The sequence below is a fragment of the Balaenoptera musculus genome, chromosome 10 (genome assembly GCF_009873245.2).
Source record: "Balaenoptera musculus isolate JJ_BM4_2016_0621 chromosome 10, mBalMus1.pri.v3, whole genome shotgun sequence".
Taxonomy (NCBI): Eukaryota; Metazoa; Chordata; class Mammalia; order Artiodactyla; family Balaenopteridae; genus Balaenoptera; species Balaenoptera musculus.
This window is the reverse complement of record NC_045794.1, coordinates 64,278,677-65,432,109: the sequence shown is the minus strand read 5'-3', so window position 1 is coordinate 65,432,109 and position 1,153,433 is coordinate 64,278,677. Positions and strand designations below refer to the sequence as shown.

At 36.5% G+C, this 1,153,433-nt stretch overlaps 5 protein-coding genes, 1 long non-coding RNA gene and 1 pseudogene across 14 annotated transcripts; 5 read left to right on the top strand and 2 right to left on the bottom strand.

The window, feature by feature from the left end:
- Positions 1–10,573: 10,573 nt before the first annotated feature.
- On the top strand, positions 10,574–10,803 carry LOC118902696 (annotated as a pseudogene).
- A 55,841-nt stretch (positions 10,804–66,644) lies between these two features.
- PPP1R12A (protein phosphatase 1 regulatory subunit 12A) lies at positions 66,645–216,016 on the top strand. 8 transcript variants are annotated; one of them, XM_036865561.1, is made up of 26 exons: positions 66,668–67,149; positions 125,399–125,529; positions 144,944–145,062; positions 154,160–154,319; positions 158,782–158,926; positions 160,319–160,393; positions 161,195–161,283; positions 161,449–161,606; positions 166,798–166,922; positions 173,385–173,501; positions 173,883–174,098; positions 175,679–175,773; positions 176,624–176,728; positions 177,645–177,812; positions 178,210–178,386; positions 184,740–184,830; positions 186,272–186,472; positions 186,716–186,884; positions 189,676–189,797; positions 193,786–193,851; positions 199,305–199,321; positions 200,580–200,715; positions 202,656–202,760; positions 207,964–208,011; positions 210,979–211,029; positions 211,890–212,326. In XM_036865561.1, exons 1-26 carry the CDS (start codon positions 66,913–66,915, stop codon positions 212,022–212,024), a joined length of 3,258 nt encoding a protein of 1,085 aa, XP_036721456.1. In that variant the 5' UTR covers positions 66,668–66,912; the 3' UTR covers positions 212,025–212,326. The 8 variants fall into 8 exon arrangements, with proteins under 8 accessions (XP_036721463.1, XP_036721456.1, XP_036721462.1 ...); XM_036865562.1 differs by lacking the exon at positions 211,890–212,326 and adding an exon at positions 213,566–216,016 and having other exon boundaries at positions 66,669–67,149; XM_036865567.1 differs by lacking the exon at positions 178,210–178,386 and having other exon boundaries at positions 211,890–212,327.
- LOC118901862 (protein S100-A11-like) lies at positions 81,412–82,040 on the bottom strand. Its single transcript, XM_036865570.1, has one exon. It carries the CDS (start codon positions 81,949–81,951, stop codon positions 81,640–81,642), a length of 312 nt encoding a protein of 103 aa, XP_036721465.1. The 5' UTR covers positions 81,952–82,040; the 3' UTR covers positions 81,412–81,639.
- A 46,748-nt stretch (positions 216,017–262,764) lies between the features above and the next one.
- Positions 262,765–368,820, top strand: PAWR (pro-apoptotic WT1 regulator). Its single transcript, XM_036865170.1, has 8 exons — positions 262,765–262,874; positions 263,740–263,857; positions 264,365–264,996; positions 334,102–334,233; positions 343,705–343,739; positions 359,831–359,978; positions 361,589–361,693; positions 363,870–368,820. Exons 3-8 carry the CDS (start codon positions 264,475–264,477, stop codon positions 363,954–363,956), a joined length of 1,029 nt encoding a protein of 342 aa, XP_036721065.1. The 5' UTR covers positions 262,765–262,874; positions 263,740–263,857; positions 264,365–264,474; the 3' UTR covers positions 363,957–368,820.
- Positions 368,821–432,757: 63,937 nt separating this feature from the next.
- Positions 432,758–980,272, bottom strand: SYT1 (synaptotagmin 1). 2 transcript variants are annotated; one of them, XM_036866982.1, is made up of 11 exons: positions 979,881–980,272; positions 868,570–868,682; positions 798,998–799,059; positions 636,718–636,900; positions 588,351–588,535; positions 582,543–582,656; positions 578,846–579,013; positions 574,865–575,032; positions 529,208–529,325; positions 446,221–446,354; positions 432,758–435,837 (listed from the first exon to the last, which is right to left on the bottom strand). In XM_036866982.1, the coding sequence occupies exons 4-11, from the start codon at positions 636,881–636,883 to the stop codon at positions 435,631–435,633; spliced, it is 1,260 nt and encodes a 419-aa protein (XP_036722877.1). In that variant the 5' UTR covers positions 636,884–636,900; positions 798,998–799,059; positions 868,570–868,682; positions 979,881–980,272; the 3' UTR covers positions 432,758–435,630. The 2 variants fall into 2 exon arrangements, with proteins under 2 accessions (XP_036722877.1, XP_036722875.1); XM_036866980.1 differs by having other exon boundaries at positions 582,543–582,665; positions 979,881–980,271.
- Positions 519,382–776,691, top strand: LOC118902536. Its single transcript, XR_005021576.1, has 3 exons — positions 519,382–519,544; positions 749,592–749,709; positions 776,567–776,691. It is a non-coding gene; the product is annotated as an uncharacterized LOC118902536 (long non-coding RNA).
- LOC118902795 (putative RNA polymerase II subunit B1 CTD phosphatase RPAP2) lies at positions 890,248–891,968 on the top strand. Its single transcript, XM_036867460.1, is given in 2 exon segments — positions 890,248–891,262; positions 891,265–891,968. Coding segments are annotated over 2 exon segments (1,698 nt in total). The 5' UTR covers positions 890,248–890,268.
- Positions 980,273–1,153,433: the final 173,161 nt, after the last annotated feature.

The following is a 1,153,433-nucleotide window of genomic DNA, read 5'->3' as shown; positions in this document are numbered from 1 at the left end:
CATGTAACAGTATCAAATATGGAAGGAATGAGAAAGTATACTTTCAACATTTTCTGGAAAAAAGAAAAAAAGGGAAAACCTCATCAAAAAAAGTAAAAAGACAGGCATACATTGTTAGTGTTTCCATGTATGTTTCTTCACCTCAAATAACCTAATGTCACTGTTAAGGCTTAAACTGAAAGGCCCATCCATTCTACCCAAGTCTGAAGTTTAACATCCTCTACACTTTATGCAGACAAAACTTCTGCTGATTTCATTTGGCTTCCACAGACAATATGCAACCATCCAGAAGTTATCAGCAATTCTAAACAAAGGCATTATTTGCTCTGGAGCAACAGAGGGTCCGTACTATATAGGAAGGGCTTATGGGCAGTAATCCAGTTACAATGGGGAATAGAAGGGGTCTTCAAACATTCTTGCTTGAGTATACAATTAAAGAACATTTAAATACTATGAAGCCCCACCAACATTTTAAAGCCTAAATATAAAATCTCTCCCCCATAAGTTTAAATAGTAGGAAAAGATGCAATTCTGACATATTGTACATTTTGACATTTTTTTTAAAAATGGTTATAACACTCTTTTAAATGTATCAAAAAGAATGTAAATAATATAGTGATCTGACACCACCATCATTCATTTTAAAAACATGTGAACAAATTCTTCTCTAACAGTTCCTTTTGTTCCTTGAATTCTTATTTTCTTTTCACTTCCCGAACAGAATTACATGATGTAATATATTTTGTGTTTTCTGTCATATTAATCACCTCCATAATATTTCTTTGCAATAAAACCATGTATATAAATTGAAATTAAGTGGGGTTTTTTTCCCCTAAAACAACAATGGCCGAAGTGTTTCATTAAAAGACTTCTGGTTATCATTAGTATTAGTCAACAATTATTGCAAACATCATAAAGGACTGAACATTTGCAGTATGCTAGATTGCAGATGGGAGAGAGGTAGTAGGCCTTTTTTAGTCAAGTGGGAGGACAATTTTGAAGGAAAGTCAGCAAAAGAGAAATACAATCACTCTTGACCATGAGGAAAATTCTCAAGTAGATCAATTTTTAGAAAGAATAAACATGAAAGTTTAGTATCTATAAACTGACCCTCTTTAAGTTATATGTGCCCAAGTGCCCACTGGAAAATCTCCTTTTACCCCAGGGGACTGAATATTTTGCTTTGTAGATCTTTGAGCTAGATAAATTTATTTGAGGTTTCTTTTACATAATAAGCACGGTCTTTTTACATAGATTGTTTGTGCCAATCAACAAACCATTAAAGTTTGTAATGATGCTCTTATAGAACACTGAAGAAAATCCATTTGAAAATGTATTATTTTTTTAATTTGGACTCGCTTGAGAGGCAGTTGGTAGAGATTAATAAGGAAACAAAACCATCTTCTTGCCACTCCTACCGTTAACAACCACCTATATTATTGCTACGGTTTGGACTGCAGAAGCAGCTGGTTCTTTCAACCCTTCCTAAATTACTCAACCCTTAGTCAACTTTGATTGCTGGCCTACGTAGAAAGATCTTCTTTTAGGAAAGTTGTATTCCCTTCCATCTCTGCTTGCAATTGACTCAATCCAGTCTGAATCTATATCTGCCTTGAAAACTTTGCTGAAAGAACTAAAGAAGCAACCAATACATTCCAATATCCTGATTTTTCTCTTTTTTTACCTTTTTTCTTAGAACTATGGTCTCCATGAGCGTTTGGTTCACTTTCCAAGTTATTGCAGATGACAGCTTTTGAAATCTATTTCCATTGTGTAATAATGATAGCCAGCTTTCCAGACTGCAATAACTGTGTTCTTGAACCCACCACCTGACCACTCAGCCAGTGCCCACTTTTAAGTACCAAATTCTGTATTTTTTAGGATACAGGTTCAGTTGCTATAATAAAACCCAGAATAATAGTGATTTAAACAAAATAGTTTATTTTCACATAACAATCCAGGTTTAAGCAGAACTGGCTGATAGGCAGCTTCATGGTATTAGGAACACAGGACTCATGTTATCTTGTTCTCCTGTCCTAAATAGTTGCAGTCATCAAAGAAGTCTCAGCATCACATCCACATCTGAGAGAGCAGGAGGAGAAGAGAGATGCAGGGAAAGATTAAGGACATGACCCAGAAGTTGCACACATTACTTATGCTTAAACCCATTGGCTTGATCATATGGCCACACCTAGTGGCAATTGAGAAATGCAATCATTGGGTGGGTGGCCATGTACCCAAGCTTAAAATTCAACCTCATGGAAAAAGAGACGGGACTGGATATTGGGGGACAACTAGCAAACTCTGCTATAATGTTTACTGGAAAAGCTAAGCATATTACCTATGCAATGCCCGAGGAGTCATTTGCACAACTCCTCTAACTGCAATAGCAGTAGTTGCCTCTTGATCAGGTCATGTGGGATGATCTGTTCAGTGATTGTTTTCTGACCTGAATGGCTAACAAATACCCTTCAAATAATAATTCAAAATGTGTGGGATGGCTTTATATCACATCAAAAAGAACTGCTGAGAGCCAACAGATTGATATTTTCTCAGAAGAAACATGACTTGCTTTAAAAGACACTGAAGAAAATACACATTTTCTTCACGTAAGCTTTTCTTTTCATTAGAATGTTATATGCAGAAAGCAATTTTTCTTTCCCTTCCTCCTTCCTTTTCTGTTTCTCCTTCCAGGATTCATATTTAATAACCAGATGTAGAGTACCTTATTTATGACAGGAACTTTCACGTATAATATTATCTGACTTAAGCTATACATCAATTACAAGAGATAGATATTACCCTTAATATAAAAATGAGGAAACTGGGCTTCCCTGGTGGCGCGGTGGTTGAGAGTCTGCCTGCCGGTGCAGGGGACACGGGTTCGAGCCCTGGTCTGGGAGGATCCCACGTGCCGCGGAGCAACTAGGCCCGTGAGCCACAATTACTGAGCCTGTGCACCTGGAGCCTGTGCTCCGCAACAAGAGAGGCCGCGATAATGAGAGGCCCGCGCACCACAATGAAGAGTGGCCCCCACTTGCCGCAACTAGAGAAAGCCCTTGCACAGAAACGAAAACCCAACACAGCCATAAATAAATAAATAAATAAATAAAATTTTTTTTAAATGTCTTTTAAAAAAAATGAGGAAACTGAGACTCAGAGAAGTTTAATGACTAGCTCAGGATCACATCACCAAGTCACACAATCACACTGTAGTATGGGCTTGTTAGAAACTTCCAGGAAACCATGTATCTCTGCCCCAGCCTAAAACAGGTGACATGCTACATAGCTTTCTATGAGAGTGTCAAGCACTGCAATCCAATAGATCAGAGAAACTGGTTTAAAGAGCAATTTTAGACCACATGGCAGAGATTGCTTGCTGTCACTCAATATGAATTCATTTCTTCTTCCTTAGTAACAGAATCTCCAATTTAACTGGGCACAAAGCTAGTCAACCTCCCTTGCACCCAAGTATGACAACTGTAAGCAAAATTCTTCTGTATACCATATAGAAAGTGTCCTTAGAGGAAAGAAGCATAGCCTCCTTCTTCCTTTATTACTTTTGCAGGATGAAATGTAGATATAATGTTGGAGCCTGTCATGGGTTAAGTTGTACCTCCCTCCAAAAAATAAGATACGGTGAAGTCCTAACCCCCAGTCCCTCTGGATGAGACTTTATTTGGAAATAGGGTCTTTGCAGATGTAATCAAGATAAGGTTATTAGAGTGGGCCTTAATCTAATACAACTGCTATCCTCATAAGAGAAAACTTTGAACACAGACATATAGGGACAACACCACGTGAAGACACCCTGACGGGCACAGAAGAAAGACAATGTAGAGAAGATAGCCCTGTTATGACAGAGGTAGAGATCAGAGTAATACATCTACAAGCAAAGGAAAACCAAAGAATGCCAGCAAGCAGCAGAGGCTAGAAGAGGCAAGGAAGGATTCTTCACTACATCCTTTAGAGAGAGTATGGCCATACTCCTTCATTTCAGACTTTCAGCCTCCAGAACTGTGAGACAATAAATTTCCATTATTGTAAGCCACCTAGTTCATGGCACTTTGTTGCAGAAGCCCTAGGAAACTAACACAGTGCCTGAGCAGTCATATTGGATCATGAGATGGCTTGCTGTGGATGTCAGAAAAGCAAGAGAGAAGAAGACTGGGGCCTTGATGACTTCATAGAATAGAGTCTGAACTATCTGTCTGTGCAGTTTTACATAAGAGAGAAACAACTTTCAATCTTGAAGCAACTGTTATTTGGAGTTCTTATTACTCACAGATGAACATAATTCTGATATGAGCTACATACCTCTCCTTTAAAAATGTACTACTAAGGGCTATGGTGCCTAATCCTAGCCTTCATGGAATATTCTGGTTCTCCATCCATTTTCTCAGTGGAAACAATTGGGAGTATGATAAATCTTATCATAGATTCCAGCTTTACCAAGGAAGACAGTAAAATTAAGATGGTTCTTAAAGATTGCTGGGAACTGGAGGCAAATGACTCAGGGTTGAAATCATGGGTTATTCAGATTAAATATGATAGTAGCATAGTATAGTGGGTAAAAGAACAGACTGTGGCATCAAACAGTCTTGGAATCCAATTCCAATTCTACCCCTTACTAGATAGCTAAGTGATTTTGAATAAGTTATTTCACATCTCTACTCCTCAGGTTTCTTATCTATAAAATAGATGATAAAAAGTCTGTCCACAACTGACTTCTTAAATTTTTTAACTGATCGTAACAGAAAACAACTAACGAAATAGTAACAGTAAAGTCTTCTGTATCAATAATTACTTTAAATGTAAATGGATTAGATTCTCTAACCAAAAGACATAGAGTGGCTGAGTGAATTAAAAACAAGACCCAACTACATGCTGTCTACAAGAAACTCACTTCAGATTTAAGGACACATATAAGCTGAAAATTAAAGGATGGAAAAAAATATTCCACGGAAATGGTAACCAAAAGAGAGCAGGGGTTGAAAGAAAAAAAGTCTCAAGAGAAAAAGGACATTATATACTGATAAAAGGATCAATCTACCAGGAAGATATAACAGTTACATATGCATCCAAGGTCAGAGCACATAAATAATATATAGCAAACACTGACAGAACTGAAGGAAGAAATAAACACCAATACAACAAAAGTAGGAGACTTCAGTTCCCCACCTTCAATAATGGACTGTAACATCTGAACAGAAGATCAGTAAAGAAATAGAGGGCCTGAATAACACAATAGAGCAACCATTTGCTAACATATGTAGAACATTCTACCCCACAACAGTAGAATACACATTCTCCTCAAGCACACACAGATCTTTCTCCAGGATAGCTCACATGTTAGGACAAAAAACTAGCCTTAACAAATTTAAGAAGATTGAAATCATACCACAAAGAAATGAAAGTGGAAGTCAATAGAAAAAGGAAAACTGGAAAATTGACAAGCATGAAAATTAAACAACATACTCTTGAACAACCACTGGTTCAAAGAAAAAAATCAAAAAGGAAATTTAAAAATATTTTGAGACAACAAAAATGAAAACACAACACACCAAATTTATGGGATGCTGCAAAAGCAGTACTAAAAGGGAAGTTCATAGAAATAAATGCCTGTGTTAAAAAAGAAAAAAGATTTCAAATAAACAACTTACCTGTGCACATCAAGAAACTAGGAAAAGGAGGAATAAGCTAATTGGCAGAAGGAAGGACACAACAAAGGTAAGAGCAGAAATAAATGAAATAGAAAACAGAAAAACAGTAGCAAAAAATGAAGCTAAGAGCTGTTTTTTTGAAAAAATAAAGTTTACAAACTTTGCCTAGACTGAGAAAAAAACAGAGAAGTCCCAAATATTAAAATCAGAAATGAAAGAAGAGACACTGCAACTGATGCCACAGAAATGAAAAGTATCAAAAGAGACTATGATGCACAACAGTATGCCAACAAATTGGATAACCTAGAAGAAACAGATAAATTCCTAGAAACATACTATAAATAAAACCATGAAGAAATAGAAAGTATGAATAAACCTCTAACCAACAAAGAGATTGAATCAATAATCAAAAACCTCCCCAAAAAGAAAAGTCCAGGACCAGATGGTTTCACTGATGAATTCTACCAAACATTTAAAGACAAATTAACACCAATCCTTCTCTTTCAAAAAACTGAAAAGGAGGGAACACTTGAAAACTCATTTTAAGAGGTCAGCATTACTTTGATACAAAAGACAGACAAAAACACCACAAGAAAAGAAAACTACATGCCAACCTGATGAAAAGAGGTGCAAAAATCCAGAGCAAAATGCTAACAAAGCAAATTCAGTAGCATATTAAAATGATCATAAGCATGACAAAGTGAGATTTATCCCTGGGATACAAGGATGTTTCAACATACAAAAATCAATTAATGTGATACACAACGTTAAGAGAATAAAGAATAAAAATCATATGATCATCTAAATGGATGCAGAAAAAGCATTTGAAAAAATCTAACACCTTTTATGATAAAAACTCTTAATAAACTAGGTATAGAAAAAAATGTACCTCATCATAATAAGGGATATATATGACAAGCCCACAACTAACATACTCAATGGTGAAAAGCTAAAAGCTGTTCTTTTAAGATCATGAACAAGGCAAGGATGCCCACTCTCACCACTTCTGCTTAACATAGTACTAGAAGACTTAGTCAGAGAAATTAGGCAAGAAACAGAAATAAAAGCCATCCAAATTAGAAAGGAAGAAGTAAAAGTGTTCCTGTTTGCAGACAACATGATCTTATAAATAGAAAACCCTAAAGATTCCATTTTTTAAAAAGCTCTTAGAACTAATAAATTCAGTAAAGTTGCAGGTTACAAAATCAACATACAAAAATCAGTAGCATTGGGGCTTCCCTGGTGGCGCAGTGGTTAAGAATCTGCTTGCCAATGCAGGAGACATGGGTTCAAGCCCTGCTCTGGGAAGATCCCACGTGCCGCGGAGCAACAAGCCCGTGAGCCACAACTACTGAGCCTGCGCGTCTGGAGCCTGTGCTCCGCAACGTGAGAGGCCCGCGCACCGCGATGAAGAGTGGCCCCCGCTCGCCGCAACTAGAGAAAGCCCTAGCACAGAAACGAAGACCCAACACAGCCAAAAATAAATAAATAAATATATTTTTAAAAAAAAATTTAAAAAAAAAAAAAAAAAAAAAAAATCAGTAGCATTTATATGGACTAACAATGAACTATCTGAAAAGGAAATTAGGAAAATTATCCTACTTATAATAGCACCAAAAGGAATAAAATACATATGAATAACCTTAACTAAAGGGGTGAAAGACTTGTATACTGAAAACTACAAATCACTGATAAAAGAAATGAATATGACACAATCAAATGGAAAAACATCTTGTGTTCACTGATTGGAAGAATTGGTATTGTTAAAATGACCATACTATCCAAAGTAATCTACAGATTCATTGTATTCTCTATCAATATCCCAATGGCATTTTTTACAGAAACAGAAAAAACAATTCTAAAATTCATATGAAATCACAAAAGACTGTGAATAGCCAAATCAATTTTGAGAAAGAAGAACAAAGCTGCAGTATCACAGTTCCTGATTTCAAAATATATTACAAAGCTAGAGTAATCAAAACAGTATGGTACAATATCATTCTAATTAAAACATAAAATCAAAACAGAGTACAAAGCAGAGAAATAAATCCGTGCGTATATGGTCAACTAATATTTGACAAGGGTACCAGGAATACACAATGGGAAAAGGATAGTTTGTTCAACAAAAAGTGTGGGGAAAACTGGATATCTACATGTAAAAGAATGAAACTGGACCCTTACTTTACATCATACAGAAAAATCAACTCAAAATGGATTAAATTCTTAAACATAAGACCAAAAACTGTAAAACTCCTAGAAGAAAACGTAGGAGAAAAACTTCATGACAGTGGCCTTGGCGATGATTTCATAGATATGACAGCAAAAGCACAGGCAACAAAAAGAAGCAAGTGGTACTACATCAAACTAAAAAGTTTCTGCACAGTAAAGGGAGCAATTAAAAGGCAACGTATGGAATGGGAGAAAATATTTGCAAATCACATATCTGAAAAGGGGTTATTGTCTAAAATATATGAGGAATTCCTACAACTCAATAGTTAAAAAAAAAAACTAATACTCTGATTTAAAAATGAACTAGACTTGAACACTTCTCTAAAAAAGACATACAAAAGGTCAATGGTATATGAAAAAATGCTCAACATCACTAATTATCAGAGAAATTCAAATCAAAACCACAAGGAGATATCACCTCACACCTGTCAGTTTGCTTATTATCAAAAAAAAAAAGACAAGAAGTGTTGGCTAGGATGTAGAGAAATTGGAACCCTTGTACATTGTTGGTGGGAATGCAAAATGGTGCCACTGCTATGGAAAACAGTATGGAGGTTTCTCAAAAAATTAAAAATAGAACTACCATATAACCCAGCAGTCCAATTTGTGAATATTAATCCAAAAGAATTTAAATCAGGATCTCTAAAAGATAATAGTGCTTTTATGTTTATTACAGCAATATTCACAATAGCCACGATGTGGAAATAACCTAAATGTCCACCAATAGATGAATGGATAAAGAAAATGTGGTATATACATAAAATAAAATACTCTTTGACCTTAAAAAGAAGGAAATCCTGCAATATACAACATGAATGAACCTTGAGGACATTATGCTAAGAAAAATAAGCCAATCACAGAAAGATAAATATTGAATACTTCCACTAATATAAGGTATCTAAAATAATCAAATTCATAGAATCAAAGAGTGGAATGGTGGTTGCCAGGGGCTAGAGAGAGGAGGAAATGGGGATAAAGTTTCAGTCAAGAAAGATAAATAAGCTCTAGAGATCTGCTGTTCAACATTGTACCTGCAGTCAACAATAATATATTATACACTTTGAAACTGGTTAAGAGGATAGATCTTATGTTAAGTGATCCTCTCACTATAAAATAAAATAGAGGGCTTCCCTGGTGGTGCAGTGGTTGAGAATCTGCCTGCTAATGCAGGGGACACGGGTTCGAGCCCTGGTCTGGGAAGATCCCACATGCCATGGAGCAATGAAGCCCGTGAGCCACAACTACTGAGCCTGCACATCTGGAGCCTGTGCTCCACAACAAGAGAGGCCGCGACAGTGAGAGGCCTGCGCACCGCGATGAGGAGTGGCCCCCGCTTGCTGCAACTGGAGAAAGCCCTCGCACAGAAACGAAGACCCAACACAGCCAAAAAAAATTAAAATTAATTAATTAATTAATTTAAAAAAAAAAAGTCTTAAAAAAAAATACAATATAAAATGAAAGTGGGGACTTCCCTGGTAGCGTGGTGGTTAAGAATCCGCCTGCTGATGCAGGGGACACGGGTTCGAGCCCTGGTCTGGTAAGATCCCACATGCCACGGAGCAACTAAGCCTGTGCACCACAACTACTGAGCCGGTGCTCTAGAGCCCACGAGCCACAGCTACTGAGCCCACGCGCCTAGAGCCCATGCTCCACAACAAGAGAAGCCACCGCAATGAGAAGCCCGCATACCACAATGAAAACCCAACACAGCCAAAAATAAATAAATAAATAAATAAACTTATAAAAAATAAATAAATAAAATGAAACTGGTTTTTGATTACAGATAGTTCAAGAAGCACTGTTCTGGACCAGGGATCAGCAAACTTTTCCTGTAAAAAGTGAGAATAAACATGTAGGCTTTCCAGGCCAATCAGTCTCTGTTGCAACACATAACTCTGCCCTTTTAGCATGAAAGCAGCCATAGACAATACATAAACAATGAATATGTCTGTGTTTCAATAAAACTTTATATTAAAAAAAGATGATGGGCCAGATTTGATCCACAAGCTGTAGTTTGCCAACCCCTGTTATAAGCCATGAAACTCCAGGGAGCAGATGTCTCATTTGTTTTAGTCTTCACTGTCTCTCCAGTGCCTAAAATATCCTTCACATAATAGGTACTCAATAACTATGTATTTAAAAGATGATTAGTCTACTTTATGATGCAGGTGCAGGTCTTGCCTGAATTGATGTAGACGTCATATGTCCAGGGCTATCAATGCCATGGATGACCATGACAAGAATGTTAACTGACTCTGGTTAACCACAGATAACCAGATAAAAACCACAGATGTTCCACAGATCAAATATAGTCTGGGAAGCAAAGGCAATCACCAGCTGCTTGAAAAAAGAAAGGAAGAGGGTATTGGCACTTGGTAGGGTTTTAAGGAAGCTGTGAAAGTTTGAGAAGAATGGTAAGGGAAGCTAAAAGTGGTGTGTGATAGATACATTGCTGAGCTGAGGTTGGAGAGCATGAGTGAGAGATGGCAATGACCCAGAGGGCAGCAGTGTCCTCTAACAAGGCCCTGGGCTTGGTGTTCCAGGTAGATTAGCCTAGAAGGAAGACTGTTGAATACATCCTTGTCCTTTTCCTCTTTAAAAACCTCTGATGATACCACAGGAGTGTGAGGGAGACCACGAGTACCATTTCAAGGCAGCTCTAAGCACACTGAGTAGACACCATGAGCAAGGCTCACCAACCCAAGTTGAAAAAAATTTAAGGACAAGAAGTTATCACTGAAATTAAACAGCAACAGATGTATCCAAGGAATATTGTAGGAATTTGATTCCTTTATGAATCTTGTGATAGATGAATGTGTGGAGATCATATCCAGGGCAACAGAACAATATTGGAAAGGGGATAATACAAGGAAATAGTATCACCATGTTAGAATCCTTAGAAAGAGTATAAATGATGGCTGTGTTCAGCAGAGAAAACAATTTCTTCCACACGTCCCATCCCCAAAGGGCTTGTTTTATTGTGATGTAAAAGTCAGGTGATGCACACTTGTCATATTAAATTTTTTACTGAAATTTTTAAAAACACAAAATGCTGATAACTTGCTAAGATCAGATCCAAAATCCCCTGACATCGAAAGTCTTTGATCATTTGGTTCCAAACTACCTTTCTCATCACTTCATGCCAGCAACCCCTTCCCCAAAATATATTGTTCCTAGAGCCACACCAGGCCATTTACTCTTTCCCTCAACATGCCTGATGCTTTCACATCTTGACACCTTGGCTCTAGCTTCTCTTCCCTGCAATGCCTTTCTCTTCCTCTTCATCCAGCAAAGTCTTAGTCCCCCTCCTTGGAGACCTACACTGTGAAGCCTTCATGGCTCACTTACCAGATAGTTTGTCTCTCATTCCACTGCTCTGCCATTACATTCTATCCCAATCATTTGTTTGCATGTCTGCCTGTGCGCTGAGACAGGGAGTTCCTTGAAAGCTAGTTTTAATATTCTGGTGCTTAAGCAGAATTGGCAAAAATGCAAAGAGCCCGTGATCTGCATTTAAAGCAATTATAGCAGTATTTTGTCCTGCATTCTCTCTTGATACACTGATTTTCCTGCCTGCATTTATCCCTTCCCAGCTGAATCTTTTCTTTTGCTCTTCTCAGACCCAGACACAGGAGAAAACCTTTCTATGCAAGGTTGATAAGCTTATCTGTAAGAAGGGCTAAATAAATGTTTCAATTGTGTTTTTAAATTATTGAATACCCAAACCCACAAAGACATTTTTGAGGACTTTTCAATCCCATGTGTATTTTCAGGGAAGTGTATCTAATATGTTTTTATTAGTTAATTTACATTTAGCTTATCAACATAATGTACTTTTAGTCATTACACTCCAAATCTAACACATTCCCTTAGGAAGCACAACAATCTATTTTTTCTCTATTAAGAGAGTGTTGTTTTCGCCAACTGAAACTTGACACATAATAATATTAATTAAACTGAATTTCTGGTTTCTTTAAAATAAAGTTTCTGAATGAACACAATAGAGTGCAAGATCTTTGGGTTAGTACCATCAGGGGACTACACTGGAACCCGACTCTTTTTTTTCTTTCCTTTTTTTTTTTTAACTTTTTCTTTTTTTTGGCTGCATCAGGTCTTAGTTGTGGCACGCAGGATCTTTCATTCCGGCACACAGGCTCTTCGTTGTGTTGCATGGGTTTCTCTCTTGCAGTGGCGCACAGGCTCCAGAGCGTGCAGGCTCTGTAGTTAAGGCATACGGGCTCTCTAGTTGTGGCATGCGGGCTTGGTTGCCCCACGGCATGTGGTATCTTAGTTCCCCGACCAGGGCTTGAACTGACGTCCCCTGCATTGCAAGACGGATTCTTAAACATTGGACCACCATGGAAGTCCCTCTCTCTTTCTTTCTTTCTTCTTTCTTTCTTTATTTCTTTCTTCCTTCCTTCCTTCCTTCCTCTCCCTCTTTCTTTCTTTCTTTTTTCTTTCCCTCTTTCTTTTTTCCTTTCCCTCTTTGTTGTGTCATGAAACAGTTTCATACCATAACATTTTACTTTTATCATAATAAAAATATATTTTAAAGCCATTTGAGGTTACAAGGAACACACTCAAAAGCTGTAGCATCAAAATGAAACAGTGTGAGGGGGGAGCTTCAAGATGGTAGAAGAGTAAGACGTGGAGATCACCTTCCTCCCCACAAATACATCAGAAATACATCTACATGTGGAACAACTCCTACAGAACACCTACTGAACGCTGGCAGAAGACCTCAGACCTCCCAAAAGGCAAGAAACTCCCCATGTACCTGGGTAGGGCAAAAGAAAAAAGACCAAACACGGACAAAGAATAGGGACAGGAACTGCACCAGTGGGAAGGAGGTGTGAAGGAAGAAAGGTTTCCACACACTAGGAAGCCCCTTCGTGGGCAGAGACTGCGGGTGGCGAAGGGGGAGCTTCGGAGCCACGGAGGAGAGCGCAGCCACAGGGGTGCGGAGGGCAAAGCGGAGAGATTCCCGCACAGAGGATCGGTGCCGACCAGCACTCACCAGCCCGAGAGGCTTGTCTGCTCACCCGCCGGGGTGGGCGGGGGCTGGGAGCTGAGGCTCGGGCTTTGGTCGGATCGCAGGGAGAGGACTGGGGTTGGCGGCGTGAACACAGCCTGAAGGGGCCTAGTGCGCCACAGCTAGCCGGGAGGGAGTCCGGGAAAATGTCTGGAGCTGCCGAAGAGGCCAGAGACTTTTTCTTTCCTCTTTGTTTCCTGGTGCGCGAGGAGAGGGGATTAAGAGCGCCACTTAAAGGAACTCCAGAGACAGGCATGAGCCGCAGCCACGGACCCCAGAGACGGGCATGAGACGCTAAGGCTGCTACTGCCGCCACCAAGAAGCCTGTGTGCGAGCACAGGTCACTATCCACACCGCCCCTCCCGGGAGCCTGTGCAGCCCACCACTGCCAGGGTCCCGTGATCCAGGGACAACTTCCCCGGGAGAATGCACGGCACGCCTCAGGCTGTTGCAACGTCACGCCAGCCTCTGCCGCCGCAGGCTCGCCTGCACTCCGTACCCCTCCCTCCCCCGGCCTGAGTGAGCCAGAGCCCCCGAAGCAGCTGCTACTTTAAACCTGTCCTGTCTGGGAGAGAACAGACGCCCTCAGGTGACCTACACGCAGAGGCGGGTCCAAATCCAAAGCTGAACCCCGGGAGCTGTGCGAACATAGAAAAGAAAGAGAAATCTCTCCCAGCAGCCTCAGGAGCAGCGGATTAAATCTCCACAATCAACTTGATGTACCTGCATCTGTGGAATACCTGAATAGACAATGAATCATCCCAAATTGAGGAGGTGGACTTAGGGAGCAACGATATTTTTTTTTCCCTTTTTCTCTTTTTCTGAGTGTGTATGTGTATGCGTCTGTGTGTGATTTTCTCTCTATAGCTTTGCTTTTACCATTTGTCCTAGGGTTCTGTCTGTCTGTTTTTTTGCTTTTTTGTTTTTTTGGTTTTTTTTAAGTACAGTTTTTAGCACTTGTTATCACTGGTGGATTTGTTTTTTGGTTTGGTTGCTCTCTTCTTTCTTTCTTTCTTTCTTTTATTTTCTATTACTTGTTAAAAAATTTTTTAATCATTATTTTTTATTTTAATAACTTTATTTTATTTTACTTTTATTTTATTTTATTTTATCTTCTTCTTTCTTTCTTTCTTTTTTTTCTCCCTTTTATTCTGAGCCATGTGGAGGACAGGCTCTTGGTGCTCCAGCCAGGTGTCAGGGCTGTGCCTCTGAGGTGGGAGAGCCAAGTTCAGGACACTGGTCCACAAGAGACCTCCCAGCTCCACATAATACCAAACGGTGAAAATCTCCCAGAGATCTCCACCTCAACACCAAGACCCAGCTTCACTCAACGACCAGCAAGCTACAGTGCTGGACACCCTATGCCAAACAACTAGCAAGACACGAACACAACCCGATCCATTAGGAGAGAGGCTGCCTAAACCCATAATAAGGCCACAGACACCCCAAAACACACCACCAGACGTTGACCTGCCCACCAGAAAGACAAGATCCTGCCTCATCCACCAGAACACAGGCACTAGTCCGCTCCACCAGGAAGCCTACACAACCCACTGAACCAACCTTAGCCACTGGGGACAGACACCAAAAACAACGGGAACTACGAACCTGCAGCCTGTGAAAAGGAGACCCCAAACACAGTAAGTTAAGCAAAATGAGAAGACAGAGAAATACACAGCAGATGAAGGAGCAAGGCAAAAACCCACCAGACCTAACAAATGAAGAGGAAATAGGCAGTCTACCTGAAAAAGAATTCAGAATAATGACAGTAAAGATGATCCAGAATCTTGGAAATAGAATGGAGAAAATACAAGAAAAGCTTAACAAGGACCTAGAAGAACTAAAGAGCAAACAAACAGTGAGGAACAACACAATAAATGAAATTAAAAATTCTCTAGAAGGGATCAATAGCAGAATAACTGAGGCAGAAGAACGGATAAGTGACCTGGAAGATAAAATAGGGGAAATAACTACTGCAGAGCAGAATAAATAAAAATGAATGAAAAGAATTGAGGACAGTCTCAGAGACCTCTGGGACAACATTAAACGCACCAACATTCGAATTATAGGGGTCCCAGAAGAAGAAGAGAAAAAGAAAGGGACTGAGAAAATATTTGAAGAGATGATAGTTGAAAACTTCCCTAATATGGGAAACGAAATAGTTAATCAAGTCCAGGAAGCACAGAGAGTCCCATACAGGATAAATCCAAGGAGAAACACGCCAAGACACATATTAATCAAACTAACAAAAATTAAATACAAAGAAAAAATATTAAAAGCAGCAAGGGAAAAACAACAAATAACACACAAGGGAATCCCCATAAGGTTAACAGCTGATCTTTCAGCAGAAACTCTGCAAGTCAGAAGGGAGTGGCAGGACATATTTAAAGTGTTGAAGGAGAAAAACCTACAACCAAGATAACTCTACCCAGCAAGGATCTCATTCAGATTTGACAGAGAAATTAAAACCTTTACAGACAAGCAAAAGCTAAGAGAATTCAGCACCACCAAATCAGCTTCACAACAAATGCTAAAGGAACTTCTCTAGGCAGGAAACACAAGAGAAGGAAAAAACCTACAATAACAAACCCAGAACAAGTAAGAAAATGGGAATAGGAACATACATATTGATAATTACCTTAAATGTAAATGGATTAAATGCTCCAACCAAAAGACACAGACTGACTGAATGGATACAAAAGCAAGACCCGTATATATGCTGTCTACAAGAGACCCACTTCAGACCCAGGGACACATACAGACTGAAAGTGAGGGGATGGTAAAAGATATTCCATGCAAATGGAAATCCAAAGAAAGCTGGAGTAGCAATTTTCGTATCAGACAAAATAGACTTTAAAACAAAGACTATTACAAGAGACAAAGAAGGACACTACACAATGATCAAGGGATCAATCCAAGAAGAAGATATAACAATTGTAAATATTTATGCATCCAACATAGGAGCACCTCAATACATAAGGCAAATACTAACAGCCATAAAAGGGGAAATCGACAGTAACACAATCATAGTAGGGGACTTTAACACCCCACTTTCACCAATGGACAGATCATCCAAAATGAAAATAAATAAGGAAACACAAGTTTTAAATGATACATTAAACAAGATGGACTTAATTGATATTTATACGACATTCCATTCAAAAACAACAGAATCCCCATTCTTCTAAAGTGCTCATGGAACATTCTCCAGGATAGATCATATCTTGGGGTCACAAATCAAGCCTTGGTAAATTTACGAAAATTGAAATTGTATCAAGTATCTTTTCCGACCACAATGCTATGAGACTAGATATCAATTACAGGAAAAAATTCTGTAAAAAATACAAACACATGGAGACTAAACAATACACTACTTAATAACCAAGAGATCACTGAAGAAATCAAAGAGGAAATCAAAAAATACCTAGAAACAAATGATAATGAAAACACGACCACCCAAAACCTATGGGATGCAGCAAAAGCAGTTCTAAGAGGGAAGTTTATAGCAATACAATCCTACCTTAAGAAACAAGAAACATCTCAAACAACCTAAACTTACAACTAAAGCAATTAGAGAAAGAAGAACAAAAAACCCCCAAAGTTAGCAGAAGGAAAGAAATCATAAAGATCAGATCAGAAACAAATGAAAAAGAAATGAAGGAAACGATAGCAAAGATCAATAAAACTAAAAGCTGGTTCTTTGAGAAGATAAACAAAATTGATAAACCATTAGCCAGACTCATCAAGAAAAAAAGGGAGAAGACTCAAATCAATAGAATTAGAAATGAAAAAGGAGAAGTAACAACTGACACTGCAGAAATACAAAGGATCATGAGAGGTTACTACAAGCAACTATATGCCAATAAAATGGACAACCTGGAAGAAATGGATAAATTCTTAGAAATGCACAAACTGCCGAGACTGAACCAGGAAGAAATAGAAAATATGAACAGACCAATCACAAGCACTGAAATTGAAACTGTGATTAAAAATCTTCCAACAAACAAAAGCCCAGGACCAGATGGCTTCACAGGCGAATTCTACCAAACATTTAGAGAACAGCTAACACCTATCCTTCTCAAACTCTTCCACAATATAGCAGAGGGAGGAACACTCCCAAACTCATTCTACGAGGCCACCATCACCCTGGTACCAAAACCACACACATATATCACAAAGAAAGAAAACTACAGGCCAATATCACTGATGAACATAGATGCAAAAATCCTCAACAAAATACTAGCAAACAGAATCCAACAGCACATTAAAAGGATCATACACCATGATCAAGTGGGGTTTATTCCAGGAATGCAAGAATTCTTCAACAGACGCAAATCAATCAACGTGATACACCATATTAACAAATAGAAGGAGAAAAACCATATGATCATCTCAGTAGATGCAGAGAAAGCTTTTGCCAAAGTCAACACCCATTTATGATAAAAACCCTCCAGAAAGTAGGCATAGAGGGAACTGTCCTCAACATAATAAAGGCCATATATGACAAACCCACAGCCAACATCGTCCTCAATGGTGAAAAACTGAAACCATTTCCACTAAGATCAGGAACAAGACAAGGTTGCCCACTCTCACCACTATTATTCAATATAGTTTTGGAAGTTTTAGCCACAGCAATCAGAGAAGAAAAAGAAATAAAAGGAATCCAAATCGGAAAAGAAGAAGTAAAGCTGTCACTGTTTGCAGATGACATGATACTATACATAGAGAATCCTAAAGATGCTACCAGAAAACTACTAGAGCTAATCAATGAATCTGGTAAAGTAGCAGGATACAAAATTAATGCACAGAAATCTCTTGCATTCCTATACACTAATGATGAAAAATCTGAAAGTGAAATTAAGAAAACACTCCCATTTACCACTGCAACAAAAAGAATAAAATACTTAGGAATAAACCTACCTAAGGAGACAAAAGATCTGTATGCAGAAAATTATAAGACACTGATGAAAGAAATTAAAGATGATACAAATAGATGGAGAGATATACCATGTTCTTGGATTGGAAGAATCAACATTGTGAAAATGGCTCTACTACCCAAAGCAATCTACAGATTCAATGCAATCCCTATCAAACTACCACTGGCATTTTTCACAGAACTAGAACAAAAAATTTCACAATTTGTATGGAAACACAAAAGACCCGAATAGCCAAGGCAATCTTGAGAAAGAAAAATGGAGCTGGAGGAATCAGGCACCCTGACTGCAGCCTATACTACAAAGCTACAGTAATCAAGACAGTATGGTACTGGCACAAAAACAGAAATATAGATCAATGGAACAGGATAGAAAGCCCAGAGATAAACTCACGCACATATGGTCACCTTATCTTTGATAAAGGAGGCAAGAATATAAAGTGGAGAAAAGACAGCCTCTTCAATAAGTGGTGCTGGGAAAACTGGACAGCTACAGGTAAACGAATGAAATTAGAACACTCCCTAACACCATACACAAAAATAAACTCAAAATGGATTAAAGACCTAAATGTAAGGCCAGACACTATAAAAATCTCTTTGAGGAAAACATAGGCAGAACATCCTATGACATAAATCACAGCAAGATCCTTTTTGACCCAGCTCCTAGAGAAATGGATATAAAAACAAAAATAAACAAATGGGACCTAATGAAACTTAAAAGCTTTTGCACAGCAAAGGAAACCATAAACAAGACCAAAAGACAACCCTCAGAATGGGAGAAAATATTTTCAAATTAAGCAACTGACAAAGGATTAATCTCCAAAATTTAGAAGCAGCTCATGCAGCTCAATAATGGCCCATTATTAGAACTGAGGCACAAAGTTAGAAACCAATTTAGGTGCAAAAATCATGATGCTGCATCACAGAATTCTTTATTTTTTTATTTTTTATTTTTTTAATTTTTGGCTGCATTGGGTCTTCATTGCTGCGCAGAGGCTTTCTCTAGTTATGAGGAGTGGGAGCTACTCTTCATTGCGGTGTACGGGCTTCTCATTGCAGTGCCTTCTCTTGTTGTGGACCACGGGCTCTACGCATGCGGGCTTCAGTAGTTGTGGCACCTGGGCTCAGTAGTTGTGGCTTGCAGGCTCTAGAGCACAGGCTCAGTAGTTGTGGTGCACAGGCTTAGTTGCTCCACGGCATGTGGGATCTTCCCGGATGAGGGCTTGAACCCATGTCCCCTGGATTGGCAGGTGGATTCTTTTTTTTTTTATAAATTTATTTATTTTATTCATTTATTTTTGGCTGCACTGGGTCTTCGTTGCAGTGAGCGGGGGCTACTCTTCGTTGAGGTGCGTGGGCTTCTCACTGCCGTGGCTTCTCTTGTTTCAGAGCATAGGCTCTACGCATGTGGGCTTCAATAGTTGTGGCTCGCGGGCTCTAGAGCGCAGGCTCAGTAGTTGTGGTGCACGGGCTTAGTTGCTCCGCGGCATGTGGGATCTTTCCGGACCAGGGCTCGAACCCATGTCCCCTGCATTGGCAGAGGGAGTCTTAACCACTGTGCCACCGGGGAAGCCCTGGCAGGTGGGTTCTTAACCACCAGGGAAGTCCCCAGAATTCTTTAGATTACTGTTACCTCTCCTCAATATTGGTTCTGAAGTTTAGGATGAGTTTGAATATGCTTTGGGGTTCAAGTGCAATCAGCGGTGGGGAGGAAAGCACTGCAGAATCCAACAAACAGAGCTGAGAATTGGTCCCTGCCGGCATGACTTTCACTGCAAGAACTGAGAAAGGGACAGGGGAGGTGGTCCCGGAGAGGAAACATGAGTTACTGTTCATGGAGGAATATTTCATGGATATCAAGTTGGCAAAAACAAAAACTGTCCCCTACTGTGAGGTTCAACACAGTGCTGTTGTCTAATGAATAAAGAGTAGGAAAATGATAGTATGTGTTCTGAAAGGTTTAAGCTATAGATCCATCCCAAAACATTAACTTCTGTGGGATCTATGTGATTTTAAGTATTGGGCAGGATTAAAGCTTTCACAGTTTGCTGAAAGTTCTAAGTGCACTTTGGATTGATGACTGAGTCTCCTGTGTGAATACAGTAATGAACTTTGCTCTCTCTTAGTTTGTCTCTCTCTCTCTCTCTCTCTCTCTCTCTGGCTACTGAAACCTCGATTTCTAAAGCTATAAGTATATACTTACAGCTTATAGTACACTTACAGCATGTGCTTCAAGAACTTGCAGCTATTCTTTCTAGTACTGCAAGGTCAATTCAGCTAATTAATGACACCAAGAATAAAAAAATAAGGAGATAAATACTATTTGAGATCAAACTCATGGCCATTGTCCATCTAGCCCAGGAATAGACAATGGGTTGATTCTATGATAGCAACTACCAAAGCCTAGGAATGTGATCCCAAAATAATCCTTAGCTTCCTTTTATAGCAATTATGGATTTTCATCATAAGCCAATGGTACTTTTTTTCAAAATCATGCCTTTTCTAACTGTGCATTGAGACCCATAAGTGGGTTGTAAAATCATTTCAGTGGGTTGGGACTAGACTTTTTAATTAAACAGAAAAGAAAATAGAGCTGAAGAGTAGAGAAGTAAAGGGAAAAAAGAAAACTTTTGTTTTAGTTGTGTGTGTGTGTATGTGCTGGGTCCCTACACAAAATACATTTTTTCCTATGGATTACATTTTTAAAAATACAGACATAGACATAGACATGGATATAAGTATAGAGATATAGCTATATATTAAAGAAATAGCTGGCAAACTCTCCCCAAAATACTATCATCAATCCCATGTAAGGCATTCTCCACCATAATATTCATGGGCATCTACAGAAATACAATTATAATAAAAATGACTACCTTTGACAAGACCAGGGATAACTAAAAGTTAAAACAGAAAGAACAAGTTACTTAAAGTTTGGAAGACAAACTTAAGCTGAACTTCTCCAACCTTAATTTTCTCATGTTAAAAAGAAAATCAAACCGAATCCAAAAATGGGCAGAAGACCTAAATAGACATTTCTCCAAAGAAGATATACAGATGGCCTACAGACACATGAAAGAATTCTCAACATCATTAATCATTAGAGAAATGCAAATCAAAACTACAATGAGATATCATCTCACACCGGTCAGAATGGCCATCATCAAAAAATCTAGAAACAATAAATGCTGGAGAGGGTGTGGAGGAAAGGGAACTCTCTTGCACTGTTGGTGGGAATGTAAATTGATACAGCCACTATGGAGAACAGTATGGAGGTTCCTTAAAAAACTACAAATAGAACTACCATACGATCCAGCAATCCCACTACTGGGCATATACCCTGAGAAAACCATAGTTCAAAAAGAGTCATGTACCAAAATGTTCATTGCAGCTCTATTTACAATAGCCAGGACATGGAAGCAACCTAAATGTCCATCGACAGATGAATGGATAAAGAAGATGTGGCACATATATACAATGGAATATTACTCAGCCATAAAAAGAAATGAAATGGAGGTATTTGTAATGAGGTGGATGGAGTTAGAGTCTGTCATACAGAGTGAAGTAAGTCAGAAAGAGAAAAACAAATACAGTATGCTAACACATATATACGGAATCTAAGGAAAAAAAAAAAGCCATGAAGAACCTAGTGGCAAGACGGGAATAAAGACACAGACCTACTAGAGAATGGACTTGAGGATATGGGGAGGGGGTGGGGTGAGATGTGACAGGGTGAGAGAGTGTCATGGACATATATACACTACCAAATGTAAAATAGATAGCTAGTGGGAAGCAGCCGCATAGCACAGGGAGATCAGCTCGGTGCTTTGTGACCACCTAGAGGGGTGGGATGGGGAGGGTGGGAGGGAGGGAGATGCAAGAGGGAAGAGATATGGGAACATATTGTATATGTATAACTGATTCACTTTGTTATAAAGCAGAAGCTAACACACCATTGTAAGGCAATTATACTTAAATAAAGATGTTTAAAAAAAAAAAAAAAAAGAAAATCAGAGATGATTTAAAGAATAAGCTCTCAAAATACTTCATTCTATTCTCTTCTATTCTTCTGTTCTGCCAACCCCAAATATTTGAGTATTGTCATTCACTTTCATCCAACTCTAATGTCAAACATTTTTCATACAAAATAAGTATGATGTCTTTCTTATTTTAAGAAAGTTTCTTTTTTCCCTAGAGAATGAATTCCCATTCAACAAAGAAAATGTAGAAGAAAGAAAATCACTCTTAGACCTAATTATTTAAAACAAATAGTGAAGATTTTTCTAAGCAGCATAAATTATCTAATACTTTCAGAGAGATTTACTTTAAACTGTAAGATAAGAACATGTTTACAAATTACATTATACACGGTCTTCTGCTTGACTTATACCTTTGAGTTATGCAGAGCTATACAAATGTAGTTCCTGATAAAATAGACAGCAAATCAGTATAACACTGCAGTATCAGCCTTTGTGTTGGCAGAAATGCCCACTGATATTCTGGAGTGGGGGTGAACACTGGAATTCCTTTTAAACAGAGTATCAGCTGCATAATTCTCCTCTGATCTCACACCCACTTGTGCCGATCTTCCTTTTTCTCTGCCCAGGCACAGAGTGGAAAGAGATCAGAACACAGTTCTTACACTCCCATTCTGCTCAACTCCAGTTCAAAGATAGACATGAAATGCAAGCAGGGTGTGGTTACACTTGTGGGATGTGAGTTTGGCCAGAGCCTGAGCATTGTTATCTCATCTGTTTTATTCACTCCCTGAGCTCTCAAAGTCCTAACTCTGATTCATTTTTTCTCAACCCTTTGAATCTTGAACAGAAAGAACTGCATTTTAGAACTAGAGCAGTGATGAGTATCATCTAAACCCTAAGTCCTTGCTATGGTCCATAAGATGCTCCATCATCAGGTCTCTGTCTGTCCCTGTGACCTCCTCTTCTGCAACCCTCCCCTTCCTTGCACTGCCCTCCTTGTGAGCCTTAGACACCTCCAGCATGCTCCTGCCCCATATCCTGTTCCCTCTGCCTACCTTCCCTTGGGTTTCTGCATGGCCTAATTCAGATCTCTGTTCTACCTCTGAATCTAGAACTTTCCTGGGCCCATCACTCTGTATCCCATACACCTTGCTCTATTTTTCTTCATAGCATTTAAGTGCTTAGTTTGATTTCTTCTGCTACAAACATGGGCTTTAGTGTCAGACACACCTAAGTCAGAATCCTGTCTCTGCCTTTGCTCTGATCTAGGACAAATTACATAATCATATACCTTAGACTCCATTTCCTTACTGGTAAAAATGAATTATTGTATAGTTAAAATGGAATTACATGTAAAAGTTCTGAACTCAATGCCTTATTAGGTTAGAATTCAAGTTTCATAAGGGCAAAGATTTTGTGGGTTTAAAGCTGTACCTTATCCCCCAAAACAGTACCAAGAATTAGTTTCATAAACATATTTTGAAGGAAGGAAATAAGAGAAGGAGGGAAGGAGAGAGGGAGGTACAGAAGGAAGGAAGGAAGGGAGGGAGGAAGGAAGGAGAACAAATGATTATGTGATCAATTTAAATTATGATTATTGTTATTCATTTTCTTCTACCAAAGTGGCTCTGAAATGCTTCTTTGAAAGAAGACATGTATGGTAAACGAATATGCACCTAACTTTTCCTAATGCACAAGAGGTCCTCCTATTCCTTCTCACCATCTGACTCCTAAAAGTTATTCAATCCTTATTTCTAATGACATCTGAAAATAAGCAAATAAATTAAAACATAAGAAATAACATACTGAAGCTAAGATAGCAGTGGTATAGGTCAGACAGGCAACAGTTGAGACCCAGAGTCTAGAGAGACCTGCTAAAGTGAGATGGTCCATATAGCTGATGACCCATAGCTATGAAGGTCTCCAGACAAGAGAATGAATTCTTTGCATACTCAATGTTAGAGGCCCTCTGGGAGGCCCGCAAGCAAAGCCCAGAATAAAAGGTATCTGTCAACAGGTAACAGGAAAAGTCCAGGTAAGCATGAACTCAGCGTCATGGAAATCTAACAGTGGTCCTCCAGCTAACTGTGAGCTCCATGAGGTCAGGGACTTTCTCTGATGTATTCTCTTCCACATCCACAACACCTAGCCAATTCCCCAATATTGTGCATCCTCGATGATTATTTATTGAGTGAATAAATTACGAATCAAGTAAGATTATTTTTCAATTAAAGGTAACAGCCCCAACATAAGTTCTCTTAAAAAATAATGTAACTAAGCAGGCCAGGTTTAGATTTGACTACAGAAGCAGCTGAATGCAGGGCCCAAATATTAATATCGGGTTGTAGTCTTTTCATCTTTCCCTTTGGATGACTCCATTCTCAGCCCACCAACACTTCCCAAGGCTACATGTTTTGTTAGTCATGCAGCAGGAAAATTCGCACACATGAATGCAGGGGGAAGCATGTTGCATTGCCTCTGCTTGGGACATACACCATTTCTGAGACAATCACTGGAGCGCTGGAGTTAAGGGAATGCAAAGCACTGATTGTCTGAAGCCTCTTGGAGAATAGCATACAGTATTCACAGTAACCACCTGGGCTGACGGAAAAGATGAGGGGGTGGGATTCACCAAAGGGAAATCTTGTTAAGGTTATTTCTGAGAAGAAGTGTGAGTCTGGGCTCCATAAACAATAAAATTCAACATTGAGGCAGCGGGCCCAGGCACGAGGGTGCCACCCTGAATCAGGGTAGTTCTGCAGCAGGGACCCAAGAATGAGGTCTAGAATAGGCTCCAGTACCTGGAAGCATTGATGGGAGTAAGGCAATGCTGGAGGTCTTGGAGTGCAGCTTGGGTTAACCATAGAAGTATGACTCAGTCATGAGCCAATGTGATTAGGAACCGTTACTAAAACTAAGGGGAAAGGCAAGACTGCAGGTGAACTTAAAGTGGGATTTGATATTAAGCTCTCAAATCCTTCCTTTGAATGAGAACATGGTTGGTTTTGGTGAAGCCGAGCAGGTGGTAGCATTCAGTGATGAATTAAAGTATGTAGGGGTATTTAAGATGTTGGACATAGAATGATCAGGATGATAGTAAGGTTCAGAATGTCACCACGGGACCCATTTATTATCCTCTTACTTTACTAGGTCTCAAATATATCTTCCAGTAGTAACTTTATTCAATATTTTTTATGACATTTGAAAACTAGCAAATAAAGTAAAACATGAGAAGTAACATGCTGAAGCTAGGATAGCACTTCACCTTTAAGCATGCTTCAGACTCTTATATCAAACTGCACATTTGACATATCTACTATGATGTGCCACAGGTACCCCAACTTCAACTTCCCACTTCATCTCCCACTTCTTCTTGCCCCAATCAATATAGTATTTTCCTCCAAAACTGGCTTTTCTCCTGTATTGCCAGTCTCAATTAATAGCACCTTTATCTAAGCCAGAAACCTATCTATCATCTCTCTCTGCCTCTGTCTATGCATGCATGTATGTATGTATGTGTGTGTGTGTATATAATATGCATGTACCTATTATATCTCTACCTCTATTTCTCCTAATCATCAAATCCTGCCTTTTATTTCCTATATATTGCTTGACTCCACCCCCTTCTTCCCACCCCAAAAACTGCTGCCCTAATTCAGGTCCTCATCATCTTTTGTGTAGGGTATACTTCAACTGTCTCCTAACTGGATACCCTACCTTGAGATGAACATTCCTGAAAACCATAGTCCATATAGTTTCTCTGTGTTCACACGGCATTCTGTGCCTGCTCCCTACTTAACATTTACAGTATCATACTGAGATTATGGGTTTATGTGTCTGTCCCCCTTACAAGATATTAAATTTCTCAAACGTGAAAGTTCATCTTCAAATCCTCAGTACCTAACACAACGTCTACTGAAGTGGACCAAGTCATTGAGTGTTCATATACTTAAAGGCAAGACTAGGTCAATAAATACTTAAAACTCTCTGCTAATCATATAGTCACAAACAAAACATCAGTAGAGTTTTATTTGGGGGTCACTGTGTAAAGAGTTTTTCCTTGGCACTTTTGTGCAATAGGCCAGACTTTTTCTGAATTAGTGAACAAAATTCTACTTTATTGGAATCTTCTGATTAGACTACATGATTTACTTTAATCAACAATTTCCAGATGCAAAGGCCTGAGGTTCTGTAAAATGCAAATTATATATGCGAAGATGAAAGAAAACATTCCAAACTTGGGCTGTTTCCCTTAATTATAATTACAGATAGCCTACTTTACACCATCATTCTGAAAAAGATCCAGAATATCTTTCACATCAATTTGAAAACTCTATCATAGTAGGGTAACTTTGTGTAAGTAATCAGTTAAAAACTCCAACTAAAGAGTGACATAGCATTCTTTTTTTTTAATTTTATTTTTGGCTGCGTTGGGTCTTTGTTACTGCGCGTGGGCTTTCTCTAGTTGCGGTGCGCGGGCTTCTCATTGCGGTGGCTTCTCTTGTTGCAGAGCACAGGCTCTAGGCGCATGGGCTTCAGTAGTCGTGGCATGCGGGCTCAGTAGTTGTGGCTTGCGGGCTCTAGAGCACAGGCTCAGTAGTTGTGGCACACGGGCTTAGTTGCTCTGTGGCATGTGGGATCTTCCCGGACCAGGGCTTGAACCCGTGTCCCTTGCACTGGCAGGCGGATTCTTAACCACTGCGCCACCAGGGAACCCCAACATAGCATTCTTACCATGAGAAGACAGTGAACTTTCCTCTGAATTTATGGATTAATAGAGTTAGTTATATGTTATAATTTTGGCTCACCTACTTAAATGATGCTTTGATTATGTAAGATAATAAAATTTTTAATCATGTTTCTAGGTTACCACATGTTTATCTTTGTTTTAATTATGATATATGACCTGCTTTAACTATTCATTCAAGAGACATTATATGTTTATAGGTATGTGTTTATAGTAAAATTGCTTAGATGAATCTATAATAGGCTGTGATTCTAATAACGAAAATTTTTTAATGTGCCTTCTTACTTTTCTCTGCAAGAACGTTCATCTGAAAAAAAAAAGAGTTGTTATCTTTTTAAAAGGATGAAAGTACCTATTGATTTTATATGTTTTTATGTACTGTGACCAAAACCCCTTCTTAAGGACTATTTTTGTCTTTCTTTTTAAAAGATGTGTCATATTAGAGAATGTTTATCTTGTAACTCCAATGTGTAATCCAGAAGTAATACTAATGAATTTGCTCAAGACATAGCCTTAGTGCTGTGTGATGAAAAGACTATAGGTAATGGATGCTCTACAGAAACAAGTGATCTAAAGTTTAACCAAAAGGTTAAGGGCAAAAAAAAGGCACAAGTTAGGGATAATGTTATTTTCAGAAGCATATTGGTGTATTTCAGAACTGACCAAATATGCAAAAATGGACTGTCAAGTCATTCCAAAAGGTTTAAGCTGGTTCTTTGAAAACAATACATTAAGCTATTTAATGATTTGTGCACTTTCTGTATGTATGCATTATACTTAAATTTAAAAAGCTGACTTAAAAAATGTATACCCTCTCACACAAATAATAGGCACCTGATATGATGACAATTCTAAACTACCCATTAAAAAAAAATGAAACTCACTATTCTTTATCTTTTTCTCAGCATGCGTCTCTTCAATTCATGGCAAGGACTGCCTGTTTCTACTAATGATCCACATTGTGTTAGCATGTGTTAAAAGTTCAATGAAAATAAGAACTGTGAAGTCAAGATTTCTGTCACTTTCAAATGGCCTGCTCTAATAAGTTCTGGAAACTCTAATCATTCAATGCTTACATATGCTTTATTAGACACCCAGCACTGAAGATATATTAGACTGAAGATAAATTAGATTTTTATCTGTAGAGATATGGACCCTGGCCCTCAGATTTGCAATTATACAGTGACTTCTACCAATGCATACATGCTACACAGTGCCTGCGTGTGTGTGCATGTGTGCATGTAATGAGAAAGAGAGAGGGCTTTTTTTTTTTTTCCCAGTGAGTCAGTGGTGTTGGATCAGTAAAATTAACACTCCTATCTCACTCATTAAGTGGAAACAAGTTCACATGCCAATGGGTGTGTGTGTGTTGATAACTGGTGAAGCCTTCACCCAAAATGAACAAATTGTATTAGTTTTCCTAATAAATATTCAACAAATATTAAGTAGTTGTGAGTCTTTTCCTTATTTTTACAATAACATGTGATCATCTACATCTGGCATTCGATGTTTTATGCAGCAGGGAAACATGAGAATACCACAATTTAGGGTTAAAATGAAGGATCACAAACTGGTGGATCACAGGGCAAATCTACCCACCAGATAGATTTGTTTAACAAACACGATTATTTTTAAAACTTACTTAACTCCCAGCATTAAATAATTTGGAGATTTTGTAAAAACCTCATTAGGAGTTTGTCTCGACAAACAAAAGCTCTGGAATTGGACTCCTGTTACTACATGGATTGAGCTAAGTGCTGCTTGGCTCTTCAGTTCAAGGTTGTCTCCATGCTATACACAGTCTGCTTCATCCATGTAACCTTGCCCGGTTCCTGCAGACATGTGAGGCTGCAATCCTTGGTTTCCAGAAGAGTCTAATTTATCTTGGTAAACTGGTTAATCCAAAATTTATCTTCCCTATTTCCTTCCCACCCTATAGTGGAGGATATTGATACCTTAACTAAAGTATTCTGTTTATTACATTTCAAAATGATCCTTTCTAAGTGTCTTATAATACTTTAAACAGAAACAAACAAAATCCTTTTTGTTGGTTATTTTTCAACCAGAGAGCCAAGTCTATTTAATGGATTATAAGATTTTTTAAAATATATTTTGTAAGTTCTGATTTCCATATAATTATTTACTCCTTTACTAGAAAAGCAGTCTTAATGATAGTTGACAATAACATTATCCTCATACACAGAGCATGGCATATTTCCACGGAGGTAGCCCAGGATCAAAGCACCCAGCCATCAGCTTGTGGAAGTATCTATGTGTATTCGGATATCCGGCTTTTATTTCATTAAACATGATTTAAAAAGAAAAAAAAGCATCTTTTGGGTTTTTTCTTAAAGCAGGTAGGAGAAGTTCTTGGTATTGAGTGATGATAGGAAAACACAAAGAAAAAAAATTTTTTGCCACTGACATTCAGTATTATTATTATGTCCACTATAAACTTCCTATTTGTTCAAACACTAGATGCAGGGAAAAACCAAGCATATCAACATTCCACCACACTGTCCACATTTATGGTAACCTTAAACTCAGAAACTTTATAAAACAATTGGCTGAGAGCCACATGTAGTGTTCAAGTTTTACCTTAAGGCATTTTCCTAAGGCTGAGTTAGGAACAAGTTCTGCATGGAAACACTGAGGCATCCTTAGCTAGTGTTAGAGGATGTAGTCTGCTATATTTAAAAATTAGGCAATTTCTGTCTCCTTATAATGCAGGAGTTTTTTTTATTAATTAATTTATTTATTTGGCTACACTGGGTCTTAGTTGAGGCATGCAGGATCTTTAGTTGTGGTATATGGGATCTTTAGTTGCAGCATGCGAACCCTTAGTTGCAGCATGTGGGATCTAGTTCCCTGAACAGGGATCAAACCTGGGCCACCTGCATTGGGAGCAGGGAGTCTTAGCCACTCGACTATGAGGGAAGTCCCAGGATGCAGGAGATTAACCTCTAAATTTTTAAAAATATCTTCAAGATCTAGTTAATGTGCATAGAAAAATACATGTTCATGTGCTCATACAAATATTTTAATGAACTAATTTCACCAAATGAGACATTTTATACGTTAACATAAAAATTATAATAGCACCAAGTGAAATGTTACTAACTTTCCTTGAGAAGTTATTATGATCTTTCTTCATAAAGGTAAATTTGCCTGGAAAGAAAAAAAAACTCTTTGTACCAATTAAAGCTTTGGGAAAGAATTTGAGAAATTTACCATTTATCATCTACTACCTACTACAAAGATGGTGCTACCGCCCACCTTCAGTAGTCTTCAGGTGTTCGCCCGGGAGTAGGAATGTGTGATGATCTACAATCCTCCCAATGCCCCATGCCACCTTTATTTGATGCTTTGAATTGCGGGATGTTGATTGTGGCCAAGAACAGGAATAATTTATCAGGCTCTGTAGGGAACTGAAACTGTGACAGAACTCTAACCAGCTGAGTCAACAGGCTAAGGTTAGATAATGTTGTTTACACAGACAGTGCATAATTTAAATTTTCCCTTCAAACCAGATCATCCCAGTTATCCTACCATCTCTCCCACGATTTTGCAATTTTCTTTATTAGTTATTTTTTCTCAATATAAAATAGAATGGGATCTTCTTTTTATACTCTGAGTCTGAGGACTCACTCTTTGTCTTCAACCACATCAGGAGCTGTCTGCCCATTGCTACAAATACATATGTCAATTTAGCCTCTTCACCTTTGGTTAAAATGGTTCACTCACTCATACCCACAGACCCTAAGCTGGGGACACCCGGAAGATGGGAAGACAGGTAATAGTAAGTGCCTGTTACAGCTTTCTGTGTAAACTCTGTTCTCCCTATGTTCCATATTACCACCCTCTGAACAAAGATTGTTATATTATTTTTTATGGATCATAGTACATAGAAGGTATTTAAACAGGTTTGCTGACTTAAAAGAATACAGGGAATCTCATGGCTTAGAGTGGTTCCTAAATTTCAGTATGCATAAGGAGTTACCTGGAGTGTTTGTTAAGACACAGATTCTTGGGCTCTATCCCAAGAGTTTCTGATTCAGTAAGTTTTGTGCCCCAAAATTCGCAATTTTAACCAGTTCCCAGATGATGCTGATGCTGCAAGTCTAGAGATTACATACTGGGAACTATTAACTTAGACCATAAGCATGCATTATTATAAGACTCTAAGGTGCTCTATTCACATACACATTAATCATTTTTCTACTGTTAGCCTAGTTCTTGTTCTCACTACGAGATAGAAATGCTACCTAAGATTTAACATGAATGTGGCAAGACTATAAATTGATTTCTCCAAATTATACAAGAAAACTTATTTGTTATTTAACAGTAGTAATGATGTGTGCTAACCAGTAGGGGAAGAAAATGGCATAGTTTAAAAAGAGGGGAAACTGGAGGGTGTTTCTGGGTACAGCAAGGGTGGAGTTGCCAGTGGCAAAAATAGGGCAGTTCTGCTCAGAAGCTATGCTGCCTGGCAGCTCTAAAAGGGTGAGCCTGAATTTTCTCCTTGCTCAAAAACAGGATGTAGCTGCTCTGCCATCTCCCCAATCTCTGTCCAATGAACCAAGGAGAGCCCTTAGTCTAATCTCTCTCCATTTTGTGGGGAAGGAAGGAATCAGATGCTTCTCTGCTATTTCACCTAAGCTTTATTATAATTTTTAAAAAGTTGATTTTCAGTGTCATTCAGTGAGTCCAAAATGTCACAGCAGTGTAACAGCATCAACAAGAAATGATCCAGTTAGAGGTCTAAAGAACATTTTAAAAATCATGTTAGGGATTAATATGCTTTCACTGCAAAGAAGGCAAGTGCACATTCAATGAGAACTTAATGTAGCAAGCAGCAAAAAGGGCTCAGTGGAACTAAGCAATCAAAATGCCCATATTTAGAAGAACCTAGGGGCAGGACAGGAATAAAGACGCAGGCATAGAGGATGGACTTGAGGACACGGGGAGGGGGAAGGGTAAGCTGGGACGAAGTGAGAGAGTGGCATGGACTTACATATACTACCAAATGTAAAACAGATAGCTAGTGGGAAGAAGCCACATAGCACAGGGAGATCAGCTCAGTGCTTTGTGACCACCTAGAGGGGTGGGATAGGGAGGGTGGGAGGGAGACGCAAGAGGGAGGAGATATGGGGATATATGTATATGTATAGCTGATTCACTTTGTTATAAAGCAGAAACTAACACACCATTGTAAAGCAATAATACTCCAATAAAGATGTTTTTTAAAATGCCCGTATTTAGACAGAAACAGTTTCTTCTTTTATTTAGAAAAAGGTCTTCAATTCTAGGTAGAGCTCAATGTTTCTCAAATTTGAATTGCTTCCTCATGTTGAAATTGGAGTTGTTCTTTTGTATAACATAAGAAATATTTCTTATATTGGATTTAAACGCCTAGACCAGCAGCTTCAGCATGTTATCCTTATGAAGGAACAGGGTTTTCAATAAAAGCTGAGGGAAGCAATCCCTCCTTAATCTGTCTTCAAAACTAAAAGGTCTTTCAGGCTTCTCTGATCAAACCCTTGGGTAGCTACACATTAAAAAAATGGCCTTTTGGCAATCTGACCTGCCTTCTGGTGTCATTAAGCTTGTTCTTTGTCTATTCTCCTTTTCCCTGTAAACTAGAAACTGGATCTAAAAACTTGATTAAATTTAGTTTAAACATTTTTGACACAAGTAATTCATACTGACACTATAATCCTATGACCACACCTGGAACCACATAATTCAGCTTGTCTGTCAGTGATACTAGGTTTGATAGCTATGTTAGGTGATCAGGTATCTCCATTGCAAAGGTAAGGTTTTTACCCTTTGCAATTAACAAGTAATCTATGGAGTGATACCTGGACACTACACAAATATCCTCCTCCCCATTAATCTCTCACCTAATGTATTTTGGCTTCTATTGATGATCTTTGTCTGAATCAATTTCCACTAGGAGTTCCAAACGGTGGTTTTTCTAATTCTATTATTTCTTCCATATTGATGAGTTGGCATTCTTTTGTTAAAAAAATGGGTGGGGGAGCTTTCACACATTAACTGGTTTCAACAGTGCCTTCAAAAAAGACCGATAATGTCTTACTTATTTCCAAAGTAAGGTGTTTTTCTCTCTCTCTCTCTTTCTCTCTTCAAAACTAATAGTTTTTGATTTATTTTACATTTTATAATCATTTAGTTATTCTTTTGGGATGTTTATTTTGTTCCAATTTGATCAACAGAAGCTACTTCAAGATGGCTCCGATATCTGAGGACTTTCTTGCTTTCTGGCACAAGATATTGGAAGTTCAACTTTTACCTAATTGCCTCAGACTTAACTTGGAATCAGCCATTTTTTAAGTGAATCTGTTTCCTTTTAGGGAATTTGATAATCAAGAATCTAGGCATTACAGGGACTTCCCTCGTGGTCCAGTGGGTAAGACTCCAAGCTCCCAACTCAGGAGGCCTGGGTTTGATCCCTGGTTGGGAAACTAGATCCCGCATGCATGCTGCAACTAAGAACCCATATGCGCAACAAAGATCCCACATGCCACAACTAAGACCCAGCGCAGTCTAAATAAATAAACAAAAAATAAATAAATATTTAAACAAACAAACATAAAAAGAGTCTGGGCATTACAGAGGTGTCACTGTTTCTAGACCCTTTCAGTAAAGAGAGATAGGACATACATATGTTCAAAATGAGTTAATATCAATACTTACAATTCAAATTTAACTTTATAGGGATTTTTTCTTAACTTCTTTGATTTCATACTCATGTGTCCTTCTTAAACAAAAATCTTATCACCCTAAACATTTATTTTTTCCCAAAAATATGCAATAATGGTTAAAATACATAATACCAATTACAACTACCAATGACAAAAATCACTAAGTGATGTTTAAGTTTCCTTTTTTTGTTGTTTTAATTTATTTATTTATTTATTTATTTTGGGCTGCACTGGGTCTTCGTTGCTGCGCACGGGCTTTCTCTAGTTGCGGTGAGCGTGGGCTGCTCTTTGCTGCGGTTCGCAGGCTTCTCATTGCCGTGGCTTCTCTTGTTGTGGAGCACAGGCTCTAGGCGCATGGGCTTCAGTAGTTGTGGCTCGCGGGCTCAGTAGTTGTGGCTCATGGGCTCTAGAGCGCAGGCTCAGTAGTTGTGGCTCACGGGCTTAGTTGCTCCACGGCATGTGGGATCTTCCTGGACCAGGGCTTGAACCTGTGTCCCCTGCATTGGCAGGCGGATTCTTTTTTTTTTGTTCTGTTTGAATTTTTGAATTTTATTTATTTTTTTATACAGCAGGTTCTTATTAGTTATCCATTTTATACATATTAGTGTATATATATCAATCCCAGTCTCCCAATTCATCACACCACCACCACCCCTCCCCCGCCACTTTCCCCCCTGGGTGTCCATACGTTTGTTCTCCACATTTGTGTCTCTATTTCTGCCCTGCAAACCGGTTCATCTGTACCATTTTTCTAGGTTCCACATATATGCGTTAATATATGATATTTGTTTTTCTCTTTCTGACTTACTTCACTCTGTATGACAGTCTCTAGATCCATCCATGTTGGCAGGCAGATTCTTAACCACTGCGCCACCAGGGAAGTCCCTTAAGTTTTCTTCATAGTTCTCTTAGTCCTTAGATTATATCTCACTAAGGATGCATAGAGTATTACATTCAAAATTCACTGGAAATAAATTTTTTTTCTCCGTGTAATTATGTTAGCAATTTGATACACAGTCAAGGTTCACTTGTTTCTATTTTCAATTTTAGAATTTTTCTTTTTAAATTAACTCTATGTTTTTAATATATAAAATATTTACATGATTTAAAACCTAAATTAAATTAAAAAACATACTTAGATTTCTAAGCCTCATCTCTCCCTTTCCCCTCCACTCTATTCCAAAATCACCCTATGGATAACAACTATTTTAGTTCCTTGTTTATACTACCAGTGTTTCTCTTTGCAAAAATATATGCACCTTGATTTTTTTCCTTAGCCATATATCATGGAGATCTCTCTCATTCCTTTTCATAGTTGCATAATAATTAAAATGGTGGTATCACCATTAGTTTGTTAACCAACTAGCCACCAGAGCTGATTGCTATAAGTAGAATTTCTGGGTCAAAGGACAAATACAAATATAATTTTCCTGAATAAGATCCCGTGTTTTTTTAAAGTTTTCCAGAAAACTCTAATAATCAGCCAGGAACCAATAACCTACGTATCAATAGCCATAGTATATTCTTTCAATCAAAGCAACAAGTTTTAACTGAGCCACAACTTTGACCTGGGCATTATGGGAGAATACAGAAAGTAGTATTCGCTTGCCTTCAATGAGTTTTTAAAAAGTAGTTGTCCTGCCCTAACTCCCTTAAGGAGACAAAATTAACCTGCAAAGGAAGTATTTAGATTATACCTAAGTGTGGGTATCTCTCATTGCCAGAATTTTCACAACAGAAATTGGATACACACTACCTTGATAGTTTTTAGGTTTTACTTCACTCAGTGCTAAGAGTTATATTATCCTTATGAAGGAAAAACTGTTCTCTATTGCAGAGATTTTCAACTTGGACATGACCTATTAGTGGGTTATGAAATCAATTCAGCATGTAGTAAACAATATGAAATAGAATAGAATAGAATAAAAAGTATCAGAATGTATGACAGGTAGTAAGAGTGAATATTTTTTCTTGAAAATATTTTTATATATAATCACACACATTTGTAAGAGTACATGTTATGTCAAATTAATTTCTTAAGGTGAATCGTGATTTTTTTTTGAATTGAGACATACCACTTTATAGAAAAGGAACAGCTGTTTTCTTTGAGTACTAGCTGCTCAATTTTCATGTTTAATATTGATCATCACACACTGCTACAACCTAGTCTTTTTTTTTTTTAATTTACCTTTATTTCTTTTTGGCTGCGCTGGGTCTTTGTTGCTGCGTGCAGGCTTTCTCTAGTTGCGGCGAGCGGGGGCTACTCTTCATTGCAGTGCGCGGGCTTCTCATTGCGGTGGCTTCTCTTGTTGCGGAGCAAAGGCTCTAGGCACGCGGGCTTCAGCAGTTGTGGCACATGGGCTCAGCAGCTGTGACTCGTAGGCTCTAGAGCACAGGCTCAGTACTTATGGTGCATGGGCTTAGCTGCTCCACGGCATGTGGGATCTTCCCGGACCAGGGATCCAACCCATGTGCCCTGCATTGGCAGGCAGATTCTTAACCACTGTGTCACCAGGGAAGCCCCCAACCTAGCCTTAAGGTCTAAAAATATGTTTATTTGGGGCTGGTGTTACATAGTAGGATTTGCTCAGCGATTTTCAATTTTGATAAAAACAATTTACTCTTTTTAGCTTGTAAAAACAAAGTATATCTAAAGCAGAAATGACAAACTGCTGGCAAAATTTGCTCAGAAGCGAATTCTAGTTTGGTAAGTTAAGTGTTGTAAATTTAAACTAGTTTCTAACATTCAAAAATTAGGAAATGTCACTTAAATTTTGGATTTCCAGCTTCTCAAGAAAAAATAGATGATTTGGCAAGTCTGAGCCATCCAGAAAGTGCTGGAGATAGGTCACCTGCTTCCCAGCTCTCCACAGTCTCCCTGTTACATCCCAACTCTGAGGCTGTCACTCGCATTCACTGTCTTACTCTTGGCCTCCCCCCCCCATTTACATTCCCTACTTGGTCTGATAGGCACATCAGTTTCCTACTCCTGATTTGCCTCAACTATAAAATGGAAATAACAGCTGCACTCGCCCCAAAGAGTTGTTGTGAGAAATAAATAATTTAATTCATGAAAAGACTTAGAACAGTGCCTCATAAATGCTATCCAGTATTGCTGGAGTCAAGTTGCAGAGCATATTGGAACCCCAAAATTGATAATTTAGGCAAAAGGTTCTCAGACTATGATCATGGTGTGAAGAAACTCTTAAGTTAGGCTAAACTGTCAGGCTTACTGCTATGTAAATAAATACCTGAGAGGTTCTTTTCTAGATGCAGGCCTAAAAATCATGGATATAACCACCTAGAGTTTTCAGGTAGCACATTATTAATATCTGCTGCTATATATTTTCAAAGTGATGTTTCTACTTGCTCATCATCTGTTACATCATTTTATCCACCCAACTATTCCCTGACAGTCACATTTGCTCAAATCCCCATTTGCTCAAAGATCGCATTATTGCTTTCTTCTCCTCGCACACTATTTCTGGACCACCTGCCCCTATAGGCCTGAAATCATCTTCTCTTGAGAAAACAGTTTATTCATCTCTACATTATCCAGCACCAAGGTCTCCATCTGGGAGTAGGAGATACTCTGCAAATGTTGCTTAAATTGAACTGAATTTAAAGGGAACATGGCCTAACCAATTGAAAATTTGGCAGCAAATTCCTTCTAGCCACAGCTTCCATAGACACAGAACTTCTCATAATCTTTGTGTTCCTATGTGAAATTAAGTCACTATGCTAGGATAGCTGATTTTCCAGATTTAGCAAGTAAAAATACAGAATGCCCAGTTAAGTTACATTGTCAGATAAATAACAAAGTTTTTACTAGAAGCATTTCCCATGAAATACTAGGGAGATATTTACTCTAAAGAATTTACTTATTTTTATCTGAAATTCAAATTTAATGAAGTCTCTTGTGTTTTATCTGGCAGCCCTAACGTGAAAGGCACTTCATCTTTGCTTACCCTTAACATTTACTAACTTATGTCATTTATGCGTGTTCACTATTGTTTCAAGTATCTATCACAGGAAGTTTCAATAAATGCTTTTTATAGTGATAATCACCAGGTTTTCCTCTTGGATTTATGTACTACCTAAACAAAGGCAAATGTGCTATAAAATGGAGATAATAAATACTTGAGTAATTTTTTTTTGTATTTATGGAAGATTTATATGCAAATTTGGTCATTACTTTCATCTCAGCATTTCTAATAAAGATTGTTGGTAGGCTGTGAGGTTTACTGTTCTCAGAGCATGTCCTGTAACTTTTTAATATGAGCTTTCATTCCCTAATGATATAGAGAAATAACAGGGCATCAAACCTTTAGTTGTACGAGGACTTTGCAAAGACAAGGCCTGGCAAGAGACAGTGGTAAACATGCTCCTGGCCTTAACTGGGAACATAGTCGCAATTCTTTCACACAAACAATTTGGCTCCTGGCTACTCTGTAACCCAGCATTATGTAAATGATCATTGATTTTCAGGTTTTTGGGAAAGAGATAAATTTATAGTTATATCTGCAGAATCCACTTAATTAGACATTTTAAAATATTTTCTGAAAAAACAAGTCAAAGTTAATATGCTCTCTATAAAATATAAGTAACTACTTCATTCTATCATGGCTTGCATTCTTAGTACTGTATGCTGAATGTAAGTCACTGAATGCCATTCAGACCATTTGGAAGGCAGCTACGCTCACCACTATACCACCAATGCCAGTCATTCACACCATTTGGACCACAGCAAATTCAGTCATTCAAAACTCAGTAACCCAATTACATGTTAGGCTTCCATCAAGTTACACATACAGGGAATTCCCTGGTGGTCCAGTGGTTAGGACTCCGTGCTTTCACTGCCATGGGCCCCGGGTTCAATCCCCGGTCGGGGAACTAAGATCCCACAAGCCGTGTGGTGCAGCCATAAATAAATAAATAAAGATATAGAACAATTTTTTTTTTAACGTTACACATACAGAGAGTTTGTTTACATTATATAGTGGACATCTCTAGTTTTGTCTGCCCAATCTTTTGTGTTTCTTTTAGTAACAACACCCTGGCTTTCCCTGGGAAGCCACCCTTCCTGTATTGTCAGTCCATGTACCCCCAACCTCAGCTATCAGTTCCAAGGAAGGACAAATGACCTAGAACTGGCCCATCAGTGCACAGCATCCTTCTGTCCACCATGATCTGTTTAGAGGTGAACACAAAACACAGGCCAGGCCAGTGAGATTCAAGTGTCCGCTAAGTTTTCAGTCCAGTGGATGAAAACAGACACCCACCAAAGTACAACACCATAAAATTTCAGAAAATTAGGAAAAAGAAAAGGTTCTGGGGGAAAATATCTGGTCAGAAACAAAGGATCAAGAAACAGAATGGCTTTGGACTTCACAGCAAACCTGGACACTAGAAGATGTTACAGCAACAGCTTCAAAATTCTTTAAAAAAAAGATTTTCAATGGAGAATGATATAGCACACCAAACTAATTAGTTGAGAGGGCCAAATAAAGATATTTTAAACAGGCAAGATCTGAAAACTTTACCTTTTGTACACTCTATCTCAGGAAGCTATCAGCAGATGTGATCCTCCAAAATGAGGGAATAAACCAAGAAATAGGAAGCTGCAGTATATTAAGAGACAGATCTCAGGATTCCAGTGAAGAAAAGCCCTAGGATGATACTTGTCTCCCTGGTTTAGCTAACAACTAGTCCAGATTAGGGCAAATCAGAAGACTCCAGGAGAGATTTCTTCAGGAGCACGACAATGAAAAGGAAACTTAATCCAGCAGAAGGTATCAAGAAGCTGAAAATTACAGAACATTTCAGTTATCTAAAAGTACTGAGGAATTTGGATAACTGATAGAGAACTGAATTTGGATTAGTAAAAAGAACATTCTACCTTGAACCACATAATGCTAATATTTAATAAAAGTGGCAATTTCATATGGTTCAATTTAGTAGAAAACAAAGGGATCAAAAAGTTGTAGAAATTATCTCCAGGGGGAAAAAGCTGTGCAGAAAGGAAACACAATAATGGATATTTTACAAACCTCAGTTGTGACTAACATTTTCATAGCCATAATACTGTAAATACTGAATAGTGATTTAATTAGAATAAAAGTATAATGATATCGCTAGACTCAGTGTCCAGAAGGAAGTCCTGTGTGTAGTAAGTATGAAGAAGATGAAAAAAAGAGCTAAATCTTCATCTTTTAAAGTGACTGGTAAATAAATAAAGCCTAAATCTGGAAAATCAGGAAGTAGCTATACAAGCTTGTTATTAGATATAAAGCTTGATACGCAAGGAATTAGCTGAAAGAATTAAAAGTAACTGCCACCAGGCTGGCAATTTCAAAAATTCAAGCAAGAGATAATGAATAAGGGTCCTAAGACAAAGGCAGAGGGAGTGGAAAAAAGGGAATGAGAGATAGTAAGAGAATTGTATAAATAGCTATTGGTGATTAATTAGAACACCACATTTCTAGCTTGATCCATTAGACAGATGATGCAGTTACTCACTGAATCAGATAAAACAGGAGGTAGAGCAAACATGGGAGCAAGGGGATACAGTATTGGACATGTTACTTTGGAGGCACATGGAGGACAAACAGTTGGGAATATCATAAAAGCAATGATTACATGGGTCTAGAACTCAAGCGTAAAGCATAGTTGGGAGTAACAGATGTGAATCCACTACACTGTGACTGGCTGGAGGGCAGAGAGAAACCTAACTTACTGACACGTGTATCCCCAGCATCTAGCACAAATAGTGCCTAATATGTTTATTTATTCATGCATTCACTCAAAAAAAAAAAAGTGTCATTTGAAATACCAGGGCTGGGGGAAATGGAGAAGAACAGTAGGAAGTTGAGGGAGTTCATGTGAGAAATTATTTGCTCTGTGAACAAGGAAGTCTGGTGGTTTGCTGTAAGGGAAGAGGGCAAGGAGCAAAGGAAGACGAAACAAATGAAAAGGGTTGAATGACATAAAGGATCGTGAATGTTGGAATAGTCAGCGAAAGGAATGGAAGAAGCTGCTGCATAGGGTCTAAAGTCAGAATGTCAAGAAGCACTGTGGGGGAAGCTGAAATTGGACGCCGTGTTGTAGTGGCAACGAGCCCAACAGCTGCTTTCCTCTAGCACCGCTCTCCCTTTCAGCCAGGAAGAATTATGCCTCCATGTTCTGCCTTCTTTTAGCACTGTGCTCCTACTGCTTCTATAGCACTCTGATGAATATTTTATTATAGCTGTCTGGTCTATCTGCCCTTGCACACCATGAATTCCCCACCTTTGTATTCCCAACACCTGGCAGAGGGCCTGCCACACTGCAGGCAATCAATGTGTATTCAATTCAACTGAATACCTAAATCGAAGGATTAACTCTCCTACATATTGTAAACTGAAAAGCAAGCGAATTAAATGCTTATTTTCATGGGAGTATAAAAATGTGGTTTGGGGGGGGAACCACTGAGGTTTGACACAAAAATTTATGAGCTCGATGCCATTCAAAAGTGCTAGACTTACCCGTGCCTGTCCAAGGCCTCCAACAAGCACCATCGGCTACACATGAAGGCGCGGCGCTTCCCCAACTGCTTGGCCAAGGACACCGACAAGGTCGAGGTGTCTGCCCGCCAGGAATTCAAGGAGCAGGCCTCAAAGTCACCAAGAAGTACGAGTGGGACGCGGCCGACGCCCGAAGGATGTGGTGCTTTGGACCCGCCAGCGCCAGCCCCATCATCCTCCCCGACGTCACCAAGAGCATGCAGTACCTCAGCAAGATCAGGACAGCGTGGCTGCCAGCTTCCAGGTGGCAACCAGGCAGGGGCGCCACCGAGCAGCACAAGCGGGGCGTGCCCTTCGAATACCGCGTGCCACGGCAGCGCGCGGATCCGTCCAGGGCATCACGGCGCTGCCCCTACGCCGCGTGCTAACCGCCAGTCCCGGCCTGCGGAGCACGTCTGCGAGCGGAGATCCGGTGTTCGCAACAAGGGGCTGGTGCCATCTAAGGGGTCCTGAACAGGAAGCAGGGCCACGTGTTAGAGGGGTCCCAGGTGGTCGGCACCCCCATGTTTGTCGTGAAGGCCCATCGACAAGTCTTTCTGACTTCACAGCCGACCTGAGGGCCCACACGGGCGGGCAGGCCTTCCCCCTCCGGGCACCTCCAGACCCTGTCCGCCGACTCCTTCGACCACATCAGGCGCCCCAAACAGGTCGTGGGGGACACATGCAAGCACAAAGGCCTGAAGGAAGGCGTCCCAGCGCCAGACAACTTCCGGGACAGAACGTAGGCGTGCTCCCGCAGCCCCTCCGCCCAGGGAGGTCTTGACGCATCAACCCGCGTCCACCCGGCAACCTATACAGCCGCGAGCCTCGAGTTCGTCTCACGACACCTCGCGAGACTCTCCAGACGCGAGATGCTCCACCTGCCAGGTTTCTGGAGCCCACTGCGTGCCTTCGCTCGGCGTGAACGCTTCGTGCCATTTTTTTCCGTATCTATTTCAACATTTCAGAGCAACAGAAATGCCGTCGCAGCACATACTTATTTGGCTGGTGGAGATGGAAGAAGGAATGGGACACACAACACTTTTTTTTTTTTTTTTCTCATTTCTTCGGAAGGAAACTCAAATGTCGCCCCTCCCTACCCCACCCCACCCCCCGCCAAATTTAAAAATAAACGCATTAAGAAGTTTATTTGGGGGTTAAAAAAAAAGTGATAAACTTTAAAAAGCAAACACCTTGTATTATGGTTTTGAGCATGCTTATGGAAAAATGAGATTAAAAGCAAAGCTTTCTGGACCTAAGTTGCTATGTTGTTGCTTTTTGTTGTATGTAGCTCTATACTTCCTTAAGAGATAATCATCAGATTCCGTCAGACTGTTTCTTGGGCAATGCCAAGGTTAACTGGGCGAATGAGTTTCAAAAATAAAAATGGGTTTACAGTAGAACTGAAGCACTGTAATCATTCAGAATGGTTGTGCCACTTCTCATGACCCATCTAAAACTATTTAAAGCTCTTATATGGATGATCAGCTCCTCTGTCGAAATTTTCAAATCTTCTGTTGACTTAGAAGAGCAAACTTAGACTAAGTATCTTAGGTGTTTATATGTTTATATATAAACATAATAGGTGATAGGGTATAATGAAACAGATTGATACAAATCTAACATTTAAAAAAGTTTTGTAAATAAAATTCAGGTGAAGTTTTTGAGGAGATTATCTGACAGGAAGAAGGGAGGAAATAATGCCTATTCAAGGGCACCAAACTGTCCAAGTAGAGAGGAGGAGTTGATTCAATTTAAAGTCACTGATCAGGAACTTCTCTGGCTATCCAGCGGTTAAGCCTCTGCACTTCCACTGCAGGGGGCACAGGTCCTGGTCGGGGAACTAAGGGAACTAAGATCCCATGTGCCTCGCGGCCAAACAAAAATGAAAAGAAAAAGTCACTGATCAGGCCATATTTGATAGTGGGTGGAATTTCCAAGTGTTAAATATTAGAAGTAGGGCTCTCTGATTCTCTCCCTTCCAGAGCTATCAGAGCATAAGGCTGAGACTGGCCCAGCATGTCAGGGGCCTTAAACAGCTAGATCACTCTCAGTCTCACACTTAATTTTGTTCCACGTGACCAGAATAAATGTGGGTTTAAGTGTTTGATGGTGCTTTGGCCTAAGGCCATTTAAATCTAACTAGATTAGAAAAACAGTTGCTCCCTTGAAACAATAGGTCCGTATGTCATATTCCTCTGCGTTGAGGTTAGGAGTCACAGTGCGAACTCTGCTTTACTTTGTCTTTGTTTCTTTTATCTGTTTCTGCCATAAGAACTTTATGGAACAGTGTTGAAGTAGGATTAGGGTATTTGTGCCCTGGCCAAACCACCTTAAAATTAAGAAACTTCTTTAAAATAATAATTTTTTAATGTTGGGATGCATTTTTCTAGGCATTGTTTTGGGCTGTGTAATGTCACTGAAATTCTCTCCTTACGTGTTTGTTTCTTCTGTAGTTTAAGAAACTACTAGTTTCTTAAAGATAAGAACTGTTTTCAGCCTACTTTATATTCCTAGGATATAACACAGAGCAAGGCACATAGTAAGCACTCAGATGTTTGTTGAGAGGGACTATTTGTCCAGAGCTAGTTGTATAATTAGAATTTCTTTCATTCTTGCAGAGTTAGGAACAAAGCTGCGCTGACCTGCTGCTATTTTGAGATGCTGACTATCATGGAAATTTTCCCGACCTGCTTTGTTGGAATTGCCCAACCACAAGAGCTCTAGTCAATGTAAAAACTGTACCAAGTATCTTTTGTAAAACCTTTGGGGCAGGGAGCGTGAGGCTACGCAAGGAATACCAAACTTGAAGTATTCTCCTCTTGGCTCTGCTACTTATCTATTGACTATGGGAAAGCCACTTCATCTCTCCGAGGCCTTAATTTTCTCCTCTGTCTCTTGAGAGGTTTGTATTAAATTATCTCCAAATTACCTCCCAGCATTAACATCCACATTAAATTCATCTTTGTATTCCTAACACAATGCTGGACTCATAATATGAGCTTAGTATTTATTAGTTAAATTAGATTGAAGTTGCCCCAGGGTCTCTAGTACATTGCTTTACAACATTTTAGTTCCAACCTAACATTACTTTCAGTGTTAAGTTTTAAATTAACTAAATGGTCTCAGAGAAGAGGTTATTTTTCCCGCATTTTTCTTTATTCACCTTATATATAAAACACACAGGGAAAAATATCATAGTAAGTCAACCTGTACTTTTAAAAATCTGAGTTGACAAATTTTGCCTTTAATCTTGAGTAAGGGATTCTCTTAGAGAATGAGATTTCAGTGGGGGGAAATGTTTTAAATTACTTGTGCGGGTACCTCAAGAAGTTTTAATAGCATACAATAACTAACAATCTATAAGTGAAAAAACACTAGTTTTGCGTCTACAACAAAATGTATTCCCCAAAGAACTCACTGAAAACCCTCCTTTTAGTTTAGTTATTAAATGAATTTAAAAGTAATGTAACTATCTTTACTTTTTAAAAAATCTTTAATTCATACTTTTTACTAATTCAGGCTTATTTCTAACAATCAATAAAATTAGTGTGGTTCTACATATTTAAATGATTACACACAAAATTATACAGAATTCTACATGAATATGGAATTAATTTTAGTGTTCATTGTTAATATTTTGAGGTTAAACACTCGTTTTTCAACAGCATTAATGAGTACCTGCTGGATGTAGAGCATCACTATGATTATGAAGAAGAAGGACTGATATTTTTTAACTGATTACCGTATGATAGGCACCTTGCATTACCACATTTAACCCTCTCAACAACTCTAAGATTATTATCATCTCCATATTTAAAATGAGAAGACTAATGCTTAAAGAAGTCACTGCATGCCCCAGAGAAAACAGTGAAATTCCATCCCAAGGTTGTCAAATATTGAAGTCCATCATGTTCCTAAACACCATGCTGTATCAACTTTGTTAGATTAACTGCCTTACATAATACTTTCAAGAATTCATGAATTTGTCTAACCATAAGTTTATCAAAAAGCTTTCTCTAAAATTCAGCTAACTAGGTAGTCCCTTAAGGGTAAAAGATCCCTTAAGGTTAAAGTCCCTTAAGGGTAAAATATCTGCCCAAGATCCTTGAGTTACCAAAGAAAGGTTATAATTTCTAATATGAATTTACCACTTCCCCTGATATGTGATAGCCAAACTACAATGATAAAGAATCACTCTGTCACTGGTAGGGACATTACTAATGCTTAACACTGCTGCTAATACCTACCACAAAAACAACTTTGGTTTGGTATTTCCCCTTGGCAGATGCTGATATCAAGACTTTGATAGTTAACAGTTTATTGAGTTTATCCAAAACTTTAGACCACAAAGATTCTCAGAAGTTTCTTTACTAAGTAACTATTGATATTTCAAAATACTTGTCAGTGGAGCTACTTAGAAGTACTTCAAAAATATACTTATGGGCTTCCCTGGTGGTGCAGCGGTTGAGAATCTGCCTGCCAATGCAGGGGACACGGGTTCGAGCCCTGGTCTGGGAAGATCCCACATGCTGCGGAGCAAGTAGGCCCGTGAGCCACAACTACTGAGCCTGCGCGTCTGGAGCTTGTGCTCCGCAACAAGAGAGGCTGCGACAGTGAGAGGCCCGCGCACCGCGATGAAGAGTGGCCCCCGCTTGCCACAAATAGAGAAAGCCCTCGCACAGAAACACAGCCAAAAAAAAAAAAAAAAATACTTATGTAATATATCTTCATATGGCTAAAAGATTAACCATTCCAAATTAGCTAAATAGTTGTGTCCCTGTAATCAGTCATATAGTCTGATGGTCGATCAATAAATATTTACTGATATACTTGGAGCTCAAACTTCTGTTGTGCAATTCCATTTCTAGGAATATTTTCTTAAGAAAGGTAAGTCAAATATGTTCAGCTGTGCAATTTTTTATGATTGAAATTTTATAAGATACATGAAAATCACCAAAAGAAGACTGATGAAAAAAAGTACATAGAATGATATTCATGCACTGCACACCTATATTCTTTGACATGGGAACATGTCCATGATATACTGCTAAATGAAAAGGTAGCTACTAGATTCTAGGTATAAAGTGACTTTTTTGGTTTTTTTTTTTTTTAAATAAACCTGTATATGTATTCATGAGTATATTCAAAGAAAAAAATCTGGAAGATATGCTGTATACCAGATTGTTAACAGATCTGTGAGTAATGGAATTATGTGACATTATTTTCTTCTTCAGATTTTAAATTTTTTTCCTGATAATTTTGCGAGGAGAATAAATTAGCTTTATAATCAGAAAACAAAAACTTTTCAAAATAACTCTGATAGGCATTTGTGGGGAGTTTAATCTAAGCAGCATATTTGAAATAAAACTATTATGTTTGACATAGCCCCAGTTGGAAACCACAGTATCAGCCAGTTAAGTCAGTCATAAGCATTTGTTAAGCATGCACAATGTGAGGGACATGATCTTTCACAACACAGGAAAATAGAAAAAATTGTGTCTACCTTAGAGGATCTTAGAACTAGCTGGAGAATGAAAACATACCCACATGATCCATTCTCACTATTAACTAGTAAGGTATGTATTAACCAGTAAGAAAAACTTGCTAACGTACGTTCATGGGCAGAAGGAAGTTTGTCTTTTAACTGCTTGTTGAAACAGTTTCATGCTTGTACCCAAGATGAGGCTGATACAAACCTCTAATATTTTTGTATCATTTAAAATTTCTAATTTTAAGGCTATTAGTATTTAGGATCTGTTGGACTCTATTGTACCAAAAGTTAAATTTATTAATTTTTCTCCTACAACAATGGAAAAAAACTAACAGACATTATTTAATATAATTAAATTTTTATTAAAAATCATCTAAAAGTGTGATATTGCTCATATCTAAATTTCCTTAATGTCCAAAGTTTACATTTTAAGGGGCGTATTTTTAATATCTTACCAAAATATTCACAAAGTATGTTCCTGCCTTCTTAAATATCTAAATAAAATTGTATAATTTCTCCATAATTATTGTAATGAATATCCACTATTAGAGATTTGTTCCAGACTACTGAAGAGTATAGGACTGTTTGCCCTTTCTTTGACTGGATCCACACCGTTACATTTTCTCAGTTCTTGTGTCTGCTTTTCATTGTTGTAGTTTTTAATCCATGTAGTCTTTTGCTCTTCAGGTGCTAACACTCTGTTAGTACCAACAATCTGACTTTAGCAGCATCCCTCCTCTGGCTTTTTTTCCCCTAATTTGCTGCAGGCTAAGAATGAGAACCTGGATAGAAAGAGGTAGGAGATCTCATGTGTAAAGTACATGGACCTCTGGACTTTGAGATATTTACATCAGCTGCTCTGAGACTTCTGTTGTCTTCCAGGTTCTCAATACTACCAAGATTCATAACCTCCAGGTTTCTGAGATGTTTTGTATTTCAGAAAACTTTAACAGAATCTATTACATTGATTTTAGAATCTTCATAATATTTTAAGTTTGAAGGCAGGCATCCTTCAGAAGAGAAGGGTAAAGAAGATACCTAGAATAAGTGATGAGAGATGATGCAAAATAAAAAAAGAAGGGAAGAGATACAAAAGGAAAGGGAGAGGGAAGTGGAGAGAAAAAAGAAGGGAATGAAGAGGGAAAGGCAAAAAGGCGGGAAGGGGAGGCGAGGGTATGAGGGACAGAGAGGAAAGGAAAGATGGAAAGATTTAGAAAGAGAAAGAGACAGAGGGAAGGAGAGATGGAGAGAAAAGGGGACAAGAAAAGGGGAGGAGAGAAAATTAAAGCAGCAGTAGGGAGAGGAAAAACAGATGTAGAGAGAAAAAGAGAGACAGAAAGAGAAACAGATATAGGGAGAAGGAGGTAGGGAAATAAGCATAGAGACAGAGTAATAGAGAGATAAAAAGAGGAAAAGGAGGGAGGGAGAGATATGATATACCACCTGAAAACTTTCCAGTTCCCAAGAACCCAAATTTGTTCCTCTTGAACGTATTTTCTATGAGGTTCTATCATTTCGGTATATCCTGTTTTTACTTAAGCTACTTTGATTAGGTTTCAATCCTTACAAAAAAACAGGCTCTAAATTAAAAAAAAAAAAAAATTCTCAATCAATGACCACTTACTGATCATTTTCTAAGTTCTAGAAATTGAACTCAGTGCAAATCTACATATCGCAATATCCTCACTTTATCAATTAATATAATTGAGCTTAAACTTCAAGCAGATGTTATTCTATGTCAATGCAGTGTAGCCTGGAATATTTAGGTTAGAATATACTTCAGAAAAATAAAATCTATTAGCGTATTTGTTGTCCACATATATATAAAAAATTACCCCAAATCTTAGCAGCTTAAAACAATAATAAACATTTATTATCTCACAGTGTCTATGGGTCAGGAACTTGGGAGCAGCATAGCTGGATGACTCTGGTTCTAGATCTCTCATGAGGCTGCATTGAAGATATTAGTCAATGAAGGCTTCACTTAAGCTGAAGGACCTCCTTCAAAGATGGTTCCCTCACATGGGAAATTTCCTTACTATGCGGGCATCTCAGCAGGGCTGCATGAGTGTCCTTATAGCATAACAGTTAGCTTCTCCCAGAACAAGTGATCCCTGAGAAAGCAAGACAGAAACTTTAAAGCATTTATGACCCAGGCTAGGAAATCACACTCTGTGATTTCCTCAATATCCTATTGGTTACACAGGTCAGCTGTTTGCATGGTGGGAGTGAACTTCACAGAAGTATGAACACCAGGAGGTGAGAATCACTGGGGCCATTTTGGAGGCTGGCTCTTTACCACACTTAGTTAACCAGTTTGATACTGTTAACTGAATTTTAAATCTAAACTTCTGAAAAACAAACGATTAGAATATAAGATGGCTTTTGAGAACTTAACTGTTTTCTTTCAAAGTTTTAAAGAAGAGAGTAACTAAGCTATGTTGAAGATTATATTAGTAATAGTTACTATCTTAGGAATATTATCATCTGAATATGAAAGTGACTTTATGAATATGATATATTTTTTTCTGTCTGTAACTTTGACAGTCTTAGAACTTAACTGGTTTCTCTTGCTCCTTTTTTTTTTTTCAACAGACCGTAAATCTCATTCTTTTTCATGTACAGTTCGATGATTTTTGACAAATGTATACCATTATGTAACCACCACCATAATCAAGATATAGAACAACTCCATCAGTTCAAAATATTAATACTCTCTTTTTCTCTTTTCTTCCCTTACCCAGGCAAGAGGTATTATTTGTCTTCAGAATTAAGTCTATAACATAGCAGAAATCTTCACAGTAGAGAAAACTACACTTTGTTCACGTTCATCTCTAGAAATGAGTTAAACAGGGTTGAACTATGATAGAAGTGGTGGAGGTGAAGGAAGCCAGAGAGAGTGCCACAGTAAAAACACCAGAATGACTATACATGTACAAGACAAATGCTATAGGGACCGATTTTCAAGCTTTCATCTCATGTCTGAACTAATCCGATGCTGTACCAATATTTCCTATACCTGAGGGATTAGAACATTGCATTGGCGTTTATGAAAGTGAGCAGAAGAATGGCCTTATTATCCACTCCAAGGTTTGTTTTTAACCTATGCCTAAAGAGAAGTGAAAATCAGCTACCTTTCCAGATAGAAATATCTTAGCTGATTGCCTACTTGGATGTAATTAAGAATAAAGATATTCTCATTCATAATTTCATGTATTTGTATCTTACATATCTCTATCGATCTATCTATCTACCTAAATACACATATCTGGCAGCTATAACCCTCACCCCTCTCAGTACATCTTTCATATTTTCTTTTACAGCCATAAGTGTGAATGGAGTACATACAAGCTTCTTTATCCTTAGCTACTCAGATAATGCCGTAATAGGTATTAAAAGGCATGAAATGCATGTTATAGAATTTTATCTACAAAAGTTAAAAATAAGATATAAGAAGATAAAATTTACAAGGATGAATCTGAAATAGGATTAAAATGAAGTGAATTAAAATAATTTGAGAAATAAGAGAAATCACATATAACTTACATATAGTGTGTGTGTGTATATATATATACATATATGTACACACTATATATGTGTGTGTGTGTGTGTGTGTGTGTGTATCAGGAGTGAGAATGTTTATGAGTCAGGTAAAGATATGTACAATGGGTGTAATAATATTGGAGATTTAAGTAAAAGGCATATAGTTGGGAAAACTAGAAATATCTAAAGCCCAACAGATACAAGAAGAAAAAATAAGTCACTCTGTTGGTAACTAAAAAGAAAATGAAGAGGTTAAAAAAATGGAAAAAGAGAGATTAGGCTAATGTGGAGAACACTGAAGAAAATGGAAAGCTGATAGAGTTGGAGAAATTGTCAGGCTAAGAAATCCAGTGTCTGTCATGTTCCTGTCAAGGCAAAGCAGCTTAGAGAAACTTTAGAGCTTGTGCCTCCTCTCTGACTCTCTGTCTACATTATCCTGACCTAGCCCCACATTCTTAACAAAACAAACAAACAAGCAGACAAAAAATAAAGCAATGAGCTTAATTTAGCCTGGCTCATTTTTCAAGAACCTTTAGCTGTTTTTGGTGACCACCAAGTTCTTGTCAAAACTTTCACTTACTTTATGTTCAATTACCTTTCCTAGAGTTTTACTCAGGAATGGTGTATAATTTACTGATGTATGGTTACTAGGGATATGTGAAAATACATCTATCGAAGTGATCACCGTGAAAAGCAAATCTACTTAATTAATGCAAGAGAACTTATCTTCTCCTAGGCAGTGTGATAAATGATTTTTAATCAAAATTAGACCCTATCATTCATTATCCATTCAGAAACTATCCTACACTCCTCCCATTTTTCACACCCCACATACAATGGTTAAACTTTATTGATTTTTGGCCCCTCCTTTCCATCTGTACTGTCATTGCCCTATTTGAGGCTGTCTCCAACTGTCACTCCAATACTGCAGAGTTCTTGCCTCCTCTGACTGACCCAGTGGTTTAGGAGGGTAAATGGTGTCTGGGGAGAGGTAATGAGTCTGTTCTCTCTCCCTACCCACAGCCCACTTTTGCTCTAGAATTTATAGATTCATTTCTTTATGGTACCCTTTCCAATGCCCCAGAATCTAACCTCTATTTTTCTTCCAGAATGATCTTTCTGACCCAAATGTCTGATGATACTACCTCCCTGCTAACAGTTCTTCAATGGCTAACCAGCATCTGAAGCAAAAGTAGCAATTACCAATGGCCGCAGGGGCCAGGCAGTTGGCATAAGTGACATTTGAATAAAGCAGATCAATAGGTACTATTGCAGAGTGGTGACAGCAGAGTCTGTCAAATGTGGGAAAATGTGGCCAGAACTCCCAAATCTTCAGAACAGGCTAGAAGCCCAAATTTGTATGTGAAATTTCTCAATTTTTAAATGTTGACAACTAATTCTACTCTTTTAAAACACAGCGGGAGCAAAACACATCACTTCTGTAGCCTGTGGGCAATCAATCTGCCAACTCTGACCTGATAGGATAAAAGCCAAACTCCTTAGCATGGCATAAAAGACTCAACATGAGGGCTTCCCTGGTGGCGCGGTGGTTGAGAATCTGCCTGCCAATGCAGGGAACACGGGTGCGAGCCCTGGTCTGGGAGGATCCCACATGCCGCAGAGCGACAAGGCCCCGTAAGTCACAACTACTGAGCCTGCGCGTCTGGAGCCTGTGCTCCGCAACAAGAGAGGCCGCGATAGTGAGAGGCCCGCGCACCGCGATGAAGAGTGGCCCCCGCTTGCCGCAACTGGAGAGAGCCCTTGCCCAGAAACGAAGACCAAACGCAGCCAAAAATAAATAAAAAAAAAAAAAAAAAAAAAAAGACTCTACATGATCTACTTCCTTCCTACCTTTACCACTCTATCTCTTGCCAGTTCTTCCTGCCAAAAAAGCATATATGCTTCATCAATTGTGAATTACATTCACTTCCAGGAGAAGTGTAGTTTTACTTGCCTTTGTGTTTCTGCCTCTGTTCTGATGGAGTCTCCTCCCTAACTCACACTACATCACCCCCAAACACCTCATCCAATTCCTCGTTGATTAATTGCGTCAGTGAAATGTCATCTCCTTCCATAAGCCGTCCCTGTCCTACACCTTCCCTCCTTTGCCACCTAGGATAGATGGCTTTACAGTAGGTTCCCAAAGCATTAAGTAGATCCCAGTCATTGCCTTAAATAAAGACTCTAAGAGAAGAAGCAAGTATATGTGGGAAGCTGTTAAATTCCGTTTTGCATTTGTTAGGCTCAGATATTTCATGTCAGTAAGCAATTGTATAAATAGCTATGGAACTTAGATGCAATACCTGGCCTTCGGGTGGGGATCTGAGGAAAAAAACTCTGTAAAGTGAAAAGAAAAAAGGGCTACAGATGAAATCTTGTGAAATAAAATGTAGGCAGAGGAAAAGGAGTGTATGAGAGGAGTCTTAAAAGTAGTTAGAGAGGGCTTCCCTGGTGGCGCAGTGGTTGAGAATCTGCCTGCTAATGCAGGGGACACGGGTTCGAGCCCTGGTCTGGGAGGATCCCACATGCCGCGGAGCAGCTAGGCCCGTGAGCCACAACTACTGAGCCTGCGCGTCTGGAGCCTGTGCTCCGCAGCAAGAGAGGCCGCGATGGTGAGAGGCCTGCGCACCGCGATGAAGAGTGGCCCCCGCTTGCCGCAACTGGAGAAAGCCCTCGCACAGAAACCCAACTCGAACAGAAGACCCAACACAGCCAAAAATAAATAAATATTAAAAAAAAAAAAAAAAAAAAAAAGTAGTTAGAGAATTAGGAGGAAAACCAGGAGTGAGTGGTGTCATGAAAGATGAGGGGGAATTTTCAAGAAGGAGAGAGTATTCGTCATGGTCAAATACTGCAAAATGTCCACTGGACTTAACAATAACATCACTGGTCATCCTGATAAGACCAGTTTTTAAGGAATGGTGGTTGTGAAACCAAATTAGAGTGAATTAAGGAATGGAAAGAAAATGAGGCAGTGGAAACCATGAATGAAGATTCCTCTATCAAGATTATTTTTTGCAGATTGAAGAAGAAACACTAGAATTGTACATGGGGTTAAGGAAGGATTTTTGGGGGGAAGAGCTACTGATTGGTTTATTTTTAGTACTTCTCAACAGGGAAAATAATGGCATTTTGAGAAGTGTAATTCATTGTTGGGTGAAGAATTCCCTCACATTGCAAGTTATTTAGCATCCCTGCTACCTTCCTCCCCATCAAATCATAGTAATGCTCCCCAGACATTTTGATAACCAAAGATACCCCCACCACACTTCCAAATGCCTCTGGGACAATGGTGTTGGTCCCATTAGGGAATCACAGCACAGTCTCCCTGCAATGGGCTCTTTTTCTCTCAACATTTTGTTATGAGAAATTTCAAACAGAAAAGTTGAAAGAATAGTATAACAAACACTTAGATACCCATTAGCTAGATACAGAAATTGTTAACATCTTGCCAAATTTCCTTTATCTACTTTATGTGTGTTTATTTTTTTTTATTTTGCCAAACCACTTGAAAGGAAGTTGTCAACATCATGACAGTTTATACATGCATCTCCTTAAATTAAGGACAGATTTCGTAATCACATTATTACCACATCTCAGAACACAAATAACAAAAAAATTCTTAATATCAATCTAAAACACAATCCATATTTAAATTTCCCCAACAATCAATCATAACTTTTTTTTTCTAAATCAGAGCCTAGTCAAAATTCACATGTTTAATTTGGTTGTTATATTTTTCAGTCTCTTTTAATCTAAAAATCCTCACTTTTGTATTTTTTACAACATTGGTTTTTTTTTTTAAGAGGCCTGGTCAATTTTCCTGTAGACTATCCTACATTTGGGTTTTTCTGATTAAATCCTTATGGTATAATTTAATATGTTCTTATAGCCCCCTTATTTCTTATAAAATGATATCTGATCTAAGAGGCTTGATTAGACTCAAGCTGTTCATTTTCGGCAGAAATATATCATAGATAATGGAAGGGCACATAATGGAGGCTGTTCTATTATTTATGGTGCTGTGTTTGATCACAGAATTGAGTTACTGATTGTTGTTGATTTAAGGGAATATATGTTTTACACTGTTATAACTTTAGCACTAATAGGGGCTTGGCACGTGGCAGGTGCTCATAAATGTTAGGTGAATGAACAAATGAATAAGTGAATAATATAAACTGATTTTAAGTGATAGCTAACAAAAAAGAGGCAGTTGAGTTCTGATACACAAATTCTAGAATAGCTGGTTAGAGATCTAATTGAAGAAAGAAATTATTGAGTATTCTTTATAGTTTTAAATCTTATGTTTCATAATGAGAATATAATTTTCTACTCATTATTATTATTATGCCAGTGTTTTATTTTATTGTTTTGGCCATGCCACACAGCATGCAGGATCTTACTTCCCCCACCAGGGTTCGAACCCATGCCCACTGCAGTGGAACTGCAGAGTCTTTTTTTTTTTTTTTTTAGAAATTTCATGTAATGTCTGAAACATTTATATTAACATATTTCCATACAAATAACCCAAAGAAAGTTTAGTATTAGTTATTTTGTTTGTCTGTTTGTTTGTTTTTTTATACTGCAGGTTCTTATTAGTCATCAATTTTATACACATCAGTGTATACATGTCAATCCCAATCGCCCAATTCAGCACACCACCATCCCCACCCCACCGCAGTTTTCCCCCCTTGGTGTCCGTTCGTTTGTTCTCTACATCTGTGTCTCAACTTCTGCCCTGTAAACCAGTTCATCTGTACCATTTTTCTAGGTTCCACATACATGTGTTCATATACGATATTTGTTTTTCTCTTTCTGACTTACTTCACTCTGTATGACGGTCTCTAGATCAACCCACATCTCAACAAATGGCTCAATTTCGTTCCTTTTTATGGCTGAGTAATAGTCCATTGTATATATGTACCACATGTTCTTTATCCATTCGTCTGTTGATGGGCATTTAGGTTGCTTCCATGACCTGGCTATTGTAAATAGTGCTGCAATGAACATTGGGGTCCATGTGTCTTTTTGAATTATGGTTTTCTCAGGGTATATGCCCAGTAGTGGGATTGCTGGATCATACGGTAATTCTATTTTTAGTTTTTTAAGGAACGTCCATACTGTTCTCCATAGTGGCTGTATCAATTTACATTCCCACCAACAGTGCAAGAGGGTTCCCTTTTCTCCACACCCTCTCCAGCATTTGTTATTTGTAGATTTTCTGATGATGCCCATTCTAACTGGTGTGAGGTGATACCTCATTGTAGTTTTGATTTGCATTTCTCTAATAATTAGTGATGTCGAGCAGCTTTTCATGTGCTTCTTGGCCATCTGTATGTCTTCTTTGGAGAAATGTCTATTTAGCTCTCCAGCCCATTTTTGGATTGGGAACTGCAGAGTCTTAACCACTGGACTGCCGGGGAAGTCCCTATGCCAGTGTTCAGAAACATATTCTGATGTCATTTGCTTGGGAGAAGTGAAGAGTTTGAAATATTGAAATATTTCCTGTGGGGAAAAGGTCTTTTGGAGAAATAAAATAACAAAGTCTTGGAGAAATAAAATATTATTAACAAATTTGAAATTCTTCTCTGATGATCTTCTTCACACAATAGCAATAATATTATTATCAGGTAGAGTTCTTTTTTCCAGCACAGAAATTGACTCTACTTTTAAGCAAAAAAATCAATTTGTTAGAAGGATATGGGGTAGTTCCCAAAATTGAAAAAAAAGCTAAGAAAGCAAGTAGCACAGGAACTGACGTAGGTGATGACAAGAATACTAGACAGTCTCTTTAGGGCATCATCATCTGGACAAATCAACTTTGTCTGCTAAATGCTAAAGAGAGCTAATCTGATTGGTTTCAATGGAGTTAAATCATTTTTCTGCTTGTTGTTTGTTACCTAGAATCTGAACACTTTTTTTTTTTCTTTTTTAAAGGGAACGCTATTTATTTATTTATTTATTTTGGCTGTGTTGGGTCTTCGTTTCTGTGTGAGGGCTTTCTCTAGTTGCGGCGAGCGGGAGCCACTCTTCATCGCGGTGTGCGGGCCTCTCACTGTCGTGGCCTCTCTTGTTGCGGAGCCCAGGCTCCAGACGCGCAGGCTCAGTAGTTGTGGCTCACGGGCCTAGTTGCTCCGCGGCATGTGGGATCTTCCCAGACCAGGGCTCGAACCCGTGTCCCCTGCATTGGCAGGCAGATTCTCAACCACTGAGCCACCAGGGAAGCCCCTGAATATTTTTTAATTAGGAACAATTCCCATTTAGTGAGTCGTGTTGGGAGAAAGGACCATGCCACCCACTACAGAAGCTACATGGGGCTAACATTATCTCTTCCAGTTCTTCAGCAGTTAAGTCTTGGGCACCTGAGCTAGGCTTAACCAACCGGGCATTCAGACCAAGGACTTTGAATTTGGAGAAAATGTTGGGAAGTTGAGTTGTCCTCAGTAATGGTGGTAGAAGGGTCAGCAAACCTTATCTGTAAAGGACTAGATGGTAAATAGTTTAGTTATTGTGTGTACATATAATCTCTTTCCCATATTTGTCTTTGTTTGCTTAAAACCCTCTAAAGATGTAAAGGCCCTTCTTAGGTCGCTGGCAGCCAGAGCTGCAGTCATTTATTTGCAGGCTTGATTGGGGCCGGAGGATCTGCTTTCAAGAAGGCTCATTCCCTTGTCTGGAGACTTCAGTTCCTCACTAAGTGGGCCTCTCCAAAAAAGGTGCCTGAGTGTCTTCATGCATGATAGCCCAAGTCACACAGAATGAGTGATTCTAGAGAGTAATCGAGCAAACAAGACTGAAACCACAGTGTCTTCTATTACCTAATCTTAAGAGTGACAGATCATCACTTGTGCTGAATGCTACCGGTCACTCAGAACAACACAGGGACAATGTGAAGGCATGATAAATACCACAAGGAGGGGATCATTGGGGGCCCTCTTGGAGGCTGTTTACCACAGTTGTCACAACAATTACTATCTGGGGGTGGCACCAACAATGTCTTTCTATCAGAGTTTTCATATAATGTGATCTTGACTATGTTATTATTGCTGGGCTTACATTTGTTCCTGCGCATTTTGTGGGTTCATTCTCTGGCCATCTCACTAATTCTGGAACCATTCAACGTCCTTTCCATAAATGTCTTTTCTGCTTATGGAAGTGTGGTGTGCAAAATTCTAAAATGCTCCCCAAGATTCTTGTCCCTGGTGTAAACGCCATGTATAATCCCCTCATCTTGAGTATTGAAAGGAACTGTGAATACAATGGATTTCACTCTTGTGATTACGTTATATGAAAAAGGTGAAGGAATTCTGCAGTTGTAATTAATGACCCAAATCAGTTGATTTTGTGTTAATCAAAGGCAGCTTATCCTGCTTGTGGGAACATAAAATGGTGCAGATACTATGGAGAACAGTATGATTGTTGCTCAAAAAATTAAAATTAGAATTACCACATCATCTAGCAATTCCACTTCTGAGTATATACCCAAAGAATTTAAAGCAGGGTCATGAAAAGATATGTGTATACCCATGCTTATAGCAATATTATTCACAATAGCCAAAAGGTGGAAACATTCCAAGTGTCCACAGACAGATGAATAGAAAAACAAAACAAACCTTCAGAATACTATGCTAAGTGAAATAAGCCAGTCACAAAAGGACAAATACTGTATGATTCCTCTCATATGAGATACTTAGAGTAGTAAAATTCATAAAGACAGAAAGTAGAATAATGGTTTCTAGGGACTGGGGGTGGGATGGATGGAGTTACTGTTTAATGGGTACAGAATTTCAGTTTTTAAATATGAAAAAAGTTCCGTGGATGAAAGGTGGTGATGGTTGCACAGCAATGTAGATGTACTTAATGCCACAAACTGTATCCTTGGAAAATGGTTCAAATGGTAACTTTTACATTATGTATATTTTAACACAATTAAAACATTTTTTAATTTAAAATTTTAAAGTGTGAAAAAAAATTTTTTTTTAAATAAAAGAGACTATCCTGAGTGGGCTTGAGTTAATGGGGAAAGGTCTTTTAAAGAGTGACTGGGCCCTTCCTGGACGGAGATTCTCCTGCTGGCCTGGACACCATGTCGTGAGCTGTATGGAGGGGCCACATGGCAAGGACCTGAGGGCAGCCTCTTGCTGCTGAGAGCAGCCTCTGGCTGATAGCCAGCAAGAATATGGGGACCTCCATTCTACAACTACAAGGAATTGAATGCTGCTAATGACTAGTGAGCTTGGAAGAGGACCCCAAGCCTCAGTTGAGGGTACAGCTAGCAACATCTTAATTTCAGCCTCAAAAAACCCTGAGCAGAAGACCAAGCAAAAATGTGTCAGACTCCTGACTCACAGAAACTATGATTTAAAAATCTGTGGGAGGGCAGAAGTTGAGACACAAATGTAGAGAATGGACATATGGACACCAAGGGGGGAAAACTGAGGTGAGGTGGGGATGGTGGTGTGCTGAATTGGGCGATTGGGATTGACATGTATACACTGATGTGTATAAAACTGATGCCTAATAAGAACCTGCAGTATAAAAAAACAAACAAAACAACTAATACTAAACTTTCATTGGGTTATTTGTATGGAAATATGTTAATATAAATGTTTCAGACATTACATGAAATTTCTAAAAATCTTATATTTGTATTTGTATGGAAATATGTATGGAAATATGTTAATATAAATGTTTCAGACGTTACATGAAATTTCTAAAAATCTTATATTTGTATTTGTATGGAAATATGTTAATATAAATGTTTCAGACATTACATGAAATTTCTAAAAATCTTATATGTTCTGGTATAATGTTATAAGTAATAATCCTAGTTATTACTTTAAAATGTATATCTCAGAAATAACTAATTTTCTTGTCAACTGCATTATTATGAACTTTCATCAAATCTTTAACCGTGGTCATTTTTAAGTCTTTTGTCATTCACAGACAGTTCTGGGTGTATTCTGATGATTTTGCAAATATGTTCCTATAAAAGGGTTTCATCTTCAAGAAATTCATGGAAAAGACTCTGACAAGTACAGGTTTCTGGTAACTGACTGTACTGCTGAACTGAATGAATAAGCATTTTCAGAACTCTAATGAAAAACTGATGAACTCATAAAAGTGCTAACAAAAGATCAAGATGAAAAAAAAAATTAATTACATGGGACTGAGTGAACTGATGAGGATGAGTATAATTTTTGTGACTTTCTGTCTGAATTAAAAAAAAAAAAAAATCCCACAAGGACTCAGAGGCAAAGAATATACAAATCAATTTTCACTGCAAAGTAAAGGAGCTGTTACAGTGGAGGATTACTGGACTGAATGTCAATATTATGACATAGTATGAGTGTGTTTCATGTTTGGTAATTGCAATCATTGTTGCTTTTGTTGTGGTCATCCATGTACAATGCTTGGTGTCAGTCTATCTCTTGTAAAAATAAAATACAGTGTGTGTGTGTGAAAAAAAAAAAAAAATCTGTGGGACTTCCCTGGTGGCACAGTGGTTAAGAATCCGCCTGCCAATGCAGGGGACACGGGTTTGATCCCTGGTCCGGGAAGATCCCACATGCCGCAGAGCAACTAAGCCCGTGCGCCACGAGTACTGAGCCTGCGCTCTAAAGCCCGCGAGCCACAGCTACTGAAGCCTGCGTGCCTAGAGCCCGTGCTCCGCAACAAGAGAAGCCACCGCAGTGAGAAGTCCGAGCACCGCAACGAAGAGTAGCCCCCGCTCGCCGCATGCAGAGAAAACCCATGCGCAGCAACGGAGACCCAATGCAGCCAAAAATAAATAAATTTTTAAAAATGTTTTAAAAATAAATTAAAAAAATAAAAATTTGCGTTGTTTTAAGCCACTAAATTTGTTGTAATTTGTTGCACAGCAATAGAAATCTAGTACAAATAGGCAGTGTCTTCTTTGCAATCAAGAATCCTAACTGGTTTATGTATCTACTCCTGGCTAGGGAAACTTGATAATTCCAAGACTCTGTGCAGTGAAACAAATAATCCTTCCTCCCTTCCAAGAAAACCTATGCATCACTATTAATAGAAGAGGGAAGGCATGCCAGATAGGTGAAATTAAAAAACAGACATCTACTATACTGTGTATGCATGTGTGTGTGTGTATATATATATTTAACTTAGAATAAGTTAACTAGTTATCTATGTATTATTTTATATCTAATTTCTCCCCAATTTTTAGTATTAACTTTTAACCACAAGTCTCCATCGTCTTAATAGTGGTATTCCAAGGTTTCATTTATTTGTTATATTTAAGTTGTGATGGTGGAGTAGAAATAAATTTTCTCTGTAAATTCCAAGGAACTGTGAGGTCATTTAGACTAGCCAAACCCTTTGACTGAAGCATAATTGGGGATAACCCAGTAGGATACGCCTAATGCTCCAAGACGCTATCAGAACAGACAAATGAGCAGAGGAAGAAAACAGCAGGACACACAGTCCTCATCATCCCATTAGCTTCCCTCTACAACACCAGCTGCCATTTAAACCAGTCTTTCAAATAGAAAGAAAAGGTGTTGCCCATTCTGGCCTAAACATATGAGGGCTTTGGTGGCTTGTCATTGCACTGATGATTTTTCAGTCTTTGAGAATTTTCTTTTAAAATGAGATAGATGGGTCATATTTTAAGCCTTATTAGCTAAGATCTTAATTCTCAGTTTATGCCAATGATGGATTACATCTGCTAATAGCAAGAATGAGTCACAGGATAAATGCGGAGGAGAGAAATTTTCAAAGACAAATTAAGCTTTCTTCACATTTTATCTAGGGCTATCTGAGCTACTCTGAACAGTTCTGTGTTTCTTTTCATCCCCATCATTTTAATGATAAATATGCCCCCCTTCTTTGTATCTAAGACCTTCCATTATAAAATTATTATTTCTCCAGTTTTGGATCCTGCTATGACTTTCTTGATGTTTTGTGTTCTGATACTATGTAACTGTCCCTCTTTCTGCCTTTATACATACAAAATTCCCACTCCCCTTCACACACACATCATGTTTGTGCCTGGCCAGTTCCTACTCTTCCTTGAGGATGAGTTCATGTATCACTCCTTCTCAAAGATCTCCCTGATAGGCTGTGCCTATCTGCCCCTCCCCTCAGCCCCCATCCCCAACCCAAAGTACACTCTTCTGTGCTTCAACAGTATACACTGCTTTAACTGTGTCCTTCCCTTTATCTGTATCCCTTTCTTTACCCTGTACAGTAATATATTCATTCAGTGCTTATAACAGAAATGGGCCCTTCGTAAATTCTGTAAAAGTATTAGCTCTTACCATTGTATTAAAATTACCTATTTCAATACTAGTTTCCTCTACTAAAGTGTAAACTCCTTAACCTAAAGGATAATGTCTTATTCATTTTCTTAGTTCTTGGATTACAGTAGGTGATTAAGAAATGTTCATTGAAATGTAAGATGGTAAGAAACTATTATTTATTGAGCCCTGTGTCAGGCAAGATTTCTAAAACAGTCCCTCAGAGATGTCCTTGCTTTAATTCCTGGAACCTGCAAATAGGATATTATGATTAGGTTATTTTATATGGTCAGTTGACCTTAAAATAGGGAGATGATCTAATTTCAGCAACTTTTAAAAACAGACACCTCTCTCAGGTTGGTGGCAGAAGGGGAAGTCAAAGAGAGGAAGCAAAGCATGAGAAGGATTTGACACACTGTGGCTGGCTTTGAACATGGAGGGGGCCATGTGTAAGAAACAGAAAGAGGTCGCTAGGAGCTGAGAGTAATTCCCAGTCCACCACTAGCAAGGAAGTGGGGACATCAGTCCTGCAACTACAACTTAAACGAGCTCCCAAGAGCCTCCAGCTAAGAGCCCGGCCCAGCTGATAACTGGTTTTTGGCCTCCTGAGCATAGAATCCAACTGAGCCCACCTGCACTTCTGACCTACAGAACTGTGAGATAATAAATAGGTATTGTTATAAGGTGTTACGTTTGTGGTCATTTCTTATGGCACCAATAGAAAATGAACTACATGTCAGCTATATGCAATGTCAGCTATAATACATATATAAAGCTGACTATATATGTATTGGGAATGAATCTCACTTAAAGAGTCCTCATCTTGCCTAATTTTCTATAAATAACTTAATCTCAACCTAAACTCCTGACCAGTAGGGAATTCTATATCAGTCATTCTTGGTGGTCTTTAACCTCCACCAGGGTGTGTGTCAAGTTTCTGACATCATACTACACAGTGCTACAGCCATGTTTACACACTAGTTAATGCTGGAACATCTGTCCTAGCCTGCATGATCCCTTCAGGTGGCTTCCTGACATTTAAGTTCCAGCTGGGGGCAGATTTACTGCAAAACTTCAGGGCCTCTAACTTCAATGGGTCCCTTCCAAGGCCCTACACTTAATTGAGTGTAATTTTATATCCTTTTTCTTAAAGAGGAATCCCCAAATTGCATAAATGTCAGGCACCACAAAACCTGGACACCCCCTCAGCTCAGAACTTTCCTGGTTAACTAATCAGAGTGAACTTTTCTTCCCTACCCCACATCTGCCTAACTGCCAGTAGCTTTAGACAATTTTTACCTTCTCTCTTCCTAATTTTTTTCCTCACTACACTTAGCCGTATCTGAATTTATTTATTCGTTTAAAATGTGTTCATTTTTTGTCCCTCCCCACTAGAATGTAAGTTTATTGAAGGCAGGCACTTTATTTGTTTTATTCATTCCTATATACCTAGAACCTAGAATGATGATTGACAAATAATAGGTGTTAATCAATATGTATTGACCCATCAACCTCTGGTCTATCAAACTGCTGCATTCTGGTTGTCTTAGTTCATTTGGGCTGCTAAAACAAAATACCATAAACTCACAGCTTTATAAACAACAAACGTTTATTTCTCACAGTTCTGGAGGCTGGGAAGTCTTAAGATCAAAGGCACAGCCAGATTTAGTTTCTGATGAGAGCTTGCTTCCTGGTTCATAGATGGTAGTCCTGTCACTGTGACGCTACATGGTGGAAGGGGCCAAGGGTACTAATGTGACATAACTAGCTCCTCAAAGCCCTACCTCCTAATACCATCACCTTGGGGATTAGGATTTCAACGTACGAATTTTGAGGGGACATAAACATTCAGACCATAGCGTAGACCAAGTCTGGGGCACACCTATGTTTGGCTAGTGGGAGTTCCAATGCTTAGGTTCCAGCCTCTCTATGCAGCATTAAGCCATTCATTCTGAGATCTTGCCACATTCTAGGGACACTTCCAGAGATCAGGGAGCAAATCCCCACTGCTCTAGAGGCCTACCGACTTCTTTCTCATCCTTTTAGCCTATGCATCACTTTATTCTCAGTGAAATCCTTCTTTTCCACAGAAGCTCCCAAAAATCGCTTGGGAGATTCCCTTTGCTTGGTTCCCCCTTCTCCACCCTAAATAGAAATAATATTACATGATATTATGAAATAACATTTTTTAAAAGTGAGAATACAAGCAACTTTAGAAAATGTTCCTGTTTGTGTTGATCTATAATACTATGCAAATGTAGCTTCAATAAATTCCTAGCCACCTGGTACACTACTTCCAACCAGATTATTAGCCCTGAAGTCTTATTCAATAGACATTTGGGGGTGGTCACTTCAAGCTAGGAAGGAAAGTGTTTTGAAAGCAACTTCTGCTTTCTTCCTTGCCACAAACATCCCCTGAGGCAAGGAAGCGGAGTTGCTATCAGTTTTAATGAGGGAAGGAAAAGAGGCAAATACAAGAAAACAAAATCTCATTTTTTTTCTTTCTAATATACATTATTCATTTAATCTTAAAACAACCACATGAAGCTCATATTATTTCCACCTGCCAAAACTGAGCATAGTCTTTACCAGTGATGTTGTGTCTGTTATCACTGCACATGTTTATTCTCACTAATATCCTACTCTGTCCTTTTTTTGCATCCTGGTCTCTGGAGGAATTTAGAAGCTTTTCTCAGAATTTCAGTTTAAGGACATTTGAATGAATCCTTCAACTAAATGCTAGTGTTCCAAGATGGAGCTCATGCACCTAAACTCTCCTTCCAGATGTTGAAGCATCCTATATTATTACATTCTCTAGTTATTTTGCTAATAATAAACTTGACTGTGAGCATAATAACATATTATGCTACACTCTTTAGATGATGGTACATCAGAGAACACAGAAAAAAAATCTAAGCTTTGTGTGTGTGTGCATGTGTGAAGATTTAAATTTTATGATTTACTAAAAATGTCTTCAAATTGATAATTAACAAGTAAATTAATGGTTAGTAGGGAATATCTGTAGTGTACTTAAGTTTTGAAAAAGATGTGTACAGATCCTCTTCTGAAAATCTCCTGCATGTAATAACTAAAGACCCCAACTGATTAATGATTTGCTGCAGCAAAGGAAAACATTTAGTAAATTAATACAGTGTAATTTGCACTTCTATTTTAAGGCTTAATTTGCATTAAAGGAGCTGAACAGTATCTTCACACCCCTATCTACTCAGAGGGCATTAAGAAATGAAAATATTTGCATTTCTTCAATTTCTTTTTCTGCTTAAATTTTTAAGTTCATTCTGCTATTAAGGTAATATGAAGTGGCTGGCTTTGTGTTGTTTTTTGAACAAAAAGTTTTGCCTTTTCTGGAGTTAGTGGTAGGTCTTCAGTATCATTAATTCAAAACACTAAAAAAAATTCTCCTTAAAAAGGCAAACAGGTGGCAGTTTAACAGCACTTCCAATGAGATTAACACAGAACTTCGTGACCCTTAGATCTGGAGGAAAGCTAACCTCAGTGAAATTTGCATATATTAACAGCCCAGGTGGGTTTTTATTTTGTTTTGTTTTTGTCTGGTAGCCTTTGGGAACTGATACTTAACAATTTATTAATAAACTACTGTTTTATTTATTAATTTTACATCCTAAAGGAAGTGCTTGAATCAGAAATAACATACTTCCTACCGAACTCTTGCCCAAATCAAAACTTGAGATACCAATCTATATTCCAGGGCACTTTTAAGAGCTACCAAATAGACCATAACATTCTTGGGAAATAGTAAAGATAAGCTGTCAGTTTTTCTAGGTAGATAGAAGAGCTGACAAGGCAATCCTCAAATTCCTTTCTTTTATTTTAAGAACTGTATTCTGGAGTTTTTTAAGTGGATAGGAATTTTGTATTTTAGCGCTAAGAGTTCTCCAGCACCTAACACTGTCATTATTCAAAGCTCTGATTGGTGCATTTTAGGCATGTTACACTCACTTTCTATTTCTACAATATTTTCAGAGGAAATATTTTTAACCACACCTGGGTTCTATTACTGTCCTAGTAATTGCTATTCAGAAAATTTGGTCTTACAGACAGGTGGTTCCCTAATCACATTTTACCCATTTTTTATTTCTCAATATGATAAGCTGTAATGTAGTCTACTGGAGAATAAGAGAAGCTTAATTCTTCACTGCTGTATCTCCAGCATCTAGAACAACGCTTAACTCAGTACAGGTGCGTAATATTTCTGAAGGAATACTAATCCTGCTGCTAAGAAAAATTAGGTAAGTCCATTAGTTCTTTGGGGACTCAGTCCAGATGATCCTCAAGTTCCATTCAATGCTAACCTTCTATGACTTTTCTTATTTTGGCGCTAAATGTTCTAGAAAATAGTGGATGAAAATATTGTATTGTTTAGAAAAATATCAGTTGGTGGAGATTACAAATAGATGGCTCAAAAGACATTAGTATTTGTTACAAATCGCTCGCGCGCGCGCGGTGTCATACATGACAAAGTTCAAAAGCCTTTTTTATGATTATGATAAATTATGAAGTATTTTGAACATGTGATTTCAAAAGGTGGTTTAAATATGTCGTTATCGTCATTGTATCCCCAGTACCTGGAACCATGACTGGCTCATAGTAAGTATTCACAAAATACCGGTTAAATCAATTGCGTAGTATTAACATTCCTTTTGAACTCTAGAAGCAGCTGGGTCTTTATCCACCCTTAGAAAGCGATGGAGCAGGAACCAGAAATCCCTTAAAAGGTCAGGACCAGTAACAAGGCAGAGCTAAACTCCGGGGTAGTAGCAGACAGGATTAAAGCATTGAAAGAAGGGAAAGAGGACCCAAAATACGAGCGAGAGAAAACAAAACAACAAACACACACACACAACAAAGCAAGAAAAAATAAGCATAAGAGGAAAGACGTTTCTACAGTGGAGGCTGGCAGAAAGCCACTGCAATTACCGCAGGTCAACCCTTGTCACCAGGCGGTCACCTTGGGCTGAGATCTGGGGTAACTACCACCAAATCCCTCGGCTGTACACACAGACCCTGCTTTTAAAAGGTTCTTAGCAAATTCATCTGAGTTCCTCAGAAAGGGAAATCACTAGCGCTTAATTCACGACCTATCTATCCTCCATTCCATTCAAATAACGCAGCCAATAGGAAAATCCTCCGCCCTGAGCAAACGACTCGGCAGAGCTGAGACAGCCCTGGAGGCAGGTCCGCCCCGAAGAGCCTCCATACAGCCCGACTGTTGGCCTCCGGAACCCCAGGAGCCCTCAGCGGGGCAGAACAACCTTCCTTCCCTGTCTCCGCCCTTCCAGGTTGGTCCCAGCCCCCGCTGCCCAGGCGGCCTGGACCACACCCGCTTCCCTCCGGTGGCCTAGCCTCCCCCGCCGCAGTTCGCGGGAGCGCTCTTCCTGGGGCGGGCACAGGCCCATAGCGCATGCGCACTGGCCAAAGGGCGCCTCCCTGCCCGGATCTCGCGAAGTTACGTTAGATTGGCCGCCGGTGACGGGTGGCCGGGCCGGGGGCGGGAGGGCTTCTGAGGTAGGAAGGGAGGTCCGTTCGGCCGGGCGCGCCGCCCCAGTGCTCTGTGGGATACTGGAAGTCTCGAGCGTCTCCTCCCGGTTCCCAGCCCTCTTCTGGCCCGCACTCATAGAAACAGTCACACACCCCCTGCCTCCCCTCTCTTCCCTCTCCGCCTCCCCTTTCCCCCCCCTCGCGATAAGAAGACCCGGCGGCAGGAGAGGGGATGAAGATGGCGGACGCGAAGCAGAAGCGGAACGAGCAGCTGAAGCGCTGGATCGGCTCCGAGACGGACCTCGAGCCTCCCGTGGTGAAGCGCCAGAAGACCAAGGTGAAGTTCGATGATGGCGCCGTCTTCCTGGCTGCTTGCTCCAGCGGCGACACGGACGAGGTCCTCAAGCTGCTGCACCGCGGCGCTGATATCAATTACGCCAATGTGGACGGACTCACTGCCCTGCACCAGGTCTGTGCGCCCCGCCGCCGCTCTCCTGACCCTGCGGGTCCTCGTTGGCCTCCCGCCTAGGCCTCCCCTCGGCTCTTGGTCTCCTGAGGCTGGGGGCGGCGGGAGACTCCCTGCCGCGGGGTGAGGGGGCGGCTTCCCGCGAAGGAGGGAGGGAGAGAACTGGTAGAGGGAGGGCCCTAGGCTTGGGGCCCCCTTCAGACCAGTTGGTGGTGGAGTAAGGGAACCAGGAGATTTCCGGGGCAGAGGGGGAAAGGGACTGTGGTCAGCTTGGGGCCCCAGGGCCGTTTGTGGACGTGTGTCTGGGATTTGAGGTCGAGATGGGGAGCGGTGTGGTGGAGTTGTGCCTGGGCCCCCGATGTCAGTGATAGAGTCGGAGGACGGGGGATGCTGAAGAAAACTACGGACAAGAGGCACTGGGGACACTTGGGTAGAGGGGCGTCTTTGGCTTGTTAGGAGGGCGTTGGATTTATTGTAGTTTTTAGGACTTGATTATAAATGATGATGATAATAATAGTAATCAAGCGCCCTAAGCCGAGTGCCCTGAGCAGACGGTTTCCTGTTTTCTCCTTTATTACTCTTGGTCACTGGGGAGGGGGAAACGGTGTAATTTAGCTGATCTGCACCGGCTGAAAGGGAGAGGATGAAAGTGGGTAGCGTGAGGAAGCGTTCTAAAGGGCTTGCCCACCGCGGGGCCGGAACGTATGAAAGAGTCTCTAACTCGGAGTAGAGTTTGCCGCAGTGTCAGAGATCCTTTGGCCCCAGGTCCGGGGGTGTGCATTGGGGTTAGAAAGAGAAGAATAAATACGAGGCACTCTTTTCAAAGGCGGTTACCAAGCTCTCATTTTTCTTTTGGGGGGTGGGAAAAAAGAAAGCTGTTCACGAACTTTTCTCAAAATGGATGCTTTGTGCATGTTAAAGTTTTATAGTAGTCTGATTGGGATCTCTCAATGTTAGCCAAATAAGGAGAAACTATTGGCAATCCGGAGATAATGTTGCTTTGCCTTTAACAGGCCAAAAGCAACACAACCACTTAGAGTTCTTCTTAAAAAGCAATTTTTCAGTGATGGTAATAGGTGTCAAAACATAAACTCTTTCCATTTTCTTAGTGGACAACTTGGAATTACTAGAAAACGACTTAACAGCAATAGCTTCCCCTTACAATGAAAAGACTTGTAAACTGACTCAAAGTTGCCTTGGTTATATGTGGAAGATCGTAGCTTTGTGTTGATTAATGCTGTTACAAAAACTTGTTTGGGAGGTTGAAACTTATGGTTTCATATTTCATGCATATTACTTTGCTGCCTTTTTAAAAGAGGTGTGTGGTGGCATTTTTCCTTTTACTCCTTCCTGTTTAGTGAATGGTGACTGTTTAAAATTTTATTTAATTGAATTCTCATATCAAACTTGGCTTATAGCCTTTGTTTACAAAGTTGACTGGATGAACTGTAATGACTGACAAATTGCAGGACAAATCTGGAATTTAGCGTGTGGCACCCAGTAAAAATATAGCATGGTCTTTAGCTCTTTATCTGTTCCATTAATTTAGAGTCTCTAACGTATAACAAACTTTTTATTTGGCTGAGGTTTATTTTAAGCTATAGCATAACTCTAGATAAAAACATGGTGTTGAAATGAAATAAACTTTCGGCATTAGAAATGATAATGTAATTATGTAAGATGACTCTTTTCAAATTTCTTTTAAGTGTAATTTACATGGTTTAGTATGGAATTGATTCTGAAAGACAGATTATTGTATGCTTGAGGTCAGGATAAGGTTGCATAATGGTTTATATCAGTATGTTTTATTAAAGTTGTCATATAGAAATGTAAAATTAGTACAGTTGTTGAGGAACCCAATTATATTGGCTTGGAGGAAGAGGAAAACTTCTAATACTTATATTCTTATTGGCTTAGGTAGAAAGAGAAAATACATCTAACAGGCTTCTTAGAGTTTTTTTTTTTCTCCTCTAAATTTGGACATGTTGCAAGAATTATCAGACTTACCAAAGTCTTCCTGATTAACTGAGTTCAGTGGTTAGTTTGGCATTATCTAGCTGTTGTCTTTATTTGATGTTTTGTTTTAGCTGACAAACACTTAAGCAGAAGTTTCCAAGTTTATGCATAATCATTTGCATAATTTCTTTTTGTAATTTATTTGCACATTCCTTAACTCAGTGAAGCCAAAGTCTTTAAAATATCAAGCATTAAAATTTTTATTATGTTTTCTCCACCCTCATTTCTCGTTTATTAACTCTTGTACTTTTTGCCATTGTGACAGAGAACAAGGAGTTCGCTTTGGGCAAATTCAGAACAACAGATAGTGGAAGGTGATAAATAAAACTTTTTAAAAAAAGAATCACAAAAATTTTTAACCTTAAAAATCTCTTGAATACTGATTGCTTTAAATACTTAAATTATAAAACCAAAATTGACCCATTGATTTAATAGCCCTTGAATAATTTTTTTTTTAATTTAACCTCTTGAAAGCTCATAGAATAGCCAGAATGTTTTTACCAGATTAATTATTGGTTAGTCTTTTGGAATATTCTTTTCCATTTTTGGTTTTGATCAAGTGTCTTTTTTTTTCTTTTTTAAAGATTTTTTTAATGTGCACTTTTTTTTTTAAGTCTTTATTGAATTTGTTACAATATTGCTTCTGTTTTATGTTTTGGTTTTGTTTTTTTTTTTTTTTTTGGCCACAAGGCATGTGGGATCCTAGCTCCCTGACCAGGGATCAAACCCGCACCCCCTGCATTGGAAGGCAAAGTCTTAACCACTGGGCCGCCAGGGAAGTCCCGATGGAGTGTCTTAAATTTCACTGTCAGGAGAAAAGTTTTAAGAACTTTACAACCCACAAATACACTTCTTAATCTAATATTTTACTTCCATTTTAATATAAACAGCTTATATTTAAAAGTTTCTTTAATTGGTTGAATGTTCTTTCTCATTAGGAGTTACAAAAGATAGTTTCCTTTTTTTTTTGTATAAAAATAGGTCATTCATATAGGAGAAAAAGCAGTGTTTCTAGTCAAATTTCCTATCTTGGTCTCTAGAATAGCCTCCCTTCCCCTAACTCCCTCCAGTAGCTAGAAAACAGTACTGAAGTTACATTATAAACTTCTGATTTTCTAGAACTGAGGTCTAGAGTAGAATTGCATTTTTATCAGTGGGCAATAATCAGCTCTGATTTAAGAGCTACCTGGTAGAGTTTTAATACTATACGATCTGTATCTTTATTTCAGTATACTTTATAAAGGTTTTAGGAGAGTAATAATAGTTTTCTATAGAATGCTTTATTGCTGATGCTTACTGATACTGGTGTGCATAAAATACAGGCCTGAGATTTCTTCCAACAGTTGTGAGTGTAGCCTTTTGATTTTACCTTAAAATCTTACCTGCTTCCTCTGTGCCTGTGACTTCCAAGTCAGTTTCCAGTTCTCACATTGCTGCAGAGCTCCAATCCCTCATTTCCATTTTTCTACTGATGACGAACTGTTGATTTAAAGTAAAATATTATTCAGTATATTGTGATTTTATATTTAAAAATATATCTTCAAGTAGTGACATAGTAAATAGAGGTCCACCCCCTTTGCCGTAGAATAGCAACTGTTTATTTACATCAATATCAGGAATGTCTTTAAATTCAACCTGAAATGAATATTTTTCTTTCTTCACCAAACCTATTCTTCTCATCGATGCCTCTGTTTCTGATAATGATGTCATTAATCTCTAGATTAAGCTTTAAACATTTTAATTATTGTTTACTCATGCCCTTGTCTACATATAGACAATCAGTCTTCATAACTGCCTTTGCATCAATTCTTTTTCTTGCTACTCTTATTATCAATCTAGGTCATACCTTTATTATTTTTATCCCTAGAGTACAGTAATAGCCTAATTGCTTTCCCTGCCTCTTCTCTCCCTGGTCCAGTCTAGCATTCATACTGCTATCACATTAATCTTTTAACAATATCATTTCAGTCATGTCACTCCTCTCCATAAATTCAGATTTAAAGTGTTTCACCATTTAGGTTAGACCTGATATGTCTCCACTGTGTTATATCCTTTAGTCTTTTTACTTCCATGCCTATGGCCTTGCTTTTTCCACCACTAGAATATACTCCCTCCCTCTTTGCCAGTCAAAATCTTGGTCGTTCTTCAGGGTTCAACCCAGTTGTCCTCCAGAAAGGATCTTTCTGTCTTTTGAATTTGTATAATAACTATGTCACTGGAGAGACTCTCCTCTGGGGTGCTCATTTTACCTTACATTTTGCCTCTTTGCTGCTGCTAAAATGCTTCTTACTGAGTAGTGTGTGTTTTTAAGTTTGTCTTTCCTGGCTGACTATAAGGACCCAATCTTCCACATTTTTGTATTTCCAGAACCTGGCACATAGTAGGCTCTCACTAAAGATTTATTGAATTTTATCTTTTACCTCGTATCATAGATAGGAAGTTTTATAGTCATTTGTATGTTGTAAGATAAATCATTAAAACATTCACACCCAGATACTTAGAGTACAGTTCTTGCACATGGTAGAACTTGTTGTGGATCTTCTGTGCAGATATTTTTAATGTCTTGAGATTTTTTTTAAAAATTTAATATTAACCTCCTTCCTATTAAAAAAATTCTGAACCAGTTTAACTATTGATTAAGAGATAGAAAAATATTCACTCGAGTCATCAATTAATTTGCTACCTTCTTTATAAAGGTCTGAACTAGGTCCTGTAGAGGAATACAGAGTAGAATTAAATCCATGTTCTTTGCTATTATAATTTTAAAATAAAGTTTTCCTTTTGCTTTTCAATACATACAGACTTGCAGGTAAGTTTAATATTACATCCCTTTGCTCTTAAAATACAAATTTTATCTACTTCTGAGGGAGCCATTTGAAGCTTCTTTGAGGAATATGTGACTCCCCTCTTGTCAGTAAAATGAATACTTTTGTGGAGTTTTTTCTCAAGTGCTTAATCTTCTCAGCCAAGCCATTTTCACTGAATCATAATCTGAAATGTAACTCTCTTTTAAAAAGTATTCTAATGGGGCTACTTAAAGTGTTTTCCAACCAAAAGGAAAAGAGACTGGAAGCAGCTGATATTGAGTCTCTTGTTAGAGAATAGTGTAATTGCTGTATATGAGAAATCTCTTTAAAACTGAATGTAGAGTTTATAGTTGTTTACTTTTTTTTTTTTTTTGGTGGGGGATATTAAGATCTTGGAAGAATCTGTTGGATCCCTTATAACTAATATTAAAATCTGTGTTTAAAAAATATACAGTATAAGTTATTTTCTCTACATAATTTTATTTAAATGGGTGATGGCTCTTCAAACTTTTTATTGAAATCATCCTAACCATAAAAAACAAACAAACAGAACAAACCTAAACAAAATTTCTAACCCCAAACTGGCCCCTCACTTCCTACAAATAAATGGACAACCCTCGCCATAAATGGGGTATGCTGGTAGGGCACCAGTGCCCACAGTGCTGTTGTTATAATGCCTTCTCTGCAGTTGATACCTCTGTGCTTCCTGGCAACAGTTTTGTGGTCTGACTTTGAAGTGTCATAACCAAGACCATCTTTCATGTACTTCAGCTACAGTGTGATTGCAAGCTGTGACTGAGCATTTTCTAGTATAGCCAGGTAGAAACATTAGATGGAATAGAGGAAAAATTTTTTTCATTATCTGTTTGTTATCACATTTTACAATACTGTTCACATAAGAGATGTACTTTAAAAACTGTCTAGTTAGATAATTTTAAAAATATAACTATTTGGAAACCTTAGGAGGGAGGCGACATATAGAACATTATTTTGTTACTGCTGTAGCGTGTTACTTCTTGACACTTCCCAAAGTTGCTATTTTCTTCGTCTTTCTGCCTGCCAAAAATTATGATTTTCACCCCACTTTTCTTTTGAAAGTTTGTGAGGTTCCACAGGGGTTGGCAAATGGAGTATTGGCATTTTGGTATATCTCTTTGAAAGGTCGAAGACCTCCAACAGTCATTTTTGAGTTTCTTCTAAATAAGGGTTGGATATGTAGTAGCCATGACTTATCCCAGTGTTATATTGAAGAAAGGAATTGGCTGGTGAACATTTGCTGAGGATTTGCTACATGTGAAACATTATGTTAGATAGTTTTATAACCAATATCTCATTTAATTCTCACAATGTCCCTTTTCTCTTGCTCAAGGTTACCAAGATAATAAATGACAGAGCTGGGTTCTGACACAGGTTTATGTGATTCCAGAGCCCAAATTTAACACTATGCTACATGTCTTTTAAGTCTGAAGAAGAAAGTATTCTTAAATCTTCCGGTCATTATGGTTGATGATTAGTAGTTGGAAGTTTTTCCATGTTAATCAGTAGAGAATCAAATGAAACACATACACATAGATATAATTATTTTCTTCATCTACTGTTGTCTGGCTAGTCAGAACTTTTAAGAGCTTTCTGTGGTAATTGAAATGCAGTAATGCCATATTTAAATTAATCTCTAAATCTGTCCTAAACTTTAGGAACTGCCAAGATTACTTTTGACTGACCATTATGTGCATAATATTTGATCAGGTGCTTTCGGTAGTTACAAAGGAAGTTACAACAGCAACAGAACTCTTTTTTTAAGGACAGGGTTTACTTAGTCTTTAAACATCTTCATTTTTCTTTATCTTAATAACAATTTATATTAATGCTTTAGGCATTTTTACATACTCATTTACAGTAAATGCTTTATACATTCACAGACTTAACTTTTTCAATGAAAAGATATAAATTATAGGTAACTCATATCAGCGATAGTGAAAGAAGGAAGGCAAGCAAGCAGGCAAGCTCCGGCTTGTCACCACCATTTAGCTTAATCTTCTGAAATTTACTTTCTGTACAATGATTATTATTATTTATAATTAGGACTTGAGACATTACATGAAATGCTAGTAAAGTTACCTGAATTAAATTGAAATTCTGAATTAGTAAAACAAACTTTTTAATATTTATCATGTTTGATTTTAATTGCAAGCCTTTTGTTAGTAGGAATATCCAAGTCATAAGAATATTCCATTCCTTAAATCATTTTGCAGAATTTAGCCAAATTATATTTCAAGTCTTACCTTAGAAAAGGCAATAGAATTTTTTTTCTTAGTGGTAGTGAGAGCACCATCTGAAATGTGATTTACTTGTTGCCTATGAAATCATTGGTTCCCAGAATTTTACATTTCATGGACCAATGAAATGGTTTTTGTTTTTTGTACTTTGTTTTAATTTTGATGACTAAAAGAGGAGAACCTAATTTTTATGTTGTCATGTTAGGGCATTAAAAACAAACAACTTGATAACCTTCTACCATCATCATTTCATAAAAGAAAGAATACTTTAACAAGAAGAAAAGGATATAGTATCCAAATAAAGGACAGTGGAGACTCATGTATCAGTCTATAAGATTATTGCTGTATTGACAGCAGATGTTCTTGATGCTCTTCCATGAAGTAGAGTAGTTAAGGGTGAGCAGATTTCAAAACTTTATTCCCTATGTTCTCCATTTGGTAGGATATGAGAGAGTGCAGGTGGTGGCAGGCCATATCATCGGGATGCAAGTGCCTGATCCCTGATCACTCAGTAAGAAGTGGAAAAAGAATTTACCTGAAGAGATTCAGGAGATTGGTGAAAGCTTTCTTTAGGAACCACTGGTTTCATATTTATATTTCCATAAGCCTCTGCATATGTAATCTTTCTCTGAAATGTATTTCCCAGCTTATTTGTGTTAAGACACAGCTCAAAGCATAAAGTGTGGACTCGCTTGACCACGGGGGTGCACAGTAAGTCTTTCACTTACTATTTAAACCCTAAGTTTGGCACTTACACACTACCTGCTATTGTTAGTATATCTTATCTCCAGACAGAATAGTGAATTCCTTCAAGTGGGGACTTTGATTCATTTTTCTTTAAATCCCCTTTGGTATCTGCATTTTATTTTAGCAGGTGCACAGTAAATGTTTGTTGATTTTAAAAAAATGAGCACAATGTAGACTAATCTTGTGAAGAGCAGAGTTCATAGAGAACAAAATGATGACAGTTTGGGTAAATATAACAACCAGCAAACATTAAAATGTTCTAATTAAAAAGTGTATACCAATAACTTACTTTATAATAATTATAATGTAAAGGTAACCATTATTACAGTCAAAATTTAGCAGGATCTTAGATTTTTTTTTGAAGTGGAATGTGTTCCTGATTACCAACACAAGTAGAATTTTGCTCAGTTTATGTAACATACTTTAAAAATGAATTTCTTTAAACAAATCATCCTGTGTTGGCTTAGAAAAGGAATCCCTAGCATATGTCATTAGAAGCTAATTCATATTTTCTAATGATCTTAATCATATTTTTTTCCTAAATAACACTTTCACTATGGATCCCTGTATGTCACTATTTTTCTGACCTTGTTAGTATTTTGGTTGTTTAGCTTTTCATTGTTATGCTGGCTAACCATAAAAAGACAAAGTTGAGCTCTGTGTTACTGCCCTAAGTGTGCTTGCTTGACTTGAATGCTCTTTCATGGGTGGAGACATTCCACATTGTCATGTGTTATATAGGCATTTCTGAAATGACATTCAGTAGAAACCATGGAAAGAAATGAAGGCATTCCTCAGCTGTCACCTTTTTAGTAATCTATTTAAATGCGTTATGTGCAGAGTGAGATATTCCGCAGGGAGAGCTTCAGTGACTAAAAAGCGTTACTTTAATTTGATTATTAACTCATATGAGCTGAAAATACATGTTTTACATATTTAACATGTTTCCTAATGAAAAATATCATAAGGTTGTAGAAAGTTTGTACCATTTTCTTGAACACTTGAATAGTGCAAAGGAGAAATTTTGTGACTTGATACCATTTAGAAGTTAACCACATGGGAAAGTATATTTTCCTGGATTAACTGTTAAAACACACGCACACACATCAATTACCTTTACTTTGTAGTAAACAAACTAAAGTGTATACATTTTATTAACCTTCAAAATTATTTTAGATGGTTCTAAATATTAATCCAAATTTGTACTTTTGCTTGGAACATTTCTGGAACTTTTCTATCGGAGCTTCAGTTCCAGCAGGTTCTTTTGAATATCCTCTGTGTTGAGTTGAGTTTGTGTTTTTGTTTTTTTTTTCTTTCAGGAAAGTTTGTAAATTTTGAAAATGATAGTCATTGGAGACATGGCAAGTGAAAATAGTAGATGCTGGGTAATCATGGTTAATAAATAACTATCAGTGATTAAATGATATTTTCTAAGAAGCTTTTTCTTAATTGGAACATGATCATAAAGAGTCCATCTTGGATTTTAGTCAACTCTTTTTACATTGTTTGGACTTGAGAGTATGCTTCAGAATTTCTTTATGATTAACTTAGTGCACTCTTCGTTTGTGTTCTGAATTTTGCATGAAACAAGTCAATAGCTTATATAGCTTGTGAATTGAACCATGGTCTTTTTTTGTGTTTTCCACAAAAGATTTTGATGCTGCTGTTGTCAGATCATGACACCATATTTCATTAAGAGCTATTGTTTTTCTCAGAGATAAGTTAATTTGTACAGTTTTTCTTAAAAGATTAGAACAGATGACATGTTCAACAATTTATATCCTTTCCAAGTACATGGAATGATCTGCATAAAAATTTTGCCTAATATTCAAGTTTTTTCCCTTTTAAAATGTCTATTGCTATTTAACTTTTAGCCATCTTTTAAAAAAAAAACACTAAAATGTCTTTAAATTTCTGATTTTCTCAATGTGGTATACATGAAAATGCCTCAAGTAATTATTAGGCCTTCAGTGCCTTATACTCTTGCTTTTTGTCTTCACCATCTCCTTTTTAATTTTAAACATGGCTTACTTTCAAGTTTGTTTATTGTTCTATATGTATTTTATCCCAAACAGAAATTGAAGAAGAATAATTACTTAAGTAATTAAAGCATGATAGAAAAATATAAAAAAAGAAAATAAATGCTATTCAGATTTTCAGGCATGCAGCTAGCTAGCCCCATTTAAAACTTTAATAGACTCTCTTTATCCATCTCTATCCAATATATAATTTTCTAAAAGTGAGTTTATATTTAATTTTCTGGTTTATAACCTACTTTCTAAATTATACATTTTTAGAAATATTTCTGTGTTAATGAATTTTGGGTCCACTGTGTGAGTTTGTGTGTACATGTGTGAGTACATGTGTACATCCTGAAGTTTATTTTCCCAGTTGTCTGATGATGAATATTTAGTATATTTTCAATTTCTCATGATTGGTGGATATTACACTATGTATATCTTTGCTCACTCATGACATTGTATCGTTTGGATTGTTTATCTTAGAGATTTCAGCTGCAATTTTATATGTTTTGCCCAAGATAACATGCTGTTCTAATGCTTGTTTATGCAAAAGATATTTTCAGTAAAGTCTCTAGTATATTTAATATAGAAGACTAACCTTGAAAGTACTCCGGCTGACACACATGTTACATTCATAATGTGATGATGTCATCTCCCTTCTCTGAGGCACCCATAGAAAAATCTGTTTTACTCTGTGTGTTAAGAAAATTTGTCAGTTGTTTGAAATATTAAACAGTATTTGTATTTGCAGGTAAATGTTGCTATTATTTGTTTAAATTAGTGATTAACTCATTCATGAACAAATATATGAATCATTATTTATCATATGCCTGGCATAAGGTCCCTGTGTGCATGTAGTGTGTAATCTAGAGGAGGTGGCAGTGAGTGTTAGATCTAGAGTAAGATGAAATTTTTTACTAGGAGGACTTAACCTAAAATGCCAGGATAGACATCCCTGAGAAAGCTATGTTTAAGTTACAGGAACTTAAGAGATGTCTTGAGTCTTTCATGACCCTGTTCCCTCCTTGTTTGTCTTCTGAATGCTCCTGTTCAGTTTCTTTTTTTGATCTGTTTCTTTCTTAAAGAAGAATGTTCCAAAGTTCTCTGTGTCTCTGTTTTTTCTTTTCCATATCATTCATTCTTAGAGTTTCAGCTGTTCTCTTTTTATATGATCTGTTCTCCTTTTTATATAATCTACATCTTATTTTTGATGTCGTCAGTCTTCCACTTACTAAACTACAATCTCAGGGTCTTCTTGTGTTTACTCCTTCCGCTTCCAACATACAGTCAATAACTCCTATCATGCACACCTGAAAAAGAAATACTCCCAAACCCATACTACCTTTTTATATATTCACTTAACAGAATTAAAGGCCTACTTTGTGTCATACACTATTAAGTACTGGGGGGGATATGCTTTTAAACAAAAGAGATACCAACGCTACCTTCATGGAGTTTAGAATAAAGTGAAATTGCTTAGCCATCAGGAAAGTGCAAATCAAAACCGTAATGAGATACTACTTCACACCTAATAGAATGGCTATAATAAAAACAACAGATAATAACAAATATTGACTAGGGTATGGAGAAATTCCATCCCTCATACACTGCTGATGGTAATGTAAAGTGGTGCGACCATTTTCAACCACTTTCAAAACAGTCTGGCAGTTCCTCAAAAGGTTAAACATAGAGTTGCCATATAACCTAGCAGTCCTACTCCTAGGTGTATACTCAAGAGAACTGAAAATGCATGCCCACACAAAAACATGTATGTTAATGTTTATAGCATCATTATCAAAATAGCCAGAAAGTGGGAACAACACAAAATGTGCTGATGAATAAATAAAATGTGGTATGTTTTGTTACTGAAATCAGTGGAATGTTATTTGGCAATAAAAAGAAACTAAGTACTGATACTTGGTGCAACATAGATGAATCTTAAATACATTATGCTACGTGAAAGACACCAGTCACAAAAGACCACATATTGTAGGATTCCATTTACATGGAATGTTCAGAATAGGTAAGTCTATAGAGACAGAAGATAGATTAATGGTTGCCAAAGGCTGGAGGTATTGAGGGGAAATGGGGAGTGACTGCTAATTGGTATAGCATTTCTTTTTAGGTTGATAAAAATGTTATAAAATTAATTGTGGTGATGGTTGCACAACTCTGGATATACCAAAACCTTTTAATTATATACTTGGAATGGGTTATTATATAATGTGTGAATTAATTTACAATAGGCTGTTGTATTTTTAAAGAATGAAATTAGGTATTTATCAGTGTTCACCACTAAAAATTGAGGCACTGGCAGAGGCTTGGTATTCATCTCTGTAGTTATGATGACAAAGAAGACAGCCAGTCATTGTCCCTGGCCTAACACAGCTTGCAGTGTATTAGGGTATATAGATAAACATAAAGAAATTTACGTTTATGTCAGTTATGTGTAATGATATGTAATGGTTGTAGTACAAAGTGATGTGGAAGTTGATGAAGGCACATCTCACCTCGATTTGGGGAAGGGGAAGGCTTCCTGGAGAAAGTTATTGTTTAAGCTGCTCCGTGATGAGTAAAAGTTAGCCAAAGTTGTAAGGGAGGGGAGGGTACCGGAAACTATTTCAGAGAGAGGGAATAGTATGTGCAAAGAGCTGGAGGTGTATAGAAGTGTTGAAGGATTTTAATCAGGTTAAATGAGACAGTCAAATTTTCTCTTTAAGAAAAATCACTTTGGCTGCAGCGTGGAGAATGCAACTGAAAAGAGGACAAGACTGGAGGCAGGGAGACTAGTGACTAGTTCAGGAACTTGAGGAGTCTAAGAGAGATGAACTAGCTTAGTGGCGGTGAAGTTGGTAAATAGTAGATGAACTCAGGACATATTTAAGAAATAGAATTGGTAGGAATTGGAAGGGATTTGAAGTGAGGGAATAGAGGCAAAAATGTGGGTGCACTTGGTTTCCGGTTTGGATGACTAGGTGAATGGAGTGCTTTTCACAGGATGTGTTCATTCAGTAAATACTCTGTGCTTACTGTATAGGTCAGGAGCAGAGTATATTTGAATGCTATTGGGGGAGACAGGCAGTAAGCAAGAAATTACAATCAACTGTGAAATGTATGCTAAAGGACATATAGGATATTGAGGAGAGGTGGCCTACTTATAAATAATATACAAAAATCTTGTTTGGAGGGTGTTTTGTCTTGGAGTTAGCCTGTTTTCTTAGATCTATTTGAATACCAAATAGAAAAGAATTTACGAGGCTACAGGAAAACCACAGGATAAGGATTCATGATTAGAGTTTTTAGGACTTTGGTGAACTGTCCAAAACTACATGCAAAGTTTTGTGTTTGATTTTCTTTGCCTTTCACTTCAGAAGAATTAATTAAGAACTTTTAAGTAAGGTCAGATTTATTTTTATGATATTGTGGAGGAGGGCAGAGTGTGTCTTTTTAGGGATATGGGGATGTGGAGAGCTAGAGCACAGAACTGTTGGAGAGCAATAAAGGAGTGGTAGTTGGAACAATCTAAAAGTCTTTCATTGCCTGAAATAATGGTTTGTGAAAATAAGGTCATAGGTTAACATGAGAGGTGAGAGTACATTTCTCAGAGCATGTTGGATTTTGCTAAGAATTGTACAGTTAAAGAATTCATTCAGCAGTCTCTGGCAATTCCTTGGTGGTCCAGTGGTTAGGACTCTGGGCTTCCATTGCGGTGGGCACGGGTTTGATCTCTGGTCTGGGAACTAAGCTCCTGCAAGCCGCACAGTGCAACCAAAAAAAAAAAAAAAAAAATCCTCTAACTTTCTTCGGTTTCTAAATTTAGTAAGCTGTGTTTTCAGGGAAAATAAAGGTAAAATATTAGTTTTAACTAAAAAACTTATACATTGATATATTTTTTCTTTTTTGCTCAAAATATTACTAGAGTTGCTTTGAGTATTTGTGACTTTTTTGCATATTTTAATGTTTTTTTAAAGTTGCACAGGTAATGAGAAAAGTAGCAGTTCTACAAAAAGGTTGTGTGGGTTATTTTGACCTTGAGCAAGCATCATTGGGTTTGTTTTAGCTTAAGTGAAATAGGAAATGGTTATTATATATTTTTTTGCACTCTCATAGTTCTTTGTTTATTTGTTTGTTTATTCATTTGTTGTTTTTCCCCCCACTAGAAGGTAACCTCAGTGAAGGCAGGACCTTGTCTGTCTTGCTGACTGTATCCTCACAACCTATGACAGTACCGTAGTAGGGGTGTATAGACATTTAATGAGTGAACAGTAAGTGACGTCTCTCCATCAGTCTGAGAAATTTAGAGATGATTATGTTGGTATCATTAATCATGATTATGTACACACCCAAGATGCACTTTTACTATTTACTTTGCAACTTCTGGTAACTTTTTCCATCAATCTAATTTATATTCCTCCCAGTCATCTCCCTCCCTTGCACAAATTTACTGACTCTCCAGTGTGTGCTTTAAAAAACAGTATTGTTTTATTACTGCCAGCGGGAGTGGCCTTCATGGGGTGGTGGGTGCACCCGGCTCAGGGTATGTGTGGGCTGTGAGGGGTAGCTGATAATTGGGAGGCTGAAGGAAAGGGAGTGGGGCTGGAGGCCAGGCCCAAAGACTCCTCCGATTTACTTCTGCGAAGAGGTGGACTTAATAAAGGAGTCATGGCAAGCTATGGCCAGGCCGCCAATAAGATTAAGAAATTCTTGGAAATCTAGCTGCCCATCAGAGTCGAGGTCCAGTTTCTTCATCAGGTGGTCAAGGACACCAGGGTCCTTCTGGTTCTTTGTGAAGGCACCCAGCTCTGTATTCATGAGGATAAGGAACTTGGCCTTGGAGAGTTTGCTGTTGTTACCGTCCCTTCCAGCATGCTTTTGGAAAACAGCAGTTAGAGACTCGATGCACCGTTCAGTCTCTGTAGGGCTGGATATTTTTGCCATGTCGGAGAGGAGCGAGGCACGGGACTGCGAGTGGGGAGCGGCGCGGCGAGCCTGGTTACTATATATATTAAACCTTAATTCAAAATTACCGTGGCATTTTTTCCCCTTTTTAACCCACCCTTGACATTTAAAGCCAATCTTATTGTGGAGTGGGGGGAGATTATGTGTATGTTTGTTTTATGTGTGAAATGGACTGATGATACATAACTTGTTCCCTTTTAAATTACAGTTAAGTGTCAGAAAGTTAGTTGCAAGACAGTTTGTATGATGTGATTCCATTTGGGGGGAAATGTTGTTTGCGTAGAAAAAAATCTGGGGAAATTACCCCAACTATTAATGGTTATGGATATTTTGGATTATGTCATCTTTGAATCTTTTACAACAAGCAGAAAAAGTGATGAAGATGAATCTGAACTGGAGAAAAATGCCTAAATGGCTACTTCCAGTAATGTATTCAGTATTAAATATAGAGACATTGACATAATGAATGTTAGTTTGCTAGTCTGTGTCCTCTCAAGGAAGCTGGTGTTTTAAATATTTATTTCTATATTATGCCTATCTTTTCTCTGAACCTTTTATTTCATAAGGAAAGATTGATTGCCATTATGATGTACACCTTGGGAGAGTTTTACAAGTAAGAAAATGAATTAGGGGTTTAGTTGGATGTATTTTGAAGCTTTTGGCAAGTAGACTACCAAGAAAATATAAGCATAATTTCCAAAAAAGCAGATAGTTTTGAGGAATAAAGGGATTTTAAAAGATAGAAAAGCAATTTTTATACAGTGAGCCCTTTTGCCTTGTTTTATATGAATATGAAAATGATGAATTTAATGATGAATATCTGTTTTAAGAATGAATTGAAAAAATGGCCTCAAATCTCTAAGAATAGAATCAGGAATGGTGAAGCTTAGCTTAGAGTTATGTGAATTTTATGAAAATATTTTTGAAGACAGTGAAAAGAGGGCTTTTAAGAGTTGTGAAATGGAGCAAGACTAGGAAGAAGGAAATAACTGATGGCACGGCCCTTAATTTACACGTACGTTTGTTAAAAATGGTCTTCTACTGTAAACAGCAGAATTCTAATATCCATTATTAAGCGTATAGTTTTAGAAGAGGTTATGTTGATCACTAGATGCCCATTTGAGTTTTCTGAAAACAAGTTTTGTGTTGACCTATCTTTACTTCCTTTTTTGACAAGGTTGGCAAGTTCAAATGAGGGAAATGTTGCAAACCTAGTGTAGCTTCATTTTGTAGTACAGCACTTGGACAGGCTCTTGTTAGATCTTTGCAGTTAACATGACAAAAATCTGACATGAATATTAGCAGGATTGGATGGATTAACCGCTGGATGAACCACTGTATACACATCAGTCTACTGATTAATCACTCAGTGTCAACCCAGAGGAAGGACTAAAGTGTAGTGGTCCTTGTGTTCTTGACCCTATCTTATTCAGCATTTTAGGAGATTAAACTGTAGAAGCTGAGAGAACTCTAAAAAGTGTGAAATAGTAGGTTTTAAACAGTAAAATGAAAAGATAATGGATATTAATGTAAAATTCTGCATTAAAACATTGATGACTATAGGTTGGTAGAGACCATCTTTGACAAACATGAGAAAAGGTTGCTTGAAAGTTTAAAAGGAAGCCCAGTGTCTGACAACAGTATAATCATTTTAAAATGTACTAATTCAGTGTAAAGCTAAATTAGTATTTAGTCTAGATTTTTAAAAAAATCTGTTCCTTTATACTGTTAGATCACATCTGCAGAACTGTGCTGGTTCTACAGTTTGAGATTTGTCTACTGTTTGAGCAGATCTTACCAGTTACAGCCTTTTTTTGATTACTCACCGGTGGAATGGCTTTGTATAATAAAATTATTTCTACCGAGGAAAACCTATATTCCAGTCCTTTTTCTAGATTTGTTAACAAATGTATACATAATTATATACACACAGTTGCAGTTCTTCATATACCTTAAGACCCCCCAAATCATCAGCTCAACTATTTTCTTTTGAGCCCCTCAAAAAAAAAAGGGAGCCAGTTTTTAAAGCCACATACTTAACCCGTGGTATTAGGAGAGCCACTAGTAGGAAAATGGTAGAAGGACCTCTTGCACATGTTAGTTAGGATTCTTTGTTTTAAGTAAGAAAAGCCCATTGGAACTAGCCTAAATAAAGTAATTCACTGTAAGGTTATAGAGATGTCTTATAGAATCTGGGCTTCTGGAATGAATTAGAGCCAGGAACTATATGCAGCCCAGGAAGTCTTCTATCTAAGTTTCTCATCATTTTTTCTAGCAATTCCACTTTATTATTTTTTACAGCAAACTAGATTTCTTGTTTTCCCAGTTCTGAAGGCAAAATAAAAGGGCACCAACAATTTCAGAATTTGTATCTGGTCTATATATCCAGAGAGATTGATCTCCTTCTGAGTTCTAATTCCAGATTCCCAGGAAAGGGACCAATTGATCCACCTTAGGTTATTCATATATCATCTGAGGTCATCAACAGTAGCTGGTGAGGTTGGGTGTCTCTGAGCAAACATACCTACTCTGTCATTCTAAATAATGTATTATGAGGAAATGAGGAAGACAAAGCTAGAATTAATAAGTGAGTTCATAAAGAAGCAAATATCGATTGTATAAATGCACAATCTATAAAAATGAAAAAGCATAAATAAACGTTAAATCTTAAATCAGCAGTTCTCAAACCTTTCTGTTTCAAGGCCCCCTTTATACTCTTAAAACTTGAGAACAGACTACAACAAACAGGGCAAGTAAAACTGGGGAAATCTGAATAAGATAGATGGATTATATCAATGTCAACGTCATGGATATAATATTACTGTATACAGTTTTCACAAAATTTTACCGTTAAGAGAAACTGTGCAAAGGAATATCTCTATTATTTCTTACAACTACCTGTGAATCTATAATTAACTCAATAAAATAATATTAAAAATTTTCTTTATTATTATTTTTTGTCTATTATTATTTTAATGTAAAAAAATAGTGAAGAACCCAAAGACCTTTTTTGTTTATGTTGGCTGTCTTCCAGTATTTAACAAATTAGAAAGTAAAGCTCAAAAATCTTTAAAATTTTATTTATTTAAAAATAATAACTCATATGCCAATGTAAATAACATGTTTATGAAAGATAAGCATTTTTCAAGTCAAAAAATTTAATTAAGAAGGGCATTGTTTTACATTTTGCAGATTTTAATGTCTTGCTTAATAGAAGATAAATGGAGTCTCATAACTATTTCTGCACATAGTCTGTTGTGATTTCACATATTTAGCTTCTGAAAAATTCCACCATACACTTGTGAGAGAATGAGAGTATTAACCTTGCCGGACTTCCTGTAAGGGTTTCAGAGAACCTCTGAGCTAAATAAGTGAAGGGATATATAATACCATGTTCATGGTTTGGAAGATTGACTATTATAAAGAAGTTAATTCCAAACCAATCACAGATTCAACACAAGCTGAACCAAAATCCTGTGTGTGTGTGTGTGTGTGTGAAAAATGACAATCATATATAAATGAAAAAGGCCAGATATAGCCAGGTTAATCTTTAAGAACAAAAAGGTGAGAGGGGAGGGACAGATTGGGAGTTCGGGATTGACATGTACACACTGCTATATTTAAAATAGGTAATCGACAAGGACAGCACAGGGAACTCTGCTCAATACTCTGTAAAAACCTAAATGGGAAAAGAATTTGAAAAAGAGTAGATACATGTATATATATAACTGAATCACTTTGCTGTACACCTGAAACTAACAAACATTGTTAATCAACCCTACTCTGATATAAAATAAAAATTAAAAAAAAAAGAACAGAAAGGTGAGAGGACTTATTTACTTTGATGGAAAATAAGTGGAACTCAGTCAACCTGTCCATATGGAAAAAGAGTTGACACCCTATACTTTGCACCATACACAAAGATCAATTTGAGACGGATTGTAGATCTAAATGTGAAATATATAATAATAGATATTGAAGAAGGTAACATATGAAGATACCTTCATAAACTTCAGGTAGGGAAAATATGTTTAAACAGGACACAAAAATCATTAACCATAAAAGAAAAGACTGATTAATTGGAGTACATTAAAATGAAGAATTTCTGTCCCTCAAAAGATAGCATTAAGAGAAGTAAGCTTCAGAATGGGAAGATATTTGTCTCACATACAGTTGACATAGGGCTTATATTCCGGGGTGTGTATGTGTGTGTATGTATGTATTAAACTACAAATGAGTAAGAAAAAATACACAATCAGGCACATCACAAAAGAAAATATTCAAATGGTGATAAATGTTCACCATTAATATTCAAATGGTATTAAATGACAAAATTATTCAATATCGTTCATCAGAGAAATACAAGTTAAGATCACAGTAAGGTGTTAGTACATATCCACCAGAGTGGCTAAAATTTAAAAGACTGATAATATTAAACGCTGAGAAGGATGTGGAGAAACCAGAATTCTTATACACTGCTGGTATAAGAAGTATGTGAGATTTCAAATGAATTCAAATATTTTTAAAAGTTATCTCTTTTGCTAGGTTAGACATGTATAATACCAATGGAAACATTTACTCTGGATTACTACATCTTTTTTAATAAATTTTTTTTAATTAAAAATTTTTTTTATATTTGGCTACATTGGGTCTTCGTTGCTGCACCTGGGCTTTCTCTAGTTGTGGCGAGCGGGGGCTACTCTTGGTTGTGGTGCATGGGCTTCTCAATTCTGGTGGCTTTTCTTGTTGTGGAACACGGGCTCTAGGCGCGCAGGCTTCAGTAGTTGTGGCACATGGGCTCTAGAGCACAGGCTCAGTAGTTGTGGCGCACGGGCTTAGTTGCTCCGCAGCATGTGGGATCTTCCCGGACCAGGGATTGAACACGTGTCCCCTGCATTGGCAGGCGGATTCTTAACCACTGTGCCACCAGGGAAGTCTCTGGATTACTACATCTTTTAAAGCTGAAATTTCACAAGAGACTGCTGAGGCTCCTTATTAAACTGATTCATTATAAAACTGTTAGAATTTATATTTATAGAGGGCAGAGATTCTCTTATACTGATTAGTTGGTGCTTGAACTATGAGTATTTCATGAATTTAACAATGTTTGTTGAGTTCTTTGTATGTGCCAGGCTTGGTACTAGGAGCTAAGGAATACAGACAAACTTTTGCTCTCATTAATCAAATGATCAATCAGTGTTGAGTATTTTGAAGGAAAAGCATAAAATATTGTATATGTCAAATATATTTCATTTAAAAATACATAATAAAGGGAAAGAAAGGTTTTGAGAGTTTGGATGGGATCTCTGTGGAAGTGATGGTTGAACTGAGAGCTGAAGGATGAGTTGGTTATGACTTGGTAAAGTTGGTAGAGAGTGGAGGGGTAGAATCTTGAGGAATAGGTTCTGGACAAAGGAAACAACATATAAAAGCCCTTCATAGGAAGGAGGAAGGGAGCAAGGCCCAAGGAAGAACCCAATGGAAGTGTGACCAGAGCACACTGATGAGAAGAATGGTACCACAAGAGGTATAGAGAGGTAGGTCGAGGTCAGATCTAGCAGCACCCAGTAAGTCCTATTAAATCCATTTCATACTGAGAGCTCTAGAAATGCATTGGAGATATTTAATTGCCTTAATATAATCAGATTTGCATTTTTAAGAGACAACTGCTGCCTATAGAAAAGATTGAGGTGTGGGGGAGGAGGGAAGAGGGAGTTCTACCAGGAGGCCAATTCCAGAGGCTATTGCAATAGTTCAGACAACAGATCTTTTCTCAGATGGCTCTTCAGTTGAACACTGGTATTTTACAAGATGTTAAAAGGTATGCTAGGTGGGGGAGGGTGTAAGATTTCTGTGGTTTGTATGTTTGAGATGATTCATAAAACAAAGGTAAGGTAGAATTTTTCACAGTCTTTAAAATGTGCTGAAGGAGGCGAGTGAGGAGGGAGCTGAACCCAGGTGATGGAATGCAGTCAGGGTTTTGGGCCTGAAGGAGGTTTAGTTTTAGGAGATGGAGAATAGTCTGTGAAGGAAGATTGGGAGGATGCATGGTGGCAAGCCTAGAAGTTTAGACTTGGTGTATAAATTGGTAAAGAATATAACACTGGAGTGAATGAATTAAGGTCCACTGGAGGAAATTTATTTGATTGTTATGGGAAATAGCAGCTTGGAAGCCATTTCAGTAGTTCAGCTCAGAGATGAAAATATTCCTTCCAGTCTCCCTTTGATTTTATTTGATACTGTAGGTTTCCTATTTACCAAGAAAGAGTTGGATTTTGGATCAGTATTTTATCATTTTTATCTTTAGAATTCTTTGCTAAAGTTACAAAGTGATTTTTATTAGAAGTTAGGAATTGATACATTTTTTTTCTGCTTTCCAAGTCAGTAATATTAACTTTCTTAGCCACTAGCTGCATTCTCTATTTTAATAGAGTTGCTTATACTGAATACTAAATTGAGAAATTTTTAAATAATTTGAACTGATAGTATTCAGCTTTGTACAATGACTAACCCTCAAAATTGGAGGGTTGTTTTTTTTATTCATGTGTTCTAATGCATTAACTCTCATATGTTCTGATGCATTAACTCTCATTTTTTTAGGAGTGGAATTCATAGTGGAGTAAACAAGATTTAAAGTATTTTAATTTTGTGTAGCTCTTACAAAGATCAGAAAAAAATTTTTTAGGACAAAGTAATTAATGGATATTATATTTTGAAATAAACTTTGAAGGTACATTTTAATTGTCATAGTTATTCCATCCAGTTCTGTTTGAGTTGGGTCTTTTAGACTAACTCACATAGGCCCTTTTCTCACCCAGTAAGCTCCTCTCTTCTTTAGTCCCACCCAAATGATAAATATGATTTGTTGTCGGTTTACAAAATGATTCCTCCCCTTTTTATTGTGAAAATGATATGACATTAAACAGAGGCTATGGTTAAGGCGTAGAACTTTTAGTTTGTAACAGGTTTTATAAAAACTGTGGGAATTCACATCTCTCCACCTTCAGAGGGACTGATCTCATGGGAATAATAAATAGTAAACATAAATAATAATGTTTATATAATAAACACTGTTTTAGGCAGTTATATTGTCTCACAACAATCATATGAGGTAAATATTTTTAATCTTATTTTTCTGTTATACCAATGAAGAAAATGAGATGCAGTTGTGACTCCAAAGTCACAACAAAGCTTATACATTGCAGAGCTGGGAGTTGGATCTGGGTAGTTTGACTCAACATTGTTCTCATAAACAGTGTTATAGTGCCTCTGGGCTACTTGAATCACCAGATTCTACCTCTCTTGGTATCCTGAAGAATCCCTGGGGCTAATTATAGTTCAGTAGATAGGCTAGAGCAGATCTGGTAGATCAGTTATCTAAAGTGTACCAATGGGGTATGCCAAGAAGCTCTCTTTATACAGCCAGGGAACACCAAGGTTTGCTTTTGCCAGCTAATATTCTCTACTGTCCCAGAGCTTGCTGTTTATGATTGTAGGTGCTATTAGACAAGAAACATAGGACCCTGGCTGATAGTGGTATAGTTCATTTTTGAATTATCAGTCCTTGGTTCTAAATACCTTTACCTGAAATATAGTAACTGAACATATAATGACTAAAGTGTAACACAGAACTAACAGGTCACTGGTTTATATTAGTATTTTATGATTCTATTAAGTTCTTTAAGATGTTCCTTTTGTCAACAGACATCATGTAAAAAGCCTTATTAAATGCTTTTGTCTCATTTTCAATTTACATGAATGGGATCATATACCTGCTTTTCTGCTAGCTTCTGCTCTTCTATTAAGTCATTTTTTCCATTACTAAAAGCTTGTTTGTTTTCATTGGATAATCTGATTCCAAGTTTAGAACTTCTGCGTTTTACAGAACTGTGGATGACAGGGAGATAAAAAACAAAAAGACTACAAGAAAAACCGTTACTAGTTTCAGTAGAAAATTCAAAGGCATCTGTTGTTTTCTGTTATTAACTGTTGTCTTCCTATTTTGGAATAAAAGTAAAACTAGACCCTAGTTTAGGTATGGCAGTTATCATTGATACTTACAGTACCACAAGCATTATGCTCTTTGAAGATTTGGAATAAATACAATGCTTTGGGTCATCATCCTGTTTTAAATAGAAGTACATTTTAGGAAAGATTCTACTCTTTACTCTGCAAGACACTGTGAAATTTAACATTGTTTAAAGAAAGCTTTATATAGGAGAAATGAATTATGAGTTAGTATCCTAACTAAACATTTCCAGTCCCAGAGACCCATTTATATGAAGAAGCCTTCTGTTCTTTCAGAAATTTACTGTAGCAAGTAGTCTGATTGCTCCTGAGGCTAATAGTGGAGATCACTCCCTTTAAAATGCTATGAACCCTTATTAACCAATACACCATAGAGTATAGCGGTCTTCCAATTTTTAAAGAAAATAGATTTATTTTTATATACAGTAATAAAATGAGGTTAAGTCCACCATTAGTGAAAGTAGACAGTAGTAGAATGAAGGTGCTTGCTCTATTTACCAATTTCTTGTTTTCATCTCCTCCCAAGGAAATATTCTATACTTCATAATTTTTATTGTAAACTTGATGATCTTTTTTGTTAGTGCAGGCTGAGTATCTTTGGACACTCAAAATTTTTCCCCCCAATTTTGAAGGTAAATTTTATGTTGTTAGCTGTCTTTGAAAGCTAAAGTATGTTTATCATAAATGAAGAATCATGAGCAATGAGTTCCAGTAGAACTAAGAAAAGCATTAGGACTTGTCTTAATTTCTTAGGGTAATTGGGAAGTTTATCAAAAGGCATTTTACTTCTCTTTGTTATCTTTTTCACAAGGGCTGCCTTCTAGATGGCAGCTACACTCCTCCCACCTGCCTCTCTCCTGTACTAATATACTTTAGAGACCTTGAGTGAGAGGAGCCAGAGAATTATTTTAACCTATATTTACATATTGATGAAATACATTTTAAAATCGAATTATGCATGAATAAAAATAAACTTAATTTATGAAGTATAATCAGTCTTATATACAATAAGCAATGAAAAGCCGTCTGATTTTTTTCTATTGATATTTGCTGAATGTTCACATTTTTTTAGTCTTTTTTTCTTTTTAATTTTGTTATATATAAGCCCTATAGAGAACTTGGAAAATACTACAAAAAGAAGAAAGCAGAGAGAGTGAGAGAGAAAAGGAAAAAAAAGGTAGTCCCTTTACTCTATGTTAATGAATTTCCTTGCAGTCCCTCTACCTTGCATAGGTGTATGTCTGTGTTTGTGTGTATTTTTCATATACTCTCAATTGTACTGTTGATACCATTGTTACCATTAACATTGATACTCTTGTTACCATTAGTGTATATTATTAAGCTCTAGTGGTGCTATCTTTAGATTAGTGGGCTTTTCAATTTTATTTTGTTAGAATATTTACACAGAAATTTGCAGAATGACCTGTAAAAATTGTTTGATGGGTTTTAAGTATACCAAGCAGGAATATAATAGCTGTAGTGAAACATGAATAGAATTAGTGAAGAAAGGTTATTTTGGTAACATGGCAGCTGGAAGAAAGATTAGCCAAGCCATCTGTGAATTGAATTACAGCATAACGTGTTAAAGTGGATTTTCAAACATGAATTTTTGCTATTTTAGGTTTTGGAAATGTTCTTGTATTTGTGTTTAAACTTGGGTGGTCTTGGTATTCACTTCAAGCAAAGTGAAGGTGCTTCAATGTGTCTTGAAGAATTAAACAATAGTTCTTTTTTCACCTTGCTTTCTGCTTTACATCTATACCACACTCTTTTATTTGGCCCTTTTAAGTACCTAGAGCTATTTGCCTTTCAAAGAGCTGAGTAGGAAGCAAGTGAAGCCTGCAGATATTTTCAAGTTTATTAAACAGCCAATTGCTTATTAAAATGTTATATTGTAGAGTGGTGTAGGTTTTGAAAAAATAGAGAGCTAGTAAAATATAGAAGGAAGAACTTCTACAATTGGAGTCCTTTCCCCTTCAGAGTCTGTTAAGTAAGGATAATAATATTCTGTAGCAGGGTTCTGGGAGGATGAAATGAGGTAGTGTAAATGAAAGTATCTAGTACAGCCTTTCCTACCAAAAGGGAAAGGGAGCTAATATTTGCGTAACTGCTGTTTCAGACCTTTTGCTGGGTGTTGGAGGCCAAATAGAAAGTACCTGCCTTTGAGTTTATATCTAATTATGGGTCCATAATGAACGTATCTGATATGACTTTAGTCATTTAGAACATTTTATCTGTTTAATTAAACACTACATGTAAATGGAATCATTTTATTCTATTCCAGCAGAATTGGGACGAAAAGGGAAGAACTTTTACATAAAGATAATTACTTTCCTGCTTGTAGATGATATACACCAGCAGATTTTCAGGGGAAAAAATCTAATGTGTGGGTGGAAAGGCAGAGTTACTGAGTAGAGGAGAAAGTGTGTCAGCTAGACAGTAATAGTTGTGTAGTGTGGTTTCACACACATTCTTTTGAAGAGCTGTGAATTCATGATTGTATTTATATTTACCTTCATTTTCTTGAAGGATTAACTGTAATAGCAAAAAGGATAAAATACAGCATATACACATGAAACTGGAAAACAAGATATGGACTTAAATTATCAAGGTCCACACTGTGGTATTTAGAATAATACAAAAATTTAAGTTCTTCTTGACTGATATTTTGGTAGAACCGGTTAAAAATTACTTTATAAGGTTAACAGCATGGAAGCAAAACTTTCAAAAAAAGACTAAGTTACTTTGAAAGTTCAACCTCCATATTTTACCTCTGAAAGCTGTCTTTTTTTTTTAAACTAAATTTATTTTTTATTTTATTTATTTTTGACTGTGTTGGGTCTTCGTTACTGTGCGCGGGCTTTCTCTAGTTGCGGCGAGGGGGGCTCCTCTTTGTTGTGGTGCGTGGGCTTCTCATTGTGGTGGCTTTTCTTGTTGTGGAACACGGGTTCTAGGCGGCAGGCTTCAGTAGTTTTGGCTCATGGGCTCTAGAGCGCAGGCTCAGTAGTTGTGGCGCACAGGCTTAGTTGCTCCGTGGTATGTGGGATCTTCCCGGACCAGGGATTGAACCCGTGTCCCCTGCATTGGCAGGCGGATTCTTAACCACTGCGCCACCAGGGAAGCCCCGAAAACTGTCTTTTTTGTATCAGGTAAATAAATGCTTGTTGAATTGAATTTTATAATTTAGAATAAGAATCTCATACTTTTTTTTTTTCAATTTAGGAATCAAAGATTTCAAAAACCTAGCATTTGCTAGAAAAATTGGACCAGCTGTGAGGATTAGATGAAATACTATATAAAAATGATGTATAAAATGCAATACTAATAAAAGGGCTTAAGAGGAAATGTCAGTGTTTCTAAACATTGGTATTGATATTATCAGTAACAGCTGAAGCTCAGAGGAAATGTGTTTTTTGATAGAGAACACTAATTATAGACTTGAAATCCACTTTGAATTTTATATCTCTCTTAGAGGAATTGTCATGAGTATAAAGTAGATGACACTCTATCCAAGTTGAACAAAGTTGTTAGGGAAAAAGATCCCAAATCTAACTAGACCTATCAGGATCAGCTGACTTTTGTAGTCTCTTCCCTTTGCTCATCAATATTCTAGCTGCACTTCCTTCAGACCTTTGAATATCTAAGCTTTTTCATACCTCTAGTCTCTGTGCGTTTTCCCTTTGCCTGAAACAGCCTCTCCACCTTTTGGCTAACTCCTATTCATTAAGCTTTGTGACTTTCTGAAGCAAACCTTCGCTGATTCCCTGTTTTATTCTCCTCAAACCTATCTTTCCCTGTTACCACCCTGTTCTTTCATATCTCTTCTTTTAGGGTGTAATTATGCATTTATTTGTTTATTTATTTATCTACCAGTGAAGCCCAAGCATTTATCATAGTGCTTGACTCATAGTGAATTCTCAGTAAATAATTGTTGAATGATTTAATTTTAAAATTCAGTAACTTCTCTTTGGATTTAAATCCAATTTTTACTTTGCTTCTTTTTCTCTTTCTCACTGTCTTTCTTTTTTGGCAGATTCAGATAGTAAATAGCTGTTATTATTACTGCTTGGTAGTATTTACCTTTAAGAGAGCTATGCAATTGTCCTATGCTTTTTTTTTTTTTTACAATGTATACATATATTAAATATTACAATTTTATTTGTCGATCATATCTCTGTATAGCTGAAAAAACAAAATATTTTTGAATAAAATAATTTAAAATGAAAACGTTTTTGACAATGAGAACACTACAAATCAAAAGTTCTGGAAACTGCCAGGGGGACATTTCTAGTCTTAAATGTATGTATTAGATAAGAAGAGAGGATGAAAATTTTATAACCACAAAATTGAAAGTCTAAGTAAAATGAACAATTTTTTAGCAAAACGTATAAAAACTGACCCAAGAAAAATAGAATATACACTAATTGTTAAAGTAATTAAATCAGTGGTTAAAACCCATTTTGGGGGTGGGTGAATCCCTGGGCCAGATTGTCTTATAAGCATATGCTACCAAACCCTCAAGAATAAATAATTTCAACCTTATTCAAAAGGTTTTGAACAAGAGAAAAAGGAATAAAACTCATCAGCTTATGAGGCTTCCAAAACTTTGATTCCAAAATCAAACAAGGATAATACAAGAAGGAAACATTTCAGGCCAAACTCATTCATAGAAAGAGATGTAAAAATGTTGAATAAAATTTTTTTAACAAACTGAATCAAATAATGTTTAAAATCATAATACATCACAACCGTGTAAGATTTATCTCACAAAGGCAAGGAAAATTCAATACTAGAATATCTACCAACATAATCACATTAAGAAAAGGTAGAAAAAGTACATAATGAACAAAATAGAGACATAAATCTTTTGATTAAAAAAGCATTAGGTACTTCAAAAATCTTATCAAATAGAAATAGAAGGGACCTTCTTAATAGCCACCAAAAACTTTATCAAACATTGTTCTTATGGTGAAATAGAAGTATTTCTTTTTTTTTCACACACACACACACACACACACACACACACATTGTATTTTATTTTTACAAGAGATAAATAAACTGACACCAAGCATTGTAAATGGATGACCACAACAAAAGCAACAATGATTGCAATTACCAAACACGAAACACACTCATACTATGTCATAATATTGACATTCAGTCCAGTAATCCTCCACTGTAACAGCTCCTTTACTTTGCAGTGAAAATTGATTTGTATGTTTTTTGCCTCTGAGTCCTTGTGCGATTTTTTTTTTTATTATTCAAACAAAGTCACAAAAATTATAATCATCCTCACCAGGTCACTCAGTCCCATGTAATTAATTTTTTTTTTCATCTTGATCTTTTGTTAGCACTTTTATGAATTCATCAGTTTTCCATTAGAGTTCTGAAAATGCTTATTCATTCAGTTCAGCAGTATAGTCAGTTACCAGAAATCTGTACTTGTCAGAGTCTTTTCCATGAATTCCTTGAAGATGAAACCCTTTTATAGGAACATTTTTGCAAAAGCATCAGAGTACACCAAGAACTGTCTGTTTTGTTTTGTTTTTGTTTTTTCTTGTAATGACTCCAAAAAGTGAGGAGCAAGTTAAAGCAAGCTTTTTGCTTCTGCGAGAGAAGTGAAAACATTTGGTCACACAAAAACTCATATGCAGATTTTATAATGACTTTATTTATAATCATTAAGAACTGAGAACAAATCAAATGCCCTTCAACTGTCGTGTCAACAATCCAAATAGCTTTCAACTGTTCTTCAGAAACTATAGGAACCCTCCTGAACAGGATCAATTGATCTAGAGAAAGCTGACTCTTGAGCATGATTACTAGTGAGTTTTCACTTCAGAAGATGACCTCTATTTTTCTGGTTCATGTGATTAGGTATCTCAAGCAGTCACTTCTGCCAAGAAGCTTATCCTAACTTGTTCCCGATCTAGAGCCGTCTTGAGTGTTGTCCTTGAACTCTTGCATATTTCTGTAACAGTTCTGTAATTGTTTATTTACTTGACTGCCTATTCCACTAAAATATAAGGTCCTTAATTTTGTCTTTGTAGCCTGAGCACCTAGCATAGTACGTAGAATACTGATTGCTAGATATTCAGGAAATGTTTAATGGTATGAAGAATTCTCTTCACAATGACCAATTTCAAAGACTTCATCTTCTGGCTTTGAATAGAAGTGGACATTTTGAAATTGCTCTTCCTAATTTATTTGGTGCATAGATATACAGGTTGAATAGTTAAATTAAGATTTTTAGTAGGTGGACAATCCTATAGTATATCACTGATTGCCGGCTTGATTTGGTACATCTGCGGAGGCTATTCAGGAGCCACCTTCTTTCTGTAAAATTCAGTGTGTATGCTTCCCTAATTTGTATACTTAAGTTAAAGATAATTACCATTCCAGATTGCGTGAAGATTCACTCTGGAAAATATTTTAAAATCCGAGACAGAAACTTAACTATTTTTAAAAGGATATATTATGGGTATTAGGGTTTAAGGCTGTTAAAGCTATAACTGTAAGAAGCTTTGTTGTTCATTATTTTAAGTTCACTGCTATTAATTTAAAGGCACATTTGTAGAAACATGTATGTGTATTTATTCAACAAATACTTGTGTGCCTATTACCTGGTAGGCACTATTCTAGACACTAGGATACATCAATGAACAAAGCAGACAAAAATTCCTTTGCTTGTGGAGTTTACATGGAGCTTATGTTCTGTTTCTGTATGTTTTTATATGTATGTGTCTAGATATGACACTATTATAGGAAAAACAGCATAATAAATGGTTTTAGGGTTGTTTCGTATTTTAGCAGAGGACTGCAATAAAATTGGAGGATTGTTACCAACCCATGATTGTCTGTAGCCTCATTTCACATATGTGCCTTTTGGAATTTTTTTTCACTGTTGCTTATCCAGAATGGGGAGGACAAATAAATTTTAATAATCAATTAAATTAAACTGACATTCATTGTTTTGGCATGTGCAAAGCACTCTGCTATAAACATTGTAGGGGGAAAGGGGACTAACACAATTTGTAACTTCAAGACGTGTATAAAGTCTAATAGGGGCAAGTCAAGTGCAAATATAACTAATTCCACGCAGGATAAGAGGAAAGGTGCAAACACAATGCCAGTTATTTTCAGAAAGGGGGAATGTTAACACGAATCAGTGGCTAAATGAAAACAAAACAAAACAAAACACATCATCAAATGTTGGTGAGAATGCGGAGCAATGGGAACTCATTATTGGTGGAGATATAAATTAGTACAGTTACTTTGGGGAAATGTTCATCAATTTCTTATAAAAGTAAATATACATCTGCCCAGAAATTCTGTTCCTAGTGTTTGCCTAAGAGAAATGAAAACATATGTTCTGAAAAGACTTGTACCAGAATGTTCATAGCAGCTTTATTCTTAATAGTTGAAAACTGGAAACAGCCCAGGTGTTCATCAGTAGAGGAATGGATAAATAACGATATCGCCATACAAGGAAATAGCCGCTCAGCAATTAAAAGGACAAACCACTGATACCTACAGCTACATGAATGAATCTCATGAACATCTTGCTTACAGAAAGGCTTTCACATAATAAGGATATACCCTAGAATTCCACTTACATGAAATTTTTAAATAGCCACATCTTATTTATGGTGAAAAAAAGAAACCAGTAGTGGTTGCTTTTACGATGGGGGGGTGGGAGTTGACTAGAAAGTGACGTGAAGGAACTTTCTGTAGTGATGTAGGTTCTAAATATTGATAGAGGTTTGGGTTACACAGGTTTATGCATTAGTTAAAACACAGTGAATGTACATTTAAGTTCCTTGCATTTCATAGTATGTAAGTTTTGCATCAAAAGAAAACTAAACAAATATTGAACTCTAATTAATGATACACATGCTGAAGTATTTAGGGAGATAATTTACTAATTATCTATACTAATTTCTACGGCCTTACTTTTTTGGTACTTTTTAAAGTAGCTGGATTAATGGATGGATAAAGGAATGATGGATAAAGGGTAGATAGCTATATATGCCAAGCAAGTAGTAACATGTTAATAATATAATCTAGATGATGGATACATAGGTATTCACAGTAAAAGTCTTTCAACTTTGCTGTATGTTTGAACATTTTTATAATAAAATGTAAAGGAAAAGCGGGAAATACTATACATGGAAGGTAGTGTCAATAAATATTTTTGTGTTTTATGTAGTTTTTAGGATGTAGAGGAATGGAAAGAATTTTTGTTGGGGCTGGGGTGCAGTCTAGGCAGAGGTATAGGGAAAGCATTATAGGAGGAGGGAGCAACATTACAAGAGATACCAGGATAAGAATTGAACTAGTGAGTAGTTCAGGTTGGCTGACGCATAGGGTAAAATATTGAAGCATAAATATAGAAAAGTAGAAGGCATTTGTGTAATAAGTCACTAGGAATTAGTTTTGGAATGGTGGGACATTTCTTCTCCCAAACCAAAAAGAGAAGAAGGGAGATGTAAGAACTTTGAATGTGGGAACAGTGAGATCTTAGAAGATTGCCATTTACCATTTCAGTTTTCTTGATAGTGTAAAAGTATAGCTATTGGATATTTATCTCGGGTGACATTGTGGAGCAGTAGGATTTAATATAAGGAGACTGGAGGAGATTTGGAATGGTAAATACAATGTGATAGGAATTCAGGGAAAAGAGAAGGAGAGTAGCATAATACAGTGAGGTTAGAGTGACGTTATAATGGACCAAATTAATATGGTTTCATAATATTTCTAGCATTGCTTGACAGCATCTTTATAAGAGCACAGAGAGCAAATGGATGATACTCCTCAGCCCTAAAGATTGGCAAGAAATTCTGGGGTGCTGAATGAATAGTTGAAATAGAGTAGGCAAGTAAAGCCTGTGAATGGTAGACTGGGGAGAATTGGAAGGGGTCAAGAATCAGGAATTCACAATGAGCACCAAAAAAGAAGAGATTCAGTCCAAAGAGGGAGGAAGATGTAGAATGGGACACCATATTCTTCCCTGGGAATTTCAGAATTCTAAGATCTTAGAGGTGACACATTTGGAAATGGTGGCATTGTCTTCCATCTAATCACATAAGCCAGAAATTTAGGAGGCATTCTTAAGATGCTTTTTCTCTTAATCACTATCTCAATAAGAATGTCTAAATTCTTGAGTTTTCATTGTGAAGATAATCTAAAATATATGACCATGGGTAGCCAGGAAGATGGGTATTTCTATCTACCCATGAATACTGCTTCTTAGTTTCAGTTGAATTTTACAAATGAATACTGCTTCTTAGCTTCAGTTGAAGACGTTTGCATTTGCGTTGGTGTTGGTGCCAAGTATAACAGATTTAACTGTCAGCAACAAATGAGGAAAGACCAAGATGGATATAGTGAAAATGTCATGTTTGCAATTGGATGGGGGTAAATTCCCAGCCAGTTGACATCACAGACCCCTTTACAAACTAAAGAAAAAAGTCATGAGAAAATTTATAAATTTGTTTAGATTTACATATATATTAAGGCATGTATAACGGCCTAAGTTTATGTTAGTAGCTATTTAAATAACATAATAAAAATAATTTCAGTTAATTTTAGGGAAGTTTGTGGGAATTTTTTTTTCCTTTTCGAGGAATCCCTTTATATTACTCATATTTGACACATATTGTTTGTTGTACAGAATACATTTAGTCTCCTTAGCCTGATCTGCAAGGCCAGCCACAGTCTCCCCTCTTATCTCCACTTAATTCTGCCTCATCACCTATCATCTCTTCTTGCACTTTATGGTCTTACCGCAATACCACACGCTTGCTATCTGATATTCTACTCCCTACCTTTTAGGAATATTCTTTTAGCCTTCACCATTTCTTTATTCTTAAAGACACATACTCCTAGAAGCTCTGACTCCTCTCTCTCTAGGCTCTTCCTATCTTCTCAGCTCCTACAAAGTAAGGTACTTGCCATGTTAAAGTATTTCCTATTTGGCTCCCAATTAAAACCGTGTGTTTCATATGGATCTGTATCAATCATGATTGATCTTTGTATGCCCAGCATGTTGTATCACAATAAATGATAGATGTTCAATAGTTACTGAAAAGATCTGAACCATGCTGGTGAAGGGTATTAAAGTCCAGAAACTGCTTTTGCTCTTCTGAAAGATATTTTCTGGAGAAGGAAGACTATTGTTGTGATAAAACAGAGCTTGGGGGTTTACCTTCATGTCTTATTTATATAATCTGTTCTCTTGTTAACATGAAATAGCTCTGTCAGAAAAGATTTCCCGGGACTTCCCTAGTGGCGCAGTGGTTATGTATCTGCCTGCCAATGCAGAGGACGCAGGTTCAGTCCCTGGTCCGGGAACATGCCACATGCCGCGGAGCAACTAAGACCATGCGCCACAACTACTGAGCCTGTGCTCTAGAGCCTGTGAGCCACAACTACTGAGCCTGTGCGCCTAGAGCCCGTGCTCCGCAACAAGAGAAGCCACCATAATGAGAAGCCTGCGCACCACAACGAAGAGTAGCCCCTGCTCGCTGCAACTAGAGAAAGCGCGTGCGCAGCAACGAAGACTCAACGCAGCCAAAAAATAAAAATAAATAAATAAATTTATTTTTTAAAAGAAGAAAAGATTTCCATCTGTATTAGACATGACTGCTCCACTGAGCTTTACACACTAAGTTTTGTGAAATGAACTTCTACTTTCCCTGTGTTTGCTTTTGAATTCTTGAAAATTAAATCACAAAGTAAGTTATCAGGATATCTTATTATTCTAAAGACATGAGCATGCAATGTTGTAAGTAAAATATAAGTAATGTAAAAGTGAACTGTTATCTCAGGGTCTTTGCTCATTTTCTTAGGGTCACTATTTTTTCCAGAAGCTCTGAAATGATCAGCACTAGTTGCATCACATGATTGTTCTCTTAATCACCCCTATGCAAGGAAAACATTGCCAGTAACATATGTTAGTTCCCCTTTTCTCAGCAGTTGTCAGTTTTTTTTTTTTTTTTAGGGGAATCCCTCAGACACTGGATGCTTTTGGTTTGAAATATTTCCTGGGAGAAGTTGAGAGTAAGGTTAGCTTTTTTTTTTTCCTAATAGTAATCTTTTATTTATTTATTTATTTTTATATTTATTTTTGGCTGTGTTGGGTCTTCGTTTCTGTGCGAGGGCTTTCTCTAGTTGTGGCGAGCGGGGTCCACTCTTCATCGCGGTGCGCGGGCCTCTTCACTATCACGGCCTCTCTTGTTGTGGAGCACAGGCTCCAGCCGTGCAGGCTCAGTAGTTGTGGCTCACGGGCCCAGTTGCTACGCGGCACGTGGGATCCCCCCAGACCAGGGCTCGAACCTGTGTCCCCTGCATTAGCAGGCAGATTCTCAACCACTGCGCCACCAGGGAAGCCCCAACAGTTGTCAGTTTTGATGTTACTTGGTTAGGTCTGTCCTCTGCGTAATTTCTCTAATCATTTTTTTTCTCATATTGGAAACTTTCTGACCTAAAAAATAGCTAGAAAATAAGCATTATTCATGGAACTGGAACAGATGTTGCAGAATGCACACGCTTAAGCACAAGTACTTTTATTTTACTGAGAAGTCCTCATATAGTTTCTATGTACTCTATTTTTTTTTTCTCTTCAGGTTTTTATTAGTTATCTATTTAATACATATTAGTGTATATAAGCCAATCCCAATCTCCCAATTCATCCCTCCGCCACCATCCCCACCCTGCTTTCCCCCCTTGGTGTCCATATGTTTGTTCTCTACATCTGTGTCTCTATTTCTACCTTGCAAACCTGTTCATCTGTACCATTTTTCTAGATTCCACATATATGTGTTAATATATGATGTTTGTTTTTCTCTTTCTGACTTACTTCACTCTGTATGACCATCTCTAGGTCCATCCATGTCTCTACAAATGACCCAATTTCATTCCTTTTTATTGCAGAGTAATATTCCATTGTATAAATGTACCACATCTTCTTTATCCATTCATCTGTCAATGGGCATTTAGCTTGCTTCCAGGACCTGGCTATTGTAAATAGTGCTGCAGTGAACATTGGGGTGCATGTGTCTTTTGGAATTACGGTTTTCTCTGGTTATATGCCCAGTAGTGGGATTGCTGGGTCATATGGTAATTCTATTTTTAGATTTTTAAGGAACCTCCATACTGTTCTCCATAGTGGCTGTATCAATTTACATTCCCACCAACAGTGCAGGAGGGTTCCCTTTTCTCCACACCGTCTCCAGCATTTGTTGTTTATAGATTTTCTGATGATGCCCATTCTGACTGGTGTGAGGTGATACCTCACTGTAGTTTTGATTTGCATTTCTCTGATAATTAGTGATGTTGAGCAGCTTTTCATGTGCCTCTTGGCCATCTGTATGTCTTCTTTGGAGAAATGTCTATTTAGGTCTCTGCCCATTGTTTGATTGGGTTGTTTATTTTTAAAATATTAAGCTGCATGAGCTGTTTATATATTTTGGAGATTAATCCTTTGTCTGTTGATTCGTTTGCAAATAGTTTCCCCCATTCTGAGGGTTGTCTTTTCGTCTTGTTTATAGATTCCTTTCCTGTGCAAAAGCTTTTATGTTTCATTAGGTCCCATTTGTTTATTTTTGTTTTTATTTTCATTAGTCTAGGAGGTGGGTCAAAAAAGATCTTGCTGTGATTTATGTCAAAGAGTATTCTTCCTATGTTTTCCTCTAACAGTTTTATAGTGTCCAGTCTTACATTTAGGTCTTTAATCCATTTGGAGTTTTTTTTGTATATGGTGTTAGGGAGTGTTCTAATTTCATTCCTTTACATGTAGCTGTCCAGTTTTCCCAGCACCACTTATTGAAGAGACTGTCTTTTCTGCGTTGTATATCCTTGTTTCCTTTGTCGTAGATTACTTGACCATAGGTGCGTGGGTTTGTCTCTGGGCTTTCTGTCCTATTCCATTGATCTATATTTCTGTTTTTGCTCCAGTACCATATTGTCTTGATTAGTGTAGCTTTGTAGTATAGTCTGAAGTCAGGGAGTCTGATTCCTCCAGCTCTGTTTTTTTCCCTCAAGATTACTTTGGCTATTCAGGGTCTTTTGTGTCTCCATACAAATTTTAAGATGATTTGTTCTAGTTCTGTAAAAAATGCCATTGGTAATTTGATAGGGATAGCATTGAATCTATAGATTGCTTTGGGTAGTATACTCATTTTCACAATATTGATTCTTCCAATCCAAGAACATGGTATATCTCTCCATCTCTTTGTGTCATCTTTGATTTCTTTCATCAGTGTCTTATAGTTTTCTGAGTACAGGTCTTTTACCTCCTTAGGTAGGTTTATTCCTAGGGATTTTCTTCTTCTTGTTGCAATGGTGAATGGGATTGTTTCCTTAATTTCTCTTTCTGATCTTTCATTGTTAGTATATAGGAATGCAAGAGATTTCTGTGCATTAATTTTGTATCCTGTAACTTTACCAAATTCATTGATTAGCTCTAGTAGTTTTCTGGTGGCATCTTTAGAATTCTCTATATATAGTATCATGTCATCTGCCAACAGTGACAGGTTTACTTCTTCTTTTCCAGTTTGTATTCCTTTTACTTCCTTTTCTTCTCTGATTGCCGTGGCTAGGACTTCCAAAACTATGTTGAATAATAGCAGCGAGAGTGGACATCCTTGTCTTGTTCCAGATCTCAGAGGAAATGCTTTCAGTTTTTCACCATTGAGAATGATGTTTGCTGTGGGTTTGTCATATATGGCCTTTATTATGTTGAGGTAGGTTCCCTCTGTGCCCACTTTCTGGACAGTTTTTATCATAAATGGGTGTTGAATTTTGTCAAAAGCTTTTTCTGCATCTATTGACATGATCATATGGTTTTTCTTCTTCAATTTGTTAATATGGTGTATCACATTGATTGATTTGCGTATGTTGAAGAATCCTTGCATCCCTGGGATAAACCCCACTTGATCATGAGGTATGATCCTTTTAATGTGCTGTTGGATTCTGTTTGCTAGTATTTTGTTGAGGATTTTTGCGTCTATATTCATCAGTGATATTGTTCTGTAATTTTCTTTTTTTGTAGTATCTTTGTCTGGTCTTGGTATCAGGGTGACGGTGGCCTCATAGAATGAGTTTGGGAGTGTTCCTTCCTCTGCAGTTTTTTGGAAGAGTTTGAGAAGGGTGGATGTTAGCTCCTCTAAATGTTTGATAGAATTCACCTGTGAAGCCATCTGGTCCTGGACTTTTGTTTGTTAGAAGATTTTTAATCACAGTTTCAATTTCATTTCTTGTGATTTGTCTGTTCATGTTTTCTATTTCTTCCTGGTTCTTGGAAGGTTATACCTTTCTAAGAATTTGTCCATTTCTTCCAGGTTGTCCATTTTATTGGCTTAGAGTTGCTTGTAGTAGTCTCTTATGCTTTGTATTTCTGTGGTGTTCGTTGTAACTTCTCATTTTTCATTTCTAATTTTATTGATTTGAGTCCTCTCCCTCTTTTTCTTGATGAGGCTGGCTAAAGGTTTATCAATTTTGTTTATCTTCTCAAAGAACCAGCTTTTAGTTTTATTGATCTTTGCCAGTATTTTCTTTGTTTCTATTTCATTTATTTCTGCTCTGATTTTTATGATTTCTTTCCTTCTACTAACTTTGGGGTTTTATTTTTTCTTCTTTCTTAGGTGTAAGTTTAGATTGTTTATTTGAGATTTTTCTTGTTTCTTGAGGTAGGATTGTATTGCTCTGAACTTCCCTCTTAGAACTGTTTTTGGTGCATCCCATAGATTTTGGATCGTTGTGTTTTCGTTGTCATTTGTTTCTACGTATTTTTTGATTTCCTCTTTGATTTCTTCAGTGATCTCTTGGTTATTTAGTAATGTATTGTTTAGCCTCCATGTGTTTGTGTTTTTTACATTGTTTTCCCTGTAATTGATTTCTAATCTCATAGCATTGTGGTCGGAAAAGGTGCTTGATATGATTTCAATTTTCTTACACTTACGAAGGCTTGATTTTTGACCCGAGATGTGATCTGTCCTGCAGAATGTTCCTTGTGTGCTTGAGAAGAAAGTGTAATCTGCTGTTTTTGGATGCAGTGTCCTATATATAGCAATTAAATCTATCTGGTCTATTGTGTCATTTAAGGCTTCTGTTTCCTTATTAATTTTCTGTCTGGATGATCTGTCCATTGGTGTTAGTGGGGTGTTAAAGTCCCCTACTATTATTGTGTTACTGTCGATTTCCTCTTTTAGAGCTGTTAGCAGTTGCCTTATGTATTGAGGTGCTCCTATGTTGGGTGCATATATATTTATAATTGTTATATCTTCTTCTTGGATTGATCCGTTGATCATTATGTAGTGTCCCTCCTTATCTCTTGTAACAGTCTTTATTTTTTAAAGTCTACTTTATCTGATACGAGTATTGCTACTCCAGCTTTCTTTTAATTTCCATTTGCATGGAGTATCTTTTTCCATCCCTTCACTTTCAGTCTGTATGTGTCCCTAGGTCTGAAGTGGGTCTCTTGTAGACAGCATATATATATGGGTCTTGTTTTTGTATCCATTCAGCCAGTCTGTGTCTTTTGGTTGGGGCATTTAATCCATTTACATTCAAGGTTATTATTGATATGTATGTTCCCATGACCATTTTCTTAATTGTTTTGGGCTTGTTTTTGTGGGTCTTTTTCTTTTTTGTTTCCCACCTAGAGAAGTTTCTTTAGCATTTGTTGTACAGCTGGTTTGGTGGTGCTGGATTCTCTTAGCTTTTGGTTGTCTGTAAAGCTTTTGATTTCTCTGTCTAATCTGAATGAGATCCTTGCCAGGTAGAGTAATCTTGGTTGTAGGTTCGTCCCTTTCATCACTTTAAATATATCGTGCCACTCCCTTCTGACCTGTAGAGTTTCTGCTGAGAAATCAACTGTTAACCTTATGGGAGTTCCCTTGTATGTTATTTGTCATTTTTCCCTTGTTGCTTTTAATAATTTTTCTTTGTCTTTAATTTTTGTCAGTTTGATTATTATGTGTCTCGGTGTGTGTCTCCTTGGGTTTATCCTGCCTGGTACTCTCTGCACTTCCTGGACTTGGGTGGCTATTTCCTTTCCCATGTTAAGGAAGCTTTTGACTATAATCTCTTCAGATATTTTCTCGGGTCCTTTCTGTCTCTGCTCTCCTTCTGGGACCCCTATAATGCGAATGTTGGTGCATTTAATGTTGTCCCAGAGGTCTCTTAGGCTGTCTTCATTTCTTTTCATTGTTTTTTCTTTATTCTGTGCCATGGCAGTAAATTCCACCATTCTGTCTTCCAGGTCACTTGTCCTTTCTTCTGCCTCAGTTATTCTGCTACTGATTCTTTCTAGTGTATTTTTCATTTCAGTTATTGTATTGTTCATCTCTGTTTGTTCTTTTATTCTTCTAGTCATTTTTTCTTCTAGATTTTGTTAAACATTTCTTGTATTTTCTTGATCTTTGCCTGCATTCTTGTTCTGAGGTCCTGGATCATCTTCACTATCATTATTCTGAATTCTTTTTCTGGAAGGTTGCCTATCTTCACTTCATTTAGTTGTTTTTCTGGGGTTTTATGTTGTTCCTTCGTCTGGTACCTAGTCCTCTGCCTTTTTCCTCTTGTCTGTCTTTCTGTGAATGTGGTTTTCGTTCCACAGGCTGCAGGATTGTAGTTCTTCTTGCTTCTGCTGCCTGTCCTCTGGTGGATGAGGCTATGTAAGAGGCTTGTGCAAGCTTCCTGATGGGAGGGACTGGTGGTGGGTAGAGCTGGGTGTTACTCTGGTGGGCAGAGCTCAGTAAAACTTTAATCCACCTGTGTGCTGATGGGTGGGGCTGAGTTCCCTCCCTGTCAGTTGTAGGCAACCCAGCACTGGTACCTACAGGCTCATTGGTGGGGCTAATGGCGGACTCTTGGAGGGCTCTCGCCAAGGAGTACTTCCCAGAACTTCTGCTGCCAGTGTCCTTGTCCCCATGGTGAGCCACAGCCACCCCCGCCTCTACAGGAGACCCTCCAACACTAGCAGGTAGGTCTGGTTCAGTCTCCTATGGGGTCACTGCTCCTTCCCCTTGGGTCCTGCTGCACACAAAGTCTGATTCTCTGGGAATTCCTCCTCCCGTTGCCAGACCCCCAGGTTGGGAAGCCTGATGTGGGGCTCAGAACCTTCATTCCAGTGAAGGACATCTGTGGTATAATTGTTCTCCAGTTTGTGAATCACCCACCCAGCGGTTATGGGATTTGGTTTTATTGTGATTGCGCCCCTCCTACCGTCTCATTGCGGCTTCTCCTTTGTCTTTGGATGTGGGATATCTTTTTTGGTGAGTTCCAGTGTCGATGATTGTTCAGTAGTTAGTTGTGATACCAGTGCTCTTGCAGGAGGGAGTGATTGCACATCCTTCTACTCCGCCATCTTGAACCAATCTCCCTATGTACTCTTATTTTAGGCTCAATTTTTTTTTTTTTAATGTTTGGCAAATTAAGAGCTACAAATTAAGATGAAGATAGGATGCTATCATGTAGTTTCAGGAGGTGACAGATGGAAGCAAGATAGAAAGCAGAAAACCTATTAAAAGCAAATGATTCCCAAAAAGCATGTTAGGTATCATTTTAGCTGCATACACTATTGTCCAGAAGGACATTGTTATATAACATCAAGAGTATAATAGTTGACACCATAATGAGTTAATGGAGAGAAATGAAATTGCATTTTTTTGTATGTGTGTAAAATGCCAGAGGAATGTGTAACAGACTTTGGGAGGTTTTCCATTAAAAGTTGCTTATTTTTTAAGGAACTTTCTGTGAGTTATATATACTTTTTATATATTTCAACTTTGTGAATTTGATCGTAATGTTTTGCAGGAACACTTTGGGGATTATCTGTAAGAATATATTTAAGTGAAACTAGAGCAAAAAATAAGAACCCTCTCATGTTAGTTTAGTACCTGTATTTCATGTATTTTAAGGTTATTAGATTTGACTGTTGCCTAGGCATTTCTATCCATGGGAATCCCAAAGCCTTATATGGTCAAGACTTAGCTTTTAGACTTTCAGTGAAATGCAAGGCACCACTCCAAAAAAGAAAAAAAAAAACAAAACTAGCTGGCTTTCACTTTGTCTTCAGTGCTCTCTTCTTGGCTGCCTTTATTACCACAGTAGCTAAATTACTAAGAACCTTATGTGCATTGGGAGTCTGTCTTACACAAAACAGGAATTGCTTTTGTGGCAGTAGTTTTATGCTAGAATGCTAATGTTATTTTTAACAACACATTACATGATATTGGTTATATAATTTGATTTTTCTAAAAGGAAACTTAAAAATAAAATGGTTTATTTTATCTGACTCTAGATGAGGGGAAGGGATCATATCTGCATATGGTACAATTAAGAAGTGCAAGTTTCACTAAAGGCAGGCGTTAGGGTAAGTGAAAGTGAAATTATTAATTGTTTGGAGTCTTTCCTACCTTGGAACTCCTGCTACCTGATTAGGGGACACAGGTGAAAAAAGTGTTAACATTCAGGAGCAGCAGTGAACACCACCAAAGGGCCGCTAAAACAATAACTTATTTCTATCCTGGTATGATCTTATTCAGCTCTAGTCATCTTTTTGCTTTGAAGAATGTGATTTTTCTGAGTGATCTGTGTCGCTCAATTGTACGTTTAACTGCAAGATAGTTTAATACTTTGTAGATACTAAAATTCTTAGTTATAGATTTTTCATGTAGGAAAAGGGAAGGTATTATTCCCCCTATCATAAGAAGATTGCAAAATGTGTTTTAACTTATCCACTGTAGTAAGTCAGATATGACATGGAAAAATTAATTTCTGATACAGTCATCTACAGGTAACAAAGAATCAGCAACCTATTTCTGAGTCCTACGCTGAAGCTAAATCCTACTGTTTCCTCCATTCAACGTTTGATTACTGCCTAATGTAGTCTATGCTCTGAATACATAATGGAGTCCTTGCCTTTAAGAGCTCACAGTAGTGGAAGCAGAAGGAGAGGAAAATGAATGCAGAAATAGTACATATGGGTAGATAATTATCACACAGTGTTTTAAGTGTGTTAGGAGAGGTGTGTTCACAGTGTTACAGAGAATGGAAGAAGAGAATGATTTAATTCTAGCTGCATGAACATAGGCTGGAGAAGTTGTCAGAAATAAAGAATTAAGACGGTTAAAAGAAGACTAAATTGAGGAGCTATCTATAAGGTCTAGCTGTGCCTCAGCCATTACTCTTAGGTTCCCTTTGTCTTCTTCACGAGAAGTCCCGAACTGCCTTAGTTAATTCGTATGATCAGAAAGAATTGAATTTTTATTATCAGGTTACTTTTCTTGGCAACTGAATTCAACCCCCTCCTCCTGCCAACCTGCTTTTTTTGTCATGGAGCATGAGAGTGTGCTTTGTAGGGTTTTTAGCACTGTGTTTTGTTTTATCTAAAGATCCTTTGTCACATCTGTCTTAGCAGAATTTTGTAGCTTCTGTCTTTCTGGCAGAGATGCGTATGTGTGTCAAAGTCTTTTAGGTAGCTGGAGAACCATCCCCAAAGGTGAAAATCTCATTTGTAGTGTGTTGAGTTAGCCATGTTAATTATTGATTGTTTAGTGTAGATAAACAACAACAACAGAAAACCTTTCAGAAGTTTCTTGATTCCATGCAGTTATTGGTACACAAAATCTGCATACAAGGTTTTTCCCTTAGAGGTGAACAATAGTGTAAAATTATGAAATTAGTTCATTCTGTGAGAGAGACTAGGAATTCACAGTGCAGTGGTACACTTGTTTATTATATTACAGATACATTTTATGTATGGGACAATGGTTCCCAGACTGTCTGCCTTAACTTGGACATAAAAATAGATTTTGGTGATAAAAATAGATGTCAGTGGGAAAAGAGACTTGTTGACAAGTTCTGCAGTAAAGAAATCTGTTTAATCCAGTATTTCCTAAATTTAACTATTTTTAAGAACCCTTTTATTAAAGACCATTTATTAACCTTTTCATTTTAGTAATTTCATGGAAACAGTTTGGGAAATACTACAGTAAATTTTTGTGATGAACTGCATTCAGAAGGGCTGCATGCTGACAGTTGTTTCAGGAGGCAAATTGAAAATTTAGGTGTTTTTATTTCTGCCTTATTACTTTCTCTTTTGACTAGTTATTTACATTTGAAGGAATGTCAAAACTCCATAATCTGTAAATGTAAAATACTGGCGTCTTTTTATAACATCTTGGGAAAATGATCAAACGAATGAATTATGCAGTAGAAAATTATACATATCGTTTTCCCTCAATGCAAAGGAATGTATAAAAGCTGACTTTTCTTCTTGCTATTCATATGCCCTCCATCCTCAAAAATAAATATTGAAAGAGTAATAATTTTTATTGTTTATTAGGATAGCTCTGGTTAGTTAGAAGGTTATTTTCTTTTATGTCAAATACCTTTTTACTCATCAAGCATGAGTACTGGTACATTATCAGGTGACTGTTATTTATTCTGAAGTTATAATTTCAGATTGTTTGGCATATTCAAGAAATGGAGCGTGGTCCATTGTGATTAGAGCTTTGAATTTGTGGAAATAGAGTGATAGGTCTAAATTTAGATAATAGCTTGAAGGACTACTTTACCACATTTAAGAGGAGTGGAAATACAGGTGAAAAGACAGATTAGAGATTAAGTAGAGAAGGGAACAGGATATTTGGATACACACAAATGGAAGCAATGAAAACTGATATAAATGCCTTTTACATTCATCAGAAATCCAGCAATGTAGCTGTTATTTATCACCACATAACAAATTACCCCTAAACTTAAAATGTCAAACATTTATTACCAAATTTTCTATGGTTAAGGAATTTGGATGTAGTTTGTCTAGGTACTTCGATTGACTTCAAGCTATTGGCTGGGACTTCATGTCGTCTGAAGGCTTAACTTGGGGTGGGGGAAGTGGGGGAAGGATCCAGTTCAAAGCTCATTATTGGCAGGTCTTGCTTCCTTGCCACATGGGCCTCTTAATAAGACTGCTTCTTGACACTGCAATTGAGTTTTCCCAAGTTGTGAGCAATTTGGGAGAGGGCAAGAGAGGGTTCATGACAAGATGGAAGCTACGATCTTTTAATAGCCTAGTCTTAAAAGTGACGTACCATTACTTCTACCTCATTCCGTTTGTTAGAAGCAAGTCACTCAGTCTGGTCCACACTCAAGGGGAGGAGCTTACACAAGGATGTAAACTTGAGGATGAGGCAGGAATCATTGCTATTTTAGAGGCTACTTACACAAGCATCAAATTAAAATAATTTTTGTGGTATTTTACATTCCTCAACTTATATTAGTAAATACTTAACAGTTGGTTCCTATTTACTATGCCTTGCTCCCTAGGAACTGTTTATTTCTCCTTTTCTTACTGTTCAGCAGAGTACTTGAAAATCATTTATATCTTCACCTTTTTTTTTTTTTTCTCCTCTGCTCTCCATTTGAATGTTTGGTGCTCCTCTTATTTTGTGACTTGGAAGTATTAACTCCTGCTCCCTTAAGTCTTCCATTAATGGTCCCAGAAATGCAGACTAGCTTGGTAGGCTAAAATGGAAAATAATATTTGGTTAAAATAACCAAATTAGATTTTTTTTTCAATTTTTTCCCTCAGGACTGAGACTCATATATTCTTTTTTTTTTTTTAATTTAATTTTATTTATTTAGTTAGTTAGTTAGTTAGTTAGTTATGGCTGTGTTGGATCTCGTTTCTGTGCGAGGGCTTCCTCTAGTTGTGGCAAGTGGGGCCACTCTTCATCGCAGTGCGCTGGCCTCTCACTATCGCGGCCTCTCTTGTTGCGGAGCACAGGCTCCAGACGCGCAGGCTCAGTAATTGTGGCTCACGGGCCCATTTGCTCCGCTGCATGTGGGATCTTCCCGGACCAGGGCTCGAACCCGTGTCCCCTGCATTGGCAGGCAGATTCTCAGCCACTGCGCCACCAGGGAAGCCCTGAGACTCATATATTCTTAACTTCATCCTTGATATTTTTTGCTAAAGCATGTCTGAATATAGCAGAACAGCTACCAGGTTCTCAACATTTGTTAGACATATCTTTGCTCTTTCGTTTCTGAAAAGGATGTAGAAATATAACTCCAAGGCTTAGATTGCCTTTTCCCTAATTTTTTCCACCCATTCATGTCATGGTATATCAAAAAATTTGCCTTTCCCTTCCCAAACCTCTCCCTTTCCCTTGAATTTGATTTTTTTAATATATAGAAATATATATTTCCATTTTTAATATATAGTTTTAATTCTTGAGGTTTTAGAAAAGGTATACTGAAATAATCCATGTATACTAGAATGAGGAGAATTTTAGATTAGAGAGGTTTTATTGTTTTGTAATTTTATCTATATATATGTTTATTTCTGATTAGACTGAATTTATTGCAGGAAGTGTTTGGCTCTTTTTTTAACTTTAAGAAATGTGCTATATGCTGAAAAAGGAAAGTAATAATAGTTGCTCGGTGGATGTTGATTATCCATAACTAACCATCATTCATTTAGGAAACATTATTTTAGAATCTCTGTGCAAATTCTTTGATATACTTTTATTTAAAAGGACATATTACGTATACTATTTTAATTAAAATGTGTAAAATTGAGTTTTGCTTTAATTTGCCAAAAGAAAAAAACCTGAATACTGAAGTAATGGTTAAATTTTAGATAAATTTTGTTTATAACTACAGAGTATTTCCTTAAATATTCCTTTAAGATTAAGAAAACAGGCTATGAATAATATCAATACATTGCAATAGGATTTTTTTTGAACCACGTTCCGGTTTTAGAAAGATCATACTACTCATTAGGAAAGATTAGGAAATCAGCACTCATTCGTTTTTGCTCTTCTCTCCCCTAATCTTGTTTTGTTAGCTGTATTAATATTTCTACCTTGTTAGAATTTATAATATTTACATTATTTTTGATTCACTTGTTATGAGTTTTGACCATTGTGTCTTGATTTCTGAATTTATTTTAATTGGCTGAATTTTTTGTTAAATAGGGTTTATCTTCTTACCCTTTGATCTCGTGTTTTTTTCATTGTGTTGTTAAGTAGCACCAAAATATGGGGCATTTCCTTTAGTTTGTCAAGTTGCATTTTCTTCCACACTGCTTTCTCTACCTGAATTTTTACATACTTACATACCTATGTATATTTAAAAATTTTATTTTATTTTTTCTTCCCCTTTATTTTGTCTCCCCTTTATTAAATTCTCATAGCTCTCCAGGTTTGACATAGGCTTTTCTGATCACATTTTACGTGTGCTGTTTGTGCCTTGTTTATTTCTCTAGCTTCAGTTACTGGGGATATCAGTGGTTCTCAATCTAGTGTGTTTTTATGGTTTAGATGGGGAGCCTTTTTAAAGTGGAAATTCCTTAACACCATTCTCAGAGATTCTGATTTCTCCTTTCTCCTAAATCTAGGTTAAGTTCTCTAGTTAAGCCCATAGCATTTATCATGCCTCTTGTTATTGTTTGTTTAGTTATCTTTCTTGCTTGCTGGACTGTGTAAGCTTTATAAGTATAGAAATCTGGTTTATATCCTTCCCCAGTGTATTCCTAGCAGCTGGCATGGTATCTTGCTGTAGTGGGCACTTAATAAATATTTATTGAATTAATGAAGAGTCTGTGCTATTTATTGGCCACATATTTTGCTGAGCACTGAAGAAATTCATCAAGAAACAGATAGCTGGGCTTCCCTGGTGGCGCAGTGGTTGAGAATCTGCCTGCCAATGCAGGGGACACAGGTTCGAGCCCTGGTCTGGGAAGATCCCACATGCCGCAGAGCAACTAGGCCCGGGAGCCACAACTACTGAGCCTGCGCGTCTGGAGCCTGTGCTCCACAACAAGAGAGGCCGCGATAGTGAGAGGCCCGCGCACCGCGATGAAGAGTGGCCCCCGCTTGCTGCAACTAGAGAAAGCCCTCGCACAGAAACGAAGACCCAACACAGCCATACATAAATAAATAAATAAATAAATAAGTTCCTTTAAAAAAAAAAAAAAGAAACAGATAGCTAACAACTATGTGATTTTCTTTTTTGTTTTGGAAAACCATAAGAATTTTATGTCCTTACTATAAGGTTTTTGGAAAATAACTCAATGACTTTGACTTCTATTAATTAACATTTTGGCATATAGAGGCATACCTCGGAGATATTGCAGGTTCGGTTCCAGGCCACCGCAGTAAAGTGAATATCCAAATACAGCAAGTTACATGAATTCTTGGGTTTCCTAGTACCTATAATAGTTATATTTACACTATATTGTAGTCTGTTAAGTGTGAAATAGCATTATGTTTTTAAAAGAGTGTACATACCTTAATTTGAAAATACTTTGTTGCCAAAAATGCAATCATCTGAGCCTTCAGTGAGTCATAATCTTTTTGCAATATTAACATCAAAGATAACTGATCACAGACCATCATAACAAATAGAATAATAATGAAAAAGTTTTGGAATATTGGGAGAACTACCAAAATGTGACACAGAGACACAGAGTAAGGAAATGCTGTTGGTAAAAATTGCACTGATAGACTTGCTTGACCTAGAGTTGCCACAGACTTTCAGATTGTAAAAAAAAAAAAAAAAAAAAAAAAAAATGCAGTATCTGCAATGTAAGAAAATTCAGTATCTGTGAAGCACAGTAAAATGAGGTATACATGTATTCTTCCAGAGTCTTGAAAAGGAATATCAATGAAGAGAATTGAATCATATTATACATACTCCTTTGTAACCTGTTGTTGTTGTTGTTGTTGTTGTTTTTAATTGAATTGCATAAAACAGTATGTAAAAGCTTTTATTACTTCCCCTGAAATTAAATTATTTTCTTATTAGTATATATTCATTGATTTAACACCTCTAGGTCAGTGTGTGATCATGTCTGATAAAGGAATTCAACAAGGAAAACAGCTACCTGTAGCTGGCTTTCTATCTCCAGAGCTCAGACAGTAATGAAACCTGGCAAAGGATTTATTATGTATAAAAAGATTTCTTTAACTCATCTCTACTCACGTACCCACTTTTCTTTTATTAATGCTATTTTGCTTTTATTTTTTAGGAGGTGAACTTTTTTTTTTTATTGGAGTAAAATTGCTTTACAATGTTGTGTTAGTTTCTGCTGTACAATGAAGTGAATCAGCTATATGTATAACTATATCCCCTCCCTCTTGGACGTCCCTCCCCCCCCTCCAATCCCACCCATCTAGGTCGTCACAGAGCCCCGAGCTGAGCTCCCTGTGCTATACAGCAGGTTCCCACTTGCTGTCTATTTTACACATGGTAGTGTATTTATGTCAAACCTAATCTCCCAATTCGTCCCACCCTCCCCTTCCCACCCTGTGTCCACATGTCTGTTCTCTAAGTCTACATCTCTATTCCTGCCCTACAAATAGGTTCATCTGTACCATTTTTCTAGATTCCACATATATGCATTAATATATGGTATTTGTTTCTCTCTTTCTGGCTTACTTCACTCTGTATGACTGTCTCTATGTCCATCCGCATCTCTATAAATGACCCAATTTCGTTTATTTTTATGGCTGAGTAATATTCCATTGTATATATGTACCACATCTTCTTTATCCATTCATCTATCGTTGGGCATTTAGGTTGTTTCCATGTCCTGGCTATTGTAAATAGTGCTGCAGTGAACATTGGGATACATGTGTCCTTTTGCATTACGGTTTTCTTGGGGTATATGCCCAGTAGTGGGATTGCTGGGTCCTATGGTAGTTCTATTTTTAGTTTTTTAAGGAACCTCCATACTGTTCTCCCTAGTGGCTGTATCAATTTACATTCCCACCAACAGTGCAAAAGCATTCCCTTTTCTCCACACCCTCTCCAGCATTTATTGTTTCTGGATTTTTTGATGATGGCCATTCTGACCGGTGTGAGGTGATACCTCATCGTAGCTTTGATTTGCATTTCTCTAATAATTAGTGATTTTGGGGCTTCCCTGGTGGTGCAGTGGTTAAGAATCCGCCTGCCAATGCAGGGGACACGGGTTCGAGCTCTGGTCTGGGAAGATCCCAACTAAGCCCGTGCACCACAATTACTGAGCCTGTGCTCTAGAGCCCACAAGCCACAACTACTGAGCCCACGTGCCACAACTACTGGAGCCTGTGCTCTGCAACAAGAGAAGCCACCGCAATGAGAAGCCTGCACTCGCCGCAACTAGAGAAAGCCTGTGCACAGCAACAAAGACCCAGTGCAACCAAAAATAAATAATAAATTAATTAATTAATTAAAAAAATAATTAGTGATGTTGAGCACCTTTTCATGTGCCTCTTGGCCATCTGTATGTCTTCTTTGGTGAAATGTCTATTTAGGTGTTCCCCCCTTTTTGGATTGGGTTGTTTGCTTTTTTGATATTGAGCTCTATGAGCTGTTTGTATATTTTGGAGATTAATCCTTTGTCCCTTGCTTCATTTGCAAATATTTTTTCCCATTCTGAGGGTTGTCTTTTTGTCTTGTTTATGGTTTCCTTTGCTGTGCAAAAGCTTTTAAGTTTAAATAGGTCCCATTTGTTTAATTTTGTTTTTATTTTCATCACTCTAGGAGGTGGGTCAAAAAAGAGCTTGCTATGATTTATGTCAAAGAGTGTTTTTCCTGTGTTTTCCTCTAAGAGTTTTATAGTGTCTGGTCTTACATTTAGGTCTTTAATCCATTTTGAGTTTATTTTTGTGTATGGTGTTAAGTAGTGTTCTAATTTCATTCTTTTACATGTCACTGTCCAGTTTTCCCAGCACTAATGCTATGTTGCTTTTAAATTGCTTAGTATTTTTATCTGCTTATTTTATTTTCCGAGGTAGATTATAAGCATCCTGAGAACAGTACTACATGATCATTTGTTTTAGTCCATTAAGAAAAATTTGCTGAGTAGCACTGTTAGGTATTGTGGGATATATAAGACAATTTCTATGCTTAAGGGATTATAATCCAGTAGTGAGAAAAGACTGGAACACGTGCAACAGTAATAAAGGCAGCATGTCTTATACAGTACTTAGTACAGTTTTATGTACACATACACTAGGTCATAAACACCTGCTCATTAAGGAGAGGTTTGCATTTTATTTTGCTTCATTTTACGTGTATTTATTATGGACTTGCTATATGACAGGCAGCGTGCATAAAGGAAACAAAAAGAATATACTGTCTACTGCTGGTCCTTGTATCCACCAAAGTGGCTGGCTCATTGCTTTATATATAGTAGGCAGTCCATAAAAATTATTTGTTAAAGAATGATCCCGAAGTTTAACATTTTTATATCCATAAGGATTCTAAACTCTAGAAGTAATATTCTTCCCTTACTGAGTCCTCAAGTAAAAGTCTTTGGCCTCTAAAGATCTAGGTTTGACTTACTACTTTATAGATCTTTATCAATAAAGGAAATAACAGCTGTGTAATAAGAGTAGATAAAGTGTGTGTTTTAATCTTGGAATAATTATGGTTTCCAGTTTTTGGCATTCTCATTCAAATACTTAGTACTTGTTAGATGAAGTATGAATGTTTACGCAATGTGTCGATTATAGTTGGCCCTCCTCTACATCCAAGGGTTCAACCAACCAAGAGTTGAAAATAGTCCACAAAAAAATTCCAGAAAGTTCCAAAAAGCAAAAGTTGAAATTGCCGCAAGCTTTCAACTCTTTACATAGCATTTACATTGTATTTACAACCATTTACATTGTATTAGGTATTTTAAGTAATCTAGAGATGATTTAAAGTATACAGGAGGATATGCGTAGGTTATAATCAAATACTACCCCATTTTATAGAAGGGACTTGAGCATCCGCAGATTTTGGTATCTGCAGGGAGTACTGGAACCAGTCTCCCACGGATACCAATGACTATACTTTTCCCCTAGAAATTTTTTCTCAAAAGAGTTTTTTTCACATTTTTGTTATAGTCTTTTTGCCTTGTCCAGTTCATTCAATCCACAAAGATAAATTGGATCTTCTCCTTGTCAGGCATTGTGTCTCCTGTGGATACTATATGTATTATGTAAGTCTGAATTTTTCTTAATCCCAATGAAGAATTTCCCATGGTTTAGCCATTGTGTATAGTCTGTGTTTTGAATTTTATTCTTCCAATCATTTTATCATTTGAACATATGATTTATTGTAAGGCCAGGTCTTTATTTTTATGTCTAGAGATCCTACCTGCTTATAAGAAATAAGATAAGAAAGGCAAAAAAAAAATCATTGAACTAAAATGCAATGCTGAACTTACTTGTTTTCATTATTAAATATAATAGATGATCTCCTAAGATTGTACATGCTCATTTATTTGCCAGTCTCAATGCAAGACCAAGGTATTTATCGATATTTTTTATTGTTTAGTATGGGAATGCTGCTCAGAGTTCTTCATTATTTTTCTTGTATAAACTACACCTGTGATTCCTCCTTTGATATGTCCAAGTTTTCTTTAAAATAGAACAAAAACTTGTTTGGACATCTCCAGTTTACTTCCTCTTTATGCATACTCACTGACATCTGTGTAACCCTGAATGCTTAGGGCATGGACTATTTTCTGGTATATCTACAAATTTCTGTTCCCATCAGTTGAGTAGAACTGAGTTTTCCTTACGAAGAGTCATAAAGAGTTGTTTCAAGGAAGTGGAAATTGTTTTAGAGAACTTCTGTATTCAGATTAATTTGTCTTTTACCTTTCAATAATTAACTGTGTTAGTAATGATTAGGTGCAAATTGTAAGCATTTCATCTAATTGACTATAATTATATTTTCACCTAAGTTGGCATAATTACATTTATACAACTAAATCTTTTCCTTTGTTTTACTCTCTTGTGGTTGTATGTAATTTGTATGAATGAGCTTATTTAAAACTTCTGTATGTAAAAGTTTGTTGGAAGGAGGTTTGAAATCCCTAAAATTTTCTTAATGCATCTTTTAAAATTTAATCATCCTCTTAGAAATCATTAGTAGATAGGACTTTTACCACAAGTGGTACTACAAAGAATATTTGACAAGTCTCCACCATTTAACTTTGTTTTGTAATTTTAAAGGGATGAAATAGTAAGTTTTGGATGAGAATTGAAAAAGAAAAAATATTTTAATGGGGATGATTGAGCATTTGGATTATGTATTGATATAAACATAATAGTACCTCTATTTGACAGGTACTACTCTAAGTGATTTATATATTAATTCATATAACCTCTCATAGTAAACTTTTGAAGTAGGTACTATTGTTGTCCTCATTTTCCAGAGGAAATTGTGGCACACAGGATGTTGTATAATTGACCCAACGACAACCAGCCTACTGGCAGAACTGGATTAATCCCAGACAATCTGGCTCTAGAGTCTGTTCATGAAAAGGAATATAACAGTGTTAGAATTTATTTCAAATGCTGTTTATTTTGTAATTGTGATTGTACTCAATTGAATTGAATGGTTGCTAAACACATTTGTTTTTATCTCTTCTAGGAATGAAATTTAATGATTTTTCAACTCCACGTGCCTCACCCAGAATCTGTCTTTAAGGCATGGACTCTGTCTTCTTAGAGCCAACTTTGTGTAGCCCCTTTATAATTCAATTCTTTGTTATTAGGCTTTTCAACTTTTTCCTAAAAATGAGTGGGGAACAAAGGTTGTCCTTGCGCTAACTTGCTGAGAAAAATAACTAGGCCCCCTTTTCAATAAAAACAGATGTTTTATGTACTTGAACTAGTTTATTGAGATAGTTTATAGCTCAAGTTGACAAAGCTGCCTGTACCTGGGATTAAATGACAAAAGTGTCTTCACACAATCATCTATTATTGGTAATGGTTCGGAATATGTATTTAAGAAAAACTTAAGATAAATCATGTCAGATAAGATTTTAGAAGTATATTTGAGTCACTCTGTTTCTTCCCATATATGGCTTAATAAACTGACCATATTTAGTCAGATATTTAAAGTCAGCAAGTCATATATCTCTTAATGTGCTGCATGTGTTAGCTTTTGATTCTCTTAGCAACAATATTTTTATGGGCATGTCTGCCAGTTTATTGTGTATGCTTTGTAAATGTTCAGGAGAACACTGAACAATGTACAACACAAACTTGAGATTCCTTTATAATATATGTTTTACAACGATGTTTTTAGCATTTAATTTATATTTAAACATTTCAAAAACTTATTAAATTTAAACAAAATAAAGGCACAAGCACATTTAATATTAACTGCTTTAGGTATTTTTGTTGATGTTTCTTAAGTTATACTGACTTAAAAACAACCATTTAAAATCAAAATCAGCAACATTTCATTTACTGGGGAATAGCTATTCGTATATGTTAATTTTTTCAAAGAGCCAGGGCAGTCACCTTCTTAAAATGGAGAAACTTTAAAAATTAACCATTTGTCCTGAGAATCTTTTATCTTCACTGTCAAAGAACTACTCATAAGATGACAAATAAGACTCTGTTCTGGATCCTGCCTACCTTTATCCTCCCCATATGTGACTTTGCATCTTCATACACCAGGAAGTGTTTGTTACTTGTTCATGTGTTAAGTTCAGGTGTAGAGCCTCCTCCAGGAAGTATTTCCTGACTACAACCATTCTTCTTTAGTTCTTCTCTTCTTGGCTTCCATGGTAAGAAGTGTACAGCCATATAACTGTATTTATCATATTCATTTTGATATTTTTATTTACTTGTGTATTTGTCTTCCATACTAGATGATGAGCTTCTTGAGAACTCTCTTTAACTGACTGAATAAAATACCACAAATGTCTTTGTCCTCCAAGTAGAATATACTGATTATAATTTAATTTAATCTTTCTCATACTATTTTCATAGAAATCACTTCTCTACATTCTTTCCCTGAGTGATTTTAGGTCCCTTTATTTTAATTATTACCTTAATGCAGGTAATTCCCAAATAGATATTTTTATCCCACATTCATTTTTAAGCTCTAGATCTGCATATTCAGGTGGCTACTGGATATGCATCGTTAGATAAGTATACAGACACCTATAATCAATTCAGCATATCCAAAACTAAAGTTATCTTTCTTCCTCCAACCTGCTTTTCGAACCTGTGGTATTTGTTTTCATGAATGACCTCTCCCTGTCCCTCGCCCTTCAAATCCAGTCTTTAATTAAGCCTTGTACATTTTCTCCCAGATTTCTCTTAACATCCATTCTGAGTAACTGGTGTTGCTCAGTTCAGGCTCTTCTCTCTTCATACTACTTCCAGGAATCTTTCTGAAATACTGATCTGATCATGTCAACCCTCTGCTTATAAACTCTGAATAGGTTTTTCAAACATCATCTACCTGAAATTCTACAGTGTTTTCTCCTACTTACTCCTACTGCTGAATTGAGCCACTATTACTGATGGGAGTGTAGCAGGTTTTCTTGATCAGTAGGAGTAGAAAGTAGGTTGAAAACCACCTCTAATGTCAAATCCTGTCATCTTTGCATTACGTTCAGATTTTTTACCTGCAATATATTCAGACCTCTTACTGCCTAGCCTTATTCTGTTTTATAACTTGCAGATACTATCTACCACTGGATGATTTTCTGTTCATTAATTCCATACATTTTTTAAGTCATAGTGCATCTGCTCAGTGAAGTTCCTTCTAGTTGAATTGCAAGTTGAACAACTCCTATGTAATCTTCAAAACCTTGCTCAAATGTATTCTCCTTTATGGACTGTCTTAATCACAAGATCTCTTTATGTTCCCAATGATATTTTAGTACTTTCTACCCCCTGCTATTATACCCTTATGTAATCATTGTTGTTTATGGACTAGCTTCCTATACTAATGTGATCTTTTCCCTTCCTTGTATTTCTAGGGCCTTAGCATGTATAATTTTTAGCATATATAATATGAGGAATAGCCAGAGAAATTAGGGATACTTGGCCTATAAAAGAATATGTGAGAATTTGGGCAGTGGGGAGAACTCATAATATTTAAAGATTATCAGTTAAAAGAGAGATTCCATTTGATACATGGAGCCTCGGGAGGCAGGGGATGGAAATTAAAGGAAGACATGTTTTAGCATGTGCAATTTAGAGAAAGATAAAGTGTTTTATACTGGAGATAATATACAGTAGGTTTTTAATACATGGTAGCCTATTTTTTTCTTTTTCTTTTTTTTTAAATGAGGTATAATTTGCATACAATGAAGTACACAGCATATAATTCAGTGAATTTTTACATATATATATGCCTATGTAAAAAATCAGAAAGCTAGGGAACATTTCCAGTCTTCCAAAAAGCTCCCTCATGCCCCTCCTATTATTTCCCCACAAATTTACCAGGATTCTGAGCTTTATAACCAGGGATTAGTTTTGCCTGGAAACTTACAGTTTGTATCCTTTGTGTCTGCTTTTTTTCGCTCACGTATTATGTCTGCAGGGATTATCCATGTTGTTGAAGGTAGCAATAGTTTGTTCTTTTTGTTTGTTGTTCTTTTTTCATTGATGTATAGGATTCTATTACATGAGTAGACTCTCCCCATATACACATACATCCCACCCCATTTATTTATCAGTTCTATATAACTTTAGTAGATACTGTCAAATGGTTTTCTGAAGGGGTTATATGAATTTTATACTTTTATCAGCAATTGGTTGTTTCTCCATATCCATACAGTAGATTTAATATTTTTCATTTAAGAATCAAGGCTTAGATTTTCTTTTTATCTAAACACTACCTATTCATTGTACACATTTTGAAAATAAAGAAAAATTTAAAGAATAAAAATTATTCATAGTCTCACAACCAATGATAATGACTATTATATATTCTAGTCTTTTGTATAGTTTTTAAAGTAAAATTAGAATCATATTAGGCAAACTGTTTTGTATCCTTTTTAAAAAACTTAATATATTGTGAGCATTTCCCATGTATCTTTATTATAATTTCTTGTTTTGACGTTTTTCTCCATTTTTTAAAAACAATAATCATATTTGTATTAAAAAACATTTATCAGGTAGTTTTATATTTTTATATCAATGATAAAATCAAAATACTGTTTTGGAGCCTGTAGGAATTAAAAGAGGTTGAGAGAGAGGAGAATACAATTTAATATCTTTTCTCAAGGAAAATTAATGCTTAAACTTATAAATAGATCTAATATTATTTCAAGCCACTGTGAGTCATTAGCTATCTCAAATAACATTTTATAAACTACTTCATAATACAATAGAATTTTGATGTTTCTTGTTATTAGATAGCTGTGGTTCTCAAATCTCTCCTACCCTTTAACCACTGCTCCTTGAAAAACACAGTTCTTTTCCCATGCAGTATATACTTAAACTTTATATGAATGTTGTTTATATATACTCATTTACCATTTGCTATGTGTAAAGAACTGTTTGGGCACTTTGGGATCTTGCCTTCAGATTGCCTGTAACTTGTTCCAAAGGGAAGAATCATGGATATATAAGAATGTTAAATATGTTAGGGAATTTTAGAGATATGTAACCCACCAGCTTCTTTCCTCCACTTGAAAGACAGAGCCCAAAAAGATTAAATCACTTGTTCACAGCTATAAAATCTGTGGCAGAGCCAGAACTAGAGCCTACAGCCAAACACTTGTCAGTGTTTTTCCACTTTAGATGTAAAGTACTTTGTCCTTAGTGCTTTTCTTGACACCAACTTTGTCATTTTTTTCCCCCCCTAGGAAAAAGCTACTAAAACTGTTTTCTTTTGCTTCTGTGATAGGTAAAGGAAAATTGGTTTTATTTATACAGCAAGCACTTATTAAGTGCCTAGAATGTATGATATCCTGTTTCAGAGACTGCAAAATAGGTGAGAAATAGTTGGTGAAATAGGAACATCTGTGGATATGGTGTTAAGTGTGGAAAGAGCTTATTTTTTGGAATCTGAACATCTGTGATAGAATCTCAGCTCTATCATTTCCCATCTCTGTGGCTTATTCAGGCTACTTGATCTCTTTGAATCTTAGCTTTCTTGTTCATTTATTCATTTATTGAGCCCCTACCACATACAAAGAATGGTAAAAGGTGCTGGGGATACAGCAAAATTCCCATTTTCGTGAGGGATTTTGTGAGGATAATATATACAAATCAGTAAAATAGATAAAGCACCAATCATACTACTTGGCACAAAGTAAGCATTGAAAAAAGTTCCCTTCTTATTTACTATAGGCTGCGGTTCTCAAAAGTTTTTCATCTCAGGACCCCTTTATACTCTTAAAAATTATGAAGGACTTCAAAGAGCTTTGTTTCTGTGGGTTGTATATATTAATATTTATAATACTAGAGGTTAAAACAGAGGACTCTATATATTTATTAATTCATTTTTAAATGAATTAAAGCAGTACTTTACCCATGTTATAGAAATGGCATTTTTAAATTAAAATAACTAATTCATTTACTCCTGAAAGCTTGAATTTTATCATTGGCAACAAATACTGTTAGTTTTTTTGACAGACTTTGTTCATTTTCAAGAAAATTTCTGCCAACATTCAAGTTAGACTAACTATAGTTTGCCATTTAAGTAAAAATGTATTCCATAATGGCCTATATGGGAAAAGAATTTTTAAAAAAGAGTGGATATATGTATATGTATAACAGATTCACTTTACTGTACATCTGAAACTAACACAGCATTGTAAATCAGCTATACCCCAATAAAATTTTTTTTAAAAAATTATGTTCCATGGAAAAAGTGGCTAGATCAGCTTGCAAATTAATTGCACAAGTGTTTTTCCTCAGGGCAGTCATTATACTTGGAAGAAATGCTTTATGCATGCTTCCTGTCTTGTTCCACAGAGTATTTAAAAGATGTATATTCAAGAGTCAAAATTTAATAAAATTTATAGTTTTTACTGCATTGTCAAGGACATTCATAAGTAAAAATAGCTTGGGAAAGAAAAAAAACCTGTGAGTGCAGAGTGGTGAATACAAGGACAGTAAAGTGCTGTGTTTTGTGTGTTTTTTTGCCACTGCCTTGATTTATTCTTAGACAGAAACATATTTACCACTAGTGCTTTTGCACCCTCAAGTGCACATGTCAACACAGTGAAAAGGGGAAGTACCATCTTAGTATTATTTTGAAAATAGTTTTGACTTTGTCACCTCCCTGAAGGGATCCCACTCCCTGAACAGACCACAGTTTGGGAACCACTGCTATAGAGGATATTATTGGTACTTAATTATAATGTTTTGATTGTTTCCATGTTGACATGTACTTGTTTTCCTCATGGGGTTGGCATAAAAAGTCTAGTCACGTACAGTATTGTTATATGGGTATCTAAGCAAGGACTACTAAAATTTAGGTAGTACCATTGGCCTACTTCATAGCAGTACAATCGAGATGGCAAGAGACTACCTTATAGAAAGTATGTTATAAAAGCTTCAAAATAGGAATTTTATTCTATTGATGTGTTGTTGGCAGTACTGATTCAAAGTTTTTCTAATCCTGCTTTCTGTTTTGTTTTTAGGCTTGCATTGATGACAATGTTGATATGGTGAAGTTTCTGGTAGAAAATGGAGCAAATATTAATCAACCTGATAATGAAGGCTGGATACCACTACATGCAGCTGCTTCTTGTGGATATCTTGATATTGCAGAGTAAGCTAGTTCTGTGTTTGTTTTTATCCAAATACTATTTAGAGATTTGAGATTTTATAGAAATTGTTGTTATAGATAAATGAGTGAACTCTTATATTGCCTTAATTCATAAAAATTATTCTTCCCAGGAAAGAGAATAAGTAGATCATGGGAATCCAAATATTGTCTCTTGGTGTGAGATCATCTTCTTGTCTCCCTACTGTCTTTGACTTTTGGTACTTTGAATTGATATGAGTAATTGTACACATTCTCCAGCCCCATCTCCTTTTCTTTTGAGTACATGTATTGTCAAATGATTCAAGGTTAATATTTAGCAATCTAGTATATCCCTATGTAATCATGAATTTTTAGGGGAAATTAACAATAATTCTGAATTAGGTTACTTTGCTAAAGAAGGAATATGGTACATAGTTCTCCAATTATTCAGTATATTTATGCTTAGTTTTTATTAAGATTGTTTTCTAAAAACATGAAAATTTAGTGAAAAATAGTCATATTCTTAACTACCTTTAATAGGGGAGTACTTTCTGAGAAAATTTGATTCTTCAAAAATTTAACAAGGAAGTATACATATCCTGACAAAATAATCTTTTTATCAAATTATCTTATTTTTTCTTGTTGCTGTGTATCCAGCACCATAAACATTTTTATTGTCTATCTGCTCACATCAAAGCTTATCAACTAATAAATATTGAATATGGTAGTCCTACTCTGTGAATCTCTCTTAGTAAGTCTTCATAGTTTTATTTCTTTGTACATTTCATGCACACATACACTGCCCCCCACCCCAAGCCCCCATGTGTATTGGAGATACAGTATACCAGTTTAAAGGAGAGGCAGTGTTAGGTGAAATGAAAAGTGCTCTGGGAATCAGAAAATCTGAGCTATTTGACTCTAACACTGACTGCGTTACACCTTTTGATAATTTGTTTCCTCTTTCTGGGCTTTGATTTCTTTATGTGTAAAATGAAGGATTCTTTTTGCCATTGTAAGTCAACAGTGGTTATTCATAATTTTAATTGTGGTTCTCTTCATTCCTTTCTGTTCTTTTCATGCTCAACAAAGGGTTTGGATTTCATCTTCATAGAAAAAAATATCTAAGGTGCATTTATCTTCAGCTGTCCTTAAATATTTGGTACTTAGGCTCTTAAGTCAACTAATGTGGATTATGAAGGCTTCCTCAACCACTCTCAAGGGGTATGACCTTGGGCAAGTTGCTTAACTTTTATAATCGTCAGCTTTCTCCTCTGTAGAATGGGAATAATATTTTCTAGGTTTGTTGTGAGGGTTAACTGAGATAACCCACCAAGTATAGTTCCTGGCACATAGGAAATATTCAGTATGTATTAACTTTTGACCATTATCTTTTTTATCTTTTTGGGAAAATGAAAACCCAGCTTCTTTCTTCAGATGTGTAATCCTGTGTTTCCTTTTTAATTCATGCTTCTGAGTTTGAAAAGACAGTAATAATTGTTCTGAATAATTTCCTCTTGTAGACTTGATTAACAACCCATTGTGTCAGTTGGGATGATTTTAGATACAAGTAACAGTATCAAACTCAAACTGACCTAAAGAGAAAGGGTACTTGTTGTACAGGATAATACATAGTTTAGAGGAAGGGCATTCAGGTTTATTTATTAAGCTGCTCAGTGATGTCATCAGGGCTTGGAGTCTTTCAGGTGTTTTCTTCTTCTGCCTTTCCCAAATATGGACTTTATTCTTAGCCTTGTCCCCTCCTGGTCACAAGATGATTGCCACAACTCCTGAATTGTGTTTTTACATATGCACATCCAAGAGCAAAATAAAAAGTGGATGGGGAGTGGAAAGTATCTTCTCCATATTCTGTGACTATCAAGGAGGGAAACCTTCCCTAGAGAGCCCTCTGACTGCAACAGATTTCCCCTTAAGGGACTTATGTTGGCCTGGGCTTGGTAATTTGCCCATGTCTTTGCTGGGAGAAACAAGAAACAAGAAATGATGACTTTTCCTTTTTTGCTCTTTCTGCCCTCTGAGATTCTTTTTTTTTAATAATGATAATATTTTTATAAAAGACAGTTCAACTCTTGTGTATACTGGGCTATTTGTTAGGTGATGATTGCCTAAAACCCTTCTAAATGCATGATTATTTTCACCAGCATTATCTCTTTCAGTAATTAATTTCACTAATGAGTGAGAGAAGTTAATGAAATCCAAAATCCTAGTTTTCTTGGGTCTAGAAAACATATAGCATGGTGGCTTAAGAGGTAGGGTAAAAGATACCTCCCAAATCAGAGCATTTATAGGGTAAAGGAAGGCCCTATTAATAATGACGTAGAGACAACAGTTATAAACCATGGAAAATTGGGTCACTCTGCTAAGTGACGTATTTGGAGTTAAATTTGTTTGCAAATCCTGGTTCTGCCATTCTCTACCTTTGTGCCCTTGGCGGAGCTACTTAGCCTTTATGATTAATATTATTTATAAAATGGGAATGATCTGGCTTCTTCCTAGCTAGCTCTTGTTTCTCATATTGCTTTCTACATTTTTTACTCTGTCAATACTAGACTACTTTCAGTTCCCCAGCATTCCCTGCTGGTTCATATCATTGTGTCTTTGCTCATAGTGATTCATTTGCCTCATTTCTTTACTTGACCAGCTACTACGAGACTGTAGCAGACACAAGCTGCAGTTTGTGTTAGAATCACTTCTTCCAGAAACCCTTCTAATGTTCCTGGCTGATTCATCATCATCTCTAACATATCAGTTGTTTACATGCTTCTTTACCAACTACATTTTGCACAGAATAGTACTAATTCAACCCTATTGAACTGAGAGGTAAAACAAACAGTGAAGCACAGATAGTTCACTAAGAGGATTTGGGGATGATTAGGTAGGATATAGGGAGTTCTAAATTTTTGACCTCTATTGGAGACAGTAGAACAAAGAATGTGAGGTTGCAGTTTAGTTTCTAGACAATTAACAATTTCACATCTGGTCTCTAGCCTAGCAAAAGCCAAGTGAATAGGTGAATGATAGCTCTTCATATTCTGGCTCAATTATCTCACATTTTCACCAAAATAATTGCTTTCAACATCTCCCTGCTATGAATAAGGTAGAAGTCTTAGGGAAAACCAAAAATAGAGATTGTTTAATAATGCCCCTTCGCCAGAGTGGATTAGAGGAAGAATAAATGAAGTAGGTTTGGGGAGTATAATGTTAATGGTCAGCATATGCACTGTTTTACTATGTACTGATGGGTCAGATATTGAAATGTACGCATTAACATTATTCTCTTCCTTTGGGGTGCTGAATTGACAGTGTTACGCTCTGAATCATGTCCCCACAAAATTCATATGTTGAAGGCCTAACCCCCAGAACCTTGGAATGTGACTGTATAGATGGAGATGATTAAATTAAAATGAGGCCCTTAGGGTGGGCCCTAATCCAATCTTACTGTATCTTTATAAGAGGAAATTTGGACACAAAAAGTGGCACCAGGGGCTTGCACACAGAGAGAAAAGACAATGTAAGGACACTGTTAGAAGGTGGCCATCTGTAAGCCAAGGAGAGAAGCCTCAGAAGAAACCAAACCTGCCAACACCCTGATCTTGGTCTTCCAGCCTCTAGAACTATGAGAAAATAAATTTCTATTGTTTAAGCCACTTTGTCTATGGTATTTTGTTATGGTAATACTAGCAAACTAATACAGGCAGTATAAAATTCTCACTGTCACATCAAGGTATTCTTCCCTAAAAGTTTTAGTTTGATGTCATTGGGCTATGGACTAGAAGTAAAATTGGACATACTAGAACGATTATGGAGCCCAAGAAATTATGTATTCAGTTTATTGTTCCAGTCTATAATGATCAGTTAGTTATAACTCTAGCCATTAAGTATAACTGAATTATATATTTAAATTATGTGCAAAACATTGAAAACCAAGTCCTCTGACTTGGCTTTCAGTAACCAAGAAATAATAACAAAATAAAGAAATAATAGATAAAAGAATAATGAGATGAAGAAATAATTAGATGAAGACATAGGAGTTTTACGATGGCAGCATTTAAATTTTGTCTTTCTTTTTTATTAGCTGAAATATTTTTGTAAAGGAAACTGCCTCATATCTACTATTTGGTTACCCCTTGTACAAGTTTTATAGGAAAACAGGATATATTCTTTATTCTTTCCCTCCATATACTGATTTTTAAAATAATGAGTTGGTTTACTAGTTACCTTCAAAAAGGACTAATTGATTTTTTTGAGATCTAAATAACTTGAGCACATGCATTTAAACGTACTTGATGTATTTCAATCCATTGCAGTTATTGCCCTTATTGATTAGCAAATTGTACCATCTTTGGTCTACAAGAGTCTCTTCATGTTGGCTTCTAAGACCTTGGGACATGACCAAATAAAGTGATCTTTAAAAGCTTCCTTGCTCTTTAGTAGTATAAAAATGTTCCAGACTCATCTTTTATATTTCATGCCCTGGGTCTGGAATTGCCATTTCTCTAAGGAAACCTGTTCCTTGTAATGGGTGCTAGAAGTGCTCATTGCTGCTGCATTGATCATTCTTTCAAATTCAAATTCAGCTTCAGGGTGTCTTTCTTTAACCTCTTCTACCTTGTATCAGTATTTCCTTTCTCCCCTACTTTGTTGTCAAGAACTGTAGAATTAAAATAACACATAATTACTAATTTGCTTCATCATATATTACATATGCATTAGATTGCTTATAACAATACCACAACAATAATGATTACTGAAAGCAGTTTGAAGTTTGGGGGTTTGTTTTTGGTTTTTTGGCAGGGGTGAGGGGGGTGACATTTCTTTTTGTCCTTATGGTATCCCACTTGGAATATACCATCAAATTACTGTGTGTGCTGAAGTCACTTGGAGTAATTCTTTTCTGTGTGGTTATGCCATTAACTAGATATATCATTAAGTTCATTGTTTAAGTTTGTTTTTTTGTTTAGTTTAATTTTGTTTTATAATTTACATAAAATACCAGGTTCTAACGGCAGTTCCTACTCTACCATCCTATTTCCTATGGGTAACATTTTTAAATGTTATATTTTATCCCAGTTTGTGTTTTAATATAAGTATTATTCCCCCTTTGCAGATAAATGAAAGACTGTCATACGCTATTTCTCCACTTTTCTTTTTTCACTTAACAGTCTATCCTGGAGACCACTATATAGTGGGTTATAGAGCTATTTCTCATTGTTCTCTTCAGGTGTAGTATTTAGTACTCTGTTGTGCAGTGTCATTGTAGTTTATTCAGCTTGTCCTTCTTGATGGACCAGTGAATGTTATTTATTTGAATGACTGTAACTTTAGCCTTGGCATTGTCTTTATTTTTCACATAAACAAAAATTCCTATGACTTACAAGAATAAAACAAATATTTTGTATTTGAATAATAAAACTTAAATGATTTGTTTTATTAACATTTTGGTTATTGATGTGATTATAATTTCTTTTGTCTCTTTTTAATTTTGTCACTACATTTCTTTTTTAGGCTTCTGCCACAGATGTTTAAGGAATGCTTTTATCTTGAGTAGCTTTAGTGTTTGTATTAAACTTTTTCAATAGCAGAGAAAATTAGCCCTGTGTTAGGCTAGCATTATGTAGTTTCATAGTATATAGAATGGAATGTTGATTACTTAGTACATTTAACATATTTTTCTTCACGTTTGGAGTAGTTTTGAAGACATTGCTGAAGATTTCATATCATTATAATATACTGGTAGTGACATTCAGTGACATCTTCATGGTCTTATTTACAGCATGGAAAAAGTTTCATTAGCTTTGTAATTTGATCATTAAAGAATCAGCTATTTAAGGATATAACTGTTTAAAATATTTGTGGTGGCTTATTTATGGCGTGGCTTTTCTTCTTCATTATAACCTTTATTTCATAAACATACAACAGAATCCTCAAGATTTCTCTTGGCTTATCCTTCAGAATATATCCAGTATCTGACTATTTCATCACCTCTTTCATTTCTCCCTGATCCTGGACACTGTTCTTCACTGAAACTATTGCAGTTGGAATCATTCTAACCATAACCATCCTCTTCCCCCCATCTGTTTTCTGCACAGCAGCCAGAATGATCCTTTTAAAATATTGCAAGTGGAATAACATCACATTTTTATTCAAAGCCCTTCACCCTCCAGTGGGTTTATAATGCATTTAGAAACCAGAGTTCTGGTGGCCTACAGGCTATGGTTTGACCCTCTGTTACCTCTCTGATGTCATTTTCTCCACGTTCTCCAGGCTCTCTTTGTTAGCCAGACTGGTCCCCTTGCTGAGCCTTTAAACAAACTAGGCATCTTGCTTCATAGTTTGCACCTGCTGATTCCTCTGCCTGGAATTCAATAATGTTGTTATTTTTGGTAAAAGAATCAAATTCCTACCAATTTAAGAACTATATAAATTGCACCACCATGCCTATGAGAAACGTTATAATATTCCTGATATCAAGCTCAGAAATGAGACAACTCTATTTTAATCTTAACTCCGCTAATTAACTGCTATTAACTTTAGACAAATTACCAGCTTCTCTGAACCTCTGTTTTCTCATCTTTAAAATAGGAATGTTAACGCTTATCCCTATTCTATAAGATTATTGTGAAGATTAGATGAGATAGTGTTTATAAGACACTTGGCACAATCTGTGGCATATATTTAGTTATCAGTGAAGTTAGCTGAATTAGTTGTTGTTATTCATAATTCTATTTTTGGTCACTACTTTTAGTGAAAAATAACGAAGCTCTTGGTTTTCCTGGATTATTTAATAAAGAAAACTATCTTCTGATCATTTGGTCTTAGAGCAGACCTAGCTAGATGAGAGGAGCAGGGGAGAGTGAAGTAGTCATTTGTCCTATTTACTTTGATATGGGGGTATTTGAGCACCAAGAAGAGTTGGCAGATCCATGCATTTCGGTTATTTACATATTTCTTGTCAAGAATGATACATAGTTAGTGTAAAGCAGACTATGTATTTTGATTAGAAGTCTTAGAAGGTGAAACTGAAATTTTATTCGCAAGATACTTATTTGTATCTTGCTATAATAATAATGAGGTATATGTGCCCAAAACTAATATTCTCATATACATTCTTACTCAGTGTTTTTTAACAACTGTATGGGCGTGTTCACTGTTATTTCCATTTCACAATCAGAACTGGACCCTCATTCTCAAGACTCAAATTCTGATGTTCTTTCTGTTCTATCACAGCTGTCTCCTATAGTAGAGTTAGGCATTGTAAGATATAAAAATGACTGCAACCGCTCCTAATCTTCAAGCTTTGACTTGACATGTCAAGTCAATACCAGTACTAGATAGAATAAATGGACCAAGAGATGTACAAGGAACACTGAGGAAGAAGTGATCAATTCTGCTTAGGCCATTCAGAGAAAGATTCCAGAGGAGGTGACATTAACTGTTACATTAAACAGTGAGCAGGGTTTTTGCCTCTGGAAGTTGGGAGTTGTCTGAGAAAAGTCATGTTATTCATGAATGGGAAATAATACATGGTTAAAGCTGTTTTAACTGGCTTCCACTCTTAACTAACATTTGCCATTTCTTTGTTAAAACATATTGACTGATTCCCATAAAGTTGTTAAAACTGAACGTTGCAACAAATAGACTACTTCTACTAAGCTCACTTACTTCTGTTTCCACCAGTTGAATTGCAAGCCTACCAAAAGTTAGTTGTGTGTGTTCTAGCCTATTAATATCTATTCCACTTGTTAGTGATTATATAATTTAATTAAATATCCAAAACTGATGAAATGTGTACAAAAAAGAAAGTTATTGCTATTACTAAGTTAAATATTTTGGAAAGCCTCAATAAAGGCAAGGTCCTAAAAATATAATTACTGTTTAATTAGGTGTGGGTGCAACAAATGAAAGATTGAAAGAAAAAATATCTAGGAGTATATACTCAGATTGCTTTTCTGTTGACTTCAAGTGTTTGTTTCACTTTAAGACACTTTGAAGTCTTAGTGCATTATGACTGTCATTTATGCAAGAAAGGGAGCATGGATTTAAGTCATTGGAGACGTTCTCCAATATTGTCTACGTTGAAATAAATGTCTTGCATTTATTTATTTTCAAATATGTATTATGTTTTACTATTCCCTATTTTAATCAGCTTTTCTGGTTAACCAAGTAAGTACTGGTCGTGATTGCATTGGATAAAGGGACTTCTTTGGAGTCGTCATTTTTTGAGGAGAGGAGTGTTAGTGGAGAGAGTAACTGATAAGACAGGAAGAGGGAACTGAGACTACAGCACAGAGGAATTTGTATGCCTTGCTAACTGACCTTTAGTGGTGATGCGTTTTTAGGAACATGATGATCCTTACTCTGTATTTTAAGAAGACAATTCTTGACTGATGAGGGAGTTTGAACAGATTAGGGATTAGGGAGTTAGAGAGCCAGGCCAGTGGCAGTGAGCTTGGAAGTGGGGCAGATGTGAAAGAAATTTGGAAAATAAAATTAATAAGGCTTGGTGTGATTCACTGGATCTAGATAGTAAGGTGGGAGGAAAAATCAAAGGTAGTGATAATGCTGATAATAGCTAGCATTTATTGAGTGCTTACTGTGTGCCCAGTCACTGCTCTAAGTCCTTTAATATACATAATTTTGGCCATCCTAACAATTACATGAAAATATATTGCTGCCACCACCCCGCAGGCCCAGATGCACAATTCCAAACCCTCAAAACTCTGAAAAATGAGAAAATAAATTGTAAGTTTGGTGTAGGCTCATTTGGCAACACACCATGACTTGAACTGATACGAGGCTCTTTATAGTCTTTGTTTCTCCCCCACTTAACTAAACTTATTTTTTGCGAAAATATTAACGTGTTTGGTTATGGCGTACTGCCTCAGACTCAATAAGGGTGTTGCATAATCTACAATATTATATTTCTAAAATATGAAAAGTTTTGAGGGCTTCCCTGGTGGCACAGTGGTTAGGAATCCACCTGCCGGTGCAGGGGACACAGGTTCGAGCCCTGGTCCAGGAAGATCCCACATGCGCCACAACTACTGAGCCTGCACTCTAGATCCTGTGTGCCACAACTACTGAAGCCAACATGCCTAGAGCCTGTGCTCTGCAACAAGAGAAGCCACTGCAGTGAGAAGCCCGTGCACTGCAATGAAGAGTAGCCCCCACCTGCCGCAACTAGAGAAAGCCCGCGCACAGCAACGAAGACCCAACGCAGCCATAAATAGATAGATAGATAGATAGATAGATAGATAGATAGATAGATAGATAGATAGATAGATAGAAAGAAAGAAAGAAAAGTTTTGAAATTTGGGTTTGGATGAGTGATGGTTGGCCCGTATTATAATTCTTATTTTATAGGTGAGGAAACTGAGTCAGAGAGAGGAATTACCCACGATAATTGGCAGAGCTAAGATTTGAACCTAGACAGTCTAACTTGTCAAGTCTGCACTTTAAGACACTACACCATTCTGCCTCCCTTTCTAGCCTTTGTAATTGGGAAAATGATGCCCTTTAACTTTAGTATTAAGGAATTAAAGAGAAAGATTGAGGGAAGCAGAGGAAAGAGTGTAGTGCAATGTGAATTTAAATAGGCCTAGTTTGAGGTGCCAATTAAAAAGGTGCAATAGGAAGCCAGAACTTCTTTGGGTATGTTTATAATGCGTAAACTGAATTTCATCAAATCTAAGATGCCATCATCATAACATATTGTCATTATTTTATGTACCAATTTAAAAGGTTAAAAAAAAAAAACTAATACAGTGTGTGTGGTTTTTTTGTTTTTAAGCACCTTGGGGGTTTTTTTCCCCCCCTACACAGTATCATTCTTTATCTAATTGTAGTGTCTTGGATGCAGCATTGCTTAAGAATGTTTTATTGTTGCCTTTGGGATTTTCTTCTAAGCCACTGATAGCATTCTGCCAAGTGTTGTTGGTGGTGCTTTCTTGATCTTACTACAAGGTAGCAACAAAAAGTTTCAGACACCATCCAGGAAGACATTTTAAGTAACAGTTAAGCTCAGTAAATAAGGTATCAAAGGTATGAATGCACATAAATCAGTTGAAGTTGAAAACAATATGAATAGCTGTGACTGGGGTTACCTGAAGACAGATGATGACAGCCATATCGTGGCCATTATCCATTGCTAAGACATCATTGATTGTAAGATCAATAGATTGTAGAAGATTTCAGCAATATTAAAATTTGGGGAAAATGTATATCTTAGAATTATTACACAATGAGTAGGATTTTTGCCTCTGGGAATTGGGAGATACAGTAATAAAGTAAGACAGTAGTGCATGTAATTGATTTTAATAAACAAATATGCATTTTCAGGAGTTAGTGCATGGTCAAAGAAGTATAGTCACTGCTCTGGGGAATAATTAAGAGAAATAAGAAACGCTGAAGACAGAACCTACAGAATTTCCTGTATTTAAAGGTGGCTTTGCAAAGAGAAGAGAGGAATTTAAATCCTTCTGCACATTTTGAATTTGTTTTTGTGTTTTGTTTCGTTTTGACAATCCGGGTGCCTAGATAACTGGAAAATAGAGCCCACTTTCACAAATAGATTCATTTCTCTCACACACAGTAGCCTGGTCTTTGCTATCGGCATAATTAATTGTATCTGTAGCATAATTGAGAAACCATGATGTCAGAAATTTAGCACAGTATTTGGCAAGGTACATTAGTCCATGTTATTGGACTAGTAACAGGGTTTATATATAAAAATAATACTTCCACCTGTGGGATTTGGACAAAATGAAATTTTTTAAAAGGTTAAAATTGGTAATGTTATAAACATTACAATTTCCTGACAATTAAAAATGAGAATTTCTGCTTCTTGGAAAATAGAATAGATATGTTTTTCCCTATTCCTCCTGCTGAATACAACTAAAAAGCCTGAACATGATATATAAAATATACAAAGACTCTATAAGATGGAGAGAAGACAGAACAGCTAGGGATCTCAGGATCCAAAGAATGACAGGAGTAAGTTTTTGGCTTTTCTCTTTGCCTCAGATATACCACACTTGGAACTGAGGAAGCTGATAACCCAGAAGCACCAATGGCCCCACACTGCCCCTCCAAAAAAGCCCCAACAAAAGCCTAACCTCTTTAGCCAAATACTAGGAGAGGGGCACCCTAAAACCTTAAAAAAAAAAAAAAAAAAAAAAAAAACTCCAGCCAAACACTGCAGAAAAAAACCTTGGTCCCACCTACACCCTCGCTAGCAAAAGCCAGGTAGGGAGCGTAGACTTCCAACATTACCAGGCTATCATGAGGTTCCCTAGCACCTCTACTGTCATGATGTCAGATGAGGCCAGATACAGAGCCTGCCGAGATTTTCATCCCCATCGGATAGTTAACTAGCCCTCCCCTAACTGGCACTGGAGACCACGTGGGAAGCCTGGACTTACACCCCCACCTGGCAGTAAAAAGGAGCTCCTACTCCTCCCCACTGGGGTGGAGTCAGAAGAGGCCTGGTAGAGAGTAAATACTTTCACCACCACCCATCGGTAAAGAGGCCTAACTCTTTCTCCCCTTATGGTGTCAGTGGAGGCCACATAGGGTGTAGTAGTGAGGCACCCATAGCCTCCTTATCCAAGGAGGTATCAGTGAAGGCTTGGTGGGGAGTCAGAAGCAACAAGGAGCTGCTCCATCGCTAGTGTCAATGGAGGCTGAGTGGGGAACCTGAACTTCTACCCCTACCTTGTAATAATGAGATGGCACCTCCCCATCTTTTCTGCTAGACCAGGGCCAAATATAGTCAGCTAACATAGAAGATATAAGCACAATCTAGAGTCTCATAACATAATGCCCAGAGTGTTTAGATTTCAATTGAAAATCAGTTGTCATACCAAGGAACATCTCAAATTGAATGAAAAAGACAATAGAGACCAGCATTAAGATTACAGAGATATTAATCTTAAAATTATTTGACAAAGATTATAGAGCGGCTATCACAAAAATGCTTCAACAACCAATTACAAGTATGCTTCAAACAAATGAAAAAAAGTCTCAGCCAAAAAAAGTCTGCAAAGAAATAGAATATATGAAGGGGAACCAAATGGGAATTTTGGAACTGAAAAATCCAGTAACCAAAATGAATAGCAGATAGGCTCAGCAGCAGAATGGAGGGGATAGAAGAAAGAATTGGTGAACTGAAAAACAGAACAATAGAAATTACCAAATCTGGGCAACAGAGAGAAAATAGACTAAAATAAAATGAACAGAGCCTCAGGGGCCTGTGGGAGTATACCAGAGCGCTAACATTTATGCCATTGGAGTCCCAGAAGAAGCGAAAGAGGGCATGGCTGGAAAAGTATTTAAAGAAATAATAAATGATGGCTAAAAACTTACTCAGGGACTTCCCTGGTGGCGCAGTGGTTGAGAATCTGCCTGCCGATGCAGGGGAAACGGGTTCGAGCCCTGGTCTGGGAAGATCCCACATGCCGCGGAGCAACTGGGCCCGTGAGCCACAACTACTGAGCCTGCGCATCTGGAGCCTATGCTCCGCAACAAGAGAGGCCGTGATAGTGAGAGGCCTGCGCACCGCGATGAAGAATGGCCCCCGCTTGCAGCAACTAGAGAAAGCCCTCGCACAGACACGAAGACCCAACACAGCCAAAAATAAATTAATTAATTAAAAAAAAAAAAAAACTTACTCAAACTTGGCAAAAGATATAAACCTACAGATTCAAGAAGTTTAGCAAATTCCAAACAGGATAAACCAAAGCAGTTCTGAAAACAAAAGACAAAGTAAAAATCTTGAAAGCAATGAGAAAGGAACTACTATAACATTGGGGCAGGGGGCATTGCATTAAAGCAGACTTCTCATCAGAAACATGGAGACCAGAAGGAAGTGGCACAACATTTGTCAGGTGCTGAAGGAAAAAACTGTTATTTTAAAGAAAACTTTCAAAAGTTCCAGGTCAGAACTTTTGTTTGGATTTTTACTGTAATAGTTACTTTCAGCTGTTTTTATTGTGATATAGAACTTCAAATATGAAATAGGAAAGTGCATTCCCACTGAAGATGCATAAGGTTATTTACACTGATTTTATGTTGCTCAGAGGCTTCCAAAAGAAAGTAGCATTTATTTACTTATTTATTTTAAAATATATTTTATTTATTTATTTTTGGCTGTGCTGGGTCTTTGCTGCTGCACGTGGGCTTTCTCTAGTTGTGGCGAGCGGGGCTACTCTTTGTTGCGGTACACAAGCTTCTCGTTGCGGTGGCTTCTCTTGTTGTGGAGCACGGGCTCTAGGCGTGTGGGCTTCAGTAGTTATGGCACGCAGGCTCAGTAGTTGTGGCACACGGGCTTAGTTGCGCTGTGGCATGTGGGATATTCCTGGACCAGGGATTGAACCCGTGTCCCCTGCATTGGCAGGCAGATTCTTAACCACTGCGCCACCAAGGAAGTCTGCATTTATTTTTGAAGCTAATAGTACAATGTTCTCTTACCCGTCTTTGAAAAGTTCAGGTAGCTTAGTTTTCATAATTTCTGTCTCATTTGAATTTTCAAGAAACAACTATTTCAGTGGTTTTCTGACTTTGTGGGGTTTTTTTTTTATTGTGGTAAAAATATAATATTAAATATATCATCTTGGCCATTTTGAAGTGTATGGTTTAATAGTGTTAAGCATATTCACATTGTTTTGCAGCAGATCTCTAGGATTTTTCATCTTGCAATACTAAAACTACCTGGTAAACACTAATTTCCCCTCCCCACTCCCCTAGCCCTTGGTAACCACCTTTCTATTTGCTGTTTTTATGATTTTGACAACTTTAGACGCTTCATATGAGTGGACTCATATAGCATTTGGCCTTTTGTGACTGGCTTATTTTGCTTACCATAATGGCCTTGAGATTCATCTGTATGACAGAACTTCTTTTTTAAGGCTGCACTGACGTTTTGAATTTTAAAAATTCTTGTATTGAATACATGAAAAATCCATGTGTTGGTTAAAACAACTTCTTGATACTAGTTTTTCTACAGTAAATAAAACAATGTACATTGTTTGAACACTAAGTATACTCAGCTCTTGCTGATAAAATTTCTTTCTCTTTGTCTCTTTGATTACTATGTTCTCATTAGCTTCTAATTTAAAGACAAGGGCTTTAATTAAAACATCAAATTTTTAAAATGAACTATTTCTCCTTCTCAATCTCTTCTGTGGTTTGGCTTTTGACAAAACTCAGAATCCAAGATAATTATGAGACTGTCAAATTTGTCTGCCGAATTCAGTTAACATTGAATCATTCTAACCCAGATAGAATCCTATCCATCTAGTATACCACATCCAAGTTGCAACTGATAACTTGGTTAACAAGTTTTACACCTTTTATCAGATTTTTAAATTCACACGTATGCAAATAATTTTGTAGAAATCCATTTGGATCATGTCTTGAATTTGAGGTTTATTAATTATCCAAAATTATTTATTGACTCAAAGCTGTAGGTTATTATAAATCTCAGTAAACCTAGCAGTTTACCATTTTTCACTTCAGTAATTTATAATGATTTTCATCATTCAATAAATGGCATCTCCTATGTTGGCCTCTTTGTATTGCTTAAGGACATCATTAACCATTGTTAAGCAAATAAAAGCCTGCCCTTTTTTTTTTTTTTTTTTTTTTTTAACTCTGAAGCATTCAAAAAAGTTACCCATCTGAGAAATAGCCTAATATTCTGACTTTCAGTTTGGGACTCCTGTGTGAAATCTTCATAGTTTTTTTTTCCCCCCCCCAAGAAATCTTACAATAAATATAGTGTATTTTTCCTAATCAGCAGTCCCATGAGCTGCTTTTAATACCCCAGCCCTTTTTGTTCTGAAGGAAATCTGACCATCTGTTTTCAGTATCTCCAAGGGTCCCACAAAGTGAATTTCTGGTATTCCAGATAGCCTGTATTTTGTTTCACATTATCTTAAACATTGCTTTCTAAGTGTGATGATTTTGCATGATGTGATAACAGAATTTTAATTTTATTTTTAGACATTAACTCATTTAAACATAACACAGCCCTGTAAGTTACCTATAAGCTAGGTTTCAAATGTTTTAAGTTAATGAATATCACACAGCTGTCAAGAAACAGAGGTGGGAACCAAACCCAAAGTCTGCAGAATTTAAATGTTTATGCTTTTTTTTCACCCAACCAATCTTTGAATGGCTTTTTGAGATTATTCGTGGTAAATAAGAATTAATGCCATGGGGTTTTATTTATTTATTTATTTAATTTACATTTGCAAATAGTAGTTCTTGAGTCATGGAGAGGTTTGTGAATTGTATGCATACATATTTTATACCTAAACTTTTGGCTCAAGGATTGCTCCAGGCCCTACTTCCCGCCAGCAGTTTTCAGAACTTTACTCTTGTTAGTTTCTCTTAACATCTTTCCTGTTTATATAAATTTTGGATTGTCTCTTTTTGGCTTTGACCTGTTATTTCCTTGAGACTCTGCTTCCCTCTGCTAGCACTGCAGCCACTCTGAGGTCTTCCTTTTATTCTGTCTTTACATCCTGTGAATGATTTCTAATACCTAAGCAAAATATACGTGGTTTTATGTAAATTTCTTTAGTTGTTTGAGATTTTGCCTAGCAGGATACGTACATATTCCCCTGGAGCATAGCACAGGTTCTACTCCACTAATATCTTATTTTTTTGCTCCAGATTCATTTATTTATTTATTTGTAGTATATAAATATTCATTAGTTTTATATTACATTTTTTAAAACTGTGAAACAGAAAAAGTTTCTTCAGTTCAAATATGACTTCTGTTTGTAGAAGTCCCCATGAAGATTATAAAAAGGAAACATTGTTTTGCACAAGGAGAAATGTTTATAACATATTATTAATTATTAAAAATACCAGGCTACAAAATGGCATGGTAGCCATTTTGTGGTCTAATATACATACACAAAATAAACTTGCTGCAGAAAACTAGGATAACAAAAGAATCCCCCCCTTCCCCCGCTACGAAAACCCCAACTAATACAAATCCCTCCTAATGTGGGACTTCTCTGGTGGTCCAGTGGTTAAGACTTCACAATTCCACTGCAGGGGGCGCAGTTTTGACCCCTGGTCCGGGAACTGAGATCCTACATGCCGCGCAGTGCGGCTAAAAAATAAAATTAAAAAAGTAAAAAAGTAAATCCCTCCTAATGCTACCTCTGTTAACTTTATAGTGTATATTCTTTCCTTTTTCTATCTTTCTCTTTCTATGTGTGTGTGTCGTGTAAAAGTGACATCTGCACACAGATATCAATAGCTAGTTGGTAAAGTCCTTCTTAAAGCAAAAGATTGACAGACCTGACTTCATACAACCTTTAAATTTCACTCAAATACAAAATGCTGTAAGAAAAGGTTTGTTTGTTTTTTTAATGTGGTGACAATATGGAAAAAATATGTGCAACACATCTATTTGTCAGGAGGGAATAACTTATTTTTTTGTGTATCATTTATTAGTACCACCGTCGATCTATCACAGACAAGTCAAGAACTTCAGTGTATCATAGACACCTTCCTCGCCCTCGCTTCTCATATCCAGCTGATCTCTAGTATCTCCTAGATATCTCTGGAATTTATCCATTTCCTCCATCAAATTCAAGCTTCCAACATAATTTTTGTCTACTGCTACAGTAGCTCATTAGCTGGTCTGCCTACTTTCATTCTTTCTCCATTCTCATTTATTTTCCATACTTCACAAAGTGATCTTTTTGAAACACATACTTGATCGTTTACAGATCTTACAAAATAAACATTCACTGACTTTGGGGTGTACCTGACATATTATCTAGAGATTGATTCTTTCATTTACTCTCAGGAGAATGAACCAAACCCTTGCCTAGCCATACACACTTCCTGTCACAGGTTTTTGGTGCCTTTTGTTCTCTCTTCTGGAACATACTCTCCTTCCATTATGTTTGCTAGTACCTATATATTGTTCAGAGAATCCTTTCCTGACCTTACTAAATCAAATTATTCTATTATTCACTTGTAGACATAACTCACTGTTATAAGACATCGAAGTTTTACATGTATTTAGGTAATTAATCTAGCTCTCTTTCTAGATTATAAGATCTTTGAGGGGAAGATCTGCATTTGTTTTTGCTTACTATTATATGCCTGACATGTAACATAGTGGTAGATACATAGTAGACACCTGTCGTCAGCTTTGGCTGCTGTAAGAAAATGCCATAAACTGGGATGCTTAAACAACAGACATTTGTTTCTCACAGTTCTGGAGACTAGACAGTTCAAGATCAAGGTGCTGGCCAATTCTGTGTCTGGTGAGGGCTCTTTTCCTGACTTGCAGATGGCTGCCATCTTGCTGTGCCCTCCATGCAGAGAGACAGTGAGCTCTACTCTCTTCCTCTTTAAAAACATTAATCCCATCATGGGTTCTCCAACCTCATGACCTCATCTATACCTAATTACCTCCCCAAAGCCCTACCTCCTAATAGCATCATATTGGTGGTTTGGGGTTTCAACATGAATTTTGGAGGAACACAAAACCATTCAATCTATAACAACACCCCATAAGTATCTGTTGAGTTAAGGCACACATTAAAAATATAAGCAAAAGAAGTAAATAAGAAGTTCACAAAAGGAGAAAATACAAATGCTAGTGAACATACCCAGATTTTTTTTCAAACTCGTGTGTAATCAGGAAAGAAAACAATGATAAGATGCTTTATTCTCATCACGTTGAGAAAAATTTTAAAGATTGATAATGTCAAATGTCCATTTAAGAACACATCCATTAGGAGGATGGCATTAAATAAAAGTATGATCCAGCCATATTGTAGAATATTTTTCAGCTATTAGAAGGCAAGTGTTGCACTCCAGTACATTTAAAGTAATCCCATTAAATTTTTTTTTTTTAATAAATTTATCTATTTATTTATTTATTTATTTTTAGCTGTGTTGGGTCTTCGTTTCTGTGCGAGGGCTTTCTCTAGTTGGGGCAAGTGGGGACCACTCTTCATCGCTGTGCGCAGGCCTCTCACTATCGTGGCCTCTCTTGTTGCGGAGCACAGGCTCCAGACGCGCAGGCTCAGTAATTGTGGCTCACGGGCCCAGTTGCTCTGCGGCATGTGGGATCTTCCCAGACCAGGGCTCGAACCCGTGTCCCCTGCATTGGCAGGCAGATTCTCAACCACTGCGCCACCAGGGAAGCCCCCTAAAGTAATCCCATTAATTTTTGTTTTACAAAAAGAACCTCAAAAGTGACTGTATATATTTCTTTATAGACACACATATAAATTCATAGCAAAGGTACCAGAAAGATATTTGCCATGCTGTTGATAGTGTTTATCTCTGGGGAGGGAACATGACAACAGAAGGAGAGACGTAAGGGAGTTTTTTCTTTTTTTCTTCTGTTTTTAAAACTCTGAGGGCTTTTTTTCCTTCACTGTTTTGATAATGCGAATATTGTCATGTAGCCTGTAAAAAAAAAAAATTTACAAATAAAAGTTAGATTGATTAGGAACATCGGAAAAAAGGGAGCCATTCTTTATATATAGAAAAGTAAAATCAGGGATGCCTAAAGAACATGGCTTAATCTGGAACTACAAACAGTTCCATATTGTTGGAGTCTAAAGTGTGATACAAGAAGGAAGAGGAATGAGGCTGAAAAGAAGACAAAACCAGATTAGTAAGGGCCATGTAGGTATGTTTTCTCCTAGCATGGACAACCATTCAAAGAATTTTAAGTTGGAAATTGACTCCGGTTGTGTTAAATAGATGATTCTGGGAGATGTGCAGTTGGCATAGTGAAAGAGATTCACAACCATTTTGTATCTGGATCCCTTTGGCAGGTTTGATGAAGCCTGTGAATATGTTCTTAGTATTGTGTTTTGGATGCATAAAATAAAATACTGAGTACAAAGTATGTATGTGCTTCTTTAGTAACACATTAAATAAAAAGACTTAGTAGTTGGTCTAATAATTACCTTAATTTCAAAATAGTGATGAACATACACAGTATTTTAATATATCTGTATCAGCTGAATGACCTTCTGAATTATGCCCATGAGCCCAAGGTTAAGAACTATTGCTTATGGCATGAGACTGGGAGCATGAAGTTCAGTTAGGAAACTAGTCAATATGGAGATAATGAAAAATCTTAATGATGACAGTCTGAAATAATCCTATGAAAGACTTTGTAATTATTTTAAAATAACATTTTTGTATTAGTTAATTGGTGTACATTATAGAAAAATTTTAGGAAATGTAAAATTTTAAAAAGGAAAGAAAACATGCTTCATGGTAGTTTCTTAAAACTTAAATAATACCTATGCTATCCTTGGTTTTTATTGCTGCTCTTGCATAGGAGCTTGCCTCATTAGCTATGCATTCAGTCTTATTTTGATGATACCATCATTGCTTAACTCTCTTCCCTTTAATTTTACAGGTTTTTGATTGGTCAGGGAGCACATGTAGGAGCTGTCAACAGTGAAGGAGACACACCTTTAGATATTGCTGAGGAGGAGGCAATGGAAGAGCTACTTCAAAATGAAGTTAATCGGCAAGGTAATGTAACCAACCTAGATGGAAAATATGTTTAAAACTGTTTTGTAAAGAATATGATACTTGACTTTTTCAATAAATGATTGTTGACATTGAAGGGCAATCGTAATTTGAGTGGAAAAAAAATCAGTTTACCTAACAATATGTGAAGTAAGGTTCTACTTGAAAAAATATATGATTCTTAACTCTACGTCTTTTTAATATTTTTAAAGTTGAAAGAAGTATCATGAGTGGTAGGGTAAGGTGTGAAATTATCTGTCAATAAAAGCTTTGGAGAGAAGTAAAACAGACAAAGGGGATAAGGAAGTGTACGGGGTGAATGAGACACATTGCAAATTTAAAGAGTGGTCAAGAAGTCGTCACTGATAAGGTGGTATTTAAGCTAAGGTCTTACTGGGGTGATGGAATGAATCATGTATGTCTGGGGAAAGAACATTGCATACAGAGGAACCAATGAATTCAAGGATGGGAGGGTGCCTGGTGTTTTCAGAGAAGCAGCGAGTGTGACCAATATGACTGAAGCAGGCAGAACAAGGAAGAGGCTGGAAGGAGATGAGGTCACAGAAGTAGCAGTGGACCATATCACATAGAGCCTTGTGGGCCATTGGAAGGATTTTAGCTTTTAATCTGAGTGAAATAGTGAGCTAGTGGAGGGATTGAGATAGAGGAGTGACATGATCTGACTTGCTTTAGAAAGGATCTCTGGGGCTATTGTGTTGAGAATAGATTGTAGGAAGGTAAGGGCAGCAGTAGGAGAATGGCAAGGGCAGGAGTAGGGTGGTAGTAGACAAAGTGATGAGAAAAGATTGGATTTTAGATATATTTTGAAGGTTTGGCCAAGAAGACTATTGAGTGATTAAAACTACAGTGTGTAAGAAGAAGGCAGGGAAGATTCTAAGATTTTTGGTTTGAGCCACTAGATGGGTGAAGTTTTTATGAGAGGTGTGAATGTTGTGGGAAAAGTAAGTTTTGTAGGGAGAGTTCAGGGGTTCATTTTTCAGACATGTTAAGTTTGTTTTGCCTATTAGATATCCAAGCAGTTGAATATGTTAATAGAGAGAGGTACAAGCTGGAGATATAAATTTGGGAGATGTCAATTTATAGATGAGGAATGATTGCTTATGGGTAGAATTTCTTTCAGGAGTGATGAGTGTTCTAAAACTGTGATAATGGTTGCACAGCTCTGCAAATTTACTAAAAACACTGAATTGTATACTTTAAATAATATGTGAATTATATCTCAATAAATATAAAGCTGTATAATACAGCAATTCCTCTTCTCGACATATAACCAAAGAATTAAAAGGAAGGTTTCAAAGAGATTTTTGTACATCCATGTTTATAGCATTATTCACAATACTAAAAGATGGAAGAAAACCAAGTGTTCATCAACGGATGAATGAATAAACAAAATGTAGTATATACTTACAGAAAATGCTGCTCAGCATTAAGAAGGAAATTCTGACATATGCTACAGCCTGGATGAACCTTGAGAACATTATGCTATGTGAAATAAGCCAGTCACAAAAAGGCAAATACTGTATGATTCCACTTAACATGAGGCACCTCAAGTACTCAAAATCATAGAGAAAGTGGAATGATGGTTGTCAGGAGCTAGGAGGAAGTGGGAATGGGGATTTGTTGTTTAATTAGCATAGCATTTCAGTTTTGCAAAATGAAAAGAGTTCTAGACATTGATTGAGCAACAATGTAAATGTACTTAACACTACTGAACTGTCTACTTAAAATGGTTATTAAGATAGTAAATTTTGTCATGCATATTTTACAACTTAAAAAAACTAATATATATATATATATATATATATATATATATAAATTACTGTGATTTTTCACTATATTAAGTTATGTCTAGGCAGTGATTAAATGGGTATTATCAGAAGAGAACTGTGTTTTCCTAAGGTATGGGATATTGGTTTAGAAGGTTGACTCCTGCTGAAATGTGGTTCATCAGGAAATAAAAGCAGAGAAATAGAAGCTAAGTCAGTTCCTTGAAAAGAGATTTTTATTCCTTGGGATTAGGAAAATTCGTAATGACTACCTGGTTGTTAAAATAAAAAAAAAAAATCTTAGGCACTAAAACTGAAGAAATATTTAAATGCCTAAATAGAGTTGAGGCATTGTAACAAGTGGCTGAAGGTACCTGGAGCTCAGGAGAAACAAGACACACATTAGGAAAGTAGTCATAACTGGAGCTTGGATAAATACACAGAAGAGCTTTTAACAGCTGTGTCCTAAGCAAGCAATTTTGGAGTAATGGGATCTTCAAGACTTGAAGAAGCTGGAAGAATGGGTATAAAGCATCACAACCTGGATGAAGAGTCCCTTATCTGTCCAGCTTGCCCTGGTGAGTGCCCAGATAGATATCAACAATATTGTTTAATAGTAGTTAGCAATTATTATGAACTGGGAAAGGCATGGATATGTACTGAAAACTTCTTGTCTTTAGTTTCCTTCTATATAAAGGAAACTGTTAGCAAGGCTGATTTTAGTTGTAATGATTCATTCAGTTTTGATTAAGGTGCCAGCATATGTTCTGAGTGCTGGGTATTTTTTTTAAGAGACACACTTTGTTCTTAAGGATTTCACAGTGTATAGAAGTGACAAATATATAAACAGAGCCCCACAATGCAGTGTGCTATGTGCTAAAATATAGGTAGGAACAGAATGATGTGGGAGAACAGAAAAGCCTATGACTAACTGTTTGCAGTAGTCAGGAAGGGTTTGAGAGTGATGACATTTGAGAGGGAGTTTACTTGGCAAAGAAGGGGGGTAGTGGACAAAAAAGGCATGTGAGACAGGGGTATCAACACGTGCAAAGAAAAGGAATTGGAGACATAGCATACGTGGAGAATTCATTAGAATTGGAATGGAGTAAAAAAGTCAGGATGGAATTAGTATGAGGTTGAGGCTTGAAAAGATTAGGCTGGAGCCAGATGGTGGACATCTCTTTTGTAGGCATTAGACAGATGCAACAAAGATCCCCAAGCAGGAAATTAACCTGATTGGATTTGGTTTTTAGTAATAAAGCAGCTGATGGTAATCTGGAGGATGCATTAGAGTGAGGGATACATGGTGGCATGCCTTCCTTGAAGAAGATTCTTCACTTAATCCAGGTGAAAGATGAAAAGGGCCAAAATGGTTACACTTAAGATGGAAAAGAGCAAAGAGCCAGGACTGTTTTCAGAAAATATTAAGGTAAAATTAAAACAGCTTGGTGGTGAATTGAATGTGGAGATGCAGGAAGAATTGAGGCCAGCTAATTTGCCTCCTGAAGTTTCCAGTTTAAGAAGTGATGATTGGATAAATTCACACGGGGAAAATGTGGGACAAAGCAGGAACGGATTTAGAGAGTGTATGAGTTTGTTTTGGGATATATTGAGTTTGGTTGCTAAAGCACATCTAGATGACAGTGTTCAGTGCACTGTTGGAATTTAGGAAATGTCAGGATGGAAAATGTAAATCTGGGAAAATAATAGGTGAGGGGAAATTCTGGAAAATAGTGTATAGTATGACCCTGAAACTGAAAAGTAAAGAGCTGATACTAAAAATAATAGCTAACTCTTATTAAATACCGATTATTTGCCAGGCATTGAGCAAAAGGCTTTACATGCATTATTTCATTTCATCCTCACAGCAATTCTAAGAAGTTAGTACTACTGTCACCCCATTTTACAGATGAGAAGCTGAGGCTCAGTGATTTGCCCAAGGTCATACATGTAGGAAGTCGTGCTGTATGTAGTTCAGTCCCAAACAGTGTAACAGATACCTTGAGCTCACACTCTTCATCACTGTACCATACTGCATTTTATTAGGAATATCTCCTAGAAAATATTTCATGATATTCATTTTATTCATATAATGGGAATACATGAATTTATATAGCATAACTTTATTCCGAAGAAACAAAAGATAGAGGCATCTCTAATAGAGTTTAACATTTATAAAAAGAGCACCCTAAATATATCTCTAGTAATGACAAGATTTCTCAAATTATTTATCCTGGTATGAAAGTTATTATTTAATATTTTAAAATTCTTTAATCACTCTTTTGGCTCTTATTTCTTTTTTTTTTTTTTAACATCTTTATTGAAGTATAATTGCCTTACAATGGTGTGTTAGCTTCTGCTTTATAACAAAGTAAATCAGTTATACATATACAATATGTTCCCATATCTCTTCCCTCTTGTTGGCTCTTATTTCTTATTCTAATATATTTGATTAACAACTAGTCATGCTTGAGTAGATTGCCTTTGAAAGTAGTAATGATTGAATAGTAGATGAAAGTATTTCTGGTTTATGTTTTAATGCAATTTTCTTTATTTAGTGTGGGACACAAGTCAATTTTTGCATTTCTTAGCTAACAAAATTCCAATTTGATTTTATTTTTTCTTACCTATGAGAATTGGCTACATTTCAAGCTAACATTTACTGTTTTTTTTATAGCAGTGACAGATGTTAAATAGTCTTATCACTTTATTATATCACACCCAATTTAGTTCAATATACATTGTTTTTGTTGCTTAAAAACCTTGCAATTATAGGTGGATTAAGGATCAGTTAAATTCATTATAAGATCTTCTTCCTATTAGACCACGATGCAGTAAAAGAGAAGCAGAATCATAGACTTTTAGAACTGATCATGATAATTAACACCTTAGTGCTTATTCCTGATCTAAACACTTCACATATAATATTAATTTAATCCTCGCAACATTGTGGATAGGTATATACTTTCATTACTCCTACCTTACAAATAAAAGAACTGAATATTAGTGTAGATTGTGTCTTGCCCAAGATAATAGAGCTAGTAATTGGCAAATCAGGGATTGAAACCCAGCAGTCTAGGTTCAGATCTGTGTTCTTAACCCATTATACTAATATTCAAAGAAGTTATGGCTTTCTCAAGGTTGCTAGCCTAGTTAAAGCACTGGAATTAGAAAACAAGTATTGTAATACATAGTCCAGTGGGGTTTAAACAAAAATTAATTGTCTATTGCTCTACTCAGTGGTATTTTTGAAAAGATTTTAAGAACAAGAGTGTTTTTTTTTTTCTAACTGGATTTTCTTAAGCATAAGAAATTTCTCTTCACATGTACTTTAATTTTAAACTTGAGTTGTATTTATATATAATTCATATAAAGGCACAATTTGGTGGCAACAGAGGGTAACTGCTTTGTAATTAGGTGAAGATAGCATGAAATTAGATAAATCCAGAAGTAAGAAGTAGCTGTTTTTTTATTTCAAGTCCAGAGGAAATTTAGAATAATAAAAGACAATAGAAGTCAGACTCTTTAAGATGATAAAGAGAAAAGGGATAATGATAATAAAGATGTTCATGTATTAAAAGATAGTGAAAAAAATTAAGCATAAGAAAATAAATCAGTCTGAGAAAAGTCATTTAGTAGAAAGATTATTCTTAATGTATTAACAATTACAGCTTTATAATTTCTTTTATGAATAACATTAGAAGGCATTTTAAATAAGATGGGCTGATTATCTTTTGAGAGGAAATTTATATATGTATAAAATTGCATTATTATAGAAATGGTGATACTTTGTAATTAAAGATTATAATAAGTTTTGTCCATTACATATATAGTGTATATAATTGTTTTTATAAAGTCTATTTGGAAAACCTAATTGCAAGTTTCTTTCAAATGTAGTAATGAGGGACTTCCCTGGTGGTCCAGTGGTTAAGAATCCGCCTTCCAACACAGGGGACGTGGGTTCAATCTCTGGTCACGGGACCAAGATTCCACGTGCCATGGGGCAACTAAGCCTGCATGCCGCAACTACTAAGCCCACACACTCTAGAGCCCGTGCACCACAACTACTGAGCCCGTGCGCCGCAACTACTGAGCCCGCATGCCACAGCTAAGACATGGCACAGCCAAATAAATAAATAAGTAAATATTTAGGAAAAAAAAAGAAAAATTCAAGAGGATAGTTGGTTCTAACACCAAGAGCAAACATTTGGGGAAAAAAATGGGATCTCTAGTTTGAAGATGACTTTACCTGCACTTCTGTAATCTCGGGATTTTAAAAATGTTTTTCAGTCATGGCCTACTTTTTTGAGATTGAGCTTCAACTGAACAGTTTAGTTGTGTCTTGAATAAATGGTAATTTACTAAGCAAGCAAGGTAAGGATACATTCCAGATAGAGGATACTAGCTTGCACCACAGCACAGGCACATGATGTACTTGATCTACGTGAAGATCTATATGGTTAGAACACTGGGTGATGATAGAGGAGAAAGACTAGAGATTAAAAATGCATTGAGACCAAATCATAACAGGCTCTGTCTGCTACACTAAAGAGCTTGAGCTTTGTCTTGTAGGAGGTGAGCAATCATTGACAGATTTTTTATAGAAAAGAGAGATGATTGTATTTTGATACAGAAAAACCAGTCTGGCGATGATGTGGGGAATGACTCAGAAGGAACTGAGGAGAATGAATTAAGGGCCAGCTGTAGTCATCGAAGTGTGAGACATAAGACGAACTAAAATAGTGATTAGGGGCCATTAAGAAGACATTTTAGGAAAAAAAAAAGAAGACGTATTAGGAATGGCAACTCAGAATCTGCTGACTAATTGGATGGAGGCTGGGGATAAGGTAAAGGGAGGGATTAAGGATGACTTCCAGGTTTCTGGATAAGTATTGGAACCTAATATAGGAAATATAAGACAGACAGCAAGCAGATTGGCTAGGGAAAATTGAGATAAGATTTCAGCATTGAGTTTGAGGTGACTGTGTTACATTATTTTATTATGTATTATATTACATCCCTAGTTTTGACCTCTTCTCTGTTCTCCAGACTCAGATATCCAGCTAACTCCAATTAGATGTCTGTTAGTGCATCTCAAACTTCACATTTCCGAAATTGAAAATTTAATTTTTCTAGTTGCTCAGGCTAAAAACCTTTGATTCATCCTTGACTTCTCTTTTTCTCCTACATCCAAACTAACAGCAAATTCTGTTGGTTTGCCTTGAAGAATGCAGAATCTAACCTCTTTACTACCTTCACTGCTACCACCTTGGTTCGAGTTACCATCATCTCTTGCCTGAATTATTGTTGTAGCCTCCCAGTCTATACCTCAGTTTTTACTCTTAACTTTTCAGCTTAAGTGATCCTCTTAAATTGAGTCGGATGTTGTCACCCTGCCCCCTGCTCATTGTCCTCACTACTCTATAGACACCCTGCCTTTTCCTAATCAGAAGAACATTCCAAGCAGGCTTCTACCTCAGTGCTTACTACAGACAATCCCTGACTTATCGTGGTTCAGTTTAACGATTTTTCAACTTTATGATGGTGTGAAAGCAATACACATTCAGTAGAAACCATACTTCAGATTTTGAGTTTCGACCTTTTCCCGGGCTAGTGATATGCAGCACATATTCCCTAGTGACGCTGGTCAACAGCAGCAAGCTGCAACTTCTGGTCAGCCACATGATCATGGGGGTAAACAACCAAACTGATACACTTAAACAACCATTCTATACCTATATGACCATTCTGTTTTTCACTTTCAGTACAGTGTTCAGTAAATTACATGAGATATTCAGCACTTAATAATTTATTTATAAAACAGGCTTTGTGTTAGATGATTTTTCACAACTGTGGGCTAATGTAAGTATTCTGAGCATGTCTAAGGTAGGCTACACTAAGCTATGACAGGATAGGTATATCATATGCAGTTTTGACTTAGGATATTTTCAACTTTTGATGGATTTATCAGAATGTAACCCCATTGTAAGTCAAGGAAGATCTGTAGTACTTCCCTCTGTCTGGAATATTCTCTAAGATTATGGTATGACTGTCACTTTATTTCTTGCTGTAATGTCACCTTATCAAAGAGACTGTTCTTTACCAACCTATATAAAATAACTCTTTCTCATTACCCTCTATACCTTTACTCTGCTTTTTTTTCCTTCACAGATGTATCATCTGCCATGTAATAGGTTCACTTCTAAACCCCTAGCACCTAATAAAGTACCTGACATATAGTAGAGACTCAGTACATATTGACTGATTGATTGAATGAATGAGTGAATGAAAAATTCCAACCAGCCAATTGGATACATGGATATGAATTATAAAAGAGATCTTAGCTGAGAAGTTGTGTGTGTGTGCAATTATTTTTTACTCATGTATTTATGTATTTATCATTCATTCAGTAAACATTTACTGATCCCTTTTACTTTGTATCAGGTATCCATCCATATGGTGGGAATACAACATAAAAAAGCAGTATATTTACCTTTTTTAATAAGCTCATTGTCTTCTGGAGTATAAATGCATCGTGGTATGTGCTATTTATTAAATAACCAGCATTTGAAGCCATAAGATAACATGAGATCACTGAGGAATTTCAGGATTATCATTTCTATTTTAATTTTTTTCTCAAGATGTTGAGCGCTTTGAAGGTCCTGTTCCTTTTTGAATTCTCCCCACTCTTATCACCTTAACCTAGCATAGCGCTTAATGCTTTTAAATGAATAAACATCTATATAACTTACTAAAATGATAAAACTGATACTGATGGTATGAACAATGTACTATGTTGGAAAAGGAAAGGGGTGTTGGTAGAAAAATAATCTGATTTAAGGTCTGTTCAATTTTAGATGAGGACAGGACCTCCAAGTTGAAGTGTTCAATAAACATTTGTACCTACTAGGCTAGAGTTTAGAGAACTGGTCAAAGCAGTGGATAAAAATTTGAGACTTAAATACATATGATTGTTTAAAACAACAAACTTTTTTTTTAGACCAAAGGATGGGGAATACCTTGGGGAATATTCAAATCTTCAAAAACAAAAGGAATAAGCAGAAAAGGTAAAAAGAAAGCCAAAATAATACTGTAGGGCAAAAATTAAATAGTCAATAGAGAATGCTAATAAAATATCTACAGTATTCCTACATTTCTTTATTTAACCAGCTTGTTCTAAGCAGCCCATTTTTCAAAAATATAATTTCACTTTCAATTTTCAATTAAACTTGGAATGTTTTGGATAATTTTATTTCCAAACAAAAACATTTACTATAGAGAAAAAAATGAAAAAAATTATTTTATTTTATCAGGGGTTGATATAGAAGCAGCTCGAAAGGAAGAAGAACGAATAATGCTTAGAGATGCAAGACAGTGGCTAAATAGTGGCCATATAAATGATGTCCGGCATGCAAAATCTGGAGGTACAGCACTTCATGTTGCAGCTGCTAAAGGCTATACAGAAGTTTTAAAGTAAGTATTGCTTCTCACAGTTGTTTTTCTGCTTTGATTTGTTTTCTTTATTTCACTTTTCCTTTTTTTAAGATACTTGCTAACATTATTTTGAAACAGCTTATGTAAGTTATTTAATGTCTGTTTACAGGGAGAAAGAGAAAACTACCTTGAATATTATTGCTTTATTTCTAAAGTTCTTTCTTTCACTCTCAAATTTTGAGTATTCAACTGTTCTTCCATTGCAGTTTTCCAATAAGTGAAATTTAAGTGTCAGACAACCATTATATGTTACCTTCTGGCCTAGTAAATTATTAGAGTCACTTTGAGATTCCCAGATAGGTTAGGTCTGGATACAGAGACTAAGAACAATGTTGTATATAAACATATTATCAAATTCTAAGAGCTTGATTCCTACTGATTGTTTATTTATATGTAATTTATCTGATTTTTTTTTTAGATTTTCACTACATGAACACTGGAATTCAGAGTGCTGTTAGCATAATATTAAATATTAAACCATAAGCAACTTAGACGATATAGGGTTATATACTGATCAACAAATATCTTTGGGACAAAGCTCCTTTATGTCACAATAAATTTGTGTTTTGGTTTTTACTTATGCAGTGCAAAGGTGTTGGCAACTATATGGAAAAAACAATTCAGTGCATAACTTTTGTTATATCTATGTGAAGGCTAATAAGACTGGCCCTCAGCAAAATCTACTGCACCCTCTATGTTGCTTTTGTTCCACTTTGGTTTCTTATATCAATCCCTTCTCCTTATTCCCTCTCCTCAGTAAAAACAGTGAAGAAGTTTAAGTGGGTCAGTTATTCCAGGTTTCCTCCTATTTCAATCACTACTCACTTCAGTAATTTAAGCCTTCTCCTAGAATAGTACAGTTAACTTTTTAAAAAATTTATTTATTTTATTTATTTACTTTTGGCTGTGTTGGGTCTTTGTTGCTGCACGCGGGCTTTCTCTAGTTGCGGTGAGCGGGGGCTACTCTTCGTTGCAGTGTGCGGGATTCTCACTGCAGTGGCTTCTCTTGTTGCGGAGCACTGGCTCTAGGCATGTGGGCTTCAGTAGTTGTGGCACGCAGGCTCTAGGGCACAGGCTCAGTAGTTGTGACGCACGGGCTTAGTTGCTCTGCAGCATGTGGGATCTTCCTAGACCAAGGCTCAAACCTGTGTCCCCTGCATTGGCAGGTGGATTCTTAACCACTGCGCCACCAGGGAAGCCCCTACAGTTAAGTTGTAATTAGTTTCCTTGTCCCATCTGTTTCTCTCTAATCCAAAACTTTTCAGACTTTCAAACCCCATTAGAGTGGGTCATGAAATGAACTTAGTGAGCTGTGAACAGCATTTAGAAAGAAAAAATGGAAAATATCAAAGAGTATCGCATATGGTAAAGGTATTTTGTTTCTTAAAATTCTTGTTTCTATAAACATATATATGAGTACTGGATTGCACTGTAAAATAGATTTCTAGACTGCTTCCAAGTGGTCTTTGTAATTCAGTTGTCCAGGCTCTTAAAATCCTTCATTAAGATTCTCAGCAGGAATTGGGATGAATTTTAAACTCCTCAGCTTAGCACATAAGACCATTAGTCATCTGGCCATTGGTTCCTCTTTCAAGCTAAGCTGCTACCATTGCTCCTCAGGCATGCATGATTCCAGCTGTGTATATCTACTTGAAGTTCTTTCATGATGCCTTAATGCCTACTCTTGTTTCTATCTAGATACCTTCATTCACCATCTCTTCAACTTGGAAGCAAATTCCTTTCTATCCTTGACTCAGTTCAAGGCTCTTAAGCCCATGAAAAAAAAATGCTCAACTTCATTCATAAGTGCAGATAAAGCTACAGTGAATTATCATTTTTCATCTATCATATTGGCAAAGATCAAAATGTTTGGCACACTGTTGGCAAATTTGGGAAAAGGCACTCTCTTACATTACTGGTGAAAGTATAAATGACTATTGAGCAAATTTTATCAAAGTAACAGTTATTCTTTGGCTTAGCAGCACTACCTCTAGGAATTGTTATTTTTTAATTTATTAATTAATTTATTTATTTTATTTTTGGCTGCGTTGGGTCTTTGTTGCTGCGCGTGGGCTTTCTCTAGTTGCAGCGAGCAGGAGCTGCTCTTCCATGCGGTGCACGGGCTTCTCATTGCCATGGCTTTTCTTGTTGCAGAGCAGGGGCTCTAGAGCGCAAGCTTCAGTAGTTGTGGCTTAGTTGCTCTGCAGCATGTGGGATCTTCCTGGACCAGGGCTCGAACCCATGTTCCCTGCATTGGCAGGCAGATTCTTAACCACTGCGCCACCAGGGAAATTCCTAGGAATTTTTTTTACAGATATTCTCACTCACATAGGAAATAAGGTATGTGCTAGCAGCATTGTTTATAATTGGAGTAGGAGAATGGTTGAATAGATCATGATACATCCTTTCACTAGAATACTCTATAACGATGAAAACACTACTTATAGATATGGAAAGAGCGCTAGGATGTGTTAAGTTGTCAAGCCAAGAACAGAACTATGCCTCATTTGTGTTTATGTTTTAAAAATTTAAGTTGTATTTATTTATATATGCATAAAATCTCTCTGTAAGGATCTAATCAAAAGCAGTAGTATGGGTATCTCTGGGGCAGGGAAACTGGTTGGCTAAAGGTCAGCAGTGGGGAAGTGACTTTGCTATCTAGCCATTTATTCTTTTTTAGTTTTAAAACTTGTGAATATTTTACTTAGGAAAGAAAATATGAAATCAAAAATAAATAGAAGAGATCCATTTCAAATGTAACTGTCTCCCCACTTACCCCCTCCCCCGCAAACACACACAACCCCTTTCAGTTGATTTTTATGCTTTTCAGCTCTGTACCCCTATTGCAGCTTCATCATAGAACCTGTCTGTGAGGGTTGATTGTTGTTTTATTTAACTTTTGTCCTCCATTAGAAGTTCCTTGAGCATAATAAATACTGTCTTATTTTTTTGAGTATCCTTGCATGGCCTGGCATATAGAGAGCTTTATGTTTGGGGGGCGGGGGGTGTGTGTCTACCTTTCTCTCCACACAGACTCTCAAGTACTTAGAATTTTGTATTGCTCAGGATATTTAACATTATTATAGTTCATATTTCCTATTGGGGGTATATTTTTATTAGCTTATATCCCAGTATTATTTCTGCCTCTATTAATAAAGTATCTGATAATATTTATATTAGTGGCCATATTTTTTTAACTTATATCTTCTGACATATCTATTAGCGTGTTTTTTAGATCAATGACTCTTAAATGTTGATCTGCAGGCAGGAGACAGGCAGTAATGTGAGATCATATGCAGGACTTATTAAAAGTACAGATTGACAGGGCCCATCTCCCAAGATACTGATTAATTCAATGGAACTGGGGTGGAGCTGGGGAATCTTTTTTGTTTGTTTTTTGTTTTTTTCAATAGCAAGTTTTTCAGATGGTTCCGCTATGGAGCCATAATTTAAAACATCTGCTTTAGATATTGTTAGGAAATAGGGGATCAGTTCTTGAAACATAAATAAATGGTTATATATTAGCTATCACTACCACCTCCTGTAGGTAAAAAGAAGCCCTTCTCAAGGTCAACATCTTGGAAAGTAAGGTAAAGGTTAACCAGATTTGAGTTATAAAGTATTTAGTGTTCGCCTTTGTGTGTGGCGCTGTGCTGTGTGCAATTTATAGACCCATTCTTTGCTCTCTGTGAGCTTAATTTCTAAATAAAATAAAGGTCGATGTCAGTATACAGTTATAAGGGCATACTAACATTTATGCAACTCTTTTCATTGTATTAAAATGTATTCCTGTTTTCTAGCTTTGTTGATGATTAGAATATCTGCTTTCTACTGCTGCAGAAAAGTAGACTCGACCCCTCGGAATATTTGTTTTGCTTTGTTTTGTTTCTAACAGTCATTTTCCTATGAAAATTTCCAGTGGTAGATGATAAAGGTTTATGAAGGCTTTCACAAACCAGTTCCTTAACCGCAAGGCAACAATGACACTACAAATAACTTTGTTTGATGCCAGTATATTTTTAGAACACGTTCAGCTTGAGATGATATATCATATGGACACTTGAAGACATTCCCTACAATAAATCAGTTTAACATACAAATTGATCCAATAGTTTTGAAAAATTATAGACTTTCCTGCAAAATTTTCAGTTAGAAACATATTAACAAGAATTAATCAGTGTCATACCAAACCATAAGACTCATAGTCATTAGGAATTAATTAAAACTGAATTCATTATTACGGCAGTAACTCAAGATCCTCTATGCCAGTGTTTTCTGAGAATTCTTTTATCCTAGTTAATTTGTTGAGGGGAGGAGGGATTCTGAACTATGAAAAGAAATATATTGCAAATTTTTGTTAACTTGCATGGTATATAGCTGTTAATTATGTCCAGTCATTTCTAGATTTTAATGATGATCTAATTCACTGTAATTTGTTTAGACTTTTAATACAGGCAGGCTATGATGTTAATATTAAAGATTATGATGGCTGGACACCTCTTCATGCTGCAGCTCATTGGGGTAAAGAAGAAGCATGTCGAATTTTAGTGGACAGTCTGTGTGATATGGAGATGGTCAACAAAGTGGTAGGCCTTTCAAATGTACTTTAAATATTTTAACTTCTAGAAATATAGTTTTAGTCTAAAAAATGTTATGAGAATATAAATTATTTAATTCTATTAAGTTTTATTAACTGTACAAAACATTTTGTGAATCATTTATTCATTTTTATTATTAAGTCTTTTCCAGCTACTTGTGAGGTGATTTGGCCTTGTTCGACAAAGAAGTATTACTCTTTCTGTAATAGTATTACCATACGTGTCGAGTAGATTTGGGCACTTCCATTGATATTATATTCTTAGAAATTCATAAATTAAGAAAATTTTGCAAACATATAAGGTAGAATATATTCTAAATAATGAACTTTCTGGCATTCTGGAAACTTGTACCAGTAGGGTTATTATAAGGACTAAGCTGGCAGCAGGAAAAATCCTTACTATTTTTGGTCAACAGCTCTTTGAAATTTTCTTTTCCACTATGAATAAAAATAGATTGACAGATGTTCATCTGGACTACTTTTTGAAACTAAGTCATACCTGTGGCTGGCTGAACCTTTAAGTAGTTTAGAAATACATATGCTTATTTTATTATTCTACTACGAATTTAATTAATTTTTATGGCGGTAAAGTAGAAATAAGATCTCAAAAAGGTTAAACTTGGAGTTACCACATGACCCAGTAATTCCGCTCATAGCTATATACCCAAGAAAATTAAAACAGATGTCCACACAAAAACTTACACACAAATGTTCATAGCAGAATTATTCATTGTGTACCAGAAAGCAAAAGCAGATGTCCATCATCTGGTGAAGAGATTAGCAAAAGGTGGTATATCATGCAATGGAATATTATTCAGCAATAAAAAAGAATGAAGTAGATACATGCTACAATATGGATGAACCTTGAAAACAGTTTGCAAAGTGAAAGAAGCCAGTCACAAAGGACCATATATTGTATGATTCCATTTATATGAAATGTCTGGAATAGGCAAGTCTGTAGTAACAGAAAGTAGGTTAGTGGTTGCCTCAGACAGGGGGAGGGGGAGTAGGGAGGGGATTGCTAATGGGTATGTCATTTCTTTTTGGGGTGATGAAAATATTCTAGAATTGATTGTGGTGATGGTTGTAAAACTCTGTGAATATACTAAAACCATTGAATTGCATACTTTAAAATGGGTGACTTGTATGTGAATTATAGATCAATAAAGCTGTTACCAAAAAAAGTAAGGGGAGGTATATCAGCTGCTTATCTCTCACATGGATTTCTCATACATCTCCTTCAAGTCATATGTACCATGTTTTATACCTACCATAAAAAATGTTATCTAACTTCTTTCTGTATAATCATACAGAATCACCGAAGGCATTTTATAATTTATTGATTTTTTTATTATCACCAACCCTCTTGTTTCCTGCATAGGGCCAGACAGCCTTTGATGTAGCAGATGAAGACATTTTAGGTTATTTAGAAGAGTTGCAAAAGAAACAAAATCTGGTATGTTTGATGACTGTCTAAAAATTTTCTCTATTAGTGAATAGAATTGAATTTTAGACAGCTGAAAAAGTATTCTTGTGATGTTTTGTACTGTTTGGTTTTAAGTTATTCCTAGTGATCAAATTAAATGACAGTGAATGAGAATAAAGGAGTAGTGGTGGTGTTTTTTTTAGCCTTTTGTGTTGCTTATCCCCATTTCTCTAGCATCCCTTTACCAAAGTGAATATGTCTACAATGTATATGTTCTCTATAATAGTATCTTTTTGTAATTTCATAAGAAAGTTTGCTTAGAGGGTGGAGACTATAAAATCTCAGATTTCTAAAATAGCATATGCTAGATAAGCAAGGAGTTAACAAAACTAGGAAGCAGATGTTTAAGTAAAATATTATCAGACATCCTAAATGGTTAATGGTCCCTGGTTTTTCAGTAAACTAAAGTTGGAGGGATCTTAAAAAAAAAAATCCAACTTAGTCCTTTGTGGTTGTTGTTTTTTTGGCTGCACCGCACAGCAGATCTTAGTTCCCCAACCAGGGATCGAACCCATGTCCCCTGCAGGGGATGCGCAGAGTCTTAACCACTGGACTGCCAGGGAAGTCCCCTCTGTGGAGCTTTTAAACTGTCTAGTTCTTTTTATTCTTTATCCAAGCCCTTTTCTTTTTAGGTAAAACTTAAATCTTTTGTCTGTTTTGTTTTCATTTAGTGTTTGGGAAGCTACTTTGTTATTATTTTAAATTCTGTATTTTGCTCATTAATGTTATTTTAATAGTATTGTTATTTTCCTTTGCATAAATTTTATAAAGCTCCATAGTGAAAAACGGGAGAAGAAATCTCCACTGATTGAATCAACAGCCAATATGGACAATAATCAGTCACAGAAAACCTTTAAAAAGTAAGTAAAATATTAAAGTAGGTTTTGTTATTGTTTTAAATGAGTTGGCATGATAGCCACAAGTATGATTATTAGATTTTGTGGTTCTGGGAAAAATTAATGTATTCATTATGTATTTTCACCTTTTGTGTTTATAATTATTTCAAGGCTTTTTTCCTTTCACAGCAAAGAGACATTGATTATTGAGCCTGAGAAAAATGCATCCCGTATTGAATCTCTGGAACAAGAAAAGGTTGATGATGAAGAAGAAGGAAAAAAAGATGAATCTAGTTGCTCTAGTGAAGAAGATGAGGAAGATGACTCAGAATCAGAAGCTGAAACAGGTAAAATTTGAAGGATAAAGGGATTTTCAGTGAATTTTGATGAAGTGTATAGTAAGATGAGGTCAGGCTTTAATTTTGAAACTTTTCAGACTGACATGCTACTTGTTAGGATACCTCCCAAGCCAGTACATAAATTGCCTTTCAGGGAGTGTTAGAAATTTAAGTATAGCTGTGATTTTATTGTTCTCTGCTTACCTGGAGGCAGGTAATTGATCACCTCTGCATTTTACTGACCTATATTTTTAGGTTTGAGGAAGGTGAAGAGGCTTCTAAGATTCCCTTTGGATAGTGCAGATAGGGTTAGATGGGTTCCCAGCAGCTCAAGAATGCTCCTGCTGCTTTCTGAGACCTGAAAGTACAGGAAGCTGGCTCCAACAGCATCCCAAATATTTCCTCAGTAATACTAAAGTTTTAGAAAGTTGGGGCAGAGTCAAGATTTTTTCCTGTAGAGGTGTGGGGAAATTTACTTTGTTTTGAGAAATTTTAAAGATGCAGAAAAATATAATAAACATTCATATTCCAACTACCAAAACTTAACAGCTGTTGACATTTAGCTATATTTGTTTATAATTTTTCTTTTAATAAAATTAAAACATTACCATTGTCTTCTTTAACCATCAGCCCTAATCTACTTCTCTTTCCTTTCTTTCCCAAATCACTATCGTGAGTTTTTTTCTGAATCTTCTAGTCCATTTTTATACTCTTATCTTACATTCAGAAGTAATATATAGTAATTATAAGGTTGTTTTGTGTTTTTATTATTCCCTAGGAGTTGTTATGCAACTTGCATTTTTTACTTGAAAGTTGTATTTTTTAGGTTTGTTTGTATCTATATGTGTCTTTATGTATGTAACTTATCCTTGTAGTTGCTGCATAGTATTCATTAAATACATTAATTTCCCTTTTGATAAAAATTTACCTTATTCCCAGTGTTTTGTTGTAAATAATACTGCAGCAATCATTTTATAATTGCCTCCCTGTGTATATGTGCAAGAGGTTCTCTAATAGATACACTTAAACATTGGATTATTGAATCATATTTTCACTTTTCATAGATGCTGCCAAATTGCTTTACTCTAACAATTTACATTCTTTCCCTTTTTATTATCAAGGATATGTTTTCTGCTTTTTTTTCCCTCTGGCTCACATGTTTTTATAGATTTTGTTTACTGAATTGCTTTTATTCTGTATCGGCTAATCACTCAAACTTCTGAAGAGGGACTTCCCTGGTGGTCCAGTGGTTGGAACTTAGCCTTCCACTGCAGGGGGTGCGGGTTCAATCCATGGTCGGGGAGCTAGGATCCCACATGCCTCGCAGCCAAAAAAAACCCAAAACATAAAACAGAAGCAATATTGTAACAAATTCAATGAAGACTTTAAAAATGGTCCACATCAAAAAAATCTTAAGGAAAACAAAACCAAAAAAAAACCTTCTGAAGAGTATGAGATTCCAGGATTGCTATCTTTGAGTTGTATAACCTGGCATTTTGGCATTTTAACGTATTTATCAGAAAAGGTATTTCATTTTCATTAAGGTTTTTATCAATGAAAAACTGTTATCATTATCAGGACCAGTTTGGTGATCATTAGTAAACACAAATGGAGCCCTAGAATTTCTTGGACTCCCCATATTTCCTCTAGACACAACAGCAACAGTTTTGAATCAGTTTTTTTTACTCACTCAATAAAATATTTTCTCTAAGAAAATATGAGAAGCTAAAGTTTACTAAATAAACATGTCAAGGAGCATACTGATAATTCTATTTCCCATTAAAAACAAGATATTGCTAAATGGGCACAGGCTAGCTTTGTTGCCAGGTGATGTGTTATGGATTTCTTTATTTTCTCGCAGCTTACTAATCCTACAAGTAAATTATTTTTTTGGAAATACACAAAGAGTTTTTGAGATTTGTAAATGGCTAGATTCTAGTCACTTAGGGATTTAATTTTTTATTTATTGCTGTGACATTGCTGATCAGGTGAGTCTACATATCTTTTGCCTTGACACAGTAATATAGGTAAAATTGGCAGTAGAACAACAGGTAGTCATTGAATATTGTAATTTATTTGTATAACATGCTAATTAAAATATTTCTAATTATAAAAACAAATTATATGAGAATCAGCATGTACAGTGTTCAAGAACATGGACTGATTCATGCATGTAACTATAGATGTGGATAAGTTATTTAATCCCTGATTTCTCTGTAAAATCAGGGTAATAATACCTGCTTTACATGGATACTATATAACAATCAGTTGCTTTGTAATAAATGTTAATTTTCATGTAATAATTGTATAAAATTAAAGTCTACTAATTTAAATAAGATTAATGTACATGCTTACCTAATAACACTTCAGTTAAATTTGTTCAGTTCATTTGAAAGATGAAATGATATCATTGAAATTTAAATTGACTCAGATACTTTTGCAAGTATTTAAAGTTATTTTTATGTAGTTAATCTCCTCTCTGTGAGACATGCCTTGGCCCCCAGTCTCTAGTAAAATATATCATTACAAATTAAACTATATGCACATGTGCACACGAAAGCCAGGACCAGCACCCAGGTCTCCTAGCTCATGTAGTAGAATTCAAGAACTGGAAGTCCAGATATCTCACAGAGATTCCTGAGATTTTTCTACCTAATTTTTTCTTAATTGGTCCCTTCTATACAGTTCACTGTTCAGTATTAGGCACCAGGGAGCTATTTAAAACAAAAAAAGACCAGATTTAGGCCAGTCTTGCCACTAACTAGCAAGTCTCCTGACCTTTGGTTGAAATTTCCTTGCTTGTAGAATGAGAAGTATTGGACTAGGCTATCTGGATAGTTCTTTAAACTCTTCTATAAGTATGAATAGAAGTAATTACCATCAAATTGTATTATATTAATTCCCGATTTGGAGTTTAAGCATACCAATCTCTCTCGTCTCAGTGAGCTAACTTTAAATGTTCCTCTGAAGCATTGTACTTGATAATTTTGTTCTTCCTGTTGCTAGTAGCTAGTTGTGCCAGGAAAATTTAACTCTATCTCAAGAATTAATCCATGTAAATGCTGTGTGTTTCCTTCTCTCTCACTCTTTTAATATCAACAAGGCTTTATCATACTTTATTTGGCAAGCTTGAGAAAGCAGCCATTTCCCTGTAGAGGTATAGCTTGATCTGACAATTTCTAAACTGTTTCTTTTTTCTTTTTGTAAGGTTATTTCCTTGGGAAACTGTTTTATGTTAAATAACTATTTTGCTGAATTTTCTTTCATAAAATATTTTCCAAACCATTTTTTAATCAGTTTCTTATAAATCAGATTGAAAATAGGAACTCAACCAAAAGTTTAACTTCCTTCCAAATGATTTATAAATTTTTCAGAGGTAGTTGAAGGAATGAGAATAGGGAAGCATAGTTTTGCTTTTAGGTTTTTTTTTTTTTTTTCTCTAGGACATGAAGTTTTTATTCTTCATTGAAATCAAATGGATAGAAAGGGCTTCAGTAACACTGATAATGTTTACTTAAGTTAGATGGTGGACACCTGAGGTTTGTTTCATTATTATTCTTAAACCAAACATAAATGTTTGCATATGTGCATATACATTCTTTGATGTATAGATTTCAATAATATAGAAAGTTTTTAAGCCTAGAGAAAATAGGGGGAAAAGGAGAAAATAAAATGAAAAAACACATGTTGAGCTTTGGTTTATTATTTATTTCTCCTACTAGACTGTAAGCTTTATGCAATTAAGATATTTTGTCTTTTCATTGACTGATATATATCCCCAGTGCCTAGGACAGTACTTGAGGTATCAGACACTTAATAAATATTCGTTGAATTACTCTCTCCAGTTGGATGGATTGTTTTCCAGGAGGATGGTCTAATTAGAGTGTACATGATTTGTACTTAACTGTGCTGAATAGGCTTAGCTTCTGTTGAATGAAAAGAGGGATTTAACAATGAGAAAAAAGTTTATTAGACTGAGTTTTGCTCATTCAGTTTATTTGAAAAGCTGTGGTTATAGTGATTTTTAAATATGCCAGTTTGGCCTTGTCCTTTGATGTAGTTTAAGATTATGCTTTTCACCCTATTAACATCTTACAGATGTTTTCTTAGTCACAAATAGGACTGAATGAATCATTGCAAATTCAGAATTATTAGTGGGAAGTTTGTATTTGCCCTAAAGATAAGGATTTGTTAATGTTGCCTGCTTAATCATAATGGTAATTTATGGTGGAAGATTCTTTGCAAAACTGACCTAAAGAAGGGAGAGAGGTAGTATAATGAAAATGAGTATCTCATAGGGCTTTAAAAGCAGTATACTTCTTCACAAAAGTATAGAAAGATACCTGTCCTATCCCATTTTGAAACTAAAAGAATATTTTAAAACTGGATAAAATGACTTTTGACCATTTGAAAAGTGAACTTTTCTAGCCCGTTTATAAATTACAGTTAATTTAAAGGTTTAAATTTACATGTGACTTTTGCTAAAGGCCAGTTTGATTTATGTGTTCAAATACAGTCTTTGAATTTTTGCTCGCATCATATTGATTTTTTTCTAATATTTCAAAAATCTTTTTCTAAGTGATCAATTACTAGTTGGAAATTGTTTTGATACATTGTGAGAAGAGATTTAACCTAATTTAGCTGATATTGTGCCCATTTAACTTTATACTTTTTAGGAGTGAGAAGGAATGCTCTTTGTGACATTTAAGCATACTGTTTGACAGGAATGTAAGTCATTATCGACAAAGAGCACTTTTAGATTTCCTAGAATAAAGAAGAGCTATAAGTTTTAGATAAGCAATGTAGGTTGTTTGTTCATTGGAAAACTGCATAGCTCTTGCATTTTTTGAAGTTAGGTTGTATTCATGTATTCAAGTTTTAAATATTAATTTAAAACTTAAAAAATTTTTCCGTAGTGTTAAAAGTACACAAGTCAGATAGTCAGATTTTATTTGTGCTTTTTATTCTTAAAAGTCTGGTTGTGTGTCGTGTTCTTATTTAAGTCTCATACCTATTGAGACATTTCTAGAAACTCCTTGAAAATGTCCCTTGTTAAAAGGGATAATAGTGGGAAAAGACTGAAGTAACAAAACCTTAAGCAAAAATACAGTATAAAATGCTATTTTCAATACCATTGAAACTGAATTCATCTAGAATCATGACTCTTAGTGTTCTTTTTTTTCTTTTCCTTTCCCTAAAGATAAGACAAAATCCATGGCTTCTGTAACTAATGCCAATACTTCTAGTACACAAGCAGCTCCTGTAGCTGTTACAACACCTACTGTGTCATCCGGTCAGGCAACACCTACATCACCTATTAAAAAGGTAAGCCAAAATTGTGTTTGTTAAAAATAAATGTATTCTGTTTAAGTACCATTTGAGCTAAAGCATTAAGACAGTTCTAAGTTTATTTAGACAGTTCTAAGGTTTTAGAATAAGAATATATTTTTCTTTATTTCCTCTGAATCTATTACATTCTTTTTTACAGGTACTTTTTGCAGTTGATATCACAGTTGATCATTAACAAAAATATCGGGTTGGCCAAAAAGTTTGTTCGGTTTTAAGTAAATTAAGAGACGTTTTTCATTTTCACCAAGAACTTTATTGAGCAACATATTCATTAACCAAACGAACTTTCTGGCCAGCCCAATAAATAGGAGAAAGATAAAATTTTTCATATGAAAAACTACTGATCATGGTAGTTTTTTATTTCCATTGAACTTTTGAGAAGCATAGGGTTTGTATCCTTTATTTCTGTTGAGTAAAGGTGCATTTTGGTAATTTCACATGTGTATAAGTTAAACACGAAAAGTACTACCACAAGTTACTGAGAGAACTGGAATCTAGATTTTCTAATTCATTTACAAAGCACCAGGTATGTCAGAACAAACCAGAGGTCAACTGCTGACCCCACCTCTTGTTAGTTGCTGTGACCTTGAGCAAGTGACTATCTTCCTTATCTGTTCCCCCTAAAAAGGACAAAACAAAAATAATAACAAAGAGAAAATAAGTTAACATTGTTAAGCGGTAATTGAGAGAGCTTGGCTAGTGACTGAGTGCTCCCAAAATGTTGGTTTCATTTCTTCCTCTTCCTTATTCTGTTCTCCATTTATTCTTCATCCTTACTTTCTTGTTGATCTGTTAAAGACTTTTCTTCTCCCTGCTGTTTCAGAACCTATACTTCTTTTAACTGTAATTAAAGATTAAGGGTTTTCTGTGGGGTCTTGTTTTTTTTTTAACCTACTGGTCTCTTTTTAAAGGCTTCTCTCCACCAGCCTTTACCTAACTTTTACGAGCAAACTCATTTCCCTCTCTGTGTAACACACACATGCATGCACGCACGCACACGCACACACGTAGACATTCACACTCACACGTGCTTTTTTTTTTTTTTTTCTGGAACCATTTAAGAATTGACCGCTCTCACTGTAACACTTTATTCCTAAGTACTTGAGTATGTATCTCTTAAGTACAAAGGCATTATCCTTCATTCCCTCACTGAAATCATCATACTTAGAAAATTTAACATTGATATAATACCATTATTTATGTTCACTAATATACAGACCATACTCAAAATTTTCCCAGTTGTCCTCCTAGTAACATCTTTCTAGCTGTTTGATTTTTCAAATTAAGGGTCCATTCAGGGATTAGACATTGTGTTTACTTATTAAGTCTCTGCCTTTGGACTTCTTTTTTTGTTGCTTCTCTGACGTTATTTGGTTTGCATGGGTTTGAGGACTGATTTTAAATCCCCACGGTGCTTCTATCATATTGTCAGTTTTGCTAATCTTTGGATTTGGCTCCAAGTTGTCAAAATTTGAACCTTTTAAAATCATAAACTAGAGAATTCTTTAAAAATCCATACGGTTATTAATAATCCTCCTCTAAAACTCTTCCAAAGGAAAGCAGTAGTATGAATTCTTAGTGGTAGAAATGTATGAATTTCACTGGTATAGTTTGAATATCAGAAGACTCTGTGACTGAATTATCTTATTACCTTCTGTATTCTAGAACTGAGGGTTTCTTGAATTCAATTAGAACCCATCTTCAAATGGTCATAATTTCATATGCTTTAAAATGAAATTCTCCAGAAGCAGTCTGTCTGCAGTATTTTCAAGATAGTTATCATGCCATAACTGGTGTCACCCTGAGCTGCTTTAACTAAAGCTTTATTAATTCTAGAACCCCTTTATACTTCTTCAGTGAATACTAAACTTTAGCTCTTTTGATTATCTGTTAGAACTGTAGATTTATCAAGTTCCCAAAAGCCCCATCCCCCCTGGAATAGCTGGCCAAGAAACCAGCTGTCAGTCTTTTGAGTATTTAACTAAGCAATCTCTTTCCTACTGTAGTCAAATAATTACAATAGGGTTCTTATGATCAATTATATTTTTCTCAAGCATAACCCTCGATTTATGGCAGTTTACTTCTCAGTTTATGCCAACTCCCCTCACTGAAAGCAAATACTTAATAGCTCTGTTAGATTAGTGGGCCAGTAATTTCTTTGCTATAAAAGTTCTTATTCAGAATTACTTCTGATTCTGTAATTAAATTGATCTAATGACAACTGTTTCTCTAATATGCATATTTAGAAACTCCATTTTATTCTCCATTTAAAGCATCATAACTTGCTTTAAAGATTACGTTGTTTCAGTCTTTGTTCTTAAAGTTTTATGGGCAAATTTTATTCAAAGTAATAAAGTCATGGTGGACAAAAAAATGAAGTATTTTTAGATTTTATCAGTATTCTATGACTTTTAAAGCCTGTTACCATGTTCAGTGATACTGTATTTACTTTAATTTAGCATTTTAGTGGGTTTTTTTCATTTGTTTCAAGATTTTCCTTGTAACTTAGAGACCTAACAGAAATTTCCTTGGGTGAATTCTTAATTTGTAAATGCATTGTAAAAGATTTTGTAATTAATTAGGAGTTCTGTCTATTTTTAAGTTGCCACTTACTACTCTGCTTCTATTATCTAGACAAGTTATCTTAAGTTCTCTAGCTTCCTCCACCAGTACATAAACTATGTATATAAATACATACACACACACACACACACACACACACACACACACACACAAGAACATTCATGGCAAGGAATAGATCACGAAACTGGAAGCTCTGAAACAGTATTAAATATCACTTACATTCTGTAATAACTCATGATAACTACAGAGAAACATAGGTATATTCACTTTAAATGATCTTCTCTTAAGTTGTTAACTTGTCAGCTAAAATTATAGAACATTTCTGTAGCAGTGAGATCAGGCCTATGATTTATGGATATATTATCTATAAAACCATTAGTTTGATCTTATGATTTATTTTAACTAAAAATAGTAAGTTTATCGCATTATTTAACTTACAATAAGTTAAATAATATACATTTTATATTAAATTTTTATCTAACAATAAGTTTATTGTTCAAGTTTCAACTAACAATAAGTTTAACTAACAATGTTTATATATAACTCTCTAGTCAAAATAAATATTGTTGGGATCTCTGGAAAAGATTACCTACTCTGCTGTATACACATACATTCCAATAAGCATAAACTATATTTTCTTTGCTAGATGGTAAAAATTCAGAGTTTTCTTGGAATTACATGTTCTTGCTAATTGAACCTACATCATAATAAAATTTAGTAAAAGACTACTGTGTGCTGTGGGTCTATGAAGTATACCAATGAAAGTATATAATTGTAGAATGATGGTTTTTAAATGGAAGAAATCATTTTTGATTTGAGGTCATGGAGTTAGAACATTTGAGATAGATCTTGAAGAATGAGGTAGTATTTCAACTAACAGAGAGGAGAGTTTGTACAGTCTGTTGAAAAAGAGAGAAGAGAAACAGTGTGATCAAAAGTAGGGTTAATGTGGAGTGTTGCAGGAAAAATGAGTTGTCTAGTTTGATTGATTTATAAGATAAATATACGAAGTAAAGCAGGAAAAGTAGAGCCAAACTGGAATGTTTTCATTACTATGGTAACATTTTCATAATTTGATAGATAGTAGAGGATCATAGATGTTTGAACAAGGCCATGAGAGAATTTTAGAATGTTATTCTGACAGCAATGTACAGGTGTATTTGAAGGTGAGAGACTGACTGAGAGAAGGTTTATTAGAAAGTCACTGAAGTTGCCTAGCATGATAAGAATATAAACCAGAGAAGTAGCAGTGGACTTATAAAGGAGAGGAGGAGATTTAGAGACTTGGCACTTAATTTGTAGATGGAGGAAGATGACAGAGAAGAAGTCTAACATGACTACGAAGTTTCAAATTTAGGGAGTTGGGACTTCCCCGGCATCCAGTGGTTAAGACTTCGTGCTTTCAGCACAGGGGGCATAGGTTTGATCCCTGGTCAGGGAACTAAGATCCCATATCCCACATGCCACACAATGCGGGCAAAAAAAAAAAGAAATTTAGGGGATTGAAGAGATTTTTGGTGCCAGTAACAGAAATAGGGAACTGAGGAAGAGTTCGTTTGGAAATAAAGGTGTTTGACTTTAAACATGTTGAGTTTCAGGTTCTAATTTTAGTTACATATAGTCCATTCTACTGGTAAATAGAAATTCAGGACTAGGAATTTAGGAATCAGATTGAGCTGGAGAATAACAAATTTGAGAATAAGCTGAATACAATTAATATTTAGCCTGAGGATATAAGAAGACCCTACTCCCAACATTCAGAAGAAAGTATAAAGAGAAGATAGGAGGTACAAGAACAGACTCTTGGAGTGCTTATGTTACAGGGCTATGACAAAGATAGTTGCTACCAACAACAACAAAAAGACCAGGAAAGGGGTAGTCAGAGAGTAGGAAAGTCAAAATAATGTCCTGGTTTTAAAAACCAAAAGAAGAATTTCAGGGACTAGGTATACTTGAGTTTTTCAGAGAGGTTTATTTATATACCAAAAATTGAAAGATGCTTTTAAACACATAAACCAGTATTTAAATCCATGTTAGGTGGAGAAGAGGTATATCAGTCATAACAGTGCAACAAAATTTCAAACTTGATAATATTGCCTCATTTTTCTCAACTCTAAAATATTGGATAATAGTAAAATGCTATTTCATTGGGTGATTGTAGGATTAAATGAGATAACCCATATGAAGCACTTAGTTTAGGGCCTCACACAGGTAAACATTTGTTAAATGTTAGCTTCTGTTATAACACTCAGCAAATATTATTTGCTATATGATGATTTTGTCATGGAGGAATAACATTTGTTTCCAGTTTGGGGTAAGTTCTGGGGTAGGGAGGGATTGGCAAACCATGGTCTGTGGGCCATAGGTGGCCCACTACCTGTTTTTTGTACAGCCTGCAAGTTAGAATGGTTTTAATACTTTTAAATGGTTGGCAGAGGCAGGGGAGGATAAAAAGAAAAAGAATATTTTGTGACACAAATTCAAATTTCATTGCCTCTAAATAAAGTTTTATGTAACACAGCCACGTTCATTCATTTCTGTACTACCTATGGCTGGGTTTATGCTACAGCAGCATAGATGAGTAGTTACAGCAGAGACTCTATAGTCTACAAAGTCTAAAGTTTACAATCTGGCCCTTTACAGAAAAAAAAGTTTGCCAACCTCTGTTCTGGAGTACCATGACTTTAAACTCTGAAATCAATAAGGAATCATCTCAGTGCCTATCATATTATGTAAAATATTACAGAGCTTCCTGGACTTTCTCAGTCAGTGGAGACCTTAGTGTTTTACTAATTTTTTTTCACAGTGCCATTTGGCCAAAAAAAAAAATACCTCTTGGTTTCATTTATTAAGTAGTTAGGTACAAATAAGTTAATAATGGCAATTTGTGCAGTGTCCAACAGATGTCACTGTACTTCTCTCAAAACTTTAAAATATCCCACAGCACCCCTGTGATTTTGTTCTTGTGCCCTGGAATGCCTCAGTGTGCATTTTGGGAACTGAAAAATGCTTGTATATCTTGAGTCTCTTTGCAACCTTATTGTTAGGAATTAATTATTGGAAGTATCATAGGTATCTTGTAGCAGTTTTGTCTAGGAATTAGCCCTCCAACATTATGGGTGCTTTAACAAGCTCTATTAAACTGCTGTTATGGCAAACCTTGGTAATAGGTGTGAAAGAAAGGTTGTTTTGGTTTGTTTTTTTTTTTTTTAATCTATATCCTATGCTTGTAGTAATTAGTTGCTATATTTACCATCTATATTTAACTGTGGTTGAATATTTAAATTCTGTAAGTGAAGTTAATGAGGTGAACTAGTTACAGACAACAGATGTTTCATTTTTAGGGCAGTTGGAAAGCCCTGAAAATGAAATAAATATTTGTACAAAAACAGTTTTTAGTTGAAATGTTTAATGTTTGGTGGAAAAATCAAACAGTAAATTTAAGGCTATGATATTTAAAATATTAATGAATTAAATATTATAATTAGAAATATACTGATGATTACTTTTTTGTTGATGATGATGGATTTAAAATTTTTTAACCCAAGTACAAAATGAATAAAAACAAAATTCAAGGGCAGTAGTTTTTTCACTTCATACTATGATATTATCTGCTCTATGTGCCTTTAACTGCCTTAGAAGTTTCTGTATTAGATTCTTTCCGATTCTCTCATGCTAAAACTGGAACTTGTTCCCAGTGACTTTTAAAGATTGGATAATTACCCAGTTGTTGGGTTTTAATTTGTTATAAAATTCTTTTAAAAAGAGAAAAGTCTGTTTTGCTCATAACTTCCTTTCCTGTTTTCATACTTTCAATCTTTATCTCTTTACCTGTCTTATTTTAATTGGCTTTAGTATGATTTCATTGCTCCTATCATGCCTGTGGTGGAATCAGTAGATCCTGCATCATGGAGGCAGGGCTTGCGCAAAACTGGCATTGTTCTTGTGCCCAGTAAGGGTGAAAAATCTATGGTGAGGCATTTCGATGTGCAAGGATTTATATTAGGTTACAACATAACAAGTTTAATATGAATATTGGTTTCAAAGATGCATGGTTTTAAGTCATTATGGTGTGCTCATTTCTGTTCTCTGTACTTGCATCATAATTTTTCTGTGTGATACAAAGTGTGGAGTGTGTGTTCTTAAATCTAACATCTGGAAAGGTAGTATTTCCGTCTTCAGTTTTAGATCTTTACATTTTTGACTAAGACATTAACCTGCTTAGTAAAAGTGTTTCTCCTGAAACTATTAACTATAATTTTAAACACATCTGTAAACGTCTCATTTTCAGTTTAAGGACTGATCAGTATTGTATAATTTTTCTCCTTTTCCTTAAAAATAAAATAAAAACAGTTTCCAACTTCAGCTACAAAAATTTCTCCCAAAGAAGAAGAGAGAAAAGATGAGTCTCCTGCATCTTGGAGGTTAGGACTTAGAAAGACTGGTAGTTATGGCGCACTTGCAGAAATCACAGCATCTAAAGAGGCTCAGAAAGAAAAAGACACTGCAGGTGTTATGCGTTCAGCTTCAAGTCCCAGACTTTCCTCCTCTTTGGATAATAAAGAAAAGGTAATCTGTTTCACAATTTGGTTTCTATAAAAACTATGATAATTTGTTTTCCAGGAATCAGATCCATTGGATTTTCTACTATGTATCATTAGATCTATGTATCAACTTAATTCACCTGACTTAATGAATTACATGATAATACAAATGTACCTACCTTAAGCAGATGTCTATATGGGATATAATTATTGGGAAGATCAGGTGTATTTGCCCAAAATATAAATTATGAGACTATACTCAATTAAAGGAATCCTTTATTCTGTTTGAGAATTTACAATAAAATGTATCAAGGAGCAAGCTGATTTTATTTATTAAGAAGGGTTTTGAAAGTTTAGGAACACATTTGTTCTAGAATGTGATTATACTCATAAGTTGCATTTATCCAATATCGCAGTTTCTTTACCTACTTTTTCATCTGATACATCACAGCTTTGTCCTAGTGAGCAAGTTTAATAATTATATTTTGAAAGGCAGTATTAAATTGCATTAAATAGAATGCACCACAGTTCATTCAGTGCTATTTTGTATAATTGGATTATTTATTTTCTATTGCATTTTTAGTGCTTGGACATTTTTTTCCTTACAGTTTTCTTGCTCTATACAGGAGTGTTTACATGTATCAGAAATTCAGAAATGAATTTCTCATTAAGTAATTTTAATATTTTTTATTTTGTATAAATTTATTTTCCAGTTGTTTTCCAAGTACTTGATGCCAGTATAATGAGAATGTAACAGATGTCATTGTCACTACACTCTCAGCCAGATTTGGTTAAATATAATTTAAATAACTTTTTGTTTTGTATATATTTTTTTTTTTTTAATTTATTATTTATTTATTATTTATTTTTGGCTGTGTTGGGTCTTCGTTTCTGTGCGAGGGCTTTCTCTAGTTGCGGCAAGCGGGGGCCACTCTTCATCGCGATGCGCGGGCCTCTCACTATCGCGGCCTCTCTTGTTGCGGAGCAGAGGCTCCAGACGCGCAGGCTCAGTAGTTGTAGCTCACGGGCCCAGTCGCTCCGCGGCATGTGGGATCTTCCCAGACCAGGGCTCGAACCCGTGTCCCCTGCATTTGCAGGCAGATTCTCAACCACTGTGCCACCAGGGAAGCCCTGTTTTGTATATTTTAATGTTATATTTTTAAAACATAGAATATCAAGGTAGTAAATAGCTTGTATGATGTAAATAATTGAGACTTATCAGTGAACCGTATTTGAGACCTTATTTCTCTGAAAGAAGTAAAGATATTTTATCTTACAATACTACATTACAGTAAATGTTACAGAAGTTTCAGAAAAAGTCATTAAAATGTGGAGGAATTTTTCTTATGTTATAAAAGAACTAATTCTAGATTAAAGAAGAGGGAAAAGAAAATTAATTTGAACAGGCTGTCTTTTAGTGTTTATAGTACTTGAATATTGATAGACATCAATTTTGGAGTTTAGCTTGGAATTATGGAAATATTATAAAATAAACTATGATGGCTATGTAATTATACATTGTTGAATATTTTTTCCATAATACTTTTAGCAGCACCTATAATCATCACAGATTTATGTTCACTCTTTTTTCTCCCTGTTGTATAGGAGAAAGATAGTAAAGGAACTAGGCTTGCATATGTCGCACCTACAATACCAAGACGACTAGCCAGTACATCTGACATTGAAGAGAAAGAAAACAGGTGGATTCATTATGATTTGTTTTATTTTTTTTACTATAAAATCTTTACTATCTAGCATGAGAGTTAAAACATGAGCATTGTTGTAATTATGTGGGATATGGATTTCAGGAAGAGATGGAGGGTATTCCTAATAGGAAGAACACCAAGTACATGGACTTGAGGAGGTGCAGGCTTGGTATGTTCATGAAATAGCAAAAAAAAATGAAGGCATTACGGTTGTAACAGAGTGAGGGGGCAGTGGTGGCAGATGAGGTCCCAGACTAGTATATGTTTTCTAAATATTTGGAACATAATAGAAAAGGAGAAAGAAGAAGGGAGAAAAAGCCCTTACTTGATCACTGTCAGCATTTTAATTTGTTTCTTCCTACTTTTCAGCACATATAGAGTATGAGAAGTTTTAATATAATTGTAATCATGTTATAATATTCAATTTTGTGTCTTGACTTTTTCTTTCACTGAAGATCTCATAATGTCTTAAATGTTAGTGTGTATTTTCAATAAGCATTGTTTTTCATTAGTACATAGTGTTCCATAGAGTAGATTTGCTGAGGTTAAAGTAACCATTTCCCCTCCCCAAACTATGGGCATTTAAATTGTCTAATATTTTATCATCATAAATAAAACTTCTGCAAACATTTAAATTTCCCCCCTATAGTTAGGATTATACCTTTGGGATAGAATCTTAGAACTGGAATCTTAGTGAATTACTTTCACTTCTTAATAAATATTCCAGAGTGTTTTTCTAAGGGATTTTACTGGTTTCTGCTTCTACAGATGTTTATTAAATTACAGCTTCTTTAACCCTATTTTAAAATTATCTACCAGAATCTGAAGGATATTTTTTTCACAGAGATTCTTCAAGTTTGCGAACAAGTAGTTCATATACAAGAAGAAAATGGGAAGATGATCTCAAAAAGAATAGCTCAATTAATGAAGGATCAACTTATCATAAAAGGTAATAATATAATTCTTAAGTAACTTTTTTGTATTCTTTTATTAAAATATGAGGCAGTTTGGAGCTCTCAATTTAATATAACATTAAAAATGTGCCTTTATTAAATATATCTTTTGTTGTTTAAATAAAACTTCATTTAAAGACACAGAATATATATTTAAAGATGGGTGAAAATTTGCTCCTACTTATGCCTTCCTATTATATTATATATTTTTAAATTAAATTTGATATGCTATGAAGTATCCTTTAGATTATAACATATTAAAAAAGGAACTCTGTATGTAATTATATATAAGTCAATTATATAATTGACTAGAGCAGTTGAAATAGATCAATTAATTGCTATGTGGTGACCTGGAAAGTTTCTACTTGTGTTAGAACTCAGAACAATGGAAATGCCTTGAATTGGAATGTTGGTAATATCATATTGGAGAGGGGGTGGAAAATCTATGCATTATTTTCTCTGCTAAAAGCAACCAAAAAAAGACTGAAAGATCAACAAGTATAATATAGGCATGGGTCACTCCTAGGGGTGTGACCCATTGCTGAAACAATTTCTTAGAAAATGCTTAAGTCTTAACTTTCCCCGAGTAAAACCAAACCAAAGTGTTTTTCCAGACCCAACCTGGCATGACCATATGACCTGGAACAGTTCCAGATATATAAACTATCAGATCATCTTTGAATCTTGTTGGTGGGTGGGGGAATGCAGTAAAATGATACACTACCAAATTAGGGAAATCATCTAGACTCTAGCAAGTTGTAGACGCAACTCTTGGTGCTGGAGCCGGTGGCGTATTTAGGAACACAGTCTTTTAGATTTTTTCCTAGCCTTGTGAATCTGTATAATGTATAGGCATTGACTATAGAATACACATACAAACACATTCTATATAGATATGACTCTTTCCTTTAGTTGCTCCTTTGGTAGAAGACAAGATGATTTGATTAGTTCTAGTGTTCCAAGCACCACATCAACACCAACAGTTACCTCTGCAGCTGGGCTTCAGAAAAGCCTGCTTTCCAGCACAAGCACTACTACAAAGATTACAACGGGTTCTTCCTCAGCAGGCACACAAAGCAGGTGAGTCACAGATACATTTTGTGTTCAGGCCTACTGTGTGCTTATGTATGTGCATGCATTTTTGTTTAGAAGATTGTGGGGCTCTGGATTTTTTCATTGACCTTGTTAAAATGATTTACAAACAAAAATTGATTCCAAAAAGAGGCAATTATGCATGTCTGGGGAAAAAAAATTAAGTTCCTGACTTATGAACTTTCCTTGCATTAAGCTGCTTAAAGTGTAAATTTCTCTTTGACAGCTCTGGGTGAACTTTTTGGTTCATAGATGAAAGATGTCTCACCTTATGTTTTAAAAAAATCCATCCCTGTAGTCACATGTTTTCAGCTGCTAGAAAGTGCTTTCCTTGTTTAGCTGTTTTCCTTTTCTCTTTTTTGTGTTGCTGCTTATGATGTTATAGTACCTCAAATCGTTTGTGGGCTGAGGATAGTACTGAAAAAGAAAAGGACAGTGTTCCTACGGCAGTGACCATTCCTGTTGCTCCAACTGTTGTAAATGCTGCAGCCTCTACCACAACCCTGACTACAACTACTGCTGGCACTGTCTCCTCCACTTCAGAGGTCAGGGAGAGACGCAGGTGTGTAAAGGTCCTAATAGGACTGCTGATATATCTTGCCCAATGATGAAAGTTGTTTGTTTTGTTTGGTTTTTTAATCTTGGGAAGTTGGTGACTATCTCTTCAGTAGGTTAATACATGAGATAACCTAGATCAGCTCAGAACTATGTAAATTGATATAATTAGCAATTATTAGCCTTTAGGCTTGGTAACCCACCTCTGACAGAATTAATGTTCTTGTTTAAAGGCGCTGAGCCAGATAGTTGTCTTCATACTTAGCCATCTTAGTTTTAATGGTTTCTTTAATTCAAAACATTTTTGTGATGAAGATCTAAGCGCATACTCTAAACACATACTAAACAAATCATACTCATGGAAAACTAGATGTAACATGACAAAAACAGGTTTTTTATTCTTCTCATTGTTCCCGCCTTCCACCTCATTATTAAGAAATTTGATGCATGTTTAACGGTTTTTGTTGTTGTTATTTTTGAGAATTTCATTTTAAAATTCTTTTGGTGAAGAATGGCTTCTTATGCATATGTGTAAGCCAAATAATTTTAAGTATGTTAACTACATTCACTTAGTTTTAATTCTGGTACATAGAAGGCACTTGTTAATTAAATTTTTTAAAGGGTCTGTGAATTTGTTTTATGTGCTTACACATTTTTATGAGCATTGCTCACTTCTTCCTGTTGCAGCCAATTGGTATGGAATCATAGATGTGGAAAGGAATTTACCTATTATCTTTTATGATATCCTTTACAGAAGGAAACTGAGTCCCAGAGATATTAAGTGACTTTTCCACTTTTATGTGGTTAGTAAGTATGAGAGCTAAGGGTAGGCCCAGTATTACAGGAGAATCAGTCCAGGGTTCTGTCTGCTATATCATGCATAGTCCCTAGCTTTGAATTTGGTTTTCCCTCTTGAGAAAGAACATCTTAGGAAACTAAACGTAACCTCTTTAAATATTTTATTCTTGAAAAATTAGCTACATAACTGATATTTTCCTTAACTAAAATACCAACCAGATTAATTTGGTTTTATTTCTAGCACATAGTATTCATATACAGTCTTATACATCTTTTGTCTCTGATGCCTAGCAAAGTGCATGGCCTGTTGTAAGTAGTAGCATCCTTATAGTAATATTTGTGTTAAATATATGAAAAGTAACAAAATGTTAAATGTTTTGAAAACTTTTTTAATTAAAAAAATGTTTTCCTGCCTATCATTACATCTTTAGTTTCTGTCAATATATTTATGCTTCATTTCTATTTTTATGGTGAAATTTAATGATACTTCTCTAACAGCACTACAAGCAGTTAGCATTTTGTGATTTTTGAATACCAGTATAGGTCATATCATATTTTAATTATTCTTGTTTTGTTTTTCTCTTAGTCAGTTTTAGGTTTTTGAAGTGTTTTCAATGAGACCACATAGCCTACAGAAATTAGAGGTTCATAGGCACTCATCATTTTCTTCTAGTGAAAATGAATTTGAGGGCTTTGCTTTTTTGGGAGGTGGGGAGCTGAAGGGGAAAAAGTTCAGGAGGTCTTGGTTTTCTACTCCGTGCTGTGCCTTAATCCTAAGGTAAGAGTTCTCTGTGGGTCAGAATTTATTCTTCTGTAAAATGAGGTATTTAATTTATATAGTTTTTAATTTCTAGAATCCTTTCTATCTCTAGCATTCCATACTTTAAAAAAATTTTTCCAATGACAAAGCCAATGAATGCCTCCCCAAAATCATCAGTTGTGTCAGAACAAGCAAATTATGATTCTTAACCTCAGATTTCTTTATTTTTTATATTGTTGGAAAGTATTGAGTTTCAGCTTTTTAGAATAAATCCTGGAAGACTTTAAAGATTGAGAATTAAATATTCTGTGATATTGTTAGGACAGAGCAGGTTCTCATATCATAAGAAATAAAATATGTCTATTGACATTTTTCCTGGTCTACATTACAGACATTTTGTCTTAACTTGTTTCAGTGATGTGTGCAATAATATTAATGTTTGTGTTTTGTTTCATGTCAAATAATTGTTTGCAATTTTGGCCTCGTCTGTCTTTTTGTTGTTGTTGTTGTTGGCCGCGCTGCTTGGCTTGTGGGATCTTAGTTCCCCAACCAGGGATTGAACCAGGGCCTTCAGCAGTGAAGGCACGGATCCTAACCACTGGACTTCCAGGGAATTCCCCTGTTTGTCTTTTTAATTAAATTTCATTAATGGTTTCAAAATGTATATAGTTGAAAATTTGCCCCCAAATGTATGTATGGTGATTTAAGAATATACTGTGGCTGAAAAAGATACTAATACATTTATGCCATTTTTAGGTACCCTTACATATGTACTTTTATGTAACTTTATGTAAAGTTACTGTGTACACTATTAAGTTCCACATTATTGTTGACTTTTCCTGTTTTTATTGATCAGGTTTGGATGAAAATTTTCTGTTTTCATAAAGATTTCCAATTGATTAATTGGAGGGAGGAGGCATTGGGGAGCAGGGAGGAGAAGCTAGCTTTAAATAGATGGAGCATGGCGAGGTTCCCTGGTGGCCTAGAGGTTAAGATTCCAGGCTTTCACTGCCATGGCCTGGGTTCAATCCCTGGTCAGGGAACAGATCCAGCAAGCCTCGCGGGGCAGCAGAATATCTAGATAGGTAGATAGATAGATAGATAGATAGATAGATAGATAGGTGGAGCAAGATGGCAAATTCTTTCATTGTTTAGGCATTTCTAATTCTCCGTAGTCTTTTCAAACTGCAAAACAGTACCTTACTAATAACTTCGTATTTGTAGTATGAATTCACATGGTTCAGTACAACTACCTTTTCTACCATTTTCCCTTGGCTCAGCCAGCTCCCATTTGTCCACTTATTTTCCCTCTGGAAGGAAAAATGCTGAGTGAGAAGCAAGGGCTGGTATTCAGTTTTTTAGAGATGTAATTTGGTGACTAACCAAAGTATAAATATTATAAATAAATATAAATATTTCAGCCAATAAATGTCAGGGAAATAATATATAGAATAATTGCTTTTACTGAGGGAAAAAACCTTAATTTAAAAATAACCTTTGGATTCTTCAGAAAATAGTGGGCAATCTAAGACTAGTAAGTAAAATTATATACCCTATACAGTTATACGAAAGAGATCAATATGACAATATGATATAGTAATGGAATTTGGTATGTTCTGCCATCTTTTTGATGATCACCTCTTTGGAATTAAACACATATTAAAAATTTGAATTATTTGTCTTCTCTACATCCTGTTCTTAGAGATCTGCTCTGTATAGACACCTCAAGGAGGAGAAAGGAACTGAATTTCAGATGGGGACTATCAAATATATTTCCTATATTACAAATCGATAGGCTAGGTTTTTATGCTAATTTGGAGCAAATGTTTGTATGGAAATTTTAAATGAACAGATTTTACAAGTCTTTCAGCTAGTAATTTTTATGCCCCTGACCTACATATGTTAAACCAGATATGATAAATAGATTTATTAACTTTCATGGCAGCTTGAAAGTATTGAAAAATAATCTAGGCTTCTTGGGAGAGAGTGTGATGGTTGATAGTGCTATTTGCCATGGGGTAAAGGGGCATAGTGACAATGCAGTTGTTTTAAACTATATATGAAAACTTTGTACATAGTGGAAATAAGAATTCAGTCTTTCATGTCCATTTGTACTTTCAGAGCAGCTCATGAAATGCTAAAGTGATACATGCAGCTGTCTAGGCTGCTATAAACTTTTGTTAAACTAGATTTGCTATCACATTTAGGTTTCTTCTCTTTCTGTTATTTTTTTTTTCCTCATCTGGTGGAAGTCCAAAAGGCAGTAAATTGCATAGGACCAGTAGATGCATAAATAAGTGTTAAATGAATGGATGAAAAAAATAGCCATTTTACAGGCTAATATTTCACGGAGAACTTTTACACATTTAACAGATGTACCACAAAAGAAAAAAAAAGTTTTTCCTCCTTAAATGGTCTTGGAAATTGCTGAGTTAAACACAGTTAAACAGGTTTCTTCCCTCAGTCCTTTTCAGACCCTTTAATATGTTGTTATTTTCCTGGAGAAGGTTAGAATGTATAGTATTTTCCACATTTATATAATCAACTTCTACAACAAACAATACAAAAATCGTATTCCAGAATTAATGTTTCTTAAACTCTAATAACAAATTTATTGGTTATCCTCTTTCTTGTCCCAGAAAATCACTGGAGTCGTAATAAAAATGAGAAAGTATCTGTTATAGCTGAATAAAAACCTTAAAACTCAAGAGAATTGATATATAGACAGAATAGAAATAATAAAACAATGGGAGAAGAAGGAATATCAAGCTTTTGAGCAGCATAGAAGGGAGAGAGGGCAGGTATCCTACCAGTCGTACTCATCTCTGAGTTTGTGCGTTGGTACAGGTGAAGCCATACAGAATTTCAACTAAGAGGAAGTTAAACTGCAGAAATGGTGATCAGCAAAGTGTCTTATTTAGTGACTTCTCCCTTGCCTTTCACTTTTAGGGAGACACATTTTTTTTTTAGTTAAAAAAATTAAAATTTTATTTTATGAACTTATGTCAGTACTAGTTTTTAATAGAAACCAAATTTGGTAGGATAGAGCTCTTCAGTGAAGTGCTTCAATTTGATCAGCTGTGCCTTATTGATGAGATAAATGTAGTGCTACTATGATAGCAAAAAGACATAATCATTCAGGATAGTCTAGAAACCTAGAGGTAAAAAATGATAGAAAACATACGGATAAAGAGGAAAAAAAAGTCTTATCCTTATGATATAGTGCCATAAGTTATTCAACTGAATAGAGAACACAAGTGATATTTTCTCAAAGCAGATGATAAAAACAACTTAAGTCAGAATATAGAAGTGATGGGATTTTCATCTAAGTTTGCTGGATGTCTCATTCAAGTAAAAACACCCTCTTGAGAATTTCTTGACTTACCTTGCTTTACAGTTTATCTGTGATTAGAGTAGAAGCAAGAAGAACCAGTCCTCTAGAACTAACTTTAACCAATAAGTAGGAGTTAATTGATGAAATTGAGGCAACCAGGATCTTGGGTGAGAAACGACTGTGTCATCTTAGGGTTAGTTATCCAAGGAGACAAATCCTAGGAATAATGAATCTTGTATTCTAGTTTTAGAGAGACAGATTCCAAAAAATTCAAGACTTTGGAGGGAGAGACGCATTCCTATGTATCAAAAAGAATGAGAGTTCTCTAAAAAGAATTCTGAAGGAACTGTAAACAACTGTAAGGTGTTTGAAGATGTGTTATACTCTCTGAACTTAGAGCTTTAAAGGACACAGAAAAAATAAAACATAAGGCATAAAACAAAGAATAAATTCTAAAGTTTGTTACGAATATGTGAATAGTGTCAGGGAGGTTAAAGAGCAGAATGAATTACAAATTGAGAAGAACACTAAAGTTAACAGGAGAGTTTTTAAAAAATAGCATTTGGGGATGGGGTATGATGATAGGTTATTGATAAACTTAATGAACAACAGAAAATAAAGATACTCAAGTTCAGAATGTTCTGTGAGAAATGTGAGCTAGATGGTAGTGTAACTAGATAAAGTGTTAACAAGTGAACTTCCCGAATAATATTGATCATTAGAGGGAAGTTTTCTTATGTTGCAGGGCTCTGTCTTGTCTTTGCTTGTTCAACCCTTTAATTCATTATTTACCTCTTGACATAGATTGCATGCTTTTGAAATTGTGCATACCTTGTGACAGGATGGAACATAGGCTTAGATTTATAATATAAAATCTAGTGAACATAAATGCCAAATCCTCTTCTCTGTATCAGAAAATCAGTGACCCAAGAATAAGATGCTGATTTTAAAGCAGTTTGTGTATAAAAACACTTGAATTTTTAGAGAATTTAAAGTATGAACAAAAGTGTGATGTCTGTCAAAAACATTATTAGTAAATGCACAATGACAAGAACGCAGGGAGTGCTGCTTCCTCACTAGTCATCCCATATCCTAAATATTACATTCAGTCCTTTACCATAAAAAGACATTGACAGTCTAGAGTTTAGCCTTGTAACTTCACATACCATCTAGGATGGTGTTGCAGGAAATCAAGAAAGGAGCTAAGAGGAATGATGTTACATAGTTTAAAAAAAACCAAAACTGTGGTTAGGAAGAACTTTAAAAATATGTTAATATGAGTAGTTCCAATCTAAAAAACTATCAAATTGCATTGTTGAATTTCAGAGTGGGTTTAACCATTTTCTGAAGACTCTTTCTTAAAATCCATTAAAATGCTAAATTTAAATGTTTCACTTACGCACGTTCATGTGTAATTATATTCACAGGTATTGTATCTCCAAGTGACCATTTTTATTTATTACTGTAGATCATACCTCACTCCTGTTAGAGATGAAGAGTCTGAATCCCAAAGAAAAGCAAGATCTAGACAAGCAAGACAGTCTAGAAGATCAACACAGGTATATTTAATGTGTATAATATATAAAAGTTCAAAATAAATTATCTTTCCCTTTTTCACATTTCTGTGAAAATATTGATGTCACTATATAATATGAGTAAATCTTAAAAGATAAAAGTTGCCTTAGTAATCCTACCGTAGCCTTTTTATGTGGCTATACTGTTAATGTTACATTTCGTCTAAGTAGCATATGCCTTTGTATCTCTTTAAGTATTTATTTTTCTATTCCTAATACAGTGTCTGGCTCAGGGTATTTGATCAGTGTTAAAATTAATCATATATGATGTGTCATAATTATTAAAGAATTCTATGCGTCTTTGGAAGCTATGGGAAATAGGTCTTTTATATTAGGTATATCAAAAAGCTGATATACAAGTATGAGAAAAATGTCACTCAAGCTAGTTATCATCTTCTTACCCCCTTGCCACTCTCTCTCCCATATCTCTTGTGTCTTCCCTTTCCTACAGTTGAGGGGCTCCAAAGTCCAGATTCAACTGTTTATTTATTTTATTTATTTATTTTCTTTATTTTTTCGGCTACCTCGGGTCTTAGTTGCAACACGCAGGATCTTCATTGAGGCATGTGGGATCTTTTCGGTGAGGCACATGGGCTCTTCGTTGCAGCACGTGGGCTTCTCTCGAGTTGTGGTTTGCGGGTTTTATCTCTCTAGTTGTGGCGCGTGAGCTCCAGGGCATGTGGGCTCTGTAGTTGTGGCGTGCAGGCTCCAGAGTGCATGGGCTCAATAGTTTGCAGCACGTGGACTCTCTTGTTGAGGCACGTGAGCTCAGTAGTTGTGGCACGTGGGCTTAGTTGCCCCGCGGCATGTGGGATCTTATTTCCCCGGCCAGGGATCAGACCCACATGCCCAGCATTGGAAGACGGATTCTTTACCACTGGACTGCCAGAGAAGTCCCCAGATTCAAGTGTTTAATCCTTGCCATTACTTAACGTATTTTTTCTGTCCTCGTACCTTAATTTCTTGAAATCCAACCTATTCTTTTCAAGACTTAACCTTCAAAAATTACTTCTTTACTGAAATCTTCTCTGTGTGCATATACATATACAGAAACATAAATACATATAAATTTAATATATAAATAATGCATATATTGGCTTTTCCTTCTTTCTCTGAACTTCTTGGGAATATTTATATTCATATGGTCAGTTCCTGTGCTATTCTGTTAATTTCTTGAATACAGAGACAATTTCTTGCACATATTTTATTTCTTTCCCAGTACCTATTATTGTGCTTGCTCATGATGATTCTTCATAGAATGAATGTGACTTGCTAAGTAGAAATTCTGTTTCAATTTGCAAACCAATTCCAAACATGCATATTTGACTTTTAATACATTCACATTTAATATATCTACTTATAAAATATTCCTTTGAAATGAGCCTTAATGCCTCTCATAATTAAATTTATCTTTTTTTGCGTGCAGGGGGTGACATTGACTGATCTTCAGGAAGCTGAGAAAACGATAGGAAGGAGTCGTTCTACCCGAACCAGAGAACAAGAAAATGAAGAAAAAGAAAAAGAGGAAAAAGAAAAACAGGATAAAGAGAAGCAAGAAGAAAAGAAGGAGTCAGAAACATCTAGAGAAGATGAATATAAACAGAAGTACTCCAGAACATATGATGAGGTAATAGTATACCAACAACACCGCTAGGTCAAGTGGCACGGATAGTTCTTGTGATTCTCAAAATGCAAGAGATTTATATACTAACAAACCATATACAAAATATTCATAAGGACTTTAACTGGAAATCTAAATTATTTTGACATGATTAGAACATTACTTTTCCTTTGAAATGAATTTAAGTGTCTTATATGTTTTTATCTATGTTTAATATTTCAAATGGGTGTTAATTTTAATGTTTCACAGACTTATCAACGCTACAGACCAGTATCAACTTCAAGTTCAACCACTCCATCCTCTTCACTTTCTACCATGAGCAGTTCACTCTATGCTTCAAGTCAACTAAACAGGCCAAATAGTCTTGTAGGTATAACTTCTGCTTACTCCAGAGGATTAACAAAGGAAAATGAAAGAGGTAAGAAGACCAAATTTTGAAAACACTTTGTTTTCTTCAGATTAATTCTTTGAGTTGGTTTTTCCTAACTAATAGTTTAACAGAAGAGAAACAACATCCTAAACTGGGACTCATTCTACCTAACCAGAAAGAACATGATGGTTGAGGATGAGAAAAGTAGAAAATAAAAACAGAAAATAATATGGTCTGGCATTGATACATATATCTTTATTGCCTTCAAAAATCTTTATGTCCATCAACATAGAAAAGTTAGTATAGAAAAGCTGGTAGGGTGATTATTTCTAGGAGCAGTTTATTAATGTTTCAAGTCATTTCTTGCATATTATGTAGATATCTTTTAACTGTTTTCTGTGAAATTGTTTTAAACAAAAATCATTTAACATATGTAATGTCCTTGCCAAAAAAACTTATTTTTATGCTTATTTCTTGAGAAATAGATTTCTTTTTCAGCTGTATATTGGCATATTGACACTATTAACATTTCCTATTATTTCATATAAACTTCCTATGTAAACACTAATTAGCTCCTCCTTTAAATAAGAGATGGCTACTAAATAAAATTATTCCTAACTGTAGGTATTTTATATTTTAAAAGCAAAATCTCGGGCTTCCATGGTGGCACAGTGGTTAAGAATCTGCCTGCCAATGCAGGGAACACGGGTTCGGGCCCTGGTCTGGGAAGATCCCACATGCTGGCGAGCAACAAAGCCCGTGTGCCACAACTACTGAGACTGCGCTCTAGAGCCCGTGAGCCACAACTACTGAAGCCCACGCGCTTAGAGCCCGTGCTCTGCAACAAGAGAAGCCACTGCAATGAGAAACCCGCACACTGCAACGAAGAGTAGCCCCTGCTCGCAGCAACAAAGACCCAACGCAGCCAAAAATAAAATAAATAAATAAAAATTTTTAAAAAAAAACAAAATCTTCATAGTATTAGTCATGATAATATCAGTAATCATGTAGGAATAAACTTCAGAAAATTAAATTTTTTTCTATTTCCAGCTGGCTTTTCTTTTGTTGGTCATTGAGATATTTCAGTTCTTTAAACCACTAAGTGTGAGGCCCATCTAATGTTTGTAAAAATTTTGAGCCAACATTTAAAATTAGGGGTATCTGCATAAAAGTTCAGATTTCTGTCTTCTGTTGAAAAGTTGGAGGATATGGCAACGCTGGCTCTGAATTCTCACAGGTCAACAATTGATGAGAGCCAAGTAGCAGCCCCCCTCCTGGCCCATTTTACCTCTCTATGTAACCTGGATGGCCACTCTCTATGTTGGAGTTTGCGACCTTTGCTGTAAACTAATTCTAAAAGCAACTTTAAAACCCCTCTTAATACTATAATTTTGGGGTTTCTTTTGCTTCTTTTTCTTCACAGCAAGGAGACAATGACACAAGGAGCCTTTTAAAAATCATTTTTAACGTTACTTTGTTCCATATATGTCTCTTTTTTTTTTTTTTCTTTTTTTACAATCTACTTTTTTTTTTGGCTGCGTTGGATCTTCATTGCTGCGCGAGGGCTCTCTCCAGTTGCAGTGAGCAGGGGCCACTCCTTGTTGCGGTGTGCGGGCCTCTCATTGCAGCGGCTTCTCCCATTGTGGAGCACGGGCCCTAGGCGCGCAGGCTTCAGTAGTGTGGCTCGCGGGCTCTAGAGCGCAGGCTCAGTAGTTGTGGCACACAGGCTTAGCCGCTCCACGGCATGTGGAATCCTCCTGGACCAGGGATCGAACCCTTGTCCCCAGCATTGGCAGGCAGACTCCCAACCACTGCGCCACCAGGGAAGCCCCGTCTACTTTTTTTTTTTTTTTTTTTTTTTTTTATTTATGGCTGTGTTGAGTCTTCGTTTCTGTGCGAGGGCTTTCTCCGGTTGAGGCAAGTGGGGACCACTCTTCATCGCGGTGCACGGGCCTCTCACCATCGCGGCCTCTCTTGTTGCAGAGCACAGGCTCCAGACGCACAGGCTCAGTAATTGTGGCTCACGGGCCCAGTTGCTCCGTGGCATGTGGGATCTTCCCAGACCAGGGCTCGAACCCGTGTCCCCTGCATTGGCAGGCAGATTCTCAACCACTGTGCCACCAGGGAAGCCCCGCCCCGTCTACTTTTTAAAGCATATTCAGAGGCCCTAATATTCTTCTAGTATGTAAGTCTGAAGCTATTTTAACTATCCCAGGAAGGGAACAAATTTGAAGACTAACATTTGTTTACATTGATTTGTTTTTAATAAAAGATAATTTTTTCCCCAGCAACAAAAAAAAAGGTTTACTCTTAGATACTAATAGAAAATTCAATGACTACTGTATTCATTACTGCTGAAGGAGGACTGGGAATGGTAGAAGCAGAAACTGATAAATTTGTATGATGCCCACTAGCTGTTCCATCATTATGCACTGTTTGGGTATAATAACTATCTTGAAGTGTTAATGTTAGGTATAATAACTATCTTCCTGTCAGACGTTAATAACTGGGACCCCATTCTCTTCATAGGATTCAATTATTTTCTGTTCAGCAAATAGCAAGCGTGTCTTTTTAGCAAAATTTTTGTTTTAGGCACTAGAAAAATGAAGTAATTAAAATTAGTTCTTATCTTGATTCTCAAAAACGTATCTAATGAGAGATACAGATACATGTTTAAGCCAAGTGTTATAGGAGCACTGGGAGGGGCAAAAATTATTTCTGATTAGAGAATTTTAGAAGGCTTCACAAAGGAGATTGACTTAGAATTATTTTCACATTTACACTGCAAAATACTATCAAGATACATGGCTGCCATATGATTAATTTTAATCCTTAACAGAGGGAGAAAAGAGAGAAGAAGAAAAAGAGGGAGAAGATAAATCACAACCTAAATCAATCAGAGAACGACGGCGACCAAGAGAGAAAAGAAGATCTACAGGAGTTTCATTCTGGACACAAGATGTGAGAACCTATTAAAATATAACTACTTGATAGTATGCTTAATCTTTCCAAGAATGTACACTAATGATTTCTTATATGCCTCAGATTATATATTCTTTAGATCATCACTATGTGTTTGAGCTGACTTATTTAAATCAGAAGAGTTCTTCTTTATAAGAATAAACAACTACTTAGATTTCTGGTATTAAAAGCAAGAATACTGTCCCAATATTGGAATAAAAATAATAATGGCTGCAGCTCAGTGTACAGATGTTGATTATTGTATAATGGCTAAACTGCTCATTTATCTTAGCGGTTCTTGAAAGAAAGATGCTTTACATTTAATCCTATTTTCATGAATATGATTATGATATACATAACAATTATTTCCATCTCAAGTGATGCTGGATAGTTGCAGTGCTTTACTTATCAAATTATAACAATCCTATAAACTTAAATTTTTTTTCTTGATTCCCTGATTGTATGCCTGACATTGATATTCATATGCAAGAGAAAGAAGAGCTATGGGGTAACGTGGTTAAAGTGAAATTTATACTGTTTCAACACAACATATACCTACAGAAAGGCAAAAATAATTTGGTTTTGGGAGGATTGTTTTTTTTAGCCAGTTGATTTTTTTTTTTTTCGTTAAAAAATTTTTTTAATACAGAAAAGTTCAAACATAAAAAAGTATATGGCCCCACCCCAGGTATTTATTGTTTAAGCTAAATCCCCACCACTTTCCCAACTCCTGTATTATTTTGAAGTAAATCTTAGTAATATCATTTTATATGTAAAAACTTCAGTCTGTATTTTTAAGAAATAAGGACACCTTTTTAAAAAATATTAAAATTTTATTTTTAAAAAATAATAAAAGTAACCACAATATGTTATCATATAATAAGTGATCACAATATCATGATCATGTTTATTTTTAAATAAATTGACAATAAATCCTTAATATTGAATATCCAGTCAGTTTTAATGTCCTGTTGACTCATGTTGCCATAAATGGTTTGTTGTAATTTTATTTTATTTTTTAAATAGTTATTTTATTTTATTTTTATTTTTTTGGTTTTTTTAAAATCTACAATTCCTGAATCTTTCTGGGCGTATGGCTAGAATTTATTTGCTCTGTTGCGAGACCCTCCTCAGTAGGCATTTAGTATTAGATTTCTCAGTTTTGCCATAGACTGTGTTATTTTTGGCTGCGTTGGGTTGCTGCGCGTGGGCTTTCTCTAACTGTGGCGAGCGGGGGCTACTCTTTGTTGCGGTGCTCAGCCTTCTCATTGCGGTGTCTTCTCTTGTTATGGAGCACAGGCTCTAGGCACATGGGCTTCAGTAGTTGTGGGGTGTGGGCTCAGTAGTTGTGGCTCGCGGGCTCTAGAGTGCAGGGTCAGTAGTTGTGGTACACGGGCTTAGTTGCTCCACGGCATGTGGAATCTTCCCAGACCAGGGCTCGAACCTGTGTCCCCTGCATTGACAGGCGGATTCTCACTGTGCCACCAGGGAAGTCCTAAATAGTTATTTATTTATTTATTTTGGCATCGCTGGGTCTTAGTTGCAGCACGCGGGATCTTTTAGTTGCGGCATGAGGACTCTTAGTTGCAGCATGTGAACTCTCAGTTGTGGCATGCGTGTGGGATCTAGTTCCCCGACCAGGGATCAAACCCGGGCCCCCTGCATTGGGAGCACAGTCTTACCCACTGGACCACCAGGGAAGTCCCTGTTCTAATTTTATACTTTGCTGATTTGAGTAGGAACCAAATAAGGACCATACATTATGATTAGTTATTTCTTTAAAGTCTCTTGTAATCAGTTATGTCCTCCATCTCTTTTTTTCTTACAGTTATTTTTGAATGAACTGGGTTATATCCCTGAACTGTAGTTTAACACAGTCATGTAGCTTTTTATGTTTCCTATAAATTGGTAGTTTGAGGTAGAGAAATGATCAGATTTTGGTTCAGTATTCTCTTGGCAGGGTGTTTTGTCCTCTGTCAGGAAGTACATGATATCTGGTTGATTCTCACTGATTGCCCAGTAACATTTTAATAAGAGTAAAATAAAATCTCACAGTCTTAGCACCTTAACATAGTAACTCTTACTACTTAAAAATTATCTTTTTAATAACTTACATGTATTAGGGGTTTAGTAGGCAAAGCTTTATTATATAGTATTTATTTTTCCCCAGTTTTATTTACACCAGCTATCCCTTCAAAAATCCACTTTCTGGAGTCATACACTTAACCAGCATTATAAGAATTCTTCCTGAGGTCCATATGGGCAATACTCATCTTTTTAATTTGAGCTTGCATTGAATTGTATTCTAATCAACCATCAGCACAAGTCTCCTTCCCTTTTCATGGCCTCATGATTGAACCTATATCAGACAATATACAAAAAGAACCAAGGGCTCTGTCAAAGATAAGGTAGAGTTTTTACTCTGTTATATTATTAGGTTTCCTTTTTTTTTTTTTTTTCTTAGTTACTACTTTTCAGGACCTCTGAGCCTCCCCACTTTTTTTTTTCTTTTTAAATAAATTTATTTATTTATTTATTTATTTATTTTTGGCTGTGGTGGGTCTTCGTTGCTGCGCTCGGGCTTTCTCTATTTGTGGCAGGTGGGGGCTACTCTTCCCCCTCCCCACTTTTTAAATTTCCAGTTCCTGTGTTCTTCCATGAAACAGTAACGCATAAAGACAATTAGTTTGGGCTTCCCTGGTGGCACAGTGGTTGAGAGTCCGCCTGCCAACTCAGGGGACACGGGTTCGAGCCCTGGTCCGGGAAGATCCCACATGCCGCAGAGCAACTAAGCCCGCGAGCCACAACTACTGAGCCTGCGCTCTAGAGCCCGCGAGCCACAACTACTGAAGCCCGCATGCCTGGAGCCCGTGCTCCACAACAAGAGAAGCCACCGCAATGAGAAGCCCATGCACCGCAGGGAAGAGTGGCCCCCACTCGCCGCAGCTAGAGGGAGCCCGCGTGCAGCAACAAAGACCAAACTCAGCCAATAAATAAATAAATTTATTTTTTTAAAAAAAAGACAGTTAGTTCATGTTGCGGAATTAATACATTTATATTAATAAGTAATACTGGCAGTAGCAGCATTGATTTCTCCCGTTCACTTAGTAACTTCACATATCATTTTTGCTAGGGTACCACATGATAGTTTGTACAAACATCCTCTATAATCCTTAGGGCAATTCTATAAGGTTTTTATCCCCACTTGTGGAGGAGATAACTGTGGCTCAAAAATTTTTTTAATAAATTTACCCTAAGTCACAGAGCTGAAAATAGCTGTACGAGTGTGAAATAGGATGATTTAGTTTTAAAGCCTGTGGTATTTTTATAGTGAGCCTGAGCCAGATATGTTTGATTGCAAATTTCCCTTTTCTTTCAATCCTTTATGGTTTGCCGAGATGTTCAGGCCTTCTAGTAGAATATTCCTATTGTCTGGGAGTCTAGGTTTTTAGCCTACTGAGACCTTAGTTTTCTATTTGGTGTGCTGTAAATTCCCAAAAAATTTCTAGATAGCTGAACTACCTAAATATAATAGGACTGTTGTATAAATCTTGCCAAGCTTATAGAATAGAGCTTTTCTTACTTAATGAGTTTCCTATTTTTGCTGCCTCATTATAGTTGAGCAGCTACATAGTATCTATATTGACTATTAAAGTACATGCAGTAACATTACAATATAAAATTGAGTATCATCTTTTTCATGCTAAGCCTCCAGCTTAGCATGAAACACATGAAATGTGTTTCCTAAATCAGAATGTTAGGTAGATGGTCTTTCTTCACCATATACGCTAACCTACTTATATTGTACCATGCAGACAAAATAGGCTTCCTCTAAATAAGGCAAAAAAAGTCACACTTTAAAAAGTTTTCCTTTTGATCCATTTCCTGTTAGGTTTTTCTCAAGGGTCATTTTAAATTACAAAAACCCTAATGTATTTAAATATTAACCGTTTGAAATTTATCTTTACTTTTCTAAAATCTATTTTAGAGTGATGAAAATGAACAAGAACAACAATCAGATACAGAAGAGGGATCCAATAAGAAAGAAACTCAGGTAAATAACATTATTTTTTGTATTTAGAAGTGTTCGTATTTTTTAAGGGTTACTTTTTACTTGTGTTTATATTTATTCATGTCAGACAGTTACTGCACACTGTACCTGCCTGCTGGGGATAGACCATCAGTGGTTTTCTGGAATCAGGCATGGAGGGACTGGAAAGGGGCACAAAGAGTATTTTAGAGACATTAGGAATGTTCTAGATCTTGATTGTAGAGGTAATTTTTTGGATATACACAACTGTCAAAACTCATCAAACTGTGTACTCTAAGTGGATGTAGTTTATTGTATGTAAATTAACCTTCAAAGTTGAAAAGAAAAAACAAAGAAGAGAATACAGGTTTCCACTGCTATCCAAAAGTAGAGTGTTTCATAATCTTCAGTAAGCCACATAAAGTGAAGAGGGAATTACCTTAGGACACATCTTGCTACCGGATGCAAGAGATGAATTGAGATAAATCGCGGTGCTCAAAGACACAGTCCAAAGCTGTGGCAGCTTAAACTGAGTGTAGTTCCCAGGGAAGGAGCTTGGCGGTGGCTCTTTTGCTGCTGAGGGTGTGCTGCCTCTATAATGGCTTGCTGTAAAACATGTTGAGTACTGTTTGCACTTTTTGCCTTTTTTCGTAAAAGCAAAGTCGCGTAAACGAACTTTTGAAAAGCAGGGGCTACCTGTAATACCTTTGACCAAAGAAAAGTATCTAAAGAATATCCAGAAGTAGTGCATATCTTACCAGATCCAGATTTTAGTTTTGTAAATGGCGAAGTTGTATTTTGGAGAAGATAATAGGTCATTTTAACTTTCTTTACATTTGTTTAGAAATGTAGTGTCTCTAAAGGATTTTACATTCATTATCACAGCTGATCTTCCCAATAATGTTCAGGAAAAGCCCCCCCACCTCGCCCCCTCAGTATTGATGAAGAAACTAAGGCAAGTTTGAATGACAAGGTTGCATAGCTAGCAAATGATGAAAGTTTCTTCCCACTAGTTTTTTTGCCCCTCTGTTCCCTCTTGTTTAGCTGTGCACAAAGCTGACATACTTAGAAGAGCTCTATTCACATAAGGATAGATCTGTACAACATAAGTTAGTCTTACTGTTTTAAACTCAGCACTGTCTAGCCTGAAATGGTATTCTGATCATATTTTCTTCATTTTGACTTGGCGTTCCTACATAAAGCTGTTAAAATTACTTTCAGTCGCAGGGATCTACAATAATGTGAAGTGCCCAGAAGTTGGTTCTCTGTGCTAGGTGACTCTGGACATTACTCTTAGGGCCTATTTTGACCCAAAAGTTACTTTTATTTTACCTTTAGATAGCCAGACAGATTGAGGAATTAATTACTAACAAGGGTAAATTATTTGCAGGGCAAAAGTTTTGTCATTTTTAAACCCTTTGCCTATCAGTTGTCAGCACTCCCCCATTTCACCTATGTCTCTTCTTTATTATATTCTGTAAACTTGTCCATCATCTTCCTTGCCCATTGGTACACTGTGAACTCCCATCTTTCAAGGAAAAACAATGGACAGGTAAACAAAAGCAAAGGAGTTAGTAAACCATCTCCAGCTGACACTTCTCACTGCCATATCACCCAGATACCCCACCCCAGCAAGCTGGGATAGGAGGGGAAAGATTTTCTGGCTTACAAAGTTGTGATTTTGAAGCATATTGATATATGTTGTATTTAAGTTTTACTGTTAAAACTATACATGAGATACATTAAGGTTGAGTAGAATATTGTTTCTATGAAGAAAATTTTTCTTAGTTCCAAACAATTTAAATAGTTTTTGTTCATTTTAAATAGAGGATTGTTTCGATCTTACTTTGTGCTAGCATTTTTTTCAGTTACAAGTAATGCAAAACCCAGCTTAAACTGGATTAAACAAAGAGAATTTATTATAATTCAGTTATATTACGCAACCCTCTATGTCAGACAAGGCCTACCACTGATATATTGCAGCCGTTTTGCTGCTAATGTGGGCTACATACCATCTCATCTAAACTTAATGACTGCTGTACCATGAGGAAAAGGAAGAGTGGAGGTTAAGACACTAACCCATAGTGTCTTTACAATAGACTAGAAAAGTGCTTCCACTAAGTAAGTGTTGCTCTCTTATGAAAATTTGTAGCATCAGCCCTTTTTTTTTCTGTGAAAAAGTATGAGCAACACAATTCTTCGGTGCATTTTCTGAAATAGTGTTATCATTACCTCAAAAGTGTGTTTGATAACAAAACTTGTATTCAGTTTATAGAATCCCAGTTCACCAAATTGAAAAATGGCTTTGTAGCATATACTTTTTTGCTTCAAAGTAAATTGTAAGTTGCCAAAAAGTTGTTAAATATTTTGAATTACCTGTGAAGCTACCTTCAGGATATAAATTAAAATTAAGATGAAATTTGAATTACTTTATCATAATATGGTTCATTATTTCCAAAAATGGGGCTTCTGTTGCTTGGGTTATTATAATTTGCTTTCATTAAACTATTGGATGATAAAACTTTTACCATGAGAAGAACATTAGTAATAAATCAAAAATTTAAGTAAGACAGACACCAAGGCAAGAAACTAAAAAGAAAAGATTAGCAGATTTGATTATTTAAACATGTAAAGCTAGAAAATGGCATAAAAGACACCCTTATTAAAATTGAAACACATTTGCTCAGTTAAAAGTAAATAAGCTGGACTTCCCTGGTGGTGCAGTGGTTATGAATCCGCCTGCCAATGCAGGGGACACGGGTTCGATCCCTGGTCCAGGAAGATCCCACAGGGTGTGGAGCAACTAAGCCCGTGTGCCACAACTACTGAACCTGTGCCCTAGAGCCCACGAGCCACAACTGCTGAAGCCCATGCGCCTAGAACCCGTGCTCCACAACAAGAGAAGCCACCGCAATGAGAAGCCCCTGCACCGCAACGAAGAGTAGCCCCCACTTGCCGCAACTAGAGAAAGCCTGTGCGCAGCAATGAAGACCCAATGCAGCCATAAATAAATAAATAAGTTTTTAAAAAGTAAATAAGCTTAGCCCTCTTTTGTAACATTTAAAATATTAATATTTGTACTATTTAAAAGACAGTAAAAATAGAGGCAGAATCCATGAAATTTATAAATGTTACAAAAGAAGAAATATAAATGGCCAACAAGCTTAAAATACATTTACTTTCATTAATAACCAAAGATACAACAATTAATACAAAAGTGAAATTGGCAAAGGTTAATAATGCTTAGGTTTGGCATGATTAGTATTGAAATAGGCATTTTCATATAAGATTTTGAGATTATAATTAATATGTTTTCTTGGGAAATCAGTTTAGCAGTACAAATCTGAAGGCTTGAGAAAAAGTTCATGCCTTTTAGCTTAGCAATTCCACTTTGAGAAATTTATTCCCAAGGAAATGACTTAAGTTTGGAAAGACAAGTCTAAAGTGTTAACAGCAGCATGGCTCTTGAAGCAAAATATTGAAAACGTCCTAATTGTCTATTAGTTGGGAATATATCAAAATGTATTTGCATGGATAGATATTTTATGTGTTCACAAAGATATGTATACAGAAAAGATTAACAGTGGTTATCTAGGGCGTTTGAGAGATGGGGAATTATAGAGGAACTTTTTATACTGTGGTATTTTGTATGAGCTTATGGTACTGTAATCAGAAAAACTTAAAGGGCATTTTTACTTTGGAAAAATAATTTTAAAACACAGGGAACCACAAGGACATTATGCTAAGTGAAATAAGCAGGTCACAAGAAACACATACTGTATGATTCCACTTAAATGAGGTACCTAGAGTATTCAAACTCATGGGTAACAGAAAGTAGAATTGTGGTTGCCAGGAGCTAGGGGTAGGAGGATATGGGGATTTGTTTAATGAGTATAAAATCACAGTTTTGCAAGATGAAAAAAATTCTAGAGAGCTGTTGCACAACAGTGTGAATATCGTCAGCGCTACTGAACTATACTCTTAAAAGTGGCTTACATGGTATATTTTGTTTTATGTGCTTTCTACTACAATTTTTAAAATATAAAACATAACCAATACTAGCACCATGCTTTTTAAAGGCAAAGAAATAGAATTTGAGTGATTTCTGTGACTACTTGGAGTTTTTATTTATTCTTAAATTTTAAATCAGTGAGCCAGAGTGCAGACTGTGAGGTGAGATGTGATATTTTCATTTGATATGTATACATTTTATTTCATGTGTGGCTAGTTTCCTGAATTTGGATAAATAATATCTTTTGTTTGTTTCTGCTCTTTTTTTTAATTGAGATATAATTGACATATAACATTATGTTCGTTGCACATGTATAAAGTTGTTATTTAATATTTGTGTATTGTGAAGTGATTAGCACAGTAAGTCTAGTTAACATCATCACCACACATAAGTACAAATTTTTTTTCTTGTGATAAGAACTTTCAAAATCTACTCTTTTAGCAGCTTATGAATTTGAATGATATCATGAAAATTGAAATTTAACTTCAAAATTGTTCATTATTATAAAACTAAAGAATAAATCAATAAAGTAAAGCATTACATCAAAAAAATAGGAAGCAGGTAAGAAATTGGTTGTGCAAAGGAAACTTAAATAGACTTAGGAGGACATTTTTAGTCTGAATGAGACTTCAGACAGTCCCAAAGGAACCCAGTAATTTCACAGTGCATTCAAGGGTAAGTATAAATATCTAAATTCAGAAATTTAACAAACCATTTCTGAATAGTTATTTTATAGAAAATTATAGATTAAGTGAGTGTTTCAATAGAAAGAGAAAGAGCTAAAGATGATCACCCCAAAAAAATTCTTTGACTTCAATAAGACGATTTTATCCTATTAATCATTTCACCATTTAGATAAGAAGAGTTTTGGAACTTCAGTATAGCATACCACTTGCTTAAGAAAATTAATTATAATTTCCTGTCCCTTAATTGCTAAACTTTGAAGGAATGTATAGCTGGATTTCCAGAAAATAAATTTTAAGCAAAATATGTATATACTGTCATACATAAAATACTTTAGGCATTCATTTGTTTGTCTCTGATGGCCTCAAAAACAGAAAAATGGGAAAGATAATTGCTTTGAGATGTCCCATAATAAACTTGCATTTCTTAATATAAATGTTACTTTTTCCTGCTAAGCACGTTGTAAGTAATGGATATGTCTTAGTCTCTCTTTTTTTTCCTTCTAATTAAAAAAATAATGTATGGTGCCATTTTGTAGAAATTCACAAAATATGACTATAAATTGGCAAATGTAATCGTATAGTATCAGACAAGTAGAAATATACAGTGACTGTTCTAGAATTTCTTTGTAAGAACAACTACATTAAAGTGTATATAATAAATAGGTGTTAGTTTAATAGTGTGAAAATAGTATTGATGTTAAATTTTCTTGATTAATCAATAAGTTACTTTAATGAAAGCATAAAAATTTAGTTATGCTTATGTTTTTCTCTCTTTATAGACGGATTCCATTTCCAGGTATGTTTTACTTTTTTTTTTTTTTTTAACTGACCTTTTTCTCATTTTTATCCTTTCTAAAAATATGTTGCTAGATATTTATGAATTTTTTAAGTTGGTAGAATTATTTTAATAATAAAAAATCTATAGATATTTAGATGACCTGATAAGTGTTAATAGCTTTCTTTATCAATGGCTTTACTTCTAGTTCAATAGTTACAGTAAGTCACTAAGAAAGATTTTTTCTCAGATATTTGCAACAGTGATAACTTTTCTTAATTTTCCTAACCATCCTAAGTTACTTCAACACTGACCATCTCATTATTCACATCAGAGACTGATGAAACCCACCAGAAATTTATTTCACTAGGTATTCAGAATCTTCTCTCTTATCCCTGCTTCAGATAAAAGAAAACCAATGAAGACACTTTTTAGAAGTGTCATCTAGCTCAAATTGTTCATCTTTTCAGAGAACCTCCACAATATCCTTGAATCTAATTTTTGTTCCTCTTGCCCATAATTGTTAACCAAAGCCTTGTAAAACTAAACAAATTTTTATATACTGATGATTCTATTGAATTAAAGTGTAGAGGCAGTAGCATTTATCAGAAAAAGTAACCCAAATTCAGAACTAGATAATAAGAGGATCCTCATTTTCAAATGAGATATGTTCTTCTTGTTTAGGACAAACTGTTCTGTTGTCCCTCAGTATCCCTGAGGGATTGGTTCCAGGATCTGCCCTCCCCTGCCCCCCCCCACCCCCTGGCTTCTGCAGTGGATACCAAAATTCACAGATGCTCAAGTCCCTTATGTAAAATGGCATAGTACTATCTATCACTTCGGATAGACTCTAGTTAGTTCATCATCTAAAATGTTACCAATTTTAAAATACAATTTTATGCCACTTAAAAAAAGGAAAAGTGCTACCAGTTAAACTATAATACCCATCAATTGTAAGCCTTGTTCTGATTTTAGAGATGTTAAAATGTGGGGGGGGGGAATGTACAGTTTAAAATTGTTGAAATAATTTATCATGATGTAAAACCAGTTTTGACTTTCAGATATAGAGATTTTGAACTCCTCTTCTCAAATAAGGGAAATTAGTGTTAAAAATAACTTCCCATTTATTTATTATATATCATGAAAGTTAATTAGATAACCGATGAAGGAGAATATTACCTACTATTTTGGAATATCTAGTTAAATATACTAGGATGCATGTTAATGTAAGTTGTGAAAGCCTGTAATAAAGATTTTGACTCAAACTCATCTTTTGAAGATATGAAATCAGTTCTACATCAGCTAGTGATCGGTATGATTCCTTGCTGGGTCGCTCTGGATCATACAGTTACTCAGAAGAAAGAAAACCTTACAGTAGCAGGCTAGAAAAGGATGATTCAACTGACTTTAAAAAGGTACTGGAAAAAAAAAAAAAAGGTACTGGGTTATTTATTTATATTTAATTAAAAATAATCTTTTTGTTGAGTTTTTTATGTTTGGATATTACTCCTGGAAACTCATAATTAAATCAGTTTATTGAAATAACTTACTTAAATTTTCAGTTTTTGGCAATTAATGGTAAGTAGAGTATAAAAAGCTATTTGTTTATTTGAAGGAAAAGGGAAAGTACTCAGGACTTCCTGCACATTTAAGTCTCTCAGGCCAGTACTGTAATACTGTGGTTGAGCTGAAAGGGGGCACTGAGTAGATTTGGGGTAGGGGGAGGGTGTTGTGTGTGCGTGTGAAATCTTTTCTTTATTTGTTAATAGGAAGCAGCCAAACAAAGAATATAGCTTTTCCCAGGACAATATAGTATTTCCTAGGTAACCGAAAAACTTGTGATAGTTCAAGTGCTGTTAAGGATTAAGGATGGAACTAATTAAGAAATAAGTCCTGGCAACAAAATAATCTAGAATTCTGAAGATCATGATTCTTCATATTGTAAGCTTTGAATAAACCTAATGAAGTTTGTTGTGGAGGAAAAAGGTGTGTGGTATTTGTACATGTCCCCAGGTATTTGGCGGCTATTTGAATCACCCACTTTCTTACAAGCCAAATCAACAAGCAAAGGAAGGTAGAGGGTCAGTTTATGTTAGGAATAAGATTCATTCATTCAGTGAAGAACTGAACACTGAATTGTGCTTAAATTAGTAGTGAAGTTCTGCTCATGGGCAGTGGAGATGGAGATCCTGTCCCGGCTCTTATGAGCATCTTCCAGACAGACCTTATCATATAATGATACAAATCAATGGATACTTTTTAAATTGAAACCATTATCCTGAAGTAAAGAAACAGTTTTATAAAAGTGTGTAACAAAAGAAAGTGACGGGGCCTGAGGATAGATTTCCTAAGGAAGTAACACTTCAGCCAAGAACAGAAGGACGATTAGTAGTTAACTGGCAAAAATGGGAGAGAAAAGTGTTCCAGGTGGAGAGAAGGGCAAGCACACAGACCAGCCTGGTGCTGGGAGGGTACATGATGTGTTGAAGTAATTATATTTTCAGTATGGCTAGTAGAGCGAAGGGGATGGTGGTGTGAGTTTGCACCTACAGATGTGTAGGCTGGGACCAAACCATCAGTGCCTTACAGGCTGTTTTAAGGATTTCCTTATACTGAGAACATTGGGAAGCCATTCAAGGGTTTTTAATGTATGGAGGTTAATGGAATGGTTGGCCTATGAAAATTATTAGATTGTCATTTTGAAAATTTAACTCTTGCTGCTTTGTATAAAACAGATTAAAGAGAGGTCAGGAGAACAATTCTAATAATAGAAATGTCTAGGTAAGAGATTGTAGACATCTGTGGTTGTAGTAGTAGAGATGAGGAAAAAAGAAGTAGTAGATTCAAGTGCTATGAAAGTGTTCAAGAAATATTTCACTTTCCTTTCACCTTTAGTAAAAATAATACAAGTATAATGATAAATGCAACTGATACTCCCATCTCAGTATCAGGACTTAAAGAGTGAATGATAGGCAGAAAAGCTCACAGACCCCAAATAAATATCATAATGCTCCTTAACTCCAGCTGTGGTCACTGTGCAGCTGTGTGATCCCTCTTTATCAGATAACTGAATTTTTTTAATGGAGACTGAAAAGTCAGGATTTTCAGTGAAGTAATAAATTTTAAATACCAGAACTAATTTTTAAAGAGTTTATGTGGGACAAATACGCCTGAATAACCAAAAATTTCTGCCTTGAGACCACAAAGCATTAAAATATTTTTTAATGCTTTCTTTAATAGTTCATATGTTACATTAATCTTTCTGTTGTAGTATTGTAAAGTAATCAATGGGAAATCTTCTTAAAATAGTAAAAAAGCAGAAAAGTAATTTGTTCTTCTCCCCTAATTTGTGTAGCTTTATGAACAAATTCTAGCTGAAAATGAAAAGCTGAAAGCACAGCTACATGATACAAATATGGAACTGACAGATCTTAAATTACAATTGGAAAAGGCCACCCAGGTTTGTACCTTTTTCTCTTTGTTACTCTAAAGGTAATGGCTGTGATTTATTCTATCTAAAAATTGCATTGAAATGTTCTCTTGTGTTCTAGATATAAGTTTGGTTATTGATAATAGCTTATTTATTAATAGGACAGAATCAAGATAATACAGTTTACCGATAATTTACTTTCTTCTAAAGTAAATTTAAAATATGGACATATATAGCCTTACGGTAGAAAGTCAAATTATTTTTAAGCCTTTTAATACCTATGTTGTGGTACATGAAGGATTTTTCCAGCATACCAAATGTAGCAAGGCAAAGCATCTATACAGAATCTTCTTAAAGCCATAAAATTTTGTATAATAATTTTTATTCATTATGAATGTTTCCTGTTTAATCAAAAAAACCTGATTTGACATAATAATTCTGGAAGAAGATAATTTTAGTCATAACTCCTTTTACCTTCCTTCTGTGCAACAACCTAGCAGAGGTAATTTTAGACAAGAAAACTAGGATAGCCAAGCAGAACTCACAGCCTTGTACATATGATCTAGGATGTGTATGATCTAAGAATTGTTTCCCAAGCTCCTTTTTCATAAAACACTAGTTCTGGGAGATAGTTCTGGCACATTCCCTCTTCCTTCTCTTGCCCCCCTTCAAAACAAAAAAAAGAAGAGGAAAGAGCTTTGTGATCCAAGAAACTGAGAAATACTATATATTCTATATCTTCGAGATTTTACAGGGTTTATTTATATGTTAACGGCTCTAACAAGTCCTGTAATTTTTAAGGAAACAAACTTGTTTAATTTTAACATAAGACTTTCTAGCATAAACACATTTCTGCACTAAACTTTTAGAATGCAGTTTGAAAACACTGATCTAAAATGGCATCTTCAGTTCTATAAATGAGACTGCATACTTTCTGTGACCATTCTTTTATACTCATCTTTCTCATAATTTTTAAAATTACTTCTCTATGTTGAACTTACACTTATTACCAGGTCCCTTTTTGTTGTTAACCACTATTACATTGTGAAGCAATTGTCTATGTACAGTGGAGACTGCGCTAAAATTGCAGGTATCACGCTAACCTTGTGAGGTTATGAAGACTCAGATTCCATCAGGTAATGAGGGTTTACTATGAAGATACACAGTGAAGTACAGCAGAACAAGAACACGTTTCATAGTGAGGTGTCATAAAAACTTGGACTGTCACACAAGTTTAAACTTGCCGTCTTACACTTAGGCTTCATGGTGAACTGGAATGTCATCATTCTTCAGGTTGCATTAGGAGCTTAGTGAGCCGCTGCAAAATATCATAACTAGTTCCCTGAAAATAGTTTCAGCTCTAGAGATTTGGTCATAATATTTTCTAAATAAAAATGTCCACTGCTCCCTACTGTAGTATTCTGTCTTATGGTGACTCAGCTAATCTGTGTTTCCACTGCTTACTGCCATCTCTATGTTTCTCTGCTTTTCTGCCTACTCTCTTGTCATCTAATTCTTCCTATATGTTTCTCATTCAAACTCTAGAAGAGAGGGGAATTGATAGAATTAGCCAGTTATCATCAACATGAAGCAGTCCTGTTAGTGCCCATGGACCTATTAGTGACCATTTCATAGGACACTGGACAACTATTGCAAGCTTCCTTTGGGTCAGGTACCAATTTCTGATCCCATTGACTGTGGCCAGGGAAATAAGTCACTGCATTAAAGAGTATGACAGCTTCTGCCTTAGCAGGCATTCTAAGTATCATGCCCAGTATACTGAATTAATAATAGGAGGGGTAATTAGAGTATGAGATATTGAGTAAATATTCAAAGTTAGTATCTTACACTATGTAAATGTCATTTCAAAAACTTAGGGATATATGTAAAAGTAAAACTGATAGGACATTAAACTTTTTGTTCAATTTTAGAGTTACTTATCCTGAGCATTTAAGTCTACTGTGAATCTTTCCACCTGATGTTTTTTTCTTTTTTTAACATTTCTCTTGTAACTGTTCATGAATAGACATAGTAGTGGCAGTTTTGATAGTCACGTGGAATTTTTCCAAGGGAACGATCATCCTGTTAGGAATTAATCTTGGGAATTCCCTGGTGGTCCAGTGGTTAGGCCTCCGTGCTTTCACTGCCGTGGGCCCGGATTCAATCCCTGGTTGGGGAACTAAGATCCACTAAGATCGTGCAAAAGGCGCAGCGCAGCCAAAAGAATTAAAGTTGAAGTTTAGGTCTATGTGATAGTATTTAGCCAAGGACTCTAGAATCCTTGAATCCTGCCTTAACCCAGTCACCCTACTTCCTGTACAGTCTCCAAGGGAGGGAAATAGGTTAATTTACCAGAAACCAGTTGATGAATAATTATTTTGTCAAATGTCAATTCACCAGGTTTACCGATTGTTATTTTAACAGCTTTAACTAGAATATTTACCAAAAATATTAACTAAAGTTGGGCTTCCTTGGTGGCGCAGTGGTTAAGAATCCACCTGCCAATGCAGGGGACACGGGTTTGAGCCCTGGTCTGGGAAGATCCCACATGCTGCAGAACAACTAAGCCCGTGAGCCACAACTACTGAGCCTGCATGCCCACCTAGAGCCCGTGCTCCACAACAAGAGAAGCCACCGTGATGAGAAGCCCGCGCACCGCAACGAAGAGTAGCCCTCGCTCGCCTCAACTAGAGAAAGCCCGCGAGCAGCACTGAAGACCCAACGCAGCCAAAAATAAAAACAGTAAATAAAATTAATTAATTAATTAATTAAAAATAAAATAAAAACATCAAAAGTATATCAGAATTAGCTGAAAGTCTCATCTTTTTAAAAATTTATTTATTTATTTTTGGCTGCGTTGGGTCTTCGTTGCTGCTCACAGGCTTTCTCTAGTTGCGGTGAGTGGGGGCATCTCTTGTTGCAGAGCGCGGGCTCTAGGTCGTGGGCTTCAGTAGCTGTGGCATGCGGGCTCAGTAGTTGCGGCGCACGGGCTTAGTTGCTCCGCAGCATGTGGGATCTTCCCAGACCAGAGCTCGAACCTGTGTCCCCTGCCTTGCAGGTGGATTCTTAACCACTGCGCCACCAAGAAAATCCCTGAAAGTCTGATCTTATTTGAAATTCTGAATTTGATTTCTAACAGTAAGCAATGGGAATACATTAACTTCTATTTTTCCAGAAAGCGTAAGCACAAAAAACAAAATCATTTAAAACAACAGATTAGGAATTCTCTGGCAGTCCAGTGGTTAGGGCTCCGTGCTTTCATTGCTGAGGGCACGGGTTCAATTCCTGGTTGGGGAACTAAGATCCTGCAACCTGTGCAGTGTGGCCAAAAAAAAAAAAATTAAAATAAATAAAACAAGTTAGATGGCCATGATTTAGATCTTTATTTATATACTATAACGTTAAAAAAGAAATTGTGCAAAAAAGGGTCAAAAAGTAACTTGGTTTACAAGCCCTGATGATACAAAAATATGAATGTTGAAAGGGTTGACAGAAGAGAAATTTATATAAAGAAATGTTTGTTTTGTTTTGTTAATTTATTTAATTAATTTATTTACTTTTGGCTGAGTTGAGTCTTCGTTGCTGCACACGGGCTTTCTCTAGTTGCGGAGGCTACTCTTCGTTGTGGTGCACGGGTTTCCCATTGCGGTGGCTTCTCTTGTTGCAGAGCATGGGCTCTAGGTGCAGGGGCTTCAGTAGTTGTGGCGCACAGGCTTAGTTGCTCCGTGGCATGTGGGATCTTCCCAGACCAGGGATCGAACCCATGTGCCCTGCATTGGCAGGTGGATTCTTAACCTCTGCGCCACCAGGGAAGTCCCCTGAATAAATGGTTTTTATTTTATTTATTTATCTATTTATTTATAAATTTGTTTATTTATTTATTTTTGGCTGCTTTGGGTCTTTGTTGCTGCGCGTGGGCTTTCTCTAGTTGTGGCAAGCGGGGGCTACTCTTCATTGCAGTGCGCGGGCTTCTCACTACGGTGGCTTCTCTTGTTGTGGAGCATGGGCTCTAGGTGCGAGGGCTTCAGTAGTTGTGGCATGTGGGCTCAGTAGCTGTGGTGCTCGGGCTTAGTTGCTGCACGGCATGTGGTACCTTCCCGGACCAGGGCTTGAACCCGTGTCCCCTGCATTGGCAGGCAGATTGTTAACCACTGCGCCACCAGGGAAGTCCCAAGAAATGTTTTTTAAATCACCAAAATAAACAGTGAAGTTGTGCTTAATCAGTGATGAACCATATATGTGTATGTAGAGAGAGTTTTTTTAAGTATATTTTGTGGTTAATGATCATAGCAGAGCATTCTTATTAAGTATTTGTCAAAACCATGTTTGGTAATTTTTTAAATTGGTTATTCAGCAGATTGGCTTCTGGGGAATGAGCCTTTTGATGAATTCATTTTCAGCAAATAGACCAGGAATCCCAAGGGAGATGTATGAACAGAGGTCAATGTAAATGAGAACTAAGCACTTGTTTTTTAACTGGTCCTGTGCTCAATACCCATATGCACAGCTCTCTGGTATTGAGTGCAGCATGTGGCTTAAAACCCCAAGGGTCCTTTTCACCCCCCAGATCTCAGTATTTATCAACTTTAGTTGATTGCATAGTACAAGAAGCAGAAAAAATGAGACCTGAGCTTACCAGAAGAAAAGCTCTATGGCTAGGATTTCTTATATGTGACAGTGGATATGAACCTTCTTACCAACTTTGGAACATGGATGATTGGGAAAAAAAACTCTAGAGAAGGAGTGAGCAAGACTAAGGTAGCTGTGAGAGAGGACAAAAAGGCCAGTTTACTGGTCTGACTGCATGCATACAGTCACACAACCTGGTCCAAAGTACATTTCAGTCAAGGTCGTGGAATCTGAGCACTAAGGTTAGCCACTCTTCCTGGTGTAGGAAAAGAGAGGGCTTGAACATCGGAGGGAAAACTAGGATATTTTTGACTTTGTTCCATAGTACTCACCCATCCTTACTCTCGGCTCAACTGTAAAGACCCGAGGAAAAACGATACATAAACGATGAGAACTGTGGAGACCATTGTATTCCTAAGCATTCCTCTAACTCTTTATTATTTCAGTAGAAATCCTGTTTTCTCTGTTCTTTGCTTACACCTGTGTATTACTCCTGAATAGTGTGATTTCTTTGAATACCAGTAGAGGAGAGTTACTGTGGTCCTCTCTCTTTCCCCATCTTTATTGCAGTTACATCTCTTTTATATTTCTTACTTCCTTGCAGAGACAAGAAAGATTTGCTGATAGGTCACTATTGGAAATGGAAAAAAGGGTAAGTGTCCATCTTACTGAATAAGTAATCATTTTCCCCCTTTGTTTTCTATATAAGCAATGGTAGGTTTTTTGGTTTTCTTTAATTTTGTTTTTATGGATGGTAGTTTTAATTAGTTTAAGTTAATATTCAGTAATTTGATTATGAATGTTTTCTAGCTTATCTTCTTTATAGAGTCTTATGGGGTGAAATTACCTTGTTAAATTTAATTTACCATGTTATTCTTTTACTGTACAAAAAAACATATCTTGCCTTAATTCTGAAATGTACACATTGTGATAGTGAATCTGATATTTTTTAAATGCCATTTATCTCTCTTTGATTTTCTGTGGTGATATACTTAAAACACTTTAATCATATATACATTTAGTTTAATTCTTTACAAAATTAAAATACTTCCATTCTTAAAGTTTTTAAAGATCTGGGGACCAAATTTTCAAATTCTTTTTAAAGTTAATTTAACAATATTTTATTTAATTTTGAGTTTAAATATTTAACTTAAGTAGGCTCTTCTAAAACAAACAAACAAAAAATTACAAGAAAATCCTTTTACCATTTTATGTCTTTCTACAATTTTTTATCTGGCCATGATATATTCACTTGTATTTTTCTCCTTTTATTATTATTATTGCCCAGGGATTTGGCAGTGGGCATAAGAAAAACTCCACAAGTTTAGTCTGAGCAGTTGAAGATCTATAAATGATCAAAAGTTAATGGAAAAATTAACTCAAAGAGTACCTGTAGTACAGCTGAGCAGTGGCTAGATTTTCAAGGTTTCAGCCAGAGAAGAAATTACATACTGTGGAGCTCTGATCTCTAGATCAAAGAATAAATAGTCAAGAGCACTTGATATGAGAATATTTTCTTCCATTCCATTTAAAAAATTTACCTCGTTGACCCCAAAAAAGGAGAGAAATGATAAAAATACCAAATATATAAATATAATAGTTAATGTCTGTGTCATTTACTAAATTGTAACGTATAATAACTCCTAGTTTTATTATGATTTCATGAGGTTTTAAAAATCATTGTTCTGGGCCATTTAAAAAACTATTGGTCTAACTTGTAATTGCTAAAAATTTGGAATCACTTATTTTATTAAGTTTAATGTTGATTATTATATCACAATATAACTTACTGAATTTTATATCCAAGATATGCGAAACAGTAAAGAAATGTTTTCAGTTCTCTTTTATCCATACTAATAGTTGAGATGAAAGACATAGATAACCATATACTTAATCAAAATATTTATTTTTGAGATAGTCACATTTTTAAGAATATTTTATTTTTGTGAAAGTAATGTATTCATTACAAAAATTTTAACACAAGATGAAAATAAAATCTCCCTGTCATGTAGAGATAAGTGACAGTTTAATGTCTATCTTTTTTTTTTTTCATCTAGGCTTATACACTTACAATATATACATGTTCATATTCTGACATTCTCACCTGACCTCCTCTTTCTGCCTGTCAAATGCAGATAAATTATGAAGTAGCTAATCTACTTTCAGTTTAACAGACATTGGTAATCATAGTATTAATAATAACTGCTAACTTTTATTCAGCACTCTTACGTACCAGGCAGGCACTGAGTTAAGCACTTTGTGTGCATTTTTTGTCTCTTAACCATATTTTTAAATGGTAATAAGTTTATTTGTTAAATATAAGAAATTTCCTGCAACTTTACAGTTGTCAGTTTGGCAGTGAGGCAGTTCAGTATAGTGTTCTTGTCTTGCTTTACCACTACATAGTTAAAATATTGAAGGCACATAATAAAATTGAGGATGATGGGGTTGTTACCTGTCAGTTGGAGGAAATAATGCTGTTGCTGATATTTCAGAAAGTTATGAGGATCAGATATGATATTATATGTCCTAGTATTTTGAGAAGTGCAGTGGTTCTTATGAATGTGTCATGGATGTATTGTTAAATAGGAGAAAGGTCTGTTTATCAAAAGTAACATTTTTGTCTGTGTAATAATGTTTAAACATGCTAATAGAATAACACAGTACTTATAAGACTATGAGTAGGATTTCATCTATTTTTTAAAATCACATACTCTAAAAACGTTAACATTTACAGTAAATGTACTGCTTTACTAAATATCAACATTAATTATTAATCTGGGAAAGAATGTCTTAGAAATAGTTTCAGTGTGATTAAACTAAATTTAAATGGTTTGTATCTGAAAGGTGACCGGCAAGAGTCAGTATCTTCTGGGCGGTATGACCTAACCAAAGTTTTAAGCACATTAATTACTGCTGCTTGCTTTTTGCATAACACCCTAGAATGCTTATTATTTAGGGGAGAATAAAACTGTACACTGCAGTAATATACTGTATGTTGCCTTTGCCTATCACTCTTTGAAACAAGGTAGTTTAAAATAAATGCTACAGTTGCTTCTTCATTAGATTCACTGCCTTAATGCTATGTAGAGTATCAAACTAAATACAAAGCTATAAAGTCAATTGGACAAATAATGACTAGTTAACATTGTGGGTGGAGGAGATGAACATCTCTTAGATCCTTTTGAAATTTTAAAGTACAGATATTTTAGGCACGTTTGCTTCTTGCTTTTCTGCTTTTTATCACTGTAGAGTAATTGCATCTTTGTGTGAGTTTCTTTTTTTTTTTTTCTTTTCTATTCAATTCTGTCTTGAGTATTGGTTTACTCTATCCCTAAGTTTTGTGTGAACTAAAAACAGTTTGAACGTGTTATGTAGCATCTTACCAGAAAGTCAAAGCTTTGAAGAAAGAGCTTACAGGAAGTAACAAAATAATGATCTTCATACTTATTTCTCTCAAATTTTGGAAAGCTCTTTACACATCACTGGCATCGCATCTTTTTCTACACTGCTCCTGATTTAATTTTTTTATTCTAAAGTGTCACTATTTCACAATTTAGAAGAAAATTTAAGAATATAATAATTATGTCATTAACATTAGTACCTTAAATTCATCTAGGAACGAAGAGCTCTAGAAAGAAGAATATCTGAAATGGAAGAAGAGCTCAAAGTAAGTAAATCATGCTGCAGTATAAACTCAAAATTTACAGTACCATTACAGATACTATGTTTACATTAATTGTTCTTAAAGCCGCTTATACAGTTTGTGAGTTATCTATATCTTGTGCTTCTCTTTCTTCCTAAATCCAGGTTTTAAGTGAGCTAGAAAAGTATTTAAAACTCAAATCTTTTTGTTAATCAGTTTTTGTGGCACTTTTGATGTTCAGGTATAGAATAAATTGGACAATAATGACTATAAGATTTATCATTTTATCATTTATTTGTTGCAGTTCAAATACTCTGTTCCTTGGAGAATAACTGGTGAGGAAGGATCACTATAAAAATGTTCTCTTTTGAAAATAAAGGACATTAGAGTAGTGGACAGTCAGAGGTACAGTTGATCAAACTCTGCATCACCTGTGAAAATAAGTTCATTTTGAATATTGGAAGGTACATTCTTCTCAGGAAAAAAAAGAATGACATAGTTAATTGATTACCTCTTATTACATTGTCTTGCATAAAATATCTATCACATTATGAATTAATGGACTAATGCATAGGAAATTATGCCCATAGAATTAGAATTTCAAGATTTAAATGTTTTTCTATTGAATTATTTAGTTTCTAATTAAAACATTATTGAATGGCTTTGGAGAAAATGTTTTTGGATTTTGTTTGCCTGTGTATTTTGTTTGATAAGGAAGTTTAGAACTACACTGTTTACTTTTGCAAATTTCATGGAATATTCTTTTAAGACTCTTAATTTTTTCCTTCTTACATTTGTTATCTGTGATTCTTTATGTTTTCATTGTACTCTTTTCCACTTTCTTATTTTTTATTTTCTATTTCTTTATGTTCTGATTCCTGCAGAATCTGCACCAAATAAAGCAAATTCAAACTCTGAGAGAATTAAATGAGCGACTGCTGACTGAGAATAGGGCCTTGACAAGAGTGGTAGCCAAGCGCTCAGGGTTCTGTAGGCAACTGCATTCTGTGAATCTATAATTTATAGTTTCATCATTTCTTCTTAGTAGAGCCAGGCAGGTGTTTTTGTATTAGTAAGCGTGTCTTGAGCTCACTTTTACAAATTAATGCCATTGTGTCTGGAGCTTATCATATAACTGTTTAATTATGCATGGCTTCTCAGAATGTTAGAAAGTGTCACTAATTGTGTATTGTGACTGATAAACTGCAGTAAACTGAGGGAATGATCGAGGCATTTAGATAAAAGACTTGTCTGCACTTTTGCAAAGCTAGTGCATATTTTGGCTCTACGAATATTTTAGCACTTAAAAATATGGCTGTTTAAAATTCTTTACTAGAAAGAAAATGGAACATGTATTTTACATATAATTAATATATGTTGAAGCTGAAGATTAAACATGAATTATCTGCTTTTCAAAATAATGTCATTTTCAGTCAGAACCATCTTCGTTAATCTTCGTTAATATTCACTTAGTTATCTATTAACAGAGGTATCCTAATAAACTTATTAGTTTATCCTAATAAACTTCAGATTACTGTATTTTATATCCATGCATTCTGAGCACAGGTAAGAATTGATTGGTTCCACATAATATTAAACTCTTCATAAAGATTTTGCTTAAGGTAATTTTGCAAGTAGTTTTATTTTTATCTAATTTGATAACCTAGTACATTTTGAAAGCTGAGGAAAGAGACCTAAATATCTTGGAAAGTGTATTTTAATGTCTAAAATATAAGCTATTCCATTTCCAAGCAAATCTGGCAGAGCACATGTGATTTAAATCATTCTTAGTAGAAAATCCAATTAACTTATAATAATTCCACCCCCTCCTTCAGTTTGTCTGTAAAACAAAAAATAGTTTTGTTTTCAGGATGTAAGGGTGTGTTTTTCTATTTGCTCCAAATACTAGTTATTTTTTTCTATGCTTGGATATTTTTATAAATTCAGACTTAACTACTTTGGCTTATAAATTATTTTATACTATTCTAATGATAGTAATAATTGCTTTGTTACCATTTAATTGAGTACTTATCTTGGATTAGACATTGTACTAGGCATTTATACTTAGTACAAGGTAAATCATTTAAGGAATTTTAATAATTTAGAACAAGTCTAATTCCCTCAAAACTTCCCTAAATAGGCTGGTTTTCTTGTGGAATAACAGTATGGTTTGAGGTCTGACATAAATAAAGCAAAAGGCCTTAATTCAGGCTGACAGGAACTCTTAAAGGAATTCCCTTTAAGAGCCTATCCTAACAAAAATAGGCTTCCTTTCCTTGGCTGCTCTAATATGGTGTGCTCGTGACTCATAATGTCAAGTGATTTAGTACATTTCAATTGATAACTTTGGGAGAATAAACCTTTCATTTCATCATTTATTAAACTAATTAGCTTCACAAATGGGGGGGGTTTCTTCCTGATACATGTTTTAGTCACTAGAAATATATATAACTGACAAAGCTTGTTCATGTGTCTTGTGGTAAAAATATAACATTTATTAAGAGTCATATTTTATCTTTTTATTGAATTAAAACTTTCTCTTCTGATTTTCCTCTCATAGATGTTACCAGACCTAAAAGCAGACAACCAGAGGCTAAAGGATGAAAATGGGGCCTTGATCAGAGTTATAAGCAAACTTTCCAAATAAAAAAAGAAAAAGCAGCAAGTAATGGAATTGCACATATTAGTAACCCAGTGGACCATAATTGACAGTCACTGGAAGCCTGGGAAGAATCCTTGGAGACTGTCATTTTTGGATATCCTGCCAAATGCCCTCTTATCTAGGAGTTTTGTTTTGTTTAATTTTCTGGTGTTTGTTTTTTTTTTTTTTTTTCTTCCTTGTATCAAGACCATTGTTTCATGTTAATGCAGCTGCTGAGAAGATTTTTTTTTTTTATGACTGAGAAAACTTGTTTACAGCTCCAGCATATAAGGAAAGTGTTCAAGGCCAGATATGCCTCAGATATTTAACCAGTAAGCCTTAGTTGTACATAAATACTTTTGTGTCAACAAAAACTCAGCTCTCACAGAAGACAGTTATTCAGCATTTTTTGATGTGCCACAGTTTCCAGTTTTTCGATATTTAATTTTTTTTTTTTTGCTTTACATCTGAGTTTGGGTTTGTATTTTTTCCTTCTAACTCTTCATGTGGCAGACTCTTCTCCTGTCTCACAGCTTTCTCATTTACAGAAAAGAACACTTGCTCTTCTGAGATCATTGTCATATATTAGGCTAATGCTGTGTTGTCCCCCACCTGGAACTGAATTGCTTGGTGGAACATTTGCTTTCACTGTTTGTGCAATATGCATTTATTCCTTATATGAATGCTTTAAAGTCAGTTGAGATTAGATTCTTTTAAGTCCTGTTTTCTGCCTTCATTGGTCACTTTTTTGTTTTTGTTTGTTTTTTATTATTGTAGTATAAGATGTTAGATTCTTTAATCTTCACATTCATTTTAGCAGGTACTGAGTGATGCTGTATATATAAAATAAGTGTATTGTTTTGATTTTTAGACCACCACATGGCATGCTTGACTGTTTTCTTATTTCAAATGTCTGTTAATGCAAAGTAGGCTACTCCATAATAGTGTTAAAAACAAAATTTGCTAACAATGTGATATAAAGACTTTTAAAATAACACGTTTATGTGGAGCCCTATCTTTACAAAAGTTTTCTACTGTAAAATGCTTTTACTTTTATTTGCAGTTTTCATTTGATAGTATTCAACCATAATTAAAGTTCCATAAGGTAATTGCTTCACATTTCACATACCTGTATTTATCTGAGTGCTGTCTATAACTGTTGTGCTAGCCAAAGTAATGCTATGAAATCATTTGCAGACTTAACGTGAGTTCATGTTAAATGCACTGTTATTGCCATGTGAAGAGGCATTGACTTTGATACCACCATCATGTTCAGACCATTTTATACATTTCAGTGGCCTTTTTTTAAAAAAAGCAAAACCAAGTACATAGTGAAGATGGCTTTTATTTGGACAAATAGCTTTTATATTTTCATTAAACCATGCAAAAAATACTCTATCTGGCACATAACTGTCTCCTTAACCACTGAACAGTTCAGCCATTTGAATAAATTGTACATTGTAAAGCTTATAGTAGCTAATTGTATTATTGATTGTATTGTATACTATATTAAATGTGAATTTGTACCCCCTTCGTTTTAAAAGGTCATTGTGTTCTACTGCCTATTTTAGATTACTTTGGGGTTGGGAAAGGGTGTTTTGGTAAGCAGGATTTTAAGTCCTCTCTTTCTTGATTGGTTTTATGAAGATATAAGGTTATGCTCTTACTACCAAGCTCAGGATTCTTGATTTTTAAAGGTACAAGGATAGTTGTGGGAATTTTATTTTTGGTTATATTTGAACTGTATGAATGGTTGGTCTGAATATAAAGAATTTCCATGGTCTTATGTGGACGTAAAATATACAGATAATTGGTCAGTTTGAGTGACTGCAACATGTTCTGGTTGCACAACAGTTAGGCATGCTAAGGATTATATTTGTGAAGTTTGGATGCCTGTGAAGAATGATTAAATACATGTTTCTAATATTTTAGTGTTTTGTATTTAGGTTATTTATTCTTTGTATCTAAAACTGAACAGCTACTGTGCTATATTGATTTTATTGGTAGTATTGAGCAGACCTTGTTTCTGCATGAAACTAGTTGCAAAACCCACTATTTTGGAAATAAAAATGTATTTTGACATATACAAATAAAATGAATAAAACTATTTTAAATGTGTGAACTTTTACTGAAGACGTTTAAAACTTTGTTCTGAGATATTTAAATTCTGCATGGGTATTTTTTCACTAATTGCTTTACTTGGATTCCAATTGGAATAATTTTTGAAATTGTAATATTGTGATAATTTGCACAACATTGTACATGCACATCTGTAAATGCAATCTTAATTGCCATATTTATGCAATCTGTGTATCAATTTGGACAAATGTTTATATATTTTACATAAAGCTGTCTGTGTGCAGAATCTGAGAACTAGTTTTTTTATGATAATAAGTGGGTAAAAAATAATGATAAAAGTGAGTTTCAAGATAGTAGCTTTGTAGCAAAAGATTTCATTTACCTAAATATTTTGTGGCTTCTAAATTAAACCTGTGCTTTTTTGTAGTTGCAAACATAGGCTTGGGAATACGTATAAAGATAATATTACATTGAAATGTAAAATAGTAGAATCATTCTCCAACCTAGATTTGTCCAAGTTTCAACCCCCATCTACTACACATCTGTAAGTAGATAAGAGGCATTTCTGGTTTGGGAACTTTGGTAAAAGACTTATAGTAAGCCTGTGTCTCTTGTTTCTACTTCCAGTAGTTTCCCTGTGCATGCTCACAGAATGATAGATATTATTGTTGTTTGTCCTCCATACAAAAAATTTCACATACAAATACTTCAAACCAAATGCAAAGATAGAATTATCTAGGAGAGTATTCATACGTAAAGTAGATATTCACTAATCCATTAGGCTACTTTATTCTTTTGCTTAAAGGTTTATTACCACTTAGTCTTTCCTGGCTAATCTGAAACAATCATGACTCCCACTGTCAGCACTCACTGAGTGTTGTTGTAAGAAGAAAATATCCAGAGGTCAAATTGTCTCCAAACTAGGACCATGTATTTCCCGTAGGAAATATCAGCCTTGTAGGTTGTCCTTCACTTTGTCATTATAAGCAGAAAACAGAGCAAACTCTGTTAACAGTTATTAACAATCCATTAGCCATATCTTGCTAGAGAAAACCTTTGGTTGAAAAGATGAAAGCTGACTGATAAGCAGTCTTTTCTGTGATGTTCCATGTTTTATGCTGTCTGTGTGTGGTCTGTGTGTCTGAATGTGCATGTTCCACAGGGGTAATGTACATATGAGAGCCATTGTCCAAAAAGGATTGGGTGTAGAATGAAGTATTTATTTTCCTAGTATATATCTCTAAATAGCTAAATACATTTCTTTCTTTTTCTTTTTTTTTTTTGGCTGCATCAGGTCTTAGTTGCGGCACGTGGGGTCTTCGTTGAGGCATGCGAGATCTTTTTGTTGTGGCTTGGGCTCTTCGTTGTGGCGCGTAGGTTTCTCTCTAGTTGTGGTGTGTGAGTTTTCTCTCTCTAGTTGCGGGGCACAGGCTCCAGGGCATGTGGGCTCTGTAGTTTGCAGCATGTGGGCTCAGTAGTTGTGGTATGCGGGCTTAGTTGCCCCGCAGCATGTGGGATCTAAGTTCCCCGACCAGGGATCGAACCCGCGTCCCCTGCATTGGAAGGTGGATTCTTTACCACTGGACCACTAGGGAAGTCCCTAAATACATTTCTTGACTTTCCTTTTAGAAATGTTCTCTGGGGTTATGTGCTATGAAACAACAGAATGCTTTCTTAGGTAAATGACATAGTGTCATATTGCTGTTCCAAGCCCCCAAAATGAGCAGATTACAAAGTAATAAATTTAAAAACACAGGAGTCAGAAATTTAAAATTCTATAATGTGACATAAATAATTCTATCTTATTACTATAATTTGAAATTTTACTACAAGTTTTCTAAAGTTTATTAGAAGTAAGCATTTTTTAGCCTGGCTGTCCCAGCTTGTCACTGCTTAAATTCCAATAAACATATAGGTCATAAAAATTAACTATATTTTAATTTTTAAAGGCTGAAGAGAAAAAAAGGAGGAAATGTGTAAAAAAATGAGCAATATTAGTAGATTTTGTCCTGAATAATATTCAGCTTGTAGGGCCTGTACTTTGTCTTACAGGTCTGTGACAATGGGAGTGTGAAAGAGAAGGATTTACCTTCTCTCCCCTTCCCCACGCTCAATTATTCTTACAGGTTTGTTCTGATACAAGTCTGTTTCAATAGGATATCTCATTTGATCCTTACAACAGGCTGGGTGAATAAAGGTGAGAAATTACAGGTGAGAAAGCGGAGATGTACAGATTATTAACTGGGTCAACATCCCAAGCCTAGTACAAAGCAGAGCTCTTACTCAAACTTAGTGGTGGTTGCCATTGTTTTTTCCCCAGATCCTAATCTAGGACCTTTCCCCCTATATCACTTAGTTTGATCGTTTTACACTTTGAGGATGGCATTTCTTGGTTTTTTTCCTTCCACATTCTTTCTCTAATCCCACATTCCTGCCCCCACACCCACTAATTTTTTCTCTCCTTAGGACTTATTATTACTAAACCATTTGCCCTATAATGGGATTTTTTAAAAGATTAATGCTTTTAATGCTCAAGCATCTAGTTGATTTCCTGGTGCAAATTCTAACTATGCCCAGTAGACCATAAATTTGTAAAAGATTTTCATATACCTACATGCAAAAGAACCTTTGCATCCTTAAAAAATAGATTTTTTAAATTGTTGGTGGGAGCTTAATTCCCAAGAATCTTTCTTATTCCCAAGTAAGATAGGCAACATTGATAGTGCTGTGGTTTTAGCAGCAAATTTTTCTCCCCCACTGAAAATGTGTGGAATACCAATATATAAAACAGATAAAATTTGTATTCACATTAACTCACAGATATGACCCCAACCCAAAAGAAAGTGCAGTTGGCCCTCTGCATCCACAGATACAGAGGACCAACGGTACTATGCCAGTTTATTTAAGAGACTTAAGTAGCCACAGATTTTGGTATCCATGGCAGTCCTGGAACCAGTCCCCCACAGATACTGAAGGATGCCTGTACTCAAAACATAAAATAGGTCTAAGATATGTGTGACAACAGCATGACTCTCACTTGTTACTATATAATTCTTAGGATCAGAGCATTACTGAGCAGGTGGATATTACCTGCAGTTGCTTTTGCAATAACCGTGCTAAACATGTGCTCTAGCAGTATACTCTAGTGTGAGTGAGTATGTTCTGACCTAAAGAAAATCAAGACCAAGTACAGGACATAAGAAGCTCCACACAAAAATGAGATAACTTGACAATATAACTTAGTGTGTATGTGCTCTCCAATGTTTTACAATTTGACATGTATGTGACTGTATTTATAAATTTGAGGAAAGCATTTTAGCAAACAATTTGAATCAAAATTTTGTGGGATCCATAGCATATCTTTGCAAAACCTATGGGGTACTGATTTTTTAAACACTTGACAGGGTGGAAGGAGCTTTGGATTCAGTCAGATGTAGATGTAAATCTCACCTACACCACTTTATAATTGTGTGACGCTGGTCAAATCATTTATCCATTCGGACTCAGTTTTTTCAAGTAAATGACATATCTGTGTAAAGTGCCTTGAACAGTTCTTGAGCTTAGTGGATTGATGCCCAACAAATGTAATTATTATATTATTACTTTGAAGAAATTACATTAATAACTTGTGAGTTTTAAAAGTACTAATTTACCTTAGAATGTAATTTACTTTTTCTGGGATCATTTGATAAATGTTTATAACGTATTTCCAAAGAATCTTTTAATGTGTAAAAATTTATAATAGGATTGTTTCTTCTTAGAATATATTAAAGCAAAATTTTAGAATAATTTGCCCTATTAACCATAAACACCTATTTTTTTTACTCTGGGGTCAGTAAGGGAGAAAGAAATGAGGTGGATTTCAGAGGACCTCCTTCAACCATTGGAAAGAAGGAAAAAGTACACCTCTGTAACCATGCCACATCTATCCTAACAGATTCCAGGAACACTGACTCTCTACTCGTGTGCATCTAATCCATCTGTGGACCCCAGTTCCTGTTACCAAAAGTGGGGGAATGTGTCAAGAAGTGTATAGGTGTGCCATACAAAATGCATTTGCCACAGAAGAGGCAGCTGGTAAGTATGGGCTAGTAAGTGTTTTAGTAAATACTTAATGTTAGTCGCTACTCCGTATTTCTTGTTTTCATTAAAATTCATAGTTGTTGGAATGTCAGGATTATCCCTACATTTGGATGTTTTTAAAGTTTACATAATACTTCTCAGAAAATATCCTGAGGTCATCTGGGCCATTTATCAGCCTACAGATCAAGGTTATGCAACTAACCTTGTTGCATAATGATCTTCTGCATAAGAGTTGTATAATTTCATCTACTCTTTTTGTGTGAAATTTAGAGTCCTGCCCATCTCATTCTTACTCCATGCTAGACTGCACCTCTGATGTCCTCTACTTCCTTTACTGTGACCAGTAGTAGAAAAACCAGAGAGGACGGGAGCTAAATTTTAGTATTTCCTATGTTCCAGACACCCTATACATACCTTGGTTTTCTGGTTTTAAATTCTCTTTAATCTGTTTCTTCTATTTTACTGTACTATGAGCTCCGTAAAAGGACAAAATCTTTTTCATCTTTGTTCTCAGCAGTTAGTATAGTGCCTGGCACATAGTAGGTGTTTACCTGATGTTTTTAAAAGGGAAGAGTGAATCAGTAATTGTGATAACATTTTGTGGAGGAAAAAATCTTGACTGGCATCTAGGTTTTTAAGAAAGCTTTGTAACATGTTAAATATAAGCTTTCTGATTCCTGCAGACTTTGTCTCAGTCATTCAAGTTTTTGTTAGCGCTTCCAAGCCAGACTGCCCTATGGGGTAGGAATACACCTGGAAGCAAACAGGTAAAGAGAAATCCCTGCCTTGTGGAGGTTACATTCAAGGAATGGGAAGATTGAAAATAAGCAGCTACACAATATTAGAAGATAACAGATACTCTGGAAAAAATAGAGCAAGATAAGAGATTTCAGGAATGAGGGAGAGCTTGTCAGAGAAGGCCTCACCGAGAAGGTAACATTTGAGCCAAAACTGGAAGGAGGGGAGGGCAAAAACTGCAGGTGTTTGGAAGAAGAGCATGTCCAGGCAGAGGGAGCCACGTAAGCAAAGGCCTTGAGGTGCAGATGTTCTTGAGTGTTTTAACAAACGGTAAGGCTAATGTAGTTATATAGCTAAGTGAGCAAGAAGTAGAATAGGAGGAGAGAACGTCGGAGAGTCGGAGAGGCAGCCGAGAGCTGGATTAGGGACTTGTTTAGACGTGTATTGACCACATGCTGTGCACTAGACTTGCTCCTTGAAGAGCTTTACTATCTTTGTCCATACCCTTTTCTCAAGAATATTTTGTAGCTCTTTATAAGAAAGCCACATACTCTATAGCTGTAAAAATATTTTTTACAAGAGATAAGAATTGGATTATAAATTGGGGAGAATAATTATATTAGAAAATCTAGGCTCAGTTTCCTAAGGGGAAACTTACTCAATTAAATGTAAAACATTTGCTAAAACTCTTTGACAACCAAGTTAGAAATGGACAAATGGATTATTACAAACATCATTACTATGTAAAAGAAGCCCATCAGTTCATTGGGAAAAATAAACATTTTGGATCACTTCTCAGGAAGGAATTTTCTCATGGATTTTTACAGTTGGTCTATATACCTAATGTACATTGTCCTCATTTGTTTCTACTTTGTGGGGTAGTATTTCTCTTCAGATGGTCGTTTCTTATTTCTGCTTTCAAAAGAAAAATCTAGAATATAAGATGTGCTTCCACAAATGTTACGACACAGTTGCAAGAGAGATCAAAGTACTATAATCCAAGTGTGTAGTATTCACTCTTTCTTGTCCTAGGAGTGTCCCAGGACTGGTTAGCTTAATCATTCCCCTACAACAGTGTTTCTCAAGCTTGAATCACCTGGAGAGCTTGTTCAGATATAGTTTAGGCCCCACGTTTATTTTCTAGCTCAGTATTTAGGGTCTGGGGTGGGGCAAGTGAATTAGCATTTCTGTCAGGTTCGCACATGGTGCTGACGCAGCTAGTCCAGGGGCCGTACTTTGAGACCTACTGCATTGCAGCATCACGTGTTCATCTTCTAAATGGAAATGGAGAATTCAAAAGTAAAATCCCTCGTGAGAACCTAAAATGCAGATACCCTATGTTAATAGTTAAAAGGAGATCATATAGCCCAAACCTTGAGTAACACCAGTGATAGTCTAAAAATAGAAGATCATGCGTCCAATCATACCACGTATACCTGGCTGGGAAAAAGGACACATGCAGACAAATCGAATCCAGTTTACCAGGAAATCAAATAGAAATGGAAAAGGATTTTTTTTTTCATATGAAACAAGCACCTTGATGACAGGCCCATACATTTGATCAGAAAAGGGGTAGCCAATCCCCTTACTTTGCCTTTTCTCTTCTTGCTAGAGAGATAAAAAGCCTAAAACTCCAGGTATAGGGCGGCAAATGTCCTAAAATCTAAGTCTCTTGCAAGTTTAAGTTAGGAAAGGCAACACAACTGCCTTCTTACATTTCAGGCCCAAGCTGCCTGCATTCCTTACAATGCATCATAAACACTGCACAGCATGCTGAAGGGACTCAGCTACATCTAAAAATATGCATCCATTTTCACTGCATATCTTAAGTGACTAGATATACCAGGGTCACTACTTACTATAGCTAAACTCCTTTAAGGACAATGGACTTAACCAGTTCATATATGTGTATATATATTTAATTTATATCAGTAGATCATCATGAGAACATCACAAGACCAATAGTGTCAGCATCACCTGGGAATTTGTTAGAAATGCAAATTCTTGGGCTCCACCCCAGACTTGCTGAATCAGAAACTGAAGATAGGGCCCAGCAGTCTTTTTCAACAAGCCCTCAAGGGATTATGATGCAAGATAAAATTTGAGAACTACGAGCCTATAGGCCTATAGGTTTCAAATCTAGATCACCTGGGCTGAAATGGAACTAAATGTTAAAAAAAAAAATTTCTCAAAGACTGTACTAGTAGAGAATGAAAAGGATTATCAGTGGGGAGTGAGAAATCTCTAGCTATGTTGGGAGCATATTACTGGTTCCACTCAATCTTAAAAATACTAAGGAAGATTTTACTTTTACTCTTGAAACTGGAGTGGGGAGGTTCATAATCAGATAAAATTAATCTGAAGTGGAGCAGATTCACCTCAAAGAAGAAAGCATCACCTTTAATGGATCCCTACAAAAGGAATCCAACAGGAGATTTTTGTTTGAGGGAAGACAATGTTATACTATAAAATGAGTTTATTATTCAGTGCTTATCAAGTAAGTGAAGTTTCCGTCCATTACAGGTTCCTACCTCTGGGTGAGGTACAAGATCACTGAGAAAACTCCATTCCTGAGACCAGAGATACAGGGTTTGGCTGAGCCTGAGGCTGAAGCAGGAATACAGAAAGCTCTTCCAGCCTCTCACTGCCCTCCCCACGCCACAGCAAGCACCAAATAACAAGTACCAGGTAACAAGCAACAGAAGTGTATGGCGGGGGGAAGGCGCAAGACCAGGGAGAGACCACTTGTGAGGAACAAACTAATAGAGAAGACTTAAGGTAGAAGCAGAACATTGAGAAAAAAGTCTCTAGTAAACCAATTCTCACCCTAACCACAAAGTAAATCCAGTAAAATTTAAAACCAGTGGTAAATGTAGCAACAACAAAAGATAAACCCACCTCAATTCCTAACTATATTGACTCAACCCTCTACAGGCCAGCAGAAGAGGTGTCATACCCAGTAATAAATACTATGTATCTCAATCTCTACTGTTCTACGCATTATGAGCAGCAAGATATTAGTAAGTACAATAGAAAAAAGCAAAAAAGCTCTTCCAAACCCATTGTCAAGAGACAAAGCAATCAGAACCAGATTTAGAGGTTGCATGAATATTGGAACTATCTGATAGGAAATCTAAAATCATTATGAGAAAAAAATTAAAAATAAATAAAATCATTATGAGTAACATGTTAACTGTCAGTGGAAAAGGTGAGGAACAGGAATGAAGAGACAAATTATAAGAGGGACTTCCCTGCCGGTCCAGTGGTTAAGACTCCACACTTCCACTGCAGGGGGTGCACGTTCAATCCCTGGTCAGGGAACTAAGATCCCGCATGCCTTGTGGCATGGCCAAAAATAAAGAAAAAAAAGAAGCTATAAGAAAGAGTCAAATGAAATGGTAGAATAAAAAATCAGGATAACAAATTGTAAGAACGTCTTCTACAGACACATTCAGATTTGACACAGCCAAGGAAAGAAAGAGTGAAGTTGATGATAGGTAGGTAAATAGAAATTATCCAAACTGAAGCTCAAAAAGAAAAAAAAAAGAGAGAGAGCAAAAAAACCAGAAACAACACAGTACTCAAAAGATGTGGGACAAAATCATGTGGTATGTGTAATTTGAATTCCAGAAGGAGAGAGAAAATGAGACAGAAGAAATATTTGAAGAGATAGTGGTCAAGAATTTTCCAAAAATGTTGAAATGTATCAAACCACAGTTGCACAAAGCTCAAGAGAATGCCAAGAAGGATTTAAAAAACAAACAAACAAACAAAAACAAGACACTCTATATTCAAACTGCTGAAAGGTCAGAGTTACAGAGAAAATCTTGTAGACAAAGGGGGAGAAAAGTGTTAATATACAAACCTGTGCAAGCCAAACAACAGTGGAGTGATGTCTTTAAAGTGCGAGAAGAAAAAAACTGATGACTCTGAATTCTATGCCCAACAAGACTATCTTTTAAAGATGAAGGAAAACTGCTTTTTCAGCCAAAAACTGGGAAAATGCAATAGCAGATCTATGCTACAGAAAAATGTTAAAGGAAGTTCTTTTTTTTTAATAAATTTATTTATTTATTTATTTTTGGCTGCGTTGGGTCTTCGTTGCTGCACACTGGCTTTCTCTAGTTGCAGCGAGCAGGGGCTATTCTTTGCTGCAGTATGTGGGCTTCTCATTGCGATGGCTTCTCTTGTTGTGGAGCATGGGCGCTAGGCACGCAGGCTTCAGTAGTTGCGGCACGCGGGCTCAGTAGTTGTGGTGCATGGGCTTAGTTGCTCCGCAGCATGTGGGATCTTCCCGGACCAGGGATTGAACCTGTGTCCCCTGCATTGGCAGGCAGATTCTTAACCACTGCGCCACCAGGGAAGTCCTAAAGGAAGTTCTTGAGGCAGAAGTAATAGGATATCAGACAGTAATTTGGATCTCCACAAAGAAATTAAGATTTGAGAAAGTGCTTAAAATGTAGGTAAATATATTGATGGTTTATAACATGTAAAAGTAAAATGTATGACAATAGCACAAAAGATGGAAGGGAAGAATTAAGACCATATCATTATAAGATTCTTAGACTGCATGTGTTGCTTATAATGTGCTTTAATATGCTCTCAATTCTGGGATGAACTTAGAACAAGGACAGATTTCATTTTCACCTGAAATAAATAAGCCTGTTCGCATATGTAAGGAGTTGAAAACTGCAGCATGATGTCCATTATTTTCCTTTGAATGACAGGATTTTTTTTTTTTTATAGAAATCCAGAAGTTGTCTAGGGACAGGTTAGTGAATCTCATCTTCAGTGCACAGACTGCAGCTCACAAATCTCAAGCTGAGCAGAAGATTTAGAGAAAGGGGCCCTCCCTGAGTCACACTTGTTTTGGAAAGGAGGGAAAATACTCCTCAGTTTTGTCCTGCAGTTCTTCCATGTGGTTTCAATAAAACTGGACACTTCATGATATACCTCCTCACTCTCAAGCCCAAGCAACAGTGGAAACATTCCAGTATTTCCTTTTGCAATATGATTTTTCCAAAGATCCAATTTCCTTTAAGATCCAGAATCTTGTCACTTCAAATCAAAACCTTTTCTACAGGGTCTTACAGAGATTTGTTCAACTGGTTCATATGATTTTAAAAATGTCTGCTGGAGCTCATGCAGTTCAATATCAAAAAAACAAACAACCCAATCCAAAAATGGGCAGAAGACCTAAATAGACATTTCTCCAGAGAAGATATACAGATCTCCAACAAACACATGAAAGGATGCTCAACATCACTAATCATTAGAGAAATGCAAATCAAAACTACAATGAGGTATCACCTCACACCAGTCAGAATGGCCATCATCAAAAAAATCTACAAACAATAAATGCTGGAGAGGGTGTGGAGAAAAGGGAACCTTCTTGCACTGTTGGTGGGAATGTAAACTGATACAGCTACTACGGAGAACAGTATGGAAATTCCTTAAAAGACTAAAAATAGAACTACCATATGACCCAGCAATCCCACTACTGGGCATATACCTGAGAAAACCATAATTCAAAAAGAGTCATGTACCACAATGTTCATTGTAGCTCTATTTACAATAGCCAGGACATGGAAGCAATCTAAGTGTCCATCAACAGATGAATGGATAAAAAAGATGTGGCACATATATACAATGGAATATTACTCAGCCATAAAAAGAAACGAAATTGAGTTATTTGTAGTGAGGTGGATGGACCTAGAGTCTGTCCTACAGAGTGAAGTAAGTCAGAAAGAGAAAAATAAATACCGTGTGCTAACACATATATATGGAAATTTAAAAAAAAAAAAAAAGGTTCTGAAGAACCTAGGGGCAGGACAGGAATAAAGACGCAGATGTAGAGAATGGACTTGAGGATATGGGGAGGGGGAAGGGTAAGCTGGGCTGAAGTGAGAGAGTGCAATGGACATATATACACTACCAAATGTAAAATAGATAGCTAGTGGGAAGCAGCCGCATAGCACAGGGAGATCAGCTTGGTGCTTTGTGACCACCTAGAGGGGTGGGATAGGGAGGGTGGGAGGGAGACGCAAGAGGGAGGAGATATGGGGATATATGTATATGTATAGCTGATTCACTTTGTTATAAAGCAGAAACTAACACACCATTGTACAGCAATTATACTCCAATAAAGGTGTTAAAAAAAATGTCTGCTGGGACTCCCTGGTTGCACAGTGGATAAGACTCTGCACTCCCAAGGCAGGGGGCCTGGGTTTGATCCCTGGTCGGGGAACTAGATCCCACATGCATGCTGCAGCTAAGAGTTCACATGCCATAACTAAGGAGCTTGTGTGCCGCAACTAAGGAAGCTGTGAGCCACAGCTAACGAGCCCGCCTACCGCAACTAAGGAGCCCACATGCTGCAACTCAGGAGCCCACCTGCTGTAACCTAGACCTGGCGCAACCAAATAAATAAATTAATTAATTTAAAAAAAAATGTCTGCTAAGTAGGCCCATTTCTGCAGCCCTTCTTCATTTCAAAGCACTGGACAAACTCTAGACATGTCATATCATGTCATTTACTTTCAACTTGAGGAACATCTTTTTTATTCCTTGCATTGAAGGCCTGCTGGTGATAAATTCTCTCAGCTTTCATTTTTTTTTTTATCTTTATTTATCTTTAATTTTTGGAGATATTTTTCTCTGGACATAGAATTCTTAGTTGACTTTTTTTCTTTCTTTCTTTCTTTCAGCTCTTTAAAGTTGTCACACGATTGTCTTCTGGCCTCCATTGTTTCTGATGAGAATATAACCATAATTTGTTTCATTTTTTCCCTATATGTAATACATTTTATTCCTCTGGTTGTTTTAAGGCTTTCTTTTTATTTTTGGTTTTCAGAAGTTTGGTAGTGCATAGGTATGATTTTCTGTGTACTTTTGCTACAAGGAGTTTACTGAAATTTTTGGAACTGTAAGTTGATATTTTCATTAAATTTGGGAAATTATCAGTGATTATTTTTTCAAATAATTTTTCTTTACCATTACGTTATTTTTCTCTTCTCTTTTTGGATTCCAGTTGCATGCATGTTAGGTTGCTTGATGTTATCTAACAACTTACTAAGGCTTTGTTCATTTTTCTTCATCCTTTTCCTCTTTGCTCTTCAGACTGGATATTTTTCTGTTGATCTTTCTTCCAATTCATTGACCCTTTTGCCATCTTCAATCTGGTGTCATGCCCATCCAGAGAATTTTTCATTTTAGATATTGTACTTTTCAGTTCTAGAATTTCATTTTAGTTCTTTTAAAATAGATTTTATTTTTCTCCTGAAATTCCTCTATCTATTCACTTGCTATAACTATCTTTTTCTGTTGTCTTTGAAAATATAATAACTGCTTTAAAGTCCTTGTCTGCTAATTCTAACATAGTGGTCATCCCAGGGTCTGTTTCTATTGACTGCTTTTTCTCTTGATCTTGGGTCATGGTCTTCCTGTGTCTTTATGTGTTTAATATTTTTTATTCTAGACATTGTAGATAATACATGAGTTCATCTTCCTCTGAAAAGCTCTGATTTCCATTCTAGCGAGCAACTAAGTTACCAGCTGATGACTTTGAACTTGTGTAAGTTCACTTTTTATATTTACAGGATAGACCTATTTCAGTTTTACTCTTAGTCTTAGAACAAATCTTTAGTTCTAGGAAATAGTCTTTACTTCAAAGTTGTGCTCCTCTTGAGTTTCGATTAAAAGCTTGAAGTGTGTACCAAGCCCCTTGGACTTGGTAGGTGCTATGGTCTGAATGTTTCTGTCCCCCTCAAATTCACATGTTGAAATCCTAATACCCAATGTTATGGTATTAGGAAGTGGGGTCTTGGAAAGGTGATTAGGTCATGAGGATAGAGCTCTCATGAATGCAATTAGTACTTTTATAAAAGAGATCCCACAGAGCTCCCTACCCCCTTCTGCCATGTGAGGATACAACAAGAAGCCTATGACCTGGAAGATAACCCTCACTCAACCATGCTGGAACCCTGATCTTGGACTACCAGCCTCCAGAACTGTGAGAAATAAATTTCTGTTGTTTATAAGCCACCCAGCCTGTGATATTTTATTATGGTAGCCCAAGTGGACTAAGAGAGTAGGATTCAAACTCCAAACTCTGTCTCTTCTATGGTGGGCAATGATTGGAATCTCTACTCAGCATTTTCTAGCTGTTTCTTTCCTAGGCTTTTTGAGACCATGTATATGCAAATCAGAGGTCATCCAAAAATTTGAAAGAAGTTTGTGCACATATTTTGGAACTCCCATCTCAATGGCTCTCATTTCCAAAAATCTCCCCCTGAATTTCCAACTGGTCTGGCAGCCCCAAACTGTGTCCTCTGATACCTCAAGTTGATAACAGTGCAGCTTAATTTCTAGTTACTCTCTACTGCACTCACTGGGGAATGCCCTCAGGGGTAAATCTGTTTAAACATGGATCTCACCAAGAGTGATTCCCTTTTCTCCAGGGTTGAGTCCTCTCCAGTTTGTGCCAGCTTTTGGTCACTCCAGCTATTTTATATATTTTATCCAAAGTCCATAACTGTTATCTGTAGGAAGGCTTAGTCCAATATAAGCTACTCTGCTATTACTAGAAACAAAACCTTTGTATTACTTTTATAATTTAAAAACTAGCTTTAAAAAAGCCTTGAACAAGTAGACCAAAATGTTTTGTATTAGAGAATAGCTCTATAGGTAATATTTTTCCTCTATTTTGCAAATTTTCTGTAATGTGATATTTTTTAATTAAACGTTTTAAAGTAGAATTTTCATGGAGTGAGAAGCATCCCAGATAGCAGGAAGTATATAAACTAAAGTAAAAGATGTGTTAAAGTGAAGAACATGAGTCATCCTTGGGTCAGCTGTTGGGTAGGGGTGGATTGGTTTTGCAAGGGTGGAGAAGTGTTGGAGAAGCTTAAAGAAACAAGGAAACTCTACCATATTCAAAGGCAGTTAGTCTCAACTCATTGTTAAATGCCTGGGTTATAAACCTGTTGGATTACCTTATACAGTAGAAGAATAACTGAACTGAATCTGCCGTAGAGAATCTAGACTGTTTTATTTAAAATATCCAACTTAATATTACTTAAAATAATGAATAAAGTATACATATACAACTAATATGTATACGTTTGGATGCAAATCAGCAAGGGATATGGAAAAAGGAAAACAAGTAATTTGTAGAGTGATAAAATTGGGGGGTGATTTTTAAGGGAGTAGATCTCAGTTTTTCCCCCTGGGACACACTTAATGGGTGACTTTCATATTCCCAAGGAATTCCTAGGTGGTGGCATCTGGCATAGATAAGACATACTGGCAATTATCGGAAATATCCTTTCGACCTGCAGGAAGATACTGCCCCTCCTTTTTCTCTCCCATTCAGGATAGTGTATGAGAATTCAAGTAAATGAGAACATTATTATCAGAAAAACTCTGATTCTGCTCTAACTTACTAAATAATTAGAAAACATTCATTCATTTAATAGATATTTACTGATGCCTACCATGTGCAATATACCAGTTCTGTTTCAACTATTATTGAAAATTATTGATTACACAATTGATGACTGGTTTAGGTAAGGCACCCCTGTAAGCAACAGACAGATTGAGAGAATCCCTGTTTTAAATAATTTAGATTGTTACAAAGTTGCATGTAAAATAAATTAAGATTTTTACTAACCTAGAATATATCAGGCTTCAGTCAATACTTGATTCCTTAAAAGTCTTAACTTCAGACTAATTTCTCAATAATGAGGATAAACAAACTGGAAGTCAGGAAGGTAAAGCAAAGCAAAAATCCAGAGCTCTTGTCTTGCCTTTGTTCAACATATTTAATCTCTGCTCAAGTCCTTCTTTCCCTACTTTTAAATAGTATTTTATTTGCATCACTTTCTCTTGGCTCTGAGTAGTAACCTTCCTGCCTGGTTTAACCTGTGTATTTTTATCACCTAATATTTTCTCCTATAATGTAACCTCCATGAGGGCAGGAACTTTGTTTTATTCACTGCTGTATTGGTACCGCCTAGTATCTGGCACACAGTAGGTGCTCAGTAAATATTTGTTATTAAATTACTTGTTCCTTGACATTTTACTTTCACTATCTCCTAATCATCCTCAAGATAAATTCCAAGGCCTCCTCTTGTAAGCTAGCTACCAAGACTTATCACTTCGTCCTCTCCCACTTTAACAGTCTAAGCAGTCCTGTCTTATCCTATTCCTCCAAACACCAGTTCTCCTGATCAGAAGGTCCATTCCCTCTGTCTATCTAGCTACATCCCAACCAGCTTTCCATGTTCTTCTTGCATCCCTTCTTCTCCTTGAAGACTTGTAGTTACCTTTAGCCCACACTCTCCTCTCATTTCTCTCCTCTAAGACTCTTCTATAGGATCTGTTTCACTCAGTTACTATGACCACTGGTCTTCCTCCTGTAGATCCTTGTATTCTTATTTAACTGCCTCAAATGCCTGTCTTTTCTCCCCACTGGAATGTAAGTATCTGGAAGACAGAGTACTTAAGGCTCCAGGCATATCAGACTTCTTTGATTTCTTCCCACCCCCTTTGGCACATTCTGCTTCCTCACTCTGACGTACTCTTTATTGTTACCCTTTTATTTGGCTAACTCATCTCTCAGGTCTCAGCATGAACATCCGTTCCTCTAATAAGAGCAGATAAGAGTACCTACCCTTCTCCCTTATACAGAACGCTGGTCATGCTTCACTGCAGCTCTCCCTACTTGCTTCTAAGCTCCGTGAGAGCAAATCTGTCTTGTTCATTGCTATACTCCCAGCACCTAGCCCAGCACCTGGCAATAATAAGTGCCCTTTGTAGACTTAAAGAATCATCCACTGATTTCTTTTTTTTTCTCCCGCATGCATAATAATATATTAACTACCTGCTAGATATTTAATATATTCCTCTTTAATGAAGGAAAAGATGTTAAGAATTTATGGAGGGTCCATATGTAAGCCCAGAGATGAGTAAAGAGGTATGGCTAGTGAGACAGTGTCCTGCAGAATAACTGGACATGGTATTCAAAGCCCTCCATCAACTGGCCCCTTGCTCTCTCCTTTCCTTCCCTAAATAAGTTATTGAAACCAACTATATACGAGGCACTGGAGATACAGAGGTAAACAAAATAAAGTCCCTATCCTCAGTGAATTAACTTATAGTTCAGTGGGGGCGATAGAATAATAACAAATAAACGAAGGATGTAGTATCAAGCATGAATAAGTGCTACACAGAAAAATCAAAATAGAGAAAGTGGATAGTAACTGGGGTGACTATTCCAGAAGAGGTGGTCAAGGAAGGCATCTCTGAGGAGGAGACGTTTGATCTGAGACCTGACGGAAGTGACAGATGGAGCTGCGGGCATATATGAAAGGACAGTGGAATTAGCAGAGGGAACTGCCATTCATGAGCCAGAAACAGGTCTGGCATGCTTGAGGAAGAGAAGGGAGCCAGTGAGCAGCACTAGCCCGGGTGACGAGTGGTAAGAAATAAGGTGAGAGGGTTAAGGGGGCGGGAAACACAGGGCCCCATGAACCAGAGTAAGGCCCAGGATTTTATTCTGAGTATAATGGGAAGTTTCCGAGCACAGGAGTGACATATGCATCTTCTTTTCTTTCAACATTGACTGAGCACCCACCATATGCCAGGCACTGTGCCAGGTTTACTTCTTTGATCCCACTTTGATTTGCCCCCTTTACACTCCACCCATGAAAACAAACATTCTCAGAACAGGCCTCAGACTTTCCAGGCCTTTGCCCACCATGTACCTTGTTTCCTAGGCAGCTGTCAAGACTCAGCTAAAATAGCACCCTTCTCAAGAAGCCTGGTTTTCTTCGGGTTCTCACGGCACTACTTTCTGCCTCTGCCACAGTAGTTACAATTGGCCATGAGTACATCAGTTCCTCTCACTAGACCGTAAGTCAGCAGCACGTCTTATTTTTGTCTAAGGCCCTGAAATGAGTTATTCCTTCCCTTTACACGTGTACAAATTGAATCCATTTTAGGGGCTATTTTAAGCATGAAAGAACAATGTGTATGATATACTAAAAGGTAAAACTAGTTCAGTGACACAGGAAAAAAAAAGATATTCATTGAATCTAACAAAAAATATGATAGTAATATCTATGTTTAATGAAGCATTTTGTCATTGATGAAATTTAATAAAAAGATTTAGTGAACACCATAGAATTGCAGAGTTGGGATTGATTTTATAGCCTTTTAGTCTGCCTCTCCTAATCAGGCCAGAGAATCCTTGGGCACATAGGCTAGGATGTCACAGAGGCATAAGTGACGAATGAAGAGCAAGAGCTGAGGACAGTGGGTGCTGATAACTTACATCGGAGGTGTGAAAGGCCCCCTCTGTTCTCATACCTGCAGAGCCCCCGAGCACATGGCAGTGGTTGTAACTATGCAGCTCACCCCATCTTTCTTTCCGTCTGGACCTGGGGAATGGAGCAACATTTGGAAGCCCCTCTACTCACTTGCATACATACCTCTTTCCCTGAGATAGAAGAGAGAGGGGAGGCTGAGAGGTAAACTGTAACCACGCTGAAGGCAAGTTCAATAACTGCTCAGATTATAGAAATGCACTTCTAGACGGGAATAAAGACGCAGACCTACTAGAGAATGGACTTGAGGACATGGGGAGGGGGAAGGGTGGGCTGGGACGAAGTGAGAGAGTGGCATGGACATGTGTACACTGCCAAGTGTAGAATGGATGGCTGGTGGGAGGCAGCCTCATAGCACAGGGAGATCAGCTCGGTGCTTTGTGACCACCTGGAGGGGTGGGATGGGGAGGGTGGGAGGGAGACGCAAGAGGGAGGAGAGATGGGGATGTGTGTGTGTGTGTGTGTGTGTGTGTGTGTGTGGCTGATTCACTTTGTTGCAGAGCAGAGGCTAGCACACCACTGTGGAGCAATTGTACTCCAATAGACATGTTTAGAAAAAAAAAAAAAAAGAAATGCACTTCTAAGTGTTTCTCCTGAAGCCCTGGCTAGAATATGTGCATAAGGAACACAGGCAAATCCAAACCTTGCCCAAATTGAGTGAGCAAATGAATGACTGAATAACAAACTAAATAGAATAATATTAGATATAAATAAAGAGACAATAATATGAATTTGAAAAAGCAAAGAACAGTATTGAAGGGCTTTAATTTTTTAAATCTAGTTGGATAAAACAGACAAAATACATTTAGTGGCTTAATAAGAGGTATTAAGCAAGATTTCAAATGGCAAAGCTATTTAAACAGGCATACTTAGGTACTATTTCTTACATATGATTAGTACTCAAAGTTTTAAAAGTTTACTTAAATTTTCCATTATAATTTTACTTTAAATTACCAGATTTTTTAAAAAGGGCTGAATTTGCCCTTTACCAATATGCCAACCATTTTTTTTTCTTTTGCTAAGTTCATCAGTAAACCACTGAGTTAAGAAAGGATGCCTATAGGCACAACTTATTAATGTGAGAGTGTGTGAGTTTTAAACTGTTGTTGAAGAGCCCTCATGTAGACACTACATCTCAATAGTGACATTTTATCTATTATGGCATGTTTATGTTCTGGATTTTGGACAGTAATAATATTGGAAGGGGTAGTGAGTCTTTAATTTTTTTTTTTTTAAATCAGGCAGTTTTTTGGGTTTTTTAAAATTTTTATTTATTTATTTATTTTATTTATGGCTGTGTTGGGTCTTTGTTTCTGTGCGAGGGCTTTCTCTAGTTGTGGCAAGCGGGGGCCACTCTTCATCGCGGTGCGCAGGCCTCTCACTATCGCGGCCTCTCGTTGTGGAGCACAGGCTCCAGACGCGCAGGCTCAGTAATTGTGGCTCACGGGCCTAGTTGCTCCGCGGCATGTGGGATCCTCCCAGACCAGGGCTCGAACCCGTGTCCCCTGCATTGGCAGGCAGATTCTCAACCACTGCGCCACCACGGAAGCCCCGGTAGGGAGTCTTAAATAGAATTCTTAAAAGTTATAGTCTGTATTCATTTATACATCTTTGTAAATGTTAATAGGAGCAAGAGTATTTTCTCAAATCTTGGTACAAAAATCTCTTTAGACGCCACCAGCTTTTCACATTTGGTCGATACTAATCCTAAAAATAGAAGTCCTCTTTTTGTAGCCTACATACTTATTATTCCCTTATTCTTTAAAAAGTTCCACGTTGGCTCTAAACTAAAAAATTTGCGACCTCAAGTTAAAATGGAAGAAGTGAGTTTCACTATCTCGTAATTATTAGAAGATTTAAAAATGTGTCCCTAGGCACAAAATCTACTTGTTATAATTATATATAATAATAGATTCTTCGGGCATTAAGAATTTTATGAGACATTAAAAACAGCTCGTGACTTCTTTGCCAGTTCAAGTCTACGCTGCCAGTGAAACCAAAAGACCATGGGAAAGAACTTTGAATGCTTTGCTGATTGCTTTACTAAATATTGTCTGAAAAAATAAATTACCATTTCTTAATCACCCTCTGCGTGCCAAGCATTGATAAGCACATTACCCACATATATATGATTTAATCCTATGATTTAATCTATATATGATTTAATCCTCTCAACAACCATAAGAGGCTGCATTATGCCCACTTTACAGAAGAAGAAACTGAAGTCATGAGCTGAGGGCATAAGCAATGAAGCCAGGATCAGAACAATATCTGACTCAATGTACATTCCACTTCATGTGACTTCAGGAAGTCAGCATAAAAGCCCTCATGTACTTTTCCTTCAAAACCTATTTTGTTCCCACCTGTCTTCCACATTCAGTCTGAAGTGTTTTTATTGGAAAAAACTGAGGGTATTCCAATAGAATCCAGATTTTTTTTTTTTTAAGGAGGCAAGAGCTTCAATTAGTCAGTGAGTAACTTACATGAAGAACTTAATATTACCTGACATGACTAATGAGTGCTACCCATAAACTTCATCTCTGATCCAAGCCCTTGGAAATGGGCTACATTTGCATGTTTTCTTAAAAAATTTTTTTTGAATTGGCATTGTGAAAATGTACCTCTACTCAATAGTTAAAAATATTCAATTACTAAAATAAATCTGGAACAACTGCATAATTTTGCACAGGTTGATATTTTTACATGGGAATGTAAATTTGCTTTCCAAATTTCTCCTGTTCGTTAAACTTTTTCAGCATTATCTCAGACCTTTTTCGCTCTTGCCATGATGGTACCTCACCTCTGTTCCTTAAATGTTTTTCTCTTCTCTTTCTGTCACTGGTTCCATTTCTCTCCATGTCTGCTTTTGTATCCTGCTTTTCTCAGATTTATTCAGGTTCCCTCCACAGGCTTGTTAACAACCTCCCTTATCCTTGTCTACCAAATATCTTTTGTGTACTTAAGTATTTAGTCATCGTTATCATCATTGTTCCGAAAATAGCTTTGGTAAGTGGGCCAGCCCAGAAGACCAGAAATTTCTAAAGTTAATAACACCTTTAGCAAACAAATTATTTTATGATTCACTCCTTTCATGACCCCTCATAAAAGAAAGAAAATTGTTATATGGTGAACAATGTAGAAGTAATTAAGTGTTTTAAATGTTCAACAGTTGTTGGGAGGTATTGGTCTGCTCAAATAATTGCTTTGATGTTAGGAAAAGGATTATATCTGCTAAAGTATAAGTTTTCATTGAAAGAAATATACGTTCATTAGAAAACTTCAAAGAGTTGAAACCCTTCTAATGGTTAAATTGTGCACTTAATTCTAATTGCAGGCCTTATGACATTAGTCTTTAACATGGTCACAACGTTTTTTTATACAGAGTAATACTTGATTTAGTAAAAGATCCAAATTGCAGATTTTGTAAAAAAGAATGTTAATACTTTTAAGCCTGACTATTAGTTTTACAGGAATCCTAAGGATCTGTACTAAGGATTCACTATTCTGACTTAAAAATTAGTTGCAATTAACAAGTAATCTTGCCTTGAAAATAATTTAAGTAATTTGCTCTATCAGGAAGAAACTTTTTAATTATCAGAGATAAACTTTATAGCTAAACCAAAAGTGAGCCTCTTATTTTGTATTTAGAAAAGCATTTTCACCTAAAACATCATAAAGTGGCTGAGGTAGCTGGCAATGAGTTTTAGCGTATCAACCGAAACAGCATTGGACTTCCCTGGTGGCGCAGTGGTTGAGAATCTGCCTGCCAGATGCAGGGGACACGGGTTCGAGCCCTGGTGCGGGAAGATCCCACATGCCGCGGAGCAACTAAGCCCATGCGCCACAACTACTGAGCCTGCGCTCTAGAGCCCACGTGCCACGACTACTCGAAGCTCGCGTGCCTACAGCCCGTGCTCCACAAGAGAGGCCACTGCAATGAGAAGCCCGCACACCGCAATGAAGAGTAGCCCCCAGTCACTGCAACTAGAGAAAGCCCGCATGCAGCAACGAAAACCCAACAGCAGCCAAAAATAAATAAATAAATAAAAATTATTAGAAAAAAAAGAAATAGCATTAACAAAAGTGGGTTTCTAAAATGTCTTCTGAAGTACTACTATTAATATCTATCACTTGAACCACTAGGTGGCACCAACAAGCTTTTTCCAAATATGTACTCTAACTGATGTATGTTTAAGACACTCCTTGAATTCCATCCACCTATAAACAATATCCAATACCACCGTTACCAACATGTCTACAAATTCACCCCATCTGTTTAAGGAAGACTGTATAAAGTTATGGCTCTAAACAACAATACATGTTATTACATTAGCAAATTTATTACCTGCTTAAGCTATTTGCACCATGATTTAGTGGGGAAAAAAAACTGGACTGAGGGTCAATAGCCCTAGTTCTGTTCTCAGCTCCACCACCAACTACCTTAGTGTCTTGAGTAAGTCACTAAACCTCTCTGGTTACCAGTCTCCTGGTCAGTAAAATGAAAGATTGGGACTAGAAGAATTGTTTTCAAAATGCCTTAAGTAAGAAACACTTTTCTCCTACAAAATCCCTCAGAATTCTAATATGGAAAACAAAGGAAAGCAAGGCTGAGTGGTGAGGGGGGTGGGGGTGGAACGTTAGAAAGAGCTTCCCATCACTCTCCACAATGTCCAACCTGCGGTGGCTATGGTCCAGAAAAAAATAATTTGGAGACCAATGAAATAGGAAGTTACTAACGTCCCTTCTGTTCTAGAAGTCTGATTCCGAGTATGTAGCTATGTGCAAATTCTTAAAATTTTTTTCTCTTTATTTGCCCACTTCCAGGATATAGTGCAGGTATCATTTCCTCCATTTTACAGATGAGTAAACTGAAGCTGAGTAATTTAATGTCTTTCTAAAAATCACCTAGACATAGGATCAGAATCTAGGACTTCTGGTGGTTTTTTTTTTTTTTTTTTCAGTTAAACTTTTTACTTTCAGTAAATTACAGATTCACATGCAGTTGTAAAAAAGCAACGTAGAAATTCCATGTACAATTTACCCAGTTTCCCCCAATGGTAATAATTTGCAAAATTATAGTATCATTTCACAACCAGGATATTGATATTAATACAGTCAAGATACAGATCAATTACAACAACACAAGAATCCCTATGTTGTGCTTTTATAACTACACACACTTCCCTCCTCCTTCTAACCCCTCCTTAGCCCCTGGGAACTACTAATTTGCTCTCCATTTTATAATTTTATCATTTCAAAAATGATACATAAATGGAATCATATAGTACATAACCTTTTATGATTTATGTTTTTTCTCATCATACTTCTCTGGAGATTTACCTAGATTGTTCATGTATCAAGAGTTCATTCTTTTTTATTGCTGAAGAGTATTCCATGATATGGATGTACCACAGATTTATAACCACTCATCCATTGAAGGACATCTGGGTTGTTTTCAGTTTTGGGCTCTTATAAATAAAGTTGCTATAACCATTTGTGTGCAAGTTTTTGTGTGAACGTAAGTTTTTATTTCTCTGGGTTAAATGCCCAGGAGCACAATTATTGGGTCATTATGTAGTTGCATGTTTATTTTTTAAAGAAACTGCTAAACTGTTTCCCAGAGCGTGTGCCATTTTACATTCCCACCAGCAATGTGGGAATGATCCAGTTTTCCCCTGTCCTCACCAGGATCTTCACTACTTCTTTTTATTTTAACTGTTCTGATAAGTGTGTAGTGATTTATCTTAATTCACATTTCCCTCTTGGTGCTAATGTTGTTAAACATCTTTTTTTTTTTAAATTAATTAATTAATTTATTTATTTATGGCTGTGTTGGGTCTTCGTTTCTGTGCGAGGGCTTTCTCTAGTTGCGGCAAGTGGGGGCCACTCTTCATCGCGGTGCGCGGGCCTCTCACTATCGCGGCCTCTCTTGTTGCGGAGCACAGGCTCCAGACGCGCAGGCTCACTAATTGTGGCTCACGGGCCTAGTTGCTCCGCGGCATGTGGGATCTTCCCAGACTAGGGCTCGAACCCGTGTCCCCTACATTGGCAGGCAGATTCTCAACCACTGCGCCACCAGGGAAGCCCTGTTAAACATCTTTTCATGTGCTTATTTGCTATCTATATATTCTTTTTGGTGAAATGTCTCCTTGTGTCTTTTGCTCATTTTCTAACTGGATTTTTAAAAAAACTGTTAAGTTTTGAGAGTTCTTTATGTATTCTAAACACTAGTCTTTGTCTTTTCATCCTCTTAACAGGATCTTTTGCACAGCAAATTTTTAAGTTTTGATGAAGTTCAATTTATCAGTTTTTCCTTTAATAGATCATGGTTTTGGTGTCAAGTCTAAGAACACTTTATTTCTAGATCTCAAAGATTTTCTCTTATGTTTTTGTCTAAAAGTTTTATAGTTTTATATTTTACAGTTATATGTCCATGATCTTACTTTTTGGATAAGATCTGAGGTTTAGGTTGAGATTCTTTTTTTAAAATGAATGTCTGGGACTTCCCTGGTGGACCAGTGGGTAAGACTCCATGCTCCCAATGCAGGGGGCCCAGGTTCGATCCCTGATCGGGGACCTAGATCCCACATGCATGCCGCAACTAAGAGTTTGCATGCCACAACTAAGAGTCCACATGCTGCAACCAAGACCCAGCACAGCCATAATAAATACATAAAGAATTAATAAATAAGTAAATAAAATAAAATGAACGTCCAATTACTCCAGCAGCATTTTTAAAAAAGGGTACCTTTCTTTCATTGAATTGTACTTGTACCTTTGTCAAAAATCTGTTGTGCATATTTATGTGGGTCTTTTTCTGGGCTCTCTAATCTATCCCATTGATCTATGTATCTATCTTTCCACCAACACCAGCTGTCTTGATTAAAGAAGCTACATGATAAATCTTGAAATTGAAAAGATTGATTCCTCCCACTTCATTCTTCTTTTTCAAAGTTTTCTTAACTGTTTTATTTCCTTTGCCCTTCTATATATTGTGTTGGCCAAAAAAGTTCATACAGAAAAACCCAAACAAACTTTTTGGCCAACCCAATACATTTTAGAATAATCTTGTTTGTATCTACAAAAGTCTTACTGGAATTTGGATAGCAATTGCATTAACCTTGTATATCAAATAAGGGAAAATTGTCATCTTTACTATGTTGATTCTTCCAATCAACAAAAACAGTATGTCTCTCCATTTATTTAGATCTTTTTTCATTTTTTTCACCAGTGTTTTGTGGTTTTTAGCATAGAAAACCTAGACATGTTTTGTAATATTTACATCTAAGTATTTCAATGTTTTGAGTTATTGTAGGTAAATTATATTTTGTTTGTGTCCACATGTTAATTGCTAGTATATAGAAATGAAGTTGATTTTAATATGCTTACTTTGTATCCTGTGACCTTGATGAACTCACTTATTGGTTGTAAAAGTTTTTTGTAGATTTCTTAGGGTTTTCTATGTAGACAATTATGTCATTTGCAAATAGAAACAGTTTTACTTCTGCCTTTCTGATCAGTATGCCTTTTATTTCCTCTTCTTGCTTTACTGCACTGGCTAGAACGTCTAGAACTATGTTGAAGAAGAGTGGTGAGAGCAGACATCCTTTCCTTATTCCTGATCTTAGGAGGAAAGTATTATCATTCACAATTTCTGTTTTCTCTTTCCTGTCTTCCTATAGGTTACTTAAACTTTTTTTAGAATTCCATTTTTATTTATCTATGGTGTTTTTTAAAATTGAAGTACAGTTAATTTACAATATTGTGTTAGTTTCAAGTGTACAGCAAAGTGATTCAGTTATACATATATATATGGTCTGTACCTACTGGTGTTTCTGTTTTTTGTGGGCTTCTCCATCACCCAGTCCAGCATCCATAAGGCAAAAAGAAAACTCAGGGTATTTACCGCCATGTCATTCCTTGGGTCCCAAGGTTCCTATCTGGTCTGCCTTCTTCTCTCCACCTTACAGGGTCTATTTATGTTTGTTTTCCAGAGAATGTGCAGAGTGTTTAAGCTATACTTAATGAGAGAAGTGGGGAAAAGTTTATCTCCTCCCTCTTCCCAGAAGTAGAAGTCTCATTGCTGGTCTTTTTATCTCATGCTTTGAGGCAATAATCTCTACCCTGCAATGGAAAATAATAATAAAGGTATCTTAAGTGTGCAATTAGTGGCAAATGCAGAAGAGATCGTTATAGCTTAAGGACACTTCATGAATCAAGAAGGACTTAAGTTCCCATCCTAATGAGTGAATGCTAGTCCTATAATTTTCCAAACATTATCTAATAAAGAGCTCAAAAATAATTATTGTGCCTTTAGTTTTTACCATGTGTCAGGCACTATGTTGGTTGTCTTATATGCAATTAATGCTCTCAATAATCAAATGCAGTAAGCATTATAAAAGCTATCTATTTTACAGTTAAGGAAAGTGAGACTTAAAGACTTGAAGTAAATAAGCCAGGTCTTGCATTTGAACTGGCCCTGTCTGAAACCACATACTGAACTTTAACCGCTCTGTCATACTGACTTATTCCTTTCAAAGTCAAAACAATGCATGGAGAAGGGACCTTCAGGCACCATCTGTCTAGTTCAGACCAAAACTAAACTGTTGCAGACTGATAGACATTGAAAAATATGAGTACCCAGTCACATTGGAGGCAACAGCTTCAAAGTGAGCATGGAGATACCAAACAAGAAATGAACAAAAATATTTAATATAGAAGTGAAGATTTTTACTCCTGACAATGTCACTTGCCTTCGTGTTCCTCAGTTTCTCTGCAGGAAGATGATGTGAAGAAACACGCACTGTTCTTTAATTGAATGTGATGTAAGATGTGCCAGCATCATGAATCACAAAACAATGAAATATTGTATGTGGCTTTAAAGCTCTTGAGCCTCAGGGGAAAATACATTCCTGGTCAATGAAGTTTTATGAAGTTGTGTATCAATTCTATCTTTTCAAGTTATAGAAAAGCACTTTTTCTATAACCATTAGTGTTGTCCTTTACATTAATCAAATACATCTCAATGACGTTATGTTTGAATTCATTCTTTTTCTCTTTGAACATATGGATCCCTAGGAGTATCTTTCTAAACAAATGCCTCTCACAACAATTTGAAGACTCAATCTGAGCTGATCTTTTCTTGTTCACATTCTATCTGCTTATCTCTCAATCTTCTGAGTTGATTTTAGCAAATATGCTTGCTCTTTCTTCCCCACCTTTTAAATTACATCACTTATAAGAACATTCTGGTTGGAAGAATATCTCCTTAGAGTTGAAGCCTATGAATGGCAGCACCACTGTGTCAGAGCTAAATGGAGATTTAAGGAAGGGAAATGGAGCTTAAGCTATCCCTTCAGATAGATGGCACCCCTTTCACTAGGCTCTGTCATTCCTTTCGTTGCCTCCTCTTTATTGTAATAAACACCAAAATATGCCTTTGTTTACCAAAAAACCAAACAGAATTTTTGTTTCATTGTACTTCTTTTACACTTTTGTTACATAGAACTTTACAACTAGACACTGTAATTTTTAAGATACATTAAATAATATTTTTAATGTTTCTATGTGGTACTCATCCTGAAATTACAACACTGTTTATACAGATGAATTATATGAAGCTGAATGCATCTACAGAATTTATGTTTTTAAAAATTCTAATTCACTTTTTTAAAATATTTATTTTATTAATTTATTTCTTATTTTTGGCTGCATCGGGTCTTATTTGCAGCACACAGGATCTTCGTTGCGGCTCTTGGGCTACTCTCTAGTTGTGGTGTGCGGGTTTTCTCTCTCTAGTTGTGGCGCATGGACTCCAGAGCGCGTGGGTGGCACGCAGGCTCTCTAGATGAGGAGTGTGGGCTCAGTAGTTGTGGCACACGGGATTAGTTGCCCTGCGGCATGTGGGATCTTAGTTCCCCGACCAGGGATCGAACCTGCGTCCCCTGCATTGGAAGGCAGATTCTTTACCACTGGACCACCAGGGAAGTCCCTCTAATTCAATTTAAAACAAATTAACTAGGCAATGACTATTACAGAATATTCAAGGATAAGTTTGTAAAATAAACAAAAATTTAACCTCTTTTTTGAATTGGTTAATTTTAGGAAACTGTAAGAAGATCTATTTGCAACATTCAGGTCAATGTAGTTAATTACTATGAATAGTAATAGCTATGACTTATTAAGTACTTTGTGACTTTTCTGTTGAGGATTTTACATAAATAATTTCATTTACTTTTCACAACAACCATATGAATTAGGTACATCTTTTGCTCACTTTTCAGATGAAAAAGATGATACTTAGAAAAGGTAAATAAATTCCCCCAAAGACAAATCCAGATCCTTTTGACCCCAAAGCCTGATCTCCTCTAGTAAATACATAAAAATACTTAGGAACTCCAAATTCGTATTTGCCCTCACATAAATGACTGCTAACATCATGGTTTCCTTTCTGATTGAAGAAGACTGATAGAAATAACATCACGCATCTAGTAGAAACTTGGTTTCTTTTTTAAAATAATTAATTAATTAATTAAATTTTGGCTGCATTGGGTCTTCATTGCTGCGCATGGGTTTTCTCTAGTTGCAGCGAGAGGGGCTACTCTTCGTTGTGGTGCACAGACTTCTCATTGCGGTGGCTTCTCTTGTTGCGGAGCGTGGGCTCTAGGCACACGGGCTTCAGTAGTTGTGGCACACGGGCTTCAGTAGTTGTGGCTCACGGGCTCTAGAGCACAGGCTCAGTAGTTGTGACGCACGGGCTTAGTTGCTCTGCAGCATGTGGGATCTTCCTGGACCAGGGATTGAACCCATGTCCCCTGCATTGGCAGGCGGATTCTTAACCACTGCACCACCAGGGAAGTCCCGGAAACTTGGTTTCTACTAAAGCACATTTCTTAGCTCACTACAGTTTTATTCTATTTAATCTACTCAAACCCCCAATGAGGTAAGTATTATTATTTTTCCTGTTTACAGGCAAAGAAACTGAGGCAGAAGACAAGATCACTCAGTAAGTGATATATGTATACGCAGAATTCAATTAAATGAAGTCTGACTTTGAAATTCATGTCTTAACCAATATGCTATATAGCCCCTGGCTGATTCTGATGGGCCATCTTCATTTTTGTTGAGTCCTTCAAAGCATTAACGTGGCATGAACATATCTTTTATTTTAGAAATACTTTCCCTCAATTTTCCCTTCCTTTTTGCTCTTAGGTTGAACCATATGAAACTGGTGATACTCAGCCATTTACAAAATGGCCAAATATACCATACTTTCTCAGTATAACTCTTTTCTTTCCCCTCCCTTGACTTCTTGAATAGCCTATACTATGTCTTATTGTTCAAACCTTTAACAACACTATGGACCATACAACTAGAATAATACCATGGAAGAATAAGAAATTTGGGCCTTGCTTCCCTGTGATACAGGCCTGTTTCTTTCTGAACACTGCTTTGTACATTTATTGTGATACTTATAGTAACATAAGGCAACAGAAATACCAGTTGTGATGTTATTGGTTTAGAAACTATTGAGTATGTTTTTCCTTGTTATTTATACAGGTTTGAAAGAAACAAGCCCAAGGCAAAAATAAAGTTGGAAAAAAATTTCAAAGTAAGAGTCTCCATTCAACATTTTTCAATCAACATGTATTAAGTACCCACAAGGTACTGGCACTCTATGAGGCACTAGGGTGTAGAAAGATAAAAATGGGGAAAAAAATCATCATCTTGGCTCTAGAAGAATTTAAGGGACAGCTTATATACTTAACTATCAAATTTTCTTTGGAATTTTCTGGTTTCTGACCTCTGTCCTTAGGGGAAAGTTATGTATACAGAAAAATATGCCAGGGGCTATTGCTCTCTTCCTTTACTGTTGACTAACTTTGCAAATTACCAATTTTGATTTTTTGAAATGGTGGTTGATAGTTAAAATAATTTGGTTGTAAATCTGGATTCCTTCATTGAATATGTAGGTGGCTGTCAAAAAGGCACTTCAAGTTCTGTGGTCACCCAGGTTGCTTGGCCTCACAAACGTGGGTTCAGGGAACACTGTAGACACAAAGGGTCCCAAGATCAGGGTTCCATAGTACTCTGGGACAATACCAGTGGACTTTGCCGTGCAGGCTGAGGAGGGCAAGAGGGACCAAGCCTTCCCTTTGGCCTGATTCTGTCTTCAAAGCTAGAGTGATAGATATTGCATAACTTTTGCATCTCATGTTATTTATTAAGGGTGGCTCTTTTTCAGTTGTCCATCACTTACTTACTTATTTGGCAAATATTTGCTAAGAGCCTGTTTATGTGCCAGGGCCAATGCTATGTGCTGAGGACATAAAAATGGATAGAATATGGTTATTGACCTTGAGGGGCTCACAATCCCAAAGTACAAACAGTTATAAAATATGATGAAAGCTAAAGTAGGGGTCTGTGAGTCAACTGCTACAGAGGAATGTGCACCTAGCTCCTTTGAGAGTGGGCACAGAGGGCATCCAAGTCTGAGGAGGCGACATCTGAACTGATTTACGAAGAATAAGTAGGTGTTTTCAAGGCAGAAAAGGGAGCAGAGGAAGATACTACAGAAGGAGAGAATAAAATTTTTATATGTTAGCTTGTTTGCATGTACCTGAACCTACTTTAAAAGGAATCAGAGACAAGATTCAAAAGTATGTTTAGGTTATGCTAAGATTGGACTTTATCCTGAAGCAAACTAGAGAAAAATGAAGGATTTTTATTTAATAGTATAATCATCAGATTTATACTTTGGAATATCATTCTGTTTAACCTGAATGATTAAGGAAGTCATCCAGGCTAGAACAGATAAGAGGTTTCCAAAATGGGAGGTGGAGCAAGAATTTAAGAGATTTTGTAAGTAGAAACTCTAGCTGTTCTAGAAAATAAATGGGCACAATTCTGTCATTGGAAAGAAGTCAGTACGATCCACTGTTATAATGTCCTAACAAGTCTCCATACTTCTACTCTTACTCTTCTATAGTATATTCACCATGTATCATTTAAAACTGAAATTTCATGTCATTTCCCTGCTCAAAACTCTGCAGTATTTCCCATCACCCTTAGAATAAAATCCAAATTTAACTCAGCCTACAGGGTCCTATATGATCAGGGCTGCTTACCTAAGTGCCCTGATCTTTTTACTCTCCTTTCTTACTCCCCTCTAGTCCGACCTGTCTTTACGCTGTTTGTGAAGCGTGTACCCGGCAACAATATCCATTATTTTCCCACCTCAGGACCTGTGTCCTTTTTGTTCTCTCTGCCTGGACTGTCCTTCCTCCAGATCTTCCCACAGTTTTCTCCCCTCGTTTAGGTCTTTGTCAAATGTCACTGGCCCAGTTAGGCGTTGCCTAAACACCCAGCCTAAAACATCCAACGCCCCTCTCTGCCATGACCTTTCCCTTCAGCCTGTGTCATTTCTCTTCACTGCACTTAACACAACCTGAAATTATAGATTTAATTGTTCACCCCAACAAAATGTAAAATACAAAAAGAAGGACTTAATAAGATTCTAAGACCCTTGCCTCAGCAGAATAAACCAGAGATTGGGCCACAAGAACCAAAGATAAATATCTTCAGGCTTACTTCTCCAAAACGTGCTCCACAAACCAGCGGCATCAATCAGCACCACCTGCAAGTTTGTTAGACATGCAGTATCTCAGACCTACCCAATTAGAATCTGCACTTTAACAAGATCCCTAGGTGATTAAAATCTGAGAAGCAGTGAATTATAGCATTGTTTTTCAAACTGCAGAGTTAGAAGTTACAACTAGCAATTTTTTAAATGAATAGAGCAGAAGGGGATAGGCTAGATTAAGAACAGAAAATACGAGAGTGTAAAACCTGTAGATCGATTAAGTATCATCTTAAGAAACTATGCACATACATGCATAAGTTCACAATGTAAAATATATTTATTACTATGAATTGTGGTCAAAATGCTCGGAAGCTGCTGACCCACAGGTTAGCCAGGAACCTGAGGTGAGAATTAATCCATTTAGGAAAGTGATACTATACTGTGACAATTAATCAGATCTTCTAAATAGAGTTTGGAGAATGAAAGCAAAGGGGTAGTTTTTTTTAAAATTTATTTATTTTTTAATTTATTTTTGGCTGTGTTGGGTCTTCGTTTCTGTGCGAGGGCTTTCTCTAGTTGCGGCAAGCGGGGGCCCCTCTTCATCGCGGTGCGCGGGCCTCTCACTATCGCGGCCTCTCTTGTTGCGGAGCACAGGCTCCAGACGCGCAGGCTCAGTAGTTGTGGCTCACGGGCTTAGTTGCTCCGCGGCATGTGGGATCTTCCCAGACCAGGGTGCGAACCCATGTCCCCTGCATTGGCTTATTGACAGATTCTCAACCACTGCGCCACCAGGGAAGCCCAAAGGGGTTGTTTTGACAAACCTTTTCCAGGCTGTTAAAATGGTCCTAGTTTCATCTTATCACATGTAGAACAGTGCTTAAATTATTCAACTCTTTCCTCCCACCATTGCATCCTTGAAAAAAATCAAACAGACTAAACCCTCTTAAAGTCAGCAATTTGGGGCTTTAGAAATGTCCTTACCTCAACATGCGTGTTGTTAATGAATAACAGATTTAGAGGGTTACAGTGCCTTTTGGGTGTTTTAAAAGGAAAATGAAAAATAAAATAGCAAAAGATAGAGTAAATATTAACCATAATGATTGATAAAGACTCAGTACAAATCCAAGTGCTAGTAATCCAAAAACATAGTTTTCTAGTAATATGACATTTGGAAGCTATCTACATTCATCATCTTTTTAAAAGCTGATGTATATTTAGACTAACTAAAGCCCTTCCTTTGTTCAAGAGAGATTGCAACATATTGGTAATATAAAACCACACAGGATGCACTAATTACCTAACACATTCAACAGATCTTTTTAAAGATTTGTTCTATTTAAGGTGATGTGGAAAATAAAGGTGAAAGCCTTTGCACAAGCTCAAAGCAACTTTTCTAGACAGGAAAACTTGAGTACTGATAGATTAGACAAGCAGGGGCCAAATTTTTGTATGTTTGGAGGAAAAAAAAAAAGAAATAGCCTCTAAATTAAGGCCAAATTTTGGCTAATTAGAGGCTGATGAGTTATTGTACTACCAGGTGATTTGGATCTCATACTCCCTTCCTATTCTTTTTGTTTGGCAATTTAATTCTCCTCTGGTACATCCCTTAAAGAATGAACAATGTCAGAGCAAGACACTGAAACTTCTATCAATTAAGTTTCCTTTTGGGGCATTTTGCCTCTGTGTAGAGCCTGTAATCCTTGATGAGATTAATTTCAGACAATCTGGTATATATAAAATTGTTAGAGTAGTGTTGGGCTAACAAAAAAGGGTGAAACAAAGAGTAATTAGCAAACACACCATCATTGTTTCTTATCTCCCTCATTTGTCTAAATATAGCTTTATGATAACTCCCCATGACTAGAAAGAATCTTTGTATAAACTTCATCTCTTTCAAAGAGTTTGATCTCTGGTAAGCACCCCAGATTTTTATGATTTAAATATCTAATGGAAACTCCTGCTTCTAGCTATGACAAAGAGCAGCATTCCCAGTAACATCAGGAATAAGTTAAGGGTCTTCTTTATCACCACTATTATTTAGCCAACATAATTAGATGACATAAATAAATAAAAATAAAAAAATTGGAAAAAGTGAAGCAATATCATCATTATTTGCTGATGCTATGATTGTTTACCCAGAAAACTCAAGGGAATCAAATGAAAAACTGTCAGAAACAATAAGAGAACTCAAAATTAGTACATAGAAACTAAAGATTATTATACAACCAGTAAGAAGACAAAAACTGAAAGAAAGGATCAAATGTATAGAACATGTGAAAGATTTAAATGAAAACTAGTGAGGGACACACAAAAAGACATACTAAATGATATCCCATGCTCTCGTTCAGGAAATTTCAGCATGACAAAGATGTCAATTCTCCCTAAATTAATCTATAAAATTTTGGGTAATCCCAAGAAAAACACTAAGATGATTTATTTTGGAACTAGAAAACTGATTCTAAAGTTCAAATGAAAAACAAGCAAATAAAAAGAGCCAGGGAAAGTCTAAAAAAAATAAGAAAAATGAGATGCGTTTTTCTATCAGACAGTATTTTATAAGCTGAAACATTTAAAATATGGTACTGATGGGAATTCCCTGGCGCTCCAGTGGTTAAGACTCCGTGCTTCCACTGCAGGGGGCATGGGTTCGATCCTTGGTTGGGGAACTAAGATCCTGCAAGCCACGTGGTGCGGCCAAACAAAAATAAATAAATAAAATAACATATGGTACTGATGCATGTATAGAATAGTGCCTGGCACATATACATTTGTGGAATAAATGAACAGTCAAATCTATGGAGTTGACTAGAAAATCCAAATTGGACCCAAATGTTTATTGGGATTTGGCATATGAAAAAGTGGGAATTTTAAAAAAATGGAGAAAAGAGGAATTATTCTTAAACACTGTTGGGACAATTAGGTAATCAGTCAAAAAAAAAAATTGAGCCATGCCTCATACTTTATACAGAATGGATTCCAAATATTTAAATGTTAAAAAATAAACTGTAAAAGTACTAGAAGAAAACACAGGAAGTTAAAAAGAATAATAATTTCTGATGCCATTAAAAAGATGGTTTAATTAAGCTACATAATAACAAAAATGTTCTGTATCACTAAAGCCATTTATTATAAACACAGTCAAAAGAACTGACAAATTCAGTAAAGTATTTGCTACTCACATCCCAAAGAGGATGCAAATTCTTTACTGAAAAGAGTTTCTACAAATCAGAAATGAAGCAAAACAAAACAACCAACCCTACCCCCCCACACACACATAATAGAAAATTTGGCAAAGGATATGAACAGATAGTTTACAAGATGTAGAAATGGACTTTAAATACATGAGAAGAAACTCACCTTCAATCATAAAAAGTGAATGCAAATCAGACTTATAAGATTTCATGGTTTACTCATCAGATAGGCAAACATCGTGAATCTTGACAACACACTGTGTTGATGAAGATGTAGTCCGCTCATTCATTGCTGAAAGGGCTGTAAATTGGTACTCTTCAGAGAGTAATTTGGCAAAATCTCTTAAAATTAAAACTGCACAGACCCTTTGCATATGCTAATGACTTTAATCTGGCAATTCCACGTCTAGGGATTTAAGCTACAAATATACTCTTGGATGTGTCAAATGACATATGTGCAAGAATTGCATCACTGTAACAGCAAAATGTTAGAAACAATGTAAATTTCTATCAGTCGGGGACTGATTAAACAGATTATGATACATTCATCTGACAGAGTGCTACTGGACCAATAGGGAACAAGATCTCTCAGTCTCTGTCTCTCCTGCAACCATTGCAGCCACTCTCCAACTTCTACCCTCTCAGGACTCTGCTTTATTTTTCTCCATAGTACTTATCACCATCTGGCACACTATATATGTTTCAGTGCTTATTTGATTTTTGTCTGTCTTTCCTGTACCCCTTCTACTAGAATATCTAATTTCCACGAAGGCAGACATTTTACCTATTTTGCCCACTGCTGTATCCTCACCACCTAAGTGTGCCTGGCCTATGGTAGGCACTCCATAGAGACTTGTCGAATGAATAAAAGGGTAAATAAAAATGGAAAGATCCCCAAAATCTATTGTAAAGCAAAGAAAGCAAGATGTAGTAGTAGTCTATTATTTGTGTAAAAAATTATATACATACATGCATTTGTGTATAAACATGTGCATATACTTGCCTATGCAGAGACCTTCTGGAAGGATATGCAGGAAACTGGTACCAGAGGTAGTCCCTGGGAGCGGAAGAGCAGAACTGTGTGGCTGGCCATCGTAAGTCAAAGGGAAACCTGATTTGTCACACTTTGCTCTTACATCTTTTGAATATTGTACCACACATATGCATTATGTAATAAAAAATTAATTTTTAAAAATCGCTGATTTAAAGAATTACCTGAGGAAAGCAGAGGCTTCTGAAAGTAACAGAGAATTAATAGCCAGAGGCACAAGAGGCAAACATGGAGAGGTGAGAGAGAATTCCAGTGGGAAGAGGGAAGGTGGGAAAGGTCTCCTGTGCCTTTGGTCCTGAAGACTCAAGTAGACTCATCCCTATGCCTGTGTCCCCTCCAGCCCACCTTTGTGTCCACTCCCAACCTTCCAGAGGCAGCACCTTCTCCATTCCTTGGAGGCACTTATATTTCTGTACCTTTCCATAAGTGGTTCCATCTATTGGAATGCATATTCCTCTCTTGTCTACTTAAAAAAATCTCCCATTCATTCTTGGTGAAGGCATCTCTCCTCAGTCTGTGCTTGCACAACAACTTGGTCTTTTTTTTTTTTTTAATATTTATTTATTTATTTGGTTGTGCCAGGTCTTAGTTGTAGCTCACCGGCTCCTTTGTTGTGGCACGTGGGCTCCTTAGTTGTGGCACGCCAACTCCTAGTTGAGGCATGCATGTGGGATCTAGTTCCCTGGCCAGGGATCGAACCTGGGCCCCCTGCATTGGGAGCACAGAGTCTTAACCACTGTGCCCCCAGGGATTTAGTTGTAGTTGATTTACATTGTTGTGTTAGCTTCTGCTGTACAGCAAAGTGAATCAGTTATACATATACATATATCCACTCTTTTTTAGATTCCCATATAGGTCATTACAGAGTATTGAGTAGAGTTCCCTGTGCTATACAGTAGGTCCTTATTAGTTTTCTATTTTATAACAACTTGTTCTTATTTCTATTTAGAACTAAACACCATCTTTTTGTTTACAAGTCTTTTTATTCAGATAGTCTTTTATGGTGTTTTTGTTTACATATGTGTTTACACACCTGCAGGCTCCTTGAAGGTAGGAGGTGTCATTTGCCTCTGTACTCTCTTGTTTAAACGGTAACTTGCATGGAACAAGCCTGACAGATAGTAGGTGTAACCCCTTAAATGTTCATTGAATGAATGACTATAATCCTCTTCTTCATACAGCTTATGTATTGACTTTAAAATTAGGAGGAGCAATTTCTATTGGAAGATCTACTGAGTGGCCTTAGAAAATGCTAGTCATTAGTACACTGAAGTTATAGTAGAATGCCCACCAATAAAATTGCCTTGGGGGAATTAAACTTTAAAAAAATTCAACAAGTGGATTTTGCAGCGATATGCAAATTAACCTGAAAGAGGTCTGGCCAATAAAACAGGAGTGTAACCAGATTAAAGTCATTAGCATATGCAAAGGAAGAATGTGTCCCTCAGTAGCGAGTCAGCAGCCCCCTTAGCAAAAAAGAGTCGGAATGCAAAGGTCCTGGGGAGAGCCATTCTGTTCTGTTCCGTTTGGCAGGGCTCTCCTTATTTGTGGAGATAAATGTCTCAAGCTCTCTTAGCAGAGGCCAGTAAACACTGGATTCCTCTAATTAACCCCTCCTGTTCATTTTCCATATTTACCAAGTAAGCTTACAGTCCTGCTTTCACTCCCACGTAGGTCTGCCTTCTTGGAGAATGCACGCTGTTCACGATGACTTTAACATTCCTGCGTTTCTGACCTTCATATTTTTCATTATAAATTGAGTTATTTGGCTCTTAGACAAATGTAGCCCAGGCAAGTGGGCTACATTAATGTGACTGTGTGTCCCTGAGACATTAATAAGTGCTTCAGATGCCGATAAAATCAGAGTTCTGAATCTGCAAAGCTGAGGATCAAAGGCTGGCTAGGGCACAAACGCCAAGGAGTACTTGCCTACCCCAAACTGTCCCCACCTCCCAAGTAAAGCCCTGGGAGACAGTCAGCTTACTTCCAGGGCCACCTTAGGACAGCCGTCCTGCCTGTGTGCCACTTGACAAATATTTATACCTGCTGTGTGCCAGACACAAGGATGCAAAGACAGAGAGGGGAGGGGCTGTGCAGGGAGCCCATGCTACCTGGTTTGTCTGGTCTAGTTGTTCGTAGCCCTAAGATTCACTGATTACGAAGCCCTAACCTTGCGATAAAATCAAAAGAAATCTTTCAAAGGAAAATGCACAGAAACTGAGCTGGTCAAGCTGTTTATTTTATTGCATTAAAAATTAATTCCTGTGACATATAAGGATGGGCTCTGGAATCAGACAGATGTATGCTGAAATATTTGGTTTTATCATGTACTAGCTGTGTGACACTGGGTAAGTTACACAATCTCTAATGTCTCACTTCTCTGATCTGTTTAAGGGACGTAATATTGATGCTCCCCTCATAGAACTGTTTAAAGGGTTAAGTTAGACATTGTATACAAAGTAATATCATGGTGCTTAGCTTGTAGTAAGCAATAAATAACTGCTATAAGTATTATTATGCAAAATGTTATCTTCATTAATTTAAATTAAACCCAAGTGTCTACAAAATAAAAGGCAATCTCAGCTTTACTCAATAGTGAATTCCAGTGAAAGGCTGCTTTTGATTTGAATAAGAAGTTGTGTTATGTCATCTATGTCATCCATTTAATTTCAGTTATTTTTAATGGCAAAAAGCTCTGAAAATATTGGCTTAATATACGTTAAAGTACATACTCCAAGATTGAGTTGAATTCATGCCTCATCACCACTGTGAATCAATGGAACCATCTTTGAAGCTTTCTGTGGGCCAAAAAGGATGATGAATTCATGATTTAATTTTAAAGTCATCTAAGCAGAAGTAACATTCAAAAGAATTTTATGGTGTTTTGGGGTATTGAAGATTTCTGCTTGCAGAGAAACTAACAAGACTTTGAGCTTCAGACCACAGAAAGTCCTTCCTCTTCATTGGAAAGTTTACATTGTTGTTTGCTTTCTATCTTCACTTCCTGACATGGCAGCTGAGCTATAAGAGTTGATGGGGTTTTTTTAGCAGCATCCAGAATGCTCTATGTAGGACCTTGGATCAAAAGATTTATCTTAGTCTCATGGTCAAAAACACCTATGATGTAACAAAACTAGGAATGAACACCTCCCAGTTAAATTGTTCTGAGAAGGCTTTCTTTCTCTCTCTTCCTCTCTCTCTGTTTCTTCCTCTCTCTCTCTCTATTGAGCACACATACAACTTATGCATGAAGTTCAATCACATACTTTAAGATTTGTTCTTTGGAAAGTCCCAAGTGGACTAAGTGTAATGGAGAAGAGCTTTCTACTCTGATCTCTTTTCTAGTCAAATTTTCTTGAAAAGGCTGATATCAGGACCAGGCTCTGTGAAAGTCACCGACTTTCACAGCAGTAGACAAGTTTCTTTTCAGATCTGCTGGCACAGCCCAATTCCTGTTGATACTGAGAGCAATGAGTCATGACAATGTGCGGAGCGTCTTCAGCAAAGCCGCCCAACCAGGCGTGTTACTGAGCTCAGGTGCTCCATCTGTGCCCAGAGAACCGAAATGTTCCATTCACACAAAGTTTTCCTGGACAAAGACGTTTTTTCACCATTCGGAAAGTGGCAAGGGCTTGCCAAGTCTCCAAAAGGGGATCCGAAAAATTGGAATATTTCTTCCAATTTTTAGTGGAAGAAATAGTGGCACCGGTGTATGAAAAAAAGAATGATAGTGGAAGAGCTGGTTAAAATGAGAGGCATCAGCAGTTTCACCCAGTTGTTTGCCTGTTGAAGGAAAGTGGTTTAGGAGCCATTTTAAGGATCTGTGTCCAGATATTAGAAGAAAGATCGGTGATTCTAAAGGGAATTGTGACTTTTGACATTGGCATGGCTTCAGTTTTCTTCCTTTGCCCCAAGCCATAAACCATTTCAAATATTTCCAGGGTACATGGCTTCATTAAGTTTTCTACAATTTTATGTCTTCTTTTGCTTGGCAAAAAACGGGGACATTTTAAGGTTGCCCCAAGACATGTTGGGCAAGTCCAATTTTGTTAAAGTTTCAGACTTTTAAAGTCAAAACTTTTCTTATGAAACTATTTATACAAGTCCAAGCATTTTTCCTTTAAAAATTACTTTAAATTCTAGCATATTTCAAATATACAAAAGTCCAGAAAATAATATAACAAATAATCTAGGTACCCCCTACACTGAGATTTAACAAATGTTAATGCACATTTATCTTAGATCTCTTTCCTTTTTAAAGAAATAAAACATAAATAACAGCAACATTACAGCTCCTATACCTCTTCCCTCCATCTGTCTTCAGAAGTAAATAATAAGCTGAATTTGGTATGTTTGTATTTATATTACAAATGTGTATCTGTTAAATATATATACTATTGTACCTTTTGGAAATTTATATGAACAATGTCATACTTTACATATTCTTTTTGTTTTTTTTTCACTGCACTGGGGGATCTTAGTTCCCTGACCAGGGATCAGGTCCTGGGCCCCCTAACGTGGAAGTGTGGAGTCCTAACCACTGGACTGCCAGGGAAGTCCCTACATATCCATTTGAAACTGGTTTGAAATGATTTTTCTGAAATGATATAAATGTTCCATTATACTAATAAACTATAATTTATATATTCACTCTCCTGCTAACTACAAGTACTTTTTCATTTTTTCACTATTATAATTAGTGCTGCAATGAACATTTATGTCCATGTGTCCCTGTGTTCATGTCAGAGTTTCTCTAGGGTAGGTACCTAATAGTGCAATTGCTGGGTTGTCAGGAAATCACGTCTTCATCTTAACCAGGTAAAAGGGGAAACACTGTGTTCTTTCTCTCAACATATCTGACACCAAATGTGTGTGTGGTTTTCCCACACTAACCAATTCTTCCACTCTCTGGACACCAACTGAATGTCCTACAATTCAGTTACAACACTAGCTAGCCAGAGTTAGCACAGACCCCACAGGTTAATAGCTCATTCCCACAAGACTGCAACAGTGAATGAAGATAACTCTTCCAAGACTTTTGACTGTGAACATGAACAGAGAAATAGGACATTGACCAGATTAGATTCTAGAGTCTGGGAAAATTTTTTTCTTTAAGAAGGTGTGGTAGGAAGAACAATGGCCCCAAACAGTTCTAGGCCATAATCCCTGGAACCTGTGAATATAAGTTATATGGCAAAAGAGAATTAACGTTGAAGATGGAATCAAGGTTGCTAATCAGCTGATTTTAAAATAGATCAGCCTGGATTATCCAGGTGGTCCCAATATAATCACAAGGATCCTTAAAAGTGGAAAGGGGAGGCAGAAGAGAATCATAGGGAGATGTGGCTCTGGGGGGAAGGCACAGAGAGATGGGACATTGCTTGCTTTGAAGACCAAGAGCCAAGGAATGTGGGCAGCCTCTAGAGGCTGGAAAGGGCAAGGAAATGGATTCTTCCAGAGAGCCTCCAGAAAGGAATGCAGCCCTGCTGGTTCCTTCATTTTAACCCAATAAGACCCATCCCTGTAGGACATCTATCTACAGAACTGTAAGATGATAAAGCTGTGTTGTTTAAGATGTTGTTACAGCAGTAAGTAGAAGACTAATACAGAGGGGATTAATATAGAGTGCATTTGTATGTTGAAAGGAATTATTTAAAAGAGAAGAAATTGATTATGCATGAGAAAAGAGTATTAATTGTAGGAGCAAAGCTCTTGCAAGGGGAAAGATACAGATGCCAGAACTGCCTTCGAAAGGAGCTAAGAACTTCATCTAAACGTAAGGAGGCAGAGAGTAGATCCAGGTGTAGGAAAGTGGGTAAAGGTGTGGGGCAAGATGAGGAGCCCCACTCACATAGGTCCTACTTTAGTCAACAAACAAGTTCATCAACTGAGAGCGAGGGTTGGATAAGGAGGTTTTGGAGGTTTAAGGGATTGATGTGAACTAGTCATTCTGCAGCACAGGTGAACAAGCTTACTAAGACTGCAGGATTGCCAGATAGTATGCACTGCCCAGTTGAAACTGGTCATGCATTTGAAGGAGAGTTAGGAAGGATGCCACGCTGTTTTTAATTAGCCTTATTTTAGCTGAGCAAGTGTAGGCACAGAGGAGGCTAATAATGATAAGCTTTAATCTGAGTAAGGAGGTTAGGACATGGAAAGGAGTGACAGATAATGAAAAACTGGTAGGATCAATAGAGGGCCTGTGCTTATGATGCACAAATATATATATTTGTGTACTACAAATAGAGGATACATCTGTGTATGAAGTCAGATATTTTATGCATCAATTAATAATAAAATTGGGAATTCCCTGGTGGTCCAGCAGTTAGGACTCTGTGCTTTCACTGCCGTGGGCCCCGGTTCAATACCTGGTCGGGGAACTAAGATCCTGCAAGCCGCGTGGCGCAGGCAAAAATAAAATAAAACAAAATAAAATAAATAGTAAAAATGCAGATAAAACAGTATTATAGAAATATGTCAGAGAGTAATAATGAATAATTTAGGTTGTTTTTCTGGATTTTTGTGATGCTTATGGCATTTTTCAATTTGTTAAAATTTATAATCTTTAAAATTGCTCATTCTATTTTTTTAACCTATTCTTTTTCTTAGAGAAGGTGCCCTAAGTTTTTTAAGCTTCAGGCACCACAAAACCTAGATCTTTCCCGGATAGGCCACAATCTGGCCTAAGTTTAACAGCAGTTGATGGAAAAAGAGAAAACTTACCAGCTATAAAACACATAGTTTTATTGTGGTTAAAAAAAAAAAAAAAAGTAACAAAAAGGGACTTCCCCGGCAGTCCAGTGGTTGGGACTTTGCCTTCCAGGGCAGGGGGGCGGGTTCGATCCTGGTCTGGGAGCTAGGATCCCACGTGCCTCGGGGCCAAGGGGCCAAGACATGGAACAGAAGCAATGCTGTAACAGGTTCAATAAAGACGTTGAAAATGGTCCACATCAAAAAAAAAAAAAAGCCTTTGGAAAAAAACAAACAAAAAAAGTAACAAAAGAGAAATACATACAACTATTCTTAGTAGTAATGTCAGACACTTTTTTCCTGGGGACATTATGTAATGTAATGAGCCACATCTTCATAAACAGCCTCCAGAAAACACAACACATTTCACAGAACTCTTCCTAATAGTGTCAATCAATAGGGGCTTAAGATGTAATAAGAGGTAGAGGTCTCTACTTATCTAGCCTCATCACAGATTAGATTTCAAAATATCTAGAAATCTGCAAAATGGACAGATTAGACATCCTGTTAAACATAACAGATTGAACACACATGTTTACCTCTACACCCTCAAGTAACTTCACTAAAATAAAATTGATAAACCAGTAACAACCAAGACGATGGGAAATGAGCAAAATTTTGGAAGATGGAAGATGAAAAACAGATGTTAGCAGAGAAGAGAAAGGTGAATTCTAACCACCTGCAAGAGACAAAGCCAGCCAGAAGGAATCCTTTTTGTCCTGAAGAAAGCTCAGAAATAAGAGGCAGCAGCATATACTGAAAGAGAGGAAAGAATGGGGGTGAAAACAGCTAGATTTGTTAAAAATCTATATAAGGGACAGTTATAAGGCCCAGGCCACTGTAAGGCCCAGGAGCAAGGAGGCTGTCTCTCCTGACCCTGGCAGAGGACTGGAAGTTCACGCTCTGAAGCTGCTGAATTACAAATGTACTGAACTTGAGCACCCCAGGCATCCAAGCACAGGGACTGAGTGAAACCTGCATGCTGGGTACTAAGGCTCCCCCAGTTCCCTTTTTCTACTTGGAACTGGAAACAGTTGACAACTAGCAACACAGGCAGAAACACAGTTTCTCTCAGGGAAACTGATCTGGCCAAGAGAAGAGCCCCATAGATGCTGACAATGGACACACGCCTCCACAAAATGCCTGGGTCCAAACACCAGCTCCCTAAATTGGGACCATCAATCAACAAGCTCTGCCTTTTGAAAGAAGAGCAAGCAATCAACTTTATTTATTTGGTTGCAATGGGTCTTAGTTGTGGCAGGCAGTTTCCTTAGTTATGGCATGCAAACTCTTAGTTGAGGCATGCATGTGGGATCTAGTTCCCTGACCAGGGATCAAACCCCGGTGCCCTGCATTCGGAGCTCGGAGTCTTAACCACTGCGCCACCAGGTAAGTCCCCCAAACAACTTTTCAATGCTTTAAGCTAAAATATGAATGAACAGGGACTTCTCTGGTGGTCCAGTGGTTAAGACTCTGCACTTCCACGGCACGGGGCACGGGTTTGATCCTTGGTCGGGGGACTAAGGTTCTGCATGCCATGCAGAGCGGCCAAAAAAAAAAAATTAAAAAAAAAAAAGAATGAACAGCAGACTGACGAGGAAATCCTCTAACATTAAAGATGAAGACTAAAACAATCAAAAAGATAAAAGGGAACAAATAGATATGAGACAAAGTGTAGGACCAGCAGAAGAAAAGTTAAAGGAATATCCTTAGAAAGAGAAAAGATGATGAATCAGACACAAGAATAGGATTATATGGAAGAAGAACATTTAGAGACTAAGAAATAGATCAAAGAAAAAGTGGTGGCAGAAACAGAAAATTCAACAGAAAGGTTGGCAAATAAGACAGGGAATTTTACTGAAAGTATAATAACATGCCAAAGAGATGGAAACTAGGAGAGAAAAGACAAACATTTACTAGAAAACACTTAGAAGTTCAACATCTATTTAACAGGGGCTCCAGAAAGAGAAAATAGAGAAAATGGAAGGGAAGAATTACCAAAGATATAGGATAAAGAAATTTCCCAAGTGAAAGGCACATGGCAGATTTAGAGGGCCCACTGAATGCTTAACATAATAATGAAAAAAGACAAATCATGGCTGGGACTTACCTGGTGGCACAGTGGTTAAGAATCTGCCTGCCAATGCAGGGGACACGGGTTTGAGCCCTGGTCCGGGAGGATCCCACATGCTGCGGAGCAACTAAGCCCGTGCGCCACAACTACTGAAGCCTGCGCGCCTAGAGCCCGTGCTCCGCAACAAGAGAAGCCACCGCAATGAGAAGCCCTTACACCGCAATGAGGAGTAGCCCCCTCACACCGCAACTAGAGAAAGCCCGTGCACACCAACGAAGACCCAACACAGCCAAAAATAAATAAATGAATAAATAAATAAATATATTTATTTAAAAAAAAAGACAAATCATGGCAAATCTTTAAGATATTCAAGTAGATCTGGGTAAGAAGTTCCAAAAACTTCCAGAGAGAAAATACAAAGGAATCAGAATGCCATTGGTTTTCGAAACTGCAACTCTGGAAACCAGAAGACAATATAGTGATACCTTCAAAATTATAAAGGAAATGACTTCCAACGTAGAGGTCTATGCCTCACCAAACTATTAACCAAGTGTGAAGATAAATTAAAAACATTTTCTAACACACATGGTCTCAAAGTATGTGCAATCCGATCTCCAGAGAATATTGAAGAAATACTCAACTAAAATAAGGGAAAAGAAAGAGGACAATATGGGATTCAGGAAACAAGGAGTCTGCACAGGAAATAATTCCCAGGATGTTAGGGAAGTATAATCCCAGAATAACCACAGAGCAATGAGCCTTAAAATCAATCCAGACTAGAGTGGGGGTGGCGGGCTCCAGGAGAGATATCTCCAAGAAAAAGAGAAATAGAACTGACAGATCATCTGACGTGATTAACTGCATCGACAGGAAGAAAGTCTGGGTGTAAATTTGTGACTGATATATAGAAAAATAAGCCAAAAAAAGGGCAAGTTTTAACTGTAGGAAAAAGAAATATTTGTGTAACAAGAAAATAAGTTGGAGAAAGAAAAAGAAAAGCAATCATAGTACACTGCCTGGCTCAGCTGTGAACAATATTTGCATAGTCATAACACTATAAACATTAAATGTTTATTCAATAAAAATTGCAATACAAGTATAGCAGGAGTTTAGGAGTAAGAAACGTGTAGGTGTAGTTTAAGTATAGGAGAACTAAATCTTCTTCTCCTGTATCAGGAAGCCAAAAATGGATGTCTAAAAAATGGAGAAACCAAGAAGTAGAAGAGCAGGTGAGGGCATTAAAATATAAATAGGAAGATCTATATTAGCAGAAACAGTTATAAGAGTTCAAAGTTCTGGGTAGAGTTTTAGGTAGGGGATTGCTGTCTTTTGTTATAATCCTTGTAGAACTGAAGCATTTAACCATTAAGACTATGTGCATGTATTATTTTGATTTTAGAGGGCGAATTGCATACCTTCCAGAAATATTTGCACTGAAGGCAAATTGGTTATTTCTTAATATCCTATTAATTATTTCAACACATACAAATAGGCTATTTCACATACAGCTAATCCACTGCCTGGAAAACATTAAGTAAGACTTAACATTTAGAATAAGTTTGACTTTGACATATTAAAATGAATCTTTGTTTTGTTATCATCATCTTATTTCCCTTTATTATTAAGGGCAAGTGTATCACCCAAATTAGTTGTTTTATGTTTGCTCAGAAGTTCTTAACTGGCGAAGATTTTGCCCTCCAGGAGACACTTGGCAAACTCACAACTGGGGGTGGAGGGCAGCTCCTGGTAGGTATCTAGTGGGCAGAAGCCAAGGATGCTGCTAAACATCCTGCAGTGGACAGGACAACACCCCCAAAGAATTATCCAGTCCCAAATTTCAGTAGTGCTGCAGTTGAGAAACCAGGCTCAGAGTCTTTAAGGATTATTTCATCAGAACGCTGTACATGAAGATTGATGACATGCAAACATGGCAACTTAGAACTGACTCAGCTAAATATCTTGATGCAATGTTGGAAGCAGTCTGGCTGTGAAAATATACCTTTGGGAATATTGAGAATGGTAAGGTAAAGACAAAAGGTATAATAAACAATAACAATAATAATACACAGCGCTTTGTACCTCAGTAATTTCTTTCATCCATGGTTCCTAGGGCACTTTATAGACTAATAATAACTACTCTGGTACTCCCCTACTACCTTTTATCTAAGGATCTCAGACACTTTCACAGCACTCTCACAATGTAGGATTATTATCCCCATTTTATATGTAAGTAAACAGAGGCACAAAAGGTAAGCAACTTGCCGAAAGTCACACAAGTCCATGGTAGCCAACATTCCTGACTCAGCGCTTGTTAATACCAAGAGAACTGGTCAAAGAGATGCACTGATAAATTATGTGGCAGAGTGTTATCCTAGTTCATTCAAAGTCTATTGTTTTCAAGTTAATATTGTGTATTTAGTACCTTATCTTTTTTCGTCTGCGCCCCCCTTAGAAACCCAGGACTCTGTTCAATATCCTATTAATAAAAGAGACTATATTTACTGAGTGCTTTCCTTGACCAAGCACACAGTGTCATTTCTTATAACAACATAAAAACATATGCTGTTATTACTGGTTTTATAGTAAAGAAAGCTGAGTTTCAGAGAATTTAAACAACATGCCCAAGATCTCTCAGCTATTTAGATGTTTGTAGTCAGGCACATTATATCCTCTTTCCACTATATCCTGCAGTCCCTCCAAGAGAAAATCCTCTGGTAAGTTATAAAGAATATTAATGTGTATCTGTTTAATGCCCAACCCTCCCACCACCACCCCCGCCTTAAAACTCAGAAAACAAAGTAATGAATCATTAATTGAGGAGTTTCAGATGGCACACCCAGGTTGGTACCAACCAGGCTCGGCCTGTTAAACCGATTCCCAAAGTAGGCCTTTAATTTTTTAAAGAGTTTTTCCAGAACTCAATCCGGGTTATCCACATGTTCACTCCAGCAGTCAGACAAAAGACGAGAACTGTGTGACTTTCCCCTCTGATAAATAAATAGCGTGTGAATCACATTCTCCTGTTCTCCTTCCTGAGCAGGCACAGGCTGACGGCTCACCCACCGTGTGCCACCTGGGCAAAACAGGTACTAAGTAGGAAGAAAGAGTTATGTTAGGTAAGAATGTGACTCAGGGCTCGCCTACTTTTTGCAAAATGGTGACCAGGCATTTGTACCCTATGACAGTGATGTGCCCTGGCGTTACTCGGATACAGTGACGTCTATCTGCTCAAGTGCTTGACAGTGGCAGTCACCCAGCCCTGATCCAGAAATCGGAGATGACTTGCCTCTGAAGGTAAGATTTACCCTATGGCATGTCAAGGGTAGAAGAAGAGAGACAATCACCGCCCCAGCTCATATCAAATCAGCCTCAATGCAGCTTTAGGACTTTGGTAGGGAGTTTTGCTGCTAAATTCACTGTGAAGAGGAGGTGTAGAGACAGGGTTAAGAGGAAACTCCAAGTAGGACTGAGATCGCCAACACAATACCTTTTAAAATGAGTTTAAAATTTTTTTCCCTGCAAGCCTAAGATAATAGTAAAGCCTTGATAAAACACTAACAGTTGAAGCCTCTCCTTTCAGGCGACACGTTCACCTGAGACCACAGACTTAGAAGGAGGGGCCTGGGTTTCAGCCCTTTCCACTCTCCTGCTTGCCACCCCAGGACATCTGAAAAGGGGGCAGCGACTAGGAAAAGGGACGCGAGAGTATTTTCCCATCCTAGCTAGTCAGGCCCTGAATCATGCACTTTCCCCCTCAGCCAGCAGTATTTGAGATTTTCCCTGGAAGAATACGTCTTGTACTTAAAAGGAAGAGTGGTGGGAGACTGGAGAGGCGGAGAAGAGGAGCGGGGAGAAGGGCGTGGAGGGCGGTTCACGCTCCAGCGTCTGAGGCGCCGGGAGGTCGGCCGCCGCGAGGTTGCGCGCCCAGGAATGTGCGGTCGCATCTGCTGGCGCGGGGCTGGCGGCAGCGGCGGGCTGGACGCGGCGCCGCGCACCTGAGCGCCGGAGGCGGGGCGTCGGCGGGCCCCGCCGCCCCCACCGCGCGCCGCGCCCCTCGCTAGCGGTCTCGGTCTTTTCCGCCGGCGCTTCGGCGCCGCTCGGCTCCCCTCGTTCCCTTCCCTCCCCTCGCTCATTCCCTCCCTCCCTCCCTCCCTCCCAGCCCGGGAGCGCCGCGGGCTCCGGACGGAGAGTTGGCCGCATCTCCTTCCGCGCGGCCGCTTCGGCTCACCTGGGCGCCAGCTCCCAGTCCCGCTCCTCGTCCCCCCAACTCCTCCCAGGTAAGGGGCCGCCCGGGCGGTCCGCGCTCCGCACGCGCACCCGTCCCCCTGGACTCGGCTGGACTGCTGGGTCGGGACGCGTCCCGCCTCCTCCGCGAGTCGGTTAGGGGACTCCGCGCCTCGTCCCGGGAATGAGTGTGTCGGTCGCGGGGACCCCGGACCGGAGCGAGGGCTGGAGATGCGACGGGTCAACAGGTGGGGGGTCTGGCCCGGGTCCCCCGACCGCCGCAGGCTCGGACCCCGGCGGGGATGGGGCGGGCGGGCGGGCGGGCCGGGGGGTGGGGACCGTGCCTCTCTCCACCCCTCGAGGGGCGGTGATCGTCCGGGCCAGCCGTGTAGGTGCGTCGGAGAAACTTTGCAGGGTGGGGACTCTGCGGCTCCTCGCCTGCGGGGCTGAGTGGGCGCGCTCTCGGTGGGGCTCCGAGGGGCGCGGCCGCGGGGACGACCCTCGGGCCGGGCGAGGATCTTACGCTTCCCTTCTCCGCCCCCTTTTGTGTTTCCCCGCAGACCAGCCGGTCCCTGGGGGAGCCGCGGCCGCCCCCGCGCCCGGGGGTCGTTCCCTCGCCTTCTCGGGGCGGGCAGCCTGAGGTGAGAGCCCGGCCGGCCCCGCTGGGAATATGGCGACCGGTGGCTACCGGACCGGCGGCGGCAGCGGCGGCAGCACCACAGACTTCCTGGAGGAGTGGAAGGCGAAGCGCGAGAAGATGCGCGCCAAGCAGAATCCCCCGGGCCCGGCCGCCCCCGGTGGGGGCACGGGCGACGCGGCCGGGAAGCTCCCGCCGGGGCCCCTGGGCACCTCGGCCGCCGCTGCGGCCAACGAGCTCAACAACAACCTCCCGGGCGGCGCCGCCGCACCTGCCGCCCCCAGCCCCGGGGGCGTGAACTGCGCCGTGGGCCCCGCGCAGCTGAGCCGCGCCGCCCCCGGCCAGCGGCGGCCGGAGGATGAGTCCCCCGCCGCCGCCGCCGCGGCCGCTTCGGGGGCAGCGCCCGCACGGGACGGCGAGGAGGAGCGGGACGGCGCCCCGGAGAAGGGCAAGAGCTCGGGCCCCAGCGCCAGGAAAGGCAAGGGGCAGATCGAGAAGAGGAAGCTGCGGGAGAAGCGGCGCTCCACCGGCGTGGTCAACATCCCTGCCGCAGAGGTGAGCCGGGCGGGGGCCGCGGCCGGACCCTTGAGGGCTGCCGCCTCCTGGTGTCTTCTCTCCAGGGCCCAGAGCTTTCTCCCTCGAGCCTGCACTTCTTAGCCTTTCACTGAGTTAGGCAGGCAGGGGGTGATGGAGTTTTACTCTCAACAAATGCTTGCTGGGAAGTTCCCCAAATCCAAAGTCGGACGCGTGCTTTTCAGGCTTTCTGGCTAAGATCTCAGACCCATGATCCTTCTTTTCAGTGTTGGAAAGACAACTCGGGGCTCCAGAACTTGCCCACCTAGCCTTGTTTGTTTATGCTTGATCAATTAGAAAAATTGATTAATGGTGATGATCACGTACTTTAGTTTCCTACGTGCCCGTCTCAAATTATGAGATAGTTTATCTCTTCTTCTCTCTTAACAGTGTTTAATAGCACCTGTAAAGAAAACGTGGCTTTAGCACTATCCCAGACAGCTTTATCTTTCAGTGAACCCAAGATAAGTATATCCAGCTGAGCATATGCTCTATTTCATATATAAACCAGCTTTTGGAAATAGTGCTCCCCAACACACGCACACACACGCACACACACGCTCACACACACACACACACACACACAGTTTTTTTCTGAGTGGTATTGTGGACATTAGAAACGCTGTAGCAACCCTCAATTCTTTTTGCTAAGATGCTCTTTCCCTGTATTTAAGTATTTGGCTCTGTGTATTCTGGAAAACATTTGTGGTAGGGTTGGGGATTTTTTGTTTTTTGGGTTGTTGTTGGGTTTTTTTTTTTTGGTATTTTTGAGCAGTCTCAAAAACCATTATGCAGGCAGCAGTATCTTGCCATTACAGAGTGCCTGGTGAAACATTTTTACTTGGGGTATAACCGCACCTTTCTCTACCCTCAACAAAACAAAAGAATCCTCTAACAAGTATTTGGTTACTTTAATAGTAACTCACCGGTTTTGGGAAGTGATTCAATAATCTTGTTTCACCCGAAGTAGTTGCATCTTTTTCTCATTGGTTCTAGGTTTTACCTTTTTTTTCCTCCTGGCCTTCTAATTTATTCAACTTTGACACACAGTAAATAAATAGTAAGAATTCACCAACTTTAATTGTGGTTCAAGTAAAAACATTTGTAGTAAGTTAGGGTGTATATCAAACATACCCAAATTTTTTTAAGTCTTAATATAATTTCCATACCTGGAAAAATCAGAGTTTGTCTTTGAAGGGTATATTTTTATGAGTGTTTCAGAGAGATTTTTATCAGCCAGCAAAACTGTCCTCTGTGGTTTGCTACTTGCACAAAAGATCTGTTACTCATTAAATTGCTTTAAAAGGAATTCATAAGAGTGGTAATCAAATTTCTAGGGTTTTTTTTTTTTAAGTTAAAAATATGAAGATTAGGGGGAAACTGAAGACAAGGCTTTGGAAAAGCTACATTCCTCAACTTTCTTTTTAAAAGTAGCTGATGGTCCAAATAAAAGAATTTGTCATTTGCAATCTTTTCCTCATTGTTCATTTGACAGGGGTCTTATTTTGGGAAATATCTTGGCAGATGTTAAACTTCATTTTTTGTCTGGCTGCTTGTGCTAAAATTGTTATTTCTCAAGTACCTTTTTGTTTTTGGTTTTTTAACAAGGGTAATGTTTACTGGGGGAAGTAAGTATGGTGTATCTCGTGAGGTCCTAAGAAGCATCCTTTGTTAATATTCCTGTTTTGGGTAAGGGAACATAGTGCTGAGAATGTAGATGACTCCCCACTACAACTGAGTCTGATACTCTGGAATGTTTTTCGTTTGGGTGTTGGCAACTCCTAAATTTAATCTTCCTTAAAAACAAACAACCCAGGGTACCATTTTTTTGTCTGTGGAATTTGAACCTTTTTTATTGAATAGGGAATTGAGTACTGCTTTCTTTTTGTGGTAACTCCGGCTCTATCTGTTTAATACTGTAGGACCCAACAAAACATGGTAATGTTTTACCACAGTATCTAATTAGCAGGAATATTTCTTGAGTGCCTCCTCCCCATATTTTCAGTTTTTTTTTTTTTCCTTTAAATTTATTTATTTATTTTTTTGGCTGCCTTGGGTCTTTGTTGCTGCGCGCGGGCTTTCTCTAGTTGCGGTGAGCGGGGGCTGGCTACTCTTCGTTGCGGTTCGCGGGCTTCTCATTGGGTGGCTTCTCGTTGCAGAGCACGGGCTTTAGGTGCGTGGGCTTCAGTAGTTGTGGCACTCGGGCTCAGTAGTTGTGGCTCGTGGGCTGTAGATCGCAGGTTCCGTAGTTGTGGCGCACGGGCTTAGTTGCTCCGCGGCACTTTGGATCTTCCCGGACCAGGGCTCAAACCCGTGTCCCTTGCACTGGCAGGTGGATTCTTAACCACTGCGCCACCAGGCAAGTCCCCATATTTTCAGTTTTTTAAAAACAACTTAAGTCTTTCAGATTGTTAATAGTGGTAACACATATGACACAAAACTCTTAAGGTGAATCATTCTCATATCTTTAAATTGTTTTTTTTTAGAATTGTGTGCCATTCATTTCTCTTAGTAGTTTCAACATTGCGAATGCCAGTTGTGGAGTTTCTTGTGTAATACAGCTTAGGACTCCTATTTTAAAAAGTCATACACTATTTTATAGAATTTTAAGGTATGAAAATGCTATAAAAGCAGAAAATCATCAGTCTGTCAATACTCAAAATTAGACTTCTATTATATATAGTGTTGAATAAGACTCTCTTATTTTCAGACAGTATTCCCATCTAAATTTGTATTAGAGATTAGCATGTAACTTGTATGCAAAGAGTCTATTTTAGTGGTTGATAAACATTGTTTCTTCAAGACATATTTATTAAACATGTGTGACACATTTGTTGTGACTTTCATTAACTTGTTTTACTAATTACAGAGTATTGTAAAGTTGTTACAAAATAACATGACAGCAGCTAAAGATACCACAAGCAACTGGAAGATAGTTTTAGTAAGGAAAGAGTTCAGAATCTTAAAGTGGTGGATGGTGATGGGATACTGCATGTGATGGCTGTAATAAATGCAGATATATAGATGCTCATTAATGAGATAAACTTTAGTTGTTCTTATTTACTAAGTTAGAGGTTTTTTTAACTTTTTTCTGAACTTTTACTTTTTCTGTTTTTTGAGTCATAGCCCAAATTGGTTAATTTGGATGTGACATACTTCCTGCTGATAATTTTTGTATGCATTTATTAGATCAGCCACATGTTTATTACACGTTGGTGTTCAAGGCACTATCATAAGCACTGTGGAGAAAACAAGAAGAATAAGACAGTGTATATTTTCAAGGAGCAAGACTGTAATCTAGGAAGAAGGCTAAGGCATAATTACATGAAGAAACTTAAGTACTGTACTGAGTTAACAGTTTAAAAGCCATCTTAACGCAGCATGTAACTAATTGTTTATTAACAGTGTTGTCTGTTTAAAGGAAAGAGATGATGGGGCTAGGAGTAGCTGAGGTTGAGGGTCTTGAGCTGAGACTTATATTTCTTTACCTATATATTTATATATTCACACACGTATACATACCTGTTTGTATAGTATTTTAAATGTCAGAGTGCAGTGGTTCTTAACTGTGGCAGTACGTTAATATCACGTGAGGATATTAAAAAAATGCTCCCCCCCTTGCTGATTACTTGTCTTCTACCTCCCTGACCTCCTTAGATTTAATGGGTCTGGGATGGATCCCAGGCATTAATATTTTGATAAGCTCCCCTTGTGAGTCAGGGTTTAGAACTATTGGGTTGCAGTCTCAGGATACAGAAATGAACAATAGGACACAGGCCTTGCCCACAAGGGGCTCTCAAGTAATATAGGGAACTGTGTTAAGTAGTACAGTGTTAAGTACAGGCTATTTCCTGAGCAGGGTACCTAACTCAAGAGGAGGGGGCTCTAACTTCCTCGACTGTTATATCCACGTTTTCAGAGTGCTTGTGAAGTTATTGTCATTGGGTAGGTGTGCATGAATGGGTTAACAGAGATGGTTTTCATAGAAAATACAATCTTTCAATATAGGTCAAATGACGCTAAAGTTTGGATTTATATATAAAAGTTAACATTTATTGAAACTTAACCGTTTTCATAGTGGTTGGCTAAAGTGTTTTATGTGTTGTCTTGATTAATGCTCACAGCAATCCCATATGGTAGTTACAGTTACTCTTTTTATCCCCATTTCCAGAGGAGAAAGTGGAGGCTTAGAGAGTTTAAATGACTCAAGATCACATGGAAAGTGAGTAAGTGGTAGAGTAGTATTTTAAAAGTATTTGGTTTTTTGTGTACATGTGTGTCTAGGGAAAGTGGAGTTTTTAATTAATCTATCTTGCATTATTTAGCTTATGTCCCTAGATTTTTTTCAATAACTTTTTATTAGAGGTTATCTTAAATGATTTGAACATCTGAATGGGGAAAACAATGAAAGTATGGAATTGAATAGAAATTAAGGTCAAATTTGTAGGCTCAGAGATTGCTTCTGACCTTCTAGTCTGTAGTTTGCTTGGCAAAATTTTGAACACCAGATCATCAGCAAATTATTAATCTGCTTTTGGCTAGCAGTCAGAAAATGTGGATCTTTGATTTTACTTAAGTGATATGTTGTTTTTCAGTCAAGATGGGGTTATAACACCTACTACATACTTTGAAGGAACATTTGATATATACAAACACTTCTAAGTGAACACAATTTAAGTCATAATTATTTAGCATATTTATTGACCATTATATGGACAAGTTCCACTTAGTAAATCTTATAAATCCAGATAGATTAAGAAATGCCTTTTGGTATGCCCATTATATTCCAGACTGTCTACCTTTCTATGTGATGAGTCAGGAGAAGAACTAATAGTGACTCAGAGTTGGAGAAAATTGGACTTGTGAATAGGGTAGAAACAGCATAAACACCTAGGTTCCTTAATAATATTTTAGTCACAGCTTTCCTAAATTGATAAAGAAAATTGAAATTTTAATATTATCAGGATTTGTAATGAGTTTTCTAAGCTGAGAGGCCTTTTTACATAAAAATAATTATTATGTAATTAAAGTAGATGATATTTATGGTGTGTTTATGAAGGTGCCAGGCACTGACTTAAGCACCTTACGTACATTGGCGCATTTCATTCTCTCTACAACCCTATGGGAAAATGGAGCAGAAACGATAAGTTACTTGCCAGAGGCCATATATGTGGTAAGAAGCAAAGTAGTCTGTCTTCAAAGCCTGGTGCTTTAATAACCATCTTATTATATTTCAGTGTATTACATACTATATATCTAGTTTAAGAAATACAAAGATTATTTATAAGATGCTAATAAATTACTATAGAATTTGAAAATAACCCTGTTATAAAAGGCAGATGAAGTGGGACTTTATTGGAAAAATTTGAGAGCAAATAAATATATAAACAGTGGCATTACAATTTTTGTTTAAAATCTTTGTCAAGCTAGCAGCCTTATTTATGCTTTTTATTATTTCTGCACTGGTTTTCAGCATCTGTGATATAGGCCAGAAAATAATTATGCTGTTTAATAGTAATGCTGATATAATGTCTTAGAAATGTAAAATTACTGGAAAATACTAGTTTGAAATTTTCTAAGAGTTTTTTTCTTTTTAAAAAGTGAGATATAATTTACATACCATAAAACTCACTCTTTCAAAGTGTACAGTTCAGTGGTTTTCAGTGTATTCACAAAGTTGTGCTCTAAGTGCTTTTACATTTTCATCTTAATTTTTTTATTATGTTCCTAGAATGTGTGGTACCTAAGTTTTAGCTCCCTACTCAGTAAAGTGCAACAGTATTCAAACCACGAGAAGCTATTAAGTTAATATAATTTAATATCAGCTTTTCCTGCATTTCACAGAGAAATGATATGGTAGAATCTCTTCAGTTTTAAGTTTCTTAAAACTTAGACATCTACTACCACTTGTTTTTACTGGAATTTAGTATAAGAAGTACTTAATTTAATTGAATGTAATATTTTCAACTTGTTTAAAATTTTACATATCTTTCATGGAGATCTGTAAAGCTCTACCATCTAAACGTTTGGGAACTTTGATTCAGAGTAAAAATGGAGTTTTATGCCATTAATGGCTTTAGTCATACATTACTTAAATCAGGGTCCTAAAAGATGTGGCTGGGTTGGGGTGGGGGGAACCACCTGTACCAATATCACCTGTGTTATTTATTTAAAATGCAGATTTCTGGGATCCACCTCAGTCTGCGGGTGGGAAGGAGTTACTTAAGACATCATTTTAACATGTTCTTGAGTGATTCTTGTACATACTAAAGTTTGAGAAGAACTGACTTAAATGCTCTGTACTGGTTTACTGATCTGTGAAATGAAATTGATACTGATTATTTTATTTAATTCATATAATAATCCTGTGAGTAACATTTCTGAAAATGTTCTAAGAATGACCAAATGATAAGTTATAGTTATTGTATAGGTTACATTGAAAGCTGATTGTTGATGTCTAGTGGAAATTTCTTACTGGGATGTTAAACATTCTTATTTTTCCCTTTTAATTAAGAACTTTATAGATATTTTAACAGAGACAACTTGAGGTACTTGGAAATTCAGAGTATCTTAAATATTTATGTAATGTCATATATTTAGTACAAAATGTTGTCTGCCTTGCTTCTTGCAGAAGCCTAGCCTACAGAAAAAACCTCTAATACTTCATGTGTAATTTGAACTGTACTTTTACTCAGTTTTCTTTTTTATATTCTTTAAGGGAAAGTGTATGTTTGTAAATATGTTTAATAATTAGTTCAAACTCTTAAAACAGGTTTTGTCCATCTTGTCAAAATAGTCTCAAGTGAAGACTTTTTTCCTTTTGTTTACTACTCTCACATATTAGACCTTTCGGTGTCCTTAGGTAGTCAGTTGGTTCTTAACATATTTGCTTATTGCTGAGGCAACTTTTGGTGTAAGTCCTACCAATTTTTAAAAAAAAAAAAATTTATTTATTTATTTTTGGCTGAGTTGGGTCTCCGTTGCTGTGCGCGGGCTATCTCCAGTTGCGGCGAGTGGGGGCCACTCTCTGCTGCGGTGCGCTGGCCTCTCACTGCGGTGGCCTCCCCTGTTGTGGAGCACGGGCTCCAGTAGTTGTGGCACACATGCTCGGTAGTTGTGGCTTGCAGGCTCCAGAGCGCAGGCCCAGCAGCCGTGGTGCACGGGCCCCGCTGCTCCGCGGCATGTGGGATCCTCCCAGACCAGGGCTCGAACCCGTGTCCCCCGCATTGGCAGGCGGACTCCCAACCGCTGTGCCACCAGGGAAGCCCAAGTCTTATGCAGTTTTGTTTATAGCTGTGTACATACTGGTGTTAGAATTGAGCCTCAGCTATTTATTACATTCTCCTTGGGTTACTTAAAAATATGCCAGGCACCATGTCTGAATAAAATTATAACAATATTTAATTTCTAAAAGCAGCAAAATTATATACTTAAAGGGCAAAAACAGCTCCAGTGAGTTCAAAATTTAGCGTGTGAATTGGCTAATACACATTTATTCTGTGATAGTCTTTAGAAATTTCCTTCACCAAATTTTTATGGGTTACAATGTCATTTTCAATAATAGTTTCATTTGCTTTATAAGTTGAATTTAAAGAAAAAGGGCTGTTGTGTTCTGAAAGTGAGTATTTTATTAGAGTTTTGCTGAAATGAACAGATAGGAGAGAATTTATGTTGTAGATTACAATTCTGTGACAGCTAAAATTTTGTTTGCAGGCTCTTTTTATAAACTGTTAAGAGACTAATTGAATAATAAATAAAAATAAAATACAGTTTGAAAAACATGTGATGAAAACATGTTTTATAATAAAATTAACTTTAAAAGATACCTTTTAATATTCAGCTTATCTATGGGCATGTAAGTGAACTACTTAATCTTATTTGAGAATTTTTCAGATTATATAAAGTATGAAATGATTTTCTATTACTTTTGGAATTCCTTGCAGAATATTTTTAGTAGTATTTAAAAAGAATGGAAATCTGAGTTATGAAGAACGAAATGAATATTCAGAAGATGGTACCTGAGGAATATGAATAGGAAGTATTTTAGCTGAAATAGTCAAAGAAGTTACTTTAGGTCTCAAATTCTTGACAAGACCTCTTGATATTCTGTAATGCAAGCAAAAGTTGATCCAAATCAAATTTGTATCTTAAATTATTTTTTTTCTGCTGATAAAAATAATGTGTTAAAACAGTAATGTATTCATTGTAGTTCCCTCGTGTAAATACAAAAAAAGATAGAGAAACCTATCACCTCTTATACATATTAATATTTGTTTCTAGTCCTTTTTCTATCTACATAAAAAATGGAACCACACTATACAGATTTGTGTGTATATTTAGTCATTCATTATGAATATTTTTATGGTGTTATTTTTCAAAAATAGGGGGGATGGATTTTTTTTTTTTAATCATGGTAAAATACCCATACATAAGATCTTAACCATTTTTAAGTGTACACTCAGTGGTATTAAACACATTCACATTGTTGTGCAGAAATCACCACTACCATCCCCATAACTCTTTTCATCTTGTAAAACTGAAACTATATACCTATTAAACAATAACTCTCCATTCTACCTTCTCTCCAGCCCCTGACAACTGCCAGTATACTTTGTCTTTAGGGATGGATATGTTTGGGTTTTTTGATGTTAAAATATTTCAACATTGCTTTATTGGCCCTACTGCTAAACAGCTATTTATTCCTTTTCATATATTGTGTTTCCTGAACCATTCAAGAAATGTGTTCGAGTCATTCAAAGCATCTTATAGATACTGGGACCTTCAGATAATTGTGAAGGATGCCCAGAGATTTTTTTTTTTTTTTTTACCTCCTCTGTTGCCTTTGATTTTGGCGGGAAATTTGTGATTAGAGCTGCAGTAATTATAAGTCTCTGTAAGCTGTAACTCAACATACAAGTTCATGAAACTCAACATGGTATTCAAAAGTCACATGATTAAAAACCACAGGATGTATGGAAAAATGGAGTTTAGGGGCATAACACTCAAAAACTTTGTCAGTGACATGTGAAAAGACAGAAACCTAATAAAGACTAGCACAATTCTATACATGTTAAATGGTTAAGAAATATAAATGTACTGCAATAAATATGACACTTTACCTTATAAAAGGCCTGAAGTTTGCTTACAGAAGTGGGTGTCAAAAGGGTTGCAACGGGCTTCCCTGGTGGTGCAGTGGATAAGAATCTGCCTGCCAATGCAGAGGATACAGGTTCAATCCCTGGTCCAGGAAGATCCCACGTGCCGCGGAGCACCTAAGCCCACGTGCCATAACTACTGAGCCTGCGCTCTAGAGCCCGTGAGCCACAACTACTGAGCCCATGTGCCACAACTACTGAAGCCCGCGTGCCTAGACCCCGTGCTCTGCCACAAGAGAAGCCACCACAATGAGAAGCCCGTGCACCACAACGAAGAGTAGCCCCCGCTTGCCGCAACTAGAGAAAGTCCGCGCGCCGCAACTGGAGAAAGTCCGCGCGCAGCAACGAAGACCCAACACAGCCAAAAATAAATAAATAAATAATAAATAAATTTTAAAAAAGGGTTGCAACTTGTGAAGTGGTGGAAGAAGGGCTATCTGAAATTGGATTGAAAGTTTAACACCAGACATGGATGGGTGTAGCTCATAACACATACAGTGAGTGAACTGAGCTACCTGGCAGAACTTTGTGGTGTGTGTATTTTGTGCGTTTCTGTGTGGCTGGGTAGTGTTTTCTCTGCTCACCTAGTGTTTCTTGCAGTTGCACAGAAGCAAATGTGAAATTTGTGTTATGCTCAACTTGCTCCCTAACATGTTAGTTGCTTTGGAACGAATACAGTTTTCTAAACAAATGCTAGAGTGTATATGTATATGCCCTTACATACATACATACCTATGTATCTATCTATATCTGTATTCATACCCACATCCATACATCCAAAATACATAAAACAGTGGCATGGGAAGGTCAATCCAGGTAGTGAGGTAAAGAAAGATTTGGGAGCAGGCAGCGACTAGAGCTGAGAATACGCATTTAACCATATACTAATACTGATTGCTAGGGCAGTGGTGGTAGAAAAGGAAGGCAGTGGATGGATTTTAGAGGGTTTTTCTTTGGTATTAGAAAATTACATAACTGGGTGTTTTGAACAGGAAAAGTCTTTAGAGATCATCTAGTCCATTATAAAAAAGTGTTAACTTGTTTTTCTCAGACTACTTTTATCTCAAAATTTAAGTTGTATTTCGGCCTCAGCCTTCTTCCCTCTAGCTGAGTGTTGCAGTCCTGCCTCTTCCCCCCCACGCCCCCCGCCGGGCTAACTCTACCCTGATTACGATCTGGAATCTCGCTTATTTTGTTCCTTCTTAAATACTCAGCCTTTCTCTGTTGGTTCATCTTGCCATGAAGGAATGTTCCCTTAACTCTGCTTCACCTTCAACTTACTTTTCTTTCCTTAATTGCTCAACTTAAAGGCATTGTTTTCACCTGCTAACTCCCATTTCACTGCTCAGTCCCACTACTTTATTAAAATTGATCTTCCCAAGTTTGCTTATGGCCTCATAATTGCCAAATGTGACAGCTTCTTTTCTATTTTCACCCTCCCTGACCTTCTTTAGCATTTGCCCTTGTCACTCCTCTCCCTTGGGTGCTACAGCACTTTGGTAGATTCTTTTTTAGTTGGTTTACTCAAAAACATTTGAGTGCCTTCTCTGTGCCCCAGGCCCAGTGCTCAGTGATACAGTGAGTTACATTATCACCCGTCTTTAAGGAACTTAAGGTTTTCTCTTAAGGGAAAAAATAATGTCTTAGTTTAGGCAGTTATAACGGAATCTCATAAACTGGGTGGTATATAAACAACAGAAATTTATTTCTCACAATTCTTGAGGCTGTGATCTTGGACTCCCAAGATCAAGACAGCAGCAGAATCTGTGTTTGGTGAGAGCCTGCTTCCTGGTTCACTCTGTCCTCACATGGTGGAAGGGGTTGAGAGAGATCTCTGGGGTCTCTTTTATCAGAGCACTAATCCCATTCATGAGGACTCCACCTTCGTGACCTAACTCAGCCCAAAGACCCCATCTTCTAATATTATCACATTGCGGTTTATGATCTCAACATAGGAATTTTCTTTTTTTTTTTAGCCTTTTATTTTTTTTAACATCTTTATTGGAGTATAATTGCTTTACAATGGTGTGTTAGTTTCTGCTTTATAACAAAGTGAATCAGCTATACATATACATATATCCCCGTATCCCCTCCCTCTTGCATCTCCCTCCCACCCTCCCTATCCCACCCCTCCAGGTGGTCACAAAGCACCGAGCTGATCTCCCTGTGTTACGTGGCTGCTTCCCACTAGCTATCAGTTCTACACTTGGTAGTGTATGTATGTCCATGCCACTCTCTCACTTCGTCCCAGCTTACCCTTCCCCCTCCCCGTGTCCTCACGTCCATTCTCTAGAAGGTCTGCGTCTTTATTTCCGTCCTGCCCCTAGGTTCTTCATGACCTTTTTTTCCTTTTTTTTTTTAGATTCCATATATATGTGTTAGCATACGGTATTTGTTTTTCTCTTTCTGACTTACTTCACTCTGTATGATGACTCTAGGTCCATCCACCTCACTACAAATAACTCAATTTCGTTTCTTTTTACGGCTAAGTAATATTCCATTGTATATATGTGCCACATCTTCTTTATCCATTCATTTGTTGATGGACACTTAGGTTGCTTCCATGTCCTGGCTTTTGTAAATAGAGCTGCAAGGAACATTGTCGTACATGACTGTTTTTGAATTATCAACGTAGGAATTTTGGGGAAACAAATATTCAGTCCATAACAGATAACAAATAATTATAATTTGATGTTATAAAAACTGCAATGTAGAAAAGAACAGAGTACTGAACTATCTCAGAAGAGGGAGCCAGCAGTTACATGAGGGAGTCAAGGAGAGCTTTATATTTGATGAAGTGGTATTAAGCCCTGAGACTTGACTGATGAGGACTTCCCAAGTGCAGAGGGGTACACAGTAACATTCTAGATAAGGGAAGGCACAGAACCAGGAGATAATAGCATTACATTGCATGCCTACTGTGTGCACAACACTGTGCTGGGAACTTTCTGTGCATTATTTCTGATCTTCACATTAACTCACAAGGTAGGTTTTTTTATATTTCTCATTTTACAAGATGAGGAAGTTGAGCCTCAGAGAAGTTGTGACTTGCCCAAAGCTATACTGGCAAACTTGGGCTTCACATTTGTTTAGGTGCCAGTGCTCACACGTTGGTTATCATTGTTGGAAAGAGGGAAGGATACGTTCTTACAGAGGAAACTGATACGCGGAGAATTCATGATTGGGAGTGAATGGAGAACAGCTAAATAGGAATGATATGGACCAATTGTGATGCATCTGAATGTCATGCCAGGGAATTCAGACTTTATTCTGCTGTTCTTTGTTAGTATTATTGGCTAAGCATTTCCTTCCTTTGTCCATACCTATTTATACAATAACTCTGACAGCTTCCAGAATGGAATAAGTTTTGCCTGCCTAATTTGAAGTCATTAAGGGAATTTTCTTGTTCAGAGACAGGTACCTATTCAAGAATGGTAAACAATATAAAATCCTGTAAAAATAATATGCATATAATAGAATAAATAAATCCAGATTTTCACATGGGGTTAAAAAGAAACGAGAGGATAGGCCCTAAGCAAAGTTATACCAAAAATAGTTCTGTACTGAAGATTTGGGGGTGACTTCTTGGGGGAGCGGGTTGGAGTAGAGATGGGGGTGCTGGTGATATTAAATTGTCAGATTCTATTCTGAGTGTAATCAGGGAGAGGTTTATAGCTTAATATTGTCCCTGGGTTTAGACTTTTCCCTGTATTTGATATAAAAACAGGTGTTAATTCCATTCCCAGATTCTTTTAGTTCATCTTGGAATACAGATGCTTGGAATACAGGTGCTAAAGGATGGGCATCGCCTTTGACTCTTTTCCTGCTTTTATTCAGCTTCTACAGATGTTCCCTTCCTCCCTTCCTGTCTCCCCCTTCCTTCTGCCCTCTCTTACTTAGAGGAAGTTAAGTGCTTCTCCAAATCACGTATTAGGAATAGTGTTTATTTTTGATGATTTAAAGGCAGTGCCTTCTCATTGCAGAAAATTTGAAATTAAACAGCCAAAACAGGATTGTGCAAACATCAGCTATAGATTACTGCTATCGATTTGACATACATTCTTTCATTTTTATTAATTGGGATTATATTCTATGTACATTTTTATAACCTATCTTTATTTTTTATTTTTAAAAATTTTATTTATTTACTTTTTTTGGCTGCTTTGGGTCTTCGTTGCTGCTCACAGGCTTTCTCTAGTTGTGGCGAGCGGAGGCTACCTTTCGTTGCGGTGTGCGAGCTTCTCATTGCAGTGGCCTCTTTTGTTGCAGAGCACGGGCTCTAGGCACATGGGCTTCACTAGTTGTGGCTCACGGGCTCTAGAGCGCGGGCTCAGTAGTTGTGGCCTTAGTTGCTCTGCGACATGTGGGATCTTCCCGGACCAGGACACCAGGGGGTGTCCCCTGCACTGGCAGGTGGATTCTTAACCACTGTGCCACCAGGGAAGCCCTTATAACCTATCTTTAAGCTTGACATTATATCATGAATATTGTTTCCTTTTAAACTTTTTTTGAAAGCGGAGATGTTAATTTTTTGATTTCATAAATGTAATTCCCACTATCCAATGATAACTATTACTTTATAGTTTTAGTGTACAAGTTTTGAGGATATTTTTGGGCATACACCTAAAATAAGTATATAAGTCCAGAAATTTAGTCATTCTACAAATATTATAACCTTTTTGCTCTTAGTATCTTATGATCATCTTTATATGTCAGTGAATATATATATAGCTGTGTTGTTATTCTTAATGGCTACAGAATATTTAATAATTTAGATGTTCCAGTAAAGCTACCACACATTTGCTACCTTCTTAGTATATATTGCATATTAGACACTGAATTAGGCCTTTTGGGCATCTGAGTTGCTCTATCTGTTGTTACCAGCATTGCCAGGATTTGGACAGACTCTAATTCATGTTCTTTTCCTTGAGCAATTTAAAATCTAATTTGGAGAAATAAGATTATATAAGATACTTTTGAAACATTTTTTAAAAATGTGTAATAAAGTGTTAAATTATGCCATACTCTTAGTACAGAGAAGTGAGAGTTCTGTAGAGGACTGAATAGTCCAGGAAGTTTCAAGGAGGGAGTGTGAGATTTGAGCTGATCTTGAAGGACTGATAAGAAATGGGCAGGTGAAGAGGAGAGTCATATTTCAGACTGAGAGAGAGCAGAGTGGGCAGTGGTACAAAGGTGGGAGTTAGCAACCTGATTGAGATACAGGGTTTATTTATTTATTTATTTTTTGGCTGCACCGCAGCTTGTGGTATCTTATTTCCCCAACCAGGGATAGAACCCAGGCCCCTGGCAGTGAGAGCACCGAGTCCTAACCACTGGACCGCCAGGGAATTCCTGGGATAGAGGGTTTATATTAGGAAATATACCTCAGCTTTGAAGTATATTTAGAGTAGAGTAGAGGGATTCAGGTATTACAACTGGTAGTTTGCTTTGATGCTACCTTCAAAGCTCTACTCTGTAGATGATTTGAAGCACTCAAATTTGTTCATAGTAATATTTCTTTTTAATTTACAGGCATACCTCATAGATGTTGTGGATTTTGTTCTAGATCACTATAATAAAGTGAACATTGCAATGAAGCAAGTCACATGCATTTTTTGGTTTTCTAGTGCGTATAAAAGTTATGTTTGCACTATACTGTCATCTCTTAGCGTTATATCTAAAAAAATGTACATACCTTAATTAAAGAATACTTAATTGCTAAAAAATGCTAACCATCTGAGCTTCCAGCAAGTCATGATTTTTTGCTGGTAGAGGGTCTTGCCGGATGCCTGCTGACTGACCAGGGTGCTGGTTGCTGAAGGCTGGGGTGGCAGTGGCAATTCCTAAAATAAGACAATGAAGTTTGCTGCATCAGGTAACTCTTCCTTTCACCAGGGATTGCTCTGTAACATGCAAAGCTGTTTGATAGCATTTTACCCACAGTAGAATTTCTTTCAGAATTGGAGTCAGTCCTCTCAAACCCTGCCACTGCTTTATCAACTAAGTTTATATAATATTCTAAATCCTTTATTGTCATTTCAACAGTCTTTCAGCAGGAGCAGATTCCATCTCAAGAAACCACCTTCTTTTCTCAGCCATAAGAAGCAACTCCTCATCTGCTCAAGTTTTATCATGAATTTGCAACATCTCAGTCACATCTTCAGATTCCACTTCTAATTCTAGTTCTCTTGCTATTTACACCACCTCTGCAGTTACTTCCTCCACTGAAATCTTCCATAGGGGTTGGGATCACTTTCTTCCAAACTCCTGTTAATGATGATATTTTGACCTCTTCCCATGAATCATGAATGTTCTTAATGGCATCTAGAATGGTGACTCCTTTCCAAAAGATTTTGAATTTACTTTGCCCAAATCCATCAGAGAAATCACTGTCTATGGCAGCTATAGCCTTACACAGTGTATTTCTTAAATAATAAGACTTGAAAGTTGAAATTACTCCTTGATCCATGGATTGCAGAATGAATGTTGTATTGGCAGGTAAGGAAACAACATGAATCTCATTGTACATCTCCATCAGAGCTCTTGGGTGACCAGGTGCATTGTCAGTGAGCAGTGATATTTTGAAAGGAATCTTCTTTTCTGAGCAGTGGGTCTCCACAGTGGGCCAGCTACGTTGTAAACAGATGTGCTGTCATCCAGGCTTTGTTATTCTTTTTATAGAGCACGAGGGCCCCAGGATTTTCCGAATGGTAAGTGAGCATTGGTTTTAACTTCAAATCACCATCTGCATTAGCTCCTGACAAGAGAGTCAGACTGTCCTTTGAAGCCAGGCATTGAATCTCTCCTTTCTAGTTGTGCTAGTCCTTGCTGGTACCTTCTTCCAATATAATGCTATTTTTTTCTATCAGTACATTGAAAATCTGTTTTTTTAGTGTAGCCACCTTCGTTAATGATCTTAGCTAGATCTTCTGGATAACTTGCTGCAGCTTCTACATTAGCACTTGCTGCTTCACCTTGTACTTTTATGTTATGGAGATGGCTTCTTTCCTTAAACTTCATGAGCCAACCGTGCTAGCTTTAAACTTTTCTTCTGCAGCTTCCTCACCTCTCTCAGCCTTCACAGAATTGAAGAGAGTTAGGGCCTTTTTCTGAATTAGGGTTTGGATTAATGGAATATTGTGGCCTGGTTTGATCTTCTATCCAGACCACTAAAACTCTCTCCATATTAGCAATAGGGCTATTTTGCTTCTTATCATTGAGTTCAGTGGAGTAGCACTTTCAATTTCCTTCAAGAACTTTTCCTTTGCATTCACAACTTGGCTAACTGTTTAGTGCAAGAAGGCTAGCTTCGAGCCTGTCTTGGCTTTCAACATGCCTTCCTCACTAAGCTTAATCCTTTCTAGGTTTTGATTTAAAGTGAGAGACTTGGGACTCTTCCTTTTGCTTAAACACTTAGAAACCATTGTAGGGTAATAAATTGGCCTAATTTCAATATTGTTGTGTCTTAGGGAATAGGTAGGCCTGAGGAGAGGGAGAGAGATGGGGGAATAGCCGGTCAGTGGAGCAGTCAAAACACATAGCATTTATCAATTAAGTTGGCTGTCTTTTTTTTGTTTTTTTTAATTATTTATTTTATTTATTTTTGGCTGTGTTGGGTCTTCGTTTCTGTGCGAGGGCTTTCTCTAGTTGCGGCAAGCGGGGCCCACTCTTCATTGCGGTGCGCGGGCCTCTCACTATCGCGGCCTCTCTTGTTGCGGAGAACAGGCTCCAGATGCGCAGGCTCAGTAGTTGTGGCTCACGGGCCTAGTTGCTCCGAGGCATGTGGGATCTTCCCGGACCAGGGCACGAACCCATGTCCCCTGCATTGACGGGCAGATTCTCAACCACTGCGCCACCACGGAAGCCCTAGGCTGTCTTATATGGTTGCAGTTTATGCCACCCCAAAACAATTGCAGTAGTGACGTTAAAGATCATTGATCACAGATTACCATAACAAATAAAATAATGAAAAAGTTTGAACTATTGCGAAAATTACCAAAATCTGACTCAGACAGGAAGTGAGCAAATGCTATTGGCAAAAATGGTTCTGAAAGACTTGCTCAACGCAGGTTTATAAAAAATGCAGTGTCTGCAAAGTGAGATAAAGCAAAACACAATAAAATGAGGTATGCCTGTAAAAGACTTTGTTAGAGTTGCTTTAGTTTTTAGAGAAATTGAGTAGAAAGTAGAGAGTTCTCATATACTCCCCTACTCCCTAGTTTCCCCCATTATTAACATCTTGCATTGGTGTGGTACATTTGTTACAATTGATGAACCAGTATTTATGAACCAATATTAAATAAAATCTGTAGTTTACATTAGGGTTCATTCTGTGTTGTACAGTTTTAAAAAAATTTTGTTGAATGCATAATGTCACGTATCTACCGTTACACTATCATAGGGAATAGTTTCACTGCCCTAAAAAATCCCCTATGCTTCACCTATTCATACCTCCTCCCCTTCCCCTGGCAACCACTGATCTTTCCACTGTCTCTATAGTTTTGCCTTTCCCAAATGTCATAGAGTTGGAATTCTCCTATGCAGTCTTTTCAGACTGGCTTCTTTGATATTAGCAACATGCATTTAAGGTTCTAAGATTTCATTTTTTTAAAATCAGATAATAATGGTATTAATTAACCTAATCACCTAAGTTTCCCCAGATGACCTGGGATGATTTTTTTGAAAGCATCATTATCTATCCTCAGATGACAAACATTTGTTACCAATAAGGAGTTACAGCATAAATGAGGTGTTGAATCAATGTTTATCAAATGAACAGTTGTTCAGAAGAGTATGCCAAAGCTTTAATGGAAATATCAAAAGAGGAGCACTAAAAAATATTTTGGTTAATGATGATATTTTCATAAAGTGTGTACAACTTCATAAGGTGTATATAAAACCTTGAGAAGGTCCTATTATTTGATCATGTCAGTTAGAATATGTTTATCTTAAAATATTAATCACATTACTTTCTAGTCCACATTTGTAGTTTTTTATGTGGTTTTCCACAAATATCTGATCCTGTGTTTTCACAAAGAAATAAAAATCTATCCTTGACTTTCCAAAGATCCTTAGAATTCATTTTTTATGAATTCTAATAATCCTTTAATTCATTTTTTAATTGATTCAGTGAAATGTCAGAAGGGTAAACATCTAGAGCTTAAGGGCTTTCTTTATGCCTGGCTTCATTTCTAGATGGCAATATATTTGGATTCAGAGAAGTTACTTCCACCTTCAGTATATAGAACTTAAGGCCTGTGTTTCTAGCCTGTTGATTAAAACCTTTCCTGTGTCACTGAAATCTATCCACAAACTTCTCCCAGAGAAGGGACTCAATCTTGAGATTGGTGGAATATTTAGATGGTAAGTTGATTAGAGACAAGGAACTTTAATTACATTCCTCAAATTTTTATTTTGTTGAATTCAAGGTTAAAAGGGTGAATGCAAAACAACTTCAAGCTGTACATGTTTCTGAAGTCATTATTAGAATGTAATGTTTTCCTTTTTTAAGCTTAGCTTTCCTTGAGACTCCACTTATCTTAATATCCTCAACACTTAGCTCATTGCTTGCTATGCAGAATTAAGACTTTATTGAGAATATGGCAAATGTGTCAAATCTGAGTAAATGATTTCATTTATAAATTATATTTTCTCCTGGATTCCTGCTCTAAAATCACAAAATCTTGAAGTTGACTTAAAATTGGAGTTAAACTTATGATAGCTCTTTTTTATTGTGAACTGCAGTTGGTAATATTGTTATCTATTCCAGTGAATAGTTGAGGATAACAAATACTAGAAAATATCTGCCAAAAAATTTGTGTGGGCATAAGAAAGAGTCAGTTACAGTAACTGCTGTTATTTTGATATTTTGTAAATTACTCCCTTTGCAATACTTGTGTCTCAGGAAACCTCTTTTTTTTTTTTTTTAATGTCATGGAATTTTTTAGAATGAAACTGTATGAGAGACATTTTTAGCATCTTGTAACCCACTGATTTTTCTATGAAGAATTTTCACTGTTACTGACTGGAATTTTTTGTTCAAGAAAAAATTTATAATAGTAACATATAAGATGGGCATGATAATGGTAAAATGTTTTGCCCATTTAATTTTATTTTGGCTCCAGAAACAGATTTGACAGTTTAGTTTTTTAATAGACTTTAAGAGCAGTTTTAGGGTCACAGCAAAATTGAGTGTAAGTTGTAGAGATTCCCCACATCTCTCCTCCCTCTCACGTGCATAGCTTCCCCCATCATCAACATCCCCTGCCAGAGTGGTATATTTGTTAGAACTGATGAACCTACACGGACACCCAAAGTCCATGGTTTACATCATGGTTTACTCTTAGTGTTGTACATTCTGTGGGTTTGGACAAATGTATAATGACATATATCTATCGATATAGTACCGTACAGAGTAGTTTCACCACCCTAAAGATCCTCTGTGCTCTACCTGTGCAGACTTCCTCCTAACCTCTGGCAATCACTGATCTTTTTGTTACTGTCTCCATAGTTTTGCCTTTTCTAGAACATCATATAATAGCAATCATACAGTAGGTAGTCTTTTCTTTTTTTTTTTTTTTATAAATTTATTTATTTACTTATTTTTGGCTGTGTTGGGTCTTCGCTGCTGCGCGAGGGCTCTCTCTTGTTGTGGCGAGCGGGGGCTATGCTTTGTTGCAGTGCATGGGCTTCTCATTGCAGTGGCTTCTCTTTGTTGTGGAGCACGGCCCCTAGAGCGCGCGGGCTTCAGTAGTTGCGGCACATGGGCTCAGTAGTTGTGGCTCGCGGGCTCTAGAGCACAGGCTCAGTAGTTGTGGCGCACAGGCTTAGTTGTTCCGCGGCATGTGGGATCTTCCCGGACCAGGGCTCAAACCCGTGTCGCCTGTATTGGCAGGCGGATTCTTAACCACTGCGCCACCAGGGAAGTCCGGTAGTCTTTTCATATTGGCTTCTTTTGCTTAGTAATATGCATTTAAGGTTCTTCCATACCTTTTCATGGCTTGATAGCTCATATCTTTTTAGTTCTGAATGCTATTCCATTGTCTGGATATACCAGTTTATTTATCCATTCATCTACTAAAGGACATCTTGGTTGCTTCCACATTTTGGCAGTTATGAATAAAGATGCTATAAACATCCACGTGTAGGCTTTTGTGTAAACATAGTTTTCAGATCCGTTCGGTAAATACCAAGGAGCATGATCAACGAATTATATGGTAAGAGTGTGTTTAGTTTTGTAAGAAACTGTCAAACTATCTTCCAAAGTGGCTGTACTATTCCCACCAGCAATGAATGGAAGTTTCTGTTGCTCCGTATCTTTGGCAGCATTTGGGGTTTTCATTGTTCCTGATTTTGGCCATTCTAATAGATATGTGGTGATACCTTGTTTGTTTGGTTTTTTAAAAATAAATTTATTTATTTATTTTTTGGCTGTGTTGGGTCTTCGTTGCTGTGTGCCGCCTTTCTCTAGTTGCGGCGAGTGGGGGCTACTCTTCGTTGCGGTGCGTGGGCTTCTCATTGCTGTGGCTTCTCTTTGTTGCAGAGCACAGGCTCTAGGCGTGCGGGCTCTACAGTGCAGGCTCAGTAGTTGTGGCGCACGGGCTTAGTTGCTCTGCGGCATGTGGGATCTTCCCAGACCAGGGCTCGAACCCGTGTCCCCTGCATTAGCAGGCGGATTCTTAACCACTGTGCCACCAGGGAAGTCCTGTGGTGGTACTTTGTTTTAATTTGCATTTCCCTGATGACACATAATATGGAGCATCTTTTTATATGCTTATTTGCCATTTGTATATCTTCCCTGATGAAGTGGCTATTAATAGGTCTTTGGCCCATTTTTAAATTGGGTTGTTCATTTTCTTTTTGTTGGGTTTTAAGAGTTCTTTGGATATTTTGGCTAACAGTCCTTTTTCAGATGTGTCTTTTGTAAATATTTTTTCCCAGACTGTGTTTTGTCTTCTAGTTCACCAACTATTTCTCTTCATGGATTGTGCCTTTGGTGTTGTACCTAAAAAGTCATTGCCAAACCCAAGGTCATCTAGGTTTTCTCCTATGTTAGTTATCTTTTTTTAAAAAAAATTTATTTATTTATTTATTTATTTATTTGGTTGCATGGGGTCTTAGTCTCAGCAGGTGGGCTCCTTAGTTGCAGCACGTGGGCTCCTTAGTTGTGGCATGTGAACTCTTAGTTGCGGTGTGCATGTGGGATCTTGTTCTCTGACCGGGGATCGAACCCAGGCCCCCTGCATTGGGAGCGAGGAGTCTTTATCTGGGCACCGCCAGGGAAGTCCCAGTTATCTTCTAGGAGTTTTATAGTTTTAGGTTTTCCATTTAGGTCTGTGATCCATTTTGAGTTAATTTTTGTGAAAGTTATAAGGTCTGTGTCTAGTTTCATTTCTTTGCGTGTGGATGTCCAGTTGTTCCATCACCATTTGTTGAAAAGACTATCTTTGCTCCATTGTATTGTCTTTGCTCCTTTGTTAGTTAACTGTATTTATGTGGATCTATTTCTGGGCTCACTATCTGTTTCATTGCTCCTATTGGACTGTTCTTTCACCAGCACCACAGCATCTTAATTACTGTAGCTTTATAGTAAGTCTTGAAGTTGGATAGTGTCAGTCCTCCAACTTTGGTCTTCTCCTTCAATATTGTGTTGGCTCTTCTGGGTCTTTTGCCTCTTTATATAAATTTTAGAATCAGTTTGTCAGTATCTGCAAAATAACTTGCTGGAACTTTGATTGTGCTCTCATTGAATCCATAGATCAAGTTGGAAAGAACTGAAACCTTGACAGTGTTGAATTTTTCTAACTGTGAACACAGAATATCTCTCTATTTATTTAGTTCTTCTGATATCTTTTCATCAGAGTTTTCTTGTTTTCCTTATATAGATGTTGTACGTATTTTGTTAGATTTATACCTAAGTATTTAATTTTGGGGGGAGCTATTGTGTTTTTAATTTCAAATTCCACTTGTTCATTGCTGGTATATAGGAAACTTATTGATTTTTAGAATACTAATCATATATTCTGCAACCTTGCTATAATTCCTTATTAGTTCTGGAGTTTTTTTGTTGATTCTTTCAGGTTTTCTACATAGATGATCATGTCATCTGTGAACAGTATCATTTCTTCCTTCCCAATCTGTATACATTTTATTTCCTTTTCTTATTGCATTAACTGGGATGATAGTTTCATTTTTTAAGTTTAAATTACCTGATTCCACGGTAATCTTTGAGAATAGTTTTAAAAACAAACAAATAGTAAAACCCTTTTGTAATTTGTTAACTTTCCATGCATTTTTCTTTTAGACCTTGCTTACATACTGTCATTGAGTTCTTTAAAATTTGTTGTTAAAACTGTTTACATTGTTAAAATGGGGAAAAATAATAGAAATTTGCTCTGGTGCAAGGAATGAAACAGTGTGATTAACAACTTTATTTCTTTCTTATTTAAAACCAATACCTATCTTTAGCTTTTTATGCACCCATAAATTAAAAATATTGATATTTTTTTCTTAGAAAAGTAATCCATTAAAAACAAAGAATAACTGGTATTCATAGAGTATAACTTACCAGTTTCAATATACTTTTCCATTTATTATCTGATTTTTTGTAAAGAACACTTGAGAGTTACTCAACTAAGGATAGATTATCAAGATGTTTGTTAGAGTTGCTTCTTTTGGAGGACTTGAAAATGAAGTATAATTTAAGGTGATTATTAGATGGGGAGATGTTATTTAAATATGTTTCTTAGTTATTTAAGTTGCATGGATATGATGACTGTATTTTGCAAACCAGTAATCAGGATATAAGACCTGACGACAAGATAGGATATTTGAAATTTGGATGATCCTGGAAAAATAGACATGGCCCTACTGTATGATATGGCTTACTCTTTCTTGTCATGTGGGGAAAGTTTTGCGATTTGTGTGATTCATAAATCTATTATGCAAGTTACTTAAAATTCTGTTAAAATCACAGTACAAGAAACCTTCAATGTAAGGTTATTGGTTTTATATCCTTGATCTTTACATAGCCTTATTGGGTGGGGAATCTCATATATAGCCCAAGCCAATAACTTTTAGCGCTAGTCTTTCAACACCTCCAGGAAAACCAAAATGTGAAGACTAATCAAAGTCCATATCTGAAATAGAAAAAGACAGGAGTGAACTTATTTTAACGTGCACTCATTCCTTCCTTCCCATGGCTCTGTTTTGAACTTTTTCTTCATTTCAGGGTCTCGGCTGTAGCACACAATCAGAAATACATGTGTGTAAGCATGCTGGTATTTGTTCTGTTGGGATGAGACTATATCCTTCTAGTGTGAAGTTCCCAACTTGCTATACTGATTCCTCTCTTTATGTTTGTCCTCTCTAACCTTTCTTTCTTACCAGTTGTCCTTTTTGTTTTTGCTTTTGTTTTGATACTCTTGGAGGCGAAGGGTTCAGAAATAAAACGCTGGAAAACCAAAGACATACTGTTCAAGGCTGCCTTCTGAAGCAGAAACAGCACTTCATCAGGCAGCTTAATGGGAAGAAATACTGGTTATAATAGCCTTTGGCTTAAGAGTAAATGATAGTGATTCAGCTTACCTACAGAAATAAATTTTTTCCTAACTTGAATCATTAAAAATCAACTACCTTTATTATGGAAAAATCAAATGAACAAAGGTGAACAAAATAGTATGATGAACCCTGTGTATAAATGTATTACCCAGGTTCAATAATATTTCACCTCTTTCCCCCAATTCCCGTTATTTTGAGGTAATTCTAGAATCATGTCATTTCATTGTAAATAGTATAAATTTATAAAGATAAGGACTCTTTAAAGATGACCACAATACCACTATTACATGTAAATAATAATTCCTTAATATCAAATGTCCAGTGTTCAGACTTCCATGATTATCTCATGCATGTTTTTTATATTTTGCCCAAATAAAGTCTATACACTGCAGTTGGTTGCTGTGTCTCTTAAGTTTCTTTTAATCTTCACATTCTTCCTCTTTTATTCTTTTGCAGTTTATTTTTTGAATAAAGGTGATTGTCCTGTAGTATTCTCTACAGCCTGGGTTTTGCTGATTGCATTCCCATGGCGTTGTTTAGTGTAATCCTCAGAACATTGTATTTCTTGTAAATAGGTAGATTTTGATTTAAACTAGATGTTTGATCAGATTCATGTTCAATTTTATTTTCTCAAGAATACTTCATAGGTGGTATTTTGTATTTCCATCAGGAGGATTAAAACTCTGGTCACCTCTTTTTCTGTGATGTTAGCAGATACTGATGAATTGCCTAGATCAGCTGTCCCCAAGCTTTTTAGTTTCAGGACCCCTTTATATTCTTAAAAATTATTAAAGACCTAAAGACCTTTTGTTTATGTGTAAATGATATATCTATTGGTGTTTACCTTATTAGAAATTAAAACTTAAAAAGTTCAGAAATATCTGTTATTTATTTAGAAATAACAAAAATAAACCCACTGCATGTTTAAATAAATAACATTTTTGTGAAAACTATTTTCCAAAACAAACTTAGTGAGAAGAGTGGCCTTGTTTTACATTTTTGTAAATCTCTTTATTGTCTGGCTTAAAAGAAGACAGCTGGATCCTCATCTGCTTTATCGTTTAGTTTGTCGTAATATCATGTGTCATGTAGCCTCTGAAAACTTAACGTACACACATGAGAGCGTGAGGGGGAAAAAGCGAGTAACATCTTAGTATTATTGTAAAATACTTTTGACTCTGCAGATTCTCTGAAAGGGTTTTGGGAACCCACCCACAGGGGTTCCTTGGACCATGCTTTGGGGTCTGCTGGTCTAGCTCCATTTTGTTAAGGGTTGCAAAATGGTGGTACTCTAATTCTGTCATTCCCTTATAATTTATTAGCTGGAGTATTTTATAAAGAGAACTTTTGTCAACTATTTAGTTACCTTGAGATATGGCCTGTACAAATAAGGTATGCTAAATGCTTGGTTTTTTCCCTTTAAAGAGATAGAAGCTTTATTGCATTTGTTTTACCATGTGAGAAAGAGAAAGAGAGGGCCCTTCAGCCCACTTTGTACTAATTGAAACCATGTCTTCCAGTTAGAGTCTCCTAGAAGGGAAGGGAAGTCTCCTCTGCTAGTACATTTGAGATGCCTTCCTAAATTATTAAAGTGCAGTTTGTATCTTACAGGTTGCTTATTTAGTAGTATATCATATAACATTATAATCTCTTTAAGAAACTACTTGGAGAGTCTAAAAAGGATTGAAAAGCTTCCAAGGTATCTGATGCTTTTACCTATCTGCCTCCTTATAGAAATTTTGTAAAGATTAACAAGATAATGTCTGTGAATAGTTTAAAGCTCTTGTATATTGTGAGATGTATTACTGTTAACTCCATAGAAGGAAGAATATAGGCTCTCTTACGGGATGTTAAGTTTTGCTGCAGTTTGATTTTAGAAAACTGAACTTTCTAATCTACTTCCAGAATTGCTTCCAAAATTTGAGCACTCTTGAAGCAAGACTGGGAGTTGTAAGCTGTCATAAATGATAAAATCCAGAAACTAAAACTTGGAATGGAATGAAGTTTGGAGAGAGGAGATGTGTGTCAGAGAAGTATAAGCAGTAGATTAATTAGTCATAATAAAACTTAATTTCTTGTTCTTAAAAACAAATGAAAGGGGAAGGTCGTCCTAGTTTCTTACTCTTGTGTACTTGAGATGAAATGTAGACTCAGTTCTCCTGTACTTAACAATTTTTATTTTAATTGACTTTTGGAATTTTTATGATACAATAGAAATATGTTGAGATGAGTTTATTGAGCCAACCATCTATAGATCTTAAAATATTTGGCAGTTTAAATAGTTATTTAATGTGGGTTAGAAGTGAGAAAGGATGTGAGTTGAAGGATGGAAAGAAACTGAACCAAATAGAATAATGTCAGCAAAATAAATCTTTTCCAGTTGGACTTAATCTCTTGTTGTTTTTGGACCTGGTGAAAATTATTTTAGAGATTAGAATTTAATAGCATAATTATGGCTTGAAGATATCTGTTTTAGCTTTATTTGTAGACTATAAGAAAATTTTAAAAATTTGAATAATTTTTGCATTTATAAAATTTCTTAGAAAAAAGTTACATTTTTTGGAGACTCTTTTGAGTAACCACCATCATTCCATGGAAAAATATCTGTTTGGAGAAGAAATTAAATCTTTTCTTTCGTTGTTTTAATCTTTTTTTTCTCATATATATTGGGGGTATTATCAAACCTCTTCATAGTTGAAGCCCATAATACAAGTATTGTTGATTTTTGGAAAAGTATTTGGTGAACTGTCCCTCCTTCCTGGAAATTGGAGAAGAGTTTTCTAGTTGTTAATGAAGAATGCAGTGACTGAATGTTCACTACAAAGTTAAAAAATATTTTGGTTTACTTAAGGTCGTGATAGATGCATATTTACTATGTTTATACAATTATCAGTATGTGTTTTGTTCTCATTCTTTTTTTTTAAAGTATAAACTTTGGAGCTTTATGGAAAAAAGATGCTTACTTTGACCTTGAAATAGTTTGGTATCACAATTAGGACTTTTTTTAAAAAAAATTATTTATTTTATTTATTTATTTTTGGCTGCGTTGGGTCTTTGTTGCTGCACGCGGGATTTCTCTAGTTGTGGCGAGCGGGGCGGTGGCTTCTCTCGTTGCAGAGCACGGGCTCTAGGCGTGCGGGCTCTGGAGTGCAGGCTTAGTAGTTGTGGTGCACGGGCTTAATTGCTCCGTGGCATGTGGGATCTTCCCAGACCAGGGCTCGAACCCGTGTCCCCTGCATTGGCAGGTGGATTCTTTTTTTTTTTTTTATAAATTTATTTATTTATTTATTTATTTTTGGCTGTGTTGGGTCTTCGTTTCTGTGCGAGGGCTTTCTCTAGTTGCGGCGAGCGGGGGCCACTCTTCATCGCAGTGCGCGGGCCTCTCACTATCGCGGCCTCTCTTGTTGTGGAGCACGGGCTCCAGACGCGCAGGCTCAGCAGTTGTGGCTCACGGGCCTAGTCGCTCCGCGGCATGTGGGATCTTCCCAGACCAGGGCTCGAACCCATGTCCCCTGCATTGGCAGGCGGATTCTCAACCACTGCACCACCAGGGAAGCCTGGCAGGTGGATTCTTTACCACTGTGCCACCAGGGAAGCCTAGGACTTTCTTTTTAATATTACATTTAAAAGCATTGACTTTCTGAAGAACAATATGTGACCCAAAACAAGCTAATTCCATGGGTTTAAAAACATAAATAAAATATACTTTCAGGGTGTGTTCCAGTAAATATAGATTTAGTGTAAAAACTTGCTATTATAGTTTAGGGTAATTGATGATATAAAAGCACGACATGACCCTAAAGGGCCAAAATTTAGAGAAGACTCTAAGGCAGTAAAGAAGCCTTCTTTTTGAGTTTTTAATTTAAAATTATATAATTAAAAATTTTTATATTTATTTTTGGCTGCGTTGCGTCTCCGTTGCAGTGTGCGGGCTTCTTCTTTTGTTGTGGAGCATGGGCTCTAGGCGCGTGGGCATCAGTAGTTGTGGCATCTGGGCTCAGTAGTTGTGGCTCTTAGGCTCCAGAGCGCAGGCTCAGTAGTGGTGCACAGGCTTAGTTGTTCCGTGGCATGTGGGATCTTCCCGGACCAGGGATCGAACCCATGGCCCCTGCATGGGCAGGTGGATTCTTAACCACTGCGCCACCAGGGAAGTCCTGAAATTATATAATTTTTTTTTAATTGGGGGAGGGTTTTGCAGAGGTGTAGTGAAAGAATAGGATCATTCTGGCCTTCCTTTTTTAAAATCTCTATATCCTTTTGAGTAATGAAAACTCACTTCAAAAAAAAATTGGGGACTAGTTACAGCCTCAAACCTTTGAAGTGGTAGCCTCTAGTGACTATTTTAAGGACTGTTTTTTGCTTTGTACAGCTTTTGGGAAAATAATCATTTGTGAAAAATAGGTAAGTAGTCCTACTAAATTTCTTACCAGGTCTAGTTATTTTTAATAGGCAATTTTTTGTTTAGAATGTAAAATAAACTACCTTATTATAAGCTGCTATTGACTGAATGTTTATGTCCCCCCCAAATTTTTATGTTGAAACCTAATCCCCAGTGTGATGGTATTTGGAGGAGGGCTCTTTGGGAGGTGATTAGGTCATGAGGTTGGAGCCCTCATGAATGGGGTTAGGGCCCCTATGAAAGAGGTCCAAGTGAGTTACCTTGCTCCTTCCACCATGAAAGAAAAGCAGAGAACTCCATCTGTGAACCAGGAAGTGGGTCTCACCAGAATACCCAGTCTGCCAGTGCCTTGATCTTGGACTTCTAGCCTCCAGAACTATGAGAAATAAATTTCTGTTGTTTATAAGCTACCCAGTCTATGGTGTTTTGTTTATAGCAGCCCAAAGGGACTAAAACATGAGCTATTACTCCCTTTGACAATTTCATATTTGCCAAGACTTAGTACTTTTTCTGGAATGTATATTTTGCATGTGCTTTGTAGTTGGATTTATTTTTATTTATTTATTTTTATTTATTACATTACAAACACATAGCCTAGTTAATTGCTACATATAGTATAACTTTAAATTTATTTCATTTGTTGTTTGCTGTGTCAGAAGTTCACACTAGCCTATTTAAAACAAATTTATAAAACTTTATTTGCCAAAGAATCACTATGGGAGATTTAGTAAATCTAGGATAGGACCCATGAGTCTGCATTTTAAAGATTTCACCAGATAATTTTGATGAATGTGGACCATCAACAATACCTTTGAGAAATATTGATTTACAGAATTTATTAATAGCTTCATGTTAGCTAAAACAGATTACTCAATTTAAATCTGTGGTTTATTTTTTCTTGGCTTTCATTTTAAAAGTCCTACTTTTTTAAAGATTTCGTAGAGTTATTAAACATTTGGTATTTTGCCTGTGAAGGTAGAGTAAGGAAGCATTGAGAAAATGCTATTTAAAAAATGCTAAGCCCTAATCATAAGGAAATAATGAAAATGATACTGTGCTGTCATTGTAAATAAATATAGCTACCACTTATTTGAGGACTTTTACTTGACAGATATTTTAGGTAAACACATTTAATTTATTTAATCCTGAATTTAGAGATAGGCGAGTGAATCTCCATTTTATTCATGAGAACTCTGCACCTGCTCAATTTTACACAAGTAATAACTGATGGTACCGAGATTAAAATCTAGGTGTATCTCACCCCTGAATCCATCCTTCTTAATAATTAACATCATTAGTAATTAACAGTATTCAATAATACTTATTAAGAATTAATATGAAGAATAAATGTTAGGAATTAATAATTCTTAAAGATTAACATTACATTAACAATAATTTGTATAATGGGAAAATGATGAGTGGATAGTTGTTTAGTAATGTGAGGCTTGCTGCCTTGGAACACTGATCACTTACTCTGTATTTACCATATTTTTCACATGGGGTATGGAAATCTGCTGAGATTCTTCTTGGTGCCCTGCCCATTTTTCCTGTCTCTCTCATGATTTTAAGTGTTGATTCACACATTTTAGAATTTATCTTCTGTCCTCTGTCCTCTAGGAATAGACTTGATGGGAATGGGTGCCATTTTATGACTTGAAGTTTGCAGATGCATAAATGGACTTAATGTGATTTTGGTGTAAGCCTTTGTGGATTTCTTACTCTGGAATCTGTAGGAGCTGGGTTCTTGCTTTGGTCTTTATGTGTGAATGATGCTTTTGCTTTGCAAGAAAGGATAAAGGGAAACAAGCTGAACTGAATTCTAGTTCGCTTTGACAAAGTGGTAGGTCCATTAGTGAATGGGCCAGAATGAGGATGTGAATGGAAATAAGAGTTTAGTAATCCCAAGCTATCTAGATTTACCCATGTGGAGATACAGAAGAAAGGACTAGATGCATTAGAAAGATACAGGGTAAAGACTAAAAGATTTTTGACTTTTCTACAGCTTTTACCTAACTTCTCTCATCTTTGATTTCTTTATTTGTTAGAATACATCTTAACGTAGTTGTTCTAATATCAAAGCCTATTTACAGGACTATTGTGAGATTCAAATGAGAGGTTATCTATAAAAACTGTTTTGTTGAATGTGAAGTATTATCCCTACAAATGCTTTTTATCACTGTTTCCTGTCTCAGATATCTGGATTTTTTTAAGCTCTACTGTACGTATTGACTGAGATTTTTCTATATTTCAGGTAACATTTACTGCATTTCAGCTTCTTTTGAGAAGGCTGTTTTTTAGTTTGAGAATCTTTTCTAGCATTTTTTTCAAGTGGCAACATTTGGGTTTTCATTTGAGATATTTTTATTTGTTTTTACTTTATATTGCTTTCCCATTTTAATTTCTAAATATGATTAAACAGGCTATAACCCTCCTATATTTTAATTCCCTGAATCCTGTTGCCTCTGAGCCCTGCTTAAGGTATGGCCCTGTTTGATCATATTATTTTTTTTTACTGATGACACATGGCTTTTCATAGGTTCTTAGTGAAAAAAATGTTTATGGAGATAAAGGGAACATGATGAAGGGAGGGGGCTTTGGTTTAATGTAACATAATGCTGCAAAGGCAGCATCAAACTTCACAGAAAACAAATTTCCTAGTTCTAATAGGGCTTTAAATTCAAGTGTTACTAATATAAGAATTTTTTTAGAAAGTAAATAAGAAAACTATCTTCTTATAACTAAAAGTGAAATATTACCTTAAGTGTAATATATTAATTTTTAGAAGTTACATGCCTATGATAAAATTTCAAATGGTACAGGCAGCCACTGTTATTTTTTTGTGTACCTTCCAGAGATATTCTCTACTTTTGCCAACAGCTATGTATGGATATCCCCAGAGATTCTTTCTTTCAAGGCTGGTGATGAACACTGTCATGAATTTGAAATCTTTTGTTAGTAACTTTTTTGTTAGAAATATTATGGCTAAGAGTTTGAAATACAAGTTCTTAAGGACAGATTTTTTTCCTTAGTTGTGAGTATATAGTTACTGTTTATATTCTCCAGTTTGTATGATTTCATCTTTTTTCAAAGTTCAATAGAATGCTTTTTGACAATCTTACTAGATAGACTGTGTCTGGATTTTAGGGAAGAGGTCTGGCCTAGAGATAACAATTTGGAGCTAGTCAGTCTGTGGCAGTGGTTCTCAGGTTTTAGTGCACATCATCACTTGGAGGGCTTGTTATCCACACATTACTGATGTCCACCCAGTGTCCAATTCAGTAGGTCTGGGTTGGTGTCCAAGAATTGCACTTCCAACTTGTTCTCAAGTGATACCGATGCTACTCTGATTCCACACTTTGAGAACCAGAGATCTGTGCTGTTCAAACCATGTGAGAGTAGATAGATTGAGTTAGCTTGGGTGTGAAAGAGCAGACAGAATTTTGAGGGCTGAGTACCTTGAATTAATGGAGGCAAGGGGTGGGGTGAGGTAGGGTGAGGTCCTGCCAGGAGAAGAAGAAAAGTTCAGGTAGTTAAATAAATTTGGAAGGTCTTTTATGTTATATCACTCTCTTGAAAGTTTCAGAATACACACAAACATGGTAAAGGACTTAAGAAATTCCTGAGGAGAGAATTACGTTTTTTTTTCCTTTTATTTTTATTAGGACTTTCCAGTGGTTGGTTGGTAGGGGGCAAACATTTCCAACACGTTTTAAAACAGTGTTTTATGGGTTTTCATTTAGTGCTGACAAAGGATGGACACAAAGCGATACGATGTCTTAACAGAGGTCGATTAACAAATCAGCATCAACTTCAGGACTGGGATACTTATCTTAATTTACAATCTGTTTAATCTACTTCATTCTCTTGATCACTTTTTTTCCCATTTTTTATTATTTAAAAAAATTTTTTATTGGAGTACAGTTGCTTTACAATGTTGTGTTAGTTTCTGTTGTACAGCAAAGTGAATCAGCTATACATATACGTATATTCACCTCTTTTTTGGATTTGCTTCCCATTTAGGTTACCACAGAGCATTGAGTAGAGTTCCCTGTGCTATACAGTAGGTTCTCATTAGTTATCTATTTTATACATAGTATCAATAGTGTATATATGTCAATCTCAGTCTCCCAATTCATCCCGCCCCCCCCCTTCCCCCTTGGTATCCATACGTTTGTTCTCTATGTCTGTGTCTGTATTTCTGCTTTGTAAATAAGATCGTCTATACCAATTTTTTCAGATTCCACATATATGCGTTAATATATGATATTTGTTTTTCTCTTTCTGACTTCACTCTGTATGACAGTCTCTGGGTCCATCCGTGTCTCTACAGATGACCCAATTTCATTCCTTTTTATGGCTGAGTAATATTCCATTGTATATACGTACCACATCTTCTTTATCCATTCCTCTGTTGATGGACATTTAGGTTGTTTCCATGTCCTGGCTATTGTAAATAGCACTGCAGTGAACATTGGGGTGCATGTGTCTTTCTGAATTATGGTTTTCTACATGTTTTAAAGAATGGTTCTGTATGTCTGCCTTGGGGGCAGAAGGAAAGGGTTGCAGTAGAGACAGTTTACCATTTCCTGGCTGGCCGGGGGAGGTGGCTGTGGCATGGAAGCTGGGGAGGTATCAGCAGTTACCAAAAGGAAAGTCATCCGGGTTTATTAGAGAGAGGACGTGGTACCAGCAAAAAGGCTCTAGAGGAGTTTCCTAATTCTGAAGTTGGTTTGCCTGTGTTTGAATTCCAGCCACGTTTGAGAATCACTGACTGATCCTATTTGTATTTTTTTTTAAAGATTTATTTATTTAATTTATTCTTGGCTGTGTTGGGTCTTAGTTGTGGCACGCAGGCTTCTCTCTAGTTGTGGTGCACAGGCTCCAGGGCGCGTGGGCTGTGTAGTTTGTGGCACTTGGTCTCTCTAGTTGAGGTGAGTGAGCTCAGTGGTTGTGGCATGCAGGCTTAGTTGCCCTGTGGCATGTGGGATCCTAGTTCCTTGACCAGGGATCGAACCAGCGTCCCCTGCATTGCAAGGCAGATTCTTTACCACTGGACCACCAGGGAAGTCCCTTGTATTTTTTTATAGATTAATGTTACACACAGTAGGTACTCAATTAATTTTAACTTTCACCAATTGGTCTTTTTTGGTTTCTGGTTTGTTGATATACCACAGAATGTTTTCAATTTTGCTAGTGCAGAGATTTATACGTTTTGTACTTATTATGTTGAATTACTCATACCTTTTTTCATTAAATTTCACAGTTGTACTCTGATATATAGTAAAAGGAGAGGGAATAAATAAAGGGTTTCTCTTTTAATTGCTTTAGCAGATTAGGCAGGCATGAATGTCAGGAATTTGTAGCCTTCAGGTCAGGGAAATTCTTGTTTGTGTCACCATATATGGTTTCACTAGTACAGAGTCACTACCACAGGTGGCTGTTGAGCTCCTGAAATGTGACTAGTCTGAGTTGAGATGTGCTGTGAGTATAAAATACATACATACTGGATTTTGAAGACTTTGAAAAAATGTGAATATTAAATCATTAAAATATTAAACATTCATATATAATGTTTTATATGAATTACATATTGAAATGATACTTTTTTGAGCTATTGGATTAAATAAAATATATTATTAAAATTAATTTTACCTGTTTCTTTTTACTTTTTTTAAATGTGGCTACTAGAACATTTAAAATTACATGTGGCTTACATTTTATTTCCATTGGACAGCATGGATATGGGGGAAGAAAATTAAAATAGGAACATCCAACTTTTAATACTCTGGCATTTGTCAGTGGATGAAAGGGAAGGGAAGAGATGAACTAGATAGTGAATCATATAATGTTATGAAAAGATTAACACACATCTGTTATCTCTAAATTCCTTGGCAATAGCAATTTGTATATGTATTCTAAAGATATAGTGGTAGAGAATCTTCTATAAATGTTAATTATAAAAATGACTTTGGAGAGGAAAAACAACTATTTGTTACATGTGCCCTTTCCTCAAGGAGGTGAGCCATAGTTTTTAAAAAACAAAGCAGACATTAATACTAATTTATATAGATATGGCTTAACAGTTCGGAGAAAATGAACATGTATTATCTGATTTGATCATATTGACCTCATTTTTGGTAATTGTAGAAACAGATTTAATGTTATGCCATTAATAGGTTTATCATACAAACTGGTGTACTCAGACTGCCATCAAATGACTCGGGTAGGAGAGGACATGGTTTATATCCCAAGGGGCTCGAGTTGTACTAGTATGGTTGCCCAGTTCTTTGAAGTCTTCTGTACTGTTCTGTACTATTTAACTATTCCCCCCAATCTTTGAATACATTTAGTACTTTAGGAATAGGTCATATATGAACTGTTATTCTGCATATGAGGGTGTGTATTTCCAGGAAGGGTATATGTATCCTAAAATGAGAAACACAGCTTCAAAGAAAGTGGAACTACATCAGATCAAGTATTTCTTGAAGGCCTCTTTTATGAGTTCTGGATATAATATAGGAGAAGATGATGCCTCTGCTTTCTTTTCTCTTTTACACTACCTTTCTAACTATTCTTAATTGGAGGTTAATTCTGTTAAACAGTGTCTCTGCCCACCCCCATCACATATACAAAATCTTTTCCTGTAAATGAGAAGACTCAAAACTATAAGGTTGGGCTTCCCTGGTGGCACAGTGGTTGAGAATCTGCCTGCTAATGCAGGGGACATGGGTTCGAGCCCTGGTCTGGGAAGATCCCACATGCTACAGAGCAACTAGGCCCGTGAGCCACAACTACTGAGCCTGCGCGTCTGGAGCCTGTGCTCCGCAACAAGAGAGGCCGCGATAGTGAGAGGCCCGTGCACCGCGATGAAGAGTGGCCCCCGCTTGCTGCAACTAGAGAAAGCCCTCGCATAGAAATGAAGACCCAACATACCCAAAAATAAATAAATAAATAAATAAATAAATAAATTAAAGAAAAAGAAAAGAAACTTTAAAAAACCCCCAAAACTATAAGGTTTATAAATCGTAACTTTTAAAAACAAAATTTTAGTTAACAGTACTTTGAGTATAGGTAAAATAACCAAATACACAAAGTACTTAAATAGTTATAGTAATTACAGATCCCAGGACTTAATCTCTTTTAGCTTCAATTTCCTCACTTGTAAAATGGGACTAATATTCCTCTTGGTGTTGATATATGGATTAGTAGTAATAATGGTGATGATAATAATGACAATAGAAGCTAGGTTTTATTGCTAGACACTCTTCCAAGCCCTTATGTGGTTGGTATTATTATTATTACTCCTGTTTAATAAAAGAAGAAATTGGCTTTATTTGGAATTCAGATCCATGCACTACTGTGTTCACTGAGCTTACACATTAATGCCCTTGACCACCATGTTATTTAGCACACGGGGAACTCATTAAATGGTAGGTTAAAAATAAGCACGAAACAAGACAGCTATAACAAAAAAACTGACGGAATGGAAAGAATAACAGTTAAGTAAGAGGCTCAAAGGCCAAAATATTTGCCCAAGGCCATTCTACTAGGAGGTGAAAAAACTGAGATTTGAGCCTAGGTCCATTTGACTCTAAAGGCAAATGATTTCATCACTTACAGCCTAGTTTACTTATCTCTGAAATGTAGAGAATATTATCTGGAGTGGTTGAGCAAATGTAACTGCTTAGTGTTAGTGTCTGACTCATAGATACTTAATGAATTTTAGTGATGATGATTTAAGATTATAGATATCTAATGGTGGTATATGCATAACATATTCTCTTCTCCACTTGAATTTATCGCTCTTGCTGTTTAAAAATACCATCTTTTTAATGATATAAAATATTCATTGATTTTTCTTCTTTTACTTCTAACTTTTTTGCTTTTTCTGCCCTTGTCAAATTTCTATGGCTTATGACCTCCCTATGAAATTAGATTGATGTCCAGTTACTGCCGTTCTCATTAAGACTGGGGCAGTTCTTGTCGCAAATACTTGGACATTTATATTGTGCTTTTGTTTTCTATGTTTTCATACTTTTCTCTTTTAATCTCCCTCCCTCCCCACCGCCATTCACTACATTCCGTGTTTTTCACAATGGTCTTTATTCAGTAAGCAATATTTGGAGACTGTGATGTATTTGGCATTGTGCTAGGTGATAGGAGTACAGTGATGACAGTGATGGGTTTAACAGAGCCTTTCCCCCCCTCCAGATGACAGATATTAGTTAAATAAGTGAACATGAGTGGGTTGAGTCTTACAAAAGGGTAAGTATAGGGCAGTGCTGCTTTTTTTTTTTTTTTTAAGCATATGTCATCTGAACAACTTGTGTTTATTTATTTATTTATTTTTGGCTGTGTTGGGTCTTCATTTCTGTGCAAGGGCTTTCTCTAGTTGTGGCAAGCGGGGGCCACTCTTCATCGCGGTGCGTGGGCCTCTCACTATCACGGCCTCTCTTGTTGGGAGCACAGGCTCCAGACGTGCAGGCTCAGTAGATGTGGCTCACAGGCCTAGTTGCTCCGCGGCATGTGGGATCTTCCCAGACCAGGGCTTGAACCCGTGTCCCCTGCATTAGCAGGCAGATTCTCAACCACTGCGCCACCAGGGAAACCCCAGGGCAGTGCTTCTTAAAGTGTGGTTTTTGGGTCTAGCTTTATCATCACTGAGGACCTTGTGAGAGATGCAAATTCTTGGGCTTCATCCCAGACCTACTGTTTTAGCAAGCGCTCCAGGTAATGCTGCTGCGTTGTAGCGCTTGAGAACTTCAGCGTAGGTTATTAGGAAATTTTAACACAGGAAAGTATTCTTACCTTGTGAGGTGATGAGAGTGGTGGTTGTGGTGTGTAAGTATGAAGGTTATTCCCATGAAGTGTTTTTTAAGTTCTGTTTTCTTTCATTCTTTCCCTCTTTTTTCCTTTCTTCAATGCCTGCTCCCAGCACTTCTGCTGCTTGTTTTTATGTCTGTCATCTTGAATTGTCCTGTGGTACTTAATAACTAGTTTCATTCCCTGTTCCTAACATGGTCAGTTGACCAGGAAAGGACCAGATTCCTGTCAATGCCACACTGAAGTTTACCCTAGGAAAAAGCATTTTATCTTTGCTGTTTCCTGTTTCCTTCATTTCATTTCCTCTGGCTACTCCTGACTAGGATAAATTGATCAGAGGCTGCTCACCACAGCTGATTGCAGAACTCCAGGTACTTGCATTTATAACCCACTATGTCTGTGGTAGATTTGCTTTTAATGTCTAGCTGTGTCTCCCAAACTGTTATCATGGGCCTGGCACTAAACGTAATGAGCTGTTGTCTTTAGGTGTGTTTTTTTTATACTATATTTGTTGCAGCCGTGTCTAATAAAATAGTTGGTTAAGAAGAGTGAATCGGGCTTCCCTGGTGGCGCAGTGGTTGAGAATCCGCCTGCCAATGCAGGGGACACGGGCTCGAACCCTGGTCTAGGAAGATCCCACAGGCCGTGGAGCGGCTAGGCCCCTGAGCCATAATTACTGAGCCTGCGTGTCTGGAGCCTGTGCTCCGCAACAAGAGAGGCCGCGATAGTAAGAGGTCCGCGCACCGTGATGAAGAGTGGCCCCCGCTTGCCACAACTAGAGAAAGCCCTCGCACAGAAACGAAGACCCAACACAGCCATAAATAAATAAAAAAAAAAAAAAAAAAAAGATATCTAAGAAGAGTGAATCTTTCCTTTCCATGCCCACCCCCCAACCCCCGCCTTTAATCTCTCTTCTTTTGCACAGTTTGTAAAACTGCTTTTGGGGAGTATGTAGTCTTTTAAACCCAAATATTTTCTTTTGTTAAATATCAGAAAAGAAAAGAAAAAAAAATGGAAACAGGATGGGCCACAGACAAAATCCTTTCTAAATATCACAGAAAATAATTTTTTAGAACTTCTGATGTTCTGTCTATCATTGGTAAGTTTTTTTTAACGAACGTCTGGTCTCAAGCTGCTATAGGTTATTTTCTTCCTCTTAAATTATATGTTATATAAGAATGTAATTGATGTTCTGAATGATTACGGATAGAAATGTGCATAGTTGTAAAATGGGATTTACTGTGAAAAAATTTTTTTTAAACTAAAGATGGATTTCCTCTATAATTATTATTTTTTCTTTTTTTTCAAAGGTGAATTTTAAAAATTTTATTTATTTTTTTGGCTGTGTTGGGTCTTGGTTGCTGCACACGGGCTTTCTCTCGTTGCGGCGGGCAGGGGCTACTCTTCATTGCAGTGCATGGGCTTCTCATTGAGGTGGCTTCTCTTGTTGTGGAGCATGGGCTGTAGGTGCGCGGGCTTCAGTAGTTGTGGCACGTGGGCTCAGTAGTTGTGGCTCACAGGCTCTGGAGCGCAGGCTCGGTAGTTGTGGTGCACGGGCTTAGTTGCTCCGTGGCATGTGGGATCTTCCTGGACCAGGGATCGAACCCTTGTCCCCTGCATTGGCAGGCAGATTCTTTTTTTAATAAATTTATTTATTTATTTATTTATTTATTTTTGGCTGTGTTGGGTCTTCGTTTCTGTGCGCGGGCTTTCTCCAGTTGCTGCGGCAAGCGGGGCCACTCTTCATCGCGGTGCGCGGGCCTCTCACTGTCGTGGCCTCTCCTGTTGCGGAGCACGGGCTCCAGACGCGCAGGCTCAGTAGTTGTGGCTCACGGGCTTAGTTGCTCCGCGGCATGTGGGATCCTCCCAGACCAGGGCTCGAACCCGTGTCCCCTGCACTGGCAGGCAGATTCTCAACCACTGCGCCACCAGGGAAACCCTGGCAGGCAGATTCTTAACCACTGCGCCACCAAGGAAGTCCCACTGTGAAATTTTTTTAACGTTTTAGTCTTATTTAGGGATTGGTTGGTCTGGACAATACTGTGAACTAGTGGGCTTTCTCCAGACATTTATTACTACTGTACAAATGGAAATGAAGCTAGTAAGATGAGGTAGAGAGCAGGGGAAGTGTTTTTAATGACAAGAACAAAGTCTGCCTCTGTTTTTGAATGATACGCGTATTTGGCCTTCTACATTGGCCTATTTTATCCAATATCTAAAACGCCCCTGCTGCAAAATATTACAGAGATTTTTAGCTTGAGTTTAGATTTTTAAAAGTATGTTGATAGTCAAGAGATGTAACAGATTGAATTTACTAAATATTCCAAAATGAAACAAAAAAAAGTTATAAAATATTAATTCTATCTGTGTAAAAATTTAAAAGAAGCAATTAAACATAATTACTTTTTGGTATTATTTATTTTGAAGGATGACTAGCTTGGTCTCGGAATTTTAGTGTTATGTAACATAGATAAATCTGCATTTGTTTTGAAGATTGTTCACTTAATTTAATTTACTGAATTAAATTCTTATGTGTGCTGATGATGTGCATCTGTATGTAAACATAAATTTTTATTCTAACATGAGGCAAAAAAAATCTTGTTCTTCTTGGTTGACTGATAGGAAGAACATAAATAACCCTATTACTCATTAAAAAAGAAAAACTGAAAGAATTTCAAGTATTTAGTTTCCTATTAAATTTAGATGGGAAGATAGACCTCCAAGTTGGACTTTCACTCATGCTTAATGAGTATATGCATTAATTACTGTTAGCTTGATTCTGATTTGATTTCCTTTAAAGACTCAATTAAGGACAGTTAATTACTGTTGTTTATGTTGAATGTAGCATATTAGTTAGAAGGGTGCCAGTGCCAGATGAAAAATAATCTATTAGTGTCTAGGATTCATGGTTTTTCTTAACTGTCAAACCTTAAATAAATTTTTTACTATATTTCTTAGTCTTTCTAGTTAAAATAACAAATTATTGGATCAAGGATGACTGTCTTGGTGCTCTTTCTCCTACACCATAATACCTCATAATATTCTTCTCTTTTGTACGTTGAACATTTTTTAGGCTTTATCTTAATTTGACATTATAGATTGCTCTTTCCTTTAAAGACTCCTTGAGGGAAAACTCTTTTTTCCTTTGCTTCAATTATGCCACACTCTCCAAGTTTCTCCTCTAATTCTTTGAAAACTCCTTCACAATCTCTCTGCTTTATTACTTCTTTAAATGTTGGTATTCTTTATGGTCCTTTCCTAGGCCTTCTTCTCAATCTGTGTATAATTGCTCAGCGATCTCAACCACCCTCATAACTTCAGGTTCTGTGTATACGCTGATAGTTAAAAAAATTTTTTTATTGAGATAGACTGACATATGATAAACTGCATAAATTTGAAATGTACAATTTGACAAGTTTTGACATGTGTGTACACCCATGAAACCATCACAACAGCCAAGATATTGAATATATCCATCACCCTCAAAAGTTTGCCCGTAATCCGTTGTAATTTCTCCCCCATCCAAGGCAACCACTGACCTTTCTGTCACAATAGATTACTTGGCATTTTCTAGAATTTATATAAAGGTAATCATATAGTGCGTACTCCTTAAAATCTGGCTTCATTGAGCACAGTCATTTTTCTTGTATCAGTTTCCCTCTAATCCTTTCAGATGGATTAGCCTTGGGGTGCTTCCTCATGTGCCTCCGCTGGTCAATGCTTAGCTTAAATCTAGAGAGGGGACCCTTTCAGATCTCTGGATATTTTTGTGCAGCTTTCTTCTCTTCAGAATTCGGTCCTGCATACTCTAGCTACCTTGGCCTTGCTGGGCTCCCATATCCACTTCTTCAATTCAGGGAGATTGCTGGTCTCTGCCCAGGTTCTTTCTCACTGTGCTGCTGTCTGGAAACTCTCTAGGAAGTAATTGCAGAGTTTTTAGTTTTCTGTCTCTCAGGATTCATTATTGTGTGCTGCCTTATAGTTATTGTCTGAAAACCATTATTCCATGCATTTTATGTATTTGTTGTTGTTTCAAGCAGGCAGGTAAATCCGGTCCCTCTTTCTCCAACTTGGCCAGAAGTGGATGTTGTTACTGTTAATTTATGAATATGTATTTCCAGTGCCTATTTTCCTCTTGAGCTTAAAACTTTTGTGCCAGTCTGTCTACTGAACATTTCTGGTTTTTTTCTAAAAATTTACAGTCTTTTCTGCTAAACCTTATTGCTCTGGTGTTCCCTAACTTGTGAGTAATATGGCCTCTGCTTAGTTTTTCCAAGTTATTGATATGAATGTTCTGAATTACATGAGTATGTGGCATATTTCCCTGCCCCACCTCCATGTCACATCTATTCATTCACCACATGTTGTCAACTTTAGTTCCTAGATATCGTTCAGATTCATCTACTTCCCTCATATCCTCATTACTACTATACTATTTCAGGCCACCGTTATCACTCATTTGGATCACTGCAGTAGCTCCTAATTAATTTATCTGTCTCCAGTATATTATTCATCTTGTTAGAGCTAGATTTCAAAACACAAATCTATTCATACAATTTTCCTCTTGGAAAAGGAGTTAGGAAGTCCAAACTCTTTAGTTAGTTCAACACTTTCTCCATTATCAGAACTATATTCAGATTTTGAGTTGCTTTCATTTTCCATTCTCAAGTTTTAAAATGTTTGGAAAGTAGTGATATGCAATTAGGCCTGGGGCTAGTTGGGGATGTCAGGCTGTCAGGTGTGGCACTTTAGACCAGGACACCTCAGACTTAAATCTGTATACAAATCACCTGAGGCTTTTGTAAAATGCAGATTTTTTTGAAGGATCTGGGGTGAGGCCTGAGATTGTGCATTTTAGCAAGATGAAATGCATTAGAAAACTAGTCGAGATGTTAAGGAACTTCAGTGAAAACAGACGTGTACTTCCTTTTACTTCCTTGATTTCCCCCTCAGAGTACAGTAGCAGTACTTCACAAGCTGAAACGATTCCTTGATTGTTACTGAACGGAAGAGAAAGGGCATTTAAATACTGCAGTCTCCAGTTCCCAAGTGGTAGTTCCCCCACCCAAGGGGTGGTAAAGCATCACCAGAACTAGGCTTTTTGAGCAGCTTTCCATCTGCAAACTCTCCCAGAGCCTTCCTTAGTTGGTTGATTATGGGAAGGAGGAACACTTTCCTTTTGCACAGAGGAACAAGAGGGCTGTCTTTTGAGCCATTATCTTAGAATTATTGCCAAGCTTTGTCTGTTAAATGGGACCATATCCTCTCTTTTCAATATATTGATTACAGGTACTACCTTATTACTATTACTGTTGTTATTATTTTTGACCATATTGTAACTATTGGATTGGCTAGTCCATGTCTTCCCCCTCTGCACACACTTTCTTTGCTGGTGCTTTAGTGGAATAGTATTTGTAATTAAGATAAAATTTAAATGTAGTCATATTTAGCCAAACATTATTTATGCAAATGGTGGGTGCTGCCATTACGGGTAGACTTTCATCCATTATTTTAATCCCTATTGTTGTGCCAGTAAGAATGTTATTTCCCTGAGTCATAGGACTGGAAGATTCTTCCAGCATTATCACAAGGATGTTTTTGGTTTTCCCCATTCCTATTCTTTAAGGACTGTCAATTTATTTTTGCTAATCTTTTCTTCCTGTTCTCTCAGGTTTATTGCAGCTATTCAACATGTTTGACTACTTAAATTAAGCTAATTTGACAATTTGGCTCTTATAGGAAGAGTGCATATCGTTCACATAGTACCTCTAGTAGTACTTGCGTTTCTGTGATTTACCACACTACATATAAGGATCTTTTAGAACAATTTGAGTTTTTAGGCCTAAACTAAAAGTTGCAGAATTAAATTAAGTGCCTGTTGTCTACAATTAAAATAATTTGTCAAACTAACATTTAAAAAAATAAACTAGAATTTGAAATTTAAAAAAAGATAAGTGATTTTTTTTTTTTAAATAAGCACTGATATATTCAAGTGTAAAGTGTTTAAGGAGATAGATTGAAATTGCATCAATTAAAAAAATTATCCTACTTTCTGGTAGAGAACTCTTGTTCTTCAGAGTAGATCAGTTAAGAGTTTTTAAATGATGCAATTGAAACAGGATTTCCTGCCTTTGGAATATTTAATTTGGTTCCGTTTTTGCTTAAAGTAGAAATGTGATTTCAAATACTGTACTGTGGGGGACAGATACAGCTAACGCAATAATGTGTAGAAAACTACCAGAGGATAATTTTAATTGAAATTCTTTGTTAGTTTGTGTCTTTGCTGATAATGGAGGAAATAAATGTGAAAACTCAGGATAGAACATTTTAAGTTCCTCAGAAAAGAAACTCTTTGTCAAATCCTAAATCCAGTTCTTTGCTTTTAAGCCAGGTTTCCGTCCCTCACAAACTAATTTAAATCCTCCCAGGAATGCACAGTGTCCCTGCCAAAGGTTTTCACATGGTGATTGATGAAAAGATTTGCTGCATTCTTTGTAAATACACTTCAGGAACAGGTTAATGTAGAGGCTGGAAAATGAAGTAAGCGCATGACGGTCCATATTTCTGTCTTCTTTTATGATTGAACTCTTTCCAAAGAGCTTTTGAAAAGACATTCCCTACAGAATCACAAATCTGAAACTTTTTTATATAAAAGATTTAAAGTGACTCCTATTGAAAGTCTTTCTTTAATCCGCTCAAATATTCACATTCGTCGTGGTCTGTATTACAAGGTATATTTAGCCAATGAGTATCTGTATTACTTAATAAATTAAATATTTAAATACCACTGATGCTCTTGAAAGGTTTTCAGGGTCTTAGCAGTTGTGAGCTTAATTGTTTTTATCTTTCCTTTCCCTTTTTTTTATTGTGGTAAAATATACACAACATAAAATTTACCATGTTGACTATCTTAAAATGTACAGTTCAGTGCATTAAGTACATTTACATTGTTGTGCAACCACTTTTCATCTTCCCAAACTGAAACGCCATTAAACTGTAACTCCCTATTTCCCCTGCCTCTCTGCCCGCCACTCCTACCAGCCACCATTCTACTTTGTCTCTGAATTTGAGTATTTCAGGTACCTCATAGAAGGAGATTCATACTATATTTGTCCTTTTGTTACTGGCTTATTTCATTTAGCGTAATATCTTCAAAGGTTCATCCATGTTGTAGTGTGTGTCAGAATTTCCTTATTAAGGCTGAATAATATTCCTCTGGTTATGTATACCACTCTTTGTTTATCCATTCATGGGTTGAATGACACTGGGTTGCTTCCTTTTCTTTCCTTTTATAGCATAAATTCAAAATACTGATCTTGGGACTTCTCTGTCAATCCAGTGGTTAAGACTCCACGCTTCCACTGCAGGGCGCATGGGTTCGATCCCTGGTCGGGGAACTAAGATCCTGCATGCCCCGAGGTGCGGCCAAAAAATTTAAAAACTAAACTAAAAAAATTACTGATCTTATCAGTCCCTTCTAGTGTTTACAAAAATGGTTTAGAAATCCACTGTAGAAGGGGACTGAGGGACTTAAGCCTCGGGACTGACTATCCCTTTCCTCCTTGATTTTTATTATTGTCACTTGAGTCTTTGTTTTGTTAGTCCAGCCTGGATATGAGAATAGCCTGATCCTCCAGCGAGATCTAAGCTGAGATACCACATGAGACAGCTATATTGAGAGACTGAGCTGAGATAAGGAAGACAGATCTGGGAGCCAGGATTCAGGCCTGGAAGGGAAAGCTTTATATGCAAATTATATATGTGCCATAATTTCTGTAACCAGTTCTCTTTTGGTTGTAATTTGCTTTTCTTTGAGAACTGTACATGTTTACTTACTTACTTACTGGGTGTTTATATTTTCTGAATTGCCTGTTCATGTTTATGGTGTATATTCTATGCAGTCACTTAGTGTAAAAATTTAAGTGTGAAGAAAGAAAACTACTTTAAATTTCAGAAATGTAATATTTTGCTTTATTTTAAAATTTCATTTCTTGTGATTATGCTTTATTCATTTCCTAGGCACCTAAGTTTCTCTGTTCAAGATCATTTACTCCACTATCCAAATAGATTTATTGATTGCAGATTCGTTACTGTAAAATGTGTTTGTATAGGATTGTTTCTTCCCATGCCATACTGGCCTTTTTCACACTGCTGTGCAGTAATAGAATGAAGGATTGCTATGACATTAGAGTTTGGATTGGGTCTCACAAGCTATCCTTCCCTGAGAGCACTGGTAATGTATTATAACTTGCAAATTGAATGTTTGCATAATCAAAATGGAAAGCATGGAGTATAAAAATCAGCTTTCTGTAGTGCCCAAACTAGAGAACAACATCTAAGCCTGTTGACTAGTTTAGCTAAATCTTAACTCTGGGTATGGACTCAGTTGGAAACACAGTAAAAAGGAACGGATGTTGATAATGTTTAAAGTATTAGTTCAACCCTTGAGTTTAATGTGAAGGGATAATTGAGATAATATGATCTCCCATTGCTCTATGTAACAAGGAGATTTTTAAAGTTAAATTGGATTGGCTTCCAGTTAGGGAAGAATGCTCATCTAGAGCCAGTGGTATTTACCAACTGAGCCTGTGAAAACATTCCTTTTTACCCTCAGATGCTCACTCAGCCTTCTGTTTTCCAAGTGACATTATTATAGCCTTTAGTAGTCAGAAAAATTAAGAGCACATTTTAAAACCATGAATAGCAGAGTCTCCCTTCAGTTTTACAGAATTACTGCTTTTTATGATAATGCAAATGTGGGACGATTTCTGAAAACTTAAGAGAAATTTTTTAACTGCTAAACATTCTTTGACATTTTAAGGACACAGATCATAGAATTATAAAGCATATGGCAGTTATTTTTGTTGTTGTTTGGTTGGGCTGCTCAGTAACGTCTGACTTCCTTTTAACTGAATATTGGAAATGTGACCATTTTAAAAGTTTTGGGCATTTTTTTTGCGATGTCTCTTCTTTGGCTGAACCAGCAATGTAACTAAGTCCTCAGCTAGGATAAGATGCACATGATGAATCTACTCTATCAAGTCAAAGTTTTTTTCCTGGGTACAGTATCTCTGTGGAATACATCTAATTTATTGGCCATTTGTTTAACCACTAGTTTTTAGTCATTTACTTTATGGATTTTTATAAGGGTTTCCGAATGTTAGGAATGTGGAAAACTATAGTATTGGGAATTTAATTGCGATACTTAGTTGATTATCAAAGATTTTTTTTCCCTGATGTCACACTTTTTCCCCTTCAGCTACCCCTCTTTCCCCCAACTGGGACCATAAGTAAATTACTTAACTTCTGAGTCTTAGAATTTTAACTTGAAAAAGGGAGTTGTGTAAAGACTTCCTGTTTTGATTGGCTAACTCAGTGCCTAGTACGCCGTAGAAGCTCAATAAATGGTAGTTTCTATTAATATAATTTATAATTCTCCTCTGCCTTATCTAACTGCTTTCTTATTCATCTAATCTATTATTCTGTTTTTAGAACTTTAAATTACTATTGCTCAAAGAATACTTTTTATCTAATGTTATATCTTGGGAAAATGTTTCTGAAGAAGCATCTCTTCGGTCAACCTACATTATGTCAATATATATCCAGAAAACATTTGCTTCCTAAAGTATGTCTATTAAAAATATTCCTAGAATCAGAATTGAAGGAATCCTTGGAGTTTGAAGTAACTTTCGTTTACCTGGCCTTAACTTTACCATCCAAATTATTATTGTCTCTGCAGTAGTGTGCCTCAAAGTTTAGACATTTACATAGTACTGCCATTTCTGCAAAATGCCTATGTTAATATTTACTTAATATTTTTTAAACTTAGCCTTAGCTAAGCAATACTAATTTTGAAACTATAGGTTCAGTAAATTAGCTATATTGTTTCTAATGTATATTAAAATAACTGCATAACATTTTGTGTACTGTTAAAAATTGTATTGAATTACCTCTTTATTCATTGCCTAAAGCTTCCCTGACAAGACGATCATCTAGCCTCTAAATGTAATTCCCTTTCTTTCTTGTTTTTCTCCCTTTCTATATAAACTTGAACGTAATAAATCTTTTTTTTAATAGCGAAATATGGCCTTTTTGGTGAACAGGAACCATTATAAATAGTTACTATATATAGCTATCTCTTAAGTCTGAAAATATGGGGACTATTTATTATATAAACTTTTTTCATTTTGATGTTTTGAGATGCACTTGGGGAAGAGGACTGGAAATACCAATGTTTTATACATAGACTTTCACTCCTTGTTTCAGTATGATCCTTCCTCACCTCCACCCTTGACTATTACTGATGTCTCAGAGTCCGGCACTTCTTTGGTTCAGTATTTGTAGAGAGTAAACCTTGTCCGTGGGGATAAGATAGTTTCCTGACTGAGGAGGGTAGGGAGTGAGGTGTCCTAACTTCCTCTTATGTAGACTTTTCACCATTCCTCTTGTTTTTGCCCGCTCCTCTCCCTTGCCATTAGGGACTTCTGAACTTTGGGTTCCTAAGCCTCTTCCCCAATTCTTTGGTATAATTTTTTCCCCTTTGTTTTGGTTGACGTGTAGATTTCAGCTTTCTTTGCTCTGCAAAATCAGCAATTGTTCATCTACTTTTTTTTTTTAAATTAATTAATTTATTTTTGGCTGCGTTCTGTCTTCGTTGCTGCGCCGGCTTTCTCTAGTTGCGGTGAGCAGGGGCTACTCTTCGTTGCGGAGCATGGGCTCTAGGCGCGCGGGCTTCAGTAGTTGTGGCACGCGGGCTCAGTAGTTGTGGTGCACGGGCTTAGTTGCTCTGTGGCATGTGGGATCCTCCTGGACCAGGGCTTGAATCCATGTCCCCTGCATTGGCAGGCGGATTCTTAACCACTACGCCACCAGGGAAGTCCCCATCTACTTTTTATAGACAGAATTTAGCTGTCATCTCTCTTTTGTCTCAAGTTTTGTTGATATGTGCTAATATCTTTTTAACATGTCTTCGTTGTCATTTTAGTGGAAGGGAGCTGAGATTAAATATATTAATTATTTATATTATTTATATTATTTAATTATTTCCCAACTAGAATCCATGAGGAGAGGGTTTTTTTGTCTTGTTTTTTGCTCTGTCCCTATTTGCTAATACAGTGCTTTGCATGTATATATTTGGAAGAATGATGGATCCATTTGTTTGTATAATAAGTAATATGTTATGAAGTGCTTAATAAGCATAATTTCATTTGAACATTCCTAAATGTTGTTATATAAATAAATGACCCTATTTATGGTTGAGGAGACTGGGACTCAGGAGGTAGAGGGACTTGCTTAAAGTTAATGGTAGCAGAACTTGACTGCTACCCACTTGTTCTTGATTGAGATCCTGTGCTTGGTACTACTGAAAGCTCTTTGAATTGCTATAACCAGATCAACACTGAGCTGACTTCATGTGCCTTCAAATTATACAGAGAAACACTATTGTTGGCATAATGAGGATATTGATATTTCAGGATATGGCTCTGAAAGTATTTTGGAGAATTTTGTATAATATTAATATTGTTACTGTATATATATTGTTACCAAGACCCATGAGAATTTGTTGAAGAAGTTTGCTCTTTATCATAAGAATACTATGTAGGTCTTTTTCCTAAGTGTGGAAAAAGGAAGATGAATTTGTGCCAGCCCAAATGAGGACTGAGGAGTATTTTACCCCAGAGACAGCTGAAGAGGGACTGGACTTTAGGTAAGAGCTGGACTTCAGTTAAACAAGAGGGAGGGGTGGAGAATGTTCTTTGAAAAGGTGATGACTTCAGACTTTTGTAAATAGAGTTATTAGAGCCTACACAGTAACTTTTATATATGGTCTTTTGAGGATAATGTAGTCACTTAATGTTTCGTTAAGTTTAGTAACAGTCCCAGTGGCATTTCATTTTATACTCTTATCAGAAGGTTCCCAAACTTTCTCAATTCACCACACCCTTAGTGTGCCAGTAATTCCTTCATGATGCCCTTAGATCCAACGAAATACCAAATAACTCCATTTACTTAGGTCTAAATGACCTAAGTATTTATGTTCTAACAACTTGAATAAATAACGCATATGAATTCTTTGACTTTCTTTTTTTAAATAAATTTATTTATTTATTTATTTATTTTTGGCTGCGTTGGGTCTTCGTTGCTGCTCGCGGACTTTCTCTAGTTGTCGTGAGCAGGGGCTACTCTTGGTTGCAGTGCGCGGGCTTCTCATTGCGGTTGCTTCTCTTGTTGCGGAGCACAGGCCCTATGCGCATGGGCTTCAGTAGTTGTGGCTTGCAGGCTCAGTAGTTTTGGCGCATGGGTTTAGTTGCTCCGCGGCATGTGGGATCTTCCCGGACCAGGGCTTGAACCCGTGTCCCCTGCATTGGCAGGTGGATTCTTAACCACTGTGCCACCAGGGAAGTCCCTTTGACTTTCTTCTTTGAAGAATTTTTTTTTTTTTTTTTTGGCTGCACCACGCCACATGCGGGATCTTAGTTTCCTGAGCAGAGATCGAACACGTGCCCCCTCCAGTGGAAGCGCATAGTCCTAACCACTGGACTGCCAGGGAATTCCCCAAGAAATATTTTAATTTTATTCTTAAGTAGCTAAAATTTTTTTCTAATGGGATGTGTACAGTTTATACTATGCAACTTCATAAAACTTGGAATGGAACCAGATGGGAACTTCTACTCTCATTTTGTATTCCACATTTATTTTTTGTTTTGGCCATTATTTTTTTCTTTTCTTTTTTTAAAAATTTTAAAATTTAGTTGCAGAGACTTAGTCTTGCGAGTAATGAGTGTGTATAAAGGAATGCAGTAGGATCTAATTTTGAAACAACTGCCTTGAGCGTAGTGGCTCATGCAGTGTTCCACAGATATCAAAAATTATTTGTTTCCGTTGGAGGAGCCTCTGAATTCACTCTACCTTGGTGTACTGTTTGGGAACCATCATCCTTATTTAAGAATTATTAGGGATAGAATGTATAAACTCAAATTTATTTGAAATCTGAGTTTCAATTTGAAATCCTAGTTTCAATTTAGACTTCACATAAGTTCTATTTTCTTTACCTTAGGTTTCTGGTTGTTAAAGGGAAAATATATTTACAGACAAAAATAACAAAAATACAGAGCTTCCTCTCTTTGCTCACAAAACGTGAATCGTTGTAGGTAAAAGTTGTTTTTTTAAACTTTCTGAAGAAGGGCACTATTGAAATACCAGTTATTTGATAAAGGGAATAAGAAACGACTAAGGCAAGGAGAAATGGAATTTTTGTTACCTAGTGTCCTATTTAAATCTTTTATGTAAGTGATTTGGTCAATAATAAACACATTCTGAACACTGAAGGAAGGTATGTAAATGAATACTTTATGCTTGTAATTGTTAGGCATATAATTTGATCTGAATTATGTAATGGGAAAGAGATATTATTATCATTCTTTAAAAGGCTTTGAAAAGTAGGCTACACAAGAGCATTTTTCAGTAAATGTGAGAATTAAGACAAAATGAACTTATCGTTTACTATAGACATTTTGTTTTCTCTCTCATTATAAAAGTCTTGTTCATTTCTTCTGACATATGAGATCAAGAACTTTGGATCCTTTTAAAATAAACTGAAACTCAATGATACGGGATTTTGGCAATTTAAACATATGTTAAATTTCAACTATAAAGAAAAGAAACCATATAATAAGCACGTTTGTACTGAAGGAATGTTTTCCTTTCTAAATAATAAATAACTATTGTTTGTTAATGTTCATTAATTCAGATGTGTCAAATTAAAGTAGTGTTATTATCTTAACGTTTGCTTTCATACTCAATGGTCTAAATTTATAGAGAAGCGTGGACACATCAAATAGTAGACCAAAAATGGTCCACCTTTGTTTATGTTATCTGTTATTCAGTCCAGTGCGATTGAAATATTTTTCATATGGTTAAGACCCCAGTGAAGCATTTAAATATTGCTTTCCTTTTGATATTCCTTGACAGTTGAAAATAGCAGAATATTTAAGAATATTTCTTTTCATATAGCTCTAGCTTACTCTATGCTTCCACTTTTCCCTTGTAGATTTGGAGCCACAAAGATGATAAATACTAAATGAGTTGACTACTCAGTGGATGGTTTCTGAATATCTAGGGTTTAGAGTAGGTATTATATGTAAATGCTGTGTTTTATGAAGGCCTTTTTTTGGGGGGGGGGAGGAGATAAAAATGTAAAAATTTCTTGTTGAAACTGTAGAATCAGCTGACTTCAGAAGCCAGCTTTTGAACTAGTAGACTTCCTGGCAATTACATAGGCCCATGAACTCTGAAAGGTCTTTTAAACCGTGTCTGTTTCTGCTTTCAAATAGCATTTAAATGCTCATTCGGGGGGGCTGGACATACTGATTCTGTTCGTCAGATTTGCTTGCTTTCTACTTTTATGAACTGTGACATGAAGCTAAGAATCAGCTGAAGTCTGTATTAGACCTTAAACTTGCTGTTATCTTTATACCTTTTCTGAATGTTAAGCATTTTGGTTCACGGAATCCGGAGGGTACAAAACTGAAAGCAGATAAGAGTCTAGAGTACTGTACCCTAAATTGATAATTATCTAACTTACTTTCTTCCTTCTTTCCTTCTACTCTTCCTCCCTCTGATATTTATTGAGTCGCTACTATATGCTAGGCACTTTGTAAGGTGCTAGTGAGTCAAAGGTAAATAGTGGCTCTTATTCTTAAGTAATATAGAGAATAGTGTGCAAAAATTGCCTGAAAGCAAGATTTTCCTTTGTAATATAAAATGTGAATTGATTCTAATACAAGAATGTAGCAGAAACCAAAAATAAGGACACTTTATTGAGCTTAAACAATTTTCTAAAATCCCAGAGAGTAATTTATTTTAGTCTCAAATGAAGAGCTAGTCTGTTTGTTTGTTTGTTTGAGTTGTTGATCCTAATGGAGAAATGACTTGTGTTGAGTACTATTACCTCAATAGTATCTTGCTATAACAGATATGATGTTTTGTATTCCAGGAATGGGTTCCACTAAGATCAGCTATTATATGTTGTTATGGACTGAATTTTGTACCCCCCTCACAAATTTGTATGTTGAAGCTCTAACCCCCAATATGACTATATTTGGAGATAGGACCTTTAAGGATATAATTAAGGTTGAATGAGATTGTTAGAGTGAGGTGTTAATCCAATATGTTTGGTGTCCTTCTAAGAAGAGAGAGAGACACCAGGGCTGAAAACACACAGAGAAAAGGCCATGAGAGGACACAGTGAGAATGCAGCTGTCTGCAAACCGAGGAGAGAGGCCTCAGTAGAAACCAAACCTGCTGATACCTTGATCTTGGACTTCCATCCTCCAGAACTGTGAAAAAATAAATTTCTGTTGTTTAAGCTACCCAGTCTGTGGTGTTTTATTATGGCAGCCCCAACAAACTAATACATATGCCCTGACCTGAGCATATGTTTGGTAAACCAGTTTCTCATGTTGTCCTGATGTTCTGTACAACCACAACTTAAACTCTAATCATATGTTGTTCTCAGGTTTTTAAGTTCTTCCAAATATGTGGATTCCCAGAATGATACAGCAGATTTCAAGAAATGCTAATAGTCTTTTACATGGTCTCATCTTTTATGCAACCATGTATTAAAAGTGTCCTTGATAAGTGACTGTAGTTCATTGACTTTGTTATACTTTGTTCACTTTTTATTTAAGGGTATGTTTTAAACTAATGGTGTATTATAGTTTGGCAGAATTTTATTTCTCAGTGGCGCATAAAATAGTGGTATGTTTTCAGTCAATGGCATCTTTAGATTCAATGAAATATATTTTTCTGATAATCTGCCCCCCACCCAAGATTCGCCCTGTAGCATCTGAGGTAAATGAATGTTTATGATTCCTTAAAATGCTCAGGAAAGGGGTTGTTATGCAGATTCCCTTGGTAAATCATTAGACTTTCTTAATCCTGTTAATAAACATTGTATAAAACATCTGCTGTATTTGAGACCTTTTTTTTTTTTTAACAGTGAAAGTAGAGAACAAGCTAAGTCACCCCAGAATAGTAAATATAGCCTAGTGGTTAAGAGCCTAGACTCTGCAGCCAGATTCTCTGAATTTAAATAACAGTTCCATCACTTGTTAGGTGTGTGACTTTAGGCAGGTTGCTTAACTGCTTCCAAATTTGTAAAGTAAGGATAATAATAGTGCCTATCTCATAGGGTTGTTGTGTAGGTTAAAAGAATTTTGCTCTGAAAAGAATTAGAACAGTGCCTGGCACATAAGTGCTGTATAATTGTTAGTGTTCTTGTCGTTATTATATTTGAATTAACATCAGTAGTGTTCTCTCTAAAAACATTTAAAAAATAACAGTTAACTACCTTTGTATAATCAGTAAACCTGAGAATTAAGGGCACAAATAGAGTTAGTTATCTAATGAAAGTTAAAGCAAAATGAACCCATCATTTAAAGATGGGTGTTAATATGGTAATTAGACAAAATTGAGATTACATTTTTAGTTCTCTTTTTACTTTCTTTATCTAGCCACTGCCAGTACAATTTAGTTATTTCCCCTAACCTCACTCTTAGATGCACATACACATATACTTATAAGCTCTCATTCAAGAGTCCCATCCATCAAACCATTCCAGGATTGATTTTCTTTAAGCTGCATTCCTGTACTCCCAGCCGATCAGTTCTCTCCTAGTTCCTTTCTCTTCTTCATACCCAAAATGTGTGTACCCAAAGTATTAAACAGCTTGAGAAGTTGGAATTTCTTGGTCGTACAGGTTGGAGATTGCTTACTTGGCTCATTTTATGATTGGAAGCCTGGGATAAAGGGAGAAGGTACAGCATATAATAGAACTGAGTCCTTGATTCTCAGGCCAAGGGATGGGAGAGAAGTGAAAGATGTAAGACTAAGGGAGTGCTAAGGAAAGACCCTTGTTGGGTGGGGAGCATGCTATGCTCAAGTAGATTAATTAGTTTACTTGTTAAGTTGTTCATTCATTTATTTAATATTCAGGTACTGGTAGTGTGCCAGCCTCTGTATTAAGTGCTAGCTTACATTCAAGATCAGTTTTAATTTTTTTTTAATATAGACAAAACTTTTTATTTTTCTGTGAGAGAAACTGTTCTTAAAAATGGAAGTATATATTAGTATGAATGATTTGTATGATAAGTTTAAATTAAATTACTTTCAGATTGACTCTGGGGGATGAGAGGATATGCATAGGGGACAAGGAAAGTTAAACAGAAATGTAAAGCTTCTTGAGAGGGGCTAGACAAATGTTCCTAAGGGGGAAAGAGGACTGAAAATGAAGTTTACAGACAATAGACCAGAAAGGTATGTCGTCCGTAGGACCTCTACAGAACTTTAGCTGTGCATGTGGACACCTTAGCAAAATTATGAGTCTCCACGTATTCTTCTCTAGGATCCTTTTTCCTATAACCTTTACTTATTTAGTTATTTCTTTTTAGTACTACTGACCATTGGTGAAAGGAGACAGAGAAGCTGTTTGGTGGTTTTGTTTCTCTAAGCATAAAAGAGATTCCAGGATAATTGCTCATTTTCAAAGGATTCGGTGCTATCATTCTTTTTGTTCAAGTATGTATACAAATTATTCTGTCATTGTGTTTATCCAAATATTTCTGAATTCTCAGAAAAACCGTATTACATTGGGGAAATCGAAATGTGTGGTAGATTGCCTTCTGTTCTATAATCTTATCTCTCCCTGCTGCCTAAAATCTCAATAGGTGGTTTGACTATAGGAAATTCTGAGTGTTTTTATAAATAAACATTTCCACAAAAACTAGTAAGATAACTTATTTTAAAAGTTTCAGGGCTTCTGCGTGCAATCCTTTTAGACTTGACTTAGTTTCAGGTCCTCTGAATTTATTAATCACTGCTTTTCATTCTTTGAGGGGAGGGGTTTGAGGCTGAGAGTGATCCACATTCATTATGTAAGAGGGAAGTTTTGCTTGTCTATCGCTGAAGAAACGAGGCTTTACTGCATTTATATGGTGTTTCTTAAAGCATGCTGTGTATGAGAGTTCTTGAAAATCCTGTATTTCTCGTTAGAATCTATAATGATATTGACTGGAATAAAATGGGAGGTAGTTACCAGAAGTTATTTCTGTGTACATGAGGATTTTTCAAACTGTATTTTTTAAGCAGAAGGAATGTTTTTGAATAAAAGTGAATAAATATGCTGTTAAAATTATCTTAAAATTTTATAGGACAGTCAGGAAATATTAGGGAATTTGCATTTATGTTTATTAAGTTCCCATTGTGTAGATGTTACTGACAAGAAACTGAAGGATCCAGAAATAATACTGGATGAGGTTTCTGCCTTTGGGAACCTTGAAACCTAATTAAGTAGATAGAATTTGCAACATAAAAGAAGGGACCAGGGACTTCCCTGGTTAAGAATCCTCCTGCCAGTGCAGGGGGCATGGGTTGGAGCCCCGGTCCAGGAAGATCCCACATGCCACGGAGCAACTAAGCCTGTGCACCACAACTACTGAGCCTGTGCTCCAGAGCCTGTGAGCCACAACTACTGAGCCCACGTGCCTAGAGCCTGTGCTCCACAAGAAGAGAAGCCACCGCAAGGAGAAGCCCGTGCACCGCAACGAAGAATAGCCCCCGCTCGCTGCAACTAGAGAAAGCCTGCGAGCAGCAACAAAGACCCAACACAGCCATAAAGGAAGGAAGGAAGGAAAAAAAAGAAAGAAAGAAAGAAAAGGGACCAGTGCTATATAGTATGTAATCAAGAACTGGAATGAGTTAAAAATTAAGAAATGGAGAATTTATAATCTGATTTTTTACATTTGGAATAATCAGACAAGGTTTCATTCAATAAATAAATATTCAGTAAATACAAAGTGCCTACTCGGTGGAAGAATTGGATACTTGTGGTTGGATTAGCACAGAGGAGTAAGGAGAAAGTGATTCCAGTTGAAACAGCATTGACCAAAGGAATCTATACTAGTACCTACCTGTGAGGATTAAATGAAATGATCCAAATAAAGTATTAGAATAATGCCTAGTACGTTGTAAGTGTCCGGTAAAAGTTAGCTATTGTTATTAGCGTGTTTACGTGTACATCTGAGTGTTCATTGATGGGAGTTATGATGATGATAATAAAACATTTACTAAGTTGCGGTGTGCATCACTGTTCTTAGCTTTTTGCATACATGATTTCCTTTAATCCTTAAAATTTTATGGGACATAATTATTGCTGTCATCCCCCTTTTACAGATTAAAAAAAAACCCTGAAGCATAGAGCAGTTACATATATTGCCCAAACATCTAGGAAGTTGAAGAATAACAATCATGGGATTAGATTTGCATCATTGGATGTAGCTGAAGAAAGGCTGTGAATACTGGATTGTTTAAATCTGATAATGGTTGAAAGCTAAATTAGGTATTTTGGGTTGTTTTCTTTGATTACTCATTGCGTCTCTAGGAGTATAATCAATAATTTGTGAGCTGTTAAGCTTTGGAGTGTGATGTTTATTTTTCCAACCTCAGCACTATGCTTATTTAAGAGCCATCATTGAGACATCTAAGATAGAATATATTTTACATATTTGTCTCTTTTGGTAGTTCCTTCTGAAGATAGTCTCTTTCCTTACACTAGTGCCTAGTTTGTTTCCCTAGCATTGTTTGTGTGACTCATGTTGAGGAATTTTTATGTTGTAAATACCCAAGCCTAGTACTTGGGATTGCTAAGCATTAAAACAAATATAATTAGGTTGAGACCTGGGTTGTAGATAATAAAAGAAAGTATAATATAAAACCGTAGAAAGAATTTTAATCTAAAATCAGTGTGGTTCTGGAGTCTTTCTTACTAAGTTTGGTAACTTAAAAAAAGAAATCCAGTGGGGGAAAGTCAGATATTGATGGAAAATGATATTAACAAAGTTTTTATGTTCAAGTATAATTGCACAATTAATATCCCGCTGGTCAAGACTTGCTTCTGAGTTACCTGTTTGAACAATTAAGGGATATGGGGAGACCCTCCTCCTTACTCATTCCAAAAATAATTAGACGACTTGCTGAAAATATTTATGAAGAAGTTTCTCTACTAGAGTTGGACTCACAGCAGTAATGAGCTTTAAATTAATAACAGCTGATATTAGAGGTTGGCGCCATTTTGAAGTCTTAGGGTTTTCCTTCTGAGCTGGACCCTCAGCACTTGTCTGGAAATCCTTTGCATACTTTTATTTCACTCAGTTTCATATTTCCTACAAATATGTATTCTAAACTTTTAATCAACCTACACCCCACTACCTTATCCTAAACTTTTACCCATGTTTGTCAGCAGAAAAGCACAGTTACTTCTCAGAGAAGTTCGAGAACCCTCTGTCAGAACTCTCTCAATTTTTGTTTGCCTGTGTCGCCTAAGTTACCTACATTTAGAGCCATCTTGAGAGTTTTACTAGAAAAGGTTTAGCCTTTGATCTCTACCTTGGTCCTTCTTTTCCTTGAATTATTTGTTTATATCACACAAATATTTCAAATACTCAACACCAAACACTTCATTGTTTCTCCTCTCTTTAAATTATCTGCGTGCAAGAATGATAGATACCATGAACTAGAAAACTAGGAGTCATCTTGTTACTGCTATTTACTGCTTTTGACTCAGTCGTTCAGATTCCACTGCTGTTTGCTATGTCGTCCACAGTCCGTATCTACTTTCATTTCCTTAGTTCTAACTTATTGCACAACCCTGTTATGTGGGTACTGCTGTTCCCATTTTACAAGATCACACAGCTAATTAATGTTGTCGGTAGTTTTCTCCAAATAATTTATATATTAATTCAAACGTATTGAAATAATTATTCCATTGTACCAGGTGAATTTGTCGTCTGGGAATGGCCAAGAGAGTTGAATAATGAATAATAATGAAGGAAACTGTTAGATACTACTAGATACTATTAACTTTTAATGATAAAAATAATATGATTTGGGCATTAAAGTAAATAGATCAATGGAACAGAATAGAAAGCTAAAACATAGCCATATATAAAAATATAAAGATGGCATTTTGAATCAGTGGTGAGGAGATAGGGGTTGCTTAAGAGCCCCTAGGTGTGAACCTGGAGGGGGTGCTGAGCTCCTCCCAGGGCTGTTACTCATACAGCCTCCCGCCGGTGTTGCAGTTCTGGGTTAGTCCATTTCTGGGGCTAGAACAATGGCTTACCCTAAAAAAATCATTAGATTCCAAACTCACTCCCTATACAAGAAATTAAATATGAGATGAGTTAAAAAGTTTAAAAAAGTGAGATGGTAAAAGTTAGAAAGTATGTGTGTTTATTAGATTTTTTAAAAATAGGAATATCCATGAATTCCGGAATTCATGAACTTTGGAATTCATGGACTTTTTTTTTTGGCTGCACCGAGCAGCATGTGGGATCTTAGTTTCCCAACCAGGGATCGAACGTGCGCCTCCTGCAATGGAAGTGCAGAGTCTTAACCGCTGGGCCACCAGGGAAGTCCTTGTTTATTAGATCTTAAAGTAAGAAAAACATTTTCTTAACATAAAACCACGGGGAGAAAATCTCAGAAGGAAAACTTAAACAGAATTAAAAGGTGAGCTAGAAAAAAAAATTGACAATAAAGGTTACCATCTTATTATATGAAGAGCTTTTGGAAATACTAAGGAAATGAATAAACCAGTATAAAAATTGAGAGGATATCAGTGAAGAAAGTGAAGATACATAAATACATAAAGCCAATAAAAAGAGAGCACAAGTTCATCCTGCTCACCTAGGATTCAGTGAAACCATTATTTGCCTAATATGTTCGGAGAGAGTTAAAACAATAATAATAAGGGTAAGACAACATTAACCTTCTTGGAGGAAAATTTGGCAGCATGTTTGTAGACCCATAAAAATTAGAGATAGGCACACAAATTTATATGAAAGGCTATTTAGCTTATATGTCCTACAACATAGATCTGATTAAACAAATCTAATATCATACTATGCAACTACTAAAATTTTTGTTGAAAATGAAGAGGCCATATAAATAGATCTCAAAACAAGATGCCTACAATTATATGGATTTAAAAAAAAAGAAAAAGTTCTACTAGAATGATTTGTACCAAAGTGATGACAGTTGTTTATTTTAAGATAAAGGATGATTTTTAATTTCTTCTTTTCTCTATTTTAAAAGTTTTCTTGTAATGTACATTAATTTTGTAATTAGGAAAAATCTCATTTTCTGTTTAAATAAAAAGTACCCAACTATAGTTTCTAAGTTATTATTGTTATTATTATTTGTTGAGATTGCTGAAAGTGAGAATGCTGCCTGCCTCTCTCATTATGAATATTGTTGCTCTTTAGAGAACTTGACACTGCTTAGCCCTGAGATCTGATGGGATCCCAGCACGAGGTAGTATGGTTGGATTGTCCATGGCTGAGTCATATCTGATAGGATTGGTGTAGAATTTAAGGTGGGGGAGGTGCTTTAAAATTGTGGAAGGATGAAATTCTGTTTTCATTTCCTGTTTTTTGGAATGTTATATTTTCAGATTCTTTACAGATAAGATTTCATTTTTGTCTAAAATGCTAACCTTCGTGCAAACTCAGCTTTTATATCCATGAAATCAAAGTACTTATATTAGTATCAATATATTAGCAAGTTGTTAGAAAGCCTAATTCAGTATGATAGATGAAGTTCATTGCTAATTTACAAAGTTAATCAGGATGTTTAATAATTAGTCTGGAAAATTCATACATTTTGTTTCATCTAAAAATTTATTTATTTATTTATTCATTTATTTAATTTTTGGCTGCATTGGGTCTTTGCTGCTGCACGCGGGTTTTCTACAGTTGCTGAGAGAGGGGGCTACTCTTTGTTGTGGTGCACGGGCTTCTCATTGCGGTGGCTTCTCGTTGCGGAGCACGGGCTCTAGAGTGCAGGCTTCAGTAGTTGTGGTGCACGGGCTTAGTTGCTCCGCGGCATGTGGGATCTTCCCGGACCAGGCCTCGAACCCATGTCCCCTGCATTGGCAGGCGGATTCTTAACCACTGCGCCACCAGGGAAGCCCCATACATTTTAATTTATCCCACTTAGTTCCCAAACTTTCTAGCTTAAGGCCGTGTGTGTGTGTGTGTGTGTGTGTGTGTGTGTGTGTGTAGCAGTTTTTAAGCATTGTGTTATATATGTGGCTTTTTCAGCTATCTAATGAGAGGAGAGCAGTCATTTGTTTATTTTGCTCAGTTCTTTTCACATAAAGATGCTTATTAATTTGATCTTACTATTCTTTTTGTTATGTTGTAAAGTTCCTTTTGTTTAACCATTTCAAAAGAAACCTCTTGGCTTAGGAACAGGGAGGGAAGGTAAGGAATAGCTTGGCAGAGGTTGAATGATGACAGAGTGGTATATGCTAGATAAAGGACTAATGGAGGATGAAAAGGGGTATTACCAGAGGGGGAGGCAGATAAAGCAGCAGTAGTACTGATAGGATGGCATGGTCTCTCTGAAGAAAACGAGTGGAATCTAGCTTAACTCCCCTAATACCTTTCACGGACACAGTAACTTTCCATTTTGGAAAGTACAGGCACTTATCCACATTCATGGTTTGTAACTGTGTGATCCCAAATACAGACTTTTTTCCCCTCTCCTGGAGCTGTATAGTTTTTTTTCTCTTCCCTAAAAGCCTTGCTAAGATTGCTTAAAATGCAAAGGGAAATCAGCATGCTTTTAGAGCCACATTTATATGATTTATTGTACATAAATACAATTAAACTTACTTGGCTGTTTAGTTCTATTGTAATTCTGTTCCTCATTCTGATTCATATGTTGAAAATATTGTGCTATTCCCTGGTGTTAGAGTTTTCTAGAGAAGTAATTATACTTTGCAAAAATTTACTGAAAAACTGAAACACCTAAGGAATTTTTGTGGATTCCTTATATTAAGATCAGATGTTCATAGGTTACAGAGACTGAGGCATTTGGGAAGAAGAACATGATATTACACTTTTGGGGAGGGATTCTGAAAATTAAGGAGACTAGTATTTTTAAATGGATTTTATGAACTATTGTTAATAGTGTTTGGAGATGAATGAATTGTTTAATTCATTTGTAAGACTTCTCACTTACGAAAGGGAACAAATGTGAAAAAAGAAAAAGGAATGTGAAGCAATCTCTAGCTGAGATCTTCCAAGAACTAGATAGTATACCACACAATTTATTCTAGTTATGAAAGTGTCAAAACTTGGCCTCAGCATTTATTTTATTAAAAATTAATTTTAACAATTTTTAATGCATTTGAAATATTTTTTAAAATTGTATTTTCTTTAGTTGTGTGTGCATAGTTTCAGATAAATAATAGTTGTGAGTAATGATTGTCTGTTGAGCTTACTTACTGTCCAAGAATTCTTATTAAGTAAAAAGTTCTATGGAATATGCTCTTCTCCATATATTAGAAGCATTTAAAAATGTTAATACAAGTTGTGTTTAAAGTAGGCAAATGGTATGTTGGTTGCTTTTTCTGGATTCCTGAATTTTGTGGAGTTCTGCTTTTTCAAATTAATAGGGAAAAGCTACCATGAAATGGATCCTCTTTAGTTATTTTAGTCTATGAACTTATTAAATGTTGATTTATTAAAAACCTTTTTTTGGACTGATAAAAGTGTGCTTTATTAGTCAAATACCACAAATAGTTTTGCTGTCAGTGACCTTTTCCAAAATGTTGAGCAACTTTAAAAAAATAAGACTACTAACAAATGAAATACCATGTTCTCTGGATTTTAAGGGTAGTTGTCTTCCTGGAAAAATCCGTATGTATTTTAAAACCCTGGAACCTCCATTTCCCCATCCCCCCGCTCCCCCACACCACCGCCCCGTAAAATGTGTTTAGGCTCAGATAATTATAAATAGATTTTTCACCTGCATGACTTTTTGGTATTACATTTTACATTTGGATGGGACGTGGGTCAGTTCTATCTTAGAGGGACTAATTTTTCAAATTCAAGATATCCATTTCATGGTTCTGATCCATAAACAAGTAATATTTCTTAGTCATCAATATGACCAAAAATGCCACCACAAAATTCCATGCCTTGTAGGGAGTGGTATTGACTGAATAAGAATCATTGGCCTAGAGCATTGTGGCCAAAGGAGATACTTGCTCCAGAGAGGTAGTCAGAGAATACACTAATCCTACCACCAGGCCCAAAGGTATGAAAGAACTTCAAAAACAAAAAGCTTCCAGTTGAGTGAGCTACAGGGGAAAGGGCTTTTTCACAGAGCCAACTAGGTTTCATCCTGCAGCTGAGGAAAGCAAAATGTTAATCAGCAGGAATTCCAGAGGGCACAGAGGAATGATTTGGAAGGGAGAGGAAGGACACGGGATTGGGTCAGATTAGGAAACGTACAGAGTGGTATGGAAACGAGAGTCTGTACAAGTGAATGGGTGAGACCTGGGGAAGTTTGGTCTGCTGTCAGTGACTGAAATAAACATGGAAATGAGACCTGGTAGAATTCCTAAAAGTCCCTTTAAAAATGGGAAAAAAAAAAAAAGTAAAAATGTTAACATACACAGAATACAGAGTAAATGAACCCCCCTTATATAACTGTCATCCAGCTACAGCAATAGTCAACTCATAACCACTCTTTTTTTCCCTGTAACTTCCAGTAATTCTGTGTTCTGCAAAGTGATCCAAGACCCTCACGAGATAATGTGAAACCAAAGTTTCACAGGAAAGTGCTCACTGATATTTTCTGTTCTGTTCCTTTTCTTTCTCTTCAAATAAACTCTGGGTTGCAGAGCACTAAATGGATTTCGTGACTGATGAATAGGTTACAACTGGTAGTTGGAAAATTGAGGTTGAGGTTTGTAGTTAGACTGCTTGGGTTGGAGTTCTGACTGCACCCCTCAACAACTTTGTGTCCTGTTACTTAATTCTAATCCTCACATCCCTCTTATATAAAGTAGTACCCACCTCCTAAGGTTTTTGTGAAAATTACCTGTATTTGAAATACTAGATATTAGAGCTTAACAGTGCTCTACACACTAGAAAATATTCAGTTACTAGTAGATGCTATTACTATTTTAAGTGACCAACCTGGGATTTGAATCTAGGTCTCTCTGATTCCAAAATCTGAGTCCTTATATTTTTTTAATCTAAAATATAACTTACAGACAGTTATAAATTTAAAAAAAGAAAATCAATCTAGAGATAATGTGTATTTTTCTTTTTATCATTCATCATAGTATTTTTTCCCACTCTACATTAAATTGCAAACGTTTCCATTTCTTTGAAAAGAGTTTTCAAATAATATTCCACCATTTTGCTCTCTAGAGGCAGAAATGTTATGCTTCATAGGAAAGATACTTACCTAGTTCTAGTTATTTAGTCAGTGCACAGTCAAATTTTATTGCTACTTTTAGAACTTTATTGTGAGAATTTTGGTCAAATATAAAAGTCAGGAGAATGGTGCAGTGAAGTCCCCCATGTCCACATCCTTCAGCTTCAACAGTGATCAACTCCTGGCCGGTTTTGTCTTACCTATACCACCACACACTACCCATTCTATCCCTATGTTATTTTCAAGCAAATCTCAGATGACTTATTATTTTATTCTTAAATATTTCAGCATATGTCTCTAAAATATAAGGAATCTTTTGAAAACAAAAGAACAATATCGCTATCAAACCTAAAAAACGTTAAAAATAGTTCCTTAATCTCATAAACTCCTTAGACTTAATTTCAAATTTCATCGTGTTTCAAACTGTCTCTTAAATGATTATTTAAAAAATAGTTTCTTTGAGTAAGGATGCAAATGAGGTCAATATTTTCGTATTCGTTCATATGTCTTTTGAGTTTCAAATTTGTGGCTCTCTTCTCCTTTTCTCTCTCTCTCCCCTTCTTATAATTTATTAGTTGTAGGAACTGGCCATTTGTATTTTATAGTTACAACAGGGATCAGCAGAGGCTTATTTCTATATGATGGAGAGCAGAGAATGGTTTTTAAAGTTTTTGTTTTTTTTTTTAAAAAGCAACAAACCTTATGTAGCCCCAGATGAATGTTTGCTCTGTGGTCTTTTATATTCCCACAGTCTGGATTTTCATGATTGCATCTCCATGGTCTTGTCTAATATACTGTTCTATTCCCTCTATTTCCTTTAATTGGTAGTTGGATCTAGAGTCTTAATCAGACTTAGGTTCAGTTTTTTTTTTAACTCATTTTATTTGTTCAATACCTCCACGATATTTCTTTCTTTGTTAAGTCATATTTATTAAGGTGTCTTTTACATATAATAATATGCTACTGTCTTAAGAGTGTGATTTGATGAATTTTGACAAATATACACAACTGGGCAAACCACCGTGAGAATCAGGGTATAGAACACTTCCATCATTCATTCTGCCCCTTTCTAGTCAGCCCCCTCCCCTCAGGCGCAGCTTCTGACAACCACTGATCTGCTTTCTGTGACTATGATTTTGCTTTCTCTAGAATTTTACAGAAATTGAATCACACAGCATATAGTCTTCATTTCCTGGTGTCTTAGCATAATTCTTTTGTTACTGAGTATATTCTGTTGCATGGCTGTACTACTCTTGGTTATCTGTTCACCAGTTGATGTACATTTGGACTATTTCCAGTTTTTGGCTATTATGAAAACTGATTTTTTTTTTTGTTCAAGTTTTTGTGTAAGTTTTGAGTGAATATGTTTTCATTTCTCTTGGTAACTAACTAGGAGTAGAATTGCTGGGTCATATGGTAAGTGTGTATTTAAATTTATAAGAAACTGCCACACTTTTCCCTATATGACTATGCCACTGTTAGTTCCTACCAGCAATATAGGAGACATTCAGTTTCAAATCCTCATTTAACACTTTAATTTTAGTTGGTATTTGATTTTATTATTCCAGTAGGTATGTAGTGATAGCCCATTGTGGTTTTCATTTGCATTTCCCTAATAAGTACTGATATTGAGCCTTTTTTTCATGTATTTATTTGTCACCCCTATATTTTCCTCGGCAGTGTTCAAATTTTTGCTCATTTTTAATGATGTACTGGAATTTATCCTAGTATGTGGAATAAATCCAATTTCACATTAAAAAATATATAGTTATCCAGTTGTCCCCAAATCATGTGTTTAAAAAAAAGCCCATTCTTTCCCACCAGTAAGAGTTTCTACTTTTATTGTAAACACAATTTGTCTATTTAGATCTATTTTTGAACTTTTCTGTTGTGCTCCTATGAAGTACAGTTTCTTGAATCCTAACTAATAGGACTTAAAAAATCCGTTTTCTTTTTATTTGGTTACTTTGTCAGATCTGAGCAATAATCTTACATGTTATAAAAAATTATTCAAAGTAGCTTCTTTTTTTTTCAGTGTTGATACTTTGTTATTAGCAATGAAAATCATACATTTCCTTTTTTGTTCTGAGGTTTTATTTGTTAAAATATTAACACTCTAAATGTACCTTTGGGAAGAGCAAAGAGCTTGCTGAGAATTAGTGATGCTTATTATTATCATTTCATAAAATCAGACTTTTTGGTTTGTTTCAAATAATTGTTAACTCAGTTCCCATGCAACTTCCTCTCTAATCTGTGTGAAAGGAGAGAATAACTTTTACATGTTTACATTTATCTATAAATGAGAGCTGAGAAGAGAGGTAGGAGATTCAGTCCCACATTATTGTTGTAATTATACTATAAAATCAGTAGCTATTTTCTTCTCATCTTTTTCCCTCCCAGGTAAAAAACTTATAATTCATAGAAAGAATCTTTAAAAAATATTTAGGGTTCTTTTTGGTTTTCTTTTTGCTAGTACTTATTTAAAGACCAACTCTCTCTCTCTCCCTTAAGGATACCAGCCAGCTTCTGTGCTTAGAAAATTATTAATCTTTGCAAGAAATAGAAGATGTCTTTACCCACCTTTGTCCATTAACTCAGTTCCTTTTTGCTTTCAGTCTTTTCTTATTTCTCACCATTTTGACCAAGTTGTTCCTCCAGGTGTACTTATCCCCCCTTAAGTAAGATAGTTTAAGGAATTTGTAAGATGCTTGTTGCTAAAAAAAACTATACTGGTTTCTAGAAGAACTTTGGAGGGAAATTGTGATTCATCAAGTAATCCCTATTCTAAAAGCTTCCTGGAAAGTAAGATGTACACACTCTCCACAGAGATAGTATGTGTGATGAATAGGTTCCCAGGTCAGTGGGTAAGAGTGTTGCCAAGAAAAAGAACATTCAGAATTTTAACTTGGGGTGCAACAGTCCATCTCCCTTATTTGTCTCATCTTGGTAACTCATTTATCAAACATTTACTGAAGTTTATTTTTTCTGCTTTCTTTTTTAATGCTGGTGAGTCTATATTACTCTGTGATTTAAGAATTCATGCTACTGACATTTGATCCTACGGTCAGGGATTTTTACAGCCCAGGTACCAGAGAATGATTGCATTCACCGAGTAGAAGGCTAGATGAGACCACTTTTTATTCTTTCTAGAGCTTATAGTCTTGCTGACCTCTTGTCTCAGTACTATGTATTGAAGAATTTCTGTACTCCATTCTCTTTTCTGTTCTAGTATCTTTATCACATAGTTTTCGGTGTTGTGGTTTTATACATTTTAATGTTAGAGTGAGTGTTCTGTCATAACTCTCTCTTTAAAAAGTAATTTTTCTGGATGTCTTATGTAATTATGCATCCAGATGATCCACCCTTACTTTCCAAATAAATTCAACTTATGAATTGATTAACAGATTATTGACACCTTCAGTATTAGTTTTTTTCTTAAGAAGAGATCTTAATTTATATCACTCAGTAAAATTTTATAGTTTTTTCATAAAGTTTTTTTAGTTTATTTTTATGGTTACTATTAAAATTATATAATCTAACTAGCTATTGATGTTACTCTGAGAAGCTATTTATTTCTGTGTGCTTAATGAAGAACCATCTTAAGGAACTGTAGTAATTCTAAAATATTTTTGACAAAATTATATCATTTGAAATGATGAAAATTTGCCTTTCTGATGCTGAAATCTCTTATTCTTCTTCCCTAGTTTTACCAAATAGTACTTCCAGAGTGATGTTAACAACCCTGTTGATAGTGGACACCAGTGTCTTAAGTCTGGCTTTGCTTTTAAATTTTGTTGATATTTTGGCATAAAACATGATACTGTCTATTGGTTTGAGAAAGTCTTTTTAAAAGTCCTAAGAGAGATTCGTTTTCTAATCAGGACTAATTTCTTAAACTTTGGTACCCTTTACTAGATTCCTTTTATTGATTCTGTTTCCACCTAAGATACATCTTTTTTTTTTTTGGCCATGCTGAGAGGCTTGAGGGATCTTAGTTCCCCGACCAGGGATCACACCCGGGCCCCGGCAGCAAAAGTGCTGAGTCCTAACCACTGGACTGCCAGGGAATTCCCAGATACATCATTTTTCATAGGATCCCATTGCCTACTATGTTGTTTAGTCTCTCCACTTTTGGTCCCTGTTAATCAGAACTCTGAATTGCTGTATACAGGTTCTTTTCCCCAAATCAGTTTCGATCATGTTTTACTTATATTCCAGGGAATTGTAGCACTATAACATGTTTCAGTGTTATGTAATGAAAAGTCCAGACTTCTTAGGCTCTTTATTATCTGTATTTCTTTGTGATCAGAGCATATGCCTTTCCAATACCCACCTCTGTCAAGGACTTTGAAGGATCTGAGATCTTACCCTGCTTACAAGCTAACGAGTTAGCCTGCTATGGTTTCATGGATCCTGGCAGAAGACACTAGTCTCCTGGGGGTCAAGAACAGTTTGTTACTCACAGCAATAGCAGTAGCCACAGTGTTATCATTTCTCTTGTACCAGTTACCTAAGCCCCAGTTCCCAGAGGGTGAGAAGAGGGCCAGGTGATACCTGTACACATAGTTAGTTGCATTACAGGAGAGACCCTAAACATTCTCTGGAATCTCAGCCCACTTGTTTCTTTAATTCATCCCTTCCATTCTGCCCCCCAGCTTTCCCTCCACATCATCCTGATTTAAGACTCCATCTCAGACAGATGCTTTCTTCCATACCCCCGCCCCCCGCCACCGCTATGGACCTTGTGTCTTTGAATGTGCTGCTTATTTTCTGTGTTCTCCTGTTTCAGATGCTCCAGTGATCCTTCTTGGTTTGCACAGTGGCTTCAGCCTTTCTTTTTCTCTTTGCACAATTTGTAAATACTATTGTCTTTCCTGCTATTCTGTGCTTTGGTCAGTGTCTTTGTGTTTACAAATTGCCGGCAGAGATATTATTTATTTTTTGTCTCTTACAGAACACACACAGGCAGTGTATTGGTTAAGAATGTGTTCAGTTACAAGGAACAGATGACCTGTTTCACAGTGGGTGTAATGGATAGAGTTTAGTTTCTGTTTATGGGTTGTTGGTTTTGTTTTTTTTATTAACGTAAAAAGTCTGGATAGATAACACAGGTGGTGATTCGGTTTTTTAAACAGCACCCTTTCATGTGAGCTTTTCCATATGCTCGTCCCATCATCTGAAATTCTCTTTTTTTTTATATCTGCAATTCCAAATTAAGCGCATTTTTTAAATTGTAAATTCTTCTACAGAGTGTTTGTAGAAGACTTACTCCCTAGGTGAAGATACTCATAGGCTACTAAGGTAGAAAATGGCCTTTAACATTAAGTTATCTGCGCACGTACACACACACACACACACACACACACACACACACACACACACACACACACACACACACACACACACACACACACACACACCCCTTCAGTGGCCTTTATTATTAAGTTATCTGCACATGTACACACAGACACACACCCCTTCCCGTTAGACTCTACATTCCATGTCTGTGTGGTGTATCTTTTGTTACCTTCCAAAAAGTGCTTTAAGGTAGTCCATTTACTTGAAGATTGAATGATGAAGAAAGAGTGAACCCTATCTTTAAGCAAACCTTGTCACTGGTAGTTAGAGCCTAGAGCCTAGAAAGATGTTGACAAGGGTGTGAATGTGGAGGTTTGGATTTTAAGCAGATAATTTAGTTTATAGGAATTAAATGTACCAATTGTTGAAAGGAACACTTTTATTGTGAAGTTTCTGAATGCTTAGTATTTCTTAATGCTATCAAATGTATCTTCACGTACTATCAAAACATTTTATTAATATTAATAGAAGTAAAATGGAAACTATTCTTTCTTTCAGTGCTTAGATGAATATGAAGATGATGAAGCTGGGCAGAAAGAGCGGAAACGAGAAGATGCAATTACACAACAGAACACGATGCAAAATGAGGCTGTAAGCTTATTAGATTCAGGAAGTTCCTATCTGTTACAAGTGAGTATTTAAAAATTCTAGAATGTCACTAGCTATTTGAACAATAATTTTTAAGTTACTGTTAATAATTTTTCCAGTTTCATTTTGGTTGCATCAACTCCATTTAAGTACTTTCAATGGATTTAACCAGTGATTTTCCTTATATCTAAATAACTTTTTGACGTGAGCAGTATTTGGTCCTTAGCTCCTGATCAATGAATATTTACTGACTAAGCAGGTTTAAACAGTATCCGTTGTAAAAATAAACAGGAAAAATAATTACCCTTTGCTCTTAAAAAAGTAAGGATTAGTGAGTTTAAGTGAGTGGAGAGTACTGTTCTAGGCTGATATTTGCATTAGAATTATGTAGCAAATAAAGAGTTGAATAACAAGTGTCTACCAAGTCAGATGTTTAAACATAATAATAAAACACAACATGTAGTATTGTGAATTGCCAGAAACATCCATATTTCTGTGTAATTATAAAATACTTTTTAAAACAAAATTTAAGTCAGTTTCCAATTAGCTGTTATCTTGGCTTCTTGTAGCACAGAAAATTGGGAGTTGTTGGCATTGGGGTGCCTGAGTTTAAAGCAAATCACTCTGCAGAATCATTCCATATAAACTGTACTTTGGGAATTATCTTGATATATCTAATCTTAAATTAATTTGATGACATTTTGAGATCGTAAGCTACTGTGTTGTCTTTTCAGAGTTCCAGCTTTGACTTTTTAAATGCATTTTATTATGATACTACTCTAAAAGGAGTTTCTGAGCAGGACACACATCTCCCTGTTTTACTGATGAAAAAAATGAAATGTAAACTTGTCTATTAATTTGCAAGGTTATGATAGAAGGCATTTGGCAGAGAGAGGCAAAATATTTTGAAGTGGTTTGGATGTGAATGCAAAACTTCTTTTTCCTCTGCTCTTTGAGGCAGGTACATTGATGTGAAGAATGGTAATGTGGGTTTGCCTGTGCCCCTACTGCAGTTGCTACTGCTAGAATACCCTATTATAACATAGTGTAAGCTAACCAGCAGTGCTTCTCTCAGCACCTCTGTGACTGTTCATAATCTAAAGTATCTTTGTATCCTTTGTTTTTGTGTATTACAGCAAAGTTGAAATTAAATCTGTGCCTATTCCAGGTGAAGAAATAGGCTTAATTTATTGGGATAGAGACAATATAGCATTTTGATTGAGTCTAGAACTGGTTTCAGTTCTTGGTCTGTCACTTAACATCAGGCAGCAGCTTTTGGAAAGAGGGCTGATTTCTTTCTGTTCCTTACCCAGTCAAAGCTGAGGAGCCTAGTGTTTAGTTTATTTCCAAGTTTACACCCAGATATGTAGCAGTCTCTGCTGATCCGGGCTCTCTGAGGAGCTTTCTGCCTTATCCAGTTTATCTTCTTTCCTGTAGCTTTTCTAATCTCTTCCTAGGTCCGCCCTTCATTTCTCTCATTTTTGTTTATTTGTTTGTTTCATTAGCAATTAGGATGTAACTCACTGATGGTCTTGGTTTTAAGTATGTATATTCCAGGCTATGTGCTTAGGGTGAAAGTGAGGCAAAAACTCTCCTGTGGATCCCAAATTGCCACATTGAAGTTGGAATGGGAACAGGAACTTTTCTGTCTACATAGTTGACCTCTCTCTGAGTTACTACCTAAACTCACATATTCTATTACTCAGATAAGATATAGATTTTATTTATAACTCCAACTTCAAAAACAACAAAAAGAGAGAAAATACTGGCATCGTTGGTTGTTCTAAGGCTTTTTTTGAATAGGACAGAGAGATTTTGTTTCTCAGCATTATGTATGTGAATCAGTTAAACAAATTTTTTAAAATGAAGAATGAAATGGGAACATGAATTTGGCATAACAGTAAGCTCTGTGAAAGGTTAGAGTGTTTTAAGTTTCTGTTTGGCATTTTTCAAATAATATGGAGTAGTGGTAATAAAAAATGAGCCTTTATATTTTCTTCTTATATTTTTAGTTATGATTTTACACATTTTTTTTTTTTTTTTTTTTAATTTTATTTATTTATTTATTTAATTTTGGCTGTGCTGGGTCTTCGTTTCTATGCGAGGGCTTTCTCTAGTTGTGGCGAGCGGGGGCCACTCTTCATCGCGGTGCGCGGGCCTCTCACTATCGCAGCCTCTCTTGTTGCGGAGCACAGGCTCCAGACGCGCAGGCTCAGTAGTTGTGGCTCACGGGCCCAGTTGCTCTGCGGCATGTGGGATCTTCCCAGACCAGGGCTCAAACCCGCGTCCCCTGCATTGGCAGGCAGATTCTCAACCACTGCGCCACCAGGGAAGCCCATGATTTTACACATTTTTAACCATGTTTTTTTCCTAGATAATATGCCAGTTTTTAAAGTAATATATTAATTCTCTGATTAAATAATACGTGATCAGTTAGAAAATTTGAAAAAAATGAAAATATAAAAGACAGGGGAAATTATCTAGTTTGGTCTCCTTATGTATTTTTATGAACTGTTTATTAAATTTTAAACTTTAGGCTTAATTTTAAAAGAAGCATACAGTCACATGCTGAAAAATGCAAAAAGCATAAGAAGGTGTATGGTAAAAAGTCTTCCTCAGCTACCTGGTTACCTTCTTTGGAGGCAACTAGTGCTTTCTTTTCTTGCACATCCTTCTAGATCCTTCTCGAGGTAGTCCATAAACAAATTTATGTCTATATGTGTGTATATATATGTCTATATATGTATTCACTAATTTTTAGCACACTGTTTTGCATCCTGTTCTTTTCATTTAATATTGTGGAGTACATAAAGAGCTTCCCTATTATTTTTTTGTAAACACAGAATATTCTATTTTTTATATGTATCATAATGTTTCTAACTAATTTCTATTGATGGTCATTTAGGTTATATATAATTTTTTGCTTTTACAAACAATGTGGTGGTGAAAACCTTTCAATATATGTTCTTTTGCATATGTGTGTGTAAATCAGTAGGATAAAACCCTAGCACTAGAATTTCTGGGTGAAAAGGAATGTGCATTTGTAATTTTGATGGTATTGCCAAAATTCTCTTCATAGGTGTTATAGCATGAACATTTTTTTTCATGTTATTCAAAGCTCTTTGTGTATTATTTTCAGTGGTATAGAATTTTCTTTGTTAATGTGTATAATAGGTGACACAAATTTCCCATTAATAGAAATCCTCAGTGGTTAAACTTTTTTACTATTGTAAGTCATACTGGAATTGACATCTGTGGAGATTAAGCTTTTTGTGTTTTGAATTATTTTCTTTGGCCAGATTACCAGAGATGAACTTATTGGGCCAAAAGCCGTAACGCATTTAAAAATTTTTTATTTATTTATATTTTGGCCGCATCTTGCAGCTTGTGGGATCTTAGTTCCCCCAGGGATCGAACCCGTGCCCCCTGCAGTGAAAGCACGGAGTCCTAACCACTGGACCGCCAGGGAATTCCCCATAATGCATTTTAAAGATTTAAAAAATTTCTGATACATATTGCCTAAATTACTTATGAAGAAAAGTCTATCAGTTTATGTAAACAATGTCGTTTTGTGAGAGGACATTTATGAGTTTTATTTTTCTCCTTTCTTTGATTATTTATTGATTTGCCTTTTAATACAATCTCAAGTTTACTGAAAAGTTGCAAGCACTGTACAGAGAATTTTTTTCCCTTAAAATGTTTGAGAGTAAGTTGCTAACTTGATGCCCTATTAACCCCAATACTACACTCTGTGTTTTCTACAAACAAGATCTCCTACATAACCACAACACAGCTCTTAAAAATAGGAAATTAAAATTGACACATTCTTTTACCATCTAACATATTCAGCCATCATCAAGTTTTGCCAGTTGTCCCAATCATGTCCTAAATTACAGCAAGAGGGTCTAATTCAGAATCACATGTGCTATTTAGTCACTATATCTCTTTAGTTTCCTTCAATCTGATACCTTCTTTCCTTAACTTTCTTAATGTTAACACTTTTTAAGATTTATAGGTCATTTATTTTGTGATGTGACCTTCAGTTTGGGTTATCTAATATTTACTTATAATTAGATTCAGGTTGTATGTCTTTGTCAGGAATATCACAGAATTGGTGCTATGTTTTTCTCACTGTGTATCCTATCAGGTGACACATGATTTTAATTTGTTCCATTGCTGATGATGGTCACTTTGGTCATGTGATGAAGGTGGTATTTGCCAGGCTTCACTGCGCCTTCTTAATAAGTATTTTGTGGATAAGTGCTTTGAACCATGTAGATATCTTAATCTCCATCAAACTTTCTATTTATCTCTATCCATTTATCTATCATCTATTTATATCTGTATATCTGTATCAACTCACTATTACCTATTTTATCTGATGGGTTTTACTTACCATCTGTATTAGTTTTCTGTTGCTGCTATAACAAATTACCACAAATTGGTGTCTTAAAATGACACAAAATTATCAACTTACAGTTCTGTAAGTTGGAAGTCTCATTGGACTAATAAAATCATGGACTGAAATCAAAGGCTAAAATCAGGGCTGCATTCCTTTCTGGAGGCTGTAGGGGAGAATCAGTTTCCTTGCCTTTTCCAGCTCCTAGCGGCTACCTGTATTCCTTGTCCCTCTTCCTCCTTCAGAGTCAGCATTGTGACCTTTCTTCTTTGCCATATCTCCCTCTGACCTTCTTCTGCCTCTTTCTTCACTTCCAGTGACCCTTGTGATTACGTTGGGCCCATCAGATAACCCAGTATAATCTCCCTATTTAGTGGCATTTATTAGCAACCTTAATTTCCCTTTGCCATGTAACCTAATATATTTGAAGGTTATAGAGATTAGAATGTGAACATCTTTTGAGGGTCATTATTCTGCCTACCACACCATCATTATTTATTTTAATAGTCACATTATCCCAAATTTGGCCAGTGGGAGCCCCTTTAACCTTTTGTATCCTTTGCTACGTCTCCATCATTCTTGGAATACTTCTTTGTTTTCTGGCGTCATAAGATAATGTAGACTCATCTTTAGCTTCTTACTCCAGTCTTGGAAGCTAGCAGCTATTTCTCTAAGGAGCCCTGATTCCTGTTACTGGAAAATGATATTGTGAAGCAGAGGTCTGGGCTGTAGTTATGTTCATGTTATTGAGATGTCACCATTCGTAGTCCCGCTCTATGTACAGACCTACTGTGTGTGTCTATATGTACATGCATGCGTATACATATCTGTTTGTCTGCTGCCTGCCTACCTACCTAGCTAACTACATCTATCTATGTAGATCCTGAAACTAATTTATACCAACATGGCCAATTCTAATCTAATATCACAAGGCTTAAATCTAGTATTTGTAACTCCCTTTTGTGACACTGAGGAACCTCTTTCCTGTTATTCTTAATATGTTTTCTTATTTCGTCAATTCCCCTATATGTAGCCTATCTCCCATTGCCACTCCTTGCCCACACTTACGCCCCCCTCACTGCGAGTGGGTTCTGACGTCATGCGCTGCCTTTACCCTGTGCGTGAGCACTCTCTTCGCTTTCTTCAGGCTTGGGCATCCCTCGTGAAGCTGCAGGACGCCCTCTTTACCCTGCTTGAGTTGTGACTCCTCACACCAGTTCACCCCCTCTGTGGATTCCCTTCTTACCCTGCTTAGCTTCTCCACCCTGTGACAGGCCACTCTTCCCTAGGGTCTTCCTTTGTTCCTGCTCAGACTGAGACCTCATGCTGGATTACTCCTCCATGGGGACCCCTTATCACCTGATTAGGTTTTGACGCCTCCAGGCCAGGCTGCCACTCTGTGGACACTCTCTTCATCCTATTTGGGCTCCGGCACATCAGCCCTGGTCATCCCCTACACAGATGCTCTCCACACCTTGCAAGGGCTGTGAATTCTCCACGCCAGGCTGCCTTTTTGAGGGAGCACCTTCTTTACCCTTCTGGGGCTCTAAATCCCCATTTTGGGCCCCCCTCATGAATGGATGACCATCACACCCTGCTTGGGGCTCTCAGTATCCCTTCACGGGACTCCCTTTCTGACCTTGCCTCAGGCCTGATAACCTGACTTCCCTTTCATGCTTTGTAGACCCCTCCTCATTCTGCTCAGGCTCTGATTTCTCATGCCAGGCTAAGTCCCCCTGCTGTATGGATGCCGTCCTCAGTTTTCTTGGACTCTGATTCTCTTTGCCTAACAGCTCTTCTTCATGGAGTGTTCTGGTATTCTGAAACCCTGGTTGGGGCCACCTTGTTTCCTCCCTACCTTGCTCTGCCCCACCTAATGCCTTTAGGACTAAGTTGTTCAGGAAAGGTGGGGAATGATGAGCTTTTCCTTTTTTTTTTTTTTTTTAATTGAAGTACAGTTGCTATACAATATTATACAAGTTACAGGTATACAATATAGTGATTCACAATTTTTAAAGGTTATACTTCACTTATAGTTACAAATATTGGTTATTATTTAGTTTTTCCTTTTAAAATCTTTGTTAATTTGATAATGTTCTTATTTTATTCTCATTTTTAAAGTTATTTTATCAATTGTACATTACAGATATTCTGTTCTGCATTCATCTTCAACATTGTATCTTAGTACATTATGTATACCAGTATAGGTATTTTAAAGTTAGTCCTGAGAGCCAGTTACCATGGTATACCATAGTTTACCGAGGGCTATACTGAAGTTATTCAAGTCTATTTGAATAACTTCAGTATTATTTTACTATATTCTACTGGGCCTGTATTTGTCTGATCATATTTCACATATGCTTTTATATTCGTTTATACTTTACAAGTTCTGATCTGCCACTGCACCTGTAAAGACAATGTTTGTGGAATTTCCTTATTGACCATTCTAAGCTTGAATGAAGCAGAATGTTTTAGTTAAACTCATAAAACAGTTCGTGCTTTGCCAACATTTTCTAAGCTCTACATAGGTCTTTCCCCCTCCCTTTTGTAATATAAACCATCCCATTACAAGAAAGATTATTTCAGGAAAAGTATATTTTAAATCAGTTGTATAATAAACTTTAGGGTTATTGGAAGGTCTAATTACATAGTCTTTGAAACTTTTAAGACCAATATAGTCTTAGCATTTGTATTTTTTACAAGCAATTTCAGTGATACTGAAGGTATTTCTTCTCCCTCCCGCCCCACATTTAGAATGGAATTTTCAACTTTAACAGTTACAGTAATTATGAAGTTATCACTCTTTGCTTGGAAATCTTTGTGGTCACAGAAATATAGAGGGCTTCTAGTTAACAAATCTAAGGTTTATATTTGTATAGAATTTTGTATTAATGTATAGAAACATCAAGAATTTTCCTCCTTAAAGTTATAAGGGACTCTTTTACTGCACTATAGGGGCTGATTTTTTTTTTCTATCTAACATTTCAGTTTCCTCTTTTTGGCAGGGCTTAGAGATCACTTTAAATTCCATCTGTAAATGTGAGTCTTGAATACACATGAGAAGCAGGCTACCACCCCTCCCAGTCTCTACTAATATTAATATAGTCTATCCAATTTGGGGAACATTCCATTGTTAAGCCATGGAATTTTTTTTATATATATAAATTTATTTTTTATTTATTTATTTTTGTCTGCATTGGGTCTTTGTTGCTGCGCGCAGGCTTTCTCTAGTTGTGGTGAGCGGGGACTACTCGTAGTTGTGGTGTGCGGCCTTCTCATTGCGGTGGCTTCTCTTGTTGTGGAGCACGGGCTCTAGGTGTGCGGGCTTCAATAGTTGTGGCTCGCAGGCTCTAGAGCACAGGCTCAGTAGTTGTGGCGCACGGGCTTAGTTGCTCTGCGGCATGTGGCATCTTCCTGGACCAGGGCTCGAACCCGTGTCCCCTGCATTGGCAGGCAGATTCCCAACCACTGCGCCACCAGGGAAGTCCCTAAGCAATAGAATTTGATTACTAGAGTCACTGTGAAATAACATTGAGTTACAAAATGTATAATCTAATAAAAACTGTATTCAAATCTGACCAATAAACAGTAAGCTTAAGTGTTGTCTAATAAAAAGCATATTCAAATCTAACCAATAAATAATAAGCTTAAGAGTTGTTGGTCTGCTTTAGAATCTTAGCTCTTGAATATTAGTTATACAGAAATAGGCTTAAATCTAATTGTTTATACATCTTGGACATGAGCATGGAGTAATTTCATCAAGTATGTCCGAGTTGTAATTTGATCAGTTGCACCAAACTAGCTGTAGAGAAAATACCGTAAAACTTGAGATATGTTTTAAGTGACTAGTTGTTTAAAAAAAAAGCTGTGAGAAATGTAGAAAACAGATATTATACAACTTATTAGTATACTTAAATGGAAACTTACCTGATAACTGACTTTAAGTCATTTATAGTTGGGTCAAAGTATAACATTAGTATAATGCCACGACAGTGTAGTGTTGCTGAAAACATCCTCCATTTCACCTTTCTGTGTTTATTAAAATTCTACTCTAAATGTGTATTAGTCTTAAGTTTTACCATGTTAGGGGAAAATGCCTACTTTAAGCCTCAGAAATATTATTTATTGCCAGGTTGTTTCTACCATTACAATCAATATATCAGTTAGTTACCCACAAATCAGTAAATGCAACAAGGGCTATTCTTATTTAGCAATTTTGCTTATTTCATTGCAGCAAGAGATAGTGTGGATAATCAAGCTGATGTCATGTTTTGAAATATTTCAGTTATAACCAAAGTGAGAGAGGTGTTACGTTTTGGAACTTAAGGCATTATTAGCATTTTTTCTAATGCATATTTAGACAGATATCATTTAAAGTCTGTGCCTTAAGTTTTAGTTCATATAGAATAAGATTAGGGACTTTTATGAAAGAAAACCTTGATAAAATGTTAGTTGGAGTACTGTTTGTGAAACTTAAGGGGAAAAGTTCCATATGAAATCATTATTATCTACATTCAATAAAATGTACTTTGAGTACATATACATAACCTTAGTATTTCTTTCTGCTTTATCTAAATAACCAGTGATTAAACATTTAAATCTAATTACTGTGGTTTCAAAAATAGTTTTAAAGGGACTTCCCTGGTGGCGCAGTGATTAAGAATCCGCCTGCTAATGAGGGGGACACGGGTTTGAGCCCTGGTCCGGGAAGATCCCACATGCCGCGGTGCACCTAAGCCTGTGTGCCACAGCTATTGAGCCTGCGCTATAGAGCCCGCAAGCCACAACTACTGAGCCCGCGTGCCACAACTATTGAAGCCCGTGCGCCTAGAGCCCGTGCTCCACAACAAGAGAAGCCACCGCAATGAGAAGCCCGCACACCACAACAAAGAGTAGCCCCTGCTTGCTGCAACTAGAGAAAGCCCCCAAACAGCGACAAAGACCCAGTGCAGCCAAAGATAAATAAGTAAAAATAAATAAATCTATAAAAGAATTATTTTAAAAAAAGCAATGGTAATTGTTCCAATATTCTCTATCAATAGTTTTATATAATACGGAATTGTGTGCTTATACACATACCCAAACTGATATGTCATTTTTTTTTTACTTTACAGGAGCCATCTAGAACAGTTTCAGGCAGATACAAAAGGTAAGAATCCTTAAGTTATGACTAACAACATATTGTAGACATCAGTGTAATGTCTTCCTGACCATGGCTTAACTAACTAGAACTGTTTCAAGCAACTGTTTGAAAAATAAGAAACCTTAATATTGTGCTCTTAAAAAGAAATTACATCGTAGGCAGGAGTGTAATGTCTTTCTGACCACGACTTATTCTGACATAGTCTGCAGTCTTTGAACACTGCACACACCATGAATTTGTAAGGGTTTGATGAACTTAGCAAAAGAAAAACTGAGTCATTTTCCCTTGTGTATTTAAACACGGAAAATACAGATATACCATCTGTATTAGTCAGCTTGGGATACCATAACAAAATACCATAGACAGGATGGCTAGAGCAGAAATTTATTTTCTTACAGTTCTGGAGGCTGTAAAGTCCAAGATCAGAGAGTCAGCGTGGTCTGGTTCTGATGAGGGTTCTCTTCCTGACTTGCAGAGAGTTGCCTTCTTACTGTGTCCTCAAATGGTGGAGAGAGAAGGGGTGGCTTCCCTGGTGTCTCTTTTGATAAAGACACTAATCCCATCATGAGGGCCCCACCCTCATGACCTCGTCTAAACCTAATTACCTCCCAAATGCCCTGCTTCCAAATATACCATCACATCGGGGTTAGTGCTTTCAGCATATGAATTTTGGGAGTATCCAATTCATTCTGATCTTAGTTCATTCAGGCCACTATAACAAAATATCACAGACAACAGAAATTTAGTTCTCACAGTTCTGGAGCCTGGAAGTCAGAGATCAGAGTGCCAGCAGGGTCAGGTTCTGGTTGGTGAAGGCCCTCTTGCCAGTTGCAGACTAACAGCTTCTCACTGTGTCCTCACATGGTGGAAGAGGCTAGAGAGCTCTGTGGGATTTCTTTTATAAGAGCACTAACTCCATTCATGAGGACTCCACCTTTGTGACCTAGGCACCTCCCAAAGCCTCACCTCCTATTACCCTTACATTGGACGTTAGGATTTCAACCGAATTTTGGGGGGGGACACAGACATTCAGACCCTAGCAAGTCCATAGCACCAGCTATACACAAGGAGTAATGCTTTTATCAGAAAATGTGTTTGAGTGTGTGTGCACATGTATAGGAGGAAAATCACAATTAAGTATAAGTTGTTTAACGGAGATGACTGAGATATTAGCTTCTGTCCCTGTTGAAACCATGAAGGTTACAGAAGGTGTGGTCATGCTTGTGCTAACAATTATGGAATAATGGTAAATCTTATCAAGTGCTTATAATGTCCAAGAAGCTTTACATAGAGATCTCATTCAATTCTCAAAGTTATCTTGTAAAGTAGGTACTGTAGGTATAATATTTACTTCCATTTTGTAGGTGAGGGAAGTGGGATAAAGAGGTAGAATCATTTCACTGTGGTTACGAAGCTAGTGAACAGAAGAGTCTGGATTTTAACTTGGGCAACCTGACTCCAGAACCCACATGCTTGCACAAGACAATCTACCTAGATTTATACATAAAAAACCTGTGTCTTCCCCTACTTTTATGTTAAAGTTTAAAATATTTGGTTAAAAGTTGTGGTTATTATAATTCATCTAAAATAAAACATTGATTAAGAAGAGCTATAATTTTAATACTAAGTTATTATATAGATAAAATTCAATGTTTAACTTTCTTTTAAATAAATTTATTTATTTTTGGCTGCGTTGAGTCTTTGTTGCGGTGCGTGGGCTTCTCATTGCGGTGACTTCTCTTGTTGCAGAGCATGGGCTCTAGGTGCGTGGGCTTCAGTAGTTGTGGTGCAAGGGCTTAGTTGCTCCATGGCATGTGGGATCTTCCTAGACCAGGGCTCGAACCCATGTCCCCTGCATTGGCACGTGGATTCTTAACCACTGCGGCACCAGGGAAGTCCCAGTGTTTACCTTTTAAAAGAGATAAGAAGGCCAAGGTAATCAACCATTGACTAAGTAGGTCTGATATGTTTGCCACTGCTGCTGCTTTTATTTTCATTTCTGAGTAATTTTGATGTAGATATAATGAAACTTGTGCTTGGTAATTTTTACTTAACATGAATAGTTTAAACTGGAAAGAATCTTTTTTCATTTGCTAGCAAGCATTGCCAATCAAATAGCTTTGATTTGGCCTATTTCCAGGCCACATTTTCAAACCAAAAGAGTTTTTTTCTTTTTTTTTCTTTTTTTTTTCAAAAGAGTTTTTATCATCAGTTTTTGGTTTGGGGAATAAAAATAAACTTCAGTAACTTATCAAGTTTGCTGTATCATTCATACATATTTAATCCTTATTAAATTATAAACCTTAAATTATAATTGGCACTTTTCAGATTTGCATTCTTTAGTTAGAATCATTAGGGGAATAACTTTCTTACAAATCTTCATCAAAAGCTTTATTTATATATTGTGTTAAATTAGGTAGAAAATTGATTTCACATGGTGTATGTTTTTATTTTTAAGCTTTTTTTTTATTGGAGTATAATTGCTTTACAATGTTGTGTAAGTTTCTGCTGTACAGTGAAGTTAATCAGCTATATGTATACATATATCCCCTCCCTCTTGGATCTCCCTCCCCTCCCCATCCCACCCATTTTTAGACCATTATTTTACTTGTGACCTGTTCATATACTTGTTACTTCTTTTATTTTCATAGCCTAAAGCACATGGTTTGTTACTTTTCAGCTCTCAAAGGTTTAGCCATGTTTAATACTGTTATAAAACAAACAACAAAAAATTTTTTTTTAAGTTTCTAGTCATTATTCATGGACTCATAGCAACTCATAGTTGAACACACACCAAATAAAAACAAACGCAAAATCTAGATCTGAAATTATCAATTCCTTATCTAGAGGAATTTGTTATATTGTATATCAACAGTTCATTACTTTAATCTGTCAGCAAGTTGTAGCAAAGACTGGAGAATGTATGTTTTTTGGAGAGGGTGTCTGCTGATTAATGGGGGTGAAAAAAGGAGGAATGTGCTAAAGGATAGAAATTTGGCATTATATGTTAGAAAATATTTTCAGCAAACCAAATAACCTATGATACATATACGACTAGACAAACTTAAAAAGTCATTAGAGGGTACAAGCCACCCACAAGACTAGTTTGTGTGTTCTTGTAAATTATGGATTAAATATTAAATTTTTTCTTACAAATATCAAGGATGTACTTTTTAAGCATTGAGTTTGTTAAGCAGTCACTGTAGTTAAGCTCTATTTTATTGAATCAACTCCTGTTTACCTAGAACGTCTCTTAACATATTCACTGAACTCCTTTTTAAAACATGTTTAAATAATTTGGATAATTATTTGGAGGGGGGGTCATGAAATTTCTGAAACTCAAGGTTTAAGAAAGATGGATCAGTGGTCATGTATTTTGGGGTTTTTTTCCCCCCAATGTGTAATTTTCTTAGTAGAATGTTTACTTGGTTAAGTTTATAGTGATCTCTTTAGAATAATTCATTATACTTAACATACCAGAAATGAACATGTATGATAGCCGCTAACTGGAGAAACTTAAATTTCTAACAATGAGATAGGTTATAAGCTATAGCATATTAATATAAAGTTACAATACAGGCATTAAACTGATTCTTTAGAAAACCATTAATTATAGGAATTAATAATTATAGGAAAATTATTACCTATTTATGTTAAATGGAGAGAGGGAAAGCATATTACAAAGAGTATGATACAAAACAACGTCTATCATAATATATATAAGCGTTCTTAACTTGAACTCTATTGATGAGCTGCTAAAATTCTATGTAAAAGAATATCATGGTTATCTGGGAGAAGAGCTATATTTTTCATCAGATTTTCAAAGAGATCTGCAATCCAAAACGGTTATGAACTACTAATATATTGTAGAACGTAACAGCCGTTATCTCTGGGTTGGTGGAGTTACTGGAGATATTGATTCATGTTATCTGTTTCCCACAATGAATATGTATCACAATTTTAATAAAGAGTCTGAGAGATGATTTTGGTCTTTAGTTGTTGTCGTGTGTGTGTGTGTGTGTGTGTGTGTGTGTGTGTGTGTGTGTGTGTTTAAAGGGAGAAGAGAGAGAAGACCTACACAGAGTGAGGGGCTGTTTGGGACAGTGGTGGTGGAATTGAATAAGGTAGTGAAACATTAAAAATATGGAGACCAATCATGTACTTCTTGGTTATTTAATAATTTCACAACTTACCTAATACTTCTAAATATTTGGTATCCATTCTAAAACTAGAATTTTACTCATGGGTCTTGTATTTCTTCTAATTGCTAAGGTTTAAAATATCTATTTTAGTGGAAAATTCCTCTAGCTGTAATCTCATAATGCTGCCAATCTTGTTCTCGTGATAGTTTTATCCCCCAGCACAACACCTTCTAGTCTTTCCACAGAAAATATGAAAATTCCCAGAGGGGGAAAATTTCGGTAAATGGTGGTATTTATCTTTGATGATACTGTTTATTCTTTTTCCTTTTCTGAACATTATGGTTAATACTTTGTAGCTAAGGGCAGAGGGGGATTCTTTTTGGAATTGTATTGGTTAGAGATTTGTGTTAACATTCCTGAATAGAACGTTACAATCTTTTTGGAGTTAATAAAACAATCTTTTATTCTGGGTATTTTGTGCTGTACATATCCAGCCCTCAAAAATATGTTAAAAACATTTCTGTTTTTAAAATAAACAGAGCTAAATTTGGTAATAAGATCAAGTTAAAACATAACACAGTTATTCACAATTAGGACAGTGTTCTTTACAGACCTAATACCTAATGGGGATAAATCACTGATTATGTTTTTCAGTAATAATTATTCCTTGTTTTGAGTTTGTATGATATTATCACTTGTGTATTGACAGGCCTAATATGAAGGATTTTTAAAATTGTTAATAGGTTAAACTTTCTGAAATGCTGTTTTAAGCTTGTACATCAAGCAAATACAAACATATTAAGGGATATCCACATTTTTAGGTTTTCGTTTGTAGTTGTCAGCGTTGTGGTTTCTACTTGAATAATCTGTGGTTGATGCAGATAAGTGGACTTCTTTTTAAGTGAAAAGAGGTCCTTTAAAATGATTCTAATGCTCTTTTATAACATGATAGATAATGGCTTTGGTGATACCTTACCCTCTTGATTTTCTTCCTACCACTTTGCCAGTATTTCCCAGTTTTTATTTGTAGTTCTTCCTTTCCTGTACTTACTCTTTATGTGTTGGTGTTACTCAGCTCTTTGTCTTAGACTTTATTCTCTTTTTGTTCTGTGTATTTGTTCTAGAAATTTCTTTCACTCTGGTGACTTTGGTTACTGTATATACCTATGTTGATGATTCTAAATCATTAGCTCTATACCTATATAACCAACAACTTTCAAATGTCTACTTTTAGATATCTTAGAAGCATCTTAAACTCAGCATGTTCAAAAGTAAACTTGTGAAACTTAGTGGATTTCAGTAGTTGGTATCAAAATCCATTCTTGCTCAAGTCAGAAATCTGGACATTGCTTTTGACTCTTTCTTTCTTCCTTCCTTCCTTCCTTCCTTCCTCCCTCCTTCCTTTCTTCCTTTCCTTTCCTTCCCTTTTCCTTTTCCTTCCCTCCCCTCCCCTCCCCTCTCCTCCCCTTTCTTCACTACCTCACTTAAATTCAGTCATTGTAGCTCCAGTGCCAACCCACCAATCTAAGACACCATCATCTCTTTTTCTAAAAAGAAAAATAAATAAATAAATAAATTTTGGGCAGTGTTGGGTTTTTGTTGCTGCGTGTGGGCTTTGTGTATTTGTGGCGAGCAGGGGCTACTCTTCATTGTGGTGCACGGGCTTCTCATTGTGGTGACTTCTCTTGTTGCGGAGCACAGGCTCTAAGTGTTTGGGCTTCAGTAGTTGTGGTGCACGGGCTTAGTTGCTCCGCGGCATGTGGGATCTTCCCAGACCAAGGATTGAACCCATGTTCCCTGCATTGGCAGGCAGATTCTCAACCACTGCGCCACCGGGGAAGTCCAGGGACACCATCGTCTCTTACGTAGATGATTACAATACCCTTCAAACTGGTCTCGCTGCCTTCAGTTTTGCTCATTTCCAGTGCATTTTATTAAAATGATTCTGTCACTTTCCCTGCTTTAATGACTTCCTATTACCTTTAAATGAGTCTAAACTGGTCTCCATGGCAGGGTGATACACAAGATAATGTTAGGATGCAGGAGGAAAATGTTAGATCTTCTGTTTATATTTACCTTTTAATCTAAAAGACAGTAAGACATTTACAGTCATCCCTTGATATTCACGGAGGGGGGATTGGGTCCCGACCCTGAGGATACCAAAATCTGTGGATGCTCAAGTCCCTTATATAAAATGGTGTATTTGTATATAATCTATTCACATCCTCCTGTATACTTAAATTATCTCTAGAGTGCTTATAGTACCTAATACAATGTGAGTGCTATATAAATATAAGTTTGGCTTTTTGGAAATTTCTAGCATTTTTTCCCCCCTGAATATTTTCGATGTGGGTTGGTTCAGTCTGGATGTGGAACCCACAGATTCGTAGGGCCCACTGTATACTTAATAGCTAGCACTGTGTACTTGTTATTTACTCCCTTGTTCTATGTATCAGATGATTATTTAGTATTTGAGGTACCCTGAGGAAAGTGTGCTTTGTTCACTTTCTAAATGTTGCACAGTAGTGCAATTTGAATGGTTAGATGGATTTATGAATTATTATGTTGTTTAACTAATACAAAATGGATAGGTCGGGGGGGAATTTAAGGAGAATATAAAAACATGTATATAAACGCAAAGGTGATCATGTGGTTGTTCAGTTGGCAAGATACATAAAATCAGATCTGTTCTTATAAATTAGAAAAAAATTTTGATGCTTGCTTTGGAGTTTTAAGTGAAAATTTAAAAAACTTTAAATTCTTACTGTGAGGCATCTCTTTCTGCTGTTACAGACATTAAAAATCAAATATGCAAGCTCATTTTAGAACTACACCTTCAAATCTCTATATATCACAAAGAGTTAAAATAAGTTCCTCAGAAGTAAAGCATATTCAAATTATACTTTCATTAAAAATATTATAGTCAATTTTTGTGAAAACAAAAAAATTTGTACCATAAATAATTAAAATGTATATTTAGGGACTTCCCTGGTGGCACAGTGGTTAAGAATCCTCCTGCCAACGCAGGGAACACAGGTTTCATCCCTGGTCTGGGAAGATCCCACATGCCATGGAGCAACTAAGCCCATGTGCCACAGCTACTGAGCCTGCCCTCTAGAGCCCGCGAGCCACAACTCCTGAGCCTGTGCACCACAACTACTGAAGCCTGCCCGCCTAGAGCCCGTGCTCCACAACAAGAGAAGCCACTGCAGTGAGAAGCCCGCGCACCGCAACGAAGAGTAGCCCCCATTCGCCGCAACTAGAGAAAGCCTGCGCGTAGCAACAAAGACCCAACGCAGCCAAAAAAAAAAAAAGATGTACATTTAAAATTCTGTTCACCCCTTTATGTTATATTTTTTGTGATACAGATAATATTTTAACAATATCATATTGTAAATCATATTATTTGATTTACATATATGTTTGTATAATAAAGTATATATGAATATGTAATATTTAATATATAACCAAATATAATGATATTGTAAATCGATTATAAAGATAGTAGATAAATATACATACCAATGTGTATGTAATGGATAAATTTGGAGACCATTAGTTGAAATTCTTCAAAAAATAGCTTTCAGGTCTCCTGCTTGCTTTTCCAGTGTCATATCTTATCACCCCTATATTTACCTTTCATGCTTTAGCCATATTGGATTTTTCTGTTTCTCAAAGGGCCGCGTACTCTTTGTTTCTAGATATTTACACATTCTTATTCCTCTTTTAAGTCTGAGTTTAAACATTCTTTAGCATAATGCTGCTCAAAAGTGTGGTCCTTGAACTGTTTGTAAGTAATCCATGACAAGGTAAGAATAAAACTTAAGAGTAAATATTTAGAAGCCTGAATTGCATTTTAACATTGTCATCATCACGCCTAAGTGCATGATAAGCGGAATCCTTTCAGAACAGGATATCAACTAGTTCAGGTGCTGTGGTACGTACGTGATTTTTTTCAATTTAAGTATTTAGAGCAAAATTGAGGGAAAGGTAGAGAGATTTCCCATATAAACCTGTCCCCACACATGGATAGCCTCCCCATTATCAACATTCCTCAACAGGGAGGCACATTTGTTACAATTGATAAACTTACACTGACACATCATAACCACCCAAAGTCCATAGTTTACATTATGATTCACTCTTGGTGTTGTACATTCTGTGAGTTTGGACAAATGTATAATGACATGTATCCATCACTATGGTATCATTTTACTCTCTGATCTTTTTATTCTCTCCATAGTTTTGCCTTTTCCACAGTGTCATATAACTGAAACCATACAGTATATAGCCTTCTCAGATTGGCTTCTTTCACTTAGTAATATGCATTTAAGTTTCCTCCATATCATTTCATGGCTTGATAGCTTATTTCTTTTTAGTGCTGAATAATATTCCATTTTCTGTAGTTTGTCTGTTCACCTTGAAAGGACATCATGGTTGCTCCCAAGTTTTGGCAATTATGAATAAAGCTGCTATAAACACCCATGTGCAGGTTTTTGGGTAGACATATGTTTTCAGCTCCTTTAGGTCAATACCAAGGAGCATGATTGGTGGTAAGAGTATATTTAGTTTTATAAGAAACCACGAAACTGTTGCCGAAGTGACTGTACCATTTTACATTCCCACCAGCAGTGAATAAGGGTTCATGTTACTCCACACCTTCACCAGCATTGATCCTGATTTTAGCCATTTTAATATGTGTACAGTGGTATCTCATTTTAGTTTGCATTTCCCTGATGATATATGATATGGAGCATCTTCTCATATGCTTATTTGCCATCTGTATACCTTCTTTGCTGAGGTGTCTATTAAGTTCTTTGGCCTATTTTTCAATCGGGTGGTTTGTTATTGTTGAGTTGTAGAATTCTTTGTATATTTTGGATAACAGTTCTTTATCAGATATGTCTTTTGTAAATATTTTCTCCCAGGCTGGCTTGTCTTCTTGTTCTCTTAACATTGTCTTTCACAGAGCAGAATTTTTTTTTTTCTTGTAGTCTACTGTCATCCATTTATTTTTCTAAAATTACCTTTTTTTTTAAGAAATTTCATGTAATGTCTGGAACATTTATATTAACATATTTCCATACAAATAACCCAATGAAAGTTTAGTATTAGTTGTTTTGTTTGCTTGTTTGTTTTTTTATACTGCAGGTTCTTATTAGTCATCAATTTTACACACATCATTGTATACATGTCAATCCCAATCGCCCAATTCAGCACACCACCATCCCCACCCCACCGCGGTTTTCCCCCCTTGGTGTCCATACATTTGTTCTCTACATCTGTGTCTCAACTTCTGCCCTGCAAACTGGCTCATCTGTACCATTTTTCTAGGTTCCACATACATGTGTTAATATACGATATTTGTTTTTCTCTTTCTGACTTACTTCACTCCACAGAGCAGAAATTTTTGATTTTAATGAAGTCCAGCTATCAGTTTCTTTCATGGATTGTGCCTTTGGTGTTTTATCTAAGAAGTCATCAGCATATCCATGGTCTTCTACATTTTCTCCTATGTTAGTTATCTTCTAGGAAATTTTGTAGTTTTGTATTTTTCATTTAGGTCCGTGATCCATGTTGAAGTAACTTTTGTGAAGGGTATAAGGTCTTTGTCTTATTTTTCATTTTTTGCACACGGATGTCCAGTTGTTCCAGCATCATTTGTTGAAAAGTCTGTTTTGTTCCATTGTATTGCCTTTGCTCCTTTGTCAAAGATGACTTGTGGGTTATTTATGTGAGTCTCTTTCTGCTTCCATTGCTGTTCCATTGCTCTATTTGTCTCTTCTTTCACCAGTATTGCACTGCTTGATTACTGTAGCTTTATAGTAAATCTTGAAGTTGGGTAGCGTTAGCCCTCCAACATTGTTCATTAATATTGTGTTGGCTATTCTGGATCTTGCCTCTCCATGTAAACTTTAGAATTAGTTTGTCAATAGCCACAAAATAACTTGCTAAGATTTTGATTGGGCTTGCACTGAGCCAGTAGATCAGTGGGAAATCAAAGTTGGGAAGAAGTGACATCTTGCCAATATTGACTCTTCCTATCCATTAACAGGGATTATTTCTCTATTTAGTTCTTCTTTGGTATCTTTCATTCGAGTTTTGTTGTTTTCCTCACATAGATGTTGTACATATTTGGTTAGATTTATACTTAAGTATCTCATTTTGGAGAGAGCTAATGTAAATGTATTGTGTTTTTAATTTCAAATTCCACTTGTTCAATGCTAGCGTGTAGGAAAGAGATTGACTTTTGTATGTTAACCTTGTATCTTGCAACCTTGCTATAATTGCTTATTAGTTCCAGGAATTTTTTGGTGTGGATTCTTTCACATTTTCTCCATCTTATCATTTGTGAATAAAGACAGTTTTATTTCTTCCTTCCCAGTCTGTATAACTTTTATTTCCTTTTCTTGTCTTATTGCATTACCTAGGACTTCCAGTAAGATGTTGAAAAGGAATGGTGGGGGGGGGGACATTCTTGGCTTGTTCCTGATCTTAGCAGGAAAGCTTTTGAGTGTCTTACCATTTCGTATGATGTAGGTTTTTTGTAGGTATTCTTTATCAAGTCAAGGAAGTTCCCATCTGTGCTTAGTTTGTCCAGTTTTTATCATGAATAGATGTTAGATTTTATCAAATTCTTTTTCTGAATTTATGTGTGATCATGTGATTTTCTTTAGCCTGTTACTGTGATAGATTACATTAATTGATTTTTTTTTTAACTGATGAACCAGCCTTCAATAAATCCCACTTGATTTTGGTGTATAATTCTTTTTATACATTCTCGAATTTGATTTGCAAATATTTTGTTGGGGATTTTTGCATCAATGTTCATGAGACATCTTAGCGTTTAGTTTTCTTTTCTTGCGATATCTTTGGTTTTGGTATTAGGGTAATGCTGGCGTCATAAAATGAGTTAGGAAATATTCCCTCTGCTTTTATCTTCTGGAAGAGATTTTAGAGAATGTGTATAATTTCTTCCTTTAATGTTTGGTGGGATTCACTAGGGAATCCATCTGAGCCTCGTGCTTTCTTTCTGTCTTGCAAGGTTATTAATTACTGATTCAATTTCTTTAGTACATACAGGCCTATTCAGATGTTTGTTTCTTCTCGTGTGAGTTTTGGCAGATTGTATCTTTCAAGGAGTTGATCTGTTTCATCTAGGTTATCAAATTTGTGGTCAGAGTTGTTCACAGTATTCCTTTATTATCATTTTAATGTCCATGGTATCTTTAGTGATAGTCCCTCTTTCATTTCTGATGTTAGTTGTCTGTGTCCTCTCTTTTTCTTAGTTAGCTTGGCTAGAGGCCTATTGCTTATATTGGTATTTTCAAAGAAATAGCTTTTGGTTTCATTGATTATTCTGTATTGGTTTCCTGTTTTCAATTTCATTGATTTCTGCTCTGGTTCTTGTTATTCTTTTATTCTGCTTACTTTGGATTTAATTTGCTCTTTCTTTTCTAGTTTCCTAAGGTAGAAACTTAGATTATTCATTTTAGATCTATCTTCTTGTCTAATACATGCGTTCATTGCTATAAATTTCCCTCTAAGCACTGCTTTTACTGCATTCCACAAGTTATAAGTTGTGGGTTCATTTTCGTTTTGTTCAAAATATTTTAAAATTTCTCTTGAGATTTCTTCTTTGACCTATGTGTTATTTAGAAGTGCACTGTTTAATCTGCATGTTATTTTGGGGCTTTCCAGTTATCTTTCTGTTACTGGTTCTAGTCTAGTTCTGTTGCGGTCTAAGAGCAGACATTATACGATTTCTGTTCTTTTAAATTTGTGAAAGTGTGTTTTTTGGCTCAGAATATGGTTTATCTTGGTTAGTATACCATGCAAGCTAGAGAAGAATGTGTATTCTGCTCTACCTGTGTTATTTTTATGTTAGTCATTTGTAACCCAAAATGTGTAAGAATTGAAGAAGGATTTATTTACCTTAAAAATCATGTGTTAAATTTAATCAGGCATATTCTTTTCCCATAAGTAAAATAATTAAAAAGTAAATATATAATAGTTAAATCAAAATAAAACAAATAAAAACTAAAAATCTTTTTTATTCTTTTCAATTTCTGCTTTTGTTAGTATTATCTAAATCTAGGAAGTAAAATTTATATTCTTTATTTTCAATCTTAATTTACTTATGATAAAGGAAGCTTTCCTAGATTTTTTTTTAAATAAAAAAAGATACATCTTTTCTGAATGTGACAGTAATACTAAACCAAATGATGATGATGGAAGTAATTTCAAAGAGGTACAGACCAAAAGAGTTTGTACTAGTTTTGTTGGGAAGTATCCTCCCTCCTATATTGAGTTTAATTTTTAACCATTATTGATGGGAAGTGCTAGAACCACAGTGGGTTATTTGCAGTGATGTACTGGCTGCTAAAACAATAAAACCATCAAAATTTAAGTGGCATTTATATGCATGACATAATTATATTCACAACCACAAATGCCTTATTTGAAAGAAGAACTATTACAGTTAAGAAGCTGACAGAAGCAGATCTTCAGGATTTCATATGTATTCAGGATTTCATTAGTATTCTGTGAGTTTCTTTTACAGTCTGACTTCAGGTTGCTAACATTAAAAAACTACACACAAGTGACAAGACAAAGATGTTTGCTGGAAGGTGTTGGGGGAATCTGTAGCAAAGAAAGTAGTTCATGTAACACTTCCCAACAACACCCATAGCCAGTGCCAAAGACTGGCACTATTTTTTATACAAATGGAATTAATAAACATACATAAGAATAAGTATGTGATTTTCAACCACATTCATATTACGCAGTTTTAAAACTATCTAACCTTTTACAATGACTAAATCCTTACTTGAAACTGTAGAATTGGTGAAGGATGTATGCCATTTAAGTATTAGTTCAGAGACTTACAAAACAATTTTACTGGTGGTATTTATGTGTGGGGAGCAGAGACCTACTTACTGTGTATGTTGTAACAGTAATTCCTTTGCTATCCTGATTTGTCTAAGAGTTGGTCTTCTGTATGACTAAAACTGTCCCTAAATACACCAAGCTATGGGTGTTATGATCAACACATTGATTTTGCTAACATGACAGTAATGTGAAGGAAGAATTTATTTTTCAGCTTCCTTGCTGACAAACACAGCTTGCTCTGAAGTATATAAAACTTTGAAGAGTTAACAAGTCAACAAATGTGGTTTGGTGTTTTGCTTTGCTTTGCAGGAGTATGTTCTGATTATTATATAGACAGTGACAGGGAAAAAATGTTGGAACTTGTGCCAGAGTGTAAATCAACGTCCTGCTTGTTTCATTGTGAAAGTCTTGTTATGTCGGCTGAACTAAATAGTGTACTTGGTATATCAACTAAATTAACAGCTCACTAAAAGTGTGAATTACTTAAACACTAATACATTAAATTTGAGGTTTTAAAAAAACTAAATGATAGTTTGGAAGCTGAGCCAATCAACTGTTACCATATGCTGAGGTATACAATAATTTTTAAAGGGAAATTTTCAGGCAAAGTATTTGACCTTTGGCATGAACACTTCATGTTTTTACAAGATAAAAAATCAGGTTTTGTAAATCAACTATACTTCAATTTTTAAAAAAAGAAACTAGTTTGGTCCCCAGCTTTTAAAATATGTGAATTAAGTTTACTTGTCTGATAGCATCATTCTTTTTAAAAAAAATGATCTTAATTAGCCTTTCGTGCAAGAAAGAAATATCATATGTTCTCAGTGTTACATAAGGTCAAAGGACAAAAATGAAAGTTAGAAATTTGGGGGAAAAGATTCTTCAAATTGTTATGATGGGTTCCACAATTTATCAGTAAGTAGGTGATGATTTTAGTATTGCACTGTTGCAAAATGTTATAATCATATACCTTACAAATTTGATAAGACACTTTGAATTTTATTTTCCATCAAAAGAAAACCCATGCATAGGAAATTAATAGATCAAGAATCTATTATTTTTCATCAAAAGTTATTTTAGATTTAACTATACTTTTGATGGATAAATTATTGGAACTGGCTACCAATAAAGAATTGAGGACAAATTTTGAAAAGTGTCATTTTCTGCATATTGGGTAAAAGTTAAAACTGAATATCCTGAGCTTGCTAAAATTGCTTTAAAGTCTCTTCCCCTGTTCTGGTCAATATACATCTGTGAAACTAATTTCTCTGTTGTGAGTGCTACTAAAACAAATCATAGAGGTAGTTTAGATATACCTTACCCCTTGTGGTCAGCATAGTCATCAGTCCAACCTGGATTAGGTAAGTTAGCAAGAATGATGCCAGCCTCCAAAAGAGCCCCCAGGAAGCTCTACCTCCTGGTATTTTCACCTTGTGTAATCCCCTTCCACATTCAACATGGGGTTGATGTGATAGTATGTCACTTCTGAGTCTAGGTCATAACAGAGACTGCAGTGTCTGTCTTGGTTGTTGTGTCACTTTCTTTCTGGAAGCCAGCTGCCTTGCTGTGAACAGCCCAGTAGAGAGGCCCTCATACGGAGGAATTGAGGCTTTTGGCCAACAGCCAGTGAGAAGCTGAGGCCTTTTGCCATCAGCTCTGTAAGTGAGGCAAATTCTCCAGTCCAGACAGGCCTTCAGATGACTGTAGCCCTGACCAACATCTTGACTAAAACCTCATAAGAGACCCTGAATCATGAACACCCAGCTAATCTGCTTCCAGATTCCTGACCAACAGAAATTGTCAGATAATAACTGTGTTTGTTTTAAGCCACTAAGTTTTGGCATATGTTTTTATTCAGTAATAGATAACTAATGCAAAAGCAAGAAGCAAGCTTATTTGTTATATTAAAAACTTTAAATATTGACATATATGCTATTAGTTCAGAGTGTGTGAATTGGTGTTTAATATGAAGAATGGCTATTTCAGTGATAACTTTTGGTTAAATAAGAATTATGAAATGACAAAAGTTGCTAGTGCGATAGCTGTTTTCTATAATTGCCTATATGCATACTTCCAATGAAAATTATGCAGTTTTATGTAATTCTTTTCTTTTTTTGTTTATCCTATTTTTGAAATATAATTTTATGGGTCTGAATCTAATAAAACATTTAGGCTTGTATTTTGTATGGCCTTTTTTACTTTTATTTTTCCAGTTCATTTTTGTTTGATCTTACAAAAGTATTGGTCCATGGGGACTTCCCTGGTGGTGCAGTGGTTAAGAATCCGCCTGCTAATGCAGGGGACATGGGTTTGAGCCCTGGTCTGGGAAGATCCCACATGCCGCAGAACAACTACTGTGTGCCACAACTACTGAGCCTGTGCTCTAGAGCCCGCGAGCCACAACTACTGAGCCCGCGTGCTGCAGTTACTGAAGCCTGTGTGCCTAGAGCCTGTGCTCCGCCACAAGAGAAGCCACCTCAATGAGAAGCCCGTGCACCACAATGAAGAGTAGCCCCTGCTCGACGCAACTAGAGAAAGCCTGTGTGCAGCAGTGAAGACCCAACGCAGCCAAAAAAAAAAAAAAGTGTTGGTCCATGATGTAATGGAATTTAAAAATAAAAGGAGAAAGAAAGTGGTTCTTCACTAGAGATAGGCTACATTAGGTCCCCTGTCATAGTTCTCGGAGTACCTTACACTTACCTTATTGTGATGGTTGTCTTGCTTTATTGTCATTGGTTATATTCCTGTTACACTGAAAGCTCTATGAAAGTCTGAGTCCGTGTTTGCACGTCTGTGTTTCCTGTTCCATCTTCAGTACTCATAACAGTGTCTGGTGCTTAGCGGCTACTCAGTAGATACTGGTCAAAAGAATTAATTAAAAAAAATTTTTTTTATTGTGTTGGAATAATGATTAACTTCCATAATTATAAATAAGTTGGCTGTTATAACCATGTGTCCTCAGGGGAATGATAATTGTTTAGGGTGAATAGAAAATACTCTTGGCACTCTTCTTGCTGAATATTAGGTATCTTTAAAAATTTTGTATCTTTTTTATTTCCATAGCACAACCACTGCCTCTGAAGAAGATGTCTCAAGTAGATTTCCCCGAACAGATAGAAGTGGGTTCGGCAGGTATAACAGGGATGCAAATGCTTCTGGTAATTTGGTCTCAAGTAGCACATTGGAAAAGAAAATTGAAGATCTTGAAAAGGTATGAATTACAAATTATTTAAGATTTATGAAATTAATATACCATTGGGATTCCTTTTTCACTTTCATAGCAGCAGAGAGAGAAAAATTGAAATGTGTAAGGAAGAGACAGTGTCGAAAAAGGGAAAAGAATAAGGGGCACTAATGGAAGATACCATTAGTGTTAATTGGTACTTCCATTAGTAGTCAAATAAAAGCTTTGAATCACTCTTAATTATATATTTTCTAGATGCATAGTGGCTAAGCATTTTCTGATTTCCTTAATACTTTTCTATCCAGTTCTGTTGATGTTAAAACTTTTAGAAATGGAGCCAGCTCTTGAATTGGTTAATATTTAATGGATACTCTCATTTTGCCAAGTGTTATCTTTAATATATTGAAAACAATCTTTGCCTTTGAAATGGTTAGAAGTCTCTGTTAGCAGTATGTACTACTGTGTGTTTATTATATTATCTGTACAGATTGTAGACTTTCTTCTGGGTTGTGAGTTAGAGCCTAGAGCCACTGTGGTGTTTGAAACAATTTTAAGGATAAACCTGTTTAGGGGTATCTTTGAGAACATCTCAAATGAATATTGGCATTAATTTATTAACCATGGGGTCTCAACTTTGTTCTGTAAACATTCAATCCCTAAAATTGATAACGGTGCTGAATTACTTTCTGATTGTTGAAAGTGTGTTTTATTTTGCTGAACTGAAACTATTCCTTGTGATACAAAAACTGTTTTAGGTAGAGATTGAATTTTAAAAATTCCTTTTATAATATTATGATTGTTTTTAGTTCACATTTGAACTTTAACCCTAGTTTCTGTGAGTTTAAATTAAAAACTTTAAGGAATACGTAGTATAGTTTTCAAGGGGGTTCTTCAGAAGGGCTTTTGAAGCTCCACAGAGTTTGGATTGAGTCCCTAGTAGTTAGTCGGCAGCAGCTGGTGAGTGAGGCCGCCTGGCTGCTTTCCTCTGAGGGTGAGTAAGAAAGAAGCCAAATTCTATGTGAGACCTTTTCAGCTCTGCTTCACGTTTGCCCCCAGGGTGGCTGACCCAGCATAAAGTCCTGGCTTCTGAATAAGATTTCTTTGGAAAAGGTGTTGCATTGTTTAAAAAAAAAGGAAAGTTTAAAAACCAGTAATCTTTTTCAGTTCCTTCATTTTATCCATTGTCAGTTAACTGGCAGAGCCAAAAGTAAAATGGAGGATCATTATTTTTCTGTTTAGAGTTTTCCATAGAGCCATCTCCTTTTCTTCAACTTTGTATTTTTTATTAAAATTTTGAATTTCCTTCAACAGGGTATTAGTCGTTAAATGTTAAGATATTTTGTTACTAACGGTGGTGATCAACTAAAGAGCTAAAGTCATTGAGTATTGGTATTTGTTAAAAACTTGGTAAACATAGATTTAATCAGAAGTATATTTTACAACTCCTGTATTCCTCTCATTCTCTGGTTCTTTTCTGGGATGGGTTCCTCCTTCCCTTACCAAGTGACTTAAGAAATTCATTGGAAATCTTCATGTATCTAAGGTACTTCACCAGACTTAGCAGATGTATGTATGCTATCTAAGATTATAAACAACTTGTTACTTCCCAATTAATACTTTGTAATTATATCTACCAGGAAGTGGTAAGAGAAAGGCAAGAAAACTTAAGACTTGTGAGACTAATGCAAGATAAAGAGGAAATGATTGGAAAACTCAAAGAAGAAATTGATTTGTTAAATCGAGTGAGTATTCACATATTTCAGTTTAATGATTTCCTTTTTTTTCTGTCAACTGGATGAAAATACATAAATATGAAGAAATTATTTAATTTTATTAAATAATAATATGAACTAAATAGTTCATTCTCTTGTTAATGCGATAGTAATTTGTGGTAGCCAGAGCCGTCATTTTATTCCATAAACTGATTTCCTCTGGCCAGTTACCAGTCAGTTGTATTTACTTAATATTGTTCTTTTGGGGATGGACCAGTGAATGGATTTGTTCTGTGTTTAGTTAGAGTCTGGAGGTAAGAGGCAGCTTGGTCAGCGCCACACATAAAATGGTACTGGTACAGAGTTGCCCCAATGAAGAACTAAAATTGCTACTGTCTTGCCGTAAGAAACTCCATATGTCCTTATCTTTGTGGTATTTTCACCACTTTTTTTTCTCCAGTTATACGTATGCATCCCCAGCTTTAGGTTTAGCCTAAACCTAAGGTCTCTCTCTTTTTTTTTTTTCCTCTTTCAGCCCTAGAATTTACTCCCTGCTTAAGAAGCAGGTATTACTTAGGTAATGGTAATGAGGAGAGATTTCATAGTTTCCCTTTTTCGAAGGCTTTACATAAGATGGAGGAAAGAAATAAATTTGCTTCAGGGAAAAACGGAACAAATTCCTAATCCAATCTTAACTCTAATTCTAAAAGAAGAGAAAATAGAAAGCTTCATTATGTGCAGACTCATTCTAATACAGCTCTGCAGCATTAACTGCAGGGTGTGGATGAGGACACTGAAACTCAGAGTTTAACTTGCTCAAGGTCATATGTAGTAATCACATAGTTATCTGCTGAGCCAGTATTTGACCCTCAGGTATTCAGTAGTTTTAATTCTAAGTAAGCTCTTCTATTCTTATAGACTGCCTTTCGTCTTGGTTTGGAACACGGGCATTCCTCTTTTGGTTCTAGAATAATTTAATAAAATCTGCAAATATTTTTATGTCTATGATGTATTCGCACTGTCTTAGGCAGTGTGTTCATTAAAAAGAATAATAAAACACCTGCCCTTACAGAGTTTATAATCTAGTAATGATATGTGAATGTATTTTATTATTTAATTCTAAATCTTAGGTAGGTCTCAGTTGTAGTGATATTAGGAATCCCGTATCTTTATTATCGTTAGTTTCAACAAATTAGTTTCCTAATATTCATTTAGTTTGTAAGTAAATACAAATTCTGTGTGTGTACATTTAAAAATCATTTACCTAATTGTTCAAAGACAGTATACTAAATGTATCAGAATTTTGCTATCCAGTAGTACACTTAGAATTCAAATTGATTTCTCCAAGTTTAGTATTTTGAATTGCAAGGGTAAATCTGTAAGTGTCTGTTTTTCCAACCATCAGTAAATAGTCTGCCTTGAAATAGTTTTTCTTCAAACTAAAACTTATAGTGGATTGTCTTTGTATTTACCAACTGGTTGTATATATGATACTAAGATTAATATAGGGAACATAGAGCTAGAATCGGGTAACTTTAAAGCACCTAGTTTAGTGGCTTTCGCATTTTTTTAAGCTCGAAACCCTTCCCTTAAACAAAATGTCATAGAGAAGCCTAACGTAAATTGAACCAGATCAACTCTGTAAGCCCCAGACCTCCTTTTCTGTATACCTCAGTTCTATCACCTCCCCAAATTCTCCCCCTGCAACATGCATACTTGTCAAAGATCACCAAGGTGGTAGGGGTACATCTAGAACTTGTACCTGGATCTTTTTGATGCCTAATTTGACACAAGGTTGCAATCCAAGGCCCCAAACCTCATGTTGACTGCATATGTATTTAGCCCTCAATTTGGGGAAGGAGGGATTTGTTTTTAACTAAAAACGTAAGTTATTTATAGTGATTAAAAATTGGAAGATTCACAATAAAGAATTCTGATTTCTGGCTTCTCTTTAAAAACTGAAAGATCTGGCAAGAGCTGGCCTGCATTATCATGATACCAATGAGGACTCTAGCAGTGGATGCTGCCTTTAGGTGGGGCATATTCCTTCCAAAGTTGTTTTCAGAACTAGCCCTCGTTTGCAAACTAATTGCTTGTATGAATTATCTTTGAATGTATATTTTTGAAATTTTTTTTTTTATCACCTTCAGAATACTTTTAAGTGTTGTAAGAACTTACGTATTATTTTCCTTTTTGTTTCCTTAAGGACCTAGATGACATAGAAGATGAAAATGAACAACTAAAGCAGGAGAATAAAACTCTTTTGAAAGTTGTTGGGCAGCTAACAAGGTAGAAGATTCAAAGCTCAGTGTGGAAAAATATTTTAAAACTACTGATTGAATGTTATGGTTAGCGCTAGGACAGTATTCCTATGCTGTAATACATTAAACTAACTAAGTATGTATATTTATTTCTAGAAAACAGTGGATGTTTATTTTCAAAATTTTTCATTATCAGTTTCAAAAAGTATCAACCTTTTATTTCACGAATAAGTAACATCTTTTAGTTATTAAACTGGTAGGTTATGCCTCTTTTGGTTTTGTGTGGTATTCAAATAATATATGGTTTAAAGTCACAGCCATCTGAATATATTTCATCTATGGTAGTGCATTTTCTCCCTAAAAGAATATACATAGTCTTTGTTTACATGAATTCAAATACTTTTTAGGGAGTTACCTGCAAATGCCTTATTACTGATGTGCGCAACCTTTTTTATGTTGATGATTTACTCATAAAGGTCTTTGTCTACTGTCATTTGTTCTCTGAACTTATTCTAAGCAATTTAGAGGAACATAGAGTCACACTCTTTTGTATAACAGTCATCTTTAAAAAGGAAAGCTATTATAAAAAGTCAGTTAATATCATATACTCGTTGGCTAAATATAAAATTTAAGAGAATACTTGAATTATGCTATAGTAAATTAAAATGTACTATTTTGTATTCAAATATTGAAATAAATTTACAATCACTTTGACTTCGGAAGAACATACAATTGTAATTTTAATGTAAAATTTCTTATGTAGGTACTACTTTTTTTTAAATTATTATTCCAAGGTTTATAAGTGAACATGGGGTATTTTAAAAGTTGTTCAAGCCTGGAGAGTGTGTACAATTTCAGTGTAGAAGGAAAAAAAAAATCCATAGTTTTAATTATCATATGCATTAAAATCAAAACCAAAATATTTATCCACATTTAAAACATTTGTACTTACTGTAACAAAACAGTATGTAAACAGAAATAGTACTGAAATACTTTGCTTAATTTCTAACTTGGAGGATAACACTGTGACACAGTTGTCCCCGTATGAGAGAATTATTCCCCTACCTCAAATGTAAGGGATTTTCTTCCTAACATTGGATTTTTAAAAACAATTATTTTGAAGAATTACACAAATTTTCTCTTTTATTAAATAACAGTAATGTTTAGAATTATTTTATATTACATTTTCATGTTGAGTAAGGAAACCTTCTCCTTTAAAATACATTAAGAAATATCTGTCTGAAGTTGAATCTCAAACAGTATACTGGTACCCTTTTATCCAATTAATGTACGTAAATGGCTTGAACATAGTAAAAACCCACTTTGGGTACCCTACTAACTTTTCCTTTTACGTGCTAAAGCCACTTCATTATTCACTGTTAGAAAAATAGGGAAGGTGAGACAATAGGGAAAAAAATGTAGAGTAAATGATAAATATCAATGTTGAATTCTAAAACTCTGCAATAACCTAGATTGTGCCCTCTTCCCTCCCCCACGCCCCCAATTCAGAAGTTTCAACCTTGACTAATCATCAGAATCATTTGGGTTGCTTAAAAAGAATTCCTGGGTTATAGCTTCTAGATAGGTTTAGGTTGAGACCCTGGATAGAATTTTTAAAGCTCAACATCTAATGATTCTGATCATAACTTAGATTTGGAAACAGCTACCCTTGCCTCTTTCCTCCTATATCTTCCATTGGAAACCCTGAAATTAACATAATTTTAGCTATTAGCATTTTTTCACCATTTAGTTTATTTAATAATTAACTTGGTCACTGGAGAAGTTCACATATGTCCATATATATATTTAGCAAAAAGTTCCATGTTAGATTATCAGACTTGATATAGTTGTAGAATTATTGCGTAAGGGCATCCTTTTTGAAGAATAGTCCCAGCATGGGAACAGTGATCTGCTGCCCACATGTCAGAGTGGTATGCCAGGCTCAGTCACCATCTTTGGCGGTGAAATCCTCATCTCCCTTTGTTTACCCTTAGGCGTATGGCAGAAATACCAGCGTTGCCTAGTTTCCCATCCATACTTTGGATGTTGTGAAAATGGTGTTAGTATCCAGCCTTAAAATGTATTAGTGTACTCGTTTTACAATAAGAGAAGTATTTTGAATTTTCTGTTTAATCCATTTGGAAGTAAAGGAATATTTCATTTCCCCCTTTAAAATTATACCAGGTATTAATGCTTTTAAAGACCAAGCTGTTTTAAAATTTTTCCTTTATTTCAGTTTATCAGGAGCATTTCCAACAATGATCTTTTACATAACGGTACCTAGTGCAAATGTGCAGGAGCCTGACAACTTAGGCAAAGCAGTTCATTTGCAGTCCTCCCTCCCATCCTTAAAATGTATATTTATATCACATATAGATTTTTACACTGAGTATTGAAAAATAAAGTAGGATCTGCTACAGTTTCCCTTTAAATTTTATAAAAAGCACTGAGATTTTAAAAAGGTTACTTAAATACATGTGCATGACCTTAAAAAACTTGGCTATTGTCAATAAAGTGCTAGTATTTGTGAAATTATTAGTCCCGTTCAGAAATCATATTTCTTATATCTCTTGGGAATTTGTGGCATAATAAAGCATATCCAAAGTTCTAATGTGTTTATGATATTATTTTCAAAGCAATAAGTTTATTATCTTTAAAATGAACGTGACTCTCCTCCTTTATTTCTGACATGCATTAACTTGGGAATTACTGTAGTAATATCTGTTTCATCTTTCTAGAATTGTTACTAATTTTATTGCACTATAGTTACCTTTAGAGAGGAAGAGGAAGGCTTTAGGGTGTATATTTCTAAGGGAATTTATTAAATATAGTAGATTAACATTGTAATACTTGCTCAAGTAGTTTATAACAGAAGGTTAAGTATCAGGAGCAGATATCTGAAACAATGTGTTTTTTAAAATAACTTTCTAATTGCAGTAGAAAGCAATGTATTCTTAAGGTAAAAAACCTACCTCAGTTACATGTGGTTTCTGTTGTCTGGAGTAATCTGGATTTTTTTTTTTTTTAATCTGGATTTTTATAATTAGAAATTAAAATGCAAATTTTTGAGTCCACTAATACTTTGTGGAAAATAATGCAAGTCAATGTGGTAGCACGTCCGTATGTTCAACACCAAAAGACAAAATAGGAAGGACCTTGGGTTTGATGATTAATCTGATGTCCTACACAGTATTCATATGTATAGTGATAGTTATCTTTCATCTTTTTTGTAGTTCTTTGATCTTGACTCAGTACCTAGTAAGTTCACGCAATGTTGGCACTTATTTAATAACTATTCATAATGTTGTTAATAACCTGTTATAAGATTAAGACATATATTTTCATCTTATAATACGAAAGACCAAACACACCAGCTTTTCACTGGGGGGAATATATTAAGTGAGAAGGAACTAGCATTCAGCAATCAGAACTTTAAAATAACATGTTAAAGTCAGTGGTAAATATTCTCTTATTATATCTAAACCATTCCTAATATGTAACAGTAAACTTGACTTCTTTTGCATTGGAACTATGCTCTCATAAATAAAGGACGTCCGATTGATTAGGATTGTAACTTGTACGACATATCTGAGAACTAGTGACACTTTCTTTTGTTGTTTCAATAAACTGAAAGCATAGTACTAATAAGACAAACATTTTGCTCATCAGGTCCATCAACAAAGGCACTTCCCCCCATCCTGTTAGGTTTTCTCATTGATGTATAGAAGTTGGTCGTTTCATTCTCAGTGTAGACTTGAATCATAGTCCAAGAAAACCTGAGCCCATGTTGTTTTTTTAGTTTACTTAGCTAGAATCTCACAGCATATTAAAGTCATATCCCCATCCCACCCCCCCAAAATAATTATATGTGAGAAAAATATGGTTGAGGGGGTTATGTTAAATTTTCATACTTATTCTTTCAGCAAGTATTTATTAGTCAACTGGGTATACAATTCTAGATATTACAGAAGTTTCAAAAAAATGGACATGGACCAGCCCTTCTGTCTAGCATTGTACAATCTGTATAGTGTGTGTCAATGCTATCTTAAGAGTGCTATCTTAAGTAGCATTAGCCAGTCTAATCTGAATAGTTCATTCAAAAGTATTCTTTTTGTATTTATTATCCAGCCATTGTATTTTAGGTCTGGTTAATAGGTACTGTTTAATTTGCTGCAGCATTTACTGAATGGTGGATGAAAGACCTGATGCATATTGGGAAGTATCTTACCATGTTTCTTTAAGATAATTATGTATTATGAAAAGAACGTTTTAAAGGCATTTGTAGCAGTGGTGAAGTAAAAAGAATTCAGTGTATGTCAGATACACCAAACTGTTAATGGTATTCAAATGTAATTTTAAGTTAGTTTTTCTATATGCATTATTGATTACTGGTTTGTTTTTAGGTATTTAAGTCTAATAAACAGTTCACATATTGGCAGTCACTTCGGTAATAATAGAATGTTAGTGATGACCACTTGATGGACATTTATTACATGCCTGTTTTGTTTTGTTTTGTTTCCCCCTCTGGATACCTAATAGATGTATATTACCTTTTTTTTTGGTGAACTTGTTTCTTGAAAGTTTTGACTATGCTATTCAGGGTTTTTATTATTATGCTTTTCTGCTAAATTTAAGTATCAGATGTCTGCTGTTACCAGTAAAGACCATATGAAAGCTAAAATTACTGTTTTGTTGAAAAATCAGCTAATTCAGGTAATCCAAATTTGTAGAGAAACATCTGGATCATTTATTGATCACATTAGTATTGTGTAGACAGCTTTCATAATTCCCATTGCGTAGGTTTTCACTGGGGTAGTCAACGTGCTATAGATTCACTTTTAATATGCTTTGCATGTAAAATAATAAATACTCAATAAAAAGTAAATTTTTGTTTAATTTTTAACACTGGTTAATTATTTTTTTCCTTCCTGTACTATCGGTGAAACCCGGTGAAACCATGAGTTTTATTTTCGAAGTTAAAGGACAATGTTAATATTCTAATTATGTGCCTCTTACTGAAACAGTATGCAGTACTTTAAAATCTTTATTAGTATATTATTGTAGAAGGAATTGTGTTTTAAAAAACAAAAATATAGTATTGATAAGATCCGAATACATTCGTGGTGGGGCTTTTTGAGTAAGTGTACATGTTCAACCTGACTGAAAATTTTAATTGTTTTTGTGTTTTGAAACTGCACAAATAATTTCTTAATCCAAAATTGGCTCTATCATCCACTAAATCTGATGGTGGTCAAAGAATTTCAGGTCCCTCATACTTAGAAAAGATAAGTAGAGGTCTGGGAATGTAAAAATGCAGTCTGTGTTTTTTTAGTAAATGGTTTACATAACCTCTTGCCTAATGTGTCATTCTTCATACACCTGCACAGGCTAATCAGTCTTCTTTACTTCTGGAACTCTAAATCTTCTCAGTAATGTCATACATGTCTAACAAGTGAACAAGCATCTTTCAGTCAGACTGTTTAGATAAAGTCTCAAGTCATTATGTAAGAATGTACTCCATTTGCAAGTTTATTGAAAAAATTTGCAAGGTCTCCGAGTCTCAACTGGAACTGGATCTCTTTATCTTAGACTTCATCAAATCCCTATTTTTTTTTTTTTCTTCTAGATTCACTTCGTGCATGCACACAATTCTGTGAGTAGCTATAAACTACCCATATGATTTTTTAATCTCATGCCTCTAGTTTTCTCTTTTTACCTCTACAAGAGGTTACATTTTACTCTTGGTCAGCTTCTTGGAAAGAATTATGTAATATTAGACCTTCATGTTAAAGAGGTAGGGCTGGTTATAACACCCTTTACAAACCATTTTTTTTTTTTTTTTTTTAATGTCTAACCATGTAAGGTTAAAAAGAAAGCAAAACACTTCTCTCTTAATTCTGGACCAAATGCACAATTCAACTCTCACTTTAAAAAAACTGCTCTGACTGAATAAAGATGCTTTTATTAAAGGAGAATGCTGCTTGGTGTCAGATAGTTGAGCAGTATGAAAAAAAATTAATATGAGCTAGTTAGGAAAGGTAGATTGGACTTTGACTTTATACATGTGAAAGAAAAACGAAATAAGGGTTTTGACTGCTAGGTATGTTTTTTCATGTTGAAGTATGAAAAATTATTCAGGATAAATTATTGTCTTAATCCATATATGATCAGCAGCTATACCTGCTTAGATATACTACGGGACATGAAATTTACAGTTTTTATATTACATTACAGGCTTTTATCCAGGGAAATGTTTGCATTCCTTTAAAATGTAAACTATTTACTGTGGTTAAACAAAGGTAGATGATGTCATCAGTGGACATTTTAGCTTTATGGAAGCAAAGTTTTAGGAAAAATAATAGAAAGGTATCTGATTCCTTTTATTATTCTTGTAGTGCAAAAGTATAAACAAAGCTATCAGTCAAAGGCATAGGAAATTCCATTTGAAGAACCTGCAAATCACTTTTGGTAAGAATGCATTCATTTGATACAGTGTTAAGAAAAGTGGGAAAATTATTAGCCTTCTGTAGCAGATTGAAAGTTTCATGAATGGATAGGTCAGGATAGTAAACAACATCACTAAAGTAAAATTATGCCAGTAATTTTCATATTAACTGTATTCTTTATTATTTAAAGTAAATCAGTTAATCAGTGAAAATTGTAATTGGATGAATAAATGTACACTTAAGAATGCTAATTAATGATCATAAGAAGCCTAAAAGTACCTCTTGTTTCTTGTAACTCTTTTGAGATCAATATATCTTAAGTTCAGTTAAGCATAGTGACTCAGTTAACAATATGAACATAACTTTAATTTCGTATAGCGTAAAAACATTCAATAATTAATAATTCAGTAACCACATATGCCAGGTATTGTGTTAAGTGCTTTAAATATTGTTTTTATTTGATTCCTTAAAACTTAAGCAAGGTACAGATTGGAAGGTTAATTTGCCAAGGTCACAAAGCAATACTTTGTGCCTTTTGCTATGACATACTCACTTTCATGACCTAATCATTGTCCTATTAAATATTTTCCCAGTGGTTCTCAAAGTGTGGTCCCTGCACTAGTATCATTGGCTTCACTTAGAAACCTGTTAGAAATACAAATTCGTGGGCCCCACCCAACAACAGAATGAGGTGAGGCCCAACAATCTGTGTTTTAACAAGCCCTTCAAATGATTCTGATGCAGGTCAAAGCTTGCAAATTTGCATTATGCACTTCTATTTTTAAGCAAAGATCTTGGTCCTTCTTTTGTCTTTGGACATTATATAAGTAATATAACATGAACTTGTAAAAAAAAAAAAATAAGTGATCTTTTCATTGTTGCTTACATTGCAAAAGATTGTATCAGGAAAAGCCTCAGCATGGATACTGGCAGCTTGACATGACCCCATTAGTTTAGTATTATCTCTGGAACTCAAATGAATTCTTAAGTCCAAGAGTCTGTGGAATGAAATCTTTGTTTTTCTGTGTTAAGGTCGACCTCTGTTATTGCCTGAAGGTTTTTGGTAACAGAAATGCATTTTTGTCAAATTTTAAACCTTGATGGGAACAAATAAATGTATGTTTCATCAGAGTTATAGTTTTGTTTTTGTTTTTTTGTATGTATAGACACTGTGGGGTGGTCCATGGGGAGACTGTATTTTCAGTTTACTCTCTGTGCACTCAGAAATTCAATAGCATTTTCTAGCTAATTGACTGGTGAGGATAAAGCCACAAAATTGCATCCCAGTGAGTAAAGAAAAACATTGAAGTCTATTTGGGATCATTATTTTCTTATATGCTGAGATAGTTAAATAATCTACTGTTTCGTTTTTTTTTACTTTTTAAAAACTTTGGAGCAAGTTTCTATTACAGAATTATTATGAAGGTGGTACAGAGAGTACTTGAATACCCCACACCCATTTTCCCCTGTTATTAATGTCTTACATTAATGTGGTTCATTTGTGATAATCAGTGGATCAGTATTGGTACATTATTATTTACTGAAGTTCATACTTGGTTCATGTAGCCTCACTTTTTCCCAAATGTCCTTTCTCTGTTCCAGGATCCACTCTACGATACCGCATGATGCTTAGTTGTCATATCTCTTTACACCCTTCTTAGCTGTGACAGTTTCTTAGATTTCCCTTGTTTTTGATGACCTCGACAGTTTTGAGGATTATTGGTCAGGTATTTCTCACATCTTACTATGGATGTTTTCAGATATACACAAAAGAAGAGAAATTACCCATATTTTGCCAATCTTAATTTATCCCCCATTTTCTCATTTTTTGCTGAGGTATTTTTACAGTTAAATTTCAGTCATCCTATTGTTTTACCTGTAAATACCTGAGTATGTGTCTCTAATAGATAAGGCTTAAAAAATCATCACAATATTATCATACCCAACTCATTTAATGCTAATTTCTTGATATCATCTGTTTAGTTTGGGTTCTGGCAGGCCTGCAAGAGATCTACTGGGGGAAAACACCTGTGAGGAAAAATGGGGCAAGGAGCTAGGGGAGGTTGGGAAACCTCAGTATAGATCTGACTGCTGTGAAGAACAGAGGGAAGGAGGATGGTTGAGCAGGAAGTCTTAATCCACAGTGCAGTTTGAAGAAAGTTTTAGCAAGTCTGTAAAAGTCCTCATGCCAAAGATGCCCATTCATCAGAGTAGTCCCACATCTTGCAGGAATGGGCTTGCCTTTGTATTCCTGCTATGCTCCTTTGTTGGCAGGGAGTAGCCAGTAGGAAGCAGGGCCTTAGCTGAACACCTTGGCGGATTCAAATCACAGCAGCTGTCAGTTAATTACCCACCCCACAGTAGGAGCATGGAGAAGCCCATTTTCATGGCTGCCGCATCCTGTAATACTTCGTGTTCAAATATCCCCAGATACCTCAAAAAATGTCCTTTTACTGTTTATAAAGATCCAAATGAGAGTCATTCATTGCATTTGGTTACTATGTCTCTTAAGCGTTTTTTAACCTATAAATTACAACCCCCCCCAAGTTTCATGCCTTTTTTCAAATCGAAGAAATTAGATCATTTGTGCTGTAGAATTTCCCACATTCTGGATTTGGCTGATTCTGTCTTTAAGATGCTGTTTAACTTGTCCCTCAATCCCCCCTATTTCTATAAATTGTAATTAGATGAAGAGACTTTATTAGATTCAATATATGTATACCTTTTGGGCAGTAATTTATGAGTGTTGTGTATTTCTGTTTAATCACATCAGAAGGTACACAATGTCTGGTTGTCTCACTTTTAATGATGTTAAGATAGGTCAGTAAATTCAGATGTTATTAGTTTGATTGCTCTATTTAAAAATTCCACATCAACCTTTTATGTAATGGTTTTAGCAAACATTGATAATTATTGCCCAGATCTATTATATCATTAGGTATTGCAGTGATAATTTTCAAGTTCTATCATTCTGTTTACGTTAGTAGTTGGAATTCTTTAAAGAGAAACTCTTCTTCATCAATTACTTGGTTTCCCTAAAATATAAGGAAGATAAGATCACATTCTTTTCCTTTATTTACCAGTTTTACAGTAATGGGCCAGAGCCCAGGCTACCTCCAAAGGTAAGTCATATGTTTGTTTTATATGGTTAAAGTGTTTTAATCCATTGCAGTCATTATTTTTTATGTCCAGATTATCTCATATGTGGCCAGTGGGTGCCCCTTCCAAGTTAGCTCCTGTGTCCTTTTGGTCATGGATAGCCTCCTTGTTTTCTGGCATTAGGTGTTCCAGTCTCATCTTGTACATTTCCTTTTCAAGACCTGGAATTAAGAGCTACCTTTCTTTGTAGAAAATTAAATCCTTGATAACCATCTAAATTATCAGATGAAATAAAAACCAGAGAGCACTTACAGAGTTCTTCTTAACTGTAAATGAATTGTGATTTCTCATTCACTCATTTTCTGTGCAAATAAATGGTAAACAGATCTTACATATCTTGATTTGAAAAAAATTTAAATCTATTCATGCCTGTTGAGAACCGCAGGAGATTGACTATAAAAGTCAAGTTTTTTTTTTTTTTTTAGTAGTTAAATCACAGTAAAGTGGTGTTCAAATTAGAATGCAGCACAGAACTAATGTCAACATGTGTAGATGTTCATTGAATTGGATGTGAAAAGACATCAGAGAGCTTATATAATAAGTTAATTAAGCTAATAAAATCATAATTAAAAAGTGGTATGCAAATTCTCATTCCTCACCCCATTAAAATTGGGCGCAAACTCAGAGTAGGGTTTTTAATAGACGCTAGACACTTCCGTCTCTAGTCACATATGAATGAGGATCTATGTAAAGGTGCCAGCCAAACAAGTTTTCACAGCTGGTTGTGAGGCAGTCCTGGTGAGTAGGAGGTGGAGTGTTGGATGAGGGCTAGAGGCAGGTTGTGAAGTCGCCCTGTGACTGAGCCACCACGAGTTCTTGCGGTGCTTAGAATAGAGCCTGGTTGCTGGCAGCCATCAACTAGGGGACCACGTGATAATTAACATGGACAAAACCTTTCTTCTCTTCCTGCCAATATCTCCATCCAGAAAGAAGGATCCCCTCTTTTCTTCCAGAACATGGAAACCAGCTGTAGCCTAGAATTCTTGTACTTTGCATCTTGCATTAGTTCACAAATACTCCTTGTATACTACTTTGTGCTAGGCTCTGGTTCTAGGTACTTGGTATATCACAGTGAATGAAAAGACAAATCCTAGCCAACACCATTTTATCCTCTGTTGCCCCAAAAAGAGTGCTGGCACAGGGTGGTTGCTTCTCAGAATGTCCTTTGGAACTTTCCAGAAGATGAGAATTGAAATTCACTTCTCTCTTGACAGAGAGAGTAGCCTCAATATGTGTCATGGGCTATAGTTTGTGTTATAAACATGCTGATAGGTCTAATGTTTGGAAAAGGCAGATTTATTCCCCTAATCTTGAGAAATTGGGCATTTAGAGCATAAATTTGTATTTCCATTCATTTAATTTGTTACATGGATTTTATTTTTGCCCCCAAATCATGTCCTTAATGGCCAAGGCTAGTAAGTTCTTAGTGGAGGTCAGGATTCCACATTTTCCAGTACATTCTGATCATCTGAAAGATTTGTAATTATTTACCATTTCTATGCTTAATTTTATAATGGATTTCCAAATATGGATCTATGTTCCTATAGCTCATAAAGTTCCCAAAGTCACCCATGGTTAAATAAAACTTATTTCTCTCTGTGTTTTTCTTTCCTTCTGAGCTCTGCAACTGAGGTGGAACTAAGTACAGTGTACTTTACAACCTTTTGGTATCTAGTTACTTGAGAAACACTCCCCCTACGGTGAAATCATCATCCATTTCCTTTTTTTTTTTTTTTTTTTTTTGTAATTGAGTGGTCAGGACACTTTATCCTTTTCCTGTGAGTTACCTGAAGATTTATTTCTTTGGGGAAGAACATATGTGGGGGAATTAGAGCCAGTTTTGAGGATTCACTTATAAACTTAGGATAGCCCTTTCCCTTTTATACTTAGATTTTTTTAAACTCTTAAAAGTAACTTAAATTGGTAAGAGTTATTTCCCCTCCCCAGGGTACTTGAGAAGTTTCTTTTATTTGGCCTCAAATAGGTTTATAACATCTTCATAACTTTAAAAAGCTGAATATCTCTGCATTGATGGGGAAATAAGACCGAGAGGAGTGTTTTATTTACCCTGAGGTCACATAGTGATGTAAACAGAATCAGATATCTTACTAGTACCTGAAAATGGAGGTGTCTGGCCACTAATAAGATTAGTCTGCAACACTGACCTGTTTAGAGAAAGGTCAGAGATTAAACAATACTATAAAACCATAAGATATAGGAAATCATAAAAATTATTTGAGTGGAGGGAGAGTGGAAATTAACTTTTCTTTTGTCTATGTCTCTTTAGAACATGATTTCAATCCAGTGTCACAAACAACTGGAGGCAGTGTTTCTTTAAGTCTGATAGTCCCTCCACCCCTGCCTCAGAATCACCTGGAGTCCATAGGGACATCCAAATGAATCAGACAGTCTTTGTTTGTTCTCAAAATGCATATATATGGTTAAGGATTAGACAGGATGTGCACAAAGAAAAGGAGGGGGAGATTAATTCCTTAAAGGACTGAGGAGACACCTTTAGGACCTAGAATTTGAGGCACGTTTGAAGGAACTGGCGAGGGAGGGCTGGTGTCAGTCATAGTCAGGAATATTTAGGAAAATATACTCAATGTCTGATGAGCCATGGTATCGTACCCGAGGGTTGCAGCTAAGGTTCTTCATACACACACCACCTCATGAAGTGCTGGCTTCTTAGTTAGACCTACTCAAATTGAGAACCTGGCTGTACCGCTACTAGCTGAGTGACCTTGGACAAGTTGCTTTGTAATTTCATCTGCAACCAGGACAACATAGTGCCTAACTTGGTTGGCTCATTGTGAAGGATAAATGAAAATGTGACGCAATGCCTGTTCATAGATAGCTATGATGGGAGAAGAATTAAAATGAAGTACCTTTTTTAGTGTGATTTTTACCAGTGAAGAAGTTGAGAAGATGATAATGATTGTCCTCCCTGAAATTAAACAAAAAGTAATCAGGAAGCTCTGAATGAGTAATAAAACTGCCCTCTGGTCTTAAGTATCTGCTTTGCTAGGGAGACTGTCCTCAGAAGTCCAATTGAAGCAAGTCAGAACTCTGTCCTAAAAGAGGATGCAGTATGTGTTGATATAAATGTGACGTAATCTCTGTAGCCCCTGGAAAATCGTGGCTACCCAAGAAACACTGAACAAAATCTCGGTTGAAGGCAAACATATTTTAGAAAGAAAGAGCTTCTTGATTTAGTTTACTTGAGAAGCTCAGAGTATTTCTCAGTTAGCTTTCTCTTCCGTTCAAATCCCTAGGCTCAACCTGGGCCTGTTTTCCTACTAAGAAATGCCTCTGTCCGGACTCCTGAACAAATATATTCCAGAGGAGTATCATTAACCGAGCTGATACGGGAACTAAACAAACAGGGTGAATCAGCTTGAATTCACGAAGGTTGGCAACGAGTCAGTTTCTTTCTCTACTTCTCCACTTGTTTTTTCAGTGTACCTGATTACTAGGGACTGGTATGTCCTGATAGCAGAAAACAGGAAGCATATCAAAGCAAGAGGTTGTTTGTCTCCTGACCTGCTCCTGTACAACAAGAAGCAGTTTCTGTTGACTTGGATACACGTGCTATTAGGCGGCAAAGCAGAGGATGGCAGTTACAGGTGTCAGTACTAGGGATGATTTTTTTTTTTTTTAATCACTGAGGCAGGGCACCCCAGTGGCAATTGAAAGGGCTAGGACATTTTTTTTTCCCTCCTGAATTGTGCAAATTTAAAAGTAATGTTCGTCTTCTGACCTAGAAAAAGAATCTTAACTGGAATGTGGACATTTTATTTGTCCAGTTATATGTATTAATTTGAAATTGTACACACAGTGTATCTCCTTTTGTTGTATTTTCTCCTGAGATATTATCTTGGATCTTAACACTTGTCCATTCTTAGACCTTACATATGCATATCACTCTAGTAGGAAAATACTCTGCTCAGCTTAAACATGTGTATTTTACTTGTCATATGAAATTTGTGGGGTATAAGAAAGTTTAATCTCTATTTTAATTAAGTTCAGAAATAGTAGGAATGTTTTTTCCCCATGAGTGAGATTGATGAGAAAAATTAAAGCAAGCGATAGACTCTTTTCAACTAAAAATATTTGGAACTTCAGTTTAAATTGGTGGGGGTTATGAAAGGTAGTAGGGATTTAAAGAGATAGATGGATTTTCTTAACATCTAAAAGATAGCTGACTAAGCTGCTAAACAGAAAAAAATGTGAAAAAGGCATCTTTAAAAAATAAATTTCCCAATGAAAAAAATTAGTGTACAAAGAAAAAGGCTATTCCTAAAATCGTGAAGTGCTTCTATCTCCTAGAAATAAAACTAGGACATCCCTTTTCTCTTCTTTCTTGCACCCTTTCTGATAGCTACTCCAGGACTTCGCTGGTGGGGATAACGTTTTCCAGGACTGTCAGCTAACGGTACAGAAATGATTGGCATTTGGTGTCTGTGTACATTTTCCTTTCAAAGGCCCACCCATAGGAGGTTTTCAATTACCAGTTAAATAAGTGAATACAAGAATGAATGAATGAGTAAATGGGAGACCTTGGTTGCTACTTTAGCCTAACCCTGACCCTTACTATGTTTTGTGACCTTTACTTGACCTTAGCAAGTTACTTTACTTGACCTTAGCAAGTTACTTTACTCATGGCTCTGTATCTGTAAAGTCGAGTGAATGACACCTACCACGTAAGTACTTCATAAATGTTTATTGAATATTTGAATTAATCACTAGATTCAATTCAGATATACTAGATCCAATTTTCTGGAGTCTGGCGTCTGGGGCTTTGCCCCTTTAACAAAATCTGGTGGTGATACTTATGCACCCAAAGTTTGAAAACCACTCTTTTAAACTCTACTGGGCAGGGCACTGTGGTATATGCTGAAGGCAGTAGTAAAATAAATCAGACTGTCTCTGTCTTCGGTAGGTTTACATATAGTTAAAGGATAGCTCTAATGTGAACAAGCACAGAGGAAGGAGAGATTGCTTTGAAGGACTAGTGAAACTTCTTAGGGATCTAGCAATTTTTAAGGTATTAAGATTTTTTTTAAAAATGCCTAAATCAATATGTATTACATGGTAAATGCAGAACTATTAGTATTGTTATTTCTTACTAATCTGTTAAGGACAGGGTCTGTATTTTTCAGTAGCTCTTCTCCAGCCAATTTATACATTTCTTTGGGTGACTAGATTACCTTTTCTGAAAGATTTTTGTGATTTTTTACAATTTTGTCCTGTGATAGCGCTCTCACAGGCGTTTTTCTCTTTCTGTAGGCCAACTTATGCATTTTCTTATTTTTTTTTTTTACTATTTATTTATGTTATTTTAATTTTTGGCTGTGTTGGGTCTTAGTTGAGGCATGTGGACTCTTCATTGCGGCACACGGGCTTCTCTCTAGATGAGGCGTGTGGGTTTTCTCTCTCTAGTTGTGGCGCGTGGGCTCCAGAGCACATGAGCTCTGTAGTTTGCGGCACGGCGGACTCTCTCGTTGACGCACGCGAGCTCAGTAGTTGGGGCATGCGGGCTTAGTTGCCCCACGGCATGTGGGATCTTAGTTCCCTGACTAGGGATCGAACCCGTGTGCCCTGCATTGGAAGGCAGATTCTTTACCACTGGACCACCAGGGAAGTCCCTGTGCATTTTCTTATTTCCATTTTGTGACTTTGAAAATTTTTTCATGAAAATAAAATTCGAATACAAACTCACATTGTAGCCTGCTGAATCCTTGGACTCATTATATGATTTAAGAAAACTCACTTTCTAAACTGTAGAAAAGAAATCCATTTAGTTAACTCTCGTTCAGTCAGGTTTTTCTGGCTTGTGGATTATTCAGATTCTTTGCTCCACATTTACAGCTTTCTTTTTATCTGCTTTTTGCTTGTTAGGCATGAATAGAGAAAGAGAAAGAAGCAGGTCTGCTAAGATTTAGCATGGGAACTGATGGCTAAACTAAGGCTCAGCTTAGAGAATTCTGTTGATATTAGGGTGTCACAGTTTTATCTTATTAGCAGAGGTGTGACCTAGTGATCCTGGCACGGTTAGGATATCGATCAGAGATTTTGACCTTTGATCCTGCTACTCACTTACTGTGTACCTTGTGCAAACCAATCAGTCTAATCGTGTAATAGGGAAAATGCCTACATAATTTTGGATTCATGGTCCAAAGGGATGTCCGTAAAAGGAATTTAAAGAATTCACTGATTGTGATTACAATATTCTAGATACTAAACAGAAACCTCAAAAAAAATGTACCTTCTCTCCTAAGATATTGCTGAGCTGAAACTGGAAATGGGCTTTTTTCTCTCCCTTTTCAGAATTCATGTAACAGTAGCACTAGGTACTATATAAAATATTTCAGAATTAATGATTTTGTTCTTCTTATAAATTTAAAGGACACTTTTTATACACATTTTATAGTGTGTAAAACTGTCATAGAACTTGACATAGAGGATTAATTAGCTAAATAATGCTGAAATGAGGACTAAAATAGTTCTTCTGATTTCCTGTTCACCAAAATGACATGCTCTAAATAAGAGCATTTTTGTTCTATTTATGGAAGTCTGATATACCTATAGTCTACTGTTATCATATGTTTAATTTTTGTTTTTAATTCAAATGGGGCAGATGGTATGTTGTTAAACAAAACCAAAGATTTAGGACTAAGCAGGAACCTTCTGAATCTTAAGGAGGAATTCTTGATGTGTTTGTAGCATAACAGAGTCCCACTCGCTAGCACAAACAGCCAAAAGTTTAAATTTTAAACTGAATTTAAATTGAGGAAAATTAGAAAAGCACGCTGATCAGATAGTCTTAAGATTTGGATTCACCACCAAGTGACCTTGGATGCGTCATTTCCCCTTCTTTAGCATCCACTTCTTAATCTACAAAATACACTATTACATAGTAATATCTCTCCTATTACATGAGAGTGATTTTGAGGAGCAAAAATATGGTGGAAATTTGTAACATGAGCTATAACAATATTAGTGATTTATCACTAGTATAAAGCCATATGTAGCTGCTATATTATTAGCTCTTATATTGGTAGCAAATGAAATTGACTTTATCTTTTAGAGGTAAAACTTGACTTCAAAAGGAGGTTTAAAAAAAAGGTCTAAAATCCTTGAGATTAAAAGAGTCCAAAAGTCACTTGTTGCCAGAATCAAAAGGGAGGTTTTTAATTTAGCTTCTAAATTATCAAAAGATAGAAGCAGGTAAAATGGCTTTAGTGCAGACCTGGACACCTGGAAAAGCAAATAGTCTCCTGAAGTCTCTTCTACTATTATAAGGTCCATGAGTATACAAGGTCTGATTGTATAATAGGTGCTCAATAAATATTTGTCGAATAAGTGAATGAATGAATGATAAGTAAATACAAATGCATCTACTGCTCCCTTGGCTGCTTCTCCTGTTGGAAGGCTTAATCTTTCAACATTGGAATTCCACAAGAAACATCTTAACCAAGTCATGTGTTCGGGCCAATCTGTTTCCAGGCTTGTTTGTGTTTTTCACATTCTTTTTTTTGGCTTGCAATATTATTCTGTGACCTCTTTCCAGTAGGTCATTCAGTTGGGCCCCAAGGAAGTTAGTAAATTAAACTTGATTTGGAATGGAATACTTATAGGGTGTGTGGCTTGGATTGGAATCAAATTAGGTCTGGCTAATCTTATTTTGGTTTAATCTATGTGGGAAAGAATAGAAATAGAGGAAAAACAAACAGAAAATAGTGGAAACTATTCTTGTATAATGATAAGCAGTTTTTGTAAGGAATCGTTCTGAGGGCCAAAACCTAAATTATTTTTATTAAAAGTTTGGGGACAAGATTCAGCAATGGAAAGATTAACTTCGCCAGTCGTCATAGTTGGTGTTTACTTTTCTAGCTTTCCCAAGCCAGAGAATCTCTAGGCTTTCAAAATGTGGATACTCCATACACAAGGCATGTTACTTAATATAGTGCATGCTTTTTAATCTTCTCCAGGGCTCTGGAAATGGAAAAGCCCAATCTTTGGGAAACCTCAGCTACTAGGGAGGCAAAAAAAGTTTGTAGTCAAATCATCCAGACTCAGTCTTGAGTCTCTTATGCAGTTCTATGACGAAGAAATGTTGAGAAAGTGCTCTCAATTCCTGCACTAGTAATTTCTTTAAAGCTGACTTTTCCCCCTTCAGTCATTTCCAACTTGCAATATATTGGACCACAGAAGACTTAACCTTGGCGCTCAGAGTTAAGGAAATCCCCTTTCCGAACTGGCTGAGAGCATTTGAATAAAATGGGAAACTTCTTCAAAGCTACCTGGGAAGGGGGAAGGCAGGAAGGAGCAAGTGAAACCTTCAGAGTGAGAACCCTTTTGTTTGGAATTCTGACTGGGGCCTGGGGAGTCTGAATGGGATTGTTTCTTGTAGAGAATTTCATGTGATTGCCTAATAGGTTCTTAGAAAGGAGAGAATCAAGATTTACCATTTGGAGTTTCTGGACTGTAATAATATTTGTTCCTGACAATTGAATTTCCCCTCCCATGGAAGTCAGTATTTTGTTCATTTTTCACTTTAAAAAGGGGGAAGAGTGACTACATTATTTCTAACTTTTCATATTTGACCTGTGGATTAAAGGGATGAGTTAAGGTACTGAAACATGGGGGAGATGATATGGAATTTTTTCAGTGCTTGCTACAGGGTTTTAAGTACCCTGTCTCCCCACTTAGTTGCCTGATGTTGTTGAAGGTTTCACTTGCCTGAGTAGAGGGTAATAATAATGGTTTTTTTCTGTCTAAAGGAGACGACTAGACCAAATGATTTTATACAGTTCTTTTAAGAACTCACTAATGATTCCAAAGCAGCAAATGAATTTTGGTTTTGGTTAATTTTCCAGGAGCAAATCTAGTTAGTGGCAATCTTCTAAAAGTATAAAGGACTTTTGGCTGCTTCAGCAATACTTAAGTATTTTAAAAATTATTTTGTTATGTGATATTTTCTGCATGTAAAATTACGCATATATGTACAATTATTCCCACACCTGTAAAATACATATTATACACTGTTGATACAGGTTTGAAAATAAGAAAATGAAGATCCCAGTACCTACAGACCAGCTAAAGAAATAATATATTCTGTACTTTTTTACTGGAGTTACAGAGGTTTTAGAGTAAATGCTGTTCCCCCAGAAAGGACACCATGATTTCATTTTCTGTTTTAGGAAAAAAGAGAGGGTTACCATTTCATTTGTTCAGTTCTGATTCTCCCTCATAGCTAGCTTTTTTGTTTTTGCTTTTAGATATTGCATCTTAGAAATGTAAACTTATTGGCTCAGGCACTGTTGATAATGTTTCGCTTAAAGTAATTGTTGCTAATGGGAAAATGGTTAAATACGCTAATTCTAATAAATGATCTTTTTAAAGGGTTTATAAAAATAGGGACGGACACATGCAGATGACTTAAATCTTTTTTGAAACAAGGCGATGTATGAATTAATAAGATTTTAAAGTGCTCACTTTGTTAAAGTTTAAAAGGGAGAAATATAAAGTTGCATATCTAGTATAATCACAACTACTCATCATGGCAGGAAGAAGAATTAAACATTTGTCCATATTTCTGGGTGGTAGAATTCTCTTTCCTCTTTTCACTGTCATATTTTCCAAACTTTGAGCATATTTGTTCTTATAATGGAGAAGTCTCTTTTACTTTTATGAAAATAAATTGATTGTTGCTGCAGTTTCCGTGATGCCCAAGAGCTTATTCTAGTTGCATTTCTAGTGTGCTGCTGCCACCTTGTGCTTTCTGCAACCCATTACAGTGATCAGAGAAGAAAGGAAAATCCTTAGGAAGGTGGGTATTTCCTCGGAGATGAATTTTCATAGTGTAGGAAGATGAGAGGGAAACATGTTTCAGATACATGAAAGATACGTTGTGTGTGTGTGTGAGAGAGAGCGAGAGAGCTTTCTAAAGGTTTGGGGGATCGTTTACTAGATGATATCTGTATTAAAATTATATTTTATGACTAGGACTTGCAGCCTGGCAAAGGAGAAGAGGAAAGACCTTGGTTTCAGTGCTGATAACAATAAGCTCCTTAGTAAGGGTTTAAAATATATTTTGATACTTTCTGTCCTTGCCTGTTTTTTAAAATGTATTCCCTTAACTTGTGCCTAGAAAGCTCTAGGTGGCTTGTTCAATGTGCTTCTTTAAATTAAATCGCCTGCTGTGTTTACATGACTGTTTTTCTGTTTTCACATTATCATTCCAGACGACATTCCATTTGTTCAGTGCCTCAAACTATTTATATGGTCTGCTGCCCCGGAGTTATGCTGAGCTCCTGAAAGGGGTGTCTTACCTGGAACTTTGGCCTTCCTGTTGGAGCGTAAACAAGCCCAATTCGGTAACTTGTCTGAGGAGCTCTCAGATCTTTCTTTTTAGGAATTTATTTAAATACATTTGATTTTGAAATGGAATTTAAAGAGCCTGGATCCAGATGACTTACGTTTGTCATTTGGGCAGGAACCTATTTCTAGGATGATAGTGGAAGTGTTTCCCAGCTCACTTAAATACTGACAGCACCAGGCCTAAGGCAGACTTTTTTTTTACCCTTTGGACTCTTACTTTGCCTTGAAGAATTATGACTGTGACTAAAACCACAGTTACAGTCTCAGAGGGCTTGAAAGGTACAGAAAACAAGTTTATTGAGCACCCACTACAGGGCAGGCCTGGTACAAGGCTTGTTTTACCTATATGGTCACATATAGCCGTGAGTAAAAACTGTGAGATACGTACTATACTCCTCATCCCACATTTGAGGAAACTGAGATCAGAGATGAAACAGCTACCCAGGGTCAGGCAGCTTGGAAACAGCAGAGCAGGCATTGAACTCAGGTGTCTCTGCGTCCCAGCTCCGTAGCTGATCCAGAGCAGACTGTCTTTCCAGGGCAGGTGGTCAGGCTCTTTATGGCCGGGGTGGTCTGAAAAGCGAAGGCAAGTCTGGCCCGCAGCAGGGGTAGGGCCTCCCTGCTGGGGGGCACCCAGCAGGCTCAGCCCCGCCTCTTCAGGAGACCGCATCTCCACTAGGGTTGGCAGAGCATTCCAGGGAGCCTGGAAGCCCTTTCCCCAGTACCTTCCAGTTCTCCCTACACGGTCAGTTCTGACTTTTCTCAGTGCAGTAACCTCCTGACTAATCTCCCCGCCTCCATCCTTGCTCTATCTCCAGCCTGCTCTGCACTCCGCATTTGCAACAGCCTTTCTGAAGAACAAATCAGATCTTGGTGCCCCTGAGCTTTAACTCTTTCAAAGGTTTCCTGTTATAATTTGGACAAAGTCCAAATTCCTTAGCTTGGCTGGTTAGCCCCTTCTACCCCAAACCTCATGTCTCTCTAGTGCCCACCACAAACGCTGCTTCAGCTCACGGGGCAATTCACTGTTCCCCCAGCTGTGCCGTGCTTTCTCCCCTCAGCACGCAGCTGTTCTGCTGGTCCTTGAGCGTTGCTCACTCTTCCTCCTCTGTCCCTCTTCCTACTTATCTTTTATGGTCTCTGCTTAAAAGTCACTTCTTTCAGAAAGCGTTCATCAGACTGCCTTATAATTACTTCATTTTATTGAGATATAATTCACATACCATAAAATTCACCCTTTTAAAGTGTATACAGTTCAGATGCAGTCATCACCACTACCTAATTTCAGAACATTTTCATCACCCCAGAAAACAACCCCACACCCTCTGAGCCCCTCCCTCCCCTCCTCCCCCATCCACTGGCAACTACTAGTCTAAGTTCAATCTCTGTGGATTTGTCTCTTTTAGGCTTTTCATGTAAATGAAATCATCCAATATTTGTCCTTTGGTGTCTGGCTTCTTTCACTCAGCATAACGTGTTCAAGCTTCATACACGTTGTAGCAGGTATCAGCACTTCATTCCTTTCTATGGCCGAACATTATTCCATTGTATGGATACACTACATTTGTTTATTCATTCATCAGTTGATAAACATTTGCATTGTTTTCTCTTGGTCGTTATGAATAATGCTTCTGTGAACATTTGTGTACAAGTTTTTGCCTGATCATGTTTTCAATTTTCTTGGATATGTACCTAGGAGGGGAATTGCTGGGTCATATGGTAACCCTGTTTTCCACAGCAGCTATACCGTTTTACGTTCCCACCAACAGTGTGTGAGCATTCTAAATTCTCCAAAGTTTTGCTAACACTTGTTATTTTCTGGTTTTGTTTTGTTTCGTTTTGTTTTAGGTAGTGACAGCCACGCTTGTGGGTGTGAAGTTATAATTGACTTTTAACTGGCTTGTTTCCCTCATGACTAAACTCTGTGAAGGCAAAGTCTAGGCTAGATCTTGTTTATTTATTTATTAAAAAAAGTTTATTGATTTATTTCATTTTTTGGCTGCATCAGGTCTTAGTTGCACGAGATCTTTGTTGTGGTGTGCAGGCTTCTCTCTAATTGTGGCCCGCAGGCTCCCGAGCGGGTGGGCTCTGTAGTTGCAGCACGCAGGCTCTCCAGTTGCTCTCGCGTGCTCGTTTGCGGTGCGCGGGCCTAGTTGCCCCGTGGCATGTGGGATCTTAGTTCCCCGACCAGGGATTGAACCCGCATCCCCTGCATTGGAAGGTGGATTCTTAACCACTGGACTGCCAGGGAAGTCCCTAGATCTTGTACTCCAGTGCCTAACACATTGAATAGGTGCTCAATTAATATCTGCAAAGCGGGTGAGAGGACCTAAATCTTACCTACTTGCTTTGCTTCTATAAATCCAGGAAAGATAGGGGCTGGAATGGGAAAAGGTGTTCTGTCTGCCAGTCCGCACACTCTTCACAAGGGTGCTGTAGGATTTTAATAACCGCACTGAGTAGATGACTGCATGGCTTTAATAGTCTTACCTGAGAAGCTCCCCACATGGAGAACGGCATGAGTGCTCATTTCACCAGCTCAGAATGGGGAAGAACATACTCAACTCTGCTGGCATTTTAATCTGTGATTCCGGGGAGTCTTTCTACTCCAAACGCATTTTCTGAGGGCATGTGAACATTGCCTAATGAGAAAGCCATTCTTTCCAGGTGAAAGTGGAGAAGAAAAAAGCAGAACACAAGTTCCTTTCCTGGAAACAGGACACATCGATTATACATTCAGAATAATACGGATTGAAGCCCAGTTGTCATGTTCTGAAACAACTCTATTTAGCCAAGTTACAGCTGGGATCTCACCTACTGTTTATCCTTTCCTAGCTATCTGTTTTTATTTGTCCCCAAATCTTGGACTTGTAAAGGTGAGCTGAAGGCAAAGAAGTGCTTGTTCCCTAATTTCCTGGGGTGGGCAACATCTTGTAAAGAAGGTACCTGTAAGAGAAAAGGCCATGATGCCTCCTTGGTAATGTTCGTGGGGTGTGTGGGTGATGAGGGCCACAGGTGCCACCTGTAAAACTCTTGAATCCATCTCCACCCTTTGTCAACATTCTACCTAGTTAGGTTTTGCTCCATTTTCTTCTATCTTTGTTTTTATGTACTTTTTTCTCTATTTGCCTGCTGTGAAACACAATGTGGGCCCAGCCCTGGGAGCTTCCTTTTGAAATGTCATCTTTAAATTTTGGGACTAGTTTTCAGCTCCCATCTTCCCTTCAGTGCACGTGGATTTGCGGAGTTACAATCCCCACCTGACTCATTTCAATAAACTTCTCCTCTATTTTATTTTTCCCCTCAAAAGCATAATATGGACTCATGATCCTCTGAGGGAAAAGAATAGGAAAAGAGAAGAGAGACCTTTGAGAAAGTCTTAGGTAAATAGTACTGACCTTGTGTAAAGAGTGTTAATGTTATTATATAGCAGTGAAAACACAAAAGATAGGAAAAAAAACATAGCAATCTTTGTCCAAATATGGCCCACTTGAACTCTGGATGGTATTTCAGCATGGTAGGAAAATTCCAGATATCCCTCTGGCTACAAATGTTTCACCTTATCTGCCTTTGCTGATAAACTGAGGATGAGTTTGATATCAGGAGGTACTGGTTGTCTAAGGAAGTACAGCACCAGTGTTGGGGCAGCAATATCCATGCCCATGTTCTAGCCCTTACCTGATTCCTTTAATACTCCCTGATTTATCATTTCACCCAGACCTTCAGTCAGTGGGTTAGTTTGCATGGCTTCTTCAAATACTAATCTCAGAGAAGTCAGATACGAGCCTGTCCCCTGGGCCTAGGAGCACTAGTGGAACTCAGGAAGGGGAATTCTGCCAAAAACGCCCAAAGCTTCTAGCAACTTTGTTTTTTTTGGCACATTAACTAGGACCAGATCTACTGGGCCCCAGTTCATACTCCCAGTGCCTCCAGCAGAGAGAAACATGTGGCTCCTGGTCCCCATGTTTGCACACATGACTAAGCACTAATCACTTCTGACCAGTTGGGCAACCTTGCTTTTTGAGCAAGCCAAACACTTGTAACTTGAACATGGAAACAAAACAGAGTTTTGTACAAAAAAGGCTGTGCAGGATTCTTCAACTGTTCGTTCCTTTGAAAAGTTCCTTTTGCTCCTGAGGGCAGCATATGAGAGAAATTCCAGAATTCAGGCAGAAATTCAGAAGGACGAAAATGCAAGTTTAAACTCCGGCTTTTGACCTGTGCTACACAGCTGAGCAAGATTGTTACAGATAGACCGGAAACTTTGGCCCAGGCAGTTCATGCTGTGCTGTGATGTGCATCTGGATGGATCCACCCCGAGGTTGTTTATTTACAATGAGAGTGGAAGGAAAAGTTCTGAAACATCCTGTCACAGGATGTGCGCCTGGGCCTGCCTGAACACTGCAGCCAGAGGAAACCGGGAGCCGTTTTTAGGGGATCAGTGACGACACTGCCCTCTAGTGGTGTGTCTGAGGCATAGATGAATAAACTGCAGGTGTACCCAGTTCTCCGGAAGATTTACCCCAATAAACTCTCAGGTGGTGTGTGGGAAAGAGGAAGGAGGCGGAGGGAGAGGGAGGGAGAGAAAGAGACCAGAAAGGGAGAGGATTTTTGCCGGTGGAGCTCATCTCTGAGGCTCTAGTGACTGGGCTACTGAGGTACACTTAGGGCCTCAGTGAAAACTTTTTCCCCCAGGGGTTCCAGCAAGTGATACTAGCGAAGAATCTTGATTAAAGATTTATACTAGGGCCCTGGGTTCCTTTCCAGCCTCCAAAGCTTTGCACCAGCTTCTGCTGGCCCACGTTCCTTTCCAAGGTAAGTCCCTAACCAGGCTGAGCCGGGAACCAAGGTGCTGCAAATACTCCTCTAGACCAAGCTCCCTCTCTGGCACCCTCCACCCTCTCGTGTGTGTGTGTGTGTGTGTGTGTGTGTGTGTGTGTGTCTAAGGCCTCCCTGTTGTCCTCCCAAATACTTTGGCTGCCCTGTGCATTTAGCTTCCTTCTGCCTTCCCACAGAACTGCGGCCCCATTCCTCAGGTGCCTCTGGGCAGGAATGTTTAGAGAGCTGTCTCAGCCCTTGGGGAATGACAGGAATGCTGAGAATTTCAGGCATTTCACTTTTCAGACCCACGGGAAAGAAAGTTTGGGCTCAGAGGGAGGGGGAGGGGCTTTCTCGAAAACACCTTGGATCACAATGACCTCAGGCTAAGGAACTGGTTCTGAAGTCAGAGTCTCCTCTTGGAGTCCTTTCAAGGACCTGGGAACTGATACCTCGGGGCAAGGTGGTGGTTGTGTAGCAGACTATAAGTATTTCAGTTGTATCCAACATAATTGGTAAACAAAGTGAGCAATTAGTCTTTTCAGTGTTGAGTGGTAGGGTACTGTTCCTGGGTTTGCTACATCCTGGAACTTCCCCTCCAGTCTTATTTCTTGACAGGAAAGGAGGGGAGAAATGGCGAGAGCCTGACTCAGAACTATCACCAGAGTTCCACTGGCTCTCTATTCACACTGACTTTTTTATTTTATTTTTTTTAATGTCTTGCACTTAACTCACATAACTATGAGAATGACCATCAACCCTCACTCCCACACCCAGCCACTTTTGTGACAATCAGAAGAATCTCATATGGGGAACGTGATTTGGTTGGTTGCGTAATGCGGGACTCCTGTTTCGAATTAAATACCTGTTATCCTGAGGCATATCTGGCTCTTGAAGAAAGCTCAATGTTACCCTCACACTGCAGCCACCTCACCCCACCACCCTGCTTCACCTTTGTCTCCAGAAACGTCTCCTTGGAAACATAAAGGTGTTACTTAGGCAGGAACACTTCCCTTCACATTCAAGGAGTGCAAGCATTAACGTGTAACCAGTTTTGTGAGAATCTTTCCTTGTGTTAGGGTATAAACATGAAAGGGTTTTTATCTTTCCCATAATTGCTACTGTGTTCTGTCAAAACTCTCTTCCCCTGCCGGGTTGTAAGCTTGTAAACGCTCGCTGTCTCTCTTTTTTTTTTTTTTTGTGGTCGCACCGCGCGGCATGCGATGTCTTAGTTCCCCGACCAAGGATGGAACCTGCGCCCCCTGCAGTGGAAGCGCAGAGTCTTAACCATTGGACGGCCAGGGAAGTCCCTGTAAACGCTCTTAATGGCGTCTCAGCCCAATTCCATACCTTGTGTCGCTCCCAATTTATTAAAACAGTGTCATTGAAATCTTAAGACTCAGTAGTGCTCGTTTTAGTTTACAATCATTTTCTATTCAAAGGTCTTCTTCCTTCTATTGCCCACCCCCCTAGAAAAACCAGTCATCTTAAATGCTGGAGGGTGGGATGGGGATCTCTGTTCTCTCACATCCCAGCGCCCTTTGCGGCGCTTACCCTCCGATGTAGGAATGGAAGCTGGCAATGCCTCCTCTTACCTGCCTGCTTCTGGTGAGGAGGTCTGTACTCACCTCTCCTTTCTGCAGGCTGTGGCGGCTCATCTGGCCAGCACTGACTGCCCTTTGCTCGATTCTGTGTAGAAGGAGTCTGAGTGCAGTTTCTCTCTTGGGGCACGTGTGCTGGTTCCTCAGTGGGCTCTCCAGGCTACCCCTGGCCATGCTCCAAGTGGAGATCTCTCTCAGGTGCAGTGTTCTCGGCTAGACCATGGTACGCTTAGCTGCCTGCGAGAGCGTGACGGCTAAAGCCGAGTCACCTTCCTTGGATTCTGGCAGAGCCAAGTGGAACCCTTGTCTTCTCGCTGCTCCAAGGAGGGCAACACAGCCCGCCTTCTGGTGCTTCCCGCCAGCTTCAGCATCTCTCTCCTGCTCCCCCCTCCACTCTCGCAGGGATCAGGTGCTGTGCCAGACCAGTGACTTGCCAGCTGTCAGCCCAGAGCCCATCCCCAGTCCTCAGCTTAGCGGTAGTGGTGGGAAGCGACATTTCGGCCTCAGTTTTATCGTGCGGGGAGCCCAGCTTGAAAACTAACCTTCTAAACAGCGAGGGGCGATGGAAGGGATGGTTGCCACTCTGCAGAAAGCGTTCCTCTCAGAGGTACCCCCTGTCTCTCTCCCGTTTTCTCTCTTGCGTCAAACAAGTGGGTCTGCTGGCAGGTTGACTGTCTCCAGTTCCTGCATGAAGGCATCTGTCCCCTACAACCGTGAGCTCTTCAGACATGGAATATGGGTGGGATTTTGTTCATAGCTATAGAACTTCCTCAACAATTCTTGAGATCTAGCGGCGACAACCGTCTATTATACAGTCATGTCCTGGTTCTCAGCTCTGGCTTCATACTAGATTCAGTCAGTCTGGAAGTGGGACCTGGGTCTTGATAGTTAAAAAAAAAAATCAAAAAATCTAGTTCACAGTGAGGGATAGGAACTTGACCTGACCAGTGGAGGGCAGAACAGGATCCTGAAGGGACAGCATGTAGAATTAATTCTCAATTGAGAGAGAGTAGTATAGGAAAAATATAGTTCTTGAGCTGCAGCTAAAGAAAGCAGACTTTTGTAGGAGAAAGCAGGCTTGGGCTTCCCTGGTGGCACAGTGGTTAAGAATCCACCTGCTAATGCAGGGGACACGGGTTCGAGCCCTGGTCCGGGAAGATCCCACATAAATAAATAAATAAAATAAATAACTAAAAAAAAAAAAAAAAAGAAAGCAGGCTTGAGGGATGAAGAATTTGGGGGAGGGGATCCTAGAGAATAGCACTAGTTCCCCCCAAATCTTTCTTTCTAATCATTTTGTTTTTCTCACCATCAAATACCAAATCTCACTCCTTGAAAAAGATTTATTGTGGTTTTTTAATAAATTTATTTATTTGTTTTTATTTTTGGCTGTGTTAGGTCTTCATTGCTGTGCGAGGGCTTTCTCTAGTTGCGGCGAGCGGGGACTACTCTTCATTGCGGTGCACAGGCTTCTCATTGTCGTAGCTTCTCTTGTTGCGGAGCACGGGATCTAGGCAGACACGCGGGCTCAGTAGTTGTGGCGCACGGGCTTAGTTGCTCCGCGGCATGTGGGATCTTCCCGGACCAGAGATCGAACCCGTGTCCCCTGCATTGGCAGGCAGATTCTTAACCACTGCGTCACCAGGGAAGCCCGATTTATTCGGTTTTTGCTCTTGAACTTTTTCTGAGCACTGTTGATTGGGCTATACAAGGCACTGTGCCTGAGGCCTTGTCCTAGACGTGGTCCTTGCCCTATAATACAGCAGAGAGTAGGGATAGGAAGAGATTTCTGCAAATGGTTATCAGACAAAGCAGCCGGCCTCTTAGAAGAGGCTTAGCTCCTGCCTGTAGGAAGAACGATTGCTACTTTCTACTATGGTATTTGAAGTCCCTCTACTCAGATATCTAGCTTTTTCTTTTTTCTGGGCCTTCTTTTTCATCTGCTAAAATAGGACCTAGTGCTTTATAGTAAGCCCACTGGGTAGGTGTTTGACCCCAAAGTCCAGAGGAAGAGTGGGAACACCTCTTTTTTGTGTCTCATTTTTAGGAGTGAGAAAACTTTCTGCTTCTTTCCATGTTTCGGAGACCAAGATTGGCTCCTGTGTCCGTTTTAAACCAATGACAGGCATGGGATTCTTGTGGGTGGATAGACTATTCATGTGGAGCAGAGTCGATATCGGAGATTCCACCACCAGGAGCACTTCACTCTGCTTATCTCTCTTACAGTACTTTTCACACCATTTTTGTAGTATTCTCTTCACTTGTCTGTTTTCTCTAATAGGTCAAGGACCTTGTCTTATTGATCTTTTTCTCTCCATATTCTCCTGGAGTTTATAATCTGGTTAGAAATATAATATCCACCCACACATGAAGCATACACACACCTAGACATTTTGAGTAGATTCATACCACACATAGTGGTCCAGATTTTTCCCTGAACTTGGGCACCCTAAAGGAATCAGCATTATAAACGGCCGTTATAGCAAAGTCCACTGGAAATGCATTTCCACCTGGTAGACTGGCAGTAGCTTTTCCAGTCTCTTCAGATCCCCTGAAGCTCTGTTGTGTCTCCAGCTGTGTCTTCCTTTAGCTGCATAGTCGTGCGATGTTTGGTCAACCCACCGTAGATGCAGTGATGTTGATGAGGATGTTTATGAAGTCAGAGGGCTTCTGAGTCTCTTACTGACTACGGAGCTTTATTGTCTATTTCCTTGGAGGTGCCTGGAGCTGCAGTAAAGCAGGCATTTGAGGGTCTCCTGTGCTGCTCTTTCCCGCTCCATTTGGTAGGTACAGCACCGTCATCTGAACAGCTTTTCTCCGGTGTTATTGATCAGATCTGTTTGCCAGAGCACAGAATCAACAGAGAGAGACCACACTGGAATAAACAAGACACTGAACTCAGGGCAGCATGGTGGAGCTCTCAGTGGCTGAGCGAGTGTGGTGTACCTACAGCACTCAGGGCAGAGGGGAAAATATGCAACTATAAATTATGTGGAAGACATAGAAACAATTATTTATAAAATGCTTTTGGAAAGTAATTCAGACAAGTGGGCTTAAAAGGAGTAGATGCTACATGGAATGACATTAAATAAGTTAACTGTGTCTTAATATACCAAATGGTAGCATAATTAACTAGTTTGGGGTGCCTGCTCCATTCATATCCCCTTTTTTTCAGATGTAAACCTATAGCCCTGCTGAAAGGTTGGTTTAGGTGGCCAGGTTTGTACCATGGAAGCCACACACCTGTCCCCCAAAGGTTGTTCCAGGGATGTGGAAACCTGATCTAAGCTGAAGTAATTAGATTTTCTTAGTTTCCTAATGACCCCAAAACAATGGTCAGGTGATGTTGAGTTAGGTCCAGTGTCCCAACTGGGTTTGGCTTTGAGGAGTAGAAAGCAAAAATTATAATTCCTTAACAAGATAGAAATTCATTTTTTCCTCACATAAATGTAGGCAGTCCAGGGCTCCCATGGCAAGGTATTTCATTGCCATCAGGGACTCAGGCTTCTTTTGTCCTATTGCTCTGACATCTTCAACATGCACTTCTTTCTATCCAGTGGTGTGCTGGTAAACTGATCCTCAGGGGTGGGGGTGACGGGTGGGAGTGGAAAGGCTTGATTTGTAACATTTGCCTGATTCCTATGTTGGAAACCTTCCCAGCATGGCCAATTTCAAGCTACCAGTGGTTTAATCACTAGTTTGCAAAATCCCTGAATGTTCAACAATCTGCTCCCCTGAGCCTGTGAGCCAGCTCTAGCATACCACTGCTTCTTCCTCATGGTCCAAAATGGCTGCCTCATTTCCAGCCATTAGAACTGCATTTCAACCAGTAGGAAAGAAGAAATCAAAAGGGAAGAGCAAACTCCCTCACTTTTAAGATATCTTCCAGAAATTGTGCATAGCCCTTCCACTTAAATCCCCTTGGACAGAACTTAATCACATGACCACGTCTACTTGGGAAATATATTCTTTATTCTGGGTTTCCATGGACTCAGCTGAAATTTGGGTGTTCCGTTACTAAGGAAGAGGGAAATAAATTTGGGGGAAAAGTAGCAGTCTCTGTCACTAATGGCAACACCCAGTTCCACATAAATTTCTAAGTTAATGAGGAGCCAGAAGCCCAAGTAAAAAAGAAGTTCATTTTCAGAGGGAGAAGAATTGGAGTGGATTTACAGCAAGGATGATAAATATGTAGCTCCAGATAGAGAATCGCTGCTTATTATTTAGATTGTTAGGGTGACCAGTGATAATACCCTTTTCTTTCTTGCCTGAGTTGGAACTAATTGAGGGTCAGATAAATAAGGCAGCTGGAAATAAGTGTCACCTTAATCTGTTTGGAGAACAACTTCAACCCTGCAGTAACAAGGGGCTCACTAACTTCACCCCAAAATAAACGTACCCACCTAGTCCAAGCAGAGTTGGAAAACTGCAGTGCTGCCCACCTCCCTGCCCTGGGCACCTGCCCTTGAACGCTCCCTACAGAAGCCTCCCTCCCCCCACAGAAAAGGAGGATAAGGGGCTACACTGAGCATGTACTTCCTTCTCCCAAAGTCACCAGTCACAGTTAATTGAGATTGATTAAGGGGTAGGGAGAGAGGACAGGATATGTCCATTCATATTAAAACATGAGGAATAAGTGTCCCTGTCTACTACTTGTGACCTTTCACACCTGTTGAGGTTTAGCTAATCATCCTGCAATTGGGTTACATGAAATCTCTCTGAATCCTTACAGCTATCTCTGTTTATTTAAACAAGCACAGATGGTTTCTCTTACAACAAAACAGTCCCTAACTAAGAAGTGTAATTAGAGGCTATCTTGTATGGGTCAGGCACTGAATGCTATAGGAGTTCACAAGAAAGTTTGTAAGAGAGGGTTGGAGTGGACAAGGGATTTTTCATGGAAGTGGTAAAACTTGAACTTGTTCTTAAAGTCTGGGCAGGATTTTAATAGGCTGAGGGAATGGAAGTGTTTCAGTCAAGGGGAATTTAGTGAAGGAAGTGAACATAGGGGAATAGGCATAGTATGGTCAAGACACGGGGGTGGGGGGTGGAATATTACTCAGCCATAAAAAAGAATGAAATGATGCCATTTGCAGCAATGTGGATGGACGTAGAGATGATCATACTAAGTGAAGTAAGTCAGACAGAGAAAGACAAATATTATATGCTATCACTTATATGTGGAATCTAAAATATGATACAAATGAACTTATTTACAAAACAGAAATAGACTCACAGACATAGAAAACAAACTTATGGTTACCAAAGGTGATAGAGGTGGGGGGAAGGGGAGATAAATTAGGAGTTTGGGATTAACATATACACACTACTATATATAAGATAGGTAATCAACAAGGATCTACTGTATAGCACAGGGAACTATACTCAATATCTTGTAATAGCCTATAATGGAAAAGAATCTGAAATAGAATGTGTATATATATGTATATATAAACTGAATCACTTTTGATGTACACTTGAAACTAACACAACATTGTAAATGAACTATACTTCAATTTAAAAAACAACACGGGGAAAACCATAAAGTTTCTAGCAGCGGTACCTGTTGGAGAGCAGTGGGAAATCAAGTTAGAGAGATAGCTTGGGACCATGGTGTGGACAACCCTAACAGAGGAGTAGCTGATGGAGATGGAAATTTGCAGCCGTTGAAGAAAAGCAAAACATGGTGTTTTCCCCAGATTATTCTAGAGGAGGAATTACTCCTTGAAATTTCAAAATTATTTATTTATTATTATTATTATTTTAAATTTTAGTTTTGGCTGCGTTGGGTCTTCGTTGCTGCTGCGGGCTTTCTCTAGTTGCGGCGAGCGGGGGGCTTCTCTTGTTGCGGAGCAGGGGCTCTAGGCGCACGGGCTTAGTTGCTCCATGGCATGTGGGATCCTCCCGGACCAGGGCTCGAACCCCTGTCCCCTGCATTGGCAGGAGGATTCTTAACCGCTGTGCCACCAGGGAAGTCCCCTCCTTGAACTTTTTAGTTGCATGGACGAACAGATTTCCTTTTTTGTTTAATCCAGTTAAAATAAATAGCCCTAATACATTCCACTTACAGGATATAGGGAAGTGACAAACTTTTGTGTGCCTGGAAGACTTGTTAACATACAGGTTGCTGGATCCTATCCTCCACAGTTTCTGACGCAGTAGATTTGTGATGGGGCTCAAGAGTTTTCATTTTTAGAAGGTCCCAGCTGCTGCTGCTGGTCCTGGGGTTACACTTTGAGAATCACTGGGACGAATGCTGGCCTGGGATGAATCCTATCTGGTTTTGAATGAGTGAATGAATAAATGGGAATGAATTCCCTAAATCATAAAAAGAGAGCTTAGATGACATGGTCTCTGAGGTTTTTTGAGTCTATGCTTCTTCTAAACTACAGGATACCCCATTCATATTTTTTTCCCATATAGTAAAAATTTCACTGTTTATCAAGATTACTTTTATCCTGTGTGTGAATTCATTTTACGTTTTACATGAAGGCTCATATCATTATATAGGTGGGAATCTGAAGGCATGTGATTGGACCTGAGATGCCTTCTCCAGAGAGAATACCCGCTTAACATGGGCCTCCCGCACTTTCACACTCAAGGAAAGATAAAAGGAAAAAAAAAGTAGCAGCTATCTCAAATAGTGTCCATACAACTTTAACAGGTAAAAAGGGAAGGGATGAGACTTTTTCTCTAAATGAAAATTGCCTTTGACCCAGCACCTGAAGCTTTGAAGAGCATTCACTCAAACTGCTAAAAATGTTCAGCCTTATGAAAATATTTACCTGATTCGTAATTGTCCAAAACCACCAGCTGGATGTCTGGCCCAAGGGGTCAGAGGCTTCCTAGCTCAAACTCTACACAGAAGACCATGGCAGGCTGATCCAGCCACAGGTGGAGGGACATTTGTCAACATCTGCAGCAGCAGCAAAGCTCTCCCTGCTCTAAGTGGCGTGCCTGCCGTTGGCTGAGTGAAGGTGGCCTGAGCAGCGACAGCTGTGGGCAGCCATAGGGCGAACGCTACCCAGACTGGGGGATTTCCAGAGTTGCACCGTGAGTGATCTTTACATGCAGCCCCACATCAGGGAGATGAGGGAGGTGATGTGTCCAAGGCAACCAGATGACGGGAGCATGCAGCCCTTAGCAGAAGAGGCAAGATTCTGAGGGGTCAGCAGGATGTTGAAGTTTCTTCTCTTTTTCAAGTAAGATGGGATTTGTGGTTCCAGCAAATGAGGAAGTGGTTACCCTCTTTGCTGAGAACGGTCCCACGTGATATTAGCTGTGGGTGAATTCTCCCGTGATCAGGAATTCTTCCATGATAAATTAGTAAATGTAAAAAGTTTAAAACCCTTGAGTCTCTTTCCTGAGCCAGGAGAACCTGATCTTTGTTGAGTGGGGTTTATCAGCAAATTGGAAACACGGTGGGGCAGAAGGCAGCCACGCCTACACACTCAGTCTCCTCTAACTCAGGCAGGACTCGGCAACATCGACTTCGCCACTGGATAGTACTTTAATCTTATTTTTAAATTCTTATTGACTTATTTTTGATAGGATTTTAAATGATCTACGCACCGTGACTTCCGTTTTGGAAGCTGGGCTAACTTTATGGCTAGCTGACTTTACAGCCAGTTCACGCTCCACTCTCTCTTCTTCTTAGTCTTTATTCTCTTACATTCTGTGCATCCATTTCTATTTCCGTCCATTATATTGTGAATTGCTTTGTGGCTGGGCTGTTTCTTACTATTCATTATATTCTACACAGTGAATGTCCATCACGAATATTCTCAGTCCATAGATATATTCTAAATCTGAGCACTGGGGCTTGTCAGCAGAGTTTCTAATCCCTAAGGTCAGGATTTTCCGGAGGGGAGAGAGAGGTAAGTTAGAAACCAAGCTGCCAATAGAATGCTTTCAGTCGCCCCCCACCCCTTACTCATTTTGATCCATTGCTTTACAACGTCCTTTAACTCGACTGCTGACAGATTCTTATTTATCCTTGAGAACCAAGCTCAGTCAATGCCTCCTTTGTGAAACTTTCCCTTTTTTTGGGTATCAATCTGTCCTTTAAATAATCTTGTAATTATTTCATGAATGAAAATGAATTGTTTGCATGCTTGTGAACTGTGAACTAATTGAAGGAAGGGCTTAGTTTTGAAGTTTTTAAGTGAATTTATTTAATCACAGAGTAGGCTAAGCTGGCAGCTGCTGTCTGCACAATTTCATGGGTTCAGGAAAAACTCCTTTACCATCTCCCTACGTGTTCTCTTGTTCTTGAAAACATAGTCTAATTCAAAGCTTTGATCCCTATTTGTAGCTCCTGGAGAAAGGTCATTCTGGAAGCTTCTAGCAGAGGTTGATTTTAGTGCTGAGGAATTCAGATCTCTTCTTTAGAGGCTGTTTTGATAGGGAAAGAACTTGAGAGCAAAACAGGGACAGGATCATGGGGGTGTGTGGAGATGAAGGGTTTATCTTGGGCCACCAAAGATAAACTCTGCCTAGTTTCTAATTTCACTAAGGGTTGAAGCCTTCTAATGAGTTAGTCCAATGAAAAACCCAGTGTAAAGTGGAGCCCAGATTTGACTTCTTGAAGCTGGAGAAGGGGCAATTGATATTATTACCATCAATCATAGATTAAAACTCAGTCTGAAATGGCTTTAAAATCTTTAGATGGCAAAGTGGTGGAAGCCTTGTAGCTCTTTGTGTTGAGTGTCGCTCTGTTACCAGAAACCATGTTAAGTTTTGATGCTTTGGAGACCGCAAGTTGCAGTGTATTAAATCCTAAGAAATGTTAAAATATTTCTAGACTTTTCTGGGAGAGATGATTAACTTCCTTTCTGCACCTGTTCTCCTGGAAGCTGGGCCAATTGGACATTGATTAGGTCTTGATTTGATGTTGCTCATAACGACCGGCAGCTTCATGAAGGATCTTTTCCCCTAGGCAAGGCTTGAGGGATACCAGTTGGTGAAAAACATTCTTTTCCTTTTAAGAAAAGTCAGTGCTGCCTCTGCTAGTTTCCATGGCTGCATTCTATGCATCTGGATATAGGAAATCATTTACTTTTAATCATCTCATTTCGGGGTCTGACCAGAATGAACTTGGTGTTCTGTATTTGTGATTTTTATACACGTCATGGTGTCTGCCGACAGAGATGCATCATTTAGAAAAGAACATTGCTGAACAGTTGCAAACCTGCGATGGAAATAAAAGAGGTGGGAAGATGGGCAAGAAAGCAAGTAAAGCATCAAACATTGATAGGCCCGGGATTCATATTTAATTTTTAGAGATTACCGTATTGAATCTAAATAAGAATAAAACACACTTCATTATTCTGATGTTTTGTGCCTGATTTACAGGCTGTACTCTTGATGCCTAGCTTCCCCAGTTTTCTCAGTGGTCACGTAGGTGACACACCTATCCTGAGTTGCCTGCCTTCCCCGTTTTTCCACAGAGTGGAGCTGTAACTGCACCGAGATGAAGCAAGCAGAATTCCAAAGATCAAAGATTGAGTGAGTGATAGTCAGAAAGACCACAAGTGTCTGTTTATCAATTGACAGGTGAGGGGTAATAACTCATCAGGTTTCGTTTGAAGATCTCAGGGTGTGGAAATTAGACTTTTAGATCTTAATCTAGTGAGAATGAAAGACGAACTACCTCTAGTGTCTGCTCATGACAAGTCAGTTCTTTACTCTGGATACGAATCTTATCCACAGTGGTCTGAAATATTCCTTTCAAAGAGATAAGTTGTTTGTTTTTCAAATGACGGCACCTCACAGGTGTGCTCATTCTCGCCGGACGCTAGCATGTGGTACGTGGAAAAGAAGATCCTTTTTTTGGTGGTACTCAGTTAGTTGGCAAATATTTATTGATGCCCGCTTTGTGCCAGGAAATGTTCTGGTCCATGTGGGTAGAGCAGAGAACTTAAACAGATGAGTCCCTGACCTTAAGGAGCTTCCAACTTTAGTGGAAGGAGACAGATGATAAAATCTAACCTTGAAAGAATAAAATAGGGTCATGGGTTAGAGAGTGGCCTAAATTGGTCAGGAAAGACGTCGATTGGTCAAAGCTGTCAAATTGGTCATGACATCTGAACTGAGGTCTGAATGTTGGGAAGAAAGCAGCCATTTGACAATTTTGAGGGACTAGGGGCTGAGCTCAGCATGTTGGATAGAAACGAGGCCAGTGGATTGGGACGTGATGAACGAGGGAGAAGGGAGGATGAGTTGGGAGAGGGAAGCAGGGGCTGGGTACGAAAAGCTTTAGAGGCCACGGTGAGAAGTTTGGAGTTTACTCACGGTGCAGTGAGAAGTCATTGAGTGTTTGATGCAGGAAAGGGCTGTGGGCTGATGTAATTAGAACAGACAGTTTGGCTGCTGTGGAGAGGATGGGCAAATGGGACAAGTGTCGTGGAGATGGAGACCTGTTAGTGAGCTTACACTAGGGTGGTAGCAGTGGGGGGAGGGGAGATGGTCAGTTTAGAGATATTTATGTATTATAGTCAGAGCTATCAGGGCTTATAGACGGACTGGCTGTAGAGTATCAGAGAGAAGAATCACAGGTGGCTGATAAGTTTTTGACCTGCACAGCGAGTAAGTGGTAGTGCTGTTAGTTAAGGCTTCTGGTGGTGTTGCGGAAGAGGGGGATTTGACAGAGAAATGATTCTCTACGGAGTTCTTTTCAGATCTGTGTAAAAGAATTAGTCATTTTGTGCCAAGCTACTCCATTGATGTAATGAGAGAGCTGCATTAATACTTCTAGACTATAGGGGACGCTTTTAGGTGTTAGGTTGTTTCCCAGTACTCAGTGGCCTACGATGTATGGCCTGGGTGAAGCATCAATACCAGTAACATGTGATTTCTTTAGTTAGGTTTTTCCCCCCAGACTAAAATGGTACTAAGGAAGTGAGTTGGAACTCTAATTAATTCTCTAGGCAATAGAGGACTACGTTACAATTTTATTTTCAATCAAATGGTTTGCTTATTGGCTCCAGGGGCTTTTGGAATGTTAAGTGAGTGATTAAACATTAGCCTTGAGGATAAGAAAGTAAATACAAGTAAATTCCTCACATTCTTGGGGCCAAAAACCCCCACTGAAAAGAGCAACCAGAACTAAAACGCCCGATTTTGTTGGGCTATCAGATAGAGATAATAGATAGATAGATAATCTTTTTTTACTGGGAATATTTCCTGTGGGGGGGAAAAATATATATTATATGCCTATATTCACAGGAAAAAAATTTATCTATCTATCTGTCTCCTCCCCTGCCCCCTTCCTGTGAATATGAGATAGCAGGAACAGTCACAATTTTGAATCAAAACAACTGAACAGAATCTTGTAAGAATAATGTCTCATTCTTCCATTTGTTTCTTCTTTCACTTTTTCAGTCAGTCAACAAGCATCTACTGTATTCTAAGGACTCTCTTAGCCTCTGTGGATACAAAGACATAGTCTATTGTTACTTACTATCAGTTACTATGAACGCTTGATGGATCCCAGATGGAGAATTTTGTTCCAGATCCTGAAAGGGGGGTAGACAGCATGTTAAGGGGGTTATCTTGAAGGCAGTGGGAACCACTGAAGGCTTCTAAATGTGGGAGAGACTTGATCTAGCTTTGCAGATTAGAAAGATTGCTATAGCAACAGTACAAAGATGAAATGTAAATGAGTCGGTGTACCCATCGCCTGCCCCCGGATCTTTGCCCTCCCTCCCAGGTCACTCCATGTATATAGGCTTGTGACTTTCCACCATTAATTTGTGTATTCTGTGCCTCTTAGGAAAGACAGATTCAAAATATGTGCCTACTTGAAATTCTCTGCTTTCAAAGGAGCTTACTGCATTTCCGTGGTTCCCGTGGTGTCAATAAATGCATCAGTAGAGTTAAATCCAATATAATAACCAGCAGTGGCTTGAAACACTCTTTTGAAATGTCCTGGGGCTGGAATACATAATGAATCATTATTATGAAGTGGTAGATCCCTGGGGAGTATGACCTTTGGACCAGCCAGAGATGGGATGAAAGGCATTTCTGGTCACTGTGGCTGTGTGAGGAGACAGCACCTGTAATAATGCAGTCACATCTCAGCGTCCGCGACAGGGGACAGAGCTGCTGCCTCTCCGATGTCTACTTTCCCAGTTCTTAGTTACTATGCTTTGTATCATCTAAACCCTACTGAGTTTTCCTCTTTGGCTCTAAGGAACATTTTTCTCCAAAAGTTGTTGACCACTGTCCCTCCCACAGAGTTGTTAACAAATCTTACAAGTTCAAGGCCAGGAATGACAAACCATGTTCAAGCAGAGCTGAAGAAAATATTAGAGTCAAGTGACCATGAGTTCGCAATATTTTTGTTTTTGTTAACCTACAAAACATCATGACATGCTTGCAGGCTATTGGGATACTAGAGTACTAAGATCTTAGCTTTTGGAAGCTGGGAGGTGAGCTTTAGCATTGAAGGGATCTGTTCAGATTTCAGGTCTGGAAAAATCTAGAGAATTCAGAGAGACCTCACCAAGAGAATTTTAAAAAAATAGGCTGAAGGTAAAGATAGAGTGGGAAGAGTATGGCTTTGAGTAACAGAGGACATGATGGCTCGTGAAGGACAGTTTTCTTTGGGAGGCGAGCATGATGGGTGGAAGAAGAGGCAATGGTTGAGGCAGGTCTCTTTTGATTCTTTTTCAACATCTCTGTGAGGTAGGTTTTTAGACTCCCACAGTACATACTATTTCCATTTGCAAAACTAATTGAATTTGAAGCGAGGTGAGTGATTCAGCTTAGAAGCATGTGCTTAATAGATGTGCTGTAGTCCCAGGAAGAACACAAGCTTTCCAGCTAGATCTGCTTTGGAATCCTGACTAGGCGGCTTGGTGGATTTGTGTGATCTTGTTTTAAGTTACTTCATTTTCTCATCTGTACAACTGACCTAGGGAAACCGGGACTGTTAGTGAAAGACTAAGTGAGTGACTGTATGGGAAGCACCCACACACGTTAGCTTTTCACTAAATGGAAACTATTATTATGACAAAGTTACAGAAGAAGGTTGCAAAATCTTTATTTTCTGAAGATATTGAAAAACCAGGCAGATTTTCAGGAAATTGTAATATTAAGTGTGGTCCTGGAAGAGGGGATTTGAAAACCTTCCCTACACTCCCAACAAATACATCTTTTTTTGTTTTTTTTCCTCAATGCAAAATAATGTGGTGTTGATACAACGATTCAAAATATTTACTAGTATATAAAGTAAAACTGTACTGCCTCTAATTCTATGCCCCGAGGTGATCACCATGAACAGTTTGACCTATACCCTTTCATATCTTTCCCTGGTTACACGAAAAAAGTAAAATAACATACACATATACATATACACTTTTTCTTAATATAATGGAAATATATTGTGCACATATTTCTGCAACTTGTTTGTTTTTTTTTTTTTTTAGATAACAATGTATCATGGACATCTTTCTATGACAATTCATGGAGTTCTATCTAGTTTTTATTTTATTTTTGTTTAAATAGTTGTATAATATTCCCTAGTGTGGTTACGTCGTTATTTGTTCAATCAATCTTCTGCTGTTTGACTTTTGGATTGTTTGGTTTTTTTGCCATAACAAATGATGCTGCAATGCACAACCTTGTATGTTTTATTTCTGTAGGATATATTGCTAGAAATATGCATGGCTGTGTCAATTCATATTTGATATTGTGATAGGTTAGCTTTCAGAAGACTTTACTAGTTTCAGGTTAGAATTTATTTTAACTGGGTTTAAACCAGTATGTATGGCTTACATTACTGAAAAACAGCTTAAAAGAAATGGTCTATTGACCAATGAGTTCAATGCGACATCAAGTGAATAAAGTTGGAAGTAGATGTTTATTTCTCTTGAACTCTGGCAGTTATAGGATTGTCTTCTTCCCAGAACTTGTTTCAGTAACTCTGATCCCTTGGGAACAAAATTGCAGCTTTGGGAGCTTTGGGATTTGCTGAAGAGGAATGTCCTTAGATGTTTTATGGCGATACTGGTGGCTCAAGTTAGATCATTAGTACCTTTTTGTCAACAGTGTCAAAGAGGTGGGGGAGATGCAGTTTGAAGTGTGATCTTTGTTCATATCCCAGAGGAGACTGTCGAGATAAGCATGGCAATTTTCTCTTCTACTTTTAAAAGTGAAATCAGCTTGGAGAAAGTTGGTATCTTGCTTTAGTGGGAGAAATGCAGCATGCTTAGTTATCCAACTCATATACCTGCCACCTATTTTAGCAAAATGGAATCTGAGAGCCTGTGTAATTTGCATTGTTTGGAGCGAGAGGAAAATTGGTTGTACTGTAGCTGGGGGATTTTTCTCTTTCTTTGCCCTCCAAACTCCCTTATCTCCTTCTATTTCAAACACTTTCACTGCCAAAAGCCTAATCCACATCTGCACAAAGAGAAACTACTACACTGATAGCACAGGGAAAAGCACTGGGGCCCTTGGCATTCTCCCCTGGTTAAAAGCGCTTCTATTAACGTTTGTTGATTTGTCTCCGAGAAAGAGTCTTATTTTCTCCCTGGTGGCTCCAGAAGAGGAAATTAATTTCAAGTTTTGAATTCATTTTCTTCTTTATGTGAATGTTAAAGCTTTTATCAAAAATAATGCATGCACATGGTTTAAAAATAAAATAGTGCAAAAAGACTTATAATGAAAAATAATTTACCCACTCCTTCTCACCTCAGTTCTGGTCACATTTTTAACTTCTGTTTCTTCTGATTATACCTCCATCCCTCTAAATAGAATTCTTACACTGCTACTTCTTTTCTTTTGTTAAGAAATCAATTATATACATACATATATATCATACATATATACATATATATAATCTTCTGCTATTATACTTGAGAATTTACTTCCCTTACATCTCCTCCTTCCTTCTTTTTTCCTTCCTCCCAGTACATTTAAATCATCATTTTTAATTCTGCAGTGAGTTATCGTATTTAGGTTGTTTTCACTTGTAGAAAGAGAAAATCAATTTCAAATATTTAAGCAGTAAGGAAAATGTATTTTCCCACAATAAGATGTTCCAAGATAGGTTAACTATAAGGTTAATCAATTCAGATAATGTCTAAAACAATATGAGAGGCCATTTCTTCCTTTATATCTTTCCCAGAAGCTCAGTGCCGATTTTTGCCTCCTGTCTCTTTGGCTAGAACCAGCCACATACTCAGCACTAACGACTGACAAGGGGTGTGCAGTTATCACGATTTAGATCAATCATGATTTACCCTTGATTGTTCCTGAGCACATGATTCCAAAGAATAACATGGGCACATGAATAGAATCTGGGCTCTGCTAACAAGCAAAATGCAGGGGGAAAGGGAGAGAAGGGGAGGTGGCAATAGGTCGGGCACCAGTAACGTCCACTCTAATTACCTTGGTAACGTTAACGCATTTATACCTTTATTTGCTCCTCCATGGATTCCAAACCCTTCCCCTCAGCAATCTTCCCTCCCTTTCACTTGCCAGCATTTGTCATTGTACATTTACATCATTTGCTACCATTCACATTCTGCTCTGTACATTTTTTAAGTTTTTCAAGTTTTATGCATAGATTAACTTGCTGGAAATCAATAATCAGTGTTTGCATTATTATGGTACATAATTCTCTTTCAAAATCAAAATTCTATCTTCTACGGCTGCCGCTGTGCCTGGTGCATAACAGGCACTTGTATTTGCTGAATGAATGAATGTGCCAAGTTATTTACAAATGGATTCCACCTGTAATGTCAAGTCCAATAGGGAGGAGAGAGGGTGGGAGAAGGGTGAGGAAAGGGATGTAGGAACACGCCTGAATTTGGGAACCCAACCTTCTCTTCTTGGGTTCTGATATGAAGGTAGTTAAAGCTACTATAGAAACAAAACCTTTGGCCTGGGGGAAATCTCAGCTTGCATATGTAAATTGCAATACTCTATGATTCTTTTTTTCTCCAAGAATTGGAAGAATCTTTCTTCCAAAGACAGTGATAGGGCATGTGTTACTGCCCGCTGGGAGGACTTTGTCCAGTTCTGGACTGGTGCCTCTGTGTGTAAAATAATTTCCTTTGCTCAGGGCTGGAGAATGTACAGCTCTCACACAGGAGAACATACAGGCTTTCAATTAGTATTTACCTCAACAGGCTAGCTCCCTGTGATAAATGACCCACGGGGAAAGACAAATGAAGCCCGGCACTGGGCTGTTCTCTGAGAATAACTCTGCTCTCCGGGTATTGTCAGTGAGAATTCCTGGTGAGGGGCAATGGATTGTGTCCCAGGGAGAAAAAACACACAGGAGTGAGTATCGCTGTGAGGACTGTGGGTGAGGTGGCTCTAAGGAGGAGTCAATAACTGATGGATGGAGAGTTAGAAATGTGAGATTTTATATAGGAAATCTTTGTAGCTCTGATTAGAAGCAGAATATGGATTCCGCTAGAAGGCAGCTCTGAAATACTTGCCCCTCCGTGTCACTATTCATGCAATTCACGTGATTTAGCATATCGGTGGGCAGAAACCCTGATTACAATGATGTTAATTAGAGTATCTGTACTCACACCTAGTGGAACATTTCCCTGGCTTTGCATCTCAAGTAGTGAATGGAAGAGGGAATTTTAACGATGCCCTATTAAGGCAGCTAAACAGTGCAACAAATTGTTCTCACTTCCTCAGCTGGCATCGTTAAGAAAATAATTTATTCTAGTAGATAGAATTCTAGTTCCTTAACAATTGAGGGTTATTGTTGGTTCTCAAAGGACCAATGATTCAGATACCTTTTTGGATGGCTGTAGGGGAAAAGGTAGAAAAGGTTTCTTTGGTTTGCATGGAGGAGAGGAATAATTTTATTCCTCTCACTGACATTTTTTTTTCTTACGATAACTATTTTGGAATAATTTTCTCCCACCACGGGCCAACTTAGGGTAACTGTGGAAATTGAGTTACAGAGAAGCGGTAAGCCAAAATTCCTGCATCATTAAATTTAGTATCGGATAATAATATGGGTTCTGTTAGCTAGTAGCCATATTTAAGCAGACTGCTCCCGTTTCAAACCAAAAAAATTTGGCCCTGTTTGGACTGACCCTTGAGATTCAGGGCAGTTAAATCTGGGTTTCAGAACCTCTCTGAAATGGACACAGCTCCTGCCTGCCCTGCCTCTCTCTTCTACCCTAGGAGGAGCCCATATTAACCCCTGGATTACTAACTCCAACCTGGGCCAGTCTTCTTGCCTTTCCTGAACTCCAGACCTGAGTCTGTGGGTGGGCTGCTCGTTGGAATCTGATTGGAGCAGCAGGGCTGGGGTGAATGCTATGATTCACCCCATGTCAGATTCTTTTCAATATCAGATTTTTCACTCGGAGTAGCTGTCTCCCTGCTCTTTGTACCTGTTTCTTCATTCGCCTTTTCCTCCTTTCTGTTGGTAGCCTATGCCCTCCACCGTCAGGCCTCACATCAAAGAGCTCCATCGCATGATGGTGATGGCTGCGTCTTCCTGAAACAAGTGGCCGAGGCTGGCAGGAGAGCTGGAGATTTTGCTCATCTGACGTGGATGGGTTTGAAAGTAGCTTCTCTTGCTCTAATTTCTGGCTTAATCTCCTCTCCTCTTAGGACCCATCTGGGGTTTTAACCTCTTATGCCTTCTGGTTTACTTTTTCAATCTTTCTTCCTCCACTGGCTTCTTCCTTTAGACCCACAGATGTGTTCAGATTTCCTTATAATTAGCCAAACCATATTTATTTCTGTATATATCTGTGTCTCTATCTGCATTTTCTCAGCCTGAGACTCCACCGAGCTATGGCCAAAATTCTTGAGTTGAGCCAATATTTCATCACCCATGTACCCTTTGACCCTTTTTAGATCTGTCTTCTCCCCACAATATTTATCTGAAGTGGCTTCCTTCAAGGTCGCTGGCCACTGTTTATATTTAAAATTTTTTATTACAGAAAATGTCACCCATATATAAAGGTAGAGTTAAGGTTATTCTCTTTGAATGCCTGGTGATTTCCTTTTTATGATACTTTCTTTTATAATCATCACTTTCACGCCTATCCCATTCCCATTGTAGGCCAATTATATAAGTTAAGGTAACTAATGAAGTTGAACTCTATGTCTTTCACAGAATGATACTTAAAAAAAATATAACCACCATATATCACACCTAACAAAATTAACAGTTCTTTGATATCATCTAATTCCCAGGTACCTATTTTTTTTCTGTAACTAATTATCTTTTAATTGCCAAAGCAAATGACCTTTTGTCTTTATTCCTTTGATTTAACAGTCACAGTAGACCATTTTAGTGTGGTAATATTAAACTCTGGGTATAATAATCTCCTTACCTCAACTCCAACTGTCATCATTTTTCCTTTTCTCAAGTGAGGATTGAGAGAATAGCCTAGATAGTCTCTTAGACTCCTTCCAATTCAGCTGTACATCTCAGAGTCTGCAACATTTCCTCAAGGAAGCCTTCCCCAGCTGCCTCACCTCACCTCACCAGGTCCAATTCCAAAGCAAGTGTTCCTTGAAAAAAAAAAAAAAAAAAAAAAAAAATATATATATATATATATATATATATATACACACACACACACATCTTCCTTGGAGAGAGATCTGTATCTATATATATCTATGTATATCTATAGCACCATCATTTCTACAGATTCCTGAATTTGTTATTTGTTTAATTGTCTGTCACTCCTGGACAATGACCTCATAGTCATTCTCATATGCCTAATGCCTAGTTAAATAGTACTGAACTCAACTATCTAATTAATTCTTTTTTTGTTTTGTTTTTTAATAAATTTATTTATTTATTTATTTACTTATGGCTGTGTTGGGTCTTCGTTTCTGTGCGAGGGCTTTCTCTAGTTGTGGCAAGCGGGGGCCACTCTTCATCGCGCTGCGCGGGCCTCTCACTGTCGTGGCCTCTCTTGTTGCGGAGCACAGGCTCCAGACGCGCAGGCTCAGTAGTTGTGGCTCACGGGCCCAGTTGGTCCGCGGCATGTGGGATCTTCCCAGACCAGGGCTCGAACCCGTGTCCCCTGCATTGGCAGGCAGATTCTCAACCACTGCGCCACCAGGGAAGCCCTCTAATTAATTCTTAATATTAACATTACTATTACTGATATGTAACAGTTATTGATCACTTACTGTATGTTAGGTTGTATGCTAAGTGCTAGACATGCTTTATTTCATTTGATCCTGATAGCTCTTTGAATAAAGCCCCATTACCATTATTATGACTGTACAGCTGAAGAAGCTGAGGCTTAGTGAGGTCAGTGGGATCAAGGTAAGAGAAAGGGTGGGGCAGAGAGGTTGATGGCGTAGAGGTTTGAGTCCCAGGTCTGCTGCTCCTTGACTGTGAGGTTATGGGCGAGCTGTGTTAAAAAAGGCAGGCCTCTGCTTCTCCACTGGCAGCATGAGCATTGCAACAAACCTTTGCCTTACAGAGTGGCGAGGACTAATGGGATGACGCATTTGAAGCCACTTGAAAACTGTTAGGTTTGTGAGAAAATCACACATAATCTTTCAACTCTAATTTACTGTTCTCATTTGGGAATAACTGCCTTCCATTCTTTCTCCCTAGTCATGTAATGCAGAGCTGTAATCATAGCATGCATTCAATTTCATGGCCTACTTGTCCAGTTATGGACATCATTATGTTGCTATGTATTTTTTCTTTTTACTGTGAAGTGTATCACACACATAGAAGTGTGTATAAAATGCATATGCACATTTTAAGTAATAATTATAAAGTGAAAAGTTGTAATACATGAACTAGATTAAAACATTACCAAGGACTTCCCTGGTGGTGCAGTGGTTAAGAATCCACCTGCCAATGCAGGGGACACGGGTTCGAGCCCTGGTCCGGGAAGATCCCACATGCCATGGAGCAACTAAGCCCTTGTGCCACAGCTACTGAGCCTGCACTCTAGAGCCCGAGAGCCACAACTACTGAGCCTGAGAGCCACAACTACTGAAGCCCGCATGCCTAGAGCCCGTGCTCCGCAACAAGAGGAGCCACCGCCATGAGAAGCCTGCGCACTGCGACGAAGCGTAGCCCCCGCTCGCCGTAACTAAAAAGCCAGCGTGCAGCAAAGAAACCCAACACAGCCAAAAAATAAATAAAAATAAATAAATGCTTTATAAAAAAACAAAACAAAACAAAACAAAAACATTACCAACACTTTAGAAATGGCTGTGGGTCCCTCTCTGATTGCACCCACTTTTAACCCTTCTAGAGGAACCACTGTACTAGCTCTGTGTTCATTGTGGTGTTTCTCTTTATAGATTTATCACCTATGTGTATATCCTTCAACAACATAAGCACAAACCTAGCTGTGTAAGGAAAAGGCAATATTACCACTGATGAAACATAGAAAATACAACTTGCACAGAGTCACTGGGTCATGGCCTGGCCTCAGCTTTCCTGAAAGATTTTAGGAGCCCCTTTTTGGGAAGTTGGGGGTCACAGTCAGGAGAGAATCCTGGGACGCAGGGCTTACCACAGTTGGGGCATCTGGCAGGAGTATAGACGGGCCAGGTACTGGCTATCTAGTAGGAATAGGATGAAGGGAAGAGACTGCTTTGTATTTTCCACTTTTAAGCTTGCTATGGCCTAGTTCAAATTTTCAGGAATAGATCAAAGCAAAACATTTCTCTAGAAAGAGTTGAGTATGCCCAGCTGATCCAAGAGTCAAGGTGTGCAGTAGAGAAGAGAATCATCAATGCATGGTTCAAATAAGCCAAGTGCTTATGAGAATCTGGGTCAGGCTTTATCTGGGCTTTCAATCCTCAGATTAAAATGATGGCAAAAAGGCAGGAGGATCTTGCTAATGGTAGTTCTCAGCGTGTCAGTTTTTTGAATAACAGTGTTCTGGTTGCTCTTCTATAATTGTTCTGTAACTACCTTCTTGGGATCTTCCTTCACATTCCTCCTAGAGATTCCATATGCTTTCCTTTACGTTGGACCTCCTGTTTTCTTAAACCCCACGTTTTTCTCTTTGTTGGTTTACGTCTTCATTTTGGTGGAACTCATTAGTCAGTTTTACTCAATAATGGGTTAGTGGGAGATAGATTTTTTTTTTTGAGACCATGAGTGTCTAAAAATGCCTATATTCCATCTTCCCACTTGTTTGATAGTTTGATTGGGTATAGAATTCTAGACTGGCTGTCATTTGAAGCCATCTCTCCATTGTCTTCTAGCCTCCAGGGTAGCTGCTGAGATGTCCAGAGTAATATGGATTTCTTCTTCTCCTTCCCCATCCTCTTCCTCCTCCTTCTTCTCTCCCTTCCCCTCTCCATCTCTCTCTCTCTGAAAACTTATAGAATCTTTTCTTTGCTCCAGTGTTTTGAGATGTTACAATAATGTCCATCATTCTAGGTTATTTTCATCCACTGTACTTTGCAGTCAGTGGACCCTTTCAATCTTGTATCTCAGTTTTGGGGAATGTTCCTTAATTATTTTGTTGATGATTTTCTCCTGTTTATTTCTCTGTCTCTGGAACTTGTACTACTTAGGCATTGGATTTCCTGGATTGACTCTCTTATTTTTCTTATCTTTTTCTCTTCTTTCCCATATCTTTGTCTTTTTTATGTGTGAGTGTGCCACCTCTGGGAAATTTCCTCAACCCTTCTATTTTTTTTTTTTAACTTTTGTGATCACATTTCTAACTTATGAAAGCATTTTTTTCTTGTTTTCTGAAAATCCCTTTAAAAAAATAGCATCCTGGTTTTGTTTTATGAATGCAATATCTTATCTGATTAATAACAAATTGTTTATATGTTTTCTCTTTTGGCATCATCTCTTTTTCTACTAAGTGCTTTTTTCTTAATTTTGTGCTTTTGGTCTCTATATTCTACACAGAATTGAGCATATTTTCATATGGTTAAAGGTATTTGTATTTCCTATTCTTATTACTATCTATCCATATCCAATGTTTTAAGATTGGCAATCATTAGTATTGGAATGCAAAACCCTTGGTGGAATATAAATTTATAACACCTTTTTTGGAGAGCAGGTAGGCAGTATCTCTCAAAATTCTGAAATGTACGTACACTTTGATCAAGAACTTAGCATCAGAGAAATGCAAATTAGAGCTACATTGAGAGGTTTCTGTACGAGAAGAAATGAAGGGACAAGATTTACCTTGTTATCTTAACTGGAAAACTGGACAAGATATACAAAACAATAATTTTCCAACATTGGATAATAGGCAGCAAGAGATATATTCCTGAGAGAAGGAAAACAAACACACAAAACTTGGTGTGACTGTACCAGCTTACTGCCCGGAGGCAGTTTCCAGGCCACAGCACAGGAAGAAGGAAACTGGCAGTCCCAGTTAATTGTGGAGACAGAGATTGGAGTTTGGGGAGGCCAAGATGGCAACAATTTGTGGGTCAGAGTACCCCAGAGAATGGAGCTGCAGGGCGGGCAGAAAGGAGGGAGACAGGGAGGGAGTGAGGGAGGGAGCAGCAGTGGGTCCTCCTGAGATTTTGGCCCAGTGCTGAGTGTGAGAGGGGAACTCTCTGAGACCAGAAAAAACAACCATCGAAAAGAAGTAGGAGGGGGCTTCCCTGGTGCCGCAGTGGTTGAGAATCTGCCTGCTAATGCAGGGGACACGGGTTCGAGCCCTGGTCTGGGAAGATCCCACATGCCGCGGAGCAACTAGGCCCATGAGCCCCAACTACTGAGCCTGCGCGTCTGGAGCCTGTGCTCCGTAAGAAGAGAGGCCGCGATAGTGAGAGGCCCGTGCACCGCGATGAAGAGTGGCCCCCACTTGCCGCAACTAGAGAAAGCCCTCGCACAGAAACGAAGACCCAACACAGCCAAAAATAAATAAATAAATAAATAAATAAAATTAAAAAAAAAAAAAGAAGTAGGAGGAAAAATTACTGGGATTCAAACAGGCTGGGAATAACTCATGTTCCCACAAGCCGTAGTGGAAAGACCTCATTATATACACATTGGGTAGAAACCTCCAAAGAATATTATCTTAGTACTGGAACTAAATTAACCCTTGACTAATGACTGCTTGGACACATCCTAACAAAGCTTAAAAGTAAGTCTTGGGGCTTCCCTGGTGGTGCAGTGGTTGAGAATCTGCCTGCTAATGCAGGGGACACGGGTTCGAGCCCTGGTCCGGGAAGATCCCACATGCCGCGGAGCAACAAAGCCCGTGCGCTACAACTACTGAGCCTGTGCTCTACAGCCCATGAGCCACAACTACTGAGCCCACGTGCCACAACTACTGAAGCCCGTGTGCCTAGAGCCCGTGCTCCGCAACAAGAGAAGCCACTGCAATGAAAAGCCCTCGCCCCGCAACAAAGAGTAGCCCCCGCTCGTCACAACTAGAGAAAAGCCTGTGTGCGGCAACGAAGACCCAACGCAGCCAAAAATAAATAAATAAATAAATAAATTAAAAAAAAAAAAAAAAAAAAGAAAAGTAAGTCTTGAAAGCATTCAGCTTATTCCAGTAACTTATCTGTGTGCCAGGAAAATATCCAACCTCATTGAAAGGAATACAACAGACTCCAGAGATGACAGAACCAGCAGAAAAGGACGTTAAAACATCTATATAAATACACGCTGTATGTCAAGAAGGTAGAAGAAAACATGATGTGTTGAGCAGAGAAGTGGAACATAGATATATATTCCAAAAGGAACTTTTAAAGATGAAAAAAATACCATATCTGAAATTAAAAATAGACCAGGTAGGCATAACAGCAGATGAGGCACTGGAGAAGACAAGTTCAGTATACTTTAAGGCAGTAACAGAAACCATCCAAAAGAAAGAAGCACAGACAATAAGGAGCCTAAGAAAAAACTTAAATAGGGCATCATGCTCTGTGGGACAATATTAAGTAGCCTAAACGCTATGTAATTGGACTCCTAGAGAAAAAGGGGAAGAAGAGAGAAAAATATTCAGACAGCCCCGGCCATTCCCAGTTATTGGAGGGAGCTTGGAAAATTTCAGAGGGGCTTTTGGTGACCAGGACCCATGTTGGACCAGGTCCAGACTTGGAGTGCCCTGCTTGGATGACACTGCTGTCGCTGGCAGGTCCAGGCACGAGACTTAGAAAATTTCAAGGAAGATGCTTCAGAGCACAGGGATCCTTGAGCGGCAAAATGCAGGACAGGGGCCCCACTTGCCAGTCTAAGGGTGTGATTGTATCCGCACTCATTTTTATCCCAGGGAAGAATGCAGCAGCCCCCTTCCCTGAAATGCCTGTTTGCATCTCTGCTGCTGATGGCACGTGATGTAAGTAAGGGAAATGAACTTTTATTGTATTAAACCAGTGAGACTTCAGGACATGTCTGTTATAGTAGCTATGCAGTAATTACCTGAATTAATCATCCCACCTCCTCCATGTTTTAATTACCTGTGAACTTGGATAACCTCCAGAATGGCTAGTATCACTGCAGTGGTCTTTTTCCCCCCCATACTCTTTTGGGTTTCCTCCATCAATCCACTGCAGTGTGATTTTTATAGTTCAAGAATCTCACAACATTTCTAGTCTGCTGATGGCACTTTGTTGTAGTTTCTTTATATCATCGCTGTCATTTTTGGGATTTGGGGCTAAGAAAGTACTTAGATTTGTGTGCTTAATCCACCATCTTGAGTCAATCTTCCTCTCGTATGAATTTGCATTTTTGGATTCCTAATAAGACTGAATATTTTCCCATATGTTTGTTTCCTAATTACTTCCTAATTTGTGATTTTGCTGCTCATGTCCTTTGCTTCTTTCTTTATTGCAATATTCAGTTATTAACAACTGAGAACTACTGATTTCAAATTTATTAATTCTAAAATGTGCCCTGGGCTTCCCTGGTGGCGCAGTGGTTGAGAATTTGCCTGCCAATGCAGGGGATACAGGTTCGAGCCCTGGTCTGGGAGGATCCCACATGCCGTGGAGCAACTAGGCTCGTGAGCCATAATTACTGAGCCTGCGCGTCTGGAGCCTGTGCTCTGCAGCAAGAGAGGCCGCGATAGTGAGAGGCCCGCACACCGCGATGAAGAGTGAACCCCGCTTGCCGCAACTAGAGAAAGCCCTCGCACAGAAACGAAGACCCAACACAGCCAAAAATAAATAAATAAATAAATAAATAAAATGTGCCCTGTGCATTCCTATTCCCTGTATTTACTTATGTTGGTCTAGATTTGAGTTATATTCACTCTTCTCTCTCCTCTGCTTGTTTAAATTGGATCCTTCACAACATTTCTGAAAGACTTCCAGTTCAGTTACAGACCCAGTCTTCAGTTATCATGCCTCCAAATTACAGGCATACCTTGTTTTATCATGCTTTACGTTACTGCATTTTACAGATTCTGCGTTTTTTACAAATTAAGGTTTTGTGGCAACCCTGCGTCAAGCAACTCTCTTGGCACCATTTTTCTAACAGCATCCGCTCACTTCGCGTCTCTATCACATTTTGCCACTTCTTGCAATATTTCAAACCTTTTCATTATTATTATATTTGTTATGGTGATCTGTGATCAGTGATCTTTAGTGTTACTATTGTAACTGTTTTGGGGCAAAGAATTGCACCCATATAAGACAGGGAACTCAATAGATAAAGGTGTTCTAACTGCTCCACTGACTGGCTATTCCCCATCTCTTCACCTCTTCTGTGGCCTCCCTGTTCCCTGAGACATATCGATATGGAAACTAGGCCAGCTAATAACCCTACAGTGGCCACTAAGTGTTCAAGTGAAAGGAAGAATCACGTCTCTCCCTTTAAATCAGAAGCTAGAAGCTTAGTGAGGAAGGCATGTCAAAAGTCAAGACAAGCCAAAATCTAGGCCACTAGTGCCCGTTAGTCAAGTTGTAAATGCAAAGGAAAACTTCTTGAAGGAAATCTAAAGTGCTACTCCAGCGAACACACAGATGATAAGAAAGAGAAACAGCCTTATTGCTGATGTGGAGAAAGTTGTAGTGGTCTGGATAGACGATCAAACTAGCCACAACATTCCCTCAAGCCAAAGCCTAATCCAGAGCAAGGCCCTACTCTCTTCAGTATTATGAAAGTTGAGAGAGGTGAGGTAGGTGCAGAGAAAAGTTTGAAGCTAGCAGAGGTTGTTACATGAGGTTTAGGGGAGGAATCATCTCCATGACATAGAAGTGCGGGGTAAAGCAGCAAGTGCTGATGTAGAAGCTACAGCAAGTTATCCAGAAGATCTAGCTAAGATCATTAATGAAGGTGGCCACACTAAACAATAGATTTTCAGTGTAGACAGTATAGTCTTCTACTGGAAGAAGATAACATCTAGGACTTTCATAGCTAGAGAGGAAAAGTCAATGCCTGGCTTCAAAGCATCCAAGGACAGGCTGATTCTCTTGTTAGGGGCTAATGCAGCTGGTGACTTGAAGTTGAAGCCAATGCTCATTTACCATGCCCCAAATCCTAGGGTACTTAAGAATTATGCTAAATCTACTCTGCCTGTGCTCTATAAATGGAAAAACAAAGCTTGGATGACAGCACATCTGTTTACAACATGGTTTCTTGAATATTTTAAGCACACTGCTGAGGCCTACAGCTCAGAAAAGAAGCTTCTTTTCAAAATGGTATGGTTCATTGATAATGCATTTGGTCACCCAAGAGCTCTGATGGAGATGTACAATGAGATTCATGTTGTTTTCATGCTGCTAACACAACATCCATTCTGCAGCCTACGGATCAAGGAATAATTTTGACTTTCAAGTCTTATTATTTAAGAAATACACTGTGTAAGGCTATAGCTGCCATAGACACTGATTCCTCTGATGGATTTGGGCAAAGTAAATTGAAAACCTTCTGGAAAGGAGTCACTACATACATGCCATTAAAAACATTCGTGATTCATGAGAAGAGGTCAAAATATCAATATTAACAGGAATTTGGAAGAAGGTGATCCCAACCCTCATGGAAGATTTCATTGGAGGAAGTAAATGCAGAGGTGGTGTAAATAGCAAGAGAACTAGAATTAGAAGTGGAATCTGAAGATGTGACTGAGATGCTGCAAGTTCATGATAAAACTTGAGCAGATGAGGAGTTGCTTCTTATGGATGAGCAAAGAAGGTGGCTTCTTGAGATGGAATCTGTTCCTGCTGAAGATGCTGTGAAGATTGTTGAAATGACAGCAAAGGATTTAGAATATTACATAAACTTAGTTGATAAAACAGAGTCAGGGTTTGAGAGGATTGACTCTAATTTTGAAAGAAGTTCTGGGGGTAAAATGCTATCAAACAGCATTGATGCTACAGAGAAATCGTTCATGAAAGGAAGAGTCAATTGATGCAGCAAACTTCATGGTTGTCTTAATTTAAGGAATTGCCACTGCCACCACAGCCTTCGGCAGCCACCACCCTGCTCAGTCAGCACCATCTACATCGAGGCATACCCTCCAACATCAAAAAGATTATGACTTGCTGAAGGCTCAGATGATGATTAGCATTTTTTTAGCAATAAAGTATTTTTATATTAAGGTATGTACATTGTTTTTCAAGACATAATGCTATTGCACACTTAATAGACTACAGTATAGTGTAAACATAACTTTTATATGTGCTGGGGAACCAAAAAATTCATGTGACTTGCTTTATTGTGATATTTGCTTTATTACGGTGCTTTGGAACTGAACCCGCGATATCTCTGAGGTATGGCTGTATTTATAATGGGTAATATTTATTGTGTACTTACTCTTGCCAGACTCAATACTAAGCATTTTATGTATGTTATCATATTTAATTCTTAAAACAACTTTGTGGTAGTTACAATTATTAAATCCATTTTACAGATGAGGAAACTGAGGCATAGACAGGTTAGGTAACTTGCCTAGAGTCACAAAGGTGGAGTGAGATGTAACAGGGACTCAAGCCCATTCTCTCTGTTCACAAAGCCCTTAACCAGGACACCCTGTTTATTCCTTTGAATTCCTGTAGTTCCTTTGGCTGTGTCACTTGGGTGCAGCAATTTAGTTTATGTATCATTATTTATTTTGCTCTTATATATGTCCTAAATTTCCTATTCAGTTGTAAACTTTTTATGGTTACATACTTTTGCCATAGAAATGCTTTTTATATCCTCTGTGTGAATCTCAGTGATAACAAATGATAGGCCTTCAATGAAGTTTGTTAAATGTATCAGTTGTTCAGGATTGCTTTGGGGTTAATTAATTACTTAATGGAGATTCTTTTTGCATGCAAAGCTGAGAGGCACCTTCTTTGTAATTTATCTCAGATAACTCTTGCCACATGTTGAATATCACTCTTCTTTAATATGCTTCTTTTTATGGCAGTTTATTTAGGAAGTTGTTAAGTGACAACACTCCTTCAGAACTCCATAGAATTCCATTTGTAATTATTATTATTTTAAAAAATTTATTTATTAATTAATTTTTATCTGCGTTGGGTCTTCATTGCTGTGTGTGGGCTTTCTCTAGTTGCAGCGAGCAGGGGCTACTCTTCGTTGTGGTGCGTGGGCTTCTCATTGCAGTAGCTTCTCTCGTTGCGGAGCACGGGCTCTAGACGTGCAGGCTTCAGTAGTTGTGGCCTGTGGGCTCTAGAGCACAGGCTCAGTAGTTGTGGCGCACAGGCTTAGTTGCTCCGCGGCATGTGGGATCTTCCTGGACCAGGGCTTGAACCCGTGTCCCCTGCATTGGCAGGCGGATTCTTAACCACTGCGCCACCAGGGAAGTCCATCCATTTGTAATTATGAAGAACTAATATGCATGGAAATTTCCAGAAGTGGGCTTGATTTTCTTGGCCCTTTTTCAGTCAGGTGAAACTTCTTAAGGGAGCCTGGATTCTGTCTCATCACTTTTCCTCAGGTAAAAATTTCAAGTCTTTATAGTTACTTTTGAAAATTGCAGGGCAATTTGCAACAATGGCAAAGCAGCCAGTCTTCAATAGAACCTCGAGCGTGGCTTAGGTTATTGCCCTTCCATTCTTACATAGACTTACAGAGTTCAATCGTATCTCTCTTCCCAGTCACTGACTCTGTCTAAAGAAGAGAAAAAGACTACAATGCCATCAAGATGATGATAATACTCAGCAATTTATATCCCCTTCATTTCCCCACATATTTTAGAGCTATCCATTTCCCAGCATTCCCAAGGCCAGTTGTGCTGGGAACTGAGATGAAGTCAGATTTTCTCCATTCAAAAAGAACAAAGTAGAATTAAAGATGTATATCTAGATCATGGCATCCCAACCCAAGATAATAATACTTAAGGACATTTATAGTTTTTACAAAGGATGAAATAAAATTGTCACTACAAAATTTATTTTCATTTACTTAAATTATGAATAGAACTACATTTACAAACAGAATTTATAGAAGGTAATTGCTATGACATTAAACAAAACTAATGGTTTTGGATTCTTTGACCAATATTCAGGTTTAGAAAAATCTTTGCAGACCACTTGTACATTTATTTCTAATTGCTGACCTACAGCAATTTGCAGTGTAGAGCTTGCAATGGTTATAAATACATATGTTTTTATTGTTTCATATACACTCTACGTACTGTCAAGAAGGGTTTGAGGTGATGTACAATAAAAGTACAAGAATAATAAGTCTAAGACACAACTCATTGCAAGGTAAAAATTATGGGAAATGGGATCATAAATGTGACTCTTGGTTAGGAATGTGTTTGGTTAAAATTAAAAGAAAATGTGACAGACAATGGCTTAAACAAGAAAGAAGTTTGTTTTTCTGAAACAAAAAAAAGTTCTGGAGCCCAGGGCAGCCCCGTAATGCCCTCAGCCGCCTAGGCTGCTTCCATCTTGCTGCTCTACTCTCCCTAGACTGTGGCTTTCAATCTCACGGATGCAAGATGCTGGCTCCTCCTCAGGTGTCATGACTGTGCTCCAGGCAGGGGAGAGGGACAGAGGAAAAAGGCCATATGGGCACACCAGCAGAATTTTCACCTTTTAAATAGCTTCCCTAGAAGCCATACCTAGTTACTTCTGCTTAGATCTCATTTGCTAAAACTTGGTCACAACACCACAGAGGGATGTAGATTAGGTGCGTGTTTGTAGCTGAATACTTTGCCACATTGAACAAAAGGGATTTGTTTTGTTTTGTAAAGGTAGAAGGGAAAAACGGATATGAAAATATAACTCACAATGTTTGCTACAGTAACTGATTTTAAAAAGAGGTATATCTAAAATCTACATGTTCAAGTAAGTGTTTTTAGAAAAAAATTTAAAATTACACAAGAAAAACACGTGTTACTTTAAAACAAGATTTTCTTGTTATATATCAATTATACCTCAATAAATTTTTTTCCAATGTTGATAGGCATAATTTTTTTTAAAAGACTTCTTAGTCAAATTAGTTTGGGAATCCATAATTAAGCAGCAAAGAGCTGATAACATAATAGAAATATGCTTTGTAAATCTCCAGGGTGGAGAATAGGATGAAGTAGTTCCTAAACATTTTTGGCCACAGAACTCTTTTGTTGGTTTATTTTTAAGACTAGTATAAAAGGGATCTCAATTTGAGAAATGCTGAGTAGAATTTTATCTTGTGACTGACCAAAAGAAATTCCTTGTATCTCAGCTGTATCCAAAAGCTTTAGTTAAACCTATCCTTAGGGTATTTTTTTTATGAATAATTTTACCAAAAGGAATTCCAAAGATGTTTCGAGCAACAGCAAATTCATTGGAATCCTCCCCTTCACACACACACGCATACACACGCAGGGTTTTTTTCCTTAAAAAACCAGCCGTATTAATTTCTATCTTCTTGTTCTGAATTATTATTATTTTTAATAGCACATACCCCGTCATTAACTCTTTCATCAAAGATCTCTATGTATTAAGCTCCTACAGGGGTCATAAACAGAGCAATACTAACTTCCTAAAGAAAGGGCGGTGACTTACAGACTGATCTATGATTCCTACACTGCCCCTCCCATCTCCTACCCCCATTCTACAGAGAGTTGTTCATGTGGTTTGTGTTTACTGTCTGGGGGAGCAGGTTGTCCGCAAATGCATAGGTGAGATTGAAATATTGAATGGAAAAAGAATAGTTGAATAAAAAGTGCCTCAGGGATTTGGGGAGACTAGAACCAAGGTCCTGGCACCCAAGGCAGTTAGTAATTAAACCAACAGTTAAACCAACATTTATCCAGTGTTCCCTTTATTCCTGGCATTTGTGAGACTCCTGGATGCAAAGAAACAAAACAATTCCTTCACTTTAAAATCCTTTTGGGAACAAATTGTATCTCTTTTGCTCAGGTTATAAACTTAGCTCCTGGCATTTTTAAGCATTCAGTAGTTGCTCTTATTGAATTAAAGAATGGATGAAAAGACAAAGTCCCTGCTCTCAAGTTCAGTTTAGAAATTGTGTGGTTTTTTTCCTGGACATATATTTGTGAAGATCAGTATTATATCAAGAATGACTTTGGCTGCGCTGCACTGCTTGTGAGATCTTAGCTCCCTGGCCAGGGACCAAACTCGCGCCCTCCACAGTGGAAGTGCAGAGTCCTAACCACTGGAAGGCCAGGGAATTCCCAAGAATGACTTTAATACAAGATGAAAATATGTAAAGAGCATTTAAGTACTAGTGTGTCCAGGACTGCATCAGAGTGGTTTTCACTTTTGCTCCCAATACATGTATCTTCTATTTACTTTGTTACTTTTTAAAAATTTAATTAATTAATTAATTAATTTTTGGCTGCATTGGGTCTTTGTTGCTGTGTGCAGGCTTTCTCTAGTTATGGCAAGCAGGGGCTGCTCTTTGTTGCGGTGCGTGGGCTTCTCATTGCGATGGCTTCTCTTGTTGCGGAGCACGGGCTCTAGGCGTGCAGGCTTCAGTAATTGTGGCACACGGGCTCAGTAGTTGTGGCTCGTGGGCTCTAGAGCACGGGCTCAGTAGTTGTGGTGCATGGGCTTTGTTGCTCCACGGCATGTCGAGTCTTCCTGGACCAGAGCTCGAACCGATGTCCCCTGCATTGGCAGGTGGATTCTTAACCACTGCAGCACCAGGGAGGTCCCTACTTTGTTACTTTTAAATTTCAAACTGTAGTAATATAAAAAAATCTAAGTAAAAAGGGAAATAATGTACCCTTTATCCCACAATCTCAAAAAACTGAGTAGAAATTTGTTTACAAAAAGTATAATCAATGAAAACAACTGAATGTCCTACAGAGAGAGAAGAGAGAAGGCAAAGAAATAAGGCAGAGGAATTTAGAAACCAAGAAAGAGAAATCAAAATCTCTAGGGGCGGCTTCCCTGGTGGCACAGTGGTTGAGAATCTGCCTGCCAATGCAGGGGACACGGGTTCGAGCCCTGGTCTGGGAAGATCCCACATGCCGCGGAGCAACTGGGCCCATGAGCCACAATTGCTGAGCCTGCGTGTCTGGAGCCTGTGCTCCGCAACAAGAGAGACAGCGATAGTGAGAGGCCCGCACACCGCGATGAAGAGTGGTCCACGCTTGCCGCAACTAGAGAAAGCCCTCGCACAGAAACGAAGACCCAACACAGCCATAAATAAATAAATAAATAAATAAATAAAATTAAAAAAAAATCTCTAGGGGCTTTGGACTCTAGACTAGAAGTTGTGGGTTTTTAGTTTTTATTTTTTTGATGGGTCTATGCTATTACTCAATAGAGAAGGTAGTCATAGAGAAGGTCGGGTTTTTTCCCCCATCTCATGTCTTGGTGGATGTTAACTAGGAACCTCAAACCCCCTGCATCTTGCTTCCAGCTGCTCTTGCCTCCTTCTTGAACTCCTTGCTCAATCGTCCCCTCACATGAGTATTTCGAGGAGTATCCGTGAGTATCTTTCATGTGACACAAATCAATCTAGGAGCCCACCTGTTGGTCTCTGCCTCTCTGAAGCAGCACAGCTTTCTGTATGGGATGAAAAAAATGCAATTCAAAATTTGACATCACCAGCTCCAAAAGCATTAGCAAAAAGAGAAATAAAGTTGTACAGTAATAAGAAAATATAATGCCCCTGTTCCTGTTCTTCTTAGGTGATAAGCAATTAGTTTGCTTTCTGAGACTCTTGATGTGACAGGAGCCTGAGACAAGCAGGCCCCTTAGTTTGCTAACTGAAGCTGTCAGTTGGGAAGGATGTTCTGTTTGACAGTTGATTAGGGGTTAAATGAACTGAAAATATCAGTAGTTTTTGCTGCTTTTCCATTTATTGTAATAGCAATTATCTACATTTTCCCTTGTCAGTTCTAAAGACTAGATTTAAACAATTATCCACGTAAGAAAAACTGATTTTGAATGGCAAAAGGGCAACTAGGATTTGAAACCACTAGCTCTTTGAAGAATGAGACTCTTATCTGAAAATTGGCTAAGGCGGCTAACTCTTGAAAGATGCCTTTAAAGATCTGCTAGAACCAAACAATACAGTTCTGAAAAAAATATTTAATGCATAGTTATCTAGCTCATTCTTAATTATTCAGCCTAACATTATGAATTCTTTCCGAGTCAATTAGTTTATATATTTATTGAGCACCTACTATGTGTGAGTCACTATTCTAGTTGTTAGAGATATAGGAATGAACAAAGCAGATGAAAGGCTCAGTCCTTATGGATACATTTCTTTGAGCAGAAATAGCCAGCAAACAGATAAACAAGAAAATATTTAGTGTGCCAGGTAGTGTTTCATTGAGAAAAATAAAGCAGGGTAGCAGGAAAGGGTGAAGGAATGAGGATGGTGAAAGTTGGTATTTGATTAAGGACCTAAAGAAAATGAAGGAATGAGACATGGGGCTCTCTGGAGAATGACTGCTGAAGTAGAGGGAACAGCAAGTGCAGCAGGTGCAAAGGCCCTGAGGTGGGAGCATGTTTGGCAGGTCTGAGGAACAGCAAGGAGGCAAGTACAAATGAGTGGTGTAAGCCAACCAGAGAGTGGTAAGTGATGAGGTCAAAGCAGTAGCTGGGGTCCAGACCATGCAGGGTCTTGTGGAACATGGTAAGGAATTCAGTTTTTCTTTCAACTGAGATGGAAAATCATTGGAGAATTTTAAGATGAGAAATGATGTGATCTATGTGTTTTAACGTGATAACTTTGGCTGCTCTATTAAAAATAAACTGAAAGGGAGAAAGATGAAATTATAGAGGCAAGTTATGGGGCTGTTGAGTGAACCATGGTGAAAGACAAGGGTGGCTTGGACCAGGTGGGAGGGTACCGAGAATGAGCAGAAACTGGATGTATTTCACAGGTAGAACTGACAGAACTTGCTGATATATTGGATGTGGGTCAGGAAACAAATAGAGTAGTCAATATTACCTTTGAGGTTTGGGGCCTTACTGAGATGGGGGAAAACTATATGAGCAGCAGGGTGGGATGGAGAGTGGGATTGGTGCTGGGGAAGAGCAAGGGTTCAGATTGAGACATATTACATTTGAGATGCTATTAGGCATCCAAGTGAAACATTAAGTAGGTAGTTGGATATATGAGACTACAGTTCAAGGATGAGGTCTGGGCTGAAGATAAAAATTTTGTAGTCATCAGTGCGTAAATAGCATTAAAGTCATTAGGCAGGATGAGATCACCCAGGATGAGTATGGAAAGGGAAGTCTGAGCCCTGAGCCTGAGCCACTTCAAAGTTTTTAGCACCATTATGGAGTGGATTTATAAATTTTGACAAATGTCTTGATCTCTGTGTTTCTCAATTTCTAATATCATATTGTCCAATAAAAATATAATGTGAGCCACAAAAGAAGGCCACATAGGTAACTTAAAATATTTTAGTAGGCACATTAAGAGAAGTTAAAAAATTGAAATTAATAGTTTTAATAATATTTAAATAACACAATGTGATAGGCAGATTAATGGCCCCAAGGAAGTGCAAGATCCCTGAAATGTGAATATGTGTGTTACATGGCAAAGGGATTTTGTGATGTGAGTAAGGTTAAGGACTTTGGGATGAGGTTAGTATGTTGAATTATCCAGGTGGGCCCAATTTAATCACATGAGTCCTTGGAAACAGAGAACCTTTCCCTGACTGCGGTCAGAGAGATGGGAAGAAGGAGGAAGGGTAAGAGAGGAGATACTGCTACATGGAGCAAGGGGGCCACCAGCCAAGGAATGCGGGCAACCACTACAAGCTGGAAAAGGCAAGGATATGGACTCTCACTTAGAGCCTCCAGAAGAAATCAGCTCTGCCACAATGTCGATTTTAGCCCAATGAGACCCATTTCTTACAAGGACACCAGTCAGATTGGATTAGGGCCCACCCTAATGGCTCATTTGAACTTAATCACCTCTTTAAATCTATATCTCCAAATACAGTCACATTCTGACTGGGAGTTAGGGCTTCAAGCTATGAATTTTGGGGAGGACACAATTCAGTCCATAACAGGACCCCACTTCAGTCCAGTCTGCCTGAAACTCCCAACCAAAGAATTAGCACTTATTTCAGAGTAAGTATTGAATAAATATGTAGAGGTGGTATATCTCTTCCTAAAGAGCTCCTGGTGAAGTAAGAGAATCTTTTCATGGTAAAAATGCCGGCTTGGGTGATGGGTCCTGGGGGTTGGGAGGCAGAAGAGGCCGTGTGGCTTCTTCCTGGCCATGGGACACATGCAGGGATCATCCCGGCTAGAGGCAAAGCCAGAGTTAATGAGTCACTCAGCCCGTAAATTACTGCCCCGAGCCTGCCTAATTTGGGTCACTTGAGTCTGAGTTCTGGCTCTGAGAAAACAGCAGTGCAGATTTTAGGGAAATGTAAGAAAATGAGGCAACTGTGACACTGACAGGAGATTAGTCAAGGACCGATTGTCCCATCCTTTTTATAATTTATAAATCATCTGACTGTCTCACATTTGCTGGAGGAAGCAGTGCTTCAATATTCTGAAATATGTTCATTTTCCCTTGAATTAAAAAAAAAAAATCTTCAATATGTTCAAGGAAAATGGTGAGTCTTTCAGGCATCATTACTCTAAAGATTATGGTTGTTTGCCTAACGGTCGGAGGCATGTGGGGCTCGTGGGTGGCTGGAAGAACACAGGACTAAGGAGCTAAGCCTGAGAACCTAGGCTGTGCTTCACAGAGACAGTGCACTGGGAACAAAATGTCACATCTCTCTCCTTCCCCAAGTTGCCTGAGTGCCTCCACAGCCTTCCTTCCCTTCCCACGTCACTCACCAACCTGCCAGATCGTGTCAGGGAATTTCAGGTGGAGGGGACAGCATCAGTGAAGGTGTGGATCTGGAAGAGCGGGTGGATTTGTTCAGGGAATTGTGTAGCTGGGATATGGGGCGGGGCTGGCAGAGGGGCGTGGTTAATATCTGGAGACAGCTTTGAATGCCACACTGAAGGATTTAAATTTAAGTCTATAGGGAAGAGAAAACAGGGGAGGGTTTTTTTTTCTTTTTTTAAATTAATTAATTAATTAATTAATTTTCGGCTGTGTTGGGTCTTCGTTTCTGCGCGAGGGCTTTCTCTAGTTGCGGCAAGTGGGGGCCACTCTTCCTCGCGGTGCGCGGGCCTCTCACTATCGCGGCCTCTCTTGTTGGGAGCACAGGCTCCAGACGCGCAGGCTCAGTAGTTGTGGCTCACGGGCCTAGTTGCTCCGCGGCATGTGGGATCTTCCCAGACCAGGGCTCGAACCCGTGTCCCCTGCATTGGCAGGCAGATTCTCAACCGCTGAGCCACCAGGGAAGCCCCAGGGGAGGTTTTTAAGAAGCAGAGTGATGTGACTTGAAGCTAGTCCGCAAACTACAGCCATTTGTATCTGTCTGGTCTGTGAACTACAAAAGGTTTTTACATTTTTAGTATATGGGCTGCCGAAGCAAGTGCAAAGGGTTTTACATCTTTAAAGGGTTGGAAAGAAAGGAGGGATGGATGATTGTCAGACAGCCAGAAGAAGAGAAGATGCCGCAAAGAACATATTGCCCACAAAGCTCCCCAGAAGCTTGTTTTACAGATGAAGTTTACTGACACTGAGCTAGATTCAGAAAGACCATAACTACCTTTTATTGAATGCTTATTTTATACCAGGTTTTAATATCAATTATCTTTTATTTGCAGAATTAGGTGGCTTGTCCAGGGCTATGTAGCTTAGTGATTGGAGCAGGATTTGAACCCAGGCTGCCAGCTCTCAGGGCGGTGCTTTGTCCGGTCTGCAGTGAGAGCTGGAGCGGGTGAGGCTGGATGTTGGGAGGGATTGTTGTGAGGCTTCTGGGACACTGATGGTGAGATAAGATGCAAGCCTGAACGAGGGGTTTAAAGAAACAGGGAGGGACCGGAGAGACTCCCCAGCTCTCAGAGTCCCTGGATTTGATGGTGAAGGTGAGAACGAGGAAAGAGTCCCATCTGAACCCTCCTCGTCCTGGGCCTTCTCTTCCTTGAGATTCTCTCCTGCTGTCCTTTCTTTTCAGGCTCTTTGCCAACGTTTTACTCCTGCCATTGATTTTCTTTAGCCAAGCTGCCTGGAGTAGTGAGGAGGGCAGTGGCCCTGGAATGGAAAGACTCATATTCCAGCTCTGGACCTTTTATCACCGAGGCAACATGACCCTCTACAGCTGTCAGACATTCGAAGCATGATGACCACAGCTGGGAAGGCTGTGGGAAAACTGGAGCACATAACACCAGTAGCAGTGCATTTTGGTGGGAAATTCCAGAGACCAAATTGGAAAATTCTGGAAACTTATCTTGAGAAAATAGATAATAGTAGATTAATAGCATAATAAATAAATAAAATCTCCACTAAAGTATCGCTGCAATGTTATTTATATAAGAAACAAATTAGTAACAACTTAAACATCTGCTATGAGGGAAATGGTCAAATACAGTTTTGTTTGTCTATCTGAAGAAAAGTCAGGTGGCCGTTAAAAATAAGAATTCCAGACTATGTGGCGACAAGAAAAAAATCTTGTGTTTCACGTTAAGTGAAAGAAGTTGATACTAAATTCTATACAATCACCATTTAAAGGGTGATTGTATATATGGACCAAGGCAGTCAGTCCATTTGTAAAAACAAGAAAGGTATGTAGAGTGAATTTTTCCTATTTCCCTTTCTTCCTGTTAAGTTTCTATAATAATAACAAATTCTTTTTACAAATTCAGGAATCTAAAGTTGTGTTCATATCTCAGTGCTTTCCAAAAGAGGCTGCTTAAAATATATAGCAGTTGACTGGTTTTCCTGGCAATAAGTAGGAAGGTGAAAACGGATGTTTTCAGGTGGTTGAAAGGTGGTGCATACTTTCAAAATTTCCTTCCTGATAGTGCTTTTGGCCAAAAGGAAAAATGACTAGGCTACTGCCGTGGCTGAGTTTGTACCTTCAGCTTCCCTCCTCTTGGGGCAGAGGCGAACCAGGGCCAAAGAGTAGATGCACGTTGTTTTTGTCTGCTTAGTACCACTTTTCTTCCTTGGTAAGAGCACTCCGATTTTCCTTTGAGTAACTATCCTTGCTCCATCTCTGTGGCTCTTGGGCTGGGACAAGACCTAGGCTTGGCCAAAGTGAACACTGCATCATGTGGCCACAGTGGTTATTTTAAGGAGGAGGGCATGTGCCCCAAGCATGTAAGTCAGGTCTGGGAACTTTAGCGATGTAATTGTGAAAGTGGCACTCTCTGCAAGCGTGCTAAGCTGGAAGAATAGAAGTTTGGAGGTGCTAGGGGCCATCATGGAGACACTGGAACTTGACAGTGAAGTAATACTGGGAACAGAGTTGGACAGGGGTGGGGCGGGGGAGGAGGGAGAAAGAGAATGATGACATTGTTTGTGACCCTTGATCCAGCTGTTTCTGAATGGAATCATAACTTGAACTTCCTGGCTAGATGAGCCAATAGTTCCTCTCTCTGTCTCTGTCTCTCTTTGTCTTTCTCTCTCTCCCTCCCCTGGATCCCTTTCCCTCCCTCCCTTTTTCTCCTTAATCCAGCTTGAATTGGGTTCCTTCCACAGGCAACTCAAAAAATCCTGCCTATAAAGGATGTCACCTCTTTGCTGCACTCCCAGGCCAGAGGAGGTAGGAAAGTGACCGAACTAAAGTGGACAGCTGAGAAGGAAGTGAGCCCTGACTTGTTCAGTACAAAATCCTTTTTAACCTTGTGTGTGCTCTGGCGAGGGCAAGTCCATTTTGCACAGGGAAAAAGCCTTTGCTGGCAAGATGGTTACTGTCAAAGAAGAAGGATGAGTGTGGGAACTTTGGGGATATGTATTGGTTGGGGAGGGGGAAGGAATCAGTATGGCTGAAATGCAGACTTTAAAATGCAGGTAACTTACAGGCAGCCTCAGAACTTAGATCACACAAAAATCATCAGCAGGTTTGCATGGTGCTTTTATTACTGCTCCCTCTTGATGGTTCCTCCAGCATAATTATTATTCTGTATGCTTTGGAAAATTTCTTTGTACATTTAGTATCAGGCTATTTCTCATTTTTATTTTCCTGCTTTTTTTACCTTCTTATTCCAAAGTCACCGTCTGACTGTTTTACAGTAAAGATTTGTGTGCAGCTTAAATCAGTTGCTACACATCAAAGAGTCCTGTGCATATGTAATAAAGTTGTGTTGCAGGGAGCGGGTAACGGCAATCACGGTTGGAATTTTCAAATCTGTATTAGTCAACTCTCTGCATAAATGGAAGAATGTGATTTCTTGCACCTGTTTCATCAGGTGTGGCTCGGATAAGAACACCTGAATCCTACAGGGAAGAAACCAGAGCATTTAGAAAGTCTGTGAAGCTGCTAAAGGTTTCCTAATGTTATGGACTGAATGTTTATGTCCCCCTGAAATTCTTATGTTGAAATCCTAACACTTAAACTGATTGTATTAGAAGGTGGCATGGGGGGCTTTGGGAGTGATTAGGTTACAAGGGTGAAACTCTCATGGATGGGATTGTGCCCTGATAAAAGAGACCCCAGAGACAGCTCACTTGTCCCTTCCCCCGTGTGAGGACACAGCAAGAAGACCACCTCCCACCAGACACTCAATCTGCTAGTGGCTTGATCTTGGACGTCCCAGCCTTCAGAACTGTGAGAAATAAATATATGTTGTTTAAGTCACCCCGTCTATGGTGTTCTTGTTTATAGCAGCCTGAATGGACTGAGACACCTAAAGTATTGGTCATTTGCCTGCTTTTTCTCCACCCTCATTCCCACCTTTCTGTGCTGGCTATGTACGCGGTGGCCGGCTCTAAGACACAGCAGGCTATTTCCCGGACTCCCTCCCCAGCTGACTCTGATGAGGTTATGCTGGCGGGAGGCCCTGGTTGAGCTGGAAGGGAGGAGAGGAGGAGAAGGGGTTCTCTTCCTGTTTCTCCCTTCTGTTGGCTTTCCTCTAGCAAGAGTGAACTGCTGCTTCTGGAGAGGGTCTTCTGGCAGTTCCAGGACCTCCAACGGGGAGCCTCTTTGTTGGTCCCAACACCAGCACCCGAGACCCTGTGGTGGTTCCATGCTAATTCCCGCAGGTTCTGGCCCCTCCGCTATGGTTCTGGGCTGCGTTAACATCTCTTCTCCATTTTGCTTTTCCAGGCTTAAGGGTGGTGTTATGGGCTCAGTTATGCCCCATCCCCAATTTATATGCTGAAGTCCTAACCCCCTAATACCTCAGAATGTGACTGTATTTGGAGATAGGGTGCTTAAAGAGGTAATTAAGTGTAAATGAGGTCATTAGGGTGGACCCTAGTCCAATATGACTCATGTCCTTATAAGAAGGGGAGGTTAGGACACAGACACACATAGAGGGAAGTCCAGGTGAACACACAGGGACAAGATGCCACCTACAAGCCAAGGAGAGAGATCTCAGAAGAAACCAACCCTGCCAATACCTTGATCTCAGACTTCTGGCCTCCAAAACTGTGAGAGAATAAATTTTCGTTGGTTAAGCCACCAGGTCTGTGGTGTTTTGTCAGGGCAGCCCTAGCACGTAATTACAGGTGGCATCTGTTCGCCTCTGGGTTAACCTGCTGTCTCTGCTCGGCTTTCTCAGATCTTTCATGGGGCCAATTTCTTATATTAAATTCCTTATTTGAAATACAGACATTGAAAAAAGGATATAGTGATTTTTCTTTTTGGTACTTCATTAAGAAACATTCTTTTTGTAAACTAATGTCAAGAGCTATTTAAGGAAAACAAAATGCTCACCATTGAAAACTGAACAATTTTACTTATAATGCTGATTTTTTTTTTTTGCTCCTTACCCTCACGGGTCTCAAATTTTCTTTTCTCAACTTACATTTAGATCTCTGCCAATTGCTTCCTCAGAAACAGTAATTAGGTGGCCTTTTCCCTGGCTGTCTAAGCTGCTTGGGCTTAGTCCTTACCCTTATTTGGCAGGGCCCAGTAAAAGCTGCTGAAGGGAGTAAGATACAGGCAGCTATCACAGACCTTATCATGAGTAAACCTTGAGCCTTGTTAAATGAGATAAATGTTGCCACACTCTTGCCCACTCATGGACTTGGACAACTCCTACCAGTTCTTTAGGATTTCCCTCTGGTATTGTATTCTCTAGGAACCTTCTCTTCCTATCTCTTCCCCCAGAGAAGACTGGGATCGCCAGGATATAGATTCTGAGAAGGAGGAGTCTTATTGGCGAGGTCCCTTGGGAACACCACCCGTGAAGGAGTGAGGACGACTGATGGGGCAGAGGGAGAAGTCGAATGGCACTGCGGTTGCAAAAGCGCCATCAACTAACCCTCTCGGCCATGACGGCGCAAGCGGTCCGCTGTGGGCCACGGAGTGTGAGCTGCACCCCCTGGGAGGACGCGTGACCTCAGGTAAGGCAGGATCCTCAGCAGAGGGCAGAGGGACAGGGCTGTGCGCTGTCAGCAGGCAAGGCTTCTAGCAGCTTCTAGGTGCTGAAGGGGAGTGGGGGCGGCACACCATCGTGTCCACTAGGATTGGTCTGGTGAAAGTTCTCAGGGATTCAGGGTGTATCATAGCGTCTTGGGATACTGCATTTACATGTCCGCCTGAGACTGTGGGCTCTCTGGGACCAGGTGAACCTTATTACATCATTTGTTGTATCTCCCTCACCCAGGAAAAACACGGTACACAGCAGGCACCTGACAAATGTTGCATTTGGTGGGGGAAAGATGTTTACTTGTTTTACCTAGTAATTGTGGTAGGCAGGGAATTTAATGTGTCATGCTCGCCTTTGAAAACTGGCTTTAAAATATCTTAGTTTTAGTTCCATTCTGGAGAGGCTTATGGGACTCAGACTCTAGAGTATGAAAATCCTAGAGGACACATTTTGGGCAAAGTAGGAAGCCTGAAAGTGTGCCTGGCGAACTGATCATAAACAGGAACAGAGAGACACATGTTGAGAAAGACATGCCCAGGAACACTGGGCAGGAACGGCCCAATGCTCTCTGGGCATTGTTTTCCCTCCAGCCGTTCTGTCTTCATAGACATGACTCAGAGGGTGGCATTCAGTGCAAGCTTTTGTTTAGCTGCCCCTGCTTCCAGCAGGCTCCAAAGTCAGTAGGCCATGGACTCCCCACCAGAGTCAGGTAAGAAAAAGGGTTGAAAGGCAGCGACATCAACAGGAAATAAAACATTTTTATTGAATATCTGTGTAATATGTTAAGTCATTTTTAACAACAATCAGAAAACTACTGTGGAATTCACTACACGAAATGAAACAAAACTTAAACTACCTCATCAGAAATGAAGGTAAGATACAGCTAAGGAGTTGACCCGCGGGCCACGAGCCGTATGGCAGAAGAAAACACCCCAACATTTCTACAAGATACAGAGAAAACCCACACAGAGAAGCACTCAAGCAGGCAGTAAATATACACAAAGGCAACTAGGATCTTTCTAGAGCGTCAGATTCTAATACTTTACACAGCTTTGTCAGAAAGGTATATGTGGCTTATTGGAGGATGAATCTTGGTCTTAAAGCAGGTTCGGTCACTGACTTGTGACAGCGTAGTACCAACTAATTCTATCGTGACAATATCCCACGTCTGGCGGTGTTGCAAGAGAATGCATTAATCGTGCTTTAATGCAAGAAATGATGTGTATTCAGCAGCTCGAACCTGCTTGTTTCAAAATGTTGGTTTCAGCGCGAACGACTTAAAGCTGAAATATGGTGAAATCAAATGTCAGTTTCCGGTATTCAAGGAATTTTAAAAAGTCAGTCAACTCCCTCTCTTTGGTAGGGTCTGATCTTTTACATTGGAAGGAGTCTCATTTGAATCTTCTGTTCAAACTGGTATTTAACCTCACATCGTGACTTGTGCATTTTCTATTATCTACCTTTTGAAAAAAAGTATGGACCATCCATGGAAGAGGGAGATGTTATTCTCCCTTTGTCCTCCAGGTCTATCCCAGTTCTAAGGAGTTTGCTACGACTGGGCTGAAAGGCCAAAGGGCTTGCCTCTTCTTTGATGAGGAAAGAACAAGACAGGAATTGTAGCTTTATCAGGAAACAGCCAACCCCGTGTTTGAAGCTTCCCATCAGCCCTTTTTGAATTCTCTTTGCAGTTGTAAAAGCCATGGCGCGATATCTGAAAGTCTGAATGTGAGGCTAATGCTTAGTTTTCCTTCGTGTTGTTTTGGTATTTTTGGAGACAAAACTTTCACTTCAGAACATCACTAGTCTCTGTGGCCTGCGAGTGAAAAGGGTCGCAGAGGTGAGTGGGAGAAAAGGCTACGTGCAGTGTGAGATCATGGGCTGCCTTTCGGCAAAGTGGTGGCCTAACATAGTGGGGAAAAATATGGAATATTGCACAGTGCTTGACGAAATGCTGTGTGTTCCACCCCATGCTTTGTATCTTTCTTATCCTATGCATAGCTTTTCAGTGCTGAATTGGTCCTTTGTAATGAGAACGGTTTGTGCTACACACACCTTGGGCAGTGCAGTAGAAGGGAATGGCAGTATTGTTACAATATCACTACGGAATAGATTGAGTGCTATCCACTGAGGAAACTACATTACATGTCTAAGCACACAGGGCAGTCACAGTGTTACACAGAGCAGTCCTTTAAGACTCTTATGGAATGACTAGTAGCTTCGTAATAGTGCCATTTACTACATAATAACACTGAAAACATTTAAAAACTCCTCCTAAATCAAGCATCTAGTATACATAAGAGGTTGCTCCAGTTTTCTAGAACTTATTCTTGGTTTTGTTTCACCTTTTTTTTAAAGGACAAATTAAAACTTATTTACGTAAAAAGAGCATATAAAAAGATCACTAGCTGTCTGTTTTGGCTTAATGGAAGTGCATTCAGAACTATGGCTAATTGTTTTATTTTTTCCTCTTTTGATGGGATTACAATACTGTCTGCTTACCACAAAGTTATTTTGTGTCATAAGCACAGATTGCTGTGTTAAAAATATTCTGCATTCCTTCTAATCTGGTTTTGTATAATAAAATATCTTGTTACAAAGTCTGATGTGCAAACCTTTTGAAGTTATAGTAGGTGTGAAATCTGGAACAGAATTCACAGGATGCACATTTTGTATAAAGGTGTTAACGGAGAGCTACTTTTTTCTTTTTAAATAGTCAGGCAGTATTTCAGAAATGCTGACTTCTTCTCCCCTCAGCTTCTTTCCCACCCACCCCATCCCCAAACAAATGCACGCGTACACACACACACACACACGGAACACCATCATGTCATTACTCTATATGCAGTAATGTGAAATCATTGACCCCTGTTCAGTCGCTTCCTCGAATGTAAGAGTGAAGCATGACTTGAGCTCTGTTCATATGTACAGACAGATGCTATTCTGGTTTGTGGCTATACTTCCTGGAGGTCAGGCTGGACGCTGCTCAGATCATGCTAATTTGCCTGTGAAGAAATTCTACAAAATTGGATTCATCCACCAAATATGTGGTGTCAGCGTATCTTGGTGCTCATATGATTCAATAGAAAGCTCAGGTTTAAGTTGTCCTTTAAGATGTCAGTTTCACTGTACTAGTGCCTTACAAGTTGATATTTTTGCTGGAATGCAGATGATACTATATTTACCATATAATATATTATCAGCTCTCCTATATCTCAGTCAATTTACATAGTTTAAAATAGAACATCTTATTAAAAACATCTAGATATACACAGATTAGGAAACGCTTACAACATACAAATACACAAACTAGAAATAAATCTTTAGCATACTGGTATATACAACGGTGGGATACAATAAATAATTTCAGTCATGCTCTATCTACACATCATATTGCTTAAAAGAAGAGTAGATTTGGAGGACAGTGGTATGACGAAGGGCTTAGGGGCTCTCTACGTTTAAATCTGTGCAAATTAAAACAGGATTTGAAGTACCACTGAATTGTGTTAGGAATGCATGGCTGGAAAAATGAAAGGACCCATATTACTGAGGTATTTACAGATACTGGCTAAAGAGCACTAAGTGGGCAAATGCAGAAAGGCTTCTTCTTCCCTTTACTTCTTGACGGCCAGCATGGCGTCAACTTCCTCCTCTACCTGTAGGGTGTGCCACTGGGCAATGGGTCGCCTGGGGTTGGCCAGCATATCTGACCAATGTCGCAGCTCCGCCCCGGTGCTGTTGTAGCCCACAAAGACTTTGCCGATGGCATCGTTCTTGCCAATCTTGTCATAGTCCAAAACAGTTACCACCACTTGCACTTTCTGAAAGAGGACACAAAACAAACATTAATCATCCGGCTCTAGAGATAAAGCCCTTCTACCAAGCTTCCTTGAGATCAAAGCAGTTGGAAATAAGAAGACCCGATCTCCAAACACCAGGACAAGGAGGAAAATGACCTGAACGTGAAAACCCGAGTCCAGCCCCTGTTGCCATTATTACATCATCATCATCTTCTACAGCATCTTCAGAATACTCAGTAAATGTTAATTTTGGCACAATTCTAAGTCTTTCATGTTAACTACTCAGTTACAATAGATCCTGTTAACATTGACATTATAGAGATAAGATGCTGAAGCTCAAAGAAGTTAAATCACGTGCCTGAAGTCATATAAGAAGTGAGTGGTTTGGTTTCCGGAGTCCATGTTATAAAATACCATGCCCGGCTGCCCATGTCAACTTGTATTCATTTTTTTTTTTTTTAAGTCTTTATTGAATTTGTTACAGTATTGCTTCTGTTTTGGTTTTTTGGCCGCGAGGAATGTGGGATCTTAGCTCCCCGACCAGGGATCGAACCTGCACCTCCTGCATTGGAAGGCAAAGTCTTAACCACTGGACTGCCAGGGAAGTCAGTCCCCTGTATTCACCTTTAAATCCAGTTGTTTCCATTGTTTCATCAGCAGAATTTCTGGCATTAGTACTCAGATCATTTTTTTTTTTTTTTTGGTTACAATTTTCAAAGCAACCATGTACTGCAATCCTATTTCAGGTGGGAAGAGCCAGCATAGTTTTACATAAAACTAATATAGAATTTCAGCTAATCACATGATTATTGTGAGTTTAAAGTGTGACAACAGAGTGAAAGTCTTAAAAATGTAGTAATTAACTAAAGATAATTTTTCTCATTCATAAATTCTCTCAATAAGCATTTATTAAGTAACTGTGTATCCAGCACTGACATCAAATGGAATAACCCTTTAGGCCACACAAGATTTACTCCAGTGATTCCATTAGGTTGTGAGGGTTTATTTAATGCCTTACTTTTTTGAACTGGTGAAAGCAAACCCATACCATTTTGACACGAAAGAAACACTTTTTAAAAGTATGTTTTAGTTCTTCCTAAGTAATGAATTTGCTTAGTCAAAACAGGCAATGGCTCCAATCTAGAAACCAAGGGAAAAGATAAAGGAAAAATTTAGAATAAAGTAGAATGTGTGTAGCATTTGGTGGCCAGAGTCAAAAGAAGCAGAAAAGGAGATTAACCAAGATGGCGGAGTAGAAGGACGTGCTCTCACTCCCTCTTGCGAGAGCACCAGAATCACCACTGGCTGCTGGACAATCATTGACAGGAAGACCCTGGACTTCACCAAGGAGGATACCCCGCGTCCAAGGACAGAGGAGAAGCCACAGTGAGACGGTAGGAGGGGCGCAATCAGAGTAAAATCAAACGCCATAACTGCTGGGTGGGTGACTCACAGACTGGCGAACACTTATACCACAGAATTCCACCCACTGGAGTGAAGGTTCTGAGCCCCACGTCAGGCTTCCCAACCTGGGGGTCCGGCAACGGGAGGAGGAATTCCTAGAGAATCAGACTTTGAAGCCTAGTGGGAATTGATTGCAGGACTTTGACAGGACTGGGGGAAACAGAGACCCCACTCTTGGAGGGCACACACAAAGTAATGTGTGCATCGGGACCCAGGGGAAGGAGCAGTGACCCTGGGGGAGACTGAACCAGACCTACCTGCTGGTGTTGGGGGGTCTCCTGCAGAGGCGAGTAGTGGCTCTGTTTCACCGTGGGGATAAGGACACTGGCAGCAGAGGCTCTGGGAAGTTCTCCTTGGCGTGAGCCCTCCCAGAGTCTGCCATTAACCCCACCAAAGAGCACCGGTAGGCTCCAGTGTTGGGTTGCCTCAGGCAAAACAACCAACAGGGAGGGAACCCAGCCCCACCCATCAACAGTCAAGTGGATTAAGGTTTTACTGAGCTCTGACCGCCACAGCAACAGGGAGGGAACCCAGCCCCACCCATCAACAGTCAAGTGGATTAAGGTTTTACTGAGCTCTGACCGCCACAGCAACAGTCAGCTCTACCCACCACCAGAGCCTCCCATCAAGCCTCTTAGATAGCCTCAACCACCAGAGGGCAGACAACAGAAGCAAGAAAAACTACGATCCTGCAGCCTGTGGACCAAAAACCACAGTTACAGAAAGATAGAGAAGATGAAAAGGCAGAGGGCTATGTACCAGATGAAGGAACAAGAAAAAACCCCAGAAAAACAACTAAATGAAGTGGAGATAGGCAACCTTCCAGAAAAAGAATTCAGAATAATGATAGTGAAGATGATCCAGGACCTCGGAATAAGAATGGAGGCAAAGATTGAGAAGATGCAAGAAATGATTAACAAAGACCTAGAAGAATTAAAGAACAAACAAACAGAGATCACCAATACAATAACTGAAATGAAAACTACACTAGAAGGAATCAATAGCAGAATAACTGAGGCAGAAGAACGGATAAGTGACCTGGAAGACAGAATGGTAGAATTCACTGCTGCAGAACAGACTAAAGAAAAAAGAATGAAAAGAAATGAAGACAGCCTAAGAGACCTCTGGGACAACATTAAACGCAACAACATTCGCATTATAGGGGTCCCAGAAGGAGAAGAGAGAGAGACAGGACCAGAGAAAATATTTGAAGAGATTATAGTTGAAAACTTCCCTAACATGGGAAAGGAAATAGCCACCCAAGTCCAGGAAGCGCAGAGAGTCCCATACAGAATAAACCCAAGGAGAAACACGCCGAGACACATAGTAATCAAAGTGGCAAAAATTAAAGACAAAGAAAAATTATTGAAAGCAGCAAGGGAAAAACGACAAATAACATACAAGGGAACTCCCATAAGGTTAACAGCTGATTTCTCAGCAGAAACTCTGCAAGCCAGAAGGGAGTGGCATGATATACTTAAAGTGATGAAAGGGAAGAACCTACAACCAAGATTACTCTACCCGGCAAGGATCTCATTTAGATTTGATGGAGAAATCAAAAGCTTTGCAGACAAGCAAAAGCTAAGAGAATTCAGCACCACCAAACCAGCTCTACAACAAATGCTAAAGGAACTTCTCTAAGTGGGAAACACAAGAGAAGAAAAGGACCTACAAAAACAAACCCAAAACAATTAAGAAAATGGTCATAGGAACATACATATCGATAATTACCTTAAACGTGAATGGATTAAATGCCCCAACCAAAAGACATAGACTGGCTGAATGGATACAAAAACAAGACCCATATATATGCTGTCTACAAGAGACCCACTTTAGACCTAGGGACACATACAGACTGAAAGTGAGGGGATGGAAAAAGATATTCCATGCAAATGGAAATCAAAAGAAAGCTGGAGTAGCTATACTCATATCAGATAAAATAGACTTTAAAATAAAGAAGGTTACAAGAGACAAGGAAGGACACTACATAATGATCCAGGGATCAATCCAAGAAGAAGATATAACAATTATAAATATATATGCACCCAACATAGGAGCACCTCAATACATAAGGCAACTGCTAACAGCTATAAAAGAGGAAATCGACAGTAACACAATAATAGTGGGGGACTTTAACACCTCACTTACACCAATGGACAGATCATCCAAAATGAAAATAAATAAGGAAACAGAAGCTTTAAATGACACAATAGACCAGATAGATTTAATTGATATATATAGGACATTCCATCCAAAAACAGCAGATTACACGTTCTTCTCAAGTGCGCACGGAACATTCTCCAGGATAGATCACATCTTGGGTCACAAATCAAGCCTCAGTAAATTTAAGAAAATTGAAATCATATCAAGCATCTTTTCTGACCACAACGCTATGAGATTAGAAATGAATTACAGGGAAAAAAACGTAAAAAGGACAAACACATGGAGGCTAAACAATACGTTACTAAATAACCAAGAGATCACTGAAGAAATCAAAGAGGAAATCAAAAAATACCTAGAGACAAATGACAATGAAAACACGACGACCCAAAACCTATGGGATGCAGCAAAAGCGGTTCTAAGAGGGAAGTTTATAGCTATACAAGCCTACCTAAAGAAACAAGAAAAATCTCAAGTAAACAATCTAACCTTACACCTAAAGAAACTAGAGAAAGAAGAACAAACAAAACCCAAAGTTAGCAGAAGGAAAGAAATCATAAAGATCAGAGCAGAAATAAATGAAATAGAAACAAAGAAAACAATAGCAAAGATCAATAAAACTAAAAGTTGGTTCTTTGAGAAGATAAACAAAATTGATAAGCCATTAGCCAGACTCATCAAGAAAAAGAGGGAGAGGACTCAAATCAATAAAATCAGAAATGAAAAAGGAGAAGTTACAACAGACACCGCAGAAATACAAAGCATCCTAAGAGACTACTACAAGCAACTTTATGCCAATAAAATGGACAACCTGGAAGAAATGGACAAATTCTTAGAAAGGTATAACCTTCCCAGACTGAATCAGGAAGAAACAGAAAATATGAACAGACCAATCACAAGTAATGAAATTGAAACTGTGATTAAAAATCTTCCAACAAACAAAAGTCCAGGACCAGATGGCTTCACAGGTGAATTCTATCAAACATTTAGAGAAGAGCTAACACCCATCCTTCTCAAACTCTTCCAAAAAATTGCAGAGGAAGGAACACTCCCAAACTCATTCTATGAGGCCACCATCACCCTGATACCAAAACCAGACAAAGACACTACAAAAAAAGAAAATTACAGACCAATATCACTGATGAATATAGATGCAAAAATCCTCAACAAAATACTAGCAAACAGAATCCAGCAACACATTAAAAGGATCATACACCACGATCAAGTGGGATTTATCCCAGGGATGCAAGGATTCTTCAATATACGCAAATCAATCAATGTGATACACCATATTAACAAATTGAAGAATAAAAACCATATGATCATCTCAATAGATGCAGAAAAAGCTTTTGACAAAATTCAACACCCATTTATGATAAAAACTCTCCAGAAAGTGGGCATAGAGGGAACCTACCTCAACATAATAAAGGCCATATATGACAAACCCACAGCAAACATCATTCTCAATGGTGAAAAACTGAAAGCATTTCCTCTAAGATCAGGAACGAGACAAGGATGTCCACTCTCACCACTATTATTCAACATAGTTCTGGAAGTCCTAGCCACGGCAATCAGAGAAGAAAAAGAAATAAAAGGAATACAAATTGGAAAAGAAGAAGTAAAACTGTCACTGTTTGCGGATGACATGATACTATACATAGAGAATCCTAAAACTGCCACCAGAAAACTGCTAGAGCTGATTAATGAATATGGTAAAGTTGCAGGATACAAAATTAATGCACAGAAATCTCTTGCATTCCTATACACTAATGATGAAAAATCTGAAAGAGAAATTATGGAAACACTCCCATTTACCATTGCAACAAAAAGAATAAAATACCTAGGAATAAACCTACCTAGGGAGACGAAAGACCTGTATGCAGAAAACTATAAGACACTGATGAAAGAAATTAAAGATGATACCAACAGATGGAGAGATATACCATGTTCTTGGATTGGAAGAATCAACATTGTGAAAATGATTATACTACCCAAAGCAATCTACAGATTCAATGCAATCCCTATCAAATTACCAATGGCATTTTTTACGGAGCTAGGACAAATCATCTTAAAATTTGTATGGAGACACAAAAGACCCCGAATAGCCAAAGCAGTCTTGAGGGAAAAAAATGGAGCTGGAGGAATCAGACTCCCAGACTTCAGACTATACTACAAAGCTACAGTAATCAAGACAGTATGGTACTGGCACAAAAACAGAAACATAGATCAATGGAACAAGATAGAAAGCCCAGAGATTAACCCACGCACCTATGGTCAACTAATCTATGACAAAGGAGGCAAAGATATACAATGGAGAAAAGACAGTCTCTTCAATAAGTGGTGCTGGGAAAACTGGACAGCTACATGTAAAAGAATGAAATTAGAATACTCCCTAACACCATACACAAAAATAAACTCAAAATGGATTAGAGACCTAAATATAAGACTGGACACTATAAAACTCTTAGAGGAAAACATAGGAAGAACACTCTTTGACATAAATCACAGCAAGATCTTTTTTGATCCACCTCCTAGAGTAATGGAAATAAAAACAAAAATAAACAAATGGGACCTAATGAAACTTCAAAGCTTTTGCACAGCAAAGGAAACCATAAACAAGACGAAAAGACAACCCTCAGAATGGGAGAAAATATTTGCAAATGAATCAACGGACAAAGGATTAATCTCCAAAATATATAAACAGCTCATTCAGCTCAATATCAAAGAAACAAACACCCCAATCCAAAAATGGGCAGAAGACCTAAATAGACATTTCTCCAAAGAAGACATACAGATGGCCACGAAGCACATGAAAAGATGCTCAACATCACTAATTATTAGAGAAATGCAAATCAAAACTACAATGAGGTATCACCTCACTCCTGTTAGAATGGGCATTATCAGAAAATCTACAAACAACAAATGCTGGAGAGGGTGTGGAGAAAAGGGAACCCTCTTGCACTGTTGGTGGGAATGTAAATTGATACAGCCACTATGGAGAACAGTATGGAGGTTCCTTAAAAAACTAAAAATAGAATTACCATATGACCCAGCAATCCCACTACTGGGCATATACCCAGAGAAAACCGTAATTCAAAAAGACACATGCACCCGAATGTTCATTGCAGCACTATTTACAATAGCCAGGTCATGGAAGCAACCTAAATGCCCATCAACAGACGAATGGATAAAGAAGTTGTGGTACATATATACAATGGAATATTACTCAGCCATAAAAAGGAACGAAATTGAGTCATTTGTTGAGACATGGATGGATCTAGAGACTGTCATACAGAGTGAAGTAAGTCAGAAAGAGAAAAACAAATATCGTATATTAATGCATGTATGCGGAACCTAGAAAAATGGTACAGATGAGCCAGTTTGCAGGGCAGAAGTTGAGACACAAATGTAGAGAATGGTCATATGGACACCAAGGGGGGAAAACTGCGGTGAGGTGGGGATGGTGGTGTGCTGAATTGGGCAATTGGGATTGACATGTATACACTGATGTGTATAAAACTGATGCCTAATAAGAACCTGGGATTGGGATTGGGATTGGGATTGACATGTATACACTGATGTGTATAAAACTGATGCCTAATAAGAACCTGCAGTATAAAAAAACAAACAAAACAACTAATACTAAACTTTCATTGGGTCATTTGTATGGAAATATGTTAATATAAATGTTTCAGACATTAAAAAAAAAAAAAAAAAAAAAAAAAGCAGAAAATGTAATGATGGAAGCCAGGGCCAGATGAAGATCCTGCCCAGTTGTGGATCTTTACTGGGCTTTGTACTCTGAGGACTGCATTATTGGACAAATGTACTGAGAGATGTCACCAACATACAGCTTCAGATCCGAGAAAATGATCACTTCTGAAAGTGGAATTTAGAATGTAAAATGCAACACATGGGAAGTAAAGGAAACAAATTTCCATCTTTCCTTGTGCAGCCTTGGATTGATTCCATTATCAAGGGGATTACCTATTCAATGGATGGCATTCGAAACCAAGAACGGAATCACCTTGGTTCTGAGCACCTTTCCCAAGCGAATTCATCTGGATGCAGTCATATTGCAAGGAATGAGGGACAGGGACAGCAGGGTCGTCATGCACAAAAGTAACAAGGATTTTGGAGGTTGGAGTGAATAGTTAGAGTGAATTTTGATTCTTTCCCCTAGGAATGTATTGATTAGTAGCAATCAAGACAAAATATCCTTATAAAGCCCTTGGGTTAATTTTTTCAGCTGCATATGTAGTCGATACGTTTTTTGGTGGGGGGTGGTTTGCAACCTTTTCATATGCTTTTGGAAATCAGCATAGTTTGCTTCTCTCAATGTATTTCATATAGATAGAGACAGATAGAAAGACAGACAATCGTATAACCTCAGGGTAAATAAAACCTAAGCCCCTATTATAGCATGTTAAATGCTCGATTATTTTCTCTAGGGAAATGCAAAGACTAGGAAAGCAGCCTCTTGGGGAAAAGAAGAAAGAAAAGAACAAATTGACTTTAGGAGCAGTGAAGAAGGGATGCAGTCAAAGGCATGCTCATTATTTCCATGCCTCATGGACTCTGTATTGGGCTGAGGTTCTCTCTGTCCTGACAAAATGTTATCTTCTCTGAAAGGCTGCCCCAGAAACCCAGCATACATCTTGTTTTTAATGTGCTTCATTTTCAATATATTTGTATTTGCTGGAATTTATAGTTGAAAAGGGACATGTACTTTTTTTTTTTAAAGGTATAGAATTGTAGCTCACAGGAGAAGATTTACAATAGGATTTTTAATCTCAATGTCCTGCCTCATATTGTTTTGTGGAATTAAAACACAAAATGCCAGGAGGTGTTAGTTTCCATAGGAATAATGTCTCAGAACTCAAAAAAGAGTTCACTGAATAAATATTGCAAAATAAATTGTTGGAGAAATTGGATGTCTTAGGTTGCCAGTGGGTCCAAAGCAGTGAGCTCACTGGTTCAGGCTAGTAAACAAGTGACTGGGGACAGGGAATCAGTGTCTTCTGCAATGTCATTTACTTACATAACAGCTATTGAAAGTAAATAAGTATGTATAATCGGCTGCCATGTGAAAATGTATATAAGAAAGGTTATATAAAAGCCATGAACTAATGTGAGGATGGTGGGATTACTGATGACTTAAAAAACTGCCTTATATTATACAGTAGCTACTAGCCACATGTAGCTGTTTAAATTTAAATAAATTAAAATTAAAGTTCCTTGATTACACTAGTGGCTGAGGTGCTCATGACCTACCTATGGCTGGTGACTACCCTATTGGACAATACCGATGACATTTCCATCCTTACAGAGTTCTGTTGGATAGTGCTGATTTACATATTGTTTTAATCATATTGTTAGATCCATTTTCTAATACATAAAATGTTAATTTGAATAAAAGACAACATTAGCATCGTGAGTAAGAATGATGGGAACCATTTACTGAGCGTTTGTATGTGCTCAGCACCGTTCCAAATGCTTTTACATGCGTAGTCTCACTTTGACATGGATTCTGTTATTATTCCTATTTTATATATGAGACAATTCTAAGCCTCAGTTTCCTTATATGTATATAAAATTGGGGTAATAATGGTACCTTGCTTATAAGGTTATTGTAAGGATTAAATGAGATTATGCAGGTAAAGTGCTTACCTTGGGCCTAGGTACAAAATAAATATACAATAAATGTAGCTATTACATTAGCTTTCTTCATGGAATAGAGGTGTGATTCATTCCTAAGGTACTGTATTTTAAGACTAGGTTAAAAATAAAAATATGCAACCGAAGAATATTTGCTGCATTTTGTTATTCTGGACCATTAGAAGGTTCCATGCTGTAGTTTTGATGCCTAGCCTTCATCTCTCCTTCAAGTCATGAGCAAACTTCTATAGGACTGAAAAGATAGACCCACGTCAATATTTTTATAAAGTGTAAAAATAGTGTTGCTTTAAGAAATTTGACTCTCTGATACCCATTAAAGATTAGCAAGAATAGCCCATAATTAATGGATGTGAACTTTGGATCCAATAGCCTAACTATGAATATGAGGTAAAAAACCTAAAAATATTTAAGAATGACAAAATAATAAGATCATATGCTATCACTGTGTCTACATGTAGCATCCTATTTTGAACATGTTAACCACAAGGTCTTTTAATAGGATGCTTCCTATCATAACAAATATTATCTAGCAAATTAAGGTTCTGTCTTTACAAAAATAACCATCCATTCCAACTCAGAAACAGGAAGCTGAATTTAAACAATGAAAAATACAACTTAGCCTAATTTTTCTACTGTCAACTATTTTTTAATAGTGAAAGATTAAAGATGCTGCATATTTAGCATCAACCAAAATATTTCCTTTATCACTACTTTTTTTTTTTTTTTTTGCTACAAAGAGGTGATAATGAGAATTACATATTGTGGCCTGGGAGTCAAGAGTGAAAGCTTATTTTCTCTTGACCTTTTAACCTTTGTGGATGTACTTTTTGAATTAGTAGAGTGGTTCTGTCGATGTTCTTTTTCCTACTTTATTTCTGCTCAACAGAATGACAGCTGTTTTTGGCTGATGAATCAGCACATCCTGTGCTGTATATTTTATCATTTCCCTCTTGATGTAGTTTGAGCATTAAATGTGCATGGAATAAGAATAGCGGTTCTAATGGAGGCATATGCACTGATAATTCACAAGATCTGCGTGTTTAATTTATGTGATCTGAAGAAATGAAATTGAATGGGAAGAAAAAATATGTTTGACATTACCTGGATTTGCTCGAAGGGTACTTCAAAGCTGAATGACTCATTGTAGTAGGGGTTAAGTGTGTTCTTTTTAATTGTTGTCTTTTTCTTCTTCAGCCTCTTGCCATTCTGCATCAGATGAATCTTCACATAAGGATCTGAAAAACAGAAACAAAAACTTTAGGAAATCAGAGACACATTTTTTTTTAAAATTTATTTAATTAATTAATTTATTTTTGGCTGTTTTGGGTCTTCGTTGTTGTGCTTGGGCCTTCTCTAGTTGCGGAGCAGGGGCTCTAGGTGTGCGGGTTTCAGTAGTTGTGGCCTGCAGGCTCAGCTGCTCCGCGGCATGTGGGATCTTCCTGGACCAGGGATCGAACCCGTGTCCCCTGCATTGGCAGGCGGATTCTCAACCACTGCGCCACCAGGGAAGCCCTGAGACACATATTTTTATATTATAATTTAGCTTATAAAACGTCCAAGTATTCCTGACAGGAAAATAATTGTGTAGCATGTAGTTAGTATTTTTTTTTAAATTTCAAGCGTTTTTTTATTGAAAGATTTTAAGTAACCTATGGGCCATGTTTTTTTGCCATGATATCTCAATATTTATAGTTGGATTTAGGAGATGAGAGGATTGGTGTGCTGGTAAACCAGCTTTTTGCGAAAAAGAAATCTTGACATATAGCATTTGCTAATGTCCATGGTATAAATACTCTCAGCATGGCTGATTTCAAGCTAACAGTTTAACAATTGGCTCACTAAATTCCTGAAAATTTAACAATTGGCTCTTGTGAGCTGGCAAAGAACTGGCTTCAGTATACCACTGCATGGGAATTAAAACTCTTGACAGAGAGAGGACAAAGGAGACATTTCATTCTTTCATTTATTCATTTGCTCAAACAATATTAGTTAAGCCCTAGGAGTATAGCTGTGAACAAATCAGACCATCCCTGTTTTCAGGATGGAACTTCAGACTTGTGGGGGAAATAGATAATAAGCTTGTAAAGAAAAGAAATATATATGAAATTATAAGTTGAGAAGAGTGCTCTGGAAGGAAAGAGCAGAGAGGTGTATGCTAGAGACTCCCAGAGGTATGGTGAGTCTCAGGGAAGAATGGAATTCTTTTTTTTTTTTTTTTAATTAATTAATTAATTTATTTATTTTTGGCTGTGTTGGGTCTTCGTTTCTGTGTGAGGGCTTTCTCTAGCTGTGGCAAGCAGGGGCCACTCTTCATCGCGGTGCGCGTGCCTCTCACTGTCGTGGCCTCTCTTGTTGCGGAGCACAGGCTCCAGACGTGCAGGCTCAGTAGTTGTGGCTCATGGGCCTAGTTGCTCCGCGGCATGTGGGCTCTTCCCAGACCAGGGATCGAACCCGTGTCCCCTGCATTGGCAGGCAGATTCTCAACCACTGCGCCACCAGGGAAGCCCAAGAATGGAATTCTTATACTTAGATCACTCAGGTAAGGCCTTTCTGCAGAGGTAACATTTAAAGTAAGATGTGAATATTGAAGGGTGACAAGAGGCCACATGTCTGAGTGTGTGTGTGTGTGTGTGTGTGTGTGTGTATGAGACAGAGAGAAAGAGAGATAACCAGGATCTGTGCCAGAACATTTCTAGGTAGAGAAGAGCTTCAAGGACTCAGGGAAAAGAGAACAAGCTGGTAGCACACACAGAGGTAATGAGAAAAGGAGCAGAAAGATTGCCTTAGCAGTTTCCCCAAAGCCTCATTAGGTAAAGGCAAAGTAATAAGTAAGTCACTGGAGGGGTAAGACGATTCTCATTACTGACAGGTGAATGACCTCCCTTCAGGTTATTAAGAACCAGTACCCAGGTTTGATAGTAAAATCTACTGTTTTCTTAAACATTTTTCCATCGGATATGTAATACATGCTTATTATAGAAAAAATATGAGGAAGCAATGATAAACAAAAAGAGGAAGAAATTTTAAATCATCCATGATTTTACTCCCCTAAAATAACCACTGCCAAGCCTTCCAAAATTACTTTCCATTCTTTCAGAATGTGTAGAGCTGGGAGAAACTTTACAGATAATCTAGTTTAATGCCCACATACTGTACTTTTAGAAGATAAAACTGCAGACCAGAAAAGGTGGTTTTTATCTCCCTCTTCCTATCCCCTAGTAGAACATAACTCCTGAAGGACAGAAACTTTGTCTGTCATATTCACTAACTGAATTTACTAAACAGTACCTGGCAGTATACAATTTTTGTTGAATGAATCAGAGGAACTTATTTAGGGCTGGCCTTATAATCTTGGTCTCCTTACTCTTAGTCCTGTCTTCTTCCCACTGCCCCAAAGCCCACATTACTTGAACATGTGTTGTTCGGGGTTTTTGTTTTTAAAGTTACATCCAGTCAGGGGCACGTAATGAAGATTTTCATCAAAATGAAGAATATCTTTAAAAGCCAGACAAAGCGATGAGAAACCAAGTCTACCAACTACATAGTTGATCAGTTAAAAAAAAGGCACTGTAAATAATTGCAAATGAAGGGGAAAAAAGGCCCTTTTTACTGATAATCCATCTTGCTGTTCACAGGCAACTCTGATTTTTGGTTCAGAGACCTTGTTTGCTTATGAAGTTCTCTGGGTCCTCCATCCCAGCCCCTTGCACTTTTACAAAGATGGTCAAGTCTCCAGTTGCTCCTTGGCACTGACAAAATACCCAAATACTAAATACTCACAAATCAATGTTTATGGCTCCTGTGTTCACGTGTTGAAACTTCATCAACTTAACTAAGGCACAGGGTTTTGCAAGAGAAGCACGGTGACTATCTGTTTATTCATTTAACACAGTAAATGACAAGAAAATTCCTTGTGCGTCTGCCATTTGAGCAAGCAAATTAAAAACCCAACAAGATAATTTCAGATTTCAACATGAACTCTGATGCGATGTGGTCGATGCCTGGGGGAGAACAAGGTAATTTAGAAAAACTGATCAACAAGGTTCTCACCGAGGAGGCCAGGTTTGAGCTAAAAACCGAATTACAGGAAGGAGTGGGTCATTGGAAGATGTGGTGGAAGTTTGAACCAGTTGGAAGGAGCAGCACATGCAAGGCCCTAAGGTACTTGTCCTTCTGTGTGTCTGCGGAACAAGAAGGCAGACACAAGGCAGACAACAAGAAGGTGGGGAGAGGTAGGCAGTGAGGTCAGAGAGGTAACATTGCTGGTCTCCCACTTTCAAAAGCAGAATCTGCCACTTCTGACCATGATTCAGAGATATTCTATAATTTCATGATACGTACAAGAGGGGACGGGGGGCTGGAAGAGGAGCAGGTGTGGGGCTGCTATGAATGGGCAGAGTTAGTCTTTGCCTTTGCAGATCCATCCTGATATAGGTACCAAAGCAACTTACTTTACAGGCAAAATTCCCATCTTAGTCATAACCAAGACTGACAGTAACTTAGAGCTTATTCTTTTTTTTTCCTCCCCATATTTATTGAGATATAATTGACATGTAACTGTTTAAGTTTAAGATGTACAATGTGATGATTTGATATACATATATATGTGAAGTGATGACCACAGCAAGGTTAGTTAACACATTTATCACCTCACATAATTACAGTATTTTTTTGTGTGTGGTGAGAACATTTAAGCTCTACTCTCTTAGCAACTTTCAAGTATACAACACAACATTGTCACCATGCTGTACATTAGATCCCCAGAACTTATTCATCTTATAACTAGAAGTTTGTATCCCTTGATCCTCATTTCCCTCACTCCTCAGCCCCTGGCAACCACTATTCTACGCTCTTTTTCTACGAATTTGGCTTTTTAATGGATTCTACATCCACATATAAGAGAGATAATGCAGTATTTGTCTTTCTCTGTCTGACTTATTTCACTTAGTATAACACCCTCAAGGTCCATCCATGATGTCAAAAATGGCAGATTTCCTTCTTTTTTGGTGGCTGAATAATAATCTATTTTATATATACCACACTTTCATTATCCATTTATCTGTTGATGAACACTTAAGTTGTTTCCGTGTCTTGGCAATTGTGAATAATGCTGCAACGGACACATGGGAATGCAGATATCTTTTTGAGATAGTGATTTCATTTACTTCTGATGCATGCCCGGGAGTGGAACTGCTGGATTATATGGTATCTCTGCTTTTAATTTTTTTGAGGAACCTCCATACTGTTTTCCATACTGGCTGCACCAATTTATGTTCCCACCAACAGTGCATGAGGGTTCCCTTTTCTCCACATCTTGCAAGCACTTGTTATCTCTTGTCTTGTTGATAATAGCCATTCTAGTAGGTTTGAGGTGATATCTCATTATGGCTTTGATTTGTATTTCCCTGATTATTAGCGATATTGGAACATCTTTTCATGTACCTGTTGGCCATTTATGTATCTTCTCTGTAAAAATATCATTCATAACTTCTGCCCATTTTTAATGGATTTTTAAATTTTTATTTTTATTTTTTGCTATTGAGATGTATGAGTTTCTTATATATTTTGGATATTAACCCCTTATCCAATATATGGTTTGCAGATATTTTCTCCGTCTCCACAGGTTGTCAGATGTCTTACTCTTTTTCAACTTTTGTGCCTGGATAAGTCTTGACTGTCTAAGCCTGATAGGTTATGTACCCAAGGTGGTCACATTTGAGCATCTTCTTGGTTCAGCCATCCAAAGTCTTATATTGTGTCTACATTTTCTCCAGTCTTCTCCATTTTCATCTACTCTTTGATTGGCTTGATTTCCTAAGTGTCCTCTGGTTGAAGTCTTGCCCTGAATTCTGGTCCCTTTGGAGATGGCCCTAATCCCTTGATTAGTTCATTAGTAACTTCTTTGGGGATCTAGACCTGGCTCCTGTCTCCCTAACTATGGCTGAGTCTTCTAAATGGAAACATACCCACCTAACTATGAGACACCCATGCTTTAAGTACACACACGTTTTTTATAGTAAGGATCACCTCTCCTGCAGAGTAAAGACCCTGTATAATTAAATTTGTTCTGTTTTAGGGACTGTTCCACAAAGCAAATCCTTGTCAATTCAGAGTTTCTTAGTGGCTTAGAAATCCTGATCATTGCGTAATAAGACATAATTTTATGGAAATGATAAATAGGCTGTAATGAGACTCCCTAATGTTGTTGCTTTTCCTGAGTACAACTGCTGGACACCATGCATGGCATTCAAACATCTGTTAGGTTTTTGTAAACATGTAAATAGCATGGGGAAATATGCAAGCTACAAAGTTGGGCTACTGTCCTCAGGGACTCCGTACCTCTATGGCTGCACTGCTTTATTCTGTGCCCAAAACAAGCACTCACGGAACCTTTCATCATCTAAATACTGACAACCCTTCTTCAACACCATTTAGATAATCCCTGTTGCCATTGAAGCAGGTGCAAGACTTGGGACAGTTTGCTTCTTTTATTTGTTTAATTTATCTTAAAAAAGGTTAGGGTCTTTTTTTCAAACTGTGGTAGAAAGGAAGGGCTCTTTTCTGATGTCTATCTAGTCTCTAATAGTATATGAGTGTAACTTTCAATTCTGGAAAATGATGGACTGGCATCAGAAAGAAGGTTCTTTATTCCCAATAATAAACTACAGGTACAAAGAGTGCAGATTCATTGCCTCATTTTGGATGATTTTCAGGTCTATCATTTGGTTTTGTTGTCACTGTGGCACTGCTACCTTCACTCACCATTTGTCGGGCTCTCTTTTTGTGTGAAGTCAGACTAACTGAACTTCATCTCCTTTCTGTCATAATAGCTGTTATGACTTGGTGGTATTTTAGGACACTGTAATGAAGTCACCCTCAAACTTTTATATGTTGACAAGCCTCTGTAATATACAACATTGTTTTTTTTTTGTCCCTAATGTTCACAATTATGGAAGGCAGAAGAACAGCTCTCTCAAAAGATGTCCACATCTTAACCCTCGGAATTTGTGAATATGTTACCTTAAATAGCAAAAGGGACTTCGCAAATGTAATTAAGGTTAAGGATCTTGAGATGAGGGGATTACCTAAGGGGGCAAAATCTAATCACATGGGTCCTTAAAAACAGAGAAACTTTCCTGGCTGTGGTCAGAAAGAGATGTGACAATAGAAGAAGGGTAAGAGACAAGCTACACTACTGGCTTTTAAGATGGCTACACTGCCACAGAATGCAGTTGGCCTCTAAAAGTTGGAAAAGGCAATGTATTCTCGCCTGGATCCTCCAGGAAGGAACGCGATCCTTCCGACACCTTGATTTTAGCCCAGTGACACCTGTGTAAGACTTCTATAGAATTATAAGATAATAAATATGTATTGTTTTAAAAATTAAGTTTTTGATTGTTTATCATGGCAGCAGCAAAAAACTAATACAACAACCAAAGCTGAAGAGATAATTCTATTGTTTATCTAGCAAGGTTTGATGATGGAAGTCAAGTTTAAATAGGTCTAGAAAACAATCTTTTGGAAAAAAACTGATACTTTTTCCAATCTTCTAAAAATTATTACATTGTTCCTCAAAACAAAATCCTTCAAAAAAGTATTTTTTAATTAAAAAAAGTTAACACAGAGCGTGCAATCAGAAGATAACAGTTACGTACAGATGTTTCAGGATCCATGGTAAAATTAATAAAAATGGATGAAATCTTAGCTGAGAATAATTTTTACAGTAAGATCCATTACAAGGTTTAATATAATAATGTTCCTTTATGTTTGTAGAGTACTTTAAGATCATATACATATATGTTAGGTATATATATATAAATTATATCGTCTCCTTTAATCCTTACAACAATCCCAGTGAGGGAACTGGGGTTTGGAAAGGCTAATTTTTTTTTCCCAAGAACTCAAACCAAGGTCCTATGACTCTGAACCTACTGCTCTTTGTGATACATTGAAGAAATAATTTAGTATAGTGTTTATAAGTATAGACTCTGGAGCCAGATTAACTTGAATCTTGGCTGTACTGCTAGCTGTGTGGTTTGGGCAAGTTATTTAAGCTCTCTGTGCCATAGTTCCTTCACCTTAAAGTGGTGAGAATGATAATACCTTGCTCAGAGAGTTGTGAAGATTAAATTGAGTTTCTACAGGGAAGGTGCTTCAAAATGTGCCTGGAACATATTGTTATTAATGATCAGTGTTTATTATTGTGTCATGAAAGGGCTGAGATCTAAGTCAGCATCTATGTGTCAGACTCTCCCCCAACTCACGTTGCAGAACTGGCGCCCACCATTAGCAAATGGGAAGAAGTCATTCCATTGGCTGCAGGAATAAGCCAAGCTGCCCCAAGTGTCAGATTTACTTCTGGAAAGAAGCAAACCCATGCTAAGCAACTGGTTCATTAATGAAGAATTTAATCATGTATGGTATGAAAGAGAAAGGAAGGGTTTCTTTCATTTCTACCTGTATAAGTGGTCTTAAGGTGTGAGGTGGGAAACTAACTCAGCATCCTGTATAGTTTCCTCTTGTTCCTGAAGTCAAGACATCAGATTACACAGAGCTGAAAAGTTAATCTGGAGAGTTCTAAGTGGAATCTTATTACTGAGGCTCTAGGATAGTGTGAGTCAAAACTATGATTTATGGAGATTTCTTTTTTTTTTTTTTAACATCTTTATTGAAGTATAATTGCTTTACAATGGTGTGTTAGTTTCTGCTTTAAAACAAAGTGAATCAGTTATACATATACATATGTTCCCATATCTCTTCCCTCTTGCATCTCCCTCCCTCCCACCCTCCCTATCCCACCCCTCTAGGTGGTCACAAAGCACCAAGCTGATCTCCCTGTGCTATGCGGCTGCTTCCCACTAGCTATCTATTTTACATTTGGTAGTGTATATATGTCCATGACACTCTCTCACCCTGTCACATCTCACCCCTCCCGCTCCCCATATCCTCAAGTCCATTCTTTAGTAGGTCTGTGTCTTTATTCCCATCTTGCCACTAGGTTCTTCATGTCCTTTTTTTTTTTTTTTTTCCCTTAGATTCCATATATATGTGTTAGCATACTGTATTTGTTTTTCTCTTTCTGACTTACTTCACTCTGTATGACAGACTCTAACTCCATCCACCTCATTACAAATACCTCCATTTCATTTCTTTTTATGGCTGAGTAATATTCCATTGTATATATGTGCCACAGCTTCTTTATCCATTCATCCGATGATGGACACTTAGGTTGCTTCTATGTCCTGGCTATTGTAAATAGAGCTGCAGTGAACACTGTGGTACATGACTCTTTTTGAATTATGGTTTTCTCAGGGTATATGCCCAGTAGTGGGATTGCTGGGTCGTATGGTAGTTCTATTTTTAGTTTTTTAAGGAACCTCCATACTGTTCTTATGGAGATTTCTTTCCAGATACTGAGGCCAGCTAATGTGGATATACTTGGGCATGTTATGTATGCAGTATCTACTTTCCTGATGCTGCTCAAAGTGAGGAAACAGAAAAGGAGGCCCTCAGCTTTGAGATTTACTGTTGTTGTTGGGAATATAGTAATGCCTATTGGTTGCTGGAGAGAGGTAGTATCTATACCTCCTCCCTTTTTCTGTTAATTCCTTTCTATCATGCAAAAAATTTATAGTCTGGTTTCTTCCTTCTGCTTCCATCTAGCCTTAGAACTCCTCCTTTCTTTTTTCCCACTCTTTCCAATCCAGAGCGAGGGGTAGGAAATCATTGTGTTAAAGCTACAGTGAGATGATTTGCTAAGTCACTTATTACACCTCACCTCCTAGGCAGTGGAGGCTAGGGAGCACTGACTTTGCCACATGAAAGGAGTGCAGAGGATCTAGGTTGGTGGCCAAATGAATACTTTGGTCTCAGTGGCCATATTCAGGGATGAGGATGTAGACTACCTTTGACTGGTTAGGTGATTACTTGGTCAGCTCCAGCTTGTGAGCAATTCTGAAGGTGAAAGGGCCATTTTCTGCCAGTTGGACAGCCTCTTCTGAATATAATTCATGGGGTGGACAGACTATGGTCTGGTGCCAATCTTTTTCTTTCATTTGGTCCCTATTCAGGCATTAATTTTGAGTGGAAGACCTCTCACGTACATTTTTCACATTAAGTGGTAGGAGTTTCCTTTCAGAAGGATTTCTTCCCACAGCCAATTCCTAGTAGTCTGATCTGGCCCTGATGCTATTTAGCTCTAGCTACCACCTACACATAGCCCTTTAGGCATTGCATCCCATCCCACTCATCTCCATCTGATCTACCCTGGATGCACTGAATCCGCCATCCTCTTTTGGTCAGGGAGTAAGAAGAGTGATGACACATATATGCCCCTATTTTCTTGCTTTTCCAGATTTCTCTACCATCCACCTTGCTGTACAAAGGCTTGGTTGATTTGATGGCTTTGTCTATGGAAGGGATGGAAATGGGGAGGTTGGGTATGGCAATCAAAAGAGGGTGAAGTCTTTTAAGAAGAGACATAAGAGAGATGATCTTTCTCTCTGCCATGTGAAGATACAATGAGGAGACAGTTGTAAACGAGGAAGAGAGCCTTCCCTAAGAAGCCAACCACGCTGTTACCCTGATCTCTGACTTTCAGCCTCCAGAACTGTGAGAAATAAATGTTATTTACGCCACCCAGTCTGTGGTATTCTGTTATAGCAGAGCTCTACCTGTCTGTCTGTCTATCTATCTATCTCCAGACTAAGATAGCGCTCTTCCCACTAAACTCTCCCTTGGTCCCCTCTTTTTCTCTCTGACCATTACTGATCCTTCTTTATTTTCTCCTCTCCCTTCATCTGCCCCAAGACTCTCAAGTTTAATCACATTTGATATTATTTTAGCACACATTTAATAGGATTTTTCTCCACACTACTTTTCTCAGACACCCTGCAGTACAACCTTATGATTTCAATATTACTGCTACCTCAGTTAAACAGCTTCTGGCCACAGAGTCTGGCACTGGAATGTAATGTTTTCACCAACACTGGTGTCCCTGGCACAGTTTCAACATGTAGAGATACATTCCCAAAAAAGGATATAGAGTAACCTTGGAGGAAGACTTTGGAACTAAGTATGAAATTCAGTAAGTTGTTTTCCTTCAATTATAGGGACACCATGTTGGGTGAGCTTTGCAGAAACATAAGTGCAGCCCACACGCTGTACTATAAGGCCATAACTATAACTCCCTCGGCTCTTTTATCCTTGGGACAGAAACCTACTGAGCTCATTACCTCCCCTGTTGGCCTGTTCTCGCGTCATGAGTCCAGCCTGATTTGGGGCCGTCTTTGATTCCTCCTTTTCCACCTCCCATGAAGAGTGAGCCACCAGATCCTGCCAACTTCCCTTCACCTTGTCACTCTTGTTGGTTCTCTCTAACTTGTTGCCATATCTCAAGATCAGAAATCCAATCTCTCTTGCTACCATGCCATCAACGTCAAACTAGTCTTCCTATAATTGCTAACATGACATTTGATCACACTAGCTCCCTCATTAAAAGCCTTTAATGACTTGCCAACGTAAAAAAATTCCAAACTCTACGATAGCATTCACAGCCCATCCTAACTTCCTCATCTCATTTCCACAAACCCTGTGCTCCACTCCTGGTCAATACTCACTCGTCCTCACGGAGAACTGAATGTCCCGTCTTTGAACTGCCTGTCCTTTAGCCTGAGATGCTTTCTTTTCCCAATGGTAAATGTGGTTTAAAAGTCACCTCTTCCCTGAAGATTTTACTGATGATTTTCTCAGTCAGGGCCCTCAGACAAACCTTTCTCTGCCCTGCAGCGTTTTCTTTTGTACTATTGCAAAGCATACATCTCTTTCTTTTCTGGTATTGGAGGACTTCTGTGGTTATCTAATAACATAAAAACAATATTCTTGTGGGAAAATGTGTTTTGAATTCAGAACTATTGGCTTCAGGATGAACTCTGGGAAGACTATCTCCTTGTAACAAGGGGGATCCTTCCATGACTATCCCATACTCTACTTTAATACCCAAGAACACTGTCACCCCCTTCTTCCCTTCGGCAGTTCTAATGTCCAATTATGCTAACTTCATAGAAATATAATTGCAAAACAGCTGGCTGTAAGCAATGATCCTTTTGTGTGAGATATAAAGGGGCCACTAAAGGCTTTTTGTATTTACAATGAGAACTAGAAAGCAGCAGTTCAAAGCCGAATAATGCAAGATGCCTGCAGTTTTCATCTTGACAATTTTGCATAATTATACTGTCTTCTTTCTTAACTACCACAGTGACTGTGGGCCCTTGTAACCATAGCCTTTCCATTTCAACCAAAGACTTGTTAAGAAACAGCCTCATTTCAGCTGTTTTGTTCAATCCCTTCTGAGCCAGTACCCAGCTTCTGAGTAACTTTAGGTATCATTCCTTCCACCTTCCCGCCCCCCCCGCCCACCCCATGGATAATGTTCAGTAAATTTCAACTTATCATGTTGGAAGAGGAAAGTAGCACTTTTATCAAGTAAGGTCCCAAATTTCAAGTGACTGACAACTCATTTCAGTCCACCATATATGGTGGAAAAGTCCAGAAGTAGGCCTGTGTGGCAAAGATTAATTGTCCCCTAAAATCCTTTTCTCCCTTCCTTTTATTTTTAAAAGATGTGTAAAATGTACTTATTGTTTTTGGCTGGGTGGTGCAGCTTGAGGGATGTTAGTTCCCCCACCAGGGATTGAACCCAGGCCCTCGGCAGTGAGAGCATGGAGTCCTAACTGCTGGACTGCCAGGGAATTCCCTCCCCCCCTTTTTTTTTAGCAATGAAACTCCTAAGTTTTACCTGGGCACCATTTCATCCAGCTAGAAATATTTCTCCCAGACTCTCTTACAACTCAGTATGGCCAAATTAAGTAACTTTGGCTATTGGAAGTGAATGGAAGTGTTGTGTGTGAACTCCATAGCATATCTTTAAAACAGTGGCTCTCAATGGAGGGGCTATTTCATCCCCCAGACATTTTGCAATGTCTGGGGGGATTTTTGATTGTCATAACTTGGGGGGTGATATGGGCCTTAAGTGGGTAGAGGCCAGGGATTCTGCTAAACATCCTACAATGTATAGGACAGCTCTTAACAGTAAAGAATCATCACCTCCAAAATATCAATAGAGCTAAAATTGGTAAATCCTACCTTAAAATAAGCTTCACTCCCTCCACTTTTCATTTCTTTTTTCTTGCAACTGAAACATGGATGATATGGGAGGGCAGTGAACCAGCTTTTACCTTGCCACATGAAGTCAGTACTCCAGGGGAATAGGACAGCAAGGTAGGAAGATCTTGGGTTCCTAAATGACCTCACGGCCCCAAACTGCCTACCAACCTTGCCCACCCACCCACCTATGGACATGAGGGAGATAAAGAACTTCAAACAGCAATTCTATCTTTTGGAGCCTCTTTGTTACAGCAGTTCAATCTGCTCCCTATTTAATACAGAGTCAACAATATCAAGGTCCCAGGTTTACCTGTGTCTCTACTGTTTTCTACAGAGTCCTCTGCAAATTCCACATGGTGGCCTCCCCAAGATATCCTAGGCTTTTCTCTTAAGGATGTAGATGACTGTACCAGCTTCAAGTCTCATATCGTCACACTATACCATCCAAAGGAAAGAGAATCTACATCAGAATTCCCAGGAAAAGTCCGAAGTTCACTCTGATTGGACAAACATAGATGAAATGTCAACCCTATATTAATCCCTGTGGTGAAGATGATGTTATGAGCTAAGTAAGGCTGGCTTAGTCCTGGGTCATGTGCCCATCCCCAAACCAATCAGGAGTGCCAGGAATCCTACCTTTGGAGTTGGGGGTCGGTGCAACTCTAGCCTAAGTACAAGGCTAAGAATAGAAGAATATGGTAGTTCCTCAAACAGGAATTAGAAGGCCCTTACCGAGAATGCTGGGAATAGAAGTTGGGAGGCAACCAACCAATGTTTATAGTTTCTCAACCTAGGGTCTTGAGGATTCCATCTCTGTCTAAACTTGAAAGTGTGCATACACTTATTTTCAGAGAGACATTCCTTTCCACTTGAGATCAAATTCCTAGGAATGAGCCATTAAGCGCTTGTAAAAAGTGGTCCATGACATGAAACTTATTTTTTTTCCTAGAGGAATGCAGAAAAGTATATGTTTGTATATTTTACAGTAGACAGATAAATCTAATTATCATTGAATTAAACTACCATATCAGTATTACAAAAAAAAAGTGGTCTAGCAGTAGCAGAGACAGCAGAGTTAAAACATGGCAGATTTAGGATTTAGAGTTTCCTTGCCAACTGCAGCTTTTTCTTGTACACTGATGGAGTATTTCATCAGTAAGCCAATCATTAAACAGTATACAAATAAATAGTAATAGGGTTCACAGAGCAGACAATTTCCATTTCCATCACTGGTAGTTACAACACATTTACTTGACGGGGGTCTTTATAAATAATTTACAAGTACTTAGAGAAGACTACATTGAAGAACTTATGTGTCTTTATAGTTTAAAATGCTCCCTGTAATGTTATAGTAAGGATGCAGCATTAAAAATATATTCTGGGAAAATTTTCCTCTGAGCCCGCAATTTAAAAATGAATTTACATTAGTTAAGTTCAGTGTTTGCTAGAGGAAAACAACATGACATAAGTGACTGCCACAGAGAAAAGCAACCTCATTGTAGTGAGACACTGTAAAATAGCAAAGGCTGATTTAGCTCATTAATGGCGGCAGAGTGCTTTGATGAGACAAATACATAAGCACAAAATGCTATTGTTAGGAATTAAGTGGAAAGCATTTTTGGTCGTGGTAGAGGAAGCCACTGAATTCCAACAGTCATTTTTGTTGTTGCCAAAGTGGACTGTACGTGACCGCCAGCCTCTTGACTAAAAGTGTGGGAATGCATGAACAAAACCTATGGAGTAGAACTACAGCCAAAAAAGATTTTCCAGATGTGGTGCATTTATGGGCAAGTAAAAGAACAGCGTGAGGGTTTGAGCTCCACCCTTGGTAGAGGAAGGGGTTCACTGTGTCTGCAAAACCCAGATCTTTCCTTTTCAGTATTGAAGGTGAAATTCTTCATCTGTAATTCAACCCTCTTCTTCCTGAACTTTGGAAAATCTTTTGGGAAGGGCAAACACATGAGACAAGGAACGGTAGTAATTATGTTTGATTCTTTCTGGATGACTACAAAGAGTTTCATGGAATGACCATGTATAAACTCTTTGTATGAGCTGATTGGAAAAACAAAAACAGTCAAAGGATTCAGCAAAGCAAACAAAATTGCAAACAGCAAATTTGACTTTTTTCTTTTTTTTTTTTGGACATTTGGGCTTAGACTCTTATTTATGCCAGATGAAAGATCACTAGTAAGATCCTTTCTTCCTTTCTTTCTTTCCCTTTTTTTCCTTTTTCCTCCTTTTTTTTTTTTTTTTTTTTAACAATTATTAGGCATTTCTACTTGATGAGATAACATTGGTAACTGGAAAACATTGCTGGGATTTTTAAGCACATGTAATATGGCAATAAATGGATGCTACTCCTTATCCTTATAGAGAAGGTTCCCAGGCAATTCAGCCTGAGTTCAAAACAAAAACAATGTGAGAACAGAGGTGCTCTTACACTTAATATGACTGAACAGGGTTAGTGCTCTGTGGTGGGGTTACTTCAGCTTCACCTAGTTCTCAGATTGGTTCAGCCAGAATGGATTTCACTCTCATTAACTCCCTATTCCTTGCATGTACTTGCTTTAAAATATCTATGTGTCTTCTAGACATTTTGCAGTCCAAATATTAGAAAGTTTATGGACTGAGCCTGTCTTAGGATAATGGAGGGAGAGATTTGGAAATGTTTCCATAGAGAGTGGAGGAATCTCTCTCCATGTCCTCACTTTGAATTGCTTCTAGAACTTGTCAAGTGCCTGGGTCTGTCTCCTAGGGAGTGGGGGAATGGCCCCTACATTTTCTTCGCTGGAAATGTCTCACTGCTTCTTTCTCTGCTTGAAAAAGGAGATGAATTCATGATCTCAGCAAGGTTTCTTTTTCCTTGCTGTTCCCCTCCTGCCTTTAAGTGACATTGTTAAGCATGCCGACCTGGAATAGGATGAACAAAGTGGCTTTCATTTTCTTCTAAAAAGGAGATAATAGTTTTTAAGACTCATGATATTGCTGATAACTCATACTTTCCACCTTTGGTTTGAGATTTTCCAGTATGAATAATGCATGCCCTATTTTAAAAAGACACAAAACTTTGAACACCATGGTTGGCTTGTTATTAAGTTTCTTTATGTAAATGTTGATTTCCTTTATCCTTCTAGAGAGGTATTTTATTTTGGTTCATTGATGGCCAAATATGGTGCTATTTTATAAAGCTGTGAAACTCTGTTCGAAATCAGCTGGTGCTCTGCATGTCAAGAAGATAAGTAGTTTTGCAAGAGAGATCAACTTCTACCTTGGTAACCTGGTTTTCTTACAATATTGTAAGGAGAAAATAAAAATAAACTATGACTTCAATATTATACTGCATATAAGAAAATGACACGGAGTAATATAATTCTGTGGTGATTTTACTGCTTTTTATGAAGCAAATTTGTGATTAAAGTCAATCACAGCATATCAGTATTTCAGATCTCAATAAAAACTCACAATAATGTTATTGTGCATACTGATTTCTATGGAATTGACATCACCTAAGATTCTTCATCCCTAAATCTGGGAGAAGTGAGAGTTGGGGTGTTAGAGTTAGTCAAATTCTTTATATAGAATATTTGGTTTCTATGGATCAGTTTAATTCTTTGCAAGATTCCAGAGCCACACACGATGGCCCAGAGGTATAAATGTTAGGGCTGCTCTTATTGTCCCCACATTTTCCATTTTCTTGAATCATGGATATTCTACAGGCTGACGTCTTTCACTTTGATGACTTTTGGTTTAATATAACTTAAGTGGTTATTCCATTTTTCTTGATATTATTCCTTAGTTCTGTGGTACAGAATTCACTCATTGATTCATCCATTCATTTATTCATTCACCTGCTCAGTCTCTCATTTACTGAGTGCCTATTATGTGCCAGGCATTTATCTTTTAGCCAGTGTCCCGTTCAATCCTGTACCCTCATGCTTGACACAGAGTCTGGCACATGGTAGAATCCAGTAAATATTTGCTAAATGATCGCATCAGTCAGTGAGGTATAAATATCTGTTGAGCAAACTCTTAGGGAAGAGAGTGAGGGGTTACAGAAAACTATAGAACCCAGTTTGTTCTTCAAAGAGCTCACATTTGGTTGGGAGGAGAAGACAGAAATTCCTGAAAAGCTAAGTTTAAAACTCACACCTTTTGTAGTAGGAAAGATAGCGTAAGACAGTGTGTGTTTTCTTGCTAAATGATTTGTATGGCAATGACTGTGAGAGGAATTTGGAGCAGATGACACCCTTCACTCGGTTGGAAATGCTTAGTTTGAATTCGAGGCTCTACACTTAGGGAGTCCAAATGAATGTCACAAAGAGAGAAGTAACCTTTTGTTAGTTCTAAACATCACCAACTCTTATGTCCTCTTTTCATTCCACCTCCACATATAGATGTACAATTTCACAAAACACCATACGGTGATATTTGGATGGTGTTTTTGCTTGTGTAGAGAAGGAAAGAGGTCACTAGATGGATTGTCTTTCTTTGAACTTGTTTTTTTCCCTTGGCCTTTTCCAGCCTTCCTGAGCATAATGGAATTTCATGGTTACCCTAAAGTGATTTTCATAAATAGGCAACCCATACATCTTAAGACGGTTTAAATGAAATGGAATTTTGTGTGATATGCAGGATTTTATAAATAATAGGATACATATATACCTGCATGTAACATTTGCAGGGCCCAGGTTAAAACTGCAAATGCAAGTCCATATACCATATGTCTAAATTGTTAAACGTTATAAACTAAAACATAAACTGTTAAAATATGTAGTTTCTATTCTCATATTTTAACAAATAAGCATTCATAATAACCAGGAAATCCAGCTTTAAATCAAGAGTTCTCAGACTCCTTGGGGTTCAGCAATGGAAACGGCCCCCTTTTTCTCCTTGCTAAACTCCCACGCACACCATAAGAAGTTTCACATACACCTATGGGGACGCCCCAGCCTGAATGTCCCCCAAAACTGCTCTTTAGCCATCCCTCAGCCATGGGGCATGCACTTGCCTTCAGGTGGTCATAATTGGGGGAAAAAAATCTTCAAAGACCTCGTGAATAAACTTGAGCTCATTTTGGCAGGGAACATTGGATCTCAGGTACCCAGAGCCTGGTCTAGAATGTTGAGTTGGGTGCAGCCCCTAGATGAACATTCTCTGTTCTGTTGGTCTTGAGGATTCTTCATCCCCTGGAAGTGCAGATCGAGGAGGACCACAGTAGGCTCTCTAAACTCTGGGTTCCGGGGCACGGTCCCTTCTTGCCCACATCTAAGGCCTGTACTGAATATTCTTTCCAATTAAAAAAAAATTCTTAGCAGGCACTTTATTTTTCATTCTTTGTATTTTATCTCACTTATTCTTCGTGGCCACCCTGAGAGAGAGGTTTCATTACCTCCATTTTAAAGCTGAGGGACCTGAGACTAAGTGATGGATCCGTGGTCAGACAGTTAATTATCAGTGATCATAGAAACCCTGCGACTTTGAACATTCATCCTAATCTAACATTCAGAAACTTGATCAGTTTTAGACTCCATACGTTGTACAAGGAAGGATGATTAAAACGTGATATAACTCCTTACATGGTTTTCAATCCAGTAATTATACTGTAAGTTTAATGTTCACATTTCTTTTTTTTTTTTTTTCAAATGTTGAGTTTCTTTAGGAGTTTTTGTTTAAATTCCTCTACTTTTTTTTTTTAATTTATTTATTATTTATGGGTGTGTTGGGTCTTCGTTTCTGTGCGAGGGCTTTCTCTAGTTGCGGCGAGCGGGGGCCACTCTTCATCGCGGTGCGCGGGCCTCCCACTGTGGCGGCCTCTCTTGTTGCGGAGCACAGGCTCCAGACGCGCAGGCTCAGTAGTTGTGGCTCACGGGCCCAGTTGCTCCGCGGCATGTGGGATCTTCCCAGACCAGGGCTCGAACCCGTGTCCCCTGCATTGGCAGGCAGACTCTCAACCACTGCGCCACCAGGGAAGCCCAATGTTCACATTTCTTAACTAGACTAACAGACCCTGAATGATCTGGCTCATACGTACCTCTTCAGTTTCATCTCTCAGGATACTCCCCCTGCTGCTCCGGCCCCTTCAGCACCTTGAATACACTGTGTTTCATCCCTCTTTGGGGCCACGTGCCTGAAATGCCTCCTCTTCATGCCCCTACCCTATACCTCTGTAATTAAGCTCAGCTCTATATCATTTCTTCGTGGAAACTTTTTGACTCTCCATTTTAAAGCAGCTTCTCTTTTTATAATCTTCATTAAGGATGACTATCAATCACTAAAAGGATGGCAAATGGGACTTGGTGAAAACAGCCCATTTACCCAACAACCCTTTCCCCAAGTTTCTCATCAGAAACACTCTAACAGGTGCTGCTCCGGATTGAATAGAACTTGACAGAAATGACCAGCTGGAATAATGGTAGGGAGTTAATCTCATGATTTGCGTCAGATCACTAGCAATGTAGGACATGAGTTTTCTTAGAGCAGAGGGAATAAAGTCATGAACTCTTTTTGGAGAAAAGCTATTCCATATCATCCTTCAGAAGATTTTGCCTTGTTTGTAAAGCAAGTTTATCTAGCAAAAGGCCATGAAGTATGTTTTTTCCCTTGAATAACCACCTGTGGTATGGATGAGGTTAGAACATTCTGTTCTCATTCTTCCTAGTTTAGCATCAGGGTGGGAAGGATGGCGAGTGTTAAACGTTAAGAACTGTCATCTCTAGGAGTGAAGATTAGACACAAAGCAAATATTCTAATGCAAGTTCATGATTTGCCTTGAAAGGCCATCCCAGAGAACGCAGAGTGAATTAATTTAGTGGCATTGTTGGGCAGAGTCAGAGGTCTGATTCTGAATCTTTTTGGAAATATTCTGGATGATTTGGATGCAAGCCTAGGTTCAAAAGGGTTAATTCTTACCGAGGAGTGCTGGATGTGCAGATACTTCAAACAACTCACAACTTGTTACTTCATCTGAAAGCCATTTTAAAGGGACAGTTAAATATCTTTATTGAATAAATGAATAAGAGGGCAGACATTATGTTCTAAGACCATTTACGGTCTCTGAATTAAATAGAAAATCTCTCTGTGTTTTTAATGCTTCTTTTAGGACATGGCATAAATGAGTCAAAGGCCATATACCAATAAGCAATGTTAATGCTTTTTCGGTAAAACCATTCCTAACAACTCTGTTAGATGGAGAGAAGTCAACATTTTACAGGATCAATTTGAATAATATAGTGCTAGATTTTAGGAGTTAAAATTTAGCTAAGGAATTATTAATTAAACTATCAGTGTATTTCCCTCTCAAAAATATTGAATGAGAAAGAGTTATATTTAGTCAAATGGAAGAAAATTTTCTTACACTGGCATTTTCAACATGGCAGTCATAACAACCCAAAGAATTTAATTAGGTAACTAATATGAATTTGATATTTGCCCTCAGTTCAGAGTGATGCGATTTCAGGCATAAGGACAGGTCTACAGTACAAAAATTGAAAATAGGGCCTGAATGAGTTAACTGACCTTGACTCAAGATCCTCTCTGAAAACAGATTTACTGCATATTGCTTAAAAAAAGGAGATTCCTACATAATCTTGCTGAACATGAGCAGATGAAAACTGAGTGGGAATGTAAAAAGGTTTTGGAAGTTCTTGGAGGGCAAATTATACGATGAGTCAGGTTTATTGAACATTTATTATGTGTCCAATGCTTTGCAAGATGATCTGAGAAGATGGTGGGAAATATGGACACATTGTTATTACCTTGGAGGAAGCTACAATGAGTGAGTTTTCACCTGAAAACCTAAGAACAAAAATTAAATTTGGAAATTTAGGTCTATTGGTCCTACTTTGGGTAATGCTTGGTTTATGTTGTTTTTTCCTGTGTCTTTGATCGTAATAAAGGTTTAATATTTATCACTGGAATTTTTTTTTTTATGTGGACCATTTTTAAAGTCTTTATTGAATTTGTTACAATATTGCTTCTGTTTTACATTTTGCTTTTTTGGCCTTGAGGCATGTGGGATCTTAGCTCCCTGACCAGGGATTGAACCCACAACCCCTGCATTGGAAGGCGAAGTCTTAACCATAGGACCGCCAGGGAAGTCCCAATCACTGCAATTTTTTAAGGTCCACCTTAAAGTAGTACCAAAAATTTCTCCAAAAAAAAAAAAAAGGCAGGTGAAGCATTAATGGATAGTACAATGATAATGATTAATGAAAAGCATTTAAACTTAAAAACTTAAAAAGTCCAATCTGCCTATAATCACAAACACTAGTTTCACAGAAAAATGGGAGACCAAATAGAGTTAGAATGTAGACTTTGTGGCATAATTCTGAGGAAATCAAAATAGCAGCTATAAGTTTATTTGGGAACTATTAACAGTCAATCAATTGGTTTGTAAAAATCAATCCTCACCAATCACCTGTCAACCACACTCCAGCACCCCTAGAAAATCCTCAAAAAACAGAGCCTGAGCAAGAAAAAGAAACTGGGCAAATGGAAACTATGTTAACACTGATGAGAAATCAATACAACCATGGCCATGCATTTCAAATTGTAGGAAGAGAGAAGATGTCTATATGCTTATTCCTGCTGCTGTTTTTACCGCCTTCTTTGCTCTTAAAGTACTTAAGGACAACTGCCATTCCACAAAAATGTAAATCCTAATTATGGACAAATCTACACCAAACACACACACACACACACACACACACGCACACACACACATAATACATCACATCTACGGCATTCATTTGTAAAGGCACTTCCAGGGAACGAGCATCATTCCTTTGTAAGGCTCTCTCTGTGGTTATTTGTTTTCTGGCAATGCAGAAATTCCTCTAAATAGGTCATCATAATACTGATAATCATCTCCAAGGTAACCAGCTTTCAAGGCAACTGGCTGAGAATTACATTTCTGGGTGGGGGAAATTACATTAGAGACACGGTAGTGACACAAGAAGATGCAATCTAGTGCCGTTCAAATTCCCTTTATCAAATATTCTCAAAGCATTTATCAAATATTCTCTTCATAATCTGAATTAAGTATGATTTATTTGGGAGACAGTTGTAGGTAATGCTCAGTCTCTTACTGTACACAATAAAAGGCACAAGTGTTTGGTTATTTCTTTGACTGTGTAGGTTCAGCAAATAGGTCTAGGTACTTGGGGTTTCTCATGCTAACCCAGAGCCCATATCTTAGAGATATGAGCCCAGAAGTCTAGAGATAGGTATTTATTCTCACTTCCTGTCTCTGCCTGCTACTAACTGTGTAGGCGTTTGACATACTCAGAAGAGAGACTGGATTCTTATGGGATTGTGAAAGAAAAATCTTGAGCATAAGGTATCACGAAATTGAAGAGCTCTTCTGACAACTGTGTTTCCTAGATATGAAGGAATCCATTTTTTAGTGTTTAGGGATAAGAATAACCAACTTCTTAGAAGTGCTCTCAAGTTTAAGTCCTTGAAATGTATTTTAGCCGAGAGGAGCTGGCACACCACCCAACCAAACCACTTCAGCTTGACTTCGTTTTTTAAATCTGAGTCTTAAAGTATTCAATACTTGAATAATTACGAGGAAGGAGCTATTCATGGTAATTTTATATTTGCAGACCACAGATAGGATATTTAGTTAAGAGTTAAAAGAACAAGTTGAACCCTCCAGCTGAAGGTGATAGAGTGAAAACAGGTCATAGAATCTTCCCTTTTTCTCTCACAACTAAAAAAGTGAACGCCAAGCCCAAGAAACACTAGCTCTCTCTTTCCAAACAATAAACCAGCTACCAAATTAAGGCAAGGAGTGCCCCTTACTATTATGGACACCGAAAAAAACCAAAACATGGGCATGTACACACGCATGCAAAATGCAGGCCAGGGAAAGAGAAGATTCTGAAGTGACACAGTGTAGCTCCTAACCTTGACCTTCCTCCCTGCCCCTCTGAAGCTTCACTGGCGAATTTGATGAATCTTAAGCCTTCATTATTGCCCTCAAATCTACAGAAAATTGAACTGAATGACTATCCTTATTTTTTTTCTCTCTTTTGACTGAGGGGTGGTGGAATGGCCATTAGGCAGAAGTGGGCAGTTTCTTTTGGATACCACGTTGATCAGTCAAGATACCACAATGAATATAAACTCACAAGAAAGGGGATTTTTGTCTCATTTGTTTCCAGTGCCTAGATTAGAATAGTGCCTAGTAGAGAATAGGTACTCAATAAAAATGTGTTGAATGATTGTGGAAAAAAAAATCCCAGAGTGTCCCCCTTCAGGGTGGATATGAGTCCTGATTGTAGGGAGGGGTTAAAACTTAGTTCAAAACTCCTATCAAATCCCAGAGAGAGCAGAATCCAGGAGTTCTAATTCACACAGATGTCACACAGCTTCCCTTCAGTCTAATTCACACAGATGTCACACAGTCTTCCCCTCCAGTCCCCACAGGAAAGTGGGTGGTATTCAATACCAAGTTCTCAAACCATAGCTCAGTGTGGAAACAAGTCAGAGTCAATGGAAATGGAGTCAAGGAGAAGTCACATACACTTGGTCAGAACAAAGAGAAGGTCTGGATAGAACAAGGTTGGGGGGAACAAAACAGAGACAAATATCCAAACATGCTAAGGCAACGCTCCCAAATAAAAACAAACAAAACCAACCAACCCTTAAAAGAAAGGAACATGGCATGCAGAGAAATGATAAAACCCTCACTCTTAAAGAAAACATAATCCAAAGCACAAAACAAAATTCCTCAGAAGTGCTTTGTACTATGAATCAAGTTAATGAGAACATGCACTCAGAAAAATATGAGCTCAATGATGAGATGAGAGAACAACAGGAAGGTTACAGAATTAAAGAAGGTTGAGGACAAAAACAATATTATAGAGCAATAAGTAAAGGTGACATGGCAAGGAATGAAATAAACATGGCTGCAAATAAAATTACTGACCTAGAAGAAAGGCTTGTGAATACAAGAGGAGCAAAGGAATTAGAAGGTAATAGATTGGAGTTCCAAAGCACTTAACATAATTGAGGATCCCTGAAGAAGAGGATCCAATAAATAGAACAGGAAAAGTATTTGCAAATATCATACAAGGAAGTATCACTAAAGACAAAGAAGCCTACAGATTGAAAGAGTATACCATGTTCTAGGACATATTGATAACAGAATGCTCAACACTACAAACATATCCCTAACTGAATAATTGAAGTTCGAGAATACAGACATTCCTTAGGCATTGAAACAGAAAAAAAGTCACAGACAAGGAAGCAAAAATTAGGCTGCCCTCAAATATCTCCACAATAACATTCAACACAGAAGCAATGTGTATGCCAACCAACATGTCAAGACATGTTCTATCATGAAAGAATTTCAGTCAAGGATAACATATAATTGGGTCTTGTGAATTTCTAGTTTCAGTGATTTGGGGTGATGGTGTAGCCAACCTTAGAATATCTATCCTCGCATTTTCCGAAGTGTGTCTTCTGAACTCTAATCCTGTCAGGTGTTTCATGGAAAAGGGAACTGTGGTCAAACCACTTAGAAACACAGAATCGCTGTAAGTCATGCCTTATAGATTTATAACACATATCAGCAAATAACTGACTCTAAGAAACTTTTGCATTAGAGAAACTTGATTTTCCTGTAGAAAACATTCTTCAACCCAACATTTTTACTGACATAAATTGTACTCCCCAGAACACCTATTAACATTTTGCTAAAAGAGTATATGATAGATTCCATTTGGAGAAAGTTTGATCTATGATAATGGAGGGGGAGAATATTTAATAACTCAAAACAGTGGCCAATCCAAAAGCAAATCATATTTATTTGCCTAATTTGCCCCTTAAGGACAGTAATACAATTTTATCATTCATTCATTCATTCATTTTAAAGTACTGAAATTTAAAAATCCAGTTCTAGGAAGGAAAAAGTACTCCCAGCAGAGGGGTGACAGTAGGACCACTTTGAAAGTACTAACAATAAACTCTCCTCTAAAGCAGCCATTTTCAATCTTTAAGCACAGCTCAATTTCACATCTGCTTTGTTGAAAGGATTGCATCTTTGTAGGCTGCATTCCCACTATGGAGCTCTGGACATGGAGAGACTTCAGCTCAGTATAAACGAGAGAAATTCAAGGAGGTGTACTGAAACTGAACACTCTTTTTCTACCTTAGGGAACCAGCAAAAATGTAACTAAGAAAGCAAAGGAGTAAATAGCTTCTATTCCAGAAGAAAAACAAAGCCACCACTGCTTTGCAATACTTTTCCCTACTTCTCAGCAATTTTCCAATTTACATAAACGGTTTCTGCCAGTGTGCAGTGCCTTCTAATTAGGCTGCATACCACTGCTTCAGAACTGTGGAAGACTTTGCTGTCCACTCACATCCTCTCTTAATGCTACTTTGAACTGGAACGAGTATTTTAATTCAAGACTGACTTGTCTCTATTTCCCTCCCATCCTGTCAGGAGACAGATATGTGCCAGGAATGTGGAGTGAAAAGTGGGAGGGAGCTTTCAGCTTTCAGATGGTGTTATATTTGTCAGTGTAAGATATCTCCCGGGAGCTGATGGAGGTAAGAAAGCGGGTTGAGGAGTAACTAACTTAGAGAAGGTTGAAGGATTTCAAGGAGTGAAGGAAGGGACCCATTAACTGTAATGCGGCAGAAACAGCAGGAATCACCAGGATATGCTGCCCCCTGCAGGGTTTTTTGGTAAAAACACACCAGTTAAAATTGACTACTTAAACGTTAAACAATATCAGTGTTGACAGCATGTGAGCAATAGAAATGCTCATATTCTTCTGGTAGGGTGTTATTTGGTAATGTCTAGAAAAGCTGAAGATGTACATTCCCTACATCCCAGAAATCTCACTCTTACATAAACATCCTAGAGATACTCCCCCATGTTTGGATAAGGAGACATGTATAGAAGTGTCCCTTGTTGTGCTGTTTGTGACAGCAAGAAATTGGAAACAACCCAAATATTCATCAACAGAAAAATGTAAACCTCAGTTGGGGTATATTCCTACCATGAAATGCTATACAATAATTTAAAAGTAACAAGTTCATATTAACCAACATGGATTCATCTCAAGAATATAATTTGGAGAGACACATTCCTGCATAAGGATACATAATATGATACCACTTGTATATATAAAGTTTGAAAACACATAAAATACACAGAGTACAATATCATTTATATAACTGAAAACATGCAAAAACAAAACTGTATGTGTAATAAAAACATACTTAGGAATAATGAACGTAAAACTTGAAACTAGGCTGAGAATCACAAACAGCAAATTTAAGATAACAGTTACCTCTGAGGAGAGAATGGGAGAAAAAGGATAGGAAAGGGTACCCAAGGTATTGTGATTAGATGCCCTAGGTTTTGTTTCTTTTGTGTACTGGGTACATGAGTATTCATTATATTATACTTAATATCGTAAGGCCTGAAATATTTCATTAAAAAAATAATTGAGTGTCATACAGAGTGAAGTAAGTCAGAAAGAGAAAAACAAATACTGTATGCTAACTCATATATATAGAATCTAAAAAGAAAAAAAAAATGGTTCTGAAGAACCTAGGGGCAGGACAGGAATAAAGACGCAGAAGTAGAGAATGGACTTGAGGACGTGGGGAGGGGGAAGGGTAAGCTGGGATGAAGTGAGAGAGTGGCATGGACATATATACACTACCAAATGTAAAATAGATAGCTAGTGGGAAGCAGCCGCATAGCACAGGGAGATCAGCTTGGTGCTTTGTGACCACCTGGGGGGGGGGGATAGGCAGGGTGGGAAGGAGACGCAAAAGGGAGGAGATATGGGGATATATGTATATGTATAGCTGATTCACTTTGTTATAAAGCAGAAACTAACACACCATTGTAAAGCAATTATACTCCAATAAAGATGTTAAAAAAAAATAAAAATTGAGGAGCTCTGATCCTGATTCAACTAAAATGTCTGAAGCCCCTGCTGTGAGGGCCCTTTCTCATTTGGTAGCACAATCGCCAACACTGGAGGAGGCTGTGCTTGTGAATATAGCCGAATCCACCATCTTGAAACTCCCGCATGGTGCCTTCAGATGCAACCAGTGTGACCCCACCTGACTTGCCTGTCAATCAAGTTCCCATCTGACCTCCTACCAGATGCCATGAGCTCACCTCCATGACTGATGGGTTTGTGCAGAGAGGGTGCAGGTGGAAAAGAAGGGAGGCAAGGTAGGTTATTAAGACTTAGAAAAGGGCTTCCCTGGTGGCGCAGTGGTTGAGAATCTGCCTGCCAATGCAGGAGACACGGGTTCGAGCCCTGGTCTGGGAGGGTCCCACATGCCGTGGAGCAACTAGGCCCGTGAGCCACAACTACTGAGCCTGCGCGTCTGGAGCCTGTGCTCGCAACAAGAGAGGCCGCGATGGTGAGAGGCCCGCGCACCGCGATGAAGAGTGGCCCCCGCTCGCCGCAACTAGAGAAAGCCCTCGCACAGAAACGAAGACCCAACACAGCCAAAAATAAATAAATAATTAAATAATTAAAAAAAAAAAAAAAGACTTAGAAAAAAGGGAATTTGGAACTTTCTGTGCCAAATTTGTTCAAATTCTGTTCCAGATTTGAATCCAAATGAATTCAGCTTCCTTCTTTCGAGGGCTCACATTCTCTCTCAATTTACCAATTTCTTAATGGAAACTGAGTGATGCGGGTGCAGATAAAGAAATTCTCATTTGTAACATCATGAGTGCCTGCTGCATGAGGAAGAAGGTAAACCGTCTTGGATTGGTTTTATTTGGCCTACAATGGACAAGACTCACAAGCCAGTTAGTTGGGTGCTTAAGCTGAGGCTAGGCGTTCAATTTTGAGGCCCCTGTGGGGCACTTCAAGCGTCCAATGTGGTGACACCCTCTACCAGTGGCTGTCAACACTGGCTTCACATTATAATCACCTGGAGGGTTTTAAAAACTACTGACTCCTTGGGCCCAGCCCCAGAGATTCTGAATTAGTTGGTCTGGAGTGGGGCCTTTGGTGTTCACATTTTATTACTATCGCTTCCCAGGTGATTCTTGCACACCTTCAACATTGACAACCACTGTGCTGCAGCTGTTATCTTTGTGGTCCTTGGAGACCATTGACCAACTTTCGGGACCATTGGTTACCATGGTTGGGATGGTCACTGCTGGCCTATCTTTTCCTCTTTGTGACGTGATGGAAGAAACCTTGGGCAGATGCTGTTTGTTTCTACTGATTCTCTATACACTAAGACCTGCAAACGTCTTTAATGGGCTGCTTCTTGCCCAGATGCTCTGCTGGAGATTATTCATTGGGTCTTGGCTTTCCTTCATTCTTTTGTGCAAGGCCAAGCGTCTGGAGACAGGCGGGGGCTGTGCTGTGCAGCAGAGGGGGGGCGACTGGGGTGGGGAAGTCAGCCTCGAGGCCACAGAGATAATCAGCTTGTTGTACTGTCTAGCAGGTCTGGGCTCTTCAAACTCCTAGCCAGCCTCCTAGCCTAGACTTCCATGCTGGTTAAACGAATAGGAATCAAATAGTTCTAGGCCTTTCCTTCCCCACCCCACCCCCGTCCCTACTGGAGACAGTGGTAGCAACATTTCAAAAAAACAAACAAACAAACATGATTTTGAGACCTGAGAATTTAGTTTAACCCTCCAATCCAGCAAAGACATCTTTAACAACACCGTGTCAGATGGTCATCCGGGCACTTTAAAGATCTTGCTAATTTCTGTTAAAAATCCCTTTATGAAATGCCTGCACATTCCGCCTCAATGTGAGTGTGGGGAATACAAGGAAGCAGCAGTCACAGTTCCAGCCCTAGGTGATCCACAGGTGGTGAGAGGGGCAGACACGTTACCAGGTAATTACGATAGTGTGAGCCATGGAAGGGCATCTGTGCACATTCTATACCCAGGATATAAAATGAGGACAGAGGAAGCTTTGTGCAGCCCAGCTTTGGAGGGGAGGAGTTTTTCCGCAGAGGGAGGGATGACAGTAATGTTTTAGAGCCTTGTTGTCAGCATGGGTTTTGACCAGCCTCAGCATTACCTGGTAATGCTGATGAACTTGATAAAAATGCAGAACCTCAGGCCCCATCCTAGACCTGCAGAAGCAGAATCTTATTTAACAAGATCCCCAGGAGATTCATGTGGGCAGGAAGGCCTGAGAAGCACCGTTTTAGAGGACGAAATATGGGTTTTCCAGGTTGGAGGCTGGAGGATGACCGTGCAGGGAGAGGAACAACACCCACAAAGCCTCCACGTGTGAAACGGTGCGGGGCTGCTTCAGCTTGAGCAGGGGGTAAACGAGGAGCCAGTGATGGCATCTGGAAGGCAGGCCTGAGCCTGGTCACAAGGGGCTTGTGGAGCTTTCTAAGAAGTCTGGATTTCTCCATGAAGGTGGTGAGAAGCTAATTAAAGCCAATTAAAGATTTTAAGCAGGAGAGTGGCACAGTGAGATTTTTGCTTTAGGAAGACGCCACTGGCAGGAGTGGGGAGGATAGAAGGAGGGTCAGGGCAGGAGCCCAGGGCCCCCGGCTTTGGGAGGCTGTTGCCATCACAGAGAAGTGGTGAGACCTGAACCCAGGCAGCCCTGGGGTTGGGGGAAGGTGGAGGTGGGGACAGGGGATTATCCAGGAGGTCTGAGCAACAGGACTTACTACTACGTGACAATTCCCGTTTCCTTGAAAAGCCTTTTAGAAATACGTCGTATGTCATTGGAAGAAGAAAAACCAACAGATAAACAAACCCCAAACCCAAACTCTCAAATACCTGACCCTAAATAAAAGTAAAATTCAAGAAAACATGATTAGGAGGAAAACACAGGTATCCATGGCAAACTGTAGAAGCAGAAAAGACTGAATGACAAAAAGATACATGTACCGCAATGTTCATTGCAGCTCTATTTACAATAGCCAGGACATGGAAGCAACCTAAGTGTCCATTGACAGATGAATGGATAAAGATGTGGCACATATATACAATGGAATATTACTCAGCCATAAAAAGAAACGAAATTGAACTATTTGTAGCGAGGTAGATGGACCTAGAGTCTGTCATACAGAGTGAAGTAAGTCAGAAAGAGAAAAACAAATACTGTATGCTAACGCACATATATGGAATCTAAAACAAACCAGTACTGATGAACCTAATGGAAGGGCAGGAATAAAGAGGCAGACGTAGAGAACGGACTTGAGGACACAGTGGGGGAAAGGGAAGCTGGGACCAAGTGAGAGAGTAGCAATGACATATATACACTACCAAATGTGAAATGGATGGCTAGTGGGAAGCAGCTGCATAGCACAGGGAGATCAGCTCGGTGCTCTGTGACCACCTAGAGGGGTGGGATAGGGAGGGTGGGAGGGAGACGCAAGAGGGAGGAGATATGGGGATATATGTATATGTATAGCTGATCCACTTTGTTATACAGCAGCAACTCACACACCATTGTAAAGCAATTATACTCCAATAAAGATTAAAAAAAAAGACTGAATGAAAATGTGTGTTCCATTGTTCTCGTGCTGCCTCAAATTGTACTACAGACACTTTGGATGACTGATAATTGATACAGGCTTTACATTTTAGATTAAGTTAAAAATATATTACTGTTGTACAGTTTCGCAGGAAACAAAGCACAGAAAGAGTACGTACACACACGTATATGTATATCTTCTGATTTTTGTTGTGTTTTTGCTGTTTGTGACTACTAAGTCATAAGCATGGTTTCCTTACTGGCCAACAGAGGGGCTGTTCCTTCCGTATCTCGCTGAAGGTGTAATCATTTTCTGGAGCATATTGTACCTTTTCTCCCTCCTTTCTTCATCAACAGCACATGTGTAAAAGAATTTGTTAGTCCCAAACTTTTCTTTAAGAGCAGAAATAAATTTCCAGTTGTTTGTTGTTTGAAATATTAACGTGGCTGATTGCTTTTTACTCATTCTCTTAGCAAAAATAAATTGGACTCAGTCTTTTTCCTTCCATTTTTACATTTAATCAATAACATAAATGATGTATGAGAAGGCTTAGTATATAATTAGCTGCATTTTAAAAAGATACTTGAGAAAATGTGAAACTGAATTACCAATGCTATCATTTTTCTATCATTCATATGTTTATGTTTGAAAATGTGATTATCTCTTATTTTATCACAAAACCATGCATATAAACCCCCAAGTCTACTTAGAAGAGGATTTATATACATAAACATCAAATGGTAATGAAGATGAAGCTGTATGTTTCTGAGAAGTATTTGAACATGAGAGAGGAAAATAGCAAAAGTGCTGAATTTCTTGTCTTTGCCATTCAGCCTTGATGCTGGATCCTCTTCAAGGGGCTTTCGGGCAAATATCTACCAAAACTTTTCTTTCAGGAGGCCAAAGTGGTCGTAGGACTGTCTCCCAGTTCCTTCTTCAATTTCTTGACCTTGCCTCCCTGCCTTGTTTCTTTCTGTCTGCCTTCCTGACAGCTCAGACTTAACCTTCACAGCTCCCTCCCTCTTATTAGTTTGCTTTCTCAGTAGAATTTTCCCTAGGTTTGGAATGAAAAGCCTTTAATAGGTATTTACACTCCAGAAAGCGAAAACAAAAATGATTCTTAATGTAGGCGGCACCATACCACTCCAGTTTAGCTGCACTACTCAGGCAAACTGCCTGGGGATCCCAAAAGCTCAGAGAAACTCGAACTTGCATGCATGGCTGGGATCCTGATTGCAAATAGGTAGGTTGATCTTGAATCCGAAGCTTGCATAACTGGTTCTGTGGCAGCTTAGCTCAGCACTTTCTCCAAGGAAATCCTAAAATATACAGATTGTCTCTCCCATTGACTGTAAATTGGAAAAACGTCTGGGGAGAGCAGTTTGGCAACATTTTATGGCAACATTTTATCAACGTTTAAAATGCACATTCCCTTCCACTCAGGGATTCTGCTTGGAGGTTTTTATGCTCTAAATTCCCTTTCCTAAGAATGCAAAGGTACATGTAAAAAGAGATTCAAAAAGTATTGCTTATGAAGGCAAAATCACTACATACAATCTCTATATATCTACTACTAGAGTATGATTTAAAAATTATGGTCCATTCACACAGTGAAATGGTAGGCAACTGTTCTGTGCTCTCATGCAGAGATGCCTAAGTGGTAAAGCCAAGGAATTTCTTGGTGGTGCTTTACTGTTCCTTACTTTCTAGCACGCACCTTTCTTTGATATTGACAATTGATATTACATTTTATATAAAGTGTATTACAACGGAGCTTCAAGACCTTTTCCCAACCAGATTGCCTTCGTCAAGTCTCTCCTGTATCAACATTATAGAGCTATCACTATAGCAGAATTACATTTAAAAAAAAATAAAATAGTATGATAATATTTATACATAATATAGATTCTGTGCTGATATATGCATGGAAAATTTCTGGATAGATGTACCTGAAACAGTGGTTATCTCTGGATAGAAGGGTTGGGTATGGGGGTGGAGAAGAGACTTTATACTTCTGGTCTGTTTTTACTGCTTTTTCATGAACACATATTACTTCTAAAAATTGAAAAATGAATTTTAAACAATTCTATACATAGAAGTACATAAAATGGAAAATTAGTAAAGGCCATTGAAAAGGGGCAGTTATCTAAGTCCTTCAGATGCAGGCACCCTAACAAGGCCCTGCAAAAAACAAAACAAAACAAAACAAACAGGCCCCTGTATTTTCTGTGGTGGTCCATGAAATCAGAGACTTGCCTATTTTGCCTATCACTGTATCCCTACTGAAGAAATGGTTACCTGCGTCCTGCTGTTACCTGATTCTTCAGGACCCTGAAGGTTTTGCCTTACGTCTGGCTAGGGTAGCAAACATCCCCTCTTCAGAGAAGCCTTCTGTGATTCTTGTAGCCCTCATTGGTCCCTTCTTTTCACTCCTATTACAAAAAGTTCATTGCTTTAGGGTTGGTGCCTATCTGCCCTTTATTTATATTGACTGAATTCTTTTTCTCCCCAGGTGGTTGATGGTAGGAAGAGGTCTTCAGCACAATTACAGCTGTTCCTGTCATAGTGTTTCCTCTGTTACCCTGCAGATCTGCTGATAAGGAATAAGAGTTTTACTTCTCTACCAAGATTGCAGGTATCTTCTTTGTGCAGTAAAGTAAAGGGGAGAAGATCACACAGAATGTGCCAAATTGCATATAATGGGACATTCCTGGACGGTAGCTACCACTCTTCTGGGAGATTACTGCTTCAGGACGAAGTCCTGACTTCTTAGCCTTAAGTATGAGGATCCATATGCATGCTCAGCCTGCCAACACACTCACACACACACACACTCACTCACACACACACACACACACACGCACACGCGTGCGTGCACACAACGCACACACGCACACACACACTCACACACACTCACACACACACTCACACTCACACACACACACACACACGCACACACACTCAGAATCCTCATCTGCGGCCACTTTCTGGTACACACCCATACTCCAGCTTCTTCCTGGAATGCACAATATGTTTGTATACCACGGTAATAATTTATCCCAACTGTGGTTCAGTGGCATCCAGAATGCAATTAACCCATATTCATTTTCTCCTTCCTTTGCATTTTGACTTAATAATGCTTGACTCTAAATAGTTTCTCCCATAGAAGGAGAAAAAAATACTCCAGCAAGACAGTTGGAGGATGGGCAAACCCCAGCCGTGTCTTACAATCCTATGAGTTTGTAGTGTTCGATGTTATTGCCCACTAAATTTTCTCTGGGGTGTGCCTCATGTGAGTCACTGTACAACGCCTAACCTAAATTGTAAACAAAACTGAATATTTGCTTTCCTTACATATATGGAAGAGAATCGTTAGGCTTACGGAGAAAAAGAGATAGCTGTGGTTTAATGTTTAGTTTTTGGTTTTGCTGGTAGAGGATGAAGTATACTTTTATTCCTCCTATTTTTAGTTGCACCTCAGCATTCAGGCATGCAATTTTCTGAAGTTTTGTCCTTCTGGTCTAATTGGGAATTCTCCTATAGTGTTCAAATTATCTCTTATATTAACTCTTGATTTACTAATTAGCTTTTAGGCACAAAGAGAGGATTAAAAAGCTGCCGAGTTGAACTGCTCCAGAATAATGTATACAACACACAAGCAAGAAAATACATCAATCCCATTCACAGAGAGCGCGTGCCTAAGGTATGTGAAGTTCTCTACCTAGCAAACCTCAGGAAATGACACCGACAGCTGTTTGACTGACACGTTGTGATCTGGTTACTTACTGTACATCACCCTGGCTTCAGAGGTAGTGAAATGGGGCACATCATCAGATATTTAAAGGCACAAAATTGTTTTCAGCTCAGTTACAAATTTAGGTAGGAGATATCCTATCTGGTATGAAAGTAGTTAGCAGACAGATCTTGTGGTTTGCTGACTACCTGAATTAAATTGGAGACCCTCTGAATATTTTTACCTGCCACTCTGCTGAGATAAGAGCTTGACAGTCAACTCAAGGGAAGGACTGGGCTGGGAGAAAACTCACAAATCACATATGAAGCATTGTCCTTTAAGCTCAATGTGGACCAAGATCATGGTGGCTTCTTCCTTAAACAATGAGGAACAAATTGAGGTACCTTGCCTGAAATGGCCAGGTGGCATCGCCATTGAGTGCCACTTGAAATGGAAGGATAACCTCTTCTCTTATGTTGCCATTCATGAGCATGCATGACTTATCTAACAACCAGAGACTTGTTCCTTTCAGTTCAAAGTTAGTATTTCCAAATTTGAGTCCATGAACCTCTTTCCCTCATGTCCTATCTTTTCACAATAAAGAAAGCTAAATCTAAGGCAGGGGGAAATATTCCACTTCAGTAGTAATCAAAGAAATCCAGGGACTTCCCTGGTGGCGCAGTGGTTAAGAATCTGCCTGCCAGTGCAGGGGACAAAGGTTTGAGCCCTGGTCTGGGAAGATCCCACATGCCACGGAGCAACTAAGCCCATGCGCCACAACTACTGAGCCTGCATGCTACAACTACTGAAGCCTGCACGCCTAGAGCCCATGCTCTGCAATAAGAGAAGCCACTGCAATGAGAAGCCCCTGCACTGCAACAAAGAGTAGCCCCCGCTCTCAGCAACTAGAGAAAGCCTTTGCGCAGAAACAAAGACCCAATGTAGCCAAAAAATAAATAAATAAAAGAAATCCAAATAAAAATGAGACTCCACGTTTTGGTATATCAGATTGGCAAAGACTTAAAAAAATTATATAATGTTCATTGTTGGTCAAAGTGTACAGTCATATACTAGGATGGGAGGGTAACAATGTAAAATGTCAACAATCTTTATACAGGGGAATTTGGCATACCAAAGCCTTAAGATATGCATATCTTTGATCAGAAAATATATCTTCTAAGGTATATTTTGGATATAATTGAGGATATGAGAAAAGATTTAGTGACAAATATATTAATTGCAGTGTGGTTTATAATACAGAAAAATTTGAAATGACTAAAATATTTAACAATTGGATATTGGTTAAACTATGGTATAATCATATAAAGAAATAGTCTATAGTCATTTAAAACAATGTTGAAAAGATTATCGATGAAGAAAGATGTTCACCATATCATGAACATCTTGTTAAAAAAGCAGATTAAAGGGCTTCCCTGGTGGCGCAGTGGTTGAGAATCTGCCTGCCAATGCAGGGGACACGGGTTCGAGCCCTGGTCTGGGAAGATCCCACATGCCGCGGAGCAACTGGGCCCGTGAGCCACAACTACTGAGCCTGCGCGTCTGGAGCCTGTGCTCCGCAACAAGAGAGGCCGCGATAATGAGAGGCCCGCGCACCGCGATGAAGAGTGGCCCCCACTTGCTGCAACTAGAGACAGCCCTCACACAGAAACGAAGACCCAACACAGCCATAAATAATAAATAAATAAATAAATAAATAAACCCAAAGTTTAAAAAAAAAAAGATGCAACACTCAAGATTTCAGCTTTAAAAAGAAAAAAAAAAAGCAGATTAAAGATTAGCATGCTTTGTATATTCCAACTTTATTATGGAAAGTATATATATATATATATATACACAGGTGTGCATAAACGTAGGCCTGGAACTATGTACTAAAAAATTAACCCCACTATTTCTGGGTGGTGAAATTTAAGATAGTTTAAAATTTTTTCTAATTATCTGCATTTTCAAAGTTTTTATAATTTATATATATATTTACATTAGTGAAGCACAACAGCTACTTCTAATTTAAATAAATCAGCATGAATATGCATGGAGAAGCTAAGTCATCCATGACCCTGACAATGAGAGCAAGTCAGGGAGCCTGTGAATCTATGATGGAGACTGTGTGTTGCCTACTCCAACATCCACTTCACCCCTTTCCCGTAGTTTTAGCACCCCAATTTTTAGCGGGGCCCACTGCTGAAATAAAAGACTACATTTCCCAGCTTCCCTGGCAGGTCAAGACTAGATTCAGACCATTGAGTTGTAAGTGGAAAACCCATGTGGGATTTTAAGAACTTTCACTAAAGGGCATGGGTTTACTTTATTTCCCCCTTTTTCCCTCTCACATGGATGTAGCAGCTGCCACATGAGTCCATGATATGGAAGCCACATGCAGAGGATGGCAGAGGAGAAAGATAGCCATAGGCTGCTTGTGACAGATGGAGACCCCATGTCAGCTATGGACTGATGGCCTTCACAGTACTTTATATTATAGAAACATATATTTCTATATCCTTTAAACCACTGTTATTTTGGGATTTTCAGGTTTTTGTAGCCACGCCCAGGCCTAACTAATATACAGACTAATTGCGTTTGTAGTTGTTGCTAACTGATCAGAACCCTTTCGGAAGGGCTTCTAAGAATTAGTTGTCCAGAAAAAGAAAAGATATGGAGCATCAAGAAAACGATACTTTCAGGGACTTCCCTGGTGGTCCAGTGGTTAGGACTGTGCGCTTCCACTACAGGGGGTGCAGTTCGACCCCTGGTCCAGGAACTAAGATCCCGCAAGCTGCACCGCGTGGCCAAAAAACAAAAAACAAAACAAAAAAACACCCATACTTTCAAATGTATCTACACTAGCATGTTGAATTTCTAGATGACTCTCTCATTAGTTGATTTTTTTTTTTTTTTTGATGCAGCAGATAAGCCCATCTAGACATGATCCCAAATGTTGATATAGCCAATTTGGAGGCAATAGCCACCAAATATAACTCTTAATTACATAAAAGTTAAACATTAAATGGATGTTAATTATGATGAAAATAGTGACATTTTTACACCAGTGCAAATGTGGCTTATTAAAGTACAGAGGCTTTTAATAAATACATTTAGAAAAAGAAGAGCCTACTGCTAAAGGAAAGTTTGTCATCTGGGATGTATTGTTAAAGGAATTTTTACCAAATGAATATTTCTGTGAACTAACTTATAACTTAGAGAAAAACTGTATCGACCTCTGAAACAATCAATACATGGATTTTTTAGCATTAAGTCTCATTGCTACAAAAATTAGGAGGAACAGTATAATTTGTACCATGAATGGACAGAATAATCTATTACTCTCTTTTGGGGTCATGCAACTTATTTTCCCAGATTTCATCATTATGGGGCTAATTTAGAGAACAGTGTTATTGGGTGCTTCGAGGATTTAAACCTTGATGATGCTGAAAAGTTTCTTTTGTTAGCACTGCTTCTATAAAAACACTCAGGCATTTCGAAACGATTTTTGAAATGGTCTGACAGTACAGGCAATTAAAAAACACAAAGTTAATTCCTTCCATCCCCCAACTGTAAGACATTAGAAATGAAAGTGGCCTGAGTAAAAATTAAAAAAAAAAAAAGGTTTTAGAGAGACATCCTCTTTTTCTTTCTTTCTTTTTTCTCTTTATCAGTGCAAATGTTCATGTTTTCATCCCTGTAGGATTCTTTCCTCACTGCATTCCACAAGCCCAGAGAAACTCGCTGGAACTCATACAAAACCCTCTCCTGCTACCATATTAGGAATCAAAATGTGTAGCAGAAACCAACTGCCAAGTCGAGATAATCAACAGGGAATGTCTGCGCCTTCAAGCCAAATGAGTGCAGAAAAATGATCAAGGCAGCAAAATAAATAATAAAACTGAGGACTGGCTTTAGATTATGGTCTTGTTATATCCCACTCACTAATAAAGCTGTGCTGGAAATTTCTGTACCTCTTGGCCATTCAGGTACCAGAGTCAAGTTCGGTCTAATTTTACTGTGGATATAATTCACTCTAGGTCACAAGTGGAGCAAAGTGAAATAATATATCTCTGCCTTATTAACTACCTCAAAAATTGTGGTTTGCATGCCTCCTAAATCTTCTACCTTAATACCAAAGTGATTCTGCAATACTTGAAAATTTAGATTTTTCTTTTTGCAACCTTTGGGAAGGGTCTATAAATATATGGAAGTTACCAGAAAACTTTCCAGCTATTGTTTTCACTCCAGGTGAAACTGGTTATATTTTCCTAATTTATATGCAGCACTTGATCCATCATGTACTTGACTGGAAATAAATTTTTAAATAATACATGTGACAAATTAAGAGATACTTCAAACCACAACACAGTGTTTCTGGAGTCCTAGCAAGGGACAGGATAGGGATTATATAGTGAGGGCTGAGCCATTATCTAGTGAATTAGACTATTGTGGAACTAACTGCCTGCTTTATTAAGACAGTAATGATTACACCTGAGAATGTAATGCTGGCACGATGAGAAATTTGACCTTGCAGCCACATTTCAGAAGTTTTAAAGGAGGCAGGGGTAAGAAATGAGGAGATCAGAGGACAGAAGTTCTCATAAATCAAGACAACAGATGACAGGAGCCTGGGTGAGAGCATAATTGTAGACTCAGGATGAAGCAAAGAATTTAGAGCTATTACAATGTAATTTGTGTGCCGTAGCTCTCTGGGAATTTATAATTATCAGAGACATAATAGACCCATGGTCAAACAGCTTCTGGCCATATAACCTGGATGAAAAAAAAATAACAAAGGAAAAAAAAGTGGTCTAGGACATTTGGAGGTGCAGGGACAAGCCAACAGAAATGCCTTCCTCGTATGCTTATAGCATGTCATAGTTTACAAGGTTTTCCTAGATCTTATTTGACGCTTTGTGAAGTCTGGGAGGAGGACCCCCTTACCCCCTTAAGCCACATGAGGTCACAGGTTGAATCATTTCTGCTAAATAACTTGCTCAAAGTCACCGTAAGATTGTGCACTAGATCTCAAATCCTTTCCAGACTTCCATTGATGCCAATCTAAGTAGGAGCATCTGTGCTTTCTGGGGCGCCTCCTTTCCTTTGCGGTGAGACTTAGTGACAGCTCCCCACCTTGCTCATTTGGTTGTTCAGCCTTCCATTTGAGCAATCTTTAGCCCTTCAATAGTTGTGGAGTCCACAGCTTGGCTTTGGTGAGCAAAACTATGCCCTGAATTAACAGATGGAAAATACCCTTTGTTAGGAGGACTGGAGAAGGATGCCCAGATACCTTGGCCACTACTGCCATCTCCTGTTCAGAGTGGCTCACCCAGAACTGCCTTTACACACATTTGCTGTAAATTCAAGTGTCATACCCAGGCCAAACTGATTCCAGGTGAGAGTCAGGAATATTCCCCCACGCATCTGAGGATCCCTGTCAACCTGTGCTGGAAGCAGCATCTTTTGGTGGCCAGTGTTAGAAGGTAGTGTGAACAGGATTAAGGAAGTGAAGACTGTTGTTTGCAGGAAGAGGGAACTGGAAAGAAGAGGTCTCTGTGAGGTGGAGACGTGGTCAAAGATGGAGGAAAAGAAGACGGCAAGGTGCATCTACTCTGAGTGTCCTGCAGGAACCACCACCCTGAAACAGAAACCTCTGTGCAGGCCATGTGCACGAGAATCGAAGGAACATAGAAAATCGGATCCTCTTCTGATTTCAAGAGGGGTCATCAAAGAAGCCTCAGATGAAGCTGACTTTTCCAGATAAAAAGTTATGGGTATCCTTGTTGTATCATATATCTCACCATCCACCAAGGCTTGGAAATAACTCACAGGTGAATTCAACCTTTTTGCTCCTGATGCTGTAGATTCCTTTTTTTGTTTGTTTAAATTTATTTATTTTTATTTATTTATGTTTTGGCTTCGTTGGGTCTTCGTTGCTGCTTGCGGGCTTCCTCTAGTTGCAGTGAGTGGGGACTTCTCTTCCTTGTGGTGCTCAGGCTTCTCATTGCGGTGGCTTCTCTTGTTGCGGAGCACGGGCTCTAGGCGCGCGACCTTCAGTAGCTGTGGCTCGTGGGCTCTAGAGCGCAGGCTCAGTAGTTGTGGTGCACGGGCTTAGTTGCTCCGTGGCATGTGGGATCTTCCCGGACCAGGGCTCGAACATGTGCCCTCTGCATTGGCAGACGGATTCCTAACCACTGAGCTACCAGGGAAGTCCCAGTAGTGCAGATTCTTAAAGGGCCTGGTGAGAGGCATGGCCAAATACACTTACTATCCAGTGTATTTGCAGAGGCTAATGTTCTGAGGGTGAAGAGGATATTTTGGGGCCAAGTGTAACATAATCTAAATTTGATTCTTGCTCAAAAGTGACCACTTAGTTCTATTTCTAGTTTTTCATTTTTAAGAGGGAGAGTAGGATGAATTTTATGAAGATCAACCATTCTAATTTAGTCTGCCATTCATGGGAATTGCATTAGGTAACGGGAGGCCTCCAGCCAGCCAGACAGCTATTAGACTGCTCTCGTACTTGATAAATTAGCTTTATCGGGTCCCCACAGCTTTGCTTTCACCTTGTGAAATCTGTACTCAGAGGCCAAGTCCCTTTGCAGTGTTGTTATTATGCTTATCCCTGGACCTCTGGCTTCATTCCAATTTATAAGAGTAAAATGGATTCCAAGGCCCTTTTATAAAATATGACTCAGCTTCTTATTTAAAGACAGATTAAACACTATTGACAGCCACATTGGTTGGAAAATTTCTCAGGTGGCATTGTTGTTATAATCAAGAAACTTCTAAGATAGTTGTTCTCAAACTGTAGCCTTCATTGGGATCACCTGGAGGGCTTTGTTAAAAACAAATTGCTGAGCCCCACTCACAGATGCAGTCGATCTTGGGTGGGATCCGAGAATTCGCCTTTCTAACAACTTCTAGGTGTTGTTGATGCTGGGCCTGGGACCGCACGCGGAGAATCACACACGTTTATTCTTTTTTTTTTTTACCAACCTCTCTCCACCTCTTTCTTTCTTAATCTCTAGATCATAATGATACTCGTTCAGGCCTGTTATGGGCTGAATCATGTCCCCCCAATTCGTATATCGAAGACTTAACCCCCAGTAGGACCCCAGAATGTGACTGTATTTGGGGATGGGGTCTTTAAATAGGGAATTAAGATAAGATGAGGTCATCGGGGTGGGGCTACATCCAATTGAAGACCATCATAGAAAAAGGCTGAGCTTTCCTAGGGAAGAGGGAATTCTGCCAGCAGAGTGCCGTCGGTTTTGGGGTGGCAACATCGACCCTGCCTTGGTTCTCCAGCCTGCTGCCTACCCTCCCAGCCTCAACAATTTCGTGAGTCAGTTCCTTAAATTTTCTCTTCCTGTTCAGACACACATATCCATCCTCTTGGTTCTGCTCCTCTGGAGAACCTTAGTACAAGGTTTCATTCCCATTCAAGTTCTGCTTGAAGTCTGAGGATAAATCTTTTCTTATGAGTATTTTCCAGTAAACATAAAGCACTGGGAAAACGGAACTTACTGGCTTTTCTCACATATGCCTATCACCTAATGTCTGATCGTCTATTCAGATGTATTGAATATTTACGGTGTATGGGGGCTGCTGTTTGCTCAAGAAGAGACCCCAACAGGGCTTTCATCACGGGTGACCATGCTTCTGGTTGCTTTTTTAATAGTCTTGTTTGTGGTCAATGTTATAACAAAACTATCTCCCAAGTCTGTGACTGTTCACCTGGACTGTGGTTTAACTAGAAGAGCTAGTTCAGGCCCTTAATATGAGGGGCGAGTGGCGTGGAATTTCCTCGAGTATCCAGAATGCTTTACAAATGTGTCGGTAGAGTGGATGGATGCGCGTCTTGTTATCTTCATTTTGACTTTTCCCTAACGTCCCTGCCTCACACACGAGGATTTAATGAGCTTTCACAGAGATCTCTATATCAAAAGAGCCCTTGCAGAGCCATAAGCTTTACTGAGCTTGCTCTTCTCATCTTTTGTTTCGTTTTTTTTTCTCGCCTCCGGCATCAATGCGATTGAACTTAGGGGGCTATTTAGGTTTGCAGCACAGAGGAGACACCTGTGAAAAATCTGCCTTTTGAGGCTGCCCATCCAAGAGGGGTCGTTCTTGGGCTGCCTTGTTTTAAGTTTGCTTCATGAACAGAAACTAGAGCTCTCAGAATGGCTCAATCCTAGATAACCACAGTGAAAAAGACTTCATCAAACCTGAAACTCAGGTTTTATCTCCCAAAGCTGGAAACCTTGAACTTGTGTTAGGACTGGAAGGGAAAATCGCACATGTTGAAATGGCAGCACCTACTGGTCAAGGGTGATATGGCAGCTCGAGAGAAGCGGCTGAGCTTCAGGCAAGCCGGGAGCTAGTGCCAGGGGGTTTGTCCATAGCCTTGCGGAAACTTTCCACGGGAGGAATTCTTATTATCTGAGCTTGCGAGGGGTGGAGTGTAGATTGACCCGAGCTGGAGGGTCAACGCCAGTGTCAGAAGGTTCTGTGAAGCCCCCCACCGTTCTGAACGTGCCACAGTACTCGTTCTGCAACAGTGCTCTGAGTATATACCAGTCTACCTTCTTCTCTATCTTCTTAAAAAGCTCGCAATTTAATTGTTATTTTTAATGGCTTGCTTTCATGTGGTAGTCTCCTACTGAGCAACAAATAAAATTGCAGAGTAAAATTCTTTTTACAGAATCTGCTAGCCAAACAAAAGTAGTCAGAAAAGACATTTATTCCAGAGTGGAAGAAGTGACCAACCTGGATTTTGTCTCAGGCTATATCATCAAGGGGTTTATATCACTCGCTTCATGAATGCCAAGTGAAAGCGTCATGGGAATTTTACAGCATGTTCTTGACACGTGGTATATATGAAAGCTGATGATTAACTGCTGGTTAATAGGGTTCACTCAAATTAACCATCAGTGTTACATTTGCCCGTGTTTGACTTCTTGAAGCATTTTGATATAGCATAATAACAATAAAAAATAGATTAGCCAGGAGGCATTAGGTCCATCTTCCGGATGGGGGTCACAGACACAAGAAACTGAAAAGGTTTATTGAAGGTCACATTGTTTGTTAGAGCTGGCACCCAGATGACATGTCCCTAACGGCTACTATGGTGCTTCTCAAACTTGATGGGACGATGACTTGTATCCATAGATTATTGTGCTATGGTCTAAAGCAGCGGTGCCCAACCTTTCTCGTGTGGGACCGGTTTCGTGGAAGACAATTTTTCCATAGACCAGGGTGGGGGAGGGGATGGTTCGGGCGGTAATGGGAGCGGTGGGGGCGGCAGATGAAGCTTCCCTCGCTTGCCCGCCACTCACCTCCTGCTGTGCGGCCCGGTTCCTAACAGGCCACGGACTGGTATCGATCTGCGGCCCGGGGGTTGGGGACCCCTGGTCTAAAGGAGCGAATGAAAATAGAAGGAAGATATTTGTTCCACTTTTGGATTAGAGCTTTAGTTCTTCTAGGTTCACACATGGACTTCATGGAAACCAAATACACTAGGGCATCCTATGGTTACATGGCAATGGCACAGACAACAGCGAGTTGGGAAAGGTGAACAAAGTTAACACCTGCCTTTCGGCAATGTGCCCTTGGTCTAAAACTTGGTATCAGGCATTAGGTGGTTGCATCTGTTGTGTTCCGTCAGATGGAATGGTTACCTGTAGATAAGCTGTTCAGACAGGTGATGAAAATGGCCATAAGGTTCTAGAGCTCTGATTTCTGGCCCTCTACCTTCCTGCAAGCAGCAATCAATCTACCCCCTTTGTGTTTCTTTGCTTTCTGAAAAACTGAAAACCCTGCCTAGCCATCTTCATTCTCCTACTTTCTGCCTGGTACACTCTGTACAAAGTAGAGTTGACAAGGAGATTAATGTGATGACATGTATGGCCCAGAAGTTCTAGAAGGATGGAAAGGAAACTTGTTTTGCAGGCAGTAGGAAAGAAGGCCTCCTCTGTGCTGGGTGTCATGCTTACTTCTATACACATTATCGTTTCTTTGAAGTCATCAACAATAGCCAGGAGAAGTAGATGTTTATGTTTTGATGGAGAAATCATGGCTCAAATGGATATCTAGCCTCAGGTCCCTGTGCCCACTTCTCTCTCTGACATCACACTATGTCGGTAAACATTAAGGATAGTCAGGCATAGGGGAATGAGGGTGGAGTGGGGAGTTTGAAGTCGATGGAAGGTATGACTACTGTCTTCAATATTTGAAGAAGTGAGGCCCAAGAATAGGAGAGAAGGTGGGGGACTAGGTATGTTCTACTCATCTTGGCTTTAGAGAAATGTACTTGGATAAACTGCTTTCATTCAAGTCATTGTGGTTTGTCCAGCAGAGCATTTTGCATTTCTGCATTTTAACCGGACCTCCAGATGATTCTGAATTATGCCAAAGTTTGAGAACCACTTCTTTACTCTGCAATATCTACTATGTGAGAATTTTAGTCTTTCCTCATCTATACATGAAAAGGTGCCTTTAGAAACAAACCGGCAGCAATCATCAAATGTGCTTGATAAGACTTAATCTGCTTTCTCTCCTAATACATAATGGAAGATGAGATAAATGTAATACTAGGAACCGTCTAGTTATTATAAATCCATTGAAGGTTTTTATTTTTTCCTTTTTGGCAACATATTTGAACACTTTAATTCTAGAGAAAATATAATTTTCTAATAGAACATCACATCTGAATTTTTCTTTATCTTTTCATATTTTTCTTTGAAATTATCTCCTGAAGACAATGACTGAAATTTAAAAGGCCAAAAAATTTTATTCAAATGACCACAGATCACTTGTTAAAATGTCCTATGACAATATTCATTTAAAGACAACAATATCAAAAACCCTTCTAAGACTTAAAGACCAAAGAAAGGATCAATATTCTTTCTCATTTCTGCCCTATCCCAATTCCCTAAGAAAAGAAATATCTTTGAAATTATAGGATTTTATGATTGCAGGATTTCAAAGGAGACCAAGCATGGCAGTACTGGACTGTGTATTAATGTTGCAGAAATTAAGTAGGCAGAAATACAGAGAAGACTTTCTGAAATTACATGCTTTAATCTGCATGTTGAGCTAGAGACAGTGATTTGGAGTAGAGGTCTGGAGAGAGACCAACTAGAAGGGCTGTGACAGAAATATTAAGGGAATCGTGAAACAGAAAAAATGGTCTTTCTGGCTTCCAATATCAAGTTCTCCCTTCTACTCAAACTTCATTGTTTATAAAACATGCCCTTTTCTTTTTGAAATACTAATTTAGGTGAGTTCTCCCAGAAAACTTTCCTCATCCATAAATCCTATTTGCAAGTGTTTTGATACATGTTTGTTACTGATGAAACTTTATACATGTTGATTTATAATATACATTAACATTGATTCAATCATATTTTAAAATCTATTCTCGGCTTCTGGAGTAGAGGGACCGTATTGTATTAAATGTGTTTTATTCAGTGGATATTTACTGACTTCCTATTGCATATTTTGCACCATAATAAGGCATTAAGACGCATGTGCCGTATGACCTGATCTCTGTCATCAGGAAAATTAAGTTGGCTGACAATACAAAGCCAGGATAAGTTAAGAATTGAACACAGTAGTGCAAAGGATTTTTTTTTTTTTAAGACAGTACTTGCTGAAAAGCCACATCAATTATTAAATACAAAGTACTGATTGCCATGAACTCAGAGCATAGTCCTTAATATTCTATCCACCTAAAGTGTGAAATTCCTTCAATAGCATTTGAACAGATTTCCCCTGGTAGTTGAGAGGAGCTCAGCCTCTGTTGTAGCAAGGGCCCTCCTACCGCCATGTTCTCTTGTTCTGTGGATCAGACCGAACTTGCATACTGATCGCTTTCTGAGATGTAATAAATGACAAATGGAATATAATTGATAGTAACAGGAAAATACTTCGTATTTAGAAATTAATTCAGTTAGGTCAACTTTCAGCTTTAAACAGCAATTCAGAATCTAATGTTTGTTGCATTAACATAACCTCATCCAATTATAAGACTAAAAATTCACCACAATTTTCTGAGACACAAACTTGAGAGATTTCAATTCTATGTAGTAATTCAGAATTTACAGTTGCTAGTGGAAAATATCGTGTAAGCTTTTCCTAGATTGGAAGCTGTTGGGATTAGAATGTCACATATACTTATAAACAGGAATCATCCTGATATATTTCTCTATTAATCGTATCCCCCCACCCGGCCACATCTTTAAGACTTGTAATATGGTGTTTCTGATCTAAAAGAATGATGAAGAAAAATCATTACTTGAGACATTTAGAGGACCAGTTAGAATCTTCCCAGTACCAAGCCGCCATCATCTTGGTGCAATGAGGATGCTGCCCCCAGTTTTGACCCCCTCCGCAGACCCTCTTCTAGAGGGTAAGCAGAACAATATTCCAACGTGCAGGCAGATCTCCTCATTGTCTTTTTTTTTTTCCCCCTGAAAACCCTTTTATGACTAGCTCCCCAGTGCAACTGAATGCAAGCGAATACCTTCCCAAGGCTTCTAAGCTTCTGCAAGAGCTGGTTCCTGCCTGTCTCTCAGACCGAATTCCCTACACGTTCTCAATGGTGTGCCAAGGTCCAGCCATACCAGCCTCTTAGATATTCCTCACACATACAACAGTTCTTCCCATCTCAGGAGCTTGGCATTTTTCTTGTTGCTTGAAAAACTTTCTTCCAGATTTTCAAATGTCTCTGTTCACCAGAGCTGTCAACCCTCCACATTCACCCTCTACATTAGTCTGTTGGTCTTCTTCCTAGCGCTTACCAGTACCCCAAATTATCTTACTCTTTTTTTTTTGGTTTTGTTTAATTGTTATTATCTCTCCCTACTAGAATATAAGTCCTTAAGGGTGAAGGATCATGTTAACTTTTCTATTCCGGGTATCTATATGATAGTGCCTGGCACTAAATAAATGCTCAGTAAGTATTTGACAGACTGTCTGAAAAAAATCAGCCTTTATCCAAGCGACACAAAGTATTGATATTTTAGCTACGATTTTCTCCATTAAATCTGTGATTATGTCCCATAGCCTGGATATATATGAATTTATAGAACTTCTATTCCTTGAGCTCTATCCCTTTATTCTCAATCAGAAAAAGAATTTAATCTAGTTTTGTATTAGATTAGTATCGACTGAGGAAACTTAAAAAAAAAATCGTTGCTTCCTGGGACCTTCAGCCAACTGTTCCTCTTGGGATAGAGCCTGGGCATCTATATTTTAAAAATCTAAGGTGATTCTGTACTGAGAGGATTGAGAAAGACTGGAATAATATTCAACTTAATATTTAGATATTTAATATTTACTTTAAATATGCTACAAAATTATCAAATATATTCTCCTAGCATGTATTCAAGTGAAAAAGTATCAATGTAGGGCAGAAACCACATCAACCAACCTTCCTGTACTAGGGTAATCTAGCCATCAGTATAAAGATCCCTTACTGTTACCTGGAAATCTGTTAGCATACTATTTGGACCCTATAAAGTGTTAAACATAATAAATACCTCAGTTTCTAAAGTATTAAAATATTTGGTTTAGAAATGATTATAAATAACTTCATATCTGAACATTAACCTGTTAAAAATTATATTCCTAGATATAGTAGCCAATTTAGTGTACAAACCATTATTCAGTATTTTGCAGCCATAATATAATAAAAATTGTCAGTGGTTGACTTGTGGACTATAAAAGTAAGTCTCCCTGAATTTATTACTCAGGATTAATTTAGGAAAATCTGGATACTTGTTTTCTTTACCAAGTGTGGTATGGTAATAAAAACTTTAAGTTCATTATAAGGTATTTTATTTTTGATATGATATGCATCAACTTAAATTGTTTTTCTCCCCCTTGGTATGCTTCCTGTACTTTTTCTCCTTTCATTGTACTCTAAGTGTATACTATATATAGACTAGGAGAAGAAATTTCTTTACTTCATAAATCAAAGATTACTACTGAAGTCTATAATAAATGTGGCGCTCTCTACTTTAATTAAACTAAACGTCTAAATCATTTAGAGGAATTTTTCATTGATGTCTTTTCTATAACCAGTCTTCTTCTCTACATCTTTTTTCTTTTCTCTCATTTGACAGGTGTGTTCAATGTCAATTATGTATTTGGTCCTTTAAAATCATCTTGGCATTAAGAAATGATATAAAAAACTGAGTGGTGTGTAAGTAGTTTTAAAACATTTGGGTTATCATGAGATTAATCTATTTAATCTTAATTCTACTGATAATTATGGAGGTAATTTTATGTAGACAGGCAGTCCATCTAATGACTAAATACACTCAATAGCAAAACAACTCTTTTGTGTAGATATGTCATTGGTAAGATAAAATTTATGGTCCAGATGTTTTAGCATTTGAGTAAGAGGGAAAACATCTGGTTTTTTGAAATGATGCAGTAGAAATCTGTTTTGATGAATTCTAGTTAGATATTACAGTTTACTGATGTGGGCTGAAACAAGTTTTCTTTAACATAAGCCAAATAGATTAATTCCTATCCTAATAGTCAAGCATCTTTAAATGTATTAATTCTGAAACGTGTTAACCTCTTGAGAGGAGATGTGAGAATAAAGGGTGGGTTATGTGTCATCAACTTCTGATTGGTATTGATCTTTACGAGTTTAAATGGGTTCATATTTGGATACTGAATCATTCTGCAAACTGTTTTATATACTGTCATAGCAATCTATCTTTAACCTGTGTAGGCAATTGATAAACACTGATAAATCTTACTTACTGTGTGAGTTTCTTCCTGTAATTTTCTAGTTGCATTTTTACTCTTTTCAGTCTTTTTTCTCCTCAGTAAAAGCAATATTATTTCCATTTTGACAGCTGCCTTGGTGATGTCCCAAATCATATTCATATCTGCGGGTCCATTGCAATTCACGTTAATACCTAGCTATATACCCCTAGCATTTACCCAGCTATCTGGGCTATGTCAACAGTTTATGTATCTGTCTGATTTTAAATAATACATGTGACCAGATGTAAAGCATGAGAGCAGATTGCAGCCAAATAATACATCACCTCTCCAATGCAGTCCCTGTTATAGCTTTCAGGTTAGTCAGAAAGAAGGTATACATTGAAATGGCGGCTGTTTCACTCTCCCAGAATGACAGAATAGAAAGATGTTGGGGTTTGGCAGAGGGGTAAATATCGCGGGGGAGGTGGTCAGTCTTTGTTCCTTCCCCAAAAGGCAGAGGAAATCGGAGAGGGATGGGGTAGGGGAGGATGGAGGCTGATAGAGAAGTCTAAAGAAGTGCTTTCAGGATTGTCTACCCAGACAGGGTCAGAGTAGATATACTTGGATTTCTTGAACTAGAGAGACTAAAGTGAATCATCTCTTTATTTTATGTACATCATACATATATATGTATATATACATATACATATGTTTTTTAAAATTTTGCGTCAGCTTGATATTCTTTCTCTACTCTTTTTCTTTGTTCTTCATACTCCAAGTAAATTGTATGTCACAGATGGGGTCAAGTGGGGAGTAAAGAATTATTCTCCATCTTCTGTCCTCATTTGCTGTAAACCTGTGAATATTCTCACTTATGTATCAGCAGTCAGCATTATTTGCTGTGTTCTTAAAATCTTTGTACAGCTGATAGCTTTACTATAAATTATGAACTCTCTATCATTATTTTTCCTATTACGTGTAGTTTTCCCACAATGGCAAAAGTCGATGTGGTTTTTGTAGGTATGAGAGGAAACAAGGATTTTTTTAAGAAAACGGTTTGTAACTACTAGTTTTTCAAATTGTTGTCCACAAGTGTATTCCCATGGAAACTTGCCTATTTTGGGTTTTTCAAACATACATTTTAAAAAGATTGAAAACGTGGCAGCCATGGAGATAGTCTCACGAAACAATATCTAAACTGTTCCTTCTTTGGAGAAACAATGATTAATAGCATGTTGTCATGTCTCATGTGTCCACTCATTCTTCAAAGAGCGTTATTTCTGTGGTGACACATGCTTTTCACGTGGTGTGGACGTGGCACACATTTGGAGAAGAATTTACAATGTATACAAATTGCAGAGCTTTCAACAGTGTATTGATATTTGCCATATAGTTTACAAAATTGCTGTATTGATGGCCTTAATTTTAGTTGGCCCATTGTCTCCCAAACCTCGCATGAAGGTTTGCGCTCCTTGGTATTTTAAAATTCCTTGACTTCTGATCACAACAAATCAGCCATCCTGAATAAAAATAAATCCATTTATTTCTTTCTCTCATTTTCCTAAGTGGTGTAATCATGTGTAATTCTTACTGTCTACTCAAAACCGTTGGGGGATCAGTTAAAGATTCTATTTCAGTGGTTACAAAAGATAATGTCGTCTTTTCTTTGCTCTTGGCAACATCTTTTCCACATTGAGAAAATAATGAAAATGGGCCATGTTAGCTCTTGGCCATCTTACTAATACATCCTTTGGAGTTAATGACCAATGGACTGTGTCATTCTTTATTAAACTAGGTTTTTGCACTCTTAGGGGGCTTTTCAAAATTTTTGAGCACTATGATTCTGGCATCCCCAGACATATACATTTCAGAACTGGGAAGGAATTTTTGAAACCTTCTTTCTACTGTTTGTTTCCAAAAACCACTTTCGTCCTTTGTTTTGTGTTGTATGTTTTTAAGCTAATGTTTCTCAAAGGGTGATTCTTCAGGACTTTGCCTTAGAATAACCAGGAGTTGTTACATGCAGATACCTGATTCCCTATCCCAGAGATGCTGAGTCAGGGCACCTGCATTTTTAACAAGTGTCCCCGGAGATTCTAATGCCCTCTGCTGATGGAATATAACTGTTTAACCTCTGGGCCTAATGACTGTGACTGATCTTGAAAGTAACGACTATCACTTTGCTCCTGGTGACATAATTTGCACTAGGGTGCAAATGCACTAGGGTGTCTAGGATGAAGCACATGAAAGACTGAATTCAACCTAAAGAACTTGGCAGACAAGCTAAATATCCTTGGATACTTCCAGAGTTACATTTAGAATTGTGTCCTATGACACGTGCTAGAGGTGGGAGTTGAATCTCTTCAACCATTAAGATAGGGTGGCAGCATTTTATGGTGAGATAGCAAAGGAAACCTGAATATAAACATAAAGCTAGGGTGCAGGATAGAATGAATAAGGAGCCAGACAAACTTGACATCTAGCTCCGCCTCTGTAATCGTGGGCAATTACTTAAGCTCTTCAAGTTTCAGCTTCCTCATCTGCGAAATGATGATGATTAGAGTACTTACCTCACAGGGTTGCTGTGAGGGTTAGATGGGTTTTTCTCTGTAACACTTAGCACAGTGCCCGATTCATATCAAGCACTTAGCAAATGGCAGTATCTTAGATTACTTAAGTTCACTAAAAATCACTAAAAATGTTCTTCGTATTCATCGGCTGTCTCACTTAATTTAGGGCTTTCTAGATCTGTCAGAGGACACGTTACTGGGAAGAGTATAAGATATGTTGTACTACTCATAGAATTTTTACAACGGGGTGTCAATTCAGTGTCTTTATACAAAAACTATGGTTGACATTGTGTTGCTGAAAGTTGTGATTAGTAAGATTTCCTATAATCTAATAAATGTGCCTTGAGTCAGAGAACTGATATTTCCAATTTTTATTTCTTGGCAGTGTGTGCAAATGTGAATGGAAATAACTTGATTACGCAATTCTGTTGCAAATAGAGAGTCATGGAGAATAATGGACAAGTAGGATAAATCTACTGACTAAGCATATTTTTCTAAACACAGGATAGCCAGGTTTCAAGTATTGTGAATACATATCCTTAATAGCATTCAAAAATGAGTTCCTTTGGAGTTTGTTAAACAGCAAGATTTAGGTATGTCACAGGCTCAGCAAAAGAGGACTGAAATCGTGAACATCATCTCCTTTGTATAATTTTTATAATATATTTAGTGCTGGAAATTGGGATTTGAAGTACCCATTTCTTAAGTTTTTCTGTGAATAGAATATGGATACCCTTCTTAAAAATTTCTACCACTGCAAAAATGTATATAGTTTCAAGCATATAATCCTTCCCCTGAAATCAGTGTTCCTTATTTATTTATTTTTTTAAAGAAGCAAGACAAAGTACTGATGTGTGTATATGTTGAACAGAAAAAAAGACACAGGTAAAGGAAAGTGTTGCAAGATGGTGACCGAGGAACTGGAAAAATGTTACAAGTGCACTGCAGATATTTTCTGACCCCGCTCCATCTATAGTCCCCCTACAGCTATATGCACATGTGTTTAAGTATTTGTACAACATAGAAGAAAAAGTGTGCACAGGATGTAGAGGCTCTTTTGTTTTAATGTAACAAAATGACATTAAGTGTTCATGAGAATTTAATGGTGAGATGTCAAAGATTTTTGGATTAAATATATCACCTAAAAATGCTCATATTACAAAAATGAACTTCCCAAGAAAAGGGTTAAAATACGTCCATTTAATTGCATGTATTGGTCAAACCATTCTAATTCCAGCAGTTACTTGGATATTAAGCATGAATAGTCTGGATCTATACATAATTAGATATTGCAGATATTATAGAAATTTCCAAGACCATCTAATAGGCGTTTTAGCCTCTCTCCTAGCAACTATTTTTTTTTTTTTTTTAATTTATTTATTTATTTATTTTTGCTGTGTTGGGTCTTTGTTTCTGTGCGAGGGCTTCCTCTAGTTGCGGCAAGTGGGGGCCACTCTTCATCGCGGTGCGCGGGCCTCTCACTGTCGCGGCCTCTCTTGTTGCGGAGCACAGGCTCCAGACACGCAGGCTCAGCAGTTGTGGCTCACGGGCCTAGCTGCTCCGCGGCATGTGGGATCTTCCCAAACCAGGGCTCGAACCCGTGTCCCCTGCATTAGCAGGCAGATTCTCAACCACTGCGCCACCAGGGAAGCCCTCCTAGCAACTATTATTTGGGCATTTCTTAAGACTGTATTGACATTACAAACAACCTTTAAAATAAGTTAACTCGTAATTGGCATCCCCAATAGAATGCACATAAAAAGAAACATTTGTGCATCATCCTTAATCAAATGCACATAGAAAAATAATAGAATAACACAACAGTGATTATGGTTGGTTAGAAATAGTCGAAAAATGTCTGCACAGCTGACATAGCTTCGTATTTGAAATCATTTCTCTCTTGTTTTTACGCTTTGTAGTAACTTCATTTGATAGGCCAGCTTCCTAAACCTTATTTAACTAAAAAAAGTAATAGAATCATTGATTTTAAAAATGGAAGCAACCTTAGATGTCAAACAGTTTAAATTTTTTTTTTCATTTGAGAAATTGATGCCCGGACAAATTGTGTGACTTGCCCATGCCTATGGTTTGAATTGTGGTATAATTGTGACTAGAACTAGGTTTAGTGCTTTTTCCACTGAGCTTAGATAGAAAAAAGAGGCAGAAGGTAACTAATGAATTACCACTAATTCCCAGCGGCTTCTCTGGGCCACTGCTGTCTCTTCAAGCAAAAGCATATAATGTGCAAAAATATTCCTTTTATAAAGGATACTAGTTAGATAAAATATTCAAAGGTTATAAGATGGGTAAGAGGGTGCAGATAGCAGAAGTGCTGAAAATGGAGATAAGATAAATACAGGTTATCTCAGTTTAAGATATCAACCATGATTGTCATTTCTAATAATACCTATGTCTCCCATCACACATTCACTTCCTTTATCCCCTACAGGCAGGTGACCAGGCAGACATCTTTATGTCAGTTGCATTCAGAATGACTTTATAAAATGTTGCAATAGGTTATTCTTCCAATAGACTGTTTTTCACATATGTGAGGTTAATGTTGGGAGAGAAATCAAGAAGAATGAGAAGAAGGTAGAACTACAGAAACATTGACCATGAACAAGACAGCAGGGGAAGAGAGGGAGGAAGGGATGGAGAAGCTGAAGCAAGGGTGAGGATATTGCAGGGGCACCCACAGACCCAGGGTTCATGAGATTGGACACGGATGCCTAGGAGCTACTAACTTCAGGGTAGGGTGCTGAGAATTTTTGTAAATCATTATTAGGTTTCAGAGATTAAGATCATAATAGATATTTAAAGACTCAAACACTAGGGAATTTCAGGAATGCAGAGTAGTTATTAATATTTTCAACAAAAGTACAATGGGTAGGAAGATAGTCCATGCAATAGAAAGCAAATAAAAAGGGAAGAAAAAAACGCCGAAGACATATTTGGGGGAAAGTGTGTCTACTTCCAAAGGAATCTTAAATTTGTGAACCTTTTTTGGTGAGAAATTTATTATTTTCATATATAAATATATATTTATATTATATATATATATATATATGTATATTTGGTTTGTCAAGAATCAACTAATTCTCTGAAGAGGGCTGTGGTACCTTTCTTTGGGAATGGTTTCAAGCAATGTTATCTAATAGCAAGGTAATGGACTGGACAACCCTTATGGGTTAACTAAAGGCCCAGGATATGCCAGCGTTGATTTAAAGTAGCAGTTCTCACAGCACAAGTATAGTATCAGAGACCGTGGCAATGACATTCACCTGGCCTACCTTAATCTTGGGCTAGCCTGAGTTTTCATAACAAAGTTTGTTTTCCTTTTGACTGCAGGATTTTTCTAGCTTGGTTCGTTTAATGATAGACCAGTCTATTCAGTGAACTGAGAAGAGCAGGAAAAGCAGCAGTCTTTGGAGAGTTATGAATCACCACGTATGCTCTCAACTAAGACACCAGTGGCGCATTCTATTCATGGCTTTATTTCTTTCATTTATTCTCACATACAACACATTTTTCTGCTGAATTAAAAAACAGGTAATTGAATTAATACCCACAGTTGATTGACGCTCTCCTCGAATTGGTAACCTTAGCCTAAAACACTAATTTATTCTAAAACCCATAATCGCCTGCATATGTGATTTTGCCCTGACACCATTTTGAATTGTAAATCCTGGCATTCTGCCACCAGTAATTTTGGTATCATGACTTTTTAAATTGTGGGTGACATTTGTGGGGGGGTGAGCATAAAGATTCAAGCTACATTTTAAAGGCTAATCAGACTTGAAAAATCAATGAATATACATAAATCTTGATTGAGCATCCACAAATAGATAGAAACCAAAATATACAAACAGTCCTGAGAATTCACTTCCAATAACCAATTTATATAGAACTGATTTTGTCTCTGTAGAAGTTTTGGGAAAAAAATGGTTTTTGGACGATAGCTTGTTCCACACTGAGTCCCAGTTACCACCCTGCCCCCAGCCCCATCAGCTGTTTATTATAAATTGCATGGTGGGACTAACTCTTAGCTGAAAAGAATAAACAATCAAACAACAATTCAAAGACTTTGGTATTAAACACCTATATATAAACAGATGAGGAACATAATGTCTATGTAATTCAGGAGAAAGCCAGTTAAATCTATCATATAATAAGTGGTGATGTTTTCTCACATCTGCCCACAAAACTGAATCAAGTTTCATTTTTGTTTGCTCTTATGCCTCTATTCAAAGCTTGAAATGATGGAACTATAAATTAAAATCATCATCATGGCTCTAAGTATATGGTGCTCCAGAGCTCCCAGGATAGTGTCAAAAATGTTTGTCCAAAGAGTCATGCATCTCAGGGCCATAGCATCTTTGCCCATAACCCATATGGTTAGGCAATGTGAAGCCACTTAAAATTTTTTTTTTGTTGAACTCACAAATTTTACATGCCAGTGCCAAGCTGAATATTTTTTATACTTATTCCAGATACAGGCCAATCTGGTTACAGGTCCCTGTAGATAATAAATTCTACTTATTTTAACACTAACCTGTTCAATTAGTCTTGTTTTTGATACCCAAGCGTTAGAGAATTATAGACATGGAAGAGATTGTCTAAAGATTATTTTTGGCATACAAGTCTAATCTGATAAAATTCGGTTTCAATTTTGTATATAAAATATGTGCTATAAAGACATTTACACAAAAGCTTATTTATTAGCAGTTGCAATGAACATATATTTAAGAGGTGGTTATGGTAAATAACAGTACTTAAATCTGCTGGATATTTTCAAAGCTGGGAACTTTTCTTCAGTTGCTGTGTTAATTGTATAGATCAGCACTCAATGAGAGAGAAAAAATGATGCATATGGAGAATTTGCCTCAACTACTAAAAACTCAATTTCCTTTATTTATGAAAAATCTTCCATATTAAAACGATCACCTCTCAGCCTACCCTCAATGTTAAGTTCTCCAGAGGAGGGTAAACCCTCTAGTTGTATGACTACAACACAAATAACACTTCTATATATTTTAGTTTCCACAGAGATTTTCCAAATCATAGGTATGATCCAGAAGAGGTTATATTCTTGGGGCCATTGATCACAACTGACTTTTTACAGTGTTCTAGAAATGAATTCATCTTGTTCATCAAAATAATAAAGAGGGATTCACATCTTTTAGAGAGGCACAGGTGCTTTACATGATGAAGAACTGAGAGGTGCAATGTAAAAACTCTCTAGTTAAATTTATTTTCACGTGTCTGAGTAATCTAGGGATTTACTCCTTCATAAGATGAAAAAATCGGAAAGCTGTTGCAACCACAAAAAACCTAATTAAATTCTGATCATTTGACAGTGTGTTTTGTCTAACTCTGTAAATCCTGTGAGGGACAACAGCAAAATGTTCATAAAGGGTAGTTAGAGAAGCACAAAGAGTTTTTTGTTTTAGGAAAAACACTTTTTTTGAATTAAAAAAAAAACAAACAAACCTGGTATCTTGAATAGCCATTTGTACCACATGAATTTATTTTGCTCTTGTGCCATATTGAACAGGATGAAGTCTAGTTAGGGAAGAAATGGAAATTTGTGTCTGTTCTGCAAAGCACATTAGGACCTCTATTATGCTAGGAATAAACATTGCAAGAGCTCTGTTTAGGTGTGGCTAAATTTCCCTTAGACCATTCATAGAAGACAAGATACCAGGTGATCAATAGTACCAAACAGCACACAGTCTACTGGGGAGAAAAATCATATTTTACAAGCAGTCCAGATGTGCTTGCATTTCTACAATATCTGAATTTCTTTAGTATGTGAAAGAGGGGACTGCACTGTGACATTTATACTTCGTCACAACCCAGGAATCTCTACTCAGTGCTGGAAGTAGGAATCATTTGCCATAGTGTTAAACCATTTTTTTCTCTGAATCCTTATACTCATAACAGGGCTAAAAATTGTTAGAACCATATCATTTTAATAAGACAGATCATTTCCAGAAGGGCAGCCCATCTGTACTATTCAAATTTTTGATAAAGCTTTATTTCTTTTACTTCCTTTTCTTCTCTGAATTCTCTAATTTTCTGGTTTTTTCCTTCTATAGATTCTTTACTATCTATAGGTAAATAACAAGGAGAATTACCACCACCCTTTTCCAGGTAAAATCAGTTAAGGTGTGGGGAAAGGGAGGAGATTCTCAAGAGGATGTGGAAAGAAACAAAGCACATGGATTTGTGTACTTTTGAAAATCCCCTGAGGTCAGAGTACCTTCTAAACATTATCCAGAACTGTGTAGGAACTTAAATCCAAATTGGTAGGGGGAAAATAATCTCTCGGGGAATATAAGTGTAATAAACAGTCTGGCTCTCTCTTTCACACTAGGAAGAAACAGAGCACGATAGGCAAAGCATCCTTTTCAGGAAACAACTTGCACTTCACACTGAGAACAGTTTCTTACTGTTTAGTCCTTTCCCTGAAGTAACAGACACCCATGGCTGAGAATCACTGTGTCATTTCCATAGGAAGCATTTCTTTTAACCAGAATTGGGTACCTTGACAACTTGATTGAAAAACATGTTGACTAAAATGTTCTTAATAAGCATGCCTCATGACCTTCCTCCCCTGTGGTCTCATCAGCAGTCAATAAACTAGACTCATCATCCTCAAATCTCATGGACAAACCTATCTGTCAGAGAAGTAATTACCTAGCTAGATCTATGCCTCTCTGTGGTGAAGCCCAGAAATCATTATAATACTCTGTAATTAGTGCTTATTATTTTATCCGTTCATGTCACTGGTAGTACCAAAAAAGTGCCCCTCAGCTGGACATTCCTATCATAACAAGACATAGAAAATATTCATGTAAAGGCTTCTCATTGTCTGCATCTTCTTGCCATGGCAACTTAAAATCGGCTTGCTTCCAAGCAATTTGTAGCTCAACCACGCTCCCTCGAACGCACACTACTAGTAGACCTGGCATTTCATCCAGGAGTATCTAAATCTTTAGCCTGACAACAGGTGTTGGTATTATCTTGACAAAGACCTGCATGATAAGCTCCTCATTTTTCTCTATGGGGACAAATAGTACATTCAGGGCTTGTTCTTGGCAGATGTTATTGTAACAGAAATTCAGAATTCAAACCCTTCGAACCCCCTGCTATGCTGTGTGTTAAGATGGGGAGTGAAAACACAGATGCCGCTGCATTTCAATGCAGTGCTGTTATCTGGTCTTTGGCTTTTGTTGTGCTGCACTTTATAACCATGCTGGTCCTTCTATCTTCTTCAAGGGGCTTTGATAAGGAATATCTGATCTGATGACAACTTGAGACAGTCTCAACTACTTCTCAACTGTAAAGATGACGTATACAGTTTTACCTTTGAAGGAAGGATAGGTTCCTTCTGGGGAGAGCAAAAGAAAAGCACCTATAATCCTTTAAAAAAAAAAATGACACTGTTGTGTTTTAAAGTAGAAATCAGGGAATTCAGAATAACGGTATTGTATAATACAGGCCATTGATCTTCCATTTTTAAAGAAATAAAAACGATTAAATCCTGCACTAGCTAAGGGCATGAGCTTTAGCTGACTTAAGTCTCTAAGCCATAGTTATCTCGACTGCAAAATGTTGATAATGATAGTGTATATTTCTTAGAATTGTCATAGGAATCATGGGGTAAGGATTGTCAAGTGTTGAGCATATGCCCAGCACACAGTAAGCCCAGAGTACTGGTCCTGCTACCTTATTCAATCAGGCCACATGGTATTACACACTGCTACTAATCCTCTTTCGTGGGTTTAGCATTCTGGGACACACACTACACTCCTCTAACGTGGGGATCCTAAATATGGGATTGCTCAAGCAGGTCCAGGAAATTTGGGGTTTCAAATTTGGGTGTCTTGCCAAAAGGCACAGGTAGGTGTTTCTAGGAGATAATAGGGTTGAGAGGGAAAGCTTTGGCAAAGTTCCACTTGGCAAATTGCAAGGGAGGCTGCTTCTAGTTCTGCTAAACAAGCCCTCTTCACTTTTAGGGAAAGTACTCTTTTGACACTGGATGCAGAGAGAAGAGTGACAGATATTTCCTGATTGGCTGATTGAATAAGGGGGCCATGTGAATAAACATGTTCCGGGGGGAACACATTTCAAATTGTATCTTTCCAAAGAGTCTCTCTGAACTCCCAGCCCTATCTGACTTCCAGAGTATGCTAATTAGTTCCTGCTGTTAATATTGTCTCAAAAGCTCCAAATGACAGGTGCTGTTATGTCCTCCATTTTCAGGGGAGTTGAAGGATTGTTACAAGAAAAGCCAAGATTAGAGTTAAAATCTTAGTTTAATAGATTCCATCTGCTATGAAAATTAAAGTAAAATAGGTCAACTCGAAAAGAAGTTTTCCAAAGAGGTCATATTGTTTCTAGAAAGGGGTTTTAGATTTGTAAGTCAGGAAACATCCAAGTAGATTTAGAAGGCGGGGTTTGGATTACTGGTTCAGTCATTTCACTCTTTGGTGTGAACCTGGCAAGGTATTTTATCTTCCTCAGGCCATCTTTTCAGGGTAAATAATACATGTCTCAGGTATGTTGTGATAAGATGCCATACTGCATATAAAGTATTAAGCACAGCAAGTGGAAGATAGTAAACCTTCAATAATAGCTTTTTTTTTTAATTATTATATATCCTTTGGGTAATTTTAGTATTCTCTTAGTAAACATGTTTTTCAAAGATAGAGTTCCACTAGATGATGACTCAGTATGCAAACATATCTATGATTACTATATTAAGAGGCAAAAGACACAACAGAGAGGTTTATTTGAAATCACAGCTTTCCAGGGGTTTGATACTGAGCTTGGAAATAAAAATTTCAACCAATCGAAAAGCTTGGGCTAACTAGGACTTTCCATAAAACATCAGGAGGTTTTATGTGGCTTTACTATATTATTGTGTAGCTTAGACTGCTCTTTGAGATTTTAAGTTAATTAACCAATCCCTTATGTATTTTCAGAGTTCTCTGAGGACTCCTTGGAAAGGTACACAGCTGGCGCCTTTTAGTAACCTTCAAAAGGGCCAATTTTCTTTATTCCTTGAAAATGTACATGTCATTACCCAGAATATTTTCAACTGAGGTTTTAAAAAATGACAGGGTTTCATTTCATGGCAGTCTTGCTAACCTAATTAAGTAATCAAGTGATTTGTTATTTCAAGCATATCCCATTGTCTTGCCTGCATTTTGATTAACTTGCTAAAAGAAATTCTCTGCTGATAAGTTTATTGGGTCTGAGGACCATTTACTAAACCATAATCTCAGAACTGAAAATGAGGATGTAAATCATGAGAAACATGACAAGAACACTAGAATTAAATGCATTTCTTTTCTCAGGAGGAAATTTCCATGGAAGGATATAGAAGGTAACAGATCCCCAATTCACACCCCCATTTTGAAAATAAACATTTTGACCCAAGCCCTGTTTTCAAACATGCACTCCTTTTTGTTTTGACTTCAGATCCTTTCAAAATATATTCAGAATCTGACTACTTTTCTTAAACATTTCCATCTCCATTTTTCTCCTAAAAACTTATTATCTAATACACTTTGTAGTTTACTCATTTATCTTGCTTAGTGTTTTTCTCGCCCTCTAGAATATCAGTCTCATGAAGGAGGGTTGACTGTTTTATTCACTGCTGTATCCTTAGCCTCCAGAACTGACTAGGACACAGTAGGTGTGCTATACTTTTTGAATCAATGAGCAAGTAAAACTATTTGGGAAGAAGAAGGGGCAACAAACACTAAACTACATTTACTCAATTGATTCAACAGCTATTTTTGTTGAATATTCAAGTGTTTAAATCTTGTCTATATAGTATATATTTCACCAAAATGTTAAGTCATCCTTAGGATTTTGGATAAAATCCAGACTAAATATATATATCATAGAATACATATACATAATATACATATATTCATGGCACTGAATGAATATATCTCTCCCCACTTATTTGGGTTAACAAGTTAGTAACTGCAAATTTATAAAATCCTGGGGATCTCATCACATTTGAACAGAATTTTCTTGGAAAGAACTCATTTTCAGAAATAGAATTTAACTGTTTTCTCACATACACTATTTTCTGCTTAATTTTAGTCAAGACTGGAGTGATGACAAAATAGGTGTTGGAATGTAATTATAAGCTCTCCTGAGAAAATGACAAGGTTTTTCTAAATAACAGATTTGGTATGTTGTGTAAATTGTATATCGTTTTAGCATCCTGGATATTCTCAGTTTATAATCAATCTTAAAGGACTGTAGAACTAAAAGGGAGAAAGGGAACTAAGTTGTTTATATAATAATGGTGATAGGGCCAACGTGAATTTTCAAAAGTAACGCTGTCATATAAAAAAAAAACTACATTTTATTGTTGGCTAAAATATAAGCAAAGACAGTGCTTAACATACAATTGTATACCTTGTGTACCAATTCTAAATGTGTGTAATAGTATTTTTGTTAAAGTCACACTGAGATATTAAAACTCAAGGTTGATTGATTAATTTTGTATGATTATGGAGTAAAATTTGTCTTGAGTGAACACTTTATGACAGGCTTTTGAATTTTTGAAATGTATATTCCACTCTATGTAAGTGTGACATACACCTTTTGGTTGCAGAAGTATATGACTTAGAACATTAAGTATATTTCGTTTAATCTAATAAAGGCATTTGCTCTTGAAAAAAAAGAAGTAACACCGTCATATGTAAATGAGGTTAGATTTCAAGATGCAGTTATGATTACTTGGAAAATAGAAGGATGACAGAAACTGAAGATCATGCTTTTTAAAATCTGTATTTATACAGATTTTATACATAGGCTTATACACAGGCTTAAACAGTCCTATGAGTTTTTTATATTTTATCCTATCCCTAGAAATTGTTAGACTTTTTTCTAATTAGGCCATTATTACCCGTACACATAATAGGAAAAATAAAGTGGTGAAGAATTAAGCTCTTTAGAAAGTAAAAATGTCAAACATGTTCCACAAATATCCCTAAAAGGAAAGATTTAACAGTGCATGGCACATAGTAGGTGCTCAGTAGACATTCATTGAATGAATGAACTTGAATAAGAAACAATTTGAGCAAAACATCAACATAGATTTTTGTTGCTTTCTGGTTTGCTCTGGAGCAAGAGTCCTAGAAATCTTGTGATTAGATAAATCATATATATACAATTTATTATGTGTTATGGTATCAGGTAGTGAAATATGAAGGACTTTTGGCAATTTACAGGAGGAAGGATACATCATTTGGATCATTCGTGAAATGGGCCACTTGTCACCTTATTTCTGAGTTTAAATTAAAAAGTTAGCCTGATGCATTGTGCTTTGGAAAGATACTACTTCACTTCAAGTTTAGTGCAATATAAACTAGAAAATTGCCTGTTTAAGAAAATTTCTTGAAGGAAAGGCATCTCAGTGGAAGAGGGTGGGGGGGAAAGCCATGTACCAAAATGTAATGTAATTAGAACTCTCTCAGAAAAACAAACTTATTATGGATAAGATAGTTGTATAGAGGATGATTAATCATTTTTCTCTCAATGCCTTTGTTCCAAGTTTTAAATAAATGTTACAACATATTTGTCCTTGCAAAACAAGAAGCATGTATGGACAATGATAGAATGACAAGGTGGGAGAATATTGGCTTTGACTTGTTTCATTTATTCCTTAACTACTTTTGTGTACCTGCTGTGAGACACAATGCTAGGCACGTGGTGTACATTGGTAATGACATGTTCCTGAAAGCTAGAGGGGCATCAGTCCAACAACCAGTTAGCAGTGACTCATATTATCAGTTGTGAAAGCATGTGCAACAAGAGAAGCAAATAACAGAGAACAGCAAATGCTAGGGGAGGGATTATCTTTATTTTTCTTTCTTCTTTTCCATTATAGTTTATTACAAGACACTGAATATAGTCCCCTGTGCTATACAGTAGGACCTTGTTGTTTATTTTATATATAGTAGCTTGTATCTGCTAATCCTAAACCCCTAATTTGTCCCTCCTCCTGCCTTTCCCGTTTGGTAACCATACAGGTCAGAATGGCCATCATTAAAAAGTCTACAAATAATAAATGCTGGAGAGGGTGTGGAGAAAAGGGAACCCTCCTACACTGTTGGTGGGAATGTAAATTGGTGCAGCCACTGTGGAGAACAGTATGGAGGTTCCTTAAACTAAAAATAGTTGCTGTATGATCCAGCAATCCCACTCCTGGGCATATATCTGGACAAAACTCTAATTTGAAATGATATATGCACCCCAATGTTTACAGCAGCACTATTTACAGTAGCCAAGACATGGAAACAACCTAAATGTCCATCTACAGATGAATGGATAAAGAAGTGGTACATATATAGTACAATGGAATATTACTCAGCCCTAAAAAAGAATGAAATGATGCCATTTGCAGCAACATGGATGGACCTAGAGAGCATCTTTGGTTTTCGGATGAAGGGATTCAGAGTTAGAGGGATAAGAAGCTAGTTTGAAGTTGTATGTGTGGTCAGTGGCAGAATGGGGATCCTAGCCCAAGTCAGACTGACTGCACAGCCAGAGCTAGAACTGACATTCTAGAATTCCCCACTGCTGATCATTCCAACATAAACTCCCTGCTTAGACCCCTCAGTGTCACCCTAACACCCCCAGAGCATAAAATTCGATTCCCTCGATCCTGCCCTGCCTCTCTGTCCAAATTCATTTCTCACTCTTCTCTGCTGCAGCAATTTCATTACACTTGCCCATTAGTTTCACACAGACTTGCCTTTGCTCACACTGTGCTTTGGGCCTGTCCTCCTGAGCTGCATAACCCCTCACACAGTTCTTTCTCCAGGAAGCCTCCATGACACCCCAGTAGGGGTTACCTACCCTTCCTCTGGCCTCGGGGCTCCTCAGATTATTGCCTATGGACCAAATCTGCCTGCTGCATGTTTTTTTGTGGGCATGAACTAAAGAGGTTTTTCCATTTTTAAAAGTTGGAAAAAAAAAAAAAAGGGAAAGAAGAATAATATTCCACGAGATGTGAAATTATATGAAATTCAAATGTCAGTGTCCCTATATAAAGTTTTATTAGAACACCGTCACATCTCTTCTTCACATTGTCTATGGCTGTTTTCGTGTTACAGGGGTAGAGTTGAATAGTTCCAAGAAACCAGGTGGACTGCAAAGACTAAAACACTTATCTCATTCGCTAGTTGATAAATTACAATGCATTGTGCTTCTGGGTTAATAAATAATTGATTTTTTTTTTTTTAAGGAAGGAAAATTGAAGCAACATGATACAATATCTTTCTGTCTGTGGTAAGAGAAAAGAAAGGAAAAGAAAATGTAGTATGATTGGCAGATTTTTGGTGTATTAACTAGAAGCCTCGAGTCTTCTGTGGTCTTCAGTGTGGAGTTAAATATTCTCCACGGGGAAGAAAATATTAGAATTTCTGCTTTATTTTTTCTTCTAAAAATAAGACCAGATTAGAGAGTTGCTACAGTCTGAGGTACAGAATAATGTGGCGTCCTTGTTTGGGCATCATTCACAGGCAATGTTCAAGGGTTGCTGAGGGGCCACGACAGCACCACTGCCCGAGGGACCCTCACTTGTTTGCTTTTTGTGTTTTGCTATGTACTGCAGTTTACGTGAACTAAGTGATATGTATTTCTGGATTATATTTAATTTTAACCAAACTAATCCTCACGAAATGAGCATGTTGCTTAAAGAGATTCCTGAAAAACAACGGTGGCTTAAAAACCTGATAATGCAAATGTATTTCACCCAAGTGAAAAATAAGAATGTGACAGAACTGACTGTTTCTCAAGTGAGCTCAGTGTCAGACATGATTCGAAGTAAAAATGATCTATTTCAGATTAGAGAAGTGACTGAAAATCTTTTTAAAAACATCAAAAACTTCAGTCAGTATGATCTACTGACATATTTACTGTGAATCTCAATTTACAGTAAATATTGTGCCTTTGTGAGGTATTTTTTTAAATGACACTTCTTTTTAGAACTAAGTGAACTAAACTTATGAATTGCTATGTCACAGGGTTAAAACTATATTTTCAATGACGCATATTTACTAACACAATAGTTATATTAGTAACATTGGAAGGGAGAATAACATTTTTGTCATTCATAAATGTAAAACGTGTATTTTATTTTTGCCATAGGCTTTACTTTTTTTTACTTTTAAAGAAGTTTATGATGTCCATTTTATATTACTACAACATTAAATGTACAAAATTTATAAACCTACAATAAACATGCGAGGAAGAAGGTGCTCCAAAAGTTTTACTGATTAGAGATCTTCAAACTGATGTTCACTTATTTCATCATTAGACAACCGTATGCTGCTTAAACAATGATTGTAAAGAAGGGGTAGCTCCCCCTCAGCCCTGTCCTCACTTTGATTTTCACAAAATGTTTATCTGGCTTGTAAATAACTCTTTTGGAAAGAGAGAATTTTTGAGAAGAATTGCCTATAACTCCTAAATCAGAGTCTATATCCATCAGTTGAGGGAAACCTCCTTTAATTTCATATCCTGTTGATTTTGTTTCTAATACATAGGGTTTTAAATTATTTTTATACTTTGTTTGGTCTTTTTTGAGACTGTAGTCTGCATAGCAGGACAGACTATGTCCATCTTATTGACTGAATCTCGAGTACCCAATGTAGGGCTTAACCCAGATGGTGATTGACTTGCTGATTATCTCTGGCTTTAAAAACCAGTCGATGAGAAGAGAGGAGCGAGGTGATGACCTGATGGTGATTGGACTTCCTCTCCCTCTGGGATGACAGCACATCTTGGACCAAGAAGTTGACTTAGCCTGGGAAATGAAATTTAAAATCTATTTGTTTTGAGGAATCCTCCTGTATAATCAATAGTGTAATGTTAGTTCATGTTACTTTATACATCGTTTGCTTTTTCAGACATACTGTCAACCTTCCAGAGGTTTGTTCTACATTTCCTAGCCACTCTTTAAATACACAGTGATTTAGACTGTGTCTGCCATTATGGCCTCAGTTGAAAGAAATAACTATAATATTATGCCTAAATGTATTGCCCTTTCTATGGTAACATAATAGGTAATGCTAGGAGTATCAGTCATTAGAATCACACAACATCGTAGTTGGGCTGTGCTAATCAATTTGTCTATAAGTGTAAGTGTAATCTGGATAATTTTATTGTGACATAATGTCAATGTATTCAATTCAGTTCAACTTAACTTTTGATTGGATTCATTTCAATTCAGTTCATACTTTAAGCCCAACATGGGGGGATAAAATGAAATATTTGTATTTTCATTTTATTTCAACCCTTATGGGGCCCTACTTTAGGCAGTGCTAGATGACGGCCATGCAAAAATGAATTAAGTCAGGTCTCTGGCAAAAGGAACTCAGAAAGAGCCAGAGACACCTACAGCATGTGATAAATCACGGGAAGGGGTAACTCCACTGTGCCGTGGAAACACAGAAAAAGGAATAAATAGGGTGCCTGGCAACCCTGACGATTAAAGAACTCAGTCTCATGAATGAGGAAAGGCATTTATAGGACACGACCAAAGAAAGACAAGTCTGTGATCCAGTGAAATACGTGGACAGTACGAAGGTAAAGATGAATGATGATGGGACTAAAATAAATGAGGAATTTTCCCGGGGAAGCAAATACTTAAATTGCTTCTACCCAGGTTCGTTTGTTTTGTTTTTCTTGCTACTTTGTGCCAAACTGAAAAAAGAAGGAGGAAAAAAGAAAGGCAAGATGTTAGGAAGCTTTTTAGCTTACACCTCTTGAGGCACGACTTCGGAAATGATTAAAGGAAACTAACACTGCCCAGGAACTCACTGGTTGCATGTGATGCCTTCCCCCTGGGAAGCCACAGCTCACTGTTTCATGGCTGCTCTTTTTTTGTCTTATGTAAACTTGTAAACACTAGTCTCCCCGCCCCTCGCCCCCTTCCCTCTCTCTTTTCTTTTTAGTTGTTGGAAAGAACATAAATTCCTTCTGGACATTAGTTTCCAGCAGAAATAAGCACACAGAAAAAAATAAAGAGCAGTTATTTTTTACTCATTAGGGCATTTGCTGTTTATCTGTGAAGTCGCAGGCATTTGCACGTGTTGGCATTTGCAGGCACAGTTGGATATCGTTACTTTGTCACGGTAATCTATAGAGGGTATTAATTGTGAGTCAACTATCATTTTGCAGCTCAAAAGCATTTATTATCTTCTACGGTTGAGGTTTCTACGGTTTGGGGATTGTGGCCAATTGAAATTACAGTGTGCATCGTCTAGACAGGGGAATGTAGTGGGTAATCAGACGGGCTTAGGTAACAGACCCAGCTGGAGTGAGGAGCTGGGACCTGCCATTCATTCACTCTGTGACCTTGAGCAAGTCTCTTAATTTTTCCAAGGCTTTGTTTCCTCATTTGCATATGGGGATAATCTTGACTTCATGGGATTAGGATGAAACAAGACTAGATTATAGTATTGTCGTTGTCGTTGTCATTATCAGCAATAGTCTTTCATCCTCAATTTTTATCCCTACTTGGTGGGGATAAATCTGTCTTTAATAGATATGCTCTTCCATGTGCTAATACTAGCTTCAGGCTGAGCATGATCACTTAGAGCTTTAGTTCTCACCTAAAATGAGACAGTCTTAGGGGATTGGAGGCACTTAACAGGTTGACCCCCTAACCTACAGCGGTGAGTGGAGCACAATTTTCAACCCAGTGTTTCTGCTCAGCTCGCCTCTAGCCTTTGCTTAGGTGCTGAAATTGAAAGAACCAAGTAAGGATCGCCACTGCTTATACACGCTGTTCCCAATTCAGCTCCTTAGAGTTAAGAGTATGTTCAATTCTTTCCCCATGTATTTGCAGGCAGTTACCATCATGTCCTCTCTAAGTCTGTTCTTTTGTAGCTTTAGCATCTCCAATTCCTTGAACAGTTCTTCAACTGAGACTGGATCTACCCTCTGCATGACCCTGATTTCCCTCTGGATTCGCTTCAGAGAGTTCAAGTCTCTCCTCTTAAGTGTGTTTCCAGAAACGAATGCAATATTCCAGACTTCTCAGTGTATAGAGGCTCTGTTGCCAGAGTCTCATCTTTGAAATGAATAATCTCGGTTGGTAAGAAGATTTCACTGCTGTTTTTACATTTCAGATCAAATGGAAAAGCTAGGGAGGCCATGGTAAGACCCATCCACACCAGCAGCAGTCACACAGAAATAAAAATCGTTGTGCCCATCAACCCACCCAAGGTGAAAAAAAAAATCCCATTCCTGCATCTTGCTTGCAAGCAAATGTTAACTTCTAGTAGCTTTAAAAACCAAGTCCTCTTACAGCATTAAAGATGGCTAGAATAGTTTAGATTAAAAAAAATTTCAAGTGGCAATTATAAGAATCAAAATCTATATGCTATAATTATGTGGGTATGTTAATTTAAAAGATGTATCTATTTACACATGAAAATCTGTATATCTAATTTGGTTTGAGGATAGCATCTTTAGCTTTGGGCTAAACTTACGTAATACTTCTCTTGTGAATATTACTCCAGGAATACTAAAGATATCTTGATTTAAAAAAATCAAAGCAGCCTTGATCGCAATATGTTTGAAGAGTTTTTTAAATGTGAGGATCAAGCTGGAATATACCTCCTAATCGCATGTTTATATCTGCCTTAGCATCCTGTGAAGCTCTGACACTTATCCCTGGAATATAGATAGTCTTCAGGTTCTTAGCTTCACAGAAAATGCTTCCTAAGCAATTGGTTTAAACTTGGGTCGGGCTGGCTAGTTTGAGAGAGACACAGTTCAACATTACTGATGTGGGCAAAATTAGCTATTAGTTAAATAACAAATCAAAGTGACATAGAGGGTTCATCTCTGCTGTAGGGCACAACAATTTTTCACATTTCTTCCCCCCGAGTTGCTCTGGGACCAGGCCCTGCCCCTTCTAGTCAAATTAACAAAGCAACACCAGGTTCCATCTTATGGTGTTTTCATTTTAGAGAGAGTTTATCCAGCTTCCAGGCATGAACTTGATAATTAGGATGAGAGAGGTTCTATTCTGTATTCCTATTTATTAGCCCAATCTTGGGCCTGTGATCATAAAGAACCACTTGGGAGAGAACTCTGGTATCTTAGAAAATTCATATAACTTAGAGTTGAAAATGGTAGAAATATATCCTTGAGAAATACACTACTGGTCTTATTTCTTATAAAATACACAAGGTCTTGTGGCCAAGAATTAATGGAAGAGGGGAGCAGGGTTTGTTAGCCTTGGGATGTTCTCCTAGAGTAGGTGAGTCCTAGCAGGTGACTGCCATCCAAATAATGGGGGTGCATTCTTTAAACATACACAATATGAGCCATACAGGACTATATTTTCTAGGAACCAGGATATGGTGAGAAAAATAGTCAACCAAGAACTGTCTTTGGCTTAAAAATAACCAACACTTACATGGTGCTGTCAACTCAGAGTTTCCACCTGACATTACTTCATTTGCTTACGTGACAACCTTGCTGTTATTAATACCCCACTTGTATAAACAAGAAGACAGGATCAGAAAGGTTAAAAGGCTTCAGATCCAAGTTTTCCAATGCTGGTTACTGTTGCTTTCCCACTGCATCCTGCTGTCTCTCAGGAGAAGGTCTGTTTACGGCTGAGTTGCAAGTCCACTGGAGGCCGGGGAGGCAAGGACAAATGCTGGTATTTTCAGATGGGTCTTTATTATTAGGTTTTGCCCTGTAATAACTGTTAAATCATGCCTAAGGCATGCCTTTTGGCAAGGTCAGGGCACATATAAAGCCTTTCTATAAAGTTAAATTCCTATTGGGAGGCTTTTAAGGTTTTTATATTTTAATGAAGTTATTAAAATGAAAGTTCAGACTTGCATAATTCATAAGCATTCACTGCCTCTTTTAAAATCTCTGCCACAAAAAAAAAATTCTCTGCCACTAAACTCTTCTTAAAAATTTTTCAGTGAAATTCTTATATAAAACATGAGCACGCCTTCCAGTTAAGATTAAAATAGGTATCTAATTATAGTAAACTGAAGCTTCCCTATAATATAATACAGCTCTTTAGGCTGCTTTCATTTATAATGTTTTCACTGCGTGTAAAGAAGGTACTATAAAACTCAAGAGTATTTTCTACACCTTGAATTGGCAACTTTCAGTATAAGTAGCTTTCACATGTTTAAGTAGTTTTGTAAAATCTAGAACTTGCGAGATTCTCTTAAAAATGTTGGTTTTGACTTTGTAAAGGTATATATTTTTACTTTGACTATAGTGACTGTCGCAGATATCTCCAACTTGCTATCAAAACAATGCTGCTGGACTGAGTGTGTTAAAGGATTCAAACGCCTGCAAATATAGCTGATGAAAATCTGAAAATCTACACGCTAATGACCTGATTTTTTTTTTTGTATTCTTTGCAATCAGTCAAGGTTGTCTTTTTAAGCAACAGTTTTAGGTTTTGAACTTAAGGTAATTGCATCTTACTTTAAAATCCTTTCCTAGTTAGAGGGCATGATGAGACTGTATAAATGTAGTATTTTACCTTTTAGCAACAGGAGCCAGGATAAGAAGCAGTGAGAAAAATTTAGAAACATTAAAAAAAAAAAAAAAAAGGGAAATTTCCCCCATTGTGTTTCTTTCTCTTATTGATCTGTAGAAACTCTATGTATTATAGGGATATTAATGCCTTTGGTTTCTTCCAATCTGTTAATGGCACTTTAATATTAATTTGGAAGGAACTGACATCTTTACTATAGTATAGTACTACCCAGGCGCACATTATTCTATTTAGGTCTTGCTTCAAGTCCTTTGAAGTTAAATAGTTTTCCTCACAGTTATATTTATAAGGGAATTACTAAATATGTTATGGTACATCCAAACAAAGAGATGTCATACAACTAGTAGAAGTAATGGCACATCTATACATACTGTCCTAGAAGGATCTCTATTATATATTGCTAGGTGAAAAAATATTAGCATAATATGTTTTTTATGATCTCATTTTTATAAAATGCATATATTATATGTGCATATATAATTTATATAAATCAAAAAAATCTTGATGTGAAGTTTCAAATTGTTTCCTTGAGACACTGAACTATCTCTGAATGGAAAGGGATTAGAGGGAGTAGTTTGGGGGCTTAATTTTCTACCTTCCATTTGAAATCAGTGGTGGGGTTATAGGTTATTTTAATTTTATTAAGCTTCTCTATAATTTGAAAACTAAAAATTGAGGGAAATAGTTTAACAGTGCTATGTGTGAAAGCATTTGTTTCCTTAATTAGGATACGAAAGTCCATAATACTATGAACAAATGGCAGCTGTAACAACTGTAGATAACTGTGACATCTCACAGTTCCATGTGTACGCGTATGAGCTCTGCAAGGGTGCTATCACTAAATGCATTCAGCTCTTTTTGGTTCACATGGGACAGTTAATCACACTGTCGTATTGTTGGCTGAAATCAGTAGTTTGAAGTCTAGAAGTTAAGTCAGTCACCATGTAGCTTTAGTTTTGAGCAAAAGCAGTTTGAGCTTTCCCAAGGAGATCAAATAATGTGCTTATCTCATATTTTCAAGTTACAAAGTTAATTTCCTAAGTAAACACTTAAAAGCTTTTTTTATGTGTGTGTAGAAGAAAAAAGTTATAGAAAACCTCCTAGTTTTCCTGGGAGCATTGAGAATGATATGTAGCAAAAGTTAGGCCCTTACGAATTGAAAAAGGCAATGAGCTGCTATGGTCTCTTGACTTTTATAAGGAGTTAGTCTATAAAGCAATGAACAAGTAAGATGCTGAGTCATGGCCTTATCTGTTCATGCTGGGCTAAAGATGTGACTAGGGGACCGTTTTTGTCTTTACTTCTTCACTGGAAAATGTCTTTATGACCCTCACTGAGGAATAACTATAGTAACGCGTGCATTTCTGGGTTACTCTTTTCCTTTATTTCCTGGAGATAATCTGTTTCCCTTTTTTTTTTTTTTTTTTAAACTACTAAGGGAGTGGGGGAATAAAGGAAAAAAGAAATCTGAAAATGACAGCTGAAATCAATTTCAATAACTACATGTTATGTTTCTGATCTTATTTCTTAGTTGCTGTTTCTATTATACTATTACTACTCTATGATGCCGAAAGGATTTCATTAAATGGAAGAAATTAAGTCAGATCAGTTGGAAGGTGAAGGCAAAATAACCAGTTAGATTGGCAGAATCTTAAAATCTGTAACTGGTTGTTTAGGCAGGGAAGCTGAAGTATGTTCCCCTCACATATGTTCCAGGGCCTCTGACAAGACAAACATATGTAGACACCATCTCTGCTCTCAAAGTAGCTCTTGGTACAAGCAAGTGGCAAGGCTATAAAAAGGAAGGAAAAAGAATGATTAAATTTATAACAAATCAGGAATAAGGGATTAAGGGACCAAATACAAACAGTATATCCTTTTGAAAGTGGAGGTGACTATAATAAAGTGTAATTTTTTTAAAAAAAGATTGTTTTTGATGTTTCTATTTCTCTGAGCATTGTTGTGGTGTTTCAGACTCAATAGTATTTCCCCTTTTTGTTACCTAACTGTTCCAGGCTGAATGGGAAACTGGCAGTCTCATAAAAGGAAGTGAAAAGTGGCAAAGATATTTGCAATATTTTTTTAACTTCTGAAAGTTCAAGTACAGTTAATTTATAATGTTGACACAAATGTGATATATTTTTAATAGTTTTAAAACATTATCAAATACATATAATATAGGTAATAAAATCTCTTAAAGGCCACCAAATACAGTTTAAAAACAAAAGTATTTTGGGGCTTTAATCCTGCCGGTGCAATTACCTATTAAATCTGACCTTCCCTATTCCTTTCTTACACACTGAATGGAGAGCAGAGGATAGAATGGAAACTCAAGGATGCAAATATAGCCCTTCTGGGTTGAACAGCTAGTGAGCTTTGCAGCTGTGGGGTCTGTTTCTGATGGTTACTCATGGAAAGGCACCTGGGGGGTCCTACAAGACAACATACAATAAAGGTTTAGAGATGTCCCCTTTCAAGCCTATAACTCAAAACAGACCCATACATTGATCTTAACCCATTCCATCTCCTAGAACAACAAGTTTTACTACCGAACCGTAAAGTAGCAGAGAAAATGTGATGAAGAATTTGAGCAGAAAGGTGCCTTTGAGATGATTCTCAATGGCCCTCCCTTTTATCTATTCTCTTTCAAGCATCAAAGTCACTTCCTAATTGTAGCATTGTGGGACATGATAAACAAGTAGGTCTTACTCTGGCTCTACCTTTCATGATTTTCAGACTTTAATCATATCTCTGCTCAGCTTTCCTTTTCCAGACTACAAAGTCGCAATCTTCTTAGCCTGTTCTCACACACAGCCTCTTCATCCCTGTGCTAGCCGCCTCTCTGGCAGCTGGTCCTTTAACCCCGCTCTCTTTCCTAAGGTCAGACTGTAACCGCAGGCACTCCACGCGTGAATGAGCTTTAGTCTGGGACAAAGGCAGGGCATTTTTTCCCTCTCGTATTTATAAAATCCTCCACGACAACACCAAGCCTCTTTGGTTGTAGTGGCACACTTGATAAATGTCTTCAATGGATGGCTCTACGTGACTTTTCTTGGCTTATAATAGACCCTATTATTTTATACTCTAACTTTTCTTTTTTTTTTCCTTTCAATATATTACTTCTAAGCTTGACTACACTGAGGCTCATCTATCACACTTTGGATTACTCAGCCTAGCAAGGTTTGTTTTTCTTCTTTTTATTTTGAGTTGATTCACTGAGCTTGGAATTTCAGTGGCTGGAAACATGGATGTTACCTTCAAAATTGGAGTTTCAAGGTGACTAGTAAAAATTCAGATTTCTTTGGAACTATTTGCACTTCTCCATATGTGGATCTCATTAACATTGTCCAGCTGAGTTCTATTTTCCTGGTAGTTGTCTGTTGCAATTCAAGTTTCTTCAGTCTTTTTATTTAAATATGTAGTATCGGCCCACAGAGTCCCATAGCACTTTATAGGGGCAGTAAGCTTTTGTACTATTAAATCATATCTCCCCCCCATCCCAATCATATCATACACACTGTTGTCCAGAATCAGCCCTTGATATTGAGTAGTGGGTAAAATTTTTCTTTAGTCTTCCTCTACCACCTAATTAGGCACTCAAATCCTTTAGACTTGGGCTTTCTTCCATATTGTTCTAGCAACATCCCTACGTCTCTACCACTGATACAGCTGAAACTACACTGTTTTGTATTTTGTCCCCATTTGTGCATAAAGAATCAGTCACTAAAATAACATACCAGTCTGTACACTGAAACTGACATGGTCCTTTCAGCCTGGAAATCTATTAGTATTTGATGTCTGATCTTATGAACTCATTGATCCTGTCTTTGCCATCTAAGTAACCAAAACCTAATTGAGCAATCAACCAGCGAATTTATATTAGTGGCTTCCATGGTCTAATTTCAGTTTGGGCATGAAGGAATTTTGGAATCAGGTAGCATTTTTGGCCATCTCTCAAACTATAACAGGTAGTTAGCCATCTGTCATCCAGGTTGAACCTGGTGAGGAAGGATAATGCCTGAGGAGTCAAGTTTTATTCATGGAGTCGGAAGACTGCTTGGCTTGACATCCTAAATCTGCCAAATACTGATTCTGTGACCTTGGGAAAGTTACTTACCTCTCTGTGCTTTACTTCTACCAATAAAATAGCATTAAAAATAGTATCTACCTCATAGGGTTGTAAGTGGGGGTTAAATCACTTAGCACACGTAAAGCGTTTAGGAGGATGTCTGGCTCACGTTGTGCTACGTGAGGGTCTGCTGTTATTTTTACTTGTTTAGTCAAGGACTGGCATAGTGCCTGGCACTGAGTGGGTATTCAAATGTTTGTTGTATGATTTGATATGTACCTGCCGGCTAAAGGACTTATTTAGGAGTTTTTGTGCTGTTCTGAACTAATGCGTTTCAGCCAATCATTCATTTTTTCTGATATCAAATCTAGCCCACATCCCACATCTCCTCTTCCCATTTCATCCAAACCACTTATTCCTTCAGGTGTAGCATCTCTCTCTATTCTGTGGTAATTGTGGCTGGATCTCATATTGTAGGATGATCCAGTTTAAAGACTTGTCATTTCTTTTTCAGATCAACTTGTTCACATCTTAGGGATTCAGACTATTTTATCAATATTGTAATTAAGACTTTCGAAGTGTCACAGAATTTTATATTATAACATTCAAGCCTAAAATTAGGATGAAGCCTTCTGACATCATGGCCAACTTATTATGCATATTCCTATCTCGTTAGCTCAATAAGATGCCAGTTTATTTGCATGTTATTGCTTGACCCTGATATCATGGCCAATTAATTTGCATATCCCTATCTAATTGGCTCAAATAAGTTTTTGCCACTTGATTTGTTGGCCCAGCTCCCAGACTAGTGTCTTTTAGTCCAAATCAATTGAATTTGGAGTGGTTTTCTTTGTCATGCTTTCAACACCAATGGAAGGACCGTTAAGAGTGGTGATCATGAATGTATAAAGGAACTGCCTATTGCTTTTGTTTTTGGTTGGAAAAAACTGAAGAAGAAAAGACAGTAATTTAGGTATGTGGACAAAGTATTTTTCAGGGAAGAGGATACTGAGCTGATTAAAAAAAAAAAAAAATAGGACTTCTTAAGGAAATTCCAGTGGATGAAGCAAAGGATGTATTCTATATCACTGATAAAAATTATAACTTGGAGTTGGGCTGACCTGGACCTCAGCTAAAAAATTATGATGTAGAATTTAAGCTTCTAAAACACAGTTTTCTTTTCCTTTTTTTAAAAAAAGAATTGTGACATAAATTGACAAACATTGTAAGTGCAAGTTGTTCAATGCGTTGATTTCAAACAAATATATTGCAATATGATTTCCACCCTAGCTTCAGCTAACTCTATACATTCCCTATATAGTTTCCTATTAAGATGCATAAGAATAACATGGGGGAATGTTTAAAATGCAATTTCCAGGTTCCCACCCGTAGATATTCAGTTCTAGTTTGGTCTGAGGTGGTCCGTGAAATCTTAAATTTTAACATGTATCTTGGATGATTCTGACGTAGGTAGAATATCACATCTTGATGTCTAGTGCTTGAAAGAACGATAGGCCTGTGCTCATTCATGGTTTCTACGTGGAATCTAGTGATTCCCCAAGGTTGGGTGAGTTGCCCTTTCCTAGATAACTTCCAAAATTTAAATTGGCTCTATTTTCCAAATTCTATTTCTAGGACAGTAGAAATGACAAGACAAACCCATAACAAATTTTTAAAAAATTACATCTTGAAGAAAGGAAAGGAGTGCGTGTGTGTGGGGGGGGGGCGGGGCCAGCAGGGCTGGGGAAGCATGGTCAGTCATACTGGGTTAGGTGTCAGGGGCTTGTCCACACACTGGCAGTTTGCTGTAAAGCAATGGTGACTTCTTTACCACCATGTGCCTCCTTTCTTCCTCTCCCATCATCTCCCTCAAGTAGGTGGTGCCGTTTGTGAAATCCATCGCCCTTTCCTTTGGAACTTAGATGCTTTGGGGGACCTCTCTACTCCTACTCTTTGCTTTTTGCAGTATAAATTCCATAGTGATGAGACAGGTCTGGGGATGGCCAGGAAGAAGACTGGAGGTGGGACTTGGTGTGGAAAGTGAAAGGGAGAAAAGATGGTAAGAGAGAACAGTTTCTATTCACAATAGCCAAGACATGGAAAAACCTAAATGTCCACTGACAGATGAATGGATAAAGATGGTGTGGTACACATATAAGATGGAATACTATTCAGCCATACAAAAGAGTGAAATAATGCCGTTTGCAGTAACATGGATGGACCTAGAGATTGTCATACTGAGTGAACTAAGAGAAAGACAAATACCATATGATATCACTTATATGTGGAATCTAAAATATGGTACAAATGAACCTATCTATGAAACAGAAACAGACTCACAGACATAGAGAACAGACTTGTGGCTGCCAAGGGGGAGGGACAGAGTGGGAGTTCGGGGTTAGACTATCATATATAGAATGGATAAACAATAAGGTCCTACTGTATAGCACAGGGAACTATATTCAATGTCCTGAGATAAACCATAATGGAAAAGAATATAAAAAAGAATGTATACATATATGTACAATGGAATCACTTTCCTGCACAGCAGAAATTAACACAACATTGTAAATCAACTATACTTCAATAAATAAATAAAGTCAAAAAAGAGAGAACAGTTTCCACCACGCTCTCTCCAACCAGCCCTCAGGATGTCTCTGACCTGATCCTACCTCGTAGTTACCTCTCCAGGTCCTTGACCTTCAGCAGACTGCTGGAATAGGGGGCATATCATTTCAGTCCTTCCTATGTTTTCCCAACATTCTCTTGCTGCCAATTATTGTCATACTTTTGATGTTCTCTTCACAATATAGGTGAACACAAACCATATCAAGGGGGCAGGGCTGCAGATTTTTACCTTGATTTACTTGCCATGGTTCCTAGCAGTACAAACATTTAGAAAAATTTCAAAAGAATTCTGTCCTAGCTTCAGGGGAAGAGGGAAATGGAACAGTCTTTGAGATGTTCTATGTTGTGGAATTGTAGGACCTGGACTTCAGTCCCAGCTCTATGATCTACAAATTAGGTGACTTTGAATGTCAGTAATGACAAAAGCAATGGCCAGTATTGAATGCCACGTATGTGACAGACGTGGAGCAAGATGATTTACGTACATTAGCTAGTGTCTCTAAGCTTCAATTTTCTGAGAGTATCACCTTCAGAAACTACCTTACAGGTCTATCTTGAGGACCATATGAGAAAACCAAGTTAGAAAAGGTCCTCTAAATTAGTAAAGTGTTTTATAACTATGTGCTAATGACTTCTTAACACTTGAAAACAATTTTCAGATTAAAGTTGAAAATTAGAGCTTCTCCCTAATACAGAAACTTAAAAGCTTACTATCACTTTCATTTTGCTGGTTCAGAAGTTTTGTCTTTCCTTCTTGGAACAGTTATGTACTCGTTGGAAAACTTTCAGAATTTTGTTTAACTTGTGATGTAAAGCCTAAACTGAATTTAGCATCTTGACATTCCTCTTTAAAGCTGTACTCAGAAGTCTCAAATTTCTGGGATGACCAAAAAAAAAAAACCTGAGAAGAGTAACTGTAACATATCCAGGGACAAGAAATTAGGAGCAAGGTATCTAGTTATTTCTGACTTGTGAGTCTACATGGGTAGAAATTCGAATATAAAAATTATACAGCTAAAAAATGCAAGACATATATAGAACCTCACACCTTTAGGAATTCTCAACTTTTCTGATGCTTTCAATTTCTTAGACCTCTTTGCTATAGACTGAATGTTAAAATCCCCTTAAAAATCATACGTTGAAACAGGGTCCTCAGTGCGATGGTATTTGGAGGTGGGACCTTTGGGAGGTGATTAGGTCTTGAGGGTCGAGCCCTCATGAAAGAGATTAGTGACCTTATAAAAGAGACCCCAAAGAGCTCCCATGCTCCTTCTACCACGTGAGGACACAGAGAGAACATCCATCTGTGAACCAGGAAGGAGGTTCTCATCAGACACAGAGCCTATTGGCACCTTAATCCTAGATGTCTCAGCCTCCAGAATTGTGAGATATTTCTGTTTATGAGACACCCATGTTATGGTATTCTGTTATAGCAGCCTGAATGGACTAAGGCACTCTTCATACTCTACCTCAATTTTTATGAAAACATTTATTTGAAGGGAGACTTACTCCAAAAGTGCAGATGTATATTAAGTTGTGGTTACTAGGCAGGGGTCTTGAGTTTTTTCCAAGTACAGGGCACAAAAGCTGCTCATTTCCTACTGCACCTACTTGCACCTGAAGAACAGCCTTGCAGCCTGCAAGACTCAAGATTTCAATACAAATAGCTAGATTCAGAAACCCTCGCTGGTGCTCATAAATACTTGAGCACTAGAATAGGAAGCATCAAAGTTCAAGTGTCTACTGTAGATATGTGAATGGTCCAATCAAGTTTGTCACTGTAAAGTAAGAGTTGGGATTTGCAGGGCTTGTTATATTGGGTATATGATAGAGGCAAAATCTTGGAGCCATGCTTTTTGAATTAACACAGTAGAAAAGAAAGAAACTGACTGTGTTGAAGAGTAGTAAGAAATTATTTTAAAAAATGTTCCTATTTCTTCTTCAGTATTTTTTGTTTAATCCCATATATTGTCTTAATTTGATATTGGGACTTAGAATACAGGTGTCTACTGATATCTCTTTGTCTGAATTGACCAGCCAATCCCATCAAACTTTTTTCCCACTAAATCAAGGAACTGGTTAAACTATCCATTGGTTGCTTTCACATTTTGCATATTTAGCCCAAGATTTGATAAGGTTACTAATAGAAATAATTACAATAATAGTAAGCACTTTAGTGTGCTTTCATTTATTTCTCACAATAACCTTATAAATAAGATTCTCTAATTACTCCCACTTTACAGATAATGCAGCTGAGGCTTAGAAAGCTAGATAACTTGTCTAATGTCAAATTGCTAACAGTGGGAGACTGGGATTTAAACACTGGCAAAAACCCATTTTGGTTCCAGTCTACTAGCCATTTCCAGCAAATGTAGTTTGGCATTTGAATTACCTGGAAGGACCTCGTTATATAATTTTGGTCTCCTTGGACATAGGTCAACTTGCTTTGAGACAGACCATCCAAGTGCTTAAAGTTATTTTAATGGTAAGTAGGTTAAACAAATTTGAAATGCAAGACTTGTTTTTTCAGGCCATAGCTCCTTTGTAAATAATTGATTATTCATTCAGCAGCTCAGCTCAGTGTTACCAGTCATTGGGGGCATGGTGGGATGTACAAATATAGAGCACAGTCTAGTGAGAGAAGCGTGATGTTTGAAGGGTGAAAACAAACTACTGGCATTTAAAAAAGGAAGAAATTTGTTCTTTTAGGATGGATCAAAAAAGTCTTCATTGAGTCCCTCCACGTAAAATGCTGTCTGTCCCAGGCACCCCTATGGCTCACTTCTTCACCTCTTCCAGGTTGTTGCCAAAAGGTTACCTACTCACGGGTCTTCCTCCAACCACCCCATTTAAAGCGTCTCCCCAACATTCCTTATTCTACTTCCCTGCTTTGCTTTCTTCATAGCACTTATCACCTCTTGGTGTACAACGTGCTTTTCTTATTTATTGGCTTCCTGTCTGTTTCCCCACATTACAATGTAATCTGTATGAGGGCAGGGTCCTTTGGCTGTTTTATCTACTGATGTAAACCTGGTTTCAGAACAATTCCTAACATAAAGTAGGGACACAATACATAGTTGTTCAATGGATGGAGGAAATAAGACTTAAGCTGGGCCTGAAGAATGGATAGGGTTTAGCTAGACCTTGGTGGATGGAAGAGATTCCAGGTGAAGGAAACAACTTAAGCAAACAGTGGAGGCAGCAAATCCCATCGCCTGTTCTGGGGACCAGTGTGCTGGTCAACTTGGTTCAAATATAGATATATGGTGGGGTGTAGTCTGGAAGTATCTATATTATGTAAACCTGAGTGATTATGACTTAATTTTACAGGCAGCAGGAAGCCCATATGATTAGGACTCTTTAAGGATATTTCAAGGCTAAATATCCTTAATTTAATATTTAACTGTTCGACCAAATCATTCCAGGTAATTCAAATTTAGGGGTGGAACTGGGTTAGGTGGGTCGTGAAGCTACTATAATTGTAAACCCTGGCAAAACAGTCCACTTTGGTTCCAGTTAACTAGCTATTTTCAGCAAATGTAGTTTGGCATTTGAAAAAAGAATATATTTTTTTCTTGTTTGTAGAGTTACGAAGATTGAATTAGATATGACCTCTGGCCTTGCCCCTTTCATGTCACAGTGTTGAGTTAGCACAATGGGTAGTAGGAGTCATGCCAGGAGCCCTTCCTTCGCTGGGATAGCTAGCAATTACCCAACTACACATGGTTATGACTGCAAGCCACATAAATAATATCCTGCTAGACCCAGCTTCCCATAGCTAAACCTCAAAAATGCCTGTAGCATCTCTGATGCTGCTGAACAACAAGAGAGATGGATGATGGAAGAGGTGTCAGCGTCAAGAGGCACAAACTGTGATCAACAAATTGTGGGTGAAATATCTATCTGTGACCATGGGGACTCCTTTCTAGGACTTTGGGAGAAGACAGAACAAATAAGGGACCCTGAAGTTACTGGCTTCATGGTAGAGTTGCTTCTGGAACTCTGAAGAAGGGTGTAAGGTGAATTGGGAGGAAGACCAGGAGAGCACTAGATAGAGGTGATGAGGAGGTGGTTGGCATAGGAGTTTGGAAAGGAGTGTGGGAGAGAGGATACAGAGAACTATATGATGATAGTTGGCTATTGAACCAAAGGAAGCGGAAAGGTCAAAGGCGTCTGAAGTCAGACTTCAAGATACTAAGTAGAATTCTGGGGGTAAACTGTTCTCGTGCCTAAAAACTTCTCTGCACATTAAATACTCTTTTGTTTCAGGTTTAAATACATTGCATTTATTATCATTAGTGATGTTCAAATTATCACATCTTTGGCCAGTGGAAGCCTCTTCAAGGTGACTCTTAAGCCTGTTGACATGACCCCCTTAGTCTTTGATAGTTTCCTTGCTTTCTGGTATGACGAGATGTTCTAGGCTTGTCTTGTATACCTTCCTTTGCCACACCTGGAATCTACCATTTCTCCAATAAGCTCCAGGTTCTTCTAGTGAGAAATTGTATTTTCACACCATTTCTGGTTCTGGGATGGTCATGGCTACTAGGTCAGTCTTTGTTTCTAGGCCTTTTTGCTGGACAGAGCCAGGAAAAGGTGGATGTGTATAGACACATACATATGTGTATGCATATATTTTGCATCTTAGGCACAATAAATACTCTACATTTTTAAAAGAAACTGCTCATTGCTTTAAACTTGCTCTGTTAATGCCATTAGGCAATGAAAGCAGCAAGTTTTAAATGGGGTCTTAGTGACATAAAAGAAGTAGTGCAGATTCCCCAGGCGATGTATTTATAAAGAGAAACAAATTTAGGCACCAGGAGAATTTGGTTGACAAATTAGTGGTTCAGTAAGTGGAACCTTAGCTTTAGCATATTTTAGCTGTTATACTTTAGAATATAAAATCACCATGCTGCATGAGGGTGACCTTTTGAAGTTTGCAATATTTTTATTAGAGAAAGCACTGAATAACCAGTAATGTTGGTTCTAATTCCATAGCCATGAACAGTGACAACTATAGTCTATTTTTGACCCTGTGCCATATCAAGAAAATTCCTCACACTTTAATGAGTTACTAGAAGATCAAGAATATAACTGATTTAATCACACAGAGAAGAAAATAAAAACAATTGTGTTCAGCTGTGGAAATGAAAAGTCCTTGAGTTGACTTTGCTTTTGAACAAGTATAATGGACTTGAGGACACGGGGAGGGGGAAGGGGAAGCTGGGACGAAGTGAGAGAGTGGCATGGACATATATACACTACCAAATGTAAAATAGATAGCTAGTGGGAAGCAGCTGCATGGCACAGGGAGATCAGCTTGGTGTTTTGTGACCACCTAGAGGGGTGGGATAGCAAGGGTGGGAGGGAGACGCAAGAGGGAGGAGATATGGGGACATATGTATATGTATAGCTGATTCACTTTGTTATACAGCAGAAACTAACACACCATTGTAAAGCAATTATATTCCAATAAAGGTGTTAAAAAAATACTTACTTAAAAAAAAAAAAGGATATACTTTACTCACTTTTTTTAAAACTAAAATTGGGTTGTACAGAACTTTAAATCCCAAAATTTCCCCATCCCCAACACAAGCTGTAGAGAATAAATGCATTACCATGAGGATCACCCTCAGATTTTATTGTTCACGTATATTTGAAATGCTGCAGGTTCATACAAAACAGTATTGCTAAAAACTATCTTAGGCTATATACTTACCTAATATTTGTCTTTTATTATATAAATTAAGTATTAACCTAATGAGCCTCAGATAAAACAGTATTTTTCATATCATAAATGAATTTTGACCAAAAAACAAAACCAAAAAAACGGAACAAAATTATAATTGGTCATAGGTTGCCTTTCAAAAGAGAAGCAGTTTTTCAGCTTTCAGAGCTATAGGATTGACAATTGATACCTGGGCTGTGAAGCGGGAAAATAGCTTTCATCTTCTCTGCTAATTCTAATAAATTGAGAGTGGCTTCCTGGGTCTCTGTGTTGGGATGAATTCTGACACTGCTTCCAGGCTCCATGGGAAAGGGAATTGTGACCAGTTAAGGGGTGGGGCATCGCGGCATGTGTGCTGTGCACTCGGTATCCACGATGAAACAGCATCAAAAAACACAGTAAACATCAGACTCACCAGACAAGCCACCCACATCCATCTTCTTCAGGTTCTTTGCCTCAAGAATGACAACAGTCAGTTTGCCAGCAGTAGGTACGTAGCGAAGGGAGAAGCAGATATCACCCAATTTCTCTTGCTATGAAAACAAATAAGAAAGTATAAGTAATTTTTCAAATAAAGGTGAATGTGGTTTGTACATAAACACTGTAAACTCCTCAGAGAGGGGGATTATGAGAATTAGAATTTGAAAACTCTTAACGTTCACTGGCATTTACCCAGTGGTCTTTCATTCACTAAGGTGTCATCAAGAGTGACTGTAACTCATTTCAGTTTTTAAGTAGCTCATCTGTACTTTAACATTCATCAAAATATATCCATAATTCAGTGGTTCAGGAGATGGGACGAAGACGACTTTTTTAGAGACTGCTTTCTGAATAGTACTGCAAAACTCTTGGCAAAAATTCATAACTTGATTAAATAGCTTTGAAAAGAGCCTAACACTTTTTTGGTAGAATCAACCTACCTACTTTTTTGTCTTTTGACATTTCAAATAGGATTATGTGTAATACTTAGACTTTTGGGGGAAAAAGACTTGCTTTCGTGTTCCATTAAAATTCTATTTATTGATGAGAAATTGTAAATTCCTAATAGCAGAAAGGCAAAAAGGCAAAAACGTATATAAGTTTTTGCACTTTTAGTTTTACTCATTTCAAGTGAGGTCTAACTTTCTTTTTCCTTATCCTAAAATTTATAAAAATCTAAGTGGTGGGTCAAAAAAGTGAAATACACAGTAACACAAAGTTTCTCATATACCCTCACGCTATTTCATTGGTATCATATTTTAGTTTCAAGAACATTCACCAAGCCTATATTTGAGCATTTCTGAATAACTGAAGAGTTTAAAATGATGAGGCTATATAGAACTTCTACCTTTTTCAGAAAAGACGCCTATGGGTTCTCCCCCCTTAAGTGTTTTACTCTTTAGGATAACTAAGAACTTTGGTAATTGAACATGAGGAAGATTTTTGCATTCATATTTAAAAGCATGAGAGACGGGGCAAGGATGTGCAGTTTGTTGTATTCTCAGATGCTGGAGGTGCTAGACTGCTCGCTGACATACGGGATTAAGTATATGTATGGCAAATCAGGGTTTATTTCTTTGTATCTTTTCCCTGCCCACCCCCCCTCCAATAGTAATTCCAAAGAAGGTAATGGTTGTGTCAGACTTTTGCAGATAGATTTCTAACATAGGAATGAGGTACAGAAGGCCACAGCCTCAGGTCTTCTCCTGTTGTACTCCTAATATGGCTGTTTTTGGCCTTCTCTGTATCCTGACATATGTTAAATTGGCTAAATTAACTGCCTAGATGTAATCCAACAAATTAAGAAAATGCAATTCCTTTTTTTTTGGGTACTCATTAAATCCATCTTTCAAAAAGGAAAGGGTATCTACCTGTTCTATAATTTATCGATAGGTGAGAAGTAATATATTCAACGTCTGTGTGTGTGTGTGCGCGCGCACACACGAGAGAGAGGGGAAGAGAGAAATGGTACTTTCTGCTTATGTAATGCTTTTGAAAATATCACCACATGTGTGTATAGCCATGGTTCTTTCATTCCTTGAGTTCCCATAGCACCTTACCCACATATCTCTTATGTTACTACGGACTTTTTTTGGTCTAACTGTGCATGTCTTAATTTCCCCACATGACTAAAAACCCCTTGAAGACAAGGTCCTTCCCTGAATTATCACTTTCCATATATTTTCAAAAAGTAAATACATGGAAATTGGAGCTAATTCCCCCATTTTGAATTATCTAGGTCATACCTCTCTTCCACTAGTGTAGATAATAGTTACTTCTAATGTGCCTACTCACCCCTAGGAATTAATGTACACATCAGGAGAATCTAGTGGACTAGATTACATTTCATAGTCTCTGAAAATACAGAACGGGCCTCGATAGCACAGAAATTAATGCAAAGGATGGACAAATTCACCTGAACCTTAGGAGACAAAAGAAAGGTAAATGAACAAAACTGCTGTTCAGAAATGCTCATCAGGAGGGTTCTTTTTGCAGGAGTCTATTTGCCACAATAGCCTTCCTGGGGGACTGCTGGAGAATCACGTCACTCTAAGCATCCTAATCAGGTGTCCTCTCTTAAATGAGGCCGCTCTTCGTGGCCCATAATCTAATTCCACAATTTATAGGCATCTCAGGTGTTCTAAACAAAGAGTTGTCATAACTTCTAGTATACTTTTATTCTTCAATCTTAGGATATATAGGGAATCTTTAAGATTTTATATATTTAGTTTCAGAAGAAAGCAGTTGCAGTTTGAAAAACCATACCTCAAGTAGAAGAAATATGTCAAGTTACCTGTAATTTTAAAGCTATGGGATGGGGGAAGAATGAGTGACTGAATTTCAAAGTGGATATTTTGGGAGAAAGGGAAATAGAGAAAAGTACTTATTTTAGCACGTTTTACAGAGCTCCATTTAATTCATTAACTTAGGAACTTGAACATGTAAGATTTCATTTGCTCATAAAATCATCATAATTGATATACCAAATTAAGCATGTATTTTTATGTTAATCAACTGAAGTTGCTTTTCAGTGCTTTAAAATTTTTAAACTCGGTTTACATAGGGTTACCTGATGTGTCAGCATGGATCTAATGCTCAAAGGCTTTTGACTTGATCCTGAGTTTTCTTTACTATCAGACTGTCATCTGGAATGATAGAAACTAATATTCCTAATTGACCGCCCACTAGGATATTCTCCTTTCACTTTTAGATTGTCTTACTAAGTGGATGTTCATCAGCAAACCCTCCCCTCAACTGTTTGCCTTTTCAATACCCTTACCTGTCAGGGTCACTAACTAATCTGTTTCCAGTGGCCACCTTACCTATTGTTTTCCTCTAGTCATTCAGCCCACAAGTCTTGACATTTCTTTTTTTGGGTAATGTATCTTCAACTGTATTTTTTCTTTCACTTTTTTCTGCCACCATCATCAGCATAACCTCTACCCTCACCACCTCCACTTCCAATATGACCTGCATCTCTACCATTTGCTGCCATCACTACCATCACCCTACACCATGGCCTCCACTACTACCTCTATCCCCTCCACCTCCATGTCCACTCTGTGAGATTATGCCCTAAATACTTCTCTCATCTCTTTTGAAATAGTCTGAGCAAAGATTTCTTTAAGTCATAGTCTCACCAAAGTCCAATGTAGACCGCATACTAATGCCAAGCTAATCTTTCAAAGGTCCAAACCCATCTTCCTGGCTTTCAAGAAGCTCTATACTTTGCCCTAACTATCCAAATCTTTTTCTTCAACTTCACTGCCTACTCAATCTTCAGAATATATTTTGAATTTGACCGTATCTCCCCATTTATAGGGCCATCATTCTAGTTCAAGAAGGGTGACCAACCACCCTCATTTGCTCAAGACTCTACTGGTTTAAGCCTCACAAGTCCTGTACACTGGGAAACTTCGGTCCCAGGCAAACCATGACTATTGGTAACCTTAAGTCTAAATCATCACATAATTCCTGAACTAGACTTCTCTAATAGCCTCCTGATAGCCACTCTGTTTCAACTGTTGCTCCTTTCTAGACTCTTCCTCACACAAAAGGCAGACTGATCCTTTTAAAGTGGAAATCTGGTCATGAGACAATCCTACTCAAAGCCCTTCAATGTATTCCCATTTCACTTAGAATAATCTGTATTCCTTACACTTAAAGGCCTTATAGATGGGGGTCTGACCCCTCCATCTCCTACCATTATACTCCCAATCTTACTTCCTCTCCTCCAAACCTGTTAGGTACACTTTGACGTTAGACCCTTTGCCTATGCTCTTCCTTCTGCCTGCAATATTCTTCCCCCAGACACTATCATGGATTGTTCTATTAGTTTGCTCAGCTTTCTGCCTCACACGTCACCTCTTTAGAGACCTTTTATATGGCCATACTATCTGAAGAGGTTCCATCCACTCCTAAACACTCATACTACCTACCCCCATGCCCTGTTTTTTTTTTTCATCCTAGCACATATTGCTTGAAGTTCTATTTTTGTTGAGGTTTTCCCCACCAGAGTATGAGATCCACAAGAGATGGCTGGCACAGAGCAGAGCCATATATGCCTATTGATGGAATAAATGCAGATTCCCTACTATCAATTATAGTCAATGTCCTCAGTATCCACAGGTTGGGTTCTCCATGGAAGCAAACTGATTTGCAAGTGGGAGATTGGGATGTGTCCTTTGAATCAACACCTGTGGGAAAGTGCAGAAAGCAGGATGGCTCGGGTGGAGAAGTTGGGCTATGATGCAGTCACGCCAAAGGCCTCAGTCGATCCTATGGGAAGTTCTGGAGCTAAAATAGCTCTTCAGAGATGTTCTAAATTCTGAGGAGATGAGTTTTATGCTCCTGAATCCACCAGTCTTTGGATGTGGCCTTTCCCCACATCTTGGACCAGGGTCTCCTCAGCTGTGAGGGAGATTCTAAGGAGGAGGAACTCAGTTGTTACGAGTGTCAGCCATCAACACTCTTGGCCAGTGGAACAAATGGCTTCATCATGAAGATGGTGCAAGACTGTGTGTGTGTGGAGGGGTCACCACAGCAATGACTACGTCTCTATGAGCTATCTTCCTTCCCATCACCAGATTTTTGCTTAGGAAATTCATCTACAATATCTGTAGTCCCTTATTATGCCTAATTAAATTACCCCAACCATTAAGCCCTAGTCCAAGTTCCATATCATTAAGTATCTCCATAGTGCACAAGGATTTCTACTAGTAATTAATTGCTTTATAGCCAGTAGTATGGTGCCTAGAGATATTTTCCCCTATTCATATTTGTGAGTTCCCCTCACCCTAATCTCCAGAAGAAGAGGGATTGTACTTGATACTACCTTATAAGGCGCATGATAGGGGGCTTAGAAATAACTGTTGGTTGATTGCATTGAAAAGAGAACCTCACCAGTCTTGTTTTGTAAACAGCATGGACACTAGTACTCGATATATCAACAGTGTTTCTAGTTAATCAACAAGTCAACTAATGAATATATTCAGAGGTCTTTCTTTGTTCCTAGTGCTGTAGACATGGCTCTGTTAGTCCTTTCATGAAACTGGAAACGAAAACATTTCTGGAAGTGCAGTTTTTATAAGATAATTTCAAGACCCTATGGGGTTGCAGCCGACAGATGAATACTTTTGCTGGTATGATAAGCTCATGAAGGGGTCTTATTACTATTGGAGATCTCAGCTTTATGTATAATTTATTTTAGTCAATTGCCTTGATCACTAGGTGGAAACTGCCAGTCAGTGTTAGAAAGTTCCAACTGTGAGATTCAGAGAAATTAACCTGCTCTTTTAGAATATGGAGCTGACAATCAGAAATCACCTTTGTTCTGAGCAGCTTGATAATTCTGATATTTTTTTAAAAGCATCCACTGAATAGAGTAGACATGAATTAATGATTTAATATAGACAACTACAGTAATACCTTTCTTTTTTGAAAAGCATTATAGATACTAGAACAGTATGAATGAATACTTGAATAAATGAATATTTGCTGGCTTTTATAGCACCATCCATCATTTTATGTGTAAAGAGAGGTGTTCACTTTAATGATCTTTGCAAATGGGGCTAAGTTCACACACTTGTTGGAAATGCTGTACTTTTGAATGAGTTTTAAAAAGGTATCTGAATTGACTTAATGCTGTGACATTTTAAAAGGACATATTCTATTTATGTTAATCTTAAGATTTTTCTATGTGTTAAACTGGAGATATTCTCTCTGAATAGAAGGTTTTTTTCTGAGGTTGGGCATCTATTTAGAGGTGACAGACAAATGGCAGTCCAATCTCTCAAAATGAAAATCTAGACTATTTGCATAGTCTCCATTTGTAAAAATACAAAGATATTATTCATTTATAGGAAAGGTCAATGTCAGGTTTTTAATTTTAATAACAGATAGGGTGGCTTTAAATATATCCTTTGTGTGGTAGTATCTTTCAAATTCATTTTATTCCCATAACTACTCTCCTACCCCTGAAGTATCTGCCAAATCGGTATTTACATCTAATGGTCCAGATGGTCACAGTGTGAAATGTTGCTGTGGGTGTACCCAGGCTAAAAAGACTGAATCTGGCCTAGTGTACAAATGGACAGTAAATGGTTCAGGAGAATGAGACTATGTTATTTCTTTTAATACTTATTTTGTGAGGTTACTATGTAATTGATTAACTTCGTATTCATTCAACTATTCATTCATTTCTTACTAAGCAATGATTAAGTTCCATCATAAACTCTTCCAGGGTCTAGTCTAGGTTCCATAGATACCTAGAGGAATAAGATGACTTTAAACAAGTTCAGAATGTAGTAGAAAGACAAATTTAAACAGAATAACAATATCATGTGTTAACTGCACTGAACAGGTGACACAAATACTCTGGGGACAAAGAGGAGAAGGTTGAAACTTGCCAGGGTCTAGTGATAGAATTAAGGAAGGAAGACTTTATTTGGAGATTTATACCCCCAATAATCAAAGATAAGTTTTTCCAGCCACCCCAAATAAACATCCTTTGTAAAACAAATGTGCTTGCCATGCAAATGTAGCTTTAGGACAAGTCTTTCAGCGTTCCCCTTTCAGCTAGAGCTAGTGTATATGGGGGGTTGGTGACATGTAAGTGTGCTTGAAGAGCCAATACCTGAGCTGAGATGGGAAGATTCCACAGGAAGAGTCAATGTGAACCCCTTGAAGGACAGGGCAAGAATGTTCCAGGCACAGGGATACATGTGCAAAGTCTCTAAGCGCTTAAACAAGTTACTCTTCTATAAGTATAAAATGTATGTAATTTAATTAAGGACAGCTTTCTATTTATGATTTATATCTTCAAAATTTTTTCACTATATCTTTCACTTCTACTTTGATGAAGAGATACACTTGTGGTCCTATTAGAAATAAGAATTAACAACAGAAAAGTGGATATTCTGAAGTGCTCTAAAAATGATGAAAATAGAAAATCAAAATGCCTATTAAAATAACAGTACAGTGCAGTACAGAGTGATGGAGAGAGTACTGGACTGAGACACAGGCATTAAATATTTGTTCATCAAACATTTATTGGGCATCTCCTATGGGCCACCACTGTCCTAGGTACCAGGACACAATAAAGCATACAAAACCAAGGAACAAAATAAACATGGTAAAATACAAGGCAAAGTAAAGTAGTTAGAAGAGTCCTTGGCACATAAAACGTACTATGTGAGTGCTTGCTATTATAACAAAATCCTATTTCAACTACTTCTTCCCCATACATAGTGCCATATATAGGGAAGAGGGTGGTTGAAATAGACACTATCTAGAGAAGCCAAACTTCTTGAATGAATTGCCTACAATCACTGTCCCTATTTGTTCATGTTCTACTGATTTCTTCCTTACTTTATTGAATTGAAATGGTTTCTGCCAAGTTTTCAAATGACATCCATCTTGGTAGGTCATATATATTTTTCAGGTTTCATTAACCTGAACTCTCAGCAGGATTTGTTGACTTCTCTCTCTGCCCGGGATTCTGTAATTCTGGAGGCTTTCTTGATTTATCTGCCTCTCTGGCCACTGATTCTAGCCCAAGCTCATTTCTTTTCTTCTTAAACTGATATTATCCCAGTCTATGGCTTTAGTTAACAATCCGGAAGTGATTCCCAAGATTGTTTCTTCAGTTCAGATCTTTTATCTGGACTCCAGACTTATATATCCACTGCTTACTTGTCATTTCCACATTAGTACGTTAAATAAAGATCTTAGACTCAAATGCCAAAAACTGAATTTCATTACATTTCTCACAAGCCTGGTTCACTCTATTTCAGTATTGGTAACAGCCTCCAAACAGTTGCTAAAGCCAGAAAACTGGGCATTATCACCGACCATTGACTTCTTTAGAGATCTGATTTTACCTATTAGAAATCTCTCAAGTGGGTTCACTTGTTTCCATCCTTTTCCAATAAATCTCTAATATTTCAATATTAGAGTATTTACCCCCTAATCCAATAATCTGTCATCTGGGATATTCTAATAGTCTCTAAATTGTTCTCCTTCAATTTACTCCTGGAATATAGTGGGCAGAGTCGGCCTCTTAAATAACAAATCTACTTAAAATCCTCAAGTAGGTCTTCTGTCTCTCTTGGGAAAAAGACCCACAACTTTACCACCAGTTAAAATATTATTCAAGGTCTTGTTCCTGCTTACTCCTCAGCCTCTTCATATCAGGCTTCTTCATATCATGAAATAAGTCATGTTAACTGTACTCTTAGCACCACCATATGAACAGTTCCTTTTGCTTGACACCTTCTGTCCTTTTGTTATTCTCCCTTTTATGTAACTTTTACTCATCTTTCAGACCTTACCTCAACATTTATTTAGAGAAGCCTTACCTGACTCCCAGACTAAATAAAGCCTTTCTTAAACATTCTTTAGTCGTTCCTTATACTCTTCTTTTGAAGTTTTGACTATAGTTATCATCTACTATAATCATGCCCAGTAATTGTAATGATATACAGCAATCGGATATTGATTTGTGTGATTATTGGATTGTATCTCACTTACATGAATTTGATCATCTTTATACAGTACCCTTTTAATCTATATGCATAGTCCTGGCATATAAGACATGATTAGCACATATTCATTGAGACAAAGAATGCATACATATTTGAGTGCTCAACTCTGGCAGAGACTACTAGTTGTTTGTCAAAATCCATTCTCTTCTTCCTGGACACATAGCTAGACTACATTTCTCAGCCCTCCTTGCAGTTGGATGAGGTCTTGTGATTGGATTCTAGCCAATGAACTGTGAACAGAAGTGAAGTGTGCCCCTCTAGACTCAATCCTCCATAACTACTTTGTATGATCTTTCTTCTCTCCTATGACTGTGACAGTGACCTCTGTGACCTTCGAAGCCACATTGCTATAGATGGCAGAGGTTCAATTTGCCAGGATCCACAAATGGCACAGTAAAAGAACCCTACCTGCCAATGTGGAACCACTTTGTACTACTGAGTGAGCAAGAAATAAATTTCTTTCACTGAACCATTACATGTTTGGGCCAACTTCTTACTGTAGCCTAGCCTTACATAATTAATAGAAATAAATGAATGAATTCTAAACAGTGTTTTCAAAAGTATGATTAGTGATCCATTTCACTTTCTGTGGTTAGTAGAAAACGAGCAATGCTTATACTTCATTAATTCAGTTTGCCAAATGCTTATTTTGTTGTTTTCAATATGTCAGTCATGGTGCAAGGTACTAGGAAGAATGGATGATGAAAACTTGTCCTTGACCTTAAGAAACTTACTCTGTGTTGAGGGGGACAAGCATAAAAACAAAAGTTCAACATAAAATGGTTAGTGCCATTTTAGAAATATATATTTGGAAGGACCAGTATAGAGAAGGTAGAGGAATTTGTTGTGGTTAATTTCAAATGTGAATTTCAAGTGGCGGGTAGGGGAATGCGACCAGAATGTAGAATGGAAAGTGAGTCCCGGCAATGTCCTTGTCAAAAGAGTCTTCATTCTGTAGTGTGCTTTGGGGCCTGAAATTCCACCATTCATTCCCTTCCCCTAAAGCTTTAGATCTCTAGGAGTCCTTTAAAATAATATAAAACGCTGTTTTGCCCCCTAGAGGATGACATGGCAATCCATCATGGTATTAAATTTTAGTTGACAGTTCTTTGGGTTATGGAAGATTTATCCAAGTGAGTGGAGACGGGCAAAATCGCCAAAGAATGGTGAGTATGTCTCCATAGCTAGGGCTGCTGCCTTAATTAGTCAGAAAGCCTAAGTAGAAATCCAGGTGAATGACCCAATTGTATGAGGACATGTGAAGCGAAGGGAAATAATGGAGAACGTTTGTGGAAAGTATCTAAAGAGACCAAGTTGCTTTGTCCCTTTAACATTCTCTCTCTGTTAACTACATGTCCTTGATTTTCTAGGTCAGACCCAATTTAAAATATTCTATTTTCTTGTCTTCATGTGACTTTTGGGGCCTCTTCCAGATAGTTATTTGGATTATGGGAACCAGCGTTATCTTCTTTTAAACCGGAAGTGTGGATACTAAGTAATTTTGAAATATGAGCAACCTATTTCTACATAAAAACGCAAATTTGACCTATGCAATTATAAAGGAAGCCATTGGAAATAAATGATATGCCAGAAGATGGGCCATTGGTGCTGGAGCAGTCATGAAAAACAATACCAGGTAATCCTTGGAAGGCATAGTCTGGCACTTTCAACTCTGAGAAGTGTCATTTTTACTGGCAGAGATAAGCATTTGAATGATTTATACACAGTCTTTCTGGTAGAGCAGCATTAAATGTTTACTAATCATGCTCAACAACTGCAAAGACTTAGTACCCTGACCTCTGTCACTCCATAGCTACGTTTACTGGTGCATCCTAACTAACGTGAAAGGTACCATGGGGGAATAGGGTCTTGACAGAGAGAACTCAGAAGCCAAGGTGCTGTTTTATCCAAAGAACACTTTCCCTTTTTAGTTCTGGGGTGGTGACCAAGAAATCCAGAAGGAATGGTAATACCACACAAGTAGGAGACACCATTGCCCCAGGAAGGTTTTCCTTCTTCTTAGGGAGGTCTGGGTGAAAGGGAAGGTAAATGCTCCGTAGACTTGAGTTCTGCCACCAACCGCCTCAGGGGGGCGCTGCAAGCAAGTTCTTCCTGCACCATTAAAATAGATGAATCGTACCTGCTCTTTCTTTCCGTGAGGATTACATGAGACCCACCTGTGAGCCAAGAGGAGCTTACAATCATGGAGAAGAGAACCAAAAAGAAGGCAACAAAAAGAGCATGCTATGCACTAGGCTAGTCACACAGAAGCTGTCAAGGGGAGAAAAGCCACTTAAGCAAGGTGAGGGAGGTCAGAGGGGCCAAGTCCAGCTTTTCCACTTCTGGCTTCAGCTTGCCAAGGGGTCTGTCCATAGCAAATGGGAGCCTTGAAAAAGGAGAGAAGACGGGGGGAAAAAGCCAATAAGTTGAGGTTGGAGAGGCAAGGCAGTGGGGAAAAAATAGAGAAAGGAATAGAGGAGAGAAAAGAAACTTGAAAAAGAGAGTAAGGGGTGGGGGGAAAGGCCAGTTTGTTTATCTTCCAATAAAGTGCAAGTACTTGACAATAAAGAAGGAAGTGAACGTTCCTGAAGGGATTGGTCTGGGGGTTCTTGATACCCATCAGTAGCGGAAGAATGCCACAGGTGTGGGGGGATGGATTTTTGGAAAGGGATGGATTATGGGTTAGATGTGTGAATGTGTAGCAGGGGAAGAAGAAGACCAGCTTTCTGACTGTTCTGGTTCTCATAATCTATATGAGCAAGAAGAATTAAGAGAGCAGAAGTAGGAGGGTTCAGGTTAAACACAACCGCCCTTCTGACAGATTCTTGGAAAGGGTGGTCTCACTTGAACAGATTTTTGAAAATACAAAGGACAACCTATGAAGATGACACCAGAGCAGAGGATGAAGCCCATGGACATATAAAGGAAAATGATAAAAGTATTATATAAAGAAATAGCAAAGGAGATGCACACTTATACAACAGAAATGTTACTACATGAAAGCAAATTCATTTTGGGTTGCAGGCAACAGAACAAGAACTATTGCATGTTGTTGATTGCACCATGTTCTTTTGCACTTTCATATCTTTGGACATCTGCTTCCTTTGCCTGGTATAACCTCCCTCCCTTTGTTTTACTACTGGACTCCTCTTAATTCTCAGCTGTCATCTCTACTGAGTCATCCCCTGGCCATTCTCATGAGAGTTTGGCTTTTCTTCCCTATTTGTGTTTCAATGACACCTTTTTAAACTCTCAGTATAGCACTTGTAATATTATACACAAGATGCCTGTTCCCTATTTTCCTCTTTCATTAAACAAGGCTTATATTTTCATCAGTTTTGCCTAACAAAGTGTCTGCCATATGGTTAAAAGTCGATATAAAGTTACAGGTCAAGAGCCATTGTGTCTTACTGTAGAAAAGGGATAGGACAGAGAAAATGGCAATTTTTAGTTTTTGTGCTATTGTAAGAAAAATTTGGAATCAGTTGGCCAACACTCTGATGGGGAAAAAATGAAAAGCTATGCTATATGCACTAGTGATGTGAAAAAAAACAAAAACAAAAACAAAAAACTGTCTAGCACATAGCTGACAATAAAGTTTCTTTAGAGTTAAGATATCATTTGGGTTTCTTATTAAAGGCAAAGAGAATATGGAAGTGGAATCTTGGGGATCAAGCTTTCTGAGAGAGTAGACATGCTAAGGACAATGTATAAGTATCATTAGCGGAAAAACTAGACAGGACAAAAACATAAAAGAGCCAAAGAGAAAACAGTTACTGTTTGGGAATAGGTTTTAAAAATGATACGTGAGTAACACTGGGAATTTGGCTAGTTTGGCTGGAGAGAAACTCTAACTAGATTTATATATAATAATGCAACTACATTTTCTAGTAAAGAACTGGTAAGAATAAAATGAAATCAAAGAAAAGAGCTTCAATATACTAAACCTGTACACGAAATGTATTAATATCATTTTTTTACTAGTTTAATATCAGTAGAATAACCATTTTTAAATAGTTTCCATTACTTCATTATTAGACATTGAGTAGCTGGCTCTTGTAAAGATGCAAAAGAATCCTCATTACTTGATGATATAATAGCTGAGGTGGAATATTTGAATTTCTGAATAGGTACAAATCCCAATTATGACTATGGCCATTTCCAGGGGCGTTGTAACCCTCCATAGATGGAATACTAGGAGATTTGTAAGGATTATTTACTTGAGATAAAGAAAAAAGTACAGTGCATCTTCTGTACCACAAGCATGTTGCATCTACTTGATAGTTTCAGTGTCACTGTGAAAATAGTAATATAATCAGATTGTGGATAATGGAAACAAAATCTTTCTCATGAACAGCCCAGTTAATTCAGTTTTCAGATAAAGATGAAAATATATGGAGTTGCAAATTATATGCATATAGATTAGGCATTTGAATTTATATTTTCATCTTGGCTATGTAACTGACTTGAAGCAAAGTGAAGAACTTTGCTTAACTTGAGTTACCCCCTTCACAAAATAGATCACCAGTCTCAAAGGTGATAAGTGACCACCTCTAACAACATCTACGTTAATCTCAGTTTCTTAGTGAAATGGTCCCATCTACATATTACTACTTTATCAGAGTTTTTGGCTTTTCTCTCTCCAGTGGTGATCTTCTGTTCTCATTTATTTTTCCTTAAAGGTTATGCAGATAATTAGTGTATTTCTCATGTAGGCCTTAAATGCACTGCGTGTTGTGGCAGACTTACAGAGGAAGTCAAGATCATCTCTAAGTATGTTTGGAATTCAATTTGCCAACATTTCACAAATTGTTCATTTTGCAGAAACAATTTCGTTTCCATCTGGTTTGCCTAGGGGAAAGTTCACTGGTGCTCATCGTTAAGAAAATCAGATCATTAGGGAATTCAATGGTCCCTTGCATGGAAATGTGGATGTCACTACATCACACAGTGCAAAAATATAGTCTATCTGCAAACGCGTGTGATGTGAATTTGCTTGGAAGCTATCCTCTTCAGACAAAGAAAGCACATAGGTGTATCTTATTTGCTTTATTTTGCATGTATTCAGACTGACAGCTGGAGTGACCTGCTGAGATGTCAGGTTTTTGTTTTTATTGTTATGTAAAGGACATCACAGATTTTTAGGCGAAATGATGACTAAAAGAATTTTTAAGAACGTGTGTTATGCAATTGTAACTGAAGGCATTTTAAACTGATAATTTTCCTCTTTTATTTGTAATGGCATTCTGGTTTTCAACTTTGAACATCATTTTTTTTTTTTTAAAGATAGGTTAATTTTTTTTTAATTAATTAATTTATTTATGGCTGTGTTGGGTCTTCGTTTCTGTGCGAGGGCTTTCTCTAGTTGCGGCAAGTGGGGGCCACTCTTCATCACGGTGCGCGGGCCTCTCACTATCGTGGCCTCTCTTGTTGCGGAGCACAAGCTCCAGACGCGCAGGCTCAGTAGTTGTGGCTCACGGGCCTAGTTGCTCTGTAGCATGTGGGATCTTCCCAGACCAGGGCTCGAACCCGTGTCCCCTGCATTGGCAGGCAGATTCTCAACCACTGCGTCACCAGGGAAGCCCTGAACATCATATTTTTAATGAAGGAAACTTAGTTTCTAGAAAATGTGACTGAGAAAACGGACCCATAAATTTCTGGCCAATTTCATCAGGTGATTTTTATCATTTTGTTAGGATTTAGTTTTTATCTAGGATTTTATTATGTGATACCCTGTTAATGGAGATCAATATAAAATTTTTAAAAATTTATAAATTTATTTTATTTATTTATTTTTGGCTGTGTTGGGTCTTTGTTGCTGCGTGCAGGCTTTCTCTAGTTGCTGAGAGAGGGGGCTACTCTTTGTTGTGGTGAGCGGGCTTCTCATTGCGGTGGCTTCTCTTGTTGCGGAGCACGGGCTCTAGGCATGCGGGCTTCAGAAGTTGTGGCACACAGGCTTAGTTGCTCCACGGCATGTGGGATCTTCCCGGACCAGGGCTCGAACCCGTGTCCCCTGCATTGGCAGGCAGGTTCTTAACCACTGTGCCACCAGGGATGTCCCAATATAAAAATTTAAAAGGAGAACTTTTTCACATTTGAAATCCCATAAAAGCATGTTTGCCAGCACTGTACCTTAAAGTAGTTTGCAGATTTCCATGAACTCTTTCTTAGAAAAGTAGTAACCATTATTGTTCAATAAATTCTGCAAAGGGACAAATTAAGAGCCTGAGGTCATCCTTGCTTTCATGCATATTCTTGGCAAATAAATAAAAATGACATAAATTTAAAAAAATCACCATATAAACTTCAGATGACCCCCCCAAAATCTTTGACTGGAGAAGAATATGTGAAATCTAAGGGACATCATTTTGAATTTGAAGCTAAAAAAAATATGTGTAAAATTGTTATCTGAAAAAAGCCATTAGGCAGTCAGAGTCCTTGAAATATTTGAAAAGATTTGTCCGAAGATGATGAATCATAGGTACATATGACTACTTTTTGAAGATAGAGGAGTCTTATAGGTTTAAGCTTATGGGAAAAAAACACAAAAAATGTAAAGAATGTACTATACTATAAAGGGTTACTTTCAAACTTATCCAGAGTGAATTAAAGGCAGAGAAATGAGCCAATGATGTCCCTTGTAGGTGACAGTGGTACAGGGTCAGGTGGGAAATCTTTCTGAAAGAAGTTGTTTCTAGTATAAATTAAGAATACTCGTTTGTGTGTGAGGGTAAAACTGAACAGCTTACAGAGGTAACCAGAGACAATTTTTCATGGGGTCATTGAGAAAGAGTTTCCTGTGGTTCCAAATAAGGTACATCAAGAAAGGAAAATGGACCGGAGGTTAGGCTTTTATTCCTAAAAGGTATGAGGTTCTCAAAACTGATTTTTAGAGACAGTTAGTACCACAGTGAATAGTGCAGTAAGGCTGCCGAGTCCAAATCTTGACCTATCACTTACTTAGCTGTGATCTGGGGACATTCTTAACCTCCGTGGGACTCTGTATCCTTATCAGTAGAATGGGAATGATAATAAACTAAAGGACTGTTGTGAGGATTAAAGAGTGAATATACGTGCTATGCATACAGAAGCTGGCACAAAGGAAGTGCTCAATAGATGTTAGTCATTGTTAATATCGGGCTGCCATTTACAGATCAGCTTCTATGTGTTGGATACTTCATATAATTTATTCCATATCTTCACAGCCATGAAATACAGGTTATCATGATCTTTACTTCGTAAATGGACAAACTGAGGCTCAGCCCTGTGGAGTAACTTTGTTAACGTAACATGGTTATTAGAACCCAGAACACAGGTTTGTTAAGCATCAAAGTCCATGCTTTTTCTTCTATGTGGCAAATCTCATGAAAGTTTAATTTTCTTTTTATATTGGGTCATTGTTCAATAGTCTCTGACACTAAGCCTGTAAGATACTATTAGCACAAGGTGCTGAACTGGAAAAAAAAGTCACATGGCAGCATTTCCCTGGTGGAAGTGTTCACAGCCAGATTCTTCATCTCTAATATTATGCATCCTCTGTTAAGCAATTTGTAATTGCTTTCATGTCTTCCTGAGTGCACAGGAGTCAGCAGGCTACAATGCCTGAATGACCGTCTCAAGGTCTTCCATGGATATCTGCAGACTTTTGAGATGAAAGGGTTTCTCAGAGGAGCAGAAGTACGTCCAAACACAGGCTCCCTGATTCTCCTTTCCGTTCTTGAGGTTGCCTGAGTTAAATGTATCGACTAAAAGGAGATGTATTACATCATCTTGAATCAGAAGGGGGTAATCAATTATATTCTTTTCTCCTCATAGGGATTTGGTGAGGTCAAATAAGGAAAAAATAGGTAGAAGGATAAGCTTTCTGCAAAAAGAAGGATAAATAAGTGCAAGAAAGGGATTATTTTAAGCAGTGAATTAGAAAAATATAAAAGCAAGCCACCTTCTCTAAACACATGATAAGTGCCGTATTCTCTGTTCTCATGTGGCCAGAGGTCAATGGATACGGTGTAGGGATGGGTCTGTGGCTGAAGCACCTGTTGGGCTACAGGTAGTAGAGGTTTAGAGCTGGAGTCTAAAGTCAGATAGACCTAGATTTGAAACACTGGTTTGTCACTTCCTAGCTAGGTGACTTAGGGTAGGTTGTTTCGTCTCCCTAAGCCTCAGTTTCCTACTGGATAAAATGGGGATAATGATAGTACTGATCTCAACTGGTGGTTGTGAGGATCAAATGAGAGGAGATACATCAAGTGCTTAGAATGATGCCTAGAATATGGTTTAAGTGCACAGTGCATGCTCTTTATTTTATTCTTAGCGTTTCTATCCATCAAAAATTAAGAATGAGTTTTTACAAAATACAATTATATCCATCTTTGTGTGTTCCTTACTCAGCTGGTGCGGGGTACAGTGTCTGGCACATAGCAGACACTCATATTTTTGTTGTATTAATTAGCAGAAGGATAATGTCATATGAAAGCTGATACAGACTTCTCACTCTCAGTCAGCCCTCTTATGAGTTTGTTCTTGGACACACAGAAGAGCTGTGGATGTGGACAGCCAGCTGGGGGGCCTGGTAAGATGTCTATGTGGAGATGCCCATCTCACTGCACTTGGGCCCCGCCTGAGGTCCTGCTTCTGCAGGGGAGCTCAGGGTCTCCTCACACGGTGGGTCTCTCCGAGTTGAAGTCCACTGAATCCTATCCTTGGGTAAAACGTGGCTTGGATTTTGTCCCCCGCTTCACCCTTCAGTGACCTTGAGCTTGGGTCAGCTCAGGAAGGAGCAGGTGCTTGTAGTGGTTTATTATCCTTGGCTGCTCACTGGGAGGAGTGGAAATGGAAATTGGGAAGTTCCTGAGGAAGCTAGAAAATGTACTAGCTCAATGGCAAGGATGAAGGTTGTTTTCTTCACTTTCTGTTCTTCAGGACATTTTTTCCTTTGGAGATTTCTTTCCTTTGAAGAAAGGACATGACTTCTGGCTTTATATATAAGCAATTTAGAAAAATACTAGACTGGTAAGGAGATGATGGAATCAGGAAAATTTAAGCAATGTAGGTTGATGGTGGGTAGGGTACTATTTAGGAGAACATAAAATATGATATATAAAGCACTTAAACAAGTTTGTGATGGGGGAGAAGTAGGGTGTTAATATGATCTAAAATGGAAATGAATTCTGTTTTAATCAACATGTCCAAAATAGAACTTAATGTTTATTCTTAAAATTAATGCATCTTTCTGTAATTTCATTTATTGCCCCATTTGCTCACTTCTCAGTTAACCAAGCTAGAGGTGGAATCACTTTCAATGGCTTTCAAGCCCTCACTCTTCTGTCTAATTGAAAACAAAGTTCTATAAATCATTTCTTAAAAACTTTTTCAAATTTGAGTTCTTACTTTCACTGCCACGTAATTTCATGAACTCTGCCTCTGGAAGCAAGAGCCTTCAATTCATCGTCATACTGCCAAAGGATTAGCTTTCTAAGCCATAGAGCTGATACGGCCACTGGCAGCTTTAATACCCTCCTGGTTGCCAACTATCAGAGTAAAATGTTAACTTCCAAATTCAAAGCACTAAAATATTACTCTTATTTATTTTTGTGGCTTAGCCCCTGCCCCCATCATTCTCCTCTCACATGCACTAGATCGTAGCCAGACGTTATTTCTCTCTGAATGTTTCATATGCTCACCCTTCTTCCCCTGACTGGAAATCCTTATTCTTGACCTGTTGAATTCCTAGTCATCCTTTATAATCCACCTCATTCATATTCTAATGATCCCTTCTGAACTCCTCACCACCAGACAGCATCATCCCTTCCTTGTTGCCTATGAACTCCTTGAGTGGAAAAACTGTATCTAATTCATCTCTGTATCACCAGGGCCCAGCATAGAATGATCTGTAGATAGGTTGTTGAACTGAGGCATCAGATTAATGAAAAATCTTCCACTGAGGAGCTATTTCCTTTGCTGATGTGTTTTCGTTTGGCATAGTTAAATGTAGAAGGTACAGAACATAGTTGCTTATATAGGAAGCCTTTAGTACATACAGTGAATTGATTGCTGGAAAACAGGGCAAGGGTTTTTATGGTTATGTGTCAACAGGAGCACAGGCTCAGACTGACCTGAGTTAAGATGCAGACTTGGTAACTTAATGGGCGTATGACTGTGGGGAATCCCTTTACTTTTCCTTTAAAAAATGAGGATAATACTTCCAAGACTGTGTAGGATGGCTATGGATATCAAACTATGTATAGCCTAGAATACAGTGCTCTTCATTTTATTGAAATAAAGAAAGTTGTATATACAAGTTTAAAAATTGGGTGGTATATCAATAGTACTCCTGAACAGACAGGAAAAAAAAATGTGTTGACAGATACATGAAAGAAATGTGGAGACTTATTACTATAGGATGAGGCCTAGACTGAATTGTCAAGTTTATAGTAAGAGGAGGCACACAGCTTCCTTAAACTATTATATAGTTCTTCCTTAAACTATTAAGTTTATATATCAACTATTATAATATATTATATAAAACTATTATATAATTACATAATATAAACTATTATATAGTCCCTATCTATAGTAATCACTTAACAGGGAAATCTTCATTTTCCTTATAATTTGATTTCTGGTTGCAACCCTTGAACTATTAGAGCTCAAACAGAAAAAGACAAGATATCACACCAGCTATGTTGGTCATCCTAAGATCTTTTCTTCCTGGGTTCAACATGTGTCTTAACTCTTTGCAGACAGCATATTTATCTGTGCCAGTGGCAGGGTATGTGTGTGGGAATCCAAAGAAGTCTCTGAAATGAACACAACCATTAGGGCTTTAAAATGCCACTTGACGGGTCATTCATTTAAAAGCTATTACCAATTAGCTGCCTCTTGCAGGCAGAGGGAAAAAAATATCTGTGGGTTGAAGACACGTGAAATCAGAGATTAGCAGGAAGATGCTCTCTCATTACCAAACAGGGAGCCAGGATGTCAAACATCTTTAGTTTCTCTAAAGACACAATCTCTCTTCCGGATTTTTTGTAAAGGGAAAAATGAACTAAAACAACCCCTCCCCCCACGGCGCCACCTTTGCTGTAATAATACCCTGCATCTCTCTGCCTGTGCCCCCAGATGCCTGCAGCGAGCGGCCCTGCTCTAGTGAGCGCATCTCATTCTGCTTTACCACTTGGTTCTTTCTCAACTCCTGCCTTATCATTTTTGGAAATGTCATTCACATTTATATGCAGGCCAGTGCACAAACCAAAATTAATTTAACTCACAAAGGCATGTTACTATTATTACTTTTGACACCATGGAGAACTTATTAACTATAGCTTGTCACAGGCCTCTCAGCCTGAATACGTTTCCTCTCCATGCTGTAGTCGGGCTAATCTGAGCTAAAGGTTGTCTGGATTGCCAGACACTGTAAAAAGTCAAAATAGTTGAGTTTTTCAATAATTGGGCTAGACAACTAGGGCACCTACCAGGCACCTGTAGGGGACCACAGACACCTAAGGGGACGGGAGGAACCCCCAGTGACTGGGTAGGATGTGGGGCATGGGGGGAGTGAGGGGGGAGGAGACGTGGAGGAGGGACGGGACTGGCGCCCCTGAGGGGCGGCTGGGGGAGGGGAAGGGATCCCATGCCCGAAGGGGGAAACTGGGGAACCACTGGGAGAGGAGAGGATCAAAAGGGAACGTGGCCAGCTTTCCCCTGCCCACTTGGGCCCCCGGGAGCCTGTTGAGATCCCAGGCCTGATCCTCTGCCCACTGAGACCCCCTCCAGCCGTGTGGGTCCTGAGGGAGTGGAGGGAGGGAAGGGGGAGCAAAAGTAAAGGCTGGACCTCCAGGACGGCACCCCTGAGGGGCGGCTGGGGGAAGGGAGGAGTTCCTACACCCAGAGCGACCCACCCACGGTTAGGGGTCCAGCGGTGATGTGGGGACCCTGGGGGAGATGGTGGGGGGGGCACGAAGGAATCAATAGCAGAATAACTGAGGCCAGAAGAAAGGATAAGTGAGCTGGAAGATAAAATGGTGGAAATAACTGCCAGGGAGCAGAATAAAGAAAAAAGAATGAAAAGAATTGAGGACAGTCTCAGAGACCTCTGGGGCAACATTAAACACACCAACATTTGAATTATAGGGGTCCCAGAAGAAGAAGAGAAAAAGAAAGGGTCTGAGAAAATATTTGAAGAGATGATAGTCAAAAACTTCCCTAACATGGGAAAGGAAATAGTCAATCAAGTCCAGGAAGCACAGAGAGTCCCACACAGGATAAACCCAAAGAGAAACATGCTGAGACACATAGTAATCAAGCTATCAAAAATTAAATACAAAGAAAAAATATTAAAAGCAGCAAGGGAAAAGCAACAAATAACATACAAGGGAATCCCCATAAGGTTAACAGCTGATATTTCAGCAGAAACTTGGCAAGCCAGAAGGGAGTGGCAGGACATATTTAAAGTGATGAAAGGGAAAAACCTACAATCAAGATTCCTCTACCCAGCAAGGATCTCATTCAGATTTGATGGAGAAATTAAAACCTTTACAGACAAGCAAAAATTAAGAGAATTCAGCACCACAAAACCAGCTGTACAACAAATGCTAAAGGAACTTCTCTAGGCAGGAAACACAAGAGAAGGAAAAGACCTACAAAAACAAACCCAAAATAATTAAGAAAATGGTAATAGGAACATACATATCGATAATTATCTTAAATATAAATGGATTAAATGCTCCAACCAAAAGACATAGACTGGCTGAATGGATACAAAAACAAGACCCATATATATGCTGTCTACAAGAGACCCACTTCAGACCTAGGGACACATACAGACTGAAAGTGAGGGGATGGAAAAAGATTCCATGCAAATGGAAATCAGAAAGCTGGAGTAGCAATTCTCATATCAGACAAAATAGACTTTAAAATAAAGACTGTTACCAGAGACAAGGACAGTACATAATGATCAAGGGATCAATGCAAGAAGAAGATATAACAATTGTAAATATTTATGCACCCAACATAGGAACACCTCAATACATAAGGCAAATGCTAACAGCCATAAAAGGGGAAATCGACAGTAACACAGTAATAGTAGGGAACTTTAACACCCCACTTTCACCAATGGACAGATCATCCAAAATGAAAATAAAAAAACACAAGCTTTAAATGACACATTAAATAAGATGGACTTAATTGATATTTATAGGACATTCCATCCAAAAACAACAGAACACACTTTCTTCTCAAGTGCTCATGGAACATTCTCCATGATAGATCATATCTTGGGTCACGAAACAAGCCTTGGTAAATTTAAGAAAATTGAAATCATATCAAGTACCTTTTCTGACCACAAGACTATGAGACTAGATATCAATTACAGGAAAAAAACTGTAAAAAATACAAACACATGGAGGCTAAATAATATGCTACTAAATAACAAAAAGATCACTGAAGAACTCAAAGAAGAAATAAAAAAATACCTAGAAACAAATGACAATGAAAACACGACCCAAAACCTATGGGATGCACCAAAAGCAGTTCAAAGAGGGAAGTTTATAGCAATACAATCCCACCTCAAGAAACAAGAAAAATATCAAACAACCTAACCTTACACATCAAGCAATTAGAGTAAGAAGAATAAAAAAAGCACAAAGTTAGCAGAAAGAAAGAAATCATAAAGGCCAGATCAGAAATAAATGAAAAAGAAATGAAACAATAGCAAAGATCAATAAAACTAAAAGGTGGATCTTTGAGAAGATAAACAAAATTGATAAACCATTAGCCAGACTCATCAAGAAGAAAAGGGAGAAGACTCAAATCAACAGATTTAAAAATGAAAAAGGAGAAGTAACAACTGACATTGCAGAAATACAAAGGATCATGAGAGATTACTACGGGCAACTATATGCCAATAAAATGGACAACCTGGCAGAAATGGACAAATTCTTAGAAAAGCACAACCTTCTGAGACTTAACCAGGAAGAAATAGAAAATATAAACACACCCATCACAAGCACTGAAATTGAAACTGTGATTAAAAATCTTCTAACAAGCAAAAGCCCAGGACCAGATGACTTCACAGGCGAATTCTATCAAACATTTAGAGAAGAGCTAACACCTATCCTTCTCAAACTCTTCCAAAATATAGCAGAGGGAGGAACACTCCCAAACTCATTCTATGAGTCCATCATCACCCTGATATCAAAACCAGACAAAGATGTGACAAAAAAGAAAACTACAGGCCAATATCACTGATGAACATAAATGCAAAAATCCTCAACAAAATACTAGCAAATAGAATCCAACAGCAGATTGGAAGGATCATGCAACATGATCAAGTGGGGTTTATCCCAGGAATGCAAGGATTCTTCAGTATATGCAAATCAATCAATGTGATAAACCATATTAACAAATTGAAGGATAAAAGCCATATGATCATCTCAATAGATGCAGAAAAAGCTTTTGACAAAATTCAACACCCATGTATGATAAAAAAAACTCTCTGGAAAGTAGGCATAGAGGGAACCTACCTCAACATAATAAAGGCCATATATGACAAACCCACAGCCAAATTGTTCCTAATGGTGAAAAAATGAAGCCATTTCCTCTAAGGTCAGGAAAAAGACAAGGTTGCCCATTCTCACCACTATTATTCAACATAGTTTTGGAAGTTTTAGCCACAGTAATCAGAGAAGAAATAAAAGGAATCCAAATTGGAAAAGAAGTAAACTGTCACTGTTTGCAGATGACATGATACTATAAATAGAGAATCCTAAAGATGCCACCAGAAAACTACTAGAGCTAATCAATGAATTTGGTAAAGTTGCAGGATGCAAAATTAATGCACAGACATCTCTTGCATTCCTATACACCAATGATGAACAATCTGAAAGAGAAATTAAGCAAACACTCCCATTTACCACTGCAACAAAAAGAATAAAATACCTAGGAATAAACCTACCTAAGGAGACAAAGGCCTGTATGCACAAAACTGTAAGTCACTGATGAAAGAAATTAAAGATGATACAAACAGATGGCGAGAGATACCATGTTCTTGGATTGGAAGAATCAACATTGTGAAAATGACTATACTACCCAAAGCAATCTACAGATTCAGTGCAATCCCTATCAAACTACCAATGACATTTTTCACAGAACTAGAACAAAAAATTTCACAATTTGTACGGAAACACAAAAGACCCCGAATAGCCAAAGCAATCTTGAGAAGGAAAAACGGAGCTGGAGGAATCAGGCTCCCTGACTTCAGACTAAACTACAAAGCACAGTAATCAAGACAGTATGGTACTGGCACAAAAACAGAAATATAGATCAATGGAACAGGATAGAAAGCCCAGAGATAAACTCATGCTCGTATGGTCACCTTATACTTGATAAAGGAGGCAAGAATATAAAGTGGAGAAAAGGCAGCCTCTTCAATAAGTGGTGCTAGGAAAACTGGACAGCTACATGTAAAAGAGTGAAATTAGAACGCTTCCTAACACCATACACAAAAATAAACTCAAGATGGATTAAAGACCTAAATGTAAGGCCAGACACTATAAAACTCTTAAAGGAAAACATAGGCAGAACACTCTATAACATAAATGACAGCAAGATCTGTTTTGACCCACCTCCTAGAGAAATAGAAATAAAAACAAAAATAAGCAAATGGGACCTAATGAAACTTAAAAGCTTTTGCACAGCAAAGGAAACCATAAACAAGGCGAAAAGACAACCCTCAGAATAGGAGAAAATATTTGCAAACGAAGCAACTGACAAAGGATTAATCTCCAAAATATACAAGCAGCTCATGCAGCTCAATATCAAAAAAACAACCAACCCAGTCCAAAATGGGCAGAAGACCTAAATAGACATTTCTCCAAAGAAGATACACAGATTGCCAACAAACACATGAAAGGATGCTCAACATCACTAATCATTAGAGAAATGCAAATCAAAACTACAATGAGGTATCACCTCACACTGGTCAGAATGGCCATCATCAAAAAATCTACAAACAATGAATGCTGGAGAGGGTGTGGAGAAAAGGGAACCCTCTTGCACTGTTGGTGGGAATGTAAATTGATACAGCCACTATGGAGAACAGTATGGAGGTTCCTTAAAAAACTAAAAATAGAACTACCATATGACCCAGCAGTCCCACTACTGGGCATATACCCTGAGAAAACCACAATTCAAAAAGAGTAATGTACCACAATGTTCATTGCAGCACTGTTTACAATAGGCAGGACATGGAAGCAACCTAAGTGTCCATTGACAGATGAATGGATAAAGAAGATGTGGCATATATATACAATGGGATATTACTCAGCCATAAAAAGAAATGAAATTGAGTTATTTGTAGTGAGGTGGATGGACCCAGAGTCTATCATACAGAGTGAAGTGAGTCAGAATGAGAAAAACAAATACCGTATGCTAACACACATATATGGAATTTAAAAAAAAAAAAAAGGTCTTGAAGAACCTAGGGGCAAGATGGTAATAAAGATGCAGACCTACTAGAGAATGGACTTGAGGGCACGGGGAGGGGGAAGGGTAAGCTGGGACAAAGTGAGAGTGTGGCATGGACATATATACACTACCAAATGTAAAATAGATAGCTAGTGGGAAGCAGCCTCATAGCACAGGGAGATCAGCTCTGTGCTTTGCGACCACCTAGAGGGGTGGGCTAGGGAGGGTGGGAGGGAGATGCAACAGGGAGGGGATATGGGGATATATGTATATACATAGCTGATTCACTTTGTTATATAGCAGACACTAACACACCATTGTAAAGCAATTATACTCCAATAAAGATGTTAAAAAAAAAATAAAGGCTAAAATTAACTGTCTACGAATGGCAAGAAAATCTTGGTCCCATTTTGTTGGGCTACCCTTTAAAAAAAATATGACACAATATGATTTAAGCTTTATGTATTTGTTCCCCTGTAACAATAAATATGGACTTTGTATTTGAAAGAAGTAGTAGGGAATTTAAGTAACACAATTATTGTGTAAGTTGTAATAGCCCAAGAGTGTAGAAGGAGAAAAAAGAGAAAGGAAGCTAGTGTTCATTGCATGCTTACTGGTTCTGGGTGTTTTGACATGTAGCACCTTATTATAGTAGTCTGTGATGAGGGTTTTTCTCAAGGTATAATTGTCATTGTGATAGAGTTTTGTATTCTCTATCTTAGGCATAAGGAAATTAAAGCGCAGAGAGGTTAGCTGAATTCTCCAAGTTTGCACAGTCATGAATAGCAGAAGCAGTTTGAACCAAGATCTACCTGACTAAGACCCTTCTTGATCCATGAGTCCTCCCTGCAGCTATATAAATCAGTATGGAAAGAGGGAAATCATAGGCCTCACACGAAATGGACAACCTTTCCTCTGTCTTCCGTGAACTGTAGGTTTCATGAAAATGGTTTTATATACATTTTGAATTACTCAAAGCTGGCATTAACAAATAGACCTGAAGTTGGCATTGAAAAGGCAAGCAAGGTCAACAAAGTAATATCTTTTTGGTGTGAAGCTAGGTGCATAACAGTATTTATTTTCCTGTTCAGCACCTGATGGTTTGTTTTTCCGCATCTAACAAGAATGAGGGCATATGCTTTTTTTTTCCCTCTAGGCCATAACATGGCTTTTCCCCACCAAGAAGGTGTACTACATCATACTCTGTCTGAAGCTGTGATTTAGAAAATGACGTAGTAAATACTGGGAAGTCTCATTCCCTGAGCTTCTAGTAGGCCAGCCAGGAAGTCAAATCTCCTTAGCTGTCAGAAGCAGGCCAAAGGTCATGTAGAAATGAATTCATGGTTCAGTCTCCCTCAGTCTCAGGCTCCCCCTGTAAAGATACGTAAGTGGGATTCAGATATTACAGCAGAATATCCAAAGGTTACTCGGCTTCATTGCAGTGGAGCAAACCTGCTAACCACCACAGTTTCTGGAGGTGGCCAGGAGAAGGTTATGAAAATCTGATGGCTACTTAGAATAGAAGTTGGCTGGCATGAAAAATGCAAACGCTTGAAAATCCATGCTTCAAGGAAGCATTTTGAATCAATATGATTGTGTGATGGCATCTCAGTGGCACTGAAATTTTTTTTATAGTTTTTGCCGCATTAACCCAAGGTATAAGCCTTGATCTTTTTATTTTGCCCCATTCCTTTGTAGGGCATGGAAACATTCACCACAGAAACTTCTCTTTGCCAGTCAAGATTTTATTGCAGCCACACAACTTTTCATAGCCCCTTCCAGATTTCTCACTTTGCCAGTGACGAAAGACATGTATGATACTGCACATCTCAAACGCCACAGAAGCACGGCAGGGGCGCTCTCTCTTATCTTTAAATGTTAACCTATTTTCACCTTCCTATTTTCTAATTACTTAAGGGCAAATACTACATGCTTTTCTGGAATAACCTTGGTGAAAATTTCTGGGGCAAACTCATTTGGAAAAAAGGAAAAGAAAAACTCATCAGCTGAATACAAGTTAAAATGGAAGCCCATTCAGTATGTGGGTATTGCAGCTGGCAGGGGTCTTATGAGCAGAGAAGTGAATGAAGGAGGGAGCATGTGGGTTTACCTGCATTTGCTTAAAACTCATTGTAGAGCACTTAAAAAAAAACCAAAAACTTGTGCAGAAACCAGAATATACTAGACTGAACTTTGAAAAAGTGGTCACTTGTTATAGCAAATGTACGTGTGTGTGTATATTTACATTTATATATGTATGTTAAAAATTGGACCAAAAATGCCATCTTAGCATCCTAAAATAATAATCTCATTTTCATAGATCCCCAAATTATCTTTTCCATATGCAAATATTTAAAAAACCTACAACACAAGCATATATATCTATGTATAAAATTTTATATTTTGCTTTTTCTGCCTAACATGTTAAAGCATTTTTCCATATAATTATGTCTAATGCCTAATATTCCATTAAGTGGTAGTATGATTAGCCATTTTCCTATTTTTGAGCATTAAGCCCATTTTAATGTGTGAAATTATAAGTTAAAGTTGGCTTCCATGAATATGAATTTCTATGTAGTTTAGATAGGATGGCCAGAGGCTCAGCTTGTTACTGCTTCTGTTTGCAAGAACTCTACAATGTGAAATCTCATCTCTGGACAGAATATTTTGCTGTATATAACTGTCATTAAAAATAGATTTTTAAGAAACTGGTACTTTTTTTTTTTTTTTTTTTTTTTTTTACAATCTACCTGGTAGAAAAGTCAACACGATATAACTTTTGTTTTTATTGCGTTTGTGTAAGTTTCCACTGAAATTTTGCTGCCTGTGGGCACTTGCCCAAGAAAGTTAGCCAGGGGCTAATATAGGGAAAGCCACTCTGCTAAATCAACTCTCCAAATCTATTACTGGAGTCAGAGCTTCAGGAATCAGTTTCTGCTATTTTTCACTGTCAAAAATTGACTACTTTGAAAGAGACTAAAAACCTAAGTACTGATACCATTGTTTGTCAAAGTAATTGTAGAGGGTATGTCCTACTGTGATAGGTCTTATGAAAATGCAGGCAGAGATTAGAAGTTTAAAAAAAAAAAAAAAGAGAAAGTACATGTAAGCCTTGGTTTAGATTGATACTACAGCTCTTTTTCTTTCATGGTTTTGCTTTTTAAACAACTTCTTTGATGAATCACCAGACTGGTAGATCCCATGAGAGATCGCCTTGTCTGTCCCCTTACCTTCCTTGAAGCAGGACTATAAATCCATGCCCCAATGCTTATTTTTTAAAAACTCTCCAGAGAGATAGGCTCTTTGAGGTAGCTGTTTCAACACTGCACACTGCCAGGAGGGGTGTCTTTGGTTTCCATGCCACTTTTAAACGCCTTTTTATTTAGGCTTTAGTCGCTTCAGAAGGTCATTCTAAGCTGCCTCAAATGGATATCTTACCCTCAATTAATGGACATTGATTATTCAGTTCTCTCAGAGAAAGATTGTGGTTCTTCTATTTTAAGAGCCCAAAACAGATAGGCAACTTCCATAGATGCCACAGCCCTGAGACATGAGGGGAGAGAGAATTTGGTTTGGAAGCACAGGGCTGGTTCCCAGTAGTCTCTAGAGCACATGAAAGCATCACACAAATGTAAAGCAATATTACTAATATTTACTGTTAAACTCATAAAAACAGATAGATGATAAGTCTAAGATTTACACTATTTAATCTACATTTTGGGGAGACAAATATGAACTAATAAAAGCTGAAATATATGGGACACAAAAGATAATACAGGGACTTCCCTGGTGGTGCAGTGGTTAAGAATCCGCCTGCCGATGCAGGGGATACGGGTTCGAGCCCTGGTCTGGGAAGATCCCGCATGCCACCGAGCAACTAAGCCCGTGAGCCACAACTACTGAGCCTGCGCTCTAGAGCCCGCACGCCTAGGGCCCGTGCTCTGCAACAAGAGGAGCCACCGCCATGAGAAGCCCGCGCAACGCAAGGAAGAGTAGACCTGCTCGCCGCAACTAGAGAAAGCCCGTGCACAGCAACGAAGACCCAATGCAGCCAAAAAAAAAAAATAATAAATTTATTAAAAAAAAAAAGATAATCCAAACAGATGCAGCATTTTTAAAAGTAGGAAAATAATCCCAGACTTAATAGGAAGAATAAAGCATAGAAGATGTTAACTAGCAGTTTCCATTCAGGGATATATTAATGCATAATTTTCACAGTCCGAGAATATGTTTGAATAACTGATGCTTGAAACTCTTTGGGAGATTTTAGCTTACCGCGTACAAATCTTTGTTTAGGTGTGCCAGAACTTGCATTTGGGAAATGAACCATTTCCATTCTTGGTACTGAGCCCAAGTGCATATGATTTTATGTGGAAAGGAGGCACCCAGAAGCATTTTCTTAGAGAACATTGGCGGGCAAGTATGCTGAGAATGGGAAGGGCAGTGGGCAATGGCAGGTCACCACATCAACGCCCAGAGAGAAATAATCCACTACACCCTCCCTGTTGGGCTCCCATCCTTTCTTTCTGTCTTCTGTCCTGACACTCTTAATGGCTGGGCAGTGGCTTCCTGTTTCACGTACAGGAGATCACACAATGTATCAAGCATTATCTTCCTGTAGAAATGACACCTGCTGAGCTGGTGTTTGCTCCCAGTTACTTAAGTTCTAGCCCAGGGCACTGAATTCATCATGTGCTGAACATGAGGATCCGAAAGGGGGTTTGATCCTTGTGATTGTGTACTGGGTTCTTCCATGAAATCATCCACTGGTGACTTGTATAGTAGTACATCCTGGTAAATACTTATCTCCGACTCAAACCAGAGGCCCCAAACAGCAGCTCTGGCCTAAATCAACCTTGTTAAAATGCAGCTGTCTCATCTCTTTTCTCTCTTGAGGTTCAGCACTGTTGGATATGAAGTCACAGTCACTGGGATAAACAATTTTCTTTCCTCCAGCACACCAAAAAAGGAAGAAAAAGAATTCAAACTGCATGTATGCTATTTAAATAGGCACCCTTCTGATCCTGATTACTACTTCAGGAAAACCCCTACCCATTTTTTAAAGGTCACCACTGTCACATGCTACATTTCTTTCCTAAGTGAATTACCAGGTCCCTTTATAGGTGGCTTGAACCATTCCTAACTCTCAACCCCAGGAATTTGACGTGGAGTCCCTGCTCCACTTTGGAATTTAAAAATAGAATAAATAGTAATTAACATGGACTTTATGGCAAACCATTTAAACGTCTGGTCATTACTTCCTAGTTATGTGATTTCAGACAAGTTTCTTAGCCTCCGTGAGTCTTGGTTTCCTCATTTGCACATTTAGCGTAATACGTATAACACAAGTCTGTGAGATTTAATTGAGCTAATGTCTTTAATTATTTCATATTTAAATTAAATATGTAAATTGTTTTACCTCCCAAGGGAATGGATCAGCAATTAGAATTACAAAGTTAGGAAATTTTTGGAGAGAGACCGTAAACCAGCAGGTGGAAGAGGCTGGGTTTGTGGGGTGGTGGTGAGAATCAAGGTCTCTAGAAATCCCCCGATAGAGATGATTTCCTGGTGCAGGAAACCAGGTCTGGCACCAACTGATACGAGGTTTTGGAAGTCATGATTGACAATGATAGCAGCCACTGCTCATTTAATAAAGGCTAGTTATCCTGCTAAAATTCAGACCTAACATAAAAAGTGTTTAAAAATTTGGCTAAGGTATATGTGAAATTAATTAATTCATATAAAGATGACATAAATTTCCAGGCAGGAATGCTATGACTTTATTCTCAAAATATTAAATATTTGGATGTGAAGAAAGGCTAAATTGGAAACTTAGGATGACAGGCACTTTTAGTAATCATCTGGTTTTGTGAGAGGTAGCTCATGCATTTTCTTTCCCTCTTATTCTTTCTCTTATAAGAAGTAGAGTTTTGAAGTGGCAATCTAGCAGGATGGTCAGTGCCATGTTTCAAATTGTAGTACCTCATAAAGGAATCAGCCCTTTTTGGCAGATTCATTGCTCTTTAAAAATTATTTCGGAGTGACAAAAATATTGAGAAATTCTACAGAGCTCAAAATCTTCTGTATAGGGTGCTAATAAGGAGCTTCTCTTGCTTTGTGATACACAGTGGCTTAGAAAACTCTAAGCAGATAAAGACACTTTGTTTTACAAAGAACTTTCTCTTAGATTCAAGTATACCTTATTAAACACTGTCTGCAGAAGATGAAAATGTTTCACTGATCTTTGGTGTCTTAGGGATAGTTACAAGGTAGATGTCCAACTCCAAGTTCACCATCGTACCTGGTATCAGGAAAGGTGATGAAAGAGATGGAAGCAATTACTTCCTCCTGCCGGGAACTTGAGATAGGATGGAATGAAACAGATGGGAAGATGGGGAATAGAGAGACTTGGAAACAGAAACATGTGAATACTATGTGGATCTGTCACAGATGGATCTATGTCATAGAAAGACTGACCCAGAAAGCTGGGGTACAGCTAAGAGGGTTGGGAATTGGGATTGGTGTTGAACTGAGGCAAGCTGTTGCAGCCCTCTTTGCACAGTAGGGTGGTGGCCTTAGAGTTGAGAGCATAAGAGTAAGAGAAACAAAGTACAGAGTGTGCGCAGAGTGGGTGTGTGTTTGCAGACTGAAACGTCATCCCTAATGCAGGCCTTGTAACCTCTTTTTCAGTTAGAGGCAATCCCACGTGATGGGTGATGTGTATCTGGAGTCGGACCATGTCTGGAACCCAGGCCTCTCATTAGCTGCATGGCCTCATGCTATTCAGTTTCTCTGAGTTTCAGCTTCTTTGTCTCTCCGTTGGGGATATGGAGGGTACGTACCCCAGAGTGTCACTGTGAGGAACCAATGAGCTGACACACCTAACACGGCGTCTGCCCCCCACACAAGCTCAGTAGATGTGAGTTTAAACGCAGTTAAGCTAAGTTTGTGCTCTACCTGGCTTTTCTAGCTAACAGAGCTTTGAAAATACTGTCTACCGAAAAGAAAAAGATAATTTCCCCTAAAATTAGGCAATCCTACTGTGACACTCAGGTTTCATAGCCTTGATGTAATTTTCAAATGTGGCCTCAATATAAACAAAGCATCAGCATGATGGTACTTGGAAAGCCAATGACCTCAAGAAGCAGCACACATCTGTCCTCAAATTCTAAGTTAAACATTGATGGTAATTTTTTTTTTTTTTAATTAGGCAAGCATTTCAAAGGCTGCTGTCTACATTCCCTCTTTATGACTTAGGCTATCCAAAAATATGTTCAAAAATCAAAACATAAAACTCCAGACTCTTGACCTATTTGAATATTCTAATCTCACTCTATTTCTGCTTTCTGACACCGAGATACAATTAAGAACAGACAATTCCTGACACTGTGCTGGTTCCTAAAAGACAGTTCCCCTCCGCTCTCTTTAAACACTAGCAGAAGGAGAAAATTCAGGGAAGCACCTTGTTGGAATATTGATTTATACATGCAGAAGTAACACCTTAAACTGAAGAGCGGTTGGTTCGCGTTTGCTAGATAACCTCTCACCACATTCCAGAGTGTTTGCAGCTTAGAGAATGAGGAGACGTGACTAGAAGTATTTTTAAAACAAAAAAAAATTTTTTTCCCTTCTAATAGAATCGTCTGTAGGGCCTCACATTTCACTCACAAATCCTCATCTCTACACTCCAGCGTTATCTGAAGTCCAGAAAATTGTTCTTGCATATAAACTAATTATGTTCCACCCGAAAACAAAAATACTGATTTTAGAAGGTACTTTCAAAAGGGATGTTGAAAGGAGGGGCTCATTTTAGGATGAAGGGCATTACCTCTAAGAGCTGTTCTCTAAGCTGTTCTCTAATTACTGTTCGCTAAGCGTTTTGGATGGTTTGCCCAAGGCTGGATTCGCTGTGCTCTGGGTCCTCCTACTGCCCGGTGCTCTCCTGTGTTTTCCAAGCTGGACTTCCGCCAGCTCCTGGAGGCCAGGTGAGGCACCGTGAGCACCCTGACATACATGCCTGCTTCACAGTCTTGCTGTGTTCCATCGGGGAGAAAATAACTGCACGTTATTAGCAACTTGGGGGACATTTAAAAGGGAGCAGAAAAGCAATCGAAATGGTTTATTTGTTCCCTGAGTTCTCCTGAAGAGATAAAAAGAGAGAAGAGAAGGAGATAAGGCTGGCAGGGGACGCCAAGTGCCAGAAGTTTTGTTTGCAGTAGACTGACAGAAACCTCCCATCAGTCTTTCCAAAAGCTTAGGTGCCATTCCTCTTTGTCTTCAGGCACTTGAAATATGGAAAGAGTGGACAGGAGTGAGTGAAAGAGATACTGAGACTGTCAGTGGCGCTACAGTGAGAGGAAAAATACTCCTGAAACTGCTAAATGGTACTGGAAACAATGAATCTCCCCCCAGCTCCACCCCCATAGAGCAAGTGATTTTCTACTCAATGTATCTGTTTACTTTAGGAATTCATTTGGCAGCAGACAGACCTGGGTTAGAAAAATAACTTTTTAAAGGCCACATACTGTAGAATTACGTTGATAGGCAGTGTCTAGAATAGGCATCCATGGAGACAGAAAGTAGATGAATAGTGGCCTGGGGATGAGGGCTGGGAATGGGAGTGATTGCAAATGGGCACAAGGTTTCTTTTTGGGGCGATGGAAATGTTCTATAATTAGGTTGTTCTGACAGTTGCACAACTGTATGAATTTTCTAAAAATCATTGGAAAAAAACCAAGAAAAATAAATTTCAAACATGTAAGTACATATCGTTCTACATTTTTCAACAGCATTTTACATATAAGGAAATGAGGCTCAGAGAGTTGATGGGATGTGGAGCCCGAGTTCTGTCCTCATTTGACCCCTGCCACACGTTCTCCTAAGAGTTAACTACTGTGATGTGCAAAAGTAGTAAATACTTTCCTTACTTACAAGGAACGTATACTCCTGTAGACAACAAAACAGGTAAACAAGGCATCTTTTTATGTAACGGTACAATGTGGCTTGGCACTGACACTTAGGAAACAGGGATGTGTGTAATGAGGTGCCAGTTGTACAGTACAGAGGAGACAATACGCTGTGGGTTAAAGATCAAGGTGATACTGAGCATTATCAGGGCACTTAGTGAGAATGAGGAGAAAAAAACTATTGAATCCCATTAGAGTAAGTATCACAGTGCATTCCTGTAGAGACACCAAGATGCATGTGGGACCTTTTGGGGGTAAAAAATGTTCTGCAACCTGATTGGAGTGGTGCTTATTATTGGTGTATACAGTTGTGAAGACACATTGAACTGTACACTTCATATCTGCATTTTATTATTTGTCAAGTTCTACCTCAATTAAAAAAAGGCATGACGTTGCTAGTCAAGGCCCAGAAAAGAGCAAGGAAATGACTGGAGGAATCTCTGAGAATCTACCGTAGGAAGACAGACTGCAAAAGGGAGGGGGTAGTTCTCATATTTAGAACATTGTTCTTGTGTCAGGACAAGCAACCCTAAAGCTTCTACCCTACGAGAGAGTAGACTAGTAGAAAATGGCTTTGGAATCCAAGAAAGGGTGTCTGAATCCTGAGTTCTCACTGGCTAGCCACGTGGCCTGAGTCTGGGTTCTTCATCTATCCAAGGGATCTCAGCATTGACCTTACATCAAGAGAGGTGTGGTGTTGAAGAGCAGGATCTTGCAGACAAATGTTCTGATTTAAAGGGAGACTGGAATATTTTGAGGAAATATCCCTCAACTTTGGAAACAGTATTGGGAGAGGATTCCCAGCATACATCAGTTCTGTTTCAAATGGAGCCCCAGGTCAACCTAGAACATCATGCTTCCATGATGAAGGTTTCAGTGCCTGAAATAACATCTTTTTTAAAAACAGCTTTATTGAGATATACTTCACATACTAGAAAATTCACCTTCTTGAAGGATACAATTCAGTGGATTTTAGTAGATTCAGAGTTGTGTTAACCATCACCACTATCTAATTTTAGAATATTTTCATCAGCCCACAAAGAAACTCATACCCACTAGCTGTCCTTCCTCATCCCTCCTCCTCTACTGCCCCCCACCCCACCCTGCAACTCCCAGCCTTGGGCAACCATTAATCTGCTTTCTGTCTGTGTGGATTTGGCTGTTCTGGTTTATCCATGTTGTAGCACGTATCAGTGCTACATTCTTTCTTATGGCTGAATAATATTCTGTTGTATGACTATAGCATGTTTTGTCTAATTATTCATCAGTTGATGGAAATTTGAATTCTTTCCACTTTTTGGCCATTGTGAAAAATACTGCGACAAACATTCTTCTACAATTTTTTTGTGTGGAAATGTGTCTCCACTTTGGGGGCCGAGTATAAACCTAGGAGTAGAATTGCTAGGTCATATGAATCCTCTCTATTGAACATTTTGAGAAACTGTTAAACTGTTTTCCAAAGTGGCTGCACCCTTCAGAGCTGTGTGAGGGTTTCAATTTTGCCACATCTTCACCAATACTTGTTACTCACAGTCTGTTTGATTTAGTAGGGCTTGGACTTTAAATTCTTTTTTGTGGTGTCGGAGCATAGAGAAGTGCGTGGTCATTGGGGCCACATGGTGTTAGTGCCACCTTCCACTCATGCGTGCTAAGCCTTACCCTGGATTGGCCTTGTGACCTCTTCTCCATGTCTTCACCCACAGTCTGTCTTCATCCACAGACTGTCTTTATCCACATTTTCTCACACATGGGGGCTAAATTCGAATATCCTGTCTTTCATCAGAACTGTATGCTAATGTCCTCTGAACCCTAAGGCTGTCTCAGTCTCCTCACAAAAGAAAGTATATAAGTCTAGTGGTCAGAGCAGTGCTTTTTCAGCGGCAAGGAAATAAAGGCTCTGATCAGTGTTTTCCATAATAAGAAAACCTAGTATTTATTGAGAGTTTATTAGGTGCCAAGTATGGTTTAAGTGCTTTAAATGAATTATCTTTTAGAGTGTATCACAACTCATGGAGGTGGGTAATATTAATCCCATTTTACAGAAGGGTTAAGTAACAAGCCTAAGGACACCAATAGTAAGTGGAGTCATGGTTGGATACACATGGGTTGAGTCCAGGCCCAGAGCTTTTATCTACTTGTGGTACTGTCTCATCATTAAGTTATAATTGACTACGCTTAATGGGTCTGTTTATCTTCACCATTGTTTTTCTAGAAGCTAGTACAGTCCCTGGCTCACAAAAGAGGCCTAATAAATATATGTTGAATAAATGAAAGAATGAAGGAATAAAAGTAATTTGCAGTATTGAAGGCCTCTTGTTCACAATTGGAAAGAACCTTAGCCACGTGTAAAACAAGTAGGTTTGCATGTGTGTATGCGTGCTCTCTCTCTTTCATCCTTTAATTATTTAAGTTCTTGTTTATCAGCAAGTCCTCATTCTTCTCCCTTATTCTTTAGTACAAATAGTACAAATGAATTGCTGACATTTCATCTAATTGCAGGGTAACAGATTGTAATGGATTAAAGATTTCACAATACAAACATTTGGCCTGCTCAAAGCGAGGCAGGAGTAAAGCGGAAGGTGAAAACATTTTATTTGAAGAAGTCACAAACAAGATAATAAAAAAAATTGTTCCAAAGCATATGATGAACCACCAGAAAAGATGACATTGTAAAAGATCCAAATGTGTGGAATTGGAGGACAGGACAGAACGAGACATTCTCCTGCATTGATGACATTGCTTCCCACTCAAAATCCTCTTTGCTATTTCCATAATAAAACAACCAGATACAGGCAAGATTGCGCTTGTCTATATCATTTTTCTCACTCTTCTTTTGTTTTCTATTTGTTCCTATTTCAACTCCCACTCCTCACTTTACGCTCCTCCAATCTATATTCATGAAATCCATGCTTCTAAACCACTTTGCTTTATTTAAAATTTGACTGAAAACTCTCGCTCTTTATTCTTTAAATAAAAAAGAAAACTAACACCTACACTCGTTTCTATTAAAACAGATTTCCTTGGCACTACATGTATCCAGAACTTATATCTCTTGATGATTTTTCCCATAGTGACCCATTTGAGAGACTATATAATGATGTTATTGCTCAAAACATTTTGGTCAGAGTCAGAATAGAAGTCTCACAAGAATATCCACTTCATTACTTGATCATAATAACGAAAGCTATTTTACTCAGTTGGATCATCACCTTATAGGCCATCCTTGGAAACAGCTTATGACCATTTCAATCAAACTTACCTTTTAAATACAGGCCACAACTGAGGACAGAGAAGACTATTGTATACTGAGAAAGACTTTTGCAGAGAGGGGCTGGAATTCAAAATATGTACCATATAGGCAGTACAACTGGAATAACTGGGTATCCTTCAAAGATGACTTCCTTGAGGGTGGTATAACTCATGCATGTTCGTAAAAGAAAATTTTTATTTTATTTTAATTTGTCCAACCCATTCACTTGGAAATACTTATTTAAGCACTTTGGATGTTCCAGGCACAGTGCCAGGCACTGGGGATAAGAAGATAAACAAGATTGGCAATATCCTCGGACTCGCTGAGTGTTAGTCAATTAAGTAGCAATATGGCAGAGTAGAGAGGGAATGGGTTTGGGAGTCGGACCTAGGTCTAAATCTTTATTCTGGTGCTTATCTTCTGGGTGCACTGGGCCAATTGGGATTGGCCAATCCCAAACAGGGATATGAAGAATGACCCCATAGGACTGCACCAAGGATTCCCTGAGATCATGTGAGAAAAGCACTTAGTAGAGTGCTTGGTATGGAGGTGGGGCTGGCTTTCATATTCCAGCTCTTGTCCTTGGGAAGAACAAGTTTTACGAGCTTTATTTGGTGTCCTGAGTTTAGGTTGATCAGTCTGACATTGTAAGGGACAAACTGTCACTAAACTACTTCATTCAATCTTATTTCTCAGGATATCTGTTCAAGCTTTCACTCTACTTCTACCTGGGCCTGTCATTGGCGGTCTTAGCTCTGTCAGTTGGCTCTTGTTCACCTCTTAGCTTTTGGAAGGCATTCTTAGTTGCCTTCTGCCTATTCAAATTCTACTCAGTTTTAAAGACTAGCTCACTTTTTTCAACTCTTCCACGGACCCTCCCTGTCTGTACCTTTTCTTTGCGCCTAAAACATACGGTACCCTGTAATTTATACTTCAGATTTGGCTCTTTATGAAACTGCTTTTGTTAATTTTCATTATGAAATTTTGCTACTATTATTGACCGTTTCCCATATGTGAATCTTAATCTTCCATTCTATGCACTTTACAGTGGTAATTTCACAGATATTCAATATATGTTTTGAATAAATGAATGGGAATTTATATTCTATTTAATGCATTTTTTTATTGGAAAGCAAAATCCCTCTGCCTTCATTAGATTCATCAGCAATCATGAGTGAATAATAACATGTTTGTGTTAATGAGTACCTTTGAATTTTAGGGCTTTGTATCCTGGACAGGAATTCATGCTAAGTATTTATGAAATATTATGAAGAAGAAACAAAAATGCCATAGCTATTTACTGTTTTTTTTTCTTTTGCTGTGTTACATTTGCAGTGTATTATAATACTTGAGAGGGAAAATATATATGTAGATTTTAATCAGTTGAATGTTGTCAAAGAAAATTGACCAAATGTTGAAATTCCAAAGTAAACAAGCCAAAGCTGAGGAAAAACTAATTTGTATCAGTTTGGTTTTGCTCTTTTTTTTTTGCATTTAAGTTGAGTTTATAGCTACACTTGGAGGCTAAAGAGACTGAGAGAGACTGTTTAAAGAAGATGGTATGGTGAAGTAGAAAGAGTGGTGAAGTAGAAAGACCGGTGTTTGAATTTTAGCTCTGGCATTGGTTGTGTGAACTTGGACAGACTACTTAGACTTTCCTGGGCTCAGGTTTGTTTTTCCCCTCATTTTGTAAAACAGATTTAATATGCCACTTTTGAAGAATGTTGTGAAGTTTTTTTGTGGGCACACAGTAGATTCTCAGTAAATAGTAGCTTTTATTATTATTGGTGTTTATAACTTAAGTAGAGAAGTTAAGGTAAGCTTTTAATAAGATGAATTTTGGAAACGAGGGAGCTGGGCTGGAAATCCAGGCCTCCAGGCGATGACAGCTGTGAACGGGAGGGTAATGCAGTAGGTTAAGGTATGATAATGGGGGAACCATGGAAGGTTGTCAAAGGGCATTTTGAAAATGTCCAGGGTCTCTCCCTCCACTTAATTCTTTAGAGTCTAAATTTATTTTTTCTAAGGAATTCACAGTAAAAAAAAAAAAAAAAAAAGGGCTAACTAAAGAATGTCGCTTGCTGTCTGGTTCTACAAGGATTGAGTCAGCTACTGGAGTTGCTGACCTTTAACATACTCTGAAAGGAGCTCAGGGTGGAGATCAGGAATGAGGCACTCTGTGCTCTGGGAAAACTGGCAGAACAAGGCTTTCAGATAGTTAGATATTTTCAGGAGAAAATCTTATGAACCCAAATTTTCTTGCATCTTCCCATACTTTAAAGCACTAAAATCATTAACTGAGATATCTTTTCCTCACGGCTAGTAGCAACCTTCTATAAAGATGCGCGTTTGATTGCCAAACCCCTTTGCCAAGATCACGTATATACTAACCTCCCCCCTTATGTCCTCCTGAGAGTTCCTTGGAGCTATCTGAGAGGCTGTCTCTGGGGCTGTAGTCCTCAGTTAAGTCCCCAATAAAACTGAAGCTCAAGTTCTCACGTTTTTATTTTAGCAGACAAATGATACCAAATTTTCATTTAGAATCTCAGTGAAGTGAGAATTTGTTTTCATCCATTTGTGCCTGAAAAGCCTTTTTAACTAGAAAGGCAATCAAATCACAGTCCTACACTCTAGAAGGATATTTCCAGTTATTTGTTCTTTCCTATGACGTTTTTAGAAACCACATCATGAAGCCGACAATACTTACTATGCATAGCAATACAGCTATAATTGGTGATTGAAATTCTGACCAAACTCAGATGCAAGTAAACCACAGCTATGGCCAAAGACATATGAAGAAATCAAATGCAACTCAGTTTAAACGGAAACTATTATGTTGCACGTACCACAAAATGGACACATAGATACTAAGTACACTAAAATATATCATGGTCTTAATATAATATTATTGAATTGTTTTATATCTATTATATTATAAATCTGACTAGCAACAAATATTCTAGATACAATAAACTCAGATTTTGTTCATATTCTTAGACTTCTCCTTGGAATCGATTCTTTCCCATTTCCCTCTGGGTAAATTTCCATGTTGCCAGCAGAGACTCAAATCAGAGCTTTAACTAAATCTTAACTTTAAATTAAAGTTAAATTAAGCTGAGCCACAAGCTCTCCTGCATCATGGAAACAGGATAAAAAGGTTTATAGAGAGGAAAGAGATCCTGAATAAGCCTTTACCCCTCACCTCCCCCCAAAAAATTAGTGAGAGAAACTCATCATTTTCGTGACCATCAACAAAAACAACTAGAGTGATTTTGCTAAGCATCTATACTGCCTCCCTTTGATACAAAAAGACCGAAAAGACAAAAGGGTACTAAATCACTTTCATTGTTTGGTGCTAAGATATTTTATTGACGGTTTTTCAGAATACTTTAGACTTCATTTGTAAAATATAGAACACAATAACTATAACATGGACTTTAAAGTGGAAGTTTTGAAGCATCTCTCATGTATAATAAGCAACTCTGCCCCATTCATTAATTCGAAAATATTTTTTTACACCTACTGTGTGCTTGCCTCTGTGATTAAACTTGGTTTCACAGTTGGGAACAATAGATACGCTGCCTACAGTCCAGTGGGGAAGACAGACAATGAACAAGTAAAAATAAGTATACCTTCCTGGAATGCTGTGGGTCAAAATGAGTGTCTTTGTTGCATTTCTCTAATGTGATAGCTTGTGAGTGACAAGGAAGATTCTTACTGGCTTCCATATTAAAGTTCCTGCACTTAACCTTTTATAAGGATTTCGTTCAGGGCACTAATTTGTTGTGCGGAGATTCTTGGAGGGCGTGAGCTGCCATCTGACTGCTAAGTATACTTAGAAACAGTATCAGTTCTTTCATGATCCTTGGACAAAGGAGATGCCTAAGGAATAATGACTTGAACGCATTCCAAAGGAATATCAAGTAACTTATCATAAGCTTAAAAAAACTTTGGATTTTTGATTGAATATGTATTCTCCAAATGCTTTTCTGTGAATTAAATGTTTTTCTAACTAAGCTTAAAAATGTGAAATTTTCTTGCAAAATTGATTTTCTATTAAGGCACTAAAGTAGTTTCTCTTCCCTTCTGCTTGGGTCCTAATTAAATTATGTCCCAACTTGTTTTAATTCAGCAATCAGTTTTTTTTCCATTTGTACTAGATTACAGAATCTCATTTAAAAATCACTCTTTAACGAATTCTACACAAAGCGGAGGTGATGGACATTTTCTAATGGAGACAAAATAGTACTGGTCAAGTTATGAGACAGACTCCTTAAAAAAAAAAGGGATCCAGTTGCATTCTGGTGGTATTTTATGCTATTTTTAAGGATTAAAAAGTAGTAGTGGAAGGCATAGGGATGAAAAATTGGGGACAAATGCTAAAATAAAAAGGGTCTAAATGCTTTGAAGATGTACTTGATGCTGGGGTACAGGACTGATACAGTTGCTGCAATGATCATAAATAAAATTCATTAAAAAAGAAAATGGAGTCATAGCTATTGATCATAACATTTGAAGTAATTAAGTGAAAATATTAAATGAATGGATTACTCCAAATGTCTGGAGGTTGGCTTCAGGTTTGACTTACGGATGACATAAATATTCTTGAATGATTAAAATGAAGAAAATCTTAAAAATTCACCAGGTAGCCTGAGGCTATACATGTTAGAAGCCTTTTGCGAATGGAAGAACTGTATATACTGATTATAAAGGATGATGTTTGAGGCCTTAACCTGAAAAGGGGGAAAATTAAGACAATGGTTTTATGCGTAACCATCTCTCAGAACTCATAGGACTTCTGTTTTAAAGAGACAAAAGGAAGAGAAAGGTTTAGCTGTCTTGCAAGGTCAGATTCCATCTTCATCTGTTAGGAGGTGGAAGGAGAGAGGATCATCAGTCATGCAACATTAAAAAAAAAAAAAGGCAAGTGAACCTAAACTACTAGTAAGGGGACTTGGATTACGTTAGTCATAAAAACATCATCAAGTCAGAATGGAAACTTCAGCAGAGAGGTTTTCTCCAGGGGCTAGAATCTAACAATGGGACTTGTGTGCTTGTTGAAGCTCTTCTGGCCTAATTTCTCTCTTCAACACCCCCTGTGTTTCAAACATGTGCTTAGTAACTTTTAGATAAGGCTCCTTTCCAGTTTCTCCCCAATTGTTTGCATATTTAATTGCTCACTAAGATAACACATAATCCTTTAACTTACATAATTGCTTCATCATCTTATGACTTTTATATTTTTTAACTTTCAACAACAAAGCCTACCCCATGCTATCAAAACCCTGGGGTTGGATCCTAGTGGGCTGTATTTAACCTGTTTAAATCCAAGTCTCTCCTTGAACAGACTATTAATGACTAGCGGTTCAGTTTCTAGATTCCAAAGCTGGATTCCTTTTTCTCACTTTCTTTGGTATCTTTCACTCATTATGACATTAAAAACAAGTTTTAACACTTTAGAGGAAAGAAAACAAAAATCTTAAACAAAATTGCTCATATAAAATGGAAAAAGAATTTTGTTTGAAACTGTGAGAACTAAAGTCAATCTAAAACTTCAGTTTATTCAAACAACTATAATTTTCTCTAGTTAATGAACAGTAGCATGAAAAGAGAGCACGTATCAGTGAGAAGTAATTCTTTAGACATAAAATGTAATTGGAATCTTATTTATTAGGAGAAAGTTTATACCTGAATCTAGTCATCCAGAGATACTTTATAAGCTAGACATCTGTTTTATAAGGTTTCCTATATCATGATAAAAGGAAATAGTCACTCAGCTGAAAACCAAAAACTATTCCCATGTAGATACCAAAGAGGAAAGTCTCCAGAGTTTAAAAGTACAGTTATAGAATTATTTCCCATTAAAAATCTCCAGAGACATTCAGTAAGTACAGTGGTGGTAAGGAAAAGAATAGAGCAATACACATAGAGGAAAAAGAGTAGAACAAATAGGGAGATGAAAGCACAAGAAAGAAAGGACACAAAAAAGATTGGTCAAGAAGAAAGAATGGGAGATCTCTTGCTTGTTGAATATGTCAAATAGCAGGCTGCATGCTAGGTACTTTATACTCTATCTTATTTAATCTGTAAAATAAGATAATGTTAGACCACTTACTAGATTAAAAAAAAAATACTGAGGTTTAGAGAGCATAAGTGACTTGTCTAAGGTCTCTGAGCTAGTAAATGGATCTGTAGGGATTGAAACCCAGGAATGTTTGATCTTAAAGGCAAGACTTCTACTAGAAATCAGTCTAGCTGGCAATAAGCAAGGCAAAAACTGGAGTGAGGGAGGAAAATGAGACAGCATTAAACTCCATGAAAGCAAGAGCTGTGTCTACCCTTTTCACATTTCTTTTTTTTTTTTTTTTAACACCTGGCACAGTTCTAGGAATATAGCAGTACATAATAAACATTTGCATGGTGAATCATTTTGAATAAGTTGGATCACAAAAAAAATCTTTCATAGGGAGAGAAGATGAGGAGGAAGAAAGTTATAAAAGAGAGAAAACGGGCAAATCAAGGGGTGAGAATAAAAACGTGATTCTTTTTGGGCAGTCTACCTAAACTTGTAGCTTCTAGCGTCAAACCTGTCAGCTTAGTGTCAAGTATCAAACTCTGCCCGTATTCAAAGAATTTTTTAAAGAAGAAAATGGCTTGATGGATCACATTTCCTAACACAGACAAAAATATTTACCAGCTTTTCAGAAGCCCAGGGGTGTAGTCTTGGAATCCCGTGCCACTTGATAGTGACCAGTTGGAGGGGACGGACATGAGCCATGCCCTCCGGACAGGTGGGCTTGTGAAGGACAAGTGGGTCCTATCTGGATACTCAACCAAGAAGCCAACCAATAATCAGTTAACAAAAACCTATCAGTTAATAAATACTTGTTATGGTCCCACCCTACCCCCCCAGCCACAAGGAACTTACAAAGTCAAATATGTCAATAAAATATAAAAATTCAATGAAACAGCTCACTACTTTGTTAAATGACTAGCAACATTGTGATTAAAGGATTAAATGTTTTTCACACAGATGTTGCATTTTAATATAGATATTGGTCTACGCATAGGGAAGAACTACTTAAAAAAGTTGTAAAGCTTAAAAACTCCATATTATCCTTGGGTGGTTCTATCCACAGGGGTGGTAAATCTATTGCAATATCCAAGAATCTAATTTTGACTAAACTTTTTCCTTCCAAAGAAAAAGCAGAGCTTAACTCAAATAATTTTGACTCTTTTTTTTTTTTTTTTTTACAACCAAGTAATAACTTTAGAGCACTAATAAAATTCAATTTCAGTATAGTAATAAATAAACCTGTTCTAAAACCTCACTTAATAATAATAATGGTCACAGAAAACCTTAGGTTGAAAGGATTCCCAGGTGATGTTCTTGGCTGAGTTTCTCTGAAGGCTTGGGTTACTTTCTGATTTCCCTGGCGGCCCCAAAGTGACCACACCTTACAGAATCCAAGGCGTCTAGTGACCCTAAATGACAAAGGCTGTTGGCAATCCCTTGGGTAATTATAAACCCATGTTAGGAACAAAAAAATGGCTGGAAAAGGAGTTGCTTTAGGAATTCAGAGAAGCTAAGAGTTGTTTGCTTTTCTGGTATTGGCCTGTTGAGACATTGGCTCAGAAAAGCGCTAGTGTCAGACTGGCATAGCATAGTCAAATAGAATTGATTATTATGCAGTTTAAATGCACTAAGGATACTGAAATTCCCTTTTTTAAATCACAGAAAAATCCTGGGCTAACCTATTAAAACTGGGGCAAAACAATGTGAAGAATACTGTAAAAATGTGAGTCATTTAAAAAGGGGATTTAATATCTGCCTTTGTGAATTTTATTTGATGTTTTACCCATTGTGCTCTGATATCTTTAGGAGAAACAATGAACTGTCTGTAATACGCAGAAATAATCAAGGAAAAAGTGCCATTTCATTTCTATTTAATAGCTATATAATCTATGTAGAAAACATAAAATCTTTGTGGAAAAATACAAAGGATAAGATGACTTTTCACTGTCCTTTTAAAGAAGCAGATGTGTGTGTGTGTGTGTGTGTGTGTGTGTGTGTGTGTATGTAATATTTTCTAAGCTTTTAGAAGTGGTGTGTGTGTGTCTGTCTGTCCCCCCAACCCCGGGGAATTATCTGTAGACCTGCACAAATCTTTGTTTTCTTTCAAATAAGACCCAGAAGATCAGTATACTTTTTTACAAGGTTATGCAATCCCCTGACACTATTTTGCCAGCTGTCAGCAGCTGGAGGGCCACATCACTCACGTCACCCCAGCACCTCTCAATAGGTTAGTATGAGAGTGGCAACTGGCGAGTACAGCTTGTCATATTAGAAATGCTAATGTTTTTCTTACCTCTTCCTTCTCTGCACTTTGCAGATCACGCCACTCCTCAGTTACGTGACCGAAATCCACTGTATTCATGGGGACTTTAAATTCCCCGATGATGTCATGCTTGGAGAAACGATCAAAATCATAGACAGCCATCACCAGAGTTTTGCCACCCAATTCCGAATACGGCACCTAAATAAAAAGATGAGGACAAAATATCTGGTCACAAAAAATGCTTAAAACATGTTACCTGTTTATAGTCTTTAATTTTAATATTTATATTGGATAAACAGAACAGGGAGATACTTGTGCTTTCAGGTTTATTTTTCCTTAAATTGAATCATTTAACTAACTGCTTGGGGCTTAAATTACTTGGGAGAAAATGAGGACTTACCGTAGTGATTTATCACTTTATCCCAAAGTTCCAGAAGCTGTTAGTATTATTAATAATAGCTCATACTATTAGTCATGCTAGAAACACTTCAAGATTAATATAAGAATAAACCAAGCCAATTGCACTTGACTATATAAATAAGTTTTTCTTGTAGAATATTTTGTTGTTAATTTTATGATAAGTTATACTGTCAGGGTGCAACTTACTCAGGGGTAGATAAGTTGTTTCAAAAGTTCTATTAACTCTTTCATTTTTAAAAAAATTTTTATTGGAGTATAGTTGATTTACAATGTTGTGTTAGTTTCAGGTGTACAGCAAAGTGAATAAGTTATACATATACATATGTCCACTCTTTTTTTAAAATAAATTTATTTGTTTTATTTTTGGCTGCATTGGGTCCTCATTGCTGCGCAGAGGCTTTCTTTTAGTTGTGGTGAGTAGGGGCTACTCTTCGTTGCGGTGTGTGGGCTTCTCATTGCGGTGGCTTCTCTTGTTGCGGAGCACGGGCTCTAGGTGCGCGGGCTTCAGTAGTTGTGGCACACGGGCTTAGTTGCTCTGCTGCATGTGGGATCTTCCCGGACCAGGACTCGAACCCATGTCCCCTGCATTGGCAGGCGGATTCTTAACCACTGCGCCACCAGGAAAGCCCCCCACTCTGTTTTTAGATTCTTTTCCCATATAGGCCATTACAGAGTATTGAGGAGAGTTCCCGCTCTTTCAGGCCATTTGGATGTCATAGTTTAATGGAGCAGTGATATATGAACAGACATGCTAGGAGTCTGCAAGGATTGGCATGAAATTCACAAGGTGCCTCACCTATTCCTTAAAATAATTTACTGATTGACAGGAGCTGACTAGAAAATTGCTGTTTTTGAATATCAGAGATGCATTATAATCTAGATCTTGAAGTTCATTTTTAGGTATGACACTGTTTAGGATGAGCAGTGGCAAAAGGCCAAGAACTGATGAATTCTCCAGCTGTTCAAATATAACTGGGACAGATGCTATGGGTTGGGATATTTATTAGTGACATTTTTAATATTCAGAGAAAGCAGGGCAATCCAAGTAAGCTACACTTCAGTAACTGGGAAGAAATGCCTAATTAAGAAGTTGTTTAGACTTGTATTGAAGGTTTGATCAATTTTCAGACACTTGCTATTATTTTATCAGTGTAAATAGTTGTGTTATGCTCCAGCAAACATTTCTCAATTAACTCTGTATATTAAGAAGGAAAGGAGAAGGAAGAATATTTGACTGCAATATATACAAGAAATTTTGGTTTTTCCAAAGAGTTTTTATGTTATATAATTTGTCATCTATTTGGAATCAGATTAAAATACTATGATTAAAAACTAGGCACAACACATTTTCCACTTTAGAATGAAAAAATAAGCCCTTCCAAAGAGCCAATTTTGAAAGGAAGAAATAAGGAATTTTAGAGTAGGGATGAACTCTTGAAAGTTTCATCTTATTTCTGAAATCTCTCTAGATTTTTTGGTGATTGTACTGAAATGGCATTAGTCAAAAACTTGAGCTTGAGGTCAGACAGGTCTGGACCTGGGTTCCCCCTTTTTCCAGCTGATGGCCCTGGGACAAGTAAATAAACCTCGGCTTTTTCATCCATCAAAAATTGACGATAACAGTGTCTATTTCACAGGGACTGGTTGAGGCCAAATGAATACATGTAAAGCATTTAGCACAGTGCTGGGACACAGTAGGCACTTAATAAATATTTACTGTTTGAATGATGAGTAGCTCTTTCAAATGGTAGTTTGTTGTGGAGAAAAGAAGGAGCATTTCATTTGGGGCATGTCAAGTTCATGTTCAGTGGATTTGAACTCAATTTTAAAGCCAATCCTCTTTAAACTGTTTTGCTTCCATTCCTGTATCATACAGCCTATTGGCATTTAAGATGCATAATCTACAAGGCCTACAAGGAAAAATTAACTAGTTCTCTAGAAACGGTGGTATATTTCTCAAATCTATCAAAATATATTGTACTTTGGATTGATTTATGATGTGATCAACACTCCTGAAGTAAAATGGAACCTATTAAATTTTATAGGCAATTTCAAAATCTCAATGATTATAATTCTTGAAGTTATAGACAGTACTAAAAATTATTAGCAATATACTTTTTTAAAAGAAATAACATAGATAACTCAAAACAAAAACAAAGCCCCACAGTATTTCAGATAATTTAAGAATGTGCTGACTAAATTGTGGTTAGAAACTACTGACCTAAATTAAAATCAGTACATAGTCAAATAGAAGGATTGTAATTACCTTTTGCAATATTTTTTTGTTTTGTTTTCACTGTGTGTCCTGTGGTATATTGACCCTAATGATTAGTTCTTCATAAGCTGGTTTTTACTGCTACTCTACATTAACTATCTGGGTTTAGAAAAGTACAGATTTTAAACAGAGTTGCTGACAGTACATGAGGGATTTTTTTTTTTTTTTGTCTTAAAAACTCAAATATTAGAGTGAATAGAAAGATACCGCTCTTTTACAAAATTGGAAACAAGGTTCATGAGAATGACTCATGCCCTCAGTTTCATCCATTTATTTCATACCAGGATGTTTGCTAATGTCAGGTGCGTGCTATCGCGAAGGCTGACTGGTAGACAGGTGATTCTGAATCTGCCCCCTGGCATAGTCACAGACATGTATTGTTTTAAGTAATGCATTTCAAAAAATTTCACGTGTTTTTTTTTTTTTTTTGGTAAATTTATTTATTTATCTTTGGCTGAGTTGGGTCTTCATTGCTATGCACGTGGGATCTTCCTGGACTAGGGCTTAAACCCATGCCCCCTGCATTAGCAGGCAGATTCTTAACCACTGTGCCACCAGGGAAGTCCCTCACATGTTAAACATATCTACCAAAAGACTGTTTTTATGCATGACTTCAGGATGAGAACTATATGCAGAGATGCCTGAGACCTGCCAAGCACCTTTCCCTGCTGGGTTATTATGTGGCCAGAATTCCTCTTTGTTACTGCTTGTTAATTGAGGTGTCTCAACAAGATGAAGAACACCAGGGAAGAGCCAAGAGTAAGGGAAAAATGCTAGAGATGGAAAAAAACAATAGGTTCATATGCTTTTTATTGGTGGGTTAAGCAGAATGTTTTAGAATACTCAAATTGCCCCTGTACACAAAAAATTTTGTAACGAGAGTAATACCTCATTGTACCATTTAAATAATGTTGCATAGCTTACTTTATTCTGTGGTCGTGATTTATTTTCAGGAACTTGGAAACCTGGAAAAAGTTTACAGTTCTTTTGGCTTTATTTTAGAGAGGGGGAAACGTTCAGGTCCACAGACACACTTGAAGCTGAACTCACTTTTTAGATACGAATGATATCCTAGTTCTATCCCAGTCCATATTTTTTTTCTGAAATAGCTGAGCTGAATCCTATTTGGACCAAATTTTAATGCAGTATAGAGTCCTCATTACATTGAAGGTAAGAATCTTAAATATTCTGAATAGAATCATTTGTGAGTCTCTGAACAAGTGGTCAAGTGGTCTCTATATGTGTCAGGATGAGATCAGTCTGTTATCTAGAACAACAGAGGACAAGTTCATTAGTAAGTACAAAAAAAAAATTACCTTGAAAGTAAATTGCTCGTTGAAGACAGGATTAAGGGTCTTTCGGTGGACTTTTGTCTCAAATTTCTTCTTTTTATCTGGCAGCAGAAACACCTTCACATAGGGATCAGATGTGCCCCCCATGTCTAAGGCGGGCAGCTCGGCAGCCTGGATGATTCCTACCAGCAGCTGAAATGAGAGGCAGGATACAGCAAACACTGGCATTGGTGGACATGTTGGAAAAGATTGATGTGTTCACACTGCTGCATATTGTGATTTTTTTTCCCTTTTGTTCTTTGCTTTTAATAAACTTTTATTCTCTTCTGAATCTGAACACAGAAGGCAAATGAAATGAGCTACATAGACTTCAGAAACCCAATTATGACAGATGCAGGCTCTAGGAAGCCTGGTTTTAAACACAAAAGAGGCTTTTAAAAGGTTGCTGATTACAGTTAAATATGGAATTCATATTTGCAAAAGGGTTGCAATCAAATAACTTTCCAGTTGCTAAAAGCCCTCGTGCATTTTTCTTTCCAGGGCATGATTTGTAAGTGGAAAGAAATTGTTAAACAATCACAAGCTTGTAATTATAAAGTAGGAAATTCTTATTTTGAACCAAACCCTCAGAGCAGCTAAATAGAAATTTTCTTAGAATTTGGTAGCTTTTTGAGATAAAAATAAGATTTTCAAGTTTCTATCATATTTGACCTTTACTTGTGTGCTGGCTCCTTCTTGTTTTAACTTAGAGTAAAATGATTACTGTATATTAAATTCTGTGTTAAATATAGGACATGGGGTCAAAGAAATATAATTTTAGCTTCATATAAAGGAAGGGGAGATTACAGTTATTGTTTTTAATGCTAAGTGACTAAGTTTCTGATATTTTTCAAATACAGCAGAAATCTCTGCATTTCTTCACGTCAGTTTTCTCAGTGATACATTCCTATCTCTTATTATGAATGCGGGTATTGGCTGGCACTGATAATGTTTTTGCAAAGGAAACAGAAGGTGTGAGCAGACTATTCTGATGCCCTGCCATCAGACATGCTGTGTCAACAGACTGGTTTAGATCCATATGGGAAACAAAAGTAGGTTCCCTTATTGTTATTCAAGGTATGTGCTCTTCAGAAAATGCAGTCACATCATAGCTGTTCACATCAGGGTCTGAAATTTTGAGTCTGTACCTTTTTCACCAATAGAGTGGAAAAGCAAGTCACCTCCTTGAAAAAGTCACATCCACTTTCTACAAAATGGACCCACCATGTGCATAAGTGCACTTTGGCTAGTTGACTCAATTTTTAACCTAGACCAATACCCTTAAAGATTGTTGTTTCCATGTTAATGCTTCAATATCTTTGTGACTTCATCATACAACGGTAGCAATAAGAATGCTGGATTGTAGGTATACAAAACGTAGACAGATGGTCAAAGAATGGTTAAAATAGACATCAGCTTATAAAGACATGATTAGTAAAGCAAACAGTTTGTGTCTTGGTTTGCCAAGTTGATATTTGGAATTTGCCTTTGGATAGCAATGTGAGTAAGCAAGATTATATTCTCTCCTCACTTTTTGTAATACTTTTTCTTTGGGGCAGGGACAGCACTAGTGATATAGCCTAAACTCTTTCAAACTTGATCATCTGTACTTTAAAGATTTGGGGGTATCTTGTTGATAGAGGTGGAATTACTTCTCCCAACCCCCCTCTGATTTCTGCTTGAGAGATAAGTATCACATTTCTCTCCACCATGAAAGGTTCTTAGATGACTTTTAGGATTATCTTTTAGTTTTGGTAAGCAAGTGTGTATATTTGATTACAGCCTTATCTATGAAATTCCTCAGACTTTATCTTCCATGACTCATAGGAATCATTTTATAAATCAGATTAGCAGAGAATGTTTGGAAAAATAAATGCATACTATTAAAACAATTTATCAGGTAGAATACCCTAGATCCTCTGAATGAAATACCTTCTAAAATGGATTTGCTAGAAAAGGAAGAGTAAATGTATTCGAATTATATTTGAGTAAAAAAAATTCAGTGCTCTATTCTTAAAAATACTACCTTATAAAGTGATACTTAGAGTACTCAAAGCCAACATAGAAGTTTCAAAATTATGACTAACCAAGATGAGATCCACTAGATTTCTACTGGAAAATATGAAAGTAGAATAAATTAGTAGAAAACTGTTGGCTACATATATAAAGGCAGGTTATATTTCTGGAAAAGATGTTTTGTGTTAAGATAATGTAAGTTGACCTTGACCTTCTCTAGAATATATAAATAATAGGCAGTTTTGCTCTTAACCAATCCCTAATGATCAAATTTTGGTAGAAGCGATAAAAATGACCTCAAATGCCCTATTTAATTAACTAGAAATGGTATACCTATAATTCTGTATAAATCCATACCTATTAGCTTGTATCTGTAACCAACATGCAGTTTTCTGGAATGTATTATAAAATAATGAGCTAGGGCTGTAATGAAGCTAATTAAATACAATTATTTATTATATGGTGGTACGTTTCAATATGTTCTTTTTGAGGAACCCTCTGGACACTTCAAAAAGTGAAGACATTATTTGAACAGTCAATTCCTAAATAAAGTCCAGAATTTCTGCCATTGTTTAGAGCTCACAGTATTACTGACTTTGGACATAAGTCACCAAAGCTGAGTATTGGTGTTTGATTTATTTATTGTTTATTCCTCATCAAACTAGACAATAATTAACACATGCTGCATTAGGTAGTAACTGTATTTACATCTATCAAGTTCTTCCCCACCCCGAAAGGTCAGTGAACTGATCAAACTGGAGAGATTTAAAGCTCTCCTAGTTGGAAAAGAACTATGTCTTATAGATTTTTAAGAGCCTGATCTCTAACTCAGCTAATTCTTATCTAGCTTTTAAATTTCTTGAACAGTTCAGAAGGTAAAGAGACATCTTCATCAGTCATGGATCCTAGAAGGTCTTTTTAGGTAGAGATTTTTTTTTAACATTTATCTTTGAGCTACCATTATAACAGGCAGTTAATAAAAGCTAGCTAGTATTATCATTCATCTAGGTGGCACTTCACGGCTTTTAAAGCAGGAAGGACTGTTTTGATACAACCTTTAGTTCCTTGTCACTTTTCCGGAAGCAGGGCAGCATGCAAAGGCACTAGAAATCAAGTTGATGGTCTTTTACTTTTCTAGAGCTGTTAACTCATTTGTGCTAGGAGGTTTAGCCAATATCATATTATATAAGGCATTCTTGCCATTGAAATTCATGGAAAGTCAATTTTTTAATCTTTGATTCCTCATCAAATGGTTAATTTTTGTTTGAAGACTTTGGCTTAATTGGTGGTCTAACTCAAAGGTCCCTTGCCCTGTTTGGAGCTAAATCCATGAATTCCAAGGAAGACTGTTGTAGCTCAGCCTGAGGGATCTGTGATTGGGAGCTCTCAGAATCAGACTGATGGCTTCAAGTTAATTTGTATTCCGCCTGCCTGCTGTAAATGCCATAAGTAGATGTAATCGGCTGAACACTGTGGATTCTAATTACCAGAAGTTAAATTAGCAAGTAGGGGACCGCCTGTACTTAGAAATTATTTCATCAATAGCTTTGATAATTGCATTTTCCTCTCGTAGCAAACCAAATGTTTTAAGAAGTATCTTGTTTCAATTTCTAGTTGGTAATTTCAGAAAACGTAATGGAATTACAAGACATTTTCCCCCTCAGACCTGGTTATTCTGGAAATCATAATCCAGTGAATATTGAAGTTTTCCCAATTTCTCCTCTTCTTTGGGTTCTTCTTTTTCTTCCCCATCAGTCAATCCAGTTTCAGCATCGTCATCCTTCAGGGCCTATGAGTAGGGAAATGGATTATATGTGAATTCAAATGAATTTTCATCAGAACTCAAATGACACTGGGCCTGTGGTTATACTTCCAAGCTGTTAGAAGCAAGCACTGAGATGCTGGAAATCTCCATTTGTCTGACACACATTCACATCTGCTGCTTACATATTTTTTTAAAATTCCATTTGTGCACGGAATTTTTTCCCCCCAATCAGCAAGCAACATGGAAGCAATGGAAATAGCCCCTCAGAATATTGCAAGCAAAAAATGTAAAGTTGTTGCAAAGAAAACATCAACTTTGTGTTATATTTGGCTCTGATAAAATCGCTTCTTTCGGAGGTATGATAAACATGCTATTAACCAGGCCAGTTTTCACATTCATGTAGTTTAAAAGAGATCTTAAGCATCATGTAAAACACCCTTGTTACATGCAGTGGAGTAATTTATATGAAATGGGTGGCCTTTTCTTGCCTTGTTTCCTATGAAAAAGATAGTTGAGTAAGTGATTCTTAGAAAATTGTAATTTCCTGTGTTTTGCGTATACATTTGTAATGGTTATGGGAAAAGAGGAAAAAAAAACACATGCCACCAGCAAATGCATGTTTAGAGAAAAATCTACCCCAGTTCCAGTTTAAGTTTACTGTTTTACTTTCATTACAGCTCCACAGAAAGCTAGGCTGAATTAAATTGACTTACGGGTCTGTTTGATACCAAAAGGTAAAAGGAGTTATGTTTGCAATTCTGTCAAACTGAAATTTGTATAAAAATTAATTTTGTGGTAACAAGCAAAAATCATGGCACAGAATTCTCAAAATTCAGTTTAAACCAATTAAATGTTCCTGATAACCTAAAACTTAAGTGTAATATAAATTGAAATACTAGAAAGCTCATAATTTCATAAAATTCATTCAAATGTTCCTCTTTATTAAAAATAAAAATATATAACGTATTTTCCCAATAAATGAAAAAAGTTTGCTCAAAAAAATCAAAGGTTATAAAGATTATAAATATTAGAAATTTTGTTTCTAGGGGGTGTGCATTCTTATTGATTTAAAGAATTAGAAAAAAATTAGAAATCTATAAGTAGTTATTATTCGAAATGAGAAATGATAAAATGTTACGTTTTCCTGAACAATATTGAGGTTGAAAATTTAAAAACCTTTATATGAACCATTTGTATTATTTCTTCTGGGGACTACCTGTGTAATAATCTTTTGTATAATATGTATATATAATACATCCTTTGCTAATTTTTCTATTGTGTTGTTTGCCTCAGTGATTTGTAGAGACTCTGTATTTTAGTGGTCTCAATCTTTCTGTTGTTATATACCACAAATATTCTCTCCTAGGTTTTGGTTATGGCATTTTCATTGCCTTTCTTTGTGTGTGTGTGTGTGTGTTACTATAGAATCTCACAAAACTGAAGGTAAGACATATGAGTGGTAGGCTTTGTATCTCTGACAAAGCAAAAGAATTTTCACTCCTGTCAGTGATCAAATTAAACCTGAGAAATCTTCTAGAACTCAAATGCACAGAAGTATAATCAGGCTTCAGAAAGGCTTCAGAGTCATTAGACTATAGCTCTACCATCCAACCTCCCACAACTCCCAGATTACATGGTTTTTTCCCTCTGCTCAGAGAAATCTCTTCTGTTCACTTATCCATTCATACAGAGACCCGCAGTGGTGCCTCAAAATGACACCCTCAGTCTCTGAACTGACAAGATTGCAATTTGGCTTTAGCCATCTAACTCTAATTTGATCCCAAAAAACAGACTTGGTATCATCTTACTAGAACTCATTAGGGTGGGAAGATGATAAACAGAGTTGAGCTGTAGTTGGAGATGCCTCCTATTTTGTTCTTCCTGAAAAATTTCAGGAGCCTACAATGACTTTGGAAAATTGAAAATTGCCATTATTACATCTGTGCAGAAACCTTTTCAAATCTGGTTAGCCATACACCGTTTAATTAGGAAGTTTATACTTGGATGTTTCCTTGAATAGTAAAATGTTGCTTTACTGATAGCCACAGGCAGGAAAACAACATAATTATTTAAAAATTAATATTAATCTTTTAACTTGGGGTGTCGCTAATAGAAAAATGATAGTAAAGTGACAGGAAAAGACTACTGAATTTAAGTGGAGGACTTGCAGTGAACCCACATTGCCCTTTCAAAACCTCAGCTGTGCGTCAGTCTTTAATACTGTCTGAAAAGATGTGTTGAGAAAATGGCAATGTAGGTAATTTGCCTCCTGTAACATTTTAATTTTTTTTTAATAGCAAACTATTTAATGCACATTTTTGTCTGAAAAATCTTCACACCACTCCATCATAAAAATAAAAATTTTCATGGATTAAAATACTTTTTCAAAATCTCTTTCAGAACTGACAATTTACATATCATGTTTCAGCTCAGTGTCATTTGAAAGAGCTGAGCTATTAAATCGCCTTCTCTCTAAGTGGTTTTTGCCCTAATGAAAGGTGCATGACCATTTCTGCAATTATTTTGCATGGAATAGGGCTAAATTTTTGATAATTTCTCAGTGCCACTGTTTTATCAGTGAAGTGATTAAGTCTATTCTTGTCCCAAAGGCCGAGCTTAAGCAAGACGTTTTCTGTACCATTACATTAAATTCAGACCTATTAAATCAGCAGCTGTTATAATATCTCAAGAGCAGTAGTCTCCCCACCACATGCACCAAGGAACAAAATGCAGAGGAAAATGCATGTAAGCCCAGCAGTTCTGAGAGTTTGATAAATTGCAGTGGAAAAAGCTGTGTTGGGAAAAAGACCTTGTTTTAAATTTCAAAAATTTAGTGCACATGTTTCTGGCTTGATTCAACATTCAAAAGGTGTTTAGTTGTACTTGGATAAACCATCAGAAGGTGCATTTGTTCATTCTATGTTAAATTGTTCAGGTTTGGAATTGATAAGGCATGCTAAAAAGGGAGCATAAGACACTAAATTCTCTTTCTGTGCTCATCAATTAAAACTTGAGCTTTCTAATACTGTTCTATTTAATCAGTAATCTTAAAATGAGAACCCTTTATCTTAAAAAAAAATCAATTTAGTTCAGCCTCTTGATGTGTGTCAGAATGGTACACCCTCAGCTGTGGACCCCCGGCTGCCAGGCCACTAAATGTAGTTGAGCGTTGACTAGGGGTGTCTAATAGCAGAGGAAACCTACCGCAAGGGACAATCCAGAACAGTCATGAGACATAACACAGATAAGGAGGACACAGAAGGAAGAAATAAAAATTTAAATATCCACACACATTAGTAAAAACCGTGGAGAAATGACCTTTTCAGACCTCTGACTTTGCAAGTTGATATTGCCCCTCTGTATTTTTAGTGCTTTTAAGTTTTAAGCCATTACAAATCTCTTAAACATGTATCCTTTGCTGTATACAAATATTATTTATCATTACCATTTTGTTGTCATTGCAGAATATTTAAAAATTCTTCCTTGGTTATAAAATCTTATCACAGAGACATATAGTCATGAATACTGAAATTTGAATTTCTGTTAGTTCTTATATGGAGTGAAATGGTAAAACTTACTGATTTCTGTATTTACTGTATTTACTATTTTTGAGATCTTGGTCATTTATCCATGTCATAACAGGGGTAATAAACACCGCTACTATTCTATAAATTAGTCTTACATCATACAGAACAAATTCCACAAAGAAAAATACAAACTTCTTGCCCTAGGAAGAAATGCTGTAGTAATCATTTAACATTATTTAGTGTTTTTAACTGTTAATTCTAGCATACATGAAAACCACATTTGAATTTTAATGTAGTTATGAAAATGATAGTATTATATTTCCAATGTTTCACAGACATAGCTGAAATTCACATACAACTTATTCAGTCCATCTAGAAGATTATTACTACTATTATTAATCTCCCAAATATGTTGTCTAAAGAAATCTGTATCACGTCCTGCTGGTTACGGAAAATGCTGAAATAAAACAAGACGTGATTTAAAGCTTCAGTTTCTATGTAACAAATAAACTGAAAAGAAAAATCCTTGTTAGACATCTGTGGTTGAACACTGGCACCTGGGCTTCTGTGGCTGTGATTAGAAACTTTGAGAAAGACATAACCCTTGATACTCTGAGCTCAGGATGAAGCTCTCTGAGAGTGAGTGCAGGCATAGCATTCATTCTACAGCTCTGAAACCAAGCAAAAGTTCAAGTGAAAAATGAGCCTATGTGAAAATGTTGTCAAGAGACATTACAGTGTCTTTGAGAAAAGTGTTTAAAACTCAGGCTGGGGAGAGGGATTAGTGTCCTGAGTGTGTGGATAACTACACAAGTGTACTGAAAATACCTTCCTTAACTAAATTGTTCTTAAGGAGATTCACATATTTAAGAGTTCAGTTAACAGTAATAGTATAAGAAGAATGTATAAAACTGCCTATATATGTTGCTATTAGGGAATAAATAGAAATTTTGAATTATTTGAAGGGAAGCATTGATAATTGAAAATGTTATTTCTCTGAAAAATCTTCACATTTACTTTTTTTAATATAAATTTACTTATTTATTTATTTATTGGCTGTGTTGGGTTTCTCTAGTTTGGCTTTCTCTAGTTGTAGATAGCGGGGCTACTCTTTGTTGCAGTGCTCAGGCTTCTCATTGTGGTAGCTTCTCTTGCTGTGGAACACGGGCTCTAGGCACACAGGCTTCAGTAGGTGTGGCTCGTGGGCTCTAGAATGCAGTCTCAGTAGTTCTGGTGCATGGGCTTAGTTGCTCTGTGGCATGTGGGATCTTCCCGGACCGGGGATCGAACCCGTGTCTCCTGCATTGGCAGGCAGATTCTTAACCACTGCGCCACCAGGGAAGTCCCTACATTTACTTTTTATATGAAATAAGTTGTTCCTTAGAAATATCCAATATGAATATGATTCCAATAGAGAAATGAAGAGACATTTAATTATTAAACCTATTTAATAGTAGACTTTATTTTGAACCAAATCACCTAGTTCGTTTAGGAAAGATAGATAACAGTGTAAAGGACACTCAAATTGCTTCCTTGGGCTTGGGAAGATAACTCAGCCAGATGGATTTTATAACCTGCATTCTGGTTCTAATTGTCCCTAAGTGAAGAGTTTTGCCTTAGAATTCTACCCCATTCTTTAGAACCAGCTCATACTTCTCTCCCTTCCCTTGTATAACTCATTATTCCTGAGCACTCATAATTGAGCTGGATGTTTGTATAGGGATGGTAGCTTTCATCAAGTGTGATAAATAGCTATAAGACTCAGTATTTAATAGTGATTATGAACAGTGATGATGATAAAAAGATGTCCCGCCCAAGAGGAAGAACAGATACACTTTATTCTGTTTCTCTAACTCTAGGCACAATTAAGACAGGCTAAACAGATGTAATACAAATATTCAGGTATCATTCCAATACGCTGGGCCTACCAATTTGGCCTTGATGGTCATGGATGCCCTTTCCTGGTTTATGTGCTTAGGAGACTGGAAAACCCTAAACACATGTTTCCATTGTACTTTGGGATGTTGAGTAATGACTGAAAGGATTGCAAAGCATTTCTACAACTATGACAAGTGTCCAGATATTGTTTATTTCTATATTTATCTGGAATAAACTAATAAAGTGTCTATTCTTAAATTTTTGATAAAATAATCTAAGAAGAAACATGGAATGAATACATTACCTGATCTTTCATGGTCTTCCCTAAGTCTTTCACATCTTTCATGTTAATGGCATTCTTCCCTCCCTTTTCCTTTCCCTTCTTTTTGTTTTTCTTTTTGAACAGGCATTTCTTACAGATACAAAAGCAGCAGGTCAGGACTAAAAGGACCGCGACTATGGCTATGGCAATTAAGGCCCACGGTGGCACTGAAAGAAAAAAAATGCAGAGACTATTAGTAATAAAGCATTTACATCTGCAAAACCTTTAAATTCATGGGCTTTAAAGAAAGCTATTCACTCATTCATTCGTATTTACTGAGCTCCAGGCACACTGTTCTGCATTGCTTTATCCATGTTGTTTCCCCAGCCTAGAGTGTTTCTATCTTTTCCCCCTCGCCCTTCCAGGCATGTCAAATGTCATCTCCTCCCTACAGCTTTCCCTGCCCCTGCAAGCTAGATTTTCAATGATCCACTCCTTCATTTCTTCAGAGCTTACCTCTGGAGTTTGGCCTTTGAGTTCAAGCCCTGGCTCCACCATTTTACTGGCTGTGTGACCTTGGGCAAGTTGCCTAACCTCTCTCTGTCTCAGTATCCTCATCTCTAAAGTGGAGGTAAATTGGTAGGTACCTGATAGTCTTTCTGAAGATTAAAATAAGATGCAGTACGTGGCACATGGCAAAAACTTAATATTAGGTGCCATTACTCACCTATCAAATACTATAGGTTCTATTAATATGTTCTGGGCACAGTGGAAGGGGTAGATATTAATCAAAAAAACAGAAAGACAAATGTAAAGTCCTAAAAGTAGTGAAGATTAGGAAGAAGGACTTGGTGCTCTGAAAGTCGATCATGGGGAGATTTACCCATGCAGGGTCTCTGGAGGTCGGGCAGTGGTTATAAACCCAGGCTTAGATTCAGGCTTGGCCACTTACAGGCTTTGTAACTGGCCAGATTACTTGTGTTGAATTGCTGTTTCCCTCTCTATAAAATGAAGATAATAGTGGTACCCATTTCATCTCTTTTCAAGGTTGAGTTAATAGACTAAAAATCTTAGAATGGCATCTAGCACACAGCAAAAATTCAATTAATATTAGCTTTTTTTTTTTTTTTAATATTCAAGGCATAGGGCTAAGTACTGTGGGTGACACAGCTCAGAGTACCTACGGGGGCATAAAAAAATGCACATCAATAAATATATAAAAAGAAAGAGGTGAATACACTGAGAGGAGTTTGATGGATATGCTAAGAAATTGAGAGGAGGAAGAGAGAATTTTTAGATAAGAGTGTAGACTTCAGATTTACAGGGTCTGTTTAATAAAGCATACACAAATAAAGACACTCAAGCATTTTTTTTTCTATTACACGTTGTCCAGCTACTAAAAGTAACTCCATTTTCTCATTTGGCATCCCCTACACATGTGCTTATAAAAAATCAGGTCTCATGGAAACATGGAGGATTTCAGTTTGTCTAGAAAGTCATTCAACTATTGAGATTAATCACAAGAAGCAGTAATTAGATTTGCCTGTTGTAATCAAAAAAGACATTGGTTACTGAAATGGTAAGAAAAAGTGCTATTTTCTTCTAGCTACATAAACATCATTAGTATCAATGATTGCTGAACACAAGTAGGAGTACTTTGATGACGTAAAAACACCTAAAAATTAATTTCAAAACTGAGAAAATCCGCTGTCTTGGCTCCTTTTGCATTTAGCTTCGTAGTGAAGAAGACTTACTATGCATATTATTCTAGCTTATGAAAGATGACTAGATGTTACCCTAAGGACATATAAAACCATAACTGCTGAAATTGTGTTTTCAGCCAAAGAAAGATTTGTGTGAAAGTTACAGATAAGCCCATACCCAAAGACATGCTTTCTTATAGGTCTCTAATCTCATTAAGCAATCATATTTTTAAAAAAATGTAAAGGGAGCTTATGTAACCAATGATAGCATTCACAATACTTCATTTAAAAGCTTCTACCTCTTTTGATCTAGTTAAAACCCTGCCATGCGTGAAGGAGAGAGCCTGTGTATTCACTGCGGGTGAGACAGTAGAATAATGACCCTTCATTTTGAACCTCGTAAATTATTCTCCTAGTCGGACTTGCGTGATAGTCTCTCAGAGAGCTACATAAAAGTCTCTTAAATTACACAGGGCAAGACAGAGATCATTTGACAACTTCACAAAAAGAAAATAGACAGTGAAAGCACAGGAACATTATTTAAAGGAGGTAAAGAGATAGGAACATAGGATTACAGGAAGAAATTTGAAATAGTGCAACTTGAAGGTGAATTATAACCACTGAAAAAAATTTTGTTTTTTACTTCTATTTCTTATAGTGCTGCTGTCTTCTAGATTTGCTTTCAGCTGATCTTCTGAATAGCTTAATTTTAACTTTGAATATGCTATATTGAATATATGAAATTAGCAAAAATTTCCTCACAACTTACTGGTACCTTTAGATAGAATTTTAAAAAAGCCTTAATGCTATCATTTTGTATACCCATATGAAAACTGGACTGAATAGTTAATTATAAACCACCATTTTAAATTAAATGCAGTATTTTAAATTAAATTTTCATGTTAACAATCTTATTCTATTTCGTAGAGCAACTAAATTTTGAGAATTTTGTCAGAAACACCATCCACAGTATTATTACTTTGTAGCATTTATAGAAATAAGTTTCAGTATTGGTGAGCAAATCTCGTGAAATATATTTTGGATTATGCTAAAAATTTATTGAAGACCTACTTATTATGGGCCAGCAGCTGTGCTGCAGCTTTACATACATTATCTCATGTAATCTTCACAGAAGTTTTGTTCATTATCCCTTCAATTTTATAAAGGAAAAACTATAGATTGAATAGTGGGAGAAACTGAAATATATTTTTACATTATTAGGTTAAAAATATGCATATTATACATGTATACAAAGGAAAAATCCTTGTGGGGCTGTGAAGCCTATTTAATAGGACATTTTACTTTTGAAAAAAAATGGAGAAAATAAATAATAGCAAAAGATGCTGCCAAGAGTGATTTCTTTATTTCTTTATATTACTTAAATATAAAATATAGTTTCAATAAAAAATAGGCTCAGGGGCTTCCCTGGTGGCGCAGTGGTTGAGAATCTGCCTGCCAATGCAGGGGACACGGGTTCGAGCCCTGGTCTGGGAAGATCCCACATGCCGCGGAGCAACTGGGCCCGTGAGCCATAATTACTGAGCCTGCCCGTCTGGAGCCTGTGCTCTGCAACAAGAGAGGCCACTATAGTGAGAGGCCCGCACACCGCGATGAGGAGTGGCCCCCACTTGCCGCAACTGGAGAGGGCCCTCGCACAGAAACGAAGACCCAACACAGCCATAAGTAAATAAATAAATAAATTAAAAAAAAAAATTAAAAAAAAAAATTAAAAAAAAAAATAGGCTCATCAAAATATTGCTACTGGCAGAAAGCTATCAGCTTATTGTTATTGCTACCCAACTATCATTAAATGGAATTTTATAACATGAATTTTAGCATTTAACTTAAGGACCTTTTGGCAGAAAATAATAGACTAATTTAAAAGCTCTCCATTAAAAATGTTATTTTCATCTTCTAGTTAATGAATTAATCTCACATATCATTTAACCTGAAGGTAAACCAATGCATAAGAATTAAGTCAAAGTCAATTCTGCTTCTGATGTTTTAACTTAGATTTTGTGGCACACAGAATAATGACTCCTCAAAAATATCCACATTCTGATCCCTGGAACCTGTGACTATGTTACCTTACGTAGCAGAAAGGACTTTACAAATGTGATTAAGGATCTTGAGATGGCGAGATTATCCCAGGTTATCCAGATGAACCCAGTGTATTCACTATGGTCCTTCTCAGTGAAAGAGGCAGGCAGGAGTTTCAGAATCAGAGAGATTTGAGGATTCTGTGCTGCTGATTTTGAAGGTGGAGGAAGGGACCATTAGCCAAGGAAGGTAGGTGACCTTTAGAAGCTGGAAAATGCAAGGAAAGGGATTCTCTCCTACAGCTTCAAAAGAATTAGTTCACATAGTCATTACAAAAAAAAAAAAACTATGGAGGTTTCTCAAAAAAATTAAAAGTAGAACTACCATGTGGTCCAGCAATCCCATTCCGGGTATTTATTGAAGGAAACAAAAAATCACTCTCTTGAAGAGATATCTGCACCACCATGTTCACTGTGGCTTTATTCACAAGTCAAGATATACAAGTAACCTAAGTGTCCATCAATGGATAAATGGATAAAGAAAATAAATGAATAAAGAAAATAGAATATTATTCATCCATAAAAAAGATTCCTTCTGTCATTTGAGACAATATGGATGACCCTTGAGGGCATCAGGCTAAGTGAGAAGTTAGAGACATAAGTCATATAGACAAATACTCTGTGATGTCACTTAAATGTGGAACCTAAAAAGTTGGAACTCATAGAAACAAAGAGTAGAACGGTGGTTTCCTGGGGCTGGGGGTGGGTAGGGGAAATGGGGAGATGTTGGTCAAAGGGTACAAACTTTCAATTATGAGATGAATAAGTTCTGGGTGTCCGATGTACAGCATGGTAACTGTAGTTAACAATACTGTATTGTATACTTGAAATTTGCTTAGAGAGATCTTAAATGTTCTTACCACATACACACAAAATGGTAATTATGTGAGGTGATGGGTAGGTTAAATGACCTTATTGTTGTAATCATTTCACAATATATACATATATCAAATCATCATGTTGTACAACTTAAACTTATACAATGTTATTTGTTAATTACCTATCACTAAAGTTGGGTAGAAAGAAGGAATCAGCCCTGCTGACAATCTGATTTTAGCTCAGTTAAACACATTTTGGACTTCTGACCTCCAAATAATAAATTTGTGTAGTTTTAAGCCAGTGATTTTGTAGTAAGTAATTCTAGCAGCAATAGGAAACTCAATAGAGATAAAGCAGACCTCAAGAGATTTATAACACATGCTGTATGTAGATGACTATGCAATTGGAATATTAATGGGGGCTATTTCTGTATATGTGGTGATCTTTTCTTCTTATTCACCGTTTTTATCTATGCCTCTGCAACCATTTTCATGATACTAACAGTGCACTCAAGACTCTCTCAGAGATAACCAGTGATTTTCTTCTGGCTAAACCCAAACTACATTGTCAATGGTATGAAAAAATCTTGATCATGTATTCCTTCTTGAAAATTTCTTCTGCTTTTGTTTCTACTACCCTTACCAGCACCTCCTTCTATGGCTCGGACGTTTTCTTCTCTTTCCTTTCCCAATCCCAAGTGTTAGATGGAGTTGTTATTCAAGGCGTTCAGCTCTGTGCTCATCTTCACGTTCCCTCGTTAATGAGCACATCCTTTCCCATGCCTTAAACTGTAGGTCAGTTACTGTTCCTTCTTCTGTTCTCTAGAACTGTGTTCCCAACTGTCTAGGAAATGTTCCCTATGAATCTATCATCATCTTCTCAAACCAGTTCTCAAACCAGCTATGTGGCTTCTGTCAGTGCTTTTATAATTTCCTGCCTCTTAGACACTGGAACCATGTGGAAATTCCAATTCCCAGATCCAACTTGTTGGCAAGTCTTGTCATTTCTTCTTTGATACATTTTATACGTTTTTTTTTTTTTTACATCTACTTGACTTGGAAGGTTTGGGCCTGACATTACCTCCCATCTGATCTCCCTTCCCATCAGTTATCTCTTCTCTCCATTTTACCCATCCATTGTCATTGAACAAAACTTTCTTTTTTTAGAAAATTTTATTGAAGTATAGTTGAATTACAATGTTGTGTGAATTTCTGCTGTACAGCAAAGTGATTCAGTTATACATATATATCATTCTTTTTCATATTCTTTTCCATTATGGTTTATCACAAGGTACTGAATGTAGTTCCCTGTGCTACACAGCAGGACCTTGTTGTTTATGAACACAACTTTTCTCATACATATATTTCAGTCATTTTGGGCATAGCTTTCACAGTCCTCTGTGTTTGGCCCACCCCACCTATCCACCTTTCTTTCTCACTGTTCTCCTATACCACCTGTAGTCCCGTCAGACAGGGCAACTCATTGTACTTTGCTCAGTTCTACCCCCATGTTTTTCTAAAGCAGATTCCTTCTTTTCTGAAATGGCTTTTCTTCTTCCTCTTTAGTCATTTAAATAATACTTATTTTTCAAGGCTCAACACAAGTCTCACTGAGTGTTGACAGATTTTTAAATAAAAATATTGCATATATTTGCTAAAATTTCCCCCTCCCACCCAGTGGGAAATGGGGACTATGTGGTATAATACATTGGGTGGTTTGTTAGACTGGCATAAAAAAGACGTATGATGTAAAAATAAAGAGACAAACCTGTAAAAATGTATAAAAGGTATTTAATAAACTCCTTCCTACACATGAAATTCACTTCTTGTTGATTTAAAACTCAGCTCTTTGTAGATTTTTCATGACATGAAACACGGATATTTAATGCAAAGACAATAAAAATAATTTGGAACCAGTTAGAAATAAATTTTCATTAGCTGGTCTTCTGTTGGAAAAACCCCAAACAACTGTTTTCCCGTATCAAGAGAGGCTGTTCTTTCATGGGAAGTCAGCAGTTTAAAAAAGTAATTATTTAATCAAACACATATTTATGGAGCATCTACTGTGTGTCAGGCATTTTTCTCAGGTCTGGGATACAGTGCTAAGCATGGTTTCTGCAATCATGAAGCTTTCTATTGACTTCCCAGGTGTTAAATCTGGGTCTAATTTACTTTTTTAAAAAAGTAAATTTTCGTATTTGCCAAGCTCAGTACTCAGACCATAATATAGTACATTTTCAGGTGGAAACTACATGGGTTAATACGCCCCTGTGGACAAATTTAGAACTCCAGGGGTACATTTATTGATGAACTCAACTAGTAAATATTCTTTCTACAGTAAAAATGTAACTCTCAAACCGAAAAGCCTCATTTCCTGCCTCACCACCCCACAGGGAGTTTGGCAGTAAATAATTTTCTTAAATTATTTACTTAAGGGGCCCTGACATATACGTAAAAAAAAAAGTAGACACTCCAAATATCCTTTTCTTTAATAGAGCAAGAAATATCCTTTTCCTTAATATATGGTGAAATCAAAGATAAAAGTCTCACCAAGAACAAGGGTATTTCAGAGAGTACATTTATAAAAGGGAAAATTTTAGCATTACTGATAGCAGTCATGTGTGCCAACCTTACGCTCCCAGATCTGACATCTACTCATCAGACATGCGCTGTGCCTCAGACCTACGGAATAAGCAGTTGGCGAGAAGAGCTTTTTCTAATTTACACAAAGTGCCCTATGGCTGAGGGGAGGCCTGCTCAAGCTCTTCTAATTCTGAGCTCTCACCTCCAAAGAGACTGTTTTTCTTCCCCTCTCTGAAATACCTGACTCAGTACTATCTGCTTAATGGTGCTCAGTGAATGGCTTGAAAGAAACCCACGTCCCCACATTCTTGAGCTCAAGTAGGAGAGAAGTGGACAGTTTCTGAGGTCCACCACCCTCCCATGTGGGTCAGCTACTCAATCCCATGTCCTCGGCTCTGATCCTCTCCTTCCTCATTCCCAGTTAGCTACTGCAGTCTCCTAGGCTGGCAAACTTTGGTGGATTTACTCATTGGGTTCAAGGTTTAATCGAGGACAAAACTTACTGTTTTTTTTGTCTTTCTGCCTTGATTTCACTTTCTGGAGGAGCTCTGCATTATCTTTCCATTTCAGTCCCATCTATCATATTAAGAAACAACCTTAAATTCGTAACTCTTTCACAAGATGAGCCATATTTTCCTCTCTGAGAAATGAAAGCTTGTACTTTTATATCAATTCTTGTTATTTGAGCCAAGAGCCTCAGGATACACAGGTAATACCATTGCTATGGCCACTGCAAAAATTCAGCAATATCTTCAAGCATTTTCTACCTTTGATGTATCTCTGTTTGTCATATGAGTGACTCACCACTGCACTAAAGTGTGTGTAATTCATTTTATGAACAATTTATATAAAAACTTAATTCTTACATTTACTGAAGATTTTCGCCAACTTCTAGTTTTACCCCATACAATCCATCTTTCTAGATCATTATACGTTGATGCAAGATGCAGAACACAATAGAAAAATAATAATTTTGCTCTTAACCAGTAGGAAAAATAATCTGTATGTCAAAGCTTTGCTTTTAGACTGTTTATAAATAATTATTAAAAAACAGACAAGGATAATCATTTTTCAAAAATCGGCCAAAAAAAAAAAAATGAAAATAAGCCCTGCATTTTAAAGCTTTTTCTAAATTACAGAATGCAAATGGAAAAAAAAGTTCTGCAAATATGTGGATTAATACACTCATTAACCACCTCTGGAGACAGACTGTTAAATGCAAGATTTGAAATAGTGTATGAAGTAATTCAGAATATGGCTTAAGATTAAACCAACCAGTCAAAGGTCAGAATGAAGAATTTCTCATTATAGACCGAAATGGCTTCAGAGACCGTGCATTCTTGGCTTCTGGGTATTAAACTTATTTTTCTTCACTCTTTAGAATGGTAGTTCTAAGCCCCCTTTGAATTGTATGCTCTTTTTAGAATATGACAAAAGCTATGGGCTCTTGATGGGAAAATATGTGTACATGTGTGTTGTGTGTTTGTTTAAATTTCCACACAATTGGGAGTGTGTGGTACCCTTGTGGAGATTACAGTTCCCTAGGTCTAGAAGACCATTGGACTCTGAAGTAAAAACTCCTTTCTGAGAGCATCAGAGTAAAATTCAAGATTAGTGAGTTAGGGAAAATGTATTCTTGATTTGGTCATTTAATCTTTCACTTATTTCTTCTTGGCAGTCTGCTGTGTGCTTATACTATGCTGGGGGTGGTGGGGAAACAGAACCCAGAGAAGATGGGCCCCTTTATCTAGGAGCTTATGAAGACTAACTCCCAGGAATAAACTACAGGAGACAGGAGGCAATACAGAGTTAAACACAGAATTCAGTGGAGTAGGTGGGCTCAGTAGGTAGCAGGTTAGAGAAGAGCAAGATAAAAGGTCCTAGAGTTCAAGGATGGCTTCATGGAGGAGGTGAGTCTTGAGGTGAGCTTTGAATCCTTGCTTGGTACACAGTGAAAATAGTGTTTTGGGGACTCCAGTTCTTTTCTTCCCTCCTTCCCTTCCTGACTCCCTCCCCTCCTGTCTGTCTGTCTCCCTCCTTCCCTTTTTTCCTTTCTCCTTCCTTTCTTTTGGGTTTTAGACTCCTTTTAATCTAACTTATCACCCAGTGACTACCTTGCTAAACAAAGCTCTCAATAAGACACGGACTTGTGAAAATCTACATTAGGTATTTTTTATCATAGTAAATGGAAAGACATTTCTTTGAGGTAAACACACGTGGCCTTCCCTAAATACCCTTCAGAATTACCTTCTTAAGAACACATTTCACATTTCCTCTAATGTAGATCTGTTCAGTTTTTCAATATGAGCCCCTGACAGAAAGCAAACTGGAAGATGTGTCTGTATAAATATACTGTAAAAATGATCCAAGTCATTGACTTGAGTCAGCTACTGGTGGCTTTTTAAGGTGGGTGGATTGTGTAAAAAATAATGTAGGAGAGAGGCTCGCTCATCTATTCATCCATTTGAATGTCTATTTAACACAGTAATGCTCAACACGTTGGAGGAATAGTGAAGTTTGAAATAATTAATCAGCTTGCAGTCCAGTTGGGCAGATTTGATTAACAGACATGAAGCAATTGTGAGCAATACCAGATAGCATGTGAAATGCCAAATTGAATGGGGCCTTTTGTTAGATTCTAATTCTATATAGTCACAGCAATCTTATTCTACTTGTCCGAGGAGCACTAGTTTAGAATTATTTTTAAAAACTTTAAAATTTAATAAAGTTAACACATAAAAAGACTTCAGTAAGATACATTGCTTTGATATGCACAAAATCACAACCTATACATTGATAAATTTTTACCAGGATCTCTATCCGTTGATCTGATTTCAGTATGTGCTGCTCTGTTGAACCAATTCACAGTCCCTGCTGAATAACTTATTAAGGTTATTGATGTTTCTGGCTGAATGCAAGGATCAGTCTTGGTAACAAAAATTATTTGACTGAAGGCCATTTTATCTGCACAGGTATTAACCAAATAATTAATTTTATAAAATGCCTATAATAATTGTCTGCTTTCAATGATAAGGCCAAGTCATCCATATCTTCACAATATTGGAGTGTCTGAAATTTGACATAGAAAATGACATTGGGTCTTCAGGCAGAGATAAGCCCCCCTCACAACTTTCAGAGGATTTAGATAAGGCTCCAGAGTTGGCTCAGGAGCTTGCTCTCTGCAGCCTCCAGGGACAAGTGTGTTGGTAAACATAGAGGGATGCCAGGTAAATTGGCAGAGATGAAGGCAATTCACTTGCTAATCAGTGCTGAAGCTCTTGGAGATTTGTAACAGTTTTCAATCATACTGTGGACAACACAATTTTGTGGTTAAAGGGAAACCCATTTATCCTGTAACATCTGTAGCATGTCTCTCTTGAGTTTTGATTCCTAAGTTCAAAACTAAGAAAAAATTATGTCTCAGGTTTTTCTTCCCATAGCGGAAGCTAACTTTCTTCTTGACTTTTGTTTGCTAAGGCTTCAGATTAAGCATCTCTTGGATTCTGATCCCATTAGTATTTGGTTTTATTGTGATGCTTTGAATTTGGTCAACTAGGTCTTTAATCTGTTGTCTGTCTTTGGCAAAGATGGCCAAGAAAAAAAGAGACTTTTCCAAGAATTGAATATGGCACCCGTTGTTAACTTTGGAATAATTCAATAGTTGAGAGTCTACTTGTTTCTTTACTAAGCAATTTAATGTTATTAGGATGAAATCCAATTACGATAAAAGAATGTCAGGTAAATGGGCAGATATATTCCCTGCTTCCCTATGCTCTTTTATAACAGTTAGAAGAAACAGACAAACAGAAAGCCCATTTGGTTTCATTACCTGCTTTTTGGAAGGATTTTTCTCCCCTGTATTTCCTGTTTATTATTCTAGGAGCAAACGATGCGTTTTTAGAATTCCCTGTAACTTGGAGAGATTTGACTGTACTGACAGGAGAACTGTGTGGTTGCCATGCATGAGCGAAGAAGGGCAGGACATTCGAGTCTTTCCAGTCATGAAAGGGAAGAGTCAGGTTCATTAATTTCATCACTATACAAAGTGACAGGTAGACAACGGTGAAAACAAAGCCGCTCGCTTGTCTAGCTATCCACAGGACATTTTTCCTTGATGATCCAACGGATTGCTGCTGCTACAGACCACACTTACTAATTTTCCTTTCCAACTGTTGTTTTCTCTGTTTGTCTCAGTCTATTTCCCTCCTTGGCAATTTTATGTGTCCAATTCACAATCTGTAGCATCATTTCTTTTTTTTTGTTTCCTGGTTCTTGGATGTGAACTTTCATTTTTAGTTTACAGCTCCCATGATGCTTGATTTATTTCCTGTTCTTGCTTTTGACGGGGTTTCCCTATGCTGGTCAATCTTGTACATGGTGACTTTTTCTTTATTTTTTTTTTCCTTTTAAATATTCTTTCTCTTCTGTTTAGAGCTTGTGCTTCTAAGCACCGCAGCAGTGAGCATGTGACCTCAAGGCCCTGCAAATCTGGTTGGTCTTTGTAGATTCTCGCAGATCTCCACTAAGAATGTAGAATTCCTTTTATTCTCTTCTCTTTGTCAAACTCAGTTATTTCTTCCTTTGAGTGACTCCCAATAGACTTCCTCCAAATGTCTACCTGAGTAATACCACGCAGGAGCCCTTTGCATTGTCTCTCATCCACATTCATTTATGCCTTCTGGCTTGTATTATCACGTATTGATCCTTGTTTTCTAGTAGCTTTGTGATTTGTCTCTTCAACATGAGGCTATCTGAAGAGGGATACTGATATCTTCCTTTCCTTTGCCTTCTATGAAGTATCAGTTGGGTTGGGTACATGGGTAAGTCTTAAGTAAATGCTTATTGAATAAATGAAAGTATAATTAGAGACAGAGACAGCCTTCTTCAAATACTGTTTACACATAGGGCCTGGTTCCTTGGACACCTTGTTGAAACTAAAATGTACACTTAAAAAAAAATACTACAGATTAAATCATGATAAACCTTCAGATATACATCAACTTTTCCAGATTATTTAGAAAATCTGTACAAGCATCCCTTATTTTTTATTCCAGATAGACTATGGAAAAAGCAGTAAACTGGTTTATTTTTTTCTGTCAATTATTTTTTCTAAATGATTTTTATGTCATATATCTCCTTAAAAGATTCGATTAAAATCGTACTAGTAATGCTGATATGCCTTTTCCTTTCTTATATCCAGCCCCTGCAGTATTTCCTAATTCAATTTCTCATTTATATGGTTCTTTCATTTTATGACTCCCTTTCACATTACCTCAACTGATTTGACCCTAAAAGCCAAATTGTAAAGTAGCTAAAGTGGACACCATAATCTCCATTTTACAGATCCGAACACTGAGGATCTGAACTATGGTTCCTGTAATGTGACTCCTTTTAGAGTTGAGATCAGACCTAAGTCTTTGGGGTTCGATTTTCATGTTCTTCTTATATACTGTGGCATTCTTTCGTGTCCACATTGACAAATGAGCAAATATTCACTAATTATGTCACTTCTAAGAAGAGTTTAGTTTTGTGAACATATTTGTATATTACTGTCAGGCTTCTCTTAACTGAAATAATTGTTAATTCTTTATGCCAAATCAATGAAAATCATTTGTCAAAAAATATTATTGATAATCGTAACAGGGCAACATCAGATATAATAAAGATCATGGATCTTGACTCCAAGTTCTGCCACTTAAATTGCCAAATCAATTTGATCAAGTTATTTAAACTTTCTGAACCTCAGTTTCACCCTCTGTAACAGGGGAGGTGGGTGAAGCAAGGAGATAATGATATAAACTCTGACTTGTGATACGTAAATTTATGACATGCAAAGTGCTTAGAATGGTAGATAATATGAAGGAAAGTTTTAAATGTCAGTTAGTATTATTTGCCAGCAATTCCTATGAAATTTCACAACTTGAAAATGCTTAAAACTTGGCAGAAAAAACAAGTTCTGAAAGTTACGTGGATAAAAGATGAAATACAAGCAATTTTGTATGTATTATACAATTCCCAGTACGCTCAAAGTGTTCTGCCTTAACAATATATCCGAATGTCAGGGTAACATTCTAAAATAAAGATTGCTGTTGCAAAACTGAAATGCAAAGCATTTTGGTAGTGATCAAGCTATTCATGGATAAATAATAGAATGAATAGATCAAACTTTGGGGGAAAATAAATAATTGTCCTTCAGAATCGCACTGGCCAACAATTGTTTATGTTATTCAAATAATGCAAGCAGCATTAGAATAATATTAAGTTTGTATTAATGGAAATAAACATGTACTGCTTCGTATTTTCAATAATTTGTCAGCCCAGCTAACACTTCCTGAGGTAAACCTTTTAACATAGCAGTAAAGATATTAGTGGAAAGATTTACTCTTTCTACTGGCAAAATGGTAGATTTTGCTTGAACACACGCCCCATTTTATAGTGCTTATGCATTAATAACAACATGCTCTGGATGCTGTTTTTTTTTCTCCTTAAAAATTGGCCAAGCATTATAAGTGACTGAAAAGCTATCTTGAATTCAGCATTTATTGTTCAGTAACTATTTACATACACATTTAAATTATAATGATCAATTTTTATTAAGAACCAACTTTGATTTTATACCATTTGTTTCCATTGAATAATTTATAAAATAGTTGGGTTTATTATTTCATTTAGGTAATATCCTCATTCATAGATGGTAAATCTAAAGTACCAAAAATAATGACTGTCCTAAGATTCTGGGAAAAAACTATGGCCCAATCTTGAGCTCAGTCTTTTGAACATCAAGCTCTTTCTACTAATCCAATTTCTGATAATTCCTGTTTCAAATCAATCCAACGGTGTCGGGATTTAAACTTATCTAGGATCACAATTTTTGGTCCTTTGCTATTTAAATCATTCCAATGTCATATTCATTTACAGAAACCCTTTATTTTCTGCTGTCTTTGCTCATTATTTTCAAGAAAATTAAGTTAGGAGCCTATCGTTTTCTTTTGGTGGTTTTGACTAGAATTGAAACAGTAGCTGAAATTTACATTTTAATATGATTTAGTAAAATAGTGAAATAGAGGATTTTCTTTAAAGATCGAAAGCTATGAAACTTAATGGAAGGGATAGCTGTTTTTTCCCCCAGTATTTTACTTATATGTAACCATCAAAGTCAAGAACCTGGTCCCTGCACAAATATTGTAATGTTAACATGTATGCTTGGAGGATCACTAAATCCAGATATTGCTTGGAAGAAATAGAATTATCTAACTAGACTAGTGGCCTCTTAAGATTCTTTGGAAAAGGATAGTAGATTCATTTCTTAACATACTGAGGCAAATGCCTTTCAAGTAATATAAAATTTTATATTTGAAGTTCATCTTAATGATTTTAAATGAAATAATAAAAAATGGAGAATTCAGTGAACTGATGTGGGTAAATCTTTTTGACTAAAGGTCAAACTATTATCTCAGAAAAAGATGTTTACTTTAAATTAAATATTGATGGACAGAAAGGGAGAAAATAGCAGAGCACTCAACATAAAACAGGTTATCAGAAGAAGGATCTTGAGGGGAAAAAAAAAAGAATGGAGAGTGCTATCTCCTATTGAAAAAGCATTCCACTAACCTCAGAAGGATAGCTCGCTGACTTAAAAGTGGCAACTGATTGTACTAAGTCATTTCGTTAATCGGTGCTCTTTGAAGTCCTACCAAGCGTTTGAGACAAATGGAACAAAACTAAGGACGCATTCTATGGACATTGCAAAAGGGGCAGTAAGTGACCCTATGTTTATGTTAACCTGGGTCAGCTCCCTCCTTGAACCCAGGGTTCCTAACATCACTCCTGGTCCTTCTTGAAGCACATGGTGCTGCCTTGTGCCTTGGTTTTCTCTTTTCCATTCACTCTACCGCCTCTGTGGGCTGCTTTATGCATATACGATAATGCGGGGGAGTCAAGAGAGGGAAGAATACAGTACAGAGTTTGGGGAAGCCATTTGGGGTGATACGTTCTTTGGCACTTTTTCTGATTGTCTCTGAGCAGTCATCTAAATGGTGAAACAGGGAGGGGAGGTTGTAAGTGGTCTGAGGCTTGCATACATTTCCAGGAGAAGAGTTGAGACCTATCTCAGCTTCAGCAGTGCTCAGAAGGAGGCAGAGAAAGCATCTGTCACCTCCAGGTTCCTACCTGGTGAGAAATGTGTCAGTTGCCTTATTTAAGGATTGTTAAGGGTGAGAATCTCAGGTACAATCTCAAGAATACAAATGTGAAAATGATTAAGATGAGCTTAAGGAGGTAGATTGTTTTGTAAAGTTCCAGTCATCTGTGTAATTGGACATGTGGCGTGATTACGTAATGTTTAATGTAAAAAGTGATCTTTGCTCTAGTCCTCACCTCAGTCTCCCCCAATCAAAACCAAAGATTTTACAACAGCAGATGCTGACACCTACGGCTGGAAAAATATTAGGGGAGAGTCATGAGGTTGGAGTTAGACAGAAGTATTTTCCTTCAGAAAGATGGGATAAATACTGTTCGTTTTAAGTGATTTTGTAATTTTCTAGGCAAAAGTCCAACTATGGCGTAAAACAAAATAGGCTTCTTGGAAAAAAAAGCAAAGTATAAGGAGAAAAAGTCTTGTTAACACAACTGATCAGAATCATAATTAATATACAGTAATGGAAAAAAAGTTTCTAAAATGGCTGAAACATAATTATTATTTGGTTATTGTTCTAAAGCAACACCTAAGAGTTTTACCTTTCTAGACGGGAATAGATTTGGATTAATTTTCCTCATAGAACAGTTATTTTGGCATGATGTCAATATAATTTGAGTTTTAGTTAGGGTAAATGTTTTTGTGTGAATTTTAATAAATGTGAAATTTAATAACTGAAACAGTAAATTCATAGAAAATCAATTATAATTCTATATATTACTTCAACTCATCATGGTATACTAAAAGGTAGTAGAGGTTTGGAGTCAGAGAACCCTGAGTTTAAAGCGCAGTGAGTCTTTTTCTTCTTTGAGCCTTTATTTCTCTCCATGAGAAGTGGGAATAATAATACCACAATAATAATTGAGAGAGTTCCATGACGTAACACATCTGACACTTGGCACATAGATGAGGTTTAATAAATGCTAATTCTCTTTCCCATTTTATATAAAAAGAAATATATATCAAATTCTGTTCTAAAGTTTAATATTTTTCATCCTGAAAGTATTTCTTGGTAACATATTTAAAATGATTAGACCCAAGCAATAAACTATATGAAACCTGCTGGGTTTCCTCTAGAGACCTGGTTCTATTTGCCTGTCAAAAATTAAAGGAAAAGAAAATTGGCCCAGTGTAATTGCTACAAGTTGGAAGGAATATAGATAATTTGGCATTAATCCAGCATCAAGTAAAGAAGACATTTAAATCTTAGCCAGTGGGACCTATAAGAGAATTAAAGACCTGTTTTCTATGAAGGGAGAGTTAGCAAAAATAAACAGAGTATAGCAGAAGAGACTGAAAATATTGGGGGGCAGAGAAGTAGAAATCTCTTAATTTTAAGGATTGATATGTACTGAAAGAATTTTTTTAAAAAGAGCAGATCTGGCACAGCTCATGAAATCTTAGAGGCAATGAAGCTTGGCTGGCAATGATGCCTGGCTGTCACTTACACTGTCTCACTGGGTTTTAAGCCTATGGTTTTAAAGTATATTGATTCCTGTTTGAGAAACCTGCGTATTTAAAAAAAAATTTATTTTCTTGAAGTATAGTTGATTTGCAATGTTAATTTCTGCTGTACAGCAAAATGATTCAGTTATACATACATATATTCTTTTTCAAAGTCTTCTCTCTTATAGGTTATTACAAAATATTGAGTATATTTCCCTATGCTATACAGCAGGCCCTTGTTGATTATCTATTTTATATATAGTAGTGTGTATATGTTAATCTCAAACTCCTAATTAAATCTGAATTCCTTGTTAAAGTAGCATTACACTCAAATGGAACTTTATTGTATTTGTGGTCCTCTGAGGGAGCACCTTGGGCATCAGTTTCTGAAGGCATTTTGGTGCGCATGTATGTGAAGTAAAGCCACCAACAAAAATTTCTTCTCAGAGGGTTTCTGTAATATTATGACTGCGCGTTATTAAAGGCAGGAGAATAAGAAGAAAGTCTTTAAGATTGTTTTTCTTTGCAGTTCAATGAAATAGCCTTTTTCTCTAACTGCTTATTTACTTCCACCAGTCCTGACAAGATATTCATTTAGAATACCTGCCAATTTCAAAGCAACCAAGAGAGCGTGACTGAAATTGATCAGAATGAAGTAAATGCAACAGAACAATAGTAGGTAAATGAGAGGTTCTACTCTGAGTTTTAGCAAAACAACGGCTGCATTTGAATTTATTCAAGGCCATGGGAAATAAGGAACAGTGACATTAGAACAAAGAAGAATCTTTTTGCCAGTTGGACTCAGCAAGTTTTGCTTTCTGGCTGGGAATTCCTGTAGGAAAAATAAGTATTTCTAAATCTTTCTGAGGTGTGTTTGCTCCTCGCCACATGTATCTCCATGTAATCAAGTCCCTTTGGAAAAGTAAAGCTGAGTTTTTTTTTCTAATGTCACAGTTATGATAGAAGTGAGAAATTCTCCTTTTATTTAATCGTTGTCTTATTTTGCATGCCTCAGTTAAGCTTTAAGCCTACAAATGTTAGACTATATCAAATTCAGAATATACAAGAAATAGGAAATTCAATGGAATGCCAGTTATTGTGTTTGTAATATTTAAAAACTGTGGATGTACTTTCACCTTACTTTAAATTTAGAGCTCTGAATTATATTTCCTTGTAGAACTCTGAATTTTAACTCCAGATGTTTTCAGAAAAGGAAGATTTTTTCTTTAATTGAAAGAATGTAAAATGATGGGGTGAATACAGGGGAGAGGAGGAAGAAAAAGCCCATGTTCATATTGGTTATATACTGAATATTTAAATTGATTTATACTGAACATTTCCTTTGTTTTATGTGAAAGAAACTTCCATTTTCTTCAGGCTCTATTTTCCCTTTCTTGGTCACCAAACTTTCAAATCATATCTCTCAGCAATTTCCATGCAAATGGCTCATAATTCTATTATTTTATCAAGTCACCTCTTAACATTTTCCCTTCTTATCCTCATTTATACACATACGTGTAGAGTTGCCTTCACAGCACATGCAGTTTTGTATTCAGCTTTTTTCATTATGGATGTTCACATGATACTACATGGACTTTAATTTTTTCAAACATTATTACAATTTAAGTCAAGCAAAAAGGAATAAAGTGTGATGTCCATTTACCTCACACCAAGCTGAAGAACTAAAAGATGATGACTGCTGAGGCCACATAGGACCACCTCTGATTGCATTTCCTCTCTCTTCCCAAGAGGTAAACTCTGCATGAAATTAAGTGTTTTTTATTTTTTTTATTTTTTATTTTTTATTCCTGCACATTTCCTTATGCTTTTACATAAGTGTTCTTAGGAACTTTGTACATTTAACTCTTCATTCCTAAGAGAACCACAGCACACATTATAGTGAAATCTTAACAGCAATTTGAACTTTCAGTGTTAAGAGTCAAAATAGCCTCAGCAAAATAGCCACAGCAGAGCAGTCAATGCACCGTACGTGATTTGTCTCTCAAATTACCTAAAGACATCCCATATGCCCAGAAATCCATGCTTTGTGTGTTCTATGTAGTTCAGCAGTCACTCTGTCTATCCTGGGAAGGACTATCCTAGTTAACAAAAGTGATGCGGTTCTGGAGTCTACCACCTCCATGCCTTGTCTAGTTGGCATCCTCATTTCATTTGGATTGTTTGAAAGTCAGGATGCTAAGTCAGAAAAACAAAAGAAAGGAAACATAAAACCCTGCCTTCCAACACTGTCACAATCATTTTGAAACCAAATAAATCAGAATCATTATTCTGTAGCGTTCTTAAATGTGCAATTCGTAGGGATACGTAAAATAAAGGTGTACTTTAAGCTGGTCGTCTTCTGAGAATGAGATGTGTTGTTTATTTTCAAAGTAAAACAAAATAATCTCTATTTCTATTAACTGTTTAATTTGCTTTCTCATCTGAGAAGTTGATCTTTTTCTCCTTTAAGCAGTCTCACCCTTAGGGAAATAAAATGCTAAGCATCAGAGGAAATTCAGGTGTCATTGTGAGGCATTTGAGTTAGTTTTGAGTTAGTTTGACTTAGTTTTCTTCCTACTCTTTTGACCCACTATGTACACAGCAAGGGATTTTCACTTCCAAGGCCATAACCCAGGCTATCAGAGAGGATATGGATGCGAACATCCATTTCCAAAAGTATTTGAGGTTAATAGTGAGATGCTTTTCTTTCTTTCTTGGTTCATTTAACAGTAATGTTCCAGTGGGATGATGATAGATTCCTGGTTTCTGTTTGTTCTGCACCAAAAGTGTGACCTCATTGCAATAACCATTGGCAAGATGATAATTTAGTTAGTACCAGCCATGAAACTAACACATAATTTAACCTTAGTACGTGACTGCTAATCAAAGTCAAGTGTCCAACTATCAAACATGCTGATTGACAGTTTTGGAAGGATAGAAGTTGACTATTTTTCCACATCTCAATTAATATACCTTTGTCTACAAAGTTGAAAGTGAGTTATTGTCTTATTCTAACTTTTAATACATTTTCTTCAGTTTTGGATAAAATTGAATTTTGATACATGCTGCTAAATACCTGTTAAGGTGAAATTTAACAAAACTGTCTCTGTTGCTCTACATCTTCAAGGTCGTTTATCTCAGCTATGGCCACACAGAGACTCTTCTAGCAAGTTGATAGAAGCTATTTTTGTTAGTAAAGTGGTCTCTGCTGGAAAGAATACTAAAGTTTATATTAGCAAGCTTAGGTTTGAGATTTCTTAAAGTTAATTTAAAGGTGAATCATGGATACATACAGGGAAAAAGTACAGTATCCTAATGTTTAAGTTTTGTAATGTTGCTACTCAGAGATGGAAATTCAAGTGTAGGATAAACAAATACGAAAGATAGATTAATGAATAGCACTTTTCTTCTGCATCAGGCAGAGTAATTGGCATTACAATTTTGGAAGGATTCCTATTGTTAGGAATCTTTTGGAAGGATACCTACTATTAACAGTGGTAGAGATCTCTTGGTCAAAAAAAAAAAAATGATTTGGATTTATTGACCAACCCCTTTTAAAGATCTTGGAACTGGAGCATGAGAAAAATATACATTTCCATCACTAGACGTGCTCAAAATATTCAGTAGAACTCTTGCAATTGTAACACAAATAACTCAGAAGTCACAAGTGTCGGCAAGACATTTGTGCTTGAGATGGTAATGGTTTAATAATTTAAATGCTGTTCTAAAGTAAGCATGATGGCCAAGAATTAAAAAAAAAATTCCCCAGATACATTAAAATCAGCCTGCAGCTATGGGATTCTGCAGGCCAACAGAGTCTGTGATTCCTTTTTGGGCTCCTATTTTCAACACTAAATGGGTTTGCATTCCAACATTCAGAGGCAATTAAATATACCTGTGCTATTAGAAATTGGAATTGCAAATATTAGTAAGGAAAATGTGTGCCACAAGGCGGAATTTGTTTTGCTGTTTCTCTTGCCGTTCTGCGTGATCATGTTATGGAAAGACATGGAGGTCACCAACTTTTAGCTTTTACCTGGAATCCATGCTTTTAAACTGTAAATTATGATTTTTTTCAAAGCCAGAAGGGGGTTGGAGAGTAGATCATCATTCTCTGGTAACCTCTTCTCTTCCTACATTTCTCACCTTAGAACAAAATAAGCTGCTATGCATTTTGTATTCTAGGCATATATTTTAATTCAAGAACTGCTTAACGTTGGGATAATCATGATCTAAATAATTAGTTCATGTAACACATTCTCCCTATTAACATACTTCGGTGTCCACCAAATTATTAGGTGTCTGTCTAACAAGGTGGCTGAGCAAGCCTATTTAGAAATCCACATTATCCACTGAAATATGCAGGCAGAGGGGTTTACCAGTTATACCTCAGTCTTCTCAGTAGACTTGAAATCCTCTCCTGGGACAACTTCATTGACTGTAAGTAGGTCATTTTAGAAAGTCATTTTAAAAAGTCCTCTTTCAGTTTTACAAGAAGTCTTGTAAAAGGCCATTGGTCTTGGGAAAGATACTCTTGGTTGCTTAGACAAATAACCATTCTTCTTTCTCACTCTTTGCTAAGGAATACCGATTTTGTTTAGGTATCATGCAGGGATTAGTATACTCAAGAATAGCAGGCCCCTTACCCAGATTTATGGGATGAATTACGATTGAATTAAATCAGTTTTGTAATTCCTTTTTTTTTGGTCACTAATTGGTCTAGAGTTGGACATAAGAGCCAGTACTGCCAATACTATTTAAGGGGAATCTGCGGGAGACTACTGGGAAAAATGTTTTCCCTGATAAAAGAGATAGCACTGAGGGGAAAAGACCCATTTTGCCTTTCTCCCCACCATCTCCTTCTGGATTGGATTGTTATATTGATATGTATGGTGTCTGGAGCTGCCACAGCCATCTTGCAATTATGCAGAGACGGTCAAAGGAAACTCAGAGTTCCTGGCTGTAAACTAGCTCTGGAACTGCCTACCCCAAGACTTTATTTTATATGAGACACTTAAATGCTTCATTGTGTAAGTTGCTTGCATCAGTCAGGATATGTTTGATTATGCAGCAGTAACAAACAGTCCAAACCTCAGGGACTTAAAACAACAAAGGCTTATTTCTCATTCATGCTAGAGGTCTTTGTGCATCAGCAGGGGCTTCTGCTTATGGTAGTCACTCAAAGATGTGGATTGATGAAGCAAGTACATCTCCAAAATTGCTGGTTTTGGTTCCAGAAGGAAGAGTTCTGGATGTTCTCACATCTGAATCAAATGTTCTAGCCCAGAAGAGGCACACGTGACTTTCACCCACAACCTAACCTCCCAGAACTAGTGACACAGCTTCACCTACAATAAGGTGAGGAAGTGCAACTATACCAGTGCCCCTGAGGAGGGACAATCAGTACTGACGATACCTATATCAGCTTAAGATGAGAATCCTGTTACTTGCAGGAAAAAGCATCCTGAGTATGATGAGTATAATGATGACGAAAATTACTGAATGTTAACTATATATCAGCTGTTGTGCCGAGTTTTGATGTATGTTAATATCTTTAATATGTACAGCAATCTTATAATGTGCTATTACTCTCATACTCTGAAAAACTGTTTCAGAGAAGTTTCTTGCTCAAGATCATTTAGTAGCTTAATGTTGGCGGCGTCATGATGTTAACTTAGGCAGTTCAGCTGCAAAAATCAACATTCTTAACCAAGTCATAAATGTCTAATAACTTTGCTTTTCAAATACACACACACACCTATTATCTGCCTATCATCTAGCATGTTAAGAAAAAATAAACAAGTACAACTACCATAACACTATTGTTGGAAAAAATAAGTATTTCCTAATGAAGTTTTATCTTATCAGTTACTATCCAGTTATCTGGAGTCAGTATATTAGACAATCAAATTTTGAATCAATTTTCCCAAAGCACAGGGGGCAGTTTTTCTTCCATGACACAGAAGAGCAAAATAAATTTTATAAATTATGAAGCCTGAGGTCTCAATCACTAATAGCTTGAGCTCTCCTCACCTGGGGTGAGACAAAATTGAACATAACTTCCACCGTCTGTGGCAAGAAGGAAGGACCCATAGCCCATAGCTATTCACTTGGTGGATGTTGAAATTCTCTATATAAATAAAACTTATATTCAGACAATGACTGCAGATAGCTATTATCCATGGAAGTGCGACTCTACCCCATTTACTTTTCATTGGAAGACTATTTTCCTCTTAGTGTTCATGGACTAAACGAGTTGGCGTCTAGACTGGATGATTCTGGAAGCTTAATTTGACTCAAAAATTTTATCTGAGCAAGTTCTACTTGTTTTTCAGGGGAGATTTCTTCATCTAAACTCCCTGAATTTGGATTTTGGAGTTTTAATTGAAAAATTTTCCTCCTAGGTTTACATTTGTTGTTTGGTAAAAGCACCCCAATTCTTCTTTTTTAGTCTTAAGGTGATTTGAAGGTTACTGATCCTGTCTTCCCTTCTTTAAGCACGGGTTTAAGTCGTAGGTCTGGTGAACGAGAACATTCCATTCCCCCAGAGCATAATGATTGCGGCATGGATGGGCACATGATGTTAAAGTAGTTAGACCTGGAGCTATTCTTACAAATAGTAGATCTAGAAAAGATAACACAAGGGCAAAGATTTTTCTCTCTTCTTCACTGACGTATCTCTACATTTAGAGCAATGCTGGTACATAGTAAGCACTCAACATGTATTGATATTTGTTTAATGAGTGAAAAAGTCACTTATACTGAACGTTGCTACACTGGCTGAATGTTAGTCGTGAGCTGCTGGGCAGATGCCATGTGGACAATGTCGTCCTAGGAGGGAAGTAAAAATTGAAGAAATCCATGCTAAAGGTTGAAAAGAGAGAAACTGAGTTCTGATGACATCATTTGAGCTTGAGGACACAGTTATGTGTGGGAGCCAGGGTAGGTGGGTATTTGTTAGTTCCAAGAACCAAAAAAAATCACTCATCATGTATACAAATTAGCGTTGGGTTTCACCAAAAGAATGCTGATCACCCATTTCATTGTGTGAAGACTCTTCTAGCTTTGGGCTATTATGATGGAATGACCCAAATTGTATTACCCTAAGTCACTGACTTGTACATTTCATTCATAAATTTTTTATTAGAAACTATCTATACTGCAGCAATATAGACATCTCCAGAGATATATCACAGTTGTGCATGAGAATTGCTCTCAAATTTAAAATATTTTAAATGACTCAAGGGAGTTGATATATAGATATATAAGAGGGCTTCACCTTGAGTATTCCAGAGGAGTCCTTGATGGCAGTAGTAGGACTATGTTTACATACTGGGATTTTATTAATTGATAAAGGGTTTGTGAGAACAGGAGCTAAGAGCTCTCATACTGGGAGGTAACTTATCCTGAAAGGCAGACATACTCAGCAATGGCCTTTTCTTTCCTGGAAGGACTTCTAGGAGGAGTGTTGTTATAACAAGTTCATTCTTGTTCTGAATCCTCCTTTTACCCAGGCAGTGGTCTCTCTTTGTCACACACTTATAGATTTTGTATCCTCCTGGCTACATACTAGCTGCAAAATTTTGAGCAAGTTAGTCTTTCTAAAATGGAAATAATAATACCTGTATTATAGGATTGTATAAGGATTAAATAAGATGATTCAGGTAAAGCACTTAATAATTACTAAATTAATGGGAACTATTTTTACTATTAGATGGTTCAGACCCTCACCGGTTTCTTGTTTGGGGGCTTTAAGGAATTCCAGCTATCTATTAGCCTTATTCTGATTTGGAGATCCACTTCCAGAGTCTGGCCTTCAAAACCTTAATATTTAACATTCTAGTTCAATTTCTGTAATGGGGTTTTATTCTTCTAAACTGCTGTTGCGATGAAAAGTCTTAAACTCCAGTTTTTCCAGGGTTGGGGACCTAATCTTCTCTTGTTGGTCCATCCAGAAGAGTGAGATCATCCCTCTGGTTCCGCTCCTGCTAACACCTCCTCCTTCCTGGAAATACTTACCACTTAGCTTTGCTCAGTGTTTTGCTGGGCGTTTGCCTAAATAATTGACCTTTGATCTTTTTCCATCTATCTGATTAAGCACCAAGTCCCTCATTATAGTTGCATATGTCCCCTAGGATCTGTCTCCTCTAGATGGCTTTGTTTTCTCACCATCCACACCTCCAACTCTTTGGATGGAAGACTTTTGAGAAAACATGAGGACAATAGGGGGTAAGTTGCATAGTTGTCACCCTTCAACACCTGGGAGCCTGGAAAAGTCACATAGCTCCAGGGAACATGCTTGAGAGATGGACAATACATAAAATATATACATAAAATGAAATCAGTTTTTTCTGTCAAGGATCTTCTACCTCTGAAAACAGAATTAATTGATTTCATGAATTCTCGCTAGATTCACAGATTTTTTTTTTTTGTACAATCATTTTTATGTTAGATTTGATCCCATTAACTACCTTGTTTTTGAGGCTAACTCTGAACTATGATTTCCTATATGTCAAGAGTCTCCAGCTGACTTCAACTTCTGGCCCAAAGGTGTTTGTTTCAGCAATATCTGAAACCAGAAATGTTCCAGAACCAAGCTTGTCTTGCCTGTCTGTACCCAACCTGAGCTGCTGTTCAGTTTTTGCATTTTGCTAAACATATCATCACTTCATCATTCTTCTAGTTTTATTCTCGGGTTAGTTTTGCCTTCTCTATCTTTTTTTTGCCACCCATTTTGGCATTTTTGAGACTCCAGACTCCTTCATTTTTACAAACACCATTCTTCTCCATGCCTTTGATATTTCATACCCAAATTGCTATGATGATTTCTAAGCAAGAAGACAAGAGAAGTCTCTGGCTTTCACATTCTTATTCAAATAATTTTTCTTTTCCCAGTATGTATGTTTTCCCCTTTTAAGAATGTCAGGTGCAATGGAGGTTCTCCATCAACTGCCCAATCCAAGTTCTCCCTCTACTGAGTCCTTGTTTCTTCATAACATACTTTTTAAGAAATCTAATCTTGCTGTACTCTCCATCTATCTCACTCCTCTCATTATTAAAAATGCTATTCTCCATCAATGGAGAATTTACTTTGAGTATTTTCAAAGAAATGTCATTAGTCTTGCACCATCCTTTTCATGTGACTAATTCACTTGCTACAACGAGGGGCATCCTGAATGGGATTAAAGTGTCCTGTGATACTAACTGGGTCAAATGGGCTTGGTTTAGCCTCAGTGAACTTTAAAAAATTGATTCAACCAGTCTGACTACTTTTTGCTATTTTTTTTTAACCAATAAGATCTTTATTGACCTTCATTTTCTGAAATCCCAACTCAAAATGTACTTTCTCAAGAGGAATATTTTCATCCTACAAGATGGTTCTTAGTACTTTTCTATTGTGTGCACTTTCAGTGCAAATTCATGCATTTAACTATAGTTTCCTGTGCTTTTTTTGATCCCCTGCCCTGGAAAGTGTTCTCCAACTCTTTGAATGTGTGTTTTTTGCCTTGTATGACTGTGAGCCTTTTGAGTATCTGTGTCTATGTGTGCTAAGCATCTATTGTGTTGTGACTCTCCCCCACTGCCATTGCTGTGCATTCTTGAAGGTCATTGAGCACACACCAGGCACTCATTCAATACTGAGTGATCAACTGCCAACGTGTAGGTGGTTGCAAAACAATCTGCCATGTGCGAAGGGAATATATGATCTTATTTTTTCCATTTGCTAATGAGATGGTAATAACCCCACTGTCCTTAATAATGCCTCATAAATTGTTTCTCTCGTAGCAAAGAGTTGTGAGTCCTTGACTTTGTGCTATGTTTCATTATACCCTATATATCTCAGCAGTAGTATGTTCTGTTTATGCCAAGAATGTTTAAAGACAACATTGTAAAGGCTATCTATGTGAAAAAGCATTTCTATTCCATAAGTTGCACCTCATAAGTTGCTGGTTTGCAACTTCTGATATCTTTTTAACAACAGTGAACCAAAAGTACTGGTAAATGGAAGAAATGAGAATGCATTTGGTTTATAGCTATGCAAAGAGGCCTGATAGCCCTTGACTTTGGAACACCTTTCCTGAAGTCTTAATATCTTCTCTATAAAAACTATACTCTGGAAGTTCACAGGTGATAAATAATCACTATATTCAATTATCTTCACTTTGCCTTATCTCTAATGACACTTGGAATTAGGGACAGATTTAAAATTTTTAAATTAAAAAAAAATCCCTCCTTTGAAACTCTTGCTGTTATTCTTTGACTTTCCAGCAAGTGTATATTGCTAGTTCAGCACTTTATCCACGTAACACCCCCAGCAAATACTGTCACCCTTATACTGAACCCTTACTTTCTAGCCACTGGGCTGGATAAGGGTGATAGACCGAAACTAAAGCATCATCTCAGTCTTCTAGGAGCTCACAGTAGGTGAGACAAGAGGTCAACAGAGGTGACTATGATAAAAGATAGAATTAATAATAATTGCTTCAGAGACAAAAGTAAAAAAAATAAATTCAGAGAAATAATAGAAGAAAGTAGAGAAGAATTGGAATGGCCTCATTATGATGGTATCATGAAGGATGTGCAGAATTCACACATTTAGAACTGATGAGGGAATGACCGCCAACATGAACCAGAGAATGGGGGCAAAAATAAGTACCAGATTGGAAAAGGGGATAATACCTTTTACATGTATTTCCTTCTCTGAATTTCTAGTTCTACTAGTCAAGTCAGGCTCTTATTACCTCCTGCCTAGAATACTTGGAGCACCTCTTAATCGATTCCCATTCTTCAGCCTCTCCCTTCCCCAGTTCATTCCAAAACACAAGCCTAGAGGAAATGGCACAAGCTCTGGCCAGGTTACTTCTCTGCTCAAAATACTTCAGTGGTCCCCAGTGACGCTTGGAATTCAAGGCCATCGATGACTGGGCTCTATTCATTTTTATGGTCTCATTTCCATTTCCCATTATGAAATACATGCTCAAAATTTCCATTTTTTAATCATTGCTCCCTCATTTCTCTCAACTTTCCCTAGGCCTAAAGTTTTAATCATCTTTGATTTTCATTCCACCTTTAATTTTCATGCTTAAAACAATTGCCATGTTCTAAAACATCTATTGCACCCACTACTCTCAACAGGATCCTTATCTTTTGGGATTGACCAGTTATATGTCTTCTGGTCTCTAGAATCTATAGTCTACTAAGTTTTTGCATAGTTTCTATAAAATACCATTTTTAGTGAAACTAGAGACTAGTTCGAGGTTTTTCTCCTGAGTTATTCTTCAGAAAAGTTTGTCTTAATCTTGGTAAGAATTAACAAAATTGCAAAAGCTTGTTATCATTTTCAGAATTATTTTCTTCTTTTTACCACCATTTTTTTTGCAGCTATATTTTTCTTCCCATAAACATTACCTCTTATAAAACTCTGCACAAAAATATAATGTTCTACTTAAGAAATCAAAGGAAGGTTAAAGGTTATTTATTTATATTTGAGTTTCCAAGTAATGAGAAAGTGGTATTTTTTTAAAACATGGCTTCTACACAGAGATATAACAATTTGAGTCATTCCTTTGATGAAAAAAACTCATTTCTTACACTAGATTTCACAGTTACAACAGCTATCACTCACTGGAAACAATTTCCAGGAATTACATTTCCTTGCTAAGACTGCCACCTACTTCACAGACTAAGTTTTAGAATAACTTTTAAAGTGCTTTTTCCATTTTTGCCATGTAAGAAAAGAAACTAAAGAGAGAAATCTCAGTTTAGAAAAAAATCTTTTCAAAGTAAAATTAGAAGCCCAACAAGAATTAGAGTGAAATATGTGAAAACTTGGGGGGAAAGGTTAGTACAGATCCCTTTAGTTTTATGATCAAATATTAGTGTTTTCTGCATTAGTATATAGGAAATGAGAATTTCTATGAAGAGAGAAAAAATTGCTACAGGACTGTGTAAAGGAAATCAGGCGGAAAGTTCTTGAGGATCAAGGTTACCAAACAGAAAAAAAAGCTTTAGCAAATTGTAAAAATAATAAGGGGGCAGCAATGTGCAAAGCCAATGATAGTGATGAAGGTATTAACAAAGGCACCTTAATTTTAGGCCTGGAAAAGAGCAGAGAACACTGGTAATTATCAGTATGAAAGCCTTCACTGCAGTACTTCAAATTGCAGAGAATGGAGTTGAAATGAATTGATCAATTGTTCTAACACATTTGAAAATGTGGTATTAGAGTCCACTGTGAAACTGGGTAAATGGATAACTAATTCTTTTTACTTTATGATAGAGCATGATATAGCATCATGCTTTTACATCATAAAAACTATACTAGATTCTTAAGCTTTATTAGGTGTAACTTTACTCCCTGCCCCCATTTTCTTCCCCTCCTCTCTTCCTTTTCCATGCTAACTAAATCTGTAAAATTGCCTTTCCTCCCACTCTTTGATGGCCCTGTTAACTTTGCTTTCCCTTTCTGAGATAAGGATACATAGCACTTTTAGAGAGTAGACTTTTGATAATTAATACTTCAAGTAAAGTCAATCATTAGAAGCAACAACGCATGCCATTCTGGGATGGGCTTAACTTCAGAGATCTCCTGCTTGGCGCTCACAAAGCTTCATGATCGCTGAGTTTGGAAATGGGGAAGAGGAATGAAATTTTCTGCACTGCATCTCCAATATCTGCAATCCTTGCTCCTGAGTAAGGTCCTCCAATGCATTCTTGCTGCACTGATTTTGTTTTAGAATATTTTTAATAAATAGAGACACAAGAAGGATTTAACAAGTTTCTTATCTTAATTTACCAGAACAGTTGCATCAGTGTGAAAAAAGTGCCCACTGCCTGATGTTGTGCTTGTTACTGAAATGTGAGCAAGCATGTGGTTATACTTGAGTAATTTACAAAATTCCATTTAACAAGCTGAAAAGAGAAAAATGTCATGGAAAAATGAAGAAATGGGAAACTGATTGTCTTCAAATTTTGGAGACAAGTGGAAAAGTGGCAAATAGCCTGTCTTAGTCCATTCAGGTTTCCATAACAAAAATATCATAGACTAGGTAACTAATAAACAACAGAAATTTGTCACAGTTCTGGAAGCAAGATCAGGGCACCAGCAGATTCTGTGTGTGTGGTGAGAGCCCACTTCCTGGTTTATAAACAGCTGTCTTTTCACTGTATCCTCACATGGCAGAAAGAGCAAAGGATATCTCTGGGATCTCTTTTATAAGGGCACTAATCTTATTCACGAAGCCTCCACCCTCATGGCCTAATTACATCCTAAAGGACCACCTACACATACCACCACATTGGAATTAGGTGTCAGCATATGAATTTTGGGAGGATGTATATGAGCACCCTCATATACAAGTTACTTATTACATACAACACAAGGTCTTATTATGAGTGTTTTGGGAGGAGAGAGCATCTCGCAAGAGTTAAGAACCTGGATGGATTTGGATTTGGCTCAAGTTAAAAGCCAGGCTTAGGTTTGAATCCTCTGTTGCTACTTAGTAGTTGAATGACCTTGGTTACTAATTCTCCCTATCCTTCATTTCATAGACGTTATGAAACCTGTTGATGTGAACTCATTATCATTACCAAAATATAACCTTTGAAAAATTTGTGAGACTGAGAGTTCTGAACAGCAAACTGCTTTAGCTTTCACACTCCCTTTAACATTGCTCAGATACCAAAGAATCTGCACTGAAACATCTCAGCACTTTAACCCTGCTGCTGCTAACCCTGTGAAAATATATATTAGTGGTGATAATGGAATCTGCTCCCCCCACCCCGCCACCAAAGAAGAAATGAACAAAATGAGAATGAATGATGCTTTCCAGTTCAAATCCTCTTAATTTTGTAAAAAAAAAAAAAAAAAAAAAAAATTAAATGTACATAGTACAAATAGATACTAGAGAAAAGGAAATATCTATTGCTTTTTCATTAAAGAAAAATTATTTTGCTCTCTTCTAATGCTCTGTTTCCCCTTCCATATCTTTGTGGGCAGAATTCTGAGATGGCTCCCAAGACATCCCGAATTCCTCTTAGCACTCTTTATGTGCACATCCTGTAGAATTCCCTTTTCTTGACTGTGAGCAAGACCTGTGATATGATGTTACTATATATGGCAAGGGTGAAGGGATTTGCCAATGCAATGAAGATCCTAAGTCAGTTGATTTTGAATTAATCAAAAGCAAGATTTTCCTGAGTGTGTTTGACTTAATCAGTTGAAAGCCCTTCAAGAGAGACTAGACCCTTCCTGAGGTGAGAGAGATGTTCTTCCACTTGCCTTGAAGAAGCAGACAGCCTATGGAAGGGGGCCTCTAGGAACTGAGAGTCTCAGTCCTACAACTGCAAGAAATGAATTCTTGCCAAAAATCTGAAGGAGCTTGGAAGAGGGGCCTGAGTCTCTCTTCCGGAGTCCAGGTGACACATAGATTGCAATCTTGTGAGACCCTGAGCAGAGGACTCAGTTAAACTGTGCCTGCATTCTTGACCCACGTAAACTGTGGGATAATAAATGTGTATTGTTTTTAGCTACTGAGTTTGTTGTAAGCTTTCATGCAACAGTAGGAAACTAATATATCTCTCTGCAAACCAATTCTTTGCATGTATTTATAATAGTGAAACACAGACTCCAAAATTAATTCAATAAGTAATTATTTAGTATCTACAGGAGCAATATATATGAGAATGTCCTTTTCTGCCTCCCCCCACCAAAAAAAAATTTTAGACTAACCTGGAAGAATAAGACAATTAGCTCTCACATAAGAACAACATTGGCAAGTGCCATAGCATGAAGTTTATGGAAAGAACAGGGGAAGGGAGACTCTGATCAATGTAGTAGGAAAAATAGTGCAAACATATTGGTATGTGGTCTCAGCAACACTTTATAATCCCAGTGAATTAGTCATTTGAATGTATTGGGAAGAGTTTCTAACACTGAAGCTCTCAGTAGACTGTCACCAACTTTTCTGTCCCAGGTTTACAAGTAACTTCTGTTGCAAAAAAATTAGGAGAGATGTGTGATGGGGTGTGGATATGTGGTGGCGTTCAGAAGGAGCCAGGAAAGAGTTCACTTTGCCTATGGTAATGACAGTCTCTGTCATTTCATCTCATTCTATTCCCTGCCTCAGCACTTATCCAGTTCCCCTTCACCCTGCTAAGTGCACGAGCCGTCATTCTGTTTGTCCCATGATGGGAGAGAACAGTTCACACTCACTGCTTTCACTTTCTCACTCTTTCTCACTTCTTAACTCCTCACCTCACACCCTGCAAGCCAGCGTCTGATGCCAGCTCTCTAATGAAACGAGGCTTTCCAAGGTCAACAAAGAGCTCTACATCCACTGGCCTTTTCTCAAGCATAAGCTTCCATGATCTATTTGCAGCATTTGCCATGCCTGGATGTTTATATCTGTTATTATTTCTTCTGATCATCAAGAAAGAAAAAAAAAATTAGTTGGACCCACACTCTGTTTTTTAAAATCCCATAAAGGTTTATGGTTTGCAGGATAAAGTATGACCTGTTTAGCCAAGCATTAAATATTCTCAAAAATGGGGTCACATGATTTGTATCAACATCATTTCAATGTGTCCTACAATTCAGTCACACCAAACCAAACTGTTAACCATCAAACTCTGTGATGGCACTCACGACTCATGTTGTTCAGTACGAAATGGCTTTCTGTCCAGTTCTTTGGTTGTATAAATCCTCTCTTTCAAGGCCTAATTCAAAAGGCACCTCTTTCTTTACTAACTCCTTCTGTTGCTCCTATACCATTTCTCCTTCCTTTGTGCTTTGCTTACTTGCACTCTTCTTTAATACTTATTTCATTATGCCCTGTACCAGAGTACATTTTGCTTAATATCTTTGAGATGCTTTACTCCTTTAAAAAATTAAAATCATAAATACATACCCAATAAGGTTGTTATGAGGAATAACTGGTCAAATAATAATTTAATACATAGGTGAGGTCCTGTACTAATCGCTCAAAGATACTGGTAATGATGATGACGATGATATCTGCTCCCTCTCCCCCACTATATTGAAAACATGGTAAGGGTAGATTGCATGCTTTAGTCATTTTTGTTTTCCCAAATTTCAAGCAGTACATTCAATACATTTCTTTTGAATCAAATTGGCTACTGTTTCTCAGAAAATTTTTACTTAGCTTCTATGACACTCTGCACTTCTGCTTTACCCACTACTCTCTGACAGCTCATTTATCCCGCCAGCAATTTCACTACTCATCCATGACTTTTATATTTTAAGAATTTATCATTGACTCCCCCCCACCATCCCACAGATTCTTACTTATGACAACTATCCACTTTCACAACCTAAGTTTATATGTGGTCAACTCCCCAAACCTCAATTTCCAATGCTGAACTCTCCCTTGCATTCCCCATTCCCTACAGGGCATCACTGGGGAATGATCACCCAGACACTCTGGAATTATATATATATATTTTTTCCTACACACCCTCAGATCCAGTTGCAGTGTCTGTCAACTACATGTTCACAGAGTCTGAACATCTGTGCCTTCCTTTCCACATCAATTTATACTTTCATTATCTCTACTGTTCCTTCAGTTGCCTCCTTCCTGCCTGGTCCATCTCTCCAGGCTCTCCCCTTGTAATCTCTCCTGCCCACACACTACTGTCAGATTGATGTTCCTAAAACAAAACTATAATTATGTTACTTCCATGTTTAAATATCTTGAATGGTTCCTGGCTCCTCTTTAACGATTTAATAAAGTCTAAACTCTTTAGCCTGATATTGATGGCCCTCTCTAACCTAATTCCAAATTACATTTCCAGGCTCATCTTTGATGACTCCTCTACACATTTCTACTGTCTTACACTGTTACTGTCTCTATGCATATCTTATCTCCCCTACTAGATTATAGGAATGATAACTTACTCTATTTTGTATTCTACAACCAAGCAATTCATCCACGCCATACACATTTATTGACTGCCTATCCTTTGTAAGGCACATAGCATGTAGTCTAAAATATGAAAAAATGGGTCAAAGTCTGAGGCTGTCTTCTAAGAACTTAAAATCTAGTAAGGAAGATAAGATATGAGCATAATACTACATGGTAGAAGATAAGTATATTGAAAGAGTAAAATGGTTATTTAGGAGGAGCAAGACGGAAGAGCTGGCATTTGAATTGAGCCTTATCATTTAGGTTAGGAAGGCTTGGATATGCAGAGATGGGGGTAATGGCATTTCAAATGTAGGAACACCATGGACTGAGGTACAAAGGCAGGAAATGGAGGCATGTCTCTGGGCAACAGTGAATAGTTCAGTTCAAAGAAGTTGGAATGAGGTTGGGAAAGTAGGTTGGGGCTAGACTACAGAGGGTCTTGGATGGCAGATAAAGGAGTTCAAAAATCAGCTAAGGGGGAAAGTACTAAAGGTTTCTGAGCAAAGGACTGGTGTGTTCAGAGCTGTGCTCTAGGAAGAAACAGCTGGAAGATTTATGTACAATGGATTGGCCAACAGGGGAAGATGATTATGGGAAAATCTCTTAGGAGGTCCTAATAACTGTAATAAGATGGATGGCCCAAATAGAGAAGTGGCAGTGAGAACAGAGAGGAGAGAAGGCAGAGATTGAGGCAGTAGGACTTGTTACCTGGTTGGACAATGGGGACAAAAAGTGGGAAGAATAAAAGATGACGCTAAGGTTTTGAGCTTCAGGGTAGAGGTGTGTGTGTATTTCCTGGGGGGAAAAAGGAGGTGAGTTTAGTTGGGATATATTAAATTTCAATTTAGTAAAATATGCAAATGGCATATACAGATGAATGGATCTTAAAGAGAGTTTTAAAAATGAAATTCATTGTAGTTTTAATTTGCACTTCCCTAATGACTAAAAATGTTGAATGTAAATGATCATGCAGTTGATCCTTACATGAATTTATTGGTCATGTATATCTTCTTTGACTGAATATCTGTTCAAATCTTTGCTCATTTTTGTATTGGTTTGTAAGAGTTTAAAAAAAATATATATTCCAGAAACAACATCTTTGTCAAATATATGTATTGCAGATACTCTCTCTCAGTCTATGATTTGCCTTTTTATTTTCTTTCTTTTTTAAAAAAAAAAATAAATAAATAAATTTATGGCTGCGCTGGGTCTTTCTTGCTGCACGTGGGCTTTCTCTAGTTGCGGTGAGCGGGGGCTACTCTTTGTTGCGGTGGCACGGGCTTCTCATTGCGGTGGCTTCTCTTGTTGCGGAGCACAGGCTCTAGGCGCGCGGGTTTCAGTAGTTGTGGCTCATGGGCTCTAGAGCGCAGGCTCAGTAGTTGTGGTGCACGGGCTTAGTTGCTCCGCGGCATGTGGGATCTTCCCAGCCCAGGGCTCGAACCTGTGTCCCCTGCATTGGCAGGCAGATTCTTAACCACTGCACCACTAGGGAAGCCCCCTGCATTATTTTCTTAATGCTGCATTTCAAAAAAGCAGTCTTTACTTTTGAAGAAGTTTAATTTGTCAACTTTTTCTTTTATTGTTAATGGTTTTGGTGTCCTTTTAGGCAGACTATTGCTGGGTAGGGGAAATGGGGAGTTATTGGCCAAAGGGTACAAACTTCCAGTTATAAGATAAACAAGTTCTGAGGATCTAATGTACAGCATGGTGATTATAGCTAATAATACTGTATTATACACTTGAAATTTGCTAAGAGTAGATCTTGAATGTTCTCAGCTCAAAAAAGAAATGGTAATTATATGATGAGATTGAAGTATTAGCTAATGCTATGGTGGTAATCATTTTGTATAAAATCAACACATTGTACAGTTTAAATTTATACAATGTTATATTATCGATTATATTTCACTAAAGCTGGGAAAAAAGAACTTTGCCTGTATCAAGACCATTGAATTATCTGCTATGTTTTCTAGAAGTTTTACAATTTTAATTTTTATGTTTAGATCTACAATCCATTTTGAGTTACCATTGGAAATGCACATTAAAATTACAATGATATACTCGATACCTGTAATACAATGGCTAAAATTAAAAAGACCAACAATGCCAAGTGTTGGCAAGGGCACAGGGCAACTAGAACTCTCATACATCACTGATGGGGTGTAAATACCACAGTCATTTTAGGAAAAGTTTGACAATTTTTTTTTTTACATAAAGAAAAATAAATTCTATACTACTACTCAGCAGTTCCACATCTAGGTACTCCCCAAGAGAAAACATAAACATATTTCAACTCAAAGACTTTCACAAGAATATTTACAGCAGCTTTATCTTATGAGTTCCAAACTGAAAACAACCTAAACTTTCATTAATAGATAAGCAAATTGTGGATATCTATACAATGGAATACCGAGCAATAAAAAGAAATGAATTACTGGTATATAAAAGAACATGGATGAATCTCAAAAACATTAGCCTCAGTGAAAGAAGCCAGATGCAAAAGACTACACAGTGCATAGTTCCATTTTTATGAAATGCTTGAACACTCAAAAATAATTTATAGTGACAGAAAGCAGATCAATTGTCACCTAGAACCAGGGCAGGAATTTCTGGAAAGGGACTAGAGGCATTTTTTTGAGGGGTGATTACATTTCATATACTTGTCAAAATGCACAGAGCTGTACATTTGCAGTGGGTGCATCTTATTGTATGTAAATCATTCCTTAATAAGGTTAATTTAACAGAAGGGGAGAGCTCAGTAAAGACATCAAACAAGACTGGGGATTGAGTTTAGGGTATGATTTACATAAAGAGAATATTGAAAGTTCTGAAATTATGAAGAAATCATAGCAGTAGATGAATGCCAAAGGCAGATCCTTGGAAAGTACCTATCTGTTAGTGATTGAAGGAGGCAAAGAGAAAAAGAACACTCAAAAAGAAAAAGGATTAAAGTGTCAGGAACCAAGGGAGAAGAGAGTATCAGTAAGGGTAAGGTACATGGCACTGGGTGTCTGAGGCACATGGCACTGGGTGTCTGTACAGACAGGTCCACTGTCCCGGGCGGAATGAATGGCCGAATCAGGGAATCCAGATAGAAGCAAAGGTGCATCGAGCTCCAATGGTGGATAAAAGCAGCAGAACTGACTTTGAGAAATGATCTGTTTTCCAGTAATTGAAGCACTGGTGAAATCACATGGTGCTCAACTTTTAGAAAGATCATCAAACTCGAACTCTTACCAGAGTACCTGGGCTTTCACATCAGTAGCGTTGCTGTTAGAGGTGAAGGCTACGGAATGCAAAATAGCAGAACAGAGTCTCTGCTGATGAGGACTTGGAAGACAGCCAGGTAAATCACATCAGAGCCACATTAACAGGTATGGAAAAGACAGGTGGATGGATGACAGCAGCTGTGGAAAGGTGAGGTGACATGCAACAGTTCCAATTAGTGTGGGCAGAAGATGGCTGGCAAGACCATTTTGAAGCACCACTTCAAATGATGTCCACCGTTGTGGCCTTATCGGCAGCAACAGTCCCCAAAAGACCAAACGGCTGTGCTTTGTGTGGCTGATAAGTGAAACAGGGAGACTCATACAAGTTTCCTATAAACAGCTAGTCAGCAGAGAAAACCTCACAAAAGTACCCAGTGTGGGAAAAGCAGCTGTAACACAACACTTAGCGATACCTTTGAACTCTCTCGGTGAACGCACAGGAAACCGGGCTATGTGGCTCAGCAATCGTTAAGAGAAATGAGCTCATCTTGTTTCCTGGGCATTGCAGGACCATGCATTATTTTAAAAACTAAAACATGAAACTAGTATTAAGTCCCAGGTCTCCACTTGAATAAAAATACTTGCGGGGAGAACTGTGTACTCTGAGGACCAGTTGGGTGGCTGTTTGTATCTCAGTGGTGAATCAGACGGGGCTGCCACCAGGCCAGAGAGAATCAAACAGTTCCTAACATTCTGATACAACACAGGCAAGGAGGAAAGAAAGCAAAACAGCAGATGACAAAGGCTGAGCAAAGGGAGAGAAAAATCAAAGGCGAGAAAAGATGATTGTGAAGGGCTGAGTGGTTGAGGGGAAAGCAAAAGGGATCTGGAGGGTGGCCCATCTTTAGTCCAGCATAATGTTGAATTTCACCTTTGATTATTATTATTACCCCTTTCCAGTGATACCCCTTTGGAAGCCCTTTTTTAAATAGATATATAATTGACATATAACATTATATTAGTTTCAGGTGTACAACATAATGATTCAATACTTGTATACGTTGTGAAATGATCACCCCAATAAGTCTAGTTACCATCCATCCCTACACACAGTTAGAAATGTTTTTTCCTTGCGATGAGAACTTTTAAGATCTCCTCTCTTAGCAACTTTCAAATATACAATACAGTGTTATTAACTGTAGTCACCATGCTGTAACTTACTTCCCCATCTGTCCATCATGACTGATCGATTTTATAACTGGAAGTTTGTACCTTTTGACCCCCTTCACCCATTTTCCCCACCCCACCGCCTGCCTCTGGCTTCTGCCAATCTGTCCTCTGTATCTATGATTGGAAGTCCTTTTCTTGTTAATATAATTATGTAGGATCTTTTGAGCTAAAGGAGAATAATAATTCTGCCTACTATGAGCCAAGTTTTGCGCTGAGGTTGGAGACACAAAGATGAAAAGACAGTGTTCTGATCTCACGTAGACTGGTTCACATTAAGAGAGAAAACACAAAAGTAAAATAGAAAGTAAACATTATGAACATATGTAAAGCACAGACTTATTACAGAGGGAGAATTGCTGATGAATATTAGATTACGGGATTGGTAGCATGAGGAAAGGAAGACCTTTATAAAAGAGCTGAGTTCTTAGGCATAACTAAAAGTAGTCCAGCTAGAGAAGCATGGCCAGCAAGCAATTTCAGGCAGAGGAGAGAGTTTGTGTAAAGACCTGGAAGCATGGGACGATGTGGATAATCAATTCAGTAACTCTAAGAGTCTCTGTATTGACGAAACAAACTGTGTGAGGGTGAATAATTGCCGATGAGACTGGAATGTATGCAAAAACCGTATCATATCTTACAGTACTGTTGATGTCTTGCTAAGACAGTTTAATTTAGAGGTCCTTCTGGTAGAAAAATTCTGAGCCTGTAATGCTATTGAAGCCAGAAACAAGTTAAAATGATGTGCTTTAGTTTAGTTCCTAAGCATGTCATACACAGCCTAGCACACAGTAGGAGCCATATAAATAGGCATTAGGAGTTTACGAATTTTGAACATGGCCCATGTTATATTCCAGACAATGTTTAAAGCACTTTATGTATATTAATACTTTACTGCCCACACCTTCCCAGAGGTAAGTACTATTATTATCCTCATTTTACAGAGAGATTAAATTATTTGCCCAAGGTCGTGTAGTAGTAATGGCAGAATTGGGACTTTGAACCAAGGCAGAACAACTCCAGAGCTCACCCTCTGGCCTTTTATTGTAGCAAACAATGCTCCCCTACTGCGGGTTAATAACTAATACTGGGCCAGAGCCTCTGAGTGACTAATTTAGAATTATGGTCAAAGTCTTAAAACTTAAGGCTACTGAAGTGTACAGAAGAATTCAGGGGCTAATATTTATATAACAGCAGTGTTTTTAATCTACTGCAATAGTTTACTGATTTTAAAGAATCTGATCCAAATCCTTATGAAGAAAAATTATTGCAATAAAATTTTACTTTCAAGGCATTGAACCATGTAACTCTATCAAGTTTATTACCATGAGATCCTGGCTCTTTTCTAAGTTTTTGTGGACAGGTACACACTCCTTTCCATAAATGGCATAATTGTTAGTCAGATATACTTCTATTATTTGTAGCTTACTGCTGCCCTTAAAAAAAAACTTGTATGTATGTAAAAAGCTTGAAAGAGAAAAAGGCAGAGGGTTGAAGTGATTTTGAGATTCCTCCAGGACAGTGGTTTCAATGAGAGTGTTGCTTGGTGAGGAAACTTTTAAATGGGCCAATATCTTCTTAATCTTTATTTCAAAGTTATCTAAGTTCACTTAAAAGGCAGACTGAGGAGGCATGTGGACTGAGAAGATAACAAGTTCAAATCTCTTTATTCCAGTATTCTCAGAAATGGAAATCAAAACAAAGAAAAATAAAGCCGAGTGCTAAAAAGATAATGGCACATGGCATAATTTCCCTCTGGTTTCCGCTTCTAAATTCTTTATCTAATTTAATAGAAACTGGCACAAACCTGACAGGTCAGCAGTGCAATAAAAGATCTACATAGTCATTAGAATAGGAGAAAAAGCAGTCTCTCAGCTTCTTTCCTTTTGCCATTTTCTTTATAGATTTGCATTTATAGTCACACTTCCCTGAGTGAAAATGTAGCCTGTATTTTGACATGCAACTGCTATGTGGTGAGAAATAGATGTTTAAAATTATTTTTAAATGTATTTATCTATTGGTACAGTATTTCAGCAAGGTGATTCTTGAGCTATTTTTAATCTATGTCCAAAATATTGTTCACTCCCCTTATTTTTCTTAGGTGTGTTTACTTAATATCTTTGAAATGCTAATGGAATATAGCTAAATAAGGTCTAGAAACTTCGCTGAGATCTTAACTTCACTTGGTGGCTTAAGGTGCTTACTGTTACTCTGTATTACCTACGCTTTGGAGGCTTATAAAATCTCACAACATTAGTTAATTTTAAAGGCATGAATTTCTTGGGGGAATTTTCTGCATAATAGGCTTCCAAGAGGGAAACAAAATTCAAGGACACATTTAAACAACCTTCCTGAAATACAGCATCAGTAGCATATAATTTTGTTAGGTTTATACATTGAATACAGGATGTTGATAGAGTCAGATTACACACTTGCTCTTTTTTTTTTTTTTTTTAAACAATTTTTTTTTTTTTTTAAATGGGAATTATTTATTTATTTATTTATGGCTGTGTTCGGTTTTCGTTTACTGTGCGAGGGCTTTCTCTAGTTGCGGCAAGTGGGGGCCACTCTTCATCGCAGTGCGCGGGCCTCTCACTATCACGGCCTCTCCCGTTGCGGAGCACAGGCTCCAGACGCGCAGGCTCAGCAATTGTGGCTCACGGGCCCAGCTGCTCCGCGGCACGTGGGATCTTCCCAGACCAGGGCTCGAACCCGTGTCCCCTGCATTGGCAGGCAGATTCTCAACCACTGCGCCACCAGGGAAGCCCCACACTTGCTCTTTAAAATCAGTAGTATAACGAGTATTTTATAACAATCCTTTTACTCAGAGTAAATAATAGATAATACAACATACCCACATAAATTTTACAAATCAATAAAATGTGCTAACTATAACAGAGGAGAAGTAATAAAGTAATTTGTAATGAAATAATTCACAGTTCACTGTAAAAATCTTCAGACAGAACTTTACTAGAAGACACGATGAAGTAATCAAATGCTTGCAACTGCTCAAAGGGATGTTTGGAATTAGAGAAATAAGACAGAAGATTTGCAAAAAGTCAGGAGCAAGTGAAAGTTCAGAGGTTAGGAAAACATTAGAATAAAAGCTAGAATATTCAGTTTATATCAGAGCCACGCAAAAAACACTTTCACATTGTATATCAAGTCATTCTAGGTTCAGATAATTATAAACAGGGGTTCCTTCTATATGCACATCCCAGGGAGATTGTGAAATTTGTGCAGAATGTGGAACAGTTTTTCATTATGCGAAACTGTCTCACGTGTTGGAAGATGTGTAGGTTCCCGGGCCCAGGGCCTCTAAATGCCAGTAGCTGCCCCTCATGCCCATTTTTCAGCACAATAAAAACGGCCCAACGAATATTCATAATATCCTGTAGGGGGCAGTGCCAACTCAAAATTTTAAGAACCAAACTGACTTTCTGCCCTAGGATTAACTTTTTCATGGTAACTCTTAATACACACACATTGAATTCACATTGTACTTACATATACACATATGCATTTCCTACATTTTGAATCAGAGTTAAACTTGAAAAATGATATAACTAAACTAAACTAAACCGTTTATTGAGTGTAAGCATGAATCACTACATTGTGCTGTGAACAGCAACCCTTATCTCTAAGTGTCCTTGTTCCAAATAGATTCCTTCAGCATTGCACTGATGAAGTCACTCAATATTGCAAAGCACTTGCTCTGAAAATAGCACTCATCAGCATTGTAACTTTTTTCTCATAGATATTTCAATTTAGTAGAGGTTAACAATGAATAATTTCACTTAACATTTCAGCCAGTGCTTTTCTGAAGTGTGAGAAGTACTGAGTCAACAGATGAGAGCTGAAGCTGAGTCAGTGGATGATATTTGAGGAGTTCATCTATACAATGCAACAGAATCTAACTCTTAGTACTTAGGTAGCAATGGATTATTTATTCACATGACAGTGTTAGAGTGAGTCCAATAAAAGAAATGCAGAAACATAAAGTGAATAAACACTTGCCTTTCAAGCCAAGGAGAAACTCTGATTTAGTACTAAACTTGTATTCCAAGTATTCAGTTAGTAAAACAAATAACAAGAGATGAACATCAAATACCAACCAGTATCTCTGAACAGGCACATAGAGCCCTAAGAGTTTCAAGTCAGTGGAGATAAGCAACAGTGGAGGTGATTTGCAGTCTTTGTGACATATTGTGAAGGCAAAAAACTGCAAAAATTTTCCTGACACAGCCCTGCACCTACAATCTGCACCATGTGTGCCTTACTAGGCTTCAGCTTTCTTATCTGTAAAATGGGAATAATAATTATTCACACCTAGTAGAGATTTTACAGGGCAGAATGGAGGTTGATTTCACAGAATGCACAGCCCTTGCTTCCATGCTAAGTGCTCAATGAACATTGGCAGTCGTTACAATAATTATTGTTCTTCACATGCTGTGTATTACTGTATGTTCCTAAGGGTTCTCTTCCTACGTTTCTTGAAATTATCTTCTTGAATTAACATTGTGTTCTTGACACTAACATATGGCAGTAGCATTATATTCATTCTGCAGCCCCATGAGGGAAAACAAAGTTACTGGACTGCATTTTTCCTCATGGATGAATATTTGCTTATGCCATATTTAACCAATTATATCACTACTGGATGTTGAGTTTCACTGGTTATTGCTGTGAGGGGTAACACTGATATATCTACCACTTGTTGAGGCCACTGCCTTCAAACTGTGTTCCATACAGCCAGGTGTCTTTGTAGCTGCTAATAAACCTTGGGAGCGTGAGTGAGGAAGATGCCTTTACTCACCAAGGCAGCTCTGACTTGCTGTACAGAGGTTTCTGTATAATATTTTATTTGAACAAAGGGATCCTTGGCTAAAATGTTTGAAAACTGTTGCTTTCTAGATCATAGTTTCTGCAAGCATGGCACAAGAACCACAGTATTTGGTGTAATGTTAATATTTGTAATATGGCAATACCTATAGTTTAGTTTCTAGCATGGTAGCAGATACTTTCAAAGTATGGGGGATACGAATGCGTGTAAGAAATTGTCCCTGCCTCTGAGGAGTTTACATTTCAGTGAGAAAGACAGATATAACCAAACAAAACAAGGTAACCAAGACAAAGATTTTAATGAAGAGCTTTGAAGGCTGGAGGATGACTCAAACAATTCTGCTTTGGGAAATGAGGGAACTTCTCATCTAAATGGTAACATCTGAACTGGTTGAGTGATTAAAAAAAAAGAAAAAAGACAAAAGAACCTGTCAGGGTTAATTGGGTAAGGGAATCCAGGAAGAGAGAAAAGCAAAGTGCTGGCTGGTTTTGAGAGGTTTTTTAGGAGGAGATTTCACAGGACTTAAATGAATGCAGGTGTGGAATTGGAGGTGCAATAGCTCAGGGAGACAAGGATAATAGTGAAATTTCTTACCTGAATAGCCAGGGGAATGAGATGGCCCAGGGAAAGCATGGAGAATAAGACTGCAACAGGATTAAAAATGGAACCCTGGAAACCATGACATCTACCACTTCAGGGAAGGAAAGGTAATGAAAAGGGAGGACCAGTCAATGAATGAGAATAAGGAGGGAGGGAAGGAAGAGGAGGAAATGAGAGTAGACTCCTGGAAATCAAGATTTTTCAGATGATGACCGCTGGTCATAATGACAACACAGAAATATCTGACTAAATGAAGGTTGACAATCACCCTCATAATTGTGCAAAAGGAAGTACCTGGTGACCCTTTTAATAGTACTTGACGATGCAGATCAGAGCAGAAGAAGCTGAGTTGTTAATGGAAGTTGAAGAAATAGATGTCAGGATCTAGGTTATGGTTTCCAATCAGTTTGATGTAGATATGAAGGAGGAAGTGAGAACGGTGGGTGATGGAGGAGGTAAGGGAAGAAGAAAATCTTAGAGCATGAAAGAAGGAAACTGACATTTCTGAATCACCTACGATGCATAGAATTTCACTAGGCACTTGCAAATATGTGGACTTTTTTGAGCATACCTGTAGGCTAAAAGGAATGAGGGAGTAAGAAAATGAAATTACAAAGGAAAAAAAGAAAATTAGAGATGATGGGAAGAGGAAACACCAAGAAGGAATCTGTCTTTCCTAGAACAGGCATCCTTGGAATGTGTTTAAAGAAGGCAATACTTGAATATTTGGCTGCAAAGTTTCTGGAATTTTCTCAATTTGGGTGTCTGACCTGAATAGAGGGCTTTTCTGAAAGAGAAATAGACTTGCTAAAAATGACAACTAGACTCTAATAATAGCTAACACTTATAGGATGTTTACTCTGTGCCAGACACTCTAAGCCCTTCCTATGCATTGATGCCTTTACCCAACTACCGGATGATGGAGATATTATTTTCAATCCCCATTTTATACCAGCAGAAACTGAAGCACAGAAAGATGAAATAATTCCCGAGGTCACAGAGCTAGGATGTGGCAGAGCTAAGATTTGAACCCATGTAGTCTGTAACCAAAGCTTGTGTTTTTAATCCCTGTGTTAAACTGTCTATCCAATAGTATTTCTGCACAAATTACATAACTACCCTTAGCCCACTTGCTCTTATTCTAGACTCAGAGTCAAGTTCTGGCTATTTGGTTTTCTGCTGTGCTTCAGGAAAGTTGCACTTGACTTCAAGAAGCTCATGAATATCAAAACCTTAATCATAGCTATTTGGATGACACGAGTTCATGCTTTACAAACCAACCATGGCCCTAGTCATAATAAAATCAAAGTTGCAAAATAAAGAAGCATTCTGAAAAACCTTGTCTGCTTCATTTAGATAACAGTGTGCAGAATGAATTGAAAGATTAAAATGCTCAGCATTTACCATTTCCTTTTCCTTTTTTTATTTGATACCCCATAGTGTTGTGGATGATATCATCAGGCAATTTGGTTTGAATATGCTCCGTGCTGGACTCTGCAGATTACCCAACTAATGACATGCACACTCCTTGCCATTGTGATACCTCTCTTTTCACAAGTGGGAATTTCAAGTGACGGACTAAAGCTGTTTGCTATCAATTTTGCAAAAAACACATCTGCCAGAGAGCCAAGATTTAGTTCAGAGACGGAAATCAATTAATATTCTAATTTGTTACCTGTCATTAGCATCACCGTATTATGCCAAGTCAGAAGTGATAACCTTTATATAACATATGCTCCTAAAGGAATTTGATTTAGGGATCTGTTTCATTTCTGTTGAGTGTTGCTCCCTGTGTATAAATCCCATTAGAAATTTCAATTACACGGGCAGTAAAAATTGTGATGGATTAAAATGAAAGTGTAAAATTCGCAGTTACAATATTTATCATAAACCTGCATGGCTGTATTTATGATTTAGTTTTTCTAAACTTATTTGCCAAACCGTTTAAAAATTTTAGGTATTTCAGTTGTTTCTTCCCATTAAATCAAGGAGACAGCCAGCAACATAATATTTCTAGAGGTGTTACCTAGATCCTCTGACATTCTATTATTTTAGGTTGCTGGTCAAAAGCAAATCTCCATGGAGGAAGGCTGATTTCCTGGGCCAATTCCCAGTGCCCAACAAAGAAACACAGGAATGGGATAGTGGCTTGGGAAGAAGGAATGAAATAAGATTAGCCAAGGGAAAGAAAAAAAATGAAGGGAGAGTTGCATAGATATTTTTTCCCAGCTGATTCTTTTCCTGCTGATGCACAGGGAAGAAAGTATAAAGTAATAGCTGGCACTAAGTGGAGAAGGCTAAAAGATGGAGTTATGACTATAAATATGGAAACAACTTGTTTTTTCAATGTGAATGACACAGTCAAGCATTGAAATGATGCTTTCTTTGGTGTTAGAAATTAAATTTTAAAAATTTATTGTAGTTGATTTACAATGTTGTGTTAATTTCTACTCTACGCAAAGTGATTCAGTTATACATATTTATACATTCTTTTCCATATTCCTTTCCATTATGGTTTATCACAGGGTATTGAATATAGTTCCCTATGCCATACAGTAGGGCGTTGTTGTTTATCTTAAAATTTTTTCATATGCTTTAAATTTTCAGCATCTTAAGGCCTCAAAATCTAAGAGTGGGGGGCTCAGCATGTAAGTTAAATCAACATTGATTCATTCATTAATTCACTCAACAAATAGATATTGAGTGCCCCGTATATATTAAGGATCACCAGGGATGAAACTATGCATAGAACAGACCCAACTTCTTGCCCTCATAGAGGTTACATTATTTTGGAGAGAGCCAGAGCAATGAAAAACAGATAATAAAATACATAGCATTTCAGATGGTGCTAAGTAATACAGTGAGAAATAAAGCAAGGGAGAGGGCAGGAAATGCTGGCAAAGACTGGGTGGGGTAAATGGGTTAGAATTTTAAGTAACATGGTTGGGGAAGTCCTAGTTAAGAAGATGCTATTGGGTGAAGGCCTAAAGGAGATGAGAGAATGGGTGTGTGGATACACGGGGAACATTAAATCTCACTGTTATCAACATTGCCATTGCTTCTCATATTGTTTACTCTTCCAGAGAAGGAAAGGGTGTTGAAGACAAGGCAGAATATGCGTTTGATTTGGTGTTGTTCTTTTCTTTCTCTGCTTCCCTCTAACACATTTCTTTTAGAGCAAGCATTTCGATAAAATATTCAAGTGAGAGTTTGCCCCCACGACAGATGCATTTGGTTTTTGCCCTGTAGTTATGACTTCAAAGTCATATCAAAAGATACCCAAATCAGTCCATCAGCTCAGCAGCAGAGCAAGGAAGAGAACCTGAGAGCCTGTGTTTCCCATCCTAGGGATCGCTCTGTTGGACCATCTCCATCTTCCCTGGGTTATGGAGATTCATGCTGGGAATGGAAATTACTGACAACTGAGCTAAGAGTGTCTCTCAGATGCACTTGGATTTGTTAAAGGTGGACAAACAGATGAACAAGTTGTTAATTCCTGGGAGGATAAGAAATTGATTCCCTGTACTTTTCATTTAGTTTCTCAATGTCCTTATAGAATAACTCTTATAACTTTGGTAAGTCTCTCATCTAGATGATTGCAACAGCCTGCTTTATCTTCTGTCCTTGCCCCTCTAAGCACATTTTCAACACAAGCACATTTTCAAGAGTGATTTTTAAGAAAAACCTACGGCAGATCATAGGATACCTCTGCTCAGAATGTTGCGAAGGCATTTTATTTCACTCAGAGTAAAACCCAGGTTCCTTAGAACAATTCACTAGGCTCCATATAACAGGGCCTCAGGTTTGTCTTCTGCCATTCTCTACCTTGTGTTATTCTACCGAAGGCACACTGAGCTCCTTGCTATTGCAGGCAGATTCTTGCCTAAGGGCCTTTGTATATCACAGGTTTTAGAACTTTCTCCCCTACTTTCTCCAGGTTTCCTTACAAAGGAAATTAGCTCAGATAATACTAAAAAATAATGACCTTTTACCCTCTACCCCCTTCCCTTTCCCACTTACTCTCCTCCTGTTTCCTTATATTATTTACCATTCCATGATGTATCATATACATTTGCCTCCTTACTGATTATTTCTTTTCCCCCACTAGAATATAAGCTTTGTGAGGGCCAAAACTTACTTTCCCAGAACATAGAGAAGTGTCTGGTGCATAGTAAATGTTCATCTCTGAAGAAAAAAGACCAACCTGTAGTTTATGATTTCAATTAAATGGCGCTGGTTGGACTTAGTGCTATACCCACACAAATAAACTTAGGTCCAGGTTATTGTTTCTTTCCCAATGACAACAAAGAAAATGTTAAATAGTGTGCAAAAGCTTTTGAAATATTAACAGATGAGTGAAAGAAAACCAAACTTGTAATAATGGGAAAGTACATTTTAGCCATTGCTTAGGAATAATCTTTACAGTGGAATGATTTCATAAATACAAATCTAAACTACACAACACATAAACGTTAACATTCTCTGGAGAAAGAGACATTGAAGAAGATTAAAAAAAGAGCCCACCTACATTAAACACAAGATAGTTTTTTTTATAAATTGGATTTTCATGTATTAAGTATATTTAAATCCTTGAGAAGAATATTCCATTTCCAAGAATATTCCATTTTACTTTTGGAATACTACCATTCCAATAATAAAAAATCAAATGTACACTTAGGTTAAGAGGAATTCTTTTTCTCCCGATGGGTACGCTGATTTTCAACCATTTATTTTTACTCAAGCAACAATATACAATACTCACATGGAATTTTATGCAACTCATTCATAAACTTCTCCTTCAGCTTAGAAAAGCCATCCTCCTTTCCTTCCCCAGGACTGGCTGACTCTGTGGCATTATTTGGTAGAACAGTCGCTGCAGTGGTGATTGGCGGGGCTGCCAGGGCCTCATGATGACTCTCGCTCACCATTTTAGGTTCAGGTGAAACTGTGAGGGGAGGGAAGCAAAAAAAAAAGAACAACTCAAACTGGTTTAACTGACCCCACATCAGAGCTATTCTAGAGATGAAAAAACATCAGAGGGCACACCTGCTCACTGGGTAAATAGCCTGTCATTAGCATATTACTTTATGTTGGTTCATGAAATATTTATGGAACCACAGAGAAGGTTCTTCCCCAGAAGGTAAGACCAGACATAGTTATTGAAAGCATTTTCTCCTAACAATAAAATGAAACTGTCAAATCTATTAGTTACTTATACAGGCAATTATTTGCTATATAGATTTAACTTTTTAACTCATATCCTGCTGAAATGTCCATGAAACAATTGCTGACAACATACCTGCTCTATACTCTAAATGTTTTGCGTTTTCGAAAAGGAGAGACCAAATATTTATATTGGAAGTGTTGATAAATTATAAATGATAGCACATTCAAAATGTTAGTAAATTTTAAAATGGTTGTAAAGAATATTATTGTAACATTGATACTCTAAGATTCCTGAATGTTATACAGAAATTAGTCCTTGAATCTCATTTATTGATAGTATGCTTTCTGCCCAGTTATGTTTTTTTGACATTTACTGTAGATAATACTATGATCAATAATTCACTTGTCTTGCTGGGTGAATTTTTGAAGCCACTGTAAATGTGGCATGATTGACTATATAGACCGAGGTGCTGGTGATAAAACATGACTTTAATTATTTCAGTTTATTTAGTTTGATTATATTATTGAATTATAATTAATATAAATTATTAAATTTATTCAATTATTTAAAATGTTATCTTCAAACTATTTAAAAAAATGAATCCTTAAGGTAGTCAGTGAAAAAATCTTAGCCTTGAATACAGAAAACAGTTCTAGTTTTCTTCACTATCTAAATGAAGTTTGACAAGGCATTAAACTTCTTAATTTATACATCTTTTGAAATATGAAGAATCGAAACGTGCCCTGCCTAGATTTTTCTTAAGTACATGTGAAGTGCTGTATAAATGTAAGGAAGGTCTTCTAAAGGGGTACAAATGAAGTCATATTCTCCAATCTAAACGTATTCTGGACTTAAATACTTTTACCGTGTGATGTAAGTTTTCAGACTGTGGTGGTGAGAGTGGACATGATTTGGGGCAGAAATAGATAAATACAAATAGGCCTGGGCCTAACTTCACAGTCTCAGCAGGAAAGTTGATGGACCCATAAAGCCCTTTTGAGTTGCAAAGAAATGGAAATAACGAGCAAGCAGATAAAGGATTTTTATAGACTTCAAACCTTCTGTGCATTAATTACGCCTACTTACATATTTAGTGAGAGTACAGTTGAAAGTAGAATAATCTCAAATGTATGGGATTTATTAAAATCTTAATCAAAATCTAGAGACTTTGGGTCTCCTGAAAGGAGATCATGGATGAGGCTGAGATACATAGATAATCAAATTTTATAATAGATTAGTTCTCTTTTGAAAGCTTTGAATTTTTCACTGGTAGCTACTAATACAATCCTAAGGGGTAGAATTAGACAGATAGGGGTTCAGGGCTTCTCTGTTCTTGAGTTTCTTCATTTGTAAAAGGAGAGTAATCATACCAAGTATGTAAGGTTTTAATCCATGCAAAGAATTTAGCACAATGTCTGGCATGCAAGTTTGTTCCTTCTATTGATTAATTGATCAATCAATTGATTGATCTATCCCTCCCTCCCTAATAGCATTTGGCAGCTCAGACTTTTCCAGATTGTGAAAAAATTTTATTTTGTCTAACTCAGGGTCACTTTCCAGAAGCTTTCCCTGATTTTCTGATTCTGTTTAGCTTTGGCTCTTGTCTCCCTGCAAAAATTTGGAGTACTGTTTGCACAACCTAGGTGAAGCTATTGGTATTGATGATGCCTTAACTCATATTTCATGTGACTTAGCAAGACTACAGTTACACACACACAGACACATACATATGCATAAAATATCTGTGTATATTAAAAAATGAATTTGTTCCTCTGCTATGAGAATCACCAGATGTGATTATCATTACTTATCTCCACAGGATAGTTGAGGATATTTGAGGAATTATGGTTTGCTGTGGGATTTAAAGGAAACGATTGTGCTAAATAGAATAGCTAAATACAACAGTGTCATTATTAAATTAAAGGTATATTGTCTGTTTCAGCTCAATTTCTGTCATGTTCTGGAAGTGGGATATCATTGCTGGGATGAGCCTGACGTCCGGCTGGTCCCTCCAAATGGCTACACAGTTGTTTATAGCTTTTGTGCACGGAGATGTTTGGGTCCTTTCTCTTGGGTTGTTAAATATTTTCATATTTCCCCAGTTTATTTTGGAATATATATAAAACATTTGTATATATAAGTTGAATGATCTAAAAGGCTTTGGGAAAAATAAGGCTTTTATTAAACAGAGTTAACACTTAGAAAAGGCACTTGAAGCTTATGCAGTATTTTTGTTGTTGTTGTTGTGAAGGAAGCAAAGAATGTTTCTAAAATTTCCAGAAAGAATCCTCTTCAGACATAAGGTACAGCTTGCAAGGTGTTTTATCAAAAAAGGTAAAATCTATAAACTTGGAACTTACTAGCCAATGATATTATCCCTACCATTTCTGATTGTTTTAAAAATCAAGAAGAGATTATGTACGGAATATATAGACAGTGCTTCTTTTACTTAATGTATACCACTGTGAAATTAAAAGTCTTTCACAAATTATAAAGATATAATGGGCAGTTAAGGATCTAATATACTGTCAAAGAAAGACCAATTGCTGAATTTAATTTCATTCCTTTATATTTTGAGAGATAGTGTTTGTAAATAACAAAACTAAGAACAGTTACATGGCTCTCGAAAATGCATATTTAGGGATGCTTAACAAGAAGCATCACTTTGCAGGTGGAAAAACTAGCTTATTATTCAGTCCTGACTATGTGATGACTTTATACTCTCTTATGTACTTTAGTGCAGGTGGCATTGTTTGTTTATTTAGTAAAAAAATTTATGTTCTACTCAAGTCTTGATAAAAAACAGCCAACAGTTATTGAGGACATGCTAAGTGGCTGAGATATATGAACTCATAGAGTTCTCACACCATTCCCATGAGATAAGTATAATTATCACCCATTTTACAGGTGAGGAGACTAAGGCATACAGAAGTTATGCAATTGGTTCAAAGATAGATAGCAGTAATTAGTGGAGTTGAGGTTTGAACCTAGGTGTCCTAGCTACTAGTATAAGGGACTTGTATGCTATGAGACTAAAATCTAATAAAATAGTGGTTTTTTTGAAGAAGTTTTGGACTATGACCCTTAGTAAGAAGTACATTGTGTACTGTGCTCCAGTATACACACTCTCCCCCTATATGTTAAATATGGAACACACTTCACATAAAGAAACTTGCCCTTACTATGTGTGAAATATTCTGATACATTCCATTCTATTCTGTTCTGTTTTAGTAAAAAATTCTAGTTATATTTATTAGTTTCACAAATAAATATTGGTTTGCGACCTACAGTTTGGAAAATCACTATGCTAAGGGACCTGTTAAGATACAATAACATTAAATGAGGCTAAGAAAAACTAAAGATGCCATTTATTAAGAACCTACTATGTGCCAAAATGCTGGCATTGATATTTAAGTATAATATCCTCAATTCTCATTACAACCCTGAAAAGTAACTTATCATATTTTACAGGGAAAAAAATGGTTGTGGAGAGGTTAAGTGATTTGTTCTACACAGATTTAGCCTGATCCAAAGTTCCTTCCACTAGTCTATTCCAGTAATAACATTTAAGTATTATGAAACAATTAAATCAGTACTGGAAAGGTATTTATGATTTTCTTTTGAATTGGTTTACCAGTAAATAGAAAACACAAGTCATCTTACTAATAGGAAAGAGACTGCTTAATTTTGAGGTATAGTCATTGAGTTTGTTAAAGTGGAATTCAACATCTTGAATATGCCAAGAGAAATATTATTGAATAGAAAAATAAATTCCTGCCTAGAAGAAGGTTGGGTACAAAGGACACAAGCAAGCAATTCTAAAAGAAAGAAATGCAAATCCCTCCTACCAAAAAAAAAAAAGTGTTTAATTTAACAAATAGTCAAAAAACTGAAAGTTAATATATATTAATTGTAAATGAGGATAAATATAGATGCGAAGGTGAGGATACAAAAAATTGGCAATGGGTAAAGACCATAGTTTTGAAAAATACTTTATAGAGGCCAAAGTAAGAGAACATGTTAAAAGCTGTAGAAGCACTCATTCTTTTTGTAGGAATTCACAGTAAAGAATTCATTTAATGTAAGGATGTTTGTCGTAACTTATTTATAGTATTAGAAGACCAGAAACTATCTAACAGAGAGACTTAAATTATGGTAATCCATAAAATAATGTTATTAGAATTATCTTAAAGATAAATATTTACAAACCTGGAAATACATTAGAGTATTAGATGAAAATGCAAATTATGAAACATTATATAAAGTGTGTCCAATTTCTCTAGATAAGATCTTTTGTATAAAAGAGGTTGGAAAGATACACTTAAAAATGTCAACCTTGTGATAGGATACTCACTGTTTTTTTCCCATATGTTTACATTGTCAGTATATTATAAACCTGAAATATTTTAAATTACACAGAAGAAAAAGCCTTTAAAACTGTTTTGCTCTTGAGAAAACTATACCTTGCAGACAGATTTCTTAATGCCAGATTAAAAAAAAAAAACTTTACAATGTAATGTAAAAAGCTAAACTGCAAGAAAGAAGGATTCAGCTACATATTTAGCAAATATAATATGCAAAATGGCCACTGGTTAAAATAGAATGTAGAAGAAATTTTAAGGTATCATAAAGGTTAATACATTTGTGGTATAAAATGAGGAAAATCAGGATTTTTTGTTGCCATGACAACTTCCCTCTGTCCCTTACATTTATTCTACTTAGGAGGACTTTAATTATGTCTATCTCTAGGTCCATAAATTGATATGGATTTCTTGGATTTTATAGTGAGATAGTCTATCATACTGCATAAACATAATGATTTTTGTTGAAAGAACTATTTCCATCTCTATTTAAGTATTGTACTTTATCATAATAGCGTGCAAAATTAAAGAGCAAACAGGAGAAGAAGGTCAAAGAAATAGTGAAGAATATATTATTACTAAGAAAAAGTCTTTGAATGCAGAAATGCCCCAAACTGAAAGTAATTCTTGCAGAAATTATTACAGAGTCCAGGAGATATCACAGAATGTGTTATAAAGTATTTTTGAGATGAAGGGAAGAATGTAGTCATTTTATTCCATCCGAATTTCCCTTGACCTTCTGTAAGTGTTTGTGAAAACCCTAAGAAGATGCCCTGTGCATCCTTCCCTCCCTTTCAGGAATGAGGCCCTCAGTCTCAGGGCCCGCTGACAGCTCACAGCTGAGGAGTCTCTCCTAAAGAATCACCCTTGGGTAAAGGGAACTGCTTTGTCCAAGGTTAAACCCACTTCCCCAGGGACAGCCCACACGCAATGACGAGGATGCTGGTGTAAAGGCACGTCCCCCTGCCTTAATTTGGTTCATCTCTGAAGAGCCCTGTAGGATCAGCTGAAGGCTGTGGTAACTGCATCTTGCCTAAACCTTGCTTCCTCCACTCCCTTACATGGAAAGCAGTCCCCAGTGAGCTACCTCTGACTCAGAGCAGCTTCCCTGGGAATCCCACCTATGACAACCACTCCGAAAGATTTTGGGGGAGAAAAAAAAAAAAAACACTGTCAAAAGTTTCATTTAAATTCTTTCCAAACCCAAGGATCCTTAGGCAGTTAGTGAACTCTAGCAGCATGATCAAAATCCTCCATGAGTTTGCAAATGTTGGAATGTCAGGCTTGAGGTGTAGCGTCTCTTCGGTTTAGATAGTTTCTCTTGCTGGAAGTAGGAGGACAGCCAGAGGTTGTACGGCCCCTGTCATGGCAGGAGAAAGCTGACTTTCGGTGTTAGTCCCAGTAAAATGGAGAGAGATGAAAGGTTGTTTATCAGACCTTGGAGCAAATGGAAGCATAGCACGCAGCCTACCTTTATGAAACCATAAAACATACAGGCTCCTGAGCCCTGTATCTGCAATCTGTTGATTCAAAATAGATCTAGGTAGCTCCAGATTTTACCCCTTTATCTCATCACAAAAGTCTCCTAAAGAGGTGCAGGGAGAATTCTGCTTAAGAGTATGGTTCTCAGTCAGTATCTCTCATAGATGCCTTTGCAAATCAAATACAAATGGGGCTGCTTAGCTTTACTTTGAAAAAAGAATCAACATTCTTCCCCAGTCCTACAAATATCACAGTACAAACACTGAAGGGGTGTAGAGGTTATTATGCTGAAGGTGTCTTTGGAAAAATGTGAGGAGGGAGGAATACTGAACACTCACCAGCTGCATCTCCTAAGAATCCCTTAGGAGATATTGAATGACTGGGGTATGGCTGACATACAAAAACTGTACATATTTAATGTGTACAACTTGATGAGTTTGGAAATAAGTAAACGCCCATGGAAACCATCACCATGATCTCCCTTTCCTGGCCCCATAGAAGGTGCTGTTATGTGCTCTCTGTCCCTTCTTCCAAGCCTGTCTCTCTGCAGCCTCCTACAGCTATGTTGGTTTTCCTTCTCCTATCTTTCTGCCTCCTCTCTCTCTCTGTCTCTCCTCTCCAATCGACATCCTCCTGCTCTCCTTAGTTTTGTCTTTTCTTTCTTTCTTAGTTTCTTTTCTTCCTCCGAAGGGGAGAACCATACTTATTTACTGCTATGTCTTACTTATCATGTACTGGGTACTTGATGCATGTAATGTGTGTCTCCTAAGTCCTGTGCCTTGTGTGGAGTCAGCGAAAAGGAGAGTAAGATGCCAATTCACACCATTGAGACAGCCTCTGAGTTTCTCCTGGCTGCCTCTTCCTGCCATTATGGAGACTCAAACAGACCCCAGGATGGCATCTCTTGACACCAATAGTGGTAAATTACAACTCGCAGTTACCTTCCTGACATAGTTAGACAACTGGAAACACTACTCTGATCGCCAGGGAGCAGATGGGAAAGCATGTATAAGAAGTAAACTGTAGGACCAGGAATTAGGAAATCTGGGTCCAAAAGGAGTAAGCAGAGGAGGGTACATATGTTAGGGCTCCAAAGAGCAGAATAGCAACAGTTGTATTAAAAACCAGAGGTCAAACTTTTAAATGGTCAGCTACTCCTACTAGACATTGGAATTGACTACCAACTTCTGGTTTTCACATGTTCAATGTGAATTATTTCCTATCTTTATCTTACATAGTTTAGTTTTCCAGGTTGTCCAGTGTTTACCCCCTTCCATTCCTGTCTCCCCAAGACAAACAAAAGCAGTTCCTCAAGACTTCTCTTCCTTAAAGGTGGAAGGACACTGGCAATAATAAGAATTCAGTTATTTTCCTGTCTTACTCTAATTTTCATTGTTTAAAAAAATAATAATGTACTTTGGCGAAAGCGTCATTATTACTAGGGTTGATTTCCAAGCTGGCCCAATTTGTTCAAAATCTTTGTATCTATTAAAAATTTTTTTTAACTTTTTTTTCTGAGGAGATATCTGACTGTGGATCCTGTAGATGGTGGTGGGAGATGTACTTAAGATGTGAATGCCCACCCATAGCCCCTTTCCACTGAAATTGTCCTGCTTACAGACTCTAACGATGGAAAAGAGTCCATGTAGGTTGCATGATCACCCCCCAAGAGCCATGGGCACAGCAGATGTAAGGAGGTATGAGTACCTGATTCAAGGGCACCTCACTTAGATGCTGGCCTGAGGCCAATGACACTGTTTAGCATGAAAAGGTGAGTGAGGCCAATAAGATTCTCTCCTTCAGGAATTTATGCTATGAAATACCCTAAAGAAACTGAAGCATAGAGAAGAGAAGAACCATGCTCATTGTCACAGAGTTAATAAGTGGGGGGACCGGGGCTCCAAATGCAGCTGATCCCAGGGCTCAAATCTGTGACCACCAAGCAGCCGCATCCCTCTGGCTGTCCTGCTTCCTTTGGCTTGGTTTTCAGTTCTGAGTTTCAGGACGTAGTATCTTGCAAATACTAATATTGATAGTAATCTGAGTATCTGTACCTTGTAATCAGGAAAGCATGATTAGAAGTAAAACCTACTGTGTGGGTTCACTAGGCTTAGTTGTTCCTGGAATATCTGAATTTATAGCCAGAGGTGGTGAATTCTGTTACTAAGTCTGCTCTGCATTCATAACTGGGTATGTGTGTGAAGTGAAAGAACTGATGATGTAGAGTGATGTGGGACCCCTATTGTGTAGCTTTAGAAAAATGCCATGGTGACTTATTGATAGTGGAGAGATTAAAACATTCAACTGTGAATACATTTTTTTTCCACATTACAATTTTCCCCCATGTTTTTGCACCTCTGAAATGAGGATTTATTTGCCTTATAATCTATGACATCTCACTATCACTGTCAGCCAGGCTTGTGCACACTCAACTGTCTTCTTATTCCTATTGATATCCCAGTAACAAATCATTTAAAGGCCATTTGAGGAAGGGATCTGAATCCTGGCTGTGTCTGAAGCTTTCTACCGTAAGCTTATACACTCAAAGCTAGCAGAATGGGAGTCAAACAGCTTGGAAGGTTTTAGAAGCACTAATGGAACAATATTTAAAGAGATGCTTTATAGAACACTATTGATGGCACAAAGGAAAATGGTGTGTAAGAAAAGATGGGCATCATCAACTATGAACTGAGGACAGATTTAGAAATCTTTGCAAGTTATTAACCCATCTCTTTTATTTTCCTCATTTGTATGCACAAAAATGACACAAAATAAAATCTGTCTAAAGAAGTCAATGACCTTTCAATAAGTACAAAACAAAAATTCAAGTGATATGAAACCATTTTTGGACATAGTTTAATGTGCAGCATTTTTTCTTAGTGGTATATAAAATCATGCTGCATCCTGTAATTAATGGTTTCTTAGAGTACATGAAATAGAGATTTCCTAAAGAATGAAGAGAAAGCATGAGCATTGTTTACAAATAATGTATTATAAAGTAATAGACTGTATAAAATTTTAAACAAACTGAGTTTCTCATTCCCAGAAGATCAATCACCACAATTACATTTAGCAATTATAGTCAACATAAATTTCAGAAGAACTAGCTAAAGTAAAAATGAATCCCTGAGCCAAATGAAAACTATATTCATTGCTAGATTATTTCCCCCCTTAGACCTATAATATAGAGAACAAAAGAATGGAAACAAAACATATCCAAGTCAAAACCCAAGTACTGAAATACTGTGATAATGAGACAGAAAAGCAAGAGTTCTTAGACAAATTGAAAATTTCCCACCTATAATAGGGAAAGAAATCTTGGAAATTGGGATATCAGAGATGTTTCTAAAAGCATTTAATAATAAATTCACAAATTTAACACTGTTTCTCTAGTAATCCATTTATTGTACACCCATTTCTCTACTAATGCAGTTTCAAAAACTGTAATTTATTTTCAAAGCACCACTCAATATTGGAGAACTTTTATAGCTTTAAAGGGCCTCCCAAGATTTTGGTAAGATGACAGGGTGATGATCAAGAAAGGATTGCAAAAGAGCTTTTTCAGATGCATTATAAAGACTGCAAGTGCATTTTGTAGCATTTTAAAAATGATACAGTAAGTGTCAAAGTCTCCCTTTTTTATTTTTTGATAAAAATGGTAGATATGAAAACCTAGAGATGGAATGGAAATCTTACATAGATCAGTTTAGTATAGTTTTCATCAGCAGTGTCATTGTGTACGATATTAGTTGAAGTTACCTCTTCTGTACAGTTTTGTTCTTTTGTACAGCAAGATAAAGCTAGATGCTTTCGGCAGTTTTGGAAGTGGTGCAGGTTAGCTGGATCAAGCAAATTGACTCTCAAAATGTTTTTATAGCAACAACAGAATAATCATTTGGAATTCCCATTCTCCATTGCTTTGCTGAAACCCAGCTCTGAACTCTTGCTGTTTCTGAGCTACAGGCACTTGAGAGAAAATGTAAGCTTGCGACTCAAAGCCCTCTTTTATCAAACGGTGTGCAAACTATCATTGTTTTGTCACACAGGGAAGCAAAACTTTAAAATCAGTCTATACACAGTTGAGATTGTGGTAAATATGATGGAAATTTCTGCAGTCTCCAGTTAAAAACAGTAAATTAATAAATAAAATAAGAGCTTGAAACGTAGAAGCTCATTTAATGATCACAAAATAAACCCATGAGTCAGGCAGTACTATCTGTCTATCATAGATAAGGAAAGTTACCAAAGGTTGCACAGCTAATAAGTGCTGGAGAGAGGATTTGAATTGAAACAAGCTAGCTCCAGGGCCCGTGGAATTCTGCCTCATTAATAAATGAATAAATACAGATGCATACAGATGGTTAAAATCCAATGTGATATATGCTCTAGTAGAAATGATTATGAAAGACTGAACTGAGAGAACACACCAGGTAGAAAACCACCGGGATTTAAATGTCTGAGTGTAGTTGGGCCTGAAGGCTAAGTTTACACGCTAAATATATCAGATATGAAGTATAAAAAGTGATTTGGCTTATTCTTCCTGAATTCGACCTTCTATTGTGTGCTAATGAACTAATCTGGGGACAGGAGACTTGAATGAACAACATATACAACTTACAAAATAATAATAAACAAGATTGTAGGTCAGTTGCTTACCTAACAGCTATTCCTTCTTTCTGATTTCAGATAAGCCATATTTTTAGATACGCATTTTTAGATAAGCAACTACTACTCCTTATCCCCCACTCATGGGTAAATTTTATTAGTCTATATGTCAATCCTGGTAATCCCATACTTCTTCCCAATGGTTGGTTTGAGCAATGCCATGTGATCCAGTTTGGGCCTGTTGTGGTATAAGAGGAAGTCTGCCGGCTGATGTCTGGGAAAGTTTTTCTAACTCTTGTAAATACATACACAGGAAGTGATTTCTCTTCTGCTGGTTGGTGTTATATTTGTGTGTGGCAGCTAGAACTGCTTGTAACTGTGTTGTGATCATGAGAGAACGCAGTGAAGGAGAGGCTGATGTTTTACAGATAAAGGAGCTGAAAGTTGGGAGTAATCATGGACCCTGAAGATGGTTTGAGCTGCTGTACTGTTTAACCATACGACCACCATACCTGGGAACTTCTTGCAATGGGAGATAAGTGTTTCTTATGGTTTAATCCATTTTGTGTTGCATTTGGTGTTGCCTGCAGTCAAAAGCTAGCATACACAAATACTTTATAATATGATTTCCACAATAACAAAAATAAAATTTTTTCTATCGGCTTATTTTCTACTATGCTATGCCTAGCATAGTAGTAGAAAAGGGTATTTATTGGCTGCTTACTAATACCCTTTACCTGTGTGTGCATTTGACCTCTAGTTTTTTATGCTCAATAAGTCTGTGAGACACTCATTACATTTTCTCCTATTCAGAACAGAGCTGTATCTTCCCTACATCCTATGAATTATGGTGAAGATCATTGCCCAGCATCCTAAAGTGCTAGATTAATACAAATTGAATTTATTCAGAATACCAGAAAATTGGCTTTGTGATTGGTTCTAATTTAGAAGATTTAAAAGGTTTAGGTAAGGTTCTAATTTTGTACATTGTATTCAAATTGAATGCTCTACTTTTTAATGTGTCCATAATTAATCAAAATGTGTGAGTGAGGGGACATTATACAACTGTGCCTTCATCCAGTTGGAGCACTTTGGAAGTAAATCAGGGGGAGCCAAACACGTGGAAAGGATATTTGAGAGGCAGGTACCCTATTAAGTCTATTACATGGCACACTCTCCGAACATTTCTTAGTGGATTCCTTTTCTTTGGCTTCTCCTCCTTATCTCACATTTAAGCATCACTGTGAAAAATATGACTTTGATAAAAATCAGTATCTGTAGCCTTTATTTTTTTTAACTTACGTTTGGCCAACAATTGGACTTAATGCCATTTCCATTTGAGTGGCTCAGTGATAAGACAGATGAATATATAGCAGTTTACATTTTAGGTCTTCAAAGAAAGAGTTCAGCGTAATAGTTGGCATCGAGAAGCACGATCTATAAATACCCTCTCATTTGCATAATAAACAGGCATTCTGGCTTAATGACAGCAATATATGGGGTCAAATTGCCTTTTCATTGTAGATTTAGTAATTACAGACACTATAATTGCATCAAAATAAAGTCATTCTGTAGGGAGTCTTCTTATCTCTTTAGGCTTTTTTCCAAACATATGAATAATTTTATATTATGACATATTGAAAGAAAACTGAAAAGTGATCTAAAGTACTTGCCCTGAATGGCCCATCTTCCTCTTTGAAAGTTGTTGGATGACCTTTAATCTCAGAATGCCATATTACCACAATTTTTTAATATTCTTAAGTAGAAAGCATCTCTACCTTACTGTGAAACAACAGGTACAGGGAAGATCTGCAACTTGCCCCATTGTGTAGCTCAAGATCATAGATGGTTAGAACTACATGTTTTATTTCATCAATCTGGTTATACACGATGATGCACTTACTGGGAGAAAATGTTTATATTTAGCCAAACTATTTTTTCTTCCATGCCATTAATATGCAACTGCTTTTCCTTAAAACAGGTAATAGCAGTAGCCGAATGTCAATTAATATCCAACTGACTAAGGAGACATTTCAGAGTGAGGGCACTCTCTTACAGATTCATCACTGAATATCATATTACAGATAAACTAACACTTTTACTAAGATAAAAGTATACTGATAGCATGAATAAAATATGAGTGTTGATTTCAATCAACTAAAAGTCACCTTGTATTCTAGAAGGTGAAATATAGAATCAAATAGGAGATATGACTTAATATCATTCCACTTGTTTACTGAAGATTTTGATTTTAGAAATCACTCAGGGGCTTTGGCAATCAAAGACAAAATCAGTGAGAAAGAACAGCAACCAAAAAAACCCCAAACCAAAAGGACCGTGTGAAAGTTCTGTGCCTAACAAAGAAAGAAAAGGTAGGAATGCCAGCAAAGCACCACTAAAATTAACGGAGTAAAATTATAAAATCAAACTGAAATATGAGGAGGATTTCTACAACAGCAACTTCAAATCACAGAATTATCAGGGCTAGAGGCAGAAAGAACAGGCAAAATATAGTTCTACGAGAAACTTTAAAGCTACACAGGTGAAAGTAATAACAACATACCTAAAGGAAAAATAATTCATAATGAAATGTAGGAATTAGGGTGTTAAAAAAAAAAAAGATAAAATCCATCAAGGGAAGAGGAGACTTTCACAAGGTAAGTGGTACTGTTAAGGACCTTGTGAGCACACATGAGCTCTAGGATGGCCAGTTTGAGAGGGATCTCAGTTCTGACTCTTGCCTTTTCTAGCTATAAAAAACAAGAGCACATTACTTGCATCCTGAGCCAGTGTTTCCTCACCTGTTAAAAAGGATAATAGTATACAACTTACATATTTATTATGAAATTAGATAAAATGTGAATAAGCACATTGCAGGCACTCAGTGGTAGTTGATAACAATTGTTTTAATGCAGTGTTGATGATGATGATGATGATCATCATCATCATCTTGTTCCTGTAGCAAATATTGATATATCCCTATTACAGAGCTAGATGCAAGGAGCTTCTCCTGCTCTGATTCATGAAGTTAACATAGTATTATTTGCATGTAGATTTCTCTGCTAGGAAAGAATGTACAGGTAAGAGATGCCTAGATGTCTAGTCCCTAAACAAATATTGGCATTCTAGTTTATACATTAGTCTCTTGTGAATTGGTTAGTGTGAGTCATACTGAAAGATAACTTTCAAAATCATTTTATAAGTCTATCACTTTGAAGGCCAGATCCTGGAACATGGCCAAATTTTTCTGTTTACCTCTCTACTCTCTGCTCCCATCGTAATATCAATTAGAAAGAAATGAAAAAATTTTTTTGTTTCTCGATGGAGGTTGTTCCCCTTTCTCTATGGAGTAGGATCTAAATATATATTTCAGATTTATCAAATTTTCAATAAAAGGGCAGCTGCTACCAAAGGAATTTTTCAGGATTCTGTGTCAAACTGGTTAAAATTTCTGAAGCTCTGTGGCCCTGGCAAGGCATTATAGGACACTGAGAGGTAGGCACCCATTTAGAAGCCCCAATTTCCAAGTCGTACATATATGGGAATCACCCTTTCCTAGCACTAGCAATTCCAATACAGCTGTAAGAACATTAGCCCGAAAACCATGAGGCTTCTAGAGGCCCTGGTGCTTCAGAAATTAAAAGTTTTGAGAATCAGAAAGAGCCAGGATCGGATCTAAGGATGAATTCATGGAATAATGACTGGTCCATGTGGTAATGCTCTGGTTCCAAAATACATTCCCTTGATTTTTTTTACCTTTTCAATATTTGTATAGGTAGCTGTTTCACCAATTGGATATTTGCCTGACATTAAAAAAATTCCCTTCAATAATTGGAAATATGACATAGGTGTGGGGGGGCAGGTTCTGTTACTAAGTTAGGTATACTGGCCAATGCATATATAGACCAGTTATGTGCTAGATGAGAGCATAGGCTCTGAAGCCAGAATGTCTGTGTTTGAACCTTGTGTTGATTAGTATTAGTGACTGCTATGGATTTCTCCTAAACTGGGCAAGTCTCTTTTCCTGTTAGCCTCTCCTCTGAATGGAGGGGTTGACCGGGAGCTCAGTGCACCTGGTTGGAGTGTACCGACGAGCAGGCTTGTCTTACAGATGCCTGGGCAGCAGGTAGGCTAGGAGTGACCTCGGTTATCAAGGTGACGAAGGCATTTCTCTGGGAGTGGACCATGTTTTATTTCTGACAGAAGGGCTATTCCTGTTCTTCTTAATATCCTTTTGAGATTCAGAGTACCTTGCTCTGCTTCTGTTTTGGTCCTAAACCCTTCCCAGACTTCTCCCCACATTACTCAGCGTGCATTCTGAGTGGCCTTATTTACCTCTGTATAAACTAGAGTCGGTTGCCCAGCTGTGAGCTGGCAATTCTCCATTAATAACTTGCTCCATTGCAATTACTCTCTAGGCAAAAGTGCTGGATCAATTTGATAAAATATCTAGGGCCGGCTGGGGAAAATGGTTCCTCTCTCTGGACTGTATTTTCATCAAGTACTTCCGGATTACAGTTTTCTCAGATCTGGTGTCCTGATCGATTACTATGAAATGCTTTCTAACCTTTGGAAGTGTCTCAATTTCTGATTTGTTAAGGTACTCTCATGTTGCCCAGAGTTTTATGTACTTCACCCCTTTCTTTTCATATCTTTTCTACCATTTCAATAGCTTTTGGAAGGAAGCATAAATAATCTCTGTGGTTAATAAACCACCAGGAACAGAAATCCTGTCTATACTTCTGATGAAAACACACTCCCTTTCCTTCAATATGTAAAAAGACTCCTCTACTTTATGTTGGAAAAGGGAAAAAATGAGGACTTTAATGTATTTTTATTACATTTCTAGAATTATGTCATCATTATCTGCTTATGTATGTATTTTTCCTACCAGCCTCTGAGCCCCTTGAGTTTTGGGATAGGGTCTTATTCATATTTGTATTTGCAATATTCAGCACAAAGTCTCAATCCCTACCCCAGTATGGTAGAAATTTGATTGTTTTTAGGATATATACTTATAACATTTTTATAAATAGATACTTCATTTTCCTGGTATGAGGGAGTGAAACATATAAACTTAGGTAAAGTTAGGTGAATTTGCCCACCATTCTTCATTTTTCTCTGGTGTCACAAGTAGGCTCTGGAAGCATTTGAGTTTTGCATGTTAGATCAGATTAAGTTCCATTTTGGAGAGAATTGGGATTAGCAGAGGTGATACGGCATTTGAACAGTAAGAACGGGGGCCTGCTTCAAATCCTGAGTGAATGTAAACCCTACACAATATTAGGCACACTTTGTCATTGAATCTTTTTCATCACAAAATGCTGACAGTGAAGAGAGAAGGCAGCTGGTAGACAGAAAAAGGATAGGGAGCATTCAGTGTTGAAAGAGAGAACATGTATCTACAAAATCATGCTGTTATTCATGATAACAAGTAAAGAAGCCAGCCAGCATTTTGCAGAGGGTGTTAGAAGAAGAGTCTCTGTAAAAATCAGCTGATTCAGATGGTACTTTGTAGAAATCCATCATCAGAGACTGAATAGCTTTCTGAATGAGAAAACAGCATTCCAGATGAGGTAAGAAAGGTGTGGCATTGAAGGGGATAAATTAGGAGTTTGGGATTAACATGTACACACTATTATGTATAAAATAGATAACCAACATGGACCTACTGTATAGTGCACAGGGAACTATACTCAATATTTTGTAATAACCTATATGGGAAAAGAATCTGAAAAAGAATATATTGAAAAAAATATATATATAACTGAATCACTTTGCTGTACAACTGAAACTAATACAGCATTGTAAATCAACTATACTTCAATTAAAAAAAAAAAACAACTTAGGCAACGACTGCAGGAGTCTATACTGCCCTTGAGACTTCTCCCTTGGCCATGCTGGTTAAAGATTATAAATACTGCCCTAGTGAAAAAGCCTGGAAATCGATATCAGAATGTCATTTGATTTTAGAATGTCAGTGTCCAAGGTTTGTGGTTCCCAAAACTCATGCAGCCTTCCTCTTTCTTACTGTGGTCTGTCTCCATCATGTCTGGGCATTTGCTCGACTGCATATGTAATTTATAATTTAGGCCTGAGTCTTCTGCTTTTATCAATCAGATTGAAAGAAAAGGACTGACGTCCTTAAATTTAAGTATCTTTCTTTAAGAATAGGAATGAAAGTGAGAAATCTGTAGCAATTTCTTCGCACATGAACTTCACACGTACATCTTTTTTCTCGAAGCTGTTATCTACACAGTCCCTCCCCTGACGTTCCGCTCATAGACATTCATTACTACTGCAAATGACAAAAAAACTCACATAAATTAATGTTCAACTTGATTTAGGCATGAAATTCTAATACCGTCCAGAGAGGGATCATGCTGTTTCAAAATAATTTTTAATGTAATTCTACCAATAAACCATTTATATCAATAACATACTTGTTTTCTGTGTGTTGCATGAAATCAATTTATCTTCAAATATTTGGCTACTGCCAAATCCATTTTTTAAAGAGAGCTTAGAAACAAAAGTACCGTAGAAGATTAACTGTGAAACATTTTGCTCTATGAAGAACAATAAAACAGAAATTAGAATATTAACAAGATAGCAAAGCAATGCTGACAAGATCACTTTCGTAGCTGTGGGCCACTCCTAAAAATTTTCTACTACTGTTCTTGCAATCGATGGATTATTTTTCTCCCTGCTCTTGATTTACTTATTCATTAACTAGAGGGATTAATAAAATTAGTTAGAGCATGAAAGTTGATGTGCGTACTAAAACACCACAGACAAGGAGCTGGGAATATCAATTTGCTTTTCTTCTTAGTTAATTTCTAGAATTGAATTACAAAATGGAATTTTCTAACACATTTCTACCAGATTTTTATTTAAAGGTTAGGAAAACTTGTGTGCGATGAGATGAATTCTTTCCTGTTTAGAAATAGATTCTAATATTTAGAATTAATTTTCTAAATATTAGATTTAATTTTAATTTTCTAAATAATAGATTTAATATTTAGAATTAATTTTCTCTGTTAGTATTACCTTGTTTTCTGGGTGATAGTGATGTTATTTACCTGCCTTATTTCTTAGCTGTCCTATTTGTATCCATCAGAGTTTTCAGCAAGAGATTATGCATTCATCAAAGTAACAGTGCTACCTTTTAAAAAATGTAAATTTTCACTGAGGGATTAAATTTGAGTAACTCTAGAGCATTACTCTCAGAATGTGTTTGGATTTTAAATATTATTACATACACACATGTTAACATCAATAATTTATTTACTCATTACTGAAGTCTGAACAAACTAGTAGCTATGTGAAACTGATCAGGAATTTACATTCTGGGCTGAGGTAGCTTTGATGATTATTAAGTAAGGATAGGAAAATCTCCAAGCTTAAAACTTGGTAGAATTATGGCTTTAAACTCCTTCTTATATCTTGCTTTAAAAGAAAAAGAATTTGTATTAAATGTATTGAACATTTTGCTTATTTCACTGTTCTCAATGAAATGTTCTTGACCATTTTTATTTCTTTCTGTTGTCTCATTCCCTGGACCAGAGGGACCCTAGGCTCAGACTTCCAGATTATACTGCACGTGATATAACTCTAAGTTCACTTGGAGCTAGACCATCACCCTTGGCCCACCTGATTTCTACCCCTAACTTGAATTTTATACCATGATATTGCAACGAGGACTAAATCTAGAATTCTATGTGAGGATCCCATCAAATTACATTACTTCAAGTCGTCTCACGTTTTCTTGGTTGTGTTTGCATCAATCTCATAAATTTGAGAATACTCCTACATATTGCATTTTTCTAAATACAAATATGAATTAAATATGGACCCCAAAGAAGACACGGCAGGATGCACTGAATGATTGGTTCCTGAAATTTCCAACCTACGACCCATAGAAAGGGAGTCACAGAATTGCATTCTTAAATTAATTAATAACGTTGAGCTTTTCAGGAATACTTCAGCCACATCATGTCAAAGCTAAAATCATCAGCCTTCCAAAACCATGAACACAACTTGACTGGTTTGGACAGTCTATTTATTAATTGCTGCCAAATTATAATTGTTATTGCATTAACGTAGCCTATCTGCAGAAGAGCAACGTCAGCTAAGCAGCTGCCTCTGAAATTTGAATATAAATTTATTTCTTTAGGTTTCATCACTCATCTTTAATGTTCTGAATATTTTCAGGCAATTTCATCTACAGCCTCAAATAAATTGTAGAAACTGGAACTAATTGTTCCCCTAATTGATTGACTCTCTTACCTCCTGTTGTGTGTGCAATGCATGTCCTCCTGGCTGCACACAACAGGAGGGAAGCTATTAATCAATCATAGAACAGTTAGTTCTGATGTGAAGATTTCCCCCCTCTGTTGAAAGGGAAAATAACCGCCTCAGAGGTTAAAGGGACACATTTCTTCTCTGTAGTTTTTGCTGAAGGAAAAAAATATATAGATTAGACTGATTGTTTTTCCACATGTGTTTTAATTCTCAATTAGGGTTCCTTAAGTTTGCCAGGAGCACCCAGACATCATGATTAGGACCAGGACCCCTTGATACACTGCATGATAGGCCCATGAACTTCTGGTTCCACAGTCAACGCATGTTACTGCTATGAGCAGTTCCTTGGTATACTTTAATAACCAGGCCAAGCAAGGGATGTGTGTTCACAACTCTGTTTCCTGCAGGAGTCACCCAACACGAGTCACATAGAAGTTGCTTAATAAATATGTGTTGAATGAATGAATAAGTAGAATTTATTGACTTCAAATATAAACATTGCAAGCAATTTTAGATTTTTCATGCCACTGAAGGCAGTTCCCTATAAGAAATCCATAGGCAGAGCAATTAAAGTAAGAGATGTTTTAACTTTGTATTCTATAACTTTACATAGACTTATAAAAGGGGAAAAAGTAGGTAATTTGATTTTTTACATTTAAATTTTTTGTATCATATTTATATATTTTCAACCTTAGTTCCTTCCAAGTTAGACTACAAAACAAGGTAGGTCACTTGATGAAATTGTGAATTTGTCACATTTTAATCTGTTATATCTAAATCTTTACTCTGAGTCTTTCCCCATGCTACTTAGGGCATCCTCTTCCTTCCCCTTAATCAAACCCAAAGCCTGATGATGACAGTGTGATAATCTTCTTGGTTGTCAAATAGTCTCCACGTTTCCAAATTTCTATATTCTCACACTCCCCTATCCCAGATTATTTGCATTGTATTCTCTTATTTCAGGGTTATCTCTCTTTTTTTTAGGTATATGATTGCACAAAGGATAATTCTGAATTAAAACAATTGGAACACATTCAGTACTGAATGTACTGAGCTCAACAAAATACAGCATTTATTTTTTAAATAGTGAAATCAATATAGATATGATTTTCATTTTGGTGGAGTGAAAAAGCAAGTTAAAATTTTTGGACTTTGAAAACAGATTATAGACAAGTATAGGAAAAAACGAGAAAGTTAAGAAAGGAATGACAGGATGACAGCAAGCACTTTTTCAAATGTTTTCATAGTTTCTCCAAATGTAGATAAGCTGCTAGTAAAGTCACATCAGGCATCTACATCTAATGTAACAAGTGGAAAAGGCAAAGTCAAAGACCTAGTAGTAGAGAATAGATTTCCTTAAAGTCTGATATGCCCTTACAAATTAAAAGGGATAGCAATAAATATGCAAAATGGGCTTAGTTAACAATAGGGATTTCCTCACTTACTTGTATTTAAATTAGGGCTCCAAGGTTAACAGAATTTGTGTTATTAAAGTTTAGCAAAGTAGCTTATTGAAATGCCACTTTTATATCTATCTTCCTGACATTAAATCAACCCAGGCAGGATTCTATTGACAATTTGACCTCAGCATTTAAGGCATTCCCAGCAGCTGAGAATTGGTTTTGCCAGCTTTGCACATCAAAACAGCTCTATAGGGCAGAAGTGGTTATATTCACTAGTGAATAACAAAGAAAGGATTGATAGATGAAAGAATGTAGTTGGCTGAATGATGCACACATACAGGGCATCTTTTAATTTTTTGGAATAGAAAAGAGTTTTATTTGAGCCAAATAGAGGACTATAGCCTGGGAGACAACAGATTCAAGAAGCACTTGAATTGTGTTCTGCTGGGCTACAAAATGGGGAAGGCTTACACAGGCAAAAACCAAAAAGTTGTATAAGTTGTTAAGAATTAGGATTGGAGCTGGCAAGAAGTAAGGATGCTTGCTTAGCAAGGATCGATTGGGGTCCAAAATGCTTGCGTAGTTACATGGGGGAGACCTTGAGACCATAAGGTTGCAGCTGATAGCTGCTAGCAGATTTTTTTTTGTGTGTGTGTGAAAATGGCTGCACACATGGGTATCTTTAAAACACACACACACACACACCCACCCACACACCCACACACCCACACACGGACACAGATGAGATCCCTGGACCAGCAGCATCACCATTACTGGTAACTTGTTGGAAATGTGAATTCTCGAGCCTTATTCTATACCTACTGAGTGTGGAATTCTGCAAGCTAGTTCAACAGACAACTCTCCAGGGGATACTGATGCATGGTTATCTGTGAGGACCACTGCAGTAGCATTCGAATTAAACTTAGGTGAGGGCTTCCCTGGTGGCGCAGTGGTTAAGAATCTGCCTGCTAATGCAGGGCACACGGGTTTGAGCCCTGGTCCGGGAAGATCCCACATGCTGCGGAGCAACTAAGCCCGTGCGCCACAACTACTGAGCCTGCGTGACACAACTACTGAAGCCCACGTGCCTAGAGCCTGTGCTCCGCAACAAGAGAAGCCACCGCAATGAGAAGCCTGCCCAACCACAAGGAAGAGTAGCCCCCACTCACCATAACTAGAGAAAGCCCACGCGCAACAACAAAGAGCCAATGCAGCCAAAAATTAATAAATAAATAAAATAAATTAAAAAACAAAAACAAAAAACTTAGGTGACATCAACCATACCCACTCAGGAAAAAAAAAAAAGGCAACAATTAATTTTCATACAGTATGGCTTCTAACTCAGGTGATTATTTCACCTCAATCTCTCACCGAGAACAGTGATCTCTTTCAACGTTGTGTTAGATTTACTGAAAAACAGGAAAAAGCAGCCTACTGATTTTTATGGTAGGCTTAGTTTCAAAGGTCATTTAGACTATAGATAATTTTTGCTTCAGATGCTCACCCTGCGTAAGACACTACCCTTCTGAATGAATTGAAACAACAAGTTTCACTGGTCAGCAGAGACTTGAAATCCAGGGTTCAACAGAAGTTAGAAGATTACCATAATAAGAGTCTATACATTTTATAGCCAATTACATTTCTACTTAAATTCCAGTTTTTAAATTAATCTGGGCATTCGATAATTCCAACGTGCTCTATGATTTATCAGAGTACACAGGGATTTTAAAATACCTAAGAAATAGAGAAAAATAAAATGAATCCACAAAGAGCAAAAATGTTCTGAAATTTGATGAAGAAATGAAATAAGAAACATATTTAAGGATAGCATCATCAATTTTTCATGTATTATACAAAATAAGATATATTTTGGTCATGATGTCTTGATGGATCTTAATAATAGTAAAAAACAAAAATATAGAAATAAGTAATTTAAAGTAAATACTTTAAAGAGAATTTAAAGTAAATTCTTGGTGTGAAACACCCCTGAATTTCTGCTCTATAAGTAATTTACCTCCGTTGCAGCAAATTTTCTACCTAAACTCTGCCCCCATCTAATTCATTACTATCTGAATCTTTTTAATGCTTCAAGTTTTAAGTCAATTGCTTCCTTCTTCTCTGAGGCCACCCAGTCAGAATTCATGTATTTCCCTAGTGTGTCTCATATGTTCTACTGCTTAGTACATATTGGTTTACACATATTCTTCTTATACTAGATTGTAAACTCCTTGAGAGTCCAGTAGTGGCATCATCGCATCTTCTTAGGTCTAGAACAATCCCTGGCATAAAGACGATGTTTAAAAAATTTTTTTCTCGGGCTTATTTCATTATCCTATGTTTTTTCTGAAATTTGTTGGAAAGTTATAGGAACTCTTTCAGGCTACTAAGAAATTGTTTGGGGTCCTTAGGGTAGTACAATGACTATGACATTGTGTAGAATGGAATGGAATGTAGAGTCACCTGAATAGAACTAACTTTAGTTCAGATATGATTTGCTAGTTTGAGAGGCCACAGTTGTGAAAGGAATTGGTTCTAGAGAATCCATTTATGAGAAGCACAGCTACTGATATCAACTTATTTGAAAGGAAGGAAGGGCAAAAAAAAAAAATGCTTACTTTGATTCTCTTAGAGGTCAGTGAGTCTTAATATTTGAATAAATGATAAATGGTAAATGCATTCACATTAATCAGTTCTTATACCCTGCGGGTGATGTTGGGGGCAGTTACTTTGTCCTTCTAGGAATGGTGAGAGACACACAACAAGGCTGGCCCCTGAGCAAGCCAGAATGATTTCACAAAAGACTTCACCCATAAGCAAGATCACTCAGCTTAGCTGTGGGAGAAAGGCCGCCTTTGCCACCATTAAAACAGGTGCCTTGTCCTCTTTCGCATCCCTTTTCTCCGTATACTAGGTATTAACATTAGAAAACTTGAAGACCATCAATAACTGAAGCATTTCTTACTTCATCTTCTTTTCTTGAGAAATGAGCATCTGAGCTTGGAATGTCTTACACATGAGATCAGAAGACAGATTCTCCCCTGACACTAGTAAGGTCAACTCAGGCAACAAATAAACTAGACTGCCTTGGCGGTGTCAACTGGTGGTTGTATCAAGGGAACATTAAACCATGACTTTCCTTCTCCCCCACCTTCTTATTTGTGACTAATTAGGAATAAGGTCTTTCTTATTTCTATCTTTCACAATCTCTCTTTCATGAAAACACATACTCATAGTCCTTGTTAGGTCCTTCCAATATTCTCCTACCTTCTCTCTCTTCCTTTTTTCCTTGCTCCCTCATCTTCATTTCACATTTTGCCAAGGTATCATTCTTATCTCGTTTATGTTTGTTTACCACAAGAATAACATTAGTGATACACGTCTAAAGGGAAGAGGAAGTCATAGGATTTAAAGTAACATTAGAAATACCTTTTTTCCTCTCAGATCTGACGGTAATGTTACCTTTTCAAGGAGCTTTTAAAAATTTCTTCAGATAGAAGGAAACTTTCTTCTGCACAGCTATTGTTATATGTCTCTGTACTTGGCTTATAGCAGTCATCATTTTATGTCTTAGTTGTAGTCATGCAGGGCATATGTCCCAGTTTCCTTACTAGATCAGCAGGTCCCTCACAGGTTGCTGGGAGGATTAAATGAGGAGACCGTATGTATAGGTGAAGGTCCTGGGACATAGCAATGCCCAGGAAGAAAGAAATAACTTATCACTCATTTTTGAAGTCAAAATTTACCTTAAAATCTCAACCAAATATCTCTACCTAAACACCCTGGTGTAATGAAACCCACAGATCCTCATGTATAAGTGTATTGGGAGGAAGAAGAAAGGAGAAAATGTTAATTGCATAGCAACTAAGATAGAGGATGTCATACTGTAATTAGAAATACTTCTATCAGTAGGAATCATCAGTACAAGGAATTGTCTCTTCTTTATTTCCAAGGCTCCTCACGTACTAGAATCTACTGCTTCAGAAGAAAATTTCATGGTGTGCCTATAAACAGCAAAACAATTAGATTGTTTTACACATGTTCTTGATAAGTACAATTTAACAAGTGAAAAATCCTTTATGTATGTGGACTTAGATAGGGATCAGTAATACCTACATTTATCTATCTATCCATCCATCCACCCCTATCATCATTGCTTTAGCTAAAGGAATAGTAATATATCGAGAGATCCTGTGACTAATTTGAATTTAGCAGTAACAGCTGCAAGAGTAAACAAATAATAGGATACTTGAGAAATGGAGCAATGAGTTTACATATATTCAGTGCAAATTAGGAGCCAATTATACGTGTTACACAAGCAACTAAATTCCTGATCCTCTCTGTTCCAAGACTCATATTTTAAAACTTTTTTTTTTTAATTTTTAAAAAAATTAATTAATTAATTAATTTATGGCTGTGTTGGGTCTTCGTCTCTGTGCTAGGGCTTTCTCCAGTTGTGGCAAGCGGGGGCCACTCTTCATCGCGGTGCGCGGGCCTCTCACTATCGCGGCCTCTCTTGTTGTGGAGCACAGGCTTCAGACACGCAGGCTCAGCAATTGTGGCTCACGGGCCCAGTTGCTCCACGGCATGTGGGATCCTCCCAGACCAGGGCTCGAACCCGTGTCCCCTGCATTGGCAGGCAGACTCTCAACCACTGCGCCACCAGGGAAGCCCCCAAGACTCATATTTTAATAGTCTCATTGCCAAGTGAAAGGGTTCACAGAACTTTCTGTGCAAATTAGCACAAGGAACATAAACCTTTTGGCTTTTGTAAATACCTGCTCTCATTACGAAGGGAATCAACACATCTTTTTAGATAGAAACATGTAATAGATTACTCTATCAAAAGAATGATTGTGGGACACAAAGTCATGGAAAAAGGAGCAACTGGAAGTAAAATAATCCAATGCTATAAAAATTAGCCTTGCAAACAGAACTAATGAAAAGCTAGGCTTTTTAAGTCCATCAATCCATGATATTAGTGAATGATGGCTGTGACTGAATGAATATAAATTGCTTCTCAAATGAAGTGCATATATCTAAAATAGCTGAAAGTCATTTCTCTGAAAGAAGGGAATTAATCTGGAGAATGAAACAGATGTCCTTTCCCAGTGCAGTGAAGTGTTGCACCAGGAGGATCTGGGGATTGAAATGTAGCAGTTTCAAATGTCTTAATTGCCACCATCTATGGAAAACAATGGTGTTAAAACTCTGACCTTTGACTTCTTATATTTGAAATGAAGGTGTGTGTGTGTGTGTGTGTGTGTGTGTGTGTGTATGTGTATGTGTGTGTTGATGCAATTTTTTCTGTAGGGCTCTTACAGGCCTTTCAACACTAGTTTTATCTAGCTTTAGGTGAATTCCAGGCTAGATCTAAATAAGTCTCTGAGATTCCCAAGAAACTTGGTCCTTCATATGTGATTCTGAAAGGAAAAGATGGAGGCGAATAATGAGTCGTATTTGAAAACATTTTTTGACTTTATGGGTTCATAGCCTCAAAAAAGTCCACTGGCAAGTTTTTTTTTTTTTAATGTAAATCAAATAGGGATCATAAAAATGATTCAAGAGATGAGAAGGTTTATTTTTATTAGGATCTAGTGCTGCATTTAATTAGGGTTTGGTTATCTAGATGGAAGGCAGAAGACTCTAGCATGGAAGGCAGGATAGCACAGTGATTAAAAGAGTGAACTCTGGGGAAAAAACTGTTCACCACCACCTCCGGCACTTTTTTTTTTTTTTTTTACTTGTGTGATTGTCTAAGCCTTTGTTTTATCATTGGTAAATCAAAGATAATTGTATCTTCTACACTGTGTTATTGAGAGGATTAAATGATATTTACAAATGAAGGACTTAATCAATGTTTGGCACATAATAAACACTTGATAAACATCAGCTATTATACAAATATCTAAAATCATATTTACATTTTTCAGTTATGCTAACTGTTTAATGTATCTGTGATAACCTGAATTTAGCTCTTAAAAATCAAGTAATAGCTAAAAATTATTAGAAGCTAACTAAATACTTACTCCATCTGATGTAATTCCTTCCAAGGTAGGTACTGCAATCATCTCCAATTTAGAGATGAGAAAAGTAAACCATACACAGATTAAATAGCTTGTGTAAGATCACACACCTAGTAGAGTAGTAGAGTTCAAGCTTAAATCCAAGAAGACTGTTGCAGAACCATTAAAAAAGATATTCTTGAGATTCCTAATTTTAGAGGAGGAAAATAACTTTCAGAAAGGCACAGCTGCTTCCAAAAGTCAGAATGCTAGTTAGCGGCAAATCAGACTAGACTTGGATTTTTGGTTTCCAACCTAGTCATCTTTATATTCAGTTAGCTTCTTTTTTTACTCCATCAACTGTACTAAAAATTAGTGGAAGTTGATGCAGCCATCATAGAAGGAAGAAGTCTGACCGAGAAAGAACTACTTTCAAAGTTGGAGAATCAAGATTATAAAATTTGGGTTAGTGATTGAATACTCAGATTTTTGGTTTTCATAAGAATAACAAAATGGGACTTTCCCTACTCCTCCATGCATTTTCAAAGACTTGGAAAATACTCAGCGATATCTCCTAGATATCTATCTCACATTCATTATTGAAGTTCTACCATTAGTGATTCATTCATTTGGGTTGATTATTTCCTTTCTTTAACTCTCTGTGGGGGGGGGGGCGGGGAAAGTAAGTTCTCTTTGAGTGATGTTATAAGATAATAAGACCCTTCTTTCAGAGTGAGGGGATGGAAAAAGATATTCCATGCAAATGGAAATCAAAAGAAAGCTGGAGTAGCAATTCTCATATCAGACAAAATAGACTTTAAAATAAAGACTATTACAAGAGACAAAGAAGGACACTATATAATGATCAAGGGATCGATCCAAGAGGAAGGTATAACAATTGTAAATATTTATGCACCCAACATAGGAGCACCTCAATACATAAGGCAAGTACTAACAGCCATAAAAGGGGAAATCGACAGCAACACAATCATAGTAGGGGACTTTAACACCCCACTTTCACCAATGGACAGATCATCCAAAATGAAAATAAATAAGGAAACACAAGCTTTAAATGATACATTAAACAAGATGGACTTAATTGATATTTATAGGACATTCCACCCAAAAACAACAGAATACACATTTTTCTCAAGTGCTCATGGAACATTCTCCAAGATAGATCATATCTTGGGTCACAAATCAAGCCTTGGTAAATTTAAGAAAATTGAAATCGTATCAAGTATCTTTTCCGACCACAACGCTATGAGACTAGATATCAATTACAGGAAAAGATCTGTAAAAAATACAAACACATGGAGGCTACACAATACATTACTTAATAATGAAGTGATTACTGAAGAAATCAAAGGGGAAATCAAAAAATACCTAGAAATAAATGACAATGGAGATACGACAACCCAAAACCTATGGGACGCAGCAAAAGCAGTGCTAAGAGGGAAGTTTATAGCAATACAAGCCTACCTCAAGAAACAGGAAACATCTCGAATAAACAACCTAACCTTGCACCTAAAGCAATTAGAGAAAGAAGAACAAAAAAACCCCAAAGCCAGCAGAAGGAAAGAAATTATAAAGATCAGGTCAGAAATAAATGAAAAAGAAATGAAGGAAACAATAGCAAAAATCAATGAAACTAAAAGCTGGTTCTTTGAGAAGATAAACAAAATTGATAAACCATTAGCCAGACTCATCAAGAGAAAAAGGGAGAAGACTCAGATCAATAGAATTAGAAATGAAAAAGGAGAAATAACCACTGACACTGCAGAAATACAAAAGATCATGAGAGATTACTACAAGCAACTCTATGCCAATAAAATGGACAACCTGGAAGAAATGGACAGATTCTTAGAAATGCACAAACTGCCGAGACTGAACCAGGAAGAAATAGAAAATATGAACAGACCAATCACAAGCACTGAAATTGAAACTGTGATTAAAAACCTTCCAACAAACAAAAGCCCAGGACCAGATGGCTTCACAGGTGAATTCTATCAAACATTTAGAGAAGAGCTAACACCTATCCTTCTCAAACTCTTCCAAAATATAGCAGAGGGAGGAACACTCCCAAACTCATTCTACGAGGCCACCATCACCCTGATACCAAAACCAGACAAAGATGTCACAAAGAAAGAAAACTACAGGCCAATATCACTGATGAACATAGATGCAAAAATCCTCAACAAAATACTCGCAAACAGAATCCAACAGCACATTAAAAGGATCATACACCATGATCAAGTGGGGTTTATCCCAGGAATGCAAGGGTTCTTCAATATATGCAAATCAATCAATGTGATACACCATATTAACAAATTGAAGGAGAAAAACCATATGATCATCTCAATAGATGCAGAGAAAGCTTTCGACAAAATTCAACACCCATTTATGATAAAAGCCCTGCAGAAAGTAGGCATAGAGGGAACTTTCCTCAACATAATAAAGGCCATATATGACAAACCCACAGCTAACATTGTCCTCAATGGTGAAAAACTGAAACCATTTCCACTAAGATCAGGAACAAGACAAGGTTGCCCACTCTCACCACTATTATTCAACATAGTTTTGAAGTGTTAGCCACAGCAATCAGAGAAGACAAAGAAATAAAAGGAATCCAAATCGGAAAAGAAGAAGTAAAGCTGTCACTATTTGCAGATGACATGATACTATACATAGAGAATCCTAAAGATGCTACCAGAAAACTCCTAGAGCTAATCAATGAATTTGGTAAAGTAGCAGGATACAAAATTAATGCACAGAAATCGCTTGCATTTCTATACACTAATGACGAAAAATCTGAAAGTGAAATTAAGAAAACACTCCCGTTTACCATTGCAACAAAAAGAATAAGATATCTAGGAATAAACCTACCTAAGGAGACAAAAGACCTGTATGCAGAAAATTATAAGACACTGATGAAAGAAATTAAAGATGATACAAATAGATGGAGAGATATACCATGTTCCTGGATTGGAAGAATCAACATTGTGAAAATGACTCTACTACCCAAAGCAATCTACAGATTCAATGCAATCCCTATCAAACTACCACTGGCATTTTTCACAGAACTAGAACAAAAAATTTCACAATTTGTATGGAAACACAAAAGACCCCGAATAGCCAAAGCAATCTTGAGAACGAAAAATGGAGCTGGGGGAATCAGGCTCCCTGACTTCAGACTATACTACAAAGCTTCAGTAATCAAGACAGTTTGGTACTGGCACAAAAACAGAAATATAGATCAATGGAACAGGATAGAAAGCCCAGAGATAAACCCACACACATATGGTCACCTTATCTTTGATAAAGGAGGCAAGCATATACAGTGGAGAAAAGACAGCCTAGCCTCTTCAATAAGTGGTGCTGGGAAAATTGGACAGGTACATGTAAAAGTATGAAATTAGAACACTCCCTGACACCATGCACAAAAATAAACTCCAAATGGATTAAAGACCTAAGTGTAAGGCCAGACACTATCAAACTCTTAGAGGAAAACATAGGCAGAACATTCTATGACATACATCACAGCAAGATTCTTTTTGACCCAGCTCCCAGAGAAATGGAAATAAGAACACAAATAAACAAATGGGACCTAATGAAACTTAAAAGCTTTTGCACAGCAAAGGAAACCATAAACAAGACCAAAAGACAACCATCAGAATGGGAGAAAATATTTGCAAATGAAGCAACTGACAAAGGATTAATCTCCAAGATTTACAAGCAGCTCATGCAGCTCAATAACAAAAAAACGAACAACCCAATCCAAAAATGGGCAGAAGACCTAAATAGACATTTCTCCAAAGAAGATATACAGATGGCCTACAGACACATGAAAGAATGCTCAACATCATTAATCATTAGAGAAATGCAAATCAAAACTACAATGAGATATCATCTCACACTGGTCAGAATGGCCATCATCAAAAAATCTAGAAACAATAAATGCTGGAGAGGGTGTGGAGGAAAGGGAACACTCTTGCACTGTTGGTGGGAATGTAAATTGATACAGCCACTATGGAGAACAGTATGGAGGTTCCTTAAAAAACTACAAATAGAACTACCATACGACCCAGCAATCCCACTACTGGGCATATACCCTGAGAAAACCATAGGTCAAAAAGTGTCATGTACCACAATGTTCATTGCAGCTCTATTTACAATAGCCAGGACCTGGAAGCAACCTAAATGTCCATCGACAGATGAATGGATAAAGAAGATGTGGCACATATATACAATGGAATATTACTCAGCCATAAAAAGAAATGAAATGGAGGTATTTGTAATGAGGTGGATGGAGTTAGAGTCTGTCATACAGAGTGAAGTAAGTCAGAAAGAGAAAAACAAATACAGTATGCTAACACATATATACGGAATCTAAGGAAAAAAAAAAAAAAAGGCCATGAAGAACCTAGTGGCAAGATGGGAATAAAGACACAGACCTACTAGAGAATGGACTTGAGGATATGGGGAGGGGGTGGTGTGAGATGTGACAGGGTAAGAGAGTGTCATGGACATATATACACTACCAAATGTAAAATAGATAGCTAGTGGGAAGCAGCCGCATAGCACAGGGAGATCAGCTCGGTGCTTTGTGACCACCTAGAGGGGTGGGATGGGGAGGGTGGGAGGGAGGGAGATGCAAGAGGGAAGAGAAATGGGAACATATTGTATATGTATAACTGATTCACTTTGTTATAAAGCAGAAGCTAACACACTATTGTAAGGCAATTATACTTCAATAAAGATGTTTAAAAAAAAAAAAAAAAAGACCCTTCTTTCAGGATAGAAAAAAGAGTGTTAGCTAGAAAGCCACACTGCGTCTATAACAGGAGATGTAGAACTGAAAAGGTGAAATGGAGCAAAGGAAAATGAAGCCTTATTTATAGCTCTGCCTAAAGTTCATCCTTGTAAAAGAGTGATGATAACACATGCATTCCCTGCTCCATGAGGATGCAATGGGAATAAAGGAAGTCAGCATAAGTGAAAACTGTAAGTCCTTAGAAAAGGGTTAAAATCCAAATTACACCCTTTCTTTCTCCTTAAAAATCAATTCGGCATGGCTACTTTCAGAAAAAGGAAATGGCTTTTAAATCATGGATCTGAATTCTAAAATCCAATAAAAAATCTTGCATTCAGATGTTCCAGATACATATTTTATAAGTTTCAAATCCATTTTTCATAAGGCCTAAAATGGAAAAATCTGTCATTTGTAGAATGTCTCCATTCTAAAAATATTTTCTATTATTTTGGGCTTTTCACTATATTACACGCTATACAATCTTATAAAACTCTCTGGATGAATAAGGGAAATGGAATAGAAAATTCTTGTAAAAAAACAGCACAGTAAATATAAAAGTTACAAGACACCTATACAGTGTGAAAAAATGATCTCCAATTGTCTGTGGTTTTTTTTTTGTTTTGTTTTGTTTTAAGATATAGCTCTTTCCCAATGCGATTTTGATATCTCACGGAAAGAAATGTGGAAATAATGAAACATGACATACCCTTTAAATAATACAAATGGGAAGAACTGGGGGGAAAGAGAAAGTAAAGATTAACTGGTGCCTTCCAATTGGTGAACATTGTGGCTGGCTGTCTTGGGGGAATCAAAATTAGATATTCTCACATATCAAGGAGATTCTCGGTGGTTTGAAGTTTTCCTTTTGTTCACTACCAAATACATTGTCTTTGAAGGGAATTCTTGTCTGCCCTCTCAGGAAAAGAAAAAAAAAACCAAAATCTATTAGAACAGTGAGAAAGCTATTTGTAGGGCTCCTACTAATCTTTTATGAAGCCTCGTCTGCTCTCTCCATTAGACTAAAAATAACATGGGGTGATACATGAATATGCAATGAAATATTAAAGCTGTTTGCCCAACTTGGGGGAAGGTTCTCACTGTTACAACTGGGAAATTGCCAAAATTAGTGTGAATTTATGAAATCCTGAAGGAATTGAACCCCAGGTGCTTGTCAGCTGTTGAGATTGAGTGATAGGCATAAAAACTAAAGGAGAAAGTGGAGGTTCCAAAAGCATTGCTTTCCGCCTGTACCTGCGGCATGATGATGGGAGAATTATTCCAGTGCTCCCGGAGCAGCTGCTGCTATGACCTCCTTATTATTTCCACTGTTATGCTCAATGACTTTTCAAAAGCTATTTTGGGTGCAATTCCTGGGCTCTATCCAATATATATATTTTTATTCTTCACTGGTATATTGCCACTTGAATGGCCTTAGAGAGTTATGTAAAACAAGCCAGATGGCAGCTGCTTGGGGTCTGAGATACCTTGTGCTGTAAGGGGGTGGAGAAACAAAGAAACAATAAAAAAATCTAAAACCAAGTGTAAATAAAATAATGTTTAGAAGAGGTGACTATATTTCTTGCATCTAATTAGCAAAACACTCCTAAAGTTATACATAGAGAAGACAAATGTTAAGTAAACTTTTCAATGAGACCAGATTAGATGATCTTTTAAGGAGGAAAACAATAATAATATTTATGTTTATCATCTCCAAGAATTGGTGTGTCATCGTAGCTAGAGAGCCTGTTAAGCATTGTAACATAACTGCTTTTGTCTTTTCCATGGACTAAGAGAACATGAAATTGACATTCACTAATTATTCATTTGCAATGAAAATGAATCTCAGACCTTAATTGTCTAGTCCTTAGAAAATGACAAATTACAATTTCAGGAGAAAGCTGGTAGGAGGAAGTGTATGCCATCACTTACGTGTGTGAGAAACCAGGGGGATGGGAGTCCACTTTCTACTTGACTGCTTATTGGACATTTAATCTCTGGGGAATCAGCCACTCAGAGACATTTTTACTAATTGAAATGGACTTCATGAATAAAATTACTTCCTTTCTCTCAAAGAAAGAATTCTAACAGTTCAATTTCTTTTCTAGACCTGGGGAGAGTAAGAAATTAGAGGGTACGTGAAGAAAAAACATACACATCATAATAAGTTCTGGGAAAATGAACACAATTTCAACATTTCGATTCTATGCTTGAGGAAGGAAAGTGCTCTGCAGGATTAAAACCAAAGTCTCCTACGCACTCTCCACTGTACTGTAAAAATAGTCTTTACAAAGAAATAGTTTATGTGCAGCATAAATAAAATGCAAACCAACTATAGGTATGATGCATGTAAGGTGAAATCAATACCAGGAAGTTTGAATGTGCAGAACTGATAAAGTAACTGAATTTCCTGAATTTTATACTTGATGTGTAAAATCCAGGAGATACTAGAAAATTACAGGCAAAGAAAGACAAGAGTAAAGTTTGAGAAGAATGTGAATATGTGGGGATCCTTGAGCCTCAAGCAAATCTTGTAGTTTCATGGAAAAGAGGATTGGAAGGAACTTGTTGAACAAAGAAAGATGATATGGAAAATGCTATAGCAGCAAAATGAACTCTTTTTGGGGACTGAAATGTTAGAAGATAAAACACTTCAATTCCTGACATATACTGCAGGATTGCACTTAAATTTTCATCGGCCAAGAATGGAAATATAGGATGTACTATATAATGGAAATATAGGAAATATAGAATGGAAATATAGGATGAAAATGCTACAGCAGCAAAATGAACTCTTTTTGGGGACTGAAATGTTAGAAGATAAAACACTTCAATTCCTGACATATACTGCAGGATTTCACTTAAATTTTCATCGGCCAAGAATGGAAATATAGGATGTACTTTATAGAAAAAGTATGTATAGTTAACTTTGCTATAAAATACCTAACTATTAAATGATAAATTACTGGGTTAGGGGGAACTGGTTCATAATCATGGGTATTTTCAAACCATTTCTTCTATATATTACTCTTCTACACCTTTAGTTCATACTGCTTGAAGATAGCTGGTACTATGATGATTTGTAGTAAATCACATTTATAGCAAATTGATTTGCTGTAAACCATCATAGTATTTTTTGGAGTGGGTTATTTATTCTTTTACATATCTTTTATATCCAAGAAAGGTGTCAGCTTCTTGAGAATCAGACCATTCCTTCCACAGTGCAAACCTGGATAATAAGATGTAGCCTGCCTACTTGTTATCTGGGTATTGTGAAGAAATCTAACCCAGAAGGGATACTGGAAAGGTGGGTTGGTGATTCTGTGAAATATCACATGGAGAATCACTCCAATGTGCATCCGACCTCAAATGTACCTGATGGAGGTGGAGATTTTACCATACTCAACAGGAGTGCCTAGAAAAATGGTCTGGATAAATTGAAATGCATGTGGATAGGTGAAGTGTAAATGAAGTAGTGTTTAATTTCATTTTAATATTCCCTCAGAACCTAGTTATTTATCAATCAAATGGGTGACTCTTTATAAGCAGTGGTGATTGACTTCTTGGGAGCACAGGTAATTGGAAAAATCACAGAATTCAGAAATGATGTCCGAGTTCTACTCCAGCCACCCACCCACAAACGTGTCCCTCTTCTTGCTCTGGACTAATAAATCATGGGGTTTTCTAAAAATGAATGACATCACTCTTGATGGTCAGTAACTACAGACCAAAATGCCAGGTCATAGTGGATGGGACCTGGCTCTCCATACCTCTCTTTGTCTGGGTGACATTTTTGTTTGCTAGTGAAGGTGTTCTTGCTGTAATAACAGAGCTCATACAGCTGTAGGACAGAAAAGAAGACACATTCTGAGATGGGAGACTTTCCAGAGAAAATATTCGACCTTTACTAAAAAGTGTTTTGGTTATAATGTATTAGTAGTTCCTAGTGAATCTAAAATAGATGTGCACGTTAAGAAATTTGGAACCACTGGGGTAAAAATTACATCTCCACCCCTATACTTCTATGCCTACAAAGTATAATTATTTTACTAGGGGGAAAAAAAGCTGAAACACAGAATTTAAAACCCTACTTAATTTTGGCCAATTCAGACATCCTGAATATTGGATATCATCTCTTAGATACAGTTTAGGGTGATATTGAGTTGTGTCTGTAGAACCAGAAGACACATTCAAGATAACCATCTGGTGATGACAGCGGCAATGGCAAATAGCTTTGTAATACTCGAAGTAATCACATTATAATCTCTAGAGTTTAAATGGTGGGATGACTTGCTAATGGCATCACCAGTTTCTGGCTGTGTGACCAAATTCAAACCCAGGATTCTCATGCCAGATACTAGCTCAACTTATTTATTTAATGCATTACTAAATCCAGCCCTTGAAAGGTTAAATGAGTTATCTAATGTTATATAAGTAGTAAAAGTATAAATTCCATCTGGAGTTCAACAGTTACGTGACTTAGTTTATACCCTGCCATAGAGTTATACAGGTAAAATGATGACATTATAATCTATAACGTTTAGGCAGTATCTAAAAGAAAGGAAAAACACAAGTGAATTTTGGACTAACAACCAAGGCCCCTGTGAATTTTGTACCATGTGAAATAACACTTCTAAAGAATAACGTGGTTAACTTGCCCTTCTATCCATGAATTAAATAATAACTTAGTTATTTTATAGCAGCATAACCATTGTAGGGGAAAAATAGTGATCCATGTAGGCAAAACTGCAGAATGGTTCCTCACCCTGGGAGGTTTGTTGCTTCTGATATTTTAGGAAGGTAGCTAGAAAAATGGTGGCTGATGGAGACTGATTTGGCCCTGCTGTGAGCTGCTGAGGGCACAAACACACCAGAAAAAGATTGCAATTTGTAGATTGCGCCTGTGCTTCCTGTTAGGAGATTTTTAAACTGAAGTTGTTTATAATTATGCCCAGCAGGCACAGAACTTACCTTAGTGCTTGCTCGAAAACTTTAGTAAGCATTGATTGACCCTTGAGAACAGCCCAGAAAAACAGAAGGTACAGATCTCAGTTGAATATTATATGTTTTCCCATAGAACAAAAAAGATCAGAGAAATAAACTTGAAGGGAGATCAATATGGTCAGAAGTAGGAGAAAGGATGTGGAAGAATGTGGTTTATGTCCCTCTTCTAAGAGAGAACCCAAGCCACATGAGTCCTTTTGCCCAGAGCACGGTTTCTCAGCCTTGGCACTGTTGACATTGTAGATGGGATAATTCTTTGGGAGGTTGTCCGGTGCATTGTAGGAACCCTTCCCCATCAGCTTGGGCAACCAAAATGGTTTGCTCACATTGCCAAAAGTCCCCTGGGTCAAGATCACCCTTAGTTTTGAACCATGGCCACGATGAAGAGTTACCCTTTATAGAAGATAAATATCTTCCTAGCTGCCCAATTTAATGGGTTCACTAAAGCTGGTACACCCTATACAGCACCACCCACTGCGGGAAGGACAGGTATAAGCTACAAATACCATAACATCTAAGCCAGTCTGATTCATTCAGATGAAATGTGTACGCTCTCAGGGCAAAGATTTTTGTCTAGATTGAATCCCTAATGCCCTAATAGCGACTTGCATATGATTGGTGCACAACAAATATTTGCTGTAATTTAGGCAATGGATGTGTGATTAAATATTGCCTAAGTTCCTGACTGAAGGAATGTGACACTTTCGGTTCTTATTCTGAGTGATTACTATAAAGACCAGCTTACATCAGAAACTGACCTATGTCAATTGAAGCTGTAACAGTATTTTTATTGTAGAAAAAAACCTATTCAAAATTTTTAGGTCTTTAAAAATGGAGAAATAGAGCTGATTTCTAAAAAGTAATGGATGATTATTAATGATTTAACTAAGGGCAGTTTAGACATAGTAATATGATGCAGTTTGCTTTTGGATATTAGATTAAAAGAAAATCTTTTCAGCAGAAAGTCTAAAAAGAAGGGTTGACATTTTATCAATGTTTTAAAATTATAGTTCAGACCTCTGCTTTCAGTCAGTTAAAAACTGTTGTTGGATATATAATTGCCTGAGAAATACTGGCCCACAAATATTGTGATACATACTGGCCCAAGAAATAGTCTTAGAACTACAGGGCCCATTATCTGAACCTATATATACCTGTTGCCTATCTATTATCTGCTGCCATATACTACATCTGAACCCATCTATATACCTGTAACTCTCAGGCTTTGTGCAATGAGCTCCCCAGTATGCATTCTGCCATTTTCACAATCCAGGAAACATCCTCATGTGTGGTCTTCCAACACGTTGTTTACCTGATGAACTATTCAAATAAACCTTATGGAAGACTTTTAGGAAATCCCTAATGTTAGGAGTTGGGACGAACTAGTGAACAAGAGGGAGAGGGAATGTTGAGGAGGAAAACTCTTTGATAACAAAGAGTCCAGATGATCTCAGAAAGGGAGTTTGAAGAGGAAATCAATCAGTAGCGCCAAACATTGGAGTGAGCTTAAGAAGGATGGAGAACAGTAAGAGACTACTGGAATTAGAGTTTAGAGGTCACTAGAAACTTTTAAAAGAACATATTCTGTGAAGTGGAAGCCAGATTACAAGGGCTTGACAAGAGAGTAAACAGAAGCTGTGATTTTTAAAACAGCGACTTTAAGAATTTTGCCATTGAAAGGACAAGAAAAAGTAACAATTCAAAGTTAAGAAGGTGAAGAAAGCTGTTGTTAGAATGTGTGAGTCCTAAGCATGTGTGGAGACAAAGAGAAGTTGCCAGAAGACAGAAAGATTTAACAAATTGTAAGCTGAAAAGGAGATGATTTATGGAGCACAGCTCCAGGGGAAGAGTGCAGGTGTGTGGAGGTGAGAAGGGGTGAGTTAGCCTGCAGGAAGAGAAATAGGAAGAGTGAAAATAATGATGTTACAAGGAATGGAGGATAGAATTGGTATGAATACAAATTGAATGCCCTTGGTTTTCAAGTAAAGTAAAAACCAAGGTCATCAGCTAGAAGAAAAGGTGTAGAAAGGTGAATTTCAGACGTCTGGAGCCTGGAGAAGGAAGTACTGCTGAGTGGCAGTGAAAGCCCATTGGTGTCACATGAGGGAAATCTGTAGTGGTTCAGTCACATGGGTTGGTCTTCCACACTTTGTGGCCTGGGAATGGGAACTAAGAAATCAGATTGTGAGATCTTAGGAACTGTTTAAATAGAAATATTAGAAATCTAGGAAGGTATAAAGTTGATACAGAGACTGAGAACCCTAGAAGAAAAATTAAGACAGAGAAGATTATATTTTGAATGAGAGTAGCATATATACTATACAGATAGTCATACTCCAAGAAATAACTGTAATGTACATTCAATCATGGTTATGTTGTAAGTATTTCACTTTCTTCTAATATAATTCATAAAGATCAGTCTCTGAGATTTCTTTTCACTCTACATTTCCATTATATGAATTATTTAGTTTTATTTTGTATTTTTAACTAGTCTAAGAGAAAAATAATCATAAATACTACAATTTCAAAATATACCACTTGTCCAGGTTCGTCTAGTATTATAGTCCTTCTGTTTCTGTGGATTATATACATCTGCCACCTATATAATTTAAATTTGAGTTTGGAATCAGGAAGTGGGTGTGCAAGGAATTCTTATAGTTGTTCTATAAAATTGTTAATTGTTTAATATTATTTAAATAATTAGCGTTTTCAGGGAGAAATAATGATTTGGTTATTTTAAGAAGTACAGTGATGGAAGTGAAAAATGGCACGATATCTATGGAGGGGAATTTGGCACTATTTGACAAAAGTATCCTTGGTAACCCTTGATTCTGTAATCCCACTTCTAGGAATTTATCCTGAAGGTACACCTTCGAAAGTACAAAACAAAATAGACAAAGTTAGTCATTGTGGCATAATATTGGGGAAAAAACCCTTAAATGCCAAATTATAGGAGATTGGTTGAGTAAATTCTGATGTATCCATAAAACGGAGTACTATAACACCATCAAAAAGAATAAAAGATATCTCTATGAACTGATATGGAGTGCTTCAAGATGCATTGTTAAGTGAAACACCTTAGTGATACATAATCTAAGGACATAAAAGAATAGTTTAGAAATCTTGAATCTTAATTTGTTACTACTGCTATTGGTGTAGTAATTCTGAAGCTTTTGTGTATTGTAGGATAGAGCAAATGAGAAATATATGAATGATGTTAGAAACTGGTGTTCTCACAGTGGGACGTGGGGATATGCATATGGAATGGAAAAAAGTGAAGAAGAATCCTGTGTTGTTCAACTTGACTTAGAGGTGTAAGTTTGAATGCATTCTTTTAAAAAAAAACCTAGCTCTGTCCACCAAAAGAGCCTAGAAGATGATATTCCAGTAAAAGTTAGTATATTTTGGTTTCTCAATACCTTTACCCGTGGGGGAGGGAAGGCAGAACGGATTTCTTGTGTTTAAGTCTGGGGCAGGGAAGGTACTGGATGGGCCTAGAGCTCCTCATTGTATAAGAATGTAAGGATATGCCCCATATTGGTTGGCATGTGTCAGAAAGACACGGCGCTGGTCTTCGGGGCCCTTACTGGCCACATCTGGCACAATGTGGATGTGAAAAAGTAAAATGATTGTAATAAATTATTTAAAAAGTCCATGAACCCAGGGTGATACTATTAAATAAAAGGAAAAGAACTTTCTTCTTTACAGTAGAATGCTGTCTCAAAATGTAGAGGAAATGGTAAAATTAGAAAATCACCTTGTTTTGCAATACCCAGCATAGTAAGTTATTCAGGCAAGAATTCATAGATGTTAAAAACATCGTGTAAAAGGTATCTGGGGATATTCATTGTAAAAGTTGAAGTGTACCTTTACAAGGGAGCTATCGAGTGCATTTTTGGACAATTGGGGAAATTTAAATTTAGGTATTATATTTGATAATATTATTGCACCAATGTTCAAGTTTTAGGCGTGTGATACTGGTATTGTGGTTATGTAGGAGAGTATTCTTGTTCTTAAGATACACAGTGAAGTAGCTTAGGGATGAAGTGCCTACAGCTTATTTTCACATAGTTCAGCCAAAAAAAGTGAACACACACACATACACAAAGCAAGTGTGGCAAAAAGTTACCATTTGGCATAAGCAAAGGGTATATGTGTGTTCATTGTACTATTCTTTCAATTGTGTTGGTAAGTTTAAAATTTTTCCAAATGTAAAGTTTAAAAAATAGTAACAACAACCAAACAACCAGAAGTTCATTGCATGAAGCAGATTGTAGAGTGGTAGAATTCAGTAGAAAAATTATTTAGTATTAATTTAATATTGATAAGTAGTATGGAGTATGTAACTGCATGAGTTAAGATCAAATGCAATAACTCGTATGAACCATAAAGTTTTCTATTTTGATTGTCGTCATCAATTTTGCCTCTCAGTCTGGGTAGCATTTGATCTCTTGCTCCCCCAGCCCTGAAAATCTGCAGACATTGCCATCGTTTATGTCAATACCGCCTTCTTCTCCAAATCAATTCTGTATTTTCTGAACTGAATTTAAGCAGTCTAAGGACAAATAGTGTGAAAATAATCAAATGACAAATGGCTCCAATCACTTTCAAATTGAAATGGTTTAAAATATTGCATCAGTACAGCATAGTTGACTGTGGTGACACTACCCCTCTAGGTCTTTAGAAACAATATTAGATATTAATGTACATTTCTCTAGGGTGGTGTAGTTATGTTTATGCCTACTGATAAAGGCGTAAACCAAAGGGCCTTTTCATAGCTTCCCACCACTGAACTGTTTAGTGATTCCTCATACAAACAATGATAAAGATGATGAAACTGTCTCTATTCTTGCCTTTGCTTCATAGAAAAATAAAGTAGCTACCTCATAAAGCTAATTTACCATAGAGATTCAAATAATGAATTTTTGTGGCAAAGGAGAATTTTATTGCCAAATGTTTGCATATCCCAAATAGGATGTCGCTAAAAATTACTTTAAAATATATTTTTAAAGAGATGTGCAATGAATTTGAAAGCTGTGCTTTTATAAAAATTTTGAGAAAGGTTTCTGCTAATGGCAGCTTGATTTATCCTACTTTGTTAGCAACCAAATGAAAGTCTCCCCGCTAAATTTGCCCAGGTAAACGTATAGACAAACTGAGACTACATATAAGTCAAGTCAAAGTATGGACCATATTATTACTATACTGATGAGCATTCTGTGAGCGATATAACCCAGAACACCAATAAAATCATAGCAGAAAATATCCATTACTTTCCTATGTTCAAACAGGCCTATGTCGCAGATGTTATTTTCCGTTGTGTTTCTATTAGGACTAAAATTGAATACAGTGTAAGGCCCATTATTTCATGGTTCTTTATTGCATTAATTTCAATAGAAGACAGGCTAAATCATGTTTCCTAGAGCATAACACATATAGAAAACAAGCTGGGTGTAACTCCATTAGCTTAGAAGTAAATAACAAATCAAATCTCTCCTCTGTGATTTTTGAAGATACAATAAAATGCTTTTCCTAAAAGCCTGCTGAAACTTAGATGAATATTCACTATAAAATAAAATATATTCTTAAAGAGAGATGGACAGTGTCTGTGAAAGTAACCAAACTAACCACTGGATGGCATTGTGACTACATTGGAATGTGTTGGTGAGACCATGTGTCTGTCTCTAAAAACTCCCACATTGGTTGTTAGCAGCGAGTGCCAATAGGATGATGCCAATTCCTGTTCCTAATTGTAAGGTGTTGAAAGAATATAATTTTTCAACATCCCAAAGTGACCTGGCAATGCCATTCCAGAGGACTGAAAATGATTAAATTATGCTGCCTCCTGTACTGTCAACAGGTCCCTGGAGCTTCTTTCTCAAACCGTCGTTTCCTTAATCCTTGCTGTTGATAATTCCTGCATCCTTTTTCCTATCTAGATTGCCCCTCTTCCCCAGGTCACTTACACTCTGGCCCATTCCCTTATTACTGTGTCATGCATAGTATGTTATTTGAGTGCCTGCATTTGATTGCACCTTGTAATGAATCCTCAAATCTTTCTTCTAAACTCTTTCCATCTTTTATTAACTGAAACCCAGCTTCCCCCTGATGCCTCTTAGTCTCTTATTTTCCATAAGGCCCGGAGAATTTATTTCGATACTAATTCCAGACAATTAACTACCAGCAGTTTCTTAAACCACTTATATTTTCTGTACTTATGCTATTTAATTCTTCATCGTCACCATGACTTCTAGGATGGGTGTCCATCTTCCTCCACTGGCTTGTACTGCATTTCGCTAACATCCTTAGAGGCATTCTTAGTGATTTCAACGTCCATTGATGATTCTCTGCCATCTGGCCCTCGAAATTCCTTTATTTTTTGATTCTAATGATTTTTGGAATTATGGTTTGGGCTTCACCTCTGGGCAGTGATCCACTTTCCATATTATACATTCCAAAATTCCTTTCTTTCAGGAGAGCCTTCTGTCTTCTTTCCCCTATAAATCTGTTCATTATTTTCTTCATTTACTAGCCGTTCTAGTGTGTGATATAGGTGCTGGTTTCATTTACCCAGCAATTGAGCCTGAACCTCACAATATCTATTTAATAATATACTATTCCCATAGAATGTTACATCACCTTAAATACACACCGCATGTGCTTGCTAATCTTAAACACCTTACGGTATCTTAAATACCTTACGATGACTGCCTATTTCTTGCCTCCTAAATATTAACAAAGTCTCAAGCGTTCGAAGTTCATTAAAAATTCACTTCAGTGTCAACTTTGATGGGTCTTCTTCTCTGATGCTTGAAAATTCTTCTAGCTTTTTCTTTAGGACTTACTACCAGCTCCTCATGGTAGCCCCGTTCTTTCATCTTGCCTATCCAATTGATACTCCTTTAAAACGCATGTCCCCAGTACTATCTACTCTCTGAATTGTTTCCTAATCATTCCAACCCTCTGGACTCTTTCTTCTTTGAACCCCTATGCATGTTGTCTCCTTTAGGACAAGAACACTTATTTTCACTTCTCATACCCCACCAAGTGAAGGGGGAATTTCCATAGCACTCTTTCAAGGAAAAAATAAAGAAGTGATGTTTCTATCTTTTAGGCTTCCTCTCTCTATCCGTCTTCCCCAGGGGAGGAATGCCTGGCCCTATTGATAAATGTGAGAGAAGGAATTGAGCATGCTTGGCCCAGGGTGTCTGAGGTTCTTACTGTGCATCTGCTTTCCCACAGAGAGATGCATGCTCTTGGATGTGCAGTGAACTTACAGGGGTACAGTCTGCACTTTCAGGGAGCATTGTAGATTTGAATTGCAAACTCAGTTCAAGGAACCACACTGAGGCCACACATTTAAGCCTCGTAATGCAGTTAATATGCTCCCTAAAGCTACTCTTTTGATCTTCAGTAGCTTGATACCTCAGCCTACCTCTCATATGGTTATTATTATTATTTTTTTAGCATCTTTATGGAGTATAATTGCTTTACAATGGTGTGTTAGTTTCTGCTTTGTAACAAAGTGTCTCATATGGTTCTGAATTCTGGAGGAAAAAGATAGGTACGTCATTAACCAGTCCCCTTAAATCTTCAGAGTTGGTATGCCTTTTATGCCACATCATTTTATTCCTTGGGCATCTCTAGGTGCACAACTCCTTTTCTGAGGGCAAGAACTCTTACTGACTTGTGTTATATGTAGTAGCATATTGATACATATTCATTGAATTAAACTGTGATACCCATGTAAGAAAGGCATCTAGAATTTAGAACTCTGTGTTGTTGTCAAATGATCATGGTATTTCTAAGGGAAGATGCTTCTGTCATAGGCTTAAGAGAAAATGTCTTATTCTCTAAAAATAACTGAAAGTATAGGATACATCATGGACAGTCCAGAATCAAAACTTATTAAAAATGGCAAACTCTAATTCACTAGAAAATTGATAAATCCTAAGTATGAATAATATTTTTAGCTCATAAATTTAATGCAGGGCCTTCTAAATATCATCATATTAGACTGTCAATATATAACTAATCCCATTCTTTAGAAGAAAATTCTAGGAGAAAGCCAAACAAATAAAACACCCAAAACAACAATAACAGCCAAAAACCCACAAAAGAGAGCTAACTAATCTTTTCCAATTACTAAGGCCTGCTTTTAAATAGACAGTAAAGCTACCTTAACCTCACCACTCAGATACTGTCTTCATAATTTTTCACAGTGATTTTATTCTGGTTTTCTCAACCATACCACTTTAAAAAATGAAGCATTTTAAAATGAAGTCCCAATATACCTTAAGTTAGATTACCAATGTACACATTTTATGTTTTAAAAATTTAAAATATGAAATTTAAGCATTTAGTTCAAAGCATTTTATAAACAATAGTTATAAAACTCCAGTGAATTAAAAACATTGTAATTTTAAAATGCCTACATCTCTATTTAGAAATGACTTAGGTACCTGGTTAATTCATTTTGAATCTTTCAGTTTTGACAGTATTTTCCTCTATTACAGAAATCAAGAAAAGAGATACAGATTTGCATGGTGTAGTAATAAAATATACCTTAAAAATAAATGACCTCTTTCAAGCCTAGAAACCTTAATAATTAGCATTTACTGAGTGTTTATAATACCAAATATTGTCAGTGCTTTCTTGACAACTCTATCATTTAATCTTCTCATTAAAATAAGAGGGGAGACATTACATTACCCTGATCTTACAGATGACGAGACTGAGATTAGGAGAGACTAAATAGTTTATTGAAGTCACACAGTTGCTAAGGAGTATAGCCGAGATCTAAACCCACCGGGTCCAGCTCCAGACCCCGTGTTTCTCATTACTCTGCTATCTTACCCCTCTTCTGGAAAATCATGCAATATTCTTGTCAGATTAACCCTCTATTGAATGAATAGTTAAATTCTGGAGGAAATATATGAAATTAGTGAGTGGGAATTAATTTGAAAGACCTGTTTTATAAACAGCAATGTGACTAATATGAAGGTCAAATGATTCTTCCTCTTCTGCGGTTATTTAGTAACAGCAGGAATCATCTTCGCTAATTATTGATCTTCTTCTGCCACGCTCCTTCTCAGAAACATAGATGGCAAATGCCAGAGCAGCTTTCAAAGACAGCTGCTTTAGCTCACACCACCAATAGGTCAGATCTGCTTGCAGCCCTGGCAGACGAATCCCCCCTGAGCCCTCGCTGATGCTATCCTCTTCCAGAGAGGCCTTTAGACTTCTGTTTGCCTCACTGCATCTGTGGGGCCTCTAAATTGTTCTGCTCACAGATGCGAGTGACAAAAACAAGCAGGTAGCTAAATAACATTGTATACATTTCTATTTTTCCCTGTATGAGTTCTTATATTCTCTTTAGATTTTAAAACCTTTTTTTATACCATTTTTATTTAGACTTCTAGAAGTCAGGGCATAAATATTTTGTAGGAGTCCTCCAATAACCAGTAGCATATTTAGTGCCCTTTATACAATTTGAGAGTATATGTATAAAGTTGGCTACTTTACTGACTGTTCTTGTGTGAAATTCTGAAGCCATAAACGTTCTCACTCATATGTGGACTCTAAAGAAATAAAACAAACGAATGAATTTAACAAAACAGAGACAGACTCACAGATATAGAGAACAAACTCATGGTTACCAGCGGGGAGAGGGAGGGGGGAAGGGCATAAGAGGGGTAGGGGATTAAGAGATGGAAACTACTATGTATAAAATAACTAAGCTACAAGGGTATAGTGTACAGCACAGGGGATATAGTCAATATTTTATAATGACTTTAAATGGAGTATATCTATAAAAATATTGAATCACTGTGTTATACATCTGAAACTAATATAATGCTGTGAATCAACGATACTTCAATAAAAAAATTTTAAAAAATAAGAATTATTTTAAAAAATATTGAGGCACTGGCATTAATGGGTCATATCTGTTGAGAGCTAAGGATGACATTTTTTAGAAAGACATTTGCAAATGCAGAAAATCACAGACTTCCTGCTGTCCCTTGATTCATCCATAATTTCATCGGGACTCTCATTTAAAAGTATCTACATTGTTGAAAATCCATTTAATTTCCCATTCACAAAAGCATTCAACTGGTGATTGCTGCAAACACGGAAAACTGTTGCTCAAGTATTCAAGATGTCTTGAAAAGAATATTGAAAACTTTAAAGATGAGGGAACTAATGGCCCAAAAGGGTATGGGAAAGCTATTTAGAAACTTGACTGCTGATTATTATCATCGAGGCCAAGTTAAAGCAGAAAATGGTATTTGCTACGTAAGGCAAATCTATTGATAATTAGCCTCTCATCTCCCTTTATCTTATACACATTTAGTAAACAATAGCTAGTTATGACCTCAAGCATCACATCCTTGTTAACCTCAAATAACATGATAATATACCCAAACTCACATATTTCTGAGGATGAAGCACTAGTCTGAAACATTTCTTTCAGTGAAAAAGAATTTAGAAAACTGTGTGCTATTTTCTAACCATAACAAATACTGTACTTTGTCTTCCTAGTGACTATATTGAAAGCATTTAAAATGTGAAAAAGAGATGTCTTTATTCTGTAAATACTAATGATTTACCAGTAAGAACTAGTAGTATTCTGTGGGAAAGAGAAAGAATAATTAAATTTAGAGCAAGGTGTCCTATCTTTGCCAGATCGAAACATCATTTGTTGGGTTTATTAAAATTGAAGATTCCTTTTCAAAAAAACAAAAGTAGAACTACCATATGATCCAGCAGTTTCACTCCTGGGAATGTATCTGAAGGAAAAAAATATTAATTTGAAAAGATACATGCTCCCCAACGTTCATAACAGCATTATTTACAATAGCCAAGATATGGAAGCAACTTAAGTGTCCACCAACAGACGAATGGATAAAGATGTGGTGGATATATATATATACACAATGGAATACTACTCAGCCATTAAAAAGCATGGAATTTTTCCATTTGCAATAACATGAATGGACTTGAATGGTATTATGCTAAGTGAAATAAGTCAGAGAAAGACAAATACTGTACGATATCACAATATGTGGAATCTAAACAATACAACAAGTGAATGAATATAACAAAACAAACAGACATAGGTATAGAGAACAAACTAGGGGTTGTCAGTGAGGAGAGGAAAGGGGGGAAGGGCAAGATAGGGGTATGGGATTAAGAGGTTTAAAAAACAAAAAGGAGATTCCTACTTGCTGAACATTATTGCTTACTTCTTAAACTCCAAGCACTTGTCTGGCACAGTTTGGGTCACTTTTGTTCATTAGAATGCTGAATCCTATCACAACCTAACAAGTTAGAACTTTCCTCATTTACAGACGAGGAAGCTGAGGCTCAGTGAGATAGCTTGACACTGTCACTCGAATAAGGCTTTCCACCAGATCTTACTGACTCTTCTAAGCTCCCTGTCTAAACAAACCACTAGAAGACTAAGAAGTTAAGTGTATACATATGTGTTAGACCTTAACATAATGTTTTAATCCTTTGTTTTAATTCTAATTTATTGGACTTTGGGGAATGTATAGCTACAAATATTTGGTACCTGACACTTTAGTCTTTTAATGTTTATATGTCGTAAAAATAAAGACCTGTTTCTATGTAGCAGGTGCAATATGTTTCAATAATACATCCTGGTACAAGTCTTTTGACATTCATTTTATGCTTCTTCATAGCATAAAATCTTGAAGTTTCACAAATGAATAAGATTGTCGAAGGAAGGGAGGAACCATATGTCCACACTCTTTTGTAGTATACATTTCAACTTCATTCCCACCCTCCCCAACTACCCCACACATACACTCATACACTCCCACAGATCAGGGCATAGGACAATACTTTGTACGCAATTAATTCTCAAACAAGTATTATTGAAGCTAGGTGACAGATTTAATCATTCAAGTGGCTTATAATGTGGATACATTTTAAAAAATTTCCTTTACCTCTTATAGAGACTTAAAGTATGCCTTACTTTCTTGAAATGGTAAGATGGTTAAGTCCAGGACTTGTCCACCGTTTCTCTGCCCTCTGCATAGGGACACTGAGATGGTCATTTGATAAGTACTTAACAAAGAACTCACTTCAATTGCCTAGCCTTTCTAAACAGATATTCTAATTAAACAATTTACTTTGTTATAACCATTATTTTGCCTTCTCTATATTTAATAAATAACCACTCTAATAACAATATACCAGTATCGTGCTTCATTGTTTACAAAGCACTTTCATTATAGGTCTCATTTTGTTTGAAGGTGATTTACGAAACAGCACTGTGGTAGAAATTATTTTACTTGTTTTATGTATACAGAAGTGAGACTCAATTTTAAATTATTTGCTCAAGGGAATAGAGCTAGTAAAACTAAGATTTTTCCAACACTGAATCCCAGTATCCTTCAACTGTGCCAAAGCTGTCTCTAAAAAGCCTTCCCTTAGAATCCGACTAGCATTTGTATAGCATCTGTAGTGCTTTCATGTACATTATCTCATTTGATCCTCACAAGACCTAGGGAGGTATAGGTATATTTATAGCTATTTTGATTCAATTGGATTTCTAAAACTGGAAGAAGAACATGTTATCACCCAGGATTTCGGGCTGCTTGTGATGCTATTGAACCATTAGTAGGGCATTGCAAAAATAAAATTAAATGAAATTTTGGTCTAACGATATGACCTAGATGGCCATGCAACACCCTGTTTTTTCTCCCTAAAATATTCTTTTTTAGAATAGCATCTCTGTCTCCCAGATAGCCTCCATGGTTTGTGCACCAATATAGAGCTTGGTCTTCCCTACATAGAATAAGAAGTGACCACTATTAAAATCAGCTATTGAATTCTATTCTATGCATTGCATTAAACTTTTATGCTCATTATTAATGCATTCTATTCCAATTATTATGGTAGAATTGACCAGAATTGAATTAAAAAAAACCTAATTACCAGCAGAACTTTTTATAGATTCTGACAACTGGTATATATTTCAAAATCCTAAGTTGCCTTCTGAAAAATTATCTGTATCAAAATGGTGTTTTGCGAAGACAGGTCTCATGGCTCTTAAGTTCCAGAAAATGTAAAAGTGTAACTTTTTTTCTCCAAGTACAGTTCCATGTTTTGTATAATCAAATCTTGGAACCCCCAAGTTGATGAATCTGGCATAATATCCAGTTTTGATCATTGTCTTTGGTTTACCATTTCCATTTGAAAAGGGAGGGTAATGATTTTTGTAAACAGTAAAATGTTTTCGTGTAAGAAGTCAGGTAGTCAAAATGAGAAAAGGTAAGGAAAACTTAAGGAATTCAATGGGTGAACTTTTAGTAAATAATTAGATTTTAGCCTGAAGCAGCTAAAGAAAGTTTCCTATAATATAATTGTTTAAAAGAAAAAGTTCTTTGGTGCTCATCCTATTGCATATGTATAATATATATCTGTATAAACAATGGAGAAGGTGGACAATTCAGTTTCCACTTAATATAAACTCATTAGCTCATAGAATAGGCTAGCAAAAGATTAAGTTGTATTGCAAGGATTAAACGCAGATTATTATTCACTTATTTAGGAACGGGAGTCAGGTCTTCAAATGGCAAGCGCTTGATGATAAAAGCTCTTGGGTTATTATAAGGATAAATAATTGCTCCAAATTGCCATCTTCCACTGCAATCAAGATAAATTTCTTATGCGCCTGTTCAAAGGATAGATTTTCAGTGAAACACATTTTAATAGAAGAGTCTTCACCATCATATAAAATCAGCAACCATAGCCTCCTTCAACAATATAGAACCTTAGAAAATTTGCAATAAGTTTAGTGAACAAAACCTTTCCCACATTATTCTAAATCTGAGTTGGGATGGTGCCCAGCCCATAGAAAAGCTTTTATTTGTGAAGAATCCTCTCAAGCTACAAATATGTAATAAATGTGGCTATTTAAATACCATGTAAACTATATAATTAAATCAACAGAGATTTTTTTTTTCCTAGCTGTTCATTTACAATTTTTAACTGTGATATAAAGAAAGAGTTAAAAATTGTTTCTAAAGAGAAATGCAGCAAAAATTTCAGGCCCCCCCCATTTCCCTTAAATGAGCTTAGATGATGTCTGAGGAAAATTACATTTCTCAACACAAATGGGATATCCCTGAACAAAATTTTTGAATGTGATAGAAAACCTATTATTGCTGTTCTCCCGCTTCCACAAGGATCCAGACACAAGATTCCTCAGTCCCTGCCTCATACCAAAATTTGTGGCCAACTCCTTTACCAAAGGCTAATGGTAGTCATCAGGTCACTCCTCTAGACATATGCCTTTTACTTTATATCAATGTCTTAGAAAGTAAAGGGGTAAGGTAAATCTCTATCAACATAAATTTAGGTATCTACCAGGATTCTGTCTAGATCACCATTTCCCTCTATGCCATTTCTCATTTGTTAAATGTAAAAATGGAATATTTCTTAATCCACTTAGAAATGACATTTAAATCTAGTTCATCCAGTTTGAGACTCAAACAATGCTTGTTACTACATGCCCCGTCTCATGAGAAACTAATAGTTTGACATATTAAAATATGGTTAAACGCTAAATTCCCAAAGATAAAGCAAGGGGCTCAGTGGAGATTGCAGATACTGAGAACAGTCATTCCTAAGTATTTCTCTTTACATTGTGTTCCTCTGGGCACACTCCAAAGGTAAAGAGACCTGGTTCCTTTCCATACTTCTCGCATAGCTTATGACAGCTAACCATGATGTGGGGAAATTTGTGAATATCTATTCATACATACACTTTAATTTACTGATGCATTTGACATAGCTTCTTGCGATGTTTTTGTAAAACGAATGGAAACATGAGGGCTGAAAGGACAGTCTAGTTTAGATGAACCAATAGTTGGGGGAACAACAGAAAGCCAAAAAAGAAGGAAAAAGTAAAGCACGCTGTAAATTCTCTGTGAATGCTTCCAAGTTCAGTGGTTCTCTACTGCAGTGTCTTGCCATACTAGTAATTCACCACTGATAGTAAAGTACCAACATTTCTTAATTATCCAGTCTACAAAATATAACTGGTTTGATTATGTGATTATGTTCATAAACAGGCACCAGTGTTAATTCTACTCATAGGCAGTTTTTCTTTAGCCTGCATGGTGTTTAAAATGATGCATCCTATCAAAAGTGGACGGTTTCGCCTAGCATTTTAAGTTCCCACCTTCCCTGAAAAAAATTTGGGGATTTGGCAACACAAGACTTTGTTGCCACCTTTTTAGATGGGCTTTTACTCTCCATTCTGCCATAGTCCCCACCATTCTCTATTGTCCTCAGCGCTGAATTCAAGCATCTTTTGCTCTCATCTCATTACATCGTTGTTTTCTTATGGTAGAGAAATATTTGTTTCCATGTTTCAATCAAACGTGGGAAAAATGAAAATAGAGTAAGAGGACCACATTTTTTAAGGAAAACTTTTTTTGGTAGAAGTGAAGAATATATCTTCATAGTCAAAACAAGGGTGCAGTGTCAAAAGCAGACAATTCCAGATACCATTAGGGGTAGATCCAGCTCAAGTCTCTGAAACACATTACTTACTTGTGTCCTCTCTGGGCATTTGGATTTGTTACATGTGCTCTGTAAAGAAGAGGAGCAATGTTTGACAGTGACATGAAGATGGGATTTGTGTAGGCTGGGAGTGCATTAGGAAGCAGGAGAGCTTGCAAGCAAGAGCCTTAGATTCAGATCCCCACTCAGCCACTTCCTAGATGTGTAACCCTGGGAAAGATACTAAACCTCAGATTTTCCTCATTTTTGAAATGGAGATTTGAGTATCCACCATTCAGTTATTTAGAAGTATTATAAATATCAAATGTGAAATGGCTCATACATATAAGCATTCAATAAATCATAGTCATTTTATTATTAAATAACGTCATTTCTTATTAAATAATATTATTTAGGATAAGATAGAACTATTTCTTCCACCTAAATGTAACTTTCTTTAAGGTTCTATGGTTGAATTGTTTCTGCCATCCCTATTTTTCTCTCGGCAGTCTTTTATACCACAGCAGCAACTTTCACTATGAATAGATGACTCTCAAATTTATCTCTCTAGATCTGACCCATCTCCAAAAATACAGACTATACATTTTAAACTACTCTTAGGTCATTTTCACTTGCATATCCTGATAGCACTTCCAACACAGCACATCTAGAATTGCAATTTTTATTCCTCCTCAACCAAACTTCTATACTTCTTAACTTCCCATATCATCCAATGGAATCATCTTTCTCCCAGTCCTTAAGGATTATCAATATCAAGACTGAGGAACTTTATCTTCATAGTATTTCTTGAATCCATCTCCTTTCATTTATTCCTAAGGCTTTCCCCTAGTTTAAGCCAACATCACCTCTTGGTGAGACTTGCTGTAGGTGACTCCATCTACTACCATGGTGTCACCACATCACTTGGATGCTTCCTAAATCAGTTTGTCCAACCCTGTCCTCTTTCCTAAACAGGAGCCAGGCACTGATTCTAACTACCTGCTGACATCCCCACATGCAAGTCCTATCTTTATTTCAACCTCAGGATGTTCACAGCCAAACTCATGTCACAGCCTAATATTTTCATCTTTTTATACTTGTGGTCTTAGAGACGTCACCTTGTCAGCCTTCTTAGACCTTTAATGGTTATCCTTAAAGCTCCTTCCCTCCCTTTCTGCATTCAGTAGTACAACAAAGCTCAACAAGTCTATTTTTAAGAGATCTTATATCCAATATCACTTCTTGCCCTTAGTCACTACTGCCGTTTACTCTCAACATCTCCATTATATTTCTACATACCAATATTCAATAAGTATTTGTTCAATGAATTTAGGTTCTAATTAACTCAGTGACTGGGATCAGTAATTAAGCCTACTTTTGCTTGAGTCATTATCCACCTTTCATAGATTCTAAGATGCACTCACTCCTACATTTTAACATCTGTGAACTTGGAATGCATTTTATGATAGATGGTGTTTAATTGTAGGCATTTTTATTTCTTAGTATTTCTTAAAATCATGCACTTTAAAATCAATGGTGCCTTGGATTTGATGAAACATGCTAATGGTTTTCTGAATACCTTCCCAGCCTCTCTGTTTCCTCCCTCCCCAGTGATTTTTTTGTCAGTAGCCAGAACAGTGTCTTAAAAACAAAATGCTGACTATGACATCTTTGCATAATCCCTAAGCCTACCTAATTGCCATATTGGACTTTTTCTATTATTTGATCAGAATCCACAAGCCTGTACTTCAACTTAAAGTTTACTTCTCCTTACCTACTTTGGAAATCTCTGCTGTCTCTCTGTTGTTCGTAGGATGAAAATTCAAACTTCTTCAGCATAACATAAAGGGCCCTTCCCCATTTGTCCTAATGGAATTTCCCTGCCTTTCTTAATTTCTCCCACGCACTTTAAATGCCATCTTAACAAACTGTATCAGTGTTCCCTGAACAAACTGTCATGACTCAGTACGTGCTGTATGTTTTGCCTTGAAAGACCATTCTTTGACTAAATTCAACCTATCTTTAAGAGTTCAGTTCTAACATCATCTCTCAGAAGTATTTCCTGGATCCCCTGGAGAGGGTCACTCTCTATTTTTAGAGTTCTACAGCAAGGTGACTGAAATTGTGGACTCTGGAGCCAGGTTGCCTGAGTTTGAGTCCCAGCTTCAGCCCTTACTAGCTCGACAAATTAACCTGTCTGGGCTTCATTTTCTCCATCAGTAAAATGGGGATGTTAACAGCAAATACCTAAAAGGTTGTGCGGGGAATTATATGAGTTTCATTTAAGTGGGGGATTTCTTGTCACCTACTACTTTGAACAGGAAATCTTAAAATAGTGGTGGGACTGAGGCTGTGCCTGAGGTAGCTATTTCGGTTCTCTCACTTCATGACGGTCTGTCTTTTGCAGTTTTTAATTGCCCAAGGAGCGTACCTGGTATCATAACTCCAACCAGCCACATCAATGCAAAGGGTGAATGATAGTCATGCCTATAGAACATTGTGCTATTAAAGGTCACAGCCAAAAGGTTCCCTTGCAATAAACTGTAAGTAGGTCACTTTGTCTTGTGGAACAAGCTTGCCTGGCAGTGGAAAGGATGGGGTCCTAAGAACAGTGGGGTGCAGAGGTGGCAGGAGAAGGAATGATGGCTGTGCCCCATGATCATGCTAGTGGTCCTACTTGAACTCTTCATCTTCTTCTCAGCACCTTCCTCTGACGCCACTCCCTTTGCTTCCTCTCCATCAATCGATCTCTCTCCTGTCTGAGCCAATCTTGGAGGTGATGCTTTGGACACCTCGTGCCTGTCTTGGTGAGGGGAAAGGTGACCTGGAAGTGTTTGTTCGTGGCAATCGGCTGTAATGCTTGCCAAGGAGGACCCTTTTCTGAGTGATGTCAGTGATTGCATCCTATAAGGACTTTAAGATGTGTTAAATTTTTTACTATTTTTAATTAAATAAATAAACAAATGAATTAAAGCAATGGAACAGCCTGTATTTTTCATGCAGCTTGGGGTGAGTATGGCCTCTGAAGGCGAACTACCTCAAAGCAATGAACATACCCACAAATAATGACCCTATAAAAGCAAACTGTGTATCAAATGAGTACCTAGTGATTTCCCCTGATAAAAATGAGGCCATGTGGCCTTGTGCACGGATCATGGGCTTTATAGTTAGACCTACCTGAATTAGCCTCAAAAAGAATTTCATTTTGTAAGACCCTGTTGAGTCTTGATTTCGTCATTTGTAAAAAGAGTAATAATGGTACCCATCTTGCCCAAGGTTGTTCTTAGTATGAGGTCATATGTGTGACACAGTTGGCACACAGTACTTGATGTAGGTGTATAATGACCAAAGGTTAGACTCACATGAATTTTAATATGTGGTTCCTCTGGAAATGTTGGTTAGAAACTGAACGTACGACTGGGTAATCTGCTCCATACATATAACAGTTGATGATTCAGCAACCAAATCAAATACTCAAGTTACATAATTGTTAGCAAATTCTCATCGAATGTTAGTTAAAAATACTCATTAAGTCCTACTCTGTAAATAGGGAGTACTCAAAAGGGGCCTGAAGGCAACAGAAGAATTCCATTTTGGTTTTTTTTTTTTTCTTCTGAAATTACCACTAAAAGTTTGCCAGAGAAAACTATTCCATTTTAATGCCTATTTTTAAAGCTGAACCAAATACTTCTAATTTTTCAAAAGAGTGCATTAACGGAATCGTTAACTCTGATAGGCTCTTTCCTGATATATAAATTGCATTTAAACATGATTTGTATCCTTTAGAGACATCACCTGGTGAATCGAGGACACTATTACATTATTCACAGATCTTAAACAAAATATGTACAGTTGATTTGGTGCCTAGATGAAGTCATCAAATGCCTTAGATGAAAAGAAAGTTTTATTCTGTTTTAAAAGAATACAGTGTCAACAGAGAAATTCAAGCATGTTTGTATTGTTGATGCCTCAAGACAATGTTTATAGCTAAATATGGATTTTTTAAAATTAAATAGTGGGATTCTAGGGAGCCTTTACCTTTAGACATCTGAATTTTTAATCAATAAGGATAAACAGCATCACTTCTGATATTCAGAAACAGAGGCTAAACAATCCCTCTTGGCAGCCCATTCTAATATTTTATTATCTTTTTGATCAAACAGTTCTTCCTTTGAAAAATTACCATCTTGCTTTATTTTCATCTCTCTTGCATTTGTTTGGCCCTCCGTGGCAATAAGTACGTTCTTTAGTATGTCCTTTAACAAGACATTACATATTTTAAGTAGAGCAATCTCATTTTTCCATTTAGTCAAATATTTATCTTTACTTTTCCTGGCTTATCAGATCCTGAGCATAAGAGCTTGGAGGAGTGGAATGGTGGTGCCATGGCCATATGGCTGTTTTATGTGGGAGTAGAGAGAATTTCCTGGCTCTTTTGTAAGTTTACTGGTAAATGGATTCAGTAATGAGTACCTCCAAGCTTACAGGGTACCTTCAGTGGCACAGAAGCAGCAATTTTCTCCCCACACCTTGGTTGTCATGTTGATTCCAAGGGCCCAAATCCATATGCCTTTTCTTCTGAATTTATCATCACAAATTCCCAAATGAAGCTATGAAGCAATTTGTCTTCAGGGACCCTTCTTTTTCTAGGCATTTCAAATCGTCTCCCCATTGTCACTATGTGGCCACCATTTTGATATCACATGCTCCGACGGTAATATTTTCTCAATGCTTCATTCTACAATTTTTCCTGTTTTCCACCAAAGTGTACTATATAAGTACTTAACTGGACGAAATGTTAGGATCTTTTTCCCTCTTATCCCGACCTGAGAGTGGTATAGAGCATGGACTCAGGGGTCAGACCTCTTAGCTTATATTTTATTTTTCTGTCCTTCAGATTCCTCGTTTGTTAAAGAGGAAGGAAAAAAATGTACCTATGACATAGAGTTATTCTGAGGATTAGATAAATTCCTATCTGTAAAGTTCTCAGAGCAATGTGGCAAGCACTCAAGAAGTGTTAACTATTATTTCAAGGTTAACACTGAAATAACCTAAAATAATAGTCTTTTGGGGGGTAGTTTCTAAAATCATAACCTTTCAGTGGCTGCATAATGTCCCTTTGAGTATTTTAACTCTGACTTATACCAGAGAAATTTAATCATGAATCAGGTTAGTATTAATACAAGCCCGTAAATCCCAGTCACACTAATGATTAGGAGAAGGTAGTTGAAGACTATATAATACAGTGAACACATACTGGACTTGAAGTTTTTAAAGTCAGAGGCTCAATTCTCAGACTTGCCCCTTAAAATCTGCTTGGCCTTATAAGTTCTTTAACCTTTTTGAACATCAATTTCCCTTACTGTAAAATAGAGACAATATCATTAGCCACAGTGATTTACAGGTGGTACATCTTTTACATTCAATTGATAAACATGCAACTTGACTTCATGTCTGAACCTCAGCTATCTAACTGAATACATGGGTAGACCACTGGGAGAGAAATAGCACCATCACGATGACTCATTTTAAATAAAGACCTCTGAATCTGCAAATTCCCTAAGAAACCGTGGTGACAACTGAATGATTTTTTAATGCCACAAAACAAACTTATCATCTGTGAAGTCCACCCAATAAAGTAAAACTATTTGAAAGTCACACCATTTCAGAAAAAGAAGGATTACCAGTGCTACAAAGTTTGAATCAGCATTCTCCTATGGTGGGATAATTTATACAGAAACATCATATTATCTCTTCTATGCTTAGGTTTATTGTTCCAGTCATAATTAATGTGTCCCTATCGTTCATAAATTGAGTTTTTAATCATAGCCATTCTGTGACATAGATGCATTAGGGTAGTCTATAAACCACGAAAAAGTGTAGCTCAATTTTTCTTTTAGATAGTAAAACAGAACAGAATTTTCCTGTATGTTCAATGGATCTTTCCCCCATCCGTAATTTTGATGAAAGTTAGCCAGAGGCATAAATTTATTGTTAAAAATTTGAATCCAGGAGAATTTGGGCTGATTGGCATCCTATTGATGGAAGGGGTCATAAAGACTATCTAGTTTAAAGCTTCCATTTTCCAGATGACAAAAACTGAGGAACCTGGGAAATTAAGTAATTTGGCTAAATCCCGAGACCCTGGGCTGGAACCTGGCCCCACCTCTCTCAACCTCCACCAGTGAGGCTTCCTTTTAAGTTTGCACTATAATATGTTTTGTGTTGGGCCATTGATCAAGACTTCGGACATAGGTGCTTGTGGTTCATTGTCCAGATAAATGTGTTTACCTTTTAAGGTAAACTACGATTCCCTTTCTTGAATTTTCATGTATATAATTGTTGAGGAGAGTGTTAAGGCTGGATGATGCTGAGTATTTCTTCAATCACGAAAAAAAATAGATTTTCCTTTTTAAGTTAACAATCTTACATGATATTGATCCACCAAAATTCTTCTCTGTTTCCTACATGGAAAATTTCTGTGGGCTCCCCTGCTTTGATCATTGGAGCTTGCTTAGTTTTTCTAAACTGCGTTTTTTCTTTGGATCAAAGTGAAGTGCAAACCAGAAACACACTGATACTCTTTTAAACTTCATATTTATAAAATGTGATATTTTTACTTGCCTAAAGCTGGGAAAATTCTTTTTTTTTCCCCTTTAGAAGGTTTAAAAAATAGGGAACACCAGGGGTACTTATAGGAAAGGCTGGGGATGGGGGAAAGGCATTTTATAATCACTGAAAAAATTAAAACCAAAAAACAACCTGTAACTCAATTTGGGACATCCATTTCATGCCAGAAATTCAGTAAGGAAGCTGTTGTTCAACAATTTCAGGCAAAACTGTCCCTGAGAAAATACAGCCTAAGAGTATTCAAAAGGTAGGTAATGTCATATCCTCCAGAAGTTAAATAAGCTGTTCATGAAATTATTCCTGTACTTGCTAAGAACAAAACAATCTTTGGAGTAAAAAATCCCCAAGAATATGTTTACTGAGGTATGTCCTTTTTAAAGGACTAAGTCATGAGATTTCACCAGTGAAATTAAGTGTATACATACTTACTAACAAGGGTGTTTAGCCACAAACAGTTTCCAATTCCTGAAAACTGAACAGGAGGTAAGGATTCAGAGACAACGATGAATTTAAAAGGTTGTATACGTGGCTTCCAGGTTCTGTGTGCTCTGCTGATCTTGCAAAATTAGCCTCCTGGTAAATTTTACTTATGTGTAGATGAAGGCCATTTATCAAGAGGCAGCTGCAGGAGTGAAAGACTTCTGTTACAGCAGGGAGGGGACTGGAGTACGGTGTCACTGCTGAGCTTTGGGGAAGTTACTTGACCCATCAGGTCTCAAGTTACCTTACATATAAATGAGCAGAGTAATATGGCTGGATGAAACCCAAGGTTCCTCCTAGGTCTCAACTTCTCTTACTTCTTTATACACTTTTTCCTGCTTTTTGTAAACTGTCTTTAGTAAATGAACGTCCAGAGTTGAGGCCCAATAGGAAAGCTCTTTGCAAAACTTACCGTGTAAGTGTTCCACTTACCCTGTCAGCTCCCCCTTCCCCTCTGTCCTTCCAATATTAACTATGTTCACTTCTGAACTCAGTCTTCCAAACTGTGTCCTCACTCCCACCAGACAATTCCTCTCACGGAACAGAGATTCCGCTATATAATTCCTCATAGAATAGACACCATAGAGATTTAGATAATATGAAAATAGATAAGTCCTTACAAAATATTCCTCACAAAATAGACAATTACTCTCTTGCCTGTTTTCTCTCAGAAAAATAGAGGCAAACAAGCAATAATTTCTCTGATATTTTGCACTTTTTATTCACTTCTTCCTGCTCTATACAGACGTGAAGTGATTCTGATTTCAAAAAGATTCTAACTTCCTTCTCTTCTGTGTCTATCTGCATTTTGTCTCTTTCCGCTTTTTTTTTGCTGCCACAGGCTACCATTCCTTTATCCTTTATTTTCTCTTTAACCTCTTGTCCTCTACTTTCCCTTCCCACCCTCCACAATATTAACTGTTCCAATCTCCCCCATGAAGCAGCAATGAAAACAAGATCACTTGGCTTCCTTGATCCTAAAACCCGTTTAGAGGCCTGAGTGTCTATCTCCCCTTCTGATTAAACTTTATATATAAAGTATCTATTTCATCACCTAGAATTCTCTCTTGACTCATTGAAACCTGTTTCCACACCTCCTTCTATCATAACAATTCTTTTCTCACAGGTCATCTAAGATCTCATATTCAAGATTTTCCAAAATCTATTTTCCTTGCCAGTTATTTATTTTTGCTCAAATTTTCCAAAATCTGTTTTACTTGCTTATTTTTTTTTAATCACATCTGACACAGTTGACGTTTGTTTTCCTCCTTCCTGAAAATTTTTCCTCTCGTTTTTTCTGTGATAGCATTCTTTACTCTTCTTCTAGCATTCTGCTCACGCCTTCTCAGTCATCTACAGAACTTCTCTCTCTGAATGCACAGAGTTCCTTTCTCAGCCCTTTTACTCTCTGCATTTCCTGGGCTAGGTCTCATATGCATGCCTCAAACTTCAACTTTACTGATGAGCCCCAAATTCCTCTCTCTTGTGGTCCAGATAATTTTCTCCCTTCTTTCAGGAGCACACACCTCATATTCTTGTCGTACAAATGATAACGTGATACCTCCTCCTCCCCTTCTCAACCCTCCAGGCCAACCAGAAACCTGGGAGTTAGCTGAGATTTCTTTTTCTTTCACCATGCACATCCAAGCATGATGGTTCTATATTCTAAATATCTCTCATATCATCAGTTTCTTTCTATTCTTATTATCTTAAGTTCAACTCATTATCTCTTGACTGCACTATTGCTCATACCTGGGCGGCTTCCCACAAGTTTGTTGCTATCCAATCCAAACTTCTATTACCATTAGGGTGATGTTTATAAAATGTTAATCTAAACCTGTAATTTCCCTAATTGAAAACCATGAATGGCTGACTCTGCTCAGAATCAAGTTGAAACTTATTAGCTTGTTATATGATGCCTTTCAACCTAACTGTCTTGGTTAAGTAGCACATAAGAAATCTAAAGTTACAAATTCAAATGACAAGAAATATTGCATTTCTTAATTTTCTTAAATGTACTTTAAAACTGGCTCTAGGCTTCCATGCTTCCTGGCAGGTGGGAATGTCAAGTTTAGTAAATATGGACTTTATCGCCTCAAGGTTATTCCGAAGTCCTGGGGAATTGCAGAATGCCAAAATCATGGAAGTTCCTCTGGTCACGATTCATCTTCTCATCCTAGTCACCCCTGCGATGCCCAGTGTCTCAGCCAGTATGGTCTCTCAGTGGGTTTCTTACCCCAGTAGCTCTCTGCTCTCCATCCCATGCTTCAGGCACAGGAATCTTTGGTGAAGCTGGCAGCTTCTGGGTCTGTGCTACAATCGTTACCGTCATCCTAAGGTACTGACAAACCAGCTTTCCTTATTTGTCTCAAGGAGTCTCTCTTCTTACTCTCTCCTTGTCTTCCAAAGCATGCTCCCCTTATGCTCCTTCTTCTGGAACTAAGTGTATTTCTTCAATGTATTTATATTCTTACCAAAAGCAATCAGTGCTATTGACTTCTGGCTGTTTTTCTTTTCTTCCCTGGAAAGAAACCCTCTAGGCAAGGAGTGGGTTACTTGCTTGATGTGGAGAAAAATGTTAAGATGAAAATAAAAACCAAATATACTGCATCACTGTAATTTCGCATTTCTATGCATATTCTAGCCATTCCAGATGACTGCTCTGTGCTCCTTGTCACCTCTGTACATTTATATGTGTTATGTCCTCACTCTCCATATTCATCTGGACTTTCCTTTACGGCTTAGTTGAGTTCTCACTTAAAAGTGGTCTGGTCTGGGTTAAATAATAGAACATCCTATGTATACCTTTCATTCATTCATTCATTCACTCATTCATTTATTCAACATGAATGCATATAGCAGCTATTACATGTCAGAAATGGTGCTGGGCATTGAAGATACTATGGTAAACAAGAAAAAAGATATGGGTCCCTATAGAGTTTATGGTCTGTCAGGAAGACAGATTTGAAAAAGTAATTGCCATACAGAATGTGGAGTATTTTTTAATAGGGACAATTTAGTGTGCTAAGGTGGTATATCATAAGGGGGTAAACCTAGTTTAGTAGTCCCTGAGGCAGTGATGTTTAAGTGCCACCCTTAGAGCAGTCATCATACAATTTTTCAATTTGCCCCTTGTCCATCTTTTCTATTAGATTATGGGTTCTTCAAGGACCAAGGCAAGATTTTTCATCTCTTTCAGATTAAAAAAAAAATGTGTTGTGTGTTGCCATTATCCAAGAGAAAGTCTATTTAGAAAATTATTTTATGCTACTTAAACTTCATAGATATAATTTAGAAAAAATATCATGAAAGCCTTAAAATGTTATAAAAATGGGTCATTTTGCTTACAGAAATTATACACAGCTAACGAGTCTTAGTAAGAAACTACTTCACCCAAAGTTGAGTTAAAAATCATTGACAGAAAAAAAAATCTGTGTTTTTGTCATTTCATTTGAAATTTCACACCACTATCTCTTAAGTAATACTTTCAAATAGCAATAAAACAGTACTCACTTTCAAAGATAAAAAACAAACAGACACATTCTTCTTTCATAATAACATCTTTTTAGGTTAGAAGGGGTCTATAACTCAAAAGGTCAAATAGAAAATGTTAATGAAAACAGAATGTAGTCAAGTCAAATAAAATAAAATAAACCAAGATTTTCTTCAGGCATTGCAAATCTGATTTAAACAGTCTTCTCAGAAGATTAAAGCTGCTATTTACTGAAAGGTAAAGTAATGTTCTTATACTTATTTACAAATAGTTCTCCTTTTTAACGTCAGGATGTAACATTCTTCCAGATAATAATCTAAAATTATTTTATTTGTAAGAAATAATTTAAATGATTATTGGGAAGCTAATTTAAAAACCTGGATTCAACAAATAGGTTAAAAACCCTTATGAAATGACTAATTACAAGTATTTACTAAAGAAAGCCAATGGGTAATTTCAATATTAATGTCTTAGAATCAAATTACAGACATTTCAGCAGTGATTGAACAAGTCTATGATCATTATTGTTTCAAAGCTGTAAGAATTAATTTAACTTTTTGCAAATACAGACCCAGCACAACATGTCTTTGGAAACTATAATGCATCATTTATAAGGGCCAAAGATCTGTTTCCATAGAATAATGCCCACTTACATTCCTAGGTGTGCATTGTTAATCACAGAATTCGTGGACCCATGATATTCCCAACAATATAACACCGGGAACATCAACATACTCTTTATTTATGTGAAATTGTGTCATCTCTTTATTACTGGGTTGGCCAAAAAGTTCGTTCAGGTTTTTCCGTAACATCTTACCAAAACCCCGAATGAACTTTTGGGCCAACCCAATAGTTACCATGAAGTATGTGCTTATTAACTGATCTTTAGTTGGACAGGTCAAGGATAATTAGGAAGGATTTTCTCCTGAAATTAAAAGTGTCAATTGAAAAATCAAGTAGCAATTTAACAGTAGAATTAATTTTGCACAGTTTTATGGAAAAGAAGATTATCACTAAAAAATATTTCCATTGTCTGCCCCGAATTGATTATTTCTCTCTCAGAGTCTCTAGGCTTTCATAAAGGTTTTAACAGGAGATTGGAAGGAATTTGCTGCCCACTCATGATGATGCTTCAAAAAAAAGGTTCTTCAGAATGGATCAAAGGCTGTAATTTCCATGCCATTTCTGTCCAATTTTCTTTTCTCCTAATGTTTTCATTTTTGAAATGGCTATGATTGCAATCCAATTTTGCCCACACAGCACTGCATGCCTAAATGAACCATTTATCACAAACTTTTTGTCTTTTTGATGCTTGAGATTTTTATTTGCTTAGAAATCTTTTTTTTTTTCCCCATTAATGTTTACAATTCGAGCTGCATTACAATTACCTTCAGTAATTACTACCTGTAGTGGCTTATATTATTCTATTCTCCAGATGTGGCATCAAAAGCTCCTATTTCAAACCAATTATATGGTAGTGCTGGAATTCATTGCAACTTCACCAAATAAAGATTCCCTTATACATCCCTGAAAGACTATAAGTTTGAGTCATCCTGACTTATAAATACTAAAACTTTAAAATCCCTAGGATTAATATTTCATGTGAATCTCACAGATTTTCATGAACTCATTAGATGTAACTGTTCCTTTCTATCAGTTGACATTTTTGAATTTTTGTGATGGGACCATTCAAGTTAAATATTGTAGCTACTAGTATATGGCACTGAGCCACGTATTCTAAGAAACGTAGTTATTAGTGGACAAACTTTTGAATTTAAGGTCTTTTAATGTGGTTTAACTTTACAAAGCCTACTTAAAATTGTTCAAACCTATGTTATAGTCATTACAATGAACATTATAATAATAAACTCTTTTCCCCACTTTCAGCACTCACAAAGATAGAAGAAAAATCAGTTTAAATTTAGAGTAAAACAGGTGTAGACTTTAAAGTATACACACTTCAGCTCCTTTCCTTGTCTTTTACTTTTCATGGAAGTCTACAATTAGGGGAACACTAAAAGTATATTTGCTAAAGGCTTGTGTTTTCAAATACTTGGAAAATAAAAGAGATAATTGTTAAGAATAAGTGTGAAATTAGCTTAGATGTGCAAGAGGAGAACAAATAGTAGGCAACTTAATTAGTAATTTTTGGTGATGATTGTAAAGGTTCATCTTATAAACTATATTTACATTCTGGAGATTTATGTATTTTTAAAAAGTAGATAATATGCTATTTAGTCTTCCTTTCTCCTTTACCTTGTGGACATATATCACAATTAAATTTTTCAAAAACCCCAGGTCAGATCTAATAACGTTCAGAAAATATTTTCTGGTGAATTTCAACAGGCTCTGACCATTCTTCTACCTTATACTCCATAAGGCCATATTTTGAAGTTTATTATTTTCCAGAATTGCTGAAGTGGAGACACTGATTTTCATTATGGGCATCTCCTACTGGCTTTTGTGGTGCATCTCTGGCGTATATTAGTCTTTTCTGTACTGTGGTGTGGTGACGTCAAGGGCTTGGACTCAGAACCTGGTTTAAATTCCAGCTCTTTCATAGTCACCTGTGTGGTCCTCAGCAAACTACTGAACTTCTTTAAGCCTCAGATTTATCTTCTATAAAGTGATGAAGATTACAGGAGATGGTATATGGAAAAGGCCTGGCATATAGTTTATAATCTCTACTTGTTAGTTCTGATCGTTCTAATGAACTGTTTCCTACACATAGGTTAACTTACATCCACCTGTAACTTGCTTTGTACTTTTAAGTGTGTATATGGGCATATGTATAAGGTGGTTTTGCTGTGAGTGTGTTCAGTCTCTTTGTGGGAATATGTGTAGGGCTAGAAGGGTGGTTAACGTATTGGGCTGTAAATTCTCTCATGATTAAAAGTTCTTTGAGGTCTGAAGTGTTTTTCATTTGTTGTGGTTGGTTGTTTCTTTTGCTATTTCCTTTTCCCTTTTTTCCAGGACCTAAAATACTATATGTGTAAAGAGAAGCAATGTAGATAGCATAATTATTTAAATCTTGGGCTCTGGAGTCCAATTGTTTGAGTTTGAATCATTGGCTTTGTGATGTTGGGAAAGTTACTTAAACCTTTTCTGCCACTCTTTACTTATCTGCAAAGTAGATCTGTTGATAATGATGCCAATCTCATTGGGTTTTTGCCAAGAGGAGAAAATTTTAATACATAAAAGCATTAAGGATAATGATGGCCAACAGATGAATGGATAAAGAAGATGTGGCACATATATACAATGGAATATTACTCAGCCATAAAAAGAAATGAAATTGAGTTATTTGTAGTGAGGTGGATGGACCTAGAGTCTGTCCTACAGAGTGAAGTAAGTCAGAAAGAGAAAAACAAATACCGTATGCTAACACATACATATGGAACCTAAAAAAAAAAAAAAAAAAAAAAAATTGTTCTGAAGAACCTAGGGGCAGGACAGGAATAAAGATGTAGATGTAGAGAATGGACTTGAGGACACGGGGAGGGGGAAGGGTAAGCTGGGACGAAGTGAGAGAGTGGCATGGACATATATATACTACCAAATGTAAAATAGATAGCTAGTGGGAAGCAGCCGCAAAGCACAGGGAGGTCAGCTCGGTGCTCTGTGACCACCTAGAGGGGTGGGATAGGGAGGGTGGGAGGGAGATGCAAGAGGGAAGAGATATGGGGATATATGTATATGTATAGCTGATTCACTTTGTTATAAAGCAGAAACTAATGCACCATTATAAAGCAATTATACTCCAATAAAGATGTTAAAAAAAAAATAATGATGATGGCATCTTGTACATTGCTGGCAAGTATACCTGTTACTTATTACGAATTCTTAAATGACTTATGTTCAGTATGGCTAAATAGTTCTTGCCATAAACAAAATGATTTAAATGAATCTGTTAAAAAATAAGGCATTAATTTAAGTATTTTTGATAAGTTCTGTGAGATAACAATCTTCAAAATTTATGTAAAACAAAATGATAAGGTATACTAAATCATATTTTTAAAAAAGTTAACACTCTAAATAAAGTTAGAAAAACAGATTTTTAATGAAGATGAACCAAAGCCACATAGATTTAGAACACTTGGTAATGTACTATTAGGCATGTATAGTACAAATTATAGAATTTGTTAATTTGTTACTATCTCAAGCAATTTGAGGTAATGAGCAGATAAGGTCTTGATATTTTTTTAGAGTGGAGACTGTTCTGTAAAGTCAATTAATAAATTGATGAAATAAATATTGAGAAAAGAACTTCCAAAAATCCACAGTGCAGAAGCCACAAGCAACTTGGGCACTGGAAAATATGCAGGAAAAACAGCATAGTTGCTTTTAGTATTGAACTTGTTAAATACAGTATAGATATTAACATTAAAACAAAGACATGTCATAAGTTGCATAGTAAACACTACACATGTTTATTGACTAGTGACTATGACTAAAATTTTCCTATTTAATAAAGATATCTCCTATGAAACTTAAATATAAGGAATTATATCAGTCAGTCTTTCAGTCTCCAGACATCAACAGCTGCAATGATATTTAACCTAAATGATGGATACTTGACTTAATTGACCTGTTTAATTATTATTAAAGGAAGAGTCTAGCTATTATTTCCTCAATGCCAAGCCATTTTCCCTTCTTGAGGTATAATTTAACTCATTCCCGCAGCACCTATTTCCCTGCTGGATGCTCCATTAAGGGAATGGAGTTCCAATGGTGAGAAATGACTCAGCAGGAAAGCCAATACATTTTGTCCACCAATATCTTTCTTAAGAGCAGTTTGGGAAAATCACTAGCTGTTCTTTAGACATAGATGAACGAAAGGTAAGCTCGTATTTATACTTCCAGGCCATTCATAACCATGCAAGGAATACTAAAAAGTGAAGGTGTACATAGATTAATTTATCAACTGCTTAAACTAATGGACGTTTTATCAGAATAAAATTATATCCATCTTGTCATTCATTTCTTCACTTGTTCAATAAGTATTTATTGTATAACTATTAAATGCCAGACACAGTTCTAGACACATAGTAGTGAGCTGAGATAGAGATAGGGTAGTAAATAAGACATATAGCTACTCCCTTCATGGAGCCTACAATTTAGCTGAAGACTCAGGAAATACACAAACAAATAATTACATAATTACCTTTGTGATGGATTATATGAAGGAAAAGCATAAGGTCTTATCAGAGCATTAAAAGGGATGAAATCCATGCAAAGTAATTTATAGGAGTGCTCATTAAGTAGGCTTATTTAAAAGTCTAAAGTACTCATCTGGAAGTTGACATGGGAAGTTTGCTAAAGAAATATGAAATTGATACTGCAGTGCAATGCTAGGGCACTTGCAAGAGTAGTTATGACAAATGGTTCCAAGACGGTAAGAAACAGAGTGAGAAAAAGAAAGAGTAATTGAAATGAAGAAACAAACACCAATAAAAGCATAACCTCTGTGGCGCGGCTTATAGGAATATTCCTTTCAGATGCTATTAATAGAACCTCTGGTGATTCTTTGGGAACTTAGGTAGTTTTATTGCTTATCATTTTGTGGCTAGCTTTTATACAGCAATGTAAAAGTTGAGTTTAAATGAATCTCCATTGTTAATTTTTGCACAGATAAGTTTTGGTTTAAGTTTCTCTAAAGCAGTCTTAATTATTTTTTTTTCTAATTTAGTAAAATTTACTAGTTTACCTTTGAAGTTAAAGAGAGTTATTGCTTTTATTTTAACTTGCTGTGTGAGAAGAGAATGCAATATAACATTTATTGAGCAACTACTATGCAAAACACTCAGCTATGTGATTTTACACACAAAATAGGCTTATATGACATGGTTTCAACTCCAAAGGAGCTTTGACACAGTGTGCAATGTGTGTTACATTTGTGTTCAGGAGTCCTTCTTTTGTACACAGCTATGAGGATCTAAAAGACATAAGTGAGATTGAGAATTACAGAAGATAAGTAAAATAAGGACTTGCCAATGCAATGAAAGGGCTGAAGTTAAATTGTCTTCTGAGGCAATTTAATTAAAAGTAGAAATTGCAAAACCTTACACTAATAAACGGTAGGGACTGCAAACATTATATTACAAAAGATGTAAATAAGCACTGGTGATTTGATCAAAGGAGAACAGTAAGTGAGAGAAAATCTGTAGGAAATCATGAAGATTAAAAAAAAAAAATGACTAGGTTGGCCATCCAGTATATGGAAGTCTGAGGGGCAGAATTACAAAGTTTGGAAGTACTCAGGGTCATAACTAAAAATAATAGAATGGAATGAAAGAAAATATAAAATTTGGTCTATCAGGAAAGGTCTTTGACAGTAAGAGTCGTTGATTATGAGAGTTTTTCAAGGGAAGCAGAAGCAGCTTTATCATTACAACATTAGAGATGAACACTGGACAAAACCCTAAGGGGTGGGCAAGCAGAATTTATGACTTGTTAGGCTTTAAAAATTTTTGGTTTCTCTGACTTTATGATTTTTCTACATTGCACTACTTAAATTATGACCGACAGTGTTCTCGTTGCCTCTTGTAGCAGTAATTTTTTTTTTTTTACCGATATATTTGCTGTCCCATGGGTATTTCCTTTTATCAAGTTTGGAAAACAGCCACCTGGAACTTGAATTAATTTTAGATTTCAAAGTGAAGATTCATGAATGATAATCACAAAGAGAAGTGAATTGTAAAATGAGCTCAAGTAAAACTGATTACAATTAGAGATATTAGTCCGATTTCCTTCCGACCAGTTCTGCAGATGATGTAGAAGCTATCCTGTCTTTAAGAGCTTTTCTATTCCAGATACTGTGCTGGAATATGCATTATTTAGTTTAATCCTCATTAATACTCCACTGCTATGGAGTAAGGTTATGCTCTAAATTTTCTATATATGGAAACGGAGGCTTAGAGATTTGCTGATATCAAGGCTCTTGCTCTTTCTATGATGACTATAGGGAAAGCAAGTTGTCCAGGGCAAGGTCAGACTCTGATACTCTTGATTGCTAAGACTACCAAGCCCTGAATACAATGGAGAACACTGACATGATACAAAACTTAGGAAATGCCTTCAGGCTACAGCTAAATGGGATAGAGAAGTTTTTTGATTTGGGTGGTGCAGGGAGATACGCGGCTATTTCCACCCTGGAAAGGTAAAACAGAGTTCTTGCTAGTTTAAAATGAAAGCCTATTGGAGGCTTATCCCATGGATAACTCCCTGGGAGGCAAGGTTCTCAACGCAAAAGGAGCCAGGCTGTGAAGAGAGTTAAGGAGTATTCTGGTGTTCTCAGTGCTGGGTTAGCAGTTGTCATGACTACACAGGTGGAGGGGTCTGGTGGAAGGATCACTTCCTGGTGCTGTCTAGCTCAGTCATTTGTAAGTGGAATTGTGCCACGTGGGCCATGGATGCCTGGGGTCAGGGTATTCTTGGAAAGGGAGACAGTTAGAAGCCCCCTTCCCTCATCCCAGTGTGGCCTGACAAGATTGTTAAGCCATGCCCTCCTGGCTGGTGGGAAAATGAGGGAGTGTCTCACTAAGGAATGTCACGGAAGAGATTTGTGTCTGGGGGGCCCATGATTCTGTTCTCTGTGTCATTGAGACAGTATTTTATGTCAGCTGTTGGATGTATCAGCTGTGTTAACAGGTGTTATTGACTCTGCTTTGCTGTTGGCTTTTGGAATTCAGGGGAAATAACTCTGCTGCCCTGTCTATTGTATAGTTGCAGTAACAGATAGCATACTTTATTGACAAAAATTGAAAAGGAATTTGATCTATAGTAAGCGAAATGAGCTAATTTTGGAGGAAATGGTAGGTCAAAGAGGTGATGATGGGTGTGACACTAGCAGAAGCCTACAGGGGTCAAGTGTGGTGTGCTTTATCTTCCACAACACCCCTCCAAGACTCCCAACTTACAGTAGTTCAGGGTATCCACAAGCAATGCACAATTTCCCAACCAAGACATTGGAACTCTTCTCCCAATTTGTTTCCTGGCAATATGTTAACACTTTACATCCTGAATTCAGACTTCAAGCTTTTGATTTTTAGAGAGATCTGTAACGAGAGCTAGCATACTCTTTAAACAGTAAACTATGGGCCTGTAATCAATGTAATGGAGTCTTATTAACTATACTTTTAAGGGAAAAAGTAGAAAAGTATTTCTCAAAGATGCTTGAGCTGAACTCTCTTCCATTTGATCAGAACTTGTGGTTTTTTTTTTTTAAATATTTACCTTTTTAAAAAAAAATTCATTAATTTATTTATTTATTTTTGGCTGTGTTGGGTCTTCGTTTCTGTGCGAGGGCTTTCTCTAGTTGCGGCAAGCGGGGGCCACTCTTCACCGCGGTGCGCGGGCCTCTCACTATCGCGGCCTCTCTTGTTGCGGAGCCCAGGCTCCAGACGTGCAGGCTCAGTAGTTGTGGCTCACGGGCCCAGTTGCTCCGCGGCATGTGGGATCTTCCCAGACCAGGGCTCGAACCCGTGTGCCCTGCATTGGCAGGCAGACTCTCAACCACTGCGCCACCAGGGAAGCCCATTTTTAATGAAAAATCCAGAAGCATGTTTCAAGGAATTTGAGGATGGCTACTTGTTGTGATTTTGCGTTTTCAAAATAATACTCAAGATTATGAGGTTATGGGTAAAGCGTGACTTAAATCTGTAGCAGTGCCAAAGTTTTCTTTGATTTTCTTATTTGATTATGGCATCCCATCAGGGCTGAGCACCCACCACTGCTGTGATTCAATGTTCCCAATAAGAATGACTGACAGTTGAGTTCAGAATATTAAAGTTTTTTTTCTGCCTTATATGCTGAAGAAAGATAAAACTTCAATGTAACAAAGTGAGTGAGAATTTAAACTAATAAAAGCTGGCAGTGGGCAAATTTCCTCATGCTTGCCTAAAAAAGGGCTTAATAAGTTGTACCACACACACAAATGCTGCAAAAGACAACACTATAAAATTCTAAAGGTATTTTAATTAAATTACTTTTGAGGTTATGTGTTATGTGTGTGTAAGTGATGCTTACTAGTACCATTGTTTCTATGGTAACAATTCTCCTAGCAACATGAAAAGATCTTAATAGGATCTGCTCTTAAGAATCCATTTTTGGAGCATCGTCAGAGAAAACTGTATGTTACTCTCTATGTCTAATCATCCATCTTTTTTGGTAACATAAGATTTTCTCAAAATCATAAACCATAAGGTTACACACAAAAAATCGAGTGGTTGAAGTATTGTTATTTCTGCTTCTCACTTGTCTAAGGACAACTTGAGTTTGACCTCTTGTCTTAAAATGCACTTGAAGTATAGGAATACATCCTACTATGCCTATTTCAGTTTTCTGTAAGCAAAAGTGACATTCCTCAAGCAATCTGTGGCTGACACAAATCAAATAAATGATTCTCTGATTCAGAACCTGGACCTTGGACTCGTAACACAGGTACATTCAACAATAAGTGATAAAACTCTGAAAAGAATTCTGGTTCTCAAGTGATTAAAACAGTGACAGTCATTTTATTCTGCTGCTCAAAAGACAAATGAAAGTCCATATGAAATTGTGATCTGCTTATAGTGTCTTATTTCTTCTCATTTTACTAATGTTCACATTTGATTGTTTAAATTTGTCTCCACCTCCAAGCATTTTGCCAAATGGAAACATTCTATTTCATCTGTCTTAGTAAGTGTCTGTTTCCCTGGCATGGGAGATTAATAAAAAATCTTATTGCTAGGTCTCTCATGGTTGGTCTACATTGTAGGTTGATTTGTTTTTCTTTATTCTGGTCACATTTTCAGTATACTTAACCCAGCCAGCCATGTATTTATTTCCATCTTTAGTACCCTCTAGAAAATGTACATTTTTAAGCCCTCTCATAAAAAGGTGAATAATGTAAATTATCAAGTGGTAGCAAAGAAGGGTCTTAACTTCTCAATGAGTTTTCAGTACTTCACACTAGTAGAAATGAAGGTGAGATGCTTACCTGGTACCACAGGGGCTGCTTTGGAATTCTGCACAAGTGTGCTGTAACGGGAGCGAGCTGGGGGCCCCAGATGCAACACTGATCTGCACTGTCTCTGTGTTCATCACTCAACAGTAATCCTGACACTTCCTTTCCTGAGATACCAAACTAGACACAGTCACGCAGGATTACTGCCTGGACCCTGTTTCCTCTCTGACTCTCAGCAATTCTGCTCAGGCCTCACACAAGGCAGCGACTCAAGCACCTTCAAGGCCATTCCCTAAGAAACTATATGCTAATTCTCTATCTCAAACTGCTGCTAGCTGAGCTGGGTCCTGACGTACTTTGGGAGCACCCTGAAGAAAGAAACCCAAGCCAATGACACAGACTGTTTAACCTAATGAATTATGTAGACTAATGCCAGGTGTTCTTACAGCCCCATGATACTCCTTAGAAAGTATGGGATCCATAAACTACAAAAAATCATGAAAGCAGTAGAAGCAATGAAAATAACCTCCTGAGCCCACCTTAATTACGTTAAATGAAATATTTCTAAATAGCTTATATTTTTAAAAACTTTTTTTTAAAGAGCAGTTTTAGATTCACATGTGTTGTTTTTTAAATAGATACCTGGTCTTCCACATTCAAATAATCATTACTAACCTAAATATCTTCAGTCTTTGCCCCAATTACTCAATGATTTCTTTTTCATCAACAATACTAGAACATTGGTTTTACTTGTGCTATGAAATGCAAAATAATTAGGATGAATTGGGGGATTGGGATTGACATATATACACTAATATGTATGAAATAGATAACTAATACGAACCTGTTGTATAAAAAAATAAAATAAAATTCAAAAATTCAAAAAAAAAAGGAAATGCAAAATAATTTAGCATATATTCCTCATGTTTTTCAAATCTGTTAACCTATATAACCACAGTAGTATTAATGGAAGTAAACAAAATAGCTTATTTTAGTTAAGCCATCCATTCTAGCATGTCTGTCTAATGTCACGTAATATATCATGCATCCAAATAATAAACTTAAGAAGCAGCAAAGATACAAATATGTTATTTGTACATTTTCAAAGGAGTACATTTTTTAAAAGAAATAAGGAATCTATAGGGCGTCACAAGATATTAAAATATAAAATTCCTTAGGCCTAAATTAGGAATAAAATGAAGCATAAAGAATAGATTAATGTGCCAATGCATAGATTGAATCTGATCACAGAAAACTGGCATGGAAGGGGAGATGAGGATGAATAAACATCATAAGGAGGGGTGAAATAAATATTTGTTGCTGAGTGAAAAATATTATAGAACTTTGATATCTGCAAGGAGACAGATGGCAAAACATGCTGGTTTCCACAGATAAGAATAGGCTTTATTTTAACAAAACTCAAGAGACGACAAGGCGAAAAAGCTGGCCTACATTTTTTCAAGATGAACACTTAGGAAGTTGACTCCCTTGACCCTGACTGGCAGTTCATTATGATATAGGCAAGCTGAGCTCAGCTTGGGGTAGTGACTAGGGTATATGTGTGTGTGTGTGTATATATATCTATACCTATATATATATATAGAGAGAGAGGGTATATGGTTTTTTTGAGGGAGGCAAAGACAGTTGTCACAATGGTACTGGTAACATGTAAACCTCCGGACTTCTCCTCCTAAGATAATCAGAACTTCAAATCCTAAAGGAGTCAGTGCAACCAGGATGCAAATCAGAGATGCTCAAACTTGAGGGTGCATGAGTCAAGTGGGAGCTCAGAAAAATAACAATTCTTTAGCCCCACCCCCAAACATTATAATTCAGGAGTAAATCTAGGGAGATGCCCAGTAATTCTGCATTTGATGAGCATTCCAATTGACTCTAATGCATGGTAATGAAACACACAGTCTTTTATAAATTAGGTATGCCTGGGTCCAAACTCATTCATTTGCTCTGAGAACTCAATAGGCACTTAACTTTGCATGTGGTAAGAACTAAATATATTTCAGAAAAGTTAATCTGTTGTTATCTTCAGACCAAACTGTATGTAGAAACCACCTAGTTAAAGTGTACTAAGTCTGTATCAAGGAGTGTTCTAGAAAATGGTTTTTAGAGATACCAGAATTCTAGAGGCAGATATATTGTGAAGGAAACCCGACTCTCCTTTCTATACCAGAAGCAAATGTGAGCTTCCTGGGGAGAGTTTGCAGAAGAACATGAAGAGTCTATAAAGTCTGTAAATACTCCCTTAATGGAAGCACATAGGTTATTAGCCTATGTCTCCCCGGTGTTGTAGACTCCATGTTTTGAAAGACTGTGGCATAGAAGAACTTGGCTGTATTTTCAGCACTAGCAGGGCCTTCCCCAGATGAAGTGAGTCTCTGGCAGCTGTGCGCCCCTCAGGGAAGCCAGAGGCAAGAGGAAAGCCATATGCTGCCTATCTGCTCCCGCTGTGGGGAGCCGCGGCGTTTCCATTAATTTCAGTATTCTTGTTAAATAAACCAGGGACTTTCTGTAGGCTCATGTGGTCTTTTCCCGCCATCCATAGCTCACCCCAAATGCTGCATACATGGCCACACTAACTGCAGATACGTTTTGTGCATAGTTTGGTAACTGAGGGATAGATGCACCGTCACCGACTCATTCTACTCCATGGCTTGGTTAATCTGTTTCCTGGGTTGCCTACTGGTGATACAATTCTTTCCCCTGGGGTAAACCGAAGAGAGCAATGTGTCTTGTCTCAGTGAGAGAATCAGTCAAAACCAAGTCACATCAAGCACTAACTTGATCTACAATTTGGCTTTAGTAGAGGCTGATTTGAATATTTAGGAATAGGTGCAATATGAAATAAGGAAACATTGTAGAAAGAGGATGTATCCATTCTGATTTTTCAAAAGCACAATTAAAATCAACTCTATGCCTACATATGCTGAGTACTTAGATAATTGTAATTCATCAAGGCATTCCCCCCCAACCAAGTCCAACAGAAAGGGAAATAACTATGGAGTGCTCCGTTATCTTCATAGGCCTAAGAACCAGAAATGTATTTAGTGCCTCCCCAGATCATTACAGAAACATGTCATAGTCAGAAATCATTCTTGGATGAGGAAATTGAAGCAGGATGAGCAAAGAGACAGTAGTCTGTAGCCTTTTCAAGGTTGGCAAGTTCTAGAACAAAAGCTCTCTCATCACTAGATCTCTGTGATGCCCTGCCCTCTCACATTCTTGATTTCTCAAGTTCTCAGCTCAGACTTCAGCCTGTATTCCTATCTCCAGTTTCAAGCCTTAAACCTTTCAGCTTCAAACTGGGGAAAAAAATGAGGCTGTGAGCTACCTCATGCAAGAGGCCCTGGACTTAGAACACAGACATGCTGAATATTCTTTCCACGGAGAGGCTGAGAGCTCGGAAACATGCTTAGGTAATTCTGGTGAAAGCAGTGCTGGGCTGAGCCATATAAGAGCCCAACGCAAAGGAAAGACCAGTAATATTGATTTTGCCCTTACTCAATGTTTTGATATTTTGTTCATCATGGAATTTCGATAAATTCTGATTTTTAAAAATTGCATTAAAATATTTACTTGATTATGGGTTTTTTTTTGCATCATCTTAAGTTTTGTACATGAAGCAAGTGCCTCATTCTGGTCCAACCCTGAGTGAAAGCCTTGCAAAATACAATGTATTTAACAAATTATATATATAGTGTGTGATACAGAGGTGATAAGGTATAGGGTAAAGTATAACGTACATTTATACATTATACTTTAGAGTATACCTGTACTTTATAGTACGTGATAAAGTACAATATATTTAACAGATATGTACCTAGTATACAATACATATATGAAAAGGAGAAAAAGGGAGGGAACTCACACTTATTGAGACCCTACTATGCCTGTATGGCAGGCATTGTTTGTGTGATATATATATATGTATATACACATATATATATCATATAATATCTATTTCCTGATAGTAGTTAATGAATATATTTATCTCAACAAATGTGATATATATATAATGCACACACACGTATTTTCATTTAATCCATGGATTTATTTTACGTGTTAAAGATGAGGAAAAGATAGCTTGGAGAAGTTAAGTAACTTGCCCAAAGTTGCAGATCTGTGGTCAAAAGGAAGAAGTGAATGAAAGTCAGAGAGAGTGATCGGTTTGTAAATTGGAAAGTAGGTTGTAAATTCTAACAGACTACTAGTTCTTAGTATTATTGCATTTAGGAAATACCACAAAATATTATTCACGGTTTTATTAAAGATTAATGATGTTTATGTTTCTTTCACTGAGATTGAAATATAAATTTGATGCTGAAATGTAAGTTTCTAGTGATATCTTTTTAAAATCTTAAAGATTTTTTGGCTTCAGTTGATTTCTCAAGTTCTTAGTTTGAATTACTGCTTTTTTGGTAGTTTTTTTGTGTACCTCAGTAATATTTAGTGAGCTATGAAATGGAAGTTAAATATTTAAACGCCAGAGAATTTCAGAGGTAAAGTGTTTCTCTATCAGTCTGTACTAGTGAAAGCTGTATGGGTTCAGGCAAGATCAGGGAAATCAATATTAATTATATATGTTGCTCTACTTGTCATGATGAAATAAGTATCCATGAATGACGTGATGGTTAAATCAGTATGTGTTAGGGCTTGAGAAAGGACATGCATATCTACAGTAATATTTTTATGCATTACTGCTTGCAGAGTGGAATAAATATCTGCTAACAACGTGACAGGAAAGAGATTTTGTGCAGGGGTAAAGACAGAAATGTCTATAGTTAATACAAGAGCATGATCCTCTACATAAATACCAGCGCTGGGAAAGGTCAGCCATGCTAACAAAGGGTTGATAAGATACTGAATATATAAAGAAACAAATTACAGAGTTACAGCTAACTTTAATTTTTATTCCCCTAAGATCAAAGGGTATCTGTTAAAATGTTTATGAAGTACAAACCAAAAATGAAACATGCTCAAGATCTTATTTTTACACTGATAGTTTAATTTTCAATATTTTCAAAGGTATCTTGGAGGGAGCATGGTGATAGGCTAAAAATTCAGTGTCAGGATGCAGGCAGGTTTTGGAAACAGCTTCTGTCATTTCTAATTTATGACTTAGGAAAGTTATTGAACAACTCTGAGCCACATTGCTCTTGTATAATTGTGGGTAATGATAGCTACTTTATGGGATGGTCGTGGATATTAATGATACAATGGATATAAAGTGCCAAGTACAAAAAAAGTTCTAAGTGTAGTACCTAAAACATATCAGTCATTCAATAAATGATAGATCTAACTCTTGTTGTTATTGATGTTTTTGGATGCAAAGTAATAATACTTTGGAACAAATATTTGATATGACCTACAGAAATGACCAGCCATACCTCACCTGGGTGGAATAATGAAAATAATTGAACATTTTTCTGGTTTCCCAGATAAGTAATAGCTGCAGAATTAAAAATGTAGAGAATAATCAATTTTAATATGTAGAGGGAGCCCATATTTAAAGTTGATCAGTGCCGTTAAAATTAATGAAAAACACAAGAAACATGATTTTCTATAAATAGAAGAGATTTACCATTTACGTGTAATAAGCTCATTTATAGATATTTTTTTCTTTTAACAAAAGCAATAAATTATTGGCTAAGAAGAATTATTTATGCAAAAACTGCATTAGATAACATATTAAAAATGAAAATTACAGAGATACACTGGCCATCTTCAATAATAACTGTCATTATTATAGTGTTATTATTAGAAGCTGTGGAAAAGAGTTCATCAGTAATGTGTGGTATTAAAAAAAAAATGCTTGGAGAGTAGAGGTCTTGTATGCAGTCAGGAACTAATTTACCTAGCACACTCATATGTGATACCTGAAGTTCACTGCTGGTCAAGTTTGGTAGTACCAGCTAGTAGTTAACACGATGACTTTGGGGTCAGCATATTTGGGTTTTAATCTGAGCCTCACCTCTTGTGAGGTGATGGATCTTGAACGAGTTACTTAACTTCTCCAGGATTTTTTTTCCCTTGTAAAAATGGGATAGAGTGCCAATCTATAACATGGTGTGAGTTTAACCAAGATAATGCAGTCAGCAGATGTCTGGCTGCTCGTAAGAGTTCAATAGACAGCAGCTGAAAGGATGTCTACTAATGAGAATGATACATTTATTATTATTTTTTTAAGTTTAAATTTTTATTTATTTATTTATTTATGGCTGTGTTGGGTCTTCGTTTCTGTGCGAGGGCTTTCTCTAGTTGCGGCGAGCGGGGGCCACTCTTCATCGCGGTGCGCGGGCCTCTCACTATCGCGGCCTCTCTTGTTGCGGAGCACAGGCTCCAGACGCGCAGGCTCAGTAGTTGTGGCTCACGGACCTAGTTGCTCTGCGGCATGTGGGATCTTCCCAGACCAGGGCTCGAACCCCTGTCCCCTGCATTGGCAGGCAGACTCTCAACCACTGCGCCACCAGGGAAGCCCCATTTATTTTTATAATAATGGAAAATTAAGTGATTTTCTGTCTAAATGTTAAACTTAAACATTCACCATTTATTCTAAACATAGACATATTTTCCAGTCTAGACTGAACTCAACCCAAGTCCTTTTAGGCATTCAGGAAATTTCCAGACAGTGTTGTCTCAGGCTACCCTTCTGGGCTTCAGAGCAATGATATGACTTGGAGTGAAAGCTTGCCACATTGATTTGCTTTCCTCAAGTTTAGATACCAAAAGCTTTTAATTAAGAGCTTGTTTTAATTGCTCTTGCTAGGATCTTATTTGTTCAGAAACTCAACCACTCCAAAAGACACCTGAACCCTGCAATCCTTTGACTTCTGCCAAGAGAATAATCATCCACTGACCACCACCAGCCCGTGTCCTGTGGCCCTAAAAGTAAAGCCATGGAGTAGGATAAGCTGATATTCCCGTAAGTGTCTTTGTCGATCAAAAGCAAGATGCTCATGTCAACCAAGGAGGTATTTGCACCCAACTCTTAATCTTCCTTACCACAGAATAGAAAGTTGAACACTTATGAGTATCTACACTTGCTTCCCCAGTGGATGTTAATTTCTTCCATCTTAAAATTCCATAATGCTCAACCTTGTGGTAGGCACATGGTAGATACTCACTGAACACTTGTTACTTATTTACTGGTATCTGAGAAAAGCTCAGAATAAATTTATACTTACAAAGAAACAAAGATAGAAAAAATACCTTCAAATTCAAGGTATGAAATTTAATGAGTGAGACATATATATTAACCAAATAACATACTATTAAAAAGAGTATATATTAAAAAAAAATCTTGCATGCAAAATAAAGGAGCATTCAAGTATAGTGTAGTACAGGCAATGTCTCTGAAAGTTCGATTTCATACTTTCATGACGCACGTCCCAATCGTCAGTGTGTGCTGAAGTGCAAAATCGTAATCGTTACCCTGACATTTTCACTTAGCTTCTGCTGAATACCCAGTCAATTCTTCCAATATTTAGAAAAATATTCCTCAGCATTTACCTTGTCATTCTGATGATGCTACACATCCCACAATCAAACAGAAACTGTCAAGTTTCCTTTCCTTTTATAGTAATTCAAACATGGCTTTGTAAACCTGAATTACTTGCATTGATTGGTGAAGATGATTTATTATTATTTTTTTCACACTTCCATATTGCTCAGGGAAAGGAAGATGTAATTATTCAGTTTACAAACGCACAACACTATTTTTAAAAACTTTTACACTTAAAGTGAAGGTAGATTTGGGTTTGACACCCTCCAACAAGGAAAATGGTGTATGAGATTTGAGGCAGTTTACTGAGTCACAGCGAAATCAGAATGTGGACTTTTTTATTGGAAAGAGTGGCAGGAAATTGCCAGCATTACTGGCACTTCCAGATTCAAGAATAAAAGCTAATTTCTGATATCTGAAGCCTGCAATCTGTGGACACAGATGACTACCAAATCCATATTTCTAGCTAGGCCTCTTTCCTGAATTCTGGCCTGTTCGTTAGGGATTTATACCACGTGGCCTGTTATCTCTTCAAATTCCAACTTTCTCAAATTGTGCTCATAATTCTTGCTTTCAAAACTGGTTACTCTGTTCAACTTTCCTGTTTCTATCAAAGTTGCCATCATTTCCCCAGTCACCGAGATGCAAGAGCAATGTTTAAGTGTTTCTGCACATGAATCAGCCATTGGATTCTGTTTCTTTTTCCATATTGCCTTTTATACACATCTCTTTTCCATTCTGGCTTGTTCCTCCAAAGTTCAGATCCATCCCTTCATCTTTGGGGATAGCAGTGCCAAGCCAGAGCAAAAGAAAACTTTTTGTTCAAGGAAACATTTATGTTCAAGGAAACCTTTCATAATGATTTTGCTAGTAGGGACAAAAGCTACTGTAGTAAACCCATACTCCAAATTCTTGCAGTATTCAACTATATGACCTCAAAAGAAACAATAGGATCCTCAACTCAAAAGGAAAATAAGCTTCAAATAGTTATAATAGTTCCATATATATATATATATATAGTTAGCTTTTCTGCCTCTACTTCTCTTCTTTACCCCAATTCATTATACTCCCTTTCATCAGACTAATAGTCCTGTAATGCATCAGTGTTTCATGTCTCTGATTGATAAAGTCAGCATTTCAAAGTGGTTGTTGCTTATAACTCATTTAAATAGCAGTCAAAAGAAATAATTTTATCAGTGTAGGTTTATTTTAGAAATTGGACTGTGTGGCACTTGCATTTTGTAAGGTCAATGAGAATATGTTCCCTCGCTGTTGGTCTTCTACGTGGTTGCATTTAGCTTACAACACATTTCAGTGTCCATGTGGTTTTGTTTCAATTTAAAAACTAGTTTTACACTTACATGAAAAATAAACCAATCAAGAATTTTGGAGTTCCCAAATCTTCTTTGAAGAATCCTGGGATTTATCAGAGCATAGTTATGGAAATATCTAGAGTACACTGTCTCTAAGGGGCTTCTGCATGTTAATATTCTGTGAGTTTTAACACATATACCATATACCACATATCATATGTACATAAGATGCATCTATAAATCATGTGGTGGGAATGAGGGACAGAGCTATGGACATACTGAAAGAATCACAAATGCAAATAATTTAGAATCAGAAGGACCTTAAAAGGCCACCTCCTTCCTCTGACTACTTTATGGATGAGAAAATTGAGGACCAGAGAGAAATGGAGTAATTTGTTCTTTCACTCAAAAAGGCTGTAGTCTAGTGGGATTGCAACTTATCTCTGGACCCCTGTCCAATGCCCTTTCTAGGACTCAGATTAAATATTATTATCACAGTGGTTATTTGTTTTGCTCTTGCCCTATCCATGTGTGTTAAGAGCTATGAAGTGGCTGAGATTTTGCCCTGCTTGTAAGTGAACAAGTTAGCCATCTAAAGATCCATGGATACTGGCAGAAGACATGAAACTCCAGGGCCAAAGACAGGACTTTTATTCATGGCACAGCAAGCAGCATGAGCTTCATATTTTTGTCAATTCTCCCTGACAGTCCAGGTCCCACGAGGATTATGCGGATGTTCTGCACATATGGGATTTGTGTCACAGATGAGGAATCCTAAGCTTAGAAAACCTGAATCTTTTGTAATGATATGCAAGCTAACCAGCCTAACTTTTGCTCTGGATCTCTAGCTTCCAAAGCTTTTGCCACACAAACATTCTTGAAAAGACTGAGAACCAAGGCAGCTGGTTCCTATGCTCTCAAGATGTACAGAAAGAAACATGACACGCATGAACTGTCTTGGAGCAATAATGATGGGTCCCCACTGGTTTGATGATGGACAATATAATGCATGGGATGACAAATGATTTCCAGGTAATGGCAGTTATTCCTAGAGTGAATGCATTCCAGTATGCATATGGCAAAGCCAGGTATAGATCAAGCAATTCCTTTTAATTTGGTTTAGCACCGCCTCTAGCTCTCAACAGTGTCCTACTTTAGTATGTAAATTGTATAGTCACCTATAGTTCACTATAGGTGAGAAATCACTCAGTTTTTGAAAAAGAGTACCTTCCAGATCATAAAAAAATTTTCACTGATTGCTATGACTATATACCCAGGAATTCCTGATGAACCTTAGCAAATTTCCCACATTTTTATGTACAAAGAAAAATTTACTTCTTTATATATGGATTTCTGAGAAAGATCTGCAAACTTTTCATCAAAAATGTTATTTGAGTTTTGTTTGTATGTAATTCTCTTCATCTGTCCATTTGCAGAGGTCTGAATCCATTTGCAAAATAAAACATCTCTGAAAATGTTTATAATGTACACATATTGAATCATCTTTGATATAGCTTTATATTCCATCCAAAGCCCTGTGACCTAAATGGAATTTTACACATTTATACTTAGATTCACTTATTAAAAGCCACTGTCTCCATCTGGTTATGGTATTCTGCTAACAGGTGTCAGTAAATCTCCTGATCTAAACTGCAAAGTTTAACCCGGAGATTCCCAACCATTTTGCATTTTTAGCACACTTTGAGATACTAAATTTGTAGAAACTCATACTCAAATATGGTGAATGAGGCAGTATATTTTACAATATAATTCCTCCTAGAGTACATCAATGTTCCTACGTGGATTTAGGAAAGCACCCATGTCACTGCACTATTCAATTCCTTCAGTAGTGACTCTTCATTTTCATACAATCTTCATCGACCTGACTTTGCTCTCTTACAGACCCATGAAGGGAAGTTTTACGGGTCTACTGAGTATTTGCCTTGACATCCATCTGTGCTTTTTCTCTCTTACTCATAGCAGATTGTGTCCTGTTCTCCACTGTACCTCACAGCCTGTTCTGCTTAATGTTTCATCAGATCAGCATGACCTTAAGAGCACATGTGTTTGGTTTTAGCAAAAAATTAATATATACATTGCTAAAATAAAAAGAAAACAAAAATTGTAAAGACTTTGTGTTTCAGACCACACCAACTGTTGTGACCCTTTGATTGACAATGTACTTCTAAAATTTTCAACCAAAGTGCCCATAAAGACAAAGAAGAAAGAAGGGATACCATCAGGAGAGTCTAGGGGATTGTAACCTAGGGCCACGCTTTTCTAACATAAAACCACATGGGCTTTTTTCTAAAAAATACCTATGTATTTTTACCTTATTTCATTATATATTTGAATTTTTGAAACAAAACCAAAAAATTCCTCCCAAATACTTGAAGATTATAGAATTTCTAGGAAAATGTTACAGGTTTGTCTTGTAATTTGAGTACACCATGCTGCAGTCTGAAGATCACAGGCTTGAAACATAAGTATGCTTGGCTGTAATTCAAAAGGGAGATAGGGTTCTAAGAATTTCCCTCTTTACCTTGAATTCCATACCATGATGTTTCTCATACCTTATTCATACCATAACATCCATCCATCCATCCATCCATCTATCTATCCATCCAGCCAGCCATATATGATTTCATCTTTCTGAATCTGTTTGTTACCCAACCATCCATGCATATATCTACCTATTTGTCTATCTGTTCCTCCATCCACCCGTGTATGATTCCATGTCTCTCTTTCCATCCAAGCATTAATTTACCTATGTGTCTATCTACATCTTTCTATCTGTCTCTCTACCTGGCTAGATAATTCATTTCCTAAATAGCTGAATTTAAACGATATTAAATAATAGCAGTCATTCCTGCTAACGTGATTCAACATTTATTCCTAAGAAAAGGCCTCTTCTATTGCTCTTAATAAATAAAGACAAGGTAATCATTATTTTCTAGGTTTCCTCTCAGCTTTTATTCTTGTATGTGGCAGATTAAAGACAGCTGGAAACAGAAACAGCCATACCAAGGCAGGATTTTGGTAGCACAAGAGAGTACCAGGGACTGGATCCTTCCCAAGTGAAAGGAGAAGAGAAGGAAATAGGCATGTTGACCTGCTCCATGATAGTCATTTCATGCCCATTATTCTTCCCAGTCATCATGACAACTTAGCCCAGTACTTACCCAGTATCCTCACATCAGTTCTCTGAGCTAGGTGCTGTCATTATTCCAATTTTATGGTTGAGAAATCTAAGCTTTAAAATATTAAATAGCTTGTTCATATTCATACGGCTGTAATTCTCAGATTCAGATATAAGACAAACCTGGCTAGCTTCAAAGCTCTTGCTTTTAAACATTACTAAACTCTTGACCCTCAATTTATTTCATGATAGAAACAGTCCTTCTGATTTTTTTCATATCTTTCTTGCAACCAGTGCTAAGTTAAGGCAAAGTCAGATTAAGAGTAGGTTAGTCAGGCATTTTCCAAAAAACCAATGCATAAGTGGCACTAAAATATATCTTTGGGGGCTTCCCTGGTGGCGCAGTGGTTGAGAATCCGCCTGCCAATGCAGGGGACACGGGTTCGAGCCCTGGTCCGGGAAGATCCCACATGCCACGGAGCAACTGGGCCCTTGAGCCACAACTACTGAGCCTGCGCGTCTGGAGCCTGTGCTCCGCAACAAGAGAAGCCGCGATAGTGAGAGGCCCGCGCACCGCGATGAAGAGTGGCCCCCACTTGCCGCAACTAGAGAAAGCCCTCGCACAGAAACGAAGACCCAACACAGCCATAAATAAATAAAAAAAAAATTAAAAAAAATATATCTTTGGATTGTAAGAAATGGAGAAAATTATCCTTATAAAAATTTGCTTCTGCCACTGGGAAGAATACTCTGAACAGCTTGGGTGATGGGGGTGAGGCTCTAAGGGATTAAGGGATTATGCTTAAGTAACAAATGTCATTTGACTACTTTTAATGGAAGGTAGGTCTGGATCATTCTTAAGTCTTTATTTTGTTGAACAGGATATAAAACTTTGGAGCCACATCTTAATTGTGTGAGATAATAGGTTCAGTGCTGAGAGATGCCACCAGCAGAATTTCAACGGCCTCCTCCTGGTGGGGTGTGGTCCTCGATGGGGGTCTCCCATGAATCTGAATGACACAAAATTGTAATCAAATAGCTTAGGTGCTAATTCTCAAGTTGCAAGTCCAAGTTTTAGTGAATTCAGTACTAACACCACCACAAAGTTGACAAACAGAATTCATGTAATTGGTAGACCCTACCTTAACAACAATCTTGAGTCCAAGATATGGTAACAGAGTCAGCATTCCTGTATTTCTCACTCTAGTGCTCCTCCATACCAGTTCACCCAGTAATTCAGGACATCTGGGGCCCTATCTTATTCTGAGTCTAAATATATTTTTACCAACACCATCTTGAGTTTGTCCAGATAGACACCCTAAACGAGGTCATTTGACACTGCATATAGCCTCCAAAGTGACTTTGTCACTGGAGTTACCTGAGTGACGATTCTAGCATGTTATACCTTTAGTAGTGCCATTCTCTCTCTCTCTTGATATGTGTGTATATATACACACACATACACACACACACATTCTCTCTGTATATATGTATATATACACATATACACACACTCACAAGGACTACATAATAAAGATATAAGCTCTTTATTTTAAATGTGCTGATATTAATTTTTTCCAGTCTCTGAGACCTAATCAGGCCTTTGCTCCTTCAATAGTTCTTTACATTCACTCATTTAACAAATAATCACTGAATTCCTCCTTCACGCCATACAGTAGTGAACCAAAGAAAATCTCTGTTCTCATGGTGCTTACATCCTCATGAGGTGAGAACAATACTAAACAGATAGACGTCACATGGTGATAAGTGCTCTGAAGAAAATAAAGAAAAGGTTGGATAAGAGGGTAGCAAGTGATGGGGTGAGGGAATTGCTGCCTAGGAAGTAGATAGGAAAGGAATCTCTGATAAGGTAGACTGAGCAGAAACCAGTAGGAATCTGGGGCCTGCCTGTTCCAGGAAGAGTGAATGTTCCCAATTTAGGAATGCAGCATGCCTATTAACGAAGTGATAATGATATTGGAGCAGTTGAGAGAAAACAATTTTTTTCATATATAAGCTGAGGACTCTGACTAAACATTTTTGTTACTTTACAATGTCTGCCAAAGAATGGAGTCCTCAACTAGGAAGAAGAAGAAAAAAAGATATGTTATTTTTTGCTTACACAGTTTTTAATAGTTTCTACCCATTTTTTCTTGAGGGTTCTGTGTTGTAACTTTCTGAAATAAAGCGATCTGCTAAGCCCTAATACACACACCGTAGAAGGGATGGATTACTCTTCATCAGAAATAACAAGAATCAAGGATGCATATGTCAATGCTCTAATCCCTGTAAAGAAATCACACAATGGCAGAGAATAAAGAAGAAATAACTAGCGTATTTTCTTTATTCCTCTCTCTCAATTATCTCTTCTTCTCCCTCTTTTCTTTCCTAGAGTAACCTCAAATCTTTTTTTCCCTCAGCTTCACTTGAAGTGAATTAATACTTTTAATTTTACTCAGACTACTCCATACTTAACTTTTCAAATCTTTATATGCTGGACATTTGATTGATAATCTAGAAAAAAAGAATAGGGGTATCATTGTCTAGTCACCAAGTATGAAATGACAATAATATATAGTTTTATATATACAATGTATACAATTACTCCATGGAGAAGTCTTATAGTCTATTCAAGTCCTTCTTATTTTCCGGTCAAAGAATCTGAGAAAGTACCATCTAATAAAGATGATGATGATGAAAAAAATTATTTCATTGGGTTCTTATTTCCACGTTATCTATGGCTTATTTAAATTCTTCCTCGTGATAATTCCTTGGGTTTGGTGTCCTTTTTTTTCAGATGAGGGAATGGAAGTTCTGAGGGGTTGTGTATTGTCTCCAAGATCATAAAACAAGAAAGTTGCAGAGTGTATTCAAACGCTGGGTGTCTATGCTATTCCCATTACATCATATCTGTGCTGGGGAATTCTTCCCTAAGGCAGGCCACATAATTTGAAAGGCAATAGACTTCTGGCTATGCTTAGGGCAGAGTCAAAAGTGTGAATTAGAGATGAGCTTTTAGAATGTGAATCCTGGTCTTTTGTATAAGCGAGAGTTTTGTTTGAAAATTTCACTGTGATGTAGTTCCTGAAAACCTCATGGGGTTGTTGAGTATATCAATGTGGGTTCTTGTCAGAGTGTCTGGCACATAGCATGTGCTTGATAAGTGTTAGTTAAAAATACGACAAGAGCACCAGCGAAAAAGAAGGAAGGCAGGGAAAGATATTTCTCCCATTGGTATCTGAAAGAGTCCTTCATTAGTCTCCTCTTCATTTTAGGGGAAGAGTAGAGCTACTCTGGACATTTCTTCTCCTTTTTTCTTAATTTACTGGTCAAGGAAATAAAGAACTTTTATTAACTTTAAAAAACCATTCCTGTTTATTTGTTTCAAGTTTATGGGGAATCACTAATTGGAGCTCATTGAGTTCTAACACCAAAAATGGAAAACTCAATCTTTAGACACCTACTGTCATTTAAGGAAATGTAAAATGCTTCAATTTTATTTTAGCCAGTGGAAAAAAAAAATAGTAAGATTATATGCACAAAAGAACTAGATTTATGCAGTGAATGTGCTTCTAAAATGTAACTGAACAAAATGTTTGTGTTACCATAATGCAGTGCTGTGATTTCAAGCACAGGCTTGAATATGTTCCTCAGTCCCTGTGAGCCTCAGTTTCCTTATCTGTAGAGTGGGGATGCTGTTAGTATCTAGAGGATCAGAAGAATCAACCATTAGGTGTTATTATTTTCAACATAATTACCTATTTTTTTTTTTTCCTATAAGATTCTCCACACCCCCCTCCCTGATTTCTGAAGTGATAGCTAAGGAATCTGAAAATCAGTTCTATAACTTTGTTAATGGGACATTTATTCTTTTCTATTTTCTCTCTTGCAACTACTACGCACCCCCCCGCCCCGGCCCCGACACACACACAGTGCTTTGAGATGGATGCCTTCAGCAACAGTGGCATGGCCCAAAGAATTGAACTGGATGATGGGACCTGCAACGTTGAGGCAGCCAGCATCACACAACTTTTCAGACAGATGGGAGCTTACGGTAGGAACCCAAGAGCTGCTTCTCTTGCTTAATGTTAGAGCCTACTGGAAACATGGGGATCGAATGGCAAGTTGATTTGAAGCTTTTGAAGGATATTTCATTCTTTCTCCATCATAACTGAATTAAACACACATTGGGTGGCCCTGTAGAACTTGTCTCCAAAAGGAAGGGTGAAATACTCTCCTGTAAAACTAGGCTCTCCCCTCATCATAATTCTTCATTTTCAGTCAAACTGCTTATAAAAATGATGGATGTTAATGATCACCTTACTTAGGAGATGTCATCATTTATTTAAAAAAATAGAGCGAGTTAGATTAATCGTTAGAATTATTACTGGGAGGCTAGGGAAATATGGGGAAGATAAAAATAATCTTTCTCAAAATAATTGAGAAGTTATTATTTACTAAGAACTTGGTGGAAATAATCACTTTAAACATCATTATCCTTCAGACATTTTCATATCTGTCTCTCAAACTTAGCAAACTTAACTTATTGGCAATAAAATAATGGAATATCCCCACCAATAGTGCAAGAGGGTAACCAATTTGCAGGGCAGGAATAGAAACACAGACATAGAACACGGACGTGTGGACAGAGGGCGGGAAGGGGAGGGTGGGATGAACTGGGAGATTAGGTTTGACATAAATACCCTACCATGTGTAAAATAGATAGCTAGGGGGAACGTGCTGTATAGCTCAGGGAGCTCAGCTCGGGGCTCTGTGACGACCTAGATGGGTGGGATGGGGTCGGGGGGAGGAGGGAGGTCCAAGAGGGAGGGGATATATGTATACATAGACCTGATTCACTTCGTTGTACAGCAGAAACTAGCACAACATTGTAAAGCAACTATACTCCCATTAAAAAAAAAAAAAGAAAAAAAATGAATGGAACATATATATGACCACATAAATTTGCTTTACTTACCACGTTTGGAATCTGAATTAGCTATATTCAAGTTCAAAATAGCCCAATTTATAGGAAAGTTTTCCAACTGAAAAACTTCCCCAGAAATTAATTTTTAGGAAACTAGTTAAAAATTCACACACTTATTTGGAGTGTGAATCTTTTTATTGACCTTTTTTCAAAGAAATTTCTAGTCTTTTATATCTAATTATGTGAGTGATGATGGGCTTGAAGAAAGAGAATATGCTTAAGACACAGGCTATAGTTCTGTAATTTGAAAGATCTTAAAAATCTTGCCAGGAAACATGATAGACAGAAGACATCTACTACAAAAAGTGCTGAAAAGCAATGACCAGAGGGGAACAGTTTCATTAAAGTGTGTGGTTAAAAATGCAGCTTTTCTAAGTTCCCCTTTACCAGGGCAAGCAGGACTTTTCATTTCTGTTTATGTCTGGCTATCATGTATTAGGAACTCAATAAATGCTAGTTTACTTGCATGGAATCTACTATGTTGTACATCATTCAATACCTTAACAGGTAATTACTAATTAAGCAAATATAAGGCTTGACTTCCTCTCTCTATAAGGTCTCTCCTTGGGGTGCTAAAAACACTACTTGAGCTCCAGAAAAATTTTTTTGAAAGCAGCTAATAAGAACATTTCCTTTCTAGTAGCAGCTCAGGTGGCTAAGTTTGCAAGTTTAGCAGACTCATAAACGTGACCTTAAAGCTAACCTAAGGCATAAATAGCCAGGGATGGGCATGAGAGGAGCTTGTGGATGATGGTGCAGGTTGAGAGTGACAACGGGGTTAATAAGCCCTGAGTGGGAAGAGAAGAAAAGTGTAAAATTGAATTCACCATTACAGAGGCCCTGCTTCTGAAATCAACAAGAGGCTAGCAAAATCAAATAGCAGTCTACCTTCCTTTTTAGATTTCTTCAATGTCACTTAAAAATGCACTCTACATTTTTTTCCAGATTGTTCTAGGATGTTAGAAAACCCAACAGACAAAGCAAGTTTTCATTTGCAGTTAACATATGAGGCTGCCTATTTCTATAGACCAAAAACATTCCTACCCCAAGTCCAGAAATGCCTGGGAAAGAGGTAACTTGAAGCATGTTTCCTGGTAGCTAAACTCAAGCCCCACATTTTGGGAGTCAGGTAGGGCAGTGAGTGGTGTGGATGTGAACAATGGGGTCCTCATGACTGGGAAATGGGTTTGCCAGAGGAGAAGGAAAGGAAAATACAGGCTAGGAGCCACTGCAGGGAAGAGAAACTGACCCCAACCGTGGAGCGTATACGAAAGACCGTGTGACAATATGGACCAAGGCCCCACTCTCCCATAAGGGATAATCTGAGACGACACATAGATGATTTCTGCTGATTTGAAACATGATAGCTCACTACTCTAAATACTGGCTCACACTCCTAAATCATTACTTTTTGAAAAAAGGAGGAGTTTACAAGGTCCAGTAGAACTTCCTCCCAGGTCAGGGAACTTGGGATTCAGGGCTGACACTGGCCATGCAATCACGAGTGAAAGACTGAACTGCTGCTATTAGCATCAGATTCTCAGCTGCAAAGCAAGGAATCTGGATCAGATGATGCCTGTATGGCTTTCGAGGTATAAGAATGAAATGTTTAAGGAAATTCTCTTATTGGAATCACATATTTGATCAGATGAAATGTCACATAACTTTTTGATAAACATAAATATTTCATATTGAGTCCTTTGTTTAATGTGTTGATTTAACTCAGCTAATGTATATGGGGAACATACATAGGAAACAGAGTAGAAAGAATAGGGAAACCACTAGTGGATATTTGGAGGAGGAAGTGTCTAGGAGCAGGGAAGGGAGGATATCTTAGGCAGTTGGGCATTTGTGTCTGAGGTTTGGGAGAAACGTTTCAGTGGGAAATAATGGATTTGAGAGTAATTGGAGTATACAAGCAGCAATTGAAATCCTGAAAAGAGATGAGAGCACCCAGGAAAATCATGTACTGTAGCAAAAGACAGTACTCAGGACAGAAGCCTGTGGAGTTAGAGCACTTAAAGAGCCAGCAGGACGCATTCGTTGAATTACTTAATTCCCTGGAAACTCAGATAACTACTTGATTTTTGTGTTGTGAAATTTACAGATGATAACACACGTACAGTGTTTGACTCAACTTTGATGTTCACTAAATGCTCCTTTTTCTTTCTAATTTCTACGCTAGGGCTGTTTGCTTTATTACATAGCAGAAATGGTAAACTCGATTATCATTTTAAACAAGAGAAGAATAGACAGTATGCCATTTGGTTTTGCACCACTACTTACACATGAAAATTGTACGTAGACTTGAATGAAATGGCTTGTCGATTCAAATTACATGAAAAAAATTTCCCTTAACATTGCACTTGAAAAATGTTTACCCTTATGATGTACAGTCAAAATTTGAAAAACCTCCATGTTGTGCATACATTTCTAGAAACATCCACTTCTTTACTAAAATCATAATTTTAGCCGGAGTGTGACAATACATAACCAATAATAAGTACACACGTGAAAGAGCAAAATGGCTTATTCTAACATGCAATTCACAAGTGCAAGGTGATAGGGTAAATGATAATATAGTTCAAGAATAAAGGATCTTGTCAAGGATCATTTCTACAATCATCAAATTATTTGATGGAATCAGCATATAAAGAAAGTCAGAGGCAAGAGCAGGGAGGTCAAATGGACAAAGGTAAAGCTTTCCTGGCTCTGGGACACAGACTTGCTATCGCATGTGTCCATCTCAACACAAATTCATTTAGTAAATACAGCTATTTTAAGTTGATGATAGTGTTTGTGGAAAATTTCTGAACATTTACACTCTAACCCCCTAACCATGAAAATTAGAAGTTTTAAGCTGTTACCCTGAAAGTTCTATAATTTTTTCCAAAAATAAACATAAGCGTTTATGATATCTGGCTACCACCAACCATGCTGTAAATATGACCTAGCTCTTACATGGGATAAAGACCAGTTTGATAATCTTCTCTGTGCAACCTATATATTTTCCCTTACCTTTTCTATAGCTTTTTTTTTTTTTAAGATAAAAATCCAGTCCTGTATTAGAGGCAGATAAGCTGTCTGCAGCTCTGCACCCCATGGGCAGAAAATGGGGTCTCCTAGGCCCACAGTTGCTGCCGCTGACAAGGGACTGATCGCATCCATGCTCACACGGTGAGAGCTTTTTGCTTGACTGGAGTTTACTCCTGAAGAGTGATGGTGTGGAACTGCAGTCAGCAGTCATCCACTGTGGAGTCGGTTGCTCCTTCGGAAATTGAAATAAATTGGCTGAGGGAACGTGCAGAACAGCATTTGGTGAATTTGACATTGAGCACTGTGGGCCCCCATGGTTCACGACTGCATTATACGACAGCACAGAAAAGGAGAGGGAAAACCCACTAAAGAATATAGTATTTCTCCATACGTATCAAGGCATCAAAAGTGTCCACAGACATTTTATATATATATATATTTTTAAAATTTTATTTGTTTATTTATTATTTATTTTTGGCTGTGTTGGGTCTTCGTTTCTGTGCGAGGGCTTTCCCTAGTTGCAGCGAGCGGGGGCCACTCTTCATCGCGGTGCGCGGGCCTCTCACTGTCGCGGCCTCTCTTGTTGCGGAGCACAGGCTCCAGACGCGCAGGCTCAGCAATTGTGGCTCACGGGCCTAGTTGCCCGCGGCATGTGGGATCCTCCCAGACCAGGGCTCGAACCCGTGTCCCCTGCATTGGCAGGCGGATTCCCAACCACTGCGCCACCAAGGAAGCCCTATTTTATATTTTAATTGCAGTAAAACTGCGCGAAGAGGGAATTTAATTAGCCTATGAATGATTTTACCGGAACCCCCATCTCTTGCTAGTCTGTCCTTGTACTTTGCTTATAGATTAATCTTTCTAATAACAGAACTTTCAAGAAGCAACTCCCAAGCTCAAGAATTTATCCTTAGTCCAGAATTGAAACACTTTAAATTTTATACCCTGGCTTTTTCATTACTCTTTATTATTCACCGATCTCTACGTGCCCGTTTCTCCATTTACAGAGGTGCTTCTGGATTCTAAAGGAACCCAGAGAGAGCCCTAGTTGCCACCCTCACTGGAGTGGAAAGAAATGACCTGCCCACCGATCCTAGAGGTGGAACTCAGATTCGAATATAGGCCTTAAGATACAGAGATGCACAAGAAATTCTCTTTGACCTCCTGGAGCTCAAAATTCAGTAGAAAGAGATAGAATACAGCAAATATTTATGCTGAAATAAAGTGAGTATAACATACAATGGGAGTTAAAAATAGGCAATGACTAGGAGGTTGGCTGGCTGGGGAAGAATATTACGGGCAGGACTGGTGTCCTAAAAGGCATCTGGTATAAGCAGATAAAGCGCTGACTTTGGACGCAGAAATCCTGGGTTTGAGTCCTTGTTCAATCATGTTGGGTGTGTTACCTTAATACCCTGAGCCTTGTGTCTCCACCTAAGGTGGGATACTTATGAGAGGGTTTTCTGCTTTGCTAGCGATTTTGTGTTCCTCTTAAATCAATACGTGGAGGAAACACTCTGCTTTCTTACTAGTCTCGCAGCATTTCCCCCACTGTACATCGTACGCATCCCAACCACTTCTCTGGGGGCACTGATACCAATCCTAAACTCCCCTGGGCTTTCTGGCCTTCGTGCCCCATCATTCCCAACAGACACAGTAATACTAACAAGAACACCAGCGACAATGACAGAAAACAGTAACTGCAGACACGGACTGAGGACCAATGTGTCTGGCTGCTATTTGCTTTCCATAGATTATCTCAATCCGTATTCTCCCTCTGAGGTGGGCATTATCATTTCCATTTAAAGGCCAAAGGGTCTGAAACTCAGACAATATAAATGACGTTTCCAAGGTCATCGAGCTTGTTAGTGACAGAACCAGGTGTCAAACAGATCTTTCTCACGCCAGAGGTTATACGCTACTATTTTCATATCACTAGCGTCTACCCCTCTGCTCCTTGTAACTTTCAGAGTATGGGGAAGAGAGAAACTTCGTAGGAATTGAATACAGATTTGACTGACAAATACACAGTCTCAGAGCTGTTCTAGAAGTCCTTAAAGCAGCCCTAAATTGTGGAAGGACAGTCTCTAGAGGAGAGCCTTGATGGTGTGCTGAGTGACAAAAGGAGAATAGTACACTATGTTAAAACTTTAGGGGACACCTGGCATCTCCCAGATTCCCAACAAACTTTTAAATTACAATTTAAGAAAATCACTAATATCCTCTAATGTCAGCGGAGGAAAAGCTATGCTTACTTTATGGTTTCTGTGGGAATAACAAAATGTTTTTGTGCAGAGGGTAGATTATCCTTCCACTCTTAAGACATTTTAAAAATCCTTGACATAGAGGTGATTAAAAATTTGTCTAGCCAGTGCTGTCTTTTAGACAAGACGAGAAATATCAAGGCAAACAAATGAAAGGGTTTTCAAAAGCTTATGGGGTAAAGTCATTGACAGATTTCTTTACTTAATTTTGTGGTTTTGTTGTTGTTCAGAGACCATTCACTTGTATTGATATGATAGAATGTGATTTTTTTTGGAGAATTTAGCTGAATATAAGCATAAGGAAACATTAAGAACTGTGGCATATGGGAAAAAATATTTGTCTCTCTATAAGTGTAATTGAACCCTGTAGCTAACAAGAATAATTGTTGGACCGTCTCTTTAGATAGTTATTCTTTTCTGGAATTATTTGCAACTCAGTCCTGCCCAGAGGCAAGGAAAATAAGTTAGACATGTTTTTGAAACTCTTTTCAGAGCTGTAATTTTATAATCTTGTAATAAATTCCAAGATGACCATGGGAAGTGTGTTGTTCTATACAAGCATTTTACTGCTACTATGAATCTGCAATAATTGGAGATAATTTACTATTTTCTGAAGCATAACAGAATTATTGCACCATTTTCAAATTTAAAGAGAAAAGAGTAGGAGAGGTCTGGTCAGGATGATAAATGATTCACAGCCTCCTGTGACTGTTTCCTTTTGAAAATGTAGAATCAATGCATATAATAACATATTCCGATCTCTCATTTTAAAGACATTTTCATCTTCAGTTTATTAGAGTGTCGCCAATTTGGTGTTTTTGAGTTTGTGTGAATAATACTGACATTTTCAATTTTAGGTACTCTTTTCTTTTGCTCATTTGTGACATATACATTGACTTCACAATCCAGTAGACCTTCCTGTGAAAGACAAATCAGTGTTTTGACAAGAAATGAACATCCATATAGGCTTGGCCAGCAGTATCCTAACACATCCCATATTTAGCAAACATACTTCAAATAGCTATATTCTGTCTCAAAGAAGTGCTTCTGGTCTTGACTGATGGTTGCCTTCATGACTCAGAGTCAAATGCTGCCTGAAGGAACTTCTCCAGGGTTGGATAGAACCACAGAGCAAGCACTGTGGGAGGAGTTGTTGGTTAGCTGGTTGGCTCTTTGTAGCTCTGAACTTAAATCACGGTGGGCAGGTGGGGGTGATTCCAACATTAGCTTCTTGCCTCCAAGTAACAGCAGTTACCTAATCAAGGGGCAGGGGGTCAAGCTTCTAAAAGGCATGATGCCACCTCCTCTCACCTTTGGATTATTACAGGTACCAAGGTTTGAATAGTCTCTACTATTCTGAGAAGGGAAATTCAATAATAAGAAAGATTTTCCCTTGGGATCCATACTGCATGGATGGAGTGAAGTACCACATTTACTTTTTTCCTAAAAGTCAAGCTCTCCACACCAAGGCCTTGCATGACAGTCTTCCTTATCTCTCACTTATCCTTCAGATTTCAGTTTATTCTCAGCACTACCTTAATCCACTAAAGCGGTATGGATCTCCTCATCTGTGTTCCCACAGTGCAGGTATTTTCCTTAGCAGAAACATATCAGGCTCTTTCCTTGTCTCTTTCTTCCACTAGTTTAGTGAAGGTGAAGGTCATGGGGTCTGTATACTATTTATCTCCAGAATATATCATGCTCCCTGTCGTGGAGTCAGAACACAGAAAACACCGATCAAATGAATGGATGGAGGCAACAGAGATGGGGAGACAAAATCATCAAGAGATAATGTCTCATTTTTGAGGCAGGGCTAAATAGGACTATGGGGACCCCATGAGCACCTATGATAAATTTGAGTACCCCATGGGTTGACTCAGACCAGAATGCCAGTAGCTTTTTTGGGAAGTAGGGTTAGTGGTGAGCAGATCTTTCATTAAAAGTTCACATTTCCCTAATATGTAATGCTGTCTTCTTTGTTTGCTGGCAATATTTCCTAAAGTCAGCATGGAATATGAATAGATGTGAAAGGAAAATAAATAGATTATATGGTCACATAAGATTGGAAAGCACTGGGTTGAATGCAGTTAAATACGTTTTATATTTAGGCAGGATATATCAGACTTTACTATGCTAATGTGTAGTTTGTATCTCCAAAGAAAGAGACATGCAAATTTCCAAAATGTAATTGACAAGAGAAAATTTCTTTCTTTTGCAGATCATCTCATGGAATTTATAACACAGAGAGTTTTGGGGCTACCTAATACAATATAGTTTGTAAGCCATATCTCTTTAGTATAAAATATCTATCATTAAAGAACTATTTATTAAATGTCCGTAAGTGCAAGTTTCAATGGTATAGCACTAGGACAAGTATCTTCTTATTCTATTTCATAAAAGCATCATTAAATCTCTAAGGCATGTTGGGATGTCAGTTGTTAAAGTCATATTTAGTGATACATACTTATTAATACAATTAAAATAATAATACATAAAATATTTTGGCTAACTTATATGTGAAACACAAATATCCTAAAAATGACTCCTTTTGAAAATAATAATCAAAAGTGACTTGACCTTCCTGTGAAATACATTTTGGAATTGAAAGATACTCTGGGCTTGCTCATTTATCAGTAGTTACCCTAGACAAGTTCATTATCTCTTTATATACTTCTGTTGGTATTCATGGATGAGTCTAAAGAAACCCTTTTATTAGTCTAATTTATATGCCTTTTCTTTGTCTGCACTCTGCCAGTTTAGATGTCACCTGTAATAACTATGAAAAATTGCTGTGTGCTTCATGTTCTTCTTTTTCTTTTTAAATCTGCAATAGAACTTCTCTACAACTACCAAAGGGAGTTTCGTTCCAAGAAATAACAAATCTAATTTAACTATACTGAGTTGCAATCTCTCGCCCTGATAGGCTTTTTTTTTTAGTATGAAAACTCATCAGTGGGCACTCTCTTAAAATTGTTTCATCTATTTTCAGGGAATAAAATAAAAGAATGTGTTTATTTTAGATCACCTAAATATTTTCTGTACTATAATGGTGTAATTAAATGATGCTGCTTTATCATCCTTAGCTTTGAAAATTTCAGGTTCTTGCTGCATCCTACATACACCAGGTAGATAAAGCTTTACAAATCCCACCTCGAGTGATGTCATTCTGCCGCTCAAAATTTTCACTGGATCCCCATTACTTATCAAATTATGAATTAATTCCTTAGTCTGGCATATAAGGTCCTGACATTTCATTCTTTTTCACCCATTTTCCCCCTTTAACACTCTAATTAAACTAGTTCTCTCCAAAACATGCCCCCCATGTTTCTATCTTGTAGCTTTTGTCTCATGTCTCCATAGCTCCCAGAATGACCACCTTTATCTTTATTCTTTGAAAGTCAACCAGCTCTCTAAGCTTCCTCTCAGTTTCTACCACTTCCATGACTCTGTTCTTTTTTTTTTTTTAAAGGGGAGGGACGAACTTTTTTTTTCTGTTTTTTAAAAAAATTTTATTTATTTAGTTTTTTAATTTTTGAATTTTATTTAATTTATTTTTTTATACAGCAGGTTCTTATTAGTTATCTATTTTATACATATTAGTGTATATATGTCAATCCCAATCTCCCAATTCATCCCACCACCACCACCACTACCACTGCCCCCGTCACATGACTCTGTTCTTAATTTAACCCACTGGATATCACTTTCTTTTGGGAGCCCACAATCCCATTTTTAAATCTTCATATATCTAACCCATTGCATGAAGCTTGGCACATAGAATTAGTTAGTTAATTTGTCCAATGAGCTACTGACTCTCTTGTAGCATCTCTTTCTTGCCTTGAGTTAAAATTATTTGCGTTTTTCTCTAATCCTTTCAACTAAACTTTTAGTTCCATGAAGGGCAAAGATTGTCTCTGTTATTTACTACCTCTGTGCTCTGTAATAAACAGTTACTGAATTGAAGAAAACTCTTATTTTGTCCACTAAGCTTGAAATGTACAGTTAAAAATTTCTGTGGCATGCTACCACTTCAATGTAGTAAAGTTTTTCAGAGAGTGAAATGTGGTATGCCAGAAGTATACCTCGTACTTTCCTAGGAGACTGATTTCTCGTCTTAGTTGTAAGGCAAACACTAATGGACAGAGTCCAAAGACATAAGTTTCAGTCTCAGTTTTGTTTTGTTGTAGCACTTGTGACCTTGGACATGTTTCTTAACTTTTCTGCATTTTGGGTTTCTCGTTATTTAAAAATAAGAACATTACACTCAGCACAGAGGTGTAACATGAAAATTAAATGAGGGAACACATGAGAAAATACATTGAAAACTGTGAGGTGCCTTGAAATATATTTGTTCATTCACCAAATACGTTTTGAGTGTTGAGTCTCTGGCAGGCATTGTGGTACTCACTTGAGATAAAAATAATAGTTGTCTTTTCTTTTTAAAATTTATGATTACAATAAGATGAATGAAAAACTCATTGTCTCTGTTTGGAAGGATCTGATGGGCTAGACGGACAAACATATAAGTAAAGAATTAAAATACTGTGTGTGTGTTAGAGGGAAAGGGAGAGAGAGAGGGACGTGATATGATAGGAAAGAGGACAGGGTGCTATGAGCAAGAGCAAGGGCACCCTAACTGTACAGGTAGGCTTCCTGGGGAAGGTAACATGTGAGTGGAGACCCGCAGGATAAACTTAGCCATGAAGTAGGGTAGAAGCAGAAAGCGTGTTCCAGGAAGAGGAAGAGTATTTGAAATGGTACGTACATACATAATGCATGAGAAAGAATAGGGAGAAATACTGGCATTGGGAGGTGGGGTGAGCATAGTATAAAAACAGCCCTCTTGGATTCTGCTATATTCCTCTAAAGGTTTTCCCTTCTTTGCTTCACAGCCTCCTATCCCAAATTTTGTTAGGAATACTACTGTAGACCATGGAGTCACCTCAGGATTTTCTTTGCAGTGAAACTAGTATTTTTTTCATTTTAAGTGAGGAGGATTTAAATTCACAATATTCTTACATTTGATCGCTACACTATAGTGACTATTTTAAAAAACAAGTAAGTAAAGTACCCATAGTGTGGATGAGTGGTAAGGAGTACTCTTTGTAGAGTTGGACCAATGGGAGTGTAGTCCAACTTCATCACTTTATCTTTGCATGTCCTTGGGCAGGTCACTTAATCATTTGACTTTAAAATGACAATGCTAATTATTTATAAAATTACTGTGAGCATTAAAGGGAGTAATACTTGTGATAACTAAGTCATCTGGCACTTGGTAAGAGTTTAACAATTGTTAGCTTTATTATTTAAGAACCAATAACTAGCAAATTTCTCTGTGCTCTTCTATTTATACTTTATTTTCAAGTGCATACATGTTTAAAGCTCTTTTTTGATATCTGTATCTATATCTATAAACACTGGTTAAACCACACTGTTAAATCAAGCATTAAGGTTTATAAAATTAAAAATCCATTTTATTAATCAGTGTTTAACTAAGAAGCAAACTTCTGATATCAATAATTAGCTTTAGCATTAAAGTATAAATGTATTATTATACCTGGATTCACAATAAAATATTTTCTAGATTTCCAGATTTCCTATGATTTAAAGCGATTAGAGTCTCCAACTACTCAAAATAAGATCTAAACCCCATAAAATCTTTATTTTAGAGAAGGATAGATTTCTGAAGTCTTTATTCATAGGTTACTATGGAACTAAAGGAAGCTACTTCTTGTTTTCAAGTTCATTTCTGGTTCTTACTGTACCTTATCACAGAGAAAAGGCAAGAGGTAATATTGGAGGTCAGCCCACTTTTTTTTTCCCCATTGGAAAAATTGACCTAGATCTCTATTTCTCATGTAGGACTCTGTACTCATGGCAGTTTTCCTTCAATCTTGTTGTCATAGATGAAAAAAAAAAAAAAAAAGACTTTAAAATTTTAGTCACTTCTTGTAAAATGGACCAGAGGTCAAAAGGAGACAACAGGAAGAACATTTTACCCAGATGAAATTAGGGGGCAACGAGGTATCATAAATAGAATGTAATTCAACCAAAATTTAATTAAGGTCAGAAAAAATACTTGTTTGCAAAGTGTTCACTACATTTTTAATCACAAATGGTTAATTTCTTTTCTCTCACATCTCATCAGGGGTCCTTTGGCAGTAGTAATATATACTGGAGAACTTGCTATAGATACATTATTATTATTTGCTGCATCTAAAGTCTTATACACAAAGACAGGTTCTGTGGTTGGGATTGGTTGGTTTGTAGTAAAATTCTAACTAGCAACACTGGGTGGACAATGTACTCAACAAAGAACAACAATTTCTCCTGCAAAATAGCATAGATTTTTTAAAAGAACAGGGAAAAATAATTGATAACACTAAGAAAGATACTTTTTAGAAAGGAACCCTCATCTAAATACTTAAACTAAACTCCATTTTTTCTACAATCATGTTTTAAATTTACAGAATTTGCTACTCAGAGTGCTTTCATATATATCACGTCATTTGGTTTCACAACACTGCCAAGTGTTATTATTTTCATTTTACAGCGGAGTTGAGAACATTTTGGCTCAAGTAAGTTACATGACCTCTCAAAAAAAATGCCAAGCAAGCAGTCTAGCAGGGCATAAGATCCTGGCATCCCATCTCGGGAGTCCCGGTGCTGTCCTGCACATTTATGTAACTTTTCTGACACTTAGTTTTTTATCTGTAAGTTGGTAAAGGCAATAATACCCACCATATAGGGTTTGATGATTAACTGTGTTCATACCTCTGAAGAGCTTAACACAGTACCCCGCATATGGTAATGTTAAATATTTTGACTATTACTAATATTATTACAGTTATTACTATACCTATCACCCAGCATCCCTATGAGAAGAAATTTGTGTATTTTCATTTCAGTTACTAGAATATTATGAATGAACTTACTGGGGAGAGGAATTGAGGCCATAACCATGTCTGTCACTCACAAATTAAGAAAAGCAGTGATTTAAGAAATACCATATTAAAAAATCCTAATTGCTGAATTTACATTAAACAACTTTATTGAGTTTTTAAAAATGCTTTTTATTTTTCTGATTATAAAAGTAATAGGTAAATAGTGTAGAATATATTAATATTGTAATATTTAAATGTGTAAATATTGTAGGAATTTTAAAAAATCCACAAATATGTGAGTTGGAAAATCAAAATGCATTGTGATCTCACAGGCAAGATTTCTGCTGACCCATTTACATTTCTACAAGTAGAGTCTGGGAGGGCCTCTGTCACTATACCTTATCAGTCATAAATATTAACATTTTAAACCACAAAATCAAAAAGATAAATATGGTATCTCTATTTTGTTTTAAATTAATTTTGTTATAATGATAGTGAACTTTCAAGGAAATTTCTTCTTTTGCCAATTATCTAGTAATATTAAAGTTTCTACTGGAATAATTTAGCATTATTATTGAAATGAAATATATCTTTTTATATTAAACATACTAAACATTCATTATATTCATTTAAAATATTTCCTTTTTTTGTTTTAATAGGATCATTTTTTATTGTTTTAATAGGATCTTTTAAAAATTGAAAATTATAGTCAGAAGAAAGTAAAAATCATTCCCACTAAAAAAAAATATAGAAACAAAGAAAAAAAAAGCCTCCCCCTTCCATCAAGTTCTTTTAATCCTGCCTTCAAGATATTAGTATTGTTATCAACTTGGTGCATGTCTTCATCTTTTGTTCTTTTAAGAAAATCATTAGTTCTTATCTTACACAAAAAAAGTGATGCTATTTTATTGTAGTCATTCTTCTATCTTATTATTCCAGATTAATGTTAGAACCATGTATCAAATTCTCAAAAATATTCCAATGACATATTACCAAAGATTGCATTAGGTCTCTAAATTTAGTTAGAAAGAATTCATATTTTTACAATATTTAAGTTTCCCATCCAGGAGCCCATCTAGTACATCTTCCTATTTAATTTTTTTCCTTTTTTATCTCTAAATAAAGTTTTATAGTTTCCTTGACACAGCTGCCACAAATTTTTAAGGCTTATTTCTGGATACATTTTAATTTTTTCTTAGTTGGTAATTATTTCTGTCTTGTAACTACTCATTGGTGATACAAATTCAAGTTGCTGTTTTTCAGGTATTTATATTGTACCTAAATTCCTGTAGCTAAAGTCTTTAAGAATATCTAATAGGTTTTTAGATAATTCTCTGGGACTAGTCTATGAAGATAAGCATGTGCTCTTTAGAGAATGACAATTTATCTTATTCTAAAATGGAGGGAATAAGCATGCCGTGTTTCTAATTTTAACGGTAATACTTCTAACGAGAATGTAAAATTTTATCAAATTCACTGATTTAATTAACTTAATTTTTTTTGAAACAAACCTATCTTCATCATAATGGATTATACCTTTAATGTATTACTGGAATTACTTGTTAGTACATTTGTGTCCAACTTTGTTAATTGCTGAGGTTTCATGAATTTTTGTTGTATGTTTATTCATGTTGATCAAATTTTGAAATCATCAAGAATAACAATGGATAACTATTTTAATCTTTCTGTATTATAGAAAGTAATATAATAAGTTATTACTCCAATGTAAAAATTCAATTGGTAAACTCTCTGGCTCTGGAAATCTTTGATAATAATAATAATTTCATCTGGTTTATTGCTCTATTTATGTTATATATTTCTTGAGTTAATTTTGATCATTTTTAGTTTTCCACATATTTATTTAATTGATATTTTCAGGTTTATTAACATATACTTGGTCATAGCATGTATTTCAATATTTTATATCAGTTCTACTACTTTTTTGATTTCATTCATAATTTTATTTATATAAATAAGTCTGCCTGTTTGAAGGAGAAAAACTTTTTTTCCCCTATTAACTTGAATTCTGGTCTGTACAACACAATGTGAAATATGGGGGTGAATAACTAGTGATATGAAACAATCTATATCATTTTCATTTATACTTGCTGATTTTGTTTATACCTTGTTTCTATCATAATTAAAGTTAAAGTAAGGGGAGAGGTGTAGCAGTAAAAAAAAAAAAGGCTTTTGTGATAACACCTCATATATTATGCATTCCTAATGCCACCCTGGGAATTGAGCCATTTAATGAGGAAATAATTTCATCGCCTTTAGCTATTATGTCAAAGGAAAATTTTTTCATGCTGTTGACAGGACTTATTTTCTAGGTAGCTATTCAGCTAAGTCTGAATATTTCACAATTTCCTTAAGAAGTGCTTCTATATTTTAGAAATGGAACATTTTAAAAAAGACCTCTCTATGAGGACTTTGTAAATAAATTAGATATATACAAGAAAAAAGACAAAGCTCAAGAATTTTACATCATTTTCATGATGAGTGAAAAGCATTATCAACAATTTTTAAATTAGCTCTTTTGGCATCCTATAAACTAAATATCTGAATAAAAGTGTTTAAGTTCATTATTTAGGCATTATTTACATAGAACAATTGACATGTAGAATCTGCTCATTGTGTCTACTAGCTGTCCTTTGTTCATATGGACCCCTCCCTTCCCCCTCTCATTCCCAGACTCATTCTTCTAGTTTCTTTAGTGAAATATATTCAGACATTGGGACTATGCCCTTAGCATCCTTTTCTTTTATCTCCATTCTCTCTTGGCAGAGCTATCCTGCCAGCATTCAGGGCTTCAGCTACAATCTGAATGTTGATGATACTCTAACCTACATTTCTAACTAGTGCTGTCCCCTTTATTTTTGTTCTACATTTTCCACTGCTGGCTGGGTATCCTTTGGAATCTCAAACCAGTGTGCCCACAGCTGAGTCATCTTCTTCTGACTCAAACTGGGTCCTTTCATTGCCATCTTTATTCAGTTATTCTCTCAGGTCCCCAGCCTTGACGCCTGTACTCATTCACTTAGTCACAAAGTCCTGTCAACTTGACTTCCGTAATGTCAGCAATCCTTTCTCTTGTTTTGGTCTCTATTGTGGGAGTAATTAAACTGCTTCTTAACTGATTTTCTACTTCTGTATTTCCAGTATCCAAAATATTCTGTAAACAACTGATCTATTAATCTTTCAAAAGCCTAGCACTGAGACATCACTTCCCTGCTCAAAAAACATTTAACGATTCTTTCCAGCTTAAGGAATAGGCTGGTGTTGCACATTCTGCTTATTCTGGTTTCAATTATATTTGTAGACTTACCTTCCCTTACTCTTCCTCATATGTTACAGTCAAGGTGAACTAAACTGTATTCCCCCAAATGCTCTAAAATGGTCACTTTTATTAGTGCCAAACACTTGGCTAAGCCTTTTACAATACATTATACCTATTAGTACTCATTACAAATTGTAAGGTAGGCATCATCATTATGTTTGCATAAAGATGTGGAAAGTGAGGCTTGCAGAAATAGGAAAGTTGGCCAGTGCTAACAACTAGAAAGCAGAAGAGCTAGATCTTGAAGGCAAGCCATTTGCTTCTAAAGTGCATGTGTGTTCAGTGGCTAAGCCTGAATCCTTTCTGGGCTCATGCCGAATATTTACTCAGTATTTTATTAAAATCTATTTTAATATTCAGATTAATCACTTATCATTTATTGAGACATATTTCCAGAAAGTCCTACCTTGAAAAAAAAGCCCTTTTCTCCCCTCTTTTAGCCAACTCATTCACTGTGATATTATCCTATTTTATTGTTGTAAAGAATTTATCGATATCAGAATTTGTTTACTGGAATGAATGAGAGTTGGGATCTAGTCAGCTTTATTCAATCACTCTGCCTAGCCTTAGAAAAGGTGCATAATAGAGTGCTAAATTAATAATTGTTTAATGAACAAAGAGATCTATATTAAAAGCTTACCAATCAGTCAGTATCCAAAATAAAGCCACCACTTAAAAAAAACAGTGAGCTCTGCACCTTCACTATTATTCCCCAATCATACTGGTTTATGATCCTCCTTTTCTTTGACAGGTCATAACTTAGCACTTTGTAACTATTAGGGAACATGCCATTTATACATTGTATATATTGCATATTGTGTCTTTTAAAATCCTACTCCTCAGCTAGTTTGTAAATTCCTAGAGGGCAAGTACGGTCTCCTACTCAGTTTTGTAAGCACCATACATAACTCCTTATTTATATGCTTTCTGTAGTTTCTCAATAAATCTCTATTAAACTTTAAAAAAGAACTCTTCATAGTTTGAGGTACATTTGGAGATCAATATTTTATAGTGGAATAGACCAAACTACAAAAAATTTATTTTGACCTCATTGAATGATGTCAACACAATATTTTTGATAATAACCTATCATATAACATTGTAATATATTATAAACAAAAACTATTTCCCAAGGACAATAGCCCATAATAATACACCAAAACAACAAATCCTGGGTAGCAATTATTAAAAATTTTTAATTATTTTTCGCTCTGGCAGTATTCTTGGATTCTTTTCTATTGATATTAGCTGCCTCAAATTCTTTTTTTTTCTTTTAAAAATTTTATTGAAATATAGCTGATTTACAATGTTGTGTTAATTTCTGCTGTACAGCAAAGTGATTCAGTTATACACATGTATATTCTTATTCACATTCTTTTCCATCATGGTTTATCACAGGATATTGAATATAGCTCCTTGTGCTATACAGTAGGACCTTGTTGTTTATCCATCCTATATATGATAGTTTGCATCTTAGATTGAGTTTTTTTTTTTTACACTTGAACAGAATGAGTTTTATTTATTTATTTATTTATTTTTTAGGGGGGGATTTTTTTTTATTCAAACAGAAAGTCACAAAAATTATAATCATCCTCATCAGTTCCCTCAGTCCCATGTAATTAATTTGTTTTTCATCTTGATCTTTTGTTAGCACTTTTATGAATTCTTCAGTTTTCCATTAGAGTTCTGAAAATGCTTATTCATTGAGCTCAGCAGTATAGTCAGTTACCAGAAACCTGTACTTGTCAGAGTCTTTTCCATGAATTCCTTGAAGATGAAATCCTTTTATAGGAACATTTTTGCAAAAGCATCAGAGTACACCCAGAACTGTCTGTAAATGACAAAAGACTTAATAATGACCACGGTTAAAGATTTGATGAAAGTTCATAATAATGCAATTGACAAGGAAATTTAGTTATTTCTGAGATATACATTTTAAAGTAATAACTAGAATTATGACTTATAATATTATACCAGAACATATAAGATTTTTAGAAATTTCATGTAATGTCTGAAACATTTATATTAACATATTTCCATATAAATAACCCAAAGAAAGTTTAGTATTAGTTGTTTTTTGGTTTTTTTTTTTTATACTGTAGGTTCTTATTAGTCATCAATTTTATACACATCAGTGTACACATGTCAATCCCAATCGCCCAATTCAGCACACCACCATCCCCACCCCACCGTGGTTTTCCACCCTTGGTGTCCATACGTTTGTTCTCTACATCTGTGTCTCAACTTCTGCCCTGCAAACTGGTTCATCTGTACCATTTTTCTAGGTTCCACATACATGCGTTAATATATGATATTTGTTTTTCTCTTTCTGAAGTACTTCACTCTGTATGACAGTCTCTAGATCCATTCATGTCTCAACAAATGGCTCAAGTTCATTCCTTTTTATGGCTGAGTAATATTCCACTGTATATATGTACCACATCTTCTTTATCCATTCATCTGTCGATGGGCATTTAGGTTGCTTCTATGACCTGGCTATTGTAAATAGTGCTGCAATGAACATTGGGGTGCATGTGTCTTTTTGAATTATGGTTTTCTCTGGGTATATGCCCAGTAGTGGGATTGCTGGATCATACAGTAATTCTATTTTTAGTTTGTTAAGGAACCTCCATACTGTTCTCCATAGTGGCTGTATCAATTTACATTCCCACCAACAGTGCAAGAGGGTTCCCTTTTCTCCACACCCTCTCCAGCATTTGTTGTTTGTAGATTTTCTGATGATGCCCATTCTAACTGGTGTGAGGTGATACCTCATTGTAGTTTTGATTTGCATTTCTCTAATAATTAGTGATGTTGAGCAGCTTTTCATGTGCTTCTTGGCCATCTGTATGTCTTCTTTGGAGAAATGTCTATTTAGGTCTTCTGCCCATTTTTGGATTGGGTTGTTTGTTTCTTTAATATTGAGCTGCATGAGCTGTTTATATATTTTGGAGATTAATCCTTTTTCCATTGATTCGTTTGCAAATATTTTCTCCCATTCTGAGGGTTGTCTTTTCGTCTTGTTTATGGTTTCCTTTGTTGTGCAAAAGCTTTGAAGTTTCATTAGGTCCCATTTGTTTATTTTTGTTTTTATTTCCATTACTCTAGGAGGTGGATCAAAAAAGATCTTGCTGTGATTTATGTCAAAGAGTGTTCTTCCTATGTTTTCCTCTAAGAGTTTTATAGTGTCCGGTCTTACATTTAGGTCTCGAATCCATTTTGAGTTTATTTTTGTGTATGGTGTTAGGGAGTGTTCTAATTTCATTCTTTTACATGTAGCTGTCCAGTTTTCCCAGCACCACTTATTGAAGAGACTGTCTTTTCTCCATTGTATATCTTTGCCTCCTTTGTAGTTGACCATAGAGTAGTTGACCATAGGTTCGTGGGTTTATCTCTGGGTTTTCTATCTTGTTCCATTGATCTATGTTTCTGGTTTTTGCCAGTACCATATTGTCTTGATTACTGTAGCTTTGTAGTATAGTCTGAAGTCAGGGAGTCTGATTCCTCCAGCTCCGTTTTTTTCCCTCAAGACTGCTTTGGATATTTGGGGTCTTCTGTTTCTCCAGACAAATTTTAAGATGATTTGTTCTAGTTCTGTAAAAAATGCCATTGGTAATTTGATAGGGATTGCGTTGATCTGTAGATTGTTTTGGGTAGTGTACTCATTTTCACAATATTGATTCTTCCAATCCAAGAACATGGTATATCTCTCCATCTGTTGGTATCATCTTTAATTTCTTTCATCAGTGTCTTATAGTTTTCTGCATACAGGTCTTTTGTCTCCCTAGGTAGGTTTATTCCTAGGTATTTTACTTTATTTGTTGCAATGGTAAATGGGAGAGTTTCCATAATTTGTCTTTCAGATTTTTCATCATTAGTGTACAGGAATGCAAGAGATTTCTGTGCATTAATTTTGTATCCTGCAACTTTACCAAATTCATTGATTAGCTCTAGTAGTTTTCTGGTGATATTTTTAGGATTCTCTATGTATAGTATCATGTCATCTGCAAACAGTGACAGTTTTACTTCTTCTTTTCCAATTTGTATTCCTTTTATTCCTTTTTCTTCTCTGATTGCCGTGGCTAGGACTTCCAAAACTATGTTGAATAATAGAGATGAGAGTGGACATCCTTGTCTCGTTCCTGATCTTAGAGGAAATGCTTTCAGGTTTTCACCATTGAGAATGATGTTTGCTGTGGGTTTGTCCTATATGGCCTTTATTATATTGAGGTAGGTCCCCTCTATGCCCACTTTCTGGAGAGTTTTTATCATAAATGGGTGTTGAATTTTGTCAAAAGTTTTTTCTGCATCTATTGAGATGATCATATGGTTTTTAGTCTTCAATTTGTTAATATGGTGTATCACATTCATTGACTTGCGTATATTGAAGAATCCTTGCATCCCTGGGATAAATCCCACTTGATTGTGGTGTATGATCTGTTTAATGTGTTGTTGGATTCTGTTTGCTAGTATTTTGTTGAGGATTTTTGCATCTATATTCATCAGTGATATGGTCTCTAATTTTCTTTTTTTGTAGTATCTTTGTCTGGTTTTGGTATCAGGGTGATGGTGGCCTCATAGGATAAGTCTGGGGAGTGTTCCTTCCTCTGCAATTTTTTGGAAGAGTTTGAGAAGGATGGGTGTTAGCTCTTCTCTAAATGTTTGAGAGAATTCACCTGTGAAGCCGTCTGGTCTTGGACTTTTGTTTGTTGGAAGATTTTTAATCGCAGTTTCAATTTCATTACTTGTGATTGGTCTGTTCATATTTTCTGTTTCTTCCTGGTTCAGTCTTGGAAGGTTATACTTTTCTAAGAATTTGTCCATTTCTTCCAGGTTGTCCATTTTTTTGGCATAGAGTTGCTTGTAGTAGTCTCTTAGGATGCTTTGTATTTCTGCGGTGTCTGTTGTAACTTCTCCTTTTTCATTTCTAATTTTACTGATTTGAGTCCTCTCCCTCTTTTTCTTGATGTGTCTGGCTAATGGTTTATCAATTTTGTTTATCTTCTCAAAGAACCAGCTTTTAGTTTTATTGATCTTTGCTATTGTTTTCTTTGTTTCTATTTCATTTATTTCTGCTCTGATCTTTATGATTTCTTTCCTTCTGCTAACTTTGGGTTTTGTTTGTTTTTCTTTCTCTAGGTCCTTTAGGTGTAAGGTTAGATTGTTTACTTGAGATTTTTCTTGTTACTTGAGGTAGGCTTGTATAGCTATAAACTTCCCTCTTAGAACTACTTTTGCTGCATCCCATAGGTTTTGGATCGTCGTGTTTTCATTGTCATTTGTGTCTAGGTATTTTTTGATTTCCTCTTTCATTTCTTCAGTGATCTCTTGGTTATTTAGTAACGTATTGTTTAGCCTCCATGTGTTTGTGTTTTTTACGTTTTTTTCCCTGTAATTCATTTCTAATCTCATAGCGTTGTGGTCAGAAAAGATGCTTGATATGATTTAAATTTTCTTAAATTTTCTTAAATTTACTGAGGCTTGATTTGTGACCCAAGATGTGATCTATCCTGGAGAATATTCCGTGTGCACTTGAGGAGAAAGTGTAATCTGCTGTTTTTGGATGGAATGTCCTATAAATATCAATTAAATCTATCTGGTCTATTGTGTCATTTAAAGCTTCTGTTTCCTTATTTATTTTCATTTTGGATGATCTGTCCATTGGTGTAAGTGAGGTGTTAAAGTCCCCCACTACTATTGTGTTACTGTTGATTTCCTCTTTTATAGCTGTTAGCAGTTGCCTTATGTATTGAGGTCCTCCTATGTTGGGTGCATATATATTTATAATTGTTATATTTTTTTCTTGGATTGACCCCTTGATCATTATGTAGTGTCCTTCCTTGTCTCTTGTAACATTCTTTATTTTAAAGTCTATTTTATCTGATATGAGTATTGTTACTCCAGCTTTCTTTTGATTTCCATTTGCATGGAGTATGTTTTCCATCCCCTCACTCTCAGTCTGTATGTGTCCCTAGGTCTGAAGTGGGTTTCTTGTAGACAGCATATATAAGGGTCTTGTTTTTGTATCCATTCAGCAAGCCTGTGTCTTTTGGTTGGAGCATTTAATCCATTCACCTTTAAGGTAATTATCGATATGTATGTTCCTATGACCATTTTCTTAACTGTTTTGGGTTTGTTTTTGTAGGTCCTTTTCTTCTCTTGTGTTTCCACTTAGAGAAGTTCCTTTAGCATTTGTTGTAGAGCTGGTTTGGTTGTGCTGAATTCTCTTAGCTTTTGCTTGTCAGTAAAGCTTTTTCTTTCTCCATCGAATCTGAATGAGATCCTTGCTGGGTAGAGTAATCTTGGTTGTAGGTTCTTCCTTTTCATCACTTTAAGTATATCATGCCACTCCCTTCTGGCTCGTAGAGTTTCTGCTGAGAAGTCAGCTGTTAACCTTATGGGAGTTCCCTTGTATGTTATTTGTCATTTTTCCCTTGCTGCTTTCAATAATTTTTCTTTGTCTTTATTTTTTGCCAATTTGATTACTATGTGTCTCGGCATGTTTCTCCTTGGGTTTATCCTGTATGGGACTCGCTGTGCTTCCTGGACTTGGGTGGCGATTTCCTTTCCCATGTTAGGGAAGTTTACAACTTTAATCTCTTCAAATGTTTTCTCAGGTCCTTTCTCTCTCTCTTCTCCTTCTGTGACCCCTATAATGCGAACATTGTTGCGTTTAATGTTGTCCCAGAGGTCTCTTAGGCTGTCTTCATTTCTTTTCATTCTTCTTTCTTTAGTCTGTTCCACAGCAATGAATTCCACCATTCTGTCTTCCAGGTCACTTATCTGTTCTTCTCCCTCAGTTATTCTGCTATTGATTCTTTGTAGTGTAGTCTTCATTTTAGTTATTGTATTGTTCATCTCTGTTTGTTTGTTCTTTAATTCTTCTAGGTCTTGGTAAACATTTCTTGCATCTTCTCGATCTTTGACTGCATTCTTTTTCCAAGGTCCTGGATCATCTTCACTACCATTATTCTGAATTCTTTTTCTGGAAGGTTGCCTATCTCCACTTCATTTAGTTGTTTTTCTGGGGTTTTATCTTATTCCTTCATGTGGTATATAGCCCTCTGCCTTTTCATCTTGTCTATCTTTCTGTGAATGTGGTTTTTGTTCCACAGGCTACAGGACTGTAGTTCTTCTTGCTTCTCAAAAAGTCATTATTTTTAAACAATATGATTGTTCACATAGAAATTCTGAGATAATCTCCTTATAATTATTACTACTAATAAGAGAGATCAGTAATGTTGCTGAAGGTCAGCTTTGCCTATCCCTGGGCTGTAATCCAGTAATCACAGTCACAGGGTCATAGAGCTCCTGGGAAATCGTTCTGAAGTCTAGAAGTCTAAGATCAAGGTATCTGCAGGTTTGGCTTCTCCTGAGGCCTCTCTCCCTGGTTTGCAGATGGTGCCTTCTGGCTGTATCCTCACGTAGTCTCTTTCTCTGGGCAAGTTCATCCCTTGTGTCTCGAAGCGGGGGCTTTTGTGTCAGAAAGACTTAGTTTCAGACACTGGCTCTATGTCTTTGTGGATGTGTGACCTTGGACAAGTTGGTTAGCCTTTTGTAGATTCAGATTTATGTATAAAACTCCATGCTAACATCTCATTCATATAAGTAACAGAAGAGGAGGTGAAATAAAGAATGTAAAACTCCTATGGTTTGGAATATCCAGGAAACTTATTAAATGGTAGCTAAGATGAAACGTAAGCCCAGAGTGATTAAGTAAAAACAAAACCAAACAAACTTTTGGGGAAAGCAAAACAAATTTTAAAAGATCATGGACTATCTATCGGATTTCACGTGTGCATATGCACACACACACACACACACACTAAAGTGACTAACCTCCTGGTTTCACCCTGAAGGAGGTGAGGAAAGCAAGGGCATTCTCTACTTAGTAACTAGCAATGTAACTTTTTTTTTTTTTTTTTAAATCCACCAGCTGCCATCTGCAAGCTGGAGACCCAGGAAAACTGGTGGTGTAAATCAGTTGGAGTCCCAAGGCCTGAGAACCATGGAAGCCCAGGGCAGAAGATAGATGCCCCAGCTCAAGCAACTGGGTAAGAAGAAAGAGGGAGGAATTTCTCCTTTCCCCACCTTTTTTGTTTTTTATGTATATGTAGAGCTGATTCACTTTATTATACAGCAGAAACTAGCACACCATTGTAAAGCAATTATACTCCGATAAAGATGTTAAAAAAAAATCAAAACACACACACGCACACAGAAACAAGCAACGTAACTTTGAAAGTCCTGCTTTTTGATTTCTAAGTAGGATCCTTGAAAGTTAAAATTTCCATCATTATTAAATATAGAGTAATAGTTGTGATATGTTTTGACATTATTTTTTGGAGAAGGCAAATAGGCCATTTTTCAGAAGTCAGAAGGAATGCTTTCCTCCTTGAATATGGCTGGGTAAGGCCTTATTTGACAAGATCTTAGCATTATTTTATGAGCATTTTGATTTTCCAGAGGGACTTAGATTGCATAGTATCTTATAGTGATACCAGCTCCTGTGGGTATTCATAAGAAAAGGAGAACTACATTTCTGCAGCCTCTTGGAAAACTGCTTTCTAAGACCTCAGAGGTTTAAACCTTGTGGCTAGATGATATCAGCGACCTCTGGCTAATGGACTGTCTGGCAGTCTCATGCATCATTAAAGGATGAGAATATCTTACTTGAATTTTGTAAACCAGGGAATATATATTTGAGATCTCTCAGAAGTATGGCTGACATCCCTTAGACTAATTTAGAGGAACCAGGCCCATTCAGGGGCTCTTGAAATTTGACTACAGTGGCAAAGGAACAAATCTGTGCTCTTGGGACAGTGTCAAATGTTTTTGTTTCATCCCATGTCCCTTTTTATGCTATGCGTTCTACCTTGAGTCACTACATCCACACCTATGACTTCAACCTTTCTGCCTATTAAAGACTCCCAAATATATAACTCAGGTTAGCTCACAGGATCCTTACACTCAGCAGTTCCAGAATCAGCTATATTATCTTCCTCATGCTGATTCAACCCGAGCCAATATCTTTTATTCTCTATTTTGGTTAATGGCACCTGGGAATTAAAACTTTTACTTCTGCTTTCTCCCTCATCCTGCCCTCCTGCACTTTGTCATGAATTGATGTGGATTCTGATTCCTGTAAATCTCTTGATTCCGTCCAGCCTCTTAATTCCCTTGACTCTGTCCCACCTCACAGTGACTATGGCCATAGACTTTTATGTGAACTTAGTACCTATGTTAATTCATCTTCCATACTGTTTCGATGTGATGATGGCATGCTTCTGCTCACAGTCTTTTAACATCTGCCCAGCCAGCATCTGGCCCCTCACCTTTCACTACTCTTCCTTCCCGTCCCATCTAACTTCTTTTCTCCAAATGGATCATATCACTGCCTTCCTCTATTCCCTTTATCATATTGCTTTTTTTTTTTTAAACCTAAAATGCCTTCCTTCATTGGCAAACTCTTACTCATCCCTTAAGATTCAGCTAAATATCACCTTTGCAGTGAAATATTCCTTGACTGACCCAGAAAAAGTCAAAGCCCTCTCCTCTGGATGATATCTATTGAAGCATGAATCACACTTAGTAAAGTTTGTTTATGTGTCTTGTCTCTCAGGAGTTTAGAAGATCCTTGCGAGCAGGTATACCATACACCTAGCAAATATAACTTTCATGAGCTCCAATACTGCTTAGGCTTCTCCAGTGGTCTCAAATATTCAATTATGAGGGATCACTGGGTTGACAGATAAGATAGGAAAGTGTGAGAGGTCTTATGTGAGATCAGAATAGTAGGGGAGAGGAAAGAAGGAAGAAGAACAAAGATGGAGGAAGATAGGTTGGAATGATGGGCACTTGGCTGTAAGTGGGGCTAGCGGAAAACAAAATGGTATCCTACACCTCTAATCTGATTTATTGTTATCAAAATTTGAACAGTTTGCGCCAGCTTAAAATCACATCGTCTCACATCTTTAAAAACTTTTTTAATGAAATAGTTTTACTACAACAAAAATAAAATTTTTTTCAAGTGAAAAAGAATCTGTTCTATCTTCAAGAAATCTATCACTCGCTAAAAGCAAGCAGGAGGTATAATAAATACACTCTTACTGAAAAGACAAATCTCAGAGAAAAGTAGACACATCTTAGGCTATCTGTCCTACCTCACTAGGGTGTAAACCCACAAAAGAGAAGCTACAGAGATTATTTTCACCCCCATGTTTTCACACTGTTGTTGTTGGCATAATCGCATGGGGAACAATCAATGCCATACAAATGTTTCGAGGCAGATGCGTTTTTCTCTGAGTTTTGAGTGAATTAGAGTAAAGACACATGAACGTGCACAAGGAAGGAGAAACTACATCTGTGTATTTTTCTTCAAGTAGACCAGGGTTCAATTTGACCTGGAGTTTAGTAAATTAAATGTAAGAGACACATTGAAATGTTGCTCTTGACTCTGGTATGAGGCAAAATAAGGAAGTAGCAGGATGCTAAGAGTTGTTTGTAGATGTGGAAGTGAGGGTTCCCCTTCTTTGTGGTGCTAAGCAGATATCTGGAACTTTCTCAGCAACCCCAAATGCTCTGCAAGCATGAGTGGTTTGAATTTATACAACAGCAGACCCAGGAAACCTACAATCTCAATTAGAGTTTCTACATGGGCACAAACCATTTCTTTTCAATTTACTTCCACAATTACTGAGTACCCACTATGTGCCAGGCACTGTGCTGGGCAGTGATGACACAAAGGTGAATAGGGTACCAGGGAATTTATAATCTAGTGGGAGAGCAAACCACATAAACAGTTAGCTCAATATAATATGATAAACATGAAGATCCTTAGCTCAAATTGTTTTGAAAATTTTAACTGTTGCCAATCAACTAGTAAATGTAGCTTAAATTGTTCACCCTAGCAGTCCACGCGCTGATCATTTCTTTCCAGTTTTAATCCTCATTACCCGATTCTTCCCTGATTCAGAACCTAACAGTCTTTCTCTTTTCTGAGTCTTATTCCCACCTCTCACTTTGGATCTTCAAGCCATCATAGTATCTTTCTTCATTTTATTTCTATCCATCTTTCCTAACCCAAGTCAATCCCTTGGTCTTTTGCAATACCATATATTCATCAATTTATTTAGTGTTAACTTGTTTAAAATTAAAATCTCGAGTTTTGCTGCCAGTTGTCTTCCTCATAAATCTTTCTCCATCTCAGGAGATGCCAGCTTTGATCTACCTGCTTAGGCCAAAATTCTGGAATCTACTTTTCTTGAACACCATGTATGCAATCCTTCAGTGAATTCTGCCTGGTAACCCTCAAAATATATCCAGATTTTGACCACTTCTCTCTGCACCCCTTCATCACTCAGCCCCCACCCCCCCCAATACTGGCCCAAAGCCACCATTTTCTGAATAATCTTCTGCCAGGTCTACTCTCTCCATCCTTGCCCTTCTTCAATCTATTCAGTGTGTAATTCATTCAAAGCATAAGTTAGATCTTTTTTTTGCTTAAAATTCTAAATTTTTAGCATGCTTATAAATTCCTATGCAATCTGTGCCTTTCCCTTCTCCAGCAAATCTTTCAACTTCATTTCCTTTTACCATCTCCATCTGTTTGTCTGCTCTAGCTACACTGTAAACTCCATGAAAATTAGCTTTTGTTATGCTCACAGTTAGCATTTAAAACAGTATCTGGCATTCTACTACTACTGCTACTAGTAATAATAACTGGCGTATATAACACTGATTTTGAGCCCAGCAGTGTTCTATGTTACTAGCATATATTATTTATTCCTCGTAATAATCTTAAGAGAGAGGTATTATTATGCTAATATTGCAGATAAAGAATTGAGGCACAGAGAGGTACTATGCACTTGGTAAATATTTGTTGATTTATCTCATTCAGGTAACAGTCACTGAGTGGGAACTCTGAGAGCCAGTTTTCTAACTTATAAAATAAGATAGATATTGGTTTGCATACCTCAAGGGAAGAAATGAGTGGGCGAATACATAAAAGTGTTATTTAAACATAAAGCCCCATACAAATTGTTCAGTTTCCCTAATTCAATTCCATTTTACTTGGATCCTTTTGGTTAACAAACTTCCCATCACTGCCTGTCATCATTTTACCCTTTTTTTTTTTTTTTTTGGCGGGATCTTAGTTCCCTGACCAGGGATCAAACCCGTGCCCCCTGCAGTGGAAGCACGGAGTCTTAACCACTGGACCGCCAGGGAAGTCCCTACCCCTTTTTGTCCGGCTCAGAGATTACTTTCTCCAGGAAGCCTTCCTTGAACTCCCATTCTCTTCTGTCGCCCCTTTGCCTGCTACACATTACTACCACTGGACTTTGATGCACCGTACACATTTCTTGTTTACTTTTCTTCCTCCTTTATCAGACCAGGAACCCTCTGAGGACAGAAACTTTGTGCCATTTGCCTCTGAATTCCAAAAGCCAGGCATAGGAGGTGCCAAATACGTGCTTATTAAATGAATGGATCACCCAACAGCATACATTAGGACTAACAATTTAAAGAAATATAATATTTGAACCTAAATGGGCATTAAACGATATATCCAGGACGAAAAAAAATTTAGATTGATTTGCTTAGATGAACTAAAATAAATGTCCTATTCAGATTAATTACCACAAGCTAATGCTTTTCATAAAGAGACTCGTGATAACTGTCCTTCTGTTGTTTTAGTAGCTTTTCCATAAACCAACACTGAAGTTCCATTTGCAATGAAAGTCAGAGAACATCCAGGAGCGTTACGAATTTTGGAGACAGGTTAACTGCTCTGTAAACATAATACCTACAACTTAATTCAACACAAAGACATAATGTAGAGGTAATGTAGAGTCCTAAAACTAGAAACGGCCTGAACTGTGCACTAACACAGCTGTGAAGGTAAATTTGCAGAGTTGGTTTTTGACTTTTATTTCTGACTGTAGTAACTCTGGTTTTTTATACTGCAGTTCAATTCTATCAGGCTATTTCATGCTTGTCAGAATATAAAGTCAAAAGAGTATTACACTGGTGATTGGAAAGAACATAAGATTAATTTGAAGTAGAAAGAAGGCATTTTATAAATGAACGTGAAATGCCTGGAGGCCTACCAAGAATACCCAGCCATACACTAGTTTTTTAGCTCAGATATGCTGCACACAGCATGCCATGGCCTTGGGAGAAAACCCCATGTCAAATGTCATTGGAAGCTGCTCAGCCAGGCACATAGAAAGGCACATTGCATCAATGATATATGACAAGCCTGGTGGTGATTTTTCTGCTTCAGTGGCCAACTCATCCAAAGTCTGGACAAGCCAACACACAAATAGTTCATAAAGAACTAGGCTGTCAGAATCATCTTTACAAGGCAGTGACTAGGACTCTTCTTTTAATGAACATTTCACATTCCTGTGTAGCCAGGAATGTCTCAACCACTAAAATATCCAGAGAAGCAGATACTAAACTACTGGGGATGGAGGAAAGTTTCTCACAAAAATACCACTAGCTCAATATTCATTCTAATCTGCAGAAAATAACTTTCATCAGTGTGTTTTTGAGGTTGCTGTCTCATTCATCATTACCTTTTAATATAATCTAACAGCTTTTAGAGCCCAATATAGGGTAGATATCTTGGCATAAAAGTAGGAAAAATGATGGCGGTGTAATACACACACATCTTGTGCCAGGCAACTGCTAGGTTTTGTTTTCATACATTTGATTAATTTCATAACAATAATGATGATGATGTTGGTGGTGGTAAATTGATGAGTAGGTTACTTTATTGATCTCTTTTTAAGGTTCCAGGCACTTTTCTAAGTGCTTCACATGCATTATCTTATTCAATATTCACAATAACACTATAAGGTAGGTTACAGGGAACTAGTTTTATACCAGTTAGTTAATTCGCTCAATGCAAGACAACTAGTAAGTGGAGGATCTGAGATTCAAACCACGTTGGTCATACTTTGGGGCCCACAATTTTCTCCTTAGTTAATTTAATCTTAGAATTCATCTTGTCCACTAATTTTTTCTGACTTATCTCTGGATTGTTCCAAAGTGTTCCTGGAGATGTGTCCAAGGATCTGGGGAGAGTTCTCAATGTCCACTTTCCAGGCTCAAATTGACATATTTGACTTTGGCTTAAAATTTTAAGTAAACAAAGGGGTCTAGGACTTAAAGTACATTTGAAAACTATTTCCATGCTTTTGGCCAATGCTTCCATTATATTGAAAGAAAAGCTGAAGCCTGGAAAAGGTGAATCTCAGAGTTCCCTGGTGTGTTATAGACCTCCTCCTGGTGAATGGTAGTTGTGTAACTGGGACCCAGCTCCCCTGACTTAGGTCAGATCTTTCCATGCCACCATGAGCCCTCAGAAAGGTTCACACCACTGACGGAAAGAGGTTATAACACTTCAGTAGCCTCTACAGGGAGCACTTGAAGAAGTCTCCTGCCCTGGGACATGGGACATGGGACATGGGACATGGTTAGCTGCATTTTCACCGCATATAAACTTATTTAAAAATGAGAAGAGATTGGTGTAAGGTTTTCAAACATAAGGTTCATTGTTGCATTATTTTCATGTGTGTGTGTATGTATGTATATATTTATTTCATATTAAGTCAGTAACCTATTGTCAACTAATTCATCTATACCAAATTCTATAATATACAATGTAAAACAGTAAAAAAATCATGCTTAAGGTTAAGCAGTTTTGTTCTTAAACTTTACCTGCATTATATTGTATATGATAATTGAAATATTATATTGACACCAAAGTATATATTGGCCTTTCTTTGAACCTTAGGAAGTATCTACTAGTATGCAGAAAAGTAACATAGTGTAGAATTATGGTTCTCAAACATTTTAAAGCTGCCATAGCCAATGGAAGCCCAGTTTGAATATCACTGTAAACAAACGAGTTTAGGAGTCAGATGTTGGCTTTAATCTGGACCTCACAACTCTCACGAGCTTGGAGATTTAGCCAAAGCACTGAGCCTCTTAGGACCTGGGTTTCCTTACACAGGATAAAAGTTGCTGTTGCCTGGTTATTTGGAGGATTACAGGTAAATTATGGAAAGTGTTGGAGCCTAGTGGATATTCAATTAATGCTTGTTATTAAATTACCATATCATTCCATTTGCCCTCATAATATCTTCATGACATTATGTGTTTAGACTGGGAATTTTAATAATATCTTGATGAATGAATGGACTATGTCAACGTTTATGGACCATTTATTCTGGCCACAGTGCCAACTTTTTTATATATGCTACATTAGTATATTTTGCTTCACAATAATACCATGGAAGTAGATTCCATTATTATCTTCACTTTACAGAGGAAAACTTCGATTCTTCAAGAGGTTAAATAACTATCTGAAAGATTCAGGTCTGGTAAGTGGTGGCATCTGGATTCTTACACACCTGATCCCAAAGCACACCACCAAGCCCCTGTCCTCTTCACCTCTATGACATTTGACCTTTCAACTCTACCTTATTCCTTGAGAAACTGTGGTTTTTGTTCTTATTAAGAGGTGTGTCTGTGAATCTCCCACTATAATCGTGATTTCATCAAATAAAAATAATATTACGAAGGACGTCCACTTCCGTGCACAGATACTGACATGCTGACATCTCTATCAAGGTGCTTTCTCATTCAGAATCAAATGTTACACATGTAGCTAATGACTGTCCCATTCCTTTCCCCTCCCTTCCTTCTCAGCTGTAATCACTTTCCTGACATTGGTAGATGTATGCATAATTTTAAAAAATTTTTATTGGAGTATAGTTGCTTTACAATGCTGTGTTAGTTTCTACTGTACAGCAAAGTGAATCAGCTATATGTATACATATATCCCCTCTTTTTTGGATTTCCTTCCCATTTAGGTCACCACGGAGCATTGAGTAGAGTTCCCTGTGCTACACAGTAGGTTCTCATTAGTTGTCTATTTTATACATAGTATCAGTAGTGTATATATGTCAATCCCAATCTCCCAGTTCATCCCACCCATCCTTTCCCCCTTGGTATCCATACATTTGTCTATTTCTGCTTTGTAAATAACATCATCTATACCAATTTTTTCAGGTTCCACATATATGCATTAATATATGATATTTTTCTCTTTCCAACTTACTTTACTCTGTATGACAGTCTCTAGGTCCAGTTTTTATATTTTATAAAATATGGATCTCTCTATGAACAATATATATCATGTTATTTTCTACATTTAAAGTTTTTATATAACTTTTTTATAAATACATTTTTTACATTGAATACATTTTGACAAGTTCAAATCATTTAATACATTTTAAAAATTCAACCTGGTGTTTCAAAATCACCCTGTTTATTGCAATTTATTCAGGTCAATATATGTAAATTCATTTGTTTTCATTTTGGTTCACTATCCTACCGTGTGAACAAAGTTTATCCATTTATGTAGTGAAGAATAATCAGGTTGTTGCTATGTTTCACTCCCCCAAAGGGAACAGATCTGAGCATCTTTGCATGTAAGTCCTTATAAAAATGTGCCAGAGTTTCACTAGGGAATTCATTCATCTAGTAGGAAAACTAGTGAATCAGGGCTTGTGAGCATGTTCAAGTTTACCAGGTGTTTTGAAGGTGCTCTCCTCTGTAGTGGTACTAATTTCTACTTCAACCAATAACGTCTGTGAGTCTTACCTTTCTACATCTTTATTACCACCTTGGTGTAAGATTAATTTGGGTCAGTATCTATTAATTAGTATTTCAGAAGTTACTAGTGAGCTTTAATATCTTTTGATATTTTTATTGGCATTCTAATTTTCTCTGAATAAAATGCTTTAGGCCATTTTTCTTCTAGGCTATTTGATTTTTAAAAAAATATACTTTCTTCATCTGGCTTATCCTTTTACTTTTTTTTTTTTTTTTTAAATTTATTTATTTATTTATTTATTTTTGGCTGTGTTGGGTCTTCGTTGCTGCATGCGGGCTTTCTCTAGTTGCGGCGAGTGGGGGCCACTCTTCCCTGCAGTGCGCGGGCTTCTCATTGCAGTGCCCTCTCCCGTTGCGGAGCACGGGCTCTAGGCACACGGGCCTCAGTAGTTGTGGCACGCGGGCTCAGCAGTTGTGGCTCGTGGGCTCTAGAGTGCAGGCTCAGTAGTTGTGGCACACGGGCCCAATTGCTCCACGGCATGTGGGATCCTCCCGGGCCAGGGCTCGAACCTGTGTCTCCTGCACTGGCAGGCGGACTCTTAACCACTGTGCCACCAGGGAAGCCCCCTTTTACTTTTTAAAGTTTCTTTTTATATAAGTTTTTATCCTAGTACAGTCATGTTGAATAATCATTTCTTTCATGGTTTTTGCTTTTTTTGTTTCATGATTAAAAAAAATCCTTCTTTCACCCGGAAGCTGCTCAAGGCCTGGGGAGACTGGTAGACCCAGCAAGGACCACTCTTGCAGGCAGCCTTTACTCATCCACCCCGCAGGCCAGACTTTTGCCAGAATCTACCACATTCATTGGGGCCTCCCTTCAGGCCTTTCCCCACTGGTCCCTGCCTCTTCCTCGGTTCACGAAGCAAAAATTCCCCCAAGTGCTCTTTCTTTCAAGGCTCCGGCAGCACAGGAAGCCTAGGTAGCTGCTTGGGTCAGATACAGTAGCAGCAAGGGTAGCAGGGATATATTCAAGCTATCATCTTCCCATAATAACCCAGTAGTTATTCTCTATCATTGACCAATTTGTTTCTTTCATTGAGCTTATTTTAAGGTGTGTGTTTATATGTGCAATATATTTTACTTGTCTTCTCAGAATTCCCTAGCAGTGATTCTCTTATCACGGCAGAAATGGTTTTTTTATAAGGTGCATATTTATGTATATGTTATTTTCTCCTCTTTTATTGTCTGACTTCTGCTCTGTTCTCTCAGTTCCCTGAGGAAAGGAACCATGTCTGTTCATAGTTACACTATGGTACTGCTGGGCTAGAGCAGGTATACAAAAATTTATGTTACATTGAGAAATGAGAGATTAAATTTCCTTACAATATCTGGGAGGTTGCTATTCTCTGATGCTAACTGAGGCTACTTCTTGCGGACCACTGAGCTGAAGATGGGTTTATAAGCCTTTGTGAATATTGATAAACCAAAAAGTATACATGTCTGGATAAAAGGCCATGTGACTTCCACTCTTAGGTAGTGTCTACAGAAGGGTCAGAATCTGCCCTCCCCACCAAATCTATGTTGAATCCCCACCAGCATTCCAATATATTTGAGGCCCAGCTTACTACACTATTCATCTTGGCCACAACAGTTTCAGTAAGAGAAATTTTAATGACAATGTATACACTATTTCTATTCTGTAGAGACGATTGAGATACAACAAAACTAAGGTTTTACGGTCACACAATCAGCCAGCTATAGTGTGAGAAAATAAAGCTTATAATGACAAACACTCCTTTATAGTGAGATGAATTAAATGATAAAGCAGTCATTTGTCATCTTAGAAGCTCCCAAGGGAAGCCGGCAGAAGTACTTGAATTGACAGAGAATATGCTACATCGGAGAAACAAATTGCAGAAGGCAATTTATAATTTGATAGGGAGAAGAAACTGTGGAATAAAGAGAGAAATCAGGACCGATTACCAGATACAGGAGTAGGCCTCCTATGTAACTTGGACAAGTGAATTTGTGAAGCATAACAATGTCCATATTGCAGCATATAGGTAGAAATGTAGTAATATACTTTTTTCTTTTTTTGTAGATTTTACACACAGGCTTTAAAATGTTTGTAGCTATATGGTCTTCCCTGGAAGGGGAGTTGGAATGAGGGAGTCGAGGAGGAGGATGCGATAGGTTATGCGATAGGTACACATAGGTTACGTGTACAGGTTTGCACAAACACATATACATATATATGCATACAATGATTGCTTTTGACATGATATATAGCTCTTCCAATCTCTCTTATTTTTTAATCTTTTCAGTCTCAAACTTTGTCAGTTCCATTCCTACCACGCTCAGATTCCTCACTGCCCAGATATAGAGCTTTACTATTTATCTAAGCAGCTTGACAGCATGATTCCGAATTTCCATTTAGTTGCATTCACTTTCCCTTCAGTCTGCTCTTATCATAAAGCTACAACCTGACACTTTCTAATCTCATGCCCATTGGCAAGACTCCTAAATTCCCTGATCCATCTGTCACCTTAGACTATTTTGACAAAGTATTGACAGTGGAAGAGACCGATTCGATTAGTCTAACAGCATCCTTATGGCTGCTAGGTTGCCTCTCTGGAGCTGTGGTACCCAAGCAGAAGCCCTGAGTGGCTGTGTTAAGATCCCAAAGGCTTTAACAGAGTTTAAGTGTTGCCTCGTGTCCTTGCTGCTCACCGATGTGGGAGCCAGTAAATCTTTCTCATGAAGTTTTCGCTTGTGAAATTTAGCCTATGAAACTTACATATATTTAATTCACCATCTTTTTTGTGATTTGTCTTAAAGATCAATATACGTACATCTACTGGCATCAATTATGTTTTCTTTCAGATACAGATTTAGGCAACAGGTTTTATTGTAGTGAATGGCTTCTCTTTATGTTTCACAGTAGAAAATTATCTAATTTTCCTTGGAATTGAAGGTTAATAAATAATCATTAAATCTGTTTCTCTTAGGTGCCAAGTCATTTAGATAAAAAACATAATGCTTGCTTAATCATATTAAGTTTAGTGATGGTCAAACATCCAGATGTCTCAAGATGTTCGGTACAATGTACAGTATGTACAGTACTTCTTCTTAGGAAATTTTAGTAATCTCTCTGTTCTTAAAGCTGATATAATTTGTGATTTATAATTGTCAGATATATATTTATTTCTAATTTGCATAGTTACCTCTTCTTATGGTTTTCTAAAAAGGAGTATATGACTATGAAGGTAGAAATCCTGACAGCAAAATCATGCCTGGGATCATTTTTGTTCTCTCTGATTCCATAGACTTGAGTTTTATAAAGAGGAGAGGCTCTGCCGAATGTGATGAATAATTGCATTAGACCGCAGAGGTGGAGGTGACCTTGGAGATCACATAGCCAGTATCTTATAAATGAGGAAACTAAGACTTGGGGATTAGTTTCACAGAACTAATAGTAGATATTTTAGATCTAGAGCATAAATATTAAAGCATCAGAAGCACTTCCCCACAGCAAAAAGGACAGTTATGTGTTTCATCTTGAGACCTAGTTAAACATGGCTCTGTTTACTTACGTGCGGAAAGGTTCTCTGGCTAAGCTCTGCATCAGACTTCAGAGACAGACACTTGCTGGGAAGAAAGAGCTGAATGTTGGCCTGAGGCAGACAGAAAAGCCTGCTTGGACTAGCACAAAGAGGAAATGTTCTAGTGGGTGTAAGGGGAAAAACTCAAAAGAGATGTAACAAAGGTGGAGAGTGGGTCCATAGACCAAAAAGAGAAATTCATTATGAAATTCAATAAGCCTCGATGATTTTGGCCAGGAAGCAAAAGATGGCATGAATTGAGAGGGAGGAAGTCATGTTATCTTTTCTGCAAGAGTATGATTAGAAATGTTTTAAAGTTCTAGCTTCTGCAAATACAGGGCTCTTCTAATGCCTGGTTCTGAAAGTACAGAACAATATGTATATGGTGCCTCTAATTCATGATCCTTGAGATGTGAGATATTTATAACATTTTTGATTTGAGGTTCAGAGTAAAGTTTGTAGTAATGTTGGTGTTATTCTTACTTTGGGAAGCAAGAAACAAGGAGCAATATCCAACCAGTTCGATTACTGGGCACAAGGGGGGGCGGGCTTAGCTTATGCCCCAGTGTCCTGGCGCCGCCACATCCAATGAGGGCAGACAGGGATAGCAGCTTCTGGAATCACATTGTTTTGTTTTGTTTTTTAGTTATTTCTGAGATATAATAACTAGAATTATGACATAACATTATACCAGAATATATAAGATTTTTAGAAATTTCATGTAATGTCTGAAACATTTATATTAACATATTTCCATACAAATAACCCAAAGAAAGTTTAGTATTAGTTGTTTTTTTTTTAATTTTTGAATTTCATTTTATTTTTTTATACAGCAGGTTCTTATTAGTCATCAATTTTATACATATCAGTGTATACATGTCAATCCCAATCAGCCAATTCAGCACACCACCATCCCCACCCCCCCGTGGCTTTCACCCCTTGGTGTCCATACGTTTGTTCTCTACATCTGTGTCTCAACTTCTGCCCTGCAAACTGGTTCATCTGTACCATTTTTCTAGGTTCCACATACATGCGTTAATATATGATATTTGTTTTTCTCTTTCTGACTTACTTCACTCTGTATGACAGTCTCCAGATCCATCCACATCTCAACAAATGACTCAATTTCGTTCCTTTTTATGGCTGAGTAATATTCCATTGTATATATGTACCACAACTTCTTTATCCATTCATCTGTCAATGGACACTTAGGTTGCTTCCATGACCTGGCTATTGTAAATAGTGCTGCAATGAACATAGGGGTGCATGTGTCTTTTTGAATTATGGTTTTCTCTGGGTATATGCCCAGTAGTGGGATTGCTGGATCATATGGTAATTCTATTTTTCGTTTTTTAAGGAACCTCTATACTCTTCTCCATAGTGGCTGTATCAATTTACATTCCCACCAACAGGGCAAGAGGGTTCCCTTTTCTCCACACCCTCTCCAGCATTTGTTGTTTGTAGATTTTCTGATGATGCCCATTCTAACTGGTGTGAGGTGATACCTCATTGTAGTTTTGATTTACATTTCTCTAATAATTAGTGATGTTGAGCAGCTTTTCATGTGTTTCTTGGCCATCTGTATATCTTCTTTGGAGAAATGTCTATTTAGGTCTTCTGCCCATTTTTGGATTGGGGTGTTTGTTTCTTTAATATTGAGCTGAATGAGCTGTTTATATATTTTGCAGATTAATCCTTTGTCCGTTGATTCGATTGCAAATATTTTCTCCCATTCTGAGGGTTGTCTTTTCGTCTTGTTTATGGTTTCCTTTGCTGTGCAAAAGATTTGAAGTTTCATTAGGTCCCATTTGTTTATTTTTGTTTTTATTTCCATTACTCTAGGAGGTGGATCAAAAAAGATCTTGCTGTGATTTATGTCAAAGAGTGTTCTTCCTATGTTTTCCTCTAAGAGTTTTATAGTGTCTGGTCTTACATTTAGGTCTCGAATCCATTTTGAGTTTATTTTGTGTATGGTGTTAGGGAGTGTTCTAATTTCATTCTTTTACACGTAGCTGTCCAGTTTTCCCAGCACCACTTATTGAAGAGGTTGTTTTTTCTCCATTGTATATCCTTGCTTCCTTTGTCATAGATTAGTTGACCATAGGGGCGTGGGTTTATCTCTGGGCTTTCTATCCTGTTCCATTGATCTATGTTTCTGTTTTTGTGCCAGTACCATATTGTCTTGATTACTGTAGCTTTGTAGTATAGTCTGAAGTCAGGGAGTCTGATTCCTCCAGCTCCGTTTTTTTCCCTCAAGACTGCTTTGGCTATTCGGTGTCTTTTGTGTCTCCATACAAATTTTAAGATTATTTGTTCTAGTTCAGTAAAAAATGCCATTAGTAATTTGATAGGGATTGCATTGAATCTGTAGATTGCTTTGGGTAGTATAGTCATTTTCACAATATTGATTCTTCCAATCCAAGAACATGGTATATCTCTCCATCTGTTGGTATCATCTTTAATTTCTTTCATCAGTGTCTTATAGTTTTCTGCATACAGGTCTTTTGTCTCCCTAGGTAGGTTTATTCCTAGGTATTTTATTCTTTTTGTGGCAGTGGTAAATGGGAGTGTTTCCTTAATTTCTCTTTCAGATTTTTCATCATTAGTGTATAGGAATGCAAGAGATTTCTGTGCATTAATTTGGTGTCCTGCAATATTACCAAATTCATTGATTAGCTCTAGTAGTTTTCTGGTGGCATTTTTAGGATTCTCTATGTATAGTATCATGTCATCTGCAAACAGTGACAGTTTTACTTCTTCTTTTCCAATTTATATTCTTTTTATTTCTTTTTCTTCCCTGATTGCCATGGCTAGGACTTCCAAAACTATGTTAAATAATAGTGGTGAGAGTGGGCATCCTTGTCTAGTTCCTGATCTTAGAGGAAATGCTTTCAGTTTTTCACCATTGAGAATGATGTTTGCTGTGGGTTTGTCGTATATGGCCTTTATTATGTTGAGGTAGGTTCCCTCTATGCCCACTTTCTGGAGAGTTTTTATCATAAATGGGTGTTGAATTTTGTCAAAAGCTTTTTCTGCATCTATTGAGATGATCATATGGTTTTTACTCTTCAATTTGTTAATACGGTGTATCACATTGATTGATTTGTGTACATCGAAGAATCCTTGCATCCTTGGAATAAATCCCACTTGTTCATGGTGTATGATACTTTTAATGTGCTGTTGGATTCTGTTTTTGCTAGTATTTTGTTGAGGATTTTTGCATCTATATTCATCAGTGATACTGGTCTGTAATTTTCTTTTTTTGTATTATCTTTGTCTGGTTTTGGTATCAGGGTGATGGTGGCCTCATAGAATGAGTTGGGGAGTGTTCCTTCCTCTGCAGGTTTTTGGAAGAGTTTGAGAAGGATGGGTGCTAGCTCTTCTCTAAATGTTTGATAGAATTCACCTGTGAAGCCGTCTGGTCTTAGACTTTTGTTTGTTGGAAGATTTTTAATCACAGTTTCAATTTCATTACTTGTGATTGGTCTGTTCATATTTTCTGTTTCTTCCTCGTTCAGTCTTGGAAGGTTATACCTTTCTAAGAATTTGTCCATTTCTTCCAGGTTGTCCATTTTATTGGCATAGAGGTGCTTGTAGTAGTCTCAGGATGCTTTTTATTTCTGCAGTGTCTGTTGCAACTTCTCCTTTTTCATTTCTAATTTTATTGATTTGAGTCCTCTCCCTCTTTTTCTTGATGAGTCTGGCTAATGGTTTATCAATTTTGTTTATCTTCTCAAAGAACCAGCTTTTAGTTTTTTTTTTTTTTTAAATTTATTTATTTATTTATTTATTTATTTATTTATTTATTTATGGCTGTGTTGGGTCTTCGTTTCTGCGCGAGGGCTTTCTCTAGTTGTGGCAAGCGGGGGCCACTCTTCATCGCGGTGCGCGGGCCTCTCACCATCGCGGCCTCTCCCGTTGCGGAGCACAGGCTCCAGACGCGCAGGCTCAGTAATTGTGGCTCACGGGCCCAGCCGCTCCGCGGAATGTGGGATCTTCCCAGACCAGGGCTCGAACCCATGTCCCCTGCATTAGCAGACAGACCCTCAACCACTGCGCCACCGGGGAAGCCCCAGCTTTTAGTTTTATTGATCTTTGTTCCTATTTCATTTATTTCTGCTCTGATCTTTATGATTTCTTTCCTTCTGCTAACATTGTGTTTTGTTTGTTCTTCTTTCTCTAGTTCCTTTAGGTGTAAGGTTAGATTGTTTGAGATTTTTCTTGTTTCTTGAGGTAGGCTTGTATAGCTATAAACTTCCCTCTTAGAACTACTTTTGCTGCATCCCATAGGTTTTGGATCGTCGTGTTTTCATTGTCATTTGTGTCTAGGTGTTTTTTGATTTCCTCTTTGATTTCTTCAGTGATCTCTTGGTTATTTAGTAACGTATTGTTTAGCCTCCATGTGTTTGTGTCTTTTACGTTTTTTTCCCTGTAATTCATTTCTAATCTCATAGTGTTGTGGTCAGAAAAGATGCTTGATATGATTTCAATTTTCTTAAATTTACTGAGGCTTGATTTGTGACCCAAGATGTGATCTATCCTGGAGAATGTTCCGTGAGCACTCGAGAAGAAAGTGTAATCTGCTGTTTTTGGATGTAATGTGCTGTAAATATCAATTAAATCTATCTGGTCTATTGTGTCATTTAAACCTTCTGTTTCCTTATTTATTTTCACTTAGGATGATCTGTCCATTGGTGTAAGTGAGATGTTAAAGTCCCCCACTATTATTGTGTTACTGTCAATTTCCTCTTTTATAGCTGTTAGCAGTTGCCTTATGTATTGAGGTGCTCCTATGTTGGGTGCATATGTATTTATAATTGTTATATCTTCTTCTTGGATTGATCCCTTGATCATTATGTAGTGTCTTTCCTTGTCTCTTGTAACATTCTTTATTTTAAAGTCTATTTTATCTGATATGAGTATTGCTACTTCAGCTTTCTTTTGATTTCTATTTGCGTGGAATATCTTTTTGCATCCCCTCGCTTTCAGTCTGAATGTGTCCCTAGGTCTGAAGTGGGTCTCTTGTAGACAGCATATATATGGGTCTTGTTTTTGTATCCATTCAGCAAGCCTGTGTCGTTTGGTTGGGGCATTTAATCCATTCACGTTTAAGGTAATTATTGATATGTATGTTCCTATGACCATTTTCTTAATTGTTTTGGGTTTGTTTTTGTAGGTCCTTTTCTTCTCTTGTGTTTCCCACTTAGAGAAGTTCCTTTAGCATTTGTTGTAGAGCTGGTTTGGTGGTCCTGAATTCTCTTAGCTTTTGCTTGTCTGTAAAGCTTTTGCTTTCTCCATCGAATCTGAATGGGATCCTTGCCGGCTAGAGTAATCTTGGTTGTAGGTTCTTCCCTTTCATCACTTTAAGTATGTCATGCCACTCCCTTCTGGCTTGTAGAGTTTCTGCTGAGAAGTCAGCTGTTAACCTTATGGGAGTTCCCTTGTATGTTATTTGTCGTTTTTCCCTTGCTGCTTTCAATAATTTTTCTTTGTCTTTATTTTTTGCCAATTTGATTACCATGTGTCTTGGCGTGTTTCTCCTTGGGTTTATCCTGTGTGGAACTCGCTGCGCTTCCTGGACTTGGGTGGTTATTTCCTTTCCCATGTTAGGGAAGTTTTCGACTATAATCTCTTCAAATATTTTCTCGGGTCCTTTCTCTCTCTCGTCTCCTTCTGGGACCCCTATAATACGAATGTTGTTGTGTTTAATGTTGTCCCAGAGGTCTCTTAGGCTGTCTTCATTTCTTTTCATTCTTTTTTCTTTAATCTGTTCTGCAGCAGTGAATTCCACCATTCTGTCTTCCATGTCACTTATCCGTTCTTCTCCCTCAGTTATTCTGCTATTGATTCCTTCTAGTGTAGTTTTCATTTCAGTTATTGTATTGGTCATCTCTGTTTGTTCTTTAATTCTTCTAGGTCTTTGTTAAACATTTCTTGCATCTTCTCAATCTTTGCCTCCATTCTCTTTCCAAGGTCCTGGATCATCCTCACTATCAATCATTATTCTGAATTCTTTTTCCGGAAGGTTGCCTATCTCCACTTCATTTAGTTGTTTTTCTGGGGTTTTATCTTGTTCCTTCATCTGGTACATAGCCCTCCGCCTTTTCATCTTATCTATCTTTCTGTGAATGTGGTTTTTGTTCCACAGGCTGCAGGATTGTAGTTCTTCTTGCTTCTGCTGTCTGCCCTTTGGTGGATGAGGCTATCTAAGAGACTTGTGTAAGTTTCCTCTGGAATCACATTCTGAATTGAGTTTGCACACTAAGAACAGATCCCCATGCTGGTGCTCAGAGGAAGTCAGTCTATCAAGCAAACCATGACTTATGTCAGGTATCATGACAATAGCGGCACAAAATTCCAAGTGAAAAGTCAAGAAAGGGAGTCTGAGAAGTTGATTTGGGATGTCTTGGCTCCTGAGTGAGCAAAACTCAGGGGTGAAGGATAATTAATACTCTGACATTTTACTCAGAAAATTTTATCAGTAGGCAAAATGATCTCAAGAACTGGGCGAGAGGTCAGAAAACAAGTGTATTTTAGAAGCGTTAATAACAAGAGGAAGGTCATGTTCCAGGCCTCTAGGGGCTGGAATATCGGGAAGCTACCAAGTCAGAGATTAAGACACAAGAATGGGGCAGAACAGGAACACAAATGCTGTACAAGTGTCCCTTGGATTGAGAGCTATTTAAATCCCTGATGTTTAATATGGGGGGCACTGCTGAATCCACCTTTTGGGGCCACAGAGACCACCTCCATGTGGAGAGAACGGCTGCTGGGAGAGAAGGGTCAGTTTGCAGTGTGACAATGTCAAATGGAGGCCAATTTTCAAAACAAAGAATGAGATGAACAAATTTGGGCATTAGAATCCCAATATGTGGTGTTATTTTGAAGGTTAACCAACTGCTAGTAAATCCACAGGGTTTGATGAGAGGTTTCATTAAATAACAATACTCCCTGCGTCTTGGTCTCTGCTGCAAAATGTGTGGAACTCTAACATACTTACATAATATGAATACATTATTATTTATAGATGGAAGCTAATGACTATAATGAAAGCTGAACATTTTAGTTAAATAAGCAAATGATCAAAATTGACAACACAAGTGTAAATAAGGCCCAGATTAATTAAGTTGCTCATTATTTTTCCCTGTAGCAGACATTACTTTGTGTTGAGCGTCTCCCTCTCTCTCTCTATATATATGTCTTACATACAGACACACACACACACATGCATTTGCAGAGAGGCAGAGATAAAGAGAGGAACAAAGAGACAGAGATGGACAGACATACAACTCAGTGTCATATTTTGAGTAATGCCAAAGAATTCGTTCTGACTCATAATAAATTCTGAAAGGGCAATAAAAATTTTGCCCTTCCCATTGCTCCCTCTGTTCCAACATACATACAGGACTCTTGGTTCCCTGGGAAGCCTACAGTATTCCAGCCTCAGGGATTTTTACTTACTGTCTCCTTAGCCAGGAAAGCTCTTCGCCCAGGTAGTGGTGTAGATCACACCCTCACTTCCTTCAGGTCTCTGCTCAAATATCTCCTTCTTGGAGGGACCTTCTCTCTGATAAATGTAATGGCGACCCCGTATTCTTGCAGCATCCCAATTCTCCTAACATTACTTTCTTTTTCTTCCTAGTATTTATCATCTGTGGCATACTACTTTTTGTATGTTTATTTTCTTTCTCCCTACCTTAGGATTGTCAGATTTAGCAAATAAAAATACACGGCACCCAGTTAAATTTGAATTTCAGATGAACAACAAAACATTTTTGGTATGTGTGTCCTAAATATTGTATCAGACATACTAAAAGATTATTACTTGTTATTACTTATACTGAAAACTTATTCATTGTATAATTATTCAAGTGTCCCAAATATTGTATTGAACATACTTATACTACAAAGGTATTCGTCGTTTACCTGAAATTCAAACTTAACAGGGCATGCTGTATTTTTTCTGATGACACTTCTCGGCCCTCCCCCCCCTTATCCCTCCCTCCCACCCCAGAATTTAAGCTATTTGAGGACAAGAACTTGGAACACTGTGTTCACTGCTGAAATCCCAGTGCCTTGACCAGTGCCTGGCATACAGCAGGTTCTCAATATATATTGGTTGAATGAATTAATTAATCATTCTCTTTTCCTGAAATATCCACCCCATCCTATAGTTCTCATCTTGGTGAAATCTCTTAAGGCCCTTATTTATATGAATAAAGCATATTATAGTAATAATATGCTCCTTGGTGTCATGGCAAAAGTCTTGTTTCTCTGCAGTGTCCAGTAGATAGTTTGGAATTTGCTGAGTACAGTAAGTTTATAACAGTCAACTACAGTACACAAAAAGTTGCAAATATTTCTATGTACCATTTGTGCCTTCTGAGAGACTGTAGGAAACTCAAATATCACAAAATAGTATATTTTCAGGTTGGACATGCATTATATATGTAAATACCTTTTAAAGGTAAAATCTGTCAGTCTTATGTAAGCATTCCAGCTTATGTGTCATACTATGTTCAAAAATTTTAGATTTTTGTTGTAGTCAAATGACTGCCACTGAAGTTACTCCAGGAGGTCATTTAGTACCCTTTCTCTACTGTGGGCAAGATTTCATCATTTCACTTCCTTAGTTTACCTATTTCAGTAAATCACCAGTGAGAGTCATCCCACAATAGCCACAGTAAGTCTGTATTAGAGAGCCATTGTTCTTTTTCAGCCCTATCTTTAATTGCTACTTAAATCTAGTTTATCTTTTTCCTTGTTCAGAAAGAGAATCCTCTTCATCTTTAAAGACAGAATAGTAAATGCTACAGACAATAATGAAATACTGAGAGCTGTATGTATAAAAGCTCATATACATAGATCGGCAAACTGTAAAAAATTGATGAATTATTTTATTGTCTGATTTTTGAATGAAACCATTATTATTTTTTAAACCAAGGAGGACAAGTACCTAGTGTTTTAATGAGTATCTAGTGTCACGTGTTGAATTGTTTCCCCCAGAAAGTTATGTTGAGGTTCTAACCCCTGGTACCAGTGAATGTGACCTTATTTAGGAATGAGGTCTTTGCAGATGTCATTAAGTTAAGATGGGGTCATATTGCAGTTAGGTGAGCCCTAAGTCCAATATGACTGGTGTCCTTATAAGAAGAGGGAGAGAGACAGAGACACAGATGGAAGACAGCCATGCAAAGACAGAGGCAGGGAGTGGAATTATGCTGCCACAAAGCAAGGAATGCTTAGGGCTAGCAGAAGCTGGGAGACGCAAGGTGGGCTCCTTCCTGAGAGAGTTTGGAGGGAGCAGGGCCCAGCTAACTCTTTTTTTTTTTTAATTGACGTATAGTTGACTTACAATGTTGTGTTAATTTTGGCTGTACAGCAAAGTGATTCAATTATACATATACATACATTCTTTTTTAAAATATTCTTTTCCATTATGGTTTATCATAGGATACTGGATGTAGTTCTCTGTGCTATACAGTAGGACCTTATTACCAGCTAACTCTCTGATTTTGGATCAAAGAACTGTGAGAGAATAAATTTCTGTTGTTTTAAGCCATCCGAATTTTTGATAATTTAAGGCAGTCCTAGGAAAGAAATACAGTAGGCATTTAATAAACATTTGTTCTTTGGGATCCAGTTTTCCAGTCTGAAATATTTACTGTCCACAAAAGTAGTTATTTTTTCCCTTGTATTCTCTTAGCACAGATTCATTAGAGGTTTTTTTTTTTGTTGTTTCCTTTTTCCTCTCCCTTTCTCTCTTAGACTGAGCTTTTTAAGGGCAAAGTTCATATCATTTATTACCATAACTCCAGTGCTTTTAATAGGGTCTGGCATAAAAGATAGTAAATAAAGTGTTGTGAATTAATCAACAAATTATTTTTTAAATAAGTAGTACTGATTTACAAAGGTTTCTCTACACTTCAGCCCAGTAATGTACTGAAGAGTCTGTGGCTTTTAAACACCAACCCAAAGTTGAAAAAAGACTGAATTCCCTCTATTTTTATATTGTTTCTCGAGTTAAGAGTTCAGAGGTAGTATCTTTAAAAAGGGAGGATCAGGATTTCAAGTCACATGTTGTCTTTTGTCCTTACCCCCTCACTTTGGAAAGGCAAAACTCTCTTCCTATATTCAGACTGTGATCTGAGGGGGACCTAGGTTTGAATTATCTACTCTTCTGTTCACAGAGCTTGAAGAATTTTCTTCACTTGCAACTGTTATCAATGTCAAGTTTTGACTAATTGAAATACGACCAAGCAGTTTTTTAATACAACTCTTTAGTTAAATTTTCTGGAAGAAAATAAAGCTTGGGGAAAAGAAGAGGAGAAAAACTTAAAAAGCTGTTAGTGATGAAAATAGGAATTTAAAATAGAAGTGTAATCTCAAGTACAAGTATAGGTTTGCAGTAACAAATGATGCCAAATTCCTAAGATAATTAAAAAACTTAAAGTTAAAAAATAAAGTGCAATCCAAATAATCAATCAGACTTAAAAACTTGAGGCCAAGAACCTTAATCTGACTTTCTTTGGCCTTGGGCAAATTAGAGATAGCCAAGAGTTTTTTTTTATCATAAATTGTCATTAATAGCAAATTACCTCTTGGGGTGTGGTTAGAATTTCTTGAGGCCTGTAAATCACTTTGAAGACAAAAATCCTATGACTAGACAAATTGCTCTTCTTGCACTGGTGTGTACTTAGCTTCCTAAGTCTACCCTGGTCAGTTTGGATATCATTCATTCTGTAGGTTGGTAGGCCCATTATATAAAATAGCAGGAATTGGTGATAAACAGCTTTCAAAAGATAGGCTATAGTTAAAATGGAAGCATTATTATATATTTATCTATGACACCTTAAGTAGCTTTTGAAATATTTAAGAGGATGAAAATAGAAGGCATATTGAAAATTCTTACAACCTTTCAAAGCATTATGCTCAAGGTTATATTTGAGGCTCTCTTTGTATTTATTTTATTTATAATTTATTCAATCTGTTGGACAATGAGATATTTAATTCAGTTCTTTCTGATTTTACCATTTGGCATGTCAAACAGCAGCACATGCTGCTGGAAAAGATAAAAAGTAAAAATTATCCTTTCACGCAGGCATTTTTCTCCAATTAAAATATAAAGAGTTACACAATACTTATGTTTGCCAAGAGGACTGAGTTCCAGAAAGAATTTTAACATCTGACTAAATCCACACTTGTATACTTTTCTGTCAATGCCAAGTCACCTACAAATGGTCTTTAGTAGCCATCATTCTATTTAGCAGGAATTTTTAGATTCCTTTTTATACTTTAATGTTAATTTTTAATTACTATTAAAGCTAATGTTATAATGTCCATAAAAAAGAAAAAACTCAGTCTTAACACTCAAACACAGTTGTGGAGAAATAGGAATGTGCAAATAATAAAAATAGGAAATTAAAAAATTTAAAAAAAGAATTCATAAGTATAAAAATATGTGGAAAAATGAAAAGTTTCTTAATTTTTCAAAAATATGTTTTATTTAATTTTATTTTAAAAAAATTTTTATTGGAGTATAGTTGCTTTAGAATGTTGTGTTAGCCTCCACTGCACAACAAGATGAATCAGCCATGCACATACAGATATCCCCTCCCTTTTGGACTCCCATTTAGGTCACCACAGTGCATTAAGTAGAGTTCCCTGTGCTATACAGTATGTTCCCATCAGTTGTCTATTTTATACATAGTATCAGTAATGTATACATGTCAATCCCAGTCTCCCAATTCCTCCCTCCCCACCCCTTTCCCCCTTAGTATCCATACATTTGTTCTCTACCTCTGTGTCTCTATTTCTGCTTTGCATGTAAGATGAATCTATACCATTTTTCTAGATTCCACATATATGCGTCATTATACGATATTTGCTTTTCTCTTTCTGACTTACTTCACTCTGTATGACACTCTTTAGGTCCATCCATGTCTCTACAAATGACCCAGTTTCATTCCAAAAATACATTTTAAATAAGCACTTAAGTCTGCATTATGGTTTTACTTATGTATGTAATATATTTTCTAAAACCCCAAAAAAATTAGGAAGACAACAGTGTTTAAAAGATGTTCTTGATTACTTTGTCTGTTTATGAATCTAAGATTTTTGTGGTTTATACATTTGTGAAACCCTTAACAGGTATATTATCTGTGCTCTTGGTTTCACATTACTCATTGCCATTTATAGATAAGCATTGGTCACCTCTATTCTTTCTCTTCTGAGAAACACATTAATTCACTACAACAATTTACCCATAAAACTGTAATGATTAGCTGCCTTTGATTTATTGAAGTCCACAGCTTTAGTTTTACAATACTCTTTGGCCTAAATATGCAAGAAGATTTTGAAATGGTTCATATTTATATTTTCTCTCTGACATGGATGGGCACAGGTAAGCTTTATTGATCTTAGGTGTTATTACTATTTATAAGTTAAATTTTCTTATTTGATTTGCTAGATCCTAAAAGAAACATTAAAAAGAAATGAGTAGGAGCTTAAAGAAATAGCAACATTTTTACCTTATGGCATTTTTCTCCATAGTCCATGAAAGACAAGATTGGGGAAAGTTAGTCTTCATGCAGCTTAAGAGCCTTTATATAAAAGATAGTAATATTTAGGAGCAGAATACAAGCAAAAAAAGCTGTCACTCCAAATGAGAAATTTTAGGTTAATTTTCAGAAAGGATTTCTATTGTTGGATCTTAATAAAATTGAGAATTAGTCTTTAGGGGATGATATAATATAGTTTTTAAAAGATATTTTTCTATTTGTAATTGGTAAGAAGTTACATTGTCTTGTGTAAATATTATGATGCGAGGTAATTATCTATATTTTCCCAGCTTTCATATATTATCTTTTCCATTGTAGCTTTTCTGATGGAAATTATAAAACCCTACCTCACAGACAAACCAAATTGTATTTAGCATTTTTGCTTGATTTTTTGTGAATGTGGCACTAAAATGTCAGTTGAAAAAAGCTATTTGTCAAATAAAAGCACACTGTACTGGCATATAAAAGGGACAAAGATATTATGACACCAGGCTTCATGAATCTCATTAAAATGTATGTAAACCAGGAACAAAAATATATAAAGGAGAACTCAGGGGCCTGGTTTAAACTGAGTAAAAGGAATATTAAATGCATAAAAGAACAAGTATTATCTTCGCTAAAAACCATTTGAGCAAATAATTGCTCTTGCTTTGGATGCTTATGTTGGCTCCCAATGGTTGGTCAAAGAAAATTTTCCATAACAAACAATGATACAATTCAAACTCAAGAGTTTATGACTAGATATTTTTTACATCTGGTAACACGTAGGGTTTGAAGATCATTAGCGCTTGTGAAAATAGACAAATGCAATCTGGAATCTGAAGAATTAATTAAAAATACTCAGGAGTCCATACAAAATATCCTATGGTAGTGCAGGACATGGTTTTATAAGCACAAGTCATGCGCAGGCGTCTTTCAGGAAAAAAAAAATCTTTGAGGATCCCTCAGTGGGGCTTGAAGACCCTGTTTGAGAAATCGTGACTTAACAACTGAAATTATATTGTATTAAAATATTTTTCTTGTTTGATTGATCACTGCCAAGTAGCTGTTTTGTATTCATAAGTGGTAATATATATATACTTTTAAATTATTATTGAAATGAAAGGACAGAATTTTTTTAAAAAGTCTCATGAACCCTCAAGAAAACTTGTTACTAGGGTCCCCAATGTAACAAACCTGAAATAGTTTAAAAAAAGAAAAAAAAGGTGAGATTTGGAATTACATAGGCCTAAATTCAATTCCTAGATCTTGCCCTTATTAACTCTGAAAATCATTCAGTCTCCCCGGACCTCTCCTCCTCAATCTGCAAAAATGACACATTCCTTATAACATATTTTTAGAACAAATGGGATAATGTGGGTAAAACTCCTTAGTACAGAGGTTGATACGACACATGCATTCTCCTTGTCTTTATTGTACCTATGTAATGATGATCAGAAATGCTTTGGATAGAGTAGGAGGAAAATAACTTGTCCATGTGCGATGAACACATTCAGACGGAGGGCCCTTTTTTCCTCTGAGGCATTTATTTGTTGGGTGATGTTTATAAGGTTTTTAAAACGGAATAATATTAAAACCAGAAAATAATTCCAGAGCACAGCTAGCACTCTTGAGCTCTGGAAGAATTTATCTACTTCACATATGTGAACAATTTATCCCTAGAGTATGTTTTACTTCACCCTCCATCACCAAAGGATTATGCCCAATTATAATTAATTCTTTAATAATGAAATTGATACCATTTTCAAGCATTTAGACCAGATAGTAGATTAGAGTACACTATAAAATATGCTTCTGAGTAATTATGACCTAATTAATTATTTTAGACAGCTTTTAAAAGTTTGATTTACTAATTGGACTCTCTGAAATTGAAAGCAGGAAATAGAGCTGTCCAGGGCTCCAGAGGCTTCATCCCGTTTGGCACAAAACCAGAGTGAAAGTTGACTTAATTTGCGCCGTTCTGCATGGTTGGGTTTGACAAGTGTGTTTGGGTTTCATAAAATAATCAAAGGTCATTTCTGGCTTGGCTTTTTGCAACTACAACCCAAATTAATAAGAATGAAATCCAAAGCCTGGCAGGGGCTCTAAGAATGATGTGAAGTCTTGCCTTCCTCTTTCAGACTTGCCTCATGGGTGTGTCGTGGTGGAAATAAAAGTGTAAAGGCAAAAACGCCGAATGATGACACTCAACCCTGAAATAGGCAAGTACATAACATATTCTACATCAGTTTGTAATTGGTGTGTGTGGTCATGAACAAATATATTCTCCGAGTCTCAGTTTGTAGCCCAGGGCAGTTTGATCCTAGAGGAGGATGTAGGCTAGCATAAAGAATTGGGGAAGTTTACGTGAACCTTTAAAGCCCAGGACCTGGTGCCCACATCCTTACTTCTCCTCTCTGCCTTTCTACACCACTGAGCATGAAAGTACAGCTGGTATTTGATGTTTTACCTGGAAACCCCAACAAGTCTATATTACAAGGTCTCCTTACAAACTAACTGCTAGAGAGAATCATCTGGGGCCTTGCTTGGGTTCATACCTTGTTATTTGCTTCAAAGTTCACATAAAGCCGTTCAGAACACTATGGTTTTTATATGATCTTAAAATTATATGAAATTTTTTCCAAGTAAAGAAGCTTAAAGGTTAAAATTAAAAAAATGACTTAGAACTGATTCTTAAAAATGCCTGTGTATCAGTATAGTTTCCTAATACTTTTAATATTTAAATGGCATTGAAATGCACATTTCCAAATTCCAATTCCACAGTTCCATGACTCTATTTTTCTACTTAATACAGGAAGCAGAATTTAAAGTCAACTATGAGAATTCAGTACACATAAGAACTCTATTTTTGTAGAAGGGACATCTGAACAAATAGTCATGAGCTATATGATTTTAATTCCATACAACTACCTTTAACCAACATCTATAACATTATCCTCTTCTTAACATTTCAAAGAATTTTAAAAAATGCTTAATTTTAAAATAGCATGTTTATTTTTATAAACTGGGGTGAAGCTCACAATTTAACCAGCTTGTCATAGCAGAAGGGTTTCTCCAGTGCATGGATATATGATCTAAAATCATACTCAACTGACTGCCTTGAGGAAATATATAAGTAACACTTACTTCGTGTGTATTTCTGAACTACCTTTGAAAGTTTTAAAGTTTTATTCAGATTTCAGGGACAGATTAATGTGGACTAAGTAGTCCTTATTAATATTTCTTAGGACACTAAAAGGTGATCAGATTGGAAAATGCAATTCCTTTATTTAAGGTCTAAGCTAGTAGATTATATGAGGGAAATCAACCAAACCAAGAGCAGCTGGAAATCTTTATCAACAAAGGTAAAATGACGCCTCACCCTTCTCCATTGTTTTTTTTTTTTTTTTTTTTTTGTAGCATCTTTTATGCACCAGACATTGTATTAGGTGTGTTACAAACGCTATTTCACTTATTCCTCATTAGGCCAGTGTTATTGTTCCCATTGTATGAATTCAGCATTAGATAAGTATAGTCCACAATATTTAATGCAAGGGAATGCAATATTGCTCATAACTCCTTGGCACTGACTCTGCTTTCTCATGCTAGATGGTCACTGAACTTGCTTTAGGAACCAAAAGATATCTGAAGCATATAGACTAAATTTAAGATTTTCTGGAATGATACTGTACAGCAGTATATAAAGGTGCAGCATAGCAAAGATAGTGGAGCTTTACAGATCTGGTCGCATGGCCAGTCCTAGGCAACTGTGAGCCCCGCCCTCCCCATCCCTACCCCCAGAGCACTGAGGACCAAGGGGAGCCACTATGAGATATGGGAGCACAACTCTATTGTGTCTGTGTGTGTTTGTGAGCAAATGAGCAAGTGTGTAGTCTGTGCTTTTGTGTGTGTGGATGATACATCTGAGGCGGAGTCTGTGCATGTGTGTACATCTTTGTGTGTGGTCAGTAGATCACATGTGAGGGTGATGTGTGCGTGTACGTGGCTGTGCGTATGTGTGGTCTTTTCCCTCCAACCCATAATCCAACTCGTTTTTGTGAAATATCTCTTTTTCTATCATCTTGTGAATAACCACTTTGTTCTTTTGTAATTTTTGCAACCCTTGATCTTTTTCCTCTTCCCTTCTCCCTCTTTTTTTTCCATCTTTTTCAATTTTCTGCTCATTACTAATTGAAACCATAAGATAATGAACAGACGAAAAATTCAAACAAGTTCACACAGCATCTTCTATGCCTATAAATGCACAAAGGCTAATAAATATTCCTTTCTTTCTCATTGTTTAATATTTGACTGACCTATAGATTTCAATAGATACTGGGGTATGTGTTGGTCAGATCTGATTTAGAAATTAGGAAGTGATTATAATACATTTCAAGGTACTATTATATATATTCAAAAACCATCCTTGATTTTCTTTTTCTCAAGATTGTTTATTTTTCTGTTTAATCTTCTTGCCTTCCGTGACTGCTAACTAACTATTGTTCCTGGGATATTTGTTTTTGAGTAGCAGAGAGATAGGAAGAAAAATAAAACATCGGCTTTTTATTTAATACATTGTCTGCCCACAAGTATAGCAAGAATTGGAATCAAGTCTCAATCATTAAGCAGAGCAATGTGTCTTATGATCAACACTCTATCCATGAGTTTCTAGTTGTTGGAATGTATGAAGAGCAGTAGAATGGTAGCATGCAATCCCTCAAGGCCTAGAAGTGATAGAAAAATCAAGAGTTTTCTTAGGATTGATGAGGACAGGGCTGAGAAATTTTAAAAAGGAGAAAGTAAAGCTACAGAGTGCCTGAGCAGGAGAATGAATAGTAAATGGTGTTTCCTTGGGAAGTAGTTAGTTCCTATTAGGAGCACTGGTATCAATGAGCATAATATCAGTCTTCCAGAGACCAAAAAAGAAAATACACTCACCCTCACACATTTATACGGTGGATTTTGCATTATTTAGGAATATTTTAATGCAGTAATTTGTAGATTGGGAGATAAAATTCTTTTGCCTTCTTATTTTGTTACATTATAAAAACATATAGTCTTTCTAAAATTTGTTAGCTAAGGAGTGAACAATAGACCTTGTCTTATAATAAAAGTGGAAATAGTAATAAGAAAAATAAACTTCCAAATTAGTGGGAAAACAAATCTAAGATCTGACTGCTAGTCCTATATAAATCTCATTTCCCTCATCCCCATTGTGAGTTCTGAATGACTCTGAAATATTTATTTTTTCAAATAAATGTCTTTGCTGAAAAAACTGTTTTATATGAAAAACTAAAAGATTAAATCATTACATTGTTTTTTATATCTTCCGCCTTCCTTCCTTCCCCTTCCCTCCCTCTGTCTCTTTTTCCTCTCTCTCATTCCTCCCTTCCCTACCTTCTTCATTCCCTTTCTTCTAATGTTGCTTGAGGATAACCCTCAGAACTAGCACAGGGTCTGGTGCTGTAGAATCCTCTGCTGTGTGCTGGGCATTGTGCTCAAAGCGCTGGACTGCTCTCTGGAATGATGGGGGTGAGGAGGTGGCAAGGTTACCCTACTGATGGCTGACTCTGTTCCCATCCAGCAGATCCGAGGGGTGCTGTGGTAGACGCTCTGGGACTATAGATGAGAGGGAGAAACTCAGTGTAGGAGGAGGTTAGGTCAGGAAAAATGGGGTCAAACTCTCAAGCCAAAGCTCTGGTGTTTGTTTGAAAGAATAGGGAACTTTCTGAAATGATGAGTAGAGTGGTTTTGTGGTCCACGGGGGATGGGAGATAACATGTGGCTTTAATTGTTTTATTTTTTTCTTCTATTTAAACTTTTGTATTTGTCGTTCCCATTACCCAATTGGTATTTTCCACCCTAAGTTATGTCAGAGAATCTAACGTCGTTGAGTTTTGGAACTACTAGTGATGAGACAGAAATGTACTTAGTATTGATTCTCCTGTAACCTTATCCTTGTGTAATACTGTAAGGTGTCCTTTCTCTCTCTGTGCATTTGTCTATTTCCTCTCCCTCTTCCCCATGTCTCTTCATGTATATGAATGAATAGGATGCTTTGGTATACATGAAGATATGGGAACAGTCTGCATAGACTGGAACGTCTTTAAATGGCAAGGATGCCGTAGGCTGGGATCTTGGTAGGAGACAGTAAAAAATAGCAGCTATGTATATAATTTTTACACAGATTTCTTGGGCAGAGAATTATGGTCTCAAAAACACTATTATGCTTCTGCTTTAGGCAGCTATTGTCTGGGTAAGCAAGCATAAATCCCCGAATTCTTCAAGGGTATCAACAGGCAAGTTCTCCAACTGCCTTCTCCGCTGCTAAAATACAAACATAAACTAGTAGTGGTAGAAATGAAGCTATTATTTCAAATGATGCTAACTTAACAAATGGTGCTATTTCAGCCCAAGGAAATTCATAATCCATTTCAGAATCTGGAGCTTCAAAATGGTCTTACAGAGAATAAGACGAAATAGAAAGTATAGATACCAGTTTTGTGAGGTTAAAAGAGGTACCGTATGTGAACTGCTGTGCAAACTGTGAAGTGCTCTGCAAATCCAAACACTATTAATTACTATCATTTTAGATACTAAAAGTCAAGCATGATTAGAGAGAGAAGTGATTATTATTATCTTGGGCAAGTGACTTGATCTCTCAGAGTCTTAGTTTCCTCATCTGTAAATGGGGCAATGATTGATAACCTACCTTGTAGAGTTGTCAAAATTATAGATAACATGTGAAAATTGCTATGCACAGAGCTTGACAAGTGGTAGGCATTCATTAAATGATTGATAGTTATTTTTATTATGATTATAACAGACATTTCTAACCATCCACAGTTTTAGAAGAATCGAAAAAAAGGTTTCTTTTAAAATTACTAACAAAGAAAATACATACTTGCAATTCAATATACTGTGGATTCCAGGTGTCCAAAAAAATAAGAAAACACCTATGACTTTATATCTCAAGTCTCACTCATCATGGGGGATTTCTAAGAATGAAGTTTAAAGAATAAGAGGCTCATTGGAATGTCTGAAAGAATAAAACAGGGAGAAGAAAAAAGAATGACACAGAAAACGCAGCTCTGTAATGGCAACAGCCTAGGACAAATGGGTGATTTCAGAATGATAATAAGCACTCACCACCCCGTGACTCAGAGCTGCTCCAACTTCATGCACAGTGGGGAACCTTCTATGCCCTTCAATATCAAATTGTACATGCAAGTTATTTGTAACAGAACATTGAAAAGTCAATGAAGGCAAACCTGGTAGGCAGCTACTGTCAGAAAACATCTGAATCAGTAGGACACTATCAGAATTGTCTTTCTTTCCCAAGCAAAACACAAAACTGTATTAACCAAAAGCATGACAGCACTGTGAAATTTCCTCACTATGGTAACTTAAAGCAACACAGACCTTGGGAAGCAGGCTTTAGTGCCTCGCCCAACAGGTCAGAAAATAGCAACGAAAGGTTATTATGGATCATACTGTTGAGGATCACCCGAGAGAAGGGATGGTTCTGAACAAAAGCCAAGGTCATACACTTAAATCTTGCCTCATTTCTATAATGCAAGAACATTAACAAGCTAACAAAAATTATTTTTCTGAAGCTTATCTTTTTAAAAAATTGTTACTATTACTAAGGCTTCTACAGAATGAGAGATTTAAGCAGAAAAAATAACAACATTAAAAAAGTGGTTTTCCACTGGCTAGAGATGAACTTCAAACAAACACTTGAACTTGACCTTCATGATCTCATTACAGCCTCAACCCTAACCAACCATACCATGTGCTTAAGTAAATTCTTTAGCAATCAAAGTGGAAAGCCAGCATGGAAGCAAGTCATGCAAGGTCAAGATGGACTGCCCTTTATTCTGTAAATTTTGCAGGCGATGTTAAGTCAAGTCATGTCCAGCTGGATTCCAAGTATTTCTTATTGTACTATTATGATGAATTTTAGAATGTTCACCAATTCCACTATAATGTGAATTACTCCAGGGTGGAGATGGTGTCTTGCCCCGCATATAACACCATGCATGGCATGTAGAGGCGGGACAGTGTTAGGTGGCAGACAGCAACAGCCCTGCATCTAGAATTCCAACTCTGCCACTTACTAGCTGTGAAAATCACTTTACCTTTCTGACCCTCAGCTTCCTCATCTGTAAAAATGGTGATAACGCTTGTCTATTAGAAGATATATACAGATATAAACATATGTGTGTGTATCTTGCATTCAGTAAATGCTAGCTGTAAAAATAGTAAGCACATAAGAAACGTTTGCTGAAAACATGAAGGGATGAATAGATAATTTCTTTCTTATTGATTTAAGGTTCATCCAGTAATTCTTGAACAATATTTCATAATACACAGATTAGAAGTTAAATGGTAGTATTAAAAGAGTTGAAGGTTATAAATTTGCATTCCTATTTTGAATCAACAGTCCTCTATTTATTTTTAGAGAAATGGCAATTTAAAAATACCGCTGGCTTCTCAAATCTTCTACAGAAAAGTTGATGTGTAAAAACATCAGATAATCAGAATGAAGACTGGCTAATTCTAGTCGGAGCAGTTAAAACATGGCATATTTATGACTCAGACACCCTAATTATCTTAAACTCATCTATTTCTTTTGCTGATTGCCTATACTCAACTAGCGTTCTGTGATTAATTTTAGAGTTTATGACATAAAAGGATAGCTGTCCTAGAAGTCACAAACTCATTGCGTTTCTATATTTGCATCTTAAGTTAGGAAACAGCAAAAATTTCCACATTGGACAGCTACATTATTCAATAAATTATAGGATAAATGGATAAACAATATGTAGCACATACATACAATGAAATATTATTCAGGCTTAAGAAGGATAAAAATGCTAACACATGCTATAACATGGATGGACCTTGCTGAGTGAAATAAGTCAGACACTGAAGGACAAATACTGCATGATTCCACTTATATGAGATACCTACAGTAGTCAAACTGATAGAGATAGAAAGTAGAATGGTGGTTTCCAGGGGCTGTGGAGAGAGGGAATGGGGAGTTATTGTTTGATGGATATGGAGTTTCAGTTTGGGAAGATGATGGTTGTACAACAACAGTGTGAAAGAACTTCATACCACTGAGCTGTACACTTAAAAATGGTTAAAACAGTCAATTTTATATTATTCAATTTTATATTATGTATATTTTATCACAATTAAAAAAAGGTCAAAATAAATGACAAATTTGTATAGGGCTAAAGATACAACTCTTGAAAAGAAAACCTTAATGTAATGGAGTGTTTGGGGATGTGGATTAATCTAGCTTTGGTGAGGAAAAATAAGAGAAAAGAAAAATTTCAATAAAGCCACCACTATGATAGATCTGAGTAAAAAAGTCATCAGTTTGATTCAACTAGCACTAGCACGAACTCTGGCACAGAGTCTGGGACACAAGGATGATTCGCCTACCACACTCGGGAGTTCACCCTCTCATGCAGAGAGAAATTCTTCAAACATTGTTTTGGTATAAGTCTGAAGTTTGTCTGTTTAAGAGTACGGGTTTTAGCACTATATAGACTTGATTCTGTATCTGGCTCAAAAATTATAAGATATGTTACATTAAGAAAGTTAGTTTGCCTCTCAGTTTGCTCGTTTGTGAAATAGGGGAAAGTACATGTAAAGTGCTCAGGGGGAAGTAAGTGTTCAGTTAATGGTGGCCACCATTGCCGTCAGTCCTAGGACAGAGGCATGGGCTGGCTTGGCCTCACTGTGCCACTTCCATAACTGTTGTTACCAGCACAGAAAGAACACAGCATTTGTTTCATCATTACTAATTATATTTACATCCAGAGTTAGTTATGATAGAAATTGAAAATTAAAATTTAAGCATTACTTTCTTGATCTGAGTCGTTCCAATAGAATGGTTGGTATAGATGGTTGCGATGGACTGAAAGTTTGTGTCCCCAAATATCTCCACCCATACCATCTAAGCTCATCATTTCAGGACCTTACACTGTGTAAAATGCCCTATGTCATTTGCTTTTTGGGTTAACACTATTGTGTGTAGGGGTTGGGGGAGAGCAGAGAGAATGCAGGGCTGGTGCGAATACTTTGAGCCAGTTCCTTTTTTCTTAGTAGCTTCCCTATACCAGCTGCACTGAGGTGTGCTGACCAAGAGAAAAGTGGGGTTAGGAAATTAGAAGCTGAAACTGCTTTAAAGAAAAGGCATCTCAAGAATTTTAGGTGGGAAGCAGAATTACATCAGGAAAAAAGCAAAGGTCAGAAAGAGATAAGGCAGTATGGAAAGCCAGCTTTACTTATTTTTCAAATTTTGGGTAGGGTCAATTCAGTGTCAGAAGAAATGGAGAAACATTCTGCTGTTGTCCCCCTTTCACTCATCCCGTCCCCATTCCCAATGCTCTAAATACTGTGGCTCAGCGGAGACTGTGGCTTTTCATGGGTTTGTTTGTGCAATGACTCTGAGTAAATATCTATCTCATGAAATAGAAAGAAAACATAACTCTTTCATAGGTGGGGGACTGCCTGTATTTTCTCCATTTCTGTAGCTGTCTCAATAACAAATTTGGCTTTGCCTTTCGTAAACTATATTGACAATTGTTCAAATCTCATCATAATTGGAAACAATGGGCATATTAATAATTACACAATTATGCAAACCCATCTTTTTCTAGAATTATGTTAATAGGCATAATTCAGACAAATTTTTAAAAATCTTGCGTTCTAGAATACAATGATATTATAAATACTATCACATATAAAATGCTCTAAGACATAATGGGGGGGCATTATGAAAACCTTCTCTAAAATGAGGAAAATGTATTTTAAAGTACAAAAGAGAAGGAAAATTCAAGGCTAAATAATGTTCAAATATTGCATACTTAATAAAAAATAAATACTTCCCAGGAGATGTTAAAGTGAACGTGTCAATGCTACATGCCAAAATCAAATAGATAAGCAAAAACCCTGAGCAACTGGCAAAATAAGAATTATTTTTTACATTTCAGACTGTTGAAAATTCATATAATACCACTTTGGGGGTCATCGAGTTAGGAAACCAATGCACTTTGGGCATTTGTTTAGAGACTTTCCTTCCTCAGTCTGAAACATTTTGTACCACTTCATAAACATAGGCTTTGCCAGGATACTTTTGAAAGTGGAAAATAAAAACAATAGCAGGGTTAAGCAATTCATATTAGCCATAAGGAGACATAAATTGCTCAAATGTACAATGGAGCATATGCTGAACCAGATGTTTAATATTTTAGAATAGGAAAGAAATAAAATTGTCTGTAGTTTATGTAAGGATTAACTTTTAAGGAAAAGAGAAAAATAAGATATTTATCATGAATTACATTCTGGTGATAAATGAATCATTATTACTAAGACTGGGATATACTTATCTTTAGAGGCAGAACAGGATTCAACATCAAAAGGAGAGTGGTGGTGGTATTGATACTCCAGGTCAGTATTATAAAGGGACTTTTATGATATTTGCAAAAGAATGACAAACAATAAAGAAAATTAAAATGGTAGATATGAAATTTACTAACAACATAGGTGAGGTACTAAAATGAGGAGAAATTCAGTTGATTCCTTAACGTGGGGGAAAAAGCAGCAAAATAAGAAGTGTTGTTATCTGATGTTTCCTTGGTGAAAGAATAATTTTGCGATTTCAGTTTTAGATATCACATACAAAATTTTATGTAACTTTTTTAAAGGAAGAGTGTATCATTTTGCTATGCAGTGGCATAAAACTGCCCTTAACTTTACAATGGTGCATGTAATAGCATGTGTTGGGTATAATTTATTTCTGGAAACCTGCTCAGCCTACAGTTGGGTTAGGGTTATTTTCTCTGGAGAAAATGACCCCATTTGTGACCCCAAAGGAATGCATTTCTTGGTAGGGTAGAAAGACTTTTTAACAGTCTTCATGGTTCTACAAGTAAGCTAAATCAGCATGCATCCTGTTGTGAAGGGTACCAAAATGTCTCAAGTCTTACTTTTGACCTCTCTGAAAGGGAGCCATGCTATTGACCTTGTCTAATTTCAGTAGCATTTGCTTTAAGGAGGAAGAGGCCTTCTAGGAGAGGGCTCATGGTAGACTACTACTGTATTGAAACCAAATTTCATCTTGTATTCAGGATTTCTAACCAGCCTTCATTACTCTTCATCCTTTGTACTTTCCTTCGTCTTTGTTCCTTGCAGACTTGTATGTGGTTTATGATTTTAAAAAAATGCCCCTTAAATATTGCAAAGGAGATATCTTTAATAGCAAATATAACAACAGAAGTACTATCTGCTGATGTTACTGTATTAACTTCTGTAATAAACACTTAAAAAGCATGTACTGGAATTCTCATATGAAGCCTATAAAATAGGATTTATTATCTCCATTGTAATACATGAGGACATTGAGGCAAAGAGGTTAAATTGTCTTCCTGAGGTCATACAGCAAGTAAGTGGCAGAAAAAGGGCCTGAATGCAGCTCCTTCCTCCACTGCCAATGTTCTTAATTACACAAATGAATAATGCAACCCATAATAATGCCCTGGTGCTGACAAATATGTAAATAAATCTCAATGTTAGAGCAGATCAAAATTAGCATTAGTCACTCGGCTGAATCATTTGTTTTGAAGTCTTATTAACTTTAGACTTCACATATCTTTAAAACCATATTGCTGATTTTAAAGCATTTCCCTTCTCTTTTGTAACTATACAACTTATATTTGAGTCATGAAAGATGATAAAATTTTCAGAACAAAACAAAGACTAATTTCAATAAGAGCATCCAAATCAAAGCTTAATGTTTCTAGAAATAAAAAATGGACTGAATTCTATCGACTTCTATTGACTAAGTATAATAGCTAACTTCAGTGTAGTACCTACAATCATGAGGTCTACTAAATTGCCCTAAATCCCATATCTAGCTAATAAGCAGTGGAGCTGGGATTTGAACGCAGAGAGTGAGTTTCCAAAGCCAGTACAGTGCTATGATATGATTACAGAAGGCTCCTTCTTTAGTGTTCTAGGAAATGCCCTAAGTCATGAAATTTGTTTAGCTTTGCTTTACCATGAATAGTAATGATTGTGGGAAACCCATCATACCCAATGTCCCAAAGAAAGCAACAAAATTCTCAGTCATCTAGTAAATAAATACATAAAGTGATTCTGACCATGGTTAATCATATGAGAATCTTAAATTACTGTAAGTCAAAGTACTATTATTCTCTTTATAAAACAGACATTCCAGTATTTGTAATTACTCTAAATATAAGCCAGTTGATGGCAGAGGCTGTGCTTTGGTCGCTTCTATATCTCTTAACACCTGGGATAGTGTAGACAGTAGGCACTCACTAGCAAATATTAAAGAATAATGAATATGAATAGGGCTTCCCTGGTGGCGCAGTGGTTGGGAGTCTGCCTGCCAATGCAGGGGACGCGGGTTCGAGCCCTGGTCTGGGAAGATCCCACATGCCGCGGAGCAACTAGGCCCGTGAGCCACAACTACTGAGCCTGCGCGTCTGGAGCCTGTGCTCCGCAACAAGAGAGGCTGTGATAGTGAGAGGCCCGCGCACCATGATGAAGACTGGCCCCTGCTTGCCACAACTAGAGAAAGCCCTCTCACAGAAACGAAGACCCAACACAGCCATAAATAAATAAAAATAAATAAATTAAAAAAAAAAGAATAATGAATAAAGGGATAAATTTCTAAAGTTTTACCAATGATTTTAAAGGGAATAAGTCCAGATAATAACATAAGCATAAAAATCTAAGAAGCACATACTGTGAACGTCATTTGTTAATTTACAAACAAAAAATAGAGTAAATATAGTTCTTTTTCTTTAGGTGATCTTTTACACTTATGGCTATCATTCATTTAAATTTTGGTTCTACTTTTTCTATCTAAAGATAGCTGTCTTTAATAATTAAATTCTCCTACCATGGTTTAATTTTAGCATCTGAAGGACAAATAGGCATGATGCAAGCTAATGTTTATTGATGATAAGTGATAAAGTAGTATTATATGTACATCCGGTATTCTTCATAGACAAATTACATTTTAAAAAGTGATATATTCTTTACTTCCACCTCCTCTCTCCATGCCATCATTCATACAGGAAAATGAAATAGGCTTTGCCTTCACCAGTTGTTAAATGTTTATTTAAGAGTGATAACTTGAAAAGGGGTAAATCAGACAGACCTGAGTTCAAATGGTAAAACTGCTGCTTACTAAATTAGGCTAACTTTATAAGGCTGTCAGTTCTTATTTTCATTATCGATGAACTCATGATAACATAGGAGGAGTACTTTTGATAATCAAATGAAATTTAATTGTATAATTAGTAGAGCATGTGACACAAACTAAGAGCCCAAAAAGTGTTCCTTTTCCCTTCCTAACACTCTTCCTTTTTTATAAGAACTCTCTTAGGTCTATGTGTGAGAAAGCTGATCGGGATTAAGGGTAAATTATAAATTCAAGGAAAAGGGAATTTTTTTCTGGATGACCATTATTGTCTAAAACAGACGTCAATCAAGAACTTTGATTTCATCAGCAATGGACTGTTGTAAAATGAAATACTGGATTCCCAAAACAGTAAAGTCAAATTTTCACACAAAAGGAACTTGTTCTTTTTACAGTAACATAGTATAAGTTTTTATAAAATAATGTAATAACATCACTACAGCAATCCAGTTAGCTCTCAGAGAGTCTCAGGAAGCAGACTGGACAGATTTTTTTTTTTCATCATCTAGATTAAAAAAAGTAGAGAATCAAAGAAGTAATTGCTTAACTTTTGCTGATGGTAGATTATATGTATGTATTATTGTTATCCAGTAGTAATTTAATAAGTAATTTCCTAGCTCTATGCTACTATTACACACACACACATGTCTATACTTTTTGATTACAGGGACTTAACTACTTCAAATAAAGAGAGGTTTGACTAAATGAAGCTTGAGCGGAGCATTTACAAATAATGTTTATTCTCCAGTGAATCACAAACCCTTTCCTAGTTAAAATCTGCTTTCCATTAGGACCTTTCTTACTGAAAACTTCTTGCTCTATTTGGTGTGCCAGGAAAGCAAGATTGTTAAAAATAGTCATGCCTTGAGTGAGAACATCAACTCCCAATAGTATTTAAAGAGGTTTAATAAATCTAGGGTAATGTGGATAGTTTTTCAGAAGCATGCTTGAGCACCTGAATTTTTTAAATGTACCCTCTTTGTTATTATTTTCCAGTGTGTTTAGAGTCTATAAAGAGCTGATCCATTGAGTTCTTGAAAGCACCATCAAGTGTTCAGCAATTGAGAGGAAAATTATTAATATAAAATACAATATCCAATGGTCCTCTTTCTTTATTTTCCTTATCTTTCTTAAGCACAAAAAGTTTTTGTGAAATATAAGCGCAATGTGCTCTAAAGATCTGTAGTAATATTTTAATCATCACCAAATAATTAAAAAAAATTTTTTTAAAATATATATATATTTTTTGATGTGGACCATTTTTAAAGTCTTTACTGAATTTGTTACAATACTGCTTCTCTTTTATATTTTGGTTTTTAGGCCATGAGGCATGTGGGATCTTAACTCCCTGACCAGGGATAGAACCCACACCCCCTGCATTGGAAGGTGAAGTCTTAACCACCGGACCACCAGGGAAGTCCCCACCAAATCATTCTTAAGCTATGGGCTCTGAAGCAAAATTATAGGAGGTCTGTATGGCTTTCCTATGCGAAACATCTTTCATTTGTAAGGTTTGATTCTAATAAAAGTTGTAAAAGCTCATTTACTAGTCATGGGTGTATAATACAAGCATGTATGCTACAGACAAAGACAAGAAAAATAGTCACCTTATATCATGCTTTACTCCATGCACTGACACCCCTAACTCATGAACTCTTTGGAGGTTAAGACATATATTAACACATATTTGACAGCATCATTTTAATTCAGATTATTTCTCTTCAGAAATATTTTATAAAATTTTAAAGAAATAAACTATATACTTTTTATTATTCAGAGTCATTTTTTTTGAGGAAGGAAGGATCCAGTGTGGGCAGAGACAAGATGGTGAAGTAGAAAGACATGAGCTCACGTCTTCTTACAGAAACACCAAAATCACAACTAACTAACTGCTGAACAACCATTGACAAAAGAAAGAATGCTGGAACCTACCAGAAAGGATACCCTACATCCAAAGATAAAGGAGAAGCCACAGCAAGACAGTAGGAAGGGTGTAATCACGATAAAATCAAATCCCGTACCTGGGGTGGGTGGGCAACCCACAAACTGGAAAATAATTAAACCACAGAAGTTCTCCGACAGGAGTGAAAGTTCTGAGCACCACGTCAGGCACCCCAGCCTGCAGGTCTGGCAATGGTAGGAGGAGCCCCCAGAGAATCTGGCTTTGAAGGCCAGCAGGGTTAGATTTCAGGAATTCCACAGGATTGGGAGAAAGAGGAACGCTACTCTTGGAGGGTGCACACAGGGTCTTGTGAGCACCAGGACCCACAGAAAAAAGCAGTGACCTCATAAGAGACTGGGCCAGACCTACCTGCTAGTATTGGAGGGTCTCCTGTGGAGGTGAGGGTGGCTGTGGCACAGTGTGGGGACAAGGACACTGGCAGCAGTAGTTCTGGGGAGTACTCATTGGCATGAGCCCTCCTGGAGTCCACCCCTTCTCACCAAGACCTGTCCCCGCCCAGCAGCCTGTAGGCTCCAGTGCTGGGATGCCTCAGGCCAAACAACCAACAGGGCAGGAACACAGCCCTACCCTTCAGCAGACAGGCTGCTTGAAGTCTTCCTGAGCATACACCTGCCCGATAAACACCCCTTGATATGGCCCTGCCCACCAGAGGAACAGACCCGGCTCCACCCACTGGTGGACAGGAACCAGTCCTTCCCACCAGGGGGCAGACAGCAGAAGCACGAAGAAATACAACCCTGCAGAATGGAAACTGCAATCAGAAAGTTAGTTAGACAAAATGAGACAGCAGAGGAATATGTCCCAGAGGAAGGAACAAGATAAAACCCCAGAAGGGCAACTAAGTGAAGTGGAGATAGGCAATCTACCTGAAACAGGTTCAGAGTTATGAAAGTAAAGATGATCTAAGATCTCAAAAAAGAATGAAGGCAAGATTGAGAAGATACAAGAAATGTCTAACAAAGAACTAGAAGATATAAAGAACAAACAAACAGGGATGAACAATACAATAACTGAAATGAAAAATACACTAGAAGGCATCAATAGCAAAATAACTGAAGCAGAAGAACGGATAAGTGACCTGGAAGACAGAATGGTGGAAATCACTGCTGAAGAACAGAATAAACATAAAAGAATGAAAAGAAATGAGGACAGTCTAAGAGGCCGCTGGGACAACATGAAATGCACCAATATTTGCATTATAGGGGTCTCAGAAGGAAAAGAGAGAGAGAAAAGACCTGAGAAAATATTTGAAGAGATAATAGCTGAAAACTTTCCTAACATGGGAAGAATAACAGTCACCCAAGTCCAGGAAGCAAAGAGTCCCTGACAGAATAAACCCAAGGAGAAACATGCCAAGAAACATAGGAATCAAATTGACAAAAATTAAAGACAAAGTATTAAAAGCAACAAGGGAAAAGCACAAACATACAGGGAATCCCCATACGGTCATCAGCTGATTTCTCGGCAGAAACTCTGCAGTCCAGAAGGCAGTGCATGAAATATTTAAAGTGATAAAAGGGAAGAACCTACAACCAAGAATACTCTACCTAGCAAGGCTCTCCTAAAGATTTGACAGATAAATCAAAAGCTTTACAGACAAGCAAAAGCTAAGAGAATTCAGCAGTACCCAACCAGCTTTGCAACAAATGCCAAAGGAACTTCTCTAGGCAGAAAAGAAAAGCCCACAATTAGAAACAAGAAAATTATGAACGGAAAAGCTCACTGGTAAAGACAGATATACAGTAAAGGTAGGAAATCATTTTCACACAAATATGATATCAAAACCAGCAACTGCGAGAAGAGGAGAGCACAAATGCAGGATATTGGAAATGCATTTGAAATTAAAAGACCAGCAACTTAAAAACAATCTTGTTTATATATAGACTGCTATAGCAAAACCTCATGGTAACCACAAGCTGAAAATCTACAATAGATACACACACAAAAAAGAAAAAAGAAGCCAAACACAACACTAAGGTTAGTCCTCAAATCACAAAAGAAGAGAACAAAGGAGGAAGGGAAGAAAAAAGACCTACAAAAACAAATCCAAAACAATTAACAAAATGGCAATAAGAACATACATATCAACAATTACCTTAAACAGATTAAATGTTCCAACCAAAAGACATAGACTGGCTGAATGGATACAAAAACAAGACCCATATACATGTTGTCTATAAGACACCCACTTCAGACCTAGGGACACATACAGACTGAAAGTGAGGGGATGGAAAAAGGTATTCCATGCAAAGAGAAGTCAAAAGAAAGCTGGAGTAGCAGTACTCATATCAGACAAAGTAGACTTTAAAATAAAGACTGTTACAAGAGACAAAGAAGGACACAAGATAATGATCAAGGGATCAATCCAAGAAGAAGATATAACAATTGTAAATATATATGCACCCAACATAGCATTTGCCTAATATATTGAGGTGCTCCTAACAGCCATAAAAAAAGAAATTGACAGTAACACAATAATAATGGGGGACTCTAACACCCCACTTTCATCAATGGACAGATCATCCAGACAGAAAAATCACTAAGGAAACACAGGCCTTAAATGACATATTAGACCAGATGGATTAACTGATATTTATAGATCATTCCATCCAAAAGCAGCAGAATACATATTCTTCTCAAGTGCACATGGAACATTCTCCAAGATTGATCACATGCTGGGCCAAAAAGTGAGCTTCGGTAAATTTAAGAAAATTGAAATCATATCAAGCATCTTTTCTGACCACAACACTATGAGATTAGAAATCAACTACAAGGAAAAAAAAAACTGTAAAAAACACAAACATGTGGAGGTTAAACAATACGCTACTAAATAACCAAGGGATCACTGAAGAAATCAAAGAGGAAATCAAAAAATACCTAGAGACAAATGAAAGTGAAAGCACAATGACCCAAAACATATGGGACACAGCAAAAGCAGTTCTAAGAGGGACGTTTATAGCAATACAATCTTACTTCAGGAAACAAGAAAAACCTCAAATAAACAACTTAACCTTACACTTAAAGCAACTAGAGAAAGAAGAACAAACAAAACCCAAAGTTAGTAGAAGGAAAGAAATCATAAAGATCAGAGCAGAAGTCGATGAAATAGAGATGAAGAAAACAATACAAAAGATCAATGAAATTAAAAGCTAGTTCTTTGAGAAGATAAACAAAACTGATAAACCTTTAGCCAGACTCATTAAGAGGGAGAGAACTCAAAACAATAAAATTAGAAATGAAAAAGGAAAAGTTATGACACCACAGAAATAAAGAATCATAAGAGATTACTACAAGCAACTATATGCCAATAAAAGGAAAACCTAGAAGAAATGGACAAATTCTTAGAAAGGTATAACCTTCCAAGACTGAACCAGGAAGAAGTAGAAAATATGAACAGACCAATCACAAGTAATGAAATTGAAACTGTAATTAAAAATCTTCCAACAAAAGTCCAAGACCAGATGGCTTCACATGTGAATTCTATCAAACACTTAGAGAAGAGTTAACACCCATCCTTCTAAAACTATTCCAAAAAATCGCAGAGGAAGGAACACTCCCAAACTCATTCTATGAGGCCACCATCACCCTGATACCAAATCCAGACAAAGATACCACAGAAAAGAAAATTACAGGCCAATATCACTGATGAACATAGACACAAAAATCTTCAACAAAATACTAACAAACGAAATCCAACAATACGTGAAAAGAATCATGCACCATGATCTAGTGGGATTTATCCCAGGAATGCAAGGATTCTTCAATATATGCAAATTAATCAATGTGATACACCACATTAACAAACTGAAGAATAAAAACCATATGATCATCTCAATAGATGCAGAAAAAGCTGTTGACAAAATTCAACACCCATTTATGATAAAAAAACTCTCCAGAAAGTGGGCATACAGGGAACCTACCTCAACATAATAAAGGCCATATATGACAAACTTACAGCTAACATAATGCTCAATGGTGAAAAACTGAAAGCATTTTCTCTAAGATCAGGAAAAAGACAAAGATGTCCACTATCACCACTTTTATTCAACATAGTTTTGTAAGTCCTAGCCACAGCAATCAGAGAAGAAAAAGAAAGAAACGGAATCCAAATTGGAAAAGAAGAAGTAAAACTGTCCGTGTTTGCAGATGACATAGAAAATCCTAAAGATGCTACTAGAAAACTACTAGACTCATCAATGAATTCAGTAATGCAGGATATAAAATAAATACATAGAAGTCTATTGCATTTCTATACACTAACAACAGTAGTTCAGAAAGAGAAATTAAAGAAGCGATCCCATTTACCATCACATCAAAAGAATAAAATACCTAGGAATAAGCCTACCTAAGGAGGCAAAAGATATGTACTCCGAAAACTTTAATATGCTGATGAAAGAAATTGAAAACGACACAAACAGATGGAAGGATATACCATATTCTTGGATTGGAAGAATCAAAACTGTCAAAATGACTATACTACCCAAGGCAATCTACAGATTCAATGCAATCCCTATTAAATTACCAATGGCATTTTTCACACAACTAGAATAAAAAATCTTAAAATTTGTATGGAGACACAAAAGACCCTGAATAGCCAAAGCAATCTCAAGAAAGAAAAATTGAGCTGGAAGAATCAGGCTCCTGGACTTCAGACTATACTACAAAGCTATAGTCATCAAAACAGTATGGTACTGGCACAAAAACAGACATATAGATTATGGAACAGGATAGAAAGTACAGAGATAAATCCATGCACCTGTGGTCAATTAATCTGTGACCAAGAAGGCAAGGATATACAATGGAGAAAAGACAGTCTCTTCAATAAATGGTGCTGGAAATGTTGGACAGCTACATGTAAAAAAATGAAATTAGAACATTGTTCAATACCATACACAAAAATAAATTCAAACTGGATTAAAGACCTAAATATAAGACCAACTACTATGAAACTCTTAGAGAAAAATAAAGGCAGACCACGCTTTGACATAAATCACAGCAAGATCTTTTTTGATCCCTCACCTAGAGTAGTGGAAATATAAACAAAAATAAACAAATGAGACCTAATTAAACTCAAAGCTTTTGCACAGCAAAGGAAACCAGAAAGAAAACGAAAAGACCATCCACAGAAAGGGAGAAAATATTTGCAAACGATGCAACCGACAAGGGATTAATCTCCAAAATTTACAAACATCTCATGTGGCTTAACATTAAAGAAAAAATAAAAAAAATGGGCAGAAGACCTAAATAAACATTTCTCCAAAGAAGACATACAGATGGCCAAAAAGCACATGATAAGATGCTCAACATCGCTAATTATTAGAGAGATGTAAATCAAAACTACAATGAGTATCACCTCACAATGGTCAGAATGGCCATCATCAAAAAGTCTACAAATAATAAATGCTGGAGAGGGTGTGGAGAAAAGGGAACTCTCATATGCTGTTGATGGGAATGTAAACTGGTACAGCCACTATGGAGAACATTATGGAAGTTCCTTACGAAACTAAAAATAGAGTTACCATATGATCTAGCAATCCCACTCCTGGGCATGTATCTGGAGAAAACCATGGTTCGAAAGGATACATGCACCCCAATGTTCATTGCAGCACTATTTACAATAGTCAGGACATGGAAGCAACCTAAATGTCCATCGACAGACGAATGGACAAAGAAGAAGTGGTACATAAATACAATGGAATATTACTTAGCCATTACAAAGAATGAAATAATGGCATTTGCAGCAACATGGATGGACCTGGAGATTATCATACTAAGGGAAGTAAGACAGACAAAGACAAATATCATATGATACCGCTTATATGGGGAATCTTAAAAAAAAATGATACAATTGAACTTATTTACAAAACAGAAACAGTCTCACAGACTTAGAGAATGAACTTATGGTTACTGGGGAGAAAGGATGAGGGGGCAGGGATCAATATGGAGTTTGGGATTGACATGTACACACTGCTATATTTAAAATAGGTAACCAACAAGACCTACTGTAATGCAAGGGAGCTCTGCTCAATACTCAGCAATAACCTAAATGGGAAAAGAATTTGAAAAAGAATAGATACAAGTATATGTATAACTGAATCACTCTGCTGTACACCTAAAACTAACACAACATTGTTAATCAACTATACTCCAATATAAAAGAAAAATCAAAAAAAATAGAAGGAAGGATTAGGGCATAATAATTCTGGAACCATTAAATCAGATGATATGTATCTTAAAAAGAGTCACTTTTTCCTTACAATTACTTATGAGTAGTTAAACATGTTGTTGTTAAATAAAAGACAAAGACTGAAGGGAAAAACAGCCCCATACCACAAAATGCACCAAGAAAAGGCATGATTTTTTTCTTGGAAACATACATTATTTTCCCTAGGATTATTCCAAATGAGCAAAAGATGTCATCACTTGAATCAGGTTCCTCCAAAGTATGCCATACTAAATCCTATTGAAAATTACATTTCAAATCAAATAACTTATATAAGTCACACTGAATAACAGACCAAATAAGTTATAGATTAATCAGATCAGATTAAAAGCCATTGATAGCTTGTCACAATAAAATTATAAGAAGATGACTAAGAAATTGTGAGAGGCTAGGGTAGGTATTATCTGGCTCTTGTATAAAGACCTTAAAACAAAAATGTATGGTTTTCATTTAAAAATCCAACCTTTTCCCCAATAAGTAATGTAAGGAATTGAAATTATGTTTAAAAACTGACTTATTTACATAAAAACAAAACTTAAAGGGAAGCTAGACTTCTTGTGGGACAATTTCTAGGTGTTATGTTTTGGCTGAATTACTTAGTTGACTTTCTCTGGTCAGTAAGATGTTGGCAATAAAACATGTCAAAAAGAAATTGCCCATTTATTTCATATTCTGCAATTCACTCAAATTGGCAGCGCTTTTTTTTTTTTAAACATGATAGAAAAATCTAATTCTTAAATTATCCTTTTTATACCCAAGACGATGTAATCATATTATGTCACCTCAGAAAAGCAATTCACATATTTGGAGTTTCATTTTTAAAACAAGGAACAGTTTTTGAAAGCTCTGAAGTTTGAATTTTATAAATCTCTGATTAAAACTGAAAGTGTAGAGCCATCCATAACCACAACAAAAAGTGAGGTAAAGTACTTTGTATAAAGTGAGGCAGCACAGGGATAATATTCAGATAGGTAAGTAAAAGAAAATCCTTTTCTTCCTGCTTCTCTCACACTTCAAAAGTAAAATAAGTTTAAGATAAATTGCATTTATATCATCATTACCATGATTAATTATATTTAATCATTTAATGCATGAATCACATCTTAAAGTTCTTTGCGTGTTAGAAAATCTTATTATGTAAGTGTACTTTGTATATATCCTAGAAAAATTATTCATGAATTTCTTTTTTTATATCACACTTATAGCCTTTCCCTTGGACTTTATTCTATTTTGATATATATCAAGATATAGATCTATCATTTTGCTACTTCACTACATTTTACTTCAACATTTCTGTTTTAAATTTTAGAGAAGTGCATTTGCAAACTCATTTCAAAACTACCATGGTATTAAAAGTGATATACCATGGGTCACCAAAGTGGATTTTGCTTTCCTATATTTATTTTACTATTTTTGATATTCACATATTCAAAATTTATAATCGTTTACATTATATGTAATTGTTTACATCTAGGAAATCAATACAATATTACTAGAAATACAATTTTACCAGAAAGAATGATATCAAGAATGCACTTAATTTTGTTTAATAAAAACATATTTAGGAAAGCAATTATTACTAACAAATAATAGCTATGTAAGGAAATACATGTCATAATTAAGTTGTGAGAAGATTGGAAAGAAATGTACTAATGAGATTAAGCTCTGCTTTAATGCCTGCAGATGGTTGCCATTTTTTAATAATTCTAATTTATAAACAAACCAAGTGTACTGATTCTGCTTAAAATTTTGTTGAAAGTGAAAAAAAATTTGTATCACATACAGAGAACGTGAGGTACTTTGATTAAATTGTACTTATTACTTGTTTTTCTTCTATAGAATTTAAAATGATACGATGCTAGTCAAAAGATATGATGGAATCAACATAAACGTTTTCTGCCACATATATGTATCACAAGGATTACCCTGGCCTCTTATCTAAGAGGATTATAGGATAAATGATTTTCAGTTTGCTCCAGTAAATTGAAATTGAGTTTTAGAAGGCTCCATTTACTTAGTATGTTAGTTTCTTATCTTAGAAAATAGTAAGGTGAATATTTCTGTAAAAGAAATTTGTAAGGTCTTCTAATTTTATAGAAGCTCTAGTATAATCATTGTCTCGTTAAAGTACTTACTGTTCTTTAGGAATTCTGGGGTATTTTATTCTTTGTTTTCTTTCTTTCAGGTATTTTTTTTCCTAAAAGGAAACAATATGCACAATGGTTAGGTGAGTACACATAGTTCAGAATCATTTCATATTGTCATGAATTATAACTGATTCATTTTATTATTTAATATTTCTACTTAAACATCTTGCACTATATACATCCAAATACAATACAATATCATATATATATTTAGTAGATATAGTATAAGATAGACAGATAGGGATTTTAAAGTTGAAGATTTAGAGATCAAGGTTCTGTGCATAGTTTATACACTGATTTTGTGGAAGTTCATTATGCTTCCTACATTATAGTTTTTCCATTTGAAAACTGAAATACTACTAAGTTAGGCAGACATTGTTAGAGAATATTTCATTATTTTATTCATTAAAAAGGAATCATACAATTATTAGTCAATTAAATGCCTGTTGCTATATTGAGCACTTCAATATATTCTACCTATTTGCCTATTTTCGGAGCCATATCAAGGTTCGGATATAACCTAAAACTATTCTAGTGTGTGTGTTTATGTGTATAAGTGCACACACATACATTTATACACATATATACTATATATATAATATATGCACACATATATATAAAATCCCATCAGGGATAAAGAGAAAAATAATCTCACAGCATCGCAGAGAGCAGTACAACTTCCAGTTTAGAGAATAAGAAAATTAAATCCTTCCCAAGAGTCAATATCAGGAACTGCTTTAATGTTATAAAGATATCAAGAATTTCTGATTTGGTTTGATAAGTTAGCAAATCACAAATGAACAATTTCACAGTGCTAGAGACAAGTACCTTTTTATTATAAGTTCTCATCAGTTTTGGTCATCAAAAATTTAAATGGAATGAAAATCAAGAAGGAAAGAAGTATTTAAAAATAGGTTGATAACAGGCACGTTACTCTGTTTAAAGAGTTCTCACAGCGTCTATTTTCAACAAAAGTACAAAAATATTATAATGACAGCAGCTCTGGTGATTGGCTTACATAGGTACTCAGTGGAAAAGATGTGAAGTGACAGCTATATTTCCAAAGCTGCATTTACTGCATCTGTTCAATGGTTAAGACTCCAAGGTCTCCTTTCATTTTAGTCCTGCTTGAAACTCAACTGTTTTCTAGCAAAATCCACTAGAAAGAGCAATGTAAAAATGCACCTTAGATTTACCTGCCTGCCTCTTAAAATATGACTCTGAGCCACAATCAATTTTAGATAAGATTTCCATACATAGTTTCTGTTTACTGACACTTTTCTTATTAAAACAAAAGCTACAACAGAATTCTATGGACGTACATATTAAGGTAACAGAGTGGCATAAAGCTCTTTATATGAAATACAGGGACAAAAATCTGTTAGAAAAAATGAAGTCTTTCTACTAAAAAACTAAGAGAATACTTGACATTATACATATTGCATGTTATTACTAACCAAGGGACAGGCTTCCCAAAGGGATGCAATGAAAGGATTAAAGTTTTTGTGACTTATGAGCCATCTGCAGGGATTTGGTTTCATTTTGGTTTTGCATGCATATCTATCACAAGGATGAATGGGCAAGCCTGTTCTACTGTAGGGAACAAACAACTATTTTATTTTTAATCTACGTGCTGAATATGGATGTGCATAGTATTTTTCTGGTAGCTAATTTGTCTCTTGCATGTATAAACATCTCTCTCTCTTTTAGAGGGAAAACGTGAAAATAACACGGGATGATTCTGCACCTCCCGTCAACCATCTGGTTTTTCAGTAGTGTAATTGCTATCAGTAGGTCTGACTCAGTTTCCTGGTGCTTGGTACTTCTGCCTGTTTTTACAATACTTAAAAAAAACCCAAAATGAATCTGTTTAGGTAGGTAGGTTCATATAGTTTTCATAATACATGATATGTATTCATAGTCAGTAAAACTGATGGCTCTTTCATGTTCTTTTTATCTAGTTTTAGAAGCAAGCCTGACATGGAGAAAAAAGAAAATTGTCGGAGACTTAGGTATCACTATTGCTCAACAGTGGCTAGAAATTGCTGTGGAAGCCTTGTAGCCCTAATCATAATTCTATTTACAGAACTAAGCAAAACACTGCATGCTTTAGGCATCATAAATACTACAGATCAGTGTTTCTTGTTTTTTTTGGGGGGGAGGGAACTACTTATATTCATTTTAATGCTAGACATTTAAAAATGCACAGCTTTTTAAGAAAGGGGACTTAGATTAAAAAATGACAAATAACTAATATTTACATCCAAACTTTAAAAAATATCTCCAGTATTTCATTTTGATGAAAACATTGATTTTAACTGAGCATTCACTAACGCAGCATTGAGCTAAATATTTATTTAGGGTTGGATTTAAAGTCTGCACTGTGAATCTGTGCAACATGGCTACTGGTAAACATTATCCCTTGACTGGAATGGCAACAGAATCTCTATTCCAAGTTTTAAATTTCAGAACTGCAAAATGTTGCTAAACTCAGAGTTCTCTTTACTGTCTCCTACTGAAATGCCAAAACTTGTCGTCACAACAGGGTTTCAAAGTTGTTGTGCCATTTCCTCGGCACAGATAACATTATTCCTAAGGGATTTTGTTAGACAGCTTTTGGCTTAAATTCCTATTCTTGGAACAGTAGTCAGCAAGCAGCAACTACTTTAAAAAGAGACACTATCCAGGTCATTAGTGACTGAATGCAAGCTTTTAAACAAAAAAGTAAAGCACAGCATGACAATTAAATGGCTTACATGATTCTAGATTAGATCCTGGACCAATGGGAAAAAACAATTAGCCATTAAGAACATTATTGTGACAGTGGATGAAATTTGAATGTGGACTATGCATTAGATAACGGTATTACATCAACGATAAATTGCCTGTGTTTGATTCTTGTTCTCTGTAATGTAAGAGAATGTCCTGTACTCAGGAAATACACTGATATATATGCTAAAGTATTTAGGATAAGTCACACCATGTTTCCAACTTATTCTCAAATGGTTTATGAACTGTATATATACACACACATATGTAACATATATAATATGAAGAATATATATGTATGTCATTTTTTATGAGAAAGAGAAACTGATATATAGGATAAAATGTAAACAGTTGGTTAATCAAGGTAAAGGGAATATGAGAACTTCCTGTCCTATTCTTGCAACGCTTTATGAGAGTTTGAAATAGCGAAACAAACATAACCAAAAAAAGAGAACCTAAAACTATCTTTTAAAAAAATTAAATAAATATAAAATGCCATTTTTCAGTATCTCTACAAAACATTACACCGAACTGTGGCTATTCTTATTTTGATCATTAAGCACAAGATGGTTTTATTCTGTCTATAGCTACAAAAGATAAGACAGTGACATTTATCTGGGTAATTATTAGAGAATATTAGGTGATAAAAGAAAAATATTCCATCAAGTAATAGAGTAAACAAACAAATGTTCTGTACCTAAATGCAATCACTATAGTTGCTGGTAGGAACAGTAAATAAGGCAATAACACAGAATATGGACTTTCCTTTAAAGGAAGGTAGAAGGCCAAAAGATTGTACCTCATATTAGAGGAAAGAGCATTTTCTATGTTTTGTATCTAACCATTCACAGTCACTTAAAAGGCTTAAGTCTAACAAGCCTGTCCTCATTACGATAGAAGCAAATATTTACCAACAAAGAATGAAATGGGTGGGTGGGGGGAAGGATGAAGGGTTTGCTCATTTTTTTGATGTGACACTTTATTATACAAGTCAAAACATACTATAAAACATCTGTTGGCAGTCAGAGTTATAACAATTCACATACTGGGTTCAACCATGTTTAACATTTTCATTATACTCAAAATAATTATTTTAGAATGGGGGCCTGATAACGAGGCAGAATGGCACTGAGCCAGGAGAGAGCCAGTTTGTACCTTGAAAAGGAGGATGGGAATTAATTAAATGAAAAGCTCGGGAAAGTTAATTGGGACTGAGTGAAGATAAGGACACTATCAATACATGAAGAAATAAAACAATTTTTAAAAAAGGTATAGCAGAAAGCCACAGTGAGCACAGCAAGGGGAGAAGAAACCCGAAGAAACACAGGGTCACAGGACCAGAATTATGCCTAGGGGAGCCTCTGTTGGCCTTCAGCTCCTAGACTTGTTCCTATCACACAAATAAATGTTTGTTGAATGAATAATATTGAATATTGATAAAAGTAAAATTAAGTGTCATAATCCTAGTCTGCCTCTGTCTTATCTAGTGTGTGACTTTAGGCAAACCCCTGAATCTATTTTAACCTCAATTTCATCAGCCATGAGTGTGGAAAAAGGTGATTCTCTAAGGTGCCTTCCGCTTCTAAATATTTCTGTATGTGGTTCTGTTTATTAAAATGGGTAACTGTGAACATTTTTGTAGAAGAGAATAGCCAGATATGAGTTTTAAATGAAGACAAATGGAGGGTGGAAAAGAAAAGATGAATAAAAGAGCAATGCATTGATTCAAGTAATGGGAAATAAATCCCATCGAAAGAGACTTTAATATAGAAGAGAGAATGCAAAATGTGGTTTATGGCTTTGGCATGTGTGAAGTGACAGTTACATATACTACTGATAGAAGCATGCAGATGCAGAAATCTTTATCTGTTCTTTTTATTATTATTGTGACACTACACACTCTCTGCTTCCACATCTAGAGTTCCCAAGTGAATAGAAGTGGAAAGTGTTCAAAAGAAGCCATGAAATGGCAGGAGTTTATAGAAATATTGTTACTACATGGTCATAGAATTGTTACTGTCCATCTTAGAGAAGAGAAAGCTGAAGAAAGTCTTAGGATCTATATTTAATTCCATGAAGAGCTATTTAATTCAAGACCCACCAGGCACAGTTGCAGATACCTCCATGATGCCTTTGATCAACACTGGCTTCCTACTCTTTACAATAGCCAAGACATGGAAACAACCTAAATGTCCAGCAATAGATGAATGGATAAAGAAGATGTGATAGATAGATAGATACACACACACACACAAACACACACACAATGGAATACTACTCAGCTGTAAAAAAGAATGAAATAATGCAGCAACATGGATGGACCTAGAGATGATCATACTAAGTGAAGTAAGTCAGACAGAGAAAGACAAATACCATATGACATCATTTATATGTGGAATCTGAAATATGACACAAATGAACCTATCTATGAAAAAGAAACAGACTCACAGACATAGAGAACAGACTTGTGGTTGCCAAGGGGGAGGGTGGTAAGGGAGGGATGGATTGGGAGTTTGGGATTAACAAATGCAAACAATTATATTTATGTATAACTGAATCACTTTACTGTATAGCAGAAACTAACACAACATTGTAAATCAACTATACTTCAATAAAACAAATTGAAAAAAAAACCCACTAGCTTTCTCATGTTTTCTTTCCTACAAGCTTGTGGAGCACTTACATTCAGTAACACATAATTTAGTCCTTACTTATATATGATCTCATTACTTTCCCCAGTCCCATCTATGCTGATTTTGAATTGACTACTAGAGGAGGCATGTGCTATGCATTTGTGTTTCCCTACAATAAGGTGGTACTTAAAATGAGTAAATGCATGGTAAACACTCATCTGTTGACGGAGATGGGCAGAGTATATTTTGAGCTCAGAAAATGTACTGGAATCCTGATTGGCAGATACCAAAAAATGACTTCTTGGCCATTAACCATGGTTGGTGATCCTGGGACTTCTGTGGATCCCCTACCTTGCTTTCTTATCAGCACCTATTCCTCTCGGCATTTTTGGGAAGAAAGGCCAAGGACCTATTATAGGGGGATGAAAGGTATACTGTTATTTAACTAGAAAGACCTAGTCAAATAGCCTGAAAGGCACCTGAATCTATGACTTGAAATTAGTTTGCCAATTCAGTCTGATCTATCGGAGAGGTGAGAGGGGCCACTTTCCCAGCTTTGTCAGAAGAGAGCAGAATGTTTCTTATGGTTCTATGTTCAAATCAAGACCACTGATGGTGATACCACTATAAGAAAGCTGGAGGGTCGCTGATGGCAGAATTAGTGTCTCTGTGGGCAGCCAGGGGTACAAAAGAGGAGGAAGGCACAAGGGAAAGATAACACAAACGAACTGGACTATTTTCAGAGGGTTTTGATTTCTCTACAGATTCTGGTGCTGCAACAATTAGAGACTGTGGAGAATATTTACATAACATAGATGCTGACATAATTGCTGGAAAAGGAGAAGCCAACCAAATATCTTTGCAAAGGGCTCCAAGGTAGCTATAAAAACTGCACCTGTCCTAATAAGACACGATGAAGTGACAAGCAATGAAAATAAGTTAACTCAACTTTCCCAATTTTTTTGAGGTTGGGTAGGGGGAGTGGGGCATCAATTCTGTATACAGATTTAAGACTGAAGGAGAGAAAATGACATTTAAACCTTGATTTGCTGCAAATTCAAGCCCAACAAAGTTCAATGACCAAATAAGCGTGATGTTGGGATAAGGCATGAAATCTTTACAGGTCTATGCTAATTGGCTCAAATTTTGTTGTGTTTTGAGTTTAGTTCAGCACCATGGGAAAGTACCAAGCTGGAAGTTCAGGGACAACTGTGACAAAACCATAGCCTAGAAGAAGTGGTCTTCAGTCACTTCTATTTAATTGGGGAAAAATTGTAGAGATAAAATAGAAAATAAGTGATTTCTCACATTAAACTAGTTCTCAAGACATTGTCTTCTTTATCTCTTTCTTACTGGTACATTAAAAAACATCAACACAAATTTGCTTATAGTATCCTGGGCCTTTATATTCACATGAAAACTGCCCTCTTCAAAGATTCATTGTCGGGGTTTATATGCTTATTTTTGGAGAAGCAGCATGATTTAAAAAAAGTAAGTATAACTGCTATTTAATTAGCTGCACTCAGCAAACTGCATATATTTATCACATTCATCTTCACAAGGACATGGTGAAGTAGGTGTTAAATCTCTGCCTAGGAGCAAACTCAGGTCACAACTTCTTTGGAATTAGTAAGTGGTAGAGTTAGTATCTACATTCAGCTCTCTATCTGAATCCCATTTTTCTTTTGCAACAAAGTCTCTGTAGTGTTGGAATGGACTTTGAGAAGGTAAAAAGCCTATTTTCTAGACATTCCTCTTCTACTTATTCAGTGTGTATCACCTGAAGCAATTCACATGCTTTCTGCATCTTAATTGCTTCATCTGTAAGATGGGGTAACACAATACCTACCCTAAGGAAAAAGACTAGATTACTTGATTTATTGAGGTATCTTTGATTTCTAAAAGTAATTGAATATATCTAATCTCTGCAGCATAAAAAGCCTTAAAAGTAGAAGTCTTTTCAAGGAATGTTCAGCATGTAACCTTTGTAAATTCATTACTACTCCTGGAACTTTTACCTGAATCGCATTATTCCTACATTAAACAAAAGATTTCTAAATCAACATAATAGTTTCATCTACATATGAGGATTTACTATTGTGGGATTACCTTCAAGGATATATTTATGAGACGCATAAAACATTTGTCCTACAAACATCTACATATTTCACATCAGATTAGGCAGGAAGTAAAAGTCGCATGGTCATGGATGTCTAGAGATACATTTTCTAACTAGAGTCAACCAAATTTGAGTGAATATCTAAGTTAAGAGCTAAATAAATACCAGGGGGATGGCTAAAAGATGTCATGTGATGACCCCAAAACACAAAAGTTTGTGTTAACTCAAACAGCCAAACTCTCAACTCTTTAAATGGACAATGCTTATTTAATTCTAAGAGGTTTAGAAATTAAAAAAAAAAAAACAAAAAGCAAACAAACAAGCAAAAAAACCAGAACCAAAAAACTTTACTTGGAGAAAACACATTTTAAAAACTAGTTCTTAGAATTAGATGTGTGGGTATTGGAAATGGTAAGCATTTCAAAGAATAGAATGGGATTTCCACTCCAAAAGTGAATGCACATGAAGTCAGTTTCCAAACACCAGACATCAGTGGATGAAAACAAATTGATAAATAGAAAAGACCAAAGGGCAGAAGAAACGAAATAAGACCCTTGCTATAAGAACAAACCACTTGATTCTGATAAAATTATTTTTCTTAAAATAACCATAAATGCAATCCTATAAAATTTTGAATTAATGATTTACTCCGAGAACTCAAAGATGTTTTAAAAACCTAAATATATTTGAGAAATGAAGACTGTCCAACAAGTTACATGGGGAATGTATAGTTAAGTCACACTAAATTTTTCACTAGAGAAAGCAGTTGAGTGATCTAGCATTAGAAATTTGGAGGAGAGTTCAATAAAATTTTACTTAAAAATTTGACACTATTTTACTTGGGTTTGAAAAAAGACTTTCATTTCACCCATGAAATGATATAATGAATGTAATAACAACATATCCAGTGAGGCAATAACATGGGTGAGCTGGTTTCTCAGCTTCTATTCTTTGATCCTTTAGGGGTCTAATGTGAATGGCAACTAATTTTCACTGACAAAAGGAATACGATCAAGATTAATTCCTTAGAACTAAGTCCTTAGAACAGGGAAATTCCCTTGGAGGTAGGATTCTAGGCAGGGATTATAAGGGCCTGAGTTTTGGGCCCACTGATAGAAAACTCAGCTGAAGAGAACAACCTTCAATTTAAAATAAAAATTCTTTTGGAATTACATATTACAGCAAGTGAATTTTTACTATGTTTCTCAGTGGTGTTCTGGTTTTTGCCATAGAATTCCCTAGCATTGTAATTTCCTCTTCAGTTATAGTTTAAGGTCATGTCATTTTTGAAAAGAAACTGATTTTATTATCATCACTTCCATCTCTTTGATATAGGGGAGACTCAGAAACTAATCATGTAATAATTCACTTTAACAGACTTCAATGAAGTCTATGTAGTATCATCTACCACATGTGGATTTCTAATTTTACTAGCAATCATAACATGGACTAAAATGTCAACATACTGAAATCATTTAAATGCTAATTATATTAAGAATAGTAAACTTGGTTGGCAGAGGTTGATGGGAAGCACAGACCTTTTCCGAATTGAATACAAATCAGTCTTACTGTCCGTATACTGGAGGTGGCCCCAAGTCAAGTCACAGTTCCATCTCTCTAATCAGGCAAATCTCAACAAATGTCCTTGTGTTTCTGTAGTACCATTCCAGGAGTTGTGTGGAACAAAATGAAGTAGAAGAAAAGGTCTCTGTCCAATAGAATGCCAATTCATATCTGTATCATAGCACTTAGTACATCATGTTAAAGTTTTTGGGGTTGTTTAACTCCATGACAATGTACTAGGAAGCACCTAGTACATTGCCTGGCATATATGAGGTTCTAAATAAATGTCTGTTGAACTAAACACTTGAAGAACCCAATCAGTCTCCCTTCTCTATGCAGTACCCTCTCACTAAAAGTCTAGTTTACCAATTTGATGGTGCGGTTGTATCATAAACTCCAGACATTTCAAGCAGAGAATATTATATCTTATTCTATACTATTCCACATTCTCTCTCTCCCAGGTAGAAAACTACTACCTCTCAAACCTTATTCTTTTGCCCATTATCTGTGTACTTGTTCACTTTTCTTTTAGGTTCTACAAGAAAAAGCCAGGTTAGTTCTGTGATGTGTCTAATATGAAAGTTACATGATAGGGAACTAACATGGGTCATTACCTTAACAAGGGGTGAGAGGTGACTGTCTTGGTGAATTAGGGACATTCAAGCCTAAAATATAAAATTCTGCATTGTTTTGATAAGCTATAACAGATTATTCATGGTCCTAAGAGGCCGTTTCTATGTTGGACGGTCTTCATGCTCCTTTATTGAAAAGAAGCAAATGCCAAGAAAAGAAGTTAACATAGAAGACCCAATCAACACATCGGGCACAGTGTACCACAACCTCAAATTTAATATTACTATTTAAAATTGATGATCAGAAGTATTTGCAGGAGGTATATAATAAAATTTACAAGCTCTCTAGGTCAGGAAAATGTTCTTAGTGACTTTTAAAATAGACTTTTAACATGGAAGGAATCAAATAATTGTGGCATTCATAGTTAAATTCATTGCAAATGATACTATTTTGAGATTATTTTAATTCACCTCTCTTTTATCAAGGATTTATTTAGTAGGTGTCATTTATGTAAATCAATCCTTAAAATTGGATGAGCATTTATTCTGTTATTAAATACAAATGTTTTATTCTTTCTGGAATAAAGAAAATATAAATAAGGATACATACATATATACATATATGTATGTATATGTATGTACATGAGTAATAGCTCCAAAAGTCTAGATGGTGATCATGGGAGGTGAGTGCAGACTGCAGATAAGAATTGAAGCAACAATATTGGAGACATGATACACATCTGAAGGAAACTGACCTGTTTCACCTAAATCAAGTCATTATTTAAGGACAATGTAGGTGTACTTCTGAGCTGACACTATCACTTTACCCCTCCATTTAATTTAAACATAAGACTGTTTTTAAACAACTATTCTTATTTGTTTCATTCTGTGAAAGCCTCACCAAAGCAAATGATGCAATCCCTTCATGATATATTTTCATTTAATGGATTTTGCTGATGGAATATTTTGGTGGGCAAGGCACCTGCCTAACACTGTTCTGAATACAAAAATGAGAAATCCCAAGAAATTTCTATCCAGAAGGTAAGGTGGGGGAGGGAGCGTTGAACCCACTCACAACTCTTACCCAGAGCAGACTGTAATGAGTTCTCTTTGTATATAAACTAAAATCCAAAGGAGTAGCAAAAGCCCTAATGGCTTAGGGTACATGGAAGATCTATTCTTTGTTTGAGTTTTGATAGGGCAAAGCATCTCAGAGGGACCAGTTATGGAGAAGCAAAGCGATGGAGGAGGAAAAGCACTAGGCATCTTTGGTTTCTAGACAGTAGGCTGGTATGGCAGGAGAACCAGGTGTATGCAAGGAGAGAGAAATAAGGCTGGAAAAGTAGGTTGGACCATATTGTAGACAATCTTAGAATGAAATTACAGAAGGCAACAAGGAGCAAATGCAGGTTTCTCAGAAGATCAATGTAGCAAAGCAATTGGGTAGTAGTCTTCTGATTAGGTAATGCTTTATTTCACTTTGTGCTATAAAAATATTTGAGTAAAATATAACAAAGTATTGTTAGGCAGTTTTTGAAAGTGTATTATAAAGTGTACAACGTTTTTGTTTCTTCCATGAAAGTGTTCGTAACACTGAAATTCATGACACATGGAAGAGAAAGACATTTCCTGATTTAACAAAATGTCCTATCATTTGTTCTATGTGGCATAGACAATCTGTACCCAGGAGGGAAAAAGAAAAGTACACGTAGACAGTGAAGCAAGTCTGATATAAAAATTAAGCACAATGGCACTTAAATGTATTAGAATCTATACTATGCAGGTTAGAAACATTGCAACATTCAGTTAAGGTTATTCTTCTACACATGGCTGAGTAAAGAAGAGCATTATCTTGATAACACAGTTGGCTATAACATTATCTTTACTTGCAAAATGTTACCATAGGAATTCTTAAAGAAGCATTTATTACAGCTATAATTAATTAACTTACAATTACCAAGTAACCTCCTCTGTTCACACTTAGCACATCTATATAAATAGAACTTCATTTAAGGTTCATTAGCTAGAGAAAAGCAATGCATGTATGGAAAATATTTTACTTTCATTGATTTCACAAGTGATGTTACATTAATCACCAAGTCAGAAGTCACAAGTATTTCTGAATCTGGATGGTAGGAAGAGAGCAGCATATATGTTTGGTTTCATAGTCGTTTTTATTTACTTCCCTTTCTCTTGCTCAATTTTGAGAAGCATTCAAAAAGTACATTTGCTCCAGACCTAAAACTTTCCAGAACGAACTTTAATCATTTAATTTTTTTTTTACTGATTTGTACAGTGTAGTACACTAGCACAGTATGTAGATTTCAAAAAAAAAAAGAAAACAATTTGCACTGTTGATGCTGATGTATGGAGTAATTTTCTCAGACTCTTTCAATGCAATCTGCAAACGCATTAACAAAGGCTATAAAACAAAACCAATCTGCACTACCCATAACACACAGGGCAAGATATTGAAAAGTCTGAAAGCATAATTGATATCTGCATTAGTAGAAATTACCTAGGAAGGAGAAAGTATCCTACTACCATGTAGGACTTCCAAAGCCAAATATATCTTGTACAGCTTCCTGAGTAAGAGAGTAATGTTCCAACCACTGAATATAGGAAAAAAAATATTTGTGTGATGATTGTTAACATAAAGAGCCCTTTGAAATAATGCTCTTAGAAAATCTATTACTGTTATTATTCCACACTGAATGGCAGGAACCCCACATGCATTTTCTATTTCTTATTCCCATTTCAACTACTCTGTTGCTCTGGAGACAAGGTCAGCAGTAAAGTGTAGTTTTTACTTAAGGAAAAGCATAAAATCTTCACTGAATTACCCAATCATCATGCTCTATCCATATTAGTTTAGCTCTGTCCATATTAGTTTATTTATGTGTTTTTGGATTTTGAACTTCTAAAGCATTAGGCTGGCCAGGAACATGTATTATATTACAGAATTTACACTTAAAGTCTCAGAAGGACAACAATAATATGAGAAGATTATGTTGAAAAGTGTATTTTTCTATTGGAGTAAAGAAATATCTGATAAGGTCTGACTGGATGATAGAACACAAATAACTCCACAGAAAGGAAATTTGAAGTGGCTTGTCAACCAACAATGCATTATTTTTCTGAAGTTTTCTAACACATTTTTCATGGAGACATCTTTGAGATGATTAAAATAACCATGTATTTCTATAATATTACTTGAACAAGCAAGCAGTAATCTCGTCCTATGGATTTGGTGATATTCAATATTCCTCTTTTGCTCTTTTATCCTGATCAAATACAGAGATCTTTATCAATTCATACTATGCCTATACAAAGAAATGGGCAAACTCAAATAAATATAGCCTGGGAAGGTATAAGGAGATCTCGCCATCCACAGACAGGCAATCTGACCATTAAAACTCGGCCAGTAGTTAATGCAAATCCCATAGCTAAATTGGTCTCTACTTATTTAAAGCAATTACAAAATAATAAAGGTTTGTGATGCCATACCTTTAAATTAATTGTTGCAAATAGAATTTATCTTAATAAAGCTTCTTTTTTATGCTTTTAAATAACAATTCTTTTGTTACAAGTTAAAATAACTAGAGCATATTATGTTTTAGTTTGCCTACTTCTTGGGAAAAAAGGAATTCATTTTTTCAGATACTTAAGGTATGGTATTATTCAATCATAAATTGGCTTCAAGTGTGTGTGGTTGTCACTTGCCTAAATCTTTTGGTTTTCAACTTGCTTTCTACATTAAGCATGGGTTTGATACATATATAAGTATAAATATATATAAAATATATAATATTGAGAGCACCTCCAACATGACAGGCACTGTTGAGAGAGGTGAATATAGCACATAAGATCCTTATCCTCATGGAATCAATAAGAAAGTGAATCACTATAACTCCAGGTAGTAATAATGGCTATGAAGAAAAATATAGGTAGGCAAGACTTAAAAGAATCAAGCAGAAAGCAGGCTGGAGAGGCTATTTTAGGTACGGTGGTTCCAGAAAGCCACTCTGGAAAGATATTTGAACGGAGACTAAAGTGAGGAAGACAGCTGTGTGGGCAGCCAGGTAAGAACCTTCTGGGTGGAGAGAATTGGAAGCACCATGTCTGCGGCAGGGAAAGTTGGTTGTGCTCAAGAAACAGCAAAACTACAAGAACTTAAGTTCCCTTAATACAGCAGAGTAAAGCATTTTCCAAATAATTTTCCAAATTATGTGGAGAATTTCAAGGTGTCTACTAAAGGGTGTAAAAGGAACACATCGGTGTCCAGTGCTGTGTGGGTTTTCAAGCAGCTTTAAATACATTCTAATAGCTGAAAACAAATAATCAGGCAAATAAACTAAGTGATTCCAATAAAATAAAGGCACAGTGTTTTTTTAATGTAATAATGGCCTGTTGTTTTTTCCTAACTGCAGAATGGCATTTTCTTTATCAGGAAAGAACACGTTAAATGGATGAGAATGGGCAATTTTTTTTTCAGTGATCAATATACAAATGCATTAAACACTCACAGAATGAAAGTATCTCTGAGTGTTCATCTTCCTCATTTCTATAACCGGGACACTGAAGTCTCCTTGATCGGGAAACAATAATAACTGCGTACTTGAAATATGTTTATAGAACAGACATAATTCCTATTCTGAATGGGTTAATAACTTTCTTCTTTCTTGAAAGTGTTCAAATAGAAGCATAAATGCTGTAGCCAATCTGTTAACTTAGAATTAGAAAAGCAAGCAATTTTACATGCTTGAATAGTAATATTTCCTTAAGAAAAGAGAAACTAAAATAAAGCATGCATAAAATTAACAAATCAAGATTTAAAATATAATTCTTCACTATAATATTATTATGCCGCAGCATTTATATTTCAAGGGTCTTTTTTAATATCGATTTTCAGTAGCTTACATCTAGCACTGAGGAGGAAGATTCATTTTGAAGTAATTGCACACTCATATGTAGACATAAGCTACTTCTCTTTAGCAATATCACAAGTCCCAACAATGTACATATGCATCAATATTACCAACCTTCTCAAAAGGTCACTTACACAGGTACAATGTTTGGCATTTAAAAAAAGAAGGAAAAAGATGTAGAGTCAGATAGTCTTTATCACCTTCTACTGCTTAATAGCTCTTCCACACACAAATGTATATAAACATATATATGTGTATACATTGCATGCGTGTCAGAATAAAACAGCCTGTATATACATGTATATTACATATATGCATACAAACACATAGATGCACAAACATACACTTATGTCATATGCATGTTGTATATATATGTGTATATGCATGTGTCTATGTCAATGTGTATGTGTGTATATATACACACATACACATGTGATCAAGAAAGCAAATTACATTTTTATTTTACAGTGTAAAATAATACACAAAGTATACTTCAGATTTTTCTCTCTAGATTTGAGTCTAGAATGACAATCCCAAAGCAAGCCATTAAACTTAGTTACTAATGATTTTTAAAATGGATATTAGAAACTCCAAGGTTCAATATAATTTAACCCGCATTTCCAGGCTTCCCAATGCTTCTATAAAGCTTAACAAGCAAATATCATTATATTTTGGCTTTGAGTTGAAGAGTTTTTAGAGTGAAATTAGAGGAAATGGAATCATGCTGATGAGGCTCGTGATTCACATTGAAGTAAGAGAAATGATGGCTCAGATAATTTTTCTTTTTTTTGCCTCTAAGTAATTTTAAGGGAAAATTACTCTGAATTCAGGCTTGAGTGTTTAGTACATGTACCATGTCAAAATACTTCTAGACATTCAGCGCTGCCTAAATGGTAAAACCACACAGAGAACTTTGGATAGAAAACAACACTCACACTTGGTATTCATAAAAATAAATTAATGTGCATACATGTGGGCTTTAGCTTATGAATGTATGAATTCTATCTGCCTAAAGAAATATTTCATAAGCATATTTTATTTATTTATTTATTTTAACATCTTTATTGGAGTATAATTGCTTTACAATGGTGTGTTAGTTTCTGCTTTATAACAAAGTGAATCAGCTATACATATACATATATCCCCATACCTCCTCCCTCTGCGTCTCCCTCCCACCCTCCCTATCCCACCCCTCTAGGTGGTCACAAACCACTGAGCTGATTTCCCTCTGCTATGTGCTGCTTCCCACTAGCTATCTATTTTACATTTGTTAGTATATATAAGTCCATGCCACTCTCTCACTTCGTCCCAGCTTACCCTTCCCCCTCCCCGTGTCCTCAAGTCCGTTCTCTATATCTGTGTCTTCATTCCTGTCCTGCCCCTAGGTTCTTCAGAACTTTTTTTTTCTTTTTTTTTTGGATTCCATATATATGTGTTAGCATACAGTATTTATTTTTCTCTTTCTGACTTACTTCACTCTGTAGGACAGTCTCTAGGTCCATGCACCTCACTACAAATAACTCAATTTCATTTCTTTTTATGGCTGAGTAATATCCCATTGTATATATGTGCCACATCTTCTTTATCCATTCATCTGTCGATGGACACCTAGGTTGCTTCCATGTCCTGGCTATTGTAAATAGAGCTGCAATGAACATTTTGGTACATGACTCTTTTTGAATTATGGTTTTCTCAGGGTATATGCCCAGTAGTGGGATTGCTGGGTCATATGGTAGTTCTATTTGTAGTTTTTTAAGGAACCTGTTGTCCATAGTGGCTGTATCAGTTTACATTCCCACCAACAGCGCAAGAGTGTCCCCCTTTCTCCACACCCTCTCCAGCATTTATTGTTTGTAGATTTTTTGATGATGGCCATTCTGACTGGGGTGAGGTGATACATCATTGTAGTTTTGATTTGCAATTCTCTAATGATTAGTGATGTTGAGCATCCTTTCATGTGTTTGTTGGCAATCTGTATATCTTATTTGGAGAAATGTCTATTTAGGTCTTCTGCCCATTTTTGGATTGGGTTGTTTGTTTTCTTGATATTGAGCTTCATGAGCTCCTCGTAAATTTTGGAGATTAATCCTTTGTCAGATGCTTCATTTGCAAATTTTTTCTCATATTCTGAGGGTTGTCTTTTTGTCTTGTTTATGGTTTCCTTTGCTGTGCAAAAGCTTTTAAGTTTCATTAGGTCCCATTTGCTTATTTTTGTTTTTATTTCCATTTCTCTAGGAGGTGGGTCAAAAAGGATCTTGCTGTGATTTATGTCATAGAGTGTTCTGCCTATGTTTTCCTCTACGAGTTTGATAGTGTTTGGCCTTACATTTAGGTCTTTAATCCATTTTGAGTTTGTTTTTGTGTATGGTGTTGGGGAGTGTTCTAATTTCATTCTTTTACACGTAGCTGTCCAGTTTTCCCAGCACCACTTATTGAAGAGGCTGTCTTTTCTCCATTGTATATTCTTGCCACCTTTATCAAAAATAAGGTGACCATATGTACATGGGTTTATCTCTGGGTTTGCTATCCTGTTCCATTGATCTATATTTCTGTTTTTGTGCCAGTACCAATATGGTCTTGATTACTGTAGCTTTGTAGTATAGTCTGAAGCCCAGAGCCTGATTCTTCCAGCTCCGTTTTTCTTTCTCAAGATTGCTTTGGCTATTCGGGGTCTTTTGTGTTTCCATACAAACTGTGAAATTTTTTGTTCTAGTTCTGTGGAAAACGCCATTGGTTGTTTGATAGGGATTGCACTGAATCTGTAGATTGCTTTGGGTAGTACAGGCATTTTCACAATGTTGATTCTTCCAATCCAAGAACATGGTATATCTCTCCATCTGTTTGTATCATCTTTAATATCTTTCAACAGTGTCTTATAGTTTTGTGCATACAGGTCTTTTGTCTCCTTAGGTAGATTTATTCCTAGATATTTCATTCTTTTTGTTGCAATGTGTTTCCTTAATTTCTCTTTCAGATTTTTCATCATTAGTGTATAGGAATGCAAGAGATTTCTTTGCATCAATTTTGTATCCTGCTACTTTACCAGATTCGTTGATTAGCTCTAGTAGTTTTCTGGTAGCATCTTTAGGATTCTCTATGTATAGTGTCATGTCACCTGTGAACAGTGACAGCTTTACTTCTTCTTTTCCGATTTGGATTCCTTTTATTTATTTTTCTTCTCTGATTGCTGTGGCTAAAACTTCGAAAACTATGTTGAATAACTGTGGTGAGAGTGGGCAACCTTGTCTTGTTCCTGATCTTAGTGGAAATGGTTTCAGTTTTTCACCATTGAGAACCATGTTGGCTGTGGGTTTGCCGTATATGGCCTTTATTATGTTGAGGTAAGTTCCCTCTATGCCTACTTTCTGGAGGGTTTTTCTCATAAATGGGTGTTGAATTTTGTCGAAAGCTTTCTCTGCATCTATTGAGATGATCATATGGTTTTTCCCCTTCAGTTTGTTAATATGGTGTATCACATTGATTGATTTGCGTATATTGAAGAACCCTTGCATTCCTGGGATAAACCCCACTTGATCATAGTGTATGATCCTTTTAATGTGCTGTTGGATTCTGTTTGCTAGTATTTTGTTGAGGATTTTTGCATCTATATTCATCAGTGATATTGGCCTGTAGTTTTCTTTCTTTGTGACATCTTTGTCTGGTTTTGGTATCAGCGTGATGGTGGCCTTGTAGAATGAGTTTGGGAGTGTTCTTCCCTCTGCTATATTTTGGAAGAGTTTGAGAAGGATAGGTGTTAGCTCTTCTCTAAATGTTTGATAGAATACGCCTGTGAAGCTGTCTGGTCCTGGGCTTTTGTTTGTTGGAAGATTTTTAATCACAGTCTCAGTTTCAGTGTTTGTGAGTGGTCTGTTTATGTTTTCTATTTCTTCCTGGTTCAGTCTCGGAAGGTTGTGCTTTTCTAAGAATGTGTCCATTTCTTCCAGGTTATCCATTTTATTGGCATATAGTTGTTTGTAATAATCTCTCATGATCCTTTGTATTTCTTCAGTGTCAGTTGTTACTTCTCCTTTTTCATTTTAAATTCAATCGATTTGAGTCTTCTCAGTTTTTTTCTTGATGAGTCTGGCTAGTGGTTTATCTTTTTAATCTTCTCAAAGAACCAGCTTTTAGTTTTATTGATCTTTGCTATTGTTTCCTCATTTCTTTTTCATTTATTTCTGATCTGATCCTTATGATTTCTTTCCTCCTGCTAACTTTGAGGTTTTTTTGTTCTTCTTTCTCTAATTGCTTGAGGTGTAAGGTTAGGTTGTTTGTTTGAGATATTTCTTGTTTCTTGAGGTAGGATTGTATTGGTATAAAATTCCCTCTTAGAACTGCTTTTGCTGCATCCCATAGGTTTTGGGCCATCGTGTTTTCATTGTCATTTATGTCTAGGTATTTTTTGATTTCCTCTTTGATTTCTTCAGTGATCTCTTGGTTATTTAGTAGTGTATCATTTAGCCTCCATGTGTTTGTAGTTTTTACAGATATTTTCCTGTAATTAATATCTAGTCTCATAGCATTGTGGTCAGAAAAGATACTTGATACAATTTCAATTTTCTTAATTTTACCAAGACTTGATTCATGACCCAAGATATGATCTATCTTAGAGAACGTTCCATGCGCACTTGAGAAGAAAGTGTATTCTGTTGTTTTTGGATGGAATGTCCTATAAATATCAATTAAGTCCATCTTGTTTAATGTGTCATTTAAAGCTTGTGTTTCCTTATTCATTTTCATTTTGGATGATCTGTCCATTAGTGAAAGTGGGGTGTTAAAGTCCCCTACGTTGATTGTGTTACTGTTGATTTCCCCTTTTATGGCTGTTAGCATTTGCTTTATGTATTGAAGTGCTCCTATGTTGAGTGCATAAATATTTACAATTGTTATATCTTCTTCTTGGATTGATGCCTTGAACATTATGTAGTGTCCTTCTTTGTGTCTGTAATAGTCTTTATTTTAAAGTCTATTTTGTCTGATATGAGAATGGCCACTCCAGCTTTCTTTTGATTTCCATTTGCATGGAATATCTTTTTCCATCCCCTCACTTTCAGTCTGTATGTGTCCCTAGGCCTGAAGTGGGTCTCTTGTAGACAGCATGTATACGGGTCTTCTTTTTGTATCCATTCAGCCAGTCTATGTGTTTCGGTGGGAGCATTTAATCCATTTACATTTAAGGTAATTATCGATATGTTTGTTCCTATTCCCATTTTCTTAATTCTTTTGGGTTTGTTATTGTAGGTCTTTTCCTTCTCTTTTGTTTCCTGCCTAGAGATGTTCCTTTAGCATTTGTTGTAAAGCTGGTTTGGTGGTGCTGAATTCTCTTAGTTTTTGCTTGTCTGTAAAGGTTTCAATTTCTCCATTGAATCTGAATGAGATCCTTGCTGGGTAGAGTAATCTTGGTTGTATGTTTTTCCCTTTCATCACTTTAAGTATGTCTTGCCACTCCCTTCTGGCTTGCAGAGTTTCTGCTAAAAGATCAGCTGTTAACCTTATGGGAATTCCCTTGTATGTTATTTGTTGTTTTTTCCTTGCTGTTTTTAATATTTTTTCTTTGTATTTAAATTTTGATAGTTTGATTAATATGTGTCTTGGCGTGTTTCTCCTTGGATTTATCCTGTATGGCACGCTCTGCTCTTCCTGGACTTGATTGACTATTTCCTTTCCCATATTACGGAAGTTTTCAACTATAATCTCTTCAAATATTTTTTCAGTCCCCTTCTTTTTCTATTCTTCTTCTGGGACCCCTATAATTCGAATGTTGGTGTGTTTAATGTTGTCCCAGAAGTCTCTAAGACTGTCCTCAATTCTTTTCATTCTTTTTTCTTTATTCTGCTCTACAGTAGTTATTTCCACTATTTTATCTTCCAGGTCACTTATCCATTCTTCTGCCTCAGTTATTCTGCTATTGATTCCTTCTAGAGAATTTTTAATTTCATTTATTTTGTTGTTCATCATTGTTTGTTTGCTCTTTAGTTCTTCTAGGTCCTGGTTAAACGTTCCTTGTATTTTCTCCATTCTATTTCCAAGATTTTGGATCATCTTTACTATCATTACTCTGAATTCTTTTTCAGGTAGACTGCTTATGTCCTCTTCATTTGTTTGGCCTGGTGGGTTTTTACCTTGCTCCTTCATCTGCTGTGTGTTTCTCTGTCTTCTCATTTTACTTAACTTACTGTGTTTGGGGTCTCCTTTTCGCAGACTACAGGTTCTTAGTTCCCATTGGTTTTGGTGTCTGTCCCCAGTGGCTAAGGTTGGTTCAGTGGGTTGTGTAGGCTTCCTGGTAGAGGGTACTAGTGCCTGTGTTCTGGTGGATGAGGCTGGATCTTGTCTTTCTTGTGGGCAGGACCATGTCCAGTGGTGTGTTTTGGGGTACCTGTGACCTTGTTATGATTTTAGGCAGCTTCTCTGCTAATGGGTGGGGTTGTGCTCCTGTCTTGCTAGTTGTTTGGCATAGGGTGTCCACCGCTGTAGCTTGCTGGTTGTTGAGTGGAGCTTGGTCTTAGCATTGAGATGGAGATTTCTGGGACAGCTTTCACCATTTGGTATTACATGGAGCCAGGAGGTCTCTGGTGGACCAATTCCTGAACTCAGCTCTCCCACCTCAGAGCCTCAGGCCTGACACCTGGCCGGAGCACCAAGTCCCTTTTCCTTCAGTGGCACCACCTCCCAGCAGGTCCTGAGGAGACCAGGCTTCCGTTACTGTGGACTTGATGCCTGTCGCCCCAGAGCTGGGGCTGTCAGCATGGCCTCGGCCCTGCGTGTTCCAGAAGCCAAGGCTCCAGTGGGTCCTGAGGAGACCCAGCTCCTCTCAGCTGCTGGGGCAGAGCCAGGTCCCTCATAAGCATATTTTAAATAAGGGTATTCTGGGGCTTCCCTGGTGGCACAGTGGTTGGGAATCCGCCTGCCAATGCAGGCGACACGGGTTCATTGTCCAGACTTTGAACGAGTCGTTACAGTGTGTGTCTGTATATCCGTAGAGAAAAATGACAATTGAAATGTTACTTTAAAATCAAAATAAATTTGGCACTGTCTGTTGCACCACTAAAAAAAAAAAAAAAAAAAAAGAGCCCTGGTCTGGGAAGATCCCACATGCCGCAGAGCAACTAAGCCTGTGTGCTACAACTACTGAGCCTGCGCTCTAGAGCCTGTGAGCCACAACTACTGAGCCCACGCACCACAACTACTGAAGCCCGCGTGCCTAGAGCCCGTGCTCCACAACAAGAGAAGCCACCACAATGAGAAGCTCACGCACTGCAATGATGAGTAGCTGTTGCTCGCCGCAACTAGAGAAAGCCCGTGCGCAGCAACGAGGAACAAATGCAGCCAAAAATCAATCAATCAATCAATAAATTTATTAAAAATAAATAAATAAAAAATAAGTAAGCATATTCTGCTTTGCAATTGACTGTCAAAAAGTCACAATAAATGCAGGGTTAAATAGCTATTATCCTGGAGCTATTAAAAAATAAAATATGTAAGAAACAGCAGGACTTCAAGAAGACAATACATCATCACAGGGGAAAAAAGCTGGACTAAATTCTCCATTAGCTTCATTCTCTGATCTAAATTCTTTCTTAATCATTACAGCATAAAAACTATAGCATAGATATAACAAAACATCTTTGCAGCATCCCCCTTGCAGAGATAATAAGCTCAACAAGGACAACAGAATGCACCCTAGAAAGTAACTAACTAACTTCGTGGCGAGCACGAATCTTGACCATTTTAGTCAAATACTATTTTCCTAGCACCTAGAAAGTCTGGTACATGGTACTTCTCAGAAAGTATTTGTTGAATGAATAAATGAATGAATGACTGAATGTTGAGACTGCAGGAATGTATTCCTAGTCTAGGACTTTACAACGTATACATTTAGTTAATATTTGATAATTAAACAAATAAATGTCTCTATAGCTCTAGAATGGTAAAGATATGTTACAGATACATACTGTTAAGCAAAATTCTGGCTTTGGATATTGATACAGCAGCTAGTCTTGGCCACTGAGCATGAACAATCTCTATCTGTTGAAGAAGCATAGCCCTGGTTTCCTCAATCAATTCTGACAATAAAGAGAAAGCACAACCAGGAGCCTGTGATAGGTGCATTCCAATCTGTGCTTAAATTTGCCTTGCTGCTGGTCGGCTAGGTACCTCTTTCAACCCCATTTCCCAGAAAACAAATCTTTGAATTGTTCTTCAGTGAATGAGTCCTTTCTATCGCCAATCCCAATTTCCTAGAATCCTTGCCAGTCACTCAAGCCTGGTTTAGAGACCTATGCATTTCCATCTGTTCCCCCTTCATACTTCCTCTCTCAACCCTTGGGAGGTCAGCATTTCTACCCCTAGGTGGGGTCAGGATGCCCTTCTTGGGAAAAATTTGAAACAATTCCAGCTATAGATTAGGTGATTCTATGATAACAATGAGGAATTTCCTGATATTGATAACTACACTGTGGTTATATATGAAAATGTGCTTATTCTTAGGAAATACACATTAAAGTATTTAGGGATAAAGAGGCATGATGTCTTCAGCTTACAGGCAAATGGTTCAGAAATAAAGTGTGTGTGTGTGTGCATGCGTGCGCGCGCGCACATGGAAAAAGACTGATAAAGAAAGGGTATGATAAAGCAAATGGTCCAGCATAGACATAATTGCTGAATCTTAGCAAAGAGCGTATGGTAATTCTTAGCAGTAGTCTTGTAACTTTTCTGTAGGAATGAAATAACATAATTATGTAATAATAAATGTATTACTATGAATTATACAATATATAATAATAAAACATTTTAAAATTACTAAAAACAACAACTCCAGGCTGTTTCTTCAATACCTGATCCCAGAGGAAATGCTCACCATACTTGGCCCTGTCAACTTCTGAGTCCAGACTGCTCTCAGTGAAGCCTCTTCATGTTCCTCCATTTGAGGCCTCAGCCAGTCACAATATCCTACATTCTGGCTTCTCCTACTGTGGGCCAGGCATCAACTGCAGGGCCACAGAGACTCCATCATGTGAGGATCTTCAGATGGTCTCTCTAAAGCCCCTTTTCTCTAGGTTTCAGGCAAGAGGGAAGCTGTGTTTTTCCTGCCCCCATAAAGACTCAGCATACTAACAACTATATTTAAAGAAATTATTCAGTTTCCAACAACCTGGCTTCTCTTACTTCGACCCTTTTATTTCATCCAGGTAAGAGAGGTATTGTCAAACTAATTTTAAAAATTGTCTTTGAAAGTTTTATGTAGATTACCGCCCCTCACTTTGGAATGTGCAGGTTTTATCACCTCTCATTTCCTTCTTGGTCTTTGAGACCTTTGCTAAAACTAAGTCAAAAGAGTTAGATTTAAATACCTGATTATAGTGACAATTCATAATCAGGACCTCCAAGAAAAGAACAATAACTACTGATTTCTTTCTAGGATAAGTTAAGTGAAAAACAACATGGCAGCAAAGTTTTATCTAAAGGTCATTTCTAGCACTAAGACTGATGTACACATAGATTTTCTTGTCCTTTGAAAGACAGGTCCTGGGTTGTTTTGTTCAATGAGGAGGCTTCATCTAACATAGTGGTTTCTCAAATGTTTTTAGTCTCAGAACTCTTTTATACTAAAAAATTATCAAGGATTCCACGAGATCTGTTGTGTATGTGTTACGTCTGCATGTACATAACCTATTAAAAATTAAAAGAAATGTAAAATTTTATTAATTTATTAAAATAACAATAAAATATAACTTGTTAATATAGTTAACATGTTTTAAAAAATAACTATATTCCAAAACAAAAAGATTAGTGAAAGCAATGTCATTGTTTTACACATTTACAAATCTTTTAAAATCTCTATCTTAATAGAAGGTAGCTGAAGTCTCATGTCTGCTGCTTTAGTCGATTTGTTGTGTTGCTATACATCACATAACCTCTGGAAAACATTGTAAAATCATTAGGTAATGAGATTGAAAAGGTATAAAAATAGTTTTGATCTCAAAGACTAGGTCTTTGGGCCTGCAGGGGTCCCCAGACCAAATTTGAGAACCACTAGTCTAGAAGACCCAGCATTTGTTTTTGTAGTAAAAATCCTGATTTTGAATCTTAGTTGTGCCTCTACATGGTTTTAAGGCCTCAGTTGAATTATTTACCCTGTCTGAGACTTAGTATATCATTTAGGAAATTGAGATAATGCTTCTCCACAGAGAATTAAATGAAATAACATGTATAAAGCTTCTCCTACTAGCTTAGCACAAGTCAGTCAATAGCTGGTATAAGTAAGTTTCCTCTTTTATACTTCCTTCTACAAATTCATTGACACACAGTTATATTGTCATTGTCTGTATAGATTGGTTTGTGAACTTGGTAGGGTTATATTTTACCTCTTTCTTTTTCAGTGTCCTCAGTGAGGGGGGGAAAAAATGAAATACAGAAGATATGAATAGCTACCTTATTGGAGAGCTATGGTGACAAAACAAAATGGCAGATTTTGAGATGCTTTGAAAAAGCAGAAGAGACATTAAAATATACGAAATGCACTTATTTTGGCAATAGAATAAAAATGTTAATGAATAAGTTTGGTACTTAGACCAAATCCAGCTCTTTGAAAGATAAAATAAAAATACGAGTTATGATAAATTATTTCCTTAAAAAGTCTAGGTTTAGAAGCTATACATTTTCTAAATCCCTCACTTTATTGTCAAGTTGTTAAGCACACTGAAGAGTAAAATGCTTTCCTAGAGGGCAGATGATGGCACTCTGTCTGTTCTCCCATCACTAGATAACTTTCTGATTTGGAGCAAATCAACCTCTTTGGACAGTAGTTTTCATCTTTAAAATGATTTACTGAGGGGTTAGATCCATCTTTTCAGCTCCCAAATTGTATAACACTATTATTCTTTTTCTATAAAATAATCATTGGATTTTTTTTAAAGAAAGGAGGTGTTTGCAAAACGTCAGGCTCATCTCATCACTACATATATATGCACAACTTTAATTAAGGGCCACTGTGCATGGAGGAAACCTACGAGGTGTCTTAATAATGACCATTCTCCATACAAAGGAAAATAAACCAGTATTAGTGAGAGAAATTCACCAGAAGAAGGAAAAGTTCCTATTTTATGGGCTCACGATAGAATCTCGAACCTTTAGCTCCATTTCTTTTCTCAACGGTCCAAAACGAATCTTATAACTCAGTTGTCTCCCAGCTAAATGTGCAGCCTGCTGCAGAGATGAGTTTGTGAAGCTTAACCATACAAAATGGTATATCTAAAGAGCGCCCACATATATTTGTAGGGACGTTTTTATAGTTGAAAGGAGCTTTGCTTCACTTTGTTTTCCCTTTTCTCCTTTCTCCTGTAGGCTTACAAAAACTATTAACAAAAAGAGATCTATCAAGAATAGAACCTGGAGAAGTTGAATTGGACTAGAAAACCTAAGGTTTACATGTGCAACTATATTAAAAGTCCAGCACGCACCAATGTTGACGGAAGATGAGACAATGTCAGAGTTTCTAATCTTATTATAGCATTATTGCAAAACTGCATCAATTCTTCATGAAACCAGTTGGAGCCTTTGTCATACCGTGTTTCTACTTTACCACCCATTAGGTTGCCTTGCTTAGCCATAGCCTAGGAGGAATTAAACGTTGCAGGTTTCTTCAAAGGGTTCATAAAGTAAACGATATTTAAACATTAGAATGATGCATTTTCTTCTCTCCAAAGCACAGGAAACACAAATCTATTGCTATGGACAGGTAACAGCAGGTCATATCAGCATTATGAATTGATGATTGTGTCCATAATCCATCCACTTTCCTATAGACGTGGAAGAATTAGGAAAGGATGCCTGGCACATACACTATAGTGTGGAGGAAAAAAATATACACACAGACCCACACACAGACACACACACACATATAATATACATAATACATACAACATATAATATATATTGTATATTTCTATGTATAATTTTCTATTATTTATATTCATTTTATGCTAAGACTTTGTGTTCTGAAAAAAAAAGGAAGTTGACTTCATTTTAACAGTACATAGTATTTTCTTCTTTTTCAGAGAGGAGGCAAATTAGTGCATACTTTCATTATCCTGACAGGGAAATGTCCTGGGTGTCCTGTTAATTGAAATGGACAACTTCCTAGGCTCAAAAATCTGTCAGGTGGTCTTGTTGTAGCAACATAATGCTAAGCACAGGCACAGATGAAATGAGTCACATTCGCAACATGCTGCTTGGTAAATTGATTTAGGGAGATAGAAATTACACGTTGGAAAATAAACTGATGATCACAGAAACATACATTAAAAAACTGCTAATTCATGCTGATGAAGAACATTCTTAGTATTAGACTTCATTTTCATTCAAGGTCATAAATGCCGTGAATACCCAAGGTCAGGGAAAAAAGATAGTAAGCCTTCCAAGTAACTTATTTTAGATTTGAAGTGTCAGATCCTAAATCAACTTGGAATGTAGTATTCATTCTCTTGCCATAGAAATTGACACTGCTTTTGTTTCTCAAAATGAGGTTTTGCATCAGCTCTCTGAGTAAGTATCCTATGGTGCAGTATATTACACAAAAGCAATTTGTAGAGGTGTGGAAAGAAAAAAAAATTAATGTATTTTTGCACAGCGGGAAACACCTACTTGTTAAATGGGTTGTGAAAATGAAAGCATTTTAATACATATTACAAGAATTTATTAGTATTTTGTTTGACTTCACTTGCAAATTTGGCTTCTGGTTTCTCCAGCCAGCAATTTTCTCTTTCTCTGGCATGAATGGAGTTTAGTAAGAAAAAAATGCTGAAGGTTGTTTCCCCACTTCTTAAAAAAAAAACCTCAAAACCCCAAATGGCATTTTGCCTAGCAAAGTTAAAACCAACAAACATGGTACTACCAGCCAGATGCTTCATAGAAGAAAAGTCTCTCATATTGGCTACTCTTGATCATTACATCTATACCAATACCAACTATTAATAGGTACAATACCAACTATTAGGTAGACACTCTGAGTTACAATGCTTGCATTTATTATAATTATGAGTCATCACTGTACAAATTTATTTATGTGGCTATATCTTCTATAAGTTTTACAATATAATTCTGGAACTGCTGATGGTAATTCAAACTAGTTACCTTTTGGGTAACTCAACTGGGCTTCAAATTTCTGCAACAGTTTCAAGAATTACTCCCAAATTAAATTATTTGAAAAAAACATTAGCAGAATACACATTAATGAAATATTATGCCCATGTATTTATAAACTATGAGATCATATTATACTGTCTTTATTTGACTGCATTTCTCTCCCCATTAGACTGTCAGACCATGACCAGCAATCCTGTCCCCCCAGATGTTTTTGATAAGGACAGGTGCTCAAAAACTACTTGCTGAATGAATAAAGGAGAGAAACAAGATACAGAAGAATGTGAAACTGAGATATAACAACTCCTTAATTTAACTGACAAATGTCCTACTTTCAACAGGAATTTGACAAATAGCAACCATTTACAAAGTGCTTATTATGTGCTAAGGAGAACATTAAGACACCTTATCTGTATTATTTCATTTAATCCTTGACATAATTCTGTGAGGCAGATGGTATTCTTCCATTTTAAGGATAATAAAATTGAGTCTCAGAGAGAGTCCAAGAAACTCACACAAGGTCATACACCTAGCAATTCCTGGAACTGATAATTAACATGTATCTTTTCCAAATTATTCTAAAGAAATGCTTTAACTATCAAAGAAGCCAGTCTTGGGTCTTGCTTATTGAAGCTAAGCGATGATATCCCGAAGGGGCAGTTTTTCTTCCAGCAAAGTCCCTCTGCCCAGCTATAGACACTTCCCCAACCCGAAACAGCAAGTTTTTTCTCTAGGCCTTTATAGGACTTATGTTGACCCTTGGCTTTCACTCAAAATTTTTATCATATAAAATAATTTAATGGATATTAAAAAACTTTGAAAAGCCGTATCTTTTACCCTAAACCTAGACTTCCTCCTTCGGATAAAAGAAACTCGGTCTCCTCCCATCCCTCCTTATTTATAGCCACCTGTGTCATACTACCCTTCTAATAAACACTAGCAGTTTTCTTTCAAATCAATTACTTTTTCACCCTTTCTACTGACCTCTTCACTTTCCGCCTGGACCATCGCCATGGCTTCCTTACTAGATTCTCCACCACTAGTTTCTAATTTCTAATGCTTCACGTTACTCCTTCTATCCATTTATTACCTTGCTGACAGAGCTGTCTTATCAAAGTGCAATCTAATCATGTCAATTTTGTGGTTAAAAATCTTCAACAATCTGAAATTCTTTAGCAGAGCATGTACGGCATTTATCAACCTCTCTTTTTATATTTTCAGCCTCTTCTTCCCACATTGGCTCCCAACTCTCACAACATGTTCTGACTCTGTTGAAGTCCTCTACCCACAAGGTGTCATGCTCTTTTATATTTCTCCAGGTAGTGTTTCACATATGGCTCACAACCCCTGCTTATCTACAAATTCTGTTATTTAAAAAAAAAAAAAAAAAAAAAAAACCTTTGAAAAACCATTAAGCCATTATCTCTTCAGTGAAACTTCCACTATTTTTTTCAAACTACCCTATTTGATGTTTCTTGGTTTATCACTACATGCCTCAATTAGACTCTCCTATTCCATTATGATTATTTGCTTACATACCTGATTATTTCATTAGATAGTGAGCTCATTGAAGATAACAGCTATGATTAGTTATCTCTATCTTCTTAACATTTAGCACAGTGCCTGGCACAAACCACGTGCCTAATTCAAATAAGTGAAATGTGCCTACTACTGTTATTTCTAATATTCTTGTCTCCTGATCTGAAGTCATATTTTGCTTAAGTGTAAATATCTACTATGAGAAAGCAAAACAGTTCCCAGGTCTCAGCTAGCTGTCTTGAGGTTGTCCTCTTTCACAACACCTTTGGAAATCTTGTGAAGTATTATATAGTCACTGTACTTCCCTGCCATTCCCATAAGGGATTTCAAATAGGTCAACAAATCTTCACAGCTGGTAACTTCAAAAGTGGGTGAGAGAACTGATATGAATACAGTAAGCCCTTTGTCCCGATCTGGGAGTAGATAATTCAAGAGACCAATGCTTTGTCTCTTCAAATGTCCAAAGTGATTTTAGCTAGTATATGGTGAAATTTGGATCTATAGGTGACTTTATCCATCATACTACCCTATTCTTCTAATAAAAAATAATTTTCCCAAATTATGCCTAGTTGGGAGTTATTTTTTAACCTGTTACAAACTGAATAGAAGACCGAATGCAGATATTTAAATCCTAAGCATAAACAAGAACGTGACATAAACACTGCCCTCCTCCAAGACATCGTGAGAAACAACTTTTACTCTGTTTAAAGATCCATTTCAAATCCAACTGCAGAAAGCATTGCTACCCATTTAATGCTCATGGATTTTGTAATTGAGTTTTTCCCCTTTAAATTTATAAATATACCACAGGATAATATTTCTGACACCGGTGAACTTAGTAAATAATTGATCCCAGTTCCGAAAAACTGACCTCTAGGTAGTTTAGGTTCCTTTCCTTTGCCAAGTTATAAATAAAAATTCAGCAATAGTTTTCAGTTGAAATATAATTACAACCAGTATGACAGCAGAACTGAGGACAGCTGTTTAAATAGGAACAATGTGACCCCAAAGAAAAACTTAATGCTTATGGAAACACACTCAATGCAGCCTTAATTCTAGAAACAACAGGTAAGAGATTAGAGTATTGAAGAGCCATGGATCTATTCTTTTTAGCTTTTATCTGGACATAATGTGTGAGAAAATTCACTATAAATGCTCTACCTCACACAGATGTTGTGATAGTGAAAGGATATAAAATCTTCGATGTAATTAGAGCAAAACAACTTTTTTTGACTTTGTCTTTTTTTTTTTTCATTACACACTCTATTTAGAATGGTAACACAAATAACAGATCTCAGCTATATTAGTTGAATGTGCTTTGGTGGAGGAAGAGCTATCACCTAACCCAGTTAATCTTGATTTGGCATAAGCGCTTGATAAATGATTTCCCAGGAAGGGAGGCACCATGGCTCATTGCCCTTCGTTTTCATCTTAGATCTGTTGTGTACTCACTGTGTCACCTTGGCAAAGTCATTTAACTTCTTCTTACCTCTTTTCGTTTGTAAAGTGTAGCTAATCCTAGCCTACCTCACTTGGCAAAAATAAACGCTAGCTCTATATATTCAATAGATATGAATGACGAAGATTATTGATACAAAGGATAAACGTGGTAGACTAAGAATATTACTGTATCACTCACACAAGCTTCTGAACAAATTGCCTTTATGAAGAACTGAGTGCTTTCAAAAACTATGTGCTTTGAATTCATTTATTAAACAGGTGCTCTAATATTTATTTTGCTCCATCGGACACAGATCTGCTGGCTGCATAAAACTGTAATAATATAAATATACTCTTTATTGGCTAAGTCTGTTTACTGCATACAGTTTTATTCTTTTGGCTATTTAGGCTCTGACTCTTCTGGTCTAAACCATCGGCAAGGTAGTGAGGATAAAGGCAGCAAAAATATTAATCAATAAAAGAAATTGCCAGGGGGACAATATCTGGTGGCAATTGATATGCACAGTTAAACAAAAAAGTGGAAAAGCAAATGAAAAGGTGATTACTTATTGTTATTTAAAACAAAGGGACAATATTTCAAACATTTAAAATGGAGTCAGGTCTATGAAGTATAAGCTTATATTAGAGTATAGCTTTAGCTTTGAATCTTTAACTTAAACTTGACATGAAGATTTCAGAATATGTTTTCAAAGAGAAGAAATATTTCCACCAAATATAGGCATGACATAGAATGGTTAGAGGGAAGAAGAATTCTAAACACTATTCTAAATGGTATCAAGTATTTGAAAAGAGTTCCAATCACATTTGAGTGCAGATTTTAGGTTAGACTTAAGAAAAAATAAATGGTACTTATTATGAGAGTTATTTCTGATTAAAGTATCTGAATTGATTTTTCACTAGAAGTTGTCAAAATACCCTAGATTTGTTTTTTCAAACAAAATTGATATAGTCATGAATCTCATTTGTATATGAAAAAAACAATGTACTATTTAATCTTCTAATATATTTTGCTGGCATTTACATTCTATAACTATCTAGAAAAAAAGGTACTTTTTCTTATACTATACCAAGAATTGATCTGACGTTTTGGTTTGTTTCTAGAATTGGGCCTGACTGAGTGCTTTACTTGGACCTCCTGGAAATGGGCTAGGTGTTGTATGGGGAAAACAGAGGAAATAGAAATGGAATATGCCCAAGTTGCTTGCAGATAAGTTGCAGATGAGTTCGGAAGAGCTACCACTTACACAAATGGGTGATACAACAGCATCTCCTGGGAAGAAAGTTGCCTAAAACTGAGAGTGAGTGTTGTGTTTACAGCTCACAGACAGTTAATCCATCTGTGCCTTCCCGGTGCTTATTACTGTGTCCAGCACATAGCAAATATTGAATAAATATTTGATGAACCCACTGGATGGACTGAGATCCTACTCTGAAATACTCTGACTTTCTTCAAGTTTTTTACACTCTTCATTCACGTCTTCAACAAATATTTATTAAGTACTTACTATGTGTAGACAATGTGGTATGTGCCACACATACACACACACAGGTTCTGCTTTCAGTTTAGTTAAGGAGACATTAAGCAAATAAACTCATGAAGGAGTATATACAATAACTCTCTGAGAAAAGCACCCTAGGAGACAGAAATAATGTTGATAAAACTGACCTTGACTGGGAATCAAGGTAAGATTCTCTAAGTGACTCCTGAGCTGCCATGTGAAACAGATGAGTGTTAGTTAGGCTGATGTGGAAGCAAGCAGAGATGGCGGGGGTCTCCAGGCAGACGAGAGTGCATGGAAAGAGGTGCCATGCGACCATAAGGCATGCGTGTCATCCTTAATGAAGCAAAGAAAGAGGGGAGATGAGGCTGGAGGTGAGTCGGGGCATGTCCTATAGAGCATGGTAGGTCTCATTAAGGAAATGACTTCATCCTAAGAGTGATGAGAAACCATGGAAGGAAAATTAGCACTCTGGCTGCAGAGCAGTGACCACCTGGGAAGAGGCATGGGAGCAGCTAAAAGGTGCATTCTGTTTTTATCAGAAGGAATGAACACTTGTCTACAGAAAGCTATCAGTTTTTGCCTACATACTTCACAAAGAACCAGGAGATATTATAACATTTTTTTTTCTTGACTCTTTCTGAAAGCAAGAGCTATATAATGGTGACTTGACTCTACAGATCTCAGAAGTGTCACAGAAACAAATAAGAGAATAGGAAAAGCCCAGCTCCTTTCCTTCCATATTGGAAACTCTGCATACACTTGTGGTTTTATGAACAATGAAATGTGGCTTGCCATTTATATATCACAGTAGTACCTGCTCAGTTATGCTTGAATGGGAGACGGCTTGAGCTAGATGTGGCCAGAAAGTAAGATACCCTCCAGGTGATTGGATCCAGTCTTCTTCTAAAACTTAAATCAATATCTAGTCCATAATATTCTGTAACAGATAATGTTGTCATACAACTTTAGAATGCTGCTTATCCATGTATGGTCCACCTACCCCTGAACTAGAATCAACTGGACTGATGCCTACAAATGAAGATCCTGGGCCTCTTAGTTCTAAACTTTCCAGTTCTTAAGTGTGCCCAGAGAATCTGCAGATAGAAAACATCATAGGTGATTCTCAAGAAAACCTATGTTTAAATCTTAGGCAATGATTCCCAAGCATTCATAAATATAGGAGTCACTGGGGATCTTATAAAATGCAAATTCCCAGGATTTATACCAAGTAATTTTAATTCAGGAGATTTGGGGTGGCAACTAGTCATAGATTTTTTTTTCCCCATAAAGCTCAGGTGAATTTTAAGTGCAAAGAGCCATTGGTCTAAAAGTTTTTCCTAGTTTATTTGAACTATTTCTAGTAAGCTCTCTCAGAAAGCATATACACACCTGTATGGTAAGTTCTTTGAGGTCAGGGGCACTATCTTTTCAACATTCTCTCTTTAGCACTAGGATAGGATTAACTCTTACTGTTCTTTAGACCTCAAATGAAATGTCATTGCCTTCTTGACTAGACGGAATGTTCCTGCTACAGATCCACAAACCTTTGTAATTTCCCAAATCACTCATCACACTTTTTTGTAATAAACTGATTATTTTTCTTCTAAGTTATTAGTAAACTCTGGGAGACATTGTCTACTTTATGCTCAGTAGAATTGTTAATATCTAGCAGAGCACCTGACACTTAATAAATACTTACTGAATGAAAAATATATGCAGTAAATATTAAATAAATGTTCCCATTACTTGAAGACTATGATCTCTTTAAACCTCCTCTTTACCAGTGAAAAGATATTTCATTTAAGGTTTCATATGAGATCCTAAAGCAACTTTTTAGGCTAATGTTAAGAAACAGACATCAAATTCTGGTAGAACTTCTCAACAATGACTGGCATGATGGCCCAAATCTGGCCACATCTCACCCTCTCTACAGCCACAATCCTAGTCCAAAATGCCTCCATCTTTCCCTTGAAGAGGAAATCAAGTAGACTTGGAAAATAAAGGCATCCTCATGCTAGCAATCAGGAATTAGATGGGTATTAAATAAAGAGTACATTCAGAGGATCTAGCTTTAGAAGAAAATTGTCTTCAAAGATTGAGATAAATAATGAAAATTTAGATAAAATAATAAAGTAGTTAGGATGGGGTCCTGAAAAGAATCTGAGTATCTACAGGGATGGCTTAACAACCGATTGCAGAACAAGACTCTGTAAGTCTATATTGCAGAAATAGAGCAAGTATAGGTGAGAGTAAAATGATCAGGATCTGGGTGTCTTGGAGGCATTAAAGGAGATACTGAAGTTGTTAATCGAGAATCCAGATTTAATAAAGAATATAGTAAAGAATAATTTACTGGGCTTTGGTAAGAGGGGGTTTCAAATATGGATGACTTCCCTCCTCACTTTCATATCAAGAGGAGTAGCAAAAGGTATGATCTTCATGAAAAAAAAAAGGCAGTGGAAAATGTTATTATGGACAACTTACTTCCTGTGTTGAACACATAAGGGGAAATGATTTTGAGAGGAGAGTTTGTTCAGAATGAAATGGAGGATTTCATGGAAGGCAACCAAAGTGAGGACAGGATACATGTGACATATTCCCCATCTTCTATTTTCTAAGAGAAGCGAGAGACATCTAGTCTAATCTTCAACTTAGACTGGAAAAAAAAATCATTCAGTTTGTTTCTGTCCAATTTTCATCTTGTCACAGTTTCTTTTCAATTTTAATTCTATTGATTTTTCTACCTCTTTCTCCATAGTACTAGAAAAATATTGAAAGAACGGGATAAAGAAACAAACTACTGTAATACGAATACCATAGTATCCATTTAGCCATAAAAAGAAATCCATAAAGACTCTGGTAAGACCCCAGACTCCACACAGCAGTATTCCACTCAGAGACACTGAAAAGCAGGTTAAGAAATCTTGGAAATACACTTGGAGCTCAGGATTGCAAATCCAGGAAAGAACACAGTGACAGCAATGGCAGCAAAGTGTCATGAAGTACAAAGAATGCCTTCTCTGGGCAGAGCTTTAAGTATTATGGAGTAAAGCACCAAATCTGGGCTAGGGAGAAAAGATGATAGTGAAAGAAAGGTAGAATAAAAGGATAAAGAAACAAACAGAATTGATAATGATGGGAAAAGAAAATGAGACACAGGTTAAAGCACAGACTCTCAAAATGTTAGAAAATATAAACCTTTAAAGTTAACCAAATTATAAAAATAACCAAAATATCAACTGGATTGATCTTCTTATGTCAATATGCAATATACCTTATAGTTGAGAGTTTGAGTTGTGGATTTACATTTACTTCAGTTCTTTTGATTGACAGCTAGGTGATCTTAGGCACAGCCTTTACTCTTTCTAAGTCTCAGCCTTTATCAGTAAAATGGAGATAATGATGCTTCTTACTTCATAGGGTATTTACATTGATTAAATGAAATAAAACATGCAAGTGTTTATCATGGTGCCAGGAAGCAAGTAAGAACTTAATACATGTAATTTAGTATTAATAGCTATGATTTGCTTTGCTGCCTTTGCTAATACTCATCAATAATGAAGTGTGCAGACAACCAAAGTTTATTCTGGGTGTCAGGGGAAAACGGAAAGTAGGGTTGCCTAGTGCTTTAGACAATTCACAGGGTGGATGGCCTTGCATAAACTATTGAAAGTTAAAAAAAAAATCAGAGGGATATTTACATAAATGGTAAAGATAAAACCACTAAGATTTAAAATATTGTTTTAGAAATACACAATACACAAGCGTTGATAGATATTGGTTTTCTCATGGAAAATACGAAAAACTTATAAAGCTTTTAAAATGCCATCTTGTATTTCACACCAGCCTCAACAGAAGTTGTCACACGGTCACCAGAAAGGTATTCTTCGTGCAATTTAAACATTTAATAAAAGCGAGCAATTCAGATTTTAAATTTGACATAAGGTGTCTAAATGGAGTAATAATCTTATAAGTAATCTTGGGAGCATAAATATATTTAAAGCAATGCTAAAGTTTCTAAAAATTTCACCATAATGTTTTTCCTATAGAAGAAAATTGTTCTTGAGTAATATTTTCTTGTTCAAGTAGTGGAGAAAATAAATCAATGGAGTTTTTATTCAACTCCTACTATGGTAAACACTATGGACACGAATAAAATGGGGCAATTATCCATGAAGACATTATCTGGGAAAATAAGGCTAACAAAAAACAGGAGTGAACAGTGGGAGATGGCACAGTCATCAGTTGGAACACCTTATGCATCCAACCTGAGGCTGAAGCCAGGATACTATGAATCATCTATGATTCCTTTCTTTCCCTTAATCTTTATATCAAACCTACCTATTCCACCTCCACAAAAGTCCAAATTTGACTTCTCCCCATCCGCACAGCCACAATCATAGACCACGATACCTTCATCTTTCCCTTGGATAAATGCTTTTGTCTCTTAACATCACTCCTTTCTACCTACAGAAAGGAGTCTATATTCTATCCAATAGCCTGTATAAGCTTCTCAAATATAAACTTGGTCATAGCATTTTTCTGCTTCAAATTCTTCAGTGGCTCCCCACCACAATTAGAATGAAATCTAACCACTTCTCATGCTTATAGGATCGTACATACTTCCCCTGCCTATTTCACCTAACACTCTCCTTCAGCTTGCACTGAACTCCTCATACTTTTCTTCTTTCTGCCCCTAGAACAAACCAAGGTCGCTCCTGCCTCAGGATTCCTGCATGTGCTGAACCCTCTGCTTAGAACCCTCTCCTTCCAGATATTCCAGGATGGTTATTACTCTTTAGGTTTTGATTCAGAGGTCATCATCTCAGAGAGTCCTTCTGTTACCATTGTATATAAATGGCCATTCACCCTCAACTCACCACTCACTACTGCATTTATGTATTTATGGATTTTTTCCAATCACAGTCATAACTATTTATATGCATGTGGGTATATCTTCTTTTTTTACTTCACTAGAGTGTAAATTCCTTGAGGGCAGGGATCCTGGTTAACATATTTTTGCTGTATCCCCAAGCACCTCCTTAAACCAGTGCCTGACGTCTAGTAAGCATTTGTGAGTTGAATGTTGAATGAATGAATGGGACCATTACCCATACCAATCATCCAGATACATTCCCAATCTCTGAAGCCATCTCCTCCCAGAATTCTGTTCTGTCTTTGATGAGCTTTTGCATTGAAAATCTCTCCTTACGCTTCTAATGAGAATTGAACCTCTCAATCTTCTATTCACCTTCTCCCAAAGCCTTTTCTTGACACCTCCCAGGAGATGAAAGTTGACATATGTAACACAAAACAGTATAAGTATTATCTATCTTTTCCCTTCCACTCCCAACTTGACCTTCAACAACCTTCTGAGTTCAGATGCTATGTTAATTTAAGAGGAAGAGAACTCTTAAATATGGGGACATAAAAGTCCTTAAGACATCAAGTTCCTGCAGTACTGTCACTGCTTATGTGATGGTTGGTGGCCCTGGGGACTGATCTAGGCAATAATTTCCTAATAATTGTAACAAAGCTGACTGAAAAAAATAGAACCACCACATAAAATATGTTTTTTCCCAACTCCTGGAAAATAGTTTCACGTGCCAAATGACTAACTTACACATAAACTTATAAAATACATCTTCATTTAAATTTCATAACTACCTGAATAAACTGAGCTATAGAAGTGCAGAGGACAGGGAGGTCATCAGGGCCTGAAGTAATTTAAAAAGCCTCATGGAGGAGGGGGAGGGACCTTGAATTACAATTGGATTTAAATAGCTACCATACTTAATTGCATAATTTGCCCTCACCTAACTGTGAGGGGAAATTTGCATCTCCTCTATGCCCAATTTCTCCTGGCTGGCTGCCATGCCTGTCAACAGTAGCAGCCCTTTTGCTGAAAAATGGCCAACAAGGTAACTGTGAATAATTTCAGGCTGAAAACACTTGAAATGTCCACAAACTGAAATGTTAATGGGTAGAGCACCTTAAGAGTATATTTGTGTGGACTTCTTTTGTATATTTGTATGGATTTTTTTTTTTTTAAGATTTCTCTTGGCAGCTTTAAACATGTACAAAGCAACAAAATAGCAGGAGCTATAGATTTACTGAAGTCAATCATCAATGCATAACATCTTAATTACTTGCAACCAAACTGTGCTTCAAAGTTATTAACCACAATAAGAATGTGTTTCACCATATGGTCTGACATGGCTCATCATGGGTAAAGTGGGAACTGTGTTGCAGGACCTCCCTCTTATCCTCCATTAGAATCAAACTTACCAAACAAAGCTCTGAAGCTTTCCGAGAATATCTTCTGTGAATCTCTAACGATCCTATATAGTACATTTTAGATAACCCAAAACAAAACAAAAGGAAAAAAAATACAAACAAAAACAGGTGGGAGAGACGTCATTTCAGGGACTCTCAGAAGATGGCCCCAAACAGTCATCCTTACTGATTGCCAAAAGACAAGAAAACCCAAACATCCAAGCCTGCAATGCCATCATTCCCAGTAATATGACTAGTTTTTCAAAAAGAGCACCTGTTGCCTGGAGGTCATTCATGGTCACTGCCACTTTTGCCTTCCCTCGTCCCCTCATGGTACACTCCAATTACAACTTATTATGGAAACCACTCCTTGCATAATAGCTACCCTTTGGCCTTGGCAACTTTGGCCAAACAGTTGCCAGCTGTTGGCAAACTGCTGCATTGGCCGGTCCTAACTAAGTGTTCCCTTGATGACCCAGAATCGAATACTTTAATTCCCATGCCCTATATAAGTGATCTTCATACATCGGCACAAGTAGACCTGCCTGAGATAGAAAATCCTAAAGTAATGAATGCCATCACTTCCTCTCCAAGCTAGAATGGGAATTGATATTTCTAGTCAATTTCAAGAGCTTGGTCTTCCCTGGAAGAGGACCTTGAGTAAAAAATCTTCTAGGTTTTTTTACCCACAGTTACAACCATTTCTTAGGAACTAAGGTGTCTAATCTTTTGGCATCCTAAAAGGCATACCATCACCCTTCAACGCAAACCAATTAGAGAAAAGGAAGGTAGGCAAACAGAGTGCCTGTCAAAACCACAGCACTGCCCTAGGTGTCTGATATTAATCCACCAGGGCTCAGGTGTGTCCATGGTGGGAAGGGCAATTTGAAGATGTGGGACTGTATTGGGACCTGCATGAAATGCATACCTTTGATGGGACCAGTTCTCAGTTTGGAATGGTTTTTTAAACTGAACCTTTTGGAACTCTTGATGACTTTAATCCTCTTCCAGCATAGTAATTGGTAAACTGCACGGCCATGCTTGTTTGCCTATCTTTTCAATTCATAACCTCTATATCTAAGTTGGGGCCATGTCTATCTGCTCTTAAGGATCTTGTATACAATCCGGTATATATTAATAATAATGCTAGTAAGTGAACAAAAATAATTTCTGAAGTGTTTCTTATGGATCAGATACACTGTGATTTACATGTATTATCTCATTTAATACATGTAAATGTATAAAAGCCCTGTGAGAGATACTATTATTAGCCTTGTTTTTCCTATAAAGAAACTGCACGTTAGTGGGTTGCAAAGACTTGCTTAGATCCAGAACTAGTAAAAGGAAAACTAGGATTGCGATCTAGGTTTGTGTGACCTTAAACATCCATGTTTTTTAATCTTTGTGGGTAATCCCACAGAGATAATCCATGTTTATTATCTATTAATAAACATTTGTTTAATTGATTTTATAATATGAATAAAATACTGTCATGTTGAAACATTAAATGGGTTCAGACATATTGTGACTTCATTCATGCTCCCTTTCTAAAGTCTATAGCTGACCTCTAACACAAAAGGTTGGCTGGGACCCTTGAAACAAGGGGTTCTGCTGACCTCATCGTGTATCGCTGGGGCAAGGAAAATTATCATAGTTTTAGAGGGGGCTTCTTGTTTGCTAGAATGCGAGGGCTACCAGAAAGTTTTGTTGTGCTCACACAGTAAGGATACTAGATTCTTTATGAGATGCCGTCTATCAGGGTTTTCAAGTTATGTTCTAGGAAACCCTTCTTCTCATGGAAGCATTATACATGCAGAGCTTAGCTTCAGGTTTTTGTGTAAGTTCTCATTCGAAGTTAAAATGAGCATATGAACATATTAGTCACCAAATCAGTGTCATTATTGAGTGGAGAGAGTTTTGGAGTCAGCTACTTTGAATTATCATTTATAATCACGTGACATTGAGTAAGTAACTGAACCCCTTTCTGCTCTGTTTTCTTCATCTAAATATGGAAATAATAATTTTTTCATTATAATATTGTGGTGAAGTGAAATGAGATAAAGTGCTTAAAGGAAACGGGACATACTAGATACCTGAAAAATTCCCACATCTGTATTCAGATTGCATTCTGATTTTCACCCTTGTATTAAGTGCTACTATCCTATTGAAATAAACCAAACCAACAGCAACATCAAATATTTCTCTTTATGTTTAGCTCCAACCCAACAAAACAACTTAAACATAAGATATTATTGAAATTTTACTGAAATACAATTACTTACACTAACTAAGGTAAACAATAATAATGATAAAATTTGTACAGAGCTCAGTATTTCCCAGTACTGTTCTAAGTGCTTTATATCCAAATCATGGAATTTATTAGGCACATAAGAGAAGTCAGTAAGAATTAGCTAAATTAATTACATGTTGTAATTATTAGAGAGAAATTGCAATTGTCATCACCTTTATATTTATGATCTAATTTATTTATTTTCATTAAAAATTTAAGTTACTTTTAAATGTCCAAATATATTACTTTGGGAAGTTTAGACAACTGGTAACTTTCACCACAAATAACTATAAATCAAACAAAATTAAATGAATATAAGCATGTTTTGTTCATATTGCTTTGTATATATATAAATTACATGTGATTGTCTTTTCTTGATTAGAATATGATGTTAAAAAAGCAGGGTTATTAGATATTTGAAAGCATAGAAAATTGAATACTTGGTGGCATCACAGTTACTTTAAAGATGAAGGTTAACTATTTTATTATGGTTTCTGCGCATGGCAGTTTTTCCACATAATTGATGCTTTTTAAGATGCTGGCAATTGTTACTTTAAAATTGGAACAAAAGAAATTAATCCTTTCAGAGGGAGTGCTGATTCAAACCTGCCAGATGAAAAAAGAAATAGCTCTAATCTGACTTCAAAGCAGAAGAGTTTCTATAGAATTATGAAAAATGAAAAGGGACTGTCCAATGTACTAATGAATTGAGAAGACTATATCATCGAAAGATAAAATTTGAGTAGGTCAGAAGTTTTTAAAATGTCTAGTGTATCTTCAAAATGGAAAATGAAATATATATACATGTTTTTCAAAATAAATTCATCTGTAGAATGATCACTATCATTCAGGACTTTGGAAAGATCTACAATACAATGTAAATGAAAGTAGAGCCTTTTTATTAGGAAACAAAGAAACAACAACCCCTCAATGACACATATTACGTCTATTTACTTGGCTTCACTGAATCTCTCAAAATCTTTCTAAGTTTGCATTGATGTCTTAAGCTTGGATCTATTTATATTTACTTGAAATTAGAAAAATCTCTCTTATCACCTACAACTTTGATACCTTGGGTTTTAAATAACACGTGCATTACACTCCTACTAACACTGGCTAGGACTGGTGACATTTGCAAGGAGACCTGACGGTGGGAACCCAGGTGCATTAGAAGAGTGGACATCGGAAAGTCATTAAATGAATTTTTTTTTTTTTCTGGATCAGTTCTGGACTAGTAATTATCAAGGGACTAGATCCAGGAGATGTCACATGTGATAAACACTAAAATGACAAGACACTGATCATGGGTCAAAGGCACTACTGTATAATGTTTCAGGGAAAGATTGGAGTGTTTGGCCTGAATGTCCTGGCCACATTCCAAGCTGAGAGATTGCAGTCTGCTTTTCTTAAATCCCCCCTGTCGCTTCTTTTGGAGGCTGTACTCTCATTCAATTCCTTTCTTAAGTGATTTTGCAGTATTGTTGTATTCTGTTAAACAACTGCTCTGTTCCACTCCAGTGATGGAAAAAGTAATTTCTGTGCTCTGTATAGAGTTTGTAACACACTCCTTAGGGGGCGAAAGGTGCAGCACAAATGTACCTTCTGCTCATTTTAAAAGAAAGCTACATACTGATCTTAATATAACAGATATTTATTTTTTAAAGCCCAATACTACAGGTTTCATGAAATCGTTTTCCAAACAAAGTGAATAAGAGTTCAAGCTGTTTTTTTTTATGTTGGATCCCATTTTTTTCTCATCATGCCTTACTTCATCATGATAGGAGAATCCCAAAGGAGTGACTTAGTGAATTTGAGATTCAAGGAATACACAGTCATTAAGCAAATGTAATGTGCTTAGTGATGCTAAACTAAATTCATAGTTTGAATAGATATGGAATATAAACGAAATAAGCTCAGGGCAAGAGTTCAGGACATCTCAATAAACACAGCATGAGACCATTTTCTGTGTAGCTCACTCGCTACCTGGATACTGAACTTGAGAGGTTCAAAAGCCAAATTTCATTCATCTGAGAAAACTTTTAAAACTGTGAAATGATGAGACAACTTTATTCTAAACAAAATTTCCCCTCATGATAAAACAAAAAAATGACAATGCAAGAAAAAGCCAGACAAGGAATATTTCCTCTTGCATTCACAAGTGCATTGTTATTCTTTCTGCCAAAGAAATTTCAACTTAAGGTAAACAAGTTGTTCATAAATGAAAATTATTATAAGTGACCGGTAAGCACATGCCAGGATGACTTTTAATTTATAATTTTTCTGGCCAGGAGGGACCACACTGTACTGATATGCTTCCCTTGATCCCCTTAAATTTATCTCATCCATGCCTTTCTGCCATTCTTTTTAACTAGTGAAAGATTATGGTAAAAAATTACAGTAAAATCTCTTCAATTTTTTGAAAAGTATAAGGAGGAAAAAAAAGGTATACATATTTCTATCCTTTTATTTAAAAAAGGATCTGCAAACATCTCTATGCATCCTGCAACAGCAGTTTTTCCTTAAATATTTTAGTGATTTTACCATGCAGATAATTAAAGCAGAGCACACTCTTAAAATGGAATTAGAAAACCTTGAAATTACTAAAAGCAAAACCTCTCAGTTAATCCAATCACTGAAATAAATCCACGTACTCTGTTTATGTTATTTTAATTTTGAAGCAAGTGCCAAAAAAAAAAAGAACATTTATTTGGATGAAGACAGTTGAAGTGAAAGTGAATGCACATGATAAATTTCACATGATGAAAAGCAGATGATCACGAGTACTGTTGTCCCTCACTATCCCGGGGGATTGGTTCCAGGACCCCTGCAGATACCGAAATCCAAGGATGCTCAAGTCCCTAATATAAAATGGTATAGTATTTGCATAAAACTTACGTACCTACTCCCATATACCTCAAATCCTCTCTAGATTACTTAAAAGACATATGTAAATAGTTGTAAATACAATGAAAATGCTATGCAAATAGTTGCTGGGGTGCAGAAAATTCAAGATTTGCTTTTTGTAACTTTCTGGAAATTTTCAATCCACATTTGGTTGAATCCTGCAGATTCGGGACACTTGGATACGGAGGGCTGACTGTATTTGAAAATCCACATCACTTTGACAAAAATATTCTCATCTGAAAAACAGACTTTACAATGTGCTGTTCTCTCAGGCATCATTGACACCAAGAATAGACCATAAATTGGTAGTTTAGAGTGCCTTTCAGTTTCAGTGTTTCTAAAAGCACTTCACAAAGCAATTAGTCAGATAATGGTGGTGTGCTCACTTCTTTGCAGCCTTTCTGTAGCCACTAATAGCACACAATCTTTCCAACCAATAGAATGGATTGTAGGGATGGCAATGTAACATCTTTAGTCTTCTCAACTCTGGTCACATTCTCTTCTTAAATAACATGTTTGTACTTTCTTCTTATTTATAAAACAGCTTAGAGTTAAAATGTATACTAATAAAAAAAATCCCTAAGCATTGGTTTTTTTAAATCTAATTAATCATAGGATCTACAGTTGATGTTCTTTAAATTATCTATGAATGATGAAACTCCAGAAGGTTTTACTGTCACTCTAGCAGTGGCTTTGTTAGTGAGATTGGGGACTTTTTTTTTTTTTTCTTTTTAACCGAAGTGAACTTTATAAAGGATTTGTAAAATATCACCATTTTAGTCTATCCAATATAACATGTAAAAGAGAGGAACTGATTATCGTACTGGCAGCTTTTAGCTATTTTAAGGGTTAAATACGAATTGTCCGAGAGCCCCTTAAGCTTACTGTGATTTTTATACTAGAATAGTAATGAATTAAGGTGTAGACAATAGTGGTATTCTGACTATTAAAAAAGGATACTCAAAGGCAAATACATTGGAAGTCTTAACTTTTAGAATTCTTTAATATTCAGTTACATAATTTATTTGAAATGATTTCTGTTGCTAATTTGGCTAAGACAATTTTCTGTTTATTGTTCGCTTTTTATTTTCAAGTAAAGACGTATTTGGGAATTTAAGTTGGCATTTCTTGGAGTGTCTCAGTACATAGACATTTCACCAATAGACATCGAAATAAAGGTCCAACAGCAGTATTTTCAATTCATGAAAAGATGATGACAAAACGTTCTACACAGAAAACAAAGTACTGATTGGAATCTTTTGGCCCCAGGATAGCGTATGTAACTAAGGCATTATTAGACAATCCAGCATCAACCTTGATAGTTTCAAGTGTAGACACAAAGTATAATTTTCTTTTAAGGACAGAAACCTTCATATCTTCAAAATGAAGAAGTAGTTAAGGCAGTTCTAAAAAGGGATTTTTAAAAAACCACTTATGTTCAAAAGCAAGAGAGGTATTTTGTTTCCAAGGAGTAAGTTTACAGTTTTTAATCTTTCCACTGCTTAGCTGAAGAAGAAGAACAGCACTCTCCTTTCCATTTTGCTTTGCATCCGAATCACAGCTTGGTAATGGTGAATTAAATTTGAATTACTTTTGAAATAGACTCTGTCCTATATTTTAACATACCCTAATCCAATTTAATATAATCTGATCTAACATCAGTAATGTTTGCATTTATTTCACGTTTCAAATATTTTGTGTATTTCCACTAACCTCACTGATATGTTTAAAATAGTCAGCATTTCTCAGTATGAAATACCCAATTGTATAATCAAAATCCTGCCACCTATTAAGTACAAGTACGTATTTAAAACGTGTGGTGATTAGAACCTTTTCTCTCAAACCACATCTTGTTGAAGTTAATGAATTCTCTGTAGGAATATTAACCAGCTTCTACATTTCAGCGCTGATCCCTTCCCCGCCTTTGCACTAACATATTGAATACATTAACTACTAACAGTGACTGATTCCTGAAAAATCTCTGATACAGTGGCAAAGGACTGCACTGGACCCTGCACGATACATACCTTTCCTCTTTCAAACACACAAGTTCAAAGTTTGAATATGGGATTATTTTAATTTAGTTGCTATTAAGTACATATGTTCTGATAGATGTAAATTTAATCCAGGATAGACTATTTCTGCCAGGCTGGAAGGATTATAAAAGCAAGGGCAGTACAAGTCAGAATTGAACTTGTCCTTGAAAGGGCTGTCAGAAGCAGTTTATACCATGGTTATCCTGATTTTGAGCATTGCCATTAGTCTCCCATTTTTAGACAAAAAATATAAAAGCATGTCAAAGATCTAGACTCTTTAAAGATAAACCCCAGAAAAGGAAACTATAGGTATACAAAACAATCTCCCTTTAGAAATCATACCATCATGTTGCTACCAAATCACTTGCTGCTCTTCTATGGGGGGAGTTACAAATGCAGTTTCCAAAACACTCACAGTCAGAGCCAGCAGCATGCTAATGCTTTTCAATCATGCCAGTGTTGGAAGAAAAACAGCAGATATGAATGTCTAAAAACCCTTGGTGAATCAGAGCTTCCTGTGTGAATATTTTATAACGTATTTATTGGTGAATTGATAGAAGAACGATATAATAAGCCATTTTCTGTCACATAATCGTGGAGCCTTGCTGCTCTAGAAATTCACTGCTATTAGCCAAGAGCAGGACCTTTGTATCACCTCTCTTTATTCCACGCATCCCTTGATGAGTAATAAATGTAACAGAGTGAAATTTTCTACCAACACTAAACTCAGGGGATTTACAAAATTTGATTGGATTTTGCATATAACTACACGTGACGACTTGCTATACTTAACATTTCTGAGCACTCATTGTGTAGCAGGAAATATGCTAAATGCTTTATGTGTAATAGCTGATTTATTTTTAAGAACTATCTCAGGAGGAAGCTCCTATTATTATTCTGGTTTTGCAGAGAAGGAAACCGAGTTCAGAGAGGTTAAACAAATCAGCAGAGGTCACAAAGCTAGAAAATGGCGGTCATGATTTGAATCAATTCAGTCTAACTCACTCGAGGGTCTTCGTTCTTAAGCACTGTGCTAATTCTACACTGCCTCCCCGCATTTCCCCAAGGTCACATTGTGGTTTAGACACTGCTTCATGACTTAATATCTTTTCAGCACATGTTACTCAGTGCCTCCATGCTCGGTGCTGGGTATTCAGTTGTTACACAGAAGACATGGTCGCTGCCCTCATAGAGTTTCCAGTCCAGTGGCCTGGACAAAGCAAGCAGCACTTTTCCCTGACAAAGAGTGGTGACTTTGGATAAGGAATAAGGATGACACTGAATTCACACATCTAGGGTTACCTGCCAAGGAGAGCAAATGAAAGTTGCTTCTTAATGAAATCCTGACCCCTGTGCTCTTGAACTCCTAACTCTCCCTTCACCTAATTTAAAGGTCAATATCCATAAAATATCTCCATGCTCGGTCTTAATGTCAGTATTTTTATTTCTCATAGGCAAACAAAATAAAATGACTTCTAATCAAGGACAGCACCGGGTAAACTGTGAAGAGAGCAAGGGTTTTGGGGAGGCTCTCAGATCCTGCTCTTTCCCCCCCTTTTCCTTTTGGGTTGTTATAATTCTTCTATTCCTCTCCAAGTCTCTCAAAGCTTGGTCTTGGGCAAAAATTTGATATGAGTCAGTTTCTAATTTGTTTTGAGCTTAAATCCACTTGGCCCTTCCTTGTTAAATGTGGACTGAAGGCTCTGAGCTCTTGTAAAGTCGTTTTAGGCATGTGTGGCACTGAAGAGAGGGACGGGGTGCCTGAAAGGACCAGAGTCAACTGTCTAGAACTATCCCTTGGAGCAGCTGCTTCCTCTAACTCTCCATTAGGTTCCCGGGTGAGGGAATCCACGGAACATGGTGTCCTCTGCAAGGCACACTCTCTTCTTCCTCATTCTTTCCTCTGTCTTCTCTTTCTCTTTCCAAAACAGGGAACGAGAAAGAGGAAAAGAAATTGGAAAGTGATAGGCTTAGGGTACAAGTCAGCTTCTGGGAAGAAAGAGGGTCATCTCGGTACACATTCCTCCTCTTGCGTTCACTCAAACTCAAGAGGAAAGGAAAAACTGCCCATTCTCAAGATTGTTCATGCTCCTATTTTTCACAAAGCAAAACATGACCACCTTCTCTCAAGGCACAATTACTTAACATTAGCAGTCACGAATATATAAGACAATTTAAGCAAAATAGAAAGGCCTGAGGCTTCAGGAATAACACGATCCACAGATGTCCCTGTATTTTGATGATCTCTTCTTTTTGTTTTCAGGACTCTCTGAAAATATTCATAATAGAATCCTATTATGGATTATCTGTCTGGGCCTTCCTAGTTGAGACCAGCCACACTGTCCCTAGGAATGACTCCCAAGGGCCATGTTTTTGTTCCAAGAACAGCTTTCTGGGCTATTGCTAATTAATACAGGATAGGCCCTTTACCTCAAATGGGAAAATCAAATTACTTTCCTGCTAATTTGGGAGTTAAACTGTTGGGCCTCGAGGAGAATTCTAGAAGCCCGGAGAACATATTCTTGCCCCTGAGATCTCTGTCGATGCACTGGATCCCGCTCTCCCTGAGGTGTGAAAGCTTAATGCTTCCTTGGATTCTGTAGATACCTCAGTGCCTTTCCTATAATATCACTGAGACTTATGCCAGCTCAAATAGTTTCTGTGGCTTGCCATTCAAAGATTCTTACTTAATACTGTGATGAGACCTATATTTATCCTGTGAACAATCTAATCCCTGTTTCTCTGACTTTCTTTTAAGCATTGCATTTCCAAAGCCACTTGTGTGAGTTTATGTTTGCTCTTTATCTTTCTGATTTATTTGATCCATTTTCTGTATTTTGCCAAACTGGATTTGGTTGGGTAGGGTAAGGCAGACGGATGGAATTTTAGGGTTTGATATACGACTCTATAGCATCCTCAACTCTTACTGTGCTTGGAGGTTATTCTTACATATACTGTTTGATGTAGTATTTAGAAACCAATCTCTTGACCACCTAAGAGTGTCAATATGGTCCTTCTGAATTCTGAGGCTCTTCAAGAATACCCTATACTATTAGCATCAAAACTAACCACTAAGGGAAGTTTGAAGCTCTTCCCCAGGGCTCTAATAAAGTTGTAGTAAAACAGAACTTTCAGAAACCTAGCAGAGTTTCCATTTCATGCTTTCTTCTTAACTGGTATCAATATAGTATAAATTTCACTCAAAAAGAAATGTGTTTTTGCAAGGCTCTCCTATATCTTGGAAGCAACCTTTTCCTTAGGTGGAAATCAGTGCGTAGTCACATTTCCCTAAGCCCAAATCATGGCTGTAGAGGTGATCAAGGGATTCTCTTGAAAGCAGCTGGACTTAGATATGAAACAGAAAAATTATATTCATTGAAAATTACTATTAGTCTCTATTTTTTTTTATAGTTTACCGAATGCACTGAGGCAGAGACACATAAAAGTAACAGCAAAAGCTGACAAAGATATTCCAACTCTCTTAAAATAAATGACATTAAGGTAGATAGGGGTAAAATTATACCCATAATTTTATCTGTAGACCTCTCTGTAACAATAATGGATGGAGAAAGACCTGGATTATTAGTGAAACTGACAGATGGAAAACAGTAAGTTCAGTTCAGAAATTCAGGCAAATTTTTGATTCTAAAAGTGTATAATGTTACGTAGTAAAAGAAATCTTTCTTTCTTAGCAAAAGCATGTCCATGTAAATTAAGACAACACAAATAACAACACAGTTCATTCAAACAGCAATTAATTTGGGGATTGGTTACATGTTTGGGGCTGCTTCTTACTCTTTTTTTTTTTTTCTTTCTGGGGAACCTTGGTAGCAATTGCAGGAATTGTGCACAGAGTCAAAGGAGATTGGGTAAACTCCTCCATTAGGCTTTTCCAGTCTAATCTACTTGGGAGAACCAGCAGATGTAGATATTTAATAGAAATTAATCTCTTTCTGTTATTCAGTCTTCCAATGCTTCATTCTTATACTGGCTACACTGATGTCCTAAGCTCTGTTGGCAAAATGCTGCTGTAGTACAATTTCTTTGCTGCTAGAAATGAAAAGCTCTTGAGATTGTTCTTGCTTACATAGCTGCTTCAGGTGATTACATCTTTACACAGATGTTAATTACTCTCAGGAAAGCTCCCCAAAGTGTCAGGTGTGTAAAATAATCTTGCTGTGGATCCCAAAGAGTGACTTCAGGGCTATTAAATATTATGGATATTATTTCTCACTCTTGCTGAGATCTGAACTCCTCTCTGATAAATGTAGGGCAGATGGTAAAACCTTTATAAAGTAACCAGCTAATCATCAGAATGGGTTACTAAAAAGAAGTTATACACATTAGCTTTTAGCTCATTCCAAAGTCTGGGCCAGCTTCAATGAGACCAAAGACACATAGCTAGCTCGACGTGGGAACTCTTATTAAAACTTTAATCAGTGGGTCTCAGACTTCACTGTGCATTAGACGCCCTCTGGGAAATGTTTAAAAATATTAATGTCCAGGCCTCAGTGTAGGCCAATTAATTCAGAATGTCAAGAGCAGAACCCAGGCGTCAGTGTTTTTAAAGCTCTGCAGGTGATTCCATCGTGCGACCAAGGCTGAGGATCACTGCCATGGTTGCACTGCCTTGCTGTCCTCAGTCTATAGTTTGGTAACATCAGTGCAGCAGTGGCGGGTGGGATGGTCATTTGGAAGAAACAAAACGAGGAGTCTCTGAAGGAAACAAAAGCCCTGCCACACTGGATAGTGATGGGAGCAAGCATTTCAAAAATATCAACCACAGAGCAAAGGACTCCCTCCAAGCAAAACAAAACTAAACCCACGAATAATGCAACTTCTAAAGTAAACGTGAAAAGAACTAGAAATCGCAACAGACAGGCCATGCGGTGACTATCTTACAAAGAGGCAAACTACAAAGATATCCGCTCATTCTCACCTCAAAAACGAAGAAACAATAACATAGGAACAACTGTAATATTTTATTGATTGTGGCTGGTGCAATTAAGACGTTGAAGAGCCACCTTAGTGCTTTGTTAATGCTTCAAGATGCAGTGAGACTTTAGGCGGTTAAATTCTTACACTAGATCACTAGTGTTTAAAGATCAGGGACAGATACCTAGGAAAGACTAAATGACACTGGCAGGTTGATTGGAGAGAGTATCTACTCAGGAGGAAATAAATATAGGGACAATATAGGAAGGGGTTTGATGATTCTAATACCACACTGAGCCCATATTTAAGAAAAACCACATACCTTAATGGGCTGTCAAGTTCTGTGTTACTTTATGAGTGAAAAGAAGGATATAACTTTATTTTGCCACCAGTCTACTAGCAATCGGAAAAAATATTACATGATTCTTAAGCATCTGTCAGCTTTATCTTTGTCTTTACCACATGCCTGGTGCTCTGAACATAGGTGGAACTGAGGAAAATATTTACTAAACACAAGAATGAAGAAAAGCATCAGCCCATATCTCATGCTGGCTGAACTCAGAGTCTGGCTATTTAAAAGGAAATGTAAATTGAATATAGGATATTGTCTTTTCAAACATAATATTAGACTGAACTATATGAAACTGCCATTTTTATAGGTCAAAATGAGTCAAATAGCAGTTTCATAAGGTTGAAGAATATGTTGTAACCTAAGTGAACACAGTCTGTTTAGTTTGAAAGCTTTTCTCTCCAGAAGCTGGATGCTATAGATGTTCAACTGCTCCTAGAAAAACAAAAGTGGGGTCCCAGTGGAACAGCTGAATTTCTGACCAGGTGTCCACATCAGCAAGCAATATGTCAAACTCCATTACAGGACCTGATGTCAAAGGCTTCAGATATTCAAGGATGGCTGATTTGATACATGAAACTGATTTCATCAGGAAAGTGGAAAATGATTATTCTGAAGGGAAAAATATCAAACTGACAGAAAATAAAAGTACAGGTATTTGAACATTACTGTCCTTCTTTGCAAGACATACTGTGCCCAAAAGATTAAGCAGCTTAGTCAGTATTCAAGCACACCTGCTTGTTCTGATAATATATTTTTCCTATGATTATATGTTCTTTCAGAGTTCGGGGTCCAGGATAATTTAGGTCCAACAGTTTCATATGCTGTTTTAGGAAACAGAGAAATCTAATACAGGCTTTAAGTCATTAGATAGAGTGCTATCAGAATGTAAGAGTTGTGAGTTGGTGCACAAGGATTTATTAGCCCAAAGTAGCCATCGTGGGGCTCACACAAAAATGTCAGAGAACAAACATCAAAGTGTGAAGAGGAAACAAATAGAGAATTCTCTCTGCAGTAGTCTTAGCACCATGGATTTTGAGGAAAGGTGCCTAAAAGCGGTTCTTAAGTAAACCAAATAAGAATACACTAATCTATCTGCTTTCTTCTCACAAGCATCCAACTGAATGGGCATGGTGAGTTTCTAAACATCACTTACACATGGACGTCTACAACTCAGCTACTTTACTTAATGCAATGACATCGGTAAGAAATACGTTTTATAGCACAATTCTGTCACACAGTGCAAATACATAACTGAATACATAATTGTTTCACAAAGCAATACTAAGCCTCACTGCATCTGATGTAACTTACACTTTTGATTTTGTCCTATTTTATTCCATTTAAAATGTTTGTCACAAACCACTAATTTGGTTCCATGACCCACTAATAGGTCACCATCCACCATTTAACAGGCACTATTTTAAGTTATATCTTAATAGAACCTCACACCACTGATAAACTAGAAGTCAGAATAGTTTGGAGAACCATATCTACCTTCAGTTTTTGTCTTTGGAATGATGTTGGGAGGACCCTTTTAAATTATTGCATATAAAGGAAAATATGCTGGAAAGGTCAGTCACCTTGCCCAGAGTCACACGGAACTGGCAGAGATCAGATTCAGGTCCAGACATAACCACTTCTAAAACTTTTGAATATTCCATCCATCCGCAGTGACTTTCGGGTGATATTTGCTGTTTGTTGCTCTGGGGCATGGGTAAGAAGGAGCTATTCGTTTCTCTTCCCTGTAAATGAATCTTCCTGACTACTAGGGTGACTTTGAGTTGGGGAAAGGGCAATGGCAAGAACAGGACAGTGGCCTTGGTGAAGAGCCTGGTCCCTAGTCTACATTCTGGGGCCCCAAAATTAAGGTTCCAGGAAATAACGGCTTTTCACAAAATGACCCTCACTACAAAATGATCAGTCCTTTCCTCAAACAGTAATCCACAGAGAGCCAAATCAATTTGACACAAACATACTTATCCACAAAACAATTCAGCATGATTTTATAAAATCTATAAAAAGATTCAGTGCTTACGTACAGCTATCAGTTTTATAAACAGCACCCCAAATGATGAGATCAAGAAAACTTGTTAATCTGAGAAAGAGTTCATAGAAAGGGCAAGGCTGAATGTCTGAGTTTTTCTAATCACATTTGAAAATCAAAATGTTTCCTCTAGAATTTTCTTGGATAAAAATGTCGGTTTATGATTTTAAATAAATGATGAAAATCTTCTTTCACATAAAATGATTCAAAAGGACTAACTCTGCCCTTCTTCTAATTACACATCATTGAATTTTGCTTTCATCTGCGAAGTCCAAGGGAAACAAAATTAATTATCTAGGGGTCCACAATTTTTAAATATCTACATTAATTAACTACAGTGTTTTTGGTGTTAGCTATAGACCCAAAAGACATGATACTCTACTACTAATTTTCTAAGAAAAAGAAAACATAGGGTTACTATAGAAAATAAAGCATTTGAGTCAGATAGAAGGAAGTGTTTCTATAAGATGTAAGATTCCCTTTTTAGAAGGCCTTGACTAATTTCAAAACTGCCTAGAGTTAGGCAAGAACTACATAACTTCTTAGCGTTTCTTTTAATACTATGTTTTCCCTCAAATATTTTTTAATTTGATAATTATTTAAGGTCTATTCAAATGGAGTAAATGGAGCACTAAAGGGTAATATCTCTTCTTATTTTCATGTCATTTTTATTCATAAATTGTTAGGTAAGAAAAATGCTGTTGTTCTGAAGTCAAAAGTAACGTAATACAAAGGGACACATTCATGAAATTATTGTACCTAAGTCAAACACAGATCCTCATAAGACCGCTTTCACGTGCTTTGTTTCAATAATTCATCCCTTCACACATTTGTCACAGACGTGCTGTCCCTTGCCATTGGTGTCTGTCTTTGATACCAGTGAGACTGAGTTGCAACATGCAGCCCACGTTTCTCCCAATATTAGTTTGATACAAAAGTTGGATGGATGCTTGAATAGCGAGTACATGTGGCTGTTCCTTTGTATTTTCCTTCTTTATTACATTTTCAGAATCAAAAGCAGATAAGCTCTTACACCAGCCACTGTTATCAATATCAAGTAGACATACACAAAAGATATGTGAACAAAATGAAATTTGACATGTCAATAAGAGACAGACTATTGTAGGGAAGTACCAGATAATTAAATTTAAGAACGAACCTAAATTTCGGACTTCTCACAACACAGTGTGATATGGCAGACAGAGATAAGAATTTGTACTTAAAAACTCATGTAGATATCAACTCACATTGTTTTTTTCTGTAATAGAACAAATAGAACAAAGCAACTGTAAGGAAGGACAGTGTAAACTAGATATACATGATTTAAATGCCAATGGGTTGCTTGGATTACTTTTTGACATCAGAAAGAAAAAAAAAAAAAAACCCTGCAATAATAGGAAATTGTGGCAAGTATATTTTATCACGTTGCTTATTTAATACTTATCTCCCAATCAGAGATTATGACCTTTTTGAGGACAGTGGTCTCTTTTATTTGCCTCTGCCAGGGTGCTTGGCATATGGGAGATTCTCAGTAAACAAATGAACAGTTAATACCTATAAACCCTACTCATAGAGGCGGCAGGTGAGGCAACGCTCACAGGCCGCATAACACAGTCACGTACACAAGCTCATGTTCAAATACTAGCAGAGACCCTCTACAAAAGGTGCACAAACCCAGAAACTTATTTTCTGGAATTCAGTGTCTTCCATTCTCCTGTAAATTTTCTAAGTCTCTTTCCAGTATTTCTGATTGTCCCATTTCTGATTCTTTAACAGATCTGTATATCCCCCCTCTTAGGCTGATTTAATCTCTCTTTTGCCTACTGATTTCATTAATTTTCCAGCACAGTCCCTGAATCAGATATGTTTACATCTGGACTCTATTTTTTTTTTCTCAGAAAACTTTCTTTCCCTGGGTCTTATTTATCCTAGACACATCCTGTTCTCCTTCCTGTTTATTTCACTTCACACACTACCTATAATCTCCAACTAGGCTGTGGAACACTCAAGTGCATTAATCACATTTTATTCATCTGAAAAATTCTAATATCGAATTCAGTTACTGTCACTTAGCAAAGGCAGTTCAAATAATCCTTGTGATATTAGCTATTCTTCCTCTCTATATTCCAATTTATATCTTTTAGACCTGTAAGCCCAGAAATATAGGTACATTTTTTCCCCAGGAAATTTTTCATTTATATCTTGGTTCATAGGCAGATGATTAATTTCAGAGTTATAAAAACATACTATAAAATTGTAGGCCACTGTTAAGACATTCCATTTCCAAATTAAGAGGCACTGGAGCACATAGGTTAAGAGCCTACAAGTATAAACATGAATATGCACATAAATGACTACAACCGTATGAAAAAGTTTCACGATTGGCTCCTCTTGCATTTAGTGCCCACCTTAAACCAACTATATGTCTAGGAAAACACAGTCATGTACTTTTATTCATCCTATATTTTGAAGTAGAAAATGTGGATTAAAAGGAAAAAAGTCTCTCAAAGAAAGAAGAAGATCAGCTAAGTCATAGGCACTAATAGAACAGTGAGTTAAGAATGATTTCTACATGTAATTTATTTTCTTAATCAGGAAAAAAAAAGAACTTCCAACAAATGTCACTCAAAAAAAAAATCTCCTCAGGAATCACAGAATATAAGTGTTATATGTATTCTTAAAGATCATATAGGTCCGGTATTTTCAAAGTATCCTCATTTACAGAAGCACAAATGAATCTTGACTGAGTATCTACCTCATAGCACATGCTGTCATAGGTGCTGAGAGCCCATGGAGAAGAAAACAGACGTCCTTGACCTAATTAAGGGTGGGGAGGAAACATCGTATAGGTCCAAGCAAAAATATATACAATGTTCAGTTAGGGATAACTTCTGTGCATTAAAAGCAGTTATTTAAATATGTATTAAATATGGAGGGACTTGGTACAGGTATGGCTGCTCTCAGTAAAGTGGTCAAGGTAAGAGGCTCTAAGAAAATGACATTCTCATCCAAATAATGAGAACTGATTGGCCCCGCAAAGATCTAAGGAAGGCGATTTCCAGGTAGAATGGGCAGGGCAAGAGCAAAAGCCCAGAGATGAGACAGTTATGGCTCATGAAGGTAAAATGGCTATTATCCAGATCTGCTGAGTTTAAGTCCACTAAATATATGTAAGATTATGATATTTTAGGCTGTGGTTTTCCCTAAGCTAACAAGAAACATGAAGTTACTGGAAATCATGGTGTGTGTGTATGTGTGTGTGTGTGTGTGTAATTCTCATCTGTGATGAGAGATAATCTTCATTACAGCCAGCTTAAGTTTGTTGGGTTATGGTTTTCTTTCACTTCTAGAAGCAACTAATTTGTAGGTGATACTCTAGATTTCGTTCCTCCAGTGGCCGTTTAAAAAAGGGTATTGTAGAGAGAGGGTGAAATATTTTGAGTGTACAGCGGATATATTTTTGGTGACATCATTTGTCCTGATTTTAAAGCCAATGTCTCCTGTAGTAGACATGGATGGTTACCTTCCTTAGACAGCCTAGCTTTTTTAAAATTAATGATGGAATCTGGGTTATAAGAAATGACACATTTGTCTTATCAATTTAGATAATACTATTTCCTTTTGCAAGGGGTGGGCATTTGATATTGCTCTGGACAAGAGACATGGGGGAATCTGTTGGTAATTTTCTGGAAAAAATTTTGCTCCCCAATCAGAAAAGAAAGCTAACTGAAAAAAAGAGACCACCCTTTTTGGCTGCACACTCTACTTTCCTTTATCCTGCTTTCTCTGTTGCCACTTGACGACACGATGCTTGGATGGCTGCACTGGCACTGCACACCTGGAGGCCAGGCCAAGAGACTCTCATAGAGGCTGACCCAGGGTTTTTACAACAATTATCTGCTGAGTGATCTAACTCTAAAGTTAAACTTAATAAACAGACATGGTAAAGTGACAAAACAAATATCAGTAATATTTATCTTTAAGCAGCTTCTGGTAAGGTGTTCTTTAATTTGCTGCTGAGAGCATCCTACTTAATACAAATCTTCTTTTGATATTTCCATCCCAGTCATTTCTCCTGGGGCCCAGCCTCCTGCGCCTAAGAGCCTTTTTGTCATCCCTTGAAAGTCCAATGAGAATCTCAAACCTACTATGTAAAAAATAAAACTCTATTTATCCTCCCTTATTGGATCCTGTTTTGGATCGTCCCCATCATCGTGAATGACTTTACCAAGCTGTTCAAGGCAAAAATCTAGGATAATTCTTAACTTTTTTCCTCTTATTCTCCATAACCAATCTATCAACAGGTCATATAGGTTCTACTTTGAAAATATGTCTCAAGTCTTTTTACTTTTCCCCTTTATACTTCCATGAGCCTAATCAAAGCTACTAACCCTCTGATAGCTTTCTCACCTGCACTGCTGCAATAACCTCCTTCTGGTCTTTCTGCCTGTATTTTTGACACCTAAATATATATTCTCCAAAGAAGTAAGAATGAATTTCTAAAATAGTCAATCATTGCATGGCATTTTCCCACTGAACACCCTCCAATGGTTTCCCATTACACTTGGTAGAAAATCCAAACTCCCTGCCATTTCCCACCAGGCCCTGCGTGACCAGGTTTCCACCTAACTCTTCAGCTTTATCACCAAGCACATCCCTTCCCTCACCCTTCACTGGCCTCCTAGTTATTTTGTCTCCTTGTTCCTTCTACCTTCTCTTTTCCAGGAGACGTTGTCAAGACTCTCTCCCTTGCATCCTTCGGGGTTCTACATAAAGTCGTCTTCTCAGTGAGGCCATCTCTGAACAACCTATGTACATTTCACACCCACATACATGTTACACTCACATTTCCTCCTTAACACATGTCACTAACATGTTTTACATTTTATGTGTATATCTTGTTTGTCGTCTGTTTCCCTAGTAGAACGTAAGCTCCACGAGGGCAGGAGTTTGGTTTATTTTGCTCACTGATACATTCCCCAGTACCAGGTATAATGCCTGACACCTTGTAGATGTTCAAGAAATACTTGTTGGATAAGTTAATTGATAAGTGACTGACTGAATGAGGGATGGTGACCAGTCTGACTTCTCGACCACAGAGGCTAGTACTCAGAACAGTAAACTTTGGTTGAATAAATGAACAGTTTGTAGTAGAAGGTGAAACATCCCTCCACAGCTCCATTACCTCTTTCACCTGGCATGATAGCTCAGGGGCTGGCTCTTGTTGAGGATTTTTGCATCTCTGTTCATGAGAGATATTGGTCTGCAATATTCTTTTCTTGTAATGTCTTTCTAGTTTTGGTATTAGGGTAACGTGGGCCTCAGAATGAGTTAGAGAGATTTTAGAGAATTGGTATAATTTCTCTCTTACATGTTTGGTAAAATACACTAGTGAACCCATGTGGGCCTGGCATATACTGGCTTTTTAGGGTCCATTTTATAAATCCCTAATGCAAAGTGAATATTAAACAGTAATTAGGTATGCAGAGTACTATAGGCTCTGGTAAAGTTTTATATCCCATTAAGAGCAGTAGCAGGGGCAGGTCATGTAAAGTTCTATGGCTTCTAGTAAGGACCTTATATACTTGTCCGGGATAAGGATATAACTAAATGATATAATAAGAAGTGAGTAAAACAATGAGCCCATAATCCTTGATCTAGCCTGAAAAATCTGTGTTTCCTGATTTTTTTTTTTTTAATATCTTAAAAGAATCCAATGTTCTGGGCATAGCCTATGAAGTTCTTTAACCAACATGTGATCTCATGATTCCATCAGCCTCAGAACCCTCCTCCTATGTGACAGATATATCTTTCTGTCCAGAAAAAAAGAGTACTATTTAAAATAAAAATATACTTTATGAATGCCTATTTTGCTTGAAGAGGGCACAGACTCATTAAAAGAAACATCTCAGGTCAAAGGAAGCACAGAATGTCATTCTGAGTATCTTAGGGCTGTAGGCTTAGTGCTTTTGAAAAATGTACATAAATATATTCACAAAAGCAAGAAAAAGAAAGAAAGAAAGAAAGAAAGAAAGAAAGAAAGAAAGAAAGAAAGAAAGAAAGAAAAAGAAAGGAAGAAACATACATTTCAGAAAGTCTGCCTTCACATTTGCCATGATCATGTGATTTTAAAGCCAATGTCTCCTGTAGCAGACATGGATGGTGTCTGACTTCCCAGTGTTCTTTGAGGAATGCTTCCTGGTGCACAAACTGGCTCTAAAGACAGACTCCAAAATGTGTTAACAAAATACTCTGAACAGCAGCAGCATTTCTGAAATCCAAGGTGACCACAGTGAAGGACGACATTCATTTGAATATAAATTTCAGTACATGAGCTTTTTTGAAAAAAAGAAGTTTTGTTATTTCATGATCACACTTTATAAAATTTTAGTATTTATTCATTCTGCATTGTGGTTTTTTTGAAAAAAGAAATATCAGAAACACTGAGGCAGTTTTCCACCTATATTCAGAGACTGATAATGCTGATGGCATTTTTGGAAAAAAGAAAGCTAAGTATTTAATCCTTCATGTGTGTATGGAAAACCACTCATCACAGTCCAGAATCTTATTATAAAGAGACATATAAACAAATATATATTCAGTTTCGTGAACTAAATTTCTGCATCCATACCAAGCAAGTGGATGATTTATATTCCACAAGCTAAAAAATGTAGTTTCAGGATATGAATAGAAAGCCTTTCTTACTGTGGAAGAGTGATTCTTCCCTTTTAGAAGAAATCTGAATTTCATTATATACAAAAAAGAACTGTAAGTATTAGAAACCTAATAACTTTTACTCTTCATAGAACTGTTAATTAATACATTTAAATTTTACTTTCTGAACAATAAATAATAGGCAGAGGCAATTTTTAGTCACTACAATGTGTTAGATGAAACTTTGCAAAAATTGTTGTAACCATGTATTTATTTGTTTCATTTTTTAAAAAAAAAGAAAAACTATAAACTTAAAAAAATTTTGGAGAAAACACAATAGATTTATTTGAACTGTCATATGTTCTAAAGTACCAAAGATCTACAAACTAAATGGTGTATTAGAGATACACAAAAAGAAACTGGAATAAATGATAGCAATATAAATTCAACTTTATGGTAAACACAAAGATTATTTTTTATAAGGTCAGATGTATGCATATAAATCATCTTCCCTATTCACCAGAGACATTTCTTTCAGTATAAAAACACAAACTGGGTTTCCCTGGTGGCGCAGTGGTTACGAATCCGCCTGCCAATGCAGGGGACACAGGTTCGAGCCCTGGTCCGGGAAGATCCCACATGCCGCGGAGCAACTAAGCCCTGCACCACAAGTACTGAGCCTGCGCGCCTAGAGCCCGAGCTCCACAACAAGAGACGCCACAGGAATCAGAAGCCGGCACACCGCAATGAAGAGTAGCCCTCACTCGCCGCAACTAGAGAAAGCCACGCTCAGCAACAAAGACCCAATGCAGCCAAAAATAAATAATAAATTAATTAATTAATTTTAAAAATAATAAAATAAAAACACAACCTGTTAGATTTTTGGTTTGAAAGCTCTTGCCTGTATAGAAGAAACTGGTGGCAAAACACTACCCTGCCCATTCACAACATAATGCAATCAGAGAAGATTAAATAAGTATAAGACAGTAGTCCATGGGAAAAGCAGGCAAGAGTCCCTACAATTTTTAAAGTTTTATGTAATTTTTCCTCCCTTTGTGTTCTTTTAAATTTTCTCCTTCCCCCAAAGGTGCTTTTAAAAACAAAAGAACAAAGGTGTCAGTAAGCAAAAATAGATTAATGTAAATTTTCCTAACCACAGAGAATTTCTATTGGATGAACACTTTTTGAAATTATTTCCTTTGTTGATTTCAGTAGATACTGTAAGACATTTTGCATCCAAAATAAACTTGAAGCATAATGACCATAAATCAGTTTATAAGCCTTATTCAAGGTTCTAAATTATAAAACTAAATTATAAAACAATTTCCTTACATTTATACTCAGAAGTAAAACAGCAGCACATAAAAACCTCCAATATTTTTAGAATTAAAGGTTCTAAAACAACATAAAGAATTTATTATCTGTCTTCCACCTGGAATGTTCCCATTTTATGAAGGGGGTTTGTGAGGGATGGTGAACGGGCTAAGTGTATCTGTGTAGGAGCACTTCCTTGAATACCATCACAGAATGATCATTTCTCCTTCTATACAACATCAAAACAACCACGAAACCCAAACGATTAATCTGGTCATTCTCTGGACTTGGCTGCCATCTTGACAGGAGTTATTTTGGAAATGGATTTTTTTTTTCGGGGGGGGAAGATTATGTTTTTGGACTCTCCTGTTGCTCATTCCATGTAATAACAAAGTCATAAAATAACTTATCACCTAGAAACTTGTAATGTTGTGCTTCTACTTCAGGAAAACCTTCAGGTTGATTACCCTAATCAATTAATTACCCAAATACAGTGTCAAAACTTATCTATCAATATAAATATATGAGAATTGGGAAGTGTTATAAACATGTATTTCTTTACTGTCAGGCAGAACTGTATAAAATTTTTCTGTTCTTTTCAATAAATTCAAGAACAGAATTTTAGCATTCTCTTCTGTAGAACATCACATCCTCTCATCTGCTATTCTTTCCGACAATTTAAACACATTTCTCCCTTTTGGGCCTCGGTGTCTGACATTTCTTGTAATGGCCTATATTTACTTTAAATCCACATCTGATGCTTCTCTTTTTCTCATTTTCACATCTTGAAATTTCTTTAGTCTTTTCTGACAAGGTGATGTCTCAAACCTTAAATAATTTTGGTTTTGTTGCTGTTTCTAAATTTCTTTTAATTCTTTTATTTTTAAATATATTTTATTGAAGTATAGTTGATTTACAATGTTGTGTTAGTTTCTGCTGTACAGCAAAGTGATTCAGTTATGCATATATATTATTTTTCATATTCTTTTCCATTATGGTTTATTACAGGATAATGAATATAGTTCCCTCTGTTAAATCTTTATTTTTAATTTTTATTAGATAAGAGTTGATTTATACTTTTGTGTTAGTTTCAGGTGTACAGCAAAATGAATCAGTTATACATATAGATATATCCATTCTTTTTTAGATTCTTTTCCCATATACGCCCTTACAGAGTATTGAGTAGATTTCCCTGTGCTATACAGTAGGTCCTTATTAGTTATCTGTTTTATATATAGTAGTGTGTATATATCAGTCCTTGTATTAGTTCTTGATGTTGTGTTTCAATTATGGATCTAAATTAGAACTAGGCTCTCTAATACAGTGATCTGTCCAGCATTATTCTTATGTTTCTATTTGAATATCTTAGAATAATGCTGGTTTTTAATAGTAGCATATTGCCAGCTCTTCAGCTGTTTTAAACCAAAAACTCCATCTAATTTTCTACATATTTGATAGCAAATTTTAATTCGCCTTTGCAGTATGTTCCTTTCATGAATATGTTTTAATACTTTCCTATTAAATTCATCCTTTATGTTTCCTAATTTCTGATCATCATAATAAATAAACACATTAGCTTCAAGAATTAAATAGAATGAGAATGTTTATATGTCATTGTATGTATAGGATGTTCTGAGTTTTTAATTATCTTAGTAAATTCTGTCCAGGGCATAAGAAAACATCACAGGCACAAGAAGGGGTATCATTGATTTGTGAATGTTCTATCTAATTTAAGGGGTAGATAAGGTACTAATGTAAATTTCTTTGTCTTAGTATTTGGTCTGTCTCTAGTTCTTAAGGCTTTGTCCTGGGTAAAAACACACTCTTGCTAAACCGCTCAGTCATTAGGTCTGCTCCTGTGCTAGAATTCCCTCGTGCCCTTCCATCTCCTTCACAGAGTCACTTTATTACATGAAGACGTTGTTAATGATCATAAGCTGCCTGGCAAGAACTTACTTCAATTACCCCTACAGTCTTTTTTCTTTATCTCTAGCTCAGCTATCCTATATTTACTAAGTGTGCTTGGCACAAAGATGGTTTATAGGTTTAACTATTGATTATTTATATATCTCTCACACTATTACAGAATAGTTGAGCAAGATAAGCATTTACATGTGTACACATTTAAATGTCTGGATGTGCATTTTGAAATGCAATAGTTTACATTTAATGATGGGTCAAGAATGGTAACAATGATTTTAGGAGAAAATAAAGATTTTACATTTGAAGTTCCTGTTCAGAAGAATGGCAATGTTACAGACTAGCTAACTGAAGAAGTAAATGATCAGGACAGTGCAGTTTCTGTATTTTAGGCCACTTAACTGTCTATCAAAAAGGCACCTCTCTGATGCTATTAAAATTTCAACCTTTTGACATATAAAGATATGTCAGCAATGAACTTGGTCTGTAACAATACGCCATTGATGATGTCTTTTTTAAAAATCATTATTTATTTATTTATTATTTATTTTTGGCTGCATTGGGTCTTCGTTGCTGTGCGCAGGCTTTCTCTGGTTGCTGTGAGCGGGGGCTACTCTTCTTTGTGGTGCACGGGCTTCTCATTGTGGTGGCTTCTCTTGTTGTGGAGCACGGGCTCTAGGTATGCGGACTTCAGTAGTTGTGGCACACAGACTCAGTAGTTGTGGCTTGCGGGCTCTAGAGTGCAGGCTCAGTAGTTGCGGCACACGGGCTTAGTTGCTCCGCGGCATGTGGGATCTTCCCGGACCAGGGCTCGAACCTGTGTCCCCTGCGTTGGCAGGAGGATTCTCAACCACTGCACCACCAGGGAAGCCCGGTGATGTCTTTTTAGTTTAGTGAATCCTAGAATAACCAAGTTTTCAAGGCTGAAAACCAGGGTTTCACCAAAATGCAGATAATATATATTTTGTTACTCGAAATTATTTATGAGTGTTGAACTTCTTTAATCATTTTCTGAAAAAGTACATTGATTTTGCTGTCATTATTGAAAAAATAGTTTATATAAATATGGAATATAAATATGGAACTTGCTAGTTATTTCCCTTCAACACATGAAATTATTTTTTACACTGTCATCTTGTCTATTGTAGTTGACGAGATATCTATTATTTTTTCCTTGCTCCTTTATATGTTATTTGTTTTAATTGATTTTTAAGATCTTTGCATTATCTTTGGAGTGCTGTGGCTTTGTTAAAATGTCTATGTTTGAATTTGTTTTTCTTTATCTGGTTTGTGGCTGGGAATGATTTTCTATATGGTATTAATGGCTTTCTTCAAATATGGAAAATTCTCAGCTATTATCTTGTAACTAACCATCTAGAATTCCTAATAGATATTGGTGTGCTTTCTCATTTTATTCCTCTATGTTTCTTAAGTTTTCCATCTCTTAACATTCTGTGCTCATTCTAGAAAATTTCTTCAGATGTAATTCACAGTCCATTAATATCGTCTTAGGTCATTTCTCTTCATCCTAAAAGTTTTCATTAAATTTTTTAATTTGAAAACTATATTTTTCTTTTCTATGAGTATTTGGTTCTTTTTCAGACCTGCTAATCTGTTTTCATAGTGTCTTACTGTTGGCTTCTATTTCTTTCTTCTTTGCTTTTATAATTTTTTAAATGATTAGTTTATGCTTTTTTTCATATTGTTAAGCTATCTCAAAACTTTAGGATTTGAATGCTCTTGCTTATGGTGCCTCATTATGCTTTGTTATGTTGGATAATTCTCATGTGTGGTTTTATCATTATTCATTTAATTGTAAACTCATTTTAGTTTTTTTTTTTTCTTAAAGAGTCCTGTGTGCCCTGGTTCAGACATGTTTCCATACAGAATTGTAGGTTCCCATCAGTTTATATAAATTACATTTGGAGGATTCATGCACTGTGAATAATATACATTCAAGCCCCATACTGACATATGCCAAAGCCTGGTGTTTTGATTTGTCACAGTAGAACTATTTTTTTCCCTGTATTTCATCTAGATTCCTAGGCAGATAAGCTCTAGTCACTTCCCTGGATCAGTGGGTGCAATTTTCTTGCTGCTTCATCAAGAAGGAAGCAGCTCTTCGCTGATCCTGAATTTATGTGAGAATTTCAGTTCCAGATCTCGAACCTGCTTAGACCCAAGTCCTGTAGTCATTAGAGACTTGATAAGGGACCGACCTCTCCCTACTCAGTCATGACATCAGCTCTTCGTCTTTCTACTCTGCCTTCGAGCTCTCTTTCTTTTCTGACCCTTGAGGATTTTCAGGGTTTTAATGTGTTGTTGATCTACATATTTAGAAATATTTATAGTGATAATACTATAGATATGTATGTATGAACAAGAGGTGGTAAATGCTTCATCTCAGATATGAAATGAATTAGTAATCAGTGATTAACCTAGAGACATACAGTGAAATGAGACGATGCTTCACATAGTTTTGTGTGAATTTCACAATGTTAGGAAAAGGATATCTTTCCGGAGTTCATTATTATCGCACCCAAAACAATTTTATGTCCTTCAACATATCCCCCTGTGACCTCACATTCTTACTGGGTTTTGAAAATATCCTTTCATCTATTTTATACATTTCCTTCTGGCTCAGTTTTTCTAGAAGATTCTATCAAGTTCTCTTTGATGTTCCTGTGAACTGTATTATTCTCCTGGGTATATATGTTTAAGATATGTTTAGCTGCACATTACTTAGGGGGGTTTAATGTATGGCAAGGTGAAGATTCTTTAAATGCCTTAAAATTGGCAAAAATATTTTCAAATAAAAAAGATAATCAACCCCAAATAAACTAATGAGAGCAATACAACTTTTGCTTTCATTAAATTACAATAAGAAGTATTAACTTCTCCACAAAATATTTTTAAACTGAAATAAGTATCAGCACAAGCAAATATAAAAATCATTTTTATTATTAGAGTGGTTCTACTCTCATTGAATGTTGCATTTTAATGTTATTAGTTTATTTTTAAGTGATAATAAGTGTAAAGAAAATTGTTAAGAATTAATGTCCAATTTCTATAACTTTTTCAGGCTATTGGTTTATCTCTTCTAATGTCCAATTTCTATAACTTTTTCAGGGTATTGGTTTATCTCTTCTTAAATAGTGTACACATTCTCAGAAATTGCTATATATTCTTTTCTTATCATCTATTTCCTGAATTACATCCAATATCTTCAAGTAGGTAATTTTCCTTCCTATTACCACAATGAATTCTCGAAAGTCTATTCTTTTATATTGACTAGATACACACAATCCTTACTGAATTTAAAAGTGGCTAGTCCAGTTTCATCCATAGTGAAGTTACTTTGCCAGACAGAACGACAGAGCAAAAGATTTATTCTGATGTGTCCCAGAACAGGACACTTAGTCACTGGGAAATGTAATTAAGAAAAATCTCAGGATCAGAAACGATGCCTTTGGTGGCCTGGGTTGTAGGGTATTAGATTCCATAATGGCCACAGTGTAGCCACCGTGGCATTACTTAGGCCTAGCTTTATGGATTAGATTTCTCAGGCAATATAGCTTTATATAATATGCAAATTTATACATTTCATTTAAGGAGGTGTAAAGACTAAAAAGACTTAAAGTAAGTGGATCAGATTGATTTTAGTGCATAACTGACAACAGTAAGAATCAGTGAGATTAAAAAGAGTAGGATCATTGACTGGAAACAACTTGGAGGAAACAAAAGCAGAGAAGAATATGATTAGAGTTACTGGATGACCACTATTTTAATGGGTCTGAATATTTATGTGTTTGTTTCTTGTTAATAGTCTGCCTCTCCACTAACATGAAATCTCCATAGAACAGGGGTCTGGACACAGGGCTTGGAAGACTGACTGGCATAGGAAGTGCTGACTGGCATAGGAAGTGTGAACCCAGGCTCCATGATGAACAAGGTTTGTTGGGCTAAGGGAAAGTAGAGGACGAAGATATACTGATTGAAAACCTAAGTGTAGGAAACACCAAACAAGCTTATATGTGAAGATAACTGGTGATATAGGACTGGTCAAGCAATTCTGAAGTATCACTTCAAAGGGATGAGGGAACAAAAGCAATTGGGAAATTCAAACAAGGCTGAGTGGCAATACCATTGTTGTCTCATTAAGCCCAGGTTTTCCTAGTAGTTTTTGAAAGCTGTGAAGTAGAGATTGAGATAACTCAACCCAGGCATTGACCATTCTTGTCCTAAGACTCATTTGAATGTTGCCAATACTCCATCTTACCCTTTACTCTTGTTTCTTGAGAATGGAATGGAAAAGAAGGGTGTTTTACATTTAAAAATCTCTTTAAAACTTTCTTCAATGGAAGATGAACCATTTTTTTTTCCAAGTGGAATTTCCAGAGTGAAGAGGGATTTTAGGAGCCTACATGATAACTTCTGTTGTGCCTCAACCTCAACGGTAATAGAGATTCTGGAAATTTTTCTTTTAGACATTTTATTTTACTAAAAATTAGAACTGATGAAGTATTACAGGCCCTTTTTCTAGGAAAGGTATCTAACTTCTTGTTTCTTACACTGCACATTAGCCTAGTAGTGAGGCTTGACCAAAACAAGAGATGCTAGCTATTACAGGCCTTTATTTTGAAATTATCAATTTTTCTTTGAATGAAGAATTTTAGTTTGTTTGCTCTTCCATTTCCATTTCCATGGAAATGGAAATGGCATTTCCATCTACCATTTGTTCCTTAGGTTAAATGAAGGTAAAGGGGACTCAGAGCTGCTAAGACTTCCTTGACATCCAAAGAACAGAGGAAGAATAAGACAGATATGCCCTTACTTGGGCCTCATTCCCTGGGTTATTCAGACTCCTGTCCTCCATGCCAGGTACAGGTGCTTCCTGTTTTTTCCAAACCATCCAAATTTAATGAATAGAAAAGAAAGAGAAATAGTAAAACAGAAAATACTAAAATTCAAATGGAACAAAATATTTTTTTTGGTCTAATGTCTGGGCTAAAAGTAGCAAATTTAGCAAAGTGCCTAAAACACAGTAGATATTCAAGAAATATTTGGCAAATTAAAGAAACACCTGTAGGGGTAAATGCAGCAAATAGGTAAACTTGATCCAATTGAACATGATATACATATTTAAAATGCTGGTTCTAAAGCCCATTCCCAAAGATTCTGATTAAGTACGTCTGGCATGGAACCCGGAATAGATATTTTCTTAGGTTGGCTTCAGGTTACATTTTGAGATGTTTCTCAAAATATTTGCAGAGTAGAAGATGAAATTGTTTCTAAAATGCAAAGTAGAAGAGTATAAAATGGGAATATTTTAAGAACTGTATGGTAAGTACCACACTGTCAGATCATCAGCTGTGCCTTTCATTATAAAATGATTGAAATAACCACTATATATTAGCAGTGACAATTATTGCCTAAGAAAGAAACTTTTGATTCTAGGTAATATGCACTTTCAGAACCACTTCATTTGTTTTAATAATCTATGTAAGGAGATTATAAAAATTAGCAAAGAACATGTTTCAGCTATAACAACTGTGATCCTGTAAAATCATACTGCATCAGAGATAACAGAAACTTCCAGCATTCAAATGGTTCATTCCCCAAAGGTGAAGAACTGTGTTATAACACAAGCCTACTGGACAGATTTATTTAATAAGATGGTGAATTTATAGGAGTGTAGAATTGGTTTATTTCTGTATGATTTTAGTATCGGAGACCTATTGTAGCCAACTTCCTCAGGAAGAAACTAAGATGCAAATAGCAGAATAAAGTTCAAGACACGGCCTCATACTATAACATTATTTCTGCTGTATACAATGAGAATCATGTGAAAGACGATTCTTTAGAAATCCAAAACTTCAGTAACATGAGACTCCCAATAATGATTAGTGAGATAATTTAATCACCTCCAATTTACTTCAGAGAATTGTGGTTATGCTGAGTGAAAGGGTGTTGGAAATGACAGACCAAAGAAGCAATTTGATTGGTTAATGAAGAGTCTAAGAATGATAATTGAATTTGATGGAATTCATTAGTTGGGACATTCAAGCAGATACTCTACAACCCCAATTATGTACTCTAACATATGTAATAGTCACAATGTGATATATGTACTTCATTGTTGAATTAGGCATATAGGAAAGAGTAAGGCAGAGTATGGCACAAAGAAACATCAGCCTGAGACAAATCTGCCTCCACTCCCACCCCTTACCCAATATTGTTGCTAATTTATCATCTGTACAGCAGGGCACAAAAGCACAGAGGAAGATGCTATGACATATTCTTTTAGAATGCAAGGCTGCTCAAGATCATCTACAGATAATGAACCATGACAACTTTGGATTTGATGAAGTACAAAACGAGAGTGGGAGAAAGCAAAAATGTTATATAAGTGGCCAGTGCCCCATCAACTAAACTAGCACATCAAGGGCGTTAATACTAGTAATAATTTCAAAAGACATGACAAATACTAAACATTCTTTTGAAGTAAGAGATACAGTTCTCCAATTTTCCGCACAAATGCATTTTTCTCCCACATATCACAAGTTCATCAACAAAACATATCAAAGTTTCTGGTTTTTTTCCACGTACCTTACTTAGTTGCAATGAAATTTCCAGGAATGAAGCAATAGGCAGGTGAATGGTCTCCAATTCAAAGCCAGGCGTTTGTCAAGCTCTTGCTAGTTCTTGTTTTCCTGGTTTCCCTTGAGAGAAAGAGAAGAATGGAAAAAATTCATAAAAATGCTGGCCTGCAACTCCGCACCCGCCTTTGCTACTGAGTGTGTATATAGACTTTTGCTGATGTGGCCCATTCATTATTCACATCCAGCTCTAGCTTCCTCATTTCCTGGTTGCGCTACGTGCTCCAGGCTAAGAACCAAGAGGTATGAATCATGTGGACATAAAGAAAAATCTAGAAGAAGAAATGTTTCAAGAAAGCAACTTTTTTTCCTATTTCTTCTGACATAGCCTGTTCTATGGCATTGCTCCGTAGAGGAGAAAGTGCATGTGCCGCCACAGAAGGCACCCAGTGGAATTACCACCCAGGGGGATTATCTCTAAGCAATTCCTACTTTGTTTTGCTAACACGACTCCTTGTTTAGGATACTGGAGTGCTGTCCTTCTCTGGCAGTGTTCCCTCACATTTTAGAATTATTGAAAAGCTAACTGAGTCTATTTTGATTTGTGAATCTCTTTGCAAGCAACAGCAGCTGCAGCCGTGCTAATAAAAAAGAAAGGCATTGTTATGTACCTAGGAAGGACATTGAAATACTGCACATACAAAAACATCTGAGTTGTGGAGGAGGTCTATCAAATATTCTAATAGTTCCCTCTCTTCCTTGCTTCCTTTGCCCTTTTCTTCTCCCTCCTTTCTTTTCCATTCTTTTTTCTTTTCTTTCCTTCTTCCTTTTATTCTTTCTGTTTTCTTTAATATACTCTTTTATTGCATTTATTTATTCTTAGATACAGAGCAACCTATGGTACTATCTTATATTTGAGATTTTAAAATAATGATTTTAGAATATGGAATCTCAAAAACACTAAAGTAACAGAATTCATCCACGAATGCAGAAACTCACATAGGGAGACTTTAAGTTATCAGCTGCATCTTGTAGCTCCAATTAAGAATGGAGGCTTTGCAGATTCCAGCAGCTCTGATACTAATCAGACCATTGTGCTGTCTTTACAGCTGAAGTTTCAGTTTTCTGGAGGAAGCTAACATGGCAACACCCTGTTATTTGAGGATTCAAGTTTTCCTACTTCAGGATAAATGAATACACAATCTCCTGCAGCTTTCATTATATTCTGAATAGAATTTTTACAGTTCCTCTGAAGTTTTTAAGGAGTCCTCTTTGCCAACTAATGGACCAGAATCGTTCTGGCATAAATCCATGTAGGAAAATCTTTTGGGGGTTTCCTGGGCTTGGGAAAACCTTAGTTGTTGGTTTAAAGGAGAAGATGCTGCATAAGACAGTGTAATTCCCTGAGTGGTTTCTGAGCTCCATTTTGCCTGGCTGAGATAGACAAGGGAAGGTTGACTCCAGCTCAGGCTATTTCCATTATAGGTACTTATTTATAATCTGTGATTCATTCAATGAATATTAACTGAGTGTCTATTGTGGACTTTTTGTTGGCCAGGTTTTGGGGCTAAAAAATGAAAAAAGATAGTTTCTTGCTTCTGAAAGAATTGGCGAGACAGGTAAGGAAATAAAATAAATTATTACTACAAATAGATAAGTGTCACAATGGAGATGTAGGATATGGTAGGCATCGATAAAGGATTCTTCCCATCCTCTAGGAGAATTCTAAGTTCTCATGTGGAATGAAGCAGAAAACATCACGAACACTGTGTGTTTATGCACATCTATGTGTGTGCCCTTCACACACACGTGAAGTAAGAGGATAAAACAAAGTCCTGATCTATGTCACTCCCTGGAATTATTTAATAGTTTACATAACTGTGGCTTTTCACAATTGGATCTTCTTTTCAACAATGGTTCCAAGCATAAAATGACTTTTCCCACCAGAAAGCATTAAAAACCTCTTTCCCATGGCTACAGGTCCCAGAAAGTATCTGATTTCTCAGATCACAGCCCCCAGGGTCATTTTCTAAATGTTGGTGAGAATACATGAGTTAGTAATATATACCCATTTTGGAAGCCAAATAGCGAAGATTAAAAAACATCTGTCATTGGAGCTATGAGCCTACAAGCAAGCAGTAGACTTCCAGCAGAGTCTGGGGCAGGAACAGTATGCAACACAGATTTAAAAACAAAAGATTCAACTAGAATTATTTAGCTCAGTCACATGGTTTAAAAGGATATTACCAGCTCCCACCAGAACCCACTTTACAATGTGTTACATAAAACCATGGGTTGTAAACCTAAGACATTTTTTATACAAATTCATTCTTTCTCTCAGAAGTGATTTTCTAAATGCTTATTCGTGTCAGACAGGGTGCAAGACACTGAACGCTCACTGGCAAAGGAGACAAACGGCTGCCTCTAGTGCCCACCTCACCTCGCCCCATGGAGACTGCAGGCTAATGAAAGAGAGAGATGATAAAAACATACATACAGAGCATGTGTCATTACATACTTTACATGTAATAAGTTCCAAAAAGGACAGGTAAAGATGCTGGGAAAGTGAGAGCAGGGGAGCTTCATCCAGAATTGGCTTCCTTGCAGAAATCACATTCAGGAATTAGCTGGATTTATGGGTAGGATGGGGTAAAGGGGTAGATTCAAAATACGACAATATATGTGTAAAGTCCTGAGCTCCGTATGCTTGAGGAACAAGGACGACAAAAAGGGTCAATGTGCATTCCACCCAAAAACAACAGAATACACATTTTTCTCAAGTGCTCATGGAACATTCTCCAGGATAGATCATATCTTGGGTCACAAATCAAGCCTTGGTAAATTTAAGAAAATTGAAATCGTATCAAGTATCTTTTCCGACCACAACGCTATGAGACTCGATATCAATTACAGGAAAAGATCTGTAAAAAATACAAACACATGGAGGCTACACAATACATTACTTAATAATGAAGTGATTACTGAAGAAATCAAAGGGGAAATCAAAAAATACCTAGAAATAAATGACAATGGAGATACGACGACCCAAAACCTATGGGACGCAGCAAAAGCAGTGCTAAGAGGGAAGTTTATAGCAATACAAGCCTACCTCAAGAAACAGGAAACATCTCGAATAAACAACCTAACCTTGCACCTAAAGCAATTAGAGAAAGAAGAACAAAAAAACCCCAAAGCCAGCAGAAGGAAAGAAATTATAAAGATCAGGTCAGAAATAAATGAAAAAGAAATAAAGGAAACAATAGCAAAAATCAATGAAACTAAAAGCTGGTTCTTTGAGAAGATAAACAAAATTGATAAACCATTAGCCAGACTCATCAAGAGAAAAAGGGAGAAGACTCAGATCAATAGAATTAGAAATGAAAAAGGAGAAATAACCACTGACACTGCAGAAATACAAAAGATCATGAGAGATTACTACAAGCAACTCTATGCCAATAAAATGGACAACCTGGAAGAAATGGACAGATTCTTAGAAATGCACAAACTGCCGAGACTGAACCAGGAAGAAATAGAAAATATGAACAGACCAATCACAAGCACTGAAATTGAAACTGTGATTAAAAACCTTCCAACAAACAAAAGCCCAGGACCAGATGGCTTCACAGGTGAATTCTATCAAACATTTAGAGAAGAGCTAACACCTATCCTTCTCAAACTCTTCCAAAATATTGCAGAGGGAGGAACACTCCCAAACTCATTCTACGAGGCCACCATCACCCTGATACCAAAACCAGACAAAGATGTCACAAAGAAAGAAAACTACAGGACAATATCACTGATGAACATAGATGCAAAAATCCTCAACAAAATACTCGCAAACAGAATCCAACAGCACATTAAAAGGATCATACACCATGACCAAGTGGGGTTTATCCCAGGAATGCAAGGATTCTTCAATATACGCAAATCAATCAATGTGATACACCATATTAACAAATTGAAGGAGAAAAACCATATGATTATCTCAATAGATGCAGAGAAAGCTTTCGACAAAATTCAACACCCATTTATGATAAAAGCCCTGCAGAAAGTAGGCATAGAGGGAACTTTCCTCAACATAATAAAGGCCATATATGACAAACCCACAGCTAACATTGTCCTCAATGGTGAAAAACGGAAACCATTTCCACTAAGATCAGGAACAAGACAAGGTTGCCCACTCTCACCACTGTTATTCAACATAGTTTTGGAAGTGTTAGCCACAGCAATCAGAGAAGACAAAGAAATAAAAGGAATCCAAATCGGAAAAGAAGAAGTAAAGCTGTCACTATTTGCAGATGACATGATACTATACATAGAGAATCCTAAAGATGCTACCAGAAAACTCCTAGAGCTAATCAATGAATTTGGTAAAGTAGCAGGATACAAAATTAATGCACAGAAATCGCTTGCATTTCTATACACTAATGACGAAAAATCTGAAAGTGAAATTAAGAAAACACTCCCGTTTACCATTGCAACAAAAAGAATAAGATATCTAGGAATAAACCTACCTAAGGAGACAAAAGATCTGTATGCAGAAAATTATAAGACACTGATGAAAGAAATTAAAGACGATACAAATAGATGGAGAGATATACCATGTTCCTGGATTGGAAGAATCAACATTGTGAAAATGACTCTACTACCCAAAGCAATCTACAGATTCAATGCAATCCCTATCAAACTACCACTGGCATTTTTCACAGAACTAGAACAAAAAATTTCACAATTTGTATGGAAACACAAAAGACCCCGAATAGCCAAAGCAATCTTGAGAACGAAAAATGGAGCTGGGGGAATCAGGCTCCCTGACTTCAGACTATACTACAAAGCTTCAGTAATCAAGACAGTTTGGTACTGGCACAAAAACAGAAATATAGATCAATGGAACAGGATAGAAAGCCCAGAGATAAACACACACACATATGGTCACCTTATCTTTGATAAAGGAGGCAAGCATATACAGTGGAGAAAAGACAGCCTCTTCAATAAGTGGTGCTGGGAAAATTGGACAGCTACATGTAAAAGTATGAAATTAGAACACTCCCTGACACCATGCACAAAAATAAACTCCAAATGGATTAAAGACCTAAGTGTAAGGCCAGACACTATCAAACTCTTAGAGGAAAACATAGGCAGAACACTCTATGACATACATCACAGCAAGATTCTTTTTGACCCAGCTCCCAGAGAAATGGAAATAAGAACACAAATAAACAAATGGGACCTAATGAAACTTAAAAGCTTTTGCACAGCAAAGGAAACCATAAACAAGACCAAAAGACAACCATCAGAATGGGAGAAAATATTTGCAAATGAAGCAACTGACAAAGGATTAATCTCCAAGATTTACAAGCAGCTCATGCAGCTCAATAACAAAAAAACGAACAACCCAATCCAAAAATGGGCAGAAGACCTAAATAGACATTTCTCCAAAGAAGATATACAGATGGCCTACAGACACATGAAAGAATGCTCAACATCATTAATCATTAGAGAAATGCAAATCAAAACTACAATGAGATATCATCTCACACCGGTCAGAATGGCCATCATCAAAAAATCTAGAAACAATAAATGCTGGAGAGGGTGTGGAGGAAAGGGAACACTCTTGCACTGTTGGTGGGAATGTAAATTGATACAGCCACTATGGAGAACAGTATGGAGGTTCCTTAAAAAACTACAAATAGAACTACCATACGACCCAGCAATCCCACTACTGGGTATATACCCTGAGAAAACCATAGGTCAAAAAGTGTCATGTACCACAATGTTCATTGCAGCTCTATTTACAATAGCCAGGACCCGGAAGCAACCTAAATGTCCATCGACAGATGAATGGATAAAGAAGATGTGGCACATATATACAATGGAATATTACTCAGCCATAAAAAGAAATGAAATGGAGGTATTTGTAATGAGGTGGATGGAGTTAGAGTCTGTCATACAGAGTGAAGTAAGTCAGAAAGAGAAAAACAAATACAGTATGCTAACACATATATACGGAATCTAAGGGAAAAAAAAAAAAAGGCCATGAAGAACCTAGTGGCAAGACGGGAATAAAGACACAGACCTACTAGAGAATGGACTTGAGGATATGGGGAGGGGGTGGGGTGAGATGGGACAGGATAAGAGAGTGTCATGGACATATATACACTACCAAATGTAAAATAGATAGCTAGTGGGAAGCAGCCACATAGCACAGGGAGATCAGCTCGGTGCTTTGTGACCACCTAGAGGGGTGGGATGGGGAGGGTGGGAGGGAGGGAGATGCAAGAGGGAAGAGAAATGGGAACATATTGTATATGTATAACTGATTCACTTTGTTATAAAGCAGAAGCTAACACACTATTGTAAGGCAATTATACTTCAATAAAGATGTTTATAAAAAAAAAAGGGTCAATGTGGTTGAAATGTAGTGAGAATGGAGAGGCATGGGGGTATCAAGGCTGGAGGCAGGCATGGGGCAGCCTCTGATGAGGGTTCTAGGTGAGGGGACCCTGGAAGCCACTGAAGCATCGACTCCCTTTAGTTACTCTTTGGATAATGGATTGGGGTGAGGATATTTATCACTATTAAAAAAAACCCACAACTTTCTTTTACCTATTCTTAGGAGTGAAATTTCTCATATTGATTTAAAAATTAATTTTCTGACTCCCTGATGTTGAATAGGTCTAGGTTTATTTGTTCTCTTAACTCTCCAGTAATGCTGTATTTTTCTTCCCAGTACTTATCATTACGCTACATATATGCTTGTCTGTTTCTTCCTGGCACCACGACCACATCTTCAAAAATCTGTAAGAGCTCGAGGTTTTTTCAGTTTGGTTCATTGATGCATATCTAGTGCCTAGAACATCATATGGCTACTATTCTATACAGTCGTAGCTCAACAAATACATGTTGAATGTATAAATGAATGGATAATTTAGAAAACTGTCTCCTGATGCTAGCAATCATTTACTATTATTTTTATCCCTAAGTTACTTTCATGCCAGGTCAGCTTTGCATGCTAATGTAGAGCTTATTAGACTAATAAAATGTGCTCCTGGTGATTCGTCATTAAAAACAGTATTTGTAAATATACAAACAGCTCATACAACTCAATAACAAAAAAACAAACAACCCAATCGAAAAGGGGGCAGAAGACTTAAACAGATATTTCTCCCAAGAAGACATACAGATGGCCAACAGGCACATGAAAAGATACTCAACTTCACTAAGTATTAGAGAAATGCGAATCAAAACTACAATGAGACATCACCTCACACCGGTCAAAATGGTCATCATGAAGAAGTCTATAAGTAATAAATGCTAGAGAGGATGTGGAGAAAGGGAACTCTCCTACGTTGTTGGTAGGAACGTAAATTGGTGCATCTACTATGGAAGACAGTATGGAGGTTCCTTAAAAAACTAAAAACAGAGTTGCCATATGATCTAGCAATCCCACTCCAGGGCATATATCCGGAGAAAACTCTAAATTGAAAAGATACATGCACCCCAATGTTCATAGCACCACTACTTACAATAGCCAAGACATGGAAGCAACCTAAATGACCATCGACAGATGAATGGATAAAGAAGATACTACCGTATCAACTGAGTGGAATACCACTCAGTTATGAAAAAAGAATGAACTAATGCCATTTTCAGCAACATGGATGGACCCAGAGATTATCATACTAAGTGAATAAGTCAGGAAGAGAAAGACAAATATCATATGATATCACTTATATGTGGAATCTAAACTATGATACAAATGAACTTATTTACAAAACAGAAACAGACTCAAACATAGAAAACAAACTTATGGTTACCAAAGGGGGTGGGGAGGGATAAATCAGGAGTTTCGGATGAGCAGATACAAAGTACTATATATAAAACAGATAAACAACAAGGTCCTACTGTATAGCACAGGGAACTATATTCAATATTCTATAATAAACCATAATGGAAAAGAATATGAAAAACAATATATATATGTATACACACACACACACATATATAACTGAATCCTTTGCTATACACCAGAAACTAACACAACATTGTAAATCAACTATACTTCAATTAAAAAAAAAGTATTTATAATTGTAGCTTATGGAAAAGGTATAAATAAACCAATTTGGGCAAAGTAAATGAATAAAAAAATAAAAGATGAGGAACCTAACTTGAAAGCAAAATATATTTGTCCTAACGTACTTCTCTTAGACTTTAGGTTCACTCATTTTAGGGTAAGAGTCAATCATTTTTCAGTAAATTCTCTTGATATTTTCATAAAACTCTAAATCCTTTTAGTTATCAATTTAGAAATGGATACAGATAAAGGGCTCTCTGGTACCGTTTATTTGACAGGGGAACTTAGAGGAATTAACCAAATATATGTACTTCAAATTTTGTAATATTAAAAGATTATATTTTTATGATACAGATGAATTCGTAAAAGCTCATAGACAAAATAAAATATCTAATAAGTTAGGAATTTTAATAGACTGCTTCCACAGAGTGAGATGTTTAATTTATCAATTATTTTCTTCCATTGAACACATGTACTATAAATTTTACTGGGTTAGATACAAATTGTTGTAATACACCAAATAACTTAAATAATCTAGAGGAATGTGCTTAAGCTAAAGTTTTCCCAAGAAGAACTGCCCAACTTATTTGCTTATGGTGCCCTTAATTTTTACTTACGTATGTTCACTTTTTTATAGTGTAATTTAAAAAGGTTAATTTGAGTACACTTTAATATGAAAAATTTAATGTTGCAGTAGTCAGTGTAAGTTAAATGGTTCAGTGAACCTTGGTAAAGAAAATATAAATGATTAGTTTATGATGTATTATTAACAGGGGTCAGGTTTTTGACCTTATGTATAAGCAAATCACAGACAATATACCAGCCAAATTACCTGAGACATGAAAGTGTAAAGAATAATTACATTTGAATATCCTTATGCCAAGATGCCCTGTAAGACAACTGCGTAAGAAGAATCTTGTTTGCAATGTGCAAAGGCAAAAAGTGGGGGAGAAAGCAGGAGAGGTAGGCTCTTGCACCATTCAAAAATTTTTTCCCTGTTAAAAAATAATTTAAGACAAAATGTTTGCAAATTGTATTAGAAACGTAGAATGTGGAAGGACTTTAGGAATTATCTAGTCGTTGGTTTCATTACCTATTGGTGGGAACTATAGCTCCAAGAAGACTGCAACACCCTAAAGTATTACATAGAATTGCACGCATTTATGTATTTGTGCATTTTCACCAGATTCTCTAAAGGGGTCAGTGATTCCCCTCCTTGATAAAATGTTCATAAATGGAACTTCACCTGCCCAAGTTTTCATAGCCTATTAGTAGCATAGCAGAAGCTGTCATTCATGTCTTTTGATTCTCAGTCCAGTGAGTGAAAAGTGCCTTTTTCATTACAGACTTCATATTTCCTTGCTATAAGACACCATCCAAGTCAAACCAACATAGCACTTTACTTCTAAGGATACAATGTTAAAATACCATTAACTACTTAGAAAAACAAGTTTTTGCTTTATAGTTAGAATTAAAATTTATTTGGATTTTTTTAAAGCAAAAAAAATGCCAGGGAGAAATCTTTTACCATATTAGTCAATGTGGGATTAAAGCTACAAAGAATTTTATATCATTATTCTTTGTAACTTGATCAGGAATTTGAAAGCCTTGGCTCTCTTGTCTGATTTAATCCACAAAACAGTGCATCTGCTTTCATCTTTTTCTTTTTTATTTCTAAAATTTCAACATAGAACACACTGTGAATTTTAACAATCTGTTTTTGTTCAACTGATTGCCTTCAGTTTCTCTATTCCTTTGTTACTGAGGACAAATGAATATATTTCTTTTTTCTTTTGTAAATGTATTTTCACGTTTGATTTTAAATTATTCAAAATACGTTTGGAACTCTTTGTAAGATAAATTTAGTCAGGAAAGGAATCTAGTCTAGAGATTTGCTAAAACTGGCCATGATGCACATAATCTATTTTTTTATGCCATCATCTATTGACCACTGTTAGTGGTATGCTAATTACTAGATAACAAACTAGCAACACTAGAAATACTTGACCACTGTGGGAATTTAGGTGAACTCTGATCTGAAGTGCAGGTAAAAGTCACTGGGAGAACAGATTTAGGAAAAACACACAAGCATGGAAGGCATGTATGTATAATGCATTATATATTATATATATCATGCATATATAATATATATTAAATATAGTGCATTATATATGTATCTTCCATGCTTGTGTGCTTTTCCTAAATATTTTATATATATATATATATATATATATATATATATATATATATATATATAATGCATTATATAAGACTAAAGACAAGTAATTAATTTTATGCCACTATCTGAGTCAGTCACAGTCTCAGTTTATTACAATCATTGTAAGTGTATTACAATCATTCTTGGATTGAATAAGCCAAGAGATTAACATTTTATTCTGCACAGCTCAAGTTCTATCAGACTTTCTTACATGTATGAATGGAGCAGGGAAAGAGAATGAGCAATAATTCGTAGGTGAGGTTAGAAATCTAGAGACGCAAAATGCTAGAATCAGCAGAGCACTGACATGTTCTTAGATTTTCTTAAGCTGCTTGTTTCAAAGCTACTCTTTCAGTTTGGGGTTGGTAGATGCAAACTATTACATTTAGAATGGATAAACAACAAGGTCCTAATGTATAGTACAGGGAACTATTGATATAATCAATATTTTCTGGTAAACCATAATGGAAAATATAAAAAAAGACTGTATATAGGTGTATAACTGAGCCACTTTGCTGTACAGAAGTTGGCACAAAATTGTAAATCAACTATACTTCAATAAAAAAATAAATAAAATAAAAAAGATACCCTTTCAATAAATTTTTCAAACAAGCATAATTAACATTTGTGCTATTTAATAAATTGGAGCTTTTAAATAGTTTGAAATAATATTTATATTGTTATACTTATTTATAACTATTACTATTTTACTATAAATCCAATTTAAGGAAAAAAAATAAATGAAAGTAAAATGCAAAAATAAATGCTGTATGAAAAAAAGGTTTTTTTTGAGTGATATTTCCAGTAAAGAACTGAATTGAGCTTTCACAGACTGTTATTTTTTGGTTGTCACTGTGTTCTTTCTTTAGAACTTCCTAGTTATAATCCTCAATTCCTTCATCTAAAAAAACAAATATAATAATAATAATTATCCAATAGTGCTATTGTGAGGATTGGATAAATTAATTCACTTGAAATGTTAGCATATAATAAGCTCTGTTGGGTTGGCTAGTGTTAACGTTACCGTTACTGACATCATTATTCTTTTTAATATCAAGTTAACACAACTTCAAATTTAAAAACACTTCAGCCTAAAGGTTCCCATTCTTGAACGCTGAAGGCACATATAATTATGGTATATTGGAGGGTACATCACTGTATAGTTATTCTAGTTTTTACACACATGTCATATTTCCTTATCTGGCCTCTAAGCCTCTTCAGGGCAAAAACTGTCTTATTAATTCATCTTTCCCTTTCTCTTGTCCTCTATCTCTTCTTTCTTCTCTCCTTTACATTAACATATTTATAGAGCATCTACCTTGTGCTAGACACTTTTGTAGGTCTGAAGTTACAGAGGCAAACAAGACAGATCGGATCCCTGCTTTCATGTTGCTTAAGTTCTTGCAAAATTCAATTAAAACTCTGTTACTACTGTATTTGCTAAATTCTATACTAGTGCCAATGTTGGGGTGCCAAATACAAAAATAAAGACATGAACAAATATATACATAGTAAATATTTTAGAAAATGTATTTAAAATGTAAGAAATTGTAAAAGATGTAAACTTTCTAAAAAGACAACAAAAATCATGAAAAATGAACTGTAATAACGAAGGCAGAGTATACTGACCTTGTTTGAATGGCTCTGTATTATTATCAAGTTCAAGCTTTTTTCATGTAAGTAAGTACTAAATGAACCAGGTCACAATAAAATTTTTTATAATTTACAAAAGAGGCTTTCAACTTTGATGAGAAAAGAGCCTATCAACAAACAAATAAATGAAGTAAGTTGTAAAAAATTTTATGGTATACTTTATGATATAACAGTTTATTTTGCACAAAATATTTAGTCCCACATTTTTAACATCACATTGTCAGTGTCATAAGAACCCAGATATGAGAAAACCCAGACTTAAGCAAGTACAATGCAATAGAATAAGGAAGCCTCTATTGAAATAGCTTGTTCATGTAATAGTAACCATAAACTTCTCATTCTAAACTTTATAAATTACCTATATTGTTTTAAAAATTACATATCTTCTATGTATGATTTGGGCAATACGAAGATAACACAAGTAGAAGACAACTGTATCAATCTCAATTGAACAATTAAATAAACATTTACCTATTTCTTAAATCAGATGTAAAAGCACATAATTTACAACAACTAAAGCTACCCAAGAATCACTAACATTTTGAGTCCATCAGTTATATGGGGCAAGGGAGAATAGGGTACTTATTTTAAGTTCCTAGAATTATTTTATATTCTTAAAAACATTATGTACTAAAGAGAACCACTCAAAAAATCGAAGTTAGAAATTTTATAAAGTTTAAAACCAATTTTAGAATAACTAAAAAAATCAGTCTACTTTATTTTCATGTTCTTTAAAATATGTACATATAAATCAGTGAAATATGTTTACTTTGGAAACTCTCAGAACTTTAGGCTCTGCAAAGTAAGAAAATTTATAAAATTATCTAAAGCTACTATATTAGAATATACCCATTTCAATCTAAAGCATTGTACTCAATACAGTGTCTTGTATAAAGAAAGAAACAATTGATATCTCTTGGTAGAGAATCTTGGATGATGAAATTATCTAGTGATGTCTTTGATCTGCAAACCTTGGGTTTCTCGTGTACTGTTGACGGCTAGTTGGCAGTAAACCATTCATCAAGTCCCTTCTATCCTACGAAAATGATAATACTATTATCCCCATCTCCAACCTCATTTCTCCACACTCTCCTTCAATAAGGAGTCAAACTTCTGGAATAAGTCAAGCTACTCCCTCCAATCCTCACTTGACTTATTCCTATTTCAACTCCTTAACATGGCTCAGAAGTCTTTTCTGGCCTCATATACCTTCCTCATCTCTGTCTTCCTCAGTCTGTTCTAGACACACTGGCGATTCCTCCAGCCCAACAGACCATGTTCCTACCCAGGGCCTTTGTTCTCTCTACCACACATGATCTTTCCTGGATATTTACATGGCTCATTTCCTCTGTTTATTCCAGTCTTTTATCAAATGTCACCTTGGTAGGGAAGTCTTCCTTTGCCACTATACCCACCCCCGCCCCGTATATTTTCTTTATAACACTTATCAAGACCTGATATTATAGACTTTTGTTTATTTGTCCATTTGTTTATTTTGTCTCCCTCTTGCCACAATGCATGAAGGCAGACACTCCTGTCTTATTCATGCCCATAATACCAGCACCTGGGACAATATCTGGCTCATATGGGCACTCTATAAACATTTGCTGAATGAATGGGTTCTTCATGTTTTAGCTTAGATGGTTTGTCTGCTAAACCATTACTGAATCCCACATTGGCATGGTTCCACTAATTCTAGGTTAGGTGTCCTGCCTGAGTCCCCCCTGCACTATGGTTAGGTGTCCTGCCTGAGTCCCCCCTGCACTATGCCTGACACAGATTGGACAAGCGCTCAGTTATCTCTTAGGGAATGTGTACAGTGATGACCCTTTTAGGTCTATTTTCCTTTCAGAATTCAGAGTAAATTAAGAGATGATATGAGTTATTCTTTTCAAATTTGTTTTAAACATACATGGAACACTTCGAGATTCACAGATGAAATTTTCAATGAAATAGTGTAGAATATACATCCTCTTGAATTAATTTCATCCTGCTTCCTTGGGTATTGTCCATAAAATGTTCCCTCTGTGTATTTCAGAGATTCCAAAATTTATTTTTGGGAGGTTGCAGTGAGACGTAGAGATCCTTATGAGAATCTCATGACTCATCAAATAAAAATGTACATACACTCTATATTTTGTTTATGCTTTTAAGAGATCAAAACCAACCTGAAGTCCCAAATAGACTCCTACTCTATGGACCTTGAGTTAAGAATCTTTATTCTTTTTCTTCTCTATTTTTGTTTTTTACTAGCTTATAAACAAGTTCATTTTTCTCCATACTAAGCCAAAATATTAATTCTACATCAACTACCCTTTTACCCTTTACTCACTTTTTTCCTCTTTATTATAAAACTTTCATAGTGAACTTTTCTGCATTTACTTCCATGTATCTATTCAATCTTCAGCAATCTGGCTTCCTCATTCATTATACTAAAGTCATCATGCATCTCATGGCTGTCAAATCTAACACCTAATTCTCAGTTTTCAACTTCTCTGCATTATTGAGATTGTTAAGCACCATTCCACCGTTTCAAAACTTTGGTTCTGTGTCAATGCCCATACGTTTTGGTTTTTGTAGTTTTTTGGTTTTTGTAGTTTTTTGTTTTTGTAGTTTTGTGGTTTTATTTATTATTTTTTAAAATTTTTATTTATTTATTTATTATTTATTTTTGGCTGCGTTGGGTCTTTGTTGCTGCACGTGGGCTTTCTCTAGTTGCGGCGAGCGGGGGCTACTCTTTGTTGTGGTGTGCCGGCTTCTCATTGTGGTGGCTTCTCTTGTTGCGGAGCACGGGCTCTAGGCTTGCGGGCTTCAGTAGTTGTGGTGCACAGGCTCAGCAGTTGTGGCTCGCGGGCTCTAGAGTGTAGGCTCAGCAGTTGTGTCATACGGGTTTAGTTGCTCTGCGGCATATGGGATCTTCACGGACCAGGGTTCAAACCTGTCTTCTGCATTGGCAGGCGGATTCTTAACCACTGCACCACCAGGGAGGTTCCCGTAGTTTTGTGTTTTATTGTAGTTTCTTTTTTTGCTTCCTCCTCACTATATTCTAGACCCAAATTTCCTCCTGCTGGCTATCTACTTATAGATGTCCTACTGGTATATTAAACCCACAAACCTCAAATGAAATGTTGCACATTTCCCTTACGCTTTTTCTTATTTTGTGTTCTCTGTCTTAGTATCTGATAAGAAAACTGAAATTCATCTTTGACTCCACCTAACTTCCACTCCCACATCTGATTAAGTGTCACATATTATTGATTCTTCCCTTGAAATGTCCCTGATATTCTTTCCCTTCTGCTTTCTCAGTCCACTGATGAATCCAGACTCTTATCATGTTATTGCCTATATGTGCTTTAGCTTCATAACTGATGTCTTCCATTTAATATCCTGCCACTTCATTCCAAGCTCCACAGTGCCCTGCCCTCTAGCCTTGCTCTTTTTACAATACCAGAGTATTTTGTATTGCTATTAAAAGATGTACTTTTTTCTTCCAGATACTGCAGTTGATTACATACCAGTCTGCTTTTGCCACCAGATTATGAATTCCTCAAGGGGAGAAATGATATTCTAGCCTCTTTTGTACGCTCCATAGTGACCCCTTGCCCACAGTATGCATTTGATAAATATTTGTTAAATTAAGCATAAGATATGTGAGAAAAAACAGTTCAGAAAATATGTCATCACTGTGCTAGTCTGGCTAAGATGCCTTTCTCTACTGTAACACAAGAAAATAAAACTACATCATTGTCCCTAATAGTTTATGCTCAAATATTAGCTAATATCTTACTTGTTATCCTTGATATTTAGTTTTTGAACAAGGAATTGTTCAATAATATACTGGAAAAATTAAAGAGAGTAGTAGCATATATTGACTTTATGGTCACATGTTTTCAGAAGCCAATGATTATTTCACTTAAATTTCAATAGTTATTAGCAAGACAAGGCTTTTATGAATATTAACTTTTTTGAGTGTTTTATATGTATAACAAGAATGCAGGAGGAATAAGTATCTTTTCCAATATGATATCAAAAATATATAATAGGGGATTAATTCATATCCTTAAGTTTTTGACTCATACCTCTGGATTCTGTCTAAGGCTCTGTAAATAAATAGATAGGTGACTTACCTTGTCAATGTTTTTATTGTGACTTAATCTGAAACAAGTGATATGACAGAAAGCTTGACATATGTGTTGTGAAAAGCTAAAACTATGGTGTAAGAGGAAACTATTTTCCATAGATTGTCAGGCAAAGTAAATAGGCAAGACGGCATAGTAGAAAGATTGCGGGTCCTTAGAATTAGACAGGTTTGGAATTAAATTGTGACATTAACATGTACCAGCTCAGGAATCATAAGAGAATTGTTCAAACTCCCGAGTTTTCTCATCTTTAAAATGGTGATAATGGTACCAGTCTTAGAGCTATGAGGATAGAATGAGGTGAAGTATGACAAACGAATGATTAAGGTATATAAATGTTTCCTGTTCAGAAAATACTGGTCCCTTCCCACTTCCCTGTCTTCTAACAGAACATAAGATAGACACAGTCAAAATGTAAACTCTGAATTAATAAATTAGGGTTCATTACATTCATTTAGTTCAAGAATATGTATTGATGTTCTACCAGATTCCAGGAAACATGGTATCTTTGGCAGTGACTTGTACAGAAGGGGCCTGAAGAACAATCTTGGTCCAAGTGTCAGCTCCAGGACTTATGCTGTGGGATCACTGGCAAGTGGTTGACCCATGCCACACCTGTGAGACATTCAGAAAGTTGTTTCCTGTAAAATGTAACTGAAGTACTGTTCAATTTACCAGGTGACCCTTGTAAAGATGTTAAGTGTTATGAGGATTGGATGTAGATTTGAGGGGGAAGCATGTTCTTGTTTTGGATTTAAATATCTTGTATTGGAAATGGCTATTGTTGAAGAAAACCAACATTTAATACAAGATGGACATAGAAAATGTAATATACCCAAGAATAGTCAAAAGAAGGGAGCATTGTGTTGAAAGACAAAGTAGAAGAAACTTCTAAAAGTAGAGTGTGTAGTCAAGAAGCCAAGTAAGTTACAGATTCAAAGTATATCTCTTGACAGTGTTCCTTCAGAGACAGAGTGAGAACATACAGTGGACAATGAAATAAAATATAATGAAATATAATGGTACACAATAACTCAGAGAATAAGCATAGTAATACTACTGTATGTGCACTTCTAATTGTTACTCACATTAGTAGTGTGGGACATTTTGGGATGTTTAGATACACACACCCACACACACCAACTAGCATCTTCATAAACTAAAAAAAACCCACATTTCTTAAAGGCTTAAAAAAGTCAGACAATATTTAATTCCTATTTTATAAAAAGTAATTCAGACAACAAATATTCTTTTTCAAGATGTGTGAAACTAACAAGTAGAGAGAGATAAAAATGAATAATGAAATCTTGAAAGATTTAAAATTATGAACAAATGTTTTAAAGTTTAGAAGTAAGATTAGGAATAATTTCTCATTTCTAATTGGGTCTCACTTCTATTTAGTGCACATAAAATAAATCAATTTCCTCAGTAGCATACAGAATGTATTGACATTACTAATAGTTAATAAAAAAGTATTACTCACATCAATATTTTAGAATTGTACAGTATTCTAAATTCTTCACATTCATTCGGTCACAACAACATTGTTATATAGAGAGTAAAGCTCAGAAGTTTACCTTTCTTTCTTTTTGCTACCCTAAGAACAGAAGAAAATTCATCAGCTTCTGGGGCCCAAACACTTTTTCTTTCAAAGGAATTCTATTTACTCACAGTTCCTCATTCTAATCAACCAAGGCTGCTATGAGAGGGAACTTGGGCAATTGCAAAAGATTAATATTTTGAAGCTTCCATGTATGGTTTTTCTCCTTTTAAGATTTTTTTTTTTTTTACTTTGTTATCTCTGTCTGGCTATAGTTTCACAATATCTTCCTTAGAGCACAAATTGTAAGACAGTTTTTATATCATGTACAGCATATTCACTATTACAATTGTTACCATTCAATATAGGTTTGATACATGCAGTCATTCCATTTTTGGTGAGCTAAGTTTTGGACCTTTTCTCAAAATCTTCCAAAATTCTAGAGAGAGAATGTATTACCCCTTCCCCCTTTATTAATGTATTAACCCTAAATCTGAAAAGAATATACTAGCAGATAAAGGACTTTTTTCTCTACTAACATGGTAAGAATCTTTTAACAATTCAGATACATGAATGTGAATCCAAAGGAGGGAATATTTAAATTGAGTTTGAACTTTATTCTAATATAAAGTGACATAAAGGGAAAACTGCTAATGAAAAAAATTTCAAATGATCCTTTATTACAGAGCTTCTGAGAAAGTACACATTCCATTAAACATTCACTTTTTCATTTATGCTACCTGTATTTTGGAGCACTTATTATGTGCCAGGCACTGTGTTGAGATCAAAATTAGAATTAAAAATTAGTTGAGCAAGGCCTGTAGGGAAAATCATTCCAGGGAGGTGGTTCAGCATGTGCAAAATTTCTGACGTGTTGAGCCCGTGACCAGGGCCACTGAACCGCAGAAAGCACAGTGGGAGTGAGGAGCTGTAGGCTGGGAAGGTAAGGAGGATTCAGATCTCAGAGGTCCTTGTATGTCACAGCAAGGACTTTGGACTGTTTTTCTTAAACTTTATAAAATCATTAAAGAGCTAGAAGAGGGGCTTCCCTGGCGGTGCAGTGGTTAAGAATCCATCTGCCAATGCAGGGGACACAGGTTCGAGCCCTGGTCTGGGAAGATCCCACATGCCGCGGAGCAACAAAGCCCGTGCGCCACAACTACTGAGCCTGCGCTCTAGAGCCCGCGAGCCACAACAACTGAGCCCGTGCGCCACAACGAAGAGTAGCCCCCACTCGCCGCAGCTAGAGAAAGCCCGCGTGCAGCAACGAAGACCCAACGCAGCCAAAAATAAATAAATAAAATAAATAAAAAATTTTTAAAAAAAAGAGCTATAAGTGGGGTAGGAGGGGGCGGTAACTTAATCAGAGCTGAATTTTCAAAACACCACTTCGGCTGTGGTATGGTGAATAGATTTCAGGGAAACAATAAGAGAAGAGTTAAGCGACACAATTATTTATTACCAAACCTTATGAAATAAATTCATTGTTCCTATAAGCTGATTCTTTTAAAAAGTTTGAATGACAGCTTGCTTTCAGAATATCCTATATAGATTAGGACTGAGAACACACACAGGCCAACTCCCTGCCTCCTTGCCCCAGACTCACAGATGCCACATTTTCCAATATCTTTACAAAGCTGACATACTTGGTTGATGTAATATTTAGGTCATAGACTTTGAGCTAGTTTTCTAGTAGTGTTGTTCAGTTTTTATTGATCATTTATAGGCTACCTAGGATAAGTCTGCTTGGAGAAAAGTAAAGGTAACTGACCTATGGAGCGATAATATTTAATTATAATGCCCTAAAAAGAATGCTACTGAGTGATTACTGTGTACCAGGCAGTTCTCTAAACACTCTATCTTGTACTGTTATTTAATCTTTGTAAGAATCCTATGAGATAATACCCTAAGTGACCCAAGCTTCTTGCCTAGACTATCCGTATCATCACAATCAAAAAGTTTGAAGAAAAACAAAATCACACTAATGAACCTTAAAACCAAAAAAGGAGAAAAACCCTATAAAAGAACAAAAAACACAATCCAATATTTTGTCTCAATACACTTTTGTTATAGTAAGTTATGTGACATTAAAAAACACTACAGCTATATAACAATATTACATCTGGCCTCTGATTGGTTCTATGTAACTCATGAGTCAAAAGGTTTTACTATGAATTTGCTAAAGTATAGCATCAGATATGTAGTAAATGATTATGTTCACTTACCAAAACATGACACATCAAGCAGAAAAGAAAGGGATGTAGTGTTTAACGGTTATTCCAGTTCAATTATAGAGCTTCCATCTTCTGGAAGGATGATCATTTTATCTGGTGCTAAGTGTCCTTCTGTCTAAGTAGTTCTCAAGTTGCCATTAGTAATGCATAAGAACTGCTCACCATTCAGGCAATGCCTACAACCACCTTCTCATTTCTCTTATATGACAGACTGCTTGCGATTCAGAGGAAAAGCAGACTGCTACAGGAGACAGGGTTGCAAAGATAATATCTCCACTTAGGAAGACAAAGGGGGATATAATCGACTTCTATGAAGACATGAAGGCAGTCGATTGGGTCAACATGAACTTGCTCATAGAAATCTTGAATCACTAGAATTTATGGGAGTAACAACGGCTTAAAGCTTGAAATAGCAAACTTAAGACAACAAAACAAATACTAAATAGTCCACAAAATGGGCCTTCGAGTATAGAAATGCACACTTCAGAGAGGTAGAATGAAAAGGTAAGTTTCTTTAAGGAAAACTTTATGTGATTGATGGATTACAGATCCATACTGGGCTATTAAAAATAGAACTGCAATAGTTTTATATTCTCCACTGTACGTTCCTTTGCCAGTATGTAGGCACAGACCATGAGCTAAAAGAAAGTTTTATAGTTCAAGTATAAGCTGATGTTTTAAATTCTCCAGGGAAAACCATGGCAGGCCCTTCTTTAAAATTTTTGGCTAGCCTAACTTTTTCTCAGTTGAAATCCTTCAAAAATGATTCTCACTCCTATTCACATCTCTCAGAAGCCATCCTTAACCCCGCTGATCTATGTAGAATCATTTCCGCGTCCCCCAGAGCATCTCATGAACCTCTCTTAATGTGACACTAATGTATTACTCTGCTCCGGCATCTTTACTTCCTGTTTTTTTCCAATAGACTGTGCTGTCCCAGGCAGGCAGCACATTAAGACATCTGTCCATTACACCTGCTTCACCAAGTGATTTCATTGGTTGCTAAAGGAATTTCTTTGAGATGAAGAACTAGGTGAGAAAAAATTGAGTCAGAAAGGTGTTTCTATTTTCCAATGATTAAATATACTTAACATATTCACTCAAGAAATGAACAGATCACTGTACTGCCAGATTCTGTATATATTTAAATTATAGCAGAAAATATTTTGAGAATTACTAAAATTCATGCCATTACTTAAAATGCTTGTTAAGAGAAAATCTGGAAAGGCTAAAGATTAGAAAAAACTCTCAAAGAATGGAGTCGAACAGGGTTGAAACACGAACTATAAAGATTTTCTCTTTTACTTTCTTCTTTTATTTTCTTCCATGACAAGCAAAACTCCCAACAAAGCATGCAAGTAGTGAAGTTGCCTTTTTATTGTTTTTTAAAACTAAGATATTAACTATTAGACTGTAAAATCAAGTATATATAAGAGTTTAAAATTATTTAAATTACTCTGAAATCATGTGCCATTTTTAAACCGTTCTGGAATGCAGGTCTTCCTAACTTCAGCTTTATATGGTTTTTCAAAATCACCAGTAGTGTTTCTTTGTTTCTTGAATCCTGTAGTTCAGATTCTTCAGAACTACCTTTAGAAACAGAATCACTTCATGCAGCCTCCCTGCTCACGGCATAACATTCAAATGCACTTACAATTTCAAAGGACTTGAAAGCATTTCTGATATCTCACTTTTCCACTGAATTCCTCCCTAGCTTACATAGCTGGCATTGCAACTGTGTTTTTATTAGTTTCAAACAGGGTAGAACTCAGCAGTATTCTGTGATGGGTACACATTTTCTTAAGAAGCCCTGACATCGCTGGGCCGGTTCCGACGCCGACTACGCTCCCCATGGCGGACTGGGTAGAGACGTGCTCTGCCGGCCGCAAGGCCCGGGGTCCTCGCGCCTCCCGAAACGTCGCAGGTACTAAGCAGACAAGTGCCTTGAAACAAGAAGACGCTTCTAAAAGGAAAGCAGAACTAGAAGCAGTTGTCAGAAAGAAGATTGAGTTTGAGAGAAAAGCTCTACGTATTGTTGAACAGCTTTTAGAAGAGAATATTACAGAAGAATTCCTAAGGGAGTGTGGGAAGTTCATCACACCTGCTCACTATAGTGATGTCGTGGATGAGCGTGCTATCATCAAACTCTGCGGCTATCCCTTATGTCGGAAGAAGCTAGGAATTGTACCAAAACAGAAATATAAAATTTCTACCAAAACCAATAAAGTCTATGATATTACTGAAAGAAAGTGTTTTTGCAGCAATTTTTGTTATAAAGCATCTAAGTTTTTTGAAGCACAAATTCCTGAAACTCCAGTGTGGGTTCGAGAAGAAGAAAGACCTCCTGATTTTCAGCTGCTACAGGAAGGACAAAGTGGTCGTTCTGGAGAAGAAATACAGTTATGCAGTAAGGCCATTAAAACATCAGATGTTGACAGTCCTGGCCATTTTGAGAAGCATGATGAATCTAGTTCTTCTGGCACTCATAGTGATAGTAGCAGTGATAATGAGCAAGACTTTGTTTCCTCCATTCTACAAGGAAACAGACCAAATGCAACGGGTATAAGGCCACAGCTGCACAAAAAAAGCATAATGAAGAAGAAAGCTGGTCAAAAGGTTAACTCCAAACATGAAAGCAAAGAACAGACAGTAATAGATGTCACTGAGCAGTTAGGCAATTGCAGATTAGATAGTGAGGAGAAAGCTGCTGCTTGTGAACTTCCTTTACAGAATGTAAATACTCAGATTTCTTCAAATAGGTCTCCGCAAGAAAAATTAGAAGCTTTAAAAATTTCTGAAAATAAATACAATAGTTCAAAAATAACTCTTGTAGGCATAAGTAAGAAAGTGCTGAGCATTTTAAGAGGAAATTTGCCAAATCGAACCAAGTTTCTAGGTCAGCTTCTAGTTCAGTGCAGGTGTGCCCTGAAGTTGCAAAGGCAAACTTACTTAAAGCGCTGAAGGAGACTTTGATTGAGTGGAAGACAGAAGAAACTTTGAGGTTTTTGTATGGCCAGAATTATGCTTCTGTATGTCTGAAACCCTCTTCAGCCCCTCTGGTTAAGGAAGAAGAACTTGATGAAGATGATGTGAACTGTGACCCAGACAGTCATTCCCCTGCCTTGCAGGAATCTCAGAACAGCTTGGATGAGTCTTTACCGTTTAGAGCCTCAGATACAGCCATTAAACCACTGCCAAGTTATGAGAACTTGAAAAAAGAAACTGAAACATTAAATCTAAGGATCAGGGAGTTTTATAGAGGACGATATGTTTTGAATGAAGAAACCACCAAATCACAAGACTCGGAAGAGCATGATCCCACCTTTCCACTGATAGATTCAAGTTCTCAGAACCAGATTAGAAAACGCATCGTACTTGAAAAATTGAGTAAAGTATTGCCTGGACTTTTGGGGCCTCTTCAGATTACATTAGGAGATGTTTACGCACAACTTAAAAATCTTGTCCGAACTTTCAGATTAACAAACAGAAATATTATACATAAACCTGCAGAGTGGACATTAATTGCTTTGGTGTTGCTGTCATTTGGTTAAGAATCCGCCTGCCAACGCAGGGGACACGGGTTCGGGCCCTGGTCCAGGAAGATCCCACACACCGCAGAGCAACTAGGCCCGTGCGCCACAACTACTGAGCCTGCGCTCTGGAGCCCACGAGCCACAACTACTGAGCCCATGTGCCACAACTACTGAAGCCCACACTTAGAGCCCGTGCTCTGCAACAAGAGAAGCCACTGCCATGAGAAGCCCACAACAAAGAGTAGCTCCCGTTCACTGCAACTAGAGAAAGCCCGCACGCAGCAATGAAGACCCAATGCAGCCAAAAATAAATAAATAAATAAATAAATTTATAAAATGCTATTGTTCATTGGCGGCAAGGATGTGGGAAACCACTGTACTCATATGTTTGTGGTAAATAGCCCCTTGTGAAATATTAACATTTATCCATAGTCATTACCATTTGTGTCCATGCCTGGAAATTTATCATAAGTCACTAATTCAATAAAGGAAAAATCTGTATGCTTGAGGCTGTCTATTGAATGAAAAAAGTCTAACGTCCAAAAATAAAATTATAAAAAAAAAAAAAAAAAAAAAAAAAAAAAAAAAAAAAAAAAAAAGAAGCCCTGACATCTGTTATTCTGTAATAAGAGCTAGAACCTATATGTTTGATTGATTGTTTCTTTTTAGGGGCCCCTTATAAGAATCATCCATCAGAATTATTGCATCTATTAACCTCTCTCTTTTGTGTTCATATAGAAAAGAAGTCCTTCTAATGGAATACACCCTCGTTTACATTTTAAGGTAGCACAAGCAACATGTTTGTAATAACAGATGGCGGCAGAAGGATTAAAGGGTGTTTGAAGCATATTAAAACCAGTATTTCCTTGTGAGGAAGCTTTTTGATTATAATTGCTCTTAAATAAGATTATAATTTTCATAATTTGAAGCAAACATCTTAAAATATTGCATTTGCAGTTACATATAATTTTATTCCAAATACATTCGTAATGCATATATTTAATAAGAAAATCTTTCTTCCAGCTGATTCAATACTTTGGAATGCTGCTTAAGCTCCACACAATACTTCTACTAGTTAATATAAACAGCTTTCTACCAGTTTGTTAAAAAATAAAAACTAACTAAATTGAATAATTTGCTGAACAATTAAGAGACTCAAGTTCAAAATTAGCATATTATAAGAATAAATGTTTACATATAAAATAATTTCAAATATGTTATATACAACAGACTCTTTAGTCCTATAAATGTTCTTCTCAATTGATGTTAAATGGATCTTGAATGTTTTTCATGCTGGCACAAAAGATACAAAATGATATCAAAACATAGTGCACTTTCCTTTACTTAAATGATAGCTGCAAGTAATAAAACTCAATCACTAGAAAGAATAATACATAGTATTTTGAATGATCTTTGGTAAGTGCCTGAACTTGCCTGGTAGGGGCTAGGTACGAATTCTAACACTGGAATGTAGAAACAGAAAAATACAAACAAAAACCAAACAAACAAAAATATGGCAAGGAAGTGATCAGCAAACTTCTGCTGTATTTGGATTTGTAAACTAAATTAAAAAGAGAAAGTTGAAGTATCTATTGCGTCCTTGGTTTCTCAGTGACAGCTCTGTACGCAGGGTTCTTGTGGTTTGGAACCATCTGGGCCTTAGAAGCATAATCCATTTATTAAAGGGTACTTGGAGAAAGGAGATCAAACTTTATCTCTAACTATAACTTTCTTCACAAGGAAAGATGAAAAGTACACTCAAAAATGGCTTTTCTTTTCCTTAAAAGTTACACCTTGAACAGAATTAGAAGAAGCTATGATCTCAAGTGAAGCTACGTAAGGATTTAGGGGATAAGAGGAAATTGAGGGAAATGAAAATTATCTGAATGCTAGAATGTAAATAAAAATGCAGGTTGACTAAATTGACTTTAAATTTTTAGATGATTTCTTAACCAAATAAAATGGTATAATGGTTACTGCTTTGCCACATTTTGCAGGATTTTCATATTTATTTGGGGAGTATTATTTGAAATGCTTTACAATATTAAGATCTTCAGTGTTTTGTTATTTTATCCATTGTACACATGACTCATTTGAGTCAAAGAAAACGTGTAGTGTATTTGGGCCAGCTCAGAGTATTCTGACTCCCAAAGAAAAGCAAAGAATACAGGCTTTTCATGTAGAAAAACACAGGATCCAATTCTGGTCTCTACCCACCTACTGGCTGTGTGACCATGAGCCAATGACTTAACATTTCTGAGTCCCTTTAGATGCAAAATACAATTAATAAAATCAACCCCATAGAGTTTTCTGAGTTGAAATGAGTATTGAGCTCAGTGCTTGAACACAGTTAGTGCTTCAGCGGTCATATTACCCAGGTGTAGGCAATGTTGATAATATGATTCTCTACACTAGTTGTCAATTTCCATAGATCTGAGCCACGTCTAAGTGATGATTGTCCTTTATTGCCGTATAACTCTGACGGTACCTCAATTCCTAGGCTTCCCACCACTGTGCCTTTACTGCAGGTCTTAATATCAATTTTATTATGCCTTAAAATTAAGCACAGTAAAGTAGAAGTAAATTAAAATGGACTGACACCTTTTCATTTAGTACGATTTGTTCATCTAACCACCATTTACTGACAGTCTGCTCTGTGCCAGGCACTGTGCTAGTTATGAAGAGGCAGTTATGAAGAGAGAGATCTCTTACTGGTCTACAAGCAAGTGACACTCCATGGAGCAAAGACAGTTTAATTAAGGATATTTAAGAGGTTACACAGTACAAAATAGATTTACTATTAGCACTAGAGCAATGACTTCAAATGCTGTGTAATCAATCGTGATCAAGGCTGGCTATCAAGCTTACTTAAACTGATACTAGTATTTAGCAAAAAAAAAAAATTACTAAAGAAATGATTAGCTTTTTACCATAATGGACTTCATGGTCCTGAACAACAACAAAATCTTTTAAGGTGTCTGTCATTAAGAAACAAAACAAACAAAAATCCCTCCAACTTTCTTAGTCCAGTAAATTGTGATGTTAAGACAATATTTTCTCCATGAAAATCTGAAGGGAACTCACCATAATAGGCAAATTTTGATTCTGATGATAATCTGTATTTTTCAGTGTTCTGTAATTATTCTTTACTGATTAATTTATCAACTATATAAGAGGTCAAATCTCAGTAAGTAACACAGTCACCTTGGAGTAAGCTGCTACTAAAACACAGAGCCTATGCATAAATGTCCTTGCCAGTGGTTAAGAAACACATGTTTTCTCCTTTTCTGATGGGTATTTTCAATGTTAAATGATTGCCACCATTGTTTTGGGTATTTAGGATACATCCTTTAAAAACACACAAAAAACCCCTGAATTTTCCTTTCTAAGAAGAGGGAGTGGGATATGAATTTTCCTTTCTAAGAAGAGGAGGGAGTGGGATGTTAACTCACTTAATCCTCAAGCCAATTTAATAATGTAGCTGCTGTTATTATCCCCATTTTACAGAGATGGAAACTGAGGTGCAAGTAGGTTAAATAAATAGCCTGTCACAGAAAAAACAGGTGGAGGAGCCAGGATTCAAACTCAAGCAGTATGCCTCCAGAATCTTTGCTCACTTTGCATTAATGTTTGTATTAAATTGTTCCAGCTATCTCTCAGAATGTTATTTCACATTTATTAAACACACACAAGCATACACACAAAACCAGTTCTTCCAGCAATGTTAGTACTCCATGATTTCCAAGGCACTTCCTCCCAAATCCCTACACACCACATTCTCATTCAGAAAAATAAGACCTAAGTTCAAACGAGTAAAGCAACTTCATTTTAACACAAAATTTCTCATATTATAGGAGTTTCCATTCTGACTCGCACCACTTGTCTTACACCACCCCATTCTATGCTGATCAACTCATTGATTTTCAGCCAAAGAAAAATCTTAATCTTAATACATGTTTGACCTTGAAACTTTGAAAGACATAAGAAAATGCAATTGATCTGCTAGGTAACCATAGAGCCAACAGACATTGTATTTCAGTGTTTCTCACCCCTGCCCTCCCCCCCGCCCCCAGTCTTTACCTACATATACCCACACAATGTCTTGGCAGAAAATAAAATGCATGGCCCCATAAAACTTTTAGGTAATGGTCAAGTAAAGATTATTTTCTTCCTGGTCATTATAAAGGTGTAGTTCATTGACACTAAGTCCACTAAAGATACTAAATAAACACCTATACAACCAATAAGCATTTATTTCTCCCTGAGGACCAACCAGTATTACCCCACTCAAGATATACTGACATAACCTGAATGGTGGACTTGAAAATTAAATAAGCAACAGTTTTCTTATCTTCTGAATTATGATCCTGCTAATCATCCAGACATCACCTTAATATGTATAGTGGGGCTTCCCTGGTGGCGCGGTGGTTGAGAATCTGCCTGCCAATGCAGGGCACACGGGTTCGAGCCCTGGTCTGGGAAGATCCCACATGCCACGGAGCAACTGGGCCCGTGAGCCACAATTGCTGAGCCTGCGCGTCTGGAGCCTGTGCTCCGCAACAAGAGAGGCCGCGATAGTGAGAGGCCCGCGCACCGCGATGAAGAGTGGCCCCCGCTTGCCGCAACTAGAGAAAGCCCTCGCACAGAAACGAAGACCCAACACAGGCAAAAATAAATAAATTAATTAATTAAAAACAAAATATGTATAGTGGCTAGGCAACTCCTAAAATTATTGGAACTCCTAAATTATTGTTAGACACTTGGAAAAGTAGGTTTTTCCCTCTTAAAGTATTTCAAAATATTTTAGAAACTCTGTTTAACTGTCATTTTAAATGAAAGTGGTATTTAAAGATAACAAGAAATACTGTTTTTATAGGAGAAAGTATAAAAAAACTAGAAATTTTATACTATAAAATTGAAAAGAAAATCTCAAAAGGCATATGAACTCAGTGCATGCATTCACACAGCCTTCCCATCTTCAAGGTTCAGATAAAGATTTTAATTAGGTCCCTTGAAAACTGCTGTTAACACTAAAATAAAAATTCCATCATCACTTCCTTTTCACATAGTACTCAGGATACCATGCCTAAAAATAAAATTTAAATTCCTGATTAACATTGCAATAAAAGGGTAGAGAAATATAAAGCAGGCCATACTGCATTTATTTAAGTGTATTTTAGCAGATATGTCTTTAACATTTAGCATTCATTATTATACACATAGAGATGGGTTACATTATTTCTTTTCCCTCACCTGCTAATATTTTACAAAAATCCCAAATGAAAAAATACATATATAAAGTTATTTATAATAACAAACATGCCATTATTGAAAAAAATGCTCCAGGGTAATTATCACACGTACAACAAACTGAGGAAACTCAACTGGGTTCAATATTAAGAAGATATTTACATATGTTCTCTCTCTCTCTTTTTTTTTTTTTTTTTTAATTTTTGGCTGTGTTGTGTCTTTGTTTCTGTGCGAGGGCTTTCTCCAGTTGCGGCAGGTGGGGGCCACTCTTCATCGCGGTGCGCGGGCCTCTCACTATCGCGGCCTCTCTTGTTGCGGAGCACAGGCTCCAGACACGCAGGCTCAGTAATTGTGGCTCACGGGCCCAGTTGCTCCGCGGCAAGTGGGATCGTCCCAGACCAGGGCTCGAACCCGTGTCCCCTGCATTGGCAGGCAGATTCTCAACCACTGCGCCACCAGGGAAGCCCCCCTCTCTCTCTCTCTTTTAAAACCTCTTTTCCATGCCCATACCTACCATAATAAAAGGTGGACTGAGTACATGTGGGACTATTTTTAATCATTATCTGCTAGTCATTTTGATAATTATTAAGCTATCCTCAAATATAAAAGGTATGTTAAATTAATAAGTAAGCAAAATGAAAAACTTATTTATCAAATGCATGTTCATTCAGGTTGGAATACACAAATAATGGAAGATAACGTTTGATTTCATTCTGAAGCTGTAATTTGCAGGAGCCTTATTTTCATGGTCAAGGTGACTTCTGGATATACTGAGTGAATCCTTACACAGAACTGTACCGAAGAGAAAACAACATGTGTCAACCCTGTGGGTGGTGACACGCAATTTAAAATGTCTAATTACACGTTTCACCTTAGCTAAACATCCTGAAAGATGACATGATCTAATTGCAGATTAATGCATTATTTCTCTAAGGCTACAAATGAAGCAGCTAGAGGAAATCTCTCTCTGATTCTCCAAGTAGTCCAAGACTTCTATTAAATACCTTTGTTTGCCATGTCAATCTGAATAATCCTCCTGGATAGCACTGACTCTAAAATATAAATAAAATATTATTGGGCATTGAAATATCATTAAGGATTGCTTTTGAAAATTGAATAGATAAAAATCATCCCTGGTTAGGGGTCCAAAGCAAACCAGGCTAGACCTAATGAAAAATCTGATCCACTGTCTTCACTCTTTCTGGTTCTTTCCTCATATTCCCTACTTTTTCTCCCTCTCCATGCCCCACCTTCTTTTCTTCTTGAATTTTTAATGAAAAATTTCAAAAACCTTTTTTTCTTCTGACAAAGCCTATTTGTGTTTTTTTTAACTTCATACTGTGGTTCGAATTTTCAAATTTCATCAAAATTTGTGTTTGCTGGATGCCTATTCTTTTAGACACTGCTTCTGGTACATTATACGATTTGCCTAACTTCTCAGCACAACACCTCAATTCTCTTTAAACTGGGAAAGACCTTAGAATGTGATGATAATGATACTGGGTATGCACTGGTTCAGTCCATCCATAAATGCTCTCTGAATATTCATTCACGTGCCACACTCTGTGCTAGGAATGAGAAGATGAACACACTCCATCGAAGCACCCCTAGGAGCTATAACAATTAAATGCGCTGGGTGCCATAGCTGCACATGAGCAATATGTGCTCTGAGGAGGGGTGGTTCATTCGGAGGTTGCTATAGATTGAATGTTTCTATCCCCCAAAATTCACATTTTGAATTCCTAACCACCAATGTGATGGTCTTTGGAGATGCATCCTTCGGATAGGTGATTAGGTCATGAGGGTAGGACCCACATGTATGGGATTAGTGCCCTTATAAAAGAGACCACAGAGAGCTCCCTGGCCCCATCCACCATGTGAGGACAGTGAAAAGGCTACCATCTGGTGATTTGTTGTAGCAGCCTGAATGGAATAAGATAGAGGCGAACTCTTAGGCTGGATAATTATATATCCTTTTCAACTCTTCTCTAAATCATCCTATTTCAGTCCTATTCTTATACTTTACTATTTTTTCTAACTTTCTCCAGCCTCCCAATGATATAGCCACATAACTTGTCTTCCAGAATCATTCATTCCTGCCACTAATCTTTATTATGTCCTTACTATGGGACACAGTTAAAGGCTGAGGGTGCAGAGATGAAAGACTGTTCTGCTTTTAGGGAGCCTAGGGGGTGAATTAAACTTAATATCTATTTCATTGCAATTATTAAGCACTAAGCATGACAAATAAAATTTTCTGTCCTCCTGGTTTTGTCATTTAAAGTTAAATTTTTCTTTCTTTCATCTGATTCTGATTTTTGTTTTTAATAGTTAGCTTAAAGAAAAAAAAAAAAGTACCTAAGGATACAGAATGTGATTCAAGAAATCTATAGTGTCTCCTCAGGGAAAACCACAAATGTTGGTCTCTTTTCTTGATAGATAAAGGGTTGTGTCATCCCGAGCAACCTCATATGGCAATGGCCATTGTAGGGGGCCAGAATCTACACAGTGTTCGTTAAGCCATTGATTGAATTTTGCCCTGTGAAGAAAATGAACATAAGGAAATGTAGGAGTAGAATGATTTTATGGGGCTAAAACCTGCGAAAACTGTAGTCTAGGAATATTCTAGAATTGCCAATCAATAAATAGTGAAAACTGTGCTTTTCGGTATAACTACTATACAGTATTCATCTGAACCAAGCATGAGTCATGGCATCCTGACAATCCACGCCGCATTTGAAACAAATTGGAACTACAATTTATAGTACAATAGAACCCAAGACAGAGGCACATGTAGTCCAGGCTCTTTAAATAGTCTATAAATAAGAGCTCAGAGAGGCACAATTGACAATGAGCAGAGGCTGGCTGATGAATCATCAAGTAGTTTAAGTAAAACCCTGCCTGATTCAATGCTTTGTTTTTAAACCACCTGCATCAGCGTCTGCTGTTAGCAGGACAGATCAAATTGTTCTCGGGCTTTTTTCAAAAAAAAAAAAAAAAGCAGACGGGCTTACAAATGATAAATTTTATTATATTATGAAACTGACGCCAAACTGAAGTGCTGAGCATTGTATAAGTGCAATTATCTGCATTTTGGCCCAGGATGGAGTGCCAGGCAGTGCCAAAGACAGGGCTGATGTACGTGATGAGGCTTCTATGGCTTTGGGTTGATGGCTCGTAATTTCATTTTGGTCCTCGTGGCCTGGAGAGTTCGTTTTTCCTTCCTTCACTTCAGGAGTCTTTTTTTGTTTATCCCACCAACCAGTTACCAGATGCTGTATTGACTAAGCTAATTAGTGGAGTCTCCTTCGGAAGCTGGGGCTTGCTGAGTGTGGTCATTAGAACAAACAGACGTGCAGAGGCTGGGGACATCCTAAATGACACATGAGCTCTGGCAAGCGCTCTAGTAGCCAAACCACTAGGGGCTGCATGGCGCCTGTGACCAGGTGATGGCAAAAGGTCCACTCAGGTGAACAAAAGGTCTGGTCATTCATTTGGTTTTGAACACGATGCCAAATAGGGGGTTGACTAACTTGTTCACTGCACTGACTCATAACACAGACTAAGAGAGTCTTATTTTAACGTTAACCAGACGTTTTGTTTATGCAGTTACAAACTGACATCACATATTAAACAGTACCTTTTAAACTAGTCATTCCCCCCTTCCCTGGGATTATCCTAATTACTTAAAAAGTTTTATAATATTAAATCCTACAATATTGTTGTCCTGAAACCTTATTTAACACGATTTCTCATATGTCTTCTGTATTAGGACCCAAAATTAGCACTGGGCTGTCATTTTACTTTATATCATACTTTGTATCAATTCCTTGCTCATGTCCCTTCCCTACTTATCACACTGGTAGTTGCTGGAGGAATGGAGACATGAACTCTCTTTTCTAATTTATTTTGATATCACTAGGATTCAGCACAAATCCAGTAACAACTGCTTAATAAACCAATGAATGAAGTTCCTGGTTCCATAATAGAATGACCTGTAATTAGGAGACAACTTTTTATCCAAAAGAAAAATCTTTGTTTTGTAAAAAAAAAAAAAATCATATTTGAGGCTTTATTATGACACCAGCAGGATTATACTGAATTAGGGCAAAGAGGTAATCCATATATTGAGCGTCTGGACTTCACTATTATTCTGGATGAAATACATTCCCTATTTACATAGAGGATTATCTCATATCCCATTAAAAACAACTACCTCCAAATTAGTATAAAATCGTATTAGATGAAAAAACTTTATCCTTTGATGTCCATGAGTGATGTTGCTTTATATTTAAAATGTAAAGATACAGAAACCCATCAATCCTCATGACACTATTTGTAAGTTGGTACTTTGGTGACAGTACAATGGCTTCTCCATTTTGGTCTAAGCAACAAGGTTTCCTGGTACAGATGTTAGAGGAAACAAAGAATGGCACAATTTTGTTCAATAATTCTCTTAAATCCAGGGCTCTGTAGTTAAGGAAAACAACTTGAGAATGAAACTCTCTGACTACAAGGTCATGATGAAATAACATATACTCTTGTGATTTTCTCACAGTTTGTTGGCATGTCAAGAACAGGGAATCAGTCAGACATAACTGGTTTTGAATATTAGCTTTGTCATTTACTAGCTCTTTGTCGTGTTTGTTTTACAAAACATATTTTAATTAAAAATGTTGGCTATGGGTTTGTTATTATTGTCATTTAAAAATGAATTAGTAAATAAATTTCTCAGTTTAGTTTCTAATACATAAATATTGATGTATTAGATTACAACCCACACAAACAAAATATCCTTAGAATTCTCAATAATTTTTAAGATGTAAATGGATCCTGAAACCAAAAAGATCATCTCTGGGCAGGCCTTCATTCCTGTAAGACATGGGAGGGACACACTACCCACATTTTTTGGATATCTTTTCTTGACAGGGTTCTTCTGTATTTGGCATGCCTGTACCCCAGGGGCTGGGAGATAACTCTGCATACCCACCAGTTTTCTGGTTGAACGAGTGGGTAAGTTATCTTTTTTTAAAAAAAAATTTTATTGGAGTATTTACAATGTTGTAAATTTTATTGGAGTATTTACAATGTTGTAAATTTACAACATTTACAATGTTGTGTTAGTTTCAGGTGTACAGCAAAGTGATTCAGTTATGCACATACATATATTCATTCTTTTTCAGATTCTTTACCCAACCAGCTGTGTCTTGCAATAAACTTTTTAACCTCTCAGAAACACATTGTTCTGTGCTGTGAAATGAAGCTCATGATTTCTACATCCAAAGGTGGTTGTGATTTCATAAAATACTATGAGAAACTGGCTGGCACTTTAAATGTTCTCCACTGAAGGAAGTCCCTTCTCATCACTGGGGTTGATCAGAAACTGTGTTAAAACCTCAATTACACTAGAATTTGTGATTGCTTATATTATCATATTATGAATATACTTCAGAAAGGGATAGCTTCAGTGAATTATGGTGCATCCACTTAATGAAACATGGTAGTGTCAAAACTATAAGGTAGGTTCCTATGCATTCACACATTTTATATCTTATATGATTGAGTAAAAAATTAATCTACAGAAGGATATTACAGAAAAACCCATTAATGTAAACGTATATATTTACATATTGTCAAAAGTCTGAAAGGATTCACACCAAACTGACAATTTTAGTTACTTTTAGGAGCAACCATTCTAGAAAGGCTTTACTTTTTTCTTTGTGTTTTTGAAAATTTTGAGAATTATGACTTCCCAGAAAAATGCTAAAACATTTCTAACTTTTGAAAACATAATCTTGTTCTGTCACTATGCACAAATATTGATTATAATATTCATGTACATCTACTCTGTTCCTATGAAAGTAGAGGCAAATTCATATCCCAAAGGTTTTTATAGTTCAGATTATTCAATGTAATTTAGGTTGCCCAGTTCCACCTCTGTACCCTGGTTCAGGCTAATGGGAGGGAAACTCCCTATCTGTTCTCTCTGGCATCTCTGTTTTCCTCAAATGCTTCCTTTTCAATATGAGGCATATGCCTCAAAGAGAGATTTGAAAGTCTGTTGTATTTTCTCAAAAATGCATTTCCCTACCTGATTCCTTTTAATTCTCTTCTTTTACAGAGACTTATTTCTGCTGTATCTCATCTTAGATATTTTCTTCAGCAATCACTCAGAAACACCTGCCATTGTCAGTCAATCTCTGGAATACAGACACTTAAAAGTGAATTATAAATGAAATGGTGTTGTGATTGAAGTCTCTCAGACTGGGTATTACTTAAGGTTTTGAAAACTTAGCTATATTATTTTGTGACAACTCACACCTTCTAAACTCACTTGGAACAATCTTGAAACCAGTGGATACATTTTATTCATTATCATAGCTCTGCAAATATTACTTGGTGTTATTTTACGGAAATAACTTTACTTCACATTCATTATTAATGTAGAAATCTTGAATACTCATACAATCTATTTATGAATATTCCTCTAAGTATTCCATAGCAATTCTGTATTTCCAAAAGGATCCTCTACAGGAAAACTATTAAGGCATTCTTTTTAGTATTTTTATGTCTATGGTTCCAAAAATAACTGTTCCCATATTTGTCCAGGGATAGACCATGTCTTTCTTATTACTATAGTCCTTGGCTTGGAGAGGGCATAGCCAATCACTAGCCACTGGTATAAAGAAAATGACTGAATTCAGTAGGACTAAAAACGAAGGAGGTGACGTTATTTGAGAATCTGGAATTTTACACCTGATATACTATAATGTAAGGGGCCCTGCTATCCATTACAGGAAAAAGGGATTTTAACTAAAACTGTGCAAGAAACTTACATCTGAGACACCAGACTGGAGATATCATGCTTTAAATGTCAGTGCATGCTATGGAAGCATCTCTCTGTGGACACTATACAAGTCCACATCTGTCTGTGGACACTACCTTGCTTTTGGCACAGGGAGCATGAAGGGAATGGATACTACCTAAAATGCTAACGTGTTCAGTCTAATTTAAAATGCTCATATGTCTATGATAAAATGAACGGGAAATAAATTCTTGACCAGATTAGAATCTTGAAGAAACTGTCAGTCAAACACTACTTGTCATGCCTTGAGTTGATTAAATTCATATAATCTTATATACACATGAATATAATGAATGCAAATTTTAATCCATGAAGCCTAAATTAATAAACAGAATGAATATAGCTTCATTTCATAGAATTATACAGAACAGACATAAAATGGACAGCAATTCATGTATATTATATCTGTGCAATGTTTATCATTAATAACAGTATATTTTCATTGAAATGTGGGTTATGAACTATGCTAAATACTGCAGGCATCATTAATTTTCTGTCACAGTATATTATAAAATTTAAAAAGGCAGTAATTAATCTGACATAAGTCTTTCTTACAAGCCAGCTGTTAATTTTTTAGATGAAATAATACATTCTCTAAATTATATTTTGATTATGAGTAAAGAAAGCAATATGACTAAATAAGAAAATTAAATATGTCATTAATTGTAGAAAATGTTATTCCATGACTAATTCCCTCATTTTGAGAGCCTTATATAGCAAGTTGTAGTAATATTGACTTAAAAAAATTATCTGAGAAATAGTGTTCTTACTTTTCTTAGTTAGGTGGTTAAAGTAAGTTGCAGGACCTTTCATGTATTATATTTGTATCCTTTTCTATCACTACTGTTGGATTTATTCATTTTTTACATACAGTATTTCTATGGTTCTTTAAAAGCTCTGAAAAAAAATGAACTTGAAAATGTATAGCTGGTATTTTATAACACTACTTGACTATGGGGATATTTTATTAGATTAAAGTACTTACTAAGATTGTTTTGTTAAAATTGGTTTATATAAAAAGACCTACCCTAATTTAGTTATTTTTCTCTTATCCATATAGGGACTAAAGGCCTTTAGTGCTATCACTCTTTAGACAAAATCTCTTGCAACAAGTCCAGGCTCTCCTACGTTAATAAAAACGACCCAAGCAGTTTTATAAAGAACAACAATAATTTGAATAAAACGTAGAAACAAAAACCAAACAAAATCCCTATCTCCAAAGCTACACCGGCTATATCAAGCCTTTCTGTGGCCTGTCGGCACTGAGAAATTATCAGCCTGAACAACAGTAATTTTAGTACATATTTAAAAATTTTAATCTCTTACCAGCCGTTTTCTGTTAAGTGAATCTGTTTTTCTTTTCTAGATTCAGTCAAACTTTTGCCAGGCACTGTTTCATCTGGTTGAATTTGATAGCCTGTGTGAACACTCCATGACTCTAACTTAAATTGGCTTGTTTCACAGCAAAGTTCCAATTCATCAGCTGCTAGGTTTCCAATTCCAGGTCGTGGTGTATAATCTAGCCTAAATGTGAGTGATGTTTCTTTCAAGAAAAGGAAAAATTTCCAATGCAAAATATTTTCCTCTCCGTCTTTTGGCATATTTTCGCTTTGCCAAGTTGTGCCCAAAAGAGAGACTAAAGAATTGAGCAGTACATGGAGACATCGCCATCTAAAGAACCTTCTTGAAGGTTAATTCCTAAATCTATAACATTCCTGCTGTTTGCCAGGAAACTAGGGCTCCAGGAGAGAGGAGAAAGAAACAAAGCTGATGGGGTAAAGTAGCTGCAAATCTTTCAGGAATAGTAAAAACAACAACAGCAACAAAAACACCTTAAGTGGTAGTCCATCACAATATACGAACAATTCGTAGTTAATAATTAATGTCACGAAACATTTTGGAAACAAAACTTGCAAAGTTTTTTTTTTTCCAGTATATACAATGTAAATAATTCTTATATCCTTTATACGAAGAGGCAGATTCATAACAAATAGATATTTCTCTTCTACATTTTGATCAAACTCAGTGCTTTTGTTTGTTCACTCCAAAGTGGAGATATTTTAGCTAAACATGTAATGGCCTTCCAGTTTGGTGAGGAAATGTATCATTCAAGTACTTACTACATGTTTAGTGTAAGATGTTATGGGCACTATAGAATTACTGAGTCTAGTGGTTTTAAGGGTAGCTCCAGTTCTTATCAATACAAGCTTTTACCCTTTAAGTATTACTGGATAAAGGAACTTTGTCCTCCTTTTCCTACTGTATCTCCAGTGAGGAGATGCCTGGCACATACAAGACACCCAGCAAATTCCTGTGGAACGAATCAATGTGTTCCCTCCTTGTAAGAGAGATTATCTTTTGGGAAATATTGTTTTCAGATTTTCAATATTTTTAAAAGGATATTTTACTGAAATATAAATAAAAAGGATTTTATGTTAGAATTCTCTAACATATAAATACACAGATTTCTCTAATATATAAATATAAAGCTGCTGTAACATTACATACCTGAGTTACAGCCTAAAACTTCTGTCTGGATACTACTTTAAAAAAAGAAAAAAAAGGATCTGAGTTTCTCTTTGAACAAGTCCAGTGGTGACATTAAAGAGGAAACTGCATATTTTGAACTAGACTTCTTCTATTCCTCCTCCTCCTATCTTCTCCCACAAGGCTAAGAAATATTAGAAAAAGTAGAAAAGCCAAGAAAGGCTGCCTCCAGTTTCAGGTGGGATATGGGAGGCATGTTGGCTGTGGGAGAGTGAACAAAAGATTGAATAAGGGCAGACAGAGCACAATTATCCACCATTTACTCTCTCTATACAAACAGAAGTGATTCCCCATTAATATCATTAGATTTGTGCCAAACCCCACATTATTAGTGAAGCACAATGCTAATGTGACTAGATGAGCACCGAAGACTGATGATTCCATGTGCGTTTCCCATAAGCACTGCTGATCTCATTTCCTGAACAGAGGAGAGAGGCTTGGTAACATTTGCCTAAATATATCACTGAATGACCTGAAATTGTGCACACTAAAAAAGAAAAAAATATATCAACACATGATACATAGGTTAGATATGTAAGACTCTATATGTATGTACACATATGGATATTATATGCATATTATATTAAGTCCCTTGTTTATTCTGAAACAAATCCAACAGCTGAACTGTCTCTATAACATATTTTGGGGAACTATAAGTTTTAAATGCTGAATCATGTCCCAAGTCTAAGGGCAAAAAACACATTTACTTCACAATTATTCTATTTTAATCTCAAGTACTTTTTTCTTTTAAACATCTTTATTGGAGTATAATTGCTTTACAATGTTGTGTTAGTTTCTGCTGTATAACAAAATGAATCAGCTATATGCATACGTATATCCCCATATCCCCTCCCTCTTGCATCTCCCTCCCACCCTCCTTATCCCACCACTCTAGGTGGTCGCAAAGCACCGAGCTGATCTCCCTGTGCCATGCAGCTGCTTCCCGCTAGCAATTTTACATTTGGTAGTGTATATATGTCACTGGGTATTAATCTCGGTTATTAGGATGGAGGGCTACATTGTCAACATTATATGTGTGTGTTTTAAAATAGAACCTCAGCCAAGAAAAGTGCAATTCCTCCAAAATTATATTCAAAGGAAAATTCAGATACTGAGATAAATAAGGTAAGCTAGTTATAAATAAGGTACATTCTTGTTTTGAATTTATTATGAGTTATTTTTATTCCTTTCTGTATTTAATATAAATTAACTTTATTTCTCTCACATTTTGATCACAATAATACTTTACTTACTGTAGTAAAGAAAATAACTTATCTTTTAAACAATTCTTTAAGGGGTTTTGATCAGCTGAAATTTTTTTTTCAGGGAAGTTTGTTATATTTGCATTCTGAACTGCCAGGATAAACAAGCTTAAAGTGAAGTCCACTTACAAATATTAGATGGCACACAAATAAAATTAGAGTCCCAAGGCTGAGTTAGTTTTTTTTTACTTTTTAAGTAGAAACTATGTTGTTTGTGATAACTTACTTATCAAAAATATTTCCATCTTTTACTTGGTCTTTATCTCTAGGGCAAAGACAAATGAAATTTAATCTCTTTAGTAGCCAACAAATCATTCCTGTATTACACATCTAGGGGGAGAAGACGGTGTTTGCCAATATTACTGTTATTTAAATATTTAAAAAAGAAAAAACATCCTCTGGGCATTGCATAATGTGGGCTACACTGAAAATTAAGCATCTGTTGGCATATAACCCTTCTCAGAGATGTTTAAAATTCTGAAATCTTTGTAAAAATGAACTAAGTTTTCAATGTTTCTTATCAATGTAAAAACCCCAGAAGGTATGGGCTTCTAGAAGACATAACTCGCCATGTTTATAAGATATCATCATTTGAAGAAAAATCTATATAATTATGCAAAATTTACAACTTGAGGCAACCAATGAGACAGGAAGAAGGTACAACTTCTGATTTATTATGAGGTTCAAACAAGATGAACCATGTGATGGAGCTTTGTTAATGGTGAGTAACAAGGTGAGTTTTATATAGTTTATTAGAGAAATATCCAGGAAGGCACAAGCAACATAATGATGAGGTGTAACTGAAGCGCTTTTGCAAAGGCTTTTCAAAGAAATTGTGGCATTGTACAACTTGCCACTAAAACTTAGAAGTCTGTTTTTTCAAACCTGATATGCCATGCTTTTTATACCAGTTTTAGTATTTGCCATAGGCTAAAGATGTGGCCCAGAAGACAGAGCTAGTGGGGAAATCTAATCACAGATGTGATGAAAAGAAGGGGTAGATGACTGAGAACTGTATCCTTAAGTGGATTATTGACTCCTTAAAAATTATTGTGCTCTGTTAAAAAAAAAATTAGTAAATATCTCCTTATTCAGTGAATATTAATGAATATTTATTGAATATCTACAATTTTTAGCCTACTATAAAGAGAGTGATATGGAAATAATAAACATAGAACGCCCTGGCCACTTTTCTGATAATTTCATAGAACACATACAAAATTTAACACATCACTTTAATCGACGTCCTCATTCTCCTGTTACATACATATACAATTGTAGTTCAGTAGGGTGAAGTGGTAAGTCAGAAAGAGCTCATTAGAGGTAGACACTGAACTAATACCCTATTTTACTAACACAGTAAGCTGGTTCTACCTTTTAGGTAATTAAGGAGACTTAGATAAATTTACATTTAACCACAAAACAAAGAAATAAATGCTTTCAAACAGTGGAACCCAATCCACAGAACTTCTGAGAAGAACATAGACACTTTCATATGGAGTGGTCACAGACTACTGGCCATTTGGATCTTAAAGGAAAGTAGGTTTTTTTTGTGGGGGAGGGTAGGACACAATTGACAGAGGCCATGAGAATGGCTTAGAAGTCTAGAAAATTAGGCACATTTGGAGAATTGTTGGATTAGTTATAATCTTGCCCAAGTAACAAAAATTGTCTAGAGACAAAGGTTGAGGGCCAATTTTGATGGTCTTTGAACACCAGAAATAGGAAGACTGAACATGTGGCAATAGGAATCAGTGACTGCATGGATTAATGTGGTGCTTTAGGAAAATTAAATAGGTAATTATAGGGTTGAAGAACATGGAGGTTGAATGGAGGGAATGGGGGAGAGAGAGAAAGAGAGATTCATTCTTTTCTTTGGACTTGAGTTTTGATGATGTCTGTTGAGTGAAGTGTCGGTAAAATTTTTTGGGATAAATTGTTGCGTTCACCATAATGACACTGAAGCTATACACAAGGATGCTTGGGTTTGGGGGTCAAAAGGAAGATAGGGAGCCAGATTCCAGTGTCCTCAATGATTAGAAGACAGTGTGTCTGGGATGTGTATGCAGAGTAAGGGTCTTGCAGACAAAGAAAGTGATGGTATTTGAATGCAAATGGAAATTTAGAATGTTATTCCCATTTTCAGCCCTCACCTCCCCACTCCCCCATCCCCTTCTGGGTGTAGTGGAATGTACAGCCTCCACTTGAGTTGCCTTCTTTTCTTGGCAAGTGAAGGAACTGAAAGTTTATTAGCTAAAGGAAGAAGAAAGAATGTATTGTAAAGAAATGTGGAATGTAGGTCACAGAATCGAGAAAAGAGATTGTGAAGGCAGTTGGTTGTAAAAATAACAATCGATGGGAAATATTTTCTGTAATAGAAATCTTGTATTTTGACCACTAGTCAAAGACAGCAGGATTAAAGGAAACATGATGAGTGTGAACAGGGTGCAGTTCCATATGGTGGCCCAATATTGAATACTGATGAAAAGTTCTCTTTTATTTATTTTTTTCAAAGCATGTAGTGAGTGTAATAACATTGTTTCCCTAAAACTTTGTAGATGCCTTGGACTAATCCACTAATCTAACTTGACACGTTACTTTACAATTTTTGAATTCTACTGATTTACCAAAAGCTTCAAGAACCATGGCCTTTTTCTTTAGGAAAAGTGTACCTAAAAAATAAAATTGAACTCCAAGAGATCATCTAAAAATCTTTTGTTGTAGACTAACTTCGTCACGTTAAATTTTACTTGAAAAAAGTGGAACATTAATGGAACTTGGAAATATTTGTTTTATTTTGTTCTTACAATATTTGATCTCTATAAAATAAAAAAAACAAGCCTTAAAAAAGAAATAAAGAGAAACATAATGTTGGAATAGAGAACTGAAATCAGCCAGGAGACTCAACACTTCTCATGATTGTCCTCACCTGCCCTGAGGACAGAACAATAAAGAAAACTAGCTTCAACCGGATTTAGAAGAAAAATATTAAAAACCAGCATTTGCTGAGTAATGACTAAGTACAGAGCATTGTGCTAGGCTCTGGCAACTAGCATTCAAGGACTTCTCATTAAGGTGCAGAGATGTCAAAAGCTACTTTATACAGCTATCTATATTCATATTATAGATTTATGTATATATCCTAAAGCCTTACTAAATAAAGGTACCAAAAGTTAAATAACCAATGGATATGGAGATTAGTAAGATTTTAGGGAGGAATAGCACTTGATCTGGACTTTTAAGATATGACATGAGAAACACTAAAAATGACAGTCATTTTAGCCATCACCGCCTTCCATTGATTATCTTGCGATTGCAGAAGGCTATTGTATGATGCTTACATCGTCTTTATAATAATAATAATATAATAATCTCCTTCTGAACACTTATTACCAGGCCACATTTGCAATGTTCATAGTAAGTGCAGAAAGTAAATCTAGGGTTCCTATTTCTTTCATGTAACCTGAATGCCTGGGTGGACGTTGGTTTAGACTAGAGTTAGTTTCTCCTGGAGGAAAGGGACTGGATTAAATATCTGGAGATCCTTCCAGCTGTGTAATTATTTTGTATCGATTTTAATTATCCACAAAGCGTGAAACTGCTGAGAGCTCTGATTCCAAAGCTACGACCTAAGTGTTTCAGAGTCCTACCCTTTCCCCTGCTAATTCAGTTCCCCTGTCTTTACAGGAAAATTAATGCTGCAGATAAAGCTTTAGGTAGCATTTGTCTTTTAACAGTGAAAATAAGGAACTTAAATCCCTAACAGTAAGATTTAAGTTTAGAAGCTTACTGTGTAAGTCAAAAGGTGACTTTGATCCCAGGTGTCTAGAAAAACAAGAATATGAAAAGCCACATTCTCTTTAATAATGCATAGTCTACATTTACATTTAAATGAAATATCCTTTGAAATGCTTTCTTTTACATCAAACTATTCAACAGTTCATTTTATAAAGTAGGTTTACTTTAAAAAAAAAAAAAACCTGATTAGAAGTTTTAAATCTATGTTAAGAAATCCAGCAGTACCACAGATTTTGAGGCTTTCCATATGCACATATGTCGATATCATTTGGCAACTGCATGATGAATGCTCCTCTGAAGCAACAGATGTTTACACACAAAACATTCTTATTCTATAAATCCTGAGATGAACAAAGAATAGCATTAGCCAAAATACTATTCAGTTTTAGAGATTCTTCAGCAAGGCACCCCTGATTTTTGGCAATTTCTAATCTGCTAATTGGTTTTGTCATCATTAGGGTCTACAAAAACAACCTAGGTGTGAGCTACACAAAGATAGCAGCTGTTCCCATAATGTTACTGTGCAGAGTTATACTGCCCGGCTAGCTTAGATTTATGCCTCTGGTCCAATCTGTCAGCTTCTTTCAAAATTATTTTTTAATTTGTGTTATGAATGAATCATGAATGATGAATCACAGGACTCCACAACATTTACTTTATTGATGAATTATTCTTTTCTATAATTTAGTATGCCAGGCATGCTTATGTGTGTGTGAGTCTGTATGTACATTTTAGGACCTTTTTTTATTTCCTTGCACCTGTGCAAATAGATGGAGGGTCATTATCCTAGGTGATATGTCCATAGACGTCAAAGAGTAAAAAAGGCATTATAATAGCAGTGAAGCACTCCAGATGTAAATCCAGTGACCTGCTGCTAATTCATAGTTTATGGTGATGTTTCCTTATCAGTAGAGCCACATTTCTCAATTCCTTTTCCACGACTAGCTTTATCCTATCAAACCCAGAGGAAAGGTTGAATCTTCAGACATGGCTTACTGAATACTGGCATGATTAGGACCTGCTGCCTGATGGTTGTTTGACGTTATATATTCTTTCAGTGTCGTATTTTCTTAAAGAGCAGTGCTAAAGGAGAAAGAAATAGAAGGAAAATGTTGGAAAGGAAGAGTGAGGAGACAGACCCCAAGAATTCAGCTGCTATAAGAATGGCAGAAGGAAACAAAGAAAGAAGAAAAAAGAGAAATAAAATGACTTTAAGCCCTTGCTCTGATTCTTTCAAATATAGTTCAAAGACTCCCAGTTCCAAATCCTTACATCTACTGTTAACTGCCTCATCTTCACATCCCCTCACACGGTCAGCATCACATTAGCACCATAAAATTACAATCTCAGCAATCCCGGTCACATCTGTTCTTTCCCCAATAACTGGAAAATCATATCTAATTACCCTCAACAGCATTCAAAAAATAGGTATTAGAGAGCTTTAGCTTTCAGAGAATTAAGAATTAGCTAGGTAGTTCTTTTTTTATCAACATTTTTATGAGTTGTTTTATTCTGAATAGAGTTTCAGCATTATAGGACTATAGAATTTTCCAGAAAGTAAGGCTTTTTGTTTAAGATTCTGAAGGAGGACGAGAATTTATAATTATCACTGTCTCCTTAACAGGATGACATATAAACACTTTCTCTTTTAATTCCAGTTTGAAGGTAAGAAGCTGCTAGTATAAGAATAAGGCTATTCTGTTTAAGTAATTGTTCAGCATAACTTACCTTAATTTACTTATCTTTACAGCATGACAACATCTCTTTTCTATGCATCATGATGGCTAAGTTCAACACAAGTACTAAAAATACTACTACTAATTGTATTTCTATGATAATCTATGCAATTCCAATAATTTATTTCATTATTGTTTGTTACTAGAATAAATATCTAATTTCTTCTCAACTTATAAAATTTAAAGGCCCCAAAGGCAGCTTCTCAAGACATAAATAGTTGGTAACAGAGTAAAGAAGAGTACCAAAGCATCATCCCTATTGTTCCTTCCCCTTTCCAGAAGTCCAAATGAGTCACACCCAGAGGTCCACAGTCAAAGAACCTTGGAGAAGAAGTCCAAACTACAACATAATCACGACATAATATATTGCTCAAGTTGGTCCCCCTCAGCTTGACTAAACTTTAGTTATCTTCCTGACTCTAAGCCCTTGATCTCTCTTTTCTTAGAGCATTTACTTTAGAAAACATATCATTGTAAAATCCTTCTCTGCTCCTTTGAAATGTAAATATCTCTCAAAGGCCCTAGCCAGTTTTACAACCCACAGATGTCTTTCTCAAGGACCTGGAAGTCATACCTTTGAAATGTAACCATCCAGGAACACAGTACCTCTATCTTTCAGTGTCTGTAGGAAGGTAGAAGCCTAAATTTGACAGGTGCCTTGCTCCAAGTTGTAAAACTATCTTCCTTTTCCTGTAGGTAAATCCAATTAGCAAACAAAGGCGGACTTAGAGGTCTCCACCGCACCTCTTAAAACTCTCCTGCCCTTTTTTTTCCCTGGAGTAGAGCTCAGATTGAGTTCTGGTCTCTCCCTCCTGTTGCAATAGCTTTGAATTAGGGCTTGTTTATGCAAAGTTACCAGACTGGGTTACATTCAGAGAAAATTATTTTCCACATTCACTAATAAATAAAGAATTTATATTTCTTATTATTTAGTAAACATGAAAGTTTGCCTACTTTATAAGGAAAAATTGTAATTAAACATACCTTCTAATGCTAAATAATCTCCTAAATAATCTAAAAAAATAAACAGGCATATCTGCAAAGCCAATTCACAGAATTATATTGAAAGCTGTTTAAAATATGTAACATATATGCAATGATTTAAGAAACCTTAAATAGCCAGGTCTAATTTCCCAACTAAATAATAGAGAACATACAAGTCATCATTTGAACTTGACTCCTTAGGGTTCAAGTCCAAAATCATAGTGTTCAAGTTATTAGCAAACTTAGAGATACTGCTGATTCAACTACCATTGAAGGAAACATGAATACTTTGTCTTTATCTAAGTAAACATTCCTAAATAGAATATGTTCTATTCATCAGTTAACCTTTTCTATATTAAAATTATCCTTTTAAATTGTACATTCTTAGAAGAAAATGTTTAAATTTTCTCCTAACTTTACCGCTCTAAAAGAAGAGATATAAATACAGTGAAACTCAATAATTGATTTTGATGATAATGAAATAATTTTCTTCCAACTTTCCTTTATCTTATATCCAAAACCTTACCTATTTACTGTGTCTCTCTTCTTTAACATCAAAGGAAATTTGAGACTTTATACTTTGAAATATTTTATGAGGCTACTCAAGTACTGATTTCTAGATGATATGATCTAGATGGGCTTACTCTGCTCTGAGATACATATATAGCTAAGGTGGCCACAGAAGAATATACCCATTTTGAATGACTTTACAGCAAATTTTGTAATTTATGTATACTCTTCTCTCTACCAATTTGCTCTGCTAGGAAATATTGTCTCTTTTTTTGTTTTGACCTGTACAGATTTCTCTTAAATGCTATCTAAAAGCCTTCACTGGCAAATGACAAACTGAAACCAGTATATAAAAGCATGTTAATCTCAGAAAGGATTAACATCATGGGAACACCTCCCCCCGCCCCCCATTTAATTACCCATATAAGAGCAATTAATCTCATATTTTTATTTACCCAAACTGAATGCACACTTCAATTTCCAATCTTATGTATTTGCCTCCTTTTATGGAGGCATCCTACTTCTGTTCTGTTCTTTTCTATAATATTTAGCCTGCCTTCTCGGAAGGAATGTTATCTTTACCAAAGCAACAAAATTTAGGTTGCACAAAACATGAGCCATGCCTATGCAGTAGCTGTATGGCCTAGCATACCACTGGCTCCTTCCAGGAACTCAAAAATTTATTAATTGAATGAATGATTCAGTAAATCAATGAGACCCAAAAACTTGCCTCTCAGAAACTTATCAGCAGAGAGTCTGCATCGGACTTCAGAGCAACGTTCTAAATGTGACCATTGACACCCGGGGGATGAGATGCCTCTGATGTCATCACAAGAAGCCTAATTTCCTCATGGCTGCCCTTCTGTTCAAAGACAGAATTCAAATTATCTAGGTCCAGAATGTACCACCTTTAGATCTTACATTTTAAATTTGTCTGAGTTCAATTTTAGTCTTTTTTTTTAATGCTTGCTGCCCTTAATTCATTGGAAAAGGATCCAACCAAATCTAAAGTTACAAGTAAGGCGTGATTTCTGTGGAGTACAAGCCAGAGTATGGTCCTTTGTTTTTTCACACCTCAGTTACCAACATGTGATGTGACCTGTTAGAATCCACAAATTCTATTATTCTAAATAGAATAATAATAGAATAATTATATTTTATTATTAATAGATATAATAATAATAATAATATCTACCTAAATTCTAGATATTCTTTACCTCCAAGAATTTGGGGGTCCTGCAGCTGTTCCCTGTGCTTGTACTATTCTCTAAAGAAAGAGGGTGTATACCAACTTCATCAGAGAGAGTCTTGGATTCTTTCTGTAGTAAATTTCAGTGTACCTTTTCCAAAAACAGCTCATATTTAATTATAATTAATATATTTAGCGCTTTAGGTTTTTCACTTCAACATCTAGTTTTTTACCATATAAACAATTAACCCATGCTTGGACAGGTCTTCTCACTTCCAGATGTGAGATAAAACCAGTGGTTTTAACATCTCAATTCCTGCTCGTTCAGATGACTCCTAGGTCTTTCACAATTGGAATGGATTGATACTGACTTTGGGTCAGGAAGCCAAGTTAGCGACAACACCAGAAAGAGATATAATATTGCTTTTACTCATCCCAAAGGACTGCCGTAAAGATCAAACAAAAATATTTTATAAATTTATAGATTTTATTCAAGCCTATTTACTCAATAAAGATGTATTAAACATTCTTTCATTGGGGAAACCATGGTCAATAAGACATATAAACTGCTTCCCTTAAATATAGATTACCCTCAATTTCTTCTAATAAATTTCCTGTTTCTGAAAAGCACCAAACACACAAACCAGGCATGTTTCTTTAAATCTTAATTCCATTCCCTCTCTCTTCTCTCTCTTTCCTTTTCTCTCTTAAAGAGGCAAAACAAGCATATAAAAAGACAACTTGCCTTGCAGATTTAAGAAAAAATATCTGTGATGGAAGTTTATGACCAGTATTCAGAAAGTATTAAACGATTCCTAAAATGGATTATCTCCCAGGGGATCCAAAACATGAAGTAGAGGATGTTTGACCTGCATCTCTACTCTTTCATATGGAATGGATTTAATAATCTGTATTTGAAAAATAGTAATATTCTTCCCCATGGTCTGAACTTGACAAGTGGTTTAGGTTGTAAAGAAACTGGCATCTCAAGAAACTGGACATTTAAACCTAAATCAAAATAAAAATTTTTTATATTGCTGGATTCAAGGATTTAGAAGCCATAAGAATGGTTTTCCTGGGCTACTCTTGATGATATATGACAAAATTTTTATTTAGGAAGTTATATGTATTTTTTCAACCTTTTTCACTTTCCCTCCACAAACTTTAGTCTTCCTTCTTCAAATTAGAGTTTCTTAGAGACTCTATAGCTCAGCCAACAAATTCTTTGAGAACCGCCAGACTCACAGAAGTTGACACACTGGGATCAAGATTGCTCTAATATTCATCACACAGATTCACCTAAACCATGTGCATCTCAACCCACAGAGGTGGTAGAAGACAGATGAGCATATTATGTATGACCTAGATATATCTTAACAGGCTTATCCTTTTAATGCAGACAAAAGTAAGTTAAAAATATTACTCAACTTGACTGGTTAAAGGATTTCCTCAAAAATCAAACAAATAATTTCCAAGGCTACCAAGAGTGATGCCTGATAACCTTTATAATTTTGGACATCTTGATATGACAGACATTTGCTTTATGTAGAATTAAAAATTTTTTTTACATGAATAAGACTTTTTCAATTTTTGTGTTTCAGAAGGCTGTAAGAGTTTAGTAGCCTATAACTGAAGTGAGGAAATAAAATGAATCAGTTCTAATATAAAAACTGTTTTAGCAGAATTCAATGGACTGCCTCTTATCCAAATGAATGTTTGTATAATTTTGTATAATCTTTGATTTTTATTGATAAGAATTGATAGGAGTTAAATAAGCTCTAAGTAGAGTTCTCATATTGTTCCCTGAAGGCAACTAAAAAGAAAATTACATGAACAGTCAGATAAAAAAAAAAATGGTGGCTATAAAATTGTACAAAATGTGATTTCCATGTGATGTTAACATTTACACAAAATTTCAAAACTTCACATAGCAAACTTGAAGTGGATTTTCCTCTTTTTTTTTTGCTAGTATGATAAACTTTATTTTATTTTATTTTTTAACATCTTTATTGGAGTATAATTGCTTTACAATGGTGTGTTAGTTTCTGCTTTATAACAAAGTGAATCAGCTATACATATACATATATCCCCGTATCTCGTCCCTCTTACGTCTCCCTCCCACCCTCCCTATCCCACCCCTCTAGGTGGTCACAAAGCACCAAGCTGATCTCCCTGTGCTATGTAGCTGTTTCCCACTAGCTATCTGTTTTACATTTGGTAGTGTATATATGTCCATGCCACTCTCTCACTTCGTCCCAGCTTACCCTTCCCCCTCCTCGTGTCCTCAAGTCCATTCTCTGGATTTTCCTTTTTAAATAAAACTGAAATCAAAATATTTTAAACTGACAGCTTAATTATAAACCTCATTACCACAGGGATCCTTTTAAAATTAGTATTTTTATAAGAGTAGATAATTTGGGGGACACAAATAGCTTTGTAAGTGTTTTAAAACACACCTAATTGACATTCAATATAATCCTATGAGATAAATAAAAAACACTGACATACCTCCCACGAATATATAGGAAGAAACTGAGGTACAGAGAGCATAAAGGCAGCAGGTATATATTCTCCTAGTTGCCGCTCTCAGGCTAGGGTACAAACTACAATTATTAGGGAAGTCATTATGGTAATAAACAAATAAAATAAATATAAGAGGAAACCCAACCCAACCCAACCCTAAATTTGGATATTCAGATTATATTCTGAAGATATTTAGATTTGGAGGAAGAACCAAATTTAGCCTCTCACAATTTCACAAACAAGGGCATAAACCAAAATATCACTAAGGATAAAAAGGAGACATACTGGAGCTTCCCTGGTGGCGCAGTGGTTAAGAATCCGCCTGCCAATGCAGGGAACACGGGTTCGAGCCCTGGTCTGGGAAGATCCCACATGCCGCGGAGCAACTGGGCCCGTGAGCCACAACTACTGAGCCTGCGCGTCTGGAGCCTGTGCTCCGCAACAAGAGAGGCCGCGATAGTGAGAGGCCCCCGCACCGCGATGAAGAGTGGCCCCCGCTTGCCTCAACTAGAGAAAGCCCTCGCACAGAAACGAAGACCCAACACAGCCAAAATTAAATAAATAAATAATTATTTTAAAAGGAGACATACTTTGCAGTGAGGGAAAGTGGCTGTCCAAACACACTGGTCAACTCAACCACGCACAGATTCAGACATGATAATGTCTATCAGAGTCATCCTTGTCAAGCCATGTCAAATGTTAGGAATTCTTATAGAAAGTGGCTCTTGTGCTAGCTATTCCTACGTGGATGGGAGAGGTGGCTACAGAAAACAGATTCTGCTTTTACCAACATTACCTCTCCTGACTGCTTAGTTCTCTACCTGGTTAGATCAGGGAAGTTATCTGCATGATAGGCACACTTTGCCCCCCAAAGCTCCTGTCTCTTCTGCAGAGGCAATATCAGAGAAATTGGCCCACCTCTGTTGACAGAACGTAGGCAGCAGCCAGAGACACAGAACAATTGAAGCTGGTAGAAGTCTGTTAGAATTCTCAAAGGAAAACTATGAAAATAACTCCTAGGATAGAAATAAATAAATCCATCATGGCCACACACGCGTTCATTCACTCCTAAGTAACCAACTGGAATTCTCAAGACATGGATTGAAGTCCTCAGTTCTATGGGCAGAAGCAAGCTCGAACCAGGATCTGAGTTTAGATGTTCACATGACAACTTATGCCTTAGCTTTACTTGTTGATCATTTTAACCTTCGGCCATTGAAGAGTCAAATCGAATTCAGTAGATCAAATCCTGGTTATATCACTTAATTATTTTCAAACTTTAACCACTCTCCAACCTCCAGCTATACAGCATAACTAAGTTGACAGTCCTAGAAAAGATTTTCATTCTGTCCTTTAGTCATTTTTAGCATGTAAGAGTGCCAGAGGCCTCAATTACCCTTCCCAAATCTAATGACCATTTTAGGCTTCACAGCTTAGTGCTATTTCTAAAAGTCTCTTAGTCATTAGCTCTATCTATTTTTTCCCCCAATTTCTGACTTTTTTGTTTAACATGTTAATTTTTTTTTTAATTCTCTCCTCCCTATTCCCAGGGCTGCATTCTGTCTTTTTTGAAAATGTGTTCTGATATATTTCCATTGTATTTTTCCTTCCACCTCTGCCTTCAGTTTTTCACTGTCAGTTTTCTTTATAGGATTTTGCTCCTTTTTACAGATAGGTCTACCCAATATGTCTCTCTCTGAATTATCAATAAGTACCTATAAGTCAGCATAAAACTGTACATATATAACTACCAAATGTATCTTGATACTTGACCTTATAAAGTACTTTCTCATACATTGCATTTTGATATTTTCAACCACTTTTTACCTTGGTAATTTTATTATCAATCACATTTTACAGATAAGAATACTGAGGCTCAGAAGAAATATATGACATCTACCAAGTCACATGGCTAGACAGTTGCCATGCTTTCTGACTATAAATTCTATGACTTTTCATTACATCATTTGACTTTTCTATAAAGTTTAGCTTTTGAAAAACTATCCTTTCCTAATCAGATAGGTAATAACTGCTAATTGATAATCACGCACTACAAAGTTGTTAAATTAGAAAGTAAAATTACTGAATAAAAAGTCTTCCTACCCTCTCCCAAAATAATTGCTGTTAATAACTTTTTGTGTATTTATACAGATTCTTTGATTTATTATTATTATTAATTATTTCAGATATAGGATAAAACTATATATTATTTTCTACAGCCCTATTTTAACACTTTTTTTAGTTAAAAATCTTAAATTTCACCTTAAAACTACCCTGTAACTAGCAGATACTCACCTGAATAGATAGAATGGAATGGAATGGAATGGAATAGGATAGAATAGAATAGAATAGAACTGAATTAGAAATAGGTTGGGATCTGGCCCCAAATGGTCCCTCTGTGTTGGCACTTTATTGGGCATTTAAGGCAGTGTCACATTCAAGTTACAATGTTCAGATTATGGAAAGATCAATTAGAACTATTATGGTAAAATAACACCAGATTATTTGACAGAATCCAACTGATAACATTGTTTAATTATTCTTCCTGCAGTGCAGGACTTCATAGCATCTTCAAACTCTGGGATTCTGAAGGAGAACTTTGGTTTGATGTCAGGTTCCTGGTTAATGCTGATAGAATTTGACCTTCTACTTCAACAGCATTATTTCCATTTTATTCCCTTCTCATACAGGAAATTTTGGATTAAAAGTATCTACCATATTTCCAGATGATTACAAGAGAAATTAAATACTAGCTTTCATATTCTTTGTTCTCAAAATGAATGCATGCGCTATATTGGGATAATTCCGGTCAGCCAAACCCGAGTGATTGGATTCATGATTCAGAATGTGTTAGAATTCACTATATACTTTAGTATAACTGTCAGTAACAACATGACATGTCTTAAGGACAGTCTCAGATTTCCTGTGATTGCCCTATGTGTGGTATCATTTCTATGTCCCAAATTCTGGATTTTTAAAAAACTTACGTTTCCTGCTGTTTTTTGTTTTTGCTGTTTAATGAAGTCACAAACTTTTCTAAGGTCATAGTTTTTCCTCTATGATCTTTACTTCAGTTTTTAAAAAAGCTGCATTAAGTGGTGAATATATTAAATTATTTAATTGATCCAAAGGTAAAAGAAGCCTAGAAACAAATATAAAATCATCTATATTGCTAAATTATACGATCTCTTAGCAATGATTAAATGCAGGGGTAATGATTTATACACAGAGGTAAAACATTGTATGCTATATCTTACATAAATTATTCCCAATTGGATATGAATCAAATATTTATACTTTAAAATGGAATACAAATGACTCCTGCAGTAGTTACTAATGAGATGAGCTAAGAAGGGAAAATGTTCCAAACTCCTTCATTGCTATGATAAGTTACATCTTTCTAAGCTATCACTTTGTCCCCATCTTATAACAACAGAATTTAAAAAAAATTTTGTGCCAATTAGTATTATTTACTTCAAGTTCAAATGCATACTTTCGAATCCCAGTGAGGGGAAATGGGAAGAAATACTGAAAAATGAGGTATTGAGAAATCTGTAGATTTTTGAGCAGAAGCATGCAGAATAGCATTGGAATAAATGAACACAAAGGCAGACAGAAGCATCCTATTAAGGAGGTGCACGGTGCTATAGATGCCTGGTTGGCTGGAGGCTATGGATGCCTTATTCCTAATGATAATCACAAGATCAGGTGAAAGAAAGGCAAGCTTTGTAGCAATGGGGGGCTTAAATTCTGCTATCTACTACAAATCTTATTGTAATGAAAGTGGAAAAGCTAACAAATGTTTTCCTCGCCCTGCTAACAATTTTATCTAGAGAAGGAAAAGAAAGTTATTACGATAATTTCTCTTCAATGCTTAATTCAGACCAACAAAAAGGCGAAAGATAACAACTAGTTAGAAACATACTGTAGACATTTGGAAAGGGCATTTCAAAAAGGCAAAGAAAATTTAGGCATGATCCCATGGTCAGAATTATGGAATGGGACATGGCTCACAATGAATGCAAGATACAAAATTTAAGAAAAGTCATGACCTGCAATAGTCTTAGAGCAAAACTTATAGTTGAATTATTGAGGACAATGAAACCAATTTATTATAAAAATAACCTTACACAAAGATTGGGTCTCTAAAGCATCCCAAGAAATTCCTGGGGTTCAGCATGCAGCTAGAACCCGAATGCAACCTGGTGATGATACTTGGAAGTTCCACTTAACTCAGTTATTTCTTGAGACATGTCTCAGGATTCTTTATTTGTTTCAGTCCAATGTAACAATTATTACCTTCATACAGAATTACAGCTTTGTTTAAGGCATCACTGAAATGAGGTCTTACTGTGATATGTTTTCTACATAATTCCTGCAAGAACATTATGCTTATCCCACAGACAGTGAGCATATTCTTCTCTTTTAAGGAACAAAATAGGCCACTGATTAACTGGGTAACTAAACACAATAGTGTTTTGTGATCAGTTGTGATAAGGATATCAACATAATCTGTTCCTAGTAAGATCTAAAATATCAAAGGTTGAGAAGAATTTTATTCACACAATTGCTTTCCAGTTTGGTTTCATAGATGGGAGGAAAATGCATGAAGTATTTGAGGAGTGTGTAAATAAACAAAGGTAAAGCAATATTATTAAGTGAATAGCTAGATGGGACTTTCTGGAATCTAAATAGGTACCAGGTAGTGTGTAAAAATCTAAACATTTATAACCTTATTTATTCCTCAAAGCAGTTCTATGAAGAAAGAGGGGGTTGGGATAACACTTCTCTGAGTAGAATTTCTGGTAAAGTTCTAATTTTTGGAAATGGTTAATGTTTCACATACTTAAAAAAAGAAAATGGACAACACTTGGGGGAGGGACCCAAATCTAAAAACCCAAAACAGAAATATGAACAGAGTCATGTTTTTATATCAGATGTATAACATAGCCACATTGGGCATGGGGGCAGAGGGGGAGAATTCAGGTAACTTTTAGACTATTTGGACTTTGCATATTTGGACTATATATCCTCAGTCTGAAGACACAAAGAACTCTAAACAATTATTGAATTGTACATAGCAGGTATCTTTTTTCAGATTTATTGGTTAATAATTTTGAAACTACTTTCTATGTATTCTCGGACTGAACAAATAAATAAATATATTGTGGATAATGAGATCTAGGTCTTGTACTGTCAGAGAAGGGATTTACAAATGTGGGAAAGAGGAAAGATATAATTAACTCCATGATGCTGGTTGGAACTGAAACCAACTTGAACTTGTTTGAACTTGAACCAGTTTGAACTTACAACTTTTATGATATAGATAGAAGGAAGGAGGGTAGGAAGGGAGGAAGAAATTACATATGTATATGTATGTATGTATATGTGTGGTGGTACATACACCCATCTCTGTGTGTGTAGCCTAGTTCTATCTGCTGAAAAGCCTAGAAGTAATGACATTCAGCAGCAACAACAAGTCCACCAGGTTCTAAGATCTTGCTTTCGAAATACCTTTCTTTTACTCCTATAAACTGAAGTATTTTGATGAAATTAATGATTCCAGGAGGTAGTCAGGGAAGACAAAACATGAGTCTGAAGTGACTTCTTATGCCAGAAATTAGGGATGTATTCAAATAATGATGGAGTCATGTCAAAAGGATATAAGGGCCAGCTTGAGGGGGGCTCTCTCTACCCAAATCTGGAACAACTAGAGCATCAAAATAAATAATTATAAGAATTTATAAGCTTAACTTGAAAACATGTTCTTGGTAGATAGAAACTCATTTAAGTGACCAAGTGATCTAAGTTAATATCACCATAATGGCCCAACATAATGGGGCAAATGGACATCATATGCCTCCTGATATGACGCAGAGCAAAGGACACGTCATAGCTTTCTTATCCCTAATGAAAGTGCACAAGTACATCAAATTATGAGGAAACATAGGACAAACCTAAACGGAGAGACAGTCTGCAAACTAACTGGCCTACGTCATTTAAAAAAAATCTATGTCATGAAACAATATCAAGATTGAGAAACTGTTTTACAGTAAAAGAGATTAAAGAGACATGAAAATTGAATGCTAAGCATAAGATGGTATTTGCTTTGGATATAAAAGACATTATTGGGACAACGGCTGAAAACTGAATAAGGTCTGTAGATTAGATAATAGTATTATGACTAGTAACTGTTAATTTCCTGCCTTATCTAAGATAATGTCTTTATTTTTAGGAAATGCACACAAGTATTTAGAAAAAGGAAAGGGGAATCATGTCTGCAACTTATTCTCAAATGGTTCAGGGCAATAATCATACACAGAGAGAGACAGAGAGAGAAAGGGAGAAAAAGAGAGAGGGAGGAAAGAGAGAGACAGAGAGGAAGGGAGAGAGACAGAGACAGACAGAGACAGAGAGAAAAAGTAATAAACTTTGGGGATTCCAAGTGAAGTGTACACAGGAATTCTTTGTACTATTCTTGCATTTCCCCCCGTAACTCTGAAATTATGTCAAATAATTTTTTTTTAGTTTTTAAAAAGCTCAATGATGTAATTTAATTACTGTCCTAATTTAAGGGTAAGTCAACTCCACACTCTGAGTCACACATTCAGCACGACAGCCGACATTTGAGCTTAAGTCGGCTTAACTTCAGCCTCTAAATTCTTAGCCACTACTTGGTTCTGTCCTGCCAGGCTCCATTTATGGGAGAGTGTCTCACAAATAAATGCCAGCTGTCATATATACCAAGGAGGAAAAAAAAAAAAAGAGAAGCATTGATCTAGAACCTGAAACTGCATTGTTCAACATGTGGTCACTATGTAACCACTATCTACATCTACCTATTTAAACTTAAATTATCAAAATTAAAAATTTGGTTCCTCAATCACACTATTCACATATCAAGTGCTCAAAAGCCAAAGGTGTCTACTAGCTACCATACTGGACTGTATAGATATAGAATATTTCCTTCATCTCAGAAAGTTCTATGGAACTCTGCTGGTCTAGACTCCAGACTGTTATGAAATTTCATAGGATGCTCCCTACATCCATCCACAGTTGCAAGCAGGGAGCAGAGAAGATTCCCGCCCTCCACTTCACCTGGGGAGGGTGCACTGTGCCGGTTAGGAGTATGGACTCAAGACTGTCTCCATCCTGACTGTCTAGGTTCAAGTCCAGGCTCTACAACTTACCCACTGTGAGTCATTGGGCAAGTAACATTACAATTCTTTTTTTAGGTTTCCTCATCTCTAAAATGGGGATAAACGTAGTGTCTACCTCATGGAATTGTGTGCGGTTTAAAAGTGGGGAGTAAAGTACTGAAAATATCACTCCTTTATAAGTCAAAGGGAATGTTTTGGGTCATATCAGGGGCAGAATTAAAAATCCCTTATGTATAAAATAAAATATGCATTTCATATCCATTACACCCCTGTTTAGGAAGAAAATCATGTACCAGTGGTGTGGTTGAACTTAATGACTTTTAAGGTCTCTTTCAATACAGAGACTCTATGATTCCACGATATTAAGCCATTGTTATTCTGCCTTAGAAATGGCTTTATAATGGTTAGCATTTATAATTTTCAAAGATAATTTACATGTATCTCCTTCACAGAGACTAGGAAAATTGTTTTTAAAATTTTACAGATACACAAATTTACATTCCAAAAAGTTAAATCACTTGCCCAAAGCTAAATAATCAGCAAGTGGCAAAGCCCAGGACTGAAGATAGGACTTGTAATTCCAAGATCTTTATGCCATGTAACTCCATTAGTTATGCATTCATTATATATTTGTTGAGCACATAGTATGTACTGGACGTGCTGGTACATACTGGGAAAATGATAACGAATATGGAGAACTGTTTCCTATGGTCAGTATAAGGGACAGCCTAGTTCAAGACCTCCAAATTGATCACAGAATCTCATAGTTGAGAGAACTTCATTTGATTTAGGATTGCACAGAGAAAAGTCAAGTAATTCTGTACCTCTCTGGGTTTGTGTAGCCCTAAGGAAACTTTTATAAAGAAATATTTAGATGTAATTTTTTGATGCAAGATAAAATATATTGAAATTTCTGCAGTGATAGTAAAAAATGTGTTGATTTAAAAATATTATCTCTTATCTTCTCTTAGACCTAAACTTGTTCTAATACAGTTTTCATGAACTACAGAGACATGTAAAAAAGATGCTCTTTTGCTTATTTATAAAATCCAGGCATTATTTATTTAAAGTTTTCACCTCATTCTCACCATCTTTTATTTTTTCCTGACCCTGGCTCTGCAATACTTTGTGATTCAATCCATAGCAGAAATTCCAAATAAAATTAGTTAAATAACATTGTAATAATCTCAGAAATACCATGTAAACATACTGTGTATACATATAAATTGATTCCAAACACCGTTCATTGTTAAATATGATTGTATCATGGTAGCATACCCAAAAGGAGGAAGTCTGGTCAGGTACATCTTTGTAAGTAGCATTTTTACTTATTCTATCCACCCTGAGCATTACAATCACGACCTGAGCTGTACAAAACACATTACTGAAATGTTTCAGAGTTTTAGGAATTTTAGTGCACAAAATTAGAATTTATTGTATGGATAAAAATCCATTTTAAGGATTCAAAGACTCATCAATGACCATAAATTTCAGTATTCTTTATTTATGATATATTATTAGTATTCTCTCCTTAAGTATTTTTTGATTAAAAATAATAGCTAGCTTCTATTGATTGCTTTCTACCAGATACTCTGATAAGTGTATTTTTGTTACAACAGTCTTAAATACCATTTCCATTGTAATATACCCATTTTATGATTAGATAACTGAAGCCATAAATAAACAGTCATAAAGTGAGTGAGAAATAATTTGAAATCAGGTATGTTTGACCAGAATTCCTACTCTTAACTATCTCTTATGCTGACTTCTATTTATTACAGCATATTAGGAAAACATATTAAAGTAGTAAAAGAATGAAATTAATTGCTTATAATCACACTATATAACAACTATACTGAACATTTTGATTTGTTTCCTTTTAATCTTATTTTGTGGTCATCATGGTCTTAAGTATCATGAAAGTTTTATTACTAAATAAGATGGATGCCGTTCCTTCTAAAAATTAAAGATCCAGAGAAGAAAATATATATTCAATTAATAGTGCAGGGATTGAAAGTATGGACTCCAGAGTCAGACTGCTTAAGACTGAATCTTACTACTTTATTTATAAGCAGCACAACTTTGAACAAATTAGCTATCTGTCTAAACTTTGATTTCCTAATCACTAAGGGTTCATTATTATTGTTATTCTCATCATCATATGATGCAAACTTAAATGAGATAATGCGGGTAAAAGCAAAGTTCAGGGGAAACACGGAGGAGAAGGAAGAGAATTAATTTCAACTGAGCAAATCATAGAAGGCTTTGAATTGCCAGTTGAGACTTCATTTATACATACAAAATAACAGCAATGTTTAATGGGCTCTTTCCCCCTTTCCTCAATGAAAAAAATATTCTCAAAGTGGTTATGTGGGACTTTTAATTAAAAATGCTTATTTAGAGATCTTTCGGTTGCAAAGTTTACAAAAATACATCTGACTGCATAAAATTAAGAAATGAAAAGCATCTGAATTTTTGAAAACTCAACTGCTTCTTGAATTTGTATTAAAGTAATCTCAATGTGTTTAAGCCATTCCAATATCCGTTAGCACACATTTATAAATAATATAGTCATACATTTATCTATGATGTATATTCTGCCTTTTCATTTTCATCTGTTGAATGTTATCTATTAGCTCATAAAACAACTCAGTGGCAGGTACTACAACTATAACTTTCTTTGTGACCTTGTAAACCATCTTATAAAAGTGCAGCGAACACCCTTATTAAGTATGATTGTTTTACTAGCAAGACGTTGTCACTACATTATTAACCTAATCATGGATTCCCATGACTTTAATTTAACTGACATTTTTCTTTTGAGTCTGTTAATCAAAAGAAGATAGGCTCCTACATATCCCTCAAAAAATAAAAATATTTGTATATATTTTAAAATTTGGATTTTGGCAGTTAGCTTAGTAGTTCACTCTGCCTTAGTATTTCAAAAGGACTAAATTTCATAGCTCTCTTGAGCAAAAAACATCCTGATGGTACTCTACAGTATACTGACACTAATATATGGTGTCCGACACTGGCAATGCATACATAAATCGTTTCATGTGTTGGTCTCCAGGAGAATGCACTTCTATTATGCCTGAGCTACATAATACACATTACTGAAATATTCCAGAGTCTTAGGAATTGTGGCATACACAATTGGACTTACTTGTACAGATAAAAATCTATCTGAAGGATCTTATTTAAAGCTTTTAAGCATCTCCAGAGAAATATTAACACAATATTTTACTAACTCTTCCAACATCTGATGTACAGAACATTTGCAACTACTTAGCATCCAACAAGCTTTCTACTGGAGGGAGGTGACAGAAATCTCAAAATAAGAGGTGGGTTCCCACCTGAAGCCAAGGGAAGCAGAGAATAGCCATGCAGGGCCCTGGAAGCTTGGGCATGGACACATACTATGGGTTATGGGCCACTGATATACACCATCCCAACTTGGACTTTTGTGTCTTAACAAAGTGAGGCAAAGATGTAAGGAGAGTTAGTGATTATTCTGGGCACAGGAACAGAGGTGTCAAGAGACTATGGCACAGATCACAGTGCAGTGACAAAGGTACCAATGGAAGAGCTCTAAGCAGGCCATTCCCTTGTTCTGCCTGTTCCATGTCTGTATTCAGCTGTCCGGGCCTCGCTTGGTATCCTGCTTCCCTTGACATCTTTCCCAATCTTGGATTCAGCAGATTTGGGGAGTTCTCTGATAATCTTCCAACACATTTTTTTTTTTTTCAAGTTCCCTAGAGCTGGGTTCTGTTGTTTAGAACCTGAAAACATTATTTTTATACCTGTCAAAGTTGTTTTTAAATTTTTAAATTATACATGCTTTTATTACAAAAGCAGTAACTTTATTGTCTGTGTGTTTGCATAACACATATAAGCACAAATACTGAAACTAAAATAATCAACAAGTCATCAATAACTCTCTACCGTCTAGCAATAATATTCTAAAATTTAGTTTGATAATCCTTCCTACCTTCTCTGTTTCCACATCTCATTCTCAATTACTATCTCTCTCCCAGTACATCACTTATGCATTTTAACAAGCTGCCACCATACTACTGCCTTGAAATTTGAGTTTTGATTTAGGATCTCATCAACTTTTATAGAAATTGAAGGTTCTTCTTTAACATCACCACACAGGATGCATAACATTTCCTTGTATGGATGTCCTATAATTAATACTATAATTTCTGGCCATTCAGACTGAATCCTTTTTCCTTCCCATTATAAATAGTTCTACAAGGAACGTCCTTTATATAAAATTTGGTCCCAACTAATCTCTCTCTATATTGTTTTGTTTGTTTGCTTTTGTCTAGGTGGTGCTCTGATGAATAATGCTCCATGAATAACGCACCTGCTATGAGGGTCATTTGCACTGTTCAGGAAAGCACTGTCAGTTTAGCCAGTAAGGCCTTTTCTATGTTACCAAGAGTTTTATCTCTCAAGCTTGAAAAAGGACCAACCAGCTCATAAGGCTACAGGAAAGCCCTCTTGTCCCAGAGCCTGTAGCTTTCAGTTCTCTCAATCAGTCAACCCTGCCCTAATATAGCTCCCCAGAAAAGCAAATTACATAGGCTTGCTGCATGAACTGAGGCTGGCAGTTTTACAGGTAGGAATGAGGCTTTGGCAGGCAACCAGCCCGGAATGGAGAGAACAGCAAGCGAGAAGCTCTTCTCACATCAATGCTTTCTCAGTCTCTTCCCTGGAAGAATCAAGCCCACTCTGAGCACCTATGGCATCACTGTCTTATTTAAGCCAAAAAAAAAACCATCCATGTTACTATTGTACTTTTCTGAGATAAATTATTTTTTATAGGATTTGATATGGGAGTACTTAAAAACCTTACAGAGGACTTAAAAATCTCTTAACAATGTATGGCTTTTAAAAGTTCTAAAAGATTTGTTGTTTAATATGAACATGAGTTCTTAAGATGTAGCTATTTTTCTTTGATCTATCCGACAGTTGATGCTTGAGTTCTATCTCAGGCCCACATTCTAGTTTATTTTAAATTTAATATGAGCCAACATGATGAAACAATCATTTTGGAAGCTACTCTGATCAGATGGGTAAGTATATGTGTGGCTGGGTAGCTAGAGGTGTTAATGCAAATACATTCTCAAGAACAAAGTTAGTGTTGGTCCTATTTTATTCTGTGATGCCAGGGTCCTACAGTCAGCTTTGATTATAAAGACTAATTGGGATTATATTCAGAAGACAGGATGGTAAAGAAATCAAAGACATGACTCATGAAAAACTGCCTGGAGCAGAGATGGTATAGAAGTATGAATATACCCATCTTCAGATAATTGAAAGGCTGATGCATGGAATATGATTTGTTCTGTCTAGCCACAAGGGGTTGAGCTATAGGTAGAAATATAAGAAAACATTTCAACTCAATATAGGAAAGAAGTTTCTAATAAAGCACGGGGTCAGTTATAACTGCTTTCAGAATTTATACTGAGACTGTGAAAAGGTTTTCAAGTTCATATTACTAGAAAAGAAATGAGGTGGCAAAACAGTAATTAAACACTATGTTTTCATAAATAGTAAGCCCAGAGACTTGGAAAGAGAATATAGCTCTAGCTGTAATTAAAAAGGGGTTTTCATAGTTTCAATAGATACAACTAACTGAGGTACTTATAAATAAAGAATACTATGCTCCTTTTCTAGGTACATCAACAGTAAAATAAAACTGTATAGATCAAAGAGACAGTTCAATACTAAGCAATAAACTAACTATATTTGCTGGCCCATAAACAAAAAGGTAAGATAGAAGGGAAATAAATGGATTTAACTGGGCTGAACTTTGGAATAAAAAAACGAGAAATGTCATCAGAAGAATGTTGGTTTCAATAACCAATCTGAGCCCTCCTCAAGTATTTGTTAAAAAAAAAAGTTTTGAATGAGCTTATTTGCATTACCTGTATCATCACTTACTTCATATAAGATTTTTGGTCTTGCCATGATTCCAATATAATTTAATAGAAAACCATAGGGCTTCCCTGGTGGCGCAGTGGTTGAGAATCTGCCTGCCAGTGCAGGGCACACGGGTTCGAGCCCTGGTCCGGGAAGATCCCACATGCCGCGGAGCAACTGGGCCCGTGAGCCACAACTACTGAGCCTGCGCGTCTGGAGCCTGTGCTCCGCAACAAGAGAGGCCACGATAGTGAGAGGCCCGCGCACCGCGATGAAGAGTGGCCCCCGCTTGCCACAACTAGAGAAAGCCCTCGCACGGAAACGAAGACCCAACACAGCCAAAAATAAATAAATTAATTAATTAAAAAAAAAAAAAAAAAAAGAAAACCATACATTTGGCTAAGTAATTTACTCAGACATTCCAGTGAAACTAAATAAGAGAAAATCCTGGCTCAATAAATGGGTCCTATACGTGATTTCAAATCTTGTCTGGCTAGCTCAGCTGAGAGAGAGCTGAGCTACTTTATGTTTAAAAAAAACCAACAACTGAAACCCAAGTCTTCCATTGGGGTTCTTTTCTTTTAGCTTTTCCTATCATTTTTAGCACCATGTACCATTTAATTAAAATAAGACTGGATTTCGTTTAGACCCAGAAACATCTGATTAAACTCTACAATAAAACATCCCCATAAACATGGCATAATTAAATACCAATATGTTAAACGTACATTTAAAAATAAATCAGTCTCTATTGTTATGTATTTGGGAATCTTAATAAAATACAGAGAATTTGAGATGGAAAGTGGCTAGCAAAGCCTGGAAAACTGTTTCAAACATAATGCTTTTCTTTCTTAATCAGCTGATATTATTCTTTCTAAAAGTATCTATGGTAGCAATTTAAAATATTCGGTGCAATTGCAAAAGGCTTAAAATCTTAAAATAACTTCAGAATTATTGTCAGCATGAGTAGAAGGAAGAAACACTTTTGAAACTTATTCTGACAGAATTTGTTGTGATGTCAAATGAGGAACAAAATGGCAGGAAAATAGATTTAAAATGCTCTATAAATATAGTAACAAAACAAGACAGAAAAATTTCCACAAGTGCATTTTACAAACTGCAAATAGTAAAACTTGTCATTTGAATGTTGGGCAATTATTAACAGCTAAAATACCTTCTATGGCATTCCTACTTTTGTTTCTTTTTTCTCCCATTAACTTAATTCTAGTTTCTACTAATAAGGCCAGAGGGTTTATCATTCCAACCTGTGATTCTTAACCTTGGCTATGCATCAGAATCACTGATGGGTTTTCAATATCGTTTCTGGGGTCCTAACTAAGACCCACTGAATCAGAGTCTCAGGAGGGACCTGGAAGTTTGCTGTTTAGAAAATCTCTGCAGATGCTTCTGTAGCAGGGGTGCTTGGGAACCAGTGCTTGGGAATCATGGACCTATTATTAAAATAGTCCCCTAACTGTACTTTTATCTGCAGAATCATCCCCTGTGTTCTACCCAATCTGGCTCAAACCACCACTTCAATCTTCTTAAAGCATTTCTTTAATGATAGTACCTTCTGATTCTAAAACTTTCAATAGCTCATAATTGATGTCCAGTCTGCCTTTTTCAAGAGATTATCAGTCATCTTTCAACATACAGCTCAAAAGGCACTTCCTCTAAGATGCCCACCTTCACAACTTGCGATAAGTCATCACTCCCTATTTGGAACCCCCATTCATTCTGTATTACCCAAGTGGTAGTTATAACCTTCATTTTTGTATTATAAATATCTGTACATGTTTTATTTTTACATTAGATGGCATGTAAATTGAGGATAGGTACACTGTATTATGCATACATCTCTCACAAAAGTAGATATTCATTTGTATGAATTAATGCACAAAAAGACGTAGAAAATAGCATTCTTGATTGAGTTAAATTCAGAGGTTTTATAAGGAGAAAAATAAGAAATGTTTCTGGTACAGCATTTGAGCTCTATATTTCTTTAGCAGACATCACAAGGTGTAGGGACCCATACACTATTGCACATCAGACTCAGAGCTGTAATTCATATGCCTATTTAAACTTATGCAAATGAGGACATTAAAGTGGAAACGTATATATAATATGTGCGTCAATAAAAGAAAACAAATTACTCTATAATTTGTTGCTGTTAAAGTAGGCTTAACTCATTAAACTGCTTGGTGGCTAAACACATGAAAACATCTGCTGTAGATGGTCACAGGCTATTATCAGAATAGATTCCAGGGACAAAACCAGGAAATAGAAGCTCCTTTTCACTGTGTTTCTAGTCCCCCATTATGCACCTCACTCTTCAGTATTAGCACAACTTCCTTCTTCCCACCCACAGAAGTACTTTCCAGGGTACTTCTACTAAAGTCTCCATTTCTCCAATGTCAAAGTCCCACAGTCATTTTCCCAAAACCTTTTTGAAAACTGACCCATATCTATTTCCTCAGAATTTTACTAAGGGATGGATTTGATAGGTGAGCAAAACAATAATTAATTGAAGATTAATGCCATTTTTATATGTTTAAAAAAATCACATATGTTATCTTGAGTCAGAACAATCTGTGTGATAAGTAAAAATTATTATCTGCATTTTGCATATGAAAAACTAAAACTAAATAAGATGAAGAACTGATTTTCCCAAGGTAAGTCCAATTTAGTGCCCTTTCCAAAATACCCAGTTTTCCCAAAGATATTTAAAGTTTTAGGGGACTCCTAGAGACACAATTAAAATTTTTGAATAGGAATATATCACACCCTTTCAATCTCCCCACTTATGTGACTAGCGATACAGAAGACTAATTTGTTCATCATCTAGATCACTGATTAATAATTAATTTCAATTATTGTGGGTTTAATCATTTCCTATTTACATCATTGTGAGTCAAATAAATCATCTATTTTACTGGATCAAGTAAATATTGCAAAAGATTTGATTATTATTCAATGAAAGCAAAGAACCAAACAGCAACAACAGCAACAAAACCCCTAACAACTCACATATTGGTAAAATTTACTTAAAGATTTCTTCGGAGCAAAGAATGAAGGAAGAATTCTGCATTTTATAAAAATCATAACTATCATCAGCTGGGAAACTTTTCAAATAATCTGGAAAATGAGCATAATAGAGCATTCTGCAAGCATGTATGCACTTGAAATTATTATGAGATCTAGAGAGAAAGTACAAAAAGTTTCTTAAATATCAATAAAGTATCTAATATTATATTAAGTAGAAATTTGATACTTTTTTGAAGAAATATCATTCTTCAAACTTTAAGGCTCTACTCAAGTGTTTACTCAACTAATATAGAAAAAAAGAGTGTGTTTGGCTTAGTCTAACTTTTTTTCTTTTTTTTTTGGACGTGCCATGCGACGTGCAGGATCTTAGTTCCCCAACCAGGGATCGAACCCGTGACCCCTGCAGTGGAAGCGTGGAGTCCTAACCACTGGACTGCCAGGGAATTCCCTTGTCTAAAATTATCTAACAATTCTTGGTCACTGTTAGATCTCACAGTAAGTAGAGACTGATCAAAAGTGAGTATGATTAAAAATTATATTAAGAAAAAACAAAAGGAAATACAATAAATAAATAAAACATATCTTTAAAGGATAAAGAAATTTAGAATTGGCTTCCTTAAAAATAAGCTATCTCTCTAAGATTTCTATGGGAAATCAAGAGTACTGTGTATGTTTGCTTATGACAAAGTTGAGATGTTTTACTTATGTCTTCTGAGAACAGACTCAACAGCACATACTGGCAATGAATAAACTTAAAAGAATTTCACTTACAATTAAAAGTAAAATTTAACTTTCCATTCTGATGTAAGTAAATGTAACTAAATAGATTTGTAACATGTTTTCAACCAATGGACTTTCTCACTTGTCTTTATCAATCTATGGCATATGTTAGAAAATTCCAGTTACTGAGTGGGCCTTCCCAAGAAGTATTTGAGAAAATGTTTAGATACCTGCCCAGTAATTCTACATGTGTTTTATTTTCTTCTGCCTCAGTATATGTGCGCTTGGATGTCCTACCAACACCTGATACCTAATAAGCCCCCAATTATACTTTTATTTATTAAAAATATCTCCCTCACAATGTATCTTGAATGTAAAGCTCCTTTTGACTCCAAATTGACTGCCTTTCTCTGTGACATGTTCCCAGGGATTACTGAGACTTGAGAATAATTCCATGGCATAATGCATCTTGTTTATATTCATTTCCCAAAATTGATGTCTAGGATTATTACGATAACCAATGTCTCTTTATTTTTAGACCTGTGCAGAACTTCTAGGATAATCTCTAAGTTTTATTTTCTTAATAACGTTCTATTCATCACTATATCACAGTCTTGCATTCAAAAGTATTTATCACTCCCATTCTCTTAATTCCATCTTCTTCAATCTTATCTTTGTTTATTCTGACATAGCTATTCTGTTTTAGCAATTTCAGTGTACTTATCATTTAACTCTTCATTTACCTTTACTATTTATCAGCTAGTACTTTGCATATTACAGAACAATCATTAGGTGTTCATTTCTTAAAAAGAAGGAAAGAAAGAAGGAAGTAAAGAGGGAGATAAAGAAGAAAGGAAGGAAAGAAGGGAGGGAGGGAATGGAGTAAAGGTATAATAATAAATCCATTCTCATTTTCTGAGATATCACAACTGATCTATACCAAATATTCCATCCCTGATATTATCTTTCTTATGTACCCCAATTCTAAATTCCATTGCATATATTCTACAGAGGAAACTTACAGAAATATCATAGAAACTCACCCAGGAATTCATGGAAATAGGAAGTTAGACATAGATGTCATCAATTATGTTGTGCTTTGAGCCTTGTGGAAGACTTTACAATTCTATTAATACAATTAGTATAGTGAGCAAATATTCGTTGCTTTCAGTAATTTAACAAAGTGGGGATACACTCTAGGACTCCATTACTGACTTGTTTAGAATAAAGAGAGAACAGGAAATAAGGCAATGGCAAAAGTGTTTCCTGGGAATTAAGTCACCTCACTTCCCCAGGAAGTCACCAACATCATCATCACAAAGCATTAGAGAGGCTAAAGCTGTCTATACTTATGTCCATTTTAACTTTCACTTACTCCTCACCCATCATTCTGGCATCTGGTCTCCTGAGTCCATTGGAACAGTTCTTGCTGAGATTCCCAGTGATTTCCATTGTCACTAAATCTAATAAACATTTTTCAGATTTTAGATGACGTCACAGCAGTTCTTGACATAGACGATGTCTTCCCCCCCTTTCAAAACATATTCTTCCCTTTTCATCTGTCACATTTGTCTATTATACTCCTTCCTCTGTGCCAGCTCTTTGTTACTTGCGGGTTCATTTGTGCGTACATAGACATTTATAACATTTATAACAGTGGAGTACCTCGAAGTTCAGACTTAGGCTTGCCCTCTTTTTATTCTATGCTCTCGTCCACTTCCACAGTTTGCAAAATGACCTAAACACAAATGATTTCTTCTGAGCTCTAAGCCAATATATTCAATTTCCTATAAGACATCTCTTCCAGGATTTATTTTCAAACACACATTCATGTCCAAAATAAAATTCACAATCTTCCCACCCACTAGGTGCATTTTCTATCTCGATGAATAACACCCACACCCATCTAGCTGTACAAGTTGTACAACTCATCTTGACAATGAACTAATCTATCCACATCCACCTCAGTGTCCCTTTAGTTCACTCACAACACTGCAGCTTGGATGATCATTTGAAAATGAAAATCTGATCACTTCCTTCCCTTGTTCAACACCTCTCAGTGGCCTCCTATCACTTGTGGACAAATCTTGGCATGTCCTGAAAACCCTATATGATCTCTCTCTACTCCTTTAATCTTTTCTTAGAGCATACTCTTAGGCATTCCCTGTACTTCAGCACAGTGGCCTTTTCAGTCCCTTGTCTGCCCTTTCTCAAGAATTTGCCTGGATTCTTTCCCCCGTATGCATCACCAAGTTAATTTCCAGTTTGTCCTCTAGATATCAGCTCATGTGTACCTTATTCAGTAAAGCCTGGCTTACCCAGTAAGGCAAAATGTCCTTACAATAAGCTCTCAGAACACTGTATATCTTACTTTCTCTTGTAGCATTTTTCAGAGTTGTAACTTAACATTTTCTGTGATCATGGTGTAATTACTCTTTCTCCTTTTCTAGACTGCATTTTTCATGAAGGCAAAGGCTGTACTTGTTTTTGCTCCTCTTTGTATCCCAAATGGCCAGCACAGAGCACGAAATCAATAAACACCACTTGAATAAATGAACATTTAGTCAAGTAAGATAAACATTTCTCTGTAATAAAATGTAGTTCCCAAGTTTTCTTTGTCCTGCAGAGATTATGAACATTTTGGTTGATTGAAATGGCATTAATTATACATTAATAAATTGTGTTCTGATTTTAAATCAATTCTTTGTGAAAATGTTTAATACTAGAAACTAGAAAATGTTTAATACTAGAAACTAGTATTAGAAACTGATCATTCCTAAGTGAAGTATCGAAACTGATTTCCTAGAAATGCCAGGTAAGAGATTCAACCCAGATACGTAGAGATTCTTCTAAAGGCCAAAATAGTAGATTCTGCCCTCAACCTGTCCATGAGTCCTTCTTTATCAATTATAGTTCCAACATTTTCTTAAGCCTATTTTATTTACAGAAATAAGGAGTAAAATAGGGTAAACTGGAAACATCAAATCATGATTGGAACATGGCACGATTATGCTTTAGAGATTAGGGGAAAAAAAACATGGTTTTAAATTCTTATCAGTAGACCAAAATGATTAACACAAATTCTGGTCTAAAAATGAACTGTTGAGTTCTGTTCAGCTTTCTATTGTTAAGATACGTAATCATCAAAACTGGTAGACACGGTGGTCTGAGTTTCTGTTATCTCTGAAGCTGTACCACGTGCCCTTACGGTAACATTATATTTAGAAACAATATAACTGGTACTCAAAAAAACTCACTGATCTTCAAATTCTGCAAGTTTAAATATAATATTTTGACTAGAATAATGGAATAAGAAAGATCCCATGGGCTTGGAAATTATAAATTCCATGAATATTAATGAGTAAACAGAATTTTTACAGAATTTTGGATACTGTGGATATGAGGAAACTGAGGCTAAGCGGGGTGAAGTGATTTACTCAAGACTGAGCCGCTAGCCTGTGAAGGTCCATCCAGAGAATCTTTGACAGATTCTTTTCCTTGAGTTTCTGAAAACTATTGGCTTTCTGTCACTTGCCAGGGACACAGTGAGTTTATAAATATATAAAGAGAAAGTGATTTATACAAAAGGGTATGTGTCTTTGTGTAAACAGGAGATGAAGAAACTAGAAAAAAAAAAAAGACTAGTGTGATCTAAAAATTTCTATTTCTAATAAACCCAATTCTTTACACCTTTTGGGCATAAAATGTAATTTGCATATTTTCTATGCAACGATGTGGCTGCTGGCTGAGCAGTTCCAAATATTGCAGAGTCAGACTTCAGGAAATGGTTGGAGAAAAGACTTTCTCCCCTCTATACCTGAGAGGTAATTCAAATTATTCCTTCCTTTCAAAGCATCAGACAGAGAATTAAATCAACGTTTTATGTAAGCAACCACCTTGATCATTTTGCTTCTGTTAAGTCCCAAGAACTTGTGGTTTTGGGGGCTTTTCTGGTTGTAAGCCATAGGCAAACTCACATTTTTATTTCATTTGACAAAATAAAAAGTAGCTTCATGACAGTAATAACTGGGAGGTAGATCAGAGTTTTTGACCTAACTACACATGGCATTTTATATTTTGGCTTCAGACAGCTCGTCTTTTGAGACTTCCATCAGTACATAAAAGGAGAATTTAGTAGTTAATGCTCTAATAAGTATGGAACTTCTGGAAAGGAGGAGTGCTTTGAGGATGTAAATCTGTAAGCATCATCACCTAGACTTGATCACTTTGCTTGGAGGAGCTCCATCTCTTGGTCCTTTATTAGAGAAATGCTGTTCTGAATATATATATATGGCATTATCTTTTGATTTAACACATCTTCACATAATTTTTTTTTCCATATTATACATGCAATCATGATGATATCAAACTACCAAATGAATCTCTTTCTTGGGGTGGCTTTTGTATACATCATGTTTTGACAGAAAGTGTGAAGACTGGATTCAATAGTCTTTCCTGCTTCTTGCTTACCACATGAACTTTGATACCTTTTCTTTTTTTTCTCATCTTAAAATAAGAATCATAATATCTAACTCCTGGGAATATTTTATTGATTTTATGAAGCCCCTACCCCAGAACCTAAACACGAAAAGGTTAAATTCCCATTCTGAGAGCACTTTACCATAAATACATACTCTAATGAATCAAAACATGAAAATCTAGTCTCTAAATAATTTCCATCAAAGAGTAATACCAGTAGTATTATTGAAGTGCCAGAATTTGAGCTTTTCATGTGCAGTTATGAGGTCTTCATCATCTTTATGTTCACAAGATACAACACACTCCTGGCATAGCAGGCACTCAAATCGACATTTCAGTGATGAGATGGAATGAAATGGCAGAATGATCAATATGACCTAGGGATACTGTGTGCTCTGGCAGAGAGAAGATGGAGCCCAGAACACTGCTTTCTCCTGGTGAGACTCTCTTCCAGAACACTCCCAGTCTAATCACTCCCTGCGTGAAGACAGGCAGAACTAATTCTGTTTGCTCTAATTTCCCTTCTGTGTCATTCCTCTTAGTTACTGTATGAGTAGGTGGCCCAGGACGACTCACACTCCTGCTGCAGGTAGGCCCTTCCCCCTATTTCTTTCTCAATAGCACTGTTGCCATCTGACATGCTCAATATTTTATTTTTTAGTATATCTGTCTGCCTTCCACATTGGAATATAAACTCCATGAGGACAGACATTTTTATTGTTTTATTCACTGCTATATCTTCAGCACTCAGCCTGGCACTTTGCAGGCACCCAGAGCTATTGGCTGAATGTTTGAATGACCTTCCACTCTTCATGAGGAAATGTAGTTTTACATGATAGCTCCTTCCTTTTCTTTGGGATATATACATAAATGCCTAGAATAAAATCAGTTATCAGCACTTAATATAATATTTTTTTCTAGAGTTTAAAGACTTGCTTAATATTATTGAACATAACTGAATCCATCCCCTCCTTCTATTAAAAGAAACATGTTCTATAATTGTACATTCTAAATATACAAATTTCTTTATTTAATTCATATCTTTATTCACTGGCTTGATTGAGAGTACGCTAAAAATACTGCTTTGATTTCTTCAGATTCCTTGAAATATATGACAAGGAGGAGTACTCCTCAATTATGAATATTTCTATCTTACCTCAGTAAAGGAAAAACTCATCAGTGTTTACAAAATATGACAAACCTCTCTGGAAAAAAAAACAAACTTCCTTGATGCTACATCTCATAAAATCAGAACTATTTTTCTCCATATTAGAGAGTTAAGTAGGTTTTATGTTATTTACAACATTTAATAGCACTGTAATGTGCTGTAATTTTTAAATCATTTAAATAGGTCAAAGAATCTATTTTTCCTTTTCCAAGGTTATTTCCCTCAAAGAGAACAGGATTCCTACATTCAGGTACTTATTTATTTTACTGAAACTGAAATTAAAATAAACAGTAAGCAAAGCAAAGTTAATGTATGGTAGAAGATATAAATTAAAAGGTCAGAGGTATAAAAATGAGTGGTTTATCCTTTCCCAAATTGTTCCTGCTTTGAAGATTTTTAATGCACAAATCGTTCTTTAAAAAGGTTTCAGTAATTAATAACCGACAATAACATTTGCAGTTTGTTTAGAAAATACAAGTATAGGGCTTGAGGCATTTTATGCTTAAGTATAACATATGAAGCCTAGAAAACTTGAAAAACAATTTTCAAGCTCCTTGGCACTGGTTTTAGCAATGATTTTTTGGGTTTGACACCAAAAGCAAAGGCAACAAAAGCAAAAACAAACAAGTGGGACTACATCAAACTAAAAAGCTTCTCCACAGCAGAGGAAACAACCAACAAAGTGAAAACACAACCTACCAAATGGGAGAAAATATTTACAAATCATATATCTGTAAGGGGCTAATATTCAAAATATATAAATAACTCATCCAGCTCAATAGCAAAACAAAAAAATAATCCAATTAAAAAGTGGGCAGAGGGTCTGAATAGACATTTTTCCAAGGAAGACATACAGAGATGGCCAACATTGGCTATCAATGCTCAGTGATGTTGAGCTTCAATTACAACATGCTCAACATCACTAATAATCAGGGAAATGCAGAGCAAAACCACAATGAGATATCACTTCACACCTGTAACAATGGATATTATCAAAAAGACCAGAAATAATAAGTGTCAGCAAGGAAGAAGAGAAAAAGGAACACTTGTGCACTGTTGGTGGGAATGCAAATCGGTGTAGTCACTTTGGAAAACAGTATGGAGGTCCCTCAAAATATTAAAAATAGAACTACCATATGATCCAGCAATTCCACATGTGGGTATTTATCCAAAGAAAACAAAAACGCTAACTCAAAGAGATATATGCACTCCCATGTTCATTGCAGCATTGTTTACAATAGCCAAGGTATGGAAACAACCTAAGTGTCTATCAATGGATGAATGGATAAAGAAAATGTGATATACACACACACACACACACACACAAAGAGGAATATTATTCAGCCATATAAAAGAAGGAAGTTTTGCCATTGGTGACATCTACTCCAATACAATGGCGACTCAGGTTTTGCTTTTTGAATTAAACAACCTCTGTGTGAAACCATATTGTAGGCTTTGTACAAGTTAACTTAACAGGTAGGTTAACTTTAGATTTCATTTCGGTCCTGCCAGATAATACTGCTGCTGTGGAAGCGAGCATATAACAACAATAAAAATTACTTACATACAAGCTTTATCTTGCAAGTCTCAAAAAGCATATTTTTAAGCAAGCATATTGAATATTCTTGCATATTCTTCATTAACAAATTTTAATAACACAGACATAATTTAATTTATTTTTTGACAATTATAATTTCAGGTAAGCAAACTTCCAAAGAATGTGATGCTAAAAGCTGATCTACAGAGCAGTTTTCCGGGGCCATGAGAATGGTTACAGAATTTATCGCCTTGTATGAACAAGTGGCCTGTGCAACGTTCTGTATTAAGAAGCTATCCAAGTATCTTTTAATGCAAATTTAGTATAATTTGTGTTTTGTCTTGTCATTTAAATATTTTTTAAAAGTACTTAAAAACCTGTGAAAATAATACTTTTATATTTACTCTAATTTTATATTTACTCTAAATTTCATCATTGATGACAATACAAAATTTTTGGACTTAAAATGCATTAGCTTATTACTCTGGATAGAAAGTATTATTCAAAAATCTTGATTATAAAGGCAAGTAAAATAAATTTTTTTAAAATGTCAAAAAAAAAAAAAAAGAAACTATCAAAATATCCAACACTCTTATCTTCATCAGCTAAAATTTGACATTTTTTTTAAATTAAGAAGAGTCAGAAGTAGGGGATGCTGAATGATGGCTCTAGTTTCCCAGGAGAAGCTAAACAACTATTTGTGGTACTTAGAAAGTAACTACCTTTGAGAAAACTGTTGTTCATATTTTACCTGCCCTAAGGCTAAAAGTTGTTCCAGAATTCAAAGCACAGAAAAGAAATTTAATGCCTAACTGATAGATTCAAGGTCATGCTGAACCTAAACCACTATAAATTAGTGATAACAAATTTCTTTGAAATCTCCATTATGTTTTACCTTTAAATATTGAAAGTAGATTTAGTTTACTTATTATTCCTATAATTAACACTTTATTTAGTCTGTTTTTAAACTGAAAATAGAGAGCAATTGCTTCCTCTATTATGGTACTGAAGGTATTCACTGTGTAGAGAAATAAGACAATTACCATCTTTTCTATGATTTTTAACCTTAGTTTGCTACACATTTGCATTATCTCATGTTTTTCTTTCTTGTAGAGAATGAAAAAATGAAAATTGTTCCACAGATTCTTCCATTTTAATAATGTAAAAAAAATCTGAATAACCTGTAATCTCCCTTTAATAAATTACTTAATATACATACTACATTTTGCAAGATTTCATTAGTATTCAAGGAGATTTACAGAAAGATGAAAACATGATTTATTAATTGTTCCAAATTTAAGAATGTAAATAATTTTCAAATGTCCAATAAGAAATTATTTATAAAACATTTAGCCAATCTGGTGGAAACATTCTTTAGATTAACATATACAAATATAATTAATTGCAATGTATGAATATCACCCTAATTTCGAAAACTGGTTCAACTTTACTTCTGCATGCTTTGTCTCATGTATTTATTTGTCTCATATATATATATCTGTCTTATAAAATGTTCTGAGCAGTAGTGAGTTTAGTTCAGCACCTGCTCATGGAAAGTGCTCAGTGAGCCAGCAATACTCTTATTATCTTCCTTACTTAAAGTTAAAACAAATAAAAACTAAAGAGTTAAAATACAGTTCCATTTAAGCTAAAACTCTCTTTTCTTCCAACGCTCCCCAACTATTTGTGAAATTCTGTATGCTTTTCAGATGAGAATTAAAATTGAGTAGTTGTAGTTCCTTATCATAGCATTGCACACACTACCTTCTTGCACTTACAGTTCTTTAGAATAATGCATACTATTAAAGAAATTCAGCATGTCCACATTTAGATTCACTGATTCTATTTACTACAGATCCAATATATTGACTTCCCCAGAACAGGTGGACATTAAATCCTTAGAGAGCAATTAATTTTTATATTTTTTATGTGGTAATGGTGGCTGTCTTCAATACATCTAACTTTGCATAAACTTTCTAATGGATGAATCACGCACGAAAATTAATACACAATTATCTTAAGGGCTCAGTCACCTACAGATAATGACTGATTTGATATTTTATAATACTTAATGGCAAATTTCTCTAAGAGAAGATAAATTAAAATGTAATACACACCAGTATTTCCAGTTTGCTTTTTCAAATTGTAACATAAAAAATAAAGATTGATAAATTCGATTTATAACAATTTTAGTTAACTGGGATTCTGATACTCTTATGATGCATTATTATTTAATTTATTGTTTTTTTTCTGAATACACTAGTTATTGGTTCCATTAATCAGATAGATCAAGTTTTGTATCATATAGATTCAGAGGGTCTATTTTGTGATTCTTTAACAGGAATAAAGAAAATTGGTATCTATATTGCCTCCCGGCTTAAAGAATACAAAGAACTGTACGGTTTGGAGACTCTAAAAAATTCATGATATTTTTATATATAAATATATGTATATTTACATTATATATTTCATTAAGTTAACAACCTATAAAATGATAGGCTATTTATCATACAAGATTATGAGAACTGTAAATGTAAATGTTTATATAAATATATACCTATAATCTACATGTAAAAATATACCTGTAGTTCAGAATATCCTAAATATCATTTACAACTACATGTAAAAATATACCTGTAGTTCAGAATATCCTAAATATCATTATCATAAATATTTGTTACCCCAAATAACAATTTCATTTTGAAATTGTTATATTTGTGTATCCTTTTAACCAATTAAAAAATTTAACAAATGCAGAAAGTATTAAAAAAAGCACTATATCCTATTTATTCTGCAGCACAAATATTACAAATAAAATATTAAATATTTAGAGACGCTTTCCTACCTTTTTGATATAAAATGCCAAAGATATACCCATGTTTACCTTTAACGATTGATTTGAGATTTAATAACTTTATATTATACTTCCAGCTTTGAACTAATACAAGGTGTAATATAAATTACTATTATCTGTTCTTTGAATTTAAAATTGATTCTGTACAACTGTGGCTAAATTCAGCTGACAATATTTTAACCCCAATTCAGCTCCTAGCAACATATATTACTAGGGTTTAAATAGTAAGATCTGAATTTCAAGGTCCCTGCTTTATTGTACAGTCCCACCAATTATTTTCAGAAAACTGGAAACACCAAATGCTGTATACTGGATACATCCAATGTTTTTTTGAGACTTCAGATTGTCAATAACATGTTGTGATGAGTCTTTCAGAGCAGGCTACAAATTCCATGACCATCAGAGGACAGAATATTATTTCTCCGAAGGGTCAAGATGAAGCAAAAACAAATAACTACCAGTGAAATAATCAAGTATCAATTAGGTTAATGTGTATGTGCCTACATGGATGAAAAATAAATTTAAATTTCTCATATAGCTTTATTTGATATCTACTCAAGATGTTTATTTGGTTGTTAACTAACTCATGGTCTTCTACCTTTTAGAAAAACAGAAAATTCCTGGGGAAAAAATAAATAGCAATATTCATTAATGGTACTGCTAATATTCAGTAAGTGACAGCTATTATAACTAATAAATTTTTTTTACTTTCATAATTTCAGTTTGTCTACCAATTTGTATTATCTATGTCATTTTTCTTCATAGTTTATAGATAAATAACACCCTGTATATAGTCTTATGAACTATTTGCCTGATGTATTTAGAAGTTACAGAGATATCCCTAAAGTACTCTTTATGGTTTGACTACTGTTATATGTTGAGCTTATCTTCAATTGGGTCCTTAAAAATCTATGTAAGGAAATGAATTTTCTTTTTCCAAGAATCAATGGGCATAGTTACATACATAATGTTAAGATTAAGTATCCTTATATGATCAAAGTTAAAGATTGGTTATAGCATACAGCTAAAATATAAAATAATTCTTAAGATGAAGAGGTAAAGAAGCAGCACCCACATTTCTTCTGTTTTAAAGACACTGTCTCAAGCACATATGATGGGATGTGATCACATGAGTGTTGTGAAGGCCAAACACTCAACAACAACCAGTTGGTGCCTGGGAAAGCAAATTAGCTTGGTCTGATGATAACCATTTTGTTGACAATGACATGAACAAATATTTGGACATATTTTCACAACAGCAAATTATCTCCTTCAATTACCCTCCAATTTGCACTTGGGCTACTTTTAACAGCTAGCTTGTCCTTTTGCACAAATAATAATGGCCTCAACCACTAAAATGAAAATCAAAAGGAGACAAAAGCTTAGTTCTATTAATGCTGAGGCAGAAATGTTAATTATAGAGGATAATGAAATATAAAAGAACTCCCTTTGCTGTCTCCAAACCCTTTTGAACTTCTCAGGGGTTTAAATGCAGTGTTTGCTTGGCAGTTATTCATGTCTGGAAAATAAAGAAAAGGAAAAATGCTATACCAAAATAAAATCTCAAAAACTCAGTAACCAATTCTAATCTTTATTAATCAAGGAAGAAGATTATCGCCTTTGGGCAAAAATTCTTTTAAGAGGTCCAAATTCAATTCAAAGTTTCTGTTGCTGGAAAATACATAAATTTTATCATCATGAAAAATGTCGATGGTTAAATGGTTGAATAGAAAAAAACTGTTCATGACTATCCTTCCTAGAGAAGCAATGAATTAATATCACGTCAGCCAGATAGACATACTTATGCATATACCTCTGAAAATAATGTGTGACGTTTCTACGTAGGAAGGATATAGTTAAATAAATGGATTAGATATTGTTTAATTGAAATATTATAAAAGAACTTAAAATGCATTTGTGAAAATGGACAAAAAGGAAAATAGTATGTCAAATGATTTTAATTGCCTTCTAGTGTTCTGTCAAACCACATTAAATTAAAAATTATGTGCATTTTGACAACGTTGAGTATTTAAATTAAGAAACAAGACTGCATTGCCAACAGGGATCCAAATGTATGTGACTTTAAAAAGTATAGAACAAATATTCTTTCACATAAGTTTTTTTTTCTAAAATTATAAAGAAGAGCCTGACACTATGCTGTTTACAATACTCCACTGCACTTGGAGTGCAGCCCAACTCTTTTCATAGTTTCCACAGGGTGTTACTTAGAGATATCTAGCATCCTCTCTCCTCCTTTCCCTAGTTCTACATGTTCCTGTCAAATGTGCCTTCTTTCCATCTCTCAAACACTCCCTTAGGGCCTTTAGCTCCTCTGCCTAGAGTATCTGACACATGGCTGGCATCTCCTCCTCTCAGTTCAAATGAGACTTTCTTGACTACTCATTCAAAACTAGCTGCATCTCTCCATAGTCACTCTCTAGCCTGTTTTATCTTCTTTTGCACTTCAAGCTACCAGATTTCACCATATGTATTTACTTATGTACTTATTAATATCTGTCCTGTCCTCTTTTTTTCTAAACATCTTTATTGGGGTATAATTGCTTTACAATGGTGTGTTAGTTTCTGCTTTATAACAAAGTGAATCAGCTATACGTATACATATATTCCCATATCTCCTCCCTCTTGCATCTCCCTCCCACCCTCACACCAGTCAGAATGGCCATCATCAAAAAATCTACAAACAGGGCTTCCCTGGTGGCGCAGTGGTTGAGAATCTGCCTGCTAATGCAGGGGACACGGGTTCGAGCCCTGGTCTGGGAAGATCCCACATGCCGCGGAGCAACTGGGCCCGTGAGCCCCAGCTACTGAGCCTGCGCGTCTGGAGCCTGTGCTCCGCAACAAGAGAGGCCGCGATACTGAGAGGCCCGCGCACCGCGATGAAGAGTGGTCCCCACTTGCCGCAACTATAGAAAGCCCTCGCACAGAAACGAAGACCCAACACAGCCATAAATAAATAAATAAATTAATTAATTAAAAAAAATCTACAAACAATAAATGCTGGAGAAGGTGTGGAGAAAAGGGAACCTGCTTGCACTGTTGGTGGGAATGTAAATTGATACAGCCACTATGGAGAAGAGTATGGAGGTTCCTTAAAAAACTAAAAATAGAACTACCATACGACCCAGCAATCCCACTACTGGGCATATACCCTGAGAAAACCATAATTCAAAGAGTCACGTACCACAATGTTCATTGCAGCACTATTTACAATAGCCAAGACGTGGAAGCAACCTAAGTGTACATCAACAGATGAATGAATAAAGAAGATGTGGCACATATATACAATGGAATACTACTCAGCCATAAAAAGAAATGAAATTGAGTTATTTGTAGTGAGCTGGATGGACCTAGAGTCTGTCATACAGAGTGAATTAAGTCAGAAAGAGAAAAACAAATACCGTATGCTAACACATATATATGTCCTGTCCTCTTGAATGTAAGTTTCATGAGAACAGTATGTTGTCTAGCTTGTTCCCTAGTCTAGCCCTGGTAATAGAAGGGTGCCTGGCAAAATGTCCAAATTAATATTTGTTGAATGAAAGAATAAAATAATAACCATCTTTTTGGTTATTTTTCCCCATCAAAACATTTTACCAGAAAACTACCAAAATACAGCTATTCTTATCTACTGCCTCTCTTAATCACCACCAAAGGGTCTATTAGCAATTTTCAATGACCAATTATTCGATTAACCTGTTTTGTCATATTTGTGTTTGGTCTTACCATACTACAATTACAAGATAATGATATTTTTAATTTAGATAAGGAGCCTGTCTATTCATATAATTTTCTTAATTTGTGTTTCTAAAGGTATCAGATAAAAAACTAGGAGCTAAATTCAATTATGTTACAAAATTAATGACTTCCTTCAAAAGGTCTTCCTATTGCAAGAATATTCTGTTTTACCTATAAAATAATCTAAGCATAAAATTATTTGAGCCTCATTAAAAAAATCAATAAAAAATATAAAGCATATTGAATTAAGTATATTAGAGAGAAGGTTTTCACATAGTGTTTTAAAAACCAGGTTCAAAAAAATCCAATTACGTTAAGTTTGCAGATTAAATAGAGAGAATAGAACATTTTTAAGAGCTACAGTAAATTTCAAAGAGAAAAATCATCTTGGATAAAAAAAAAAAAACAGAAAAATCTCTTTTGGGGAAAAATGTTAATATTTCACAAGTATATTTTAAAAACTTTAAAATGGTGTAGGTTGTATCCATCTACACTTATAGAAACACATTTTTTAAACCAAATAATACATTAATATATGTTTAATATATAATAAATGGAAAAAAATTTATCTGGAGAATATCACATAGATTTTGAAATTAAAACATTTTTTCCCAGGGTGTGTAACTTTTCATCATGACCTCAATTCCCCTAACTGACATTCGGGATTATTTAGATTTTCATATTTATTCACTCAATTATTTATTGCATTGTATATTTTAACTTGTGCCAGACACTGTTCTAGCTCCAGGAATACACTGGAGGATAAAGCAAAGTCCTACACTAGAGACACTCATGAGGAATTCATTGATAGCCTTAAATATTGAGTTAAATGAGAAATGTAATCTTATATTTTATATGAACATGGAGATATTTAGTGAGCATTATTATCTAGAACTAGTCTAGTATAAGAAACAATATCACATCAGAATTTGCCAACTCAAAACCAGCAACAATGAAGTGAATGCGTCTCATGTTAAGTGCTGGGCACACAGTAGGCACTATGTACTGAAGAGATGAATGAAAGGAATGAATGAAACATTTCAATATCAACAACTATATCATTTTGTATCATTACTGAATCTGCAGTTAACTACTGGAAAACATGCTCTGTTATAGATACCCAGTGTTTTTAGCTGATAATTTGCTAGTATCCATTTGGAAAGGATATATATTTAAAAACTGCATTTTTTCAATGTTAAAGATATAACTTCACTGCATATGAAATTGCCGTTAAATATTTTCTTCCTTATTGTAAATTGTGCTCGAATTGGCCTGCAGAATCAAAAATATCTGTGCTCCTGTTCTCCAAAACCCAGAATGCAGTGGAAAGCCAGCTGGCAGGGCCCACTGGCATGATGCCATTCTCATCTGCAGTTGCAATGCAGTCCTAGGGGAAAAAACAATCATGAATTCTGTTTAACTAGGGCCATAGAATGACATTTGTTTCTTGATGGACTGTGGGTCTATTACTAAGACAAACTAGATGAAAGCCATTCAAATCCTACTTTCTGTGACTCTGTGAAGATCAGAAGGCTGAGGACATTTTGAGAATAGAGATTATGCTGTTTGTCATTCTTTAACAAAATGATTAAACAGCCAAACAGAAAGTAAAATGAGTTCCGGCACCAACTCATTATTTGACTAACATTTCCCCCCTCAAGTTGACTGAATTGTCTTGGCCTGGTATAGGATCAACCTGTATATGAGAAAACAACAAAACAACAATCACGATAATTAACAGTTATTGTTACCTTTTTCGAGGCATTGTTCCAAGAATATTGGTGTTTATTAAGTCACTTAAATCCTCCAGACAAGCCTATAGGTAGTACTATTCTTATTTACATTTTACAGGTAAGAAATATGAGACAGGAAGGTTAAGTAATTTACTCAAGGTTGTATAGTTATTAAGTACAGTTTTAGTATAAGAATTTGACTCCATATAACATTTTTTAACCATACAGACAGGGTAAAAGATTTATGAACTATAATCACTGACATTCAAGCATTCATGAATGCCTTAAGAAATTCTTGGTTAGTAAGGTTAGGAGTTTGGTTCGTAAGATTTTTCAGTCTGAGGTGTTCCACCCCTTTGGGAGCTAAAGATGAGGAAGGATACCTAGCACAAGTTCCAAATGAACTTTTATATTATCTTTAGTTCATTTCCTAACTTTGGAATTTCATCTCTGCCCATGCAGAAGTGTTGTGTGGACTAACTCTATAAAATAAAATAACATCACTTATATGTGGAATCTAAAAAATAATACAAATGAATGTATATACAAAGCAGAAACAGACTCACGGATACAGAAAACAAACGTGGTTACCAAACAGGAGAGGGAAGAAGGGAGGGACAAATGAGGGGTGTGGGATTAACAGCTACAAACTACTATATATAAAATAGATATGCAACAGGGATTTACTGTATAGCACAGGGAACTATACCCATCATCTTGTAATTACCTACAAATGGAATATAATCTACAAAAATACTGAATCAGTATGCTGTACACCTGAAACTAACAAAATATTGTAAATCAACTATACTTCAATAAAAATGTAAATAAATTAAAAATACCAGAGCCTCAGCACTATAGTCTCTGATCAACATAATACTCCAAAACAACTGAGAAGAGAAACCTTCCCCCTACCAAATATTTATTTTGTAGTACACACTTATCCATAGGTTAAGTATGATCTTTGTGAGATGATAGATGAAAAGCCCTAGTATAAGTTTTACCTTGTGGCACTTGATAAATTATATGGATCCTTATTAGTTATACAGAGCAAATCAGTGGATGGGATCTAGTTAAATCATTAATAAAGCATCAACTGTCTATTCCTTTTAAACGATCAAGACAAACGGCTTCATATGCCTCTAGACGACAGTCTTGAACTGTCATTTTTTTCAGGCTTACAAAGTTTTATGCAATGATGAAGATCCACCTCTGGGACTGAACAGCATCTAAGACCTGGTCTAATAAAAAAGAGTTTAACTTCTAGTCACTAAACATTTAATTCTGCCCGAAGTACTCTGAGGATAGTTTATAAAGTAGTATTTCTATGTTGATACCACTGAACTACAGACAAAGGAAAGTAGCTTTTCTCTTAAGCTCAAAAATCATTAATAATATCCTGATATTTGACATTTGATAAAAATAAATTAACCTGAATAGTTTTCAAATGATATTTCAAAGAAACAAAGTACAAAAGCTATTTTATGGTACATTTTAGATTAATCAGTGTGAAGGTATTACATACTTAAATGCATGGTCTGCTACTTCTGTAGTCTATATGTAACAAATTTAAGAAAAGTTTAAAATAAAATTTTAAACACCTTGTCTTTTAGTTGACTGCTGACACTGTCATAAATCTATTTAGATATTACATATAGGTATTGTCATAAATCTAGATATTATACATAGGTCAAAAAGACTAAAGTGCATTATTGTGAGCTTCTAAGATTTAAGGAAGGTAAATTTTCTAATTATAGGTTTCTGTTAATTGAAGCTAATTTTTTGTAGAAAATATTTTTTATATATTGAACTCTAAAATTCCTATTATCCTTTGTAAAATATATAAAATCACTTTTTTTTCCTTTTTGTATTCATCAAGGAGAAATGAAGCTAATTCAAAAATACTTTCTTTTCAAATAATTTTTAGTATTTAATATATTTTATATTTGATACTGTTTTAAATTAAAACAGAATTAAATGACTTTGGTATCTACATTATAAACAATTAATAGAAATTGGGAGACTGGGATTGACATATACATACTACTATATATGAAACAGATAACTAATAACGACCTATTGTATAGCACAGGGAACTCAACTCAATACTCTGTAATGGCTTATATGGGAAAGAATCTAAAAAAGAGTGGCTTTATGTATATGTATAACTGATTCATTTTGCTGTACACCTGAAACTAACACAACATTGTAAATCAACTATACGCCAATAAAAATTAAAAAAAAGAATATCATTGACTCCTAAATACTGTAAAGTCTCTATTACATGAGGCATAGATAGTTTGGGGACATTTGCCCTCAGGGACAGTGGTTGCTGTTCATTTCAAATTAAGTCCTCCCCATCTGTGTCTCAGAATGTTTTTGTTATCTCCTATATTAAGCATACGATTTAGATAAAATTTTGGGTTGTCTCAGATAAATTTCTTCTTCCAGGAGATTTATACTTGTTCCACTGACCACATTATTTTATTTGTTTAACAAAAAAACCTAAAATGTTCTTCTTCATCATTCACCCTGAGACATTTCCCTAGTTATTTATCATGTGTTTCCATATCTCTTTTCTCTCAAGCACATTTTTTCAATGTATTTATCTTGTAATTCCTGTGAAGACAATACTCATTCACTAGTTAGCACGACTGTTGAAATAGCAATTCTCATGCAAACAGGGCAAGTAGCAATTAAAGTTAGAAAAGAATAAATGCAGTTCTAACTTTAAACTAAATGCTCAGGAAAAAAAGAAACAAGAAAGGGATTTGTGATACTTAGAGTTGGATTTCTAGAAACAAATTCTTTCCTTCATTTATTTATATGGTAAAGTCACAGACTATACTCCAGAAATTGATCTAGGTGCTTTATGTACATCTACCTTTGAAGTTAGTATAATGATTTCCATTTCATATTCGAGGAAAGGGCTCAAGGGTAAGGAAATTGCCCATTGCATGGCAGCCAAATAGCTGAGCTTGCCTCCTGTCCTTAGGTTTCTTTTGGTCATTTTCTTTCTCCTATACAATTACATTTTTCACAAGGTCCCCAGTATAGCAGGAGGCCTGATTTCTTTACCTTGGAACTCCAAACAGTCAAAGAAGCTATAAACTGCAGTGGTGTCCATAGATCCAAATACAGAGTAAACTTAAGAAAACATTTGACACAGAAAGTGTTGCATCTTTTTTTGTCCTTAATAGACTAGAATTAGCTTTCATTATTCAAATACTTTGCACATATCACAATCATTCATTATTGTGTCCTGTGACTTCAAATATATGTCTTATTTAAACTATTTTGGAATCAAAAACATGGATTAACAAAAAAAGGAGTATTTTTATAGAATACCTTCAAAAATATTTTTAAAATAAGTCAATCACAGAGAAATGAAAATGTTTCTGTGCTAACATATTTTATTTTTCAAATGAAAATGCCATAGTTCAAACCACCAAATGTGTTTTTTTAGAGTCTGTTTATTATGTGGGAAGTACACAAATGCCAACTCTTTAGTAATTGCTAAACTATATTATTTTACATTAAGCACTTAGAATAAATATTACAACAAAGGATTTTTGATTGTTGATTACTTAATCCTCTAATCCTAAATGTCATAAAGTAGTTTTACGAAGAAACATTTTTTGTCTTTTCTCATTTTGTATTTCAAAATGATCCTATAGCCTGAAATAATCAAATCTGTTATGAATAATTCATGTCAGTACATATTTATTTTCACAGTATTTTATGGGATGCTATGGAAACCTAAAATTTCTACTTAAATAATCATAATTGTAAGAACTAACTCATGAGTTTTTACTATTGTCCAAACTTCCTAATAAGCACTTAATATTAATCATCTCATTTACTCCTGACAACAAGTCTATGAGGAGAATACTATTATTCTGATGCCCATTTGATAGTGAGGGACTGAGTCCCAGAGGGAGCAAGAGAATGAGTGACTTGCCTGGTGTCACACAACTAGGAAGTCATGAGGCTTGGGAGTGAGTCTCCAAGAGTCTATTAGGCTGGAGCCAATCGTTACTAGACTATGTGGGTGGTGAAAAGCAAGAAGAACCATACACAAGCCATAAATTAAGACTAACACTGAAAATAAATAGGCTCAAAGTCCTATAAACAAATCAGAACACTGGCATAGAAGAAGAGGTATGTGGAATAGGCTTTGAATGTTAGGTAGGATTCTAACAAGTAGGGATGAAGGGGAGAGAGATCTAGGCAGAGGGAAAGCATATAGGAGCAGTTCCAGGCATTGAGTTTCCTGACACTTATGCAATTCTGAGGGCCCTTTTGAAGGAAAAAAATCACAAAAGCAATAGGAATACAAAGTTAGGTGGAAAGGACAGAGTTATCTCACTAATTATGGTTAAAATATTTTGTTTTTACAAATTTTACTAAAAAAAAATATCCACTGCTAGCCTCCCTATTCCCCCGGGATTTCGGAAGGGTCTGTGTGCATGGGAGGCCCTGAAAACTGAGATCTTAAGGAGAAACATAGAGGACATTTTACTATGTTTTGTATCATTACTTTGGTGATGACAGAAATGGGTATCTACACAGTATGCATTTAAACTCATTTCTAATTTATTAACTTAATGCATCATGGTTTTGGTTTATCTATTTGCTTTGATTATCTATATAACAGGAGATAAATCCAGTCTTGAACTACCTTTAAGGTTAGGTTTAGTTTCACTTCAGAGAAGTTTGTTTCCTGCAACACATCATCATCCGCCGGTCAAGTTTCAGCAGAAATCATAGTATCAATATATTAAATTTTATTCAGGTAGAAGGCAAAATATTTTTGACTCAACTTTTCTATAATATCCCCTTTTAAAAGCTTGGATTTCATGAGTATCAAAATTATCAGTCTTTTTTATTTTTCAGGTATTCAGTGAATGTTGGTACTTAGTTTTGCTTCCTCTTCAATACAAATGAAGAGGAATGTATGTACCTAGATGACCTGGCTTTGAAAATTATGCTTAGTATTGAAAACAAACCTTGAAAACTTTAAAAAAGTTTAATTTAGACATATGTATAGTATTCTATTCAGAAATAATGTTATTGGTCTAGATGTTAACAACTTTACTGTGTTAATCTATAAGTTCTGATAAATTAGCCAATGGAAAGTCAAAAAAAATTAAGGCAAGAATCATTATTAGTAGATTGAAAGAAGTAACCTGTCATTAACTATTAATCACGCTTGCTTTTGATGTTGCAACTGCCTGCGAATAATGTGGAATGGTTTTCATTTGTGTGCTCGTGCTCGGTGCACTCATACTGGCTACAATCATGGCGGGCATCCATTTGTCTGCACAATCCTCACAGGGCTTGGTAACCATTTTTGATGGCAAAGGTCATCAGCAGAATAACCTCGTTAGGCAACTAAGTTACTAGGGAACACAAATCATAATAAGAGCATCACGATGATACTTATATGGACCATTTTTTCAATTTTAGAATTTGACTTTGTTTTTGCTCAAAGTGATTTTCTCAAACTAAGATTCATATGTAGTAGCTATCTTTAAAATATTGCAGAATTCTCAAAAATAACTTTCACCCTGATTGTTACATATATATTTGTCATCAAATTTTTTTCCTTGGTATAATTTTTGGAGAGAAAATATGTTGCTAAATCAAATATGCATTTGTATCCTACAAATACCCAATATGCTTGATTCATAAGCACTAAGACTAAAAAGAATATACATCAAGAGAAATAGAATGGAAAACTGCCAATATATAAAATTATTATTATTCACTTATTCGTAGTTTTCTTAGACTTTTACCTCTTGATTATTTGTCACACATAGGAGGATTTATTTGAACAATTCTCAGCATTTGAGCTTAACAGCACTGATTTTGTGGATCTAAGAAGACACACATGAAATGACATGCATCTAAGTTTGAGGTTGGTTTATTTTGGTACCCACTACCTAGCTTTTAAAGAGAGGAAAGACTGCTTAATGGATATCCCTAAAGGAGTGATTTGTGATCTCCCTCCTGGGCACAATTCAAATTGTCACAGGTTTCTGGTGATAATACCGACAAAGTTTCCATTTATCCTACATGTTCTGAGATATCTTATAAGTTTTACACATTAAAAAGTTGTCAAAAATGCCTCCTTCCATATATAAGTAAATTCCAATTAACTGTCATTTCATGGTGGATATTTTACAATTCAGCAACATCTAGAACTTCTGTTAGCTATCTTGACAAATTTGTTCCAGATCTATTGCCCTTTGAATATTACAAACTATTCAGTCTTTAACTTTCTTTATAAAATGCAGCCCTAGACAGCAGCTATGTTAACATGGAAAGCTGGGTATAGAGCAGACATTTTGAGTTAATGCTCAGGTCAGGTATTGACTAGTTTCCTATTCCTGACCAAGTCTGTTTCCTTATCTGCAAAATGAAGATGATGATAAATAGTGTTAGTAAATGAGATAAAGTAAGTGAAAATGCTTTGTATGTACAGTGTAAATTACAATGTATGTGGGTGTTGATTATGTGTCATTCTCTCCTAAAATCTTGCCTGTGTTTTAAAAATAGCTATACGTCAAGAGCCCATTTTGTGCCTAATGATCTGATGGATGAAAAACACAACAAAGCAAACAAACAAAAAAACCAGGAATAGGAAACCTGATCCAGCCAGCATAAAGATTTTGGTTAAGGTGGAAAAATAAGTAACATATGCATATGTGAAAAAATCAGCAGGGTTAATTCTACATAAATCCAAACAGAAAATATAGTATAAAACAGGGTACTATCTACATACCTAAAAGCTAGAAGTATTCATGTTAGGAGCATGATTACTATTGTATAGTTCTTATTTAGAAACACTCTAGCTGATGGTTTCTCAGTTAAGCCTTGAAGGTAGGACAATATTTACATTGATGGAAAGGAAAAAGAGTCTGACTCTGGATAGGAGATCCGAGGCAATGGAAATTTTAGTGAGTGGGGAATGAAGATGAAAAATATGGTATAAGGAGAAGATGAAGAAAGTTTTCCGGGAAGAAGGGATCAATTTTGGGAAGAATGAGTGACTTGGAGGATGAAAGACTGATTGCAATTGAGACACTGCAAGTTTGGAAGGAAGGGAAAGAAAGGAGGATGAAGATGACGTGAGTTGAAGGAAGAAGAGGGTCATGCGCGGTCCCGTTTAAGATACTTAATTTTGAGATAGTACTGTTGATGTTCGAGTACAGATGTCTACACTCTTAAGCCATGAAATTTGAACCTTTCCCCTTCTAATTGGATAAACAGAAGCTTAGAAACAAAATGCACTGGATATATTTAAGAAAATTAAAATATTCAGTCTAGGTCAGTGTAAGCTGCTATAATATAACTTACTATTGAAGAACTGTACCTCATGTCTTGGTGAAATGGGCCATAGTGGCTTTATCTTAATGACATATCATGCTGATCATTGTTATTTTACAGAAAAAAATCTTGAGGAATATTTAGGTTTCAGAATCTGAATGTTTTAAATCTAAGGAAGATTAGCTAAAAGATGATCTGCCATGAATATTTTTACTATTCAACATTTTAAACCATGGCAATTATTAATATATCATGTACTCAACAACACTTTTATTTATAAACAAATATAATTCAAGTAGGCTCTTCATTATCTTCCCAGACACTCTAATCAATACTACTAATTCCAAGGACTTGTTCACTCTTTTCCCTCAGGTTGGAAGTCCCATAAAACTTTATAACTTATTTCTAAACCCAGATGAAGTCCCAGTTCTTCCCACCAATTTATTTCTAAGAGATTTTTCTCCTTACCTATTTCTCCTTACCCAAGAGTACTATATACTCTTCACCCTTATTTTTATACTGTCATTTACCTGTTAATTTCACCTGTATTGTAAGCTCCTAACCAGAGGAATGTGTTTTATGCATTTTTGCCTCTGTTGTGGGTGAAACTTGATCTTTTTGGCATCTTCACCCTTAGACAATCTGATGGAAACTATGAGCTTATTCCCCAGAAAAAACATACCTGCAAACATGCAAACCACGTTTTCCACATAATTTCAAAGAAAATATTCTGAAACCCTTGAGGCAACATGGATGCCAAGATAAGATATCCTGAATTAGTGTTTAACAAACATCCCTGGACAAAGTAGGAATTCAATATATGCTTTTCAACAGATTAACTACAGGTAACCAAATCATTTTTTATTGGTTTAACAAGATTAACTGGACCAGGCACTGGGGGAGAACTGGGGCAGAAAATTGATAACAGTCAGCTCAAGGAGGGGAAAGAATGGGAGATTTAGGAAAAAAGAAAAGCTTTGTCCTTAGGTATTAACCCAGCTACAGCGGCCTTTTTCTAGTAAGGATTTATTACCAAGTACACATTTCTTATAGAGAAGCAGGTAGTAAATCTGTGGATGCGGGAAACCTCAGAATACAAGATGAGCCTTAAAGAACCTTGCGCTCCGAAGTAAAAATAGAAGTGACAGTGAGAAGGAGGAAGGAGGAGGATATGCTGGGATGCAAATCACACCCTTGGTTTCCTGATAAAGCATGACTCAGAAGCTACCAAAGATATGAACCAATCACCAGGCAGAGGTATACTGAACAATGTAAAGTGAAGAAGAGTTCAGAAAGTAAATGCAAAAAGTGATCTCTGAAGCATTTCAAAAGTGAACAACTCCAACAAGATTAGTAAGAATAATAATAGCAATTATAGATATAATTATCATTTATTGAACATTTCTTTGTGTCAACTGCCATACTAATCACTTTACATGCATTATTATTAAGTTGAATGTTTTATTATCTCAGCAGCTTGAATATGTTTATTAAACCTACTTACTTACACCTACTTTACTTACACGTACTTTACAGTCAGATATGTAGTCTTCTACATACAAGGGCAATATGTAATCTTTGTAAATCATAAAAATTGAAACAAAAACCCTCTATTTAAAAAAAATGATTTAAAAATACTTTTATATTGGAAATTGCACTAATGTATACTTTTTATTACTACTACTGATACTAATTAATATTTCATTTTTCATATGTAGTAAGTTTGATTACTAACTATAATCTTAATATAACTTAGTTTAAATTACTAATAATAATTTGTGGGGGGTAAAATTTAAGCATGCCTCTTTGGAAATAAAATTTAGTTAATTTTAAATATTCCATCCAAAAAGGTAAGCTTTTTCTCAATAAGCCAAGAATATCACATTTGGGAAACATAATCAGTGCTCTCAAGCAAGCAATAATCTATTTCTCCTAATGAAAGTTCTAGATATTGAAATTATGTTTTAGCATCTTAGGGGAAAGCACATACTTCATTCAATTAGTAAATTTTTATTGAATATCAACTATGTGTGAGATATTGTTTGGGATATAAAGATAATTAAGATATCTTCTCAACTATCACGGAGCTTATATTGTAATAGGGAAGGGAAATAAGGTACACAAACAACTATATTATAAGGTATAAAGTACAAGTGTCATTGGAGATCATTACCTCCTCAATTCCACCCCTTGGAATTCCCAGACCACACAACTAAATAGCATTTATAGATCATGAAGTCTTGTTGAATGACTTAACCTTAAACAGCTTATATCTGTTTATCCACCATGTCTTTTATTTAAATATTCATTTTCCCCACTTCAGCAATAAATAATATACTGTTTTATATTTTTCCCTGAAAGCATTTTGTGGGTCTTTCTTACCTTTTTAACTATATTACAGTCTCCTTTTAAAAAAGCCTTTAAAAAAATCTAGAATATCTGGCTGAATGCTCATCTCATAGTAAGCAAGCAAAGGAAAAATGTTTGCTGACGGTGTACTGAAACATCAGGAGTATGTACTGACTAAAACACAAATCATCTCAGCTATAAGGGTTATAAATATCTTTTAATTCTGAATTTGTTGCTACGCATTTGACTATGATAAGCACTATTTGGATGATGGCTAATTTTAGAGCATTATATCAAATGTCTTCTAAGTCTCAAAATCGGCCTTCAGTAGGGTGGGTATCATTTGGAATGTTGATATTGATTTATTTTTGTTTAAAATGAAATTAAATGTAAAATATGGAAAAGCAAAAGCATTTTGTCTAGAAACAATTTTCTTGAAAAGCAATGCCAATCCAAGTATCTTATGGAAGATGGCTTTTAGAACTAATTGCACTCACTCTATATTCATGAACCCTTAATACTTCTCTTCCTCTAATGTTTGAGAGTGCATTAGTAAGTCTTTCAAGCATAGAAAGAATAAAAAAAAGATTTTCTCTGCCACTTTCCCAGATGCCTTGAAGTTAGACCAACTTTTATCTGCTTGCCTCAAGACAAAGATGGCTGGGAAATGCATGTATAAAATGTTAAAAAAAACAAACAAACAAACTCACAAACACAAAAAACAGTGCTATGATAACCTTCTATGATGGAAATTAAACCCATTTTTTTCATAAACATTCTGTGGTAACATATTCCTGAACTTTCCACTGCTCTCTTAATGTACTTAAAGGCCACAAAATCTAGGAAACAGAGAGAGAAGGTGCAGGCAATTTCATTTCAAACATAAACCTACAAAGAGCATATTTCCTCCTTGCTTCCACCCTTAACCCACTCAGTCTATTCTAGCAAAAACATTCTATTCAAAATGATCATTAAAAATCTAAGTTGGAACATGTTACCCTTATGCTCAAAACCCTCCAATGGTTTTTCCATCTCATGCAGCATAAAAGCCAAAGTTGACCCAGCGCTCTACATCGTCTGCCCTCATGTTACCTCTCAAATAATCTTTTGGTGCTTTCTCAGCCTGTTTCACCTGGGCCGCAATTGCCTCCTTTGCTTTCCTTGAATCACCAGGCATGGTCCCACCTCTTACCAAAGCTTAATTCCTCACCTCCTTCAGATCTGTGCTCAGTTATGACCTTCACTGAGGACCCTATTTAAAAATGCATTCTGCCTTCATCTTCACTCACCCACCACAACCTGGCACTCTCTGCTCTCTCTCCTTGTTTTTTTATCTTGACTATTTTGATAGTACTTACCAAGATAAAACATACTACCAACAAATCCTTCTCTTCCTTCCTCCCTCCCTCTCTCCTTTCTCCTTTCTTTCTTTTCTCCACTTAACTTCTTTTCTGTCCCCCCTAAAAGATAAGCTCTTGGAGGGCTGAAAGTTATTGATACTGAATAATTCTGAACTAATGCTAAGAGGTTTTTGAATTAATGAAAGAATAAATAATCTAGATTCTATTGGCTTTAAAGCCACCCTCCCCTCACCCCCACGGAACTGAGTCCCAGCTATAACACCTAACAGTTATGTGACTGTAAGCAGATAGCATCATTTCTCTGACCCTTTTTCATTTCCAAAGTGGTCATAATAATGGTACACACCTCACAAAGACTTTGAAGTAGTATTAAATGAGTAAATACTTAGAATAGCAACTGGCATCTAATTAAAGCTCGCTACATGTAAGTTATTATTATTAAATCAAACATATTCTGTAAAGACCCCTAAAAACTTCATATTCCTTCAAACATTTTCCATATCCTTTCTGTTGTAAAATACTTGTCATGCACCCAAAACAGGCAAGATCATTCTTAATGTTTTACATTTTGAAATATTTTAAAATCCTTAAGATTAACATATTGCAGCCCCCAAACAAAGACATAATAAACGTGATTATAAAATGTTCTTTATGATAGTGTCTGAACATTAAAAATACTATAGAAGATTATGCTCTCTAATGATAATTATTCATTGTAAACAAGATATTATAATATCTGTTGACAGATACTTTGCAATATGAGAAAAGTAAAACTTTATAAAAATCCTTAAATATGATCAAATCTATAAAATCATTTAATATATCTAATGTGAATTGTCACAATCATCACAAATTATACCAGAAAATACTTAAAATTATAAAACTGATTTAGCTTAAAGTTAAACTGAATCACTTGCAATTAACATATTTTATAGAATTACTTCATGTTACATTAACCAAAAGTGTTAGCTATAACTCTTACTAACATGTAAAATATATTATGTACATTATGAAATAATTGTAGTTTGTATGAAATAAAATATTATCCAATGTAAATAAAATTATATAATAACTTAAAATGTACAGAGCATTGTGTATATAATGGAACATTAATTTTAAATGTGATGTATGTTTGCATACAGACATAATATTTCTGCTAGGGGATATAAGAGGTTATTAACAATGGTTGCCTTTGGGAAGACAACAAGTGGTTTGAGAGAAGACTTACTTTTCAATTTACATATTTTTGGATTATTTTAATATTATAAATATTTTTAGGGAATACTTTCTCATTTAAAAATCAAGTTAATACTATATATAAAATAGATAAACAACAAGGTCCTACTGTATAGCACAGGGAACTATATTCAACATCCTGTAATAAACCATAATGGAAAATAATATGAAAAAGAAATAAGTATATATATGTATAACTAAATCACTTTGTTGTTATATACCAGAAACTAACACAACATTGTAAATCAACCATACTTCAATTAAAAAAAAAAATCGAGTTAAAATATTTCTTTAAAAACATTGCTCTTTACTAGTAATAAACCATAATTTTCTAAAAAATACCAGTTTCCAATGTAGAATATTAAACATATATTTAAAATCCATACAGAAAGAATATTTGTTTTTGGCTTAGTAATAGAATTCTTCTGTGCTTTGAATGCAATAGATATTTATGATAAAATTGAGGAAATGGTTAAAAACAGAGAAGGAAGAAAAAGTGGAGAAGAGATGAAAGGGAAAAAGTAAAGCAAAAGACTGATTATCTATCTCAAAGATAGTTAGCATTGACCCAAATAATCCAAAATAGTGGCCCCATTAAAGTGGAATTGGAATAAATTATTATATGTTTTTACTCTTAATTATCTACACATTTAAATTAGCACACATTCATTTGGAACTTAGTAGTGAGCTACTGGGATGATTTATTCTAGAGAAGTAAAGGCTGATTAAAGAAAGTAAGTCATATTTCACCTTGAATGAAATAAGAGTCAACTATAACTAATTCCAGTTCATGAAGATTCATTACCAAGGCCAAACATTAAGTTTGAAGAAAAATAGAAATGCGTGAGAAACAAATGAAAAAAACATCAACAAGAATGATTCATCCAGCAATGTCCACCAAAGATATTTAAGTTCCTACTTAGTAAAGTGCTAAGCACTGCTAGGTCAGTTGACATTGAAGATATAATTGGAAACAATATGATAAACATTAATCTTCATTGCTATAATTTTATAACAATGAATTACTGTTTGAACTAAAGTACAGAAATATACACATAAATATAAGAGATTTCTTAACACAGTCAATCTCAGAGATTTTTCAGTCTCAGTAATCAGAGTAATCTCAGTAATCAGAGATTTTAAAACATCACATCAGCCTGTATTTCTCTTATAGCCTCACTATTTTATCTTTAGCTAGATTTATTTTTCACTGCATTTTTTCAAGTATTTTCTGAAAGTGTGTTTTCCCACCCAGAGGATGTAAGATCAGTGTGTTCCCATTACAAAGAAAAGAAACAAACAAGAAAAAAACTCTATGATGGCATGATTTGGAAGAAACATGTTCTCAAAGTAATTGGAAAAAATCCTAAGGTTAAAATTTTAGCAATATATATTTAAAGCACTGTTCTATATCCCACTGAAGATTTCCTTCAATTAAATTTCGTTTCATCAGTATCCTCACCTGTAAGATTTGAATTTATAAATACATTTTCTTCTTTAAAAGCAGCTAACTATTCAACATCTTCAAACTTATACTCAGGGTTTCCCAAACCATAAAAAAGTTTCAATTACTGTTCAAATCCCTTTCTACCACACGGTGATTGCCAATTCTTGACAATTCTGCAGTAATTTTGAAAAGTGACATATTCATACTCATAATATGGAAAAACTGAACATTTACTCTGTATATAAAGAATAAAAATTTATTTTTAAAAAGCTGGCCATACTTTATTGCTGAGTTTACATCGTTAGTGTCTGCCAATAGTAAATCCAGTCCACAGTAACCCAAGCATAGGGAGCAGCATGTACTAGGGCCCTGAAGCAGGAAGGAGTTTGGAATATTAAAACTCGACAGGAGGCCAATGTGGCCTGAGCATGAGAATGAGAGAAACAATACGAGAAATTAGGCTGGTGAGTAGGAGGAGCCAGAAAACGCATGCACTTGAAAGTCAAAGTAAGAATAGTAGAATTGAGAAGGCAAGGTTGGTTTGATTATGGTGTGGCAATGGAGATAAAGAAAAATAATGAGATTTAAAAGATATTGATAAACTAAAAATAATAAAGATATCATATATTTTAGACTTGGGGTTAAGAATGAGAGACATGAAAACAAAGATGACTCCCAGGTTTCTAGATAACACAACTAGATGGATGATGGAATCATTCATTAGGATCAAAGACACTGAAAGTTCAGTTTTTCCATGGTAAATATGAGGTGTCTTTGAGACATCCAAATAGATTTGTTAAATTGACAGTTGTATTATATATCAGCACTCCTAGTAAGACAGAAATGATTTAGTTCACCCACCAAATTTACCAGGAGTTCTGGCATTCTTAATAAAATACATATCCCATGTTTGAGATTCAGGTTAAAAAAAAAGAGAGAGAGAGAAAGAGAAGATTTCATTAAAGAATGAACTAAGCAACTTTCATGATAATAGAAAGGTCCCTCAGAGTGCAGCCCGTGCATCACCTCCTCTGTGAAGCCGTAGCTGTCTTGACTAACTGATCATTCACTCTCTTGTGCTTTCAAAAAGCGGTTCACTTTCGTTGCAGCTAATAAAAGAGGCTTCAAGACTTGGCAATATCCTCTCCTTTCAAGGCCCAGTTGGGGTGGAGGGTGTTATACTTCCTATGCCCTTGTAGTTACAGGCCACGTTTGACTGGATCTGGCAATGGTCTCTGACCAGAAATTGTATATGCCTCTTATATGGTCAAAGCAGTTAATTTTCTCACTGGACGTGAGAAACTGTCCGTGCTTTCCTCCCAACTGCAATGAATCCTTAATGTCCTTGTAGCATTAATGTCATTATGTTGAGATGACAGTGTTATAAGTCATTGACGCTCTCAACATTCTGGGTCCCTGAATGACTTCAAAGCAGAGGGTCTTCTGCCACCTTCCCCCAAATACACCATACATTGCCACAATGGTTACATAGTATAAGCAAGAATAAGGCTTAGATGTTTAGGCGCACTGAGGTTTTCCTATGTTTGTACCATAGCATTTCCTACCCTATCCGATTATTTCACAGCTCACATCTGAATATATTATCACTACTTGCTTATGATGTCTCTCTTAACTGAACTACACTCTGCTATAAGTGGTTGACAGTGCCTGAGAGTTTGTACTCTTAAATATTTTTGAGCAGCTTGATGAATGACTGAAAGATTGAGGGCATAATCTCCAACTTATCCCTATCATGAGAAAACTCACATGGATGTAGGAAAGCCAAAGAAGCATTACTGTGCTGAGCCACTTGAATGTCTATTACCTTGCAGAGAAATATCATGATCAATTACAGATCCTCTCCTGTTAGCACAGAAAGGTATCAGAGAGATCATATTGTAAAATCACCATATCATAAACTTAGTGACAGATTGAGGGTTTTTATATTATTTGCTTGTTTTTATATTTGAACACAAAACTCTAAATATTTATGCTCAGTCTTCATCGTCTGTTGGTTCCATAGACTAGTTCTGTATTCACTACTTTAAAGAAACAGAAAGAATCTCCTATCATATCTCTGTATTTTCCTCTAGTCTATAAAAAAGTTTATTTTAACTAATGGCTATTAACTGAATCCCTCAGAAGGTAGCAGACCAACATAAATCTGCTTGGTTGAGATGACCAGTAACAGCAATTGGTGCCAGATTCATTGTTGGGTTTTAAAAAAATACAGTGTAATTTCACACAAAAGTCACCGTATGTGAATACAGCAAGAGCATCACCTATATGTGAATACAGCAAGAGCATTTTGGTCTGGGAATTCTATTAACTTTCATTCATTTACAGTATGATGATACTTTATGTTCCAAATAAGCCACTGCAAGTTCCTGTATATCCATTATATTATACTTATGTATGCTTAATGGGATCTTAAATATACTATACTTTTTTGAAATTGATAACACTTTTTTAGGAAACTGTTTTTAAAACTACAGATTGTTATCCATTGGTATGCTGTTACATTAACTTTGTTGGTCATGACCAGTATTTTTTTTAATGAATTAGGTAAAAAAGAGAATTGAAAAGGAGGTATCAGAATACAACACCAGTAAGAAATACTTCATAGAACTTTTGTTCATATAGTGTGTGTGTGTTTGAAAGCATACTGTGTTTGGATGTCATTCAAAAACATTAGAAAATATAGATTTAGTGGATTCATTCACTCATTCAATAAACATTCTATGGAATGCTCTCTTCCTACTGTTTGTCAGGCACTGCAGAGTCAAAAGATGATAAAAAATATACAAACATCATTGCAAAATCCTGAAAAACTTGCACTTAGTGATCACATACATTAAAAAATCCAAATATACTATATATGCAAGTATATATATATATACAGATATAGAAAAACATAAGATATTTAGGATACAAAAGAGCCTGGTTTCCACAGATAAGGAAAACAGAATTTATCACTTACTGACAAGAATGGTCCTTTATAACACTCTTGCTATATTCACATATAGGTGATTTTGTGTGAATTCAGCAAAGAATACTCCCTTTACAAAATATGTTATTATCAGCATATAATGTCTATAGGAGTCCTAGGGAAAAAAAGAGGGCCATTTAAGATTGACACTGTAATTATTACTTCATTACTGCTGCAGCATAGGGAGTGGTACTGCAGTACCACTCGCAATGTTAATATGCCTCTGTAAGCACCTAGTTTACTATCACAGAGTGACCTAGGTAGACTTGGGTTACTGAGTTCTTGAAACCAGGATATGAAACCAGATAGAGGAAAAATAATTTCCGGTTAATGCTCTGAGACCCGTGTTGTCTAAATGATAATCGACACAAAATGATTTGTTTCATTATGCTTTCAGTGTTTATTTACTTTTGTTTCAAAATCTAAATTTGAATTTTGTTGGATATAATCAAACATATACTCAAAAGGAAATTAAATTGAGGAAAAAACCATTATTGTGATAAAAAACCAAGGTGTTCACTTAAATTTAGAGAAACAATAAAATTGAGGGTAGGCTGTGTGTTCAATTCCCTTAGAAGTGAGGGCAAAAGGAGAATGGTTATTAAGATTTAACAAAAGATATAAGGAAAGTGTCTAAGGAATCTATGTCATAAAAGAAAAGAAGTTACCTTTCTAGAGAAAATGGAAGATAAAAATATATGCCTGTAAGTCACCTGAGAGTGCATTTTGAAAGTCAGGGTGGAAATAGTATGCATTCCATGACTGTAATCATAAAATGTGTAAGCATGATTACATAGACTGGAAATGTATTACACAGAAATAAGATACTACATATATTTAAATAATGTTGAGGTGATGTGATCATCTTGTTTGGAAAATTTCCTTAATAATGTTTGTAGTTTGCTTTTAGTTAAAATATTAAAGCAGGGTTACACTCATGAAGCCAGCATCTTTACAACTTCAGCTACATTTGCTTTTTTCTCTTCTGTAAGTAGAACAAACTCACCCTCACTGCCAAAATTCTGCGCTTAGGTTTCTGCTGTCTACTGTGCTCTTCCCCTGATGTTAACATAGCCGGATCCTTCTCCTTTCTTGCCTCAACTTACATAGTTTTGGTTGACCAGAGTCCTTGATTTTACTGTTTTATTAGGTTGTTTTATTATGTAGTAGCATTTCTCACTATTTTAAAACTACCTTAGTTATCTTTTGTTGTTGTCTTTAACTATTTTGTCTCCTTCCCTAGAATGCCAGCTCCCTAAAAGCATGGAACTTATCTACTACATTTGCTTCTATATTCCCAGCACTAAAATAGCGCCTGGCATATAACAGGCACACCCTGGTGCTTACGGAGGAAGTGCATTATTCCTAAATAATTCTCTTTCAGTTTGGGGTATAGCAAGGAAAAATGTATAGTGTTTTTGTGCAAATTTATTTTATTGTATCTGTAGCAATACATAGGTAGTTAAGGTAATCATAAAATAAAACTCTATAAACTCCTGAAAATAACCAGCCTTACTCAAAACCAACAAAAATTTGAGGTATTGACATATACACAGGTGGCCTTGTACATATCTTTAGTTGGCAGTTCTCAGACCTACTGAGCTCTGAATCTAAGAATCCTCAAATCCTATAAGTATTTTCCCACTGCATTAAAAAAGAAGAGGCCAAGGCAATAAGGCAAGGACCCAACTAGAGTTAAATGACACTCAACTCAGCCCTTAGCCCCTGATAGGCAGCCTTTTCACACTGCTATAGTCATACCAGTTGTTTAATTATTGACTACATCCACACCTGTCTGTAAATGGCATTGCTTCAAGCCTTCTCAGGGCCACTCCTTTCTACATCCTCAACTACTATGGACCTTCCCCTAGAATTCCCTGGATCCTACCCCATCAACTGAGGGGTTAGTGCCAGGAAAAATAAGGGCCCTCCAGGAGCCTGTTCCAGCATTAATGCCAGCAGGCATCCTCTCGACCGGTCAGCGCCCATACCTTATGAGCTAGGCATTTGTTGTTTTGCCTGCTCTAAATCTAATCATTTCCTTTCTTTTAACAGCAGCACTCTTTCTATGTAGTTGAGTGATGCTTTGTACAACTTTCAAATCCAGGGATGACACAAGGCTCAGCTTAGAAAAATATGGTATTTCACAGCCTTCACCATAGTGATGAGTTTGGGGCAAGTGACTCAGTTGTTCCAGTCAAGATTATCCTAGAAATTTTTGGAAAAAACGATGCTCTCTTCACATGGAGATTTCTTATGTAAGCCTGTTTCCTGGGAACATTCTTACCACTGTAAAGAAAGAGCCTGATTCTAAATAAAGCAATGGCAGGGAAAAGTAGAATTTTCTTTTCTAGGAGGAGGTAGGGATGGGTGGGAGGGTGGGGGGCGATAGGCCTGGTCTTGATCATATAGCTTGATTTCCTATTTCCAGCTATGATGAAATCCAGAATATTCCTGGATTTTATGGTAACATGAGCTCTAAAATCCCTTTTCTCTCTAAACCATGTTGAGTTAGGTGGCATTTTTGAAAGTGAAAGAGTTCCTGACTAATAAAAAAAGGGGGCAAGAGTGGTCAGATCTGCCATTTATTAACAGAGTACCAGACAATTTGCAAACATTATTACATTTCCATTCCTGGTGAAATGAAGCTTTTAGTAGTGAAATATATTACTGAAGCTCACCATGCCAGAGTAGGTCTTTACACCCAGAGCTATGAGACTCAAGTTTCAATCTTTTAGCACATTGCCATGATGGTCATATTGACTCAAACTATGAAGTACAGTTTGCTTATGACTCTTCAATTTCTTTTGATCACTTCTATCTGTTTGCTTCCAACTGTTCTGCATCTTCTACCACTGAGGAGTTTAATGATTATGATTTCTTATGGTTGAGTATTGGCTCTAGAAATAGACTGCTTGGGTTTGAATCCAATTCCCTCTACATAACAGTTGTATGACCTTGGCAAGTTACTTTTCCGCATTTTTCTCATCTAAAAATTATAGATAAATTAGTACCAGTCTCATAAAAATTCTTGAGAATATTAAATGGAATCATAGTAAGAACACAAGAATATGATTAACTTGTGTTTGTCCATAAATCCCCATAAATACCTGTCTTCTGTTCCAGTTAATCTTGCATTCTTTCTATAAGCCTTTCCCAATTAAAACTTGTTTCCTTCTATCAGATCAGCTAGAAAGTCAATTATGATAACCCACATTGCCATGTGTATACCTATTGGCAATCATTTCTAAATGTGTTTGATTCTTAGCATAAAGAATTGCCAACTGATGGATTTCACATTAGGGCTGGATAATAATTGGGGCTTGAGTATGTTCCCTGCTTAGCCTTTTCTATCTTGAAATAGGAGAGAAAAAGCACCAGTAGATACAACAACTTCCATTAATGTCAGGTTCTGGAAACAGTGAGAAGTTGTATGTGTAAGTACCAATGAGAAAAATAATGAGAGATGAGGTTGGAAAGCTTCTAGTAAAGCTACAACATTCATTTTCTCATCACATTTCTGTGTACTCTAGGAGATGGCTTATGACTCCGTAGTTTACAAATAAGGAAACAAATGAGGTAACATCTAATACCACAGTGATACAGCAATGACTAAAGGCCAACTGAGCCTAGTGACTCAGGATTGGTGAATTGTCTTATGGATTAGAGAATTGTTCCTTGAATAATTTTGAAATACAATTTATTCCAAAGTTAGAGTCACAGAAGTAATGACAGTATATTAAATTGTCTTTCTCTTTTCAATGGGAAGAATAACAACTGTATATCCAATATTCAGTGAAGACGTTAGATTTTTGTTTTTATTTTTGATAAGAAATAGCAAACTAGTTCTTATATAGCGAGGAAGTTTAAAAATATACTTGATTTTTTTCTTGATTAACTGCTGAGGCAGTATGATTCAGCAGGTGAAAATTATAAAAGGCTTCCTAAGTGTGTAATTACAGGCAGGTAACTTAACTTCTGAGTCTCCTTTATTGCATCTGTAAAATGGAGAATCTCTCCATTATCAAAATCAAATAAGGCAACATAATATTTTTTAAATACAGTGAGATACAAGTGTTGTGAAAACTATGATGTAAAAGTTACCACTGGAAGAACAAAACAGAGAAAAAAAGGTGCCTAAAAGTACATGCCGTTTGGAATTTTAAACATTATTGTTTTATCTCTCTTCAATCAATTTTGTTCTAAAAATTACCAGTGGGCTGTCTTTACATGTAAGGCCTTAAAAACATTCAAATCATGGCACATTCCATTTAAGTGTGCCAACTACTTAAACAAATTAAGAGGATGCTCCCTTATTTATCTATACAAACCTGTGAAACTAACCTGAAATGCATACAAACTAAGAGTGAAATTTCTTGGTTATTGACAAAAAATAAATTCAGCAGGTGGAGATTAGTATGGGGCCTAGAGTACCAAGCTCCCAGTGATTCTAGGGGAAGATGATTTGTTAGGAGATGAATAAGAAAGAAAAAAAGGAAGGAAGGAAGGAAGAAGAGGGCAGGAAAAAAAGATGAGAAAGGAACAAAATGGTGGGGAAGGAAGAGAATGCAAGAGAATTGCTATATCACGCTCTTAGCTGGAGAGCTGAACAAATCTCTTCTACTCTGGCAGTGAGTAGTAACACGCTCCAACACATACGGGTCTAAAAGTCCAGAAGTCAGAGAAATCAAACTGTTGCTATGTGTTCAATATCTAAATGATGAAACAGATTCTCAAAGGCATAACAACTTGTCTACTCCACTGTCCTGAAGGAGTCGGCTCTGTCCTATCATTAATATTCATTTTGTGGTATCTAGGAATGGTTCCGAAAGTATCTATGATTCCACAGGAAAAAAACAAAACAAAACTGGAAACTTGCACATGAAGTACTTTTTTCCTCCCACAATTTAAAAGCAGGGTGGTGTTGGAGAATTTAGGAATATGTTGGCTTTTTGTTGAAATGTCACTTTCTTGAATCGTTAAACTCAACTATATCTCAAGGTGATTGTTTGGCATTTTAAATTTAATATTATAATTTAATAAAAACACGAAAAATAGGTAAATTACTTGTACTGTCATGTTGTTAACTAAGCTTTCAACATAAGAATTTCCTGTACCACAGACAGATAAAACTCAAGCATTTTTAGGCATATAATGGTCTGGTTTATAGATATTTAAATATAAAATTTTTGTGGCCTTGGATTCTGGACATTGGCTAAAATAGGATAGTGATGTTATTCTATTTATAAAAAGATGCTAGTGCTCTAGAAATATGCTCTAAGGCCCAATGGTTCACTTTATTCATTCCTCAAATCTGACAAAAATGTTAGGGATTAGGCAGAAAGCCAGCCTTGTAAACAAGGATCTGGCAGACACTCCAAGTCAGACAGAGATTCAGAGCTTTGCTACCTTGCCTTTCTCCTGAGAAACTGTGTCAACTTTTCTCAATAATCTTGCTAACTCAGAGCGTGCTTGCTAGAGGAGTTTAGCTAGGCCTTAGTAACCTGTGTTATATCATTTGTCCTTGTTTCAAAAGCCATTAAGTCATTTGTCTAAAAAAACATTTGTTAATGACTTCCCCCACAAAAATAAGCAGCTTCCATATTTCATAGGTGGAGAACAAACACCTATTCGTGTTTATAATACATAGAATGCTGGGAGGCAGAACATCATCAGGAAAAAACATACTTAATCGACTCTTTCTCCTTCTCAAGGAAACAGCAAACAATTCCAAATTGACATTTTAGTGAGTGTAGTCTGCTGCTGTGATGCTATATTGTTGTTTACACTTAGTTACATTCACATAAAATGCCTGAAAAAAGATTAGTAATAACCCATCCTAAAAGCAACCCTATGTGACGTTTCACAATAATATCCAGAGATTCTATAGATGTACAAACCAGTTCTCAATTATCTGTGATAAGCAGGATGAGGTATGTAAATGTTTAAGGGCCTCCATAACAAGACACAGGTGGGTTTTGGATGTATTAAAGGCAATCGAAGGATTTGAAATTATTTTAAATAATTATCTCAGCTTTGTCCACTGGTGCTAACAAGTAAAAAAGTTATACGGATTCACCGTTTAACAATCTCACCTTTTGCCTGGATCACTTGTGAGTAATCAAAAGAAATTCCATGAAAGAAAAACTATTTTATCAATTATCTAAATCTTATAGAAGATTCAACATCACATTTGAGAAGTGTTAACGCAAAGTTTGGTACAGCTGAGTACGTCCTGTCTTAGTATTTCCGTGTGCTTTTGCCTTCATGTTGACGAAAATATGCCAATAAATCTCAAAGTAGCAATTCCTGAATTCAATGATCTGCTTTCAGCTAGAGCGGGGCCTGGGCTGATATGCAAGGAGACTGGCCCGGGAGGGAGATGGGCCTCAGGTAAAAACAGGAGGCTGTCCCCTGGAGGCCACGCCCAAGGAATTGTGCCCAGAGGTGTGAGGTGGGTTTGCCTGCTCTCCCCTTTATTTGCTTGCGACAGAAAAGTTGGCTGTAGTCTGGGAGGGTGTGGGAGGAGGACAAGAGATAGTATGTCTCATTTAAGCAACTGCAGTATCAGAAGTTTTCATATTTAAGTAACTCTCCGATTCTATTTGTGTTTAAGTGCCTGTGTGCATTTTATCCTTGATTAGCTAGGTGAATGATTTAGAAAGAAAAGGAAAACATTCATCTATTGCAGGAAACAACACTTAACTCTTTTTACTTGTATAATACCCTTTGACAAAAATAATACTGCATTATATGAAGTCTAAGCACTTTAGAATTATAAGCAAAACTACATTGAGCAAATAGAGAAACAACAGGTTTAATGGGATGAGGCAAGACCAAGTTTCAGTACCATCCATAGCTGGATTTGATTAAATGGCTATTTTGACCAAAATTCCTTCTTGACTGAGGCACTTAGCTAACTGTCTTAGGCGCAGTTTTGGGGGCTGCTGCAGGGGGGTTGTAATCCGGTATTTCCAATGAAATGTTGTCTGACAGGGCTGCTAGGAAATGGTATTTTAACCAAATTATTTCAGAAACCACATTATTTCACCAGATTCTCATACTAGCTGAGAAAGGCCATTCTCATTCTACATGGAAAATTTCCAGCTCCCATTTTGTACAGACAGCTAAAATATAGAAGGCGTTTATTATCTTCATAAGCTTTCCAATTTTCCAGAGCTCCTCTTCAACAAAATGACTCCCTATGTGTATAACTAATATGTTCAACATACTACATGTGAGACCAGTATAGGAACAATCGGTATCTTTTCTTTTTATCTCCACGATAGCAATAACCAAAAATGATGACCTCTGACCGCCTCTCATTTACATTACTGGTAAGTTACGGAAACCAGTGTGCCACATCCCTTCCAAGCATTGAGTGTATTTGTAGAGACAAAACAAACCCAAAGAGAATCAGAATTAGTTCTAAACAACTAGAAGTTGTGGTTTAACTAAATACAACAATTATAGAGAGTACAGAAACATTTTCTAATCTGCTTTGCATTTTTCAAAGACATAGCCGAATACTTCTTTCTAACACAGTCATAAATGTGCTATTGTTATGCTAAGCTAGGTTTCAGTTTGTTTCAGAACTCTTTTAAATATTGTTTTTAGATTTAGAAAGTGGATATTTTAAAATTTCTTTGCAATAGGACCTCTATAATTATTTTTAAAACTGCGGAAATAACATCCCTGGTGCTTACTCCTTCTATAACATAGCAATAATTTCGCGTTGTACACTTTAAAATAAGAGCTTTTCTTTTTTAAACAATATAGCAAAGGTTGAAGTTTTATTCATATATAGCAAGAAAGGACTGGGTGCTCTCTTATTTCCAATAGATAGCATGACTATACTTGCAATATTATTTACAATACATTTCTTTTATACTAACACATATGAGTAGAACGATGTTCATATGCCCTGCTATTACAGTTCATCTTATAGTCAATATAAAAGTGGCTCTTCAAGAACTCTCCTAAAATGACAGAGAAGCTAAAGGAAAAACACTGTTTTCTTCGGATTGGAAAGATTAAATTCCTGCTTTACAAAAATGGTCACACTGAATGGAGAGATTTGAATCAAATCTATAAAACTATTAGGAAAAATGTTGATCACTCCTAAAGGAATTATTTAAGATACCAATCTAAACCCCCTTACCTGAAAAAGCAATGATAATCATGTCGATTATGTAAAAGATTAAGAACAAGTTTACCTTTATGCAAATGTTGAAAGAAACACTGAAGAAATCTTAGAAAGATAGAAACTTTAATGTCCTGTTATGTCCAAATCATGTGAAAATGTGATTTCAGTTTGTTCCCTATATATAAAAGTGCATCTTGCACTGAGAGGTTTTTTTGTTTTTTGTTTTTTTAATACATGATTCATATAAAAATCACTTTTTCCCTAAGCCACAGAAGGGCTGTATAAAGGAAAATATCTAGACCCCCATTAATTTTGCCTCTGAGTACTCCCGGTCTTTTCAACCAAAGAAATATTAAAAGCATCCCCAAGACATTGTCATCTTTCTTTAAATGGTACTTTTTACAGGAGTACTCCCTAGTTTCAGCAGATTATATGCTGCTGTCCATTAGTCTCAAATCCTTTTAGAAAACGTTACATAATTAAATATGTATATATATGTACACACGTACACATACATATATACACGCACATACGTATATATATATATATCCTTAAATGCTAGTTGAAATTATTTTTTAAACTGCCATATACTTTATCCCTATTTAAATAGCTTTGATCAATTTCGATGGCAAACAAATTCAGTTAGAAAGCATATCACATATTAAACTTTTGATACGGATGTATTTATGACAAGCAAATCATTAAAAATTATTTTAAATCACAAGTGTTTCAGGTATTTCATTTTAGAAAGCATTAGTTTTTAGCAAAACACTTGTAAAACCCACACCTACATTATTCTAATGCCAGAAAGTCTAACTTTGGTCTTGGTTTTCTGTAATAGTAGACCAAATTTGCTCCATTATGTAATCAAACTGTTTACTTTTACTTTCCCTTCCCCAAATCATTTAATCACTACCATTAGGAAAAGAATTATTATGTTCCAATTTGGAGTTAATGGTATCTCTTCCTAGCTATTACACAAACTGGAAATCCTAAGAGGTATAAGTATTTCAGGCTCACATAATTGTCTGTGTTAAGTGTGAGTTTTTTAAGATTAGATGACTGTAAAAATCTGTTTTGGGAATTCACTATAAATTGATTTAGTATACTGAACTCAAAAGAATGAATTGATATTATGTCTATGGTGTCATTAGGCAAACAGGAAGTTCGAATTAGCTTTTAGATCTAACACATTCTGTATTTTATTTATTAATCATCCAGTTCATTTTGCAAGTACAATTAAGAGAAGCTACTATATTCTAGTTTTATTTTCAGTTAGCACCAAGTCTAATGTGCAAATCTTGTACATACCATGCTAACCATTTTCATATTTCTGAATTAGAACTCTCTGACAATTTGACCAGACGGAATAACTAATATTCTCCATTATGAAATAAAGTTCAAAACTACTCTGTAACAACTCTCTATCATGTGGTATTTTATGAAATTAGCATTTTAGGATTTCCTCTGTAGGGTAGCAACCTTTAGTTCTGATAAAAATACATTAAAGTCTAATTACCATATTTGCTCTAAGACATTAATAAGATTTACTAAGATATTCTTTTAAAAGGAGAAAAGATGAAGGTTGTATGAAACTGTTACACTAGAACATTTTGTGGAATGACAGGGTAATAATTTCCCATAATGTATCATTTAAAGTCTCACTTTAATCCACTCAATATATATTGGAATTAGTTCTGACTTCCGGTATACAAAGGCTTAATTTTTTTGTATGTGAAAAACTCAATACTTATATGCATGTCTTTTACATGCCATTGCTATAATTAGCATTTGTTAAGAGTCCTGAACATAAACGTCACAAACCAAGACCAAACTTTTACCCTTCCTAAGACAGTGGAGAAATAAGCAAGTAAAATCTTTCTCTTGCAGTGAAAAGCAGTTGGTTTCCTTTTTCTGTATCTTTTCATGTCTAAACTTGTTAATTCAGTTGTACACAAGAAGGCAATTAAACGATTGTCCTTTTGTCCTTATAACCAAAAGGTGGCACCTCTAAAAATTAGTTTTAGCTTTCAACAGAGATACTACATTAAAAAGAAAAAAAAAAAAAAAAAGGCATTTAAATGTCAAAGCCCTAGAAAGAAGATCTTGTTTTTGTGACTCGAGGTAATTCTACTTAGATAGGAAAGATAAGTGTCTCAAATGGAAAATGGTTTAGAAAATAACGTATATTACGTTGATGGTAAATGAAAGCAGCTCTTCTTTAGGTTAGTGTATAAACTTGTCCACTGAAGATATGTGGTGAAAAAAATACTTTCTGGGGTACATAGATTAGTGTGGAAGATCAGGCAGAGTTGAGAAAGAAGGCTCCCTTTTCTTATCCGAAGTGGACACGTAGAAAAAAAAAAAAAATGTAAGACTTGGCATTTCCCCTGATAAATCAAAGGAGAAGATATATCTGGACACTAACATCTGCTGATTTCTCTGCACTCATGTAGGATCCACTTGGGATGCTTTCCCATTACGTTCAGCTAAGCACTTCTCTCTATCTCCTCCCATCTGATGGTCATCACTTAGCTGAATAATAGGAAAGGAAAGCTTATACCATTGATGATGGAATTAGAAATTTCTGAGGCTGCTGTCAAGGCTCTGTCCAACAAGTCCCTTTCACTTGACCTATCATGCAGGCAGCCAGGGCACACAGCTGTTTTGATACCTTTCTCTGTATTATAATAAGACATGAAAGCAAAAACATTTTCCCCTTCAAGATTTTTTAATTTGATGCTATCTTCCTACCATTACTTTCTAAACTTTGTCCCAGTACAAGAGGATTCTTGGCCAACTGAGCTTCCATGCGCCTTCTAAATAGAGTACTGAAATTGTATAAGCATCATGTTTACATCTATTAAATATACTTATTAAAAGAAAATAAGGCAAGGCATGAATTTGATATCTGGGCAACAAAATGCAAACAGCAGAAAGGTAGAATGAAATCACAATTCATATGCAAATGCAGCTTTAACACAAAAGTTAAATGTTTGCTTTATTTCAAAAGGTTAATATTCAAGAAAGTCAAAATCACCGTGTACACAAAGCTAACTAGATTAGCTTTCTCAAAGTAGAAATCCAAGCCTCCTAATAATACTGGTGTCACTAACAAATGTTTTGAAACTTTACTTTTTTTTGTTTGTTTGTTTGCCCCCCAACATAAAGGCCGTGCCAAAGAACCTCAGGAAAGTAATAATCTGTTTTAAAAATTTTTTCTCCACTCGAGAAACCTCTCCAAGTTCAGACATTACCAGTGATGGATAAGACCAAATAGTCAGCCCCGCAGGACAGATGGAACCAGGAAAAGTCAGATGTGGGCACTTAAAAGCAACAGCAATTAAGCAGTTGAAAGTGGGTTGGATCAGTGGTTTATTTTTGTTCCATTTGAAGGAATCTAGTGAGAGACACAGCCCCTTGCAAGCAGAAGATCAAGTCAAACTTGACGCTTCCCCTTTCTGGCAGCCGGGCTGCATGGCTTGTCTACTTCCTTTATTCAGTTTAATTGCTTTTGGTACTCTAATTTTCTATCTCGTATTCTATCTTGTTCTTTTTCCCCTAGGCAGAAAGAAATCTTTCTCCTTTCATCACTACCCCCGTCTTTCCTCTGAGAAAAGGCAATCCTCTCCAGGAGGAGAAAGAAACCCTGTGCGTGCTTTGGATGGGAGGAGGGAGAAGATGAGAGATTTGAAAGGGGTTGGGGGGTGGGGGGAGGTGAAGGATAGAGATTGGGGGTGGGGGACGGAGGAGAGGAAATGAAAGAGGGAAAGAAGAAGATGGGGGATGACCAACATCATCAACTCCAGGCTCTAAATCACGGGCGCTGTGCAAAGTGCTTCTCCAGGAGAGGCACATGTGGTCTCATTACATCGCTCACAATAGGCCACTCGGGGCTCCCTGCCCAGGTCTCAGTCTCCCACCGCCAAAACCCAAGTGTACCGAGAACAAAATCTTACGGACGGATTCAAGCAAATAGGCACCGCTGAGGTGGCTGTGCCGCCAGTCCCGCTGTCTTACCTGGAGGGAGAACCAGGAGGTGGTGCCGGGCTCCGTCCCTACCGCTTCCCCGTGCGGACCGGTGCACACACGTCCTCTCGCTGCCTCTGCTCTTGGAGGGGCAGCCTGCAACACAAAAGGGGTGTGTGGGTGTGGGTGTGTGGGAGGTTTTCCAGGGCCACCAGCTGGTCCCAGCTGGCCGCCCCCACCCTACACACACCCCTTCGGGCACTGAGCCCCCCTCTCAGTTGAGCACCACCCTGGGGTGGGTGGGGGGGGGCTTGCCCCGGGCGCAGTCTCAAGTTGCCGCTGCCAAGCGCTGCTGCCGCCGGTGCGGGAGGAGGAGGTGGAGAGACACTGGGGGCAGTACTCGGTCTAGAGCATCCCCACACTGCAGCTTCTCCAGGAATCCCTCCAGTGAGGAGGCGGCCGCCCATCAGCTCCCAGCCCCGGCTGCCTGATTGGTTCCACCTGGGGTACGCTGCGCCGAGGAGCCAATCCTGGCGCACTAATAATAGGTGGATCCGCTCAGCCAACAGCGCCCATCCCAGTTCTGTTAGTGTCTCTCCATCCCCACAGCGGACAGGGACCTGAGGAGGGGGGGTTGAGAAGGGTTGGCGAGTGGGGGGAACTACGAGGGGGTACAGATGCCAAGGAGACGTAATCAAGGGCACCAGATAAACCCTTTGGGTAGTCGCAGGAATGCCCCGCAACCTGTTCAGCAAGCTGTAAGCACATGAGAGGGAGACTGCATAATACAAAGCTTTTTTTTTTCTTTCTTTCTTTCTTTCTTTTTTTTTTTTACTTTCAATCAAAACCTGCCCTGATACTGAGCATGCCCGGACTGCAACAGCACCCTTGGAGTTCCGATGTGTGTGGGTTTGCAGGCTGTGGGTTTTTCGAAAATGTGGGAGCCGGGAAGGAGAGGCAGAAGTTTGTCTTTGGCCATTTGACCCGCTGGAGTTGTGAAAGCAAAGCAGGGCGGGGAAAAGAAAGGATTCCGCAAGAGTGTCCTCAAACTGAGGACACAGGAAGGTGGCCCTCTGGGCTGTCGGAGGCTGATAATATTATCGTGTGGGTTCAGGGGTGGAAGCGGGGGTAGAATAATCTGAGCCTTGCTAGGTACCTGGAGACTTTTCGTAAAGGGTGCGGCGGATCGGAGATGCAGGGGAAGCTCCTTCCCATAGGTGGGGCCGGGAAGCGCGACTCCACCCAGCAGCCGGAGCTGTCAGGCAGCGGAGAGTGCACTGGGAGTTTCCACTGAGGCGACCAATAAGTTTGTAGACTTGGGTCAAGGGCGACGTTGTTGAGGATGCAGTTTCGGCCAGCCCCCTCCCCCATCTCTCCACCCCCTGCCAGCGCAGTGACGACTAAAGCGTGGGTTCCCTCCCTCCTTCCTCTCCTTCCCCCGAACGACTCTGCTCGGGAGTAAGAAGCTTTTCCCCTGTGACAGCGGTGCTGACCTGATTGCCTCTAAGCTCTAGGGCAATTTATAGCTTGGTAATACCGAGAGATACCAAACTGGGAGGTTCAGCGTGTGGGGGGCAGGGAGAGCAAGCGAGGCAAGGGGCGGAGCGGAACCTGGCTCGGGGCAGGACCAAGTCCTGGCTCTGCTCCACAGGTGCAAGTCTTTCCAAACGCAAAGGAGCATTTGTCTCTCACTCACTGACCTTGTTTACCGGACTTTGAATCTCTGATTTGTTTTGCTTAGAAATACTTCCAGTTTGTGTAAACTTGATCAATAGCTACAAATGAGAACTCTCCTAACTGGGGTTCTTTATTTTACTGAGAAGATGATCACGGCATCTCAGTTAAGGAAATAAATAGCTATCTCAATTCCCCAAACCCATCCACTTTGAACTGGAGTTTCATTAACATTGGTTTGCAAAGGTAACTGTATCAAGAATTCAATTAACAGTAACACATTTCTTCAAGTTTTAATTAAATCTCTCCAATTTATGCAATGTTTAAGATCCTTATTCTAAGTATAGGGGAAAAGAAGACAACTTGATATAAACTAATCCTTTTAATGACAAATACCTGTGTATTCTCCAAAATTGTAACTATATGTAAATATGTACCCTACATTTTTAAAAATATTCCTCAAATCTTAGAATAATTTCATAGATGGAGAAAGATAATAGATGTTAGTTTAAAATCAACTTAAGTATTTGATGACGAAGAAAAAGAATGAGGAGGCTGAGGGGGGAGGAGGAGGAGAAAAAGAAGAATCAATTACCTAACACTGTTTTCCAGTAAATGTCCTCACGTGAGGATCATTATATTATCCACCTAATAGAGATCTTTATTCTAAAAAATACTCCTAGCACATTCTCTAGATTCCAATAATTAAAAGCTGCTTGTTTTTAAAAGCTGTGTCCAATAGCTGCATGTAGAAACAAGTAAACTTATTTTAGAAGAAATTAGTAAGTAGAATATGATTCCATATTAATCTCTGTTCCAGACTCTGATCCTATTATCAGTGTTTTAGCCAATTTCTCTTCCTGTCTACCTCATATCCTACCCAATAATCAACTCTCTATCAGTGGTCAGAATCCTAAACAACAAGAATGGTGTTAGATGTTTACATCCCAAAGTTCCTTGCAGGAGACTGCTGGCTAAGATAAGAATGGGTTTTACAGGTATATTGTGATTAACTTTGGAATAAACAGCATTTCTGATCATGAATATTAGGAAGACTCCACTTACATACTGGATATATATACACTGTAATTTTTACAGAACTAAGATTTTTTATTCTCTCTCCTATTCTTATGTTCTCTCCAAACTCTGGGAGTGATCTAAAGACCTCCACCTGGGCTCACATATCATGCTATTCTGTTGCAGAGAGTATATATCATCTCTGACTTTATAGTAGACTCACCTCCATTAAAAGAAAGATCAGGTCAATTGTCTTTTGTCTTTATCCAGTTCCTCAGGTACTTTTAAAATCTAGAAATCTCTATGTCTTATGCTACTGAGATTGAACTCATCCCCTGGTTATCCTGTATTTTTAAAAAATATTTGCTATTTTCAGAACTGTGTTTATCTATTTTATTCAACATTTTGTTTCCTCATTCTTTGCTTAAAAAAAAAAACCTTTGTTCATTTTTTTCTTCACATTTTTTGCTCTGAGATCTTGTCATCATTTTCTTTATTCCTTTTTCAATGGATTCATCTATTTATTACTTTAATGTTCCCTTTGCCATCTATGTTAGGCTACAGGATCAGAATAGAAATTAAATTGGATTGGGGCACTGAGGAGAAGAGTGTGTCTTATGGCAAGAGTGGGAATTAGAGACTTTAGAAACTAGAAATTCATTAAGTGCAAACTTAGCCAAGGTTTTGTATAGACCACAGAAAGAACACACAAGAGAGATATCAAGAAAATTCTCCACATTGCTGAAAAGGCTTGTATATGCTAGTTGATCAATGGTACTGAAGAGTTCCATTGAATTAACACTCTCATATATCATTAGTTTATATCTTTAATAACCACACTAATTGGTAAAATCTATTCATAAGTATCATTTCTCAGGGTTGTGAAAAAATGAAAAAAATAACCAACTTTTCCATATTTTGCCTGTATAGATTTATTTTGTTTCTATAAATTCATATTTTCTTTTTATTTTTATTTTATAGCTATACATTTTCTGCCATTGCCTTTCAAGATACAGCCTTTTTTCTCCCCTCTTTCCAGGATAGAGGATTGATTAAATGTTTTCTGGAGCAAAAATCTGGATAGAATTCCAGCTTCCACACTAATTGTCTATGTGATCTTGAAAAATGTACAAAACCCCTCCAAGCCTCAGTTTTCTCATCTATAATATGTACAAAAGGACACAGCATATATCTTAGGGTTTTTTGTGAGGATTAAGTAATGCAATGTATATAAAGTGCTAGTTCCAAGCACATAGCAAGGATTTAATGACATTAGCCATTATTATTATTTTATCATTGTCATTCCTCTTGCCATTGTTTTTGTTTTTCAGATTTCTAGGAGATGGGACTTCCTCCCATAATCCAATCCATTTAAGCCAACAGTGAGGTGGACACTCTTTACATATGAGCGTTGAAGTTAGAAGAGAGTTAATCCATGTTATAAAAACTTGTTTATACATAAAGCATCAATAATCTTCTATCTTGCATGTGTTGGTCTTAGACTGTAAGCTTCTAGGAGATGAATAAGTTTTAGAGAATGTGCACTTACGTATTGTTTTGCTGTTAACATTTAGTTTATATTACTCGTTAAGAAAAATCTATTCTAGTGCTAAAAATATGAACACTGATGTTTTTGGTTTTTAGGAGGCCAGTGGAACCGACCACATGTTTTCAAAACACTTAAAGACAGTGGAGCCATCCATTTTGGTTTCCTTTCTCTCACAATCATTTGGCCTGATAGTACTGCTAATGATGTTATAGCCAACTGGTAAGGAGAAAACATCAGAGCCGTTTTAGAATTAGACAAAAAGAAATTAACCACATGGATTTTTAAACTGGACACCCAAAGTTTTAAATAAAGAGAATCTAGAATTGAAAGAGGAAAGAAAGAAAATGAACACATGGGAGTCAAGTCAAAGCTTAGTCTCTAGGGCAGAGGGTAAGAGTTCTATAATTGAACTACAATACTTTACAATTTTCACAGAAAAGAAAATAAAGAGCTAGAGGTATTCAATGTGGCTTTACAAAAGACTTTTCTTAAAGTTATGGCTAAGAAAATATTGAAAATGAAAAGGAGGGCAGTGACTCAAAAAGTAATATACTGTGTCAAGCTGTTGAGGTTAGCAAAAGGAAAATAATATTTAAGTGAATCTATCTCAAGGGCAAAATAAAAAGTAGTTTGAGTTAATGTTAGCCAAAGGTTTTGGAAGGAAAACAAGTGATATATTTTTCAAATACCCTATCACCCCAGAAATATACTGTAGCAAAAGCAATTTTGCTAATAAAGCAAGAGCAACATTAAATTTTATATTAATTCCCTTTCAGATCAGAGGGAGAATTCTATTTAACTGAACACATAAGAGAATCATAGCTCAACTACTGCCTTCAATTTATGTAAAAAAAAAAAAAAGAGTGTGTCCAGAGGGATTAATTACTTATCAAAAGCCATAGAGAGAGTTAAGGTAGGGAGAGGCTGTGGAGGAGGAGAAATATTCTGTGTTTTCAACAAGCTAAAATGTTTTAATAATATTGTTTAGGAGAGAAGCAGGGTAGACATTCAAGACTTCAAAATTTGATTCTGGAATGGTGCTTAGTGCTTTGATAGAAGGCAGGAAAAACACAAATACGTCTGATTCATTCTAGTACACTCCTGGGAGGGTTTTTATATAACGGATTTTCTGGGTTTGCTTCAACAATTTATATGCAACCTGGTCCATTTGTTTCTAATTCACCTAATACTAAATTAAGCATCAAAACTGGCAGGCTTTTGAAGGACAAGTTTATTTACTGGATATTGAACAAAGAGGAAATATAAGGGCTTCCCTGGTGGTGCAGTGGTTGGGAATCTGCCTGCTAATGCAGGGGACACGGGTTCGAGCCCTGGTCTGGGAGGATCCCACGTGCCGCGGAGCGGCTGGGCCCGTGAGCCACAACTGCTGAGCCTGCGCGTCTGGAGCCTGTGCCCCGCAGCGGGAGGGGCCGCGATAGTGAAAGGCCCGCGCACCGCGATGAAGAGCGGTCCCCGCACCGCGATGAAGAGTGGCCCCCACTTGCCGCAGCTGGAGAAAGCCCTTGCGCGAACTGAAGACCCAGCACAGACAAAAATAAAAATAAATAAATAAAAATAAAAGAGGAAATATAAGAAAGACACAAGGTTCTCTACCTCTAACCCCAGAATAAAAGTCTCTCATAGATCTGGGCATGCTTCCCTTTTGGATATTGAAGACTTGACAGAGGTAACAGGAGCCTGAGTGATTGGTCTCTTGGTCTGTGAGCATGCTTCCACCCCAAGGTAGGTGAAACCTATTGTGGATGCCATGATGATGACATCTCCTGGACCATGGTTGTCCATTATGTGTGTCCCCGTGTTTTCTATCTTAAGCAAGAATAGAGGAATAGATTTGAGTATCAGGAAGTCAATGGAATATAAATATTTAAAATATTTTTTAGAAAATTGAAACAGAAATGTTAATTTCTCCAACATCACACAGCACATCTCAATCCCCAAGACACGACAATCAAGAGAAATTTAAGATGTATTCAAAATAACTGTGACTACTTCAAGAACTCCAATTCTTCTCTAGTAGGCTCCAAAAATACAGAGTAAATTGAAAGATTTATGGATTAAGGAATAGCTTAAATAACACTTATTAATATAACTGTCTCATCATCACCAAGGGAAATGCATGAAACCAGAAAAGGGATATTTTGCCAGCCATCCTTCTTAATGAATAAGGTTACTGAGTTTTAGCTGTTGGCTTTAGAACTCTTAGAAATGTTCATTAGGAAATAGTATGAATAGTTTAAATGTTATTAATAAAGACACCAGTATATGCACCATCCAGCTTCAGAAATTAAGTATTGAAAATTACCTTTGCCATCATTCATTTGCTCTTCCTCATCTGATACTCTCTTACCTGCACCACTAAGGTAACCACTATCCTATATTTTGTGTTTACCATTATCTTGCTACTCTTTATAGTTTTACCGCATATATATGTAACTCTAAAAATTGTCATTTTCAGTTTTTCCTTTTTTTGGATTTTTATAAATGGACTTGTGCAGTAATATATATTCCTTCAACACACTTAGTTTGAGTACATTTTGGGATTCGTCCATGTAGCTGAAGTTTATTCACTATAACTCATAGATTGTATTCAATTGTATGAATACATCATTTTTAAAAAAAAATAAATAAATTTATTTATTTATTTATGGCTGCATTAGGTCTTCATTGCTGCGCGCAGTCTTTCTCTAGTTGCGCTGAGAGAGGGCTACTCTTCATTGCTATGTGCGGGCTTCTCATTGCGGTGGCTTCTCTTGTTAGGAGCACGGGCTCTAATGTGCCTGGGCTTCAGTAGTTGTGGCACTCGGGCTTCAGTAGTTGTGGCTCACGGGCTCTAGAGCACAGGCTCAGTTGTTGTGGTGCGTGGGCTTAGTTGCTACGCGGCATGTAGAATCTTCCCGAACCCGTGTCCCCTGCATTGGCAGGCGGATTCTTAACCACTGCGCCACCAGGGAAGTCCCCATCATTGTTTTTTACCCGTTCTTCTGTCTATAGCTATTCGCATTGTTTTGCTATTACATATGATACTGCTATAATCAGTTTCAAACATGTCTTTTGTTCTGCATGTGCATGAGTTTCTCTTGGGTATACACCTAGAATAAGAAATGGACCCAAGTTTTATAGATCTGAGGTTTTTACAATTTAGGGACCTTATTTTAAAATATAGCCCCAAATTAGGAATGGAAGTGTATATTTATTTGGAATGAAAAAAGTCACAACAAATTTTTTTTTATTTATTGACAATATGTCCCACACTGTATATTTCATAGCTGTGACTCATTTTTTAACTAGACGTCTGTACCTCTTAATCTACCTCAGCTATTTCTCTCATCCCCACCACTCTCCTCTGCTCTGCCAACCACCTGTCTGTTCTCTATATCTGTGACTGTTTCTCTTCTGTTATATTTACTCATTTGCTTTATTTTTTAGATCCCCCATATAAGTGAAATCATACAGTATTTGTCTTTCTCTGTCTGACTTATTTCACTTAGTATAATACCCTACATGTCTAACCATGTTGTCAAAAATGGCAAGATTTCATTCCTTTTTATGGCTGAGTAATATTGTATTGTATGTATACCACATCTTCTTCATCCATTCATTTATCGATGGACACCCTTAGGTTGCTTTCCTATCTTGGCTATTGTAATTAAAGCTGCAATGAACATAGGGGTACACATATTTTTTGAATTAGTGTCTTTGTTTTCCTCAGATAAATACCCAGGAGTGGAATTGCTGGATCATATGATAGTTCTATTTTTAATTTTTTTAAGGAACCTCTATACTTTGTTTTCCACAGTTGCTGAACCAATTTACATTCCCACCAACAGTGCATGAGGATTCCTTTTTCTCCATATCCTTGCCAACACTTGTTACTTGTTGTCTTTTTGATAGTAGCCATTTTGACAGGTGTGAGGTGATATCTCATTGTGGTTTTGATTGGCATTTCCTTGATGATTGATGATGTTGAGCACCTTTTCATGTGCCTGTTGGCCATATGTATGTCTTATTTGGAAAAAATGTCTACTCAGGTATCCTACCCATTTTTTTTTTCACCTGCCCATTTTTTAATTGGGTTGTTTGTTTTTTTGATGTTGAATTTTTTGTGTTCTTTGTATATTTTGGATATTAACTCCTTATTAGATACATCATTTGCAAATATTATTAACATCTTCCATTCAGTAGGTGGCCTTTTCATTCTGTTGCTAGAAGCTTCTTAGTTTGATGTAGTCCCATATGTTTATTTTTGTTTTTGTTGTTTCCTTTGCCTGAGGAGACAGATCCAAAAAAATATTGCTGACTGGTGTCAAAGAGTATACTGTCTATGTTTTCCTATAGGAGTATGGTTTCAGGTCTTACATTCAGGCCTTTAATCAATTTTGAGTTTGTTTTCTTTTGTGTGTGTGTGTGTGTGTGTGTGTGTGTGTGTATGGTATGAGGAATTAGTCCAGTTTGGTTCTTTTGCATGTAGCTGTCCAGTTTTCCCAGCTGTTGAAGAGGCTGTCTTTTCCCCATTGTATATTCTTGCCCCCTTTGTTGTAGATTAATTAATCACATAAATGTGGGTTCATTTCTGGTCTCTTTATTCTGTTCCATTGATCTATGTGTCTGTTTTTGTGCCAGTACCATACTGTTTTGATGACTGTAGCTTTGTAGTATAGTTTGAAATCAGGGAATCTGACACTTTTAGCTTTGTTCTTCCTCAACATTGCTTTGGTTATTCAGGGTTTTTTTTGTGTGTGTTTCCATACAAATTTTAGAATTATTTGTTCTAGTTCCATGAAAAATGCCATCAACATTTTGATAGGGATCACATTGAATCTGTAGATTGTCTTAGGTAGTATGGTCATTTTAACAATATTAATTCTTCAAACCCATGAACACGGTATAGCTTTCCATTTGTTTGTGTCCTTTTTAGTTTCTTTATCAGTGTTTTATAGTTTTCCAAGGGCAGGTTCTTTATGTCCTTAGTTAGATTTATTCCTAGGTATTTTATCCTTTTTGAAGTGATTGTAAATGGGACTGTTTTCTTAATTTCTATTTCTGATCGTTCATTGTTAGTGTTTAGAAATGCAACAAACTTATGTATATTAATTTTGTATTCTGTAACTTTACTGAATTCATTGATGAGTTCTAGTTGTTTTTTTTGGTGCTGTCTTTAGGATTTTCTGTGTATAGTATCATGTCATCTGCTATTTAAAAATAGCCTCAAAATAGGAATGGAAGTGTATATTTATTTGGAATGAGAAAAGAAATCACAACAAATTTTTAAAACAATTTTTCTTATTTGGTGGAGATCAATGATAAATCTTTGAGTTTTTAACTTGTATTTTTCTGATTACTGAGAAATTTGTTGAGAATAATATCATATGTTATTGGCCATTCATATTTCCTTTTCTGTGAAATGCCTTTTCTAAATCATTTCCCCATGTTTTATTTTTGGTCTTTGATTCATTGGAGTTCATTATATATTCTTTGTATTAATATTTTGTTGGTTATATGTATTGCATATATCTTTTCTCAGCTTGTGGCTTGTATTTTCATTTTGTTCTGTCTTTTTTCAATGAAGAGAAATGCTTAATTTTAGTGTAGCCCAGTCCTATGATTCTTTCACTTCATATTCTCTATATTTATAAAATTAAAAATATTTAAACTTTTATGTTTGAGTCATCAATATATCTAAAATATTTTTTGTATATACCTTGAGATAGAATTTATTTTTTTTTCTACTGATGACCAGTTGTCCCAGCACAGTTATTGAGTGCCTGTCCTTTCCCCCATCAACCTGCAATGCTAGCTTTGTCTAGATCACTTTTTCATTTTTGCATGTGTGTTTCTTATCTATCTCTGCATCAACAGTACACTGCTTTAATTATGTAACTTTATAATAGATTTTGATATCTAAAAGCATTCCCCACTCCTCCTCCTCCACTGTTTCTTCTTTCTTCTATTCCCCAAGTGTCTTGACTGCTCACCTTAAGCATGCTCATATAATTTAGAATTGCCCTGTAAATTTCCAGAAAAAAAAACGGTTAATATTATTGATAACATTTATTATATATTTTACTCATTTGGGAAAAAATTGGTAGCACTATGACTTTGACTCTATCAAAGACATTATGCACTTTTTCCCCAGATTTAAGTACCAGTTTTTATTGTTCAAGGTAAATTCTACCATTTAAAACTTGCATTTCCTCATAAAAAATGAAGTTGGCTTTTGTAGCAAAGCTGCTAAACTAATTAATAATGATAATTTGGATATTATTTAGATTTTCTCTGGAGACAAAAATCTATGAATAATGACAATTTTCTCAACATCTATCATTTTCATTTCTTTTGCTTGATTATTGCATTGGGTAGATGATCCACTTAAGTAAAGATCCTTATTATTTTAACTTTAAGGAAAACACCTTTAATGTGTTACCAATAAGTGTTTGTTGTAGAGTATTTGACAAACTCCTTATAAGGCAAAGAAGTTCTCTCCTATTTCTGGTTTACTTTTTTATTTTTTAATCATAGACAGATGTTGAATTTTCTCTAGGTTTTAATTTGTTTTTGCATCTACTGAGAGGGCAATTTCCTCTTAATATGTTAATGTGATTTATATTAATATGTATTTTAATATTGAATTAATCTTTCACTTTTGACATAAATTAACTCTAATATAAATCTATTTTTTAAATAAATTGCTGGATTTGGTTTCATGATATTCTGTTAAGATGTTTGCATTTCTGTTGTTGACTAAGATTCAGTTATAATTTTCCACTTGAGCTGTACTTGCTGGTTTTGATATCAAGGTTACTAAAGCATCAAATAACATGTATTGGGTCTGTGTTCTTTTTTCTGTGTAGCACAACCTTTCACATCACACCTTTATGGATAGCTTGTTTTATGCCCTATATATGAAATCTTTGCTCACTCTGAAGTTATGAAGACAGTTTCTTATGCTTTCATCTAAGAGATTTGCTAGTTACTTTTAACATTTAGATAAGTAAGCCATCTCGAATTGATTTTTATGCATGGTGTCAGACTGGGGGTCAGTATTCATTTTTTTTTCTATGGGAATATATTGTTGATTCAACTCATTATTTTTACTATTCTTTTAGTGTTTATATAACATATACTCTTTAATTATTGCAATCACATACACATTTTTATATTTACCACTTTCTCAATAATGCTATAATTTAGGAACATGTAATTCCATTTATTCCTATACCACTAGTAGCATAAATCTGACAATTTATTCTAATTATACAAATATTTTAAATCTACATTATCATTAGTTTTGTTCAATATTCATTTATATTTACCCACAAACTTTTGTTGTTCTTTTTCATTGTTTCGTGCATTTCTGTTTTTATCTGGGTTTTCCTCCAGCCTGGAAAACATCTTATAACTTTTGTTGTGGTACAAGACAGCTATTCACAAATCATCTGAACTTTAGTTTGTTTAAAAATGTCTTTAATTTCATCTTAATTTTTGAGGTATATTTTCATTGAACATAGAAATATAGGCTGATAATATATGTGTTTTTTCCCCAGGACTTTAGAAACATCATTGAATTATCTTCTTGTTTGCACTGGTTTTGATGAGAATGATTTTTTTTTCTTTCTCGGCCTGCATAAAATATGTTCATTTTCTCTGACTGCTTTTAGGATTTTCATTTTTCAAATCAATTTCAATATGATTTGTTTGGTTTCAGTTTTTTGTGTGTTTATTTTGCTTGGGGTCATTGAGCTTCTTTAATCTGTAAACAGAGTTTCGATCAAATTAGGGAAAATTCTGACAATTTTTAAAATATTTCTTCTCATTCCAACCACATTTCCTCTTTTCTAGGATTCCACTTCTATATATGTTAGACTGCTTAATATTTTTCCACAGGTATCCAAAACTCAAGGGTTTTCCCTCCCTTTTACTCTTTTTGCTTCTGTGTTAATAGTTCTTTTGCTATGTCCTTATACACACGGGTTTGGTTTTGTTTTTTTCTCGGTATCTCATCTGTTATTTAGTCTATCAATTCTCATTTCAAATATTGTGCTTTCAGCTTCAGAATGTCATTTGTTTTATATCTTCTGTTTCTCCCTCTGTTATGTTTATATTTACCTTTAAGCATGAACTTATCTCATTTGAAATCCTTGTTAATTCTATCATCTATTATTTCTGTGTTTTTTCCTATTGATTGATTTCCCTCATGATTATGTGTCAAAGTTGCCTCCTTCTTCTTTCTAGTATTTTTTTATTGGATACAGGACATTGTGAATATTACATTGTCAAATGTCTGAATACTACTGTCTTCCTTTAAAGTGTACTGAAGTTTATTTTGGCATGCAGATTAATTTCTCTTAGACCAATTTGTTCATGTTAAGGTTTATCTACAACCCAAGGTCCAACTGCTTTTTGTAAATAAAATTTTATTAGAATCCAGCTACACCCATTTGTTTGTCTGTTGTCCATGGCTGCTTTCACATAGCAGAGATAAGCATTTGGTACTCACAGAAGTTATATGACCTACAAAGCCTAAAATATTTGTGGTCTAGTCTTTTACAAAGACAAATTTGCTGATTCCTGTCTTAGGCAAGTATGTGGACCTGAGTGAAGTCAGTAATAATGACATGTTTAAGATGAGACACATTTGGGAGATGTTTAAAAACATGTATTTAAATGTTTTCCAGGTCAAAGGTGGTAGAGAGTGAGGAATTTAGACAAGAGTCTCAATATCTGAGCTGGTTAATTGAATAATTATTAGAGTCATTGACTAGAGAGCAAATACAGAGAAAAGTATGCTTTAAAAAGAATGTGAGTTCAGTGTGGGGTTTTAGAGTTTAAGTTGCCTATGGAAAGGAGATCTGGTGATGTCACTTAAGTCAGTAATTCTCAGGTCTGGGAATTTGGTCAAGGTTAGAGATAACAATTTGGGGACGGTTATTGTTGATTTATGATTGAATTCATAGAAATAAGAAAAATTCTCACCATTTCTATTATTTTGCTAGCATATGCTTTTAAACAAGGGAATAAGCAAGCATACTGATATCTCAACAACTTTAACCCTGTTTAAAAAGTTCCTTAGATCTTAATTTCATATAAAGAATACCATGAAGAGATACCTTTACTTATAATAAACAAAAAAATATTGAATAAATAAAAAGTTCGTTTGTAAGGCAATTGTTTGGAATTTAAATATATATATTTAAGTGGAAACACTCTCAAAATACTCCTCTAGAGAATTCACAAAACTTGTAAAATCTATTACAAGCTCAAAGTTTAGTAATAATAATCCCATGTTGAGTATTCCTAACTGCCACTTTAAATATGGTTTCTAAAGAAGAAAAACATCAGTGCTGTATCTCAGAATATTAAAAAGATATTTTCAAAATTAGCATATTTTATAATGGTAATATGTTGGGTTTTATAGTGTATTTCTTACCCATATCATTTTAGTGTAATTGTCCTCTGATGTCATCCCCATTGTTCCCACTTAACAGAGGATGAAAGAGGGTCACATTGTTTAAAAGGCTTGCAATTAAAGGTAATAGGGAGTATAACCTGGTTCTACCAATGCAATGTCTTTTGTTTTACCCAGGCTCCCTCTCTACTTTCTGCATTGGTAGTGGCAGAGCACACATTGAAACCAGGCAAATCTAGAATGGAGTGTCTAGGGCTAGTTTCAGGGTATATCAGTAATCATGAACAAAACGTGAAGCAACTAGGTGAAGGTAGCCATTTTAATTCAATGATCAAATAAGTTTTTCCCAAGAGATGAAAGTACTGTGATGATGTTGGGTTAAAGATTAAGAATTTAACATCAGTGGTGTTGAGATGAGCAGATGGGAAGCAGATTCTGTACACGTCTAATAGATCAGAAGACTTTGAAACTGACTAACAGAAGGTGAAAGAGAAAGAACATGGACTGCTTTGAAAACAGGTAGCAAAGAGCCAGTAAATACCAGCAATTTAACCAAGCTTGAATTGACCTAAAGTTTGGGAAATTAACTTTGCTGTGCTGCCTGTTCCTAAGGCAATGTTAGATATTTGTTCATAAGAGAGAGATTGTAGTAAAAAATTAAAGTGTACACAATTGATATTTCTATGATTTGACTTTGTTTAAATAATGATGAAAGAATTATGAACTTCATACAATCTACTTAGTGATTATTGCTTATAATTGTTTTATTCTTTTTAAAATGTCTCCATTTCCCTGCTTAAGTATGGGTTTCTCAGCTGAGCAATCCAAGTGTTTATACTTTCACTTAAACTGCAGAGTTTTCAAAACATTGAAAAACAAATGAACTGGAATTTTTAATTAATCTCGATTAGAATAGATGTATTTAATCTCAAACTTAACATATAGGATCTTAAGTTTTATACAGTACTTTAAATTTTTGTAGCATTTATCTGTTTGCAAAGCACATATTGAACACTGCTAAAATAAAAAATGATTAAGCAATCTACACTGTTAATATCCCCAGAAATGGAAAGAAGTTTAACTTCTAAATACAAAATAAATTGTTTACGGTTTAATTATAGTGTTTTTTTCTTTAAATAAATGTCTTAAACAAGTATTTCTTTATCAACTGACTCAAGTCTCAATTCTGATATTTTCCAGGCAACCCATCATAAGGTAGAAACTTATTTCCTACCCTTTCTCCATTAAAAATATCTTCCTCTGAATGCCTCACAATATTTTTTGTTGTTTGTTTTCTGAAAACTTGTTAGTGGTTTAAGTTATTTATCCTTTATAATTATAAGCTTAGGATTTCAGAAGGATTTAACACATGAAGTTTATGGAGAGACTGATGGAAAGTTGTTGCCTACTTATTATTTCTGTAGATTTGCAGCCAAGGGTCTGGTTATGGGTCTGTAAGCATTATTGAGAAGAAGAGCTGGACATGGAATAGACAGATGCAAGAACAAACTAGAAACTGCCAGGTTCTTTCTGTTACATGTAATCTGCCAGATTCTATCTGATACCACATCTAATCATGAGGACCTTCAGAGAACAATAGCTACAGCTTCACTTCTGCCTTCCATACGTACACAAGTACCTCTGGACCAACTCTATTTAGGCATTATACATAGGAGAAGATTCTGGAAAATGGACTTCTCATCTAACCACACTGACACAGAAATATGTGAGCTATATTATATATTATGAAATTTTAAAATCATATATATGAAATTTAAATTACATGTGAAATGTAAAAATCAATGTCATTATTTGCAAATTACATGTTTCTATATGCAGAAACTATAAAAGAATCTACAGTCTTAGAATTAATAAATGAATTTACCAAGTTTTCTTCATAAATGGTCAATATACAAAAATAATTTCTGTATCTATTAGAAACAAATAATTAGAAGTGATATTTAATATTACATTATTTACAATAACATCAATGGATATTAAATACCTAGAAATAAATCTAGCAAAATATGGTTATGATCTCTACATTAAATATTATAAACATTGATGAGAAAAATTTAAGAAAACATAAATAAATGAAAAAATATCATACGCTTATATTGGAGGAATAAATAATAGGATGCCAAAATCTCCCATATAAATTTATAGATAAAATTCAATATCAATTTATGTAAATTGACAAGCTGATTAAAAATTTATATGGAGCTAAAAAGGTTTATAGTTTCTGTGAAAGTCTCAAATACGTTTAACAGAGTTGAGAGTCATACAATAGTAGATATGAAACTTATTATAAAGCCTCATATTCAAAACTGTGCATTACTGGTACAAGAATAGACAAATAGTCCAACAGATCTGAAAGTAGAGTCCAGAAACACTCTCACATATATACAGTCACCTGATTTGTACCAAAGGCACATCACTAACTCAGTGGGGGAAAGGATTTATTTTCAACAAATGACATTAAACCAATTAGATACATTTATCCAATTGAATAATTGGAAATAGATCATAGACCTAAATGTGAAAAGAAAAACAGTAAAGCTTCTGGAATAAAGCACAGAAGAACATCTTCATCAGCCTGAGGTAGGCAAATAATTCTTAAATACAACACAGAAATAGCTAACCATTACTGGAAAGATTGACATAATGGACTTCATTAGATTAAGAATTTCTGATCATCAAAGACAACATTCAAAGAATGAAAAGAGAGAACACAAACTGAGAGAAATCATTTGTAATGTATATATCTGACAAAGGACTTAAATTCAGAACAATTAAAGAATTCCTAGCCTCTTAGAAAAAACTAATAACTATAAAGGAAAATATAAATTAAAGTTCATCAACATTAAAAATCTCTTCAAAAGAAACTTAAGAAACTGAATAGGCAAGCCACATATTGGGAAATATTATTCACAAACCTATATCCTGTTTGTGTCCAGGATATATTAACAATTCTTACAGCACAATAATAAAGACAGCTAAACAATTAAAAAATGGTGGAAGAGTTCAACACATGCTTCACATAGTGTGACTGGCTAATAAGAACATGAAAAAGTGCTCAGATCATTAGTGTTCAGAAAATTAAAAGCACATGAAATATCCCAACAAAACCTGCCGACAAAGAAAAGTGCAAGAGCAGATCACTTTACTGGTTAATTTTACCAAATTTTTACAGAAGGATTCTCTCAAATCCTTCTCAAATTTCTTTCAAAAATCAAAAGAGGAGGAAACACTTTTTTCACACACTCTTTGAGGCTAGCCTGGCAAAAAGCCAAAGATATCACAAGAAAAGTACTGACCAATATCTCTTATGAACATAGATGCAAAAATACTGGATAATATACTAGCAAAATGAATCTAATAGCCTATATAAAGGATTAAACACCATGACCAAGTGGGATTTATTCCACAAAGCAAGAGTAACTAAACATGCAAAAATCAATATAATATGACCAACTAATGAAGGAAGGTTTAAAAAAAATATGTTCTTCTCAATTGAGCAGAAAAAGCATTTCACAAAAGCCAACCCCATTTCATGATGATAACATTCAACAAACTAGGAATAGAAGGGGTCTTACTCAACAAGATAAAGAGCATTTATGAATAACCCACATCTGACATAATTCTCAATAATGAAATAGTGAAAGCTTTCCCCTTAAGATGAGGAAAAAGAAAATGATTCCACTTTTGCACTGCTACTGAACACTGTACGGGAAGTTATAGCTAGAGCAATTAGGCAAGAAAAATAAATAAAAGGCATCCAAACTGGAAAAGAAGAAATAACAAAAACTATATTCTCAGAAGACAGGATCTTATGTATGTAAAATCTGAAAGAATGTACAATACAACTATTAGAAGAATAAACCAATTCAGAGGGCAGACAGCAGAAGCAAGAAGAACTACAATCCTGCAGCCTGTGGGAGGAAAACCACATTCACAGAAAGATAGACAAAATGAAAAGGCAGAGGACTATGTACCAGATGAAGGAACAAGATAAAACCCCAGAAAAACAACTAAATCAAGTGGAGATAGGCAACCTTCCGGAAAAAGAATTCAGAATAATGATAGTGAAGATGATCCAGGACCTTGGAAAAAGAATGCAGTCAAAGATTGAGAAGATGCAAGAAATGTTTACCAAGACCTAGAAGAATTAAAGAACAAACAAACAGAGATGAACAATACAATAACTGGAATGAAAAATACACTAGAAGGAATCAATAGCAGAATAACTGAGGCAGAAGAACGGATAAGTGACTTGGAAGACAGAATGGTGGAATTCACTGCTGTGGAACAGAATAAAGAAAAAAGAATGAAAGGAAATGAAGACAACTTAAGAGACCTCTGGGACAACATTAAACACATAACAATCACGTTATAGGGGTCCCAGAAGGAGAATAAGGAGAGAAAGGACCAGAGAAAATATTTGAAAAGATTATAGTTGAAAATTTCCCTAACATGGGAAAGGAAATAGCCACCCAAGTCCAGGAAGCGCAGAGAATCCCAGTCAGGATAAACCCAAGGAAAAACATGCCGAGACACATAGTAATCAAATTGACACAAATTAAAGGCAAAAAAAAAATTAAAAGCAACAAGGGAAAAATGACAAATAACATACAAGGGAAATCCCATAAGGTTAACAGCTGATTTCTCAGCAGAAACTCTACAAGCCAGAAGGGAGTGGCATGATATACTTAAAGTGATGAAAGGGAAGAACCTACAACCAAGATTATTCTACCTAGCGAGGATCTCATTCAGATTCAACGGGGAAATCAAAAGCTTTACAGACAAGCAAAAGTTAAGAGAATTCAGCATCACCAAACCAGCTCTACAACAAATGGTAAAGGAACTTCTTTAAGTGGGAAACACAAGAGAAGAAAAGGACCTACAAAAACAGACCCCAAACAATTAAGAAAATGGTAATAGGAACATACATATTGATAATTACCTTAAATGTGAATGGCTTAAATGCTCCAACCAAAAGACATAGACTAGATGAATATATACAAAAACAAGATCCATATTTATGCTGTCTACAAGACACCCACTTCAGACCTAGGGACACATACAGACTGAAAGTGAGGGGATGGAAAAAGAAATTCCATGCAAATGGAAATCAAAATAAAGCTGGAGTAGCAATACTCCAGATAATACATATCAGATAAAATAGACGTTAAAATAAAGAATGTTACCAGAGAGAAGAAAGGACACTACATAATGATCAAGGGATCAATCCAAGAAGAAGATGCAACAATTATAAATATATATGCGCCCAACACAGAAGCACCTCAATACATAAGGCAAATGTTAACAGCAATAAAAGAGGAAACTGACAGTAACACAATAATAGTGGGGGACTTTAACACCTCACTTACACCAATGGACAGATCATCCAGACAGAAAATTAATAAGGAAACACAAGTTTTAAATGACACAATAGACCAGATAGATTTCACTGATATTTATAGGACACTCCACCCAAAAACAGCAGATTACACTTTCTTCTCAAGTGCACACGGAGCATTCTCCAGGATACATCACATCTTGGGTCACAAATCAAGCCTCAGTAAATTTAAGAAAATTGAAATCATATCAAGCATCTTTTCCGACCACAATGCTATGAGATTAGAAATCAATTACAGGGAAAAAAATGTAAAAAACACAAACACATGGAGGCTAAGCAATACATTACTAAATAACCAAGAGATCACTGAAGAAATCAAAGAGGAAATCAAAAAATATCTACAGACAAATAACAATGAAAACATGACGATCCAAAACCTATAGGATGCAGCAAAAGCAGTTCTAAGAGGGAAGTTTATAGCAATACAATCCTACCTCAATAAAGAAGAAAAATCTCAAATAAGCAATCTAGGGACTTCCCTAGTGGTGCAGTGGTTAAGAATTCACCTGTCAATGCAGGGGACATGGGTTTGAGTCCTGGTCCAGGAAGATCCCACATGGCACGGAGCAACTAAGCCCATGTGCCACAACTACTGAGCCTGCATGCCACAACTACTGAAACCCAAGCACCCAGAGCCTGTGGTCCGCAACAAGAGAAGCCACCGCAATGAGAAGCCCATGCACCGCAACGAAGAGTAGCCCCCACTGTCTGAAACTAGAGAAAGCCTGCATGCAGCAATGAAGACCCAAAGCAGCCAAAAATAAATAAATAAATAAATAAATTTTTAAAAAGCTACCTTTTAACAAAACAAAACAACACAAAACAATAAAATCTAACCTTACACCTAAAGGTTAAGGTGTAGCCAGACTCCTCAAGAAAAAGATAGAGAGAACTCAAATCAATAAAATTAGAAATGAAAAAGGAGAAGTTACAACGGATACTGCAGAAATACAAAGCATCATAAGAGACTACTACAAGCAACTCTATGCCAGTAAAATGGACAACCTGGAAGAAATGGACAAATTCTTAGGAAGGTATAATTCTTAAAAAGGTATAAGACTGAACCAGGAAGAAATAGAAAATATGAACAGATCAATCACAAGTAATGAAATTGCAACTGTGGCAAATGGATAGAGAAGATGTGGTACATATGTACAATGGAATATTACTCAACCATAAAAAGGAAAGAAATTGGGTCATTTGTAGAGACATGGGTGGACCCAGAGACTGACATACAGCGTGAAGTAAGTCAGAAAGAGAAAAACAAATATCGTATATTAACGCATATATGTGGAATCTAGAAAAATGGTACAGATGAACCCGTTTACAAGGCAGAAATAGAGACAAAGATGTAGAGAACAAACATATGGACACCATGGGTGGGAAGTGGGGAGAGGGGGTGGTAGTGGTGGCATTAATTGGCAGATTGAGATTGACATATATAAACTAATATGTATAAAATAGACAACTAATAAAAACCTGCTGTATAAAAATAAATAAAATAAATAAATTAAATAAAATTAAAAAAAAATTTTCCAACAAACAAAAGTCCAGGATAAGATGGCTTCACAGGTGAATTCTATCAAACATTTAGAGAAGAGCTAACACCCATCCTTTTCAAACTCTTCCAAAAAATTTCAGAGGGAGAAACACTCCCAAACTCATTCTACAAGGTCACCATCACCCTGATACCAAAACCAGACAAAGATACTACAAAAAAAGAAAATTACAGACCAACATCACTGATGAATATAGATGCAAAAATCCTCAACAAAATACTAGCAAATAGAATCCAACAACACATTAAAAGGATCATACACCATGATTAAGTGGGATTTATCCCAGGGAGACAAGGATTCTTCAATATATGCAAATCAATCGTTGTGATACACTATATTAACAAATTGAAGAAAAAAACCCATATGATCACCTCCATAGATGCAGAAAAAGCTTTTGACAAAATTCAACACCATTTATGATAAAAACTCTCCAGGAAGTGGGGATAGAGGGAACCTACCTCAACATAATAAAGGCCACATACAACAAACCCACGGCAAACATCATTCTTAAAGGTGAAAAACTGAAAGCATTTCCTCTAAGATCAGGAACAAGACAACAATGTCCACTCTCGCCATTAATATTCAACATAGTTTTGGAATTCCTAGCCATGGCAATCAGAGAAGAAAAAGAAATAAAAGGAATACAAATTGGAAAAGAAGTAAAACTGTCACTGTTTGCAGATGACATGATACTATACATAGAGAATCCTAAAGATGCCACCAGAAAACTACTAGAGCGAATCAATGAATTTGGTAAAGTTGCAGGATACAAAATTAATGCACAGAAATCTCTTGCATTCCTATACACTAACAATGAAAGTTCAGAAAGAGAAATTAAGGAAACAATCCCATTCACCAGTGCAACAAAAAGAATAAAATACCTAGGAATAAACCTACCTAAGGAGGAAAAGACCTGTATTCAGAAAATTATAAGATACTGGTGAAAGAAATCAAGGATGACACAAACAGTTAGAGACATATACCATGTTCTTGGATTGGAAGACTCAATACTGTGAAAATGACTATACTACCCAAAGCAATCTACAGATTCAATGCAATCCCTATCAAATTACCAATGGCATTTTTTACAGAACTAGAACAAAAAATCTTAAAATTTGTATGGAGACACAAAAGACTCCGAATAGCCAAAGCAATCTTGAGGGAAAAAAACAGAGCTGGAGGAATCAGACTCCCTGACTTCAGATTATACTACAAAGTTACAGTAATCAAGACAATAGGGTACTGGCACAAAAACAGAAATATAGATCAATGGAACAGGATAGAAAGCCCAGAGATAAACCCACGCCCCTATGGTCAACTAGTCTATGACAAAGGAAGCAAGGATATACAATGGAGAAAAGACAGCCTCTTCAATAAGTGGTGCTGGGAAAACTGGACAGCTACGTGTAAAAGAATGAAATTAGAACACTCCCCAACACCATACACAAAAATAAACTCAAAATGGATTAAAGACCTAAATGTAAGGCCAGACACTATCAAACTCTTAGAGGAAAACATAGGCAGAACACTCTATGACATAAATCACAGCAAGATCCTTTTTGACCCACCTCCTAGAGAAATGGATATAACACCAAAAATAAACAAATGGGACCTAATGAAACTTGAAAGCTTTTGCACAGCAAAGGAAACTACAAACAAGATGAAAAGACAACCCTCAGAATGGGAGAAAATATTTGCAACAAATCAACAGACAAAGGATTTATCTGCAAAATATTTAAACAGCTCATGCAGCTCAATATTAAAAAAACAAACAACCCAATCCAAAAATGGGCAGAAGACCTAAATAGACATTTCTCCAAAGAAGACATACAGATGGCCAAGAGGCACATGAAAAGCTGCTCAACATCACTAATTATTAGAGAAATCAAAACTACAATGAGGTATCACCTCACACCAGTTAGAATGGGGATCATAAGAAAATCTACAAACAGCAAATGCTGGAGAGGTTGTAGAGAAAAGGGAACCCTCTTGTACTGTTGGTGGGAATGTAAATTGATACAGCCACTATGGAGGACAGTATGGAGGTTCCTTAAAAAACTAAAAATAGAATTACCATATGACCCAGCAATCCCACTACTCAGCATATACCCAGAGAAACCATAATTCAAAAAGACACATGCACGCCAATGGTCAGTGCAGCACTATTTATAATAGCCAGGTCATTGAAGCAACCTAAATGCCCATCGACAGATGAATAAAGAAGATGGAAAAAGAAGTTGTGGTACATATATACAATGGAATATTACTCAGCCATAAAAAGGAATGAAATTGGGTCATTTGTCGAGATGTGGATGGACCTAGAGACCGTCATACAGAGTGAAGTAACTCAGAAAGAGAAAAACAAATATCATATATTAACACATATATGTAGAATCTAGAAAAATGGTACAGATGAACTGGTTTGCAAGGCAGAAATAGTGGCACAGATGTAGAGAATAAATGTATGGACAACAAGGGGAAAAAAATGGGGGGGGGCAGGTGCGGTTGGTTGTGGTGGGATGAATTGGGAGACTGGGATTGACATATATACACTAATATGTATAAAACAGATAACTAATAAGAACCTGCTGTATAAAAATAAATTAATTAAATTAAATTAAAAAAAGAATAAATAAAAGTTGCAAGATACTATATCAACACACAAATATTATTTGTATTTCTATACATTATCAATGAACAATCAAAAAATTTAGCAAACAATTCCATTTATAAAAGTATCAAAAAGAATAAAATACTTAGGAATAATTTTAACAAAGAAAGTAGAAAACTTGCACATCGAAAACAATAAACTTTGCTGAAAAATAGAAAAGACTTAAATAAACACAAAGGCATCTCATGTTCATGAATTGCAAGATTTAATTTTGTTAAAATGGCAGTACTTCCCAAAGTGATCTACAGAATCAATGAAATCTCTATCAAAGTCCAATGACCATATTGCAGAAAGGAAAACCTGACTGTAAAATTACCATGTGACTGCAAGGAACCCTGAACTGCCAAAATAGCAATCATACATCCTGACTGCAAAACTAACTACAAAGCTACAGTAATCAAAACAATGGCACTGGCATAAGGGTAACATATAAACCAATGAAACAGACTTGAGAGTACAGAAATAAATCAAATATCTATGGCCAACTAATTTTTGACAAGGGTGCCAAGACCATTAAATAAGAGAAAGGACAGTCTTTTTCAATGAATGGTGCTGGGACAGCTGTATAGCCATTTGCAGAAGAATGAAGTTGTACCTTTACCTCCCACCATATATGAATTAACTCAAAATGTTTCAAAGGCCTAAAGTTAAGAGCTAAATCTCTTAGAAGAAAAGAGGCAAATCTTCATGACCTTGGACTTGCCAATAATTTCGTAGGTATGACAAAAAAAAAAGCATAAACAACAAAAGATAACAGATAAATCAGATTTCATCAAAATTTAAAGTTTTGTGCATTAAAAGACACTATCAAGAGAGTTAAGACAACCTACAAATGGGTAGAAAATATTCCCAAATCATATATCTGATCAGGGTGTTTAGTACCCAAAATATATAAACAATATTTACAACTTACCAACAAAAGGACAAGCAACCCAATTAAAATATGGACAAAAAAGTTCAATGGACATTTTTCCAAAGAAGATATACAAACTGCCAAAAAGCACATGAGAAGTCCTCAATATCATCAGTCATTTAGGAAATTAAAATAAAAACCACAATGACACACCACTTCATACCCATTAGGATGGCTATCATAAAAAAAAAAAAGTGAAAATAAGCGTTGGCAAGAGTGTGGAAAATTTTTAACTTTCACACACTGCTGGTGGGAATATCAAATGGTGCATCTGCTGTGGAAAGAGTTTGTCAGTTTCTCATAGGTAAAACAGCGTTGCCACATGACCCAGCAATTCCACATTGAACACAGATATTCAAATAAAGACTTGCACAAAAATATTCACAGCAGCATTATTCACAATAGCCAAGATGTGCATACAACTCAACTGATTTGCATTTCCATCAACTGATGAAAGAATATTGTGGTTTATACATACCATGGAATATTGTTCATCCAGGAAAAGTATTATAGTACTGATATATGCTGCAACATGAATAAACCTTGAAGACATTAGGCTAAGTGAAAGAAACTAGACAGAAAAGGCCACATATTTTATGATGCTATTTATATGAAATATCCAGAATACTTAAATCCATACAGATACAAAGCATATTAGTCATTGCCATAGGCTGAGGAGAGGGAAGAGTAGAGAGTTACAGCTTAATAAGTATAGGGTTTCCTTTTAGAGCAATGAAAACTTTCGGGAACTAAATAGTGGAAATGATTGAATAACATTGTGAAGGTACTAAGTGCCACTGAATTGTACACTTTAAAGTGGTTAAGATGGTGAATTTTATGTTACATGTTTATGTTATGTTATATATATTTTGCCACATTTTAAAAATCAGTGAAAAAAATACAGATGATCCCATGTGCCCAGAGGGAGAGAGTGATATAAGAGAATGACACTATATGTTTTATGTGTTAAGAAAGTCACTTTTGATGGCTGTGTGTAGTATGGTTAAGAGGGATCAAGGAATACTTTTGGAATATGCATTCTAACTGAATATTGACGAGGAGCTGCCCTGAAGTTTTTTCTTTAAGAGAGCTGTTTGCACTTTAGCATCTACATAGGAAGTTTACTGATTCATTTTTATACTGAGTCTAACTTCTCTGACCCCATAGTTAAACCTGAGCTATTTTCAGGAATCACAGTAGAGATGGGCCTCCTCAATAAAATATCAGTGTATTCCCTCAGTCTCTACGATATTAAACAAATTAAGTCTGAGGAGGAACACTGAGGTCTTTTTATTCTGTTTTTGTTTTTTTTGTTTGTTTGTTTGTTTTACATTATAACCCTGTTTCTTTAGCTTCCTCTTACAATCCCTTAATCACAGAGTCCTCTAAATTTTCTATGTGCTTTCAGAATTGTAGTGTTCAGCACCTGTGCAAGCTCTGACTACAGCTAAGTAGCTCCTAAATCCAAGTCAGTTTAGAATATTTGCTTCTGGGTTATTTTAAAGTTATTTTTAACTTAAACTATTGGAAATCCTCTGGATTTATAGGTTCCAGCTTTACAGGACGATAGAGATGGGAATTTTGTATTAGGCGAGATTCAGGAAAAGATGGAGGAACGTACATATGCCAATTTCCCTGTGTAACTATAGGTTCATTTTTAAAGCATGACAATAATGTCTTTTCTATAGTCTTTCAAAATGCATATGAATGTTTGTACTGAAGAGATTTCATTGCTCTCAAATATGTACTACTGCTGGAGTTCACTTCTCTTACTTTCATTCCAATGGATTGTAGAAAGTTTTCCAATTCAAAGTCATTATGGAAGTATTTCCTAGTGTAAGATTTTCAGGCATGTTCTTTAACAAGTTCTTTTTTTTTTCTTTTTTTGTACACTAGAAAAACTTCTGTTGTTAAAAATATTGATAAACTTTCTCATTTCTTCACTGCACATTTCACATAAATGCCTTTCTGGTATGTGTCAGAGTTTTAAAATGATATCAATAATACGATTAACTTCTATTTCCACCTCATTTCATAGAAAATAAAATTCTGTGTGATTATGATACTTGAAGCTGTGCTCTTTTTATTTAGACTCCCAAATAAACAGAGCTTCAGTATTTAATCATCTAGCAGCAATAGTAAAATTACAAGTTAGTCAGCATTATTAAGTGATGATACTATGCACTTTTAATACCTTATTTCACTTAATAAAATATCAGTATAACCTAAAGTGGAAGATATTGATATTGTAAATTATTTAAGAATTATAAAAATAGAATAATAAAGCCATGGTCTTCGAATAGGTACTTTATTTGAGTTTGGAAAACTTCACTTACAATAACAAATTTATGGAATTGGTATAAATTGGTAAAATCTAAAGTATGACAATTAAAAACCCTTTGATAAACATGTTCTTCTATTTAGAATTTTTTAAAAGAGAGATACTTTTTAAGTTGCAACACAAGATGAGGAAAGGAGCTAGGTTAGAAAAAGTAAAAATGAAAAAAATACATTTTCAGGAAGAATAGTAATAGCAGAAACATTTCAGTCAAATATAAATAATGTAATTTTAGATTTTAAAGGGATATAACACTATAGACATTTCAATAAAAGATTAAATGGGTGTTGCATAGGGAAAAGAAAATCATAATTCCATATAGCAATTGGAATAACTCATTTGTCTCATATAGCATTTTGGTTTTCTCTAAAATAGTTTAACCAATGTTATTTAGACAGTTTTGATTATTTCGAAATTGCATAAATAATCAAACAAAATGATACCTCATGAAATCAAGACGTTTTCCCCCCTCTATATGTAAGAGAAGGAATTCACTTTTAGATAATGGATAACATTCCTTTGGTCATAAAGACAATGTTCCAAAGAACTAAAATTAAGGTGCCTGAATGTCAACAAAGTTTTTAGGCAATATCAACAAGGACAAGAGAATAAATTTCATGGATAGAATTCTGAACTCCATTACTGACTTTTATTATTAAGCTTTTTAAGAAGCAACTCAGAAGAAAATATCACAGTGTAGAAAGTAATTTTCTAAAATTATCTGGAATTAAAAATAAGTGAGAAGTTAAATTAAATGTTAGTTCATAACATATAAGGAGACTAAAATCATATCAAGCATCTTTTCAATCACAACGGTAAAAAACTAGAAATCAATTACATGAAGAAAACTGGAATATTGAAAAATATGTGAAGATTAAACAACATGCTACTGAAGAACCAATGGGTCAAAGAAGAAATCAAATGGGAAATTAAAAAAAAAATTCTTGAGACAAATGAAAATGGAAATACAACATACCAAAACTTATGGGATGCAGCAAAAGCAGTTCTAAGAGGGAAGCTTTTAGCAAAAAATCCATACATGAAGAAAAAAGAAAGATCTCATAAAACAACATAACTTTACACCTCAAGGAACTAGAAAAAGAAGAACACACTAAGCTCAAAATTAGTAGAATGAAGAAAATAATAGAAATCATAGTGGAAATAAGCAGAGTCTAAAAATGCAATGAAATTAAGAGCTGTTTTTTAAAAAAAGGATAAACAAACCTTTAGCTAGATTCCCCAAGAAAAAAAAAAAAGGACTCAAGTAAAATTCAGAAATTACAGAGGAGATGTTACAACTGGCACCACAGAAGTACAAAGATCTTAAAAAACTACTATGAACAATAAAAGGCGAACAAATTGAACAAGTCCTTTTGTTCTTCTATGCAAGTAAAAGGAATGGCATCTGTTATTATTAAGAAGAATTCTGGTACTTTATGTGCTTGTTCATAGTTTTCTTTTTATTCATAATAGATGTAATTAAAAAGTTTTTAAGTAGAAAATTTCAGTATTCCTAAAATTCTTTCAAATGAATAATCTTTGACTTAACTTTCCATTACATGCAAAGTATTCTAAGAAAATAATTTGATATATGTATAAGGATACATGTGTAAGAATCTTCATCATAGACATTCTCTTTCATAGTGAAAAATCTGAAGTGCTTTGAAAGTTTATCAAAATAGAGTTGGTTAAATAGACTCTGGTATATGTACACATGACAAAATACACAGTAATAGTATAAAATAAAATTATAAGATTTTATAGTATACTATGTCACATAAAATACTATGTATTATTTGCTTTACAACAGCTATATGAGGTAGATGGTGCTATTATTTTCCAATACAGACATGAGTTTCAATAGAGTTATGTAATTGTCCTATGTTCCATAACAACTAAGTGGCAGTCAGGCAATCTGAATCGGGAAAATGATTTTCATCACTAGGCTACTGAAGTCTCTCTACAGTTATTGACATGGAATATATTCTTAATATTTTACCTAAATATACCAGTTATTCAGGATAAAAATTGGGAAAATGAGATATATAGCTATATCTTAAAATATTTCCAGTAGTTATGTCTGAGAGCAACGATTTATAGTAATTCCAATTTATTATATTTTTCTTTCTTTTTCTAATTTTCTATACTATTTGTATTCAATTAGAAAATATAAGATTTTTAATATATTGCTGAATAAATACATGAGTAAAACACATATACTCATATAAATATATCTGAATGGTTATTAACTAAAATGTTAATAGGGTTTATATTTAAATGCTAGGTTACAGGAATAATTCTCCTAAATTCTTTCTTATCTTTTATATGTATACTTTATTTTTTCTTTAGTGACAATATGTTACATAAGTAATAAAAATGTAATGAAAATTTAAAACAAAAAATATGACACAATTTGCTTTGCTTGCACTGAGTACCCAGTGTTTATAGGCAATGATGGTGGCAGGATGGAAACATAACTGTGAGCCTTTCTATCTCTACGGCAATGTAAACTATTTAAGTAGTACACAGATAATTTAAGAATGATAGAGTCAATGTTCCCAGAGTAAGCAATTTTCATTCTCTTACCACAGCTACATAAAGGACAACTCTCAACCACCTGCAGAAATTTCTTTAAAATATGTCCTAGGAGAATCTCAGCATGCAACTTAGCAGCTTTCTCTTTAAATGTGTGTTTTCACAGAGTGAAGAGAAATAGCCACCCATTGGACTTGAAGGTTTTAATAATCTATATCATGGAGGAAACACTGTTTTGAGTTAGGTTAAGCTAAGCTCAAAATCTGTCTTTGTGAGTGATCTGAACACATGACCCTAAGACAGGAAATTTATAAATAAGAATAGATGACCTATCTATTACTCTTTCAATCCCAAATCAAATCTCACCTCTTCTATCTGTATTCTATTGGGAAAGATCATAGACCTGGATAATCACAATGACATGAAACAAAAACTTTAGATTAGCTAATTAAATAGCTTATCTTTAAAAAAATCTTGTTAAATCTGGTCTAGTATATGTTCTCTGTCACTTTTCTTACTAACACTAGAAAAATATATTAATAATTCATTTTGAATTGTTTCTCAGAGGACCAGAATCAATGACTGAGAACTCTATTACTACACAAAGTCAAAAATGTCATTGAGAGTGATTGTGATTTCACAATATTCTTGATCATGTTTATTAAAACATCCATTAAAAGTCCATCATGTTAATTTAACTGGGAAAATCTAATAGATTGCCATTGGATAGCTTCCACTAAATTAATGTAGGAGAATTATAACCAGAGCCTTAGCTGCTGTCATTAAGAAATAAATAAAAACTGTAATGATGTATTAATTACAAGCAGAAATCAATATCATTAATGAGTGAAATTAAATCTTTATCTAAGACAAAATTTAGTAAAATTTTTGGTTCTCATTTAATTTTTTCTTGTAATTCATTGACATTTTGACTTCAGTGTTAGATAATGCATCTCACTCATTATAACTTAGACTTGTATACACTAATTTGAAGTGCTGTAGGGGTAAACCATTCCTGTTTCCTTCCTTCTGAACGTGTTCATAAGATATCACATTTTGCCCTTGTTTCTCTGGTGGCAGACTCTTTTGTAGGGGTCACTGGCTCAATGCAAAACTTCCCAGTTGGTATATTGCTCTCTTTCTATGGGTTCAGTGAGCAAAGCAATTTTGATTCTTCCATTATGTCCTTCCTCTTAACCTTTATCAGCAGTAAAGGAGATACTTTGGTTCTCCATCTGCTGGCCTCTTCTCTTGCCTCCCAATTCATCTAGGATACAGGCAATAAAGAAGGACACTCTTTATTTGGCTTCATCAAGGAATCTAACCTAGAGCATTTTATGCGTTGAGTGTGTCAAGTAAGCCATGTTATCTTCATCTTTCTGATGGTGAATATTTCATATTTAGGAAAAAAATGATTAGTAAACAGGAGAAACTCAATTATTTTTTGAATGAGTATATGATTCAATGAATCAGCTAACAGCACAAAAGGCAATAGTATATGATTTCCTATCATCAATCCATAAGCATTGATTAAGTGCTTGGCATTCTGTGAAGTGCTGGCATAAAAACAAATAAGACTTAAGTGACATCAGCAAGAAGGCAGAAGAGGAACCCCTGGACTCACCCACCACCAGCATACAAATTCAACAGAAATACACAGATAAATTCCCTTTGTGAGAAATCCAGAAACTAGTTGAGGGGCTCCTGCAGTCTGGACAAGTACAAAAACCAGCTACAAAAAAAACTGGTAGTAAAATTGGAGACATCCTCTTGCCATAATCCCTTCCCTGAAACAGTGCCATGCTATTGACAGGAAACCCCCAGCTGCCAGCTTATCCATGAGGAGAGAAAGAATTAGACCACACATATAGTATCCCAACTTTTTTGCATGCTGCCCACAGGACTGGCTTCTATCTCATCTCTTGCAGAGTGCTGACAGGATCAACATATGCTAGACTCCTGGGACCACAGAGAACAAAGGCAGCAATTTAAATTAAAATTCATGCACTCAGCACAGCTACTCAAGACTAACACAGAGCTAGTGGGGGGAAAGAAAAAGCCACCCTACCTCCCAGCTTCTCCCTAGGGAGGAAAAGATTTGGATCACACATTCAGTGTTACAATTTATCCAGTTACCACCAAAGGGATTGACTTCTCTCACTTCTGTTTAGGGGCACCTAAAAACAAAAATGGTGATTTGGACTAACACAAATGTTTGAGAGGACTACAGAAGCTCTAACTGGCTTGACTGGTGAACGTCATCTCTTGTACAAGGCCAATGTGCAAAGACTGAGAGAGTTGGCGTTTTTCTTCTGTGTAGCTAACAACACAGTGAGTTAAAGGAAATGAAGAAGTATGGAAATATGATTTTAAAGAAATGGAGCAAGGTAAAATTCCAGAAACTAGCCTTAATGAAGTGAAGATATATGAATTACCTGACAGATAATTAAAATAATTATTATAAGAATGCTAAAAATGCTCAGGAGAATAATGCATGAATAAAGTGAGAATTTCAACAAAAAGATAGAAATTTATAAAAATAGCCAAACATTAATTTTGGAACTTAAGAATACAGTAACTGAACTGAAAATTTCAATAGAGGAGTTCAACAACAAACTAGATCAAGCAGAAGAAATAATTAGCAACTTGAAGACAGGTTATTTGAAAGTATCCAGTCAGAGGAGCAAAAAGCAAAAAGAGTGAAGAATGTTTAAGGGATTTATGGGATACCAAAAAGAAGATCAATATATGCATTATGTAAGTCCCAGGAGAAGAACATAGAGAGAAACAACCAAAATCTTATTCAAAGCAACAATGACCAAAAACTTTCCAAATCTGGGGAAGAAAATGAACATCTAGATGACTACAAGAGACTCACTTTACATTTATGGACATGCATAGGCTGGAAAAAAAAAAAAGAATGGAAAAATTTATTCCATGCAAATGAAAACCAAAAGAAAGCAGGGGTAGTTACACTTATATCACACAAAATAGACTTAAGTCAAAAATTTTAAGGAACAAAGTATATTAAATAATGATAAAAGGATCAATTCAACAGGAAGATATAACAATTATAAATATATATGTACCCACCTAAATACATTAGCAAATATTCCTGAATTAAAGTGAGGATAGACAGCAACACAGTAATAGTAGGAGAATTCAATACCACACTTTCAATAATGGATAAAACAATGAGACAAAATATCAATAGAGAAACAGCAAACTTGAACAACACTATAGACCAACTGAACTTAACAGTCATATACAGAACATTCAGCAGAATAACAATCTTCTCAATCACACGTGGAACATTATTCAGGATAAATCACTAATTTGTCACAAAACAAGTCTGATCAAATTCAGTAAGATTGAAATCATACAAAGTCCCTTTTCCAAACACAATGGAATGAAATGATAAATCAATAGCAGAGGGAAAATGGAAAATCAAAAAAATGTGGAAATTAAACAATACTTTTCAACAACCAATGGGTCAAAGAAGAAATCAAGAGAGAAATTAGAAAATATCCTGAGAAAATGAAAGTGAAAATACAACACACCAAAATTTATGGGTTGCAGCAAAAACAGCACCAAGAGGGAAGTGTTTAGTGATAAACATTTAAAAGGATAAAAAAGAAAAAAAACAAAGATCTTAAATAAACAACCTAACTTTACGTCTCAAAGAACTAGATAAAGAAGAACAAACTGAGTCCAAAATTGGCAGAAGGAAAGAAATAAAAAAGATTGGAGCAGAAATAAATAAAATAAAAAATAGAAAAGAAAAAATCAACAAAACAAAGAGTTGATTTTTTGAAAAGATAAACAATACTGACAAACTTTAGCTAGATAACCTAAGGAAAGAAATACTCAAAAAAGTAAAATGAGAAATGAAGAGAAGGGGTGGTTTGCTCATTTTAAGAACTTTGAGGATAAAGAATGAATATGTCTGGGCTTCTCTGGTGGCGCAGTGGTTGAGAATCTGCCTGCCAATGCAGGGGACACGGGTTCGAGCCCTGGTCTGGGAAGATCCCACAGGCCGCAGAGCAACTAGGCCCGTGAGCCACAATTACTGAGCCTGCACGTCTGGAGCCTGTGCTCCGCAACAAGAGAGGCTGCGATAGTGAGAGGCCCGCACACCGTGATGAAGAGTGGCCCCCACTTGCCGCAACTAGAGAAAGCCCTTGCACAGAAATGAAGATCCAACACAGCCATAAATAAATAAATAAATAAATAAAAATTAAAAAAAAAAAAAGTCTAAACCAGGATGAAACTGGGAGTACCAAAAATCAGAAAAAAAAAAAAAAATCACCTTCCTGCTTATAAGTAGGGAGCAGTAGATTAAGAATGAATATGTCTAATAAGGATTTAAGTCTGGGCTATATGTTATACCTTTTCTTCCCCATCTACCCATGAGATAAATCTTCAGTAAAATATCCATATTTTAATGTGTTAAAAAAAAAAGAAATTAGGATCACAGGCACAGGAGTTAGCTATGAAGGAGAAATTACAATTTATCAAGGTAGGACTACCAGATATAAAAACTGTACTGAAAAAGAAGGGCAGTTGTGCTCCTTGGTTTTTACCAAAATGAGTTGAAAACTTAGGTCCACAAAAACCTTACACATGAATATTTACTGCAGCTTTATTCATAATTTCCAAAATTTGGAAGATGTCCTTCAATAGATGAACGGATATACAAACTGTAGTACGTCATACAATGGAATATCATTCAGGAATAAAACAAAATGAACCATCACGCCACTAAAGACATGAGGAAATCATAAATGCATATTGCTAAGTGAAAAAAGTGAATTTGAAAGGCTAGATGCTGCATAAATTCAATTATATGGCATTCTGGAAAAGGCAAATCTATGGAGAAGGTAAAAAGATCAGTTATTGCCAGGGGTTGGAATGGAGGAGAGATGAATAGGGGGAGAACAAAGGACTCTTAGGGCAGTGAGACTATTCTGTATGATATGATATTGGTGGATACATGCCAGTATACATTTATCATAACCCATAGAACGTACAAGAGTGAACCTTAATATAAACTATAGACTTTAGTTGATAATAATGCATCAATATTGGCTCATCAATTGTAGCAAATGGACCACATTAATGCAAGATATTAATAATTAGGGAAACTGGAAGGAAGGGAAGGGAAGGCAATTTATGGGAATTCTCTGTACTCTGTACAATTTTTCTGTAAACCTAAACCTGCTTAAAAAGAAGAGATTACAATTGATGTCACAGAAATAAAAAGGATCATAAAAGACTATTATAAACAATTATAGATCAACAAAGTGGATAACTTAAAAGAAATGGATAAATCCCTAGAAATATAGAATTTATTGGAACTTAGTCATGAAGAAAAAGAAAGTCTAAACAGACCTATAGATAGCAATGAGATTGAAAAAGTTATCAGAAACCTTACAACAAGAAAAGTCCAGGACCAGAACACTCCACTGGTGAATTCTACAAGAATTAATGCTAACCCTTTTCAAACTCTTCCAAAAAATTGAAGAGGGGCAAACACTTCCAAACCCATATCATGAGGCCAGCATTACCTTAGTACTAAAGCCAGATAAAGACAACAAAAGATAAGAAGATTACAGGCCAGTATCACTGATAAATGCAAGGATGCAAAAATCTTCAATAAAATTGCAGCAAACCAAATTAAAAGCATATTAAAAATTTCATACACCATGACCTAGTGGGATTTATCCCTGGGATGCAAGGATGATTCAACATATGAATATCAATTAATGTGATATACCACATTAATAGATAGATAAAAATGACATGATATTCTCAACAGAAAAAGTGTTTTACGAAATTCAACACTTTTTCATCATAAACACTCAACAAACTAGGAACAGAAGGAAATTACCTCAAAATAATAAAGGCCATATATGAAGAGCCCATAGTCATTGTCATACTTACTGGTGAAAAACAAATTTGTTCCTCTAAGATCAGGCACAGGCAAGGATGCCCACTCTAGGCAATTCTATTCAACACTGTACTAGATGTTCTATCCAGACTAAGCAGAAATGTAAGGCATCCAAATCAGAAAGAAAGAAGTAAAATCGCCCCTTTTTGCAGATGACATAATCTTATATATAGAAAACCTTAAAGACTTCAAAAAAATAAAACCCTATTATAACTAATAAATGTATTCAGTTAAGTTGCAGGATACAAAATCAACAACAACAACAAAAAAATCAGTTGTGTTTCCATACACTAACAGTGAATTATCTGAAAAGTAAATTAGGGAAACAGTACCATTTACAATAGCTTTAAAATAATAAAATGCCTAAAAATAAACATAAGGAAGTGAAAGAGTTGTACACTGAAACTACAAAACATTGATAAAGAAATTAGAGAACATACAAACAAATGGAAAGACATCTCATGTTCAGGGACTGGAAGACAATATTGTTAAGATGTTCATGCTATTCAAAACAATCTACAGATTCAATGCAATATCTATCAAAATCTCAATGGAATTCTTTTACAGAAAAAGAAAAAACAATTCTTAAATTAACATGGAACAACAAAGGAACCGAAATAGCCAAAACAATCTTAAGAAAGAACAACAATGCTGGAGGCATCTCACTTTCTGATTTCAAACTATATTACAAAGCTACAGTAATTAAACTGTATGGTACTGGCAAAAGGACAGACATATAGACCAATGGAACAGAATAGAGATCCCAGAAATAAACCCACACATATATGGCCAACTGATCTTCAACAGGGGTGCCAAGAATACAAAATGGGGAAATGATAGTCTATTCAATAAATGGTGTTGGGAAAACTGGAAAGCCACATGAAAAGAATAAAATTGGATCTATATATTACACCATACCCAAAAATCAACTTAAAATGAATTAAAGACTTAAATATAAGACCTGAAACTGTAAAATTCCTAAAAGAAATAACAGAAAAAAGCTTCATGACATTGGTCTTGGCAATGATTTGTTTGATATGATACTAAAAGTACAGGCAACAAAAGCAAAAATAGACAAGTGAGACTATATCAAACTAAAAAGATGCAGAGCAATGAAAGCAATAAACAAAACAAAAAGGCAACCTATATAATGGGAGAAAATATTTGCAAACCATATATCTGATAAGGGATTAGTTTCTAAAATATATAGTCAACTCCTTCAACTCAACAGCAATATTAATAACCTAATAACCTGATTTAAAAATAGACTAAAGATTTGAAGATACATTTCTCTGAAGAAGACATACAGATGGCCAACAGACATATGAAAAGATGCTCAACATCACTAATTATCAGGGAAATGCAAATTGAAACCACAATGAGTTATTACCTCACATTTGTTGGGATGGCTATTATTCTCCCCTCAAAAAAAATAAAATAAAAAAAGACAAAAAGTGTTGATGAGGATATGAAGGAATTGGAACCCTCTACGCTTTTGTTGGGAATTCAAAATAATACAACTTCTATGGAAAACAGTATGGAACTTCCTTAAAAAGTTAAAAATATAACTACCATATTATCCAGCAATCCTACTTCTGGGTACTTATCTAAAATAATTGAAATCAGTATCTTGAAGAGATATTAGCACTCCTGTGTTCATTGCAGCACTATTACAATAGTCAACATGTGCAAACAATCTAGGTGTCCATCAACAGATGAATGAATAAAGAAAATGTGGTATATACATACATTCAATGAACATTATTCAACTTTAAAAAGAAGTAAATCCTGCAATATGTGACAACATGGATGAACCTTGAGGCCATTATGCTAAGTGAAATAAGTCAGTAAAAGAAGGACAAATACTGCATGAGTCCACTTACATGAGGTATCTAAAATAGTCAAATTCATAGAAGCGAGAGAAGAATGGTGGTTGCCAAAGGCTGAGGGGACGGATAATTGGGGAGTTGCTAACCAAGGAGTATATGGTTTCAGTTATTCAAGTTGAATAAGTTCTAGAGATCCACTATTCAACATTGTGCCTGTAATCAATACTTTACATGTACTGTATTATACATGTAAAAGTCTATTAAGAGGACAGATCTCTTGTTAAATTGTTTTTACCACAATAAACTTTTTAAAAAAAGAGTCAATCCTTGCCCTCAATAGATGTCAGTCATAGAGGACAAATTATGTGAACTCAAGAGAAGATATTCCATTCTCCCTATAAATGTAGAGCTAGAAACCATTTTTTGTGGTGTTATGAAACTTTTATAAATGCTGAAATCAATATGAAGTACTATAATTGTATTGGGTTGATTTTTCTTTAACATAGTAATCATCTCTACTACTCTCTCTTCCTCTGTTTGCTTTTCTTTCAATACTCCTTTTACTTTACTGACCTATAAGCATTCTTTTTCCATCACTCCTTTAGTTAATCTTCTTTATTTCTAAGAAGTTGATATCTTTGAACTTTTCAACCTATTCCACTGCTTCCTTTCCTAAGAATTGTTCCACAATTCATAGGGAGAAGACTGACTAATCTCAATTTAATTATCATTCCCTGGTGAATACTGATTAAACCTATTATACTAGGGGTAGATCCTTGATCCAATTGGGTTAAACAAACTCCTATGATAATTTGAGATTAAAATTCAGAAATCCTAGCCAGTCTCTGATGCTGATTATACTGAGTAGATGAGAAAGTGGAAGCTGCAAGAAAACCAAACTTCTAACCAGAAGCCAGTCTGCAGAAAGCAAAGAATGAAAAAAGGGAAGAATGGAAGAAAGAATCCTTGACACTGTCAGTTTTCCAGTTTCGGGTGCTAATCATTGGGAAGACCTGCTTGAACTTCCATGTCTTGTGTTCTCTGAGATACTTCTGTGTCTTTATGAGATATTTTCTTCTTAATTAATTAATTGCAACATAGTTGTGGTGAGTATATAACTTTCAGTCAAAAGAATCTTGACTTGGAATTTCTTTTTCTTTTGCCTGTTCTTCTAGCTTTTCTTTTACTTCCCCTCTCTGTCATTTCTGATTTTTTTTTTTTGGAGGACTGAGATAATCCTCTCTACTGACATTTATTTTTCTCTTCCTTTCCCTGTTGCCTTGTTACTTCTTTCTATTCAGTATTTATGTCTATTTTTCTACTTCTCTCTCTGCATTTTCCTCCTCATGGTACTTCTGACACTTTTCTGCCCATTCTTAACATACTTCTCCTCTATCGTTTCTAGGTCTGTTCTCATTTCATTGTTTTCCTTCCCTTTCTTACTCACCATTTTCCATTCTTGAATCTGATGTGTTTCCAATTTGAGGCTTGCACATGTACCTAAGTCTTTGTTTAGTTGTTTTAAGCTCTGAATCTTCCCATCTATGTGAGATTGAAACCTACAATGCTATATTATTTAAAAAGAAAACTAAAGGAAAAATGCTGTTTGATCTCAAAATATATAAACATACTACAAAAAAAGATATGTAAATATTGTATGAATTTTTCTCATCAAGACAACTTACCAAAATCTATTTTATTTTTTCTTTCAGTGAAAGAAAATTAAACAGCCCTCAAATGCTTTGAGGTCAATGTGTCATGTTTTCACTATAGTATACAGACCAAAATTATCAGCCTGCACTATGTGAGAACCTGATAAGTAAGGTTTAGTCTTGTCCTCAATTAAAAATACCACCACCTAATTGTCATTCATTCTGTTCTCCTTACAGAAGCTGAAAATACGCAAATGAATGAAATTTCCATGAAGGTAATGTTTATAGTCATTTCTGGGTTAAAGAACAAGATTTATTTCACTTTATGGGAATGTATTTCCTGACATTTGTCCTACTGCATTATGATCAAAAAGCTGTAGTGCTAAATATGGGAACTTCTCCAGGAAGGCTGACTGTAAGTGATTATGTAAAGGTCTAAGCAAAGGCACTCTCCATCATGCACCCTGACTGTCAGAAATCCTTTGCAGGTTACATATTGTTGAATATAACAGGTTTCTGTCTATTGGAATTCCACAGGAGAATTTGGATTGTTTTATAAGTATAAAAATATAGAGGTACGCTGTTGCCAATAATTTGAACCCAAAGAGATGAACATGTTTGAATCATACCCACTGATGTTGATTTTCTTTTATAAACAGATTATGAGGATTTTGCTAAAAAAAATATATAACCAAAATTGGTTTTTAGATCCATGATCTCTAACCTACCAGACAAGAAAACTGGCCTGAGTAATCATGTAACTCTGAGTCATATTTCGAACCTCTCATATGTCAACCAGTGAGTTAAATATGCTTATTTTGCTACTGTTAATAAGGAATAATGTTATAAATTCTTTATGTTAAATGCTTGCTGGGGAGTGACTTTAGGATGTGACATGAAATTATTTAGGTTTTTAGTTTATTGATTTTCAGGCACATATAAAACTAAAAATATTTTAAAAGACGTGCAATAAAAAGTTTTATGCACTAAACTTTATAATTTAATCATCATTTCATTCCGGTTTCTGTTCAAATATCTCCTCAGAGAGGCTTTGCAAATTCAGTTTGTCTTAAAGAGAACTTCCCCATCACCATTTATACCCATATCTTGTCTTAGTGTTCTTTAAAGCACATGTCATTCCTTTAAACCTATGTAGAGTTATCTGTTTATTGCTCCTTTCCCAGCTAGGACATTAGCTCCACAAAGGTAGGGATTCTGCCTCCTTTGGTCCCTACTGTATCCTCTGGCTAGAAAAGACTCTTACTTGGTGAATGAACAAACCATAGCACTAGCTATAATGATAAAAAGAAGAGAGAGAGAGAGATGAAAGTAAACTAAATGATTCACAATAGACAGACTGTTGAATAACCTACATATTCATAACTTAAACCATTAACATGATGTCTATTTTATAGTAAAGAGATTTCTTTGATAACATTATATTAATAAACAGGACCTAGAATTTTATATGCAATATGATCATCACAGTGTAAATTATACTTAGGGGGGAAAAAGACTGAGAAGAAACACCCCAAATATTTCTAGAACATGTTTTTGGATGAAGACATCATGTATTTTCCTTATTTTGAAATATTTTACAATTATTATTTATTACCTGTGCTCAGAAGAAAGGAGGCAAAACGGAAGAAATGAAGAAAAAACATAGTAGTGATTGAGAATTGAGTATTACAGATTGATAGATTAGCTAATATGCTAAGGCACTGTAATATGAAAACTTTAACAACTAATAATAGTACATGATGTTTTTAAGTACTCAGATATCGTTTGAAGTCTTTACATAAATAAAAATTGCCTAATGCTCCTAATTACCAAATGAGGTCAGTATTATTATTATTATTATTATTATTATTATTCCCATTGTATAACTATAACCCAGAGAGGTTACACTACTTCCCAAAGTTATTCAGCTAAGAGATTGTGGGCCTGGAATTTAAAGCCTTGTCTGATTCAGGGTCTGTAGTTTTAGCTTCTGATGAAGAATAAGAAAGGGAATAACTGATTCTAAAATAAGAATAGAGAACAAAATATCATTTAATTCATAAATTCTTATTTTTTTTTCAAAATAATGCAGTGTAAAATATGTTGTTTACTATTTAAAATGGCTCATTCAGGGTTTAGTCAAACATACAGAACAATCTTGAATATTTGGACATAAATGAGCAATCTGCTGCTAGAATGTAAACTGGTGAGTTACAAGACACATATTATATTATAATTATAGTCTTTTGGTAACATACCAGGCTACTATGAACAGCAAGTGGCTTAATAACTCAGAAATCTTTATGTAAAGAAACTTTATTAAGTCTCACTTTTTTAACATATACAATACTATTACGACTTTGTGTCTAGATGCCATTTTGAAGTGGTCTGAAAACTCTTCTTTCTATTTTTAACTTTATAATGTTCATGCTTTCCATAAACATAAACAAAACACCTTTAACTCAAACATCATGTAATAGAAAAATATGTGAGCTTTGGAATTAAATTGGTTTGGGTTTGAACCTCAAAAGAACAATTTAGGATAGTATTCATGAGGCACAAATCTCAGTATAGGATGAATAATGGAAGTTCAGTTAAGAGGTTTTAGTATTTCTATAGTTCAGAATATAGGCCATGGCAGTTCCATAGACCTAAATAACCCAATTGTCATTTTCAAAATTTAGAATTCTGAGTATTTATTACTTATTAATTATAACAAATGGGTTAATTATATAACCTAAAAAGTAATTGAAGTCACAGCTGACAGCTGAAAATGTCTTTACAAAACAATAAACCTGATTCTGTTTTCAGTGAAAACACTTCAGGAAATTTAATTTAGGATGCCAGGTGGCACAATAGGTTATACATTAACTTGTCCCCTCTGGAAAATTAAATTTGAATTTGGCTCTGGTCACAAATGAAATGAGTCATTTGGTACATGCCACTAAGGATACTCACAAAAAGCCAAAATGACATTTCATTGAAAAATCACCTGTTAAGAAAAATGTCTGGGGAATTTTCAAGAAAAATAAACAAGTGCATAAGGCAAAGTGAATGGGATCTAAGCGCTGCTGTAGATTATAGGCTTGTTGAATATCTGGAGGAAGGAAAGTGCTATAAAACTTATGAGCTTATATGCAGACAGAAAGTCTTAATTTTTAGCCTGTACTTCCTATTTTTCCCAGTTTCTAGATCCTAGGAGATTATTCACTTATTTTCCAAAGAAAATTTGCTTTTTTCCTTGTCACAGGTTTAGCCAAATGTCAGTTTGTATAAAATTATCAAGGATTACTGAGCTCACTGCAAGGAATCATCTAATTGTGAGTTTGAGCCATATGTTTAGATCTTCCTGTTCTTTAGGTAAATAAACAATATAATTATAAACCATATTCTCTCCTTATTAGGACACTAAGACAATGTACAGTCGACAGACTTCAAAGGTAACCTTAGTTGAATTAATGCTTGTTCTTTTCACTGTTACATTCTTGTTCATGTAATAATCACACAACAAGAATGTAGACAGTTGGTGAAATTAATGAGAACAATAAAATTCCCAACACAAACAATAAAAGCCCAGTCCTTTCATATTCACTATCAGAGAAATATAGTAAAAAGTATTAAAATCACCTTAATTGCTCATATTTCAAGTGCTTATTACTGGATTCTGAATAGACACTGTCAATTCATTGTTTTGGGGCCTCCAAACTACTTCTTTCTGCTCAAAGTAATATCCAGACCATACTTAGTTATTCCATGACTGTTTTCAGGCCTCTTTCTGATAGTCGACACCTTCAAGGTCTAAGTGGTCCTGGGCATCTTAGCTGTCAGGCCTGTGTACAGGGGCAAACCGAGGTAGCCTCTAGCTTACAGTTATACCTCAGCAGGCAGATCTCAGACCATTCCAATCATCACTGAAGAGAGGTTATGATAAAAATTTATAGCATGACTAGGTTATGTTAATGACCCAAATTTATTCACAGCATCCCTAGATTTTATTCCCAACAGTACTTGCTAGACAAAGGTCCTTGCTTAGCAATCTTATCAGACCTGAAACAAAGGGACAAACCTCACTTTAAGTAGATTAAGACAACAGGGTCATGAAGCAAGATCTACAAAAAAAAAAAAAAAAAAAATCATAGGATTTGCATATGTTAATTCATCCTTCCTTAGTGCAAACATGTACATGTATTTTTACAGAAAAGAATGAACTGATCTTCTGGCAAAACTCGCTTGGGAACAATAGCCCTAGATTTATTAATATTCTCTGTTCACTTAGAAAGGAGAAATCATTGCAATTGGGATGATTGAAAAAAAAACCCATAATAGCAAATCACAATAAACATACACACATAAAAATGAATATATCCAACTCTTCTACAAAAAAGCAGAAAAAAGCATTAAAAGCATAGTTTCTGTCTTTTACACGGCCTAAAAGAAATTTATCTTCCTTGTAATCTATTATATGCGTATTCTTTTATTATCTTGGGAACCCTAAAACCTAAAAATTATTGTTGGTTTTATGTGATAACATCTAGACCTATATTCTCGAGGAAGGGCTCAGTATATACAAATAACAAGGAACTGTTGCTGAAATTTTCAAGTGTAATGGGTGAAATTGCTATTTTGCTTTGATTATTTTCAGATTTTTAAAATCTGACAAGGAGTCTGGCAATTATGGAAACAATAAAAGACAGAATTGGCAATATGTATTGATGTACTGTCTCACTTCGAAGAGATAGGTACTGAGTGTGAGCCATTGTAAATAAAAATTTTCTTAGGCTTCTGCATAACATACTTCTATCTTAGTCTGGAGACAAATACCACTTTTCAATGATAGATATAAAAACTTTCAATTTACTATCTAGATATTTTTTTCAACTAACAAATTGAAAAGCAATTGGCAGTTTTATTAGATGTTAAATCCAGTCTTGCTTTTTCAGAACTTATTTTGTTACCTTTAAAATAGAGTTCCAAACATATAATCAGAACTTGTGAAAACACTTTAAAAATCAGTAGTGAATAGAAAAGTAGCTCTGTGGGGCTTTCAGAATATATTTCCTTAGTCACACCATTACGGAAACCATTTCTCAGGATTGGAGAGACTATATATTATGCCTGAGTTGGGATTATTTGAGGTTAGCATCGTAATGAGAACACAGTATCACCATATTGTGTTTTTCTAATATTTAAAATTCTCTGAGATTTATGGGAAATTTTGAGACATTCTATCAATATATTTAATCAATTTGTTTCCATACACTTCTAATTTGTAAAATACACTTCTAATTTTAGTTTTTAAAAACAGGTTATTTGGCTTATTTTAATACAATTGGATCATGTATTTCATCAGCTTAAACTCCTTCAGTGAATACCTATTGCTTTTAATAGGTAAAAGCATTCACATATTTGTTTTGGGGTTCTTGGTTATAAGCACCAAAACAACTCTATTTTAAGAAAGAAAAATTTTATTTGTTGGAGTACCCATGCTAATAATGGGGAGCTAATGGAAAGACTTGGAAGGTACACAGGTATAAGGCAAGGCTAGAAGTACAAAAATCAGAAAGGACAGAAACCGTCTTTTATAAATGACAGCCTATAGAGGATGCAGAGCCTACCAGTTAAGAATATGGGCTCTGAAGCTAATTTAGCTGAACTTGAATCCTGCTTCCTACTGTATGACCTTGTGGAAATTACTTAACCTCTCTGTGGGTCGGTTTTCCCTATGAATGGGAATAACAGTACCTACCACATAGGAATTTGTATTAGGCTAGGGAAAGCTATGCTCTGGTAACAAACAACCCCCCCAAATCTCACTAACTTTAAGATATTTATTTCATGGTCATGGAACATGTTCATTATGGTTTGGCTAACTGACAGCTCCGTCATCTGCACTCTTAAATCCAGGCTGAAGGAGGAGCCATTCTCTGGAGTATTATCAATGGCCACAACAAAGGTTAAAGACGACTGGAGGTTATCTTATTGACAACTAGTTGGTAGGCCTAAAAATGACACACATCCCTTCTACTTAAAACTCCCTGGCCCAAACTGGTCACTTGGTTACACCAGAAGGACATCAGAGAGTACAATCCTACTACAAGTCCAGAATATTTGGCAGAGACTAATACAAGTTTCCAAATGAGTTAATATTTGTAAAACACTTAGAGCTGGACTTGACACATAGTAAGACCTATATGTATACTTGCTAAATAAATAGCCAGGGTATTTCTGTGTCTGGACACAGTCACAGCTAACTTTAATAAATACCAACCATCTTACTGCCTTTACATAATTCATTTCAGATACAACACCCAAGGCTGAGCTTTAGATACTTTTATGTACATTTGCTGCCATTAGGTGCCATTTCCCTCAGTCTCCATAGTGAAAAATGAAACAGATATTAGACATGAAGTTTCCTTTTTTACCAGTAGAAGGAGGGGTCAATGTTGATGGTACCCCAAACCATGAAATGTTTACAAAATTACCCCCTTGGCTACCTCATTTCCTCATATATCTTCTAACTATATTACATTTCTAAAAATAATGTTCCCCCATGACATAATCAACCTTAAAACTGCAAACATACCCAATTCCCCCCAGAAAGGCAAACAACCCACAAATCTCATCAGTTATTGCAGACAGCTGTAAGAGTTTAGGTGTCTAAGCCCAAGATTTTTAGGTGGCACCTTTTATTTCCTTAAGTCTATTATTAACCCATCTCAATAAAAATGATCTATAAATGCTAGTAAAACAGAGAAAAGAATGAAAAATACAACCATAAACAATCTACTCTCTTTCTGCAGGTGTGGTTCCCTTTTGTCATGGGGCCATAGTTGATATTCATGGTTTTTAACTCTTTTGCCAATTCATTATTACTTTTGCCTTTAGCCAGAACCTTGACCATGTTTGTTTGTTTCAACTTTGAAGGATGACCCAAAATATTCTCGTGGGATGTGAGCTTTACAGTTATCGTACTTGTAATGGATTGCAATAGTCTTCCATTTCTTTTATAATGGAACAGTTGAAACTAGGGGAGTCTCTGATTCCATTCATGCTTCAATTCTCTCAAAAAAAATATATATATATATTTAATAACTGATACATTCTAGGCACGGTTCTATACAGTGGAAATCTTTGATAGATAAAAGAAGACAAATACCTCTGTCCTTGAGTCATTTATATTTAAGCATGAAGTGATATATGATAAACACTGAACACTAATGAGTAAATTTTATATAATGTTAGAAAGTAATAAGTATGAAAGAGAGAATATGTAGAGAACAAGAAGGAGGGTTGGAATTCCTGTACTGTAGTAATTATAACCCAGTTTTTCTTAAAACAGATCCACTGCCCATATCAACTATATAAACTTCCATTTGGGATTGCTCAGTAAGTGGCATGAAGAACCCCAAAAGGCCAAGTAGCAGTATCAGTTTTTAACTGGTGGAGATATTGGTTCAGTTATACAAATAAAAACAAAAAAGCACACAAGTGGATCATTTGGTTTCCTAAGGGCAGGCTGCATGTCAAATTCCATGCTAGGAGACCTGACACTTGAGTTCTGGTTATGAGAAAAAGATGACAAAAATACAAATCATTTACCACATCCTCTAGGTATGAGATACTGTCCAAGCCTAAAAATGATTTGACTCCTTGTGTTGGAGAAATGCATTTTTAATAGAAATTTTATTTTAGCTGCTTTTTGATGATCAGTTAACTGATAAGGTTTTGAATTTTACTTTTTCCATAAGATGATTTCCTTAAAGCAATGATACCATCATACCAAGAGAGTGGATAAGGCATTTAGCAAGCCCATGAATGTTTGTGCTGGCATAACATGATGAGCAAAGAAAACAAATCTCAATCTAGAGTACATGTCTCTTCCAAGCTTCCTTCAAATAGAAGCTGTCCAATGTCATAAGCTTGATACCAGGTATCTAGCTGGCTGCACCCTATGTTGTATGGTATTGAATTGGGGGTTCAGAGATGGTGGTTGTTACTGAAAAATTGGGTTCTTATGTGTAGTACAGCAAGGTCAGCACTGATTGAGTGGAGAACTTTGATGTTGAGTTGATGAACATTGTTTGTTTATTAACCCACTGGACAAACATCAGGTGGATAGAATGTGACTGAAGGATATACGAATACCAAGTACACTCATGTGCCTGATTAAGTCTCTTCAGCAGAGAGGGGCTTTCAGTAAACATTCACATAGAACAAATTTTTCTGCACTGTAGGCTTACTTTAAAAGTTTCAGGAACCCCAGACCTCTCTTTAAAATCCTCTAATCTTGCTCCTTATAAGTTCTTGGAGTAACCCAGTGCTGTCTAGTTGATCTTTGTGTAATGATGAAAATAGTTTGTACAACTGGCTAATATGGCAGCCACTAGACACATGTAACTACTGAGCATTTGAAGTACGACTAGTGTGACTAAAGCGCTAAACTTAACTTAAGCTTAAATAGCCACATGTAGTTAGTGGCTCCGGCTTTGAGCAGTGAAGCAGCCAAAGCGTTAACCACATACCTTGTTTGTATTTCTGTCTCAAGCTCTTTAATATATTATCAAAAGTTTTACTCTAGGGAGATTTCTTCACTTTACTGAGCTTCAAGTCTCCCCTGTTCCACCCCAGGCATATTGCTAGTAAGTGGAGGAGCTACTTACTTACCCAAGGTATGTCATCTACAAAATGATGAAGCCAGGATTTGGGCCCAAGCAGTCTGTGGAGACCATGTTCTTCCCCACTGCTGTCCTGCCTGTAACCTACCCACAGGCTTCAATCAGAAGCTCCAGAGTCATCCTGACTTTTCTCTGTCTCTCATATCCCACACCCACTTGGTCATATACTCTTGTCCGTTATGCTTCCAAAGCTCTCCCAAATCTTCATCACCTCTGCTTCCACTATTTCATGCTTCATAATTTCTCTCCTGGACTTAAAAGTAGCTATCTCTTCATTTATGCATCAATATCACCTATCATTGTGCCTGGTACACAGGAGGAGTGAATGCATGCCTCCAAATGCCTTGTATATGATCTCTATAACTGCCATATTGCTCCATCTCCAATTCACCCTCCAGTTGCCACCAGAAAAATTTTCTGTAACAGAAATTTGATTCTGCATCACTCCCTAGAATATCACACAAGTCCTTCACTATCTAACTGCAACACTTCACCTCTCTGAATTCATTCTCTGTACTCTTTTCTCTATTCAGTCCACCTACTAGCAGCTTGTCAACTGTTCCCTAGGGACCTAATATAAAGGCATTCTATTATTCTAGCTCATGCCATTTGTGCTTTTCTTTATCTGAAACATCCTTGACTACTCTTACTTGAGTTTAAGACTCTGCAAATAATCCTAAAACTGATCGCCATTTACAGAAGCTAATGGTCTACCATATACTAGACCATTAGCTAATATATTAAATCCTTGCAACAACCATTCCAGTAGGTTTAACTTCTTGAAATGTATGAGGAAATTTAAACTCAGAGAGTTGATGTCACATACCCAACTTCACATTGAGCTGCCAGATTTGAATCTTTAGTCCAAATTTAGCCCATTTTCTGTACCATATCTGTTTTATATTTTACAGAATTTTTCCTGTAATTGATATCTAGTCTCATAGTGTTGTGGTTGGAAAAGATACTTGATACCATTTCAATTTTCTTAAATTTACCAAGGCTTGATTTGTGACCCAAGATATGGTCTATCCTGGAGAATGTTCCATGAGCACTTGAGAAGAAAGGGTATTCTGTTGTTTTTGGATGGAATGTCCTATAAATATCAATTAAGTCCATCTTCTTTAATGTATCATTTAAAGCTTGTGTTTCCTTATTTATTTTCATTTGAGATGATCTGTCCATTGGTGAAAGTGGGGTGTTAAAGTCCCCTACTATGACTGTGTTAATGTCGATTTCCCTTTTTATGGCTGTTAGCATTTGCCTTATGTATTGAGGTGCTCCTATGTTGGGTGCATAAATATTTACAATTGTTATATCTTCTTCTTGGATTGATCCCCTGATCGTTATGTAGTGTCCTTCTTTGTCCTTGTAATAGTCTTTATTTTAAAGTCTATTTTGTCTGATATGAGAATTGCTACTCCAGCTTTCTTTTGATTTCCATTTGCATGGAATATCTTTTTCCATCCCCTTTCAGTCTGTATGTGTCCCTAGGTCTGAAATGGGACTCTTGTAGGCAGCATATATACAGGTCTTGTTTATGTATCCATTCAGCCAGTCTATGTCTTTTGGTTGGAGCATTTAAACCATTTACATTTAAGGTAATTATCAATATGTATGTTCCTATTACCATTTTCTTAATTGTTTTGGGTTTGTTATTGTAGGTCTTTTCCTTCTCTTGTGTTTCTTTCCCAGAGAAGTTCCTTTAGCATTTGTTGTAAAGCTGGTTTGGTGGTACTGAATTCCCTTCACTTTTGCTTGTCTGTAAAGGTTTTAATTTCTCCATCAAATCTGAATGAGATCCTTCCTGGGTAGTATAATCTTGGTTGTAGGTTTTTCTCCTTCATCACTTTAAATATGTCCTGCCACTCCCTTCTGACTTGCAGAGTTTCTGCTGAAAGATCAGCTGCTAACCTTATGGGGATTCCCTTGTATGTTATTTGTTGTTTTTCCCTTGATGCTTTTAATATTTTTTCTGTGTATTTAATTTTTGATAGTTTGATTAATATGTGTCTTGGCGTGTTTCTCCTTGGATTTATCCTGTATGGCACTCTCTGTTCTTCCTGGACTTGATTAACTATTTCCTTTCCCATATTAGTGAAGTTTTCAACTATAATCTCTTCAAATATTTTCTCAGTCCTTTTCTTTTTCTATTTTTCTTCTGGGACCCCTATAATTCGAACGTTGGTGAGTTTAATGTTGTCCCAGAGGTCTCTGAGGCTGTTCTCAATTCTTTTCATTCTTTTTTCTTTATTCTGCTCTGTGGTACTTATTTCCACTATTTTATCTTCCAAGTCACTTATCAGTCCTTCTGCCTCAGTTATTCTGCTATTGATTCCTTCTAGAGAATTTTTAATTTCATTTATTGTGTTGTTCATCATTGTTTGTTTGCCCTTTAGTTCTTCTAGGTCCTTGTAAAACGTTTCTTGTATTTTCTCCATTCTATTTCCAAGATTTTGGATCATCTTTACTATCATTGCTCTGAATTCTTCTTCAGGTAGACTGCTTATTTCCTCTTCATTTGTTTGGTCTGGTGGGTTTTTACCTTGTTCCTTCATCTGCTGTGTGTTTCTCTGTCTTTTCATTTTGCTTAACTTACTGTGTTTGGGTCTCCTTTTGCAGGCTGCAAGTTCATAGTTCCCATTGTTTTTGGTGTCTGCCCCCAAAACAGGTGGGTAAGGTTGGTTCAGTGGGTTGTGTCGGCTTCCTTGTGGAGGGAACTGGTGTCTGTGTTCTGGTGGATGAGGCTGGATCTTGTTTTTCTGGTGGGCCAGACCTCATCTGGTGGTGTGTTTTGGGGTGCCTGTGACCTTATTATGATTTTAGGCAGCCTCTATGCTAATGGGTGGGGTTGTGTTCCTGTCTTGCTAGTTGTTTGGCATAGGGTGTCCAGCACTGTAGCCTGCTGGTCGTTGAGTGGAGCTGGGTTTTAGCATTGAGATGGAGATCTCTGGGAGAGCTTTAGCAGTTTGATATTATGTGGAGCCAGGAGGTCTCTGGTGGACCAGTGTCCTGAATTTGGCTCTCTCACCTCAGAGTCACAGGCCTGACACCCGGCTGGAGCACCAAGACCCTGTCAACCACATGGCTCAGAATAAAAGGGAGAAGAGAGAAAAAAGAAAGAAAGAAAGAAGGAAGGAGAGAGAAAGAAAGAAAGAAAGAAAGAAAGAAAGAAAGAAAGAAAGAAAGAAAGGAGAGAAAAAAGAAAGAAAGAAAGAAGGAAGGAGAGAGAAAGAAAGAAAGAAAGAAAGAGAGAGGAAAGAAAGGAAGAAAGGAAGAAAGAAAGGAAGGAAGGAAGAAAGAAAGAAAGAAAGAAAGAAAGAAAGAGAAGAAAAGAGTTATTAAAATAAAAAATTATTAAAAATAAAAAAATTTTCAAAAAATAAAAAAATATAAAGAAAGAGAGCAACCAAACCAAAAAATAAATCCACCAATGAAAACAAGTGCTAAAAAGTATACTAAAAAAACCCAAAACAACAACAACAACAAAAAAGGACAGAAAGAATCCTAGGACAAATGGTAAAAGCAAAGCTATACAGACAAAATCACACAAAGAAGCATATACATAAACACTCACAAAAAGAGAAAAAGGAAAAAAATATATATATCTATATATAAAAAAAAAGGAAGAGAGCAACCAAATCAATAAACAAATCTATCAATGACAATAAACTCTAAATACTAAACTAAGATAAACATAAAAAGAGAAACAAATTAGATGCAGAAAGCAAGCCCCAAATCTACAGTTGCTCCCAAAGTCCACCACCTCAATTTTGGGATGATTCGTTGTCTATTCAGGTATTCCAGAGATGCAGGGTACATCAAGTTGATTGTGAAGATTTAATCTGCTGCTCCTGAGGCTGCTGGGAGAGATTACCCTTTCTCTTCTTTGTTTGCACAGCTGCTGGGGTTTAGCTTTGGATTTGGCCCCGCCTCTGCATGTAGGTCGCTGGAGGGTATCTGTTCTTAGCTCAGACAGGACGGGGTTAAAGGAGCAGCTGATTAGGGGGCTCTGGCTCACTCAGGCTGGGGGTGGGGGGAGGGGTATGGAATGCGGGGCAAGCCTGCGGCGGCAGAGGCCAGCGTGACGTTGCAACAGCCTGAGGCACGCTGTGTGTTCTCCCGGGGAAGTTGTTGCTGGATCACAGGACCCTGGCAGTGGCAGGCTGCACAGGCTCCCGGGAGGAGAGGTGTGGATAGTGACATGTGCTTGCACACAGGCTTCTTGGTGGCGGCAGCAGCAGCCTTAGCATCTCATGCCCGACTCTTGGGTCTGCACTGATAGCCGTGGCTCACACCCATCTCTGGAGCTCGTTTAAGTGGTGCTCTGAATCCCCTCTCCTCGTGCACCCCGAAACAATGGTCTCTTGCCTCTTAGACACTACCAGACTTTTTCCCGGACCCCCTCCGGCTAGCTGTGGTGCACTAGCCCCCTTCAGGCTGTGTTCACGCAGCCAACCCCAGTCCTCTCCATGGGATCTGACCTCCGAAGCCCAAGCCTCAGCTCCCAGCCTCCACCTGCCCCGGTGGGTGAGCAGACAAGCCTCTCGGGCTGGTGAGTGCTGGTCGGCACTGATCCTCTGTGCGGAAATCTCTCTGCTTTGCCCTCTGCACCCCTGTTGCTCTGCGCTCCTCCGTGGCTCTGAAGCTTCCCCCCACCCTGGTCTCTGCCAGTGAAGGGGCTTCCTAGTGTGTGGAAACATTTCCTCCTTCACAGCTCCCTCCCAGAGGTGCAGGTCCTATCCCTATTCTTTTGTCTCTGTTTTTTCTTTTTTCTTTTGCCCTACTCTGGTACATGGGGAGTTTCTTGCTCTTCGGGAAGTCTGAGGTCTTCTGCCAGCATTTAGTAGGTGTTCTGTAGGAGTTGTTCCACATGTAGATGTATTTCTGATGTATTTGTGGGGAGGAAGGTGATCTCCACATCTTACTCCTCTGCCATCTTGAAGGTCTCCATATCTATTTTAGACAATGATTCTCCTGGAAATGTTCTCTTACATGTCCAAGTTCTATTAAATTATGGCATTGGCTTGCCTATAGTAAGTGACCATTCTATATTCTCTACAGTTTTGTGCTTCTTTTTATAATTCTATTACATTGTATTGTAATTATTTTATTTCTTTTCTAAGCAATATCTTAACCTTTGTATGTTTGGCCCATAGTAAGGACTCAATCAATACTCACCAAATGATTAAATGAATTAATGGAATTCACAATACCTACCTTCCAAATTAGCTTCATTCTATTTTTAGATCTATAGTAATTTTTTCTAGCATTTTCACACCTTTTTGGATACTAAGAGGCCAAGAAAATGGGGTTTAAACTTTCCATTACCTTACTTCATTTAACTCTTTACATGAAATTTATCTCTTCTTTATATTAATTTAAATTTTCTAATATTTTGCTTTTCTATAATTGATGAATGCTAAATTATTTACTCCCTTTACTCAATACAATACTGTAATGTAGAGTTTTTTATTGGGGATTATACATTGTATGAGGGCAGGATCTTTGTGTTTTTATGTCACTAGTATGTATTCAGACCTATAGCTCTGAAAATGTTTGGTAAATATTTGTTGAAGTTGGAACCATAAAAGACCCTGAATAGCCAAATCAATCTCGAGAAAGAAGAAGAAAGCTGGAGGCATCATGCTTTTTGATTTCAAACCATATTACAAAGCTATAGTAATCAAAACTGTATAACATTGGCATAACAACAGACATATAGATCAGTGCAACAGAATAGAAAACCCAGAAATAAATCCACACACACATATGTTCAATTGATTTCTTACAAAGGACCCAAGAATATACAATGGGAAAAAGACAGTGTCTTCAGTAAATAGTGCTGGGAAAACTGAACAGCCACATGCAAAAGAATGAAACTGGAACACTATCTTATTCAAAACACAAAACTAACTCAAAATGAATTAAGACTTAAATATATGACCTGAGAACATAAGACTACTAGAAGAAAACATAAGCAGCAAACTCCTTGACATTGGTCTTAGTGAAGATATATATATATATGTATATATATATATATATATATATATATATATATATACACATATATTTGGATTTGACACCAAAAGCAAAACCAACAAAAGCAAAAATAAACAAGTGGTACTACATCAAATTGAAAAGCTTCTGGACAGCAAAGGAAACCATCACCAAAATAAAAAGGCAACCTACTGAATGAGAGAAAATATTTGGAAACCATATATCTGACAAGAGGTTAATATCCAAACTATATAAAGAACTCATACAACTAAAAAGCAAAAAAAAACCCAAACAATATGATTACAAAATGGGCAGCAGAGGATCTGAACAGACATTTTTACAAAGAAGACATACAGATGACCAACACATGCATGAAAAAATGCCCAATATCACTAATCATAAAGGAAATGCAAATAAAAACCACAATGAGATATCACCTCACACCTGTCACACCTGGCTGTTATCAAAAAGACTAGAAATAACAAGTGTTGGTGAGGATGTGAAGAAAAGGGAACACTTGTGCACTGTTGGTGGGAATGTAAATTGGTACAGCCATCATAGAAAACAGTATGGAGGTTCCTCAAAAAATTAAAAATAGAACTACTATATAATTCAGCATATTCCACTTTTAAGTACTTATCTAAAGAAAACAAACAAAAAAAATCTCAAAAAGATATAGACACCCCCATGATCATTGTAGCATCATTTCTAATAACCAAGATATGGAAACAACCTGTGTCCATAAATGGCTAAAGAAGATGCGCTTTATATAGACAATGGAATATTATTCAGCCTAAAAAAAGAAAGAAATACTGCCATCTATGTCAACATGGATGGACTTTGAGGGCATTACAATAAGTGAAATAAGTCAGAGAAAGACAAATACCATACGATCTCACTTATATTTGGAATCTAAAAAACTAACAAAAAATCTGAGCTCATGGATACAAAGAATAAATTGGTGGTTGTCAGAGGTGGGGGATGTTGGGGGTGTGAGTGAAATGGGTAAAGATGTCAAAAGATACAAATGTCTAGTTATTAGATAAATAAGTTATGGGGATGTAACATACAACATGGGGACTATAGTTAATAACATTCTATTTTATATTTGAAAGTTGGTAAGAGAGTAGACTGTAAAAACTTTCTTCACATGAAAAAATTTTGTAACTACGTATGGTGACGGATGTTAACTAGGCTTATTGTGATCATTTCACAATGTATACAAATATTGAATAATTATGTTGTACACCTGAAACTAACATAATGTTATATATCCATTATATCTCAAAAACCTGGTAAATAAAATATATACAATCAAAATATTTTAAACAGTGACCAAATGTAAAAATGAATTAGAAGCAGAGATGGAACTCCTGGCTTGGGGTCTCTTCCCTCCGCTGTCACTGAACTGCCCTGGAGCCCACGGGGAGGACGGCCTCACTGAAGCTGCTGGCTCTGAAGGGGGCCCAGCAGCCAAAGCCACGACAGTCCTGGGGACCGCGGGCCAGATCACTCATCCTGGGGTGAGTCAGCTGCCATGTCATGAGGACACTCAAGCAGCACTAAGGAGAAATCCATGTGGCAAGGAACTGAGGCCTCCTACCTACAGCCACATGACCGTATGGATGACAGGCTCTTGGTGGTCCAGCCAGGCATCAGGGCTATGCCTCTGAGATGGGAGAGCCAAGTTCAGGACAATGGTCCACAAGAGACCTCCCAGCTCCATGTAATATCAAACAGTGAAAATCTCCCAGAGATCTCCATCTCAAGGCCAAGACCCAGCTCCACTCAATGACCAGCAAGCTCCAGTGCTGGACACCCTATGCCAAACAACTAGCAAGACAGGAACACAACCCCATCCATTAGCAGAGAGGCTGCCTAAAATCATAATAAGGCCACAGACACCCCAAAACACACCACAAGACGTGGACCTGCCCACCAGAAAGACAAGATCCAGCCCCATCCACCAGAACACAGGCACTAGTGCCCTCCACCAGGAAGACAACACAACCCACTGAGCCAACCTTAGCCACTGGGGACAGACACCAAAAACAACGGGAATTACGAACCTGCAGCCTGTGAAAAGGAGACCCCAAACACAGTAAGATAAGCAAAATGAGAAGACAGAGAAACACACAGCAGATGAAGGAGCAAGGCAAAAACCCACCAGACTTAACAAATGAAGAGGAAATAGGCAGTCTACCTGAAAGAGGATTCAGAATAATGAGAGTAAAGATGATCCAAAATCTTGGAAATAGAATGGAGAAAATACAAGAAACGTTTAACAAGGACCTAGAACTAAAGAGCAAACAAACAGTGATGAACAAGAAAATAAATGAAATTAAAAATTCTCTAGAAGGGATCAAGAGCAGAATAACTGAGGCAGAAGAACAGATAAGTGACCTGGAAGATAAAATAGTGGAAATAACTACTGTAGAGCAGAATAAAGAAAAAAGAAAGAAAAGAATTGAGGACAGTCTCAGAGACCTCTGGGACAACATTAAACTCACCAACGTTTGAATTATAGGGGTCCCAGAAGAAAAATAGAAAAAGAGAGGGACTGAGCAAGTATTTGAAGATTATAGTTGAAAACTTCCCTAATATGGAAAAGGAAATAGTTAATCAAGTCCAGGAAGAACAGAGAGTGCCATACAGGATAAATCCAAGGAGAAACACGTCAAGACACATAGTAATCAAACTATCAAAAATTAAATACACAGAAAAAATATTAAAAGCATCAAGGGAAAAACAACAAATAACATACAAGGGAATCCCCATAAGGTTAGCAGCTGATCTTTCAGCAGAAACTCTGCAAGCCAGAAGGGAGTGGCAGGACATATTTAAAGCGATGAAGGAGAAAAACCTACAACCAAGATTATACTACCCAGGAAGGATCTCATTCAGATTTGATGGAGAAATTAAAACCTTTACAGACAAGCAAAAGCTAAGAGAATTCAGCACCACCAAACCGGTTTTACAACAAACGCTAAAGGAACTTCTCTAGGCGGGAAACACAAGAGAAGGAAAAGACCTACAATAACAAACCCAAAACAATTAAGAAAATGGGAATAGGAACATACATATTGATAATTACCTTAAATATAAATGGATTAAATGCTCCAACCAAAGACATAGACTGGCTGAATGGATACAAAAACAAGACCTGTATATATGTTGTCTACAAGAGACCCACTTCAGACCTAGGGACATATACAGACTGAAAGTGAGGGGATGGAAAAAGATATTCCATGCAAATGGAAATCAAAAGAAAGCTGGAGTAGCAGTTCTCATATCAGGCAAAATAGACTTTAAAACAAAGACTATTACAAGAGAAAAAGAAGGACACTACATATGATCAAGGGGTCAATCCAAGAAGAAGATATAACAATTGTAAATATTTATGCACCCAACATAGGAGCACCTCAATACATAAGGCAAATGCTAACAGCCATAAAAGGGGGAATCAACATTAACACAATCATAGTAGGGGACTTTAACACCCCACTTTCACCAATGGACAGATCATCCAAAATAAAAATAAATAAGGAAACACAAGCTTTAAATGATACATTAAAGAAGATGGAGTTAATTGACATTTATAGGACATTCCATCCAAAAACAACAGAATACACATTCTTCTCAAGTGCTCATGGAACATTCTCCAGGATAGATCATATCTTGGGGCACAAATCAAGCCTTGGTAAATTTAAGAAAATTGAAATCGTGTCAAGTATCTTTTCTGACCACAACGCTATGAGACTAGATATCAACTACAGGAAAAAATCTGTAAAAAATACAAACACGGGCTTCCCTGGTGGCGCAGTGGTTAAGAATCTGCCTGCCAATTCAGGAAACACGGGTTTGAGCCCTGGTCTGGGAAGATCCCACATGCCGCGGAGCGACTAAGCCCGTGAGCCACAACTACTAAGCCTGTGCGTCTGGAGCCTGTGCTCTGCAACGGGATATGCCACGACGGTGAGAGGCCCGTGCACCACAATGAAGAGTGGCCCCCGCTCGCTGCAACTGGAGAAAGCTATCGCACAGAAATGAAGAACCAACACAGCCAAAAATAAATATAAATAAATAAATAAATTTATTAAAAATAAATACAAACACATGGAGGCTAAACAATATGCTACTAAATAACCAAGAGATCACTGAAGAAGTCAAAGAGGAAATCCAAAAATACCTAGAAACAAATAACAATGAAAACACGATGACCCAAAACCTATGGGATGCAGCAAAAGCAGTGTGAAGAGGGAAGTTTATAGCAATACAATCCTACCTCAAGAAACAAAAAACATCTCAAATAAACAACCTAACCTTACACCTAAGGCAATTAGAGAAAGAAGAACAAAAATCCCCCAAAGTTAGCAGAAGGAAAGAAATCGTAAAGATCAGATCAGAAATAAATGAAAAAGAAATGAAGGAAACGATAGCAAAGATCAATAAAACTAAAAGCTGGTTCTTTGAGAAGATAAACAAAATTGATAAATCATTAGCCAGACTCATCAAGAAAGAAAGGGAGAAGACTCAAATCAATAGAATTAGAAATGAAAGAGGGGAACTAACAACAGACACTGCAGAAATACAAAGGATCATGAGAGATTACTACAAGCAACTATATGCCAATAAAATGGACAACCTGGAAGAAACGGACAAATTCTTAGAAATGCAAAACGTTCCAAGACTGAACCAGAAAGAATAGAAATTATAAACAGACCAATCACAAGCACTGAAATTGAAACTGTGATTAAAAATCTTCCAACAGGGCTTCCCTGGTAGCGCAGTTGTTGGGAGTCTGCCTGCCAATGCAGGGGACACGGGTTCGAGCCCTGGTCTGGGAGGATCCCACATGCTGCGGAGCAACTGGGCCCGTGAGCCACAATTGCTGAGCCTGCACGTCTGGAGCCTGTGCTCCACAACAAGAGAGGCCGCGATAGTGAGAGGCCCGCGCACTGCGATGAGGAGTGGCCACCGCTCGCCGCAACTAGAGAAAGCCCTCGCACAGAAACGAAGACCCAACACAGCAAAAATAAATAAATAAATAAATTTATTAAAAAAAAAAAAATCTTCCAACAAACAAAAGCCCAGGACCAGATGGCTTCACAGGCGATTTCTATCAAACATTTAGAGAGCAGCTAACACCTATCCTTCTCAAACTCTTCCAAAATATAGCAGAGGGAAGAACACTCCCAAACTCATTCTACAAGGCCACCATCACTTTGATACCAAAACCAGACAAAGATGTCACAAAGAAAGAAAACTACAGGCCAATATCACTGATGAACATAGATGCAAAAATCCTCAACAAAATACTAGCAAACAGAATCCAACAGCACATTAAAAGGATCATACACTATGATCAAGTGGGGTTTATCCCAGGGATGCAAGTCTTCTTCAATATACACAAATCAATCAACGTGATACACCATATTAACAAATTGAAGGAGAAAAACCATATGGTCATCTCAATAGATGCAGAGAAAGCTTTTGACAAAATTCAACACTCATTTATGATAAAAACCCTCCAGAAGTTGGCATAGAGGGAACTTTCCTCAACATAATAAAGGCCATATATGACAAACCCACAGCCAACATCCTCCTCAATGGTGAAAAACTGAAACCATTTCCACTAAGATCAGGAACAAGACAAGGTTGCCGACTCTCACCACTATTATTCAACATAGTTTTGGAAGTTTTAGCCACAGCAATCAGAGAAGAAGAAGAAATAAAAGGAATCCAAATCAGAAAGGAAGAAGTAAAGCTGTCACTGTTTGCAGATGACATGATACCATACACAGAGAATCCTAGAGATGCTACCAGAAAACTACTAGAGCTAATCAATGAATTTGGTAAAGTAGCAGGATAGAAAATTAATGCACAGAAATCTCTTGCATTCCTATACACTAATGATGAAAAATCTGAAATTGAAATTAAGTGAACACTCCAATTTACCATTGCAACAAAAAGAATAAAATACTTAGGAATAAACCTACCTAAGGAGACAAAAGACCTGTATGCAGAAAATTATAAGACACTAATGAAAGAAATTAAAGATGATACAAATAGATGGAGAGATATACCATGTTCTTGGATTGGAAGAATCAACATCGTGAAAATGACTCTACTACCCAAAGCAATGTACAGATTCAATGCAATCCCTATCAAACTACCACTGGCATTTTTCACAGAACTAGAAAAAAAAGTTCACCATTTGTATGGAAACATAAAAGACCCTGAATAGCCAAAGCAATCTTGAGAAAGAAAAACTGAGCTGGAGGAATCAGGCTCCCTGACTTCAGACTATACTATAAAGCTACAGTAATCAAGACAGTATGGTACTGGCACAAAAACAGAAATATAGATCAAGGGAACAGGATAGAAAGCCCAGAGATAAACTCATGCACATATGGTCACCTTATCTTTGATAAAGGAGGCAAGAATATACAGTGGAGAAAAGACAGCCTCTTCAATAAGTGGTGCTGGGAAAACTGGACAGCTACATGTAAAAGGATGAAATTAGAACACTCCCTAACACCATACACAAAAATAAACTCAAAATGGAATAAAGACCTAAATGTAAGGCCAGACACTATCAAACTCTTAGAGGAAAACATAGGCAGAACACTCTATGACATAAATCACAGCAAGATCCTTTTTGACCCACCTCCTAGAGAAATGGAAATAGAAACAAAAAGAAACAAATGGGACCTAATGAAACTTAAAAGCTTTTGCACAGCAAAGGAAAACATAAACAAGACGAAAAGACAATCCTCAGAATGGGAGAAAATATTTGCAAATGAAGCAACTGACAAAGGATTAATATCCAAAATTTACAAGCAGCTCATGCAGCTCAATATCAAAAAAACAAACAACCCAATCCCAAAATTGGCAGAGGGCCTGAAAAGACGTTTCTCCAAAGAAGTTACACAGATTGCCAACAAACACATGAAAGAATGCTCAACATCATCAATCATTAGAGAAATGCAAATCAAAACTACAATGAGATATCATTTCACACCGGTCAGAATGGCCATCATCAAAAAATCTACAAACAACAAATGCTGGAGAGGGTGTGGAGAAAAGGGAACTCTCTTGCATTGTTGGTGGGAATGTAAATTGATACAGCCACTATGGAGAACAGTATTGAGGTTCCTTGAAAAACTAAAAATAGAACTACCATACGACCCAGCAATCCCACTACCGGGCATATACCCTGAGAAAACCATAATTCAAAAAGAGTTGTGTACCACAATATTCATTGCAGCTCTATTTTCAATAGCCAGGACATGGAAGCAACCTAAGTGTCCATCAACAGATGAATGGATAAAGAAGATGTGGCACATATATACAATGGAATATTACTCAGCCATAAAAAGAAACGAAATTGAGTTATTTGTAGTGAGGTGGATGGACGTAGAGTCTAAAAAAAAATAAAAATGGTTCTGAAGAACCTAGGGGCAAGACAGGAATAAATACACAAACGTAGAGGTTGGACTTGAGGACACGGGGAGTGGGAGGGGTAAGCTGGGACGAAGTGAGAGAGTGGCATGGACATATATACACTACCAAATGTAAAATAGATAGCTAGTGGGAAGTACCGCATAGCACAGGGAGATCAGCTCGGTGCTTTGTGACCACCTAGAGGGGTGGGATAGGGAGGGTGAGAGGAAGGGAGACGAAGAGGGAAGAGATATGGGGACATATGTATATGTATAACTGATTCACTTGGTTATAAAGCAGAAACTAACACACCATTGTAAAGCAATTATACTCCAATAAAGATGTTAAAAAAAATGAATTAGACAAATATGTGGGAGAAATTTGTCTGCATTTACTTGAATATAAGCAACATTTTCCTTCCCATAAGTATTTGAGAAAAGAAAACTCTCCTCTAAGTTGGTGTGGGAGTGGGATGATAGTTATATTCAAGAATATGAAAGGACCAAATGTGTCAATTATCACACAGTGTCTTGAAGCTTTCTGCCAGCTTCAGAATCTAAATCTCTTTGCATTTACATATTACGTTTCTTCTCTAGGTCTTTCCCTTAGGAAACTCATCCAAAAATATCAATTCTGGTAAGTAATCCGTTATGGAAAATGAAGTCTTTTTCATTTGAACTATGTAATATCTGTGCATTTACCAGTCCCAGTTGTGGAATTAAATTTTTCAGATTTTTGCTAGATTTAGTTTAATTATTAGACCAATCTGAATTCATTTACAACATGCTCTGAAGAAAAAGGCAGAGTGTACTGCACTTAAGTATTAAGTTTTATAGGAGTATTTTCTTATGTGCATTTTATTTATGTATTTTTTCGATTAATCATGGAGATGATCTGTAGCATAAGTGATACTTTTGATACAAATTCAGGCTATAAGAGTTAAATTTTATTTAAATTCATTTTATCTATTTATTCATGCATTTCTTCATTCAGCACATATTTACTGAGTTCCTACGATGTGCCAGAAATAATGGTGTCAGTACACAGTGGTGAAAAAATATTGAATTTTAAGAAAAACTGTGACTAAAATCAATTGGTATGTAATATCGATACTTACTTGCACTATAATTCCTAGAAAAAGAATAGTTTACCTCTGATATGTAATAAAAATCATCCATATGAACCTTAATATTCATTTTATAAAGTACTCATCACCTTTTTCCAATTTGCTGGAAGTTTGTATATTGAAGTCTCACTCAACACCTCAAAAACTGTTAAAAGTATAATTATAGCGTTTTAGAGCTGTAGCTAATCTTAGAGATAATTCAGTCACAAAACTCAAAATGGAATTTTACCAAAGTTTAATGATTTGCCTATTTACTCAGATGTTAAAGGTGGAGACAGCATAGGGCCCAGGTATAATGAATCTTAATTCATCCTATTCTTATGACACCATAATGTAGGTATTTTCTACCACAGAAACTCAGCTTTTTCACTTAACATCATTCAGATGTTAAAATACAGCACAGAATTGATTTCTATGTCAGAGACTGTGGTTTACTGAAATCAATTTGCTCTTCTTCCTAGGCACGCAAATTGACTACATGCCCCAGACTTCTTTGCAGTTAGGTGTGAACGTGTCACTGAATTATAGGCATTGGGATAAAATGGAAATGCTATGTGCCATATCAGGGACAAGGGTTAAGAAGATGGGTGGCCGGTTGCACATTATTTCTTTCTCCACTGACTGGCTGCAAATGATAACAAGAATCCACACTATAGTAGGAACATAGATGAAAGAACCCTGGGTCTCTTAATTACTACTTAAAGAAGAACTGCTTAAAGATCAAGATTCACCCCCTTGAACTGCTAAATGAGCAAGAAATAAACTTCTCTTGAGCTTTAGTCGCTAAAATTTTGTTGATGGATTTGTTTCTGCAGTTTTTGCATCACACCTCATTAAGGATTCTGACTAATTTCTTGGAATCTGAATATTTAAGCACCCAATCTGAATATTCCCATGGAAATTCACACAGGTTTCATTCCTTCTCTCTGTTGCAGGGAGAGTCTAGGTGAGAAAAGAAAACTGATTTTCATAAAAAAAATGAGCATATAAGTGTAATTTTAAGTACAGAGATAGCTCTATTTAGACATTAACTATTTTATGACTAATTTGATAGCTAAGAAGTTTTAAAGCCATATTTTCATTTAAGAAGTGCCGGTGTACGTCTATGAAGTTATTTTTTTTAAAATTTGGCCCTTGTCCACTTTTACAAAACTGTCAATGAATGTCTGCCAAGAAATGAAGAAGAGCTTTAATTACATGTCTCAAAGAGTGAAGGATGCAATAAAATTACTTTTCTCATTTTGTAATCCCATGCATTAAAAAAGCAATGGGCTAACACTGATATTCTCCAATGGTTTCACTTCATAACTGTTTTAGTCTGTTTTTCTTCATAAACTGTACTCATTCTCTATATGACACATTTTTCTTCAATGGTAGAGATAAGTACTTATATCAGCAACCTTTAAAAAATTATTTACCACTATTATAATGAGCAATGAAAGCGTAAAAAATACATATGTACATTTATGTGGAATATACTATGGTATATATACCGTACAAAATAAAACACATATATGTATATGTGTGTGTGTGTGTGTGTGTGTATACATGTTACAAGAACTTCCCTAGGCAGAAATATTTCACAGTACTTATTCGTAATCACACACAAACATGTATCATGTTGTTTCATCCTCGTATTTCAAAAATTCATGAAATAGTAATAAAAATAATAAAATTTAACATGGTTATTAATTTTATTATTTTCTTTAAAAGATATTCTCTCAAAAATTTGGAAAATAGAAATAGAAAACTCAAATAGAAAATTCAAATATACAATATCATCTTGAAACAAATACACATCTAAAAAATAATATTAGGTTATTGTTATTGTTATTTGAGTCTATAAGTAAAACATCAAGGTTTTTCAAAACTGCGTTTTTCTCCATTGTACTTACGATGCACAGAATGAGATGAGTAATAAACCCTGGTTCACTGAACATACTCAGCGTTGTCAGTACTTAGCACACTTTTGTTTGGTATTTATTATATTTTAATAATGTAATAAGCACCAGCAAACTCACCAATGAAAATCTGAGTCACCTTGCCAATGTTTTAGTTTTTGTCTGTTTTAATGTCTTTTTAATATTTGTTCTTATAATATATTATAATTTTTCTTTTTCTTTTATTACCTCTTTTGTTTCTCTTCTTTTGGGTGTATTCTATAATAATTAAAATTATTTTTCCTGATGAATGTTGAATTCATTCATTCTGATGCTTCCTACCATTCTAATACATATATTTAAGGCTATAAGATTTCCACAAAGCATAGGTTTTGCAGAATTCTACAGGTTTTTATAAGTACTGCTTTTATAATCATTCATTTCTAGGAATATTATAATCAGTCTAATTGAGGTATACTCTGCACACAGTAAAATTCATCAATTTTAAGTGAATTGCACAGTAAGTTTGGAGACAAATTTATGTACTCATATAACTACCACTGCAGTCACTGCAGAGAACATTTCCATCACCCCAAAAGTTACATCGTGCCCTTTTGCATTAAATCCCCTCCACACATCCACCCTAACCCTGGCAATTATTGATTATTAAATGTGCCTTTTGTGGAATTTTATATAAGCACAATTATATAGTTTATGATTTTTTATCTCAGGTTTTCTTTATCTAAGCACAATTTGTTTATCCATTCACCAGTTGACGGACATTTGGGTTGTTTACAGTTTGTGGGAATTAAGAATAAAATTTAATGAACTTTCATGTACAAGTCTTTGAGTGGATGTATATTTTCCTCTCTCTTGCATAAATACCCTAGGATTACTAGGTCATATGGTAAGTGTGTTTACCTTTATAAGAAACTGGCAAAGTATATTCTAATGCGGAAACCATACCAGTAACATTTGAGCTTTCCAGTTGTTCTGCATTCTCACAGATACTTGTTATCACAAGTTTCTTTCATTTTAGCCATACTAGTGTATTTATAGTGGCATTTCATAGTTTAATTTGCATTTCCCAAATGATTAATGGTGTTGAACATCTTTTTATGCTCTGACTGGACATTCATATAACTTCTTTTGTCTATTTTATTTAAATGTAAATTAACTAAAATAAAATAAAATTTTAAAATTCAGTTTTCTCAGAAATAGACCCACAAACATAAAAAACAAACTTATGGTTACAGGGAAAGGGGAGAGGGATAAATTAGGAGTTTGAGATGAACATATACATACTACTATATATAAAATAGACAACCAACAAGGACCTACTATATAGCACAGGGAATTAAACTCAATATTTTATAATAGCCTATAAAGGAAAAGAATCTGAAAAGAATATATACATACACATAATATGTATAACTGAATCACTTTGCTGTACACCTGAAACTAACACAACACTGTAAATCAACTATACTTCAATTAAAAAAAAACTTAAAAATCAAACATTTAAAAAAATTCGGTTTTCTAGTCACACTTGGCCACATTTCAAGTGCTTAACAGCCACATGCAAAAATGCAAACTATAAACTGGGAGAAAAGATTTGAAAACAAAATCTGATAAAATATTTTAATATTGAATATATAAATAGCTCATAACTCAATAAAAAGTGAACCAACCTAGTTTAAACAACAGGAAAAGTTTTGAACAGACACTTCACAAAAGAAGTTTTATTCATATCAATTTCTTCCTTTTGTAAGTGACTTAGTTTCTTTTTTTTGTTTGTTTGTTTGTTTTGTTCTGGAGGCATAGATTTTCTTGTAATTTTACTTTGATATATTTTGGACTTGACCCTTCCAGGTTAATTTTTCTAGGTACAAAGATAGACCTTTTCAGTAGAAAGGGCAGGTCTGCTTTTATGTCAGAAAAATTTTTAATATTTAGCTCTGTTATAAAGTTCTGTTTTGTTTTTATTAGATCTTCCCATTCCAATTGTATGTATGTATGTATGTTGGATCTCTGTGCCTGCCTTCTTTTTTTCATAATTTAATCCTTTTTTTTTTTTCAGATTTCATTTTTGTTCTTTTACTTTCTGTATCTATCACTGTGTATTGAGTAATATTTTTTTCTCCCTTGGATACTTTTTATCTCCATATTTATTTCTGAGTTGATTTTCTGTTTTTCTTCAATGAATAATTTGTTTTCCACTTCTCAGTTTTTGAATTTCTGATTCATCTGGTGTACCTTATCTGTGACAATTATTTAACTAGGTTTAATTCATATTGATGTTATGTACCAGTTTTTCTCTTCTTTGTGGTTTGGAGTATTTCTTCAGCTGAAAAATTTTGATTTTTACTTTATCTTTTCTTCGCATACTAGCTTTTTATGACTAATGGGTTCCTTTTACTGTTCTTGATAAGCTTGGTAATATTTTTCTGGACCAATAATAATGGATTATTCTGTGGATGGAGGATAAAAGAGTTTGGGTGATTTTATCTGTTAGTTCAAGATTACCTTCAGAGTGAAGGACAGTTCATTTAATAAATGGTGTATTGGGAGAGGTTGATTTTTTATTTTATATTATCCAGTGAGCTCATTTGCCCTCCATATATCAGCTATTTGTCAGACATGTGGGAAGGACATGACAGATCCAAACAGCTGAGGGATACAGAGCAAATGAACCCCTAGGATGAAGACCCAGAGTCATTAGAAAACCACAGGCAATTCACTCTTTACTACCTAGAATCAGAAAAGGCTTACACTTACCCTTTCCCCCAACAAGACAACATTAGGAGGAGACTCTCTTTAGAGTTTATCAGTCCAGTAAGTTTAGAAAAGGAGGGGTGGGGAAGTCCTGCCTAAAATTAGTTATTTTAATCTATTTTATCAGATTCTTAAATACATAGGGCTTCCGATTTTACTCCTGACAAATCCTGAGAGTACCTTGAATCACTACCAATGTCAAGCAGGCACCGTTTGCCCAAAATCATTGGCAAGGAAAAGCAACAACATAATCCCAGCAGTTCTTTTTACTATTTTATCTTTCTGCAGCACAGCAATGCCCCAAGCCAAAAACTCTACTCCCTGCCTTGTCCCCCAGTCCTTACACAAGATGCACATACTAGTTCAAAACAGAACCCTAGACACTTTGTGTTGTTGCTTTTTTCATTTATGGGTGTTTTCTATTTATCACCCCACATTGACCTTGTGGGAGGGAATCAGCCAAAGTATGAACACTAAAATAGTGCTCTTACAAAGTGAAAACGTTGAGTCCCTGTAACATTTATGAAGAGTTCCTGCAACTAGCATAATTCTGAAACTTTTATGAGAACAATTTATAAGGATTTCTTTTAATAAGAGAAATTCATAATGGAGGTTGTCCTTATAAATTCTGGAATTTTCATCTTTCAGATGAGTTTAGGTTAAAAAGATGTTTATTACACTAACATACTTGCCTTAGTAGGTAATCTTGGCAAATAAGTTTTAAATTGTATTTTCCTTTTTTAGAGTAAATAATGGACTGAAGTTTTAAAAGTACAAGTAGAGGTAAGAAAAAACAGTGCTTTTTGGAGACTTTGAAGTTAATAAATTTTGTTTTACTGAGGCACTAAATGAACCACAAAACAACTGCTATTACTCTTTATGTAAAAATTTGTTTAACCGGAGATTTTAAATTTGGATCAAAGTTTCAAATAGGAGTGTATCAGGCATAAAGACATATAACCACATAGTTATTCAAATTCAGATTTGTTCAAGGTTCCTTAAGAGTTTTTTCATCCTTGGTTTCTTTTGGATGCTACTTAAAGGACCTAAATCCTTTGTTTTGAAAATCAAACACTTAGAAATATAAATGTAATAAAGGATGGCAGTACTTCAATATATTTGCATATATGTCATTTTCCTCTTATATCCATGAATGGTGAATGAGAAAATACTATTAGCATGGTAAGTTGGGAGACGGGAACCTGGCAATGAGCCATACAATGTACTAGAGAACTTACCTAACCATTCAGAATCTCAATGTACATAGCAGAGATAAAACCATCTCTAAACCTCCCAGGTAAAATTCTTGAATAGAAAATTTCATTAAGAGAGTAGTTGGCATTATCTTAGAAGGCTCCTCAAGGTCAGTTTACGTGGAATTTTGTGCGAGTAAATCAGGATGGGTTGAAGCTTTTCAATAAAGTGAAGATTATTTTTTTTATAACCTTCTATTCTGAAATAGAGAGCCTTGATAAAAGACTGGAGCAAGTATAGAGCTTTTATAGACCCTGGTGCAATGTCGGCTACCTTGCAGAGAGCCATACATCTCTATTTTATCATCCATTCTCTAAGGGCTTTGGGATTTCAGATAAATTTAAATAAATCAACCTTGATTTTTCAGACAGAATTAGAGAACCTCTGATTTATGGGCCACTCAAACTTGTACCTATAATAGTGTAATGACAAAGTAGGAGACAATTTTAGATAAATGTCAGCTAAGATTACAGTTAAAACTCATGCTCAGTTGGGTCTTGTCTATCCGATATGTTCCTTGTAGCTTTGTTTTATCAATGTATCAAACGGCACTTATATTTTACAGAACCTTTCAACATTTATTACTTTCACAAAGGGAAAAATATATATAAATTGAAAAAAGTTCTGTGCATTGATTTAAAGCCCATACTAAAGTTCCAAAGGTAAAATCAAAATATTATTCTATCTTGTGCTCTGTCAACCTTGTTTAAAAAAAATCTTTTTTTTTTTTTTCCCTTTGGGCTATAGAACTAGAAACCAGTAACTCTTTCAGAGATTAAAATTTTATGAACATGGTCTTCATATTGAAATACTCTGAAGGTGACTGGTTAGTTTTTCCACCATTGTTTTTTCTACTCAGGATATGCAATTTTCAATTGGGGATATAATTGAGAGAAGATGGAGTAATTAGTTTTTCCTCAATTTGTAATAGTAAAAAAGGTATTTTGCTGTACTTTCCATTCTTGGTAGAGTAATAAAAGGTACATTATTGTCTCAGGGCATAATATCAGATCAGATATGAATGAAGTAAGGCAATGACTTTTAATAATTTAAACTACATACTTTTAGTTTCAAAAATAAATCCACTATTCAAAATATATTTTAAAACATGATTAAATGCATATAACTTGTAAAAATTAATATACATTCACTGTAGAAATTTTGGAAAATAAAGAAATATATAAGGAAGAAAAGCAATATTATGTCTAATCTCACTTTCCAGCTCCCAACACCCCTAGCATATAGAATATTATTTTGGTGTATTAATCTCTGGAATTTTTATATGTATATGTATATATTTATATATAAAATTGGAATGATGATTACATGAGTTTTATATCCTGCTTTTGGTTATTTTAGATGATTTAAAAAATATTTTACCTTGTTATTAAATATTCTTCCACAGAATTTTAAGATCCACATGATAGCCTGTGAAATATATGTAGCATTATTTATTTCTTTGTTTATTATAATAAATATGATTCTCCTTCACTAGACACAGTGTAATGAACTAAATGTGAATATCAGTTGATAAATGTACAGCTTTTGCTGGAGAGTCAGACATCTGAATAAATAATATGACAGAAAAAAATGAAGAAAAACATGATATGAAAACAAGAATTGGAAATCAATGATGGCTACAAAGAAATAAATTTAAAAGTACCAAATTAAAGAAATTAACATACCCATGTTGCATTATTTTACTAAATTGAGTTAGAATTGAGTTTTTAAATATTCTTTTAATTGCCCAAGTAAATAACCTACTAAGGTTAAGCCATATACACATATTTTCAGTATTTCAATTTATTAGTGTATTTGCATTCAAATAATAAATCTCCCATATGGTTATGTAATTTTTATTGCATTCCAGATGTGACATGCAAATTAAAATTACTTTCACACTATACTATCTAATTAGACATTAATAGAAAAAAACTCTATTATTTCCCATATTGTAGCTCTCATTGAAAGATGAAAATTTTAAGAAAAAAATTAAAAATTTCTTTTAATAAATAAGTTTCTGCAAATTAAGATTGCCTTTTCAGTTAAATAACATAAAGAGATAGAAACAGTACTTGATCTAAAGTATGCAAATTCACTCCTAAAAGCAATGTGAAATACAGCTGTATATGACAGAAAAGAAATTAATCTGGTACTGAAGAGAGAAGGAGGAGAGAAAAAAATCTGTTCATACATTTTATTGGAAATTTCATTAGACGTTGGTTCTTATTTTTTAGTTTTTGGGGTTTTCAATACATTGGATCACTGAAAGTCAAAGAGTAATTATAAAGTTTTAAAAGATTATATATATATATATATATATATATATATATATATATATATATATTCAGCAGATGAAGAAAATATACCCATAATTTCCATTAATCACTGAAGTACTTTTCCTTTTATCTTTCTCACTGATATTATTATATCTTGTACTTTTAACCTTAAATAATTATATATACCTCCTTTGATTTTTTTTAAGGTAAGAACAAATATAAGAACTAATTTTAAAATTTAAATATGTAGTTTAAAAGGATATATAACTTCACTTACACCAATGGATAAATCATCCAGACAAAATTAACAAGGAAACATCAGCTTAAGTGTAACGTTAGACCGGATAGACTTAGATTTAGCAGATATAGACTTAGACTTAGCAGATATATATATATATCTATATATAGATATATAGATATAGATATATATAGATATATATAGATATATATACAACGTTACCTCCCCAAATGGCAGAATACATATTATTTTCAAGTGCACAAGGAACATTCTCCAGAACAGATCATGTGTTAGGCCACAAAACCAGTCTTAAACATTTTAAGAAGACTGAAATTATATCAAGTATTTTTCCTGACCTTAATAGTGTGAAACTAAAAATAAATTACAAAAAGAAAACTGAAAATTTCACAAATATGTAGAGATTAAACAACAGCAAACTGAACAACCATGGATCAAAGAGGAAATCAAAAGAGAAATTTTAAAAATCTTGAGATAAAAGAAAATGAAAATACAACTCACCAAAATTTATGGGAATGTAGCAAAAGTAGTTCTAAGAGGAAATTTCATAGCAATACATGTTTAGCTCAGGAAACAAGATAAATCTCCAATAAATAACCTATGTTTACCCCTTAAGGAACTAGAAAAAGAAGAATAAATAAAGTCCAAAATTAAAAGGAAAGAAAAAGCAAAGATCAGAGCAGAAATAAATAAAAGAGACTAAGAAGACAATAGAAAAGACCTATGAAACCAAGAGCTGGGTTCTTTGAAAACATAAACAAAATTGACAAACCATTAACTAGAATCACCAAGATAAAGAGAGAGGGCTAAATAAATAAAATCAGAAATAAAAGAGACATTACAATTGATATCACAGAAATACAAAGGATTATAAGAGACTACCTTGAACATTTATATATCAATACTGAGCTTTGTAGAATAAATTCATACATTCCCAGAAAACTACAGCCTTCCAATTGAAACATAAAGAAATAGAAAATTTGAACAGACTGATTACTAGTAAGGAGATTGAATTAGCAATTTAAAAAAACCTCCCAACAAAAAAGTCCAGGACCAGACAGCTTCACTCATGAATTCTACCAAACATTCAAAGAAGAATTAATACCTATTCTTCTCAAGCTCTTCCAAAAATAGGAGGGAACACTTCCAAATGCACATTACAATGCCAACATTACTCTGATACCAAAACCAGACAAGGATACCACAAGAAAGAAAATTATAGGCCAATATCTTTGATGAATACAGACTCAAAAATCCTCAACAAAATATTAGCAAACTGAATTCAATGATACATTAAAAGGATCATACACAATGATCAAGTGGGATTTATTCCAGGGATGGAAGAACAGTTCAGTATCTGCAGATCAATCAACATGATACACCACATCAACAAAAGGAAAAATAAAAATGACATGACCATCTCAATAAATGCAGAAAAAGCATTTGACAAAATTCAACATCTATTTATGATAAAAAAAACTCTCAATAAAATAGATATGGAACAAACGTACCTCAACATAATATAGGCCATATATGACAAGCTCACAGTTATTCATACTCAATGTTAAAAATCTGAAAGCTTTTCCTCTAAGATCAGGAAGAAGACAAAAATGTTCACTCTTGCCATTTTTATTGACACAGTATTGGAAGTCCTAGACAGAGCAACTTAGAAAGAAAAAGTAATAGAAGGTATCCAAATCAGAAAGGAAGAAGTAAAATTTTCACTATTTGCAGAAGACATAGTATTATATATAGAAAACCCTCAGGACTCCACCAAAAAACTGTTAAACTAATCAATGAATTCAGTAAAGTTGCAGGATAACAAATCAGTATACAGATATCTGTTGCATTTTTTATACATTAGTAACAAACTAGAAAGAGAAATTAAGAATGCAATCCTACTTACAATTGCTTCAAAAAAAAAATACCTAGGAAAAATTTATCCTAGGAGGTGAAAGATCTATACACTAAAAACTGTAAGACAATAAAAGAAATTGAAGAAAATACAAATATATGTAATGATGTTTGGTGTTCAGGAGTTGGAAAAATTAATACTGTTAAAAAGTCCATACTACTCAGTCTACAGATTCAATGCAATCCCCATCAAAATTTCAGTGTCATTTTTCACAGAAATAGAGCAAACCATCTCAAAATGTGTATGGAACCACAAAAGACCCTGAGTAGCCAAAGCAATCTTGGGAAAGAAGGACAAAGCTGGAGGCTTCATGCGCCCTGATTTCAAACTATATTACAAAGCTACAGTAATCAAAACAATATGGTATTGGCATAAAACAGACATATAGATCAGTGGAACAGAATAGAGAGCCCAGAAATAAACCAACGCATATATAGTCAATTAATTTATTAAAAAAAAAAAACAGCCAAGAAAATACACTAGGAAAAGGATAGTCTCTTCAGTAAGTGGTGTTGTAAAAACTGGACAGAAACATGCAAAAGAATGAAACTGGTACAATGTCTTATATCATACACAAAAATTAACTCAAAATGGATTAAAAAATTGAATGTAAGATTTGAAACCATGAAACTCATAGAAGAAAACATATGTGGTAAGCTCCTTGACATCAGTCTTAGTGATGATTTTTTTTCGGGTTTGACACCAAAAGCAATGAAAGCAAAAATAAAGTGGGACTACATCAAACTAAAAAGTTTCTGGATGGCAAAAGATACCATCAACAATATCAAAAGGCAATCTTCTGAGTGGGAGAAAATATTTGCAAATCCATATGTGTGATAAGGGGTTAGTATCCAATATATAGAAAAAACCCATACAACTCAATATCAAAACAACCAATCCTATTAAAAAATGGGCAGAGGCTCTGTATAGACATTTTTCCAAGAAGACATACAGATGGTCTACAGACACATAAGCAGATGCTCAATATCACTAATTATAAAAGAAATGCAAATCAAAACCACTATGAGATATCACCTCACACCTATCAGAATGACTATTATCACAGGTCTTGGCAAGGAAGTGGAGGAAAGGGAACCCTTGTGCACTGTTGGTGGGAATATAAATTTGTGTAGCCACTATGGAAAACAGTATGGAGAATCCTAAAAGTAATTAAAAATAGAACAACAACAAGATCCAGCAATTCCACTTTGGGGATTTATCTGAAGAAAAAACAACACTAACTCAAAAAGATATAAGTATCCCCATTCCTTGCAACAGTATTTATAACAGCCAAGATACGGAAAAAAACCTGTGTCCCAAAATGTGAGATTTATATATATAAATAGAATATTACTCAGCCATAAAAAAGAATGATATCCTGCCATTTGCAACAACATGGATGGATCTTGAGGGCTTTATGCTAAGTTAAATAAGTCTGACACTTTGCTAGGCATTATGAGAGAATTCAGGGAATATTTCTGATTTCTTTAAAAAAATACCTTATAAACTTATCAGCTTACAAACTATTTTACCAAATAAAAAACCAAGGCTCAGAGGAATTAAACGCTTGCCCCAAATGAGACAGCTGGAATGTCAACTCCAGAGTATGAACCAGGATCTGAATTGAACTCCAAGGCTATTATTATTGAGTTCACAATTCAAGACCCTTTAATCAAATTGGAGAAATAGAAACGATGAACATATGAGAGGAGCACCGCCTCAGAGTGGGAGATCTTAAGCACGATGAACTGTTTCTTTCACTGTATACTCTTTCTATCAGAAGAAAAGCATTTCCAGTTACCTTATATCTGAAAATGAAATACACCTTGTTCAAATGCTTTTCTAATGAACTTATTTACTAAGATAATAATATAAACTCTGCATGTAAAGTCTGTTGTTCAAACTATCTTTGATTAAAAGTATATGGAGGTGGGCTTCCCTGGTGGCGCAGTGGTTGAGAATCTGCCTGCTAATGCAGGGGACACGGGTTCGAGCCCTGATCTGGGAAGATCCCACATGCCACGGAGCAGCTGGGCCCGTGAGCCACAACTACTGAACCTGCGCGTCTGGAGCCTGTGCCCCACAACGGGAGGGGCCGCGATAGTGAAAGTCCGCGCACCGCGATGAAGAGCGGTCCCCGCACCGCGATGAGGAGTGGCCCCCGCTTGCCGCAACTAGAGAAAGCCCTCGCACGAACCGAAGACCCAACACAGTCAAAAATAAATAAATAAATAAATAAATAAATAAATAAATAAATAAAGTAGCTATAAGAGCACCCAAGCCCTTACATTAAAAAAAAAAAAAAAAAAAAAAAACCACCACCGTTTAAAAAAAAAAAAAGTATATGGAGGTTCAGAATCAAATCTATATATCTGAGTCACTTTGAACATAAACACATTTTGTCCTTATAACTCCCCCAACTATATTCGCTTTGAGCAATGAACAGTGGTGATGGGTTAAGTACAATCCTTCCCACATATTTAATATGGTAGGTGCTTTATAAATCTTACCAGTTGTGAAACTGTGCACAAATTTGAGTGTGGAATAGAATCTTTCTGTATGCACAGCTGGATTCATGATGCATGGATATTTATAGGTAACCTGGATACACAATGCATGGATAATATATAGATAATCTGGATATGTGAAACTTAAGCCAGTGACCCAAGCAGCAGCATCATGCCCAACCAGTGAAAAGTAATCAGTATCCACTATAATCTTCTGGGCCAATTAAATAAAAATATATTATTTTGAGCAGTTTAGAAAGGCTTTTTTTTTTTATCGTTACAATAAAGTCTTCCCATGTGACAAAATAAGATTTAAGCATTATGATACAGAGTCCAGAAAAAAAAGTAATGTTTTATTCAAAGGAATAAACTTAGTCATATGTTGAGTAAAGAAATGTTTTTGTATCTTCAGTTGTTTATATGTTACAGACCATTTGGAGAGTAGGTTAACTGAAAATTCATTTTATTCAGTCAACTTTTAAAGTACAGCTAATAATTTATATTTGAAAACATTCCTCATATATGAAAAACAAATTAGCCCTAGAGCTCCCCAGCCCGCACTTCATCTGCTCAGTGGAGAGCCTGTTGGCATAAATTCCTGGGGATGGTCTGCAGAAGACCATCCTAAATCCCTAGCAATCACTGATTGCTCAAGGGTCAGCCTTAATTTAAGCATGAAGGAGAATTAATGCAGAGGTTCCCTCCAGCTCCTAAGCTCTGAGCTTTAATCACTGCTTTGGCGCTGCCCAGGGCAATCAGCACATCAGAGCTGTGACTCATTCCTGGGTAAGCTGAGTCTGGTATGGACCTGGGTGGATGAGAGCTTAATTATACCTTGTCTTTTTCAAGCAGAAACAACCGGTATATTTAGAGTCTTCTGCACTGCCTGAGATCATATTTGATCTACTGACCTGAAGATGAAAAACTTCCAGTGTGAATTGCTGACTCATGTAATACCTAGTCTCTCCTTTTCTCTCCATCTCTTTCTGTTTTTATTGGTGGAGGGTAAGACCTCATCTTAAATACCTCTGATATTTTTATTTTCAGTTCATGGAAATGAGATTATTTTTCTCTCTTGCTTGATTTTCTTTACATCTTAGATTGCCTCAATTTCTTTTTGAATATGAACTGATTAAATTTCCTGATTTTAGGTCAATACTACTGTTGATACTAGAGATCAGCTAGTTCAAGTCATGTAATTGTCAGTGAAATTTGCTTCTTCAAAGTTTACTCTTGGTACCTGGCCACGCTGAAAATTTGGGCACAGGTTATTAAGAGGCATATGTTAATTTCCCAGCATAGTACAATGGTATTCTATAGTGAGTTCACAACTAATCTGATGTTCTCTAATGAGATTACAACTTAATCCATTGTAATTTAACTTTTATTTTTGATTTGTAATAAGAATAGCAGCATCTCACATGTACCAGCCACTGTCCTAAATAACTTTTTATATTATTTCAATCCCCACAAAAACTTCTATGAGATAAATTTTTGTCATCTCCATTTAATAAATCTAAAAAGAAAGACTCTGATTTTATGAGATTCGTCCAGGCCCAAAAAGCAAGTAAGTGGTAGACCATAGAGTGAATCTAGGTCAGTCTGAATCCATGTCCCATGATCTTAATCAATAGTATACACTACTTCACAAAAAAATTGTACAGATTAAAAGCTATAAAAGTATTTAGATAGACTGTCTTTGAAATAGTTAACTTCTCTAAAACTGAAATATATTTTCTATGAATCTGAGGCAATCCATTGAGAGTTTTTAAGAGTTTAGATTAACTGTAATCTTTTATATGAAGAGCCAGATCTTTAGTTGAATCAACTTCTATCAGACTCTATGATGATTTGACAGTGTTCAACACAGCTAAAATAATACGGTCTACCAAAGATCTTTAGTCTGTATTTGGAAAAATCTTTGTCAAATGTGAGACTACAATCTTATAACATAAATATCGTACTGGGATCCATTACTTCACACGTTGTCAAATGGAAATCCTGGTGAATATTTTACTCATTAGATTTCTCAACATAAGTTTTCAAGATATTAAGCAGTCTAATTATTTTCAAAAGTAGGTACATGCAGTAACAGAAACAGGAATATAATTTTAGAATTAGGCTATTTTCACATTAGCTCTGTAGCAGACTTCAGAACACACTTGAAATGTGGAACTTGTAAAAACACTTATCAAAAATGAAATAAGGTGGTGTCTACACCCACACTTGTAATGGAGAATTCCCCAAAGCATTCTGCTGCTATTTGGACATTTTCTCCCACGTGTAATTATTTTTTAATTCCATCGATTTCGCACTGTGATTGTTTTTTCCATGACCAAGTCTCCTGTCAGAATTAGGTATATATTTAACTTGATGGCTACTTTTCTATGTTTATATTTACCTGCCCTTTCCTGGAGAGCTATGGCCCCTCTTTTTTTATGTAAACTTTCATGTATAATAAAGGGAAGTGGGCACATCAAATAACTGGAGGCTCTGATTCATGGTATAGGCCTTAGACACGAACCTGGCTGAGTGGCCACTTGCTTGTCTTCAGGACCCCAAAGAACCTGAGTCTTTAAGGCTTTCACATCTTCCCATCTTGCTTCGTGTATAGCCTCAACTAAAATAATGACAGAATAGTGGACTATCTTATGAAGAATGTAGCCATAGTCAGAAACAAGTGCTGCTGTAGACATTCCTGTGTGGTAGGGCTTATAGGCCTTCATACAAGCAATAAACTATCTGACTGTGTCTAAGAAGTATTAAGTCTTTCCACCCAGCCTTAAACAGTCTACCTTGGGAATTATGTGTTTATAACTAATTGCAAGCAGGTACAGAACTGGTGGCTGGGCTGAATTCACATGAACAGCCAAAGGGGATTTAAATATTTGTGTTGTTGAAGAAAAGGGCATGCTGATATATTGATATAACACAATTTTCAATATTTATCCAAACCAACCAAAAATTTCTTTGTGTAATTGAACTATTCATCTCATCCCAAACCAATCACGCTACTTCCTGTATTCTTCACCACTGTCACCCCTTTGGAGAAAGAGATAGAAAAACTGAAAGCATAACAGTTATCATAATCTATTATTTCATTTTAATTATGTACTAATTTAACCATGACTCATGCTAGCAATAGGATTCTTAATACCATTACTTTGGGGAAGTAGATTATGATTTTTCCCTAAACCACTTGCTTATTCTTGTCATCACTCTTTTATTATTCCAGTGCTTGAAATTCTGATACAAAGATGTATTTTTAAGCGTTCTTGGAAAAATATCAGTAGGCTCCCAGCAAATCTCTTAGAGCAGTGAAACTGCATTCAGATTTTGCATTAAAATGGTAGATGAAAGGAGACAGACACCGATGCAATCTAGGAGCAAGGCAGCCTGGTGCTTAGTAAGGATTATGTTTGATCATTTAAAAAGGAGGGGGGAAAAATGCTGTGCACATCATCAGTCTAAAACCAGGAACAGAAACGCGTTGAATTCAAACTGTGTCATTTATTCCATCACTGCCGTGCGTGTGCCACCTTCTCCTCCTCCTCTACTTTATCCTTCTATTTCTTCAGTTTCCGCCCACATGGATTGTTGCTACCACCTATTATCCTCCAAGGGAGATAGGAGGGCGGACTGGCTGCTTTAGCTCTCTGGAGAGCTGGTGCAGCTCCAGTTCTGGAAATCAGCTCATTGTGAGTGTTGGATGTCTTCTGAGCACTGAGATTTCACACTTTGCTAACATGCTTGCAGTTCCATATTTTAGGCTCTGTGTGATTACAAATGTTTAACAGGCTAGTAAGATCACCCACCGGAAATGTTTGTAGAAACTATATTTCAGAACGATTTCTAAATGTCCTTATTTTTTCTTTCTGAAAATCAGGATAGGATTGAGAGGCTGTTCACTTATAATAGGATCATGATAAAGAGCTGTTTATTTCTAAGGCTGTTGGATCAAGCTTTTAAGGAGAGCGATTAAAAATGCATCTATGGCAGAATAAGAATGTACACGGATAGTACGAGGAATACGATTTTATTTTATTTTCCTACACTCCAGATATGTACCAGGCCCCTTACACCATCCTCTTCAAGGTTCTCTGAAAGACATTCTTTTAGTTGCAAAGTGCCTTACCAAACTTAAAAGGTGTGACAGTAAAATAAAAAAGACAATTACTAACAAATACCACAATGAGTGTTGACCTTCTAAGAAATCTCTCTGGGAGACTGTACGTTAATTACAGTGAAGCTACCATGGCTTGAAACCTTTCTGGAACTCCTCTTCTGGAATTGTGTTCAGAAAGCCTGTTTTACAAATCACCTAAGAAAATGAATTTCGTACCTTGTCTATTCTTACTGCTGTGAGTGCACTCAGGATGAATTTAAAAACTGGGTTGTTTCATAACCAGTTTGAATTTGATGGAGAGCATTTGTCACTGATAGAACTTACCAGTTTCTGATTTTTTTAAACCGAAACTCTCTTTTCAAGTATTCATGAACTGCTTATTGAATTTCAACAAGAAGTTCATGAATTGTTCAGCATCTAGAAAGATTGATTAAATAATATAGACCATTTCCATAGAAATGGGCTTATTATTATTACTAACTTCCAATATTTTTACATGGCAAGTCAAAAGAAAATAATGTTTTAAAAACTCATGAAGAAGTATGGTTCTTGAGCTTTCAGAAGTTCTAGAAAATGAGACTCTCACCCTGGGGTGAAAACTGACAGTTAACTTTAACAACTTCCAAAAAAAAAAAATGAAACGCACAAAACTGAAAAGACTACAATTAAAAATAAAATAATAGCTTTGTGGGTTTGACTATAATAACCACAGTAAAGGAAAATAAAATTTGATTCTTTAGTTGCATATGAATAACTCAATCATAGCAACTATAAATGAGGTCCTTAACTTAAAAGCAATACAAACACCATTTTTTAATACTTTTTTCAAGTTTATATATGTTTCTTAAAAACCTTGATTATATTTATTATTAAATAACCATTGAAGGAAACTCAAAACAATTTTTAAAAGCTACATTCACTGAAGTACCAATATAATGTAAAATCTGTCATAAAATTAGTAGTGAGTTATTCTAAATAATACTTGAATACTGTTATCAGCTATTATCAAAATAGATATCTTTCTAATTAAGCAAAACAATTTAACAACATTTTAAAGGCACAGGTAGTAGGCCATGAATGAGTTATATTCCAAATATTTATACACTAAAGTTGCAAAATTTAACTCACAGTATATCTCAGATATGCAGGGGAAGAGTAAATTATTTATCTGTATTTGATCTGGTTTTTCTCTTAAGTATCTACTTGATACTAGGATGTTACTAGGCAGGTATTTGTCTGTGTGTGCAGGGGGAGCGACATCTAATGAAATACCTAAAAACTTGCAAACTTAGTTCAACATAATCATTAGGCAATCCCATTTAATCATGCTTAATTTCTGTAGGAAATAAGAAAATTTTTATTTCTTTGTATTTTACCTTCCTCCTCAGTACACAGCATGACTTCTTATTTATGGGAGAAAAAGCATCACCAAACCCTACTTGAACTGATATGAAAACCATATGCAAAACCCTGCTGAAACTCAAGGGCTTTCCCACCACACCCCCTACTGCCCTAGTGGAGTGTGATATGGTATACAGTAAGTCTCCTCCATATGAAAGAGGTCCGTTCCGAGAGTGCGCGTTCGTAAGTCCAACAAAGTTAGCCTAGGTATCCAACTATCACAATGGGCTATATAGTACTGTACTGTAATAGGTTTATAATACTTTTCACACAAATAATACATAAAAAACAAACAAACACAAAAAATAAAACATTTTTAATCTTACAGTACAGTACCTTGAAAAGTAGAGTAGTACCAGCTACATCACTGCTGCTTTTACGCTTGACATCCTGGGCTTGAAATAAAGATACTGTACTACTGCACTCTATACAGCACTGTACAGTAAAGTACACAAAAGCACAACCACTTGTAGAGGATGCACGCATGTGACAATGTACACCAGACACGTGAACCAACTTACGTGATTGGACATGTGAATGTACGTTCACATCTTTGAAAGTTCCCAACTTGAAAGTTCGTATGTAGGGGACTTACTGTAGTTGATTGTTTTAATTATCCCCTTATTTTGTTCACCTTGTGATTGTTTCTAGTAGTAGAGATGGAACAAAAGTATTTGCTGTGTACTGAGATTTGCCATCTTTTAGTAGAAAAAAGGATGAGAACTCAATTATTCCTTTTGTGATGATTCCAAATATTCAAACAGTTAACCTTGCATTTATCATCCTTTCAGTATCTCAGTGTTCAACTCTTTTTATGATCTTTCTACTCAAAGTGTGAAACATAATCAGCAATATCTGCATCACCAGCGAGTTAGAAACAATGAATCCCAGACATACTTTAGACCTATGCAATCAAACCCTGCATTTTAACAATATAGCCAAGTTAATCTTATGCAATTTAATGTTTGTGATACACTGCACTAGGAGACAGAAAAATGTGGTATGAATTTTGGTTCTACCTTTGTGACCGTGGTCAACTAAGGATTATATTCCTCATCTATAGGATGGGAAAAATATGATTATAGGTTTTTTATGCATACAATTTGTCGTTTAACAAGGTTTCCTCCACCCCTTTCTCTAGGTAACAAAAACAGCCCTTTATGTCCTATTGGGATTCACCTAATCTTCTAGTGAGGTATCTACCTATAATATTTATTCCTCACAATATTGTATCTGACAAAACTCTCTGTGCTCCATGGTCAAGCAGTGCTGGATTTCAACACTGGTGCTGTCTCTTGGAAGATTTTTAATGAAGATTAAATAACATAATTAAAATGAAAATATTTAGCAGTTTTTCTGAAACAGAATAAGAATTCAACAATGTTTCCCTAATGAATATGAATTTGCCCTAAACCAGTTGAGTGAAATGAATGTTATATTGTTTTGTCTGAAACCAGTAGAATCTGGTTCTAAAGATCCAACTCATTGACCAGAGTTTGATGAGATTCTCAGAGGTGTACTTGTTTTCTAGAAAGTGAGTGCAGCAGCTAGTCTTTAGCATGTATTGGCCATGAAGGTCTTTGGGACTCAAATATTTAATTCCTTGGTTATCTGGCCACACTAGTTTTCATTCCCTTTCCTTTCCCTCTTTCAAGTAGCTCATTCTCACCCAATAATTAAATTTCCTACCCCTTCAAAATTGCTGATTTTAGCTCTTAGATTACAAAAAAAACCCTTAAGATGTGAACTCACAAATAAATGAATTGCTGGTATGAAATTATCTTCCAATAGTCATATATGAAAAAAGAATATTTCTTAATTTAAATGAATTTTTATTCTGGTTTTCTATTATTGTGATCACACATATACTAAAATGTGTATTCTTTTATTTAAAAATATGTATTGAGAGCCTACTATGCACCAGGCACTTTTCTAGGCAATGGGGATTTAACAGTTTAAAAACAGACAGGAAGCCCTGCTGGAACAACTGTACATCCATATGCAAAAAAATGAATTTAGACACAGACCTTAAACCCGTTACAAAAATTAACTCAAAATGGATCATACACATAAATATAAAATGTAAAACTGCATAACTCCTAGAAGGTAACATAGGAGAAAACCTAGATGACCTTGGGTTTTGGCAATAACTTTTTAGATACAATACCAGGGGTATGATTCATGAAAAAATGATTAATAAACTGGAACCTAATTAAAATGAAAAATTCTGCTCTTTGAAAGATACTGTCAATATAATAAAAAAACAATCCACAGACTGGAAGAAAATGTTTCCCAAAAAAGACACAGCTGATAAAGGACTGTTATCCAAAATATACAAAGAACTCTTAAAACTCAACAATAACAAACAACCTGATTAAAAACAGCGGTCAAAGACCTTAACAGACACCCACCAAGTAAGATATACAAGCGGCCAATAATTATATGTTCTACATCATATGTCAAATTAAAACAACAATGAGATGTCACTACAAATCTATTAGAATGGCTTAAATCCAGAACACTGACAATATGAAATATTGGCAAGGATGTGGAGCAACAGAAACTCTCATTTATTGCTGGAAAGAATGTAAAATGGTACAGTCACTTTGGAAGGCAGTCTGGTAGTTTCTTGAAAAGCTAAACATTTTCTTACCATAAAATTCAGGAACTGCACTCTTTAGTATTAACCCAAAGGAGTTGAAAGCTTCTGTTCACACAAAAACCTGCACCCAGATGTTTATAGCAATTTTATTAATAATTGTAAAAAACTTGGAAACAATCAATATATCCTTCAGTAGATGAATGGATAAATAAACCATGGTACATCCAAACAATGGAATATTGTTTGGTGCTAAAAAGAAATGAGCTATCAAGCCATGAAAAGACATAGAGGAAACTTAAGTGCATATTACTAAGTGAAAGAAGCCAATCTGAAAAGGCTGTATACTGTATGATTACAACTGTATGACACGCCGGAAAAGACAAACCTTGGAGTCAGTTAAAAAAAAAAAATCAGTGGTTTCCAGGGGTTGTGGTGGGGAGAGATGAAGAGGCAGAGCACAGAGAATTTCTAGAGCAATGACAATATACTATTAATACCATAATAATAAATACATGTTATTATATAGTTGTCCAAATCCATAGAATGTACAAAACCCAGAGTGAACTGTAACATAAACTATGGATTTTGGGTGATTATGATATGTCAATGTAGGTTCATTAATTTTAACTATGGTGTGGAATGTTGATAATTGGGAGGCTGTGTCTGTGTGGGGACATGGGTATATGGGAAATATCTTACCTTTCTCTTAATTTTAGGGTGAACCAAAAACTTCTCTCTAAAAAAAAAAGGACTATTTTTATTTATTTATATTTTACATCTTTAAATGACTATTTTTTAAAGTGTCATCTTCATGTTCTAGTGAAGGAGAAACAAAATTTAAAAATCAAATATACAGTATATTAGATGGTAATAAATTATACATAATTAATTAAGCCAGGTAGAGGGAAAGTGGAAATGTTAAATGGGGCAATAAGTGGAGGTGGCGTTGAAAAGGCAACTTCTGACTAGTATGTCTGAAGCAGTACACAGGGTAGAGAGTGGACATATGGTGAGATCATTTTGGGAAATGTATCAGACAAGATAAGGTCAGGTCACACATCAGTAACTCCCAGTAACATAATCCAGAGGCATAGATAACAAACGTTTTATTTTTCATTCATGCTGCATGCACATTTTAAGTCAACTGAGAGCTCTATTTTACCTTCAAAGACATATATACATAACTACCATAATTTTCAGTTTTTGTCAACATAAGCTATTTCATACATTACAGTGCACACACAACAGAAGAAAAGAAATTCTGTTAAGCATGACCAACAGAACATAAAATTTGGGGGGGAGTAAAAATATAGAGGTTTATAACATGTTTAAACTTAAGATGTTAGCAACTTAAAATAGACTCTTACAAATATAACTTGTTGTATGTAAGCCTAATGGTAACCACAAAGCAAAAACCTACAGAAGATACACAAAAGATAAAGACAAAGTAATCAGCATACCACTAAAGAAAGTCATTAAACTACAAAGGAAAAGAGCAAAAGAAGAAGAAAGGAACAGAGAGGCACTATAAAACAGGCAGAAAGTGATTGAAAAAGATGGCAGTAAATACATACCTATTCATAATTACTTCAAATCTCCAATTAAAAGATATAGAGTGGCTGAATGGATTAAAAACACAAGACCCATCTTTATGCTGCCTACAAGAAATTCACTTCAGATATAAGGACACACACAGATTGAAAGTGAAGGGATGGAAAAAGATATTCCCTGAAAATTGAAATCAAGGAAAGCTGGGGTAGCTATACTTACATCAGACAAAAGAGACTTTAAAAAAGACTAACAAGAGACAAAGAAGGTCATCACATAATGATTAAAATGTCAATACAATAAGAGAATATAACGTTTGTTAATATTTATGGACCCAACATAGGGGAACTTAAATATATAAAGCAAATATTAACAGACTTAAAGGGAGAAACAGACAGCAATACAATAATATGAGGGGACATTAACACTCCATTTACATCAATGGATAGATCATCCAGACAGGAAATCAATAAGGAAACATTGGTCTTACATGACACATCAGATCAGATGTACTTAACAGATATATACAGAACATTCCATCCAAAAGCAATAGAATTCTCAAGTGCACAGGGAACATTCCCTGGGATAGATCACCTGCTAGGCCACAAAAGAAGTCATACTAAATTTAAGAAGACTGAAATCATATCAAGTATCTTTTCTGACCATAACGATATGAAATCAGAAATCGATTACAAGAAGAGAACTGGAAAATTCATATATATGTGGAAATTAAACAACATGCTACTGAAAAACCAAAGGAATCAAAAGAGGAACAAAAAAATACCTTGAGACAAATGAAAACTGAAAGGCAAAATATCAAACTTTATGAGATATAGCAAAAGCGATTCTAAGAGGGAGGTTCATAGTAATAAAGTCCTCCTTCAAGAAACAAGAAACATCTCAAAAAACTACCTAACTTTACATCTCAAAGAAGGATAGAAAAAAGAACAAAGTCCAAAGTTAGTAGAAGAAAGAAAATAATAAAAATCAGGAAAGAATAAATAAAATAGAGACTAAAGAAAAACAGAAAAGAAAATCATTGAAACTAAGGGCTGGTTCTTTGAAAGATAAACAAAATGGACAAACCATTAACTAGATTCACCAAGAAATAGAGAGAAGCCTAAATAAATAAAATCAGAAATGAAAGACATGTTACAACTGATACCACAGAAATACAAAACATTATAAGAGACTGCAATGAACAATTATATGCCAACAGTTTGGAAAAAAAGGAAGAAATAGATAAAGTCCAAGAAACATACAACCTACCAAGACTGAATCATGAAGAAATAGAAAGTCTGAACAGACCAATTACTAGTAGGAGATTAAATCAGTAATCAAAAACCTTTCAACAAACAAAAGTCCAGGATCAGATGCCTTCATTGATAAATTCTACCATACATTCAAAGAAGAATTAACACCAGTCATTCTCAAACTCTTCCAAAAACAGAAGAGGAAGGAACACTTCCAAACTCATATTACAAGGCCAGAATTACCCCGATACCAAAACCAGACAAGAACACCACAAGAAAAGAAAATTACAGGGCAATATCACTGATGAATACAGATGTAAAATCCTCAATAAAATATTAGCAAATTGATTTCAACAATACATTGAAAGAATTATACAACATGATCGAGTGGGATTTATTCCAGGGATGCAAGGATGGTTCAATAAAGGATTGATCAAAATCAGTCAATGTTGTATACCACATTAACAAAAGAATAAAAATCATATGATCATCTCAATAGATGCAGAAAAAGCATTTGACAATATTCAATATCCATTTATGATAAAAACTCAACAAGTGGGTATAGAGGGAACATACCTCAACATAATAAAGGCCATGTATAACAAGCCCACATCTAATATGGTACTCAATGATGAAAAGCTGAAAACTTTTCCTCTATTATCAGGAACAACACAAGGATGCCCGCTCTTGGCACTTGTATTCACATAGTATTGGAAGTCCTAGCCAGAGCAATTAGGCAAGAAAAAAGCAATAAAATGCATCTAAATCAGAAAGGAAGAAGTAAAACTGCTACTATTTGCAGATGATATAATATTATATATAGGAAGCCCTAAAGAGTCCACCAAAAAACTTTCAATCTGTGTGTCTCCTTATATCTGAAGTGAATTTCTTGTAGGCAGCATAAAGATGGGTCTTGTGTTTTTAATCCATTCAGCCACTCTATATGTTTTTTTTTTTTTAAAGAAATTCACGTTCTTTTACTTATTTATTTATTTATTTATTTATGACTGTGTTGAGTCTTCGTTTCTGTGCGAGGGCTTTCTCCAGCTGCGGCAAGTGGGGACCACTCTTCATCGCGGTGCGCGGGCCTCTCACCATCGCGGCCTCTCCTGTTGCGGGGCACAGGCTCCAGACGTGCAGGCTCAGCAATCGTGGCTCACGGGCCCAGTTGCTCCGCGGCATGTGGGATCCTCCCAGACCAGGGCTCGAACCCGTGTCCCCTGCATTGGCAGGCAGATTCCCAACCACTGCGCCACCAGGGAAGCCCCACTCTATATGTTTTAACTGGAGATCTGAAGTAATTATGAATAGGTATGTATTTACTGTTTCACTAACATACAGAAATCTGTTGTGTTTCTGTACATGAATAAGAAACTAGAAAGAGAAATTAAGAATACAATCCCATTTATAATTGCTTCAAAAAGAATAAAATACCTAAGAATAATTTAATCAAGGAGGTGAAAGATCTGTATACTAAAACTGTAAGACACTGATAAAAGAAATTGAAAAAGGGCTTCCCTGGTGGCGCAGTGGTTGAGAATCTGCCTGCTAATGCAGGGGACATGGGTTCGAGCCCTGATTTGGGAAGATCCCACATGCCGTGGAGCAACTAGGCCCGTGAGCCACAACTACTGAGCCTGCGCGTCTGGAGCCTGTGCTCCGCAACAAAAGAGGCCGCGATAGTGAGAGGCCGGCGCACTGCGATGAAGAGTGGCCCCTGCTCACCGCAACTAGAGAAAGCCCTCACAGAAATGAAGCCCCATACAGTCAAAAGTAAATAAATAAATAAATAATTTAAAAAAAATAGAAATTGAAAAAAATGCAAATATATGAAATGATGTTCAGTGTTCATGAGTTGGAAACACTGATACTGTTAAAATGTCCATACTATCCAAACAGTCCACAGATTCAATGCAATCTTTATCAAAATTCCAGTGTCATTCTTCACAGAATTAGAACAAACCATCCTAAAATGTGTATGGAACTACAAAAGACGCTGAGCAGCCAAAGCAATCTTGAGAAATAAGAACAAAGCTGGAGACTTCATGCTTTCTGATTTCAAAATATATTACAAGGCTATAGTAATCAAAACATTATGGCACTGGCATAAAAACACATACATAGATCAATGGAACAGAATAGAGAGCCCAGAAATAAACCTATGCATAAAGGGTCAATTAATTTATTTTTTAAAAAGGCAAGAAAATGGAGAAAGGGTGATATCTTCATAAATAATGTTGGGAAAACTGGACAGCCACATGCAAGAGAATGAAACTCAGCCACTATCTTAAATCATACACACACACAAAAACCTTAAAATGGGTTAAAGATTTGAATGTAACATCTAAAACCATAAAACTCCTAGAAGAAAACATAGGTGGAAAACTCCTTGACATGTAGACCTCCAGCTATATGTGGAGTGTTCAATGCTGAGTTCTGAATCTTAATGCTAGTTTTCTTAACATGTAGACACTACTGAATTTTTTTTTAATTTTTCAGAGTTTGTGCTTGGCTTCTTATATTTTGTCCCACGCAGCTTTAAAATTTGGCAAATATCTTGAGTACAAACTGACACAGTATTGACATCATTCTCTGCACCACCCATCTGACTGAGATCCTGGCCCCTTATGTTTTGTTGTTTGTTTGTTTTTTGTCTTTCTATTCCCTGAAAGCAGCCTAAAGCTGTGCTCTTTCTCTGCCTATTAGAAGAGGCCTTTTCTCCAGGTCCGTGCTGTGTTCAGTCTTCTGCCTCATGTTTAGAATCGTAAGAAAAAGAAAGAGCTGTAAAATGTTGGTTTGCTTAATCTTACACTTGCTTATTTCTCAGGGATTATGTCCATTAAGTCCTCAGTTGTTCTCCAGTGCCTATAATTTTTAAATATTTGGGAATCAGAAGAACCATGTTAAATTTATCTTCTCTGACTATCAGATTTCATTACCTATAAATGTCTTTACTCTCTCACTAGCTTGTTCCCAAAATGAAATGGCACAATATTTGTAAAGATTTTAAACTTCAGAGTCAACCATCAGTTATACTTCATTTCCCCCATATCACACTAACAACTGCTCTACAACCAATTTTCATTGAAAAGTCCAAGTTAATCAGAAGAATGAAAAGCAAAAGTAATGAATAAAATCTCTTTCTGGTTTCTACCAACAATATCCATCTTTCCCTGTATTTCAACTCAGTTTTGCTTAGGCTGTAGGAACATGGGAAGAATTGATTTACAATGACTGAACTACAGCACTGGTGCAGTGATGAGGGGAAAGAGTTGATCCAGCCATACTGAATGGTCCATTGGATTTTATAAAACAACAAAAGACCTATTTAAATTAGTGACACTTGAAAGATTTCTGATTTTAATCATGATGGGTGATGACAGTGGACACAGTGTTTATACTAATTCTTCTACTTGATTGCTGGAAGCTCTCCTCCCCTCCCCTCTTAGGTCACTGGCAATCTGTGAAGAAAAAATAGTTGTCCTTCACAGATTTAGACCCAGTGAGAGCTGCATTTGCATAAAATAAGAGTTTATATTCAGCTTATACTTCCACTGATAAAGACAGTCCTTGAAGCAAAATAGTCCTTGATAGTCAAAAGGGAGGACTATCAAGAGAAAAAGTCATTTTTATTTCCACTGAACTGAACTGAAAATTATAGTCAGATGATGTGATCCGGACATTAGTAATTTCTAGTTCTTCAAGAAACAAAATGATTAATTTTTAAATAAATGAAAGATTAATATGAAAGTAAATCTTTCATTGATATAGTATGCTTCAGAATCTTTTCATAACAAAAATATATTTCGCTGATTTTAATAAATGTATAAATTCATTTTTTAATCCAACACACTTTTACTCAGAATCTATTATACTGCAGTGAAACTAGTGATCAATTAAAACAAGCAAAAGTATGTATCTGTTTCAAGTCTTTAGAATTGTTTCTGAAAGCAATGCTCCAAGTATGTACATATGATATCAGTGTTGGGCTACCTAATTCTTGTCTAGAAATATAATAAAAAACTTTTCCTCTTATTATATAAAGTCAAAATTTCAAACCATATATTCCTTGATGTAAGTTGGAAAAATGTTCACATTATCAGTATTTTATTGCCTTTCTATGTGTTTAACTACTGATATTATGTATTTAACAAAGTCCATACTAATTCATATATACTTTCCAGTACTCATACATACCTTTGCCTAAATCACGAAACATTATTTAGTTAGTTATCTAAGCTCCATAAAAACTTATTGTTAGAAAATATAACCTCCAATGCAGAATGCTTTAAAATATAATTTTACATAACTAAACTAGTTTTCTATGTATAGTTACTTTCATCAGAAATCTTATTTCCTAATTTCCTTTATTTTACTTAAGGATTATTTAGAGTAAAATTAGAATAATCTCTTTTGATTAGCATTTTTTTCTGTGTGATAAAGTTGAAAATGATAACTAAGTGATTTAAAGCATCAGGCGAAGGGCCACTAGAAACCTTTTCAGGCATGATAAATATGGTTTTATAAGGGATGTAATAACAGTAAATGAAATTTATCTCATGATGTATTTGTTCAGATAAACCTACTCTACACTGAGCATTTTTTTGAAGCATATATGAGAATAATTGAAAAAGGAGCAACAATTTTTATATGAAGAAAAATGAACCTTGAGAGATATAACAAAATGTTGATAATGAGCTACCTCAATTAATGAGGGATAGTCTAAGAAGTAGTTGATTTGAATTAAAACACTAGGGATTTAATTGACACATAAAGATATTCCCTGATGATGAGGATTATTAGTTACTGGAATGTGTTCTTAAGAGTTCTGCTGGAATTCCCACTTTTTAAAGTGGGCACGAATAATTGGATATCACAGAAAGTCCCCAATAGTATACTTATGAATAGATGGATTCTCTCTTACTCTGAAGAACAGTCAGCATTATATTTAAATGTAACTCTGAAAGCTTTCTTACAATAATTTAGTTTAAGAAAAGGAGAATTACCAGTCTCATGTTTTATTAAGTCAATAAGCCACAAATCAGATGTATTGGTTATTACTTTTAGAAACTTGACATCACAGTCATAAATACTTGCAGACAACATGCTTTTCTATGTATTAGAACTAATGGGAAAGCAAAGTGCCCAGGTACAAAATAAATATACCAAAATAAATAACTGCCCTGTATAACAACTAGAAAAAAAATATAAAATATTCAGAAATGTTTTAATAATAAATATGATGAAACTATACTATAAAATTATGAAAAAAAACAAACTCTATGAGAGAAAATTTATAAAGTCTCCATAGTTAGAATAAATGATATAAATATCCAAAGTCTTCTCTAATAAGTTTAGGCAATCTTAAGCAAAATCTCAAATGGGAAAATGTTTCTTTTTTTGCAGGAATGACTTGGAATATTAACTACATAAAATAGATAAAGATTAGCCAAGCCATTTTAAAAAGGAAACTGAGTAGCACTTATCTTGTCAGATCTTACAAATATATCATAAAAATAAAATAATTAAAAATTCATAATTTAATTATTGTGTAAAATTTTGTGAGTAGTAAAATGCATAGCTTCTCCAACTTTTTTTTCTAAGATGCCATGAAAAGATAGGAAAAGAAAATTACCACTTTGAAAAAGAAAGACTCAAAGTCAATCTACTGACAGATTCTGTGAAGAATTTCCAGTAACCACAAAGCCAATAAATTTTAATTAAGAACAAATTGGTACTGTGACCTAAAAAGGATGCAAACATTTTCACCTTAAAGAAAGTAGAGATTCCTTTCCCTTATTTTCCCCAGTGATTCTAACGTTTTGTCCATAAATATAAGATTTGTAACAAAAATGTTGGAGTAGTAACTGTATTGTGTGACTTTTTTTCACCAAACCATTTATTCTATCTCCACAGTTCTACAGGTATCTATTTTTTTTATTTACCCATCTAGTGATTATTTTTGTAAATGTAAGAAAATATGAGTATATATATTAGTATATTTCTTGCACAAAGGATAACATACTATGTATATTGTTTGGCATCTTCCTTTTTTCATTCCACATTATGTCTTGGACTTTGCTCCATATCAATTTGGAGATATTCTTCATTCCATTTTGCAGCTGCATTGTATTTGATTGTGTAGGCAGAGAATAATTTATTCAATCAGGTCCAAACTGATGGATATGTGGGTCATTTCCAATACAATTCCACTACAAATAAGACTACAAAGAATAACTTTTTGCCTAAGTAATCCCCCCCCCCCCAACCCTGGGCCACGCAGCATGTGGGATCTTTGCTCCCTGACCAGGCATCAAACCCATGCCCACTGCATTGGAAGCGCAGAGTTTTAAGCACTGGACAGCCAGGGAAGTCTCTTTGCCTAAGTAATTTTATACTTTTGCTGATACATCTTAGGAATAGAATCCTAGAAAAGGGACTATCAGATGAATTAGTAAATGCCCAGCAACTTTTCTAGGTCTTCCCACATTCTTCATTGTAAGTGTTGAACTATTTTGCATTCCCATCAGCAATGACTAAACCTTCCTGTTTCCATACAAGAGTTTATTATCAAATTTGTAGATTTTTGCAAAAGAGCTTAGAAATATAATTTTAATGTTTATTTTCATTATCTTGAATAAGGTTTTCTGTCTCTTCACATGTTTAAGAGTTATTTTCATTTCTTCCTCTCTGAATAGTTTATATATTAGAACAATTAGCCTTTTGTGTATATTATATGCCTCAAAAATTATTTCTCAGTATGTAATTTTAATTTATTTTTTAGTGTTTTCTAGAATGCAAGTTTTAATATACTCAAATCTAGTAATGTTTTGAGACATAATTAAAAGTGTTCCCCTTTCTCTAGTTATAAACCAATTTACCCAGGCTTTCTTTAAGTACACGTTGGTTTAAGTTTCCACATTTTCATCTCTGATCCATTTGGAATTTATTGTGCAGTACGGTGTGACATGAATCCAATATTATCTCTTTTCAAATGACAAAGTCGCAACAATCTTTAGCAGAAAGTTCTTATCTCCTCACATATTTGAGATGCCTCATTTTTCATATACTGCATTTCCACATGTATTCGTACCTATCTGTGGATTTAGGAACCTGTTCCACTGTAGGTCTGCACCAATAATAAACTGTTTTAATTACAGAGGTTTTATAATATGTTTTAATATTTGGTAGGGTTATATCCCCCAATATTCCTCTTATTGATGAAGTTTCCTGGTAAATCTTATTTCTTCATTTTGCTATATGAATTTTATAGTTTATGTAGAAAAATAAGCCTATAGACATTTTTACAGAAATCATGCAAATTTGCAACTTAGGAAGAGACGGCATTTTCATGATGTTGAATTTTCATATCCAAGAATAATATACGTTTTTATTTTTTATTTGCTTAAATCTATTATGTGTCTTCTGGGGTTTTAAACTTTTCCTCATATAGTTATTGCACAACTTTAATTTTTTGTGCTTAAGTATTTTTCTTTTTGCTTTTTTGTTATTGTTACCACAGAAAACAGAATTTTCTCTGGCATATCTTATAACTGGTTTCTTTGTATTGATTCCTATATGTATTTTTCCTGTTATTTTACCACATTCTTTTATTGTTTTGTAATTTTTCCACTAAATTTCTTTGGTTTTCCAGTTATATAATCACATAAACTGTAAAACTCCTTTCATTTTTTATTTTATTCTTCTGACTGCATTCTTTTATCTAAATGCAGTGACTAACACCTCAGTACCATGTTAAGTAATAATGATAATAGTGGCATACTTGTTTTATACTTTGAAGAAATGCCTCTAATATGTTCTCAATATATTTTCAATATATCAGTCAACTTTTTCTACAAACAACCCTAAAATTAAATGGCTTTCACAATAAGCGCTTCTTTCTTCTTCTCAGCTTGATGGGTTGATTGTGGCTTTGCCTGACTCCTCTGGTCTCAGTCTGGCTTAGCTCTGTAGGTTGACTTCAGGTCTGCTTCATGTGTCTCCCCCTGCTAAGATCCAGGTTAAAGGAACAGGAATTAAGGCAGCGGTCCCTAACATTTTTGGCACCAGGGACCCGTTTTGTGGAAGACAATTTTTCCACGGATGGGGTGGGGGATGGTTCAGGCAGTAATGTGAGCGATGGGGAGCAGTGTAGAGCAGCAGATGAAGCTTCGCTAGCTCACTGCTCACCTCCTGCTGTGCAGCCCAGTTCCTAACAGGCCACGGACCGGTACCGGTCCATGGCCTGGTGGCTGGGGACCCCTGAATTAAGGGAATAAGTGTTCCACTGTTTGGAACAAATTTTAATTTGTTTATTGTCATATTTATTGATATAGTCATTTAGTGCTATGAATTTTGCTCTGAGTACTGCTTTAACATCATGCCATAGATTATGATAAATAACAATTATTAGTATTGGTAAGTTTGACAATTTAAATTTGTATATCCCCCTTGGCATAAGAGGCTCTTTTTAAAGCGTTTATATTTTATTTCCCTGTGGCAGAGCCTTGATTCTGCTGCTTCTCCTTCTACATCTCCTCTTTCTCCTCATTCTTCTTTTTTTTTTTTTTTTGGCCACACCTTAGGGCATGTAGGATCATAGTTCCATGACCAGGGATTGAACCCATGCCCCCTACAGTGGAAGCATGGAGTCTTAACCACTGGACCACCAGGGAAGTCCCCTCCTCATTATTCTTAGCATTCATATTATTATAAAGAAAAAGTTAACAAATGGAAATGAGTAGAAGGAGAGAAGTACTGAATATGAAAGAAAGAAAATGGAGAATAAACCAAGAATTATAAATGCGCATGAAGAATAAGTAAGAACAGAAATAATATTTAAAAATAGAAATGAGGAAAATTGTTTTCATTAAAATAGTAACTAAGTATATAGTTAAAAGGGAACCCCTATGCTTCCACCCAAATTAGATAAGACCCAAATCAAAACATGTCCTGATTAAAGGTTTCAATTTCAAAAAGAGATGGGAACAAAAGCCTATAAACTTTGGTCAAAAAAGTAGTTTTGAATTTTATACTCATATACAATAAGATGCCAAAAAGGCACTGGATAACACTTAAAGCTATTGAACAAACATGTTTAAAACACAATAATTTTATAAACAACCAAGTCTTCCATGTCAGAAGACAATGAATTTCTCAGAATACAAGGGCTTAGAAAACATACCACCTATGTACTCTTATTGAATATACCATTAACAAACACACAGCATATACACACATAAAACTTTAAGATTTTCTTGTTATTTATAACAAATATTATTTTTAACATCTTTATTGGAGTATAATTGCTTTAAAATGATGTGTTAGTTTCTGCTTTATAACAAAGTGAATCAGCTATACATATACATATATCCCCATATCTCCTCCCTCTTGCGTCTCCCTCCCACCCCCCCATCCCACCCCTCCAGGTGGTCACAAAGCACCGAGCTGATCTCCCTGTGCTATGTGGTATTTCCCACTAGCTATCTATTTTACATTTGGTAGTGTATATATGTCCATGCCACTCTCTCACTTCGTCCCAGATTACCCTTCCCACTCCCCGTGTCCTCAAGTCCAACCTCTACGTTTGTGTATTTATTCCTGTCTTGCCCCTAGGTTCTTCAGAACCATTTTTATTTTTTTTTAGATTCCATATATATGTGTTAATATATGGTATTTGTTTTTCTCTTTCTGACTTACTTCACTCTGTTTGACAGACTCTACGTCCATCCACCTCACTACAAATAACTCAATTTTGTTTCTTTTTATGGCTGAGTAATATTCCATTGTATATATGTGCCACATCTTCTTTATCCATTCATCTGTTGATGGACATTTAGGTTGCTTCCATGACCTGGCTATTGTAAATAGTGCTGCAGTGAACACTGTGGTACATGTCTCCTTCTGAATTATGGTTTTCTCAGGGTATATGCCCAGTAGTGGCATTGCTGGGTCATATGATAGTTATATTTTTAACTTTTTAAGAAACCTCCACACTGTTCTGCATAGAGGCTGTATCAATTTACATTCCCACCAACAGTGCAAGAGGGTTCCCTTTTCTCCACACCCTCTCCCGCATTTACTGTTTGTAGATTTTTTGATGATGGCTATTCTAACAGGTGTGAGGTGATACCTCATTGCAGTTTTGTTCTGCATTTCTCTAATGATTAGTGATGTTGAGCATCCTTTCATGTGTTTGTTGGCAATCTGTATATCTTCTTTGGAGAAATGTCTATTTAGGTCTTCTGCCCATTTTTGGATTGGGTTGTTTGTTTTTTTGATATTGAGCTGCATGAGCTGCTTGTAAGTTTTGGAGATTAATCCTTTGTCAGTTGCTTCATTTGCAAATATTTTCTCCCATTCTGAGGGTTGTCTTTTCGTCTTATTTATGGTTTCCTTTGCTGTGCAAAAGCTTTTAAGTTTCATTAGGTCCCATTTCTAAAATTTTGTTTTTATTTCCATTACTCTGTGAGGTGGGTAAAAAATGATCTTGCTGTGATTTATGTCATAGAGTTTTCTGCCTATGTTTTCCTCTAAGAGTTTGATAGTGTCTGGCCTTACATTTAGGTCTTTAATCCATTTTGAGTTTATTTTTGTGTATGGTGCTAGGAAGTGTTCTAATTTCATTCTTTTACATGTAGCTGTCCAATTTTCACAACACCACTTGCTGAAGAGGCTGACTTTCCTCTATTGTATACTCTTACCTCCTTTATCAAAGATAAGGTGACCATATGTGCGTGGGTTTATCTCTGGGCTTTCTATCCTGTTCCATTGATCTATATTTCTGTTTTTGTGCCAGTACCATACTGTCTTGATTACTGTAGCTTTGTAGTATAATCTGAAGTCAGGGAGCCTGATTCCTACAGCTCCGTTTTTCTTTCTCAAATTGCTTTGGTTATTCGGGGTCTTTTGTGTTTCCATACAAATTGTGAACTTTTTTGCTCTAGTTCTGTGAAAAATGCCATTGGTAGTCTGATAGGGATTGCATTGAATCTGTAGATTGCTTTGGGTAGTAGAGTCATTTTCACAATGTTGATTCTTCCAATCCAAGAACATGGTATATCTCGCCATCTGTTTGTATCATCTTTCATTTCTTTCATCAGTGTCTTATAGTTTTGTGCATACAGGTCTTTTGTCTCCTTAGGTAGGTTTATTCCTAGGTATTTTATTCTTTTTGTTGCAGTGGTAAATGGGAGTGTTTCCTTAATTTCTCTTTCAGATTTTTCATCATTAGTGTATAGGAATGCAAGGGATTTCTGTGCATTAATTTTGTATCCTGCTACTTTACCAGATTCATTGATTCGCTCTAGTAGTTTTCTGGTGCCATCTTTAGGATTCTCTATGTATAGTATCATGTCATCTGCAAACAGTGACAGCTTTACTTCTTCTTTTCTGATTTGGATTCCTTTTATTTCTTTTTCTTCTCTGATTGCTGTGGCTAAAACTTCCAAAACTATGTTGAATAATAGTGGTGAGAGTGGACAACCTTGTCTTATTCCTGATCTTAGAGGAAATGGTTTCAGTTTTTCACCATTGAGAATGATGTTGGCTGTGGTTTGTCATCTATGGCCTTTATTATGTTGAGGTAAGTTCCCTCTATGCCTACTTTCTGGAGGGTTTTTATCATAAATGGGTGTTGAATTTTGTCAAAAGTTTTTTCTGCATCTATTGAGATGATCATATGGTTTTTCTCCTTCAATTTGTTAATATGGTGTATCACATTGATTGATTTGCGTATATTGAAGAATCCTTTCATTCCTGGGATAAACCCCACTTGATCATGGTGTATGATCCTCTTAATGTGCTGTTGGATTCTGTTTGCTAGTATTTTGTTGAGGAATTTTGCATGTATGTTTATCAGTGATATTGGCCTGTATTTTTCTTTTATTGTGACATCTTTGTCTCGTTTTCATATCAGGGTGATGGTGGCCTTGTAGAATGAGTTTGGGAGTGTTCTTCCCTCTGCTATATTTTAACAAATATTTTAATATGATACTATGCATCAGATACTCTGCCAAGAGTTGGGATAAGCTGGTGATCAAAACAGAAGTGGATCCTGTCTTCATGGAGCTTTACAGAGAAAAACACAAGAAAAACCATAACCTTAACAAAAAGGTGGGGGGGTTTTTAGATAAAAGAACTTTTTAAAGTTTTCATAAAGTTTGGTTCCTGACTTCGGGAAGTCGTTCAATTCGTTAAATTTTTCTCATGTGGACTGGATAAATATTGGTTCTGAATTTGTATTTTCCTAAGGGAAAATGTGATTTTTGAGCCACATCCTTAATCCTACAATTCACATGAAATTTCCTGTCTTTTTAAGATCCCACTTAAGGGCTTCCCTGGTGGCGCAGTGGTTGAGAATCTGCCTGCCAATGCAGAAGACACGGGTTCGTGCCCTGGTCTGGGAAGATCCCACATGCCGCGGAGCAACTGGGCCCGTGAGCCACAACTACTGAGCCTGCGCGTCTGGAGCCTGTGCTCCGCAACAAGAGAGGCCACGACAGTGAGAGGCCTGCGCACCGCGATGAAGAGTGGCCCCCGCTTGCCGCAACTAGAGAAAGCCCTCGCACAGAAACGAAGACCCAACACAGCCAATAAATAAATAAATAAATAAAATAAATTTAAAAATGCGTAAAAAAAAAAAAAAGATCCCACTTAAAATTATTGTGCTGAAAGTAAAACAAACAAAAAATATTATTCACTGTCTCCAAAAAGGGAATCCTTGTCCAAGATAAAACCTGTAAATGTTCCTTTGTTGACCACTGTTAAAATCATATATGAAATAATCTCAACTATGTAAAGTAAAAGTCTCTACAAAATAGGAGACAATGCTTTTAAGGGTCTATTTTTTATAGTGGTGAGGCTACTGTAACTAATAAAATGTGACGTTAGTACACTTAATGTACAAAGAACTCTTTCAAATTTATGTGACATATTGGAACCTAGTTTTAAAAAAGATCAAATACCTGAAAAGACAATTTATTAGCACCAAGTTATTTTATGAAATCATGTTCAGCCTCACTGAGAGAAAATTAAAATTTACTCAAATGCTGAGATGCAATTTTTAGCCTATCAAAATGAAAAAAAAAGATTTTAATGTGCATGATTTTAAGCCTATATTCTACTTATATAAATGTTTCTTAGGCATTACATTCAGTAACGTGGATATAGACACTTCTACAAGGGTGCAACTAAAACATTGCATAAAATAAATGCTTTTTGTCTGGATAGGCTTGTTATTAGAATACAGACGGTTATAACTCCCTCCCAGATTTCCACAGAAAAGGCCAAAAAGAAGAAAAAAAATGGAGGAAAATTTTGTGTTAGAAAAAAAGCCAGTCTTTTGAAGCTTTGGTGAATCTATGTTAGTTAGTAATGCCGGCAGAATGAGCTTCTTATATGAAAGCACAAGTGTTGGAGAAGCAATAAGGAAGACACTCATAACTTGATTACCACTGCAGATTCGAAGCAGGGGATGCTTGTTCTCGAGACCAGCTCATACAAGATATAAGAAGTTTAAACTTGCATATAATACAGCTCTCAGAATGAGAAACAGAATAGATGGATTATAAGCAGTGATCAAATAAATGTAAGAAGAAACACTGCTAACCTGAAGAAAGTCCTTGAACTTCTTTCTAAAGCAATTTTAACTAAGGAAAAGAGACCAAATCCTAGACAAAGTCTGGTAATGTACCAGATGCAGTCAAAACAAAACAAATCTGTACAAATACCCTTAGAACCCAAATCAGATTTTCAGCAGGCATCTGTGCAATATTGAATATTTTTAAAAGTTTTAAAGTAAAAAAGATTGTACATTCAGAAAATATTTATCCAACCAAATTGTCATTCTTCTCAAAGATAATGCCAAGCCATTCTCAGATATTAGGAGGCCAATATACTTTCTTTTTATAAAATAATCAAAGAGATACTTCAATTGACTGAGAGATAAATGACATGAAGAATGGAAGAATAAAGAGATTGTGATTTTAAAAGGATTTAAGTTGAGACACAGAAGCAAAGATTTAGTTTAAAAATTAATTCCTATGGCTAAAAGTAATACAAACATTAAATAATTAGTAGGAAAGTAAATAATTTAAAAAATAAGAATGTAATGTACTTCCCAGATAACATCAACAAAAATAGAGACTAAACATGCAGAAAGACCAATACTGTCACTTATGAAAATAAATGGATCTAGATTTTAAAATATAGGTAAGTAAGTATATTAAAGCCCTGCCAGGCTGTTTACTGAACAAAATAAAATTGTAGGAATGCAATGATTAAAATAGACTTTTTCATACTCCCTCTCCTGAATACCATCTCTAGTTCATAGATTTTTAGTCGCTCTCAGATACTGACTAAAAACCTCATTTTCTAGTTTATAAAGTCCACTTTGATCTAAAGCAAAAGCTGACTTCCTCTTTCCTTTCAAAGCTTCTTTTCTTCTCCCCTCACTGATGCCTGACTCAACCCACCACGCGGAAAGGGGATGGGTTCCAAGGTTTGGCCTCCTCCCCATCAAGCTAGGCCAGCCTCAGCAGGAGTGAGAAATCCCGAGTGCACAACCTTACATGGAAGATGCTACTGTAGTCCAGCAACCTGGAACCGTGCTGGTGTCAGAAATTCAAATCTCGTTTTATTTGCTTTTTCTGCCCGTGAGGTGCTTTGGTGGGCCATTTGGAGACCCCGCCACTGGACTGTCTCACCTGCAGCAGGCTGATATGTGTGGTGCTGCCTCTGGTGATCAGTTTTGGCCTTCCCACTGTCTTGCCTTCAGGAGGACCTCACCACGTGGACACAATCACTGGGGCTGTGTCCCATCAGGCTTACTCTCACCTAGCTACCTTCCCCAGAACGTTCCACAGGAAAACCCACAGCCATACTGTGAACCTCAGTCTGTTTCCAGGACATCTCCCTCCCCTCTGTCACACCAGGCCCCTCCAGCCAGCCTCTGGCCTTCAGCCATTTCTCAGCCTTGACACAGACACCGGTCGCAGTGCTCTTCCAATTCCAGGACACGGATCAATCTTTCTGAACGTGCTCTTGGGAGCTTTCTTCCCTGGCTGGGAGGGAGTGACAGGTCTATGCCTGCGGGAAGGAGGAAGACACCTGTGCTCCACAGAATTCCTCATTCTCTTCAGAGAAACTATCCTCTCTAAGGAACGCTTAGCTTTTGCTCATTAAATGTGTGGTGGGAGACAGATTAGCAGTGGCAGAACCAGATTTGGACCCCTCTCATATATGTCCAGCATGACAGTTCTATACCTAGAATGACAGGTTACTTTGCACTGACTGTTCTCAGATTTGAGGCCAGACTTCAAAACAGAGCAGTCTTTAATATTTTCTTACATACTTACTCTGCAAATCCAAAGGCCTTTGTTATCTGGCTCCTGCATACCCTCTAACCTCATTCTCACCTGCTCCATGCAATCCGGCTACAGTGGCTTTCTTTCAGGTCCTAAATGTTATGCACCTGTTCTTTCCTCTTCCTAGAACACTATTCTCTTAAATCTTTGCGTCACTGGATCTTCATTCAGAAATTAGCAATTACTCAGAGAAAACTTCTCTGCTCGCTTATCCAGAATATCTCATATCCCCTTTATCCCATTCATTTGCTTTATTGTCTTCATAGTGCTTACTAATGTCTAAAATATGATCTGCCTCTCCCACATGAAGGTACATTTCAGGGAAGTAAGAAGCTTGGATGTATTTCACACCACTCTATCCCCAGAGACTAGAACGCTAGCTGCTTCAGGCTGTGTACCAACAGATAGCGACTGAACAGAATAAACAGTTAAAATAGAACAAACAACGTAGGATATAAAAGAATAGTATATTTTGCATAAAAGAGACAATCAACAAAGAAACGGGAGAAAGAAGTAAAAAAACAAAAAATCAAAGTCTAGGTAAAATTTTTTCCAGGAAAGTACAAACTTAAGGAAGCAGAAGTGCAAATATTAAAAGTTGAGAACTTACACTAAATAGGTATACAAATAAAAGGACAAGCCAAAATTAATACAGACCTTTCATTATCTTTTAGCGTCAAATATCAGAGCATCAAAGATGGTACCATGAGACTACAAAATGAGCTCAGTGAGAGCAGGGACTTTTGGATTTGTCTTTTTCATTAACTACTATATCCACAGTACCCAGAAAAATGTCTAGGATATGATGGATATTCAGTAAATATTTGCTGAATGAATGAATGACTCAACAATTTAAAGCAAACACATTATAAACTCATTAAAAATTGAAGAAAAAGTGATGGTAGTTGAATTGTTCAAAGTATCATTCAAAGCATGGGCAGACCCATTAAGTAAAACAGATACATTGATGGATGTTTAAAATAATGTCATTATTATCAATGATAATATTCCTTTGCAAATACCTTTAATTCTTTCATCCCTCTCTTTTTTCGTGTACTTACCTGGAACAACCACAATCATGACATTTTCATGTGCTTTTTTGAATGAATTTTGTAAGAATATTGTATAATGAATAACTTATTAATATAATAAATTGATTTAAATTAAATATTTTACTTTGCAAGGAAAGAATACATATTTTTGCAAATATTTACAAACCTTATTATAAACCAGGCTACGCTTAATGAATATTTCAATCAGCTCCTAAAAGTCAGATTTATACAGGTATAATATCGAATTACAGTGTAACAAACTAGGTATTAATGAAAAAAGTTTAAGTAAGAAACGTTCATTCACTGTTAAGAAAAGAAAGTCTCAAACAATTATTGTTTCAAAGGAGAAACCAAAAAAGAATTTGAAAAAATTTTAATAAAAAAGTACAAATTATGTAGTAAAATCTGCAGTTAGGAACTAATTATATATATTTAAATTAATATATTACTGAATAATTAAGGAAAAAATATGTGAATAATTAGTCCATTTAGCATTCCATAGAAGGAAGCACAAATGGAAGTAGAGAAATAAAAACTTTCACTAACTTTATTCACATTTATATTTGTATATATTTTGCAATGTCTATTCATTATCTTGCAATTACAAAAGCAATATATAGTAAATAGATGAATGAGTATGGGAGATCACTTTTTATATCTGCTGCATTCAAGTGTTTCTAAACCACTGTCCCACAAAGCCTTGTTTTACAGTATATTTATAGGTATGTTTTTGTGTGATGGTAGAAGTATGTTCAAGTATGTTTGGGAAATTCCAAACTAAACAAAAATAAGGAGATATTTTGACTCTAGGAATTTTCAGAAGATCTGATAGGTTAAGGCATATTGCTGATTTCTAATTTCCCTGTTATAATATGCAAATGTATTTTACTAAGGAATACTTATCTCTTAGCACATCTGTTATCAATTCCTGGATCTAGTATCTCCAAAAGCCCATTTTTAGGAATACTATTTTATGCTGATATACATTTTAAGATTTTATTAAATTGGTGATTTTCTAGGAAAACATAAAAGACCAAAATTGAAGATGGAACAAAATATACCAATAATAATGGAATAAATAAAAAGTTTGTTAAAGAACTACAACTGGAGCAGGTAATGTCCACAGACCATTTAATAAATAACCTTTTCGATCATTTTAGATAAAAAGTCAATAAAATATTCCAGGAAATAGGAAATATTGGTTGTTTCTCTGTTAATTTTATAAATCTTGCTTACCACTGATATACAAATCTATCAGAGACCAAAATCTGTCTATCTCTTTAGAGATATCCAATACCAAATAAAATATCCAGCAGTATAGTAAAAAAAAAAAAAAAAAAAAAAAAAAAAAAATCCTTTGACAAAGTAGGATTATTTATCATACATTTAAAGATTGCTTATGTTTTTATGAAATGTGTTCATATAAATCATCCTATCAATGATTTAGAGAAAAAATGGTTTAGTAATCACATTTATTTAATCCAACCATGAACAATATCAACTCTAATGTCAGATTATAATTCCTGACATTCTCCTATGTGTCTTGTCTAGTCACTTTGTCATGACATAAACTGCTTTGTAGTTTGCTCTGATAAACGTTTCATCTAGTTTCTAGAATTACAAGTATGAGATCATCTGAAGTACATTTTTTAATAGAGTTGCACAGGAAAAGGTTGGTGAAAACCTTTCTTTAGTTACTAAAATCTTCCATCTCCTTTACCTGATCTCTTTATAGTATTTATAACTTGGGTGGTCATTTAAATTTTTCCCTTTGTGTGAACAAAACTAACTCATACTCGTGTGATGGACAGTAAAGTAAAGGACATGTGGACAAATAAAATAAGTAAAATCTGTATTCATTATTACCTTCCCAATGTAAGATTACCCACTGAGGGATTATGACCAAGAAGTGTAGGAGTCAGAAGTGTTAAAATTTTCTTGCTCTACCAAGATGGTGCCTTTGAAGTTTAGAAGTGATGAAAATAAAAGTTTGTCTTTAATTTTCCATCACAGTTTTGTGAGATGGATTTTCATTTTTAAATATATCAAAGACATTTGTCTGAGGAATCATAAGAGTCGATATAAAGTTCATGCTATGCAAATATGCTCTTCTATCTGGGCAGGCTGAAGCTATAAAGTTCCTGTTGAGATGAGCATAGGCTCAACATTTCAGAGTTTAAAGAAAGCTAGGAAGCAAGAAGACTGAACTATAATAAATATCAAAAAGGTCAATTAGAAACCTTGATCCAGTATTTTTCTGGAAGATTACTGCTCCTAAATCTCCCATTTGGCCAACTGGCATACTGGTAAGTGAATGTTTGTCATTACAGGGAATAGATTTTTGCTTCCTACATAGGAAGTTATTATTTAGGATCTGAATGTTTTTTGTCCTCCTAACTCATCCATCCAATCATTCAGTCAGTCAGTTATGATATCTACATGATGTACACATAGAAGAAAGAATGCATATGGCTGAATATGCAAAAAAAAATTGAAGCGTATTTACAAGTAATATTAAGGACAAAATATTGCAGATAAAATACACCATACCATCCAATCTTTATCTAGTAAAACATAGCATTTCTCAATATAGTTCTGTTGGAATGGTTAAGTAAATTGTAAATTAAAGAGCACTACCCCTGAGTATCAGAAAATGTAATTACACTACTTGAGCATACTGTGTACTTGTCTTTAATATAAGGGTGCTATGCTTAAATGTGGTACCTCTGTAAGAACCCATCAGAGAAATCTTTCTTTGCTGCTGGGACCAAAAAACTCACTCACTCACTCACTCACTTACATGTTCTCCTAATTATCTAGTTTCTTTTTCAGCATTATGGATGCTGTGTTCACTTTTCTTCTTTCCTTTATTTACTAGGAATCTCATAGCCAAATTTGTGGCTCCTTTAACATGGTCTTAGATTTTAATTTTTGACGTAGATTTTATTTTTCCTTATCCTTGATTTAATAATCTATTTTTATTCTATTTATTCACATTTTTACAACCTTTATGAAAAAGAGGTTTTTGAATGAAGTGTGTCAAATAAATAAATAAAACCAGCAGAGCCTTCCTATCTTTTACCCTCTAATTTCCCCTATTCCAGCATTATTATGTTATTTAGACCTTGCAGTAGCCTCCACACAATAATCTACCGAAGGGGTTCAGTAGAATTTCTTTATGTCATTCCCCCGTAACGCTACTCCTCTTTTATCATCCTAATTCTTTTAACTTACAACTCCAATATTTAATATCTCTCTTTACTATTTTATTGCTACAGAATATAATTACTGCCCTTCAAGGAGTTTCTAAATTACCTTTCTAAATTGATTTTTTTAAAAAATTTATTTATTTATTTATTTTTGGCTGTGTTGGGTCTTCGTTTCTGTGCGAGGGCTTTCTCTAGTTGCGGCAAGTGGGGGTCACTCTTCATCGCGGTGCGCAGGCCTCTCACTATCGCAGCCTCTCTTGTTGCAGAGCACAAGCTCCAGACGCGCAGGCTCAGTAATTGTGGCTCACGGGCCTAGTTGCTCCGCGGCATGTGGGACCTTCCCAGACCAGGGCTCGAACCCGTGTCACCTGCATTGGCAGGCAGACTCTCAACCACTGTGCCACCAGGGAAACCCCTCTAAATTGATTTTTAACCAACAGTATGCTTCATGGAAAAAATATGAAAAAAATATACAGCAAAGCTAAAAATTGAGACATGTATATATTACCTTGGAATAAAAATATTTCAAGAATGGAGAAAAATATTTTTATGAATACCAATTATTATCATTTTATAATACAGTGTGAATGTTAAATGATTAAAGGTCCCTAATCAAGACTTCTCTTAGTCATCATGTAGTAACTAATACTAGACTTGCTCTTTTTCTGCAAACAACTATAAAACTGGACAGAATATTAGAGAAAACTGTTTACATACATCCTTCTCAAGAGAAGGGAGACACACCAGGTGGGCTGCACATTTTCTCTTGCTTTCTGCCTGTGGTTTCTTTCTAGATTATGCTACAAGAAGATGGGTATAAGTAGAGCACAAAAGTCTTGCTACGCTGAGAGGGCAGATATCAGAGATGCTGTTGAATTTATTGAGCAGGGCACTGAAAAGGAGAAAGCTGCACAGAGAGGTGGGCTCAGAACTCTGCATAGAGGTTCCCCACGTGTCCTTGGCTGAGAGCTGTAGAACCTATGTACAGACGAGTAAAAATAAAACAACACATACACACACACACAACATTCTGACAAGTTAAAATGAATTATCTGATAGTAACTGATCTGCCTAACTAAACAAAGTCTGATCTCTTTAAGGAAGACAACATTCAGATTGTCTACAGCATCGCCATAATACCATAATATAATTAAAAAATATTATTAGAAGAAAATATGGCACAAAATAAAGACAAAAGCAGGTAATAGAAACATCTTTAAGATGATCTAGATGTCAAAATTAGCAGGCAAAGATTTTAATATAAGTATTATAAATACTCAAGGACTTAAATAAAAGATGGATATAATGAGTAAATAGGAAACCTCAGCAGAGGAATAAGAAATATAAACAAGAATCAAATGAAAATTCTAGTACTGAAAATTATGATATCTAAAAAAGTTTCAGTACCTAATGGACTTAGCAGATCGGAAACTAAAAAATAAAGTGTTTTAAAGACAAATTAATAAAATAATTACATCAGAAGACCTAAGGAAAAGAAAGATTGAAAAAGAATACAGACTCTTACAGGGCAATGTTTGGCAGTCTATCATTACTTACTTGGGTTCAATAAAGAGAAGAGAGAGAGACTGGACAGAAAAAAATATTTCAGGGGGAGGTGAAGAATGGGAAATGACTACTTAATGGGATTAGGTTTCCTTTTGGAGTGATGAAAATATTCTGGAACTACAGTGGTGATGGCTTTGCCAACACTGTTAACGTATTAAATGTCACTTATGGTAAATTTTATGTTATATGTATGTTATCACAGTTAAAAAAGACTGCCAATATCAAAAGTTGTGGAACAAGAGGATATTTATATATTGCAGGTGAAAGGGTAAAATGGTATAACCACTTTGGGAAACACGTTGGCAGCAATCTTTTGCTAATATTTGTAATAGCCAAAACTTGGAAACAACTCAAATATACTTTAACAAGATGGTGGATAAAATTATTTCGGGCTTCCCTGGTGGCACAGTGGTTGAGAATCTGCCTGCCAATGCAGGGGACACGGGTTCGAGCCCTGGTCAGGGAAGATCCCACATGCCGCGGAGCAACTGGGCCCATGAGCCGCAACTACTGAGCCTGCGCGTCTGGAGCCTGTGCTCCGTGATAAGAGAGGCCGCGATAGTGAGAGGCCCGTGCACCGCAATGAAGAGTGGCCCCCGCTCGCCACAACTAGAGAAAGCCCTCGCACAGAAACGAAGACCCAACACAGCTAAAAATAAATAATAAAAATAAAAATTAAAAAAAAATTATTTTTATTCATAAAACAGAACACTACTCAACAATAAAAGAAAATCTGAGCCACTTGTACATACAACAACATATGTGCATCTCAAAAACAGTATCTGAGTGAAAGAAACTAGGCACAGAAGTATACGTACTGTATCGTATCTTTTATATGAAATTCAAAAATAGGCAGTATTATCTATGGTGGTAAAAATCAAAATATGAGGAGAGAAATTTACTTGAAGGGTAGCATAAGCAAACCTATTGGGATGATGGAAATATTCTATACCTTGATTGGGATATTTGTTATATGGTTCTATGTACATCAGTGAAAAGGCATAGGATTAAACTTTCAAGACTTTTATTTTGCATAGATACAAATTTTGCCACAGTGAAAACAAATGAGTATGTAGAATATGATCCCAGCTTGTAAAAATGGTATATCTTTATAAACATGACTATGTGCATTTAAAAAATATTAACTCAAAGTGGATCATAGACCTAAATGTGAAATTCAAAGTAATGAAATTTCTAATAGAAACACAAAACAACATCTATTGTACATGACCTTGGATTGACAATGAGCTTTTAAATACAATACCAATAGTATGAGCCATGAAATTTAAAAAAATTAAAGATGTACTTCATTTTAAAAATTCTTTTCTACAAATGACACTGTTAAGAGAATGAAAAGACAAGCCACTGACTAGGAGAAAATATTTACAAAACACATACCTGATAAAGGACTTGTATCCAAAATATACCAAGAACTATTAGTACTCAGCAATAAAAAAAAAGATGACTCAATTTTTTAAAAATGGGCAAAAGTTATGAACAGACATCCCATCAAAGAAGATACAAAAATGGCAACATAAGCATCTTAAAAATGTTCGACATTATCTGCCATTAGGAAACTGCAAATTGACACAGCAGTGAGATAATACAATGACCTATTAGAATGGTCAAAATCTAAAAACATTGACAGTACCAATATTGGTAAAAATGAAGAGCAGCAAGAACTCTCATTTACTATTGATGGTAATACAAAATGGTGTTATGACTTAAAAGATGGTTTGACAGTTTCTTACAAAGGTGAATATAGTCTTACCATATAATCCTGCAGTTGTGCTTCTATGTATTTATCCAATTGATTTGAAAACCTATGCCTACACAAAAACCTGCAGATGTTTATAGTAAACTTTTCATAATTGCCCAAACCGGAAGCAACCAAGATGTCCTACAATAAGTGAACAGACTATGATGCATCTATACAATAATATATCATTTCGCAATAAAAAGAAATGAGCTATCAAGCCATACAGAACATAGATGAATCTTAAATGCATATTGCTAGTAAAATAAACCAATCTGAGAAAGCTGCATATGGCATGATACCAATTACATAACATTCTGGAAAGGCAAAACACACCATTAGTTGTCAGGAGTTCAAGGGATAGGGGTTGCAATAGATGAAGCAGAGGAAATTTAGGGGTGATTAAACTGTTCTGTGTGGCACTCTAGTGGTGAGTACAGGACATTCAGCATTTGTCAAAACTCATAGAACTTTATAGCACAAAGAGTGAACCTCAATGTATGCAAATATTTGTGAAGTTATTCAGGGCTTCAGAGGAATCATGGGATGAAATGCTAAGTGTATCCAAAACATGTAACTATATTACAGCTATATGAAACCACCTCACTAAATGGGATGGGAGAAGAAGTTCCTGAGTCAGGTAACTCTGGAAATGAGTGGAGTATATTCCACTAAAGGCAAAGAGAGCTGTACATATGAACTGCATTCTAGTTGATAAAGTTACTTCCCATGGGCATATGGGTTTAACAATTCTGAACCCATTTTATATGTATACAGAAATTGAACAATTAAGGAAATGGAAAGGGGTGGGAGGAGTAAGGTTTCTCAATGTTGGAGTGGGAGGTTATAGATAAGCAGGAGGAATAAGCTAGACTGATCCGTGTAGTAACTGATTAGACTTAGAGACATCAGTATCAACTCATATTTAGCTTAGTATAGATATAGGTGGCTAAATATAAAAACACATGTAAATATGTGCATATGCACAGGTTAGTGCACAAATAGATATATCTCCATGCTCTGTCAGCTGAAAGGCCCGAGAAATAATGACACCCTAATAGCAACCAGAAGACCTAGCACCCAGACTTTGGACTTCAATAAAAGGAACAAGAGAAATGGCTGATTCTTAGAATGTAGAAGGAAGTATATAAACAAGCCTAGAGCATCTTATAATTCCAGAAAGTAAGAAAGTGCTAAAAAAAAAAAAAAACAAAACCCACAATTACGAGGATATGTCTAAGGGATACAGGAGTCATCTGAAAGAGTTCCCAACAGCCAAGCTGGAAGAACTTGAGAAACAAAGTAAACTAAGTAGTATTAGGTTATAATCCAAAGTATAAAATAAATATGCATGAGTCCATAAAGATAACCAGTGACTGAGTAATAAATGAAAAGGAAAAAAATAGATAAAAACTTCCAAGTAACTCATGTAGATACTCTGCCCTTATGGAAGCATAAAATCATAATTTCCCAGTCCTTAAGAATGGACTGAGCATAGTGACTTTCTTCCATTGGGTATATTATGAAAGGGAGGGGAAAAAATACTACCTCAAGCAGGTGATCAAGATTAATCTGGTAGGAAGAATAGTGGCCTCAGAGGCATACATGTTGTAGGCCCTGGAACATATGAATATGGTATGTTACATGGCAAGGGCAAATTAAAAGTTGCAGATGGAATTAAGGTTGCTAATCAGTTGACCTCAAGATAGGGAAGTTATCCTGTAGTATTCAGCTGAACCTAATGTAATCACAAGGGTCCTTAAAAATGGAAGAGGAGACAGAAGAGGAAAGTCAGAGGGAGAGACGTGATTACGGAAGAAAGGCACTGAGAGATGCCACATTGCTGACTTTGAAGGCGGAGGAAAGGAGCCAGGAGTCAAGGAACGTGGGAAGCCTCTAGAAGCTGGAATGGCAAGAAAACAGATGTTACTCTAGAGCTTATGGAGAAGAATACAGCTCCTCTGACATCTTGATTTTAGCCTAGTGAGACCCATGTGGGATTTGTAACATACAGAAATGTAAGGTAATAATTTTTTTTAATCTTCTGAAGTTTGTGGTAATTTGCTACAGCAGTACTAGGAAATGAATACAGGTAACAACAACAATGGTAGGTCATATTGATAATACACACCTTTGACATTCTGTGATGAAGACGGCACCTTGTCTCTGGGGTTACACCCCCAAAACACATTACCCAAGTCTAATCATGAGAAAGACATCAAACAAATCCCAACTGAGGCATAGTATACAAAAATACCTGACCAGTAATCCTTAAAACTGACAAGGTCATCAAAAGCAAAGAAAGTCTGAGAAACTCTTCCAGCCAAAGAGGAGTTTAAGGAGACACGACCATGTATGTAATGTAATGTGTTATCCAGGCTGAAATGCTGGAACAGAAAAAAGGACCTTAGGGTCAAACTGAGAACATCTAAATACATGATGTACTTTAGTTGATACTAATGTATCGATTCATTACTTGTGACAAAAATACCATACTAATGTAAGATGTTAATAGTAGTGGGAACTGTGTGTGGAGTATACGGGAACTTTTTACTATCTTTGTAATAATTTTGTAAATATAAAACTGCTATCAAACAAAGAATGGATTTTAAAAAAGAAGCCTTTGAGATGACTCCAGTTCCACTCACTGTCTGACTTTTGTCAAATGAATTACCCTAAGGGAGAGAAACTTGACTGGGATCAAACAACCCCTGAACTATGAGAGAGAATATTTTTTTAAAATGTTGTTTTCAATACCATCAAATTCAGGGTGGTTTGTTTTGCAGCAATAGATAAAGGGAACAATCTTGAAACTAAGAAATCTCCTTTGCACCCCTTTCCCTGTTCCTCACTAAGCTTTCCTTTGCAAAGGTGACCAGTAAGATGGGCTCTTTACGAGAGGCCTGAATCCTCTCACTCTGCACAGTCTCCTGATTTTTCTATTTTGAGGTGTGTGTTCTATAAACTAATTAAAACCAATTCTGCTGATTATGAGTAAGACGTCACAATTTTTACTGAATGTTCTGTTTGAACCTTAAATAAAAGCCATCATCTTCTTATACATACAAAAATAGTAATAGTGAAAGCAAAGTGCTAATTTTGTGCCAAGTTCAAATCTTAATATAATACACATGATGACATTCAATCTTACAGCTCTATGATGAACCTGCTACTCTGATCATGTTACAGATGATGAAACCAAGACTCAGGGAAATTAAGTAACTTATTAAAGTTGCACAGTGAGTCAGCACTGCAGGAAGACCTGTAACTAGGTGATCTGACCCCACAATCCATGCACCTAACTAATACAATATACTTCTTACCAACAAACAAGCCATCCGAACCACCTGGACTACAGAAACACTGAAAAAAATTAAACCAGAATTCCTTTGGGATCTCTGAGATCAAGTCATCCTACAGTAGCCACATACCTCATCCTCGGATACTACATTAAATACCTCCTTTCTTTTCTTGTAACCTCATCCCCATATATTCTGTGCACCCTCTCCCTACTCCATTTTTCTCCCTGTTCCCTTCCCTACTAACGCTTCCCTCTGGCCTCTGGAATGACCCTTTCATGGTCAACAAACTTTCCTACATACTCAACTATTTCACAGTTTGCTTACTCCAGTATCTTTCCTTGGCTGTTAATTACTTCCCATATTGTTGGCTCCATTCAGCTTAGTTTCTCTGATCAGAATTGTGGTGGTGATGATGATAGTGGTGTTGTCAGTGTTCACTTAGCTCCTGTTCACCATTGTCAACTTATAACTTGATATTAAGAATCCTTCTCTTTTGAGATTTGTGATATCCATTGACATGTATCCATATAATCTTGTCATCTCTCCTTGATACTATTATTTACCATCCTGGTCGAATCTATAGCCGTTGAAGGCTGTGTCAGGCTGACCCAGAGTGTGTCTCTCCATCTCTAGCCTCTAGACTTAGAATTTCTTGATTCCCTTAACTCAAGAGCCAGCAACTCTTCTTTGCAGAAGTCACACACACCCACAGTCAAACATTAGACACTGCTTATATTTCCCAAAAGTTCTACCTCCAAATTGTAAACTTTAATATTCCATGTTCTTAATACCTTTTTTTTGGCTTCAACTACACCCTGCCACACTCTCAATGACCCTGCTTCTGTTAGATCTTTTATAACTGCCTGGAAAAACAAAACAAACAACAACAACAATGCCCTAATCCTGAATCATTCTAACATTCTATCTTCTCCATCTTCTCTGAGATGCTTAGTACAGTTGAGAGAAAGTGACTTAATCTTTTGTCACTGTAAATTTGTAGTCCCTCTCAACTTCTTGGAAATTTCTGCATATGACAGAGGTGGCTCCCTTTCCTATTCCTCAAAGCTTAATTATACCTAGATATAAACTAGATATTCTCTAAGGCATTCTAAAGTGCTCCTCAAAATGTTACAGATGCTCACAAAGAATTTTGGTATAACCTACCATCTCTATTACATAAATGAGGTGATCAGTAAACTTACCTGGAATGAACGATTCTAGCTATGTATTTTCTTACTCATAGATAACTATTTTTAGACACTTTTTCAGATACTTTATATGAATTTCAACATTTAGTCATCACAAGAATCTATCAAGATATATATCATCACCGTTTTCAGATGAGGAAAAAGGGTTAGAGATCATAGTTTAGGTCACACAGAGTATGAGAGTTCAGATTTGAATCTAATTCTAACATTAAATTGATGTTTTGGTCCACCGTGCCTCTTGTCTTAGCAGTCTCAAATATACTGTCCAGTGTATTTTCATACTGGTCACTCCATGTCAGCATAGGGCTGGTTGAATTTCACTGCAACATTGAGAGCATTTTCAGGCCTGGGGGAAATCATTCTGATATTTTCAAATTTTAGCAAAGTTTCAGACTCCACATTTTGTTTCTATGCACTCAGAAAGTTATCCTCTGCATTTGCTTGAGAGCTGCACAACTTAATCGAAAGAGCAGAGGCTAGAAGTTTGCAATAGCCCCAGGGAGGCACAAATCTCCAAAAGTCTGACAGGAGATTGACTTTTTGAGCCGAGCAGAAGTTAGAACCTGGAATACTCGCCTTGTAGTCTCTCTCATCCCTTCTGTTTTCAATGCCCTGATAATTCAATTAAGGTTATGTAAACCTCATCAGTTTAAAGTGATAGGCCCATGGCATTTACAGGGTCACTAAGCAAACCAGATGTCACAGGCTAATGCATACTTTCCTTAAAATAAATTCTCTTATTTAGTTTTATGAACTATTTCTGAGGAGACAGGTGGAAATCTCCCAGCCTTACTGAGAAAAGTTTATATATTGGGAACGGACCCTTTCCACAAAAACTGGATTACATTAAAAAATGTGAAATGTCTGCCTTGCACATAAACACTGAGTTTTCTTTGGACCAACATCCAAAAACTTGAAGCATATGCTTGCTTGAGGTATGTATATACATATTTTTTCTTCACGCTATACAAGTTTAACAAAAACAAAAAACAACCAATGGTTTCAGAGAATCAAAATCCAGTTTTAGAGGTGACTGCTCTTCTGGGTTTTTTCTCCCATAACATAATTTGCAGCACCTTTTCTTTCTTACATACATGATGAATTTATTACTTCAATATATACATGCTTATATTTTCCATATAAACTTACTATTTTCAAAGTTTGCATAGGCATATTCTCATTTCTCACACAAAAAGCATACCTTGATTTGCATTTGGCATTCTCATGCGAGACTACAGTTATTTTCTATTTTAATTAACTTATCCTTTATTATATTAGGTTGCTTAAACATATTAGTTACTATGTTCATCTTTGTAAATTTTGATCTTCTAGATGACATGCAGAGTTTAAAAATAATTTAACATTTTATAAATTTTTATGTTTAAGCATGCAGCAAAGAGGCATTCTTGTTCTTGCTCTAAAATTTTAAAATCAGTTTTCCAAACTGATACTGGAAGATTTTTGTCATTTGTAACTCTGATTCTCAAACTTCAGAGTGCACCAGAAATGCACTAAAAGTGTAGGTGCCTCCTGAGACTGACAGAGATGGAGACTAAGGCATTTATATGTTAAACAACCTTCACAGGTGATTCTGTGGCATATGAAATCGGAAACCCAGTGCACTGTCAGATTTTTTCATAACCCTCTTCTGAGTTTATTCTGTGTCACTTACATTATGCTTTTTGGCAAATGAGTGAGAACAATAAATTCTGTGATAGCTCTGGGAAAACTTTTGCCTAAGAATAAAACTTTTAATGTGAGCCTGTCTAGTCCATTGGGATGGTTAGTCATCCAATGGTAACACACAGAGAGTGACTGACAAAATTAATAGGGAAAGTTTTATTAAAATTATTACTCTATTGCCTAAATTGATGACAACATGTAATTTTCTTCTTTGTAGCCCTCACTATAATTTGCTTCATTTAGTTCACTGAGAGGAAAGTTATATTTTTCTGTGATCACTGTAGCAACATCAAAAGAAGGTGCTTTCAAGTGTTAAGCATTTTATAATGCCAACCAAAAGGCACAGCCTTAGTAAGAAGAAACCAAAAGGTTAATTTCAATTATGATCATCCTTTGCTTGTGACCACTTGAGTGATCCCGCTCAGATCATACAGAATATACAAAAAATACTCCTCCTACACATGCCAATCCATTAGAGAGATATCCTGCTCTTTAAATGTTCCATCCTTAAAATAGATATTTCTAAAGATCAGCCTTGGAACTCAGAATTCACAGTCCCAACTTTCTTGTAAAAGAAAATTACTAAGATAACTCTCACTGTATTTATTTTTCCTTGAGTCCTTGGTATCTCTCCTTAGCATTGGTATGATGTCAAGAATATATTACTCTATTCCTAAACTCTGGATTTCTTCAAGGATAAGGTCAACACACCTCCTATAAAGAGAAAGTTGATTTCTGAGGCCATAGATTCTCAAGGAGAGAAATACATCTTTTACCTCTAAATCTAGCCATTTCATTTTCCAACTTAAAATCCGTGTGCTATCCCCACAGTACAAAATTAAAGTTCCACAACATGGCTGACGCCTCTTTACAAACTTGTTTCTTCCTCCTTCTCCAACATCATCTCCTACCATTCCTGCCCTCCCCCTGAAAAGTCAGGGCCACACTAAACTGTGTAGCTTCCTCCACATTCCGTTTTGTTTCTTTTCCCATTGCTCATACTCTCTCTGTGGTATACGTCCTCACTTCTTATATTCTTCCTGCCTGGTTCTGAAGCCTAACTTCCTTCTCAAATTTTTAGCTCAGAAAAGGCATATAACAAGAATCCTCCTTGGCTTTCAGGCTAGGTTAGATGATATGCTCTATAGTTCCATAATACTTTGTGCACATTCTGCCAGAGTGGATTTAAATTTTTTGTACTGTATTTCTTTCCCGTTATACTGACCTATTTAAGGATAGGAAACATGTCTAATTCATCTTGGAAATTTCTAGAAATAGTCTCACAGTTACCCATCAATAAATATTGAATAAGGGAATGAATGGATATTTCTAACTCCTAAATAGGGTATATATATATATATATATATAGCATATTAGGTGTCAACAAGTATATTTTGAATTGAGAGCATAATTGGATTAATGAAGCAATCATCAGGCTAGATGTTTCCTACTGCAGGCAGATGTCAAATACCAAGTCAAAGACCTGAATATTTTTCTTGCTCTGAAATTTTGGTCTAAGGTAATAATATTTTCCTTTACTTACTTTAGAAGTATTTTAATACATTGAAGATATAGATATAGTTATAGTATATATATATAACTATTTGTTTATTGAATGTTTTTCCCATTTGTCTATGAGGTCAATGACCTTATTGGTTTCATATCCTCAGGGTGGAACATTCTTGGCTCACAATGGACATATAGTAAATATTCGTTGAATGAGTGAATGGCAAACAATAAAAATGTCTTGAATTTTGAAAGGAAGTTCAAAAATCACAATCAACAATTTTGACTATTTGTACAAAGTTGTACAGCTTTCCCTTAGCTGAGGGAGCAAGGAAATACATGTACCTGTACTAATCTGTATGTACACACATATCTATAAATATTTCTAAATGCAAGTAACTCCACTGACATTAAGTGGGATGTGCGTTGATGCTGATGTCTCTGCTCTAATCCACAACCACGTGGGTCATTCTAGCCTCCTCCCCATGTTTTCATGTAACCTCTACTCTACCAGCTACAAAACTCATTCCCACCATCCCCTTCCATTTACTTAATTGTTCAATTCCAATATCTATAGTGGTTTCAGAATTGTTAACCCACACCCCGTGGGAACCAACTTTATCAACTACAATAGAGTGTTCATGCACAGTTCCTTTTGCCTTTAGTCATACAGACAGCACTCAGCTTGCAAAGTTACTTACTTAGGTCAGCACCTTATTCCCCCACTCTAATCAGTGAAGCTGTTTCATACCTCTCTTACAGTTTCTTTTTTTTTCTTTTGGGCACATCCCACATTCATCCTGAGATCCCTTAACTTCCTTAGTAGTTTAAAAATTTGCCTACATGAGAGTTCACCATTGTATAGTAAAGTTCTGTGGATACTGACAAATACACAGTGTCATGTGTTTTCCATTACTGTATCATATAGAATAATTTCACTGCCATAAAAAAATCCCCTGTACTTTGCTTATTTATTCTTCTCCCATCCCCCAAGCTTCTAGCCATTGGTCTGCTCATTGCCTCTATGGTTTTGCTTTTGCAGAATTTCCTTTAACTGCAGTAATAAAATATGTTGCTTTACAGACTGGCATCTTTCACTTAGGAATATGTGTTTAAGATTCATCCATGTCTTTTTGTGTACTTGATAGTCCATTCTTTTTTATTGCTGAATAATATTCCATTACATGGATATACCACAGGTGGTATATCCATTACCTGGTGTAGGACATCTTGGTTGGCAACAGTTTTGGATGATTATGAATACAGTTACTATAAACAGTTTCAGGCAGATTAGTGTACATATAAGTTTTCACAACAGTTAAGTGAATATCTAGAAGTACAATTCTGGAGCATATATCAACACTATGTTTTGCTTTGCAAGAAACTGCCAAGCTGTCTTCCAAAGTGGGTGTACTATTTTGCCCTCCCACTGGCAATGAATGAGAATTCTCCTTACCAGCAATTGGTAGTCTACGTTTTAAAAAATTACCTTATATATCTACTGGAATGGCTAAAAGAGTAGTGTTTTATCACTGTTATTTGATTTGCATTTTACTAACATGATATTGCACGTATTTTCATATACTTATTTGCCATATTTATATTTACTTTGGTGATGCATTTTTTCAAATCTTTTGTCCATTTTTAAAGTGGATGGTTTGTTTTATTATTGTTGAGTTCTAAGGTTTTTTTTTTTTTTGGTATATTCTGCACACATGTCCATTATCAGGTATACATTTTGCAGATATTTTCTCCCATTCTTTGGCTTGTCTTTTCATTCTCTTAACAGTGTTTATCAGTTTACAATGGCTGCTGAAACAAATTACTACAAACGCTTAAAGTAGCAGAAATTTATTCTCTCACAGTTCAGGAGGGCAAAAGTCCAAAATCAGTTTCACTGGCTGAAACCAAGGTGTTAGTAGGGCAAATCGACCTCCAGATGCTTTCTAGAGGAGAATTTGTTCCTGGTCTCTTCCAATTTCTAAAGGCTGCTAGAATTCTTTAGCCTGTAGCCACCCTAGTTTCTGCATCTATGGTTAATTATATAGTCCTCTTCTATGTCAAATCTCTTTCCACATCTTTCTTAAAAAGACACTAGTGATTGCATTTAGGGCCTACCAAACAATCCATGATAATCTCCCCATCTCAAGATCCCTACATTAATCACATCTGCAAACATTTACCTGTTTGAGGGATTAGGACCCTATGTCTTTGGGAAAAGATTACTGAGCCTACTACAAATATCTTTTACAGAGCAGATAATTTTACTTTACTCCAATTTATCTGATTTTTCTGTCATTGATTGCATTATTGGTGTTATATCTAAAAACTCAGAACTAAATGCAAGATCATGTAGATTGTATCCTATGTTTTCTTCTAGAATTTTTATAGTTTGGCATTTTACAATCTAAGACCCATTTTGAGCTGTTTGTAAAAGAGGTAAACTTTTTGTCTAGGTTCACTTTATTTTTGGCACATGGATGTTCGATTGTTCTAACATCATTTGTTACACATATTAACCTCTCTCTATTGTACTGACTTTATAAATTTGTCCAAAATTAGTTTATTATATTTGAGCATGTTTATTTTGGGGCTCTCTCTTGTGTTTCATTGAGCTGTGTGTGTGTTTATTATTTTTCCATTACTGCAAGCTTTATAGTAAGACTTAAAAACAAGTAGTAGAATCTTTCTGAGTTTCCTCAGTATTGTTTTGACTAGCCTAGGCTACTGCCTTTCCATTTGAATATTTGAATCAGTTTAAAAACTGTTTCAAACTACAAAATAGTTTGCTGGGATTCTGATTTGACTTACACTGAAGGTAGAGATCAAGTTGGGAAGAACTGCCATCTTAATATTGAGTCTTCCAATCCATGAATAAGGAACTTCTATTTACTCTTCTTTGATTTCTTTCAACAGCATTTTATAGTTTTATACATATTCTGTACATATTGTTAGATTTGTACCTTAAGTATTTCTTGTATATAAATTTGCAACATAAACAACTCCATTCTCATACTTTCCTTAGTTCTTTAGACACAATTTCTTTTAGCTCTTTGAACATATTTAAAATAGCTGAATTAAAGTCTTTGTCTGGAAAATTCCTGGACAAGATGGCGGAGTATAAGGATGTGAGCTCACCTCTTCTTACAGAAACACCAAAATCACAAATGACTGCTGAACAACCATCAACAAAAAAAATGCTGGAACCTACCGAAAAAGATACCCTATATACAAAGACAAAGAAGAAGCCACAATGAGATGGTAGGAGGGGCACAATCATGATAAGATCAAATCCCATACCCACTGGGTGGGCAACCAACAAACTGGAAAATAATTATACCACAGAAGTTCTCCCACAGGATTGAACTCAGAATTCTGAGCCCCATGTCAGACTCCCCAGCCTGGGGGTCTGGCACTGGGAGGAGGAGCCTCCAGAGAATCTGGCTTTGAAGGCTAGTGGGGTTTGACTGCAGGAATTCCACAGGACTGGGGAAAACAGAAACTCCACTCTTGGAGGGCACACATAGGGTCTCATGCAGATTAAATGCTCCAACCAAAAGACATAGACTGGCTGAAAGTATACAAAAACAGGACTTATATATATGCTGTCTATAAGAGACCCACTTCTGATCTAGGGGCACATACAGACTGAACGTGAGGGGATGGAAAAGGTATTCCATGAAGATGGAAATCAAAAGAAAGCTTGTGTAGCAATACTCCTATTAGACAAAAAAGACTTTAAAATAAATACTGTTACAAGAGACAAAGAAGGACATGACATAATGATTGAGGGATCAATCCAATAAGAAGATAAAGCAATTGTAAATATAAATGCACCCAACATAGGAGGACCTCAATATATGAGGCAAACACTAACAGCCTTAAAAGGAGAAATCGACAGAAACATAAATAATAGTGGGAGACTTTAACATCCCACTTTCATTAATGAACAGACCATCCAGATGGAAAATCAATAAGGAAACCTAGGTCTTAAATGACACATTAGACCAGGCAGACTTAATTGATACTTATAGAGCATTCCATCCAAAAGCAGCAGAATACACAGTCTTCTCAAGTGCACATGGAACATTCTCCAGGATTGATCACATGCTGGGCCACAAGATGAGCCTCAGTGAATAAAAGAAAATTGAAATTATATCAAGCATCTTTTCCAAGCACAATGCTATGAGATTAGAAATCAACTACAAGAAAAAACTGTAAAAATCACAAACACATGGAGGTTAAATATTATGTTACTAAACAACCAATGGATCAATGAAGAAGTAAAAGAGGAAATCAAAAAATACCTAGAGACAGAAAGAAAATGAAAGCACAACGACCCAAAACCTATGGGACATGGCAAAAGCAGTTCTAAGAGGGAAGTTTATAGCAATACAATCTTACTTAAGGAAACAAGAAAAAAGCTCACTTAAACAACCTAACCTTACGCCTAAAGAAACTAGAGAAAGATGAACAAACAAAACCCAAAGTTAGTAGAAGGAAAGAAATCATAAAGACCAGAGCAGAAATCTTTAGCCAGTCTCATCAAGAAAAAGAGGGAGAGGGCTCAAAACAATAAAATTAGAAGTGAAAAAGGAAAAGTAACAACAGACACCACAGAAATGCAAAGGATCATAACAGACTACTACAAGCAACTATATGCCAATAAAATGGACAACCTAGAAGAAATGGACAAATTCTTACAAAGGTACAATCTCCCAAACACAAGTTTTAAAATTGAAACTGTGATTTAAAATCTCCCAATAAACAAAAGTCCAGGACCAGATGGCTTCACAGGTAAATTCTATCAAACATTTAGAAAAGAGTTAACACCTATCCTCTGAAACTATTCCAAAAAACTGCAGAGGAAGGAACACTCCAAAACTCATTCTGAGGCCACAATCACCCTGATACCAAAACCAGACAAAGATACCACAAAAAAAGAAAATTACAGGCCAATATCACTGATGAACATAGATGCAAAAATCCTCAACAATATACTAGCAAACTAAATCCAACAATACATTAAAGGAATCATACACCATGATCAAGTGGGATTTATCCCAGGATGCAAGTATTTTTCAATATCCACAAATCAATCAGTGTGATGCACCACATCAACAAATAGAAGAATAAAAACCATATGACCATCTCAATAGAGGCAGAAAAAGCTTTTGATAAAATTCAACACTGTTTTATGGATAAAAACTCTCCAGAAAGTGAGAATAGAGGGAGCATACCTCAACATAATAAGGCCATGTACGACAAACCTACAGCTAACATCCTACTCAACGGTGAAAAGCTGAAAGCATTTCCAAAACAAGGATGTGCACTCTCATCACTTTTATTCAACATAGTTTTGGCAGTCCTAGCCATGGCAATCAGAGAAGAAAAAGAAATAAAGGGAATCCAAATTAGAAAAGAGACACTGGTGAAAGAAATCAAAGATGACACGAGCAGATGGAAAGATATACCATGGTCTTGGATTGGAAAAATCAATATTGTCAAAATAACAATACTTTCTAAGGCAATCTACAGATTCAATGCAATCCCTATCAAATTATCAATGGCATTTTTCACAGAACTAAAACAAAAAGTCTTAAGACTTGTATGGAGTCACAAAAGATACTAAGTAGCCAAAGCAATCTTGAGAAAGGAAAACAGAGCTGGAGGAGGCAGTCTCCCTGACTTCAGACTATACTACAAAGCTACAGTCATCAAAACAGTATGTTACTTGCACAAAAACAGAACTATGAATCAATGTAACAGGATAGAAAGCCCAGAGATAAACCCATGCACCTATGGTCAATTAATCTATGATAATAGAGGGAAGACTATACAATGGAGAAAAGACAGTGTATTTAATAAATGGTGCTGGGAAAACTGGACAGCTACATGTAAAAATATGAAATTAGATCATTCTCTAACACCATACACAAAAATAAACTCAAAATGGATTAAAGTGCTAAATGTAAGTCCGGATACTATAAAATGCTTAGAGGAAAACATACGCAGAACACTCCTTGATATAAATCGCAGCAATATCTTTTTCAATCTGTCTCCTAGAGTAATGGAAATAGAAACAAAAATAAACAAATGGACCTAATTATACTTAAAAGCTTTTCCACAGCAAAGGAAACCATAAACAAGACAAAAAGACAACCCACAGAATGGGAGGAAAAATTTGCAAATGATGTGATCTACAAAGGATTAATCTACAAAATTTACAAACAGCTCACAGGACTCAATGTCAAAAAAACCCAAACAACCCAATCAAAAAAAAGACAGAATATCTAAATAGACATTTCTCCAAAGAAGACATAGAGATGGCCAAGAGGCAAATGAGAAGATTCTCAACATCGCTAATTATTAGAGAAATGGAAATCAAGACTACCATGAGATATGACCTCACACTGGTCAAAATGGCCATCATCAAAAACTCTACAAACAATATATGCTGGAGAGGGTGTGGAGAAAAAGGAACCCTCCTATGCTGTTGGTGGGAATGTAAATTTGTGCAGCCACTATGTAGAACAGTAAGGAGATTCCTGAAAAAACTAAATATAGAACTACCATATGAGCCAGCATTCCCACTCCTGGGCCTATATCAGGTTAAAACCATGGTTTGAAAGGATACATGCACTCCAAAGATCACTGCAGTGCTGTTTACAATAGCCAAGACATGGAAGCAACCTAAATGTCCATCAATGGATAAATGGATAAAGAAGATGTGGTGTGTATATATATATATATATATATATATATATATATACACAATGGAATAATTTTCAGCCATTAAAGAGAATGAAATAATGCCATTTACAGCAACATGGATGGACTTGGAGATTATCATACTAAGTGAAGTAGGTCAGATGAAGACAGACAAATATCATATGATATCGCTTATATGTGGAATCTAAAAAAAATATATAACACAAATAAACTTATTTATAAAACAGAAGTAGACTCACAGACTTAGAGAATGAACTTATGGTTACCGAGGGAAGGGTGGGGGGAGGGATACATTGGGGGTTTGGGATTGACATGTACACACTGCTTTATTTAGAATAGATATAGACATTTCCAAGCCACTCATGTGCAGTTCAGTCCTGCGCCAGGCTTCCAGGCTTCCTCCCTGCACAGCCTGTGAGCAACAGCCCTTCCCTTGCACCTGACTGGGCCTCTGGGACGAGGAGGTGCTGCACGAAAGGAAACCTGTGGCACAGAGAAGTTAACTGTCTCGTCCAAGTTCATAGAACTAAGCTGTGAGATTTGAGCTTGTGTACTTCAGGCATCACATCTTCCCCATCATTTAAGAAGCCATTGAGATGCTTCCATATTTAGCTGTCTCCTACCTGCTGGTGGCTGACAGGATCTTGGTGCTCTGGTGTGGTGTCAGGCCTGAGGCTCTGATGTGGGAGAGCCAAGTTCAGGACATTGGACCACCAGAGACCTCCCAGCTCCATGTGGGATCAATTGGCGAGAGCTCTCTCAGAGATCTCCGTCTCAGCACTAAGACCCGGCTCCACCCAACTGCCAGCAAGCTCCAGTGCTGGACGCCCCATGCCAATCAACTAGCAAGACAGAAACACAACACCACCCATTAGCAGAGAGGCTGCCTAAAATCTTACTAAGTTCACAGACACCCCAAAATACACCACCAGAAGTGACACAAGAAAGAAAAGATCCAGCATCACCCACCAGAACACAGGCACCAGTCCCCTCCACTGGGAAGCCTATACATGCCACAGAACCAACCTTACCCACTGGGGGCAGACATCAAAAACATCGGGAATTATGAAGAGGCAGCCTGCGAAAAGGAGACCCCAAACACAGTAAGTTAAACGAAATGAGAAGACACAGAAATATGCAGCAGATGAAGGAGCAAGGTAAAAACTCACCAGACCAAACAAAAGAAGAGGAAATAGGCAGCCTACCTGAAAAAGAAGTCACAGTAATGATAGTAAAGATGATCTAAAATCTTGGAAATAGAATGGAGAAAATACCAGAAAAGTTTAACAAGGACCTAGAAGAACTAAAGAGCAAACAAACAATGAACAACACAGTAAATGAAATTAAAAATTCTCTAGAAGGAATCAATAGCAGAATAACTGAGGCAGAATAACGGAAAAGTGACCTGGAGGATAAAATAGTGGAAATAAATACCACAGAGCATAATAAAGAAAAAAGAATGAAAAGAATTGAAGACAGTCAGAGAGCTCTGGAACAACATTAAACGCACCAACATTTGAATTATAGGGGTCCCAGAAGAAGAAGAAGAAAAAAAGAAAGGGTCTGAGAAAATATTTGAAGAGATTATAGTTGAAAACTTCTGTAATATGGGAAAGGGAAATAGTCAATCAAGTACAGAAAGCTCAGAGAGTGCCATACAGGATAAATCCAAGGAGAAATGTGCCAAGACACATGTTAATCACTATCAAAAATTAAATACAAAGAAAAAATATTAAAAGCAGCAAGGGAAAAACGACAAATAACATACAAGGGAATCCCCTTTGAAAGTTTCTTCTTTCAGCAGAAACTCTGCAAGCCAGAAGGGTGTGGCAGGACATATTTAAAGAGATGAAAGGGAAAAAACTACAAGCCAGATTACTCTACCCAGGAAGGATCTCATTCAGATCCGACGGAGAAATTAAAACTTTTACAGACAAGCAAAAGTTAAGAGAATCCAGCAACACCAAACCAGCTTTACAAAAAATACTAAAGGAACTTCTCTAGGCAGAAAACACAAAAGAATAAAAAGACCTACAAAAACAAACACAAAACAATTAAGAAAACTGTAACAGGAACATACATATCGATAATCACCTTGAATGTAAATGGATTAAATGCTCCAATCAAAAGACATAGACTGGCGGAATGGATCCAAAAACAAGACCCATATATATGCTGTCTACCAGACACCCACTTCATACCTAGGGACACATACAGATTGAAAGTGAAGGGATGGAAAAAGATATTCGATGCAAATAGAAATCAAAAGAAAGCTGGAGTACTAATTATAATATCAGACAAAATAGACTTCAAAATAAAGACTATTACAGGAGACAAAGAAGGACACTACATAAATATCAAGGAATCAATCCAAGAGGTAGATAAAACAATGGTAAATATTTATGCATCAAACATAGGAGCACCTCAATACACAAGGCAAATGCTAACAGCCATAAAAGGAGAAAGCAACAGTAACACAATCATAGTAGGGGACTTTAACACCAAACTTTCACCAATGGACAGATCATCCAAAATGCAGATAAACAAGGAGACACAAGCTTTAAATGACACATTAAACAAGATGGACTTAATTGATATTTGTAGGACATTCCATCCAAAAACAACAGAATACACTTTTTCTCAAGTGCTCATGGAACATTCTGCAGGATAGATCATATCTTGGGCCACAAATCAAGCCTTGGTAAATTTAAGAAAATTGAAATCGTATCAAGTATCTTTTCTGACAACAATGCTATAAGACTAGATATCAATTACAGGGAAAAAATGTAAAAAATACAAACACATGGAGGCTAAACAATATGCTATTAAATAACCAAGAGATTACTGAAGAAGTCAAAGAGGAAATCAAAAACTACCTGGAAACAATTACAATGAAAACACGATGACCCAAAACCTATGCGATGCAGCAACACCAGTTCTAAGAGGGAAGTTTATAGTAATACAATCTTACCTCAAGTAACAAGAAACATCTCAAATAAGAACCTAACCTTAAACCTAAAGCAATTAGAGAAACAAGAACAACAACAACAACAACGAAAATCCCAAAGTTAGCAGAAGGAAAGAAATCGTAAAGATCAGAGCAGAAATAAATGAAAAAGAAATGAAGGAAATGATAGCAAAGATCAATAAAACTAAAAGCTGGTTCTTTGAGAAGATTAAAAAAATTGATAAACCATTAGCCAGACTCATCAAGAAAAAATGGGAGACGACTCAAGTCAACAGAATTAGAAATGAAAAAGGAGAAGTAACAACTGACACTGCAGAAATACAAAGGATCATGAGAGATTATTACAAGCAACTATATGCTAATAAAATGGACAACCTGGAAGAAATGGACAAATACTTATTAAAGTACAACCTTCCAAGACTGAACCAGGAAGAAATAGAAAATATGAACAGACCAATCACAAGCACTGAAATTGAAAGTGTGATTAAAAATCTTCCAACAAACACAGCCCAGGACCAGATGTCTTCACAGGCAAATTCTATCAAACATTTAGGGAAGAGCTAACATCTTTCCTTCTCAAACTCTTCCAAAATATAGCAGAGGGAGGAACACTCCCAAACTCATTAAAAAGGCCACCATCACCCTGATACCAAAACCAGACAGAGATGTCACAAAAAAAGAAAACTATAGACCAATATCACTGATGAACACAGATGCAAAAATCCTCAACAAAATGCTAGCAAACAGAATCCAACAGCACATTAAAAGGCTCATACACCATAATCAAGTGGGGTTTATCCCAGGAATGCAAGGATTCTTCAATATACGCAAATCAATCAATGTGATACACCATATTAAAAAATTGAAGGATAAAAACCATATGATCATCTCAATAGATGCAGAAAAAGCTTTTAACAAAATTCAACACCCATTTATGATAAAAACTGTCCAGAAAGTAAGCATAGAAGGAACCTCACTCAACGTAATAAAGGCCATAAATGACAAACCCACAGCCAACGTCGTTCTCAATGGTGAAAGACTGAAACCATTTCTTCTAAGATCAGGAACAAGACAAGGCTGCCCACTCTCACCACTATTATTCAACATAATTTTGGAAGTTTTAGCCACAGCAATCAGAGAAGAAAAAGAAATAAAAAGGATCCAAATCGGAAAAGAAGAAGTAAAACTGTCACTCTTTGCAGATGACATGATACTATATATAGAGAATCCGAAATATGCTACCAGAAAACTACTAGAGCTAATCAATGAATTTGGTAAAGTAGCAGGATACAAAATTAATGCACAGAAATCTCTTGCATTCCTACAAACTAATGATGAAAAATCTGAAAGAGATATTAAGGAAACACTCCCATTTACCATTGCAATGAAAATAATAAATTACCTAGGAATAAACTTACCTAAGGAGACAAGAGACCTGTACGCAGAAAACAATGACACTGATGAAATAATTTAAAGATGATACAAACAGAGAGATATACCATGTTCTTGGATTGGAAGAATCAACATTGTGAAATGACTATACTACCCAAAGCAATCTACAGATTCAATGCAATCCCTATCAAACTACCACTGGCATTTTTCACAGAACTAGAACAAAAAATTTCACAGTTTGTATGGAAACACAAAAGACCCCGAATAGCCAAAGCAATCTTGAGAAAGAAAAATGGAGCTGGAGGAATCAGGCTCCCTGACTTCAGACTATACTACAAAGCTACAGTAATCAAGACCATATTGGTACTGGCACAAAAACAGAAATATAGATCAATGGAACAGGATAGAAAGCCCAGAGATAAACCCACGCACATATGGTCACATTATCTTTGATAAAGGAGGCAACAATATACAATGGAGAAAAGACATCCTCTTCAATAAGTGGTGCTGGGAAAACTGGACAGCTACATGTAAAAGAATGAAATTAGAACATTTCCTAACACCATACATAAAAATAAACTCAAAATGGATTAAAGACCTAAAGGTAAGGCCAGACACTATAAAACTCTTAGAGGAAAACATAGGCAGAACACTCTATGACATAAATCACAGCAAGATCCTTTTTGACCCACCTCCTAGAGAAATGGAAATAAAAACAAAAGAAACAAATGGGACCTAATGAAACTTAAAAACTTTTACACAGCAAGGCAAACCATAAACAAGATGAAAAGGCAACCCTCAGAATGGGAGAAAATATTTGCAAACGAAACAACAGACGAAGGATTAATCTCCCAAATTTACAAGCAGCTCATGCAGCTCTATATCAAAAAAACAAACAACCCAATCCAAAAATGGACGGAAGATCTAAATAGACATTTCTCCAAAGAAGATATACAGATTGTCAACAAACACATGAAAGGATGCTCAACATCACTAATCATTAGAGAAATGCAGATCAAAACTGCAATGAGGTATCACCTCACACTGGTCAGAATGGCCATCATCAAAAAATCTACAAACATTAAATGCTGGAGAGGGTGTGGAAAAAAGGGAACCCTCTTGCACTGTTGGTGGGAATGTAAATTGATATTGCCTCTATGCAGAACAGTGTGGAGGTTTCTTAAAAACTAAAAATAGAACTACTATATGACCCAGCAATCCCACTACTGGGCATATACCCTGAGAAAACCATAATTCAAAAAGATACATGTACCACAGTGTTCACTGCAGCACTATTTACAATAGCCAGGACATGGAAGCAACCTAAATGTCCATCGACAGATGAATGGATAAAGAAGATATGATACATATATACAATGGAATATTACTCAGCCATAAAAAGAAACGAAATTGAGTTATTTGTAGTGAGGTGGATGGACGTAGGGTCTGTCATACAGAGTGAAGTAAGGCAGAAAGAGAAAAACAAATACCATATGTTAACACATATACATGGAATCTAAAAAAAAGGTTCTGATGAACATAGGGGCAAGGACAGGAATAAAGACACAGACGTTGAGAATGGACTTGAGGACACGGGAGGGGGAAGGGAAGCTGGGACTAAGTGAGAGAGTAGCACTGACATATTATACACTACCAAATGTAAAATAGATAGTTAGTGGGAAGCAGCCACATAGCACAGGGAGATCAGCTCTGTGCTTTGTGACCACCTAGAGGGGTGGGATAGGGAGGGTGGGAGTGAGACACAAGAGGGAGGGAATAAGGGGATATATGTATATGTATAGCTGATTCAGTTTGTTATACAGCAGAAACTAACACAAAATTGTAAGGCAATTATACTCCAATAAAGATGTTAAAAAAAATAAAGAAAACAATTCTTGGAAGTCTATCAGTTAGAAAGAAACACAATTTCCTGAATTGCCTTTCTCTCTTAATTACCTCTGTAATTGCCCTTTCCTATTATTTTGTACACTTGTAATAAAATATACCCTCTTAACTAGTGTCTCTAACTTTTGTGTCTCCCTTCCCCAGTCTTTATTCCATACAGCAAATAAAAAATTATGTTCGTGAAGCACAGAAAATAAATAAATATAATAAAATAGACAACGAACAAGGGCCTACTGTATACCACAGGGATCTCTGCTCAATACTCTGTAATAACCTAAATGGAAAAAGAATTTGAAAAAGAATAGATACATGTATATTTATAACTGAATCACTTTTCTGTATACCTGAAACTAATACGACATTGTTAGTCACCTGTACTCCAATATAAAATAAAAATTTTAAAAACTTTAAAAAAATGAAGTCTTTGGGAATTCCAATGTTTGGGCTTCCTCAGGAATAGTTCTTTCCTCAGGTGTAGATCCTATTAATTATTTTTAGTGTTTATGAGGCATCCTTTCCTGTTGATTTGCATATCTCATAATTTTATGGTGAAAACTTGACCTCTAAAATAATACAATATGGCTTTTCTGGAAATCATTGTCTCCCCTTTCCCCAAGGTTTGTTGTTGTTGCTACTTGTTACATTTGTTATTGTTTGTTTTAGTGACTTGTCTGTAAAGTTTGTATTCTTTATTGTCTCTGGCCACTGAATTTTCTATTTAATCATTTGTCAGATCATCGGTCATTTGTTTAATCGTCTTGTTAATACTAGACAGATTGTCTTCAATTCCTGGAAGCAGTACCTCTCCCAGTCTTCACCAGGGCACTCTGTGCATGCTGAGGCATGCCTGCTATGCCCAGCCAAGCAGTTGACATCTCTGTCTTGGTCTTACTTCCTGCTTTCACTGAGCCTTAAAGTCAGCTGGAGGTGAGAGCTTATGGCCTTCTCAGCTCTCTTCCTGAGCGTGTCCACAGTATGTATGTGACTTTCTAGATCCCTAGGACTATGTCAGAGTGTTTCAAAGCCCCTATGCACACATTATTCACCAGAATTTCCCTTTAGGCTTTTCAGTTAGTCTACTGTTTGCCCCAACTGTTATCCACCCCCTCTACGAAGCTACGAAGTTAGAATGCTCACTGTAATTGTTTTCAACAAACTCCTCTAGGAGAAAGGGCTTTTGGTATTGGGTATGCTCTCTGTTAGGTCAGATACAAATAGACTTGCAAGTGGGATCTTCCAGGGAACCATTAGACAGGTTAAGTAATGCAATTCTTTTGGAATAAGACAGAAAGAGCTCTAGCTAAATTCTGATCCTTCAGGTGGCTTCCAGGCTGAACTGAGAATTTGGGTTGTTATTTTTTAAGGCTGTTTTTCTAGCATAAATGCTTCCTGGGTTTCTTCAGGCCTTTGGTTAGCTTCCAATATCCTGGAAAAATTTATTCTGACCAATTTTGCAATTTTGAGTGGTCTTTTTACAAAAGAGAATATTCAGAAGTCCTTACTCCATTGTTTTCACTGACACCAAGTTCTATCGATTTTTGCCTAACAAATTTTGATGCTCTGTTATTAGCTAATACAGTTAGGATTGCTAGACCTTCTTGGAGAATTGACCTCTTTATCATTATGCAATGTCTATCTTTATCCCTGCTAATTTTCTTTGATCTAAAGTCTTCTTTATGAAATAAAAATATTACTTCTGCTTTTTTTTGATTAAGGTTAATGTGGCATATCTTTCTTTCTCCCTTTAAACCTATTTGAGTCTTTATGCTTAATTCACATTTCTGGTAGACAACAAAAAGGTCTTATATTTTTATCCACTTGGAAAATCTGTCTTTTAACTAGTACACTAAGATTATTCTTATTTTAAGTGATTATTATTTTAGTTGGATTAATATCTACCATGTTTGTAACTTTGTTTGTTTTGCTCCCTCTTTTTCTGATTTCTCTGGTTTTAATTGAGCATTTTCTATATTAATTCACTTCATTTCTTCTCTTAGCATATTAATTCTATTTCTTGAAAACTTTTTTTACTGGTTGCCCTAGAGTTTACAGTATATATTTTTAACGAATTTAAGTTCATTTTCAAATAACACTATACCCCTTTACATACAGTGCAGTTAACTTAGAATAATATATTCACAATTCTTCTTCCCCATCTCTTGGGATATTGCTATCAGTCACTTATCCATATGTTATAATAACCCAATACATTGTCACTATCGTTAATTTAATTAAACAGATATATTTTAGATAAATTAATAAAAAATAATATATTTCTAAATCATTACTTATTCCTTCTCTGGTGCTCTTCCTTTCTTTATATGGATCCAAGGTCCTGATTTGTATCATTTTCTTTTTGCCTGAAGAACTGCTTTTAACATTCTTTGCAGGCCAGTTCTACTGGTGATGAATTCCCTCTGTCTTTGTTTATATGAGAAAGTCTTTATTTCTCTTTCACCTTTAAAGGATCATTTTGCTGTATATAAGATTCTAGATGGGTGGGTTGATTTCTTTGATCACTTCACATATTTCACTTGACTAACTTATTCTTTGCAAAACTTCTGATAAGAATTCCACTGTGATTCTTATCTTTTTTCCTCTATAGGTAAAGTATTTTTCTTTTGTGGCTTTATTGAAGGCTTTGTCTTTGGTTTTCTACAGTTTGAAAATTACATGCACAGGTGGTTTTCTGTTTGTGTATGTTTTTATTTTTGTCCTGCTCGTTTTTCTCTGAACTTCCTGAATCTGTTGTTTGGAGATTCTCATTAATTTTGGAAAGTTCTTGGCTATATTGAGTCAGTATTTCTTTTGCCTCCTTTTCTCTTTCTTCTCCTTCTTGTATTCCAATAACACATTTATTATACTTTTTGAAATTGTCCCATAGGTCCTGAATGTTCTGTTCTATTGGGTTGGCCAAAAAGTGGCTTTGGTCTTTAAATAAAAATAAAAGACACGTTTTCCATTTTCACCAAGAACTTTATTAAACCACATATTCACCCTTTTGTTCTACTACCTTCTGCCATTTTTCAGGCAACTTCATAATTCCATCTTCTCAAAACTTTTTATCTTTTTGAGCAAAGAACTGTTCCAGGTGCCTTTTATGGTCTTCCAGGGAATTGAATTTTTTTTCCATTAAGAGAATTTTGGAAAGACCAAAATCAATGGAAATCCAAAGGTGCAATATATGGTGAATACGGCAGATGAATTGGAACTTCCCAGCCAAGTTGTAACAGTCTTTGCCTGGCCATCAAAGAAACATGCCATCTTGTGTTATCCTGATGGAAGATTATGTGTTTTCTGTTAACTAATTCTGGATGCTTTTCATTGAGTGCTGATTTCAGTTGGTCTAATTGGGAGCAGGACTTGCTGGAATTGATCGTTTGGTATTCCAGAAGGAGCTCATAATAGAGGACTCCCTTCCAGTCCCACCATATACACAACAACACCTTCTTTGGATGAAGACCGGTCTTTGGTGTGGTTGGTGGTGGTTCATTTCACTTGTCCCACAATCTCTTCCATTCCACATTATTGTACAGTATCCACTTTTCATTGCCCATCACAATTTGTTTTAAAAACAGGATGTTTTTATTACTTTTAAGTAGAGAATCACCTGTGGAAATATGGTCAAGAAGGTTTTTTTTTCTTAACTTATGTGGAACCCAAACATCAAATCAATTAACATAACCAAGCTGGTGCAAATGATTTTCAACGCTTGATTTGGATATTTTGAGTATGTCAGCTATCTCCCTCGTGGTATAATGTTGATTGTCCTCAATTAATGTCTCGATTTGATTGCTATCAACTTCAGCTGGTCTACCCAACCGTGGAGCATCGTCCAGAGAGAAATCTCCAGCACAAAACTTTGCAAACCACTTTTGACATGTTTCATCAGTCACAACACCGCTCCATACACTGCACAAATCTTTTTTTGCATTTCAGTTGCGTTTTTACCTTTCATTTCAGTTGCGTTTTTACCTTTCTTGAAATAATAAAGCATAATATGCCGAAAATGTTGCTTTTTTCTTTCCATCTTCAATATTAAAATAGCTACACAAAAATTCACCAATTTTGATAAGTCTTTTTTTAAATGCACGCTGATATGACAGCTGTCACATACAATCTAACAAAATTGTTTCAAGTGAAGTTAAAGACAACTAAATGCTACTAGAGCCACCTTTCGGAAAGAAACGAACGAACCTTTTGTCCAACCCAATATGTTTTCATTGTTTTTCCTCTTTGCGTATCGGTTTGGTAAGTTTCCACTGACCTATTTTCAAACTCACTGATTTTTTTCTTTGGCCATTCTAGTATACTGATGTGTCCAACAAAGGTATTCTTCATTTCTGTTTCCATATTCTTTCTATGTAGCATTTCCTTTTGATGTCTTTTTTTTAAAGTTTTCATCTGTTTACATTATCCATCTGTTCTTACAAGTTGCCTCCTTTTCCCATTACAAGTCTTAACATTTTAATCAAAGCTATTTTAAATTCTCTGTCAAATAATTCTAAAATCTGTGTCATACGTGAGTATGGTTCTGATGATTGTTTTGTTTAGTTGCTTCCCTTTTGGGGTACCTTGCAATTTTTTGCTAAAGGTAAGACATGATATATTAGCTACTAGTAACTGAGGTACATAGGCCTTTAAAGTGAAGATTTGTGGTAATCTGGCTGTGTTTAATGTTTGCCCTAGTCATAAGTGCCCAAGGCTTCAAATTCACCCAATATCCTCGTTTGTGTTTTCCTTCTTGACTTTGGCCTTCTGTGACAAGGCCTTCTCCTCTTCAGAGTCTGTGTCTTGAGTTTTTTCAGCTATGACTCACTGTTATTACAATGGATTCCTGTTGGTGTGGTGTTGTGGTTTGGAGAGAGGGATACCCCTATAACCTTATGATTAAATATCAGTCTTTTAGTGGGCTTATGTGAGCTGTGACCTTCAAAAATGTTTCTCCAGAGATATAGAAACCCCACCACCACCACCTCTACTCCCATCCCTTATGGTATCTTTTCCAATCTATTTCCTAGAGGCTCTGATCCCTTTTGACTATGTATCTTCCCCTTGCCTCTTAGGTGAGACAGAAAGGGTATGGAGGAATTCTCTTCTTCCAGATGAGATAAGGCTCATAAATTGTTTCCTGGAGGGCAGGCCTTTGTTATGGAAAAGGTAATGGCTGTATTTCATAATAATTATTCTTACCCTTTCCTTGTCAGATCCAGGAGGGGATCTTTCTCAGATATTCAACAGGAGAACCTAGCGGGATTCCTAGAGTAGAGGATCCCCCGGGAATTTCTCATTCTTATAATAGTCCACACTCAACCTCTAACAATTTGTCAAAATTACAATGTAAGTGTTCTACCAGTTAGTTTATGACTCAGTCTTCTGCTCCAAGTAAGCACATCTCAGATGTGATTCTCAGTGAGAGAAAGAGAGAGAGAGGGAGAGAGGGTGCTCTGTCCTTCCAGATTTCAGTGTTGGTTTGCCCTGCAACCATGGTTCTCTGATGGGTCCAAGAAAAGTCACTGATTTTCTGTGTGTTCAGCTTTTTTTTGTTATAAGGATAAAAGTGAGGACCTCCAAGCTCAAGCTCTTTACGTGTTGAAACTGAAACTGAAACCTGAAACAGTCTCCTGTAGACCACTGTATTCTGATTTTTCTTGCTGTTTCTATGATTCCCATTCTGGCAAAGCAGAAGCTAGTAGCTTCTCTTATTTTTTCTTATTACCTCCTTATTTCATGTTTTCTGGATTTCTGATAAAGCCTCAATTCTCATGGTTATGTTAATGGAATAATTTTATGTCCTCAACAGTCTCTATGTCATCGGATTGTTATTGTTTTCAGTACTGGGGAAAAACAAACAAGCAAGCAAGAAATTCCACTATTTCTGGGATTTTTTTTTACTACATCTCATTGTAGGTGTCTTTTATATCTAGGGGCATTTAAAAGTTGTCTCTGATGACATAAAGACAAAGATTTATGCCCATTATAAATGCAATACAGATGCATACCTCTTCATTGAATTGATTCATAGGAAGGGTGTCTTCCACTCCAGTGTTTCTCAAAATGTGGTCTTAAGACCACCTGTAACAAAAGAGCCTAGAGGCTTATTCAGAATGCAGATTCATGGACCCAAATTTTATCCATTAAAACTGAACATCAGGCTGTGGGGACTGTAATATGAATTTTATTAGCTCTCCAGGTGATTCAGATATACAATAAATTTTGAGAACTATTGTTTTTAATATTCATCATTAACTGTTGTTATTAGCTATAGTAAGTCAAGAAATATCTAAGCCTACCTTTCTCCAAGGAAATTATTGTTTACTCAAGTATCAATCTGTATAGCTAAATGATAAATGTAACCCAAATTATTATGGGCTGCATGAATCACCAGCACAACACTTATATTTTAAATCCTTTAATGTTTTAAAGATTTATCCCATGGAGCTATTTCTTCAACCAGGGCAGAAGTGTGAAAGATTTCTTTACAGTTCTTCTAATTATATAATCACACAATCAACCATGTAAAATGAATTGATACTACAATGTTGTTTCAGTACACTGCTTTTGGAAGAAATGCACTATGAAGCTAGGCTACATTGTCAATCTTAAAATAAAATTGAGTCTAGACTGAAATGAAACAGAGCATCTCAAAATGAAATATAGAATGCATCCTACTTTTTTTCCTCCTGCCATCCTCAGAAAGGGAGATACAGAGCTTATAAGGGATCACTCAGTACCACTTTTAATATTCAAGTTTACTTTCTTTACATTTTAATGAGACATTATCATACAACATTCTCCTTATTCCATTAAAATCTATTTTTAAAATGAATCCTTGGCATTTTACAGTTTTCATTCCATTTTTGGAACATGAGTATAAGTAAAAATTGGGTTGAAATGTTGTCTTAGTCTTACTTCATCTTTCATTTTTCGAGCCCAACCTACTTTTCCCTGTGATCAATCAAGGACTGTGAAGGAATAATGCAAGAGTCCGTCAAGGTCAAAATGGAAATTCTTCAAAAGAATTCAGTATAGACAGAACTTTGCTGAGAAGTAACATTTATGAATTGATAAGGCTCACTTATTTCTTGGAAGGTCAGAGGATGTGGGTTACATGTAAAAGTTTTACCAAACTAGGTATGATCTTGTTTATAATTTACCCACAACTGGCTTTTGAAGGGCAAGAAAGGGTCCCACTGTAATTGGCTAGAATTTCAAGAAAAGGAAGAACTTTCTACAACAAAAGATTATATTGCAATGAAAAGTCAAATACGTTAGCAAATATGATATTCCTATGATAATTAACACTGTTGTTTCAATGAGCTACTGGTGATATTTGGGGTGTATTTGGAAAAGAAACTGTCCTCGTGCAAAATGCTATCTGAACATGGAATAAACCATTTTGCTAAGAGAGTAAGGAGGTAATAGCCAAGGAAAGATGGTATCCATGTTGGAATTTGCATTTATTACATGCTGACAATGTGTCAGACTCAATACCAGTGCTTTAAAACAATATTTGATTTAACAGCTATACCATTCTGGTGAAGTATTATCATCATGGCAATTTACAGATGGTGAATCTAATCACAGAATCGGTACTTGGCACAGAAAGAATCAGAATTCAGATCAATCTAACTCTAAAGTACATCCTCTTTCCTTATACTATACCTTAAAAATCATGGAGTTGCAGTCATTTTGACCTTCACGGTGTCCAGACCTTCCTGTCTCCAAAGATCACCAACCTCCTCAAATAACTTGTTAATTATGCCTGCCATTCTCTTTATTTCCCAGTTTAGTATTTGGTAAGTTTGTTGAACATAAGACTCAATTCTAACAGCAATAGTATTAAATACATTATAGTTCTCTTTGATTTGCAAATCGCTTTGATTAGAATAAGATAAAATTGGTAATTAATAGCAATAGGGAATCCCGAAATATATTTGCTTTGGTAAAAATGTTAAAAGATCCTTTAACACTTCTAGAACACCTTAGTATTAAATGTTTGGAGCAATCTTATGTGGACCTAACAGATATAGCCTTATACACAACTAAGGGATTATCTGTTCTTACATTATTTATCTTATCAATGTAAACATATAATTGAATACCAATGCCATAATCCAACACTGTACGATATGATAGAAAAAACATTTACTTATTCTTCCTTCCGCCCTCAGTACCTCCCTTTTTTCCTTCCTATCTTTTTTTTTCTTTCTTTCCTTTTTTTTCTCTCTCTCTCATTTAATGAATGTTCTCTGTGTTCCATACCCTGTTCTAAAGCAAGGACATATAATAGTGAACAAAAGGAAAACCCAGACTTCAAGAAGCTTTCATTCTAGTGGAATTTTATTTATATAAAAATAGATGTAAATTTCTATTTAGACCTTTACTTTCAAATTTTGCATATTTTTTCAGAAGATCAACATGGAAAATAAAATCTGTGAGTATTCTTAATAATACTGCTGTTTATATTGAGATAAATTGAAAGTTAGTGTCATGATGGAAGGAGTGAGGTCTATCCAACCAGCCTCGTTTCCTCAGAACATAGCATAGTTCATGGTACTTAGCTGGCACTCCCTAAATATATTCACAAATTAAAGAGAGTTGTGTCTGGGATTGCACTTTCTAGTATAGTAGTCACTAGCTACATATGGTATTTAAATTGTTTAAAATTAAATAAAATTTAAAATGTAGTTCTACAATACCATTAGCCTCATTTCAACTCATCAATAGCCACATTTGACTAGTGCCTACTCTATTGGACAGTAAGGAGAACATCGTTACCATTGCTATAAGCATTGGACAGCACTGCCATAGAATTCTACTACTAAAATTGATGTCTACTGTTGGTCCAAATGGGTAATTTTCACTCATGTTAAGAGAAATATGTTTTTGGAAACACTAGTTAATGGAGTAGGGAACAGATGTTAAATTTCATCAAATTAATTAAGATGATTATAGCTTTTTAAAAAATAAATTCTCTTAAACTTCTTTGTATGATAGATTTAATAAAGATATTTTTTTCTAATGTTAGTCATTCTTGCTTTCCTAGGACAAGTACAATTTGTTTGTGGCATTTCATTCTGCTGTATGAAATTCTCAAAGATTTTTTCGGGAATTTTCCTTCTATGCCTTACATTAAAATATAGTTTATTCTTTGAATAACATGTTAAGAGTGCATATCAAACCATTTTTAGCTTTCGAAACTAGTTCTAGGAAGATTTAATCTTTGTCAACGATATGGGACATGTCACATACCTAAATAATTACCTCTTTAACAAATTTGGTCTAGTACATATTTTAGGGTTTTCTAAAAAATGGTTAAGTGATGCAAACACATTTTCAAGTCAATTTCATAATATATACTTTGCTAGACAATTGCCACATTTACTGAAAATTTCCCAATTAGAAGAGATTCTCCTTTTATCCTTTAAAAAACATCTTTGCATTTTGGTTATAATGTCTTTCTCATTCTTGATATGTGACTTTAGGGGTGGCCTCTCACTTTCTTTAAATACCCTGCCTGAATTTGGATTTACTCATAAATTCTAATGTACTTCTAATTTTAAGCAATTTTTAATTCTAATGTTAATGTCTTTTAAAAAAAACTTTGGAACTGAGTGCTTAGTTTGTTTCTATTAGTTCATGTTAAACAACATGAGCATTTTTCACTATGAATTTTCCACATAAAATTCAGTTCTTTAGTTATATTAGTCATATTTCAAGTACTCAATAGTAATATGTGGCTAGTGGCTACCATGCTGAACAATGCAGAGAACATTTCCATCATTGTGGAAAGCTCGATTAGACAGCATTACTAACAATTCACTATTAAACTTGATGTCACTACTCTTAATGGCATCTCATAAATTTTCATATGCAATGTTCTAAAACTAAATGAGTAGTCTGTTAGTATAATTTGAAATTTAAAATTTTTTCTGTGATCAAGATTGTATTTTAAAAGTTGTGGAGTGAAGTAAGTCAGAAAGAGAAAAACAAATACAGTATGCTAACACTTATATATGGAATCTAAGGGAAAAAAAAAAAGGGCATGAAGAACCTAGTGGCAAGATGGGAATAAAGACACAGACCTACTAGAGAATGGACTTGAGGATATGGGGAGGGGGAGGGGTAAGATGTGACAGAGTGAGAGAGTGGCATGGACATATATACACTACCAAATGTAAAATAGATAGCTAGTGGGAAGCAGCCGCATAGCACAGGGAGATCAGCTCGGTGCTTTGTGACCACCTAGAGGGGTGGGATAGGGAGGGTGAGAGGGAGGGAGATGAAGAGGGAAGAGATATGGGGACATATGTATATGTATAACTGATTCACTTTGTTATAAAGCAGAAGCTAACACACCATTGTAAAGCAATTATACTCCAATAAAGATGTTTTAAAAAAAAAAGTTGTGTAGTTATTTTTTAGTTAAGTTTAAAAATTGTACTCTAGTGTTACATTACCATGGTCAGAGAATCTGGTTAGTTAAATAACAACTTTGGGAAATTTTCTAAACTGTTACCTCCAGCTTAGAATGAGATCTTGTTTTATAATTGCCGCATCAACATTTAAAACAATGTTCTATAAACATATCTCTGTTCATAGAGTAGAATGTTAAATATTTTACAGATATATTTTTAAAATTATAGTAGTATATTAAATTTCCTGATTATCTCATTTAAAGGCTCTATTATTCTTTTCTATTTTTCCTAGAGTGCCTACAATTTTCTGAAGCTATATGTGAAAAACATGCTTTCTCTTTAAGAGCTGACTCGTTAGTATCTTGGGGTATCTTCCAAGGATGGTGGGGAAGGGTGTGTATTCTGTTCCTTGGGACACTAAATAAGTAGCCAACAGTAAACTAAGGGCATTTAGAGGACTCATGACCCAAATATTTCCAATCCCCCATATAATCCACAATTTGAGAAGGCTTTTCACCTTCTACACTTTTCTTTTAAACTGCAAAGCTCTCTTCAAATTTCTAAGCCACTTTTAAGTCTTAGTGGAAGGAGGCTATTTCATTTGAAAAGGGGTAAGTTCCTAAAAGCTATTTTATATTTTCTGCTTAAAAATAGAACATATCTTCCTGGGCTGAAATTGTTTCACCATCTTTTTATAATGATATAGTAGGTAGTCCCACATTAGGAGAGGGAAGGAAGTCTAAGATCCATTGTAATTATATTTATTCTGTTGCTTAATGCAAGATAACCAGCTCACAAAGCAGCAAAGGAATAGGGCAGTAGCAAGAGGCAGTCCTCCATGGGGAATTTGGCACAGAGTAGGCACTTACTCCTTTTTGTTAAGTGGATGGATGAACAAAACCAGGGAAGTTTTGGACCAACAGATGATATACAAATGAATAAATGATGAACATCTAAAGGTTGGGAAAAGGGAATCGCAGCGTAGAGATGAGTATCTGTAAAGAACGTTGGGGAATGAGAGAAGCATATTTTCTATATCCATTCAGATGTATAGTAGTTAATTATCTCACTTTTCACTATTAATGCTTACATTAAACAACTCAAAATATTGTAAAACTCAACATTCTTCATTTTAGCCAAAACGCTAATTGTTGTATTTGCACTGATTCCTATAGTGTAAAAAAGTACTATAAGTATGTTTCTAAGTCTAGGGTAGTCTTTCATCTTCTCTACCTTTCCCTTGTAGTACAAAGAATGAAAAAGGCAGAAGGTAATATGGAGGGATATCTATGAAAGAATTTATTATCAGTATAGATGATTAATGTGTAACACGAATATTGAGGACTCATATGTTCCAGAGTTTATGCAAAATTACATTGAAATAAGTAACAACATTCTATCAGAAAAAAATTAGATCTTTGCTCTGGCTTTAAAGATACACAAAAGTCCATGAGTTGTGAAGGCAATTTTTAACATGTCAGCATTAGATACTCTCTATCTCTCATCTATGCCATACAGTAACTCCCGGAAAATATTTTTCTCTCCCCTCTCGTTCTGGAACTCCAACCTCTCCTCCCCACACTCCCTGTCTCCCACCGTTTGTGGTGTCTCTCTCTCACTCATTCTCATTCTCACTCTCACTCACTCTCTCTCTCTCTCTCTCTCCCTGCTTCTCACTCTCACCCATACTATTCTCCACATCACCTCTCCCTTCTACATACCGTCCCATAAAATGCTCCTGATTCTTTAAGCCAATTTTCCCCTTATTTCTCTTTTCCTTGGAAATTATAGACACTATCTATACACTTGCAGACTATCTGGCATAAAACAGTGGGGAAAGCTTCAGCTCTCTTACAGGTATTCCTATACCTGGGTCCTGAATTTGTCTCTAATTGGCTGTGGGCTGTATTTTCCCTCTTTGTACCTTAGTTGCCTTATTTGCAAAATGAAGGAAATGTATGTATGTAAATATCTTAGCACTATGATAAACAGATCATATATATGAAAATATCTAGCACCTAGTTCAATAATTATTTTCCTCCTCTTTTGTCATATTTCTCCATTGTTCTAACAGATCTTCAATGTCTAGAGAATATCAGAGTAGAAAATCTCATAAAACATCAGCTGGTTTTAATGCAGTTCAGGCAATATTTTTTCTACATACATCTGCAGCAATAAAAAATGATGTTTAAATGGAAGACTTTCTAAAAAACGCAGGATTGAATGTGGTTCAAATAAGTATATTATGATAAGCTTATAAAGAGTCTATTTTGGACTTTACTACTTTACTACTTCCTCACTATGAAAGAGAAGGAAACTAACCAGACTAGAACCTTCATTGAATTAATTTATTCTACTTCTAAAGGCTATTAGGGAATTCTATGCTGACTTCACACTGGGCTCAATAGTCAGAATAATAAGACTTCCTCTGAAGAATATAAAGAATGTCAGTCTATGAGGAGATAAGTATGTTAAGTTTAGCAGATGTTATTTACTAATTTTTCATGAGAATTTCTTGCATTTTAACAATGAAAAATATTCACATTGATGAAATAAAGTATATTTTATATAACGTTAGTAAAAAAATTATTAGAAGAAGAGCAGCGTTTTCAGGTTCAGCTTTTTTGAGAGCTTTTCTAAAAAGGCAGCGTGGTATACTGGTTAACTGCACTGATGCACAAGTCAGATTTCAGGGGTCAGATAACAGTTCCACCCTTTACTAGGGTAGAGTATTAATCTCTTTATGCCTCAGGGAGCTCATCTGTAAAAGTGGGATAAGAGGTGAGCAAACATTAGAGATACTATCAATAAACTGATACAGCATCTAGTAAGTGTTAAATAAAATGGCCTCAGGGGCCATTGCAGTGGAGAAGCAGTGTGTAGTGCAGCAGAAGAAACACAGACCTGGACCCATGCAGCTACAGCCGAGCTCTGAGCTCTGATCTGGCCAGGAACTTCCTGTGACCGTGCAAGTCTGGCTTCATTCCTCAGGGCCTTGATTTTCTCATCTGAAATTAGCTCTAAGTTTTAAAATTCCATGACCTATTGTGTTTTTAACACTATGAGGAATGAGATGATTGAACCAAAATCTGATGTGTATTCAACATCTGTTCTTAGAATCCACACTTAAAGGACTAAAACAAATTTGGAAAGTAATGGGGCTATAATAGTTAGGATTATATTCAGAAGAACATATTAACAAATACATTATTGTCTGGCAGAGGCTGAAATCTATTGAATGTTGAATAGAGATAAATAATTCTCACCAGTTTATATGCTAGTAATCATCCAAAAAAAGAGAAATATATAAAAATGCAGTTTGGGATATGCAAGGATAATTTTCTTGCATGGTTCTCTTTACATATAAACAACTTTGAAGCCACGTATGAAGACTAACTAGATTTTTGTTTTATTGTTGAGAAGAAATGTCTTACTCTGGTTTAAATTATATTGGAGATGAGATCAATACACTGATTATAATAAACCAGCTACATTTTCCAGGAAGGCTACTCAGGAATAATGTAAAGAAAAATACATTTAGCATAGATTTTTAAAAGGCTAATTTGGTCCTTGCATATGTTTACATATTCTGTTTCCATTCTGCTACCAAATTAACAATTATATAAGCCAGAAGAAACCATCTAACTAAAGAACGGAATGTAATCTGCGTTGTTACACTTCCCTTTGTCCTATTATAGAATTATCTGTGAAGATGATGAAATACTGCTCACTACTAAGTGATTTATGCCTGTATGGCCATTTATCATTAGAAGTAATTGTGGTTTGGTGTAGTGCCTGGAGTCCTAGTGTAATGCTGTGTTAGCAGTGGATCTTTGGAATAGTTTAACGTAATCCCAATAATATAGCCTTCCTTATGTCTGCCATCCTTTCACCCCATCTTTCTGGTGTTTTCCATCTTAATAAATGGAAACATTTATCTAGAAGCACAAACTGAATGAGTCATTCCTGACACTGCCCTCCTTTATCATCACCCCTCCTATATTCAGTCTATCACTAAATCTTTTATATTTTATCTTAAATACTTCTTGAATACTTCCATTTCTCTGTCTCCAATGCTCCCACCTAACCCAAGCTGCCACTGTTGGTCTTCTGTCCTACTTGTCATCTATAACTACCTTTTCTTCATTCACACTTTTCCTAATCCAATCTCCACCTTTAAATTACTTTCTTTAGGCTAAGGCACAATAACCTCAACATGACTGATTCCCTGTACTAAAATATTCTCTCTCCATCACTTCCACTTCAGATACACACATCCTCAGGAATGTCTTCCCATTTGGTTACTTCCCTTTATAGTATTTATCTCACAATGTATTCGTATATTCATTTATGTAGTTATTTCATTAATGCCTGTCTCTCCATTAGTATGTAAATTCCCTGAGAGCAGCCATTGTGCCTGGTGTCGCTAGCTACTTTTTTTTTTTGTCTCCACCATCATTTGTCCAAAGCACAGTGCTTGGAGCACAATTGGTACTGAATATTTTTTGAATGAATAAATGAAGGAATGCGTGCCAATATTATAAACAGCTTTCTGGTTCATGGCTCAGCCTTTGACTAAGATATCTTTTATCAACTAATTTAGGGGGAAAATAGGAGAAACAATTGGACGCATTTAAATAATCTGTAAAAAATATTTCATGTCATCAGATTATTTTCGTTTTGGTGTTTACTTGCAGCAATATAATTAAGTGATTAGGGTACTTTTCATTTTTTAAATCTATTTCTTATCATCGTAATATAAGCCAAGATTCCTCAGAAGTTGTGAGCTTTAGCTTAAAACTCCCTTTAGGCTATAATGATGCTATTTTGTTGTATATTACAAAGTATACAATTTTTACTTAGACCTGGAATAACCACTGTTTTTATTTCTTCCTTCTTATGATCAAATTTTCTTTATTTTTCTTAATTTTTTCAACTGCGAGCTCACATTAAGGGAGCCAAATTATAAATTTCCACTAGATACTTCACATATGTTCCTCACACAATATTACTCAAATACAAAATTTCAAGTAGGCGTCTATTCTTTGGAGGCAGAACACTAACAGATTGTTGAGTCAAACCAAAAGCTTTATTTTCTCGCACTCCTTCTCTCCCATGATTCTCATCTCTTTCTTATTCCCTCTTCTCCTCTCCCTTTCTTGGCTTTGCTTCCCCACCTCCTCCCAAACTGTTCTCAGAGAATCTCCTCACTCAATCTCTACACTTTTGCCAGTCTCTTCTCCTCCCTTCAACCTGCTTGGTACACAAAGATATGTCTCTCTGGGCTGCAAATACATATAATTTATTCTTCCTATCATTTTTCTCAATAGCATTGGGCACTTGATCTGTTTTCCCTGGGTTCCTTACACATAGTTGTTATCCTTGCATTTCTCATCACACGTACCATGTATAGATTTAGCTCTGCTCTCTCACTTACTGGCTATGTGACTTTTGGTTCTGTGCCTCACTTTCCTCTACTGTCAATCAGATATCATAACACCATTCAGAAAGAGGGGCTCTGAACTAAGACCATTTGAGGGACACTGTTTAAAAAATAATACTGCAAAATTGAGAGTAAAAATTGGTGCAGTGTGGTTACTTATTGAGAATAAAGGAAGAAATCAAAGTACAACTTATTAAAAGTTGAGACCACAAATATCACAAAAATCAGGAAATAAAGCAATATTTTTATTCATTAACTAACACTACTTTTATAAGACTTTTTGCCTGCAAATTTTGGCTGCAAACTTACTGATTTGATGATGCCACTTTCCCATGATGGCAACTTTGTAAATCATTTTCTATAGAGAGAATTGAAAAAAGACCTTAGTTTTTCTACCAGAGTAGACTGAATTTTTTCTTCATGGTTTAGAAATGATTGCTTTAGATTTATAACCTATTACTGGCAATATTACATAGATTTTTAAGAATCACCATCTAATTTGGGAAAACATTTGTCAAATCTCTTTCATATATGAGCTGTAAGATTGGAAGGGCTTTTCACAGACTGGCTCTGGCTCTGTATCTTTCCAACCATGTTCCTCCCTTACTCTCCACATGCTTCCGGGGCTGGAAGTCACAGGAGCTACTTATACCCTGATGCCATCTTTGGCCCTTCATGCAGGAAGATATAGGTTGGGTACAGAGCGTCTCAGACCACCTTAAATTAACCCATAAGTAACATGTTATGAATGAAATAAATTTTTTAAATGTTCTGTGGTGAATAACTAAGTCTTTATTAAGGTAACAAGAAATATAGTCAAAGTAACGACATGAAAAATAGTCTATTTGGTCTTATTTCAAGAGTCATTGAAAAAATATGTATGAGTATTCAGAATAGTGTAATAAATAACACTTACCTAGAGTTTACTGTGTGACAGGCACTCTTTTAAGCACTTTACATAGGCAATAATCCTTTCTGTTACCCTATGTTGTATGTGGTTTTGCATTCCTTCTTTACAAATCAGGAAACTGAGGCCTGGTGATTTTTATCATATTTAATCTCTAGAGTGCATATTATTTTTCTCCTTTAAACTGCCAATTGTGAGAAGTTTATATACCATTCTACGTGAAGTAAAATGGTAAAAATCTACCTGAGATAATTTAAGAACACTTTCCCAAAGACAAAAGTACAGGTAAAATGTCTAGATATATTTCTCCTTTTTAAAACTTCTCTAAACTTCAAAGGTTAGACTTGGCTATACTTGGAAGCTCATGCCAGAAAAATATTACATAGAATTTGTTTCTTAAAAATAATCAGATATCTATAGTATGAATGTCATCCAGGAATTAGAGTCCCAGAGTGGGCTAATCTCTAGTCACCTTACAGCAACCTTCCTCTCAACCACTTTGTCTTTCAAAGAGCTTCCCTCTGCTTGAAGATCTAGGTCAAAGATTTCTTCTTTGCAACTTCTCTCTCCACTCACCTAAAGGAACTTGATTATAACCCCTTTAAACCATACCTGTATCTTGTATAGACAAAACTCTGCATAATCATTTTCATTCAGTCGGAAGACTATTTGGTTATATATGTTTTTTTTTTCTTGTAAATATAAACTGCTATAACTTGGGGACCATTTTTATTCATCTTTATATTATTAGAACCAAGCAAAGAGCTCAACAATTAGATGTCAAATAAATCAACAAATACTGTATGATAGCTTTGGAATTCAACCTTTCCAAGACATAAAGCATTCTAGCTATTAGAAAATGGTGTGGTAAAAAAGGATTAATAATTTCACAAGTGAATTTTTTTATATTGTTTCTAGGATTGATTTATGAATTCTTAGATGACAAATGAATACAACCTGACTCAAACAAGTTTTGCTAGAATGAGCATGTAAATTTGCACATTTGGAAGACAGATTGCTATTTTTATTCTTTTCTACTACCTTTTTAAATCCTGTGCTTTTTAAACTCTTTTATACAGTGGTGACACCATTTATGAACATGAAAATAACACAGACCTATTTGAGAATCTCTGTAATATACTTCACATAACTTTAAATTCAATGTATTGTTTCAAAAGTAGCTTTGAAAGTTTCTTTGGAGGTCTTTTTATGTGTCATAGACTAGTAATTATGAATTTGCTTTCTCTTTACGATAGTCCTGTCTTTTTTCACATCATTTACAACTTACAATATTGTATTTTATTGTTTTAGTTATGTTTCATATATATATACAGATGTTACTTTAAAAGCTTAGAAGTCAACAGTCACATTACCCACTTCAGTTCAACAAAGTCACAGTGTTATAATCAGCTAATGAAAGATATTAAGCAGCACATAATACGATTGGGTTTATGTTTGAGACGATCACCCTGACAGTTTATGGAAGGTAAAATTGGATGGGGCAAGAGACCAGTTACTAGCCTACTTAATTTAGTTATTTACTTATAAATTTTTATTGGAGTATAGTTGATTTAAAATGTTGTGTTAGTTTCTGCTGTACAGCAAAGTGAATCAGTTATACATATACATATATCCACACTTTTTTAGATTCTTTTCCCATATAGATCATTACAGAGTATTGCGTAGAGTTCCCTGTGCCATACAGTAGGTCTTTATTAGTTATCTATTTTATATATAGTAGTGTGTATAAAAGTTGAGGCTAAAGATGATGAGTCTTGAACCACAGCAATTGCAGCCAGGATGAAAACTAAAAGGTGGATCTAGAGATGTTAAAAAAAAAAAAAAAAAAAAGGAAAGTAAAAAGGGATCTGGGGACTGACTGCTTGGATGGTCTATTTTTTTAAATAATTGGAGTTATGAAAATTTGAGTTTGGTGTTGGCAGGCTTTTGAGCTAACAGGTCTCAGCTTTCAGTGAAGAAATTTACAACCTGGGGGTCAATGCACAGAGGTCATCTTTGGTTCATTTGTGTAACCCTCAGTGACCAGTTAGATGTACAAGATAGGAGGGAGAAATCCTTCCAAGTTTCAGGTTTGGATTTCTGTTGGATCATGACACAATTTTTTATGTTCACTAGAAAAATTAAGGCCACTTAGTGGATGCTCAAAACTATTTATAAGTATATATGTATTATCAATAATAGAGAGTTCAGAAATAAGATTTTAGCAGCTCTGAATGAATGCCTCTAGAACAATCGCTGGTATTATTGAGCGATTACCATATATTTAGCACTGCTCCAGAAACTTTTGATGTAGTCATTTATTTAATCCTCAAAACAACTCTATGAGAACAGTATTACTAGAATCTCCATTTACATATGAGAAAGCTGTGAAAAAGAGAAGTTAACAACTAGGAATTAATGTGGAGATACGTTTTGAGCCCTAAGCTCTTAAATGTAAAAATTTACCATGTCCATACACAATACAGCTACAGTAATAAAAAAGGAGATGACTGCAACCAGGAGCAAGATGACACATTTACTGTAGTTGAGCATTATTAGTAACATGCTTCATTCAACTCTCCATGAGTATCCATAGGCCTGGGTGCTATGCTACACGTCAAGAACAGAGAGCTATAGAAAACATGGTCCTTACACACATACTATCTATCTTTTGGGGAATTCTGAACCTTACAAAAATAATAAGATGATATAGTCAAAATTTTTCAAACACCCACCATGCTCCAATCAATCATAAAAAAATCTTTTTATTACCTGCAGCCTTCACTCATCATTTATTTAACACAAATTTATTGAATACCAACCATGAGCCAGACAATCTGCTGGATATTGGGTATGTAGGAAAAACTAAGTTAAGTCAGGTTTTTTGCAAATAACCAGGAGTTACAAAAAACAATGTCTACTTTTCTGGTTTTTAGATTATATAACTGAGGATCAGATATGTTAGGAAAATTCCCCAAGATCATTTAAGAACATTTAAGTGGTAAGGCCAGGAACTTGAATTAAGGTCACTAGTCTATAAAAGTCCAGCTCACTCACTCAGTATGTATTGAGAGCTTACTATGTTTTAGACCACAAATACAGCAGTGAACAAGGTAAAGAAGATAGACATGGGTCCTATCTCTTGATACATACAGCTTTATCCATTGCCCCATAATCTAAGTATTAGTATAGGTCCAGACAAAAAACTGGAAACTATAATGAAGAATTTAATATAGGACAATGACTAAACTTAGAGGGCTGAAAAAGAAGTGGGAGTTTCGAAAGAAGCTGGAGACTGGAACCAACTGCTAAGCAATGTACAACAGCTCGACATTGTTCAAGGATCAAAAAACAAACAGCCTTGTTGCTTCCTATTGAGAGAATCTAACTGGAAACCAGGTGGCATAAGAGTTTGCAGAGTCCCAGCCCTGAGCATTACAGAGCAAAGGTAAATAGTGATAGGTTTGGAGCTGAGAGACAACAGGGAAATGACAGACACACACTACCACCCTGTACCAGAGAGAATATCTTCAGAAATTTATGAACATTTGGATCCATGTAAGGTGGTAGGAACTACCTAGCCCGACCTGCTTCTTTTTTAAATGAGAAAACTGAGGCCCAAAGGGAGTGAGTGTCTTGTAAAAGGTTAGAGTCTTTGTAAGCATCAGAGCCAGGATAAGAATCTAGATTTTCTTATTCTGAATTTCTCTGAAATTTCTGCTATTCAATGCTATCTCTAAGGACAATGAACAATTAATAGACAATGTTCTCAAAAGATGAAAAAGATAATCTATAAAGGATGCAAGAGATGAAGAACTTATATAATGGACAATTATTACTTCCTGCCTATATCAAAATAAATTACTGCCTGATGACTTTATTATGAAAGGAAACTTTGAGAATTTAGGGAACAGATGATAGCATGTCTTATCTGTGTCTCTCAAATTCCATTCTTTTGGTCTGGAGTTAAGTACCACTCAGTTTGAGATTAAGCTCCTATCAGGACTGATGAATGACTTTAGTGTAATTATACATTTTTTGAGGCTATCCATTTGATAATTTAGTTCTATCCAGTGATTCTCAGGTATAAGACTACAGAACAAGAGAGTGCATAGGGCAAAGAATGTTGAAGTAACATAGCCTGCTTCTTCATTCCTTAAACTCAAAGGATGCTGTGCTAATTGCATTGCCATGGACACAGCGTTGTTAGTCTGGGCATAGGAAGCTGTTTGACAAGCAACCGTGCTCTAGCAGTATCTCCTCCTTACTGAGAGTCAAGTCAGATCATGGGTTTCTGTGAGTTACAACCTGTTTGACTAGCCCAGGTTTGTACAATCTTGCAGGTCTATGAAAAGGTAAGTTTTGAAAAGATGTATGTCTTCCATTGGTTGTTTTCATAGATAAGCTTTTGAATAAAGACACCTACACTTCAAGCCCTCTTTAATCCGTTTTCTGTAAGTAAAAAAAAAAAAAAAAAATTCCCCAAATACATTAAAATACTACAGTATGTTTTTGTCTTTGGTCAGGGCTTTTCAAGGATTTACGGATTCACATCACACAGGCTTTTGTTTGGGCATTTTTCTCAGTGATCCTCTGATGTCAAAGTCTTTTGTTTAATCTACTCAATAAGAGCGGGCTTGTCTTTTCAATGGTTTAGAATGAGGATGGCATTTAATTTTAGCACTTTATTGTCTTGGCATAAAGCTGAATTTTGGCAATTGAGAGAATGTTTTATCTTCAAAAAGTAAAAGAGTCTAGAAATTTAAGTAGTTATACCAGCTAATTTCATTGATAAAATTATACAGTTACACACTGATTAACTATTTCTTTTGTTTTTTGAGCTGAGATGTTCTGAAGCAACAATTAATAGTACCAATTTGGGGAGTTGCTCAGTTTCACAAGGTGGACTTTTTCCATGAACACTGATCATTCATAAATGATGTACTAAATATTCACATTAAGCTAGAGAAGAAATAATCTAATTTTACCCCCTTGATAAAAGGATCGATTCAAGATGATGGTTATTGCAGAGAATATGCATTAGTGGATCAGCTCAAACTTTGCATTTAATTATTTGATTTAATTATTTAGGTTTGATTTAAACCCTGTTTGAAAAGCAAAATAAAAATCAAATTCAATGGTAGAATCATAACACACTGGATCTCTTATTGTATGGTCTCTGGATTTTTTTTTAAATAACGAAAAAAACTAACAGTCTTAGAATCAGAAAAAAAATATCATTCTCACCTTGACATTCAAATCTTTTCCCTCTGGACTTATTCTCTAGCTTCTAATTAGATCTTATATTTATCACAGAGAAATGAGTTATTTTCAGCATCATCAGAAACCCCTGGGTTGTCAAGATCTTTCCAAAGATAGAATAGTGCATTAGCTAGAATAGAGCACCATTAGGTACTCAGAAATGTAAAGGTAAAGGAGAACTGTGGAAATGAGTAGGGAAAGACAGAATATGGGAAATAAAGCAAAGCCAAGTAGATAAATTATTATAGATGTTAAAGACAGTTATATGCCAGGTAAGAATAAGGTGAACCTTCATTATTTTATAAATGAGTTATTCAATATCAAATAAATATTTATCCTATTAGGTGATATTAATCTAAAATAGTTATTGCAATTTGTGGGTATTCTCTTATGTTAAATATATTAAAAAGGAACATTATCTATGTTAGATATGGTTACTTTTTTCACTTTGAAACTAAAATATTCTTTTGTTCCTATTCAAAGCTTTTGGTCACTTTAATAAAAGAATATCCTGTGATTAAAAAATCTACTTCAAAACTGTTTCCATAAGGCAAAACTTATAGTGATGCAACAAGGATTTGTCTTGTGAATGCAAAACAAAATATAAAAAAATAATTTTGATGCCAAGGCTAAACGAATGCTACTATTGCCCATAGCCCTTAATTTGAAGGTATACTGCATCACTGTTGCCACAGGTCTTTCTATTCAGATCTCATAGTGGTTTTTTATTCACTGAACACTTTTACAAATGGCTTAATGCTCTGAGCATAGATTTGGGAGTACAATTATGCAATTTATTAGTTCCATAATTTTGAAAAAGCATTTAGCCTTTCTGATATCTGTTTCCTCATCTGTAGAATGGGAATAGTGATAGCTACCTTTCAGAAGTGCTGTGAGAATCAAGGTATTTAAATATTAAGTACGTAGTAGTTCTTCTGATTGTTGCTATTCATCAAATATATTATTTTCTTTCAAGGAGCAGGCGAGAAGAAGGGCAAGTATGGAGACTAGACTGTAATCAAATTATTACAATGCTATATTGTTAGTACATTTTAGTAAATTAAAGGTGATTTGATAATTAGTACTGTTTTACAGAAAGTTTTTTTTAGTAGACCGAAAATAATGTTTACTTTGGATATCTTTCTGCCAGAATAGGTTGTATAACAATTACTTACACTTTCTTAAAGCTGCTAAGTGTAACTTTATGGATCACGAGAAACCATCTGGTCCGAGGGACAGCAATATGACCCGGTAGTAACAACACTGACCACCAACACAGCAGTGATTACTAATACTTACTGAACATAATATGTGCCATGCACTTTTATAAATGCTTTACATTAATTATCTCATATGATTTGCATAACAGTCCTATGAGGCAGGGATAATTAGTATTACTGTTTTACAGCAGAGAGAAGTTAAATAAGAGACCTAAGGTGTCACAGTTAGTGGAGTAACAAAATCAAGTCTTGAATCCAGGGGACCTCAACTCTAGATCCTGCCTTGGTGTCCAAGGAATCACTGGATAGACAGCAAGACCTCTATAACTGTGCCAGAGAACATTTCCAAACTAGACCAAACGAAAAAGGTTCGGGTGATAAGGACATAGCCCACTTTCTTGGCCTTAGATGCAATGGTTTTCTCAGGTAAACTTTTTTTGTATACTTCATTCAAATTATAAAAAATTCTAATAAAAAATATGTAGTACATATTTAACTTCCACCCAACATCCCTTGCTATTTAGAATATTTAACAAGGATTATGACAGCAATCAACAGGCGAGTTCTGGAGGACCTACTGTTTCCCTCATCAGCCCTAGATCTTGCTGCAGTCTTGACAGGATGGACAAAATGTGCTGGGGGCAGATACTGAAGCAGCTGAGGTTTGTGGCTCTTTTTCTTCCAGTTCAGAAATATTCATATATTCTAATATCTGGAACATCTGGCATGACTGAAAATTGTGCATATGGGCTAAATAGCAGCCCTGCTTTGTACATGTATCGTTTAGTCAAACTATGAGAATAAAAAGCTTACTGTTTATAAAATTGCGTGATAAAGAATAAGTAATGACATCGTTTGGTGAACTCAGGTGTTGCTGCTTTTTGAAAGATTTGAAAAAGAGAAAGAAGGAAACTCTGTAATCAAAAAAGAACTGCCTAGGTAAGCCAGCTGTAAAGAAAATCTATTTTTTAAAGGTTCCTTGGAGATCACAAAACTGCAAATGTTATGAGACACAATGCATCTGTAATCTTTTTTACTACAGCAGCTATTTTACAATGCCTCTCTGGACTTGTAGGCGTGTGTGGGATCAATGCTTTGTTTATGACCACATGCAATCTAAATAAAGAAAATCATTGCTGTATAATACTTGTCACTACTATGATAAATTTCAGTACTACTATAGACAAAGCAAAAAAAGAAAACATGATACTCAAAGTACAGTCTTTCTGGTGAGGGGTTTAAAAATCAATATTCCAATTGAGACATAAAGAGGCATAATAACTTAAAATAATAAAGTAACATGATTTTGTCTCTTGATTAAAGAGACCGATAGATGGTGTAGAGGTCTTAGAAAAGAGAAGATCACTGCATAAATTTAAAGGTAGTTGGGATTGTTAAGAAATTTAAAATTTGATGTTTTCAAAGTCAAAGAGTAAAAGACAAAACTAGCATTGTGTTAGCTTAAATATTTTAATAGTAAATTATGACTATTTTGTGTTAGTATTTCATATTATAAAAACACATACTGCACAGAATTGTATATAGTTAAAATAACTGCAGCCTTTCACCTAGTTGCTATGCTGTTTCCCAGAGAAAGCAACTCATCATCTGCTGTGCCTTTTATCCAGATATTTGTGTGCTCATGTGCGTGAGCACATGCACGCACGCACACGCACACACACACACACACACACACCAGAAAGGAAGATTCAACCAAAAAGAGCAAATTATGATGGAAACTTAAAGAAAGCACAGATAATATTAACATGTCAGAGGGAAAAACTCTCTTTATAACCCAAGTTATCTTTAATATAAATTTAATATAATTAAAATTATATTAAATATAATTAATTAAATTATATTAAATATATAATATAATTAAAATTATATTAAAGATAACTGGGGTTATGAAGAGACTGATTAGCAAAAGGTCAAAAGAAAGAAATGTACAATATATAAGGAATTGCCAAAAATTTAATTCTTTTATCAAAGTTGATTTTTTTAATATTTATTAAGAGTAAACAATTCAGCTAACATTTTTTCACACATAATGGCAGAAATCTCAAAAGCCTCTGCAAAGTAGGTATTATTAGTCCTAATTTACTGATAATGAAACTGAGGCGTGGAGGACATGATGACTTCCTCAAGTTTGTACACTTAATGATGGGAGAACCAAGTTTTGAGTTCTATTTGTCTAATTCATAAGCCCATATTTTTTCCATTAAAATGTATTACTTTCCTTCTAATTTTAAGAGAGATAATTTAATTTTAAATAGCAAAGTAATTTCTTTCATTGGTAGATTTATTTTCCCCCTTTTCCCAGACATCTATATACAGAGCAGTTTTTCAGCTAAAATTTTACCTTGATGTACTAAGTTAAAAATTATAGCATGTACACCAGAGATTTTTAAATAGTTAAACAATAAAACCAGGGCTATGACGGTGAAGAGACGCCACTAAAACTAGAAGAAATGTAAAATACAGTGATGTACACGAAACCGCACTTTTGTGCACATGTTGAGAATTTCAGTTGGGCCTCCATGAGATTCTCTTTCTTAAAAATATCCAGAGAAGAGAAGAACCACTCACCCTCCAACTCATTCCTCATCCCTGTGGATTTCAGCAACATAAATAGATTTTAAATTTAGAGGGAAAGAGATCTGCTACAGTGATTTTGCAAATATAAGCAAATTACTATATTCCTAGAGAGAGTAAAAACAAAGTTACAGTGTACTGTGGAATATCCAACAAACTTTCTTGTGGGGTGGGGGGCAAATTGGCACTGGCATTTTGAGAACTATATTGAAAGGGGGAAAGCCAGTAAGAACACAATTAAATACAATGGAATATTACTCAGCCATAAAAAGAATGAAATAGTGCCATTTGCTATAACATGGTTGGACCTAGAGATTATCGTACCAAGTGAAGTAAGACAAAGACAAATACCACCTGATATCACTTACGTGTGGAATCTAAAATATGACACAAATGAACTTATTTACAAAACAGAAACAGACTCGCAGACATAAGAGAACAGACTTATGGTTACCAAAGGGTAAAGGGCGGGGAAGGAGAAATTGGGAATTTGAGATTAATAGATACATAGTACTATGTATAAAATAGATTAGCAGGAGGACCTACTGTATAGCACAGGGAACTATATTCAGTATCTTATAATAACCTATAATGGAAAAGAATCTGAAAAAGAATAAATATATGTATAACTGAATCACTTCGCTGTACACCTAAAACATTGTAAGTCAACTATATTTCAATTTAAAAAATCTAAAGGAAACACAATTAAAAACAGAATTACCTAGAGTTATATAAATTCATTCTATAAAGTTTCTTTAATTAGAATTGTATTTTGAGTAGCTTCAAATCTAGAGACAGAATCTCCTCAAAATGATAGTAAATGTTTTTCTAGAGAAATGACGTAGATACAGAAGAGAATCTGAGTACTAAAAGGCTGACTATACTCGACTAATGGGGACACAATTTACCTTAGCCACACGTGAGTAACTAGTTCAGTGATTCCTGCAAAGGAGAGATTGGAAGTTACAATAGACTTACATTATATGGTATGTGCAATTTTGCATGTTACTGACATTAAATTAACCATTCAGTAAACTATATACTTCAGTTGTAATTAATCCACGTTTGTCTATCAGGGAAATTCTTCTCCCTCGGAGGGAAGATATGTACTCAATTTGTTTCAGTTCATGAGCATTTACTCTATCAATGCAGGGAGAAGTGAGCACATGGAAAGCCATCTCAGCCATTGTATGGTCACTGGATACCACTCAGAGTTTCCATGACTTGAAGGTGCACGAGCATCAGAGAGAATAGAAATAAAATGTTCTACTGTGATTCAGGCTAAGTAACAACTCAAATGAACATATCATGTTCATTCTCCTCACAATCAAGCATCCCCTATTAACATCTCTGTATTTCATTTGAAAATCACAAGAGAGTATCCAGCTGGGTCATTTTAAGTCCATCCAATATAGACTGCATTTATTGGGCAAAGGCTATGACCAAGCATCCCATGGGCAGTTGTTCTCCCTAATATCCAGCACATCCATCAATGTGCTTAGCTTAGATACCACTCCCTGTTATTGATTGCTTTTAATCCCAGGGCTGCTATTCCTCATCGTTCCTACTGATTCATCCCATATTTCATGGGTAAGATTAAGGCAGGAGAATACTGAGTGTTAGGCCATAAAACCTAGGACAAGAACCACGTCTAAGCATAGTATAGAAGCAGGAGACCCCATAGCTATCTACAGCAAAGAGCTAACTGCCCCATCCTTAGCACAATGTTAAGTCATACTCTGTCAGTGCCCCCAAAATATCAAATATTGGCTGTTTTCAGGCTCTGTTATTTTCATCACATTGTCTGTTTTAGCATTTATTCATACCTTACTTGTATTTATATTAAAATATGCTTGGTTATAGTATAATTTAAGTTACACATTTTCTTAGTGCATAGCTGCCGCTCAGCATTATCTTAAAAATTAATATTTTTCTGAAGATTCACATTTAAAATACTTTAGTCAGCTTAAAAGGATTTTTAGCAGACCCTTAAGGACTGTAATTCATTAACAGAGGGACAGATGGTTGTGGATTTTTGAGTTGTTCCATTTCTCTCTATTGTTTTAAGTATAGCTGACCACTTTTAATCTTAGAGTCTCAGTATTCCCAACACAAAAACTGCATCAATAACAGCTTCAATAAGAAAGAAATTAACTGGATTTATTAAGGAAGGAACTTTGGAATAGAAACCAGAATTGTTAAACCAAAAATGGAAAAAAAAAAAAAAAAACAGAAAGCCCCCAACTACTTTATGTACTGCTCAGAACAATAAACTTTCCCTTGATGTAGGAATGTGAAAAATTTTACTTATAATGTCTAAATTATAGTAAGTGAATTGATGAATTAGTTTAATTTCATAGATCTCAATATACTGGGCCTTTAAAAATTTTTTTGGTCAGCCACATGATCAATACCCATTAGAGGAGTTTACTATTTGGAGTAAAGATACATGCCTAAGAAAATACTACTGGGAGACAATTTTCCATGGATCTTTCATGTTTTTCCATATCTTCAGTTCAGAGGCACTGCCTTTTTTCCAGACTATTTTCCAGAATGGAAACAACCTTGGAAGATAAAGATAGTGTCTCCTTCCAGAAAAAAGGCCAGGCTCTCTTACTGTCCATTATAAGATATTTAGGTTACCTAAACTTAGGGTTCCTCTCCTGTAATCCAACCCACTGTATATGCAAACATCAACTGGTCCTCTTCCTCTCACCCTGTGAGAACTGAGGCTCAGGGAATCAAAGCAGAAATTATACTTTGTCTACTAAGATTGCTGTCAGAAATAAACTATCATTAGTCTCTGATCCAGGAATCTTGTGTATATTGTACCAGCATTTATAAAACTGTTGTAGGCTAACTTGTTACCTTGAAGGAGGATAAAATCTCAGATTTTTCACAATTCTTGATAAATCCACAACTTTTATTAAAAGCTTCCTAGTAAATACTTTTTCACCAGTGTTTCCTGAGATTTCTTAACATATGTTTCATGATATGAACTGGCTTAAGAGCAGGAAAATAGTTATAATATTACTGCTGATAAACAATCTATAAACATAACTAGTGAAAATATTGTAGTTGACTAGTCATTAATGAACTTTGAAATGGGGCTTTTAAAAGATTAATTTGAATGACCAAAGATAGACATTTGGAACATTTGTTACAATGTAATTTTCATGGGGAAATAATTATCTCCATAATATACTTCAAGTAAGACTTTCTGTTTTGTGGAAATTTTTCAAAACAATTTTTCCATATGATGTACATAGATGACTTAACACAGAAAGACAGAAAAAGTTGTCTAACAAGTTAAACTTAATTTCTGAAACTTTCCATGTAAACTTCTAAGCTCTATTAAATGCTTTAAGAGATTTAACTACATTATGATAAAAGTTCTCGGCTACAGAGTATCTCAAATGACTGATAATTCACACTTTTACTGAGACCTCCTGCTTGAAAAAAAAAAAAAAGAAGTTTCTCTTTAGTCCCTTGATAATTAGCTCCTGTTGTCAAAGCTTCAGTTACAGTTCAAAAAAAAAAAAAAAAATCCTAAATGTCAAGAACCATGCTGTCTGATAAATATGGATGACATTTAAGAAGAAAAGTAGGTAGTGTCTACAAAAGAAGAGACTGTTTTGTGCTGCACTTATGATTAAAATACCTTATATCTCATTCACATAATTATTTGCTCTTCTATATGAATGACACATTCCATTTATAATGAATGCTACAGCCCCCTATTTCCCCTTGTTAAATACTAACAAGTTTGTAAGTAATACCTCAGAGCTAGAAATAGGATATTGAAAAGGAAAATTAGAGCATGTATAAGAAATCCTGTTTATTGTTTGGAGTCAGATGCAGAGAGCTCTCCAAATTATTATTTTTTTCCTAAATTTATTTTATTTACTAATTGAATCCTTGAGACTACATTAGTGCATATTCATTAATTATTACACTACATAATTCAGGCCTGCCATTTGGGTGAGCAGCCACTTCAGACCAAATCAAAGGCTTACTAACAATTGGGAGATATATTGCTGAATTGAGTGATAAGCAAACAGCAGGCAGAGCACCTATGTAAAACTTGGGAAAAACAGCTAGCTGTGAATTTTTAAAATAGCACAGAATTTAACAACTTAATTCTCAAAGATATTCACCAACTCTAACTTGCACTTCATTTTGATCTGTGGTTTGATGCTAGCTTCTCTCTATATTGATCTTGCTACCCCTTATTAGAAAGTTATGTAAAACCATCAGTTATGCAAACTAACTAGAAATAATTCTGTTAGCCATAGACATAAAACACAGTATTTCAAGGCTTTAGGTTATTATAGTAAGGGAACACACACATTTAAGTAAAAGAGACCCACAGCTATAAGTCATAAATTTGGGGGAGCGGGACAGGGTAGAATATTATGGACTGCATTGTGTTCACCCCAAAATTCATTTGCTGAAGACCTAATTCCCAACATGACTATATTTAGAAATAGGGTCTTTAAGGAGCTAATTAAGGTTAAAAGTGGTTATAAGGGTGGGGCCCTAATCTAATCTGACTGGTGTCCTCATAAGAAGAGAGATACCAGGGATGCTCACAGTCATAGAGGAAAGGCCATACAAGGACAGCAAGAAGGCAACCAGTTGCAAGCCAAGGTGAGAGACCTCAGGAGAAACCTCATCTTGAACTTCTACTGAGAAAATAATTTTCTGTTGTGTAAGCCACCCAGCCTATGGTATTTTATTGTGGCAGTCCTAGCAAAACAATATACCTCCCAAACTTTACTTTTTCTTCTTTGTAATCCCTTCCCAGCCTCTCACACTATTCCCAGTCAAACAATGATTTGCTTTATGCCACTATAGATTGTTTGTATTTTATAGAACTTTATATAAATGAAATCATACAGATTGTTCTTTTTCTGTTTGACTTCTTTCACTCAATATAATTATTTTTAGATTCATTCATGTTCTAGCTTTAGATCAATAGTTTATCCCTTTTTATTGTTAAGTTTTATTTTATTGTACGTATATATGCCACAGTTTATTCACTCACCTTTTGGTGGATATTTGAGTTGCTTATAGCTTTGTGCTATTATGAATAAAGCTGTGCAGTATTTTTATGTATATGTGCTTTTATCTCTCTTGGGTAAATACCTATAAGATAAATGGTTGGATCATATGTCAGAAGTATGTTTAATTTTTAAGAAATTTCCAAACTGATTTCCAAAATGGTTGAAGTTTAAAGTGTGATACATTTATGATAGCCTCAAAATATGAATACCTAAGGATAAATTTCACAAGATATGAAATATCTGAAAACTTTAAAAGGTTGCTGAGAGAAATAACAGGGCTAAATAGAGACAGATACATTCTACGTGGGCTGGAAGATTCAGTAATTTAAGATGCCAGTTCTCACCAAACTGATCTATCAATTTCACATAATCCTAATCAAAACTGAATAGGTAATTTGGTAGAGATTGGTAAATAAATTCTAAAAATTATATAGAAATGCAAAGAGACTAGAATAGCAAATAAGTTTGAAATAATTGGAGGTCTAATATTACCTAACTTCTTATAAAACTACAATAAACAAGACAGTGTGACATTGGTGTAAAGATAGAAAAACAGATCAATGGAACAAAATGGAAAGTCAGAAATAGTCCCACACATACGTGGACCACTGTTGTCAACAGAGGTGTAAAAGCAATTCAGTGGGGAGAAGATAGTTGTTTCAATAAATCATGTTAAAACAACTGGATATCCATATGCGAAAAAATGAACTTCAATTCACACCTTGCAACACATAAAAATTAGTTAACACAAAACAGAGCACAGACCTAAAGGTAAAGACAGAAGAAAAAACATAGGAGAAAAACTTTGTAACTTTGGACTATGCAAACACTCTTTTCTGAAAATTCAATAAAAATCATTATGGGGCCCATGATATTTCCTCTCAACAGAGAGCAAACGATTCAGTGAAGTTAAATACTTAATGTGTTAAGTATCTCACACTAATTGTCCTAAAACTAATTTACATGTTTTATTTCTCTGTTGAGAAATTATTTTGCTTAAATATCCCACAATATCTTACAATGAATTATACAAAAATAAAAATAGAACTTCTTTTCTTTACTCTTTACAACTATCTACAACTATTCTCTCATAGGCCTCATAGCAATCCTGTGGGGGAAAGTGCTGTTATTTTCAAAATATGCAGATAGATGGATAGTTATAGAGTGATTTGCCCAAGATCACTAGCAAAACAAAAGCTGTGATTCACACCAAATTTCAATGACTCCATTGACTCCAGAGTTTCTACTCCATCACTATACCACACGCGATATTTTATCCCAACCTCCTACTCTTCATAAGCTATAGTCTAATAAATTGCTATTAGTACCTGTACTTTTTCCTATAGAAATCAATTTTCTAAAGGGTAGGCGGGCAACTTAAATGCTTGGTTTGAATTCATTTATGTTTGCCTAGAAGATAATAAAATATATGAAACTTACGTCTCCATAGAAACTCTACTGCTGAATAGTTTTGGTTATGTATTCTCAATTACCTTGTGAACTTTTCTTTAAATTAATTATATGTCAATGTCAAACAACTACAATTTCCTACTAATTCAAATTATATATATATATATATATGTATGTGTGTGTATATATATATATGTGTGTGTATATATATATATATATATATATACACACACACATTCTTTTTAAAGTGTACATTTTTAGAGGCTTAGGGAATTACCTTTCCATGAGAAAATACTCTATTCCATTCCATTTCTCTCCAGTGTATGGAGAACATTTCATTAAAATTCACAGCTTATTTATCAAATAATAGAAAAATCAAAGGAAGTAGAATATTTAAATCTAATCAATTTTACTTATCTTGTACCCAGTACAATAGGTCTATAGATGGTGCTACAGGAGGGTAAACAATTATCTTCCATGGAATACAATTACAATACAGATGAGTAGGAAGATTGAGTATATAAAATAAAAACAAATTAAGACAGGATACATTACAGTAATATAGTAAATAAATGCTAAAGTAATTCAGAGACCAGAGAGTCAATATACGAAAGCATGGTCTAGGAATTATTTATAAAGAAGTAGGATTTGACCCAGGTTATAAAACAAATAGTAATTTTTAGAAATGGCATATGAAGGCAGAGCTTACCAACACTGATTTTTAGTATTAGCAAATTATTATATCCATTTAAACTGACTAATCTCTTGGTAATAAGTTGCATGTCAATTCAAATAAAGAAGGTGAGGGGACTACAGAAACGATGGGGAAAGTAGCAATTATAATTTGTTAAGTAGTAGATGCTACCACCATAATCTTGTTGTAGTTATTCAAACAAGAACAATTCTGTAAATTCCATGTTGGAAAGGAGAGAACAGGGCATTTCAGGCAACAGGAAGTAAGTAAGACATTTCATCAGTTCCTTCTTTATAACTCTCTAGGCTCTCATCTCTTCCTGTCTGGCTTATTGAAATAACCATCTCAATGGCCTTCTAGTTGGTAAGATCTCCTGGCTTCCAGCCCATTCTATGCACAGCCACTGTGTTCATCTCCTCCAAACACCCAATTTTTGATCAAATGACCTAAGGCAGCAATTTTAGAAAATGTTACGATAGTTTGGGCAATATTAAAAGTTGTTCTTCAAAAAAGTTTTACAGTCAAATACATTTGGAAAATGTTTTAAAAAGCTACATGTTTGCGTGGAATTTAAGACTTTAATGTGCTAATATATGAAATGAATCTTCAAACTGGTAATGAGAAAGGAGGTAGGATGCATTGATTTTTGAACATCCATCTGGGAAATGCTGACGTAAAATAAAGACAGTGTGGTGGATATTTCACAATGTATATGTGTTATCAAATCATCAAGTTCTACACATTAAATTCATGAAATTTTAAATTGTCACTATATCTCAAAACTGGGGAAAAAAGAAATGCATGAAGAATCCACAGAAAAGCAAAGTTGGAGGATATAAAGTTAATATTAAAACATCTATTTCTATATACTAGTAATAACTGATGATTTAAATTTTAAAACTAATATAATTAAAATACAACTAATAGAATTAAAACATAAAATTTGATAAGTATTTTTAATCCTTTTATGATGAAAATACAACACATTGTTGAGAGAAATATAAAAGGATATTTTTAAAAATTCAGAGATATACCATAATCATACATTGAAAGACTCATTATTGCTGAGAGGTAGATTCTCCACAGTTTGACCTACAATTCAACACAATCCCAATCAAAATCACAGAAGACTTTTTATTGGGTAGAAATTGACAGGATGATTTCTAAAATCTACATGTAAATGGAAGTGTTCTAGAACAGATAAACAATTCTGCAAAAGAAAAACAAAGTTGGAGGAGTTATACTAGCAGATTGGAAGACTTACTACTAAACTACAGTAATCTAGACAGTGTAGTACTGGTGGAAAAATAGATATATAGAACAATGGAAGAGAATCGAGAGTCTAGAAAAAGAGTCATCTATGTACTGCCAATTGATTTTCACAAAGGCGCAAAGGCAATTTTCGATGGGGAAAGAAACATCTTTTCAAGAAATAGTGCTGGAGCAATTGGTTCTCCACACACAAAATAATGAATCTGGACCCTTACCTCATACCATATATAATATTTTACTTGAAATGAATCATATCTCTAAATGTAAGAGCTAGCATTATAAAGCTTTTCTAGGAAACACTGGAGAAAAATTGTGATTTTATATTACGAAAAGGTTTCTGAGAAAAAACATTAAAATATGAACCACATAACAACTGATAAATGAAGTTTTATCAGAATTACAGACTTCTCTTAAAACCAGTTGTTAAGGCAATGAAAAATCAAGCCATAGACTAGGAGACAATATTAACAAATAAATAACTGAAAAAGAACTTGAATCCAGAATATACAAAAAACTTTCACAATTCAATGATAAAAAGATACACATCCCAATTAAAATAATTAAATAGATAAAATCTTTGAATGGCCACTTCAAAGAAGATTTCCTAATACCAAGTAAACACAGGAAGAAAATGTTTAAGATCCTTAGTCATCAGTGAAGTGCAAATTTAAAAACACAGCATGATACCATAGAACACCCACTTGAAACACTAAAATTAGGAAAACTGGCCGTAACAAGTGTTTGTGAGGATGTAGATGACTGGAACTCTCCGACTGCTGGTGGTAACAGAGTCTGACAAAATTAAACATAAAACTACCTTATGACATACAATTTCCACTTCTAGGTATTTTCCCTAAAGAAATTAAAGCTTATTTCCACACAGACTTGGTGGTACACAAATGTTCATGTGAGATTTATTTGGGATTCTTTATTAAAAGCTAGAAACAACACAAATGACAACCAACAGGTGAATCTAATTGTGCTCCATTGTGTAATTATACCGCTACTCAGTAATAAAAGAAGGATTGATTCATATAACAAACATGAGAGATTCTCAAAACAAAAGTGGTAAGTGAAAAATGCCCCATTATCTTCTCTCACATACATTATAAATACAATCGTATGACTGCATAATGGGAGTGTATGGTGGGACTAATAACTATCATGACTATGTATGATTTCATTTATGTAAAATTCTAGAAAATACAAATTAACATATAATTACAGAAGGCAGATCAGTGGTTATTTGGGGGTGGGGTGGTGGAAGAGCTGGACTGCAGAAGAGCACTGGGAAACTTAAAGAGTTCATGGAATTGTTTGTTACTTTACTTGTGGTAATGATTTCATACATATATACACACACACATACATACTCATATATATGTTGAAATTTATCACATTTCAATATGTACAGTTTATTGGATATCAATTACACCTCAATAAAGCTATTTTAAAAAGTAGAGAGGGGAATAAACATAACATTTCTTAAACTGGAATTTCTCTCTGCAATCTGACCAGTCCCTGAAAATACTCTAATGACAATGGCCCATACTTGCTGATCTGAGGTTTGAAGTTGGCCTGGCTAAATATTTCTCGTCCTTTGCAATTTTATTATGTTTTTGCCCCCTAGAACTGTGGGATCTTTTTTTTTTTTAATCTTTAAAGTTTAGTTATTTCATCAAGATAGATCTTGGTGTTAAATTTTCCTAGAACATGATTTAAATATGTACTGATCTAGGTGTTATTTGATTTCGGGAACTATCCTTTTATTATGTCTTTGAAAATATTTTCTATACCTATCGGGGGACTGAATCTTCATTTTGTGGCCCTCCTTATCAACTACCTTATCATCTATATTGACCAAGACCACCTTAACCTTTCTCTCAGGTTGACTAAACTTTAGACAGGCATCTTCCTGCCTCTGACCTCCCTCTCACATGCCTTACAAAATCCAGATAGCCTAACCACAGAGGCCTCTCTCCTCTGTTTACTTAGAGCATTTACTTTAGAAAACTCGTCATTATAAAGTCTTTCTCTATTCCTTTGTGATTTAAATCTTTTTAGAAGCTTCTTGCTGATTTTACAACCTAAGACTGTTTTCTCTAAAGGACCTGGGATTCATCTCTTTGAAATGTAATAAACAAGGGAGAGAGTATCCCTATCTCTCAGTTTCTATGGGAGGGTAGGAGCTTAACTTGCCTTGTTCCAAGCTGTAAGACTATCTCTTGTGATGAAGGTATGAGAAGATGGTCTATGGTCCCCCATACTCAGCCCTTAAAAACTGTTCTGCCACTTCTATCCGCAGAATTCAGTTTAGACTGCATTTGCATCTTTTACCCCTATTGCAGTAGCCTTGAATAAAGTCTTCTTCACCTATTTAACTTTGTCTAAAACAATTTCTGCATTGCCAATATTCATTTATTTTCCCTTTCCCTCAGTATATACATATATTCCTCAAGTCTGTCTGGCAAGCTATAGAGTGAAGACTAATAATATTCTGTTCTTTTTCAGTATGATTTTGAAATTATCTGTTTTAATTTAAATATTCATTCTGATAGCTCATTCTCCAATGGATAATTTGGTATTTTGCATCTTACCCTTTCCTGTCTTTTATTAACCTGAAAGGGTAAAGCAATTCTTTCCTAAAATTCCAAAATGTGTTTAGGTAAATGTATTTATGTAAAATTCCAATATGAATTTACATATAGCATAGGTATATTCTTTCATTCTGTTGAAGAATTATGGCATCAATTTAACGTTGCATTTATTTTTAATTTTGCCTTTAATAAAAACAGTCCCACTGAGGCCCGTCATTGTCCCTAAATGTTGCACAGAGATTCTCTTTTTTCTTCCCTACCTCTTATTATGACATCACTTCAATATTTTAAATTGAAGTCCTCGATTCTATTGATATTTTTCCTTCCTCCAATTATTAGGGTTATTTAGCTTTGGGAGGGGTAAATACTAAGGGAGACAGGGCACTCGGCAGCCAACTTCTTTCAGCTTTTCTTCCAGATTTATTGAATTTCATCTCCTATTGGCATGCATGGTCACATCAGTGTAGGTCAGGATGAGATCTTCATTTCTGGGCTTTTAGGAGTGAATACCATCTTGGAAAAAGTTCCATCTAATGTGATTTTCTATGGCTCATGGAGTTTTTCTATTGAATATTTAACACAGAATGTCTTTGTTGACCAAGAATGTCCCCACATTGTTGTTTCCTTGTTTCTCCTTTGACCCAGCTATAATTACAATCTCCCCTTTTCCTTTGAAATGCAATATCGTGGCTATCTTGTATGGTCAGAAGATCTCTTGCTCACCTCCCCTTCCTATTCTACAGAATGAGAGTGAGTCCACAAATATAACCCACTATTAACCTCCAAGCAAGAGAATTTAGTGGTATTCTTCAGAATGTTCCCATCCACAATCTAAACTCCTTATCATACTTAGGATTATAGGTAATATTTATTGAAGTTTGGAGTACTTCATCTAAGTATAAGTTGCACACTATCCAGCAGATAACCTATAGAATTTGAAGTATGGCTTTGTTGCCACGGTTTAGTTTCAGTATGCATATGCACTTTACATCCAATTTGAGGTTGTCTTTCATCTTTGAAAGAATTCAAAAGAGATTAATGCCTTGTACACTTTGCCAACTTTCTTGCAAGTCTTCCCAAGTTAGCCTTAAAATCACATTCAAATTTTCTCTGTGCAGCAAACAAAACATTTGATTGATTCAGATGAGACATGATTAGCACCCATTTGCCTCATCTCTTTTAATAATTTGACAGGTGATAGCCTCCTAACTGGTCTGTCTGCTTCAGCTCTTGTTCCTCTCTTCAGTTTATTTTCAGCAGAGCAGCCAGAAATACTCTGTTAAAATGAAAGTCAGATCATGTCATTCCTCCACTCAAAATCTTCCAAGAGCTTCTGAGGTTCCTATTACGAATTATAGGGACCTTCATGGTCTGGGTTTCCTTTATGTCTCTAACTTCATCTCTTACACTTTCTCCCTTATTCACATGAGTTGACACACCCTGCTCTGTCATTGTCTCATAGAAGCCAGCCACACTCCCCCTCAAACCCTTTGCTTTGGCTCTTCCCACCATTTAGCCTATTTAGATTAAGTCAATGTAAATTGATACAGCCACTATGGAGAACAGTATGGAGGTTCCTTAAAAAACTAAAAATAGAACCACCATACGACCCAGCAATCCCACTACTTGGCATATACCCTGAGAAAACCATACTTCAAAAAGAGTCATGTACCACAATGTTCATTGCAGCACTATTTACAATAGCCAGGACATGGAAGCAACTTAAGTGTCTATCGACAGATGAATGGATAAAGAAGATGTGGCACATATATACAATGGAATATTACTCAGCCATAAAAATAAACGAAACTGAGTTATTTGTAGTGAGGTGGATGGACCTAGAGTCTGTCATACAGAGTGAAGTCAGAAAGAGAAAAACAAATACCGTATGCTAACACATATATATGGAATCCAAAAAGAAATAAAAATGGTTCTGAAGAACTTAGGGGCAGGACAGGAATAAAGACACAGGCATAGAGAATGGATGTGAGGACATGGGGTGGGGGAAGGGTAAGCTGGGCCGAAGTGAGAGAGTGCAATGGACATATATACACTACCAAATGTAAAATAGATAGCTAGTGGGAAGAAGCTGCATAGCACAGGGAGATCAGCTCAGTGCTTTGTGAGCACCTAGAGGGGTGGGATAGGGAGGGTGGGAGGGAGACGCAAGAGGGAGGTGATATGGGGATGTACGTATATGTATAGCTGATTCAGTTTGTTATAAAGCAGAAACTAACACACCATTGTAAAGCAACTATATTCCAATAAAGATGTTAAGAAAAAAAAGAGTCAACTTCTCAGAAGACTTTCTTAACTGTCCTATCCAAAATGTCAACACCCTATATATCCTAACCTTCTTTTCTGCCTTTTATCTCCCTTAGCACTTACAGTCTATTTATTTTATTTATCTTGCTTATCATCTATCTTCCCCATGAAACTTTAAGTTCCACATGGGCAAGGCTTTTTGTCTGACTTGTTCATGCTATATTCCCAGTGCCTAGAGCAGAGTCTGGCTGTTATGAATGGAACGTTTATGCTTCCCCAAATTCATATGTTGAAACCCTAACCCCCAAAGTGATGGTATTAGGAAGTGGAACCTTTGGGAAGCAATTAGGTTTAGATGAGGTCCTGAGGGTGGAACCCCCCACACACATGATGGGATTAGTGCCTTTATAAGAAGGGAAAGACACCAGAGCTTCTTCCTTCTGCCATGTGAGGATACAGTAAGAAGGCAGCCATTTGCAAATCAGAAAGAGGGCTCTCACCAGACACAAACACGCTGGTATCCTGATCTCGGACTTCTAGCTTCCAGAACTGTGAGAAAATAAGTGTCTACAGTTTAAGCCACACAGTCTATGATATTTTGTTATCAGAGCCCAAGCTCACTAAGCTACTGGCTCATGACAGATAATTAAGAGATGAATGAGTACATAAATAGCTCAGGGTCTAGAAAGGAAAGACCCTGATAGCTTGGGTCTGGGGAACTTTTCTCCAAGCAGGAGAACTCAGCTGCCACAGACCACTAAGATGATCCATGTTATCCAAATTGGTGGTAAAAAATAAAACCAATGATCTGGAACTATTATTGACAGTGTTCAATTTAACATGTATTCCATAGAAACACTATAGTGTATTGATTTTAAATGCAGGCTGCAGAGCTGGAATGCCTGGGCTGGATCTTCAGCTTGACCACTTACTAATACCTTGTGCAAGTAACTTAATCTCTTGTAACTCATCTGTAAAATGGATAGAACAATAATACCTGCCTCACAAAACATTCTCTGACATAAGTCATATCAATGTTTTCTTAGGTCAGTCTCCCAAGGCAATAGAAATAAAAGCAACAATAAATAAATGGGACCTAATCAAACTTAGAAGCTTTTCACAGCAAATGAAACCATAAACAAAAAGACAACCCAGGGACTGGGAGAAAATATTGGCAAATGATGCAGCCAACAAGGGCTTAATTTCCAAAATACACAAACAGCTCATACAATTCAATAACAAAAAACTAAACAACCCAATCAAAAAATGGGCAGAAGACTTAAATAGACAATTCTCCAAAGAAGACATACAGATGGTCAATAGGCACATGAAAAGATGCTCATCATTGCTAATTATTAGAGAAATGAAAAAAAAAAAAAAAAAAGAATCCACCTGCCAGTGCAGGGGACCCGGGTTCAAGCCCTGGTCCGGGAAGATCCCACATGCTGTGGAGCAACTAAGCCTGTGCACCACAACTACCGAGCCTGCGTTCTAGAGCCTTCATGCCACAACTACTGAGCCCACATGCCACAACTACTGAAGCCCGCGTGCCTACGGCCCGTGATCGACAACAAGAGTAGCCACTGCAATGAGAAGCCCGTGCACCACAGTGAAGAGTAGTCCCTGCTCACCGCAACTAGAGAAAGCCCGCGCACAGCAACAAAGACTCAACGCAGCCAAAAATAAATAAATAAAATAAATAAATTTATAAAAAAAAAAAAACCGGGCTTCCCTGGTGGTGCAGTGGTTGAGAATCTGCCTGCCAATGCAGGGGACACGGGTTCGAGCCCTGGTCTGGGAAGATCCCACATGCCTTGGAGCAACTAGGCCCGTGAGCCACAATTACTGAGCCTGCGCGTCTGGAGCCTGTGCTCCGCAACAAGAGAGGCCGTGATAGAGAGGCCCGCGCACCGCGATGAAGAGTGGCCCCCGCTTGCCGCAACTAGAGAAAGCCCTCGCACAGAAACGAAGACCCAACACAGCCATAAATAAAAATAAATAAATAATTGTTTAATTAAAAAAAAAAAAACCTACAATGAGGCACCACCTCACACTGGTCAGAATGGCCATCACTGATTCACATTGTTATACAGCAGAAACTAACACACCATTGTAAAGCAATTATACTCCAATAAAGATGTTTAAAAAAAATTCTGCAGATAACAAATGCTGGAGAAGGTGTGGAGGAAAGGGAACCCTCCTACGCTGTTGGTGGGAATGTAAATTGGTGCAACCACTATGGAAAATGGTATGGAGGTTCCTCAAAAAACTAAAAAATGAGTTGCCATAGGATCTAGCAATCCCACTCCTGGGTATATGCCCAGACAAAACTATAATTCGAAAAGATACATGCACCTCTATGTTCATAGCAACACTATTTATAATAGCCAAGACATGGAAACAACAGATGAATGGATAAAGAAGATGTGGTATATATATATATATATATATATATATATACACACACAATGAAATATTACTCAGCCATTGAAAAGAATAATATAATACCATTTGCAGCAACATGGATGGACCTAGATATTATCATACTAAGCGAAGTAAGTCAGAAAGAGAAAGACAAATACTACAGGATATCACTTATATGTGGAATCTAAAATATGACACAAATGAACATATCTATGAAACAGGAACAGACTCAGAGACATAGAGAACAGCCTCATCATTGTCAAGGGGAAGGGTAGGGGGGAGGGAAGGTGAGTTTGGGATTAATAGATGCAAATTATTATATGTAGGATGAATAAACAACAAGGTCCTACTATTCAATATCCTATAATAAACCATAATGGAAAAGAATATAAAAAAGAATATATATATGTATAAGTAAGTCACTTTATGTAATATAATATATGTATAAGTAAGTCACAGCAGAAATTAGCACAACATTGTAAATCAACTACACTTCAATAAAATAAAAAAATAATAATACCTGCTTTAAAGAATTGTTTTGAGGATTACAAAACTTTGAATATTAGAGCATTTAGAATTTTTGGCACACATTTAGTGTTCAGTAAATATTGGATCATGTTTACTGTTGTGAAGTTGCTCGGCTTTATTCTAGAATTCACAAGTAAGTAAAGATATGTCTGTAAGCCAAATGGCTACCCTAGTTTTATATCCTCTTTTCTGATGAACAAACCTGTGCATAATGTCAAAATTCATTCTTTACAAGGAAGGAGCAATGTATTTTAACCTTCAAAAATAAAAGTCCATAGCTTCTTCCTGATGCTCCCAAATCTCTCAAAGGTCACAAATGCCTAGAGATGAAACCAGATGAAACCTGAGAACATTTGGATAGAACTCCCTTAGGTAACAAAATTATGCCAATTTCTACCCTTTGTAATGAGCAACATTTACAATCACACTATCAGAATACCTGAGGAATAGGAGATCATATCGGTCATACTCATTTTTTCTGATGAGCAAACTGAAGTTTCAGTAGAGAGCTTTCATAATAGATGTTTGATATACAACTCTTAGGGTTTAATCTAAATTCTATTACATTAAGAAGAAATAACTCAGAGCGGTACACTTTCTATTCGCTTAGACCCAAACTAAAATGGTTTCAGCACGAGTAGACTTAAAAATTCAACATATATAACAATACTCAAATGCTAGAGAATACTCAAACACTTGTAAATAGGATGTCAAGTGAATAAATCTCTCTTGAACACATGTGTTTTACATAAAACCCAATATGCCTATACATAAACGTGGTTGCATTTAACATCATGAGAACAGTGCATCGCTTTTATGAATTAACTTTTTGCCTTTACATGCAGATCATCATCCCAAATAAAACTGAAAGTGGATATGGCTGTAGTTGAAATGACGGAAACAGTAGCATATGATTTTTATATTAGGAGTATTTGGTAAAGCAAAATAATTTTCGAACTTCTATGTCTTCATGCAACTGTAAGTAATTTAACATTATGATCTCTATGATTTTTCAGTTTTAACTAACTAAAATGAACCATCTAAACTGAACCGTATGTAATTAAGTGAAGAGAAGTTATTTGAGGGTCTTTTTTGCACTGACCACTCATTACTCATACTGAGGGCCTACTATCCACAACTGACACAACTGAATTTCACAAAAACTTTTCTGCTATTTCCCTATACAAGAACTTTGTCTCCAAATTTTATGCTGCTTTTTTCTCTCACTTGCTTTCTTTCTCTACTCATGGTTTTCTCTCCCCTTGTAGGAATTGATAACCATAGGGTGGCAGTACCTTTAGCCAACACACTACTCGTATCAAAAGGAAATTGCTCTTACTCTTGTGAATGTTTGGCAAAAATACCTGCTAGGAAAGCTTATGTCCTTTTATTAGGATGCCTGAATTCTAAATAGTAAACAGCAGTCACTTAATTATTTTTCAATAGCATCAGTTACATATTTCTAATTCTTTAGGAGACCTTGGGAATAATACAAGGCTGATTTTCATGCCAGAGATTTATGTATTCATTTTCTAATTAACAGGTATCATCATTTGCTGTAAAAACCCAAACTGATATGCAGTAGCATCTGATTCAAATACTGTCACATTTGCAAATGTCTATGTAATATTGATAAGGCTAAAGTCAGTAGGTTGGTTTTTTAAAAACCTTAGTCATATTTTACATCAAGTAGGTGTAAGTGTATTTTTATATGCAGTAATAGCACTTAAGAATAATCCTGGATTGAATAAGCATCAACTTCTTCCTAGATTAGCTTAGTGCATGAGGCCTACTGAGCCATTCACTTTTATTGAAGGATAGAAGAGTATCAGTCCCTACAGAATAGAGAATTAGCTCTTGCCTTGTAGCAAAGCTTTTTCCTGGTTTCTCTTCACAATGGGATTCCTTTAACCATGCCTTTTTCTAATGCAACCAGAGAGTAAAGTGGCAGTCAGAAGAAGAAAATTAAATCTATTGAAATGAAATCATCGTGTGTGCTTGGCTTTAGCTTCTCACAGTAGGGTGATCTGACATGATTAATCTTCAACGAGAGACCCCCTCTGGGGATCCATGGAAATTCCTCTGAGTATTAAAGTATATACTTTCTGGAATGGAAGTAATAGCTGTCATTCATGAAAATATATTTTTTTAATGTTACCTAAAAAGATGTAATATCTGATACATGAATCTTATGATAGAATAAAATGTTCCTTCAGTCTTCAACTTTTTTCATTTAAGATAGTTTATACTTGTCACTTTACAGCACATTTTATTACTTAAAACAAA

Excerpts from the sequence above, each read along its gene's own strand:
- PPP1R12A (XM_036865561.1), top strand. The coding sequence starts at position 66,913 with ATGAAGATGGCGGACGCGAAGCAGAAGCGGAACGAGCAGCTGAAGCGC. Across the intron at positions 166,923-173,384 it reads CTACATCACCTATTAAAAAG|TATGATTTCATTGCTCCTAT; the intron begins GTAAGCCAAAAT and ends AATTGGCTTTAG. Across the intron at positions 208,012-210,978 it reads TATTGGAAATGGAAAAAAGG|GAACGAAGAGCTCTAGAAAG; the intron begins GTAAGTGTCCAT and ends AAATTCATCTAG.
- LOC118901862 (XM_036865570.1), bottom strand. The coding sequence starts at position 81,951 with ATGGCAAAAATATCCAGCCCTACAGAGACTGAACGGTGCATCGAGTCT.
- PAWR (XM_036865170.1), top strand. The coding sequence starts at position 264,475 with ATGGCGACCGGTGGCTACCGGACCGGCGGCGGCAGCGGCGGCAGCACC. Across the intron at positions 264,997-334,101 it reads TCAACATCCCTGCCGCAGAG|TGCTTAGATGAATATGAAGA; the intron begins GTGAGCCGGGCG and ends TCTTTCTTTCAG. Across the intron at positions 334,234-343,704 it reads GAAGTTCCTATCTGTTACAA|GAGCCATCTAGAACAGTTTC; the intron begins GTGAGTATTTAA and ends TTTACTTTACAG.
- SYT1 (XM_036866980.1), bottom strand. The coding sequence starts at position 636,883 with ATGGTGAGCGAGAGTCATCATGAGGCCCTGGCAGCCCCGCCAATCACC. Across the intron at positions 579,014-582,542 it reads ATGATTTCCAGAATAACCAG|CTGCTGGTAGGAATCATCCA; the intron begins GTCTGAGGGGGA and ends CTCTCATTTCAG. Across the intron at positions 446,355-529,207 it reads GGATGTGGGTGGCTTGTCTG|ATCCTTATGTGAAGATTCAT; the intron begins GTGAGTCTGATG and ends TCTGTTTTTCAG.